The 965,681-nt window shown below is 38.9% G+C and overlaps 36 protein-coding genes across 69 annotated transcripts; 19 read left to right on the top strand and 17 right to left on the bottom strand.

The window, feature by feature from the left end:
- Positions 1-50,101: 50,101 nt before the first annotated feature.
- si:dkey-28n18.9 (sorting nexin-6) lies at positions 50,102-60,825 on the bottom strand. Its single transcript, XM_041783514.1, has 15 exons — positions 60,734-60,825; positions 60,437-60,631; positions 60,082-60,192; positions 59,826-59,933; positions 58,019-58,079; positions 57,759-57,883; positions 55,114-55,197; positions 54,953-55,027; positions 54,814-54,844; positions 54,569-54,656; positions 54,417-54,456; positions 54,241-54,327; positions 51,387-51,476; positions 51,127-51,192; positions 50,102-51,010 (listed from the first exon to the last, which is right to left on the bottom strand). Exons 2-15 carry the CDS (start codon positions 60,440-60,442, stop codon positions 50,870-50,872), a joined length of 1,113 nt encoding a protein of 370 aa, XP_041639448.1. The 5' UTR covers positions 60,443-60,631; positions 60,734-60,825; the 3' UTR covers positions 50,102-50,869.
- A 64-nt stretch (positions 60,826-60,889) lies between these two features.
- On the bottom strand, positions 60,890-64,292 carry LOC121507266 (dnaJ homolog subfamily B member 9-like). Its single transcript, XM_041783515.1, has 2 exons — positions 63,677-64,292; positions 60,890-61,265 (listed from the first exon to the last, which is right to left on the bottom strand). Exons 1-2 carry the CDS (start codon positions 63,915-63,917, stop codon positions 60,973-60,975), a joined length of 534 nt encoding a protein of 177 aa, XP_041639449.1. The 5' UTR covers positions 63,918-64,292; the 3' UTR covers positions 60,890-60,972.
- A 55-nt stretch (positions 64,293-64,347) lies between these two features.
- On the top strand, positions 64,348-71,067 carry zc3h10 (zinc finger CCCH-type containing 10). Its single transcript, XM_041783513.1, has 3 exons — positions 64,348-64,537; positions 65,948-67,243; positions 70,103-71,067. Exons 2-3 carry the CDS (start codon positions 66,089-66,091, stop codon positions 70,613-70,615), a joined length of 1,668 nt encoding a protein of 555 aa, XP_041639447.1. The 5' UTR covers positions 64,348-64,537; positions 65,948-66,088; the 3' UTR covers positions 70,616-71,067.
- Positions 71,068-72,361: 1,294 nt separating this feature from the next.
- esyt1b (extended synaptotagmin-like protein 1b) lies at positions 72,362-96,687 on the top strand. 2 transcript variants are annotated; one of them, XM_041782999.1, is made up of 53 exons: positions 72,362-72,552; positions 72,666-73,036; positions 74,142-74,183; positions 75,136-75,270; positions 75,355-75,428; positions 75,528-75,600; positions 76,074-76,163; positions 76,334-76,389; positions 76,529-76,649; positions 76,752-76,928; positions 77,168-77,250; positions 77,481-77,529; positions 79,191-79,280; positions 79,708-79,803; positions 80,298-80,369; positions 80,450-80,536; positions 80,632-80,781; positions 80,929-81,042; positions 81,131-81,307; positions 82,237-82,322; positions 82,408-82,456; positions 82,572-82,661; positions 82,743-82,838; positions 82,940-83,011; positions 83,257-83,343; positions 83,458-83,604; positions 84,370-84,479; positions 84,573-84,747; positions 84,853-85,023; positions 85,151-85,233; positions 85,827-85,875; positions 85,965-86,054; positions 86,157-86,252; positions 86,559-86,630; positions 87,010-87,096; positions 87,192-87,338; positions 87,423-87,559; positions 87,682-87,799; positions 87,882-87,973; positions 88,070-88,211; positions 91,415-91,591; positions 91,677-91,759; positions 91,893-91,941; positions 92,047-92,136; positions 92,317-92,412; positions 92,508-92,579; positions 92,673-92,759; positions 93,901-94,047; positions 94,135-94,283; positions 94,925-95,056; positions 95,151-95,253; positions 95,521-95,570; positions 95,950-96,687. In XM_041782999.1, exons 2-53 carry the CDS (start codon positions 72,674-72,676, stop codon positions 95,975-95,977), a joined length of 5,508 nt encoding a protein of 1,835 aa, XP_041638933.1. In that variant the 5' UTR covers positions 72,362-72,552; positions 72,666-72,673; the 3' UTR covers positions 95,978-96,687. The 2 variants fall into 2 exon arrangements, with proteins under 2 accessions (XP_041638933.1, XP_041638932.1); XM_041782998.1 differs by having other exon boundaries at positions 72,362-73,036.
- A 1,724-nt stretch (positions 96,688-98,411) lies between these two features.
- On the top strand, positions 98,412-104,735 carry LOC121504521 (E3 ubiquitin-protein ligase DTX3L-like). Of its 2 annotated transcripts, none has more exons than XM_041779383.1 (9): positions 98,412-98,454; positions 98,760-98,810; positions 98,977-99,024; positions 99,309-99,495; positions 102,181-102,347; positions 102,425-102,553; positions 102,644-103,870; positions 103,977-104,194; positions 104,302-104,735. In XM_041779383.1, the coding sequence occupies exons 2-9, from the start codon at positions 98,781-98,783 to the stop codon at positions 104,369-104,371; spliced, it is 2,076 nt and encodes a 691-aa protein (XP_041635317.1). In that variant the 5' UTR covers positions 98,412-98,454; positions 98,760-98,780; the 3' UTR covers positions 104,372-104,735. The 2 variants fall into 2 exon arrangements, with proteins under 2 accessions (XP_041635317.1, XP_041635306.1); XM_041779372.1 differs by having other exon boundaries at positions 102,641-103,870.
- Positions 104,736-107,055: 2,320 nt separating this feature from the next.
- Positions 107,056-123,076, top strand: LOC121504530. Its single transcript, XM_041779396.1, has 9 exons — positions 107,056-107,090; positions 107,895-107,944; positions 108,125-108,151; positions 108,501-108,687; positions 119,034-119,200; positions 119,278-119,370; positions 119,461-120,681; positions 120,788-121,005; positions 121,107-123,076. Exons 2-9 carry the CDS (start codon positions 107,912-107,914, stop codon positions 121,174-121,176), a joined length of 2,016 nt encoding a protein of 671 aa, XP_041635330.1. The 5' UTR covers positions 107,056-107,090; positions 107,895-107,911; the 3' UTR covers positions 121,177-123,076.
- LOC121504520 (low-density lipoprotein receptor-related protein 1-like) lies at positions 121,567-288,860 on the bottom strand. The gene is made up of 89 exons (XM_041779358.1): positions 288,281-288,860; positions 254,568-254,690; positions 222,964-223,101; positions 216,854-216,979; positions 213,680-213,808; positions 213,300-213,563; positions 201,089-201,251; positions 198,843-199,065; positions 195,217-195,406; positions 194,962-195,105; positions 191,374-191,610; positions 190,851-191,031; positions 189,617-189,839; positions 188,791-188,980; positions 188,528-188,653; positions 187,631-187,771; positions 187,032-187,157; positions 186,834-186,950; positions 186,626-186,706; positions 185,553-185,720; positions 183,977-184,159; positions 183,700-183,897; positions 183,319-183,564; positions 178,841-179,038; positions 174,629-174,833; positions 174,342-174,506; positions 172,953-173,197; positions 172,623-172,754; positions 171,539-171,766; positions 169,950-170,124; positions 165,452-165,546; positions 165,204-165,353; positions 163,026-163,166; positions 162,674-162,799; positions 162,404-162,535; positions 162,125-162,259; positions 159,920-160,049; positions 159,700-159,826; positions 159,453-159,604; positions 159,217-159,341; positions 158,754-159,128; positions 154,862-155,051; positions 154,566-154,770; positions 154,227-154,419; positions 151,180-151,305; positions 150,613-150,741; positions 146,274-146,393; positions 146,071-146,184; positions 145,835-145,984; positions 145,506-145,628; positions 145,285-145,401; positions 144,837-144,965; positions 144,590-144,712; positions 144,336-144,476; positions 142,716-142,903; positions 142,430-142,613; positions 142,265-142,350; positions 142,047-142,166; positions 141,680-141,867; positions 140,074-140,279; positions 139,799-139,987; positions 139,570-139,718; positions 139,393-139,486; positions 139,181-139,297; positions 138,960-139,079; positions 138,262-138,384; positions 137,811-137,936; positions 137,608-137,724; positions 135,007-135,113; positions 134,783-134,915; positions 134,566-134,688; positions 134,332-134,454; positions 134,012-134,152; positions 133,785-133,922; positions 133,552-133,671; positions 131,687-131,952; positions 131,379-131,560; positions 131,126-131,232; positions 130,919-131,038; positions 129,287-129,463; positions 129,044-129,184; positions 128,780-128,953; positions 128,224-128,385; positions 127,930-128,113; positions 127,739-127,846; positions 126,244-126,317; positions 126,067-126,160; positions 125,086-125,230; positions 121,567-123,375 (listed from the first exon to the last, which is right to left on the bottom strand). The coding sequence occupies exons 1-89, from the start codon at positions 288,375-288,377 to the stop codon at positions 123,235-123,237; spliced, it is 13,677 nt and encodes a 4,558-aa protein (XP_041635292.1). The 5' UTR covers positions 288,378-288,860; the 3' UTR covers positions 121,567-123,234.
- A 29,249-nt stretch (positions 288,861-318,109) lies between these two features.
- Positions 318,110-371,729, top strand: rbms2a (RNA binding motif, single stranded interacting protein 2a). The gene is made up of 14 exons (XM_041783186.1): positions 318,110-318,234; positions 337,400-337,566; positions 343,983-344,041; positions 344,244-344,335; positions 350,873-351,030; positions 356,148-356,227; positions 356,349-356,458; positions 356,660-356,703; positions 356,900-356,993; positions 357,615-357,665; positions 360,106-360,216; positions 360,320-360,400; positions 362,716-362,803; positions 368,204-371,729. The coding sequence occupies exons 1-13, from the start codon at positions 318,163-318,165 to the stop codon at positions 362,794-362,796; spliced, it is 1,200 nt and encodes a 399-aa protein (XP_041639120.1). The 5' UTR covers positions 318,110-318,162; the 3' UTR covers positions 362,797-362,803; positions 368,204-371,729.
- A 3,535-nt stretch (positions 371,730-375,264) lies between these two features.
- faim2b (Fas apoptotic inhibitory molecule 2b) lies at positions 375,265-378,686 on the bottom strand. Its single transcript, XM_041783783.1, has 12 exons — positions 378,672-378,686; positions 378,053-378,101; positions 377,618-377,685; positions 377,473-377,537; positions 377,335-377,388; positions 376,781-376,831; positions 376,637-376,676; positions 376,190-376,227; positions 376,007-376,094; positions 375,803-375,898; positions 375,513-375,566; positions 375,265-375,414 (listed from the first exon to the last, which is right to left on the bottom strand). The coding sequence occupies exons 1-12, from the start codon at positions 378,684-378,686 to the stop codon at positions 375,265-375,267; spliced, it is 768 nt and encodes a 255-aa protein (XP_041639717.1).
- A 6,522-nt stretch (positions 378,687-385,208) lies between these two features.
- On the bottom strand, positions 385,209-395,578 carry LOC121507131 (nuclear receptor subfamily 1 group D member 1-like). The gene is made up of 8 exons (XM_041783311.1): positions 394,962-395,578; positions 389,656-389,967; positions 389,469-389,557; positions 389,212-389,356; positions 387,170-387,762; positions 386,891-387,076; positions 386,586-386,796; positions 385,209-386,500 (listed from the first exon to the last, which is right to left on the bottom strand). The coding sequence occupies exons 1-8, from the start codon at positions 394,978-394,980 to the stop codon at positions 386,304-386,306; spliced, it is 1,752 nt and encodes a 583-aa protein (XP_041639245.1). The 5' UTR covers positions 394,981-395,578; the 3' UTR covers positions 385,209-386,303.
- An 11,920-nt stretch (positions 395,579-407,498) lies between these two features.
- LOC121506814 (retinoic acid receptor gamma-A-like) lies at positions 407,499-480,632 on the top strand. 3 transcript variants are annotated; one of them, XM_041782717.1, is made up of 10 exons: positions 407,499-407,576; positions 409,647-409,767; positions 448,062-448,449; positions 474,229-474,377; positions 475,393-475,534; positions 475,641-475,804; positions 475,920-476,096; positions 476,269-476,473; positions 476,575-476,733; positions 477,659-480,632. In XM_041782717.1, exons 2-10 carry the CDS (start codon positions 409,735-409,737, stop codon positions 477,976-477,978), a joined length of 1,737 nt encoding a protein of 578 aa, XP_041638651.1. In that variant the 5' UTR covers positions 407,499-407,576; positions 409,647-409,734; the 3' UTR covers positions 477,979-480,632. The 3 variants fall into 3 exon arrangements, with proteins under 3 accessions (XP_041638651.1, XP_041638653.1, XP_041638654.1); XM_041782719.1 differs by lacking the exons at positions 407,499-407,576; positions 409,647-409,767 and adding an exon at positions 427,659-427,775; XM_041782720.1 differs by lacking the exons at positions 407,499-407,576; positions 409,647-409,767; positions 448,062-448,449 and adding an exon at positions 458,308-458,756.
- A 1,422-nt stretch (positions 480,633-482,054) lies between these two features.
- On the bottom strand, positions 482,055-491,131 carry calcoco1b (calcium binding and coiled-coil domain 1b). Of its 2 annotated transcripts, XM_041816726.1 has the most exons (15): positions 491,037-491,131; positions 490,894-490,956; positions 490,305-490,452; positions 488,908-489,010; positions 487,875-488,077; positions 487,541-487,753; positions 487,254-487,402; positions 487,098-487,167; positions 485,302-485,556; positions 485,095-485,220; positions 484,695-484,790; positions 484,368-484,455; positions 484,175-484,281; positions 482,974-483,056; positions 482,055-482,672 (listed from the first exon to the last, which is right to left on the bottom strand). In XM_041816726.1, the coding sequence occupies exons 3-15, from the start codon at positions 490,434-490,436 to the stop codon at positions 482,645-482,647; spliced, it is 1,653 nt and encodes a 550-aa protein (XP_041672660.1). In that variant the 5' UTR covers positions 490,437-490,452; positions 490,894-490,956; positions 491,037-491,131; the 3' UTR covers positions 482,055-482,644. The 2 variants fall into 2 exon arrangements, with proteins under 2 accessions (XP_041672660.1, XP_041672668.1); XM_041816734.1 differs by lacking the exon at positions 485,095-485,220.
- A 719-nt stretch (positions 491,132-491,850) lies between these two features.
- On the bottom strand, positions 491,851-495,923 carry smug1 (single-strand-selective monofunctional uracil-DNA glycosylase 1). Its single transcript, XM_041783149.1, has 2 exons — positions 495,452-495,923; positions 491,851-493,609 (listed from the first exon to the last, which is right to left on the bottom strand). Exons 1-2 carry the CDS (start codon positions 495,782-495,784, stop codon positions 493,079-493,081), a joined length of 864 nt encoding a protein of 287 aa, XP_041639083.1. The 5' UTR covers positions 495,785-495,923; the 3' UTR covers positions 491,851-493,078.
- A 2,263-nt stretch (positions 495,924-498,186) lies between these two features.
- znf740a (zinc finger protein 740a) lies at positions 498,187-524,475 on the bottom strand. 23 transcript variants are annotated; one of them, XM_041783535.1, is made up of 21 exons: positions 524,193-524,475; positions 521,830-521,992; positions 521,457-521,639; positions 520,633-520,779; positions 519,857-519,977; positions 519,531-519,614; positions 516,922-517,005; positions 515,355-515,438; positions 515,016-515,099; positions 513,787-513,870; positions 513,391-513,474; positions 512,734-512,817; positions 509,991-510,074; positions 509,555-509,638; positions 509,101-509,184; positions 508,613-508,696; positions 505,783-505,866; positions 505,325-505,408; positions 503,032-503,115; positions 502,509-502,627; positions 498,187-501,267 (listed from the first exon to the last, which is right to left on the bottom strand). In XM_041783535.1, the coding sequence occupies exons 2-21, from the start codon at positions 521,872-521,874 to the stop codon at positions 501,094-501,096; spliced, it is 1,965 nt and encodes a 654-aa protein (XP_041639469.1). In that variant the 5' UTR covers positions 521,875-521,992; positions 524,193-524,475; the 3' UTR covers positions 498,187-501,093. The 23 variants fall into 23 exon arrangements, with proteins under 23 accessions (XP_041639469.1, XP_041639470.1, XP_041639472.1 ...); XM_041783536.1 differs by having other exon boundaries at positions 524,210-524,475; XM_041783538.1 differs by having other exon boundaries at positions 520,663-520,779; positions 524,193-524,473.
- A 2,864-nt stretch (positions 524,476-527,339) lies between these two features.
- On the top strand, positions 527,340-546,491 carry LOC121507027 (LIM domain and actin-binding protein 1-like). Its single transcript, XM_041783148.1, has 10 exons — positions 527,340-527,423; positions 530,800-530,939; positions 532,053-532,098; positions 537,788-538,204; positions 541,896-541,950; positions 542,254-542,351; positions 542,938-543,016; positions 543,179-543,210; positions 543,318-543,451; positions 544,946-546,491. Exons 2-10 carry the CDS (start codon positions 530,821-530,823, stop codon positions 545,988-545,990), a joined length of 2,025 nt encoding a protein of 674 aa, XP_041639082.1. The 5' UTR covers positions 527,340-527,423; positions 530,800-530,820; the 3' UTR covers positions 545,991-546,491.
- Positions 546,492-548,575: 2,084 nt separating this feature from the next.
- Positions 548,576-571,583, bottom strand: LOC121506858 (SPRY domain-containing protein 3-like). Its single transcript, XM_041782824.1, has 11 exons — positions 571,486-571,583; positions 569,957-570,103; positions 569,738-569,813; positions 562,508-562,632; positions 561,600-561,732; positions 560,297-560,485; positions 554,035-554,184; positions 551,984-552,041; positions 551,616-551,735; positions 551,387-551,508; positions 548,576-551,290 (listed from the first exon to the last, which is right to left on the bottom strand). The coding sequence occupies exons 2-11, from the start codon at positions 570,082-570,084 to the stop codon at positions 551,156-551,158; spliced, it is 1,236 nt and encodes a 411-aa protein (XP_041638758.1). The 5' UTR covers positions 570,085-570,103; positions 571,486-571,583; the 3' UTR covers positions 548,576-551,155.
- A 4,351-nt stretch (positions 571,584-575,934) lies between these two features.
- Positions 575,935-578,243, top strand: LOC121507233 (insulin-like growth factor-binding protein 3). Its single transcript, XM_041783457.1, has 4 exons — positions 575,935-576,363; positions 576,888-576,916; positions 577,270-577,389; positions 577,481-578,243. The coding sequence occupies exons 1-4, from the start codon at positions 576,048-576,050 to the stop codon at positions 577,583-577,585; spliced, it is 570 nt and encodes a 189-aa protein (XP_041639391.1). The 5' UTR covers positions 575,935-576,047; the 3' UTR covers positions 577,586-578,243.
- Positions 578,244-581,223: 2,980 nt separating this feature from the next.
- On the top strand, positions 581,224-593,865 carry LOC121507305 (phosphatidylinositol 5-phosphate 4-kinase type-2 gamma-like). The gene is made up of 10 exons (XM_041783585.1): positions 581,224-581,373; positions 581,467-581,564; positions 585,263-585,359; positions 585,908-586,057; positions 589,615-589,761; positions 590,105-590,143; positions 592,815-592,928; positions 593,010-593,265; positions 593,366-593,469; positions 593,607-593,865. The coding sequence occupies exons 1-10, from the start codon at positions 581,224-581,226 to the stop codon at positions 593,685-593,687; spliced, it is 1,236 nt and encodes a 411-aa protein (XP_041639519.1). The 3' UTR covers positions 593,688-593,865.
- Positions 593,866-602,529: 8,664 nt separating this feature from the next.
- On the bottom strand, positions 602,530-639,438 carry LOC121507039 (arf-GAP with GTPase, ANK repeat and PH domain-containing protein 1-like). Its single transcript, XM_041783172.1, has 20 exons — positions 639,045-639,438; positions 637,297-638,536; positions 626,142-626,197; positions 625,962-626,049; positions 623,972-624,057; positions 623,742-623,883; positions 623,526-623,660; positions 623,322-623,443; positions 622,964-623,125; positions 618,959-619,042; positions 618,580-618,684; positions 618,328-618,496; positions 617,751-617,879; positions 617,533-617,670; positions 617,303-617,362; positions 615,641-615,792; positions 610,407-610,497; positions 607,030-607,252; positions 606,541-606,844; positions 602,530-603,985 (listed from the first exon to the last, which is right to left on the bottom strand). Exons 2-20 carry the CDS (start codon positions 638,441-638,443, stop codon positions 603,713-603,715), a joined length of 3,666 nt encoding a protein of 1,221 aa, XP_041639106.1. The 5' UTR covers positions 638,444-638,536; positions 639,045-639,438; the 3' UTR covers positions 602,530-603,712.
- A 4,348-nt stretch (positions 639,439-643,786) lies between these two features.
- cdk4 (cyclin-dependent kinase 4) lies at positions 643,787-658,353 on the bottom strand. The gene is made up of 8 exons (XM_041783767.1): positions 658,094-658,353; positions 650,152-650,386; positions 649,935-650,070; positions 649,653-649,820; positions 648,929-649,038; positions 646,813-646,863; positions 646,580-646,715; positions 643,787-644,583 (listed from the first exon to the last, which is right to left on the bottom strand). The coding sequence occupies exons 2-8, from the start codon at positions 650,367-650,369 to the stop codon at positions 644,482-644,484; spliced, it is 921 nt and encodes a 306-aa protein (XP_041639701.1). The 5' UTR covers positions 650,370-650,386; positions 658,094-658,353; the 3' UTR covers positions 643,787-644,481.
- Positions 658,354-669,306: 10,953 nt separating this feature from the next.
- On the top strand, positions 669,307-682,630 carry LOC121507414 (E3 ubiquitin-protein ligase MARCHF9-like). Its single transcript, XM_041783726.1, has 4 exons — positions 669,307-669,660; positions 676,020-676,175; positions 678,682-678,874; positions 681,860-682,630. Exons 1-4 carry the CDS (start codon positions 669,307-669,309, stop codon positions 682,168-682,170), a joined length of 1,014 nt encoding a protein of 337 aa, XP_041639660.1. The 3' UTR covers positions 682,171-682,630.
- Positions 682,631-684,671: 2,041 nt separating this feature from the next.
- mettl1 (methyltransferase like 1) lies at positions 684,672-697,681 on the top strand. Its single transcript, XM_041783147.1, has 6 exons — positions 684,672-684,878; positions 685,196-685,326; positions 685,423-685,607; positions 690,258-690,371; positions 695,385-695,486; positions 696,837-697,681. The coding sequence occupies exons 1-6, from the start codon at positions 684,799-684,801 to the stop codon at positions 696,951-696,953; spliced, it is 729 nt and encodes a 242-aa protein (XP_041639081.1). The 5' UTR covers positions 684,672-684,798; the 3' UTR covers positions 696,954-697,681.
- Positions 697,682-722,171: 24,490 nt separating this feature from the next.
- LOC121528681 (25-hydroxyvitamin D-1 alpha hydroxylase, mitochondrial) lies at positions 722,172-730,987 on the top strand. Its single transcript, XM_041816235.1, has 9 exons — positions 722,172-722,476; positions 723,303-723,493; positions 724,008-724,198; positions 727,204-727,404; positions 728,185-728,348; positions 728,454-728,620; positions 728,713-728,794; positions 729,144-729,341; positions 729,809-730,987. Exons 1-9 carry the CDS (start codon positions 722,252-722,254, stop codon positions 729,920-729,922), a joined length of 1,533 nt encoding a protein of 510 aa, XP_041672169.1. The 5' UTR covers positions 722,172-722,251; the 3' UTR covers positions 729,923-730,987.
- Positions 730,988-732,432: 1,445 nt separating this feature from the next.
- On the top strand, positions 732,433-739,449 carry mcrs1 (microspherule protein 1). The gene is made up of 14 exons (XM_041817254.1): positions 732,433-732,624; positions 733,312-733,466; positions 734,325-734,463; positions 734,568-734,732; positions 734,859-734,968; positions 735,059-735,167; positions 735,266-735,404; positions 735,567-735,642; positions 735,743-735,771; positions 735,927-736,019; positions 736,110-736,192; positions 736,292-736,379; positions 738,821-738,948; positions 739,044-739,449. Exons 2-14 carry the CDS (start codon positions 733,312-733,314, stop codon positions 739,128-739,130), a joined length of 1,401 nt encoding a protein of 466 aa, XP_041673188.1. The 5' UTR covers positions 732,433-732,624; the 3' UTR covers positions 739,131-739,449.
- Positions 739,450-743,640: 4,191 nt separating this feature from the next.
- Positions 743,641-753,959, top strand: suox (sulfite oxidase). Its single transcript, XM_041816473.1, has 5 exons — positions 743,641-743,760; positions 747,833-747,913; positions 748,219-748,387; positions 750,843-751,115; positions 751,667-753,959. The coding sequence occupies exons 2-5, from the start codon at positions 747,855-747,857 to the stop codon at positions 752,894-752,896; spliced, it is 1,731 nt and encodes a 576-aa protein (XP_041672407.1). The 5' UTR covers positions 743,641-743,760; positions 747,833-747,854; the 3' UTR covers positions 752,897-753,959.
- Positions 753,960-757,872: 3,913 nt separating this feature from the next.
- mmp19 (matrix metallopeptidase 19) lies at positions 757,873-764,905 on the top strand. Its single transcript, XM_041783035.1, has 9 exons — positions 757,873-758,089; positions 758,182-758,267; positions 758,443-758,573; positions 759,498-759,710; positions 759,795-760,040; positions 761,246-761,377; positions 761,580-761,744; positions 761,835-761,962; positions 764,172-764,905. The coding sequence occupies exons 1-9, from the start codon at positions 758,000-758,002 to the stop codon at positions 764,400-764,402; spliced, it is 1,422 nt and encodes a 473-aa protein (XP_041638969.1). The 5' UTR covers positions 757,873-757,999; the 3' UTR covers positions 764,403-764,905.
- Positions 764,906-765,148: 243 nt separating this feature from the next.
- LOC121506964 (transmembrane protein 198-like) lies at positions 765,149-786,793 on the bottom strand. Of its 3 annotated transcripts, none has more exons than XM_041783036.1 (5): positions 786,282-786,793; positions 771,924-772,164; positions 771,225-771,800; positions 766,299-766,447; positions 765,149-766,204 (listed from the first exon to the last, which is right to left on the bottom strand). In XM_041783036.1, the coding sequence occupies exons 2-5, from the start codon at positions 772,075-772,077 to the stop codon at positions 766,055-766,057; spliced, it is 1,029 nt and encodes a 342-aa protein (XP_041638970.1). In that variant the 5' UTR covers positions 772,078-772,164; positions 786,282-786,793; the 3' UTR covers positions 765,149-766,054. The 3 variants fall into 3 exon arrangements, with proteins under 3 accessions (XP_041638970.1, XP_041638972.1, XP_041638971.1); XM_041783038.1 differs by having other exon boundaries at positions 766,370-766,447; XM_041783037.1 differs by lacking the exon at positions 786,282-786,793 and adding an exon at positions 785,051-785,329.
- Positions 786,794-797,803: 11,010 nt separating this feature from the next.
- timeless (timeless circadian clock) lies at positions 797,804-808,804 on the bottom strand. Of its 2 annotated transcripts, none has more exons than XM_041783367.1 (30): positions 808,671-808,804; positions 808,083-808,213; positions 807,852-808,005; positions 807,599-807,713; positions 807,415-807,477; positions 807,230-807,331; positions 806,958-807,113; positions 806,745-806,878; positions 806,546-806,633; positions 806,247-806,423; positions 805,783-806,000; positions 805,599-805,702; positions 804,627-804,796; positions 804,415-804,540; positions 804,145-804,296; positions 803,966-804,063; positions 803,771-803,891; positions 803,447-803,648; positions 803,208-803,347; positions 802,970-803,049; positions 802,759-802,882; positions 802,559-802,641; positions 802,294-802,448; positions 801,887-802,124; positions 801,582-801,650; positions 801,314-801,432; positions 800,700-800,952; positions 798,478-798,529; positions 798,335-798,387; positions 797,804-798,186 (listed from the first exon to the last, which is right to left on the bottom strand). In XM_041783367.1, exons 2-30 carry the CDS (start codon positions 808,177-808,179, stop codon positions 798,056-798,058), a joined length of 3,774 nt encoding a protein of 1,257 aa, XP_041639301.1. In that variant the 5' UTR covers positions 808,180-808,213; positions 808,671-808,804; the 3' UTR covers positions 797,804-798,055. The 2 variants fall into 2 exon arrangements, with proteins under 2 accessions (XP_041639301.1, XP_041639302.1); XM_041783368.1 differs by having other exon boundaries at positions 808,083-808,193.
- Positions 808,805-813,008: 4,204 nt separating this feature from the next.
- On the bottom strand, positions 813,009-819,673 carry prph (peripherin). The gene is given in 10 exon segments (XM_041783369.1): positions 813,009-813,715; positions 813,863-813,936; positions 814,622-814,674; positions 814,935-815,155; positions 815,247-815,372; positions 815,460-815,624; positions 816,981-817,076; positions 817,494-817,554; positions 819,047-819,622; positions 819,624-819,673. Coding segments are annotated over 10 exon segments (1,494 nt in total). The 3' UTR covers positions 813,009-813,643.
- An 8,272-nt stretch (positions 819,674-827,945) lies between these two features.
- pmela (premelanosome protein a) lies at positions 827,946-838,782 on the bottom strand. Its single transcript, XM_041782653.1, has 12 exons — positions 838,726-838,782; positions 835,259-835,352; positions 835,028-835,174; positions 834,652-834,783; positions 832,813-832,974; positions 832,429-832,713; positions 831,623-832,333; positions 831,408-831,527; positions 831,169-831,271; positions 830,376-830,581; positions 830,201-830,291; positions 827,946-828,207 (listed from the first exon to the last, which is right to left on the bottom strand). Exons 1-12 carry the CDS (start codon positions 838,780-838,782, stop codon positions 828,054-828,056), a joined length of 2,262 nt encoding a protein of 753 aa, XP_041638587.1. The 3' UTR covers positions 827,946-828,053.
- Positions 838,783-841,370: 2,588 nt separating this feature from the next.
- cdk2 (cyclin-dependent kinase 2) lies at positions 841,371-846,496 on the top strand. Its single transcript, XM_041783681.1, has 7 exons — positions 841,371-841,830; positions 843,527-843,604; positions 843,693-843,813; positions 843,919-844,089; positions 844,201-844,302; positions 844,413-844,616; positions 845,517-846,496. The coding sequence occupies exons 1-7, from the start codon at positions 841,715-841,717 to the stop codon at positions 845,619-845,621; spliced, it is 897 nt and encodes a 298-aa protein (XP_041639615.1). The 5' UTR covers positions 841,371-841,714; the 3' UTR covers positions 845,622-846,496.
- A 5,719-nt stretch (positions 846,497-852,215) lies between these two features.
- Positions 852,216-857,481, bottom strand: olfml3b (olfactomedin-like 3b). The gene is made up of 3 exons (XM_041778644.1): positions 857,313-857,481; positions 854,197-854,482; positions 852,216-853,651 (listed from the first exon to the last, which is right to left on the bottom strand). Exons 1-3 carry the CDS (start codon positions 857,409-857,411, stop codon positions 852,867-852,869), a joined length of 1,170 nt encoding a protein of 389 aa, XP_041634578.1. The 5' UTR covers positions 857,412-857,481; the 3' UTR covers positions 852,216-852,866.
- A 7,635-nt stretch (positions 857,482-865,116) lies between these two features.
- Positions 865,117-882,576, top strand: avil (advillin). Its single transcript, XM_041782738.1, has 20 exons — positions 865,117-865,156; positions 865,298-865,405; positions 865,572-865,646; positions 865,782-865,978; positions 866,056-866,164; positions 870,380-870,490; positions 872,162-872,367; positions 872,468-872,546; positions 872,737-872,835; positions 874,565-874,718; positions 874,845-874,945; positions 876,761-876,898; positions 877,003-877,161; positions 877,316-877,495; positions 879,292-879,449; positions 879,550-879,694; positions 879,783-879,971; positions 880,054-880,122; positions 881,102-881,212; positions 882,318-882,576. The coding sequence occupies exons 2-20, from the start codon at positions 865,346-865,348 to the stop codon at positions 882,429-882,431; spliced, it is 2,454 nt and encodes an 817-aa protein (XP_041638672.1). The 5' UTR covers positions 865,117-865,156; positions 865,298-865,345; the 3' UTR covers positions 882,432-882,576.
- Positions 882,577-883,065: 489 nt separating this feature from the next.
- On the bottom strand, positions 883,066-893,337 carry si:ch1073-456m8.1 (leucine-rich repeat flightless-interacting protein 1). 3 transcript variants are annotated; one of them, XM_041782735.1, is made up of 7 exons: positions 893,130-893,337; positions 892,764-892,838; positions 891,359-891,394; positions 890,960-891,121; positions 890,324-890,407; positions 884,991-885,526; positions 883,066-883,918 (listed from the first exon to the last, which is right to left on the bottom strand). In XM_041782735.1, the coding sequence occupies exons 1-6, from the start codon at positions 893,220-893,222 to the stop codon at positions 885,029-885,031; spliced, it is 948 nt and encodes a 315-aa protein (XP_041638669.1). In that variant the 5' UTR covers positions 893,223-893,337; the 3' UTR covers positions 883,066-883,918; positions 884,991-885,028. The 3 variants fall into 3 exon arrangements, with proteins under 3 accessions (XP_041638669.1, XP_041638668.1, XP_041638670.1); XM_041782734.1 differs by having other exon boundaries at positions 883,066-885,526; XM_041782736.1 differs by lacking the exon at positions 893,130-893,337 and adding an exon at positions 893,001-893,110 and having other exon boundaries at positions 883,066-885,526.
- Positions 893,338-900,926: 7,589 nt separating this feature from the next.
- gdf11 (growth differentiation factor 11) lies at positions 900,927-933,545 on the top strand. Of its 2 annotated transcripts, none has more exons than XM_041783663.1 (3): positions 900,927-901,709; positions 916,637-917,010; positions 930,237-933,545. In XM_041783663.1, exons 1-3 carry the CDS (start codon positions 901,295-901,297, stop codon positions 930,612-930,614), a joined length of 1,167 nt encoding a protein of 388 aa, XP_041639597.1. In that variant the 5' UTR covers positions 900,927-901,294; the 3' UTR covers positions 930,615-933,545. The 2 variants fall into 2 exon arrangements, with proteins under 2 accessions (XP_041639597.1, XP_041639596.1); XM_041783662.1 differs by having other exon boundaries at positions 930,234-933,545.
- A 22,850-nt stretch (positions 933,546-956,395) lies between these two features.
- On the top strand, positions 956,396-958,507 carry gpr25 (G protein-coupled receptor 25). The gene has a single exon (XM_041782652.1). It carries the CDS (start codon positions 956,396-956,398, stop codon positions 957,476-957,478), a length of 1,083 nt encoding a protein of 360 aa, XP_041638586.1. The 3' UTR covers positions 957,479-958,507.
- Positions 958,508-965,681: the final 7,174 nt, after the last annotated feature.

The following is a 965,681-nucleotide window of genomic DNA, read 5'->3' as shown; positions in this document are numbered from 1 at the left end:
ACACACACAGGAGTGTTGAAAGAGATAAATCATTCCTCTCAGACCTGTCACTTGTTTGGAGTCTTCCTCCTCCTCCTCCCCTGCTCTCTGTAGGGAGCAGTGAAAATGACAACGTTTCATCACTTGCTGTTTGAGGAGATGCTTTTGGGGCTGTCTGACTGCTTCTTCATCCCTACTTTAGGCTAAAGCTACAGAGAAGGAGTGTGATCATCTCTGTCTGTGTCAGAACAACAAAGTGTGCCAGGCAGATGTCACCTGCAGGTTAGATTGGAATTAAGTACGATGTATTTATATTCTCGACAGGAATTTCATTTCAGTTTTTACATGCAGTAGCCTATATGAAGGCCCAGGCAGCTTCAGCTCCCTCCATCTCTGTTAGGAAATCTCTGATCAGAACATTAGGCTTGTACTAGATGAACTAAGAATTCAGTTCTCGTGTGTTTTTAGGGCAGAAAAGAATCCAGAGAAGCATGTTTGACACATCTATGCCTTATTAATGGAATGCATGAATATTAGATGTAGTTTGATGCATTTAGCCTAAAGCTAAGCCCAGAACACAATCAGGTTCAACAAAAATGGCATCATTTTGGACATGTTGGGTCATAAAACAGGGTGTTTAACCTGTTTCGGCTCTGATCAGCTGTTTCACTTCAAGCCTCACTTTATATGACAACACTTTCAAATTATGATTGTTTTCTTAGAGGGCTAGTAACAATTTCAGCTGACATAAAAGTAATCCAGGTTTAAAATCTTTCTCAACAAAGGTTTAATGTGGCTTGAGAAAGAGCTGTATTTATTAAGAGCTTGGACTTTACATTTTAACTAGGGCTGCTAGCGGGGCTGAAGGGCCCATGCACCCAGGTGCATGTAGGCGTGTGTTGCAATCACGAGTATGTGGCAATAGCTGGCTGCAGCACACCCATGCAGTGTGCTGCAGCAAAGCAGAGAGACCCTGTAGATCCTTTCAGGAGCATCATTAAGTTAAAAAAGATGAGTGCAGTGCACTTTGTGTATGAGGTAGTACTGCCCTTCAACAGTAGGTGGCAGTATGAAAAGGGAAGATGCTGATATGTAGAAATGATCGGGGCAGTAGTATTTATCATCAGTCAAAGAAGATAGGGAACATTATGTAACAGGTGCTACTGGGGTCTTACAGTAGGTGGTGAAATTTGAAGCAATTCAGATGTGTCGCGTAAGCATTAGACCAACTTCCTGTTCCACATGGCAGGATATTGAAATGGTCACCACTGGCAGTAAGGCGTCCTTCAGTAAGAATGGTCAGAGTGGTAGACAACTGTTGAGGCTTTTTTATCAAAATCTGCACTTGATCATTTCAACTAATAGGTATAAAGGAATGACCCAGTTGCATCTCTTCCTTTTGCCAGTGGGGGTGCTACAGCAAAACAATAATAAAAGTAACCTTTTGAATGTGTAGAGGGACATACCTTGATAATACATGTGGAATTTGAAGCAAGTAAAATGTTTCATTTTAAAATGAGACCAACTTCCTGTGTGACATGGCAAAATATTGCATGGAATTACAAGTGTGTTTAGTTGTTTCTATAATTGTATAAGGTGGTTATAAGACACTGTAACCCTATGATACTGGTAAATTGGAAAACACATTACAGGCAAAGTGCAGTATGCTAAATTAAACGCCTATACAATTTGGAAATGAACAGCTGAGATCATCTTGCTAGGGTTGTCATGATTCCAGAATTTTCAATTACAATACTATTCTGAAAAAATATCAAATGATATCAATACCTGTGTCATATAATGGCAACAAAAATATATGCCATACACATCAAGTATTAGATAACGTGTGTTTGTCTTTACCACAAAAAGGGCAGGGACACTCCCAGATATGTTCAGATTTCCCTAAAACACAATTTCATAATCATTAAAACGACAAAGACTATACCATTGCATCCACAATCATGAAAGTATTAAACATTTTAAAGGGATATTCCAGTATTTTTAAGTTGGGTTGTATGAGGTACTTGGCCATAGTAGCATTAGCTTGCAGTGATTTCAATAAGTGTTACCTCTTTATACATGACACGCTTGGGGAAGCTAGGCCATATAGCATAGCAGATAAGTATTCTTCACAGCTTCTGTGTTTGGCACTATTTTTCAATGCGAGCTAAGGCTACTGGATATGTGCTCTTCCACCTCGGTGAATCTGAACAGCTGCATGGGCTCAGGATCTCCCCTAGAGTCTCCACTAAAGTCTCTCTCGCTCTTTTTACTGCTGAGTCTCCATCTTCAGAAGATCTTCTTTGGCTTATAAAGGTATCACCTCCAATCCACTACGGCCCCTTTTCTGTAATGCTTTTTAAATCATTATAAGCATACTTATAATGAGGTTGCATGCCTATAATGCTGTATAACCATAGTTATGACTCCTTTTTTCCTGAGACCTGTGCCTTTTTTCCTGACTCCTGTTTTTCTGACTTCTTTTTTCCTGATGCCTTTTGTCCTGAGACCTGACACCGTTTTTCCTGATGCTTTTTTTCCTGACATCTGATGCTTTTTTTTTATGACACCTGACACCCCACTCTGAGACCTGAGAATGTCCTGAAATGTACACAGTAATCTACAGTAAATGGCTTGTCATCATCACTCAAGTTGAAATCATTCATTGAAACGTTGTTTCAACGTAGTTTTTGTTGTTTCCTCCAATGATGCTGCAGACCCGAACAGTTGTACATTGAGGCAAACACAGAGGCTTTTTAGGTGAAGACTAAAATGCTTAAAAACTTTTTGATATAGTGTACTATCAAGTCAGCATTCAAGCCCATTTTGACCTAAAACCAGATAAATTATGCGGTGAAACTATACCCATCTGCTAAGCTGTACAGCCAAGCTTCCTCAGGCACCTCATACTTAAAGGGGCAACCCTTTCGGAAATCACTTAGGGCTAATGGCCCTACTACCACCAAGTACATAATACAACCCTACAACAAAAATACAGAAATATCCCTTTAACAATGCTGCATCTTAGCTGTACTTTAATGCATTTTAAAGGAGACATATTATGCAAAAATCACTTTTTCAGGCTTTTCTAACACAAATATGTGCCCCTGGCCTGTCCACAATCCCCTCAAATACCAGAAAAATCCATTCCCTCTCCCCCTCTCTTTCTCCACCTTTCAGAAAATGTGTGCTTAAAGAAGCTGGTCTCAGATTTAGGGTAATCACCCGCCCCCAGGTTTGGTCGGCCCTCCCCCACTTAGTGGGAAGTTCTGCCCTCCTCTACTGATCCTCTCAGCTATCAGTTGAGATGCTAGATAGCTCAATGGGTTTTCCTGCTGACTACAGTGTGGGAGGGTTGATGGTTCAAATCCCACTCCAGTTCTAATCTTTGGATAAAAGTGCCTGTAGACCCAGGAGTACTGCATCCATTTCCTGAGAGGGGTGTGGTCAGAGGCAGAGTCAGACAGCTAATTAACATTTAAAGCCACAGACACAGAAATGGCTCGTTCTGAGAAGGGCTGAAATAGAGGGGGTTTTAAACGTTCAAAAATCCTATACTGGAGTGTCTTTTCAGCAACAAACTTCACAGGCATGTTTTGGGGACCTCTGAGACCAATTTAAGCTTGTCTTAAAAGGGTATAATATGTCTCCTTTAATACTTTAATGAAAAAAGTTGAGGCTAAAGGAGGGGGAGAACTTGAAAAGCAAACGTTCTTGACTCCCAAAGCCATACTTCAGTTTAATCCTATGCACTGGTGCAAAGTTTATTGCATCATTCTGAAAGAATTATTCTGAATGTTAAAAAGATAAAGCTCAAGATGCCTGATAGTGAATATGCAGATAGGAGCTATGATTAAAATATCAAACAAAAGGTTTAATTAGTCATATCTAAAACATACAAACTCGGTTTGTTTTGAAAGTGCTTGCTTTATAAATAAAGTTGACTTTGATGTTGACCTTGACCATCAGGTGAAAAGAAGGATTGACACAATCCAGGTCATGCTCTAGATGTCCTTGAACATTACCAGGGACATGGGAAAATAATCTGTTGAAAAATAACAAAGTCCACACCTTTAGGGCACAGGTGGTGGGTGTGTCTAGAAAGCACAGTCTAAAGTACCAATCTGGGTGGGTAGTAGGGTTGCCATGAGCCCCTGGTGGTGCTGTGGAAGTCCAAAGGGCCCGTAAACCACTGGTGGGCTCCAGGCATATTACCGGGGTGAAGAGGCCAAAAAAGATGTTGCTGTGCTTGACCTTTGCTGCCAAGCCACACATCTGTGTATCGACATGGTTGCGCCCCCACACCAGGCCCTGTGATGAATCCTTGGCACCCAACATGCCTAAAGCACATGAATGTACTTCAATTTTAGCAGGTCATAGGAGGAAATAAAATAAAATAAAAAGCCACAATCACGATGACCTTAACTTAGCCCAAAGACTGAAGAAAATGTGAAAATTTTTGGAATGAATGACTGTTTACAAAGGAAATGGCAGCTTCTAATTTGTTTATACCTTATTTCTGTTATCCTTATAATGATCCTATGGGAAAGTTTGGATTTGTGTTGATTTTGGTGGGCAATGTGATGCTTTATTTCTTAGTATTGATGAATAAATATCCCAGTACCCCAGTATCCCAATGTGAATCTTTACTGTGGATCATATAAAAACAGCTGTTTCTGCAGCAGGCTTCTGCTAATTTTATCTGACTCCTACCCAGAGGCAGAGGCTACAAAAATCCTCAATATTAATTCCGGTCTGTGTCGGAATCACCTAGAAATTCCCCATTGAAGCTTTAAGTGCATATGTAAGTGTCCATTTTAACCCTCTCTTATGGCCATCATCTCTGGTCTTTGTGCTAAATGTAACTCACAGGCTGCCTGCTCACGATGTGAAGATAAAGCAGATCTTTTTATTTAACTCAAAGCAGCAATCAAACAAGCAAACAAAGCAACAAACTATCAAGCCATTCCTTTAACAAAGAGGTTCAAGCTTGGAGACCTTTAACCTCTCTCTAAGAGGGAGAATCAATACTGTATCCCTGCTGCGGTGATGACTCATGCTATATTGTGCTATAAAACTACTAATATTATCGCAACCTTCAGCCGAACTGAACTTCTACATCATCCCAAATGCTTCAAGTTCTGTAACTTCCTAAGATTCAGTGAGCAGTAACAGGATGGGTGTTGGAAAGATTTGCACATGAGGGTCTTTGTCTTTTTGTCCATAATCTGAGCAGTGCTTAAAACGTGGTTACTACTTTTAGATGTGGTTTCAGTGAAGACTGAGAAGCCTACATAGCTAATATAGAGTTAAATCTTTGTAAATACAAATGCAAGAGTGAAATTTAATTCCTCTTGCTGGGGGGGTTACTGGAACTTGTTCAAAGACTCTTGTGGTGTCCAAAAACTGCTCCGTGGGCGCCGCTCTCTCGCTTGCTTGTATCACTCTGCCTCCACAGAAAGGCTGAAAGTAGATTCAGCAGTCACACTGTGTGCTAGTTGCAAACCGGCAAATCATAATTTCCCACCATTAACCTGCAGCGCTTGTGGTATGGTTGCTATGGTAACAGCTCCCTCCCAGGAAAGGGGGCTGCAGCATAACCACAGGTTTATTAGATCTCTGATCACACAGCTCCCTCCACATGGCCATCTGGGAGAAGCAGTCACACAGAAGCGTATGCCCCCCGTTTTACCTCACCTAAGTCTTCTCATCATTCTGCCGCATTACACTCTGCTGAGGAGGAGACGGGGTGTCAACTCTCCTGTCAGGGCTCACTTTCAGACGTAGATGTGTTGCATATTAAGCAAGAAGTTTTAAAGAGATGAATGTTGGATGGAAATTTAAAAAGGATGTTTAGAAGTATTAAAAGAAGCACACACTGTCACTGAGCTAGATACACATCATCATTTTCAGGAGAGTTCGCCAACAGGAATATGTTCAGTACTTTCTATTTTAACTTAAGGGGATTGAAAACAATTTAATGAGAAATGGACCTCTTTTAATTAGATTTTCATGATTAAATCTGATTTTAATTGGTATTATGAACAGCTTGATGCTGTCGTGAGCTGTAACCGGAGCAGATTGAACATTTCATACATCTCCTACCTTGTGAAATGATTTCACAATAACACCATTCGTGCTACCATCACCACCTTCTGCAAGATGCAGCAAACGATGCTGACGAACAGCAGGTGTTGTTTCAATCTCTGACACACACAAACAAACACAAGCCTGCATGCAAATGTAAGACTCAAACTGTATGTGTCCATCTCTCTGAAAATAACAGGCTTTTCTGAGGCCAGGTGGACGCTGAAACGCTGTACAATGGACAGTCTAACACAACAATAACACAAATTATAGCCTCAGAAAATCCCCTCTGAGTTGTATCAGCACCTCTGAGTCTCAGGACAAATTGAACATTATGAGCCTCACTGAGGTGGAATTTATGGCACGGCTGTTGTATTTTATTGCAGCAGAGTGTGCAGGTGCTGTTTATATTGCTCCTCATGTAGCTTCATGTGGGAGATCAGTTTAATACCATAGTATATGACCTCATCCTAACAGTTCACATTTTTTAAAATAAAGGTTTTAAGCAATGTACTTGTTAGCTCATATATAGTTTCACCTTTATATCTTTATGCCAACTATGAAGCCAGATGACTATTGACATAAGAATAAAAACAGTTATGCTGTGTACAAAGATGACAGAGCTCACCACAGCGGATGGGCCTTGGACTTTTGTCACTATCAGGTTACTTGGTACTATAGGACAGGAAGTTCCCACTTAGTAAAAGAAATGTTCCGACTTATGACTTCATAGAACTCCTTTGTTATTTAGGAAAGGGAAAAGGTTAGATGAGTTAACCATCCCTTTGATTTTGCTTAATTCATGGCCATACAGTGCCTATAAAATGTATACCACTGCATGTTTAACCCTTTTATTGATTTTATAAATCAATCATGGGTGATATAATTTGGCTTTTCTGACAAAAAACTTACAATAAAACTCTTAAATGTCAAAGTGAACTCAGATTTCTATTTGAGAAATGTCAATTGAATAAAAATATGTAATGTAAAATAAGATATTGCACAAATATTCAGCCTCTTTAAAGTGATTGACCTAATTCAACAGAGATCCATACAATTGGTGCTAGTGGTCTCACAATTAGTGAAATGGGGATCACCTGAGTGCAGTGAATGTGTCTCAAGTGATTGTAGTATTAAGACACCTGTGTCTGGAAGGTCCAGTCACTGGTTCATCAGTTTTCCTGGCTACCATTACACCATGAAGACAAAAGAACACTCCAAGCAACTAGGAGAAAAGGCTTTTGAAAAGTATAAGGGTGCTTTCACATTAGGACCGATTGTCTGGCTTGCTTTCATGCTAGTAATGTTGATCCTTGGCCAGGCCCACTTGTGTATGTACTCAGTCTGATACAGCAGGTGGTGGTATGCATGTAGCTGGTGTACAAACCCACCAAGAAGGAGAAAGAAGAAAAAGCTGCCATGGCAACCATTCAGGTCATGACCTGAGTGAAGATTGTTTATGTTTTAACACGGCAAAGAAGTCTATCCTGCCAATATGGATGTTTTAAAAATCACTTTTTGAGATGCTGGCAACGTTGTTGTATCTACACATCTACGTGCAGCTCAGAGGATTAAAAGGGCTAACACTTTGTTGATACAATGGTTTTTAAAGAGATAGAAGACTTTTATTACCTTTGCATCTCATCTTGCTGACTCCAAATTTTTTTCATCAATAAGGTGAGTCATAAGAGATCATTTGTTGACTTGATTCTGGTGATTTCCACCTTCTATTGAGAAAAATTTGAACGAACTGCCGCACAGGAAAAAGAGGTTAATTTTATATGATGACATCTTGTTGCTAATGAAACTCTCTTTCCCATGGCATGGTTGCTGTTCATCTCATCTGAACCATGCCAGAGTCCACTTGAACCACACCTAAGACCACCTCCCCAGGTGGGCCAGAGCGTGGTTTGTTTGAATTCACTCTGACCAAAACGAGCCGGACTTAGGGCTCAAGTGCACTCAGATCTGGGACCGGGGCCCTAGTGTGAAAACCAAGCCAAAGTCAAGTCTCTATAGTCTTTGTTCAAATTAGTCTCGCTGTCATTCCCTAGATAAGACATCAAACACACCACCCCACTGAGAAACACGATGGTGGCAGCATCACGCTGTGGGGTTGCTTCCCGGCTGCCGGCCCTGGAAGGCTTGTAAAGGAAGAGGGTAAAATGAATGTGACAAAATATAGGAAAACCCCAGAGGACAGCCCTACTCAGTCTGCTAGAGAACTACAGCTTCGGAGAAGATTTATCTTTCAACAAGACAATGATACGAGGCAAACAGTGAAAGCTACACAGAAATTCTTTAAAGATAACAAGGTGAATGTTCTGGGGCGACTGAGTCAAAGCCCAAACCTCAATCCAAGATAATTTGTGGCTGGACTTGAAAAAAGGCTGTTCACACCTGATCCCATGTAACCTGACAGAGCTTTGCCAATGTAACTTTGACATTAAAGTTGTTTTTCTTAAATAAATAAAACAATCATATTGACCCTGATTGATCTATAAAACAAATAAAGGGGTAAAAGTTAAAAAACACTTTTGTTTATAAACACCTGCATCTTAAGGTTTTACCTGAGGTACCTTCTTGAACTCTGTCGGTCATCATTCAAGGCAGCACTTCTCCATTGGTGATGCTCAATTCAATTCAATTCAATTCAAAAAACTTTATTTGTCCCCAGAGGACAATTAAAGGCACATAGAGGAGCAAATAAACAACAGTACAGAAATTCAGTCAATACTTGCACATAAACAATAAGGCTAATATTTAGAGTGCTAAAATACCAAATCCAGGAAAGTAACACTACTACCAAAAAAAAAAAAAAAAAGAAAAACAATAAAAGACGAAATAAAGAAATAAAGGAAGAAATAAAATTACTAACTGCTGAAGTACTAAAATACTAAAAATTCTGAGTACTGGGGACCAGCATCATGGGTGCAAATTGGCATAAGGTAAAGTGCATTACAGATAGCAAGTGCAAGTAAGCATGAGGTAGATATATTACATGAGCAAATGGCATTCAGATGTCGGCTGTCTGTTTACATCTGTTTGTACTGCCAAAGCTCAAGGTGAGTGTGAGTGTGAATGTCTGCTCTGTACTGCTGTTAATAGCCACAGAGGTGATGAGGTCCTGACTCCTGTTACACGTCACTTTGCATTAGTGTCCACATTAGAGCCTGCCACTCTGCAACCAATCAGAGCCACTTAACACCAAAATCAACAAATCCCTTTATAATTGCTCCTGAGCCAAGCAATTTAGAGAGGCTCTTAGGGATTGACTTTCATTTGAGTTTAACAAACACAGGCCCTACTTTATTTGTTTTTGACCTGGTTCAAGATGAAAACAATTTCTTAGACATGTGTGAGTGTGAGACTTGTGAGGTGGATTTTTGTTGTAATTTGCTGTTTGTGAAATAGATCAATGAGGATAATTTTTATTGGGATGTGCTGAATAAAATGAAAAATAAAAGCAACTTGTTCATCAGTTATGATTCATCCATCCTTATGTTGCCCCTCAGAAAAACAAGATTGTTTTTATCCTTTCAGTTCAAAACAAGCACACCGTTAATTTTTAATTGACATGTTGCATCAACAGCATTTACATCACTGATGTTTTGCAGGGGAAGAGAACTGATTGTACTACCTCGACTAATTATATTTTCCTAACTTGACATTTCAGACACAGATGAGATCCCATGCAGGGAGAATTCCATCAACTTTAAGCTCTCTTTATTGTTTTAAAATAATCCAATGCAAATTGAGAAGGCAGAATCAGAAATGTCATAAAGATCTGTGTCTCATCATTCAAAAATAATTCACAGTATGTTGACCTCAGGCCTTAGAATACAGTCATGGACAAAAGTATTGGCACCCCTGGAATTTTTCCAGAAAATACACCATTTCTCCCTGAAATAGCTGCAATTACAAATGTTTTTGGTATACATGTGTTTATCGCCTTTATGTGCATTGGAACAACAAAAAAAAAAAATCCGAAGACAAAAGACAAAATTGACATAGTTTTACACAAAACTCAAAAAAGGGCTGAACAAAATTATTGGCACCCTCAACTTCATATTTGGTTGCACACCCTTGGAAAAAAATAACTAAAACCAATCACTTCCTATAAACATCAACAAGCTTCTTACACCTCTCAACTGGAATTTTGGACCACTCTCCTTTTGCAAACTGCTCTAGATTTCTCAGATTTGAAGGGTGTTTCTTGCAACAGCAGTTTTAAGATCTCTTCATAGGTGTTCTATGGGATTTAGATCCGGACTCATTGCTGGCCACTTCAGAACTCTCCAGCACTTTGTCTCCAACCATTTCTTGGTGCTTTTTGAGGTATGTTTCAGGTCATTGTCCTGACCTCTGACACAAACCCAGCTTTCTGACACTAGGCTCTACATTGCGGCCCAAAATCTTTTGATGGTCTCCAGATTTCATGATTCCTTGCACACAGTCAAGGCACACAGTGCCAGAGGCAGCAAAATAACCCCAAAACATCCTTGAACCTCCACCATGTTTGACTATAGGTACTGTGTTCTTTTCTCTGTAGGCCTTATTCTGCTTTCTGTAAACAGTGGAATGACGTGCTTTTCCAAAAAGCTCTACCTTAGTCTCATCTGTCCACAAAATATTCTCCCAGAAGGATTGAGGCTTACTCAGGTACATGTTTGCAAGCTCCAGTCTGGCTTTTTTATGTCTCTTTGTCAGCAGTGGGGTTCCCCTCGGTCTCCTGCTTCTGGGAGAAATAATGTATTTTCTGGAAAAATCCCAGGGGTTCCAATCCTTTCGTCCATGACTGTAACTCCTGAGACTGATGCAGAGAAAGACATAGGCTCTGAGTAATTAATTAAGTCTGCTTTCAGGTCACAGTAAACACAGCATGACTCTGATATGTGCTGATGAGCTGCACACATTTTCAGAATCTGGTTGGTTACCTTCACTAATGTGTTAAAGGACAAATGTGTTTTATTGTGGTTAACTGTAAGTAATGCATTCGGATGGATAAACCCCAGTGTGCAGTGTCAGCCTGTTTGTCGATCAGTCAGCCCATCAATTTAGGCTTCTAAACAGCAGACGATGTATCCCAATCGCTCTGTTTCTCACCTGACTGCTCCCTTACTCCTACACGAGGCTGACATTTGCAGATGTCGATAAAATGTGTCAACACAGGCCGTCATGTTTACAATCACCTCATGGTAAATGGTACTTACTTTGCTAATTTATATCTTGGATTGCCTTTAAATTTGTCCTAAACTTTTGTCTATGTTTATTTAAACATTTGTTTAAGTATTTGACAAATTATCTTAATTGCATTTAAGGATTATAATTGTGTATATCTGTGCAAAAACCAGTTCTGAACAATATATTTTTGTAATATCATATCACATTTGTATCTTTATAAAGCAACAACTGTGAAGTAATCATAAAATGCTATAATTTTCAACGGTCTTTGAATCAATCGTTCAATGCAAAGAGTTCTTTACTGGTTTAGAGAGGTGTCAATTACCATCTGATCAGCCTATCAGGCAAAAAGGGCGGGACTAGAGAGTAGCAGGCAGGCAAGCTAAATTAAAGATGTGACATAGAGGAGAAGCTGAAAACGGTTAGGGAGAAACTTTTTTTTCAAGGTCATTTAAAGTTTATGTGAACTGAATGTTTTGTTTCATTGATTACTAAGCGGAAAATGAGCGTACTGAATGTTAAAATTAATAAATCAAGACAGTAAAGTCAACACTGTGACCACATTGTAAGCTAATGCTAATTAGCTTAGCCTGCCGCTATTCCATGGAGAAGAGGGCACAGCAGAAATCGTATAACTGCTCTAGGTTTCTGAGTAAGTAAAGAATGTTTTCTAAAATGTGCAAACATGGAAATTTCGGTGATATTAAAACAGAGTTTAAGGGTTAAGGTCGTTTTTAAATAGTGTGCTTGGACCTGACGCTCCTCCATGGCAGTGCTGACACATGCACAGGGACTCACTTCAGCAGAAGATGGCTGCTGCACATGTGCTGGTGAAGGGTTTCTCATCACACCAAGATGACTGTGCGGGAACTGTGTCAATGGAAACGTAAGTATTGACAGTCATGAAGAAATAGGATTCTAATGAGCTCAGAGAAGAGCAACAACATTTGGTACCAGTAGACTGAGTTTATGAAACCTTGGGTTTTAGGATTTAAAGGTTTTGTCTTCTATTCCATGTGTGGCTCATAAATACAGGCTTGCAGTACAACTTAACCATACAGTAGCTGTAGCTGTTGCCTTGTTCTACTCAGTGAAACTCATTCATCTGTTCATTCTCTGACCAGGAACAAACATTTCAAATTAAAGCTTTGTAAGATGGATCCATCTGATAAGAGATGATATCTGGCCAATCCATATGCTCAAGGTGACTTGCTGGGAGCAAGGCTGCAAGGGAGGATATAGGGGAGTGCTTTCTAGGGCCCAGTCAAATTGGGGGCCCTTGGAGGTCAGTAAAGTCATGGTCCATTGTAAAGTCAAGCTGTGACAAACATATTTTATTTTGTACCTGAATGATAACCATTCTTATAAAAAAAAAGATTGTTTTATTCATTTATGCTGTAATATATAGACTCAAAAAATTTTTAAAGCAGAATTAAAATGGGTTGAAACTGGCAAAAATGAGCAGAAAAGGAATTGGTCAAAAGAGGCAAAGATGGGTTGAAGGTGGCAAAAGTGGGTGTAAAAAGTGGTTAAAAAGGATTAAATAGTGGCCAATATAGCTCAACAGTGGCAATTTTTACGGCAAAAAGGAGCAAAAACTGGTTAAATGGCAAAAACAGGCAGAAAACAGTCAGAAGGTTTTAAAAGTGGCAGACATGGGAAGTAAGGGTGGTGAAATTGGATTGAGAAGTGGAAAAAATTGGTCAAGAGGCAAAAGTGGGTTTAAAGTAGGAAAAATGGGTTAAAATTACATAGATGGGTGAAAAGGGTAGTGAAATTAAAGTTGAAAAAATGGGTCAATAATAATAATAATAATAATGGATGGAAAGGGGTTTAAATGTGGCAAAATTGATTTTCAGTGCCAAAGATGGGAAAAAAGTACCATAATTCATTGACGATAAACGGAAAATAGTTGAAAAAATGGTCAGAAAAGTGAGTAAAAGGGGTTAAAAGCAGCACAAATAAATAATTTAAATATCAGAATCCGATTACAGTTTCAAACACCTCTTATCTCAAAAATGTTTGTCAGGGTGTTAGCACAAATGCTACTGATCCAGCACACCATCAATAATCCCAACTTGAGAAGGCTCATTCTCTGGATTTGTCAGGGGTCCAGACAAATCTGAGGGCAGGCCCCGTCTGGGGGCATCTCCTTACTATTGAGTACCTCATACAGCTCAATTCAGATTCTTTTTTGCACATTTTAAGTCTCTTGCCTTGGATTCAGAACAACCTAAGAATCATCTTTTACATCTGTAAATGGAGCATGTTCTGATGGACCCTTTGTTAAACCTTTAGTGGAGAGGGTTCTCCCCACAGTTGCTTCTATGATAGCAATATTCATAAGCTCCTGCATTTTCATTGTAACAAAAAGCTTTTAACTCTGCAACGTGCATTGCAATATCTTGGAGAGGCTACCATGAAATTAAGCTTTTTATGTAGTGGGAATCTCAAGAAGGAGCCTGAATATTGACTGACCTATCATGAGACCTATCTGAGTAAGCACAGTAGTGCTTAAAAATGTGCAACTCCAGGATTCTCGGTCTTAACAGTTACTGTTGTGTGTTTGTATGATCAGTGGGGGAATTTTGCATTTCTGCTCTTTTTTGGGCTCAAACTGAAAAAACAGAAATCTGTGTCTCCCCATCCTCCATCCTTATTCCCCCTTCTTCCCCCTCCCTCCCCTGCTCCAGCTGAACAAAGACAACTGCTCTTTGTTAGCTACATGCTCTGTATGAGCCTTGGAGTCAGAATGTGTCGCTTTAGCTGATGCTGGTGGCAGATAACGTGAACCTGCTGGTGTACTGGGCAGCAGAGATGGGGTGGGAATAATTCTGGAGATAATGTCTGGCCTTGGGTTTCTGTTTCAAGCATCAGCACCTTTTTTTTTCAGCCATCTTCAGCAGACAAAGAGTGAAGCGCTGTCTCTTGTTCAAAGCACTCTACCTTTTTGTTTTGCAGCTCTCAGTGCTTCAACTCAAAAATATCTCATATTTTTTCAAAAGCGCATTTTCAAGAGCGCCGCACTTTTCCTGTCAGGAGGATGAGGTGTTGTCAAAGAAACAGTAGCTTACACCCAAAGCAATTTTCTTCCCCCTTCACCACACAGAAGCACTTAATCTCTGTAACCTGCCTGTGTTTCTCTGCATAAAAAATGCCTAGTGAGCATAAAGCTGTGGGTTAATGTCAGGCAGTGCTGGTGAATAAATATATACTGTTTGATTAATATTTGGGGGAGTGAATTTGCATTTTGAGAAGAAGACGAGACTGATGGAATTTCCATCCTTCCTGCCCCACCCTTTTTTCCTCCACATATGGTGGCGCTAATTTGCTGGGGGCTGGTGACGTGGTTTACCCGTCTGTTCTCTGAGGGTATTTGGGTTAGGGTGTAGAAGGGGGTTGGGTGGCCTCCTTTACTTGTCTAGACTGTTCCCCTTTGAAAATATTCTTTGTCTGCATTTCCTCTTTTTTACACCTTATCTTGAGAGGACTGATTGCCTTTTTCTTCTGGTTTTGGTTGGGGTTTAATGGAGTGTTTGAATTAAAAAAAAAACCTTGAAGGCTGTAAAAGATTTCCATGACATGGTGAAACTGTGTGTGTGTGTAATTAAAATTATATGTGTTCTAGCCGATGTCAGTGGGTTAAAGTGTGCACTGCATGGCTAGAGAGTCCCCCTCTGAGGGTAAATCTTTAGACTGTTAAGGTCACCTGCTGAATGGGATAATTTAGCTCCATTTCCTGGAAGGCTAATACCAGTAGATGGAGAGTTAAAGAGCATGAAGAGAGTGGGTGGCTATTAGCCCCCATAAATCATGCTGATTCTACAGAAAGAGAAGAGATGAGATAGAGACAGTGGAAGTGGGAGTGAAGGATGTCAAGGGTAGAAAAACTACTGCGATGATAGCCGAAAGAGCCCAACAGAATAAGCAACCTTCTCACATATGAAGTAGGCTCTATGGACACACCTGAGAAGATTACAAGCTGCAATATCATAATGTAATAAAGTTACATCAATTAAAGTAGGGACTTCCATGTTACCACATTATAGACACTTTTTTTACACTTTGCAGTAGTGTTCAGAAAAGATAAGGGGAAATTCAAATTTCCCGTAGTGCATGTGTTTATGTGGTAATTATTCTCACATTAGAAGGGTTCTTTACTTTGAGTACATTTGGAACTGTCTTAAATAATGGGCTTCATTGTTAAACCAGAGGAGTTCAAAGGGACACAACAAAGACTGCAAAAGAGTTTTAAAGCCCTTATAAGCCTTATTACATTAAATAATGTGTGTCTTTTTTGGTTAAAAAAAAAGGTCCTGTATCACTGACCTTGACAGTGGTTTGCAAAAGCTGATGTCAGCACCTTTTCACCATACACTGTATAAAAACAAAGCCACTCCCCCTGACTGTGATGCCAGATTATTTGGAGTTCATCATGCAGACTATTAACAAATTATCAGCTCCTCCATGTTAAGTGTCAGACCCCACTGTTATCAGTTCTTAACACTGATGGAAAACATTTAAAATCAAAGTCTATATGAGATTGCCTTATATTCCCAAAGTCTGGGGTTCTACCTTTATTCTTAGAAAAAATTTTGTCTTAGACAAGGTAGCTTGAAAGTTCATTCCACCCGTGGGGTATTGATGTCTTTTAGTTTGCAGCTATGCACTTCCTTCCTGCTAGCAAGGCCAAATCTAAGTACCTACATTCAAACTTATTCCACCTGTCTGACATTTGTTCCCAGGAGACTAATCAATGAGCAGTCTTCTTGATGGATTTCCATATGAAGGCCATGTTCTCACTTCTGTTTTGAATGATCTAGATTTACCAGTGAAGTTTCAATTAAAACATTGTAAATCCTTAGATAACTTCAGTCTTGTTCTCCCTGTAGTGTATTATAGCATCAATTTTTGACTGCTAAGGCTCTTAATCTAATCTAAGTACATGGGTAAAAGGAATTTCGTATTTCTGTTGGAGCTCAGCAAATCAAAGAAAGGTCCCATTTTAAAAACAAAAGAGAAATCTCCCTGTTACCTTTGTCGTACCAAAGTTTAAATGTGTTATCTGCATAACAAATAGCCTAATACTTAGTTTTTCTCCAGAATTACTGGTATAGAGCCCTAGGATTTTTTTTTTTTTTTTTTTTTTTTGCCAAATTCTGTTTTGCCCATTTTAATTTTTTGGAATTCTGCTTTTTACCTTTACACTAATTTACCATCAGAGAGTGTCCTGTTTATGTCAGAGAATAACATTTTACTAATTTAAAAGAAGAAAAACCTTAAATTTATTGAATTTATTGTAGAGGAACAGTTGGCCCTCAAGCCAGAGTTTGGATAACCCTGATATAAACTAATGATAATCAGTGTAACACTCAAAGACTTCTAATATTTGGATCATCCACTTCATATCTCCCTAAATGACCAAAGAAACAACGGTGGTGGACGGCTCCTCTCTCTTCGCTGCAGGACAGAAAGATATAGAAGATCTTTCATACCATCAGCAATAAGACTATATAATCCTACATAAACAGATGAGACTCCAGACAAATGAATTTCCCTTCGGGGATAAATAAAGTTATTGTATTGTATTGTATTGTATACGTTAAATGCAGACATGCATTGGCTTGTTAATCAACCAAATAGAACTACAATATTAATGTGAAGAATGAATAAGCTAATTGATACTCATATGTAACATAGTATAGCCTACGGGTCAAGTTAAGCCTGAAGTCACAACTGTGTATCTGTCATATAAAAAACTCGCTCTCTCTATGACACTCTGCTCTAATGAGGAAAAATAACTGGTAGTAAGGACCAGTTTTTTTGTAGAACGTGCGCTGAGCTGTGTTGAGCTATGTAGTGTGTAGTGCAGCTGCTTTGACATGCTTGAGGTTTCACTTTCACCTATAATTGTCTTGGTTTGGTTTGATTTGATTTGAAATATTATTTTTTCTGGCCACAAACCTGTGTACCTGCAGCCATTATGATAATGTTTTGTTCCTGGCTCTAGTAACTGTGCCGTCAATCACAGACTAGACTACCATTGTGTGTTTTCCAGCCACAGCCTTTGTTGTGACATCCCCCAGTTGACTTCAGCTCCAGTGGAACTGAATCCTTCTGTCAGTGCTGTCATAAGGAGTTTTATTTGTTGTCAGTTATTGTCCCATACCAGCGACTCTGATCCAAATTAATCATAACTTGCAGGGTGAAATAATCTTTGTGCTTTTGCTAACACAAGCACAGATACATCACATATGGTGTAAACTAAGTGACAGTGTTCATGCTCAGGGGTATTTCCAACAGAAAAAACAAGTATTAATCATGACATACCAGGCAGCAACCTATAGTGATGAAAAAGGCCATTTGGGAGGGTAAAACACTGCAGCTCTTCCAGTGGCCACTTGAAGATGACTTAAAAATGGAGTCAGTAGCCATTAAGGTCTACACTTAATATCCACCTTTAGAGCTTAACAGCTATGCTTGTAAAATTATATAAGGTTTAAAGTTATAGCTGGCAGGTGAATCTATCTGCTAGATTTGATATTTAATATGTTTCAGTGGCTGCTTTTGACATGATTTGTTTATGGCATAGCAGCACTTTTAGTAGTTCTGGATACAAAAGTTAGACCTATGACTTGGTAGCTCTTCATTTTACTGAGTACTGTCAGTTCTGGATAAATAAAGAACACAGCAATAGCTTTAATACTGAACCTACTTCAAAATGGCAGTTCACAGACCAGCCCCCTATGTCACACCCTTGTTTTTTGTTTTTTTTTTACTAGACACAACAAACAGAGATGGAACCAGGTGAAACCTAACAGCAGGTCTTAGTCCTGCATCAGTGACAACCCACTGACTTGTCCGTGACCTACCTGACACAGTGGTGTTACCCCCTCTCTCTTTCCATCCCAGGGCTGTGGTTCTTGTCACTCCTCACAACATGGAATTTAAATATTAACTACCTCCTCAGACAAGACCTGACATACTCTCTGGGATGGTACAGATGGTGGTAATGGTGGCAGAGGGCTGGAACAGGTCCAGTGAAAGTATACTGTATATGTATTGGCTGCATCAGAGTCATGTCATAGGAGATTGACATTGTTGTGTGCTGATAAGGATTTTTAACATTGTAACTGGGGAACATAGGCCTACTTATTTAACTGAAAAAATTAACAATTTTTCAGTTTCAAACTGTAGCTGGCCTACATAAAGGCATTTTTTCTAGCAATGTGGAGTTAAGTGAACATATGATGTCTCTAAAGACTTCCTGATCAATCAGTCAGAGGCTGAAGGGGGATCTAAGAAGCATGTTAAAAGCTTCTGTCACACAAAAAATGCATAACAGAAGTTTTTCCTTTTAGATACTACAGCTGCATGTTGAGTTGGCATTAGGTTTACTATATCATTCAATTACTGAGCTGTCTCAACCCCAGACTGTTTGTATCATCTGTTTTTATGACCCAAGGCAGAGGCAAAGCAGTCATGCCAAAGACACTTCTACAACAACAGCATATTTCTATGACTCCACAGTTGCGCTGTCTTCCAATGGCATCCCGCTTCCTTCATGGAAATGAGGAAGTGTGTTCAAGCATGCCTGTTGTTCCCCAGTGGAGAGTGTGCTTCCATTTGGTATTTAAATGGGTCAAACTGTGCTGATTTATTCATGCTCTGAGTCTTTAGTGCCACTCAGCCTGACAGCAGAGCTCCAGGCTCACAGACTCATAACATAACTCTATAGATATACATCTTCTGTATGTAAAATATACATACTATAATAGAGACTTTGAACTGTTATGGGCTGGTTTTTGATTTCATTTAGTGTCTAGTCACAGCCCTGCCTGATTTCAGGGTGCTGTTGCAATAGAAATGTTTGCTACGTAACAGCTTATGGCATTGCACTGTCTTTGAGGTTCAGTAAAAGATACGAAAAAGTAATATAATTAGTTAGTGCTCAAATTATGGCAAACAAGACTCATACTTATGTAAAATGATACGAAGCAACTTCAAACAACCAAAAACAAAAACATTGTCTTAATACAAAAAGGTGCACAATCTGTTGGTTTTAGCTGTACACATGAGAATATTTCCCATCATTGTCTATGATAGCTTATCAGTTATCCTTGCCTTAGTTGTGTTAAAGCTGGACATACACCGTGTGTCCATCAGTTCATTCATGGCGTGGTTTCGAGTGACCCTTCACCTCCCCATCACCGCCAAGTCTACAAATCCATCAACGTTCATATGGACTAAGATGACTTCTTCAGCCATCACCACCACCAGTGTCTGGACTCCACGGGGGGATAGATCTTTCCATCGCTCAGGGCAGACAATCTTTGATCATGCTATGTCCTTGTGGAGTTCAAGCACCAAAGAGACTCTGACAATAATTCAATATCACATCTATGTTAATAAATATTATTCATTTTCTCATATGTAAAATAAAAGGTTACCTTTAAATCAGTTACTGGTCTCTCCTGATTGAACTAGAAAAGCACTCGAGAGTGCAGACCTCCGCCATCTCCCAATAGTACAGAATCCTTTAAAAAAATTCCTGGATCCATACGGTGATCCGGATCACTCCCAAAATCTAATCAGTTCTTCCTTATGCCATTTCTGACATTTCCTGAAAATTTCATCAAAATCTGTCCATAACTTCTTGAGTTATGTTGCTAACAAACAAACTAACAAACCCTGCTGATCACATAACCTCCTTGGCAGAGGTAATAATCGCATATCAAATCGCAATCCCAATATTGGAGAAAAAAATCGTGATCAGATTATTTTCCCAAATCGTTCAGCCCCAGTTTGTAGCTGTTTGAAGTTTGAAAACGAGAGAATAGCCATGACTTCAACGTCCATGTGTGAGACTGTTCAAAGGAAACTCAACCGACATTTTCACAGTCCATCCAAACTTCACTGGTACAGTGTGAGCATTCAGGTCATGCACGGACATCAGACCATACAGCATGAGCACATAAATCATGTTCAGTGGTTGTGCTGACATTCCACCATGACTGTAACTAAGTCAGCTTGAAATACCAAAGTGAATGCATGGCTTTAATGCACAATATACACAACTTGGCCACCAGGGGGCTGACAATCAAAACAATAACACAATATGATGAGTAAATATGGCACTCTATATAAGGCATAATTATCAAATAGAAAACCAACGTTTTGTTGTAATTCAGAAAACAAAACAAATCTAGAATTTCTATGGCTTTTGAAATATTTGAGATTATGTAAGTCTGAAACAAAAAAAAATATACAGCAAAGAAATTATCACTTTTTAATATGAATTGAGGACTCCAGTAGATTTACTGGACTGATGTCAATAAACACATATTTGAAGCTGCTATTCAAAACTTATGAACACAAAATAAAAGAAGTCTCAATGGAGAACTTTTAAGGTGTAGTAAGAGGACTTAACCATCTTTTCAGTCTTCAGATCATAGAAGAACTACAGATTTAATCTCAAATCGTTTTTTTTTTCTTCAAAAAATAAAGGGGGCCCACAGTTTAATAATGTTTTTTAGCTTATAGTATGGTACTCTACAGAGCTTCTTCACTCTCAGGCTCACCTGTAACAACTCTGCTCACCTGTCACACGCCAGCCTCTCCTGCTCTGTCCCCTCCTCCTCCTCATGATGTAGCTGTATAACCAACCGCGTCAGACTGTTTCCTACAGGGACTGCAGAGTCTTGGACAGCATCTTATTTGGCTATTCTTAAAATCTGGCATTTATTTACAGTCCCAGTTGATCGTTTTAGCGCGTAACATTTGTTTCCTCCGAATACTTTCACTTTCAAGCAGGAGCTGAGTGGGGATGGGAGAGGGGGTAAACAGACCTTTAGGAGACGTGATTGGACCAGTCAACAGTCAATATAAAGGTTCAGCGCCACTATGGAGCCGGTACATAACAGAAATAAAAAAAAATGAATAAATCATACAGGCCCAAAAGTGCATCGACCCACCGGGAAATGCCCGGTATGCCAGATAGCAAGTCCATCCCTGCTTGCGGAGTTTGTCTCAGTGTCTCCGTTGTAAACATCCAGCATGGCTAAGGGGGCAGCTTTCTGCATTAGTGGTGTGCTCAGCCAGCGAGTAGTACGGGCTATTTAAGACTCTACAAACTCCTGGTAACTCAGTTCATGTCGACAGTATGAGCAGATAACTTCAGTCTCATCTGGCATGATCTGAGAGCTGAACCTGCCATTCAAAAGTCTCTGTCCTGTATCCATTTCTGCTCGCTTGCACTGCATCACAACAGCGCCGCTTCCTGATCTGGCAAACTACGGGATGGGTCGAGGGTCACACAGAACACGCATGCGTTAATCGTGCGACAAAAAAATTAGTGGCGTTAAAAGTAATTTGAGTTAACGCGACATTAACGCGTTAACTTTGACAGCCCTTATAATATTGTTTTGAAATTGATAACAAGACTAAACCCAGAGGATGAACTATCCTGAACATGAAATTCAAAATTGTTTTTATTCACACTTTCTTCAAGGTAACTGTGTCTCTAGTGCACCTTTGTTTGTATTTCCTCCATCAACAAGCTCTCAGACGATGCTAGCAGATGTGAAACTTGCTCTGACCCCTCTCAATCTCCCTTTGAAATCTGCAGGCCAGCGCTTTCATCAACTTCAGGTCACCTGCATCTGTGAGCACTACAAACCAATAAGAGCATTGTTCACTGCACTCAAACAAGGAGACACACTCCAGAGACAAACATGCACCCTGACAGCCACTGACACGCAAAGTTGCCCTGTGTTTTTTTCCACTCCTAGGAAATAAAATGATGGGGAGAAAGAGAGAGAGGAGCAGAAGGACAGCAAGAGGTCGACCTGTGATTCGCCGGTGAGAGTCTATCAGAGACTTCCAGTATGACAAACAGGAGGAGATTCTTATCAAGGTCACCAAACAGCTGGGTGTGCATCAGTTTCTTACACATCTATTAGCCTATAGAAAGGTCAGTTCTCTCAGACAAATACCATTACACTCTAATTATCCTGTACTGTAACCTTCAGTATATCCATTCATTTTAAATACTATCTGTCTTAAAGGCTTACTTTGACCTCTTTAAGTCAGTGTCTCCTTTAAGTATGCTAATTTCTGTGATTACATTTCTATATTCAGTGCTGTTCATGCCTAATATGCTGGAAACCTCCTTTAAAAATAGATTACAGTCCAAACATGAGTAGATGATGATGTTTTAAAAAAGAAAAAGGAAAGACATACCGTACATGCACATGTTCAAACTTGCAAGCTGTTAACAAAATCCTCATTAGTCTCTCCGATGGTAACATTTTCTGAGTCACAGAAAACATGAGTCATACTCTCATTAAAACCTAACACAGTAGGAGCCCAAGCATAAGTAAAACTAGAGGCTGTAGTATTAAAGCTACAGCGAGGAATATTAAGATAGTTATGAAACAGTCTAAGATTAATATTGATGACCTAAAAAAAAATCAAACCATACCGTGGGCGACAAGATGAACTTAGGAAGCTCGAATGATTAGAAATTTTAATGACTAACGATTTCCTCCTAGATGGTCAAAATCCTTTTTGTTGCATTTTGAAATCCCACTACTTTTTTTGTTTCATTTTTGATTTTTACACTGTTTAGACTAAGCTTAGTTCTGACCAAAGATTCTCAACACAACAAGACCGTTTAGACTGATGGTTGAAGCTATCTGAATCGAGTCGTTGCAGCTTGAATCGGCCCATCTAATTATTTTCCAGCAGTTCAGTTCATTAAACCGTACACAGTTTGTTTTTGGGCATTGCGAGCAGATAGATGGGAGATGGACATTTTGTTGTGAGGCTGTAAATGTCAACGAATATCTATTCAAAGCTAATTATTTGGTTTGATAAAATCCTGCTGTTAAATTTGGAAAGGGCTCCATCTATTTTTTGTCTTACTTTTTAAGCTTTAGGAGTATACTTGATATATCGCTCACCCTAGGTGAAACCTAAGTTTCAAAGCTTATGATTTGTTTTCAGTGAATCAGCTGTAAAGCCACTCCGTTTATGCAATGTTATAACACACGACGTTTGTGTGATTCTGTATGCCTCTGCCCAGTTTGTTGAACACATTAAAGAGCTCTAAAGGTTTTACTTTTGTTAGTGGTGTTATCAGGCTGCAGAGTTACAGATTATAGGCTGTAAATTAGGCTTTACAATGACAGAACGCTGTACATAAACAACGGCATACCTGCCATCGTCATGTCATGCCAACAAGTGGAACGAATGGTTAAATGGTTTTAATATTTAGTAACACAGAAGTACTCTTAAATGTTACTTTTCTCAGTATATAATGCAGTAATCTAATCAGTTAGTTTCAAAATTAGTGCTACCCAGCATCGTCTTTAACGCAGTAGTGTAATGAATTACTGCTGCTAGCTTATTAATCACATAACATATACTGTAAAATAATAATCTCATTACTTGTGTTAGGATTAAATCCTTAAACTATGTGTTAAACAGGAGCACAGAGAAAACAAATCAAACATACCGATACAGCACTCCCTGATCCAGGTGACAGACATCTTAGATGGAGTTCATGAAGGAGGAAGAGGGAAATGTCAAAGAATTTCAAATAAGGACATATTTAGAGGTGTGGAGATACGAACAATACTCTGGATATGTTGCACAGAAGGACAAGAATGTGACGGTAAAGTGCAAACTTTGCCTGGACCAGAAACAACTCTCTGTCTGCTGTGAAATCTATCAAATATGTCCAATCACCTGCAAAGGCAGCGACACAAAGCTAGTATCTTAAGACCCCAGAGCCTGGGTGAGGCGCAAGTTAACTGCATGAGGCCGATGCCCATCTCATTATCTCAGGATAAGAATGATGGTCTTCCCTTGATAAATTATCTTTATCAAGGGATTAATTTTAGCTGGGGTTTTTAGATCTAGAGAAATTAAGTTATTATGTAAGTAAACCAGAAAGATCAGTTGGTTCAGAACTTAAGAGAAGAAAAGAAATTTTATTTTCAGAACTGGAAAACTCAGTAAGATAAAGTGCATGGGTACATGTCCACTTCAGGCTACCATACACATGTATTGGAGGAATTAGCAGTGAAAAAATGGGTACCTTTTCCCAAGGGATTGCCAAAATTGACAGAAAATCCAAATTCCACCCAGGAGCTTTGATAGTAAACTAAGAAAAAAAACCTGATTGTTTAATTCATTAATTTTTAAAGATTTATCCACCTGCAGTTGCAAAAAGGAAACCAGCATGTTCTGAGTCTGTTGTTCTCTAGTCCTGGGAAATCTAAAGTAATTACACTAATACAGCACCCTCTCAGCAGGTTCATTTGTTGAGTCTCAAACAGAGCTGAGCAGATGGTCCCCTGAGCCCAGTGGTTGTCCATATTCATGAGACAGAGTTTGACCCTGCCATCTCCAAGGGGCTGACCTCCAACCCTGACCCTTTAGGGCATCAATAGGATATGGAGGAGGGCAGAGGGAGAGGCACGGCACCAGGCACACAAACAACCCCCACCCACAGTCCCACGGGAGAGCAACCCACCCATCTGACTGACGGCATTTGATACATGTGAACGCCAGAGCGAGGCCAAGCTTAGGCAAGCCTTCACATGAGTTCCCAGGCTCTGAACATCTGTCTCAACTACATGACACACTGAGGGGCGGCTGGGGTTTGGAGTGCAACGACAAAGTCAGGGTGTTACACTAATGATGTCAGAACTCTTCAACCTTGCTCAAGAGCGTGGCAGTGACCTCTGAGCTCCCTGCAGGATATTTTCATGAGCTTACTCAACCTCGAGGACCATCCGAAGGCCTTATCTGTTGTTAAAAAATATGATATGGCACTCTTTCTGCTCTTTGTTTACAAGGCGCTACCTCTCTCCTGCTGTTTTTACACAGGTACTTACCGTCCACTTTTAAGGCCTGTGTCCACTTAGGAATTTTTCTGAGCTGGCAGTGCCCACCACCTCAGTGCAGAGCACGTTTCACACTGCGTTCAGTTGCTAGGTTACTAAAAATGGCTTACAGCTCTTCTGCGTGCCTCAGCACTGACCAGTTGGTCTGTTTTAAATTACTCTTTAAGCCTAGTTTTTTGTTTTGTATTTAAGGGAAAATTTCCCACAAAAGCACAGCAAACAGAACTGAACAATGGTCTCTTCTAAGAGCAAAAAAAAAAAAAAAAAACTTTCAAGAGGAATTGAAGAACACTCTTGCAGGAGTTAATCCTACAAGGATCCCTGGAAACAGTTACTTCCCTCAACTGTGAATCAAAAATTTAAAAAAATGGCGGGCTTCCTGCTAATTTGGAGATATGGGTCCAAGAAGCTTTTTTGTGGTCCTGGCATGCTGAATAGAAAAAAAAATAGAAATCCAAGGTTCAACCTATGTCAGAGGTTACATTTTTAATTGTTCTAGGGGGTGCCAACAAAATCAATATTAATCATCTTCACTAGCCAGTGAGAAATTTTCTGCCAAGTTTCATGGCTGTATACCTGTACTTACTAAACCTCCAATTTACAGCAGTCAAAATGCCATGGTCGCAACATTAGATGAAGCGTTGTGGCTTTCTTAGCCGGCCACACACTAGACAATTTTCAAATCTTAAACAATTTTCAAAAGCATGGGAGACCACAGGCATAGGGACAATTTCAAACGATTTTTTAATCTGTAATCCTCTGAACGCAGACAACTCAGCCAGACTATAAGATCACTGGAGACCACACACCTGCCTGCCTGTTTTAGGTAAGTAGGGTGCAGGGATTCATCACAGGGCCCAATGTGCCACAACCCAGATCTGGACATCTATGCCATACTTCAGCCTTAATTTTGGGCCCAAACATGCCTAAAAGCTCTGCATAGTACTGTATTTCACAGATTAACAATATGATATTTTGTGTAACCTTTCTTTCCATATTTATGTATCCAGATCTGGATCCTTAATATCCATAGCAAATTTGAATGAGATTTAACCATATACTTCTGAGTAATAAACAACTTCCTGATACCTGAAACAAAAACAAAACAAAACAAAAAAAGCAAATTAGTAGGCTTGCATGACTCGTTTTGTACACGAGCCAAACATCTTTTCATCATTAAAGGCTAAAGATTAAAGAACATTAAAGAAAGTGAGACTGCTGAATGCTACCTGTTGAGGTACCATGGTGGCAGCACATCCTGATGCAACGGCCCAGCACCCCATCATTAGCAGCAAAACAAAGCCCTTGAAGACTGAAAGGAGGAGGACGCGGAGGCAGCATGACACCTACAGCCGGGTGGGGAGGAGGCAGAGACGGCATTGTGCGAGGAAGCTGAAGCGGGGCAAAGAGCTGGGCTGCAGGCTAGGCTAAGAATGGCCCCACACAAACCTGCCGTACCAAGCATTTTTCTCGCAAATGCCCACTCCCTCGCTGACAAATTGGACAACATAAGGCTGCGGATTTCTAACCACTGCTTGGACAACTGTGTCTTGATAATAACAGATCTGGCTGCACAAAAACATTCTGGACCTAGAAGTGGAGCTAGTAGGCCGCACCATGCACAAAGCGGTACAAACACCCGACTCTGGTAACACTAGAGGGGGTTGTTGGCTCTCTCCCGCCTTCTCTTAAAGACATCTACCAGAGTTGTAGCCACAAATGGACCTCCAGGATCCTGATCGACCCCTCCTACCTTGGACACTGTCTGTTCAGCATCACCCACACAAACTTGCCGTACCAAGCATCTTTCTCGTGGGTAGCTATTCCCACGCCAGTGAGATGGATGGGCCTGCGGATTTCTAACCACCACTTGGACGACTGTGTTTGCTGCTACAGAGGAGACTGCCAAACAAAATTTGTGTTTTTAACTATGCAATGACAGTAAACTATCTATCTATCTATCTATCTATCTATCTATCCATCCATACATCCATCCATACATCCATCCATACATCCATAAATACATACATACATACATACATACATAGGCTTTTTGTCTAGAGAAGCTGATATGTGTACCAAAGTAGTTTCTGCTCTGTTATAGATGATAAAGTTTATATCGTAATTCCTGGTGTTTCAGACAACACTTAACGCTGAAAACACCAAACTGCATTGGTTTGGTATTTAAAAAAGGAGCTGCAAGCACAAATAAAGGTCAGACGCTCTTACCATGTATTAAAATCCCCCTGGGACATCTTCATTAAATGAAAAACCATGGTTAGGTTTTTTTTATGACAGGAGGTCCACAATAATGTGTTCAGTTATTACCAGTAGTCTTGTAAGATTAAATATTTGCATATGGTGTAATGGCCCTTAAAAACAGACAGTAAAGTAGATAAGTCATTTCTGTTTATAGATCTTTCTGGCTTATTTATCAAATATAATCTTTTGAGTGAATTGTGGCAATATTCACTGTTAGTTTAACAAGAAGGTAATAGAGCAGAAGAAATGGTCTGTAAAATTGGGTTAAATCTTCTTATTACATATCTAAGTGATAAATACATTAAGTTACTGCAATCCTTAAACACCATAGAGAAAAAAAAAACATTATAAAGGGCGCTGTAATGTTAAGTGAGCCAAAACCAACCCCCACAGACATATTGTGCAGTGGAGCTCCTGCTGTGGCGGCAGTGATCTGTTGACATAAATGTATGGGAAATGTACGCAGCTCTTGTTTTTTATTCTGAAGCACAGCCTGAAGGCAGATTCAATGACTGTGTCTGTTTACTGCCAGTCTACTGTTACTCACTCACTAGACATCAATCTGCCATCATCAGAGACTGTGGTAACCTTATTGTAATGTACCCCTTAGACAAAATGTTACAAGCAGCATTACAATCCCAAAATAAACAATAAGCTATTTGGAGATACTGGTAGCTTTAATGTGCTTTTACTGTCTCTCCTCACTCCTGCAAATGCCAAGATCATCTCAGAATGTCCTCTGTGATTCTGGTGAAGCTTTGCCAAACTTCACAAACTTGCTTGTAGTGATGTAATTGTAGCTGACCACTGACTTGACCTTTAACTTTAAATTAGATCAAAACTAGTCCTGATTTTTTTTTAGTAATGAAGTAACACATTTTGACCATCATGACACTTTTTTACGTACACATTGCAGCCACAACAGTGTAATACTGGCGTTCCAGTGAGTGGTTTCTGATTGTGTGGAAGTACCAGGGACACAGCAGGAGCTTCCCAAGCACACGCATGCACTGCCTCCAATGATAGATCAAGGATGGAGCAACTTTGCCCCACCATTCTCCCTCTGTGTTACACACTGGAAAAGAGTTGTATCAGGGTTGTAAATATCCTACTTTTGACTGACATGTAACTGTTACTTGGTGGTTATTGGTAGCAAAGGTTTTGGTGAAGTGTGGTGGTCTAGTGCTGCATTATGAGCATTCAGGGATTGAGGGGCTCTACTGGTGTTTTCAAACAGAGTGAAGCAATTTTCCCATCATGCCATGTCATTCACACAAATATGAATGCCAATCAGATCATGCACCCTGTGTTTATCAGTCCCAAACAATCTGTGTTGCCTGCCATGTGCTATGGTTGCCAACATTGTTCCGTATCAAATGCTGCACTAAATATTTAATTTAGAGCTCTGTGCAACAGCAGCTTGGGTATGATGTGAGAATGTAGTGAATTAGCAAGTAATGTGTGTTTGAGCTGTATAATTATGTTACATCAACAGACATCCATCTTTTAGGTTTCTTTGTCACAGAAAGTAAATGAAAACATGACTTTAAAGTTTCAAATTCTGTTATTTAAAGCCAAAATTATTGTGTTGTTCATGAATTATTTCCTGTTATCTATGTCCTCTTCTTGCTGATTTTACTTTGACCTTTTGATAGTGTGGCCTTCTTGTGCAGCTCTGTAGCAGCATGCTGTATGTCATGCTCACCTACACAGCCTATTGAAAATTCCAGACGGCCTGAAGTGCAGAAGGCTTTCACTGAATAGCTTCTGATTCCCATATCTCACTGCCCATTGCATGCTGTAGCTGCAAGTCTTTATCCGCTTTTATGCAGCATCAGCCATGAGTGATGCGTCTTCCAGCGCTATTTTGTGCTCTTAATGCTTGAAGGGGGCTGTGATTGGATAAGAAATGTCAGTCAGTGGATATGATCAGTTCATAATGGGTAACTGATGGCATCTAATCAGCTGTAGGATCAGTAGTAGTAACATCATTGCTTGGGATATATCTCATGTATCCTGGTGCTGTAGCAGGTGTCGTACTGTTAGAAGGCTACCATGCCAGCCAACATTAGCATTGGCTTGCTAGCTAAGGTGTTAGCAGATTTCAATCAACATAAGGGTATTTCAGGTAAAATAAGTTCACTTTCTTCAAGCAAATGATTTTAACATAAAATACAAGTTACATAAATCTAACAATGAGTCAAAATAAATTAATATATATGTATATATATATATATATATATATATATATATATATATATATCAGTGGAATAATGAGCCATTCTTATTAGCCCAAACAGCCATGGTTGGCATTTGCCCAGATTAAAAATAGCTAGTCTGTCATTGGTCGGCTATTCTTCACCCATTCAATAATCTTACAGTTTTGACTGGTACTTAGTGATATGATTAGCTGATTAGTGTATTATTGAACCCACATGCTGATGTGCTTTATTTCTCAGAGCTGCTGTGATGGCAGAAATATCAGCATGGTGGTTCTTTATTACTGATCTTATCTGGGCCTGTTGGGCCGCTGTAGTTTACAGCATCCCTGTGCCTGTGTGGAGGAGATGAGCCAGAGTGTAGATAACACCACACATCCATCTGACTAATTAGCTCTACAATACAGCCAGAGGTTAAAAAATCTGATTGATAGAGCTTGAGAATGCTGCTTCTCGCTTCAAACTTATTTATTTTTCTCTATCAGCTAGGGCTCACTGAATTTAGAGCCACTTTACCAATTAAAAAATCTGGTCCGTGATCTCATTCAGGACCTTGTGTCTGCAATGTCAGGAGAATTTACACCTTTGGTAGAGAGTCCTCTTCCTCACTGTGGACATTAGCTTCCTGATAAATGTAGATGTTGATTATACAAGCAGAAAAAAGACACAAATGTACCAGCAGTACCTTTGGAAACTGGATTTACAAAGAAGGTTTATGCATATAAGCAGATTACATTCCTCCTGGAGATGATCATCACTCACTTTATTTATTTATTGGCCATGAATGCACACAATGGGGTCTGATTAACTATTTATTTATAATGTAAGACCCTTCTCTGTTATGGTCCTCATGCTTGATAGGTTCTAACAACAACACTGGAGGTTTTAGTCTTTCCCACATAATTGTACCCCCAGGGGAGAGTGTCACATACAACCATGACATACTATCTAATGACAGAGGATAGACAATGCTGTCTAGGCCTGTCACCATGAAATACATGCAACATTTTCCACCATCACACTTGTCATGAGGATTCCTGCTGCTGTCAATAAAATCACTGTCACAGCCAATGCAGGAAGTGACAGCAGGAGGGAATGTGAGACGTAAGAGAGATCGACTATAATGACGTAAATGACAATGTCAGTGATGGATAATGACCTTTTTATGCTGCATCGAAGGAGGACACACAAACTTGTACAAGTAAAGACTTTTTTCTGTTAATAATCTACAAACCTGTCAGTGCTCTTGTCAATAAGGAAAACAACACATTTTCTTGTTCATGTTTGCGTTCTGTCTTCCATTAAAATGCATGTTAACATAATCTGATCTTTACCCCTGCTAAGCTTTCTTTAATGCACAACGTTGTTAATATCCAAATATTTGTCAAGGGGGCAACTGGACTTGATTAAGGTGCTTGAAAGAACCTTCAAGAGCCTCACTCAAGTCCAGTTGCCCCCTTGGTGAAGATTTGGATAAATATGGCCTGGATATACCTACACAGACAACATTGTTGATGCAGTGCTTGAAAGCAAAGCTTTGCTGTGAAAAGCAGATTTTTCAAATACAGAGGAACTCATCAAAAGTGTACAACCTTTACTTCCCTTCAAGAAATTTTCCTTGCCCTGCATTGCACATTGTTCTGAAAATAAGTACTACAACAACATTAACCTGATAAAGGGTTAAAGACTCTTAAAAGATGTGGTATGAATCATTTTAAACATCAATATAGCAGACAAGCCCGCCCACAGATTTGGCTTGGCCCTGACAAACCCAGTGAATGGACCCTCCCCAGGTGTGATTTATTGAGAGTTTTAATGCATGTGTGCTGGGCATGTAGCATTGGTGCTAGCATCCTGGCTAACAGTTACTTCATTTTTGAGCTGAAAGTGTGTAAAACTATTGTTGGGTTCTAATGTTGAAGTTAATTATTTGTTCCACTTTTAAACCACGTTTCCCTGGCCATTTTACCTCTATTGTTTGCCATTTTCTCACCAATTTTGTGCAATTCTGCCAGTTTTTGCCACTTAACACACAATTTTGCCACGTTACCCCTTTTTATTGCTTTTTCCAGCCCCTTTTATTTTCACTTTTAACCTATTTTTGCTTCTTTAAAAAAACATTTCTACCACCTTTTCTGCCCATTTTTGCCATTTTTAACCAATGTTTGTCACTCACTGCCTATTTTTGTCCTTGTTTACCTATTATTGCCAGTAAATTAACACCTTTTCAACACTTTTTATTACCATTTTGCCAATGTTAACCAAATGTCACAACTCTCCAAGCATGTTTTTACCAGTTATACCCATTTATACCACTTTCTATCATTTTTTTGCCTCCATTATCCAATTTTTGCCAAAATCCCAATTAACCACCTTTTCTGTCCATTTCTAACCCATTTTAATTCTGTTTTTAAGAAAAGGAGTTTACATTTTTAAGAAGGCTATATACTACGGCACAAATGAATAAAAAATATTTGTTGCTTTGATAATAGTGGTTATTATTCAGGTAAAGAATGGTTAAAACAGCTTAACTTTATAATGGACTATGATTTTGCTGACCTCCATGCCCCCCACCCCCACCCCCCACCCATGCATTCATATTTAAGGTTGGCATCCATTAAGTTTAATTCCCCTGTGAGCAAATATGTACCTAAGTCCTCTAGTAAAGAGCTCTTGAACTCATTGTGACTCTGGTGAAACGATCCTGTGTAGGTGTGCATGCAATCATTCCAGCTCTGACTAAGACTCTCTCCTCTCTTGCAGGGATCAAGGCCTACACAGTCGATATCCCACAGATGGCAGGGGGGACAATGTGATCCACACAAGCCACTGGTGCCTCTTGACTCATTAGCAGGAATGGGCGGCCTGGGGTAAATGGGGAAAAGCACAAGGTAAAGCTGTGGTAAATGATCCCACAGCTGTAGGAACAGGAGACGCTGCATTAGGTCTGTAATGAAGCACTGAGAGGATACATACAGTGGGAAGCTTTTCATTTCACAGGGACTGAAAGCTGAGGGGACAGATTGCTACATGACAAAGTAATGTCAGGTATCCACAATCCCTGATATGCTACTCTGTGGTAGTTCAATCAGTAGGTCAATAAGAAAATTTAACCTGTGACCTCGATCTATAACTTCCACTAATTCATCTGCCATCTGACTGCCAGGCCTCATTAACTGTGGAGTGGGTTTAATCAGTTTAATGACAATAAAACCATTAAGGAAAATGTATGCGCTTGTTTTGCATGTAATTTATCATCCCAACAATCCAGTACTGGTACTGTTTGTTTTTAAGGGTGAATATATTAACACACTTTGTTTACAGCAATGCCAGATGAAGTTGCCAAAGATGCTCATTAATGTAAGAGGATAAAGAAAAATCTGTGCAATTTCCAACAAAATGATACGAATGCAGCCAACAGATTTCTACAGCAAAACAAATATCTGACTATCAGTTACAGGGATATGAATTATTCCATTTTTACATCCATCAGGTCGCCTATCTAAATTATTTGCACCAAGCAGTAACCTCTGGTGTGAAAACAAGACGAGGTTAAAATCAAGTATACGACTGACCGCAACTATCTGGGATGCCTGTTGAAATGCCTGACTGAATTGTGTGTTTTTGCAGAGTGACTTTTTTCCCTTTGATTGTCAGAACAGCAGAAAATGTAAATAATTGTTGATATAAACTACATTTTTTTAGACAACCAAGCACCAGTTGTGTAACTTTTTTAATATGTTGACTGCTGTAAGTTTGTTTTTACATCAAACATAAAACACAGTGTGAGCAGTCTACTGTATGGGACTGAGAACTGGTTGCAGTTGAGAACTGGCTCCAGTTGGTTCACTTATCAACATCATTATCATTTAGTTTTTAATGATTCCCTTATTTCCATGTGCCTTGAAAAACAATATTCTCACAAAAGGATATCAGCGAAACGAACAAGAACAGAGAAATGAGGTGAACAGTGCGACATGCAACATCTGTCAAACAGTGATATCATGTAAGGCATGCATCTTTTTTGCACAAAACTGTCAATTTTGTAGATTTTAATTTATTCTTATATGTCCAGAGATCTAGGATCCAGATACTAGTTTTATATTTATTTTAAAGTTTCATCTTTTAAAGAAAACGAGCAGTAATATTGTATTCTAATTCAAGGATTAGAGATTGAAGACAAAAAAGAGAATTTTTATATATTTTAGCGTGTTCTCTTCCCAAACACTTGATGTTTAACATTTTTAGCTATCAAAACTGTTTACTATAGCCAGTAATTGAAGTTTGCTAGTCATTGACCCTCGCTGAAGGTTTTTCAGAGGGAGACAGAGAGTCAATTTAGCTGTCTTTGATTCAATTATGACACAAATTACTAAGAAAAAGTAAAGACAAATACAAACACACATACAGACATGCATTTTGAGAACATGTAATCAGCCCCCCCCCCAAGAGGTTTAAGAGTTGTCACAATTTTCATCTCTCCCTGCTTAACATTGGTTGACATCCCCTCACTTTCTATACAATTTTTGGTTTGCACACATTTCTGCCAGTCATGTTCTAATTCTACAGTGACTGATTGTGACCACACATATTCACTTAGAGGGAGGAGAAACTTTCATCAATATTAATTCTTTTCCTCCTCATCTATATTCATATCCTCATTCATATTCATCAGTGCTTACACAGAGTAGATTAGGGGGCTTTGTGTGCATTTCTGCAGATCAGTGTTTGAGATGAAGAGTTGGAGGACTGCCATGGTCTCAATGACACTCGCACAGCTTTGTGTCTGCAGGTTGAGTTTAACTTTGACCTGAAAGGAACCAGGCAGGAAATAAAAAGTTTGAGTTGTACTGTAGTGCCGTTAGGCTCCAGAGATTTCAGTGTGCATTTCCCCTTTAATAAGAAATCGCTGTGAGAAGCTAGGCTATATAGCACCGTACACAGGCATAATTTCTCTGTGTAATTAACGAGTGTAAGGTAAAAATGAGCCAAAAAACAAGTCTGGCTCAACTGTACACTATATGTGGCATTTTTGTAACATTTCATTTTTCCCCCAGAGAGCCGCTGTAATGCCAGCTTAGGCTATGTGCTCCCCCACCATTGGGCCATCTGTGCCCTGGATATGCAGTTTTTTAACTACCACGTTTACTTCATCTTTCAACAGTGAAGGTTCACCTGCCCTGCATTCATGTGACCCTTTAATCGTCCCTTTTCTTGTATCAGACAGTCTTATCGACATTTACTGTATATGTTCACAATGTTCATTTGTCATTCAAGAAGGTCATACATCAAAAACATTGTTACAATCTAATAATATAAAACTACTTTTATGTTTGCTAAAATTTATGAAGTATACCTTTTTGGAGCTAATAAAACACCATTTGTTAAACATTTGCTCTTGTTTTCCTGGTTGCATTATACAATTACTATAAAATTGTAAAACTGTAGAGTAATGTAACGATTTCTTGTGAAATTTGTCCTTCCCAACATTAATTTTCTGTTGTGTGCATTCATTTGCCAGTTGCTAACCATTTCAGAAAATACTGTTCTTTGCTGATTTGGCACACCAGTTTTTCTTTTACTTGTAGGTGTGATGGAAGTGGCACCTAATAACTCAAATCTGACTGTTGTATTCCCAGTGCTCTGTCTGGAAGCTTTCATCTCAGCACAGACAAGACAGCACAAACTCTCCTTCATCATTCATTATCACGCTGCAAAAATCCTCCCAGCTGTCTGACTGATGAATAACACCAAAGCCATGTTGAAAGAAATACCTATACAATCATTAAAGAGCGTCCAATTAATTTCGCCTGTTTCACAAAAGCTCTGTGTTGTTCTTTGGTGATCGTTTGTTCTCTCCTTCTTTCTTCTTCTACTCCCTCTGCCGCTCCACCTGTTCACTCCCCCCACCAATCAGAGCCTAATTGGCTGCTCTACAGTACGAGGAAGGCAGCGAAAGAACAGTCTGTTACTCGCACTCGCACACAAAAACACCAAACTGGCATGTGTAATAGGGGAGCGAGAACACACAAACAGGCTGGTGCAGATTGTTAAAAATGTGTTACTGCACTCATCATTTTTCATTGCTGTTTTCCTCCCATCCTGTGCTCTGTATGAAAATGCCTTTGATTTTTGTTTACCATGTGTCTTACAGGCTAAAACACCTTGATCCTGACATTTCCCACCTCTGCCGGTTTTCTTCAGTGCTTTAGAAAAGGGTTAAAATTGCTGTTAAACTGTTGTGTCCTTTAACACAGTAAGAAAGGTCTGGTGTTCTTTTCTTTGGCTCACCGTGCTCTGTAGCTGCTGTAATCAGCAGAATATTATTTTTCATCTTGTCCAGTAACAAAGCTCTTTGTCTCTCCTACGCTCAGCTGAGGAAGGCAGAATCGCTGCCCAGACAGCAGGTGGAAGAAACAGCACGGTCTCTCCGGACACCAGACGAGTACAGGACAGAGGACTGTGAGTCTTAAATGCACTTCCAGACTGTCCTTTCATGTCCTTTCCTTTCCTTTGCCCCAACTATAAAGAAACACTGCCAATTTGAGTACTATTCCTCACCCACAAAGCACTGCCTCATTTGCATTTTAAAATGCTGCTCCCAACATATAAAATATCATATAGTCTTGCTCTGTAAGATTGAACAAACCTCATAAATCACTTTAAGATCTCAGCAGGCAGACCTCAAGGTTTAAAAGAAGTCAGAAAAATCTTCATGAAAAATATCCCCTTCCTACCTTTTTAAGCTTAAACTCACAGCTGCTGTCAGAGGAGCTTAACAACTTAAAACCTATTTATTCTCCCTGTCGTCAGACTGTGCATATCTCTCTAAATGTGATGGGATTAAACGGTCTCTGAGCAGTTCAGGCTTGTTCAGGCATAAACAGAAGCTAGTTTGCTGTAGTTTGGAGTGAATAGTTTCAGCACTAGTTTAGAGCAGTGGTTCTTAGCTGGTCCTGCCTCATGCAGGACCCACCATCAACACTTTATTGAAAAAATATGACCCGAAACTCTGAACATTTTTCATCCATTCAGGTTGATTAAATGAAAAAAGTTGAAGTATGGACTTCAGATGGATGGATGGTTTTGTTTTTCCAGGCACACATCCATAGCCCACTGGCTCCCTGGCTGACTATTGGGTCTCAACCCACCAGCCCTCCAATGCCACGAGCCAATCACAATCCTCATTGTTCCAAAATGCACTTGGACACCAAGCTAAGACCTCTATTTAGAAGCACTGTAGATTTCATTGAAATTTATGCAGTTCTGATTTATAAAAATAGTCAAACAATGTGCAAGAGTGAAATACAAGCTGATACAGGGTATCCCAAGAAGCTTCCGGAATATGTGCATTTCATTCTGTTCCCTAAACCTCACAGTAACCCAGGAGAGTGTTTGTCTTGGACTCACCTATGTGGCAGACCACAGCCATGTCAACAAGATCAACAAGGATGTCTACTGTTCTCAGGCGCCCCCAATAAAGGGGGGTTAAAAGGGAGAGCTTTCTGGGGCCAAACTAAATTGGGCACCCGTGAAAGTAAGGAAAATCATGGTCCATTTAAAGGTTAAGCTGTGATAAACATACATTCATTTTATCCAGGATAATAACCATTATAACAAAACAAAAATGTTTTTATCAATTTGTGCCTTCTTTAAAATGTAAGCCCCTTTTATTAAAACAAAATTGAAATGGTTTAAAATGGCAAAGAATAGGTGGGAAGTGGAAAAATTGTTGGGAAAAGTGGTCAGAAAGTTGCACAAATAAATAATTTCAAGATCAGAACAAAATAATAGTATGTCACACTTCTCAGCTCCAAAACTAAGTAGCTGTTAGCCAGGATGCTAGCACCAATGCTACTGATCCATCACACATGCATTGAAACTATCAATAAATAATAATAAGGGAGGGCCCATTCCCTGGGTCTGTCAGGGGCTCAGCCAGTTCTGTGGCAGGCCTGGGTAGGCCAACGCAGCAAAGAATCCTGCAAAGCTACAAGAATATAACATCATACATTACGTTAATATTATTATATAGAACATCACCTTGCCAATATGGCCAACTTCAGCTTTATACTGTACTCGACTTAGTATTTATGTTCTTCGACAATTTGAGATCAGTTTTAACTCTAACAAAAGTTTGTGGTTGAAGTCAAACGACAACCTCCAGTCCTAAAAAATGAAGCCAATGCTGAAGTGCAAAAAATTGCAGTACAGCGAATGTCCACTTAAGGCTGGCTGCAGGAACACTGGCAGTCCCGTACAGCACACATGTTAAAAAGCTGCTTTTTACATAGAAAGAAACTGGTTTACAGCCAGATTTTTTTTAAAAACGCAAACATGTCTCATTAGCTAATGTCTTCATGTGCTTTCACTGTAGGGGGTGAATTTTTTTGTACCACAATCATTTTGATTATATTGAGGAAAAACCTCGACAGCTCGACAGGCAGAAGCTACCTTTCTGTCTACCAGAATGCTAGTTAGCTGACAAGTAGTCGAGTTAGTGGGAAGGCCATTAATTGATCCAAAGTTTGGCTGAGACAGCAATTTCAATCTGGCAGCTACCAACAGTCTTCAAAAGCCTGTTTGAGTCTGTCTATTGTAAGCAGACGGCTGACGTCACACAGGCTTTGTCCAATTCTTTTTACAGTCTATGGTTGAAGCCCACCCAACAGAACTCCATTAAAGTTAACTTGGGGAGCTTAGGGGGCTTGGCTCATGGATTGGTCAGTTGTGTCTGAATACTATTATTTTCTACTAGATTCCTGCACATTTTGTCAGACTTTTACAAATGTAAGTACCTTCTTGAAATGATCTGAAATGATCTTGATTTATATCCTAACATTAACTGAGCTTTTCTGTTCTGTTTATTTAACTGTCTAGTTTCTCTCTGGATTTCCCCTTGAGAGTGCGCTTCCATGTTTTTTTCCACACTAAGGCTCTTTATTGTCAAGTATTTCTGGCTTAACTGGGGTAAAATCAGCAGCTGCTGTTAATGTTCCTTTTAAAATCCAATCAGACATTGTGTGGGATATTGGGCAAAACAAACAAACTTAATGCACTGAGTGTGCGCTGAAAATACTGAAGGAAGAAATGGTAAATCACAGAGTCGAAACAAGCAGGAGGCATAGAGAGTGCTGCATCTTTATCTAGTCATCTCCATGATTTTTTTCTAAAGTTCCTCTTGAAATACAAAAAATTAGGCAAAAAAAAAAGAGCATTTACTGTTGGTGTTAAACATAATACTGAACACCCTTCTCAAAGCACACATCACTCTCCCTATTAAGTCAGGAAAACTGAATTATTTTATGTTTTATATTTGTTAAATTCAATACAACACAGTGTTTAATCCAAATTTGGGCAGTGACCTTTTTTTAGTTTATTGAAATTACAGGTTTTTTTAGTCTTCAGTATCTGTGGTCATGGTTAAACTTCATGTTTGTGACAAAATGAGGAGGAAAAGCTGTTAAAGAGGCACTGCTAGCCTCTTAGCTTCCAGCCAGTTCATCTCCATTCATTTGTACTGCCAGTGGCTTCACTGCACACAGTATAGTAGGGATACTGGGCCACAGAAATGATGGATGGACTATTGTTTGCCAGTTCTGATTTCACGCCATGATGGAAAATGTATTGTTAATGCGCAACATGGGCTTAAGTTCAGTCATTTAGCATCTGGATGAAATGTAAATCTTTGCCACTTATAGAGGCTTAAGAAACATACATATTCAGTTTTAATTAAAAGATTAAAAAGCCTTTGAACTGAAGAGCAATAAACTCATTTAATTCTTTTTTTTTTACATTTGTTTCTGTTCCATCAAATCATTAATTTCTATGCTCACACTGTAATAACAATAGAGAATGATTGTATTAAAATCCACTCTCATATTCTTTCATTATGCCACAAACAATACACAACATTCCTCATTTGTCCTTGGAGGAAGAAGAAATTGTTACTGCTTGCTCAGCTTGTTTTGCCGTGTTCCTCCTTTTTTTCCTTCTCTGGGCTCTTGTTTGCGCTGCAGCAGGAAGCATCTGATTAAAAAGACAATCAGCACGACCGCAGGCCTTGTGCTTTCTAATCAAACCATAATGGGAGTTTACCATGCATTATCTCTGACGGGGATTTAATGAGACTTTCGCATGCATTATCTCAAAGTGAAATTTAACATCAGTATCCAGGGGGGCTTTTTTTCCATCCCATCTGTATCTGTTTGCCAAGTCTGAGTCAGAGGAAACAACAGCAGCAGGAAAGGTGAGGCCGGGCTTGTCTTGGGAGCTTGGATACATCCCTGCAACAGATGCTCTACCTCTGTTTGCTGTCGGGGCTGGGATGACTTTCCATCTGGTTGCTTTGCCCTTGTTTGTTTGTTTGGAACATGAAGGTGGCACAGTGAGTAGAGAGGCTGTCCTTCAGCCACCACAAGGCTTTAGTTTGAGCCCCTTTTCCAGCCAGGATCATCCAGCTAAGGTGTCCCTGAACAAAACTGTGAATTTTGTGCAGTTTCAAGAGCAAAGTTTATGGGTCAAAAAGTGAAACCTTTCTCTCGTTAGCCAGAATAGAAAAATAAGGAAAAACTTAAGAAATTCTCTTTGTTCTGCATCACATGCATGTTACTTTTGTTACAGGTACAACCAGACAGATTTATAGCAGACTAATTTCCAAGTCTGTTGAGCAGAAATGTACACTCAGACTAACAGATAAGTCAAAATGAAAGATAAAATTTAGAAAGCTGACAAAGTTGAGCTTACTTAAAGAACTAAAAAAATCTGTGGGAAACAATATCGAATTGATTAATTGTGGCTGATGCTAGCAAGGCTAGCACCACTAAACTTTGGTCCTACCTACTGGTTAATGTCCTCATGCTGGTGCAAAATAGCCCTGGGCATATCTCTATTATGTATGCCACAGCAAGGCTTACAAACAACTTTATCCCCACTTTCTCTATCAAAGAGACACGTAGCTTATTTGAGTCACCATCTGTCCATTGTACTGGTTTGTCGTACTGGCCATTCAGTCTGCTAGTTAGCACATCCAGGGTTGCGAACATGTAACAATCGGCTATTTTTTTGCTGTCTTAAAAAGATACAAAACAAACAAACAAACAAAAAAACGAAGAACCCAAAAGAACTGTTGAAAACTGATAATTTAAAATGATTATTGCCCATATGCTTATGTGCATTTGTTATGTAAGGGTGGACAATAAACCTTGCAAAGCAGATGGATACGTCCGTTTCCTTATTTTTCACTGGTGACTCCATCTTGCAAAGCTCCTGTCTGAACCGTTTAGGGTCCGGTTAGAAAGTTACAGGACCAATCAGCGATGAGGGGCAGTACTTTCAAGTGCAGCGGAGTCGTGACATAGGCAAGCAGCAACAAGAGGCCGACACAATTATGGCGGAAGACATTAGGATGGATGCTGCTAAAGCGCCAGTTTGATCAGAACGTGACGACATTTCTTCATTAAAAGAAGAACAAAGAACAGCAGTGAGTTATTTTCTTTTCAAAAACGACAAAAGTCATGTACTGACATGTCTACAGTCGCCATGGTTTGCGTTATTCCTCGGTAGCAGCGTACGCGCACCTTGGTGGCGGCTACGTCACGTGTTTTGTTGCTCTGATTGGTCCGTAAAGATGTGACAGACAGAACGTTCATCCAACCTCACTCAGTTTATTTCAAATCCTCTGCCCTTTCACAAACGCTTGGTAATCAACGTTTTTCCAGATGGATGTGTGAAACACATCCATCTGTCATGTCAGGTTAATTGACAATAGCAATCCACTAGAAGCTGCTGTCTCAACTCAGCTGCACAACTCCTTCACTGGTCTCTGTCCATCCTTTGCCCAAGTGTTCTGTTTTAGTTGTTTGTCTCTCTGTCTCTCCTTTGAAAGTTCTGGTAAAGTCTTGCTATTTCTTTAACTTAATCGTCCTCTGTGTTTTGTTGGCTACATTGCTCAACACTTCCCCCATACACTTGCAGTTAGTATTGCATGCTTTGGTGCAGGTCAGATGGTATCTTATAACCACTGTGGTTCAGGAGTGGCTCAGCACTAGGAACATGACACTTGTGGCCCTTTTCCTTGACGCGTCTGTGTGGAGTTTCTCGATCCACTGACTCCAGCTTCAGTCTCATCGTAAAGCTCTCTTAAGTTCTTGACTCTTCTTTGTCAGACAGTCCTCTGAAGATTGAGCTCATCCCTGTGGCTTGTGCACCTTTTCTTACCACACTTTTCCCTTCCAGTCTTCTTTCCATGAATATGCTTTGATACAGCCTTCGTCCTTTCAGCAGTGACCTTCTGCAGCTTATTCCATTGTGGAGGATGAAGATTGTTTTCTGGATGTTTGTCAAGTCAGCAGTCTTCCTCATGATAATGGTTGTGTGAACTGAACCAGAGTGAGAGAATAAAGGCTCAGGAAAACTTTGCAAATTGGACTTTAATACAATATTTTAATACTTGGAGATAGTGTTTTTGTGAGCTGTAAGCTAAAATCCTCAAGATTTAAACAAAGAAAGTCTAAAAATGTTTCATTTTGTAGGAGATGAATCTGAGTATATAGAAATTTAACTTTCTGAAGAAAATCACAGGAAAGACTGAACTTTTACATGATGATGTATTTTTTGAGCTGCACTTGTATAATGTTTTAAAGATTCAGAGAATATTCTTAGATTCCCCTTAATGATATACAATTTTCCTGTGATGAGAAAAAAATGGCGATAAATGTACGATGTACTAAAGCATTTCAGTTCTTACATATAGCATTAGCATACAGCGTCATTTGTATTTACAGTAGAGCACATGTCATCTCATGCAGCACACGGTGTACTGTAGGACATACTTGATGGAAGGCCACATGTTGAAGCCATGTGACGATATGACCTCTGCAGTGCACGCTGTGTATGTGTGTGGGTGTGGGTATGTTTACTCTGCCACTCTGGTCAAAGCTGTGATGGAAAGAATTGATGAATAATTGATGGGACTCTAATGGGTGCATTTGTATTGGTGTTTGTGTGAGTGTATGCACTCTGAATTTGTTGAAATTCACTGTATGTTACCTTTGCGTGACCACAGGAGTTTTAATCGTGTTTCATTCCTTTCTGTATTAATGGAAGCATCATAAATGAACGAGTATGATATGAAACGGTGATGATGGACAGTTTTCCCCCCGCTGCGTGTCTCCTGTTAGTGTTTTTCCATGTTGTGCATCAAGAAGTCATCACCTCAGCATGTCAGCCTGTTCACAGGTTCACAGCTGACATTATTCCTGCAAACCTAATTAACAAAATCATACCATCAGCTGCAATCTCTTGAACGCATGACAAGCATCCAGGAGGGGAGTGTGAATGTATTAATATTTATGGCTCCATTCAGTAGTGAACAGAGAAGTGGACTAAATTAGCAAGTCTAATGCTTTCCAGAGCCGTAATCCACTGCAAGGGGAGGAAATTGATACAATATCCACTCTGCAAATCACAGGTTGAGAGCTGCCATCAGGGTTGATTTTAAGCCCAAGAGGCTCTATTTTGTGGTGTTTACCTTGTGCAGCGCTGCACATTCAGAGCAGGATTTTCCTTATGTTGCTGTATAAACTACAGATGGTTCGGGCATCTGCATTATGACATTCATCTCTTTCTCACTCTCTTTCTTTCCTCCTGTCTCATTTTCAGTCCAACAAACTTTTAATGAGTCATAATCTGTGCAGGCAGTGATTAGATTTAATGAGGTGCCAGCAACCTTGAGTTGACTCAACTCCGTCGCAACACTCATTTGTGATCGAGCCTGCAGCCAAGCCTAGAAGTGGACCTCATGACAGAAGTACCATGCAAGCGAATTCAGGATTTAAGCCTTTTTAAGCTGTTTTTTTTTCCTTTAAATCAGGTCCCATGGTAATTGGCAGGGATGTCAAGCTTTGACTGAAGAGTTGGAAAGGGAAGGAGAAACTTTCATATTAGCATTCTGTAGTCAAATTCAGTTCCTTCAACTTCCCGGGAGTGGAAGATCCTCAAAGATATCAAAGATCCCTGTGAAGATGGAGTCGAGCAATGTTGACTTCTGAAGGGGGAAACTAGTCAAGAAAGAAAAAACAGAATATCTGATCTATCACTGCCGTCAACTACTGTGGTTATATTCAGCAAATTAACAAGGTAGCAATCTACTATTATAATACTCTAAAATCCTGGATTAGTAGCTACAATTGAGTAAACTGGCGAACAAGAGAGTACGGCTGAAGATGAACTTTCTGTTTAACTTTGTATTTGTGTTATTACACTGCTACACTAACCCCAGCAACTAACATCACCTGACTCCATGGCTAGAGAGCCTGTAACCTAGTGCCTTACCCTACCTGATGCATTTACGTCTACTTGTTACCTGAATATCCCTCAGTGAATGTAATACTCCCCCTGCCTGTGTGATTTGTGTGTGGGAGGTGTACTGCCTCGATACGCTGCACATGCTGTGACCAACTCACTCCCGGTCGGCCAACACTGGCAGTCTCCTGCAGCCAGCCCGCTCTCGTAGTGATGTACTCCCAAAATCCATGTCATCAACTAAGAAAAAACCCCAACGTTCTGGATCAGTCTTTTGTGTCCAGAGTAGTGAGTTTCAGTGTCCTGCACATTTGGCGCCCCTGACTCTTCAGCCTCCTCCCACACCACCACAGGTGTACCTCATAAAGGCTGACCAGTCAGCTACACTCTAAAACCAAACAAATCTGTTAATGATATGTTTCAAAAGAACAAAGGGGAGAACAAAGTATGATAACATGGTCAATGCTGTCCACGTGGAAGTGTTTGTCAATTTCCAATGATAGAAACCCCCCCAAAAAGAACATGAATATATTAGAACATGAATAGGATGTTTATTGTTCAGTAAGGGGTTCAGGATACTTTAATGCTGGGGCAAAGACAGCTGCAAATATAAATTTACCAATTTCATCCCTTAGAGTCATGTAACAGACTAATTTTATTGGTTTTAGGTAAAAATTCCTGTGATATGGCGCACCGGTAGTCGAGTGGTTAAGGCGCATACCATATACGCAGGCGACCCGGGTTCGAATCCGGCCCGTGGCACTATTTCCTGCATGTCTCTCCCCGCTCTCTCCCCTGTTTCCAACTCTATCCCCTGTCCTATACTATCGCAAAAAGGCCAAAAATAAATCTTTAAAAAAAAAAAATTCCTGTGATATAAAACTAACAGTGAGTCTCAAATTGCACATGTCTGTAATACAGTACACTTAATGCAGTGATAATAATAATATAGTAATACAGAGCACTTCATTACAACAGTTAGCATTGTCTCAAATTAGGCACTGCCATTTTGCACTTAGCTATAGGAAGTGACAACAGTTTAACTGCCTCGATTTTCTTTTATTTATTTTTAAATAGCAAGCTGTAAAAATTCATTTACCTTGTTTTTTTTCTGTTAAATACTATTGCTCAAAGAAAATGAGCTTATATTTCCTAAAAAGCCTCCTTGTTTTTAATCTGTTGCCGTTGCTGATAACACTACAGCTAGCTAGCGGATGCTAACATTAGCTAGCGCGCTTGCTAACGCTACAACACTACTACTGCCTCATCGTCCTCAAGAGACAATGATTTGTCACGTCCGTTCTCAGACCTGGCACAATCCTTTCAGACTGAGGCTTTGAAAAACGAGTCTCTTTTTTTCAGAAGACTATTTTTTAGGTTGAAACATGCATAATTAAACACAAATAACATGTCTAAACATAGCTATACATGTAAATCATTATGCAGATTTATAACACAGGACACCAAAGTATGAGTGGTACGTCCTGAAACAACTCCTCTGTTAACATGTACTAAAAATGCTAACCATTAGTGTTCCTTTCTCATGTTTTTTGGATTTCAGCGGACTGTCATCCCCATCAAACTGGTGAAGTGTAGCTTCGCTGGGTTGTCTGAGTTATAAGGCGATGTCAGGCTGCGTATGCAGATGAATTACTTCCTTCACTTCAGTCTTGACAAAGCGCTCCCTGTCAGGCCAAAGGGTGCTGTGCTGAGTGCTGCCTTTCCACCAGTAATGAGCTACTTTAGCAAATCAGCTCTGAGTGCATGTTTTCAATGGGATACACACATACTCACACTTCTACAGAGTTGAACACACAGAGCACTGCCATGGTCTCCACGACCTCATGCTCTCAGCAATTGAGAAGGGGTCTTATTTGTGTGTGTGAGTGTGTGTGCACTCAGCCGGTGAGCTAGTTAGCTGCCGCAGTCTCAGAATGAAAGCAGTAGAAATGTGGCTCCCATGCTCAGAAATTTATATGCTATAATATCATCAACATATATATGTTATAACATATGACCATGATATATGACCATAAGCAGGAGTGAAAGCCTAATGAGCAACATAAATATCAATGTGAAACCTTTTTTTTAATTAAATGCTTTGTTTATTGAAAATGCAGTTTAATTCTTTTTATCCATCAGCCCACAATATAATAGATGCCTTTTCAGGTAAATAGAAGCTTTCTGATAGGGGAATAAAACCACATAATCATAAAATTCCTCCATAAACTTCTCACATTTAACTTTTACTGTGCCTCATTAAAACCAACGCACCACAAAAATGAATCACAAAACCTTAATGGTGAAATTGTTGGGTTTAATGATCAACAAATGTGAGTACTATACTGAGAGCTAATGTCCTTCGTTACTGGCTCAACAATTCAAGGAATAAAAAAGAAAAGACAATGATGATTCAACATTAACTTGAATTTTCCTCCTACATTGTACAAGGGGATATACAAAGGAAAAATTCTAGGCTGGGAAAAGAGATGTAGCTACTGAGATTCAGTGATTATTTTCTCAAGGGATGAACATTGCAATTTCTCACAACTTGATTTGCATTTTTAGACTGCTAAGAATTAAACAGCCCATTTTTAATGGTCTTGTTCCCATTTTTTAATTCATTCACACATTTAAAATGTAAGGCTTTGGATACAGTGTCTTTTAATCATTTAGTCTATCTTTCATTGCAATATTTGAACAACCTTTAGATGGAAAGCAGTCACATTTGAAACTGAAGAGATATCTATTCATTTACAGTGCCTATAAAATGTATTTATCCCCTTGGATGTTTTACACTTTTTTTCATTCAATAAATCAATTATCGTCAATATAATTTTGCTTATTTGATAAAAACTCTTTTTACAGAAATCTTTTATGTCAAAGTGAAAACATTTCTACAAAACAAAAATATGTAATGTAAAATAAGTGACTGCATAAATATTCACCGCCCTATTAAGTGACTGGCCTGATTCAACAGAAGTCCAGTCAACTGGTGCTAGTGGTCTCACAGTTAGCAAAATGTAGATCACCTGGGTGCAGGGAATGTGTCTCAGGTGGTTGCAGTATAAAGACACCTATGTCTGGAAGGTCCAGTCACTGGTAAATCAGTATTCCAGGCTACCATTATATCATGGAGACAAAAGAATACCCTAATCAACTCAGAGAAAAGGTTATAGAAAATTATAAGTCAGGGAAATGATATAAAACAAATTCCAAGGCACTGAACATCTCCTGGAGTTCAGTTAAATCCATTCAAATTCAGGCACATCTTTAAATCTGCCTAGATCAGGCCGTCCTCACAAACTGCAGGACTGTACAAGAAGGAGACTAGTGAGAGGCCACCAAGACACCCTTGACTACTCTGAAGGAGTTACAAGCTTCAGCGGCTGAGGTCAAGGTCAACTTTATTTATAGAGTGCTTTCAAAACAAACAGAGTTTGTGCCAAAATGCCGTACGGGACAAATTCAACAGAGTATATTTAAAATCACCAAATCAAACATCATGACATTGCAAGTGCATTAAAGACATAGACAAATTAATAGTGACATGCCCCTAAGTATGCACGTACATATGGGCATCACACATGCACACCAATTTACAGGGTACAGTTTTTGAAGCAGTTCACTGAATCAGCTGATCATATATGAGATGGTTGGTTGTTCCACAGTGTTGGAGCAGCTACTGAGTAAGCCCTGTCACCAAAAAGTTTACGATGTGATTGTGGGATGTTTAATAGTTCTTGATCTGATGATCTGAGGGGCCTAGCTCAGAGTGAGGTTATGCAGGGCTTTAAACACAAACAGAATTTTGTAAGGGATTCTATAATGAACTGGTAACCAATGTAGGGATGCTAGTATGGGCGTGATGTGATCTTTTTTTTATATCTACAGAGGAGTCTTACTGCAGCATTTTGGACAAGTTGTAAGCTGTGTATAGATGACTGATTGATGCCAAAATAAAGTGAGGTGGTAGACACTCTTTCTCAGTCAAAGCAAAGAGAACACCACTGCTGAAAAAACTTTAAATAATAATGATAATAATAATAATAAAAACTATTGACTAGAGTTCATCATAATACATGTGGGACACTCCATGGTCAAGATGAAGAAAGTTCTTTGGTCTGATGAGACCAAAATGACGCCTTTTGGCCATCAGACAAGACACTATGTTTGACACCAAACACTGCACATCACTATAAACACACCCTCCCAACTGTGAAGCACGGTGGTGGCAGCATCATGTTGTGGGGATGCTTCTCGGCAGCTTGCCCTGAAAAGCTTGTCAAGGTAGAGGGTAAAATATATGAGGCAAAACATAGGAAAATCCTGGAGGTTAATCTTACTCTGTCTGCTAGAGAACTACAGCTTGGGAGACTACTTATTTTCCAGCAAGACAATGACCTTAAGCATACAGTAAAAGCTACACAGAAATGGTTTTAAGACAACAAGGTGAATGTTCTAGAGTGGCTGAGTCATAGACCAGACCTCAATCCAATAGAGAATTTGTGGCTGGACTTGAAAAGGGCTGTTGACACTAAATTCCCATGCAACCTGACAGAGCTTGAGCAGTTTTGCAAAGAAGGATGGAGTAAAATTGCTGTGTCCAGATGTACAAGTCTCATTGAGACTTATCCACACAGACTCAGTGCTGTGATTGCAGCCAAAGTTTAATCTACTAAAAACTGACTTGAAGGGGGTGAATATTTATGCAGTCACTTATTTAACATCACACATTTTTGTTTAATTGACATTACTTTGTAGAAATCAGTTTTCACTTTGACATTAAATAAGTTTTGTTAAAAAAAAATGACCATGATTGTTTAATAAAATCAATAGAAGGGTAAAACATCCTTGAGTACTTTTTAGAGTACTTTCCACTACATTATGTTAGTCTTACACTGTTAAAGCTTGGTCTCAGCTGGAGGATCAGAGCACAGAACAATGACGCTGCCTACATCAATTACCCCATAAAAGTGCACAGTAAGAGGATCTCTATATACACTTCTCTTGAATCATCAGTAATACACAAGGAAACTTGTATACACAGCCTGCAGCTTTGAAACTTAAACCTTCTTAAGACTACCTCCTGACCAGTACACCACCCAGCCGCACTGCAGCATTTCCCTGTTGAATATAATTATTTTTCATTTTATCATTTATTAGAAAGGACTTTAATGTGTATCATCTATACACCACCCTACATTCCTCTCCTGTTTAACTTTATTCATTTTATATTAAATTATGATGATTTTAAGTTGGACCAAAAACCTACTTATGGTGAGACAGTGATGTTTACCACTACACCATCCCACAGTGTATCTATTTTCCATTTCATTGTGACTGCTTTAAGACCAGTAAAGACCAAAATCAGAGATTGAGGAGACAGCCATCACCCTTTCATCACTCATAAAATGAAAATGAAATACAACCATTTGTTAAAGTTTTGTGATTTTATCTTGGGCTATTGAGCATGTAGGCCTGTTATGATGGAGGAGGATACAGATTTAGATTTGATATCAGGTTACAAAACCATCAGTTGAGGACAATATGCGTCACTCAGTGCCAAATGTAGGCAGACTTTCATCCCAGCCAAGAATATACCAAATATTTGGTTTAGGCGGATAGCAAACATATTGTTGGTGCTCCATGGCATGACTGCCCTTTATCTACTCCCACAGTGTCAAATGAACCAAACCTCCTCTCCACTCGCTCTTCTTATGAGATCAGCCATCTATCTCTCTCTGTGACTCATTTCCTGAAATGGGAACCAATCCTCCTTATTCAGCCAAAAGAGAGATTACAGGCCGGAACAGATGAGATGAAGAGCTCAGCAGTGCTGAGAGATGGGCCTACAGTCCACAGCAGACCGACAAAGGGAGGATGACATTGTGCGAATGTGCAAGAAATCTCAGTTAACTGTGTTGTACTTGTGTGCCTGGCCTCAGGTGTCATGCTATCAAAAGGGAAAAAAAAGAGCAACGGTGAGAGAGTTAATTAACGGATATTCACAAAGCTAGAATAGTTTTAAAAGCTGAACAAAAAGCTAGAGCAGAGTGTCCTTGCTGCTGCGTCCTTGCAGGAGCAGTCAAACAAACTGATTAATGATCCAGGAGTGAGAAACACACACAAAGGCAAGCAGGTACTCTGGGAATCAATTCATCACACTTTATTTTGTGTGACCCTGAATGGTGTAGCTGCAAGAGAGCTGCACAATACAACTCTCAGCACAAATGTATGAGCATAGAATAGCACACATGTACACTCTGACATACTCACAAAGGCCTTAGCAAAGAACAAGTCCACATCAGAGAAATGAAAACCATCATTTCAGCACAGAATTTATTGGTAGTGCAAAGATGGAGAAATTATCAGCCTTTTTTTATTAGGAAGGCTTCAATTCCATGGAAGCCTTGAGTAGACATGCATCCATACATATGATTTACTCCATTCTCTGTGATTGCAATGGAATCTTGACTTATTCAACTCTTTATCAACTCACAGGGTGACAAATATGGTTATCCCATGATAACAGATTAATTTATCTCATTATCTCAAGGTAACAAAACAAATCTTATCATGATAACATGTTGGTCACTGATAGATATGACCACATGTCATGACACCATTGCCCACACTAATGAAGTAAATTAATCCTCTTTCTAGGTTCTTTTTTGGGATTTTTCAACCTGGAAATTACTCATTCCTAGGAAAACAGATTCATTAAAATGTATGCATGTCTGCATAGGGCTTCCATAAAATCCTCTTAAACTTGCATATTCTCTTTTTTATGTTCAGTGTTTGTAATTGATTCCATTAAGACTACTGATTACAGCACAGCATACTGAAGTGCATGCTTGGGTCATATCCAATGCTACACAAACACACTAAGAACACAATATAAAGAATGAGCCATCAAGGTCACTCGGCCATCTCTTTAAAGGCCTGCAGGTGCTGGCTGAACTGATCAGCACCTTCTTTGGCTGTGACCAGCTGTTTCTCACACCACTGAACCAGAGCCTGCTTCAACATCTCCACACGCACGGTTTGGAAGTGTTTAATCTTGAAAAAAAAAATAGATAAAATGCATGTCAGATATACACTTCATGTAGCTTCACAAACAGAATGTCCACTTTAGACTCTACAGAAGGGTAATGGAAATAATCAGGATGCTTTACCTCATTTTTGGCCACTTCACTAATTAGATCAAACTCCTCCATTGACACTCTTTTTGCTTCATTCATCTGGTAAATATGATGAGCATGTCATCATCAGTATACATGTTGTCTGAAGCACTGTAAAATTACATTTGAATCTAATGTCTTAACAGCATTTCTCTCATCCATCCTCTTACATTGAATTTCAGCAGAACAATACTGACACCTGCTGGTGACATAAAATTAAGTACACATTAAAATGCATGGTTTTACACACTCACAGCAGCTTTCTTTGCAGGTTTGGCTTTCTCTGCATTCTTCATTGCATGCTCCATCTCAACCAGTTTACAGGTTCTCCTGAAGAGCATTTCCTGTAAATGAGCATACAGCAAATCAGTATAAAATGGCATTAACCCATGTCATTTTAATAGAAAATTTATGTAACAAGGACAGATAATCTTATTTATTAGAATGCCCTGGCAGCAGCAGATATGACAGTTTCAGACATGAACATCATGGGTCAAAGCATCTGCAGCTTCATGGATCCTCCTCCAAAACTTCAATTTACTTTTTAAGCTCAAAGAGACCAGCTTCTCCAGACTCCAACCCTCCTGCATCACATCTCAACATGCAGAAGCAGCGTACCTGACACTCATTTCAGGATGTGCTTTACAAGAAGTAGGAAGACAGAAGGTGGGTTAAATATGCAAATGATTTTTAAACATTTACCATGAACCTCGATGCTTTATAGTATCTAGTTTTCTAGAGATGGAGGGTGTTGAGAAGATGCATGCATTTATAAAACCTCACCATAGTCCATTAAAAGCACAAAAATAGCAGCATTAGCTTTTAGGCAGCTGAAGTAAAATAAAATGCCAGCTTCCGCCAACTTACACGCAAAATGAAGCTTTTACTAAGCAGATGTATTTATGACCATCTACCGACTCGATCACATCACCCTGAAATGTAATTACATATGGCAGCAGTTCCCAACTGTTTTTTCTTTTCGGCGACCCAACTTGTAGCTAAGACAAGCTGAGACACCCCCCAGGACTACATGTAATATAAGTGATACAATGATGTAGTGTTAACATCCATACTAATTGTTTTTATTGTTTAATATAAGTTAATAGGCCTACTGATGAGTATTCTTTCCAAAAGATCCTTGCCATGAACTATATATATATATACACACATATATACAGTGCTTAACAAATTTATTAGACCACCAGTCTCTATTTGTCTCAGAGACCATCCAGGATCATGAAGTACCTTAATGCGGACTCTTTCATTTTCAGTGAGCTCTTGACATTTTACCATTTTGAACAGGAATGAGGAATTTCAAACTGAATTCACCTTTTTAGACCCAAATTTGAGCCGGCTCACTGGGCTTCTCTGAGAAGTCAGAAATTAATCGAGCATAATATTCAACCACTAAAACTCATTTTTCTCTTCAGGAATGCAAGTAAATAACTATAATTTGACATATTAATCAAGAAATAAATAATGTGCTTTACTATTTTTTCTGTTTTTTTGTAAATCAGTAAATTTGAAAATTCATGGATAACAATAATAATTCTATTTTAGCATTAAAATATTATTTCAGTTGAAGAGCTTCTACATATTGGTGTATTAACATTGCAGAAACATAAAAAATAATTTTGGTAATTACCAATGCTGTTAATTTAGGGCAGCTGTGGCATAAACCTTACTTTGGGTGGTCTAATAAATTTGTCAAGCACTGTATATACATACATACATACATATATATATATATATACATATATATATATATATATATATATATATGTATGTATATATATATATATATAATTTTTTTTTCACAGCTTGATTGTGTGATTATGATTCCTATGGTAGTGTCCAGCCAGCCAGATGCAGCACTCATTATACCAGTGTTCTTCATAATGATTAAATCTCTTATTTTTCTGATCAGTGGTATCAAAAAGTGCAGAAAATAAATGTTTTTCAGTCAAATTTTTAACCTAAAGAGAACATCAGCTCTGATTTGCACAAACATGTTAGCAATAGTGGGCAGAACTGCTAAGGAGTCACCACTTTTCCAGCAGTCACTACTTACTCAGCGAGACACATTTGTATCTAGAAGATTTTGGGGGAAACATGCTCTGAATTTTTTTTTTCTTTAGCATTGTCATGGAAATCTGGGGGGGGGGGGGTGTTTGATTGTTTGGGGGACTTTGTATGGAAATATTCAGGCATTTTCATGGATATTTGAGAATTTCTCAGAATTTGTGTGAATGTGAGAATTTGAGTGAAAACGACTGTATATTATTTTTGGTCAAAACTAATTCCTGTTCAAAGAAAAGGCTGAGCTTTTAAACTGATCAGGTCCAACTAATCCCAGATAAGTGTGAGAAACTAAACAAGAGCGCAGGTCCCAGGAGGTTAATGATATTTTTTTCGCTCCTACATATCGTTTGAAAATAGATATCTATTTCTTAAAAACTCAATATATTTCCCTGATCTTGTCCTCAGCTCATCATTTTGGGTAATTTCTCATAACCCAAAATGATGATTCCCCCTGTTGCCCCGTTTCTATTCTCCTCTGTTGTTTGAGTTGAGATAGGAAAGGAATATTTTCTGAATTTCCTTTTGCAAATGGACTTTAGCTTGTATTGTGCTTTCCTACAGCATAGTTCACACTTACCCATTCACTCCACACGCATACACTGATAGCAGAGGTTGCATACACATTTACATGCCACCAACGAAGCACTGGGAGCAGAGTGGGGTTAAGTGTCTTGCCCAAGGTCATATCGACATGTGACTAGAGGAGATCGAACCCACAACCTTCTAATTGCAAGACGACTGACTCTACCGTCTGAGCCACAGACACACTCAGCAGGACTTGTTAACTTGCTTTAAATGCTGGAGATGGTTGTGCATTAATAATATTAATGTCCATGTTTGAAATCTTTTATGCTCTGATTTGTGCTAACACATATTCGGCTCAAAGGTGTCAAAAGCTCATCTGTGCCAGCTATTCTTTTGAGTTTTCTTTCATCAGAATCCAGAATCAAAGTCCACTCACAAAGAGTGTCCTTTATACTTTCAAGAATGTCTTATGAGAAACAGAGCCTGATCCAGATGACGTACCTTTTCTGACTCCTGGTAAAGTGAATCCAGTTCCAGGCCAAGACCCACAGTGTTCACGTCATTGTCAGCAACACTTGCCATATTATTCTAAACAAAGCAAGAATCAGTGTGCGGACTGACAAAGCTATGATGAATCAGGATGTTCAGTTTTGTTCTATTAAAAAGAATAAACCCACCTTTAAAGACTCAAAGACCTCAGATAATTTCACACAAGCCCTGCAAAATAAAAGATGTTTTTCATATTTGAGTTCATACGCAGTTTTTCAGTTTTCATGAACATTTTACTTCATGTGATGTTTGCATGTGCCTGATGTTATTTTTGTCTCACTTAGAGAAAGCCTGTTTGGCTGGATCCTCGCCTGGTTCCACAAAGACATGCAAGGCAGTAGAGAAGTGCCCACAGGCCACAGCTATTTCTGCAAACAAATAGAACACACACACACACATACAGAGTTTGGATAAACACAATTAGGATTTTTGTGTGGAGAAAACTTTTGTACCACCTGTCCTTCATAAACATCATCTGCAATTCATGTCTGTATTTCTAAACTTTAAAACCAAAAATCTCCTTACTTTGCTCGGTCAGCACCAAATCCAGAAATTTCTGTATTGAAAAACATAACAAACAGTCTTATTTTCATAAAATGCAACTTCTCCTGGCTTTATAATAAAACTAAGAGGAGGCAAACACACAAAGAACTGATTGTCTCACCTCAGCTGCAGTCTTGGTACAGCCCGTCAGAAGGATGTTATGATCACGCTCAGTTTGAAAGTAATCATCCACATCCTGCGGACACACAATATCACTTTAAAAGCCATAACATAGAGGTGTAGAGGCTGTAAAATGGGTTTGTACAAGTCCCTGTTGTGTACCTTATGGCCTTCTTTCCTCCTTTCCTCCACAGCATGGCTCAGCCGGTTGAAAATACTTTTCCTTACTCTGTTTCTGCCCGCAGGCTGCGAACAACACAAATAAATAAGAACAATTGTTAAAGTAAATACTACTCCTGCAAGGTAAACAGGGTGCATGAAAGTTTACCAACATGAGAGGATGCCTACAGGCCAGAGAGTGATGATGCAAGACAACAACATGAAATTCATCAAAATGAACACTGATAGAAATCCTGAGATGGTGTTGCTTTTAACTCTAAACCTTCCTGTGCACATAGATTACATCTATATAGTAAACTGTGATCAAACATTTATACTACAGTTCTGTATGCTTGTGCTTACTTTTTTATGACTATGTGTCATTATAAAACATTCATAATAAAGATTAGAATTTCCCACTAAATTTGTTATAAATTCCTGTTCTTTATTAAAACTGTTCACTTTTTATTCTGAAAAATCTCATTGAGTAACTCATCAATTAAACCTTGTTTGAGGCTAAAGTTTCAAACAGGAATATCCATGGCATCTTAACCAGGCCTACCCACAGAACTGGCTGAGCCCCTGAAAAACCCAGTAATGGGCCATCCCCAGCTGTGTTTTAAAATCAGTGCAGGCGTGTCAGACCAGTAGCATTGGTGCTAGCGTCCTGGGTAACAGTTACCTCAATTTGGAGCTGAAAGTGTGTCAGGCTGTTATTTGGTTCTGGTGTTCAAGTTACTTACTCATACCACTTAAAGCCTTTTTTATATCTCTACACCTTTTCTTCCAAAATGTTTGCCTCTTTTAGCCAACTTTTGCCCCTTTCAACCTATTTTTACATCGGTTTAATCCCTTTTCACAACTTAAGTCTCACATTTTTGCCACTTTCTAACTGCTTTTCACAATCTTTTCACCCATTTTACCCTTTTTTGTTTATATTAATCATGGTTTGCCTTTTTATCCCGTTTTTGCTTTTGTGAACCCACTTTTGTCACTTTTACCCAATTTCTACCATTCTGTAACCACTTTTACCACGTATTTCTGTCTATTTTGCCACTTTAAACACGTTTTTGCCAACTATTTATCTGTTCAATATGTTCTACTTTAATCTCTGGCATCCAAACATTTGTCCACATCATGGCTTATTTATGAAGTCTGACATTACTTTCCAAATGCTTTAGTCAGTGTGCCAAGTCACATCATAAACATTACCATAAAAACGTGCATCTGTTTTAAGAAAAGTGTTTACATTATTAAAAAGGCCATATTTTACTGCAGCATAGATAAATAAAAAATGTGCTTCTTTGACAGGAGTGGTTATTGTTGAGGTTAAAAATAAAGCATGGTTCTTATCATAGATTAACTTTATAATGGACCATGATTTTCCTGACCTCCACAGGCCCCCAGCTTGGCTGGCTTCCAGAAAGCTTTCCACTTTTTCCCTCTTATGGACGGCCTTGATCCCAATACAACACATATTTTTGAAAAATATTTTATTTCGTTGTTTCATGTAGATTTGGCGCTTAAGAAAAAAAAGAGGATCTAGTAAAAAAAAACAACCTTCAAAATCGTCATTAATTTACGAGAGGAAATAATATACCTATGTTTTTTTTTACCTTAAATGTTGTAATTGTACATAAACCAAAACTTAGAATTTATGAGATTATACAAATCAATAAGCTGAAAGTCAAACCATTGTTACCAGTTTAGTTGTTTTAAAGTTGTGATTTTAAACTGCTGTAGATTCAAGATGCTAAAACTTGAAATGTATGATTTTCTAAGGTCAAAGTTTAAGGTCAAAGTTTAAGACTTTTAACTCAGAAAATTCAACTTTTGACTCTGAAATTCTGAGTTTGTTTTCTTGTAGATAACTGACTTTAAAATTTCCAAGGCTTCTATTTTCCAAAAGAAAATCACCTTTTTTTTTTGCTAAAATAAACAGATTCTCTTTATTTTATAATATTCCAGGGGGTCCTAATACACCATCATTGTGTTTCTTATCGTGAATTTAATACATTTATGCACATATAATTTTGACACCTCAGATCACATAACCCACCCTTTAAAAAGACATTCAATATTATTGACCTATGAGATACTCTTATTTTCATCATTTTTTTAAATCCAGTTTTATTAAAGGGTTAACCCTTTTTACTACAGAGCACTTAATAATGTTTTGTCTTGTCCTTTTGATTGTGTGTGAAACAAGGCTAACTCAGTCACTGTCAACCAAATTGCCTATGGTATAAATAAAATGACCTTAACTTATAGTTTTGCCCCTTAGAAACATTTCAGTGACTTAGTTTATAACATTATAACACGTCAGTTTGATAATTCTTAATCTACAGACAACAGTGCTGTTAGATCAGCACCCTAGTCCACATTACAACTGATATCAGACCGGGATACACTCAACAGGCTCCTCCAAATGGGCACGAGTTCAGGTTTGAGAAAACGGTTGTATTATGTTGCTACCTTGTCTCTTTATTCCCTCTGAAACAAAGTTGGTGAAAGTTTAACAATTTATTGCCCATCTATCTCATAAAAACATATCACGTTGCATCCCACTGCTATATAAAAGTACAATCTTTTGACAGTCTTAAAGTGTATAGTGAGAAAAAAACAGGTGAATATTAGTGTTTACTTACGTCTGAGCTGGTCAGAAAAACTTCCACAGCATTATTTTTGCTGAGTGTGCTATGGGCAGCAACTTGCCGCAGGAAAGTCTCTAGTGCTTTACAGTATGGCTGCCACTCTCCTAAACCAAAGATGCCTGCAGGAAAAAATACATTTATGTCTTCACAAACACCTCATCACAAAGTGACTCTATGTAAGAAAAGAGACATCCAAATACACTTTGAGTTCATTTAAGTATTTAATTTGTGTCTGTGATTCTCAGTATACTCACCAAGCTGTTTCATCACCTTGGCAGATGCGTTTACCTGAGCCTTTGGAGGAAGAGGAGGAAACTTAAAGGAAAAAAGAGATAAGACATTTATTGTTTCACATATTGACATTCAAAGTAAGATTGCTTCTTTTTTTTTCTCCAGACACAATTTCCATTCAGTTCATTTTTTTTTGTAAACATGTAAAGCTCCAAGCAAAAGATCCGCAGCCATAACCCAAGACAGCCTGGCTGCAGAAAGTTCATCTCCGAAGGCCACTCTCTCAGGTCGTTAATCTGAGACACCGTATATCTCAGAACAGAAATACACGCTAAAACTTTTAAAATAAAATCTGATTAAACTTCTGTTAATCCTGACCTGCATACCTGATTACAAAACATTTTATAAAGCTAAGTAAATCTGCTCCTTACTGGAAAACTGCCTGTCCTCCATGAAAACATTCTAACACAGCAAGCATAGCTTACATAGCGCTGCATAAGCTATGTAGCTAAGCACACAAAGCAACTATGTGAGCTACTTAGGTATGTTATTGACATAGGAATGATAGCTATGCTGAAGCTCATATTGCTAAAGCTAACCTAACCATAGCTTACGTAGCTACATAGATAATGTTGCTAAAGCTTAGCACACAAAGCAGCAATGTTTGCTAAGTAGGTATGTAAACTACGTAGCTACATTTGCTTTAGCTATGTTTTGCTGAAGCTCAGGTTGCTAAAGCTCACATAGCTACATTGACTTATCTAGTATAACATTAATTATGTAGCTAGTGTAGTTATATTAGCTTTAGTTAAAGCTAACAAAACTACAGCTAGCCACTGTTGTGCAAATACTTTTAAACGGGTCTATACATAATTTATTCCTGGATTAGATCTATGACCTCTTCCTGTTTTATTTACATTTCATTCAATGAAGTGATTTTTAATTTTTGCAATGTGGTTATTTAATAAATGCGACTACCAGACTGTTTATGAATCAAGTGGAATTTTCTTTTTAAATTATCTAAATCTGTAAATACATTGTACTGGTGAATTACAGCACCTCTTTTCTGAGATATACATCATTTAGATGAATGGCTTCCTCATTATGAGATAAAGGAGGATGTTGAGAAGGGAAACAGAAGCATTTTAAAGCTTCTGTCAGGAACTTTTGGTCTGCATTCCTCTTGGTGACCCCTGTAGACAAAGCAGTGCCTCTTACCTGATGTTGTCCTGCCTTATTTATACAGTTACATGTATTTCTCATGTAGAATCTTTGCTGTGGAAATTTTAATAATAAAAGTAAGGTTTTTTTTTTTGGTAATGTAATAATGATACTCCATTTGATGCCTACCTCCTGGCAGTGGTTTCAACTGTTAAATTAACTATATACTAAGAGTCAGTCTTGTTTGTTTGGAACTTATTTGCTTTTTGGTCATAAAGACACATCAGTGAAACATCTGTTTGTTTCATAACCAGGGGGAAGCTCCACACAGGAGCTTTAACATGACAGCCCCTGGAGCTTTAAAAAAGACAGTCAATATTTGGTCAGTGTTTGGAGTTCACACTTAGGCTTAAGATACAAAAAAAATGTGTTTCTGAAACATTTTGTTTCATGTTTGATACCATCTTACCATTGATACCATGTTGCTCTACTGATGCAACAATAGATTAGAATTAGAAAGACTATTAGATGTCGATATGTGAATGTAAACTGAATTAAAGAGTGAAAAATAGACAAATTCTAATTTACCTTTGAAATAAACTTATGGATTATGAATGTGTGCATGTATTTAAAAGAGGGGATTGCATGCCGATAAAATAAAATACTGACTATGACTCCTTGGAGGGCAGGCGCATCCTCCTGAGAGCAAATATGGTGCTGCAGCCACTCAAAGTCATCATAGGTTCGGTCCACATGGTACTCCCCTGTCCCTGACAGCTGCCACACAAAACAGAGACAGCATTCTATTTAAAAAAAAAACTATATTTTTATAACACTCAATTAGATTAACTGACAGCAAACATTCACCTAGATATAGAGTGAATAAAATATGCATCTATGACATATAAACAAATGGCCCACTCACCTTTTGAGAAACAATGAGGAATGTTAGTGTGTCACCATCTTTCAGCACCTCTGTTACCTTAATGCTGTCACTCTGGACACTCAGAGCAGGTGTTGCTTCTTTAGCCTCTTCCTGTCATACAGAATGTGGTCAGAATATCAGCAACAGTTTGAGCACATCTCTAATTAAGCTAACTGCTACATGTTAACAGTTAAAAAAAAAGTTAAACTTATTTTGAGACAAAAAAAGACCTTCAAATTTCTATGTGCCAACTGTGTTTAAAAGACAACATTGTGCATATTGATGTCTGCAGGAGGAAAGAGCTGTCACATGATTGTCAGAGGTTTACAAGCGAAGGATTTTAAGGCATACTCACCATCATCGTGTAACTTGTAAAATAATCTCTCCAGGTTGCCTTTTTATGCTCTCTAAAAGGCTACAATCCCTCTTTATCTTGCTAAAACTCCTGTAAGCTGTGTGGATCTTTTGTCTAAATGTTGGCTTCAGAGAGCTCACGCTCTTACCGCTGAGCAGGCACAGGATATCCTTTGGGTCAAAGTGCACACTGGTCCTGTAAGAAATAAAGTCAAACACAGCCAAATGTAAAGTGCTAGCTCGGGGAAAAAGATGTTTAACTTGTATGTTAGTCAGTAACTGAGGAGCTTGGACACACCCACACAGGAAAACTAGCATAACGGTCCAATCAGTTCCCCCCAGCTGTCAACTTTAGAGCCTGAAAGAATAATGTTTGTCCATACAATAAACAATGGTGCCTAAAGGCCTAATTATCAGACTTTATAAATGCTCAATACAAGATGCAGATACTGAGTTAATTTTTTACAAAGAAGGCTTTATTATCAATAAAAAACAATACATTAATCATCTAGGATACAAGAAAGTGATGCAGTAAATCTAGTAGTCTTCATATTCGTCGCTGTCATGGAACAAAAAGCTGAAGCCTGGCTCCTGGAAACTGTAATGCTCATATGCACCACCCCCTTCCTCCTTGAAACTCCAGTGAAAGACCTCCTCCTCCATAAGAATACTCTCATCAAAGTGGTGGAAGAAGTCTGCAAAACTGAAGTGGAAGCCTGTTTCAGGTTGGTCCTCAGGGTTAAGGGAGGTCTTGTCACGGTTTAGGAAGACTGCATGGCCGACACTGTCATACTGCCTTCTCTGCTCCTTGTCAGAAAGCACCTTGTAGGCTGGAAGAGTGAACCACAGAGTTTGGATGGTTAGATAAAGAAATAAAAATACAGTTTGCCATAAGTTCACAGTAGTCTGTGATGCTGCTGAAACTCTATTGCATAAATGTAGATTATTCTGTTTATAATTGTTTGAAATATTCCAGGGCTGTCAACCGCTAAAATGTATTTTTAAATTGTGACTAATCCTTGAATTTCTGTAGTTATTAGTGAGAAATCTCCCCCTTCAGTGATGTTTTCAAATTCCACTATTTTGCATTTAAACTGATTTTATTCCATTTTGGAGTTTGTACTGTCATAAGCTGAGGGTGACTGACTTCCTGTTTGGATACAGACCTGCTTTTGTTTTCAAAGAGGGTTAGAAGATGGGAAAATCTTGAAGATTTTTAAATGACGAAACCACAGAAAAGGAGCTTGTTATGAATTATAAAGAAAATACAAAATCAGTAAAAAGAAAAATGGATGACAACACAAGGTAAAGATCATTTTTGATTTGAACACTGAGCTGTCAGTGAGTTTTTCAAAGTGAAATTAGACATCAAGACAAAGTGGTGTAATTTGTTTACTTCACTTTGGCTGCAGGGAGACATTACAGTGGCATCAAAAGTGTACTGAAAGGGACAATAAAAAATGTAATTAAAGGCAATTTAAAAGATGAATGCCCTATTTATGGACCTTAATTAATCACGATTAATGCATTAATGCCAAAAGCCCTACTATTCAATTTTGGGCATTGCTGGCAGAAGGGATTAAATGACATCTCACAAAAATCATAGAGACAAAAGGGGGGTGGCTGGGGGCTAACCATTAAAAGAGGAAACCAGGCAGCCCAGCTATAAAAACTTTAAAATAAAATAGAATAAAAAATTACTTAATTTTCAACATTTTTCATACTCGGAGTGCCTGGTTTCCCTTAAATGCTCAACATAATTAAAAATCAATAGAAATATCCATCCATTATCCACGGGACTTATCCCATTTGGAGTAGCAGGGACTGGACTAATCACAAGTCAATCACAGGGCTAACATATTATCTGCGCTTATTTTTGAGGAGGTGGATATGTCATATCCAAAGAGCTTTGGGTTCACAGTTGAGATCTGGTATTCTTCCTCTGGCCATTGTTATCAGTCAATTCAAAACTGTCCCCAGATAACTCAGACTTTGTGAGTTGTGTGATTTTGCAGAAAATGAGTCCCATTTATTTTTTAACTGAGCCAAATTTGATGACATAAGAGAAGTAATGCTTCATGAAATGGCCCTGAAATTCTGCAGTTACCTGATGAGCAAACCTGGAATGCCTATTCATATTTGGTGTGTTTAAACTTTACGATTTTGTCTCAAAAGTCTGGAAAAGACAGAAAGATACTTTAGTCAATAATTAATAAATAATATTTGGTGTGTCTCCATCCTCCTTTTCTATTCTATGATAATGAAAGAACTACTGTTGCACTCTGACCCTGGTTTGTTTAAATTCTTGGAGTCATGTACACCCCTATGGGCCGGGCATGTGATTGTATGTATGGCACAATAAGAAAATAGAAACTTTAAACTATTATTCACACTCACATTTTAGTCACCATTTAACCTGTATATGTATGGTCTGTGATAAGAAGCCAGCACTAAGCAGATCTGATCTTAAATTGTAATGGGAACATTTAATCATGACTGTGGTTGGGTACTATTGGGGTTTTTACTGATACTGGTGCTAAATCAATACTTTTTAATAGGTGACGATGCCTGAACAGTTCCTGAATTGATACTTTTGTGAGAAAAGTTTGAAAGTTTAAGAGTCAGAGGATTAATACAATCTGTCTCAGTATAATAAATAATCAAGACAATAGGATGCCAATAGAATATATGTACAAATAAGGGAAACAGGTGTAACATCTTAGCATGTTTAGTGCCTTTCCTTTGGAGTGGCAGGGATCATGTAGGGATGGTGATGTAACAAAATTAAGCACTGAAATCTGTTTTGTTGGTTTCATAGGTATCAGATGTGTTGGTATCAGTTTTATCAGCTTTACATGGTGCCTGCTTTTTCTATTCTGTGAACTGAGTGGGAATTTTAATTTTTAAGTACACATTGCCTTCTTATAATATTCAAATAGGAAACACATTAAAAAGCCTTGCTTATACAAAATCTAAAAAAAGCTGTCTCTGTAGTGTGAAGTAATTCACTGACTTCTACTCCCTCCTGCAGACAGACATTTGTAACATAAGATGTTAAAAATAACTATAGAAAATGTTTATTTTTACAGTGAAGTGATCATAAAGAAGTTACAATATAAAAAGCATTAACTTACAATAGCTTTAGTAACAGAAAACGTACTCACACCGGCGGGGAAGAGGTCAAGCAATTACCTATTTGTGCATCTTAAACACATAATAATAATGTTTCTGTTATGTTTACCTTCAGCAATCTCCCTGAAAGTCTTCTCTGCATCTGTACTCTTGTTCTTGTCGGGGTGGTATTTTACTGCCAGCCTGCGGAAAGCCTTCCTTATCTGGCTGTCACTCGCTGTGGGCTCAACATTAAGAATATTGTAGTAGTTTCTGCTTGTCTCTGGGGCAGCGGTGGTCAGGATTACAGATAAGGAGAGCTGCAGGACCACGCAGGCTTGCATCCAGTGGGAAACACCTTGCAGTGCCATGCTAGGCGACTTCGTGAGGTTCAGAAGAGGAACTTAAACAGAGCAGTTTCACAACAAAGAAATTAGCTGGAAGTAGAGCTGCCTTGTGGTTTGACAGCTCATCCTCATTGGCACTAAGTCATCAAAACTACACGTCAGCGCTCTGCAGGACTGTAGGCTTGTGTTAACGACAGCAGATGAGAGAAATATGCAAACAAACCCAGGTGATAGCTGGAGAGTCAAGAAATTGTGCCCGTTTCAGCTGAATTACATACAAACTATGATCGTTGTAGTTAAGGTAGACATTCGTCGAATGCTACAATTGAAATGACTTAAATTTCTTACGAATGCTTTAATTTTATTCCGTAAAATGTTGTAACTTTTAATCATATCACCATAACCACGAGAGGGCGGTAAAAACATTGCCAGAAAAGTACAGCGGAAGAGCGTTGTCTTCTTCTTCGCTGGTGACAAAAGATGCATCCTAAAATGTGGTAAACAGCACGGGGGCCTAGAAGGATTGGCAGTAACTGCATGAGCCTATCTCAAAGAAAATGTTTTAAATTTTGGGTGGATCAGGAAAAGGTTATATCCTTCGTTGGACTACAACGATCTGGACGCTTCTCCTGGTTTCAGTGTTGGTGAGATCACAGTTAGCCTCTTAGCCAGATATGGTTTGCTAGCTTGGAAAGGGCTAAAATTATGCTAAGAGCAAGACGGACACGCTACAACATTTAAGGTTTAACGTGATTTATTCAGGTTTACGAGATGGCAGTCATTTTAAAATCGTCACATTGTTACTATTATTGTACCTTAACTCAAAATAGTGGCTGCTGCTTATTATCCAATGACAAAAACCACGTCTACTGCTTAGTATTTACAAAGTGTAGCTTACAGTCCCACAGTATTAACGTACTCTGTTGCATGTAGAGTATTGCATTTAAAATTCATTACATGTTTAAGTCCTGGTACATGAAAATAGGCATTTTAATGTACAGAAAGGTAGCAAACTCGTTTTAAAGATTAACAAATACCACAGTTTAACTGCTAAATCTAATTTTTGGCCTAATCTAAAATGGTAAAAGGGAAATTAGTTTTATTTTTCATTGGCTAAGTGACTCTGAGAGAGTATTAAAAAGTAAAAGTAAGTCTAGGGCTGGAAAATTAATCGAAAATTATATCATATCACAATATGTCCTGCTGTAATTTTCACATGACAAACTTAAATTTTTCTTTAACATGAAATGAGGTATCATATTTTTGGAAATTGATTAATAAGAGTTTACACTCTTGGGTACACTTTCCATGTCAGGTGACACAACCAAGGTAGAACAGCAACATCTCATTTTACTCTAAAATTATTTTTTTTATTGTAATAAATTATGTTTCCACCTCATTTTCTTTACTGTATGGACCAAGACCTGACTCCTTCTTAGCATGTGTGTCAATGACCTACCTGATATGTGTCCTGCAGTCGTCTGCCAATTGTATGCTGTTGATACAGTTAAATACACATCAGCTAGATCAGCAAGGATAGCTGCTGATCTGTTCAATGATTCTTTGCAATCTGTATCACGATGACTTTAGTCTTCTCATTTGAATATTTGAAAAACTGTTTTAGTACGTTTCTTTGTGCGTAAGCATTCTTGATTAAAATCAACAATGAGCTCATTAGCGTGGTTGAAGATTTAAAGCACCTTGGAATTCTTCTACAGTCACATCTGCAACTTGAAAAACAAGTAAATGTTGTTTTCAAAAAATTAAATTCAACTCTGAATAGTTTACCCACTGAGCTGAAAATGCAACATAATTTTAAAGATCTTAACAAAGGTATCAAATCATGGCAAATTATTCTGTAAATGGTTTTACTCAAAGTACATCGTTGTATCATTTGTAGAAAAGTGCAGCTCTTAAGTGAATGTAATGAATTACTTTTTCCACTTTGAAGAAATACTTGCCTTATCCTCTTAAACTGTGTTCTTCATTTAATATTCCTATCAAAATTTTCTGAATCTAAATGCTTGACATTTATTTCTTTTTGGTACTTACAGGTCTTTGAACAGGAGATTGCACTGCTCTAAGGAAAAGGCTACCCCTGACTCCTCTGCCTGTGTATGAGAACATTTGCCAGGTCACGTCATCCTCGCTCATACACATGAGTGCTGTTTTCCCCTCGCGCTGGGCCAAGCGCCATGCCTGACCGGGACAGTTCCTACCTATCAGGTGGTGGTGGGAGTGCTGGTAGTCTGGGTGAAGAAGGAGGACCTGGGTCCGGTTTGGCAGGGAGCTCAGGGGAGGGCAGAGGGGGTTCAGGAGGAAGCGTTGGAGGCAGCGTATCTGGCTCTGGGAGCATGGGGGGAGGTGGGGCGCTCGGCAATGGTAACAGTTGTGGGAATGGTGGAAGTGGGGGGCAAGGGGCTGGACTGGCATTAGACGGTGTCTGCAGGGACTTCATACGCAATGTCTGCAAGAGAGGGAAACGTTGCCGCTTCAGACACCCAGACTTTAATGAGGTACCAGACTTAGGAGTGCAAAAGAATGAGTTTATCTTCTGTCATGACCACCAAAATAAAGAGTGCATGCGCTCCAACTGTCGCTTTGTTCATGGATCTAAAGAAGATGAGGACTATTACAAGAAAACAGGAGAGCTGCCCCTCAGACTCAGAGGGAAGGTAGCAGCACGACTGGGCCTGTCCCCAATGGATCTCCCCCACAGCCGTGGGGAAGTCCCTATCTGCAGAGACTTTCTGAAGGGGGAGTGCCAGAGAGGCAATAAATGTAAATTTCGTCATGTCAAAAAAGACTATGAATATGAGCCCAACAGAGTTGGAGTGGGGGGAGTTGTGGGGCCTGGAGCCAGTGGAATGGTGAATTCTGTGGGAGGGATAGGTGGTGGAGGAGGAGGTGCTTGTGGAGGAATGCAAGGGCTTGTGGGAGGTGGTGGTGGAGGTGGAAGCAATATGATGGGGATGGGTTGCCCCAGCCTTGGCGGGTGCAGAGATCCTGGTATCTCAGGAGTTGGGGGAATGGGTGTAGGAGGGATGAGTGGTTGTCTGTCTATAAGCTCTGCAGGTCAGCGGCGTTACGACAGGAGCTCCTGCTCTGTGTATGACCCCCTGCTGGAGAGTGGACTGTTTGATGCTGGCTCTCTTGAGGCCTCAATGGACCACACTGCTCTGCAGCTGAAGAGGCGGCGGCTGGAGGGGCTGCGCCTGACAGATGGGAGTGGAGGAGGCCACTATGAACTGGGAGTTCAGGCAACCTTACCACCACGGCCCCTGGAGTGCAGGTTCCTGGAGGAGGAAAACTCCCTGCTGAGGAAGAGAGTTGAAGAATTAAAGAAGCAGGTAAGGCTTGAATGAAAAACAGGTTACACTTTGTTTTAGGGTAACGTTCTCACTATTCGTTAGCTGCGTATTAGCAGCATACTAACTGGTTATTCGTAATTATTAAGCGCTTATTAGTACCTTATTCTACAAGACTATAATTTATGCCCAAGATGTTTAGTTAGAGTTTTCCAATAATAACCTCCTTAAAACTGTGTGTTAATAGCACATTGGAAAGTTGCTTCATATCAGTTATTATTTATTAAGAGTAATTAAGGGAGGGGAACTATTCATGTAGTATTACTACCTTATAAGGGCTATACTAGACAAACCAAGTTAAAATCATAACAACTTCCTAATTTGCTGTTAAGATGTGGTAATTAGGAGGTGATGAAGGACAGGATTAAATAGGACTGGCAAGTCTTTTTTACTAGGGCTGTAAACACATCAACTTTTTAAATCAAAATTAATCTCAGAATTTCTGTAGTTAATTGTGATTAATTGCACCCTTTTTATCACGTTTCAAAATTCCACTCTTTTGTATTTTAAACTCTTGTGTCATTTTTTTTTCTACTGTCTTAAACTAGGGGTAATTGACTTCCTGTTTAGATACATGCCTGCTTTTAGTGGGAGACAGAAGATTTAACATGAACTTAACCACAGAAAAGGGAGCTTGTTATGGATTGAAAATATAAGAGAACATTAAAAAGGTTCAGATGACTTTGACTTGTCCACTGAGCTCTGTAATTTTTTTTAAAAGTAAATCTTGACAGCCCTACACAAATAGTGCCTCTCTCTGGTTTAGATATTTCCACACTCATTTTATCATGAGATATAAATGTACTTTTAACAGCTAGAACCAGATGCTGAAGTGTGTAACACAATGATCAAAACTGAACAGTCCAGTAAAGTGGAACAGTCCAAAAAGCGTCATATTCAAAAGAATTGTGTTGCATCTAATATATCTCATTAACAAAGCGGAAAGGTAGTGTAAAGTATCCTAAGCTGAACAGAGGAGATCTATCAAAGAAAACATTTTATCCAACACAAGACAACTGTAATCGAAGGTTTCCACTGCATTATGACGCTGGCATGCCAGGAGAATGGTTACAACTCAGTCTTAAAGTCAGCGATGTAGACAGTTGACAGACATGTCATTGTTTCAGTAATTTATGAAAAATAAAGTTTCCTATAATTGATGGCAGTAGCTTGTCAAATATGAAAATGTGGTGCTTTAACTTTCTTGGATGAATAATGAATAAACTGTTTTGGCTTTTTGACTTTTATAAGGCACATTCAATCTAAAGGCATAGCCTGTTTTGGGAAATTAACATCTTAAATGTATTACCTACTAATGCATCAACTTTACAAAACAATTCAGAGATTATTGGAGAAAGATCGTTAGTATGAGGCTTTAGGCTGAAAATCTGAATTATTTTAGCCTACCAACATCAAGTATATTTGAAGGGAGCTACAATAACATTAACCCTTTACCTACTGAGTCTAAAAATGTCGATTTGGACATATTTTGTTATTATGGCTGTAAAATAGTCAGGAAATGCCCTAAGTCTAAGAGCTTTTGTCCTTTTTCCCAGGAGTAGTTGAACTTGACTTTTCATCATCTGGTTAATGATTATTGCACATTCTATGGAATTGTCAGCAGTTTAAAAGAAGAAAAACACAAAAAACGATTTGTTTTTCATGGCTTTTATGAGAATAAATGTTGTTATTGCTCATGAAGTTTAGATTTGACATTTGAAATGTGAACCTATACATGTTTAGAACAATCACCAGTCATTTTTTGAGTCTAGGACTCTGGGTGTGCGCATGCCCACAATTCTCAGCTTTAAAACACTGTTGGAATTTTTCTGATCGGACAAACTTTGACAGAGTTACAGTAATAATACTCCAGACATATAAAACTCAGCACCGGCGCCGGCTCAGTAGGTGAAGGGTTAAAGAGTGAATGGAAAATGAGCATAAGTTGGTAAACTTGTCCTGAATTGACTCATTTGGACTTCTTAATCCTGTTTTCACATAATTATGTAGTAAACATCTTAATGGCATAAGTAAACTTGAACTTATTTATGTAGATGTTGCATGATTTGTCTCTGTCAACATGATAGCAGCTCTAGTCATCTGTTTTGAAATTCTGCAACTTGGCTAATCTTTGTCTGCTATTTGGTATTTCCAATTAGAAGAGAGAAACATTGTCTTAACTTTAACTCTTAGTGGAAATAGTTCATGGAGACTTTAATAAGGTTTTAACTGTTAAAACAATGGTTAGATTATTAGTTGTAGAAAAAATCTGTTTGGGGTTCTTTAGTAATACCCAAAAAAGTAAAACTATTGTGCAGACAGGAATTTTGGCATCCCAATGACAAAAATAACCAATACCAACAACACTGATCCACAATTTAGAACACATTTAGACAAATGCATTAAAAACTAACATTCAAATGTTGAAAATAAACTGTGATTAAAACAAAGTGATGATAAAGTGCTTTTGAAAACTCTGTAAAATAATGTATATTCCACTAAAGCTCCTCAGTAACTTAATCCTATTCTCTTTATTTTTAAAATTTTTTGAATAGAAGTCATTTTTTAAAAAACTATAAATCACAGACACACTATATATACACACTAGACTAAATTGGTACATGATCATTTCACAGATTTGAAAGTTAAAACTGTGAAATAAGTGTTAACTTGAGCTGTTGATGCATTGTGAAAGGTTGGTTGCTGTCAGAAAACAGATTTCTTAATTTAAATGTACTCTACACTTTATAATTACTTGTTTTGAAGTTTTTTATTTATTGCTGTCCAGAACCCGGTTTAAAAATGTCTTTCTCTCTAATCCATGTCTGGTGTGTTACTCAGGTTTCTAATCTCATTGCCACAAATGAGGTTCTTCTGGAGCAGAACGCCCAGTTCAGGAGCCAGGCCAAGGTGATGACGCTGTCCTCCACCCCTGCTCCCGCTGAGCAGAGTCTGGCGCCCCCTGTGGGTGCTGTAAGTTCCTACAATCATGGCATTGCACAGACCCACACCACCCTGAGCAGCGCAGGACTGCAGCCACGACCCGTCACCCAGCAAGACCTCGTCGCTCCCACCGGTGCTCCAGCAGCTCCCCCAACAAACGCGGCCCCACCGACAGCCCCTCCACCCCACCTCAACCCTGAGATCACCCCCCTCTCTGCTGCTCTTGCACAGACCATCGCTCAAGGCATGGCACCACCAGTTTCTATGGCACCAGTGGCTGTGTCTGTGGCACCTGTGGCAGTGTCGATGACCCAGCCTCTGCCTGGTATCACCATGAGTCACGCCACCACCCCGATGGTGTCATACCCTATCGCAAGTCAGAGTATGAGGATCACCACACTGCCTCACTAACTGATAAAGTGCAAGACTGTAGCACTCAAAGTCAGACTGTAGCATCCTAACAGGGATTTTTAGATGCTTTTCTTTTATGTTGATGAGACTAAAGTCATTTTAAGAAGCAGCAGTGTTTAGGATACAAACCCAGTACCTCTCCAGCAGAGGGCAGAAAAGACTTCTCTGCCCAGCCTCATTCACTCTGTGCTTTCTTGCATCACTACAAGACTGAATAACCCATGTAAAGTAATCTGTTTTCAAACACAGATATGAAAAAGGCAACAGTGCACACATCTGTGAGGTAATCCATTGTGTTTGAACGATTTCTGAAAAACAGCGGTGCTGTCCTTAGAGGATACACAGACTTTTGAAGCAGCTTGTGTCTATTTTTTGTGAATTGCTCTGGTGTAAATTAACTTTGGTACTTTGCACATTCAAAAAAAAAGAAGAATAACAACCTCTCAACAATACTTTATTGTCTGTATCTTTTTGTTTACAACTGCCTTCACATTCACAGCTCACACAGGTAAGATAAACAATCCAGACCTTGGGTGACAGTTTGTTGTGACTGTCATGATGGTAAAATCCCATTGCTGTATTTGATCGGGTGGAGTCACATTAGGTAAACTTGACTATAAGCTCTGCTTCTCCAGCAGCCGTACATCCGTGTGTCTATTTAAACAAGAGAAATATTTGGTGTTTGAGTGGGAGCTGCCTGGGACTCATGGACCTGGCCTTTGAGCTAACAAGGGATTTAGGGATTGAAAAGAATGCCCAGTCTGCTATTTTAAAACAAAATGGGTCTGCAACAGAAAAGGGTGAAGAATTCGACTTTTGGACTGGCTCTATCTCACTATTCAGATAAGATAAACTTCATTGTCTTACAGAGTTAGAAATCAATTAAGAATAAAATCACATGACCTGTTACGGGACATTATTATCTTCAATGTATTATATCTTAAGGTGTCAATTTACAGAATAATTCACAGATTGTGGTTTACTATCAGTGTCTGTGTGTTGGACCCGTAGCATTAGCACTAATGTCCTGGCTGACAGTCACCTCATTTTAGTGATGACTGTGTTTTAAGCTTATTTTTGGTTCTGATGATTCTGGTGATCGGGAGGGGTTGTTTGTTTGTTAGCAACATAACCCAATAACTTATGGACGGATCTGGATGAAATTTTCAGGAAATGTCAGAAATGGTATAAGGAAGAACTGATTAGATTTTGGTAGTGATCCGGATCACCGTCTGGATCCACGAGTTTTCTATAAGATGCTACCATTGGGAGATAGGGCTAATGGCGGAGGTCTGCGGTCTTCGAGTGCTTTTCTAGTTTTGACATGATTTCTTTTCACCTTAAAGTTATTTTAATTTCTTCTGCTCCATTCGATGTTTTGATCAATGCCAATCACATTGTAAACATTGCCATAAAAAGGAAAATCTGTTCGAGGAAAAGACTTTTTTTAAGTCTATATTTTTCTACAGCATAAATTTTTTTTTTTTTTTTTTTTGATACAAGTGGTTTTTATTCAGGTTAAAATAAAATAGGATTATCACAGAATTATAATTTAAACTGAGCCTTGGAAAAATCCTCTGAACAGGTAACTTTGTTGCCTCGTAAGGGCCCATGAAAGCAGCATTTGGATGTACGTAACACCGTAAAAAATCTCCTTCATCGCCAGCCTAATGCCGCAGTAATAACGCTGATTGCTAAAATGTGATGACCGCGGTATCACAGCAGCGAAAGAGTCAAAGATGCGTACAAAGCTTGAGTCTGTGGGCGTGTTTTCATCCAGATAACGGGACTCACTGAGGAGCAGAACTTGACGTCGGCCACTTCTCTGGACCTTTGCTCTCTGAATAAAACTCTGCTCAGATGCATATCGCATAAAATGCGACACGGACAAACGGAGAACTAACATTAGCAACGGTGACGTCGCAGTTCAATAGACGGTGAGTTCACTGACGTTTGACATGGGACGATAGAGTAGCTGTCTGTGCTCTCATAAACTTATTTTTCACCCAAAAAGCAACATATCCCTACGTAATTACCCTGGTTTTTGAAGGTACCACCATGCAGAACGAGAAGTCGGAACCAAGTGAACCGAAGGCTGCCGCGTGTCCGAGCACAAGCGACTCCGAGAAGAAGGCGCTGATCCCCGCGGAGACAGAGGCCCCTCAACCCAAAGGGATAAGTGCTGTTGCGGTTCTCTGGACGTTCGGGAAATGTCTGGGAGCCCTGCTGCCCGTCTACCTGGCTGGCTACTACCGTATCAGTACCAGTCTGTTGGTCTGCGGGATGATGGTGTACACGGGATGGAAACATGCTCGAGAAGCCAAAGAGGCACGACTGAAATCAGCCATTCAGCTGCTGGACAACGAGGAGGAGTACACATCATCTAAAGTGTCCAAAATAAAACGAGATCTCCCTGCATGGGTAAGAAAGACTACAAGTGTCCCCTAAAGTTTAAAAAATCCCATTCTTCCTGAATCTGTTTTGACCTAGAGTAACCCCATGTGGAAAACTGGGGCCCATAAAAGTAAATCAAAAATTATGACGTCCCCACAGGATGTAATAAAGTTTGTTCCTGCTGTTAAAAAAACAAAATGAAAGTTTTCTTTCATTTTTTTTATTAGTTTGTATGACGTCGAGTTATTACTTTGGGATTTTTCATGTTAATACTGAAATTTAAAGCTTTATAAATAGTTTTGGTGCATATTATAATGTAGACATGCACTACTCTTGGAATCAGTCATTTCTTGTAAAAATGCTCTTTTCTAGTGGTCCTGATAGAGGAATACTGTAGGTGTATCTATTGGAACATGTGTTCAGTAGTTTAAGCCTCAGGTCCTTTTCTGCATAACTCCTCCCTCTTAGGCAGTTGCCAGATTTGCTTTGTGTTTGCTTCTGTCATGACTAAACTTGTTTGAAAGCAATATTATTGGATGCATTGCAACAAGTACACCACTTAAACCCTTTAATCTTAGTGCAATGTCTATCAAGTGTGTTTTGCACACTTTGATAGAGATTGCACATGTGCTGCATGAAGTATAATACTTATTTGCATGCCATACATCCTGAGAGTTTACTATGTACCCAAAAGGGAAATGTTGCTAACCACATGGGCCTGTTTGGACTCATGTAGCCACACCCAGAAGAGGTTCCTGTTTGTGATACTTATATGCAGCGAGGGATTTCAGTGATTTGTTGCGTAACTATCCAGCATGCATTCTTCTCTCCACTCTCAAAAGAAGCATCTTTATACTGCCTTCTGCCTTACTAATGCAGGAGTAAACAACATAATGGCTATAATACATTTAAAATGCTATTTGCGTCAGCAGCACTTATTTGCTGTCCTTTCTTAAAAAAATATTTTCCCCTTTAGAGCCTAGTGAAGAAGAGCTCATACAAAAAGCTGCATTACTGATAACATTTACAGACCCGCATCACCAAGTGCTGACTCACTTCCTTATCCTGCAACGTCTATTCCAGGCTCTGTACACAAGCTAATTATGTGTCTTAATTGTGTTGTTTCCTTTAGGTCAACTTTCCAGATGTTGAGAAGGTTGAGTGGCTAAATAAGGTAAAGTGTCAGCTGTTTGCTATTTTGCTCTCATTGCAGTATGTCTCAACACCAAGGCAGCAGGTTTTGTCCCCTCTTAAGCCAACAGAAAAAACCTTCACAGCTGCTCTGCTGATTGACACTTCACTTTAGTATGCTACTTTATTAGCTGGTGCTAGCTGATAGATGGTAGCACTGCTGTGGCTGCTGCCATGTTCCAGACAAGGCCACACCTCCCCTTAGTGTAGCCACTGTGTCTGTACTGCAGAGAGCAGGCCCAATGCCAGGCAGGCCTCTCAACATTTCCATTTCATTGCAGGCTCGCACACAGGAAAGGGGAGGAGCTGCCCAGTCCCCCCCAAACTAAATAAAACTGCAGCCATTGTCTCCTCGCCTTCCTTCTAGTCCTGAGAATCTACTGTACAGCCAATAATTTAGATGTGCAGTAATAGAATTATTCATGCAGTCAAGACCACGAGATTGAATCGCTAGAAAGTGTGACAAAGCAGAGGTTTGAGACTGTCTCATGGAGAGCGGGTCAGCAGATTGCCTTGTTGTTTAGGCTGCAGGCGGCTGATGACTCACGCTCCACTAATGCCAGACTGAAACCAACTCTTGGGATTTTTTTCAGTCTCACAAGCACATGCCTCTGCTTTTGGTTCTTTCCGTATATGGAAAAACATTTTCTTGTTTATATGGAAACTCCAATTTACTGAATGAATATAGAGCAACAGAACGATAATGTAAAGTTCCAGAGTAGCAAACTAACAGCTGAGGAGACTGAGCTAGCTACAGCTGTCTTTGCCAGTCATGGAAGCTGACGCATTTGACAGATAGTATTGTGACTATGTGACCTAAATGACAACATTTACTGTAAGCCGTACTCTCTGGTTGCTGAAATGCACTTTGTGTATAATATTGTGAGTCTTTTAAGAATCAAAGCTTATAAACCTGCATTGTCTGGTTTACCTAGGTGCTGCAGCAGGTGTGGCCCTTTGTGGGCCAGTACCTTGAGAAGCTCCTTGTGGAAACCATTGCTCCATCTATCCGAGCCTCAAGCACCCACCTCCAGACACTCAGCTTCACCAAAGTGGACATGGGAAACAAAGTAATAACATAGTAAAAGCACACACAGTGTAACTGATGTATATTGATTATAATGCACAATAAACATGTTCCCTTTTTGCTCTAGGCCATGAAGGTTGTTGGGATCAAGGCACACACAGAGAACGATAAGGGACAAGTCCTGCTAGATTTGTATATAAGGTGAATCTATGTCAAAATTCCCTTTGAAATTGGGAGTCACAATCAGAGCTTGTATAACATTTAAAAACAACTGAAAATGTACTGTTTTTGCATCCACAGTTATGTAGGAAATGTAGAGATAAATGTTGAAGTGAAGAGATACTTCTGCAAAGCTGGAGTCAAAGGAATACAGGTATGTCTTTTTTAAAGGGATACTTCAACATTTTGGCAAATTCGTCCATTGCTAAAGGTTTGCTTATGCCAAGTCCAGAAATTAAACAAAACCTGAATTTTGGCTTGAGACTGCAGAAAAGACCCCAAAATATTAAATTATAGCAAGCATAAAACTCATGATGCAGAAAAACACCTACGAATTTACATTGCCCCTGTAGGAAAAACAGCATGGTTAAGTACAGGCCAAATTGGAAGAAAAGGGCCTTTTACTTGAATATTGTACACCTTGTGTTTTTATATTATACCTCACTCAATAATGATATTTGTTAAAATAGAGTGGCTGGCAATTTGTTTTTTTGGCTGATAGATATTTGAATCCACCAGCCACAGTGGCAGTGAGGCAACAAGGTTAAATTCCATTACTGACATGAATTCAGCCTAATCCTGTAAAGCTATCTCCATAGTCTTTACAAAAGTTCCTTCTCTCTTCAGCTACATGGGATGATGCGGGTGATCCTGGAGCCTCTGATTGGAGATGTGCCCATAGTGGGTGCAGTCACCATGTTCTTCATCCGTCGACCTGTAAGTCCTTCCACCTCTAACTGGCCTTTTGTTGTTATCCCTCTCCCTTCCATTCTTGTGACTATCATGTGTCTCTGTATGGACCTATTTGCTCTTCATTCTATTGATTTTTCATCAATATAGGCTGTTGTTCTGCACACACAGCATTCCTCTGTCTTATCTCTCTGCAGAAACTTGACATCAATTGGACTGGATTGACTAACTTATTGGACATCCCTGGACTGAAGTGAGTCATTTCAGAATAACCCTTCATAGATGAACAGAATAGCCTTATTATAAAGAAAGCCTCACATGTTTTGTTAACGCGTGGGTTTGAACAGAAGAGTAGATATTGCAGTTAATATATGTCATCTCTTCTGTCTCAGTGTCATGTCTGACAGCATGATTATGGATGCAGTTGCATCCTTCTTGGTTCTGCCAAACCGCCTTGTCGTCCCTCTGGTTCCAGGCCTGCATGTGGCTCAACTACGTGCGCCTTTGCCCAGGGTAAAACCTGAACCTAAACACACATAGTGTTAGACTGTAATGAAAATATGTCTCGGTCAATACTGTTAAACTACATCTTTTAATCTTTTTATTCCTTTTCAGGGGGTGGTGCGCATTCACCTGCTGGAGGCACAGAATCTAGCAGCCAAAGACAACTATGTGAAGGGGGTTATGGCTGGTTTGTCTGACCCCTACGCCATACTGAGGGTCGGCCCTCAGACCTTCACCTCCAAACACATCGACAACACAGACTCACCCAAGTGGCAGGAGATGTATGAGGCAAGACCAGTGAAAAATTTTATGAGCCGTTTAGAACTAGTATGGGCATTTGTCTGCATGTAAAGGTGTTAGAAGACCCAACCACACATCATTTCATATTGTTGTGTATTTGAGGTTTGACACTGTTACAGAGAGTGCTGTGAACACTCATTTCACTCATGGTCACATGACAACATAGCCTGCTTCCATACAAATCGCCCTGTCAGTCTACATGTCCCTATGTGTGTCCGCTACATCAGGTCATTGTCCATGAAGTGCCTGGTCAGGAGTTGGAGGTGGAGGTTTATGACAAAGACCCAGACCAGGATGATTTCCTGGGCAGGTACATATGCAGAGTTCATGTCTCTTGTGTGCATATGTTAAAGCTAGCATCGTCACCTTTCATCAGCCACCTTTTATGACAGAATTTAAAAATAATGTAACCTTTTTTTTCAAGCTTCTAAAGTAAGAGAGTCCACTTTCAATGCTTAATCCTGTTTTTTATTTATTTGTGAACGTTTGGTCTTGAAACGTTTTTATATTTACTTTTCCTTTTCCTTTCTTTCCACATAGGACCAAACTGGATTTGGGCATTGTGAAAAAGTCTGTAGTCGTTGATGATGTAAGTAAAAAAGCAGTTTTTATTATAGTCACAATTTTTATAAACATTTCTCCAGGGGTGGAAAGAGTACAAGAATATGGTACTCAAGTTAATGTATAGTCACTTTTATCAAAATTTACATTACTTAAAATACCTGTAAAATTATATTTAAAAAAAATCTGTATTTTAGATTTGTTGCATGACAGGTGGCTGTGTTATGAACCACTAAGCCAAATTTTAGTAGGGAAAAACATCTCAAGTCTATAAAATAAAAGAGGTAGTAAACACTCAAACTTTAGTATCTGACTGTACTTTGATAAAACACACCAATGCTGTATTTTATGGCTTGAAATCAGCTCAGACATCTGCTTTGTAAAACAGTTTCTGAAAAGGTGTGGCCTATGTGACATAAAAAACCCATAGATGGTAGCTATCTACATCACAAACTTTATACGAAAGGAAGAATGTTACCCTCCATCTCAGTACCAGACTGAATACTAACAGACAAGAGCGATTGAACTGTTGCTGCTTTGAGAGAGACAAAGCCACAGGCAGCTTCTTTTAATCATCCACGACTGAAAACAAGTGAAATATAGGTTAAAAAAATAGGCACAGCAGGTAAGATGTTTGTTCCTGCTGTGCTTGTTTCAAGTAAAAAATAGACACGCACTCCAGCAATTAGCCTGCCCCCTGACCTTATGGCGAACTATGGCAGGAGCACAGCTGCCTGGCTCTGTGCCAGAGCATAGACAGAAGTCTGTTTTCTGTCACAAATCTCTCCGTTATGATACTTTAAATTACCCATAGAGCACTGTGGCTGATGTTTTTGGCAAATTCATCTCACAGTGAACAAAATCGGCTAACAACAGACTGATCAAGTGCTTGTGATTTCATATCTCAAGGTTGCGGGGGGGGGAGTGAGTAATTTCCTATAACACCCTGTGACATCATTGGATGCTTCATATACTGCCTGAATTTACCCTAGCCACAAAAGGGGTGAAAAACTCTCAATGGAAATCCAGTCACACATAGATCTCGTGTTTTCACATGTTTACAGCAGCCTTATTCCAACACGTCTGGTGTGTTTAGACACAAAATTTGGATTTCTAAGTAGAAGTAAAAGTATTGGTCTAGAAATCTACTAAAATAAAAGTAAAAAGTTATTCATTAAATGTTTATGCAAAAAACTGAGTACTGAGTGGTTATTTTTTATACTTGAAGGGGTTGAAAAGTTAAATTTGACTTGGAGATGGAAGCATAATGTATCCTTAAATATCAGTTGCCACTTTATGTAAATAATACAATAGCTTATCACTCAGCAACCATGTTGTGAACTTCTGGTGCAACTGCTTATTTGGAAACATTATCTTGCTATGCGCTTCTGAATGCCATGTTCGACAAATAACTGGCAAGTTAAACATAGTCGACGGAAAGCTTGGGCCTCGTCTGATTGTCATTTAGTTTTGTTTTTTTTACTCAGTGACTGATGTTATTCAAAACATAGTGAAGTAAAATACTTGCCCAAAAGTAGACTTTTTTCTGCTTTTAAAAGCTTCTCAAAAACTATAAGTACACAAAAAATACTCAATTAAAATAAGTTGAGTAAATGTAATTAATTACTTTCCACCCCTGCATTTTCCTATAATTAAACAGTAAATGTATGGCTATTGTTGTCTTTTCAGTGGTTCACTTTGAAAGACACTACATCAGGACGAGTTCATTTCAGACTGGAGTGGTTGACTTTACTGCCAAACACAGATCGACTTGAGCAGGTTCGAATCACTTTCAGATAAATCTCTTACAGATACTGAAGCCCTCAGAACCGGACATTGACATCCGTGTATTTTTCCTTTCCTTTCATAATGAGCCATTTCTGTTTTCTTGAGAACCTAACTCATTTATCTTGTTACCTCGGGATTTTAAAGCTGGTTTTCCCATTATAGCAGAATTATTTATCTCAATATCTTGAGATAATATAGCTTGTTTTGCTGTGATAATGAGGTAATTCTTTGGTTGTCTAGAAGACAACCAGAAATGACCTTGTATTACAGAAGATGCAGTAAATAAAATGCTGATTAGAAGTTTTTATTGGGAATGTATGCATGTTGACCCAGGGCTTCCATGCTTTGGCCACTCAAGAGTGCACCAGGTTCTCAGTTCAATGTTTAATTAAAATAAGCATTTGCATTTCCCCTCTAGATCCTGAAGAGGAATGAGAGCATCAGCACTAAGGCTGGTGACCCACCTTCTTCTGCCATCTTGGTCGTGTATCTAGACAAGGCTGAGGCACTTCCAGTGAGTCATATATCTGTACCCTCTGTGCCCACATTCGTGCTGCGCTCAGAGCGGTTTCCTGCGTGTGGTTAAACTGAGACAGAGCTGTGACTACCACCTGTCTGACATTCCTCAAAGCTGTTGCCTCACCCTCTAACCCTCTGCAAGCTGTTGCAGTCTCCTTCAGATTGACTTTCTTTATCCAACATTTGTTTCTTACTGTGCTTATTCCTGCTGTCACACCATTCATAAAAGTTAACAGCAGTGGCACAATCTTTGAAATGAAACTCAGTCTCCTTTTGTTTTTTTTCAGTGCAGATAGATACTTCCTGATTATGCCATGTGCTGTGGCACTTCCTGTCACTTATTTTTGCTGTTGCTATGGTAGCTTTGTACACACTATTATTCACAAGAGCCATGTGTTTGTAGTGGGGGTTAAGTCTATTTATTCCTCTGCTCTTGGTCATTGTTCACATGCCTGACTGTATATTCATATTTATCTTGGTGTCTTATAGATGAAAAAGGGAAATAAAGAGCCCAATCCAATGGTGCAGCTGTCTGTGCAGGACATCACGAGAGAAAGCAGGGTATATGAAGCAGTAAATATATTCTAACACTGAACAATGAACAAATATTCTAAATGCATACTATTTATTTTCGCATGTAGACCTGCTACACAACAGTTAATCCAGAGTGGGAGGAAGCTTTTACCTTCTTCATTCAGAATCCACACAAACAGGACATTGACATTCAGGTAACAGCTCATGAGATTAAATCTGCTCTAGATTTCATATTTTTGTTTCTGAAAACCAAACTCATTGTGGTCTTACTTCAAATTACCTCAACCAGGTGAAGGATGCCGATCGTGTGCAGACACTGGGCAGTCTGACTATCCCTATGTCCCGTCTGCTCTCCACTTCTCACCTTTCCCTGGACCAGTGGTTTCAGTTGGAAAACTCTGGGTCAGCCAGTCGCATCTACATCAACACAATTCTCAGGGTAAAAGGCACAAAGATCATTTCAATAGAAATGGACTGATGATTAAGTTTTTCTTTTATCCCAATGGACAGTGTTACTCTAACAGCAATTTCTCAATGCCAAATTTCTGGTTATTAATTTTATTCTTTCCTTCTATTTGTAACATAGGTCCTGTGGTTAGATGAGGAACATATTCCATCTGAAGTGTCTTCTAATCTAGAGGCTGGACTGCAAAAGCAGCTGCCCCAGCAGACATCTCCACATCCTAGTTTTGCAACAGAGGTAGCACAAAGTATGCAGTAAAAGTTTGACTTAAGGGTGTGTTTCTCTGCTGCTAACTCTTTGATGTGGGGGGGTTTCTTTTTTCAAGGGACTGCTCAGGATTCACCTGTTGGAAGGGCAGAATCTTGTTCCAAAAGATAACATGATGGGAGGCATGGTGAAAGGCAAAAGTGATCCCTATGTCAAGATCAACATCGGGGGTGAAACATTCACAAGTCACATTATCAAGAGTAACCTGAACCCCACATGGAATGAGATGTACGAGGTATGTTAGATGAGGCTGTTTATTAAAACCCTCAGAATTCCACTGGATCGCTGATGATCCAAAGTGGTATAGCATTCATTGTTTACAGTATCTCAGTAACCATAAGGTGGATCTCTGTGGAGCAAATTGTAATCTGAAGTCTACCATTTTTGCCAATCAACTGATGCCTCCTGGCATTTATATCCCTTCCATAACATTTTAATCCAGACATGCAGGACAATGTTTATTCAGAACTTTGATACTACAAACCTTCATTGCTATGTTCTCAATTATAACACCAGGAGGAACCTACTGTTAGCCTGTTTGCCAATTGCAATGCTCCACTTTCTTCTTCTATGGTTTTCTTGGCAGTAGTGACCAATCAGGGCCAGTCAAAGATCAACAAGAGACAAAATAGTTATCTGCCAGTTTGAAAAGGAAAGGAAAAAAGTCCTGTATGGCCCAAATAATGAACCATTACTTAACATTTGCACTCCTAAAGTGGCATTCATGCGCATTTTACGCACTGGAATACCACATGTGCGCAAAATACAAATTGCTTTCACAGAGATAAATGATAGTGATTGTTTCTTGACAAAGCCTGTAGGAATTGCATGTAGCCAAATTTGTGATATGGGTGTGATTTGTATAGGGATGAATGAGATTAAATTTCCATGTTTGTTCTTTTACTTATTATTTTTTAACTTTCAATACATTCATCTGACATCCTTGCAGCACACATATTCTGATAGTCCAGGTTGTCCTAAGAAAACAGATGCCTATATCCTTATTGAGCTTAAAAAGGGTAGAGATTCTACGGGCATATATGCATAAAAAATAAAGATAGACCAACAATAGCATAAACTATTTTGCCTCCAGATTTTATGATTAAAGTGAAATTAATAGAGGTTGTTTGAGTTGAAACGTGTGCTACCTTGTTCATCCCTCAGGTGATTCTTACCCAGCTGCCTGGCCAGGAGCTTCAGGTGGAGGTGTTTGATAAAGACATGGACATGAAGGATGATTTCATGGGCAGGTACAGTATAAATCAATAATCTCATCATCAAAAAGATGAATAATTTATTGAAGGATACATTATGCATCCATCTACTGACATGCAGGCTGAAGATCAATCTGAAAGACATCATTGATTCTCAGTACACTGATCAGGTGGGATATTCTCCGTAAACACATTACTGCATGTCTGGCTTCAAAAAGTTTTGTCAGATTAAGCACAAATGCCAATTTGATTGAGTCCACATTTATGCTGCATCTGTCTTCTCAGTGGTACACTCTCAGTGATGTGAAGTCAGGCCGCATTCACCTGGTGCTGGAATGGGTACCCACATCCTCAGAGTCAGACAGAGTGGACCAGGTAGGTATTTGTAACATCAGTCATGAATCAATATAACTGTGCTTGTTATCTGCATATCACTCACCTTTTCTGTGTCTCTAGGTTCTTCAGTTTCATTCCAGAAAGTCCTTCCAAAACAAGGCAGTTCCCTCAGCAGGCCTGCTGTTCGTCTTTATTGAGCAAGCAGATGGCTTACCAGTAAGTCTTTCATTATTGATGTCAGGGTTGTTTTGAGGATAGGCGGCAAAAGTTTATAGGACTCATTCTTTTGTTCTAATGATTTATCTATCTTGTTGCAGGTGAAAAAGAGTGGCAAGGAGCCAAAAGTGGGAGCTGAGATTTCTCTTGGAGAAATGTCCCGTAAAACTACTGTAAGACTTTATACTTTTCTACTAAATCTTTAACTATTGGTATTTGGAGTCATGGCACTACAAGTGGATAATTTTGGTAAAAAAAATTCCTGCTTTTATTGTTGTTCTGTCGTCTTTTCCTGGGAGACGGACTACTGTGAGACCTCCAGATGACAGACTTAACTAAACTCTAGCTATCCAGTTAAGAATGAAAAATGATTTTGGATTAATGTATTTCCTTCGAATTAACTAACTCTTCTCTGAAGGTGTGTGATCGTACCACTTCTCCTCGATGGAATGAGGCTTTCTGCTTCATGGTTCAAGACCCCAGGAAAGATATGCTTGTAGTCAAGGTAAACAGCCTTAAATGGATGTAAAAAATGAGCAGGAAAAGTGTCAGCAATACAGAAAATAACATTTGCAAACATCAATATCCCTATACTAAGCCCTGTTCTGTCATTTTGCAGCTCTCACACAGCTGGACTCTGCCCATTGGTTCCCTGGTAGTTCCCATCAGAGAGCTGCTCTCTGAACCAGAGCTGGTCCTGGATCAGTGGTTCCATCTGGATGGAGCCTCACCTGAGAGTCAGGTTCTTCTGAGGGCTGAGCTCAAAGTGAGAAATCTCTCTGTCTGCCTTCATGTTTGTCCTTTACATTCTTTTTTATCCACCACTTTATTAGTGTCACTTTATGTTTTTAACTCATTTTGCAAACTCTCTGTTGTTTTATGTAAATTTTTGTCCGTCCCAAGTCCCATTTACACTTCTATGTCAAAACTATGCCAAAGCATATGCCATAGGTTCACATAGCCCTTAACTTTAAACAGAGGCCTATGCACAAAGAAAATGTGCACCTCCCAAAAAATGCAGACCACAAGCCCCGTGACTGGTCTGCTGTGGAGCACTGGGTGACTGGCAGTCTCTGGGTAATGTTTAAAGGCATATAATGTCCATTCAAGAGGGATATCAATGGCTGCAGACGACAATGCAACTTGTTAAATGTAGTTGCCAGTTTCCCAAAGTATCAGAGGTGCATTTCTCTCTTCCATGTCTCTCAGTGGCTGAAAGAGTGCAAAAAGTTCCCTGCCTCAGCTGATACAGCAGCCATACATTTTTAATCCTCCTCCTGATGTTTTTTATTTCTGCTTTGGTTATGCTCTATTCCTGCATTTTAGTCAACATACAGCACTTTGGTGAACATTAACGTTGTGAAAATGTGCCATATACATAAAGTGGAGTGAATAGATTTAACACAGAACTATAAACCAGGCATTCATCTTTTTGTGTAACTTTAACATCTCTTTGAGACTGAATTGGTATTTCTTTTGCTCTTTAAGACTAAGTATTATACGCCTACTGTTCTACTTTTCTAAACTACAGGTGCTGATTCCTAGCAAATGCCAAGCTGCCACTGATAAGGCCAAGGTTATTCCAGCCTCAGACCCTCCTCCTCCTCCTCCGCAGAAGCAAGAGGCTGAAACAGTGCTGAGGTTGAATAGTTTATTCAATTAACAATTTCCTCTTTTCCCACTCTTTCTTTCTTTCCTATAGTAATTAATTGCTGCTCTATTCTAAATCTTTAGGTCAAGTTCAGTGGATCCTCCTCCTGTTGAGACTTTAGTCCCCTCACATGAGGATGCTGAAGTTAAAGAAACAACAGCTGATGTGCCTGAGGAAAAGGCTGAAGTTGAAGAATCGCCCAGCCCTGCCGTAGCTCTACCTCCTCACACTTCACCAGACCTTAGCTTTGCCACGGAGGTAACAAAAGATTACTGGCAAATACGTGCAGGAGTGCATGTCTTCTGTAAATTTTACAAAGAACTTATAAATGTGAAGCCGTATTTGAATGATTCCTTCCTGAAGGGCCTGCTGAGGATCATCCTGCTAGAGGCTCAGAGTCTGGTTGCCAAAGACACGGTGATGATGGTGAAGGGCAAAAGCGACCCTTATGCAAAAGTCAGTGTTGGAGAGTCAATGTTTAGGAGTAATGTCATCAAGGAGAACCTCAACCCCGTCTGGAATGAGATGTATGAGGTTTGTAAAAATGAAGGGATTTCACAATTTTAGCATATTTTCAAATGAGGATAGTAAAGTCAAATTAGAGCAAAATCAAATCAAATCATTGAGATGTTATTGATAAAAGTGTTCCGTGTCATCTCAGGTGGTGCTGAGGCCTCAGTCAGGACAGGAGGTGCAGGTAGAACTGTTTGACAAAGACATGGACAAAGACGACTTCCTGGGCAGGTAATAGATAACACTGACATGTTTAGTTGTCCTGCTATGAGGGAGTGTCTTTAAAGACATAAACTTTGATATCACCTTTAAAAGCAAGGACCACTCTGTCAACCAAAATCTGATTTAACAATTATTTATTTATTACATACTGGAACGATTCTTTTGAGAAAGTGGTGTGAAATGTTTGCTGACATCAGTTTGTGGAAGCTTACGGGGTCCGCTATAGCTCCCAGGCATGACAAACCCCATTTAGGGCTTTACAGATCGAATGAGAGAGAAATAGAGGAAAGTGGTGGGAGGGAGGGTTGCAGAATATGAGAATAAAAGAGGAGATGGTCAGGCTTGCTTTTTCTTGAAATGCAGGAAGAGGTGTGGTTGAGATGTGGTCCTGATCCTGAAATTTTACTATGTTGCAGCACCTCAAGAAATTGAGTGCATTTGTAGAGAGTTCATTTTATGTTCATCTTTCCTTAGCTTATTATACATTGTTTTATACTTTTATTTAAAATCTCAAACATTATTTTATGGTTGGCTCCTCACATTCAGTGATCATGTTCGGCTGATAAACCTGCGTTTTTTTCTTATAATTATTTTGTTGTCAGGTTGAAAATCAGTGTGGCAGACATCATCCGTTCACAGTACACAGACCAGGTTAGTATTATGTGCTTTACTGTATCTTATAATTAATGCTGCTGTGTAATCATAGTCTGTAATTCACTGACTATACCTCTGTGTTTTAGTGGTACACCCTGAGTGACGTGAAGTCAGGACAAATTCGCATCATACTTGAGTGGGTGCCAACGGTATCCAACAATGCAACCCTTGACCACGTTAGTGGAATTTTTCTGATAATATGTTAATATTCCTTATTGCACCCATGCTGAAGTGAATAACCTAATATATATTTTATGTTTTTTTCTCCCTTGCTGCAGGTGATGAATTTGCAGTTGATGCAGTCTTTCCAGAACAAAGCCATTTCCTCTGCAGCTCTGCTCTTTGTTTATGTGGACAGAGCACACTCTCTGCCTGTAAGTTCCTTGTAGTTTAATTATAGTAAACATCACAATAAATCCTCTGCTTCTAAATTTCAGTGAAAGAACAGTTTGAGAATTGAAAAAAAAACAAACAAACAAAATGGGTTCTGTGCAAGAATAACTTTTTCTGAAATTAAATGCAGCAGTTTGGGTCAGAAATGTGTTACTGATTTTATGTTTGTTTGTTTGTTTGTTTTTCAAAGAAATGGCAGTTATATCTGAGCCCATTGCTGCTTTAATCACAGAGTGACCACAAATCATTCTTGTAATTTTATGTACTATTTGTGTTTTTGTGTGCAGTTTAAGAAAAGTGGAAAAGAGCCCAAGGCTGGTGCTGAGCTTGTTCTGGGAAACACAACCTACAAAACCAAGGTATGAGTTAGATTTTGTCAACAAACAAACGGCTTTTTCTGCCTCAGATGAAACCACTAAATGTTAATTTGTCAGCTTTAACAATTATTAATCTTAGAAAAGTTTGATTGGCAATGTTAAATGCTTGTAAGCGTATAAAATCTAATGCCATTTCATAGCCTCAAGTTACTTCTGTCCATTAAGAACACAGTAAATGTAAATGTCATGCCCCCTACTGGTGTTAGAAGAAAATACACCTGTATCAACAATAATTCAATTTCATCCATCACTATACCCTTAAATCTAACTCAAAGAATAAAGAGAAAAAAGTAAAGAAAAATCAAAGAACAACAATTCCTTCCCTGTAATAAGACAACCTACTTCTTTTTTTCTATCTAAGGTATGTGATCGCTCAAGATCACCTCAGTGGAGTGAGTCGTTTCACTTCTTGGTTCGAGATCCCATGCAGGAGATGCTCATAATGAAGGTCAGTCTCTCTTAATAACTACAAGCTGCATGTGAAGCTTACATAAGTGACATCTCCACCTCTGAATGACATTATATGTGACCTTACCTCTGCAGCTTTCAAGTGCATGGGACCAGCCAATGGGATCTCTTGTAGTCCCTGTGAGAGAGCTGCTCTCTGAACCAGAGCTGGTCCTGGACCAATGGATGCCTCTGGATGGAGCTTTACGAGAAAGTGAGATCCTCTTGAGGGCTGAACTCAAAGTAAGAACTCCCCAACATGCACATTATTATTATTACAAAATGTGGACGTGCGAAATGACCAATTTAAATCAATACTGTTGGCAGGTCCTGAGCTCAAGGATGACTGAAGCTCCACAGCCTTCTGTGACTGGTTTAAAGAAAGAGGAGACATCCATTTCTACTGAAAAGACATCCAAAGCAGCCAGCGAGGATAAAATAAGCTCCAGACAGCCTGCAGATGAGTGAGTGTTGTGTGCCTAGAATGACTTTTCATTTTGAGTCCAGTTGAAGCTAAATTAGAGATAACATTTCCTACAGTTAGTCCCAGTTAGAATTTTTTAGTAACAGGTGTGTGTATTTTCAGATCTGTTCCTGTGTCCAGTCAGTTCAAACAAACTGAAGCAGTTGCAGCAGAGGAGGATGCTCCCCCAGTTAAACCAGCAGCTGTTCACACTGCACCTGAAACATTACCTACTGCCACAGTAAGTCATCACACAGTGTAGTCCGTCATTTGTATGCCTAACCTTGTCCTCCGTAACCCTTTTCACGTCATTTTCCCTTCAGGTGGAGGAACCAGAAAAGATAGAGGAGCCTCCCTCTCAGAGAGACACTGATGTCAAACCCTACTTTGAACCACAGAAAACTCAAACAGAGGGGTCAGCTCCACATCACAACAGATAACACATTTTGCTTGTTTATATTTAGTTTGCCACAAAATTATTATCATTTCGACTTTGCATGTTTGTGTGTAGAACTGGTTTGGGCAACCTTGCTCAGGCTACAGTGACTGGGCTCCCCACTGACACCGTGGGTCCAGCAGAAGTCACAGAAGTTCCCAAAGCTGCTGAAGTTCTTCCACCACACACCAGCCCCAGCGAGAACTTTGCAAAAGAGGTGAGTGCACTTAAACTCTAGAGTGGAGTTTGAATAATAAGCTTCTGACTACCTCATTCTGTTTCAATGGTTCAGTTTATTGCATGGACCTCTACCTCTTTGCCAAACTGAACAATCTGTATTTTTATTATATTTTTCTTAAATCTTAATACAGTAGAATCCAAACATATTAAAACCAAGGAAAGTTCTTCTCGAAGTGTACCTTCATCTCTGAATGTGATTCATGATTAAAGGGAAGAAATCACCCTTCTTTGGTGTTTTGTTGGATCTGGTGCATTTCCTAATGGTGTCCTTCATATGCTAACCACAGTGAAAAATAGAAAAAGAAAAAAAGAATTAATAATGATCTTGTATTATTCATTTTTTGATTGAACCTGAAACATGACATCCAGTTGAATGCCAGATTTGAGCAGAAAACCTTGAAAATAGGGGAAAACAAAGTGGAAAATATTTGGGTTTCAAGAATTGCATTGATAAGAGCAACCCATCCAGGTACTTTACTCAAATAATGCCAGTGCTACCCCTTTCTGGGTAAAACATTCCATCAAAATTAATGGCTATAAATGGAAAAGATTGGGTTCCTAGTAGGCCAGTTAGTTTAACATAAGAATGTTGACTTATTTAAACAGGTTTTGGCATTTTAACATTAAAAGTAAACAAAGATATAAATGTACAGTGGTGTGAAAAAGCATTTGCCCCCTTTCTGATGCCTGAGTTTTTTGCAGATTTATCACTTTTAAATGTTTCGGATCATCAAACCAATTTTTATATTTCACAAAGACAACCCAAGTAAATGGAAAATGCAGTGTTTGAAAGATAATTTAATCTTTTAAGGGAGGAGAAATCCAAACCTCTCTGGCCCTGTGTAAAAAAGTAATTGCCCCCCTTGTTAAATCACGCGTTAACTGTGATTAACCACAGTTTTTGAAAAGCTGAGTTCAATTTCACTGGCCACACCCAGGCCTGATTACTGCCAGATTTTTTTGAATCAAAAAATCATTTAAATAGACACTGTCAGACAAAATGAAGTAGACTACAAGATCTCAAAAAGAAAGGCATCATGCCACGAGCCAAAGAAATTCAAGAACAAATGAAAAAACAAAGTGATTTGAATCTATCAGTCTGGAAAAGGATACAAAGCCATTTCCAAGGCTTTGGGACTCCAGCGAACCACAGTCAGAGCCATTATCCACAAATGGAGAAAACAAGGAACAGTGGTGAACCTGTTCCAAAATCAACCAAAACTACTCTGAGGGTGCAACCACGACTCATCCACGAGGTCACAAAAGAACCTAGAACGACATCCGAAGACCTGCAGGCCTCACTGGCCTCAGTTAAGGTCAGTGTTCATGATTCAACCATAAGAAAGACACTGGGCAAAAAGGGCACCCATGGGAGAGTTCCAAGGCCAAAACCACAGCTGACCAAAAAGAGCACAAAGACTCATCTCACATTCCCAAGAAACATCCTGATGATCCCCAAGACTTTTGGAGAAATATTCTGTGGACTGACGAGACAAAAGTTGAACTTTTTGGAAGGTTTGAGTCCCGTTACATTGGGTGTAAAAATAACACAGCATTTGATAAAAAGAACATCATGCAAACAGTAAAACATCGTGTCGGCAGTGTGATGGTCTGGGGCTGCTTTGCTGCTTCAGGACCTGGACCACTTGCTGTGATTGATGGAACAATGAATTCTGCAGTCTACCAGAAAATCCTGAAGGCCAACGTTCGGCCATCAGTATGTGCCCTCAAGCTCAAGCGCTCTTGGGTTATGCAGCAGGACAACGACCTGAAATACACCTGCAAGTCCACCTCTCAATGGCTCAAGAAAAACTAAATTAAGGTTTTGGAGTGGTCCAGTCAGGGTCCGGACTGAAATCCAACTGAGATGCTGTAGTGTGACCTTAAACGGCAGTTCATGCTGGAAAACCCTCCAATATGGCTGAGTTAAAGCAATTCTGTGAAGAAGAGTGGGTCAAAATTCCTCCACAGTGAAATTTGTGAAATTTAAAAATTGGTTTGATGATCCGAAACATTTAAGTGTGATAAATCTGCAAAAAACTCAGGAATCAGACAGGGGGCAAATGCTTTTTCTCGGCACTGTATTTACCTGCCTGTTCAGACTCTCTCCATCAAACTTGACAAACAACTCCATCTTGTGGCCAGAGAGTTCATAAATCAATATCACATATCTTATGTGTATATTTTAGTCATAACTTTTAATACATTGTGATTACATGAGTGGAAGTGTAAAGAATCTGTAAACAGGCAGACAACCTACAGCTCTCCCCGTCCCAAAGCGATCGTTGGTTCAACCCATGTAGACCCAAGGCCACCTAAAAAGAAGCCCTCTAAAACCTAAGTGCTGTTTGAAAACAACCTCCCAAAACCTGAGGGTTTTCTGAGAAACTGCACAGTTGCACAAGTGTATTTCAGTGAATGTCAGTTCATCAGTCAAGTGTTGTAAACATACTTTGTCTATTTATGTCACATTATATGCAAAATAGACTTTACCAAGCTTTTTTGACAAAAGTATATGCCCCTGGCCTGTCCACAATCCCCCCAAGAATCAGCTTGTGAGACAGCTGTTGCAAGAAGACCTATGGCACTGCTTTGACCAGTAGAAGACCTGAATGCAGCAGCGTGTTGATGCAGAAGGGGAGTATATTGAAAGAGAAAGACACTGAAAAATGTTCAGCATTAGACTTGTTTTTTCATAGCCATATTTCATACAAACACAAACGTTAAATCAGGTCTAGTCAAAGCCACAGAGCTCTTTCTTTGGTAACTTAAAATCAACATTTGAGAATGAAAATTATTGTAAATTATGCTTTTTTTCATTTTTTTATTTTCAGATACAAAATACAAAAACGTAGTGTGTTATCGCGTGCCACTGTTGTTTTCTGATCTACTGCTATTCAGTCTCGTGGCTTGTTTTCACCCAAATGGTCACTGGAGAGCGAGAAGTGATGTTGGACTACTCTTATGAATTAATATTTCCAGTGTTAATTTTTATTTTGAGAAATAATTTTGCATTAACAAAGTGTGAAAGTCTTGTTCATTTTTCCTGGTTATTGTTCAGTAGATACAAACCTTGTGAGTTTTAATGCTCTTAATATATGTAAAGAAGGTTATGTTACAGGTGTGCTGTGTGCTTCGAGATTTGCTGTGTTTTCAGCTCTTACGATCTTCATCCCACAGGGGCTGCTCAGGATTCACCTGCTTGAGGCCCAGAATCTGGTTGCCAAGGACAACTTGATGGGTGGCATGGTAAAGGGCAAGAGTGACCCCTATGTGAAGATCAACATTGGGGGTTCTGCATTCAAGAGTCATGTTATCAAGGAGAATCTCAACCCAACATGGAACGAGATGTTCGAGGTATGATAGATATTCACATTGAGCTTCATAGTTTGGCTGTGTGGGTAGTGTCGTTCATAGATGTGTTCTTTGGTTGTTTTAACAGGTGGTTTTGATGGGAAACAGTGTCCAGGAGATCAAGTTTGAAGCATTTGATAAAGATTTAGACTCTGATGACTTCCTCGGCAGGTGTGTGTTAACAGTGGTTAATAAGTTACTTACAGCTCAAGAAAAAAAACTAGAGTTTCGTGTACACTGAAGTGGGAGCAGGATCGTGAAAGAGATTTTTGGTTAAAAACGTGATGTGTTCTGATTTTCACAGATTCAGTATCAAACTTATTGAGGTGATCCGATCCAAATACACAGATCAGGTTAGTCAATTATTCTTAATCTAGGTCATGAATTGTGATTTTTAAACTCTGTTCTTTGTTGGTTCCTTATGTAAAGGGTGTTGTCCACTCTTCCTTCTGTTGCAGTGGCTCACTCTGAAGGATGTGAAGTCAGGGAGGCTCCATGTGATACTGGAATGGGTTCCTACAGTGGAGAATTCAGACAGACTTGACCAGGTCAATATTTACCTGTTTACGTATTTAAAATCCAACAGCCTGTCTCTATTTATCAAAATACTTTTCAAGCACGGCTATTAACGCCTCTAGCATAATGCTGTAGAGTCCCATTCAAACACTCAGGTCTTAAGTTGATCATTACAGCAGAATTATCAGGCCTGTCTGTTTTCTGTGTCACAGGTACTGCAGCTTCAGACTCTCCAGTCTTATCAGAACAAAGCTGTCCCCACAGCTGCTCTGCTCTTTGTCCACATGGACAGAGCTCATTCACTGCCTGTGAGTCTGCTGCACTTTATTTTCATGCTGTGCAGAAGTGATCAGGAACAGTTGACCTTAGAATAAAATGCATCTGCCTCTTTCTACCTTGATAGTTGAAGAAGAGTGGAAAAGAACCAAAAGCAGGAGCTGAGCTTGTTCTCGGTGAAACAACCTACAAAACTAATGTAAGACTTGAAACAAACAGTGCTGTGCAGGAGTCTGATAAAAGAATCAATGTGGTAATAACTCTAATGTGTCTTTGTATCATTTCCCTCTAGCTGTGTGACCGCAGCACCAGTCCACAGTGGAACGAGTCTTTCTACTTCCTGGTCCATGATCCTAAACATCAGATGCTTGTAGTAAAAGTAAGACATTTATTTTCTCATACAGTGCCTATAAAAAGTATCCACACATTTGAATAGTTTGCTTTTTTATTGATTTTATTAATCAATTATGGACATTAAAATTTGGCCTTTTTGACAAAAAAAAAAAATACAATAAAGAAACGTCTTTGATGTCAAAGTGAAAATCAATTTCTACAAAGTCAATCAGATAAAAATGTATAATGTAAAATACGGCATAAAAATCACCTTTTTTAAAGTGACTGATCTGGCAGAGAGAAACTCATTAAATTTGGGCTTGAGCTTGCCAAAAGGCATGTGAGAGACTCATGTTCAGGTGGAAGAAAGTCGTTAGGTCAAATGAGGCCAGACTGGTGCTTTTTGGCTTTCAGATGAGACACCAAACACTGCAACACATCACAACACAACACACCATTTCCACTGTGAAGCACAACAGTGACAGCATCGTGCTGTGGGGAGGCTTCTCTGCAGTCAGGCCTGGAAGGCTTGTAAAGGTAGAGGGTAAAATGAATGAGGAAAAATATAGGAAAATCCTGGAGGACAATCTTAGTCAGTCTGCAAAAGAACTACGGCTTTGGGGAAGATTTATTTAAAGAAAATGGCCCGAAGCATACAGCTAAAGCTACGCAAAAACAGTTCAAGCCCAGACCTCAATCTGATAGAGAATTTGTTAGCCAGATTTGTAAAGGGATGTTCATACCCAATCCCCATGCAACATGACAGAGGTTGAGGAATTTTGCAAAGAAGAATGGAGTTAATTACAGTGTCCAAATTTGCAAGCCTGGTTGAGACCTATTCACACAGACTCAGTGCTGTGATTTCAGCCAAACGTGCAGCTACTAAATCCTGACTTGAAGGGGGTGAACATTTATGCATTCACTTATTTCACATTACCTATTTTTTATCTAATTGACATTACCTTGTAGAAATCTGTTTTTACTTTGACATTAAAGAGATTTACTTGTATTTTTTTTGTCAAAAAGCCAAATTATATTGACCATGACTGATTTATGAAATCAGTAAAAGGGTACAACATCCAAGGGGGTGAAAAATTTTATAGGTGCATTATTTGTTTAATGATCTGACATTTGTCAGCAGTAACAGTGAAGATGTTTTCCTTCTTCTCTCTTTTTTCTCTCTTCAGCTGTCCAGTGGTTGGGACCAGCCAATGGGATCTCTTGTGATTACTGTCAAGGAGCTGCTTGCGCAGCCACAGCTTGTCCTGGATCAGTGGTTCAGTCTGGATGGAGCCTTACCTCAGAGTCAAATCCTGCTCAGGACTGAGCTTAAGGTTTGAATACAAACAGATCTGTCTTAAGTATTTCTAAAGAAGCTTATCAGAAATGGTTTTAAATTGTTCTATATTTATTTTCTGAAGGTTCTTGAATCCAGAATGGTGGATATGATCGACACAGGGACTCTGCCCTGTGCTGCCTCAGGCTGTGGGTCTGGAAATGGGCAGGTGAAGTTGTCTCTGTCATATGGCATGCAGGAGAGAAAGCTCAGTGTCATCGTCCATGCCTGCAGGTGTGCTGTCTTAAATATTGTGCTTAAACATGTTCACTGACTGCTCTCACAATAGTTTCGTCTTAGGTTCATTTTGTATTTTTTACACTTAATCAAAACTTTGTTTAATATCTGATAAAGCATTATAATTTCTGGGCTTTAGCATAAGCTTGTGAAGCGTGCATTAATGCTGCACCATCTAACATGGCTCATGTGAAGTCCAGAGGGAATATATGAAAGTGACATGCAGTTTTAGGTACTTAATACACACAGGATAGTATAAAAAATGTTCATATGTTCACAAATAGATCAGATTTTATTCACCTTATTTTCTATGACGGATAAAGACTATTACCTTGCAGGTTTGTAGATAAATGTTTTGCAAGTTGTTAAATTGAAAGTGCCAGATAGCCTTGAGGTTCTGTCATATGCCATGTATATAGCCCTTGAAGAGGGTGGTTGGGGTTTAACTTCAAACATCAATGCCATTTCCCTTTTCTCTCATTCCTCTTCACGATTGTATCCAGTGTCTTTCTCTTCCATAATGGCAGAAAAAAGCTTAAATTAATTGAATAAATTTACTTGTGTTATGTTTGATTTTATAAATCTTTGCTTTGAAATATTAAACTGCATTAAATAAATCATGTTTTATCTGTGTATAGAGGTCTGATGTCTCAAGGTAAGGACGGTGTAGACAGTTATGTCTCCCTCATGCTGCTGCCAGACAAAAGCAAGGCCACCAAGAGAAAGACAGGAGTGAAGAAAAGAGACCTCAACCCAGAATATAATGAGAGGTAATTTACTCACTGGCGTGTCGTATTGTATCTGTAATCTTTCTCTTATTTTATTTATATTTTACAACAAATTGCTTTTGTCCATTTCTTTAAGGTTTGAGTACGATCTGCCTGTGGATGAGATGAGATTCAGACGCCTCAGTGTATCAGTGAAGAATAACTCGGCCTCATTCAGGAGCCGGGACGTTATTGGACAGGTCTGAAACTGAGCTTATAACTTCATTTGTAACTCTGATATTGCTTAAAAATTAAAAAACAGAGTGGCAAGAGGCGTAGGAGTCAAACATTAACTCACCAACACAGTCAAATAAGGGGCAAAGCTGTTGGCTTTGCTGGTTAACATTTATGCTATGATTGTTTGTATTTTGCTTCAATAGTTACATTTCTTTCACTCTGAAGTTCACTAACAAAAGCAGAATAAAGTGTTTGAACAGATGTTAACTTTTAAATTCCGTGTTCCTCAGGTGCAGATCGAGTTGTCCCAGATGGATCTGACTTCTGGTGTCACAGAATGGTGAGTAAAGCTGCCTGAATGTTCTCCACATTTAATAGAAATATATCAATATTAACATGTCTGAAATTCTGGAATTACTCATTGTGGGTTGAACTGAGATGCAGCTGCAAACAAAAGAACGCTTCCTCACAGTTGGAGAAACATATCTGGAAAGGTCACATTTTTTAATATAAGTCATATTTGTTGTGTTTTAAAATGACCTGGTAAAACACAGTCACTGAGAGGATGTTTCTCTTCGAGACCAGATTGACAAGCTTCTGTGGATATTTTTGCCGGTGGATCTCCGATCGCCTGATTGTATTTGATGATTACTGTTATTTACATGATTATAAATGATTTAATTACCTTTTTTTACTTCTGCCATCTTTTTTTATTTCAGGTTTACTCTCAAAGATGAAGATGAATAATCATTTAGCTGTTGTCGTCGTAAAATGCCGCCGATGATGTTAGCTCTCTCTTGGTATCGTGCCACTGCTGCAGCTCACACAGATGCCTTCTTCTCTATAGCTCTGCATACACTCCCACTGTGGCCGCCTTACTGTCATCCACCCAAATCTCTGTGTATTAGCACACAGTATGATACAGAACTCTGTATTCAAGTAAATCAATACTCTCACCAAAGATACAGTAGATAAATTGCAGTATGTTGAAGTAGCTTAATGATAATGAAGTGCAAATTTGAAATGACTGAAGGTCACTTTATATGATGATAAAAGAGTTTAAATGTTGGGAACAGGTCATGAAGAATTAAGCCACTTTTTGTTGCTTTTTTTTCTTTTTTGCTGCAATAATGTTTAAAATTTTAGCATATCTTCTTTGAAGTAAAGTTACACTTTTACTGTGTTTATGTATTGATCATGACAGCTAATGCCATTTCAGTATTGTGGATCTGTTTATTTACAGGCTTACGTCAGAATTATTTTACATTTACTGCACTTTGATTTGTTTGTTTTTGTGTGAAAAGGTTAACTTTTATATTTCTTTTATATGCAACATCTGTTACACCATGTCACAATCAAACTGTTTTTTTATTTGTGTATATTTGCAAAAATTATGGATTCAATCTGATATTGTTCTTTGAGAGATGGTGAGAAAAATAAACAGATTTTGCACTGCTTTTATGATTTCTTGAGTCTTTCTATGCAGTACTTCCTGCTTTCTAGCATGTATTACTGTTATATACTGTCATGACCCATAATTAATCAGAAGTGCTGGGTAAATGCATAATATGCTCACTTATTTTTTAGACCCCATAAAGTATGCCCACTTATTTTTTGGCCTCCACAAAGTAGACACACTTTGCATTTCCTTCTCCTAGGGTGACAAATGCATCAAACACCTAGTGTGCTGTACAATAGCGAGGTGCTTTGTAATAGATCAAATTAAACACTGCTAATAATGATAGAACAGTTAACTCATAATACACACGCATGGTCAATTGTCCTGTGGAAATCTGACCTACCTGTGCAAATCGGCCCATTTTAAGGTCACCTAAATACCCCAGATGGTCTTACATGTCAATATTTAGAGCAGTTATCTTTTTCTTGATGGGCTGCTTCAAAAATATGTGGGAGATGAAGTAATAGTAGGGAAGAAAATACATGGTTACAACACTTTTTTTTCCAGCACCTATAAATCCCTGAACATTTGAGCCAGAATTCTCAAAACTTTATCCAAGATATCCCCCTTTGTTCACTACAAATCAAACCAATCCAAGCCACTGCAATTACATCTTAGACCAGGGGTCATCAGCTACATTTGTACTTTTTCTTGACAGACACTTTTGGGGTAGGGCTTTAAGGGAAACAAAAACCAAAATTTAAGCCTAATTAAAATTATTAAGATATTTTAATTTTATTCATTTAAAAGCTGTAATTTTTAGCCTTAAGATCATCTATAATGCAGCCAGCCACATGGGGGCAAGTGGGACATATTAGCCCCATTTTACTGGGGCTGATGTGACACCCATCACAAGGTTTGCTGCTAACATGCTGTGTCTTGATTGGTGAAAAATTTGTGTAGGAGCCATCTTATTAGTGTCCTGGTCCAGCTCTTAAAAAGTCTACTTTTCATCTGATCCTGCATATCTCATTAACACCACCACCTGATATCCTCCTTAGGGAGGTAACCAATTCCCACCATTTGCCTCACTACGCCTTCAAGTGCAACTTATCACGATGGAGCCTGATCTCTAATATTTTTATACAGTTTAATATATTATACAGTACACATTTCTCCCTCATCAAAATTTGCTATAAATAAATTAATTAATAATTAATTAATAAACAAATTGTTAAAGTCGTATTAAGTCCCCCCTGATTGAGATGTGTTTTTGCTATTACCATCACTGTCCTGGAAGTACCACCCACATTCGTAACTACAGTAGAGCCCCCCACCCCGCCAAGATTATCTGTCCAATAAGTTGGATAATCTTGGTTAAAAAAAAAAAAAAAAAAAAACCCTTACATTCATTTTTTTTTGTATAATTTTATATACAGCTGTTCTCAGCCTTGACAACCCCTATGTAGGATTGGGGATGAAGTAATCATGTGTCTCCTAGCTTTGTCCCTGATATGTAGAAGTGGTTGTGTATATTTAAAACTTAAACTACCCAGTGTTAAATTCATAATTGGTCTCCCTTATACTCTCATCTCAAGGTACCACTACCCCACAGATAGTCACTATCTGTTACATGAAGCTGTCAAATAAATGTAGCATACTGGTGGTTAAAGTTTAACATAGAAAGCAGTATCAAGTTCTCCGTAAACAGAAACATTTCTATTTGTAGAGCGAGCTTTCATGTGACGTCACATGTCTCGCGAAGCTTTCACTTTCATTTAACAGGAAGAGTCAGCATTTGAAGAGTGAGGCTCTGAGAAGGAAGGTAAGCTAAATGCGCCTTTAATTCGTTTTAAAAGTCTTCCACATTCTTTAAAAGTCTACGAAGTATCCTTAAAGCATTCCTGTGTTAAAATTATACAATTTAACCAAATAACAGCCTTCAATAGTTTGAGTCTGGCTTTCGTTACCGAAGTCGAGCCATTGCTGCCCTCTTTTTTTCTGTTGAACTATGCGGACGGGTTCATATTTTCATATTTTTATAGAACTAAACCAAACAATGTTTTCTTTTAACTCGCTGCAACAAAGATTGTAGTCAGTTTTGTCACAAATATATTTTGTGTGTTCCAGGAAAAAAAAAAAAAACTCAAAATGTCAGGCGGTGACGCAGAGGAAATGGAAGTGAGTTGAGCATTAAATAGTGAAAAACAAGATGATAAAGTTATATTATCATGTGAAAATGCCATAATTACAGTGGGCCTATTCCCATAAGATGAATTAATTTATTTACAAAATGATCTCATTGAGTTCCTCCTGATGTAATACCGTGTCTTATCTCATTTTACAGTGGACAAATTCTGACCAAACTTCAACATCTAATGACAACTGTGATAAGGTAGGTAGGCTGTTAGGGTGTGTGTCTGTGTGAGGGTATTTTTGTGATTTCCCAGCAGGGCTGTTTGTTTTCTGTATCCTAATGTGTGTGTGAAAGTGAAAGTATGAAGTTACATTCCTAAAGCTGGGCAAGGTTGAAAACGATTATTGTGTAAGATTTTCTAGCTTTGCAAAAATGAAAGTCCTGTACAAAATTGTATTTTAATTAAATTATGTTTTTACACTTCTGTGTTTAGCCATGCATTTTCATTAACTGTAATGTTTGTTGATTCTGTTCTACCACAGGATGAAAGTGAAGCTCAAGTGACTCTCTCCATCAAATGGTCAGGGGGTCCTCAGCCAAAAAAATGTAAAATAATACTAGAGAAGGCTCTCCAGTCATGGTCCAACAAAAACAAATTTAAAGTAGACTGTCGTGTTTCCAAAGTCTATGACGATGGGAGAGCTGCAGTTAAGATCACACCAGCTTCAGGTACAGTGTGACTGAATATCATTATATAAAATGAACACAGCTAACAAGACACAGCTGGACACTGGGCTAAGATGGAGTGAGACTACATGTCCCTTTAGTGACATAAATGATATAATCTTTAAAAAATGCTAATTTCTGTTGTAAAACATTTTAGATTAAGGATAAACCAATGTAACAGCCATTATTAGACAATATTTAGTATTAATATCTTTGCACACTTGAGTCTTTGATTTTCAGATAAGTTTTTCGGACCTATAATCCAAGAAAGAAAACCTCGCACCGCACCAGGCCAAATGGTCAGCTACTGTGGAAAAAAAAAAGTCAAGACAATTCCATAGCTCTTACAGTCCTTTAAAAAAGGAAAACAAAACATTGAGCCTTACATCATGACAACTTTTTTCTTCAGTCTTTCTTACATGGCTGTAGGAATTTGGATTTACAGTACTGACACAAAAACACATTTTTGATATCACAGTAAAAACAGATCTCTACAAAGTAACGTCAATAAAAGCCTGTAATGTAAAATAAGACAGTATTCATTCAATGTACCTTTGGCTGCAATCACAGCACTAAGTCTTTGTGGATAGGTCTCAGTCAGGCTTGCACATCTGGATACTGCAATTTAACTCCTTTTTTTTGTTTGTTTTCTTTTTGGTAAAACTGCTCAAGCTCTGTCAGGCTGCATGGGGGATTGGGCATTAATAGCCCTTTTCAAGTCCAGCCACAGTTTCTGTATTGGATTGTGATCTGGGCTTTGACTCGGCCACACTTGAACATTCACCCCATTGTCTTTAAACTTTCTGTGCAGCTTTCGCTGTATGCTTTAAGTCATTGTCTTGCTGGAAAATAAATCTTCTCCCAAGACGCAGTTCTCCTGTGGACTGAATAAGATTGTCCCTCAGGAGTTTCCTTTTTTTTTTTTTTTGCTGCATTCATGTGACTCTTTACCTTTGCAAGCCTTCAAGGGCCTGCTGCCAAGAAGCATCCCAACAGCATGATGCTGTCACTGCTATGCTTCGTAGTGGGGATGGTGTGTTTGTGGGGATTTTTAGTGTTTGATGTCCACCAAATATAGCATCTAGTCTGATGGTGTCGTGTAGTGGAAGCTTCAATGATGACAAACGGGTATCTTTCATGCTGCAACATTTACCGCTTCGAAGGTAGCATTTAGTACAAAGAAAAAAAAGGGGGTTACACTCGCGGGGTTCTGCTCCGCTGCTTCATAACATTGTCAATCTAACATCAACACATGACGTGTTTCCTCCTGTGACTTCAAAATAAAAGCACTTCCGTTTTAGTGTTAAATGTATGATACTAACCACAGAATAAAGTAAGCTCTTTACTTAAAACAATAAAAAATAAAATAGTTACTTTTAACACCTGTAATACCCTTTTTACTAGGTGAATATGAAACATTGCATCTTGTAACCTTAAACAGGAATTAATTCACAACAGATGGCCAAAAAGCACAATTTTGGTGTCATCAGACCAAAGCACTTCCACTTGACCATGGAGTCTCCCACATGCCTTTTGGCAAACTCAAGGCTAAATTTAATCTGAGTTTTCTTCAACAGTGGCCTTCTCTTTGTCACTCTCCCATAAAGCTATGACGGCGAAAGAACCAGCTGTTGTATTCAGAGTCTCTCCCATCTCTGCTGCTTTAACTGAGCTCTGGGGGATGTTCAGTGCCTTTGTTTTTTTTTTTTTGTATCAGTCCCCTGACTTGTACTTTTCAATAACCTTTTCTCTGAGTTGCTTGAGGTGTTCTTTTGTCTTCATGGTGTAATGGTAGCCAGGAATACTGATTAACCACTGACTGGACCTTCCAGACACAAGTGTCTTTATACTATGATCACTTGAGACACATTCACTGCACTCCGGTGATCCTTAATTCACTAGTTTTGAGACTACTAGCACCAATTGGCTGGACCTCTGTTAAATTAGGTCAGTCACTTTCAAGGGGGTGAATTTTTATGCAGTCACTTATTTTACCTTACATATGTTTATTGTATTTTATTGAGATGTGAGGAAGAAGCTGCATCTGCTGCTCTGACAAGTCAATAAGCCATTTAAATTACTTGCAAAACCTTTTAACATGGAAATTTAATCATTAGAAACCGACCCATTGTGCAAATGTCTTAGATGTAAAAAAAAAAAAAAAAAACAACCTGCACATTCTTTAAAGCCCCTGTGAGAAATTTTAATCAGGTTAATAAATGGACTGAAATTAACACTGAACCCTTAGTTCAGCTTAAAAATGCAGAGGGGGTAACAAAAAGATTTTTTTTTCATATTATTACATTAGAATTAAATGCCCAAAACCCCAGACACCAGGTAGGTATCAGTTGAGGGGGATCTGCAGCACCTCCAATAAACAGCTTCTTCCTTTTTTTTAATTTTACACTACAAATATTGACAGTAAGTAACAAGTCTGACTATTTAAAAACAGCTAAGGGAGATGGTTTATCTGTAAAAAAAAAAAAAACACTTGCATACAGGTCACAGTCAGAAAAGAAATGAGGTACAGATTGTTCACGGCGGGCACCATAACTTGTTCCAAAAGTACCTCAGATGAAACTGTGCTCACTGTTTTTTAATCCATTTTAAAGGAGCATTATATCCATTTTTCATTTCATATTTTTATTTTACTAGCATTTTAAATTAATTCTTATTCTTCTTTTTTAGCCCTGAGTGAACTCCAGCAACTGTGTGGACAAAAACTGACCATCAGAGATGAGAGAGTAGCAGTTGAAATCCTGTATGTTATTCTGTCACCACTGGCATCGGTGCCACAAACACCCGATGATGCTTCTCTGAACTCTTGTCCTCCATCTGAGTCAGAGCCCCAAGATGTGAGTTCTATGTGATAAATAATTAAATACTAACCACATTCACTTCAGTCTCATTTGTTGATGGTGTTTCTTTCTAGGAACGGGAAAAAGTGGGGCAACAAAAAAATGGCATGAATGGCTCTGGGTGTAATATTCCTCCACCGCTGGAGGAACAAAATGCAGACAATGCCTCAAAAGCCCCACCTCCTTCAACTTGGTCAGAAACTGTATGTACTCTGTGGTTAATTATTGTTTATTGACATTATTCTTGATTAATTCACCTCATGAGATGAGTGCATTGTATTTTCATCCAGCAGCAACCTGAGAAACAAAGTAGTTTCAACAGATCAACAGCAGTTTCCACATCAGGTGAAGAGTCGCTCATGAGTATTCTTGCAGTGAGCCCTTTCTGGTACTTGAACCACATCTACAAGGAGGAAATTAAGCATATAGAGACAAAGAATGATGTTAGAATGAGCGCAAACGTACATGTAACATTCATCAAAGAAAAGAAAAATGGAAGCCCAGAAGATGCTGTCTCTGACTTTGAAGCTCTTGTTCAGGATTTCATGAAAAATGAATTTGAAGGCGCAGATATTTCTCTGAAGAACAGAGATCCCAAACAGCTGATTGAAGTGCTGAAAGTTGTCCAGAACAAAGATAGAAAGCTCCTGCTAACCTTGTCCTCTGAAGAAATGATCATAAACGGGCCAAGCAGCAGTGTAGAAGCTGTCGACAAGTTCCTCAACACAATGACAGTTATGAACATGCATGATGAAGAATCAACAGTAACGTCAAGAGATGAGTCCTCAGGGGCTTCTATTGACGCTACGGTGAATATTACAATAAACATTGAAGAGCCTCTTCTTGAATCTGGGCTCATCATTGAGGAGGACTCCTGGAAACGGATTGAAACTTCCTTCTCTAAGAAAAAGTCCAAGATTGAAGACAAGTTTGGTGTGGGCTTCAGTGCATCAAGCAACAGTAAAGACCATGTTAAAGTCAAAGCTCACTACAGAGGCTTAGGAGAAAATGCATCAATGCAGAGTCATGCCCTCAGAGCTCTTCTTCGTTTGTACCAGAAGACTGCCACATCCCTCTTGAACTACAACCAGCCCCATGGTGCCGCAGGTTTCAGTGACTCACCGATGAACCCAAACGAAGAACTTTACACATCAGATGAGGACTCCAGTGAACCTAACAGGAACAGAAAACCAGGTTACAACATACACTACAATGATGCACCCAAAACAGAGGGAGCCACTGCAGGAGACAACAAAGAAGAAAAATGTCCTATATGCTTGGATTCATTCACGAAGAAGCAGCAGCTGAAGTGCAAGCATGAGTTTTGTGAGGAATGCCTGGAACAGGCGAAGGCAAATCAAGGACCCATCTGCCCGGTGTGTAAAAATGTCTTTGGTAAGGTGGAGGGAAACCAGCCTGATGGAGAAATGACATGGCGGTCAACCGGCCCATCACTCCCTGGATTTTCAAACTGCGGCACCATAACTATAACCTACAATATTCCAAGTGGAAGACAGACGGTAAATGTCTTAAATTAATAGTTAATGGGAAGTAGTGGATATCTTGTAACTTTCAAGTTCATTTATACACAGATGTGTGCTTTGCTAATCTTACACTCTCCTGTAGGAAAAGCATCCAAATCCTGGGCAGCCCTATCATGGTATTAACAGAAGGGCATATCTACCAGACAACAAAGAGGGCAAAGAAGTGCTTCAACTGTTGAAGAAAGCTTTTGATCAGAAGCTCATTTTCACTGTTGGGACTTCAAGAACAACTGGGTATGAGAACCAGGTGACCTGGAATGACATTCACCACAAAACCTCAACAACAGGAGGAGCACAAGGGTACAGTATTGAAGTCACTATTCTTTCAATTCTGTCCTGATTTTTTTCATAGTCAAAGGTTTACAAAATGTTACAAATAAATCTTTATATGTTGCTGTTTTCCACAGATTTGGGTACCCTGATCCAGATTACCTGAGGAGAGTCAGAGAGGAACTGAAGGCTAATGGCATTGAGTGAAAATTTTAGTAGTAATTGCTCAAAATTGCTCAAACTTGTTAATTTTCCATCATTGTTGTCACTGATCATGACGTTTTCTTAAAAAGAGGCTGATTTAAGGTGCAGCGAACAGCTTTTACAGCTTACAAGTTTATCTTCATCCATATATTAATCAGATGTTTCCTTGGTAATGTATCTTTTCTTTTTAATAGCTTGATTATATTTTTAGAGGATGTAAAAACACGAGTGATGGTTTAAGTTGTAGTGAAAAATTTAAGCTTGCATTATGCATGTTATTACATTCACATTTTAATAAACTTCCACAAACTCCTGTTTTCTTCAATTCATTGGCACATGTTGTGAGAAATAAACACAAAACACACTGGCTTGTTTTCTGTACAATTTTTTAAAACTTTATTTATAACAATATCTGTTATTTAGTTTGTAAAGTACTCCAGCAAAAATTAAACATTATTCTCTTTCCAGAAGAAAGACTGAGCCTCCATGCATTGTGTACTATAAAAGCTATGTGTCATTTTTCATTAAAAAACAAAACAAGGACTAATCAGAAAAAAGAATTTTGAAAATGCATGTATGATTTTGCAAAAATGTTCTTTAAGTAAAATGATTGTACTTATCTCTCAATTAAAGACAAAACATATACAACAGCATAAAATAACACTTGCTGACAGGTAAGCAAAATAAAAACTTGTTATCGTAGTTACATTAGAGATTGGTGTTACTGTTCACATGCATTAAGATATGGCTGACACATTTCTGACAGAAGCAGCATTTTGGAACACATTAACCAGTGACCAGACTCCAGATACAGGTTTTTTAATTCTACAATCACATGAGACACAAACGTGAAAACTAATAGCTCCAGTTGGCTGTTGACTTTGGTCAATCACATTAAAGGGGGTTAATATTTATGCAGTCACTTATCTTAAGTTTAATATTTTTCTTTAATTGATGACTTTGTAGAAATCTGTTTTACTTTGACGTTAAAGAGTGTTTTTATATATATATATATTTTTTTTTTTGTCAAAAAAAAAAAACCAAAAACATACTATTGACCATGATTGATTTTTAAAATCAATAAAAGGCAAACCATCCAAGGGGGGGTCAGTACTTCTCATATGTACTGTACATGTAAACAGTGTAATTGAGACTTGTGAAACCTGCTTCAGTGCTGGTGTTTGAAAAATGCTGCCCATCGAGATATGCTGCCAATCAGCTTCCTGCATCTGCATCTGTGCATGCATCTTTCTGTGCTTTATATAGCTAATACACAGTGTTTAACAAATTTATTAGATCACCTGTTATATTTGTCTCAAAGACAATCCAACATTCAACCACTAAAACTCATTTTTCTGTTCAGGAAAGCAAATAAATAACTATTATTTGACATATTAATCAAGAAATAATAATGTGCTTTGCAATTTTTTCAGTTCGTCGTAGTGTTAAATTTGAAAATTCATAGATAAAAATGATAATTATATTTTAGCATGAAAAATATTTGGGTTAAAGAGCTTCTACATATTGGTGTATTAACCATTGCAGAAACATAAAAATTGATTTTGGTCATTACCAGTGCTGTTAATTTAGGGCAGCTGTGGCATAAACCTTCCTTTGGTTAGGGTTAGGTTGGTCTAATAAATCTGTTTAGCACTGTGTATATATATTATTATATATTATTATTATTATTATATATGTACATATATTTATAATATACTTGGAGCATTTTTTGATAAGGATTGTTTGCTTATCAAGACACACTTTCCCTTCCCTTACAGTGCAAATGCAGTTCATAAGCATCAAGTCCAGATCCTCATAGGTCTTCTGCTCAGCTCATTCTCTTCTGCATACCGCTGTTACGTCCTCCAAGCCACCTTATCAGAGTCCTGGTCCAGCTTCTCAGAAGTTTACTCATCTGATCCTGCATATCTCATTAACACCACCACCTGATATCCTCCACAGGGGGGTATCCTTTTCCCGCCATTGGCCTCATCTGGCCTTCTAGTACAAGCCATCAAGATGGAGTGTAATTGCTGATAAAATGCACATTTTTCTTTCATCAAAACTTGTTTGAAATAATAATAATGATAATAATTATAATGATAATAATAATAATAATGATGATGATCGTTAAATTCGCATTTTGTCTCTTGATTGAGATGTGTTTTTGCTATTATCATCATTGTACTAGAAGTTCCACCCACATTTATAGCTATTGTAGACCCAAGGATATCAGTCTATTAAGTTAGATGGACTGGTTTTTTAAAAATCCTTACATTATAAGTTTTTATTCTGTATGATTTACATACAGCTGTTCTCAGCCTTGACAACCCCAATGTAGAATTGGGGAGGAAGTGAGTAAACACTGAAGTGATCACCTAGCTTTGACCCTAACATGTAGAAGTGGTTATGTACTAGTGTATTTAAAACTCTTCCAATGTTAAATCCATAATAGCTCTCCCTTATACTCACATCTCCAGGCACCTCTACTCCATAGCTAGTCACTATCTGTTACATGAAGCTGTCAGATAAATGTAGCACACTGGTAGGTAAAGTTTAACATAGGAAGAAGTATGTTCCAGAGGTTTGAGTTCTCCTAAAAGAAAATCATTTCTATTTGTATCAGAGCGAGCTTTAATGTGACGTCACATGTCTCGCGAAGCTTTCAGTTTCATTCAACAGGAAGATTCAGCGTTTCAAGAGCGAGGCTCCGGGAAGAAAGGTAACATAATGCGTGATTAATTCATTTTAAAAAGATTTTCTACATTCTTTAAAAGAGGATGAATCTGTCTTTGACGAACTCCTGTGTTAAAATTGAACAATTTACCAACTGACAGCCTATAATAGTTTGCATTTGACTGTCTTTGCCAAAGTCGAAGTCGGGCTATTGTATATTTATTTTTTGTGTTGAACTTTACTCAAGTAAAACTAAAAAGTAAGTCATTTAAAGTTTACTTGCTTAGAAGGCTATTGAGTACTGAGTAGCTACTTGTGATCCATAAGGGAATTCCAATGAGAAATATAAACAAGAGAATATGGATCTCCAACAGCGTTGTTTATTATAGGGTGGTACTTAATCTAAGGTGAAACGCAACAGGATGACATGTGAGATCATTTTCTTCGTAGGCCTTTATGTCTTTGAATGTCATTTTTTTGGGGGGGGGGGGGGTCAAACTTAAACCATTGTCTTGTTGTTGTCAGAAAGCTTAAACCTCCTCTTTTTGGCTTTTATTGTTTATTTTTTATCAGTAATTTATGCTTTTTAAAATGTAACTAAGTACAATACTTCCCCCAAAATATCCTTAAGCAAAAGTAAAAGTAGTGATTTTGAAAGTACTGACTAAAGTACAAGTACACAAAAAGGCAACTCAATTACAGTAACTTGGGTAAATATAATTAGTGGCTTTTCACCATTGACAGTTTTAGATGATATTTTTATAGTATTAAACCAAACCAATGTTTTCTTTTAACTTGCTGCAACAACATTCTTGTCAGTTTTGTCATAAATATATTATGTGTGTTCCAGGAAACAAAAATATCAAAATGTCATACATTGATGCAGAGGAGACCATGGACGTGAGTTGAGCATTGAAATAGTGAAAAACAAGTGTTAAACCAGATGATAAAGTTATATTATCATGTGAAAAGGCCATGTTTACCGTGGGCCTCTTTCCATAAGATGAATTAATTTGTTTTCAATATGATCTCCTTGGTATTTCTCCTGATGTAATATCCTGTCTTATCTCATTTTTACAGTGGACAAATTCTGACAACTATGATCAGGTAGGTAGGCTGTTAGGGTGTGTGTCTGTGTGAGGGTGTTTTTGTGATTTCCCAACAGGGCTGTTTGTTTTCTGGAGCCTAATGTGTGTGTGAAAGTATGAAGTTACATTCCTAAAGTTGGGCTACATTACATATATTTTGGCATCACCTTGCTCTGTGTTGTGCCTGTCTTCTTTTTTATCTAATTTACTGAAGAAAACTTTTATTGTGTAAGGTTTTATAGCTTTTCAAAACTAAAGTACTCTACTAAATTGTATTTTAATTTAATGATGTTGAGTTTTTTTTCACTTGTGTGTTTAGCCATACATTTTCATTGACTGTACTGTTGACTGATTCTGTTCTACCACAGGATGAAAGTGAAGCTCAAGTGACTCTCTCCATCAAATGGTCAGGGGGTCCTCAGCCAAAAAAATGTGATATAAAACTAGAGAGGGCTCTCCAGGCATGGGCCAACAAAAACAGCTTTGCAGTAGACTATCATGTTTCCAAAGTCTATGACGATGGGAGAGCTGCAGTTAAGATCACACCAGCTCCAGGTACAGTGTGACTGAATATCATTATATAAAATGAACACAGCTAACAAGACACAGCTGGACACTGGGCTAAGATGGAGTGAGACTACATGTCCCTTTAGTGACATCAATGATATAATCTTTAAAAAATGCTAATTTCTGTTGTAAAACATTTTAGATTAAGGATTAACCAATGTAACAGCCATTATTAGACAATATTTAGTAATAATGTCTTTTTACACTGAGTCTTTTATTTGGATATGTTATTCAAATTTGTAATCTGAGAAAAAAAAAACTCACACAGTACTAGGCAAAAGGGTCAGCTACTGTGTTAAAAAGATGACTGCATAGCTCTTTCACTCCTTGAAAAAGAAAAAGAAAACACTGAGCTGTACATCATGACAACTTCTTTCTTCAGTCTCTGTTGAGTGGCTGTAGGACCCTATTATTGATTTAATCCACCTTATTCCTAGCCCCCATGATACTTTACGTGAAATGTGAGCACAACTTCAGGTCCTTTATGTCTAAATGCTACTTTGCAAGTGATTATTAGAGCTATTTGGAGATTAGAGTATGTAAATTTCATCTGTTACACCTCAAATGGGGTAATATTCTTATTTTTGTCCGGCTTTACCAGAGAGAGCAAAGTGAAGAAATTACTGCAAATAGCCTAGACTAGCATATTAGCTCTGTATTAATATAGTGATAGATGATCACATTTTTGTTAAAAGACTTTGGACACCACCTTTAAAAATATTTTGCTATTTAATTATCTTAATTTTGTTTGTGTTTTAGGTTTAATCTCACTCTATTTTAATTTCAGGATTTCTTTTTAGTAGTTTATTTAAATTTGAATGATTTATTCTTATTTTAGTATCCTTTTATTCTGTTTTCATTCCATTTTAATCTATTTACTGTCACTTTGTTTTAAGATTTTAACCTAACCTTCAGTGTTTCCTCATTCTGAATTTTAGGATAACGTTTCCTCGGTATGGAGGAAAGGATTCCATTATTTGTGACATAGTTGTCTAGGGATAGGGTTAGTTGTCTGGACTACAGGGTGGGGAAGAGGGGTGGGGATTTTCTTTTAATTTTCTGTTTGTGTGAAAATGTTATTGTTATTTATTTGGCAAATAACAAACTGAAACAACTAAATAGTCCTTTTTCACACATAATAACCAAAAAACTTCATATTTTGTATGGCCTCCTTTGGCCTTGATAACAGTTTGCATTCTTGCTGCCATTGTTTTTATGTACTTTTCCACAGTCTCTTTTGTTATTGAGTTTCAAATAGTTTCAAATAGTTTCTAGCTGTTCCCACAGACTTGCTTTAGATGACACTTTTGTGCCATCAATCTTTGAATCTACTAAATCCCAAATTTGTTCAATAGGATTCAAATCCAGACTTTGACTTGGCCAGTCCATCAGTTCCAGTACTCCACATTTCTTTTTCTTGGTCAAATAGTCTCTGCACAGCTTTGAAGTATGCTTGGGGTCATTGTCTTGTTGGTATATGAACCCATGACCAATCAGATTCAGTCGAGAAGGAATTCCAAGATGCACTAAGATGTTGTGGTAGACGCTCTTGTTCATGATACCGTCCATTTTCACTCATTTGCCCATGCTGTATCCACAAATGAAACCCCATACCGTAATGGAATCTCCACCGTGTTTCACTGTGGGTGCAATGCATCTGGCATCAAAACCTTCTCCAGCTTTTCTGCGGACATAAACATGACGATGCTGATCGAAGAGTTCAAACTTGGACTTGTCCATCCAGAGTACCTTCTTCCAGTCATCAACAGTCCAGTGTTTGTGCTCCCTGGCAAATCTGAGGCGTTTCTTGATGTTTGCAGGCCTCAATAATGGCTTCTTAGCAGCTATTCTTCCTTTTAAGCCTTGTTCCGTCAGTCATCTGCTTATGGTCATTCTGGAGACTTTCTCAGACTCTGATCTAGAAGCATTCATCTCTGCCTGAAGATCAGCAGTGGTCTTCCTTCTGTCTCTAGTACTTCAGATCTTGAGGTGTCTGACATCTGTTTCAGTTAACTTTGGTTTCCTGTCTCTTCCTTGGCGCATTTTGTAAGTACCAGTCTCGTCAGTTGACTCCAAAGCATACTTGACCACACTGTGAGAACACTTTATGTCTTTCCCTATTTGTCTCAGAGACCATCCAGCATCATGAAGTGCTTTAACGTGGACTCTTTTATTTTCAGTGAGCTCTCCACTTTAACCATTTTGAACAGGAATGAGGAATTTCAAACTGAATTCACCTTTTTATACCCAAGTTTGAGCCGGCTCACAGGGCTTCTCTGAGAAGTTAGAAATTAATCAAGCATAACATTCAACCACTAAAACTCATTTTTCTGTTCAGGAATGCAAGTAAATAACCATAATTTGACACATTAATCAAGAAATAATAATGTGCTTTACTATTTTTTCATTTTTTTTGTAAATCAATAAATTTGAAATTTCATGGATAAAAATAATAATTATATTTTAGCATTAAAAATATCATTTAGGTTAAAGAGCTTCTACATATTGGTGTATTAACCATTGCAGAAACATAAAAAATGATTTTGGTAATTACCAATGCTGTTAATTTAGGGCAGCTGTGGCATAAACCTTACTTTGGGTGGTGGTCTAATAAATTTGTTAAGCACTATGCTTTGGGTTATTGTCCTGCTGGAAAATAATCTTCTCCCAAGCCGTAGTTCTCTTGCAGACTGAATAAGATTGTCCTTCTGGATTTTCCTGTATTTTTCTGCATTCATGTGACTCTTTACCTTTGCAAGCCTTCAAGGGCCTACTGCAGAGTAACTTCCCCACAGCATGATGTTTCCACCACTGTGCTTCACAGTGTGGTAATATGTAGTGTTTGGTGTCCACCAAACATAGCGTCTTGTCTGATGGCTAAAAAGCACCAGTTTGGTCTCATTAGACCAAATGACTTTCTTCCACCTGAACATGGAGTCTCTCACATGCCTTTAGGCAAGCTCAAGCCCAAATTTAATGAGTTTTTCTCTGCCAGATCAGTGAAATTTTGACTAGTGAAGAACCAGGCCAACAGTTGTTGTATTCAGAGTCTCTCCCATCTCAGCTGCTGAAGCTTTTAACTCCTTCCGAGTAGTCATAGGTGTCTTGGTGCCCTTTCTCAAGAGGTTTCCTTCTTACACAGTCACTCAGTTTGTGAGAACAGCCTGATCTAGGCAGATTTACAAATGTCCATTATTTCTGTTTCTTGATTATGGATTTAACTGAACTCTGGGGGATGTTCAGTGCCTTTGGTTTTGTATCCATCCCCTGACCAATACTTTTCAATAACCTTTTCTCTGAGTTGCTTGGAGTGTTTTTCTTTCTTCATGGTATAATGGTAGCCAGGAATACTGACCTTTCAGACACAGGTGTCTTTATACCACCATAACTTGAGACACATTCACTGCACTCAAATGATCCCCATTTCACTAATTGTGAAACTACTAGCACCAATTGGCTGGACCTCTGTTGAATAAGGTCAGTCACTTTAGAGGGGATGGATATTTCATCACTTAAAAATATGCAGTTACTTATTTGACCATACATATTTTTATTTAATTGATATTACTTTGTAGAAATCTGTTTTCACTTTGACACTTAAGAGGGGTTTTTTTTGGTCAAAAAGTCACTTTATATTGATCATAATTTACAATAATCAGAATCATCAGCTTTATTGGCCAGGCATGTGCACACATATGAGGAATTTGACTCCGGTTAAACTTTACTCTCTTAGTACACAGGAAAATATACACTGTGAACATTGAACATTTAACTTATACAAACAAGAGGACTAAAGGTGCAAAGGTTGCTTGATGATAGAGAGACTATGACTATATAAATATATGCAGTTAGAGCAGCTGAGTGATGAACATGAGGTACAGTTTATGAAGCCGTTAAACATGGTTATAGTTATGCCATATTTACAGAAATACTGTGTGCATACATATGGATATGGGGATGACATTCTCCTTACCAGGATGTGTGATAAAATTAGTAATAAGTTATTATAAGTACAATAAATACAGAATTAGGTACAGAGTTATCTGCAGTAAAGTGAGTTGTTCAAGGTTATTGCACAGTTTTGTTTTTGGCCCTCTGTGGCCGTTAAGAGTTCAGCAGAGCAACAGCTTGGGCGAAAAAGCTGCCTCTGTGTTGAGGGGTTTTGGTGTACAGTGCTCTGTAACACCTGCATGAGGGGGGGAGCTTAAACAGTTTGTGAGGGTTTTGCAGAGATGTATCCTGCCAGTTTCCTGACCCTGGACCTGTATAAGTCGTGGATCGATGGCGGGTCTGCCCTCCACTGTCTCCACTGCCACTGTCTGTCCACAGTGGACATAGTATTTTTGAGAGTGATGGGGGGGTGTCTCCTAAAGTCCACTGCCATCTCCACAGGCTTGAGCAGGTTCGGCTCCAGGTGGTTCTGACTGCATCAGAGAACCAGCCGATCTACCTCCTGTCGTCCTGTCTGTATGCTGACTCATCACTGTCCCAGACAAGACTGATGACTGTGATGTCGTCAGCAAACTTCAGGAGTTTCACAGATGGATCCCCTGAGGTGCAGTCGGTGTAGCGGGAGAAGAGCAGTAGGGAGAGAACATACTCCTGGGGGGTGCCAGTGCTAGAGGTCCGGGTGCTGGATGTGAAGTTGCCCAGCTTCACCTGCAGCCTCCTTTCAGGCAGGAAGCTGGCGATCCACTGACAGGTGGAGGCCGGGACAGTGAGCTGAGACAGCTTGTGGTGGGGGAGTTCAGGGACGATGGTGTTGAATGCCAAGCTAAATCCACAAACAGGATCCTTGTGTACATTCCTGGCAAGTCGAGGTGATGCAGGATGTATGTCCCATGTTTACTGCATCTTCCACTGACCTGTTTGCTCGATAGGCAAACTGCAGGGAGTCCAACTGGGGGCCTGTAATGTCCTTCAGGTAGCTCAACACCAGTCTCTTGAAGGATTTTATGACTGCAGACATTAGGGCCATAGGCCTGTAGTGGTTTAATTCCGTGATGGAGGGTTCCTTGGGGACTGGGATGATGGTGGAGTGTTTGAAGCAGAAGGGGACCTCACACAGCTCCAAGGATCTGTTGAAGATCTGGGTGAAGATCAGTGCCAGCTGTTCTGCGCAGACTTTCAGACAGGAGAAGGTCCTGGAGCCATCCTAATTTTTTGGCTCCTTTGTCCTTTGACAGGGTTGACGAGAGGTCTAAAGAGGAGTATAGAAACTCTTTCAACTGATCACAAACTAGAGATTCCAGGATTTTGGATAAAACATGTAAATTTGATATTGGTGTATAATTGGTCAGAACAGCGGGATCACCTCCTTTTAGTAAAGGGAGAACAAAAGCTGATTTCCAAACTGATGGAATTTTTTGTTCTTGATTGAAAAATTAAAAAGAATTGTGGCTCTTCTACAAAATCCACTGCCAACTTCAAAAAGTAAGGCTCTATCAAATCTGGTCCAGAGGGGTTTTGGCGATCTTGTGTTTTTAGAGCTTTATGCACTTCCTGGACAGTGAAAGGTACGAAATTGATAGGGTCTCCAGAAAACACCAAGAGGGTCTGGCTGCAGCCCTCGAGCAAACCTCTACACTGGGACGTTCGGCTGGAGACCTCTACGGTGGGGCGAAACTTCTTCGCTGGGGTGTGACGTACATTGCCCAAGTCTACGCTGGACCATGCAGTAGCAGTGGCTGGACCGTGCAGTAGCAGACGCTGGGTCTATACTGGGTCTATGCTATTAAAACCCGACTGCTTCGGTTTAGGCATTAAAATCCGACTGGTTAGATTTAGGGTCAGCCTATCGGCAAGCGGATAGAGCTGAAATTTCGTCGCGGGTAATATACGTCACGCCCCAGCATAGGGGTCCGCCGGCTCGGGCAATATACGTAACGCCCCAGCGTAGAGGTCCATGGCTTGGGCAATGTACATCATGCCCCACCGTAGAGGTCTCCAGCCGAACGCCCCAGCGTAGAGGTTTGCTCGAGGGCTGCAGCCAGATGCCTCTCGAAAACACTGGAGATTCTGAGCAGGGATTCACTGAGGAAGTTCCCGCAGTGTCAAACAAAGAACCAGAGGATATAAAATGCTCATTGAAACAATTCAAGACTTCAGTTCTATCATAAAATGGGACTGAATCTTTGAGAACAAATGTAGGAAGAACCTGAGGGCTTTTATTCACAGACAGACTTAATCACTTTCCTGAATTTCCATGGATCATTGAGGTTCTCACTGGTGACAGACAAATAATATTCTGATTTGGCCTTTTTGATGAAGGAAGTGCATTTATTTCTAAGCCGTTTGAAAACAGACCAATCAGTGTTAGAGTCACTTTTTCTTGCATTGTACCATGTCATGTTGTGCTCATGTATGATATCTGCCAGTTCTGGTGAAAACCAGGGATTTTCTCATCCCTTCACTCTGTATCTCCTTAAAGGAGCATGTTTATTTACAATTTGCATAAAACTTTCCTTAAAAAATGTCCAAGCTAGCTCTTCATCTGGCAGCAGACCTATGTTCTCCCATTTAACCATAGACAAATCATGATGAAAAGCTTGTTCGTTAAAATGTTAAAGATTCCTCTTACAAACAATGCGTGGTTTACATTTTGGAATCTTAATGTTTCTACAAGCAGCAACAACACAATGATCACTTAAGTCATTACAGAAGACACCCAGAGAAGAGAACTTATGAGGCAAGCTTGTTAAAATCAAATCAATCAAAGTTGATTTATCTGGACTTTAAAGATTAGGCCTAATGGGTAGGTTGACTAACTGGGTGAGATTAATAGAGTCACAAAACCTTTTGAATTCATCAGAAGTTGCATTTAGCCAGTCCCAGTTCAAATCCCCAGCCATAAGTAGTTCAGTGTAATTTAATTTAGACAAGCGATGCTTTAATGAATGTAACGTCTCCTTTGAAGCAGATGGAGGCCTGTAACATCCAACAACAGCCCTAGACAGGGAGTTTTCAATTTCCACATTCAAGGCCAAAAATTCCATTTGTTGACAGATTGCTTGAGACAGAACAATTGAGGCATTAAATCTTGATTTAATGTAAATAGCTACACCTCTGCCTTTTTTTGGCCTGTCAGTACAATAAACATTGTACCCAAGTACATTGATTTCTTCATCTGCACCAGTTAATTTAACCCAAATTCTGACCATGTCCATCTTTGGTAGTAAGCTGCGAGCATTAAGATGAACATATTTTATACCAGACAACAATTTAAAATCAGAGGGAGTCTGGGTACATTTCAGCTTAGGGCCACGGTTTGGTTGCACATTGCCCATCAAAAGTAGAAGTAAGACAATCAACAATCTCTGTTTCACATTTGATTTTGATTCAGTTCTTTGATATATTGAAGCAAGACAGCGCTCTCCATTGAGAGGACAAGTGAGATAATTATACAAAGCAAAAAAAAAAAAAAAATGAAGTTTAGGTAGGTCTCTGGGCAGAGCTGGCAACAATTTTATATCGCGATCCAATTAAATCGGTGGCTGCACTGTATACAGGACAGCTGTAGAGCAAGTGCCTCTGTAACAAACGCTCTTCAAATTGAGGTGATTGTCAGAAGTTCTTCCCCAGTGTTTCCAGGAACAATTGCTTCCCAGATCCAAAAAGGCTAATAATCATATAAAGGTAGTAAAAAATACCATCATCCACAACTTGTACCTTTTATCAGCAGTGAACAGTACAGAACTCTGAGTGGGCAAAAAAAACCCTAGTAGACAGCACAAGCTTGGGCCAGTTGGCTCCAGGAGGGTGTAGTAGTGTCAGGCTAGTTAGCTCAAAGAGGGTGTAGTAGTGTTGGGCCAGTTAGCTCCAGGAGGATGTAGCCCTCAAATTCCAAGAACAGCCACAGTCCACATATGTTTGTGAAATATTCCATTAAAAGAACCGACTGCCATTTTCAAAAGAATAAAAAAAATGCTTAAAAATCCATTAAAAACAGCAGATCACAGACAAATATTTAACAGACAAAGGACATGCTGCCATCTTGGTTTAGGGGTGGGGCATAAGGAATAAATAAATAAAACAGCACTTGAATATACAGGTCACAATTAGAAAAGAAATGAGAAACAGATTGTTCATAGCAGGTGCCGTAACTTGTTCCAAAAGTACCTCTTACTGTTGTAGTGAGAATCTATCCAGAACAACTAAAGTTGAAACCAAAATCTAAGGCTGTTGATTTCACACCCTCTAAAGAGGAAAGATAATGATACAAGGGGGGAGAGATCCTTTCTCCTTCCTAAACCTACACCTTCAGAGATCCTTCAGGAATGTCACTGAAGGGGGGGGACTCGCTTTCCCCCATGGCTGACAACTTATCAAGGAACCACATTCAAAAAACAAGAGTTTCTCAGGCAGTAGGACTCCTAAACTGCCATTTTGATGAAAGACAGCTCCAACGGAGATAAACACCTTAAAATCTGAATCTTTCGATTGGTCGACCAAATGGTAAACCTCCTTAGACTAAATCCTGTCTTCCTGAAACTGTAAGAAACTCTGCACCAGGCCTCATAAATCTAAGGACTCTGTCTTCCTACAGAGCCGTGGCACAAAGCAGGCGCATGTCATAAATTCCTTGTGTTATCTTGACCACATGAAGCTGCAAGGATTGGAAGTATCAAAAAACTGTCTTGATCATTATGTTTCCAACAGGACATGTTCATATTTGGTTGAGTCTGTTTACAAGGAACAGCATGACATGTCATATTAATCTCTGGCATCTTCCCTTACTGAATTATGTTTTTATGATCTAATTTAGTTGTATTTCTCCAAGTTGACGAACAGAGACTGAAAATCGTCCATTGATCAACATTGCCACCTTGTGGTCATGATCCGTCACACCCAAATGCAGAAACATTTTCTAATGTATAATTATGTGTATAAACAATTAACTGTGTTTCTAATGTTTGTGTGATAGTTTATTGATAGTATTCTAGAGTTTTTATAAACATGTTGTGTTATCTCTACATTATCCGATTAACTTGATGATCTGGTGGAGAGTGGATTATTGATCTTTAGGGTTGATCTAGGATACAGACCCCTCCTCCTTTCCTTTTAAAGAGAAGCCATGCTGAACACGAGTTCAGTTCAGTGTGGAGATCGGAGATCGGGTTCGATGTGCAGTTCGTTTGGAGAGCTGCAGAGTGAGTTGGGTTCAGATCAGAAAGCGGTCAGGTCTGGACATTACAAGAAGATGCTCACTGAGGAGAGCTCTGTTGAGTCTCCTTGGGCCTCCTAGGCCCATTCTTGATCCAAGCGTTGTGCCAAGTCTGATAAACAATCAGACTTAGAATTTTTCTTATCCAGTACAAGATTTTTCCTAACCTTTTTATAGCTTCGTGCAAGATTTTTGTAACGCAGAGTTTTTGTTTTCCTTTTTATCACACAATCGACTTCACTGTGAGCCAGCAGTCACGTGGTGTCAATGCGTTTGAGTTTATCTGATTTTTTTATTGGACGATCAAGAGCTGTTTTTTTGGAACAAGAGACAATCCTTCCCAGAGTCCGTGGACAAGAGTCTGTACAGCCGTCCCTACAGTCTGAGCGACCCATCGGCGCCGCAGCGGCCCAGCTTGAACCCATCCGGGTCGGACCAGAGTTGGCACGCGGTAGCTTCGGGCATTCAGAACTTGTCAGGCGCCTTCCTCCGGGCCCCTCCAGACGGGTCCTCTCTTCCTCGCCTTCGTCGAACAGCTGGTATGATCCAATTCATCTCTCTGGTGCTGATGTCTCCAAAAGTTCCAATAAATTAGTTCAGATCTATTTTTCTTCCAAATTCACACTCCAAATTCTACACCGTCGGTTAAATTTTTCCGTTAAGATTATTAAAATAATCCACCCTCACCAACTAAGTTAACATCCTTTCTCTTTACCATATTTAGTCATGTTCTGTTTATTCATTTACATTATCTATTCATATAACCTGCGGTTTATGTCTGTTATTTTCTGATTTTATAATAAATCTTCAAAAGACAGTCGTAGTTTGGGAATTCATTCTATTAAGCAGAGAAATCAATGTTAGAGTCAATGTTATGAGAATTTACTACTTCAGGAATGAGATTGATTTACAGTTAATGTTCTTGTTAATTAATTAAAGGTTTTGATTAATTAATAATTGCAATATTTTATTGGTTATTAAATAACCAATCTGCGTAAGCGGTGGTGCCCTATTCTTTATGAGGTTTACTTGATAATATTAATTTATTATCAACAAATTTTCACTACACTGTGCTCACTCTCTTTTAATCCATTTTAAGGAGCATTTTACCTATTTTTAAGTCATATTTTTATTTTGCAACCATTTGAGATGAATTCTTCTTCTTTTTAAGCCCTGAGTGAACTCCAGCAACTGTGTGGACAAAAACTGACCATCAGAGATGAGAAAGTAGCAGTTGAAATCCTGTATGTTATTCTGTCACCACTGGGATCAGTGCCACAAACACCCGATGATGCTTCTCTGAACTCTTGTCCTCCATCTGAGTCAGAGCCCAAAGATGTGAGTACTGTGTGATGAATAATTGAACACTAATCACATTCACTTCAGTCTCATTTGTTCATGGTGTTTCTTTCTAGGTGCAAGAAAAACTGGGGCAACAAAAAAATGGCATGGCACAAAATGCAAACAAAGCTTCAAAAGCCCCACCTCCTTCAGCTGGGTCAGAAACTGTATGTACTCTGTGGTTAATTAATGGGTCATTATATTATTCTTGATTAATTCATCCCATGAGATCAGTGCATTGTATTTTCATCCAGCAGCAACCTGTGGGACAAAGTAGTTTCAGCAGATCAACAGCAGTTTCCACAACAGGTGACGAGTCGCTCACTAGTATTCTTGCAGTGAGCCCTTTCTGGTACTTGAACCACATCTACAAGGAGGAAATTGATCATATACAGACAAAGAATGATGTTACAATGAGCGCAAATGCACATGTAACATTCACAGCAAACAAGGGAAATGGAAGCCCACAAGATGCTGTCTCTGACTTCAAAGCTCTTGTTCAGAATTTCTTGGAAAATGAATTTGAAGGCGCAGAATTTGAAGGCGCAGATATGTCTCTGAAGAACAGAGATCCCAAACAGCTGAATGAAGTGCTGAAAATTGTCCAGAACAAGGATAGCAAGCTCCTGCTAACCTTGTCCTCTGAAGAAATGATTGTAAACGGGCCAAGCAGCAGTGTAGAAGCTGTCGACAAGTTCCTCAACACAATGACAGTTATGAACATGCCTGATGAAGAATCAACAGTAACGTCAAGAGATGAGTCCTCAGGGGCTTCTATTGACGCTACGGTGAATATTACAATAAACAGTGAAGACCCTCTTCTTGAATCTGGGCTCATCATTGAGGAGGACTCCTGGAAACGGCTAAAAACTAAACCCATTGAAGACAAGTTTGGTGTGGGCTTCAGTGCATCAAGAAACAGTAAAGACCATGTTAAAGTCAAAGCTCACTACAGAGGCTTAAGAGGAAATGCATCAATGGAGAGTCATGCCCTCAGAGCTCTTCGTTTGTACCAGAAGACCACCACATCCCCCTTGAACTACAACCAGCCCCATGGTGCCGCAGGTTTCATTGACTTACCGATAAACCCAAACGAAGATCTTTACACATCAGACAAGGACTCCAGTGAACCTAACAGGAACAGAAAACCAAGTTACAACATACACTACAATGATGCACCCAAAACAGAGGGAGCCACTGCAGGAGACAACGAAGAAGAAAAATGTCCTATATGCTTGGATTCATTCACGAAGAAGCAGCAGCTGAAGTGCAAGCATGAGTTTTGTGAGGAATGCCTGGAACAGGCAAAGGCGACTCAGGGACCCATCTGCCCGGTGTGTAAATATGTCTTTGGTAAGGTGGAGGGAAACCAGCCTGATGGAGAAATGACATGGCGGTCAACCGGCCCATCACTCCCTGGATTTTCAAACTGCGGCACCATAACTATAACCTACAATATTCCAAGTGGAAGACAGACGGTAAATGTCTTAAATTAATAGTTAATGGGAAGTAGTGGATATCTTGTAACTTTCAAGTTCCTTTATACACAGATGTGTGCTTTGCTAATCTTACACTCTCCTGTAGGAAAAGCATCCAAATCCTGGGCAGCCCTATCATGGTATTAACAGAAGGGCATATCTACCAGACAACAAAGAGGGCAAAGAAGTGCTTCAACTGTTGAAGAAAGCTTTTGATCAGAAGCTCATTTTCACTGTTGGGATGTCAAGAACAACTGGGTATGAGAACCAGGTGATCTGGAATGACATTCACCACAAAACCTCAACAACAGGAGGAGCACAAGGGTACAGTATTGAAGTTGTTATTCTTTCAATTCTGTCTTGAGTTTAGTGAAAGGTTTACAAAATGTAACAAATAAATCTTTATATGTTGCCGTTTTCCACAGATTTGGGTACCCTGATCCAGATTACCTGAGGAGAGTCAGAGAGGAACTGAAGGCTAACGGCATTGAGTGAAACTTTGACTAGTAGTTTGATAAAACAAGATCAAGAGGAACAAAATTGCTCAATATTGTTAATTTTCCATCATTGTTGTCACTGATCATGACGTTTTCTTTAAAAAAAGGTTGATTTAAGGTGCAGCGAACAGCTTTTACAGCTTAAAAGTTTATCTTCATCCATATATTAATCAGACATTTCTTTGGTGACATCTCTTCTTTTTAATAGCTTGATTATATTTTTAGAGGATGTAAAAACACATGAATGATGGTTGAAGTTGTAGTGAAAAATTTAAGCTTGCATTATGCATGTTATTACATTCACATTTTAATAAACTTGCACAAACTCCTGTTTTCTTCAATTCATTGGCACATGTTGTGAGAAATAAACACAAAACACACTGGCTTGTTTTCTGTACAATTTTTTAAAACTTTATTTATAACAATATCTGTTATTTAGTTTGTAAAGTACTCCAGCAAAAATTAAACATTATTCTCTTTCCAGAAGAAAGACTGAGCCTCCATGCATTGTGTACTATAAAAGCTATGTGTCATTTTTCATTAAAAAACAAAACAAGGACTAATCAGAAAAAAGAATTTTGAAAATGCATGTATGATTTTGCAAAAATGTTCTTTAAGTAAAATGATTGTACTTATCTCTCAATTAAAGACAAAACATATACAACAGCATAAAATAACACTTGCTGACAGGTAAGCAAAATAAAAACTTGTTATCGTAGTTACATTAGAGATTGGTGTTACTGTTCACATGCATTAAGATATGGCTGACACATTTCTGACAGAAGCAGCATTTTGGGACAGAGGCTGAGCGTAAGGACGTGTCAGAGCGACCAGAATGGTAGCATTAGCAGCAGCAGGGCACAGAGAAAAGAGAACAAGATTAGAAAGACACTAAAGAATGAACATGATGATCTTAAGACTGAGTCATTACAAAAACTGTGGATGTATAGACATTGCTCCTCAAAAGGTAGAAAGATAAATGAAGTCACAAAGCCAGATGTTATCTGGTTTTTAAAAAAGGAAAAGGACAGGAGAAATAAAAGACAACCAAAAGTAACCTTCTGGATCTATATTTACCTTCTGTTTTATCGGATCTGCAGCTTCTACTTCCTTTCAGAGGAAGAGCCTTTTGCAGGTTGGACACTGTCCATCAGAGTTTAGTATCTGCTGTGGACCTCCTCTAATCAGCCACCCTTCTCCACACGTGTATAATCTCTGCCTGGAATGTTTGACCCATAACCAACTTCCTCAATCTCCATCATCTCAAATCACCACTCACTCTCTTTAGCAACGCAAGCTCCAACCTGTCACACAACGTGATAAAAACAAACATACCTGTTCTACATCTCACGGTATAAAGCCAACAGTATACACTTTACCGTAAAGTATGTATCCTGTGCAAGGAAGACAACAACACAATCATTTCATGAACATTGTTCTCTGAGAAAAAAATTGTGGAAATACTGTAGTTGCCATCTGGTATTGACATTGTACATGTGCTATACACAAACGGTGCTATCACAAATCTGTCACACAATCTCGCTAAGAAACCCAGCGAGACAACATATGTACCGATTTTTAGAAAACTTTGAGTTTTACCTTTCCCGCTCAAAGTCAACACAAACAACAAACAGTTGGCACTGGTGAAATGGAACAATGTTTTTTTCTTTTCTATACAATTCATACAAAAATAAAAAATTAAAATTGCTCCAATGATAGCATCTTTTCTTCAGATTTTTTCTTGTTTCCATTTCATTTTGCACAGAGGTAGTGGCTATTTAGGTAAAGGGTAAGGGACAAAGTGTAAATTAAAAATCTCTCATAGAAAATGTTATTCATTTTTGACCAGAGGAATCTCAAAAGAACAAAATATAATACTGCAATCACATACAAAAGTAGTCCTTCATTTTTGTACATTTTATACAGTGTTCACACTTTTTATCAATTTTCTCTCACACTTTTTAAAGATTTTTTTCTTCATTTTTTCTTCTTTTTTGTTTTCAAAGGCAAGAAAAGGGATGTGTTTGGAATATTGTGATTCAGGCCTATGGACAGTCTATGCCAGGGGGTCCACGAGGGGCTCCTCATCTCCACGTGATAACAGCTCCTTCTTCTCGTCTGTGCTGGCCAGAGAGTTGCGACTGTTCTGAGCTCCCATGTACAGAGTGGCATAAACTGGGTTTGTAAAGTTTGTGGGCTGGAAACAGAAAAGAAAAACAAAAATCACATCATTAATATATGCAGACGCTTTGATGAGGGTGTATTTAATTTTTTTTAAGAGGGGTTGTAAGAGGTACAGTGTCTAAGAAAGTATTGATCTCCTTCCATGTTTTACCATTTTATTGATTTTTTTAAACCAGTTATGGTAAATATAGTTTGGCTTTTTTTCCACAAAAAACTCTTCAATTTAAAAATGAAAACAGATTTCTACCAATTTAATAAAAATATGTAGTGTAAAAGAAATGAGTGCATAAATAATCCTAAAAACTTCCATCAATATTTCTTCAAGTCAGCATTCAGTAGGTACACCATTGGTTGCAATCACAGCACCGAAGTCTCAGTCATGCATGTACATTTGAATGCTGCAATTGTCCTCCATTCTTCTTTGCAAACCCCCTAAAGCTCTGTAAGGTTGCATGGGGATCAGGCTTAAATAGAACTTTCCAAGTCCAGCCACAAATTCTCTCTTGGATTCAGGCTTTGACTCAGCCACTCCAGAACATTCACCTTGTTGTCTTTAAGCCATTTCTGTGTAGCTTTCGCCGTATGCGTCGGGTCATTAACCAGTGACTGGACTCTCCAGATACAGGTGAGACACAGTCACTGCCCCCAGTGATCCCAGTTTCACAAATTGTGTGACTACTAGCACCAGTTGGCTGGTGAATTTGGTCAGTCACTTTAAAGGGGGTGAATACTTCTGCTGTCACTTATTTTTCCTTTCATATTTTTCTTTAATTGACATTACTTTGTAGATATCTGTTTTACTTTGACACTGAAGAGTTTTCTTTTGTCAAAAAGCCAAATTAAATTGACTATGAGGGATTTATAAAATCAATAAAAGGGTAAACCATCCAAGGGGGTCGATACTTTTCATAGGCACTGTACATGTCAACACTATGTGTATTTGAGACTTGAGAAACCTGCTTCAGTGCTGGTGTTGAAAAATGCCCATCAAGATATGCTGCCAATCAGCTCTGTGCACATCTGTGCATGTGTCTTTCTGTGCTTGGAGCATTTTTTGATAAGGATTGTTTACCTATCAAGACACACTTTCCCTTCCCTTACAGTGCAAATGCAGTGAGCACTGGTATTACATTTACTGTAGTGTCTCTGAACTGTGTGCTTGGTTTGATAGGGGTTATTCATCGATTGAGTTGCTGGTCCCCTTAAATCTTAAATAATATAACACAAACTTACTTTCTAGACTCTGACATTGCGTTTGTAGTGAGTAATGGTTTGGTATGAAATAAAGGGATAAAGGGAACTGGTGACCTCTGCTGTTGATTTGCATTACTGTCATTGTTCAACAAAGCAGCACATCTTTACAGAGAGCCAAGCTTTACATCACGATACACCACAGCTTTTGATGAAAAAGTGAGGTGAAACTGAGCCTCATCCACCAATATCCTCTTAAGATTTTTCTTAAATTTGTTCTAAAAACATTCAAAGAAAAATCTGTCAGATTCATATGTGGTCTTTAAATGCTGACTGCTGACTTTACATGCTGTTCTTAAATAGATGACTGCCATGTGCTATAAGCTGGAAGCTTGTGCACATTTTCCCTAGTTAGTATTGAAAAATGCCCTTTTGATGGAAAACAATGGCATGAGACTGCAGGATTGTGTGCAAGCATGAAAAAAAAAAAAACTGTCTCTTTAAACAAAGACCTGATTTTTTTTCTACTTACCTTGTCTGGGTCAAGCGTGAAGTCCACATCTAGCAGCTCCCCTGCATCGTCATCAGGTTCGCCCTCGTAGATCTTGTAGGCGGGGTTCCCGATCTCAACATTCATAGCCCCGTTGGTCATCCTTTGGTGCTGGAAGCCTTTAGCCCTGCAAGAAAACATAAACAACAAAGGTCATATGTTTTTGTCTTAGTTAAGGTTGAATGAGCCTAAACAGGGCAGGCAGGGACACAGCCACATTATCACACATGACTCTCACCACCATCCAGGCTGAGGAAAAAAAGCCACAGCACAGCACAGAACACAGAACCAGCATTCAAATAGCGCACAACAAATCCACAAATAGTGGACCTGGATTTCAAGTTGAGAATGCAACGCACTTTTCTTTAAAATCACAATAAATCCAAAGTATAGCTGAAATGCTGGACCTTTCACATTGCATTTTCCAATCTGAGTTTGGAAGAATGCTGTTAACCATCTCTACCACAATACAAACCACAGCACAAAACACCAAATACAATATAATGGACACCACTATGGCAGATCTACACAACTGATTAGTGCATACACAGATCTATTTAATGCTTCTTTTCAATAGATCGGCACTGCAGCCACTCTGAAGAGGGCTGTCAAACAGAAGAGACTCTGATCGTCTGAGAGAATGGTGCAACATTCACCACAGGACCAAAACACTGCACAGCAACCAAGACTTATGGGTACAGCAGAAACAGAGAAAGAGAGAGAGAGAGAGAGCAGAAGAATGCAGAATCAAATGAGGTTATGGAAGAAAGTAGAGTGTAACCCTGGCAACAGTTACCGCAAACGCCTGGAGCCGGTTTTGCCGGGCCGGCTAGACCTGAGGAGCAGAGGAGATGTCATTACAGGAAGGAGAGGAAAAGTGTAGACGAGTGGTAGGAAGGGAAGAAGGAAGAAAAAAAGAGGTCTTTAATGTAGGTTGTTTTTAACAGTGTTGCTGTAACTCACCCTCTGATCCGTCTTCTGTACCAGAACAATGCCCCTGCAGCTAGAAGAATCAGCAGCAACAGCAGCAGGACTGGGATTACGATGGAGGCTGTTCCTGTAAAAACACAAATCCTATTAGAGTTGTCCTAAATTATTTCAATGCAGAAAATTCAATTAATGATGCAAAAGTCAACTTACGTCCACCTGAACCTGGTTCAACACCAGTGCTGGCTACAGACTCACAGCGAAGCCCTTCCCATCCTGGTGAACATCTACACGGACAATCACAGGGAGAGAAAAAGGACATATCAGTACAAAACAATACATTGTTGTAGTAAAGAACCACATTTCTTACTTTTACTGCTACCTTTCCTCATTTTTCTAACCACCTTTTCTCACCATCTGTTAAATTTTTTTGTCACCACCTGACTAGCTGATTCAACTCACCTGATCCATCCCTATTTAAAATTCTCGCTCCCTTTAATTTTTCTAATCTTCAGATGAGATGGCAGTCAGGAAACAGGAATTCATCTTTTTCAGTCATATTGGTTTGTCTTTAGGAACTTTTGGTTGTGTCACCTTTTGAACAAAGTGGCTTGCAAATATACTGTAGTTCAATAAAACTAACTAAAACTTCAAATCATTTTAGTTACCTGGAAAAAATAAAAACCAAGCTCTAAAGAAGAACAAAAACTCACTGAAACTTAATTCTGTGCTTCCAAAACTAACTAAAATAAAGTTAAAGACAACATTTCCTGAGTTTTAGTTGTGACAGCACAGGCTGAGTGACATGTACACCCAAGTCTGGAGAGAGTAAAATCACCCGATTTGATTGAAGAAGACTTCACACAATGGTAGGTTTAGGTCTGGAGTTGTATACAAACATCAAAATTGAGTGAATAATATGAAAAGTGAAGAGCCCTTTGGGTTCTCCCCTCTGACAAGTATCCAATATTGCTGAAAGAACTTAAACTAACACTTAAACTAATAAAAGCTGAACTAAAACCAAGCATTTTTGCAGAATAAAAACTAAACTCAACTAATGAACTAACAGTAAAAACAAATTCAAACTAAACTGAAATTAAGGATTTATTTCAGTCTGTTTCATTACAAGCAAAATCTATCCACAGGAGCTTTAATTAAGCTTGCAGTATTTTTTTTATTCATATTTCTTGTAGAAAACTGATACTCATTTGTACTTTGCTTCTGAATTTAACTATTAGTGTTATCTGTCTGTCAGATAAGAAAAACATAATATGTTTCCCCTTTATTTACATGAAAGTCTTTGACTATGTTCAAAGCATCTGAGATTTCCCCTTATGATGGTCAACCTTCAAAATCAAACCCTCCCACTCCATTATTGCAGACAATTATTTTCAAATGGCAGATTTAAAATTCTCTGCTGTAAAAATCCTTTTCTTAAAGATTTCCACTTAAATAATTTATTTTTGTGTCATTTTCAGTATTTTCTACCCTACATTACGCATATCCATCTGTAGTTTCTTCTGAACAATGGTATTTAGGTGTTTTTTTTTTTTTTTGGTAATTTTGTGTCTTTTGAGTGTGGTTTTCATGTCAGTCAATTACAGATTTCTCGCCACAGACATGCTTTTGTGTTTCCATACTCTGCTGTGTGTTTTCTGTAAAAACAGACTAAATTTGAAATGTTCTGGATAAAAATGTTGCTTCTTACTTGCACTCTGGAAGCCACGTTAGAGGGTTAATGGAGCACTGGCCATTTGCACAGTACTCATTTGTATCACACGTGTAACAGCTGGGCTGGATTCTCCCATTCGAGCAGCTACAGAGAACAGAAAATATTACTACCATGGGAAAACAATGAATAATCTGTATTTGTTGGTGTGTTTTTGTGTGTTCTCTTACCGGCAGGTGAAATCTCCTGTAGATGTAAAACTATTGCTGGGGATACACTCTCCGTCTCGACAGTAGTGACACTTGTCGACCTCACACTTGCTGCCTGTGTACTGAGGCAGACAGCGACACAGTTTGGAGCCATTTTCCCTCTGCAGACACGTCCCTTTGTTCTGGCAGTAATCTTCACAGCTCCCTGCACACACAAACACACAGATAGGTGTGAGGGGAATGCTTACCAGACGCATTGAGGGGAGTTTGATTTTATTTGTGACTGTACTTGATGTTTCTGAGGGGAACACTCACTGTATTGGCATTGGTCACCCTGGAAGTCTGCAGGGCAGCGGCAGGTTGGCTGGTTTCCTGCACTGACTGTGCAGTTGCCTCCATTTTTGCAGTAATCCTTGCAGGTGCGTAGGTTACAGTTATGTCCTGTAAAACCAATAAGGCATCGACAGGTAGGAGAACCTGTGGAGGGAAAGACATGCATGAAGAGGATAATCAGAATCAGCTGTATTATATTCATCCATGGGTAGAAGAATTTGGTTGTTTCAGTTGCTCTTATGCAGAATATATATCCAGTATGCACTGTTAAGGTATTTCAGTGAATATTTCAAATTTGTGTAAATAAAAAGAAGATTATACCCCGGTTAAAATTGTATGCAAGTTTCTGTTCTGTAAACTGATAAGAGGCTCAGTGGGATGATAAGAAAGACAGGATATGCCATACAACTGGGAAAAAAGCATAAAGGTGGCCTGCAAAGATACTTATACTCTGTATAGCACAACAAAACTGTTTAAGCACTGCTGAATATAAATTACATTACTAGCATGAGACAAAACACAAAAACTCTTCTTTTACCGGTTGGGGAGGGTGTGCATGTGCCTCCATTCTTGCAGTAGTCTCTGCACTGATCAATCTCACATCGATCTCCTCCATAGTTTGGCTGGCAGCGACACTTAGACTGCTTGTGTGCGTTCAGGAAACAGCTGCCACCGTTCATACACTGCACCAAGCAGGGGCCACTTGGGGGCGCTGTGGATGGTTGAGCGTTTAAGTTCATGAGGAAGATTTAGCTGCTAGTGTCTGTGTACAGTCTGTGCTTGGAAATGTGTGTTAACTCACAGATAGGAGACAGAGTGGGAGGGGGCAGCTCCACACATGTGCCGTTGTCCAGCGTGCGCCCATTAGGACAGATGCAGACAGGTCCGCTGGGGCTCAACAAACACAGCCACTCACATTTCTTCCTGTCACAAGGATTAGTCACTGGAAAAGACAGGGAGAGGAATTAGAAATAAAGAAAGTATACTTCCATTTTAAGATTTTCCTCTAAGCTGTCTGTGTTTAACTGTAAATGTTTTTACTCACTCTCAGGTTGTTTGTAGCGGTGGTACAGGACTATATCTGTGGCGTGGTTCATTCCAGTGGTCAGGTTCTCAATGGGACCTTTACCAAACTTGTTCACTCTGAAGACATAGTTGTTGGTGTAGGTGACGCCATAGATGAAGTCCTCAAACACATCAATGCTGAATGGGTGATTTAGTTCTGAGTAATAACAGAGGAAACTTTATGGAGGATTCACTGAAAGTAAACATTACACATATATATATATATTTACACATGGATGAACATATGTAGGTGTATGCATTAGTTTGTGTTCTCACTGAAATTCTGATTGTTCTCTTTTTTGTCTTATTGAAAGGTGAGGTCCCTTGCATAAGCCTGATGGCTTCTAGACCTCTCCTGACACATTTTTTTAGATACGTTTTTTTTCTTATTCAATTTTATGTAATCCTATATGTGCGCAAATTCATTAAATAAATAAATAAATAAATAAATAAAATCATATCATTACATAAAAATTTCCATATTATCTGCCATCTACAAATTGCAGCACTATGTCCTCACTATGAACATTTTTACTGAAGACAGCTCTGTTTCTCTGATAAGGGTTCTAGGGACCTGAGTGGTTCAAAGGAGAGCTTTAGAGATTAAGATTTACTTAAAATGTGAGTTTGAAAATATCAGTCTATATTATCTATGACAGTGGTTCCCGACCTTTTTTCCTTTGAGCTCCCCCTAATTGTATCTAAGAAAACAGACACAAAAATGGTGCCTTGAAGCCAAAGTTAACATAAATTTTAATATTTTTTGTGTTGATCCAAACAAAGTAGCCCTAAACAAAAAAATATTTTACCCAAAAAACACTGTATTAAATATTTATAAGTGGTATACCATGATTTCTGTTAATATGTGCAAATCTATCTGACCTTCTGTCCTGATGTAACTTAGTTTACCTCTTACATGTGGAAAAAATGCTTCAACTATAAATCACTTCTAGCTTTCCTGAAATGTTGCCTGATGAAAATCAGTGTTTTTTTTAAGCCAAAGCATTCTGCTAAAGGAATGAATGAAGCACCTGTTGAGGCATATGTTTACTCTCCTTGCTGTGATTGCACATGCCTGCCAGCATGTGCTTGTATAATGTGGTTTTGAAAACATCTGGCGGAAATACTGTAAAATTTGGGGAGGGATTGACGGTATTAACACAAGAATACCACCCAATCCTAGTGTGAATGTGTATAAATGCACATGGATGGAATAGTCAATTCTGATGGCAACTACAAAGAAGTCTTTGCCATCAGAATGGAAGTGCAAGCTGGTGTAAAATTGACTTTTGGTAGTCATCAGACAACCAGAAAAGAAACTTTACTATATAACAAGGAAAGAGGTTTTTGTTTAAAAAAAAGGATACAGCCAACTCAACCAAAAGAATGAAAGAACAAAGTGAAAACAGCCTAAAAACCAAAGCAGCCTCTATGGAAGCTCTTTACAATTGGCTCCACGCTTTGTATTTTTTGTAATGTAAAGAACTTAATACTACTATATTTACCCTTGTTCATGGGATATTTGCACAAAACAATATTTCATAGGGTGTACTTCTTAAAAAGTGTTTGATTACAACACAAATGATGCCAGCGTAAGTGTTTGCTACTCAACTGTTGTTGATGCTGTTCACAGCCACGACTGCATCGCTGCCATTCAGCCTCACACTGCAGATCTGGGAGAGTTTAGCATCAGCCCAGTACAGACGCTCATTAAAGTAGTCCACCGCTAGACCTTTACAAACAGAGAGAAGTATTAGAAAAGGTTTGGAAGATTTAAGAAAAACATTTATATTTAATAATATTATTGCGGTTGTTTTACCAGTTGGCCACTGGATGTTTTCCTCAACCAGCGTCTCTCTCATGGTCCCGTCCATAGCAGCTGTTTCAATCTTTGGATGGTTCCCCCAGTCTGCCCAGTACATTTTCCTAAAGAGGATTATATGAGTTAACACACCATTTACTGCTGCTGTTAATGCCTTTAAACATTTGCTTTCTTTCTGTGTTCTACTAAGTTAGTAAGCTGGCTAAGTTTACATATGTCCCCAGCCCTTAGTCTCCTTAGAACCACTTACCCTCTCTGGGGGTCCACTACAATGGCATAAGGCTCATCGATCATGCCTGAGATCAGAGTTTTTCGATGCCGTCCTCCACCTAGCTGGGCAACCTCGATGACATCTCGACCAGAGTCAGTCCAGTATAAGTTCCCTGCGACCCAGTCCACAGCAATGCCCCGGGGCATCTTCAGATCAGGAATCTACACAGCAGGAGAAGAGAAATACCTCTTTGACATGCCAAATATGGATACAGAAGATTTCTAGGCTTGTTTTAGATAGATTCTGCCAATGCACAAGCAGAAACACATTAAGGGTTCCATACTCACCTCCACGTTAGTAACCCTGGAGTCACTTTGCCGACGGTTACGGTTGCTATTTGGTGAGGAGGAAGATGAAGGTAGATCATAGGATGAAATGCGTCCTGTGTGCCAGTTTGTCCAGTAGATGCGGTTGGTCTTGACATGTAGATCCATAGCATCAATGCGCACATTGGCGTCACCCTGGAAGATCTGCTCATAGCGCCAGTTAGGCATTGAAGGGTCGAGGCTGCGGATCTCGTTGTCATCAGCAATGTAGAGCACTTGTCTGGGAGCTGGAGATGAAGAGCAGGGACAAGAAAACGTTCAGACAGTTGTGCAAAACTCAGGGTACAGAATTAATACAAGAGGTACACTTCTTCTGGGGGGGGATTCATGCTCTCTTTCTGTCCTGGAATCACAACACTGAGTCTGTTTGGATGGGTCACATCTAGACACTGCAGTTCTACTCCATTCTTCTTTGCAAAACTGCTCAAGCTCTGTCAGGTTGATCGAGCAACCTCAAATTTCCCATTGGACTGAGGTCTGGGCTTTGACTCAGCCACTCCAGAACACTCCCCTTTGTGTCTTTAAACAATTTCTCTGTTGCCTCCTCTGTATGCTTGAATCATTGTCTTGCTGGAAAATAAATATTCTCCCAAGGATTTCTGCCACATTCATTTTACTCTCTGCCTTTACAAGCCTTCCAGGGCTGGCTGCAGAGAAGCATCCCCACAGCATGATGCTGCCACTGTGCTTCACAGTGGGAGTGATGTGATGTGCTGAGTTTGGTGTCCGCCAAACATGGTGGACGGTCAAAAATACCATTTTGGTCTCATCAGAACAGAGAACTTTCTTCCACTTGACCATGGAGTCTCCCGCATGCCTTTTAACGAACTCTAGTTGAGATTTAATGAGTTTTCTTCAACACTGGCTTTCTCTTTGCCACTCTCCCATAAAGCTTTGACTGGTGAAGAACCAGGGCGACAGTTGTATGTAGAGTTTCTCCAGTCTCAGCTGCTGAAGCTTGTTACTCCTTCAGAGTAGTCATAGGTGTCTTGGTAGCCTCTCTCACTAGTCTTTGTCTGGCACATTCACTCAGATTTTAGGATGGCCTGATTTAGGCAGATTTACACCAGTGTTATATTCCTTCCATTTCTTGATGATGGATTTTACTGAACTCTGGGGGATGCTCAATGCCTTGGACATCTTTTGGAGGGTTCTTTTGTTTTCATGGTGTAATGGTATCCATAAATCCTGATTAACCAGTGACTGGGCCTTCCAGACACAGGTGTCTTTAAATTACAATCATTTGAGACACACTGACTGCACTCAGGTGATCCCCATTTCACTAACTGTGAGACGACGTGCACCAGCTGGCTTGACCTCTGTTGAATTAGGTCAGTCACGTTAATAGGGTGAATATTTATGCAGTCACTTGTTTTACATGACATGTTTTTGTTAAATTTACATAACTTTGTAGAAATCTGTTTTCATTTTGACATTAAGGAGGGTTTTTAGTTATTTTTCAGTTAAAAAGAAAATTATGTTGGCCATAGTTTATTTAGAAAATCAATAAAAGGGTAAAACATCCAAGGGAGTGAATACTTTTAATAGGCAATGTAGCAAATTATAGCCTGGGTATCACCTGGCCATGCCTTGGATTAGCCACATGATTTTGTTAAGTTAGTATGTAATGAGAAAAAAATACAACTGAAAAAAAAAACAGACTAAAGCTAAGGAAATGAACTAATTTTAAAATGTAGGAAATCTAAAGACAGATGTTTGCAGTAAAACAATAATACTAAAGTGAAATGTTGTAAAATGTTGCACCTTGTAAAAACATAGATAAAGACATGTTTAGAACATGGGTTACTTGTAGTTGAGGTACCCACCATCAGCTTTGCAGGTGTCGTTGATCCTGATGAAGTACTTGTGGCAGCTGCACTTGTGGGAACCCTTGGTGTTGTTGCAGATGTGGGAACAGATACCAAACTGCTTACACTCATTCTTATCTGTAAAACACCACAAGAGCTCATGATTCACATGTCCTCATTTTCAGTCCTCAAAAACAGATTTTAATTAAAAAAAAAAAAAAAAAAAAGAAAGTGAGCAGATAGAACTATACCTTCACATCTGTTGCGCCCATTGGACTGGAAGCCAGGTTTGCAGGAGCAGAATGAGTCTGTGCCGTTCACCACGCAGTGAGCTTCATCTCCGTCTCCACACACTGTCCTGTTGCTACGGCAGTCATTCAGCTCCGTATCTGCAAGCAAACAGATACATTTATGGTCACACTCATCGACATGTGGGTGTAAACTATCGTTAAGGTGACTGTCTTGAGACACAACACACCCTTCTTGTTGCAGTTGATTTCATCAGAACCATAGTCCTCACAGTCGTTGAAGTAGTTGCAGCGAAGCACGGAGCTGATGCAACGACCATTGGCGCACTGGAACTCGTCTTTTTGACATATTGGTTTAGAGGGAGGCAGCTCTGAGGAGTGACAGAGAGGTTAGGACCCTAAATATTATACCCAGAAGTCAGCTTAGTCCATGATAGGAAGTTAGATCCCATTACAGCATTGATACAACACAATCTTTAATTATAAAGATGATTTTAAGGTTAGCTAGAAAGCCTCCATCTGTCCTTGTTCTCAGAGCAAACAAACTCACGGCAGTTGGTTTCATCGCTGTTGTCTCCACAGTTGTTGACACCATCACAGCGCTTTGATAATGGCAGACATACACGATCATTATGACAGCGAAACTGCCTTGTTGGTGGACACTGGAATTTAGCTAAAGAGACAGAAGAAGAGAAACACTCAAAAAGAGAGAAAGCTGGATTCAAACATGGGGAAATACTGTATTTCCTCTAGTTCTTATGAAGCTTTTCAAATAAAATCTTACCACACTCCTCTGGATTCTCATCTGAGTTGTCTCCACAGTCGTCCTCGCCGTCACACCTCCAGCTCAAAGGTTTGCAAAGAGTGTTGTTGCACTGGAATTCATCCAGGGGGCAGTGTCTACCCACTAAAATACAACAGTCAAAGAAGAATATACACGTTTGTATATTAACAGTATAATCTGGTGCTAACTAATCCTCCTCTTCACATGTGTTTCTTACCACCACTGTCACATTTCTCCTCATCACTGCCATCCACACAGTCAGCGTCAGCATCACACCTCCAGCGGATTGGGATGCAGTGGCCATTTTTGCACTGGAACTGATCACTGTCACACTTCACATCACAGCCATTCTGGACAAAAAGAAACACTTATTTTGTTAGTGCCTCAAATCTGTTAAATTTAAAGCAGATTGTTGATCAGGAGAGAAAAGGATGATAATACCTCGTCCGACCCATCAGCACAATCATGGTCCCCATCACACTTCCAGCGTCCGGCAATGCAGCGCCCGTTTGTGCAGGCGAACTCGCTCTCTGAGCACTGACGTGGCACTGAGGACAGAAAAAGGCAGCTTAGAAGAGCGTGATTCAGTACAGATGGAGAGAAGTGGAAGGGAGCAAGAAGAGGTGGAAGGGAAAGAGTAAAGATAGGAGGGAGAAGAGCTCAAAGAATACGCCGTGCTCTGTTTAAATCAGACAATAAATCAAACAACAAGGCAGATAATTCCAATCACAGGATTGACATATGGGGAACAGAGGTTGGGATGGAACAACAGTCTGGATCTTATGGAGCGGAGGAGCTAAAGGAGCCGGAAAGACTATAAAGGAAAGGAACAAAAACAAGCTGGGGACACTGGAAATACTGGGGAAGCTGAGGATGTAGACGGTGGAGCTGAAAGTGTGAAAACACCTACCTCTGGCTCACATCGACAGGCCAGTGTGAAATGCAAAATAGACATGAGATGATGTGAGATGTGCTTATGGGCAGAGAACCAATTAACGCAAAAAGAAATCAAAAGTTTAAACCGACAGACACACAGTGAAATGTGATACATCGCTTACCAATATAAGCCTCTGGAATCTAAACAGTAAATACAGCTCAGGAAATAAACAAGACCACTGCAAAGTATGCAATTTCTTCTATTCAAAGGTTTTTCCTAGTATAAAATTAATATTCTTAGTTTTCATTGTTTACATTTTATCCCAACTTGGAAATAAAATTTAGGCATTTAGGTATTTTATTTGCAAAAAGACAACTGGTAAGAACAAAAAAAAGATGCAGTCTATAGGTAGAGAGATTTAGAGGATATTTTGAGTGTTTTATTTCTTTTTATAAACGAGTGTTAAAAATGATTCCACCAGAAACTAATATCTTAGCTCTTCCAAAGTAAAAAAAAAAACAGATTGTCAAGAAACAGATTTCAAAAATACTCTACCAAAGTATATGAACGTATTTGCTCTCAATGTATCATTTTCCTGTCTATTTTGACCACCAACTGCTCATGGTGCACGGAAAAAAGAGACAAACATCGAATCTCAAAATTTGTGGGACTTGCATATAAGCTGGTTAAGTCAAAGTATGGTGAGGAGCGCTCTGGCCAAGTCATGTCACACTACCAGTGTAGACCAAACAAGGCCGCCTCCTAGTGAGTTTAAGCTCAAATTTACTCAAAATGCAGTTATCTAGTGAGTTTTTGTTCAATATACATATGAGAGATACAAATATCTATCCAATGAGGTGAATTTGTCTGAACATGCAGGGTTCCTTTTAAGAGATGACGGTGAAATATTTTAAGTACAAAGACAAAAAATACTTAGAATAATTGTGTACTGTTCACTTAAAACTAAACAATGTGTTCAATCAACTTAGAGGAACAGAACTGAAATAGCTATTTTGGATTTTGAAGGTAACACAACTCATCTTTTAAACCTTCAACTGTTTGGTCTTACAGTACAGGAAGCCAATCATTAACATCTGTTTTGGGCCTGTCCTAAAGTCAACAGGTTCTGATTTGATATCCACCATTTATTAACGAGTATATTTGGGACAAACTAGACTTTTAACTATAAGCAACTTTTGTTTGAATCTAACTGTCATCTACAAATAAGAAAACTAAGTACTTGTTTGCAGTATTAATGCCTGGAAGGCAAGAACAAAAAAAGGTGCAAGCCAGCAGCTCCAACTATAGAAGACTCTTATTATGTATTTTATAAATATATGTAATAGAATGGATCCCCTTCGTACAGTTTATGGTCAGATATTTAAGTAAATCTGTATTCTGTATTCTAGTTGTAAGACACAGTACAGATAACTGTATAAATACCAGATACAATGATATCTTACATATCAGTTCTTTAAAAATATTTTTTCATTACTTTTCCTTTTATTATTTCCTCTTTTCCTCTCTTTCTCTCTTTTTTCCATCAGATCCCCTTATCATAACATTTCTTCTTCATATCACATTTTTTACCCCAATATCTAAGTATAAATTGTCTCTCTCCTAATTGTTCTTCTTTTCCCCCTCAGTATTGATGTACTGTAGTTATATATTGTAAAAGAACTACTATGTGACACTGACCGCACAAGAACGCCAGAAAAATAAAAAGAGGGCTCATACAGGAGGTCATTTCACCAGTCACTGTGTTAAAGTCTATTATGCATGCTTAAAAAGAAAAACAAAAAAAAACAAAAACAAAAACAAAAAATAAATGAATGAATAGGATCTTGTTTCACAGAATTATTCAAAGTTTGAGAAATACTGCATTTAACTGTTGGCTTAAGTTGTCATTTTCTGCAGATAAAACACCTCCGTGAGAATATTTTATTTGGAGGTTCTTAAGCTGGGAAATATGTATGTTGAATGCATTGAATTAAAAAAAAGTTTGTTTTCATCAAAAACAAACCTATGCACAGTACAACCAGGGATAAATAAACTTTTGCAGTGGTTTCCCAATTTTTCCTGTAGCTTTATGCTTTTATGTTTCGTTTTATGGTTTTCCCCGAAAAAGGCGTTGGTTGTTTGGTGTAAAACCAGTGAGGACCTACCACACTTGTCTTCATCAGAATTATCTCCACAGTCGTTGTCATAGTCGCACTGCCAGCGGCCCGGCACACAGCGATTGTTCTTACAGCGGAACTGGTACGGCTCACACGTCCGCTCATCTGGACATCAAACAGAAATAATTAACATTAGCATGGCTGTGTGCCCATTCTTCTTTCCTTATATTTCACATCAACCCCATACTTACCACACTCCTCTTTGGGTTCATCTGAAGCATCTCCGCAGTCGTCCTCTCCATCACACTTCCAGCGTGCGGGTATGCAGCGGCCGGAGTCCTTACAGCGGAACTCGTCCACCCCACAGGTCATCTGAGCTGTGAAAAAAAGAATAGACAGGATCAAAAATCAAGATTCAAGGTATTTAGAGTCACCCTTAAAAGGGTTTAAACATGTTGCAGGGTAGGTTCTATTTAAAAGGGTCAATACTAAAATCAAAACACAAAAAAAAAATAGAAACAAATTAAGCAGCAAATAAAAAATGTAAGAGGGTTTTGGCTAATAAAGGTAACAGCACAGTGGAAAAGTGTCCAGTAGACAATAAGCAGTTATACATACCCACAAAATACAGGACACATTATTATAAAACATTTAAAGACATGAAATAAGATCTAGGATTTATCCAGCACAGTTGTTTCTTACTGCAGTTGGCAGGCTCATCAGATCCATCCACACAGTCGTTGTCCCTGTCACACACCCACACTCGTGGGATACAGCGCTTGGTGATAGCACACTGGAACTGGTTTGGGGCACATGTCACTTCCGCTGCAGAAGAGACAGACAAGTACTCCTCTTAATACTTAGAATTATAAAGTTAAACAAGTAAAAGTGACTACATTTCTAAAGGCTCTGCTGTCTTTATAATACAATGCTTATTCTGCTAAAGGTGCTAAAATGTTAATTTTGACCTCAGGAAGGCCTGATTGAACAGGTCATGTTATTTTCCTCTGTGCAGCTCAGCAAATGTCATGGCAATTATATTATGCAACATCATTTAGCCTGAGGGTATCCCCAAAGGAAAGGTCAGGAATGGACAGGCAACCTCTAAGGAGTATGAAAGTGTTCAATTTTCTATCTGCTCAGTAGATTTTAGGATTTAGTATGTAAGTAGAAACTTTAGCTAGAGACTGGGGAGAAAAGGCATGCTGAGGGGTCAATATAAACAGCTGGGTTAATCCTGTTTGCACAAAATTAAGTCCAGTTTAAAATTAAACAAAACTAGTTCAAAATGAACAAAATACTGGTACTGTTTTAACAAAAATCAAAATCGTTACACTGCTTCAAAAAAAAACCAAAAAACAAACAGAATCTTAGGGAGCCAGGAGGGCAAAGAGACTCACGGCAGTCTTTCTCATCCTCGCCCTCGCCACAGTTGTCCTGTCCATTGCAGCGGAAGATGCCAGGGATGCAGCGACTTGGGTGGGAACACTTAAACTGACTTGGCAGGCACACATGGATGTCTAGAGAAATGAGGAGACAAAAAGTGATGTTACCAGACAAAACAGGTAGCTACACCTGAGGATAAGATTTCAATGATGTAAGAGTATCTAAGTGTCTGTACCGCAGTTGGCCTCATCAGAGTTGTCCTGGCAGTCGTTGTCTCCATCACAGATGTAGGCAGGGTTAGTGCAGATGCCTGTACCACACTGGAACTGTCCTGGTCTGCACTTGAATTCAGCTAAATTGACATTACAAAGCACATTATTAACCATAATCAGACAATATAATATAAGACCATATTAAGACCACTTAATTCAGGCTGCATTCACTTACGGCAGTCTGCTGGCTCATCTGAGCGGTCCCCACAGTCATCCTCTGTGTCACACTTCCACCAAAATGGAATGCACTTGTCATTTTTGCAGACGAACTGAAAAGAAATGCAATCATAAAATCAATATTTTAATAAAGGCTATGTCTTCAACAAGAGCATGAATCTAATCTCTAACTCACCTGACTTGCAGTGCAGTTGGACAAGCACTGTCTGCCATCTCCTGCTAAATAGAAGTTTGTGGGACAGGCACATTTGTAGCCGCCTCCAGGTGAGAGCAGACACAGGTTACTGCAGCCGCCATTGTCGATTTGACAGGGGTGGCCAGCCACTGAAGAACAAGGAAATGTTCACATGTAGACATCACACTTAAGCATGTGGTAGAAAAAATATGTGCTGATCGGATGTTACCTTCAGGCTGGCGGTATGGGTGGTAAATGTGGACGTCCATGGGTCTGTGTAAGGTGCTGATCAGCACAGTCTTGTTGATTCCCAAAGTTTTGTGAGCTCTGTTGATGGACTTTGTCTCCCAGTCTGTCCAGTAGATGTACTCCTCAAACAGAGTCATAGCAAAAATGTGGGGGATATCCTGGACCAGGACTACAGGAGTACAAGGAAACCATCAAAAATTTGTAAAAACAATAAGAAATGGTATGAAAATATTACACTTGAGTTTTGTGTATTACCTGTGTGTCTGTTGGATCCATCCAGGCTGGCAAAAGCGATGTAGTCCTCTCGAGCGTCGGCCCAGTAGATGCGATCGTTGACAAAGTCCAGAGTCAGACCATTTGGCCAGGTGATTTTATCCTCCACAATGACACTTCTGTTTGTACCATCCATCCCAATCCTCCCAATATGCGGGCTATCACCCCAGTCTGACCAGTACAAGTACCTGTTGGGAACATGCCTTATTAGTTAGACTGTTGGTCTCAGTAACATAAACTTTAACACCTCCTAGCTTCTAAATGTCTTGTGGCTGTTAACTTGAACATTAACTATCAAGCTGACAAAAAAAGAGGCCAAAGTCCCTCAGACTTAAAGTCTTTCTAATAACCAGCAAAGGGCAACTACACAAGTACACTCAAATAACATAATCTGTTTCAAATACATTTCAGATTTCCATCCATTTCAGTCAAGTAATTCTGACTTAAACCAATAAATACCTCTTATGTAATTAAACTGAATAAAATTTAGATAAGTTGACTGCGAATTTAAATAAATATGGATCAGATCATAGAATTTACATAATTTAGTTAAATTGGGTCTATGTAATATAGTAATTCGACTACAGCTTGTACAGGGCTTTGCTAGTTGTTCTTTCACACCGCAGGTCACACCTATCCATTTATATGGTCCATTCACAGCATTATCACCACTCTATGCATGCGTTGTGCTGTGCTGCAACACAACACATGCCACCATTGGTGCAGCATAGTGAGACAGCCATCAGCATGTTTTGCTCTAGCATTATGAGCCGTTGGGTAACTTCGCTGAATATTTCCCACTCATTCTGTTTTAATTAAATACAGTAAACAGGTCAAATGTGTGATATCTACTCTCTTAGTTTGATGGCTGTAATAACAGCAACATACGAGTATTCTCACTGAGCCCAGCGCTGCAGTGTTTCATTTTAAAACTGTTTAAAGGGGTATCTAACTCATGATTCACTTATTGAAGTCCATGATGATTCAAAGAACAAGGCTGTGGCTTTTCAACTTGTCTTTAAGCAGACGCTTTCATCCAAAGCATCATAAATCTGAAAGATAAACAGGTGTTCATGGCATTGTCCCAGGGTCCACACTGGATATTGTTTTGTACTGGATTTCCAGCCAACAGGTCAGAGAAAAGGGGGCAAAGTGACTAACTGCTGCATTCAAGTGCAAATACTCTTCTTCTTTTGTTAAACCTGCCGACAAGGAACAGAAACATGCTGCCACCTACTGGTCAAACCTTTATGAAACCCAATCTCATTTGTTTTATGTGTTTCATTAGAATAAAGACTGAAAATATGTGTAAATGAGAAAAATCCAGTACATTTGCTCTTATAATACTTACAATGGTAAAAAAATAAACATTATTTGGAGTGTCGTGAATATAAGTCCAGTTCCATATATAAAAATGAGGAAAATACTCTTCTGAGCTGTTTCATCACATCTGTACCAAAGGTTATTATGGTTAACTAAAACTAATAAATTAACCAAAACTAAAATGTAAAAATCATTTTGAGTTAACTGAAACAAAAACTAAAAAAACATAGCTTTACAAAATGAAGTTGGGTTGTGTCACTCTTACCCGTAGCGTACATCCACAGCCACCGCACGTGGCTCTCTCAGTCCACTGTTGACGAGAACTGCCCGGTACGCTCCGTTCAGCTTTGAAACCTCAATGGTGTCCCGCCCTTTATCACACCAGTACAGGTTTCCTCCCACCCAGTCCACTGCCAGACCATCAGGGTTGCTGAGTGATGTGCGATGGAGAACCTGACAAAAAGCAGGAATGAATCTGAATCTTTTGCATCTCAATTATAGTTAATTATTTTACCAAGATTGTCCCTACAGCAAACATAGAACTGTTTCATCATTTTAAGTGAAAGTAAAGAGAAGATGAAGATTTAAATGAAGTTCACTATCTACTTTGAATAAGGTTCTTTACTACATACCTGTACATCACTGCCGTTGATGTGCATGCGTCTGATCATACTGCCTTGTGTGGTCACATCCGTCCAATAAATCATCTGCTGGCGGTAGTCAAAGTCCAGAGCCACAGCATTGTTCAAACCCTGTCAAAGCACAGGAGATGGTTCATCTCAGCCAACTAAAAACCTCTGCAGCGTCATTTGCAGGACTTCTTCCCTGACTATTATCTACAGGCTCTTACCTGTTTGAGCAGTGTGTAGTTGGAGCCGTCTAAGTTGAGCTTTCTCAGGTAGTAGCGATTGGCAAAGATAAGGAAGGGTTCCTCCTCTGCAGGGAGAAAGGCATTACATCTGAGTAGCTTTACTTTAACAAATAACTGAAGTCATTAATCTTTTGTTATCCTTACCAGAGGTAGATTTGCAAATGGTGGGGTTTTCAGTGCTAAGCTGGAAACCCTCCACGCACAGACAGTGAAAGCTGCCGTGTGTGTTGATGCAGCGCTGCGTGCAGGGGTAGGTGGTTGTGCACTCGTCTATGTCGACACACGTCTTCCCATCATCCTTCAGACGGAAACCAGGGTGGCATCTGCACTGTGAGGAGGCAAAGCACACACAGAGTCGGTAAAGCAAACAGTGCATACTTATTTAAACTCTATAGATCACTCAAGTCAGAATTTCATGCTGTTCATTTACCTTGAAGCCAATCTTGAGGTCTTCGCAGAGCTGAGAGCAGCCACTTAGTTTGCTGTTCAGACACTCGTTAATAAAGCAGTTCAGCTCGTCTGAGCCATCGCCACAGTCGTCTTGTCGATCACAGAGTAATGTCTCATTGACACAGTTTCCATTATTGCAGGTATAAGCAGTGTCGTTGCATTTCTTTTCTGTTCCATGGAAGAAAGAAATGAGACGAGAAACGAATGAAGTATAAATGTCAACCACTGCAGCTGGCAGAGCTTCAGGATTTTACTTCAGTTGCCAAGAAGTTAATAACAAGTAATAGTGTTTCATCTTTCTGTGTTAATGCGTTCTCTATGTGCTGTATTAAAGTCTGTCCTTTCAGGTGTCTGCATCTTTCTTGCTCGGAGATGTCACATTAAAAATGAGACCTATAAATTACCATGTCTACCTCTCCCAAACAACCTGATTTAAGATACAATACAATACAATACAGCACGATACAAGATCAAGAGAGAAGATTAGATATGAGAATAGAAAGAATGGAAGATGCAATATGATAAAAAGAGAAAAGAAATGAAGATAAGAAACAGTGGGATAAAGAATACAGTACAAACATTATTATACTGTACAATAAGATACCAAACCACAGGATACAATATGATTCAGCTAAAACAATATAAGAAAGGTGAAAGACTGTTTGGAATATTGATAATATAAAAAGTATAAAAAGTATAAAAAGTAAGATATGATGTGATACAATTTGATAGGATACGATATGATGAATAAAGGTTGGTTTATATAAGAGGGTAAGTAAGAACAGTTTACAGTGAGATAAAACAGATTACAAAAGACAAGACAGGAAGTTAAGTAACAACAGGACAAAGTACATTAAGATACAAGGCGATACAAAATGATATGATACAAAATGGAACGCTATGGTACCATACCATACAGTACGGTATAGTACAGTATGGTATGATACTGTGCATCCGAATTAGGCATGATTTTGGTAGATATTAGCTTTTTATTGTATTGTTAGAGAGAAAAAAATCCTCTGATTCTTACAACCAATATATTGGCTGTAAATATCAGTCACATGTTCTCATAATCTTGTGGAGCTTTAGGCAGGGCCAACAGACCTGAGTCAACTGGTCTTTTTCTTTGTTTATTCTAATTCCATAAACTTTAACCCATTTGGACCGAAGCCCTTAAAAAACCTCACCTTCTGAGAAATAGAAACCAATTTATTTCTCAGCTTATGTAGCAGACCAAGACATGGAGCAAACAAAACATATTTAGAGCTTAAACCTTTGGCATTTACTGTAAAAAACTGTATGCTAACACCTTTGAAAATTAGCAATCTGAGTCTAAATCATGTTGTTCTTGACATATTCAGTGTGACACATGCAGTCAAAAAATCAACATAGCTTTTTACTGTTTCACTGATAAAACCCTAAAAAGACCTATGCATGCTTTTCTTATCAAAAGACCTTTGCATAAACAACTTAATAACTGCTTTATCGTGGTTTTAAACAATATTTGCAAATCTAATTTTAGCTGCCTCCGAACAGACAAAGCCTTGCGCCACCCTAAGATCTTGTAAAAAATATTTAAGAAAGGTTGTGTTGATCTTACCAGTGCTGGTGCATCGAGGGTTCTTGGGGGCTTCGTCTGAGTGATCATGGCAGTCAAAGTCTCCGTCACATTCCCATGAACTCTGGATGAGGCAGCGTCCATTAGCACAGCGGAACTCATTGGGTCCACATGTAGGATATTCTGTAGCAGGGAAAAAAAGTGAGGGAAAAAGAAAGTTGTTAAAAGCAGGAACAAGGAGGAGAGAGCTTTTTAAAACGGCCCCATCAGGACTAAGAGATCATGGCTCCACTCACCACACTCCTGGGACTCGTCTGAGCCGTCACTGCAGTCGTTGTCATGGTCACACACAAAATGCTTGGGGATGCACTGTTGGTTCTGGCACATGAACTCATTGCTGCTGCACGTGTTGTTGAACACTGAGACGTGAAAATATTTGTGAGTGAATGCGAGAAAAAATCAAACCCTCTGATGCAACAAGAATTCACATCTTACTTTCCTTTTTTTAACTTGTGTTTCGTATTTAAACCCAATAAAACTCACTGCAGCCAGCTTTGACGCTTTCGTCAGCCCCATCAGGACAGTCTTTGTCGCCGTCACACTTCCAGCGCTGAGGAATACACACGTGTGAGCCTGGACACTGGAATGCCTCTGGACTACAAGTTTTGGTCTCTGTGAAGAAGAGTTACAAGTTCTAAGCATTTTTTGAATCCTGATTGTTTATTGAGATACTTTTAAGCACCAGAAACAAGTAGATGTTCAATTACAAGTGTGTCTCAGCAACAACTGCTAAGTTATCTTTCTAAATGTAGGCTTGACTTTCTGGTTGATAAACCACCTGATTGTGCAGTAAGTTTCAGAAGTTTGACATTGAATAATGTGCAAAAGATAGATGATTTACATTATCTATAAATGAAGAGATTTCCCATAGTTTTTGAATAAAATGCAAATATTTTCATAGCTAAACATATTAAGTTTGATAAAAACGTACTGCACTTGCTGTCCTCATCACTGCTGTCCCCACAGTCGTCAGCTCCGTCACAAACCCAGCGGTTGGGAATGCAGCGGTGGTTTGTACACTCAAACTGAGAGGCTGAGCAGAATTTATCTGAAAGGTCCAGGAAGAATGTATTAAATGCAAAATACAAGCAGTAAATCAAAATAACAGTCCACTGCAGCTCAGCTTGTTTGGATTTTTGAGTGTAAACTTACCACAGTGAGCCTCGTCTGCTCCGTTCTCACAGTCGTTCTCCTTATCACAAGTCCAGCTCATGGGGATACAACGACCACTAGGACAGGCAAAGAAGGGTGTGGGGCACTTTGTTTTCCCGCTCCCTACAGAGTGGAAGAAATTTAAAAAGGAAAACAAAAAGAACTTAAGCCACCATGAAGGAAAACATAAAATTAAAAAAAGATTTTAAAGGAACATTTCTTCCTTTAGAACAACGGATTGAATGGAAACATTCTTATGTTCCACTTGGAATCATCCTATCCGGGTATTTTTAGAAAAAGTCAGATACATTTCAGAGGTGATAAAATACCTGGGCAGTTTCTTTCATCAGAAAAGTCTCCACAGTCGTTAGCTCCATCACATAGCCATGAGGGAGCGTAGCAGAGTGTGGTGAACTCACACTTCTGAAATGTCACTCCCTTCACTCCCAGGTGGAAGTAGCTGGAACAGTCCGTGGCAGCTTAGAAAAAAAGAGAGCAGCATGATTTTAGTCCTCAGCCTTGGAGAGAGTGCTAATGGTGCTTTGTGGGATTGTTTTGAACTTACTGCAGTTCATCTCATCACTGGCATCTTCACAGTCCACTTTCTGGTTACACTTGCTGGAGTTTGAGATACAGCCTCCGTCTCTACACTGGAACTGATCAGCTGAGCACAGTGTGGCTGAAAAACAGAGAGAGGAGTCCACTTAAGAGAAGTGTTTTTCTGACATCAGGTGGAAGAAGCCTGTGTAATAAGAGGAAATGACTCACTGTTACAGAAGACTTCATCAGAGTTGTCTCCACAGTCATCCTGCCCATTGCACCAGGAGCTATGCCTGACACAGCGACTGTTCACACAACGCCTATAACCCTTCTTACACACACGGTTTACTGAGAACCATAGGAGATAATACAGAGTTAGTCCACAAATGTTCATAACATGAAAATTACTGACACGAGATCTAACAGTATCATTAATTTCACAGTATCCTAGTGACAGAAGCACCTCAATACTGTCCAGAGGTGTCAAGTAACTTAAGTAGAAATTTTGGGTATCTATTACTGGAGTAATTATTTTTCAGCCTACTTCTTACTTCTACTCCTTACATTTTCAAGCAATTATCTGTACTTTCTACTCCTTACATTTTAAAAATAGCCTTGTTACTCCTATTTCATTTCAGCTTGTTTTCATTCCGGCTTGTCATCGTTCAAACAAACACAAAAAACCCCAAAAACCTACCCAGATAAATCGCGCCATCCAGATAGAGTGAATTTGATTGTGGTTGGATGAGAAGTATAAACAAAATACCATTCCGACACCCTATTGGTTTGTATGTGATCCATTGCACCTGCGCACATAACACAAATCACGTCACACTCCAGCAAGGAAATAGCAGAAGTATGTAGCCTAGTACGAAGATGTCTGTGGCAGAGACTCAAGAGAACTCAGGCAAAATGTCCCAACCAAGCACCAGCGAGGAGGTTGGTAGTATACATATATGGTCCTTGAACGTATTTGCATTGTACTAAAATGCGTTCATTTCCAATGGGCATAAATGCGGCTGAAACAGGTGCATTTCATTTTTTCAACATTAACATTTTAATACAACAGTCATTATGGCCTTTAGGAAAATATTTTTTGGGGAGGTGGGGTAGTGAACTATAGGCCCCTGTGGCATGGCCTAAGCTTTTGTCCTTAATGGCATTTTTTCCCCTTTACATTACTTTTACTTTTATACTTTAAGTAGTTTTGAAACCAGTACTTTTACACTTTTACTTGAGTAAAAAGCTTGAGTTGATACTTCAACTTCTACAGAAGTCTTTTTAAACCCTAGTATCTTTACTTCTACCTGAGTGATGAATGTGAACACTTTCATACTGTCATGGACATGTGATGGTTTTAGACTAGAGGGCTTCAGGGGATAAAATGTCGTTTTAGTGGAGCAGAGCAAAGGGAAGCGGGAACTAGAGTTGGCCTTTGCATACCCATCATCCTTTGTGCTTCACTCGATCATTTGATAAGCGCAAAAATGGTGGATGCTACAAGTGGCTAGGGCAAACTGAATGAGAAAGTTTATGAGATTGTGGAGACTCTGGTGACTTTTAAATCTGGTGTGTGTGAAAAGAAACATAAGAGACAAAACAAAAAAACAACATGCAGACACCGACAGACTGCAGTGGTTCACTCGATGGGGAATACGAGTAATATAAGGAGCCACTAATCATTCCGAATAGATGTGAGGCCAGGCCAAAAGACTCTAAAGGAAGCATTCACAATCCCCACAACAGTGCGGGCTCAACAGATCACAAGGTGTATCAGTAAATATATCAGCAAAGACCTACAGCTGTTTACCGAGGTGGAAAACAAAAGCTCTAAAACAGGGATGGAGGGCTAAAAAGGATATATTCCAACTACCAGAGGGCAAAATTACTAAAAATTGTGAAATATTACCAATAAAACAATTACAACTAGTTTTAATTCAAAACAGAACAAAGACATAGCTTTCATCATGCATATGTAAATGGTACGTTTAATTTATTCAGCTTGACACAAAATTAAAACCAGTATAAAGTATTTTATTATAGTGCAATGAACATTAAAGTTTATGGTTATTGAAGTATTTTTACTAGCATATCAAGGTTATTATAGACAACTTCTTAAAGACATTTAATGTAAATTATATCTCTAATTTTACTCATAACACTAGTAATCAAATATAATCATAGAAATGTGTCTTTTTCATGTTTTCATGACAGATTGACTAGATTAACTAGAGGGCCACACCGAGTAATATTTGAAGTAAAATTGTAATCTAAAAAGTGCTGTTGTCACTTTTTTCCAAGTCTTTCTTTGTTGTTTTAGGGGACTTTTTTGATACCACCATGAATACCATACTGTGGGATAGTGGTGGGCAGTAGACCAGTATCAAACCCATCACCGGTAAAATTTCTGCTGGTGAATTTTTCACTGTCATCGTCGGTTTAATGTGTGCATTGTTATGTGACTCGTAACTCACTCGATGTACAGTAGTGTGAAAAAGTATTTGCCCCCTTTCTGATTCCTGGGTTTTTTGCAGATTCATCACACTTAAATATTTCGGATCATCAAACCAATTTTTATATTTCAAAGACAACCCAAGGAAAAGGAAAATGCAGTGTTTGAAAGATTATTTAATTTTTTAAGGGGGGAAAAAATCCAAACCTCTCTGGCCCTGTGTGAAAAAGTAATTGCCCCCCTTGTTAAATCATGAGTTAACTGTGATTAACCACAGTTTTCGGAAAGCTGAGTTCAATTTCACTGGCCACACCCAGGCCTGATTACCGTCGAATTTGTTGAATCAAAAAATCATTTAAATAGAAACTGTCAGACAAAATGAAGTAGGCTACAAGATCTCAAAAAGAAATGCATCATGCCACAAGCCAAAGAAACTCAAGAACAAATGAAAAAACAAAGTAATTGGCATCTATCAGTCTGGAAAAGGTTACAAAGCCATTTCCAAGGCTTTGGGACTCCAGTGAACCACGGTCAGAGCCATTATCCACAAATGGAGAAAACAGTGAATAGTGAACTAGAACGTCATCCGAAGACCTGTAGGCCTCACTGGCCTCAGTTAAGGTCAGTGTTCATGACTCAACCATAAGAAAGACACTGGGCAAAAATGGCACCCATGGGAGAGTTCCAAGGCCAAAACCACTGCTGACCAAAAAGAGCACAAAGGCTTGTCTCACATTTTCCAAGAAACATCCTGATGATTCCCCAAGACTTTTGGAGAAATATTCTGCGGACTGAAAAAACAAATGTTGAACTTTTTGGAAGGTTTGAGTCCCATTACATCAGGCGTAAAAATAACACAGCATTTGATAAAAAAGAACATCATGCCAACAGTCAAACATGGTGGTGGCAGTGTAATGGTCAGGACCTGGACCACTTGCTGTGATTGATAGAACAATGAATTCTGCTGTCTACCAGAAAATCCTGAAGGCCAACGTCCGGCCATCAGTATGTGCCCTCAAGCTCAAGCGCTCCTGGGTTATGCAGCAGGACAACGACCCGAAATACACCTGCAAGTCCACCTCACAATGGCTCAAGAAAAACTAAATTAAGGTTTTGGAGTGGCCCAGCCAGGGTCCAGACTTAAATCCAACTGAGATGCTGTGGTGTGACCTTAAACGGCAGTTCATGTTGGAAAACCCTCCAATATGGCTGAGTTAAAGCAATTCTGTGAAGAAGAGTGGGTAAAAACTCCTCCACAGTGATGAGAAACACTCATCAGCCGTTATCGTAAACACTGGATTTCAGTTATTGCTGCCAAGGGTGGCACAACAAGTTATTAGGTTCAGGGGACAATTACTTTTTCGCACAGGGCCAGATAGGTTTGGATTTTTTTCCCCTCTAAAAAATTAGATAATCATTCAAACACTGCATTTTCTATTTACTTTGGTTGTCTTTGTGAAATATAAAAATTGGTTGATGATCCGAAACATTTAAGCGTGATAAATCTGTAAAAAACTCAGGAATCAGAAAGGGGGCAAATACTTTTTCACACCACTTTAAGTCCATGTCGAGTTCAAGAAGCAGGTTGTGGCGTTAAACAAAGTCAGAGATGCAGTTGGAAACACTGCACTTGCTTATCCGATACTGCTGTTGAAGGGAAGTTAAATTATTAACACACTTCTCATCATCCCAGTAAAAGTCGATAGTTGTTATTATCTCTTAAGTGTTTTTAATGTGAACCCCCCTAAAGGAAATATGGTATAGTCAAAAGCACACTGACACATTTCAGCACTACAGAAGTGGAACTTAAAAGTACTGAAGCAGTTACAAAGACACGGCATTTTTCTGTCATTTTAAGCCATGAGTTCATTCCACCATTAAAGGTTTGTTTTAGGAGGAGGAGGGGTCTGTGGCACCTGAATATGCATTTAAATGTGTTATCTATCTTAATTTGGTAATATTGTAATATAATACTGTCACTGTAAAGGGCAAGAAAAATACCATGATATGATACTTAGGACATTTTGCCCAGGCCTACTGTGGACTAGGTATTATCATACTGTGAGATTCTGATACTGTTACATCCCAATTACTGACACTGTTTAAAACACTCACCACAGTAGGAATGTTTCTCATCAGACTTGTCTTTACAGTGGGCCATGCCATCACAAGTCAGAGTGTAGTTAACACAGTCTCCGTTTCCACACTCAAACTCATCGATATTGTTACATGTTGTGTTGAGGGCTGCAAACAAAAACAGAAAAAGTTACTCAGGAAGAGAGGGTGGAGTGCTCATTCTAGTCCATTAATACCTAATTTCAGCTTTTTTCTAGTAAGTTTTGGAATTATCTGCTTAGAAAAGTTCTTTAAACATCACTTGGGAGATCGTCTGATATTAACATTTAGACTGCAATAATAACGGACCTTAACTGATCCACGGACAGAGCAATACTCACTTGATATTTTTATTTGTCTATATATTTTTTATGTGCTGAGTGATACCACTATTGTATTTATGAACCATTTAGGGGAAACAATTTCGTTCCAGAGCTTTACAACGATAATAAAGGCATTCTGATTGTATCCAGTTTCTACAGATTTAACTGTGTACTGTAAAATATTATAGTTAAATGGTGCCATGTGCCTTCTGCAGGAATCCTTTTAGTCCGTGTCGATTATTACCTATGCAGGTATTGTCTTCCAAAAGCTTCCTGTCACCACGGCAACTGCAGTTGACTCTTCCCTCGGAGGTCAGCAAGCACAGGTCCTGACAGCCTCCGTTGTTGACACGGCACAGAGAGAACTCACCTGTGCAGACATGGGGAGAGCAACAAGAGGTAAGCCACACACACACCTGAGAGTTCGCTAAAAAAAAAAAAATTCAGATACACCCTCCTGTCTCAAAGAACTGCCCGTCCTCTCAAGAGTGTATCCACATGAGCAGGCAGACAGATCTGCCTATGTGACTCTGCCTCTGCTGAATGCATAATTCAATGTGACTCAATCTAAATGGGATTTTCAGCTATAACTGCAGACTCTCAGCTTGTATCGTCGCTCTGTGTATTGGAGCAAGGGTGTTCACGAATGAGGCAACTTGAGGGAGAAGTTGGCCAGCGATATGGAAGAGGAAATAAAATACAGGCAGGATAAAAACACTGAGCTAAGAAAAGATGAGATGAAGAAAAACGAAGAAGTTTAGATCTAGTGTTGTTTCTAAATTACTACTGTCATCTCATTACCTGCTTGGCTGGCACAGAAAACCATCAGTTTTTATGCATTTCCTATTTGTGAGCGTTTATGTGAAAGAACAAATTGAACAACAGACTTTAAAAAAACTTTTGCTTTAGTACAATTAACTGTTAATTGAATGTTGTCATCAAGAAAAAGTGTTATATGTAGTTACAAAGGTGAATATTATCTTAGCAATGGCAAGCAATTTTTGATAGTTTATTATAAATGTTTGAAAATAATTGAATGATTACATGTTCAGTTTCATCCTAGTGTCATCAGTTAATCCAACACCAGTTAAACTGTGACACTGGTTGTAGGTTGTATACATAAGACAAAATAATAGTAAAAGGTGGCACACGTTAAAAGTTCTAACTGTGTTTTGTTACTTCTAGGACTTAAAAATGTAAATGTAAATATAAAAAAAATTGTATAAAAATTTGAAACATGATTAAAATGTTTTTGAATTTCTTTAAATTTTTTTAGTTATTGTTAATGGTTTCTCACAGCCCACCTGCAATATCTCTAGGGCCCACCAGTGGGCCTAGGCCAACACTTTGGGAAGCTCTTCAATGGATATTTGAAGTAGTCAATCCAGTTTGTCAGATTTGTCTAGTGTAGCAGACAGGGAAAACAAATACACACTGCTGCACGGCAGAGAAATGAGAAAATGGTTGTGGATCATCAGAGGTTGAGTGCAGGAACCTGTGAATGTGTGAAGATGAATGAAGATCCTTTGAAGAGTTGTTAGAAAAGTCAGGAGAGTTTAGGGCCAAATTAAAGTTTGGCATTTTTCATGAGTGTATGATTAAAGAAAAATAAATTGTTCAAAGACACATAGAGTGGGGGACTGTTCTTTTTGCATTTTTGCTCTGGAAATGTTTGAACTGTGGCCTTCCTGAATCATGGTGCAGCTGTGAGATCTTCACAGTACTTCATGACACTTTCTTCTGTCAAAGACTGCCCTTTGGACTGATTACTGTACCTTCCTCCTGACCCCAAGTTACCCAGCTCTACTTAACCTCAAGTTATACAAATACTCACTTTTTTCACACCTTCGTTCACATCTAAGACACTCACACCCTTCTAGTTAACATATTCATATTTTTTGCTTGGTGGTAAAAATCCAGTGCACTGATTTCATTATAAAATTTTTGATTCAAGGTTTAGGGGAATTTTTGCAAACCAAATTAACTGTTGAGACACATCTGATTAATGACCTGAGTGAACTTTTGAGAGAATATGGTTAGAATTGAAGTGTTATTAATTTTGGCAGGCACACACTGATGAAAAAGTGATTTTCTGATTGTAATGAAAATATTTTTTTCAGAAGGATAAGTATGTTTCTGTTGCCCAGATTTTACAGTGAAAAATGAGCTTTGCTTTACTTATTTTTGTAGAGTTTTTTGTCTTTAATTTAGCTGTCAGCTATATTACTTCTGACTTGAGAGGTTTAAAGTCAGACTCTGTTGTCTGTCCGCAAGCACTATAGTTCAGTTATTCTGCAATCTATTGCTATTTCAATGAGTATTATTTAAACTAATGCAAATAAATGCATTGACCTTTTGACAAAGTCCCTCTCTTTGTGAATGTTTTACAATGAATTTTAGTCTTTATTATTTTAATTTAAAAGCTTAAAATTTGTTTTACATTCGTAAAATGTATTATTAATTTATAAAAGGGACAGAGCACATTAATGGATATAAGCCCCCCAAAAAACAAATGTGAACATGCCTAAGTTAAAAAGACTGCTAATTCACTACCATGGTCCCTTGGCAGGTAACACAAAAAGACAGAGCAACAGTACTTACAGTGTGCAAACACACACTTACAAAATCAATGTAAACTGTAGTGAATAAAGTGCTATTTCAAGTGCAAGAAGTTTTTCCACATTGGGGTGTAGACACAGGTCAAGCCCTACAAAAAAATTAAATTTCAATTAAATTAAATTAAAGAAAATCTAACTTTTGTACAGAAACTTAATTCACTGCTGCTTTATTTACTGTTTTACTGATTTATGCATCAACTATTTCTGTTTTACTTTTCAGTGTTATCTTTTGATGTTACGTTTTCTTTCTCGTTTCTTTCATTCATTCTTTGCAACTCTAAGATCTTCATACTTTTTCCTGCATTTTATTACAACAAATTCATGATAGCTCACTCCTTCAGTTCCTGTTTTCATTGAGTCCTGTGTTTGTGACGTTTTTGTTTTTTTTTTTCAGTTTTTTGCACTGATGATCAGGCATGGGGGGTGTTCTTGTTGTTGGAAATATTTTTTTCTGTTAGTGTAAAGCATTTTGTTTTAAATTAAAAGAGAAAAAATGTTCTATCTGATATAAATCTGGTTGATTGATTGAAGACAACAATCTGCATTAAAACACAGGATAATAAGCCACCTGATATGCACAATATTATGAACTTTGAAAACACTTCCTGTCCCTGCATCACTTCAAAAGCATTGATGACGTATAAACACGTATTCCCACTATCTATAGACTCACAGCTGTTGGTGTCATTGGCCACAGCAATGATGCCCATCGGTTGCTGTGGTATGTCGGCCCGCAGCACCTTCATGTCTCCGCCTGTGTATTTGTCTGCTCGGAGCACGGCCCTCCTCACCCAGTCAGTCCAGAAGATGTAGTCCCCATACACAGCCAGGCCAAATGGGTGCACTGGCTCATTCTTCAACACCACCTGCAGGGGGAGACACAAGCACAGCCATGATATTACACATTCAGGCAATTCCAGCCTTGCAGCAAACTTCAAATGATAATCCAAACAGCCAACTGTTATTTAGCAACATCATGCATCATCCAACCATGTGTATGAACGTCACCCACATAGCGCCTGGTGCCGTCATACTCGCAGCGCTCTATCTTGTCCAAGGTGGCGTCAGAGAAGTAAAGTTTTTCTGCACGGTGGTCAATGGCGAGGCCATTAGGGGTTCTGATGTCATTGCCAATGATGACAAGGACATTGGCACCAGTCAGGGTGGCACGCATGATACTGGGAGACTGCTCGTTCCAGTTGGTCCAGAACATGAGGCTGCAGAGGAGAGGTCAGATCAGTAATAAGCATGTGCAGAAATGTTGTAAATAGAAATAAATCAGCTTTGATTTAATGTGTTTGCGCTAACCTCTGACACTCATCAAGGACAAAAGCTCTGGGGTGGTCATCTCCAGACATGGTGACCACTGTGTGCCGGTCGACAGCGCCCCAGCGACTCTGATCCACTGTGTGGCGGGTGATGGTTGAAGTAGTGTAGCTGGTCCAGTACAGCATGTCCCAGCCCCTGTGGTAGGCCAAGCCCTCCACCGAGCCCACATCTTAAAAAGAACAAGAGAAGAGGCAGGAGAGGAGGATGAATACGGTTAAAGGGGAAAAGGAAGAGGAAAAAGAGAAGAGAAGACATAAAAAAGAAGCACGCCAATCTCAATGCTGTGTTAAAAGGCTGAGTGTGGATATTCTGGCAGCAGCTCAGTGCTGGCAGACTGTTGTGTTTCAGCACAGAGTCAGGGCTGTGGACATGACAGCTTGGTATTAATGACCAAGAACGCCGTGTGATTCGAGGCTTTTATCCAGCAAATAGCTCACTAAAAAGGTCACATTAACAGTTGCCGGCTGTCGTATTATTTTCCATCGCACTACCTCATCAACAGAAGAGAAGTAAAAAGCAATTCTTTCTGCTACTCAGCTCTGAACTGAGCTCCACGCCTGCACGCAGGCCAAACAAGAGTCAGCCAAAAAAAAGGAACATTAAGTTCTGTGGTGGCGGAAAGACGACAGATGCTTGGATGTTGAAAAACAATTCTTAGATCCAAAATTTGGAAAAATCAGTCTAACTGCAGATTTTGTGGTATGGTTGCCTTCTGCAATGAAAAAGGCAAAGGTCTTAAGATTATATGCCTTCTCCAGGCATGGATGTGATCCGTGGTTCACCACCAGGTGGGACACTTAACACTACAGCTCAACATCTCTGGTGCAACGCAGGCTGGCAGACGTGAATCAACATTTGTCTGGCTCATGCTAAGAGGCTGTAAACGAAGAGAAGCATCTGGAGAGCAAAGGCATGCAACACAAATAAAAAAAAAATCCTCTTGCTCCACATACTCATAAAATCAATGTCGTGAAAATCAATGAGAAAAAAATCCATTCACTCTTATTTCCTCTTTCTCTGGAGCTGTTAATGAATCGTAAATCTCCAGCCTGAAGCACTCAGGCTTTCAGATTTTTTATCTTCACTTTGTTGACTGAAGATTATCAGGGTGCCTGTACATTTTTGCCATATTGTTCACAACCAACACATGAGCTGAATTTACGGCTCTTGAGCTCAGCTGCTTTTCCTGACATTGATACTTTTTTTATTGCAGCTATCTGCAGTGGGTGTGATAGCTGTTCAGGGTTTGCTATCAGCGAGGCAGTCAATAATTACCCTGATTTCTGAAGGCAAACACTTCACCTCACTACGTCTCCCTCAGTGTATATCCGTATCTGAGCGCCTTCTGTTTTTATGTGGGCACAAATATGTCTAGATCCTTTCAGAAGGTGATTAGAAACATTGGACCCTGGGAAAAAAAATGTTTGGCTTTAACAGTCCCTCCCACAGAGAGCAGGCAAGCCCATCGTCTGCCTGCTCCATGATAATCAGTCCAGAGTTCACCTGCCGCTCACTCGGTTTTATCTTCTCTCACTGTTGAGCTATCCGCCTCTCTTTTCCTTCCCGGCAACAAACGTGTTTCTCTGGAGGTCTTTTCCTCTCAAGCTGATTGTGGACCTGATTGAGACGTCGTGCGAAGTAAACCTACAACTCTAAGGTGACGTGAGATCACACAATCAACGGCGTTTAGCTCCCCGCGCTCTGGGTCTGTTGAAAGGATTGAAATCAACAGAAGCAAAGAAATCAGGAGGGTCTCGACTTCAGCAGTGGAATCTGTTGTTACTTGGCTGATTGCAAAGACAGGAATAGACTGATTCTGATATAGAACATTTCCAGCAGCACAAATGTGAAAGATGAAGGATGAAGAGTCTGTCACAATGTGAATATATGTTCTGTTTTGATTTAAGTTTTTTTGTCTGTCTTTAGTCCTTTTATTTATTAATTTTAGTATCAATCTAAGAAAAAGTAAAGGAAATCAGTGTGATGGTATGTCAGGGTGAGCTGTTAATGATAACCTTTATGAGTTATTCTTCCCACATGTTTTATCAGCAGTTTTATGACCAGCATATCTGACCCAACCAAAAGCAAACTGTATGAACAGTAGCAGTGTGACCGGGAGATACATCCATAACTAAACACAGGATGCTGCCGAGGAACTCCACAGGTTCAGAGGATCCATTTGGGAACAGCACTGGCTCAGGGCTGAACAATGTGGAGCAGATCCTTGTCCCAATATTAGATGCTGTGATTCTTATCCTGGGAGTCGGAGGACACTCGATGGTGATCGCGATCCTGTGTCGAAGACGGAGGCACAGGATGGGACAGTCCTCTCAGAGCTCCCTCACAGGTACAGGAACAAACGCCCTCCTGCTGGCTCTGAGTGCCGCCGACCTGCTTCTGCTCTCCATGCTTCCCTTTCACACTGCTGCCATTGCAATGCAGCAATGGCCATTTGGGGAGATCATGTGTCGCCTGGTGGGCTTCTTGGGATCAGCCTGCACCTCAGCCAGCGTTTTTACTCTGGCAGCGCTGGCTGTGTCTCGTTATCTGACTGTGGTTCACCCCCCCAGAGCATACAGCCTCCTCTCCCCTCGCCGGATGTCTGTAGCTGCTGCACTCCTCTGGGTACCTGCCTGCTGCCTGGCAGCTCCACAGCTTGTTTTTCGTTATGTGGGAACCCAAAACCAAGCTCCTGATGGTCTTGCCTGCTTTGCTTTTGTTTCCCATCGTGATCAGTTGATTTATGGATTGTTTCACTTCCTGGTGGCCTTTTTGTTTCCGCTGGTCACCATTGCAGCAGCGTATGGCAGAATTTACATGTTTCTGTGGCTGAGTAAGAAAGCTGGCAGGGCCCCTCAGGTAGAGCGCTACCAGAACAAAGTGACACAGACGTCGGCCATGTTGGTTCTGGCTTTTACACTGTGCTGGCTGCCGTCCTATGGCCTTACATTGGCATTATTGGCAGATAAAAGCTCAGGGGCCACTGGCTCCTCACCACGTTATGGCCCCTTCAGTGTTTTTGCGCGCTTCATGGCGACTTCTTCTACAGTAATGAACCCCATCCTCTATGTACTCATGTCCCAAAAGTTCAGACAAGATCTATTGGGTCTCTTTAAGAGGGAAGGGCAAAGGACCAGCGGGGCTGTGGCTATGGCTGCAGCATGATAGTATAACTATGAGCAATGCTTTGATAAAACTGTCCACATAAACGGATTAATGTCTACTGGGAATCACAATAAAACAAGCTGTTTTTCTGGAAAACATTTTGAAAAAATCATGTGCATCCATTACCCTCATAAGAAATGTGAACATATCAAGACAAAGAAAAGTCTCCAAATCTACAACACTCACTGGTTGTCTAGATATTGTAAAAAGAGATCAAACCAGTAGCCCTGGGATATATTGCTCTACAGAGACCACAGGACAAACAATCCTGAATCACGCATTTCTTGTAAAACATTTTAAAGTAAAGGCACTCTGGTAAAACATTAACTGTGCACCTGTGTTTTGTTATGCTGAGACAAGGAGAATGAAGAGCTATCTTTTCTCAAAGCACGTATAAAGAAGGTATTTGATTTTGTTTGTAGTCTAGCTACAACTTTAGAATAAAAGCTTCTGTTTGGATCAGTCGAAGTGTTTTGGGGACTTCCAGCTGTTTTTTTCTTGGTGAAGACTCACTGGGGGGTCTGATGTTTACAACAAAGCCTCTGTTATGCACAAAAAAGAAGAGAAGGGAAAAATGACTAATGACAGGCCCAACCTCGACTAAGGGAGGGGGAATACACTGAAGATAGTGTTGGGGGAGAATCGTTTAAGGATAAGAGGGTTTTTGAAAGAGCGCTACACAGTCATGTCATGTGGGAATACTCACTCTCCACCACAGTCTTTCGATCTGATCCGTCATCACTGATCCGCTGGATGTTGCCGAAGTGAATATCACTGAAGAATATTTGGTTGGCACCTTTTCCTCCCCCTCCTCTGTAATCAAAAGTGAGCGCTATGACGTTTTTCATGTGCTCTGGGTCCTCAAATGGTTTTATGGGCGCGTTCAGGTTGTTCTCATCTGATAGGTGGACGCTCTTTAGTATGGTTCGCTCTGAGTAAAGCAGGTAGCCATCATAGTCCCGGCAGCCACGGCCGTCTTCGGCCAGCATGCCATGGGCACAGGCGCATGTGCGCTGTCCATTACCACGGTAAAGGCAGAGCTGCTGGCACCCACCATTTTTGTCCTTGCACACGTTGGTTCCTGTAGATGACATGAAATTCATTTCCTTATATACACTTTCTAGAGACCATGTAAGTGACTTTTGAATGGCTAACACTCTGGAGCTTACCCTGCTGCCTGGCCCTGTTGAAAACTTTAATATCTTTAAGCTGCACCCCAATGCCAGTCCTCAGAGACACAGAGTCAGTGGCGTTGTCCTTGCTGCCTCGCTTTATGGAGCCATTAGCATGAGTCCTGAGATACAAAAAATGTAAACACACCCTTAATCTTGCAGATGAGATAAATATTTAGAAAACTGTGGAATATCACTCACAAATAATCCAAGATTATTTATTATTGTCTGACCTGTCGCTCCAGTAGATGTAGCTCTCAAACACTGACACTGAGAACATGTCCATGTTATTGTTGGCCAGCACCACTTCCCTGTTCTCTCCGGTTTCCAGGTTAATTCTCTCGATTTTGTCTGTCCTGGCATCGCACCAGTACAGCAGACTCTCCTACATGCACACAGACAGTCGTGGTTCAGATAACGCCCACGGTTTGCATTTTCACAGAGAGATTAAAAAGACAAGAATGGTTGGTTGTACTGCACCTCATAGTCAATGGAGATACCGTTGGGCCAGCTGATACTAGAATTGACCAGGATAGCCCTTTGAGATCCATCCAGGCGAGAGCGTTCGATACGGGGGTACTGGCCCCACTCTGTCCAGAACAGGTAGCTACACACAAACAAACGAAGCACTGATAAAGTAATCAATAATGTGAGAAATTACAGAAGGGGAATAAAGACAGCTACAGTTGTTTCCTCTCACCCTTTCTCAGGGTGAACGGTGATAGCTCGAGGTTTGTCCAGGCCCTGTGAGATTACTACATAGCGGAAGGAGCCGTTGAGTCTTGCAACCTCAATCACATCAAAGCCTTGGTCTGTCCAGTAGATGTTTCCTGTTGTGAGTTGAGGAGAAATATTTATGATCAGGCAGGGTTTTAATCAGCATAAGCAAACCCAAATACTAAACACTTTGGACACTGTGTAAAATTTAAATCACATCAGAATCTTTGAAGTTATTTAAAAACATTGAAAGCCTATATTTAACTGAAAATAGCAGAAAGACAACATATTTGATGGAGAATTGAGAAATTTTATTGTATTTGGAAAATCACTTTGCCATTTTAAATCTGATGCCAGCAACACATTTAAAACAAATTTGGAAAGGGTCATGTGTCTCCCTCTTTTCTTTTTTAGACTTTATAATGCTTCCAACATTCTCCATGTATTCTGTTCTTTTTTACAACCATGTTACTAATTCTCTGCAAGTTTTCTTACTCAACTGTGAGATAATCCCTGAAGTGTTTTTAAAACAATTACGATAGATGCCCAGTATGATCGGCATGGAAGCATTTAGAAGTTATTTTTAGCTGCTGGACTGTTTTCTGTTCACAGACATCCAACACCAGAAGCAGCGCAGCAAACACCACATTAAAAAATGCTTTCCACTGATTGGTCAAAGACAGTGAAAGCATCATATCTGCAGTCATATTTATAAGCATGGTGTCAGTATCAGCAGATATGAAAACAATAAATAGCTGATTTATCGGCTGAAAATATCAGTATAACTCATATATTAGTCTTAAATATGGGAGAAATGCACAGCTGTACCATCTGGTATAAAGGATTGCCTAGGATGCCACATATACATAGGGTACTAATTGATATACTTTGAAATTCAAAATTGAAGCCCTAAAAAATTATTGGTTGGCATCCCATGACTTTTTGACTTCAGTAACTTTTCTATCTATTTTTACATTATTATGAAAATCAAGGTCAAGGAAGTGACCGCATATATGGTCCTTGCCCAATAAAATAAAGAGAAAAAGCAAATAATAGTTATTTTTTGGAACAGAATGAGGCTTCAAAGAAGAATTGATATTCTGATTTTCCATAAAACTTAGGACATGGAAGCAAGCCAGGTCAAACAACAGTCATCTGAGATGGCTTCAGCGTGTCCTCATAGGCTTGCAGACGTCAGAGTTTGTTGGTTTGCCTTTAGATTCGGATCCCTATTGTAGCAAGGCGTGACTGACTTCAGAATACTGTATAAGTAATGGAGGTACCACTGGTTTCATCTCCAACAGGAGACCTTTTATATTTACAAATATTGAATTACTAGTTGAATTTTAGCAGCTATGAGACTCACAGTAAAAAAAACAGCTGATTTATGTCATTTAACTATAATAAATCTGTTACACTATTGTAAAACTGCCTGTATATATATCTATATATACATATAGATATATATATATATACATATCTCTCTCTCTCTCTCTCTCTCTCTATATATATATATATATATATAAAATGAGTTTGACACCCCTGGGTTAGCCTGTACGTTCAGCTAGACTCAGCCTCTCTTTGAACAGAGGCCACTGAGTGTTTTCACAGTTAAAAAAGTGTGTTTGACTATGCTAACATGACTTTGAAAATATGTGGTGTTTGCAGAAATCCCATATTGTGCATCCCTAGCTATTACCCAACTTTTGTTGCCCTTTCTCCAACTTCTTGAAAATTTCAAAGTTTCAACATGTTATTTGTTGTCTCTGTGCTATTTTCAATTAAATATGGTGTTAACGTTTTTTTGCATTTGCAAATCCTCATATTCTGTTTAATATTTACATTTCACACAACATCCAAACTTAAAAGGATATGGGGTTGTAGATATTAACCTTGCCTGACATCCTTTCACCATATAATGTGGCCTTAATTGGCCATAAAAATTAAGTCACAGTATGTCTTTTTATACCATTTTTCCTTTTTTTGTTCTTTCATGTTTATTTTCCTGTTTTCACAATAAGCACAATGGGTCTTCCTCATTGCATCTAACTCATCTTTCTTCCTGCTTTCCTCTGGGTAAAGATTATAAATAAACTCAAACATAGCTGGTCTGTGAGGGTGACTGAAACTGTTTGGACTATGTAGTTTTTATCAGGTATTTTCTAGACATGTCTGAGGGATCTCTCACCTGCTATCCAGTCCACAGCGATACCCTCCACCCTGCCAATGCCATTGGTGACTACATCCTCTCTCCAGGTTTGGTCCCTCTTGGCCCTACTGATCGTGCTCAGGCCCATGTCAACCCAGTAGATAGTGTCATTGTCTGTAAAATGGATAAACATCAAAGAAACATAAATTTCATATGTTCAGACTACAACACATAACAAAATTCAGTGGTAAACTGTTATGTTAATTCATACCTAATCATGCTGGGTTGTTTGTTTTGCATATGAGGAAAACATCTTACCAGCATGGAAATCTATGCCCACAGCGAGAGATGTGCCTGACACTGGTACCAAAGCATCAGATTTGTCTGATGGATCCAAAGGAATACCACGTATGCCTTCATGCACAGAGTACAGCAGGAAAGAGCCAACACCTGCAGAAAACAAATAAAATCACTGCTCAGAGACATTTAAAATGTTTTGTCTGCACCTCACTTTTTAGTTTACACTAATGCCTGATCAAATTTTGGCTATGTTGAGAACAAAGTATTATGTGCCAGACTATGACATACCCTCGCAGGACTGTTGGCCTGTGCGCAGGCTGTATCCTGCAGTGCACATGCAGGCTCTGCTGGTCGGGGAGGTGGGCAGACACAGCTGGGAACAGTCTCCATTGTTATTGCTACAGAGATTGGTGCCTGGGAATAAAAAAAGCAAAAGAAAAAACACACAAAACTAATCAGAGAGGAGTTAAAGGGACATAAATAGATGTGCCTTCACATAGATAAACAGCCCTGGTGAAGCAAGCATAGAGGACCTTCAATCAGAGAACAAGTTCCTGTTTTTCTTTTTGGATTTGTTATGTAACAAAAACAAATGCTGAATAAACTCAGCAAAAAAAAAGTTGTGTGAATGACAGCCAACCTTTCTGAACAGTTTCATCGTAGATTTTCATGTGCATCATGGGGGATGTGCTATTTCTCAGGACTTTCCAGTTGCCACCATCCTTCTTGTCACAGGTTCCAATCTGGTCAGTTCCTTGATCTGCCCACCACAACTTGTCCCCTAAAGAATAGGACACAGACTAGGAGGGTCAAGAATTTCAAAAAACAGAAGAAGACACACACATCAGGATGTTTACTGTCATGTGCAAGGGCGCCCATAAGGGGACATAAAGGGGTGAGCTTTCTGAGGCCCTGCCAAATGGATGTCAGCAAAATCCTGATCCTTTAATTTCTAAAGTTAAGATGTGACCATCACATCCTATTTCCTGTTTTTACTTTTGGAATTTATGCCTTTGTTGATAGCTGGCTAATCCATCTTGCAAAGCTCCCGTCTGAACCGTTTGGGCCCGGTTAGAAAGTGACAGGACCAATCAGCAACGAGGGGCAGTACTTTCAATCGCAGCGGAGTCGTGACGTATGCAAGCAGCAACAAGACTCCGGTGCAGATATGGCAGAAGACATTACCGTGGATGCTGCTTAAGCGTCAGTTTTAACAGAAATTCAAAACGTTTCTTCGTTAAAAGAAGAACAAAGAACAGCATTGAGTTGTTTTCTTTTCAAAAACATCAAAAGTCTTGTACTGACATGTCTACAGTTGCCAAAGTTCGCATTATGCAGTTCTGTATGGAGTTTACTTTTCGGTAGCGGATACATCACGTGTTTTGATGCTCTGATTGGCAAGTAAAGATGTGACAAACAGAGCGTTCATCCAATCACCCTCTGAGTTTTTTTTTCAAAGCCTCTGCCCTTTTCCAAATGCTGTGTATGAGAGGTTTTCCAGATGGATGTGTGAAACAAATCCATCTGGCGAGGATGCCAGGTTGGCCAGGTTAAGAGGACAGTGGATAGAATTGGAAACAGAGATTAGAGAGTTGGGGAGAGACATGCAGGAAAGTGCCACGGGCCTGTTTCGAACCTGGGCTGACAGCATTCTTTGGGCACACCTTGAACCACTAGGCCATCTGCACCCAGGTTAAAACAGAATATGTTTTTAGGAAATGTTAAAAATGTGAATGGGCACACTGAGCGGGACACTTTGGGAAGTGATGCCAGAAAATCAAGAAACAGTCAAGAAACAACAACAACTCTGAGTGAAAATAAATAAATAAATAAAAGATAGTGTGATGGTATAAAAATCTGCAAAAAGTAGCAAAAAGGTGTAAAAGTGGGGAAAAAAACCTGCATCAATGTGTTAAAAATGGCAAAACAGTGGTTAAAATGGGTTTAAAAGTGGCCACAATATGTGGTGGAAATGGGTTAAAAGTTGCCAAAAATAAAACAAAAATAGGTTAAAAGTGGCAACAAGTGGCAAAAAATTGGTTAAAATAGCAAAAAGGGGGTTGAATGGGAAAAATGTGCTACGAAGTTTCAAAATTGAATAAAAGTGTCAACAGTAAGTGTTGAAAATGGGTTAAAAGTTGCAAAAAATGTGACAAAACTTTGTTAAAAGTGGCAATGGTATCAAAGAATTTTACAAGAGTTATAACTTGGTAACCTGACATTGACTAATGTGCAATGTGAGGATAGATATATTGTTAAAATTTCACTGGCAGCAGCCAAAAAAGCAGTCTCAAGAAAATGGTAGAAAGAGGATTCTCCTTCTCTGTGACTCTGGATGAAAATCATAGATAGATCTACGAAATGGAAAGACTCATACATATTCTGAGGATTCAACAAACAGAATTTACGAAGAAATGGAAAAAAATGAACTATGTATGAAACTCTTCGAAGAGACGCCACCACAACTCCATGATAAACACAATGATGTGTATGGTTGTAATTAAGCTTCTATATGTATCCCACTGGCGTGCTTTATTTGTTTCTTTTTTTAGATTTTTTTGCTGTTTTACTGTTTGTGTTTAAAACAAAATAAAATATAAGATTTAAGAAAAAGGCAATAAGTGGCAAAAAATGGTTTAAATTTGCAATAAGTGGTGAAGATTGTTAAAAAGCAGCAAAAAACAGAAAAGATGGGTTGAAAAAGTGTTGAAAAGGGGTCAGGATGACTATAGATTCCTTTTACTGATAAATTGAATGGTGCCACACCACCACTTTTGTCCTAACTCGCTGGTTGAAAATAATACTTATGGGAGCATACCCATGATTGCCAGAGCAGTAGCCTTGGTCAGCTTGCCCTTCGCTCCCTCGAGCACTTCCAGTCCAGAACCATCCAGTTTGCAGCGGTTTATGGTGCTGTTTCCTGAGCTAATCCAGTACAGCTGCTCAGTTTCAAAGTCAATGGAGAGCCCTGGAAAAAAGACAGAGATAAAGTGTATTGACTTGCCCTGCCACTAGGATGTGCTGTCTTTCATGAAGTCACATAAAGAGTCACAGACTATAACTCACCGACAGGGCCTTTCTGATCGTCAAAGAGAACGCTTCTGTTGCTGCCATCAGTGTTGGCCATGTTGATGGTGTCACCATCGGTCCAGTAGAGTTTCCTAAAGGAGGCAGGCAGAGAGAAGTTTACATCAAACCTCATTTAGTGATTGATACTTAATCTTTCTTTTTTTTTTTTTTTTTTTTTAAGGTTTATTTTTGAGCATTTTGTGCTTTTATTTGACAGAGAAGAGGACAGTGGATAGAGTCAGAAACAGGGAAGAGAGCAGGGAGAGACATGCAGTGAAGGGCCTCAGGCTGGATTCGAACCCGGGCCGCCTGCGTACATGGGGCGCGCCTCATCCATTCTGCCACCTGCGCCCTATGATTGATATTTCATCTTTACTTGATAAAAAGATCCCTCCTCAAGAAGTGAGACAAAGTGGCAAATTAATTCAGTGGTTAAATAACACATTCTTTGTATAGAGCACACTCCTTAAAGCTGCAGCTTTAGATTTGACTCCCACCCACAGCCATTTACTTTTTTATTCCTGTTTTTCAGTCTACCGACTGCCCTGTCTTTTAAATAAAAGCAGGTAAGGCCCAGGGAATGATGGTTAAAGAGGCTGTCTGATAACTATTAACAGCACCACAGCACAAACCTCACTGTAGGGCATTCTTAAACAAATGTTTAAACAAAATTAGAATTTGAAGTCTTTGTCTCACTGAAGTAAATCTATCTCAAACCTTTTCTTGAATCTCAAGGTAATCTACGACTAAACACATTCCAGTGATGTCTCCACCTGTGAAATCCCTACTTAACATGCTTACACACTAACATTGCCAGGACAAGATCTGGTTCCTCTATCAATAATTTAAAAAATGGATATGAATTACGTAACACCCCTAGAAGAGCAGTCTTTCTAACCTTTTTGGACATTTCACTTTAACACAGGATATTTCCTTGGCTGTCTGCCTTCAGAGTTGTTTACCTAAAGCCTTAATTTTTATGCTGGTGTCATGGTTGTACGCCCGATTAAACTAAATTTTTTCTCTCTAGAAGCTCTGTTCTGGATCGTATTTAGATTGCCGGGTTACATAAGAAAGCAACAGTAGTAATTCAAGGAACAAAATAATGGAGGATCTCTGTGGCATCTGCTATGTAAATCACACAAAACCATATGTGACTTTAAAAGGCTTTTTTTTAATGTGTTTTTTATTCAAGGCTAAATAAGTTTTGAATATTAAAAGAAGAAATGAAAACAAACTGGGATAACAATAACCCACTGTAACCCTTTGAAACCTGTTCATTGAGGAACTTAAATACAAAGCATGACTTGTCACTAATCATCAACATTCTCCGATTTAGATAAACATGTACACACATATACAGAGAAATAACCATCTTTAGCAGCCTTCAGATTCAAAAATCAAGTATGAACATGCATCTAAATGCAAATACAAAGATTTATTGTCTTTACACTGATGTGTAAGACGACCAAAGTACAGTAAAAATTTACTAAAGTAAAGTAAAAGTACTGGTCTATAAATCTACTCAAGTAAAAGCACTGGTTTATAATTTTACTCAAGTAAAAGTAAAAGTATTGTGCTATAAATTTTCTCAAGTGAAAGTACTGGTCTATAAATTTACTAAAGTAAAAGTAAACGTACTGGTTTATAAATTTGCTCATGTAAAAGTAAAAGTACTGGTCTATGAATGTACTCAAGTAAAAGTACTGGTCTATACATTTTCTCAAGTAACAATAAAAGTATTGGTCTATAAATTTACTTAAGTAAAAGTAAACGTACTTGTCTATAGATTTACTTTAGTAAAAGTAAACGTACTGGTTTATAAATTTGCTCATGTAAAAGTAAAAGTACTGGTCTATGAATGTACTCAAGTAAAAGTACTGGTCTATACATTTTCTCAAGTAACAATAAAAGTATTGGTCTATAAATTTACTTAAGTAAAAGTAAACGTACTTGTCTATAGATTTATTTTAGTAAAAGTAAAAGTACTGGTTTACAAATTTACTCAAGTAAAAGTAAAAGTATTGGTCTATAATTTTTCTCAAGTCAAACTAAATGTACTATTTTACAAATTTCCCTACGTAAAAGTAGAAGTACTAGTCAATGAATTTACTCAAGTAAAAGTACTGGTCTATAAATTTACTCAAGTAAAAGTAAAAGTACTGGTTTATAAATTTGCTCAAGTAAAAGTAGTGGTCTTTAAATTTACTCAAGTAAAAGTAAACATACTGGTTTATAAATTTGCTCAAGTAAAAGTAAAAGTACTGGTCTATAAATTTATTCAAGTAAATGTAAAAAGTATTTAATTCAAAGTTTACTTTAAGTAGTGAGTATCTAAGAAGTTGAACAGTAAACTATGTTCTTTACTCATTGGTGAAAACAACAAGAAAATAGATCCAGTCAGGTTGTTCAGGTAAGCTCATGCATCTATGATAAAGTAAAATACACAGGAAAATAAACAGTGTTAATTTAACTCATAAAGTGTTAAAATGAACACTTTAAATGTGTTTGTATTGTCCACATAACATATAATTAAATTACACTTTGACTCTGCTATATTGTCATTCAAAAAATCTGTAGCAAGGCAGTCTCCTCTGGCAGGAACAAAGCGGAGTCAACCTCATAGCAAGGCAATGAATACTCTTGAAAAATATGCACTATGCGTCCATTAAGAGCACCTAAAGTCACAGGCAAGAGCTCTAAGTCAGTGAATAACTTCACACATGGTGCAAATGTATCTCACAACAAAAATGACAACATCCAACTGAAACATGACCAAAAGAACCTCAACATGGATCACGGTACAACAGATAACACCCAAACACAGCCACATATAAAATATATAGATACATCATATAAAATACATCCAAACATGACAGGGAACTGCACACATACATCCCCCCAGAATTGAAGTTGCAGTTGGGGGATCTTAGATAATTTACTCTTCACAGAGTTAAACTAACACTGAGATTTCAACACTCCATTCTTCCTGTCCAACAGCTGTTTTGGGACGTCATGTGGAATCATTGTCTCATTATGTGCTTTTGTGTATGCAAAAGAGGTGGAAAAAGTAGAAGATTATTGTACTCAAGTAAAAATACAGTTACTCTGGTTTAAAATTAGAAGTAATAATATTGATTTTAAAATGCACTCAAAATAGTACAAGTACCCAGTAAACAACTGCTCATTATAGTCATTTGAGTTAATATAATTTAAGTTTCTTTCCACCCCTGAAGACAACACTACAACAGACTTGCAGAGGCTATCCCTGAATCAAACCTAGGTATCTATAAATAAGAGCAAAAAAAAAAAAACCTATCTGAAAAAAATCACTATCAAAACTGACCAATAAAGCCACAGGCATGATATCTGATGTTCGAATAAGCATTAAACAGCAGCAAACCTTTGCCTTCAACTCTCAAGACTCCTCACACACCTCCAGAAGAGTGTAAAAGATAATGTGATTGTGCTTCACTCTGTTTAGACAGCATGTAGTCTATGTTTAAAACTGATCTATCCTCTGCCCCCCTCACCCACTTCCTTTTACCACATCCACCACACCCTTCGAGTGTTTGTTAACATGCCTTGAAATAAAGGTTCAGGAGCATTTAAACACCCACATTCTCATGTTTTTTCCAAGATTGTCCCTCCCTGACTCTCTCTAACCCCACCCACTCCTGGACATAATCTGGGCAGTGTGTGTGCTAGACAGGAGACAGCCTCAGCATATGGATCCAGCATCTGCTTCTCATTTTCCCCCCACGCCAACAATGCTCAAGTCGGAAACATTCCTCCCCTTAAGTAGGCTAACTCTTTGAAAGAGAGGAAGGAGTACACACAGAGGGAGAGACTTTTCTTAAGGAAATATCCTTTCTTCATCCACCTCAAATAATCCCAGCACACGTATTCCTGCAGGACAGAAGTGAAGTCTATAAAAACAGATGGTATGTCCTTGCTCTTTGAGGACAGGCTGAGGTCCAGGCTCTGTTCGGGGAGTTGTGGGGGATGAAGTTTCCATAAGGAAGATGGGAGGAAAAATGGACATTTGCTAAACAAGACAGGAGGGGATGAGGATTTGGGGGGGGGGGGGGGGGGGTATGTAAGATAAACACAGGCACATAAATAAAGACAGAAAGCGACAGGGACACTGACTGTGAATAATTCATACATAGTCTATCTAAGCGCAGAAGCTTTCTGTGAGAATCAAAGTGGAGCGAGAGAGAGAGAGCAACAGAGAAGAAAGATGACACGAAGGGAGAAAAATTGGAAGCACTTCCTGAGTGAAAAACAGTCAGAGGTCAGAGACCATCAATAGCAAACTACTCAGTCTGTCATGACTGACTGCAAACAAAAGGAGCCAGACACATTACTTATGAGTGTGTGTGAGCACTAATGTGTGTGTCAGGGAGGTTAGAGGTGAAACCAGGAGAGTTTCTGAAAGCTTCATTTGGACTATGCCTGACTGCTTTAGTGTGTACATATAATGATAATGTACCCCAGTATTGGATGTAGCACCAGGCAGTGAGGTTTGTCCAGGCCCTGGATGACGGCGTTTTTAAAGGAGCCGTCAAGTCTGGCAACATTGATCTGTTTCTTGTTGGCATCATAACTTGTCCAGAACAGGTTCCTGGACACCCAGTCCACAGCCAGGCCATGAGCATTGGGGAGATCTGAAAAACAAAGTGAAGACATAAAAAGTACATCAATCTGACTCATGTTTCATATACATATAAATAAATACATAAAATCAAACCTAGAGAGTGAAGACATGAAGAAAACACAATGCTGAGTAACCTTTGGCTAAGCCCCTTAGTTACAATCAGTGTTAATTTTGCAGCTATTTTAACAGAAGTCTTCATCTTTAGATTAAATTGTTCTTTAATATTATTCACATTTTGTCATTTTTAACCTCTGTAGCTTTAGTTGATTTAAACTAAAATGTATTCTTCATTAAATTTACAAAGCCACGGTGGACGAATGTAGAGAGCAGTGACATATGACATCAGTGCAATTAATTTGCATGAAAAAACTGAATGTTTGTGTGATAATTAACCGAAATTTAATGTGTTATTTCTAAAGCACTACTAAATATGTCCAAATGTCCAAAAGCTTTAACATTGTTTTCATTGAGTCGGCTGTGCAGCCATTCCAATTACACACGACTATTACACACAGCCTATGCGTAATACTGTGTAACTCTTTCCACTGTTTTCAAAAAGGCTTGTAAAGATTTGTCCATCTATCAGCAATGTGATCAGGCTACAGTTACAGATAACTGACCATAAACTAGGCTGTAGAATGACGAAAAGTCGACATTCAAGGACAGATGTAGAGTTGTCCACGTGCCATTTAAGTGACTGACAAGTGAAATGAGTGGTACAAGTATTTAGTTTTTGGTAATGCAAAATTGTTCTAATAGATTACTTTTTTCAGTGAGTGATGTAGTCATGTACAAGTTACTTTTTTCAGTACAAAACACAGCTTAAAAAGTAACAATCTAAAAATGAATGTAGCTAAGAAGAAAAATCTTCAAACATTCAAGACAATTTTCATGTGCATTTGAGCGCTTATAAGCCAGGGCAACATTACTGGTAATGATGTTTTTCTACATTTTGCACATTTATTATTCTTAGCAGGCATACTTTATATAGTAACATGATTTACATGTAGTCATCTTTTATTGTAATTATGAATTTTTAAGTCTTTCAACCGTAACTAAATTCAAATTCAAATTCAAATTCAATCATTTTAAAGCCCCTGAATTAATATGTCCTTTTCTGATGACAGCATTCTCTTAACAAAATATATACTGTTATTTTATGTCCACTACTTACATATGTTTTTCCCACTGACTAAAAATATGTACAAGTTTCCAAGTTGCAAGGTTATGTTTGTCAATTTAAGAGCACAGGTACAAACAATCCTGCAGTTTAAGAACAGCACCACAAATATGCCAAAGATTTTTCCAAGGGACTTCTTTAAAATCAGTTTTAAAAGATCCTTATTGACATTGATATTTGTGATTGAGGTTGAGTACGCCTATATGCATATAGAGTGTGCTTCATAGTGTTTCCTGTTCCATACCAGCAGAGACGACTGTTTCAACTCCAGTGCCGTTGATAAAAGCTCTCTTGATGGTCTGTGTGCGAACATCTGACCAGTAGATCCGGTGCTCCAACGCGTCAAAGTCCACCACGGTTACATTGTCAATGTCGGGCACAGTGAATGAGATGATGTAGTTGTAGTAGGGGTTGTCAATGTCCACCCCTCTGATCTCGATCTGGCGTGCATAAAGCAGGAACTTACGGGACTCTGTAGGGAGAGGAACATGTTGACATGCATCCTTCAGTAATTCACCAAAGCCTCAGCCTTCAATGAGAGTAGTCAGAAGGTAAATGCAGCTTTGAGTCAAAAGCCAAATGCCTGAGTGCACTAATGCCAGAGCGTAGGGATAGGTCTTAGCAGAATGGATGGGTGCATGTGCGTATTATTCAGCCCACTTGAACAAACAGTTAATCCAATTGCATCGTTGACTCTAATGATTGTGTCTGGCCGGCTAACTCAATAGCGCAACCATGACAGCGAGAGCGAATTCAATCAGTGCTGATGCATTACAAATGCATTGGTCTCAACAGTCCTATCATCATTTAACCGTGTGCAGCTTAAATGATAGACAGGCAGGACAGGAAAGAGAGAAAAAACAGGAGAGTAATGACAGTGTGGGGATGCACAGCCCGGCCGGACTAGGTGGTGGATGTGGAGAGTTGTGGCTGATGCATGCATCAGACAGAGTGGGGTTCTCCATTTCATTACCCCCAGAGATAATAGAAAGTGGTGCCCTGAATACTAAACTCTCCACTGGATAAACAAGCCGGTTCTCTCTTTTCATGGACAGACACTTCAATGTGCTCCTAAGCTGTCACAGCAGGAGCATGTCAAAGAGGAAAAAGTCTACATTGTTTAATGCTTTCTCCTTCTTATCACCCCCTACTCTCTTACAGGTAATCCCAGAGACACAGAGATGAAAATTTATGGTTCTGTGAGTACAGGTTGCTACATGAACATGACAATTTTGTCAAAGCAAGTTGAGAGAAACCCAATCTGCTGGATCAAAAACACGTCTTCTCAAAAAAATGCATTTATGAACGGAGCGTGTGTTCTTGCTTACCGTAGCATGTGCGTCTGTCAGGGCCAAGCTTCATGAGGTGAGGGCAGGCACATGAGAAAGTCTGATTGTAGTTGATGAGGCAGAGATGTGAGCAGGGCTCCTTGCCATCTTTAGCAGCACAGGGGTTAGGGGCTAGAGAGAAACAAGTATTAAAAATGTCACATACAAAAGTACACCTAAGCATCTCATCAATCAGTTTGTAGTTCTTGAGGTATACAGGGGTTTCCTTCGTTATAAATAGCACAAAATTGAAAGATTTTTTTTTTTTATCTGTTTTGGAACTCTCAGTAAACACAGGACAAGATGTGACAGGATGTCTGTGCTTTTTACCCTGTGGCTGTCTGGATGGATGATACACCTGAAGGTCAAAAGGTTGTGTGTTGGTTCTCTGGACAACGGTGACGTTACTTCCTGTCCACTTGTTAGCTTTAGCCAGTGTGTTGGTCCTCCAGTCTGTCCAGTAAACTTCTCCTCCGTACATCGTGACGGCGAAGGGATGTGACAGATACTCGTGTCCCCTCAGGACTTCAATCAGTCCAGAACCGTCATATTTGGCTGAATAGATGGCATCAGACCTGCATCAGAAAACCCCTGTTAAAGCTTGGGCATGACACATTGGTGTAAAATGCAGTATTCTTTACATGAAATGAGGGATAAAAACAAGTATATCCCATGGAAATAAATCCTGGAGTAATGACTTCGTAAAAGGAGAATGACGTCAAACTCTATCTGGGTGTGTTGTTCTCAGCTCTGTTTTTCCACAGAACAGGGATTCTTTCAGATAGTTTGTGTCAATCAGTGTTAAAAACGTAAATTTTCTGTTCCGAGTAAATCACCCCCTCTCTGACTGTTAACCCACTTGCATGGTAAAGATTTTCTTTAGGCTTTAATGAACAAAGATCCAAGAGAATAAACTTCCAGCTGCATGTCAGGCCAACATCTTTCTGACCTCCTCACTGACCACCATCCCATCAGACCTCTCTGATCATCAGGCATGTGTCTCCTCAATGTACCTTAAATTAAAACTAAATCTGGCGAAGGTGCATTTAGTCACTATGGTGCTGTCTTCTGGAACAAACTGCCTGCTGACCTGAGATCTGCCAAAACACTTAGTTCCTTCAAAAGTGCCCTTAAAACACTGCTTTTTTCTCACAAGCCTTTGGCTGTTAGGTTATCTTTGTGTGCAGAATTGTTCATGGATTTGAATATACTCCATTTAGGAGACCCTAACATTAATATATGCAAGATGCTGTAGGGATTGGTGCAAAATGTGTCCAAGATCATTAATTATTTTGCCAGAAATTTCTGTTTTTCTTGACTCACTGGTGTATCTTTGTAGCTGTTTGTTTTTTCGTGTCTGTTTTAATCTTCTGTAAAGCACGTTAAGTTACATTCATATGAAATATGCTATATAAATAAAACTGAAAAAAAAAAAACGGTCTAAGATAGAGTCTCCAGTGTTATTAAAACTAAATATTAAAAACAAAAACAGAAAAACAAGTCTACAACCTATTTTGATGAGAATAAAAATTGAAAACAGCCAAAAGCCTCAATACTAGCTTCACTGATCGATCAGCTTTTCATCTTATTTAAGACTCAGTGAACACTTTGCATTGAACATCATACTTTATTCTTAAAGTTGCATATTACACCTTTAAGAATAAAGTATGCTTTAGGTTAGTGTGTGACTGTGATCACGTGTGTGCTTTTTCTTCTGACCTGGCATCAATCCAGAGGATGCGGCGCTCTAAATAATCCACAGTGAGTCCATTTGGCCAGCCGCCGTTGCCTGTTTCCTTATGGATAGTCTTCCTGCCTTCTCCACTCATGGATGCTGCTTCAATCCTGGGCAAGCTGGCATCCCAGTCCGTCCAGAAGAGGATCCTGAAAACATTGATGTTCAGTTGTAAAATATTACCATACAATACCGTTTACGTAAAGACAACCCAACGCTTTGAAAGTAATTAGAATTTCACACGTGGTACAGTAAGCATTATGGATGTTACCCATCGCGGGGATCCAAGGCGATGGCTCGAGGATGCTCCACCTCTCCAGCTAGCAGCGTGGTCCTCATGGTGCCGTCCAGCTTGGCCACCTCTATCTGATCCAGGTTGCTTTCCACCCAGTAAATGTTTCCGGCTATCCAGTCCACAGCCAAGCCCTCTGGGGTCGCCAGTCCATACTGGATCACCACATCGAAGCTGGTTAAAGCTACAGAGATGTGGAAAACCAAAATAATGTAAAGAAATGGTAGGCTTTTTGTGTCATCTGTTAACTACCTTTTATGAAAAAATTAAAAAATATATTTTGAACTGTTACAACACATCACTATTACTTTATCCTTTTTTCATCATATTTCTTTCTTTTAGTTTTTTTTTTAACGGTTTCTCTTCTTTTATCTTATGTTGTTTGGCTTTGCTTTTTTTATAACTTTTTGTATAACACAATTAATCACAAACACAATGTGTTTCTTTTCTCTTTAGTCATTATGTACTAGTTTATTGTGAGAAGAAATTTATACCTGCTTTGCCTTTGTGCCTTTTCAAGTGCTTTATCTTCTTTAAAGCTAGGCAAACTTACATTTCCCCTCATAATAGGACAACAGTGGAGCTTCCATTAAAATTTGAAAGTTTCCACCTAATCATCTGAGCCTGAAATGGAGCAGGATGGGGTTAAATGTTTGTATCATCTATCTTCCTTCCTTCCTTCGTAACAGCTGGAAAAAAGTCAGCGCTAACCCAAATTTATCTTATTACTCAATAAAACAAACATTCCTCTAGGGCTGTTAAGTTTTTTAATTAATTCACATAATATTTCAATATGTACGCATGAAGGCTTCGAGAACTGTTATTAGCTGAAGGCAACATCTCAGACTTACTGTGCTGCTCTGCTTTGTATTCAAAATGTGCGTAAATGTGATCAAGCTATTTGAATTCAAAGCAAATGTTGAGTAACAAACTGTAATTCTTTTAATTAAATGACCAGCTGCTATGTTTGGAATAAAACAACATGTCAGTGCAATGAATGGAAACATAAATAAATACAATAGAGACTCAGTAGGGGGGTGTTGAACTACAATTACAGAGTGGGCTTTAAAAAAAACTAAATATGTGGTGTAGAGAGGGGCTAAAGAGACACTTTTCCAGCCACGTCCTCTAACGTTTATTTTCCATTGGTGCCTTAATCAGTGGGAAATGTCTAATTATTCCACATGAGTCATTATCCTGACCGAACAATGAAAACACAGACACAGAGTGTGGAGCCTGTTGGCAAACGTGACACACATATCACAATGGCATCTACATAAAATAACACAAACACACACAGTTGTTCAGCACTGAAGAGCAGACCTTAACTTTCCCATCAGCTCTGCTGCAGTGATGATAATACACCCCATCTACTACATGAAGTCGTACTAGCAGCACCACGACTACTGAAATTCAACCCACTGTAGTATTTCTACCTGTAGAGGAGTGTCACAGACATTTAGGGCACAATGATATTACAAAAAGTGAAACTTTAAAAAGTCCAAATGGTTTACCTCAAAAGAAAATATTAAACCCCAGTGTGCAATATCGTATTTAGAGATTAAAATGTTATGACTCATAAAAGTCTCTCTAATCCTGTAAAGCCCAATACAGTAAATTGCCCCTGACACTTTGAGGGGCTTAATTTTCAGTAGAAAGCCACACTGAATGCCAGTTTAGTGCTTCAAGTGTCTATCTTCACTTAATCTGATGGCTCTGCCTTTTTTAAATGATAATGTAATACAAATGTAGACATAAGCTTTATCTGTGAAGAGCATGTGAATGGATTGAAGACTTCAGATCAAATTACTCCCAGCTAGTGTCTTCTCTTCGCTCTAAAGGTATGGATCCAAAAAGTAGTTCCAAGTAATTCTTGGCTACAAGAAATGCTGCCCCTGCCCATGATACTCTGGGCTGTGGTTGCATACTGCGTACAGACCATGACAAGCACGTTTCAGCCCTTAGCCTTGGTCAGTGTTGTTGACAAAGAATGGAAAACCTCCATTACAGGAAGCATTTCTTTTTCACAATTTTGAAATTCACATTATTTTCCCCTTCTTTCAGCCAGTCTGGGTCCACTCATCATCATATCTGACTCTTACTTAACAAAGCAGTCAGATAGCAACACAAACGTCCCCCATATGTGTCTGCGTGATTAATGTAAAGCACAGTAATGAGGTAAAAGGTGTGTTCTCTCCTCTCTGAGTCTAATCTCTGTTATAGCAGCCACAAGATGTGATCATACTCTGTCAGCCTGTCTGTGGCTTTAATACAAACCACAGCGACTTGTATTGCAACAGCTTAAATAAGTATTTAAAGGTGTTTTAACCCATGACTCACTAGTTTTAAGCCCACGATGATTTAAAGAAGTGGGCTTTGGCATTTGTCGAGATCAGAGAGTGACAGCGTGGCTGACTGTTAACACACAATGTTGAATCAATGATAAATGTCGTACTTCAGACAAATCCTTCACAATAAAGGTCTGTAGTTGTTGTTTTCCTCAAGTGCTTTTATTGTGAATGCCCACATCTGGAACTATAGTGTTTTCAGTGGAAGCTTGCTTTTTGTGTCAATTTTTAAGTTTGAAAACTTCACATCTGTTGCTTCGTGATGCAACAGTCCCAAGATATATCCTGTTAGGCTGAATTATTGCTTTTTTTTACATATTTGACGAGGTTTTTAAATTTGCAGATATTTATTTCTACATTTTCACTCTTTGCAGTGTAACATTTTTGTTTCAAATATTCAGTTTGCTGCAGCAACCCTGTGGTTCTGTTGGCTGTTTACAGTTGTGGGTGCTGTCGTTATGGAGTACTGCAGATTTAAATATTTAATCTGAAAAATGTACATTTATTGCTGCCAGCTGTTTCTATGTGAAGCACAAGTTTATATAAGTTTACTGGGAACAAAATCATTTTTTTATGCATTTTAAAATATTTGAGGTATTTGAATAAGAAATCCTGTTTCAAGTTTACGAGAGCTTGGTGTAACCTTACACATAATACCACCCAAAATAATATGAATATTAATTCTGATTTAAGAAAAAATCTGCATTAATATTGAGTATCACTACATATGTATTGGAATTGGATTGGGACTGGAAAAAAGTGGATCAGCTCATCTCTCATCTCTCATGTAATGTTAATGTTTTTAAAAGCAAACTCAAGACCTACCTTTTTAGTCTGGCTTTTAAGTAAAATCTAGTTTATCATCCTAATTTTGTCTGTCTTTAAGGTTTTATCTCACTATATTTTAATTTTTAGGATTGCTTTTTAGTAGTTTATCCTCTTATCATAACTTTACCAAGTTCTCTTTTGTGTTTTTATTTACACAATTTTATTGAGCTATATTTTATTGCTTTTATAGTATTATTTGAGTATCATCTCATTCTGTTTTTATTTAATTTACCGTCACTTTGTTTTAAGATTTTAACCTAACCTCCAGCGTTTCCTCATTCTGAATTTTAAGATAGCGTTTACTCAGTGCGCACGTTCCTGTGTGTAAGGAATTTGTTATATATGACACATTTGCCAATGTATTGACTATGGAGTGGGGAAGAGGGTGGGGGTACAGGGTGGGATGTTGGTGGGGTGGGGGTTGTGGGTGAGGAGAGGGACGGGACGGGATGGGATGGGATGAACTAATGTATTTTTTGTTCACATTTTTTGTTGTGTGTAAAGCACTTTGTGCTACATTGCATTGTATGAAAAGTGCTATACAAATAAATACTGATCGAGTGATCTCTAATCAACACCCATTTTCATCTCAAGTTTATGAGCCAGTAAGATATATGTGTCACCACTACACAGGAAAAATGTATTTTTACATAATTTCATGTTAAGAGTTTTACTAACGTCAATAGATCAGATGTTCTTCGATGCTCCAAGAACCAGAACTGGAGAAGACAAAGTCTTTGCCATTGCTTAGACCCCCCTCCTTGTGTTGATTCTTAATATTATCTGAGCCTGACATTTCAATGTTTAATGTTTAATTTTGTAGCTACATTTTGTCCTTATTAAACATGCTTTTTTAAAACTTTTTTTTAATTGAATATTCTTTTCTAAGCTTGTAGAGCACTTAGGTCAACTGTGATTGTTTAAATGTGCTAACAAATAAACTTTGACTTGACTTAGGCTTTCAAGTGGATACTAATTCTTTGTCGAATCATTGAAATGTAGTGTTTGTGCTCACCTCCGTTTTCAGACAGCTTCCCGCGATAGATCTTATCCTCCACCACGTCGGTCCAGTAGAGGGCGCTCTGGCTGAGATGGAAGTCCAGGGCGATGGTGTTTCTCAGTCCTGGTACCAGCACACTGAATTCTCCTTTATTGAGATCAATGCGTCGGATCTCGTGGCGGTTTGAGAAAATAATAAAGGGTTTGAAAGGATCTGTGAGAATAAACAGAGAAAGGTAAGTGACTGGAAGCAGTGGACAAAGTGCACAACTTCATCACTCGAGTCAAAGTATAGATACTCTTAGTCAAACATTACTCTGATACAAGTCACAGTCACCTAGTAAAATAATGACAGGTGGAAATACTGGAATACTTGATTCTGAAAAAACGGACATATTAAAGTTACTTTTCTTTTTTTTAAATCTTCAAGCATTGTATTTTAACATTGCATAAGTGCAATCAAAAATACATGCTCTAGATTTGCTTTACATTCAAATGCACATTATACAGATATGTTAACACTACTTAGACACACCAGGGTCTGAAGTGTTTAAAAATGACAGAAGGGAGGACATGTTTTTTCTTTAGAGAACAGAAAAGTTAATATCAAAAAGGCCTTATTAGTGGCAGCAACATAGAGCTGCTGACTTGATAAATATGGCCTCATAGGGGCAGATAAACGACAGACGAGCATGACCTGACAAGCTGCTCCCAACCCGTCTGATGCATTTCTGGCATGTTTAATAATTTGGTTTCAGGACTTCTCACACTCTTACAGTGAGAGCAGAGCCATGAGATGATTCTCCATATTTCAGGATTTTTTTTCTGTGCAAATTTTCAGACGTCTAAAATAACCATAACAACATTAGACTAATGTGCTTTTCCCTCTTATCATGAGATATATGAAGAGCAGGAAATATCTGTGATCTTCAGCAAACAGTAAAGCTGATTCCAAGAGCCGTAATTTCTAAAAGGAACCCTACATGCTAAGATAAGTTCATCTTAAGGGATATTTATTTGTATCTCTTATATGTATATCAAAAAATAAAACTCACTAGATATATTGGCATGTTAAGAATAATTGCAATTATAAACTCAACTGGAGGCGGCCATGTTTCAGTCCGCTGGGTGGTGTCACTTCACCCGGCTTCAGTGGTCCTCTACCGTACTATTACAATTCATTGGTCGCCCATCAAATCTTAATATTATGAACATGGTCCCACTGTTATTACAAATAAAATTCATGAAGACTTTATTCTCAGTGTGAATCAAAAGTGAATATAGTTACAGACGCAAAAAGACAGCAAGTGGAGCTGATGTTATAATGTCTACTGTCGTGCCTGCTGAGAGAAAGAGAGGGAGAGAGAGAAGGGGGTGAGCTTTGGCGAACCTACCTGGATGAGCAGTCCTGGCCGTTGACACCTGTACAGCTTTAAGTACCACTTTTACACCTGGTCCGATTCTCATCATATCCCATGTCTCAGTGATCACCTGAACACTTTCCTTCTTCATATGCAAATAAACACCAAGCCCCATTCACCTTCAATAGCCTTTAAAAACTCAAAATAATGACAAGAGATTGCAAACATGAGCAGACCTTTACTCCTATTTATTTTTTTTGTTTTTATTTATAAAGAGACCAAAACAAGGCGTTAAGCAGGACCAGGCTATCTTGGCTAAATTCTATAATTTAAGATATGAACCAGGTTACATGGAGCCTGAGAAGAAAATAAAAAAATCTCAGTGTTTTGTGAGTCACGCTGTCCAGAGATATTAGCAGAAAGGATTTATTGATTAAGGATTTATCTCACAAGAGACTCACAAGATTAATGCTTGCTATTACTGTAAAATACCAAATAATAGCTGGGGCATTTATTTGTTTCAATCCCTGAGCAGACCAGGTGGTTATTTGGGACCTGGGACCTTATTTGGTATTTTACGGTAATACCTCTGTATGGTATGAATCACACAAGTACGCCTTTATTAATGCTCTGTGATAGGGTGAGTCTCTGCATCAACAAAAAGAAAAAAACAGAGTCAGTTAACAGATTGTCTATGTCATCATTATTTCCTCTATTTAAAGGCTACTGAAGGTGAATTGGGCTCCATGTTTATTTCCATATGAATTAGGGAGGTATTCAGGTGATCACTCAGACATTGGGATATGATGAGGATCAGACTTGTGAATAGCTGTACTCAAAGCTGTTTGGGTGTTGATGACCAGGACTGCTCACTGTGGTAGGCTCACACTCTCTCCCTCAGCAGGCACTAATACAGACACCATAAAATCAGCTCCACTCACCGTCTTTTGCCTCTATAACTACATTCACTTTGATTTACACAGAGAGCAAAGTCTATGGTTTTCTGTTCACTCACAGTGCGATCATGTTCATACTCTAAAGATTTGATGGGTGGCTGATGCATAGAAAGAGTTCCGGCAGAGGACCGCTAAAGCTGACATCACACTACCCATAGTGCAGTGCTGACTAAGGCATTGCTGCCTCCTGGTAAGGTAATCATAATTTTTATTTAAAGCTTTCCTAATTTAAATTCAGAGTGATTTTTTTGTTTAATCTACATATAAGAGATACAACTATTCCGATACAGTGAGTTTGTCTGATAATAAAGAGTTCCTTTAAAGTGTTTTTTCTTTTGTTTTTAGAAACACAACAGAATTAGGGGATAATATTCCCTCTGCACCACACACCTACAGGTGCACCTGCTGCTTTAAGGTGTGAAATTAATCTTTTTTTAGCAAACATGATGTTCAGCAGTTTATCCTGAGAATTGCATGGTTTTATTAAATGGTTAATTTCAGTAAAATAAATGTGTTTGTATCAACCACTGGTCAAAACTCGACTAAATTTGTTTGATTTAATAAAACATTAACAGATGAAGATCTGATATGGAGCAAAAAGGGCTGGCTCTTATTGGTGTGATCTGGATCACTAATAAGCTAGAATTCCATTCACTATAGCTGAGAGGAACATTTCTTATTAATGAGCTGCTAGTGTTTAGATAGTATGTATATGTGTGAGATGTGTATATTTGTATTTTAGCCGTGCTGAGATAACTGAAATAGAAATGAAAGGGACTTTTCAAAGTAAACTTTACAGCCATTTGTCACAGTACTTCTTGATTTCACTTGTATAGTCTGGATCATAGGACTGTGGTGTGAGCTCATAAGACCTGATTATTCATTATTTGGAATAAACGATTTAATCGTGCAGTGAGAGCTGACCTTCCACCATGACGGACATAGAACTGGCTGTTTAAGGTCTATGTAGAAGCAGGGATAAAACGCATCTCCAACAGGTACTAAAATTCATTGTCAGAGAGGGAGGAATCAGAAAGAGAAGGGGGAAATCTCCCCTGTTCCCTTGGCAATTCACACCCAGGAAAAACTGCATGCAGGATTCCAATATGAAAGTTTACTGTCTTTTGGATTTGAATTTTGAAAAAAGAAAAAAGAAACATAAACTGACTTCAAAGCTAAGGTAGTGAGTAGCAAGAGCATCCATAGAAATGTAGGAAGCTACAAGAAAAATACTCCTCCTCAAATGTAGTATTGTCAAAAATGTCTTTAAGTACAGTATTCAGCAGATTTACTTTGTTACTGTCCATGACTGGTGACTGAGTGGTAAAGGGTTAAAATCCTGGGCTTAGTCACCATTGATTATTACTCAAAATACTGCAGAACAGCTCTGCTTCACTGCGTGGAAAGCCCTCACATCCACGCTCCACTGCAGCCCAGTGAGGAAGGCACTGTGTTCAAAGCGGTTCTAATCCGCAGTAATTAAAACACAGTGTAAATAAGACAGGAGTTATCACGAGCTAACAGGCAGCCAGACAGACAGGCAGCAGGATGAATGACAGTGCTGGTCCCTAAGACCTGGCAGTGAAGCACATGATCATTCATTATTGTGTCTTATTGGCTGGTAGCTGCAGGCAGAAAATGATAAACTGTATGTTGATACTAAGATTCAATGTGATGGAGCACTTTCTTTTTTTATTCTCCGCCCTCCAGCTGACTATGACGGAGACAATATCTGCTCATTGCTTTTTATTTTATATTTCTGATTCTTACCTCTCATAAAATAATAATAACAGCCAGAAAACATTTCCCAGGTCTTTCATGTTTCCTTTATGAACCATATTCCTCCATCATTTTCTTGTTTGAAGGGTATTTAAGCGCTTCCTCTGTTCCTGTCTGCACTGCTCTGTCTATTGTACAAAGGAGTATCACATTTTGGCGCAGAGAGCCTACTCCAACCACACGGTTTCCTGCTTGGGCAGTCTCTCCTCTGCTTGATCCCAATCCCACACCACACTTCTTGATTCTGCAGCCTTGAACTCTGACAAAGCCCAGAGCCCAGCCACTTCTCAAGCTTCCTCCATTACTGCAGCACCAGCGTCAATCAAATGTAAAAATTCTACATTGAATTTCCATTTTCATCCATTTTTCTTTCTCATGCGTTTTTCTCCTTTCCTTACCTGTGCTTTTGCAATTCTCCATGTCAGGCTCTAGCTCCCAGCCCTCATAACAGGAACATTTCACACTGAACTTGTCCTGTTCGCAGCGCTGACTGCATTTCAGGTGTTTTGCGCAGAAGCTCTGGATCTGACAGGTCTTGTTGTCAGCACCTAACTCCATGCCCAGTGGACAAGAACAGATCACCCCCTCACCAGGGGCCACTGTGCAGTTATGGCTGCAGTCACCATTGTCCAGTGAGCACAGGTCTGCAAAACAGAAAACATCAGAAACAGGGGATCGATACAAAGATCTATTTGGCTTTGATTTTAGATGCAGACATTTGCTTGCTGTTTTTGGCGTTCCCTGCACTAAAGCCCAGCCTGTGCTCTGTAGTCTCTTACCACAGAGTTTCTCATCGGAGCCATCTGGGCAGTCATCAGTGCCATCGCAAAGTTTCTCTGCAGGCAGGCAGATGGTGGAATCATTGGCACAAACATGGTGGGACAGCTTACACACCAGCGCCTCACAGTTGTCCTCATCAGAGTTATCCTCACAGTCACTGTCGCCGTCGCAAACCCAGGCTTTGCTGATGCAGCGAGCTGCGGACAGACGGCAGTTTAATAATTACTTTAACTGACTCTAAGTAACTTTTATAAACTCAAAGTGTGGTATCCTCACCTGAGTCCCTGCAGCCGAACTTGACGGCTGGATCGCACATGTGCGTCACGCCCTCACAGTTCTTCTCATCACTCAGGTCCATGCAGTCAGTGTCCCCGTCACAGCGCCAGCGCAGAGGGATGCACAGGCCGTCCATTCGACACTGAAATTCATCTGTGTGACAGCCTCCAGGGGGACGGGTGGCTGCAGAGAGAGAGAGCTGCATCAGGCTCGAAAATGACATTGTTCCCAGTCCCTGTCTGAATTAATCACATCATGACACACAGCACTGTGCAACAAAAAGACGCAAAACTAATGAGATGTCTGTTAGAAACCTAGATGGCAACAAGTGTTAGCAACAGGAAGGAGAGTATGCATTCACACAGCATCATTGTTTCAATCCCCAACACAAATATAAATGACTCATCTTCTCTATATAATGCTCTTAACCAAAGAATGACTCATCTAAAATCATAATTAGGTTTATTTAAATCATGTATCTTAATTTAAAAGACAGCAGTTATAAATATCACTCTCTAAAAGAGATGTATTAGGTGTTCGTGTTGTACCCATGAGAGCGGTTTATGTCAGTGTGACTAATAGGGAACAGAGCCCTATTAAATCCACTGACTAAAATGTAAACACAACCATGTTTGTAGTGCCTGGTGCACTTCAGGGAACAAATAACACAACAGAGCAGAGATGTAGCCATCCAGCAAGATAAAAACAGCCACAGCTATACTCTGTAAATAATGCAAATATCAAAATGTAAGTCCTTCCTTTTTTGGTCAAGAGTAGCCTTAAGCATTAAAGTAAATAATGCTTTTGTTATTACATGCAATAGGAAAGGTAATTGTTTACTGCCCCTTTAAACCACACCAGATAATGTTGACATTTATTTCTCAGATCTTACTTCAAGATATACACATTGTGTTCTGAATGAAATTACAAAAGAACGTGAGGATGGCCTGATCTACACAGATTTGCACATATGCCATATTCCTTCCATTTCTTGATGATTGATTTAGCTCTGGTGGATGTAGCTTTGATTTTTTGTATCCATCCCCTGGATTATAGTTCCCAATAACTTTTTTTCTGAGTTGCTTGGAGAGTTCTTTTGTTGGCATGGTGTAATGTTGGCAAGGAATACTGATTAACCAATGACTGAGCCTTCCAGACACAGGTTTCTTGAGACACGTTCACTGCACTCAGGTGATCCTCATTTCGCTATAGTCAGTCTACTAGCACCAATTGGCTGGACCGCTGTTGAATTAGGTCACTTTAATATTCATGCAATCACTTATTCTATATAACATATTTTATCTAATTTTGAAAATAGTAGTTACAGATTTTTGGGCGGCAACAAGAATGGCCCATCAGATTTTAAGGAGGGCCCATGCCACCCCTGAATACCTCTTTGGATATTGTTATTTGGAGAAGAAAAAAAGGTGACTTTTGTTGGAGCCTTATAAAAATCAGAGAAACAGCTGCAAGCTGGATAAAACATTTTCATCTTTCTTATATACTATAATCTGCTTCAGTGAAAAGTTTTCATTTGGTGTAGAAAACCCCACCTGATTCTTAGTTTAACACTCACCCTGATTGGTGCAGTTAGCGTGGGTCTCATCGCTGTAGTCCCCACAGTCATTATCTCCATCACAGGTCCAGTAATCCGGTATACAGCGGCCGCTGTTACATTTAAATTGAGCGCTGGAGCATGAGTGACTACAGCCTGCCTCATCACTGTTGTCCCCACAGTCGTTATCTGAAAAACAAACACAGTGAAACAACACTCACTCTCACATTATGAGGCGCCTGCTGCCTCAAAGGGAACAAAAATATTTAAATATTCAGACAGCATAACACAGAGACAGTGAAAACAATGGAATACAAATGAAACAGAATATGAGAGGGTAAATAATGGCAGAAACTGCATAGATCACACCATGCACCATGAGGGAATGTACCGAGTGCTGATACATTGAGCTTGGCAGCAGAGCATCATAAGCACTTTACACCCATACTGATGTCAAACACAATCTAATGGATTACTTTAGCATTTTTTTAAGTAGTTAATTTTCACTCTGGACAGGAAAATCTGTCCTGTGGTTAAACTTCTTTGCCTCATTCAAGCTTTGATTGCTTACACAACATCTACACTGTGAGTCTCTCCATGAATTTCCTTTAATAAAGCATTTACATTTAATTAAATGTAAATTAGCTTCAATCCCTCTTGCAGCCAGCCTACAGTAAATTAATGGCAGCACTTTTGGCCTCAGCTTGTGTCCATGTTCGATTAGCAGTGAAGCAGTCCTAACTCTTTATGAACCAGCCTATCAGGATGCTCCTACAGCTCGGCTAGCATCAAGGCTTGTTTTGGTGCATGTTGATCTATGCACTAACCGGTCAGGTTTGGACAATTCAACTCATCAGAGCCGTCCCCACAATCCTTTTCTGAAAGACATAACCAATGGAAGAATGCAGAGTGGGCAAACCGAACAACACGGGACAACAAAAACCAACAACACAAAACGACAAGACAAGAAGGATAAAACACGCAACAACAAGGTGACAAAAAAGAAAAGTGTGCTTAACATGCACAGCAAACTGTGATAAAGGCAAGCAGAAACACAAAAAGAGAAGAGGACAGAAGAAAGAGCAGGTACTAACCATTATCACATCGCCAGTTTATGTTGATACAGCGGCCGTTGTTGCAGGTGAATTGGGTGAGGGGGAAACACGTGGGATACGCTGTGGATAAAACAAGAGTTCAGACATGTTATTGCTTATGCCTCTTAAATCTACTCTTAATTTCAAAATAACTGTTTCAACATCTATAAATCATCTAAACCATGACTAAAAGATCAAGTTGACTTACCGCAGGAGGCTGGTTCATCAGAGCGATCCCCGCAGTCATCATCAAGGTCACACGTCCAGGAAATAGGGATGCATCGCCCACTAGCGCACGAGTACTGATTAGGCGGGCAGGTACGAGCTGAAAAGACAAAAACAGAAGATAGAATTAGAAAAGCATAACAAGAAGTGGCACTGTGGGTATGTTTGTGTATTTATTTACCTGAACAGGTGGTGTTTGATTCATCCTCATCATTCCCACAGTCATTGTCCCCATCACACAGCCAGCGCAGGGGGATGCAGCGGTTATTCTTGCACTTAAATCTGTCCGTGGGACAGGTGTGCTGGTCTGAGGAGAAGACAGAATATACTGAAAAACAGAAAAGAAACCTAACAATAGAGGTAAAGTTATACTGGAAAAGAAAAGGCAAGAACGTGGAGGGATGTGATTGCAAATCGTAACAAATTGTAAGCTTGTTTGAATTTTTCTTTCTGGATGGGTTTTTATTTTGTCTGGGACAGGAGCATGTCTGCACTTAAACCACAGACAGCACTTGCACAGCTTTTCCAGATCCACAGACAGTGGTACTTTTCCTCATTGCACAAACACACACTCCTGTCCCACGTGCTCACATATACACAAAATTAGATGGTACAAATGCACACTCACTGGATTTTGCTCTCTAATTTCATTCTGGCATCACCACACAGTTAAATTCAGACGGCCAGAGATCATATGACTCAGTAAAAACAGCAGGAGAAGCTTCTTTTTTATAAATTGTTGGATGAGATGAGGTGTTTGAGTGTGTTTGCGTAACTCACGGCACAGCTCAGGAGCCTCGTCGCTGTTGTCCAGACAGTCATTGTCTCCATCGCACTTCCAGCGTTCCTGGATGCAGCGGTTGTTCTTGCAAGCAAACTCCCCAGGCTGACATTGAGGAGGGGGCACATAGGATGGGTTGGCTGTGGAAGGAGTAAAGGAAAGAAAAGAAAAAGAGAAGGAAAAAGAAAGAGAGAGAGACAGAAAACAGTTTTGAGTAAATAAATACAGCAGGAGTTTGAATACCATACCATACCATAAAAGCCTCTATGACACCAAACCATAATGTAAGGCACCATAAATATGACACCCTGGCATATGATCCAATTCTTCTCCTCTTGAGGGAACTCATCTTAATAGTTCATAGTCCTTTAACAAATAAATCAAAAATAGCAAAATGCACAGAGCAGGCTGATCTGACTGAAACTGTTTCAGAGGTGGTTATCTTATTATCTTATTTCTCAAGTAACAAAACAGAACACAATAATCTTTATGATGAACAAACTAAATATTGATAACCTAAGGTTCGAGTCACTTGTTTATACATATTTACAAATACATTACATATTTAAAATTCTATACATGTAAATGTAAAAGTACATGATTTTTTTAAAGGTACCATAGTTTAGAAGGAAGGAAATGTAACATTGACTACAAGGATTTTAACCAGACTGCATTACATAACACAGCTGCTTTTGTTATTTTGGCAACCCTTATTTATTCACCCTTTTTTGTTGGACACTTCAAAGGAAACACACCGTCACAGTCATACAGCCTGACTCATTCTCTCCAACACAGCAGAAATAAAAGCTTGATGTGGAGAAAATTAAGAGCCATGAGAAAGATCCCCTTAGTCTCACACTCACATGCTAACAGAGAGCATCCACATTTGCACTCACCTTTGCAGCTGGTGTTGTCTGCCGGGTCTAGTATTTGGTCTTCTGCACAGGCGCACTGTCGTCCTCCCGGTATGGCCAGGCACAGACTGCTGCAGCCTCCGTTGTACACACGACATGCATTCGAGCCTGTGGAAATGTGTACAGATGTGTTAAGGGTAACCCAAACACAACTAAACAGTAATAAGGCCTCATTCACTGTATTTATAGTGATTGTTTCTTGATGAACATTAACAGATGGATGGATGGAAAACGATGTCTTGTACCTTGTTGCTGTTGTGGGTCATACATGCGGATTTCAAAGATGGGTGGTCTCTCATTGCGTAGCAGAGTGGCGGTGCCAGTGGTAGTGTCCAGCTTGTAAATGCTGCCGCTACGATACTCGTTCCAGAACAAGAAGTGTTTATAGTGGCAGAGTCCAAAGGCGTGGTTCAGCTCCTGACCCTCGTACACAGTCTGGTGATGTGAGAAATGCAGCATAAATGGTAAAATATGCTTCAGAAACAGACTGCAGTGCTCTGTGCCCAGAAACACAGCTCAAGGTGTGTTCATGCAAACCAAGACAGAAATATTCAATAGAAGATAAAATGTGATGTGTAATTTGTTTTCTTTTTTCACTTAACATTTCAGTTATTAATGTTAAAAAATCTTAATACATTAGACCAAAAAACAGGAATGCTAGACTCAATTAAAGCCATTTGAAGCTTCAGCTATAGCTTTACAAACAGATGATAAATCTACTGTATATGGCTAAAAATGACCCTCTTCAGTATGTGTGTAAAAATGTTAAACTCACCAAATAAAATGATAAACACCAGCCACCTTATTAAACATTTTAAAAGTGTAAAACCCTGCCAAAATAAAACCAGCATGCAAACCAGTTAAAACAACAAATTGCCAAAGGATTGAGTTGTATTAAAAAGGCTTAAGCCTGCAGAGTGATGGACCACACACAGCCCTCCACTGCTTTAAAACACATTCCTTATGAGCTCCCTCAGCACACGTCAGACCCTGTCAAAATAATCCCCTGCCTCTATTCCCGTCCTGTATACTGCAGTAAAATAATCCCAGTGATGGCAAGTAAGTGCTGACCTTGCGCTCTGAGCTGTTGAGGTAGACCATCTCAATGCGGTCATAGTAAGCGTCCACCCAGTAGAGGATTCCCTGTGGGATATCAAGACTCAGACCATTGGGCCACAGCACCGTTTTACTGGTCAAGAAGATGTTTCTGTTTGAGCCATCCATCCAAGCCCGCTCGATTTTGCCCCTTTTACTCTCCTTAGGGTCTTCCTCCCAGTCCGTCCAGTACATCCACCTGAGGGCACACAAAGGGGACATTAATCTTAACTGGCATTTGATGGAAAAATATGTCCAGTCATCCTGCAGAATCTCTAGGCAATAACAGAAGCAGTAGCATTTTATATAGTTACCCTAAAGCACAAACACTCAGAGCATCCACGTAGCTCAACAGTTCTCCTTAGCTGATAACCCACAGGCAAACCAGGTACTTAAATACCTGTCAATCTTCTCCACTGATCTCAGCCTGTGAGCCTCAGCTGTCAGAAATATTCAGCCAAACTAGACACAATCCCCCGAACTGCAAGATGACTGGCATTAGCATTGACATTTCATATTCCCTTCTTCTTTCTTTTCTGCAGATTTCTCCTCCTCCTCACTCTTCTCCCTGAGCCTGACTGATTACAGGCATTAGTGGAGGCGAGTGCCTTTCCCCTGGGAAGTGTGTGGACACACATCACCCTGTCACTAACAATCCAAATAGTGTGTGCGCTTATGAGCGTGTTTTTTTCTCGAGAGAGCCTGTGAGGTCAGATCAATAAGACGTGCCCATACAGAGCAAGATTAAGAGCTATTTGACATGGTTTGAAAGAGGCTGTGGAGGAAATCTATCATTAAATAGGTACAATTCTCCATATGCTTTAGTAAGTGCTGTGTGGTATGTGGAATAAAAAGGGATGTGATAGGAGTCAACAAAAATTACAAAAAAAAAAAAAAAATGTAGGAAATTGTGAAGGATATTGAAAACACCACTTGAAACGGTTAATAATAAAACCAATGAACAGCTCAGACGCAGGAGATAAGTGCAGCTGTCAGGCAAAAAGAGCAGACAGATGACCAGAGGAAATGGCCCTCATTGTAATCCCTCAAAGCAAACAGGCCTCTCGAATTTTACATAATTTTAACAGCTCCCTAAATCTTTACCTGGGCTATGCAGCTCTTACACTCGATCTTTTTAGCTACCTTCATGCATCATCTCAGGATGAAAAAATTTAACTACATCACTCTCCCCCCTCTTTGTCTGCTTTACCCGTTCACAGGATCCACAACGATGGCACGAGGGTGAGTCATTTTCCCCTCAATGAGAGTTTTACGGGTCTGTGAAGCCTTTTCCAGTCGAGCCACGCTGATGGTTTTCTTGGGGCCGTCATCAGTCCAGTATAAATTGTCGGCCATCCAGTCTACGGCTATGCCCTCTACGGTGTGTATTCCTGAGAGAAAGCACTGCTTTTGAGAATCCTTAATGGAGCAAAAATCTCATATAGAATAACTTCTACTGTAGCATACAGTACATTAAGATTTTTTCAGCTATATTGTCATTATGTAATCTTGTGGATATATAAGGGAAAAGATTTAAAAGCTCAGAAAATCATTGCATGGCCTATAATTGATTATCGCCCCAAGTAAACCTGTTTAAAAATCTTGTATGATTAATTATTGCACATGATTACATATTATTAAATTATTGCTCAAACCATAGCCCTTATACAGAATTTTCTTTCCTGATGTTGCACTTTTGTTTCTGCATAGCTGATTATCCATTATCAGCCTACCTTCCTTCACTATGGTATCCCTCTCTGTTCCATCAATCTTCTGTCGGCCGATAATGTAGCTGGTGGCATCAGCAAAGTAAATAAACTCGCTCTCAGCATGAAAGTCCAGAGCTCTGGGGTTCATCAAATTCTCAATGGGGATCATGTATTCATCTGGCACCTTGGCATTCAAATCCATTCCCCTGATGACCCCCGGGCGACCTTTACCATACACCAGGAAGAGTTCGTGTTCGGGCTCTGCAAAAAAAAAGAAGAAACAAGAAATCACTGGAAAAATACTGTAAGTTGGACCTAAATTTATGTGTGCTGGGGGAATTAACACTAACCCCATTTTGTTGACAAAGAATCAAAAACCTTGATGCTGACTCATGACTGACTTTTACAAATAATGCATATTGATTAAACAAGCAAATAACATGCGAGAACAGCAGAAGGCCTAAATGAAAATTAACCGATTTTCAATGGAGGAGCTGGGGGAGAAGGAGGGTTCTTTAGCTAAATCAATTGTGTCATTCTCAAGGACAGTTTATTCTCAGGAGACAAATCAATGTTATGCTATTATTGGTTGATAGAATATTAAAACACTCCTCTGAAAAAGCTGAATCAGCCTGACAGCTTTATGTGGAGGTCAGTGAGGAAGAAGAAAGTCAGACTTGGAAATGCTGTTGCTCTTATTTTTTGTGCCACTTTCTCTCAGCCCACAGCCCAGGGGAAAACCACATCCCTGATGCAACTAGGAATGCCCTTGTCTTCAGGTCAGTCGAGCTGAATCGCTGCAGCTCCTGACTTAATACTTACAGTTAGCTTAGGAGCACGCACACATCAGCTCAGGATGTGCTGAGTCCACACCACAGTGCAGCAGTTCCCAGCCCTCTTTATCAGATGCTCCTCCAAAGTCCTGTCATATGAAATTCCTGACACAAAATGTACTGAAAGGAATTTATTCCTATCTTATTTTACTTTTGAAAAGGAGCAGATATTATTACAGATAGGTTTTAAGTCCTAAAGTCAAACTGTCAATTTTAGTTAGCAACAGTTTTAACAATTCATCTCAAAATTAAGGTAGCTGTTTTCACTACCACTACTTTAACCTCAGCCTTAGTATGTAAACCATTCATACATGAGGCTTACTTTACAAATTCATAACAAGCTTAGCTAGGCATTACTTTCAGCTATATTTTCATTACTTTAACATTTTCTATTTCGAAGTTAAAAACTTGTTTTATGGGTTTGTTTTTAAATCTAATGTAGCCATATAGCCATAACTTTAAGCTGTTATTCTTGCTGGCTTCACCAGTGGCCCTCACTAGGGTCTGGCCATAGTTTTGAAAATGTATGAAAAAAGAGGGCAGTCATGGAATGATTTTGAGATAACTAGGAAGTGTTGAAATATTAATTTATTCATCTAGTGAGTTAGCTATCTCAGCTCTTTAGCTAGTTACTTTAACCCTTTCTGGAGCAAGGAACTATATGTAGTAACTTTGGTTGACCTCCTTCATGGCCTCCCCCCAACTCTCTCTGACACAGAACCAGTAGGATTTTTCTCTCCCATCACTGGAGATCAGTCAGCATCATGGAAAGTGACTCACACTATCTGACCAATCAGCAGTGGCCCAGAACATTTTGAACTTCCTGTTTCCTCCAGAACTTTCAAAATGTAGTTTTACATTCGTCAGTCCCACACAAATGGCCCTAACATCTTAACTTACTATCATGAGTTAAGTAAACGGATGAAACTCACACATTATAAAGGTAGATAGAAGCATAAATCAATTTTAGTGTGACAGGTGGATGAACCATATTTGGACATATATGTTACATATTACATCCATTTAGGGGTGTACAATGATGTCTATACAAAGACACAAGACCATTTCATCTAGAAAGTCATACTACAGGTATTTTCTTGACAAATAACTCATTAAAATGTAGTATAAAAGTACTCTTCAGTCTCATAAGCTGCTGCCACATGTTTATAAACAATTAAAGAGAGATTCATTGGTAAATTCAACTTATATATAGCAAAAATAGGTGTGATGTTTGGTCAGTTTTAGAACCTTTTATCAGTTTTATTATATCGATGTGATTTATATCAATATTAATTTTTACTGAGAGTCTTATCTCTGCTAAAGTTTATTTACAAATATAATTTTCATTTTTCTTTTCAGTTTTCTGATGGATTAATGAGGAATAACAACAAGTATAAATAATGAAGTATATGGGGTTAAGTCCATTTGAAAACAGTGCAACTGTTGTATTCTCTTTAAATGACACAAATATTTCTTATTATTTTGACTGTGATCCTCACTGCTTGAATTTACTTAATAATGGATTATTTTGAGCTCTAATCTGTCCCTATTCAACGCCCCATGTCCTAAGTTTAATCAAGAAGCAGCATGTCCATTCATCTTTGAAGTTTCATTATTTACTATACCTTGGAAATAATTTGTGTATGAAATAAGTATTTTGTATTTTATTACCTTAAAATGGGTGAGCAAATACTCATTTGACTTTAAACGTGTATATTTTTCCATTATTAACGTTTTATGTTGCATACACTCCATGGATTTTTTTAGTTACCATTTTTTGGATGGCAAGGAACCATATATGGTCGCTCTGTTGAGTTTGATTTTCAACATAATAATCTAAAATAAAAAAGTAAGTGACAAAATTAAAAATGCATGGGGATGTCCACCATTAATGGTTTCGATTTTTAGTTTCCAAGTTATTCCTGAGTGCTCTAAAAGGTTTAAGACTTTTAGTCTAAATTAGTCAAACCATTCACTCGTTACCCTTAACTGTTGGCTGCCAGCTAGTGTTTTACTAGCCTACATCAAAACATTTTTATATTTTTTAAGAGGTATGTTTCCTAATTTTAGGTCTGAAACTGAGCTCACTACATACATGTTAACTTTATTTAAATTTTTACTATAACTTTAGCTAGCAGGGTAGCTGTCTATTTTAACAGTTTAGCCACTGGGCAACTGTTTGCAAGTTCAAATTAGCTTTGTATACCTAAACTTTAATCTTATTCTTATTCATCCATTAATTTTAGCGAAGTGTTAAAGTTTACTTGTTGGTTGATAAAGCAAGCACCAGCAAAGCCAAAGAGATACCCCCCCATCCTTTATATACTACTGAAAGCTAAAACACTGGCAAGAGTGTGGAGAAAGAGTGATGCTCAAAGTTAAAATGGCAAAGTTCAGGTATAACCTTAAACATTAGATAGCTAGCTGAGCCTCTATCACTACTAAATGCCATTTAAAAAAATTTAAACAATGGGAAAAAACCAATATTGATAGGTTTCTTTACAGACTCCGTAGGCTTTTACAGACATGTTATTTTATTTGTGCATCCCCTTTAAATAACAGTACTTTTCTTTATTTATAGTTCATTTAAAGCTGGAGCCCCCTTCTCCTAAACCTTCCATATTTTCTTCAGGAAACTGCAGCTACACCTTCAGAGGTACATGCACCAGGATAAATGCTACCACTGATGTGTAAAAGAATATTCTAACAGCTATCTCACAGTAACAACTGGAGTGTCTTTGTAGTCATCATTATTTCATTTCACAGTAGTCCCACTCACTTTTGCAGGACTTGCCATCGCTGCCCAAGCTGAATCCAGAGCGACAGCGGCAGGTTCGAGTCTTGTGGCTGTTTCCCAGCAGACAGATGTCTGAGCAACCTCCAGCCTTCCCAAACTGGTCCACCTCACAGGCATGGCTACGCACTGAACACCAAAGAGGAAGAAAAATTAAGAACCAACAGCACCACTACCATATTATGAAATGCATGAGATTTAAATTAAAAAAAAAAAAAGGTATTTGTTTGCCATGGCTACCTGGCGGCTGGCGTCTCTGGTGGTAGACGTGCAGGGCTCCTCCTTTATCCACCCTGGAGACCACTTGATAGTCTGTGCTGTTGAAGCGGTTGACCCTGATCACACTGGTTTTAGGCTGCATGTTAGCATTGTCCGAGTTGGTGGCATACAAGTAGTTTTCGAACACAGTCAGCCCATAGAGATGCTCAATCTTAAAAAGAGAGGAAAATGATAGGGGAGAGATGGTATGAGCATCTACATACTTCAATGGTTTTAATTCTTCCACTCAGTAAACATATGTTGTTGATATTTGCTGCCAATAGAAAACAGTTCTGCATCCACTGACGTGACTTGCAGCTGATCAAGGCTGTGTAGGTAAAATTCATATTTTTGTTTTAATATAGGCTTACACAGTCTGTCCAAGATGACAGCCTTTGATTTTTTCACTCTGGATGTTTAATTTCTGTGTAAAGCAGTAATACTGTTAAATATGAAAATACTGGGCAATAAAACCTGATATACATGAATGTGGAGCTGCGGTTTTCAGTGGTGATTCCATCCTTTTCCTTACATGGGAAATCTCAATCTATTATCGCAATTACACCATGCCAACTTACCACAAAAATACAAATCATACTCCATGTTTGAAATCATCCTTACTCAGATTTTCCTCATGGTTAGTTATATTTTACAAGAGACTGTTAAATGGTAATGTAGCGTGAATATGCCTTGTTAGCATGAATTCCTTTAAAAAACATGCACACTGGTTTAACTGTTCACCAAAGTCTTTTCGAAGTTTCCTGATACAAATTCTGACTGCAACCTGCCGTTGCTTCTGAAAGCAGTGTTTACTTCTGCCCATGGTGCACCGTGGTGTCAAACAGCAACATATCATCTACCAGCTGAAAGGAATGAGAAGAGTTTCCTCTCTCAATAGAAAGCAAATCACACACAACTAGCCTTTAAACAGACAAAATCAGGAAGAATAGCAGGGCGAGGGCTTTAGGATCTGAACAAACATAGCCAGTGACTCAGAGTCCCATGAGACCATGTCTGCAGCAGTAGCAGAAAACCTGAGGTGTCATTGTGGTCTGTCAGAGTGAGCTGCGAGAAGCTCACTGGACACGCACAAGGGCAAGGACAGCCAGGAAGATAAAAATGTAACCATTGTAGGCTGAAGTGCAAAACTCTGCTGAGGTGACAAACTGTTAGAAAACCTGCTGACCTACCAGACTGTCAAAAAGCACAGTTGTCACCTTTAGTCACAGATCTGACTAAGGGCAAACCAGAAAAAAGCAAGCAATGGGAGGAAAAGATGTGTCACTTTATGATTTCACAAGTACAAAGTTTCTTAAAGTCCAAAAAAACAAAATATTTTTCCAATTATCAAGATTAGGGGTGAGAATAACAGAGTAACAAAGGATTTTCCCACGTTTTGACTTTCCATACACACGCAAACATCATTTCAGGTCACGAAAAAACTGACCTTTTATAACATAAAAAAGTCCTCTCCAGGGAAAGAGTTTTAGAAACTCTACAGCATTCATGTGTAGACAAAAAAACCTGAGATTTTGGCTTTTAATGTCACACTGTGCACCACTGTCTTCCTGTTTGATGTCAATGGTTGGCACATTAACACTTTCATGGCAACGATAGATGGAAAACTTGTGTTGGTGTTGATGTTGCTAACTTGACTTTGAGCCAATTTTGCCACTTTATTTCCATTCTGAACTTCTTTTTGCCACCTTTTTCTTACCTTTTTTTCACAATTTTTAACCCATTTTCATAACTTTTTGGCCACTTGATAGGTTTGCCACTTTTTGTTCAATGACCACTTTTAACCCATTATCGCTACTCGTCGCCCATTTATTTGTCATTTTGCAATTACTTAATTTTCCACCACAGTTGTCTGAGTTTCTTCTACTTCATTTTCTGGAATCCTGACATCTGACAATACTTTCTAAAATATGGTTATCACCTTAACTTTACAATGGATCAGGATTTTTCTGACCTATTTGGTAGGGCCCCAGAAAGGTCTCCCTTTTTCCCCCCTTATTGGCGGCCTTGCATACGGACAAGGACAAGGATACGATACAATATGATACAGTGCGATATGATACGATACATTACCACATGATACATACAATGTAATGCAATGTACTTCAGTAATTGATAGCTTGAAACACAATCTTATCATGCATCACAATATCTGATCAACTGAAGAATAGAAAATGCCCACAGAGAGGTATATTGCAGGATTAATGTATTAATTACTTCAGTAGTTTGAAGTCAATTTCACCAATAATCATGTGTCTTTTGTTGAAATGAAGCTTAGCATTAGTTCATGCAGGATACGGAAGTTACAGGCCCAGCTGACTGCTGGCTGATTTAATCATTCTCTCCTCACCAGTCACAGCTCATTCTCTAAACAAGGCGCTCCATGTAAATATGACTTCCTTCTCAATGATCCCTGTTTCACCAATGCTGATCTCCACAGACTGCTTCACCGTCACCACTCCAGATGTCTCTGTTCTAGCTACAGCTTGCTGCAACTTCATATGGGTTTTATGTTGTAATAAATGTAACTAAATCTCATTGCATTTGACATATATCGTCATATATTTACCTATAGCTATCATATAATATTTAAGCACTGCACTCTGTGGAAAGTCAAAGCATGCTGCTTGGCTAAGCAAAAGTGTTTTTTGAACAGAGCTTTCATTTTGCCATAAATGGTTAAGATGAGTGTGTTGCTAACGGAATTATTTAACCTCCATCCAACATCAACTCGCCACCTTTTCCATCTCATTCTGTTGTCAACTTCTTCTTTTGCCAACGAATTTGAATTCACATTACCTTCTCTCTTGCTAGTAAGGAATCATGTAGTAATGTCATGGTGATTTACATTAGCAGGGACATCTGTTTAGAGCGTCATCATTTTTTGATATTTTAATACTGATGTGTAGCACCAAAGAAGTACTAAATACCACACAAGAGTCCACATATTGCCTTAAGCGTGTTTTGCTCACCCCTAATCAAGACTCTATGCATTCTGATGTGAACTTTGAAAATTGCACATACAGAAGTTTTACCTTGAAAAGAGGGCATGTCGGGTCTTTGTAAAGACATACACTGTTAATAAAACAGCCTACACTATGCACCATTAATAACAACCTTCCTTTAACCTTTACTTGAAGGATGAGCGAGTGCTAATGTCAGATAGCAGGTGCTAACACACATACACAACAAGACAAGTGTTTTTGTTTGTGTCCCTGTCTGTGCCCTCAGGCTCGACAAGTAAATGAAGCCATTAGTTCTCCACAGATCACAGTAAAAGCCATGGCAACACATTTAAAAGCCACTGTGCTTCACCAGTGCAGCAACATCTACACAACAGCATCGGTATTAGAAACAATTAATCAGTCGCTTCAATGAAAAGGCAAATGTCCGCCATCTTTTCTCTGCTCATTTATCACTTTGTAAGAAGACATTACCAGAGCACACAGGAGAAATATCAGGTAGGTAATAGATGTTTAGGGGATGATAAAGCAAACTTTATAGGGTATTAAAAAAACAACACAAGCCAAAGCATAGCAAAAGTGAGAGATTATTTCCTGTTAATGTAAGACAACAGAATCTGTTCTTACCAGCAGGCCCTGGATGATGGTGTGCCGGTTTTTGCCCTCATAGTCCACAACCTCGATGTAGTCCAGATATGCATCTGCCCAGTACACTAGCCTACTGACCAGGTCCAAAGTGATGCCGTGTGGGAAAACGATCTTACTGTCCACTAGTTTAGTTCTGTTCTGACCGTCCATGTCACAGCGCTCCACCTTTGGGATCTGACCGTAGTCTGTGAAGAAAACCTTCCTGTGGGGAACAAAGGATCAGACCTGATCAGGATAGATGAAAGCAACTGAAGTGGAAAATAGCTTCATTTTCTGCTTATTTGGCTTTGTTGTCTTTGATTAATCACACTTATTTCTGTGCACAGAGAATAATAATCAGACTTCTCCGTAAGCAAAACAGGAAAGAGAGAGATTATCTGACGATCTATTGTAAGTTTGTTGTCATTTTTTAAAGAGTAACGCTGAGTTTTGGCTGAATATCTGTGGCTATTTATTAGCACTGGAGTTTATTTCTGAACATTTGTAGTTTTTTAGGAGAGCAGTATTTTGAAGAAAAACATTCCCACCATAGACCAGATTTACCAGATACAGTTTGTGAGAGCATAATCATTATTTTCGTAGGTTTTACACTGCTGCTAAAACAAAAACATAATTACATTCATCAAATATATCGGGATTTCCTGTCTAAACTAAACCCAAACAAAATCTTGTGGAGTCATTCCAAAACCAGGAACCAGCAAATAAAGAGAAGAAGAAACATCATGCTGTTTGTTTTGTGAAAAAAATCCTTCTTTTGTTGAGGGGGCCAGTCAGTGTGGGATTTTTGGAAATATTTGTAGTCATTGATCTTGTAGAATGCCAGCAAAGAATGTTTTGTTTTTGTTATAATGGTGACACTGGTGTTCTTCCTCCTCTAATGACCCTGCAGACCTTAAAAAAACAGCTACAGGGGATCCATCTGACCTTGTTACTGGAAAAACCAACTACAGCTGATATTTGCTGGAACTCCTATAGCTACAAGCTAGTTTGTGCGTGTACACACACATATAGTGCCTATAAAAGGTATTAACCCCCTTGAATGTTTGACCCTTTTCATGATTTTATAACTCAATAATCAATTTAGCTTTGTTAAAAAAAAACTCTTTCATGTGAAAGTGAAAACTGATTTCTACAAAGCAAATATGCAATATAAAATGAGTGACTGCATAAAAATTCACCCCCTTTAAAGCGACTGACCTAAATCAACAGAGGTATAGCTAATTGGTGCTAGTAGTCCCACAGCTAGTGAAATGAGGATCACCTGAGCGCAGTGAATGTATCTCAAGTGACTGCAGTAAAAAGACACTTGTGTCTGGAAGGTCCAGTCACTGGTTAATCAGTATTCCTGGCTACCATTACACCATGAAGACAAAAGAACACTCTGAGCAGCTTAGATAAAAGGTTATTGAAAAGTGTAGCTCAGGGAATGGATACAAGGAAAAGCTACACAGAAATGGTTTAAAGAAAATGAGGTGAATGTTCTGGAGTGGTTGAGTCAAAGCCCAGACCAAGCAGTTTTGCAAAGAAGAATGGAGTAAAACTTTACTGTCTACATCTGCAAGCCTGGTTGAGACCTATCTACTCAGACTCTAATTATACTAATTTGAAGGGGGTGAATGTTTATGTAATCACTTATTTTACATGACATATTTTAATTTAATTAACATTACATTTGTATAAATCCATTTTCACTTTGACACTAAAGATTTTTTTGTTTTAGTTTTTTTGTCAGAAAAGCCTAATTATATTGACTGTGATTAATTTATAAAAGCAATAAAGGGGTAAAACATAGAACAGGGTGAATACTTTTTATAGGCACTGGTCATGTACTTAACTTTTCTCTCTCAAACACATGTACACTAATGCAAGTATGTGCCACAGTTACACAAACATTTGAAAGAATCCAGTTATAAAAGTCCTGTCCTAAACAAAAGAGCTACTACAAAACCATACTTTTTTCTACTCAAAACCTACCGTCAGCATACCACAGAGCAACAGAACATCTGAACTCAATTACTCCAATGTCAAAGCCTCCGTTTAACCTCCCCCTACATTTCAGCTTGTTATTTAAAAGCTGGGTAACAACAGCAAATAACAGAAGGGGACTAAACGTACTGAGTGGGAACTTATTTTAGTGGGTTCAATTTACAAACTAGCGCATGTGTAGTTTCTATCGTGCATTTGACATGTGAGGTAAAACATTAGTCAAAAGTGATTAAACAGACCCCATGGTGGGATCCAGGGCGATGCCTTTAGGGTTGTACAGCTCCTGGTCCAGGAGGGTGACACATGTCTGCCCGTCCTTGTCACACACGAAGATCCTGTCGTCCACGTCATCCACAAAGTAGAAGTTTCCGGTGAGCCAGTCAATGGCCATCTGCTTCACATCTGGAAAGAGAAGGGGAGGAAACAAGATGAGAGGAGAGAAGGGAGTAAGACAGGACAACAGAAACACAAGGATAAGGAAACCAGACCTTAAATTGATTGTTATATGAAAGATAGGCAACTTGAGTGTGTGATGTTAAAGCAGTGGAGTGAGAGGTTTGACTTATATTCGAATGAAGTAAATTTGTCAGCAAAATTGTCCAGCAGTAACTTCAACAGACTCACATCCAGTCTGGATTCTGAGGTTTGGGCTTGGGAAGTTTTCCTGACTGACAAATGAAATGACAGGCAACACTGATTAGCGTATATCTAAGTAACACGTCTGTCATGATCAGACAGACAGAATATAAACCAGGCTGTTTGTTGCCCCAAGGAGTGTAATGTCACTGAGATCAAGCTGTGTGCAGTTTTCACTGCATTTCTTTCCCCTAAACTCAGCTCAAAGGAAACACCAGAGCCCCACACAGAGATATAAATCAAACATCTAAATGCATAACATGGCATCACACAGATTATGGAACATTTACAGTCTGCAGAGTTTCAACAAAGACAAGGCTGTTCAAAAAATAACTAGAATACCCCTCCTCTACCTAAACTGTTTTGGATGTGAAGTAAGACCACATAGGAGGATTTGAAACTAGAGAAAATAGTGAGAAAGAATAACATGAGACATTAATATATGCCTCTCCTTCTCTTCCTTTCCTCAAACACCAGCTTAGCCACATTGAGCCCATGCCAAGGATCAGAAACAGAAAGCTATTGTAAAGCTGACTGAAAGGAGATGTGAGAGAATTAAAGGTCCAGAGTGATCAATTTACTGCAGCTAGTGAGCCGTGGAGAGTAATAAAGTACACCCAAGTTCAACTACATATTGTATTTATTTTAACATCTGAGATTCTTGTACTTCTCCGAAGTTTTTCCATACTGTGCAACTTTTTTCACACCAGTATCAGACAGCTAGAGTGAGATGTTTCTCTAGAAAATAAAACTAAAGGAATACATCAATTAAATCAAATGTCCCACTGTGCCTAGAAGAGTGTCAAACTACACATCAGCATGAGAGAATATAAGAACAACCTTGCCTAATAAAGCTAGCACAATGCTATCAAATAATCTATAACATCATTAAAGTAATATGGGTGTGTGACTGTGTGGGCACAAGGCTACTGTTAATAAAAAGTAATTGATAATAACAGATGGCTTTGCAAAATTGTTAGTTGTTACTAGCTGACACATACAGTCCAGAGCAACATTAGCATTCAGCTTCTTGTCCTGTTCTTAGACCAGTGGTTCAAGAATGATGTGGCAAGTTACACTGGTGTGCCTTCAGGCAGGTCTAAGTGGGCCTTGGGCATTTTTACAATCATACATTATTGCTACAACTACACATAAATGAAATGTGGCCCAGTTCTAATAACACTAGAGCTATATCTGAGCTAAATGCTACATGGGTGGCTGCCTTTGCTATCAGCTTCCAGTGCAACTAAACCCTGCCAGTGTCTACTGCCATCAAATGATGCTGATACGTCAGGTCTGTTTTCAGCCCTGGCTCAATATTTCAGATTGGAGCTTTTTGACATGGATATGCCTGATGATAGACATGGAATCTGGCCGATTCACCTGCTTTGCATCTGCTTTGTAGATAGGACAGTGAATAGTGCTGAAAACAGGGGAGAGTGGGGAAAGGAGCCACAAGTCACATTTATACCAGGGGTGCCTGCTTTGAGGACAGCAGTCTCTGTATATGGGGCACTTCGACATAACCATTTGGCTAATAGCACCACCTAATTGAAGCTTTATGATGCATTGGAAATATCAGATTTTAACAGTAGCTGCTTTAAGTTTTAATGCAATACTGTCTTTTGTAGATGTTGGTAGCTGTAGAGCCACTGAATATTCTTCCAGCACAGACTTTTTAAATATAGAAATCTTGACAAGAGAAGCAAAACTATACGTCTTCATTCCAATGAGCTGAAGAGAGGAAGAGAAGGAGAGGGACGGAGGGTTTTAAAACCACAGGATTTGTATTTTCACAGCTGCCACAAGCCCTGCTTTTCATACACACTGACTCACACACAAACACTTCAGAAATTGGGCTAAAGTCGTGCTGCAGGGGGCCTGGGTCACACAGTGCGAGGTGCTAAGGGTGGAGGTCTAATGTTGTGATATGTTTACTGAGGTGACGAGGTCAGTGTGATGATTTAGGGGAGACTCAAGGATCCGTTTCTGCAGCGGGGAAAGAAAAGCTTGCGTTGGGGAAATGATGAAGCAGATTCCTCGCCATAAGAGCACATTAAAAGTAGTTCCAAGGAATTCCAAAGGAGAGCTCAAGGCTTGGATAAAATGACAGAGTTTTCTGCAGAGCCTGACGAGCAAAGGGTGAGGCACTCCTCAATATCTTTGTTGTGAGTAAAAGTGGAGACAGATAGAGGAAAAATGCACAGAAAAGAAAGAAAAAAGAGAGGGAGGAGTGATCTTATTTCCAATCAGGGAATCTTGGTGATTGTGTAAAAACATTTCTGAGGTTTATGGGAATCCAGGGACCATATTCCTAAAGGTCCCTTTTTCTAACACAGATCCTCCATTTAAACACATACAGCTGCTAAGCAACATGATGATTCACTGATTAAGCAACGGATAAACAAAGAGGGGGAGACAGAAAGAGATTGTGCAATTTTAAAAAGTTTACTGAAGACTGAAAAAGAAAGTCTGTCGCCTGCTTTCTGTTTTCCAAAAATGGCTCCAGCAAGGGTCAAAGACTTTTCTATCTCCTCCCATTCTCCTTCCTCCTCCTCCATGCATCATCCCCCTATCCCTCCCCTTTGTCTGTTCCCCAGAGGTGGAAAAACAGTCTGGATTCATTAACTGCAGCTCTGTCTGTCTGAAACTATGCTATAAAAAACAACACAGCATAATTGAAAAAACAGAACCGGCTGCTTTCTTCATTTTTTTCCCCCAGCTTTCTCTAAACAACTTGTTTTCTTCGTGTTTTCTTGTTCAATCCTCTGCTCCCTGTTGGTCCAAAGGAAAAAAAAAAACAGCAGGCGAATGAATGTCTTTCAAATGTATTCAAAATGCAGCATTGGTGGGCAGACTTTTACTTTAAAGACTGTGAGGGTACAAGTGAGGGGCACCTGTCTTTACAAGGACCTGCTGATGGTGCTTCTCATCAAACACAGGGGATTAACATGTAGTGAGATCAGTGGCTTTATGTTTAAAGCAGCTGATGTGCTCCTGACATTTTTAAACTGCGACTGAAGCTTTAACCTCGACCGCTCAAGCACCCCAACCCCCACTACCCCTCGCCAAACTCCAAAACACTCCCTAAAGCATCTGGTGAAGGCGTCACACCAGAAACACACAAGCGGGGGAGAGTGGCAAAAAAACAACACAAATTTAGTTTGTGGTTTTGTTCAGCTCAAGTAAGAATACAAAGCTAGACAGGAAAAGTGGATAACTCAAGCAGTAAAATTTATTTCATTGCTCAGGGGGAGAGAGGTTTAAAGCTGAATAAAGTGTTGAACTGAGAGAAGATTTGAAAATGTGCTGACTGGCCTGCCTTTTAATGGCACATGACCTCTTAAGCAGATTTTAGGCCAGTGTCTGTGCTAAGCAGCCCGCTGTGGCTCAGTGCAGGAGCAGAGCAGGTACTGGAGCTCTAACAGTACAAGCAGAGAGAGAGGAGGCTTAGTGACAGCTCTGGGATCAGCCCTCCTGTGCATAGTGTGACGCATTGCCATCTACTACTGAATGCAAAGCCTTCACAGTTTCTCTTGTACGTTCCCTATAGGGAGGGCTTCCAGCACCACTATGTTACAATAACTGTTTAATCTGAATCCCCCATAGACTTCCTCATGTGTATTCAAAGACCGAGGGAAACTGACAGTGTCCAACAGGCAAAGTGAGCCAGTTTTAATGGAGCATTTTTTGCAAAATCATAAGGAAAGTACTTATTGGGTTATGTTAATGAGCCTGAATGCCTCAAAGTAATCAAAAACAAGAATACATTTTTACATTAGGGCTGGGATTAACTATTAGTATTCTTTGTCCCCATTTATTTGGTCAAGTAAAACTACGATTAAAAATATTAGTTGTATACCCTTGTTCCATGAGAAAGTATAGTGTAAGACTGGCTGAAAATACATTTTTCATGAAAAATCTCTGGCAAAATATCTTAAACGTAATTTAGTTTTCACAGGACAATTAAAATCCATGACATGTGAAAGCACAAGCTGTAGAATGGATCTGTAGCTCCTCTGGCTTTCAGCTGTAGAAAGTCGAGATGTTCCACTACCATTTTTTCCTTCCTGCTACCCATTCCAATACCATATCATCGGTGATAAACTGATACTGAGCACCAATCTAATACGAATGTAAACTTTCTGGGCTGACTGTGCTGTGGAAAACTGGCACATTATTTTAGCCTAACAGTGAACTCAGAACATGGCTCATCAAATAGAACTGTAATGAACAGCCTCTGTGACACTTGATTTTTTTTTTCTGCAAATAATTGTGAGTTTTACTGCTAAATACTAAATTGACAATAATACAGAGGGCCAAATCACAGACTTTTTTACTCTCTTTCTCTACTCAGGCCGCCTCCATAATGATCTGCATGTTAAATGTGCAGTTTAACATTTGGTCTTGACAGACCAGTCTGTCATTGGTTGACAACCCTTAACAAAGCATTAAATCAAAAAAATAAAAACAGATAAAAAGACGCTCACTATCCAATCTACCAGTATGGTTTTAATCCTCCAAATCCTTGAAGAGTCACTTGATTTCCAGGCTCACGAGAAAAGCTTCTGCATAGGCTCAAAGATATGGACAACACCATTGGACCAGTGCAACGGCTAGCTAGCTACGAGAGGAAAAAAACAGTAAGAGGCTACAATTTATGGTTCAAAAGTGATTCAATTCTTAATAACCTGGGTCGTACACAACAACGCTGGTCTGGAGGGGTTTTTAACATATAGTCTATAGACTATCTATACAGTCTGTGTGTAACCTGACACGCCAGATAGACTGTTTAGATAGACATGAAGATACTTCACATTCATGTAGGAAAACTCTCGTAGAAAGCATATGGGAAGGGCAGGACTGGACAAAAAATTCCTGATGTTCTGCGCATGCCTGACTCTTGAAGCAGCCTGCTGCCGTTGTACATCGTTAATGTCAGAGATTCTCGATGAATACAACTGATGCAAAAGCTGGTCAGGAGACATGCATGAACATCATCTCTGCCAGGACATGCTTTCGGTGTGGCTCTATGCTTTTTGTTTAAAAAAGAAACATGGTTCAGTTCTAATTAAACCGGGTTCTCCTACAGCTACATCTGAGATAACAGCTACTGTGGCAGCAGCAATTAAATCCCCTGCAAACCCCACCCGTAACGACCAAAAACCTGTGCTGAAGCAGGCTGGGAGAAGAGCAAAAAAACATATTTTCTGTCTTGAAAAGCTTTCAGTGTTGCTCTCTGCCCTTGTTTTAATAAAGAAATGCGGTCTGGCTTCGACAAAACTGCAGCTGTGGCTACATTCGAGCTAATCATTCCACTAGCAGCCATTGTACACAACTCACACACCACTGACCCATAACTCCCCATACTAATGCCGAAGCAGGTTGGCCAAAGAGCAAAGACATCTATAACATCATGAAAAACTTGTAGTGTTGTTTCTATTCTTTATTTCATACAGAAACATGATTTGGTTCTAATAAAACTGGCACTATGCTAAAGCTGCATATGACCTAATCACTACATGGGGGCAGTCATTAAAACAGCTTTGAGTACCACCTCGCCCGTCGCCTCGTTCTCCTCAACTAATGCTGATTAGTCCAAACCGCATGCTGTATAAGACACTGTATAATATCATATGTTACTGTGGGTTTAGGCCTGCCCACAGAATTGGCTGGGCTCCTGAAAAACCCGGGCAATGGGCCCTCCCCAGTTGTTATTTATTTGTGATATCAGTGCATGTGTGTTTGATCAGTAGCAATGGTGCAAGCAGCCTGGCTGGCAATTTCCTCATTTTGGTACTCTGCCACTTTTTCCACTTCTAGTTCATATTTTTAACTTTCAACATTTTTTGGCCTTTTTGCCTTTATTTGATAGGACAGTGGATAGAGTCGGAAACAGGGGAGAGAGCAGGGAGAGACATGCAGGAAATGGTGCCACGGGCCGGATTCGAACCCGGGTCGCCTGATTTTTTTTATTGCCAATTTTTCATATTATTACTGATTGATATTATTATTTTTCCATTAAAGTTATCTCTGTTTCTTATGCTTTATTTTCTGGCATCCTGATGTTTATGCATGTCATGACTTAGTCAAAAGGCCTGACATTACTATCATAAGAGTTCAGTTCAGAGTTCCCATCCATAATGTGATCATTACCTAAAAAAGGGCAATTCTGTTTTAAGAAAAGGGGTTTAAATCTATAAAGGCTATACTGTTTTACAGCATATTTAATAAAATTCATTTTTGTTGCTCTGATCAGAGTTATTGTTATTCATGATAAATATGAAATACGGTTATTACAGCTTACCTTTACAATGGATCATGATTTAGCTGACCTCTGTGGGCCCCCCATCTGGCAGGGCCCCAGAAAGGTCTCCACTTTATCCCCCCTTATGGGTGGCCTTGTGTGGTTTGCATATCATGTATCATTTTTTTAACCATATTGTGTCTCATGTATGCTGCTCATGCATTGTATTTTATCATTCTGTAGCATAAGCCACCCTCTTCTGTCAAACGTGCATTGTTTTGCATTACAAATTATGCTTTTTAACAGAGTCTGGCTGTCTATCTTTATGTTAGGCTTACATCACTACTCTTACGACTATCGATGACGTTGAGTGACCTGTATAATTACCAATGGCAAGTAACAGACAGACAAATACAGACTGAGACTGAGTGTATGTTTCATGTAATTTGGCAGAAGAAAGTGACACTTAAAACAAACAGGCGAAGGGAATGTAATGAAAGTGAGAGAGCAAGAGAGAGGGAGGAGAGAAAGAAAGAGTGACAGGGGGTGGGGACACATCTGGACAACTCATCGGTGGCATACTGAGGTCATGAGTCACTCTAACCGCAAGCGCATCATTTCCTGTGTGTTCAACCCCGCCATTGGTTACCTTGGGCTCCCTCCATGTTGACTGTGATGCATAAACTTGCCCCTCCTATTCTGTTACACTTGTACACCCGCTGCCCAGCCAAAAGACCAGTCTGCTGTCACGGCAGTCGCTTTATATTGTAGACTAGGTTGGATGACAAAAACCGGCCTTTTTGTTGTATATTTTTGTGCTGATGCTAAGCAATGTTGTTTGAGGGTTTTCAGAGTAGATCCAGGATGGGGAGCTGTCATCATAAACATAAAGATATGCTTTGTGTCTTTACATGCCTTTACTCTGCTAACATTATCATTTATCTTTCAATTACATTGATCCCACTCAATGTTTTCTAACGGCAAATCTGAGCTTCTCCCTTGAGCACAATTTCTTGCTGTAATATTGTCAATTGAAAAAAGAAGCCTCCCCTATAATTGTTGCTTCATATCATTAAACGCAGCTTCAATCCTTTAATATCAACATGTAGACTCTTTCAGGAGACTGGTGTTTTGTCTATCGATGTGCACATTCAGTCCCTGCATTTGTCTAAGAAAACGACTGCTGCAGTATGTGTGGGAGTTTGCATGTGTGGGGGACAGCCGTGGAGAACCCAGCTAAAGCTGCTGGAATTTCCTGCAGATTCTTCTGCTTCTTAAATAGTCCAGTGTGAGCTGAGGTTCTGGCGAAAGCTGCGCCACTACAGCACCAGTGACAGCTATTGAGATATCCCTTTTCCTGCATGAGCCTGATTGATTAAGGTCTGTTCTGTATAATATGCAAATGCCAAATGAAATGGGCAGAGAGGTAAAGCAGGTTCGATCTTCATATGAATTCTGTAAGGGATACCAGACTGCCTCGTGCATAATTCTCACTGTTGGAAGCTTGTCTGATGTCATCTGATCTGAAACGTACATATTTCCAAATGACAGCTGAACCACATTGGCGTGCGCGTGGAGGACAGAGCTGCCCGACTGTCATCATTGGGTATTTCCATTTCCTATGATGGTTAGAACTGAGAAAGTCATTTCTGTCATGTTAATGAAATCTCAAGCCCGGTGGAAAAGTGAATTTAGCAGAGACATGCCGCTGCACACTAAGAGGACGTGATAGGTCGCAATGCTTGGATGCAAGAAAAAAAAACAACGGGCAAGAAAGAGGAAGGATAAATCGCAGGTATATTACCCCCTGCTGTTTCAGTTCTTCTGCATCAAAGACTTAGAAAATTTGGCTTTAAATAGAAAAACTGCCTTTGATATCAAAGTTAACAAGCAAGAAACATGTAAGAGAGTTCAAATGTTTATCGTGAGTAAAAAACTTGGTGAAAGACAAGTCATTGAACTCTTAAGCTCATTTCTTTACACAGAGGTCAGGCTGCCAGAAAAGAGCAGAAGAAACTGATGCAACTTTCTAGAGAACACACTGAACAACTGAAAAAACAGTTGAGATACCCAACTTATTTTTTCTCTTTTTTCCTCACACATTTTCATTTTTGTTTCCTGCTTTTTTTAAGTCACCCTTGTGTGTGACATTCATGTCTTGCTCCTTTTGTTTTCCACCTTCTACTTTGACTCTGTCCCTGACTATCCACCCCTGTCTCATTTTTCCCCAACTAACTGTGTATTTAATCCCAGGGTGTTTCCACAAGTTGCCAGTTCCTAGTGTTTCCATGTCCCTCATTCATTCCTGTTTAATTACTGCCTTTTTGACCCAGACTTGTGCTTTTCCCTCTGTTTTTGTCTAATGAGTTTTCCTTTTTTATTACTGACCTTTGGACTGATTAATTAAAACTACCTTTTTGAATATTCCAACCTAGACATTCCTAAGTCTGCAATTTAATCCATTGTGTCTGATTCTTTGAGCCACTCAACAATAGCTTGTTAACATACTTTTCAGGTCAAAAAGGTGTAGCCTAAATGTTAGCCAGTAGGCTAGCACCAAAGCTACTGGCTTTTCAGGAGCCCTACCTGCAATTTTCAGGATGACTGTGCCATGCACCGAAGTGCCGCAGGTTTGGTCCGACCAAAGGTGAGCGACCTTGCCCACTGGAGTTGTGTCTAGAGCGCTGCAACGCGGCACACAGCCCTGATCAGCAGGCAGAGATCATGGGAGAACTGCGAGTTCAAGCAGGAATAGTATGTCAACAGTGGATTAGTTTACCTTTTGGGCTTAAATTATCATCCTTTCCGGTATAAGTCCATGATATTATTGCTTCCGCCATTGGGTGAGTACATTAGGAAGTTGAAAGGGTAATGTTTGCTTAAAGGATCTGTGGTTTTATGCAAAATTATTTGGCTAAATATCCTCAAAAGTGAACTTTTCCTCGTCAATGGCACCGTTGTAGCTCTGTGACCCACTGACCTCTCAGTGACCCTTTGCTCTCGCTGCAGGATGAGAAGTTACGTTGATATAGTGATGATTTATGATTGGGAGTCTGTGCATTGTATTGTATTATTAAACAACCGGATATTCTATGCTTTTGACTTCCTCTTCTAAAGCTTTCTGATTGACGGGCAATGATGCGGTTTGGCAGTGGCCGGCACTGAAAATAGACCTACAGTGTGCCACGAACGAAGCAGAGCAAAGTGTCGGTCTAGGCACACGCCGCTGACCGTCTGGAGCGCCGGCTGTGGAATTGCTCTGATAGACTAGAGAGGGCGTGGAAATTGGAGGTCAGATGGGTCTGGTCGCAGACCGCTCATCTCTGACGGCCACTCTCCCGGATCGTAAACAAAGTCTGGCAGTTACATTCATGAAATAATCACATAAATTACAGACGATGCAGCATTTCTTAATAAAATAGAGCAAAAGGGTCAGAGATCTTGTCCATGATTAAATTATGTATAGACCCATTTTAGAAGTAGTTACACAGGCGGTGTCTCACTTAAGCTTGGTTGCCTTTAGCTTAATCTAACATAGCTATGCTAGCTACGTAATTAACGTTACCACATAAACCAATGTAGCTAGCTACGATTTAGCAACGGTTTATTTATCAAACATTGCTAAAGCTAACGCAGCTGCATAGATAACACAAATACTTATCTTAGCTGCAGAGCAAGCTTATCTTTAGTTACACTAGTTATGTAGCTTTGTTAGCTACATAGCTCTGTTATTTATTTAGCTAATGCAGCTAACAGAGCTAGAGCTAAAGTTTTAGTGTGTATTTCCAGACTTTCTTGAGAAGCCCAGCCATGTCTGAGGGCTACTACCAGGTAGCATGAGTAAGCAGCTAACTGCTAGCTTTGATTTGTTATCAAAGTATACAGACAAGGATGCCTCTATTTGTACAAATACTCTCAATGTAGGGCTACATTTTTCGTCTCATTAGCGCTAGTGACATGTTTCATTGAACAGGAAACACCCTTTTGATACTGTACATCTATGAGCCTGGACTGAAAGCAGTTAAAGATTACCTGCAGATGTTGCAAGTGTCCTTCAGAAAATCTCCACAGCTGTATGACTACTATAGATATGACCTTCTGTTTGTGTACAAATCAGCAGCAGAGGAAGACTTGACCGAAAATAAAAAGATATGATGACTAAGTGGTCAAGATTTGCAATGTTGTATAAGTCTCTAAATTAATGTTGGCAGGTAAGTGACAATGAAAACAGTTTCTGACCATCTGGCCACCAACTTCCTAAAAGATAGTACAATGACACATTTCTATTGTTTGTATAAATGAGTTGTCTCTGAGGCTGCTTAGCCTCTGAATCACCAAGAAAACAAGCCGCTCAAAATTCAGGCCAAAACTCAGCAAGAGCTTAAGTCCGAATGGGAATAGCCCTGGATGTGCAGAATCTCCACCCACAGGTTGTCTCCACTCTCAAGCAACACGCAGGTATACACATCTGTATTCAATCACATTCCTTCAGATCTCTACAGTCCACTTTTAGTTTCATTTTTACAGGAAAACTGACTCAAATGTTTTCTGCAAAGAAAGTGAAGTAATGGAAAAGCACAGCTGCTTTTAATGTGCAGCCACAACAATATGTCTGACTCACAAGCATTGCACAAGAGCAGAGAAGCTGAGGACACGTCTGTTCCCACAGGTATTTATGCTCAATCAGTTCTGGCTACATTTTCCTGGAAATTCTTTTTTTAAAACACACATTAGCATTCAAGGAAAGGATCATCCAAGGCCTTGGTCTGAAGTAGGAGTCGATAACACCCCATTCTGACAGACAGGTGAATCAAGATAACCTAAAAGTCAGACTTCTTGGTTGAATATCATTGAGGGAGACATCTGAGTCCAAAAGCATTCACTTGCAGGGGCAACAGGGACAAAATAGACATGAAAACATCTGTTTTGATGTTATTTTTTCCTCTGTTTTTTAACTAAACAAAAAAGCAAATTTGTAGCATGCTTGTTTAATAGTTTCAAGGTCCTTCTCCTGCGGCAGCCAGAGCTAAATAGGCATCGGCAGTTTAACTTACACTGTTTTGCAGTTTTCCTTTGGCATGACAGCTAGTTTTCTTTTTTTTAAATCAGACCTGCAACATTAAAAGAAGCCTGGGACTTTTCTGAAAGTATGCTAATACAGATTTCTTCCTCTTCCTATGTGCATAAACGAAACTGTCTTCTTCTTCAACACATTTAAATGACACAGTGACATGGCAATGCATTACTAGTTTGATTTTACAGACCGACTGGCACAGGTCCATGGTTTTACCTTCCACAGCAAACCCCACAACCAAAACTAGAGAATTAATGAGATGACATATCATTGTCTTATCTTTTTCCACAGCTGCTGATCCATGTGGCCACCAGAAGTAAAGTAACATGAAAACAACATAAAACACATAGACACATGCAAACACTGAAATATGTATGCTTTGCCTACTTATAGTTTTAGAGAACCTTTTTTTCACCATTGTGTAGTGTATATATGTATGGAGTAGAACTTGAAGAACTACTTCCTTTATACCATAATTCAGCATTGTACTCACGGTGTAGACTGAGTGAGATGTTGATGACTCTCTCCTCTGTGAAGCTCTTCAGATTGGGGATCTTGGCACATTTGAGGTGCGTGGAGGAGGGTGTGTCACCCACATGAATCCAGCAGACGGTCTCTTGTGCGTAGACAAAGTCCATGGCAGTGGTTTGTTTGGTGCTGGTGGACAGCAGGCTGTGACCCGTGGTGCCACTCAGGGAGGTGGCTTGGATGTTCTGTGAGTTGGCGATCAATAGGACAGGTAGCCGCTCTACTGGCACTGTAAAGTAACATTGGCCAAACTACAGCTTAACAGGAGAGACCTTGACAGAAAATCTACACAGCCTCAGTTAAAACAGTGTATTCACAGCCCTGCTGCTGTCTGCTAGTACTCACCATTCTTGGCCTTGCAGGAGCGGTTGTCTGGTTGGGACAGGTATCCCTCCACACAGGAGCAGGTGTAGGAGCCTTCAGTGTTGGTACAGGTCTGACTGCAGGTCCCATATACACTGCACTCATCGAAATCTGAACAACAGAAACAACAGATGGTTTTCCTTATGCCATTTCTGACATTTCCTGAAAATTTCATGAAAATCCGTCCATACCTTTTTGAGTTATGTTGCTAACAAACAAACAAACTAACTAATAAACTAACTAACAAACCCTGCTGATCACATAACCTCCTTGGCAGAGGTAACAATGTGATGCTGTTGTACTCAATATAATCACATACCACACCATACTGCAAGAGACAGTGCAATATAAGATTTGATATGATATGGTTTATATATGCCATGCATATCACACAGTACGGTTACATATAACAAAAACAAGACATGATATGAAACAGAATGGTGCAATATGATATGGTGTGATGCTATAGGATACATAATATTACATAATAGGATGCCATAGTATACAACACATGAAACATGACTCATAATAATATTCACATTAACTTGTCTGTCTGTGTCCATTTGCATGCTACACTGTTGCTCAAGGTGTTCTTGATACCTCTCAGAAAACTTCCTGGGTGTACTGGTTTGAAACTGGTGCCATAAAAAACTAAAAAGTATGTACAGATCTTTCATGTAATGCAAAATTTCACTTCAGTTTTCCTCCCTCCCCAACCCCCATTACATCACTTCCCCTATGTAACACATACGCTCACTACCACACTGCCACAGCGACGATGGACAAAAAGGACAGAAACTACCGCTCTGGTTTTCAGAGCTGAAAAACAACTTGTCTATTAAAGAATGCCCACAAGAAAAGATTTTTGGCACACCAGGATGTGATGATACATCCTGGTGATGATGCTGGTCCACGATCCCTCATTAAAGTAAGCTCTCTTTAAAGCACTTTTCCATGCTCAAATTTGCAATAAGCATGGCTTATTTGCTATTATTTGTGGTTTTTGCTGCTGGTGCTGCATAAAAACATGTTTGAATATGTGTCTGTCTCTGTGCAGACAAATGATGTGATTCTTTGTTAAAGCTCCACAATATAGTGCCTAATATGTCAAAAGGCACAGCTATAATACTCCCCTTAAGTTGTAGGTCAATTACCACAAATATGAACCAGGGCATGGAGATGCTGAGCCATTATGCTGTTAGCTGGGGAAAAAAAACACCCTTTCCATGCAAATTGGCCTCATTGCATTAAGCATTTAGTGACAAGGTTGGTGACAGCACAGTGTTAACTGAGAAAAGATTAGTCTGTCTGCAAGAGCTGATGTAAGTGCGTTGCGGTTTTTGATGCACAAACTTTTCAGAGATCAGGAAACAATTCCACCTCTGTATGTTTTTGGCATGAATGGTGATAAATGATTTGTAAGTAAGGTCATAAAATATTGCTGTGATATTGCTATTAATAAGCCATAGCAAGGAAAATCCACTTGACACTCCCAGTTGTTTTTTATTCATGTGTAGCACTGTTACGTATTACAAGGATGTAGTTGTTTTCTCAGAGGAAATTTAATCAGGGTGGTGCTTTAGTGAACTCATTAATAATGCCTTTAATCCAACACACCGTTAGTCTGAATGCTGAACATGGATTGTCAGAATCTGAGCAGGATGCAGGTGGGATTTGACAGACCTGTTGCAGGAGTGGGACTAGATGGAACGAGCTGCAGGAGTGGGTGGGATTGAGAAAAGAGTCCAGTGCAGTGCTCTAATATTCTTTATGTTAATGATGATAAAAAAGATAAATGTAAAAAAAATGGATGATTTTTTAAAATAAAATTTCATCGTTTTAATTCCAATGTTTGGCAACAGTGATTCAGTTTTTGTTTCACACTAGTCAGGACAAAATGCATTACAATATTGACATTCTACGCCCCCCCAACCCCCACCCCCTTACTAGAAATCCAGACACATTTTAGCTTGATTGTTACCAGTAACAGAGATGAAACTGGTATGTTAGAAATTTTTTTGAACATATCAGCATGATTATTATGTTTTTTTCTTGTTTTAAGGCTCCTTAATCAACGTTTTACAAAGGTGTCTGGTAGTGTTGTAGTAATCATGAACGGTCTTGGTCTTGAGACCGGTCTCAGGATCACACTTTGAATGTCTTGGTCTTGTCTCAGACTCGAGAGCATTTTTACTTGGTCTTGTCTCAGTCTTGGGCTGGCCGGACTGAGGATTTTTCCATCATGACCGGTTGAGACTAGCACTGATCTGCTATTCTTCAACTTCATTAATGTGATAATAGGGAGAAACACTTGCTAAAACAACAAATATCTACAAAATATCTAAAACTCAACAGTCCATCTTATTTCTAGTCAGAAATACCTCTGGACACTTACTCTAGGCCTCCTTCACCTGACAAAGCTAGATAATCATCTTAATTTCAGATATTAAAAATAACTCCGGACTTGTCAGTGGCTTTTAAATACATACAAGGATTTATTTTTTACAAGAAGTTAGTTGAACAAATTTGTTAAAATTTGAGATTTTTGCATGTTGTGCTTTGAAAGAGTTGCAGACACCTTGTTTTTATCTGTCAAAGTTATTAAAAAGAAAACTACAATTGAAGACAGAATGCTCTTTAACTGTTCAACCTTGTCATGTTTTTTTTTTAAAAACAGATTTTTATGGTCTTGGTCTTTTCTCAGTCTTGATCCGCAAGAGTCTTGGTCTTGTCTTAGTCCCAGGCAAGTCTTGGTCTCGGATAGTGTGGTCTTGAGTACAACACTATAGTGTCTGGAAATCTTCAGAATTCCCAAGCACCTTGAACTACTCACTGTGTGCTATCCACTTGATTCAGTTTCTCCATAAACTTTGTAAACACTGCTGCAGCTTTGTGCTAAAAATACTTCAGCGTTTCAGAAGTTACTGGACAGATAACCACAAATATTATGACATTGAGATTGTTATTTTAGCATCTCAGTAAAGAACATTTTAAAACATATAAAGGGATACCCCCACACTCCCAGTCGCTTTTTTAACCACTTCACCATGGAGCACAACACAAAGGCATATTATTTTTCCAGATGTTTGATTACATTTTGCAGCACATGTTAACAGCAGGTTTCATGGAGGGTGGCCATTGCTTGGACAAACTCACCTTTGCATGTCTTTCCATCTTCACTGATCTCATAACCGCTCTTACAGTAACAAGCAGGTCCAGCTGGAGTCACCGCACAGCTTTCCTGACAACCCCAAAGCGAGTGCGAGCAGTTTGATGCAAACTCTGGAGGAGGAGAGAGAAAAGGAGGGGAGAAGACAGGAGTAAGTTTCTGTAGACACGCCTGCAGGTAAGAGGACCAAGTGCTGCTTCAGCTAGCATAGCAAACACTTACTGGAGAATATTTACAGCTCAGCATGGTGATGAAGTGCGTAAATATTTGATGTAGGTGGCTAAATTGTTGACCTACACTCTCTGCGGCCTCCTCTTACCAATGAGGCACACACAAATAATAAGCAGTCAGCTCAGAGACCCATCAACTCATCATCAATCAGCGTTAAATGAGATCCACAGTACATGCTGATGAATGTTGTTTCAATTATGTCAGCAGTTTAGAAACTGCCATCCAGTCACATTTGGTCTCTGAAATAAAACAAAATAAAAGCTTTTCAACCAGGCTGTGCCAAAGATGAGAAGAGTTCAGCTCATTTAAAACAACAAGTGGGTCAAAAAGTGAGCAACAGCTCAGTAAAAAAAAAATCAGAAAGAAAAAAAAGAAAATATTTTAACATTTGGAAGATTAAATAAAGGATAGGTTGATTTATTATCCACTTTTAAACAGAAACGTCCTTTTCAGCAGTGATGAGCAGTGTTCCTCTGTTTATCTAAGTACTTCTTTCAGTTACAGCCGCACAGAGCACTGAGAAGATCCCATGTGAATCATTAGTACAATATTAAGCCGTGCTGCACTCTGAACAATTACACCAAATTATACACAAACAGCAGCAGAATACAGAGCTGCTTATGAACAAAAACAAATTTACTTTACTAACTTTTCAACACAGAGTTAAAAACATTTATGTTGATATTCAGCAGCAGACACAGAGAACATCAGGGTAATAATACTATATATTAGCAAGATTTTAGACCTGAATCTAAAACTCCTCCTTAAATCAAATGGAGTTAAATTATTGACTTCTGCAGTGAAAACCAAATGCACATGCAGTAAAGTATGGGTCGTTTTTTTAACATATATTTGTGTTATTTAACCTGTCAGTGGAGAAATGCTTCACAACCACACTTTTATTTTTCCAGCTCACTTTATCATTGCTATCTCTAACATTAGATTTCTCCTAAGAATCAACACATATATAAGCAAAATGATAAAAGAGTGAGGAAAACTGTACTGAATATAAACACTTCTGTGACTCACTCATGGTTTTATGTGCAATTATTTGTATGTTTTATTGTATCATGCAGTCAGTCATATGAGTATGTTGTTTCTAACATAAATAAAGTGCCTGATGGGGATGAGATTAAAGCTCTGTGTGGGACAGTCCAAAGACAAACCATGTTTTTATAGTCCTTGCTTTGTGCATTGGGGTACAGCCATGTTGGAGTAGAAGAGGAGCTTCCCTAAACTGTTGCCACAAAGTTGGAAGCATAGCATTTTCCAAAACTTCTTGGTATTGAAGCATTAAGATTGCCCTTCACTAAAGATAAGAGGCCTTGGCCAAACCCCGAAAAACAGCCCCATCCTCCACCTTACTTCAAAGTTGACACAGTAAAGTCAGGCAGGTAACGTTCTCCTGGCATCCTCCAAACCCAGACTCGCCCATCTGACCGCCAATCAGAGAAGTGTGATTCGTCACTCCACAGAACACGTTTACACTGCCAGACAGTCCAGGTTCAGCGTGCTTTACATGGAAATTCAGAACTCTTAAGCTATGAAATCAGCCAACTTTTGCAAACCTTAGCAGTCCTTGACCCTGTTCTGTAAACTCATGGCTGAGTTGCTGTTGTTCATAAACGCTTCCACGAGCGAATACGTTTTTTGAACCAGGCTTTGAATGTGCATATTTCTGCTTCAAAAACAAAAACTTTCAGAAATGGGTCTATATGTGACTTTAAGGCTTTTGCAGCCAGCCTCAAGTGGACACTTGAGGAACTGTAGTTTTTTGCACTTTCATATTGGTTTTATGTCTCATAGGAGTAAAGAAGCTGGGTAGAAAATTTGCATCAGCTAAGAGTCAACAAACTACAAACATGAGTCTGAAAAGAAACACTTTGATGCTTTCATCATGACTTGGGGACATCAAGTATGGCTTCTACTTAAATCGCTAAAGCAGGTGGAGGATTAGATAACTTTAAATGGAAGACAGAGACAGAGTAGAAATGATCCTGCCTTTCATTCACAATCAATACGCCCGCTCTAACCCTGACATCTCCAAGACTACACATATCAAATAACAAGCCAGCACAAACACAGAATGCTATGATCACACCTTCCAGTCAGCTGACCGTCTCATAATTGAATCTCAGCAGAGTTTTCAGCAGTGCAGTGCACATCCTGTGAGATACAGTGAGTCATAGTCAAACAAACACTGTCGTGTCAACCCAGGCTCAGATCTATCTGTCACAAGTGATTCACTCTGCCCAGAAACACGGGGGGAAGATTCACACCAAAGCAACACCTCCGGAGAGAGAGATAGGGAGACAAGAGCAGCAATCTCACCACACTTTGAAGATGAAGGAAACAAACACCCACAGTTTGATGTTCCACTGTGCTGTACTGTACCTACTGTACTTCTGCAGAACTGAAAATATATTCTCTCAAACCTATTATAAAGTTTACCTGAGCCTGAAAACTTTCAAACTGCTCTCAAATGCTGAACAAGAGAGAAAAAAAATCATACAACTCAGCAGATTTATCATTATTGGTGCAATTTTAGCTTTTGGAACTTAACCTGCTCTTCCTTTAAAAAAACATAAGATGACCAACTCCATATAACCAGTGCCCTGACACCAAAGCACATAAACTCCACTGAATATTACACAAAATACAAAAAAGTCCTGCTGCTCTCCAGAGGCTTGCTGGGATAACCACAGGTCAAATTACAGACATGCCCGGAATTTTCCAAAACAAGTCTGAGCACCCAACGACTGAGATGTGTTTACAAAACCGATATGGGCACAATGTAAACAACCAACAGAGACACAACCCACTATGTACTTTTCAACAGGACTAAATCATGTTACATGTAACAAGCCCTCAAACAATCAGCAGGAAAAACACATAAAATGATTAAGTGTCCCTTTGCTTTAATGACAAATTGGAAAATAGAAATAAACTACAATAGAAGGAATAAAGTTTAAGCACCAAAAATTTCCTGGTAGAGAATCCCTAAAACCCAAAATATGGCATAATCTAATGTAATTATTTAACTTCCTTTCCTTGTAACTTTAAGAAATGTAAATTGCCATCAGAACTTCATTGTACTTTGTAAAATAAGCTTCTTTAGAGATCTTGTAAATACCTAACCTGACACGCCAGATGGATGTGTTTCACACATCCATCTGGGAAAGCTTCAATAGGAAATGTCTGGGAAAAGGCAGAGGCTCTGAAAAAAACTCAGAGTGTGATTGGATGAATGTTCTGTCTGTCACATCTCTACGGGCTAATCAGAGCAACAAAACACGTATCGAGCTGCGCGTGCGCAGCTGCCGAGGAATAACATGAAACATGGCGACTAAAGACATGTAAGTACTCGACTTTTGTCACTTTTGAGTAGAAAACAACTCACTGCTGTTCTTTGTTGTTCTTTTAACAAAGAAATGTTGTCAAGTTCTGATAAACTGGCACTTTAGCAGCATCCATGCTAAGCTCTTCCATCGCTGACTGGTCCTGTCACTTTCTAACCAGGCCCAAATGGTTCAGATAGGAGCTTTGCAAGATGGATTCGCCAGTGAGAAACAAGGAAACGGGTGTATCCATCTGCTTTGCAAGGTTAGTAAATACCATTTTTTAATGTAGAAGTAGGTTATTTGAGGGGCCCAGCTTCATTTCCTCATTTGTCCAGCACTACTTCTCCTGAAAAAGCAAAAGTGAGTAATTTAAAAAAATGCAATATTTCTTATTAGAGTACTTGATTAATTGCCAGAAGAATAATGTATAAAAAGATGCTCTCTATCTCTCTCTCTCTCTCTCACTCCCACCTCCATCCAGCCTGAAAGTACATCAAAATTTGATGTCCTTTCCCGAGCCTCTCCCCATGTTTCTTCCATAAATATTTCATCCTCACTCAAGGTGTAGTGATGAAAAAAATCTGTTATGGAAAAGATAGCTGAACAAGCTGTGCATCTCAAAATTAATTCAATTCAGCAAGCTTTATTGGCATGAAAAAATGTCTGTTTGAATTGCCAAAGCATTGCACAAATAAGGGAATAAATGTTGCATTTTATATAATAACCAAAAAAGCATTAAAACTGGTATATGTATCAAAATCATACTTTAGAATTATGGTTAAAAGGTTGAATGTTGACATAAACAAACAAGTGTGCTGTAAAGTTTGGCAAAGACAGACAGATTTCTTTAGCCAAAGCCAGGGAGGGATAGACAAGGCTGCAGCTTAAATCCAGCCCTCTTCAACATTTATGTACTGCCAAAAGCAAAAGAAGAGTCTGCAGCACCTGGCATTCCCATGTTAGACACTGAAGTCAATGCCTCCCTAATCTAGTGCTCCTCTCTCCAAATAGGGAAGGACAACAACACCTGGATCTTCTGCAAAGTTTTTCCAACACCCAGGCTCTGACAGTTAGGTTAGCCTTCAAAAATCTCAGAGTATGCAAATAGGATGATAAATATTTTGCTTTGCTTTGTTTTTAAACAGATCCTTATTGACTTTGTACATCAATGTGGACCATGTGTCTCTATCTCTTTCTGTTTGAAGCCAAAATACACCTAGAGTGGGTGCAGATTTATTGAGCTGGTATCATGATTTGGATTTAAGACATGCAAAAAAGTCAGCTGACTGGTTGGGACAGTGGTAGTAAGCACCCATTTAGCTAACCAATAAAACATAAATGACGCTTAGATCTTTTAGATCAGATTAGGAGCTTAGTGACTGTTTTCTGCTTGGTACATTTTCTCTTGCCTTTCCCCCTCTACTCTGCAAGATGAATACTGCAATAAACCACAATTATGATCATACCATTACTTCCAACCTTTTTTGCATCAAATACCTGATTGAGATAAAACAACTTCAAAGAAAATGCAAACTGTCTTTGACCATAACCAGCTGATAATGACAGGAGATTTGCATGAAATGAATTTGCAAAACCTTTTAAATTCCAAGTTTGAGCTACTGTATGTCCCATCTGTTAACATGGAGGAGGAAGGGTTTATTGTCTATACTGCAGCTCTGAATATTTTGACTTCACTCTTAAGCCGCTGTTGCCCAATCCATCTGAATAAACAGACTATAGTTATATATTATAAACAGACTACATATATATATATTCTTTCATGTTATACTTTGTTTTAATAGAAGGTCAGATTTGCTGTTTTGGGCAAGAATGGAAACTTTGATTTTCTACAATTGTTCATGTTCCTTAGCTGACCTTTTTTGCAGACATTAAATCATAAAGAGGAAATGAATAACTTCCCTTTGGACTGTCTCTTTTCCTGTAACCTCTCTGGTAGAGATATATACAGAGACCCTTGTGTGCAGTCAGGATCTATTTCTCTCACTGCATTCAGCAGATCAGCACATTCTTAAAAGGGAATGATATCCTTCAACCTCATCATAAATTTCTTCCTACTTTGTGGTTGCAAAATGACCACTTCCCTAATTTAATGCATAAAGAGAATGACTTAATGATAGCTTGCTTCACATATAGCCAGATACAGAATGTCAGATATGACAGACATATCATTTTGTAGAGTCTCAGTGAAGTGTAAAGAATGGCTGTGGTTTAACACGTACAGCATGCTTTAACACTTATAATAACAATTTAATGTTTTTCCATAGAAGTGGTAGACCAATCTGTTATTGTGACTTCCCTGATACCTCACAGTGTGAAGATTTCAGAGGTGACAAATGTATGCAATAAATACAACAGCCAGACACCCTGCCTCTGTTAGTTTCACACAGACAGGCTCCTCTAACACAAGAGCTGTGTCACCAACCTGTGTGTTTTCATCACTCATGTTGCATATCATAAAAAATGCATGTGTCTTTGTGTAGTTGTGTTTTGTGTGACAGTGATACCTCTGCAGTGTGGTCCCTCGTCCCAGCCATCGGTGCAGTCTGGAGCCCCGTTGCACAGTTTGCTCATGTGGATGCAGAGCTCGGTTCCTCCACACTGGTACTCATTGGGGGGGCAGCGGGAGACCGTGCTATGTGGACCTGAGGGAGACAAACACAAACATCAACATTACAGGAAGAAAAGGACAAAACAAACTTGAATTTGCTTTTAAATAAGAGCTTTTATAAACAGATTTTTTTTGCAACCTTTCAAAACAGTGTTGCTGCAGACCATACATTTCTGACAGCCACTCTCAATGACTGTTCATCTGAGATGTCGTACATCTCAGACAGGAAGTACCATAATTTACCTGTACATGTATTTTAGATTGTTTTTCTATTCAACTTTATTCATAAACAAAGTCTGGCAGTTACATTCATGAAATAACCACATTTTAAACATTACAGATTAAGAAACATTTGATAAATAAAACAGAGGTCTTATCTAGGATTAATTATGCATAGATCCATTTAAATGGTAGTTACAAGAGCTGCGGCTTTCTTTAGCTTCGTTAGCCTAAGCTAAAGCTAACATAGCTATACTGGCTACATTTTTTATGTCACTACAGACATCGTAGGTAAGTTAGCTTTGGTAACATGGCTTTAGCAAACACAGCTAAAGCTAACTTAGCTACATAGATAATGTAAATACCCAGCTGACCTAGCTGGTTTGTGAGCTTAACTTTAGCTATGCTAGTTTTAGTTATATTTTCTTTTGCTAAAGCTAACATTGCTACACTTGCAAAGTAATAACTACATAGACCAATGTAGGTAAGTTAGCTACATTAGCTACAAACTATTAACATTTGTATGTTGGCCAGTAAAATGTTTTGTCCAATGTGCAATACAGACACCTGTCATTAAATGGGACTGAAGTCAAAGACTAGATGAAGCTCTTGCTATGGTTCCTGCCCTACTACCTGGATGTAGATTATCTCTGGGAAAATAAGCTGTGTCAGATTAAACTGCCAGATTCAGAGCAAAAATGTGGAAGTAAACATACAAGAAGGACAAAAGGCTTGCAGCTCTAGCACTATTCATAGCCACATTTGGCAAACCAAAATGTTTTTTATTGTTTTCACACATTTTTTCATAAGCAGCTAATTCTATATACATTTTGTGTATCTTATGAGTGTTTTCTTACTATAAGACTAGTCAGTCTGAATTTAAATGTATTTTATTACACAAAGAGAAGTCAGTTAAATTGTCCCATATTAAGGACATAATTAAGAAGATTTATATGTAATCCCTCTGTTGTGTTAGTTTTTTTTTTAAGTTTAAACTACATAGATTTCTATGATACTTCATGTTAGTAGTTGAAGTAGATATAATTAGTCAGGCAGTCAGAGTAAATAATTGATATTCATCGATTTGTGTCAGTGCACCAACTTCATGCCAGCTCTGCAGAGGAAAGTGCCCCATTTACCCTGTCCCAACAGTCTGGACACTCCCCTGAAAACAACATTTAATTATGTCTCCTAAAAATGCAGCAAAATTTTAAAAATCTGTAAAAATGCTTTAAAACGATGTTTATTATTGATAATGTTTGCATTGTTCTCATTTTGCTGCTTGGGTCTTGACAAATCAAACAACATACATCAGTTAAGAGTGTAAAGAAAAGCCAACATACCACTGGTGCAGGAAAAAAATCCTATGTGATGTTGTAGTTGGTCAAATTGGGGCATTTTAATCAATTATCCAAATAAAATTATTTAACTGTCTTTCTTGGTTATCATTAGTAAAATCCTACAGAATTTTCCCTACATCACCGTTTTGCAGTAACAAACTCTGGCCGTAATTTAGAGAGTTTGTGTTTGCCTCTTTTATCTGAATTCACTACACTTGTTCTTTCTGCACGAGTTTGCATTAAGCGCACTCTCAGCAGGCAGAAACATGAGCAGTATGTCATGCAAAAATAAATAAATACCATAGCTCCGGCTGTGCCTTCTCTCTCTCTCTTATGCAGTCAGGTTTGTTTAGGGTTCAGTCTGAGTCAGTACACCATGAAGCTATGATTGCTTGTGATTGATCTCACCCTTAGTTCCTCATCATGTGGCCCTATCTCTTTTTGTTTCTTTCATCCATTTTTTCTTGACTCTAATCTGTTCACTAAAGCAGAAGTGCTTTAATATCAGTCTTTATAAAAAACAGCCCTTTCATTCTGACAGTGGATGACAGACTTTCTGACAGACAGCAGGCTCTCTGTGTGGCTGACAACATATTTGTCAGGCTGCAGCAGAACAGAAATCTTTCTCTACCATCTCCCCCAGTGAGCTCACATGGAGCTATCACACTGTGACGGGGCTCATCTTAAAACCTTTACGCACACAGATACACGACAGAGGCAGCCTGCTGTGTGGGCTATGAATACAATAACAACAGAAAAGATGGAAAATGACTGTGATCCTGTTCACCTTTATTGGAAATCAATAGACCAGCTTGGCCTCAGCAAGTTACATTTTATATTATCACTCAAATGTGAGACGTTTCACTCTGTGGCGATCCACAGTGCTCAAGGTCTTACTGTCATTTATGATGACAGAAAAAAAAATCACACTTTCTATCACTCCTGCACAAGTTCAGGTCTGCAGGTTTATCTATCAGCACACCTCTCATCAAAACATACAACATAAAGGAAAAGAGCTAAAGCAAATGTATAGAATATATTCTCCTGACTGATATGAAGTCACAGGTATAATCATTCTAGGAAACCTTACCATACCATACCATATAACATGGTACAAAAGAAAACAACATGATTTGGTAGGATGCAATACAACAAGATATGATATAGCACAATATGACATTTTTACAATACAATACAAAATATGAGGGCAAAGATAACATTAATGTCACAATAAAGTGATTAAAATAAATAAAATTATGGTTATGTGCAGGATACATGTACTCCTGTTATTAACGTTTATTTCAACCTCCTTAATGCCTTAATCAACATTGTGAGGAATAATGAAGTGGTGACACAGTCATGTGTATTTCAGGGAAATCTGTTTAGAAGACTTAAAGTTACTAAAATATCAATATTTGGCACAAGTAGTCTGACAATTGCACCATGACTCAGGATGACTTATTCATGACTGTTTTATTGCCATATCAATATTTGGTAACACTTTCTACTAAACCTACCTCTAAAATGCATTGTAACACATCATAAATATACTTATTATGCACTATAAGGCCTGTAGAAATGTATAATCATAGTTTTTAGCGCTCATGGTTATTTATGGTATTTTATAACAGTAATTGTAAATTATTATAATGCAAGTGTCTTTTATGAATTATTTAAATACTTAAATTGTGTTACACACCACTTTCCACATTATTAAGCAAATAACATTTTTCTCTTATTTTTCTCTTATTTCGTGCTTCGTGCTTAATAATGTGGATAAGTGCATTTTGGGGTTTTTAATCTTTTTTTTTTTAATAACAGTTATCATTATGAAGTTTGTTCAAAAACATTTGAATTATGCTCTAATGGCTGATGACTTCAAAAATACTCTGACTGTCATTTGCATAAATATTTTGGAAAATAAGAGAAAAATGTCATTTGCTTAATAATGCGGAAAGCGGTGTAGAGAGCAAGTAGTTTTAAGCATTCATAAATTCATAAAATTTTATAAAGATTTTAACTTGTCTTATAATCATTCCATAACATATCATAATCAACCGTAACGATTATAATTCATTTTTCAAACAGTAAATGTAAAAAATCCTACTCTCAAACTTTAGGGGAAACTAACAGTTGAAACTACTGAAATAGACTCTAAAAACTGTTCAATTTTTTAAAAACTTGTCTGTAACTTGAATCAAAAAATGTGTAAAATACATGAATGGGGATTGTTAATGTTTTATTGATATTGATACCCTTATCTATACTCCTCATTGATCTGAGTCCTTATTGATACCACTATCATTACTTTTTTATAGTGTGGTGGAAAGAAAAAATGAGGACAAATATTTACACTAGAAGTGGTCTGAGCTGAGGAGTGCTTGAGTTAAAAAGACTCAGTCTGTCACATCTATTTTATATCCTTCAAATACAAACATTCTTCATATTCATAACTGTATTCATTGAAGTTTCTCATCCAAAACTAAATTTTCCCATTTTTATGTGACATTTGAACAAATCATAACATATAAAATACAGTCGTCTAATTTACTGAGGTTACCTGAATGCGTCATATTTTCTGTCTTTTAGCTCATTAAGTTTGCTAATTAACTTTATTCACTACAGGTTTCTACACTGGATTAATATTGTTAACAAACAGGACTTGCTACAAAGTTTGGGAGCACTTTTCAGCATTTATCTGAGCAGTTGTAGAAGAACACTGTCCTGAAGCAGCTGATGAGGGTGGTCTTTTTTTTCCTCAAGCCAACAGTTGATGGTACCACATTCTGGTTTAATGTGATGCACAATACTGATGTGCTTTCAATTATGTTACCCTTGAAAGAACTGATGTATGTTTTTACACCAGTTATATCTGTAAATGACATTACATCACAGAACCTGTGAGACTCGATAGCAGTATCCATAAGCTAAAACATTTATGATTTTCGGGTATTTGAAAAATGCTGAACTGTGTCCGCTTTGATCCCCATCCCTAGTAAAATGTTTATCATCGAAATGATAGAAATTAGTGTTTTGTCAGTGCACTGACTTTTATCTTTTTTGCTTATTTATAATTAATTACAACCATCTTATAATGGGCTGTAATGGTGGGGTTTCTTGACTTTACAAAGATAATCTAATGGGAATTTACAGTGAATTTTTAAATGACACTATAATGCATTATATTAGGGATTATAATGTGTTACATACAGTGCCGTGAAAAAGTATTTGCCCTCTTTCTGATTCCTGATGTTTTTAAAAATTTATCACACTTAAATGTTTTGGATCATGAAACCAATTTTTATTTTTCACAAAGACAACCCAAGTAAATAGAAAATGCAGTGTCTGAATGATTAGACCTCCATCCGTCCGTCCGTCCTCTGAGGTCTGAAACCTGGGCGTCATCCTGGACTCCACCCTCTCCTTCAAGTCCCACATAAAATCTGTCACCAAATCTGCTTTCTATCATCTCAAGAACATCTCCAGACTCCGACCATCACTTCCAGACCCCGTGACAGAAACCCTCATCCACTCCTTCATAACCTCCCATCAAGACTACTGCAATGGAGTCCTGTCCGGGGTACCGAGCAAAACCCTCCATGCCCTGGTTCCTCAATACCTTTCTGATCTCCTCCATCCATACACACCATCCCGCAACCTTTTGTCTTCAGACACTGGCCTACTTTCCATACCCAAGACCAAACTCCGAACCTCTGGAGACTGAGCGCTCTGTGCTGCAGCTCCCACCCTCTGGAACACTCTTCCTGCAGACATCCGTAGCGCTCCATCTCTGGACATTTTCAAAAAAACGTCTCAAGCACCACAGCCTACAGTCTTCATTAAACCACCCCTTACACTCATCCTTCCCCTCACTTAGTTTGCCCATGTCTTATCTGTTTCTTGTAAAGTGTCCCTGGGTTTCTTGAAAGGTGCTATATACATTCAAGTTATTAATATTATAACGATGACTACTCCAGGAGGTCACATAAGAACCCAGAATGACATCCAAAGACCTGTAGGCCACACTGGCCTCAGTTAAGGTCAGAGTTCATGACTCAACCATAAGAAAGACACGGGGCAAAAATGACATCCATCGTAGAGTTCCAAGGCCAAAACCACTGCTGACAAAAATGAACACAAAGGCTCTTCGCACATTTGCCAAAAAACATCTTGATGATTCCCCAAGACTTTTGGAAAAATATTCTCTGGACTGATGACACAAAACTTGAACTTTTTAGAAGCTGTGCGGTCGTTACATCTGGCGTAAAAATAACACAGCATTTGATAAAAATAACATCATGCAAACAGTCTGGGGCTGCTTTGCGGCTTCAGGACCTGGACCACTTGTTGTGATTGATGGAACAATGAATTCTGCTGTCTAACAGAAAATCCTGAAAGCCAACGTCCGGCCATCAGTTCATGCCCTCAAGATCAAGCGCTCTTGGATTATACAGCAGGGCAACAACCTGAAACACAGCAGCAAGTTTACCTCTGAATGGCTCAAAAAAAACCTACAAAATTAAGGTTTTGGACCCTCCAATATGGCTGAGTTAAAACAATTCTGTAAAGAAGAGTGGGCCAAAATTCCTCCACAGTGATGTGAAAGACTCATCACCAGCTTATCAGTTAGCCCTTATGATTTAGGCTTGTTACAGAGAGGCTGTTCGGGACATAAAAGCTCAAATTTCCCTCCAAAATAACTGAAAAGGCTGGTCTTTTCATCCATTTGTGCGTTTTTACGCAGTGCCAAGGGCTTTGATGCTATATGACACACATAAACGTGACACTCACAGACATATACGGGCACACACTCGCACTGACATGTTGGTTAGACTCAAGGGACGATGTTTCAGAATTTGCAGGATAAACTCAGACCTGAACTTTCTCCTTCTGCTTTAAAGTGCCTCTCTATCCATGGAGGATCAGCGTGTCAGCGCTGTTCATATGTGTGTGTGTGTGTGTGTGTGTGTGCTCCAGCAGTGTGTCTCTGTCGCTCGTGCGAGCTGGTGTGTCTAAATATTGTTTAATTGATACTCCATCTATATTCTTTGTTTGTTGAGGGCAATCTAAACGATAACAACCTCCGCAAAAGTGCACATACTTTAAATGTTATTCAAACTTTTAAACGTTTCTATATTCAGGGTTAATCATAAATTTGCCATAAATCGATAATTAACGGTTATAAAAGACGAGAGAATCTCCAAAACTTTAAATAACTTCACTGAGGCAGTGAGAAACAGAGGCAGAAGGATAAAAGTCTGTAACTGATCACTTAGGAGTCAAAGAGATTTCAACTAAACAGTGATTTTTTTTTCTTCTTATATTATACATCAGTTGTTTAATTTTCTCCAAATGTGAGCTTCATGCACCAAATGTAAGTCATCTATTATTTAAAGAGATATTTTAATTAGTATTAGACACACGTACGAAAACATGTCCTCCATACAGTACAGAGCAGAGGACAGGAGAAGTTGGACACTTAATATTCTCTGGTGAAGATTTGTCAGAGTGAAAATTAGAGGTGTTCTTGTAATCCGCTGTAGTTTTTTCTAATAAACAGCCGATTAACAGTATTTTAATTTTAGCATAAACTTGATATCCATTAAGAAAATAAAAATCTAAGAGTTTTGACTCTCAGATGACTGTCTCTAACAGTCTGACCCATGTCTCAGTAGTGTGCTGTCTCATATGTACAGGGAGAGGTGCTTTATTAAAAGGAGAGCTGATATTGATCATATTGGTGAGGGAAATTAGAGCACGTGTGTCGTATCATACCCTTTGTACCAAATTTGACATATAGCTCAGAGTTTCCAAAAACCAAAGTTGTGGCTAGTGGAAATACTGAGTGGCTAGTAAGTCTGCAGAACCACTAGCCACCATGGCTGGTGAGCAAAAAAAGTTGATGTCAAGCCATGTACCTAATGTATATGTCTTCTCAATAAAATGTGCAGTAAAAGTGTCTTAGCTAACTTATTGGCTTGTCAAATGGGTCAAACGTTAACTAGAAAGGATGTGTTTGCATCTATGTGTGTGTGATATGGATGTGTTGGCGTGCGTGTGTGATAAAAAGTTTGTGTGGATTAGCTTGTAAGCAGTTTGATTCATATTTGTTGTCAAATGAGGACAGATTGACTGGCGCCTTTCTGTTTTTTTTTTTTTTACATTGAGGCAGCAGTGTATATACACTGTCTGATGGTAACGTTTGCTAACATGAATGCTAACGTAGCTTATTAAACTAACCTTAAGTTTAAGATGTGCATAAGATTAACATGACGTTCTATGAAGTAATATTCATTTTCTGATATTAAGACCAGGCGGACAGCAGGACACCAGACACCCAGGCGTCTGGTGATTACATCCAAGGTGTCTATTTTATCATGGCCGACGTTGCTTCATTAATAATTACATAAGTTACATTATTTTCTGATGATCAAATTCATTGTAAGTTTTTTTTTTTCCTGAAAGTTTCTGAAAGCCATGAAATGTAGGCCTTGTTGAGGGTCACTTAATAGCATACACATGCACAATAATAATCAGGATTGTAAATGTTTAGTTTGAATATGTAATATAAACATATCAAGCTATTATTACATTGTTACCTTACATTGTAAAGCAGCCTCAAAAAAAGAGAAGTGAAGAATATTGATTTTTTTAACACTATAAATGTATCCTAAAGTCAGTATTTTCTAGGGACACTTAACTTGCAATATTTTTAAGGCCCTAAGCCCTATAAAATAATAATTAAAATAAAACTCAACTTTTGTACCACTGTCTTTACTGATTTAAATGTGGAAACTGGGGTAGATCATCTGATTTTTGTATGACTTGACTTGTGACTTGCTTGACTTAAAGCAGGGACTCGACTTTAGTTGCTTGATTCTCACCACAGTGACTTGGGACTTGCTTGAGACTTGAAGGTTATGACTTGAGACTTGCTTGTGACTTGCACATGAGTGACTTACTCCCACCTCTGCCTAACATCCTGCTTTTGTATCCTAAGTGCTGGCAAATTTTATTGAACTGCTTTGCTCTTAGCGACTGTCTCTGCAAAAAAAACATCCCAAAGATGAATTCATTTCCATGTCATCAAATCAAATTGAAATTCTGAACTTACTTTCTCAAGAAAAAATACTTTTTCCTTCTTGTCCAGCATGAATGTGCTGTCATTTTTTTTCCTTTTGCCGACTTAGCAGGCAGAACCACAAGGCACACACTCAAAGAACCATTGTGGCACCAAAAGATGGCCACTAGAGAAAACTAGTGGGGATTAGAAACACACCATTATCCAAGCTGGGCCAAGCCAAATGACTACCTTTGCTGCATACGCAGCACACACATCCATCCCATTGCACAACACCAGCACACATGCCAGTGGAGTGGGATGCAGATGGTATTGTAGTATGTTCTAAGAAAGGAGTGAGGCATCCCTGGGGAAGAAAACATGTTTTCTTTTAGATGAAACTGCGTCTGGCAAGAGCTTTTCCCTCTGTGACATGAAATCTATACCACTACACTGTAAAGTGAGGGCTTTTCTCCTTAATGAACTCAAACCTGAGTTTGCATCCACGCAAACAATAATGGCTCAGCACAAATCCTTGAGTCTAAATAGTTAATGTGTTGCTCTCAACTCTGTGCTGAGCATCCAGACTGCTACAGCTCTGTCTAATGCTATGGTCTGTTAGATGGCTAATGACCAACAAGCCAATCAGAGTTAGTGGTTACATTTTGCTCCAATTATTGCAACACAAAAGCACACTGACGGGTGTCTGGATGGCCTTGTGGATCCCAGGGGCTTAGTTCTCAAAGCATGTACCTGGATTCAACTCTAGCCCTCGTCACTTTGCCACATCATTACCCACTAACATATCATTACCCACTCTCTCAGCCCTGCCTATCTACTGTCCTGTCCTTGATGTAAGGCAGAAAAAGCCTTGAAGTCATCCTTAAACAGAACAACAAAAAAACTAAAACTAAAGAAGATATTTTAACATTAACTCTATAGCAAAAGCTATGATAAAATATGATGGAAATCATGCAGTAATAACAGGCATGAAATCCATGTTACTTTGTTTTATGCTAATGTGTTTTATGTTGGGTTTGCAGATTTTACATGAAATATTGCTGGAATATTTCTGTGTTTTCAGAAATACTGCGACCCATTGAAAATGTAACTTTCACCTTCTTGCTGAAAGTGAGACGAGAAAATAAATACTTCTTTCATGTCTGTGCAATAAACTTGAAGCTGAAATCAAGGGGAAAAAGGCAGATTATTAGAGGTATCATATGCCTCATTTTTAATTTCTTGTAGAAGATAAAAAATATATATCTACTCAATACATTGTTAAGTAACAACTAAAAAAAAAAAGAAGTAAAGCTCGCCTTGGTTTGTTGTTCTCAGCTTAGTGTTCACAGATAGCTAACAACTACTCAGGGCACTGTGCATAGTGGCATAGCAGTGCAATTTGTCAATTTAAAGAGAGACAACAGACTCCCTAATAGTGTTGATTTTGACAGCTATTTTTAATTTTAGTCTTAGTCTTTTGATTACATGCTTTATTAGTTGTAGTCACATTTTTGTCATTTCTAACCGTTTCAGCTTTAGTTTAGTTTAAGTCAGTGAAAACTCAAAAACATTTTAGTCTAGTTTTAGTCCTCACATTTTAGTCTTTACTTTTAGTCCAAGCATTTATTCTCTTGCCTAAATCTGGTTCCAAGTCATGGCAGTGTGTTCTCTTCACCCTGCCAAACCTGGGGCCCCAGGTGAAACCTTGGGTGCTAGCACTGCAAGCTTTCAGTTCTATTGGCAGGTTTCACATCCCTGATTCACCCAGTGTTTCAGTTCTATGAAAGAATAAGCTGGAACAGCCTACGCACAACTTTATCCCCATTTTCTATCAAAAAATTGCAGATATGCGCTGTTCACACAAGATGCTAATGTTGCTATCACTTCACACCAATGTTATTTTGACAGCTATTCTTAATTTTAGTCTTAGTCTTTAGATTAAATGTCTTTTAGTTTTAGTTACATTTTTTGTCATTTCTAACCTTTTCAGCTTTAGTCTAGTTTAAGTCGACAAAAAAACTCAAAAAACATTTTAGTTTAGTTTTAGTCCATTATAAGTCCTCACATATTATTCTTAACTTTTAGTCCAAGCATTTATTCTCTTGCCAAAATCTGGTACCAAGTCACAGTGGTGTGTTCTCTTCACCCTGCTGAACCTGGGGTCCCTGCTTTCTACATCTGAGAGGCAGAATAGATACAGATGATGTTTTTTTGGGGAGCAGGTGGCCTAGTGGTTTGAGGCGCTCCCCATGTATGCAGGCAGCCTGGTTTCAAATCCAGCCTGAGGCCCGTTACCGCATGTCTCTCCCCCACTCTTGACCCTGTTTCCAACTCTATCCACCGTCCTCCTCTATCTAATAAAGGCACAAAATGCCCAAAAATAAATTTAAAAAAAAGAATAGATACAGATGCAGTTTTTTGACAGATTTACCCACAGCAGAGTAATATCATGGATTTCAAAGGTCGGACAAAAACAAAATTACATTTTAGTCTAGTTTAAGTCATCTTGACAAAAACTAAACTTACTTTTTGTCAGTTTAAATCATCACTGATCTATCTTTGGCCAGTCTTAGTCTAGTTTCCGTCATGGAAAAAAGGCTTGACGAACATTTTTAGTCGTAGTTTGAGTCGACGAAATTAACACTGGTTCACAGTCAGGTTTAGGAACACTGAGGCAGCATGGCAGTAGCCATTAACCAGAGCTAAAGGGGCAACTAGTGGCAGGCGGCTGCATTACAGTTAATATGGAGCATCTGACTTGGATTGTGGGCCTGAAATGATAAAAATTGCTTTAACTGACTTGTAATTGTGGTGCCACAATAACAAGTTTCAGTTATCTCCGAGCAAAAGGAAACATAAGCTCTAAAATTTTGAATTATTTCTTTATATTCCAAAATTGATCAAACAATACACTAGTTGTTGTTTTTGTCATCCACATCATGAATAATGACAGACAGACTGTCTTCTTGTGGTCTATTTTTAACTAAAAAGTTTCTTAACATGCATTAAAGTTGCATGAACTCCTTCCTTTCTTCTTCCTCTTTTGGCAGCATGAACTTTACTTGAAACCAATCACTTCTCTTCAGAGCTCATCTTTCTGGGCCCCTGTGGAAAGTCAGTCCCTCCTCCTCTTTCTCCACTGCACTCTCTTGGTTTCTTTATCTCCTCCCAACATTTTTTCCTCCAACATCTGTTGACCCATTTACAGTTTAAGTGTACATGAGGAGGAGGGCGATGTGTGGGGAGAAAAAAACAGCCAGAAAACGATTAAGAGAAAGAGAGAGTGAGAGAAGACTGAGTGGAACACCTCATTTAGAGGAAGTGGACAGAGCCCCACAAGGCTCCATTCTTGTGCGAGCTGGCAGTGGTCGGCAGGGCTGCAGTGGAAAAGGCATCGCTAATTTGAATTAAACAGGCTCTTTTATTCAACATTCCTCTGCTGTGAGTGAGCCAGGTTAGCAGGCCCAAACTTTTTCCCTTTGAGAAGTTTCTATTTGCTCTATTTCTTTATGGTCTTCGCAGGCTGGCTGGTACTGCTTCAACTATTCTGTCTGGCATCCTGGGAAAAAGGAAAATAATCATGGCGACTCCATCATCGACCTGCACCCTTGGACGGAGCGAGAGGCTAAAATAATGAGGCTGAGATTTGACTATTCTTTTCCTATTGGGAAATTATTCCAAAGCTTGATATTTCAGCTATGGACGTCACACAGACGTAAGCCAATACCAAAACAGATTTCACTTCTTCCACAGGTCCATATGTCTCAACAAATGTTGCCTCAGGAAGCTTCAACTTTCACAAGCTTTCTACATTGTGATCACATGTTTCGAGGTAAACACCTACAGTATATAAAAGCCACATTTCTGTAAGCAACAAAGCAAGCCTTACACCCAAACAAAGACTCTCTTCACTTCAGCATATGTCAAAAGTTGATCGTGGCATGCTGGATTTCAGACACCTTGCACGAGTCTTTAATCTGCTGCACATAGATCACATGCACCTTTTACAGTCCGAGGGCAGAAGTGAGGTGGGAGGGGGGAGCTGACAAGAGAACTGCGGACCATTGTTTGGATCACACAAATCCGCTGTGGCCCCCTACAAAGCAGGCTGAGCTGTGGTCCTGTAAGCAGCATCACGTGCCAGGCCTGTTCTGAACTGTGGCACGGCCAGCGGCAGGAGGGAGAGCCAAGGAAATGGTGAGGGTCAGGGGCCAGCAACGCAAAGAGGGGAGCTGACATAGCCTTAGTATGGGCTGATAACGTAAAGACACATGCTGATGGGGTTTAATCTGCTTTCACAAGTTAACTTTTTGCATTATTACTCCTCTTGGACAGCATCTCTTGATCGGTTTCTCCCCTCTCCAGCAGTAAAAAGTGTCCAGATCTGGGCCTAGTTTCCCTGAGCTTGTTAGGCTGTGGGGATTTTCCATTCACCATTTCAAGCTTCCCCTTCCATATGCTGGTCAATCCAAAGCTTATTCACCCAACAACAAACACACAAACAAATAACGAGAAGCTGCCAGGGCTGGAGCGAAACATAAAAGAGACTTTATGGGGCTGAGAATGAGGCCAACTGTAACGAGGCTCCACTCTGCCTTCACTTTGTTTCTTACATGTGAAACGATGTGAGAAATACATACAAAGTATTGACACAGCCTACCACCAAGCATTAGATGATTAAAAACAATCCTACTTTTACAGACATCACCCAACAAGATTAGGATGAATAATTTAATATGTTGATCCATAAATATACCTCATGAATAAATAGTGCTGCACCAGTTTACTGCCAGTAGCTCTTAACGACACTAATACAGGGTTTCTCCGACCACTCATGACCACGTCCTCATAAACCAGCTGGCCCTCTCTGTGAAGCTCTAAAGCAACACGATACACTGTTGGACAGAGCACCTGAATCCTGACCAAGCAGCCCCAAGTTACCCCATTGCCCCCTCTTCCACCTCCCTCCCCTCTGTGCTGGCTTGCCAAAGAAACAAAACTTTACACAACTAGGACACAGCATCAAAAAATAAAAACACAGAACAACAGCAGAGTCTCATTAAGGCTATAAGAGGAAAAGGTAGCTAACATGGGAATTTGTATTTTGATGTTACTTAACACATCAGGTAGATCACAGGAAACAGAAGAACATCTGGATAACAATGACTGCACTACTTTATTATTTTACTTCTTACAGAGAAGTACTTTCTAAAACTACATTAATCTGCAACACAATAAAATCACCTGCAGGTGCCTCGCAAATACTGGAATGGGTTTATTTTAAGGGTAGCCCATTAAAATGCCAATTATAGCCACAAAGGAACAAATGCATTTGTGGTCACTTAAACAGACGAGATTACGCCCGTGGTTAATGTTGATCAGTTTTCATTACAATGACAACAACCCAACCCACCCCCATGATTTATTAAGGGAGATGTCATGTGTCATCTTAAAAATTATCTGCTTAAAGGGATACGTCAACATTTTGGCAAATTCAACCATTGCCATAATCCCTGTAGTCTTAGCAATAGGTTTGTTTCCTTTAGTTGTCTAATTGTCAAGTACTTACTAGTCAGTCCCAGTTAAAAGTAGAAAAAGAGGCTCTTAACTGCAGGGCTTGTGCAAAGAAAACAGCTTCATCTTCCTCACAATCAGTGATTTTGGGCTTTATAATCTTAAACATACTAAGTTTCGGATCACAAGAACTTATGACTTTTAAAGTAAAAAATTTAGAGTGTTTTTCTCGTAAATTTACGACTTGAATAGTAAGAAAAGTTACAGCTTTTTATACTTGAAAATATTTTTTTTTCTTGAAAATTAACAGATCCTAACCTTGCAAGTTGATGGACACGCCTGTTTCCTTTGTTTTTCACTGGCAAATCCATCTTTCAAAGCTCCCGTCTGAACTCTTTGGGCCCGGTTAGAAAGTGACAGGACCAATCAGCGTCGAGAGGCAGTACTTTCGGGCGTGGCAGAGTCGTGACGTAAGCAAGCAGCAACAAGAGGCCAGTGCAATCATAGATATGAATAAGTAGATACGACATGCCCCTTTGGCCTGCATGCCTATGGCGAGGCTAAGCTAGTGGGGGCAAAGTGTCAGGGCATTCCATGGCTGTAGATGGCATGAAAACTATAACAACAAGGATGCCTGCACATTGTGCTGCATACGGTTGCAAACTACACTGTACGGTTGAAACAAGGAAAGTGGGAATAACCTTTCATAGGGAAAAATAGTTTTTGGCTCTTTTTTTCATTATTAAATCTTGTTGAGAACTCTATTCTATTCTATCTCCACAGAGTGTGTTTGTTTCTATAAACATATAGAGAGAGAGAGGGAGAGAGAGATAAGGAGGGGGAGAGAGACAGATAAATGAATACAAATGATTATTTGATTACCTTTACAATAAAATCTTTCGATCTAAAAACATATTTTCTATATATGTATATCTTTATCTTTCTATTTTTATACATACAACTACATATCTATGTATATACATTTATAAATATATAATGGCTGAACATAAAAGATTCCCAGACCTCTGGACCTAAAGAGTAAAATAACTAAAATTGTAGGCTACATTATGTTTTTGTTTTTTGTTTTTTTTTTAATCAAATGTTCTGTATTAATAGCACATGTTTTGGCGCTGACAATAAAGTAAACCGCATGAAAACTGGTTGAGAAATGAGCAAGTTATGATTAATTTTCAATGTACATGCATTGCCTTTAATGAGAATGTCACCCCCACCAAGATGGCTGCCATGTAGGCACGTTGCTTAGCGGGCTGCTACAGCGTGCTTACCTATCTAGTCTTCTATATATATCTATGGGTGCAATTATGTCGGAAGACATTAGCGTGGATGCTGCTATAGCGTAAGCTTTATCAGAATTTGATGACATTTCTTCATTTAAAAAAGAACAAAGAACAGCACTGAGTTGTTCTTTTTTCAAAAATGACGTAAGTCGTGTACTGACATGTCTACAGTCGACATGGTTCACGTTCTGCAGCCCTCTATGGAGTTTACTCCTCAGTAGGAGCACACTTTGGTAGCGGCTACGTCACGTGTTTTGTCGCTCTGATTGGCCTGTAAAGATGTGACAGACAGAACGTTCATCCAATGACCCTACAAATTTTTTAAAGGTTCTGCCCTTTCCCAAACGCCATCTATGGAAGGTTTACCAGATAGATGTGTGAAACAAATCCATTTGGCATGTCAGGTTAAACAGATCCGTGTAATTTTTTAAATTGGCTGCAATACCCCCTCATAATAGTGGATAGGTTACACACAGATCTGTTGGTAAGGACGTACTGAGTATGTAGGTCTATGATGTTGGATTCTATCAAGAAAACAATCAAAATTGATGTTTATTTTTTTCTTTCTGTTTGCAGCTGTGAGATTAGTGCAAAGCCAAGGTAAAGTTTGTCTTCATGAGCAAAGAAATGTTTGCATCTTAAAATGCAGGTTGTGTCAGATAATGAAACAATAAATCCATGCTGGCCTGATTAGCTAATCAAAGTATGCAAAGCATGACAACTTATTTAGTTTTAGTTAACTGACATAATCCTACACTATTGTTCATATTTAAGATGTCCATATGGTGCTGTTATGAGGTAAGTGTTTTGTTAGGAGTCCACAAAGCTTCACATATGTCTGGTATTACAATTTCATTACTTTTGTGGACTTTTGTGGTTCAGCTGTAATTTCTGGGGATATTTGTAACTGTAAACTGTAGCAGTAAGTAAGTCCAGTAGGCCCATTAGATGGTTTGCGAATCAGCACTGGATTATAATACCGGACCTTGCTAAGCTCAGCATGCTGGCTTTATAACTGGAAACGGTGGTTTGTGAGGACATTGAGTTGAGTAACAAAGCACTACATCTCTTTGGAAATATCTTAAATTTAAGACAAAAACCTGTTAGACGGATAACCTAAAGACACAAGGACCGTAGTGCTAAAATAAACTAAGCTAAGATACGCTGAGCACTCTGGCTTTAAAACTGGAAAATGTGGTTTACATAGACCTTAAGGTGAACAACAAGCAAATATTGGAAATATTGGATTTGGAAATATCTTTAATTTGAGGGAAAAAAATTGTTTCACAAAGTATAAACTTGGTAGGATAACATTATCAGAAGATAGTGGCTTAAAAAGTTAAATAATGAACATTTCTGCCATTATTTATAGAAAATAAACCAACCATACATGTCATCAGTATATATTACACATCCTCCTTAAATATTGGTTAAATATACAAGTGCATTATAGGTGGTAGCCTCGGGCACTACACACTCATCGAGCACCAGACTGTCTACTGCACAGCTCCTCTCTCAGCACCACTAGACTCAGCCTCTCTTTTCGCAAGAGACATTTGATGTCCTTCACAATAAAAAAGTGTGACTATTAGAGCTGTGCATCTTCACTTGCCCCACGATTAATTCAATTAAGGTTAACAGGCCATGGATTTGATTCAATTTGATACCACAATGTATCACAGTTATCACAATTTATCCAGCGCACCCTTTTCATATGACTACTTTTATCAATGGAAGCAAGCATAAAAACATAAACTCCTAATGTCAAAGATAATTTCTTTACAAGTTTTAACTATTTTTTACATCATTTGACAAAATTATATGTATTTATATTTATAATCAAAATATTCTCTCATTTCAAGTAAAAGGTTTGCATTAAACACTGACAGCTTTTGAAACAGGCATATTGAAACAAGCTTAATATTTGAAAGCTTAATTTAAGGTTTTGTAATCGTTTCCCCCAGAGTGTGGCCTGCACCAATGTTAATTTCATTGACTAAAACTGTAAGTTAAAATGTTCATCGACAGCTGTTTCCATGAGAAACACTAGACTAAGACTAGTCAAATACGTATAAATCTTTGATGACTAAAGCTGGCAAAAAGTAAGTTACATTTTTGTCAGGATGACTAAAACTCGACTAAAATGTAATTTAGCTTTCGGCGGACATTCAGAATCTATGATATTTCTCCACTGTGGGTAAACCTATCAAAACACAGTGCATCTGTAGCTATTGTGCCTCTCAGCTATAGAGAGTAGGGACCCCAGGTTCGGCAGGGTCCAAAGAAGACACTATCATGGCTTGGTAGCAGATTTAGGCAAGAGAAGTTAAGACTAAAATGTGAGGACTTTTTATGGACTACAACCAGATTAAAATGTTCTAAAGTTTATGTCGACTAAAACTAGACTAAAACTTTAAAAGGTAGAAATGACGAAAATATTTCTGAGTTTTCGTGGACTAAAACTATGAAGGGTTGAAATTACCAAAATGTGACTAAAACTAAAAGGCATTTAATCTCAGGACTAAGCCTGAGGCTTAAATAAAAAGTAGCTGTCAGAATTAACACTGGCCTGCATTCTGCAGACTCCTGAGGATTTCCAGGTTAGCACGTCAGCATAGTCGCAAAACAGGAGTTGATTGGTTGAGTAACGCCACATTTCTAATAATAATAATAATTCATCAGACTTATATAACCCTTTTCTAGGAAACTCAAAGACACTTTACAGAACAAAGCAAAAACAAAACCACAACACAAATGGGACAGGGGGCACATTTGATGAGTGCTGCTGCAAAAACAGGAAGAGCTGTGCCATTTGGGATAGACTTCTTTTGAATTGTGTTAAAAGCAGCCCTGTTTGGAAGGGAATCTGGCTATTGTTTAAGTTTTTATGGTAGGTCCATCTGTGGAGGAAAATAATCAAGCAGCGTCTGTCTGCATATCTAATGTGCCTTTGCTCGATGCACTTTCATCTAGATGAAATGACTCCTCATCACAATGAATCATGGAAATAGCTATTTTCAATACCAGTGGCTATATATTTATCAGCATCGATATTGGCTTATGTCACATTATAAATGTCGGCTAAAACCCAGCATCATGCATCCCTAACAGTAAGCTCAGCTAAGCCAAGCTAAGCTAAGCTAAACTAAGCTAAGGTAAGCTAAGCTAATCTAAGCATGGTGGTTTAATTAACTGGAAAATGTGACTTATGAGGCCTTTTGGTGAAAGACAAACCACTTATCCTTTCTGGGAAATTTGATATTTAAGAAATAAAACTGGTTGACAATAAAAACCCAGTTTAAATATGCTTAGCAGCAGAAAAAAATAGGATGTTCCTAATATGCTCACTTTTCTATTTCACATCAAATCTTCTCTGCCACCCCCTTGGTGGATTTGGGGTTTTAATGATCCTTACTCATCTCCTTCCCTCAAGTTATCAGCACCACATTTTCACGTCTTCCTGGGGGGCTTCTGGGGTGGCTGGCAGGGTGACAAGCAAAGCAGGAAGGCTAAATCCAGCTCTAGAAAGCACAACAAACTAAGCGTTCTCCAAACACAGCAGCACTGCTGCTCCTTGGGGCAAAGAAACCACAAAGCAAACAGTTCTATCAGCAGAGTAAATTGCAAGATTCATGCAGGACAACACCAGCAGATAGTCCGAACAAATAAACAGACTGAGCATATATCGGTGTTTGTCATGAAACGAGAAAAGTAAAAAGAATTATGAATCAATAAATGCTATTCATCCAGCACACATGCATTGCCTTAGTGCATAAAGGACAGATAATAAATACCACTTTTCTCACATCACAAACACTTTAGTGCCTTTTTCTCACAACAGAATCTGAAGGAGAAAATAGAGCCATTGCGGACTGAATGAGGCTCTTTCAAAGCCACCCTTTTTCTAAGACTAAACAGACTCATTATTTAATTCATTCACCACTTATTCCCCCACAATAGACTGAGGATTAACTTAAAACTATTAGTATTGTGCAAGTTTTTTTCCTTAAGAGACGACTATACAGCTGCCCCAGAACGACTAAATATCTGAATGGCATTTAGTCTGATTTGGCTTAGAGTTTTCACCCAGAGAGCAAAGATTCACTTTAATCGCCACACATTAAACACCAAGCGCTCTCTCCAGACAATCATCCTCATTTGTTACATAGTTCTTTGTCTTTTGAATTAGCTTCCTAATTATCACTTAGAAAAAAGCAGCCATGGTAATAACAGGAAAGGCCCAAGGGGGTCAGAGAGGAGGATGAGCGTAATCGTTGTTGTGAGTGCCAAGAAACCAGTAAGTGAAACAACCACTGCAGCAGACGAGTTGTGTGTTTAATAATGCAGTCTCTCTAACAGGAAGCAGTTGTTTGTTACAGTTACCCATCAAACACAAGCTAGTTTGCCATACAGAAAGGAAGATTAGCCACAAGCTACAGCCAGGTGTTCAGCATCTGTGCTTCACTTAGTCAGATTATCATACTCTTATTGCTGTTGCCTCTTATTTACCCTCTCTCTGTCTCTCTTTTTGTCCCACTGCTGCTCCCTGTCCCCCCTGTAAGGGTGCCTCCAGTCTGCCCCACCTCCTTCTGGGGAGACAGCCCTGCTGAGATTACATAATGCTCTTTTTAAAATTTAAACCCCTGACACGCTTTTCTTGGCTGAACACTCTTTGTCCTGCTCCAAGGGGCCAGCTCTGCCCTCTCCTCTGCCCCAGCCTGGACTCCTCAGCTAAAAATGTCCTGGCCTGTGGATCACATCCGCCTCACCACACCCTTAAATACACCATAAAAACACACACATAAAGATTATATATGTTGTCTGTCATTCCTCAATACATATTTAGTGTTGCAGCAGCTCAAACTCTGTCTGAAATGACTAATTTTAGGAGACTAATGAATCTTTTACACACAAGTTTGCTACTTTTGAGAGAATGTGCTGGTGAACTTAATGGGAAGATTAAAGGAATAATCTGTATTTAAAATGTAGCAGTACTTTGGATTCAGGGCATGCAGATTAGCTATACAATCATCCATATCATTACCACTGCTAACAGGTGATTAAGTGAGTAGCATTGGTATCTGTTTATAATAGCACTGTTCAGTGAATGAAATATGTTAGACAGCAAGAACATTTGTCCTTGAAGTTAATGTGATAGAAGCACAAAAAATGGGCAAGGAGAGAATATGAACAACTCTAACAAGGGCCAAACTGTCATGGCTAGACATCGAGGTCAGGATATCTCCTAAACTTCAGCCCTTGAGGGATGTCTGCAGTCTGTGGGTTAGCACCAATGGAAAGAGAATCAATGAATGAATACCAAAGAACAACCAACAGGGTCATGGGTAGTGAAAAGAGCTCCTGGAGGGGCGCTGATGGCCTGGTGGTTGGGTCCTGCCCCATGTAAATAAAGACTATTCCTCCAAGTAAGGCGACTCAGCCCAAGTCCAACCTGAATTTCATACTCTATCCAATGCCCTTTCTATATACAGTGCCTATGAAAAGTTATCACTCCCTTGGATGTTTTACCCTTTTATTGAATTTATAAATCATAGTCAATATAATTTGGCTTTTGGACAAAAATGAAAATACAAAACCCTTTTTAATGTCAAAGTGAAAACAGATTTCTACAAAGTCATGTCAGTTAAACAAAAATATGTAATGTAAAACAAGATAATGCGTAAGTATTAACCCCTTTAAAGTGACTGACCTAATTCAACAGAGGACCAGCCAATTGGTGCTAGTAGTCTCACAATTAGTGAAATGAGGATCACCTGAGTGCAGTGAATGTGTCTCAAGTGGTTGTAGTATAAAGATACCTGTTTTTGGAGGGTCCAGTTATGGGCTAATCAGTATTCATTGCTACCATTACACCATGAAAAAACACCCCAAGCAACTCAGGGAAAAGTATAAGTCAGAGGATGGGTACAAAAAAAAATCCAAGGCTTGAACATCCCCTGGAGTTCAGTTAAATCCATCATTAAGAAATGGAAGGGATATGGTGCATATGTAAATCTGCCTAGATCAGGTTGATGTCACAAACTGAGAGACCGTGCAAAAAGGAGACTAGTGAGAGAGGCCACCAAGACACCCTTGACTACTCTGAAGGAGTTACAAGCTTCAGCAGCTGACTTGGGAGACTCTTCATACAACAACTGCTGCCCAGGTTCTTCACCAGTCAAAGCTTTATGGGAGAGTGACAAAGAGAAAGCCACTGTTGAAGATACAGTAGCTCATTAAAACTCAGTTGTACTTTGTGGCCATCAGACAGGACCCTATGTTTGGCGGACACTAAACACTGCACATCACCACAAACACACCATCCCCACTGTGAAGCATAGCGGTGGTGGCATCATGCTGTGGGGATGCTTCCTGGCAGCTGGCCCTGGAAGGCTTGTAAAGGTAGAGGGTAAAATGAACACGGTGAAATATAGGAAAATCCTGGAGGACAATCTTATTCAGTCTGAAGAGAACTACAGCTTGGGAGAAGATTTATTTTCCAACAAGACAATGACCTGAAGTGTACAGAGAAAGCTGTACATATATGTTTTAAAGACAACAAAGTGAATGTTCTGGAGAGGGCTCAATCTAGTAGAGAATTTGTGGCTGGACTTGAAAAGGGCTATTCACGTCCGATCCCTGCAACCTGACAGAGCTTGAGCAGTTTTGCAAAGAAGAATGGAGTAAAATTACAGCGTCCAGATGTGTAAGCCTGATTGAGATCTATCGACACAGACTTACTGCTGTGATTGCAGCCAAAGGTGCATCTACTAAATACTGACTTAAAGGGGGTGAATATTGATGCAGTCACTTATTTAACATTACATATTCATATTTCATTAACATTGCTCTGAAGAAATCTGTTTTCACTTTGTCATTAAAGAGTTTTTTGTTCCCTTCTCTGTCAAAAAAGCCAAATGAGTCACCTAATAATAAACATTAATTCAGCTATATCAGGCAGCTGTTTATGTTCTTTTTAAGAAAACATTCAAAAAAACATATAAACATACTTCTAGGCTTCCTAACCTTGAAGCTTAGCTCCTTACGTAGCATTTAGCAGATACAGAGTGAGATAACACACTCAGGGGTTTACAGAGAACTAAACAGAGCCAAAAATAAATTGGATAGTGAATCATACACAGCTTCAACAGAAACATGGCACTAAGTTGAAGTTATTGTTGCTCAATGTCTACTGGATATGAAAACAGCAAAAAACAAAAACAAAACAAAACAAAAAAAAAACCTAAAACACAGATAAAATGACAATACTATGCTTCTTATTTAACTTTGAAAGTTTTGTGGTCTAATCATGTTACTTTCTCAAGTTTTTAATCAATAGCAAATTCTTTCCACAGTAAAAGGTATATTAACGTGTGACAGTACAACTACCTCCAGTTTTGGCTAGTCTTAAGTTGTTGCTTTGTTTTCATTCATTAAAATATTATATGTAAGCTTGATGTGATACCATTGCATTTTTCTGACTACCTACTGCCAAAACACACAGTGTTTCTATGTTGTTCTGGGTACATTACTTCATGAAGTATGATCTGATCTGGGATCAGAGTCGTGCACACTCATGGGAACAAACCTCCTCCTCTGTTGATGTGTTATGTAATGGTTACACGAATATTTCTGAGTTTGTGTGTGCTGCTAGTGGCTATTGGGAAACACTGGAGAACACAGAGTAAAACTACTTTTATAATGATGTTTGCTGTCTGTGTGAGAGAAATGGAGAAGGCAGGGATCAGATGGTGCAATCACACCTGCGGCAGGTTGCTGCAGGGCCGAGCCGCTGCAGGGTGGCGGGCTCTTTCATGTTGAGCCGACGTTGTTTTCTTTGACATGTTGATGGCCATCTGACCCGGGTGGAGGCTGCCTTTAGGAGACAGTAACGGGATCAAACAGGTCACTTCCTCTTTCATATCTGAATAGTGTAACGTCTGGCTGTGCGTCAACTGTCTGCTGATGAAAAATACAACTCACAATAAAGCCCCCTTTATATCTCATGACAACTGCTGTGAGAAAGGCTTCTGAGTGAGCAGATAAAAGAAAATCAGATTTAATTTCTCACTATTAGAGTCTTTGATTTCTTTTGATAGGAGTCATTGAGTAGCACATTACAGCATGAGAAGTGATGTTTTCCACTTTGAAAGTGGTTGTTACAAAAGTGCTTCATCTCCCTTAAAGCTAATGGCAGCTTAGTTGCGAACTGTCTGTAAAACTGCTCCTAATTACAGGCCAGAGGCAGGGGACGTCATCGCAGCGTTACACACTTCATGGATGCACTCACTGTACATGGGAATATTTTAAGACCCTAATAAAGCCTACAGCTTGAGGAGATAGCACCTCTCCAGGGGCCTCCACCCTACCTTCAGGCCACGGAGCAGACACTTCATCTCCACATCTTCACTGCCCTGGTTTTCTGTTGATTGATTAGAAATACAGATCAAAGTTCTATATAAAGGTCATATGCCCAGACAACCATTTTGTTTTTGTTTTCTCTGTCAGTATCCCTCTATGCCAGTCTGACCCAGCACCCTGGGGTACAAAGAACAGCATTGTGACGGTTACACAGCGGGGCAAAGCAGCTGCACTGGACAGTGGCTGACTTCCCCGGCAATAGCCAAAGCACTGACAAAGGCCACTGTGAAGGCCTGTCCACATGAGTGAATAAATAAACCTCTCTTATGCATCGTGCAATCACAAGCATCTGCAAAAGTGACTTCACAAAGAGCACATTTATCACAACAATAAAAGATAGAATATTACACAGAGAGTGGGTGGAGTACATGCAGTTTTGGAAACATGTTCAATAAACTCCCTGAAAAGGAAAAATAGCATTAAAATCAATATTCAATGCTCAACTTTCAGACAAATTCATTAAATTCTCTGCAGTCCAACAACTCCGCTAACAAACCTACTATATAGCTGTCTCATATGAAGGAATCCCTGGCTCTCATCTTTCAAGTAATGTTACATTTTTATGTTGTTGTTTTAAGCCTGCAATGGTTTACATGTGAAACCTAACATTCTAAAACAGTCTGACAGCAGACCGTAACTGTGAGATTGACCTGTCTCGTTCAGAACAGAAGAGCCATAATTTGTCAATACAACGCATTTCCAGTTTAAAAATTCTCATATTATGCGTAAACCTGTTTTAGAAGTCGATATGTGAACAGTAGCTTGCATTAGCTTCGTTAGCTTTAGCTACATAGTTAACATTACTACATAAGCCAACACAGTATAGCCAAGTAAGCTTTAGCAACATGAGCTTTAGCAAATGTACCTAAAACCAACATAGCTACGAAAGCTTTGTAGCATATTTAGAATAGCTATCCATGACCTGCGTGAGCTTTAGCTTTAGCTACATCAGCTACAAAGCTTCATTATCTACACTGTTTATTTAGCTAACAGAGCTATATAAGCCATTTTTGCTTTGTTAGAATGTTATCAAGGATAACAAGAATTTTTACTGTAAGCAGACTGTTAACTCCGCTTCATCAGTCACTTTGTAATAAGGTTTTGAAGGTCAGGTTTTTTAACTTTTGGTATCCTAACCCCCTAACCCTAACCTAACAGGAAAAGGTCAGAGGTCTAACCCAGGGGAATATTATGTGTCAAGCTGTTTTAGGAGTAGATACCCAAACAGTGGCTTGCTTTAGCTTCATTAGCTTAGCTGCATTGTTAAAGATGCTAAACATGTAGCCAAGTTAGCTTTAGCAACTTGAGCTTAGCAAACTCCTAAAACTACATACAAAACATAACTATATATGATATGTAGCGTATGTAGCTAACATAGCTAACACAGCTAGTTTCGTACCATCATTAGAATAGCTATCCATGAGCTTCAGGAGCTTTAGCTTTAGGTGCGTCAGCTACATAGCACCAAAATCTACATAATTCAAGAGCTAACAGAGCTACATAGGCCTTGTTTGCTTCATTAGGACAAGATTTTTTCCTGTAGCAGACTGTTTATTCTACTTTATCAAATGTTTTCAATTCATATTAAAAGTCAGGTTTTTAAGTTTTGATATCCCAATCAAGTTTAATACATTTTTTTGTTTGTATTTCTTCTGATCTAAGAAATGTGAGGTCAGGCGGCATGGCGGCACAGTGGTTAGCACTGTTGCCTCACAGCAAGAAGGTTGCTGGTTCACTTCCCAACCTGGGCCTTTCTGTGCGGAGTTTGCATGTTCTCCCTGTGCATGTGTGGGTTCTCTCCAGGTACTCCGGCTTCCTCCCACCACCAAAAACATGCTCATTAGGTTAATTGATCACTCTAAAATGGCCATGTGTGAATGTGAGTGTGTCTGGTTGTCTGTCTCTATGTGTTGTCTGTCTCTATATGTCAGCCCTGCAATTGACTGGCAACCAGTTCAGGGTGTACCCCGCCTCTCGCCCAATGACAGCTGGGATAGAGAAAGAATTCCCCTTTATTCCATTCCGGATGGATGGAAATGTGACGTCTGTCTGAGAGCTGCCATCTGCAGCCACTCCCCTCTAAAACTTTCGGGATTCTTCTGACTGTATGTTCACTTCTTTGTAAGAAATAAATATAATTAAGGAAAATATAATGACTGTATTAGCACAACAAGCAAGATTACATCAATATCTGCTTTACAACAGCTACAGGAACTCTCAAGGGACACATCACACCAGAGGCAAAAAGTAAGTCCCTGTAGCACTGGTTTGCACACATTGTATGTAATTATGCGAGAATAGAAAAAATTAATCTGCTACTCTTACAAAACTGATAGTGAAGATATGCTCAAATTGTGTCTTGTGGAAAAAGAAGGCTTCACCTAGCTGAGCCAAAATGAAAGGTCTACACCCCTTCTCGCCCACTACGCTCAGCCAGCGAAAGGCGCCTGGTACTTCCAGCACATCATGCTCCTAAGTCACTAGCTCGACTCTTCTCCTCTGTTGTCCCTAAATGGTGGAATGAATTACCCAACTCCATTCGATCTACAGACTCCCTCTCTACTTTCAAGAGAAGGCTAAAGACCCAGCTCTTCAGAGAACACTTTGCACTTAGCTAGGCAATTCTCTACTGTTGTCCCCAGTAGTAGATTGAGTCTCAGCCAGACTATTCCCCACTGCTGCCCCCAGTGGTTGAATTGAGTTTCCCAACTATAGTTAGCTCGCACTGTCCTGCTCTACTTCTGGGATTTCTTTGCCCAGCTCTTTGGGAATGATCCAGCACTTGGTACTTGGTAAATAGTTGTTGTGAAGTCTAATGAATGGCGATTAGTGATCCCACATTTTCCTTGATTCATTGTTGCTGTCTAATAACAAAAAAAAACAAAAAAAACAAAAAAACAAAAAAAAAACCCTCCACAAACAACGTATACTTTAGGTACTCTGCCTTAAACTCTACATGGCAGCACTTGCGTCCAATTGGACCTGAAGCACTTGATGGCACTTACTGATGTTGTTTCTTCTTGTCTAGATCATTGCTTGTGTTGTTCTTGCTCTCAAATGTACGTCGCTTTGGAGAAAAGCGTCTGCTAAATGACATTGTAACATTGTAACATTGTAAAGCCACCATTATGGCTAACAATATCTACAAGCTTGGGACAGGTAAATAGGGAGATAGCAGGTGGAAATGTGAAGATAAAGTGGTTGTTACTGCAGACTTATGGACAAATCATTCCAGGAGTCATATGTTACAAAAAGCTATTTTTGTCCCACAGTAGTGTTTTTGGTCAGTGGATGAGCAAACCCCTTATAGTTCTGGGTAAAATCAATCGTGGAATACCTGAATTAAACTAAACTGAACTTTATAACTGTTTTATATTGCATTGTTATTATCAAAGTACCTTCCAGTCCATCATAAACATCGCTGCTTACCCAATGTTAATCATGAATCTGACTAAACTATCTGACGGATTGGGCATTTTATGCTTTTATGGACCCATACATGAGGAAAGCTTCTAAAATGGGATGTAGTTAAACTGACAATCTCCTGAAGTAGATGATAGCTAGAAAAGCACTCAGCGAGCGCAGACCTCCGCCATTAGCCCTTCCTCCCAACAGTGAAGAATCCTTTAAAAACATTCCTGGATCCAGACTGTGATCAGGATCACTCCCAAAATCTAATTCGCCGATTACTCCCTCCCCGGTGGGGTGGAGACACGGTGAGCCAAAGCACTGGCTTCGTAACGTGTGGACTGTCATGGTGGAAGCACCCATGGTCTCACTGGATGACTGAAAGTCATGGCAGAGGGTAAATATTCCTCTGTTCCTCCCAGCATTGTGAGTATTCTCGCTACAATTCGCTGTCTTTCTCTCTTTTACGCTCCGACTCGTCTACTCGACCGGGCGTGTCTTTCAAACTCTATAAACTCCAAAACCTTGAATAGAAACACACCAAAAAATGCTGCTGGGACTAAAGTTACTCATGTCCGCCATCTCCAGGTGTAAAGTGGTAACAGCGCAGACCTCCGCCATTAGCCCTATCTCCCAATAGTAAAGAATCCTTTAAGAAATTCCTGGATCCAGACGGTGATCTGGATCAGTCCCAAAATCTAATCAGTTCTTCCTTATGCCATTTCTGACATTTCCTGAAAATTTCATGAAAATCCATTCATGACTTTTTGAGTTATGTCTCTAACAAACTAACAAACCCACTCGATCACATAACCTCCTTGGCGGGGGTAATAATGACTAGCATCTACATCGTCCTTCCATTCCACACCTAGAGATTCCTTTCACTTTAAACTGTGAAACTGCTATCAAGAGGCATGGGTCTTTTAATCAATGTTTTTGAGATGCTGTGGTAAACCTTAGGCAAGTAGTCAGAGAAATGGATGGAGTTACTGTTGTTTCTGTCCCAGATAGGGGCAGTGAAAGAGGTGGAAGGGTGGAAGGAGCAGGTTGTGAAAAACAGCAGGTTTCTCCATTGCCCTGGGCGAGTCTCTAATGACTTCCAGACCTCCTCTCTTACAGTCTCTTTGCGTCTAGACTGCTGCTCCAGCACTCTGCCTAGCCCTCCCAGTCCCTCGCTTACTCTCTCCCAAACCAACCCAACACACTCACACATGCACACTGTGCCCCCCGTCCACCCGAAGCTCTCTGTCGTCTCAGAGAACTACAGCCATTTCAGACTGACAGACCAGCCGAAGAGACACTGCTGCTTTCATTCCCTCCACACGGTTTCTGCCCTTAAGTATCTGACTCTAATGAAGATTTTAAAAAACACAGATGGATTTCTTTTTTAAAGCTTCGTCTACTTGGCTGTGAGTACGGAGGGAAATCACATGAATCAAACAAGATAAATGTTGTAAATCTCTTAATTGGGCATGACAGGACTGTGTAAATGCAGAATGACCTCTGACGCTTGCTGATAAAACACCCCATTGTTTTCTTTGCCCTGACTGTGGTTAGTTAAATAAATCTAATAGGTTTCAGTCTGTTAGCCCACAATGACTTTCAGGATGTGTCTGTGCTACAGTAACATATAAGTATACTCTTAACTTCACTAAGCATGTATTTGTAAAGCCAGAACAGTGTTTCAGATTCTCTTCTGGATAGATTTACAGCTGGAGAGGGCACCTGTTGAATACTCCTCTAGTTGATTAAATCAACAAAATTTTTATGATGCCAAAACAGCTTGTGCTGAAGATGTCACAAGGTGTTTTTTGTTTTTGTTTTTTTTTTTTCTTTTGTTTTTCTTGAAGTGGGGTTTCAAAAAAAAGTTAAATCTAGGTGCTTGGTTGACTCTGCACTCAGATTAGAAGCAGCTTTGTGTAAGTTCAAACATAGCCTAGCATGAAGGAAATTTCTGATTTAGTTCATAAATGTAGTTTATATACTATGTTTAGGATGTTGAACCAGCTGAGATAGTCAATATCAGGACTTCCACAGGAGCCATCTGTTGGCCAAATGGCCAACTAGTCACTTAATTACGGCAGGCTAGTCCTGCTATGTTAATAGATTAATATTAGCAATATTAGCTCGTGTTTGACCTCCATCTCTTTTCTGCCTTTCTCTCTGATTTTTTTCTGCATGCTGTTGTTTTTTCACCTTTGTGTCAATTTGTCTTTTTCAGGTTTATTTCTTTGAGCTTTTTGCCTATATTTGGATAGGCTTGATTGATTGACTGATTGATATCTTCATTTCAATTATGTAAATGACAACTTAAAAACAGTGAAAAAATACAAATAAGTGAACATCAAAAAATGAAAACAAAACAAAACAGTAACTTGCATCTGGAAATTCATAAGCATCTCAGTTTACATAAGCAAAAAGCAGTTGGAAAAGTTGAAAAAAAAAACTCATCTAATCCTACCCCCTAAAATTTTGCTATACTTCATAACTGAAATCATAACACTGTCAAAAATTTAGCAATAATTATCAAACTTAAACTGTGAAAGGACAGATAAAAAGAAGCAGGGGAGAGAGAGTGGGTGAAGACATGCACAAAACAGCGCTGAGACAGGGAATCAATCCTACAGAGCCATAACTTTTTTCAATTTTGTTATGTTGCAGTCTGATGTTTCAGTCGTTTAAATTCAGTGTTACAAGAACTGTTACAAGGCACAGCTCTGGGGAAGGCTACAAAAAAAGTTCTTTTGCACTGAAGGTTCCCAAGAGCACAGTGGCCTCCATAAATGTCAAATAGAAGAAGTCTAGCACAACCAGGACTCATCAAAGAGCTTGCCAAACTGAGCAATTGAGGGACAAGGGCCTTGGTAAGAGAGGTGACAAAGAACCTGATGGTCACTCTGACTAAGCTCCACAGATCCTGTGTGAAGATGGGACAAAGTTCTAGAGGAAAACCAGCACTGCAGCCCTCCACTCATCTGGCAAGAGCTTCTCAGTATAAAACACATGAAAGCCCACTTGAAATGAACACAGTAACACAACTTAAGGAGGGGGGAAGTACCACAGGCTATGCATTTAAGTCAGAAATTACATACAAGGTTGACAGACAGTAATATCACAGAATTAGCCCACTCACTCCAAATGAGAGTCATCTACAGCTCACTAACAGACAAAATTGAGAGGAGTGGGCCAAAAGAGGCATTCATCTGGCAATGATCTTAAAGAATAGAAAAGCCTAAGATGTCCAAATATTCTCATCAGAATATGCAGAGGAATTTGAAAGTTTTCTCTCTCTTTTCAACATCTTGATTGGTTTGACATTACTGGTAAAAAGGGTCACATTTCAAGGTGTAAAACTGGTGATCACTAGCAATACTCCATTCAGTGCTTGTTACAAATGATGTTATTAGCCTCCTAACCCTTATAATTAGTTTCTTTTCTGAACATTCTCTCACTTGACTTGTTGTACCAGCTGACTACATAGAAGGAAAAAGGAGGTGTCACAAACCTTTTTGTCTAAAATTTGATATATTTCAATCACATACAGTGCTTAACAAATTTATTAGACCACCACCCAAAGTAAGGTTTATGCCACAGCTGCCCTAAATTAACAGCACTGGTAAAAATTGGTAAAACCAAAATCATTTTTTATGTCTCTGCAATGGTTAATACACCAATATATAGAAGTTCTTTAACCCAAATGATATTTTTAATGCTAAAATATAATTATTATTTTTATCCATGAATTTTCAAATTTAACAATTTACAAAAAAAACTAAAAAAGTAGTAAAGCACATTATTATTTCTTGATTAATATGTCAAATTATAGTTATTTACTGGCATTCCTGAACAGAAAAATGAGTTTTAGTGGTTGAATGTTATGCTTGATTCATTTCTGACTTCTCAGAGAAGCCCAGTGAGCCGGCTCAAATTTGGGTGAATTCAGTTTGAAATTCCTCATTCCTGTTCAAAATGGTAAAACGTGGAGAGTTTACCAAAAATTAAAGAGTCTGCATTAAAGCACTTTATGATGCTGGATGGTCTCTGAGACAGGTGGTCTAATAAATTCGTTATGCACTGCACATCTGCATGCTTTAATAATGTTTTTTCTCTGTGCTTTAGTTTTCTGCCCTGAATCGTCAGCCACATTTCACTCTGGATCAGCAGGATTTTAACACTCAATGCACACACATTGAACAATATTTTGGACTGTATAATTTTGGGTTTTTCAAAGACTTACAAACATCAGGCTCTTCATCTGAGCCGTCTGGACAGTCCTTCTCTCGATCACAGCGCCAGCCCTTAGAGATGCACGTCACCCCATCTTTACACACAAACTGCTTTGAGCTGCAGGTCTTTGGGGCTGAAAAGACACAAAAAAAAGAAAAGTTGTTTAATTAAAAGATTTCTGGGAAGAAAACAGCTCCTTTTGTTTCGCTGATTTTTATTGCTGAGGTCTCATTAGCAAGCAGGGTCCACTGTGCTCAGAGTCAATAGTGGCCCTCACTGGCCCTAATTAGACCCTGGAAAGTTGTTACTTGGCACAGAGGGGAAGAGAATGGATACACAAAACACACACACATATTCATTCATGCGGGACTTGAAGGGCTTTACATAAACCTTCTGCACTTCAATATCCAGGTCAGCTTTCCCAAGCCAACACCAGTGATGCAACACGTCTGGAGGATATCAAAAGAACATCTTGTTCAGTGAATTGCTCTCCCATCATCCATTTATCCTTCAATCAAAACTTCCAGAGATAAAGAAACAACCCACTTCAGCCACAGCCGAATAAAATGGGACATATTCAAACCCACATTAATTCAACTCCTCTAGGACTGACACATAAACATTTTAACAAACACACACAAGCAACAGCGCTGAGTCACCCTGAGGAATTCAGCTGCAGCTCTTGATGAGAGGAGTTTGATTCAACAGCTTAAAGTAAGCTAGAGTTGATCTTAACTATTTTATCATGTAACTCAAAGAAGTATTAGACCTGGAAAAAAAGGGGAAAAAATCTTGCTACCAGGATGTTCTTGAAAACATTGTATGCTGCACTTAGTAATAGAGATGTAATATTATCTTTAAAATTCAAGAGATTACATACGGTTTTTACTTTAAGAAATGTTAAAAGACACAGTAAGGACAGTAACATGAATCATGTTTCATAACTATGCTCTTTACTTTCATGCCTGGCCTGACACCAGCCTCAAAACGATTCATCAGTCTATTAAAGTCATTCAATACAACCTCCAACATTGCCAAGTCTCACAATGGAAAGATCATTTTTACGTACAAGGTCAGTAGAAGTTAAATGTAAAAAATAACTGGAATTTTTCTGTTAATTTATAAAGTTACCAGAGAAGTTTCCTTATCTGTCACTTTCTTAAAGGGCTTTAAATAATATATTGGGTGCAAACAACTGACAAGCTTTCACCCAAGTTTAAAGACATGACAATTTCTGATGAGTTTTATCAGAATTCAGTCAAAAAAAAATACAATGTATAGAAACATAAAAATCATTCAGCTCATTTTACATATGTTACATGGATTCATTGTTAAATGTAGTGCTTCAGTAACTCTTGAAAATCTGTGGCATGATGTGTCTCTTCTGGCAAGAACAAGCAGAGAGTCAAACACATCACAACGCAATGCATATTGATGAAGAATTAGCACTATGCCTCTTTAAGTCACACGTGGCCAATGTAACTCAGTGGATAACTTCACTCATGGCTTGTCACATCAAATGAACAGCAGAGATCACTGTGAAAGAGCCAACATCCAAGCACAAATAAAAACACACCTCAACGCTCTGCTCAAAAACATGATGGGGAAATCTGCCCAACCTCGCAACATCTGAAATCACAAGGGGTGGGCGCACAGTTTAACTAACACTGATGGATCCACACTAACACTGAAGACCATTTCACTCAGAATGAAGTGAAGATTACACTTTCAGAGTTCAAAGCTACTCTGAAATGTTTAACCCTGAGATATTAACACTCCAGTTTTGTTGATCTGTACAACATCCCTGTTTGGGATGTAATGTCTTGATATGTGGTACTAGTCAACAGACATTGAAAAAGTACAAGAGTATTGTACTCATGTCAAACTACAAGTACTCTGGTTACTTAAGTAGAAGTACTGATTTTAAATTGTACCCAAAAAAGTACAGGTACCCAAAAAATACTCAAATTGATTTGAGTAAATGTAATTAGTTACTTTGCACCCCTGCCTATGTCATAGTTAACAATAAAATCATTACATAGCACTCTCTGCATGCTACTTCACCAGGCCATCCAGGACTTTATAATATTGTTGTTTATAACAGTAGACCAGCACACTGAACAACATTAACTACAGCCATAAGCTAAATGCAAAACAAATCTAATCAAGACTTTGTTTAATGTGCTGAATTCATCGAATATTTCTTCTTCCAAAACTTTCCATTAATTTGAAGAAAAAACATTCGCTATAACAAAGGGTGACATTTAAAGCCAGTCCCCAGCTATAATTGGATTTAAGTGTTGCATACTTCAGTGTCTAAATATTGATGTATTTCTCACCAAGCTGTAATTGAACTGATGATTGTACATCATCTAAACTGATGTGTCTCACTATATTGTATAAAGGGGAACGTATTTTTATCATTTCTGTTTATCATAGTCTGTCACCATCTCACCATCTCAATTTACGCCCTGCCTTTTTTAAATTTTTGCACCTTTTATTGCTTTGCTAAGTGTATCTTCGAGGGTGTCAATCTCCTTTCCAGCAATAGTCTGCCTCTAGTAAGGACATAAATCAATGATTGGAAATGGTAATGTTAGGGTAACTTTTACATTCTTTAGCCATGTAGCATGACAAATAGGAGAGGAGGAAGCATGTGGTAGAAGAGGGGTGGATGATGGGACGAAGCAGGATAAACAGGATGGCTGTATTTACATTTAAACCTAGCCGCCAACTCCAGCTGTGAAGGGAATGGAGCTCAACCTAAATACCATGAATTCAACCTGACATATTGCTGCACACATTGACACACTCCCCACTTATCCTCCTCTGTGTGCTGCTGTGATCGGTGTGAGTGTGTGAGTGGGTTGTTGGATGTGTGGAAAGAGAGGGGCGCCTTTTTTCGTCTCTCAGAAGTCCCCAGGATTTGAATTATTCATAAAATGCACCCAGGCTTGTGTTAAAGAATTTCCTCTCTGCTCCTCATCCCTTCTTCTTTAGTGTTTGGGTGCATGTTTATCTGTTTGTTCATTTGGTGGTGTCAACAGTAGCTAAAGCACACAGATAGCTGTGGTGTGTCTGACTATTGTTTATCGTTTATGTAAGCGCTGACATGCTAAACTTGACGTGTCTGTAGCTCAGCAGAAGAGCACGCCCGACTCAGACTCGACCACAAGATGCAGCTGACAGAAACATTTGAGAGAGCAGGGGAAGTAGGTCAGGAGGTTAGCGAGATGAAGGTGGGGGCAGGCAACGATAAGCAACAACTACCTGGTCAGCCAAGTGTGATGCTTACTGAGGAGGAAAGATAGACAGACCATGTTCAGAAGTAGTTACAGTCACTCTCAGGTCATCCGTATACAACTGATGCTATGGCACACAGCATTTAAAAATAGAACTTTTGAAACCTCCTCACCCCCCCACCAGACACTGGGTCCTGTAATTTGGATGTAATCTATCTGGAGTTACTGACTGCTGGAATTACTGGCACTGTTGCAGCTAGTCTACACCACTGGCGCTTGCAGCCGACTAGCTGAAAGATTTATTCATTTATTTCTCTATTGGCAAAAGGCTGCCATAGTACTCCTTTATTAAAAATGATTTCATAGTCCGAACATAAATGTTTTAGTAATGGCCTGATGCTTAAAACCGCCTCAGGCGTGCACTTCACTTTGGAAAACACTTGTAGCTTCTCTGGTGCTTTCACATGGAAAACAGGCATTAAAGGTCACATATTTTACCCCTTTAAGACAAGTTTATATTAGTCTCAGAGGTCCTCAAAACATGCCTGTGAAGTTTGTTGCTGAAAAAAACACTAGAGTATTAGATTTTTGGATGTCTAAAAACCCCTCTGTTTCAACCCTGCTCAGGACAAGCTGTTTCTGTGTCTGTGGCTTTAAATGTTAATGAGCTGTCTGACTCCACCCCTCTCAGGAAATGGATGCAGCTTAGTGGATGTGGCTCTCCTGGTCCTCCACTCAGCTGCCAGCTAAGAGGAGGATCAGGAGAGGAGGGCGAAACTTTCTTCCAAGCGGGGAGGGTTAACCAAACCAGGGTGCAGTGCTAACTCCCCACATGACATCATGAGGGAAATATCTGATAATGGCTTGTTTCAGCACACATTTTCTGAAAGGCAGAGAAGGGGGGGGTAATGGATTTTTCTGATTCTTGGGGGGATTGTCGACCGGCCAGGGGCACATGCTTTTGCTAGAAAAGCCTGAAAAAGGGAATTTTGCATAATATGTGACCTGTAAGACTTCACATCTGTTCCTGTTCATTTGTTTCTCATGGTGTCATTTAAAACTAGGATATCAAACTACTCTGACTTGCATTTAACTGTTTGATGAGGTGACGGAAATATTTTTTTTGTTTCTTTAAAAGAGTGGTTATTATTTAGGTAGAAGAAATAGTTATCACAGGTTAACTTTATAATAAACTATGTTTTAGAGGTCAGGGTCTTTACTTTTAATTTTTGATATCCTAACCCTTACCCTTCAACTAAACAGAAGTTTAATCCGATCATATTTCTTAAGTTTAAATGGGTGTTTCTGTTCAAAGAAATACAGTGTCCCAGATGAACAGTCCTGAGAGTGATCAGAAATTAATAAGATGCAGCTGTACTGTCTTGAAACTTCAGTCCTTGAAACAGACTTCAAAGCATAAGGAATGATGATGAAAAAGAAAGAGACCTCAGCTGACGTCTGTTGGTCCAGCCTGAAACTCCACAAAATCATTTGTACATACAGCCAATATTTACAGCTGATACAGGGAGAATTTTAGCCAAAATATCAGTTGAAAACATCAGTAGAAATCTGCCAAAACAATAATTCACTTTCTAAGATATCTGCCGATACCGATATCTTACAGATAATATCGTGCATCCATACATATTGTTGTATATGAATGTGTGCTAAGTATGTATCATCAGTATCAGTATTTTCAATTAAATGACAAATGACATACATGTATCTTGCATATCTTTGTATCTCTTTGAGCCATAGCTGAGCCCAACGGGGTCATTCTTAGTAAAGCATTATCTAAAAAACTCTTTGAGGAAGTTTACACAAACTTTGCAGTAATGTCCACTATGGCCTGAGGATGAACTTTTCAGATTTTGGATGTCAAACATCAAAGTCAACAGGGCCTCATAAACCCCTCACTTGTGAACGTGACACCTAAGATCAGAGGCATTTTAAGAGATTTTTGAAGTCAAAGGTCAAAACAAGTGGGCCTCATGTTCATACCTTGCTTATACGATTTCTATTTATCACAGAAAGCTATCGAGCTTCACTTCCTGACCCACCACTGTACTTTCACTGCCCAGCAGTGACCTTAGTCATAGAAACACCAGGCCTGTAGTTATACTTTTGACTGGTTTCTTGTTTTTTTGTGCTTGTCTTGTTAATCTTGAATAACCAAAAGATATGTTTGACTTTGAGATTTGGAGAAAACACAAGATACATGTGTCCAAGTGAGAAGTCCTTAAACCCAGTTAAGTCCTCACTATTTGCCTCCATAAGTCAACTGTGCTAGCTGATAGTACGCACAAAGCCAACTCTTAACCTTTTGATATGCCTATTTCATTTAAAATTTCATGTACCATTAAAGCAGAGTTAATATGGTGTTTTTTTGCTTTCTCCCTACCCTTAAAACTTGATTCCCCTGTACATTCAACAGACCAGTTCAATAAACTTATTTTTTTCATGTTCAAAAATTAAAAAATCAAACACTGAAATTTCTGGCGTTGCAATCTTGGTGATTATTTATTATAGTACACTTTGTATTTGAGCTGTGTTTTTAACATTTATGAGTAGGGTTAGGTACCGCTGAGTATCATTGGGTATCCATGCCTAGACAGTGCATGAATCAAAACCTTTAAGAGAAAAAAGTGATTTAAAGTTGCAGCTGAAAAAAAAGCTATGGCTGTATGATTGATTCATAAATAAGATGTCAACAGAACATATAAATAAAGGAAACAGGTTTAACTACTTCAAACAACATAATTTGTGCCTGTCCTTTGCAGTGGTGGAGATTGCATTGGTATACCATAGGTATCAGGTGTGTTGGTACCGGTACTATGTTGATACCAGATTTCAGTTCTCATCCCTGATTATGAGCTGTGTGAATGTAACAACAATCAGGTCTAAGTCCCTGTAGAATAAACAGAGTTAACCATTAGGGGTCTGAGCCTATTTTGGCTGTTTTTGAGAACTTTTGATTTTGCCTTTATATACCCCACAAAAAGTTTTAACATACCCTTTCTCTATATGATTTGATCATTATTTTTTCACTTAAACCTACTTTATTATCATCTTGGGCCTAAAAATACACAAAAATCATCAAATCCAAATTCAAAAAATATACTATTTATTACAATAAAAAACACAAACATGCTCAATGAACTGTTTTGAAACTTGAAAAAGTAAAAATAGGTTGCAAATATGAACATATAAAGGTAAAATTGAAATATAGTACAGCTATATAAAAATATTTCCCAAAACATGTATATTTATAGTTGTTTTTTTATCTTTGTCAGCTGTAACCCTTCAAAACAAATATTTGCAAAATTATACAAAGAGCTACACCAGTGCTTTGCATTCCCACAGTCCCAAATAGCTGTTCCCAGAGTTCCAAATAGTGCAAATGTAACATAACAGGTAAAATTTAGATGAAACCCAACTATATATAAATATTTCAAACTAATACAATGTGGCACAATTTTTTTTCGATATGTCCCCCAATGTATTAGTTTGAAATATTTATATATAGTTGGGTTTCTTCTAAACTTCACCTGTTATGTTACATCTGCAGTTTCTGTCCACGAGATACAGCCACATCGCAGGATTGGCACTTCCAGGGAGAGAGATTTCTTTTTTTTTGTCCACCTGGTGGCAGCGTTGGCAAATTCTGTGGCCTTTTGTGGCTTTCAGCCTGGCATTTACCATGGCAATGGCAACAGGAATGTGGTTGGTGGGCATGCCTGTTCTGTCCACCCCATACAGCTGGGACACCAGTTCAGTTTGGAAGTCTTTGTGGGACATGGCCTTCACCTGATTTGAGGTGCTGATATCACAATGCAGGATTTAGGCATTAGTGGTGGCCATGTCCAGTAGGTAAAATGGTACTAGAGCAGCTGGTCAGACAGGTCAACCCCACCTAGACCTGGACCTCATCTGACTCCTCCTCCCATGCCCTCTCTGGGTAGGCCTCTGTGTGGAGGGTCCATCTTCCTCATACCTGTATATGTACATGGCAATAATGTATAAAAATTAGAGATTGTTCAGGTTATTGTTCATATGCACATGACGCACTGCAAAGAAAATGTGGGCACTAGAATTCTCATTCTCTGGCTCCTTACAATAATGTGAATACCCAGTCTACAAACCTTAGAAGTAATATTAAAAGATACAAAAGGTAACATATGCAAATCAACATAAAAATCATATAACCCAAAATAATCACAAGGAAAACAGTTTATCCATCTCTTTGAAATGAGTATGAAATCTTACTGATCTATCTTAGATAAAGTTGTAAACAACAACAAAAAAACTTTTAGCTATGCATCTCTGAGTTTCTGTACACATAAACCTACCTAAATATATAACATGCATATGAACATAAAACAGATTTACAACATTTCCAATAGACCAATAAACAAAACAAAGCTATAAATATCCATGATAAATTTGCCTTACCTCTCGTGACCAGCGACAAAGATGCGTCAGTAATCCGCAGCGCCACCCTCCACCCACAATCTGTGTCTTCCTCTCAAAAAACAACTGAAGGGCTTGATTGACATTTAGTTCACACCTCATTTTCTCCTCAAAATACTTTTCTTCTTGTTCTTCTGTCATTTTCTCTTTCAAACACTCTTCCCTCTTCCTTAAACAATTCTGCTCTCCACTCACTCCTGCCACTCACCCCTGCGGTTTACTTCCGGTTCTGCCATTTTGGTGCCATCCCCCCATCCACGTAATCCCCATCACATAAAACAGTATCAGCATATTCGACAGCTTTTGTCCGTTTTGTAAAAACGACAAAAAATGACAAAGATATGGAAAGAAATGCAACACCTGTCCAGTGCACTCCCCCCGCCATTACCTCTGGATAGATATCTTTGTTAACCTTGCAAAGCAGATAGATACACCCATGGCCATTTTTTTTTCACTTGCGAATCCATCTTGCAAAGCTCCCGTCTGAACCCTTTGGGCCCATTTAGAAAGTGACAGGACCTGTTTCCTATTGAAGCTTTCCCAAATGGATGTGTGAAACACATCCATCTGGCGTGTCAGGTTATATCTTTGTACTACCAAATTAAAACGGCGATATCTCCGGTTCTACATGGCCTATCAACGTCAAACAAAAACTGGGAGAAAGTTTCAGATCTGCACTTTCAAATGAAGTTAACAAAAGTGATCTAGGTGCTTTAGTTTTTTAGTTATGGCGCTTTAAAAATGTCACGTGATCTGATCATGCAGTGTGATCATGGACCAGTCTCAGCGACAAGAGTAACCACACAAATGCATTTTAGAAATTTGGCAAAAGAAAACTCAAACTTATGCATTTTTCCATCATCCACTGTTATCTAAGTATTAAGATTCAGTCGGTTAAACAGTAAGAATTTAGACTTCTTAAAAAAGACAAAACTGTTAAGAATACAAGGGCACAGTCCTGCTTGCACTATGGTTGAAAGAGTATTGGAGGAAGAAGGAGGATTTCATCCTTGTAACTGAGAATTTTGAACTTTTTTTCTAAACCTGCGTGCTCTTTGAAGAGTTCTACTAGCTGCAATGGATGCATGCTGGAGCACACTTATCCAAAAACAACATGATTTATTCAGTGAATGTGTTTCTGCAAGAAAAAGTTGAACTTTCCTTTTTATCAATACACAAACTTTTCCACCTTCTCCAAGTACAAAACTTTATTTGCAATACTTTGAGGTTTAATCTAATTTGAATAATACTAGTCAGGGTTTTTATACATAAATTACAGCTGTCAAAAGATTGAACATTTTAACTGCACTTAATGGCAGAATTTCTATCACATTTTAAATTTCCACTATTTTGCATTTTAAACTGGGTTGGTGTCATTTTAGATTTTCGTACAGTCTTAAACAAAGGGTAACTGACCTCCTGTTTGGATAAAGACCTGCTTTTAAAGGCAGGCTGAGGATTTTAACATGAACTCAACCACAGCAACTTATTATGGATCTTAAAGGAAATAAGACTAATTTTATATTGATGTGGATGCAGGGAGATGCTGAAGTGAGTTTACCAAAGTGCAATGAAATGGATAATATAGCATGCAGTCAATTAATAAAATATAATTAGTGCACTAAATGTGGATCTTAATTAATCATGATTAACTCGATTAATCTTGGCAGCCCTAGCATAAATTGAAAATGTGTACAAAACAGGCTGAAAGCCCAGTAATTAAAGGTTTATCCAAGAACAAACTTTTTGAAGTTGAGCCCCAAAACAAATAAGTGATACTGACAGACTTAAAAAGCTTTATCCGTCTTTATTTTGTGTTAGAGAGTAACAACACAAAAAACTTGGGCCTGAGTGCATCTCACTTCCTCATATTTCTTTCAAATTTCCCTACTTTGCATTTTCTTCATGTTTTTGTTGCTCCAAATCAAGTCAAAACTCAAAGAAAAGCAGGGGGAAACTAAGGAAATAGGTAAGCCATCCTCTTCTGTCAGGCATTATCTGAAGCAGTTTCAGGTTTAATGCTGGTGGGACTATCATAATGTAAGACGATATTGTCTATCAAAACCTGATTAAAAATACCCGCATCATACAACTGCCTGCTGTTTACAGGAAAAGATCAGTACAACAATGAATTAAACGTGGGCTCTGCTGCTGGGGAGTGAAAAGTTACATGATGACTGTCCTCCAGACTAACAGACTGCATTCCTCCCTTTAACTGTTTCAGGGTTTTTAACTGCCATAAACACAACATGGGCTCATTTATGCCTTTTGTTTGCTAAGGAAATGATGAAGGGCAGAAGAGGTCGAAGCACAAAATGTTAACAGTTAGATATTAGACAGGATGACATAACAGAAGCCTCTGGATGAACTGCAGCAATGAGAACAAATGGAGAGGGCGGAGTGAACTACAAGTCATATGGGGGCAGGGTTCTCACAGCTGGGTTCAGGCCTGAAGATCTGAGAGTTGACCAAGCTAGGCTGAGATACTGAGATGAGATGGAGGAATGTCACACATGGTATCAATGAGCTGCCTGTGTGTTTACCAAAGCGGTGGCTGCGTGAAAATGCTTTGGGTCGTCGCCATTGGATTACAAATGCACTGCCCTCTGCCCCCGCCACTGTCTGCGAGTCCTCCAGGATGAGCTCCGTCTGGTTTGGAGGAAGAGTCCTATTCTAAGGCAAACAGGCCACAGCCCCATTTCCTCCAACACCCACATAAAGACTATAAATAAGCTGGAGGCCTACCCTCTGAGATTGACCAGGGCACTACAAAGCTCCAGCAGACACCAGCGCCTCATCACACACCACTCAACAGCAGTCAAAGTGAAGGCTGACTTAAAGTGCTGTCAACAGAGGTGCTGAGAGGGAAACTGAGCAGAATGGAAACCAACCTTCAAATCTGTGTGAGGTATCCCACTGAGACGCTGTGTCAACAGGACAGCTACAATTCAAGACCCCAAAAGACAGACAATTAGTCCAAGCTACATGGTTACATTACAGTAATTAACCCAGAGATCTAAACTCAAAGTACAAGTTGATCAAACACCTGAATCTAAGAGATCACTTAAGTAAATAATGATCAGCTGTCAGCAAGACTGTAATGACATTTAGACTGTGACCAACTGTCCCTCTCTACTCAATATGTACAGTATAATGCACAACAAGGCAGGTGTCATTTTGTAGTGCTGTCCGAATTATGAGCTAGCAGTATAATGCCCTATATAACAGTGGTCTTATTGTGTCCCAGACTGCATTGTGGAAAGTAATGTAAAACAGATACACAATAATGTGCAGAATTTTTATGCATGTAGGACTCTAAAGAGCAGCCAATCATGCTTGAAGCATGTTAACACACACGTGTGTCGCTCGACAGGCAAGGTCAAGCATTTCATGGTTCAGGCTTCGTCACCCCTGGTGATCTGCCCATAGTTTTCAGACCCTTAGGACATCCACAGAATGGCCAGGGGCTTGTGGCAACCCACTACCCAGCCTAGGGTACTACAGAACCCTAGGCCATGCTTGTTTGCCACATTCACCACTTACTCCACATTCAAAGTGTGGACATTGTCATTTTTTCAACTGATTATTTCCCCATGTCCCTGGTAATAGGCAAGGACATCCAGAGTATGACCTGGGTTGTGTCAATCCTCCATCCCACCCTATGGGGCCCTCAGGAGGGCTTACTTGTCATTACATGTCTTACTTCAGCCTTTATTTTGGGCTCAAACATGCCTGAAAGTTCTGCACAGTACTGTTATCACTAATCGATCACTGTAGGCCATCATGCATTTCAGTGCAAAGCCTTTGTGAGCAGGAAGTAAATTATTAATGCTCAGCCACATGCACAAGCATGAACACAGAAACATAAAACAATTCATATTTGGTGTCATTTTTGTCAAAATCAAGTCCCTGTTCTAGTTAAGTGAAGGGAATGTTCAATGAGTAAGATTATTTTTCCACTGATAACAAGAGGCAGAAGACCATCATCAAACAAATAAGTTGTGGCACAAAAAATGTGTTTATTATATATCAAAATGCCATCCTTCATCACTAATCTAGACCTGTGTTGTTGCCTCTTTTCATGGCGCAACAGAAATCACAAGATGGAGAAGATGGTTTAACAATTTCTATTTCTCCTTACTTTTGTAATGGTGAATTGCAAGCAGATTTAGGGCAATTACCATTAAAATTTTCAGCTATTTCACCTAAAATGTCTGACATTTGATTGAAATGTACCACAGTTGATACCAGCACATTAGCTAACTAGCTAGCTAGCTAAAGGTTTTGAGTGTACCAGAAGTAGGTCTACACTGCATTTACATATTCTTCTCAATGAGAAGGTACTTTGGGGTAGGTAAAAGGTACTTTTAGAGGTAGGTAGAGGAACAGTCAAACATTTACCTCAGCCTAGCAGTTGTTGATGCTTACTTTAGCAGTAGTTACATGAATGGTTATCTTTGTTAGCTTTGAAACCGAAATTTTTCTGTACCATTAAACCCCTACTATGTAGCTTTGTTGCCAACATATCTTATGTGGCTAATTTTAGCTTTGTTAGCCTGTAAGTTATCTGTTTTAGAGCGCTTTCATTGAGGACTAGCTTTTTTCCTGTAAACACTGTTTAACCGGCTTTATTAAACAATTTGTAATTAGATATTAAAGGTCAGGTTTTTCACTCTAATCTTTGGTAGCCTAACCCTTACCCTAAACAGAATTTGAATCCAGGTAGCCCCAAAAGAAAGGAAAAGTCATTGGAATTGGTCTTTCAGAAAATATTTAACAGTCTATCTGAATGTTGTCCTGATATTTTACTAAAAGCTCAAATCGTCAAACATATGATGAGCCTTGATAAGTGCATTAGATCATATGATCACAAAACACAAAAAAAATTCAAGGTTCTCCACCAAATATTTCTTCAGATAATTCAGTGTAAACCTGAGTAATGGGCAGTGAGATACACACATTGCCCGTACATAATGGTAACAGCTCAGTACTCTTTTGCAGGTTACCCAAGTCTCATTTCCTAATACTGGACTCTACCTATTTCCGTGCAATAGCAGAGATGCTTTTCCCTGAGTCGTCACTCATACAGACATCAGAATAACAAAAGCGAGGAAATACAAAGCAGTCAGAAACATGTATTTAACATGACAGCAGCAGCTTCCCTTTAAACTGAAAAAAACCTTTAGTGACACTGCATCCACACAGATGAGAGGAGGTGATCCTATGCTTCATAATGTTACTGAATCATCCCAGACTGGGGAGAATAATGAAGCTTACAGGCTACACAAAAGCACCAGGTGGGTGTTCTGGCTCAAGTTATTCAAAACTGTAACAGAGACTGTTGCAATGCCTGATGGGAAAAAAACAACTAGTTTAGTCTACAGAAGATAGTGTGTACTCGCAATAATAAAACATTTCAACAGTTTCTCAAGGGTAGAGGATTTTACTGCTGTCCCAAATACTCATGACTTTTAGACACGATAACGCTGCATTATCTTTATAAATATTTAGAAAAGGAGGTTTATACGGGGTCAAGAAAAACAATGTCAAATCATGTGTAAACCGTTTTCTACAATGACTCCAACATAGGGAAAGTGTTGGGTTTAACATGGACTCACAGCTGAATATTTGGACACAGTGTGACAGAAATAATCACCAGAAATGCAGTGGAAAATTAATGATAAACAAGTTAGACAAGACTGCAGCAAAAATCAAAGTTTAGGATTCAGCAGTACTTGAGCTATCTGAAGAAAAAATCTCTCAGACCTAGAAAATACAAGACCAAATGTAGCCAGTAATGAAACAGCAAAAAACCACAATAAATCCAGAGCCGACATTTAGGAAGACATTGTCAGGGGGAAGCAGTCTATTTTGCTGACCTCTGGGTTGACCTGAGGGGGTTCTGCTAAGGGCCAGAAAAGAGGGAAGAGTCTATATTGGGTTGTTTGACTGCAGCCTGCCACCTCTTCATCCTCCTCCACAGACCAGGAAAGAACGCTTAAAGACTTTGTACTGGAAGACAGCAAGGAGAAAGAAGGGCGAAGAAAAAGTTTTCCAATTTGTCATGTTACAAAATAGAGAAGAGGAGGCCCCAGCCGTGCCTCTTCAAGCTCCACTTAAAAGGTATTGAGACATGAACATTTCTGATGACCTTAAGGCTGGCACACACTAAAAGAAAATTTAACCTTGACATCAGAGCTGTATGGTCCGCTTTAAACGAACCCTGGTTCATTTATCCGGATAGTCTGGTTCATTTGGACTGGTGTGAAAGCTCATTCAAACTCCGATGCCAACCAAACGAGTGAACTCTTGTCCGCTTAAAATCGGGGGTCTCAATTCTCTTCCAAATGAACCCTGGTGGGGTTTGTTTTTTGGTGTGAAAGCCAAGTGGGGCAACTTGTGAACCAAAGGCCGGAAGTGGCATAAAGTGTGATGATTTACTGATATATAATGTCATTTAATACTCTCAAAGTCATGTCATGCCATGCTCTTCAGTACTCATTCATTTGTCTCATGTAAAGAACATGCGGGACAGCTAGCTGCCTTGCCAGCTGCTCATAAAAACACCAAAGCAGAAGCAGAAATCCCAAGACAGCATAAATTTAATGTTGTTTCTCTGTTTATGTAGGTTTAAAAAATGGCAGAAGGAGATGAATTTCTGGTTTTGTCTTCTTCTACGTCTTATTTTCTTCATCACTGTTCTTTCTTTGGTATGACGGCGCCACAAACATTTAGCTGCTTGACACTATCTAGACGGTTTGGTTTGTTTGAAGTGCAATGTGAAAGCTAACCAAACCTCATGAAAATGCAACAATGTTGCCAAACCAAACCGAGTCCTCCAGGCTATCAGGTATGACAGCGACCACAGATTCACTCAACAACAACCAGTCTTCACCCTCTAAACTCCAGATCTTTCATGGACAAGGACAGTTTTAGAGTAAACAAGCCAGCTGTTGGCTCCCTGCTACATCCACTGCGGTAGCAATTTCCAACCATCTGCTCTCTTAGTCAGTTAAAATGTGGTGGGTTTTTTTACAGTCACTTGTAGAAATACTGTTGTTGTTGCCCCAAATCAACAAGTTAGCCCCCTGTTTTTGACATCCAACTAGTTTTATGCTTTTTGTTTGCTATTGTTGCCATGGCTGTGTTTGTTGTGCTTCCTCCTTCACTCAGATTGCTTCTGAGCTGTCCATGTAAATATCCTGATTGTGCCTACTCGGCTATCCTCTGTGATTACCCCACAAAACAAAATTTCTAATTGTAATAGAAATACTGAACATGTTTAACAATTAAGATTTAAAGTCAGAGTGGATCCGATTGTCTTGTGAGTTAATTAGCGAAGGTAAGATCACTCTCAAGACACCTGATGGGAAATCTGACCCTCAATCAATCCCACTCTAGTTAAAAGTTAGCAGCATCATGAGAGTTTTTGTCCAAAAAAAAAAAAAAATTAAAATCATGACAAACTGAGAGTTCCTCACAAGAGCTTTAAAGAAACCTTCCAGGCCGGGTTTAAGACACTATGCACGTGTAGTTAGTGGAGCACAGACAGAATGTAGACATAATCATGCCCCAGATTAAATGACAAACCTTTTCTTGTTTGAAAAAAGATCTTTGTTTGATCCATACATTTTGAAAGATAGAAAACATAAAAGTTTGTGGACGTTTCTCTTTGATTGATCCCTGCTCTAAGATCCATTTGTGTTATTTTAAGGCAGTCTTTGTGTTTGTGAGTCTACATAAGTTGGCGTTATGCATGCTCTTAGAGCTGAGGAGAATTAACATCAGGAATGTGCCCATGTCTGGTGCAAGCTGCCAAGTAAAATTGAGCTCTGGATAGCAGGACAGATCAGTCCTGCCTGACTGTTTCTACAGGTCAGATCTGAGCACAAACTGGCCCAGCCTTTGTGGTACAGAGAGGCAGAAGCCACTGAGTGAAACAGAGTAATCAAATGTGAACTTAATTAAGAGCTATTTGGAAGTCTGGCTGAGATTTCACCATGTCTCAACCCGGGGTGGTAATCAACCATGACTGCTATTTGTGCTGGAGTCAGAGTTGGGGCTCAGAGGGAGGAGTCTACGACCTCCTTCACTTCCACATAAGGATTAAATCAAATCTGGCAGGGGAGTGGAGACCAAGAGAAAAAATAACACAAGGTGTGATCCACCTTTATCAAGTTAGTCAGTTTAGACAAATCCCTTTGCCACAGTAACACCAGAGCACTGAGCGTTCGAAGCAGCACAAGGAGAAAAATGACAATTAAGCCTACTTAACATGTTGCAGAGGGAAACATATTAAAGAAGATTATATGAAATTCTTTGGTGCCTTTTCACAAGACCCGTGCAAGTTTTAAGTCTCTGTGTGACGCACAAGCTCCACCACACTTTCTAGAAAGTTCTCTCAGATTCATGTACAAGAGAAGTGGTACCTTTCATCATTTATGAAGATGAAGCCTTGAATCTGGGAGGTGACACAGTACATCTAGTGAAAAAAAATATTGTAAAGACTAACATCTGGGGCTGTGGGCTGCGAGATCTTTGGAGCACTGCATTTCAAAGAAGCAGACTGAGAAGTAAACAACTGGCTGTTTATAGGGGTTCTGTTCTCGACACTCAGCTCTGCAAAGCAAGAAAACAAAAGACAAAGCACTCTGCCAAGAAAGTCCACCTCATAACCACTCCCCTAGAAGACTTTGGTTCTATTTACAGACTGAACAAACCAGACAAAACATATTGAGAATTTAATAGCTTCAACTAAGGCAGATTTCTTTAATATTAAATAAGACTAAGTAAACTGTTTAGCTACTATTCAAGTTACAGCTAAGCCAATATTTATAGGTTTATCATTGCACAAGGGAAATTACACTTTTATGAGGAGTATGTGTAAGAAATGATCTGTTTTGCACCCTTGTGATGGCAGACAGAAAGGGAGTCCCTTCTCTCAGGAAAGAAATCATCCATCCAATCTTTTTTTTTTTTTGGTAAAGATTAAACAAGATCAAATGTGTCCATCTAGGAACTCCAGATATACAGTAAATAGGGAAATTTCAACTCAGTACATTTACATGCAGTTAGAAAAAGTTGTTGACTTCTGAGTTATTGTGGAAGTCTGACTATAATTAGATTCTTCATTAACATATAAACATGCTACTCTGACTGAAACTGTAATTGTCAAAGTTGGACAAACACACCTTGATAATGCAGATGTAGACTGATTTACTCCTGCATGTATACACTTCAATCTGACCCAAACTGGACTACCATTATGCAAGCAGTGTCTGCTCCAGCTTGCCATTTTGTAACCACACTTAACTAAAAGGATGTCCAACAGTGACTTGCTTAGAGGGGGGATAGCACCACCAACAGAAGCAGAGACAAAGACATTACAGTCAGTAACTCAATTCTCTCCTGCTCTTATACACTGGGATAGTCTTTGTTTCTCTCGTTTTACTCTCGTTTTGTTTAGCACACACAGCATACGTATCAACTCAAGCTTCTTTTTCTTCATGGATAGAGATTCCATGGTGCTTTTTTACTAGTTTATTTTGGAAAAATGGGATGGGCTGAGTGTCTCACAGCTTCATAGATGGTGTAGGCACTATGTCAGCATATCAGAGGAGAATGTAAACATGACAAACACTGAGAGCTAGTGCTGCTAATGCTAACAGCACAGCTAAAGAGCCATGCACACCCCTGCTGCTTCTGTGTATCAGAGAAGTTAGAGGCAGGGCACGGGGATGGGGACAATACCAGCGACCGGTCAGCTGTGCTTAAACAGTCCACAGTTGAAAATAAACTTCAGATAAAAGGATGATTTTTTTCATGATAACATCTAAATACATGCACATGGCACACTTCCCGTACCATGACGTTGTTCTCTGTACACCACTCCAGGTGAACTCACCTGTCACTGTCTGAGGGAAATGCAAGATTACATTTTTCACCTCTCCTGGACACTGAAGCAGCACGCAAGCGGTACCGCCTCCATCAAGGAGCTCGATGCTCCGTCGACACCTGTTCGTATTGCCGCTGAACGAGACATCAACAATAAAAAATACTCAATAACGGTCAAAGGCTCAAGGGCTGTAGTTTTGCTCAAAGAACAGCTGACTCACTGGCAAAGACAAAGAGCCCCGATAGACGGTGGCAAAGTCAGCTCACAAACGGAGCAGACTCAGGGTGTCAGTGAGGGGAGGGCTGAATAATCTCTACATTTGGTGCTGACAAGGAAAAACTATTAAATTCACTGGAAGTGACATTACCATTTCATTTAAATGCATATTTCATCAGGATTTCAATTGTGGGTTGGGTTTTGGTTCCTTTCTGTGTTCTGTTGTCGTTTGGGGACAACCTTGAAATTTATTTGGCATGGGAAAAAAATCACGTCTCAATCTTAAAACACTGCAATTGCCAAGAGAGAGAGGTGGTCCATCAATTCCAGACTTAACTTTTTATAACTGGTCATGCCACATGCGCATAGTGTCCGATCGGCTGAGACATTTTCTTGATTCCAAGCAGGAGACCCATAACAACACCTGGCACTGCGCCTCCTTATCTTTAATCAGTCTCATCACAAATAAATCATCTCTTCTTCCAGCTGAGGTACTAAGCAGCCCAATTTTGATGAAAACAATTAAAACCTGGGAGAGGATTGTTAAATTTATTCAGAGGAAGGGGTCCTCGTCTGTTCTACAACCTAACGTTCTCAGCCTAGCTTTTCCTCCTGGTTTGGGTGCAAATATTTTCCAACATTGGTATGATTGTGGTGCTAGGATTGTTGGAGATCTGTTTGAAGCCGATAAGTTACTATCATTTGAACAAGTCAGAAACAAATATAACATACCCTCTAAACATTTTTACGGATATCTGCAAGTCATACATTTCATCGGCAGCCTTGACCTACCTGAAACTTTGCCTAAAGCTTCTGATGTTGATTCATTTTTGTTACAGTTTTGCCTCAGTAAAAAATTCATATCCCATGCCTACAGGAAGCTACATTCCCTCAAGACATTAAACATCAACAGAACTAAAAGTTTATGGGAGAGGGACCTCGGGATTGAATTTTGGGAGGAGGCTTGGTCTGATGCTGTAGAGTCTGTAGGGAAAATCTTTTTATGCAACAGGCTAACACAAAGTCAGTACAGAATCCTTCACAGATGGCAACGTACACCCCAATTCTTTAATACCCTTTACCCCGAGATGTCTCCCCTTTGCATAAAGTGTAAGAAAGAGGTCGGTTCTTACATTCATTGCATCTGGAGCTGAGCTGTCGTATATAATTTTTGGGAAAAGGCATCACAGAAATTAGATCTTATTTTTAGTAAGACAATACAGGTAAATCCTAGTTTGTTTCTTCTAAACATAGCAAGTGAGGAACTCTGTTTGACAAATGTCCAACATAAGCTTTTGCGCAAGCTTACTCTCTTAGCAAGAAGATGTGTTTTATTTCAGTGACTTAAACCTAGACCACCATCAATCCGTGTGGGGAAATTCTTAAAGTTTTGCCAATGATGAAGGGAAATGAGACGTTTTTTGACAAGCTGTGGGTGCCCTTTCTTGATTACCTGCCGGACTGCATAACAGACATACAGAAGGGATGTTGTGATGTAAACTTGGTGCCCCTCATGTGTCTTTCAGAATCCTAAAGTTTCTCTTATGTGTATCTTATTTTAATGTTACTTTATTTTATTGTTTTATTGCCTTTCCTACATTGTGGATTCACTGAACTACATTTAATACCCAATCTCTGTGATGTAGACATGTCCATGTAGGACCTCCTGTACTTATACATCATGCTTGTTATAGGAGTATTTTGATCATCTCTTGTTTTATTTTGTTTGTATTGTCTGACCCCATATGGTTTGTATCTTGCTCATTCCAGTACTTGCTGTCATGTGTTTGTTTTTCTTTGTTTTTCCTCTTAAATGTACAAAAATTCAATAAAACATGAAAAAAAAAAAAGAGAGAAAATCAGAAATACTAGGACTACGAATCCCAAACATTAATAGGCTTACTGGCCACAAAATAATCTATTTCAAATGCTGAGTCTAGTGGGGAAATAGCATTTTATTTTTCTTATTTTTTTTTCTTTGTAGATTAAAAATAATAAAGTATGAATCATGTATTGCAATTCAGCTAAATTACTACTAAGAAATTATTTTTGTTCCATACTGCCCAAATTAGTTCTGGGATTGTGTGACACTTTGACAACAGGAGAGAACCGGCACTTATTTTTTTCCACGTAAAGCATTGCATAACCTTACATTAAAAGAAAAACAAGAATGTGGTATTGATCTTTTGATTTCAAATGTTAAGTTCATTATCCTTTCAAACTACACACAAAAATGTTGCACAAACAAAAAAACATTAAATGTACTGGTAGTGAGTGCAGGATATTAGCTGTATTGTACATTCCCTCTAAAGTAGCAGAAAATGCGCAAAGTCAGGGATATAAATCTGACTGTAGGATATCCTCCTCCTCAAATGTAAAAATCAATCCCCTAACAACAGTGTGCAACATTCAGAAATACATTCATAGATTTATTGGATGTGATACATCCACGTGGCTTTGGCTCAGGCAGAGGGCAGATTTAACTATTGTGTGTCCACTTTGTGCCATGTGAGGAGATTTCTGCAGAGTGAAGGGTAAAAGCCTGCCTGAAGGATTAGCGCTACAATTAGACTTATGTTAAGGTTATGGTTGGGTACTTTGTGTTACGGATTAGAAGTTCGAGAAGAAATCTAAATCACGGTTGCATGAGTCGTGACCTTGATGCTGATGTGACTGAGCTTGTGTCGCTGTAGAATGTTACATAGCTGAGAACTGGGAATGGGCACTTACAGAAAGTTCAGTGTTCAGATTTATAATCATTAACTTTCTGAACAACTTAATGAGACTGCACTAATAATATATTTTTTATGTAATAAAATATGTAATTGCTGGTGTCCCACTACTGGGGCTTTTCCACTGTGACTTTTGGCCGTGCTGAGCCAAACCAAGCCATGCCCATTTGCTTTTCCATCACCAGTTTGGCTGAGCCCAGTCAAATGGGGGACCATATGTAACATAGGGTTATAAGTTGTGCCTGGATATAACCATATAGTCCTCATACTACACATATTTTCCATCTCCTAGATGTTTACCATGATGGTGGCTTGTACTCCAGCTCTGCAAACAGAAGCCTTCTCCTTTCACAAAACCCAATAGGAGCAATATTACAGACAAAAGCACTATTTGTAGCTGGTTCATCTTCTCCACTTTGGTATTATCACAGCAACATGTGCTAACCAGGCTAGCAAAGATGTGACGACTGCCTGTCGTCTGTATCCACTGGTTCTCTTTGAGCTTTAAGCTCATGCATTTGAGCATTGAATTAGTATTTCTTTCTGTCAAAGTACTTTCAGACATCCTTTTACCTTCTCACGGGTGACATGGTTCATGTGAAACAGATAGCCCTTTAAGGTCCTTTCACCTTTTGAGTAATATGTCCCTTGAGAGTTGCTGTATCTGCAGTAAAGCAGTTATTGTTGCTTCTGTAATCCAGTTTGCTGTGAAAATAGAGCCAAGCCATGGCTGGAGGTGTTACTCTGAGTACAGTTTATCATTTTCCTACTTACTATTTCCTAAACTGTATAGTCACGTACATTAGTTGTAGGCACGTCAGGCACTAAGGATCCATTACATGTGCCACAACTCAGGCCTGGAGGGAGTGGGTGGCGGCCAGGGTCACGCTCAATACATGCTGACACACACGTGTGTCGCTCGGCCAAGGTCAAGCTCAACGGCATCTCTTTTGTCCTAGCCTTGTCACCCCTGGTTAAATGCCTGGAGGTTGCTGGCAGTTTTTGGGCCCTTGGGACATCCACGGGACAAAACCAGGGGCTCATGGCTACTACACCAGGACAGTATCCAAGGCTAGTGGTTCTTAACATGGAGGCCAGGACCCCTTTGGGGGGTCGCGTAACATTAAAGCCTTTTTTACACGATGTTTTGCTTCGTTTTACGTTTTTGTTTCCAAAAAGTTCCACATTTACACGGCAATGTTTTGAAAACAATCTCCATCCACACGAGAATGCAAGAAACACAAAAGCGCTGTAGTAAGGTGATATACTGCACAATAAAACTGTCTCTACAACAAGGACAGCACTACACATTCACTGTTTTTCATGTGTTTTTGATAACATGTAACATTTTTATCAGGGCAATTCATCGCTAAATCCTCTTCCTCATCACCATCTTAGCACGGCAGTGCAATTTCACGGCACATATACACAAAAAGGCATTGCAAGACCAGTCTTATTATGACGAAGATATCCGCTAAGACTGATTTTCCAGGGACAATTTTTTCTCCTAAAGCCTTTTGATTTTTCGTGGATTTTCTTAGAAAGTGCAGCGCTTCCTGCTTTTAGCGCAGCAAAAGAATGATAGCCTTTTCAGAACAATATTTCTACTTCCCCTTTTCCAATTCTATCTGCTTCTTGGAAGTTATTAACGTTTTTAACCTTAACATGGAAGCCCCAGTCCTGTCTCCTCCATGTGCTGTGCATTGATGTGCAGCCTTGCAGGAGGAGACAGGGAAGTCTACGGGCTGAAGTTAGTTATTAAAACTTAAAGAAAAAAGATAAAGTCTAAATTATTTCCAGGAAGCAGATATACAGGAAAATAGAAACATCATTCTGAAAAAAAGGCTCCAGCTGTGTCCATGAGCACCTGGAGCTGTAAGAGCTGAATTTGTCTGTGGGAAATAAATTATTCTCAGCGATATCTACATTATAACAAGAATTATCTAGCAAAGCATTTTTTTGTGTTAATATGAGCCGTGAAATCCTATGCCATGCTACGATGACGGTGATGATTGATAAAAAGGTAAAAGTAATAATTTCAAAAATTAATAGCATGACTTTATCAAAAGAAACTGGCATTGATGGCCCTCCAAATGAGAATAATGTGTCCCCTTTTCTAAATCCAGCTGTCTGTGACCTGACAAGCTGAATCACAGTAAACTACGTCAGATGGCTCAGGTCAAGTGGCCACGGCTCAATTCAGAGTTCTGCGACACTCACGCTTGACAGCTGACTGCAGCCGTAATGCACATGTGAGTTTTCCCTGTTTACATGGAGATGGGGGCATTTTGAAAAACTTCCACTCTGGTTTGCAGGCACCAAAACGCCGTTCTCATGTAAATGGACAGCCAAAACGCTACAAAAGTTTTGCGTTTTCACCAGAAAAGTCTTGTAAACAGGGCCTAAGAGGTGCTTGCCAGATGCCTTAAAAGACAGAGGGCCAGATCCACAAAGAATGGATTGCTTCTGCTAATAGCGCCGTTATTTGCGCAGAATTAGCTCACGCAATCTGCCCTGTTTTAGTGCCTTATCCTCAAAAGAATTTGCTCTAATCATATGCAGGTGCGTACACGCCCACACAGTTTGGCAGCTGAGTGCTATTTGCACCTCTGATTGCAATAAGCCGCATGGCATCTAGTAGCGCAAGGATCATGTGGCCTGGCAAACGGTATCTGCAGATGATTTCATTGTCGCTTAGATCAAAAAGTGATACTCTCCTCCGATAAATCCTTTCTTGTGCACACCTGCCATCTCGCCTGCCACAGTGCCTTCGCCTAGCGGTAATCATGCTGCCATGATTACCGCAGTCCTGGCATGACAGCCCTTATATAGGCTATGCTCCACAGTTACCACCAATTGAGAGCAATTTGCAATCATTTTGAGCGAGAGAGAGAGTGAGAGAGGGAGAAAGAGATATTGCGCGGATTTAATACACGGGTCTCACTAGCGGTAAATAGCACCGCTTTACTGCCTGTGGCAATTAGCGCTGGTCTTTGAGGATTAGGTGGTATTTGCAATGAGGCTCATTTGCATAGGAAGGGGGCAATTTTGCGCTGAATTTATGAATATTCCCTAATTTACATGCATGCAAATTGGACCGGCACAGCGAGGAGTGGCAGTGCAGTTTGGGTTCAGTTTGCGTGCATTTCACCCTTTGCGTATGCTTTGAGGATTGCACGCTATTTTTTTCTGTCATTTGCACAGGTTTAGCGGTCACAAAAGCAGTGCAATCCTTTTGAGGATCTGGCCTAGAGTATTTTTAAATTATTTCATATTCTATATTTTACCATTTTTTATAAAAAATATATATATACATTAAATCGCTAACATGTAAAAGAAACATGAACTTTTGGTGAGAATACTACAAAAATCAAAGTAATGGTTAAAAAATTCTTAAAATGTAAGTCGGCACATGACTATTTTTGAATTTGCACAGCCATGTTCAACCACCTTCAGGTAGAGTAGGGTCCTTGGACTCTGGCACCTCATTTTGGGGGTTGCAGGCTGAATACTTTGAGGACCTGGCAGTTTTTGTCAAAGAAAAAAGGCTGTCACAGACATGTTTAGTCATAGTTTTTGGCGACAAAATGAATACTGCCAGGGAGTGCGTAGCTAGAAACCCCCATATTGATAGATGCATTTATGACAACATGCTTTGAAAACAATAACATTAATCTGAAGCAATTAATCCATGGTAGCATGAATCTGAATATGAAGGTGCAAAAAGCTTTCAGCTATAAAGGAGTAGGCTGGGGTGGAGGAGGTTAAGCTTTGCAAGCAGCAGCACGGTGCATCAGCATTAATGCAAGCAGGGATTAGTGAGCAGTACGTCATCTATAAATGGACTGCTGTGTTGAGAGAAAGAGCTGTGATTGGCTGTGGGAGATGGGAGGCAATAATTGGTGTCAGCTGGCTATCAGCCAATCGTGGCTCGGGGTATTACTTATGTGAACTAACGCCAAGCTTCATCAATATAGACAGAATAAACTTGGGCAGAACGATTAAAAAATGTATCTAATTGCAAATACTGTTGCTTATATGGAAATGTTGATATCAATTGCTTTATTGAATGGGGATTATTGTTTTTATGTCACTCATTTTAATTAACATTCATAAAACACAAAAAGGACCATTTTTGGAAACAATCTAAAAAAAAAAAGACACTTAAATGTTTGCATAATGTGCATAAAATCTCTGCTGCTGCAAAAATCAATGTATCAAACTGGTATTTTGACATATTTCAAGTTAAATCAATATTGCAACGTCTGCGGTTTGTAAATTGTAGCATGCCATATTGCGATTTAATCTCATTTACGATTAATTGCCCAGCCCTAGTACCAATCCTCCTTCTCACCCCACATCAATGCCCTAATTCAGCCTCAATTTTTGGCCCAAATATGCATAAAGGTTCTGCACAGTACGGTATATTCAGTCAGGGTAAGCCAGAAAGTTCAGTTCCACATGCAACACGAATAAAATAATGCTTCTATTATGCACAAGCAATGAAATGTTACTTTGGTCAGGACATCCACAACAAGTACTTGACTCATAACTATCCCTACTGAAACAACCACTAATGACAGAGTTTGCCCGTCTGGAGAGGTCTAAACAGAGGTCTTGATTCGTTAAGTGACACTGAGCTGGCACAAGTCTAGTCTGTAACACTTGTGCCTCTAAAAAGAACAGATGTCAATGAAAAATATCCCATTAAAGCATCTTAAACAGTTTGAATGAATGTGTTGAGTGGCCTCATGCTGAAAATAGTCTTTTTATCTGTTGGAGGAACTAACATTAACAACTTCAAAAAATCGGACAATTTCATTTTGTAACTCAATGATGTCTGCAATAGAAAAGTAATCCGATGTTGGAACAGTTCATTGAAAAAAACCATGGGTATGTTCAATCTCCTGCAGCAACAATAAGCAATATAGCCTCCATTGTGCATCACACAAAAGCTACAAATCAGGGTCACAGCTCCAAGCGTGAGTCATCAACACAAACACATTTCTCTGTCTGACACAGAGGAGCAAGTTAAACACATTTTTTTCTGTTTGTGTGCAGGGGTCAGCACAACTTGTCCAACCTGGTCATGACTCAGCCAGGCCTCAGCCTTTAAGGATCAACATCGGTTCCTGGTACTTAATGCTGATTATGCCACCATGGGATTTAAACGTACAGGGGGAGGAACAAAATGCTGTATGGTGTACCAACAACACTGCAGCTGCTACAAATCTATTCTTGTTTAAATTATACAACAGTTTCCTAAAATTATTGGTGATATGAACAGAAATGTTTGCCAACTGTTATAACTGAGTTGGCATTACAGATCAAGAACTGTGTTCAGTTTTCTCTAGTGTGGTGATCAGTGAAACTTTCTTAATGACACACACAGATTAGTCTATCTTTCATACACTCTGTAAATGTGTTTTATTCACAAATTATCAAGAGAATTAGATCTTTGTTCCCTGGTCAATCAAAAACATCTGCCAGAGAGGCTCTTCTCTGACCTTTACCAAAGATTTTCTCTTTCCTCCCTTCACACATTGATAGCTTTATGCCAAAAGTTGCTGGTTAATGAATTATGAATACGCACGTGCGTGTCCACTAAAGACTTTCTGCTCATATTCTCTCAGTTTGTCTCCTGAGACTGTCCTCTATCTCCAGTCCTTAAATAGCTTCATCTAGATAGTGGGTCACAGGGCTGGACTGAATCTCCTTGCCACAGAGCACATAGACAGTAAAAGACGTCATCTTCTAGAATATTTCACCAGGTACTTAGGAACTGTACTGAGCTAGGGTTAAAAAGATTGATGCTCAAAGCTAAGGGAAATGATCAATACCACTCTCATATCTGTGCAAACACTATGAAGCTGGAGCCAGGAGACTTAAGAGTAGCTTAGCATTGAGAATGTAAACAGGGGGACACAGATCTCTGAAACTGTGCCCACGGACATCTCTTAAGCTCACTGATTACCATCTTTTATATCATTTGTCCTCTCTATGGGAAAATTATTTCACAAAATGATGATTTTCAAAGTCTAAGGGATAGGACTACTTCTTCGTGTAGGCCTATGTAGTGAGTTTTAGATACTCAGGTTGCCTTGGAGCTGCAGGTAGATGGATTTTATATATTTTACTGAAGCTGTTTGTAGTCAAGCTAAGCCAACTAGCTAAAAGGCAACACTATGAACACAAGGTGTGTGCAGTATCAATCTTCTTTATAAACTCCAGCTTGTTTCCCGGAAATGTTAAAGTAATACTTGAAGCTTAGAAATAGTATTTTTCTGTCATGAAATAAAAATAACTTATGTGCTAATCTTTTAACTGAACATCAGTATTGTCTGATATCAGCCCTGCTGACAGATATCAGCTAATAATGTGGCATGCACTGACATCAGGAGCCAATAGGGATCTGTTAGGCTGAATCATTTAATGCTAGCAAGTACACCTTACTGCTGAAAACAGTGTCGCCTCATTTGCTTTCATGGTCAAATGTGAGAGTAAATGTTAGAGTGGGAGGTTTTCAATGTTACTGAGAAAGATCAGCGACATGCACTTTGTAAGATATTATCCACAGTGTAAAAACAAATATGAGGGCCCAACGTAAAATAGTTAAGTAACAAGTTTGAGTTCAGGGGGCCGACTCAACACTTTATGTTGCCTTTTAGTTGACATAACATGGTCATAGCAAGAAATGTTGAGTTGGCAAAAATACATTCCAATAGAAACAAAGATTTCAGTTTGCTTAACTAACGAAGTTGTGACAACTATTTAGCCTAAGCTGAATACCCAGAAAATGTTTGATCACTTGGTATGTACCTTACATAATTCAAGAAACTCAATATAATGTGTTGTATCAACTAGTTGCGTTGTCTGAAAGGTCACCTAATACTTCATACAATGGCATTTCAAGAAGAGGAACTTCTTACAAAGCATTAAAAATCAACGGTGATTTGGAAAATCAAACTTACCTGGCATGGAAGTAATCAGTATCACATATTTCTCAAAACTCCTACTACACATCTGGCCAGATGAAGGTTGACAGAGTCTTGAGGAGTCTCATAGAGGCTAGCTGCCCCACTTTAACAGCTTTCTCCCTTGTTTTATCATGTACACACTTTTAATGGAAACACTGGCATGCTATTAACCAAATAAACATTGTGGTGTCAGTCACTGGTTTCAAATGGTTTGGGCCGTCCTAGGACAGGTGCCAGAGATCTCATGTGGGGCACAAGGTTTTGTCTGCTTCAAGGTTGTCCAAATCAGTTAAGCCAGTATTAACTAAAAATCAAGGAAACCCCTTTATATATAGGTCATAAATAGGTCTATTAGTAAGAAAACGTGTAGACCTACAGTATTTTCATAGTTTTAACAGTGAAACAAGAAACAACTGATGTATTCTAAGAAAAGGTGAGCCCCTGCCCAAGGACTCAAATGAGGAAGAAAGTGATACATTGCTGTCCAAACATTTGGGTATGCCTCTCAGATGTGTTTGAGCAGTAACTGCTGCACCAAACTTTGAAATACCTTATCTATCAATAGGAGAAGATAAAACAATGCCCAAATCTTGGACAGCCAAAGACACAAAGCAATGCTGACTGAAACACAGTTATCTAAAATGAGTGTCATCAGCTCTACACGTGCCCTCAAAAGGTTAGCTCAGTTGTGATGGAAAAGCAAATCCCCTTCCTCACTGGGCTGCCGTGCCGAGTCAAACCAAGTAAAAACCAGGCCGACCAACGTAATGAAAAAGCCCCATATAAGAACCAGACTGTTTGGTGGAAATTGACCATACACAAGTGTGAGTGTAATTTGGGGGGTGGCATAATTTGAACAATTTGTCTAGCCATAAACAGCTCAACACTTTGACATTTTGATAGTGCTTTTCTATAGAAGTCACTTCCTGACCCCGTCTGAAGATATTTGCTGTGGCTTGAAGTCATTTGCAAACAACCTACTAATACTGGTATCATGTCTATGTTATATTAGTGTTGATATCAGTAATCTGTCTATACTATAATCGATACTGAACTTGATTTTTACACACAGTGTACCTCTAAGAATATGAAGGACTTCAAGAGTTGTAAAAATTTTAACAAAAAGACTTACTCTGGCCTCCAGGATACAATCATTTCACTTGGATCAAACAATGTTAAGTTTAACACTAAGCCTTGTTTCAGTGGAATAAGTAACTCCAGCAGATCAGCATTTCACTTCAACCATCAGTGTACTAATATGAGTGAACTTTACTTCGCCTCTGAGTTGTTTTTCTCCAGGAAAAAGCTGCTGACCAAAGTACTGGATTTTATATCTGCTCAGTTATGCAGCCGTGCCTGCTTTTCCGTGTGTCATAGCAGCTATTCAAGCAGAAACCAACATTCTTTCAGTAATGCTCTGATTTAAAGCCTCATATTTGTAGCAGTGTTAAATATACTCTCTTATTTACATTAACTGCTTTTCCACTTTTAAATCCTGCTAGTGTTACATGAGGTCAACGGCAACAAGAGACTGACAAATGTACTCTCTTTCCCATATCCCCCTCCAGTGTCAGTAAACAGTAAAGTGGTAACCTTTTGGCCATGTGGATGTCAGTGTGACAGCACTGTCCTGCTAAAAACAGCCAAATGCTACCAGTGTTATGACCTCCACCAAATGTTACAGCAGAGGAGTCCACAGGGGAAAAGTGTCTGGAGAGACGAAGCGCTGGATGGTGGGTTAATTAAGAGGAGAGAGCTTTAGCTTAGTATCCTCAAGTTAGGATGTGTTTAAAGTAAGGAAGGAAGGAACATTTTCAGAAGAAGTGGCCTGGGGATACGAGTATTTGAGAAACACAAGACTGGAGGGTTCATTTCTGTATTTCATGTAAGTTTTGAAGATGTTTTCCACCAATTCAGGGTTGAAATCATCTCTTTTTGCATGACATAACAGCACGTTGATGGATTGGAACAATGTGAATTCTTTCATTAAGGTCTTTTTCTACTGGTCTCCCAATTAGCGGCACCTTCAGAACAGTTTGAGACTGTTCATGGAGGTCCCCTCTGGGAAACAAAGAGCAGTTTAGACCCAATTAAAGTCAGGGTTTGTTGGTGGCCCGGGGACTTTGCTCTAGCTACAGTAGTGAGACAGTGACAGAAAATCTTCAGAGGTTTGGAAAATGGAAAAAGAAGAGTTCCAGGCAAGAATGTAAAACTTTACAAGTAACATATGTGGTTCAAAAGAGCTCCACAAATTAAAGAGGCAATCAAAGGGCTTACAAAAGCAATTGAGGCGTGCTTGGGAGATGGTAGAATGAAGTCTAGCTTCCTATACACCAATGTTCAATGTTCAGCAATGCTGAGATATGTGTGTTATGGTGAAGGTTGCCTATAAAGGGGGAAAAGGGAGAGCTTTGTGGGGTCCAACCAAACTGGCAGGCCCATGGAAGTAAGGAGGATCCTGGTCCATTAAAAATGTAATCTGTGATAACCATATTCTATTTTTAACCTGAAAAATTGCCACTCTTATCAAAGAACCAAAATATATTTATTTATGCTGTGGTAAAATACAGCCTTTTAAAAAATGTAAACAGTTTCCTTTTAAAACAGCTTTACCTTTTTCTGGTAATGTTTACAACGTGACCGGGCACGCTGGCTGAAGCATTTAGAAAGTAATGTCAGACTTCATAGATAAGCCATGATGCCAGGGAATAAAGAAGAAGGAAGTGAAATAACTGTAAGGGGAAAATAAATTATTTCCATAAAAGTGATGATTGTCAAAAATGGGTTAAAAGTGGCAAAAAATGACAGAAAAATGTGGTAAAAGTGGTTACAGAATGGCAAATTTGGGATAAATGTTGAAAAAATTGGTTCAAAGAAACAAAAAATGGGATAAAAAGTGGCAAAAATTGATTAAGGAAGGCAAAAGATGGTCAAAAATGGGTGAAAAGTAGGAAAAATGGGTCAAACTGCGTCAGAATCTGGCATAAAGTGGCCCAGGTTGGTGAAAGTTGAAAAATGGGTTGAAACAGTGGTGGAAAGGGCTGCATTTGGTACGAATAAGTAATTTGAAAACAAGCTCCAAAAGAAACTGTTAGCTATGATGCTAGCACTAATGCTACTGGTCCAACATAGAGGCACTGATAATAAATCACAACAAGGGAGGGCCCACTGACTGGGTTTCTCAAGGGCCCAGCCAAGTCTTTGGGCAGGCCTGGTTATGGTTACAAGCACGCAGTAAAAATCAGCATTATTGAGTAAATCTATTTTATTTTCCTAATTCATTTAAGAGTCAAAGGTTAACACATTTTTGACTTTACTTTAGAGGCTTTTCAAGCATACCAGCATCTACATGGCAGTGGCTTTTCCAGTAAGCAAAGGTTTCACAATCACTGGTACACTGCACAGGGCTGACTCATCTAAGAAAGGCATTAATACTGACAGAGAGGAAAATTTCACTAAAACAAAAACTGTGAGTAGAAGCAGAAACCATCTAAAGGAGGCATTTCTCAGCTGTTGCTGTTAGACTGAGAAGGAGGAGGGTGAAACTGCAGGTGATTGCAGGCTATCCAAGTCTATCTTCAAGGTGGTAATTTATGTGGATTTTGCTCCCTAAGAACCTCACAACACTGGATTGCCAAGTCGATGCGATGACTTCAAAGGCAGAGGGAGAAGCTTTTATAGCCTGACGATGAATCTCACAAAATACAGCTCAGTGGTTTAAATCAGTCATGCGTGTTACAGTCTGGCTGAATTTAATGAAATGTCAAATTTAGAACCCAGATTAGCTTTACAGTAACTATAGAGCTCCTTTTTGGAAACATTTTCTTCCCAGAAAAAGTCGTCTAAAAATACTCCTCAGCCAGACATTCCCGAGATGAATAGGAGGCATTATATATCTCTGCTAAAATAAAGTCAATTCTTTATTCACCTGCAAGAATTCAACAAATCTGTGTGCAATAACTCTGCTGCGATAACGCCCTTTCTCCTTTTCTTACCAAACACAGGAGCGTGTGAGTGGGACTGTGTGGCTTAATAGTTTCCAGAAGTTGTTCCAGTTTGTGAAGGTGTGTATTCACAAGGTCGTAGGGGGGTGCTGTTTTAAACGGTTCCCTGTATCTCCCTGCAGATCACACAACATGAGTGTTGGCATTCAGGGGCTCCTACAGCTCAACGAATAGCCAAACTGATACACAATGATGACGCAGTGCTATAGTAGCCTACTACTGAGCACTTAACATTAGAGCTTAGATGCAACAGAAACTAACCATCCTGGATCATAGACGAATCACTCATGGATGTGTTGTTATATAGTTCTTAGTGTCAGAACTGTGCCAAAGAAGCAAGCATTAAAAACAGAGATGGTTGAATTCATTTTTACCTATAAGATACTGATTATGATGCATTAGCCTGAGTATAAGTCCCTTGAAAATCTACATAATATGTGAAAACATTACTGTAGTTCCTGTATATTACTAGGGATGCACTGATGCACTGGTATCAGCTGATTTCAACCCTGTTGACAAACATCCACAATAATGTGATGAATGTCTATCAGTTGAAATCTGTTGTGTCCAATCAATTTAAAGGTACAGTGTGTAATTTTTAATCACATTTAGCAGAAAAAAACTTGGGAAAGTGAAACCTAATTTCTTTAAGTATGTCTAGCGTTAGGTCATCTGCATATATCAAAGTCCTTGAATTCATTCATCTAAATAAGCTTTTTGTTTGTACATAAGGAGCCCCCCATCCATCGCCATGTTTCTACAGTACCAACAAATGGACCAAATACTGGTGCATTCTTAAGCCCCCCCCAAAAAATGTCTGATGTGCATCACCGTTTTTATTTTCTACGAGCATACCCATACTAGTAGCAGCCGCAGGACATGCTGTGCCTCCGTACCACTGCTCTATTCCCAGTACAGCCAGGCCCAGCAGGCAGTGATTTCCTGAGAGAACAGCTGTTATGTCCATCTCGGCTGCTGTAGTAGCAGCTCTGTTTAAAAGCACAGAAAAATTAATCTAGCGCCATGCTTGTTCAAGGTGTAGAGGAAGTGGGAGGCCTCAGCTGCTGGTGTAATACCACTGCTGATATTGTTTTTTCACTTTTCCTTATGGGCTTTTTTTCTTGATCAGTTGAAAATTTTGAATATTTTCTCCAGATCTTGACTCGTTCTTTTTGTCATCCAAGATAGCAAAGCTGGTATTCTCATGATAATTTTCCAGTTATTTTTGGTTGATATAGAAAACAAGCAAAATGTACTTATTACTATAAGAAACAGAGTGATAGCAAATGTATGCATGCTCATACTGTACTTTGAGAGATGGATATTTGTCCTGTATCTTTATTCGATCATGTTTTGATCTGTACATCTTTAAACATTATACTTAAGTGGTTTAAATCTAATCGAGATTCAAGCTGTAGCTTCTAATCAAAGTAGGCGATGTTGGGTCTTGAGGCTAGACCTCACTGATCTACATGAAACCTGTTGATTTTTGGTTAGGTTAAACAATGTGTTATCAGATCACTGCATTGGCTGCATGCACGCATATCGGCTGTATCGAGGCTGATATCGTGTCAGTACCGAAACCGGAAGAACTCTCAATAATACAGAAACACTTTTATGCCTCATCTTGGTCATGGAAATCGGTTTTAGCAGTGTTATAAGTTAGGATTGCTGTGGCATCACTCAGTAAAAATCCGATCAATATGAAGTGATAATCTAGAGCTCCACTCCAACACTAATAAAGCTGATATTTCCGATGATGTGACACCAAGCAGGGCTTAGCCTCTCTGTCACCGGAGCAATCATAACTAATGTAATGTAAAAATCAAAGCATCGATCCGCATACCGGCGGGGCCTTTGCTACAGATCCATCACCGACTGTCAGTGTGAATGTGAGCTCCAGTGGAGGGCTGGCGGAAATGTGCGATCACTGCTGTGACATTGCAATATTCGCATGTGGCAGTGGGAGAGAGAAACAAAAGAGCGCTTTAATCGTCTCGCCTCGGTTTCATCCCCTCCACGTCGCTTCACTCAAACGAGCAGTCATTCCTTCAGGGTGCACACTACTCCACTCACACGCAGACACAAAACGCAATAAGTCCTGCTTCAAATCAGCACGTACACTCTTCTAGTTGGTCTGAGCATTTTAATAAAGACTCTGCTTATGCGTAAATCAGCTCTGCTTACCATCAATAGCTCTCCCCGGGGCGATTACTTCCAAACTGTGCAACAATCCCAAGAAAAGCAATCCAGTTGCCAACATGTTGGCCGTGGTGCGCAACATTGTAGCCTATCTTAAGGAAAATTAGTCATCAATTGTTTCTTGGTCCTGTCAAGCTGGAGGTTGCAGACAGGCGACGACGTGTAACCAACCGAGCCCAGGCGATGATGCTCCTCTCTGGAAATCCGCTTTCTGGGTGCGCAATGAGGCTGACAAGGATGCTGCTGTGTGCCAACTCGGAGAAAATTTTTCGCAGACTGTCAAGGCAGAAAAAAAGCCGAGGCTTCTCCCAGCCCGGGGTTTCTTTAAGGGCTCCACGGATGCATGGACAGCCCTGCCACAAAGGCTGCTAGCAGGCTGAACCGAGCATCAAGCTAGCCCGGCGTGCAGTCGAGATGAAGGGGAGTTGGCGCCTCTGATCATGCAGTTCTCCGTCTTTTGTTCTCCCAGTGTAGAAAAACCACAGGAGGGAATAAAGAAGTGGATAAAATGTTGCTCTCCTCCCCACCAGCACCACCGCTGCTGCTGGCCGCAGATTGAGCCTGAAGCCTGCTGAGGCTCAGTCAGTCAGTCAGCTCTGAGTGACGTCGCAGCGGCAGCAGCTCGCGGGCCCTCCCCTCTCTCTCTCCCTCTCTCTCTCCAGCACCCAACAGCCAACACCCCCCCCAAAGCACACATCCACCTCCATCAAGTAACACTGTAAACTTACTGCAACAGTGAATCATGTCTCAGCCTTACTGCCTTTTATTATTAGGCTTAAATGTTGCAGTTTTATTGTACTTTTGAACATGCACCCTAACTTTTAATGTCTTATTTTTGATGTTATTTAAAGCTCCTGGGAGTATAGTGGGGTAGGTGTCAGATAAGGAGGTTGACAGCATACTACAGAAACAGCCTTTGATTTATTTTTTACACATATGTGCAGGCATATGGTGTCTAATGAAGTGGATTTCCTCTTAATTTAACCCCCCTCTCTGCTTTTAACCTCCTGAGACCTGAGCTTTTGTTTGGAATGTAATTTAAGTTTCTCCCAATTATTTGGGATAAGTCGGACCCAATAAGTTTAAAAGCACAGTCTTGTCTTTGAACAGAAATCTCCTGAAGGTCCTGTTTCTGCAGAAAACCATTTATGTGTAGCTTTCACTCTATGCTTCGGGTCATTGTCTTGCTGGAAAATAAATCTTCACCCATGCCATTCTCTTGCAGATTGGATTAGATTTTTCTTTCTGGATGTTTCCTATGTTTGGCCGCAATCTTTTAACCCTCTTCCTTCACAAGCCTTTCAGGGCTGGCTGCCAAGAAGCATCCCCACAGCATTATGCTGCCACCAGAGTGCTTCATGGTGTAGGTGGTGTGTTTGTGGTGATGTGCAGTGTCTGGCGTCCGCCAAACGTAGCATCTTATCTGATGGCCAAAAAGCACCATTTTGGTCTCATCAGACCAAAGAACTATCTCCCACATGCCTTTTGGCAAACTCAAGTCAAGATTTAATCTGAGTTTCTTCAAAAGTGGATTTCTTTTTGCCACTCTCCAGCCTCGGAAATGTTTTGTATCTGTCCCCTGACATATACTTTTCAATGTTTTCTCTAGGTAAACTGGAGTGTTCTTTTGCCATCATAGTATAATGGTAGCAAGGAATACTGACTATACTGATTAACCAGTGACTGAACCTTCCAGACACAGGTGCCTTAAAACTACAATCACTTGAAACACATTCACTGCCCTCAGGTGTACCCCATTAAACTAACTGTGAGACTACTAGCAGCTGTTGGCTGGAGTTGAGTCAGGTCAGCCACTTTAAAAGAGGTGAATATTTATGCAATCAATTATTTTACATTCCATAATCTTATTTAATTGAGATGACTTTAGAAAAATCTTCTAAAATTATATTAACCATGACTGGTTTATAAAATCAATAAACGTATAAAGCAGGGGTGTCAGACTCAAGGCCCGGGGGCCAAATCAGGCCCGTGATACTGTTAAACCTGGCCCACAAGATTATATTATAGTTTCATTATAAGTGGCCCAATGGTATGAAGTCTGCAGATTTCCTTCAGTAAAATAGTGTAAACTTAACCTTGATGATTGAGAATATCCTCGGTAAATCATAAAAATATGAAAAGTAAAGAGTGAAAATTATTAGATTTAAAGCCAGGAAGGTGGGAAAAGATATTCATTTGTGTTTTTACTTTTTATTTCGTATTCTGACCATTTCATCTTTAAAGCTTTACTGTTTATATTTTCATATTTTGACCTTTTAAACCCATGATAAGACTCTTTAATCCCATATTTTGACCTTAAAATGAATGATTTTGGCTTTTCTAATCCAATATTTTGACCTTTACACAAATGATTTTGACTTTTTAATCCCATATGTCGACCATTAAATTCATGATTTTGACCTTTAATCCCATATTTTGACCTTCAAATTCATGGTTTTGACTTTTCAATCCTTATTTGACCTTTAAATTCATGGTTTTGACTTTTTAATCCCAAATGTTGACCTTTAAATTCATGATTATGACTTTTAATCCCATAGTTTGACTTTGAAATTCATGGTTTTGACTTTTTATTCCCAAATATTGACCTTAAAATTAATGATTTTGACCTTTTAATCCCATATTTCAACCTTTAAACTCATGATTTTGACCTTTTAATCCCATATTTCAACCTTTAAACTCATGATTTTGGCTTTTTAATCCATATTTTGACCTCTAAATTCATGGTTTTGACTCTTTAATCCCATATTTTGACCTTCAAATGTATGATTTTGACTTTATAATCCCATATTTGACCATCTAACTGTAATTGCATCAATATTTCCAGTATCTTATATAGTCATGTTTCATGTCACTTATTGAATGACTTGTGAATCCCTAATTTTAGAGTCTGATTCTGTATTCATAGGGCTCCCTTTTCAAGGACTGTCATCTCTCACAGATACAGCCTTCATGTGGCCTTCACAGAACCAGAGTCTGACTCAATGTATGCCTCAAATGAGATGACACAACTGAGGATTTGGCATTGCATCATCACAAAACTCTGTCCACAGCCATGGGGGGACTGAAACCAGGGACCGGAATGCAAATTAATTTGAATATAGCTACATAGACTACATAACCTGATCTCTGGATGAGTCTTTTAATTAGCCTTGTTAACCTTAATGATGCATATGATCTTAAAATGAGAACTCCTTATTGGTTTTTACATTCTCTTTATGTGCTTTCTCTAAGTCAGGCACTGCACTCACAGAGGGGGCCAAATACAGAACTGAAACTAGGATTATTTGAATAGCAGCTATAAAGGGTAGAATTAGATACATCAAGATATGGCCAGTTACTGGCCTTAAGGTATGCAGACAATGCAACATTACTTATACCAAGAGGTTATTTATGGACCTATTTTTTATTAAACTCCCATTTAAACTGGCCAGGACAGGAAAGAATGGGAGGAAAAAGAGTTAATATGCTGTTATTGTTGTTGTTTTAATCCACGTGCCATTTTACTCCCTAATGTTCTTTTTAAGTTATTACCCAAAGTTCCTGGGGAAACCAAAACAAACAAAAAACCCTCAGCCTTCTTCCATTTGGAAAAATTGTTAATGACATGACACACTGCTCTGTTGTTATGTAGATGACACTCTACTGTACAAATAAACTGAAAAAGCCAACTTCAGCTGAACCGTTCTCCTCTCCTTTGAGATGAAATCATATTCAGATACAAACAACAAAAAACCAGGGAACAGAGCTTCTGTGGTTTTAAATTTATATTACAAATGACACAGCTTGTTCAAACCTCTCTGAAACAGACATAAATCATGGCTAGAGATCCAACTTTTACCCAGTCTTCTTGACTGCACTAAAAAATCTTTTAAACATTTCCAGAAAAGCTGCTTCCATGAAAACGCTTCATGTAAGTCATCATGAGGTTTGAATAGTCCCTCTGAGATCCCCTCTTTGTATCATCAGAAGTGACATAACCAACCTGTATTACTGGAGAAGCAAAAATCACTTGATTCCTCATCATATTCCCACCCACAAACTCTGTAAATCTGTCTTTAGGAAATACTTCTTGGACGTTGATACCAATACCATGGTGCCTTTTATGGGTCTAAGTTAAGCTTACCGCTTCACTGGAAAATGTGTTGGGGAAAAGGGCTAATCCTACGATATTCATTTATAGCACTCACCATTACCACTAACCACACTTATCTGTGCTTTTATAGATTAGGTTCCATGAAAGTTTAAGCCCAGTCAAAATATAAATGCTCCCATTTGGCTGAAGTCTCTGACTATCCCTCCACTGCCATAACATGCTGATGACTCCATATTGTACATATAAACTGAGAAACCCAACTAAAGCCATGTCAGATTTCTTCCCTTTTGAGGAGTAATGATTATTTCCCACCAAACAGCTCAAAGACTCAGGATCCATAGTTTGTGTAAGACATTACTCACTAACCCACATAACCATCTAGTCCTGGCAGGTTTGGCTCAAGTTGACAAACCACACTAAAAAAAATACCAGAAATCAATGTCAGAGATAATACTCCCACATAAAGAAGATTTTAAAAAAATCTTTTTATTCAAAGCTAGTGCTGTTATGGCTGAAATGAAATTCTGACTCATGGCAAGAGTCTCCAAACCCTGATAAAAGCTAAATTTTTTTTGGAACTGAAAGCAAATAGAAAGATGAAGTTATTCTAAAATGGAAGAAAAATTAAAGATTACATTTCGATTCTCATTTGATGCTTTGATAAGCACAGAATATCAAAAAGATCACATTTAATTTCCTTCAGGAACCAGAATAAAAACAAAGAAATTCGTTGACTGTCAGTTTCGGTAGCATTTTATTCTAGTGGGTCCTAATTACCCAGTAACTTTATAGTAATAAGTGTGATTATCTAGTAATGTCTCAGAAATAAGGTGTTAATTACCAAGTAATAAGTTAGCATTTTAACTAGTAATAGCTCAGTAATATTAAGGAAGTGTTTACCTTGTAATGATGTATCAATTATTAAGCAATTCTTCCTAATATTGTGGCAGTTCTCTGGTAATTAGGTGGTATTTTACCAGGTAATTTCTTAGAAATAAGATGATACTTTTCTGTATAAACTGTTTGATAATTCGCAGATCATTTCTTTATTTTGGCCCTCTAAATTGAAAATGATTCTTACCTGAATCATTTTCAGGTTATTTTTAGGGTTATGGTTAGGTTAGAGGGTTAGGGGAAGGGTAAAATACCACAAGAGAATCGCCACAATATTACAAGGAATTACTTGATAATAAATGCATTATTACAAGGTAAATACTTCCTTAATATTAGCATTTTTCCAAATTATTACTTGTAAAATGCCGACTTACTAAATGGCGCTCACTCTTACTCCTGAGAAGTTATTAGATACTTACACTTACTACTGTAAAATTATTAGGTAATTAGGGACCACTAAAATTAAGTTACAAAACCTGATAATTACAAAGAGTTTTAAAGGAAATTTCTTTATGTTTGCGCTGAAGTTGTTAAAATTAGATTTCGACATATCCCTGGCGTTGGGCAAAACTTTGTGTTTCCAAAATCCTCGCCTTTCAGGGGATGAAACAAGCTGTATTTTTTATGTGATTCAATACACAAAGGCCAAAATGCAACATCTTTTTAACACTTTTATTGCTTTGAAACTGGTTAAACTCCACTGACAGATGTGAAGGGTGACTAAGAGCACTGATTTATTCAAAGAAGTCAGAACAAAATATTGAAAACTGGAGAGATAAGGTATTTGACCCAATGTCAGCAATATGAAAACTAATATGATTACATGCTTGCAAGATCATTTAAGATTTAAGATTTTTTTATAGGAACAGTTGTTTGACAACTTATTCTGTAGAGATACATAAACTTTAAAAAAAATCAGAACTGATGTTTATTTTGTTTGTTCTATCGGGGCTCAGTTTTTCTTTGATAAGTGTATGGAGGCTTCAAGGGAAAAGGTTGGGGACCGCTGAGTTATAGAATAATATCCCGAAGCTGGAGTAGTATACTTTGGAAATGATGCTTATGTACGTTAAAGTAAAATTGAATTAAATTAAAAGAGCAATTTCCTGTCTTATGAGATTTTTTTTTTAAATATAAACATTTACAAAGTAATTAATCTGATTATAATCAGAAGAGGATTACTGAAAGGGTAAGGGTATTCAGATTTGCTTTCATTGCTCTTTACTACCCATGAGAGCAGATGTAGATACAAGCAGGCATTTCTCATTCTCTTGTTTCACAAGGACAAGTTTGAAAGGAACATTTCTGTTTTTTATTTAAATCTTTGATTTTAAGGCACATGAAGAGCAACAGACCTTCAGCCTTCAAACACTGATCTGAACGTGTGCTCTGAACATTTTCTCTGGTTCGCTGTGAGGTCTGTATCAGGAGCAAGATATTCAACACAGAAATCCAAATGTAAGCTAGAAGTCTTTTTAAATATTCAACAGCTTGTAAATTAAGTGGGACATCAATCAAATAGGACTTAATCTGTAAATCAAAAGCTCTGTGAAATCACAGCTGACTCTTGTAATTGTTAGTTTTCACACCCAATTGTAATTTAAACCTGCTATATCAGTGCAAAACAGAGAGGAAACATCTGGCATACCAAATTATTCTGAACCTTATCTAATTAATGCTGAAGCATCCATGCTTCTATGAACTAGCTTTAGCTGTTTTGTCAATTTTAGTCCTGATTGTTTACATCAAGCGTCTCAGTTCTGACCACTAAGACCAGCATGTCTGTGAAATGCTGCACAGCACTGACACCTAGTGGGTCTACATCGCCCTTACTAGCTCTCAAAGAACAAAAGAACCTTTGTTCTTTTTAGCATACTAAAAAGCATAAGTAAAATATCGGTCGCCCCATAAGGACTTGATTATTAAAACAGAGCTCTACTGACAAAGCACAATCTCAACAATCTTTACTTAAAGGACTAATTCCTACTTTATTTATTGAGCTCTTTCTTCCCAGGCAGCTTCGAAGAGAAACAGCTCTTTTGATAAAACAGCCTCATTATCTAAAATGAGGCTGTAGCATTTAAAGTGGAGGACAAGCAGCCTCTTTAAATAAGCTTTGTTGGGTGATACGAAGTCTTTATCTCTGTGTTCATGATTTATTTTCCTTGAGTCCTCTGGTAAGATTGAAGCTGCTTCATTTGTGTCTCTTAGCACTGTAAAGAAAACACTGATTCGGAGATTTACATTGCAGGCAATAATGTCATCAAATTAACTGCTTTTTGGGAGCAGTGGCAGCAGACTTTCAAAATAAACGCATAAAAGGAACACAGAAGTCATATTTAACTTTAAGACATTCTTAATCACATTCAGATGATGACTAAATGACTTCAGGACTTTTTGATACTAAAGTTCAAAGTGGTACAGTCTCCATGACTTTAATAATCTGTGGTTTAACACAAAAACATTTCTTTAATAAGACTGGCGTGAATAAGCCCATTAGAACTGCAAGCAAACAACTCCACACATTATTGATGATATTATTGTTCAATTTAGACTCTACAAGAGTTTGCATGCAAATGTTTGTCATTAAAAACGATCAAACTCTGGGAACCTAGAAGCTCTGGATTTATTGCTCTTGGGTGTTGAAACATGTATCAACATTTGAATTTCACTTGTTTTGATTTTTGATCAAAAACACCATATCTTGATATACAATTTAAGAATGGTAACTACATTATATGGACAAAAGTATTTGGCCACACCTGTTAATTATTGAATTCAGGTGTTTTAATCAGACCTGTTACCACAGGTGAATAAAATCAAGCTCCTAGCCATGCAGTCAACATGTGCAAACATTAGTGACACAAAATCGTTTGATCTGGAGAGCTCAGAGACTTCATGCGTGGCATGGTGATGGATGCCACCTTTGGAATAAGATGGTTAGTCAGTTTTCATCTCTGCTGGATATTCCACAGTCAACTGTAAGTGATTTTATACAAAAGTGGAAGCATTTAGGAACAACAGCAACTCAGCCATGAAGCTGAAGACCACATAGAGTTACAGAGCATCGTCAACGACTGCAGAGGTGCATGCTGCGTGAAAGTCCGGATTCCATAGCTGAAGAGTTCTGAAATTTCACTGGCATTAAAAAACAGTGCAGCAGGAGCTTCATGGAATGAGTTTCCAAGGCAGTTGCATGCAAGCCTCACATAACTAAGTCCAATATAAAATATCAGACGGATAGGTGTAAAGCACTCTGACACGGGACTGCAGTGCAGTGGAAATGTGATCTGTGGGATGACCATGCTTCTCTGTTTAACAGTCAGAATAGGGGAGTCTGGGTTTGGTGGATGCAGAGAGCATCCACCAAACCCAGAGCCTGTTGATGTAATTGGTGACCCAAAATTGTCCATTAAGTGTGAGTGTGAGTGGTTGTTTGTCTCTACATGACAGCCCTGTGAGTAAAATCAGTCCAGGGTGTAACCCATCTCTCATCGCATGACAGCTGGGATTGACTCCATCTCCACAACCTGGATGGATGGATGGATGGATGGATGGATGGATGGATGGATGGACAGAGAGTAAGAAGTTTCAGTGCCTATGTTACCTTCCCACCTGTATGTCTTAGGTAATCTATGCATCCTCCCACTGAAACACCTACTATACACACTACGAAAGGTTACTTACATGGAGACGCCACAACAACAGATCTTAATATTAAATCTCCTGTGGAGAGCTTTTAGTTTTGCAACACTTTCAACAAAGCAATATCTGCTACCTCTTGTACTGATTTTATTCATGCTTTTTAACTGACTGGGAATTTTGCCTTGGACAGATTTAAAAAAAAGAGTGTTTGAGACGGGTATTGCTGCAGCTCAGAGACCTCTCTGACACAGCCCTCTCCCACAGAGACCTCTCGACTCTGTTCCATGGTGGCAGGTCTTTACAATGGCAAGCTAACTGGAAATTATTATTTTCTATGGGTGGGTGGCTGTTATCATTCGTATGATTATTTGTAGAATAACCTTTCAGTTGGTTCGTAGGTAAGCTAAAAATACAAATAAAAGAAATCATTGGTTTGGGTTAACAATAACCAAGAAAAAAAAAATTTTTTTTTTGTTTGTTTACTTTTTAAAATGGAGTCAGAGGTAAGTAAGGAGCTGCAAATAAACATGAATTAAGTTCTGAGTCTTTTTTTAATATCGTTTGTTGTAGGATATTAAGTTAATATATTAATAGTTCTATCCCAGCTTATATAAGAAATAAGTAAATATGCATAAATGTAAATATAACAAAGTGCATTGTCGTAATTTAATAAAGAATAAAACTTAAAAATGTGCATGAAGGGCATTTTTATGTAAAAAAAAAAAAAAATTGAAAATTAGAAGTATTAGAAGTATTAGAAGTATCTTGATTTAATATGAAATATAACCATACAAAATAAGCAGACAATGGGACCAGATATGATCTTTTATGGTGAAAATTAGAAGTATCTCCTCTTAATTTAATTAAAAATATGAAAATAAATAATCAAAGTAAAGAAACAATGCAACAAGATCAGAGGCTCATGAGCTATCCAGATGAGAACTGATGCAATCTTTTATTTTGAAAATTAGAAGCCCAAGGCGTGGCTTCTAGGTTGCTTCCTGGAGGTCTGTATATGAGAGACTGAATCAGAGAGGTCTCCAGGCTGCAGCTATACACTCTTAGAGTGGCTAGGTAAAAAGCCTCTTCTCAGTGCAAACCCATGAAAAGCTTTGATTTGGAGTTTTTTGCCAACTCCAAGCAGGCTTTCATTTGTTTTGCACTGAGGAGAGGCTTCAATCTAGCCACTCTGCCATACCCCCAGATAGGTGGAGGGCTGCAGTGATGTTTGTCCTTCTGGAACTTTGTCCCATCTCCACACAGGATCTCTGGAGCTCAGTCAGAGTGACCATCGAGTTCTTGGTCACCTCTCTTACTGAGGTCCTTCTCCCATTTGCTCAGTTTGCTCAGCCAGACGACCAGCTCTTGGAAGAGTCCTGGTTGTCCAAACTTCTTCTATTTGAGAATTATTGAGGCCACTGTTCTCTTGGGAACCTTCAGTGAAGCAGATGTTTTGTAGCCTTCCGCAGATTTGCGCCTTGCAACAATCCTGTTTCTGAGCAGTGCAGGCAGCTCCTTTGACCTCATGGCTTTGTTTTTACTCTGATATACAGCTGTGAGGCCTTCTAGAGAGAGGTGTGTGCCTTTCCAAATCATGTCCAAACGATCCTATTTACCACTGATGGACCCCAACCAAGGTGTAGAAACATCTCAGAAAAGATCACTAGAAATTGGAGGAACCTAAGCTAAACTTCAAGTGTGGGTCTGAAAACTTATGTCAGTGTGATATCTAAAATTTTGTATTTGTAATTAATTTGCAAACTTTTTAAAATTCTGTTTTCACTATGACATGATAGAGCACTAAATGTAGATTGATGAGAGAAAAATGCTTTTTTTTCACTGTATCATCAGGCAGCTACATAACAAAATTGAAAAAGTGAGGAGGGTCTGAATACTTTCTGAATGCACTTTCAGTATTAAATTAATGAAGGTATGGAGCGCACTCTTGAATAATCAGTAACTCTGCTTTCACAGACCTTCCTTTGGCTCATGGAAAGTGAAATGTGATCTCTTTGTCGGGCTTGCAGTTGTGTTTAATAGAAACTACCAGCAGATGGAAGCGCAACACAAAACAGCAAATGCCCTGATGGACTGCAGACCAAATATCACTTTGATTTTGATCAGATTTTCAAAGTACAGACACAGTTTGTACATTTGAAAAAACAACATTAAATCAGTGTCTCTTTTAAAATATTTTTAAACTACACCAACAATTTGTGTAAGAGAAGCATTCAATGGCAGAACTGTTCGGTGGTGTCATGCTGATATTTGACCCTGCTGTCATTAGAAAGAGACGCACTGATACTATATATACACATGCTTCATTATTCTGGTACTGTGCCCCACATTATTACCTTACCTCATTCATCTCTGCTATTTATTCCTGTATGTGAGGCTCATGTTTATTGATCTGCACCTCTGCAGCATCGTGTTGCACCATCATACACTGTGATGTGGCTCACACTGAAGTCATTCATGACCTTTTCTCCCCTTTGTTTGAGTTATTTTCTGGATTTTCTTTCAGAATAAAAGTCTTAAAGTAGTATTTCAACATTTAAATTATAACCATAGCAGTTGCTAGGAGCTGTAGTCCCCCATAATCAAACAAAACAAGACAAAGAGTATCACAGGAAGAATCAGTGGGTGTGAAAATGTCCTATTATGCAATAGGAAAACAGCTTTCACTTTCTATTTACTAGAAAATAAACTTAAAATGCATCATATTTCAGGGAACTGACAGTGACTGAGTGATTCCGTCTCCTCTGAGATTGATTTCCACACCATCACTCTGAAGTTTGAGGGAAGTACAGATTATTAGTCTCTGGCTAAAAGATCTCTCCTGCTCCACGGGTGAGTTTCTTTCCAGCGTGATTTTATTGTCGTAGTAAGTGAAAACACCATTCATCTGGTTTGTGTCACGACTGGAGCAACTATTTCATGCGTCATTCTTTCATCCACAGCTCAGGCCCATGATACACCTCCGCCCAGCTCGCTGCAGCTGTGATGGGAGCCAGACTGGAGTCTACAGAGAGGAGAGAAACAGGTCACTGCCTCACTCTTAACATATGTGACGTTTCTAATTATCTAAGCCATCAAGAATGGCCTGTTTCTCAATATGTATTTTCATCTGACCGCAGACAAAACAGGCACAAATATCAGCCTGCACATGTCCATAAATCTGTAAACTGCTCCATGATTTGGGCCTACATCATCACTCATCCTCTACTCTCCCTCACTCTCTCTCTGTCTTCGTCGGCGCTCTCGTCCTTCCCTCCCTCGCCTCAGAGCCAGATGGATTACCTCATCAATCAAAGTTCCCAGAATCACATCCTGTGCGAGTGTGTCCCACCAATGCAGAGTCTCCATTCAGGAGGAAAACAGTGCGGGGAACTCAATGCAGCCATTTTGAAACAACAGTCAAGACAGATATTCCTGATCATAACTCTCTTTTTTGTTCTCGATCTGGAGAAACTCCACAGGAAATTGATCATCTTGCCTATGCATGAATTCCTCTTGAATGTTGTTTGGGAAATCAGCATGTCAGAATGTCCTGGGGCGTACTTGGGTGGTTTGACACATTGCAGATGTCAGGCTGATGTAAAGGAGAATCTAAAAGCTTATTCTCTCTTAGAGGATCTGGATGAAGAGACTCTTTGAGATCTTGATCTCTACCTCTACTGGTGCTTTCAAATTTACACAAAGCTTGAAATTCAAATTAATTTTCCAGGTGAGCTGCATGTGTGAATGCAAACAGTCTAGATTTTTTTTTACCGCAATTTAAACTGTCAGCCCCAGGGTAAAAGTTCTGGGTGAAGACATGTTGAGCCGACTTGTGAATGCAGCAGGAAAACATCCACCACCAGTGAGCAGCTGGAGTTGATGGCATTTGTTTCACACAGCTGGTTGGAAAATAGGCGCCATCTTGCTTCATGTGACAAAGCTGCTTCATTCTGATTTCTTCTTACAAGTAGGTTCTTTAACACTCAGTAGTTCATACAGTGAATGGATTCAACTACAAGCAGCGGCGTAGCCAAAGATTTTGGGTCCCCAGAAAGAATATTACACAGGGCCCCCTCTACTGGCTAGCCAAGCAACAAACGTGTAATTTCTATGCATTTTTATGTATTTTACAACCAAAATTTCTCCATTTATAAGAAATAATTTTACTGTGGTTAAATTAAATGTACTTGCATTATTTGCAGCACTAGACTACACCATTTGGACATTTTTAAGGGAAGAGCAGGCCCCCCAGTATTGTATTTTACTCTATTTAATACAAATTACAGTCTGTTGACTGATTCATTTAGCCACTTTTGATTCAGTAATGTCACAAATTACTAAGAAAAAATAAATAAAAACACACTTTTCATTACAGGCTTCTTAAGGGCCCCTCCCGACTGTGGGTCTGGGCTATCTGTACCAAAGTAAACAACCATTGTACTCAACTAAAAAGTAGTTACTCTGGTTAAAATGTACTTAAGTAGAGGTCAGTACTAGTCTATAAATCTACCCAAGTAAAAGTATTTAATTTAAAGTTTACTCAAGGTACTGAGTAGCTGTTTATGAGTTGCACAGTAAAATATGATCTTTCCTTATTGGCAAAAACAACAGAACAGACCTCCGACCAGGTTGTTCAGGTTAAGTCCCACTATAAAAAAGTAAAATACAGAGCAAGATTGACAGTGTTAATAAAACTCATATAGAGTTAAATCAAACATTACAAAAGTGTCTTGATTGGTTCACACTACACTTGAAACTAAACTTTAAAAAGTGTTAAATATTTTACAATATGAAAGAGCTGCATTAACTCGTGGTAAGCTGGGTCTCCTCTTGAAAGAATAAAGCCTATAGACAACATCACAGCAAAAAATACATACTGATGAAGAATAGCATGCATCCTTAGGGAAAACCCAAAGTAAAATTCTAACTTAGTGAATAACTTCACTCATGGTGCAAATGTGTCTCACATCTAAAACAACAATCCAACAGAAATATCAGCAAAAGAACCCTAGCTGGGCTCACTGAACAACAGTCAACATCCAAACAAACTAAACACATATACACCACATCTTAACACTCTGCCCAAGGGCATGATGGGAACTTCGCCCACCCACACCCTAGATTTGAAATCACAGTGGTTGGAATTTATATCAATTAACTCTTTGCAGAGTTAAACTAAAACTGCTATATCAACACTGTCAAAGACACTGAAGACCATTTCACTCAGAATGGAGTAAAATGACACTTTAGGAGTTAAAATAACCCTGAGATACACTGAAAAAAAGTAAAACATTGATTGAACTTTTAAAAAATGAAGTAATCAATCACAGGAAACATTTTGAATTGAATCATTTTTTTTTAAATTAGGTAAATGCAAATTTTTTTAATTCATAGAAACTATGTTTAAAGGTTTAACAAACCTAATTATTTTAGATTGTCCCAAACTAAAAAAAAAAATTTCCCTTAAATAACCAATATAAATATTCCACTCATTTGAACTCAAATATTTAAGTTCATACAACCATTTCATAAAGGTTGTAGAATTTTTTTTTCTAGGTTGTTTCAATTAAGAAATGATGGGGGGGGGGGCTCTAGCCTATCCCATCCCAGCCAATTTAGAGTCACCAATTAACCTAATGAGCATTTTTTTGGAGGTCAGAGTACCCGGAGAGAACCCATGCATGCACCGGGGGAACATGCTAACTCCGCACGGAAAGGCCCTGACCGGGAAGCGAACCAGCGATCTTCTTGCTGTGAGGCAACAGCGCTAGCCCCTCCACCGCGTGCCTCCCACAAGTCTTGAAAGTCAACTCAACACATTTTTCCTGAAAACTCCTGCTACTTTGGCCCGATGGGAGAGCAGAGATGTATTAAAGGGGACATATTTTGCCCTTTAAGACAAGTTTATATTGGTCTTAGAGGTCCCCAAAACATGCCTGTGAACTTTATTGCTGAAAAAACAGTAATATAGGATTCTTGCAGGAAATGGATGTCACTCTCCTGATGCTTCAGACACTTCTATCCAAAGTTTAGGACCTGACTGGGGTTTAAACCATCAATCTCCCAGTCAAAGGTCAGCAGGGTAACCCACTGAGCTATCCAGCATCTCTGCTAGTACCTGAGAGGAGGATCAAAAGACTCTACATATTTTTGTTAGAAAAACCTGAAAAAGTGATTTTTGCATAAGTCCCCTTTAAAATACTGCGGTGAAATTGCAACCATGTAAGAACAAGAACATCTCAGAAAACAAGAAGCTGACAGTCTCTGAACTTGGGCTGACATATCTGTAACCTCTGGAGATAAACCTCAGCAATAAGCGCAACCTCTTAGAGGGAGCCATGAAGGCTAAGGGTAAATTATATTTGGATTAATTCAACTGCACACAAAGCTTATGTTTTTCCTTTCCGTTACCAACTTGGCACCTTCTTCTCAGTCGAAGTCGGTTCGCTGGATGCCCGTGCTTGAGTATAGAGGGAGGGCCACTCAGAAAGTGATAGCTGCTGTTGCATTAAGTGTTTTTTGAATCCACTGGGGACCTACGGGATGTTGTTAAGAATGTGCATGTGCACAGCAGGCTTAATGCAATAAAAATACATTGATCCAATGACAGATTTTAATTTGGTGTCCAGCTGCCAGTTTAAATAAAAAAATATAGGTTCAACCATTAAGATAATTTAGAAGATTTAGATTTAATGAAAAAAATCAATAATTTTAGGCTGTTATAAAACAAAAAATTACATCAATCCAACAACAGCATTGTTGTACTTTTTTCAGTGTATCAACACTCCAGTTTTTGTTGTAAATTAGCTGTCTTGGGATGTGATGTGGCATCACTCTCCCATTATGTGATACTGTGTAGTCAATAAAAGTGGAAAAATTATATGAGTATTGTACTCACGTAAAAATACAGTTACTCTGGATAAAACTTACTTAAGAAAAAGTACTGATTTAAGAATGTACTCAAAAAAAAAGTACAAATACCCAAAAATCTACTCAATCACAGTAATTTGAATAAATGTTATTAGCTACTTTCCACCTTTGAATGTAAGACTCTGCTGCTTCATTTGCAATTTCTGCCTTTTTTTTTGTCACATTCTGTGTCATGTAATCGGAGAGAAGAGAGTCAGAAAGGTTTTGGGCTGCCTGTCCTGAAATTGTATGGAATTTTTCAGGAGTGCATGTGAGAAAAGTACTCACAATTTTCTTTGCTTTTACTGAAGTTTATCTCAAGATTCAATGAAAAGTCGTTCTTTTTAAAATACTGAATGCATTTTAAATAAGCAAATGCTCAACATTTTTAACAGAGTTAGATTCCTTTTTAAATACTGAATACATCTGGGTGCTGGTTTAACTCTGAGGGTAGAGCAGTTACCAGTTTACAGAGACTACAGTCTCTAACGCACTGGTTGCAAGATCAGATGGTCTTGATGCATGTTTGGTGCACGTCTTCTACCAGTCTCACTCTTCATGTTTCCTGTCTCTCTTCAGCTATCAGCTATTCATTCTATCATAATAAAGCCAAAAAACACCATAAAAACTTTAAAAACTATTGAAATCATTGAATTTCATAGTGTGATGACTGAATTAGATGTCTATCTAAGCCATCAAACTACAGAAAATCCCCAAATATGAATATCTAATGACTATTTAAATGTTGCTGAGTTATTTAAAAGCAAAACTTTTTAGCAATTTAACAAAGACAAAATTAGATTTGACTAATCTACAATAGTATAGATAGCAATGAATTAGGGTAATCAAATGATTACAGTTTTTCATTGTGATTAATCTTTCTGTTGACAGTGGCGATCAATCTCGCTTTTTGTTGCATTTTGAAATTCCATTATTTGCACCTAAGACTGGTTTTGTTTCATTTCGGACTTTTCTTCTGTCTTAAGCTAAGGGTAATTGACGTCCTGTTTGGATAAAGACCTGCTTTTATTTTGAAAGAAAATAAGTATGTACAGGTAATTTGAAGATTATGACATGAACTTAACCATGGAAAAAAGAGCTTGTGATGGATCCAGAAAGAAAATAAGGAACGGTAAAAAAGGGAAATAATTGATATTACATAATGCAGATGACTTTTGACTTGTCTACTGAGCTGTCTGCGAACTTTTAAACTAAACTGGGACATTACAATAAGACGGGTTATTTCACATCACTGCGGCTGCAGGGAAACACTGCTGTGGCTTAATCAAAGTGTACTGAAAAGGACAATAAACATGTGATTCACTAGGAGACAGAGAAAATAATGTATTTAATGTTAATATTTAATCTAATTAATGTAAAGTAATACACTTGATCCATTAAACATACTTAAAACACAACTACTACATAATGGAAACCATAAAGAAACACATCCCATACTGTGGTGCAGTAGATGATAATATTTCACATTAATTCATATTGAAGTGCCCCTCTAGTTTTAATAAAAGTGCTATGTGTGTAGTTATAAGGATGGCTTTAAAGTGTCCTCACTGATGGAAACACTTTAAAGTCAGACTGTAACCTCATTATACACACTGCACTTTATTTCACTGCATATTTGATTTAAATTTTTTATCTTCAATAATGTAAAGCGAGGTTACACATGGAGGTATTACAGATCAAAGATTTTGACCCCCCACCCTCCATCTATAGGAATTTGAACATGCAGAGACAAAGCTATACTATGTTTTACAGTCAGTATTTTTTTTTCGTTTCCTCCTCCAAAGGAACAATTATGGAGCAGGCAATGCTGATAACACCTAAGGAATTCAAGGCATGCACAAACAGCCCTTCCCCCATCAGCTCTGACTCTCTCCCCTTACCTCCCTCCCCCCTCCCCCCCGCCCTCATCCCTTCCTCTCCTTTCCTTGCTCCATCACCAGACTTTCCCTCTTTCTGCCTCTTTACACTCAAATCTGTTGCTCAGATTATTTCCAGCTGCAACCAGAAGCAAAACAGTGAGCTCAAGAAATTCTTCAGAACTTATAAGCCAAAAAGAATAAAAAGAGTGTAGAAAAATGTACATGAAATTTTGAGCTTAGCAAGTTTATGCCAAAAGAGGTGGAAGGGCTCTGTTGTCATTTTTTGTTGGGGATGTAGCTGTTGTTACTAATAAATGCAAAATTTTCCTTCGAAATCCAAAACATTTTTACTCATGTGATCTAACCGCTAGAGTAGAGATGCCGGATTTTCTTAATCAATGTTTACCGACATGAAAAAAGATTTACTGTTCAACATCAATGTTTATGTAAACATTTTAATGAATACCTAATTATATATACAGTCATGTGCATAAGTTTTAGGCATGTAAGGGGCTACAGATTCTTCACAGGCCCAATGTGTCACAACTGGGACAGGAGCAGGAGACAGGGCATCCAGAGTCAAGCTTGACACATATTGATTTTATATGTGTTCGGCTTCAAGTTTGATGGCATCTCTTTTGTCAAGGCCTTTTCACCAGATTGTGGCTTACTGAACCCTAAAGGTGCAAAATTTGTCATTTCTGCAACAGGTTATGTTCCCATGCCCCTGGTAATACACAAGAACATCCAGAGCACAACTGGTGTTGTGTCAGTCCACTTTCTTGTCCTTGCATACAACCAGGGGCATGGGAACATAACCTGTTGCAGAAATGACAAATTTTGCACCTTTGGGTTCAGTAAGGGGTGAATGTGGGTAGTAAGCACAGCCTAAGGTAGGCAGGTAGAACGGTTTGCCACAAGCCCTGGTCAGGCTGTGGATGTCCTAAGGGCCCGAAAACTAGCAGGGTCTCTGGGCACATACCAGGGGTATGACATGACATGACATGACCAGGCATGACAAGACATGAACCGACATGACATGTGATGACATGACCTGACATGTCATAGCATGACATGACAAGACCAGACATGACATGACATGACATGACATGACCCGATATGACATGGCATGACATGACATGACATGACCTGACATGACCTGACATGACCTGATATGACATGGCATGACTTGACATGGTATGACCTGACATGACAAGACATGACCCGACATGACATGACCTGATATGACATGGCATGACATGATCTGACATGTTATATCATTCCATATATCATATCATATCATATCATATATCATATCATATCATATCATATCATATCATATCACTGTAATGTATCATATAGAATCTTAGCATCATGTCATGTCCTGATGTTGGTTTCATGTTACTTGTGTCTTGTGACCCGAGTGTAATAATGGATGATACAATCTCGCTGGCTGCAAACATTTCTACCTACAGGTACCAGTAAAGACACCTAAGACCTGAATTTATTATTAATATCTCTAATATATAAATAAGACCATATTTACAGCCCTGTGCAGGACCTTAAAGCATGTTTGAACCAAAAACTGAGGTTGAAGTAAGGTGTAGATGTGGCAAGTAATCTGCATGACATGATGCTGCATGACATGACTGATATGACATGGCATGACATGAAATGATCCAACATGACATGACATGACATGAAATAATTCAATGTGACATGACATGACATGACATGATGTGACATGACATGAAAGGATATGACACAAATTGACCTGAAATGACATGACATATTTCAATATGTCATGATTTGACATGATATAATATGATTTAATACCATACGATACATTAGGAAATGTTGATATGGCATGATACATATGATGCCAGGTGACACAGTAGAACACCCTTTGATTTAAATTTTTCTTAGATTGCAAGTGCTGCACATTTACAGCTGCAACCACAGGAAAAAAGAAGAAAGGAAAGCAATGGCAGTGTAAATACACAATTCACATGTGGTGGAAGATACCAATAATTAAGCACATACAAATGAAAACACAAGTGACATATATCTCACATACCCATATTGCCCAAAATTTGCACAGAAATGATAATAATGATAATTATCTAAATGAGAAAAAGATTAAATACAATAATAGATATCTAATTTAATAAAAGAATGAGAACACCATGACATTATGCACTATACATTATCTATATAGCCTAAAGAATCATTCACTAAAATCTTGATTAGGGTGACAAATGAGTACAAATGAGTCACATTTGATCAAAAAATTGAAGGAAACATATCAAACAAACATGATCAGTAATCACATTTTCTGTAAAAAAACAACAACACTCAAGAGATCTCTTAGAGCATCCTAAAGGAAAAAATGTGGGATATTTTAGTTCATCCTGTATTGTAATGTCTTATTTTTTCCTAATGTCTTTTTTGGTGTTATATGTAAACATATTTTAGATTTCACTGTCTTATTCTTTAATGTCATTCCCCTAACGTTGAGTTTTAACTCTCTAAAGCACTGTGATCTTTGCTGTGAGGGGTGCTTCATACATGTTATTTCCTCACCTAAAGGCAGATCGAAGGGGGTAAAGGTTAAGGCAGTCAAAGGGTTGAATCCCTTCCACTGCTGTGGTCACTGAACTTTGACCAAACAGCAGAAACTACCTTTAGAAAGAAACAGAAAATAAAAACAACAGAAATAACACTGATCTGGCTTCTTTGAATTACCTACCTTGCTTAATGCATACAAACAAACAATACTTGCCCCTCATACAAACCTAACCTACCATGAAACACAAAAATCTGTCCTCGTCTGTGAACATGGGCTTCCCACACATGCTCACGTGTTACATTTTGACATTCACACATGAAACAGAGATTGTCAACATGCTCGGTGTTTGTTTTGTTTGTGTTCTACCATTCCCCTCAAGCCTTCCTCACCAAAACTTCCTTTCTCCCTCAAAAACACATTCCAACCACAATGCCTGAGTGATTGTCTGCTGTCTGACTGTCAGCCTCTGTGTGGTCTGCTCACTGGCAGTGTAAGAAACTTCTCTCACGTGAAGCAGCCATACACATCACTCTCTTTTTCTGAAGCTGTTTCTCACACATAATTTCACTGTTGCTACACTGATGTAAGCAGTGCCAAAATATCCCACCTCAGGCTGATTTCTCCTATGTATGACTTCAGTATGTGGTGTTATATATTTCATAGTAGGGCTGCCAAGATACCAGAGTCTTAAACAATGTCTGTTTTGGAAATCACTGCAACAAAAATATAATTCTTATGCAACCAATATTGCATAATTTCTTGTTTTCAATTCATCAAAAATGGTGGGCAAACTCCTGCACGCAACTTAAATAACACAAAAACAATGGCCACATTTGGGGAGGTAGACTGAAACATGATGCGCTATTCAGATATTGTCACCATCACATTGTTATCCGAACGTTAGCTGAAACATCAGCTGGTTCCTTCCCTTTTTTTGTTTGATGGATTCATTCCTCTGCTGTGCAACTTTCCGTAAACAGGGCTTTAACAAGAAAACTACAATGTATGCTGCATCATCTCCTAGTAAGGTTTGGCTGATATTACGTTTTCCTTTCTCTCTTTTGGGGTGGGATTGGGTGAGGTTTCCTTTTCCTTTGGCTTTATTTTCTGTGATAACTGTTGTCTTTTTATATGTTGATAAAAACTAGTTTACCACCAGGATTCATCAACTCCTCCTTAATGAAAAGTGCAACCCAAATTTCTTACATTCTTCAATCATAACCTCACGTTTTTAACAGAGACTCATCCTTCAAATAAAAGCATGTCATTGACACTCGTTCCCATACTTTTTCCAAGCAGACATCAGTGACCAACTGAATTGAAATTTCGACCTGGTTTTGGGTCTCAACCCACCAGTTAAGAACAACGACTGACCAGACCGTGAGACCACACCTGATGTTTGTAGCGATGATTTGACAGTGGAGATTCCTCTCACACAAGATCTCACAAAACTCATGTGTTCAGATGTGACTTCAGGAGAATATCACACACAGATTATGATTACCATCCTCAGCAGGATGTCCTGGCATGTTATAGTGGCAAAAAAAGAAAAAAACAAAACAAGGGAGAGAATATGGGTAAATGGAAAAATCCAGGGCACTGAACATCTCCCAGATATCAGTTAAATTATTCCTCAAGAAATGGAAGGGATATGGCACACGTGTAAATCTGCCGAGATCAGGCTGTCCTCACAAGCTGAGCGACCATGCAAAAGGGAGACTATAGTAAGAGAGGCCACCAAGATATCTATGACTACTCTGAAGGAGTTACAAGCTTCAGCAGCTGAGATGGGAGACGCTACATACATCTGTTTCCTGGGTTCTTCACCAGTCAAAGCTTTATGGGAGAGTGAAAAAGAGAAAGCCAGAGTTGAAGAAAACTCAGATTACATCTCATCTAGAGTTCGTAAAAAAACATTTGGGGGACTCTTTGGTCTGATGAGACAGAACGTTATATATGGCGGACACCAAACTCTGCACAACACCACAAACACACCATCCTAACTGTCAAGAATGGTGGTGGCAGCATCATGTTGTGGGGATGCTTCTTAGCAGCTATCCCTGGAAGGCTTGTAAAAGCTAAGGGTAAAATGAATGCAGTAAAAGATAGGACAATTTGATTCAGTCTTGAGGAGAGCTATGACTTTGGAGAGGATTTATTTTCCAGAAAGACAATGACCTGAAGAATACAGCAAAAGCTACACAAGTGGTTTAAAGACAGCGAGGTGAATGTTCTAGAGTGGCAGAGTCAAAGCCCAGACCTCAATCCAACAGAGAATTTGTGACTGGGCTTGAAAAGGGCTGTCACACCGGATCCTTGTGCAACCTGACAGAGTTTGAGCAGTTTATGCAAAGAATGGAGTAAAATTGCGGTGTCCCGATGTGCATGCCTGACTGAGACCTACCCATTTCTGTCAGAGGCAGTCCAAGCTAGAACCATGAATATACAACATGTTTGATATTTTGGAGTGGTGGCCTTAAATCAGGCTTAATATGGTCAACCTAAAATGTATAATAGCATAATGTGAGCACTGGTAATTCTGCCATGCACTGTGTTGAATGATGTCATAATAGTCATATGTGTCAAGTGGTCAGTTTAATGCAATTGATTGTTATAGAAGCACTGAGTTGAACTGTGCAGTAACACGTGGTATAGAGTGGTATCAAATTACTGAAGTCTGGTATCCTTGTTTTGAAGATCCTCTGAGGTCTACTATAAATTTCACTTCATTATTTCAGACATTAACCAGCATATGAAAGGTTTCATATGTGATGACTACAATCATGGATAAACATAGATAAAAACTCTACTGTTTGTTTAACTAGATCTCACCATGTTCTCTAAAATCCCCTCTTCATGCCAGGTTTCTGGTGTAAAGCAGCAGCTGAGGGAAATTTAAACGTTTTTTCTTGCAGCATTAAAAAGTGTGTTACTTCTTTTCCTACAGACTTTCTAAAGTTAACTTTTTCAAACTAACGTTTCCTTTTCTTTAGCTTCTGCATGTCCACCCTCCGTTTGCTGTCTCTCCCCCTCTGTTAGCCACGGTGACCTTGAACCCACCACTGACAGTCTCAATGACCGAGCCCCTCACTCACACATGAACTCCCTGAACCCTTCCACGCCATTCACATCCACTTTCATCCTCACACACAGAGACTCCCCTTCCTCCCAAACAACAGCCCACTTTGATGACAGAGGTTCACCCCCACGCCATTGACGCTGCTCTGTGTGTGTTAATGCAGGCGAAGGGTGGAAGGGTGGTATTTCCTCAGCATGTGCTGTTGTCTTTAAATAGGCTGTGCATGGCTGCTAGTTGTGGCTGTTTGTTGTGTTGCATCGACTTTTCTTCAGGTAGTATTTGTTTTTATAGTTTTCACCACAAATTAAAAAGAATGAAGCCTCCTAAATGTCTGGTTTCACCTCCATATCTTGGTTTTAATAAATTAAATGTGGAAAAACAAGGTGATGCAGCATCTTTTCTATCCCCATTAAATACTATTAGGCAATTCAGTGACTTCCACTCCCACACCTACACTTACAGACACAAACCCACACGCACACGGATGGCTTTGCTGCCCTAGAGGTAATAAGGCCAGACCACTTGGGATGGAGGGGGCTGGGTTACCTAGCAACCAGCCTGTTGACGTCCAAACAATGTTCACGTCGTCAAAGTGGCGGGTCGTGCCAGACTGAGGTTCTGCTGAGTGCAACAATGTCACTGGTGTGTTCCTGAACGCAGCCCACAGACAGGCGGTCTGAAACTGACGGAAACAGTGTTATTTTATAGAAATACTGGAACGCCACTTCATATATCGGTTTACTTCTCGAGTCAGGGGAGCACAAGAAAATGCAGATCCAATAAATGATGTTGCTTTTTTATTCATATTTTTATCAAACAGGAAAAAGAAGCTAATAACTGTGTAGAAAGTATTAAAGATGAAACATTTTTATTTTCTAAACAAAATTTAAGACTGATAATTACGAGTAAGTAAACTTTTAGTGACTTACAGTATAAAAACTCATTTCAGCATGTTTTTAGCTACAGGCAGACTTAAGTTTGGAGGAGTGGGTAAGCCATCCAGCTCAGCTCTCATTTAATTAACAGCTGCATACATTCAGAGGGAAGTCTGTTCAGCCCACAGTTTGCACAATTAAGAATCAAAGAGCAGTCTGAAAAAACAGCATTTAGCATTCTTTCTCTTATAGAAGCTGTATTTGGTGCCACCGCAATGTCTGAAGAAGTTTAAACCTTCAGCGGCTGAGATGGGAGAGACTTTGCATACAACTGGTTCTTCACCAGTCAAAGCTTTATGGCAGAGTGGCAAAGAGAATGCCACTGTTGAAGAAAACTCAGACTGTGGTGCTTTTTAGCCATCAGACAAGACGTTTGGCGGACACCAAACACTGCACATCACCACAAATACACCATCCCCACTGTAAAGCACGGTGGTGGCAGCATCATGCTGTGGGGATGCTTCTTGGCAGCCATCCCTGGAAGGCTTGTAAAGGTAGAGGGTTGGGTGAAGATTTATTTTCCAGCACGACAATGACCTGGAACATACAGCAAAATCTACTCAGAAATGGTTTAAAGACAGCAAGGCGAATGGCCTGGAGTGGTTGAATCAAAGCAAAGTTATTGGCATATTTTAGGTTGCTTGAAACAGCAGGCTATCTTAGTATTGAATTGTATTAACCGTTGCTTTGTGCAACCAGTTGTGATAACTTTGTTTGCCTGGGTGCTTTGAGCATCAGGTTTCAGCCTGTATCAGGATACATCTCCCTACAGATCTCTGCAACAGGAGAAAGTGAAAAGGCTTTTAAATATAGCAGAAGTGGATAACAAGCTGGAGTCTCTGAGTAGTCAGGCATGGATTAGATGGAAGAGGTAACTTCAGGACAGCACTCATTCACACTCTGATGGCAAATGTTTAGGTTTAGTACCCTGTGTGTGTGTGTCTGTGTGTGTGTGTGTGTGTGTGACTGCTGTTTAACAGTCTTATTAGTCTGTGACCTTCAGAGGAAGCTGCAGAACGACGTTAGCGCAGGAACCAGATGCGGCAGACCTGCGGCATTATAAAACAGGACCAGTCCACATTGTGTTTACTTTAGACCATTTGGAAAGCATTATGTTTGCAAAGGTTCCCTCTGGCTAAGCCCCTTAGAGTTTTCACTTTGTCTGATTCAGTGTTTTGCTGCATAATTTATCATCATGTTAATGGGAATTAATGTCTTCCACTAAAGCGAAGCAGCAGACAAACCAGTAGTTTAAGACGGACCAAAGCAGCACCCAAACACATGACTGACTTTTCATAATAAGATGAGGTAAACAGAAGTCAAGGATAAAGTTTCATAAGAGTTTTAGGGCTTTTGCACATAGACAAGACTAAAAAGTTCCAACATTGTCAAGGTTAGGTATATATGTTCAGCCAAGGCTGCCAAAAAGAAGGGTAAAAAGAGGAGAGCTTTCTGGGGACCAGCCAAATAGGGGGTCCATGGAGGTCAGCAAAATCATTAGTCCATTGTAAAGTTAAGCAGTGAAACTGTGTATTTGAAATTTATTAGCCTGTAGTAACCACTCCTACCAAAGAAACAAAAAAGTAGTTTGATTTTTTAAAATTTAGCTTAGGTAAAATAAAGTCTTTTTCAAATGCAAACCCCTTTTCCAAACAGAATTACCTTCTTTTTGGTAATCTTAACAATGTGAATGGGGACCCTGACTAAAATAAAGAAATGTCAGATTTCAGATCTTAGCCAAGATGTGCACAAACATCAGGAAACCAGAATATAAAGTAGAAGGAATTGAAAAAATAGAGGAAAAAAATCAAATAATTGAAAAAGAAAAAAAAATGGCAAAAATGGCAGAAATTGATGAAAAATATAGTGGACAGTGGCCACAGAGTGACAAAAAATAAAATAAAGGTGGCAAAATGGGTTATAAGCAGTAAAAATTGGTTTGAATGGGCAAAAAATTAGCAGACAATGGTGAAAAATGGTTAAAAAGTGGCAAAAAAGTTCTAGAGAAAGTAAAAAACAGGTTTGGAAAGACAAAAATGGTCAGAAAATGGTGAAAATTGGTTGAAAAGTGGCAGAGGCAGGTCCGGCATGACAAAAAAAAAAAAGTTTAAACAAGCAAAAATTGATAATAAGTGTGAAGAAATTAAAGGAAGGTGATAGGAAGAAGTTAAAAAGGGGCACAAATAAGTATTTTTGAAAATCAAACCCCCAGTTAGAGCTTGACAAACTTTTCAGCTTAAATATGAAGATGTTACATATCAATATAAAATACATCAGCCAGAACATTAGCACAAATTCTACTGAGCAAACACACAAGAATGAATGTTTCCAATAAATAAATAAGTAATATTTCTGAAACATCCTGTAAGCTCATCATAAGCATGACACTGGCATGCTTATGATCACATTTATATCCCGTAAATGACATATAGTCCCTGTACATGTGAAACCGATTTTTAGTGTTTTCTATTGGCCAGTAAATCTCTGCTCTTTTAATTTGATGATAATATGATGAACTACTGATAAAAAGGTAAAACCGGTCATCATAGCATCAGATTCAATAGTGCATGTGTGAAAATGCCCACAAAAATCCAAAGATAGATCATTTACAATTGTATTAACATAAATACATCATTTAAGACATATCTAATCAAAAAGATTAGTTTCTCAATACATCCAAAAAGGTTTCTCAGTTTTGCTCTTGTAGTAAATACATTACATATCACTGGCTCCGGGTAAAAACCTCACACCTCCAAAATCTCCATTTTTCAGGGAATTAAAAAAAAAGGTTTATTTTGAAAAAATAAAGCTTTAAATGTTTTAAAACCCCACTGACTGATGTAAGGGTGACCAACAGCACAGATTTATGAAAATGAAATTAAGAATAATGAAAAACTGAGGTTTTGGGTTTTGGCCCAATGCCAATGATGTTTAAATGACAAAAACTCAACAAGCTTTATGTTTTCTCCTCACACCTCCTCAATACCCAAAACAATGAGTGCACCTGGAACTGTGCTTCATGTGTTTTTCTTTAACTACACTCAGGAGGTAATGACTTGCACAATAGAAGACCTTGGTGAAAGAAAACAAAATAAACGTGATACTATGAGACATGATGATTGAGCTCTTTCTGGAGCTATGCTGCTCATTTGAACACAATTTAAAGGCTGAGCTGCTCTGGGACACTAATCCTTTATTTCCTATTATAGAGGTGCTTTCTCATTGACACTCATTATCTTGAATGTGAGTATGTGTTCTGACATTTTTTTCTTTTTTTTTTTTTGCAGGGCTGAAGTTTTTGACATCTGCAAGCAGTTTTCATATCTTTATACTTTTTGATCCAGCACACAGATCACTGGTGACGAACTTTGTGGAAAGAGTACTTCAAATTACTCAGTGGTAATACTTTTTTGATAAGAAGTTATTTGAGATTAATATTTTTTAAAACTGAGTTTTTTTCTCTCTCACTCTGTAGAGTCAGTAGAGTCGATCGACTTATCACAGTGTACGTGGGTTAGATGGATTAGCAAATACTGATAGCCAATCCTCTATAGCAACCTCTGCCATCAGTGTGTGAATGAGGAGTGAATAGGTGTGAATGGCTGGCCTGCAGTGTAAAAGCACTTTGAGCAGTCAGATGGGGCTAAGTACTTTACAAGCTCAAGTCCCTTTACCACTCCAGAAAAACAATAAATACATTCAGCCATCACTCCACAGAGATGATGTTAATAAACCCACTTTATGAAAATTATTTGAAAAATAAGTAGGCTTATGACATGAACTATAAGATTCTACAGTTGCGATGAGGACTCGTGTCTTTGCTTATATCAGTGATCCTGAAAGTGGGGCCTGAAGTGATAAGAGAGGGGGCTTAGCAAGGCTTAAAATTAACAATGTAGACCATTTAGTTCTGCTAGCAAGGCATGAAAAACTCTGAGACAACATCCAGGTAAATGTAGGGCTCATAATGAATCTTTAACAGACATCATGACTATGCAAAGCTAAGAAAATATAACAAGTCAAAAATGGATGAGAGCAACACCCCATCCTTCTAACATATGCAAGATATAGGTTTTTATAAAGTAAAATAAAAATAAAAAATAAATACATTTATACTGATGTGTTGATAGCTGAGGTTAGGATTGGAGGGGATTGAAAATATTTTAATTTGACAAAGGGGGGCCCAACAAAGTACATTTGGGAACCACTGACTTATACAACTCTTTCTTTTTTATTCATGTTGGTTTATCTGGGGAAATCTTAATGCAGAGATCCTTAACTAGAGTCTGTTTTAACTTTAAATGGAGGGCACTGTTTGAAGAGCAAATTTCTACTACAGAGGTTAAAGAGTGCTTAACAATCAATACAAACAAACACAGAGAGAAGGTTAGACAAGCAGAGAAAAGGACAGAGGGAGAATCAAAGAGCGTACACACACAGAAGCAGGTTGAAAGGTGTTTCACATCTATAATATTCCCCTATCACTGATAACACATTTTTCCTAGTCACATAAATATCATAATTATTAAAGATACAAAACCAAACATGGAAGCACCACCCTACATTTATGATATTTGATTTTTTTCATCTAAAGAGACTTAGACAACATATATGGAAATTTGGAGGCTTTGATTTTGTTTTGTATCAAATTACCATAAGGTTAGCTCTTCTTTAATATGCAAGAACCCCCAGTAAATTTATGTGTTTGCTTGAAGTTGGACCTATTAAGACAAAACTATTTCTGACAATCAAAAGCTCTATATAATTTTGCTGGTAGTCAACAGCAAATTTACTGAGTTTTTTTTAACATTCAATAAAGGATTTAGTGTTGTTTTATCTGAATTTGTGCTGTCAGATTTTGCGATTAATTTCCATTAAAGTTAAAATTTCCATTAAAGTCTATGCTGCTTGGGGCGCAGACGGCCTAGCGGTTTAGTGGCCAGATTTGAACCCAGGCCACCTGCGTACATGGGGCGGTGTGCTCTTTTGGCTGGAGTGTGGCCCTTTCCCCCCACTCTCTCATCCCTGTTTCTGTTTCTATCCATCCTTCTCTATCAATAAAGGCACAAAAGTCCAAAATATATCTTTAAAAAAGTGTATGCTGATTTATCTTGCTCTGATGCCATCACACAACAGTCCAAAGTAGCTTTGTAACTTCCCTGGATCACATGTAAAAACTCTCTGTGCTCTTGTCTGGTCCACAAATTTGGGAAAAACGTCCAATCCAGAGTTTTGAAATCCAAAGGGGTGGTTCTAAATTTCCTCTTTTTCTTTTGACAGCCTAATATGTGGAGTTTTGAAAAACAGCCTTTACAAATTGGGTATCAACAAATCTACAATAAAGAGATTTACATTAAAAAATGTCTTCAATTTTTCATCAAAGTTTACATTTTTTGTTATGTTTCAGCAGTGCTGTGAAAAGAGCACAACTTAAGACTAAAGGGACCACTTTGACAGAGTAAATTTAGGTCGTGGAGTGTTTTACAGAGCTACAGATCAATAAATGGCCCTCTATTAACTGATAAAACAACTCTTTTGTCTCAGGAGTAACAGTCTAGTCGTTCTCCTAAGTACAGCCCCAGAGATCTGGGGATACAGTGGGCGGCGAATAAAGTCAGGCTAATCCCCTCTTCTCTGTGTGGACCCCCTCGGAGCCTCGTGTTGGGACCCCTGAAGTAGCCCGGGGGCCAGCAGTGGGGGCCCCTGCCTGCCTGTCCTGCCGCAGCAGCAGCAGCACCACTCGCAGTCAGTCAGCGGGACTCCAGGCTCTCACTTCCCCAGCTGCTGACGTCAGCTGGCAGCCTGGGCTGAGCTCGCGGCTCCGGACATAGCGCCGAGAAAAATGCTGCTCTCCGTACCGCCAAGGGCAGGAATCAACCCATACAACGGCTATAACAGCAGAAACAGCAAAAAGGTAAACGCTTTGGGGATTTTCCCGTGTTTTAGGCTTGTTCGCCCTGCAGGACAAGTCGCCCGCGTCTGTCGCCACAAAAACAGGCTTGTGACAGTGAGCTGCAGTGTCCTTGAAAGCGAAACGTACTGAATTTAACTTAAGACTTGGTGGAGTGAAAACACAGCTAACAGGGCAGCCGTGCTCCGTGTGTGTTTGTGTGTGGAGGTGGGAAATGAGCTCGCGCTCGGTCCTGTCATGTTTGCCGCCTGCTGTTTTAGTGTTTGTGTGTATAGTACAGTAGAGGATGTCGATATGGCTCTGTTCACTCATTTGAAAAAGTCAATGGTGGAGAGCAACTTTTATGGGTAACTGTGCCGCGTCGGGATAGCGCGTCCGTGCTGAGGCTGGATGTGTTTGTGGAAGTGGGGGTAGGGTGAGAGAGGCAGCACGAGAGCGAAACATGGTACTAAATGATTTCTGCATCTTTTCTGCCGCGAGCCCCGGACTCTCATATCTGGTGTTAAATCAGGTATTCATTGTCTCTGCTGCCGCGTAAGTTTGCAAAGTTTTTTTTTTTCCTCGTTTCCTATCTGAAAGCGGAATATGCCCCACCCCTCGAAAAATCCCACCAGACCTTCAGGACTACATTCCCAGAATTATGAAACGCGCTCTCGTGGTTGCATTTAATGTTGACTTTGTCACCTTATAAACCAATGTGTCAGGGAGAAATACTCTGTAAAAACACACGGAACATTACTGGACGCAGAGATACAAACTTTAAAAATGCTTCTTTTTTAACAGTTTCATCATTATTCGTTTAACGATGCCACAGCTAGATTGTTACTTCTTAAACAACTTTTTTGCTTTATAAAATGGTTTTTCCTTTCTTTTGTGTATAAATGTAGTCACACAGAGGATTCGTGTGTATTCTCTTCATAGCTACCATAATATCTAAGGTGAAATGGTCAAAGATACAGTATTGATGTTGCATCCACCGTATTCCCAGCAGCCCCCTCTGCTCAGGCTGTGTTCACAGTCTGTGTTGCTGCTTCTGAATGGCATTTTGAAAATGTTCATGTACATATTGTCTTCCTGTGATCTTGGGCACCGCCTGGCTGCTCATCCTCCCAGATCTGATGTCAACACTCGTGCCTGACTGAGGAGAGCAGCATTGTTTGAATTGTTTGCCTGCTGCACACACACACAGGGTTATTTCTCTTTATGCTCATGTTATATTGCAATTTTAGTGAGTCTACATCCAAAATGCTGTTTATTTTTTTCAACAAGACCTCAATTCATTGCTGTATAGAGACTATTTGAGCAATATTTTTCTTCCTAAACTATCAAAGCAAACCATTTTTAGCTCATCAGGGACAGATAAAAATCTTCAAGTGTCACTTTTTTAAAAGGAAGTTTTTATGAGCGATCACATTAAAAGCGCTGAATGTCTGCACTTCTACTTTCATAGGTTTGTTGCAGTCCCTTTCATTTTTAACCAAATGTGTAATAGATGTATTAGTATAGTAGAATTAATGAAACTATCCGGTTAACCATCTGATGAAGCTACTTTGTTTTTTGTACTTTAGGTATAGCTCTATAATAAGAGATGTTTCATTTTCTTTTAAAAATTTCCATTTAAAGCACTTTGATGGAAACAAGCTGCCCTCATTTTAAAAATCAATGTCTTCCCTAACATTAGGCAAGTTTTACAGACATTTGAGATGTTGATGATTTCATCTCAGTAAATGGGGCTTTCTGACAATTTGAAATGTGGGATTTGAATCACAACACTGTTATGTAATAAGAGCATTAAACATTTACAACACTGATCATCTTGTCAGCTTTCAAATTTGGAAATAACTGCTAAAATTGTCATCAGTTTCAATCCTTATTTAAAGGTGCAGTGTGTAATATTTAGCCTAGTAGCATTTAGCAAAACTAGCTTGGTTAAAATAAAACATAATATTTATAAGTAGATTGATCTAATCCAATCCAATTGATTCGATATGTGTATGTGTTATTTGGTTCCTTCTGTGGTGCCATAGAAACATGCAAAATGCAAACATCCAAGATGGCGGTGTCCTTGGAAGGGACCCCTCCATATGAATGAAGGGCTTATTCTGAGTTATTTTAAAAAATAAATTTAAAAAATGTGTTGTCAGATGTTGACACTAATTCAGATCAATCTACTTATATATGTTATGTTTCATTTTAACCAAGCTTGTTTTGCTAAATGCTGCTAGGCTGAATATTACACACTGCGCCTTTAAGTCACTTATCTCTGATTCCAGCTCCTAAATATTTTTCATTATTTATACTCTTCGAAGTTCAAGTGTATCTTTCAGTCCTGGAATTAAAAAATGCTTGAGGGCATCATTTTTGATTTTGTGTAACACTGATCAACATTTTTGACCAGATTTGGTAATTATTATTTATTTTTAAAATTTTATATAGAATCACACATAGTAGATAACAATACAAGATGACTTCCAGCATGATCCCTCATTTAAATTTTTTACATTATTTTCAATCATATTTTAATGATATGAAGCACAGGAAACAATATAAATGGAAACAAAGAAAAACAGAAGAAGAAAAATATGATAAAATTTGAAACATTAGAAAATGGGGTTTTATAATACAGAAAAAAAACTTTTAATGTAGGTGCTTTTAAAATATACATAAAGAAAAGATTTTGTAATTTCATTGACCAAATTTATCATGTCTACTGTTGACATAACAGTGTAACAACTGCGTCCCACCATCACAACAGTGCAGAATATCAATCTAATGCACATAAGCCAAACTCAAGGCCTCGGGGCAAAAACTGGTCAGGCACATCCTTTTATGTGGTCTGAAAGTGCTTCCAAAGAACATCACTTTTCTTATAAGACAATTCTAAGCCACTGATTGAAGTAACTAAATGCCCACAATCCAGTGCGCATACATTGTGGGAGATGTACTTTAGCAGTGACATACTAACCTTTGTTTTCTTCAAATGACAGTATTTTCATCCATAATCTCAGGAAATTAGCTGTTGGAACAAAAACAAATCATAAATCACAGACTGCGCGTACAATCAGAGCGATTTTGTGCCTTGTACTGTTATTCTCAACTGCGGTCAGAAAGTTATAAATGCCATAAGCAGTGCTTCACGAATTCAATAGAACTTTATTGTTAACTCTAAAAACACTATGCTGGTAATCAGGAGTCATAATGTGTAAAAGTTCTAGGAATTATGTACTTAAAACAGATAAATGTAAGTGTCCATATGCAGTGTTTTTGCATTTCCATACATAAATATAATCAGTTGTTTTCACTGCCAGGTTTGACCAAATGTTGCTTGTGATTTGCTCGTATTAACAGCTCCTAAATCTGTCAAAATAACATCATGATGCAGAATTGTGGAAAGCGGATATTCAAGCTTTGTCAGAGCTGTCCTCAAGAGGGGGAAAAAAACAACTTGTAAAATTGTTGGTTGTTGAAAGAAGATCTGATTCTTGCCAGGTAGTAAATAATTCTAAATGTTGAGGGTTTTTTGCAACAAGGCATTAAGCAGATTTGTGGCTCAAGCTGAAATGTTAGATCTATGATGAATTGTCCTTTTACTTTAGCAGCCTATTGGTGCTTGTTTGTCTTTAATACGTACTAAATTCTGCCTGATCTTGCTTTCCATATGTTCATCCTGTATACACCATAGCTCACTGCTATGTAACTGGTCAATACAGATTGAACTATAAATGTAAGCAAACAGAAACCAGGACCCATGCCGTGCAGAAAATCCAGGCCCCCATGTGCAGATTTTACATTATACCCACAAATCAAGTGCCATAGTAGCCTATCTAACTGAACAACTATAAACCTAGAGCAGTACAGAGGGTATAAGGATAAAAACTGTTGAATATGTGTGCTGAAACATGGTGAAGCTCTTTGACTCGACTAATACCTCATAAAGAATGTAGGAGTTAAAAAGAGGAAGTCAAGTTTTCTCCTGTTGTTTTAGTGGTCTCAAGCTCCTCTAAAGTTCACACAGAGGTCAAGTTCTTGTGTTGTGATTTTTACCGTTTCCTCCTCCCACTTCCACCACCTCCTCCTTACTTTATCTCTCGCTCGCATTCTGCCATACCTGAGCAGTGTGAGTACACAAAATACAAGTCTCATCGCTACATAAATACACAGCAGGGTTAGAAAGCGCTCTTTGTGACTGCCAGGTGATCTCCGACTACTGAAAGGTGTTTGGTTTCAGTTGTGCTTAAAGCCAGCTGCTCCTCCCCTGACTCAGCACCTCATTTCCTCCTCAAACTAACAGACTTAATGCTCTCAAATCAAATTTGGTCGGTTTCCGTGTAATGCTTCCTGCATGGAAAAATAACAGTAGGCGGTTTGTCGTGTCTGAAGGTATCACACGTCTTGCTCAGGGCTCACATGGCTTTTTTTATTTTGTACTCGTCAATCAAATTTTTAAAAATGTGATGCCTCAACACGTTGTAAAAATCAAATCAGAAGTTAATTTTAAAGAACATGAAAGGAATAAATAAACGGGTGCCTTAAGTAGTTGTATGATGTAAAGGGCTTCACTAAGAAGCCAAATGAGGTCTCCCACTGTCTTTACCACCCCCTGAAGCTCGCAGACGTCATCAGTATTTCATCATTCTTGCCTCCTGTGAACAAGGAGGCTTTTTGTATATATGGGACTTAAAAACACAGACTTTTAGTGTTGTTTGTGGCAAGCGCCAAAATTGAAAAAAGTTTGTTGAAAATGCATTAACACACAAGTAAACTGACTGCTGTTTGTGAAGAACGTTAATAATATCACATACCTAATGCTTGCAGATTACATTTGTCAAGTTTTGGAGGGGTTGGGCCATTTTGGGGCAACTTAAGATATTTTTACCCCCCAGAAAAATACAGTTAGGGATAGCTACACCATTAAACACCTGATCTCTTGGTTCAGTTCAGGCCCACACTCCCTCAAACACTGTCTAGACTATACTGCAGCTGCCTGCCTCTAGTAGCCACTGTAGCTGTGGTTATTGGCTGCTCTGCTGCCATTTTTATTAAAACTAGATGCAAACAGAAAAGTTGACAGATGGCAGGCATCGATGGCATTTGTGCACTTAAAGCCGTTTCAGACTGGCAGCATGTTTGCTGCTTGAAGCTGCCGTGCAAGTCTCTGGTATGCACCTTCATGACTTTTATACACTATAAATGAATCAGATTTAATCAGATTACATTGATTTATGATGTCTTTTAAAAAAAAGGCAGTATTGCAGACATTCTACCACATCGTTGTGGTGAAGAGGGAGCTGAGCCAGAAGGCAAAGCTGTCAATGTACCGATCAATCTTCATTCCAACCCTTACCTATGGTCATAAGCTCTGGGTAATGACTGAAAGAATAAGATCGCAGGTTCAATTTGTCAAAATGAGATTCCTCAGGAGGGTGGCTTGGCTCAGCCTACGAGATAGGGTGAGGAGCTAGTATATCCTGAGGAAGTTCGAAGTGTCAGGCCTGACAAACCCAGTGAATGGGCCCTCCCCAGTTGTGACTTACTGGATCAGCGGAATCAGTGCTTGTGTCCTGGCTAACAGTTACCTCATCTTGTAACCATTAGCAGTGCTAAGTTATTCAGTTCTGATGTTCAAATTCTTTATAAATGCCATTCTTAAACTCCTTTTATCCCTGTTTCTGCCCATTTCTGCCATGCTTGTTTAGCCTGTTAAACCCACGTTTGTCACTTTTACTCAAATTTTGCCCATTTCTGCCACTTTTAACCAAATGTTGCTACTTTTAACCCCTTTTCTAACCTTGCAAAGCAGATGGTTAGCCCGTTTCCTTGTTTCTCACTGGCGAATCCATCTTCTAAAGGTCCCATCTGAACCGTTTGGGCCTGGTTAGAAAGTGACAGGACCAATCAGCGACAAGGGGCAGTACTTTCAGGTGCAGCAGTCGTGACGTAAACAAGCAGCAGCAAGAGCTGGTGCAGTTTTGGAGGAAGAGCTTAGCGTGGATGCTGCTAAAGCGCCAGTTTTATCAGAACTTGACAACATTTCTTTGTTAAAAGAGGAACAAAGAACAGCAGTGAGTTGTTTTCTTTTCAAAAACGACAAAAGTCGAGTACTTACATGTCTATAATCGCCATGTTTAGCGTCATTCCTCAGTAGCTGCGCACGCGCAGCTCGATAGCGGCTACGTCACGTGTTTTGTTGCTCTTATTGGCCCGTAGATATGTGACAGACAGAATGTTCACCCAATCATACTCCGGGGATTTTTCAAAGCCTCTGCCTTTTCTCAAACGTTTCTTATTAAATCTTTCCCAGATGGATGTGTGAAACAATCCATCTGGTGTGTCAGGTTACCTCTTTTTTACTTAAGCCAACCATTTTGCCACTTTTAACTCATTTTTGCCAGTTTTTAACCACTTTTTACCATTTTCTGTCCCCCAAATTTGCTGCTTTTATCCTATTTTTTTGCCTCTTTAAACCCATTTTTGCCACTTTTAATCTGTTTTTAACCATTTCCACCTTTATGTTATTATTCAAGCATTTTCACCTTGAAGTTATTTCAATTCTGCTCTATTCTCTGCTATCCTGATTTTATTTACACATTATAGCTTAGCTATGAAGTCTGACATTACTTTACAAATTATTTAGTCAGTGCTCTAATCCAAATTGTTAACATTACAAATGAAAAGGTAGGTCTGTTTAAAAAAGGGGGTTACATTTTGAAAATACCATTATGGACTACAGCACAAATAAATAGATAAAATGAGTTTTTGTTGCTTTGATAAGAGTTACTATTATTCAGGTTAAATTAAACACAGCTTAACCTTGCTGACCTCCATGGGACCCCAGTTTGGCTGAGCCCCAGAAAGCGCTTCCCTTTATCCCCCTTACAGCTGGCCTTGCTGTTTAACCTTGTGAAACCTGTTCAGATCAAATTGACATTTTGCATTAAGCATGCTTTTTGTAGCACTCCAATGACCAGAGCTCATTTAGAGCACGCAATCCACTTTGTTTTCAGCACCAACGGTGAGAGCAAACTATTTTAAAACAGTTTGAAACAGGTAATACGTTATAAATAGCAACTCATGACCTAAGAGTTCATAAATTGTTGAGAAATTAAAAAAAATCTTCCTATTTAATCTCTTTAAAGAAACATAATCATAGAAAAATTGACTGAACTAAGTGGCGCAACATTGGGGTACAATTCATATGTGTGTTTTTTTCTGTCTTTAATTTTTTCACTCAGTATTCCTTACTGTGACTTATTTATAAGAACTGATTTATTTCTTCACAGCACTAATGATTATTTTTTATATCTTAAAAGAAACTAATACTTGTATTTTTCCCTCTGATAACTAGCCCATTTTAATATAAATTCAGCTATCTCCTTTTTATCTTCTTTTATGCAAATGACCTGTACAATGTGACCTTAAGAAACTGTGAACTCCTCTGAGCATGAAATTTAAAAAAAATGGTACAAAATTGATATATTCTCTGCCTTCACCAAACTGTTTATTTCAGTCTCACGTTTTCTTACAGAGACACCATCATCACAGCTAACCTTCACTCCTGTTAGACGATGACTTTGAGCTTGTGCCGTTGTTCTGAATTAGATTTTCTTACAGGATATTGCTTTTGCCAGAATTTTGTCAGCCTTTGTTTAATCTGAAAAGCCATCAGTCGTGTCAAATGCCAGATGTCAAGTGGCCTTGAAATGCACCAGCAAGGGGGGGGGGGGTGGGGGGTTGCAGACAGTCCCTGATCGTATCTGCATTACCCTGCAGCAGTTGTGTTTTTTTTTTCTTTTGAAACATTAAAAGGAAAAAGCAAAACTAAACACGGAGTGTGATTGATTACTGTACTTACTGTCTGCGTCAATGTGGTACAAGTCAGTGCAGGCAAGTTTTGTCTTTCATAACGAGGATGAACTTAAATAAAGTCAATATTTTTTTTTTCAAGATTTATTTTTGGGCTTTTTCATGCCTTTATTTGACAGAGGAAGGACAGTGGATAGATTCGGAAACAGGGAAGAGAGTGGGGAGAGACATGCGGTAAAGGGCCACAGGCTGGATTCGAACCCAGGCTGCCTGCGTACATGGTGCACGCCTTAAACCACTCAACCATCTGCGCTATTATAGGGCCCCACTTGTATAATCACATCCTAACTGATGTTTATAATGTAAATGAAGAAATTCTTCTGTCTTCTCAAACACAGAGTGATAGTAACTTAATAAGAAGGTCACATTAAAGTTAAATAGTTAAAAGTAAACCTGTTACCTAAACTTTTCTTAACACTTACAGTCTGTAACAGTCCATGCAGTTTGATGCTGCATTGTGTTTTACTCCTGACCGTAACTTTTCTCTCCTCATCTCTCTCCATCCTCGCTGTCTGTCCGCCTGCCTCATATCGGACCGCTCCGTGTTGGCTCGTTAAGCAACCAAAGAGAACTACAGTATCTACAGGAGGAATTATTAAGCTAACTGTTACTCAAATGTAACATCATTTAGACTGCGGGACTTCATAAAATCTTGAGTCCGTCTGACTCGGTTTTGAATCCTTCTAGGGGTGAGCGTCTGCCTCACGCAGACACACCTCTCTCTCTCTGTGACTCTCAGGTGTGGTGAGGTAAAATTACTCGAAGCACGGATGAGTTTTGTTGAAGGTACAACATTATGTCGCCAGTACAGCCCTGTGTTGAGCTACGTGGTGTTTGCTGGTGTTTCGTTGAGCCGCTTTGACATGCTGTTACTGTTTAAGAGGAGGCGGGGTGAGTGTTTGTGAAGCGAGGAACAAGTTGTGCCCTGCTTTAGTGTTCCCCCGGGAACATATTCCCTGATATACGTTCCTCTTTCCAAAAAAAACACAGCATTCCACGATTTCCGCATTAAATTGTAAATTCCGTTTTATTGGCCAGTTCCGCGATTCCGTTTTCTCAGAAATCATAGGGCCTTAGTATTACGCAACCTGCCCAGCAGCATATCCAACTTTATTTTATGTTACTTATTTTTTACTCCAGATGGTCATTTGTGTAAAAGAGCACATGGGGGGATGTCACTTTAAGAAGATGGAGGATAGCTTGTTTCAACACAATGTCTGTAACTAAGAAATTCCAGATAATTCTATTTATGTATTGATTGTATAATTAGGCAATTAGCTCTGGTTTGTATATCTAGTGGCCAAATCAATTTTAGAATTTAGCTTTAAATCATAGGATTGTAGAAAAATCCATGGAATTTGTTGTCATCAATCGGATCCAAGACACACTTAGAATTAGTCTGAAGTACAATTCCAACCTGATTTCTAAATTTACATTTTAGTTTGAAAGCTGTAGCTACTCTTGGTGTAAAAAGAGGTCAAAAAGAGAGACTCTGAGTTTGTCTGGTGTGACAGAGGAGTTCTGAGAGTAAAATAAAGGCCCTCTAACTGTCTTAATGGAAACAGAATCATTAATGTGTACAGTCACCAATGTTCACGTCAGCACCACAACAACACATGATAGGTTGTTGATGCCTTGACTCCCTAATCCGGTTTTTGATCACTTGCAAATAACAGCGCAGACAGTCAGTCTTAAAAATGTGATTTGAGAAACAAATCTAATTTGCTTGTCGTCTGAAAAGCCATGAGGCTTTCTGTCACTTCCAATCTGACTTACTGATAAACTAATCTCCTACATGAGGACTTACACTCCTCAGGCAGCCATAGATGTGCATGGACTCGTAATTTGCTGTGTGTCTGTTGGTAATGCTGCTGCTGTGCTGCATAAACCATATGGCTGCGCACCGTGAGTCTGCTGGGAGTCTGTTTTGTTTTGGGATTGTGTTTTTCCTCTGCCAGTCAATAAACACGGTCAAAATCAATAATTACAGGTTAAAGCTAAGAGTAAAGCTACGACTACTCCTGCTCTGTTATTCTGCCTCATCAAGCTGCACAACAGGTATAAAAGCAGAGTGGGAAAGGGATGTAGTCGTAATGCCTTAAAGATGGCCGTGCAGATATGCTCACAGCAGAAACGTCTGTGGAGCTGGCACGATGGGACCGTTCTCGTTTGGAGTTTGCTTTTGTAATGCTGTAACCTTTCTTAAAATCACACTCTGTGCTGAATTAAAAGATTAAATGCTGGACAGAATACATACAAAAATATTTGCCACTTTTCCTTAATACATAAACTAAACATCCATGAGACAGTGGAGAAACATCCGATCATCCAATCAATGAGAATGTCAAGGATCTGGGGAGAGTGCGCAATCATGTGGGTACAAACTGCCAGATAGGATAGAGGCGTCCCAGACAGCCTGAGTGATCAGATCTCAGCACATAAGGACAAATAAAGTGCTTTTTCCTTGTTTTTTGAGGACTCTGTATAAAAGACCTTATCATATCTGTCGATATGATATGGTTAGATTTTGATATGTGGGCTTTACACCTAAGAGGGTTACAGTAGACCACATCCTGGCACGTCGGGTCCTCACTAAGTGCTTCTGGGAATTCAATAGAGGATTGCTTTCAGCCTATGTGGACTTTCATAAGGCCTTCGACTCAGTAAGCAGGGATGCCCTATGAAGGATTCCACATTCACTTGTTTAGCTGATGGTGGCCCTTTATTCTGGTACAGTGAGTGCTGTGAGGTGTGGTGGCTCCACCTCTGAATTCTTAACCTGTTGATTCTGGGGTGAGGCAGGGGTGCGTCTTAGCCCCTACGCTCTTCAGTACCTGTATGGACTGGATAATGGGGGCCATGCAGTGGTCCTAGCAGAGACTATAGATGTCCCCATGAGGAGGCTGATGCGTTGGGTATGCAAGTCTCCTGGGCCAAAAAAGATCCAGGCATTTGGGGATGCCTTGGATGCAGCCGTTGAATCTGACATAAACTAGTGATGAGATCAAGAAGTAGACCAATAAAATCTTGCATGACAGTGTAGAACAAAAATACTAAGTGAAATAATTTCTACTGTAATATTTCTGCCCAGTTTGACTCTTGATTAAAAAAACTGGATCAGTACTAAGACTAAAATCATGTCATGGTTTGTCCAAGGTGAGTCAGTCAGATTAAAATTTGTCATTTGTTTCTATTGGAAGTTTTATATTTACAACAAACAGGGCACATGTCCTATATTCTTGTATGTATATATCAGCTCTAGAACAGGAAATACTTGACATACATAAGTACTTTCTATTTACTTGGCTTCTTGTGCATCTAGGTATTAAACCAGCTGTTCCACTGCAGTGAATCTATCCTCGCTGAACCCTCCTGTACCGCCACCTTTGCCCCTCTGGCCCCTCTCCAAGTATATGTTTGTCTATCCCTTTGTTTAATGTGTCAGATGTTTTGGATTGGCCCCCCACTCCAGTGCCAGCCACATGAACCAGCCAAGGTGAACAGGTAGAGAGGGAGAGCAAGTCCTTGGAGAAAGCACAGCTGTCAGAAATCTGATGCCAGGTACTGCAATGCCAGACGCTCGGTGTGCCTCACAGTTTGTTAGATCTCTCGCTGAGCTGTGGGTCGCTGTATGTATCTGATTCCAAGCTCCTGAACCCTGGACACCTGACCTGGCTTGAAGGCTATACACGTGTGCAGATGCATTAGCGCAGTGCATCGAGTTGTGATCCACTATGAGGCAGACGGTCTGGAGATTAAAAAGATGGATATAAAAAGACAAAAGGAAGGGGAGTGCTGCAGACAGAAAGGAAGGAAGGAGGATTCTGGAGCGAGTCTGGGCGTGAGTTTGATGTCCCTGTCACCTGGTTGGAATGCACAGCTTCTCATTCAAATGGCCGTGCGATAAGATCAGGAGCAGACACAGAGGATTTCCTGCCTGCCGCCATACTGCAGCTCTGCTGCTTTTCTATACAAAGTCCTCCCTTACTCTCAGATAATGTAAAGAGAATCATTAACATGTTTAATAGATGGAAAGCTAATTTCCCTGAGCTTTTACTTTCATTTCCTTTATAAGGCTTTGATGATGAGAATTAAAGTGAAAGAAACAGTGGTTCAACTAATTATTCAGTTCCCCTAGGATTTCACAGGCTTTCTTGATATTGTTGTGCCCTAAAATGTCTTATTCTGTGGTGCAAAATGCTGATTTTGATTAAAATCCCCCAAATTTCTGCCATCAGGTGAGGGTGACTCTTTAAAGTAAGCATATCCAAATCATCTAATCAAATCTAGACATTATTTACCACGTTCATGCTTTTCTACTTCTTTTTTGTTGGGATGTTGCCTTAGATGAAGCAAATGTTATAGTTTTTGCATTTGGAAAAATCTATGAATTGTTTCTGAATATGCAGAGATTGGTCATATTTGGATTAGTTGTTATGAATGCAGGCCTGCTACTATCTCCAGGAATGGATTATTGACTCTGTGATCTCTTGTCATCATGGCAAACAGGAAATGATTTGGTCTTAGAACTATAAATACAAAATGTTTGTTGATTCCTCTGAGGTGAGGAGGGAAATGTTTCCTCCCATGACTCATTTTCCTCATCGGTCCTAGAGTGGAGCCGCTGCAAAGTGGCAGCTCAGTGGGGTAATTCTACACGAGCTGGAGGCTGTGTCCTCATTCAGCAGGCCTGGCTATAAATCTGTGCATTAGCATGTAAGTCAGTCAGCTGGTCAGACAGTCATGGCTCTTTCCTGCCTGAGGAGAAGACAAGCGCAGCAGTGGGGAGCAGGCAGGCAGACCCCCCAACAGCCAGGAAATCCGAGGAATTCAGGGGGTCAAACTGGGGTCGACTGGAGAAGCCCCACAGGGAGAGATGAGATAAAAACAGAGGCAGAGACCGAAAAGAGGGCGGAACTTCAGAACAGATGGAATCATGCAAAGAGATACATTAGCTAGCCTCTAGAGTAACAACATGAAGTCATTTATAAGAGCCTTTTCTTCACATCCAGGCATCAAATATTCATTCTGTATCATTGTTTCTTGAGACATTAAAGTCGGTCAGTGCCAACAATATGCAGTATTTGTGTATCAGTAATAGTTTAGATGAAGAAACGAGGTTTTATTTATAGAAATTATCCTTATTTTATATTTAGATGGTCCTAAAAATATCCTGAGATATTTTTGAACCTTTTGTCATGCAGTTGGAGCAGCTCAGCTGAGGAAGATAAATGAGGAATTGACAGTGTTTATATCTGAACAAGTCATCGGCATTGTGTAAGACTCTGCAGGCCCATCAGTCATCAGTGATCTCTGATCTCTTTGGTACATAACAACTACATTTTAAGAGCTAAAGCTGGTAATTTATCAAACTTTCTTATTTAAGATCGTTAATTTTATTTAGTCCTTAGTCCTGAAGTCTCTTAAAAAAACAAAATAAAAACATGCTTTTTCCCTCCGATTTCACTTTAACAAGTGTGCTGAAGTACAGATCTGATGCAGTAGTCAAGTAAAATGACTTCAACTAGAAACCTGACAGGACCTGAGGCACCTTTATACTTCATTTTAGACATGTATGTTTGTAGCAAAATAACTGTCAGTACCCATATAGCCCCATGCAGTGTTGTATAGCTTTAATTTTAAAACCAACTTGTTGGATAATTGTGTTACATACTGAGAAAAGTAACCTGTTACATTACCTTCTGAAAAAAGTGATGCATTAGAGTCTTGGTTCTGAAATGGTGGGTCGGGACCAGAGAGTGGGTTGCAGATGTATGCCTGGAAAAAACCTGACAAAAAAGTCTAAAAGCTTTTATCTTGAAGGATATGTCTTTCTTCTTTGTTTCATCACATGTATTTTTCCATCTTAAGCCTAAACTGCCCAGTTTTTCATCTTAAGCGTTTGATAATGGTTGAAAATGTAAGAAATTTGGGTCATGATTTGTTATTAAGGAAGTAATGATGGGTCCTGATGCTAGACCAGTTAAGAACCACCTTTGTGTGCTTTTGTGTTACAAAAAATCCAAACCCTTTAACAACTTGCTTAACTTGTCAGTGTGCAACCCTTACCCTAGCTTGTAGTGTATTGTCCCTTAAATCTGCCGACTCTACCGTCATCATAAGCCTGACAACATCACAAACAGACATAAAAACCTTTATAGCTCATAGACATGCTCGCAATCAACAGCAATAATCTGAGCAGAGGTATGATGTTATGCAAGAGTTGTACGTAATATGGTATGTCTTATGGAACAGCAGCACAGCCATTTCAATAAGAACAATACAACATGAGCGTTTGAACTTACATTTCACCATCATTAAGGCCAAGGCCACCCATTAGGGGGGCAAAGGGAAAAGCACAGTTTTTTTTTCTTTATATGTCTTAGAAAATGTATTCTTTCTCAATGTAGAACCTGTTCTTAAAACAGAATTTATACAGCCATGCCAGGACATGAATTAAAGTTGTGATCCTGGAAAAAATAGACAAGTAAAAAGAGGTCTTTTTGACCCCAATAATGACCTGTTAGCAACCACTTTTAATTTAGCTAAGTTGATCCGAGCCCAGCTTTTGTAGCAAATTGAAGCCTGGAGTTTAGCACTAATGCCACTGATTTATCCATTGTACGGATAGAGGGGATTGCATTTTTTCCAATTTCCAAAATGCTGGTATTTACAAAGTAATTTTAGCTGATGCTTGCATTCATACTGATATTTCAGTGTTATTTGGATCTAAACGTTTAACCTTGAAAAGCACTTTAAAGTTTAAGAAATGAGGATGATCAAAGAATAAGACTTAGTTGGTCCAGCCTAAAACTCCAGTAACTTATTCATCCATACAGCAAATATAAACATTGCCGCAAATTTTCAGATCTTCCTCTGCTGATAACATTCTGATAGTCTTGTGCATCCCTAATGCATTAATATTAATAAATCAGTTTCAGTTATGGGTAACATTATGATGGTTTAACTAATAATGGATGACTTAATTTGCAAATCTAACTTGTTTCAACAAAAACGTAAACTAAGTGTTCTAACGGATTACTTTGTGATGCTTTACCCCCTAATGCTGCTTCCATAAATCCTCTATATCAGGACAGAAGTTACAAAACGATCTCTGACATTCAGTTCCTGTCTGATCTCTGTGTAGCTGTTCTGTTGTAGTTTTCTGTCCCAGTGCCCAGGCAAGGTAACATCAGACACATCATCCATGATTCCTCACACAGTCTTTTAATTGAAAAGTTACTGTATTTTCCAAAGAAGTCTTCTTTGTTATTTTTTGCTTATCTGGCTTAAACTGTTAGCAAGATTGCTTAACACTGCCCCCTATGATGGCTGGTGGTATTGCAATGTTTGAGTACGGACTGAAAACTAAGCCTGTATGATGTGCATGTGAATCAGATCTGGAGCATAAATAAGCCTTTAATGTTTGAGAAAATGATCCTCAAGAAAGTTTCCCTTCTTCCTGAGGGAAGGATCTGCTGCCCTGGTTTTATATTTATTAGTGAATTTAATTTCTTTCACTTTTAAAGAACTGGTTGGAACAAACTAGTTTAAAATAACACAGGGGTCAAGCATATTTATGTATCTGTTTATTCATATTTTAGCTGAAGTAAAGTAAATACAGGTTTGTTCTGATTACTTGTGATCTCTTCATAGCAGCTGATCTATGGATGCCATAAAGGGAAAGAGTGTTTCAGCATTAGTCTTCAACAGAGGATACTCAGAGAGAGGGATACTTAAAATAGCCTGAAAAATAACCATCACTCAGCAGGCCAGCAAAGACCCTTTTAAGTGTTTGTACTTAAAAATAGATTAGTTATGTTTGGGATGTGTATAATTATATTTCATAAGCAGTTTAAAGCCATACCCTTGCTTTGACGTGAAGGTTACAAAATGTCACTATTTTCCTCATAATGCTTTCAATTTGAGAAGAGCTGACAGATAGAGGAAAGGCTTAATTTAATGACTTTAGTTCTTTTTTCAATGTAATGAAGGTACTTAAATGTGAGTGAGCCTACCTGAACCTTTCTACTGCAGCAGTAAGTCCTTCACTAGATAAAGCTTTCACATACCTGTTAACACTATGGTTGCTTTTCAATGACCACAAACTTGTTATCAATCTGGATTAGTTGATGAGAACAGAGAATAATGTCTTTGTTGCTTTGGTTGACACATGCCATCCCCCACTTTCTCTCACCTTGTTTCTTGTCCCTCTCGAGCTGTCCTGTCTATTTAAAGGAAAAAGACAAAATATCAAAAAAATTGAACTAAACATTTTTTTTTTTTTGTACCACAATCATTTCGATTGTATTTAGGAAAAACTTCACTGCGGACTGATTGGCGCATCTCATTTGATTCACAGATGGCTCGGCAGGCAGAAGCTACGTTTCTGTTAGTCAGACTGCTAGCTAGCTAGCTGACAGGAAGTCGAGCTCAGTGGTTTGATCCAAAGTTCAGTTGAGACAGCAATTTCAATATGGAAGCCCCAGCGGATTGGTCTCCAAAGCAGTTTGAGTCCACCTATTTTAAACAGACGGCTGACGTCACACAGGATTTGTCCAGTTCTTCCTATAGTCTGTGGTCCTGACCCAGACTTTGGGACCGAGTGGTTTAAATCACTAGTTGGCAAATATGTCCTATGCAGTACCTTAGATGCCTTATGAAGATGATAAAGATAGGGCTTTTGCACGCACAGTTTTTTTTGCACGTTAAAAAAGAAAATCAAGCTCGTGTTGTTGTAATCATGAATGCACACTGATGCCAAAACGTTTGTCCATCATTAATTTTCTTGGAACAGGTTCAATTCATGCACATTTTCGAATCGGTCCAAGTCATTCAGATGGTGATTGATCATTCAGATCAGTGCCACCCCACACACACACACACACACACACACTGAATGTGTTTGGCCATGCTTTGCAATGTGCAGATTTGAAATAAAAAAATAATTCACCAGTTTTGGATGTCCAGGAGCTACATTTTATTCCAGTTGTATTCCAGCTGTATTTTTTTCTAATAACGTATCAAAATTCAGTATCCTGGTATTGTGACAGCTCGGGACACTTTATCTTACGATGCTTTTAAATATTGTTACAATCAAGCAATAACTCTTTTTGTGTGTTTGTGTCAACGCTGTGTGTTTATGGGTTCCTAAACACATGTGCTACTCACAAAGCGGTGATTTTAGTGGTGCTGCTGTAATGATTTTCTCCTGCTACAGTCAGAGCTTGATTGGGAATTGGCACTTTGGTAAAGAGTGCTTGAATGAGATTATAGGCCTCTGCTGTCCTGTTCATTCTGTTCTTTCATTCACAAATTAGCCGCCTCCAAAAACCTTTTCATCATGACTTACACTGAGACAAGATAGATTCAGTTGCCTTGCTTAGGCTGTTCTTTTTTTACTGGCATACAATTTTTTGTTGTTATTGAAAGGAAAATAATGTAGAAGATAGACAGCAGACAAAAAGAAACCTGGAGGATATGACAGCTTAATTCCATAGCTTTGTAAGCAATTGTTCATTTGTTAATAATATGGACCATTTCACTATGAAAAAGATGTAGGATTCCAGGCAGTGTTTGTTCAGATTCTTTATTCATGTAAAAATTTCACTTAAATTTGGCAAATGAAGACAAAAAATGCCAATTAAAATGAGAGGTTGCATCAGTGCACTTCACCTTTATGCCTTTTTCCTGGTGGACTGTGTAAATATTCCCGGGATTTTCCTGAAAGGAAAGAACACGCCTTTTATTCTTTGTTTTCATTGAGCAGGTTGTGTCTCCATGTTGCCTAACATGAATAAACACATGCAAACATTCACAGGTTTGCTCAGCAGTAAAGAAAAAGGGGATTAGCTTAGCAGCAATGGGCCTGTTGTTGAATGGCGACCATGCCCCATGGCAGAGTAGAGGTCAGAGGGGCCTTATGGGTGGTGTCTAATTAGCGGGATTGGTTGATGTTCTTGGTGGTCCTGGTGTGACCGATGCTTCCTGCTGGGCTTTTTCTAAGCACCACTGGTCTGATCAGTGACCCTCTTCTCTCCGCTGAAATTAACCCATTGTCCTCTTGTCGCCTCCATCCAATCGCTCTCTTAAATGAGACACTCAGGTCTCACGGCGCTCAGCTCAGGCAGAAACCATATTTGTTCTCATTCCTTTTTATCCACCGTTGAATGAAAACATTCGGTTGTTGGATTAATGAGATTTAAGCCATTTTCTCAAAGCAAACACGCACAACATTTACCAGTTGTGGCGTGCCTGCTCTGAACTCAAGTGCTACTATTTATTGCCTGTTTGGAAAGTAGCCAGTAGATCTATTCCTGGAAAGAGAGCACTTTTATGTGACTCCTCAACAAGCAAAGTGATAATGAAACCATGTTAGCTCAATAAAAAAATATGGCCTTGTACCATTACACAATCTTTTGTGTGATTTCTCAGAGGAGGGCAACTATACCATGGTGAGCTGAGATGATGCACTGACTGTTGCGCAAGAGCCTTTCATGTTCCCAGCCGTGAGTCATGGACTAGTCGCCTGCCGTAGTTTATGATGAGCGTTGACTTGCTTGAAATCCTAGTAAACGGATGAAACAAAACAGTTCAACTTAAAGACATGAGAAGCAGGATCAGGGATGGTTTTAAGAGGTATCAGATCAGCACAGATGGTCACAACATGGGCATATTTCTACATATTGTCATTTCATCCTGGTCTGCTGCTCTTACTCATCTCTGAACCTCCTCTGTCTGCTTTATTTTGATGAATGGACTTCATACACTGAGTGGACTGAACTGAACCATGCTTTTACTACTCAAGACTTTGTAAACCTTAGACAAAGCTTTAGAGGGAGGGAGCTGCTTTGAGTTTATTATTTAATTCTGCATCATCAGACTGATTACATGTTAGTTTTAGATCTTCAGAGCTTTGGTTTGGGAATCCACCGCAGCATTTTTTGTGGCTCCAAAAGTTAAAAAGACGTTGCTCAACACAGAGAAAGCATAAGAGGCCCCTTTTCCTATATGGAGTAGACAGCCAAGAGGCCCCGCATTCCCCTCAGAAAGCAGAATTGGTGAGTGTTGACATGAGGGCCGTGTGATATCATTTTTCGCAGCTCCCACATAATCATCTGCCTCATGCAGGATTACCTTCAGTCACTCTACAACACTCCTTTGAGTTTTTCATACTTTAACAAGATCTAACATCACCGTACTGGTCCAGTGTTTGTTTTAAATTATAAATATAAGGTATTTTGGCAGTGACTTGTGTTGTGTCCTCATTCTGTGAACTAATTCTGATGTTTCTTTCTCATTGCAGCAGGCCTATGTGTCCTCCGGCCACCAGATGGCGCCCCCCAGTCCCAACATCAACAGTAGTAGCAACAGCAGCAGTGGGGGAGGGGAACAGCTAAGTAAAACTAACCTGTATATTCGTGGCCTACATCCCGGGACCACGGACCAAGACCTGGTCAAGCTCTGCCAGCCGTGAGTGATTTTCAAACCCAAGATTTTAGATTCACAATAAGCACTGACAGAATAACTGTCTAGATATTCTTTGGAAACAGCACCATGAGGTGAAACTGGAAAAGATGTCTGGTGTGATATTTCATCCTAAGAATCTGAAATTTAAAAAGAAACACTGTCACTTTTGGGGAATTCAGATTTCTGTTTGGTTAACAAATTTTATCGCTAAGCTAATAGGCAGAAACCACAGAACATCTACATCGAAAGACTGAAAATAAACCTGCCAAAACCTGCAAAAAGCCCTTAAGATAGCATTTTATTTCCTTGTTTCTTTTATGTACACTAATCAAATTTCAAATCAATTATCTTTTTTTTTAAATATATACCCCTGGCGATTTCAGCCAGACTTTAATGTAGATTAGTCATGCAAACAAGAAAACTCCCCGTTGTGGTTTACATCCAACAGCACAAGAGTGGCAGCCTGATGTACTTCAGGTCACATGACTAACATGACTATCATGCATGCACATATCACCATCTTGGTTGTAAATGATACATCATTTATCCCTACAAAATATGGACATAGCAATTCATGATTTTATAGAAAAGCAGTGCTCAGACTTCTTCTTCAAAAACACATCCTCATAGAGACAACAAGATTCATAGAGTCACTGCTTCTTGATACTTCAAATGTTGTGCTCACACCTGATGTGAACGTTTGCCTATTTGTGCTTATCTGAATGTTCAAATATAGGGAGTTTACTAACTTAATTGTTAAAATTTGCACGAACATGTCACTCCACTCCATGTACGTGAGTGCGCCAAAAGATGCAAGTGGGGAGGGGCTTCCTTCTCCTTTATCTGGCTTTTCAGTCTGTTGTCAACAAACATGGCTGAGCTTGACTACATTGAGAGGATTTCTGATTTGTATCTACTGTTACAAAATGACAGACGAATGTTTTCACAACTTACCAAGCAATCCAACCTCCTCACTCTCTTTCCTCCACACAAGCCTTAGGAACAGGCGTGTTGTCATATAGCCGGGGTAGCCACAGACAGACACCATTTTTTCCTCCATTTCCCGGTTGAAACCTCCTCAGTCCCACACTAAGAACAATCATGCTACCACTGTGTGTGATCAGTTCCTTTCTCTATTTTACCAAGGGTTGGGTATCGTTTGTTTTTAACTGATGCTGGTGCTGAATCGATGTGAAATTTAGCAGGAGGATAAAAGCTGTCTGGGTGTTGTAAACGATCTGCAGAAATATGTTTATAAGATGCCAGTCAAACATGGGATAAGAAAAGAAAACGTGTAACTTCCATGACTTTTTCTTGCCTTTCATTTGGGATGAGAAGGTATCAAAATGAAGTATCAATATCTGTGTTTTAATTCAGTCCAGTAGGTACTGGATGTGTATTACTGGTACTATGTCATTATCTGATTTTGACACTATTAGGGATGATCTTAAGATCACTGTCAGAGTCAATAGTAACCCAAACTAGCCGTCCTGTTTTGCATCATTTACCGCAATAACTAGCGATACACTGATTGAAAAATTAAGACTGACATCAATACCGATGTCTCAAATAACAGTTAAGCCATTGCTAATACCAATACTGAGATTTTTCATCACTCATTATGGTAAAACACTGCTACTATGGTATCATTTTCTCTGGAGTTTGACTATGAATACAGATTAGAGTTTGTCCAGGAGTGACCTTTCAGATCCTTTAGCAGCATCATAACCTGCAGAGCCAAGATATTTTATTGGTTTATAATTTTATGGGCCTATATTAGGAGAGTCATCAGTCATGCTGGTTTATGTTGAAGAGTGTTGGTTTCACTTTGTGATGAACCCAAATTCATGGGGACCCTTCTGTGTTCTCATGTTGGATCTGCCTGACTTCCTGCATGGATAAAGCCAGATTAAACTAATGGTCACACATGCAGCTCGCCCTGAAAATTTGGGGAAATCATCAGAATTTTAGGTGTTTTTGTAAAAGCCTTATGTGCTTTACCTTTGTGCTTAAACAGATTCATGTGCATATGTCACTAAATGCATCAAAACTTTCACATTATTTCTTTGTCCTGTTTTGTAACAGCAAAAGTCAAACAGCACTAAGGCTAATATATGAGATATATAACCCTTATTGATGCGTCAGTTGTTGCTTTCGAGAAGCAATGTGAAGATATGTTCATGTCCACGTCAACTGGTTCAAGTAAAGATCCTCATCTGTGTTACTGTCAAAAAGAGTCATGTAGAAACTGACTGAATGTGAGTGGATAACATCTGTGTTCTCTGTAGCTATGCTCTTCATCTGCTGGACACATGCAATTAAACAGTTTAAAAGCGTATTTTGATGTTCAGAAAAAGGAGCTCTTTAGGCAGGAAGGGCAAAGAAGTGGTTTACAAATACAGATTCAGAATAACCACAACTAAAGTTTCATTGATTAAATCTTGACGTTCACAGGAAACAGAAGAAATCGTCAGCAAAGGGATAGTGCCTTAGAGGGAAAAGACCAAATGAGAGTCAGGAGGAGGCTGGGGCCGGGGTGAAGACGAAGAGGAGAAGGGGCCAGAGAAGGGTTCAGTGTGTGGCCTCCTCATGTCCTGATCTAACCTTCCACTTTCTGTGAGGCTGACTTGGCTGTGAATGCACACACCCCTAGACAAACAGCCTCATAGTATGACAACAGTGCAAACACACGTACACTCCGGATGAAACCCTGTGACAAAGCACCCAAACTGGTGCTTTATTACTGAGTTATTACTGGGCTGCAGGTCAGGGCTGTGAACTGTGTCAGAGATGTGATTTTTGAACTTAAGCCATGCTGCATCATCTCTGGGTCAGTCACGCCTCCCTAATCAATCAGTAGCAAAAACTCATAAAATCTGACTTAATTACACCAACAACACAGCCTCGCCCTGATCAATATTTATTTTTCATTCTCCATTTTAACCATTCTGACCCTACCAGAGGAAGCCTCCAAATCCACAGAGCAAATTTATACAGCTAGCATCTGATAATTATGTTAACATTTGAGTTTTGGTGCGCTGCACAGACACACATTGTCAAGGCAGGAACAATCAAAGAAAATCTGACATCTGCGGTTGGTATGTGAAACACACAGGCTCGAAAGGATCAACAGAGAAGTCATTGTGGAGAGGAGATGCAGGGTTTAGGGGTAGGGGTGGGAATGCTCCCCTTGAAAGGGAAACTTAAATGAGTGGGAAAAGAGTTGCACAGCCTGCTGGGAAAGAATGTCAGACAGCCGTATATGGGTCAGGAGTATCTTTTAAGTCCCTGTTTGCTCCTCAGCGTGGTGGGCTGATGTGCTGCAGAGGGCTGAAGGTAAAGCAAGGGTCAAACTACCTTCATAGCACTGAACTCTCCTAAACACTCTGTTTGGAGTATATTGCTTCCATTCTTTCATCATGCTTTAAAAGAAGCTCACTGCAATCAGTATGAACCAATTGCTAGAATTAATTCATATTTGCACAATATCTATGCAAAATATTAGTACTGGTGTGTTAAATTTGGAGTGTTATATAATAACTGAAAAAAAAGAGTTCATGCCTATATTCTGTAAACCTGTAGCGTGTTTTAACTGTTCAACTTCACCTGCTCCTTTCTTTTTTATTAACAGAACAAATTCAGTAATGAGTCTCAAAGAAACTTGGGAATAAACAGGCTTTAAAATCTTCTCCAGGGGTCTGCATGTGCGTGTTGATGTGCTTGTGTGCACAATACAAAGTCTACAAAAACAACATCCTGGGCTTTAAATCAGGGAAGGGAGTGTTCCTAATAAAATAAACAGCTGGAAGGTAAAGGTTTGAACATCGTGCAATCTCTTTCACTTATTTTATGCCTAATATAATGACAGGAGAAACTTTCTTCTAAGCCAATTCTGTTTTCTAGAGAAGTAAGCTGTAAATGCTCTCACCCTGAAATGACTGGGTTACATTAGCTCAATCTTTGTGTATTTCTTGTCTAATGACTGCTTTGCAGCTCTGCGATGACAGTGGGAAACTATAAACACAGCCTATGCAAAGGTCATCCAGCTATTTGGCAACGGATGATGAATCATTAATTCCCTCAGGGAGGAAGTTTGCTTTATGGTGTTTCTATTTTTCTTGTCATAATTCCAAATAAACAGGATCAATGACTCTAATATGTATACATTGGTTAAGTATAATTAATGGAATTCTGAGTTTGTGAATCTTCTGCTGTTTTTTTTCCTATAATGATTCATGAGCTCATTATGTGCATGAATATTTGGGAACACTTTATAATAAGTAAACACCATTAGGCATCAATAGAGCAAAGAAGGAAGTATGTGACTCATCATTTAAAATGCATAAATAAGTCATGTATACATCATTTATAAACAATTATAAATACTTTACTGATTCATTCATAAAACAAAGTAGATAGTTAACTCATAATTTACAAAGCATCCTTATCTAATTTATATGTCTGTCATAAATATGATTATAAATGTTTTATTAATCTATAAGTAAAGTATTAGTAAAAACTGGGGATACATGATATTATCAGCAGATATTAGTTTAAAAAGTTAATAATCTAACTGGCAGATATTAACATTTTTGCCGAACCCGTATATCAGCTGTAATATTAACTGTATGAATCAATAAGTTAGCAGAGTTTAAGGCAGGGCCAGCAGACTTAAATCAGTGTTTTTCTATGTTCATCCTAAACTTAAGCCCTGATTACACAACAGCATTTTCAGGTGTGTAAACAGGGCTTAAGAATGTGTTTTAGGACTTATGTTTTAGGTTTGAACTACATTTATAGGATATATAGGTATCAGCAAAAATTAATTTGTAAATATTGCCATATTGGAAGTTGGAAAATATCCTTCATCATGCAATAAAGCTTTCATAAAAGAGATACAGTAAGGGTAAATGTACATATGTCTTACTAATGCGTTAGTATTTACAGCCACCCAGGTCCAAGCTACCTTTTCTCTGACTGACACAGACAACTCTGTCTTTATGATAAACATATGGCTTTCCTTACAACATTTACTGGAGCCATGTCTGTGGAAATGTATTGTGTTACTGCTGCCGTAATCTCAGTGTAATCTTATAGCATATTTTACATATTACCATGTTTTGTTTGACGTCTTCCATTTGAAATCCGAACCGCTGCCAGGTGACAGATCCAGTGCTGTTTTGCTTTATAACCAAATTCTCTGTCTCTATCACAAACTACCGTCTTTAGCTAACTCGCTTTAACTGTTTTTATAATTTTTTTCCACTCTCTTACGCTTTCGGTAGGGATGACTATCCCTACTGTGCAGCATTATTCTGCGAGAGACACTGAGCTTTTTTTCAAATGTCATATAAGTGAGTAACAATACTTTATAGATGATAAATATTTTCTAATACTTTATTAATCCTGTTTAGTTACTGTAACTGAGGACTGGATGATATTTCGGCAGACTGACATAAAGTCTGATGAAAGCTGTGTACCTGAGTTTATTCTCATCTGAGTCATCTGGGCTAATGTCCACTAGAACTCAGTGGGAGTGTAGGACCCAGCGGCGTCTCTGATCTGAGGGTGGAAAAAACAGAGCGAGGGAGAGGGAGGTGGTGGGAAGGAAAGCAAACCGGAGGGGTGAAGCATCAGGTTACAGTGTACATTCCGCCCAGACGCCATGTCGCCCAAACAGAAGAGCACCAGCCGCCCTCACTGGCTGAATTCACCAGACAATACTGAAGCACATGAGCAGCTCTTGTAATACTGTCATCCATTAGTCCCTGAATATTATGTAACACTTCTTATTTACTGCCTAAAAGGTGATTTATGAGTCATGAATATTTTATGTTTCTAATCGTCCATTAAGTGATTTTCTTTTCCTCATGTTTTTGTTTTGATGGAGAAAATAATTCAGCTTATCTTTCAAACACTTAACTGCTCATTTCATGTGTGATAAAATAGTTCATACATTCAGCCTCTCCCTTTTAAGAGGATAAATCTATTTGCAAGTCAGACATTTCTAGTGACAACATCTAAAAGCTTTGTTTGAACCAAAAATACCCAAGAGCAGAGCTGTATTTAGGAGAGGGGTGTGTGTTTATGTCTTTGTCCGCTTGTGTGTGTTGTAAAGTAAGGCATGGGACAAATTGTTTTACGCCCTCAGGTGCTGTCTCTCTCTGTCTGTTAAAGACAGAGTAGCTATACACCGGCAGACAAAGACTAGGAGGGCGGAGGCTCACAAAGTTTTCTGTGACACTTGATTGACACAATCGATTGCACGAAAGAGTTCATATTCATGTTTACACCTGTAGTCATGCAGCCGGAGGAAGTGTGACAGGATTGGTATGAGAGGAGCAGATTCCTCTGGTTGGCTCACAGTCACCTCATCTGTCACTGATCCTGTTTTTCTCTCTCCCTCTGTGTCCCTAAAGGTATGGCAAGATTGTGTCAACTAAGGCCATCTTGGATAAAACTACCAATAAATGCAAAGGTAAGTTGCTCCCTGTTTAACTTCATGTAGCCCCCTCCCTCCCCAATCTTTATGCTAAGCTGAGCTAACCTTTGAATGGCTGCCACTAAGAAGCAGATATTAGAGTAGCACTGATCTGTTTATTCAGCTTTGCTGGAAAGAACAAGACTTTCAAATCTCAATAACATTACTGCAATTTTTTATGTCTGTTTCTTTTCAACAGGCTATGGCTTTGTGGACTTTGACAGTCCAGCGGCAGCACAGAAAGCTGTTACAGCCCTTAAGTCCAGCGGGGTCCAGGCTCAGATGGCTAAAGTAAGAACAGGACAACTACCACCTTTACACTTACATTCACCAGTCCCCTCAAGGTTAGGTTAACAAGTTCATCTTAAGGCGGTTGCTAATTGCTGATGTAATGTGGGATATTAACACAACCGTTACGTCTCATCTGCACGTTGAGGGAGAATGGTGAGGGTCTGTGCCTGGTTCTGCTCAGTTTAATATGCGTGCAACAGAATTTTTATTTTGAAACGAGAAGTCAAAAATCAAGCTGCTTCCCAATTATCGCTTAAAAATGCCAAAGCACAGAAAGTTAAGTGCCCTCGACTGTTTCAGGCCATTTTCGATTAAGAAGAAAAGAAGAAAAAAGACCAGTTTTTCATTTTCTCTTCTCTCATTTTCTTTTTTTCCTAAAAAAGAAAAAAAAAGGTTTGTTACCTTGTATCGTTTAATGTTTGAAAAAAAGGACACCCAAAAAATGGATTACTGGGGTTCTTACATTTATCTTTTTTACCCTGTGATACGGTTTTTGGTTTTCCTTTTTTTATAATTTTATAATTTTATCAGAAAGTAAAAACGTTGACTTCATGTCTGTCAACATCCTGCAAAGCATCACACTGAAACACTTGTTCCTCTGAGGGCACAGCCCCACTGAATCCATCTACCTACAGAGCATAGTTCTCCTCCATTGAGGAGTGCATTGAATTCCCAAAATGCTTTGCATGTGGCTCCTGCCCGCCGGAAGCTCAATTGGGAATACGTCTGCACTTTTAAAACCGGTTTTCTCTTTTAATATGTGATATTCATCAAAATGAAAGGAAGTTTACTGCAGGGGTTCTCAAAGGGTGTGCCTTGAGGCAAGTTCAGACGTGCCGTGGGAATTTGTACAATCATATGTTATTACTACAACTATTCAACAGCTAAAGATACTTTAACACATGTTAAAGAGGCTATTTTGCAAGGATGTATCTTCGGTGTGCCTTCGGTCTTTACTATATAGTATCTTCACCTTTTGGAGCTCAGTTTTTATTAAAAGAATCCTTCATTTAAAAAACAAAGTAGCCAATGGAGGTGGACGGAGCACAACGCTCCATCAGATCGCCAGATAGACAAATTCAGTAGGGCTGTACCCTCAGAGAGAGAATGGACTGATCAGCATCTTATGAGGAGAACAAAGTGGTAGCAGTGGGTGTGTTTAGTTGTACTGCAAGCCTGTAAACAATGATGACAGGGGAAGAGAGTAACACAGCTATAGATGTACTTTTTTCAGAACTGGACATCATTTCTTAATCAAAATAAGAGCATAGAACCACACTGAAAGCTATTCTGGTTGGTGAAGATGTTTTTGCTCTTATTACAAATGGTTTCAGCAGAAAGTGAACAATGATGATGGTCGCCTGTCAAGTTTGAATTTTGTAGGGGCAGCACGCCTACTGTTTCTTAAGTTTTTTTGCTTTGGCTAGCCCATGATGACAGAATGTTCATCCAATCACCCGCTGTTTCTTTATCTTAAGGTTCTGCCTTTCCCAAACACTGTCAGTAGTTCTTTGTTCCCTGACTGATGGGAAATGAAACCTATATTATGGACATGTGAAACCGTTTATTTGGTGCGCCATATTACTCTTTTCTGGGCTTTGTCTCTGAAATAATGCTCTTTTAAATGGTTTTTCATTACATTGACTAGCTTGGCTCCAGTTTAGTGCAGCGGCTGCTACTTAAACATGTCCATGAGGCATTCCTAAATGATGACAATCCTCATGTTACTGCAGCGCACTTGGGCCTTGCGCCAGTGCAGGACCATTCAGGGGTGTGGCTTGGCATATCCTAGCGCAGCCAAACTAGCGATGGAAAAGTAAATCAGCATGGCTTGGTTTGGATCGGCACAGTCAAAAGTTGAAGTGAAAAAGCCTGAAAGTCCCAAGTGCTAAACTTACCCACCTCAAAACAACGGTCACAGCCCCCCTTACCTCCAAGTCTACACTCCCACTCTGTCATGTAAGAGATGAGCTGCTGCATGGAGCTGTCTGATAGGCAGCAAATGTCCTCTTGGCAAAGGTTCAAGATAAACTCTGGTTTATAGGTAGGTGTGTACTTTGGATATACTTCAGTGTGGGAATCTTTGCCAGTAATGGACAGTTCAGGAATCAGCCTTAATGCAGCCTGTACTTCCTTTACTTTCATGCTCTTTTTCTTTCTAGCCCTTTGTGACACATGGGCTTCGTTCACATTGCAGGAACTTTCGTTACCCCCCACCCCACTCCGCCCTCCTCTCTGTGCTTGTGTATGTTGCTAACCTGCTCCTGTCGTAGCACTTGTTCTGAGCTCTTTGTCCAAGTGTCTGCAGTCAAAGCAACTCTTGTCGGCCCATTAAGCTGATCCCTCCAGCTCTCAAGCTCCCCATTGAGGAAGCCCAGGGGAGGGTGCCACTACACCCACTGTCATTGGGACCGCACAATGGGCTGCGTGGTCCATCGTCTGGGCCCAAGCCTGGGGCTGACACCAGCACTTAATACACTCCACCCTGGTGTCCCTTCACCCCCTCCCCATCCTTGTTGTGCACCCAAACACACCCACTGCAATGTAACACTAGGGTGTCCCTCAACCCTGCCGTGGAAAACTGTAACAGATCCATGCTGCCAGCTGACCTGAACCAGTCCAGTGCAACTAAACCCGGAGTCTAAGTTCACTGTAGCTCCTCCTCAAGAGTGCCACACAATCCTGTGTATCTCAATACCCGACAAGTGCAACTGGATACCAAGACTTGACTCACCCAGACAGCATGTGCTCAGTCAGAGGTGTTGATAGCCACTATAAAAACCTAAATATACACCACCGCTTCAGAGTCACTGGGTTACCTCAGGTCAGAAAAAACAACCTGCAGACTAAAATCAGTTCAACAGCAAACGCTTTAGGGCAGCTTCACCTGCCTGTACCTTCACCATGGCTGCTGAACACTGTTGTTCACAAACACTTCTAGCCACACCTTGTACTTGCTGTCCTCAGAGTATGCTCAGTCCCTGAATGGGCCAACCCGGCCCTTAAGGCTGCAGACCCACAGGAGCAGCGTGCAAAAGGGGCAGGGGAACCATGGCACAGTTAAAAATAGATCCCTGCCTTCTTCCCTGCACCTCCTTGTTCAAACTAAGACATCAGCTCGTACGCACTACTAAGCAGGCAAATCTAGCAAATGCACAGAGACACGCCTCGAGAGACAGTACTCACCTAGGGCCAGGCACAAAAAATGCCCTGTGACGTCTAAGAGGAGCCCTTTCACATGTGCTTGGCTTTAGTCCAAATACACTTTCATATCTGCAGCAGGGAGGATATTTGTTTGAATATGACATTGGATATTGAGTGTGCAAGCAGAGCTAAGGGGATAAAAAGGCCCTTTGTCATTAAGACTTGAACCCTATTAATCTCATTTGCAGCATGCCACTGCGTTATATAATAGTTGTATTGCCGCACCCAGTGTGACGACAATCATGTAAAAAAAAAAAACGAAAAAAAAAAAAAAGAAAAGTTACCTCTATGCCAGGTGGCTGGAAGCTGAGAAAGGAGGCGAGTCATACAGGCAGTAAAATATCAATAATGATAGCTGTCGACACACTTTGGTAACAAACATATCCTCTGTTTCATTTTTTTCTGGATCAACAAACTCATTAAACAACTGTCAAATATGTCTAAGTAGTGTGTTTGGCATGGCTTTACTGGCATCTTGGTACTAGCTGTTCTCTCCTGTTTAAAATGTGGGTTTGACTTGTTCTAGTGTGCTGTCTACTCTTGTGTTTGATGCATAATAAAAACTTTGCAGGCTTCAGAGCTGTCTCAGAGCATGATAGCTGTGCTCACACAAGCATCACCTCTCAGTTCAGATTTTTTGATTGAATCTGAATTTATTGTTTGGCTGTTCACATTCCTTTTAAAACAAGGCCTGTACCCGACTATGAACTTGATGTAGTCCTGAACTGACCCTCTTGCACAAAAAACACAACAACGACATCTCACACAGCATAATGTGAAGAAAGATTTTTATAATAGGCTGAACTGATGATCTGCATCTTCTTGCAGAAGAACGAAGTGCCTTTACAACTACGGTGTCCAGACTTTTCTCTGAGGGCCACATAAAGAAAAATATACGGGTGCTGGAACCCCTGTAATATACCCCACCTTCAATGTAATAAAGTTAATAGAACCAATCCATTGGTTAAGATATAACTGAATCTGCTTAAAAAAAAAAAAAGAAGGAGAAACATCCGACAGTATAGCTTTCCAACAAGGAATATCATTTTCAGTAATTTGGGGATGGCCAATCAGTTTTCAGGGGAGCTCTTGTTGGCCCTACCTGGATCCTCCACTGCTCTTACTTGTAAACATTGTGTTGCTCAACACAGGGCCTGTAGTTGGCAAAGTATGTGATCTAGAAATAAAATGTGCACACTTGTAAGCAAACTCTGACCCATGCACAGCGGTGGATTTAGCAATTTTTGGAACTCAATTCTTACCCACAATTTCCACAAACAAAGGCTGCAATCCACAGTGCACTGGTGGCGTGTCTAGAGCATGCCACCAGTGAAGCGCAGTCCTGATCAGCATTAGACAACAGGGCAGAGATCACAGGAGAATTGTAAGTTCACACAGGAATAGTATGTAGCTAATATGTAGTAATAGCTAATTATTTTTGCCTTTTTGGAGTTGGACTGCCATTCATTTCAGCATAGTTCCATGGTTTTATTGCTTCTGCCATGGGTGAGTGCAGTATAAAGTTAAAAGGTTTACGTCTGCTTTAAAGAATTTTAGGTTTTACCTAAAATTCTGTCGTTTTACCTCAAATGTTAACTTTACCTCATCAATACCGTTGTTGTAGCTCCTTAACCCACTGCTTTCCCAATGACTTCTTGCTCGTGCTGCAAGATGAGAGGATATAATGAGGATTTTTGATCTGGAGTTCGATGAGATTGACCAGATGTTTAGCACGTTTTCCGGCTGTTTGTACGGATCCACTCTACATAGATTGACGTGGTTTGGCAGCAGCGAAAATAGACCTGCATTAGAGTTTCAGCTGACATACATCATCTCAAACTCTCTGTTATGCCACATATAACATATGGTTGATTTAAGAAGAGCAACAAGCATTGCAATATTAAGGTCTTTTGTGCTCTAAGTGATATTATAAGCCTTTATTTGCACATTGACTTGTATTTTTGTCTGTTTTTACTGCATTAATCACTGCAGCTGTGTTTTATTTTGGATTATGTGTCCTCTCTATGAATTCTCTATTATCACAGTTTGCTCTGAGTTTGTAAATATGACAGTCTGCTGATGGCAGACTTGTCCATCATCATACAAGCTTTGGTCTGTTAAGCACAGTCTGTCATGTAAGCCCCCTGTCCCCAGCCATCCTGCCAGCGCAGACCTGTAATGAGTGACATTAAAAATCATATACAATCCAACCTGGTAGTTCAGATGTAAGGATATGATCCGTATCAGATTTGGATCCACATATGAAACTGGCCCAAATTGGTTTTGAAAAGGTCAGATTGACAACAAAAAAGATCTGGTTAGGGCACTTCTAATTGCAGTTTGAATGCCATCTGTTTGTCAGAACAAGAGAACAAAATGTAAAAAGACAGAGATGAAAGATGTTTTGATGAAAGAGAAGAGCTTGTTAATCAGCAGGCACTCATTTATCTTTTTTCCTCCTTTCCTCTTCTCTGTCATCCTCCTCTTTCATTACTTAAATTACTCAAGACTCCCACCACTTCCTATCATGTCAGGTCCCCCCTCTGTACAGAATATCAGCCTTTTAGGCGACTCACTTCTCCCACCCTCCCTCTGCTCTTTGCTCTTCCTTGGCTCTCTTGTTTTCCCTTCCCCTCTTTTTAGCCCAGCCTCTTTTCTCCTGGTTGCCAGGCTCCTGTTGCTCTCTGTACTCTTTAACTTCATGCCTGGCTTCCTGTCTGCTCCGGCACAGTCACACAAGGTTTCACTGTCAAGCTGGAGCTGCAAAATAAGTCTCTGAAATCTCTTTCCACTCTAATTTTCTTGAAGCTATCGAGATCTCGCAATTAGACAACCCTCTTCAGAGATGTGTGACTTAATCTTTGTAGACAAATTAATATTTGCACGTGTCAGTGAAATCATGTGTGCCTGTGGATAAAAAAAAAATATGAGTTGAGGCACTGCAGGGTGATAGATTATACAGGGTTTCAGTTTATTCGTCAGGCTCTAATAGCCTAAAAACATTTTATCTGTAACGTGTTCTATTAAAAATGAAGCCTGACGTGGTGCACGGGTATGATGAAGCATTAATGTACCGGGAATGATGGCAGGTGTTGAAGGAAAGACAGGTCACACTGCAGCCTACACAGGAATTTCTGCAGTGTGAAAAAGATTTTGAGAGTGACAAGAATTTTTTTCATTTGCACATGCAAATGCATTAGCAGGGATTTTTGAAAGTGTTCATCTAAAAGAGACATCTTCTGAAATAAAGTTCTTAACAATGCATTGAGAGTACAAGTCACCACAAAGATCTATACATGTATGAACGTACTTTTATGTCTTCTAACTTTACAGCAACAAGAGCAGGACCCCACCAACCTCTACATCTCTAACCTGCCAGTATCTATGGATGAGCAAGAGCTAGAGAGCATGCTCAAGTCCTTTGGCCAGGTCATCTCCACACGTATCCTGCGAGATGCAAATGGGACCAGCCGTGGTGTGGGATTTGCCAGGTAAGACTGTAACACCTCCACATGATGCATTACCAAGCCTACTACTTATGTGTAAAAAGGAAAAGGCTTTCAGGGGTCCAGCTACAAAGAAGGGGCCACAGAGGTTAGCAAAGACACGCTCCAATCTTACATTCAATAATAGTAATAATAAAGCACTAATAACTTCTTTATTTTAAGCCTAAATAACCAAAATTACTCAGAAGCAACAAAAGTACACATTTTATTAATTGCTGTCTGTTATATAACATAAACTTTCAGATTTTAAAATCATATGAGCTTTTATTTTTGTTTTTACTGGTTATTAGTTTTTTATTTTTGTAATATCAACATGGGCCTATTGAACTTAACTGTTAGGACAGTAATGTCTCTGTGTACAGCCATGCTAGGAGCTGCAACTTGTCTTTTCAAGACCGTCTGGCTGCAGACCATTTGTTTCTGATGGCCACTCTAACAGACCGTTCATCTGAGACACCATATATGTCATACAGGCAAAAACTTTAGAAATAAAATCAGAGGGTTAGGGTAGGGTTAGGGTAAGGGTTAGGGTGACGGTTAGGATGCCAAAAGTTAAAAGTCAAAAATCAGACCTGCAAAACCTGATTACAAGATGATTGATCAAGCCTAGTAAACAGTCTAATACAGGAAAAAGGTCATCCTCCATGTAAACGTTCTAAGCTCACAAAGCAGCTACACAAGCTATGTATCTACATTTTCTGCGTAGTTAAGTTAGCTGTAGCTACATTTACTAAAGCTTACGTTGCTAAAGCTACTCAAGCTATAGATAACAGAGCTATGTAGCTAATATAGCTAAAACTATGTTAACAAAGCAGCTTTGTAAGCTATGTAGGTACATTAACTGAATTTACATTACAGTTTTTTCGCAAAATAAAAGCGATATTACTTAAATTTTGACTAAATACAATTGTGCTTTGAATGTGTTTCCATTGAAGGGAGTTTTGGGCATAAGCCTTACAATTCTCAAAATCTCATCTCACAAGACTCCACTGCAAGGAAGCTGGACGCTAAAAGCCTGTTGCGTTTTGGTAAGATTATGATTACATCTACAGCGGTTGCCTTGACAATTTTAAACAAAAGACGAAGGCAATGGATGATAGTTCAGAGGCAAAGTCCGTATGCATGGCAAAAGCCATGTTTAAGGGTTTAAGTATAATGGTAAGAAAAGTCTCAGTCTCCTCTTCAGTCCACACGTACTGCGTCATGTTGTGTCGGAGTGAATTTGTCATGTGACACCATACGTTACGTCCTGTGACTTGTAAATGTGGAAAAAGTGTTTCCATTGCACTTTTGTGATATATTTCTACGTCGAAACATCTGAAAACACCCTCATGAGAGCATAAAAACTTTTTAGCGATATTTGAGAGGTTTTTTGAAATTCAGGTGTTTACATAACTATTTTTAAAATTGTGCTATTTAGATTTTGCACATTTCTAAAGGCAATGGAAACAGCTACTATCAATCTAGCTACGTAACCTTTAGCTACCTTTGGTAAAACTTACGTTGCTAAAGTTAAATTAGCTATGTTGTGATGTTAATTATGTAATTAGCCTAGCTAAACAGAGTTTATACAGGAATCCTAAAGTTGAATTTACTACCTTTTACTACCTTTTTTTTACTACCTCTACAATATTTTTTACTACCAACACGCAATACTTGTGCTCGTAGCTGAGCTTGTGTTTGCAGTTGCACTGCTCTGTGTTGCACCAAAAAAACGAAATAGGGAGCTGCCCCCCCCCCGGCATGAATCTGCTGCTGGTGAATGATGGATCCTCAGTATGATTTGATCGATGTAACACTATTCCAGGTCACATTTATAGGGCCCTACGAGATCTGTTTTATTTTTTGGCAAATTCCATTTTATTTTTTTTTTCCAAATTCCCTTTTTTCCCTTTAAATGTTTTTAGGCATTACATCTTTTAACCTTTCCACTAATTTTCCCATAAAAAAGTGTCTTGCTTATGTAAATGAATCAGATGTTCACTAATTAAATAGAAATAACCTTAACCCTTGTGCTCTTAAGCAAGTCTGAAGTTGTTAAAGAGATTTATGAAAAAAAAAGTTGAAAAAATATTGATGTATAGTGATTTAATAGCAGTTTATTTTAACATGTACATTTTTGCCTCGAAGGTGTCCAGAGGGTGCCCTAATGTTAAAGCTGGCGCTACATAAAAAATACAAGTGCAATGAAATCAATTTTGTTGCTAATCTTTGATCCATCCAAGACTCTCATCAGCACCAAAGCCCCTTCTTTCAACTATTAATTTTATGGAAAATAATTCACTTTTTGTGTTTTTTTGTAGTGAAAAATGAAATATTTCAAAGTGGCATTTAAAGGGGTAAAATAGGGGAAATTATTGGGTGTTTGGTAGTTTTGAGCAGGTCTAAAATTGTTTCAGAGATTTATGAAAAAAAAAGTTGGAAAAATATTGATGTATAGTGATTAAATAGCAGTTTTTTTGTAGGTATACGTAAAAATTCTTGCCACAAGCTGTAAAATTGACAAAATGATCACAAACTTTAAAAAAAAGTTGAGAAAAATGGCCAAAAATGCCCGAGGAGGGCACAAGCATTAAATTTACTGAAAAAGGGTCACAGTTGGCTCAGGAGCTGTTGTTTAGATAACCCTGATATAAAATAATTATAACCAGTTTAACTGTCAGATATTTTCAACATTTCAAGACACATTCACATGTATAATCACATCCTAACTGTATTTATAATGTAAATGAAGAAATCCTTCTGTTCTCTCAAACACAAAGTGATAGTAACTTAATAAGAAGGTCACATTAAAGTTAAATGGTTGAAAGTAAACCTGTTACCTAAACTTTTCTTTACTCTCTCAGTATGTAACAGTGCATGCAGTTTGGTTATGCATTGTGTTTTACTCCTGACTGTAACGGTTCTCTCCTCATCTCTCTCCATCCTCTCTGTCCCTCCGTCTGCCTCACATCAGACGGCTACGTTAATGCAGACACGTATTGGCCTGTTAAGCAACCAAAGGGAACTACAGTATCTACGGGATGAATTATTAAGATAACTGTTACTCGAATTTAACATCATTTAGACTTCATAAAATTGAGTCCGTCCAACTTGATTTTGAGCCTCCGAGGGTTGAGCGGTGTGCCTCGCCTGAGGTGGACACACCGCTCAGGTGGTGAGGTGAGGTAAAATAACTCGAAGCACAGATGAGTTTTCTTGAAGGTGCAACATTATGTCCCACGGTTCTGCCTCGTATAGGGCTACGTGATGTTTGCCAGTGTTTTGTGAAGCAAAACACTGGCAAACATCACGACATGCTGTTATTGTTTAGGAGGGGGCGGGGTGAGTGTTTGTAAGTGAGGGACAAGTTGTGCCTCGCTTTAAGTGTTCCCCTGGGAACATATTCCTCAGATATACGTTCCTCTTTATAATAAAGAACACAGCATTTCAGTCAAATTCATTCAATTTCTATGATTGCCATGTTAAATTGTAAATTACTTTTTTATTGACCAATTCTGCAATTCTTCTGCAATTCAGTTAACACTGAAATCATAGGGCCCGACACTTGTGTTTTTTTTTTTTGCACACTTTACAAAAAGCTTCCTGGTCATTCCCCATGTCAATCCTTAAATGCTGGGTCATCAAGCCAAAGTTGTGAAAACTTACATTTTCCCATTGTGATGCTATTCCAACACCACACATGCACACAACAGATCGGGCAGCAGAACCTAGCGAGGCTATCAACGCCGACCCAGGTCCTGCCATCCTGCTCACACGGTTATTTTATTTTAGATTTTTTTCAGTGAAACGAACTTAAAACAAAAATTCAGGATCAGCGCAGAAGTCATCATATATTGAAGGGGTGGTGAAAAATTTACTACCAAGTCAAATTTCGTTTACCTTTTACTACCTTTCAATGGCCTTAATTTGAGCTAATTTCATTTACTACCTTTTACTATCCTGCGGCTACCCAGTTAAATTATCTTTAGCAAAGCAAATGAAGCTGAAGCAAACCATTGTTAATATAATTTCTTCTAAAACAAGTCTATACATAATTTAATCCCAGATTTAGACCTCTGATGTTTTTCTGTTTATTTGTGAAATGTTCTTTCATCTGTAATATTTGTATTGTGATTATTTTATAAATGTAAAAGCCAGACTTTGTACAGTTGAATAAAAAAGTGTAAATCTTGAAATATGTTGTGAAATTGCAGCACTTCTTTTCTGAGAAATACTTCATCTCAGATGAACAGTCTGTGAGAGTGGCCGTCGGAGATGTACGATCTGCAGCCAGACCCCTCTTAGCCTTTTTCAGTCCGCTTCAAAGCTGATCAAAGCCAGGTCCAGGAGGCACTGGTAGACTCAAAATGGGGGCAGGGGGCCAATCACCCCTCCTGCTGCCCTGATGTTTGAAAAAGTGCAGCAAAAGTGCACCCTCAGATGCCTTTAGATAAAGGTGATTAAGTGTTGTTGTCTTTGGTGCCCTGTAAGTACACAAAAATTGAAAAGCGCCCTCAATGTCACATGTCCAGTAGTGGAGAAATTGCACTAAATCCCTCCATTAATTTTGAGTGACATCCCCATAGTGTGTCTTTTTGAAGTAAATGGTTAAATATTCAATTATAATAAATAAATATATAAAGAACTCTTTTACAAACTGGTAGTAGGTATAATCCAGTAATTAAAACATTAAATCAGGGACGCGGGTGGCAGAATGGATAAGGCGCGCCCCATGTACGTGGGCGGCCCGGGCTCGAATCTGGCCCGAGGCCCTTCACCGCAGGTCTCTCCCCACTCTTTTCCCTGTTTCCAACTCTATCCACTGTCCTCTCCTCTATCAAATAAATGCCCAAAAATAAACCTTTAAAAAAAAAAAAAAAAAAAAAAAACATTAAATCATAACAGTCCATCACTGGCCAGAAAGCCAGCACTAATGCTAATGATCGGACATGCATGTGTTTAACTTGGATAAAATCTGGGGAGGCAGTATTTACTGGGTATTTCAAGGGCTCAGTCATTTCTCTGGATGGGTCTGTTCATTGCTATATAAGGTTTTATAACAATAATGTATTTGTGCTTTAAATAAAATGTATTAAGGAGTTAATCTGACTTTATTTCAGGATGGAGTCCACTGAGAAGTGTGAGGCTATAATTCAACATTTTAATGGCAAATTCATCAAGACTCCACCAGGAGTGCCTGGTACGTGAACTGTTTCTTTTGATTACTGGAACCTGGTATTGTTTCAGGATGTGTCTGTGCTTTTTGTTCCTAAATGCAATCACTGAATTCTCTCCTCTTCTGTGATCTGTTGCTTTGACAGTGCCCACAGAGCCCTTATTATGTAAGTTTGCAGACGGCGGTCAGAAGAAGAGGCAGAACCAGGGCAAGTACCTGCAGAATGGTAGGCCCTGGGCTAGAGATAGTGATACGGTAAGTCAGCTCTTTATTATGCACAGTTCCAAAAATAAACTTCCTGTGCTTTATTGCGACGATTCTTGTTGTAAAGCAAAACTAGCTCAGAAAGTTTCCTTGTTTGATCATTCTGACTGTGCTTGCTGAGTGTTTCAGCTCAAAGTGCACCGGTGTTTGCATGACCTCACTGGTTGTGAATCCTGTGTATTGTTTTCCCAGGGAGGAATGACGCTGGCGTATGACCCCACAGCCTTACAAAATGGGTGAGTGGTATGCACAGACTGACTGAAAACAGTCCCAACCCTCCAGGAAAATATGCATAGTGTTCTAACTGTGGTGAAGTGCTGCCCTCTGCTGGGCATTGCAGGAACACAAAAATTATGTTAATGCAGTTGTATGCATACTACAGATGGCTGACAAGGTGAGACAATTTAAAAGTTTCTTTCTTTGCTCTGCCAGCTTCTACTCCTCGCCCTACAGTCTGGCACCAAACCGAATGATCGCTCAGACTTCACTCTCACCCTACATGCATTCTCCTGTCTCCTCCTACCAGGTGGGACTTATTTATTTATTAATTTATGACTCAGATATCTGTTTTCAAGCCTTATGGGCATACTTAATTATTTTTGTTGCTTTTTTACCACCATTCTTATTATGTTTGTGTTATTTAAAGATTCTGACAGGAGTTTTAAACTGGTTATGAAACAGTGAAATTCATACTGATGCCTTAATTTGAACATCAAAAGAACAACAAGAGCTTCAGTTCACGGGCTGACTTTTTATTTGCAGTAATTTTAATGCTTGTTTATGCTGCTACAGGGTTAAGATTGGAAACAAGGGATTTAGAGCTTCACCTTTGATAATTTATTTCCATTTTCCATGTAAGTTTCACTGTGTTTATGTACTAAACTATGGAATCTGGAGATTAGAAAAAACACAACACCCATCCACATATACAGGATCAGCAAAGAGATAAAGAGGCACAGCTGCATTGGTAGTTAATATATAATTTATCCTCACAGCTACTTTGAGCTTCACGATACTAAGAGAGGAGATTCAATTCATTTTTACAGAGTCTCGTAACATTTGTTTAGAGCTTGCATAATAAAGGCCAGCAGTGAGAGCAAAACAGGAACTTTTCAAAACAATCTTAAGCTATGTGTTTGCTCTGTAGGTACACAGCCCGTCCTGGATGCACCATCAGTCATACCTCATGCAGCCAGCTGTGAGTATCACTCTGTCACCACCATCTCCTCCCGCTAAAGGGTCCCCACTCACACCCAGCCAGTTCAAGCATCTTTGGCAGATGGAATGCTTGGCGCATGAAGCCAAGTGTGAATATATTCAAGAGGCATTCAAGACAAAGTTGATTAAAAAAAAAAACCTTTGAGAGGGTGAACTTAAGTGTCAGAACATTTTCATTTGGTCTATACCACCATCTATGTGTAAGTTATGTTTTAAGTTATAGTGTAGAGTGCACAAAACTTCTAAGATGTAATTTAAGTTTCATCATTTTTAAATTACACCACAGAAAGGTACACTTCATCTTAAGTAGTTGGGTGTAAAGCCCAACTAGCCAGTGTAGTGGCACATATGAAGTTTACACTTCATCTGAGGGCTGTGCATTGCTAAGAACCTCACAATTCAATTCGATTTCGATTCTTTAGATTGCGATTCAATTTAATGTCGATTCGATATTGATTTAAATGCTTTGATGTCGATTCAGTAAGAAGTAGAAATACACAAATGACCTGTTGAAATTTTTAATAATTATTTACATGCCCATGTGAACATATATAGTAGGTCACCTCAAATTTTTTAGCAATAAAACATCTAAAAATAAAAATTTGCACAATAATAACTTATTAGTGCATAAGGAGTACAAAAGTAAAAAACATGCCAGTTCTGTATACACACTGAAAAAGTAAAGTGCATGTAAACTTTAATAATATTTATATATATATATATATATATATATATATATATATATATATATATATAATATTTCTATTTCTATTTTAGTGATAAACCTCACATAACATGGTTATGGTTGGTTGTTGTTTGGTCGAGTGCAGCCTCCGTCCACACAACTCGAATCACAGTGACCCCCACTGGCCAGGAGGTGAATCGATTCAGAGGATTTGCTGAATCGATATTGAATTGAGGGGGAAAATATTGCGATGCATTGATTAATTTACCCACCCCTACTTCATCTGATCAATCAGTGAAAAGCATTTATGCAGTATTTTTTATAGTGCTGCCTCTGTGAACAGACCAACAGATAAAAATAAAGCCAGCTGAGACAACATGGATTCATCCAGATTTGGAACTGCAACGTCACAGCTCACTGTCAAAAGTAAAGTCTGATTATGAGCATCAGGAATGGCAAACAATCTTGTAGTGCCACATAATCAACAACAATATTTCACTTCCCCCCTGAGATTTATTGATTTTGATTTGATTTTGATTTTCATTTATTTATCTCAAACATATAAACAATAACAAATAAAATAAAGTAAAGAAAATATGTTTCTCAGTGTAGTTGTGTGAACTTGCCAGTCCACCATCATACACATAAATTAAAAAAGAAAAAAATATATATATACATACACACATATACATATATACATATCTACATACATATATACATACAGTGATACTCTGACAGTTTAAAGGTCACATATTATGCAAAATAGAATTTTCAGGCTTTCCTAGCAAAAATGTGTGCCCCTGGCCTATCCACAACCCCCCCGAAAAATCTGAAAAATCCTTTCCCTCCCTCCCTCTCGTTCTCCACCTTTCACAAAATGTGGGCTGAAACAAGCTGGTGTCAGATTTTCCCCTCATGATGTCATGTGGGGAGTTAGCACAGCCCCCTGGTTCAGTTGGCCCTCCCTGCTTGGAAGAAAAATCTGCCCCCCTCTCCTGATTTTCCTCTCAGCTGAGGATCAGGAGAGACACATTCATTAAGCCACATCCATTTCCTGAAAGGACACGGAGTTAGACAGCTCAGCACCATTTAAAGCCATGGACACAGCAACAGCTCGTTCTAAACAGGGCTGAAACAGAGGGCTTTGTTAGACATGCAGAAATCCTATACTGGAGTGTTTTTTCAGCAAAAAACTTAACAGTATGTTTTGGGGACCTCTGAGACCAATATAAACTTGTCTTAAAGGGGTAAAATATGTGACCTTTAACACATTCATACCTCAAGTTCTATTTGAAGGAGAGCCAGTCCATGCTGTCCAGTTCAAAAGTTGTGTGTCATTGATTAATTGCACCATGGAGATGTAAGTTTCATCTTAACTAGTACAGCATAACATCCTACATAATAACCAAAATACTGTTGCAGATATGACATTCTAACTTATTTTAACAAGTCAATAAAAACGTAACTTTAGCTTGTTACAGTGCTGCCACTCTTTAATCCTTAAACTGTGACTAAAATCTAAACAAATTATGAACAGGCATTTTCATTAGGTGATAACTAAGGCCCTGCACCCTAAACCTAAAGCTAGAATAAGAAAAGAGTTACATAAGTGATGAAACTACCCAACTTACAGCTGAAGTTTTCCCATGATATTTTACATGTTTTGCTCATTTTGTGTTTTACACATTGATTCTAACCTTTCTACATATATTTGTGTGCTTCTGTGCACTCACAGGGTACAGTTCTAACCCCAACCATGGAACATGCCATGTCCATCCAGCCCACGTCCATGATGGGACCTCTCACCCAGCAGCTAAGCCACCTTTCCCTGGGCAGCACGGGCACAGTCAGTACAACTCTCACACCTACTCACTAGATGCACGTGGCACACTACAGTTCTTAACAAACTCTACACACTCATTGTGTTTTCCTCTTTGCCTTTCCTACAGTATATTCCGGCCAACACATCTATGCAGGGGACCTTCCTTCCCCAGTACACCCCAGTGCCTCCTTCCAGTGTCCCAGTTGAGGTAATGAAGACATCATCAAGCTCCGCTGCTCAAGTTTTAATATCAGCATGAAGGGGCCGAGTGATTATTGAAAATCTCATAAGGATGTATTTTCTAAAACTTGAGACATTCGTGTGCTTCTAATGGTCTCATTGAGATCAGGAGTGGCAGAGCTGAGGCTTAAAGTAGAGGAAGTGATTAATCAAAGTGACTGATTCACTGAGCTGGATGATGTTCAGGTGCCCTGAAGGTGTATGTGGTATTTTATGACAGGTAGAAGTAGACTTATTTTCCTGTGGTTTTATTAGTGCAAGAAAAAACATTTAATCATATTATATCAATTCATCCTCTAGTTTGGAAAATGAGATAAAAACACAGACGGCCTTGAGCTGTGGCATTTTAATTTCTTATTCTAGATTCTTTATGGAAATGTGGACTCTGTTGGGATGCCTGAATTTTAGTGTTGTAAATTTTTGTTTACAGTCTAATGTCCAGTAAGTATTGGTCTAGTCTAAATGGAAACCTTAAGCCAAAAGACGCAATCAGTGGTAATGACAACTCAGCTAGCACTGCTTTTAAGCAATCCTAGCTGCACTTATGAGATCAAAAATATGAAACTGTCATACACAAGTCATACACCCTGGAATGCAGCATTAATGATCAACCATTGTGAGTTCCATTTCTAATAGAAACAGATCTGCATCATGCTGTTATCTCAGCAAATCTGAGCCGTATTAATGCAACAATAATCAAAATGATAGATTTCACCACTTCGTCTGCTTGTCTGCTTTGAAAGATCTCGGTCTCTCACAAAAATCTCTCCGAGATCTTCCCGAGACGAGATTTCAATGGAGCGAACAGGGAGCGAACTGATGAGGTCATTGCATTAAGATCTCCTGACTGGTTTGTCCATGCTGCAAACCGAAAGCAAACCGACCGCCCCCACAAGGCATTTTAGTCATTTAGCCATTTAGTATCACAGTAACGCTTACCAAACAGATACGTCCTGCTCTATCCCTTCACTGCTGCTGCTGGTTTTCTTCCCCCTCTCTCTCCAAACTATCAGCGTCAGACTCTGGGTCTAACACGTACGGATGCACAGCAAAATTCGCCATATTTTACTCAAAGTTTACAAGTACTAGCATAGCAAATTAGCCACATTGGAGGGGGCAGGCACAAAACATTGAGTCCTGCCTGGGGGGGGGGGTTTAAAGAGACAGCAGCAAAAACGAAGTGTTTCAGACGGAGGTTAAAGTAAGGGTTTTTCAGGACGCCAGTTTTTTGTTTTGAGTTTTTTGAGCTGTAAACCATGTGAAGCTACTACGTGGGTATCAGCGAGATGTGTAAAGCCTTGAAAAAAAGGCATAATACCCCTACTTTAAGCAGCTTATACTTTAAATATGATGATAATTATTTCTATGTTGTAAAATTTACTTTTCTTACTTTTATTCTGCTAGCTTTCGATCACTGAGGTCTGAGGTCTCCTAACAGCTGAGAATGCAGTGTTGACAGATGGACGTCTTTCTCATGGTCATAATGATTTTAAAGAAATTAGTGGTTTTTAATGTGCAGCAAAATCAAGTTGCCACTTGTTGGTCAAATGCAGGAAAAAGTAGTAGTCTGTGATTAGGGAACAAGTTGACTGTTTGGCTGAGAGTCAAATGTAGAGATGTAGGGAGTTTTTAGAGAATGAAAATGAATGAGAATAAGTTTCCTGAGCATGAAAATAGGCCCTTTTGTATAGGCACTGGGCACAATTTAGGAAAAAACAACTAAATATGGGCCTTACAGGGTATAAAATGTCACTCAAAAATAAGCCCTGATATCGTCATGAACTATTGGAGTTTATAATTCACCGCTACATTATTAATGAAAGCTGCTAATTACTTGAATATTTAATATTTAAAGAGATGTATTTTCTTAGGAATTACCACAGAAAACACGGCGAGAGTCTATTTTTCCATGCCATAGTTGAGCACTTAGCAGGAGAGTGTCTGAGCCTGCGGGGAGTCTTGAGTCATTTGTTACAAGTTGGAGCTCATTGATAGTGTTGTGAGTCGATAGGATGAGCAGTGAAGGAGAGAAAGGGTAGTTTTATGAATGAGTAGTAAAACCAGAAACATTGGCTGGATAAGCTCATGAGGGCGGTAGAGAGGGGAGACTGAAGGATGCGACCAACTTCAGCCACTCTTTAGTTAAAAATGTCTGTAAGTACATTTTTCATATGGTAAACAGATGTCATATGGGAGGAGTTTTAAACTGTCATGTTCTAACAGTATGTCATATTTTGTCAGTGATTTTCAGGTAGTCTATGAGTAACCTGTCCTCTTTTTCAGGAGAATGGTGGTCAACAGCAACAGGTTTCCATGGAGACCACAGCTGAACACACAAACTACTCATACCAACACAACAAGTGAAACAAAGGTAGTGCTACATTTCTGGACATTTTCAAAAAACATCTCAAGCACCACCTGTTCACCACAGCCTACAGTCTTCACTAAACTACCCCTTACACTCATCTTATCCCTAACATAGTCTGTCCATGTCTTATGTGTTTTGTAAAGCATTCTTGGGTTTCTTGAAAGGCGCTATAAGAATCAAAGATATTATTATTATTATTATTATTATTATTATTATTATTATTATTATTTTCACCACTGAAGTGTCCTTCAAAGCTCTTAGTGTTATGGACACTTACTGTAATGTTATTTTTGTCAAAATGTTTAGCTTGATATGCTCACAGAGTTAGAGGAGTAAACAAACAGCCCAACTGTGTACATTCTGTTGTCAGTAGGGGAGCTAAGAAGAGATATTTGTATGTAGGTGTTTTCAAAAACTTTCATCTTTGCTTTAAGTTCTTCCTCCTTTAGTATTGTCCTTTTCTGTACTCTGATCCAGTTAATTTTGGTCACTCATACATGCTGCTGTTCTGCTATGTACTAACGTATACAAGCTAAGGTTGTGTCTGTAAACTAGGCTGTCAATGGCTCGCAAGAGTTGAAGCGGGGTTGGATGACACTGCAAGTGCTGATTGACTGACATATCTCTCAGCTATTCATGGTCCTGCTTACAGGAGGCATACTCTACCATGTGGGCAAAATTGCAACTGGTTACTTGTATATATGCATTTTTTTCTAATGCAAGTAAAACCCCTGCCGCTGTGCTTCTCTAGGCACCTGCTTCAGGGGCAGATAGTTTAGGGAGTCCCACTTAGCCATTAAGCCAAACACATCCCATCAAAATCACATGTTATGGGAAACACAAACATGTTTATAACATTAGACTTTTTGAGTTTCTTAAGCCCTTCAAAAGACAACTTCCTCTTTCATGGTATTCAATTCAATGCTATGGCAACAGTGTTAGAGGTAGGCCTCTGAGTTTTTGAAAGCAGTTTGGCGAATGTGTTGGATTTTTCCAAACCAATTTTAAGGGGGATATGGCAAATCCTGAAGGAATGAGAAATCCTTAACCAGAAGAAGTCACTTCCTGTTGGCAGGAACAAGAAAGCCCAGGAGAGAGGGAGGGGAGAGGGCTCATGGGTTTATTGACAGTGGAGGGCAAGTTTCAGTTTTAAAAAAAACATGTTTATAAATATGTTTAGAAAAAATAGGCAACACTTGGACACATATCTATGGGATAGCAGTATGTGTAGGCTACATAAAGGCAACGCCACCTGCAAATACAAGTGATTTTTTTTGCCTTTTTGTAAGGTTTATACAGAAGAATGTACCTTGCATTATTTCTGATTTCCTTCTTGAAGCACCCTGATGTTTTATAACAGAAATGTCAGTAAATTCATGTTAATTACAAAGTTTGTTTATCCAGAGCAAATGCACCACATCAAACATTGACATCATTGGGTAATTCCACATCATCTGAGGTCCCAAGGTAATACTCATCCCGTTTGAATAGAGCTGTTTAATTTTTTCCCCATCCTGTTGAGACATCAACATAACATCAGCATTTTAAAATATCAGCTGAAACATCAAAACCTGTGCCTTAAGAGTTTTCATTTTTGATTGTAACTTCCTGTTGGATATTTATGTAAAAGGGATAGTTATGGTTTTAAAGTTATCATATAAATGTGGACGAGTCAGCCATTAAGCATTTTTTCAATGAAGTCTAAATCTTCTATTGTCAAGTCAGCCATGGCTTCTTTAATGTGTAAGAGTCAGTAAAGATGAGGTGAAAACAGCTCTGAAGTGTCAGTGAAGGGTTAGCTTTCAACACATTAACTGTTATTGCTCAGAAGTTTGAAAAATTCACAATTCAAGATGATGTTTTAATTGCTTGTTGAGGCTTTTATGAGATTATTGGAGATGAGTAGTGGATAGAGTCAGGAACAGGGGCAGGAGAGAAGGGAAAGGCATGCTGTAAAGTGCAGAGGGCCAGTGTCGATCATGATTGGTTGCTTGGAGTATGCTAAAAAAAAAAACACTCCCATGTGAAAGCCAAGCAGGCTCACGTTTTGCACTGAGGAGAGGCTTCAGTCTAGCCAACTGTGCCATGAAGTCCAGATCGGTGGAGGGATGCAGTGATAATTGTCCTTCTTGAACTTTGTCCCATCTCCACACAGAATCTCTGAAGCTCTGTTAGAGGGACCATCAGTCTCTTAGTCACCTCTTTTACCAAGGCCCTACTCCCCTGATTGCTCAGTTTGGCCGGGCGATTAGTTCTTAGAAGAGTCCTAGTTGTGTAGTTGTGCCAAACTTCTTCCATTTGAGACTTATGGAAGCCACTGTGCTCTTGGGAACCTTCACTGCAGCAGAGATGTTTTGGAGCCTTGCACATGGATTAAAGTTCTCCGTCGCCACGATGGATTTCCGTCATTTGGAAAATGGGGGGGGTACACGTTACTTACTGACGTCTCTGTGAATATAATAATAATAACTTTATTTATATAGCACTTTTAAAAACAGTTGTTTACAAAGTGTTTTACATACAGCAAGAGCAAAAACTCAGGGAAAAATGAACATCAGCAATCAGAGCAGAATAGGAGCTCTGTAAAATCGAACACGAAGGGAAGAACATAATGTGGACATATATCAAGGAAAAATAACAAAAATGAAAATGACACAAGTAGAACTTGAATGAGAGTTACAGTAGAAGATTGTAAAATCTAAAATATAATGGCATCAGTGAAAAGCAATGATTCCTATGATAATATTCCAAAGATATGGTAGGATGTGGGAGGAGGAGAGAGTTAAATACATATATTCAAACAAACAACCAAACAAATACATGAAGATAATGACGATAATGATGACTATGACGACATCACATCAGTGGGGATAAAACAAAGATAAGATTCAAGACAGAAATGTAGTAGAGATGAGAACAGATAAGTAAAATTTAAGCAGTAAACATGAGATAAAGAAGAAAGTTAACATCAAAAGAGTATAAAATAATAAAAAGAATAAGAAGAGTACACCATGGGTCTCAATCTCGCGGGCCAATTGCTGCCCACAGGAAGATATTTTTTGGCCCCCCACTTGACATCAAAATGTAGTGTTAGTGTGGCCCGCACCTTTTACGCGCGCACACTACAGCCTCAGTTGCAAAAATCCACCAGTGTCTGCTGCCAGTCAACAACACTGCAGCTTTAGAGCCAACAAAAGGCTCAGTTCATATTATATCCATAATAAGAATAAGCATTAAGAGATAAGAACAATTCAAAACAGGTGCCTTAATCCACAAATGCATTTTTAATTTTATGCCAACAAAAGGTGAAATTATGGTCTTGATCACTTAAGTTTAAACGGGACAGGGTTTATAAATCCTGTGGCGTATTTAACTCCAGGTCTCATCAAACAGTAAAAATTCCACTCAGAAAGACAAAAACAAAGCTTTATAACTGAACATTTAATCCTAATCTGGACACAGGCATGAGAGGTCAGCATGTTTGATCTTGACACAGCGCCAAATTATGTACGGAGATGCTCCAGTTCAGGACGCGTGCAGGGACGTCAGGGGGATTCAGATAGAGTGGACATGCAGAAGAACAACAGTAGGGTTCATACATGTGTTTAAAGTCAAGTTTTCACTCAGCGTGAGAGAGGCTCTCTCTCTCTCCTCTCTCTCTCTCTCTGTCTGTCTGTCTCTCTCTTTCTCTGTCACTCTCTCTCTCTCTCTCCCTCCCTCCTTTCTCTCTCTCTTTTTCCTCTCTGGACTCTGTGTAGGCAGGCACAGGCCAGGTGAAATAGGGCTCAGATCAGGTTTTGTGAATAGGTTGCTGTTTTAAAGCCATAAACAGTCATGTTGAATGATATTCCAGTCTTGTAGATTCATCATCAGTGGATTCTAAAAATGTTAAATCTGTAAAACTTGTCATATGTTACAAGGACAGCATATTTTTGCCTGACCTGTTTAGATTCCTTGTAAATAAATTCTCCTTCTAAGTTAGCTAATTAACCATTTAGTGTGCAAACATGCAGCACTCATTAAATGGTACCTACATCTAATATTGGATCATTTCTCTTTATAAACATTATTGGATTATTGGATTTCTCTTTATAAACATTATTGGATCATTTCTCTTTATAAACATTACAGCAGCCTATATATCAGTTGTTGGTCGTACTGATATTGCTAAAAAAAACTGTGCGGCCCACAGGACGTCTTGTTGGAGCAAATCCGGCCCCTACCCTAAATGAATTTGAGACCCCTGTGCTACAGCCTCCTCCTCCACTGCTGGAGTCAGAGCCCCAAAACCTGTAGCTCATTCAGAAAGACCCCAGAAACGGGTGTCACTTGAGGCATTAGGTTTCACTGCCAAAAAGCAGAAGAAATGAAAAGCAGGATAGCTGTTTACACAACTGCACTTAATTGCTCTTAATTGTTGGTGCTGCTGTGAGTTTTGTTTTCTGTGATATGGCTGTTCAAAGTAAAATAAATAACTTGTACTGAAAAGTTATGGAGATGATTGAATATTTGTATGTATATTTGTATTTGTATATTGTTTGCATTATATCTGAGTTAAGCCTTGCAAAAAGTGTTTTATTGAATAGACTGAAAACATTGAAATTACATAAAAGCAAACTAACAGAAAAGCTGTTCAAAATCGCCCGCTTCCTTTAAAATGCTATTGGTCCTGAGAATCTTAATAGTGTAGGTGAAAGTCTTTTTACAATTTGAATGCTTTATTAGAGAACAGTATACTGTGTACTTGTCATTGGGCTAAGGGCATGTGCACAGTATACTCCTTTTTACATGAAAACCTCTGATAGGCAGAAAAAAAGGCTCTTACACGTGCGGCATGGTAGGTTGATGGTCGGGTAATATGATTTGGTGTCGAAAAAATTTCAGTCAAAAGATTTTTTTTTGCTTTTTTTTTTTTTTTTTTGCTTTAATCCCTGCTTGCAACAATCCTGTCTCTGAGCTCTGCAGGCAGCTCCTTAGACCTCATGGCTTAGTTTTTACTCTGGTATCCATTGTCAGCTGTGATGACTTCAACAGAGACATCTACCCTTCCGAATTATGTCCAAATAATTTGATTTACCACAGGTGGACTTCAATCAAAGTGTAGAAACATCTCTGAAAAGATCAAGAGAATGGGAGGAACCTGGGCTACATTTCAAGGGTTTTTGCAAAGGGTCTGAATATGTCATTGTTATATTTCCATTTTTCTCAACAGATAATGTTTGGGAACCACTGCCCTAGGATCCTTGAAAAAAAAAACAGGCTGTTTATCCATTTAAAGATTTTTACAAACATGATGCCAGTACTTGTTGTATATGAGCAAAAAGACAGAGTCATGACTTATGTGTCCACAAACAATAAAGCAGATTCAGTTTATTAATTCTGAATTGTGTCTGTGTTTTGTAGCTTCCAGCGGGATGGGGCCGAGGAGACGAGATGAATCCAACCAAAGAGGATTCAGCTAAAAGACAACTGTGCTCCATCAGCAAGCACCGGGACTTTAACATGGATAAGAAAAGGAACATGTGTGTGTGTGTGTGTATGTGTGTTTGTGGGTGTGTGTTTGTGTGTATGTCTGTATTTTTATTTTTTTTTTAAGAAAAAGGACAACCCTCACACTATTGGACTATCCTGCTCACATCCTCAAGAGTTTATCAACCAAAGGTTGGAAATCTTCCTCACAGAGGCTAAGATCTATTTTGCTTACTGAAAAAGGAACATAACAAGAAGCTGAAAAAAATTGGAAGAAAGGAGGAAAGACACAGAGCATTATTTTTGTGCACCTAATGTAACAGATTCTTATTTTTAAAAAAGCATTCTGGATGTTTCAGGGTGATTCAAGGAAGAGTTGAAACACAATGTGTCTTTTATTTTTTTGTAAAATATGCAACTTTTGATGTTTTATTTCCTGATGTCTGTTGTTTGATGTTCTATTTGCAGCAGCGGGGACAACAATTTGTACAGATTTCAGAACTTAGACATTTTGTTGGTCTGATGAGCGGAGTCATTAACCGTTTAAAGCTACTTCTTCCTGTAAGTGCTGCAGAGATTTCTACTCATGCACAGAAAATATGAACTTTGTTTATAGTTTAGACAGTTTTTTTTTTTTTTTTTTTTACTTTCAACCATTCTTCCATATGTGAACAAAAGACAATCAATTATTTCTATTTATATTGAATTATAGTTCTATTTTTTAGAGTTTTTAGATCATTCAAACATACCTTTATAGAAAAGAAGTTATTTAATACTGAAGTCGTTAAAGACAAGATGAAATGGACTCTAATGGATTTATACCTAACATCTTATATTGGCTCATGAAATCACATCAAAATGTCCTTAGAAAGAAACCTATTCATGCTTAAAAGTGTTCTGGGTTTTTTTTAAAGTACCTCTTAGTTACGTCCGTGTCCATGAGAAGTGGTTTTAAGCGGTTTTATTGTGGCAAACCTTCAGGTATCATCAAATTCATCCTCTGCTGAAGGAATGAAGACAACCTGCTTCAGATTTGATTTGTTACTGAGAGATTATGTGTACAAAGAGCAATGCAGTTACTAAGTTAAGATGTAGTTTAGTAAAGCAATGAGGGAAATCAAATCGAGGACTAACACCATCCCTAAGAATAATTTGTTTGAAAGGAAAGGGAGCTGTAAGTCTTTTTTTATGCTGCTGTTGTCACCTGAGTTTGATTTTCTGTCTGATTTTTAGTTTTTAGAAAGTTCAATGTTCTGTCTTCTCTTTTGTCTGTCACTTGAAAACTTTTCAAGCTAATTTGCCTTATTTTTGATGAATTTATCTTTGAAGTAGATTGGATTTTAGCTTTTAGAACTAGCTTTTTATAGAGTAGATGGTAGTTTTTTTTTTTTTCTCCACCTGGGGATTGACGCCGTTTTTCTTGTGCACATTGATTTTTCTCTTGTTTTGTTTTCACACAAATTTCTGTTCTAAACCTCATGTCCTCTGTCTTCATGTTGTGTCGGGCCTGTTTGTAGAAAGCCTTTAGAAGTGGAACCAAACAATGACTTTGTTGAAGATTCTAACTGGTGCTGCATCTGTATTGTGTGGCTCAGAGAGGCTTTGTATGAAAAGTCCGAGTAGGTTCTGACAAGTCCATCCAAATATGTTGATCTTTAATTTATACAGACATCATAAACTGTAGATATGTAGATACTAGAAATCGTGGTTTTCCTAAAGGACTGCTCACTAGACCATGGAAGTGCCATTAAAGACGATTCTTATTGCCTTTAGTGAGACAGCTCGTCTGAATGACTTGTGAGTGATCCAAGTTTCTGCAAAAACGATTTGAAGCGAAGCCTTAATGTTTTCTCTTTGGATTAACTGCCTCATGTCTCATAGGATTGACAGTTGGTTGTAAATACTATCAAAATGACAGCAGGCTTGTTTGAATGCGATCAGGTTGGTAATCATGTCAGTCAAGTTAGCTGTAAGGTTGCAAGGTGCTTTTCCTTCCTGCTCCTCAACCATCCATATTTAAAATCCAGTGAAAAAACACCAGAGTGTGATGACGTCTTTCAAAGCTCGCAGTTTGATGATTCTGTTTTTGTCTTCATGTTTTTCTTCACGTTTTGCTGAATTTCTACTCATTTCCACAACCAAAGATGTTGTCACCACCCATCATTTTAAGCTCTCTGTCACTGAATAAAACACTTCTGGTTCTGATGAATGGTAACATGCACTACCTTGTCCAAATTATTAGAACAGTTGAAGTTTTTTTCAAAATAGGGGCACTGCTCTGAGAAGTACAACAAGGAACACCTCAACTTTCCTTATATATACTATAACTGTTCATTTAAGTGCATGTTGACACTCACCATGAACTTTTCCTCGAGGAATACACACCAGTTTCAGACATGAGAGCTAACTCTGTAAATAGTCTTTCTTTTCACTTCTTTTGTTTCTTCTTCTGTGTTTTGTGATCTTTTTTTATGATTTATGACCTGTCCAGAAAACACAGCGATAAGCAAGTTGTTCAGATTCAGTGCACCATGAAGGAAAATGTCATGGATATTGTTTATATGCTTAGAGAAATGATATTCCATGTATTAGCCATCACTTTTAATACAAAAAACGGTTTTTGAAACTATGAAATGACCACTTGTTACAACTTCGTGTCTATTTATTTTTTCTTTTTAACAAAGAGATTATTTTAAAGCAAATTTGAGGCTACAAAAAAAGCATTAAAAAAATTTTTGAATCCTAAAATCTGATAAAAATTTTAGGACTGCTTGGATCAATGGTGTGCATGTAGACAGCACACAAAATCTGAAGAAAAAAAAAAAAAGCTTGCACTTATTTTTTCAGTCCACATCAATTCGATATGCCTTTTTGTCAGTAATATCCATTTAATGGCTTATTTCATAGATTCAAAATGTTTTGCTGCTAAAACAGGATTTCCAAGCCGGTGCTTAGATGATTCCTAGTCTGGATTTTTAAAATGTGCCTGTCTATTTTAATTGGGTGATGACAGAGAATCCATTAGTTGTATGTTTGTGATAAAGGCATCATGATATAGATAATACACAGAATAGTAGGTTCCCTATCATTTTGCTAAGTGGCAGATTAAATGGCTCATGTGAACAATCAAAAATGTTGTCTAAAGACGGCATTTTTGAACATGGAATTTTCATAAAAATAGCCTCACTGTATCAATAATGTTTTTGTGAACCCCAAACATTTTGGAAATCCTCCAGGCTCATCTCACTCCCTGCTTGTGAACAGTTTTCTTATTTATACAACGACTCATTTTGTACAGTTTTGTTAGAGGAAAGAGGTTTTGATATTTGGTTATTTTGCAAAGCCACTTGGCTACTTTTGTCTTCCTGTGCCAGAGATGCTAAACTGTCTGTAACTTGTGTTTTTTTATTGATTGAGATAAGATTTTCTTTCTTTCTTGGTTTTCTCTTTGAATTTGAATATGTCAATTTTTTCTTTTTTTTTTTTTTTTTTAATAAAAGCCTTGTTTCAATGGACAGGTGATCTCTGTTTTATGTCTGATTATTAGAGTTGAGGGGCTTCATCACTGACAACAGGTGAGTCTTGAGGGTTCAGATGCAGTAATGATTGATCAAGTTTCAGCCCAGGTTTTTTGAATGCTATAACACTACTTTTGTGTGGTCTAAAGTGCTGTAAAAACTATTACCACCTTCCTAGTTTCTTTGTCACAATTATATGTTTCAGATTATCAAACAAAATTTTATCTTTGACAATATTTGACCCACCTGGTCCTACATAATGAAGTAAGAGTTAGTTAGAAAAGCAAACTTTAGCTGAAGCCAATCGAGAGAAGAGCAAAAACAACTTTTGTGCCGAGAGAAGCTGTCAGAGAAGCTTTGCTCTTCTCTGATAAAGAAACATAACCAGTTCTCATAAAATTACCAATGACCTGTTTTGTCAGTGTGTTTTGGGTCATTTTCTTGCTGCACGATGAAGGATCTCCCAAACAGTTCGGTTGCATCTTTCTTTAAATTGGCAGACAAAATGTTTCTGTAGACTTCTGAGTTCATGTTGCTGCTGCCATCATGTGTTGCATCATCAATGAAGATTAATGAGCCCATCCCACTGCACGGCGGTGCAGGGGTAAGCACTATTGCCTCACATCAAGAAGGTCCCTGGTTTGCTTCCAGGTCAGGGCCTTTCTGTGCAGAGTTCGCATGTTCTCCCGCATGCAGGCCTGAGTTCTCTCTGAGTACTCCGGCTTCCTCCCACTACCAAAAACATGCTCATTAGGTTAATTGGGGACTAAAATTGGCTGTAGGTGTGAATGTGAGTGTGCCTCGTTGTCTGTCTCTATATGTCAGCCCTGCAATTGACTGGCAACCAGTCCAGGGTGTACCCTACCTCTTGCCCAATGATAGCTGGGATAGGCTCCAGCCCCCCCGTGATTCCAAACGGGATAAGCGGTATAGAAAATGGATGGATGGAGCCCGTCCCAGAAAAAGCCATGCAAGCCCAAGCCATGACATTACCACCACTGTGTTTCACAGATGAGCTTGAATGTTTGGTATCATTTTCTTTTAGTGTATAAAGCCCTACACTTGCACATAAATACAAACACTTAATACACACAATTGTGCATACATAATTTAAATAACCAAACAGAAGAGCTCATTATTTACCACCTTATGCACTGAAGACACTGTACATTTGCATGTGTTCATTTCATGGATTTATTTATACAATAATTACAGAATTCAACACAACTAACTGTCCTCAAAAATTTAGAATCTATGTGATTTCACTCTACAGTTAGAGCATTTCTAGTAACAATAGTAACTTTTCTATGACATCCAAAAGGCCACATTTGAGTCACAATATCAATTGTAACTGATCTCTAATAACTAAAGTATGGTTTTAAAGTATATTTAATATATTGTATGCTGTATATATATGTGTTCTTCATTTGGTTAGCATTTTTTCTTAGCTTTCAGATTCCACACAAACTGTATTTTTAACAGAAACACCCATACTCAAGCTGAACTTTTTATATGAAAATATTTTACACTTATAAAGGAAAACATGAAAGTGTCATCTATGACGACATGTATTAGAAACAAGTATAAAACAAACTGAGAGGTGTCTACAAAGGTAACAGACACTGTTTACAATAACAGCGCAGGTGTCTAGAATATTCTCATTTTTGACCCCATGTTGGATAAAAATATGAATGAACAAAGGAAAACTGATCCAGTCTGTGACACCAAAACTGTTTTTGTTGGGTTATGTACTTCCAGCTCTGGTCAGTGTTTAAACCATAGACTGTATACTAAGATGGGAAGAGAATCAGCATCCTCCTGACAGACTGACTAGAGTGCAGGTCACAAGTCAGATCAATGTATTTTTTGGTCCAACACACTTCAAAACGATGGAATCTGTTATAAAAATCAATAGTATCAGAAAGTATTTGATCTGTAAAAACATTTCAGCTACTTAGTTATATTTTTAACTGTGAGCATCTGTGAGTGAAAAAGAGAGCACTGTCTTCATTGCAAAAACATGTTGGCAACATGTAAGACAGGAGTTTAGGTGCTGTTTTTAAAAAAGACAAACTGGGTCGCCTTGATTTGGATTTTTGGTGTTGAGATACCAAAACAGATATCAATATTAGGGCTGAACAGAATTGGAAAGAAATTAAATTGTGATATCTTTTCTTAACTTGACATGCCAGATAGACTGTTATCCCTGTATGCACTGCATGGGGTGTATTATAAATCCATCTGGGCAATCGGCCATAGTCTGTGTTTGGGAAAAGGCAGAACCTTTGAAACAATGTTTGGAAGGTGATCAAACAAACGATTGGTCTGTCACATTTACTACTGGCCAATCAGAGCAACGAGGTATATGTGCATGCGAGGCCCTGCTAAGTAAAACGCATAATGTGTGCTTGATTGGTATCCACCGTCGTTGGTCACTATTGGTGAAACCAGTTGGTAAATAAAACTCATGCTGAAATATTCAGTGTGGCTCTTTGCTCTTCTTTCAATAAAATAATGTGGTTTAGTACTTATAAACTGCCGCTATAGCTACATCTGTACTAACTGGTGGCAGCTGTTGTTTACTGACTTTCAGTGAAACTAAACCATGCCCATCACCACTGGCTCTTTCTCCTCAAACACTGCTGATTGGGATGTGAATTCTATGACCTGGCACAAGCATTTCAGACTGGGGCTCTACAAGATGGATCTGCCCTATGACAGACGGAATCTGGCCAACCCATCAGCTTTGCAAGGTTATCTTTTCTTTTTATGATGTATTGCAACATTTTGAGATAAAAAAAAAATGTAACCAGAAAAATGCAGTGCCCTTTATGTACAACAAATCCATTATAAATCAAAGTTCTGTATTGGCCTAGAATAATTGGAGCGTCATGCCGTTGTATCTGTGATGGCAGCAGCATCAACTGTAGTCAGAACGTTGTAACATAGAGACACAGTGACTCTGGAAGCACAGTGCTCAAGTCTCTGACTGCTAATGGTGATGTCAGATAGTGTTTTGATCATAATTGATTATAAAACAAGAGAATTTGCAGTTTGGTTTTCTTCAAACAAGACAGAAATGGCAGCATGGCATGTTTCAGGTCATGTGACTCACACATGCCTGTGAATATTGCATGTGTGCACATTGCTGTCAAAGTTGTAAAATGATAAATTGTTCAGCCCTTATAAATATTTTTTATTTCTAATAGAATCAAACCTAAATTTTAAAAATCTGGCAAAGTGACATCTTTTAAACACACGGTGCAGTGTCGGCTAAGCCAGGACACAGTCACAGAACCAGCCACAGGATTATATCAGTAAGATTACACAACCAAAAGCTAAGAACAAACAAGCTGTTCTTACTTCAAAGAAAAGGAGCAATCTCCCTATAATGGTTCAGTAAAATGTATAGCCCTGCTGTCATCTTGTATATGAAGGGAATAAAACCAGGTTGAGTTTCTAGTGTCGCTGAGGGTTTTAATCGCGACCTCCTCCCATGATCTGTAATAGGAAACTGAACAGGTAGATAATGTCCAGGTAGATGCTGAGTGTGGCAAAGATATATTCCTCTGGACTTATAGTGTAACGCTTATTCCCAAGGAGCATCTGAGTATCAAATGCAAGGAACTGTAGCAGAAAGAGAAGCAGACAGAGAAAGATGCTATTAATGATTTAAAACAAACATGTTAACATTGTGTTTTTTTTATACTGTATCTGATTCTTACCAAAGTAAAGAGGATGGCTCCTAACACAGCATAGGTGGCATGTAACCATGGAACCTGTAATACAAAGTAAAAAGCATTACAAAACCCAGGTAATAAGGATCGAAGGAGGCTAATTGAAGAAAGAAAGTACAGAGCACCACAAGATTATCTTCAAGGCTAATCCCTCCTCACACACCCAAATACGGTCAACAGCACCTGAGGCATTAAGCCGTACATGCTGTTTAGCTAACTGCTTAAAACCATTTCTAGAAAGGTGTGTACGCTGAAAGGGCAAGGGGTGGGGGACTTACATATCCAAATGGGACAACAATGGAGATGGTAATGGCACAGAGAAGCATGACCATGCACAGAGAAAACAGGACACCTTGATAGGATGTGACATCAATCTGCAACAACAAAAAAACAAGCAAGAGATGGATTTATTTATGCTTTTTGTGTGTCTGTTTTTGTAATTGAAAAGCAGTTTGAAGTGTGGTTGAAGCTGCTCTCCTCACCTTGCTCTGGAAGCTGAAGATGGTGACAGAAAGACACACAATAGCAGTGATTCCCAAACACAGGACCACTGACTTGGTGTTATAAAAGCTAGAGAAGGAGAAGAAAATGATAATTACAGACTTTTCTTCTTAAAATGCTTGGACAAGCTGAAACTAAAAAAAAGACGCAACATGTTTATATACCTTGACACAAATCCCATCATGAAGGCCATGCTCAAAGTCTGAGGGAAAAGTAAAAACATAGTAAAAAAAAAAGTCAGCCTGTGTATGGATTGTATGGTGAAAGGTACAGTATGTAAACTTAAGAACAGTAGTGCCATCTAACAGTTGTGACCGTGGAAAATTAAAAAAACAGTGCAACTGCTATTTGGGCCCTTCTGTGGTACTGTAGAAACACAGCCGACTTCACTGGGGGGGGGCCCTCCTTATCTATTAATAAAATATTATGTCAAATTAATGAAAATCAATTTTTACAATCAGGTAAGTAAACACCCAAAACATACTTATAAGAGCTATGTTCCATTTTTACTATGTTTCCCTGCTAAGTTCTACAGTAGTTTACACACTGTACCTTTAAAAGCAGAATGTATTTCATTTAATTGTGTTGTTATTATAAAGATGGATACTCACAAAAAGAACTAACAAAATTATATTCCAAGGAAACTGTCTCCTGTTAAGATAACAAAAATCATCAAAATATATTTTTACTTTCATATATCAACATCCATTTTCTACATGCTTTAATTAATACTTTGGCTAATTATACAAGCATACCTCAGGTCTCCACAGCAAGTCAGGGCAATATAGGTGGCAAAGAACATCAAACTGTCAAACAAAGAGGAAAATTATTCAGATTTTTTCAAACAAAGTACCAGAAAAAGGCACAAATACTATGGGAGTTTCGATGTGTTTCCCCTGGGGCTGTCAAGATTAGGCGAGTTAATCACGATTAATTAGGGTCCAAAATTTTGTGCACAAATATTTAAAAATTTTTTCCCCCATTGCTCTTTAATGCCTCATTTCACTTTAAAATCTCACAGACAGCTCACTGGACGAGTCAGAAGTCATCTGCACCTTTACAATGATGTTTTTTTTCATTTTCAATCCATAGCAAGTTCCTTTTTCTGTGGTTAAGTCTGTTTAAATCTTTGATCTACCTCTAAAAGTAGGTTTGAATCCAAACAGGAAGTCAGTTATCTTTAGTTTTAAAAAATCCAAAATGCCAAAGATGTAAAATAATGGAATTTTAAAATGCTATAAAAGGGGTGCGATTAACTACAGAAATACAGTGATTAATCGTGATAACATAATCTTTTGATAACACTTACTAAGATGCCATGTACAAGCCAGGATGAGTCTGAATATAAAACCTCACAGGTGCGCTGTGGAAAAAAAAATAGAAGCATTAAATTCATGTTAAAATAAATATTAGACGAACATACACCTTTATTTCTACTGACACTTACCAAAATGAGAATAAAGCCACGATTCCCACTGTCACAAGCAGCTGGACCATGAGGATGGCGTAGACCTATAAGAAGAGATACACCCTGTCACAGCACTGAAAGTGTTGCTATGATGGGGTTTTGTCTGATGTAAATGTTTCAGTACCTTCCTGATGAAGGTCTGCCTGATGGTCTTGTCGTCCCAGACAAATTGGGCCTCCATCTCTCCATAGCCTGGAGAGGGGGACAGGGAGGTGGTATGAGATTAATCTTAAATAATACGGCAGAATTTTTAAGACAAATGAGGTCAGAGAGCAGAGGGAAATATGAGTCACTTTTTTATCATAAGTTTCAGCAATTTTAACAACTTTAACACTAGAGCTAAAAGGTATAATACTATGACCAACAATAAAGAGTGGAAACTGAAAATGAAAGAAGCAACATTTACCAACAAGTATTATTATTTTATAAAAAAAAGATCAAACAGTTGTTTGCTGTGTACAATAAAGATATCCGTCATAAGAAGACATACTATAAAAGCTATCACAAGTGCAGATTTACAGTTCAAGAATGTCAGTCAACCATAAGAGAGCTTGTTTACCTGCTGTTGCCTCTTGATAAGTGGGAGGCTCATTATCATCAACCACCTGCTGGGATAGAAGTACTGTGTTAATAGGACCATTACAGCATTTTAATGAGATTCATATGGAGCAGAAATTTCTTTCCTTTTATTTAAAAAAAAGGAAAAAAGCAAACACAGCGTGCTCTAACAGCATATAACCAAATACTGGGTCTACTTTCAGCAAACTTCTCTGCAGTAAAAGCTGCCTGTTCACAACTTTCCATCAGAAATTTCTCAACAAGGCTGCTTCCATGTTTCTTTACTTCAAAGGATTAGCATGGATACGATGCGCCTCCATCTTTCCATGGCCACTGATAAAACTACAATGGTACAGCGATACCAATTTTGTAATGAAATGCACTCACTGACAATCATAGTACCTTATTTAATCCCTTCTTATCTTTTGGTTGATGATTTTCCCTAGTCGTAAGGTGATAATTTGTCCTTCTTTAATCCATCTAAATTCATTATGGCTTAGGATTTCAAAAGGTATCTTGAGAATTGTATCAAATGACATACAAATAAATGTTTATATGAATTATTCATTAGAAATCATATTCTGAAGTGTTTCAATAAGGCAAGAAAGCCAAAAACATACCTTTCCCTTTTTCATGATTGTTCCTCTTATGATGCTGAAGAAGACTCTTCTTTAATCACAGGTCAGGTGAAATGATCTGTAGACAGTCCTGTAAATCCAGTGTTTATAAAGGAAACAATCCAGCTCGGTTCTCTTGTTACACAGTGTTTGCGTGGTCGCGAGCAGAAATGTTGTCTGTAGAATAGATGCTGCTCTGAATTTATCTCCCGCCTGCGGATTACACTGAAGCTTTAAAGGCCTCCATGTGGTTAATCTCTTTCTAACCCTGATCCTGTGCCACCCCTGTCATCGGTCTAGCAAGGACATTCTAGCAAAGTCCAGGTAGGCTGAAACACTGAGACTGTACCACTACAATTACAAAACAGGGGTGTAGTTTATGTATTTCTTAACTGGCGTAAACCCAGTTAATCATCCTAGTTCCCAAGAATCAGAATGACTCAAAACAGTTACATATCATAATTACATATACATTAGGTAAGTAGTTTGCTCCATTTCAAGGAAGAAAAATAAGGCTAAGACATATACAATTGATTTAATAACCAGCTTTTTAATTAGAAATTTAATGGAAAAACCTGTGATAAAAAAACAAACCCTGCACATGTAGATCTGATCATTTACAGAATTGACACCAAGGTGCTTACAGAGTTCCTTCTAAGGTTATCCTGATACCTGAGTTTTAATCTTTGATATGATCCAAAGTCAAACATTACTGATACCTGCAAAAAGAAGAAAAAATGACTTCCAGATTACTTGCAAATAAACTCCATGATAGAAATGGTAGTAAAGTGGAAAATCTGAGGTACTCTGATGTAATAACTCATGTCTTTCTATGCCTATTATGTTCTGGTATAGACATGATAGAAGGAGGTAATGGAGTTGAAACGCGTGGACATCCCTGTTCAATAAAGGAGTTTTACTACATCTGAGTGCCTCAGATTTTCGGTTAACTGTCATTTCTACCATGGACTGTATTTGAAAGTAATCTGGCTAGTTATTTTTTTTCTTCTTCTTGCATTATATCCTTTTCCTCTTATCCTGAAAACTGCCTGACCCTGGTTACAATGTTCTAGACATGTTTGACCCCATGTACCCCTCACCCTCTTTTTTACCTATACCTGTTTTGATAACATGGCAAGAAAAAATTTTCCAAGTTCAAAGGCATCAAATGTTAGCTATTGTTATTTTCAATCACCAAAAAAACAGACAAACTTCTCCAAACTGCCTAAGATCCACAAATACATTGGCAAATTTTAGTTATTTTTTTAAGAATCAGAACTTCTTAATAAAATGGATAATTAAATTAAAAGAGATACTGTTTTAAACATGGTTAGAAAACTTTTAAAATGATCAAAGTATCGCAAAATTATAACAACCTTGGTTCTTTTGCATCCAATCTGTCATCATGTTTGCGTTTGTATATTTTTGTATGACACTGGAGATCGGGTTGTATCTATTTGTACATTATAATGGCCACAACAATTGTCTAATGAAGACATGAGATCATTTTTTTTTTTGTAAGAGACTGATTTGGTAACAGGTTCATCAGACTAATGAGATTAAAGTTAAGATCATTACGTAGCACACACATAACCTTAAATAATACGATTTACTGACAGAGCCACCTTTGATCTACTTTTGTAAATATTCATTTAACTGTGCTCTGCAAGATCAGGAGGCCAGCTGGACAGAGTGTAATGTGTTACCTCTAGGATTACTATTACTATTACTGTTTAATAAATTTGCCCCAATATACTAGTAGGTCAGAAAGTATAAAAAGAGGAGGAAATGTCAGTATTACTGAAGAGTTTAAGTTATTGTGAAAGAGAACATTACAAGTGAGTATGGAGCTTCTGATCAGATTTTCACAGATAAAACTGCCTCTTCTTGTAGGATCTTTGCTGAGTTCCAAACTGGCTGAGAGGGATCTGGTGAACACACCCTTACCCAATTTCATTTGGAAATCAAAGTCCCAGAGGCTGAGGGAGAATCTGAGAAGCGCAGAATCCAAGGTGCTTGAAGTCCAGTGTTTTCAGTTTCCACAGTCAGTAATGGTTTGGGGTAACACGCCATCCGCTGCTGTTGGTCCACTGTGCTTTATCAAGTCCAGAGTCAACACTGTCAGCCATCTACCAGGAGATTTTAGAGCCCTTCATGTTTCCATCTGCTGAGAAGCTTTATGAAGATTCTGGTTTCCTTTTCCAGCAGGACTTGGCATCTGCCCACAGTGAAGACAACACTACCAGAAACTGGTTTGCTGACCATGATATTACTGTGTTTGATTGGCCAGCCAACTGGTTTGACCTGAACCCCGTAGGATCACTCTCAGGTGTTGTCAAGAGGAACATGAGAGACACCAGTCAACAATTGAGATGAGCTGAAGGCTGCCATCAGAGCAACCTGGGCTTCATAATACCCCAGCAGTTCCACAGACTGATGGAGCCATACCCTGTCACATAGATGCAGTAATTTGTGAAAAAGGGGGTCAAACCAATTACTGAGTAAATAAAAAAAGAATTATTTTCCAGATGGTCAACATCATTGTATTGTAAATCTTTTTTTGGACTGGTTTTGTGCTATTCTATTATTTTGAGATAGTGGATTATTGATTTATGTGAGCTGTTAGCTCTAATCATCAAGATTTAAACAAAAATGTCTTGAAATATTTCAGTTTGTTTGAGATTGATCATATAAATAGAGAGAGGAGGATAAACTTTTCATGATATTCTTTTTTTTTTTTTTAGTTGCACTTGTAAATTTGACATTTTTGACTAATCCAAAGACCCCTGTCTGGATGGGAACTCTTGTCCTGTCACGTTTGATTGCACACCTGGGGTGTGAGCAGCAACAGCCACTATCTTATGCAACATTTCATGTGGTAATTTTCAAAAAGTAGTGCTCTGAGTGGCAGTGCAAAAAGTTGAAGGAAGTTTGGAAAACGCTGGATAGTTATTGTTCTCCCACCTAACACCACGCTGCCAATAATACTCTTTCCTCAGGAATTACCACTGGCAGTGACATACATGGTAACCCTTCGCCAAATCTCTGCAATAAGTTTATAACGTACCGGAAACGTAACTCCACGAAAACGGCAGCTAAACCAGTCTGTTGGACTCATGGCTGAGACAGCTCCATGGAAAAATCTTCGCATCTACAGCCGTGTTAAGCTAGCTCGCTAGCCAGTAACCGGAGTGTTTCAACAGAAGCAGGACAGCGACTCTCCACAGGTACTACTCTTGTCGGTCAAAACAGACCAATTTGTGGCCAATCCTCCTTCTTCTTCCTCTTAGGTTGTAGACAGTTGGCATCCAACGACTCTCGTTGTTTTAAACTCAGCCAAGTAAATAGCAAACATGCTGTTTGTTTTGTTTTCTCATAACTGATTTCGCGCCAGAGCCCGCACACCATCCTGTCAACATCATGGACTAGGCTAAACAGAGTTATAACAAGTGATGAAATCTGCATAGAAATACACAGACAAGTGAACTGTTCTGATGCCTTTTCATTGTATGATAGTGTTTTCCACAAGCATGTGTAAGGCAGTAGTGAAATGCAATGGGAGCAAAGACCTGCCAAAAAACACCATAATTCATCAGTGGTCATATTAGGACAATAAAGATGGAATAAATGTTTTATATGTGTACTGGTACAAGTTCAACTACAAACTTAATTCTCCCAAGTTTCTCTGTCAGGCTACAATGGCAGCACAGGAAATGGGAAACAATTGACCGGAAGTCCTCTAGGTTTTCACCACGCAGCAAAAACTCACTTTTTTTTCTCTGTATTATTATTTATAACATTTAAATAAGCCATTTATGAATTCAAGTAAGTATTTGGATGTAGTATTACACATTTAGCTTTATTCTTGATAAATAAAATCAATAGTTTAGAAATACCATTGTTGAGGATACACTTTGATGAACAGATTGGTGCTGCTAGCTGTCTGTTGTTGAATCTCCAGCTAATTCAGTCACTTTTAGTTGTTGGTATTTGGCCTTTGAACCTTTTTCAATGCCAATATCAAACAGATTTGGCTTGCAGTTTACTGTACCAATGGTTGGCTCAAGAAGTCTGTGTCAGCTTTTTCTTTGAGTAATACTATATTATTTAGCATGTGTCTGTGTCTGTGCTAGCCTAACTTTTAAGACAAACTTGCCAGGGTTCCCAGGACTACTGATGGGTTGTTTATGAACAAGCTGCTTCAAAGAGCTGACTCTTTTCTCCACACTGCTCTCTCCACACAGGACACACTAAGCATAAAGGATTCATACTTGATGTTTTAACAATAATGTTTTATATTAGGTGTGTCACACAGCCCAGCAAGGTTTAGTGGAGGCAGTATATCTCCAAAAATAATTACATTATATTTTCATTATTCAAAACATTTAATCATAATTGGAGTAAAACATAAGAACAAATATCAGTCATATGCTAAGATATTGCTAAATTTGACAGGTCAAATGAAGCCAAAGTGGTACGAAATGAGGTGCTGACTGACTCAGACCTGACTACTTGCTGAGCTGAGCCAAATGACCCAGATCACTTAAAAAAATACCATAATTCCCATCACTACTCAGAAAATCCTTTCCTATAGATGTTCGTTACTAAGAAGGAAATAGTTACTCAAATAGTGCATATTAGCTATGTAGCTCTATATCTGAAATATTTCTATAGGTTCATGTAGGGCCACAACAAGGGAAAAGATTCTGGCCAGCAAAAAAATTCTGTAATTTTATTATTTAACAAAAACAACAAGAGCAAAATCTGAGTCAGATGCAAGCTTTAATAGATGGAAGTTCTCAAAAGCAAATGACATACATCTTTGTTGCCACCAGGTGGCGTTAGCAGATAAGAATCGAAAGCTGAGATGATTCTTCAAAGAATTTATGCAATCCGCTATAAGTTAGTTAGAATAGTATTGTTCGGATACCTTTATCTTTTGCCGTAGTGTTTAGGGAGGTACAGTAAACATTTGGAGCACTGGAGAAAGACTCAAAAAATAGTCTGTTTGAATTTTGATTGTAGGCTGTAAGGATTTTTTTGTTACGCTACATATATAACACATACTTCTCGTGTTCAATCACACACCTCCAACCATAGTTTTTACAAAGTAGATCTAAAGTAATTATAATGCCTATATGTTTGAATGCCATTTTATTATCTTTATGTTGATTAGCAAGCGCTTTTTTTGATGCCGTCACATATTCATATCAGCCACTTCACATATTTTTCCATTTAGTGACTCAAATTTGAATAATAAACCAAGCTGTCTTTGTTGAAGTTCGCTGAAATGCAGAATTTGATGTGCCACAAACATGCAGACTCATCATTTTGTAATACTGCTGCATACTCTTCAATGCATCTGACTTTTTTAACCACAGGAAGTAACATTCATTTTTAAAGGGAGGAAAAAACTAGTTGCAGAAAAAGGCCTTTCCTCTCTGCCTACTCAAACATACTAGTAATGCCATTGTCAAAATTAGTTCCTGTTGTTACATTTCTGTCCAGCAGGTGGCACTGGAAGACCTGAGCACATTTCATAGAAATGTCTAGAATACTGGTTGACTGTCATTTGAAGTAGACTATCTTTTTTTCTGATGCAGCATTGAGAATAAAGTTGGCAGAGTTGTTAAAAAAAGAATGGAGGGCAGCTTTTAGTTGATGCCAGTTCCCATATCTTGTCTCCTAGGGAGACACATGCTGTTGACTGGTGACAGTTATGCATAGAAGAGTTGCCTGATATGAAGACAAAGTTTGGCATTTATCCAGTTGCTGAAATAAAGTAAATAAAATGATAAATATTTAAGGAGTCAAATATTCTCCTGAATTTTTGAATATATGAATAATTAAAATGGGAAGCTGTCAGCCAATATAGTCTTTGGTTGAATATTTATTTTAGCATGGATCCTTTATTTTCTTCTGTTTATTATAAAGGAAAATTGCAGAAAGCTGGCACGTTAAAGAATAACAGCATACTTATCAAAACATGTTGAGCTTAAATAAAGATTAATGAAGGTCAGGCTTGCTGTTTATGGAATATGTTCCCAAACATTTAACATACTGTGTTTTTTCTCAGATCTTAAAGTAGGTTGAAGTGTAGATTGAAGTGATAACACTAGTGGTGGTGGTGGGGGGGAGTTCTCCTCTGCCATCTGGCATACTGACTATTCATCTCCACTGCATTTCCATTCTGTGTCCCTAGGTAACCTCCAGTCTATGTGTATCCACCGTCATGATGCATATCTCACATCTCTCTGAACAGGGTCTAAAGTCTTCCTCCCAGTCATCTTTATTCTAATGGTTGCCTAGACTATCATCTTTTGTATGATACATATTCAAATCATATTTATTTGTCATCACACACTCGAAAATCAAGTAGGGTTTCTCGTCTGTAATGAAGCCCCCAATAGCTCTCAGCCCCTGGAGCGTGATTGGCTGATTGCCTCTGTTGCTAAGCTACAGCCCCATTATATGCCTTGGCATACTATTTGTAGTGCTGCATTAGGAAGGAAAAAGGAAGAACTGAGCAAAAGGGAAATGATATATAATGTTTTTTTAATAATGGTACTCTATGGTGCCACCATAAAACATTTACAAAATATTCACAAGGTGATGCAGTCAGATGACAGTACATTTATTTCAGTTATATATCTTCAAATAAAAAGTTTATACTCTGAGCACACAATTCAAAGGCTGCTTTCTCTTATCTGTGTAGCAATCTATCAGTGACATTATACAATAATTCAACACTAACTTCATTTACATATCCAATAATCTGCAAACTAACAAGAACAAAGGATAATGTTTATGTACAAGATTTACAACAAAATACTTGCAATACATAACTCCACATATGTGGTCTAAAATGACCAATAATTTCTCCCTGATTACCGCATACAAATACAATGCAGCTTACTTTCATTTCTTAAAAATGTTACACACTTCTCAATCACAGATGATTTTCTTTAAGATTTCCCACTTGGTGACATTTTGTGAAAATAGCTTATTTATTTCAACAGGGCAAACACAAACAGTCCTCCAAACTGCTTATCAGGCGTATCTATTGCTATGTTATATACTGAATTAAGAGGTCCTCTTAATTTATGGAAAGTGCCCTTTACACAATGTAGCATGAATTGAGTTTGTAATAAATGATGGATGATGAATGTACATGTTCCTGTTTCTCTGGGCTGGAGTATGTGCTTCCCTCTAGTTTGCTCTGTGAGCTTGAAGAGGAGGATACAGTCTGGTGAGGAACAGCAGGCTCTTTCATCTTTTTGGTCTTCAGAATGACAAAACTGACAAACTCCAGGAGGGAGAGGTGATTACTTGGTGGTCTCATGTTAAGTTGAAAAACCCATGGAAGAACATAGTCCAGGTTTTTGTTCAGCAGTCCTGGAAACAACTGGAGGAGGAATCAGTTTGAGATCAGGAGACCTCCGCCTCCTGATGTACCTACGTCCTTGGCAGATTTCCTTTCCAAGATCTCTCTCTCACAGCTGGAACTCGGCACAGCTCCTACAACAACTGTCCATCATGCGTAGGCCAGTGTGCTGTATGTGGCAGGCCAGGCTTACATGGGGACTAGAGAGGTTCCCCAAAGCAGATACCTCAATTAGCTTAAGCTCTTAGAGCTCATGGATCGATGCGGAAAGCTAGAAGCTTATCAGAGTGATGGTTATTCAAGGTGCGCAGGTCTGGCAGACGTAGCAGCAGCTTTGGGAAGAGGGTGCTGTCATCTGGGCGGCGACTAGTGATGAGAGAGCGCAGAGCTTTTATGAGATTCTCCTGCAGCTGCTCTACTGCTCCAACCTCCACGATACCAGAGCGATCTGAAGAAAGGAAGGGCAAAGTCAGATATGGCACAAGGATTTGTGTGCTTAAACTTTGTACTTGATCTATGATAATGGGCCTTACCAGCAGAAACAAGCACAACAGCCATGAAAAGAGCCATCTCATCTGGCTCCAGACCCATAGATCCCAGTTTCTCGCTGAATTCAAACATGGCGTCCAACAATGAGCCCATGCCAAGAGCCCTGAGGGATGCCAGTGAGTATGTCTGTCCGTTGAGGAATGTCACTGTCCTCTCCTTGGGATCAAACAGTGAGCAGAACCTCACCATCAGAACCTGTGGACACAATCAGACCAGGTGAGGATCATTTGAAAAGTAGAAGACAGAGAAAATCTTCCATGCTCCTTTCAACAAATTAAACTCACTGTACCTGGAAAGTGCCGGATTTGAGCAGCATGACCTGATCATGCTGGCTGAGATTCTGGAAGCCTGGGATGCTCTTCGCAAACTCCACCACCTCTTTTACCGCCGGCGTAAAGCACTGGGAGAAAGACTCCCACACCTCCTGACTGGAGCGACTGGCTGGAGCCACCGGGCAGGAATTTAGAGGACAAGCCTGCCGAAACAAATAGGAAAGAATGTGTTATGGACTTTGTATTAATGATTGTCAGTGCATATTCAGGTTCTTGATTTGAAACAAAGGTCTCACCAGGACTTTGGCTCCTCCATTTAGCTTCCAAGGACAAGGACTTTGGTTCTGTGAGTCTCTGGCTGTGTAGCTGCTCTGATTGACTGTGTAGGCCTGAGATGACTGACTGCCACTGAAGGGGCACTGATTCTGATTGGAGGAGAAGTTGTACTTGGAGTTGTCAACATTGGTGTTAACGGAGTTTTCATTGTTGTTGTTGTTGTTGTTTGGGGCGACAGGGCAGCTTGTCGAAACATAGTAGTTTGACGTGACGTTTGCCTGCTCTGCTTGGGCCGTGTGCTGAGTCTGAGTTGTCAAATGTGACAGGGAAGCTTCTTGCACCGGACTGTTCTGGAAGGAGGAAGTGCCTACGTTGCTGTTGCCAGCGGCCATCTTGGGGGGTTTCTCGTCAATGTTGATTAAGGTGCTGCGGTAAGACTGTGATATGGAGCCTGCTCCTTCATTCGTCTGGTTCTGGGGACTGCATGGGGCGTCGGGAGGTGGCGACACTTCCATGTCCATGGAAGCCGATTCATTGAGACTGTTCATGTAGCTCTGCATCTCATCCAATAGCCTTTGCTTCTCACGTTTGGGAATACGCCCAAAACGCACAGCTGAGGACAACCAGAAGAGAGCATCCTCTGTTAACAATTACTGGCATAGAGCTTTGATATTACTGCCAGGTTCTTATTGGCAGTGATACAGCAGAAAATGCAGGCTTTTAGAATTAATCTCACATTCAAATAACACAGAGAAACAGCCACCTCTTGTTCTAATATGAATACAGCATCTGACACTCAAGCTGTCCTCTCAATGAGGATTACTAATCCAGAGACCTCTATAAAGTCCTGTACTATTCTCTGTCCATCACAGCTGTTTCACCCCAATACACACACTTAAGCCTTCATCTCATCTGACGGCTTCATCCTCCTCCTCTCCAGCATTTACAATCCTCCCTTCCCCCTTTTCAATACTGCACCTCCACTGACAGTCCTATTTATAGCCCGCTGTATGCAACACCTCCTCCCCCGTCTCTCTTTCTCCCTCGCCCGCTCTCTCTCTCCCTTTCTGTCTTTATGTTGAGAGCTCGCTCTCTCTTTTTCAGTGGAAGTAGGTCACTAGGTCGACAGCGCTGAGCATGATGTCATTAGCAAAGTAACAGAGTGAGGAGTGGAAAGGTCAAAAGGAAAAGAGAGGCAGGTAGGTGATGTGAAGGGAAGGAAAAGATTGAAAAATTAATCTGCCAGCAGGGATCATGTTGTCAAGTCAGAGACATGATGCGAAAAATAAATAGCAGCTTTTGGGATTTATTTTAGTTTTTACTCTTGGCATAGGTAGAACATTCCTTTAATTTTTTACTTTCCCTTTTGTGCAATTAGAAGATTTAAACAAGTTGGAAAGGAAAATAAGCAGGTGATTTTTCCCTCCTGCAATTTTGCTTTTGGGTCAGCTATAAGTGTTTGCTCCATAAAACCCATGATTTATTATCACCTAGTTCAGTCATATCCCAAGAGATCAGAGTCCTGCTGTGAACTAATGCAGCAGAGGCGATTAAGTGCAGCAATAATATTTAATTTCAGCCCAAGCACTGTAGGTTTTTCAGTGATGGAATAACATTATAGTTTGGAAATGTCAGCGTTAAAAAATAGAAAGGGTAGGACTTTACATCTTGGTTGGTACATGGGGTAATCAACAACTTTGTGTCCCAATTTCCTAAAATAAACTGTATTTGTCACAGTGTCTCCATGACTGATGACTGCTGGGACTCCAGAGCTCCAGTCGCCATAAATCAGACAGCAGGGCATGGAGGGAGGAAGACAGGAGGGAACAAAAGGCGAAAGGAGGCAAGCAAATCAGAAACGAGGAAGGAAGATGACAAGAAATGAAATTCTACTTGAGGAAAGAATGAGAACATGTTCGTCAAAATTGACAAATGGTAATAAAGTGGACTACACATCTCTCCTGGCCCTGTTTGTGTGGCTCAGTGAAACTCCCTTCATCTTAACTATGAAAAAAATCATTCATTTGTTGTCGCCATGTGTGTAAGTATCTCTGTCTCTCACCATCTCTGGACATGCCCACGGAGAGACACTTCTTAAAGCGGCAATGCTGGCACCGGTTTCGGTTCATGCGCATGATCAGACACTTCTCATTCTTCACACACATCTTGTAGTGGATATTCTGCTGAATGCTGCGTCTGAAGAAACCCTGAGAAGGCAAAAAAGAAAAGAGTTTGAAGGGTGTCTTTTTTTGTCAATGTGCATTTATTTGAACCTGCTGCATAAAAAGACATGATATAATTCAATCCTTGTTCGCTCACCTTGCAGCCTTCGCAGGCATGCACACCATAATGGAACCCAGATGCGATGTCTCCACACACCTTACACAGAAGCACCATTCCTCCAGTTTCTATGAATGAGGCACACATTAGTCATCAGAAAGACAAACTAACAGAGCCTGCAGGCAAAAATGGAGGGCAACAGGAAGTGAGGCGTAGGACTACTTACTGGTGAACGTGCCAGTAAAACCACAAGGTCTTTTGGCCACTGTGGGGTGGCCGTAGGTCGCAGATGATACGGTGCTTATTTGGGCAGCAGGAGCATTGTTTACTTCAGGAAACTGGAAGACCATTCTCGGGGAAGGAGTTCCTCCCCCTTGCTCCCCTCTCTGCTTCGGGGTCCCGATCTCCTGAAAGGAGACGCCCTCTGGCGATGAAGGCTGTGAGTGGGAGGAGGGCGACTGGGTCTGGTATCCGCTTGAAGGGCTGCCAGGACTCGGGCTGGCACTGCCGGACGAGCCAGCGTACAAGATAACACCACCTTGAGGAACAGAGAGGAGCGAGAAGTTAGCTCAGCCACCTTCTTGTTGGTCGGTCTTCACATGTGAGTGGAAGTGCGAGAGTTAAGCAATGTTCCACTTTAATTCAGAGAGGTTACTTGGCAGACTTTAACATACACCTACAAAACCCTGATCATGTTTGGACAACAGATATTTGATCTGATGAATTATTTAGAAAAAATGTCAGCTAGAGAAACAAAAGCTCTGACCTGGATATCTGTATAAAGGCTTTGTATGCCAGCAGGCTTGTTGCCAGCTGAAGACTGCTAAGTGAATAAAAAACTAAATACACAAAGACCAGCCTGGATAAATACATGTATCTATTGCTTCAACCAACATTCACATCCAGGATGGATAAATGTCATGATCTGATAAGGTTGGCTGTCTGAAATCTGTAATACAAACCTTTTGATTGTGTCACCTTGTTGGAAAAAGTATGTCTTGATATTAATTTCAAACCAAACAATACATCTAATAGCATAAAGCCTTCTCATAAAAAAAAGCAAGTCATTCCAAATAAAAACTCTAGACAGGTTATAAACCATCCTTTGTTTAGGGCTGTCACATCAAGTCGGAAATGCCCTATTACCCCCCTGCACACCAACCCCGCCGCCCCCTTGTTTTGAAGACAGTATTCTTCCCTTTCAAACTGAAAGACTGCCCCTCACGTGCAGGCTGAGCCAGCCAGCTGCCTGCCTCCCTGCTTTCAGCATCCAGTCTTTCCTCCTCTCCCTCCTCCCCTTTCTTCTCTATCCTCCTCCCCTCCTACCTCCACCTCCCCTCCCCTCTCTGGCTGCGGGCCTGCAGACCCATCTATCCGCCAGCCACCTGACCGAGAGCTCACATGGACTCTTGACACAGTTCCCGCCCGGCTCACAAGGCTCTTTGCGCAGTCCCGTGTAGACAACAGCAGCAGTACAATAACAAGCGCTGGGGCTGATCACGTTTGGAATAGAGAGCTGCTTTAATGCTGTGACTACAGACGCAGAGGGAAGAGAGTGGGGCACAGTTACATCCAGTTTCTAGAAACTGTGCAGAGGGTTACAGTCATGTTGTTCAAGGCCTTTATTTTTATTGATTACAATGATTTTCTCCAGGGCTGAATTTACCCACTTTTGATGCAAATAATTCTGCTTATGCAAGCATTCATGGTTTCAAATATTTATTTTATTCTGTTTATTTAGGTCCCTCTTGGTTTGCCCTCATTTTATTTGCTATCAGATGACTGTGTCAGGTATCTAAATACTGGAGCACAACAGCCTGCCAAAACGTTGCACAAATTGCATGCATCACAATCCTAGACTTCAGAGTCTAGGCTTATATCATGATGATCCATGTTGCACATTTAGGGTTTTTATGGCACAGATAAATATATTTTCAAGGAGCAGCTCACCTTGATTCTACAGCTGCAGTAAGTAAATGAACTGTTATCTTTAACAATATCCTTGGACTACTTACTCTGTCATTCTGTGCACATTCCTCTCAAGGACCTTGACTCATCTAAGAAAAAAGCCTCCCTCGGCTCTTGTGCTTTCTCTCCTTGAGAAAACACGTGCTGCTTTTCTGTTTAGCTGTAAGTGCCTCCTTAATTCCACCACTCACACGTGTCAACACTGAATGCAAGGTACTCTGAGCCTGATGGCTTGTGTGTGGTGGCAGCTCCAGTGTCAGACAGTGACTTCACTTCACACACAAATGTAACATGTGCAGGTTTATACTGTGTTTGTGGGAGGCAGTTAAAGCTTCATGGGATGTATGTATCACCTGCAGAGGGGCAGGGTCACCCCCAACTGCCACATGAATGCTACACCCACCCTACATTTTCATATCCTCCGCCCATGTGGCATAAAACATTCCATATTCTTTCTCCTTGTAAGCATTTCCTGGAATCTGGTTTGACCGGGTGCCAGAATGAGCTCTGGGAATATCATCCCTGCACAGGTTACAACATGTGACCTGTGGATACACACAGGGCCATAAGAGCTCCAGCATAAACAAAACACTCCATCGCCCCTCCTTTTTTATGCCATGACTTCCCCTCTCATGTCTGGACATGCATGCATGGCAAGGAAACTATAGACACCATGTTCATATAATGTCTGGGGCGGAGACACCCCCTCTGAACTCAGGCTAGCCTGTACTCTTTCATGTGAACATACACAACTGGGCATGGGCAGTAAGCCTCACTACACGTGAAACAGCTGGCTGCATGTCATGTGTGTACTTCTGAAGTGTTTTCAAGGAGGGCTGTTCTCAGTAGACAACAGGGGGCAAATTATGTGTTTTGTCACATGAACCTCCAATGCTTTTTTTTTTATTGCTAAGCATTAATGATCCATGGCACGTTGCTCCACTTTGGACTTGTGTTTCAAAAGTTTATAACTGTCTTCACGTGGGGTCAGATATATGATAGAAATAAAGGGTAATAGCAGGATGGAAACTATCTGTGAGTGACTGAACTTCAGCTTTTAATATGAATTAGTTGACTATGTTCGTCTGACAACCGCAGGGAATCTGGTGTCAGGATTGACACAAGAGCTCAACATTAAGCGCATTGTTTCTTTTGGCAAGAAAGACACGTGACACACTGATCTACTTAGACAAACTGTTTCCTCCTTAAATAAATGTTACCAGAAATTAAGTTTCTGACATAACAAAAACAAATCAGTCAGAATTATAAAGCCTTAAGCATGGCTTTAGGTCACAAGGTCATCACTGTGAACGCTGGGGGTGGATGGTTATCACCAAGTAGTCCCTCTTCATTAAAATTCATACCTCTTTTGAGGACTGTGAATATTTTATTTTTTAAAAAACGGGCACCATTAATTATTATGAAACCATTAAAAAGCATAAAGAAATGCCTTGAATTATTCCTTAATACCATTTGTCCTCTTAATGTGTTGTATACTATAAATTGGGCAGGCATTTTAGGTCTATATGATAGGTTAGCAATATAGTCAGTTATTTTCAGTTTTGAGCAAAATTTATGCAAGGCAAGTGTTAACATTAGCAATGAGTCCAACAAAACAGTATTTTATATGAATAAAACAGAAATACAAGCCAAAAACAAATCCACAAAAACCCCACACATAAGTTGTTTTTAAAAGTAAAACTACTTGTCTATCATAGGCCTACCGGAAAAATGTTTCAAAAGGCCAATCACTTATTATTTAGTGAATATTACATGTAATGTCTGCAACATATTGGAGCGTTTTGGCAGTTTATGTGTAGTTGTTTCAATGCTAACACCTCTGAAGTAAACAGCAGTAACACAGTAACGTCACGGACTCGTTAGTCGTGTTCCCCCCAAAAACAGGTTAAAAGCTGCCATATGTAGGTCAATAAGCCGCTAACACACCAAACAATAATAGTTCACGGTTTATATTACTCTCGTTGGGAACATTTAAACATTTTAAACCAGTTATAGTAACCAGAACGAGAGAATACACTGCTAACCCTCCCTGACCCACTGACCAAGCTCTCCGCAAATAAAGAGGAATCCCCGTGCGAGCTGTGCGCGAGCAGAACGCACGCGGCAGAGGGGGGCGGGCTGCTTGGGAATCAAGCGCGGCACGTGGATACTGAGGCTGTATACACGTGCAGGGAGCTCGAGGCGGGGTGACTGCGTATTAAAAAAATCAGGCGCATGATTCTGAATATTACCACGACGGTTACTACCCAGGGTGCACTGGGCGAAAAATAGATGAAAAGACGTGACAGACACAACAGTGAATCGCTGTTCAAGGACGTTTAACAGCTGGCCTTCCTGCACCCTAGCTGTAGGGCTGTATTGGAAATAACGTGGGTAAATGAAATGATGAACACCTCATGGACCATTATGTCAATATTGGGATGTATTACACCATATTACATGTCATGACGTATTTAAAGTAGGGTAATGATGTGTTTAAATATGCTTTGTTTCCTGGAGGGCTGCTTTAACGCGAATCAACACAAAATTAAATGTCATATTCGTAAATATATGCAATGAGTCACACTTGACGGCAAATGGGTCGCTTTAAGCTCATCGTGTTCAGTTCGGATTCCGGTAACTGGACGTTTACTCAGGGCACAGTTCCTTCCGGTCACTGCCAGTACAGGGATAAAAAAACTTGGCACGGGGTACTTGTTTTGACCCAGTGGGCGTGACTGCTCCTTGACATACTCACATGTGTTCGAGAAAAAAAACTGCACTCCAGCCAAGATATTACTAACAGGCATGTTAGTGACTCACATAGGCTACTGCGTAAAAGGAAACAGTACAAGTAGCCTACTACTACATTCATAATGAGAGATTAATGGCAATAAAAAAGATAGGTTAGACGGGATGATTGACTGTCCTGCGCGAGAACGTGCCCGGTCAGGGGGCGTTTTGGGTTGCGCGTGAGTTTGTTTACATGCGGAGAATCGGAAGTCCACCACAAAGATTGACGAGAGAGGACTTCCCTCTCGGTGCTCAGCTCACTCACTCAAAACTCCCCCCTGTCTGCAGCACAGGAGCACTTGGCATACAGCCATGTTACACAGCTGAATTACACTTAAAAGCATGCAATTTTGCACCCTAAATTATATATCAGGGCTTAGCGAAGATTTACAGTGGGTCGTTCCAAAGCTGCTCATTATGTTGGAATTACAGCACCTTAAGCCCACTAAGATATGAAATGTCACATGCCAGTGTGCAAAAAGTATCATTTCCTCTGTTTAAATGCATCAGAAGAGTTTAAATGTCATGCACTGAAACAAGGCATAAAACGTAATGTGTCGACTCATTACTATGGCATACAGCCTGCATCTCAGATGAATCAGTTAGCTGATAAATCATTTAAATCAACCAATCAATGCCCTGTCTATTGCCGTTATATGTGATGTAGATATTGTAATAGCATCTCCACTCGTAATGCATCGTAGTTTGTATTTAATATTGCATACATTGAAATAATAATTCAGAAATCTGAACATTTTAAATTTTGCTCACCTCCAGGACTATTCTCCATGATTCCCAGTGGATCGAAGTTGCTCAGTTGTTCTGCTTAATTGAAGGCGCCTAATGCTGGACTGACTGCCTCTGCTTGCTACCGAGGAGTTTCGTTGATATAGGTGAAAGAGTCATGAACTGCCAAGGCATAGAAATATCCAAAAGCTCAGACCAACAGGAGTGTGCGCAGGGCATTGGGGGTCTTGAGGAAACCCAATAAGCGAAGAAGGTGAAGAATAAGGAAAAAATACTTCTGTGAAGAAAACTGGAACAGATCTCGATTTGATCCAAATATCTTCCAAGGTGAATAGATGCACAGGGCAGCTCGGCTCTCCGTCTGCGCACCTTATGATGCCAAGCTAGATGTAAGATATCACTGACCAGAGGTTCTCTATATTACAGAGGTCCCAAAGCATTCAGCTGCTTGCCATGTACAGTCACTATTAAAACATGACCAGAGTGGAAGTAGTTTAAACGTCCCCCCCTCTTATCAATAAGTAACACGCGTCTTAAAATAACCAGCACGTTTTCAGGTGCCTGAGAAATGTGACCAGTTTTTTCTGCTCTCTTTTTGTGTGTCCCGTCAACCGCCTGTTTGTTGATGTGTATCAGGGATGTCTCTCTCTACCCCCTCCTTTCCTCTTTCTGTCACGCTCTCTGAAAACATTTCACCCACCTCCTCTCTCCATGCCCCCACTCTTTTTACTCTTTCGCACTTTTTCATTGGACGAGAGCCCCGCGTGGAGACTGCACATTGGGCTCGTTCGACATTGGAATGCTGGTTAAAGCTCTACAGCATGTGCGCATGGCATGTGAGCTCACGCTGCCCTACTGACACACATTTTATGCTAATGAGCTGCCTGGGCTCGGCGATAAGAGAAAGAGGAAGAGAGGCGGAAGAGCGCAAGAGGTCTCACTCCTGACATTTTTCCGTGTTCATTTCCAGTTTTGTTGGACAAAGATAGACTGAATGCCACAGATAAAGCAGGAAGCTTGTTTATAAAAATACACAGATTGATAATTAGTCATTGACGGTTTTGGTTTAGGACGACATAATCTATTTCCTTTTGAAATGCTGGGATATTGTAATGTAGGTGGTATAATTACATTGAAGACATGAGTCTGAGGTGTTTGTAAGCAACCTCTCTATTATGCCTATCTGTCCATTATCCATAGGCTTCTTTATATTCCATTCAGGGAGTCACCCCAGCTGCCTTTGGGCAAGAGCTGGGCTACAGCCTGGCCATAAGTCAGTCAAAGGGCTGACATTAACAGAAAAAAATATTCACAATAGCACTCCCAACTACAGACAATTTAGAGTCACAAATGAACCTAATAAGCATGTATTTAGTCTGTAAGAGGAAGCTGATGTACCACTCAGCAGTCACAGAGTCACTCTGATTGGTGATGCACGATAAGTATTTTTTTGAACCGATACCGATAATTGATAATTTCTTACTCCTCATGGCCGAGAACTGATAAGAACCAATAATTTTTTTCAATTGTTGATTTAAAAAAAACAAGTTTATAAGATGTGTTTATGCACACCTGGGGGTAAGAGGGGGTTACTATGTAGTGAGCAAAGATATTTATTACTAATTCTAACTTAATATCACTCGTTTACATCAAAAAACAATTCTGATTTTACAGCTGTTATTTTTTTTAAACATTTGTGTACCAAAGTACAGCATACATAAACAACTGACATACGTTTTTCCTCTTTTCCCTTGAAATAGGCTATATTTAAGTACCTTGACAAGTGGTCAAATCTGACATTTTAATAAATTAAACAAGGATTCAGCTGACTTATGTTGAATCAGACATGAAACCAAACGATAACAGGCTATCATACTTAACAAATGCAGATGTTTGGGGTTCTCTTCTTTGTTTTTGCTGCTTTAGTCAGAATTAAAGAGACCTGATGTTTTATATAAAGATTAAAAATATGAACTGACATAAGTCATATAAGAAATAGGCTAAAAATGTTAAGTCCACCGTGGTCTGTGGCTAAACCTCTGTTCCTAATGTCGATCAGACTGAATGAAACCACATCAAACAGAGCAGGCAGAGATACATCTATGGAAGCAGTGGTGGATCAGGAGACTGTCAGAATGATTTTGTCATTATTAGTGTTGCTTTTTGGTTCTGACGAACTTTCCACAGTTTCCAGTGCCTGCTCAATCAGCACTCTGCCTGGTATTAGCCATTGTAAAGGTCCTAATGACCGCAGCTGACACTAGCGGCTACTGCTGCTTCGTTTTAACATCCCTTGGATAATGACTTTTAAGTGACATATAAGATCTGTTGTGTTAAAACTCGAGGACTGTTTTCCACTCTTCCGGAGTCAACAGTCATGGAGTAACTCTGATGACCATTCACCAGTCACAGAGTAACTCTTATGACCACTCAACAGTCGCAGAGTAACTCTGATGACCACTCAACAGTCGCAGAGTAACTCTGATGACCACTCAACAGTCGCAGAGTTACTCTGATGACCACTCAACAGTCGCAGAGTTACTCTGATGACCACTCAACAGTCGCAGAGTTACTCTGATGACCACTCAACAGTCGCAGAGTTACTCTGATGACCACTCAACAGTCGCAGAGTTACTCTGATGACCACTCAACAGTCGCAGAGTTACTCTGATGACCACTCAACAGTCGCAGAGTTACTCTGATGACCACTCACCAGGACCACTCAACACAGAGTTACTCTGATGACCACTCACCAGGACCACTCAACACAGAGTTACTCTGATGACCACTCAACAGTCACAGAATATCAGAAAATAGAACTTTTAATTCAACAAGCACCTTCACTCAATGGGAAATATCCTGCACTGTTTTTCACTGCTTTTCTGTATGTCAAATACTGTTAGACAGTCTCTTATATTTATATTTTCACTAACTAATAAGATAAGATACTCTATTTTATCTAACTTAAATCACTGTGATACAATGCCTCACCTCATGTGCACATTTTGCACTAATCAACTATCTTTAATCCCCCTGACTTCTTCATGTAAATCTGCCCACATCCTTGCATATTTTTACTTCTGGTCATGTCTAGTCAACATTCTAGCACCCTTCCCCCATTTTGCAACCATACTGTCAATGCACACTGACTTGAAAATACAAGAAACAGTACCTAACAAGAACTTTTTCATATATAAATCTCAATTTTTTTTAAATACCTTTTCAGTTTTATTTATTATTATTTTTTTGTACTCAGTATTAAACTTCTGTACATTGGGAACAAAACAAACCATAGTCAAATTCCTTGCTGCGTAAGCATACTTTGCCAGTAGAGCTGATTCTGATTTTGAGAGAATAGGTATGCACATAAGAGAACCCACTCCTCAGGTACCTTCTTCCTGAGAGAACAGCCCTGACCACTGAAACACAATCCAACTTTTACTGTGTCTTATATTTAAAACTTTCCATTTTTCTTTCAGTGAACTTTTGATGAATGAATACTTATAGTTAATGGCAATGCTGTCAGTTGATTAAAAATTATCTTATTAATTACAAGCTTTTTAGTTAATGAATTATTCAGTAATGAATTGCATAGATACTGGTAATATGAGAAGGACCGTATTAAAGGTAGATTTAATTGTAATGAGACATCCTGGAATGATGTGATTCTGAACAGCATTGGAAGTTTTCATAAACAAAGCTGCAAAATTTATATCAAATTTTTGCACATTTATATTAAAAATTGCACAGGTGCATATCTGTAGATACATCCATGCATTATTTATCAATTTCAGATTGTTTTGATCTCTGGGGTGGATAAGTTAATACAAATTATGAGCAAAAGGAATTTTTAGCTTGTGTTCTAATGAAATTTAAACAGCTTCTATGGACAGTTATGTTTGTGATGACATCGGAGTGTGATTGACTGGTATTAATTTCTTGATCCCAGTTTTTTTTGTTTTTTTTTCATTATTCTATCAACTTTTGACAGCATTATGTTTTCAAATAACATCATCACTTTCACAGCGGAAAAATGTTGGAGAGAAATATGAAAAGCTTAAAACTGTTACCAGCTTGCATATGTTCTTTAAATGGTTATTTTTCCTGTAGCAATGCTGTTATACTAAAGGCTGCTGTAATAAATATGTAGTACAGTATATGCAAGTGCGCCCGAAGTGCATGCTGCTATGTAAAATATGTAGTATGATTTTATGCGCAAGTTTCCTTTCCTTGGTGGAGCATGATGAGTCAGATGAGCATCGTAGAAAGAATTGCTTTGGTTCCAATGACCACCTGAATCTGCCACTGATCACACCAGACCAGCAGACAGGTTCTACAGGTGCATCTAAAAAAATGAATATCATGTAAGTCAAGTTTTTTTTTTTCCTTCCTATGATTTACTTCAAAACGTTAAACTTTTATAAATCATAGATTTATCTCATACAAAGTGAAATATTTCTAGACATTTTTTGTTTTCATCTTGATTATTACAGCTTACAGCTCATTAGAAAATCAAAAATCTGATATCTCCAAATATTAGAATATTGTGGAAAAGTCTAATTTGTAAAGATTTCCTGAGCCTTCATTCTCTCACTCTGGTTCAGTTCACACAGCCACAATCATGGAGAAGACTGCTGAGTTAACTGTTGTCCACAAGACAATCACTGACACCCTCCACAAGGTGGGTAAGCCACAGAAGGTCATTGCCGAAAGAACAGGCTGGTTTCAGAGGCTGTATCAAAGCATACTCATGCAAAGTTGACTGGAAGGGAAAAGTGTGGTAAGAAAGGCTGCAACAAGCAACAGGGAAAGGATGAGCTCAACCTTCAGAGGACTATCACACAAAGCATGGTTGAGCACTTACGGGAGCTTCACAAGGAGAGCACTGAGAATGGAGTCAGTAGATGAAGAGCCACCACACACATACGGGTCTAGGAGATGGACTACAAGTGTGATGTTCTTAGTGTCAAGCCACTCAAAAACCACAGACAATGTTACAAGCTTCTGGTCTGGGCTAAGGAGACAAACAATAAGGACCGCTGTGGTCTCAGTGTTCTAAAGTCTTGTTTTCAGATAAAACTAAATTTTGAATTTCATTTGGAATTCAAGGTCACAGAGTCTGGGGGATGATTACAGAATCCAAGCTGCTTGAAGTCCAGTGTTTTCAGTTTCCAGTCAGTGATGGTTTGAGGTGACATGCCATCTGCTGCTGTTGGTCCATTGTGCTTTATCAAGACCAGAGTCAACACTTTCAGCCATCTACCAGGAGATTTTAGAGCATTTCATGCTTCCATCTGCTGGGAAGCTTTATGGAGGTACTGATTTTCTTTTCCAGCAGGATTTGGCACCTGTCCACAGTGAAGCCAAAACTACAAGAAACTGGTTTGCTGACTATGTTATTAGTAGGGGTGCAACGATACACAAAATTCATGGTTCGGTTCGTTTCGATATGTTTTTGTCACAGTTCGATACTTTTTCAATACAAAAATAGAGAAATTTCCATGCCTTTTTTTTACTTGTTTGTTGAAAATTAAATGTATCTGGTGCAGCTATACCTGACACATGTTCTGCAGTGCATACTTAGCACCATATAAAACAAAAACAGCACCATGTAAAAATAAGAACAATATTAAAAAAAAAATGTATCTGATGGAGAAATCACCCATCTTATGTGGTGCATTCTTAGCAGCAGAGTATTAGTACAAACAAACTGCTCCATAAAATTTTTTGTAACATTTGAAACATTCTAACAACACAGTATCAACCAAATACATTACTGTAACATTTGGGGGTCTCTGATGGTGTATTTTCTATTTTTGGCAGAATATAAAACATTTGCACACCCAATCCCTGACATGAAAACAATTTTAGAACCACTGTTCTATGGTGTACAATTCTATAAGAATATTTAAAAAAAACATCAAATGAAAAATTAAATGTATCTGGTGCAGCTATACCTGAAACATGTTCAGCTGTGCAGAAAATATCCACTGAGCTTTCAGCACAGAGCGCCTCGTCAGAAGTTGATAAAATAGATATAAAATTGCGTATTGTTCCATTCAGTGGTCTCGTTCGGTCCACCTCTGTATTGAACGGTTCAATACAGATACATGTATTGTTGCACCCCTAGTTATTAGTGTGTCTGATTAGTCAGCCAACTGGTCCGACCTGAACACCATAGAAAATCTTTGGGGAAATGTCAAGAGGAAGCTGAGAGACAAGGCTGCTATCAGAGCAATCTGGGCTTCATAACACCCCAGTAGTGCCACGGACTGATTGCCTCTATGTCTAGATGCATTAAAAAAGAACTCCAACCAATTACTTAGTGCATCAAGGAGCATACTCAACATTTCTGCAATATAAATTCTTTTTGGACTGGTGTTTGCTGATATTATAATATTCTGAGATAATGGATTATTGATTTTTGTTAGCTTTAAGATGTTATCATCAGAATTAAACAAAAAGTCTTGAATTATTTCACTTTGTATGTGTCTACAATACATTCAAGTTTCACTCCTTGAATTAAATTGCTGAACTTTTTCTGATGTTTTGTTTTTTTAGATGCATCTGTAGGTGTCATCACCTCCACCTGCTGTGTTCATCTGTTAAGCCCCAAATTTCACAGAAGATTTATAAGGTGCCTGGCAGGAAATTCTTGAAAATTCTTGAAATAATTTATTGGGAAAATGGATAGCTTAAAATACAAATAGATAAATGAGTAAAATGTATCTTTATTTAAAACCTACAGACACTAAGAATTGCAGTTCTTAAATACTTCCGATTTTATCAAAAGCCTGTCCACATGCTCTACCTCTGAAAGTTTGTCAAGTGGTGCAACCTTTTGAGTAGCGAGTGGCACTCTTCTCAGTCATAGACGATCTTTGTATGGAGGAGCTGGCACGTGCGAGCAGGGCGGTGCTCACCGTGACTCTCGCCGCCCCTCCTACTCCCCGTCACGTTTCCTTTCTCTTTACAGATTGTGTTTGCTGAAAGCCAAAATATCGCTAGAGATTGGCTGGGACAGAGAGAATGTAGGTCAGGAGCTGCTTGTGCAAACATGAGCGTCGTAAAATAGCCCAAATGTGCCTGAAACCGCAGTGTCCTCACAAAAACCGCTCATAAGACCGCCTGTTGCTCTCAGGCACATAGAGGATTATATTTAGGTCACGTAACTAAATGGTGGGGGCTGGGTGGGATGTTTTTAGTCATGACTTTTTTTCTTATCCTCCATAGGTGAGCTGAATGAGTAATTCGTCACTACAGTCTTCATTTGGAGGGAATTAGGCTAAGAGGTCACGGTGTGTTTGATATAAAACTCATCACCTGCTTTGGATTTCAGTGTCACCTGCTAGCAGCTACAGTTACAGCCGGGGATCTCATGACACTAGATCGCTTTCTTTTCATCGACATATAACATTTCATTTTTATTTTTGCTTTAAGAATAAAATGCATGTCCTCAACAAATCTCCCAACCACCAAAGATGAAAATGATTATTTCTTCAGACCTAATGCTGCCTTTTTGCCCAGAGCAAACGTAAGATTTTCAACATCTGACACTGAACAGACATTTAGTGGTTAAAGTAGGCTATAAGATCCAGTCAAACACATATTGGGATGACACTTTAAAATCAGAAACACAGAAGTTCAAACTGATTCCAGGGAGCAATGTGTGACTAATTTTCATGAACCTTTGGTAAATGAGTAACCCATGTTGCATTTTGTGGAATAGCTAATGATCAGTTTGATTTTTTTATAAGCAAGAAGAGATAAACCTATAGGAGGAAATTTATGTATGATGAATGCCTGATGACGTTTTATGTGGAATTATTTCCTACAGTGGTCAATGATTAGCCACTAGATTACCAACTAGATCATATATAACTGACTATACAAGTTAATGATAAGTAGGCCGTTTACCTTACTAGGGAGCTGTGCAATTGATCACAATTCCATTGTTATCCTGATGTGAACACTTGCAATAAATGCATTGCAAAAGATGGCATTAGAGTGACAAAAATAGATGTGCATTGTAGACTAGCATTGCTTTCTCACTCAGCGTTTTAGCTATCAGGCAGGGGCTTGCTCTAATAGCCATCCCTTTACACCATTCTGATCTGGTCAGATGAGGCTAATGCTGTTAATCCTCAAATCAATTCTTCTCACCACTTTTTCCTGACCATTTTTCCTCTTTGATCCCCTTTTATCCTCTTGTAATGCCTTTTTGCCACCTCACCTCATTGTTAATTTTCAGCAATTTTTGCCTGATTTGTCACAGTTTTTGCCACTTTAAACCCATTTTGACATTTTTGGTGCCTTTTCTTCCTCTTTTACCCATCTTCTCCACTTTTCCCTATCTGCCAGTTTTTAAGCCAATTTTTGTCACTTTTTAACCTTTTTTCACCACTCTCTCCTGCCAATATTTGCTCTTTTTATACTTTAAAACCAATTTTGCCACCCTTTGACCCATTTTCACCATTTTTTTCGACCAAGTTGTGCCCCTATTTGGTCTCTTTCCTACCCATTTTGCCCTTTTTTCCATTTTTACCCCTTTTTGCCACTTTTAACCAGTTTTTGCTATTTTTTGCATTTTGTTTTTGCTACTTTAAACCCATTTATGAAACTTTTTCCTGCCCATTTTTGCTTATTTTTGACACTTATAAACACATTTTTACCACTTTTGGACCCATTAAACAACTTTTTTGGCCCCTTTTCCATTTTTACCTCTGTTTGACACTTTTAATGAGTTTTTGCTCATTTGGACCCATTTTTGTGTTTTTAAAACAATTTTTGCCACTCTCAGCCCATTGTTGCCACCTTGTTACCCCTTTACACCTGTTTTAACCACTTTTCATCTCTATGTCTGCCTTTATCAGATGCTCATATGTCATTTTTGCCACTATATAACTCATTGTCACTGCTTCTTTTCCTGCCTAGTTCTGTGACTTTTTACCCATTTTTGCCACAACTCACAATTATTAAATTTTTTTCCCTTGAAGTTGTCTCTGTTGTTTCTGCTTTATTTTCTGGATTCTTGACTATTGAGCTTTTTTGTGGCTTAGCTATGGAATCTGACGTTTATGGGTGAAGAAAATATCTTTGGTGCACTTTATGGTGCCTGTGCCTTTTGACCTCTTGACACACATCAAGACATGTGTCTTGGTCACATTATACCCAAAAATTAAGCCCACAAAGTAGTAAAAACAAGTAAAAAACCAAATGTAAGCTTCTTTTCAAAGGGGAAAATGAGGAGACAGAAGTAGAGTCAGTGACTGTCAAGAAAAGAAAGCTGCATTTAAAAACCAATACAGGGAGTTCTATGTAGAAATGGGGGTATTGTGACAGGGGGTTGTCATGTGCCCACTCACTGTGGTGAGTTGTATTTCTTCCACACTTTCTTTGTTTTTATGCCGTTTGTTTTTTTAAATTTCAGCTAATTTATTTTTTACACATTGATAGCTGGTCCACGAGAATGTTTTCTTTTGTGAAACTGGTCCGTGGCGCATAAAAAGGATGGGGATCGCGGTTCTTCACTATTATAACCCACCGGACAAACAGCACATCTGTAGTGTTGAGTTTAGCAGCTTGACCTGTTTTGTGATAATTTTCCCCAAAGAGCAGTTCCTATTTCTGAATCAGGTTGGAGGATGTGTCTTAACAGAGTGGAAATTTGAAGTCTTCATCTCCCCACTTTGCAGAGAAAGCATCTTAACTATTTCACTATGACCTACAATGGTTGTTTTCATGTTATGTGTTGGGATTACCTGTTATGTAAGAGTATTAGGTCTAGGCAGGAAAAAGAAAGGAGGAAGATTGTTTTATTAAGCATTTTGAGATGTAACTAAAGAATGTGGAGAGTAGTACAACTTAATTATGTGAATTAGTGCTACGTAAGAAAAAAATGCAGGAAAAATCCTTTCCTATTGCATTTTAAGAAGTCATAATGTTGGAACATGGTAAAAGTTAAAGCTCCTTAGAGGAAATTCAGGTTTGTTTACTTTGGCACCCCTTGTGGACAAATTTTCTCTTTACTCATAATTTCCTGTACATGCAAAGATGATGTATCCTGAAAACACAAACAACACAACACAGACTTCCTGTTGTCTTTAACAAGCCCAATGTCTCATCCATTGTAAATGTTTGCAGTGAAAATGTAAATAAAAGCTGCTTCTTCTGTGTACTCTTAGCATGTGATCCTAATCTAGTCTAGCCTCAGGACCCACCACCACCCCTCAATGGGAGATAATGCCCTAAAAATGTCCACTACTTAAATGTTTTTAATGAAAAAAGCTGCAGTTTGGAGTGGACAATATGGAACGATACACATGACAACAAACCAAAACAAATGTTCGTTTTAATGTATGAGTTTATACAGTTTTATTTTACTCTTTTTCCATAATAACATGGACATTTTTGCTGGTTTCTGTCTTGATCTTGAGCATTTAACTGGCTCTATAAATGTGAAAGCTGGTTAAATTCTGTTCATATTTGGACCCTTATATTTCAGTTTTGCTACACAGAATGGTTTTGATATTTTCAGGAGTGTAGTATATGTATGAGAGGCTCATATGAAGGGCCTATATAACAGGTAAATATAGTAAATAGTTAAAAAACAAGGACAAAACATTTATTAAACCCAGAGTAGTGTTGACTTGTAAGATACATAATGGATTGCTTGCACAAATCAATTATTGACCTTTCCCACAAAAATACAGTTCATATCATACCATGTGACTGAAAGATATAGGTAATAATTTTGAGATATTTGCTGTACTTTTTTGGTTAAACCAAAACTTCTCCCAAATATTTCAGAAAAATACCCCTAAAATACCACAAAACATGTGATATCCATTTTTGGACATTTTTGATCATATCTGACATAAATATAAAAGTGTGGACTTTCAAACTGAAAGACTAACAAAAACACCTCTGGGTGGTTGTTATATCCTCAGGAGATTTTACTTTACACTTTTACTTTAAAACAAGTTTGAACTTTCTGAAGCATGCTTTGGACAGTCACTGTATAAGCGTTTTCATGTTTGGTTTAAAAGAATAAAATGGATTGATTAATTAGCCATGTCACGTCACCCATATGTGATTTTGATCATTATAATGATGATGACTTTTTTTTCAAAGCATGCCTTTGTTTGAATAAATACGTTTCTCTTCAAATTCAACAGGCAAATACTTGACATGTTGTCACTTTTTTATCATGTTAGAAAGTGGACATATATAATTAATTAATTAATTAATTAATTAATTTGTTTATTTTTTGATAAAATGAAGAGTTTCTTGGTAAAGTAATTTTTTTACTGTTCTACATTGGTTGGACCACCTGACATGGAAAGTGTACCCGTTCACCTGTGACTGAAAGGAAATGTTCCATCTTTAAAGATCTACAAACCATTTCACTTGGCCATGAGAGTCAGCTGGGGTTAAATGGATGATAGATTTTGCTACAATCAGTTTGTACCACTTCATTGTAAAACCAAAGCCCCATGATTTTGGTTGCACCATTCTAACATTAAAGAATTTGCACATTCTGAGACAGTGTTTTTTGATGATCTTACTGGCCTTATATTGATCAGTTTTAATAACATTAGTTTATTTCAAAAAGCTGAATTTCTCACAGTTCAAATTTAATTTTGAATAGTATCAATAATCTGTTTATTTACTTGGACGGTTGCACCAAAATATGAAATTGCACATGTTATTGACATATAATGAAAATGTGTTTAAAAAGTGTTGTTATTGGACAAATTGATATATGGCATTAAATGATTCATTTTCTTTCAAATAGAAATAATAGATTCAGACACAAATATATGCATGTCATGCCATTGGCCCAAGCCTATGTATCAGTGCTCTGTAAGAGTTCACTAAGGCCTCATGCCTTTTGAAGTAGAATAAATCTGAAAATAGCCGTATGCCCCCCTACAGGGAGCCCACTTTGAGAGGAGCCAGAGTTCAGGTTTTCTCAGCAAACTTGACCTAGAACCTATGAAACGCAATGCTGTGCTTGTAATACATGATAACCTGGCGCCTCTCAGTGGTTTAAATCGCTAGTGCAATCCACTCAATCCCCTCTCTAGAGGAGCCAGATGTGTGTTTTGTTAAGAAAAGAAAATCAGGTCATCATGGGGAGTTATTTAGGGCATGGAGATGGTGAACTGACTTTCAGATGTTGCAGTGATGCAAATGGAAATGTGTGTATCAAGTTTTCAGAACATAGAAATAGCAACATTTTATTTATTTATTTATTTATTTATTTATTTATTTATTATCTGTTAGAATATATGTCTGCTTGGCATTGGCATTGTTCCTCTGAGGAGGTTTGGAGCCCTGTATTCAGCGAGTCAGGCCCATTTAAACAGGGGAATCCTGCCAGGTTGTTGATATCGTCTTCAAATATGTGTTTCATTTCAAAATAAAAATATCTATGTATTTATTTCATAATTCATGTTCATAGTGATGGTCATCTTATATCACGGTGAAAATATACTGTTTAAGCTATTTAATGGATCATGCCCAATTACCCCCCCAGACACACACCTCTTGGTTTCTTCCAGAAATTTTAAAGTAAACGTTTGTATGCGCATCAGGAGAGTCGTCGGTGAAAGTTTGGTTTTGAGCCATTGAATGGTTTGTACGACATTAATTTCACTTTTAAATGTATAAGGTTTATTATTTATTCATTTAATTTCACAAACTTTTGCTTTAGTTTAAGTTATTTGCCAGCCGCACCCCCTCAGGTGGTTTATCCCTCAGGCTCGTTAGCTGAAACATTTGCCACTTGTGTTAGCATGACACTCGTTAACGACTGAGTGAATTAGCTGATAGTTATTCCTTCAAACACTGAATTGAAATGATATGAACTTCAAAGTTCAGCATACAGATGATAAATTAAGGAAGATTAAGGATATCTTTGGTTAGATACCATTTGAATGTTAGACTGTGTTCAAATCTTTCGAAAATAAGTCACTGGAGGAAAGACTCATTAACTTAACTAATGACTGCCTTGTAACTCCGCACAGTGATGAAACACAGGCAAAAGCCATAGATTAAAAACTTTCACTATTGCCAAATATATTAAATATGACTTGGGAAGCAACTGAGACAATTAGAGCAGCAGCATTACAAAAAGCAAAGTGCACAAGTCTAACAGGAAAAATCACAATTGCAAATATAGAAAAAAAATATAAAGAAAGAGAAGTTTTACAACATATATAGAGTCTGTGTATGCCTATACCAGTTATAAACAGACTATTTTTAATGTAGGTCTGAGATTTTGACAGTAATGGCAATTGAAAATATGAACTCAACCGTACAAATAGATCAACAAGATATTGTGAAACGGACCTATAGTGGGTAAACAAAGTGGTTATAGTTAATTAGGACCAGAAAAAAAATCAAATAAAATAGAAGTATATGAAAGTAAAATTGTAGCAGTGAAAAAAGACAAAGTTACAGCAGTGACTGTTGAGTGGTCATCAGAGTACGACTATAGTATCCTCATACATCAGTATTGGAGTATTTGATAAAGCTTTATCTGTCATTGCATTATACTGCAGGGTGGCTTATATATATAGGGGTATTAACCCAATTACAGCCAGAGATGACTGAAATACAGAAAACACAGATTTCTAATCATTGATCCACATATGTAAAGGTCAATGCTCTTTGAGGTGTCCAATTATCAGAGATTAATGGATGACGTGGAGGATGGTTTGAACTTCCAGAGCCAATCAGGACTGAATATTTACCAAGACCATGGTATGATCGTAAATATTTGCTGTAAATAGCATCATTTTTGCAGTATATAAAATGCCAGGAAAAACCCCTCCAGATTCCCTTAACAGAGTTATTGCAGAACTGTTTATTTTCCACTAGGTGGCAGTGCTTTGACAGGTAACAGGTACTAGTATATAAGAAACTGGGCTTTTTTCCCTTAGGGGATGGTTTAGCAGAACACCTTTAAAATCTCTGCTGTCACAGTACTTTATCATAGGTGTACAAGTATTTGTCTACATCAGCTAAATAAAAAATAATCACACATAGGCACTAATGTTTTAATGTAAGTTTAAGAGACATTTACAGTCACTGCATCCTCAGTAACTATGCAATATGAACACACTCTGCTTAGGATTGTCAAAAGATATTCTTACTTATTAAGTTTCCTTTTTTTGTAGTCTTATTGCTGAGTGTCTCTGCTCCCAGTGACTAATGGGGAAATGTGTACAAATCTGCCTGGGGCTATCATCCATTACTTCCCTCCATGACACAAATACATACTACAGGGTACTGGCTGCTGCATTACATAATGGCACATTAGTTTCTGCAAGAATGATTTGTTTAGCGGAAATGTCATACAGGGAGGGTTTTTACTAACTAACTTCAAGTGATATACAAGGAAGAAAATTTAACCAGTGTTTTTGTCTATGCTTCATATTGATGGGCCGTAGTAAGTTATCCTCTACATGCACCTTGCCCTAATGTAGGATATCCAAGCAAAAACAAGCACACTGTAGATATGTTTTTTTCTCACAGTTCTTCTATGAACTAGAATAAATACAGAGACAGTACAAAGCTCAGGTTTAGATCCAAAGCTAGATCTTTATCCCTCATTGCTGTTTCTTCAACAAACATGGATTACAGTGACATAATGAGGCCAAAATTACTCACGCTCAGTTTTCTCTCACCTTCTCTCCACAGCTGACATGCAGAAACACAGGTACCGGCTTTCAAAGTGGTGGCGGAAGAGGAATTGCTCTGTCTTCTATTGAATGAGACCCTTTCAAGTATGGAGATTTGTTTACCCTATGTGCCTGTAGAGGTGAGTTTAAACACTAAAAAATACAACATTAGTATGATGGAGGTAAGCACAATAACAGAAGAACAATCAGTATGTAATCAATAATACAACTCATTCAAAAATCAAAATTTCTCCACAAAGAACAGTACAGCATTAAAAACAGGCTTCAGCCTGTAGGCAGGGAGACAAGCTACTCATAAATATAGTGAAGCAGATTTTAAAATTCAATAATGATGACTGGTAGTGAGACTGGAGGCGGCTGTGTTGTGTAGGAAAACGTGACACCATGGTGGAGGTTAGCAATGGCAAATTTGCCACCAACATTTATTATTTATGTATATATATATGTAGCACTTTGCAGCAAAGCTCAAGATATGAGCTCTCTTGTATGAGGATTTTCTAGATGCTTTTGTCTCATCAGAGGCAAAGCCAGCTACCCTGGAAAACTGGTGTAATGGTATTGCTTTGGCTTTTTTGGTAACCTGGGAAAAAGTGCTGGCTTTTCACATCCTTGTTTTCCATATCTCCTGCTGCTCTCCAGTAGATATTTAAGCAGTGCTGGGCTCACTGGGCTTCTCTGAGAAGTCAGAAATCAATCAACATTCAACCACTAAAACTCATTTTTGTGTTCAGGAATGCAAGTAAATGACTAGAATTTGGCATATTAATCAAGAAATAATCATGTGCATTACTATTTTTTCCATTTTTTTGTAAATCAGTAAATTTGAAAATTCATGGATAACAATAATAATTCTATTTTAACATTAAAAATATCATTTGGGTTAAAGAGCTTCTACATATTGGTGTATTAACCATTGCACAAACATAAAAATGATTTTGGTAATTGCCAATGCTGTTAATTTAGGGCATCTGTGGCATAAACCTTACTTTGGGTGGTGGTCTAATAAATTTGTTAAGCACTGTGTATTTGTGACATGTCCAAGAGGAATGTGATTGTCTGACAGTTTTTTCTTTGAGTTAATTTGAACTTCAACACACTCTTTGAGTTTTTTAAATCCAAAATGAAGATAAAAATGTCCTCCACTTTGGTTAAGATGATTACGGTAAAGAGCTTAAGGTTTGTTGTCCATGCCGTGTTTCATGGAAGATTTGTTTTCTTTGACTTCATCAAACTAATATAAATTCACAGCATGACATTTCAATGCATAAAAAAGTCAAGTTAGAATAGTTACCTCAAAAGTTGGTTTCTTATATCAAATAATTAGCATTTTCTTCCATTTAACTATCAGTTTTTCTGCTTTGTTTCTGGTGCATAGCCTACACTAAAAAAACATTTCCCAACACTTGATTTGTGCATAAAAAAGTTCAAGTTCATGAAAGTGTTTGACTTCACTGAAGCCTGGAGGCAGGTTTCACGGGTATGTGAGAACAGCTGGTCACAATAAAATGGAAAAAACAAACACATCAACAGTCAGATATTGTCCTGCTGTTCTCATAAAGGCCTGTAGGTCATAAAAAGCAGACTAAATAACACCAGGAAGCTGTTTTTCATAATCTTTTTAATTTTTTGTCTGATAAACAAAACAAAGCCAGTTTTGCTTTGTTATACTTAAAAGAAGTTAGTGTTATTTTTGACAGCCAGACAGATGTTGCATACAAAACTGGGTCTGCTGATAGGCGTTCTGCTGTGAAGAAATCTAAAGGTGCTTTTAGTTTAAGTTTTAGTTTGTTTTTTGCCCAGAGAGAAAAATGGAGAAAGTGGGAGAGAGGTTGGATGGGATTTGCTGTCGGAAAATTTAGTGTGAAATAATTTCACTTTTCATCATTAGAAATAATTCGTCTTCAGGTGTTCATCATTCATGTATTCATTAGACATTCATGCATATGTGGAGCTTTTATTTTAGGACTTCAACATTATGGACTATTAAATAAGTAACGGTATAACTCTAGAATAATTATAAATTGAGAGTTGTAAATCACAGGAGCCATGTTATTTTTTGTAGATGACTTATTATGTGATTCATCACTGTCAGCTGTTGGCAGTTGTCTGTCATTTGCTGATGTAGAATGGTGCTTTTCTGCTGAGAACTTGAGCACTCACTTCTACATCAGCTTCACTTCAGTGTGACAGAAAGAAGTTCAGTCATGGCAAAACAGTATTTTACATTATTTTTTCAAAGTGTTGAATGAGTGGAAAGCCAGAAAACTGGAGCTAAAGCTAGCTGCCAAATATTGTAGGCAGATTTGGAAAAAGTACCAGACTATTTTACTCAAGTAAAAGAAGAGTGACTTTGATTAACATTTACTAAGGTAGAAGTAAGGGCTGGGCGATATAGAAAAATATCATAGCTAAATTTCTTTTATGGCCACATCCAAATGTCGATTTTATCACGATTTTTTCATTCATATCTTAAAGACACATGCCAAAAAAACAACCCCCCCAACACACACAAATAACAATCAAACCAAAATGTAGCCTACACAGACATCTACACAGAAGTGAAAAGCCTTACAAAAATTAACTATACTTAAATTTCAAATCAACAATTATACCATACAGCAGTGATTAAAGTAACAGTGAGTCAATTAATTAGTGAAATGTTCATATGAGGTAAAGCCTTTTACAGCAGTGATTTAAGTAGCAAATATTAGATTAATTAGTGAAATGTTCATATGAGGTAAGGCCTTTTACAGCAGTGATTTAAGTAACAGTGAGTCGATTAATTAGTGAGATGTTCAGAACAGGTAAGGCCTTTACAGCAGTGATTCAAGTAGCAAATAGTAGATTAATTAATGAAATGTTCATATAAGTTAAGGCCTTTTACAGCAGTGATTTAAGTAGCAAATAGTAGATTAGTGAAATGTTCATGTGAGGTAAGGTCCTTACAGCAGTGATTTAAGTTACAGTGAGTAGATTAAATAGTGAAATGTTCATATGAAGTAAGACATTTTACAGCAGTGATTCAAGTAGCAAATAGTAGATTATCGAAATGTTCATATGAGGTAAGGTCCTTACAGCAGTGATTTAAGTTACAGTGAGTAGATTAAATTGTGAAATGTTCATATGAAGTAAGACATTTTACAGCAGTGATTTAAGTAACAGTGAGTCGATTAATTAGTGAAATGTTCATATGAGGTAAGGCCTTTTACAGGAGTGATTTAAGTAACGGTGAGTCGATTAAATAGTGAAATGTTCATATGAGGTAAGGCCTTATAGCAGTGATTAAAGTGGCAAATATTAGATTCATTAGTGAAATGTTCATATGAGGTAAGACATTTTACAGCAGTGATTCAAGTAACAGTGAGTCAATTAATTAGTGAAATGTGTGTATGAGTTGAGGCATTTTACAGCAGTGATTTTAGTTTTAAGAAAAAATTGTAAGTTGTAAGTAATTAACATTTTTCTCCACATAATTAAAATTATTCAAATGCACAAATACTGTGTTCACAAGTCAGGGTTTTTTCTGTTTTTTTCTGTGACAACCTGTTGGTTGATGCATTAGATATTGTAAAGTTTGCAATTTCAAAGTTGACACCAAGAGGTAAAGAGGTGTCAGGGTCTTGTTCTGAATATTTTAATATGCATTTTTATATCAGAGAGTTACTTCAACCCTTTTATACTTCTAAAAAAAGAAAATATAAACACACCCAGGTTTAGGATTATTTCTTAGACAAGTGTTTATGCAGTAAAGTAGTGACTGTATGTTATTTAACATAATCTTGATTTTTATTTATAAAGGGGTCAGGAAAACGACAATTCACAGCAGTGAATTGGGCTTTGAGGAGCAGTGATATAGGCTACATGTCACACTCATACCTGTCATGTAGGCCATAGAAATACAGGGAAATCAATAATTAAACATTTACTAAAACGATTGATGTCTGGACCTCGTGGACATTACTTGCCTCCTTCCACAAAAAGACGCTGATATTATAAAGTTTCACTCGTTATTCTGTTACCCTGACATTTACCTGTCAGGTGGAAAGGCCTGTAAATAACTCAGGAAAATAATAGAATGTGAAATAATGTCGACTATAACAGTTGAAACAAATCTTTCCTCTGCTGGATCTCCTCCCTGTTCGAACCCCATAGAACGGTTTAGGATGCTGTCTTTTCAACCGTCCACAAAAGTTCAGAAAGTTGATTGGTTAGAAAACCAAGACACCTCTTCACGTAAGACAGTTACAAATCTTCTTAAGGACTCAGTCTTAAGTTTCTGTTTCATTTCCAGCCATGAATCGACACTGCATCGGGAAGTAGAAAAGGAGTGGGAGAGGGAGAAAAGAGCTAGAAGTAAAAGAGCCCAATTCTACGATTAAACAGCTTTACCAGATCGCAGATGTATTCTATTTCTTCACAATCTGAGATTGTCCTATCGCGCACCCCTAAGTGGAAGTAAAAGTAGTGGTCTACAAATCTACTCAGGTAAAATTAAAAGGAGTTAATTAAAGTTTATTCAAAGTACTGAGTACTGAGTAGCTACTTTTGATACCTAAGGGGATTTCACAGTGAAATAATTGTTCCTTAATCTGCAATAAGTACAAGATAATATGGATCTCCAATCAGGTTGTTTATTATATTTATTTAACCTAAAGTAAAATATTATGCCCATATTGGGATGACAGGTTGGATCATTCTCTCCTTATGTGCTACTGACTGTCATGTGTTGTGAAGACCAAACAACTGGTCATTTTTCTGTTGTTGGCAGAGAGCTTAGACCTCCTTGTTTTGGCTTTTAGTGTTCGTCTTTTTACTCAGTTCTTGGTGTGTTTTAATGTTTAATCAAGTTTTAATAAACTTCCCCCAAAATATACTTGAGTAAAAGTCAAAGTAGTGAAGTACTTAAGAAATACATGTACACAAGAAAGCTCCTCAATTATAGCTATTTGTGCAAGTGTACTTAGTTACTTTCCACCACTGATTTTACGAGAAAAGTCCTACTTGGTGTTAAGAAAAAACTTACCAACATTTTTTAAGCTCATTAGTTAATTACTTACGATTTGTCTAAACGGGAACGATATGGATACTGTCCAGGGTTTGGCCCATCCTATTTCTAGGCCTTGGTTTCTTAAACACTTGTTATGTATTCTCGTTTAAGTTTATTTATACAGTTAAACACCTTTAAACTGCTGAAAACAAAAAAATTATAATACTAAGACATTAACTGGAGCCATACATTTTCCCTTGGTTAAGTTCATGACATAATATTGGTTCTTTAATTTCTTTCAAAGTAAAAGCAGGTCTTAATCCAAAAAGAAAGCTGTCCTTCATTTATGGTAGGACAAAAATCCAAAATGAAACAAAAACTGTTTAATGAAAAATAGAATTTTCAAAGTCTAGGTTAACGACAGAAGTTCTGAGTTTAAAAAATAAAAATTATAATCCTTTGATAGCCATAGTAAAGACTGTAAGAAGACCTAAACACTTGGCCATCTGCACCCTCAAGGCTGTTAAAATTGTATACCACATGATTTGTTTAGGGAAAGCAATACATTTTTAAATAAAAAATATCTTCATGTCAATAGTTGGATTCAAATCATTGCTTTACTTGGTAAGCTGTGCAAGTAGGAAAATATAGTGAGCATAATATTGCTAATACATTATCCCTTTCATAGTAATATTTTCTCTGAAGACGTGTTTGCTCTTGTGCCTCATATAGAAGCATCAATGTCCCTTTAAGTCTGTTTACTAACAGCTAAAAACTTGCTCACAACATCTTAAGTGTAAAGCGTTGCCTGCGTATAAATTAACTTTAGAGATGCTGTTATTTACATTGTAACACATCTTAAGAAAAGAGTCTGGCTATGGCTAGCTGTTTGCAGACATTTTCTAAGCTACATAGCTGAGAGAGTTAAATACCAAGATGTCCACCCAAACTTCAAACTAGACCACTGAGAGACTTTTACTTTCCATGTCAGCCAGTCTGAGAAAAATCTACTGAAAATAATCAGGTTTTCTGACAGTGTGAGTTGAAGTGGAGTGTCTTTGTTGTCTTTACTGGGGATGTTGCATTTGGCCTAACACTCCACTGAAAGAGTTGTTATGATTGAGGAGTTCAGCTGGGAAAAAGTTATGTCTTGGGTCAAAAAAAAAAGCTGAGGGAGATGATGCACGAGCCACCATGACAGTTTCTCCATCTTGTTTTCCTGCTTCTTCTGTTAACCATGTTGTTTTCTCTCTCGTCCAATCATTGCATCTTCCTGCCGCTGCACCCTCCAATCACCATGTGTCCTGCAGGCAGTAACACTTATACATATCTGCCGTAATTAGACAATCATTCCCACATGTGGATCAAACTCGTTCAACCACTCAACCCCTACCTCACCCTCCCATCCGCCCACTGTCTCCTTTTTCCTCCCTCTGTTTTTCTTATTTCCCCGTCTCACACTCCACTACCCTCCGTGTGCCCCTTTTTTCGCTTTTTCTCTCCCCCTTTCTCTTTCCCCCTCTCCCGCTCTCTTTCTGATTGAATTACCATAAGTGCAGGTCTTGGCCAAAATATGCCAGCTTGTTCTGATTAAAACTGTCCCTGTTATACCAGAGACTTTCCAAATGGCTGTGAGCACTTTGTGTGTGTTTGGGGGTTGGGTTATAGAGGGAGGAGGAGGCGGAGGAGGAGGGGGCAAAAAAGCAGTTTGTGTTGAAAAGAAAAATGCTGCCAGACAACATCATATGGAGAAAGATAAAGAGTGGAAGCTCCAAAAAAGCAAGACGTGGGCCGAGTGGAAGGAGATGGAGAGGCAGCGGTGGAGGGAATGGAGAGGGAATAAGACGATAATGGTAGTTGACAGAGTCGGGTTCACAACAGGTTCATGGTGACATCATGGTTGAATTTTAGGGAACATTTATATAGGAAAAACTATCGCTGTTCATTGGATGCACATGTACACCCCCTGCCTCCTTTTTTCTTTCCTCCCCTCTTTTTTCTTCTTTCTTTCTTTCTCCACTTGGCCACAAACACTTTCATCGCCAAGTACACCAAATATGCAAATTAGCTTTGGTGCTTTAAAATTAATTTTAGCCTGCAGTAAAGTGAACTTGTGGCTCTTTTTGAACACATGGTTCCCCTAGATATTGGCTCTTTTATCCCTCAGGTTGTGTGTTAAACTTTATAACCCCAAAACTGACAACTGCTACCCAGAGTGTCACTCTTTTCTCACTTTTTCTCACTCCTTTCCTTCCCTTACTCTTCTCTTTTTCTCCCTCTTTTTTGCCTGTAAGTCTTGCCAACTCTCAGCACTGGTACAGTATGTTCTTTGTGTGCACGTTTGGCTGTTTTTTTGAGAGACAGAAAAGACATAAAGGAGCCTTGGGGACCCGAAACGTGTTTATGGTGTATGTGTGGGTGTGATTATATTTGTGTCAGCTCTTATTCTTGCTTGAAGAAAATTAACAGCAGGGAGTTGTGGTGTATTAAAGCCTCTTTGTGTCTTGTGTGTATGTTTTTTTTTTTTTTTCTCGTTGCCAGTGTTTATTAGTTTGTGGGCTTTCGCCAGGCTCAACACAAGCGTAACTCTTCCTTTGCTTTTCTGCACATATGCTTGTATGTTTGTGTGCCCAAGCGAGATTGTCATGCATGCCTGTCATCCTCAGCATGCCTCTCGTTGTACCGCAGAGCTTCACATGACATCAATCTGAGAGCAGTGGGATAGTGATCTCATTACCAACAGCCTGTTGCTGATTAAAACCTGCCGTCTGCACCCTCCTTTTCTTTTCTTCTCCCTCTTCTCCTGCTTCCTTGTCCTTTTCTTGCCTCCCCAAACCCCCCCCATGCCTCCTCCACCCCTTAAAAACTCCGCAGTCGCACCATTCTGCGGTTTTCTCCACTCCTCACTGCCAAAAAGGGCCCCATTTTGAGTTCTGCAGAAAGTTATAAGCTCCCCTTTTTTTCCTCCTCACTTTTTCCCTTTTTGTTTCTTTGTTCCTTCTCCTCTCTCCTTTTGGTATATCTTCGTCTGTTTTGTACCAGAGGCCTCCAGTGTCCTACCTGCAGGCCTCACTGAACCCCTTCTCATGTTTCTGATCTTCTTTCTTTGTCAATCTGCTTTGACACTTAGTAACACTAAACAAAAGAACAAAGGGATGAAATTGTATGTGAATTCATCTGAGAGAGTGCATGTATCAACTTGTGGACGCATGTGCTTATTAGTGCCTCATAAATTTACAGTCAGAAATACTCAAGCAACTCTTTCACGCTCAGCCAGGCCTCAAACACTCCACTCCTTCAGTGACACAGAAACACTAACAGCACTAACCTTTAACCCCCTGCCCTCACACCGTCATTAAGAAGTGCTGCAGAAACACCTATGCTTTAACAATTGGACTTGTGATTGGACAATTCAGGCTTCATTTTTGGGGTAAAAAGTGACAAAAATGTGACTGATATGGAAGTCCCGTAAAAGACAAACTATTTTTTGTATGAATTTCCCTGCGGTTAAGACAGTAGAGTAACGATAAAGCAAGTTGGAGGGGAGAGTTGTTCTTCACATCAGTGTAGACCATCAGTGGAGTGCTTAGCCTGAGCTCAAAAAGTTGTTCAAAAGTTTACAAAAAAGGCAGCATCTGAAAACCCAAGTTATGGAGGACAAAACAATAACATTTCTCTAGTTTATTTGGCTCACATTACAAAACAAACGCTTACCCATTTCGGCACAAGGCCTTCATCAATGCATTTGTTGACGATTAAGCACATACATAAAAAAGTCACAAGACTGTTTTTAATCTTCAGTTTTGCAAGGGGATTAACTGTTTTGATTGTAAAAAATAATGATATATGATCACGCAGTTATTTAACAATATATCAATTATTGCTACATCACATGTTTTGTTGCTCTTATTGGCCTGTAGAGATGTGAGAGACAGAACATTCATCTGTTCAACGTTCATCACACTCACAGTTTTTTTTCAAAGCCTCTGCCTTTTCCCAAACATTTGCAGTAAACGACTGACACAGGGTTCATGCAGACTGGCTTGGGTGGCCAAATTTAGCGTGTGGGCAAGGCACTTGATATGCAGCGCCAATTCGGCCTCCCTCTTGGTATCGTTTACTGTGCTTTAACGATGACAACAGCAACTCCATGATTTGCCCTGCCAAGCTCCTATTCAGTGATAGCAGATTTTAGAACCCCAACTTTATTTCATCCAGTATGTTTTGAAGAGGAGACAAGTTTGAAAACCAAAATTTACTCTTGAACGCTCACTTAGATGGGGCGTGTTCGTCAGAAGTCTTGCTGTTCTTTATTGAAATGTTATCAGCATCTCTGAGTGTTTTACTTAATAAAGGACAGCATGTCTACTATTGCAAAGTTTTCAGTCACTCCTGCCATGACTGTTTGGTTTACCTGCTGCTCTCAGGTCAGCTGAAGAGAGTTTATGACGTTGATTAAATGGAGTTAAAGTTAGGCAGCACCCCCTACTGTTCAAACAGAGTATTGCATCAAAAATTATGCTGAATCGATTTAAGTCCTTCTTTAAATCCTTATTTGTATCAATTTTTAGCTGATTCAGGATATATCCTTACATCCCTAACAAAGTGTTAATGTCTAGTAACGTATTGCATCTTATGGTGTTGTACCATATCATATCATGTTGTATCCTATCTAGAGATGCACCGAAAATTCAGCCACCAAAAATTTTTGGCCGAAAATGGCCCAAAAGTGCATTTTCGGTTTTCGGCTGAAAGACTATTATTACCGAAACAACAAGGCGGAAACATGATGTTGTGATGACGCAAGCAAAAAACACGGCCAGCACGCGCTTGGATCAATGGTTTTCAAATAGAGGTACGTGTACGTGAAGGCACTCCAGGGGGTATGCGATATTTTAGAATATATTCTGGCTATATAACAAAAAATAGTGCCTTTCTTTGCATGTCAGGAGTGACACGATTTTGCGAGCATATTACATTCTAAAATCACATTCGTGCTGCGAACGTCTGTGGTGTGTTTTCTTCTGTCCTCTGATAAACAGTGGTATATAAGTGATATATATTGAAGCGGAAGATAAAAGGTCCTCTGTCCTTCACTCCATGAGTAATACGGCACTTTTATGCACAGCCAGGAGGTCAGTACCGTTTTGTTTCACTGTTTCATTCACTGTGCCAGCCAAGTTTGTAAGAGGAGGGACTGACTTTTCATTCATTTTTTATCAAATATGATCAATAATAGTTATAAGGGCGCAGCTGAGGCTCGCGGTGAGAGGAGTTAACTCCCCCACAGCACACAGATTGGCTCACCTGTTTGTGTTCCAGACTGGTCAGAGGAGTAATTTCAGTGAGCTGGTTGATCTGGAGCATTTATAAGTCGTATGTCTGAGGTCAGAGGAGACTGTGTTGGTAAATATTTCACTAAAGTCCCGTTAGTTTAGAAGCAGCTCCAGCTGTGTGAGTAGCGCATTTGCGTTAACATGGACATGCTGCCTGCTGCCTGTCTCCCTCTCTACCAGGCTACATGAGGCAAAAACACAAGCACTGACTACAGACAGATATGAGGAGAGGACAAACATCAGGTGGTGTTGGAGAGGAGGACGTGTTTGTTCCTCTGTCTGCCTTAAAAACCGGCTCCACCACCATGTGCGCTCGTCAGAGCGAAACTTTGTGTCGCGCTGTGAAATGATGCTGCTGGTGTGGAAGCTTGCATCATTTCACTACAGGTTCGTAATGTAAATATTTTGTGTGAATAATTTGCACGAAAAAATTGCGTCTGGAGTGTAAGGACCTTAAGTTTATGAAGTGAAGTTTATATTTTGTAGGCTATTAAATTTAATGACCCTAAAACCCCCTGAGTCTCCCCCATGGCTGGATGGTTTGACCCATACTGGCACATGCCTGTCAATCACTGTTTTCACAATCTCTCCATTCATAAAAAGGTTCATGATTTATTTTTTGTGAAGAAATGCTGATCTATAACTAAGTTCATGATTGCAGTTTGAGAAGAGATCTTTATTAGTATCCCAAATAGGGACACTAAGCTGTCTTTTTTTATAATTTGTTTATTATTTACAGGTTTTTAGTTCTTTCTAGCTCTCTGTTTTTATTTCCAAATTGTTCCAGAGAGACTACTGCAGCTGAGCAGTGTTTTGCACACTTCTGGGTTTAAATGGTTTAATGCTTTTCGTCTCACAGTCTTCACTACATTAATTTGAATTCCCACGTTTAGTGATGAGAAGATGTGCCATAAATTTAGTCATGCATTTTTAACATTTAAAATGTTTGAAAAAATAATCTAATATTTGTAATTTGAAAGTGTTTATCAGTTACAGAGTTTGATAAATCACAAGCTTTGTGCTGTTTAGGGGGTACTTGGCTGGAAAAATACTTCACAGGGGGTACATGACTAAAAAGGCTGAGAACCACTGATTTAATGTATACATGAGTAGTCAAGTTAAACATTTTATTTTGTAATTTATTTTATTTTACATTGTGCTTTGTTGGAATGTCAGTGCTTGATAAATATTTACATAATTTTGTAATTGATTTATTCTTTGAAGCATTCATATTCATTTATGCAATTGCAATTGATTTTAGTAAGGTTAGTGCACTGTCATAGCTGTAAATGCAATGGTACTAATAATTGGCATAATAATTTATTTTGGTGTTTCGTTTTTTGGCCTTGGTTTCCTCGTTTTAGGTTTTGGCCAAGAACTTTCATTTCGGTGCATCCCTAATCCTATCGTATCCTGTAAAAAGAGATTTTGGGAAAAACTTGAATTAAGTTAATTTGACTCCAGTTAACAGACATCAGTAGAGCACAGGCATCATAGGTGCCACAAAAACAATAAAAACATAGGAACCCAGGCAACACAGGAACCCAGTTACACAGGTTGAGACCAAGAGGACCAAATGTAAGACTGAGCAGTTAAAAGAGAGTTAAACTGGGATTACCACTCCTAGTGGTAGAATTACAGAGATTATTGCCTTGCCATATTGTACAAAGAATAAATATAGAAACTAGAAAAAAGGTTAAAAAAGTGAAAATGAAACCTGGAAATTATTTAATACTGATCGTGATTTCTTTTTTCCTCCCCTTTTGTAACTTCTTTCATTAGTTGGCTAAGAAGGCCAAATCTTAGAAACAACATTTCAAAGCTATGCTTATGAATATTTTTTTAAAATAAATTAATATTTCAATAGATAATGTTTCTTTCCAACACAAACTGCTTTTTTGCCTCCACCTCCTCCTCCCTCTATAACCCAAAAACAGTTAAATTTCTGTTATTTCAATGATTGATAATATCAGAAAGTACTGACAGTCTAAAATAACTACAGTTGTATCTTTCTACAATTAACTGCTGTGAGCAAAGAGACAGATGGTCGCAGTGGACCATGCAAATTATCAGGTCAGCAGATATTGACATTTTTAAGTCCTTTGGTCTTAAAAACAGAAAGAGAGCAGAGCTGACAGCTGAGGTGACACTGTCTTAATAGTACAAATATGTTGTTTAAATGATGCCAACAAATTTGTTCAGTTTGGGCAGTGCACAGTGGGAGTTTATTTCCAATTTGTAGTAATGAAAAACAAGAATTTTCCTTATCTTGGGCTCTTCGCACTACTTTTTGTTGCTGTGGTACCTGAACAGGTAATGAATGCACATGCATTACTTAGATTTTTACCAGTAGTTTGAAATTGTTTTATTGTGACAACCCTAACAGTAGACTGTCTCTCCACTCACTCCACTCAGTCAGACAGTAGCAGACGGTTTTATCGCTGACATGAAGAGGCAGGTCGCTCTGCCCCTCAGGGGCTAACCGGCCAGGTTTGATCTCATCATGGATCAGATGTATCTCCATTAAACGCTTCTTTACCAGCAAAACCACTGGGCTGATTTGCTTAGGAAAATCCTGTAGGAGGAGAGGAGTTCTCATGAGCTGATTTAAAGGTGCGGAAATCACTGGGAGAATGGCTCTTTGTACTTCTCAGGCTGGGAAACAGCTCATGGTAGTTTGCATTTTGGAAATGTAATGAGGTCATCTAACATATATACCAGGCTCTGTGTGGTTTTTACAAAAGAAATATATACTGTAGGTTTGGGATGTGCAGTTTTAGACACTCTCAAATATGAAAATATTTAATGGCTGCTACAGTTTACATTGCACCCAACAAGTTTGATTAGTACTGTCGCTTCCATTGTTTTGTTTTTACAAATTATATAAATGCTTGAATTCCCTTTTTCATTTTATTACATTCTTCAGCTTTAGTGTTAATTTTGAATACAAATCAAAGTTTTGACAATATTTATTGCATTTCCTGTTTTGTTTTTCACAGATGCATGTCTGAAAATGTCATGAAAATTTCAGGGAGGGTGTCCCCAAAATCTGAGTTTCTCAGACTCTCTTTCACATATGCCCCTCACAGCAAGGGCTGGGTATTTTCAACAGCCTCATGGTATCCTAATTTACATTAATTTTGGATAATTAACATGTCCTACACAGAATTCACTAAAGCAACTGGTCTTTATTTTAGAGAAAAACAGCAAAGACATAGTTTTAAGGACTATGCATGTAAAAACACCTAATTTCAGATCCCAAGGTAACCTTGCAAAGCAGATGGATACATCCATTTCCTTGTTTTTCACCGGCGAATCCATCTTGCTAAGCTCCCATCTGAACCGTTTGGGCCTGGTTAGAAAGTGACAGGACCAGTCAGCGATGAGGGGCAGTACTTTCAGGCGCAGCAGGGTCGTGACATAAACAAGCAGCAGCAAGAGCTGGTGCGGTTATGGAGGAAGAGCTTAGCGTGGATGCTGCTAAAGCACCAGGTTTATCAGAACTTGACAAAATTTCTTCGTTAAAGAAGAACAAAGAACAGCAGTGAGTTGGGTTTTTTTTTCAAAAACGATAAAAGTCGAGTACTTACATGTCTATAGTCACCATGTTTCGTGTTATTCCTCAGTAGCTGCGCACGTGCAGCTTGATAGCGGCTACGTCACGTGTTTTGTTGCTCTTATTGGCCCGTAGAGATGTGACAGACGGAACTTTCATCCAATCATACACCGAGTTTTTTTCAAGCTTCTGCCTTTTCTCAAACGTTTCCTATTGAAGCTTTCCCAGATGGATGTGTGAAACATCCATCTGGCGTGTCAGGTTAATCCCTAGGGATCAAAGAAGTAAACTAAGATAGTGGATTTATGATCACTTTGCTATTAATAAATGCTAACAAATTAAAAATGTAACTTTCTAAACTTAGAATTACCCTCTCTGTTGCCCTCTGTCTTGCTGTTCTTTTTCATACCACAGTAATCTTCTGGTTTCACTTCATGTTAAGTTTCTTGTATCTGCAAGAATTTCTATTTGCGTTACATCTGCATAAAACTAGGGATCGCGGTTTCTCTAAGTAACCAATGAATAGAGATTAAACATAGTGACTAACTCAATAAACAGTCTTCTTTATCAGCTAAGATGTACCAGCTCAAACCTTTACAAATAAAACAGAAGCCCAGCTGGTTATCTCTGGATCTCCTTTAGCAGTTAAGGGAAGTTTTGACTTTTCAGTGTTATTCAGTGCTGATTGTGACAGCACAAACCTGCTCTGTGTAGCAAGCCCTGCTGTTGTTGCTAATCACTAATTAGCCTAGTGTCTAGGTGTGTAATAGTTCTCATAGGCCATAACATATTTATCATTTATAAAGTGTGCTATCACATTATTGTTGGTAAAAAGCCAATGCCGATTACTACAAAATCCTGACTCGTGTTCAAGGACCTCAGACTTGCTCATGTACAGTAAATACAGGATGCAACATAATGGAGTCAGAACAGAGCATTTATTTACATGCTTGAAGTCAGTGTTCTCTACTTCTACAGGTCCATGCATAGTCTTAAAAATTAGAATATTACTGTCTCCCACCCTCCTTTTAAAAATAGCATGGAGGCGAGGGAGAAGAAGGCAGTGGGTCTCCCTGGTCTTCTTCTCTTGTAGTGGGAGCCAACAGTTTGTCTTTGTGTGTTTTGCTCTTCTTTTATTCTTTGTTGGTTGCTTAATAGAGATTACAAACACAAACATTACTGCCACCTACAGTGCTTAACAAATTTATTAGACCACATGTCTCAGAGACCATCCTGCATCATGAAGTGCTTTAATGCAGACTCTTTCATTTTCAGAGAGCTCTCTATGTTTTACCATTTTGAACACGAATGAGGAATTGAGGAAAACTGAATTCACCTTTTTATACCCAAATTTGAGCTGGCTCACTGGGCTTCTCTCAGTAGTCAGAAATTAATCAAGCATAACATTCAACCACTAAAACTCATTTTTCTGTTCAGGAATGCAAGTAAATAACTATAATTTGACATATTAATCAAGAAATATTAATGTGTTTTACTATTTTTTCAGTTTTTTTGTAAATCAGTAAATTAAAGTAAATTAAATTAGTAAATTAAACACATAAAAGGATTTTGGTTTTACCAATTTTTACCAATGCTGTTAATTTAGGGTAGCTGTGGCATAAACCTTACTTTGGGTGGTGGTCTAATAAATTTGTTAAGCACTGTATATCGGAGGGTAAATGCTTGTCACATTTGTTTGCTTTTTTTAAATGGTTTGGACGTACTAGTGTCTTGTCATGTTTAGATGAAGATTGCTGCAGTATTTTGCGTAGCTTGCACCTTGCATGTCCATCCTCCAACTTTCTGGTGTTTGAAAAAAAACAGAATTAATCCAGTAATTTTGCCTCTTGTCTTTCTGGCAGCCAATTCACTTTCTTATCCATATTACTGGTTGTTTGTTTGGATCAGAAGTGTGAACTGACAAAGCATTCAGTTTTAGGAGTAAAGGCCTGATAACGGCATCAAGTTTTACCTCCCTAACAACAAGAAAGGGTGAGGAAGCCAATACAGAAAGAAAACCGATGAAGTAACAGAGTTGACACTAGTGTACGTTTTTTGGCTGACCTCAGCGGTCAGATGGCTCTGTCTGTGTCTGACTGACTGACTGACTGACTGATTCTTCTTTCAAAGTCATACCATACAGAGTTGGGTTTGCTTAGATTGAGGGCCCACAGCTTTAAATACCTCAGATATAGCTTTAGCATTGTGTCTGTTTTACTAGAACTAGGCCACATTTCTCTATTAAATAAAGAATAAAAACAACCCAAAAAGCTTTTCATTTTGGGAAAGATGTTTTCACTCTTCTGCTGACCTGCTTTGGCATGACTATGTGATAGTTAAGGGGGAAAGAGTTTCTTGTGTGAATGCTTGTATACAATGGCTGCTAGTGGAGCGATTAGCTCTGAATTTGTCACAGCAGCACTTTAGTCAGAAATGCACAGCATTTCTTCATTACAGTAAGCTCTAAGAGCAACACGGAAATCTTGATGTGACAGAAAATGATGTTGCTCTTCTGCCGACCTGCTTCGGCATGAGTATGTGATAGTTATGGAGATAGGGTTAGTTGTTGTGAGTGGTTGTATACAAAGCCTGCTAGAGGACTCATTAGCTGGGACTGAGCTGCAGCAGCGGTACAACTGTACAACATGTCTTAATTTATAAAAGCGCAGAGAGCAACACTGAAAGCTTTCATGACAGAGAAAATGTTCTCACTCTACACCTGTCTGTTTCAGCATGACTTTCTGATCATGAAGCTTGTCTTGTGCAGAGAAGAGGTTTTTGCGCGTTTTTTGTAGTGATGTCTCCCCTCCCTGCACAAAAGAGCACAGAATAAAGGGAGGATCTTTTCTCCTCACCATTCTCAAGGACTGTGGCTGAATCAGTGTCTCTGTGTTGGTGGATTTGTTTCTGTCAACGACTTTTAACCAATCAGATGTGATAAAAAGAAAAGCGGGGGGGGGGATTGCTGTTGGTCAGGGCTTCGTCTCCACCCACAGACACACAGAGGGAGAGACAGAGGACAACATGTAGCTATATAAATTTAAGTAACCACTTACAATAAATTTGGCTAAAAATAATGAAATAATAATGACAAAATCACTCTGCCAGAACACACATTTCAGTCAGACATTTCAACAGGCATCCCAGATAGTTGTATTCAGCCATATACTAGATTTTAACCTAGACTTGTTATACTTTCAGGTGAAATGTATTATGATTTGTTTTTGAAAGAGTGGACTAAACATTACTGGCAATCATAGAGGAGAATGAACCAGCTTCATTACATGCATGATACAAACAACATTGCCCCTGCCTGCCCACTTGTTGTGAGTTTTCTTGTATTTTTCCTGCTATGTTCACACTTCAGCTCACCTTCACTCTGAAGCTAACCATGAAAATGATGGAGTTTTATGCATGTGTAAAAACAGCTAAAGGGAAACCGATGTTAAGAGGGTGCATTTCTTTCCCATCATGGATGTGTAGTCACAATAAAGCCCTGAGTGGCCCTTGATTGGCCTCAGGCTCCCGGACTCCCACATAGGCTGGCCCCAGTCCCAAAGTCAAGGCATTGTAAACACAGAGTGCAAGCCAAGAGCTGATATTGATATCCCCAAAGGTGTGCAGCCCCCCCTGCACCATATCTGTTTGTGTATGTCTGCAAGTTAATGACTGTTTCATTAGTGTGTGTGTTTACATGCAAAAATGCGCCACTCTTTTGTGTGTGTGTGTGTAACGCCTTTCTTTGATTGGTGCTTAGAGGAGGAACAAATCTTGAAATCCAACTATCTAACAAAAGAGTGTTGACTGACAGCACAGTTTAGAAGGAGTGGAGGTAAAGAGAGACAAAGGAAGAGAGAGGAGAGAAGAGGGGAAGGAGTTGGGGGGGGCAGCTAGTTGAAACCTAAGCTTTCTGGACCCTGTTTTTCCCTTCCTTCGGGCATTCTGTGGCTGGTAAAAAATGTGCTGTATATTTGAAGTGTTGGATCATGTGACAAAGGCAGGGTTTGTGAATCAAAGTACACAATGATTTCAGGAGGAGAGAGAGAGAGGGAGAGGAAGAGAGAGGGTGTGTGTTAGAAAGAGAAAGAGAGAGAGACGGGAAAAGAAGAGGGAGGCGGTATGCAACAGGCTGAGCTCAGTCGTCGCTGCGAGAGGGACTTATGACTGACAAACACAACTACTACGCTCCTTTCTCAGCTCCTCACAAACATACAGACTGTGTGCCACTTTTAAAACTCACCCGATCCGGTAAGTCCGCCTTTCAATCCTATTTTAAAGATCTCCTTTTACTCATAACTTTCCCACTCTGTCGTCTGTTTGTAAGAAAAGAAGACAGACTGAGGACATGTCAGAGCATGAGTGAGATTTGTGTTTCTCTTGTCTCTCTCTCTGTATCTCTCCCTCTCTCCCTGTGTGTGTGCGTGTTTCGGGACAGCGTGAGCGGAGATTGAGTTTCCTGAGGACAGCTTTAATTGAGAACAGAGATTTTGAGAGAGGGAGAAAGAACAACAGAAACAGCAAAGGAGGGAAATGAAAGCTGAGCGGCAGTTGCATGTGCTCTGAGGCCGCTCCATGTGAGGACATGAATGCTTATGGACATTTGTGTGTTTCTATGTGTCAGTGTATGTGTCTTCATTTTTTTCACCCTGCTGATGGATGCACATCTGGTTATTCCTGACTTCATAAACTGAGATTGACACAGCTGCCGAGAGATTATGACTTTGAAAGTTGTGTAGAAGAAGAAAAAAGTAAGGGGAGTGCAATATGAGGAGGGAGTGCACCACAAACATGATCTTTATTGTTTCGTGTTGCACAGTATGGCTGGTCTTAGTCCTGACTTCATGGACAGTGCCCATCTTGCTACTCCTGACGGTGTCGACTATGATTCACAGATGGTGAGGAATTCTGACTTTAAAGATTGTATAGAAAAAGAAAACAGAAGGGGAGTGTGTTATGGCACAGTATTGCACTACAAACTGTTCTTTGTTGTGTATATATGGCACTGTTGGTCTGTTTTGAGTGCCTATGTTACAAACCTAGATTCAAAGTTGATTATTATGACTCTAAGATGATGACTCTAATTTGTATAGAAAAAGAAAAAGGAGAGTGTGATATGATACGATAATGCACTACAAACAGGATCATTATTGCTTCATATTTCACAGTATAAGCAGTCTGAGTCCCTATGGACATTGCCTTTCTGGTTATTGTTAACTGTGATTCACAGATGCTGACGATTTTTATTTGTAAGGTTGTGTAGAATTAAAAAAGAAAGGGAAGTGTGTTATTGTACAATAATGCACTACAAACTGTTCTTTATTGTCTAATACTGCACTGTTGATCAGTCTTGAGTCCTGACTTTGGAAACTTTGATTCACAATTGCTGAAATATTTAGACTTTTAAGGCTGTGAAGATGAAGAAAAATGAAGAAGAGTATGTTATGGCAAAATAACTTACAACTAGTGGTCTTTATTGGTTCATATTACACTGTTGGTCAGTCTGAGGGCTGTAGGTGAGCGCTGTGACCATCTCAGGCCATTTAAAAGCAGCAGACAGAGTGGCTGCTTTTGCCTGCAGGTTCTGAGCCAACAGACGGTCTGTCAGACTTGATTGATCACTCCATCAACATCACAAATGGCTGAGTAGGTCTGGTCTACCTGAGTATGTACACACTCATCCCCCCCCCCCCCCCCCCAGGGTTATGTAAACAGGTTTCCATCCACACAATTACATAAGCTGGATGGAAACACTGAAATAGGCTACTCCGGATATCACAAGACAGTCTGCTGTGTGTCCAATCACTACTGCTTTGATTATGTTTCTGTGAGTGTGGACAAACTTACTGACCCCTTCATATTTAAACACAGGCTGTTTTTTTTTTACACTGTGAATCAGCTGAAATAGCATCCTTTGTGTGACATGCGCAATATAAACACAGACGCATTGTGTGATTGATGGTCCTGACATTCATCCGCTAAGTGCTGATTCCCAGCTGATCCGAGGTGTCTGCATCCATCCGCTAACACCACGCTGCTGACCATGCCTCTCTCTATGCCACACACTCTAATGCCTTTCTCACAAATGCTTGACAGATCTATTCCAGATTAATTTTCCTTATTGTCTGCAGGAATCTTCATCAGCATGTCTGTAGGGAAAGGTGGATGAAGGAGGATGATAAACAGCTGGGTGTAAACATTTCACAGTACATTACAAATATGAAGGGCACTCTAAATATAACCCTTTCTTTGTGTTCTTTGTCTTCTTTCATCACTTGCTCATTTTCTCTGCCAGTGGATGTCCAAAGACCATTGACTACTGAGTAAACTCCCTGACTTTGGTCAGATCTTTTCCAGCTTTTTAAATGTAGCAGTTAGGGTTGATACATCTGTTTTTGGTTAAGTTTTCTTCTTTTACATTTAGAGAAGGAAGTTTGGGAAAGAGCGTGTGTGTATGAGTGTGTGTTGGGTTTAGAGTGGGTTGAATACGACTTCTTTAACTGCATTGCATTCTCATCTTTGTTCACTACACTTTTCAAGAATGGCAGCCCCTCAGGCTGAAGAGGCTGTCTGGCTCCTTTCCCTCTTTCTCTGCGTCTCACTGACTTCTTTCTTCTTTATTTCCTCAATATGAAAAAAGAAACTCCATCTTCTTCACTGGAACATGTCAGCTGAGTTTGATTTTGTACAGGGTTGTTGTCATGGTCGCTACATATAAATGGAAACTTGGAACTCCCAAAACAAAGAAGAAAGCATTTGCCACTTGTTTGTGAGAGACAGAGGCACAAATGTTTTGCTGTTCTGCTGAGAACAATATTGTCCACAGGGTTATTTTCAGAGATTTTGGTGCAGGCCGCTGACTGATTGTGGTTCAGCTTGGCATGCCCAATTGGGTACAGAGATTTTAGTGTCACTTGCAACATTCATTGTTTGTCTCTCTTCAAAACTCGAGGCTGAATGTATCTCAGTGTGTCAGAATTGTATCTGTGTGCTTAATCATGGCCATGGGCCGCTCTTCTACAACTCCCTTTAAACACTCTTGTAATCCTCTCTGCAGAAGAACAATAAGGCACAGATTTGGATCTGCGTGAGACAGGTGGTGGGGTTTTTCAGGCCTTCTTAAGAATCACTTTTCACTTTAATACTAAATGAAAAGCTACCCACTAAATGCCTCAATTAGACGTGACCCATGGCCTGGCCGTTAAGCCTGGAGCAACTGGAGCTGACCCCAACTTCGACCTGCAGACCCCGAACAGCCCACAGGGGTGGCCCCACATAATGACAACATTGTGTGTTTTATGGAGCATCACTATCATTCACATCATAAGCATTAGCTCTGCTTACATATAACTCACAGTGCATTACTACAACACAACAGTTTAAATCTTTGCAGAAAGGTAAAGATCCAAGTTAGTTGAATGTCAGGTGATACTTTGATGGAAGGATTGATCCAAGTAGAAACACTCTCAGATATTGCTAAATATCTTGTGCTATGTGACTATTTTGGTCTATCACTTTAACATGTAATTGTGACTCAGGATTGCAGTGTGTAGTTCCCCTAAGCTTTTACTCTAAATGCTTAACAGTCACAGTCACTCTGATGAACAAAAGAGTAACAGAATCACTCTGATGAACTCTCAACTGTCACAGAGTCACTCTGATGAATATCAACAGTCACAGAGTGAAATCATTTAATCTACCTCATATAAATCTGCTCACATCCTTGCATGTTTTATACTTCTGATCATGTCTACTCAGCATTCTTGCACCCTTTGCACTTCTTGCAGCCATACTATCAATTAAGGATGCACGATATTATCGGCAGTATATCGTTATCGGCCGATAATAGATTAAAAAGTTATTTATCGGTATCGGCTGATAATAAAATTTACGCTGATCTGTATGGCAGACAATGTGACATCATAAAGCACACACGATGACGTCGGACGTGCGCCAACAACAAACTCAACATGTCGGCTGTGTGGGATAAGTTTGAGGTGTGCAAACAAGATAGCAAAGTAGCTGTTTACATCGCTTGTAAAGTACATGTGATGCGAGAAGGAGCACGACAACACACCTTTAACACCACCATTTTAATTTTGCATCTAAAAACCTGTCACCCTGATGACTACAAAGACTTTTTTTAAGATAAAGAATGACAAAACTTCGTGCCAGGGAAAACTCGTCAACAGCCTCTACTTAAGTCATTTGACAAAGCTAAAAAATACAGCAGCGACCACCAAAAGGTGAGAAGCTGAACAGGAAAATCATTGAATTTATAGCTCTTGATAATCAGCCTTTCAGTGTGGTGGAATTTATTGGCTTCTGCGGGCTAATGATGCATTTAAAGCCCCGCTACGTTATACCTGGCCGGCGCTTATAGCCTTACCTGAACTGCAAAACTTTGTTTCCAGTCACGTAGAGAAGAAGCTCCTTGTTAAAGCTAAACATTTTAGCTTAGCCACGGATATATGGACATCAAGAGTCCATCCTGTTAGCATATTAAGCCTCACTGCCTCAGTGGATATGAGGATTAACTCTTTAAAAGCCTGTCCTGCCCTCGCAGGTGTGGTCACTCGGCAGCTGTAGTTGCAGCCGCTTTTGATAACATGCTTTGGTTATGGAAAATAGAGAAAAAGAACGCGCTCCGCTTTTCTTAGGTATATGTAGGGGGGGCTTCAAGGAAAAATGGTTGGGAAACACTGTTCTAGATAACTGCACAGTTTAGTTCTGTTTTCCAGAGCTCAAACTGATTGTTTCTTTTTCCCCTGCAAATATACCACCCTAGATATAAGAATTTATAAAAGGCAGGGATCTATATTTAAACCATAGCTCAGTTACAGTCCTTGTTGCATTATTCGTTCATAGACCAACTAATACATCTTCTGATCCTAAAATGTATTTTACTGATGCATTATTCCAGACGTCCAAAGACAGTTTTTCATGTTAAAAGGGTAAAATAGGAAACCTTAAAAAATCACCCAAAGTTGTATCTTTTACATAATTGATTTGTTGTACATAAATAATTCATTTTAATTGTTGAAGTTTTTAATGACATTGTAATATTTAGTCTCTGCCCCTTCAGTCTTTTTCCACATTATTTAATTCTCTCAAAGTTATGCAAAACCTTAAAAGGAATTTTTCCATTGGCCATGTCTATAAACATTTCCTTGTGATCTATGACAAAGTTCCTGATTGAAGATGTAGTAAAGAGTCTGTGTTTGAAAGTGAGGTTAAGGATTAGTTCAACATTTTTGGCAAATAAGTTCATTGCTTTTTGAGAGTCAGATGACAAATTGATGTCACTGTAAAGAAACTAGTAAAGCTTAAAATTCAAACTTCTGATACAGCTATGTTTAAAGATAAAAATATTACACTTTGGCTAAAGCTAATAAAAATCATACCAATATTTTGTGATGTATTTTCTTTGTATATGCAATTATACCCTGATCAGAGGAAAAGAATTACTGTATTTACCAGGGGTCTACTAATTATCAGCCAGGCGGATTTTTTATGCCAGTATTTAGCTGATTATCGGTATTGGTGCTTTATTTTACCAATAATCTATAAAATAAATTAATCAGAAAGTGCCCTACTTTGGTTCTACTGCAAGGTGCGTCTTCCCCTCTGACTTAATTGCCATTCTCCAAGATCTCACCAAATGTCAGGCATGCAACAGTCGCATTGACTAGATGTCACATGAGTAGTTGCTATCAACACTTAGGCCTGGGTACCACTGACGCAATGGCAACTGTATTTTTCTGACATTTCTAATGCTGATAGAGGTAGGACTAAGTTGTTTTTTGTCCTTCATTTTTTGGATTGTGCAATTCTTCTTTTGCCACATTAAGTACATTTTGTAAATCTTACTACTAAAATTGGCAGTGTGTCTGTGTGTGAGTCTGTCTTGTTTCCATTGCTCCAATCGTCATTGATACCTCTCAGAAGATGTCTAGGGTGTACTGGTTTGAGGCTGGTGCCATGAAACATTAGAAATTAGGCACAGGTTTTCATAAAATCCCAAAATGTTGCACTGCGTCATCATTCAGGGACTTCTGCTGCTCCATTTACCTCTGAGGTCTGTGGCAGACCTGGCAGTTGAACATGTTCCATCTGTGAAACTTTTATATTAATGCCCTATCAATATTTTAATTACTTTAAGATATACAGAGGAAAAAAACTGTCATGCCTTGAATGTTTGCCCAGTCTCTCCTTCTGTTTTTACAGATTATATGCACAGTTAAGAAATATTATGGGTTTTAATGCCCAATAGTCCAGCACTAACAATTTAGTCTTGTTTTTCGTATTCTTGATGAAAATTAAACTTACTATTAATCAGGGTTTTAATCACCAAATAACTATTTTAAGCTAGTCATAAATACATAACAGTACCTAATATCGGTTATCAGTCTCATGAGTTATGAATAATCTGTACTGGTGTCGGCCTTGAAAATCCAGTATCAGTCGACTCCTAGTATTAACCAAAATACAGAATAAATGTTTAGACAGTTATTTTAACAGACAGATTAACAACTTCTTCTTTCTCAAACCTAAATCTGGGGATGTCAAGATACCTCCAATTTAATTGATACAAATATGAATAATTTAGATTAATCAGGAGAAAACATCTTCATAGATCTCTGTTAACCAGCAGAAGGTTAGTTTTTTTAAATATTTTTTTGTATACAGTAGTTGAAAATGCGATTTCAAACACAATGTTTTTATAAGATATACAGTGCCTAACAAATTTATTATACCACCCTAACCCTAAACAAAGTAAGGTTTATGCCACAGCTGCCCTAAATTAACAGCATTGGTAATTACCAAAATCATTTTTATGTTTCTGCAATGGTTAATACACCAATATGTAGAAGCTCTATAACTGAAATATTTTTAATGCTAAAATATAGCCTAATTATTATTGTTATCCATGAATTTTCATATTTACTGATTTACAAAAAAATCTGAAAAAATAGTAACGCACATTATTATTTCTTGATTAATATGTCAAATTATAGTTATAGTTCATTCCTGAACAGAAAAATGAGATTTAGTGGTTAAATGTTATGCTTGATTAATTTCTGACTTCTCGGAGAAGCCCAGTGAGCTGGCTCAAATGTGGGTGAATTCAGTTTGAAATCCCTCATTCCTGTTCAAAATGGTAAAACGTGGAGAGCTCACTGAAAATGAAAGAGTCCGGATTAAAGCACTTCATGATGCTGGATGGTCTTTGAGACAAATATGACAGGTGGTCTAATAAATTTGTTAAGCACTGTAGGTGACACTTTTTATAAAAGAAAAAGTATACATTGCTTGAACAGTAACTTCAGCCTGTAACAGTAATTAATCAACAACATTATTTTGTAAGTTTGTCAGAGAATTTAAATAAAATAACCATGTTTCCTCTTAAACTGACTTTGGTCTTATTTCTTTATTAGAATAAGAAAATAGTAGAAAATTGTGAATTGTGCAGCATTGCATTATTCATGTGCATTTTGAATGAGATCACATGTATTCTTACAATACATCCCTTCTTTAAACTGTTTTTTTTTCTTACTTATTGAATGATTTCATGTAAATGAAGGCTGGCAATCATTCTGAAGGATGTTTCTGAGAAATAATTTTTGGAAAATAGATATCAAATGTTGTTTAAAGGCCTAGTATATACATCAGTGTGTACATTATTGACAGGCTAACGACATAATGGCTTGCTTAAACTGAAACTATGTGTTTGCCACAGCCAGAAACATTTTGCGGTCATATGATGGCTGTCAGACACTGAGGGGTTTTCAGCCCAGCAATAATTTTATTCCTCCAAACACATTTTTTCATGTCAGTTTGACATAAAATATAGTACAGTACCGTCATTTGTTGGAAAATCTAATTATGTTGTTTGTGTGTGATGGTGCATGTGTTTTTTGTCAGGGTTTTTTGTGTGTGTGTATTTTCTCCACTGTGTGTTCAGAACAGCTCATCTTTGGCTCCGATCTCTCAGAAAAAGTCAGATTTGATTGTGGGTTTTATGGTTTGCTGCTAATTGTCCCGGCTGAAGGCATGTTTTTCCTTGCATCTGGCAGTTTTTTGGGGAGTTTTTCGCCTTCTTTTCCACTCTTTGAGTTTACTTTATACACAGAAAGTTTGGGTTTGAAACACAGAGATTCTATTTAAGTCATGCTCCATTTTTTCTTCCAGTTATCTCGCTTTTATGCCTCCATAGATACACCCACAAGCTGAACAAAACTAAACTCTCTTCTGCCATGCAAGTAAACACTGACTGTGTAAGACTCTGTTCAACATTACACTGTCAAAAGCTATTTGATATGAAATAAAACTCAAAAAACCTCTTTCACCTACCAAAGACCATATAACAGTTAATGAAACTAAAAAAGAGTGAATGCCAAGCTAGTACTGTACCATTTTTCCATCAATAATCACCTGTTTTTTTTTTCCAGCTGAGTCACATAGCTTTTTGAGTAAACCCACACATCGGATGTTTGGGAGCAGAACAATGATTAAATAGTAGAGAATGTTTGAAACAAGAAAGAATCCTTTTTTTCTTTCTACTTAGTGGCGGGGAGAAAAGGTGCAGAGAGTTAAAAGGATCAGATTTCCATTTTTTCAGTACAAAGGATCAAAGTGTGTTTATCATTAGAACATTTTTACACACTCACTGGGGTCCAAATCAATAGAAAAAAATGATCATAAAACCATGTAATCCATCAGCTCTTCTAACAGTGAGGAGTAATCAACCACATGATTAAACAGAACAAAGGACTTCATTATGTGATGTGGAGCATTTCTACCCTTTGGTTGGACTCCTTTAACTGATGCTGTTTCAGTAAAATGGAAAATGTTGAGCTTTTTTGACATTTCATTTATTCCATGTTCTCTTTACCTGATAGTTTCTGACTAAAAAGCAAAGACTTAGCAGTTTTACCCACCAGATTTTAATAATGATTTGCTATTAGAAACATTCTGCTAACACTTGGAGACCCAAAGGCTGTGGGTTTTATTTATGAAAAACTAATAAAATACAGCAATTAGACGATTGTTTGTTATGTTGGACTTCCTCCGCAGAGGATAACAAAATGTTGATATGGATCCAAATATGATACTATTACTGCAAAATATTAAACAGACTGTTTTGGACTAAGGCAAATACGAAACAGCATTGTTATTGCAGGAAGCATGTTATGTTTTAAACATAAACATAGTTCATGCTGTCACAGAATCAAGTTCCAGATAACCTGCTGGCTACAAAGCAGAAATGTGAAGCCACAGAAATGAACAACAACATCTGGATATCACAAACATGTTTAGCCCAAAGTATGGACATTAAAATGATCTCATTTACATCAATCAGTTTGTCTTGTTGGTTTTGTTTTGTTCATGCAAAGATTGTCAGAGTTTTAAACTTCAAATGATACCAGTAAAAATCAAACGGTATTGACAATACAAATATCCAGACATGTCTTATTGTAAATAATCAAAAATTACAACCAACTACTGCACATTGTCTATGGGTGCACTCACACTAGAGGACTGCTTTCCTTTTAATGGCCAGAAATGGGACAAATGGCTTGTTAGCCAGGCATAAGTATGGATACTTCTCTCTGGTTTCTGAGTCAGCACAGTAGAGAAATACACAGACAACATCACAGTGACCTTGCTAACTTTGGGACTTATTTTGAGTTGATATGGTCAATCACAGCCCTCTTAACACTCCCCATAGTTAAAAATAATTGTCAAGAGAAAGAGTCGTAATGATTATACACCATGTTGAATCTGTGCTTGAGCAAATGTATTGTGCCAGTCCTCACCTTCTCCATGAGTGCCAGGGCCAGGTAGGTCTATAATGCTTGAGCCCAGTACAGAGCACTTACCCAAGTCAGACAACCTGGATGTTGGGGTTTAGACATGCTTGGAACTGACTATTGTCAGTGGACACAAAATTGCACAAATACATTTTCAACATAAGGCACTGAAATGCAGAGCTGGATAACATACCGGACTATTGTACTCAAGTCAAAGTATAGTAATTCTTGTTAAAATTGACTTAAATAACAGTAATGGTCTATGAATCCACTCAAGTAAAAGAAAAATGTATTTATTTTAAAGACCCTTGTAAAGTGAAATCCAAAATGTGTGTCTTAACACACTAAATATGTTGGAATAAGGTTGCTGTAAACATGCGTAAACACTGAGATCTACATGTGACTGAATTCTGGATCTAGACCGTTAGAAAGTTTTTCCCCTCTTTCCTAGCTGGCTTTAATTTGGGTGGGGCCAATATGTGGACTAGTGATTTCACCAGCCCACAGTAGTGAATGACCCCGCCCCCCCCAACACTACAATATAAAATCACAGATCAGTTCATCTCAGTACAGTCTGTTGTTAGCTGATGCCACTGCCTTTATTGAAAGTTAACAGTCAGTTAAATGCTGTTTGATGATGATTTTTGAAGCTTGATTTTATAAACCTAGAGATGTTTTATTTGACTGAAATTTGACCTGGGCTTCATAGCACAGTGGCCTACCATACAACAAACCTAAACACAGATTTATTTTCACTTTACAAGGTCTTTAAAGTTTACTTGAAGCACAGAGTATTGATTAGCTACTGATGAGTTGTACAATGAAATACAATCATTCCTTTTTGATAAGTACAGTAAGAAAAAAGATCTCCAAACAGGTTGTTCAGGTAAAGTCACGCCTCTAATAAAGTTAAATACACAGAAAAAATAACACTGTTAATGAAACATATAGGGAGTTAATTTTAACACTCTAAAAGTGTCTACATTAGTGAAATAAAACTAAACTACACTTTTTAAAGTGTTAAATATTTTACAATATAAAAGAGCTGCAGTAACTATTGAAGACTGGCAAGAACAAAACAGAGTCAACCTCATAGCAAGGCAATGCTAACTGATGAAGAATTTGCTCCATGTGTCCTTTAGGAACATCCTAAGTCACAGACATGAGCTGTGAGCTCAGTTGCTAACTTCACTCATGGTGCAAATGTGTTTTACATATAAAAAACACAATCCATCAGGCACATGGCCAAAAGAACCTCAGCAGTGATCACTGTACAACAGGAAATATCCAAACACAACCAAACACATATAGTACTGTTTTTGCTGTGTACAGCAGCTATTTTGGGATCTGATGTGGAATCGTTCTCGCTCTATGTGCTCCTGTGTAGTCAATAGAAGTGGAAAAAGTGCAAAAAGTATTGGTCTCAAGTGAAAATGCAGTTAATCTGGTTAAAATTACTGAAGTAGAAGTAAACTGCTGATTTCAAAATGAACTTGAAAAAGTACCCAAAAAAGTGTAAATGTAATCAGTTACTTTTTACCTCTGCTGAAATATTTGGCAATGCGTTTGTGCAATTTAGACATTACCAGCTCCTTTGTTCTTTGCTTTGCACCCACTTGTGAGTTTGAGTCCATTATCACTGCTCTCCTTCTCACTTTGAGTTGAAAACGATCCAAAGTTTGTTCAAACACTTTCTATAACTGGTACTACAATACTTTTGCTTTCAGAAGTATTGTAGTGTCAAAAGTTTTGACATCCTCAGCACATACTTCTAACATGTTATCAGCTTTACTTCCAGATTCAGTTTGAAACAGATGACAATGAACATAACACAGAAAGCATTATTGGAGCTATTTTTTCTTCACAACGAGGGTTCCCTCTTGAATATCTGTCTGATGTAGTGTGATGTAGAGCAATAAATCTGATGTCACTGCTGTGTTACCGTTGGTCACTTATTTGTGGAATCCTTAAAGTTACATTATTCATGTGCTTAGTGAAAAGGTGCAAATTACTCTAAAGTTTAATTTTCTACACTCCTTTTCTTAAAATATTGTATGTCCACTAACAGAAGCTGAAGGACTCCAGTGTCATATCATTTCTTTGCACTTAAAGAAGACTAATTATACCTTACACTGAAGATTAACTTAAGTTCTCCAGTTATCTGTTTTCCTGAAAGTGCTTCACCACATTGTCACCACACCAGCAAGACATATTTTATCCACCTTATTCCTTGGGCCGCTACTGTAAATCTAAATATGGGCGAGACTTCTGGCGCTAAGGCCGAAGTACATAAATACATGTATTTTAATACAGCAGCTAACGATAGATGCTAACTACGAACGACAGTTGTTTGATAGGAATTCACCACGAATTTGTAAATATGAATATATTTTTGTAATCACATGTTCACATTGTTTGTTTTGTAAGCTGTAAGTAAGTAAATCAGGTGGATACCACATTATTCCTGGGGAGTCTACTGTAGTGAATGTGGGTGGAACTTCTCATACAATAATACCAAAACGTGATTCTTCCAAGGATTTACTAAAGTGATTCAGCGTGGAGGAATAAGGTTTTCAGCAACCCCACAAACTAGAAATGTTATCTGAAGGTGATGTCCAAACTCAGTTAACAAAACGTGATCCTCTATTACTATACTGATACGAAGCTAATAAAGTTAGCTAAATATGCTTGTCTAGTTTATCTGAGGTAATGTCGTCACTTTGTTCTCTTTAGAAGAGGGTGGAGAAATAATAACATTGTGCCATTTGAGGTGAAGCAGTCAAAAGTTACATATTTTAATGTCCAAATTGCTCCAATAATCACGTTTCAGGGCCCACAACCTGCAAAAATGCTACACCTCCAAGGGTGTCAGTTTTTTGAAGACAGAGTTAATTCTGTTGACTAAAGTATGACAAAAAATGTTTGACTGCCTTTTTTCTAAGAGGAAGATGAGACTAAGAGTATCTAAAAAAGATATTAAAAAATATGATAAAATTAAGTTTAGTTTTCATCAAAGAGGCTAAAATGAGACTCAAATGTTGGTCCTAGACTGTGTTGGATGTTCAAATGTATAATTCCGTGCTTTGTGTAAAATCTGTCAAAACACGGGCAGACATGAAGTGAGAGATCAATTATGGTACGTCAATATTTGCTTCAGTATATTTTTAAGTAATTAAAGTATTGATGATGCATAATGAGTGTTTTTCATTTCATTACATTTTACATTATGGCTAATTAAAATATTAGAAAGTTGTTGTCTTGACTAAAAATAAATTGACTAAAAAGTTGACTAAAAATTCACTTTTTGTAACCTAGCAACAGGGAACGCTGGTGAGAAGTGCTCTGAAAAGAAGGTTATAAAAAAGATGGCTATGGACAAAGGCCCTCAAATGTAAGGAATTTTTATCGACTAAAACTGGACTAAAATGTTTTGGAGCAGCTTAAATGAACTCTATTTGCTGATGATCACATTCTGTTTTACTTACATTTATGTTCCAATGTTCCAACGTTTAATAGAAACAGAGTTGTAACAGAATTCACATCATAAAGTTGTGGTTAACTTTTTTTTGCTGTGAAAGACAGAGAGCCAGGGCATGTGATTTTAATAGTTTAATTTTCTAAAAATGGTTTCTTTGAACAACACTGATGCCCTTTCATGAACTGCAGTTGCCAGCACTCCATGGTTGATAGCTAGCATCTTGGGCAACGGCTCAGGCAGAGACTTCAAAGAGACTGAACATAAATGTTACACACTACTGTGCTAGAAGAGTCATATTTTGTCCAAATACATAAATAAGAACTATGAACAAGATTTCCTGGTAAATTTGCTGCAAAGCTTTCCAACCAGAATATCAATGTTTATGTTTGACCCTATAGTTTACCCAAATGTTGATCGCTTGTATGTTTTTCCAGAGATTTTATAGAAAGAATATCCTGTTGGGGCGCAGATGGCCCCAAGGTACTACCTAAGGTACTAAGGTACTACCCATGTATGCGGGCAGCCTGGGTTCGAATCCAGCCTGAGGCCCTTTGCTGCATTTCTCTCCCCACTCTCTCTCCCGTTTCCAACTCTATTCACTGTCCTCCTGTGTGGAATAAAGGCACAAAAAGCCCAAAAATAAGTATTAAAAAAAGAATACCCTGTTGGACTTTGTGTTGTCTTGGGTATTTGCTAATATTGTTTAATTGACGTGTATGAGAGCGGTAGCGACACAAAGTACTCTGAGTATATAAACATCAAACCCTTTTTCCATCTTTACAGGTACAATTTATGAGCTCTAATGAAATCATAACTATTCGCATGTTGTCAGATGATTGAAACAAACATTTATCTGTTAAAGATGGCTGTTGTGAGTACAGCTCTGTTACCACAGGAGGGGACAGAGCTGAGTCTCAGCAGGATAACACACTATTTGTCCCATTCCTGACAAGCTCTAGGCTGTGACATTTCTATACCAAAATGAAATGAAATGGAAAGCGGTTTTGGTTTTGCTCATGTATTTCATTATGAACAGAGATCCTTAAAAAAACAACCTGCGGTGATTTTTTAAAGTGCTGCTTACATGCAGAGCTGAAATGATGGCAGTGTCACCTTTCACGCATGATTGTTGCCCACAGTTTGCAAGTCCTGCAGGGCTGTTTCAAGCTCATGCAGGGTTTGCCAGTACACCGTTTGTTTTGATTTGTTTTAGATGCCAAAGTATGCAAAAAAGCAGTGATTAAATGCAGCTTTGCACGTTGATGGTTTGGGCTCCTTTAGATACTTGTTTGGACTCAGTTTGGTTTGCATGAAAACTGTATTTTTTAGAATTAATTAGGTTTTTGCTGACTTAGTCTTAGTAATGACCTTATATTTATATGTGTTTTGGTTCATAACTGTAACCTCAAGTTGATATGAGTTGGAAAAACCATAAAGTTGGGTCGCATTTACACCCAGGATAACCAGGACCAGATGACTCCCCTAATAGGGGCTTAAAACATGTTACTGAAAAAAATTGTTTTTGTCATTTCATCTGTTTACAGCTAAACCATGTTTACAACTGTTGCAACAATGCTCCAAACACAATGACGTAGCTCCCAGGAGTGTCGTTCGATGGAAGTTAATTGAAAAATAGCAAAGTTGACAGAATGCAGCAGCTTGTTGGAAGAGACAGATGCGTGGAAAGCCCCGTCGTTTTTGCACCAAAGCTGTTTTTAATCCCCATAGTCTGGGAAAAGTGAGCATCGGTTGTGTGTGTCGTGTGTTTTGCGTGTGTTGTGGTGTGTTTGGTTGTCAGCAGGACCAGAACCGGGTGACCCAGTCTGACCTCACCCTGCCAGGTCCCATAAAAGCAGCATTGAGGCCTGGAGGCCCGGAGACACAGCACTGCTTTTGTTGCCCTACCCAAGGTGTATTCCCCTGGAGGGAGAGTGAGGAGGGAGTGGGGGTGCAGCCAGGGGGAGGGGGGTGTTACTCATTAGAGAGAAAGAAACCATTCCTCAGCCTGGGCGCACATTATTTCATAGTTTATTAGTGGAAATAAAACGTTTCTCTATTTTTTATGTGTTTTCTGCAACCATTTTACCCAGGTTTTTTTCTCTCTCTCTCCTCCCATGCTGCTTTACGACGGTCCGCTCTTTCTCTTATTAATCCAGTTTCCAGTATGGCTCTAATTAATAGGACTCTGTTCACTTCTTACACATGGCCTGCCAGATGCTTGAAACTCCTTCACTGGTGCTCCCCCTCCTTCTCTTTTCCTCTCTTACCCTCCGTCCTTTTTCCATCTTTTTTCAGCTTTCAACACTTTATTTTTTCTCCATCCTGATCCTTTTATACATCTGGCTTTCATACTCCTCATTTCAGTCTTTGCATTGGATTGGTTAAAGAGTCAACGGCTTGAAAGCTGCGTCTGTGGAAGGATCCTCTGTCCTATATTTACTCCTTCATTCTTCAAGGTCAATTGCAGCCTTCAATGGGGCTTCAGCATGTGTGAACGCAGTGTTTTCCACTGATTGCTCGCCCATGAACATGATTAAAGTCACAGAACATCTGTGTATGTTCTCTTCTGCAACCCTACATGTCTGTGCTTGTGTGTGTCTGTGTTCTCATTTTAGAGAGGCATGTGTATGCATATGTTTTGCAAAATGTGACCATTCCACGCCACGTATGTAATCACTTTTGTAATCACTGCAGACTTTGTCCAACATGTGTTTGACAGTCTTTGATCGTCAAACACAAAAGTTCTTTGTGAAAAATAGTTGCAGGGACTCTCCCCGACTAGCCCTCGCAGTGAAGAAAAACCGCAGTGGAGCCAAGCAGCTCCAGAAAAAATGTCAATATCGGAAATATGACTTTAAAAACAACACTCACTGCGCTGACTGTGTAGTATGCGCTGTATGAGCATGTGTGTGGGGGAAGAAATAGCTGCTTTTACAACAAAATGATGTGGGAGATTTTGACTCTAACAATAGCAGCACACAGGCCCAATGACGATTTCAGTTTTTTGAACTTTCACTGTGGATCAGTCACGGTACACTAAGCGATAGAAACGTCACTGAATATAATGTGTAAATAATACAACAACACCATAAAGTACAAATACGAAGTTCACATACCACTCTTCTGATACTGTTTTAAACAAAAAGTGGATTTTAACTAGCATGCAGGTAGGATTTATTGTACTGCCTTGATAGTTTTAACACATGCCTCATAAACTGCAAGTTTAGGGTGTTTTTATAGTAAAATATAGAAGGCTCCGATATCTATGGTACTAAATGTACATCATTAATTCCACCAAGAGTATGAAAACCAACTTTTATCTCCTCAGGAAGTCAAGAGATGTTTTATCTTTTGACTTCCTGATGAGATCTTGATCTTGAAATGTGTAAAATTAGTTTTTAAGGTCCACATGACTGGGCTGGGGAAATTGCCAGATGTTTTAAAAGAGACTTATTCTTGTTTCTTAATGACTTAGTGTGCCTCAGTCCAAAAAGCAACACAAACATTTTATTTGTGTCTAGAAAGTGGTTCTTTCTGCATTTTTTTCTTTTAAGTTTTGACCCAAACTGTAGTGATTTAGCTTGAAATGTGCTGATTTATCCATCCATTTTCTACACTGCTGGTCCCAGTTTGGGTCGCAGGGGCTGGAGCCCTAACGTCATTGGGTGAGAGGCGGGGTACACCTTGGACTAGGCTGCTACTCTGAGTCATACTGTTTTAAAATACTTTTCATGTTGATATTTACTCAGCACTTATTAGATAAATGGTTGTAAAAACTTGTTTGGAACTACTTTGCAGTAAAAAAATATTCCCTTTTGAAAGTCAAAGGATAGCCTTGGCCTAACTCCCACAGGACTCCAAATATAAAGGTTTATTTAGAAAAATGTACCTTTGGGGCGCCGGTAGGTGGGCTGTAACATTGACACTCCCTGTGTACAGAGGTTGTTGTCCTCGAGACCAGTGGCCTAGGTTTAATCAAGCCTGTGGCTCCTTGCCTGCATGTCATTTCTCATTCTCTCTCCTCAGTTTCTGGCTATGTCCAGTGTTCTGTCTCCCACGGTTATCCCTCTATAGCATCAATTTTTCTTAATCAACCCACAGTAAATGTCGAGGAACTGTGGGGACCAGCTTCAGTGATTTTGAAAGTTAAATGGTGTCACATTCTTGCTTGATTTGAACAGTTTAATAGTTGTTGTTAGGGCAAAAATTAACTGGAGACGATGTTATCATCCTGTACTTTTACATTTTAAACCACATCTCAAGCTTTAAATAAACGGAGTTGGAGAAAACACAGTTTAGCTTTACACAAAGCTATCATTGTTAGGTTGGTATTTAAAAAACACAACTTTGCCATCAGCTGTGAGAAACTAGCTGCTTATCTTAAATACTATGTGGTTCTTTAGTGCAGAGATATAATTAAGAGAGTGTGAACTAAGCTCTTAATGACTTTGTCAGTGTAGTGTTGGCAATAAACAATATCTTAGTAAATCCATCTGTTTTTGGTATATTGAGAATTTTGGTGACATTGGGTTGTTGTTTTTCAGCACATTTTAAAAAATGTTCTGTTGGTGTGGTGACAATGTGGTGAAGCATTTTCAGGAAAACAGATGACTGGAGTGGTTAATGTAATCTTCACTGTTGAATATAATTAGTCTTCTTTAAGTGCTGAGAAATGTGTGGTGACTGAAAACCCTCAAAAAAGAGCCCTGCCATGTTCATGTTGATTCAGTGAAATGGTTTAAGTTTGTCTACACATTCTTAACTCTACATTTATCTCTTCTCCTTCCAGCTTATTGTTCACCTTTGTGCATTTGTGCGCTTATGCCATTATACCACTGCACACAACCCCTTCCACCTGCTCCTTTTCTTTTTCCTCTTGATGTTTGTGTTTGCTTGGGGTTTTTTTTTCATGTAAATATTTTCTTTATTCAAATTACTTTAATTCAAACTGGAGTTAAATTATATATTTTTTATATTTACTTAAGTATTATTTTGTTAGTTATCTAAAAACCATACAGATACAGCAGTGAGGACAAAAATGAAAAGTCAAATATATGCAAAAGATACTGAAACTGAAATAGCAAACTAAGTTGTTAATGCATTCTTTGCAGACGACGTCACATAGCAGTGGAGAACACCCACGGGTGGGGGCAAGAAGTGATTTCTTCCATATAGAGAAACGCTACCAAAAGACCATATTTTGAGACGTTTATTATTATGTCAAGCATTCAAAGTGTGAAAATAAGATATTTTTAATTCTTAAACTACTTTTGTGCTCTGAAAGTGGTGAAATATTTAGGCAAAAAACTGTTTAGAAAGTGGAGAAATCAAAAAAGCTTCCATCCAAAACCTGGACAAATGGTGCCACACAACTCAACGCATATGGTTGGTTCATTATAGTTTTATTAAACTGATTTTACCTGTGTATCTTTAGCTGATGACGATCCATTCTTGTACGTTGTGACAGAAAATTCATCTCTTTAAAGAGATCCAGATCATTTAGCTCAGCTCAATAGAGCTGGTTGTTTGGCTTCAGAATGGCTCTTCATTTGGTAACAGTTTGAATATTAATATGTGGATTAAATAATGACAAAGGATGGAGGAAAGGAAACTGGCACTCAAACAAGAGCTAGCTACTATGGCTAGCATTAAAAAGCCTTTTTGTAGAACAGGCCCATTTGTGAATGGCACATCATTACTCGATCTCTCACTCCACAAGGTTTATTGAGCTGATAGCACATCAATGTTTCAACAAAAGTGTATCTGTTAAAAAAATAGTGATTTTTTTGTATCTTAAAGGGGCGCTGCTAGTCTTTTAGCTCAGTGTAAGACTCCAGAGTCTTGTTTCCTTTCATCTGGTGAGAAGAAGCTAGAAGGTCCGTAGGACTGAGTCATTTGTGATATTGATCACCCTCACACCAGGTAAATCAGTTAAACTGTGGTAAAAATCACTTTTTAGTACCTAGTGTATGTAGATATTTTAATAACTGCAGCATAGAGCTCCATTTAGAACTATAAAGTACTAATTTTTATTGTTCCTCATTAATTTCTGGCTGTCCCCCACTTCCCGATCCCCAATGGACGTTCGAGATTATGTAATTGTACAAACCTATTCCTGCTTAGAAATATGTCTGTGGGTCATTAACAGTAACTGGGACACCAGTTATTGATTTTTTTTTTTTTTTTTTTTTTGCCTCGTTTGTTTGTTTTTACAGCTCTCAAAACCAGTGTTACAAAGGGTTTTATATGGCATAAAAACCTCACACTGAATGAAGAAAAATAAAGGGACAAAAACAAGAAGACATACTGAATAAAAGACAAACACTTGAAAAGTTACTGAATAAAAGAGGAGCAGCTTAAATATGATTTAATTAAAGAATAAGATTTAAAAACTTAAAACAGGTGTTAAATAAAAGAAACGACAAATAATGAAACAAGGCGACCTGGACTCCATAATATTTCTAGAAAGCAGAGATCAGGTTATACTTTAGCTGTGTTTTTTCACTTATTTAAAGTCTCTATGTTTTAATATTGACTCTGTTTCTAGCTGTATCTATGTATTAACCTTTGTAGTTTGTAACAACACTCTCATCATGTTTCTCACTCATGCTGAGTGTTTGATCCCTTTGCTGAAGCAGACCAAAAACAACAACTCATTCTTTGGCAGAGCTGTATTTAATCACAAAGGGTTAAGCTCCTCCGAGTCATGAAATCACTGAATGGGTTGAGTGGATCATACAGAAACTAGAGACAAGTTGACTGCCCTCATTTAACATGCAGACACAGTGCCAGGTAAAGCATTGTAATTATATACAGCCCACAGTGGTGTGTGCAGCGTGTTCCCACACAGGAACGTCTGGTTTGCAGTGGGGGGTACAGAGAGAATGAGTGGACTGTGTGTGTGTAGCTGTAAAGGGTTAATTGTGCCCATGTTGTGGCTGGCTGTTCTCTGGCAGGCTGGCAGAGGGAACAGAAAGCTCTCTATAATAGAGTTCTGTTTCAAATCATACAACACCCGCTGAAATCATGGCAACACTTTGCTTTTAACTTTTTAGATGTTTTTCACCACATTATCTCTTTCCGTTCTTTATTTTTCTAGGTTTTTTTTTAAGTCTGCCTTTGAGTTGTCAGGCTTATTTTAGTTACAGAAAGACACTGGCTGATGTTCTGTCATGATTTTAGGTCATTTTGATTTCTAGGCTAAAATAAGTGTCTAACAGTTCTTTCCTTTCTTCTTTTCCACAGAGCCTGGACCTGATCAGGCTTTGGTACCACTCCTCCTCCCTCCTCATCATCATTCTCCTTGCCTCTCTGCAGCCTGACATCAGAGGAGTTAGCAGCTGGGAGGGGCTGGATGGCACTGTCCCTTTTCGGACTCTCTGTAGGCTCCTGAAAAAGACAGAGAAGGAAGAGGAGACCAGAGTCAGAGAGAAGTCCCTTAAAACACCCGCAGCACTTTTCAAGATGGCGACCAACAGGGAGCACCAAGTCCAACACATGACCGGCTTCCCCCGTGCCATGTACCCATTCACCTTTAACTCAATGCGGAGTCACTCCCCCTTTGATCTGCTGGCCAGTAGTCACCTATTTGGCCGGTTTGGGGCAGACCTTCCTAAAGAAATGGCTGCATTGTGTAAGTAATACAAAGTATAAAACATGACTTTTCCATCGAACTTTGGAGATCTTTCATACTCCACTAAATAACACTCTCACATCCTGAAAGACTGTCCATTTTAAAGAGTAACTCAACCCCAAAATTTTGACTGAGGTGTACCCGCCCTGGAATTATTATTTTTTTAAGGTCTCTAGAACACCATGGACAGGCAGGGGAGGGGGCGTGGCATGCCCACTCACTTTTTACAACTGTTACCATTAGCCCCAGCATCATACAGTCACTGCTGCCTGTGTGTATTTGATTATTAGTTATAAGTGATGATACATGGTCCTCTAGAACAATGGTTTTCAAACTTTTTTGCCAAAGGCACACCAAAAAGCAAGCTGACATCTCAAGGCACACCATATTAATGTCCTTGCAAAATAGCCTCTTTAGCATGTGTAGCAAGTAGCAACATGTCCCAGTCCCAACTGCATGCAATGTGAGCCAGCGCCATCTCCAACATCAGTTTGGTTACAGAGTTTCCTTTTGTAGCATCCTGACACTCTGCAAGTGATGCACTGCAGCTCCCTAGGTTTATCCCCAGTCACCCTGTTCCTATTTTTTCTCTGTCGCTCCTATTAAGATGGACAAGTAACAAGGGAAGAGGTTGCACAAAGGATAACAAGACACCAGGAGTGTCCCACCAGAGGATATTCATTTTTTTTTTCCACTTTTCTCACTCCCGAAACTTGTTAGCTTGTTTTACAAAGAGGAGTGTGCTGCATGGATATTCTCCATACCCATTTATAAAGTTTTATGGTCTGACTTGTGCTAACATAGAGATAAAACTATGTGGCTCACAGCTGTTACAGACACCATACCTCCGATTTTCTAAGTAAAAGCATGAGATGTAATCTTTTTACATGTAAATTTACATTTGCATATTTAACAGATAGCAGATTGACAGTGAGCATGCAATGCTATATGATGCAATGCAACATGTAACGCTTACATGCAATAAGGACATTGGCTATAGTCTCTTTAGTTGTTGCATAGTTGTAGTACCTATGTAAAGTTAGACTAATTTTCAAGGCACACCTAGATTTGTCTCAAGGCACACCAGTGTGCCACGGCACACCATTTGAGAACCACTGCTCTAGAGCATTGGTTCCCAACCTGGGGTCCAGAACCCCCTAGGGATGGTGCAAAAGATGTCAGAGGAGGCATTAGGCTTTGTCAAAATTAGATTTGTGTATGTTAAAAAACATTTATTTATTATTTATTTATTTATTTTTATTTATCTTGATTTAAACTCGAAAATCATTGAGGGCAAGCCCTCATTTACAATGACGTTGAGCATAAAAATAATGAAAATGCATATCAAATATATTCACAAGACATAAAGTACATTAGCAAGTTAAAAATACTGTACATCATATCAATCAGAAAAGGTATATTAAAGTCAGGTGACACATGTGCAATCAGAGCACAAGAAATTCAGCAATAATGAATAATATAATGATAAACGCTTATTGATGCTAAAAAACACACATGTAGACCTTTTTTTCTGAAACAATTGCAATCAGTATTGATTTTTGACAGCGATGTATCACGTCTATGCAGGTGGGTCATGGTGGGGGCCTTTTTTCTTAAGGTAGAAGAAGGGAAGGGTGCTTTAAGGAGAAAAGGTTGGGAACCACTTCTCCAGAACTGTCATTCTCAACTGGTCATGTCAGGACCCAGTACCACCTCCTCAGGAGAAATCATGACCCAAATTGAAAAAAGTTCAACCATCCAAATGTATATATGAAGAACTGTTGCAGTTTGAACCCTAAGTAGAACAAAGACAGACCCTAAGACTCTAAGTTCGAGCAGAGACAGAGAGAAACATACAGGAGAAGGCTGCTTGAATTCCAACTTCTTTTTTCAAAATTCTGTAACCAGAGTCAGATTTCTGACTTAAATAACCATATACATTGTGCATATGTTTTCAGATGAAAGAATGGTCTTGGGGTTTATTTACTCTTTTAACATTTCATAGAAACAAAGTAAAAAATAAAAGTTACCTTGTAGGGCATAATGATGAAAATGAAACATTCATTGCCAAACAAGCATAAATGAGACTTGAGAGCAAAGTATTTTTAAAATATTTAATATAATCATGAGTTTTCACTTGTCTGTAGTTCAATCATGAGGTGAAAAATCTTAATTTGACGCCCTTTCACATGACAGGACAGAAGGCCAAATATCTATGTCTCCTATCCTGTTTTTCTGCACAACAGCGGGGACTCTCCACATTTTAGCCTTCAGGGCCAATTAAAGATTTTAATCAGGCTTTAATTCATGCATGCATTGAGTAGAGGAGAAGAAGAAGCGATGTAGTAAACATGGAAGAAGCAGAGAAAAAGAGAATGTTTTTTCCATGTGGTTAACCAGGGCGGATGGCATAAAGGGCAGCCAGGAAAAAAAACAGCAAACATTACATTTCCTCTTGACTAATTTCTTGCTTTCACAAACACTAAAACTAAACAGCCAGGAACATTCATGTCTTCGCGGAAAAGGTACGGTTAAGGGCATATGAATGAGTTTCTCACTGAACTGTGTTGTATGGAGGAGTTTTGAGTCACAGGGGGTGCTGTTGCACTTCACAGTAATCGAGTGAGTAAGACTACAGGAATAAACATGCAGTGACTTACACAGACTGACAACATTTTAATGTAAAGATGAGGTTTTTGCTCTTTTTTCTTTTTACACAATTATCTGAATGTTTATTTGGTTTTATTTAGATTTTTCTCCCTTTTTATGTTCCAAATGTTTTGGAATATCACTCAGACATAACAAGATCCAAACACTTAGATTGACTCCAGGCTTCTTTAACCACTACATTACCCAACATTATGAGCTCCCTGTTTTCATGTTTATCTTTATCATGCAGTTCTTACATTAAGATGTAAATCCCCTGACAGATCCCAAGTCCCACCCTTTTTATGTGTCCCTTTCTTATCCATAGTCTGAAGACTGTGACGTTGTAATCCACCCCTTTATGCAGAAAAATATTTGATGAGTATCTGTAATCCTGTTAGTCTCATTCATGGAGTAGAAGTACCTGCTGAACACTGCTGTCATTCACACTGAGTGTCACAGTGTGCACACACTGATGTGTTCAGTGAGCAGCACTTATCAGTTTATCTTCAGTGTCTTTCAGGAGACTCAGCCCGACATCCAGTCTAGTAGCGCTCAGTGTGTCATTACATCTCTGACATGCTGCCTCTGGGCCTTTAATACAGATAGAGAGATATGTGGGGCCACTGTGTGTCAGTCAGTATAGACATATGACAAAACAGAAAACTGAGAAGCCTTTCAAATAGATTGAAAATGTCTGAGCCACTCACATTTATGTGACAATGCTTGATATATTGTTTGACTGTCCGGTATCACACAAACATTACATTATCAAACTGAAGAAATGTTGTTTTTATGCCTCTGCACAGGTGACAGCTGAGGCAGAATTATATGTATAGCACCTAAAGTTCTGGGTTGTCTGTCTGTCTGATTGTGTCTGTCCAGTTGTCTGTCCAATCTGAACAATGATGAAAAACATTTTTTTCCAGACTTCCAGGCACAAATTTCCACCCTAAATCAAGAATTAACTGACTTTTGGAGGTCAAAGGTCAAGATTGTTTGGCTTCATGCTTACCCTTGCCTGTAAGATTTCTATCAATCACACTGCCACAGAACCCCCCCAGCCCTTCATCTTGATCCCACACTGGACTTTCAATGTCTGGTAATTGTAAACCTCAAGTAGGTATAAATGCCAGATGATAGATAATTAGGTACTTTTAGTTTTCTAAGATTTCAGTTCTTCAGTTTTCTTACAAATAAACACCTGTGATATATGAGAACTGTTTGAGGTGATGAGATTCCTCATCCAAGCATTTTCTTTTTCTAACAAATGTATGTATGTAACTGGTAAAGAAATTAATTTTGAAAGTAAATCGTAAAGGATAAAGAAAAAACTGAGTTGCAAGTGTTTGTTAAGCAGTATCTTGTTTGCACTAAAGTTTTCAAATTGTAAGCTACTTCAGTATTCAAATACTGTGTTTATAAGAGGAGTGTTTCCAGTCAAATCAGCACTATATGGTAATGGCAACACCAACAGTATATGAGGAAGAAAGCAGCTGAAAGTGGCACCCAACCCAGCTGATGTGCTCTGTGGTGTTACATATTCCAGCATGTTATGAGTAGTGAAGTGGCTGCTTGCAATGCATATTAAAATGGGGGAATATTCAATCATGTTGGGTCTCATGCAGCATGTGAAAGTGGCTGCATGCACTTGTGCCAATGCCATCGCTAGTCTTAAGACTTTGAGTTGCCCTGGTGCATCAGCAAAACCAGCTTTTTTAGATGAAAAAAAAAAAACAGTACGGCTCAAACACAGATTTTATGGTAACTGTGCATGGAGATGTACTGAATGCCAGCAGGCAGGCTTAGACTCCTTAGAAAAATAGTAATGTATTCATCATGCTTAGGACATGTTTATCCATCAGTTTGATTTTCTTTAGTTATTCTACTAACTCTGCACACATGCCTTCTGTAAAGTGATAGTTTATTGTGGCGTCAGGCCAACAAGGGTTTTCAGTTCTGATTATTTTCCAGCAGAACCGTTAACTATGCAAATAATGAGGCCATTCTTCAACTGAAGGAGAAGCTACTACAAATGCCTTATATCTCATTAGAGCAAAGTGAACAAAATGATACAAAATTACAGTTGAGGCTTAAGTGGGATTTCCAAATGAATTCAAACCAGGTCCTCATCAGTGCGAGGGGAAGACTGGACTTTGTTCCCTAATGAGATGAAACTCAAAACATCCCTGGACTTGAAATTAGAGGATATGAACATCAAAAGCTCCCTGCTGAGCCTTCAATCATACAACAAGTTCACTGCTTGTTCTAAAGGCACCAGGGAGTAGAGAATTAAAGAGAACACACAAGGAACTTCTTTTGGCTGCAGATTTTTCTGCCTAGAGCTTCCTGGACTCAGTGTAAATACATGATACCATCTCTGGATTTTCTCTGGATTTAGTAAATATTTCTCTCTAAGTGTTTTGGAACAATGCAATTGGCCTTTATTCATGACATTAGGATCAGAATTTCCCGACATCTCAATCCCTTTTAGTTTTGAAAGGATAAGAAATGGATCTGAGTGATCAGGAGGAAAAGATGTGTATTTTTCCACAATGAACACAATGTCCTCTGTGATTTCTGTGCTTGTCACATCTTGTTCTTTGCAATGTTTGGAGAGTGTGTGTGTGATATTAGTAACTTGAACCTAAAGGCGCAGAGTGCTGCTTGTGTGTTGTTCTTTGTGTCTTTCATCGTGGGCACTCTGTTTAAGCACACACAAAAACTCTTCATGCATCCAAACGCACACATTTCCCCTGCCACTCTGTAGGCTGCACATTCCAACACCCATGAATATCACAAACCAGCACTCTCGCGCTTCTTCTCTTCACATTTTTGACTATATTTGTGTGTTCGCTGATGACCATAGAGAGACTTTGTACAAATATCTGCGGCTGAGCTGGAGAAGCTGAAACACACAGACGGAGAGAGAGGCCATTGTTCTGTGTGCATGTCAGACGTGAAGAGCCTGGTTCTGAATTCTTGTAATGTGACTGGCCCCTCTTAGACATTATGCGTGTGAAAGTTACAAAGCTGCAGATTTAAGGGAAGTTAGAGACATAGCTGGGTACTTCTTCACATTGGCCGTGTATTTGTACCCATTAAAGGTGCGGCAGTGTGCTGGAGGCAGGGAGGGTAAATGTCTCAAGGTGTGGAGAGAGCTTAGCAGGCTGATAGTGAGCAATTCTGCTCCCTGCAGTGCACCATTGTGTTGTCTGTGAGAGCTTGTTTGTGTGTGGCTCCTGGCTGTGATGGTGAAATACACGATTTAAAAAAATCCCCTTTGTAAGTCATAAAAGAGAAGGCAGTTATAAACTTCCCAAATGTATAATAGAAGTTAAGGGATGATACAGCAGAGAGGGTGCATTGTATTTTCTTCAAAATAAACAGAGATTGGATAGATTTAGGGGCTTTGTATGAGTCCAAACAAACCAAAACTGAAAAAGTCTAAAGAAAGAGAAAACAGAGATTTTCAACACAAGAGTAGAATGAAACATATGAAGCCACAGGCAGGACTATTTGGGAAGTCCATGTGTGTGTATGTGTCTGTTTAGTGTGTATGGGGGGGGTGTTAGAGCCCCAGTGGGGGTTTCTTCCAGAGTTCATCACTCTTGAACGAGGGAAGGAAAGGGAGGAGGAGGAGGGGGAGGCCGTCTCGTACACAAACTATCTCGACTCAGGGCCAGTGTGGTTGGCCTGCAGCAGAATCACACTTCACTGTGACTGAAAGATCCAGTGAGCTCCAGGAGGGAGCATTACTGAATTCACTTAACTACACTGGAAAAACAAACTGTGTTTCTGCTCGGGCTGAGAACAAATGGAAAGAGAGGAGAATGAGAAAAATAAAACTCTTTAAGACTGACGCAGAGACTGGTGAGCAATTGGAGAGAAAAGAAGCTGATTTTTACTGAAACAGATCAGAGCTCTGCCCTTAAACTTGAGCTGAAAAGCGTCATTATGTCCATCCTAAATTAAGAAAAAAATCAATATTCATCAAAGATCATTGAAAGGATTTTTAGCTGGTTATGAAACTGACTTCGTACTTCCCTCTTTATTTGACCTACAAAAGCAAACCAATCAGAGGGAAAACTGATTATTTATGTGATGGTATAAATTAAGGCTAAAACCAATAACCAGTCAGTGGGGTGGGTGTCAGAAGAAGTGATTATGGTTGCACTGCAGAAAGTACTTTTTTTTACATTTTAGATGTTGAAGATTGTTTGTAAGGGACGCTTTTAACAAAAAGACAAGTTGTAGTACTTTGACATGGCAAAAATCAATGAAAACTTAAAGTTCTAGCTTTGAGTGACTCAATTAGATTGGTGGTAGGAAGTTACTTTATGAAGACCACATATCTTTATATATCAAAATATTTTTATATATGATAAAAAAAATTTATTTGATCCGTATTTAAGATTCCTGTCTTTCTTGGTTATAAATTTTAGGGTTTTTGAGTGTTTCTTCTGTCATCTTATTAATATATTTATGAAGTTTACAAAAAGGCCTATGCTATTAGTTTAATATAGTTGAACAGTGGTTACCAAACTGGAGTCCAGGCACCCCTAGGGGCCAACAAAGATCTCAGGCGGAGTGCAGGAAAAGTGTATGAAGGCCTACATTGGGATTTTGCCAGACTGAGGACTGCTGGTTATATGCTTCTGTGAGGTATACAATATCCATACTGTGAAAGTGATGGGTTAAGCTACATATGGTAATGGGTCGCTGAAACCTCTGATCTTTGTACTCGGTTCACCCTGAAGACCAAGTGTGTTTGTGCCAAATCTGATAAGAATCCCCCAATGCATTTTTGAAACACTGTGCTCACAAGATTTAAGGTCACAGTGACCTTGAACATGCACCTTTAAATCAACAGTTTATACTTGGGTCAGAGTGGACATTTGGGCAAAGTTTGAAGAATATCCATTGAAGTGTTCTTGAGATATTAACAAGCAAAGGATGAAGATGAGGCCCAGTGGTCTTGACCTTGGGCTGATGGTGTTCCTAGGTGAACAATTTCCTGTCTGATTAAATGCAAATTGTAACTGCATTCAGCCAACTAATCTAAAGTTAAGTAAATACATCCTGTAAACCAACTTTACAATGTGACATTGCAAATTCAGTTGACATAATTGGCCAATACAAGCAGGTCTAGCACCGCCAGCTTTTTATCCTCTTTGCAGGTTAATGTTCACTTTCCTTTGCTGAATGTAGTCACTCACCGCTTCAGTTATCTGAAACGTGGTCTTTGTTAGAACGGAAATGCACGCTAAAACTTTCAAAATAAAATCGAGCTAAACTTCTGTTTAGGGTTAAGGTAACAATTAGGGTACCAAAGTTAAAAAGTCAAAAACCTAACATGTAACCTGATTATAAAACGTTTGATAAAGTCAACTAAACAATGCTTAGAGGAAAAAGCTTGTCCTCCATGAAAACATTCTAACATAGCTTACATAGCTCTGTTAACCATGTAAGCTACATAGATAACATAGCTACATAGCTAACATGGCTGAGCTAAGCTCACAAAAGCAGTTACATTATCCATGTAACTACGCTAGCTATAGCTACATTTGCTATAGTTACATTTGCCAAAGCTCATGTTGCTAACCTAGCTACATTGACATATGTAATAACATTGATAACTTAGCTAATATTAGCTTTAGCTAAAGATAATGAAGCTAAAGCAAGCAACCATTCATGTATCTACTTCTCAAATGGGTATATATATATATATATATATATATATATATATATATATATATATATAAAATTGAATCCAGGATTAGACCTATCACCTTTTTCTCTCTTTCATTACCTCCACCAAGGAGGTTATGTGATCGGCAGGGTTTGTTCGTTTGTTAGTTCGTTTGTTAGCAACATAACTCAAAAAGTTATGGAAGGATTTTGATGAAATTTTCAGGAAATGTCAGAAATTGCATAAGGAAGAACTGATTCAATTTTGGGAGTGATCCAGATCACCGTCTAGATCCAGAAATTTTTTAAAGGATTCTGTAATATTGGGAGATAGGGCTAATGGTGGAGGTCTGCGCTCTCCGAGTGCTCTTCTAGTTTATGAAATGTTTTTAGTCTGTAATTTTGGCATTGGTGGTGATTTCATGAATGTAGCTGCCAGACTTGGTTTTATGAACAAGTCTTTACGAGGGCATCTCAAATGAAGGGTCTGTAAGAGTGGCCATCACAGATGTATGGTCTGCAGCCAGACTGTCTTGTCCCTACTCTCTCCCCTCCCCTTTCTCCCATTTCAATAAAGGAATTAGAGTCCAAAAGTAAATCTTTATAAATTCTTTTCATTTAAAAAAAAAAAAACTTATAACATGTACAAGACAGTAGCAGAAAAAGGCAAAGCACTCTTTCCACTGGGGGCGCCAAAATCAACACAGACCAAAAGTTAGAGGCAAATAGGCCTGGGTAAGGAGCTGTAACAACATCTAAATAGGTGCCAGTGCTGCTGGTTAGTGAAATGTCCACAACTTTTAATTTGTCTCCATATAGGCACGCAATAATTTAAAGAATATAATTTTTTTTCTATCAATGAGAAGTAATCAATCGTCGTAAGGTTTTGAAATGCTACTTTAAAAGAAGCTTGTCTTTAAATCATCTGTGTCATTTTAACACTTCACACTGTGGTTTTTAGACACCTGTGGGAATAGCTATGAAGATAAATCAAGTCTTCTTTTAATAGGTTTTTAATTTGAAGTAAATGAGAGGAAGGGAATGTGTTCTTGACCTCAGAAAAGTATTGAAATAGATTCCCCTGAATGGAAACAACAGACAAGTGTAAGTTATCAGTGAGGGCTTGAAAAAAATGCAGAGGACAACCTTGTCCTCTCTCTCAGCAGGCTCTCTGCAGCTTTCTGTTTTTTTTTTTTAAATCACAGACTAGTTCTGTTTGAAGAAGATCTATTCCCTGGTGGTGGTGAGTCAAATGTAGAAGTAATTAAGGAAAGAGGGAGGAGATTAATATGAGAAGTGTTTGTTTTCATTTCCATGATATGAAATATAAAGAGGAGAGTTTAAAACTTTAAGGAACAGAAGAAGGAGGGAGAGAAAGTTTTGTGAGCAACCAATCAGAAAGCAGATGTACACCCCTTCAGGCAACTAAGCCCTGCCCATGTCTTCTTCCTGGACCCCGCCTCTTTTTCTATGTGGTGGGAGAGCATGCAGATAATTGGAGAGTGTGTGGTGAAGTGTGAGAGGCTGCAGAGAGGGGAGCTCAGATCAGTTACAGCAGGCTAAGAAGAGCAGTGATAAGAGACTGAAAGTTGGTGGTAGAGCAGCAAAAAAGGAGAGAAAAAAGGAATTTAGTCCATCCAGAGGACTGAAGACAGGCGGTCAGGGGGCAGAGACCAGGGCAACTGGAGGCAGACAGACAGGGAACACCTGGACTAAGCAGAGCGTCCCGTTACCTTCAGTTTTAGAAAAATTCCTCGTACTTTTTACAGCTCAGCTCTCTGTGCAGCTGAAGGAAAAATTAGCTAGCTGTGTTTTTTAGAGAAGCATGTTTGACTGCATGGAGGCCCTCGGTCTGGTCCCACGGCCTCTCTTTGATGTGTCTGCACAAGGCTCCTGCATGCTTGGCAAAGCCACCCCTTACTTCTCCGGCCTGGACCCCTTCGCCTGGGCTGGGACAGGCAGCATTCAGTGTAAGTACTCCATCCTGTCCATCAGACTGGAAGAGAGCAACTGCATGTGTGTTTTAGTGCGTGTGCTTATCAGAGTCGTGGTTTTGTTATCATAGAGCTCTCTCCACAGGAAGAGTCAGATTCCTTTCGATTCTCTGTACCCATTCTCACCCGACGTTGTGTTTGTTTATGCGCTCAGCTTGCTTTGTGAGAGTGAGTGAGTGAGCTGGGGAGTGCATATTTATACATCACTGTGTTTGTTTTCTTTATGAATGACTTCACCTGATTGACAGCTCTGTTAAACAATTCTGGGGACCTGACCTCGGTGATGTGTCCAGAAAACAACAACGGCCCACGTCCAAACAGAAACAGCTCTGACAGATTGGAGGCAAATGGGCCTTGAAATCACATGGTTACAATTTTGGAAAATACACTCGCACTAAGGAGTGGTTAGTTGGAAAAACACAGATGATGATGTAAAAGGACTGATGTGAAACCTTTCACTTCACTTAGTTTATAATCATGTTGTGATAGGATGTTATAAGGTACAATGAGCAACAACACAATACAATTTGATTCTATACCATATGATTCTAAACTTTACCATACAGTCTGATACAATATGGTAATTAACAATATGATATAATACAGTTAGATACAATTTGATACTTTATGATAAGATACAATTCTGTACTTTACCATACCATACGATAGTATATAGTCTGATACAATATGATACTTTACAATACAATATGGTACGGTTTGATACGATACAATCCGTTACTAATACATTACCATAGGATACAACAGGATACAATCTGATACTATATCGTCATTTACAATCGATATGATACGATACGATATGATATGATATGATATGATACGATTTGATATACTTGTCATATTAGGAAAATTTGTCATTGAGTACAAGACATAACATCCATTGTACAACAAATAAAGTGTATCATATTGTACCATATGGTATCCTGTCCCATCCTGTCCTGCCCTGTCCTGTCGTACCGATGCATAAGTTCCACATTAGTATCAGTGGTAGCAGATATCAACACCAGGCAAAAGAAAAATCTCATTGAACAAAATCAGATTTTTTTTTGTAGTCAAACAGAGAAAATGTTGGCCAACCAAATTGTTATTTTTATCATCAGTATCAGCCCTGATTTTCACAATCAGTGCCCCTGCAGTCTTGTATCATATGGTATCTTATTGTGTCATATTGTGTCCTATCTTCCATACCTTTTATTTAGGACTGTCAAGATTAATAAGGTCAATCACAATTAATCAAGGGCCAAAATTAGTGCACTAATTTTTAAAATTGTTATTAATCACATTATCGCATAATTGCATATTGTCCTCTTCAACACACTTAGGTTAAGGCAGTCACAGTGATGTAAAATAAGTCCACCACTGTGTCTAATTTCAAAACCCTTACAGACAGTTCAGTAGACAAGTCACAAGTCATCTGCACCATTTTAATATTCTCATTTCATTTTCAATCCATAACAAGTTCTTTTTTCTTGGCTAAGTTCATGTTGAGATCTTTGATATTCCTAAAGAAGGCAGGTCTGTGTCCAAACAGGAAGTCATTTACCCTTAGTTTATGACAGTAGAAAAATTCAAAATGACACCAAAACCAGCAAAATAATGGAATTTTAAAAAGCAATTAAAAGGGTGCGATTAATCATGATTAACTACAGAAATTCTCAGATTAATTGGGATTTAAAATATAAATCTTTTGACAGCTTTACTTTTGTTGGTAATCATAACTTACTGTCTTGTGACCAGCCTTAGCCTATTGTATAATACATTATTGTATGTTAACATATTTAAATTTTGTAGTATGGTATTGAATCATACCATATTTGTCACAGTTCAGAGACACTTAGCTTACGTTTTGTTCTCTGCCAGAAACCTTACTGCAATAATGGCAGGCTTATATTTAAATAAAAGGTATAATCAGTGGCCGTTTCATAACTCTGCTTGCTATAGATTCCTTATAGGACTTCTCTAAAGACCTGAGCAGACAAGGCTCAGATTGCATCAGGTATCCACATACTGTGTAAATAAAATCCACTGCCACACAGGAACAGTCACACAGGCAAACACTGCAAAGATAAATGTGAAAAATACCTCCATTGCTGCTGTTGAAATAGTAAGCAGACCTTTTGTTATCATCATGGAGACCACTTTCACACTCTGTGATTACGCTCAGAAAATCAAACATCCACTCTTTCTCTTACAGAGATACTGTCCCTCTGGAGACTATTCATACCTGCTGAGAACAGTTTATTATTTTGAGCATATTCCCAGTGTTTGGGACGCCTCCTCAAAGTGAACACCTTTAGGTCCATTTATCTTCAGTCATTATTTAGATACCAGGCATCAGGCACTGTCAGCTCCTCAGTGCTGCTAATGATGATGGATGAGTAGTCAGGATGACAAACACCACAGCAGGGCCTGTTCCAACTCGTTAAGGAGCCATGCCAGATGCCAGCCTGACAGACAAATGTCCACAAATGTTCATTAATCATCTCTTATTTGTATTCAACTTGGGTTTAGTTTCTATTTTGGGGTGTGAAGATGGCAGGTCCAGCATTATCCAAGAAATTCTACCCTTTTTCTGAGTAGCTGGGTAGTCTTTTCACACTAATGAGTGCTAATCATCTTTGAATCTCATACGTTACTACTTTTTGGAACTCAGTTTTTTAAACTAACCTATATGTTAACCTCTAAGCTCTATGTTTCCATAAGTTTCAAATAATACATTTTTTATTTGATGAAGCAAAAATAAGTTTGACAGAGAAGGAAAAAAATGGTAGCAGCTCTGATCATTGCTGTTACAAAAGCGGCATTCTAAGTAGGCTAATAGGTCACAAGATGTGCATATCTGGCACACTTTGTTCTTCAGTCCTTCATTGCTGCAAATTTTCAAGATATTTTTAAAAGATTGTAAAGTTTGAATATAACTCTTGTTCTAATCAATTCAGTATGACTGATAAAAGGTCAATAACGTGGTTAAAACCCCCTAAATCTTGACCTTTTGCCACAGTACCCCTATTCATCCCCTTTCTTTGAATTTCATTTAGAATTGTTAATGGCATGATCATTTTTGTCTTAATTCAATGAAGTCTACTTTCATCCTGCGCTGATGATTTTCAGCACTCACTGGATTCAAGTTAGCATTTTCAGTTTTCCTGCCTGTGATGATCTGATGGACACTGGCTATAAATTCCTGACAACATTTTGGCCACTGTGTCTTTCTGACACCAGCTTTCTCTCGTGTCTGTGTGCTAAAGGGGGGATCTTTTCCTGTGCTTTTTTATGTGAGGCAGTTCAGCACCTCTCTGCCTCCCTTTGTTTCAACGTCAGGAGGCATTAAAGAGAGCAAGAGGTGGAGGGGGGTATGCCAAAGTCTGTCCACTCTCGCTGTCACTGCCCTTCGTGCAGAGTGTGTGCATGTTAGGGTGACATTTGTTTTTTCTCCTCTTTTGAAGATCCCCTTCCTCCTACACTTGATCTCCTCGCGTAGAGTTCCTCATTGTGTGTGAGTTCTTTGCTCACATTGGCTTAGCTCACATGCCTTGTGTTGGCTAACTGAGAGCTTTTAATGATTCAATTACAATTACAAAGGCTCAATTAAGAGATTAGGTGCTGTGCAGGGGCATGGGTGGTTAAAAGAGTGGAGGGCTGAAGTTGGATTTGGGATTAACCACCCCCTTTACTCTTTGTGTGTTTGTGTTTCAGGCCTGGAGGGGAAATGCTCTCCTCTTCATTCAGTGATAATCTCCATTTACTCTGACTCCCTCTTCTTTTTAAAAGACTCTTCAAAGCTACACCCACCAAACTCCTCCAGCAACGGATCATCACACCAGAGCAGAACAGCTCAATAGTGATGCAGTGAAGATACTGGCCCTGAAAGAAGCTGGTAAAGACAAAGGATATGTGCTGGATTTGAACATATTTAATACGGCTGGGGATAAATACATTTAATCAATTAATCAGGTTTTGGAAAATCTAGATTTACTCAAAAAATTCAATGCAATAAAAGCCAAAAGTATGTAATACATGTAACATCTTTTACTTGCATGCTGCTCATGTAACCAATGTTCTCAAACTCAAGAAAAACATCCTGGCTAGTTTTTAGAACCAATCATATCACTCATTCTGAATCCTTTTTAAATGATCAGAATTTGATGTAGTTTTCCTCTGACACTGAATCTGTGGCAGAGTGACACTCATTCAAATATAAATACAGAAATAATCAATACTCCTCTGATGGTCCTGTTTACCTGCATAGATCATGGAGAGACATCAGCATTACTTTCAGCCTGTTTGTTAAGCAGATAAGAACTTTTAGAGCCTGAGTGTTCATGTAAATAAGCCCCCATGGGGCATTTTTTAAACAAATTTACTGCTCACTCTTAACATGTAAAGGAAAATTCAGTTTACTTTTTATTTTATTTTATTTTTTTAGATTTTAGTGATGAAATGCAAGTAAATCTGTTTTTTTTTCTCATTTGAAGAGATAAAAAAAGATTAAAATTGAAAATTGAGTTTGTTGTAAAAGAACTGGACGTTTAATTTTTGAACCAGCCCTAATATTTAAATATTTCTATTAAATCAGAGATCCTGAGATCTTTATTTTGGCTGTATCTGTAGAAGTAAAGTATGTTCTTTTAAAATCTGTGTCACTGGGTCATGAAATTCTGGCCCAGACACTTGTCATCTTGACGCCTGTGGGTATTCCCTCCCTTACAGTATTGATATCTCAGAATTAGAGACTAATCACTCTGTGAAGCCCGAATAACTCTCAAGAATCCTCCGAAATCAAGTTTAGTTAGTGTATGTTCAAAGAAAAGCAGGGATTTAACAGCTTTTCGTGCTCCAATCACCAGTAATTAAGTGATAATAACACAGTAATGACCAATTAAGGCATTTTAATAAGAAGAACAGTTATAAGCCCAAATCGTTCAGCTTATTAGTGAATTTAAACTCCCTACCACCATGGTTGGTCTTTCTATGTTAATTTTCTACTTGAGCAAATATTTTATTTTGTAGCCATACAGACTAAATTCTACCTTATTTTTAAACTCTTTAAAAGCTTGTCTACAGACTACAGATGAACATCTGACCTAATATAAACAGTGTAGCATTAGCCTGAACAGATCTGTACCTGGAACCACACATCTGGCTTTATCTGTGCTTCTTTCTTTATTGATTATTGCCAATTAGCACTTTAACACCAATATCCTTATTTCCCTACATAAAAAATTCATGCTACTTTACAAAAGACTTATCAGGAGGTTTTGACATTTTTTCTTATCACAGTTTCAGGATGAGAAAGACAATTAGAAACTAATAATTATGATGGCTTTAAAGGGTGTTTAAAGGTGGAACTTTCACTGTTTTGCCCAAGTTGTATACCGTTCTTAAAATATTTGTAAACTATATTTGTGTTTAGGATGGCTTGAAAATATAATAACTGCCCAATAGGAATCAAATACACAGGGGAGCGGGCATATTCATGGTTCTAAGCCATGAATATTTGCCCCTTCTAGCTCCTCCTTGGACAATGAGAGATTTCTGATTGTAACAAGAATCACAAACTTAATTTTTTTCTTAGAAAGTCTTTGAAATACACCTACAGGCTTTTTAAGATGAGTTTTGCATGGTTGAAATATACAGAGCAGGAAAAAAATGATGACATCTCGATAAAAAAGTATAAGTCCTAAGTATAACGGTAGGTCTAACTTGTAAGGTTATCTTAGTATTGGACAAACAGACACTTTGAGTACATTTTAAGATTGAAAGATAATTGTGGGCATTTACAGATATCTGTGCTGTTTTTAAGCCACAGGCTGAGCCAGAAATGACAGAGTTAAAACAATAAAGGAAAGCAGAGTTTCAGGACATAAACAGTGGTCTCTGTGGTCAGAAGGTTTCAAATTACAACAAACCATGCAAGTTTGAACACTAACACCACAGGAAAATCAACAACCTCTTGTTCTTTCTTTGTGTCTGATTTCTTTCTCTATTTGTATTTTACCCCTTTTTCTTCTTTATTTCTTTTTTGTCTCTTTTTCTTTCTACATTTTATTCATTTTATTGATTCATATTTTAAATCTATTTTTTTTTTCTTGGCTTCCATTTTGACTTCTTTCAGTTGTTCTTTATCATTTCCCTTTTTCCTCCAATGTTTTAATTTGAATTTTCCTTCTTTTTTGTTACTCTATCCTTTACTTCTTGCCTTTTTGTCATTCTATTTTCTCTCTTTCTCTCTTTCTCTAACTCCTTTTTGTCTCTTTTTTCCCCCTTTATTTCTGTTTCACTTTCCCTTTTTCATTCTTTCTTTCATTACACATTGGATTATTTATTCTTAATTCTACAAACACTAGAATCAAAAGGTTACTCTAATGATCTGATGATCAAATTAATCGAGTGTCAGTTTTAGTTGTTCATCACCTTTGATTTACAGCTCCTACAGACTCATGAATTTAGTTTTTAGATGTTAATCGCTGCAGGTCATTGAAGGAAGAAGGCCTGTATTTCTCAGTCAAAACTCAATCATTGCACCACTTTTAATGTTCTGCATATTTTTACAATTACAGCTCTCTTTCTTGAGTGAAACATCACGAACGTCTTGTAGGGTTCACTGAGTTCTGTTTAAACTTGTCAGATTGTAGCGTCACAGTTCTCAACCCAGTCTGCACCACAACTCATTTACATTGGCTGAGAGAAAACCTTTGATTTAATCTGAGCTATAAATGATACATCTGATATGTCCACTAAACTGTTCTTAAAATGTAGCTATTTCATGAAAAAATAGTTTGTAAATGTCTTTGTAATGTTGTGTTTAAGCCTTTGGATCATGTTATAATTAAGTGAAAATGAAACTAAATTAGAGACAGAAACATAACAGGCTTATTGTGATAAAATAAGGGATATAATTAAACTTTATAATTGATTATATTAAATGATCAGACCAGGAATACACCACAGCCACTTTGTGAAACCTCACACATAGTTTGACATCTTTAAATTTGAGCTGAATTTTTTTATGCTTTTCACAACTCTGCAAATGTTTATAAGTTTAAAGAAGTGTCCAGGACTGCTGTTTTATAAGTGAGCCTCTCCAAATGTGTGTCCCTTTGTGCAGTTTCATTTGTTTGTGTGTGCGCGCCTCCTTTTTAAGTGTTTGCTGCTGTTTTTATTGAGCCATCTCCTGGACAGTAGCCTGGTTTTCACAGCCTTTCCTTTACAAGGCGCTGCCAATGACAGGAAGGACTCCTCCTCCCTCCTGGGCAGGAAGGCAGGAGGGGACAGAGGGGTGGGGGGACGAGGGTTATTAGTGAGGTTTGAGCTTGGGGGGGGGCTGGTATTGAACTTAGAACAGCTGATGAAAGGGATTGTGAGTCAGATCTCCCCCATCTCCTCCCTGCTGTCGTGGTAATTACTCACTCAGCATATTTGAGCCTGTAGCTGTTCCCCACAGTTTATCCCGCCATGAATTACAATGGTACATTACAATACAGTGACAGTACAGTCATTTTAATCAGGACACATACATATTGTAATTACAGCAGAGCAGCTCATATAACAAGAATTTATTTTAATTAACTTTGTCATTTTAAATCATCATAAACTCATCACTTTTTGAACAGAGTGACATTCACTGCACTGTTTTCCTCGCTCTTCCTCCCTCCTCTGCTTTTGCTGTGACACTGAAGCCCCTCACTCACAGTCCAGCCGACCTGTGGCCCAGTGCAGCAGCCCACACACACACACATTCACATGTTCACGCACATTCCTCAGTGTGCTGCTGAACACTTTGTGGGATGAGGGGTTATATAAAAACTAAATTTGCACTACAAATTCATATTTTGAGGGCCTTGGGTTTAAAATAAATGATTTAGCAGCACTTATGCAGTAGTCCTCCATTTATTTATAAACAACAAACTTTACATGTAAGGAACAAAATGATTCAAAGGTGATTACAGCTCCAGTTTGGTCCTGATAAAAGTCTTTATAATGATACCACAGGCTTTACTGTTGCCCTCCTGTGTCTTCAGTGTGAAGCTCTTTTGAGCCTCAGGCCAAAGTCTAGTTCAATGAGATGTGCGATGTTGGCAGCTTGAGTCAGGCTGCAGGCCCAATAGGCCATATGTCACAGTGTGTCGACCACACAGCCACTGCAAGAGGAGGAAACACACTGTAGATATCTGTTAAAAAAGAGGGTAGTTTCACTGGGTAGAGTTTATCCAACTGCAGCTCTTTGAAATCAGTCTGTTTTCATTTCTATTCTCCTGTAGATAAATGGTAGATCATCCCCTTGAATCACTGCAAATCACTTTTCTTTTGTAGATGCCACACAGACCAAACATGCTGCTGCTCATACATATGACAGTAAAAACAGATTATTTTGACATGCCTCTAATTTCTTATATTTTACTATAATGGAAAGAAAAAAACTAGACTGGAGAATGTGTAGCTCTCCTTCCTATTTATACTTGACAGAAGGGATTTTCCTGATTCCTGAGGTTAATTGCAATAAATCTCACATTTTGATGCATTTTTAATTCCACTGTTTTGCATTTAAAGCTGTTTTTGTTTCATTAGAATTTTTTAAACCAAGGATAATTGACTTACTGTATGGATACAGAAGAAAAAGGGAACTTCAGGCAGATCAGAGACATGACACTTAGAAAAAATAACTTGTTGATAGAAAAGGAAATATGGGAATGGTAAAGAGGTAAATGTTTGATATCACACTGTGCCACTGACTTTTCCATTGAGCTGACTGTGAGGTTTTAAAGGGAAACAAGACATGAAGGCGCATTGATGGACTTAGTTTGTCTAACTGTGGCTGCATGTGATTGATTCATTAATCATGAGCCTTAATCATACCATGATTAATGTGTTAATTCTGACAGCCCTAAAGTAATTTTAAGCTGAAAGGATTCCTCTGAAGCCAGCATTTGGTGGTTGATTTTTTATTGCCAACCATGAATCTTGTAGAGGTACTTTATACCTTTTGCTGAGACTTTCAGAAATGTTTCTAGGGCCCAAAAATGAAAGAGAGGAATCAAATGTTTTGTCCAGAGTCTCTGCAATGAACTTCCCCAACTCTCTCCACACCAAAAGTATGAAAATAATTCACAAAAAGCACTCCACTCTGACTCCAGCAAGAACACTGGGAACCACTTCATTTTGACTTGTGATTCAGGATTATCTTAAGTCCATTTTAATCAAAATTAAAAAGACTAAGTTACGCAAAGAAACATAAACTAGAGATATTAAAATGTTTTGATTGTTTACGTTTTCTACTTTTTTTTTTTTTAGCCCCCAAGTTTCAATCACAACTCTTTTTAGAGCACGTTTATGCAAAGAACATTTAGGCTACAAAGTGCTTCACAAAGGCACTGAAATAAAACAGAAAGGTCATACAAGTTCAGGTTTAAAGAAACAAGATGTTTCATCAGAAGTAAGATTTATTTCATTTTATTTTAAGAGAAATACTCTCAACGATGTTTTTTTTTATTAATTCAAATTATATTATTAGTTTGGCTTCTCTAGAAGGTTTTAAATTATCATTATGCTACTATGTTAAAGTGCCATTAAGCAAACACTCTTGTCAAAGCGACATACGCCAGATCAAACCAGATCTGCTAAATAAATAGCTATTTCTGCTTTTGTACTGCATCAGGAAAAGTAGAAGTCTTATGTATCCAGTATTGAGTATTATCTTGTGTTTTTTTTTTAACTTCCAAAAAGTTGCAGACAAACTCATCACACTGTCTACATTGCACAGTACGTTGGCAGCTTTTCCCCAATGTAACATGCCAACATATGTGTGCAATTTAGACAGTTATCTCTCTGTGTAAGCCTGATTTATATTAAAAGCAGCATCTAAAGTTTAACAGACTTCTTTTGGTGCCATCATTAATTTAAAAAGAAATTAAATCATCCTAAGTTGTATCAAAATATCAAATTTTTTGACAACCTTGGCCCAGGGTAGAGATTTAATCTTTTTTTATTCATTTTTGGCTGTTTTGCTTTTACTTGGGTAAGATAGTGGATAGAGTTAGAAACTGGTGAGAGCGCATGGGCAACAACATGCGGAAAAGGAGCCACAGGCTTGATTTCAGCCCAGGTCGCCCACAAAGCAGCTTTAATTACCATCAGGATACTTTAAATGTATAGGAGTGTACTGTATTGTTAGGCTCTGTGGGTTTAAACAAAACTCTTCTCAGAGCTGAATAATTCCTGAGCTTCAGAGCTGATAAGAACTTCTCTGCTTTCAGGGGAGCTTCTGTTGTCTAAACACAGATGTGTTGATCTGACAACAAACAGAGTGAATGGGAGAGCAGGAAGGTGGAAAAGACACAGAAACACAAGTTTAGTTACATGTATGGGCACAGACTCATGAAGTTCACAAAATAAAAAGCTAAAATATCCTCTTTATGACCTTCCTGCAGTGACGGCCTGTTTTTATAGTAGAGCTTTGCATATTTCCAGCCACCTGATGAGACTGATTCAGCCAAGTCCTCTTGTCTCTTGTGCGTCTCAGAGGTTTTTAAGGTGTGCTGATTGATGTTGTGACACACTGAGGGGTGACTCCTGGGTTAAAACAGAGAGAGGGTTTTTTTTGTTCAGGCCCAGGCTCTGAGGCTGAGCTCAGTTCAGGGTGATGACAGCACTGACAGTTTTTGGCTCCTCTGCTTCTTTCTCCACGCCAGGTAAAGTCCCCCCACCCCACCCCGTCTCACGCTGCCTTCAGCCCTGCGTCTCTCACCCTGTCTCTCCCTGTCATGTCCCCTCCTCACCCGCTCTCAGACAATGTCAGTCACTAACTCTCTGCTGGCGCCAGATGCATCGTCTCCATTTCAATGGGAGCTATTTTTTCCACTTTTACATTGTCAGTGTTTCTATATAAACAGAAAACAGTGATCAGGTTACAGCACCCTTCATTCACCTACACCTACCTGAGTTCTGAAGCCTCCAAACTAAAGTATTTACCTGCTGTGGAACAAACAGCTATTTGTTTTCTCATAAACTAGCTGACATTTCTCCAATATACTCAGAATAGATTTAACATTTGAAAGCTGGAAACTGTCAGAAGAAGAGTTTTAGTCATCAAAGATCTATTTTTAGCTGGTCTTAGTCTTGGCTTGCTCAGAAAACAAGGTTGTCAGCTAACATTTTAAGCTGTACTTTTCACTGATAAAATTAACATTGGTTGGATTACTCTCTCTTTTCTCATCTTAGCATCATCCATTGCCATCCTTTCTAATAGCACTAAGCTAGGCTCACCAGCTGGTGTGTCAACAAGTGCCATTAAGCCTTATGCACTTGTTGCAAGATAACTGCAGCAGCAGAAAAAGTTACATAGTGCTACAAGCAGGTGAGGAGATGCTCTGTGGAAATTGGATAGAAGACAATCTCTCTGTTAACAGTTTTTTTTTTCAGTTTGATTGACTTTAAAGCTACTTTTTTATGGGGAAACATTGTTTATTGTTGCTTTAATCCATACAGATGTCAGAAGATTAAAAAAATGCCCTGCGCACTTTACCCAAGTCGTATCTGATAACCAAGATTAATGTCAAAAGCACAAAAACATTAAATTGTCTGTTTTGGGAAAGAAAGCATAGCAGCAAATCCTCCCAAAGGGGAAACTGGAGGCGAGGGGCTCAGTGCATTCCTTTTGCATTTCCTCATGTGGTAAAATGAATAGAAATGCTACTTTTTTTTTTAATGTAAGTGCTGGTGGGTCTGTTTTCTGAGTTTTCTTCCTTAATTGTGGAGAATCATGTTTTATGAAGGATTTAGATATATAGATAAATATAGGTGGTGTAGAATTTGCTACAAAGTAACAATGAAGTGATCTGGCTCTTTAGTGAAAACAAAATCTTAAACAGCCATCTCTCCTTCTTTTGATGTCACTGCTGCTCTGCTTGCAACCTGAACTTGTGTGCTGTTTTCTGTCTTGTCCTTGTCTTTTCTTTTCTTTTCTTCATCTCTGTAAAAATCATGTAAGGTTTTTTCCAACCGCACATGGTGCTATGCTGTAGTATTAACCATTATTTAAGTTCTTGTTTACTTCAGTTTTTCCAAGATTAGAAACCAGCTTAACTGGGTCAAGCTAACTACAAAATAATGACTGACTGGCAGTCATACTCCTTACTAAGGTAGAACACAGTCTACAGGACATACTGCATACAATAGTGGTATGTAGCTGGGAAATTTCTTTCAATATAGCCATTTAAAGCATGCTACCAAATCCACATTAGTTACCGTTTTTATAGCAAAGACTCACAAGTGATTTGACTGACTGTAATATGACAGCAATGTGGTTTTTTTTAAAGCACAACTTTTACATGTACAGGACAAATTAGAAAAGAGATAAAGGTACATCATTGTCCACATGGGGTGCCAAACTCAACACAAAGAAGATAAGTGAGGCAACATGAAACTGATCATGCAACGTTAAATGATTTTATATTATGTAAATCGGTAATTTAATCTGGAAACCAGTTTAAAAATGTTTCACACTTTTTGATATACTATCAGTAGACACACTTGACAAACTGTTAAATGTTAATACGGATACATTTACTGTGAAAAATACAAGCAGCTGAGCGTACACAGCTTTATTTTGGAGGGTGAGAAAAGTTAACAGTTAAATACAGTGCTTAACAAATTTGTCAGACCACCTGTCATATTTGTCTCAAAGACCATCCAGCATCATGAAGTGCTTTAATGCGGACTCTTTCATTTTCAGTGAGCTCTCCACTTTTTACCATTTTGAACAGGAATGTGGAATTTCAAACTGAATTCACCCAAATTTGAGCCGGCTCACTGGGCTTCTCTGAGGAGTCAGAAATGAATCAAGCATAACGTTCAACCACTACGACTATTTTTTCTGTTCAGAAATGCAAGTAAATAACTATAATTTGACATATTAATCAAGAAATATTAATGTGCTTTACTATTTCTTCCATTTTTTTGTAAATCAGTACATTTGAAAATTCATTGATAACAACAATAGTTCTATTTTAGCATTAAAAATATCATTTGGCTTAAAGAGCTTCTAATATTGGTGTACTAACCATTGCAGAAACATAAAAAATTATTTGGGTTTTATCAGTGCTGTTAATTTAGGGCAGCTGTGGCATAAACCTTACTTTGGTCAGGGTTAGGGTGGTCTAATAAATTTGTTAAGCACTGTATTTCAGTGTGTTATAAATATAAAGAGTGAAAGATAAAGATGTCAGTACTATTCAAGCCTTATCTGGGGCTTCAAAACCACACACTCTTTAAATGTTTTTCTATGTATGTCTTCAGAACATTACTGGCTAGTAGTGAGATGTAATCTCAGTTGTGTTTTAGATTTCAGATTATTCTCACTATGAGCTCCAACCTCTCCAGTGATTAATACGCACACTATGGTTTAAGAACACACACTGATATATCACTAAAGCAAAGCCAGCTGAGCCCTTTAAAGCTTCTGTGAGGTTTTAGCTGCTCATGAAAGTCACTGAAAATAGTAAAGAAGCTACTAAATCAATGAGAGTATTTGATTTGATTTTAATTGATAGAATCATTTCTAGTTTTAATGCCTGAAACTGCTGCTGCAAGGTTGGTGTTGGATAAAGTCAATATCATCCTGTTGCAGTAGTTTTTTCTGACATTTTCCAATCTAGCATTCTGGGTAAGTGATGCATTAGACTGTAAAAATAAAACAGAATTAGTCTTTATGTAAAAAGAAAAAAAAAAGCAAACACATACAGGACACAATAAGAAGACATTAAAGGTATGACTGTCCACTGGGAACGCCAGAATCAACACATGAAAGTCCCTCATAGGAGCTTTAAGGTCAATGTTGAGTGCGTTATCCAGATACAAATAAGGACTTATTTTCTCATTTGTGTTTTCATCAAATAATCCCTTCTATTGTTTGAATGACGGCTGTGAGTTCCACACAGAAACACGTCATAACACCGTCAGATTGGACCAATTTTCTGTCGTATTCGAGCACATTTTAAACTTTTGAGTGAGTCGTTGCTCTTGTAGTTAGTAATGGCCTTCTTCAGTCAAGGTCAAAGTTAAATGGTCAGATTTTATTTCACCTCTTGGACACAGTGAAGTTTGTGTCCTCGCTCGCACCTCCCACTCCTCCTTTTCTTTCTCTTTTCATTCCTCTCTCTCTGTTTTTATTAGATTATTCCTTTGTGCCTCTGCCTCTCTGTTTTTTGAAACCCTACCACTCTTGTTAATGACAAGCTGCGGGTTCAGGTTGGGGTTGCTGCAGTGGGGTAGGATGGGTGTTTGGGGGGGTTGCACATTTGGTTCAGTCCTGTGCTTTCCATTGAAGGTGACAGGAGGGGCTGTGACTTTGGGTTTTTGACCCCTGGATTCTTTATTTTTACTAGGAAGGGATCCAAGGATGAAGCTGTTGATGTGAATAGCTGCCCAAGGTGACTGGATCCCAATAAAGAGGCCGTCAGCCCGGCCGGGGGGCCTCCTTCCCATCCCAGACACAACCTTTATAGGGCCGCTTATGAGCCTGGGCCACTATTAAACCCTGTCCAGCCTGCACTGAGGAATTTAGGGCCAGGAAACAAGGGAGTGGGGGTGGGAGAGGGCCCAGGGAGGTGAAGTTGGGGTGAGTGAAGGTGAAAGTTGAAAGGCATGTTTGAAGGGATCTGGTTGTTCTTTAGTCATCACCTTCACATGTGCACCAGGCATGTTTCTGCTCCTCTATCTGTATTCTTCAATATGACAGAAGGAGCGACACTTTCTTGTTCACTCTTGTCCTTGCGACTCTTCTATGTTGTTTATTTTGGACGTTTTTTTATTAGCAGCAGTTTGCCCGTGGACAGCAAATGGTGTTACATGTACTGTGCCATTTTCTTTAGCGAGACAGTGAGAAGGCACGAAGGGAGACAGCCGAGTCCCATAAACATCCCACCTCTGTTTGTTCACATGGGCTTCAAGGTATATAGGCAGCTCTGATTGGACGGGCCTTTCAAATAAAAATGTGAGCCCGTGCATGTGCATGTGTGCACACAAACACACACTCAGATGCAAAAATTCAAGATGTCAGTCAAAAAGTCAACAGAGGTATTTCTGCTCCCCCCAACCTGGCAGTAAAAAGAGAAGCCAATCAAATCTCAGCTGCCAATCAGCATTTTATCAGCAGGGCCATCTGGCCATCAGCTAATTGTGTCTCTTTTAAGTCCCTGTCAATCAGCAGAGCCCCTTCCTCCTCCCTTTTCTCTTAAAAATGTCTGCCTTTGAGCTTGCCTTCTGGCTCCGTGGGGTGGCCTGCGTGGTGTTGGGGGTTGTTTGTTGACCACTCTCTCTTAATCAGCGGTTGTATTAGCTTTCATCATGGTTTCAAAGACATTAAGCGCTTATGTAAACAAGATGCTCTGATATAATAAGAGACTTTTAAATGTTTATGTTTTCTCTCACACAGCTGTGGAGACACAGAGCACCAGCTCAGAGGAGATGGTGCCCAGTTCTCCCTCCCCTCCTCCCCCTCCTCGGGTCTACAAACCGTGCTTTGTGTGCCAGGACAAGTCATCTGGTTATCACTATGGAGTGAGCTCCTGTGAGGGCTGCAAGGTAAATGAGGCCGGAGACACATGAAGAGTTTACAGGATGAGTTAAAAGTGAACAGCTGATGTCCAGTGAGAGTGAGATGTTCAGCTGGACAGATGTCTGCACTGAGGAGCATTTGCTTTTAGAAAGCTGCCCTCTAGAGTTTTCCTACTAACACTGCAACCTATATACTGAACACTCAGAAAGTACTCAGACCCACTTTACTTTTTTCAGTTTTGTTATGTTGCAGCCTGATGCTTCAGTCAAAATAAAAAACTAATTTTTATTGTCATTTATTTACACTCAGTATCCCGTCATGACAAAGTGAAACCATTTTACAAATAAGAAACTAAAATACCACATTGACATAAGTATTTAGACCCTTTGCATAAACACGTCCTCCCATTTCTCTGAATCTTTGCTGAGACGTTTCTACACCTTGATTTCAGTCCACCTGTGGTAAATCAAATCGATTGAACATGATTTGGAAAGGCACACACCTTTCTAGAGAATGCCTCACAGCTGACAATACATATCAGAGCATAAATTAAGCCCTGAGGCCAAAAGAACTACCTGCAGAGCTCAGAGACAGGATTGTTGCTTGGCACAGCTCTGGGGAAGGCTACACAAAATATCTGTTGCACTGAAAGCTTTCACAAGGAGTTTTTTCCAAACTCCAAACAACTATTTAAAAAAAGCATTCAAATTCAGAAGGAGAACCACAACCAGAACCACAGCCATCCAGGATGCGAGCATAGCTAAACATAACTGTAAAACTAGGACATTGTGTAAACTGTGAATAAAGACAAAATAAGGCAACTTCTAAAACTGAAGTCCCATACTTAAATGGAAATCGCACAAGGCTACTTATAAAATGTTAAAATTTCAAAATTTTGAAAAATCGTTTGCTTATTTCAAATTTAATACCAGCAACCTGACACTGGCCACAATCATTCAAACTTTTTGGATATGGGGTTGTTCTTTGAGCAGTTTTTCTGTTGTGCACCAGCATTCAAAATATGTTTTTAATTTTTTTCAGGGTTTCTTTCGTCGCAGTATCCAGAAGAATATGGTGTACACCTGCCACCGAGAAAAGAACTGTCAGATCAACAAAGTGACACGTAATCGCTGCCAGTACTGCCGGCTGCAGAAATGCTTTGAGGTCGGCATGTCCAAAGAAGGTGAGAAGAAACAATGCAGTAGATTCTTTGTGAAGTAACACCTCATTTTACAAAAAGTTCATGTCTAGATTTTAAACGAGTCATATTTTGCCTGTGTCTCCTGTAGCGGTGCGTAACGACAGGAACAAAAAGAAAAAGGATGTGAAGGAGGAGGTGGTGCTACCAGAGAACTATGAGCTGAGTGGAGAGCTGGAGGAGCTGGTAAATAAAGTCAGCAAAGCTCACCAAGAGACTTTTCCATCGCTGTGCCAACTTGGAAAATATACCACAGTGAGTTAAAAAAAAAAAAACATCATATCCACCTCCAAACACTTCACGCAGTATTAGCCCTGAATTTTCCAGGAAGAACTAATGCAGATCAATTTCTCCCTCTTTTTTCTCCTAGAATTCAAGTGCGGACCACAGAGTACAGCTGGACTTGGGCCTGTGGGATAAGTTCAGTGAGCTGTCCACTAAGTGCATTATAAAGATAGTGGAGTTTGCAAAGCGGCTACCAGGCTTCACCACTCTCACCATTGCTGACCAGATCACCCTCCTCAAATCTGCATGTCTGGACATCCTGGTACCAAGCAAACGCTCTGTTACTCCTCTTTAACCCTTCACCTGTTTCCCCACTCTAACGCTTTCTCATTATTCACGCTGCCTAACCTGTAGAGATGGGATCTTTAACACTCACTATTATCTCCACAGACTCAGCTTCATCACTGTTTCTATTTTTCTTCTGTTGTTTTCAGATGCTGAGGATATGCACTCGCTACACACCTGAACAGGACACCATGACCTTCTCAGACGGCTTGACTCTCAACAGAACACAGATGCATAACGCAGGTTTCGGCCCTCTCACAGACTTGGTGTTTGCCTTTGCTGGCCAGCTGCTGCCTTTGGAGATGGACGACACAGAGACAGGCCTACTCAGTGCCATCTGCCTTATCTGTGGAGGTAAAATGTGCCCCCTTATGTCATTGTTCCTGTTGCATTTTCAGTGTCATTTTTTCCACATTCTGCCATTTCATTTAACTCTGCGTCTGCTGTTGTTTCAGACCGTATGGATCTGGAGGAGCCGCAGAAGGTAGACAAGCTGCAGGAGCCGCTACTAGAGGCTCTGAAGATCTACACCCGCCGCAGACGTCCCAACAAGCCTCACATGTTTCCCCGCATGCTGATGAAAGTCACAGACCTTCGAGGAATCAGCACCAAAGGTTAGCAGAGGCTCTTATAAATCTGGTCCCAACATTGGATTTAGGGCTGGGTCTGTATTTATTTCTTTTCATGCATAGGTAAGCACACAGTGAAAGCTAAGCTAAGCAGGAATCGTTTAAAGACAACAAGGTGAATGCTAAGACCCAGACCTCAACGCAATAGAGAATTTGTGACTGGACTTGACAAGGGCTGTTCAGTTTCTGTTCACACCTGATCCCTGTGCAACCTGTCAGAGCTTGAGCAGTTTTTCAAAGAAGAATGGAGTCAAATTACAATATCCAGAAGTGCAAGCCTGATTAAGACCTACCCACACAGACTCTACTAAAAATACTGGCTAGAAAGGGTGAATATTTCTAAAGCCACTTATTTTACAATTAATATACTTATTATTTAGTTGATATTACTGTGCAGATTTTTTGGTTAAAAAAACGTAATTTTATTGATCATGATTGTTTATAGAATTATTAAAAGAGCAAGACATCCAAGGGGTGAATACTTTGTTTAAGCAATTTATAAAGGCAAAAACCACCATCATGTTGTCAGTCTCAGTTGCCCTGTCTGCCACTTTCACATCTTTTATATGGATACAACAAACCGGTAAAAATATTTTTAGCTTCAGAATCTGAATCCAAATATCACATTGACACGTTTGTCAAAAAAATTCAGCTCCATGAAGGAGCCAGAATTTCAAAGGCAATTAAAAAATGTGCCTTTGAGATCACATGGAAAGTTTCATCTTAGAAAAGACTTGGTAGATGGAGAATAAAAAATCTTTTTTATCAAGAATCTATTAACGGAAATACATCGTCTACATAGATGGCAACATGGCAACACAACTTCAGTGATTCCCAAAAAAATACAAGATGGTGCAAACATTTTGTAAGAGCATAACAATGACGTTAAAATATGTCTGTGTGCCTACAGGTGCAGAAAGAGCCATCACGTTGAAGACTGAGATCCCCGGTCCCATGCCTCCACTCATCAGGGAGATGCTGGAAAATCCAGAGGCATACGAGGACAGCAGCGACTCAGGGGACAGCACCGCGGCAGCTCCCCCCGCCATTCAAGCAATCAAACAAGAGGAGAAGACCGCGTACGAGTCGCCCGCTGAGGAGGAAGAGGAGGAGGAAGAGGACGACTACTGGGACGAGGAGAAGGAGAGGGGGGCGGACAGTGACGGCGAGGCATGGGGGGAGGCAGCAGCCGCAGGGCAGAAGAAAGGTGTGACTGGAAAACCGCAGTGAGACAGACTCCATGATGCTGCTTCTTTGTCACCCAAAAATATCTCCTTTATGAACCCAGCTGTTTTACAACATGTTTTTACATATCCTGTATGTTAGGACTGAATGACAATGTGTTGAATTCAGCATAGGAGGCAAATAAACGGGAGAAAAAAGCACTAAAAGTTAGTGGGTTGAGGAGAGCACCATGAGAAATCACTGTGCCAAAATGAGACTATAAGAGATATTTCAAAGTGTTTCATCCACACAAAGAGGAACAATATGTGATGGATGGACGAAGATGCACTCCTCTGCTTTATATAAGGGCTATGCTTTGTATAAAATTGATGGTAAATATACATTGCTGCAACAGAACTCCATGTGATGCCCATTTGCCACAAATGTCTTTGGCAGAACTCCTTTTATTACTATTCAGAGATATGCTACTTATTTTTTTTAATGTATGTTTTTTTCTAAGCATGTACACATTTCTTTTCTCTCTGTGAGCCTTTTTGTAGGACTGTGTAGCTTTTTGTGTATTTTTCACTAAGTCCTTTTCATCGTTTTACTGGACATATGAGTTTGTTTTTTTAAGTGTGTCTTTAATGTATGCGTTTCTGCTTTATTGGAAAAAAAGAAGCAATAGTTAAAACAGCAATAGCAAAGTGACGCCAGGTCATGAGCAGGACTCAAACTCACAATTGACCAGCATGTGTTGTAAAGGTCAGGAAGTTAACTTTAGTATTAGCTCTGGTGCTTGTGATCCAAATAAGAATGCAAAAGAGATGAAGTGACATATCTCCACCTCTCAACAAAGACTACCAAAAAAATACCAAGACTAAAGAATCTGCAGGGTAGATTTAATGCCACAGTCTCAGGTTGATTGTCAATACAGTATTTTGAAAATTAACAGTGTCTGCTCCAATGGACACCCCTAAACTTTAACAAAAAATGTCTTTACAGCAAGAGTTGTGGATTATTTTACATTTTTGACCATATTGTACATGCCGTTGGTACAGTGACGAGGTACTGGAAAGCCATAGTATTTTCATTTTGAAAGCAAAGAATCATCCAAACTTAAAGCAGTTTACTTCACGTGAAACCTCAGGTGTGTATGTTTGTGTGTGTGTGTAAATATGTGAGCATTTAGCATTAGACAGAGTGATGTAATTTTGGTTTTTAATGTCATTACTGCCATAACACAGTGAGCCTTCATGCAGGAGTGGCTCTCTCTTAAAATGCACATAAAATGGTTTATGTAGCAAAAAACAGTCACATTTTCATTGCACACACAAAGGTGGAGACACTGACGCCGATGTCAGATGACCAAGAATGAGATTGCAACCGTCCAAAATAATCGACAACAAAACAAAAGCTTACATAGGATGGCTGCTCTCCTGGTGTGTATTCATTGAGTCATGCAAACATAGATTTTTGTAAAATAAACACTTTAATTTGTTTATTTGTTGAAATTATGCAGCTTTTTTACATGTCAGATTTATCAATTTTTTAGACAATGAGACTCAGTGAGCTCATCTATCATTGGAAGGGAAAAGATTTTTCCATCAGCAGGTTGTCTAAACAGCAGGGAACAGCAGCATCAACAGGGCTACGTCATATTTATCTTGTCACATTAAGGTGAGCTTCAGTGATGAAGCTGAATTAAGGTGATTCACTCCCTGAATGAAGCAAAAAGGATGAAAATACAAGCTGACCATGAAAAAGTTTGATAAATCTAAAACACCTAAAAATGAGGAAAAATATGGATTTTTGGGTCTCATAGGCTATTTTTAATATTGTTAAATAGTAATATTTGGTATAGCATAGGAACTCATTAACAGAGGGAGAGGACGGTTATCTTCAGAGTTTCTTTTCCACCATCAAACACAACAGACACACACAGGGAGTATTTTGCACAGTCAGCTAACTCTGTTTTCCTGTGATAACAATTCTATTTTAATCACTTTATCTAGATCTTGGGAAATTAGGTCATTATCATGGGACACCCAGGAAAAAGATGAGATAAAATCAAGATCTTGATAAAATCATTAAAATGTCATCATTGTCACTGGAAAATAGTCATCAAATTTGTGGATGATATATGTCCTCTATACGATACTATTTAGTATAAGATATAATTTCTACTTCTTATAACCATAATATTTCATTAAAAAATGTTTTTTTCTGATTTCTTGACTTGAGTTGGTGCAATAGAAAAGCCATGATGGAGGTCTCGGGCCTCAGCTCTGTGTGGAAGCATGTGAGGACAAATAAAAGAGACCAAAGACAGATTACAAAGTCACATTCAGACAAACAAAGCATAATCTGCTAACACAAGTTCATCGATGTGAAATATATTAACTTTGTATTATGGGAGATTTCTTGATCTCGTTACCTTTGAAGCTGGAACCATTGTATCTCTGTTGAATTTTGTTGTTTTTGACTTTTTATATTTACAGTGTTCGTCGTTTTCAAATACCTTCATGTTCAGGGATTCGGACACCTCATAAGTTTTATTTCAGTTGTACCAAAAGTGCTCCAATGCACTCATACACACGTGTTAGAACAAAGTCTGGGCTGATATATTTGTTACATTTTCTTTTGTCGTTCATTGTTTGCTGTTTTGTATACGTTGTTGTCTTTCTTGTATTTTGATAAAGGCGCTTTTTGTCCTCTGATTCTCAGTGTCCAAGTGGTTATTTTATTTGCTGTCACCATAGAAACCGAGTCTTAGGATGAAAAGCTCCTGTGAAGAACTGTTCATTTGAGTTGATTTTGGTGCCCCTAGAGACAAAGCAGCTCATGTGTGGGTGGTGTTTTTTACTGAAAACGATGGGGACCTGCATCCACAGCTGTTTTTTTTGGCAGTGCTCATTTTCAATTTTATACCAGCTCTTAGTATCACCAGCACTAAACTCCCTCAGCATCAGCTGTTTTTTAAATGTATTAATATTTTAAGATAAATATATATACATATATTTTTGGGCCTTTTCATGCCTTTATTTGATAGAGGAAGGACAGTGGATAGATTCAGAAACAGGGAAGAGACATGCGGTAAAGGGCCACAGACCGGATTCGAACCCGAGCCGCCTGCGTACATGGGTAACGCCTTAAACCACTCGACCATCTGCGCTCCTAAGATATATTTTTCAGGCTTTTTATGCCTTTATTTTTTAGAGGAAGACAGTGGATAGAGTTGTAAACAAGGAGGAGAGAGTAGGGGAGAGACATGTGGGAAAGGAGCCACAGGCAGGGCTAGAATTTGGACCACCCACATACATGGGGCATGTCTTAAATCACTAGACTATCTGCGCCCTTTTATTTTTCTCTTGCTGCACTTACAGTACTGTTGTTGGAACAGTCCCATGCTTGTTTATGCTACTTATTCACTGACCAATCAAAATCAAGGAGGGGCGGGGCTTCTAATAGCTGATTTGAGGTGTCGTTTTATTGGATACAATTTTCAGGTCTAAAAGTGTGTTTTAGTCAATTTAGTATTTGGAAATTCTAATTTGCAGTAAATTGAAGTTGGAATTCCAACTTGTCAAGTGGTAGTAAGTGGAACAGGGTCAACTCAGGTGTGATGTCTTTTCCAGCTTCAACTTCCAAGGTAAATGAAATACAACAATAGGCTGCTGTTAATACCAAGACATGATTTCTTTATGTTTTCAGGATTTCTTGGTGATATTTCTTTAAATCAAGGAAAATATTAAAAGTACAGAGCTTTAAGGAGCCAGAAGTCAACTTTAATAATCTAACAAAAAAAAAAAGCACAGGTGAAAATTGTGCTGACACAAAGCTTGTTTTTGCTGCCAGTACAAAAAAATTGGCAGCTTTGAAAAATGATCCTGATTATAAGTGTCTCTCAACTACATAAACTGATTGAGCGCAAAAGTAATGACCAAATGCACTGAAGAACTATAGGGCGTCTCCTACAGATTTCTGCCCAGACTGTATAATTGACTGTATAATAACCAGCTTAAATCGCCTCACAGGACCTTAAACTTCATTATTAAATATTTCTTTATTGTAACCTGCATTAAAAATAGTAAATATTCATCTCTATTCATCATGTTTTCACAAAAACAGCAGCCAACCCATATTTATCATCTACATTTATTCAAGTGTCTCCAGACAGTACACTCAAGTATCATAAATTGACTTCTGTTATGTTCCTTCAGCCTGACAGTGCTCAACAAGCTGCAGCAGAACATTTCACACTCGTCTGTTACACACACCCACACGTTTGACTCAGATACAGGATTCACACTCACATGCAGGGGTTTTGGACATGATACGCAGCCAAAAACAACATTTATTCACATTTAAGCTCTTTGCAGCATAATTTCAGAAGTTTCTTTTAACAGTTCAGGATAAGATTGCATAAACCTTCTAAAGGGTAGAGATAAAATACGAGTCTTAATAGACAGAACCATATCCTTGCAGGCAGGGATTTTTCATCATAGCACAGAAAAAAAAGCATTAACCTGTCTATTAAAATGTACAAAATAGTGCACACTTAAGACTTTACAATTGTGCCAAGTTTTCTTTGAATACAGGCATCATAAGGGTAGAAGTTCTCACATTATTGCCTTTTTAAATGTAATTTTCTACAAAAAGCTGCAAAGCAACATAATACTACGAAATGTTGAAGATGTATTGTAAAGGTTTACTTCCATTCTTTGCTGAATTACCACATGGGGGAGTCAGCCAGCTCACTGCAGAGAAAAGAGAGGAAAATTATTACTGACAAGACTATTTTTGTAGATTTACTGCTTGTTTTATTGCTGCTATTTTTACTCTCATAACAACATCGCACTTTTATGTTTGACCCTGCTGGGCTCAGTGTAACTCTTTCCACAAGAAAAAAAAAGAGCAAAGCAAGCAGAGCGACAGCAATAATAAACCAGGGAGTACAGTGTGAATTAAGTCATGTCATTATATCTGGGGAGTGGTGCTTCATGGAGAGACAAAAACAGGTTTTGTCCTGTGTGACCTGCTGGAAGACTGTGCAGTCACCTCAGGACGGAGCTGAGGACTTCTGGAAGCATCAGCTGTTTCTCTTCAGCAGCTCGGGGGTCAGAGTCCTGCTTCAGCAGGTTCTGATCAAAGAACAGAAGCAGAGACAGATGGAGACTGCAGATGATACTGCTGTTTTATAAAAACATACCTATCTTTACTGTGAGGAATCTAGTAACATGGTTCAATTTTTAAATCTATCTGTAATACAACATGTGGTGCCTTTAAATACTTTATAGCTACCAAATGGAAGTTGTAGTGATTTAAAACATGTGACTGCTGGGTTTTTGTAAACACAGAAAAAGGTCAAATCTAAAGCCCTAATGCGTAGTCTATAAATTTAATCTATACCAGGGGTGAAAATATAAAGATACCTTTGCCACTCTGATATGCCTCGCCTTTATTACAGTTAGTAAAACCTGGATATTCTTTAAAAACAGTGTTCATCACAGCTTTCCATTTTCAGTTCCCAAGGCAAATAGCTTGTCATTGTTCATGTGGCCAATCAAATTTCAAGGAAGCACTAGACACCACAATTTTACTCCATTCTTCGTAGCAAAACTGCTTGTGCTCTGTCAGGTTCCACAGGGATCTGGCGTGAACAGCACTTTTCAAGTTCATCCACAAATTCTCTATTTTGCTGCATTCATTTTGCCCTCTACCTTTACAAGCCTTTCAGGACCGGCTGCTGTGAAGCATCCCCACGGCATGATGTTGCCAACATCATGCTTCACAGTGGGGATGGTGAGTTTGTGTTGATGTGCAGTGTTTCATATCCATGTCTGATGACCAAAAAGCACCATTTTGGTCTCATCAGACCAAAGAACTTTCTTCCACTTGACCATGAAGTCTCCCAAATGCCTCTAGTTGAGCTTCAATCTGAGTTTTAAGAATTATCTAGACATAACAGAACACTTAAGAGTTCATGGATGTGTTTGTTTTCAAAGGTGGAGAAATTTTATCTTCTTATTTAAGATAAACATCTGGAGCTAATTCAGTTTTAAATGAACACTTTCATTTGCACCATTGTGACTTCTGTCCCCCAGTCAGTTCTAATCCTGTGTGTCTGACAACAGAGCTAAAAAAAAAAAACCCTGCAGGTCAAGAGGGGTCATTTAAAGACTGAATAGGGAAACTAGTCCAATATTTGCACTCTGCAGGAGGTGTTTCACCTTGTTTGGTTTTAAACAGGATGACATACCTGAGTGTCAGCGGCTGCTATGTCCTCTCTGCTCTGAATGAGTGTCTCAGCTCCACTGAGAGAAGTGGAGCAAACTTCCTGGTCACTCTCAGAGGAAGACTCCGGAGCTGTGAGAATGAGAAAACTCTTTACTTTAACACTAATTTTCTCTGTAGTAGAATTATGATGCTATAAGTAAGGCATCATTCCTCACAGATACATGCAGGTACTTCTCCATTTGATTTGTTTTCTGGCTCAATCCCCAACCTCTGCTCCAGCTGATGGATGTAGTTTAACAAGTCCTGTGAGTGTGGAAATTCAACCCAAAAGAAAAGTTAATGGAGAGGAGGAGACAAATAAACACATCTGAATGAAGATCATTACTTCTATAGTTATTTTGGCTGAAGATATCAGTACTGGCTTTTTGGAACCATTTTCATGGTGATGATAAAAACACAAGAAAAGGGGCAGCTCTTGCAGAGAAAGAATGACTTACAATAATTTTTTTAAAACTATAGGCTGATGCTGACTGAGATCTTGCCTGTTTGTCCAGCTGCTGCTCCTCTCTCTCTCTCTGGACTTTCCTCAGGCTCGCCTTCACCTCCTGCAGCTCCTGTTTGGCATCACTCAGCAGCACCTGCAGGGGGCAGCACAGTAGCTACACTGACACCATGTAAACTTCCACAAATGTGACCTGGCTTGTCCTCTGTCATGCGGCTGCTTACACCAGAGTGAGAAGAAATGTTTACTCACTGTTCATGGAAGCCTTTCTATTTATGAAGGTGTATAAGTTATTAGAGGGCTACACTGAACTCTGCCATCATTCTCCTATTTCCAAAATGTAATCTGAGCGACTGATGATGCAGATCTGGGGCACGCCAGCAGTTATTTTTGATACCTTACGGTGTTTGTTGTGTTGAAATTAACTTTGGTTTACTCACTCGACTGCAGTCTCTCTCTCTTCCAAGCTCTACTTCCAGCTTCTCCCTCTCTGCCCTCTCCTCCTGCAGCCACCCTGCCTTCCTCTGCACTTCGCTGCTTAGTTCCTGCAATTTTCTGAGATCAGTCTGCATGAAAACAAAGAAACAAAAAATGTTTGACTGATATTTAGCTATTTAGCTGTGCATCTGACTCTGCTGCACCCTCACCTCTGCTGCATGTTTGTAAGCTTCTCTCTCTAAGGCCCAGTTAGCCCGCTCCTCCCTGAGCAGCAGGTTCTCCTCAGACAGCTGCAGGGTGAGCTGGGCCACCTGCAGCCTGGCTTGGTGCAGCTCAGTGTTTGCATGGCCCTGACGGGTGCCCAGCTCCCTCAGCTCCCTGCGTAGGCTCTCGGATACATGCTCTGCAGCCTCAAGACGTTCCTGCAGCCCTCGGACCTCCATCAGAGCTGCCTCATTCTCCACCTTCACATGGGAGTACAATAAAAACATGTTCAGAGTTACCTGAGGTGTTTTAGTAATCAGATTCTTGTAGTTATCTTCCAGAAAGACCAGATTCAACTGACAGCCATTTTTGTCTGTTGTCAGGGTGAGAAGCTCATACGATGTTATAGTGTCACTTTGTTGAGTTTAATCTGTATGTATAATTAACATAGGGAATCTGTAAAAGAGGAATTTTTCAAATCTTCTAGACCAGGGTTTCTTGAAGTTTTGATAGCTGAGGGCCAATTTAGGAACCCAACATTGGACTGAGGGCCAACAATAGAAAAAAATGGAAAAAACAGAAAAAAAAAATCCCATTTGTAATTATTTTAATGACCAGGTTGCACCTCTACAGTTTACATTTATTGGTCTGCATCCAGTAATGTGCAATAAACACATTTTAATTAATAAATGAGGCTGAACCTGGCAAAACTTGAGAAACATTGTAATGTACACAAAATCCCTGAGGTTTTCTGCCCTCTACAGTCAAATCTGGGATATAACAGTCCTGTGTGCAGTCCATTTCAGAATGTAAAAACGTATTTAGAACAGTCAGTCTCAGTGTGTCTTGCTTCCTGTCTTAACAGTTGCAGGCCGCCAGAAATGTTTCTGCGGGCCGACATTGGCTCGCGGGCCGCACTTTGAGAACCCATGTTCTGGACTGATCAAATGCTATAACAACCACCACTATGCACTGAATGCTTAACGTCTGATAGTACTGATGAAACATTTCCAGTAAACATAACATCTCAAAAACATTTAGATAAAATCAATAAAAGGGTAAAACATCAAAAGAGTGAATAGTTTTGGCACTGTAACTGTTTGATAATGTCATACAAAATATTTTCTACAAAAAAGCAATCAATTTCAATTCAATGTTAAAAACATTAATAACCTTTAAGCAACCATTACACAGCAGCTAACATTAGCATTCAACCTGTGACAGGCTGAGGGTACTGAAGCTAACATTTACAACATAGCTGCTTTAGTGTATTTAAATATGTTTTTAAGAAAGGAACACATTTTCTATCAACATTAAGTTTTCATAAAAACATATTAACCTATTAGCTGCCATCACATAGTCGCTAATGTTAGCATTCAATCAGACACGTTAGCTTAAACTTCTGTACGCTGAGCCTTTGGTTTGATACCTAAAAAGGAAAAAAGGTACAAAAGGCATATCAATCTAACTTAACCCTTTCCTTAATAACACAGTTTCATGTCTTTATGAAACTACTTGTGAGAATTAACACTTTTTTAAAAATAATTTTGAAGAACAATGTAATTACAAAGATAGCACAAGCAAGTAGTTTAGCATTAAAATAATTATTCTCTTGGTTATTTTTTTAGACTGTAACTTGTTTTGTTATTAACTTTCTCTTGTATTTTCATTTTGTCATCAATCTTCAAAAAAAAACAACAACATAAGATCAGAAACACAGCAAAGCAGCATCACAGCTGCTTGTAAGCGTCCTGAGATGTGTTATCAGCAAAAAAAATGGCCTTCTTGTGAATATCAGTACCTGCAGAGACTTCCTCTTCTCCTCATCATGTTTCATTTGACTGGACATTTTCTTCATTCTCTCCTTCAGTCTGTTTATCAAAAAAGATAAAAGTTTAGGCCAGAGAAGATGAAGGTATCAATTTTTTTTGAGCGTACACATGTCTCTAACACTTGCCTCTCCAGTTCCATGTGTGCCTCTTTCTCCCTCTCAGTCAGGACCTTCATGTCCTCCTGCAGGTCTCTGACTTGCTGCTGACTGTCGGCTTTCTCAGCCATGAGTTTGCTCAGTTCATAGGTCAGGTTCTCCTGACTGTATTTCACATCCTTTAAATATTAGGAAATCAAGAGAAGTCCTTACAGATTTAAAGTGTAATTGTTTTCAATAGATATCATTTATCAGTGAATTTGTAACTATTTTTTAGGTGAAATGAGGTGCGGTCTTATTGGAGCACCTTTTTGTACCTTGTGCTTTCCCTCGATCTTCTTCAGTGTGTCGCTTTTGTGTCTTAAGTCATCTCTAAGCTCTGTGATCTCCCCCTTCATTGCCTCTCTTTCCAGTTCCCACTCCATCTTTGCTATTTTACTGTTTTCTTTCTCCTTCTCTGCCTCCTTTATGGCCTCATCCAGAGCACGCTGTATATCCGCTTGTTTTTGTAAGCATTCATCCAGCTGACTCTGTGCAGGAAGAATAAACAGTATTTTCTTGATATACATTTTAATGTGAAAAGATGAGGTATTATGTTAGAAATATTTCTTATTATTGTACTAAATATCCAGTTATATATTTTATTCCCACCTGCAGCAGCTGAGCTCGTGGGATGACTAGGAGCAGCTCCTCCTCTCCATCCTCCTGATCTTGCTCCTCTTTCAGAGTCTCTAACTCTTCTAGTGGCTTAGGAGAACAGAAAGTGAAGGGGCGGCTTTGTGCACATACCTCTCCATCCTTATCCACATACACAAACTGATACTCCACAGAACTGGGGCAGGGCAGGTAGAAGGCTTTAAGAGGACACAAAGACATACCAGATTTTTTTCTTTTATATAAACTCTTTTCCTTAATAGTCACAGAAGTCTTTCTGATGTTGCTGCTGGGAAAAAATGATTTTTGATGCCCTCTAGTGGTGTGCTTTACAAATCTCTGCATTAATGAGGCAGTACACTGAGGTATCACTGTGGGATGTGGGCACACATTCATTGGTGCAGTATCTTCTCAATATACAAAGGAAAAAGCATTTCCTCTGACACCATGCTCCGGCTCTGATGCTTAAATTCTTTGATAATATTGATCCACCGTTATTATAAATTATAGACATAGGGAATCTAACTTTATCATGGTTCTCCTGATTGATCAGCAGATGAAAAGACTATATGAATACTGAAGTAACTTTTGGTTGTATTTTATAGTAAAAATTACGACGTACTTTATAATCCATTCATGAACTACAGCAGGATCATAACTATAGACTGTATTTTAAGATCATAGTGCAACCTGGTGGAGTTACAAAAATGAAGCCAAGGTAGAAATTTGGAAAAAACTGCAGTTCCTCAAATGTCCACTTGAGGCTGGCTTCAAAAGCACTGAAGTTGCATCTACACTTCATGTTAAAACGCCTGTTTTTACAGTGGACATAAACATGTTCACAGCCTAGCTCAATAACCGTTTTGATCAGAATAGTTAATGTTTTCGTGGAAACAAACTGTACTGAGGCTGGATGTTTTCATAGCTAATCTGTTTTGGTTTTAAGAAGGATTAAGGTTTGAGAAGGTTATGAATTATTACTGGAAAAGCTAACTGCAATCTTAGGCTTAATCTTAGGCTGAATTCTTACCATGGAAAAGTGCACAGCAGTTGACACTGGAGCCCTCAGTGTAGCCTTCAGGAACATGAGCCCATGTGTAGGTGTAATACTGTTTCACTGAAGACCAGCCCACCTAAAGAAAGAAACACATTTGAAATCAGTGCTGCTTATTTCTACATGTTGATGTTTAAGTTTTCATGTGTAGGAATAAAGGATTTATAAACATATTCCTCTTTTACTTTCGTTGTCTGACAATGAATATACAAAACATCCCCTTTCCTTGAAGTGGGGGTATTATGCCTTTTTATCAAGGCTTTACACATCTCTCTGATACCCACGTAGTAGCTTCACATGGTTTACAGCTCAAAAAACTCCTCATGTTTCTCATACTGGCCTTATTTCAAACTCCATCTGAAATGCTTCGTTTTCGCCGCTGTCTCTTTATCTTGAAAATTTGCATACGTGAAGTGTGGACACCCAACACTGTGACTTTATATTTATGTTTTAAAAATCAGAAAAGTATAATACCCCCTCCTTAAAAGATTTTTGTATATATAAGTAATACTTTGTAAGTTTAAAGTTTCAAAGTACAAATGAATCAGTGTATTGGGGTGCCAGTGGCCCAACGCAGTACTTCCCAAAGTGTGGGCCAACGCTTCCATGTGGGTCCTGGAGGTATTACAGCTGGGCTGCAAGAGGTAATTAGCTAAACAACAATTATAAACATCATTTTTACAGAAGATTTCATGTTTTAAAATTGTCATTGATCAATGATTTTAGAGTCCAGAATACAAGCAGAAGATTTTACTAACATGTCACTTTAATCATTTATTGTGTCTGATGCACAGAGCTGGTGTCACAGTTTAACTGTTGTTGGATAAGTATGTTTGACATGAAGACATGCAAATTAGAAAATACAGGTGACTTTGCAGATTGTTAATCAAAATAAATAATAGTAGCTTATTAAATGGTGTTCTGCAAACACTTCTCCTAGTAACGTACACGCATCTGCATTCAAATTGGAATATTGTCCTTATGAATAAAACTATGGAGCTAAATATGGAGTTTACGGCTACGTCACATTACACGAAGGCTAAAGAAAGCAGCTGTGACCTGTGGCTCCTTTCCTACATGTCATTCCCCTCCTCTCTTACTGTTTTCTAATGTTATCCACTGACCTGTCCGATTTGATTAAAGGCAAAACCTCCCAAATACATCTTTTAATAAGGCTTAATTTTTCTTGAAAAATGGCACAGGTAAGTGCTACTGCTTGAGCTACTGATGAACAAAAGAAGTCAAAAACAAATAGTGCTATCTACTGGTTTAAAATAAATGTTCTTGCTTTATATATTGTATTCAAATTGATTTAAATAGTCCAGATTTGTATATGTTGTGAAATTGTATTGCTGAAAAATAGGTAAATTCACCTGAAAAATGCCAATCCAGTCGCTGCTGCTCCATCGGTGCTCAGAGGTCAGACTGTAATGACACTCCACTCTGGTTTGGGGGAAGTAGAGCTGCCCCACATTTCGAAACATCACTGTGCTCTGTTTATCCATGGTAATGGACTCTGTGCTGTTTAGGATGAAAACATAGGTGGATCCAGTGAAACGTGCTCCAGTTTCAGTCTGGAGGAGGACAGCTGATGAAAGGTGATAGCAGAGACAGTCCAGGAATGCAGCCTAGTCATAATAACAGCAGAAGGCCGCCTATGGACCCGTGATATGTTTATGAACAAGCTGTTATATCTATACAGCACTGAGGGAACAACTTATACCACAAAACCAGAAATACTGAGACAACTTTTTAAGCTAAAATGATTACACTGCTAACTTTGAGAGAGGATGCATCTTCTCTTGAACAATTTTAGCAACAAAACTTACCAACTTTGCCCCATCCTACATCATAAATTAGATCAAATTTGTTTGCAAAGGAAATGAAAGGGACAGAGTCATTATAAATTTAAATGTGTTCAGCTAATAAAAGATAAAAACATTCATCCTTTTCTCATCTTACCTGTGTCAGTAGATCAGTGTTTTTTGTCTCCTACAGTTTATGATCTATCATGAAGTCTTTATTCTAAAAAAAAAAAAAAACAAGTGATATTTGTACTCAGATGTAATTTGTTACTAAATCTTGTGTTGCCAGTGTTTTCTTACCTTTGTTTCTAAGTGATGACCGAGATTCTCTTCCCTGCTGCCTCATACAGGACAGAGCTGTGTCTCCCTCTTGAAGAAAAGCAATGAGCAATCCTGTCAGGTGCACAAGTTTCACAACACCTCCTGAACCATGTGGTTCTCCCTCTTGGCGTAAACTAGGTGGTGCTGGAGGAGACATGGGAGATGCAGTTCACAAGTACACAGTCTGTCAAAAGGCAAAGTGCTGCAGACTTCAACTCCCATTGCAGGCCACTGTTGGAGGAAACAGGATCTGCTGCCGGTGTTTGTTGCTCATGGTAATTCTCAGAGGGGGCAGAGGAGAAGGGAGGAGGTGACCTAGCAAGACGAGACACCAACTTAAATTACAGTTTTAGGGGAAAAAAAACCGTCCTGGAATCAGTGAATGACACAAAAACTAGCTGGTAACCCTTAAAAACCTTAATAAGATGGAAAATCATTCACTACGTTTGTGATTTATTTAAATTCACAACGTGTCTTATTCCTTAAATGTGAATAAAAATGTTAAAAAAAAATCTGTACAGCTTTATGGGTTCAAAGTGTTTTATCTGGACCTAGGCTGTGTCAAATAATCAATAATAATAATCAATTTGCACTACAAATTAACTTCTCTTATTTCTATTCTTTGTGATTGTGTAACCGATGTAGTCCCATAAAACGATCCTTGATGGCACTGTGGTTTCAACGAACAAATAAACCAAAAATCAGGCATGCAATAAGACAGGTTAGTTGCTTATAAAGTTTTTATTTCATAACCATTAATGTCTTATTTTCAGGAAAACTGATCCCAGACAAATACAGAAAAAAACTGTGGATAAAACATAAAAAACACAAGAATGAAAATACAGACAGTTCAAAGATATTCATAAAAAGATACAAAGAATGTAGCTGAAGAGCAGTGCACATGACTAATATATACAGCTTGTTTTTTCCTTTTTAACATCAGAATATTTTAACTTTGTAATGTTGAAGCCAAACACTACACTATTGTGTATTCTATTACCCTGTTCTTGGCCTTTGAGTTTATTCAGTAAATATGTAGAGTGACATGCCAAATTCAATTCAAATGAATACCTTTTTCACGTAAACTAAAATGACTAATATGATCATTCAAAGTAATACATTACTCTTTCATATTCACATCTGAGATACACGTGTCGTTTTTGTGTCATAACAGCTTTAACTGGGAGAACCGGGTGAAAACATTCACTAACTGACATTAAAAAGTTAAATGTAGACAAATGTGCAACAAAACTTTCAGCACTTTAACACAGAGTAGTGGCAGTGTAACATCCTGAGATAAGGTTTTGAGAGTTCAAGTACATATAAATCAAGAGCACCTGATATTTTAAACATAGGGATGTAACAATACACTCAACTTAAGATTTAAAAAATATCAATGCTGAGTCCACCATACAATTTTATTAAATTTTCAAGTCATTGAAATATCTGGTTCAATTTCTATTTTTCATGTTAGTTGTGCTGTTCGTGTTGTTCATCAGTCTGTCAATACTTAAACACTGTTTTTCTCTTGTCAACTATTTTATATAAAGCAATTTCAACCTTAAAATCATCACTTGGCATCTCTTCTCTGGCTACTGATATTAAAAAAAAGAAGCATAATGACAGATAGCACCCTCTGCTGGTTAAAAAAGTACTGTCAAATCAGTCTAAATTGCCCATATTTGTGTCCATTTTTAATTGTTTTGCCAGGCATTGTTACATCCCTATTATAGTGTATATTTTCCTACAAATAGAAATGGAATACAGCTGTTGACAAAGTTAAACTTTCCCAGTAGGAAAAAGCAGACATTACTGAGAGCTGCAGGGAAGATAGGTGTATCATGATGTCTTTAGAGAATTTTCTGCTGTTTGAACCAGCACAGTTACAGCGGTGAGGATGTAAGAGACTTTTTTTTAGCATCAAATTAAACAAAGACAGAGTTTAACTCCTTGCATCTTGCTTCACTGTCAGAAAAAACAGACTCCTTGCTGCTGAAAAAAGTGCTGATAACATCGTTGGCTCACATGTTGTTCAGCAGCGACATGACTCCGAGTTCAGTCAGTTTGGCTTTGGCTTCGTCCTCCCAGCCCTTGTTAGCCTTTGGGTTTCTGGGTGATGGATGCATCATGCCCTCCACTCTGACAGTGACTCCTGCAGCAGTCAGAGCTCGCCGCGCCCTCTGCTCTGCCACCCGCCCAACCCCAATCACCATAGAAACGCCAAGTGCCTTCACAACCTGGCACAGTGCAATGTCACACAAAGCAAGAAGCTTCTCTCGCTCGGCTGCAGGCAGCTCAGGAGGGGTTAAATTCTTCCCGCTGGCACTCATGAAGATGAGCGGGCAGAGATTGTGCACAAAGCAGTGCTGGAAGAACGCGGCTGGATCACCACAGAGTTTCTTGAAAAAGCCCCAAAAACGAGCGCCGCTCACTTCACTCTGAGTGCAGGCGAGTCCTGAGATTCGACGCTTTGGGTGTTCGTCAGGAGGGTGACCGACCTCACCAGTGATCTTCAGCCAATTAACGACAGACTTGACTTCACCAAACGGGACCTGCACCAGGAAACATAGATTATCTTAGCTTGTGTGAACACATGATAGACATAACGGAGCAGTAACCTGTACAGATGTGCAGGTATATTGTTGAATCTGTTTCAGTGCAATTTTCTACAGGAAGATAACACACAGTGTGCAGTTTTAAACAGAAGAGAAAAGTCTGGTGTGCGTAAACATAACGTATAGTCTGCATAAACATGCAATAATTCTGTCCGCTTGTTCTTAGGGTCAGTGAGAGTCTGGGGGGGGCAGTGTACTGCTCATTAGACTGTTCTTGTAGCGGGAGGTTTTGGTCCTGATGGACCTCAGCCTCCTGCCAGAGGGGAGGGAGGGGCTCAATTTATAGTCTGGGGTGAGATGGGTCAACTGCAATACAGGTTTTTGAGAGATGATAGATTGCAGCTGAGCAAATGATACACTGCAGCCTGTTTCTGTCCCTCGCTGTGGCTGCAAAATACCAGGCAGTAATTGATGATGTGAGGATGGATTTGATGATGGTGGTGTAGAAGTGCACCATTTTCTTTGGCAGGTTGAATTTCTTCAGCTGCAACAGGAAGTACATCCTCTGCTGGACTTTTTTAAAGCATTTTTTAATTGGACTGCTGCAGATTATATTCAAAAGCCTCCTTCAGTAACTGATGGCTGACGTCATTCTGGCTTTGTCAAATCTATCCTACAGTCAATGGTAGAAATGCACAAATACCAATACCAGTATCAGGTATCGGTGCTGATTAGGGTTAGGCATCATTTGTCTTTTTTCCCCCGATACCGGTGCCAAATCAATACTTTTTAAATGGTGCCAGTGCCTACACAGTGCCTGAATCTGTTTCATGCCTTGCACTTGGAGTGGCAGGAGGTTGCGTTGGGTTGGCTGGGGTACCAAAATTAAGTACCAAAATCTGTGATGTAATACGTATGGTAGTATCGGATGTGTTGGTACTGGTACAATGCTGGTACCAGATTTCGATACCCATCCCTAGGGCTGATATCAATCCTAAGTACTCGTATTTGTACTCATTAAACATTACAGATACTGTCCTCCGTATCAATTTAAAGCACGACAATAGCCTCTCATTATGTGAGTATGTAGTCAAAATTGGAGCTATGTCTGTGATTTCTTAATATTTTAAGATAGATGAGGATGCAGAGGAGAATGTTAACTATGCATTAATTATTTGTCGAGAGGAGGAATAAAGAACATTTGATGAAAATACAACAAATATGCAAAATAACTGTAGAACATTTATGGTATTATAAAGGCCCAAATATGTCCGCACACAGTACAGCTTGCCTAGTGTGAGCCCTAAGTGCTCCTATCTGTACTTGATAGCAATAAGTACCCAAATGTAAGTACTCATACCTTTACTTGATCTAGAAATATGTGGTATTAGTGCATTCATTGTCTATAGCATAGCTGCACCACCGTCCAAAAAAACAGTGTGGCTCCACTATACCTTTCCAAGTCTGGTGGAGATATGTTGCTTAGCTCTGCCCACCTTTGCTGCCTGGTTGTTTCTTTTTTCATCTGATGCATCTTTGGAAAAAAAAAGACTGCAGTCCTTAAGGTATAAACTACTGTTCTTATTTCACTGATGAATTTCCAATAATGATGAGGTCTAAATGCTGTTAAATGTGGCTTTCTTGGTTCATGGCTGTATGACTGTATTGTTGTTGGTTGCTTGCAAAGTCATCATATAATTGTTTATCATATAATTGTTGTATCCTGATTTGATCCTCACCCCCAGCTATTACTGTTTAATTATCAGAATACACTACGATGACATACCGGTTCAACATGCTATATGAATGGTGATGCTCATGTACAAACACACTGCTCACCCCTGTCTGTGCCATGCCGAAGGGTCCTGGATTCATCCCCAGAAACAGGATCTTTTGTCCAGCCTGACAGTACCTCTCCACATAGCAGCGGTGGGTCTCCCAGGCGTACTCCAGCGGATTATAGATGTACCGGACAGGCTCGCTGAAGGAGAGCTGGCGGAGATGGATGTTCAACTCCAGCTCAGCCTGCAGGAACCTTGAGGAGGGGGTCAGGTGGGGCTCTAGTTCCGCCGGTTTAAAGCCCTGCTGCTCGGAGTCACACAAAGCCTGCTGTCCGTGGTCTTCACCGGTGTGCTCCCCTGATCTACATGCCCCTGTATTGTCACCTAACATGATGTACCGTCAGCGTGTTACGTGACTGTCCGTTTGTCTGGTAAATGTGCATCAACGTTACTTTGTGACGATTTTTAAAAGTTTTTATTAACAAGAAAAACGTTTGGATGTCTTGTTATGAAACAGTTCCCTACCTCTGTTTATGTTCTTCTTCTGTGGAGTGTCCTGGCGGTCTGCATCCGTAATTGTTCCGATACCGCCACCTACTGGATTATTTTTAGAGTTCGAGTATTCACCATAGTCTCCATTCAATATTAATCTACTGAGACCTGAGCTGGGAAACTTATTCATAAAGCCTAAACATTTCAAGAAAAATCTCCCAAAACGTCCATGTAAACTGCTGGAGATTTTCAAGCGAATTATCCTTGTTCCAACCAAAATACCCCAGAATATGAATATATCCCCCAAAATTACATCAAAATGATCCAAGCAAATTCCCTGAAATTTCCATTTAATTTTTGGAAATTTCAGAAGACCCATTCATAACAAACAAATACAATAAATTTCCATGAAAATAATTTAGAATATCAAATGATTTCCCCAAAATTCCAAATCCTGTTAAAATAATGCTTAAAATGTCCATGAAAATACCTAAAAGTTTAAAGACAAATTCCCACCTGAATGGCAAATTGAATTCCCAATTATTTATTATTTTCTCAGACTTCTACGAAAATACCAGGACATATCTTATCAAATTTACCCAAAACCTCAAAACAAACATCCCACATTTCCATTAATTTTTCTTTCTCAAAAATTAGTATTAAAACTTTCCAAAATATACAAACACATACCCATAATTTCCTTTAGAATCTCAGCAAATTCTTCAAAGTATCTAAACAAATTCCCTAAAATTTCCATGAAAATTCCCCTTAATTTCTAGCAAATAACTTAAACATTAGTGGACATTCCAGACAATTTCTATCTAAAAAACTCTAAGAGCAGAAATTGTTAGAAAAATTCAAAAATGTAATGTCCTCACATGTACATGCATGGTCTTAGGAGGTTACGGCAGTGGTTCTGAGATGGTGTGGCAAGGGGCTGTTTGGGTGTGCCGTAGGAATTTGAGCAGTGATAAGTTATTACTTCAACCTAACAATTAAATACGACCATGTATTACAGAGGTTGTTTTGCATAGATAGGAATATGGCATGCCTTGAAACCACATATACAGTACTTAATACTACAGTTAGTTCAATTGACAAGGTGTTGCATTAGTGATGATATAAAAGAATGTCACTGGGACCTTTCACAATATATTTCTGCCTCTGCTTGCAGCTCTGAATTACTTGTAATTTAAGATGAAATGCAGGCCATCCGCTGCTGCATCTTATGTCCAAGTGGCAAACTCTTAATGGTGCAGTACCACTCAAAAAGGACCCACTATGTCCTAGGATGTTTGACTTCCTGATGAAGCCTTGATGTCAAAGTTTGCTTTAGAGGTATACAGTGCCTATAGAAGTATTCACCCCTCAGATGTTATACCCTTTCATTGATTTTATAAATCATCCATGGTCAACTTTATGTGAGAGTGGCAAAGAGAAAGTGTCAAATCCAGACTGGGGTTCACCAGAAAGCATGTGGGAGAATCCATGGTCAAGTGGAAGAGAGCTATTTGGTCTGATGTGACCAAAGTGGTGCCCTTTGGCCATCAGACAAGACGCTCTGTTTGGCAGACATAGGATGATCCTGGAGGACAGTCTTAGTCAGTCTGCAAGAGAACTGCAACTTGGGAGAAGCTGTACTTCCCCAAAAGACAATGACCTGCTGTGCTGTGAAAGCTACACAGAAATGGTTTAAAGACAAACAAAATGGGGGCACATGTGGCTTAGTGGTTTAAGGCGCGCCCCATGTATGGGGTCTGCACGGGGTCAAATCCGGCCTGTGGCACTTCCCCACGTTTCTCCCCAGCACTCTCATCCTTGTTTCTGAAAGGCATAGAAAGCCCAAAAGTAAATCTTACAAAACAAGAAACACAAGGTGTGTGTTCTGGAGTGAGAATTTGTGGTTGGACTTGTTCTGAGAAAGTGCGTCACAGTTTTTTCCTTTGAATTCTGTGACCTCATGAAAGACTACAAACATACAAACTATTTCATTTTCCAGGAAGTTCAGGAAGCAGCTCTGGGCTGCATATCTGTATGGATATTAGTCTTACAAATGGCTGCACTCAGTTAAAACCTTAGGGAGAGGACATGGACGAGGGGAAGTTCTGACCCTTGGGTGAGAAGTTTGACTAAATTACAGCTTTGTTTTAGTCTGAAAGACGAGTGCTGAAGTGCGCCATCTAGTGGACATCTACTGTCAGAGTCAGATCATACCTTGAATACAAAAAATGTAGTCATCCTCATCTAATGATTGACATGAAAACACCCAAATGAAGTCAACAGTGAGCCAGGATACAGACATCCTTTACAAATGTTTTTATTTCAGCATAATAGTAAGAAGCCTCTCCTCTGATTTTTATATACTTGAAACTAATTGGATCACAAGGGTACATATTAGATAGCCCATTTTACAATAATCATTGTAACATTTTTTTAGGAAGTTATTCTTATGCACTCATTTTCCTACACAAAATAATCAATATCAAGATCCTATCTTAACTGAGGACCATAACTCTGCATGCAAGACTAATAAAGAAAACAACTAATGTGTGATAGCTACTGTTATGCTGTTGTTCTTCTAATACCATTATCAATATAATTTACTACAAATACCAGGGACTTCTCCAAAGAAAGAAAACATTTTCTTGTGGTGCTACCGCCTCTAATGTCAAAATTAGCAAACATGGTGGGCTCTCAACTGTACTGATCCAAATTGTTTTGTTCGCCGTCCGTGTCAAGTCGAGGAGAAATAGGCTTTGTCTAAAACCTAAAATCTAGTACAGTCTGAAGGGAAAAAAATATCCATATCTGTCTTTTTTCCTTTCACTCCAGTGTTTACAATTTCCTCAGATTAAAAAAAATGGTCCTTGAAACAATCATCAAAATGTGATGAGAAAATTCTCAAAGTTATCCTTATATCTGTCCGGAAAAATAAAAATTAAACAAAATCTTATAAACAAATGATGCGAGACTCAAGGGTTCTATTGCATTTTAAACAATGAGTTGATAATATTAAAAAACAATAAACAACAAAATGTATTAACAGGTGACGTTATCTATATACTGTATTGCCCTTTAGCCTTTTCAACATGCCCGCAGCATCCCCTCTACAGACCAGGACTTATGTTCCCAGAGTAACATATTTCTCAAACTTAACCCTTTTGCAGCCACTGGGTTTGACTTGATATGAAAATGACCATTAAAACTAATCTCCCATTCTGTACACTTTAACCCAAACACAACTTTGAAAGAAAACTTCAGAATAATACTTCAGGTATAACAGCACATAAATCCGAAACAAGATGATTTTTTTTTTTGCATCAGACACAAAAAAAGTCCATCCTTTAAGTCATTAGTTCCATTTTCAATTGAAGTCTGAACATTTTCTCCTCTGTTGAGGAAAAAAGATTATTTCAGCCATATTTTACCTTCTGTATCACAGAAGAATAGCTGGAGTTTGTTGATATATACATGCATGTTCAGTCTAGACTTCTCTCATCAAATCCACTAGTAACAGTAAGAATCAAGTTTGAGAAAGCTCCTGCAGCCCTGATCCTCTGACTCTGTCAAAAGACCTTCACACAGTACAACCAAAGCTCATCATAGGTAAAAGAAATCGTTTGTTACAATATCATTTAGTACTACAATGATTATTTGTGTATCCGCACTTACTTAAGGCTAAATCCAATGACATGACAGACATCCATTATTACACACCAACCACAGAATATTTGGATAAAAAGGCAATTGTTAGTGTGTAGTAGAGTCAAGCAAGTATTAATTCTGCTCAGGCCACCACCAGCCGAAGCACCACAGTGGGAAACAGTTACGCACGACTGAGGGGCAACTCCCTTTACGACTCTGATACACTGTAATCAGTAACAATAACCCAAAATAGTCATTTTCATTGAAACACAACCTCATGACAGGAGGCCACGTCAGTCTGTGTAGATGAAGCTGTCAACATTCTGTAACCGTGACAGCGTTCAGATAAAAAAAAAAAAAACATGATTATGAAAGGCTGCCTCTTCTTAGTAAATACATCTGATCCACAATAATAAACAGCTGAGAAAGGCAAATGAATAAAATAAAAAACACACTAAGGCCACAAGATTTTGTATACCCCCGCTAACCTCACACAGAATGCGAGTCTGTACAAACACAATGGGACTTCACTGGCCAACCAGCACCGCTTCAGAGCTCTCACTGAACAGCTGATGTGTGCGCCGACACATCAGCACGACTCTCGGTAGGCGTGGGATGACGACCTGCTGAGGCTGCCATCCATTAACATCCCCCGAGTCCTCTGGGTGTCACAGTAGGTGAGACACACAGGTGATCACTCTGCAGCAGGCGGCCCTTTGTCTTTCACTTCCTGGAAGTCCTGGTTTAGTTTGATTTTTTTTTAACAAACACAAAGTCACTCAGGTTCCCCCTGGACTTCACTGAAACAGTACCAAAAAGCATATTTGAAAGAATTTCTAGCTTCCTTTTAAGGCCAATTTTGTGCATTAGAAAGTCACTACTCGTCAAAAATAATAAACATTTTTTATTATTTACAGAATTTGATCCCTGACGGTGTCTCTTGTGTTGAGAGCATCAGAGAGATCTTGTTGAAATCAACTCAAGTCCAAATAATGCTTTAAATAATACGTCTTAACTTCACTTTAAAGCACGATCTGGTCTTTATTAGAAGTCAACGCCATGATTTCTTTTCCTGACATGAAAGGAAATTCAAGTTTTACAACCTTTTTTTCTTTTGACCAAAGGGACAGTCCTTAAGAGTCAGAATAGGCCACAAGGAAACATTAGAAACAAGCTCAAATATGTTTTCTCACCACTTCATCCCATTTTGTTGCCAACGCATCAGGATAAACAATACCCCTGCCCCTCTGAGTACCAAATGGAGATATATTTGAACAACAATAAAAACTTCTTTTTTGTTGCAAAAATCAAATAGTTTAAGTACAAAACAGGACCACTGTTCATCACAGAAAAGTCTCATCTTTTAAAAAAAAACTGAGGGGAGAAAAGGAAAAACAGTAAAAAGTCAACAAAATGAGAACACAAACGTCCCTCTGTCATTAGTAATCCGAGAGCAGAGCTGCCGTGCTAGAGTGTGACATCACTCCGCACAGAGCGGAGAAGAAGAAACCCTGTGGCATGTCCAGACTCTGGCGGTGTTGTGGCTGAAGGGAAGGTGGAATGTCAGACAGCCAGTCGACCCGGAGGGGGGTGCAGAGGACTCCAAGTAGGGGGCGCGGGTGGGGGTTCTTGTGGGTATGGGCGTGGTTCGCAGCATGGCTGGTTCTCTACTTTGGCTACACTGCGACCCTGGCACAACCGCCGATGTCGCAACAGCCGGTCTGTCCGTGAAAAATTCTTCAAAACACAAAGTAGAAATTATTTAATTAATAACTGAACTTGAAGTGTTTTAGTGCTTTTACATCCAAATGCAAAGTAAACATTCAAAGGGGACCTAGTTTGCTTATTTACTCTTATAGGCTATATCATAAATAATACAATACAGATGCTCCACTAAAATAACATTTTTCTTGATGACCCTGCAAAAATATATATATTTTTTGGGTTCTTGACAAAAAATATCAAAATCTTAAATCAATTAGTATGTTAGAAAACAATCCACTGTGAAAAGACGGGACAATTTGGGCAGCATATCTTTTTCTCACTCATCATCTGCAGGCATACAGATAATGCTTGAAACATCAACAAAGTAGCTCGCTGGCCTGACCAGATATATTCAATGAGTGGGAAACACTGTTAAGGATAATCTGTGGGTTGACAATACGGGTCAGACAGTCTGTGATTCCAGAAAAATAACAGTCCCTATTCCTGTGTTAATTTCATCGACTAAAACTACGACAAACTATTTGACAACAGGCTCTTTTCCCATGACAAAAACTAGACTAAGAGCAACAAAATTAGATCCGTGATGGCTAAAACTGACAAAAAGTAAGTTTAGTTTTCATCAAGATGACTTAGACTAGACTAAAATGTAATGTAATTTTCACTGGACATTCTAAATCCATGAGATTTCTCCACTGTGGGTAAATCTGTCAAAAAACAATCCATCTATGGCTATTCTGCCTCTCAGCTATAGAAAGCAGGGACTCCAGGTTTGGCAGAGTGCATAGAACACACTACCATGATTTGGTACCAGATTTAGGCAAGAGAATAAATGCTTGGACTTAAAGTAAAGACTAAAACATAAGGACTTAGACTAGACTAAAATGACTTGAGTTTTAGTCGACTAAAACTAGACTAAAACTAAAAAGGGAAGAAAAGAATAAATGTGACTAATTCCCAGACATTTTCTAGCAAACTCCCAAAAATATATCATCAAATTCCAAAAACTTCCATTCCATGAAATGACAGAAGTTCTTAGTCTCTTAGTCAAAATGACTTTTTTGTCTTCATACATAAACAAGCTATCATTTCAAAGGTTTTCAGCTCTACCCACCCCCGGATTCTTACAGTCCAGATAAACTAGGACTTATTCATAGCAGAGCGGCAGGAAAGCTTTGGCCTTTCTGATATGAAAATAATGAAAATAATAGTGTAAATATTTGGAGTATGACATTATGATCATTTTGATTGGTTACCTGCTGGCAGCGTTCACACTGGTAAGGCTTCTCTCCACTATGGACACGTTTGTGTCTCTCAAGGTGGTAGCGCTGGATAAACCTCATATCACACGTGTCACAAGCAAATGGCTTCTCTCCTAGAAGAGCACACAGATACAGTCAATGCATCAATTTTAGCGTTCAAACAAACACACAGTGAAACATTGTATTTATTGTCTTTAATCAGACTATGTTTCCAACATTTAAAGCAGTTGGAAAAAAAACTTCTTTATCAGTAAATATCAACAGTGTACTTTCATTTTCTGTACATGATAACTACAATGCCTCGTCATCAACTCATTATGTGCAGATCAGAGTGGAATTTCTTTTTCATGGCCCAGATCTACGCAGCATATAGACCCCCAAAATGTGGGGTAAGTATTTTGAGGCTGGTTCAACATCCCATCAAATGACTTGACAAACCAAACTCGAGTTTGTTGTGATCCCAAGCACCAGAGCCTCTCTTAGTGATTAGGGTACGCAGTATTAAAGGAACGCATACCCGTATGAGTGAGGCTGTGTCTCTCCAGGTGGTTACGCTGAATAAACCTCATGTCACACATGGAACAAGCATACGGCTTCACCCCTACACACACAGAGCAATATATTAGCCCTGCCACCCACAGGTACAAGAAAAACAACTTTCAAGCTCAAGCTAAAGCTAACACTGAGATAACAGCTCATCATTTCAGAGTGTGCTCCTTTTCTGAAGGTATGTTGAAATGTTGTCATGCAACCATCATTTTAACTTTAAATATAGTTTAGTGGGATTTAATACAAGTAGGAGATAAATTGTGTCTGGTGTCAAAGCAAAAATAATTACATCTGTAATATTTGCATGTATGAGAACAACTGTGTACATTTTTGGTCTGAATAAACATCACTAAACTCCTCACTTGACAAAAAAAGCATCCTCTCCTTAAACGTTGCCTGTATTTACACCACAAAACCAATTAAAAAAGAGCCTTTCACACATGCACAAACTTCTGAAAACGCCGAAATCTTTGGGAGTGAGCTGCAAGTTTGAAAGCAAACATACAAATTTTTAAATGTGTCTTTATCGGGATTCTTCCTGCCATCCTCCTTGTCAAATATCTGTGTGAAGTCAGAGTGGGCGGATTTGAGAACCCACCAGAAAAACTCATTATGAGTAAGAAAGAAAGCTGCTCCAAACTCTTTATAATAATGTAATGACATCTTAGTACAAGAAACACTGACATAAAATCAAAACTGTCAGACTACATCGCCATCTTGAACCTTGTCCACACACAGGCAGGTTTTTTTGACAACGAGGTTTTCCTTCTCCATTTTTGAACAGACAAGCTTTGTTATCAAAAACATCTTTATCCACATGAAATGCAAAAACGTGCATGCTCCACGTGTTTATATGCTGTAAGGACAGTGTCACATCAAGAGCAGTGGTATTCTATGAGGATTTATTTGCTCACTCACAGACTGAGCCACTATCCTTGATAGGGAAATTTCCTCACCATTCCTCTACAATGACAATTTTTTTCTCTTCCTTTTTAGCTAAGAGGCTAGCTGAGCCTCTTTTTTTTCTTTACAATGGCCACGTCATTTTCACAGACCCTCATCCATAATCGGCAATGTTTTCTGAGTGGTTTGTGACTTTGGAGTGTTGTATGAAACTGTTGCAGCATCTGTAGTCCAATCAGACTTCTCCGTTTATCAGCATAATGAGAAAGCAACACATCCACGAGACGACAGCGATAATATTACACACCGGTGAAATCCAACAGAGGAGACACTGAGGTGCAGAGGGACACTACAAGCTAAAAACTTGTTTTCCAGGAGATTTAAAACCGGTGCTTTTTCTAGTGACCTAAAATTCCCTCAGTGGGGTCAAAATGCAGAGAAAAACCTCAGCTTTCAAAAAATACCTGGATTTGTGTGGACAAGGCCTTTGATATATTTAAATCATTACTCTTGGATTTTGGTGTGTCCGTTGTATAACATGCCTCTTGAGACTGACACTGAAAATCTCCCACTATGAGCACATGCATTAAAGTTAACTAAACATGATTCAAGGAAATTTCCAGCAGTGCATGTGTGAAGAGGGCTTTAAAATGAACCTTTTTTATTTTCAGAACGTTTTACAGCAAATAAATGTTGATTAAAAAAACCTCACACTTTAATAACTGACCTATAGTTAAATGTCATGCAAATGAAAGGAATTAATACAAGATTGTAAAGATATTGGTGAGTTCTGCATCAATCTGTCAAAAAATGATAGGTCCTTAAGACTGGTATTTTACACAGAATTAAGTCAAAGGAGGTTTGCTTCTGTTTGGTTTTGGACTTTTCTTGCCCTCCAGTATTATTTCTGTACAAAGCAAAATCATTTTAAACTAGCTAAAAAAACACAAAACAACACAAAAAAAACTCCCTGTGAAAACTGTTAGCCTGCAGGCTTACCAAAAAAAAAAAAAAACATAATCGGATGTCAAAGATGAAAAAAACATTTTTATAAAGTGTGTGGCGCAGATGTTTTAAATGAACTTTGAACTGTGATATGGAGCTCTACTGAGTCACACAGCCTGCCAATACTACTAGATACAGATAACAAATAACCTCACCTAATTCTATATCACAAGGCAAGAACTTAATAGTAAATCTCTTCTTTTAAGTTTAAAACTCAAAGAATGTGCATGAAATAACTACAAAAGCATGCATTATAATCCTCGTGGTAAACAGTTCAGTATGCCTCATGTTAGCACAGTTTAAATATACAATGATCTGCATATTGTGAGAGGGGCAGGTGCACGGACCCATACCCGTATGAGTGAGGCTGTGTCTCGCCAGGTGGTAACGCTGAACAAACCTCATGTCACACATGGTGCAAGCAAAAGGTTTCACACCTAAACGCAGAGCATCGATACATTATTTCAGGACTATCAAGATCTGCATCACAATCCATCAATCAGTCGTTTACTGGAAATATCTTTTTATAATTGATGGGTTGTTAACCATGTCTCACTTTCTATGTGCTTTAAGAAAATATTTAACAAAAAGTATAAATTAAATTTCAGATCCACCGCTTAACACATCACATGAGCTGATGATGCTGTATTCATTTACATGTTAATGTGTTCCTACTAAAAACAGTAGCCTTTAACAAAACAAATGTGCTTAACTTCTAACTTTCAGAGAATAATAACGCTGACTGCCTCTGGTCCTGGTCTATCTGTACAGTCTGAGCTCAGTGACATGGGTACGGTGGGCGGACGCATACCCATATGAGTGAGGCTGTGTCTCGCCAGGTGGTAGCGCTGAAAAAACCTCTTGTCACACATGGTGCAAGCATAAGGTTTCACACCTAAATGCAAAGTAGCAGTATTTTATTACTTTGCCTTTACTTTTTAAAATAAATTCTTCAACTATTGGTTATTAACCATACATAAGCCAATTCATGCAGAAACAAGAACAAGTATCAGATGTTTCTTTTATGTGAAACTAACTCTAAAGCAAACAAACTACATAACAGGCAGTTTTAAGAATAAAAAATATTAAAATAGTTAGTCATTAATAGACTCTAAAATTACTGTCACAGACAAGGAGTACTGCAATCAATGGGTTAACTTCTGTTTGCATCATGTTAAAAACTTAATCACTGAAAGAATCACTTAAAGCTCCTGTGAGGACTTTTAAATGTAATGAAATAAACCAAAATTCAGAGTTTGTTCTCCATATGACAAACAAACACTGTACAGATCATCAGTGTGTTGATTAATGATTTCAACTGAGTTTTTTTTTCTTTTGAAAATCACTGGTTCCCAACCTGTGGAGCGAGGTTTTGTCTGCTATGAGGTTGTTTACATAGGTTTGCACGTATTAACTTAAAACATGGTATAACCCATATTAAACGTTTAAACAACGATCTTTTAGTAAAAAATATGTGTAGGTTTATTTTCTTAGGGTTTGGTCAATGAAATAATCGAAATCAATGTTGATTTTTGAGGGCAATGTATCACCTTTATCATTGGGGGAGGAAGGCTTAGTTTCATCAAATACAAGTAGGAGGGGGCCAAAGGAAGAAGGGTTGGGGACCACTGTTTTTAATGACAGTTAAAGCTGTCCTTAGGTATGTGTTAGTTGAGGAAATAAAACTTTAAAACAACTTTTATTCTAGGAAAAGATACTGAAAAGCTATTTCCACATATGCACTCGTGAAAATTTTCAAGAAAACTTCAGGAGGAGGCCCCAGAAATCCAAAGACAGTCTGGTCTGTTCTGCGCTGTTCATCTCTGATGGCCACTCTTGGAAACTGTTCATCTGAGAACCTGTACGTCTCAAAAGTGCTGTAATTTGCCGGTACAATCCATTTTCAGTTTTTACTTTAATTCATAAACAAAATCTGTCAGTTACATTTATGAAATAACCACATTACAAACATTACAGATGAAGAAAAATGTCGTAAATAAAATAAAGAAAAAGGTCAGGGATCTAACCTGAGATTAAATTATGTATAAACCCGTTATACAAGAAGTTACATGAATTGTGGCTCACCTTAGCTTCGCTAATTTTACCTCAAGCTAACATGGTTAAACTGGCTACATAATTAACATTACTACATAAGCCAATGAAGCTAAATTAGCTTTAGCAATGTGAGCGTTAGCAAAAGTAGCTAAAGCTAATGTACCTACGTAGATATGTAGCTGCTTTGTGAGCTTGGCTTTAGCTACCTTAGCTAAGTAGCTCTGTTATCTACATAACTTATGCAGCTACTGAAACTATGTGAGCTACACTTGATGTGTAAGAATGTTTCATGGAGGACCAGATTTTTTTTTTTTTTGTAAGCAAACTGTTTACTCGGTTTTATTAAACATATTATAGTCATGTTTACAAGTCAGGATTTTTACTTTTAACTTCTGTTGCATCAACCCTTACCCTAACCCTAAATGGAAGTTTAATACAATTTTATTTTGAAAGTTTTAGCATGTATTTCTGCCCTGAAAGAGACAGCATCTCGGATGAACAGTCTGAGACAGTGGCTGTCAGAGATGAACGCTCTGCAGCCTGACCCCTCTCAGAGATCCTCCCAAGTTTGTTGTTCAAATATAAACCTCACAGCTAGGGATAATGCCCTTTGGATGGAAGAAGGGACAGGTGGTCTGAAGAAGAAGCACATTATGTAAAAAGAATACAGACATGGCAGCCAAAGCAACATTTCACTAAAAATCCCTTAAATGACATCCTGTGCTTCAATAAAATCAAAACAAAGACAAAAGAGCGAAGAAGTACGTATTGGTGAACAGATAACATGTCAAAGCAGTTTCATTATTTGATTTAAAATGTATCTGCTTGAGGTCTTTCATCTTGCACCAGTCGTAGGATATAAAAGTCAACCTTGTCCACTTACATGGGACAAAATTTTTCTAAATATTTCCTGCTGCCCTCATCTATCAACTCTCCCTGTTTTCACAACAAAAATTTGCCAGAGGGCTTCCAGGAAAAATGCTGGTTAAATCTGGGTAAAAAATTTGTCTGTCTGCATTCACACACGTGGCCCACCAGGAAAAGTGTTGATTATTTTCAGTTTTGTGCATATGTGAATAGCTTTAATGAATTGTAGGTTTGGTTGTCAAAAGAACACAGGATAATATTTTTTGTTCAAAAATAAACACATGCTTAAACATGTACAATAGAAATGCAAAGTGGTAAGATGTGAAACGCAAGGCTGCAACACAACACAAACTAAAAGTACCTCACAAGAACTTTAAGTCAGAGTTTTTTAGAACAAGTACAAGCTATTAGTCATTCTCATTAAACCCTGAGTGATTTGATTATTAAAAAAAGGTTTACAACCTAACATAAACTTTTCAAAATCCATTTTAAGAACTGTACTAATGAAAAATTATATTAATCAATAACCATTTTTTTTTTTTGTAAGTGCCTGAATTTTGCAAGTAGAGGGTTACTGAAATGTAACATTATCTACCACTACCAATTAGCCTACACTGAAAAAATCTCTTTTAAGCTGTCTGTGGTGCTTATATAACCAAATAAAGACTATGGAATAATAAAGTTCACAATGTGAGAAGGGTAGGTGCACTGCTGCATACCCGTATGAGTGAGGCTGTGTCTCGCCAGGTGGTAACGCTGAACAAACCTCATGTCACACATGGTGCAAGCAAAAGGTTTCACACCTAAACGCAGAGCATTGAGGTATTATTTTCAGTCCCTACTGGTTTGTGTTCACAATCCATCAATAACCAATAAACACAAATGTTCTGAATTGATGGGTTGTTTACCACTGTTTTGATTATTGTTTTTCAAGAACTTGACTATAATCCTCCACTTGTGTTTGAATTTTTGAAATCAAAGTCAATCAGCTGTGTGAACCAATCATCAAATCCACAATATGAGCTGATGATGCAGCAGTCCTGTTTTCATCACATATAAATATAAGAACATATTATAGGGTAGGTTTTAGAAATCCTTCTTCTGACTGGTTTAGAAGACAAGTAAAATCTACATAAGAGGGCTGGCTCTTTTATAACATCATGTTACTTTGATCTCAGTGACATTGGTACGGTGGGCGGGCGCCTACCCATATGAGTGAGGCTGTGTCTCGCCAGGTGGTAGCGCTGAAAAAACCTCTTGTCACACATGGTGCAAGCATAAGGTTTCACACCTAAATGCAAAGTAGCAGTATTTTATTACTTTGCCTCCATTTCCATTGTGTCATTAAAAAAATATTTAACCTAAGCTATTGGTTATTAACCACACAATGCCAATTCATGCAAAAACAAGACTTTTTAAGATCAAAGTAATACCTCTCTCATTATTGTGGTTACCAGCAAACTTAACAAAATATCTATTATATTCACATCATGTTCAAGATATAAATACTAGTTACAGAAATTGAGGGAATAGTTTTCAATATTCCAAATGTTATTTCCCATAAATAAAGCAGGCATATGTATGGGGTGAACTTAGAAAGCCAACATGTGCACACTGATTTCTAACACTAAATGTCATGGGCACGGTGCACGGACCCATACCAGTATGAGTGAGGCTGTGTCTCGCCAGGTGGTAACGCTGAAAAAACTTCATGTCACACATGGAACAAGCATAAGGCTTCACACCTAAATGCAGAGCAGCAAGACAATTATTTTTCATGTCTCTGCAGCCAAGACAAAACAGATAAATCTGTGCTATAAAAGTTATCTGGGTTTCAATTGATAACTGTGGTTAATAACCAATGTAATACCCTAAATTAAAAAAGGTACAATATAATGATAAGAAGATGTGGTCTTCATATACCAAATTCACAGATGGGATCTTACATCCATTTACACATCACAGTATATGAGATGAGGATGCTATCTATTTGTAGTCAACTTAAATGATAAAACATAGAAGTTTAAGACTTAATCAAGTACACAGATGTTACAGTATCCTAATCATACGATTGGGTTAAGATTGGCAGAGGCATACCCATATGAGTGAGGCTGTGTCTCGCCAGGTGGTAGCGCTGAAAAAACCTCTTGTCACACATGGTGCAAGCGTACGGCTTCACCCCTATACACACAAAGTACCAACTTTAGCACAAAGACACTCAACTGCCAAAAATGATCGATGTTAAACTTTACTAATTGCTTAGTAAAGTTTGGTTGCACTCATCAGCGCTTTATTTCAACTGGAAAATCCAGCATGGTTCCAAAATATCCGCTTTTCCAATTAGAATCAGCATTTCATTCAAACGATCCAGTGACTGCTAGAGATCCAATGTTGAAGATAAAATATAGATATTCCACGATAGTAAAATTCACCTTACTGCCAAACCTACTAAAACCAGTTATTTGAGGCAAACATCCCCAGTAAGCATGTTCCAGCTTGCACAATAGGAAATTTTTCAGCTTATGCCAAATAGATTTGTCTTCATATAATTTCAGCTTGCATAATGTTGATTTCTGGGTTAAATTGGTCATCTGACATCTTGAATTTCTTTCACGCTGATCACAGAGGTCAGACTATTTTAGGCAGTTGGTTTTATGAATATGCAGAGCACAATAAGGTTGTACATTAGTTTGCAGAGCAAATGATTTAGCTTCAAATAAAGTATATGAATACAGAATATATTCTGAAAATCATCATAAAGAAAATAGTTCACGATTCAATTCAAAATAAATCCATAACTCTTCTCTCTTACAGGTTTAAAACTGTTGTTAAAGCAGAATAACAAGTAACAAATGTCCTTACATATATCTGTTTTCCATTATGAAAGCCATTGAGATAAAAAGTATTAATTATAGAGGGTTACATGTTATTTCCTAACCATAACTTTGAATGTGAAATGACACAATTACAACATTGTGTGAAAAGTCAGCCATATTTTCTAAACAGGATAAAAATCTGTCAATTTTGATTATAATCAGTCCTACCGACACTAACTAAAGCCAATGTAGCATTTCTGACTGTGTGTGCATGTGGAGCTCCTGCTGCACCATATCAGGACACTTCATACAAAGCTGTTGCTGAACCAAAACCAAAGTCTGAAGGCATTATGATGGCAATGCTTTCCTATGGAGCTGTCGCTGTGAAAACACCTTAAGATTCAGTGGGTCTCTGCATTTCACCAGGAAACAAGACTATGATGTACTAATTCATTCATTTGAACCATCTTTTGTCGCATCCTGGAAAGTCCTTGAATCCTTCAATAAGAAAAATTAAAGCTGATGTGGTTCCATCGTCTTTTGTTGAACATTTAAAGATTTGATTATCACTGGGCTGTCATACACCTGCAACTGTTAGACAGTATACATCTTCTTTAACTCAGATTTAGCATCACACCATTTAATATGTCTAATCTTTATTGAACCTCCTCACAGCTCTGATGTGATATTAAAACATGACATCTCTAAACTAGAGCTGTCACAAACCACAATTATAAATTTCAATACTATACTAGCTAAAAATCAAACAATATCAATACCCGTTTCGATACCAAAGCAACACTCAAAACTGATTTGTTTTTTATTGTTTACACCCAAGCACTTGACATAACATACAAAGTAATAAGAAAACCATAAGATTTTCCTAATAAAACTGGTATAGGGACTACCTAAAATCAAATATTTCCCCTCAATTATCATCAACAAACCAAACGGGCTGTAGGCAGTGATTCTCTTCCCTGACTGTAATTCCAAAGTTATTCTTATATATTATTTTATAGGGGTCAGTGTTTGTGCGGGGCTGTGAAGCTGTCATTAGTCTACAGGTCAGGATGTAAAGGAAAACTTTTAGAAATCAGGCGACATCACTATCCCTGACAACAATGTTAATGCTTCATCTTTGAGAGGTGCTAAAGGGACTTAATAAACAAATTCGCGAAATAACAAACCCCACAGCAATTATAGAGGCTGTGATGGAGGGCAGAGAGGAAAACACTGGGCAGAAAGAGGCTCGCATCAGTCAAACCAAAATCCTGAATCTTCCTTCATGTCTGTGCAGAGGTTTTTGTGCATTTCTAACTTCTTTAGAAGCACCACTATAAAACAATCTGGAGATGACATCTTCTCTCTCCATATCACAACTCTGTTTTAGCAACAGGACGCCGACACTTGCTCTCTTTTGATGGCCCATCATTGCACGCTGTCTACCTCTCTCCTCTAATGACATTTTTGGGATGAAATCTAAATGTATATTTGGTTTTTTTTTCCTTCAAACTTTGATACTTTTGGTGCTATCAAACATAAAAATGATGGATACTGTATCATTTAAAGCACGTGGTATCGAAAAAGCATCAAAGTATGGAAAACTTTGACAACCTTACTCCTTCATCAGGAAGCTTTACATGCGTATCAAATAAAGAAAAGAGATCTACATGTAAAGTTTTACCTTTTTGCTTGCAGGACAGCCTAATAGTTTAAGTGCTGGTAAAATATTCCTATTTGTGCCACTAAGCTACTGAGCATTTCATGTTACATAATTTAACAGAGAAACTGTGCTGACTCCTGTTTTACCTTGCCAAAGAAGATTTGGAACTAAAACCTGAGTTGTCATTTCAAATACAAAGTATGGGTGCAGGTTACAGAAGCTAAAATTAGCTCTTCTATTAAAAAAGTGACAGAAAGCAGCACAAACTCGAGTTTGAGGCAGCCATATTACCGTAAATGTGAGGCGCATGCACAACTTAAAGCAGTGATAGAGATCAAGGTTTTTAAAAAAGAGGACATACCTGTATGAGTAAGACTGTGTCTTTCCAGTTGGTAACGTTGTATGAACCTCATGTCACACATGGTACAAGCATATGGCTTCACCCCTAAACAGAGCAAAATAATGTTAGATGCATTTCAGCACAAAGGTGAAATTGAGTTTACTTAGCATTAATTCTGATTGTTCATGCATTAGCTCTGACAAAAATCTATTAGGCATAAAGCACCACAGAGTCCAAAAACCAGCAGATGTCGAGTTAAGAAGCATCTCCAAAACAGACAGGTTTAAAAACTATAATTTAGACAACAATGCCAAATACACAAGTATTAACAGAGATTAAAAACTTATCAGGCTTCTTTTATTTGCCTTCAACAATCTTGAAAAAGGTTGTAATTTCTAACTGGATTATAGTACTATCACAGCTTGTGTTTGAACTCTTGTTAGTGTGATATGCTTTTTAATAAATATTTAACATAACACTTCATAATACACATGCAATAGTATATTACAAAATCAATCACAAAAATGGTTACAGACAGAGAGTCACTTTTTCAGTGGACAGTTTTCCAACAAAGCCTACATAAACATTTTAGAGGGGGAGTTGACATTAAGAAAAAAATGTGGAGGATGTGTATATGAAAGGCTTGTAGGGAAAGGGGAACAGTTAATTCAAGCATACCAGTATGAGTGAGGCTGTGTCTTGCCAAATGGTAACGCTGGAAGAACCTCATGTCACACATGGAGCAAGCGTATGGCTTCACCCCTAAACGCATACAGTACCAAACTTTAGAAAAGTGTTCTCATGAACTATTTAGACATTTTATATACAGTAGTAACTGTTGTACTTTATGGTTTCTTGGTCAATGTACAAACAAGACAGAAAATTGGAAACTAAAATCTTAAACAGTTAAATACAATGAGTGCACTAGAAAATAAAGCAGCAACATGGACTGAGTAGCTCAAGTTTTTTATTTTTGTATCAAAGTTCTCTCACAAGTAGGAAATGCCTACACATAAGAGCTAGCATGTATAACCCCTGAAGGTGTTGGGTGAGAGGGGTAAGTAAAACTTATACCCGTATGTGTGAGAGTGTGTCTTGCCAGGTGGTATCTCTGGAAAAATCTCATGTCACACATGGAGCAAGCATATGGCTTCACCCCTGCACACACAGAGAAATATACTTTTAAAAACAACACAAAAAAACTGAACAGGACACACTCACTTTAGTTATGTATCCAGACATGCCAAAGCAGGGGCGCTGATATGACTTCACACTTAAAGCGTTTAAATTTTCTGATGTGTTAACAATAGGGGTGTAACGGTACAGAAAAATTTCGGTTCGGCACGTACCTCGGTTTTGAAGTTGTGGTTAGATACGTTTTCGGTACGGTAATTAAGCGAATAAATAACTTCTTTAAACACTAAAATTTCTTCAGCACTGGATTACTTTTTTAAACAATGGGACCTACTACAAAGTTTGGGAGAACTTTTCACAGCTCATCTTGGCAGATAAAGAAGTTAGAGCCGTTTGAAATCTGAGGATAACTTTTTCTACGATGCAGATGCAGACATGATGGAGTCCCTTGTCCCCCTCCTCTGAGGCTGACAGTTGAAGGTACGTGTTTAGAATTAATTTGATTCACAAAGCCAGAGAACCAGTTTTATAACAAAAACAATCTTAAAAGAAAATTCATAACCGGCGGGTGAGACTTTGTTGTTCTTCCTCATTACAGTGACGTTCTTGTTTGAGTGGTGCTTTTTAAAACGCTTTCATTGATCTGCTGGACGACGTGCTGTCAGCGGCACAGCTGCTGAATAATGTCAGCGCTACTGTTGTTGTCTTTGTCCACTGTCGCATTTTACTGGGAACCAAAGTGTTCCTAAACAGGACACTTTTACCTGGGAATATTCAGGCTGTTGCTGTCGTTTGCTGTGGTTGTGTGGTTGCCAGGACAGAGTGACTGGGAGTTGCGCTCTGGTTTTCTGTCTGTATGTGAGCTTTGATCCACATGTATCCATTCGGTACACATCTGTACCGTACTGAGAGGAACGTACCGAATCAGTACGGTACGGTACAAATACATGTACCTTTACACCCCTAGTTAACAATAAGGGGGCAACAATAAAAATACCTTTAAGAGAAGTAAGTGCAGTTTTTCAATACTGGAAGTTAGAGGTGAAGTCTGAAGACACAAGTTAAGATCTTATTAACTGGCACAGCAGTGAAGCTAAAAAGGGGGAAGGTAATCTTAAGTAAACAGGGTATTTAGGCCCTTGTGGAGTAAAGAAAAGGGGAACTTGTACCCGTGTGAGTGAGGCTGTGTCTTGCCAAGTGGTATCGTTGGAAAAACCTCATGTCACACATGGAGCAAGCGTATGGCTTCACCCCTACACACATGAAAAGTATGCAAATGAAAGCTTGAAACAGATAGATATTAACATAATACAATCAACTTTTCCCTAAGAAAGGCTAGTTTTAAATCCTACCTTCCTAACACATGTCTGGATACATCCTTACTCAGTATGAGAGTATTTCAGTCTTGTAGTCATTTTGGACAGCCTAAATCTCTGTCTACAGGTTAAACAGTTATGATACGTCTTAAAATCCCACTACCTAATGAACTCAGGTAATCAGACGCATACCAGTATGAGTGAGGCTGTGTCTTGCCAGGTGGTAACGTTGGAAGAACCTCATGTCACACATGGAGCAAGCGTACGGCTTCACCCCTACATACACAGAGTATCAACATGTTAGCTAAGAAGTTACTAAAGCATTAAAGGACAGCATGATTCACAAACATTTAATCACTGGGACCTGGCAAACATCGAACATTCCGATCAAGCTTCATGCCAAAAGGGGGATTTGTTTTACTTAAGCCAAAGTATTTTTTATCAAATGGAGCATTCATTTTCAAATGACCAAAAACATTGAGAAACAGGATTAGCAACAGCATATAAGCCAAGCATGTAAAACAAACAGAAACCTCAGCAGCGATAGAAACAAAACATCTAGAATAATGATCGCATAACACAACTCTCTGCCTTGGGCTGTTACGACTCAACATATTTGAATGTTTTAGAGGATGTATGTGTTGCTGCTTACTGCAGGTTGAAATAAGTGCAGATTTAAGAAAGCTGGATTGTTGGCTTTCAAAGTGCATGTTTCTCTTTAGTGTTACAAGTCATATCGTTCTCTAGGACTCTACACTGAAGATCTGCCTCAACTTTAAAAAGCTTCCAGTCTGATCTCTGCCATACGCTAACAGCTGGACATGTTCACAAGCAACAGTACAATAGAAAATCCCGTTACAAAAGCCTGAAAATTACAGCATCGACATGTGAGCCAAACAGCTATAAATAGTGGTATAAAATAGGTGTGGACATCAAAGGACTATTCCCATATTATACCATGGCTGACAGGCTTTATCAGGAACAATGGCATAAAAACGATCTATTAACAACAATACACTAAAACTTTTAACTGTTGGTTATCAAGCCGATTGTGGCCTTCAAGTAAAGCAACAATCAAGCAAATTTTTCAATGCACCTTGGCTAGATAGTCCTACTTGTTAAAAAAATATATATTTTGTCCTTATTACAATGAGTCCATTGCTTCTAATGCATATATAAAAGTACTTCAATCAATGATGGATAATGCAATAAATGCTGTATCTCCTTTGATTCAACAGAGGTTTTTAAAAATGCTTTTGTATGTTTGTGACTCTGTAAGTGTGATAAAAACCCAGTGCCTAGGGAAAAAAGTAATAAAAACGCAAAGAAAATGTTAAGCAGCAATGGTACAACAGGGATAATTCACTCTGAGCAGTCCACAGGAGATATGCCTTCCTTTAAAGTGTTTGCATACACTTAAAAAGAGCCAATCACTGGAAACATGTGGTGCACAACTACAAGTATATTGCTATAGTGTGTTGGCCTAATTTAGTTGATCAAGTGATTTTAGCAGCTGTCTTTGGTTCAAGACTGTGCTATTAAGGTTACAGTGTATTTAAAGGATACCTTAACAGTTTTCTCACATATCAGTGTACCAATGATTTCAGGTATGAACCCCAATAGTTAAACCTGAGCATTACTTAATGCTGTAATTTTATTCATCCTGAACTGATCCTAGAGCAGCTTGGCATAAGGTAATGTTTCTATAGTTTCTAAACAATTCATATAGTTGATCTGGGTACGGCAAAAGGACGCATACCCGTATGAGTGAGTCTGTGTCTCTCCAGGTGGTAACGCTGGAAAAACCTCATGTCACACATGGAACAAGCATACGGCTTCACTCCTACACACACAGAGCATAAGAATATTAGCTATTTGGTCTATCAAATAAAATGTGGACAACAAAAAAAAAAGAAAGAACAGATGCATTGTCGCCACATAAAAGAAACAGCTTGGATACTGGGATACCGAATTGAAAAAGATATGCTTGTTTAAATCATCCCAACTGGACCAGCTGGATTATGTCACCATTGGTTTTCACTGTGAATACTGTGGTGGTGCCAATGACTCTGGGAGGTATTTGGTGGAAGTTCACTTACCCACAGCATTCTTCTTAAACAATAGAAAACAAAGATATTTTTATGAAAAGGTGCAACACAATTTTTTTAATATTAAGTCCTGAATTATCCATTGATTATACTCTAGAATTTATTTAAACCATAGTCCTTTGATGTCCATGCAATAACTACACACAAACATTTTGTTTAACAAAAGGAGACAAATCTTGCATGTCTTTATCGGCCTGTGTTTGGAGGCTTTCACATTCATACACTGGGGTCCACAAAGTTGAGTCCACTTTCAAGTCCACTATCAAAAAGTCTTGTTCACAGAACTGTTTATTTTTATCTTGAGCAATTAATTTTTGTTTATCCCAGTTACTTGAAAAAAAATTAAGTTTAGTTTCTATCTCATCTATCTGCATTTTTTAGGAAAAAACTTAGATAAGTCAAACATATATCAATTGTCTGAAAGAAGAATATGAAATGCTTGTAATACATAGCAGCATTTGTTTTTAATTTTGTCTTTTATTGGAGAATAAATAAGTATGCAAACAATGTCTTTTGGTTTATCTAATGCTGGCATTGCTAGAACCACCACCTTTGGTCGTCCTACACGCTGTAACCAACAGGATTCATGCATGATACGATCTGTCTGTGCCATGATTTCACTCTTTTTAACAGCGCCACGCCCACTGGATCAAATTTTAAAGAAGTCACCACAGATGGATCACCACTTCCAAATATCAGGGGCAAATAAAACAATGTGAAAACAGCATGTCTTTACAAGGTTGGGTTGCTGTTCAGTTGGTGTCTGTTTTAACATTAGGTTGATAAGCTATGGTAAACACTATTAGCAGTCTGTACATGGGGTTTTATTTCAAAATTGCTAATCTGCTCTATTCAGCTTGATGTGTGCTTGGAGCGCCCCAGTTAAAAATAACATGGCACATATGTGGAATGAAGCAGCACTACTTGCTTGCAGCATGCAAGGATCCTGAGGAAATTCTGGTTAGCAGGTCAACATTCAGACACCCGTGTCAGTCAAAGACTGCTTCAGTCAAGTGTTTTTATGCTAGTTCCACATGACATAGTCCAAATCCAACTTAATGTCCATTCTCTATATCAAACCGCTCTGTGCTACAAGATGCCATCTGTCTAGTACACTCTCTCAACAGAAGAGCATTCAGTCAACATGGCATTAGCTGTTAAAGGGAGCTCCAGTTCCAGCTAGTGGCAGGCAGCTGTGTTACAGCTTAGACACAACATTCAACCAGCACTGTGGGCCTGAATTAACAGACATATTATTCATAAGTTTAGCTGACTAGTAACTGCCAGTGGGTCCCAAGGATCCAGTTGGTGTTGCTGAATTGTAGGTGCGTCCTTTTACTCTGATTCACGTCTAAACTTAAGACTGCACAGGAATTCTTGGGTCAAATAACCCAAAGACACTCCATGAAAGAGAAGTAGTGAAATATGTTTCCAGTGAAGTGCTTTTCTGATGGTCAAACTGTGTAGGTATTCAGATTGGGTTCTTCATACTTGTGCCCTTACTCATCTCATGTAATAAAGTATTCCCCATTCATGCAGCCTGCGGTGCTATACTACATGAGCTGTGCAACAAGCAGCAATAGCTTGGTGGGAAACACAGCTGTATTTTTATTAGGAAAAAAAAAACTACACTTTTAGTGAACACACCCTACAAAACACCAGTGTGCCAAGCCAATATCCTTCCAGGACACAACAGCATTTGCATCCGCAGCACAAATTCAAATGGGTAAAGAACATCTTGCTGGACTTGCTCAAATATCTTGTAACAAACAAGTTGAAAATATCAGCCCCATTCAAAGCATGTACCAAACAACATAAAGAAAACTGTTAAAAGATTCAAAGATCAAATATGCAAAAAAAACCTTGACAAGTGAGGTATATAATTCCTCTATAAGCAGCAGGCTCACAACATTACCAGTGTAATCAAAGTAATCAGTAAGGCCAATGTTTGATGTCCAAAGTAGAAAGATCTATAATCAATTTTAAAAGTTTAAACAACAATTTTCAATAGTGGACTCAGGACCATTGGACCACGCTGTATTTAATCCTCTTCTGTCAAATTTTCCTGGTGTTGGGGAATCAATATGAATGAGACAAATACTGTGCTTTGATTTTGGGGTGAACAGATTTGAAGGGTGGCTTTGTTGGAAATTACTGTCCAAAGACAAAATGAACCCTGAGCATCTGTCCATTAATCCAAGTGATGGACTACACATGTAGTCCCATTTATGTAATATGGGTACGGTTAAAAGACGCATACCCGTGTGAATGAGGCTGTGTCTCTCCAGGTGGTAACGCTGAATAAACCTCATGTCACATACGGCACAAGCATACGGCTTCTCCCCTAAACCGAAGAGCACCAGTTTTAGTTCAAGTCCCCACAGATTCCACCAATTAGCTGTGAGGCAAAAGCTATTACCAAACAAGGTTTTTTAGCAGGCCATTGCAAAACCTTACAGTTGCTGCACATTCCTAGATTCAGTCCAACTCAAGCTTTCAGGGCCTCTATCAACACATGGTTCATGTAATCAGGCACAACAAGGTGGCTTAACAGTGAATTAAAATTGTTCCAAGTGTGACCCATACCTGTATGAATGAGGATATGTCTCTTTAGGTGATATCCACTCCTAAATGCTCCATAACAGTGATCACAAATAAAATTTTTCTGCACTTTGGATGATGGGCCATTTTCATCTCCACCTGTGCCCTACAGAGAACAGGGAAAATATTTCAGCATTTGTTTCAATTGTGGCATTAATAGTGAAAACACAAAATCTGTCAAACATACCCACCCACAACTGCTGATGAAATGCTAGATCTTAGGTGAACGGTAGTAAATGTAAGCCATAAGGTGTTGATCACGCACTAAAGACTTTGCATAGTTATTTTTTTATTTCCCCTGCATATTTCCCCTTTTCTAAAACCCTAATTATCTATGAGCGAACCCACGACAATTGAAAGGCTCATCATTTCTTCGTTGACAACATGTAATTAACATCAAAACTGAGAAAAATCGCACAATCTCTTCTGATGGCCTAATGCCCCCATGTTACTGCTCCCCCTGATATGCACACAACTGCAGTTATTGTGCTCCGCTTTACTCCGCTCCCCTCCCCCTCTTTCCTCTCCAGAGATCCTCCACCCCCTCCACATCTTCCCTGAACTCCTCCCCCCATCCCCACACAAACAAAAAGTGCACACATGAAGGCTCCGATTCAGCCACACTTGAGTATAGTGAAGTGTTTTCACAAACACATGTGCCAGCAGCTCGCAACACTTTTTTGTTTTAATTCGAGAAAAAATAGGGGGAATTAACATGCATGGCAGAGACCAATCCCTTTTTAGCGACCACAGCCACTGACCTTCCCTCCCCTTCCCTCTTGTTCTCTCACTTTACAGGGCGTTACTGATTTCCTGTTCTTTTTTTTCTGCTGCATGTCCTCATTGGCCCTCATCTCCTTCTCGTCCAGCAGGCGGGGAGCTTGGAATTCACCTTCCTTCCGGATAAGCTATGGAGATAGAAAATGTCAATTATTTTCTGATTTTAGAAACCCTGCAATTAAAGACCAATTATCTGAGTATGACTTAATGATCAATGGCTGCATTTATACTGCAAGCTTTGATGCTCAATTCTGTTTTCTGTTTGTTTGTTTAGCTCAGGTCTGTTTTTTGTTCACATCACTTTTTAAAGTGTGGTGCTTGTATCAGACTACTGTGTTGACTATAATGGATCCACACATAACTGCCCCAAAACTGACTCGAAGAGAACATGTTCCATGTGATCTAAGCTTTGTTCAGAAAGATTAAAAGGGAAAAAATCAGATTCAGGTAACATTCAGGCCTACAGTGTGAATGCAGCCCCTTTAAGTTGTCATTTATGATGGATGGTTATGCAGTGTTTAATAGTGTGGGTTAGAAAATTTGAGTCAAATGAGCAAAAAGCAACTGTCTTAAGCATTTTCTATTCTTAGTGAGAAAGATGATCTATGCTGATTAGGACAAGTGCTATCTGAAACAGATCTACATTTTAGCATAAGAGAAAATTATAGGTGGGGGTCTGGGGCTATTTTGTGGAGCCTCTTACACTATGGTTTAATGTTATCTATAACCTGTTAATCATGCTCAATTCTTAAAATCTTTTTTACTAAAGAGGGATGATCCATTATGACAAGTTCAAGGTCCTAACCAGGGGTGGACAGCTCATTCCAGATGGGAGGATCATGTGACTCTGGGGTGCACGGTCAGGTCCCTCTCTCTGTGGCGGTCCATGGCCGAGTGGAGTCATCATTTTTTTGGATGGAGCAGCCATGGAGCTGGCCTGCATTAGGGCCATGCTGGAGAGGACAGCTTCGCACCCGAGCAGCCCCGCCTGTCAAGAAAGAGCATAAAGGACAACATTAACTTAATCTGTCAAAGATTTAAAAAAGCGTTTACAATTTAGGAATATCTACAACTCAAATGGCATTTGCCGAGCTAGTCTTCAACGACAACATCCTGAGTGACACAAGACTGCATTAAAGTTATTTGTAACCACTTCGGTGGTCTCAAGAACAACAAACCCATTTCATATGGTCGCGGACTGAGCTGCTGGGCAGATGTGACATTGCTGTGGTGTATGTGAGCGCAGGGACAGGGGTGGGGACAAGGTCATCCAGAGATCCGTCAGTCAGGATGGTCGGGCTGGTGGGAAGCCACACCCACCTCACTCATCTAGCATTAAAACTGAAGAAAAGGAGGATGTGGATGAAACAGACAGACATTAAAATTACCGCAGCATCCCTTGCTGTCTTTATGATTACACATTACATTGACTCAACTTACAATGGTCATTTATTTAAAACAAAATTTACACATCTAAAAACATGACACACAAAAATATGATTGTATAATGGCTCAGTAGTCGATACACCAGTAGACAAGACATCCACAAATATTTGCAAATGAATAACTCCAACATGTGAGGAAAAAACTTCCATAACAGACATGTGGGTTTGCCTTCAACTGGACATCCTGACTACTTCAGCAACAAAATAAATCACATAATAACAGAAGCACCAACTGGCAGAAGATGTTTTGCCAATACACATAAAAAATTTCAAGCTTGGTATAGAAACAGTGGGTCTAGCTTGGAACTGTTAGTTTAAGACATTAAGTTTTACTCGATTGTCAGAATAAAATTAAATATTTTTCTACCTGGACTGTCAAAAGTTTTAGAAACTAAAAAGTAGGTAATAAATGAAATAAGCAATAGCCTAGTTCTTCTGTGAACTAAGTTACCACAAAAAAAAAAGTGTGACTTTTGACTGAGACAACATCAAAAGCAACCACTCATTCAACCACAAACTAAAGGGAAGTTTGGATTTAGAAACCGTTATCTACATAAAATAATTGAGCACAAATAACATTAATAACGTTGGTTATAGGGCTGCTTCTTAAGTAGAAGTTTTTTATTAGTTTGCACATCACTAAACTTTATGCTGACAATCCAACCACAAAGCATATTTGTACATTTTGAGTATTCAATAAATGCATAAAAACTTAAAATGCGTAGTTTCTAAGCTTTGCCATAACTGACATCTAATACTAATACTGTATGAAAGATAAAGAAATGTGACTAAGAGAAACTCTGAAGCAGATGAACTTTTTACACAAAATATGTCCAGTATACAGAACGTATAATTGATAAGACATGCAGAATATTATATCTAAAACTTTTAAGTGTGTATTCATGTGTTGATTATTTTCTCTTTATCTGGGCAAGGATTTTTATTTTCAATGCCAAAAACATTAAAATCATAAGACTTTTTCAGTAAAACTTTGATAGAAACTGCTGAATTCAGTATGTTTCAGTATGGATAAAAAGGAACAACTACAGCCCAAGTAAAGTAGGACAAACCTTGTCTGAGTGGGATGGTTTTATTTTTTGTTCATGAAGGTTAGCACACCTAATATTCCAGGACAAGGCAGTGCGATTATCCTCCCAAAACTAATTATATTAGTTTACAGTTATGCTTATTTGTAATGTGAAATTTTAAGTTTTGTACTTTTGGAAATGGGGTTTTAACATGTAACGGTGTACTTGGAGGAGGCCACGTATTTCATCACAGAAATACTGCCCTATCTTGTATTTTATCGATTAATTCTAACAACGTCTTCCTTTTCTTCACGTTCCCTACTATTAAATACCATCATAGAGGATATGAATACTGACAACAGCCCAGCAAATGCACAGACAGTTAAAAGCTACGTTGCTAGCTAACGCTGCTAGGAAAACAGACAGCTAGCCTAAGGTTAACAATTGCTAATGGTTTTTATAGACTACAATGCTAAGTTACATGCAGTTTGTTACTTTGCATTGGCCTCTGTATTTTGCAATGAGTTAAACATAAAATCCTACACGAAGTACCCGGAACATCTTGAGATTTTCAACACGGACTGAGCTGGCCTTCACACTACCACCCGACCTCTCGTTAGTTTTGCTGATGTTGAACAAGCTGGCTAACGGCAGCTAGCCAGTTGCTCGCTGGCGCCCTCGCCCACTAAAATGTTACAATTTGAGGTCCCCCCCCCCCCCACCTGCTACACAGTTTGATATACGAGCTTTACGAGGGTATCATCTTTGCAAAGTGGATCAATTCATCCTTGTATTTTTTGTTAATGCAATCAAAGATTAACTCGTTGGAGACAAGATTGAACGATAAAGACATTCGTGATGGCCGTCGTTGCGAGTGCCTCCCCCTCCCGATGATTAAGCTAACGTTTGTTAGCAAGTCAGCGATGGCTAACATTGACGCTGAAATATTAAGCTAATACATTATCTGCTATTTCTGAGCATTAGGTTTTATAAAGTAAATAGCAGACTGTTGAATGCATTACCTAAATTAACAGAGAACTGGATAAAAGGGAAAAGATATGTCTCTACCTTAAAGCCTCACTCACCCGACGTTTTCCAGATCGTCTAGTTTACAAACACAGGAAACGCCACAGGATGTAACCCACTCCCCCACACAGCAGCAGCACAGCCTCCTCCAGCCCAGAGAAAAAGCTCATCTTCTTCTTTCTGCTCCCATGAACACAGAGCTAAGAGTGCACACTGAATATGTTTCATAACATATTTTTTAATACTGTAAAAATTATCGAATTAATAACGTAACGTCTAGTTGTGTCGTTTCTAGGTAGTTCGAGCCTCACGATTTGTGTCTGAGACGACGGCTGGAAAAAACAGATGAAAAGGAGTGGACGCTAAAATGGGAGAAAACAGGGACGTGCAGAATCGTAGTGGTTGTATTGGTTAGCTGTCCATCGCCCTCCCTGTTTGGCTGAAGCATCAAACAAATTAGCATTATTATTTTATTACAACAATTCAGCCCTTTTACTCCTTTAACTAATAGGATATTTAATATAAATATAAAGCTCCTCCCAATCTGCCGTTTAATTGCAGATGGCGTCATTAACTGTGTTATTGTTCATTTATTCTGATGAGACTGTTGTTTTTATGCTTGAAAGATGCCTGATGTGAAAAAATAATGACACTTTATTGATTTGTTGGTAGAAATTTACTATAAAATAAGCACACTCCTGTTACACAATTAGGCCTATATTCTCTTCAGAATTAACAAAATGATACATCTGGTAGGCTATGTACACATGCATCTATAGATTTTTGTTTGATCCTTTATGCTCATGATTTGTCTTGACCTAGCAGATCTGTCTTGTAATCTTTTTAAAGTAAAAATTGTTTTCCTGTGGCAACAAGTCAATTTCAGTCATTTTTGCAAGATCTCATGAAAATAACTTGCTATGGTAAAACTGTTAACCAATGGTTTTACCCTAACCCTGTGTCATTACCTCCACTGTCACAAATGAGCATGTATGTTTGGGATCATGAGCAGATCCTTTCTTTTTCATTTTTTAGTCATTCCATCACTTTGGTAAGGGTTCCTCTTTGTCTCATTAGCCCTTAAAAGAATTGTTCCAGAATTTTGAGGCTCATGTCTGTACTTTTTGGAAAAAAATCCAGCCTGGCCTTCCTGTTCTTCTTGCTAATGAGTAGTTTGCATCAGCTGGTGTAGCCTCTGTGCTTTTGTTCATGAAGTATTATGCAAACATTAGATTGCGATACCTTCACTCCTGTCCTCTGGAGGTTGTTGCTGATGTCACTAACAGTTGTATTAGGATCTTTCTTTACAGCTTTCACAATGTTTCTGTCTCTGTTTTCCTTAGTCTACCCGATCGACATCTGTTACTTAGTACACCAGTGGTTTCTTTCTTCTGTGGGACATTCCAAATGGTTGTACTGTCTATGGCCAGTGTTTGTGCAATGACTGGTTGATTTTCCATCTCCTCTCAGCTTCAAAATCACTCGTTTGTCATCTTACATGCTCTCTGGTTTTCATGTTGGTTACACCTCTAACTATGAATGCAGTCTGCACAGGCAAAACTCAAATCTGAAACTGAGCGTAGACATTCAGCGCTATTTGTTGTTTGAATAATCATTGTAATAGGACACACCTGGGCAACAAAACATACTTGTCATTCAAATGTTCCAACACTCTGCTCACATGAAAAATGGGTGGGTTCAAACAAAAGGCGCTATCTTCTAAGGTATGTATCAGATCCAGATGTAAATACCAAGAAATAAAAGCTGAAATGTTGATCTCTTGTCTTCTCATCTTCTGATAAACCAAAATGTTTTCAGTCTACAGAAAAAATAAAGGAATTGTTTTAAAACTTTTGGAGGAGAGTGTACATCTTTTAATTCAAAGGGGAAAATTGACATATCAGATGTATTACATGTATCCCACACTGTGAGACTTGCTCAGAGCAGTACATCAACGCTGAGCCATTGTGTTGTTAGCATATTATTAACACGATCAAACGTGTGCCCTTGTGTTCCACAACCTCAGACCCTCATATCCCCCTGAAATGTCTTCAAAATAAAACCCTGACCCTCGAAATCTGCTTCCCAATAATGGTCCAGTGGTATAAAGGTTCTTGAACTGACTAGACAAGCCTCCTTGAAAACATTGTAACATCAAACAAATTCAAGAAATCTCTACTCACAATGACTTGCCTTACTTCAGAGGCAAATTTAATGCAAACATCTGCTGAGCTGTTTAATGAACAAGTTTAACTTGATACCATCTCACTGAGATATTTTAATTCAGAACATTCTTCCCTGCATGAAGCATAAAAAGCTCTTATTTGTTGTGTAATATTTGTCTTTGATTTTCAGTAAAGCTCTTTGAACTGAATTTGTGTAGGAAATTTGCTATGTTAATAAAGTTCAATATTATTCACATGACTTGTATTTATGCATTGTAATACCATTTAATAATTCATTAATTAAAAGCATCTTTTAAGCTTCTGTGATGAACTTCAGGTTTGTATCAATTTTACTGCCTCCTGTGGATAAAATGGGACCTCTCATCTGTTTTTTTTCCTGGTTTTGCATATGTGCAATTTATGTTCACAAAAAAATCTTTTATTCGTTTAACAGTCAAAATTGCATCAATTGGAGAGCCTTTGCTGAGAATGCTGCAGGAAAGGCTGTGAGAGCAGCTTGTAGTTAACTTTGGTTCACACCACCCATGTAAAGGCAGTTTCAACATTAAAGGTAACAATAGAGAACTTATCAAACTCATTGCTATTGTTCATTATTATTTTTGAAGGCGAAAAGAGGCATCAGTAGTAATTTTCAAAACTCACATTGGATTTAAGGAAGGCTAAATCTCAAACAAACAGTTAAAATCTCTGCCTCTGCCCTGGGGAATCAAAAGCTGCACTGTAACTGTGAGAAACCTGAGCAGCTCAGTGTGCCTCCTCTATTTCTTTCCTTCTTTGTCTTACTTTCTGTTCTCTTGAAAAACAAACGAGGATAGCTTATAGCTCTCGGGAATTTTTTGAGTGGGTGGTATGCTCGCAAGCACGCGCCCACACACACACACACATGATTGTACCAGGTAGGGTAATGCAATACCCAAGGTCATTGGTGTATAACAACCATGTGACCCAGCTCTTCCACTCCCATGACACCTTTGTGTTCACCCCACCCCTGTCGGGTGCACACCGGGCGGTGACGCAGTGGCAGTAGCAAGTGTCGGGTGTCTCTGAAGGTTTCACAAAAAGAGTGAGTCAACGGAAGTTCGCTCAGGTAAGGAAACTCAAAGCGAGGACGTGGAACCATGGATATAATTTTGATAACAGTGTCTGTTAAATCCCTAAAACTGTGCATTTGAACAGTTAAATTACTCCTCGAGAGTGAGATTCGTTCTTTGATCTTTTAATTGCGCACGTGCACAGAGAGTCTTGCTAATAACGAGCCCACTGTCTGTTGGGAAAGTTGAGGCCAAACCAGCCCAGCTTCCATGCCTATAGCCTTTTAAAGTTTATTTTTTTGTCTTTAATCATTCTGTACTGTCTACATCAGAACTTACATGTAACCTAACCCTGTAGCTGTTTAAAATAGATGAATTATGCTGATTAGTCGTCGCCATAGCTTGCGTTTTGATTTAAGTGACAGACGAACTCAACAAGGCGCTTATGGTGTAACACACCTGCCATTACAGCTCTGTAATAACATAACATGCTGGCCTGTGTGCAGGGCGGCCAGTTTTTTAACGTGAGTCATGCCTGTTTGTTTCATCGCCTCACTACTGGTTGAACTTAATTATGTCCTTATGAACAACTTAATATATGCTTTTGTTTGCTCCTAATCATAATTGTTTCTTAGGTCAATCATGTGCTAAATATGAACTCCTCCTTTGACATGAGTCATACTGTATTCCCAAATATGTTGTGGTTACATGTTGTTAAGGAGAACTTGGCTTAAATGAGGGGTTAAAGATCAGTATCCACCTTTCACTGATAAGTGATGGGGATGGAGCAAAATGCTGGAGTTCAGATGATCAGATTTCAGAAGCTCATATTTCAGCAAACCTGGGATGATTTAGAGCCTTGTTGCTACTAAAACAGGGACACCTTTGTTTATGCTTTGTTTGTATTCTGATGCTTTTTTAAACCTCTGATTAATAAAGACTGAGTCAGTATTCCTAAAAGTCATATTCAGTTTAATACAGGCAAGTCTGAAGAGTTAGACTTTCTAGTTATCTTAATCTCTAGCCTTCTAACCAGGTAATAAAAAGTCTGAATGTAGGGCATTAAGGTTGTTTTCAAATACAGGCAAAGCGTGCAATGGCCTCACCCTATTCTTTATTTGAATCAGAAACATTTCCTGTAGTGAATTGATTTTCAGCACACAGCTCTGTTCAGCTATTCTTTTTGTGCAATAATGCGAGGATAACTTGAGTTTGACTGACAGTGTTTGTTTTTATCTCTGGGCAGGTTATTGGTTTTACCAGCTTTTCCTTAGTTGTTGTGGCTTTCTTTAACAGTTGAAGGATATGCAAACAAGGTGGACTGGCGACTCTAAACTCACCTCACCTGTGCTGTCCTTGCAGAAGGACTTGTGATCTTAATGGGGTGTGTCCCTGCATGCCATCCAATGCATATGCTACTGCACACATAGACTTAACTACTCTGATGTCTTGCAAAAAGACCAACAGGAATGATATTCTCAACATGGAGGTCTAATTACATTATTTTATGCTCATACCCACGGAGCTATGCAATAATGACAGTACTAAGGTTGTCAATACTAGGGACTTACTGATATTGAGTTTTCAGGTCAGGCATTACCAATTATTAGTAGTACATGAGACTGAAATCTGATATTTGGAGCAAATGTGACATCCAGCCAATCCAATTGTGTTGTGCATGGGAAATGATTCAGTTTATTCCATGCCAAAATGACTTAAATACTTTTCTATAGCTTACCATATGTTTCATAGCATCTGTGTTTTAATAATCAATGGTGATGAAAAGAACCAAACTTTTATAAATATTTTTTTGTCATATCTTTACAAATAGTGTTTTGATTTCTCATATAGGTTGGCAACGTTTTGGTACCGAAACACTGCAAACATATTCAGACACTGTGCAGGAGTTTTGCATTTTTTTGTCCATTAAAGACAAGAGATTACATACACAGTATTGGATACCCGGAACTTTTGTCATTCTGGTATCAAACAGGTATCAGTATTGTTTGATTTTTACTATAAAAGAGCAGGAAGAACCACACACCAGAAGGCTACAGTTAAATTATATATATATTTATAGCAATGAGTAATGTTAACTTTTGAGCCAGCATACTTTTCTTCAGACTTCTTGACCTTCCCCAGAAATTAGTCTAATTTTAAAATCTGATGGACCCTGAACTGTACCTAGTGAAACGTTTAGGAGCTAATCAACTGACTAATCCGACTCGTCCATCAGGGCTGAAACCTCTAGCAACAGTTAATAGCCCCAAGCCATTCAGATGTAACCCCAGCTATAGTGCCTGACAAGCGGACCACCACGTTCTGCTTGTGTTTTTCCTTTCCCCTGCCCATTAGGTACAACTAGAATGACTGTATAGGCTATGGAAAAATAAAATATAATCGTATCTAGGTAAGACTTTGTAATGTTGTAGGTTGATTTAGATAATGCTGTCTTTATGGTTGCCCTGTACAGGCAGAAGGAAATTTCTTTGATTTTATTTTCTGATGGTCCCAATCATGTTGAAGTTCAGTCCAAAGTCCTCTCACCACTCGTCAACGGTGCTGTTTTCATCTGGATGGTGATGTAATAGGTGCACCTGGGTGAAAAATCCCAGACAGTAGGAGATTATTAACTATATCAGCTTTGGTGACTGCACATACTGTCTGAGTGCTAAAGAGGGATTCATAGCCTGACATTAGATCGAGCTATGGAGACAAAAAATGTATCAGAGGCTTGACTGTCTGTCTGTCTGTGGCACCTTCTTGTTAGGTGTGTATTTGCTGTCATGAAGTTTAAGAGGGACAGACTATGTTTAATGCAGCGTGATTGTCCTCTCTGTGCACGCCTCCTTCCCCTCATAATGATAATGTGCCCATGCTGAGGTCAGTTTCTTATAGTACGTGTTTCCATCTTGGCGATCAAGCGGCACAAGCTGAAGTTCAAGTTTGAACATGTTGACCTGTTTGTGTGAATGCTTCTGTGTGTGCACACATATGTGCAAGCAGTCTTTGGTATGTATCCTCTGTCAGGTAGTGGGGGGAGACAGGAGGTACACTGATGGAGAGGATGGTACAAACTTGCAAAACAATTATCTCAGACAGCAAAGAGTCCCTCTGCAAGCACAAACCTGGGATCTGGAAGGAGAACACTGAAGAGTTTTTACTTGTCAGGTTAGGTTGTATCCATGTTTTTCTATTTAAATCAGCTGTTTTGTCTACGTAAATGCTGTCTGATGTTGCCACGCAACCCTAATACCCTCAAACACACACCTTTTAGATAGAAGAGTGATAAAAATGTACTATCAGGAATGTTTTTGAATGGTTCTAGTATTACTTCAGTTTCCTTTTTCCCATCGAAGGTTTAGTAAAACAAAAAAATAAAGAGGTGATGAGTTACAGAACATGGCTAATGATTGTTGTGTTTAATTCTAGGTATTATCATAGCTGCCAGAGATGGACAGTGGTCCCTTCAGTCGACGCTCTTGGGCGACACAATCCTTGCGTGTTACTGCAAAGGAGCTGTCACTGAGCAGCAGAGGAAAGAACAATGCCATCGCTGAACGCTTTTCCAAGTAAGAAACTCCTGTTTGTTTGGTTTTTTTTTTACCTCTGCCAAGGAGGTTATGTGATTGGCAGGGTTTGTTAGTTTGTTAGCAACATAACTCAAAAAGTTATGGACGGATTTTATTGAAATTTTTAGGGAATGTCAGAAATAGCATAAGGAAGAACTGATTAGATTTTTGGAGTGATCCGGATCACCATCTGGATCCAGGAATTTTTAAAGGATTCTTTACTGTTGGGAGATAAGGCTAATGGCGGAGGTCTGCACTCTCTGAGAGCTTTTCTAGTTTAAGAAGTGTCTGTTGTTTTCACTGTCTACACTTGTAATTTTTTTAACAATAATAAATCAGCCATGGTAAGTAATTTCTGGATAAGCCAAGTGCCATTGAAATGCCAAAGAAAGACATGAAAGACATAAAGACATTGTCAGTACTGTTAGAACTACTAAATGTATGATTTCTAAAACCTTAAACACATATAATCTATGTTTTGGACTATATAGTTTCATTTTTTTTTTGAGTTGGCCTCACTGAAGCAAAATGTTTTGAAAGTGAAGACAAATAAAGCCTCTTGATAATATATGATTCTATATTTCTTAGTATGGCGTGTTTATTTTACGCAGCGACAGGCAATCTTGGAGTCAACAAAAAAGGTTGAGAGATAATAGTATTTTCACATATACACACAACTCCTAAAACTTATCAAATCTTCAGGCTGAGCCGCATGCGTGAGCACAAACAGACCTGATTTTCAACCCGACTTTACCAAGAATTTTTCCCACTAGCCCTTAATAAATTTGCAGCATAAAGCCAGGGTGATCTGATGTGTTAATGCAACAGGAAATCAACTGCAACTGAGCAGGAGGGCAATGTTAATGTTTATATCCTGCGACCGACCCATAATCAAATCAATCTCTGTGCTTCATTATGTTTTCTCTGCCAGAAGTGAAACAATGTGTCTGCTTTTATTCACTGAGAGCTTTTATAAAAAAAAATATAACTAACTTGGATGTAAAAGCTGTAAACCAACACCTTGCAAGGTTCATGAAAGAGTAATAGATTTCTGTAAAGTCTTTATTTTTGTGTTTTGTCAGCAGATGTCAGTGTTGTATCTCTCTCTTTCAGGTACCAAAAAGCTGCTGAGGAAGCCAGTACAGAGAAGAAAAAAGGAGTAAGTATGCCTAGGATACCTTTGAATGTCTTATTTCTGTCACAAGACAATTATAAACAGTTATGTAACTTTAGTGTACAGTTTAAACTGTTATCCACTAACCTAAATCAATGATACGTCTTATCTACGGAGCTCTGATATGCCTTTCTGTACAGACCACATGCTTATTCAGGGCATGCATGCTGCATATCCTGCTTCATTTACTCAGAAGCTGCTGAACTAATTATTGCATGATCAGATGAGGGGTTCACACACAACACATACACCATGCCAGCACACATGTCTTGTCAATGCTGACCTCTCATTGGCCACTTGTTGCGATGGGCAGGCTATCAGACCCATAATCCTACTACAGTGTAATCTCTCTGCAGTGCTCTTTGTAGTTCCCTCCTTTGTCATTCAATAACACTCATAAACAAGGCTGGACTGGGATTATATGAGGAACTGATCAGCTAAAACCATGAGGAAACACAAGGTAATATTAGTGTAGATATCCTGTAGAAATCTCAGGATAGTTTATCAGTTTGTTTGTGTAAATATATGTCAGAGCCAGCTTCTTTAAAGCTTATCAGCTTTAATAGTCTTTGTTTAATGATCTGTCTGGCAATGACTGTAACTTAATTAGCTACTCCTAATGTGTGTTATAAATATATTGTGTGTGAGAGCTAGTTTGCCACATCAGTTAGGTCTTAAAGCATTGAAAGTACCAAATTTAAAAAGTGCACAAAAGTAGAAGTTTAGTGCCAGTTGTTTGCTTCATTCCTAAACTTCCATGTACTGATCTATCAAGCTGAATCACCCAAATTTGTCAATCTTTTGAAGAACTAAACATCCTGTGTATGTGGGCATGAGCACATATTATTATTAATGAGATACTGAAGTCAAATTCAAATTTTTGTGGATAATTTTTTGTGCCCCCATGAGGCTGAGGCGGGTTTAAATTTGTAAAAGACCATCTGTTTGTATTTATGTGTGTGTGACAGAGAGAGAGGGAGGGAGAGAGAGAGAGACAGTAGTTTTTTTCTTATTTAATAATGAAACATTTGTCTTGAATACAGAAATATATTATGTATAGTTCTTAAAATTATTTACCATTTTGCTTTTTAAACTAAGATTTGCTTCCTTTTTGCCTGATGTTAATAAAGTTGCATCCCTCACTTTAGGCTGTTTAAAATTAGTATTTAAATTCAAAAAAGTCAAATGTGACATAATAGTCAACAGTGCTGGTCAAAGCTGTTTTTGTCCTCATCTTCTGTTCTTATTTGATTTTTTTGTGTCAGTGTGTGCATTCTTCACTCAGCCTTACAATCTTCAAACTGCTGTGTTTGTCTTCATGGTTCAAAGGTTGTTCAGTTTTTTTCATACTTGGGTTGCCATTGTAACATGTACCACATGTTTCAATGCTAGTGCTATCAGTCAATAAAAAGTTAATAATCTTATTGACTAAGACATTGTAGTTACTTAATCTCAGTTAGAATATATAGGGGGAGGATTGCATTACAGGTACAGTGCTTAACAAATTTATTAGACCACCTGTCATATTTGTCTCAAAGACCATCCAGCATCATGAAGTGCTTTAATGCAGACTCTTTCATTTTCAGTGAGCTCTCCACGTTTTACCCTTTTGAACAGGAATGAGGGATTTCAAACTGAATTCACCCAAATTTGAGCCGGCTCACTGGGCTTCTCTGAGAAGTCAGAAATGAATCAAGCATAACATTCAACCACTAAAACTATTTTTTTCTGTTCAGGAATGCAAGTAAATAACTATAATTTGACATATTAATCAAGAAATATTAATTTGCTTTACTATTTTTTCAGTTTTTTTGTGAATCAGTAAGTTTGAAAACTCATGGATAACAATAATAATTCTATTTTGGCATTAAAAATATCATTTGGGTTAAAGAGCTTCTACATATTGGTGTATTAACCATTGCAGAAACATAAAAAATGATTTTGGTAATTACCAATGCTGTTAATTTAGGGCAGCTGTGGCGTAAACCTTACTTTGGTTAGGGTTAGGGTGGTCTAATAAATTTGTTAAGCACTGTGTATTTGATAATAACATTAATGAAACAATCTAAAATAATAATGGCCTCTGAACAGCACTGAACATTTTTACAATCCTTTGAAACAGCAACATTTATGTTAAACAGAGAAGATTGCACATGTGCGTATCTTAGTGAGGAGGAGAGATCAAGGGCAGATTGTGCATTAGCTTATCAGTTTCAAACGAATGGAGATGAATAAAATAATAGAAATGAAAAGCAAAGGGAATTTTTGCCAAAGGCTCTTAATAAATTTAGAAGGCTACTATAGACAGTTATTCAATGAATTCACTGTGATTATTTGCAATACCTTTTTCATCTTATTGACAGATTTTTTTTTGGGGGGGGGGGGTCTTTTGCCTTTGTTTGGGTAGGACAGCTAAAAAGTGACAGGAGGATTGGGGAGAGAGACATGCATCAATCAGAACCAGGATTTTCCTCTGCTTATAGGACCTGCTCTACTAACTGGGTTAAACTTGCATCCACCAGTATTGTTATTTTGTGTGTTTTCTCTCACCTTTCCTCATCTACTCTGCTAATCAGGCTAAAGTTAACCATGGGTAGAGCAGGCACCCATTAGCAGAGGCTATAGTCCTCGATGCACTGTTTATGAGATTGTTTCCTAGTCTTGGAGCATGTTTTGTGAATGTGTTCCCCAATTCTCTTTCCCCATATTTCCTGTCTCTCTTCAGCTGACCTACTTAATAAAGGTGAAAAATGCCCAGAAAAATAATCATTAAAAAAAATTACCCTGCATGTAAAGAAATGTGTACTTTATTGCATTAACATTTGTATCTTCTTTGTCAGGGGTTCCCAGACTTTTCAGCCTTTGACCCCCAAAATAACAGCGCAAAGACCCCCATCATCCCTGTAGGTGGTTTAAGTGTACGATTTTAAGCACAAATCGCATTGATTATGGTCAATTTTATTTTTAAATCAAACTCATTTCAAGGATGTTTTTACAAAAATTGATCAAATATGCCACTTTTAAAAAATTGTAATTTTTTTCCTTGTTTTTTGAAAAGCACCCACCCCTCCCCCTTTTAAGTTATGGTGATGCTCTTGACTTCCACTTGGGGGAACCTGGTTCTGTGTGTTAACCTTGCAAAGCAGATGGATATGACAGTTTCCTTGTTTTTCACTCGTGGATCCATCTTGCAAAGCTCCCGTCTGAACCATTTGGGCCCAGTTAGAAAGTGACAGGACCAAACAGCGACGAGGGGCAGTACTTTCAGGTGCAGCGGAGTTGTGACGCAAGCAAGCAACAAGAGGCCGGTGCAATTATGGCGGAAGAGCTTAGCATGAATGCTGCTAAAGCGCCAGTTTTATCAGAACTTGACGACATTTCTTTGTTAAAAGAAGAACAAAGAACAGCAGTGAGTTGTTTTCTGTTCAAAAAACAACAAAGGTCGTGTAGTGACATGTCTACAGTCGCCATAGTTCACATCATTCCTCGGTAGTTGTGCATGCACACCTAGGTCGCGGCTACATCACGTTTTGTTGCTCTGATTGGCCCGTCCATCTGACGTGTCAGGTTATCTATGTGTATGTTGTATGAAGAAACACATTAGTTTTCTGTAATTTGGAGAAAGTTTGAAAATGTAGTTCCCCATGTAGACAGCCATTTCTTGCAATACATTCTGGGTAGGATGTGATTGGTGTGCATTCTTCTTTTTCCCATCTTTTGGGACAATCTCACATTGATTTATACTAAACTAAATGCATATTTCTACATTTTGAAATGTAGAAATATATATTTCTTCATAAAGCTTACAGACAAAATGCACTAATGGTAATTTAATAAAGTCAAAATGTCTTTACATGCAGGTTTCCTTTGAAGAATGGTGCAAGGGGCTGTATTTGCCAATACAGCTGTCAATCATTACATTTATCCCGTTTTTCGAGTCAAATGAACAAATTAAATCAAAGCTGCTCAGAAGAAAAACGCTTTGTGATGCATCAGCATGATAATAACTGTCATGAGAGATCTTCTTCATAGTTTGACCCATCTGTTAACAAGGAGGGGACAGGGTTAATGACCTATGCTGCAACCAGTCAACAGGGGGTGCTCTTGATACTTTGGCTTTATTCCCAGGCAGCAGTTTATCCATCCATCTAAGCATACAGATTACAGTTGAAAACCTTTTCTGTGTATTTTGGCTCAGAATAGTGTTTCAGAATCAGGTTAGAATCAGTTTACATCCCTCTTACAGCTCAGTCCAACTTTACTGTTGATCCGTATGTTCATTACAACTTGTTCTGGATATTTTAATTATGTGTATTTCTTACATTATCCTAAATAGTTAAGTTTAAATATGAGTGATATGAAAGAAACTTTAACTTTAATTTGTTTCTAAAAGTCACAGCAACACAGTGAAGAAAGAGTTAACTTTTTCCTGAATGTATCATTTCCTGCTCTGGTTTCCTGACCCCCTCTCTCCCTCTCATTCACTCTCCTGGTGTTAAAGGGGCTGGACTGGCTCTCATGAACACTTTATGACTAGCCACTAACATCTGGGAGAGCTCTATCTCTGGCTTTCTCTCGGCACATTGAACCTGTAGAGAAGGATTGAGCAAAGGACTTTCACTTTCCCCACTGTCTGTTTGTGCTTCTACTCATCTGGTCACTGCAGCACAGTCACAGCAGAGGTTTCTTTTTGCTTTTTTGCTTTTTGCTCACAAAAGCGGAAACAATCTTGCCACTGTCCAGTTCTCTCCATTCAGCCGGACTTGCCTCACAAAGAGAGTAATTGTGTGCATTTTTGTCCTCTTTGGGGGTTTCTATCCCATTTGTTCTTCCATTTTTCTCCTATATTCTCTTTTTTCTTCTTTACATATTGGTTTTGGTATGCCTGTGAGTTTAGTTACATGTAACTTTATTGGTGCACTTGTATGCTAGCATAATTAATCTTTTGTAGACTTATTCTTAGTTTATGGTTGTGATCATCTCAAAATTAAGTTTTAAATCCATTTGTAGTTTTCTTGAGTTATGACAATCATGTGTTCATCAAGTGTTGGAATGTCTCTGACTGACCTGTCCCAAAGCATCTGACCAAAGCTTGTTTTTTTTAATGATTTTAGTTTGCTTTAATGAGTGTGATTCCCCTGTATGTCAACATCATCTTCCCTAATCTGTTATTCCTCTTTTCACAATAAGGGAAGTTCTGAGAGTGGAACAGCAGCAGCAGTGTGCCTCCTGTTGCTCTGTTCACTGCTCCACATGTTGTGTGGACATGAATGGCTGAATGTTTAACACAGCCCTTCTCAGAGGTCTTTAGAAAAGGTGAAGTTGTCGTGTGGACAGGAATGCAGCTGGATAAAAGAAAAAGCATGCTGAGTCCTGCTATCTCAATCTTGAGCCAGTGGCTTTTCTCTCTGCAGCCGCAGCAAAACATCTACTTCCTGGTCCAGCTTTGAACAGCTGTTCACCTCATCTGTCAGAAGCCAAGTTCAGATCCTGGCATTTCCTCTCTTCCACAGCGCTGATCTGTATGCTTAGCACTGCACAATCTTTGCTGCCAAAAGGAAATACCATAATAATTCTACAGTGACACCAGCAGAAGAACAGGCTGCATACTTTGCTTTTGATTGATGTTTTTACTTCAAGTTTGGCCTAAAACTATTCATTGTCTTCTTCACAGGCTCCTCAGAGTGCGGCTCCCTCCTTGCGATTAGCCAACCTAAGCGCGCTGAGGAACCGCTGGGAGCAGAGGGGGAGCAGCAGTAAGGACAAGTCTTCCTCAGTCCCAACTCCTGTCCAGTCCAGCATCTGCCGCAGGCCTCCTGCTCTGGCCAGACCCCCGTCTATCACAGAGCAACCCATTCCAGTGACGAGCCCCACTGTGCCAACTGATCAGGAAGGCCCCCTTACAGATCCAACACCAAGCAGAGGTGAAGAAGACAGAGGGATGGACAGGGATGAGCTGACATGCAGTGACAGACCAGAAAAGCTTGAAGAGCCTGTTCCAACCAGCCCCCGTGCCTCTTACGAGAAACCTCGGGTGCCACTGAACAACCTGAAGATGAAGTTTGAGAGAGGAAATGACGCCTCAGGAAAGGTACACACATATTGAATATCATTATCTAGGATTAACACTCCATCTGAATCTAGGACATCCTCTTTAATCATTATTGCTGTATGCACAAAGGGTCTCAGTTTGTGTAGACCCTCCTCTCATAGCTTCTTCTTTATCAGCAGCTTTGACAGCTGAGCATTTATTGGCCCTGTTACTCAGGAATTAACTGTAACCACAGTGTCTATCAGTGGGATTTACTGTACTCATGATATATTCAAATGTGGCTAAAACTGGGCTTTATAGCCCAAACTTGCCTCCTTGACAAGAATAATTTTAAGTTTTAAAGGAATCTTACTACTGAGAGCCAAATTCACAAGGTTCATAAGGTTTATTTACTGATAACTCTGCCTTACAGCAGATAAAATTACTGATAACCTAGGCACAACACAATACAAACTGATGTTATCATGTGAATCTAAAACAGTTTTGTTTTAGTTCAGTTCATTTTTTTCCTCAGTTAATGCTTTAGATTGAACATACTGTAATACTAACTGCTTCAAAGATTATCCTTTTCTTGACTCTAGTGAAAGCTGTTGGGTTTTTCATACTTCACATTATTTCTTTTCAAGTTTTTGCTCCATATTTTTCTTCTCTGTATTTTCTGAGTGGTCTTGTTCCACCTGAATTTTGCCTGCCCCCCCTGGTCTCTATCCTCCCCTCTCTCTCCCTCCGTCACTCAGCCAAAACAACAAGTCCTCCACTCTCCACCTTCCTTAGCCGAGGAATGCAGGAACATTCCTGACCTACGGCTGTTTCAGTCTTCAGACAATCACCTCAGAAGAAAAAAACACTCTTTATCTCACTTTCCACATAACTCACAGTTTTTTCTAAATTTTACAGAGTTCTGGCAGTCAGATGTTCTGTTTAGTTCAAGACTTATATTTCAAAGTTTTAGCCTTTTAGAAGGGACTGAATAGTGTGACTAACACATGGTGTCATCACTATTAAAGGAGAAGTGAAAGAGTTTAGACAGGGTGGGGCAAGATGCATTTAAACACCTTATAAGTCAAAACTTTTCAGTGAAGACAGATACAGACAGTTAATACAGGTGCACTGAGGTGGGATTGTAGAGTGAAGAAAATGAGCTGATTTAATTGGCCAGAATGTTTTCCACTCAGGACAACTGCAGAGAGAAACTCTGGTTTAGCCATTATTCAAAGTAAAGTTGAGCCACAGTCATAGCTTGGTTCTGCAGTATACAGGACTATCATCCTTGTCTCAGTGTGTGTGAAGAGTGGGTGAATGGATTTATCTAGGTAGGCATGTCTGACTCTGCTACTTCAGTAAATAAAAATTTACATTAAATTGCAGTAAGGCCTGTTTCAATTTTCAAATTGCAGAGGGAGCAATATTTTATTAAACTAACATATGGGTCAAAATAACTGTATACTTTTTTGCAGCATAGATGTCTGCTCGACACATCATGCACATTCAAGTGGCATTTTTAGAAAAAATTATGAAAATTCCTGCTTTCCTTTATTTTGTTATGTTTTCTTTATCTAAATGAGAATGACATGAAAAGGATCATTCCTGCATAAGACAGCAATTTATATCAAATTTGTAATATGAGTCAAAATAATCCCAATTTGGTGCGCCGGTAGGAGTGGTTAAGGCGCGGTTTTTTTCCCAAACCGTTCAGCCCTACTTGGGTTACTGTGCACCCTCCTACAGATAACCAGTTGCATGTAGATTAATCTGATCAAACCTTACAGCTCTGTACATTTTAGACACTTTCTGTGCTTTTCTTTTGGTATAGTTAAGATGAACGCCACACCTCTTGCTTTAGCCAGTCAGTTAGTTGTATAGCTCTGATTCATAACAAATGTTGTCTCTATACACTTTGCAAAGAGGGCAGGTCTTCACCATACTTTTTTTTTTTTTTAATTTTTGAAACATTTCTACAGATGACTATGAAATTATTAGCCCCCTTAAAAACTGCCCTTTTTCAAAGTTGTTCCCAAGAGCTGTGAAACATATCAAGGAATTTTTAACACAGCTTTTCCAAACGTCTTAGTTTTATGTTGGATACTTATATTATTTTTACTTTGCACACAGAAACAAAATTATTACACAAAAAACAAAAACTACCAGGGTCTGAATTATTAACCCTCTTTAGAATTGACCTTTTTGTTGAGCCAAAGCACAAACCACTGTTGTGCAATGATGTGTTTTTACTTAGTAATGCTCAAAGCCTGTAAAATCAAGTTGAAACTGAGGGTTATCTTCCAGTTTACACAGTATAAAAACTTCAGTAAGGATTTGAGCTGTCACTGGAGAAAGCATCATGGCAAAAACAAAATAAATCAGTTTAGACTTGAGAGAAAGAATTGTTGATGCTCACAAAGCAGGAGAGAAAGATACAAAGTCATCACAGCATTTCCAGTTCCCAGAAGTGGAGTGAGAAGTATCATCAAGAAATTTAAAGAGAACCACACAATCACAAACAAGCCTGGCAAAGGTAGATAGAGAAAGATTTAAAAACTGGAAAGAAAACTAGTGAGAGATCTGTCGGAAGACCCCAGAAACACTGTTATGACACTAGTAAATGATGTAGCCAAGTCAGGAATTTTAGTTTCAAAGAAGATGATCTCTAGAGCCCTGCACAGGAATGGACTATGAGGAAAAACTCCACTTCTGCAGAAGAGACACCTTCAAGCTACGCTGAAGTAAGCTAAGGACAACCTAGGGAAAGATTATCCATACTAGAGCTCTTTGGCCATAGAGATGTTGCACTCATAAAGGTGGAGAAAGAAGTACATTACTTTGTCTTCCAACATGACAATGAACCAAAACATGATCTTCTGGTCAAAGAATAAAACCCTGACCTCTAACATCAGTAAATATAATAACTATGAAAAACTTATAATGACATCCAAAGGCAGAGGACCATATGAATCCTGTTCTGCTTAGCATTTATGCATTTAAACACCATGATGTGTGGACTGTAGAGCATGCACAAAATGTTTGCAAAATGTACACATTTCCTTTAACTAACTTCATAATTCTCCTTTTTAACTGCATGTAAACATACATTATTAGTTAAATGTCACAGAAAAACAGACTCACTTCAGAATAGCTTTGGTTGGGTGGACTTCAGGTCAAAGACATGTTGGTGGCTGTCCATGCAGATACCTGAATTTTTTTCTGTCTTTATTGCAGTGCTCCTGACACAGTCTGTAGTTTGGGGTTTGAAAAGTATGTTCAAACATTCTTATGACAAAAAATGTCAAAGGCTTATGTTTGATCAGGAGAGGTCAGACAGAGGATGGATTTAGGTTTACTGTCCCTGAAGGCTTTATTTTAAAGCTGCAAAGCTGTCGTGAAAATACCAGGAACACTTCAACAACTGATATTGAAGGTTTTTTTCATCTTCTCTTTTTCAGATGTTTTTACAATGAATAATTTCAAAGGTTTATTATGTTTATGTTTTTGGTATAAAAATAGATGCAAATATATAAAAAACTTAAAGCAAACAGTCTGTGTTTTATAAAGATTCATGATGGTGTTTGTTTGACTGAAAGACAGGAAAGCAGTAAAACTTTGTCCAGTTTGAAATGTGTCTGATAAAAAGAATCAGTGTTAGAAAAGAAAACAAGATTGGTGCTGAGACAAGTTTACAGAGGAAGTTTTGTAAGCTGGGCCTCTGATTTGATGTGTTTGAATTATTTTACAGGGTGGCAGGACAACACTTCGCAGTACTTCATCAGAAGACATGGACCAGCAAGGAGGTAAAGACAGAGACTGCACAGTCCTTTGACTTAAGTATGGGTCGTAGCGTATGAGTGGAGACAGTATACACATAATCAATAACCCGTGATCTCATGATTCTTGTCCAGTCTTCACCCTTAAAACAGTTAACTTACTCAGGCCTTTGTGTGACATTTGATGTGTGTTAGCAGTGTTGTTTAAGAAAACAGAGCACTTGGTGGCACAGAAGGACAGTGGAAGAATAAACTCATACTAACGCCGTTTTACTGGAATATTGGTTGGCACACTTCATATAAATTTTCTGTAAAATGTTTGTGCTTTAGGTACGTCTGTGTCCAAACGTGTGGTTGAGTCGACATCCATGAAGGAGAAGATGGCAAAGTACCAGACCTCTGTTTCTAAACAAAGCAGTGCTCGATCTGTGAGTTCATTCAACAGGAGACATGTTCAAAATCAAAAACATAATCCAACCAAGCTATACTGAGACCTTTAAGCATTTTCTAATGAAGTCTTTAATTTTTGTAAAATTCTGCAACTTTAGAAAACAATTTTAGAGTATGAGTGATGTTATAAAAAAGTATTTATATTGTCAAAGTGTTTTAAGTGTGCTCTTTCATGTATTTCAAATATGTGTTTACAGTATCAAAGTAAGTGCATTTTCACTCTGATATCAGCTACTTGTCTTCTACGTTTAAAGAAATGTTGATTTTACAGGATTTTCAAATAATTTCAAGTTGTTTTGCCAGCAAATGAATAAGTTCTAGAGGTCAGTGTAAAGATTGAAATGACTAATTCCTTATTAGAGTTGCTCACAAGTCAAAGTACACAGTAGTTATGGAGGCCACATTGTGTTTTGGCGATTTATGATTACCCCCGTCACCGTACATTGTTTTCTTTCCTTCTTCCCACCCAAACCAGAAATGAGGGAAAAATCCACAGCAGTCCATTATGTAACAACAAGTTTACATGAGTGTTTGTTCTCCTCTGTTTTTCCCTGTTTCCTGCAGGGTGCAGCCACAGAGTTGCCTGCTCAAAAAACATCTGTTGCAGTAAATCAGAAACATGGCCCTGAACCTGAGTGCAATGGTGAGGCTTATTCCATTGGCATGATCCTACATAAGTGTTGTATATAACATCAGAAAGGGAGTAGAATGTTACTTATAATATTGAAAAGTCCAGAATAAATATAAGTACAACTTTCACTACCTGATTACAGCAGAAAATCCTTTTGTGATTTGTCTGTTTTAGGGGAGAGCAGCGAGCAACCCAAAGCATCAAGGGTTAGTAGGTGTTGATACCAAGCAGGACACATGCATGAAATGATAATAACATGCGTAAGGTTTAAAACCCTGCTAACTATTGCTTTATGTTTCTCATCTTTGATTAGAAGTTTTGCCCTCAGGTGAAAGAGACTTGCGTCGCATGTTTAAAGACTGTGTATCCTCTGGAGAGACTTGTGGCTCTGAAGCATGTCTACCACAAGAGCTGCTTTCGTTGTGTGCACTGCAGCATGAAACTTGGGTTTGTCCATTATTATACATTTTAAAGTGTCTATAAACAATATTCAACCCCTTGGTTGTTTAATCCTTTTATTGATTTTGTAAATCAACTATGGTCAAAATAGTTTGACATTTTTGACAACAAAAAAATGTTAGAGTTAAAAACAGATTCTACAAAGTAATGTGAATTAAATAAAAATACTTAAGGTAAAATAAGTGCAGAAATATTCAGCATCTTCAAGTCAGTATTTAGTAGAAGCATCTTTGGCTGCAATCACAGCACTTAGTCTGTGTGGATAGGTCTCAATCAGGCTTGCCCATTTGAACACTGCAATTTTCCTCCACTCTTATTTGCAAAACTGCTCTAGCTCTGTCAGGTTGCATGGTGATCAATGTGAACAGCCCTTTTCAAGTCCATGATTGTCATTGGGGATTTTCCTATATTTTGCCTCATTCATTTTTCTCTCTATAAGCCTTTCAGGGCAAGCTGCTGAGAAGCATCCCCACAGCATGATGCTGCCATCACCATGCTTCACAGTGGGGATGGTGTGTTTGTGGTGATGTGCAGTGTTTGGTGTCTGCCAAACATAGCGTCTTGTCTGATGGCCAAAGAACACCATTTTGGTCTCATCAGACCAAACTTTACTTTTATTCCACTTTACCATTGAGTCTCCTTTATGCCTTGTGTTGCGTTCTCTTCAATAGTGGCTTTCTCAATGCCACTCTCCCATAAAGCTTTGATTGGGAGAAGGTTTTGAAAAACCTAGGAAACAGTTTTTGTATGCAGAGTCCCTCCCATCTCAGTTGCTGAAGCTTGTAACTCCTTCAGAGTAGTCATAGGTGTCTTAGTGGCCTATCTCACTAGTCTCCTTCTTGCCCAGCAACTCAGTTTGAGATAATGGCCTGATATAGGCGGATTTACCCATATGACATATTCCTTCCATTTCTTGATGATGGATTTTACTGAACTCCAGAGGATGTCCAGTGCAGTGGATTTTTTTGTATCCACCCCCCAACTCGTACTTTCCAATAACCTTTTCTCTGAGTTACTTGGAGGTTTTTTTGTCTTCATGTCAGAATGGTGGACAGGAAAACTGATGAACCGGTGACTGGAACTTCCAGACACAGGTATACTACAATCACTTGAGACACAGACACTGCACTCAGGTGATCCCCCTAGTTGTGAGACTACTAGCACCAATTGGTGGACCTTGTAAATTAGGATCGTCACTTAAAGGAGGCGAATATTTATACAGTCATTTGTTTGGCCTTACATATATTTTTTTAACTAACATTACTTTGCAGAAATCTGTTTTCACTTTGACATTAAAAGAGGTTATTTTGTCATTATTTCAGTCAGTCAATTTATATTTACCATGGTTGATTTATAAAACCAATAAACAGGGTAAAATATCCAAGGAGTAAATGTAATTTATATTTCTATAGTAACACTGCTTTTTGAAGAACCACACAACAAAGTTGTAAAGTGATTGGTTTTATTTCCTCTTGTTTGTAGTCTTGGGAACTATGCTTCTCTGCATGGTAACGTCTACTGCAAGCCCCATTTCAACCAGCTGTTTAAAGCTAAAGGAAACTATGACGAGGGCTTTGGCCACCGTCCTCACAAAGAGCTGTGGGAGCCACGAGCTGAAGGAGAGGAGGGTGAGGAAGGGGTGAAGCTGAAAGAGGAAGAAAAACCTGTAGCAGAGATGCGACCAGCTGAGAGTGTCCTAAATCATGACAAATCGCCAACCCCGCCTGAGGAGACATCCCCGCAGGTTAAAGTCACAGATCTGACCGCCGCTCTGGAGACACGAGTACAGACACATGGCAGCCTCAGTGAGAAACCTCAATCTGCTGAGACACGCAGGCTCAGGGTTGCCTGGCCTCCCCTGGCAGGTGAGGGCCAGTCTGGGTCTGCAGCTCTCAGTCCAGTCACAGAGGGGGCTCCGTCTGGCCGGTTAGGGAGAGCCAAGTGGCCTCCGGAGGATGAGGTGCAGTCATCCTTCCAGAGCACAGAGCGGGCCGAGCTGAAGAGCCTGAGGAGGAGCTCATCTCTAAAGGAGCGCTGTCGGCCTTTCACCGTCGCAGCCAAACCCAACCCTGCAGCCAGCCTGGCCCCCAGGGAGCCTCGTCGCCCACTCAAATCCCTGCTAGAGTGGAGAGCGTCATTTGAGGAGAAACAAAAAGCTGAAGAAGCAGCCAAGGAAAATAAGCCGGAACATCTGGAGGAGAAGAAGGAACCAAACAAAAAAGAAGCAAGTGCAAGAGAGAGCGTCTCAGGGGAGGCCATGGAGACTCAGAGGAAGGAAGAACAAATAAAGGAAGTCAAAGCAGCAGAAGACAAGATGGTGGCAGAAGTGAGCTCTTTAAGAAGCATCTCGCCAGGTACCTCACCATCTCCTTCTCCACCTGCACAGCCAAGACAGAACCGCGCCTCCCAGGATGTGGGATTCTGGGAGGAGGACAAAGAGGGAAGTGAAGCCGAGGAGCTGAGTGCAGAGGATATAATCAAGAGGAACCGCTACTACGATGACGAGGAGGATGACTGTGAATCATAGAAACTCTTTAAATGTCATACCAAGCCAACATTTTACACTTCTGAGTTTTCATCTGAGTCTTTAAGTAGATCCAAATAGAGCTTTGCCAGTTTTTTTAGTTTATAAGACCAACATTTATTATGTATGTGCATATAATTTGCATTAACTGCCTTTAATTAAGTTCAGAATCAAAATTTTTAATGATGAACTGATAATGCAGCTTTTATATGACTCCTGATTTTACTGGAACTTTGGCCTTCATAGTTTTTTATTGCCTCTAAAAACCTCTTCTATTGCAGCACCATCTGTGGTGTTTCCATTTGCAGGTAATGTGTTGAAAAAACTTTTTATATGCTTAGTTTTAGTGCTTTATAATAACAGCCATAAGCCCTCTGCATTAGTAACAACAGGCATTATGCCTTTCATTTGTAATTTTCTGACCTCAATTCAAAAACTTTTTTTTTTTTTTTTTGCCACAGTACTGTTTGTAAGATATCTGGGCATTTTATTATTTATATTTTTCACACATCGTCATCATTGAATTAGAACTGATAGCAAAAAAAAAAAAAAAAAAGGATATAAACCCAAATAAATGTCATGTAAATTAGATTTTTATCTGCATTGATGTTGTGAATGTCTCTCAGGTTAAAAGACGCCGTGAGTGTCATTGATCATTTGTACCCTTTTCATTGGACTTAGTACTATGGAAGCCCCGCACATTAAAAATACTGGAGAGCAGACTGTTTTGTTAAATTGTTCTACGTAATCACCCTCTTACAGAAAAAATAGAAATCCCCTTTTACTAGCGTTGTCCTCAGGGGGGCACTGTTGGATGATAAAGTACAACTAGAGCTGTACAGTTACGGGTGAACTACACAAGAAGCTTCTTTGTGGTTATAGCTCTGTGTAGAACTGTAGTCTTCAAATAGTATCAGTCAGGAGTCAGAAGGGCATTTGTTAAAAAATCAACCTGATCTTGGTATAAACCAACCAGAAAAGTAACATTTTTTTTGTGTGACAATTCTTTTAATCCACAAGCACAATGTTATTCATCTCTTTGAGCTGTATAGACTTTTGGGTTTTATTTTCAAATATGATCCATTTTATTTGGCATGTAAATCATTTTGTATTTTAAAATATGCTTTGGAATATGTGTTTGCACTGCAGAATATTTTCCATTAATTTGTACCATTGAACAGTGGGTTTTACTGTATGAGCTGTTAAACCAATTAAAATGTCTTAAATAGGAAACACCCAGTTTGACAAAATGACACTGCCTCTTTTACAATAAATCAAACCTACAGCAAACTGTATTTCAGTAAGGTACACTCTCGTCATACATTTAACCTTTATACTGCAAAATGTATATTCAGTTTTACTTGGCAGAGAAGGCTCTGCTCAAAAAGATGCTCCTGGGTTAGTTATTAAGCATACTTCGACTCTCCGAGGACCACATGTCAAGAAACCGCTATATGGATAAATATATTTATGAAAATGCTTACTGAACACAATAAAACTAGTTTAGAAGCAATGAATCCATAGTAGCATGAATCTGAATACAAGGATGTAACAAGCTTTATGCTATAAAGGAGGAGGCTGGGGTGGAAGAGGTTAAACTTTGCCAGCAGCAGCGTGATGCATCAGCATTGATGCAAGCAGGGATGAGTGAGAAGTACGTCATATTTAAATACAAGGCTGTGTTGAGAGAAAGAGCTGTGATGAGCTGTGTGAGCTGGGAGGCAGTAATTAGGATCAGCTGGCTGTCAGCTGATCAAGGCTGGGAGTATGACTACCATGTCCTACATGAACTAACACTAGGCTACACTGAGCTATTGCACTTCAAAGATGGTGGCACTGAGTGTGTAATCTGTGAAAATGTGTAATTTCTTAAAATTTTCATTAGTAGCAACAAAACAGACTTGGAGAGAAAGACAACACAAACATGATTTAATCCAATAAGTTCATACCATCTTCCCAAACTATTAGATTTTTCTGTTTTCTCACTGACGGACAAGTGTAGTTTTGTGTTACCTTGACATGTTTTGACTGCTAACTTCTTGCTGTCTCCCTCAGAAGTCGTGACGTTGTTGTGTCTTATCAGCTCTTCTTATGCAGGTTTAGTCATCCTGTCTTAACTGACAGGTTGCCAAAACTAAACAGGATAACTTAAAGTCAGCCATATCAGACCACTGCAAATAGAAAAACCACATTATGCCAAGTTAATCTGTCCAGAGAGCGACAGGTACCACAATGAGTCAGGGAAGCCATTGAGATTTGGCAACAGGCCGATAGGACTATGAACAGGGACATACATGTTGCCTCACACCTGGAATGCCTCCTCAAGAAGCTGCCAGACAGCAGGGGCAAGGAGCAAAGCTACATAAGCTCAGCGAAGACATGCCACAGCAATATCACGACTCTTTAAAGGAAGACTACAGGAACTTAGCAGTCGAAACTATACTTGTCTGTCAATAAGAACACACAAACATGATTTAGTTAAATGTATATTAGATCTGCATTTTAAAAGCATTTAATCCCTGTAGACAAAAGTGACAGTTTTTATTTTGGTACAACACAGGAGAGCAAAATCAAGATACACCAAGGAGGTGATTGTAAATGTTTTTATTAAATTTGCATCATTTTTGGCATTTTTATCTGGTTTAAAAATATGAAAAGGCCCAGAGTGAAGATACATCTACAAAGATGGCAGTATGTGGACTTAAAGGTGACGCATCATACCCCTTTCTCACCTGTAGACACAGATGCTGTGATCTTAAAGAAACATCTGCGTCATGCTTTGGTCAAAATATAATATGTTTTGAGCACCAGAGAAGGTTTTTGGCCCTGTATTGGTTTTGGTTGTGTGTCTCTTTAAATGCAAATGAGCTCCTTCTGATCCCGACCCCCTGTGGGTGGAGACACCAGGTAAGAGGAAGGTAACATTATAATGACTGATGTCTCAAGGAGCACAGACTCTAAACAGACTGGAAGATTTCTTGTCATGAAATAGGTAGATCACAGGACTCATTTTCCTTTTTCACATTTTTGGGTCGGTAAATCTCTGAATACCCAAATATATGTGCAAAAAAAAAAGAAAAAAAAGGGGGGGGGGTTAGTGGGGTTTTATGATATGTCCTCTTTAAACTTCAGCAATGATTAAACAAAAAGGTTCATATATAAGAGCAGAATAATGAGTACACTGTCTACAGTACAGGCTGATATGATGATGTGCAAAGGTTTGCCTTGGCACATGTAGTAGCAGCACAACAAATAACACACAAACACCACTGACTTGAATATTTGTTATCAACCAGGGAGGCATTAATGGATGTATTAGACATTTTAAAATAAAGCTCCTAAACATGATGAATTAGGGTTTTGTAAGATCTCAGTGACCTGCACAGTCTGCAGACATGTTACAAAAAAAGATTGTCCACTGTCACAGTGTAACATTTTAAACACCTTAATCTTATTTTTACAAAAGACATTAATCACTGTGGTACAGGTAAAAATTACAGAACATTTAAAAGTTGCAGTTGTTGCCATCAGCTTGTAATTACATTTTTCATGTACAACTCATAATTCATAGCAGAGAAATCAGGGGGATAAGAAGCGGCTCTTTCATCTCTATAATTTAGATGAGAAGTAAGAGTGGTGTGTAGCATTTAGTCCAGAAAAATGAAATCAGCTCTCTTGCATGCAACTACAACTTTTCCATTGACTGAAGATTTGGGAAAAACAGTTTCCTACTTTGACAGTCAAATAAAAAAATGTGTCATTGAGTGATTTGAGTTTGTCACCAACATAAAAACATAAAAAAAAATTAAAGGTTTGTGACAGTTCATGTTGACTATAATACAGTGATATCACAAAGTAATCACTATAGGAAAACAGAGTGTTTAATTTGATTTTCAAACACCTGAGAGCACAAAAATATCTGTATGGCTTCATTTAAATCAGTCAGAAAAAAATTAAATCACTGTAATTATTGACAGATTTACTGAGATTTCAAGTTAATCCCAAGTCATTCTTGTCCTGTTCACCATCTCTATTTTTTTTCCCTTTTTTACACTTGGCATCCTTTTGACCAAAAGTGCTTCAGAATCCACAGAAATTACAAACATTTTTCTATGAAAATCTTTTTTTAAATGCTTTGTTTAATTACTTCACTTAACCCCATCACGTGGCAAACTTCAGGATATATCACCACCAATACTTGTCACACTTGAATACTTGACATCTTCGCCGTAGAGGAAAAGCAATGAAAGATGTCTGATCATAACCTCAGCTCAGTTACTTTCGGTTTAATCTGTTTGTGGTTCTCACTTGTAGATGAAAGCATTTATCCCAAGGAGGATGGAGGGATTTTACACCATGCCTTTTAAAGGGCAGCACATTATGTTGAAATCAGACTAAAATATGAAAACATTTCTTTGATTTTAAAAAACTCTTTTCATTATTTTGAAATGTTCCCACAATTCCTCTTGGTGTTGCATTACTGAATATGAGTAAGAGAACAAGCAGAAATATTCATACAGAACCACAGAAATAAAGCAGCTTCTTAAAAGACTTTGCAGCACACTAAATGCAATGCACTGTTTGTTTTTTTCTTTCAGAGTACTTTGTCAGCATCCTTTTTTCATATTATCCATCTCACCACTGAGTGTCACTAACACACCATTGTTTGACAGAGACACAGCAGAGCTCAAGTTTTGAGTTCTGTAGACCTGCAGGCTACATGCCTGCTGAGATTCTGTATGTCTATACATCTCTGATGGTAAAGTGGTCCACTACGAAGCTCAGGAGATTTATACATTCATTATTCCTTCTCTTTTTGGCATTTATGTTCCATTAACTAATGAATTTGTCACAAAAAAATAGTGTTTTTCTCCCACAAATGCTTTTTCATGTAAAACCATTTCACTTTAAAGCGTTTCTTTGAGGCACATGTGATATAAAAATACATTTTGATCATTCTTGATAAAAATTATCTGCCAAAATCAGATCATTCTTGAAGCACAAGGAAGCACCATGAACCCGCTACACTGGAGTGACTATTCAAGTAATGTCTTACAGCCTGATGATACAGAGGTATTACTTATTGTCTGATCTCCAAAATGCATCAGAGCTCGATTATTAGTCCTTGCTCTTATTTTAAACCTTTGTTTTTATCACCTCCACTCAGCTCAGCCACTGAGAGGGTGCAGGTCCACCCTCACCTTCTCCCCGGTGCTCATCATGCCGATTGTGGGGTAAAAGCCTCCAGCAGGTAAGGCCACGTCTCTGCGTCCCACCACCTTCCCATTTCTAGTGAAGAACACCTGATCACACAAAGAGACACCAAAGAGAGTATGAGATGACTCATACTGAATGTTTAAGTTTTGATTTCACTTTCCTACATTTTGACAGGATCTCACCATGACTTTCCTCCCATCTACATCTTCTCCTTCCTCCTCCTCGTCTTCATTGTTTGCATAAAGGTCGTTCTGAACCTCGCTGGGCTTAGGTGCCACCTCAAGGTCCCAGTCATCTACATCATCTGAAAAGAACAAAAACAAAAAAACACATGAAATAGAAAAAAGAAATGATGATTAATGAGCATACCCAAGGATGTAAAGTGTATTAAATGATATAAAAGATCTCCACCTCCAGCCTCCTGACTGTAGTCACGGGGAAACATGATCCCACAGCCCATGATGTCACCTTCAAAGCAGCGTGGTCCAAACGGGTCCCCGACCCCACTGCCCTGAAACAACTTCCCATCGTCTAAACCCCCCCCCCAAAAAAAAACCAGAAGGGCTCATCAGTGCTGTTTGCTTCATACATAGGAGAGTGATGCAAACAAGACAGAAAATGTGCCTCTAAAACACAACAAACATCTGCTTACATTATGTCTTGCCTTTATGACTGCTGAAAGAGAAACAACTAAACTATATGACCATTTTTTCCAGATGAAAAACTTGAATGGACCACATTTCGACATAATAATAACATTATTATCAGATAATACCCACCTGCATGATAAGCTATGGACCCTCTGCTCCAGCCAGGATGTCTGTTTTTAGGGTAGTCCTGTAAAAAAAGAGAAAGTAAGTACCCTAATTGGCAGCTCAACTTGTCTCAAATATCTTTCCATCCATTTGATTTTAATATCAGTATCAAATTTTGATTTCACTAAATTAGGCAAACTGTCTAAAATTAACAAGATTTGTTCCCTGCTCTGTTTTGTAAGCCAACTTTTTTGGACCCTTTTGCCTTCACTTGATAGGACATCTGAAGAGAGGAAATATAGGGGGGAAAGAGATGGGGTGAAAGACATACACCAAACAGCGCCAAGCTTGAAATTCTTTACAAACTGAGCTAAGTCCACCATGCTCCAGCTTAAACATTCCAGTGGTTGATGTGTCTCACAAAAATCTATATAGAGTGGAAAGGTGGGGAAATTTGGATGTACTCAGTAACACATGCATTTGTCTGTAACGGGGATATCCAAATGAAGATCACATTACTGTACATTATTTAAGGGGTTAAAACCATTTAGCAAAATAAATGTTGGGTGGGGCATCAAAATTAACTAAATGTTGACAAAAACAATGCAATATATGGGTAGGTAAATACAGGGTTTGTGTGTTATTAAAAATGAAGCCCAGTTTCTTATTGTTGAGTATTTGCTTTCTGAAATGCAGCTTCAAACATATAGCTACATATAATGTATACAACTGTCAGTATTGTTACATTTTAAGCCCTTTCAGCCCTCTGACCCAAGCTACTTAGGATCTCTTCAGCTCTTCAGGGTAAATTACTTTCAGGGTTGCATATGTGAAAAGGGCTCTATAGAGATATTTGTAGGAAAAAAAACATCAGTTTTCCCAAAGCAATGTGATGCTGATCCCCTCTAAACTGCAGGAACTGTAAATCCATGAAGGTTTTCTAGTCCAAGAGATACGTTTTCTGCAAAGACTCAGGCATAGAGAACAATAAAAGTTCCCTGACGCAAGAAAAAGAGAAAAGGAATGCACCATAAACAACTGCTCATTTATCCAATATAAACAACCATTGAGCAACCAGAAACTGTTCAGTATGAGTTACCCCGGGACAGAGAGACATCTTTGTTTTGATTTTTGTAGCATCGCATTAGCAGACTGGTGCAGGAGATGACAGGGGAGGAAGAAAACCTCAGGAATGACCAACTGATGGATTTATAACGCTCTGCTAAACCTCAGACATGTTGAGGAAAACAATTCCTGGAAAACAATCAGCAAAAGGACAGAGCTCTGTTCTCCTCACAGTCTGACCTGAGGGCGTAGAGGCCATACACGTAATATGTGACAGCAGAGGAGTAGAGGAGAAGTTTAACGATGCCCTACCTGGCTGTGAGCACCGTCACAGCTGCAAAAACAATCAATTAGTATCCAATAAGGATGTTGGGATGAGCCAATCAGGGCGATGAAAGACGAGTGCATCTCTGATGTGTAAACACTCAACAAGTCCTCTCTCACACCCTGCTTATTTCCAAAATACTGATCATCACTTCATCACTGTCATCATTTCAGATTAAGAGCATTTAATGGAGCCAAATTAATTAGGATATTAAATCTAAATTGTTTAGCCTGAGGAAGTCCTGCATACTTTTAATTCTTTCCTTTCTATTTGCTCTTGTGTAAAGTTACAGGCAGCATGAAAAAGAAAATAACACAAATCAGTCATAAAGAAACACATACTAACAGTTCCACCTTATCAAAGCTAACATTTCATTTGACTGCAGTGTTTTTGTTAACATGGTCATTTTACATGTAGACGGAAAATCCTGCTCACTTTGGAAAAGCAGATGTGGGGGTAAAATGAGACAATATTTATTTTGTTGTTAGCTTTTCCTCGGTCAGTCATCAATCACTCAGGCTGGAAACAGTGAGAACAGGGGCGCGTATAAGGGAGAGCGATGACGAGACATAAGCAGGGTAAAACAGGGGGTTTCTTTGCAGACGAATAACCACAGCGTGTGCATGCTAAGTTACACGTTGTGTCGATGATAATGGCATGATGACTAAAACAAGGAGGCTCTTACCCTGTGTGCCAGCCCCAGGGCGATGTAACATTTCTCTCCTGCATCTGTGATCTCCAGCTCGTAGTAGTGGAAGCGTGTGTTGAGAGGTCGACGGGCCTGAGCCAAGCCCACATCCACGATGCTCTTCCCTTTACCCACGTACTCCAGCAGCTGTAGAAATTACGCACAAACACACAAATTAAAAGTAAAGAAAGTCACTGAATTCATATTTCTGAATATTAGGTCTGTAGCATTTTAGCATTTTAAATGAATGAATGAAACCTTTATTGCCCCATAGGGAATTCGTCTTGCACAGAGAGCATATATTTTGATCTATAATCCCTGTTAAACTAAAACATTTGTTTTGTTTTAAAGGGGTGCGTAGAGGAAGTCAATTTACTGGGAAAAAACAATCAATATTTTTAAGTATTTTTGCCCATCCACATCCGTTATTATTTTAATGATTAAACTAGTGATTTTATGATTTGAAGCACAGTTCTCGACTTTTTGTACTAACAAGGAAAAATAACTGTTGTTTCAGTCTGTGAAGTCTGCAAATAATCATTGTATTTCTCAAATGGTGATGCTTGTTCATGGATAAAACTCAAAACAAGGCCACTTGGGAGAAGTGCAAAAATATCTTCCTCTCCAAGAGAAGCTTTCAGTGTGGCTCTATGGATCTCATAAAAAAACTGCTGCTGTACTGTAGATACATCCGAGCGAATCACTCCACCAGCAGATGTTGCAAACTTCCTGAACAACTGAACCAGGCCTATCACTACCATGTATTCTCCAAAAATGCCACTGATTTGTCCAGTCTGTTCTAAGACCTGGCAGAATTGTTTTGGATTGGAGCTTTGCAAATGGATTTGTCTGATGACAGACACGAAGTATGGCCAATTCACTGGCTTCACGAGGTTAGTTTTTCTGTGATAATAAGAGTATCTGAGGGCTTCCTCAAGATCCCTGGATAATTACCCAAATTAAAATGCTATCATGGCAAAATTGTGTAAAATTTAAAGTATAAAAGTATGTCCTATCAGGGCCACTGTCTTGTTGCACTTACCAAACATTTTTGTCCTGTCTCTTTTATCAGTTAATTGTCATTCTATCTAAGACCTAAAGTGCATCTTTTTTTTTTGTTTAGTAAATTTAAAACACTGATTTTTTTCAGGAATTTGGGTTGTGATTTCTCAAAAGGATGTGGTGGCTCCTGAGGTTAGACCAGCTGAGAACCCTGCTCTTAAAGGCGTCAATTCAATACACTAGCTGTAGTTATTTTGGTGAATTTTTGCTGATTTTGAGGATATGAGGCGATGTAAGATGCATCACTGAGAAGGTAAGCTAATTTTACAGAGCTGTAGTCTCTTAATCTCACTCTTCAGCTGCTATAACAGCTCAGTTTACCTAGTGGTAGATCAGTTGCTTTTATCTTGTCTTTTTGAGCCTTCTCTAGTTATATTTCTGCTACATATTGTTATCCAACATTAAAAATCCAAAATAGCAGTCCCAATCAAAGAGCAAAAATCTGCTTCCTTTCCCTGCTAGCCTTTGTTCCACTGACTTGAGTAAAACACAGCACATTACCTTCACTGTTCTATTTTTTATCTAAAACAGGAAAAGACTGATATATTTGTGATTTTGAATAATCAAATAGATCAATATTAACACCATCTTCTTTGTCAAGCACAGTGAAATAGTTATTGTATGGCTAGGTTGATGTAGTGGTGAGAAAAATAAGAAAAGTCAATGTTTATGTAGTTTGGCACCAAACCACTGGTGCCAAACATCCAAATCTAAATTAAAAAAAAACAAACATAAAAAATAAAAATAAATGAAAAGATTTTCCTGGCAATTTTGACAGACTGCATCACCACTTTATGACTCCTGATGACATGAATATAATATAAATTGAGTTGATGTGATTGGAGCATTGGCCAAAGAAGAAAACAACTACAGATAAATGTTAAAAGCCAAAAGCTGACACCAAATTGCACTAAATAAATACATTAATCCTACACTTTATCATTTCAGGAGCATTATATCTTCTTTAGTTAACCAGGTAGTAGCTTTTTATGATAACTGAGTAATATATCAGGTATTCGAGGACAACTGTATCGCGATATCTTGCACATGATGAAATGCAAAGTAATGTATCATAGAATACCAGACTGAATTGTGTGATAACCCTTGATTGCCCCCTTCACATAAGTGTGTCCCAAAAAAAAAGTTTGTTGAGGTAATCATATTAAATAAGAAGCTCTTGACAGCATGTCTGATATTTAAGCGACATAGCTTTAAATTCTTTTCAGTTCAGTACTGATGGAGGAGTTGAATAAAGTGATACATGTTTTATTCACAGAATATGCTTTAAGGGATGCAACTATGAGTTGAAAAATTAGGTTGCAACGTCATGCAGTTCTTTCTTTCTGGGGATTAATAGGTCAGGTTTTGGGCATTGATTGGATACTAAGGCAAAGCTACAGTGATAGAAACAACACAAGTGTACACGAGGAATCATAGTGACCTCTTTGTTTGATTATCTGTCAACACTGTGGATGAACCCAGGACAATATCACAGCTATCTCAAGATAAATGAAATGAATGTCAGTGTAACCATAAACATTTCTGCAGGTGTCTGACATTTCTACCAGTGTTTTCTACCAGTCCAGTTAATATTAATTCTTCTTTTATCAGGAAAACAGAGGCTTACTGTATATGAGGTAGACATCTGTGTTAGCAATGGAATATATTTTACTAAAATCAGCCCCTGTAACTTTGGCCTTCATTACATGATGTTAATTTACTGGTTCCTCATTCAGAGTTCCTTGAAAACTTGGGTTTTCTTCATTAAAGCCTCCTTTTCTCCCTTCCCCTTGTTTGTACACACAAACAACAGAGGTAAACAGATGCTCATTTAGGTGAGAGTTGATAATGATTCATTCACTTATCTCAAAATTATCCCTTATTGTGAAGATAAATGATTTTTCTGTCCCCTAAATATGTGTTTTTAAAATACCAGAGTAGCAGCTTCTCAAGCTTTGATTCACACGTGATCACATATCAGCAAAAAGCAGCAACGTTAACAATAAATCTGAAAATGATGCATAGTTGTATGAAATGGGCTCAGAGCACAGGATACATGATAGTAAGAGCACTGATATCCAGTAAAAAGGCATCCCTCTGTGTTGTTCCTAAAATCCTTTTGTTTTTATTTATTTACTGGCTTCTCTGCTGTAGTGTAAGATGTGCTAAATGATAAGTTTCAGGAGTATCAGCCTGTGGTTTGCTGGCCCTTCATTCTTAAAGGACAGGGCTGTATTTGTTGAAATAAAGGATAATTGGATGTGCGGGTGGCACACAAGTTATACTCCTGCCTCGAGGCTAGTCAGCTGCGATCTCCACCCACCCCCCATTCAGGTTTTGTGCTTATCAACGCCTGAGTCAGACACAAACACTGAAGCCCTGCCATCACAGGCAGGGTCGGACACCCAAACACAGGGAGAGGAGAGGTCAGGAAGCATTTTAGACTAAATGTTATTCCAAATGGTTATGTCTGCTTAATATGTGATCAGCAGAAGCAAATATTTATTTAGATCTTTTTTCAAACACCAATAAAACCCAGAATACTGACTTCAAGATCTGCATTATGGACTTTTAAAAGCTTGGATTTGAAATAGCTCCACCTATTCTGTATCATATCACTGAAAATACATGACTTCAGATGGATTTTCCTTTTTTATCCACATGAAATCAGGTCAACAATTTCAGTAAACAAATACACTCAGGCCTTGGTCTCATGAGATATTTATATTGTATAGACAGCACCTTGTGGTTCCACAAAAAGGTCTTAAGTCATACATATAGTAGTTCTTCTTTACATCCTTTAAAAAAAAAAAAAAAAAAAAAAAAAAAAAAAAAAACCTTTTCTGGATAATTAGCGGTGTTTTCATTTGAATATTTGTCTTTTCATCCAAGGATACACAGATTAGTTAAAAGTTAATAAAGATTTTGAATAATAAAGACTTATCAGCAACAAGCAGCCTTTCTAATATGTTTAGTGAGTTGAAATGTACAGTTGAAACCAGAAGTTTACATACACTATATAAAAAGGCACATAAACTTTTTTTTCTCACCGTCTAACATTAAATCAGATTAAACTTTTCCTGTTTTTGGTCAATTAGGATTACCAAAATTATTTCTATTTGCTAAATGCCAGAATAATGAGATAGATCATTTTTTAGACATTTTTTTATTATTTTTTTGAGAGTCAGAAGTTTACATACACTAAGATTACTATGCCTTTAAACAATTTGGGAAAGCCCAGATGATGATGTCATGTCTTTGGAAGCCTCTGATAGGTTTATTGACAACATTTGAGTTAATCAGAGGCACACATGTGGATGTATTTTAAGGCACACCTGAAACACACTGCTTCTTTGTGTAACATCATGGGAAAATCAAAAGAAATCAGCCAAGATATCAGGAAGAGAATTGTGGACTTCCACAAGTCTGGTTCATCCTTGGGTGCAATTTCCAGATGCCTGAAGGTGCCACGTTCATCTGTTCAAACAATTATACGCAAGTATAAACACAATGGGAATGTCCAGCCATCATACCGCTCAGGAAGGAGACGGGTTCTGTGTCCAAGAGATGAACATGCTTTGGTCTGAAAAGTGCATCTCAACCCAAGAACAAAAGCAAAGACCTTGTGAAGATGCTGGCTGAAGCTGGTAAGAGTGTGTCATTATCAACAGTCAAACGAGTCCTGTACCGACATGGGCTGAAAGGCCACTCTCCCAGGAAGAAGCCATTACTCCAAAAGAAACATAAAAAAGCCAGATTACAGTTTGCAAATGCACACAGGGACAAAGACCTTCATTTTTGGAGACATGTTCTGTGGTCTGACGAAACTAAAATTGAACTTTTTGGCCATAATGACCATCGTTACATTTGGAGAAAAAAGGGGGAAGCTTGCAAGCCTGACAACACCATCCCAACTGTGAAACATGGGGGTCGCAGCATCATGTTGTGGGGTTGTTTTGCTGCAGGAGGGACTGGTGCACTTCACAAAATAGATGGCATCATTAGGAAAGAACATTATGTAGAAATACTGAAGCAACATCTCAAGACATCAGCCAGGAAGTTAAAGCTTGGGCGCAAATGGGTTTTCCAAATGGACAATGACCCTAAGCATACTGCCAAACTGGTTACAAAGTGGCTTAAGGATAACAAAGTCAATGTTTTGGAGTGACCATCACAAAGCCCTGATCTCAATCCCACTGAAAATTTATGGGCAGAGCTGAAAAGGCATGTGTGAGCAAGGCGGCCTAAAAACTTGGCTCAGTTACACCAGTTCTGCCAGGAGGAATGGGCCAAAATTCCTGCAAACTATTGTGAGAAGCTTGTGGAAGCGTATCCAAAACATTTGCCCCAAGTCATACAGTTTAAAGGCAATGCTACCAAATACTCATGAAATGTATGTAAACTTCTGACTCTCAAGAAAATAATGAAAAAATGTCTAAAAAATGATCTCTCTCATTATTCTGGCATTTAGCAAATAGAAATAATTTTGGTAATCCTAATTGACCAAAAACAGGAAAAGTTTAATCTGATTTAATGTTAGACGGTGAGAAAAAAAAGTTTATGTGCCTTTTTATATAGTGTATGTAAACTTCTGGTTTCAACTGTATATATAAGTTATAAGTAAAATCTTACAGCATGTTAAGGACCAGGTGGCTAATTTAAAATGGCTGTAGATGAGTTTGCTTATGATTAGATCTTGAAATTAACTTTTTAAAAAGCTCTGAGCATAATTCAATTCAATTCAAACCCAATAACAGTAAAGTCTTAATAACCTCATAAGCAGTAATCTCAAGACTCTGTTACACAGTCCTTTAAGTTTCTATTTTGGGCTTTTGCCTATAACAGACAGGAAAGATAAGGAAGGATGGGACATGTGGTGAGAGAGAGATCAGGAAGACACACACCATCACTGTGCTTAAGACTGTAGCCTTTATACATAGGCTTGACTAACTGAGCTAAACTGACCGCTAGTTAAATAAAAGACTACTGTGAATATGAGTTGCCAGTGGCATTCTGAAATGATCTGGTGTTTACAGATTCTCCTCATTTTCTAGCTGATACCAGGCAATCACCACACTTAAAAAGGCTTAACAAGAAAAACTATCAGTTTACTTAAATGTGGCTCAAAGTAAAATAAAAGACAATCTAAAAGTAAATGAAGTTATTTTGTTCATCTTTTCTGTGTGATGGGACTTACCGTGCCGGTCACCTTGACATCATGGAGACGGCTCCAGTCCTCTTCATGACTGTCCACTATCATGAGCCCATCATCTTCATCCATCCCCCATTCAGCGTTCAGGTCCAGCAGAACTTCTTCTCCGAGGGAGTGCATCCCCACAGCTGGGTACAGAGCTTCAGGAGGCCCTGGGGCTTCAACACTGCCAACCTGAGCCCAGAAAGAGCTATTTAGAGTCACTTAGACACCTGTGTTATGTGGATTAATGTTAAACTGACTGGGATACATTTCACATCTGTCCCCATAGACAGTGTTTGAGAAGAGTAATTTCAACAACAAACAAAAAAAAAAACCTCAAAGGATGATAGGACAAAGACTTTAACTGCCACAATAATTACAGGCCAATCAGAGCACCAAAACATAAGTCGTAGATCAGTGGTTTCCAACCTTTTTCTGACTGAGCCCCCCTACTTGTATCTATAAAGAGCTGAGGCCCCTTGAGACCCACGCAAAAAAGTGATATAATGCAGTCAAAAATATGTATCAATTTTAATTGTTTTTGTTCTTTAAAGTAAAACAGTTTAACCTAAAACATAAGTTTTCTTATCACAGTATCTTTGTATGAACTATTCATAGGTGTTTTATCATGATTTTAGATTGTATGAGTAACCTAATCTTAACAACCTCAGAGCAGACAGACCCTTGTCCAGTCCTTATCTGATAGGGAACAAGTGTATCAGCTTGAAGTTTTGCAAGATTGATCTGCCTGATGACAGACATCCTATCTGGCCAATCCACCTGCTTTGCAGGTTAGATAAATATTAGCTCTGTCAGTTAGGCTATATGTAATTAATTAAGTGCAATTAATCACATATGTCGATAATTTGAGAAAGACTGCATTATTGTTATATTTATATATAGTTACAAAAATATCAGAAAGGAAATGTTTCTGAATGGCATTAAAAATTTCTACTAGCTTCTGAAACAGAAGAAGTTGAGACCAAGGACAGATTGTCCACTTAGAAGTCAATCTAGGGGGGGTGTTAATCTGTAGAATATGGGATTTTTTTTTTCATAAATTTATAAAACTTTTGAATACAGAGAAATTTTTCACTTTTTCTAATCAAAGTTACAAAGTTACTTTAGACGACTGTGTGTTCACATCAGAGCGCAAGCAACCAGCAAACATGTTTTAATATTATTCATCCCCGAGATTAAGTAATCAAAATTAATCAAACATTTGACAGCAATACTCAATATACTTTCCAGAGCATTCTGGTTGAATGTTTCTATGTAAAGTAAAGAAAGGGTGAGGAGAACTTACTTCCTTTCCATTTTTGGTAAAAAACACAGTTAAATGTCCATCCTCAGAGTCTAGAGATATCCCACAGCCGATTCTGTCACCTCTGCAGCATTTAGGACCAAACTGCTGTCCTAGAGTGTTTCCATTATACAGCCTGTAGAGAGACAAGTAGGCCAGGTCAAATGTATAAGATAAGGGCTCATCATCAGGTCCTGGATATTGAACATTTTTACTGAGAAAAATCAGAGGACAAGCAAAATATTCTTTTAGTAACCTAATAAGAAGACTAATAACAATCATTTGCTTCTTCCTCTTGAGTATTTTCTCTAAAGAATGTTAAGTCAGAGGACTATACCAAAGTTATTGATTCTCACTGTTTTATTCTTACGTTTGTCTTATACGCACATTTCTATTGACTCAAACTTTTCTGAGATAATGAGGCCTGTGTTTTTGTTCCATGTTATTTCAATCTCTCTCCCATCTTTCCCTTTATTTGCTTTTCACGAATCCACAGTAAGCTAACTTTCTACTAAGAGAAAACCGAAGCTCTACTTTGAGACTGGGCATTTTTAGCACTGTTGCATTGGGTTGATATATTCCAGTATGATCTTTTAAGCAGAAACAGAGAGCAAACATTCACATCATATTTTCTTTTAACAACTGTAAATGGACAGTCCTGTGTACTTCCCCAATGCTCATCAATTTTCTGGTGCTCTAATGATGATCATAAGATATGTAATGTTTTCTCATAACTTTAAAAAAATCGTACAAAGTGAGTTATTTACATAACAAATTCTAAAGTCCAATACAAACACTAATCTCTCAATGACCATTTTGGCTAGGAGGACAAAGAAAAAATGGATATCAATTATGGAATTCCACATCTTTAGTCTACATGATTTGTTCAAAAAAACCTCACTGTCACATACTTTCCATCATCAGCATGAAAGGCCACAGACTGCGGGAGCCAGCCCGGCTGGTGGTCCAGTTTGTAGAACTGTGGCACCAAACCCACAGCAATCATCCCCCTCACTCCTGTATCAGTGATGGTCACCTACAAAAAACCCACAAGAAATTAATACTAAAAACAGAAAGGAAAGTATCACTGCCGTAAAAATCATATTTTTATTTTATTATCCCAAAACACAAAAGGTATATATCCTCATTCAAAGCCATTTTCTTGCAAATTATAGTGCTGTGAAATAGTATTTGCCCCCTCTCTGAATCCTGAAATTTTTGCATATTTATCACACCTAAATATTTTGGATCATCAAACCAATTTTTATATTTCGCAAAGACAACCCAAGTAAATACAAAATGCAGTGTTTGAATGATTAGGCCATTCTTTAAGGGGGAAATAAAAATCCAAACCTATCTGGCCCTGTGTGATAAAGTAATTGCCCTCCTTGTTAAATCATGAGTTAACTGTGAATAACCACAATTTTTGGAAAGCTGAGTTTAATTTCACTGGCCACGCCCAGGCCTGATTACCGCCAGATTTGTTGAATCAAGAAATCACTTAAATAGAAACTGTCAGACAAAGTGAAGTAGGCTACAAGATCTCAAAAAGAAACGCATCATGCCACGATCCAAAGGAATTCAAGAACAAATGAAAAAACAAAGTGATTGTAATCTATCAGTCTGGAAAAGGATACAAAGCCATTTCCAAAGTTTTGGGACTCCAGCAAACCACAGTCAGAGCCATTATCCACAAATGGAGAAAACTAGGAACAGTGGTAAACCTTCCCAGGAGTGGTTGGCCAACCAAACTGACTCCAAGAGTGCAACAACGACTCATCCAGGAGGTCACAAAAGAAAAAGAACAACATCCGAAGACCTGTAGGCCACACTGGCCTCAGTTAAGGTCAGAGTTCATGACTCAACCATAAGAAAGACACTGGGCAAAAATAGCACCCATGGGAGAGTTCCAAGGCCAAAACCACTGCTGACAAAAATGAACACACAAAAAAAGCTCACATTTGCCAAAAAACATCTTGATGATCCCCAAGACTTTTGGAGAAATATTCTGTGGACTGACGAGACAAAACTTGAACTTTTGGAAGCTGCGCGGCCCATTACATCTGGCGTAAAAATAACACAGCATTTGATAAAAAGAACATCATGCCAACAGTAAAACATCGTGGCAGCTGTGTGATGGTCTGGGGCTGCTTTGCTGCTTCAGGACCTGGACCACTTGCTGTGATTGATGGAACAATGAATTCTGCTGTCTACCAGAAAATCCTGAAGGCCAACGTCCGGCCATCAGTATGTGCCCTCAAGCTCAAGCACTTTTGGGTTATGCAGCAGGACAACTACCCAAAATACACCAACAAGTGTACAGCAAATGAAATGCGCAGTTCTTGCTCGAAAAACCCTCCGATATGGCTGAGTTAAAACAATTCTGCGAAGAAGAGTGGGCCAAAATTCCTCCACAATGATACGAAAGACTCATTACCAGTTATGGCAAACGCTTGATTTCAGTTATTGCTGCCCAGGGTGGCACAACCAGTTATTAGGTTCAGGGGGGAAATGACTTTTTCACACAGGGCCAGATAGGTTTGGATTTTTATTTCCCCCTTAAAGAATGGCCTAATCATTCAAACACTGCATTTTGTATTTACTTGGGTTGTCTTTGCGAAATATAAAAATTGGTTTGATGATCCAAAATATTTAGGTGTGATAAATATGCAAAAATTTCAGGATTCAGAGAGGGGGCAAATACTTTTTCATGGCACTGTATGTATTTTTGTAACTGATGACTTTAAATTTTTCAAACATCGTGAAATTCAGAGATATAAGATGAAAACAAAGCTAGTCGATAAACATATCACTGTATCCTCCAAATAAAACAAGAGTTTATTCTGCATCTGTCACAAGAAGAGGCGTCTTTAAACCTTGAATTTCAAAGATGCTGTCATTACTTCCTCAGTAACCACCGGGGATGAACTACTCATTTCAAATCATATGTGGGAGGCTTTCACTTTGTGAGACAGCTAAAGCAGAGGAAACTTTGTCGAGGCAGAAAAGGTGGGGGAGTAAGGCAGCGCTGCAGTGAGGACCAAGGACACAGATGAATTGGCTTTTTCCATCCAGATTTATTAGGTTTGATATAGTCAGAGATACATGATTAACCACAGACATAAATGAACTTCAGTAATAAAAAATTCTGTGTGTTATGTTTATAAGAAACAGGTTTTAATCAAGGCCAACAATCATGTTTCAACAGCCTTTGAGTCTTTATATTTAAACTGAAGAAGAGTCAACAGCCTCGTTAGCTGCAATACTTACTAAATGCTGAATACAACAGCACTAGCTTTTATTGCTAACTGGCCCAAACAGAGAATGGGCTGACACTAGTGGCAATCAATGCTGTTAGTTTGCAACGCTTTTAAGGGATTACTAGAGACAGTAATATTCATTTTATTCAGACTATAAATAGTAAACCATCCAAGAACTGTTCAGTGATTCAAAGTGTCTCACTTCTAGTTCAGATGTTGACAGGTTTTATGTTGGTAAAAGCGATTTAAAGAGATTTGTGCTATAGTGTTCCTGGTTTATCTGCTCCTTCGAGCATGCAGCCATAGATTATCTATCACACGTCTTTACTTTAGGTTTCTATATGTGCTGCTTCTCTTTTTTCTTCATGACACACAAACGGGAAACTAAACAGTGTATCTGTACAGCACTGCTTGTTGTGTCAAAGTGAAAGCCCTTCAGTAAAATGCCTGCCCTCACTATTGTTATGATAACTGAATTCTGACCATATGACATCATTTCTGAGGAGCCTTACATGGATGTACTGCAACCAGAGCCTGCTGCCAAATCCAGGACTAGGGGAAGGGGAAAAACTTTTAAGTTCTTTCCCATGACCTCAACTATGGTCTCCTGAGGGTAATAAGTAATACTTGCCTTTATTTCAGAGTAAAGCATACTGGTGAACCAAAAAACCTACAATAACTCTCTCCCTCTCTTCAAATCTAAACTCAAAACCCACCTGTTCAGGATAGCCTATTCTTTGTAATTTCTTTGTCCCATTTTATACTGTGTTTGCTTTTATCTATTGTTTTTATTGTGCTTGGTTTTATCTGTAAAGTGACCTTGAGTGTTCAGAAAGGTGCTTATAAATAAAATGTATTATTATTATTATAACTATCTCCCATCTTTTACGCAAACGTCTTTCCCACAAAGTGACTCACAATTATGAAGCAGACGAAAGTATAAAGGTTGAGAGGGTTAGTTACTGTTTCACTACATGTCACACCTGGGCAGGATGCGTGTTTAAGGCAGGTTTGAACACGGTTTATTCTGACTAACACTCTCTGTCTTGGGTTGTTTATGAACTACATGGTCTAGATAAGCAGAAGCAGAGAAATAAACAAAGCAGCACATGATTTGTTATGAGCTGTGACAGATTTGGCCCTGTGAAACCAATTTGTCAGGGCTGAGACAGGATTAGCTCCTGATTTAGATCAAGTCTGTACATCTGTTTCCTCATTTATTTCACTGTTTGAAGTAGGGCTGAACGAAACTGGGAGAAACTGACACTGCGATCTCTTTTCTTTCTGCAGTATCTATTGTGATATTAAAAAATACAGAGGATGACGTCCACCTAAAACCTGATTATGTAGGGTTAAATACGGGCAATTAACATTGGAATTTCAGAATTAAAATCTAAATATTTTATACTTCAGTCTACTTTCAACTTTGGCCTGAACAATATAAAATAATATAAAGTATAATAAATATAATACTATAAATTCTGTTTTCCACTTTTGCTATAGCAATTGGCAGCATGTCCCTCCTGAATCCAACACAAATAAAAAAGCATATTTTTTCACTTCTAAATCAGCACCTTTTCATCTCAGGGGAGCTGATAGTCTGAAATTCATCTGATGGTCTCAAAAATAGTATGACAATCCAACTGTAACACTCAGGCCAAAGGAAAATTATTATATGCTAACTGAAAAAACATCACTTTTGTCAATTAAATATTTGTTTCTCGATTGTAATAAACTAAGAATTCTGCCATGTATTTATAGCAAAAACTTATATTGAAATGATATTAAAATAGCACTTTATTGTGCAACCCTAGTATGAAGTTAAGTGCTGACCTTATTTTTAGACTGGCACTTTAACTTGGTCATGATTTAGAAAGTTTGTAAATAGTTGAGTGCCAATTACCTTTCAGTGGAGAAAACACAACATACATGATTTTAAAAACTGTGCCTGCTGGTGCACTGTTGCATGCAGCTAGTGTTCTTTGCAGCCTGAGTCTAACACATGCATGTTTCATACTACAATGAAGAAGATGGATGGCATGGCAACAGAAACTTTAGTATACAAAATCAGTGATAGCGGAACACATTTTCTGTAGAGTGACAAGAGGAAATGCATGTGGTGCACTGCAAAAATCCAAGTCTTCGCCAAATATGCCTCAGTTCTGGTCAGAATGATCTAATTACAGTTATCAAAAGCCAAAGTCACTTGAAAAGTGAAACAATGATGAAAAAGCAAAAAATAAGGCCTTGATGCTTACAGTAAACTCCAAGCGGGCTTTCATGTGTTTTGCTCTAAGGCTTCTGTCTAACAACTCTGCTATAAATTCAGCTCTTGGAAGAGTCCAGGCTATGCCAGACTTCTTCCATTTGAAAATAATTGAGGCCATTGTGCTCTAGGGAACCTTCAGTGCAGCAGATATTTGTAGCCTTCCCCAGATCTGTGCCTGTCAACAATCCTGTCTCTGAGCTTTGCAGGCAGTTCCTCATGACTTGGTTTTTGCTCTGATATGTATTGTCAGCTGTGATGCCTTCTACAGAGAGATGTGTGCCTTTCCAAATCACGACCAATCGAATAAAATTCGCCACAGATGGACTCCAATCAAGGTGTTGGAATATCGGTAAAGATCAAGAGAAACTGGAGCAACCTGAGCTAGATTTCAAGTGTTTCTGCAAAGGGACTGAATTCTTATGTCAATGTGATATTTAGTTTTCATTTTTTCCCAAATTTGCAAAAATGTCTAAAATTCAAATTTCACTTTGCCATTATGGGTTAAAGAGTAAAGATTAATGAGAATAAATATGATTTTCTTTTCTTTAGCATCAGGCCGCAACACCTCAAAATTTAAAAAGTGAAGGGGGTTTGAATACTTTCTGAAGGCACTGTTGATATAAACATCTCTTCAACACACTCAACCAGTAAAATGTGCTTGCTGTACTACTAAACACAATCAATGCATGTAGTATTTTTGCTTTTCATATCTTATAATTAGATATTTTTTACTCATCAGATTAACAAGGCTTATAATAACTGAAAAGAAATATTTTGACAAGAAAGTATAACTGCTAGATTTAAGTTTCTTCAATGTGCTGTAACACTATGAAGTGAGTTTCTTGTAAAGTTTTTACTTATTTGTTCTTTTTTATTTCTAAAATACTGTCACCTCCCATAGGCTTCACAATTGGAGTAATGTAATCCAAAGTTAAACTCTGGTTTGATCAAACAGAACCAGTTTGTGTTTGAATCTAACAGGAATTGTTGCTATTTATTGAGCTAAGATTTATCCTCACTTGTACACAATGCATTTGACCTTACAAGCAATGGTTTGAGCATAAATTAGACATTATATCACCCAGAGGATCAGCTTTAACTACTGTGGGCCTGGTCCACTCACACATCAGAGAAAGCGCTGCCAAGTATTTCTACAAATCTATTTCTAGGATGAAAGATCTCTCTCCTGTTCCCAGGAAGTGTCATGATTAATTTTTATTATGGTTCGACTATGTGGAGGTAATCACACGCATAAAGCTGGCCAAGTCTCCACTCAACAACACAGAAAAATTCTAGAGTCTCAAATTCATAACAAACACTGATACCACTGACACTGCTTCTATTTTTTCTGAAATATATGAGAGCTTAAACTGCTGTCTTATGAATGACAATGTTTTATAGCTCAAATAAGTGTATCTATCTTATTGTTTACCTCCTATAATATTTGATTAAACCATTGAATATAGTGTGCTGAATCAAAATTCATGTGTTAAAACTTCAGCGCAGGAACAGCCCTATACATACATAAGGATACATATAAGTACCCAAAGAAACTTAAGCAGATCTTCATTGGTCCCATTTTTATGCCTTCACTCTTCATTTGAATTAGTTGACTTGTATTAAAACAGCACAATGAATCTGTTTTATCATGACACTTTCTAAACTTTTTAAGTAAAAACGCTGATAAATGTCAGAAATAAAAGCATGTAGAGCAGCGACACTCAACGCGTGGCTCTTGAGCCACATGTGCCTCTTATGTGACAATTTGTGGCTCTTCCCCCTAAAAACCTTAACTTTTTATTCGATCAAATCCAGATCAATGTCAAGTTTTCAGTTATCCAATATTGGTATTAAATTATAATATTTGGTAATAAAATGTATGATGCCACTCATTTTTGAATTTTCTGTAAGTGTCTCATCTCTGAATTTAATCATTTTCTGAATATCTAAGTTTAACCAAATTCAAACTAATCTTTTTAAATAAGTAAGTTATTATTGCATATTTATAAGCTGACATTTTATCAAATAAGTAGAATAAAATTAACAGAGGATTAAGTATTTTTGGTATAATGAACAAAATCATCACTTGACAAAGTTGACAGATATCTGATGGAGCTGACAATGGGAATAAAAACTAATAGCATAAAATTGCTTTTTAATCCAATCACTTATCTTTATTGACTGCAGATAAAGAAAAATAATGAAAATGAAAGCTGAAACCAAGCTCTCTGCTTACTCTTGTTAATACTTATTTATTTAGTATCAATTGGATTTCTCCCTCAGGTTTGGATTGTGGCTCTTGCAAAGGTATTTGTCAACAATTTGGCTCTTTGGTTTTGCAGGTTTGAGCAACACTGATCTAGATCTAGTCATCAATGTTAGTTAACTGTGGAAACAGACTGCTGAAGCCGGCATTAAAGTCGTCTGACAAAGGAAGATAGTTGCATTTATTTTTCATAAACAATGAAGCTACCAGAATCATTTAAGGTTCATTGTTTAATCACCACTCAAAGTATAGAGTTATTGTAAATAAGGCAAATTTGTAACTTTGCACTGATGTGACTCATGATGTACTCACAGTCATGGGGCGAAAGAAAAGGATCAATTCTTACTTCGAAATAGCGATTTCGCTTCGACAAAGGCCTGGCAGCCACAAAACAGCCGACTTCATCTGAATTCCCATGATACCTACAAGTAAAAAAGAAGTGAATGTGACCATCACTTCTGACACACTCAGGAAAATGGCAGATAAAGCAAATGGAGCTCTGATATATGATGCTTTAAATCAGTATAACAAAAAGTCTAACAGTGCCATTACTTATCACTGTTACCTGAGTATGTCTCCATCCCTCAGCATCTTTTTCAGACGTTCCCGATATCTCACTGCCCGCACTTCACGAATTTCTCTGATTCTCCTCCTCCAGTTTAGAAAACGATAGTGAAGGTTTATGTCGTCCATGTCGGAAAATCATTACAAACTGGGATACACAAAAAAGAACAAAAAAAAAATGCTGTTATTCATTTTTATGGTACTGTGATAAACATAGGTCATCTATTTTTGTTACTTTGTGTAACATATTATTGATTGATCAATTTTTTTTTCTTTTTTTGGCCTTTTCAATTTACATCTCAGTCGTTCAGTAAATGATTAGCCATAGCAGCTTGTGCAGAAGACCAAGCAGGATCCGGACCATAAAAGAACAGATCCTCCAAAAACACACAGTAAACATCTTTGACCTCAAAATGATCACCACTGTTGCCTGACAACAAGAAGGTCTTGGCTTTGAAGCTCAGGCCAAACCCTTCCTGTGAAGGAGTCAGTGCGTAGGTTTGTTTTTTTCCATTTAAGTTCAATCCCACATTCCAAAGACAAGCAAAGGCCTGGACAGTGACTGTATACCGCCAGCAGGCATGATTGCGAGTCCCCTGTTCGTGTGAGTCCCGTGATGGTCAGGTGTGTCCCAAAGGTGTCCTCCACCCAAAATGATCTGGGACTGATTCAAGTACAGACTGGATTTTTGGATGAGTGTATGAGATGCCAAAATTTAGTAATGTGTGCCTGATCGCTTTAAATGTAACTTTCAACATTACCAGTAAAAGTGTGACGCGTGTAAAATGACTGAGCAGTGCCAATACAACAAATGTATAGTTAATTGAATAGTTCGCCACATCTGCAAGGTTAAAATACAGGAGCAAAAGAATCAGTTTATTTTCACAATATTTTCAGTCACAACTTATTGATCGTTTAAATTCAGCACTACGACAATACTGTATATAAATATGATTTAATGGTTATGTAATCACAACTGGGGTCAACGTGGAAGTACCTTTTCTAATACCTACGCCAGGTGCGCGTAATCTATTCGTAACTAAACAGAAGAGTTATTTTTTTTACATCTTAGGCCTCTGTTTCCAGTTTAATAGGCATACGTTGGGGTAGAGTAGTTTCATACAAATCCATTTTACTGTTGTCTGTTCCTCTTAAACCAAAACAATACGAGGAAGTTATGGGCCTTTTTAATTTATGATTAAAAATATATTTCACCTCAGTAACAACTGCACTAAACAGTAGAGGATGTCACCATATGTTTCCATGACTTGGAAAAATATGCCAAAATGCTGTTTATCATCTACATTCTTTCTTTGTTCCGCGTTACTTTCTCGGACTTCCTATTTACGAGCCTTCCGTAAACGCAGCATTAAATTTACCAAACTACAGGCAGACTCGGTTGGCTGGCTAGCTGCTTTCAGCGATACAACATTACCGCGCTGTGTAGTTGAAACTGTGGTGTAAACAATATTAAACCTTAGGTAATACACACACTACTAAACGTCTGGATGTCTTATGTTAGTTTCTTACTGTTTTTATACGTGTAAAGCGTCGTCCTTCAGGTTTTCCTCAAAATTTAAGGAGATGAAGTCTGTCACTTTATGTCCAACCTGCGCTACCGGAAGTCCTGCCCCCATGACCAATCAGCTCACAGGATATAAACAGCGTCTGCTTCTTAACCTGTGCAGTGCCGTGTGGGTGCAAAAGAGTCGGTGGTCGATATTGTGTTTATGTTTCACCAGCTGTTTTTACATAAGGTGTGCACAAATATTCATATAAAAGTAAAAAACGATTTTATTAGTTTTAGTTTTAGTTTTTAAGAGGAAAGAAAGGAAGAGAAAGAAAGAAAAAATGACCGTTGTCCCTTTTATTTTTTTACACAATGGGCCCGTAACTGTGGAAAAGCGTTTCTATCTTAAGAAGGAAAATGTTTTCACTCATAGCAAGGTCCAGTGGTTCTCAATTTGCGGGTTGGGACCCAAAAGTGGGTTGCAGAGCTGTTTCCAGTGGGTCTCGAAGGTGGGCCTGGAAGGAAATGTTGAAACATCCAGGAAGAAGTCTATTTTATTTTATTTATTCAACCAGGTTAGTCACATTGAGATCAAAGTTCTCTTTTTCCATGGATACCTGACTAGAAGAATGGCGGTGTTATGGAGTTTCAAAAGTAACACTTCTTTAGACTCACAAAGTTCACAATAAACAATAAGTACAGTGAATGTAAGTCGCTTTGGACAAAAGTGTCTGCTAAATGACATTGTAACATAATAAAACATCAGCTTAAACAGTGACATACAGAAAGGGAGGCTTTCCAAAAAAAAAAAAAAAACCCAGAGGAATTTCAAATGAGTTCAAGTGATACACTCTAATAAAAAACCTTAATGAGTTACATTTCAAAGTTATTAAGTGAAATTAATGCAAAAATGTAACTTATGTGTACAAAAAATCCTAAAATGTAAACTTGTATATAATGCTTTGTGCAACACTAAACACTTTAACCACATTCAGGGATGGTAGGGGTCCTCGATCTCTGGCACTGATATTTAGGGGTCAGGCTGAAAAGTTTGAGAACCCCTCTAGTAAATGGTAAAATTATTAATCAAGCATTCAAAAATAAATGAAACATGGAGAATAAATATCAGAGACACAGGATGCCCAGTGCTTCTTTTTTTTCTGAGGAGGTAAATCTGTGAGAAGCTTAAAGATAAGAGGAAAGTGGATTATTTGGTACCTCACATAAAGTCTTCCTGAGGATGATGCAATATGCCACTTTTATTTGCAACATGAATGTCTTTCCTCAATTCTCCCACATACATTTTTACGTTTCCGCCTCTTCTTAAGTTGGCATGTTTTCTACAGTTTTCTTCAGCTTAAGTGATATCAAGACAACAAATACTGTCTGTAAATCTGCTGAAGCTGAATATTTCATGCATTGCCTTCATTACTAAATAGTAACTGTATCTGAGACAAAGTGGACACAGGGTGAATATGAATATATCATGTTTGAGGACAGGCTGTCAGATTTTGAGATCCTGTCTTCTAATTTAATCTGTTTGTGACTCACAGATGGTAGAATTTGCAGGGTGGGACTCTTTGCTCATGGCTATTAATGTCTTAGTCATCCAACCTTGAGTGGCACTCCTTCAGACTCTCCGTGTCGGCTGTTTCCTCTCAATCGTTAGCCCTGCAGTCACAGACTCTGAAAACACGCTCAGTGAACAAAGTGTTTGTTTAGTGGTTGCTATTTAAAGAAAAGTCATAGCAATGACCAAAACAAGGACAACGAGCTAAAGCTGATTTAATACTTTAAGTCCTGTTACTGTAAATGTGAATGACTTTGACAGAACTTGGAATATTTTTAAAGGTTAAAAAGGCAAGTATGGTTATTTGTAAAATTGATTGTTAAAACCTTTCAGATGCTTTTATTTAAATTACACCTGGAATATGACCTTGACAGCTTACTGCATTCAACAGCAGCTGGACATGACTATATATATTTAGTAATTTCTATGAGGTTTTATCATATCATTAAGCAATTTAAAGTGATTTAGAGGGTTAAAATGAAACATTTATAAAATTAACGTTGTAAAACATGAAAATAAGATATTTAAATATTAAGTACTTTGAAATATGAGTGGGGAAAAAATTAAGAAATATAATGTTGAGTAAAAGTTAAAAAAAATGAAATGCAAATATTGTCTTATGTGGCATATAATAATAACTTTTCTGCTCTGCAGTGTTACAGTGCTCTGAAGCTTCTGACTTTAGGGTCTCCCCTTCCTGATGGACAGATTTACCTTTATTGTTTGGAAATCCAACCCAGAATTTCCTCCTGAGGACTTCAGATACAGCCCTGAGCTGCCCCGGAAACCCTCCTGCAGGGGTGCTGTGGTGACAAAATCCACCTGCAGTCTTTACACCTCGTATCTCCACTGACTGCAATCTATATCAGTCAGATCCACCATTATTAATGTTGTATTCAGGTAAAAAGATAGCTGCAACTTTCAAGAATGTAAACCATATGGACAAAAGTATTTGGCCACAGTTGTTGATTACTGAATTCAAGTGTTTCAATCTGACCCATTGCCACAGGTATATAAAATCGAGCACCTACCCATACAGTCTCCATTTGCAAACATTTGTTGTTCTGAAGAGCTCAGTGACTTTAAATGTGGGACAGTGATGGATGCCACCTTTAGAATAATACGATTTGTGATATTTCTTTCTTCTTCTAAAGTCAACTGTAAGTGATATTATCAGAAAGTGGGAGTGTTTTGGAACAACAGCAACTCAGCCACAAAGTGGAAGACCACATAAAATCACAGAGCGGGGTCAACGATGGTACATGATGTGTAAAAGTAGCCAACATTCTGCTGATTCCATAGCTGAAGAGTTCTGAACTTCCACTGGTATAAATTGAAGCACAACTGAAGTGTGCATTGGGGGCTTCATGGCTTGAGTTTCCATGGCTGAGCAGCTGTATGCAAGCCTCATGTCACCATGTCCAATGCCAAGCTTTGGATGGAGAGGGTAAAGCCCTCTGACACTGGACTGTGGAGTGATGAGTGACTCATGCTTCTCTGTTGTTTGGCAGTCAGGTGTGTCAGGGTTTGGTGGATGCCAGGAGAACATTACCTGTGTGACTGCATAGTTCCAACAGTGACGTTTGGTGGAGGAGGGATAATGGTAGGGGGCTGTTTATCAGGGTTTGGTCTTGGCCTCTTATCTCCAGTCGAGGGGTATCTTAATGCTTCAGCATACCAAGAAGAAGAACTTGACTGGCCCGCACAGAGCCCTGACCTCATCCCCCATCGAGCATCTTTGGGATGAACTTGCTATTGTGAGCCAGGCCTTCTCATCCAGCATCTGTGCCTGACCTCATAAATGTTCTACAGAATGAACAGGCACAAATACCCACACAACACTCTGCAAAATGGGGGCCAACTCTATGTGAAAGTACATGCATTTGAATACAATATCATGACAGTCCCTGTAAGTGCAATGGTCAGGCAGCCAGATTTAGTCAATAACGCATATAGAGAGTGAAATGTGCAATAGTAATATTGATGCTGTTGTAAAATTTCCAAAATTTTGCCATGGAATATTTAGAGTTAGACCCACTACTTAAAATTGTCTTTCATTTCCATTTGACTTTGCCCTTTCTTAAAGCTCCAGTGATGAACTTTTTTTTTCTGTGATGATTTTGGCGCCCTCTTTGGACAAAAGGATTATAAATCAAATCTTGCTTTCTTTTAACAGCAAAGAGATCATGTGCTGTCTAGAAAAGGCCAGTTTCTGCAGCATAATGGGATTTATCAGTTGCAGTAACAGTAAATTCAACTAACCAACAGAAATAATATAAAAAAAGGTTAAAATAACTATATAGAAATAATCATGTTATCATGACATAGTTAGTTAAAAAATTTTCACTGAAGCTCCGAGTAGATTTTTTACGTTTCACTCCGGCTGATTATAAGACACAAAGCTTCTGAAATTCCATTTTAGAAATCTTCTTGTCAAAATTGACCTTCCTTCTTCCATGAACTGCAGTCATTTTGAAACATAGCATAGAGAATTTTGTACATACTCTGCCATGATTGGTCGGTTTCATGACAGTGTCACCTCTTTAAATAAATGACCCTCTGAGTGAGGAAAAGGCCGAGCAATGGAGCAGCAATCATTTCCGTCAGCCTGTGTGCAGAAAACATTACTAACCTGCAACAAAGATGACAGACAACAGATGGTATGAGCATGCGTGAGAGTTAGTGTGTGTGTATGCGTGTGTGTGTGTGTGTGTGTGGTGCGGAGCGGGGGGAGGGGGGGTAACGGGGTGTGCTCGGCTGTGTGGAAATGTGCGGGAAAACAAACACTCTTCATCATGTACCCTCCCATACCTTTCCCCACTTGTTTGGGCTCTTTAAAAGCTGCTGCCAGTGGTGTCTGTCAGCCAAATTATCACTCTGTCTTGGCTTGAGAGAACCACATCCACCTTTCATTACCTTAACACACTGCAGTAGGTGGATCCAAGAGTAAAAGTCTTCATTGAAGATAAAAAAGCAGGTGTTGGAGACTTGACTGCTATCTGTTAGAGTGAAATGCTTCTGTACTTAAACATCCTGGTGCTGATCCTGCTGCAGCCGTCTCTGTCAAACTCAAGACCACAGACCACACCGTCGTGGGGATCCTCCACCTGTAGTTCAAAGCCCACACCGAGCCATGTGTCTGTGGATACAAACGCCACAGCTCTGGCTGCCGGAGAACCATGTGGGGTCTACACTCGCAGCTGTGCCAACGGCCTGCGCTGTGCTCCTCCAGAGGATGAGCCAAGGCCGCTCCGAGCCCTGCTAGAGGGTAGGGGGGTGTGCAACAATGCCAGCAGCATAGGCCCAACCGAGAGGATCCAGACAGCAGGTAAGAACCAGACTGCGTAACCTGCCTGTGAGTACATGCAACAGAGTCAGCCAGCTTTGATTTATGCAGTTCAACTGCTTTATTGGCCAGGGTTGCTTCCTTAGATTGCACGTTTTATCATCACTTTAGTCATTCTTCCTGTTATGTAATCCTAAGTTAGTCCAAATCTAAACAGAAAAACACAACTGTGCTTAGACTCACAGGTTGCTCTCCAAGTCAGACAAAGTGTTACAGAAAAACATCAGTATAAGAAGATGATAATGAAAAATCACATCAGGGTGCGTGTGTGTGTGTGAGTGTGTTTTTGTTGCTTCTTTGGCCACTGATTACTTTCTCTAAGATGTTATTTAAAATGTTTTTTTTGTGCTTTTGGTAGTGCCATTTTACTCTAATGTATAATAGCAGCCTCTGAAAAGTTCACAGCAATTAGGGCTGACCTAAAAATAATATAAATGTTTTGTTTTGCTTAACTGGCAATGTAAAATGTATTTAATTCTAAACATTTTGTCTGTATTTATTCCTAGACCCAGCACCTTCTGAGGAGCCCAATGAGGTGGGAACTGTTTTTAATAATGAGAAAGAGATAGGATGTAATGATAAAGTCAGCTTGTGATAAAAATACAACTTCATCACATTTTTAATTTAACAAATGAGATTGAGTGTATTTATGGATAATTATGAATCTTGTCTCAATTATCATGAAACAAAACCCCATTTTTTGCCTGTCCTCTTTAGCTGACATCAGCACCCCCTGCTGGTTAGAAAAGACAGCTGCAATATATTTTTGTCATCGATTTAATTTGCCCTTTTTCCACATTTAATGCAAGGTTTTGTTGCACCCATGGATTGGCAAATGAATAACAAAAACACAGGCTTAATGTATGTTTGCCCTGTCTCTTCTTTAAGGCTCCATGTCGTAAACTCCTAACTACACTTATCAAAGGTCTTAACGCCCATTTGTTTGACTCTCAAGACCACATCTACATGCCCAACTGTGACAAGCGAGGCTACTTCAGGAAGAAGCAGGCGAGTTTGCAGACATTGCAGCCTACAGCAATTATTGGATATCCATGTGTTTGTAACTCCAGCTGTCAATGTGTGTGTTCTGTGTGTGCAGTGCTGGTCGTCTCGAGGTAAGCAGCGTGGAAAGTGCTGGTGCGTGAATCAGAACGGCATGCCTGTCTCCCCAGTCTCCAAACATAAGGGCAACCCGAGCTGTTAGAAAGCAGGAAGCCTGGACCAAAGCGGAAGAAGCTTTGTGGTCGGTGTGAGTTAAAGATGAAGGAACAACACACCAGGAACTCAGCAGGGTCTCACATTTCAATCCCCAGCAGCCAAAGGAAGCTCTCAACCAATAGGACGCTGCACCAAAACCAGGTGTAACTTTGTCTCATTGCGCCCTCTACTGAGCAAATCAGGACTGTGTTAATTAGACATTAATTTCACATCCACTTATGTGAGGCATTAAGTTTGATTAACCAGCCATGTGTCGCATCATTACAAAGACTACACATATTCAAGTTATACATCTTTAAGTTTCAGAATTTCAACTCATGAGTAAGAGATACGTTTCATCCAAAAGTTTGGATCCATGCATTGTGCTAGGATTACTATTCTCAGTATTTTTCAAACCACTGTATTTTAAAAAATATTTCTGCTGTACATAATCTCCTATAATCCTATTTATGCTGCTTTTATAATGTATTACTGTATATTTATGCTAATATTGATGGTAATTTTACTTTGTAATTTATGACAGATTGCTGATAAGAACAGGTATTTTAATGAATTTTTATTGTGGAGTCTCCATGGGGTATTTTAATTTTCAATGACTGTCTTTGTTGGGGTCATTCAGAAAATCTGCGTCTAGAGCAATAAAAATGCAGTGTTAAAGGCAGATTAAGACCAACACTGATTGATGCTTTATTTGATAATTGTATTTAAACCTTTTTTAATTAAATAAAAGATATTTCTATCAAAACGAGTATAAATTTCTTCTTAAAGCCAAGGTCATGAATTGATAATAAGCTCAAAAGCCAACGTACAAGGTTCCCATTGGTTAGGTTTTTATTGTTTTCTCAAAGCAAATTGTATTTTTATTTTGAAATTGGCTTCAACAAAACAAAGTTTGACTGTCTTCTAAATTATATGTGCCAGATGTACCACAGTACAGCTGACAACAGCATTAATCAAATTTTAGCCACATACTAGTGTCTTTATGCAAGGCTTATTTTACAAAACATTATACCATCCTATCATAGCTAGTCTACTTTAACAGTATGAAGGTAGCTTGTAACTGTCTCGCTATCAACATGAATGGTAGATAATAGCTAAACATGGCGTTTAATATGAATGGTTTCATGTTGGGATAATCACTTTTTATTGTGTTTTCATTGCTAGTAAATAGATTAGCAAGTTATAAAACAAACACAGCAGTACCCCATCATACCATTAGGTCCCCACTGGGGTTGTCATCTTTTTTATAGACCTACAAAATAAGAGATAAAACTTTTTTTTTTTAATCAGTGCCACAGCATTTTTTTTCTAAGTAAAAATGTCTATTTGGTTTGTGTGTAGCATCATATCAAAAGAAGCCAGGACTGATGTTTTAGTGACTTTTCATTTTCTTTTCTTACATGTAAGAAACAAGCTAATCCAACATAGGAACTGTACAGAATTAAACAACATAAGACAGAACAAAAACATTAGCTCAACTTCCAAATTAAATTAGAGAAATTGTGCTTTAACATGTTTCAATACACACATAAAAAGTTGACCACCTGTGTGATTACAATAAACATACCATGTTCCTATTTTGACAGTAGCTCAACTCTGTCTTTGTTCGGCTTGTTTATCATCCGTCCATGTCTACCATGACTTCTGGTTTGTGAAATGTATACAGTTCTTTAAGAATTACCAGTACTAGCAAATAAAGGTGCAAAATAAATGTTAAATTTACTTTGGAGTCCTTTTACTTTGTAGATTTAACATGCGGTATGCAGAGTGCCTATAAAAGTATTTACTCAATTGGATGTTCTTCCATTTTATTGATTTTTAAAAAATAAATCATGGTCAATTTAAGTTGGCTTTTTTTGTACAAAAAAACAAACAAACAAAAAGAACCTCTTCACCATCAAAGGGGAAACATATTTCTACAAAGTAATGCCAATTAAATACAAATATGTTAAGTAAACTGCATAAATATTTATCCACCTTCAAGTCAGTAGATGCACCTTTGGCTGCAATCGCAGCACTGAGTCAGTGTGGATAGATCTCAAACAGGCTTGCACATCTGGACACTGCAATTTTACTCCATTCTTCATTGTGAAACTGCTCAAGCTCTGTCAGGTTGCACGGGATAGGGTGTGAACAGCTCTTTTCAAGTCCAGCACAAATTCTTTATTAAATCTCAACTGGAGTTCACCGAAAGGCATGTGGGAGACTCCATGGTCAAGCGAGATAAAGTTCTTTGGTCTGTCGAGACCAAAATATTGCTTTTTGTGATCAAACAAGATGCTATGTTACAGATTGGTAGAAAAGTTTGTTTTTTTTTTCCAGCAAGACAATATCCTGCAGCATACAGCAAAAGCTATTCAGAAATGGTTTAAAGACAACCAGATGAATGTTATGGAGTGGCCGAGTCAAAGCCCAGGCTTCAATCTAAGGGTCCACTCACACTAGGCCATTCATACTGTGCTAAAGTCCATTTGACCCCCCCCCCCCCCCTTGGCCTATACTCACACTACTCAACGCATCCAGAGCTGAGCGCGGATACGTTAAACACCGACATTTTTTAGGCTGTACAATAGCTACAGATTTTTGTGATATATGATCTGACATTGGAGTTATTTCACCTAACCTGGGATGAGTCGGCTACATTAACTATACAGAGTTAATCTGAGTTTTCTTATCTATCCATATGCCATATTCCTTTTATTTTTTGATGATGATTTAACTGAACTGTAGGGGATGTTCCTGGAAATTTTTATACTTCTCAATAACCTTTTCTGTGAGTTTCTTGGAGTGTTCTTTTGTCTTCATGGTGAAATGGTAGCCAGGAATCCTGATTAACCAGTGACTGGACCTTGTAGACACAGGTTTCTTTATACTAGGATCACTTGAGACACATTGACTGCACTCAGGTGATCCACATTTCACAAATCGTGAGACTACAAGCACTAACTGGCTGGACATCTGTTGAATTAGGTCAATCACTTTGAAGGGGGTGAATATTTATGCAGTCTCTTACATTTTACCTTACATATTTTTGTTTTGACATTACCTCGTAAATCTGTTCTCACTTGACATTCTATTTTTTTGTCTTTTTTTAAAATCAAAGCCAAATTATATTGACGATAGTTGATTTAAAAAAACAATTAAAGGGTAAAACATCGAAGGCATAAATACTTTTTAGGCACTGTATACCAGTCTTTTGTCTTTTACAGAAAAATGATTATATAAGTTATAATATCATAGGTGTTAGTGTTACCCTACATGACTTTGTAACAATTGACTCATAAAACACTGTAATTTAATAGTACTTAAGCCTTATATTTCAAGCATGGGAGGAGTATAGTTTCCAGATCATTGCTGCCTTTTGCCTCATCATATGACTGTAATGCTAATTCTGACCCGAGGTCGTCGATGTTGCCTTCAGGGCTCTGCTGCACCTGTTGGATTTCAGTGTTGTTGCGCTGAATCGACGTAAACCTCCAAAGTCCGAGTGTGAAGCAGGAGGAGGTGCTGCCACTGCAGAGCATTTCACTCGTCCGACCTTAGTACACTTTACAAACACCGGAGGAAGGACGCCACGGATGATAACCATCACCCTGAGTCACGGACACGCGTGAAAAAAAAGCCATGTCTTCACCCAGTGCCACCTCCAACCCTCTGAGCATCCTGGCGCGTAAAAGAAAAACCAAGAAGAAGCACTTTGTTCAGCAGAAAGTGGAGGTTTTTCGAGCCAGTGACCCCGTTTTGAGCGTACTGATGTGGGGAGTCAATCATTCGGTGGGTATGTGTGCCGATTTACGAGTCCAACGCATTTATATTGGTCTGTCTGTGAATATTTTCATTAACTATTAATCCATTGATCATGCGCAGATTAACGACCTGAACCAGGTGCCCGTACCTGTCATGCTGCTGCCAGACGACTTCAAAGCCAGCACCAAGATCAAAGTGAACAACCACCTCTTCAACAAGTACTGTGCTTCCCTCTGCTAACGTGCTGAGACCTTCATCCTGCCGCCTCCTGTCATTAAAACACATTGTTTGTGGCTTCTATGATTTATCCGCCTGCCTTTCCTTATCAGAAATTGCAGCCCCCTTTAAGAATCAAGGGCCTTTTTCTACTCAAACAATACCCTCTATAAAATACTAACACAGCGTTTACTTCACGCTAACAGTAAGATTAGCCAGAGATCAAATGAATAATAAATGGTGTTCAGGGCCATGTAAAATAATGATAGAGTTTGAAATGTTTTCTTTTTCCCAAGCCAGTTGTTTCAGTGTGATTCAGATCAACTAAAGAGAAATAGCTTAGTTAATGAATAAGAGAAGGCTTGTGATCGAGGTGAAAGATTTAATAATAATTTCTGTAAGACTCTGTTTGCCTTGAGGTTCATTTTCTATAGAGATGGAGTCTAGAAAACTTGAGTGGCTCTCAATAATCCTTTAATCCATTCAGGAATCCAGGTCGTAGGGACTTACAAACAGAGGTGGGCAGAACAATAAAATATGTTTTCTCACGCTGAAGTGCTGTTACCTTGAGAAGTTTTCACTCAACTGTTTTTTATTTCACTTGATGAGAAAACTTTTTAGTTAGGAAGTGTGCCATAATCAGTGACACTGGTACCAGTTCAGATGCTTAGAAAGTGGCAGATTTCACATTTTATTGCCATTAACATACAAATGAATTTAATGTTAGTGTTATAGAGTGGAGTTACATTTATACAACAGTTAGTTAAGACCATGTGTTCAGAAGAGGCTTTTATGAGAGTGATTATGTAGCAGAACAGCATTACTGGGACTTTTCACAATAAGGAGCCTATCACTCCGCCTCAGCTAGGAGTTTGGAGGACTTTAATTTACAGGAGACAGCGTTTTACTTCTTCAATCCCAGAATCACACAGCAGACTCTACTTTCACTGGTTTCATGATAAACTTAATTTTTTAACCAGTGCTGTTAACAGATTAAAACTTATCAAATTAATTACAGGCTTTGTAATTGATTAATCATAATTACTCACACATCTTCTAGTAGTATACGATTGCTTTGATGGTGGATTTAATTAAATGAATAAAACAATCTGAAACACTGTGCTTCTGAATGGCACTGAAACTTTCAAATAGCAACAGTCAGATTGAAAAGAAAAGATTGCTGCTACAGTGCCTATAAAATGTATTCATCCTTTGGAAGTTTTACCCTTTTATCAATTTATAAATCAGTCATGGTCAATTTAATTTACCTTTTTTGGACAAAAAAACTAAAGTCAAAATAAAAACAGATTTCGACAAAGTTATGCCCATAAAATATAAATATGTAATGTAAAATAACTAACTACACAAATATCTACCTCCTTCAAGTCAATATTTCGTAGATGCATCTTTTGCTGCAATTGCAGCACTGAGTCTGTGTGGATAGGTCTCAATCAGGCTTGCACATCTGGACACTGCAATTTTACTCCATTCTTCTTTGCAAGACTACCCAAGCTCTGTCATGTTTCATTGGGATTGTACATGAACAGCCCTTTCAAGTTTAGCCACAAATTCTCTATTGGACTGAAGTCTGGGTTTTGACTCAGTCACTCCAGAACATTCACCTTGTTGTCTTCAAACATTTCTGTATAGCTTTTGCGGTATGCTTCGGATCATTGTCTTTCTGGAAAATAAATCTTCCCCCAGGCCATAGTTCTCTTGCAGACTCAATAAGATTAAGCTCCAGGATTTTCCCATATTTGCTTTTATTTTTCCCTCTGCGCTTACAAGCCTTCAAGGGTTGGTTGCTGAGAAGCATCCCTACAACATGATGCTGCCACCACTGTGCTTCACAGTGGAGAAAGCATGATTGTGGTGATGTGCAGTGTTTGGTGTCTGCCAACAATAGCGTCTTGTCTGATGGCCACAAAGCACCATTTTGGTCTCATCAGACCAAAGAACTTTCTCCCACTTGACCAAGGAGTCTCCCACATGCCTTTTGGTGAACTCCAGTTGAGATTTGATTGTATTCTTCAACAGTGCCTTTCTCTTTGCCACTCTCCCATAAAGCTTTGACTGGTGAAGAACCTGAGCAACAGTTGTATGCAGAATCTCTCCCATCTCAGCTGCTGAAGCTTGTAACTCCTTCAGAGTAGTCAAAGGTGTATGGTGGCCTCTCTAACTAGTCTCTTTCTTGCACGGTCACACGGTTTGTGAGAACGGCTTGATTTAGGCATGTTCCTTTCATTGATGGATTTAAATCAACTCCAGAGGATGTTCAGTACATTGGATTTTTTTTGTGTATCCATCTCCTGGCTTCTACTTTTCAATTACCGTTTCTCTGAGTTGCATGGAGTGTTCTTTTGTCTTCATGGTGTAATGGTAGCCAAGAATACGGATAAACCAGTGACTGGAGCTTCCAGATACAGGTGTCTTCATACTACAGTCACCTGAGACACATTAACTGCATTCAGCTCATCCTCATTTCACTAATTGTGAGACTACTATCACCAATTGGCTGGACATCTGTTGAATTAGGACAGTCACTTTGAAATGGGTGAATATTTATGTAGGGATGCACAATATTGGATTTTTGCCGATATCTGATATGCCGATATTTACAGATTCAAACCAATACCAATCAATACTGATATTTAAATATATTTTACATAACTAAAAATCCAGTTCTTTGAGCACAATTTAAGGTTTGAGGATTAAAAATGAACAAACTTTTTTTTCTTAAAACACACTTTAAAGTTTAAAAAATGAGGATAAATAAAGAAAAAGATCTCAACTTACATAGGTCTGTTGGTGCAGCCTAAAACTCCCCTAATTTATTAGCATATATGGACAAATTTTACAGTCGATGCTGACATTAACGGCCAAAATATCAGATGCAAATATCAGCAGAAGTTTTAAAATCTGCCGATACCAATATCAGGCTGATAACATCACGCATCCTTATATTTATGCACTTATTTTACATTACCTATTTTTGTTCACTTAACATTATTATGTAGAAATCTGTTTTCACTTTGGCATTGAAGAGTTATTGTTTTGTCAAAAAAATAAACAAATGATATTGACCACCTTAAAACATCAAAGGGGGAATCATTTTTATAGGCTCTGTATCAAGATGCACATGTAGTAATTTTTCTGTTCAATATAAATGTCGCTGGACAGACTCAGGGCAGATTTCCAACTCATTAACTAATCTCAGATTGTGTTGATCTTAAGGATGGATGTAATTTTGAAAATTAAGAGCAAAAAGAGTTTATGGCTGGTGTTTTCATCAAATTTACAAAGCTCCTCTGTACTCCTGATTAATTAATCCAGATTAATTGATTTTTTTTTGACATATCAGTAAATGTTCTTATACAAAGAAGCTGTTCTTTGGTAACCATGGACATAAACGAAGTGGCAGGATTGCAGTAAAATGTTGATGCCATAGCTCTTACATAAACCTAAGCATTGTTGAAAACATGTACTGTACATAGATACAGAAATATCTTTGTTAAGTCAATATTGATCCAGTGCCACATGACAGAGAGCTTTGAATCATGTTGGCCTTTGATAATATGTTGTATCAATGTTACCTGTTCATATTGTACATTGAAATTCTCTTAATTAGACAGTTAAAGTTCTGATTAAGTGCTGAGTCAATCATATTACATTAATTTAACGTTAAGTGTTTGTTCCTCAGAGAGAACCTTCCAGGTCAGTTCAAATTCAAAGACTACTGTCCTCAGGTCTTCAGAAACCTGCGAGAACGCTTCGGGATCGAGGACCAAGATTACCAGGTATAATTTTATAAAATCTTCATTTATTTTTGCAATGAAAAGACACACTTTCTGCAAGGTTAGGAAGGAAAAATATGATTATAAACTGCATCAATACACTGACGTTGCAAGTACAACATCCAAGGTTTTCCTTTGTGTTTTCTACTTTCTAAAAACCAGACACTTGCATGAGTTGATCTGCTCTCCTCCAAATTTGCATCTTTTTGTGTGATGTTTGCATGCGCCAGGTGGGACACAATGTCATCATCCGCTCTGCTCTGTGCACATTTGCTTAGCACACATTTACTCAATGAGAGGAAGAGGTTAGGTTTGTTTATACTGGTACAAGTTTTGCACACCAACAAAAGACATGCAAGAAAAAGCCTTAAACACTGAGAGGATCAGGACAGACATTTATAATAGTAACTCAAATGTATACAGCAGATTCACGCTTTGGATAATTAGTTGTATCCCAGCAAAAAGGCTTTCTACATTATACCAGTGTAATCTCTGTAGTAGGATATCACATTTCCTTTACTGAGAGATGTTGTCTTTTTCTCCACCAACAGGCGTCTCTGGCTCGCAGTCCTCTGTTTAAAGACGAGGACGGGCAGTGTGAGGGACTGCTGCTCATATCATATGACCGCACTTTGGTAGTAAAAGAAATCTCCAGTGAGGAAGTGGAGGAAATGCACAACATCCTCTCTGAGTATCACCAGGTATGACTAACACAGGGCTACTGTTACTGTAGGAGGTTTAAATCATCTTCCTCTTTGTTAAAATGTTGTCTAACTGTTGGTGATAAACTCTATTCATCTAAAACATGAGCACAGATTCAAAGAGTAATATTTTTTTCATGCATTGTGCAGTTTTCCTTTTGTGGAATGGAGGGAAATTTTGCTCCTTTAGTCATAACCCTGGTTGCCATGGCGAAGGCTTTCCAACATCAAAGACAAGTATTTGAATTTCAAACAGACAGTTTTTCCAATACAAGTAATGATCATGACCAGAGCTCTTGTGTTAACGTTAAATTTTGAGTATATGAACATAATCTTCAACAAAAATGCACACACAGTCTTCACTGTTTATGTTTCAACACAGACTGATAAAAAGCAGACTGATGGAAAGAAGACGATGCACTCTCTAAAGACTGAGCAGGAAATGACACATGACTACACATGCTAGAAAATAAAAGAAATACAGTACTGGAGTTCTGCAACTGTCCTTAAATTGTACCAACAACTTTTACAATGTTTCGTCAGAATGGATCTTTTCTTATAGCATACATTTAAACTTGCCATAATGAAAACAGTTAGGCACAGTTGTGCCTAACAGTATAATGACTGCTTGATATCATTTAAGTGTACCATTAACCTATAACAGTGAATCAGCAGTTACAATAAAGTAATGTTAAGCTAAATGGAATTCAGCCATATCCACTGACTTCATATCTACATGTTTTCTCCCACTGTATAATATTAAAATGTCTGATGTATGGCCAAAGGTCTATGGCCAATTTAAAATATAAGTATAGTAAAAAAAAAAGAAAAAAAAACCTTTCAAAAGTCATAATTTAACTGAAGGCATAACTACATGAAAGAAAACAATAATGGCAAAGTGAAAACAGATTTCTATAAAGAAATGTCAATCAAATAGAAATATGTAATGCAAAATAAGTGACTGAGTAAATATTTACCTCCTTAAGTCAGTAGTTTGCAGATGAACCTGGCTGCAATTACAGCCCCGAGTCTGTGTGGATAGGTTTCAATCCAGCTTGGACATGTGGACACTTCAGTTTTACTCCATTCTTCTTTGCAAAATTGCTCAAACTCTGTTCATGGGGATTTGGCATGAAAAGCCCTTTTCAAGTCCTGCCACAAATTCTCTCTTGGCTTGAGGTCTGAGCTTTGACATGGCAACTTCAGAACATTCACCTTGTTTTCTTTAAACTGGTTTTGTGTAGCTTTTGCTGTATGCTTCAGATCACTAGCTGTGTTTCCATTACCCTTAGAAATGTGCATAATCTAAATAGCACAATAAAAACTGGTAATGGATTATTGAAACCCTCCCAAATATCGCTATGAAGTTTTTAGCTCTCATGAGGAGGTTTTTCAAAAGTTTTGATTTAGAAGTATATCGCAATGGTGTAATGGAAACACTTCTTCCGCATTTACACAGTCACAGGACGTGATGTATGGTGTCACATGACCAGTCACTCCGAGACAAAATGGTGCAGTACATATGGACAGAAGTGGAGACGAGACTTTTCTTAACATCATATTTACACCCTTATACATGGCTTTTGCCATACATACAGATTTTGCCTCTGAACTATCATCCATTGCCTTTGCAGATTCACGCGAGATGAGATTTTTTGAGAATTGAGAGGCACATGCAGAAAACTCCCTTCAGTGGAAATACATTCAAAGCACAATTGTACTAAGTCAAAATGTAAGAAATATTGCTTTAATTTTGCAAAAAACTGTAATGGAAACCCAGCTATTGTCTTGCTGAAAAATAAATCTTCCCCCAAGCCACAGTTCTCTTGCAGACTGAATAAGATTAACCTTCTGTAATTTTACTATTTTGCCCCATTCATTTTACCCTCTACCTTTACAAGCTTTCCAGGGCCGGCTGCTCAGAAGCATCCCTAGAGCATGATGCTGCCTCTACCATGCTCCACAGTGGGGATGGTATGCCTGATGGCCAAAACGCACCATTTTTGTCTCATTAGACCAAAGACCTTTCTCCCACTTGACCATGGAGTCTCCCTCATGCCTTTTGGTGAACATGAGATTTAATAAGAGTCTTCTTCAACTGTGGCTTTCTCTTTGCCACTCTCCCATAAAGCTTTGACTGGTGAAGAACCAGTTGTTGTTTGCAGAGTCTCTCCTATCTCAGCTGCTGAATAAATATATGTACAGTATATGTATATGTATACTGTATGTACATGTACATTATATTGCCAAAAGTATTCGCTCACCTGCCTTGACTCGCATATGAACTTAAGTGACATCCCGTTCTTAACCCATAGGGTTTAATATGATGTGGGTCCACCCTTTGCAGCTGTAACTGCTTAAGCTCTTCTGGGAAGGCTTTCCACAAGGTTTAGGAGTGTGTTTATGGGAATTTTTGACAATTCTTCCAGAAACGCATTAAGGTCACACACTGATGTTGGACGAGAAGGCCTGGCTCTCAGTCTCCGCTCTAATTCATCCCAAAGGTGTTCTATGGGGTTGAGGTCAGGACTCTGTACAGGCCAGTCAAGTTCATCCACACCAAACTCTCTCCTCCATATCTTTATGGACCTTGCTTTGTGCACTGGTGCACAGTCATGTTGGAACAGGAAGGGGCCATCCCTAAACTGTTCCCACATAGTTTGGAACATGGAATTGTCCAAAATATCTTGGTATGCTGAAGCATTCAGAGTTCCTTTCACTGGAACTAAGGGGCCAAGCCCAGCTTCTGAAAAACAACCCCACACCATAATCCCTCTCCACCAAACTTTACACTTGGCACAGGGCAGTCAGACAAGTACCGTTCTCCTGGCAACCACCAAACCCAGACTCGTCCATCAGATTGCCAGATGGAGAAGCGTGATTGGTCACTCCAGAGAACGTGTCTCCACTGCTCTAGAGTTCAGTGGTGGCGTGCTTTACACCACTGCATCCAACGCTTTGCATTGCACTTGGTCATGTATGGCTTGGATGCAGCTGCTCGGCCATGGAAACCCATTCCATGAAGCTCTCTAAGCACTGTTCTTAAGCTAATCTGAAAGCCACATGAAGTTTGAAGGCCTGTAGCAAATGACTGCAGAAAGTTGACGACCTCTGCGCACTATGCTCCTCAGCATCTGCTGACCCCCCTCCGTCATTTTCAGTGGCCTGCCACTTCATGGCTGAGTTGCTGTCACTCCCAATTGCTTCCACTTTGTTATAATACCAGTGACAGTTGACTGTGGAATATTTAGGAGCGAGAAAATTTCACGACTGGACTTGTTGCACAGGTGGCATCCTGTCACAGTACCACGTTGGAATTCACTGAGCTCCTGAGAGCGACCCATTCTTTCACAAATATTTGTAGAAACAGTCTGCATGCCTAGGTGCTTGATTTTATACACCTGTGGCCATGGAAGTGATTGGAACACCTGATTTCAATTATTTGGATGGGTGAGTGAATACTTTTGGCAATATAGTATATATATGTATATGTATATGCCAAGTATTTTCTTTGTTTTCCCATCAGTCATTGTCTTCTTGCTGTCACCCTCTTCCAGCATATTGTCACCTGCCATGGCAACACGCTGCTCCCTCAGTTCTTGGCCATGTACAGAGTCACTGTGGAGAGCGAGGACACCTACCTGTTAGTAATGAGGAACATGTTCAGCCACAGACTGCATGTTCACAGGAAGTATGACCTCAAGGTAAAATGTGCTGGTGGTGTGAGGTCACTGTAGATTAGCTTTCATTCATTCTTCTATCTTGTTAGGACTCAAGAGCAAAATGCTGTTGACAAGAATGAGAAAAAATAGCCCAGCTGCATAGATTTCTATACAATAAGTTTGTTTTATGTTGCCTGTTTGAAAACAATGATATTTTTAAAATTACTGATATACTGTAGGTATTCTTATCGATAATTATAATGATAGTGATAATTCTGGATAACACAGTTGTCAGTTTAACAGTTACATTTGTGTGAAGCAATGTGTTGAAAAGATTTCTGCAGCATTTTAGATCTCCAGCTTTCATTGTTTTTTCTTTCCTCAGGGCTCTCGGATGTCTCGTGAAGCCAGTTTCAAAGAGAAGGTAAGATCAATGTGGTATGGTCGGCTCCAATTTATCTCTTTGTTCTTCCTGAAGAGATGCTGTCACATTTGTTTTACCAGAAATGTCTGATAGAGTTGAAAAGATGGTTGGCTATGGATTCCAACACGTTTATTTATTTACCACTTACAATTAGCCTGCTGTATTTGTCATACTGGAATTCACAAACCTTAACAACATGGCAACTGAAATTTATTATACCAACGACCGTAAAATAAAGCCTAGAGGTGCATTCTATACTCTATATAAAAAGATGGACAAAATAACTCTACTCTGACAGTGCTCTTCTAAATACTCCCACTCTTGAGTTTGGATCACATTTAGGTGTGCTGCAGCCAGCAGGCAGAGGAAGGAGGAAAACTAGAGAGCCAGGAAGAGAGAGGACAAACCAGGCTATACGTAACATAGGTCATAAACCCCACCTCCTCCATGTTAACAGATGGGACATGGGTGAAACAAATTGCCTTTTCGCAAACCTGGATGATATTTAGTTATTATCATACAGCTGTATTTATTAATATTTAGGCCTGGCTACAGAGTTAGATGGCCCCTTGAAAAAACCCAGTGAATGAGCCTTCCACAGTTGGGATTTATTGATGATATCAATGCCTCTGCATTGGGTCTGTCAAATTTGGTGAAGGTGTCCTGGCTAATACTTATTTCATGTTTAAGTTGAAAAGTGTTTTAAGCTTTTATTGGGTTCTGATGTTCAAATAACTTATTCATGCCACTTTTTAACCCCCTTTCATCAATGTTTCTGTATTACACATTTTTCCCACTTTTAACCTATTTATGCATCTTTTAGCTAGGGGTGGGTAAAAATATGGATTAATCAATGCATTGCAATACCCCCCCCCCCCCAATTCAATATCAATTCAGCTAATCCTCTGAATCGATTCACCTCCTGGCCATTGGGGGTCGCTGTGCGTGTGATTCACATTGTATGGATGGAGGCCACACTCAACCAAACAACAACATACCATAACCATGTTATGTGAGGTTTATCACAATTTCCAAGAGGAAAGAAATATTATTTTAGTTTACACGCACTTTACTTTTTCAGTGTTTGTACAGAACTGTCATGTTTTTTACTTTTGTACTCCATATGCAAAAATAAGTTATTGTTGTGCAAATTTTTATTTTCAGATGTTTTATTGCAAAGACAAATGTGAGGTGACTAGCCATATATGTTCACATGGGCCTGAAAATAATTATTAAAAAATTGTCAATAGGTTATTTGTGTATTTCTACTTCTTACTGAATTGACATCAAAGCATTTAAATCAATATCGAATCGAATTGATATTGAATCAAATTGCAACCTAAGGAATTGAAATTGAATCGAATTGTGAGGTTCTTAAGAATATCCAGCCCTACTTTAAGCCATTTCTTGCCACTTTTTATCCACTTTTTAAACATTTTTCTGCCCACTTTTGCCCATCTTTTACATTTCCTTAACAACTTTTGCAGCTTTCATCCAATTGTTGCCTGTTTTTACTCATTTTTGCCCCTTTTGACCTATCTTTGCCACTCTGTAACCACCTTCCCCCAGCAGTTTTTGCCCATTTTGCCAAATTTTATCTTTTTTCTTTTGTGATTATTCCATTTTTTTTCTTTTAAGTTATTTAAGTTCCTTCTACTATATCCTCTTACACCTTGACTAGCTATGAAGTCTGACACTACTTTACATATGGTTTAGTCAGTGTGCCCATCCACACTGGCAACATTAGCAAAAAAAAAAAAAAATCTGTTTTCATATATAAAGTTTGTTTATCACAGTTTACAATGGACCATGATTTTGCTGTCCTCCATTGGCCCCCATTTGGCTGGGCCCGAGACAGTTCTCCCCTTTATCCACCTCTTATGGGCGGCCTTGTTCATATTTACATATATTGAAGTATTGGTCCATTCCAATAGTGTGCAATAACTGTGTAGTACCGTACAAAGCCGTCTGTCAGCCCAACCTTAACTGACTTGAAACCAACTACTCAAAATTGAAATTAACATTTGAAACTGTGTTAATCTGCTACTTCTGAATAGGCAAGCTGGTTTTCAACTGCATGTGCTTTGGCTTGTACTGGGTCATGAACAATGCAAAGATGGATCCTGCGTCAGCTGGGGAAAGAAGGAAATATTTGTTGGGCGCATTTGAAGGATTCCTGGAAATAGGACAGCTTTCTATGCACCTTCAAATACAGCCTTCAATGGATAAATCCCCTGAACTGAGACACAACTGTAATATTAATGCTCTCTGTGGAGCTGAATGTAGCGTATAACTATGTGTGGTTTGCTAGACAACTAACAAGCTACAATTAGATGATCATCCAATTACGTTTCCCGTTGTTTATGTAATTGCTGTTATAGAAAAGATGTAATGTACATTTTAAGAACAGCTCTAAATTATACATCTCAGCATTGAACTTGAATAACATCTGATTGCAGCTCCAGTTGAAACATACAGTCTAGATAGGTGAAGACATGTAGAAACCTTTGATCCCCAAATCTGTGCGGATTTAGAAAACAGCATTCAGGGAACTTTTATTCTACTTTGTATCACTGGAAACAGAACGGCTTGTTGTTTAAATGCTTATAAATAGTCTATATTCTATTGTACTATGTCATTCACTGTCTCAAATTTTGCTCTGTGTTTTCAGGTGAAGGAGCTGCCCACCTACAAAGACGTAGACTTCAAGAATAACATGCAGAAAGTTTATGTGAGTGATGAGGAGAAAGAGAAGCTCATGGACAAGCTCAGTCGAGATATTGATGTAAGAAAACCACTAGATGAAGCCTTTATTTATTTATGTATTTATTTTTTAAAATGTAATTCTGGTGTCTTTTTGTTGCAGTTTCTGGTGCGTATGAGGATCATGGACTACAGCCTCTTGCTTGGCATCCATGATGTTGAGCGGGCTGAGAGGGAGGAGGAAGAGGAAGAGATGGAATCAACGGATGAAGAAGAGGAGGATGATGAAAATGGCCTTGTCCCAGCTTCAGGCTCCATCTCTCCCGAGGGTATCAGTGGCTACATGAACTCCTTTAAACCCATGGGTCCTGGGGAGTTCGACCCTTACATAGATGTTTACGCTATACAGAGTGCTGTTGGTGAGTCCTTAAGCTGTAAAACCCCCAGACGTCATGTCAGGCAGGAAACCATCATATGCCCAGATCAATATCACTCACATGGTGCTGTGAATCCCTCCAGGTGCCCCCCACAGGGAAGTGTATTTTATGGGCCTGATTGACGTGCTGACACAGTACGACACCAAGAAGAAAGCTGCTCACGCTGCCAAAGCTGTCAAACACGGGGTGAGAGAGCAGGGCTCCATAAAGGGAGCGGTTAGCATATGCTGTCTTCAGATCTCTATTGTTCAAAGTGTGATGAGATGCTTTCATTTTCTCTCCTGTTATCTCTGATCCACTGTGTGTGTGTGTGTGTGTTGCAGGGAGGAGCAGAAATCTCAACAGTTCATCCTGAGCAGTATGCCAAACGTTTCCGAGAGTTCATCACCAATATCTTTGCCTAGTTAAAGGACTATGCTCAGATATTTATTTAAACATTCATTATAAAATTCTGTTATCATCTTAAATTGATATCAACAAGCACTGAAAATTTACTGTTAATTTCTGAGTGATCTAAATAAGCAATTCCACTCCCTATTAACCTGCTGAATTATGGACTATACATTTATTTTGAATGAAGATAAGGAGTTTGCAGATTAAAGAAAAAAATCTTCTCTTTTTTTGTGGATTTCTGTTTTTACTTGAGGTTAAAGGAACAATACGTCGAATTTTCACAATGAAATGTCTAAATAGCAACACTAGGCTAAAACAGTTTATGGCTGACCGCAAGCGTCTAGGATGCCTGTTGTAATGTCAGACAGGGGAGAGGAGTAGCTCTGCCTACTCCCCTGAACAAGGTATCCACAGGACTATAGACAGAGCATTAACCTGACACGCCAGATAGACTGTTTCATATATTCATTGCATTTATCTGTTTGACATTAATCTGGGAAAGCTCCCATAGAGAGCAGATGGGGAAGGCATGACTTTTAAAAAATTCTCTGAATGTGACTGGAGGAACGTTCTGTCCTTCACATTCATGACAGGCCAAGACAAGCTTTCGGTGTGGCTCTCTGCTCTTGTTTTAGAAATAAATGTGGTCCAGTTCTGATTAAACTGCTGTTTACCTACAGCAACATCCCAGCTAACAGCTACCGCGACAACGGCTATTGGATTCACTGGCAAACCCCACTCAGAACGATCACAAACCTGTGCTGAAGCAGGCTATTGTCTGTCACAAAAAGCTTTAAGTGTTCCTCTCTGCTCTTGTTTTAATAAAGACACATTGTCCTGTTCTGAGAAAACTGCCACTGTGGCTAAGTCTGAGGTAATCACTCCACTAGCAGCCATAGTTCACAACCACTCACAGAATGAACCCTTCCCCCCTTAACTATCACATACTCATGTCGAAGCAGGTTGGCAGAAGAGTGTAAAATATCTTTCACATCATGAAGAGCTTTAAGGGTTGTTTTTATTCTTTATGTCATAAAGAACCGTGGTCTAGTTCTAGCAAAACTGATGCTATGCTAAAGCTACATTCAGGTAATCAACGCAGTAGAGGCAGCCTCTGTCTCCTCAAGACTATTTTGGCTTTACTGCTCGTCCGTGTCATGTGAATTTGGAGACCAATCAGATGTGTCAATCCTGCTGTACCATGTGACTTTGGGGACCAATCATAAATGAGTAACAAATTTCAAATTTCTCACATTTGAATTAATTTTATAGGCTGTGATGGGAACCTGGCTCACTCAATGTGGTCCCCAAGTAAATTTCAAAATTGTAAGAAAATATACAATTTGTCTTTTTATATGCCTGAAATGTGAATAGGGCAATCGTGGTGTGGGCCACCCAGCAACTGCACAAACTTTTTCTGGATCCGTCCTCACCTACCTGTTTTTGATAATGAATCCAAGAAAGGACACAGAGCTCCCATGGACCTCACATTTTTCTGCTTTGACATACAACTTGTTTTTCAGAGGCCTCTGCAGCACTCGTCGGACATGTTGAATCCATGGTCCTAGAAAAAAACAGAATGTCATCCAGGTATACGAAGACTGATCAATTGAGGGAGTCACGGAGGACATCATTCACAAGGGCTTGAAAAACTGCTGGTGCATTTGTTAATCCAAATGGCACAACCAGGTACTCAAAGGCCGTTTTCCATTCGTCTCCCTCCTTGATTCTGACCAGATGGTAGGCATTCCTGAGATCCAGCTTTGTGAAGATGGTTGCTCCATGGAGAGGTTCAAGAGCAGAGTTGATCAGAGGAAGGGGGTATTTGTTTTTGACTATGATGTTGTTCAGGCCACAGTAGTTGATGAAGGGGCGAAGTGTTCCATCCTTTTTGGAGACGAAGAAGAAACCTGCAGCAACAGGAGAAGAGGATGGTCGGATGATGCCTCCTGCTAAGGAATCTTTAATGTATTTTTCCATGTTTTCTCTCTCTGGACGGGACAGGTTGAATAGGCGACTGGAGGGAAGGGGAGCTCCAGGGAGCAGCTCAACAGTGCAATCATAGGGCTGATGAGAAGGCAGGGAAAGGGCATGTTGCTTGCTGAAAACTTGACCGAGATCATTGCAGGTGGAGGGAATGTTGGATAAGTCTGGAGGTTCTGGATTATCTGGGAGCACAGTGACCTCTGTAGGGGAGTGGGCGGACTGCAGACAGGATGAGTTACAGAATGGACTCCAGCTCACGATTTTCCCCGATGACCAGTCAATATGAAGATTGTGAAGTTGTAACCATGGCCAAACATGTACCACTGGTGCATGGGGAGAGGAGATGACATGGAACTACATGTCCTCATGGTGGTTTCTGGAAATAATCATGTGCAAGAGTGAGGTACGGTGGGTAACTCGGGCAAGGAGATTACCATTAAGGCCACTGGCCTCTAGGGGTAGAGGAAGGAGTTCTGTAGTTACCCCTATCTACTGGACCAGCTCAGTGTCCAGGAAATTCTCATCTGCTCCAGAATCTATCAGGGCCAGTTGTGGAAGGGACTGTTGCTGCCAATGTAATGTCAAATCAAACTGAATTCTGGATTGGAGGGTGGAAGATGATGTTGCTCGACTCACCAAAACCCCTCCTGTTACTGGTGAGCCTCCTCTTTTGGCCGAAGGTGACAGGTGGCGAGGAAATGACCAGCTTGGCCACAGTAGATGTACACTCCTGCTTTCACTCTTCGGAGGCATTCAGCTGGAGTAAGGTGTGCACGGCCAAACTGCATGGGTTCATCTCGAGGGGTGTCTGGGGATGATGCCAATGGAGCTGGATGAGGAGCATGAGAATCTAGCTCAGTGCAGGCCTTCACAGGGAGCGATGGGGAGGAGTGTGACGGAGACCAAGGCGTGAGGCGGGTTATTCTTTATGACGCCCTCTAAAGCGATGATCTAGCATTATAGTTAGTGATATTAGATTATCTAGACTGTCAGGCTCATCCCTAGCTGCTAGCTAATCTCTGACAGAGTCATGTAGCCCATTAAGAAAAACTCCCTTGAGTAACTCACTATTACACCCCGAAACTGCTGCAATTGTCCTGAACTCTACTAAGCACTCTGTTACACTGCAGGTGCCTTGGCGAAGGTTCTAAAGTTGCTTGGCTGCATCCCTGCCTCTAGCCTTTTTCATCTCAGTAACAAAGCCATCATAAGAAGAGCTAATTGATGACTGACTCTCCCAAACAGCTGATGCCCAGGCTAGTGCATTCCCCCGAAGAAGCCCCATTATATAAGCTATCTTAGAATGATCTGTGACATAAGTTAACGGCTGCTGCTGAAAAACTATAGGGAACACTGAATAAGGAAGGCTCTACACGTTCCAAGGTCTCCGCTGTAGCACTCAGGGGCTGGAACATGTGGCTCTGTAGGAAGGTGAGTAGGCTGAGTTGGGAGAGGAGCAGATACAGGAAGGCTTGATTGAGCTGCTGGTGGTGGAGGAGCCATTTCAGTGACGACTCGATCTCCAATCCGGGCCACATCCATGGAGAGTGTCTTGAAAGTTTCCACAATCTCATGGAGAGTCTGGTCGTGCTGGCCCACAAGGATGGCCTGGTTTGCTACCACTTAATGGAGGCTATCAGCATCTGCTGGGTCCATGTTGGCCAGATCATTCTGTTGTGGGTAGTGAGGTTGGACCAAGCGGCAACCTCCGGTCCTGAAAAATGAAGCCAATATGGAAGTGCAAAAAATTGCAATACCATGAGTGTCCACTTGAGGCTGGCTGCAGGAACACCGGAAGTCCCGTCTGGACACCTGTGAAACAGCCGTCTTTTACACTATAAATAAACTGGTTTACAGCCTGGTTCAAAAAAACCAAATGTGTCTCATTAGCTAATGTCTTCATGTGCTGTCACTGTACAGGGGTGAATTTTTTTGTACCACAATGGATTCGATTATATTTAGGAAAAACCTCACTGTGGACTGATTGTAGCATCTCATTTGATTGACAGATAGCTTGACAGGCAGAAGCTACGTTTCTGTCTACCTGAATACTAGCTAGCTAGCTGACAGGAGGTCGCGCTTAGTGGGCGGGCCGTTAAGTTGATCCAAAGTTAGGTTGAGACCGAGATTTCAATATGGAAGCCGCTGCGGATTGGCTTCAAGGGCTGTTTGAGTCCGCCTATTGTAAGCAGACAGGGTTTGTCCAATTCTTTCTACAGTCTATGGGTTGGACCCAGGTGCAGAACACAGACGCAGAGTAGTTTGAGTTGAAGTTGATTTATTGTTAAGTAGCAGATGATTGCTGAGAGCTTGGCTGTAGTGGTGGGAGAGTCAGTGGTCTAAACAGGGCAGGTAAGGCGAGACAGGAACCCTGGAGCAAAAGATGGCAGAATTAGGTTCAGGTAAAAATAAGCACAGCAAAACTTCCAAGGTGATTGTTACAAAAATTTGTAAAGGGCCTTTAGTTATGTACCACAGAGGCTGAACAATGATCTGGCGATGAGTGGATGGTGAACCAGGGTTGATATACTTTGAGGCTTGATGAGATGATTTGGAGCAGCTGAGGCAGTCTGAGCAGGTGAAGGAAATGGATAATCAGGAAAGCAGTGAGTGTAGCTGATGAGGTCCAGGGCAGGGCTGGAGCCATGACAGGTTAACACTTTGAAATGAAATGTCTTAATAAGGGACTTACAAGTACAATATTCTGACTTCCTTGGCAGAAAGATTTGTATTAGGCTTTAGTGTTTGCTTTTTGTTTTTTAAATCTAGATTTTTATTTTGTCAGGCTTAACTGGTTTATAATAAGAGCAAAAGATACATTCATGTAAGCAGATGACTACACTTGCAAAGATTTGAGTTTTTCCTGTCTTCTTTCTGTTGATTTTGTAAGATCACCTTGCTCCCCAGTGATGTGTGTATGATCACCCTGTCTCTGTAAGACCTATTACATTGTTTCTTTTTTTTCTTTTCAAATTAAACACAAATATGTGATAGAGCAGCTCTAAAACAAACAGAACAGAATATGAACCAGTAGAAACTGCCTTCATTCAAACAGCTGCATGCTGGTGTTTTAGAATAAAACTGAAATATAAAAAAACAAGATTATACATATTTAAGTTAAACCTCTGAATTTTTTTTTTCAATGAATATGTTATCAAATTTAACAATGTAATAGTGCTCTAATAAATCTGTTTTCTCAACAAGTTAATACATTTTCACAAGGGAAAATTAAGTAGTATAGAAAGTCACATTTTCCTTCATCTAAAATATGCAGGTAAAGTAGTCTACTGCTTGTTTGTGTCTAAAAGGCATGAACTGGGAACCTTTCCTTGCATACAGCCATAAATGCTGAAAAGCAGCACTCCTCGTCTCTCTGTTTTTTTTCATTGCTTTTTGTGTTACGCTGAGCGTTGCAGTGCTTTGTATGCTTCAGAGGATGCTACACAAGCTTGCATCATCTAAAAGGCACCAAAGCTCCCTAAATATTAAACAGCAAGTTCCTAAAAGAGCTTTCATGTTTGTTTCAGTGTGTTTTTATGGATCCGGCCTCATGTTGTCTATTACCTGTTTCACCTCTAAACAGGATGAATTATTGAAAAACATTATACGCCTCTAAGAGAAATTAAGTGTTGGTGGGAACCCTATACACCTTATGCTTGTTGGTAAAGTCCTACTTTGTCCTTATTTAGTCCCCATCATGTGTCCCAGCCATCCTGACACACTTTTTTGACTCTCCATGATTATCATGAGGATTTCACTTTAAATAGCCAAGCAGGCAAATGGGCAGAGAGGAGGACATAAAAATGTGAGTATATTTAGTAAAAAATCATAGTGAGAAAAAACTGTTGCAATGCATAGATGTCATTTTGAACTACTAACATCAAAGCTTAATGGTGCAAAATGAGAATTTTACTTTGACCTAAAAAGAAGTAGGTCAAAGCCAGGAGGAGCCTTTAACGTGAACTAGTTTGATCCAGAAGGTCTCACAGTGGTACACTTGATGAGTGTTAAGTGATGCCACCGACTGCTGGATCCATCTTGCTACATGAAAATGTGAAATATTGTGCATGCTGAGGTCTCCTTAAATCCCACTAATGTGTTCTGTCAATGAAATAATAAAAAAGTACCAACAAACTCTTCTGCTTAAAGAAAATAACAACTCTGGCACAGCTCGGGCAGTATAGCCTCGGTGTATTGATAATGAATGCTCTATGAATCATCGCATGAGTAAAAAAATACAAATGGAGAGATGCTTACATCACATACATGTACACTCAGCAGAGTCTTTAGATCAACACAAAAATACATACAGTACTGCAGGAAGGTTGTTTGTTCTGCCTTTTTAAAACAGGAAATCAGGTAACATTCCTCTTAATTCTTCAGTCTTTTAAAGGCCCAGATTTAAAGTTCAGAACCTCCACATTTTAATCTCTTGAACCATACTATTTCATTAGTCACAGATTAAAGGAATAAAATATGTTAAATAAAAAGAATTAAGACAGTCCATCAAACAGAGTATATCTCTTAAATATGTTGGTATCTGAAATAAAGAACTCTATGGAAGCCCTAAGCCAACAAACATAACTACATTTTTTTACTCTTCTTTTGACTGTGATAGAAATAGATTTTCCAGTTAGATCCCAGTTTATTTATGCTGACATTGAGATTAACTCCCAAGTTAAAAATGAAGCCAGTGTGGGATTAAATATCATTGAAATACACAAAGGTATGAGATGTTTTATAACATCTCCAGTAAAGACATGTTGCATTGTGTGTAGGTGTGTATGACTGTACAGGTGCATCTGAAAAAAAGATAAAAACATAATGAAAAAGTTCTTTTCTTTTTAGTGATTTACCTTAAAAAGTTCAATTCTTACAATGTCTTGATTAATCTCATAAAAGTAAAATATTCCAAGACTTTTTTTTGCTTTAATCTTGATGATTACGACTTATAGCCCATGAAAATCAAAAATCTATTATCTCAAAATATTAAATTTTTTTAAAGGTGGTCAGATTTGCAAAGGTTTCCTGAGCCTTCATTCTCTCATTCTGGTTCTGTACACACAACTGCAATCATGGGGAAGACTGCTGACTTGACAGTTGTCCAGAAGACAATCACTGACACCCTTTGTTAGGAGGGTAAGCCACAGGAGGTCATTGCTGTAAGAGCAGGCTGTCCTCAGAGGCTGTATCACAGAATATTCATGGAAAGTTGACGGGAAGAAAATTGAGGTAAGAAAATATCCACAGGCAACAGGGATGAGCTCAGCCTTCAGAGGATTGTCAAACAAAGCAGATTCAAGAACTTCGGGGACATTCATAAAGAGCTGACTGAGGCTTGAGTCAATAGCTACTTTCACACTGCCTCTCTTTTCCGTGTCTGTTATGCCTTCATTCCGCAACACCGTTCTGTATGAAAGCAACCGTTCTGCAATGGGGAGTCTGAAAGTATGTCACGGCAATCCGCATGGCGAGTGTGCGCTGCTGTCTCCATAAACGGGAGATTTAAAAACCAGCACGGTTTAATCGAGCGGCATTTCATCAGAGAAAACAAAAGGGGATAAAACAAAGAATAATGTGGACTAACAGGAGAGACTGTGAGGTTAGAGAGCTGATCACACTCTGTACAGGAGAGGAGAGAGCAGACATCTCTGCTCACAGCAGTGTCTGAAAAGTTCCATGATGTGTTCAAGGGAGCTCGGTACCCTTAAGTTTCTGACCTCCGCTGTAAATACGTGCGCTGTGACACTGCTTAAAGTCGGACCTCCAACTCAGAAACAGAGTGAAAAAAGTCTATGGGATCTAATCGATTAAAATGAATGTTCATGTTATTTTCCCCATATTTCATTTAGAAAATACAAAGTTTTGAACCGAGAAATCCAGAGTTTCGGGTTTCATTGAAAGCAGTAGCTCGCGCAGCGGCTGCTATCTGATTACAGGACACCAGGGTGTGTGTGCAAGCTCGGACGTGCACGGCTCTGTTACACCTTTGTGTGAATTGCTCGTTGCGGAACAGAGACAGCCATTCCTTTTCACCTTTATTGCGGAATCTCTGTGTAAAAATGGCTAATGGCTTAGGAACCACCACAGACAAATAGGTCCAAGTGATGGGCTACAAGTCTCGTGTTCCCAGTGTCAAGCCACTCCTGAACCATAGATAACATTATAAGCTTCTCACCTGGGTGAGAAAAAGAACTGGACCGTTCTCAGTGGTTCTGTTTCAGATGAAAGTAAAACAGTCAGTGATGGTTTGGGGTGCCATGTCATCTGCTGCTGTTGGTCTACTGTGCTTTATCAAGCTCAGAATCAACGCTGTCAAATGTCTGTCTGGAGATTTTAGAGCCCTTCATGTTTCCATCTGTTGACAAGTTTTATGAAGATTCTGATTTCCTTTTCCAGCAGGACTTGGCACCTGTCCAAAGTGAAGCCAAAACCACCAGAAACTGATTTGCTGACCATGGTATTACTGTGTTTGATTAGCCAGCCAACCGGTCTGACCTGAACCTTGTAAAGAATCTCTAAGGAAATGTCAAGAGAAAGATGAGCCATCAGACTCAACAATACAGATGAGCTGAAGGCTGCTATCAAACAGCCTGAGCTTCATAAAATCCCAGCAGTGCCACGGACTGATCGCCTCCATGCCACATCACTCTGATGCAGTAGCAGCACCAACCAAGTACTTGGTGCCTAAACAAGCATCATTTTTCAAAAGGTCAATATTTGTGTTATGCCCTTTATTGGACATATATTCTAATATTTTGAGGTATTGGATTTTTGATTTTTTGTGACCAGTTAGCCATAATCATCAACATTGAAACAAAAATATCTTGAAATATTTCACTTTGTATGAGAAGAATCTAGAGTATATGAAGTTTCACTTCTTGAATGAAATCAAAGGAAAAATGAACTTTTTATGATATTCAGCTTTTTAAGATGCACCTGTATATGTGTTGGACCCTGGGAAGAAAAGCCAATGTTAGTGAATTCAACTCTTTCTCAAGGGTAAACCAGCATTTTTCTGATTACAAAACAATATTTATGACAACGTTTTGAGGAAACAACCCTAATTTACTTGTCATCACTGCATGAAAGAGTAAAATAAAATGTCTGGATGTGTGATACCTTAGGGCTTCCGTTGAACTCACAGCATCGTTTTTTGTATACATTCAATCAAAATCAAGGCATCTCACTTGTTTTGTTGCACATCTACGTAGTACTACACTCGCCTTGACCATGAGCTGCTGCTGGATTCATAATGCACGCGTCATGTACAGTGTTCATGTCACACACAGAAAAACAAACAGAAACATAGAAGTCTCACTCTGCAATGCTTAAAGAGTTAAACTTGTGGTTATTAAAGGAAACCAAGAGGCTGCACAGTAAATCTCTGATCAGCTTATGAGTAACTCTGAGTTTTATACACAGAAACAACTGTACAAATCATACAATAACAATCTTTAAAATGAAGCACTTTTTAAATTTTTAGAATTATACTATTTTATCAATGCATTTCTATACAGTTATTTTGATTATCTTCAAAACAGCCCCTTTTTTCAGTCACTAGAGTTTTTTTCAACACACACAACATCATTGAAGCACTGAACGACCAGCTGTGTTGGATATAACACAGTGTATGCACTCTGAATTTTAAATCAACATTCACCGTCAGTAGATTAAAGAAGTGTGGACGTGTTTGACGTTTTGAAGCAGACACAGACGGAGTTGAAAGTAGTTGTAAACTTATTGCAGTTCTTTTCTAGACCTGACCTCGAGATGTTCAGCTATGCTGTTTGAGGCCGAAGGCAAATTCCCGTTCTCAATTAAGAGGAGACTGAAGAAAAATATTGACTGCATGATGAAATATAAATCATACCAGCTGGTATACAGTGCAATACATTCATTTAAATTCTGAATGCAGAGGCATCTGGATGTAATGTTTTTTTCTCTTCGCCTCCGTAGAAATGCTTTCAGGAAAACTTCTCTTTTTTTTGGTTCAATCATTTCAGCAGAGACACACACACATACACACATTTATAACACCCCATCCTCATTATGACACCGCTCTTCTAGTGGTGCTGTAGCTCAGGCTGGTGCCCCCGCTCTTGTGCGAGATCCTTAGTGTAGTGGCAACTGTCAGGCTGGGCGTCATGGCAACAGGGAAGCTGGATGTGGCAGCGGCTGTGAAGCTGACCGCCGAGGGGGAGAGTTCATTAGGACATCCGTGCTGCAGCAAGATATCCACACACTCCTGGCTGCCGGCGTTGCGAGCCTGAACCAGCGCCGTCTGCCCCTGTGTGTCCCGGTATCGAACGTCACAGCCATACTGAGGGGAAACAAAGATGGATCAGATTTCTCTGCAAAACCACATAATTATGGAGTCTGTTGAGATTCTGCAAGAAACTGCACTAGAAAATTCTCTGTCAGTGCAAGCTGGATCCTTTCCTATCCACTTTAGCTTGACCTCGATGAGAAACACCACAGGGTCATGACAGGTGTAGGAGGATAGGAAAAGAGAACAACATTGTTAAGGAAATCTGGCTTTAGCTACACTGAGCGGCTGTTACAGATGTGACGTTGGTTTACTGTGTAAAACTACAATTTACAAATGGCCTCTGCGTTGTTGAAGGCAGAAACATGAAAACCTCAGTGATGAATATGAGCTTATCAAGGTTTTACAGGTTATAAACATGTCCGCAGGATAAGGCAGCTTTCAGCCTCTGTTACATTCTGGATGTCTGGCAAACCTGGGGGGTTTTATATCTCTGATTTGAACTTACTTGATATCAACTAGCCTGTAATTTTAAGAATGAATCTAAATTCCCTGTTTTTTCTATATTTATGTAATAATTCCTTTTTGAGCACCCATGCACTTTAAAAACTTCTCAAAACATTCAACAAATAGAACAAATCGTTCAAAATGATCGACTACTCAGTATGAGAATGACAGAAGAAATGGTCTTCATTGATAAAGAGACAGTTGGCAGTTCGCGTGAAATTTTGAACATGACAAAAGTGTGTGCCAAAGTTAGCCCAAAACGTCTGACTCCTGATTTAAAGGTGCATTGTGTAGAATTTGGAATTTAAGCAACATCTAGCGTTCAGATTTTAGAATGAGCTGATCTGTTACCAAAACATCACATCAGTAAGCGACGAGAGCCTGTGAAGACCAAAAAGGATCGTGAGCCAGACATCATTTACAGCAGTGATGAGGTGAGGGTTTATTCATTGATTTTTGTAACCATTGTTTTTTTAGGTTATAGGTCAGTCTTCTTCTCCACCAGATAGCTTTCAGGACCAGCGGGCAGGTTCATATTTAAAAATCGTGTTTTGCTCTTTCTGTCCCCAAAACATTGCCATAGACAACATGCTGGTTTGTTATGTCAGCCTCCGTGAGGGCGACCCTTGGTAATGTAAATTTAAAAAGCTTTTTTCTAATTTTGTAAAATGAAAATGAAAGTTTAAAGGGGATGATTGTGCACTTCTTTTAACATACTTCACATAAATATATAAACATTATATCCCATTTACACAGTTTCTGTTCGGCGAAATGCAGCCAAATTCTACAAACTGTACCTTTAAAGTAAAAATAACAGCACATTCATGGAGACATTTGGGAACAAACAGAAAGAAAAACAATTTTTTTAGGAGTGATTGCATTTGATGAAACTTGGATCTTCCAACACTGTCCTTAGACAAAACGGCAGTGAAAAAAAGTGAAAACACTTTTCGCCACCAAGGATATAGAAAACACAACAAAGCAAGCCCAAATTCAAGGTCATGTTGATTGTTTTTTTGTTTTTGTTTTTTTACATTAAGGGAATCATTTTGGAGGAGTGTGTTCCAGAGGGGTCAATGGTGAATCAACATGATAACAAAACAGCTTCTAGAAAAACTGCAAGAAAAAGTCTGAAGAAAGAGACCACAACTGCAGAAAAATTGTTTCATTGTTCATCAAGGCTATGCACCAACTAAACACAGCGCTTGATCATCCTCCCTATGACCTCATCTAGAATCATGTGACTTCTTCTTCCTTTTTCCTAAGATCAAGTCAGTGCTCAAAGGAACACATTTTGAGTCTTTGTCAGAAGATGAGAAAAGAGGTTCTTAGACAACCGTGTGAAGAAGAACTACTGCACTGATTTGATCAGTGGAAGACCTGAATGCAGAGGCGTGTTGATGCACAAGGGGGGTATAATGAAGGAGAAAGACAGTGACAATGTTTATGTTAAATAAATTGTATTACAGCATTAGACATGTTTTTTAATAGCCATACGTCGTATTCAGCCTGGTAGCATTTAGCAAAAGAAACTTGGTAAAAATGATTCTCAGTTAAGAGCTTTTCAAACTAAAAGGGACTTCTCAAGCAGCTTCAGTTTATAATCTGGATACCCAGAATGTAAAGCTGTCTGACAATTTTACTTCTGTCTTTCCTGTTGTTGAGTCTTAAAATCGGGTTAGATGGAGTTATTCAATAATTTATATATTTTCCTGAAAAATTTAATCAGCAGTGGAATTAAATACCACATTCTCCTTACAAGACTCTGAAATTCTTTTAACAAGGTGTGACTCAGTGGGTTTTAGTGTCTTTCACACGGAAAGATCAACCTTGACTGCTCTGCTGAGTCATCACTTTTAAACACTTTCTGTTATCTGCTGAGGGAATCACTTAGAAGTTCTTCAAGGGCAACATTTAATATTAGAGTAGAGCTTTGTATTTTTTAACATGATTCTGGATGTGTAAAGATTAATTTCACATCTTGCCTAAGCTGCACTGTCACTTTAACATCATCTTTACTCCCAACATGAATTTCTTTGCTTGAGGCTGGCCTTCAAAACAAAAGTTTTAATGATTTCTGTACCAGAGAGAAAGAAACACACCCAAAGTAGCAGCTGTGTCATCACCACGTCCCCCTGCTGGCAGGCAGCGTGCAGGGCAGAGGCAGGCAGTCGCAGCGCAATGAGTGACCTGGCGGACATGGCCAGGCTGAGGGGCGCGTTCATGTCCTCTTTAGTGCAGTGGGCCAAAAGGAGCAGCAGCTTGGGGAGGTTGTGCTCCATCACTGCCAAGAGAAGACGACCAGAGAGCGTGATGTCTGGACCCTCGCCAGGAGTGGGAGGAGGCAGCGGGGCCACAAAGAGTTTCTGCTCGTACTTGGCCCTGATCCAGGACTCCCGCTCCTCACTGAGCGAGCAGAAAAAGTAGAGATGTGATGAAAATTCAGTGAAACACATTTCAAGTTGGTAGTCTTTCTTCTGCACCAAAATCAATAAGTTGTTACTACTGAACTTTCAAACAAGCATTTCAAAATCTGCAGCTGCACCTTCAAACTGTAAAACTCAAAAATATGTACCAAGTGAAATTTTTACCGTGTAGCATCAGGTGCAGGTTTACGGCGGCCCAACGTGCGTGCCTCCCATATACTGTTCACCATATGGTTGCCGATGGCACTGAGAACCAGAGTGAGTTCTCGTGGCAGATCATCGAGGTCCAGTGAGCGAACACGTGACAGGTGAGTCCCCAAGTTTCTGTGGATCCCTGAGCACTCGATGCAGATGAGAGCACCCAGGTTCAGACTGGCCCAAGTAGGATCTGAGAGACAAATACAATAAATCGGACCGGGGCTTCTCTCAGAACTGAAAGATGAGCATATGGCTGATAGATTTAAACAATTATGTATCATTGGGGAACCATTTGATTTTCTAGCTTGGCATATCAAAGCAGATCTGTTGAATCTGTGGCCAATATGTGAGTCATTGTCTTCTGTTGAAACAATGGACGTTTAAAAGGCTCCAGCATCAGAAGATCTATTTTTGTTTTGTTTTGAGATCGAAGGCAATGATTTTACTGACTCCAAAGGTTAATTGTATTTATCTCTGCAGCCCAATGCTTGATCTGTTTGAAAGTCTCTAAATGGTTCATTTGGCTTGAAATTAACACAGTTACAAAGGCCTGGCAGCAAAGGTGTATTCAGAGGTGGCTAGGGGTGGCAGTGGCCACCCAAGAAACCTGATAAGCCGCTACAGTGGCCACCCCCAAATTAAAACTATGATGTCAGAGGTCATGTACCTCAGTAACTTACTCAGGCTGTGTTTTAAGCTGCTTGCAATTCTTTTTGCTTGGCACATTTTCTTTTGTTTGTACTTGAAATTTTGAACTCTGACATGTTTTGAAGTTGTTAAAAAGTAAGCTAAGAGGTCTTACAGGATATGAATTTAGTTTTTCCTATTACTTTTAAAAGTAAACAATATAAAAACAGGGAGAAAACATTTGTGGGGTGTCTTGGAGTTAGTAATTTATTCAGATATGTTATATAAAATCAAACAGGGTAAATATTGTTCTATTTTGTACATAAGTGCAAAAACAGTGGCTATAAAACGTATTTGCCCCCTTGGATGTTTGACCCTTTTATTGATTTTATAAGTTCATCATGGTCTATATAATTTGGCTTTTTGGACAGAAATTGTAAAAAAAAAAAAAACAACCAAAACTTTAATCTCAAAGCGAACACAGATATTTAAAAAGTAAAGTCAAAATGGCAATTAAATAAAAACATGCACAGCAAAATAAGTGATTGCATAAATATTCACCTACATCAAGTCAGTATTTAGTTGATGCACCTTTGGGTGCAATCACAGCACTGACTCTGTGTGGATAGGTCTCAATCAGGCTTGCACATCTGGACACTGTAATTTTACTCCATTTTCCTTTGCAAAACCACTCAAGCTCTGTCAGACTGCATGCGGATCAGACATAAACAGTCCTTTTCAAGTCCAGCCACAAATTCTCTATTGGATTGAGGTCTGAGCTTTGACTCAGTCACTCCAGAACATTCACATTGTTGTCTTTGAACCATTTCTTTGAAGGTTTCACTGTGTGCTTTGGGTCATTGTCTTGCTGGAAAATAAATCTCCTTCCAAGCCACAGTTCTCTTACAGACTGAATGAGATTGTCCTCCAGGATTTTACTACATTTTGCTGCATTCATTTTACCCTCTACCTTTACAAGCCTTCCAGGACCAGCTGCCAAGAGGCATCCCCACAGCATGATGCTGCCACCACTGTGTTTCACAGTGGATATAGTGTGTTTGTGGTGATGTGCAGTGTTTGTGACCACCAAACATAGCACCTGATGAAACCAGCTCAACCCTACAGAAGTTACAATAACCCCAATCAAAAATGTCTTGCTACACCACTCAATAGCAGATATTTTTGCATATAGAAAAAAATATATTATTAAAGGTAACATGATTCAGATTCAAAATATCTAGTTGTTTTAATAACATAACGTTTCACTTTTACTTGGTCTTATTTCATTATGTGTCTCAATTGTCATGTACAGTTTTGCCTTAGCCAAGTAGTGGTTGTGTATTATTTATTTGTGTATTATTATTTTATATTTTATCTATACTATTTTACCTTTATAAGCATCTTGTTTCAAGTCTGCAAGGTTCCCAAACTAGCCCTTTAATGATGAACAATTACACAGTAAATACAGCAAAGAGAACAAAAAAACCCTAGGATCCTTATTTCTGCAGCAAGTTAGACATGTAAAATCAGGAGTTGCAAAAAAAGCATTAGTTGTTGTCTAAATTTGTTATATCAATGTTATGACAACTTAGTGTGAACTAAAAACAGCTTAATTTCAATAATCTATTACGTTTACTGTCATTGAAAAAGGCTTTGTCTTGATTAGACCATTTGGTGGGTGTATTTATAGAAATGACAGTCCTGTTTAGTGCTTTGTATAAAATGTTTTTTATACTGCTAGGCTATAACTGTAAACCATGAAGATTTAGATTAAAAAAAAGCTGCATTTCAAAGAGAACTGCTCTTACAGCCCTTAACATAGATTTTATATCACATCATACACAACAGGGGTCATCAACAACATTTATAGGGCCAGCTTTTTTCCCAATCAGTCACTTTGGGGGGCCGAACTGTCAAATATACCAAATGAATTTAAAAAATGGTCCAGTTAACACATTTTTTGTTTAAATATCTGTGTTTTCTTTTAAATGCAATGTAATTTTTAGGCTCTAACATTGAGATCAGTCCCTATATCGCAGCCAGCCACAAGGGGGTGATTGACATATTTCAGTTGAATATGCTGTCACGTTGTCTATCACTGGGTTTATTGCTAATATGTTGTGTAGTGGCCAATGAAAAACCCAAGCAGGAAAATTGCACACCCAAAATGCCTGTTTCCACAGAAAACTGCAGTTTTTATCAAGAAAGAATGGACTGATAAATACGTGTTTAATCTGCATTACACTTGCTAATAATGGCTGGCATGTGGATTTCTGAAAAAGAGGAAACAAAGTCATTCCAGATAAAAACATTTTAGTCTCAGTTGTTTTGGAGTTGCTTTAACAGCTGTAGGGAGTATAAAAAAAAAAAGATACCCAAAACCTGACATTTAAATTTGATAATGTTCTGGGGGCCGGATGGGAAGATGTGGGGGGTCGATGTGGCCCCCGGGCTCCCAGCTGATTATCACTGATATACAACATTAACCTTTTTGCCCTACCTTAACAAATACATAAACCAAGCATAACCTTATTTTGGTCTGAAACCAGAGTGATTATCGTTTCAACATCACAGACTTAGTCGTGGAAAAGAGAGCAAGTAGCATATGACAGCGTGCGTTGGAGCAGTGATGACACATGGACATAATTTAAGTGAGACGAGATGAGTAATCGACCAAGAGTATGTACTGAGCGGAAAAAGAGATCCGTGTCACTCACTTGGAGCATCACAGTCCACACAGAAGTTGTTCCCCTTTGCGTTGCGGATCGCCTGCAGAACCACTGCCTCGCTCTGGCTGTTTTTGCGTGCCTGTTGAGAACACACAGTGCTTGGTTAAAGTATGCTTAACATCAGCATCATCACAGAGACTCTGGAGGGGACATCTGATTTCTCTGTCACTTTGAACCTTGGAGAAATTCTTGGAGGTCCCAATAAGGAGAAGGACTTTCGAAGATTTTCATGGATTTAAGTGAAAAAAAAAAATCACAAAATGCTGGCTTCAGGAGAAGTCCTCCACCATGAAACTCTTTGAATATCCTGATCTCTATTCATGGTGTGAAAACATGCCTTTTATGCTAAAGCTTTAAAAGGGGAAAGGGGATAAATACTGGGAAAAATAAGACTGCTACAATCATATACTTTGCTTTATCTGATCTGTAGGTATGGATGTATCTATGTATGTATGCCTGCGTCTATTTTACTTGTTATATTAGTAATCATTTTTCGGGGTATACCATAATGTCCAAGCCCTCATTTGCTCCATGTTCCTAAAACCAAAAAATAAAGTTTAAATCATAAAAAACATCAGCATACTTACACACTGAGATATAATTGCAGCCAGCTGCTCTCATTAGTACCAGCTATTATTATAATTCAAGTGAACAGGCTGTAGTAGATGGCTGTAATTATTATTATTATGACCATTTAAAGCTTTAAAATGGTTGCTTTGGCCTTTGAGGACACTAACTTCTCATAACACTATCAAACAATGCATCATGGGATTAATGCAATCATTCAGAATCATTATAGAAATTGAACATATCCATTTTGGACATGATTGTGTTCATTTCCATTCAAAGAAATCAGCACAGTCATCAGTCTGGAGATGTTACAGGTTTTAGTAATGGTCAGTGTTATAAGCTGCACTCGTCTCTTTCTAAAGCAGCAGCAGGATCTGTTTCTAAGAAGATGAGAAGAGAGCCAAGGTTAACTTCTCCTCAGAGAGGACTGTTCATACACACTAAACCCATGGTGCAAATACACAAGTATGATTATACAGCCCTCCAAATGTACTTCCAAGGGAAGTTAATACTCCATTTAAATTTAAATTTCTTTTTTATGTGCAGTAGTAACTCTGTTAGATAAATTACGCCTGACAGTTACTACCTTTTGCATGTACTTTCTTCATAAAGTAAGATAGCCTTATTTTAAGACTATTTTGGAATGTTTTGCCTTTATTGAAAGAGAGCAGGGGGAAAACATGCAGCAAACAGCGCAGAGACCAGGAATCAATCCAGCAACATGTGAGCCTTGAACTAGATTGTCTTTTAACCTTTAAATGACTTTTCATCTTATAATCCTTGATTATATTTACATGTGTTCAGTAATGCATCTTCTACAGTCCCATTTCTGAGAGGGACCTAGGTGCAGCCGAGGACCTCCACTTCGTAGTGGTTGGATGAGTGCCGCCATATCTCGTCTTCTAAAACCGGAAGTCACTTAAATTGAACGTCTTCTTCATTGTTTTCTTCGTATATGAATGTTCTTTATGTATACATATATATATGTATATAGTGTATTGATTTGTATATAAACGGGTGAATCATGTAAATAATGTCTGTATGTATATAGGAAACGTTTTCTTTGCGCGTCGCTGCCATACTAAAAGAGGCAGGTCCATTACATAAGGAAATACAAGTAGATGAAAAATATGCTAGTTTTCGGACTAAAAAGCACAGCGATTACATTACAGTAATTTTAATGAATCGATTTGTGACCCATATTCAAGTACCACTGAACACAGACATATTATGTGACGGGAGATTGTCTGACTGGCCGGATGTCGATGTCACCGCCATGTTGCCAGAGGCAGGTCCTTTATCATATTCAATATAAGTAGACAAGGAATGTGCAAGTTTTTGGAATAAAAAGCTCAAACAAATCATTTATACTCAATTATCCATATCAATATATGGGTAAGTATGTGTATATTACACATTAATTATATGAATATATATATATATATATATATATAAATCTGTATTGTATTAATCATATAGATATGCATTATATTCTACATATATTTTATATCATAATTTGTATATGTATTTAAAATTTAAAAATCTATACATGTATGAAATTATATCGTGTATAAAATTATCTTATTTTAAATCATGGAGAACATCTTCTCATTTAACTGAGAAAATTCAAGAAAGCGGATTCTGCTTTTTTATTTCACTCTCAGTTTTTATTTTAATATGGCTCACTGATTATAAATGATTAAAATCAATTTAATCCTGTGGTTTGAGCTTTTTATTCCAAAAACTTGCACATTCCTTGTCTACTTGTATTCCATTACCTAGCGAACCTTCCTCTCGCAACATGGCGGTGACACTGACGTCCGGCCAGCCAGCCAATATCCCGTTGCATATAACGTCTCTGCTCAGTGATATGTGAATGTGGATCATAGATCAATTGATTTAAACTAATGCCGTGTTATTGCTGTGCTTGTTAATCCAAAAACTTGCGTATTCTTCATCTACTTGTATTTCCTTGTGTGGCTGAACTGTCTCTATTATTATGGCGGCGCACAAAAAGAAAACAAGAAGACGCTCAGTTCAAGTGACTTCCGGTATTAGAAGATCAGATATGGCAGCAATAGTCTGACTTCAGTTGTGAAGTTGAGGTCCTTGTCTGCATCCAGGTACTCTTATCTTGCCATTTCCTAAAAACAATTGGGACACTGTGCAAAATGTACATAAAAACAGAAAGTGATGAACTGCCAAACACTAATAAACTGAGACAACCCATCACGTGTCAAAACTGTGAAATGTACTTGTTTTTGGAAGGATATATACTCATTTTGATAGCAATACAAGCCATAAAAGTTGAGATGGTGGCAATTAGAGACTGGAAAAATTGTGAAATCTTACAGGAAAACACCTGCTGGAACATCTCACAGCTTGTTAGGTAGACTGGTAAGGCGGGCCACGCACCAATCCATTTTCACATCTTACACAATTTTCACTGTTTGCATGAACCATGACTCAGGGCACACCTAATTGATCTTAGAAGGGGCAAATCTGACTTTTTAACTGGTGAGTAACATAACTACTAACACAAAGAGCATCCCAGAAAGGTGGAGTCTATCCGAAGTAAAGATAGGGAGGGGTTTCACCACTCTGTGAATAACTGGGCTGTTGTTGAAAGTGTGTTTTTAGAGGAAGTGATTACAGATGGCAAACGTGACTGTGTCCCAACTACTTTTATTTGAAATATCTTGTTGGCATCAAATTTAAAAATGTGCCTTTAACCCCCCAAATTAGATAACTTTTCTGTTTCAACATTTAACCTGTTTTGTGGAGTTTTCAATTAAATATGGGGTCTCAGTATTTTGCAAATTATCATATTCTGTTTTTATTATAGCTGACAGATGACATCCCTTCTCAACCTGTTAACACAGACCCCTATGATCTAAATGAAACCTCTATGCCACAGTTGGTCAAAATATAATATGGATCAAGCACCAGAGAGGGTTTTTGACCCTGTATAAACCAGCTCTAAGGAACCTTTTATAGTGATCAGTTTTGGTGTGTCTGTCTTTAAATGCAAATGAGGTCCTTGTAGCGCCACATTGTGTAATAACGCCGCATTATATAATAACCCTAACCATAGGACTTAATGTGGGCTCCAAGGTATGCCCTACCCAACTACCTTGCCCTAACTCTAACTGCTTAGTGACTTATGCCTAAACTTAACCCCCCTTCAGGGCTCTAGACTAAACACCTAACCTTAACCCTAGGACTTAAGGTGGGCTCCAGGGTATACCCTCCTACCTTGCCCTAACCCTAACTGCTAAGTGGCTGAATGAGTGACAAAATGTGTCGTTATTACATAATGAATTGAAAATTTTTTACATTATTACATAATGTTGTGTTATTACATAATGTGGTGCTACAGTCCTTCTGACTCCGCCTGACACAAGTACCACTGTGTGGTCCCATGGCTGTGGGTGGAGACTGCAGGTGAGGGGCATGTATAACTGCACAAATGATGTTGTCACAATAGCAACCGACAAGTTTCGTATTTCAGACACAGGCAGACTATGATCAAAGCACTGGGTTGTCTTATGGCACATTGTGTGAGTCATTAGATACTCTGGATACCCCAAAAATACATGCAAAATTTCCCCTTTAAGACACATGCAATGCCCCTGCTTTTAGAAACACGGGTTACATAATTTAAGTTGTTTACAAAACAGAAAGATTGAAAACTGTGTTTGGTATTTAGATGAAATCTCTGATGAAGTTCAGCTCATCCTGCAGACAAACACTCTCTACATAACCGTGTAAAGTACAAGTAATTTCACTGCATTTCTATTTACTCAGCTCTGATCCTGTGCCAGCAAAACATCTAAGAACTCTTCTGTTGACTTACATTCAGAGCTGGTGTGAGCAGGTGTAACAAAAACATAATTTCATGTCAGCATGGAAACCCTTATTTTGCTTTAGCCACTGATCTGCACAATCTCATGTCCATCTCTGTCCTCCAAACATACAAATTTTAAGATTCATCAGACAGGCAAAGGCATGCCGTTTACTGTAAGCACACAAAAAGGCAGCGTTTTCTTGATTGGTGGTTGAAATAAGGCTGTTTGAGTGAGACAACACCTCATTATAATATTTTGTCATTTGTCACTTCAATTATCACTTTATAAGGCTATAACACAATTGCCTCACACATGTGAGGAGAATATGCTCAGAAGATACAGACACAGCATTTCATTACAACAAACAAATATGCTAAACATGATTCATCTGCATCTTTACAGTGCTGGAGGGAATGTGAAGAAATCACTTACACTGGCCACAAATTTTAATATGTGAAGCGTTCAAATCATTTTGGGGTACTCTTTATTGTATTTACAAAAGAGGGATATCTCTGCTGTGACTCATCAATGTAAACGCTTACGGGGCTTCACTGTAATAAAGATACCCTCATTCGTTGTTTTTTTCCTTTGCTTTCCTTGCACTGGAATACTAATGTATTCCCTTTATAGAGCATTCACATTATGGCAGCAACAGCAGCTTAAGCATGATAAATTGGGGCATTACAAACCCAGTGCAAGCATAATTGATAAAAGTAATTAATCACAAATAAAGAAAAAATGAATGATCATTGTAAATAGCATTATATATGATATAGAATACTGTGTTCTTTTTTTCAGGCTTGCCTTGTTTTTGCTACTCTCACATAGCTGCAGGCTGGCCAGGATCTGGCTCTCGATGGCCTGGACCCAGGAGTCCCTCTCCTCCACACTCTGAGCTTCAAAGTGCCACGTCTGGCCAGTGCTCGACACGATGAGGAAATCAAAGTTATCCTCATCTGACACAGAAAAAGACAGGAATATATTTCATCAGATTACAGTCTGCTCACTTGAAATGCTGAAGCGCTCACAGAAATAGAGGAATTCAAGCAAAACTCTGCGACATGAGTGTATTAGTTTGCATGCATCAGTGCAGTTAAAGTCCAAAGCCAGTGTAAAGCAAAAGCCAATCTTACCTTATATTATCAAACATAAGTTTGACCTTCATTCTTTAATTGACAAACATGTAAATAATAATAAAGTGTATTTTATTCAGGTACACTCTGGTAACACACAGGTACACTCGGGTAAGGCTCTGCTCTAAAGATGCTCCGGGGTTGTTAAGCAGCCCGCTTTGACTTTCCAGGGAGCGCATGGCTAGAAACCTCTATATGGATAGATACATTTCTGACAATGCATAGTAACTACAATAAATTATTCCAAAAGCAACTAATCCATGGCAGCATAAATCTGAATATGAGGGTTAAACAAGCTTTATGCTATAAAGGAGAAGGCTGGGGTGGAGGAGGTTAAGCTCTGCCAGTAGCAGCAGCAGCATCGTGGTGAATCAGTATTAATGCAAGCAGGGATTGGTGAGAAGTACGTCACATTAAAATGGACCACTGTGTTGAGAGAAAGAACTGTGATTGGCTGTGAGAGCTGGGGGGACACTAATTAGGATCAGCTGGCCTCAGCTGATCATGGCTGGACCTATGACTTCAATGTCCTGCATGAACTAACACCAAACTTAATTTATAATATATAGAAAAGTATAATAATCAAAATAGTAATCTTGGCATTTCTAGCTCAAAATAATAGTGTCCTTCGGTAAAACACAAGAAAAGAGGATCAGATAAAGCTTGACGTTTGCACTGTGTTATTTTTCGACCCTTTGGTACTGTTTGGTACCGACCCTCAGACTTATCAGGATTTTTAAAGCACTGCTTTTAAAACTCCAATAAGAAACATCACTACTACCACTTCTACTACTACTACTACCAGTACTACCACTTCTACTACTACTACTATCACTACTACCACTTCTACTACTACTACTACTACTACTACTTCTACTATTACTACTACTCATAACAAAAAAAATACAAATCCTTACCACTTATGCTCTTTAGGTCTTTATCTCAATTCCAAATAACATAGGTAACATTTGTAATTAATTTTTAACAATTAACAGACCATATTTAACAATGAAATTGTTGCTGTTTGTTTTTGTAGAAAAGTGATTTATCCAACAAACTATCCAACATTTGTATCACTTGGTGGCATACATATAGGAAATACTGAAACGAAACAATGCTTAACTGACATAAACTACTGTGTGGGGTAGCACATAAACTCAGTGATCTTTTTCTTTACAAATTCTTCCAGAAAATAACCTTATGCCATTGAGTTTCAGGCTTAAATATTAAACCTTGTTTCATTTTTCTCTCAGTAAAAAAATATCAGATAAGCCATTATGACCTTAACATCCCAAAAGAGTTCATAGAAAGCAGTTTAAAAGGTCAACATTACCTGTCTTGCTCACGTTTCTTAAGCTGCCAAAGCTTTTAAGTTTCCACATTTTGCGCTTGGCTGCACAAGAAAACAGAAAAAAACAGAAGAAAAGTGTTAAATGTGAAAACAATTATTCAGTTTTATATTAAACTACTGGCACAGTTTGGATATTAACTGTTGAATAAGAGTCGGTTTAATTATTGCTAAAATGCATCCATATATAAACATATAGCGCATTAAGCTTTTACCATCTGCCTGTCCAAGTGTTGCATCTCCTTTCATGTTCATGCTCTTCTTTCTGCGGTGCTTCTTCCTGTCTGTCACCGGGGACGAGGAGCCAAAGTCTTTGGTGGAGGATGAGCTGGAGACACCCTCAACTGCCGAGTCTGACCACAGAAAGGGACAATTTAATAAACCATGTGTGTTTGAATATAATTATCAGCACAGCTAAGGGCTGCTTCCTCACCGACACTTTGAGCATGGTTAGACAGGGTGGAGGGGCATCGCTGCACTCCTCTGTTACTCCTCAGGAACAGTGCACCACCCAGGCCCTCCATCTCCTCCACCTGCAGGAGGCTGCTGGCGCTCACAGGGACTAAAGAGATGATAGCGAGTACAAAGTTATTAATAGACACACATATGTAAAACAGAGCTATTGATATTTCTATAAAGAAGAGAATCAGCATGAGCACCAGAGGACATTAAAGATGCAGAGCCCGACAAAAGAAGTCCTGCGGTCTTTCACACGCTCTTGTAAAACTTGTAAAATCCCTCAGGATGCTCTTTTGTTCTTTTCAGAGATTTTGCTAATCTTGCTATTTTTTTGTCCTCTCTGGTACAGATCCTTGACCCCTCTTTGAAGTTTTTTTAAATCTTAACATGCAAGAATCAGTGCTGCATTAACGCTGGATTCTACTTTTTAGCATTTTGCTTCTTTTCTGAAAGTAAGAAAATACTACTAACACTGTTTTTTCTATCTCTTTTAGTTTTGTTTTTCTACACATGCTCATATTTGGGGGAAGACTTTTATATCAATGATAAACCTGGGCTGACACCCTCAGGTCCTGGCACGTCTTTAACACGCCCATTGAGCCCAACAGGGAGTCCACAAGTGGGTGCGGCAGGTACAGCACGCGGCGGTCTCTTTCCTGGCACCTTCACTGTCACTCGCAGCAGGTCCATCTCTTTCCCTGGGGTGTTCAACATGTAGTCCTGATGAGCAAAACATTAGTTATTACAATCAGTCTCTCTAGCAGCATCATCATCCAGAGCTTTGTGCTAATACACTGACTCACATTGACACTGGAGTGATAGGACAGTATGCCGTCGTTGGTCAGTGTCACATACTTCTTCTTCCACTCTTTGTTCAGTGAGTTCCCACTGCGCTTCAGCAAGATACCCTGATGGAGATGACAAAACTGAGGAGTGAGAATTTATTGCAAACATCTCGTGTGTTCATCTTGCACATTTCAGCAGCATGACTGCTGGCTGCCAAAAAACACCCACTCTCCTTTTCATCAGGCCAATATGGGAGATCTAAACACTTCATCTCTCCACACAATGAAACTGCCTCCGCAGATTTCATTTCAACCAACTGCTCATGTGATATCCTCTGCACTGGGTCGTAACATGCATCATTATTGTTTCTACATCAACTGCAGACCTGCATCTTACCTGTTTGATGGGAATGCAGCGTCCACTGCCAAGATCACCCTTAAAGTCTGCACTCCTTCTGTTTGAGTCACTACCTCTGCGACCCTGTGCAGAGGAGACCAGACAGAATGAGTGCATTAGAGGACAAAAAATGGGGAAATCTGCAGAAAGATATAATTTAGGTGCAATATAGCTAACAAACTAAAAAACATTTGCAATAAAACTAGGGGGTTATTTACTGTAATAGCTGGTTTTGAATATGAGCAATATTTATAAAAAATGGTTTCTTATCAGTGTCATTCAGCCTCACATTTAGCATTCCAGCTTTTAATAAAGTTAAGTATATATAAGCTATAAATTTATTTATTTCTCTGCATAAGCAATGCTCCTGTTGCCATCAAAAAGTTAAATCTGCAGCATAGATGGGGACTCGAGACCGCGACTTGGACTCGAGTCGCACTCATCAGTGACTTGAGACTTGACTTGGACTTGTGTGCAAAAGACTTGAGACTCGACTCAGACCCATGATTTGGGACTCCTGCAATCTTCGGTTTTTCCATCATGATCTCTTGTCCCCCTGTCACTCTTTTCCCCTTTCCACCCCTTCCATTTGACGATTCGTGCGTCATTTACGCAGCACCAATGGCCACTCTCCTCTCTTCCTCATCTTCTTTCATGCTGCATAACAATGACACACAAACGCGACGCTCACCGACACATCTACTCTGAAATGCACAATAACATGTTGACTTCAGTCTGTCGAGGGCAAAAGTTACAGACAACCTAAACTCTTTTCTCCTGCATTAAAGCTCCCCTCTGACCACGGAGGATCAGCGTCTGCGCCGTTTGTTTGTGCGCTCCAGCTGTGTGTCTCTCTGTGCCGCCTGCATGAGCCATGGGAATGCACAATGTTTAAATGCTATTTGTTTAATATTCCCTTAATATCATATGTTTATGGGGAACAAATTGGTGTCCCAGTCCAGCTTCTTAGCAGTCTACTCCTTATCTCATCAGCACTCCCACTTTCTAGACCCCATAAGGTGGGATCCTATTCCTGCTGTCAGCCTCACTACCCCTTCAAGTACATGAAGTCATCACAGTGGAGTCTAATCGTCAAATACAATGTACATTTCTCTTTTATCAAAATTTGTAAAATCAATCATTGTTTAACTTGTATTATGTCTTTTGATTGAAGTGGGTATATCTTAATTTATGTCCCCCATTTTATTGGACCCATCCAGCTGAGGAAATGCAGTCTGTGTTAGACTGCTACTGTATATTTATTGCACCTACAAATTGGCTTTTTGTGTTTGCACATCGAGTACCAACTTCTTATGCTTGACTTCAAGTAGTAGGATAATGAAATCATGATGAGGAAAGAAAGATGACCGAGAGTAGTGCCAGCAGTTCTGTTCATGCCACAACAAAGGCAATAACAAGCACTAGCCAAATGAAAGTTGTTGCAATCCCAAGAAAAAACTGCAACATACTACACACTGATGAGCATCAGAGGGAATCAAAAAGTGGGTTTACTTTATGGAGAATAAAAACTAAGTGGGTATACTCTGTGTACTCGCATATACCCTGCACTACACTGCTGCTTATAATGGTCTATTTGCCCCTCTAAATAAATATTTCATAAAAATGCAGCTAACAAGATATTATGAATCAGGCAGTTAAAATTAAGTGATGAAACTGCTTGGCGCTGTGTGATAAAAGCCAATCAGCATTTACATTCCTGGAGTAGCTGAATTGCATCAGAAATTACTGAACCAACCTCCATGCAAAAACAAGTGATTTGAAGGTTTCTACTTACAAGGAGAGAGCTGACTAAATGCAACTTTTACTTTGAATAAATATACATCATCAGAAAACCTTATCCCTCTTCACTGTGAGTAAATCACATTTAAAGGTCTCCTTTTTTCAGACTTATGCTGCAGAAATGAGCATGAGTAAAGCTGCTGTACGTTAAATCAGTTATGGGCAATATAATTTGTCTTTTTGACAAAAAAAAAAAAAAAAGAAAAAAAAACTTTGTCAAAGTGAATATATATTTCTACAAAGTAATATCAATGAAACAAAAATATGTAATGTAACATAATTGACTGCATAAATATTCACCTTCTTTGGGTAAGTATTTAAGAGTCACCTTTGCCACAGCACTAAGTCTGTGTGGATAGGTCTCAATCAGGCTTGCACATCTGGATACTGCAACTTTACTCTATTCTTTTTTGCATAAACTGCTCAAGCTCTGTCAGATTGCACAGCAATCAGGTGTGAACAGAAACTGAACAGCCCTTTTCAAGTCCAGCCACAAATTCTCTACTTGGTTGTGGTCTGGGCTTTGACTCGGTCACCCCAGAACATTCACCTTGTTATCTTTAAACCATTTCTGTGCAGCTTTTGCTGTTTGCTTCAGGTCATCGTCTTGCTGGAAAATAAATCTTCTCCCAAGCCATAGTTCTCTTGCAGACTGAATAAGATTGTCCTCCAGGATTTTTCTATATTTGGCAAAATTCATTTTACCCTCTACTTTTACAGCCTTCCAGTGCCAACTGCTGAGAAACATCCCCACAGCATGATGCTGCCACCATCATGCTTCACAGCAGGGATGGTGTGTTTGTGGTGATGTGCAGTGTCTGCCATTAGTGTCTTGTCTGATGGCCACAAAACATCATTTTGGTGTCATCAGACTAAAGAACTTTCTTCTACTTGACCATGGAGTCTTCTACATGCCTTTTGGTGAACTCTAGTCCAGATTTAATATGAGTTTTCTTCAACAGTGGCTTAAACTTCGCCACTCCCCCATAGAGCTTTGACTGGCGATGAACCCAGGCAACAGTTGTTGCATGCAGTCTCTCCCATTTCACCTGCTGAAGCTTGCAACTCCTTCAGAGTAATCATAGGTGTTTTTGGACGGTCTCACTAGTCTCCTTGCACGGTCACTCAGTTTGTGAGAATGGCCTAAAGAAAGGTTCAGTACCTTGGAATACTTTTCATTAACCATTTCAAGTTTCTTGGAGTGTTGTTGTCTTCATTGTGTAATGGTAGCCAGGAATACTGATTTACCAGTGACTTGCCCCTTCAGACACAGGTGTTACTGTCTACATTTAAGACACACTCACTGCACTCAGGTGATCCCCGTTTCATTAACTGTAAGACTACTAGCACCAGTTAGCTGGACCTCTGTTGAAATAGCTCAGTCACTTTAAAGAGGGTAAAAATGATTGTGTTTTTGTTTAACTGACATGACTGACTGTCTAAAAGCCCTATTATACTGACCATGATTAATTTATAAAATCAATAAAAGGGCAAAGCATCCAGGAGGTTGAATACTTTTCATAGGCACTGGTCATTCTGCAGTTTAACTGAGACTCAAAGAGTGAAAAGACCTACTCCTTTCTGTCAGTTTCTCTGTTCATATCATAATTGGAGTGGATTTAGGGTTTATAGGATTATAATATGGAAAAGAAAAGGCAGCGTTTATGTTGCACATAAATGGAAGGAAATCTTGTCTGGAAGTTGTTTCATGCTAGCCTCTGGTTTTACTGGAACTACAGAAAAATGTACAGTATAATCTTTTCCTGAGGCATATAGTATGTAACAGACTATGATAGACAATGATTGCCAACATTTTTTGTTTGGAGATTGATGTTCTGTAATCTCTAAATAAAACATAAAATACTGGGTATTCTGACACAGCCTGCGTTTTTGTTTTTCCTTATTTTACCCTCACCTTGATTGAAGTGTGTAATTTCTGTCAAAATAAAGCCAAACCCAAACCACAGTCTGAAGGAGATGAATACGTTGTTTGGAAAGAGTCAAATTTTATACTTGGACTGAAGTGCAACCCTGGGCTCTTCTTCCAGATAAAGTTTGTCATTAAGAGCCAATAATCCTTAAAAGTAGGCCTACACCGAGGTTTAATGAGTTTTTAGAGAAATGGAAAAAGATATAAAGCTAAAAGGATAAAAAATAAAAGGGTTCTAAAGCAGATTAAAAATCAATAATTTGACCAGTATGCACCGCAAATCTTGGGGCACGTCTCCGTGTGGCACTGCGGACTGTCCCAGGCGTGGCCCCTTCCTGTTTTTCCCCTCTGGCTGCCTTTCCGATCTCTTTATGGCTGATCACAGGAGTGGAGGGAAGCGATGAGGAGTAATCACTGCTCTGACCGCCGTTACTGGCCTGAAGAGAGGAAGGAGATGGAGCAGGAGAGGGAGGAGGCGATGAAGCGATAATTGAGCAGAAAAGGGAGATAATTGAGTTTATTACACGAGTGTGCTCGAAAAACAGCGTGACAGCAACTCAGAAATAAATGATATGCTCAAGGCATGTAAATGGTGCATTATGGGGCCATTTTTGGACTGTGTGAAAGCGTTACCTGTCCTGGAAACACACCCGACACTGGGGTGGAGCCTCCAGAATGACTAGGAGAGTTTGGGAGAGATTTACAAGCAGCCAGAAGAGCAGCTTGTTTCTTGGCTGCCATGATCTTCTGAGCAGCTGTGGAACAAAGAAACTTGACATAAGCAGCCACATATCACCGTTATATCTGTATCTTCAACAGCAGAGCTCTAACTCATACCATCAGTGAAGACTCTGTTCACATTCAGGCCGTATGTGGCACAGGTTTCATAATAAGTGCAGCGCCTCACGTCTGAGCACAGCTGCCGAGCCCTGGCATCATCGATTACTCTGGGGTTGGTGCTGCTGATCTTATCTACAAAAATACACAAATGCAACACAAGTCTTCCTCTGTTATCATTTCAATCAAAGTATGTGTTGTATGTGAGATTCTTACCCTGAGTGCCGACTACTATGAAAGCTATCTCTGATACAGGCCGGTGCATGGCGAGCTGGTGATAGATCTTGTAAACTTCCTGAAAGCTAGACTCATTTTCCAAACTGAAGACCAAAATCACTGCATCCACCCAAGATGCAAACTGTATAGGAGCAAAAAGATGGAGAGTAACACTTCAAATACACATAAGCAAAGCTAATTTTAGTAAGTTAAATCAGTTTCCAACCAACCTGAGCATCTGGGAGTTCTGTTTCTTCTCTGATAATCATCAGGTGGCTCTGTCCATCTACCAGTACATCCTTGATGTACTGTCGCCCTGTATGTACACAGTAGGAGGACACAAATGTGGTCACTTATTACATTAATAGTATTCCTTGGATCTAAAACCCTTGTGGTCAATAAACAAGTCAAATTACATGATTTAATCACACCAGGGTAGAAGACAGAGAAATGTCTGCCCTGACCTTTTTCAATCCATAAAAATGTCAATATGTTAGAAATTCACCATTTTCCTTTGACATCACACCCAGGGTGGGAGACTCGAAAGCTCATAACAAAATCTGTCAACTTTTTATAATAAATAATTCCATGGAAAAAAACAATAGTTAGCAAATCCAGAGCAATATAGGCCATATTTCAGCATAAAACGACTCATTTCATATCCTATTAGAAAGCCTTCGAGTGGCATTCATAGAGGGTTACAAGCGTCCATTGTTCCACACTCACAACTTGAACGTTGGCAGAGGTTTTTAAATATTACACATCAAATATTAAATACGTACACCATAAGAAATGAGCAATAAAGCTCTACAGTGCCTGCCCACTTTTTTGGTGCTCCAGCTTCCTCAAGTACAATTCACCATTCAAATCTTACATAGACATTTCACAAAATCCTCATTACAGCATTTTTAGTGCATGAATCAAGCTAACCAGCTACCTGAAAAGTCATGGCAATTAAACATTTGACTCGGCGTTAAAACTGTGTTCCAAAACAGAGAAAAAGTCAGGGGTACAAGATTGTATTTATTTGTTTGTGATGATGAAAGAACTACACATCCCACAATCCATTTGGAGTCATTTTATTCATTGTTAGGTAGTTATTCAAGCTTTACTATACATGTCCTGTTTTCTACACTTATCTTTATTGTAGTGTTTATATTTCAAATGATAATTTTGATATATATTTTAGCTTGTTTATAAATTGCTTCATACTATGGCGGCATGTATCATTGTTATCAACAGTTAAAAATCTTTCGTTAGTGGACACAGTTGACATTTCCATGGTTACTGGGAACCCCGCAATCAGAGATGTCACTGTGACACTAAAGGATTGTGGGTATTGTGGTGTTTTTGTTTGACATCTTGATTAAACCCAGGGTTTTTCCTGGCTCATATTGAGGCAGCAGTGGTACCATTCTGATCATGTGTACCCCGACTTTTCTAGGGGCGTCCGGGGGCATGCTCTCCTAGGAGAAAATTTTTTACATTTTAAAGGTAATTACATTAATTTAGTAAACTTTGAGCATGAAATTAAGAGGCTAAATGTACTGAAAATGTTTTTCTTTTCATAAGTTTGTGCTTTCATTTTGAACGGTTTCCTTGTCTGACCTGATAAAGGTTTTAATGATACAAGTGTTGTGCCTACAAAGCTGTGTACTACATGGAAATTTGATTTCCTTGAGGAGAATTATCACAGCCATGAATGTATTAATAAAGAGCAACAGATATGATTTTTGATTTTTATTTTCCCAATATTAGATTCATGTAACTTTTATTTTATGATAAGATTACTCAGTTAAAGAAAATGAACATAATTTACCTGAAATTCCTTTTTCTTGATTGAACTCTACTAGATGTAGCAAGCTAGCAGATGCTAATGTAGGCTAGCATGCCAGCTTGCTAACAGAACAACATCCGCTAAGACACCAAACAGTCACAACTAGTATTAGCGTTCACCCAAATATTTAGAGCACAGTACTGCTGGCTAACATCATACCCATCCCTTTATCTAATACCATCAAATTGTAAGGAGGTTGTTGCTAACATTAGCTGTTGTCTTACATTAGCTCAGTGATCATCCAAAGCAGATTTGTAGATTCCCCAACATATTAAAACATTTTAGCTCTCCACACTCAGCTTACTTTAAAGGAAAATGGCCGCGCTACGAGAAGGCGTATGGTAGTTGTGTGAAGAAATAAAATTAAAAGTTGAGAAACAAACCCTCAGCGTTCTCCAGCTGCAGGTAACTCCCTGTTAAGTGTCTATGGACCAGAGCGGACTTCCCACTGCACAGACCTCCCAAAACACCCTGCAGAGCACACAGAAACAAACATACTCAATAAAAATATCTATTGAACAATATACAGGGGTTTGTAACACATGATCTGTCCCAGTACTCACCAGGTGAAGCTCTTGTATTGTTTGGCTCAGAGTCCACTCTTGGCTTGTGCAAACAGCTGCAGGGAAGAAAATGGACGGCAAAAGATTTATTCCTGAAGGACCAAGCTTATTCTGTAAAGACTAAAAGCATTGGCAAAGTAACTTTTCAAACAAACTGACAGCTTCCAAAAATGCACTATAAATCAATACAATTTACATGAACCTTCTTAGCTAACTGCTAGCTTGACAGTGGAGCTAACCAAAGTGGTGGTGGTGATGGTGGTGTTGGGGGGGGGGTTCAACTTTATCAGCCCAAAAAACAAAAAATTTAATAAAACAGGAATTAGTGTATGGCTATAGTGTATGAATATAGGTATTTTAATAAAATTAGAACTATTCTGGTTATGTAAAAAACCTTAACATGCTAACAGTGCTCCCTTTTTTAACTACATCAAACTCAAATGAGATACAAAGATTATGAACCTTCTTAGTTCACATTAGCTAGACAGCTAGAAGTAAGTGGTTAGCCCCTCAAAATTGAAAAAAACACCAACTTTATGAACCCAAAAACGATTTTGAATAACATGATTGATCCAAACTAGTCCTAAAACAGGAATTAGTGCATATCTTAAGTGCACGAGTATAGTATTTCGTCAAAAAAGATCATATCTGGTTAAGTGAAAAAGCCAAGCATGCCAAGAGTGCTTACTTCTGAGCTACACTATGCCCAAATGATTCACAATTATCATGAACCTTCTAAGCTTACATTAGCTAGACAGCTAGTTGTACAACCAAAGTGGTTAACCCCACCCAACTGACAAAAAGACACTAATGGAAGTTACAAAGGTAACTATGGTTCTGTGAATTCCTGGGTGACTGCCAGTGGCAGTAAACAAAGTGGATATGTCTCCTCGCACTCTGTGTAGGTAGAGATCCGATGTAAACAAAGTCACAAGACAGAACTGCTGCACAGATCTCTGAAAGCAACACCCCCCTCATTGCTGCCCAAGATGTAGCCACCCCCCTGGTGGAATGGCAGATAACATCTGAAGGAGCAGGCCTACCCGGAGCCTCATATGCCTGCTTAATGGCCTCAACAACCCAGTGGGAGAGCCTATGCTTAGACAACACATGCCCCTTATTCTGCCCACTGTAGCAGACAAGCAGCTGCTCTGAGCACCTGAAGCTTTGTGTAGCCTCAATGTATAGATGCAGTGCCCGCATGGGACACAGCAAATTGGCCTTTTCCTCCAGCTCCGCCCTAAACGGAGGAGGACAGTAAGCCTCTAGTTCTATGGCCTGATTAATATGACTAGGGGACAAAACCTTTGGCAGAAAAATTAAGTTGGGCCACAGTGTCAAGCCAGAGTAGTCTGTCTTCCACAAAAGGCATGTGGGACTAATGGAGAAATCGTGGAGTTCACTTACACATTTGGCTGTCGTAATTGCCAAAGAGAAAAGCAGTCTTAAATGTAGGGCTGACAGTTTCAATTCGATTGGTCGATTGTTTGGTTGAAAAGCTTTTTTTAGACCAAGATCAATCTGGTCGGTGATCCCCCACGCCCCCCTCCCCAAAGACGCTGGTCAGGGGGAAGACGCGTAGTGTGCAGCTGGCTGATAGAGAGATGTGCTGCAGCAGGGGACGAGGAGCAATGCAACTCTAGGAATTACAGGTAGAGAAGCACACAAAAGTAGAAGAGTGTGATATTTTCTGATACTTTACAGCACTTTACAGCCTCAAAAAGATACTGCAAGTAGCAAAGAACATCTTGCACAGAACAAGATACTGGGTCCAACCCTCTGTCCATGCACCATGAAGAAAATGCAGACAAACAATTCCTGTATACTATCCTCATAGAAGGAGCCCTTGCATTATGCAGTGTTTCCTGAATCAAGGGTTCAAGGTCAGTTAAAAGTGACCGCTCCCTCTCAGTGGCCACACCCATAGCTGAAGGAGGCCCGGAGACAGATGCCACACCCTTCCATCCAACTGGGACAGGAGGTCTGTCCTCACTGGGTGCTGCCAGGGATCTTCCTCCAACAGACTGAGGAGTGTTGAAAACCATATCCTCGACAGCCACCAGGAGGATCCTGTGGCCAGACAACCTCACCCTGTGAAGCACTAGCATTATCAAGGGGATCGGGGGAAATGCAGACAGACGTCCTCTCAGCCAAGCATTGGCGAGGGCGTCCATCCGCAGTGGAGCACTGGTGTCTGCCAAAGAGAACCATGGGGGCAATGTGTTGTGCTCTCTGAAGCAAACAGGTCCACCTGTGCCTCCCCATACCGACCCCAGATCAACTGCACCACCTGAGGGTGCAACCTCCACCCGCCGGGGGGTAGCCTTTTGCTTGAGAGGTAAACTGCCACCCCATTTGATCTGCCTGGAACATGAATTGCCCTTAGGGAGGCCAGCCAAGAATAAGCCCACTTTAACAACCTCTGGGCTTCTCTCAGAAACCTCAGTGACCTGGTTCCCCCCTGATGGTTCACATGAAACACAGCTGAGGTGCTGTCTGTTGGGATAAGCACATGCTTGCCCCTGAGAAAGGGGGAGAAGTGCCTGAGCGCCAAGTGGACAGTGCAGAGTTCCACTGTATTGATGTGCTGCCCCCTCCGCTGAGGGCCCCAGACCCCCTGAACTGTCCTCTTCCACCATATTGCCCCCCAATTATGGGGCGAGGCATCTGTTGTCACTACCTCCCGCCTTGACGGAACCAAGCCAAGAGAAACCCTGTGAAGAAGAAAAGTGCTCTTCCACCACCAGTGAAGATGAGTTAGACACCTGTGAGTGACCTTGACCTTGACCCACCTGTGCAGTCGAGGGTCCAAGTTAGGCTGTTGTACCACCTCCGCAGGTGATGCAGATGCAGCAGCCCCAGAGGTGTGATCGCCAAAGCAGCTGTCAGCATCCCCAACAGCCTGAGCCACATCTGGGCAGTCAGACGTGCCAAAAGGCTGAAGGACCTCAGTAGGCTCTGGATCTTGCCCACACACTCCACTGTCTGGCGTGCCATCATAGACACTGAGTCCAGGGACAAGCCCGTGAAGGAGGTCTGTTGGGTCGGGGTCAGTGAGCTCTTCTCCCTGTTCACTGTCATACCCAGGGCCTGGACATGAGCGAGAACCTTTGATGTTGCCTACTCTGCCTCCCGACGTGAGGGAGCCCAGATGAGCCAGTCGTTGAGGTAGGGGAAAATTTTTTATTCCGGTCAGGCTAAGTGATGTTAAGGCTGCCTTTGTGCATCTTGTGAAGATGAAAGGGGCCAACGACAGGCCAAATGGAAGGTCGACAAATTGATATGCTTGGCCCTGAAAGGCGAAGAAACTTTCTGTGGTCTGGCTGAATGGGAACGTGAAAGTAGGCATCCTTCAAGTGTATGGAGGTGAACCATTCTCTTGGAGTAATGACCTGAAGGACATCAACCGAGCAAAGCATTCAGAACGATAGAACCTTCAGGTATCTGTTCAGCCGCCTTAGGTCTAGAATAGGCTGAAGACAGCCGTCTTACTTGGGTACCAGAAAATACGTGGAGTAGATCCCATCATTCTGTGTATGTGGATAGACTGGGGTAATAGCCTTTTTGTCAGGGAGGGTGGCTATCTCCTGTGACAAACATTGTGCCTTCAGGGGATCTGTGACCAAAGACACCCTGACCCCTGAGGGTGGAGGGGGCCAGCGGCGGAACTGCAACTTGTAACCCTAGGAGATTGTTTTTAAAACCCATACCCATGCCATTAAGTTTTGACAGGTTGAGGGTCCCGGGCACCCTGCTTCTTGAAGCGCTGACCTGGAGGGCCCATGGCTCCTCTACCATGACTGCCCCAGCCTTCTGATGCCTGGCTGGACTGCATCTGTGCTCAAACAACTGTTCCGGCACAACTGGGAGCTTCCGCAGCACCTGTCTACAGTCATCTGACATCGGCGGCAGCCAAACCTGACGTCGCGTGACAACCAGAGTGGTTCACATCAGATGACCAAGCTCCCTGGTCATCAGAATGCTTGGAGTAATGCATCACTGACATCCCCAAGCTCTCTGCCATCATGCTCTGGTTGCAGCATCTGGTACTGGGCGAGAAGGAGCACTGAAAGTTAGTTCCCCATACGAGCCATCCAGGCCGCTTAGGCTTTTGTAAGAAGGCTGTCTGTGACCCTGCACTGTGGCCTTGGACAGCAAACCTTATCTTTTAGTGCCTCATCTGGAGAAAGAACCAGAGAGGCGATGCATTGGTTCACAGGGGGCATATAGTCCAAGCCATGCTCCCCTGCATTGCACATGGAGACCAGGGTCGGAGAGTTTCTGCCATGGTGGGCAGCTGCCCTTGGATTAGCCCAGCTGAAAGAATGGGTTACTAACCAGGCTCTGAGCCGCCAGTGTATCATCCAGCCCAATCCTGGCCAGGGCTGCATGTAGTGTTGCTCGCAATGAGCAGACTCCCTTCCCTGGCTCAGCGCTAAGAGAGCTCCTTTGGGAAGTCTCTGAGCCATCCTTGGCCTCTACACCTCCTGGAACCGATCCAGGAAGGGGTCCTCCCTGGGCTTAACATGGTCTCCTGTCCGCCCTGAAACTCAAGAGTTTGACGCCCTTGTTGACATCGCCACCTGCCGCAGCCTTTCCTCTCTCACTGCCAGAGGCAAAATGCTGCAGTTGATACAGGGGTCTGAGAGGGCGTCCCTCAGGTGACCCACACCCAGACACTTGGGGCACAAATCATGGCCATCCTCAACATGCAGTTGAGCTTCACAAGAAGTACAGGCCATCCTACAAACTATAGGGTGACGCTAGGAAATCTGAGCGGGAGCTGTGACTATCTGCCACTGAACACGATCAGAACCTCTAGCACTTACATCGTATAATACCACTCAGTCAGAAAAAATATAGTTAGGAAGGCTAACGTAGCCTGCTGCTAACCTGTCCAGCTAAAGAAAGTGTATACAGCCAGGTAATCTGAGCAGGAAATGTGACTGTTAACCACAAAATGCGACCAGAACTTCCAGCACACACCTTAAATTACCACTCTGTCGGACACGGACAGCGCAGGATAATGTAACCTGCCGCTAACCGGTCCACTGAAGCGTGTATGCAGCCAGGTAATCCAAGCATGAGCTCTGACTATGAGCCACCGAACGTGATCAAAACCTCCAGCCACTTAACAATATTATCTAGCAAACAACGCTAGACGAGAGACGTACTAACCGCACTCCGTCTAGCACCGGAGGAATTAGCTACCACAACTGTTCACAACAGTACGTCTAGCTAGGGAGCTAAAACCTCCAGACAGGAAAGGCAGGATAGCTTGACAGCCCCCGCCTTGGAGGGCAATAATTTGCACTCCGACCACATGTCACAGGCAGACTGTCAAACACCAAACAACACAAAGCTGCTAACCTTTTTGGACCTGCAGAATTAAGAACCATAATATAGACCTTATGGAGCGATTAACCAGTGATTGACAAGCAGCTAACAGCGAGAAGATCAAAGAGGCCAGAAGTAGGCTAACACGTGCAATTTATAGCAGAGGTGGTCAGGTACCATACATGTCACTCACGTGACTTTGTTTACATTAGGTCTGGACCTGCATGGAGTGCGAGGAGACACATTCACTTTGTTTACTGCCACTGGTAGTCAGGAAGGAATGAAACAGAACAATACCAAAACTACTCTTTTTTTAATATGATGGATCCAAACTAACTCCTAACACAGGAATGAGTGCATGTCTCAAATGCATGAAGATCGGTTATTCTTTTAAACAAAAAAGATCATATCTGGTTACAGGAAAAAGCTTAACATGCTAACAGTGCTCCCTTTTTGATCTACACTACACTCAAATGACACAAAAGCCTCTAAAAACTGCTGAAGAAAAACTTAATGAAGCACTAAATGTCAACATTTGTCCAGTTTTCAAAAATACCCTCTGTTGGTGGAGGGGGTAGGACCCTCTGAGGGTTGTTAAACTATAAGGGGGGTGATCAAAAGTCCAAAGAAAATTTTAAGACAATTTCAAGTGGCATATTTTACCCACTGTTGCAAAAAATGATGACCTGACTTTACAATGAAATCATTGCCTTAAGATGAGATTTATGGTTTACCTAAAGTAGGCCCATGTGTAAATCCTTAAGTTTGCTCACAACAGCAGTAATGTTGGGATCTACTGGTCTTTAAAGAATCACTTAGACAGCACTGTGTGTAATTAAATGTGATATGTCTACTCTGTGCTGCAGTGTATACACAGAAATCATTTGTATTCTGGTACTGACCTTACAATAAATCACACGGGCAATATGAAATAATATTATGGTTTTTAGGCTTTTATGTTTGTTGTTGTTAGCAGCATAATACTCTTTAACCACTTCCAGGATCGGCAGGTGTCCCAAGTTACTAGCACTGTTATTTTTAGGATTGTGAGCTGGACAGCTGGAAACCTCTGCCTTATACCCTAAAATGTTAGGGGTGTTCCTGCAAAATTGTCACTTGAGACTGTGAGCCTGCTATTGATATCTAGCTGCCTGACCGTCTTACTGCCTTGGGAGCAGAGTGAGACTGCAGAAATGAAGCCCCAGAAATTCATTGAAGTGTACAATTATGCAAGTCTACACAGTTTTGTAAGTATGCCAGATATCTTCAGTTTAGCATAATGCTGTTAGACACACCACATTTAGGCCTGTTATTGGACTAGCCTCCTAGCAAGTAATTCATTTATTTATTTATAGTATAAATGTATACAAACGATTGAGGCAGCTGTGGTGGTAGAATTCATCTTGTTTCCATGACAGTTTTTCTAATTTCATGGATTTTATGGTCAGTATCTCTTAGAATATGTCACTTGCTGCTCTGCTCTAAACATCGGGTTTAAAGACTTCTGAAAGGAAATTTCACATTGGACACAGGTCAAATAAACTAAAATTAAAATAACATGTCAATACTTTTTTTAAAAATTCATTGTGCAGTTTATATATAGCGAACAGAAAACTACTGACTGTCAGAGAGTACTGAAGATAAATGCTGTCAAATGACTCAGCATCATATGTAGGTTGAGGCAGACGGCAGTATCTCCAGGGATTAGGCAGACTCATTCCTCAGAGCATACTTTATGGTCTTTGAATTGCATCATCTTACTAAATCAGAACATAAAATCAAGACAAATGCTTCCAGAAAAGAAAGAGAAGTGTACTTTGTCAAATCTAAACCACTCTCTATCCTACATAATGCCTCATATTCATTTTAAATTGCTAAAATGATCTATTACCTAACAGTATATTTAAAAAAATATCAATAATAGATTTGTGTTTGTCTTTGTTTTCCGGCTTTGGTGATAAAGACTCACACTTGGCAGTGACAATATGATAGCTGAGTGTTAATATTAAAAAGCTACACTATGTTCCAAGTGTCAGAGTGATAAATAGTTGCAAGATTAAGACCAAATATATCTGCTTCACTGCTGCACTGTGATCCCCCAGCTGTGCATGTTTGTTTGTTGTGTAGCTGTCGGTGTAGAAAGTCACACTTTATCAGATTTGGCACTGATACACCTAAATAATGAATGTGGTAGGCAGAGGAAGTATTTATGCTGCTGCAGCACTGCAACAACGGTTAAAACTGATTCTTAATCTGAGTTTTATTCTTTAATTTTTGGTCTAATTTTATTCTAAGGATATGAAAATATTTAAGCTGCACAATTTACGGTCAATCAGTGTGCATTTGCTTTCATATTCAGCTTGTAGATTCAGATTGTAATTTATGACCAAATATCCCTGCAGTTCGCATGCTTTTTTGTGAAAGAAGTTTAAATAAAACATATAGAACAAAATAATCCTTAAAACATCAGATCTCCTCTATAAAAGATATATTTTAAATTCAAAGGCTTATAAAATGACTCCCTTAGAAAATCTGCACTTAACATTCAGCTTTGAGTGCCTTAGCTTTAACCTCAGTAGGATTGCAGCTGAGGGGCCTCTGTGAATGGAGATTCAATAAAACAGACACACACAATGATGAAGGACACCACACGCACATCTGCAGATATGAGGCTGAGCAGAGAAAGACAAATGACTGCCAGTGAGGACACATGCACACAGAAACACTCTGGATAATGCTGTGAACGAGATGTAAATCTGTGTAGGAATCATGACACACAATCTAAGACTGCTGGATCACGTTGCGCCCGGGCGGAGTCACAGTCGTTGGCTGGCTCTATGGGGACACAGATTCTAACTTTAAGATATCCCCCTCAACCCCATGTTTTGGCGATCCCCACGCCCCTACACTCCCCTCCATCGACAGCGTCACACCACAGACCAAATAGCATCTCTCATGGCTTGCTGTTGCCATGGCAACTCCATTTTCCAGAAGCCTCCAGCCGGGGTCTCTATACAATAAACCGTCTCTCATGGATACAGCGACGAGTGTGAGAGGCACTGAGACACAATGTCCACCTGTACACACATGATGCTGGAAAACATCCCTCATACTTTCACAGTACAGATAAATATTTTCTGTTTAAACTTCAATCTAACGTCAATATTACTGATGCCATAATATTGACTATGTTGCTTGCAAGCACTTAAACACAATAATGCTTTGAGGAATGAATGGGCTCCATTTGAAGGCTGATTAACTCCACGCACAGAGCAGGAAGTGACAGGTTCCCGCTCTCCTCACCATGAACACAGCTCTGTGTATCCCCAACCTTAATTATTCATGTCCCACTTACTCCTGACAAATTATTCAGAGAGTACTCCCATACCACAGCCTCTGTCAAAGACCAGTTTTATTAGATATCAATAAAGATTAAAGATTGAGTAGTTTCTTTTATATCATAGGGAGAAGACTGCATATTTCATAAAGCGTTTTCATGTTTTTTTGATAACTGAACCCTTTTTTGTTTGTTTTCAGTGTCAGTGTTTGGGGAAACATTGAGTACATTAGTTAAATTACTCTGACATCATCATAAAAATTTAAACTTTGGCAGTGACAGTATTTTAATCCTTTTATCTTGTATTGTGTACAGTGAAGGCAAAAAAGAACAAGTTGTTCTTTTATTTTAAAGTTTGCCTGCAAAATCAGAAAGGTTGAGTCTTTGTCTTTAGTAAAAGTTATGATGTATTATTGGTCCTGAAACCTTTTCACTTAAATCTCAAGATAATCCAGTCACTTTAAGAAAAACCTACTGAAAGACTGTGAGATCTTGAGAAAAGCTCAAGCTTTTGTCGAAGACAATACGATACGGTACAAAGCGATGCAACGCAATACCCCACCAAAGAAAAAAAATAATAATACAGTAAATCAGGATAGGATAGGGCAGGATAGGACAGGATAGGACAGGGTTGAGAAGGACAGGATAGGATAGGATAGGATAGGATAGGATATGAAATGTTATAATATGATGCCATGCAATAGAACAGGTGGACAGGATTGGATAGGGCAGTATAGGGTAGGACAAAAAGTAAAGCAAATCATGGGACTAGACAACATAAGTTGGGAAAGGAAAGGTAAAGATGTAATGTTATGTGATGCATTGCTGTACAATATGATATGATATGATATGAAATGATACATTAAACTCTAGGATAATGACAAGGCTCAAACTTGAACATGAGTTACAATTTGACATTGAAAGGAGAAAGGAGAAATTTTTTTTCAAACACTGTAATAACTGAGAACTTTCCTATAACCCACAGACAACTGCAAATCATTATTACTGAAAATGCTGAGACTATGTTTTTACATTGACAATGACTAAACTATTAATTAATAGTAATAGTTCACCATTGATATGTAAACAGACTACTCAACACTGACTGTTATATATCGATGTCAATGCATGAAATTACATTTATTTCTTTTTTTCCCCAGAAGCAGTCCTTTTGTTTTTGTCTTAATGTAGTATTGTCTTTTATGTTCTATTGGTGTTATGTCAGTTTTGATGATGTAAGGTGTCAGTGGCTGTTGTTCTGTACCTTAATGTCATGTTAATTGTAAGTTGAACTGTTACATTGTAAGGTTCTTGCAGACACCAGAAAGAATAGCTGTGGCAAAGAGGCAGCTAATGGGGATCCTGATAAACTAAACGTATGGATTACTATCACTTAATGTCAATTTATTTTTAATATTAAACGTCTGTGGTTTGTCAGGATTATGTGTCTGAGTGAGTAATCAAAAATCAGTTAATCGATGCAGTGAAAAATGACTGATCACAGGAGAAAATTCAAGTTGTTGTGAACATATTTGCTGATCTAACATTCTGTACAGTGCATAGATGTGTTAAAATTATAGGAACATGTTGTAAGACTGATATGCCAAATATTTATTATACCTGTTCATCATTGTTAGAAGCTGTGTGTCTGCAACAACTGGTTTCAGATAAAGTCAAAGCTCAGGCTGGTAATGAGACAGCAGAGCTAGGGAAGTAGCCTTGACCTGATCTCAGACCAGCTTTAGTCACACTAGCTGGTAAATCAATCAATCAGCTGTAGTTTATACCAGCCTTACATCACTGATTAAAAGCTTGACATTAAAAGTGCACATCTTTACATGTGTAGTTCCTATCAAAGTAGGGGAATGGGATGGAGGAGGAGCCTTATTTCATTGGTTACATTAACTTAAACAGCTTATTCTCACTGAAAATAATCACTGAAGATAATTACTTTAGGTTTAGCTCTTGCCAAATTTAGATCCACTTTGCAGTAAAATCATAATAAACTAACCCTCACACACTGTAAATGTGTAGCCTGCAGCATACACCCCTGAATAAATAAATGCTTAAGTAATATTCATTCATATGAAGTGCTATAGGGCCATACTTGGAGCTCAAGTGGAAGCAAATTTTTGGTTTGGGTCCACACAACTCCAGAGGGCAGTGTTAATGACAGTAAATAAGGGATCCTGTATAATCACATTAAAACAAAATGTTTTAGTGGCTTAATGTTTGCCCAAAGTGAACACTAATGGGCCAACCAAAACAGCAGAAGGGACAATGTTGTTTTTCTTATCAGCAAATTCTAAAAGGAGAGTTGTTTTCTCTCTCTTCCTCAGAGTTCTGAGTGTAGATTTCTTGTTTCATGGAACCAACTTCCTCTATTTTGACCGTTCTGCTTTTAATTTTGTCTGTGAAAGTACGTTGCAGTAATGGTGAATATATAAAGCTCATGTCACAGAGTTAATGAGGAGGCCTTACCTTCCTCCTCACTTGAGCCTCTCTCCATGGCTGGATAGAGGGGTGGTGCAGCATTGGCACTAGACCCTGCAGCTGCACTTTTGGTAAAAATGCCACTGATGAACTTCAGCATCTTCCTGTCTCGAGGTGGAGCTCTTTGTATGGTCCCTCCCTGTGCCTCCTTCCCCCTCCTCAGGTCGTCAGAGGGGGAGTGTAGGTCGCTGTTATCCAGAGTACGACTTGTACCTTTCCTCTGAGGCCTGGATGTGTCAGTAGCAGAAGGTGCAGGGAAGGACACAGAAACTGTCTTGTACCTCTCTGCCTGAGGGCTGTCCCTGGTCATGATGCCGGAAAACCCTCCACTCATCGGTGCTCCAGGGCGGATGAGTGTCCCCCTGCCGTCACTGTCAGCCCAGGATGCTCTGTAAGGCCCAAGAGTCGTACCTGCCATCAAGGGGGACTGCTCCCCTCTTCGATCCAGAGTTTTAGCAGAGTGATACAGACTGGTGTTGGGTTCTCTGAGGTCCCTCCAGCCTGCTGAACTACCTGCTACTCCGGTGTGTGACCTCATGAGGACATCAGGTCGTTGGCTGACCTGCTGCTGGACAGAAAAAGGGAGGCTGCAGCGTGAGCGGCTGCTCAGGTCTGCTCCGTTTTCCCCCTTCAGGTACAGCATAGGGGGCTCTCTGTAGAGCTCTGTTTTGGGGCGCATAGCATCCGAACGGGGCCCCTCCCTTCGCACGGTTGCCTCAGAGGTAGTTCCTCCGTACACTTTGACCATCTGCCTAACAGGTGGCTGCACAAAAAAAGTGTCTTTGCTTTTTCCCACTGAAACAAGGTCCTTTTGGTGTCCATGAGCGTCCCTCCTCTCAGGCTTCCCTCTGCTCTCAACAGGGCTGTCATACTTAACCTGCACCTGTTCCACTTCCTCCTCTACCTGTCTGGTGTCTTTTTCCTCCTCTTGTCTACATACTGGCTCTTCTTCTTTCTCAAGGGCTTCTTCCTCCTCCTCTTTCTCCTCCTCCTCCTCCTTCTCAGGGCTCCCTTCCCCCTCTGGAAGAGCCTCCTTCTGCTCCTTGTCTACATCGTCTGGCACAGCCTCAACCTTCACCAGAGTGAGGGAGATGAGGTAGGTGGTGCGTTTCTGCGGGTTGCTTTCCTTGCTCATCGGGACGGGCTGACTTCAGCACTGTGGCAGCCACTTTCTGACTCTAGCCAGACCTGCACGCCTCAGTCATGGCAACACGGAGCGACATGAAGACTGGAGAGGAGGAGAGAGAAAAGATCAAACACAGACGTCTGATCAGACCTTTTTAAGCTGATTGGGTCTCATATCAGGCCTTGAAGCAGCTCCTTCTCAGAATAAAAACATGAAGATTCAGTGGTGTAAGGAGGCAATGCATTGGGTTACAGATTTTAAGAATATATTCAAAAAGGCTGACCTGGTGATGGAACAAGTCTAGACTGTTTTTTATGCTTCCACCTAATCCTTCTCAATGCACACCGCTACTACTGCTCTTTACCACTGATTCATTCATAATCCTCCCCTCTGTCTGCTCTGCTTTCTCATTAAAACTGTTTTAATCTAACATGCAGACACAAGGCTACATATAAGCAGACATTTCTTTTTCCTGTGGTGATGCCAGGCTGGAATTATGCAACAGTCAATGCATTAGCTTGATCTATTTTTTGACAAGGACTACAAAGAATATTGGCAGATTAATCCCACCTTACTCCACTGTGTACCTTTGCTTTAGCTTGTATCGTACCTTCATTTTTCCTGAAGGATATCCATTGCACAGTGCCTTGTATATTTGATGTGGTGAAGATTATCTCGCCACCAGATTACCATTCATATCCAACAAGGCTGAGGGGGAAGAAAGAGCTCCAGCTGATGAGTCCAAGAGGGGAAAAAAACAGGTGAATGAAAGCAGGGTGCACAGAAAAAAAAAACAGCAAAATGGAAATCATTCACTTGTCACGAAGCATCTAGCAGCTGGAGTCTCCATTCGACAATGTCATGCATAAAATTATGTATGCATGGTGTGAGGGTCACTGGGAGATGCAGGAAAAAACATCTGTTGTTATGTCTCCAGAATTTCGGGGGTAAAAAGAGACGATGAAGTAGCCAGATTTCAATGCCTCCTCTGGGGATCAGCTCCTCTCGTCCACCGCATCCTCTCCTCCGAGCGCCTCATCCAATTAGCAAGTCAATAAAATGTGTCTGTGAGGCAGAGGAAGCCCACCAGCTCACTATAGCCCCTCCTCCTCCCTCTCTTCTTTTTTTTTTTACCTTCTCCTCTCGATGCCACAGAGCCTTGCAGCCCCCCGCTAGCCCCGCCGCCGTTTGCCTGTCTCACAAGCAGCTCCACACCACCAGACCGAGGATGAGATGCTCACAGTGAGGTGGTGCTGATGCTGGAGATGCTGGTGATGCTTGCAAGCGCTCATCAGATTTTTATCGGTGCCGACACAACAAAAGAGGCAGGAGGGAGAGAGCCTCTCCTGCCAGTGCATCTGCTCTGTCTCTAGCTCTCCTTTTTTTTTTTTTTTTTTTTTTTTAAAGCGATTTATAAGCAGCTCCAGCTTCCTCCTCCTGCCAGAGTGTCTGTCCCCTCTGAGGGAGAGCGAGCTGTGAGGAGGAATCTGGAGAAACTGAAAGAGAATAGATGGGTGCAAGAGAGGATACAAATGTTAAAAATGGGCACATGCTTAAAAAGCATGTAATCAAATGACATGGAGAGAAAACTGACTCCTTTGAGAGGGGAGGAAAACATTTTCTTGCAGCTCAAACATGCACATAATATCTCTCTTCATTAGGAAACCACTTCTCTTCGCATCACCCCCTCATTAACCTGTCTGAAATGATCCAAAAATCAAGTTGATTGGCGTTTTTAGTCGCTCTTTTAGCTGAATATGAGTTTTTCAGATCCTTTACATATGAAATGAATAATTTGAAGCAATCAAACCACGTCAAACAAGATTAGACTAAACCTCAGAGGGTAGAGACGCTATGCAAAAACAGAAGATGTGAATATCAGCTTTGGAAAATGGATAAAGATTATGTGCGCACATGAATATTTTACATAGCAAAGTCTTTAGATTGAAGACAAGACTGCAGCTCTATTTAGGTCAGAAACATGAAAAGAGTACGAGTCTAAATTTGTAGTAAAAAGCTCATCAGAGGAGAGATACTGTTTGTACCAATCTATTTGATTCTGATAAACACTCGATCCCAGTAAGTGGAATTCAGTTTATTTTAAACATCACCAAAATACTGTCTGATTTGTATGGAAGCCCTAAGTGGACATACATCTCACCCTATTTTTCTCTTATTATCTCTGAATAACATCACTGCTTTCCATCATGATAAGTTAAGTTTACAAGATCCACCTTGTTCAATCCGCCTAATTGTACTCATTATCTCATTAAACAAAGAACAATGACAAAAAAATGGATCCATGTCTTTCTAGACTTCTGTAAATTGCATACAGAACGATCAAAGCTTCACTGGTTTAACAATTTCACTGCTTTCAAGACTTCATCTACTAATACAGTTTTATACAAATAAGGAACAGTTTCTTAGCCCCCCTATGAAAATCATATTTTTCTCAAGTATTTCATAAGTGCTGTTAAACTGAGTAAGACATTTTTAACACAGCTTTTCCAAACATCCAAGATTTATTTTGGATGCTTGTATGATTTTACTTTGCACTCAGAGACAAAATTATTTCATAAAAAACTACCAGGGTCCAAATTATTAGCTCCTGATGCTAATGGGCAGTTGTCTCGTTTTTGCTGGATAACAGCCTGCAGTTGTTTGTTGTAGTTTTCAGCAAGTCTCTGACACATCTACTAGGAAATCCCAACCCATTCTTCTTTGGTGAATCTCTCAAGCTCCTCCAGATTTGATGGCCTTCTGGTATGGACCTTGGTCTTCTGTTCACCCCACAGATTTTCAATGGGATTTAAGTCAGGGCCTTGAGCAGTCCAGTCAATAACGCTCACTTTGGTCTTCTGGAGGTAGTTCTTCACCAGTAGCCACATATGTTTTGGGCCGTTGTTGTGCTGGAAGACAAACCGACGACCCAGATCCAGTTTTGCTGCAGACTACTTCAGATTTTCTCTCAAAGTTTTCACATCTTTCATTCTCTCTGTTTTCTTCCACCTTTTCAAGATTCCCAGTTCAAGACACACTGAAGGATCTCCATAGCACATTTCTCCCACTGCTGTGTTTCACTGTGGGGACGGTGTTTGGGTGATACGCCCTCCCTTCTTTCTCCAAACATCACCAACGTCTCTATGGCCAAAGAGCTCTAGTTTAGTTTCATCTGACCAAAAGACATGCTTCCAGTATTCATAATCTTCTCCAGTCTGTCCTAAGCATACTTCAGTCCGTTTCTTCTACAGAAGTAGAGTCTTGGTTGCCTTGGTAACCTCTCAGTCCATTCCTGTGCTGGGCTCTAGTGATGGTCTTCTTTGAGACTACAATTCCTGACTTGGCTAAGTCATTCACTAGTGTCTCTGTAGTTGTTCTGGGATCTTTAGACACATCTCTCACAAATTTCTTTCCAGAGCCTTGAAATTTGTCTCTTCCTACCTCTGCCATGCTTGTTCTGTATTGTGTGGCTGTTTTTTAATTTCTTGATAAAACATCTCACTCCAATTCTTGACACTTAGAAATCAGGGAGATATATAAAGTTATCGCAGTTTCCAAACATCAACAATTATTTTTCTAAAGTCTAAACAGATTTCTTTTGTTTTAAGCCATGACGCTTTTTGAAGTGAAAGCTCAATCCCTTACTCAAGTTTTTATACTGTGTATAAATTCAAAGATAACTCAGTTTTAACTTGATTTTACAAGCTTTCAGCATTACCAAGTTAAAACACATCATTGCATAACAGTGGTTTATGCTTGGCTCAACAGTAAGGCCAGCTCTGATTTTTTTGTTAAATAATTTTGTTTTTTTTGTGCAAATTAAAATAATGTAAGAATCTGAAAAACAGGATGTTTGGAAAAGCTGTGTTAAAATTTGTTTTTGTTTAAAAGCACTTTTTACAAACTTCTGAAAAACTGAAATGTTCCTAAGAGGCTAATAATTTTGTCCTGATCTGTAAGAGTAAATTGAGTTTTCTGATTTTACATTTAGCTAGAGAACAAACAAAACACATTACCCCAAATGTTGAAGTTCTTCTTAAAGCTGTCATGAGAAACCTTTTGTTTGTCTTGATTTTGGCGCCCCCCGGTGAAGAAAATGATAGATTCAACTCTTTGCTAAGTGAACATCTGTAACCAATGCACTCAGATTAAAATCATATTGTGACTCTGGAAAATGTAAACAAAACTGTTTCTCTGAAGACTGTACACCTTTAACTGTTTATGTATGTATTAACCGTTTGTACAAGGAGCCTCAGTAAAAGGAGCAGTACCAAAATAATTGATACAAATATAAGTCTTGCTTTCAAAATTGTACTTATGCAAAATATCATAAAAAAAGACAAGTAAAATTGCATTTCAGGATAATCTATTATTGTCTTATCAAAACACTGGACTGTGACTACTGATGTATTAGTGTTAATTCATGGGTTTATCACTCAAATGTTGCAGATGGTAGTGACTGAGCTCATTTAGACTGAGTAAGACTGATTCAGATTGAGACTGTGGGGAGTGAAAACAAAGCCAGAGGAGAAAACTCACCTTGTAGGAGAGCCAAATTGGTGCAGGTTTTAATTAATGAATACTATCAGCTCTCTGTAAATTAATGCAAGGATAATTGGTCTAATGTCTAAATGGGCCCCAATAATCAGTCAGGCCAATAATTGGTCGACCTCTACTCCTTTGGAGATTTCAACTGATTTAACCTGTAAGTTATTTTTAATCTTGTATTTTACTGTATACTAATGTTTGCTTATCAGTGGGTGGAAAATATTTATTTTAATTCAACAAGAAATTATTTCAAAATACTTTTTTTGTGCTATTTAATACACAGAACTTTCATTTTCAAAAGGAAACATGTTTATTTACCGGAGAGGATCACCATGCAGCTAATCAGCCTGAAATGTGAAAGCAGCTCAAGTTTTCAATCTTTTGGTTTCTATAACCAAAATCAAAAGCTTGAGCTGATATTGAAAATAACCTTTGAAAGGCTTTACTTCGCCCATAATTTTTTTAATTCTGTTTTTTGTTATGTTTAGATTTGGTTTTGATAATGTTCTTCGCACGTCTAGAAAAAAATCAGTCCACTTCAGTTCTAATTAACAATAATTCAGGATATGATTAAAAATGAATTAAAATAAGGGCCAGTGAAATAAAAATATGAATTGCAAAACTTGTTTTTAAGCAGGTTCACTATTAAAAAGCCAACTAACCCCTGTGCAACCTCAAAGATTATTCAAGTTTAAACATAGAAATATATAGTTACCGTCAACCTAGCATTGTGAGCATTGACTTGTAAGATGAGTGCTATGTGGACGACCGTTATAATAACACACCGAGAAGTCTGAATGTGATTAAAACTGTGTTTTATTCACTTGTTGCAGTACTGGTTGATTTTAGATTTATATTATGAAGTCCAACCCTTTAACTTTTAAGGACAATACCAGTATTTTTGACAAGCATGTTTTTATTGTGCATTTTTTCTTTACTACTCCCTCTAGTTCTCATGATTCTGGTACATCTAGATTCCTTTCACAGGCTCACAGTGTTAAATATTAACACAAATACAGTAGGATCACTAACAACTGGCTCTTCTAACCCTTAGGTGTCATCTGTCACTATTTGTTCAGCCTATTACAAGAAAAGATGACATCTCTGCTTCCTTCTGTCTAAACTCTGTACAAAAATAACAAGACCAACATTTCAGAGGAGATGACAGGCGTTTCTGTGCATCAGTCCCAGTTGACGACACCCAAACAGAAATCTAACATCAAAAACACTGGTACTGTCCTCTAAGACATGACATGTTAACACCATTTATTGTGACATTTACATGTTGGGAAGCATGCCAGTGATCCTTCAGTTCCCTCCTCTTCTGTTTATATTCCATCTCCCAGACTGTAATCCTTTTTGGATGCAGGGGTGACAAAAATATCCCAAAGCACAACCCACATGTTTAAAGGCACTGAATGAAACTTAAATCCTCTATGGTTAGGCCAGGTCTAAGTTTAGACACTGTTACCTCTTGCTGCAAGTTTCACTGCATCTTTTCAGCTTTTTGTCTGAGTCAATGTCTCCTCGTCTTGGAAATATGGATGATCAAGGGCGTTTAGGGCAGATATTCTTTTGAAGGGGTCAAACTTCAGCATATCCTGAAAAAGACAGAAAGGCAAGATATTAGAGCAGAGCCATTGTCAGGTCTTTAACATCAGGTTAACTTTAAAGAGTATTTTTTGCTTTCTTTTAGAGAGTCACATAAAGATTAAAGAGGGTTGATCCTGATGTCTGTACAGCAAACCAGGGACAGCAGCAGGTAACCTTAGATTAGCATAAAGGAAAATGCTAGAGTAGCCAACAGAGAGCTAGCAGTGCTATGCTATAAGATAATAAAATCAATCTACCATCATCTCAATGCATATGGAAAACAAGATTTAAAGAAAGAAAACTAAAAAAAGAAAACAAAGACAGTTATTTCTATTAGCAAAATGACAATGAATGCAGGTAACAACTAAAAATAAGCTTTCAAAATAAAACACAAAGCCTGTAACACCTGCAGTCATGGTTAATGTGTCAGCTTAGATTTAAGGTACAGAATGATACTGTGATGCATCTGTTTTTGGAAATTGTTACTTTTACTTCTTTTTTATTGACAGGACAGGTAGACAATAAAACATAAAAAACATGGACGTGGTATGAGTGACATCAACCTCTGTTTTCTGAAGAGCTATTTTGAAGCTCAGTGATGGTGGTTGTTGCCACGGAAACACTATCTACAGTTATTTTCAGTCTATTTAGTCAGAGGATAAGGGGTGGAAATGAAACCGGCATTAAGCCTCATGGGTGCTAAAATGTGTCCACCTGGCAGTTAAACCAGCCATGCCAATATAATGAAAATTAATTTAAAACTCTTCACCTAAATGTCATCAAACCAAGTAGCATACCAAACCAGGAAAAAAATCAGCTCCTGTGCAGTTTTTAAAGGTTTTCGAGAACAGATAGGTATTAAGAGCAACATTGTTATTTAAATCAGCCTGTAAATGTTTAATTCTTCTCCAAAAATGCGGACTGGATTCCTTGGCCACGTAGCAACATAGCCTGTGTAGAAGTAGGAAGCCTGCTCTTTTTGTCTTTTATTTGGGAAAAACCACATAACAGGCTAGTGACAAGATGGACACAAGGAACAGTGAAAGACAGAGAAAAAAGATGTCAAAACATTAAAGATATCTAGTGTATCTTGTTGAGTTAAAATGGTGTTTTCACTACAGGCATTTCAAAAAAATTTGCTCTTTTAATTTCTTTTCTAGCAGATTATTATTTGAATAGGTCTAGAAGAAAGTCAAGATATACAGCACACAGAAGTCACCTTAATTAGCAAGTGGTTGTGACTGATTTATCCCAGTGGAATCACTGTGTGCATTTTTGTCCAAATATAAGTACTTAACTAAAAGTACTGGTCTATATGACGTTAAAAAAACATGGTTATACTGACTGGTTATCTAAGACCGTGTTTTTAAAAAAAAAAAAAAAACAACTTCCCTCGCCCCCCTATCATTTATCATATAAAAAATATATTTTTTCATGTTTTTTCATATTTTTTCAGGGCATCTAAAGGGTAAAAATCCTGAATATTTTTTGTATTTTTTGGGGTTTTTTTTTCTGGACTGAAGTTGATTAAAATATGTAACAGAAAAAAAATTCATAAAACATTCACAAAAAATATTTTTTATACGCGCATTTGAAGGTAAATGTTTTTGTCTCCAGTAGCCCTAAGGTTGGAAAAGGAAAGTGATAGCAGAGAGTTGAGTCATATATAAGGATTTACTGATTCCCGCCTAATTATTTCAATTAATTTAATCATGCCTAGTTCATTTCACTTTAAGATGTCCTGAAGAAAGTAAGAGAGGTCTTCTTCCTAATCCTAGGACAGAGATGATACTCCTTTTAAAGAAACACTCTGCAATCAGCCCCAGTATTTCGTCTACTTTAAACTGCTATATCAATATTAGTAATGAGGTTTCTCACACAGCATTTGTGAAACTTTGACCATCAGCAGATTATGTGTGCTAAATTCCTCTAACCTCAGCAGATACTTTAGCTGCCTTCAGCTCTGTCAACATCAAAATGACCCAGAATACAGCAAAGTCTGACCTGCAATAGTTGTGCCCCCTCCTCATTTATCTCTGGTACAAAGTCAGTGATTGGTCGAGGTGAGAGAGGGGGGAAGTTTTTCCTGGACAGTGTGACATCAGTGGGCCACTCCTCCTCCAGGGCTAGGCCAATTACTCTGAAATGACACAAAATTCAAAGAAATAGTTTAAATGAGTCATCTGCAGACAGCACTTCCTACTCAAGGAAATATATAGAAACTCTTCATTACTCACTCAAAAATTTTCCCAAGTTGGTCGACTTCTGATTCCCCGCAGAACAAAGGTCTACGAGACACAAAGATTGAACCAGTGTTAATATATAGACCCCAAGATGTTTTTAAGTTCACAACAAGGATCCTGGTGTTAAACAGGAACAGCATAAAAGTCCCACTCAAAGAAAAAATATCTACCGAGTACAAGTTTAAAACTGTTCATTACAATTTTCAATACTATGAGCAAAAACGTAGTAGCACTGTTCATCTCGACCTACTAACATAGAAATACAACACTACTAGTACACAAACTGTCCCTGGGGAAGTTATTTTGAACTTTTTCAGCTGACTATTGTCTTCATGCAGTGCAACATTTTTACCACTAGATGATGCTGCTGTGCGCCACTCAGCAACTTTATTGATACAGCACCTTTCATGCAAACATGCACACAGAAATGCTTCACAAAGGAAGGAATAGATCAATAATGCAGGAAAAAACAAAGGATATGTAAAACAATGAAAAATGCTGACAAAGACTTTAAAAGTACTCAAAATTAAACTGCACTGCAGGGATATCAAACTTGAGGTCTGGGGGCCAAATCTGGCCTGCAGTACAGTTTTACACGGCCCGCAAGATCCTAAGATGTTTTAATTATAACTTGCCCACCATTATGAGGTCTGCAGAATTCCCAGTATGAAAATGTAAACTTAACCATGATAATTTAAAATATCCTTGATAAATCCTGAAAATTTGAAAAATGAAGAGTAAAAATCATTAGATAAAAAGTCAGGAATCAAGAAATTAAAAAGTTAAAATAAGTTAGAAATTAATTGATTTATATTTGATATTTTCAATTTTGCATCCCAAAATTATGGCTTAAACTTATTGCTTTGAGGTTTTAATTCATATTTTGACCTTTTCAACTCCTAACTTTGACTTTAAATCTCATATTTTGACATTTAACACTCACAAATTACAATTTTATCTCATATCTTAACCATTTAAACCCAGGATTTTGAACTTTATCCCATTGTTTTGACCCTTTAAACTCAGGATTTTGACTATTCTCTCATATTTTGACCTTTTAAGGCATCGATTTCTAATTTTATCTCAAATCACAACCATTAAAACTCATGAATTTGCCTTTGTATCTCATAAATATGCCCTTTAAAATTTGAATTTTGACTTTTTGAACTAAAGGTTTATTTTTTTTATCTCAGATTTTGAGCCTTTTAACATTTCCTTTTGAATTTTTTAAAATCTCAACATCATTTATCATCAGTGCTAACATTTTTTCCCCATGATTCATTACTGGTAGAAATATGGTTGACAGTTTATTGTTAAATGTCGACCCTGTTTGGCTCTCAGGTAAGACTTAAATTCAGAATCCAACCCCTGCTGTGACTGAGTTGACATCCCTGCTGTACTGGTTCTTAGCTGATCTGGTATCATGATTGTTGCAAGCAGGACCACTTATGGACATGCTAAATTTGTCAGCAATGTTTGGATGCACATATGCAAACTACTTCAATAAAATAAACATTTACTGTTTATTGTAACATTAGGGGAACCCCCAAAATTTTACAGAAAGAGCCTACCTTGGTAAAATTAAAAGCTATTGCCTCAGTGGGTTTTCACCATACCAGATTTTCTCATTATTACAGCAAGAAAAAAAAAATGCACCAAAAATTCTGAAAATACACCTGCACACAGTCTAAAAAATATGTGTTTTAAGCTGTGACCTTAAAAAACACACCAAGTTGGTACATCTAATGTGAGGAGGAAGTTGGTTCCATAGACGGTGTCCCACAACTGAAAAGGTATGGTCACCTTGTTTCTTTTGAGTCCAAGGGACGACCAGGAGAGACTAATCAGAGGACTGGAGTGATTGAGGTGGAGTGTAGGGGATTACAAGGTTGGATAAATAAGAAGGAGCTAGTTGTCTAACAGGTAGTCTATGTGGGATGTTAAACAAAGCATGGATCACTTTCTCAGTGTTCTCAAAACATAAACAGCTTTACTTTGGCCAGGTTCATAGCTGGAACAAACAGCCTCTCACCACAGAGTTTTGACTTTGGATATTAATATAAGTAAAAAGGGCCTGTCATGTTAGCCTGGCATGATTCTGCTGACTCACTTGCGCCTGAACATCTCTGCAAAGATGCAGCCGGTGCTCCACATGTCCACAGGTGTGGCATAACTGGATTGAAGCAGGACCTCAGGAGGTCGGTACCACAGTGTTACCACCTGACAGAGGAAAGACAAAAACTTTTAGGCAAAATTAATGGTGGCAAATCAATATTAGACATGTAATTTTAACATGTTAACCAAAAAAGATTTCAATCTTTTCAATTGAATACAACCATAAGTGGTAATTATCAAATGTAAACATGCTGATAAATATGAGCTAGTTGGCATAATGAATGAGCAAGTAGCGAGTAGCTTAAGTGCTAACTCTCAGAAAACCTATGCTTATGCTATCATGGACTTTAAGTGTTGTTAAAATCTTAAATAATATTTCAGCGAAGCCAAAATTAAAATTTGACACTTCACTTATGACAAAAAAGGAAAAAACAAAATAAAGCCTTGTGTTAGTTCACGCAGGACAAGGTAGTCATATGCCCAGCTGTGATCAGCTGACAGCCAATTGATCCTAATTACCCCCTCCCAGATCCCACAGCCAATCACAGCTCCTTCTCTCAACACAGCGGGGTATCTAAATCTGAAGTACTTCTCTTTAGTAAATTCAATACTTAAAGCAATTTATAGGAAATCAAATTATTTTTCTAAAAGAACGTCTCAAATTGAATCCAGCAGCTGACTGAGCACTGATGTGCTGTTTTTACTATTTGAGTTCTTACCACTGGAGTGAGGGCCATATGGCAGCTGTAGATCCTGGCCAGTCCAAAGTCAGCCAGCTTCACCTGGCCCTGGCTGGTCACCAGAATATTCTCTGGTTTCAAATCTCGATGCATCACACGGTTTGAGTGCAGGAATGCAAGACCGCACAACAACTGCCTCATCAGGTCCTGAAAAAGCACACAGAGACATGTTTCAAGTGAAACTAAATATTTTCAAAGTCAAAGATAAAGAAAATGCCTGAAGTTTGGTTTCTTTTAGATATTGTTTCAGTTAGTTCTTACCTTAATGTGTCCAGGTGACAGTCCTGCAGGTGGAGCTTTCTCGAGGTACGTCTTTAGGTCTTGGTCCACATGTTCAAACACTAGAGTAACTTTAGTTTCCTGCTCTGACCTTTGGGTGGCACATACATCCATTAACCTGTAGTGTTAAAAAAAAGGATTTCTTAGGAGGTTGTCACTGTGAAACATTTCAGACATGTTAAAAACAAAACTCTATTACCTGACCACATTGGGGTGGTCAAACTGCTCCAGTCTTCTCAGCAGAGCCACCTCTCTGACCGTGGAGAGCGGGAGGCCGTTTTGGTCTGTCTGGACACGAACACTTTTTAAAGCCACAAACTCTCCACTCTCCGTGTCTCTAGCCTTATAAACTGTCCCATATGCGCCTCCACCAATCTCTGCCACTGGCTCATACTGGAGACTGGTGGCGTTAGCCATAGCCTCGATCAAACAGACTGAGGGACAAAACAGAATCAACAGTCATTCAGTGTTTCATACTAGAATAATGAAATGATAAACAGTTACTACATATCAATATAGAGTTTATACTGTTTTAGTTTAGAATTCATGAAGATTTTTTTTTAATTTACAACAACACACTTTAACTTTTTAAACATTTTTGATCTTTCATGGAAAAATGCTGGGGAAAAAGCATTCTGTAACATCACTCAATTGTGTAGTCCAGCACAGCTCCATACAAAACAAGAAGTTCCTGTGAGGAACTTTATGTTTACATTGATTTTGGCACCCTCCTGTGGACAAAGCAGATACCTCTTACATATTTTGGTGTGAGATGCCAATTCTGCCAACATTTTCTCTCATGTTTGACCATAAAAACAGATCTTTTTGTTGTCAGAATTAGGATGTCACCTATTGTTTTTTTTGCCAACAGGTGACATCTTCTGCCAAATAAAAAATATCTCTTCTATGATTCAGCAGGTGAGTATACTAGATGGCAGCACTGGACACAAAAGATAAATGCTGGCAACTGGCATCATTTCATGCTACATTATTTGCTGATAGCCAGTGTTTGTCAACAGGGCCAACATCTCCTGAACAACTTGTGATCTTTAATAATGATTTAATCACTAGTTCTTAACACTGTCTTCTCTGCTGAGGTTCTCTAAAAATGTGTTTGATTTAATTTGCAGGACAACTTCATTTTGTGTTACTCTGTGCTTTTTGTTTGACCTCAACTTGTTAGCAACCAGTTGTCATTCAATGAGGTGAGGTTTGGTGGCAGGAGGAGGAGGAGGAGGAGGAAGAGGAGGAGAAGAGAGAGAGGAGTGCTAAAGTGTGGAGCAGAGCTTCATTTTCTGATCACTTACAGCAGTGTAGAGTTGATTTATGGATCAGTAAATTCTGACCCTTATCTAGAAAATGTCATGTAAGTCCTCAGGAGCAGTATTACGCCTCAGTATAACAAGACAAGCTGTTTCAACACTAATCTCAGAAAAGGGGGAAAAAGCTGTTTTTTTTCTGTAAATCCATTTGGGAAACATTGTTTTGTGTATACCAGTGTGTAGTATTTAGAGTGATGCTGTTTACAGAGTCAAATATCAGCATCCTATATGGATCAACAACCTGGGACATGGGCTTAACAGCTGACTGGGCCTTAGCACTGAAAGTGCAACATTTGCAAAAAATGCTGTCACAGCTATTAGGAGTGGATGATACATATAAAGAATGACCTAGGAGGAATATCTTATACACTGCATGTCTGAGTAGGGTCCATAAATTAATAACAAATTGGCATATTTCAATATAATATAAAATATTTCAGCAGGGATGGGCAACCTTGGTTACAAAGCAGACCATGTTAATTTGATTTGCACTGGGAGCCAAGGACAACTGCAGGGAACAGATTTACCAGCTATTAAAGCACTCAAAATATTAGAAAATTATGGAAAAGTCCAATTTGCAAGGATATCCTGAGCCTTCACCCTCTCACTCTGGTTCAGTACACAACCACTACCATGGGGAAGACTGCTGACGTGACAAATGTCCACAAGATAATCCCCGACACCCTCCATGAGGAGGGTAAGTCTCAGAACATCACTGCTGAAAGAGCAGGCAGTTCTCAGATGCTGTATCAAAGCTAGTAATGGAAAGTTGACTGGAAAAGAAAACTATGGTAAGAAAAGGAACACAAGCAACAGGGGTGAGCTCAGCCTTCAGAGGATGTCAAACAAAGCGGATTCAAGAACTTAGGGAGCTTCACAAGGAGTGGACTGAGGCTGGAGTCAGTGGATCAAGAACCACTGCACACAGACAAGTCTAGGAAATGGACTATAAGTGTCGTGTTCCTAGTGTCAGGCCACCCTGAACAACAGATAATGTCAAAAATTTCTTACCTCGGCTGAGGAGAAAAAGAACTGGACTGTTGTTCAGTGGTCCAAAGTGCTGTTTTCAGATGACAGTAAATTATGAATTTCATTTGGAAATCAAAGTCTCAGAGTCTGGAGGAAGATCTGAGAAGCACAGAATACAAGGCGCTTGAAGTCCAGTGTTTTCAGTTTCCAGTCAGTTATGGTTTGGGGTGATATGCCATCTGCAGCTGTTGTGCTTTACCAAGTCCAGAGTCAACATTGTCAGCCATCTACCAGGAGATTTTAGAGCACTTCATGCTTCCTTCTGCTGAGAAACTGTATAGAAATACTGATTTTCTTTTTCAGCAGGACTTGGCACCTGCCCACAGTATAGTCAAAACCAACAGAAACTGGTTTGCTGACTATGGTATTACTGTGTTTGACTGGCCAGCCAACTGGTTCAACCTGAACCCCATAGAGGAACTCTCGGGTGTTGTCAAGAGGAAGATGAGAGACACCAGCCTCTACAATTGAGATGAGCTAAAGGCTGCCATCAGAACAACCTGGGCTTCATAATACCCCAGCAGTGCTACAGACTGACTGGCTCCATGCCCCATTGCATAAATGTAGTCATTTGTGAAGAAGGAGCCCTGACCAAGTACTGAGTGCATAAATGAGCAGAATTTTCCAGAAAGTCATCATTTCTGTATTAGAAGTCCTTTCTTTGGACCAATGTTTCGTGATATTGTAATATTTTGAGATTGTGGATTTATTTTGTTTTTATGAGCTGTAATCATCAAGATTAAAACAAAGAAAGTAATGAAATATTTCACTTTGTAAGAGATGAATACAGATATTATGCAAGTTTCACTTTTTGAATTAAACCACAGCAAAAAAAGACTTTTTCTCATGATATTCTATTTCTTTAAAGATGCACCCGTACACTATTTTAGTGTGATGACCAGCTAGTTGCTTCCTTTGTCAGCTAATGAGAGCGATTCTGGCTGCCTTCATGATCCAGCTGGCAAAGACTCAAATGAAAGGTGAGGGTCGAAACCTAGGGACAAAGCAATGAACAGAATAAGGGAAATGAAAAAAGCTGTGCTAATTTGTACTGATCTGTAATCACAAACATACACTCTGTTATAAAAAAACACTTAAAACTGTGTTCATTTACAATTTTGATGAGTACAGCTCAATATACAGTCCCATTGATGTGATGAAAAAGTAACTCCTCTTTATATTTTAAGCATCAGGAGTCAACTATACTTGGAGCAAATTGAAGAAGATTTTATGGTTGCTTGTGCTGACCTCTCTTTGAAAGGAGCCTCTTAACAGCTCTCCGGGTACTTTGGATGAAAAGTGTTTCAATGTAGGACACATTTTTATTCAAAGAGGAATTTATCAAAGCTCTTCTATGTTTGCCCAAATGTTTTATAACAGAAGCAGGAGGACAAAGTACCTGACCTCCTGAGAGGAGTCAGATGACTCACTGATTTAGACGCCAGTTTAAAGCAAATACACTTAGAACAGGACTTTTGTCAGCCGCTCCAGAAGCAGCTAAAATCCGTCCATCCTGAATGACAGTCATGACCAGAAAGATGATCAAGTCTTCACCATCAATCTTACTGCTACCCTCCCCTCTACCAGTCATAACCTTATTCTCCTCACTCAGCATTAAAACCTGTCATTATCATAGCCGTCATTTATGCTTCCTCTTACTCCTGAAGCCTTCAGGGCTTTTCAGTGAAGATCAGAACATGCTATTCATGACATCAGCATTTCTCTGAGGACAAACAAGAGCAGCATCGTCTTCTCGACCCTCATATCCCTCATAGGTGAGAGGTGATCTGATCATAAATCATCCAGCATCTTTTCAGAGCTTTTCTGTTACATGAACTTGTTGTTTGTGTTTAGAGCAAGTCTAAATGACAGAGACACTGATGTGCTGTGGCAAAAGAAAGCAAAACTTGTAAAACAACTTTTTTGATGACAATACCAAGAAAACAAGGGTTTGATTCAATTAATCAGAACACTAATTCTGCTTACTTTTATCCCTTATTCACTGAAACCTAGATATTTTCATAATCTAAATCCTTTAATCTAATGTGATGATTCTCAAAAGTTTTTATGCGTTTTCTGACTCTGCTTATAATCAGATTTAATTCAGTTCTTTCAGCCACAGCAGAGCAGCTGAACTCTTAGTCTCTGTTCATTCAAGGATTGATGCTGAAATGTTTGTAAGAAGTTTTGATTTAATGAATCTTTTGAGTCTCTTTCATGCACTGAAAGCTTTTCCTGCTTACATCTTCTCTAATGTGAAAATTGATGCATCTAGCATGTTGGTAAATTGAATATTCTGAATGATTAAAGCTAATAATCATGCAAATGAGCCTTCATGGATAATCTTTCAAGTTGCTATTTTCAGTGATTATACAATAAGATATATAATTTATACAGCATATTCAATGATGTGTACTCTATGATTCTTGGCTAAAATAGTGTGCCAGCTACCAAGACACAAAGCCAGGGTTTGAAGTTTTGCATGCAGACAAAACCACATTTGTAGAAGTGGTCAATAGAAACTTTGATAATAAGAGGAAGAGTGTTTCATCATTATGGTGAAAACACCACATTTCTTCCTATTGTGCAAAGAAACAGTTGAGTCAGATTGTCTGCACACGAGAACCAGGTGCATTCCTCTAAATAAGCAAGAAAAACAGCTTACTGAAAACTATTTACTGTTCAAAACTCAGCTGAGAGATAAACTTAATTATCTTACCTGTAAAACTAAAAGACGGACTTCAATCAACTTCACATCAACATATCATCCTCAGTCACTTAAAGTGCTACTCATGACTGTTGGATATATATTTTTTTACTCCTTTAAGATGTCTTAAAAATAAGATGATGAAGTTTAACATGTTGCGAGTTAGTAAGTTAGTGTGCCTTTCCAAATCATGCACAATTAATTTATTTTACCACAGGTGGACTCATGTCAAGGTGTGGAAACATCTCAGCAAAGATTTAAAAAAGGGAACATGAGAAATTTCAAGTGTTTTTCTGGATACTAGTATGAAGGAAAGTTTTAAGGAAAAGAAAAAGGGAAACATAGGGATTCTGTAGATTTAAATACAAAAACTGATGAAACAAAATGATCTCTGTTTTTTTCAAATAATCATTTATTACAAATAAAAACTATTAACAATCATTTTTTGCACTAGGGGGCATTTTTCTAAAATTTTTCTAAGAATACATCAACATCTTCTGTACTTTTGATATGATGTTAAAACATCTTCTTCTATGAGAAACCCCCAACAACTATGATTAAAAGTAGACTATGAGTGCACAGAATACCCGCAAGTTAAATGCCACATATTTCAGGAGTTTATCATCCATCGCTTACTCAATGTGAGTGTGCAACTTTCCGCTCATACCGACAGTTTGTCTGCAGTCTGTGGGAGGCAGAAAAACCACAAAAATTCTGCAGAATTACAGACAAACCTTAAAGAGAGGGACCCAGTTAGGAAGGAGAATTACTATTCACAAAGCCTCTTAAGTACAAAGACTCACTCCTACTGGTGAAATCAGGGAAATATTCTTAGAATTAGGATGTTTTCTAAGAATTTCCTGCCAAAGTAAGGACTAGGTCCGGGTGAAGATAACAGCTGTTCACAGAGCACCTGAGCTCTTAAGACAGCTCCTGAAGGTAAATCTGTTAGGAGGAGTGAGGAGGACTTTAAGTGGCTTAGGAGTTTCTCAAGCTGAGGAGGAAATGGAGAAATGTTCTTCAAATACTGGAAGAGAATAGTGTATGCTTATTGAATGATCATTGGTTAATAAGGCCAGAACTAACAAAAGACCCTGCACACATTTTGTAACCTCTACTATAGAATTAATTAATTTCCTAACAAAGTGGTTTACTGATATATACTGTTTAAAAGTGTTGTGATTGCAATCAAACATAACCATAAAAAAGGTAAGTAGAACTTCAGTGGTCTATTTTGGAAAAAAATGGCATTGGAATGTTTGCAAAATTTGTAGAGCATAAACATCTCTGCAGCAAAAACAAACAAACAAACAAAAAATGGTATTTTGACACATTTCAGGTTAAAGAAAGATTGCAACTTCTGCGATGGGAAATTACAGTACGACATATTGTGATTTAATCTAAATTAACCTCCAGAGACACAGTTTTTGTTTGGAATGCAGCTGGGACCTGATAAATTTAAAGCTCAGTCTCGTCTTTGTACAGGAAATATTTTCACCAAAAATTATGTCTGCATATGATGATGGACCACAAGAACCTGTAATGGCCAAGTATGAACTACAATTTCCTTCAAAGATCTGCAGTTTTTGGAAAGTTTCTCCTAAAACTATTAGAGATTTCCAAGACATAAAAACAATTTCACTAAAATTTACAAGAAGTTACCCATAATGTTTGTGCAAATTCTTAAACATTTGTTTGAAATTCCATAAAAAGACCCTAAAATGTACTCAGTCTCCAGATGTTGATGTCAAACTTATAAAAAAAAGCGAAAAGATTTATCCAAAAAGTTCCAGAGAAATTTTACACATTTTAAATCACATTTCAGAGAAAATTTCTAAACAAATTTCCCCCAAAATACAAATAGCCAAAGTTGCCCCAAATTTTGTGAAAATTTCATAAATTCTCCAAATAAATTCCTCCAAACAAATTCCCTTAAATACCAATGAAAATTAAGGAAACCGTAAAAGGTAATTGCAACCTCAAATTTCCAATAAAATTCCCTAAAACAAACAAATAAATTCCTCAAATTCCCATAGAAGTATCTCAATTTTTCAAACTAAATCCCCCATAGAAACTTCAAATCAAACTCCAAAATATAGAAAAAATATCCTCCAAAATTTTCAGGAAAATTCCTGAAAGTTTTGAAACAAATTTCCCCAACATTACAAGCCAATACTGAAGCTATTCTAAACAATTATCTCAGAAAGTCTAAGAGCAGAATTTAATGCCATGTTGTAGGAAAGCCAAAATGTAAGGTCTTACATGTAGGGTCTTAGGATGATAAATGAACTGCCAATAGCTTCAGTTTAAGTTCCAGTATTTTTACATTTATTTTTCTAGAATTATTATTATTATTATTATTTTATTATTATTAATAAAATTCAGTGAATTGTGACCTGTAGTACATACAGAACGATAATGATGACCAAAAACAAAGATCAATGTTCTTAATTTGCTCATGATGGATGATCAGGTCTGATAGTGGTCTTTATCATTTGGACTTGTTAGCCCCTAATAGAAATCTTCCTTTAGTGACAGGTCTGCTCACCTAAGTAAAGCAGGAGGGAGGCTGTTTTTTTTAACTTAACACCTGGAGGTTTCCCTGCTGTCTCACACCTCTCAGGTCCCTGACCCGACCCACCTGTGGATAATCTATCAGTACTGATTCACACACAGGCTGAAGTTCACATTTCCCCCACATGCCACCCATTTCTTGATCAGATCAGATGGAGCCGGACATTGTGCAGGCTGGTGGGCGGAGGCAGAGACAAACAGGCCAGGACAGACGGAAAGGAAAGCCCTCTCTTTGTAACACGTGGTGCTCCTCCATAACCCTTCTTTGTTAATTAAAACGAATTAGAAACGGAAAAACATAATGCACAACTTTCTTGTTCATAGAGTACCTACAAATACGAAGTAAAGCAGAGGAAAACAGTGAAAAAGTAAACCCAGTATCGCACAAAACGAATCACCGCCAGCTAACTTTATATTCCCACATCTGCTGCCACATTACATAAAGCTGCCACAGTGTTTGACAGTAGTGAAACCCAGCCTGTTTCAGGTAACAGTCTCAGTTTTCTTACCTCGTGTGTTTCCTCTGAGCAGCAGGTGAAGATTTCTGTAGCTTTATGAGGAGGACATGCTCATGAATCTGCCACGTCTTAACTCCCTCAGACCCGGGTCAGGAGGGGCAGCTTAGCTTCAGTCTGACCTTTTTTTTCACACAGCAGGAGTGATTTTGATGTTATGAGGCCAAATTTTAACCCGGGTTGATTTCGGCCTTCTCTGTTTTTCCTCCAGTCTGCCTGATCTAGTTTTGGGTTTGTCGCTTCCTGTTGCTTCTAGCAACTCCAGGAGGCGGGGCTTAAATCTGTACAGCATAATCAAGTATAAAGACCTAAAATAATCAGCTCAGTGACCGCTGAATGGTTTGATCCAGAATTCACGACATTAATCTCATTTGTTGCTATAGACATTGAACACATAGAGAAAACCCTTTGTATGTAGATTTTTTTAAGCACAGAAATTAGGCCTGATAATGTAGTCTATCAGAAATTAGACGTAAGTCAAAGCTACATGAAGAGTTTTTAGCTGGAAATGAAACAGGGATACTGATTATAATAATTACTCTGAATGAGATAAAAAAGCAAATTAGTCCATTAGATAGAACAACTTACGTTTTATACACTCTTAGTTTTTTGTCACTTAAAAAATGTGGAAGATATTTCTTATTCTCTTTTACACATGTGAGACAACATTACGGTAGCCTGGAAGTGCAATACAAAATTACAAATGCTAAAACACTTTTACAAAGCTTGAAACAAATTAACATTATCCAAAAAATTTTCACTTTTCATACAACAAAGTCAAATTAAGCAACACTTTTCAAAAAACAGAAGGAACACATTTACAGTAAACAAAATACATTTACAAAAACTCAAATACAAAATCACAGAGTCTGAAACACTTTAACAAAACTTGAAACAAACTTACAAAGACCAATACAAATTTACAGAGTCTAAAACATTTACAAACTCAGAACAAAATTAAAAAAAAAGTTTAAAACAAAACCACTGAATGTGAAACACTTCCAAAATTTTAAACAAATTCATAAGTCTAGTAAAAATGTGTACAAAAGTGTTTCTGTCTTTTTTATTTAGTTTTGAACTCTTTCAATTTATTTTGAGCCTTGTAAAGTGTTTTAGAATTTGTTGTATCTGTTTGAATTATACGTTGTTTTAAGTGTTGAAGTGTTTCAGACTTCGTCAGACTTTTGAAATCAGATTTAAGTCCACCAATAATTTTGAGAGACAATGAGTCAGCTGCACTCATTATAAACAATAAACTCATTAATAGCATTTTTAAATCATTCTATGACACTTTGTACAAATCTGAACAACATAATTTAAATGATCCAGGTTCCCTTTTGGAGAAAATTAATTTAAAACAACTTTCGCAGGATAATTAGGAATTTCTAAGTTCAGAGATTACTGGATCTGAAATATTAAAAATGATTAAAATTTTTCTCTAAAAAAACGCACCAGGTAAGGATGGGATTCCTACTGAGTTTTATTTTACATTCTGGAGTAAACTGGCTCCAATATTCATTTAAATGACCAGACACATGTCAGACAACCAGGTACTGCCCAAATCTGTGTATCAAGCAACAATCTCAGTTATACTGAAACCAGGAAAATCAGGTGAATCACCATCTGATTACAGACCGATTAGCTTAACCAGTTGTGACAACAAGATATTAACTAAACTCATGAGTAATATACTTTCCAAGATTTTACCAGATTTGATACATAAAAACCAAACAGGTTTCATTAAAAACAGATGTTTACAGGCAAATACAACAACTTGTTTTGGTATTATTCAGCGTGCAGTTGATGCTGAAAAATTGTTTGACCACCTCGAGTGGCCTTTTCTTTTTAAAGTTTTTGAAAAATTTTATCTTCCAGGTGAATTTACAAATTTTGTAAGACTAATGTATGAATTCCCCAAAGCTAGAATTTTCACAAATAATGTTCTTGGAGGAATTTACTTTAGAGAGGGGTACAAGACAAGGTTGCCCTCTCTCCCCATTTCTTTTTGCCTCAGCAATCGAACCTCTGGCAAAGAGAATTAGACAAGATCATCAAATTACAGATGTCACTATTGGAAAGAACAATAAAAATTGAATTTATTTGCTGATGATCTTTTGATGTACCTAATAATTTTGACAAATCCATTCACCCTTTGCTTACAATGATAACAGAATATTCAGTGGTTTCAGACTATAAGATTAATTTAGGAAGAACAGAAATAATGGCAAAAACACAGTGCATACCTTACAACAGACATTTAAATGGACGACTAAAATTAAGTATTTGGGATGTGCCATTAATAATTGTAAGCAACAGATATACAAAGACAACTATATTCCACTACTTAATAACATGAAATCTGATATAAATAAATGTTCGAACCTTCCTTTAAACCTCACTGGAAGAATCAATCTATTTAAAATGATGTGGCTTCCCAAATTTCTGATTCTTTTTTCTACAGTTCCTGTAGCCCCACCAAAAATGTTCTTTAAAAAAGCATATTCCATTATTTCAGAATTTGTCTGGAAAAAACCCTCCAAAAATAAAAAGGAAAGTTTTACATAAAAGGTGTGGGAGGATTTACTCTTCCAGATTTAGAATTATTATTATTATTATTATTATTATTATTATTATTATTATTATTACTGTGCTAATCAAGCATTAAAAACATACTGAAGAAGAACAATGGATTCAGGTTGAAAATGTTCCCGTCTGTCCTCAAAATCTGTTTTCTCGTGTGTTTTCTAAAACTGAAAAAGAAAAAGAAAAAACCTCTGTTAGTTTTATGGTTAGAAATTCATCAGCAACGTGGAGGATCTTTTAAGGGAATCTATAACACTGCCAAAGCATACTTCATTCTGGAATAATCCTCGGATAACTTCAGAATAAAGTGTGAAATTGGTCTACATGGAGGGAGAGAGGAAAAGAAACGGTCGAGGATTTAATGAATGGTTACAAACCTATTTCCTGGACTGACTTTAAAGCAGGTATGGCCTTTCTGATGGGGAATTCTTCAGGTACATGCAGCTGAGGAGTTTATTTCAAAGTTATGACCTCAAATCTTTTGGACAGCACAGTAAGCTAGAGGAAGTTATATTAATTCTGAAACATGTAACAAACTGACAGGTAAAGTTTATAAAATCTTGCAGAAATCTTCTTTGGTCAACACTTTGTTGCAATCTAGAATTTATTTATGGAACCAGGATTAAGGAGGGGAGGATATAAATTCCAAGTGGGAACAATGTTGGAATATAACAAATGATATTACAGTCAATGAAAATTTACATTTGATTCAATATTAAATAATGTACAAAATATATTGTACCAGAGAGAAAATGCATAAGTATGATGGAAAGGTTTCAATGAACTGCTTAAAGTGTGGAACAACAGACTCTGGTTCATGCGTTCTGGGAATGTTGTACAATTCTAAATATATGGTTGGAAATAGAGAACTGGCTATCAGACTCTTGGGACGAAGCTTAATTTCCATCCATCGCTTTATATTTTGCAAGATTTTTCAAACAATAGTGTGCGATTTCCACAAAAAATGGATCATTCTCTTTTCCTCATTGATATTACAGAGACTTATCTTAAAATGCTGGAAATCTACATATCCTCCTTCCCTTAATCACTGGAAAAACCAGTTGTCTTATTATTTGAATATGGAAAAGCTTATAGCCATTGAAAAAAACAAAGTGACTCAATTTGAAAACATATGGGGAAAAGTAATACAAGCACAGAGCTCTTAAAGTTATACATTTAACAAATAATTAATCTGTGTGTTACTGGTATAGCATTCTGGTACTCCCTGTTGTTTGTGCATGAATTACATGTGCTGATGATGAAGTATTTAATGTTTTTTTTTCAGTTGGTTAAATAAATAGCAATGCCTGAAATAAGGAACATCCCATGAATTATTCAGAGACATGTGTATACTTAATTTGCTGGATAATAGAGATTAAAGTTATGATAAAGGACATGAAAGTAAGGAGGTTGAGCTTGTTTGTTTTCCATGTGGGTCTGTTGTACTTCTATGTTGTATATTCATTTATCTATTTATGGTTGTGTAATTGTTCTGTTTGGTTCTGTTTTTTTTTTCTCTTCTTGTTTGGGTTGTCTTTATGATAATTTTGTATCTTTATTTGCCATCTGTGTTATTTTTGTTGCCTGAAAAATTGAAATAAAATAATATAAAAAAAGAAATCAGATTTAAGTGTAGGCTCTAATTTTGTATCAGGCTTTGTAAATTGGTTTCAAGTTTTGTTAAAGTGTTTCAGACTTTATGATTTTGTACAAAACTCTTTGTAAAACTATTTTAAATTGTGGCAAAGTGTTTCAGACTTTATAATTTGTTTTGAGCTTTTCAGATTTGTGTTTAGCTCCGTAAAAGTGTTTCAGACTTTGTTAAATTGTCGTTGACTTTTGTTTAATTTGTTTTGTAATTTTTTTGTGTGTGCGTGTGTGTGTGTGTGTGTTGTTTTTAATGCAAAGTCCTTTTATGAAATGTAAAAAATGATTTCATCAATATTAATTCCTTTCAAGCTTTGTAGAAGTATTTTAGACTTTTTAATCTTGAATTGTGCTGCCAGGCCACCACACAAGATCACAAAGAGTCAAGTCATTCCTCTTTGTCCAATGTCATGTCAAAAATGGAAAAGTTCTAAAGTTTCCCAAATGGGCTTTGATTACAATTTATTACAAAAACAAAGAAAAAACAACAAATTTTAAGTGAGTACAGATGAAGAACTTATAAGTGCCCCCTAACAAAAAATAATCTTTTTCAAAAGTATTTCCCCAGTGCTTTTAAACAGAGCAAGAAATTTTTAACACAGTGTCTTCAAACATTCCCGTTTTCTTTTGGATGCTTGCATTATTTTACTTTGCACACAGAAACAAGATTATTGATTATGTCACACACACAAAAAAACCCCTAAAACTACAGGGGTCTTAATTAAAACCCCTTTAGAACTGACCGTTATGTCGAGCCATAGCATGAACCACTGTTGTGCAATGATGTGTTTTTATTTTGTAATGCTCAAAGCCTGTAAAATCAAGTTAAAACTGAGGGTTATCTCCAGATTTACACTCAGTATGAAAACTTCAGTAAAGGTTTGAGCTGTCAGTGAGAACACGTCAAAGCAGAAACAAAAGAAATCAGTTTAGACTTAAGAAAAAGAATTGTTGATGTTCACAAAGCAGGAGAAGGATCTACAAAGTTATCACAGCGTTTCCAAGTGTCAAGAACTGGAGTGAGAGGTATCAGGAAATTCAAAGAGAGCCACACTTTACAGAACAAACCTGGGAGAGGTAGGAAGAGAAAGATTTCAAAGACTCTGGAAAGAAAACTAGTGAGAGATGTGTCCAAAGACCCCAGAATAACTGCCAAGACACTAATGAACGACTTAGCCAAGCCAGGAATTGTTGTCTCAAAGAAGACCATCACTATAGCCCTGCACAGGAATGGACTGAGAAGGTACATGAAAAACTCCACTTCTGCAGAAGGCACACCTTCAAGCCAGACTAAAGTATGCTAAGGGCAACCTGGAGAAAGATTCTGAATACTGGAAGAGTGTCCTTTGGTCAGATGAAACTAAACTACACCACATTAAAAATTATTGTGCAAATGATATTTTTCTCTGATTTTCCTAAATAGTTGATGCAAATGACAGTCAGTATAATTTTCAAGTCACCAACCATTTGAGATTAATTCAAATTTTACTGAGCAAACCTCCCAATTATAACATTTAAAAAAAATCTAAATGCACTGTTCCAAATTATTATGCACAGCAGAATTTCAAAACATTTTATATGTTGTAAAAACTTAAAATAGTCTCTTTTTTTTAATTTGCAGCATTAGGACGTCATACTCACTGAAATCAAAAGCTATTTAAACCAAAAACATCTCAACAGGCCAAGTTCCATGTTAACATAGGGGCCCTTCTTTGACATCACCTTTACAATTCTCCATTGAACTTGTGGGTTTTTGGAGAGTTTCTGCTTGAATTTCTTTGCAAGATGCCAGAATATCCTCCCAGAACTGCAGTTTTGATGTGAACTGCCTCCTACCCTCATAGATCTTTAGCTTGAGGATGCTCAAAAGGTTCTCAATAGGGTTGAGGTCAGGGGAGGATGGGGCCACACCATAAGTTTCTCTCCTTTTATGCCCATAGCAGCCAATGACACAGAGGGATTCTTTGCAGCATGAGAAGGTTCATTGTCATGTATAAAGATAAATTTGCTACGGGAGGCATGGTTGGTCAGAAAGTGGTCGGTCAGAAACTCTATATACTTTGTCAAGGATATTTTCATACCTTCAGGGGCCCTAAAGGGGCCTACTGGCTCTCCTCCCATGATCCCAGCTCAAAACATAATCCTCGCTGACGTCGCAGTCTTGTTGGAACACGGTGGCCATCCACCAACCATCCACTACTCCTCCATCTGGACCATTCAGGGTTGCACAGCACTCATCAGTGAACAAGACTGTTTGAAAATGAGTCTTCATGTATTTCTCGGCCCACTGCAACCATTTCTGCTTGTGAGCATTGGTTAGGCGTGTCTGAATAATAGGTTTATACACAGCTGCAAGCCTCTGGAGAGTCCTACACCTTGAGATTGGTCGGACTCCAGAGGCACCAGCAGCTTCAAATACCTGTTTGCTGCTTTGTAATGACATTTTAGAAGCTGCTCTCTTAATCTGATGAATTTTTCTAGCAGAAATCTTCCTCATTATGCCTTTATCTGCATGAACCCATCTGTGCTCTGAATCAGCCACAAATTTCTTCACAGTACGATGAACACGATTAAGTTTTTGTGAAATATCTAATATTTTCATACCTTGTCCAAGGAATTGCACTATTTCACGCTTTTTAGCAGCAGATTGATCCTTTTTCTTTCCCATATTGCTGAAACCTGTGGCCTGCTTAATAATGTGGAACATCCTTCTTAAGTAGTTTTCTTTTAATTGGGCTCACCTGGCAAACTAATGATCACAGGTGTCCGAGATTGATTTCAGTGATCCAGAGAGCTCTGAGACACAATACCATCCATGAGTTTTGTTGAAAAATGGCCCTATGGCCCTGGAGATGTTGCTTATGTTTGGAGAAAGAAGGGAGAGGGGTATAACTCAAAGAACGCCGTCTCCATAGTAGAACACGGTGTTGAGAGTATTATACTGTAGGGATGCTTCAGTGCATCTGGAACTGGAAACCTTGTCAAGGTGGAAGGGACCATGAAGAAAGAGGGATATGTGGAGATCTCGAAAGAAAGCCCGAAGCAGTAAGCAACAAAACTTGGTCTGGTTCATCGCTTTGTCTTCTAACACGACAACGACCCAAAACATACATCACTCCTGACGAAGAACTACCTTCAGAAGGCTAAAGTGAACGTTAGAGAGTGGCCTGTACAAAGCTCTATTGAAAATCTGTGAGGTTAACTGGAGACGAAGGTCCGTGCCAGAAGGCCATCAAATCTGGAGGAGCTCGAGAAATTTGCCGAAGAGGAATGGGCTGAGATTCCTCAGAAGATGTATCAGAGACTTGTTGAAAACTTCAACAAATGACTGCAGTTTTTGTTTTTTGTGGAATATTTTCATTTCTGTGTTCAAAGTAAAATAATTTCTGCATCCAAAATAAAACTATGATGGTTGAAAAATCTGTTTTAAAGATTATTTTCTTTGTATAACAGCACTTGGAAAAAATGTTTAAATCAATGAAATTTCCATAGGGGGGCTGATAATTTTGTCCTTGCGTGTATTCACCCCTTAATTCAGTATTTAGTACATGCAACTTTGGCTGCAATCACAGCACTGAGTCTGTGTGACTCCTTTGCAAAACTGCTCAAGCTATGTCAGATTGCATGTGGATCAGGTGTTAACAGCCCTTTTCAAGTCCAGCCAGAAACTCTCTGGATTCAGGTCTTGACTTGGCCACTCCAGAACATTCATTCTTGTTGTCTTTAAACCATTTCTTTGAAGCTTATTGCCCACTTCCATTTTAGAATCTACCCTCACTAGCCTTCCAGGGCTGTCTGCTGAGAAATATCCCTACGACATGATTCTGCCACCAACGTGCTTCTCGGTGGGGATGGTGTGTTTGTGGTGATGCAGTGTTTGGTGCCTGCCAAACAGCATTTTGTCTGATGGCCAAAAAGCACCATTTTGGTCTCATCAAACCAAAAAAATCACGCCTTGTGTTATCAAACATTAACCTTTATATTTTCCTCTTATTTCCTTTTCAATCCATAACAAGTTCTTTTTTCTGTGGTTGATTTCATATTACAGTCTCGGATTTACCTACAGTTGCAATCAAAATTATTCAACCCCATTTTCAAATCAGGTTTATTGTAAAAAAAAAAAAAAATACAGACTGTCAGCTGTTTGAAAGGAACAAATGAAACAAAAGCAATTGAAATAGCTAAACACAACAAATGCTTCAAGTGGTTTCTCCAAATTCAACTGAAAATGCAAAATCATAGAAATAAGCCACAAAGGTTTTTGGGGTCTGTTCTGTGGAGCGATAAAACAAAATTGGAACTTTGGGCACGATGGATCAGTGGTATGGCTGGAGGAGGAAGAATGAGCATACGCTAAAAAGAACACTATGCCCACAGTTAAGCATGGAGGTGGCTCAGCGATGCTCTGGGGCTGCTTTGTATCCTCTGGCACTGGAAACCTGCAGCGTGTGAAAGGCAAGATGGATTCATAAAAGTATCTTGAAATCTACAAAGAAACATTGTGCCATCTGTGAGGGAACTGAAGCTTGGGCGACATTGGACCTTCCAGCAGGATCATGACCCCCAAGCATACCTCCAATTCCACCAAGACTTGTCTGCCGAAGAAGTCCTGGAAGATTCTACAACGGCCATCACAGTTGCCTGGCTTGAACCCCATAGAAAATCTCGGGTAGGATTTGAAGAAGGTGGTTGCAGCATGCTGACCCAAGAATATTACTGAACTGGAGGTTTGCACATGAGGAATGGGCTAAGATTCCTCAGGAATGCAGCCAGAAGCTGGTGTCTGGGTATGCATCTCATTTGGAGCAGGTCATAGAAGCAAAAGGGTGCTCTGCTAAGTACTAAAGATGCTTGTCATGAAGGGTTGAATAATTTTGAGACTGGAGATGTCAATATAAGTTGCATTTTCAGGTGAAATTTTGGGAAGCCACTTGAAGCATTCATTGTGTTGAGCTATTTCAATTACTTATGTTTGATTTGTTCCCTGCAAAAAGCAGAAAGTCTGTAAATTTTCACAATAAACCTCATTTCCAATGGGGGTTGAATAATTTTGGTTGCAACTGTATAAAAACAGGCCTATATCCAAACAGGAAGTCAGTTACCTTTAGTTTAAGATTTCTGAATAAAACAGAAAAAATGACACAAAAGCAGTTTAAAATGCAAAATAGTGGAATTTTAAAATGTGATTTAAAAGGTGCGAATAATCAAGATTAATCACAACTAGCTACTAAAATTCAGTAATTCATTGTGATTAAGAAAAAATAGAACACTTTTGTTATTCAACCTTTACGCGAAAATGGAAGTTTAACCCAAATTTAATTCCAAAGTTTTTCCATGTATTTTTGTTCTTAGACACTGTATAGGCATCTCAGATGAACCGTTTGTAAGAATGGCCGTCAGAGATGAAAGGTGTGCACCCAGATTGTGTTGAAACTATTTACAGTGGAGTAAAAGCAGTTCCCAACCCTCAAAAATAGCCCATCGCCCCGGTCTCCCCTCCAGGGCCGTCCTTTTCGTTAGCCGATTTAAAAACATCAAGCAAATAATTTTCTCTACAAACCAATAAGTGTTTTTTTTAGTTGTGTGACACATGAAATGCACACGGACAAACACAATCGCTTTTTCTATTTTTCCTTCCTCCATCATCACATGCATTTATCAGCACGTGGCCTCAACCACGTCACTTGATTATCAGCACCCTGGACAGCAGCCTCTGTCGGCGCGCTGCTTCAGACTCGGGATGATGGGGTTTCATTTCTGCTGCTCCAGAGTGACGCCTCGTCGTAATACTGCAGCCTTCAACAATGAAGATAGAGAAGTCAGTGTTGTAACCCCCGAGCCTGAACATCAACAACTGAAGACCAAGTTTTAGGTTCCTGGGGACCCTGAATGCATCGCGACAGCTCTACCGTGTGAAGTATAGTCCCACTGACTTAGGGGGGCCTTGGTGAAGATGTGATGATGACGACGAAGACGATGATGAAGTAAGGCTGGATTTAACAACTCATAAGGACAGGACATTTGATTTATTTTTTTCAGGAAACCGTGTCTGTCACCCTTCCTCTTCCTGATTTATGGCGCAAAGATGGTCGGGAAAAGAAAACTGAAGCTTCGCTAGTTGTCGTGAAATAGCCTGTCTATATTTTAGTACTTGATTTACTGTTACTTTTCCAAGCCTTTTTTGGCGCAGCTTGCTGAATTCTAACTTTTCGACTTTATTTCGGACCTCCTTAAGGCGGGAAGGTGTAGGACGAAATCCGTTTGATCTACCTGGAAAAAGCGAAGAAGAAACTGACGAACCAATGGATGCCACCGCGAGACAACAAAGGAGTCTCGTTTTTTACCTTGCATAATTCTACCTTTTTTCAGGTAAATAAGAAATACGACTACAAAACGTATTTTGACTTAATGATTTGAAGGATTCAGTATCCCCCCACCCTCCTCAGATCCTGTCGCTGGTGTCTCACCCGATGAAGAAAAGACAGCAACATTTTGCCTCGCGGGCAGCTCGTGTGGCCTTGAAACACCCATTTGAAGCTCGTGGCAGCTATTAACAAGCAACCGGAGTGAAAATGTAGACATGGAGAGTTTCTGCTGGACCCCTGAGACTTTCATGTTGGTACTTCACACTTTGTGGTTTACAGCCTCCATTGAATCACGAAAGAAAACGCCTCTATGTATGAAAAATAATCCCTCCCCATTGGCTGGACGGAGGTGCACATGCTATAACAACAGGATATGCAAAGAGCTATGGGCTGATCGAATAGCCTATCATAATGCTTGCATGCTTTTTTGACCGAGACCTGCTTTTAAACAAATAAATTTACTAGTTTTAAATGGTCCAGGTGTCATAACAATAGTAGTAGTCATAAACATCATCATCATCAACACTATAATGATTTATGATGGACCTGGGACAACCAAGCTGAAGACAGTCTCTTGGAGCAGGGCTGCCTGTGAAGTAAAGCTGATGAAGAATGTTTAAGTATCGGCTCCGGATGTTTTTCAATGAACTCAAAGTGCTGGTACTGATGCGATCCGGATCCAGCAGGAGGACTGACGCAGGCACAGACCCCGACACACAGACCAGTATGAGAGGTTTCTCTGTGGGGGTCTGTGGTTGTTCACCTCTGAACTGCTCTCACCTGGATGATGAGGAGGAGTACTACGGCTCCGACCCCAGGACACGAAGCCTGGCTTTTGAGGAAGGAGCCAAACCTCAGGGATCAGCAGGAGGAAGTGGTGGCCTGGAAGCAGCTTCTCTTCCAAGTCTGTCAGAGAGCGGTATGCGATCCCCGCAGTGCCGGATCTGCTTCCAGGGGCCAGAGAAGGTATGGTTAAAGCTCCTATGAGGAACTTTTAGTTGTGTTCATTTTGGCGCCCCCTGTGGACAAAGTGATGTCTTTTTTCTCTTTGCTGCTCTTTCTTGTGAACTGTTTTTAGACCCCAAAAAAGAGACTGAAAAATCATAGCCTGCCTTCTTTAAACACTGGCAGACATATTGCTCATTTTAATTATTTGATGTACATTTACCTCCATGTGGCAGCAAATACAAGCATTAAAAATGACACTATAGATGAAATCATTTACCACTGATGGCCTTGTTTGTTTTTGTAGGACATAAAAAGGCATCAGTATTATTTTTAAGCCTTTTCCTTATCAAGTAAAATCTCCTCACAGGTGCTTAAATACTTCAGAGATTACCATTCAATCAATTGCTTTAGCAAGGGATGCAGCTTCTCAACAGCACCCTGGTCTCCATAAGGAACCTAAAGGCACCTCAGCAGCTCATGTCCTCACTGGGTCATGAAATCTTAAACTATGTGGTGCTCAGCTGAGGGAAGTCAGGTCAAACAGGTCAACCTCAGGTCATGTATGCTATTCCACTGCTGTTAGACATTTTTACTAATACCTTCTATCACTGTATTGCCTTTTTAAATAGGTTTATCTTTAAAAATAACTCAAATGTATTTCAGAATTTTAGTTTTCTGATTTAGAATTTAGAGAGTGACAGATGTGACTCTTATTTATTAAGTCATACCTCTGATCCCTGGAAAGTTTGCTGTGTAATTTCACAAACACTACAGTGCATTCAGAACCCGCTCTCATCTTTTTTTGCACAAGGCTGTCACTCTTTTTGTAATCAGGTTATTTGCATATAAAGAGCCTTATTTTCCAGAATTAACTGTGTAGTACTTAGCTTTTGTATGTCCATGATTCTTAACAGTGGCAGCACAGAGATGCATGCAAAATAATTCATAAAAAACAATTATTTAAAATCTAAATTCAAAGCAACCATTTATGAAACTGTGTCTACAGTTTGCGCAGCCAGCTCAAACTCTGCGCAAAGTTTGAAGCTGTAGTCGCTGCACCAAAACGGCAGCTGTAGTCCTCTTTGACAGACCCTCAAACAACTCCATCCTTGCCTTTCAGCATGCTGTAAGCACAGATAATGATGCATATTCAGTAACCCACAGCATCAAAGTCAGTGATAGAGCCCACAGGCTACCAGTTAAATGCTTTTTTAAATAGATATAATAGCCTCTGTAATGGGCCGTGTGTGTAAAATAGAGGTCTGTGCATCAGTCTGTGCAAGTGTGCTGGGACACAAGGGTCATCCTCATTATTCCAGTTTGTCAAAATGATGAACAGCCTTCCAAACTTTCTGTCAGCCCTTGGCTGTTACCCATTTTAATCACTGCAGCCCTATCAGTGCATATGCATCAGTGCAGCCTTATTCAGAGCCAGATTCTCCTTGAATATAGGGAACTCTCAAAAGACAAACGAGGCTAAGACATCCTAAGTGTTAGTTCCAGTTTTGGGTCATACTACCAATAAAGCAGGAACATACGTGTTTGTTCATACCTGTTCCTGTTCTGGCAATGTCCTGTGCTTGTCAGTGTTAGTAAGGCAAGGCAAGTTTATTTGTGTAGTACATTTCAGCAACAAGGCAAGACATTAAAATACAATGACAAAGGGAAAAAAGAAACACAATAGAATCATTTTAAAAGAAAAAAAGTGAAAGTGAAGACAGCAAATAAACCCCAAAAAGATACAATGCAGAGTTGTAGTTAGAATAGAAAAAGTGATCAATTATAGTCAAAGGCAGCAGTGAACAGGTGTGTCTTTAACCTTGATTTATTAGAGCTCAGACTCTCAGCAGACCTGATGTTTTCTGGGAGTTTCTCCCTGTTTAGTTCTGACTCTGGGGACACAGAGCAGACCTGCACCAGATGACCTGAGCAGTCTGGATGGTTCATACTGTACTACAAGGTCTGATGTATTTTGGGCCTAACCCATTCAGCGCTTTATAGGCTAACAGGAATTTTCTAAAGTCTATTCTCTAAGAGACAGGGAGCCAGTGTAAAGAACCCAAGGCAGGAGTGATGTCAAGCAGCAGCTGTCTGACTGACTTTCTAGGCAGACCAGTAAAGATACTAAAACAGTATAGTCAACTCGACTGAAGATAAATGCATGGACAGGTTTTTCAAAGTCCTGCTGCAACATTAGTCCTTTAATCATAGAAGGTGATAATAAGTATGTAACATGTCATGCAGGCCCCATTTCTTAAATGTGTATGTCAGCAACAGCATTAAAATATTAAAAAAAGCTTTTTTTTAGAGTTGTTGGGCCTGATGCTAGCGTGTATACCATAATCAGTGCATTATGTGATAAAAGGGAATAATTTTAATAATAACCAGTGAAGACATTGTTATTGTCTATAAAGTTATTTTCAAGAATCCCTGCTTCAGTGTAGGTTTCAGACAAAGTAAGTTACAACACGCTGTAAAACAAAAAAAAATCATAGAAAATTAAATTTCTGGACAGGAGCTTTAAGTAATACTCTTTTAGTCATTTCAACAAAATTAGATGTACACATTTCATGATGGAGATACAAGTCATTGTACATCAATACTAAACAGTAATATGTTTCTATAAGTGGATGTAGCCTGCACAGATAAAAGCAAAAATCATGTTTGATTTAAAAAAAAGGAAAAAGAGTGAATGTATCAACAGGAGTCTTAAAATAGCGGTGAGCAGATGGAGGGCATTGGTTAAGAATAGGCGGGGGAAAAACAGGAGTAGCTTTTTATTTATGTGTGAACAAGAGAAGTCTCTCTGGCAGTAATAGATTCAGTATCTGATGTGAGAAAATAGGTCATTTTTTTAAGGACAAAAAAAATGTGTTAGAGATAGATTTCTCACCATAAAAGACACCCGTACTCATTGTTATTCCTGGAGATTTGAGTGAGGAAGTGAATGAGCTGAATAACCTGCACACTGTTCAGCAGTCCCTGTTACTCTGTTACCTTTATGTAGGTCAAACAAAGTACAGCTCAGGTGTCTCACATAAAGGTGATCAGACAAGTTCAAAGTAAAGTTTAAGTGTTTTTTTTTTTTTTAATGTAATGCTATTCTTTTTAAGCATAGGAGGTCTGAACACACCAAACTCATGGACAAATCAACCTGAAAGAGGCAGACTTCACTGGGCGTCAGTGAAGTTTTATTCTACCCCCTTCAGATATCAAACTAATTAAAGACCAGCACATCACCTGGAGTCAGACGGGAAATAAAGTGAGAAGTGTAAGGGTGTTGTCAGTCCAAGGGGCCTCAGGGAGTCTCACACCGACAACAAAAACCTTAGCCAGATGTCCTGTGATTTCTTTTGAGGTTGCAGGAAAGTGACAGAGAGAAGCAGGATTGTACCTAGATAAAGGTTTTCAATGGTAGACTGCTAACTTTGTCAAAACAAGTACACTCTCTTTTAGTCCTCTTTTGTTTCACGTGTTAAATGTCCACAGCTCAAAGTTTAACACATGTTCTTTAGGTGGACATGCACAACTGATAGAAGGTAATACAAAATAATTGAATGTTCCTCCAGATAGTAAGATGCACTTGATTTTATTCTTTAATTAGCCATAAAGGTGGCACTCATTAAGTAAGTTCCAACACAAAAAAGCAAAACATGAATGGGATACAGCAACAGAACAGCAGCCTACAGTACGAGTTCTTTATGTAGCAGTCTTAATATAACATCCAGCGCTTCCATGGCAACAATAAACAAATTATGTCCGTCACTTGGGCTCTGCCGGTGGAGACCACTGTTACAACTATGGAAAGATAGAGTTTCTCTGGCTTTCAAAACTGTTGGACATATTTGGGGTAATGCAAGTACTCAACTAAAAAGTAGATATAAGAGTTATTTTTTAATAAATGTTGTCTTTACAATTCTACATATTGTACCTTTTACTCTAACTATTTCTGCAAATACTGATCATTACTCCTGAGGTCTTATACATTCATTAGGCAATCAGAGAAGTCATGCCGAAGAGATAAAAGTTATGGTGTCATCTTTAAAAACCTTCTCCCTGCATGCCATAAAGGAACTGTAGCTGTAGCAAAAATACACTGGGGCAGAGATGTGTACATAACTCTGTCCGGTCATCAATACAGGCAAAGAATGACGCATACTTATGAATGACAGTGAAGCAGAGAAGCCAAGCAGAGTAGTCAAGTGATTACTTTTGGTGCTAATTTAAACACGTACTGATGTATGATATCAAATATATCATATCAATCAGAACACTGCCCTACATTCTTGCAAGGTTAGGACAAAATTGACGGTTTGTTTCTATGAATTCAAAGAAGCATAAAAATGGCAGAAAGCTGGCACTGAAAATGAATGCAAAGTGTAGTAGAGATGTGGGAGCTTTGATCTCACCTCCTGAGCTTCCAGACAGAAAAAAAAACACTCAGAGAGGAACAATGGTGACAGCAGACAACTTCTAGCTTCATACCACCTCAGCTAAAACAAAGCAAGACCAGATATGGACTGAATGAAGAAGTAAAAGACACAGGATCTGTAAAAAAAAACAACACAGATTTGTGAATAACTAAGAAAAGTATAAAGCTGTAGGGGATCAACAACAAACCCTAAAAGCACAGGAACAGAGGATTCATGGTAAAACTATACAGCTCCTTTATACTGTAGCTAATAAATCCATACAGTGTCACACATTAAATGTTATTTAATCCATAGAACTAGAGAAATAAAGAGACGGGACTATACATCAGCTGTCAGTTCTTCTAAAAAAGAGGCAATGTAATGCAACTAAACCCTAAACTTGCTTGTTAACAACACAATAAAAATATACAAATGATAACTGGTAATTATGAACTCTTTTTTTTTCTATCTTTGTCTCACTACAACAATCTGGATTTCATTTTAGAAATGAACCAGATTTGGGATGCAGATGGCCTTGGGTTAGGTTGTGCCCCATGTATGTTGGTTAATTCCAGCCAGTGGCTCCTTTCCTGCATATCAGTCCCCACAGACTGAAGTAGTTAATTTTGGCACAACCACGTAGCCTTCTTTAGGGAACTTGATGAAGGCTACAAGCTAAAACACGGTCTAATGAAGTTATTCTCCAAACCAGGGGTTACCAAAAAGCCTGCAACTCCCAAAATAAAGGTGCCAGAGACCAGGGACCCCACTGCACCTGAGGGTGGTTAAGGCATAGTTGAACACAGCTGTGCACATTTAAGAATGGTCATGTGCAGACTTGCATCTTTAGGATTTTTAAACATTGTGTAGATTTCAGCTTAAAGCTCACCAAATGACCATGTTTTTATTTGATATTCAACTCATTATTAATTATATGTCTCTCATACCTGTCTCCAACTTTACCCCCTCTCCCAGGGGTGTCCAAACTTTCTTCCAATTAGGGCCGCATTCATAAAAATATAAAGCTAACTAACATTTAACTTTATATTTAATTAAATTGTACCAATAGTTTAGGATGTGCTTGGTAATTGAATATGCTTCAAGAAAAACAGTAGCCACCACATCAGTGGCTGACACAAGAAATTACCAGCCAAAGAATTTGGGACAGCTGATCAGGTTTTAGGGGGGCCCAGGTTGGCTGTCCACCTCTGGTCAACATGAAAATGATGCTCCATGCAGAAGGGAGGGGAGACACTCGCATCTCATCTACACATTCAGACTCAAAACAAGAGAAAACTGCACAAAGCTGCCAGACTTTATAGGAGTGTTGGTGCTTGAAAATGACAAGCATGATATGCTTTGTGAATCGAACCTTGAGATGGAGCAGATGGAGAAGCACAGGAATGCTGTTATTGGCTGCCATAATCCTTTTGTTTTCATTTATCAGAGCATTAAAAAAATCAAGGTATAATTATTTCAGTTGTCAGTATGATTTACAGTTACCCTGTCATCTAAATTTAGATGTGAAAACAAGATAAATTCTTCTTGTCAAAGTAGAAACTAAAAGTACAGTTCAGATGAGCACACATTTCATGGACTACTGTGGGCCATGTTTTCTTTTAGTGCTAGAATTTACTGCATGAAAAATGGAGGCCTTCTTTGGCCCTCCGGACACCCCTGCCCTATCCTATTGCTCTCGCTATCAATATAGACATTAAATGCCCAAATTAAATAATTTTAAAAATGCACCAAATTCGATCAAAATTTGCCTTTTTCTTGTAGTAATTCCCTCTCAAATGTATTTGGACTTTACTTCAATGATGACATCATTTCAAACCTCTTCATTCCAGCTGCATGTGTTCAGTATAGTTTTATACCAGTTTTAATGTGTTTGGCCTTATATCAGTCTGTTATCTTTTTTCTTGAATATCTGCATCTAATGCAGCTGCATTTTGTGTCCTCTAGGGGGAGCTGTTGAGCCCTTGTCGGTGTGATGGCTCGGTGCGCTGCACCCACCAGTCCTGCCTTATCCGCTGGATCAGTGAGAGAGGCTCCTGGAGCTGTGAGCTCTGCTTCTTCAAATACCAGGTCCTGGCCATCAGCACCAAAAACCCCCTGCAGGTACACTCTGTCCATCTTTCTGTCTCCATTTTAAAAATCTACAGAGGAAACAACACTCACTGAGTTGGAAAGATTCAATGAACTGTTAGCATTAAGTCTAGATTCACAGCAACGCACACTGGCAGAAAAGTACAAGAGCCCCAGTAGAGATTATTGATCATGAGGTGAATTTGATGTGGGCAAAGTTTTCATACCAGGCAGCACAGTGAGGCAGATCACATCAAACGGTTCCTTTCTGTGCAGAGTCTGTTCTTCTGGCGCATGCTCTGTTTTTTGGGGGGGGTACTCTGGCTTCCTCCCGCAGGCCAAAGAGTCCCACAGTCCTAAGACATGCTTGCCGAGTTAATTGGTGATGCTTAATTGCCAGTAGGTGTGAGTGTGAGCATATCTGCTTGTTTTTCTCTGTATGTCAGCCCCATGATTAGCTGGCAATAAATCCAGGGGGTACTCTGCACCGTCTCTTGCCCAATGACCACTGGAATCATCTCCAGCACCCCCTGTGACTCCATGGTAGATAATGAATAGATGGATGGCATTTATTAGATTAGCTTCTCATCTTAGCTCCATATTGCTGTTGGCAAATAAAGATTCAGTAGCCAGTCTCATAGTTGTTTATCTAGTTTTATATGGACAAATGGAGAACAAGAAAGTGATAAGGACTTCTCAGAAGATTCCAAGAATAGATTTTATAGTCACTGCATGCTCCAGAAAACTGGCACATGATTTAACCAAAGTGTTAGGCACATGGACTGTAGATAAACAGACAGTGTGAGCACGTGAATCCAGCCTTTGAAACAGGAGCGCAGACATGATCAGACAAAATCCTCCTTCTCTTGGTTGCTCTTTTGTGCGTGACAAACTCTAAACGAATATTATGAATGGAAAATTATGGATAATTGATTTGAAAGAGTATAACTGAATGATTCGGTAACAATAGGTTTTATTAGCCATGATACATTTTTAGCTGTGGTGGCTCAGTGAGACGAAGGCCAGAGATATACTTGCGATATCACTGTATGTTTGGGTAGGCATCCAACCATCCAGAATATGGTGATAGTTCTGAGCTCAAAACTAAGATAATAAACATCAACATTCAATAGTGACAACAGATCATCTCAGACTGTTGACCAGCGGCCAAATCAGTATCATCTGCACTATATTTCTCCAATAGTTCCCTCCATTCACAGAAAAAATGCTCCCAGTGGACTGAGTGTCAACCGATTGCTTTCAGCCAAATGCATTCGTAGATGTCATCATTACAGCTGATAAGGAAAAGACAAGTTGCAAATGACCCATTCTTCATCTTTTTTTAATTTGGCCAATTTTGAAGGTTTATGCATCAATATCAGAAACATACTTTATCAGTCCCAGCTGGTTTGATCAACATGTTTGTCTCTGTGCAATGACAGTAACACAGCAGACAGATGTGGAGAGTTCTGGTTCATCAGTTTTGTCTTTATATTGTTCTGCTGTTGCTGTCTTTGCTGCTGTGTTGACTGCTTTGACTCCGCATTGCCCTTACCACACATGTGATACAGCATCTTCCATACGTGTTACATTAATTTTTGAGGCCGTACACCGTTGTCGCCTCACCCTGACTTGAAGACTGATTTTCAGTTGGAATTTAGAATTAAGCATTTAGCAGTGCTGCAGGTTTTTTTAATGTTAAACAGTCTTTTCCCTGAACTGCTTGAAATGTGAGACTGGAGAGATTTTAAGAGACAAGACAAGAGAAGTTCATTAATGAGAATATCATTAGTTCAGTTTCTTCATCATGACAAAACTCTGTATGTTGGAGAAAAGGTGAACCATTACCATTTATTTTGGGACTGCACTGTAATCAAAGACTACTGAAAGAGAATACATAGAGCTCTAAAAGACATCTTTAAATGTGAAGTTACTCTTAATTGTAAGACCATTTATCTCTTATACATACCACGAAACTGTTGGAGAAAAGACAAATATCTACTGAATATTCAGCTGGTGGCTGCCAAAAGACAGAGGTGGCTATTACAGGAAAGCTCGACTATAAACACATGGATGGAAATTACAAAGGACATTCACAAGATCACTCCCTGTCTGTTCAGGTTTTTTCTTTTCTGCTTCTAGTTAGTTTTTTATGTCTACATTAATACCTTTGTGAAACTTGTAGCAGACATGTATGTTTCATATCTAAGTGAGTGAGGCACAGTTTATCACAATGTTTTCCAAATGTCAATAAAAAGACAATTTAAAAAAAGATAGTTTGGTTTCAAACCATTATAATGACAATACTGATGTTTTCTTATTAAATGATAACCATACCACACCAATACTGCCATACCATATCATACCATTATATTCTAAAGTGCAGAAAATATGGAGCTCAAGGTTAAAGCATGGCTATTAGGAGATTAATCTTTGAGTAATAATTAATATAGATTAATATTGTATAGAGTATGTTTTATGTTTTCATTCTTCAGGTTAATGTTTCATAGCTTTTTGTATGTCTCACTCTCTTTTCCAGTGGCAGTCCATTTCTCTGACTGTGATTGAGAAGGTTCAGATTGCAGCCATCATCCTCGGCTCTTTGTTCCTCATCGCCAGTATCTCCTGGTTAGTGTGGTCATCGCTCAGCCCGTCAGCCAAGTGGCAGCGGCAGGACCTTCTCTTCCAGATCTGCTATGGCATGTATGGCTTCATGGACATAGTTTGTATAGGTGAGACTCACACACTGAGGCTGCCATCTTGGGACTTAAATGAGAGTTTAAACATAAATTAATCTCAGCACCATTTAAAATAATTTGGTGATTCTAAGTCATTTATATCTAAAAAGTATATAAGTCTGCATTGAGTAGAGCAGTCTACAGTCTAGTATAAAATTAAATAAAATATTTTCTTTGATAAACTAATGATTGGTGAATATAAATGTAGCATTTCTGTTAAATGGAAACCTTTTCTTGTCATTTGCACCAAATTTCTAAGTTTCTGGGAAACATCTCAGGAAATAATGCAAACATTTAACAGTCTGAAATAAAGTGTTACTAATTTGGCTTCCAAGTAAAATGTCCTTGTATTGGGGCTTAAAGGTTTACAATGTGAAAATTTTGCTGTGAAATGTCTTTCTTATTAAAAAAATACTCCTGTCCTGATTATTATTTTTTAAAGTACTGTACAGTGACTGCCACAAAAGGGCTGCTGTGACAATATTTGTCGTAACTGTGGAAACACTAGATGCTACATCAAAGACTGCTACACAAAGAAACGTGAACTGCTACTGGAAGCTGCTGTTCATTTGCTGTATTTCATTCATGTGCCCCTCCTGGGAAACACTACAAGCTACTTTTAAAGCATTTTAGGATCACTCGCAATGCGAACCACATTGCTTTTAACAGATTGTCTTCCTTATTGTTTGAAATTAACCCATAAAACCAAAAAGGTGGATTACAGCTCAGTAAATAGACCTTTTAGAATGCAGTTTTCTATTGTGCAGAGTCTTGAATTCAAAACGACAAGTATGGTGTTTGCAGCTGAGCAGCCCGCCTCTACCCATCGTATTTTCATGTAGTTTTGATTGAGATTCCTCTGGCAGCAGAATTATCATACTGTGCATTTGAAAAATCAGAGAACAATCAAAGTACTAACAACTGGTTCTTATGCAGAGCTAATTTTTTATGGTAATGCAGGAACAATCAGGAGATCAGCTAAGACAGGGGTGTCAAACTCAAGGCCCGGGGACCAAAGCTTGCCCGAGGCCCTCAAGGTTGCATAATATTTCTGTTATGACTGGCTCATCAGTATGAGGTCTGCAGATTTCATGAAGTATTAAAATATAAATTTATCCTTGGTTATTTAACATAGCCTTGTTAAGTCATACAATCTGAAAAAGTAAGGTGTAAAAATAATAAGATACAAATTTAGGAATATGGGAAAATAAATTAATTTGTGTATTGATTTCACATTTTCAATTTTGCATCCCACAATAAGGACTAAAACTTAGGATTCTGACTTTTTATTTCATACTTTGAGCATTTCAACCCATAGTTTTGACTTCTTATTTTGAACTTTTAGATTCATAATTTTGCATTTTAAGTCATATTTTGACCTTTTTAACTAATTGTTTTGTATTTCATTTCAAGTTTTCAACTAACTTACTAACTCCTAACTCTGACTTAATAATCCCATAGTTTGACCCTTTAGATACTCCATTTAAAAACTGGAATCACATTTTGACTTTTGATTTAATGTTTTGACCTTTTTGGACAAATAAATGTACTTTTCTCAGATTTTGAGCCTTTAAACTTATCGTTTTAATTTTCTTTTTAAATTTCAAAATCATTTATCATCAGTGCTAAAGTTGTTTTTTTTCATATTCTATTACTGGTAAAATGAGGTGGAAAGTTTATGGTTAAAAAGTTGATCCTGTTAGGCCCTCAGGTTAGACCTGAATTCAGAATCCCGTCCCTGCTGTGATTGAGTTTGACACCCCTGAGCTAAGAAGACAGACTGCTGCATACTGGTAAACTAGGATCCCAAACCACAGAAGACTGACTCAGTAGCAAATGGTAAAGAGTTTATTATCCAAAAAACAACAAAAGGGCATGCAGTGGAGACAGAGAGCACGTTGGCTAATGGTAGCTCAAAGACAAAAACTTGACTGAAAAACATTGGCAAGAAATCACCAGCAGCGAAGCACAGGAAGACTTAAAACAAAGACAAACACTGATAAAAGTCCATAGGTTTCAAGAAGCAACACTAGCAAGAAGTGTAGCAGGCCAGAATTATCTGGCAGAGAAGTGGAGTGAAGAACAGGCTTTAATATCTGAGGAGATGAACTGATTGAAGACAAGTGTGCCTCGTCTGCTGCAGTCTTCCACGCCCCCTGCCACACACATCATGGAGTATATCCGAAAAGTCCAAAAAATTACCTCATACGTTCTTTCCAATCCACTTTCCCTAACCTCAGTGAAAAACACAGGGGTTAAGGAAAGGTGGGAGTAAGAGGATAGGAAAGGAGAACTGCAGTGATTAGGGAATCTGACTGCACTTTCCCCAGGCAGATGTTACAGATGTGATGTAGGTTAACATTGAAAAATATGAGCTCATCAGGGTTTTTGTAGCCTAAAATCTTTTCAGGACGAGGCACTGTGTCTATGAACATCTAGAACGGTTAAAAGGTTGAATTTCTCTTCATTTAATGTTGAGCTTCTGTTTCATTGAGTCAGTTTATGAGGTGCTACAGAAAAAAGTTAATTCAGACATTCATTGCAATCCATGGAGGTGTTTCGGTGAAGTTTTAGTCTGAATTTAAGTGACTGACTAACAGAAGGACCAACGGACTAAAGTGTTACAAATAGAACCATGCAGAATGGCATTAGAGCAACTAAATACATGTAGTCTCATGTATTCTGTGTATCTCTACATTAAATGTCCGTTTTGCACAAGTGTCTTTGTTTTTGTTTCGCCTTTATTTGTAGAGGATTTTTAATCAACACGTGTTCTCTAAAAACTTGAGTCCCAAACACAAACAAACCAGTCTTGTCAAGGTAATCTTTTTATTTTTCTGTACATATCGTTCTTATCAACTCTGTACCTCTCGTACCTTTCACTACTTTGTGATTTGTATTAAAACAAACAAGTGTTTGTCTATATGTAACCCTGTTTCCTGCCCCTGATCTCCCCCACCCTTTGTCCTTTATACCCAGGCCTTATAATCCATGAAGGATCATCTGTTTACCGGATCTTTAAGCGCTGGCAGGCAGTGAACCAGAAGTGGAAAGTGCTGAATTATGAGAAATCGAAGGACTTAGGTGACCCTGTCAGCTCCAGCGGCAAAGGCACTGCTCGTGTTGAGAGAAGCAGCGTCACGGACAATGAACAGAGGACGAGCCGTCATGTCAGGACTATTCTGCATCACCACTGTGGCTACACGATTCTGCACATCCTCAGCCAGTTAAGAGCCAACAACCTGCACAGTGCAAACCAAGAGGTGGTCATGAGGGTGACCACAGTATGAGGCCGGCTCACTCAGACTCAAGTGCTCCACTGAAAAAGAGATCAAAGTGTTGATTGGGATTTATTATAAATAATCCTAATCTGTCATATTAACACTGCCGATAAAGTTTTAGTCTCAAATGTTTTATGCATAATTGCCCTTAACTTTAAGTGGATGATTTAAAATTGGATTTGGCTGAAGGCAAACTTTTCTAAAATTTCTGAGTTTTTAAAGACAGACTGAGAGTTCATGATGACAAAGTTGATTAAAAAGAAAAAAAAACTTTGACTTGGATTTTTTATGTGACTGTTTCTACCACAGAATTTTTTTAAACCAAGCAGGTTTTTATTGTTTGCCTTACAAACATAAGAAAAGTTTAATTTGAATTTGGAAATGATTGTGTGACAACAATGTGATCTGTTTTTATTCAGCCACAATCTGTCTGTTTTTAACTTAATGTTAAAATTATTGAGATATGACACAGTTGTTTCAAGTACACCCTTAGAGTTCATGTTTTATAATAAATAATTTGTTTATCAAAGGGACTTTGTGCTTTTTTTATGGGTTTTTCTTTCTTTTATGAAGATGAAATGTAACATCTTTGATACATGCAGTGAAGAGTTATTTGTTTTGGTTCTTAAAATGTCAAAAATTAGCCAATTAAATGCATTTTGTCAAAAAATACATATCAAAGAAACATCCCCCTGATCAAACCTCTGACCCCAATAGTTTTAGCCTCTCTCATATGTTTTGAGCATGTGAGTCTGACCTGTTTCAAAGTGTTTGGCCACACTTGTTACTGAATTCAAGTATTTCAATCAGACCCATTTTCATAGGTGTATGAAATCAAGCCCCCAGCCACACAGTCTCCATTTGAAAACATTTGTGATACAAAATGGGTCGCTCTGAAGAGCTCAGTGTCTCAAGGCATGGTACTATGATAAGATGGCACCTTTGTGATATGACGGTCGATGATATCATCCTGGCTGGATATTCCACAGACAACTGTAAGTGGTATTATTACAAAGTGGAAGTGTTTAGGAACAACACCAACTCAGCCATGAAGCAGAAGACCACATAAAATCACAGAGTGCGGTCAACAACTGCTAAGGCGCATGGTGCGTAAAGTCACCAACTCTTCTGATTCCATAGCTGAAGAGTTCTGAACTCCCACTGGCAGTCAGCACAAAAACGGTGCGGGATTGGTTTCCATGGTGTAGCAGCTGTATTTAAGCTTCACAGCAACAAGTCCAATGCCAAGCATCAGATGGAGTGTTGTGAAGAACACCGACACTGGAATGTGGAGCAGTTGAAACTTACTTTGTGGAGTGATAAATCACACTTCTCCGTTTGGCAGATGGGTGAAGCTGGGTCTGGTGGATGCCAGGAGAACATTAGCTGTCTGACTGCATTGTGCCAGCTGTGATGTTTGGTGGAAGAGGAATAATGGTATCGGGCTGTTTTTCAGGGTTTGTGCAAGGCCCCTTATCTTCAGTGAAAGGTAATTTTGATGCTTCAGCATACCAAGACATTTTGGACAATGCTATTCCTCCAACTTTGTGGCAACAGTTTGGGTAAGGCCCGTTTCTACTGTAACATGACTGTACCCCAGTGCACAAATAAAAGACTATAAAGACATGGTTTTATGAGTTTGGTGTGGAAGAACTTGACTGGACCCAACCTCAATCCAGTCAAGTTCCTTTGGGATGAACTGGATTGGAGATTGCAAGCCAGGCCTTGGTGTCAAACATATTTGCCCATCTGATCCCCCCCCCCAAAAAACACTCCAAAATCTTGTGGAAAGTCTTTCAAGAAGAGTGGAATAAATTTTTTTTCATCCTTTGTAAAACTGTTTGGTAAAATGTACATTTGTCTAGTCATTTGTACAAGCGCTCTGAAACTTAGAAATTTGTCTCAGTTCATGTGAAAGTGTTTTGTGTTTTGTAATTTTTTTTAAAAATGTAAATGTATTTGGTCATTTGTTCTGCTAATGTAAATTCGTTTTATGAAATAAAAAAATATAATTTGTTTCCAACTTTATAAAAAAATTAAAATAAGTAAATAAATAACAGGTTTGTTTCATGCTTCTAGGCCACCATACTGACCCTCTTTTAAAAAGGGGGTGGAAAACTAATATTAAAGGGTCATTTTTTTTACCTGTAACAAATATTCACCTAGTTTTATCTTTTCCGTTCTTCTTTTTTTTTTTTTTTTTTTTTTGGACTAGTAGAATTCACTACAAAATGTTTCAAGTGCAAAGGTATCCATATGCTGAGAAACTATTCAAATATTCCAAGCACTCTAATTTTAAAAAGCCTCTGCTGCTGCTTTGCTCTTAGTAATTTTATAAAAAGGACACACTTGAAATCAGGTACACTAAACTGTGTCAGTCCAATCAAAATGTAGTGTAGACAGGTGGACCTTTCTGTTGTCTTTAAATGACGGCTAATTTTCAACAAACCTGGCAACCACAGCAGCAACTCGGAGCACACGCTCTGTGATGACGTAAAACTTCCGCGACTCACTGCTGGTAGTAATCAAAGTGGAAACATGCGTGCTTGACTCCCTGGTGCTTAGAAATAGATTTTAGTGTTATTTATAACGTTTCAGACCAAGTATTTCCTGGAGGACCGTGTGTCTTATTTCAGAATGGCTTCGTCAATGCCGCAGAAGCGTTACTACAGACAGAGAGCTCACTCTAACCCGATGGCATACCACTCGTTTGATTAGTGAGTGATATCCATGTGTCTCTTTCTAACACTGCACAATGCTAATGAAGTGTTTCTCCAGCTTGTCTCTCCCAGATGTACATGTATACCATCAGAAATTCACCATGATATAGATAAGCGTCCCATTACCCGGTAGCTTTGCTTAACCTGTTTCTTTTGTAGTTATGTTTAAATATAATTGTCCTTGGTCGTTTAGAGGATTCAGGATGACATGTAAAAAAAGTCAAACAAAAGGTGTCACTGTTGATAATCCTAACAGCTCACTGTCAGCTCCTCTTGACATTTAAATATACTTAAAGTGGTCTCTTCCTCCTCAGTCCTGTGTGTCCTGAAGAGATGGACTGGTCTGAGTTGTACCCACACTTCTTTACTGAAAAGCCCTTTGAAAGAGAAGAGTCCCCCAGGGTTGAGTTTGCAGATATCGGCTGTGGATACGGGGGGCTTTTAGGTACTGATCATAGGGTTTTCCAGATGAATAACTGTGTTATGTTTATCTCTTGCTCCTTTATCTACATCTCTGAGCTTGTCTTCTTCATCTCTCCAGTGGAGTTATCTCCACTCTTCCCAGACAAGCTCATGCTGGGCCTGGAGATCCGAGTGAAAGTGTCTGATTATGTTCAGGATCGAATTCAGTCACTGCGTGCTTCTGAGCCAGGAAAGTACCAGAACATCGCCTGCCTTCGCAGCAATGCCATGAAATACCTCCCCAACTTCTTCTCCAAAGGACAAGTAGGTTTGGATCTATTTGTTTCTGCGACATAGACACTCCCTACTTTCAGATAGGACATTTGATGTTACAGTTAAACAGATGAATTAAGGCTGGCCCCTTACACACGGGCTGCCTGGGTCCAAGTCCAGTTTTTCAGTGCGTCATTCCCCGCTCTCTCATACCTATTTCTGGCTGTATCCACAGTCCAATCTCTCTAAAAAACAACCCCCCCCCCCCCAAAAAAAAAAAAAAAACTGAAATTGAAAAAACAAACAAAAAACAGCTGAATTAAAAAGTAGACCTACAGTTCACTGGGGATTGATAGCTTAACTGAGCTACCTGTTAAACTGCTGATATAAATGTAAATCTTCAGTCCTGAAAGCACTACCAACACAAGATGTGTGTCAGTATATTAGCAGATACCAGCTCAAAAAGTCAGCTAGCATATGAAAATCGAACTTTATCTTTATAGCACCTTCAAAAAATTCAGTGCAGTTGAAAGTGCTTTACAGAAGAGTTCAAGACTGATTGGCAAAAAAAGTAACATGGTAAAAGGATTTAGAGACTAATGCTCACCAAAATGGATTTCATAAAATAATTAAAAAGAGACAATTAAAATAAAAAGAGAAGGGGATAAAAGGCAAAGCAACATAGGAAATAATCAATACAATAAGAAATGTTAAAATTAGTAAAAAAAATAATGCAACAATAATAAAATGTTAAAAACCCCAAATAATTACAAGCCTATAATACTGGGTATAAAAAGAGTAGATGATCATAACTATAGATAAATAAAAATAGGCCTGCCTGCAAAGCTTCTGCTTGATTAGGTGAGTCATTTTTAATAATGGGTCCATTCTACAGACTAGAGTTGGTGTTCTTTACCAGATACTGGTATTGGCTAAAATCCATTTGGAAATACTGTCACATCTGGTATAGACAAAAATCCAAAATTGTTCATCCCTGCTACAACCTGAAAAGGTTTTGCCACCACTGTATTTCTTTGATAGAAGGTAACTCCAAGGAATAGAGTACTCTAGACAGAAATGGTACCTCTGCATGATGCACTTAAATCATGGTTTAGTCCTTTAATTATTATTTTCTGAATTTAAATGCGTTGAGGATAACCTAAATAAATCCTTAGGATACTGTTACACATGTATGTATTACACACTTGAACTCTTTATATTATAGCCTCGATGTAGGGGTGGGTGATATGGAAAAAAAAATCATTTCACGATTTTTTTATGGCAAGACGACAATCTCGATTTTATCACAAATTTCGAACACAAATTTGCAAGTTAGTGATCAGAAAAAACAACCTTTTCTCTGATTTTTCTCTTTTTCTTCTGCACCATTCTGTTGGCCAATGCATTATATGTGTGTGTGGATGTGTGTGTTTGGGTGTGTGTGGGTGTGTGTGTGTGTGTGTGTGTATATACATACATGTAGAGGTCTTAATCCACTATATATTTAAGTTCCAAACATTTATCTTCCTGCATTCTGATCTGTTCTGTCTTCTGAAACCAATTTCTAAATTTTCTGCCCCACTTTAGAATTATTATGTGTGTCTTTGTCTGTTTTTTAAAATCTACTTTACTGTTTATTAAGCACAATTTGACACTTTGATTTGCATTTTAAAGTATATGGTGTTTAAAAAGAATTCCTGTAGCTGAAGCTTTAAACAAGTAGCCTGTTCATACAGTATGAAATTTAACATCACATTTACTTCAGCCTTGTTTACAGACTGCCAAATAAAGCAAATATAAATATAACACACACACAATATAAAAACGTTGATAAGCTTTGTGCAGATTGTGCCAATAAATAATTTTTTTGCACACTGATGATTCAACAAAATTAATACGAAGCTTATATAAGAGTTAGAAATCGCCAGAACTAAATCTTAAGTTTCACTTTCACTTCCAGTGTAAGGCTCCGCTGCATCGGGGAGCAGGGGGGGGCAAAGAGCGAGAAGTAGTAGAGCCAATCCTACGATAAAACAGATGAAGCAGATCGCTAATACATTCTATTTCTTCATGATATGAGATCTTATCGCGCACCTCTACCTCGATGTACTCAAAGTAAATGAATAAACATTTGAAATACACACAAAATACATGTACCCTAATGAGAGGATAAGTGCTCAATGAAGAGACCCCAATCCAAATCCCTAATCCCCTTAGTTGCCAGCACAACCCTAGCAAGCTCCCACCAAAACACCCCTAATACATTCTTTATCTTACCCATCTTACCGCATGACCATCGCAGCCCAAACAGCATTTCTTCTTTGAACAGACTCAGTCTCCATGCATGTAAGCTCCAAGTAGTGGCAATGCTGGTACTGCCTACCCCGGCCAAATTGCCCCCACAAATTCAATGCAACTTGACCTGGTGCCGACATTACACTTAAAAAGAATGGGAACAAAGAACAACAGAGAAGATAGAAAGACTGAGAGAAGTATGCAGAGAGCGTGTAGAAGGAGGGCAGGGAAGCAGAGCAGGTGCCCTCACCATGCTTTCTCTTCTCCTACTCCTTCATTTTCGTAAGAGAAAACAAAATGAATAGAGATGAATAGTTTTCTCCTACCTTTATTTTGCCCCCAGCTAGCATTATTCCTCCTCATTAAAATCCACTGACTGGTTTGAACTATGTCATTTAACATCTCCTCGACTGTCTTTCAAAAACCCTGTACCTGGACTCCCAGCTCTCTTTATAATGAGGCTGCTGATCTTTCTGTAAACCCTCTACATCCTACTTATACTGAACAAACTATATTATATATATATACTACAATGTACTTAAACTGTTCAGCTTCTGCCCTTGAGGGTGTACTCTCAAGTATCAGTTTCCCTGCACCATGCTAAAGCATGATTGCCTCCCCCTCCGTAGTTACCCGATGGCCTGCACTCACAATATCTCTAACACTTAAGGATTTATCTTTGCAAGAAAGCACATGATACACATCGACTATATGTCAGCGACACGTTGCGTTGTGCTCATGTGTATGCAATCGTATCATGCAAAAGCCCAACTCTCCATCCATGCCAGGGCCAATGAGGTCAACCTTGCTTGAGTATGATACACAGCACTCACAATAAGACAATCAGACTAGTCCCTGTATGATATTATAATAGTGCTCTCATATAAAACAATCATCAACAGCTGTTGTTCTACAATCTTCTGTGGTATTTAGTAATAAGAACACCCTGCCAGTTATCCTTTTTTGATGCACAGAGCCTTCATGCTCCCTTTTTATGTGTGCAGAAATAATACACGTGATATAAATTGGGTTAAAAGTGCAGCTTGTTTCAGAAAAAAGGTCTGTGGTCTCATAACAGCTCTTCTGATGCAGCCTGTAACAACCGTCAGTGAAAGCTGACAGTCTCTGTTGGCACAGCCAAGGCTATAAGAATAACAGGCAAAACGTTTCTGACCAAAAAGTAATTACTTTCCTCATGTTTAACATATGGACTGAATTAATTTATATGGATTGCTCAATAAATCCAGGATTTCCCAACAATGGGGTCATTGACTGACACGCAAGGCATCGCATCAGCTGAGTGTAGAGCAGTGCATTTATCCGTTCCTATTAGCTGCGGTAATCTATGACTTGTTAAAACTCGCATTAGATTACACAGTGGGTTTAGTGTACCAGGGTAAATTTAGGTACCCTGGATAAAAAAATCCTTCACCTTAAATGCCCTGTGTGAGTAAAAACAGAGAAATTAACAGTGGTAGCACTCACTAACATATGGACCTATGGAATATAAATGTCACACGTTTACTGTAGAAACACATACAATGATTGGATTTTGAAAATTGAATATGCTGTTTCAGATTATTTCATGTAAAGCCTGAGTTCAGGCCTTTTGCCAGACAGAGATTGAAAATGTTGGACCCAAAACAGACACTTTTGAAACAGACATTTGGCTTATTTTCCAGTATGGGGCTTTAAGTTCAGCTTTTGACTTCTATTAATTTACCAGGGATGAACATGGTCTGGTTTTTCTTTTCTGTTATGTTAATGATTGGAACAAAACTGTCTTCACCATGATCATCAAAGTAAAAAAAATAAAAAGCGACCACCCAGACAAAAGCCCCAATCCTTCTCACATGCATGATGTGTTTCAAGTGTTGAAGCAGCATATTCTGAAGGCCCTAAATACCTTTTCTTTTTTTCTTCCTCTTTGTATGTTTTGTAACCTTAAATAATTCAAAGTGTGAAGGTTTTCCCATCTTCCATCATCGTTGACATGGCCCCTGAGGCTGCGGTAATCCCCAGTGATTAAACCCACATCTTTCTGTCTCTACCTGACATTATTTATTTTAACTAATAAAAAGTTACTGGGATGGTTTTTAATGTATCAGCCAGACTGATATCAATTGAGCCTTCACTCGAGTTCCTGTCAAAGACAGAGACATGGTGATCTTTGAGGAAAAAAAAATCAAGGAGGGAAATTCCAGTTTTGCAATCGACGTTGCTTTAAAAACCTACCACAAAATATAATTGGAGCAACTTTTAAGTGATGAAAATTATACATTTTAGCACTGAAGATTAAAAGTAGCTAAAATGTTCTTAGTTTGATCTCATGTGTGGGCAGTTACACCCAGAGTTTAAAGGAACGTGTTTTCATACTCTCTGATAACTGTCCTGTTTTTGTTTTAGCTCAGTAAGATGTTCTTCCTCTTCCCTGACCCTCACTTTAAGAAGACCAAACACAAATGGAGGATCATCAGCTCCACACTGCTGGCCGAGTACGCTTACACACTCAGAGTTGGGGTATGTGTATCAATAACACTTGTTATGTGTGTTCTGAAATTTAATTTACAAATAATATACAGTGCTTAACAAATTTATTAGACCACCTGTAATATTTGTCTCAAAGACCATCCAGCATCATGAAGTGCTTTAATGCGGACTCTTTCATTTTCAGTGAGCTCTCAACGTTTTACCATTTTGAACAGGAATGAGGAATTTCAAACTGAATTCACCCAAATTTGAGCCGGCTCACTGGGCTTCTCTGAGAAGTCAGAAATTAATCAAGTATAACATTCAACCACTAAAACTCATTTTTTTTCTGTCCAGGAATGCAAGTAAATAACTATAATTTGACATATTAATCAAGAAATAATAATGTGCTTTACTGTTTTTTCATTTTTTTGTAAATCAGTAAATTTGAAAATTCATGTATAACAATAATAATTATATTTTAGCATTAAAAATATCATTTGGGTTAAAGAGCTTCTACATATTGGTGTATTAACCATTGCAGAAACATAAAACATGATTTTGGTAATTACCAATGCTGTTAATTTAGGGCAGCTGACGCATAAACCTTACTTTGGTTAGGGTTAGGGTGGTCTAATAAATTTGTTAAGCACTGTATCTTCTCAGTCAACATTCACATATTCACAGTGAAGGTAGTGAATATAGTCTAGTAACTATAGTACTATACTATACTATACTATAACTATAGTAACATAAAATATTGGATTTAGACTGTTTTTTTTCCTCAGAAAATGGCCGTTTTCATTTGAGAAATCTAGAATTAAGAACAACATTGTGCCTGAAGGCAAATTAAACACTCCATATTTAGATCTTGAATTAGGAACAAATCTCCCCAGTAAAATTTTAAAAATTAAGTCTGTGTTCAGGATTTCTGCAATGAAGAATAACTAGTTATTCAAATGAAAAAGCACAAACAATACTACATCTAAAACACTTATCTCTGTATGCAGTTTTTTCCACAATCTTTGCCTTCATGAATTGTCAAATAAATTAAGGATATACAGATATGAATTTAAAAATTTGATTTGACTTGACTCTGAAATACTCAGTTCAAGCAAGATACAGAGATAAACAGTGTTTCCCTCTTAAGGCAGGGGTGTTCAAATGTTTTCCATTGAGGATATCAAACAGAAATAAATAAATACAAGGACTTTAATTTACTTAACTTTACTGTATTACTTTTAGTAAAACCAGTCTGATAAATGTAAAAAAATTACTTGTAATTGAATATACTTAAAGGAAAAAAAATCAGCTTTTACCACAGCTTTTCATTAATGACTGACTGTCATTGTTAATTAAAGATACATGGTGTTGTTGGTATATATCAGTATAGTCAGATAATTGCTTGTAAAGTCAATCATCGGTATGTGCAGATATGAAATTTTTTGCAAATATTTACAACCAATATTTTGGCTATAAAAATCTGCCCATAACAGCTGTAAATATTGACCATATGTACAAATAAGTTAGTGGAGTTTTAGGCTGGATCAACAGACCTGTGTCATTTGAAGTCTTTTCCTATTTTTTTTTAATCATTCCTTACACTTTAAAGTATGTTTTAATGACTGAAATGTGTGTTTTGTTCATCCTCAAACTTTAAATTGTGTATTTTAAGGACTGAAGTTTTAGGTGTGAACTACATTTAAATACTGGTATTGATATTGGAATTTGCTTAAATTACTTTTAAAAATCTACAACTCTGTTCTTGAGAAATTCCAGTCTGGCTTTAGGTCTCATCATAGTATTGAGTCTGCATTGTTTAAGGATTGCAATGATATTGTTCTGTCTGTTGATACCAAATTTGCCATTGTTTTAATGCTGTTGGACCTCACAGCTACCTTTGACACGGTGAACCATGCAGTCCTCCCGTCGGTCCTGAACCACTATGTTGGCATCCATGGCAATGCACTCAAGTGGTTCACATCTTAATTGTGAATAGAAGCTTTTCTGTAATGCTTGGTGACCTGTCCTCAGCCAGTGCTTCTCTCTCCTGTGGGGTCCCACATAGGTCTATTCTTGGCCGCATTCTTTTTTCTCTATATTCGTTGCCACTTGGGTCAATTATAGATCATTTCAACCGAGCGGTTTGATTCAGTTCAGTACAGCACGACACACTTTTTTGGGGAAAAAAACGACCTGTACCACACCACTTTTTTGGCACCCTTCCGTAGGGTACCAATCTTACCTATCCATCCCAAAACGGTGGGGCTACACGCACACAATAGGGATTTGCATTGATGTCACATTAATTGCGCAATAAAACCGCAAAACATCGCTGTCTACTCTTCGAAGAGTGGGAGAAAATGGGAGAAAAACAGACTAATGTCTGCTTAAATTAAGGATATTTGGACACGTCAGAGATTCATACTGTTTCCTGGACTGTGAATATTGATACGTGCCCACAAATGGAGAAAATAAGGTTGCTCTGTGGTTGTTGAACGTGTTTTTAAAACTTCAGGCTGCAGCCGATTTTAAAATGAGAGCAATGGACACAGGATTTCTTACTTTATCTGGTTTGATTTTAACACCAGTTAAACCTTAGTGTATTTTTAACTGACCGCTACGGTCAGTCCTACATATGGGTCTGTATGTGTCTGACTGTCTGATGATACTTTCAGAGCTGTACATACAGAGTTGCACTATGGGCAGGGTTTACTTGTTCTCAAAGCCATCAGTAATGGCTGCCTCAGTATGGTGTTAACCCTGGATGCACCTTTAGCATCAAGTCACTTTTAATAAGACTGGACCAGGTTTCTGTATGAAGTAAAGAATACAAACAATTGTTCTCGCTCTTCTGCCAACCTGCTTTGGCATGAGTATGTGATAGTTATGGGGGAAGGGCTAGTTGTTGTGACTGGTTGTATAGCTGTTAGTTGAGTTATTAGATCAGACTTAGCCACAGGGCCAGTTTTGTCAGAATTGGACAAGGTCTCTTTGTTAAAACAAGGGCAGAGAGCAACACTGAAAGCTTTCCATAATGAAAAAGATGTTTTTTTTAGCTCTTCTCCTGGTCTGCTTCAGCACAGGTTTACGATAGTTATGGGTGGGGTTAGCTGCTGTATCCAAGGGCTGCTGTCACGGTATTTTGGATGTAGCTGCAGGAATACGGCAGTTTAATCGGAACTGGACCACATTTAACTTGTCTTGGCAGAGATGTTTTTGCACATCTCCCAACGGCCTTGGGATCAATTTTATTTACCAGCCAATTAAAAATGCAGCACAGGCCACTGTAGTCTGGTCATCCCTGATTCAGGGTGTCTGTTAAATTATAAAATGTTATTTTCAGTACTTGTTCACAGATTGCAGCTCCACAACAGCTTGTGATGAAGCTTTGTTGTCATTATTTCTTTGCACATTCACATTGTTTGCAATGCTGTATTATTATATTGGTGTCCCAGAGTGGGATTTCACTTATGTTAGTGTTGCTAAGGCTAAGTGGAGGGCAAGAGGTATGGTTTGTAAAAACACACAGCAGGAGCTTCATACAACACACACTCAGGCATGCAAATACACACAATGTTGTTCTGCCTCGCCTGCCTCTGTGTAACACATAACCACAGGACGCCTCCAATGGTGGATCAGAGGAGGAACGACTTTGTCCCACCGCTTTGCCTTTGTGCATTACACATTGTACATGAGGTTTAACAGGGATGTTTATGTTCCTCTTTATGCTGGAAGTCTGTAAGTGAGAATGGGAAAAATAATCCATACTTTTTTTGTCAGAAAAAGGAAAAACAAATGTTTCTAAATAGTCTAGCAAAGACAAGACTCATCTCCACAGTCCTATAACACTGCACCAGTGGTTGAAAGTTTTGTTACATCCTGTATAACTCTTGACTGTTAAGAAAAGAGAAAACTCTGTACTTTTTGTTTTTAGACTGATCACAAAGGCACTGGACATTATAAAGCATAAGGTGCAATTTGCAGGTGCTCCTATCAAATATTGTCCAAGAGGGAACTTGTTTTGTTCGAACATAAATAGTTAGCTCCTCCTAGAAGACATTTTGTTAAAATAATAATCACACTTTTCAAAAATTCAAGAAAGGACTTTATTTCACTATCCTAGTCTTTGTCAATTTTTAGCACCATTTCAGTCAAAATCCCAAAACTTTACAGAGTGGTAATAAAAATGACCTCTACTTCCACCTCTGTCATTAAAGTTGCTGATTGAAGTGAACAGAAATCTCCATCTCACTGAAATAAAGTTAAGCAAACAGTGTTTCCCGCAAATGGTTGACTTTGCACACACCCAGCTGCTGCCTGTCAGAGCAACAGAGGGACACTGGAACAGGGCGTGAGCGCCGATGGAGGTTTTTGGGAACAATGAAAGGCTTGTCTCTAAATTTGGCTTTATCGTTTTTCCTCTGGTGTGTGTGCATTGATGCGTGTGCATGTGTGTGTCTGAGCTCTACAAGGGCCTTAAGCGTTGGCACAGAGCCATGGCTGTGCTAGTGGGTGGAGAGGCTGTCAAGAAAACGCCCATTTACGGAGGCACTTTCATACAAAAATTAATCACACTCCATTGTTTATTAGTTAATATCTTTTAAATCAGACTACAGCTGAGCAGACATCAGGAAACCTGTCTTTAACTGTCAAATAAAAAAAAAACCTCATACATGCCGTTATGCAGCAGTGTGGAAATCTGTGCCATGACTGAGTTTTCTAAGAAATCCTTTTTCTCGTGATGTTATCTGCAAAGTAAACGACAGTGACAGAGGTGATTACCCTCTGTGTTGTCTGTGGGTTATTTTTATCTTGACCATTGCTCTTCAAAGATAATAAAATAAACTCCTGTACTCTAAGTCTTAAAAGTTCAAAAGCTAAACTGTAACATAAAAATGATTAATATTTTATTGTTTCTATTTTAAGCATTTTTTGATAAATGCAGCAGCTTTACTTTTTGGTCAATACATTGATCAGGGTTATGCCAACACTGAAGCGTTGGTAACTTCTTATTTTCCCAGAACTGTGTTATTAACCTCTCTGTTTGTCTGGTCATGTCAGGGTTTGGTGTATACCATCACAGATGTGGAGGAAGTATACCTGTGGATGGTGAAGCATTTCTCTGAACATCCTCTGTTTGCACGTGTCTCTGATGAAGAACTGGTGCGTTCACATGCAGCTTTCACTGCCTGCATTAGCAGGACATGATTATATGTTTTATAACATGCATACTAGATTACCTAAGCGTCAGAGTTACAGTTTGAAATTCTTCTTGATTAACCTTTGATTTTACTTTCACTGAAAAGTAAATAGTGCAAGTTTGGTTGGGTGGTTGTTAACCTTGTAGGCACAATAGATTATTTCTCTAAATACTAGTTCTTCTTATGCTGTTTTTTAAAGAATATAAAGTATACAAACTGTCTAGTGTTAGCGTTTTAAAGAAAAAGAAATCAATGAAAAAAAAACAGACCAGAGAGCTTGTTTAAACTAATAGTGTTGGTAAAAAAGACAGAATTCATTGGTGAAGGGTGTGAACAAATCCAGCAAAACTTTCAAAAAAACCAAGGCACTTGTCCTTTCAAAAAAGTTAAAGCCCTTTATTAAATTGACATGTTCTTAAAGCAGAGCATGATTAAAACCATTGTCTTCATTGTTTCTGCATCTAGCCATCTTCAGGAAATCACTTTTTTAAATGGCTTTATTCTCTTGAAGACTATAAACAAGAGGATAGTTCAAGGCTGGGATGTTTTTGTAATCTGTTACAAAAAAGGGTCTAAAAATAACTGACATATTTCGACTGAGTTTAATTGGGTGAATTTTCCTTGACCAGAATCAGAGACTTTACTGGTTTCTTGGCAAAAGGTCTGGCCTGGCTGAACTACCAAGTGCTAGCTTTATTTTACTCTGCAGATATTAATGTTTAAAGTCTTTCTTATAACCCTAAAAGAATTTCCCAATAAGGCTATTGATGAGGGAATATTAGCCTTAATAGGGGGCCAACAACAAAATTGGAAGAAGTCAGCATTAAAGCTCCTGTGATAAACTTTTGGTAGTGTTGTTTTTGGTGCCCCCTGTAGACAAAACAGTTTGTCTTACAGTATCTCTTTGCTGATTTTGTCCCATATAATTGTCTCACCCTGCTTTCATTAAACAGTCAGTTCTATCACTCACTGGTCACATTTTCTTTAAACAAAAGATGCTGCTTCTGCATTATGTATTTATTTTGTCCGAAACCTACCCCATAACACCTTTTTCAGATATTTAAATGAGGTTAACATGGTAAATCTTAATGTTGAATTTACTTTTTTAAGAGTCACCAGCATTATTTCCAGTCTGTTACACAATCAGAGACCAACACCTCACAGGAGCTTTAAACCGATAAAAATAATACAATGATAACTACTGTATTAGTGTTTTTGTGTATTTCTTTAGGTTAAACTATCATTTTAAATTAATGGTCATTTAATGCCTCTGCACTCCCTACTTTTTAATAGTTTGATCTTATTTTGGCAGGATGGTGATGTCATCATAAGTCGTCTGGGTACTTGCACTGAGGAAGGAAAGAAAGTGCAAAGAAATGGAGGGAAGAATTTCCTGGCAGTTTTTCGGCGGACCGAGGATTTGGTTTAAGACCTAACTGTTTGGACTTTTGTTAACTGAGATCAAGGTCTAATGTGGCCGTCTATGAAGAGGATAATGCCCTGTGGAGCCAAAGGCTGTATCTTTGTACGACAGATTAAGAGGTTTTCTCATACAAATCGACTAACATTTACAACATTACCTTACAGAGGATTTATTTGTTTTTTGTTTTTTAATAATTAATGTATTTTATTCCTCTGCATTCAGAAGATGGCACGGAGGAAGAAAACGGAATGCATCTCAAGTCAGACCACATTTGAGAAACTTTTTCTTTTGTTTAAGTTTTGATGTGCTCCATTTATTACACAGAGTGCTGATGTAGATAACCTGTAAAGAAGAAAATTATTTTGGTAAAAGAAAAAGGCAGTGATGTTTTTCATTCTGTAGTTATTTTGGCCTGGAGTAGGTTGGGTCAGCAGTAAATCAAACAGACTGACTTCAGTCCATGTCCTGGATCTTCGGCATTGCTATGCTATCCCTTCTGACCCAACTTCAAAATACAAGGATTTAGAGTTGAGTAGTAATTTAAAAGCTTATTAAAATGACTCAAACTTATGCCTGATGATATAATTTAGTGTTGGATTCATGGTGGTAATTCAGGATATTGGCAGCTGAATCTAAAATGGATTAGACTGAGAAGTTTGCCAACAATCTCGATCTACCCCTGGCTTGTTTGCTGCGGGTCATTTTCTGGTTTAGAGAATAAACCATTAGGCCTTTTTAGTTCTCTCACTGATCTCTTGTGTAATTGAAACTTTAATTTCTTGTTGAATTCCAACAATTAATTGGTGCTGCTTTTACAGAGTATTATAAAATGATTTATTATTTCAGCCACTAGCCATGTCTGCTAAAAGCAGTGAAACTGTGGTTTTCTGTGCTTGATTTATGATTTCTCTGTATGTCACAGGTTGGTATTTTTTTCGATTATGAGTGTGGAGACGGGACAGTGCAGGTTTGAAGCCCTCATGCTGCTGCAGGGGGTGGTGATTAAAAACAGGACAGCACATGCCTTAGTGATAGAAACCCAGACACTGGAAAACTTGAGATGATAGCAGAAAGCAAATGAAAAATCCATAAAGTAGAAGTCACTGAAAATACTGGAAAATACTGTACTACTACATCATAGTGTAAGTTATTGGCACTCTGCCATTCCTCAGCCACATTTGGTTGTTAATTTTTCAGGAGGCTGACAGTGTGTTTAATTTCCCCATCTTTCAGTATTCTTAAATGTACAGTACAAAATGTAGTTATTCAACCTGTGCTTGGGGGCCTTAGTCTGTCTGAGAACATATAATGAACATGTAAAATACATGCTCAATCATGCTGCAGTATTTGCACAGTCCCCAAACATTTCTGGACCATTCAAAGGCACCAGGCTATGATGAAATAGTCATAGACTTTAATCATGAGGCAACCTCTTGCTGTGGTCATCTGCACCCTCTAAAAGCAAACTTGCAGATTCCCAGGATAAATGATTTATTCTTAGATAAATAGATTTTCCTGTTCGGGCAGGCCAAACTTCTGTCCATAGGCCATTAAGGGAGATATAAGTCACGTAGTCTACATTTAAATCAGAATGAGTCGTTCCTGGTACAAATCTCTCAGGAAAACAGAAGTGTTTAACTTATAGAAAGAAAGCAACTTTTTATAATAAAAACAATTAACCCCCCCCCATCATTATCATTTAATTAACAAATTTGTAGTATTTATATTCTTTATGTAGTGACAAAAATCTCTAACCTGACATGTCAGATAGACCGTTTCATCCAGTATATACATTGCATAGGATATATTAAACATCCATCTGGGCAACCACCCATCGTCTGTGTTTGGAAAGGGCAGAACCTGAAAAAAAATCTCAGAGGATGACTGGACAGCCAATCTGTCTCATTCATTATGGTCCAATCAGAGTGAAAAGTCATAATGATCTAGTGGGCATGCCCAGCCCCAGAAAAGTAAACTACATAACATGAGCTCAACAGGAAGCGGCTTTCCTTATCCATTAGTGGAGCCATTTGGTGATTCAAAGCATTTCTTGGTGGAAAAGATGGTTTTTCTCTTTCCCCCAACCAGCTTCAGTAAGAGTGTAAGTGTGGTTCTTTGCTCTTCCTTTTATATGGAAATGGTATCCAGTTTTGATAAAACTACTGCTATAGCTACATCTGAGCAAGTGACCTCACTGGCAGCCACTGATTGCAGGCTTGCAGTCAAAAGAAACCCCACTTGTAGCTACCGCCTCATTCCCAGAATGACGCTGACTGGTTTGTCAATTCCCAGGCAGGGCACAAATGTTTCTGATTGGAGCTTTGCAAGATGGATCTACCTGATGACAGACATGGTAATGTGGCCAACCTGAGTATCGAATATATATATGAATACATCTATATTAATTTTTGTTAGCTGTCATCTTTAATCATGAGTATAAAAAAGTCAAATGTTTCATCTTGTTTGAGATGAGAAGTTCAACCTTTTGAAGTAAATCACAGGGAAAAAATATTAATTTGACATGATATTCTAATTTTTTAGATGTACCTCTATACCTCAAAGCTCCTGTGAGAAACTTAAGCTTTGTGCTGCATTAAGCATCCCTTGTGAACAAAATGGTGTCATCTCTTTACTGGTCTTCTTCTTTACATACGTAGTCAATCACTTTATCTGCCACCTACCCTTGTGCAACGTTTAGGGGCATTCAGAATAAATATATAGAGATATACATTTAGATTGCTAATGTGCTATTTTACTTTTATAGGCAATAAAGAGACATGAGTATTAATTTCACCCTGTTTCATAACCTGGTCAAAGCTCCTCACCGGAGATTACAACAGCGTTCTTTGTTGAGGAAGACCACAGAGATATGGGATAAAACTTAAAAACACAAAAGTAGTTGAACCTTGAGCTGAAAATTGACTGCACTGTTTAGAATTAGCTCTAATTTAGATCTCTGACTCACTTCCTATGGTCTACATATCATTTGGAAACTACAGGGAGTATTCACCAACTGTTTTATGGTGTGAAAACGTTCGACAGTCTAGAGCACCAAATCTGTGATGTTGATGAGGAGCCGCTTTTCTGTTATCATTTATTATAACCATGTGGCGACAGAGCCGTTCCAGTCAGCCCAAGTACATCATTTAACATTTTAGTACAATCAGGTCATTGAACAAGAGATTTACTTAAATGAGCTGCAGGGATATCAAAGAAAGAGAAAGTCAAGTATTAGCTTTTGGCAACACCAGCAAAGCAATGAGGATGTAGCTTCATACTTCAAGAATTTTATGTGTCTGGTGTCAGAATTTTATTGAAGTGAAAGGTGAAGCAGTCTGTGAACGTTTGAATAGAAGCAGGTGTCCAATGGTATGATACACTGGGACTTTACTAAACTTCAGTCATTGTTTTAACTGTAAATGGACTGTACTTGATGATCACTCATTTAGCCACACACACACTGACAAACACTTGGTGCGGCAGCTGCTATTTGAAGTTGCAACAAATCAAGACCATGACCATCAGCCTACTCAGAAATGTAAATAAAGTGTTAATAACTTAGCTTTAAGCTACCCAAGTTTCTGCCAGAACATAGACTTAAAGAGATACAGTTTAGACAGTGAGAAATATTTCTTCTGCTGCTTAGAATTACAAGAGAATATCCGTACATCCTTTTAGTACAGTAGAAAGACACAGCCAGCAGCCTGCTAAGTAACATACAGTGTAAATACTGAAAGATGGAAAACGGCTTGCTAGCAAAATAATAATGCATGCTATCAGTCGCATGTGTTGAAGGAAGTCTTTCACAGAAAATAGGAACTCCCTGACTTCAGAAAGTCACTCCTAGAAATGAAAAATATCTTTAATCCCAATACACACAGCCTGCTGCGGGGATGTGTTATAGTAGGCCAACAAAAAGCTGATAAGAATTTGAGTTTTTGGATCATTGCTAAAAATAAGCTCTGTGGGGGCGCTAAGGTAAGGGCTAACGGGTAGAAATGGTCTCTTTCATTTCCTTGTTTTCTTTCATTAGTTGTGTGAGCCAAACTTTGAGAGTTTAGATCAACTTTTCAAGTACTTTGTTGGATTTAATGAGTGACATTATTTTCTCTTGGCCGAACTCTAAACTTTCTTGTAGCCCTTGAAATTTTTCATGGAGAACTTCAACCAAACCGATAAACCGATGGTGCATAATCATTTGAAACACAAATTATTTACATCCTGCCATTTAAAGATTATTATTTACTTGGGAGCCCTGGTAAGTCCCTTCTTGACCTCTGACAGTCCCTGGACTCCACTTTAAGAACCGCTCAAGTAAACTTTAAAAATGAACTGTGAGATAAAGCACAGTCTTGAGCCTAATGATAATATAAAAAAGACCTTTAAATCCAAAAGAGAGGCATGAGTAACGAAGTTCATTTTTCATGGCTATTTACTTTTGCTCCTAACAGTTACAAAGCGTCTTTAGTCCTTACATGACAAGTCATATTCCATACATAAAGTTCAGCTCTGTGCTGTACCTGCACCAGGTGTGTGTGGAGCACATATGATGCTTCTCCCTTGCTGCATTTTTTGTAATCTTCTGGTACAGTCTACGTCATAAAACAACTGTTTTTTCATTTCTTAAAGGGCAGAACATTAAGTTGCCATAACCTTTTTATGTTTCTGAGCAGGACATCATTTGGACTCTCAAGTGAAGTGAAGAGGCACTATTCCATATGGCTCTGTTCCTTTACAGCTTCTTCAGCACCTTGCAATGCCCATCCCAGGGCAGTACGGATGGCTATGGGTCCACCATTAGTTCCTTGACAGACTGGCTCGGTGGCAGTGATAAGGTGCACATGATCCGATCCAATTAACACCAGAGGACGTGCATTGAAAAATGGCTGCAGAGGGACTCCTCGTAAGTGTGTATGGTTTCTCTGAAGTCTCTGCACTGGATAGGTCTTCCCTACAAGATCAGGACCAGAGGCAGTAAATGCTCCTTGCACTTTGTAACACTTCCGAGTGTTACCTTTGGGGGAGATTTCAAAGTTGACCTTATGACCTTGGAGGTGTGTAAGGTCTGTGCACACCGTGCACAGGGCAAGAGTTCAAGTGAAGCTGCTGGATGGCTTCTGGTAAAATCATCGTCTGTTGGGCTCCATCATCTAAGACAACGAAGGTCTCCATTGACTTTGCATCACTGTGTAGCAGCACTGGGACGACTTTCAGGAAAACTTCACCTGAGGAAATGCTGGGTGTCAGGGTTTCTTGAGGTTGCATGCCTCCACTGCATGGGAACGAGCACACTTCCAACAGCGTCTACCTTCTGTTATCCATTTATCCAGATCTGCCATTGACTGTTCTTTGATAGGCTGAAACCAATGATGTAATGTTCTTTGCTGTTGCAAAAGAGGCAATGGATTTTGTTCAACTTCTTATTACTGGCTGACCTGAGCTTACTGGATGAGTTGGGGGGTGTAGGCTCTGCTACACAGCTACATTTTGACCTCTACTCTTGAACAGGCTCTTTTCCTTCCCGTTGCCTGGAGTCCTCTCATGTTGGTAGTGCTGCACCAATCTGCTGGACAGACGCTGCTGCTGAGCTTTACCTTGGAGCCAGCCATTGAGATCTTGCAGGTTGTAAGGGTGGAGACTGGTGCTGTTGAGCTTACCCTGCAGTTGTAGATACTTAGCCATCCCCGTGATACTTAGGAAACTTGCTGAGCAAACAGTCGACGTGTGAGCAGCAGTTGAGGTCCATTCCCTAAGGCCCTTCTAAGGACAGCAACATGCTCACCAGAAGGAGGACCTGCAAGGCCAAGCTCTGAAAAGTGTGTGTATCTCCAGGCTTCACATCAGCTGCAGTCAGAATGGCTGCTATTTCATTTTGAGCAAGCTGGTGTGACTGCCTGTACTGAAGCTGTAAAGCTTACATGGTGGCTGTGTATGGATATGGGTGGTGGCGGCAGGACTGACCAATCATCTGTTCCTCAGGTAGTTTGAGGTGTTCAAGTAGCACATGATATTTGTACTTCTCAGTCAGTTCCTGGTGTGGTTCTAGCAGGTTATCTAAGGCTAGCTTTAGGTGAGCAAACTCCCTTTCACTGTCAGAGGTGAAATCTGGGATCTTGGGTTTTGGCACACCATATAGCAGTTGGTGTTACAAGCTAGTGCTGAAAGGGGGCACAGTTTGGCTTGATAATAGCTGTGGCTGAACACCTGGAGACATGTCAACCGCTGTAGGAGCACATAATGGATACTGAGGTGGTATTATTGGTTGCCCAGTTGTAGGAGTATGCTGTGTCATGCTATAGCTTGAGGGAGCCTGAGGAATCACATGTGAGTGAGAATGAGGCAGTGTAGTTGGATGGCTGTATGATGCAGCTGCAGGCTTACCGACTGAGATTGTGGGAGTTATTAGAGGATGGGCTGGAGGCTGGAGGCTGAAGGCTTTGTCCAGAGCATGATACTGCCCCCACTACGTTGGCCATATGTCCAGCTTTTTACCAGACAGTCCGGAATTTAAATGCCTTGTTCGGCGTCCAGTGCAGCCTCAAGCCGGACGCTTATTTGTCCTCCTTTTGAAGTCACACCTGAAGCAAAACGGATGAGCTGCTGTGTGTGAGGGAAGGGGAGGGGTGCAGGGGTGAGTGTAAGGGGTGTAAGGGGGGCAAGATCAGCAGGTTTACATTTGTTTTATTTTGAGGAGAAGACCCCAATAAAACAGATAGCTAATAATGTGGGATTAATGTTATGATGAAAATAATTAACCCATAGTGACCACTGGTTTTTAGACGGATGGAAATTAAAAATATCCTTATTATTGCAACAAGGTATATGATCATTAAAATCAATAATTTTTACTAAGAACTGTTTCTTTTATATGCTACTAACAGGGACTAAATTGCAAAGACTTTGTATTTATTATTTCTGTAGAAATATATCCTTTAGTTCTTTTAGTTGTTTAAGATACTTTTGAGTATTAAGTGAGTATGTTGGGGCAATAGTAGCGGCAGTGTTGGGGGGCATCATATCAGAGTCTGCTTAGGGCATTACTCTGGCAAGGGTGTGGCCGGAGTGATGCCCTGGATTAAATTGTCCTTCAATGAATAGAATATCTCAGAATTACTGTAACATGATACCATTGGTATCATAGACAACATTGTATTGTAGCGGGGAATACACTATAGAGCCTTATTTGTTGCAATTACTCTGGCTTCACTAAGTGCTGCAAAGTGTCCTCCTTTTTGGTGCTGTGGAAATGGCCATCTCCAGAGATCTTGAAAGTCCTTTGTCCACTGTGCGTAATATAATCAAGAAGTTTATAACCCATGGAACTGTGGCTGATCTCCCTGGGCGTGGATGGAAGAGAAAAATTGACACAAGAATGCAACGCAGGATAGTTGGAATGGTGGATAAACATCCTCAGTCAACTTCCACACAAATTCAGGCTGTCCTGCAGACTCAGGGTGCAGCTCGGACCATATGCTGTGTTTTGAATGAGATGAAGCGCTATGGCAGGAGACCGAGGAGAACCCCACTGCTGACAAAGAGACATCAAAAAGCCAGACTGGAGTTTGCAAAAATGTACCTGAGTAAGCCTCAATCCTTTTGGGAGAACATTTTGAGGACAGATGAGACTAAGGTAGAGCTTTTTGGAAAAGCACATCATTCTACTGTTTACAGAAAACAGAATGAGGCCTACAAAGAAAAGAGCACCGTACCTACAGTCAAACATGGTGGAGGTTCAAAGATGTTTTGGGTTAATTTGCTGTCTCTGGCACTGGGTGCCTTAACTGTGTGTAAGGAATCATGAAATCTGAGACTATCAAAAGATTTTGGGCCGCAATGTAGGGCCGTGTCAGAAAGCTGGGTCTGCGTCAGAGGTCACGGGTGTTGCAGCAGGACAATGACCCCAAACATACCTCAAAAAGCACCAAGAAATGGTTGGAGACAAAGTGCTGGAGAGTTCTGAAGTTGTCAGCAATGAGTCCAGATCTAAATCCCATTGCACACCTTTGAGAAATCTCAAAATTGCTGTGGTAAGAAGGCCCCCTTCAAATCTGAGAGACCTGGAGCAGTTTGCAAAAGGAGAGTGGTCCAAAATTCTAGTTGAGAGGTGTAAGAAGCTTGTTGATGGTTATAGGAAGTGATTGGTTTCAGTTATTTTTTTCCAAAGGGTGTGCAACCAAATATTAAGTTGAGGGTGCCAATAATCTTGTCCGGCCCATTTTTTGAGTTTTGTGTAAAATTATATCAATTTTGTCTTTTTTTATTCGGATTTTTTTGTGTTGTTCCAATGCACATAAAGGAAATAAACATGTGTATACCAAAAACATTTGTAATTGCAACAATTTCTGGGAGAAATGGTGTATTTTCTGGAAAAAATCCAGGGGTGCCAATATTTTCTGTCCATGACTGTACCTTTTGGAATAGTGGTCACAAAGTTAAACTTGGTCTCATCAGACTGAAACACATTTCTCCACAGGCTTTTGGGAAAAGTTTTTGCAAAATTAAGCCAGGCTTGGATGTTTTTCTTCACAAAAAGACCTCCATCTTGCCATCCTACCTCATAGCCAGATTATAAGGTCAGATCAGTTATGTGAGCATATTCTGGTTTTGCACTTCACCTCACTCTGGCCTCTTGATGGATGGCCATTATCCAGGCCTGCGCCAAGCCTATGCCCCATCTCTCCAGGTATCCTTTCAGCTGCCCCCTCAGCGTGCATGTAGTCACCACCGGCATCTGGACCAACCCACCAGGTCCTGGGCACTCAGTATGCTGTGAGCTGGATCAGGCTTGGGAAAGCGTCCCAGGTGCCCGTACAAGTGCAGCTGCTATTCCTATATACAGCAGCTGACACTTCCCATTCCCACTCTCCTGAACGTGTCAGTAGTAGACTTATGGTTTTGCCAATGATATCCAAAAAAGTCCCACCAGTGCCTCTGGCTGTCAGTCAATATCCAGGCTTTACAAGGGTAAGACCGGGAGGACCAAGGACCAAAAGACTCTGACTTTATCCGTATGATCAGATACTGGGAAGATACTTGCTCAGTGAACCCATTGCCCCATACAGACTATGAGAATACAAGAAAAAGAGAAGACCATACTTATACTGCAGCATGGTAGGGGCAGCTTCCTGCATTGGAGCTGTTTTTCTTCACCTAGAAGAAAAATAAAGAGGCTCAGAACCTTTCCAAATACCAGTCAGTTTTGGCACAAAACCTTCAGGTATCTGCAAAAAAAGTTATAGATGAAGAGTTCATGATCTATCTTATTAGAAAAGAGGAACATGTTCTGTAATTATATATTTTGGCCTCATTTATCGTGTGAACATATAAAATTTTTGATCTTGTTACAAGACTCCTTTTTACCTCAAGCTGTCTCCTCTTTTTTCAAGTCTTTTTGCAAAGCTAAGCTAAACAAGTTACAAGCATATTTACTGTACTTGTACAAGAGGGGATCAACTTACAAGAAGGTAAATAAGATGATATGACAAAACATTGGACTATTATCTCAAAAGGCCCTCATCTTCCAGTTTTCCCTCTCTCAAACTTTTTCAAAGTCTTTAATGCTTTTCCAGCCAACACCCTCCAACACAAGTTGACAAAGGGATCACTGGATGTGTATAATCATTGTTTCCAAAAGAGGACTCATCATTTATCACAGGGTAGGTCTCATATTTGATCTTCTTTCTACATTCAAAACCAGATGACACAACAAAAAACACATATTGCAGAGTCACGGGAACTTCCCTTCTCCCTTATTTCTTTCAGATGCCCAGGATGAGGGATGTATCTCTACTGCTTGGTTAACATCTCCAGCTGTGTCTGCCGACAAACCCCATCCTCTGCCTAAACTCAAGCCAGCTGGTGATCTTCCAGAGAATATCCTGGCTGGTTTCATCCCACAGCATTAACAATTATGGTGAAAATCTACACAGCCACATCAGTACAAATCTGCCATCCTGCAGGCTACCATTAAAATCCTCTACCACTTGGGACTTTGGGTCTGGACTAATGAGAAACCTTCTTTGACCTAAGTTTTAATCTTTTTTAACTCAACAAAGCAAAATTGTTCTCTCAGCCCCCAGCCTGTCCATATGTTCACTCTATACCACATGGTTATGGCAGTTGCTAATGCAGCTGAAATGGGGTTGGCGTCCCTTGCCTCTGGTGCCTCAGGCATTGGGTGTGCACCCTCATGCCCTTAAACTGCATTGCATGTAAACACATACAAATGTAAGATCCTTGTAGGGGGAGTACTCCTGATGCTGCAGCGGTTAGACAAGTTGTGCATTGGGACAAAGCCTCTAGGACCCTTGTTACCAGATTAGGAGGAAACCCCTGAACAGCAAACATTGATAGGTAGATTGAGCATTGCCAGTGGTGCTGAGGTGTCATTAATCCAATCCCAACTGTTTCGGCGTCTCTGGTGGGACTACTGTGGGTGAGTGCCCCTTTAACTGGTCCAGCCATGCCAATGGACACCACATCAAGGGGGTGGCGCTGGCAGTTGCAAGCCAGCTGGCCCCCTTGATATCAGAGGTATGGCCTGTCAATGTGTGTTTACTGCATGCCAGACTGACTCATTTGTTGCACTCATTTTCATTCATGGCAGTGGACGTTCTGAGAGGGATGAGTGAACTTTCTGCATGGGAAGCATTCTAGACCCAGCTTGACCCAGTGGTAGGTTCAGTCCAGAGAGACGATGCCTTGGTCGTTCTTGCTGACTTCAGTGCTTCCACTGGTACAGACAGAGCAGGCTATAAGGCATGCATTGGCCCACATGGCTCTGGACAACAAAAGGAAAGCTCCTTAATGCTCTTTGGCTTTGTTAGCCGTCAAAGCTTGAGGATTGCTTTATCGTGGTTCCAGAGACCTGATTCGCTGCACAAGACTTGGTACAGCCTCACGAAGAAGGAGAGTGACCTTGTTGTAGTTAGCAGACGCTGGAGGCTGCTAAGGGGCTACAGTACATTGTTTTTGGAGTGGGTAGTTCTTCAGTAGTAATCATCGGCTTCTGGTTGCAACCTTGAAGTTAAAGCTGAGGTGCCCCAGGGAGGATGACCCTGGTCAAACCATATTGGATGTCGATCACCTGCCTTCTATTCTGGTACAGAGAGTGCTGTTAAGTGTGGTGGCTTCTTCCCAGTTGGGGTGTGACTTAGCTCTGACCCTCTTCAGTAGCTGTATGAACTGAGCATACTGGGTTTCCTGGGCAAGGGGGTGTGGCACTCACTGTAATTAAGCATGCAGACCAAAGTTGGATTCTTTTGGTCCTTGGTCCTCCAGGTGTTACTAAACTCTTTTGAGGCCTGGACACTGACTGATGGCCAGAGGGGGGTTGGGGGTTGAAAGACATGACTGATTTAAAAAAATGGCTGTATAGTGTCTATTTTGATGCCAAAAATATGCCTATCCCAGGTGGAGGGCCCCAGTGGTGTAGTGCGCCACTTATATTTTTTTTTGTCACCATAGAGTACACCCACTTCTAAAGAGTTTATAAATTAAGAGTATACCTACTTCTGCACACCACTACACAGCTGATGGGCCGCTAGGGTGACAGCTCTAAGGCCCCGTCCACACAGAGACGAATTCAGGAGTATACGCAAAAAATTTTTTTTTGTATCTGCATTTCATCCACATGGAAATGGCTTCTGGGGGGCCGTAAAGGCTACTTTTTGAAACCCGGTCCCAGGACGAACAAATCTGTAAACGCCTACTGTTTCGTCTCAGTGTGGACAACCAACTGCATCTCTCTTGAAATGATTAAATCATACATTGCGTAGCCCACTTGCACCGCATGTGCTGTCGAACCAAAACAACAACGGCGAATTACAGTACTGTGTTTGTGCTGCAGAAGCTACTGAGCTTATTGTGGCTTTAACAGCAAAATCTGATGCTCCTTTACCTCCACTGAGAACAGCATACACCAGATGTTTCTAAATCCAGGAGAACAACCAGAAGTGCAACTAGTTTTCTGTAACTTCTTCTCTTTTGATGCATTTCCATGGTGGTGTTACAGCACCACTCACAGGCTTGGCATATATACAACAGCATTTTCAGTCGTTTTCAGTGGTTCCGTGCTTATGCAGACATTTCCTGAAATTATCCCGTATTTACGGAAAACTTTTTCAAAACTAAACAGAAATCTATTGTTTTCGTCTATGTGTGGACAAGGCCTATGGGTAGCTGAACCAGACAGAGCCATATGGGGAGAAGCCTGGTGACCATGTAAACAGCCCCCCTGTCCATCTTTGCTCCACCTTTCTTTCACCTTTGGTGAAGAGCTTTGAGCAATGACAAGAAGAATGAGATCCCAGAAACAAGCAGTCAAAATAAGATTCCTCAGGGGGGTGGCTGGGCTCAGTCTTAGAGATAGGGTGAGGAGCTCAGATATCCTGAGGAAGCTCAGAGTAGAGCTGTTGCTCCTTTGCATCCAAATGAGTCAGTTGAGATGGTTTGGGCATCTATCAGGATGTCTCCTGTCCGCCTCCCTGTGGAGATCTTCCAGACACATCCAACTGAGAGGAGACCTCAGCGCAGACCCAGAACTTACTGGAAGGACTATACATCTAACCTTGCCTGGGCCTCAGACTCCCCTAGGGGAAGCTGGAAATGTCACAGGGGAGAGGGATGTCTGGGTTGACTTATATAGCCTGCTGCCACTGGTACCCAACTGTGGATAAGCAGATTAAAGTTGATGAATGGATAGATGGCAGCTTCTGGTGCTGATGAGAAAATAGCAAAGTGTGTGCACTAGGAGGTTTCCAGAGATCAGTACAAAATATGGCATGTGTACCAGAGTTTCTGCAATTCTTTAGCAAAGAATGAACTTAACAGTCTTTGGCCATCTCTAGCAGCCAGAGGGACAAGGTCTTTTATTTTAAAATAGGCATCAGGGCATATTTCATTAAGAAAATAAAATGTAAAATGAAAACATTATCAACCGGTTCAACTCATAAAAAGTCCTGAAAACACAAAACTCTTCAATCTGAAAGCAAAATTCTAATAGCAAGATAAGAACCCAGATCATTTTAGTTATCTCAAAATGACTGTGAGTGGGGTCATACCAAACACTGTAAACAATCATTTCTGTCATATCCCTATATGTACAGTAAACGATACATAGGAAATATGATCCTTCTAATTTTTTAGTAAGTGTTACTGCTGATAGACTTCGGTGATTATGTTAAGTGTTGAACAGCTGCAGCTCTCTAACTGCTTCCACCTGCTTCCCCTGACATCATGACTGCTCATTATTCAAACCTGCTTACATCTGATGACCATGCTGTGACATCGTGCCAAGTGTGCCTGGGATGTCTGGACTGCTGCAGACTGCTGGCCACAAGGTCTCAATCTGTACTTTGTCCTCATAATGAAAGCGTCTATAAGTATTTTTCTCATGCTTTTGATTTTCTCCAAGGATCTTATTTACCCATTCACTCATAAATATTAGATGTACTTGCTGCAACCAGTATGATGTGTTACATTTCTATAGAGTTGAGGATTTCTATTGTCATTGTTTTAAATTCCAAAGAAAAATCAGGGTGACTTCTCCCAGCTATTTTATGGAGACTCTGAATGGACATACAACAAAAAAAAAATGTATTTACTCAGTTGTCTGTCACCACAAGTAACCTGTGATGTCTGCTATATTGTGTCCCCAGAGTTGCAAAAGCACAAAACTAAAATAGAAATGGGTTTAATCTACCTCATTTATGTGAGAAATGGCAGTAGTGCATGTCATGTTTGGTCTATTACACTGGCCAGCTCTGTTTTGTTCTGTGAATCACAAGACATTTTTGCAATTGCATGAAAGAACTAACTTTGTTATCATGAAGTTATAAAATACTAAATCTGTTATACTGGGAAAAACAACTTTGTTATTACAAGATAAGATAAAGAAGACAAGATTGGGATGAAGCAACTGCAAATATACTCATTATCATGGAAACACAGCATGGATGCATATCTGCTCAAGATCTCCATAAGATATATTACAGTCAGAACTATTGAACCTTGTATAGAGCACATTTAAGAAGAGATTTTCTTGCCAGCATAAAAGATAAGACTGCATACTAAAAAGGAAAGCCAGAAGACAAAAGATCTAAGGCAATAAAGATGATTATGTGGCAGTTTAAGGTAAACCACATCTCCATATAGGATCACATCTGCAGAATGTAAACAGACTGTAATTAAACAATGACTCCTTTATAATTTATCATTAAACTGTGTTTAATCAGTCGCTGTATCCATCAGGCCTGCACCTGTTACACACAGCCCAGAGACAGACAGTTGCTCTTTGAATGCTGTCATAGTGGTGGACAGACAACATAAACAGCTACAAAGAAAATCGCTCATTTGGTGTCCAGATGTGCTCTTAATCTATCAGGTGCCATTTAACACACCTGAAACACTTTTTATATTCTTAACATTATAGTGTTTTGCACAGTCTTACTCAATTACTGTGTGTAAGGTAATAAAAATCATTATTCAGTAATTTAATTGCTCTATTTTATTCTTCATTACCACATCCTCATATCCTGTGTGCTCACAGGCAGCTGTTGGGCATTTGGCAAATGTTTGTAATGCTGCACACACCTTTTATCTTTAGTTTATTGCCTAACAAATACTTTTTTGTGTCTGAACATGTCAAAAGCATCATAATCAGTGCCGGAGTATTATGCTCAATTATGAGCACTGTGAATTGCAGCCTAAAGCATCAAACAAATTATGAGTGCACCGAGCCAGTCTCATCATCATAGAGAGCAGTGAAACTGCAGAATAGTCACAACACTTTGGTGAGCACCTAATGCAGTGATTCACGAGGGTTGACTGTGACCAAGGGACAAACATAAATGAAGCTATACAGAAGTGAAAATAACTGTAGTTCCTTGAGTGAACACTTAAGGTTAGCAGCAGAAACACCGTCATAACTCCTCAACTATGGCTTTAAAAAGGATGGGTTATACATAATTAGGATTATTAGGGGCATGGCTGGTATGACTACAATCTAGCATGGTCTGAGGCAGCTCCATCACTTTGTCTGTTTTTACAGACCAAAAGTTAGTTTTGTAAGTTTGTGTGGTTAGAGCTGGTATTGTTTTGGCATTCTGTAACCTATGACTAGGAAATAAAAAGAAGTTGTTGTTAGCTTTAAGTTAAAAATAAAAATTAAGCCTAAAGTGGTGGAAAAGTTTAAATTAGGGGTGTAACGGTACGGAATAATTTTGGTTTGGTACGTACCTCGGTTTTGAAGTCATTGTTCAGTAGGTTTTCGGTACTGTAATTAAAGCAAATAAATAACAGAATTAAAAAAATATATATATATTAAAATAAATAGGCTGAATAAATTACATTTAAATTATTAATGATGCTGCAACCTCTTTCCAAAAGGTCTTCAATGAATAAAAATCTTAATTATTAAATACATTTTAAAATTTCTAGGTTATTTGAATTGATATATTGACATATTCATACCCATTCTTTAAACACTAAAATTTCCCAGCCAATTTGAACACATCATCATACAGCCATGTTAGCTTGTTAAGTATGCTAATTAGCATCTATCCTGCTGATTTCACCACGGACTTCAGCACTGGCTTACTTTTTTAACCAGTGGGACCTACTACAAGGTTTCGGAGAACTTTTCACAGCCCATCTTGGCGGATAAAGAGTTTAGAGCCGTGTGAAAGCTGAGGATAACTTCACCTATGATGCAGCTGCAGACATGATGGAGTCCCCCTCCCCCTCCTACTCTGCTGACAGTTGAAGGTACGCATTTAGAATTAATTTGATTCACAAAACCAGAGCACCACTGTTATCCTGAAAAGATCTTAAATCATGGGAAGTTCATAACCGGCTGGTGAGGCTTTTTGTTATTCCTCCTTGTTACAGTGACATTTTTGTTTGAGTGGTGCCGTTTCAGATGCTTTGACTGATCCGCTGGATGACGTGCTGCCAGTGACACACCTGCTGAATAATGTAAGCGCTACTGTTGTTGTCTTTGTCCACTGTTATATTTTACTGGGAAACAAAGTGTTCCTAAACAGGACACTTTTATCTGTGAATATTCAGGCTGTTGTTTGCTGTGGTTGTCAGGACAGAGTGGCACTAAGTTGCACTCTGGTTTTCTGTCTGTGTATGAGCTTTGATCCACATGTATCAAACCGAGAGGCCCGTACCAAATCAGTATGGTACGACTACATGTACCTTTACATCCCTAGTTTGAATAGTTGTTTTTAAAAGAATAATCACTTTTGGCTCGGTAAATTAATTATAAAAAACTGTAGAAGTAAGCTATTGAACAGAGTTGACAAGCTTGAGGTCAATAATATCAATCAATTTATTGATTTATTTGTATAGCGCCAATTCGTAACCAAAGTTAAATCAAGACACTCTGCAAAGAGGGCAGCTGTAGGCAATACTCTCTGATACAGCCTGTATTGTAATAAAGACCAGCACAAGCAGTAAGTACCCCTCTGCCAAGCGGTGCAAAGGTAAAATGTGTAGAGATTATTACATCAGAAAACAAAAATGAGAAAGTTAGAAACTGTTAAATAATAATCGTGGTAATAGAAGAAGAGAGAAAAGCAGGAGGATGAGAGGGACAAGAGAAACAACAAAATAAAAATAAAAGATGCATCCATGGCAGTCGTGGCCGTGTAATTATCTCCTATTGTGTAGAATATGGCCATAACATCAATAATGATAGCAGTAATATGTGAGGAAATAGTAATCACAGCTATGATTGATAGACAACAGAACAATGCAATATTAGCAAAATACTAAAAAGAATAAGTAGAATGGCATGAACACTACAAACTGTACAAATTTGCTAAAAGAAATCACTTTTGTTGGCCAAAAGCTACAAGTGAGAGAAGAATAGGTGAAAATTATGATAAACAATGGTAGCCTTAAGTCATGAATAGAACTTGATTACAATTATAAATATTGTTTGCAAAAAGGTTACAATTTGGCAAGTGTACAGTAGAAATGTTTAATTAGTTGTAATAGTAAAGATTATTGTCTGCCCAGAGTCACAAATGAAAAGTAGAAATAGGCCAAAATTAAAAGTATCTTGTTTTAAAATTACAAACGAACACTTAGCATGCAGTATGTTAAATAAAGGCCATCACTAGCTAAAAGCTGCTCAATGAACAATGGCAATAGAGAAAAGAAAAAAATTACTGCTAAAGCTACAAAATGGTTGAAGGAAAGATCATTGATAGCTTAAAAACAACTGAACAGTCGCAATAGGTTGATGTAAAGAGGGCTGATCGCTAACAGATATAAATTAATAGTAAATTAAAGAAAATATCAGTGATAGCTAAAAGCTACAAAGAAGTAGTAGAAATGGGTAAAAGTAAATGTTTTTTTAGCTGAAAGCTCCAAATAGTCTAAAGTAAGAGCACTGTTAGCGAAAGCTTCAGTATAAGGTTTAAGTTAGTGTGACTCTTGATTTAGCTGACTGTTAAACCGTTTTCAGGCCCTATGTCCCGTGGTCTGACAAAAAATCCATGAAACGCTACTATGTCCCGTTTATAAACATCCCCTGTCTGTTTTAGCCAATGGAAATATTAATGCATCGCTATGCTTAGTTTGTATTTGTCTTTATTTATGTCAATGACTTTAGTTGTCTAGGCGCACGTCAGAGCCATAGACTGTAGAAAGAAGTGGACAAGCCCCGTGTGACGTCAGTCGTCTGCTTACAATAGGCAGACTCAAATGGGTTTTGAAGCCCATTTGTGGATGCTTCCATATTGAAATTGCGCTCTCTACCGAACTTTAGATCAACCCAACGGCCCGCCCACCAAGCGCGACTTCCTGTCAGCCTGCTAGCTAGCATTCCGGTTGACAGAAACGGAGCCTCTGCCTGCCAAACTATCAGTCAATCAAATGAGACGCACCAATCACCGTGAAGTTAGGTTTATCCTAAATATAATCCAAACGATCGTGGTACAAAAAAAATCCACCCCCCCTACAGTGGGAGCACAATAAGACACTAGCTAATGAGACACGTTTGGTGTTTTTTTAACCAGGTTGTAAACCAATTTATTTTGTGTGTCAAAACCGGCTGTTTAACATGTGTGCAGATGGAACTTCCGGTTTTCCTGCAGCCAGCCTCAAGTGGGCACTCGCAGTATAGCAATTTTTTGCACTTCCGCATTGGCTTCATTTTTCAGGACTGGAGGTTGCCACTTGGTCAGAGCTCGCTCCTGATTCGTGGCTGGCTATGTGTGTCAACAATCTTGGTGAGCTGACGGAGTTGACAGGACCTGCTGCAAAACGTCAGGTAGGCTAGCTGTACTGCGTGACCGCAGTCATGCTACTGGGAAGTCTTTAGGGCTCCAGGAGAGGAAAAAAAAATCTTCAGAAGTACCAGGTAGTGAATAAGATGCTTTTTACACACACTTACAGTGCTCATTTTGAATATGTAATGACATACAATGTTACAACACACGAAAGACCGCCACAAGCTGGAAATAGCACTGTTAAGACATATTTCAGTGAGGCAAATACCATCTCGATGCCCTACAACTAAAGAGGGCATCTCTGCAAATAAACTCAGGTTACACATACATTAGGTAAAGATTACATTAATTTCTTCAAAGTGTTTTTGTTTTAAAAGATTAAGAACACACCTTTTTGTGTTTTTGTGTTTCAGTTCAACTTATAATTGCCACAATATAGTTCGGCTGACTTTGTTTTTGTTAAATGATAATAATAGTAATGATAATCATTTTGAGAAGCTGACAGGCCTGAAGAATAGAAGAGAATGTTTGACAGTATAGGTTGGAGAACTCTCTGTATTAAATTGCAATGCACCAACATGATCCTGTTGTGTTTACTATAATTTAATTTTCTGAATAAAGCAAGAAGACCTTGATTCAGACAAGATGGCCATCATACATCCAATCCATACCGGAAGTCTCAACCGGAAGTCCGTACGTCTAAGGTAAGGCTTAGGTATTAAAACCCGAGTGGTTAGGTTCAGGGTAAGGCAATGGGGGAGGTGATATATTTGAGATCCAGCACCAAGGGTTAGGGTTAGGGTTAGGCGCGAAAAGACTGACAAACACTGGCAGCTGAGTCCAACATGAAGAAGAAACTTCTGCCTGGGACTTCCGGCATGGATTGGATGTATAGGGACGCCCATGTCGGCCATCTTGACTGCAGCTGGGTCCCTCTCAAATAAAGGTTTGGTTCATTTTGGGAGACATGATTTTTCATCTGCTAAGGCATTTTCCATGTTGTTAAAAGGTACACTGATGGAAAAAAAAAAGTTTTTCTATGAGTTATAAATGTAGTTTTGTGATAAAATTAAAGTGTTGCTATTTGGAGGATTGAAGATATGGTCACCCTAGATTCAGTAAAGAACATTGGTATCTAAAATCTACAAAAGAACAGTACAAATAGGTTCAGGTAATAAACATTGCTTGCTAAAAATTAAAAACAGTAGTTGAAATTGTTGGGAAAAAGTTTTAGCCAAGCAGTTAAGATATAGCCAGCTAAAGTTAACTCATAAGATTAAAGGGATATGTGATGAATGTGAAGATTTATTTTGAGACCAAAATAAGGACAGTAAATAAGGGCAGCGGGGATATACATCAAACAAAAAGGTTTAGAAACCACTGACTTTATGCATACATGGTTGAACATGTAACAAACATAGTCATTCAAACATAATAGAAAGCCGTAATTACACCATCCTCATCGGCGTGCTGAGTGAGGTAAAACAGAAACTCACTCATTCATCTGCACCTCTTACCACAAACTTCTGTGCATCTGTGTGTGCGTGTGTGTCTAGCGTATATAAAGGCACTCTGATACCACCCAGACAGGCAGACTGCAGCCATGAACTTTAACACACTAGTCTGGGAATATAGCTGCCTCCTTTCTGGGCACCGAGCCAACACAATAAGGGGAAAATACCTCTCAGGCTATCCCGCTACACTGTATAGCATGATCTACAACTGGGCCACATCAGTTCACACCGCACCACAGCACAAAGAAGTCATTCTTTCATAGGATTTCTTATTATTTTTTTTTCATAATCAATATTAATCCCTCGTTACTCAGGCACGGCCAGATTAATTAAAAAAGGTCTGGTTTATGGGGAGAGTTCAGTTGGTGTCAGCTTCTTGTGTGGTCTTTCAATTGTGAGCCTGCTGGAAAAGAAGTTAAAGATGAGCATCTGAGCCACTGTGCCAGTGAAAAAGTTTTAATATTTGCATATTTCTGAGGGGGACAAAGATGGATCTAATTTGAAAACATTACAGATATTTTAAGTTTTATCCAATCCAGAAAAGGCTGGTGTCAACAAATTCCCATCAGCACTTACAAAAAAAACCAGTTGATTTATTTTTGTTTATTTATTTATTTATTTTACAGTGAACTGTGTCACCCTCATTGTGACACAGGGGAACCTGTCTGAAAGTTGTTTGTGTGCATGTAAATCTCAGAGGTCATTGTTTATCTCTCACCCTTGAAGATAACTCTTCTTTTTCCTTTCAGGAAGTCGCGTGTACTCGTCTCGTGTATCGATGTTTTGTGACCAGCCAAAATTTGATCTTTGCTCCGTGCTGCTCTTTCAGCCTCATAACTCAGCACATCAAATCATCAGGCTTTCTTTTCCGGCACACAAGTCCGATTCACATGTTGAGGTCAAGTCCTGTATGTAGGGAGTTCAAATGTAGTGATTTCTTCAAAACCCTTCCAGTATAACCTCATTCACCCTCTGGGGTTAGTAGGGATATGCTGGACACTGTCATTGGTGAGTGTGATCTGGTAATTATTTCTGTCAGCTTTAGTGTCCATGATCTTCATTGTGCAACCTGATTTATGTCATAGTTTCCATCAAAGTTTCCACCAAATGCAAGATGGTCCCTTTTTTAAAACTTTCAGTTAAATCTGTTACATTTGATCTTGTCCAGTAAACACAAACAGTATCAGGTCATTCTAACTAAATCCTCTTGCACCAGGCCTGATAAAAACTGCTTGCTTTGCTTGACCTTTGTTGAATGACGACATGAGAGTGACCCAGAAAATAAGACAATGCCCCCAAAAACAAGGGGTCCAAATTTTCTGCACCAGATCCCATCTCATCCACTAGCTGTTCAAATCAAAATGTCATGAATCACAAGAGAACTGATCCTGCAGTGACCCAGCAGCAGGCTGATCATAAAAAATCTCCGTTTTATGCAGCAAATCTCAACATTTTGAAGCTCCTGTTGGGAACTTTAGTTTTGTGTTGACTTTGTGGACAGAGCAGTACCTCTCATCTCTCTGCTGATCTTAATCTGCACATGAATAAATCCTATTTTATGACCAGAAATCTCATCCTGATTCCGTTCACAGTCAAAAACACCTCTCGTTGTGAATCTTCTGTAGCTAATGTTAACCACTATGTTTGACACCTACCCTGAGGCAGTTGTTACAAGCACTAACAATTACTATGTAGACATTATCTGTCTTGTTGCTGATGGTCTCATTTCCAAATCTGCATCAGTATTAATGTCAGTCTATTTCATAACTAATTAAAACTTGAAATCTTAAGAAATATACCATTACTCCTACTGAAATAATATATAGATGAAATATTCCAAGAAAACAGAAACACACTAATGTGTCATTTTTTTCAATAATCTGTCAGGCTGCTAGTCTCGTTCTCAGGTGCAGGCCCATATTTCCCCCTCAGGCTGCACATTTTTAGCTGTGCTCCTAAACTAGAACCTGAATGTGAAACTTTTATTTATTGTTTGTAGTCAGAACTTTAAATTTATATTTGGTATTTATCCAATATTGTATATATTTCAGGTGATTTCCCTCAAAGAACAAGCAAAAATCTACAAAACAATGGAAAGGTTCTACCAACAGTTATTGTTCTCAACATTAAACATTGAGCCAAAGAGCCAAAATGTTACTTTCAGTAACACAAATGATTGACTTTTATTATCATGTAGTGTTTTCTTTAATAGAATTGATTTTTTATTTACTTTAAAATGAGGAATAAAAACATACCCTTTATATTATGGTGCATGACCATCCCATGTCCAAATGTCCAATCATATTTTCAGTCTTCATGGGTGCATTGATTGGTCTTTAACGCACATCCACATTCTGTGTTTCCCACAGAAAGATGCTGTACTTGGACAGTAGAGATGACCATACTTAACCTTGCAAAGCACATGAGAGTTTGATTGTTACAGGTGGAGTTAAGTTGTACTCTAAGCTTGTGCATACAATGGCTACCACCACGGTAGCTTAGATGTAGCCTAGCTGTAGCAAAATGGCAGTTTGCTAAGCTCCTCTTGGAAGAGAAGACGTTTTAACACCTACACCAATAGCCTTCAGCATAAATTATAGCCACCAACATCCATCCATCCAAACACTATGGTAGCACTAGCCTGTATATCTCAGATTAGCACTGGAACTGTCTGCTACCTCTTTCTGTCTTGTTGCCTGTCATGAATGTGACAGAAGGAACATTCTTTCAGTCACCTGAGAATTTTTTCTCCTGCTTCTCCCAAATGCTTTGTAAGGGAGGTTTCCTAAATGAATGTGAAATATATCCATGCAATATAGATATGAAACAGTCTATCTGGGTTGTCAGGTTAAAGGCATACTTGAACATTTTGGCAAGTTCGCCCATTGCCATAATTCCTATAGTGTTAGTAATAGGTTCGTTTACGTTAGTTGTCGGTGCAAGCTGTTTTTAGATCCGGGGGGACTGATATACCAGCTGCACAGCTAACACTATGTAAGCAGACGGTGTTTTTTGCTTTCCCTCATCAAATACACAATCCAACAACTCCAAAACACTCTCGTGGACAAGTTGTGACCTGCACATTCACCACGCTATGAAATAATAATGTGTAATAATGTAACATTACGACACATGAAGCAAATACTCCGAACCAATTCTTGAGTGAACCACTGGGCGGAGTGACACAGTGCAGCAGCCATGTCTGGAGTGTAGTTCCGGCTTTGCAATTAAATTCAAAACATCCCCATCTCGTAATGTTCCATGATTATTTCATAGCGCGGTGAATGTACAGGTCACAACTTGTCCACAAGAGCGTTTTGGAGTTGTTGGATTGTGTATTTGATGAGTTTGATGAGGGAAAGCAAAAAATACCGTCTGCTTCCATAGCGTTAGCTGTTCAGCTGGTATATCGGTCCCCCCAGCTCTAGAAACAGCTTGCAACGACAACTAAAGGAAAGGAACCTATTACTAACACTATAGGAATTATGGCAATGGGCAAATTTGCCAAAATGTTGAAGTATCCCTTTAAGCCATACTGCCCTGCTTTTTTCTTCATTTGTTCCTCGGACTATATTCGTCAACAGCATGTTGTATAAATACACTCAAGTAACATTACTCACCTTTTGAAATTCTACTCAATATTCCATAGTATTCCATAAAGAAATGCATATTTTGCATATGAAGCTTAATTTTTAACATGAGATATTGCACCCCAATCATTGCATTTACGAGAGGGATGTATGACAGGATGTCTCTCTCACATGCCCAAACTGTGACTACATGCACACCATGTGCATAACCTCTAACACTGCATGGCAGCATCTGTATCCAATAGCAGATGATGCATTTTGTGGCACTTACTGATATTGTTTCCTCCTTTCTAGATCTTGTCTTATGTTGTACTTTATCTCAGATGTATGTCACTTTGGACAAAAGCTAAATGACACTGTAGAGTTGTATAAATTAATTTTTATAGAAAAGACAAAATGGTTTACAAATATACTTCGTTGACTAAAATGTCCCTGGGTGACAAGCCCAGGTATTTTCATTGTGAACACTGACAAATATCCAAAATGAAATTCTTTTTTGGTGACTTTCCTGTTTATTGCAAAATGGACAAATGTTACCTCAGTGATGGTATGATACGATGGTATAATGCTTGTTGCTTGATTTGTTAAGTGTACCATAAGAGCCATGTGCCCACTGACTCTCTGTTAATCTGTGACATTAAAAAAACTCCTAACGCTACAACTCGGCAATTTAATCCACATAACTTGTCATAATCTAGTACCCTCTTTAATCGATAAACATGTAAATAGAAGAGAAATATATTGTTACACATTGCCTCCCAGATATATAAGTAGTTTCAACAGTCAGACATCTGATTGTAACACTGTGGACAATGCCATGAGCAGAGGTACATAAACTCTTAAATTAAAGAATGCTCCAAAAGCAACTGAAATGAGTTTTCTCAATTCAAGTTAACACACTGACTGAGACCCAAGTTAACTTCAAGCATCTTGTCAAATTGAATAAGATAAACTTAAATCAACAGTGCCTTACTAATTAAAGAAAATTTTAAGCAGGTTTAACAGTTTTATATGTTTTTAATGTAGTTTGTGACCGAAAACCTCTGAGACATGCTCTGTCTTTACTTTCAGAATCAGGAATGAATTGCATAACAATGATTTGACCATGTTTTGGTAGCAGGGTACTCCAGTGTCACTTACTCCCTCAGGCAGAGTGAGTTGATATTTTTAGTAAGAGCATCTAACATAGAGAGAAATGTCAAAGCAGATTCTGAGTTGGAATGGGATTGTTACTTCACAGTCCACAAAATCAGTGCTACGGACAAATTCCACTTCAAATGAAATCAGGTCAGGCTTTCTCCCTCATGGGAAACCTACTAGGTCAGCAAAAGAACTAGTAGATAAACAAAACACCCACAAGTCTGGCAAATATAATGTACCTCTGCCTTTGTTAATAGAAGCCCCCTCAAACTATTTCATTCATAATAATGCTGCTTATGATGCTTTGGCAAAAGGGTGATTTGTGGCCCCTTCTGGTTGTTTATTCACTTTTATGCTCTGGGTTTTAAATGGCCTACATTCATAAGATCTATAATAACATTGGCCTTGGGGGTAAGTAATTTTTAAACACACAAGACACCATTTCCACAAGTTCGTGATCGCCTGAAACTGTCTGCAGCACTATCAGAGAGCAAAGTGCTGCAAAGAGAGCACAGATAAGCCTGAAAGCGAAGGAGAGAAGTCATGTATTATTTATTCAGGACCTCCACGTGTGCCGCTCTAGCTGGGATGGTCTAAACTCAGCCCTCTGATTGGACACACCTTACTATAAATGCACGCCCTTCACAGTCCCCATCTAAGATAGGCGGGGCTTGCGCTGCATTAACACCCGTGATTGGCCCATGATACGAAAATTTACAGCTTTATCTCCGCGGGTTCGAGGAGCAGGACGTGTGCGTTATAAATACAGCCTCCAGTCCGAGGTAACAAAATGAGACGCGACCGGCCACCGCTCCATGCTCGTTACTGTGAGAAAGATGCTGCAGCAAGCTCTCAGAGTGTCCGGCCGGAGTGCCTTCCCCCTGGTCAAGTGGATGGAGAGGTGGGCTGAGGGCGCAGTGCCGGAGGGGGGCACCGCCAAGGCGTTGAGGACGCTGGACGACATGCCCGGACCGTCGGTCGCCAGCTTCGCCTGGGACTTGTTCGCTAAACGGGGACTGTCACGGCTACACGAGCTGCAGGTACAGAGATTAACATCAACGGGGATAAAGTTAAAGACAGAAAATATACTAGTATCACCCGGCATAGCATATGTAATATGAATTTATCAGGCATGGGCTGCTAAATGATAAAAAATGCTGATGATCGAGACCGAGCTACCCTGGAAGAAAGATATGGGGGAGTATTAAAAACCGGCATTAGCCTAATACAATGAGAACTTTACTAAGATTGTATTCCTTAAGAGTTAAAATAAATCCCCACAGTAATTTGTGGCTTTCTTTTTCTAATGTCTCTGCTGATCTGTTCGCGAGCAGATACTGTTTACCGATGTAATACAGTCAACTCTATAATAATAGTTTCACGAGACTATTTTATCACAATTCAATTTTCCAAATGGAACTGATATTGAAGACGAATCTAACACAATGGTTCTTTCATTTAACTTAATCTTTTTAAAATCTGTGTCAAGAAATATGCGAAAATATTCATAAATATAGTATAATATATTTGAACCCTTGCATTTCCATTGTTTTAACTGCATCAAGAGCTGCAGCTCTACCCTTTTCCTTGAGTCTGATTCTTATTTAAGTTCCTGCCCATTAAAATAGGATTGTCCTTCACTGTTTACTAAACTACTTTAAAGTTTATCCATTAAATTGATTTTTTTGTTCTATGTTGGAGAAAATTAAAACTGTAAGTTATCACTTGAGAAAATGACTATACTGAGTTATAACAACCTGTAGCCCCCCTCATATCTTCAAACTAAGGCAGAGTGCATCCAAACAGATGCCAGTCCTCTGAGCAGTTATTTCCCTTGTGGTCAGTCAAGTTTCTTTTACACCCTAGGTGGAAGGTGCACAGCGGTATGGACCCATGTGGAAAGCAAGCTTTGGCCCCATTCTGACCGTTCATGTAGCCGACCCTGCCCTCATCGAGCAGGTCCTGAGGCAGGAGGGCCAGCACCCAATGCGTTCTGACCTCTCCTCCTGGAAGGACTACAGGAAGCTCAGAGGACACCACTGTGGACTCCTGACAGCGTGAGTGCCTCTGCTATCACAGCTTTTTTAATTTGGTGACCAGGCCAGAGTGTACTCCACCTCTCACCCATTAGCAACTGGGATTGTCTCCAGCCCCCTGCAACCCTGAACAGATTAAGCAGTATAGATAATGGATGGATGGATGTTTGTTTTGTACTTGTCCTCTCCCTCTTAACATTCACCTTTAATGATGCAATGTGATTACCAAGAACTGAAAACAAAGTCACAAGTTGGTAATCCAAATACAAATGACATAATCATTGATTCAGTTAATGAGGGAATTTACATTTAGAAAAGGGAAACAAGTAGGAAAAGAAATATAGTAAAACTAAAGTCTTTGATTTCACAAAGTGTAATACTGAGAAGTGTTAAAAGACTTTAAATTATTTACCTTCCAAAATATCACATCTGGTGTCAAGTTGTTTGCTGACTCTGAATGGAGTAAAGTGGGAAACGTTGTAGCTGAAATCACTCTCACACGTATGTTTCCCTTTTTCTCTTCTGCGTGCTGTAGTGAGGGGCAGGAGTGGCAGGCGGTGAGAAGTCTCTTGGGGAAGCACATGCTGCGGCCGAAGGCGGTCGAAGCGTATGATCAGACCCTGAACAGCGTGGTCAGTGACCTCATTGGCAAACTGAGGCTTCGCAGGACTTCTCAAGGCCTCGTCACTGACATCGCCAGCGAGTTCTACCGCTTTGGCCTGGAGGGTAGGATTTCATGAGCAGTCAGAGGAGCAGCCATGTCATGCATCATTACATACATGTATCACACCATGTAAACACTTGTAATTAGAGCCAGCCACATGAAGGAAGTAACGCGATGTGATAACAGTGACATTTTAAACAAAACATGCCTGTCAGAGCCTGACATGCCCAAATATATATCCATCATATGTAAAAATAACCCTTATCTCACCTTTCCATTGTTAGCACAAGCATATACAAACTTCACTCATAATGTTTCTGGATGAAGATATTTCTTGCTAGTAAAGCTAATAACAAATAGATAATGAACAACTATAACAACTGTAGTTAAAACTTGGCCAGAAATGATGATCAAATCTAGAAAATTGATAGATGTTAACAATGTTTGATAGAAAAGAAAAAGCTAACAGTATTAACAGTTTGGCCATTCATGAATAGATAAAAATGTGTGGTTATAGCTATCATATAAGGAGATTACATTGTTATATTTGCATCATGGATTAATAAATTAAAAGGTTTACCAAAAGTTCTGATAAAACACTTGAAACAGTTAACTAAAAGTGAAGCCTAAGTTGGTATTGTTTACTAGCATTATAAAATCAATAGTTAGCTAAAAGATGTATGTGTTGTAATAGTTAGCCGTATTCAGGTAACACAGCTGGTATTCAGCCAGAAGTAGTTGCTAAGTTGAAATTGTTAGCGAGCACTAAATTAACTAATTAGCTTAAAGATTTACATGTTGTTATAATTAGCTCAATTCAAGTAAAACAAGTGGTATTCAGCCAAAAGTAGTGGCTAAATTGAAATTGTAAGCTAGCATTAGAGATTAAATGATAAGATTTATATGTTATAATAGTTAGCTAAATTTGTGTAGAACAACTGAAATTCAGCCAAATGTAGTGGCTAAGCTGAACATTTTAGCTTGCGTTAGACATTTAATAGTTTGCTTAAAGATTTTTATGTTGTACTAGTTAGCTTAAGGTGAGTAAAACAACTGATACTCAGCCATGGGTATTAGCTAAGTTGAAGTTATTAGCTAACATTGGAGAATATATAGTTAAGAGTTAGCACAAATGGTAAATGGACTTGAGCTTTTATAGTGCTTTTGTAGTTGTCTGACTACTTGTGTGTTTTTACACACCTGCCTTTTTACTCCACATTCATACACTGACGACTAGGGGTGTAAAGGTACGTGTATTTGTACCGCACTGATTCAGTACGGGCCTCTCGGTTCGGTACAGACATGTACCGAACGGATACATGTGGATCAAAGCCATACACAGATGGAAAACCAGAGTGCAACTCACTGTCACACTGTCCTGGCAACCACACAACCACAACAACAGCAACAGCCTGAATATTCACACATAAAAGTGTCCTGTTTAGGAACACTTTGTTTCCCAGTAAAATGCAACAGCGGACAAAGACAACAACAGTAGCCCTGACATTATTCAGCAGGTGTGTCACTGGCAGCGTCATCCCATGATTTAAGATCTTTTTATGATAACAATGGTGCTCTGGTTTTGTGAATCAAATTAATTCTAAACGTGTAACTTCAACTGTCAGCAGAGTAGGAGGGGGAGAGGGGACTCCATCACGTCTGCAGCTGCGTCATAGGTGAAGTTATCCTCAGCTTTCACACAGCTCCAACCTCTTTATCCGCCAAGATGGTCTGTGAGTTCTTCCAAATCTAGTAGTAGGTCCCATTGGTTAAAAAAGTAATCCAGTGCTGAAGTCCGTATTGAAATCGATAGACACTAATTAGCATACTTAACAAGCTAACATACGGTTGTATGATGATGTGGTCCAGTTGGCTGGGAAATTTTAGTGTTTAAAGAATGGGTATAAATATGTCAATATATCAATTCAAATAACCTAGTAATTTAAAAATGTATTTATTTATTAATATTTTTATTTATTTAAGACCTTTTGGAAGGTGGTTGCAGCATTATTAATCATTTAAATATTATTTTTTCAGCCTATTTATTTTAATACATGTAAAAAAAAAAGAAAAAAAAATCTGTTATTTATTCGCTTTAATAACCTACCTGAAAACATACCGAACCATGACTTCAAAACCGAGGTTCATACTGAACTGAAATTTTTCTGTACTGTTACACTCCCACTGACAACAGAGGTTGCTATGGAGGATTGACCATCTGTATTCCCTAATCCACTTCATACACATCCATAGCAATGGAGCAGTGGGAGCACACTGGAGTTAAATCTCTTACCCAAGGAGCTGATGAAAGTTGGCTTAAACTGTTAAACAACATCTAGTTAAGATATGAATAACTTAAGTTACAATTAAGATTCCGACAATCTATTTTAGCAGGGAAATATCGTGTAAAATGTACCTTACTTTCCTTAATGATTGAGTTTAATCTTCCCTAGTGTTGCAAGAATCAATAAAACCTTAGTTTGCTTTGTATCATAGCATCTGTCTTGTGGTTACTACAAAACTGTTTCAAATCATCATCAAAAGCAAAATACTAATGTAACAACATTTCCACAGTTACTCTTGCAGGAAGAGAGAGAAAGCTTCATTCATTCTTTTTCCTCTTTTATATTTCCCCAGACTAAACACAGTTTCAATCCAGTGACTGTGTGGTCACATACATGGTTTTAAACAGTAACTCTACCACTGTTAAAAGGATTGTATTGTTGAGTTGAGGCTGGCTGGCCTATGATTGCAGACTGTGACATATGTATTGCCATTATATGCAGTCAGCCAAACATATCATTAAAAAAAAGACTGTATCATGCAAATAGAGGCCAGGTTATGTAATGTGTAGTATGTGCATGCAATATTGTTTATGTATTTATATCAAATGCATGAGGTCACATTGTAAAACAGTTGAATGTATTTTTGTTTTCTTTTGTTTCTAGTTATCTAATATCTTCTGGTTAAAAAGTATTTTAATGTATATTGAAACCGTCCTTATGTGTTTTTGGATCAACCATTTCCCATGAGTTCCTCACCTACTCATTTCTTTTCATTCTGACAGGTATTTCCTCAGTATTGTTTGAATCCAGAATCGGCTGCCTGGATGAGGTCGTCCCAGAAGAGACAGAGCGTTTCATCCAGTCAATCAACACCATGTTTGTGATGACACTTCTCACCATGGCTATGCCCAGCTGGCTGCACCAGCTGTTTCCTAAACCCTGGAACATCTTCTGTCAGTGCTGGGACTACATGTTTGACTTTGGTAGGTCACAATTCATGAAACTTCTGAGCCTAGAGCTGACAATAGCAGAAAGACAGTGCCTTCTTGGTGCATTGTTTTACTTTTGTTAATCAATGTATTTAACAAAAACATGTTTTGAACAGGAAAAAACAGGGATACTAAAGAAGGATATCATAAATCTATGAACGGAAATTGAAAGATGTGGCTTTGGCTGATTTTATGATGAAGCATCATTCTGGACTCAAGCTGGATATTGGATAGTGTACACAAGCTAGCGCTTAATTTTAGTTTGGAACCATAACATACATAGAAATTGAACATACTGCATGCCATCCATACTTCATGTAATTATTTCTAATCAGCTCCTCCTCAATTTTCATGGGCTTCCTCTGGTTTCCACTTATCACTGGTTTAACACCCCCCCCCACTCTGTGGGTACATTCAGACTTATCCTGATCTGAGATGTCAGTATCGAACATGTTTAAAATAATCATGCTGGTACAGACTGGAATAGGAAGCAGGAGATTAAAGTCTTTAACCCTCACGCACTACAACATCAATAAGTCATGATGATTAAACTGAGGTTAAAATCAGCCTAAAAGTCAAGTTTTTGACCCCCAAATAAAGTCTTGAGGATCACAATCATGTAAGAAGGTCTGGTTTCCTATCATCAGGACAGGAGGCATGATTTGAAGCATAATAAGAAGGATCATTTGATGTCAAACCAGTGAAAAGTCAAAGCTCAGGATTGTGTATAAGCATCAATGTTCTATACCCTAACTATAATCTGTGTCCCTCCAGCGAAAGGTCACATCAACCAGCGTCTGACAGCTGAAGCAGAGAAGGTCGCCCGTGGGGAGAAGGTGGAAGGCCGTTATCTCACCTACTTCTTATCTCAAACTGGGCTGCCTATGAAGACTGTCTACAGCAACGTTACAGAGCTGCTTCTCGCAGGGGTTGACACGGTACGGATTTGATTGCTCTACCCCCTTCTTTGTTGGAATCAGATGTCAGTCCTACAGATTGATGAACATTTATGTGTATATTTACGTTTTCATTTGCCCTTTCAGATATCCAGTACAATGTCCTGGTCATTGTACGAGCTGTCACGTCACCCCAAGCTGCAGGCCTCGCTGCGGGACGAGGTGCTGAGCAGGCTGGGAGATAAAAAATTACCAGTAGCGGCTGATGTGGCTCGCATGCCGCTCCTGAAGGCCACAGTAAAAGAAGTGCTCAGGTACTGAACTTAATACAGTGTATGATGACTTCTTTAAATCTTTCAATTGCAGGTTATAATTTTCTCGCTTTGTTCAACTTTTTGTTTTTCAGGTTGTACCCTGTCATTCCTGCCAATGCAAGAGTCATCACAGAGAGAGACATCGAGGTTGGAGGATACCAAATACCTAAAAATGTAAGCATTTTAATGGAATTAGGACAGTTTGAGATGGCTCATGATTAAGCAATATCATATGAGGGGGCTCAAATCAGCATTGCTGTCATTCAGTCAGAGATAATCACAGCAATGTAACAGCACCCATAAGATGCCTTTTGTCTTGTAAGAGTACTCTGTTGGACCAAACTGGTTGAAACTGGTTGACTGTAACTAGCTGTCCTAGAGGGTCAAGTTAGATAAAGGGAGCGTATTACTTTGCTAATAGTTAATAGGGTTAGGCTTGTAGATAATAAGGTTGTGATAAGGGTTTATTTACCTCTTTGAAATGCATCACACACTTTGTATGATAGTTTAAATCTCTGTGCAGACTCTGATCACCCTGTGCCACTACGCCACATCACGGGACCCTGCAGTGTTTCCAAATCCAGATGAATTCCAGCCTCATCGATGGTTGAGCAAGGACCAATCCCATCACCCGTATGCCTCTGTGCCGTTTGGTGTGGGAAAACGCAGCTGCATAGGTCGAAGAATTGCTGAGCTGGAGCTCTACCTCGCTCTTGCCAGGGTGAGTTAGCTGGACTCGATTTGTTTCTTTTAATCCCTTTACACATATATAGATCTGTTAATGGCCAGGGTGAGTGACTGCTTTTTAAAAATATCGAGAACAAAATCTGTTTGTATTCCCTGCTGAGTCAGCAGATTTGGTGGACAAAAGAACTATAAACACAATGTAAACTTATTATCTGAATTATGTAACACATTGTTTTGATTTTTTACCATCAAATCCAGTTTGTCAGCATTTCCCACAAATCCTCTTTCTTAACTTCTTCCTGGGATAATGACAGAAACTAAAAAAGGGGGGATTTATTTAAGCAGTTGTGCAAATCCTGTTCCAAAGGAATTAATTTGATTATTTAATCCAGGGATTTCGGTAAAGAGTCACTTACTCAGCACTTAGCACCAGATGAACACTTTATTTTGTCCCATTTCCCTGCAGTGTTAACATGTTTTCTTTGTTTCTGGTCACATCAGATCCTCTTAGAGTTCGATGTGAAGCCGGACCCTGAAGGGATTTCCGTGAAGCCCATGACACGAACGCTTTTAGTTCCTGAAAATGTCATCAGCCTCCAGTTTATTGAACGATGACCCATTCTCCCAGGACGATGTGTTACGAGAACGTGAGCCTCTCTGCAGCAGAGAGCACCAGCAGGCAGAGTCATCACAGGAACATTGAAGCTTTTTTTGCTGGCAGTGGATCATGTTAAAGAGCAGAACTTCAACCTTTCACACTGTGGAGGGCCAAAAACTTCTGTACCTGTTAACCACCATGCTAAGGCTGATAAATGGAGGAATAATGAGCAACGAGAGAAGCCATGACAACTTAGTTCAGAGGTTATCTACTTGGAGCGGTGAAACTCCAAATTAATCCTGTTTTTATTTTAATGAAATTACCATCAGGTACTAACTTGCACTAGAAGTCTGGAGCAAACCAGTAAAATCCCACATCGACAGACAATCTCAGACTCTAATTTTACTCTTGAAATGTTGAATTTCACGATATTTGTAAGCATGTTTGAAGCTCATGTTTTCTGAATCTGGTAACCCCCCTCATTTGATGTAAATCAGATTAGGAACTGTGATCTTCTGCACTCTAAACTCAGCTGTATCAGCAATTTCCTGTGTGTCCTTAACATGTGAATATTTCATTTCGAGACCATTTCTGTATATGTTCTCTCGGTGTGCTAAGACGCACATGACATTTATTTCAGAGTAAATAAGTCACAGTATTAGGAGAGTCTTAGACGGAAACACGGGCACACAGTTTGTAATATCTCCAGCTCATACTGAGCCACTGTCAGAGATTTTTGTACTGTTGAATTTATTAATCAATGAGCATTATTTGAGGTGCTTATGGTGAAAATGTTTACTGATGTGTTTCTTTAAAAAAAAGGCAGCTGTTGAAATTATTCCTGTGTGTGAAGGCATATAGTATTCCAATCTGTCTGAATTGTCTAAAAAAATTTAAGCTTATGCAACAATTCAAATGTGCAGCACAATGCAAGTGTATCATTTTTACACATCTTAACCTGCTACAGTGGTGTATTATGGAGTTACAAATGTAAAACGCTTTAGTATCTGAGTTTTGTATTTATTATAATTTAACACATTTTAAAACAGTTACTGTAAATGTCATTAAAATGTTTCAAGTGATACCTTTTCTTGCATTTTTGTCAATTGTCTTTAGCATGTTCAGGGACAATCCAGTTTACATCACTAATGTCTAGTTTCTTATGTATTACTATGATGCCCACTATTTCCCAATTTTCCATTAACTCAAAGATGTATTTTATTAATTAATTGTAGGGGACAGTGCAAATTAATGAACATGGACATGTAAATGTGCCAGATTGTAGCCATAGGCTTATTTCTATCTGTAGTGCCTGGCAGGTTGATGGTATACATATAAAAATGTACATCAAGCATGTACATAATGACATAAAAATATACGTAGAATTACTCAACACATGGAGGCCAAACAAAATCAACAGTCCACTATTACACAGATACCCAAATATAACAATACAGAGGGTGGCTATATGACTTCACTGCCCAGGAATGAAGTGACCATTGCAGTAAATTGTATAAGATGTTAATGTATGTAAGGCATGTGGTAAAGTGCTGATATGTTGCACATGATTATAAATGTGCTTAAGGAAATTGCACATTTGCCCCTGGCCTGTTTTTTTTAAGTGCTTATATGATTGTACATAGCCCTAATGCACAGAATTTGCATATACAGACATGTTTATGCACGTACAATTGCACAGAGACAGCATAAATACGTATCTATGTATGTAACGTCACACAGAAGATGCATACATGGTTGTATGTAAGTATGTACACACAGAGATAATGAAATGGTTAAACATGGTAACAATTCTGGTTGGCCCCCAGCCACACTTTCAGATGACCCTTGAAACTTGCAAAGCTGGATCATTCCCTGACTGAGAGTGGTAAACTGCTCCACAGTGTGCTCCTCTTGAATGATACAACATTTTTCCCAAAGGTGTAATGTCTAAGGGGTATCTCGCAGCCACCTCGAACAGTGGCTCTTGTCAGTCTGATTGAGGAGTCACTGATTGTTTTCTGTTTGATGTAATCATTTAGTGGAGGCAGTGCTAGCCCATATAGCACTTTAATATATCAGGCAATTTTAAAGTTGTTCAAAATGTAAAAGCTCAAAAGATTGTACTTTTCGAGGTTATTGCAATGGTAAAAAAACATGTACAGGAACTTTAATGAAATTTTTGGGACATTCTTATTGAAATGTTTATGCTTGATAAAGCTTCACTGAGGCACTGGGACATATTTGAAGACGTTTGGGTGTACTTTTTATGTTATACTTAGTTTGAAATGTGTTGAATAATTTTCCCAGATTTTTTGGTTAGTTTTGGGATTTTGGTAATGAATACTCTCAGTAAATTCAGAACTTCTAACAGAAGATTTCAACAGATTTTTTTCAAAAAAAAACAAAAAAAACAAAAAAAAAAAAGAAGAAAAAAAAGGTTTCGGGGTTGTTAAGACAGCAAGGTAATTTCTTAACACTAGGATCTTTATCCTGCACTCCAGTCCACATGGTGGCGATAGAGCGCGGTTAAGCTTTTCTGACCGCGTTACAACCTAGCAAGGAGGAGAAAACCTGCTAGCATAGCTGCTAATGCTAATAGACGTACATCAAACCCATATAGCTATATAGCCATGTAGCCAGCCAACGAAGCGAAATAAAAGACAAAAAGCTACGAAGTAAAGGTTCGCAAACCGAAACGAAATAAAGAAAGCGACAAAAGGTGAGTTAAAGGACGGCGTAGCATGTTGTATTAGCTCGCTAATAAACTAACGGTTGCCCGTTGTAGCAGGTAGGCTAATGCTATGTAGCCAGCCCAAACTAGCGTTATTTTGATCATATTATGTTATTTGACTTATCAGACAGTAGTGAAATGTTGTATTGGTTTACTGTGCTACCTGTTATTGCTGTTGAGTTTACATTTAATATCATATTCAGACGTCAGCATAGAAAATCAGTTGGCTAACATGAGATGTAAACAAAGGCATCTCTCTTGGTTGATTGGCAGGTCCACTCCCTAAACCAAAGTCATTTTAGGGAGGTCTAACATTGAGTTGACTTAAAATACTTTTCATGAACTACAAAGATATATTTATATCTTTACCGCAAATGTCGTGTTTTTAATAGTTTTCCAACGTAAATGTGTAATGTGTTCATTTAATGTTTATCAAAAATTGATGTCACTCATTGGTGAGATGTTATCTGTGTAACCACCATATTATTACTGTGTATGTCAAATTAACTTGGACCCAAATAAGACAACTGATCAAACATAAGAGCTGTGAATTTTACGACCGTTTTACACCTTTGAAAATAAATTTCATCTTGTAGCCTTTTTTAAACTGAGAAAGGTCGAAGTCTATTTCCGAAACTCCTTTTGTAATATGTGGTTCTTTCTGTGACTGCACAGATGCAGGCTGGTGACCCTGTTGTTGGAACACCGATGGCAGTAGCAGGTGGTCAGAGTCGGTCGGAGGATGAAGAGTCACTTGGAATAAAAGATGTAAAGAGGACAGCAACCCAAGCGTTTGGCAGTGTGGTTCCCAAGCGCAGGAGTTCCTCAAGGTTTGACTATAATCCTGTACTGCAGTAAAGACACTGCAGGACGAAATCTCAAGCCCTCTATGAATTTTTTATTTTAAAAAAAGTATTTCCCAAGTGCTATTCAAGGGAGCAAGGTGTTTAACACAGCTTTTCCAGACATTCTGCTTTTATTTTGGATGTTTATTTTTACTTTGCACAAAGGAACAATATTCTGTCACAAAACCCCCAAAATACCAGGGTGGAAATTATTAGCCCCCTTGAGAACTGACTTTTTGTTGAGCTATAGCACAGACCACTGTTGCGCAGTGATGTGCTTTGACTTAATAATGCTCAAAGCTTGTAAAATCAAGTTAAAATGGAGGGTTGTCTTCCAATTTACACACAGTATAAAAACTTAAGTAAGGGTTTAAGCTGTCTGTTGAGAAAGCATCATGGCAAAAAGATGATCAGTTTAGGCTTAAAAAAAAAGGATTCTGATAACTCACAAAACAGGAGAAGGGTATACAAAGTTATCACAACATTTTCAAGTCTCAAGAACTGAAGTGAGAAGTATCATCATAAAATTTGAAGAGAGCCACATGGTTCAGAACAAGCCTGGCAGAGGTAGGAAGAGAAAATTTTCAAAGACTCTGGAAAAAACAAAACAAAAGAGATTTGTCTAAAGACCCCAGAACAATTCACAAGACACTAGTGAATGACTCTGAAATTCTTTGCCTGTTAAACAGCACGGGGAAATACTTTTAAAAAATGACATTTCATAGAGGGATGATTATTTCATCCTCATCTATAGATGTGTGGTTGTTAGTATTGCAACAAAATCAGCTTTTTTTGAATATCCCTGAATGTTTAATATGTATTTTTTCTTTAAAAAACCAATAGGTCAATAAAGAGAAAGAAGTTTGACGATGAGTTGGTTGAAAGCAGTCTTGTGAAGTCATCCAGCCGAGTCAAAGGCCCTCCTGTCATAGAGCCTGTCCGCTGTTCAGGAAGTGAACCATCATCCAGTGAGAAAAAAAAGGTAAACATAGTCAGAAAATAAAATGGTCCTCAGAAGATGTCATGGATCAAATACTAAGCTTACATGTGTCTGGACTTTTTTGTACTTTCATGCAATTCAATCAGGTGACAAAGTCAGGGACAGCTCTCACACCACCTCTGGCAATGGTAATCAACCCTGCGCCCATCACTAAAAGAGTGAAGAAAAGTAAGCAGCCTCTGCATATTACCAAAGACCTGGGACGATGGAAACCTACTGATGACCTGCTACTGATAAATGCAGTGTTGCAGGTGAGTAGTAGTAAATGGCTGAAATCAGTGCCCAGATGGATGAAACATTCAGGAGTTAATAAGAATGGTATTTTGTATTGCACTGTTTGAGATTTTATGATTTAATGAATTTCTGTTTGTCTCTAGACCACAGACCTAACCTCTGTTCACCTTGGGGTCAAATTTAGCTGTCGTTTCACATTGCGAGAAATCAAAGAGAGGTGGTACGCTCTCCTCTACGATCCTGTTATCTCAAAGTAAGAACTCACTTAACAATAAGTTTACCTTCTTTACTATGTTTTTACATTGTCTATACAACTTTTAACAAAGTAATCTCCTCTGTACAGGTTGGCATGGCAGGCTATGCGCCAGCTACACCCAGAGGCCATTGCTGCAATTCAAAGCAAAGCTCTTTTTAGTCAAGCTGAGGAAGCCCTGCTGGCTAAGATTGGTTCTGTAAGGAAAAGTTTTACATAAGAAACAATTTCCAGTTGTAACAAAAGTTGTCTCTTAAAATAAGCGATGGTTTTTGTCCCATGTTTGTTTTTAAACAGACCAGTCAGCCCAAACTGGATGTGTTTCAGGAGCTTCTGAGCAAACACCCTGGTGTCTTTCACCCATCACGCACTCCCAAGAGTCTACTGGTGCACTGGCAGCTTTTAAAGCAGTACTACCTACTGGATGACCAGAGTGGTGAGTTGATTTGTCTTAACATGTTTTTTCACAGAAGACTTCAGTGCATTTGGTAAAATATTTTATTTTACTGAAGCCAATGAAAATTTTCTTTTGGAGGTTTTATTCAACACAATAGCAGTTCTGCCTGTAATCTTTAACTCCTATTTGATTGTCTTGCAGTCCAGCCACTTCCTAAAGGTGACCAGGTCCTCAACTTCTCTGATGCTGAGCAGATGGTTGATGATGTTAAGCTGAAGTAAGGCAGCCTCTTATTTTAGAGCAGTACTTTTCATCTTCTCATGTAGCGTCTTACATTGTGTCTGTGAAGTTTTAAAGCTATGTTTCTTTTCACACAGGGAGAGCAGAGATGAAGTGTTGGAACATGGTAAGAAATTGGAATAAAAGTACACCTGTTAATTATTACATGTAAAAAAAAAGAAACCCAATCCGTTACTAATTTCCCAAATTTTGAAATGGATTCGTTTTATCTGCGTAAAATAAATGCTTGATAAATGTCCCTTCTCTGCATTTACTTTCCAGAGTTGATGATTTCTGATCGTCACCAGAAAAAAGAGATCCGACAGTTAGAGCAGGAGTTGCCTCGTTGGCAGGTCCTGGTCGACAGTATCACAGGTACATCATCTTTCACTCACCTCATCTGATGGCTGTAACTGAAACCACTCCCTCTAAAGTTGGATTATTTTGTGTGCATGGTGTTAACAGGGATGAGCATGCCTGACTTTGACAACCAGACACTGGCAGCGTTACGTGGAAGAATGGTACGCTACCTCATGAGGTCGAGAGAGGTAAGAAAAAGAGCATCTAAGTGGAAGAATAAAGTTTAAAAAAAGAAGGATCAAGAGATGCTAAGTATGTTTTTTTTTATTTTTTTCATTTTTACACAGATCACATTGGGCAGAGCCACCAAGGACAAACCTATAGATGTTGATCTCTCACTGGAGGGACCAGCCTGGAAAATATCAAGAAAACAAGGTAAATAAACTCATGAATGCAGCACTTAAAACAATGTTGTTAAATAGTTCACTTTTAGTCAGTGACTGGAGGCTTAGACAGTACACCAATTTTACTGATCAATCTTTTCTTTTGATATTATTGCTGGAATTTCTACATTTAAAGGACTTGATTTACAACAGTACAACCTGAAAACATTTGGCCTTCCCACCAGAGTGACATCACAGGAACATTTGTTTGTCTGTGAGATTTTGAGAAATAATAATCAAGGTTTTGAAAAATAAAAATTGAGATCTTATCTTGAACTTTACTGGAATTATACCAAAAGCTATAGCTACTGACAGAAACTTTAATTTAGTGTTAGCTTAGGTGAGCCCTTTGAATATATTCCTTATTTTTTATTTACACACTGCTCATGTTTAACCAGTGCTCTCAAACTTAAAGATAAATATTCTGCTGATTTTAATAAACAATCATACCACTCAATCTTAATCTTTTTTTTGTAGAAATCATAACTAAATTTGTTAGCCTCCCATTACATTTTTGTTTGATACTGATTAAGTGAAAGAGATGAAAAATATCTAAATACAAAAACAGAAATAAACAATTTTCTTTTAGTGCTCTTGTTAGATTTGGAAGGGAAATTCCATTTAGTTTCATAAAATTTTATTGATTAAAAAAAAACAAAGTTGTTTTAAGTCTTTGTTTTTGGAGGGAGAAATCGATTAGCATTAAAATATGATTTGGTGTGGAAAAGTCAGAGATTTTGTGTTTAGGCTATATAGCTGTAGCTGTAAGAAGCAGCAGTTCTGAGAGGAAAGAGATGAAGAGCCGCTCTGAATCTCAGCTTCAGAGTGCTTTTCACCAGCATTTATTGTCGATAGGTTATGAAAGTTTACTTGTGTTTTCTTCAGTTGTATCCATAATATTTTGAAATAGCTCCATTGAATTAATATTTTCCTTCTTACTTTGCATTGGCCAGTGAGAGAGAAGTGACACTGACAAGTGCGGCGCTGTTTTGCACTGTTAGTGCAGCCACAACAAAACAGCTTTGGCCGGGTGTCTTTGCGCTTAGGACCCTGAGTGCTAAAAATGCTGAACTGCATTGGTTTTGTCTTGAAACGAATTCTGCCAGAACAAAAGAAAACAGTGTGGCTGTGGACACAGGCCCTAGTACAACCCAGACAAATCCTCAAAATTTTATTTATTTTCTATTTATTTTGACTGTACAATATAGTGAGTCTTAATATTGAGGTAACTGAGACAAATGATGAATTTGTCATATTTTGTAGACTGTCCATCATTTCTATTTGTACAGCGATATTTGACTTTTGCATTATATATCCTATGTAGAGGTAACTGTTTCAGAAACACACACACACACACAATGTCTCCCACAGGAACCGTTGTACTAACTTTTACTTATATAAGAAAACTAGTATATATTTTCTTCTGCTGTAGTTGTTGACCAATGTAGTTACTCTTCAGGAACTGGGTTAATTCTTCACAGCATTCTTGTCTGGGAGAAGTATAGATTTATTGTGCTTTTTTCCCTCTTTAAAGATAACAGATAAGCTGCTGCTTTGACCTTAGGCAGTCAAGAAAAATGTATTGAGGTTACATAAATTTGAAGGGTCATACGTTATTGATTGCACAGAGCTTTCTCTCTGAAGTTTCTTCTCATAATGATCCAGAAGTTTATGTCAGAAGGTCAGAAATGGTACTTAATGACCAGTGTCTTGCCTTAGTTCTTTAAAAGGTATTTTGTAGTGTTGAAATCTGTTGGAGTTGTCAGTCATTATTAACCTGGCACGCCAGATGGATTTGTTTCACACATCCATCTCATAAACCACTCATAGACAGCGTCTGGAAAAGGGCATAGTCTTTGAAAAAAAACTTGGAGGGTGATTGGATGAACATTCTGTCTGTCACATCTTTACGGGCCAATCAGATCAACAAAACACGTGGCGTAGCTGTTATCAAGGCGAGCCACTACCGAGGGGTAAACTCCATAGAGAGCTGCATAACGCGAACCATGGCGACTGTAGACATGTCAGTGCACAACTTTTGTCATTTTTGAAAACAACTGAACGCTGTTCTTTGTTCTTTTAACAAAGAAATGTCATCAAGTTCTGATAAACTTACGCTTTAGCAGCATCCACACTAATGTCTTCCGCCATAATTGCACCGGCCTCTTGTTGATGCTAGCTTACGTCATGACTCCACCATGCCAGAAAGTACTGCCCCTTGTCGTTGATTGATCCTGTCACTTTCTAACCAAGCCCAAACAGTTCAGATGGGAGCTTTGCAAGATGGATTTGCCAGTAAGAAACAAAGAATCCATCTGCTTTGCAAGGTTAAGTCATTATTAGTTCTGTTGAAAGTAACTAAACTATCAAAGAACAGTCAGCTGTCTGAATGCACATTTTTAAAATTCATGTTGATTGTATGAATGTCTACAGGAATTATTAAGCTGAAGAATAATGGGGACTTCTTCATCGCCAATGAGGGCAGACGACCCATCTACATAGATGGCAGACCTGTCCTGTCAGGCAACAAGTGGAAACTCAACAACAATTCAGTGGTGGAGGTGAGTGTATAGAAGATGGATACTGAACAGTCTTTAAATATATCTTGGTATTGCCTTGTGAGAGTGCTAACATCACACTATATCTATGTTTTCAGATTGCAGGTCTTCGCTTTGTGTTTCTGATTAACCTGGAGCTCATCTCGCTCATAAAAGCTGAGGCAGCAAAGATGACACAGCAGTGAGAGAGAAGAAAACGTGAAGAAAACAGGACATGTTGGATTTTCTCAGTGCTTCTGTGTCTAACAGTGGATGTTGGTTTCTCTAAAGGAATGGTAGTGTTTCCACCAGTCAGACCAACAGCAGCCATTTTTAGCTGAAATGTGAATCTTCAATGGACTACAGACTAACCTGGAGCGACATCATACAAGTTTTACTTGTCTGGACATTTTCCACAGTGTAATGCAGAAACTGTTATGGTGGAGCCTTTTTCCCAATTTTGTGTAATATTGTATTTAAAATCTGTAGGAAATCTTTTTTCACAATATTAAACTTGTATACACAGTGCTGTCAAGTTTTTTAGCATTAAGTTTAGTGTTTGAAACAAAGGTTGACTACTAATTTTTACACCAATCTGTGTGCAAGAAATAAATTCTTCATCTGTGAGGGAGACTCATTTACAAAGCTGTAAGCAGTGAAGGCAAAGGCGGGTAAATAATTATCTTTCTTTTAGAAATGTTGGTTAACATCTCCAAAACATTTTTCCAGTCTCTTTAACTACATCAAATCAAAGAAAAGTACTGATTAAGTACATTTCAAAGCAAGCTGAGTGGATTAGTACAGTACAAACCAAATACAAAAATGCCGTAAAAATGAATAAAAGATCAAAATGTATAAAAATGATTAATCACAGGGCAGTATCTAGGATAAGAATAGGAATACTACTATTGAATTAACATTTTTCAATTAAAAAAAGATCCTGCACTTGATAGGTCAAGAGTTTGTTTTCAGTCATGGTAACTGAAACTAAGTAGGGTCTGTTAATTTTGCAACTGGAAGTTGTGGGTTCGATCCCCAGCTCCTACTGTCACATGTCAATGTGCAACAAACTTTACCTCAATTTTCTCCAACTACTTTTCCAGTATAATGTGTATGGTACATGTAAATGGAATAACAACCTTCACTATCAGTGTGTGAATGGGTAAGTTTGACCTACAATGCTTTGAGTAGTGGAAGAACTAGAAAAATGTTACATATGCTCAAGTTCATTGACCATTTCCAGTATTTTATTAGCTGCTATCAGAAATTATGATACCAAGGGATGCACAAGATTCTATTTTTGCAAATATCTGGTATGCAGATATCTCCATACACATTTAGCCGATACAGATTTATCCATCTCTATCACTCTTAACCCCCTCGCTGTGCATCCCTAATTATGACCCTCTCTGTGTCAAACACTAGAAGACCTGGAGAGAAAAAATTAATAAAAAACATTATTTGTATCACAACCAGCTATAATAGACAGCTAATTTACATGTTTGAGGACTCACGCAAGTCATCCATTGTTTTTTTTATTATAAATTACATGTCATGCAATGAAAATAATTTATGGAAAGTTTAAATAATGTAACTGGATAGACGTGAGTGTCTGTTTCGTCCATCAGATGGTGCTAGAGAGACTCGGAAAGGGTCAGGGTTCTCATTTACAACAGCATTACAATATCTAGAGGAGTGTTTTCACTTTGTTGTATGTATCTTGAGGAATATTCTGTCATTCTGGTCAGGTAGAAACACTGATGAATAATCTGCTGAAGTTGAAAATTACACAAACTATATATTGATATCACATTTCTTAAGCATATGTGCTAAACATTACTGTATAAAGTTGATTATTACCTCAGCCGAGGAGGTTATATGATCGGCAGGGTTTGTTAGTTTGTTTGTTAGTTTGTTAGCAACATAACTCAAAAAGTTATGGATGGATTTTGATGAAGCTTTCAGGGAAATATCAGAAATGGCTTAAGAAAGAACGGATTAGATTTTGGGAGTGATCCGATTCACCATCTGGATCCAGGAATTTTTTACAAATAACATAAGATAAGATACTCCTTTATTAGTCCCACAAGGGGTAATTCCAATTTACAGCAGCAAAAGTATCTTAGATAAAGCAGGCCATTGGTGACAGAAACACAATAGAAATAGAAAACAAAAGTAATATTGCAAGAGCACTAATAAATAAAACAAAAGTATGGAATATACAAACATTGACTTACAAATTATAAATAGTATTTACAAACAGTTATGTACAGGTTAGGTATATTATAGATTGGATGTGGTGGAGACACCTATACACACACACACACACACATATATATATATTCAAACATGTATACAGATTATACATATAAATATTAGTTATTGCACAGATTATTTTGAGCAGTTTCTGTTGTGGAGCCTAACAGCTGCAGGAAAGACCTGCAATACCTCACACACTTGGGGTGGATCATCCTGTCACTAATGGAGCTCCTTAGTGCAGTGAGTGTGTGTTGGAGGGGATGGGAGTTGTTGTCCATCATGGAGCACAGCTTGGCTGTCATCCTCCTCTCCCCCACCTCCTCCACAGGTTCTAGAGGGCATCTGAGGACAGAGCTGGCCTTCTTAATAAGTTTGTCCAGCCTCTTCCTGTCAGCTGCTGTGATGCTGCTCCCCCAGCAGACCACGCTGTAGAAGATGGCAGAGGCCACAACAGAGACATAGAAGGTCTTCAGGAGTGCCCCCTGCACCCCAAAAGACCTCAGCCTCCTGAGCAGATAGAGTCTGCTCTGACCTGTTTTTTGGAAAGTGCTGTGGTGTTATCAGTCCGGTCCAATTTATGGTTCAGATGAACACCCAGGTACTTAAAGGATTCTTTACTATTGGGAGATAGGGCTAATGGTGGAAGTCTGCGCTCTCCGAGTGCTTTTCTAGTTTATATTGTGAACACTATTCTTCATGACATTTACAGCCCCAACACATGAACAGATTGCACATATCTGCATACCTTTTTTCTAAAACAAATATGTACTTACAGTGTGTGTGCATAAAGTCTGACTGCCTCTGGCTTGCTGCTTTTCTTTGTGTGGAAATGTCACCTAGATCTTTGGTTCACCTGTGGGAGTATGGGATTGTTTTGTCTGCTAATGTTTCAACGATCAACGTGATGTCTGTGAGGGTGTTAGAGGGCAGCAGGGAAGAAACCAACTCAAACTAAAAACATACTCACTGCATGTATTTTGGATAGATACTGTAATTCTAATTTGAATGAGAAAGGAACCCTTGCATGTTGGACATACTGTTATAAAAACACAGACAGTACAGTCCAGTGAATGTGTGGTTGTCAAAGGGTCTGTTTTGACTCACACTGGCAAAGTTTAGATAAGGAAAACCCATAACTGTCTGCCACATTAGCACACTTCTGTTATGTAAAGTGGGAATACTACACTCCTGCTGTAATATTCTACACCTGAAGTGTGGTAGAAATATAAGTCATAGCACCAACATGATGAGCCCATAGTGAGCTTAGAGGGAGGATTGTTTGTTTTGTCCATAGTTTTACAGAATCTTTTTATGTCTCCAGGAAAAGCTGCGTAGTTTTCCTGCTCTCTGATACGTCGGTGTTACTGACAGATACACGCCCTGGGGAACCTGAGGAGCTTTAGTGTGAAATTTCTTTAAGATGTGTAAAACTGAGAGTGCTCCTCTTTTCTCTCCAGTTTAAGATGCAAGACACTTTTACATGTGCTGACAAAAATGTACAAGTTGTTGAACACTTTCAACTTCTAGAACAGATGAACAAACAACGGTATCTGACTAAAACGGAATGTACCAAATGCCAGAAGTGACCCAAGTTTCAAGTTTGTAAAAGAGTGTCAGACTTTTTCGGTTTTTATCTGACTTGGTAAATTCGTTTCAAGTTTTGTAAGTGTTTCAGAATATGTAGTTTGGTTTCAATTTGTTTTGTAAAATGTAAATTTGTGTGGGGGAGCGGATGGCCTGGTGGTTGGGGGCGCTCCCCGTGTGCGGGCAGCCCGGGTTCGGGTCCGGCCTGGGGCCCTTTGCCGCATGTCTCTCCCCCACTCTTGACCCTGTTCCCAGCTCTATCCATTGTCCTCCTCTGTCTGATGGAGGCATAGGAGTGCCCAAAAATGGATCTTTAAAAAAGAAAAAAAAAATGTAACTTTGTGTCATCATTTGTAAAAGTGTTTTGCATTTCTTAATTTGTTGTAATTATTTTCAAAAGTGTTTTGCTCTTCTTAATTTGTTGTGTTATTTGTAAAAGTGTTTTGCCAATGTAATTTTTTTCAACCTTTGTAAAAGTGTTTCAGACTGCGTAATTTTGTTTTGCACTTCCAGGCCACTGTAGATTAATGGATATGTAAATTCCCACCCCCTTGTTGGCCCTCAAGTTGTTTTGAATGGGTTATGAGGCTTTATAAAATCTGAAAAGTTGCTAAATTCACTTGTTTAAATCGTTACGGCAACGGCTAGCTACACAGCTCAGTGGGAGCGTTACCAAGACAACTGTGATGCGTTTACGAGATTTTCCGTAACCAATGTTTATTGTCCATAAATGCTCTGAATGGTTTGTTCACCACAGCAGAGCTCATTAAAACATCTCCAAGTGCCATGGCCACCCTTTTTATGGGCAGGTAATATACCTGAATTGCTTCATCTTAACTCGCCCGATCTTTCCCGTAAGGCTCCTCATCAGGAGGCAGAGGTAAATGAGCACTAGTTGTCTTGAACGTAACTCGGTCGGTGCTTGTCGTTGTGCAACGTAACCATTTCACAAAATCATTGTGGGAGTTAAAGCAGGGGACCGACTCAACATAAGTGAGTAATTTAGCTTTATTTAAGAGGAACTAGAGTTTAACAATGAAGTCGCCTTTGTTTTAGGACATGTATGCATGTTTGTGGGAAGTCTGACAGGATGACTCTCAGTGGCAGCCTAGCTAACTTGACTGTTAGCATGCTGAGTTAGCCGCATGGATGATGATGCTGATTTAGATCGTGATGAAAACTCTGCACGAGCCATTTAGATACATGTTTATTTTTCACTCAACTGTGAATACTCTCCAGCCAAAAGTTTCACTTTTTAAGTCGTTTAAATAAGCATGTTTACCAAGGAGCAGCCTTGACTTTAGCTAACATAAAATATTTAAATATATTCTTATTTATGTAATATATAAACACATTTACCCAGTGGGAGTGAAATACAATTCAACGTTTAATCCATCTGTTATCAACGCTTGTAAAAATTCCAGTGTAACTTTGTAAACACCCATACAAGTCTGTCTGCCACTTTCGTTGTTAGTGGGGGAATTTTTCATACATTTAATTAATTTCTTTTTGCAGGACCTAAAAGAGATAATCGTTTAACCCTCTGACCCCTTGGATATAAAGTAGCTTTCTAAAGCATCTGACAGGCGTGCTGCCTCTGTGAATGCTGGATAAAGATAACCCAGAATAAAACTAATTACCTCAGCTGAGGGTGATAACAAAGCTGTAAATGATTGATAAAAGCCACTACACACACTGTCTGCTGTTAATTTCGGCAGCTGTTTTTAATTTTAGTCTTAGTTTCGGTCTTTAAATGAAGTGCATTTTAGTTTTAGTCACATTTTTGTCATTTCTTTGCTTTTTAGTTTTAGTCTAGATTTAGTCAGCGAAAACTCAAAACATTTTAGTCTAGTTTAAGCCCATAAAAAGTCCTCACAGTTACTTTTAGTCCAAGCCTTTATTCTCTTGCCTAAATCTGGAACCAAGTCATGGTAGTGTCTTGTATACACCCTGCCAAACCTGGGGTCCCTGCTGTCGACAGTTTAGAGGCAGAATAGCTACAGGTGCATTGTTTTTTGACAGATTTACCCACAGTGGAGAAATATCACAGATTGTGAATGTCCAACAAAAACTACATTACATTTTGGTCTAGTTTTAGTCATCTTAATGAAAACTAAACTTAATTTTTGTCAGTTTTAGTCATCACAGATCTATTTTTGTTCATCTTAGTCTAGTTTTTGTCATGGAAAAAAAGGCTGTCAACGAACATTTTTAATCATAGTTTTAGTTGATGAAATTAACACTGTTAAGCATGATGACAATGGTTTACATCATACTCTCTTAGTTAACATTTTGATGTTATCTTCTCTTTAAGAGACAGTTTTGGTCCGTTTGCCAGCTGCAGTTGTTTTTAAAGGTTAAAGATATCTATGTGTTCCTTGACTCAGAGAGGGCCATAACTGAATCATAACTTAATTCAGTTAAGTTATTGTTATTGGAAGTAACATTCAGTTAGTGTCTCAATTTTCTGCTTGATAATGTGTATGTTGACAGTAACATCAGTGAGGTGAGAGAGGAAGCTGGGCAGTTCACTCCCCCTCAGCTGGTTGGCTCCTTTTCAAGGTTGAAGTGACTGCTGGTTGGTCAGTTCAGTAGGAGTTGAAGCTTTTTGAGGTTCACTTTTTCATGTTAAAAGAAACACATGTTGGATCTAAGAGAGGAGGCACTTTAGGTGATCCATGCTGAAGATGACAGAGACTGACTGCACCTATTTTTTAAATAAAGCATTTTTGCTCGATGTCTGTACACAGGTTTTACAAAGCAGTACAAAAGGGCGGTTAAAGGGTTGCCATGCTTATCTGAGCCTGCACTGTTTGCATATGTGTCTACTTCATATTTGATCATTTTAAATCCAGCGTTTAGATGCTCAATGTTATGAGCATATGACCTTCTGAAGGTATAAAGCTGATGATGAAATATAATGAAATGAATACTGTTGCCTCTGACTTATAAACAAACAAGACCATTTTTATATGCCTGTCATCCTGCCGTAGGGTAAATGTCAGACCAGACAAACAGAGATTAAAGATTTTGACTTTTCAAATGGATATATAAGGGCTATATTAAAAAGTCTGTTGCTGAAATTGGCTAGAAAATGAATTTAAATAACTTTATGTATTGAAAGCTAATGCAACATACTGCTAAAATATAAAACTGTGATGAATGAAACAACCTAAAATACATCATATGATGAATTCACACTCATCATGCTACATTTGACCTGTAAGATTGGGCCACAAATAGCTGTGAGGGACCCTCAGATGAAATGGTGTCAGTGGGTTGTGTTCTCTGAGGTTCATTTGTATGCAGGCTGAGAGCAGCACTTCTGCTGTTTGGAGCTATTAAGGATTTAGAAAACACAGGCTACAAACAGCAGAAAGATGAAGGAACTGAAGACTGTGCCAAATGTAGCCATTTTTCATAAATGTGAGGAGTATTACACATATCTCATATCGTATATGTCTGATGCTGAGTAGAAGCAGATAAATAAAGCAATTTCATTGGCAGTCTGTGGTTATAGAGCTGCTTTTACAGACCTGTCTCTTTCATCTCCACACTCAGAGATTTAGTTATGACTTTGTTTTTATTACCACTTACAGTAATACTCTGTTGTTGCGCAACAGTAGAAATGACAGTCTTTGTTTTTTTTTAAATTGATAGAGATTAGGGCTGAATGTTTTGCAAAAATAATCTTATTGTGATTTTTTCCCCCAGTATTGCGATTGCAATTTTTATAGCTATTCAGTCATTCTTAGATTAATCTTATGTATTTCTCGACAAATTTAAGCAATAAATAGTTCCATAGATAAGACCATGTGTATTGAAAACAAAGAAATTATTTCAGAAGCAATTAATCCATAGTAGCATGAATCTGAATATGGGGGTGCAGCTATAAAGGAGGCGGCTGAGGTGAAGGGGGTGAAGCGGGCAACCAGCTGATCATAGCTGGGCTATGATTTCTGTGACTGAGCTAGCTATTTTTGCTCAAATTGCAAATGTGATGTTTAAGGGCATTTTTATTTTTATGTCACTCTTTTTGATTAAGAGAAACATTCATAAAACACGAAAAAGAAGATTTTGATAAACCATTATAAAAAAAATTGACACTTGAATGTTTGAGTAATGTGCATAAAATCTCTGCTGCAAAAAAAAATGGTTTATTGAACTGGTTTTTTGACACATTTCATGTTAAAGAAATATTGCATCTTCTGTGTTTTCAGATTGCAGAAGGCCATATTGCAATTTAATCTAATTTGCAATAAATTGCCCAGCCCTAATAGAGATTTTAAAATCATACCACTTCCTTTTTAATCTGCTCAACCATCATTTCAAATGAAAAACATGAAATGTATGAAATCATCCTCTAGTTTTTGCACGCAGCACACTTGGACTCTATGTGCACGCTCAGCAGAATTGTTCTTAAGCGTCATTTAAAACTATTTGAATGATCAACACCACTTATAAAAGAATCCAATTTTAGAGCTCCAGGCACAAACTTCTAGTTTGTTTCAGTTTTAGTGTCACGTCTTGGCTGTTTGCTGATTTTGATAAGGGCTGTTTTATGATAAGAATTCTCATCATGCCTTTTAACAGTCAAACATATCTGTAAATCTTTGCTGTGAAAAATGTAAACAGTCTGTTTTGGCAGCCTTTTTTAACCTCCTAGTCCTCTATCCTGCAGCAGCATAGAGACACAAAAGTTTACTGCTATTATCTGCCTTTTCCATTCATTCCTTCTCCTTTTTGATTGTACTCTTAAGTTTATTAAAAATATTAGTGTGCGTATGGTTCTTTTAAGTTTCATATAGTATTGTAACAGATGGGTAAACTGCTGGTTTTTATTAAGTTAAACTTTAACTATTTGTATTTATCAATCCAAGGTATACACAGTACAGCCTGCTCTCCAAAATAAAACAATAAATAAAGTGCTCTGAGCTCAGAGTGTTTTTCCTTGAGGTTTCAGCTGTTGTATAAAGGAAAGTTCTGTAACTTGTTCATAGAAATCCAAAGTATCTTTGCTAGATGTTCTGTAAAATTTTACTGATATATTTTTTCCTCATCTCAGTTTCCTCTAGATCATCAGTGCCATGCTGCTTCTCAGACGCTGTCACAGCCTGACTCGATTTGTCTCTTTCAATACTCACAGGTAATAAATACCCTGTAACAGAGCAACCTTTTGTCACAGGTATTTTAACTGGCCTTTATTTGGCCCGATATTGACAGTCTAGTTAAAGTTTTATCCAACCCCCCCAGTCTGAGATGTTAACTGGAGGACGATAAAACAGAAAACTTAAGCTGTTTCCTGTTCATTTTAGTAAACAACCTAATCTGACAAGTGCTGTTCTTCCCTGTAAATTTGTTTATGATATCAGACTTTGCAATAATTCATCAAATGTGTACTTATTCTTAAAAGTCTCCAAAATGTTGACATATTTATTTTTTATTCCACAGGTATCAAGTAGCACCTGCTGTGGCATGGTGTGCGGCTCGTCTCTTGAGCAGCAGCAGTGAAGAGCAGAGATGGTACAGACATGCACATGGGCCCAGGTGGAGACATGCTGTGGCAGGACTGCTGGCTGGGACAGGTGCTGTTCTGGCTTATGGCCTCCACCATCACCAGGTGAGGAACACGTAAAATCTGCAGAGAAAGAAATAATTGATTTGCTTTTGTTGTGCTAAGTCTGCAGTTTAACATATAATTATTGGTTATAAATTGATTAAAAAAACCAGTATGGAGACATGATTTTAATCATAAAAGTTCTAATGAGCAAATAAATGTTTTACATTTTAAAGACTGACATGAAAAGATGAATCCTCAGTTTTATTTAGATAAAATGTTGATGCAATCAGGTTACAATGCAGTTTTTCAACCCTGTGTTGGCTAAGAGCTCTAAGTGTAAAGATGCATCTCATGTTTGATTCCTGGAAATGTAACTATTGTATTATTTAAACTGTTGGATAACTTAAACTTCAGAAAAACATGTTTTGCAGTGTTTGCTCTTAGTTACATCCATTTATGGTCTTTTTGCTTTTTACAGTGAGGTCAGTGTTACACTGTGAGCTCTATTTTCAGATTTTATTTGCACAATTTATGTGAATCAGGCTGCGCACACATGCTGAGCTGAATGTGGAATCTCTTCAGGGAACAGAAATAAGGAAGTTTAAACAGGAAACTTCAAATTACAACTTGAGACATCTGCTCTCTGAACTGATAAAACCATAAATTCAGTGTCTGTTTTTCATCCAAAACACTGGCTGCATCCTATATACCAATGCAACTATTAAACAATTAAACCATCAATTGTAGTGATAAAACATGGCATGCAATCTGATGCAACTCAATATTCATCCCCATTCTCCATGTATTGTTAGCAGCAAGGCTTTTTTTATTTTTTAAAGTTTTTTTTGGCCTTTTTGCCTTTATTAGATAGGACAGTGGATAGAGTCGGAATCAGGGAGGAGAGCGGGGAGAGACATACAGGAAACAGTGCCACGGGCCGGATTCGAATCCAGGTCACCTGCGTATATGGCGCACGCCTTGGCCACTCGATTACCGGTGCATCCCATTAGTTTTGGACTTTTTCCCTGTGTTTGATAGGACATCTGAAGAGAGAGAGGGGAGAGAGAGCGAGGAAAGACTAAACGGCACCAGGGAATCTATCCTGCAATCACTGCTTTGAGGACTCTTTTATGGGTGCTTGCTCTACTAACTGAACCAAACTGGCATCCAAAAATGGGTTATTTTGTTAAATAAATAAAGTTTTTGAAGTGCTTTTTTGACTAAAAATTCTTCTCCGTCAAAGACAAGTAACAAGCAGAGTTGTGGGCTCTGAGTTTTAAGGAGGGATGCATGATATTGGATTTTACTGATATCCCATACGTTGATATATTCAAATTAATTTTGGCTGATACCGATATCAGTCTTGACATTTAGATATAGTCCCAGACCGAAATCCAGTCCTTAAAAAGATGAGGAACAAAGAAAAATAATTCCGCTTACAAAGGTTTGTTGATGCAGCCTAAAACTCTTTTATTTGTTTGTATAGCCAAACATACAGCTGATATAAGCAGATTTTTATAGCCAAAATATCTTATAATAATTTTCATATCTGCTGATAGGTTAATTCACTTTTTAGGCCAATATCTGTTGATAAAGTTATACCAATATTGTGCATCCCTAGGCGACTCTATGGCAACACTGAGTACTTATTATAACTAGAAGATGTGAAAACTCCATACAGCAAAAATGAATGGTACTGAAATGGTAAACGTCAGAAAATTCCCAATATGGCATTTCCTGAACATATAGGAAATCATCTCGCAGGAAGACAGTCATTTTTCACAGACTCAGAAAAAAATCTGACTTTACCTTGTTTACAAGAGAGACTTCTATTCTGTATTTTAAGGTGGTATTGTGTTAGCAGCTTCATCAATTGTTCGTATTGTCATTTGTAAGTTTTGTGTTATATTGGAAAGTCTTACGTAGATTCAAATTTTAACCGAAAATCTAAATGCAACCCATATCTTAAAAATCTGTTTTAGGACAGCATCTTTTTTCTCTACTCAGGCAATGAAAAGCATAGGAGGTGGTGTTTACTGATTCATCGAGCTGTCACATGTAAACAGGAAAACTTTAACTAGATCCAGCAGCAGCTCAGCTCTCTTCCACAGAAGTGTAAATAATTAACCCAGTGATGCTGTAGAAAGTCTGTTTCAGCTCACTGCTGATGTTTTTATGGATTTTGTAAAACAGTGTAGTAACAGTAGATTAGAAGCAGTCATAAAGGTAGTTTATGTTTAAAAGAGTTTGCTGGAGTTAGAAGCTCCTCCCTTCTCTCCTAACAACAGAAAAATTAAACAATGTTAAAAAATCCTTTACAGATTATGAACATGTTGCTGTTTGATAAAATAAAGCCATCAGGGTTAAATCTAGATGAGTCATTTCTTTTTAAATTATAATTAATTTCTATTCTCTGTATGACCATTATGATAAATAATTGTATAATGTGATGTTACTCAGTGTTCTTCTCTGTTTAATGTCAATTTTACTGGATCATTTCTTCTCTCTGCTGCAGGCTGAGCAGTCAGACTCCGTCAGCGTGCAGACCGTAGAGCAGACCTCGGCTCTCCCAGTCTTCACCCAGGAAGAGGTCCACAGTCACCGCACTGTGGAAGATGGCGTGTGGGTCACATACAAAGGTGGTGTCTACGACATCACAGAGTTTGTGGCCATGCACCCAGGTGGGGAGAAAATCTTGCTGGCAGCAGGAGGAGCTCTTGAACCCTTTTGGGCACTTTATGCTGTACACAACTCAGAACATGTGCTTGAAATCCTCTCAGAGTATAAGGTGGGTAAAATCTTGCTTGTATGAATAATTTACCCTTAGACATTAAAATCCAAAATGACACAAAAACAAAATTTCCACAATCAGTGGAATTTTAATCTCAGATATAAGAATGCATTTAATTGCAAATAGCCACATATTTTTCTGTTTCTTGAGGGATTGTGGACAGGCCAGGGGCACATACTTTTGTTAGAAAAGCCTGAAAAAGTGTATTTTGCATATTTTTAAATCAGACTTATTATAAGGATTAATTTTTACAATAAGGTATAAAAAAAATACCAATCTAAATAATGTCAATTTCTTTTTTCTTTTTTTTTTTTTTTTTTTTTGAATGTCTCCTGTGACCCCCCCCCCCCCCCCCAACCACTTTGGGATCCACTGATTTAGTAGATGAATACTACATAATGGCACTTTTGTGAGCGGGCTGGGCAAAACCAAATTAGTTATTTTTCTGTAACTTCCCCTTTAAAAGCATTTTTGCCACCATGATGGACAAAAAAAGAAAAATATTCCATGTGTTGTGAAAAAGCTGTAGTGTCTGTGTTTGTTTTCAGGTTGGTGAGCTGAGTGCGGAGGACCAGAAGAAGCAGCAGACTGTTAAATCATCTGATCCTTACTCCTCTGATCCTGAGCGTCACCCTGCAATGAGGATCAACAGCCTGAAGCCCTTCAACGCAGAGCCGCCTCCTGAAATCCTCTCTGACAGCTACATCACCCCCTCTGCTATCTTCTTCAAGAGAAACCACCTGCCTGTCCCTCAGGTGGACCCTGAGTCTTATCAGCTGCAGGTGGAGGTGGAGGGGCAATCTGAAGGAGGGCTGTCATTATCTTTGAAAGATTTAAAGACCAAGTTCCAGAAACACACAATCACAGCTACGCTGCAGTGTGCTGGAAACCGCCGCTCTGAAATGAACAAGGTGAAGCAGGTCAAAGGACTGAACTGGGGCATCGCTGCCATCAGTAATGCTACGTGGAGTGGTGCGAGGCTCAGGGACGTTCTGATGGCTGCTGGTTATCGTTCCAACATGTCTCAGAAGATGCGTCATGTTCAGTTTGAAGGACTGGATAAAGACGTGACTGGGACAACCTACGGTGCTTCCATTCCTCTAAACAAAGCCCTTAGTGAGGAAGGTGATGTGCTCCTTGCTTATGAAATGAACGGTGAGGATCTCCCTGCTGACCATGGCTACCCTGTGCGTGTCATAGTCCCGGGCACGGTCGGCGCTCGTAATGTTAAATGGTTGGGAAAGATCATCGTGAGTGCAGAAGAGAGCAGTAGCCACTGGCAGCAGAACGACTACAAGGGCTTCTCCCCTGGGACCGACTGGGATACAGTGGACTTCAAGAGTGCCCCAGCCATCCAAGAGCTTCCCATCCAGTCAGCCATCACCACACCAGCGGATGGCACCGTGGTGGATCGCAGCTCTGAGGAGGTGACGGTGAAAGGCTATGCCTGGAGCGGCGGGGGCAGAGAGGTGGTGCGTGTGGACGTCTCTGTAGATGGAGGGAAGACATGGCAGGTGGCCCAGCTGAGGAACAGCGAGAAGGGACAAGAACCTCAACCTTCACCACCACCAGGAAGAGCGTGGGCGTGGAAGCTGTGGGAGGTGACGGCTCCTCTTCCTCCAGAGGCTCAGGAGATTGAGATTGTTTGCAAAGCAGTAGACAACAGTTACAACATGCAGCCAGACACGGTACCTCCCATCTGGAACCTGCGGGGCGTGCTGAGTAATGCCTGGCATCGAGTGAAGGTGAAGATCAGAGAGGACGAGAGCGAAGAATAGACTTTGTCATCATCATTCAGAATCCAAAGGTTACTGACAAAGAGTGGTCAGAGTTGTCATTGGAAAAAAAACATTTTCAGAGAGAGACTTTTGAAGTAACACTACAGATCTATCAGGTTATTTTGGAATATTTATAAGAACTTGCTGCCTGAGAGATTTGATGCATTTCAGTGCTAACTAAGCTAAAGACTAACAAAGACCAAACCAAAACATGACCAGTTTTATCAAATGAGGATCCACTGACACTTGAGTCTTAAGGGAACGGGTTTTAAATCATTCTGAGTCACTGTGATTTGCTCAAATGGAGATTTTATTTTTGTGCGCACAATGAATGAAATGTGTCAAATAACTTGTGTTTTATTAACATGCATCCTAATTTAAAACCTTGTTATAATATGAAGAAATCTCACTCAGATATGGATGAGTATTAGACTTATTGAAGTGTCATATCTAAGCATGAATACGACTACAAATTCATGAAGTGTTTGAGGTACTTTAGAGTTAAAGCAATGTTTACAAAGACTTGAAATGACTTATGTTTTAAAACTTTGGAAGTATTTTTCTAATCTACACTTATTGTTTTTTGCTGCTAAATCAGATCCGTAGGTGAGGAGACAATGAAGTAACTCTTTTCAGTCAGTGGTCAGATCGTCAATGCTTGCTTTTATTTGAATGAAAATCAGAGCTGTGAACCATTTCTTTGACAATTAGCCTTCTCAATCTGATTCAAGGTGATAGGAAGCACAACCATATGCTACTTAGATCTAGCTTTAGTGCTTCTCTTCAGCACTGTTTTGACATGATGTGAGTTTTGTCTACTTTTAAACAAGAATAGTATGAAGAAGTTCACTTTAATATTTCTGATTTTAGGATGTCTTTGAATTTTGCAGCTTCTTTTTGTTGTTCCCATGTCTCTTAAAAAAGCAGTCGTATTTATGTTAAATCTCTTGAGTCATACCCACACCCTAATCCAAAAGCTGCCAAATCACATCATGCCAAGCAGCACACTTATGTGTTGTTTGAAATGTATCTTATTTTTTCAAGATGTCTAATAAAGATATAATTTTCCATCTGAATATCTGAGGCTCTGGCTTGAACATTTTCTAAATACATAGTTTTCTGAATACATACATAAGTTCTTCAACTTTTCCAAATTCTCACGGTTTGCAATCTGGAAACAATAAAAAAGTGCGACAATGACAGGCCGACTGTGAAAGAATTAGGTGCATGATGATTGCTTAACAAGGTTGTGGCAGAATCTGATTAGCTTAGTACTTAAGAGAGTGAACACCCTATGTAAATGCTGACAGTGACAACTGATGGCATATCAGAAACATTAAGGGATACCTCATTTTTTCAGGGGGACTCAAAATCAAGGAGTAGGGCCAAAAGTCAGATATTGGACTGAGCATGTGAGGAAGAGTCAGTTAAAATTTAGTGACATAAAAGATGATATTACTACACACATGCAGTCTATGCCCTCACAGTTTCATGCATTTTGTTGTTTTCAGTGAGACAGAAAGACTGCAGAATATAGTATCAACCGCACAACAAACTCAGCCAAAAACATATCATTAGCAGTTACATGGGTCCTCTGCTTGAGCTTGTGTTTGGCCTCAGTCCATTTAAGCTGTCTGCAGGTTTCCATTCATCTTGTCATGACTCCTAAATGTGGAAACAGAGCAAACAGGATATGAAGTGACTCAGACACATCCTGTGAACAAAGATGTTACAGCTGGCAGGAAGATGAGCAGCGGGAAAGATGGGAGGACAAGTTGGTAATAAGATGAGTTGTTATTTCACGTAAAGACAAATGATTGCAAACACTGCAGATTACAAAAAATAGTCAGATAAAACAGGAAGTATTTTAGTGCATGATGCTTTGGATTCATCTGTTCATTTGTAAATCCAGGCTGCTGACCTACTTGGGAAGATGTTTGGTAATCATGTTTGGTAAAAGATTTTTATTCTGATCCTTCTTTGAGTCACAAATGACTAAATCTGCAGTGAGAAAAACTGCATCAAACAGATAAAACATGTTTTACAAGGCTCTATAGAAAACCCAGACTGTTTGGAGAAATGATGCTTTCTGACGTTTTATACTGCTCTGAGTAAGTGTGCTCAACTACTCATCGAGCTGCAAGGAAATGACAGGAAACAAAAGAAAGTAACACCTCTTCTGTAGAACATTAAACTGGGTTTATTGATCCTGAAAATGTGGGTCAAACATGCTTTGTGATCATCCAGCCTGTGCTTGGATTAAAGAGTCACTGTTATGTTTCTGTGTGATGCTTCAGATTTGAACATCCTCAACTAAATTTAGATCTTACTTAACTTCATAGTAGCTTCCTCTTTCTGTTCATTTATTTTATAATTGGTAACAATGGTTGTGTCACATATTATAGTTACAGTTTATAGGAAGCAGAAAAAGCTGACTCTGGCTTTTGTTCCATCCCTTGTCAGCAAGTGCAGAGAAGTGTGTCACATTGGTGCTAAATGCTAACCAGTGCAGTGGTTTAATTTCTGCTTCATTGTGATACAGTGAGGATAGTGCAGAATGAACTGAAAAAAACAGAGCAATGGTTTTCAGCCTCTGGACCCACCACCACCTTTTTAATGAGTAGTCAGGACCTGAATTTCAGACATTTTTAACCACTCTTTTTTCTATTTTCCACTCTTTTTTTCATTATATTTATTGAAAAATATTAAATTTGGGACCTTAGATGAAACAAAACATGTAGCTGACAAAAGAGACAGAGGCAGGCATGCGTACATTTAATTTCTCTCCATTCCCTGCAGGAAAGCACATTTGGTTGTATTTTAGAGACACACAGTCATGAGGAAACAGTTTTGATATCCCAAGATAGCGACATAGAGAAACAAAGATCCAGAGAAAACAATCAAAATCCTCATGAAAACACAGAGTCAAATAAAACATATATATGTATGTACATTCGTGACCCACTGAAAACAGCTCATTGACCCACTTTTGGGTTCTGACCCACCAGTTTAGAAACACTGTGTTAGAGAACTCCAAATAACCAATGTCAGAATTTTCTATATTGATATTTGTTAGCTTAATTGTGATTTAATTCAATCCTAAGGCCTGTTAGCACTGTAGCTCCATCAGATGCCAATGTAAAGTGAAGATAGACTAGAGCGCTGTTTCTCTACTGGTGGATCAGGACCCAAAAGTGGGTCATCAATGGAAAAATAATATTGGCAAGGTGCTGGCTCGGTGGGTAGAGCAGGAGCTTATACACAGAGGCTATAGTCTTCATCACACTGGTCCTGGGATTGGTCCCCAGTCTCTGTGCAAGTCTGTTGCATGTCTTCGCCACTCTCCCTCCCCATATTTCCTGTCTCTTTTCAGCTGTTCTATCAAAACAAGGGTCTGTAATAATCAGCAGAGCTATGACTGTAAGCGAATTTTTCAACAATCTCCAGAAAAAGACAAAAGTTTGAATGTTATCACAGGAAAGGAAGAAAAATAAAATCTATGCACGCATGTCCTCCAAGGGCTTCTGTGTTTATGAAAATATTTGCTGTTTTCCTGTCTCATTGTTCAGTTCAGTTACCTTTTCCTGGTGATGTTGACAGCATGAATGGGCACGTTGACTAAAACATTTGAAAAGTAATGTCAGACTTCAAAGCTAAGTCATGATGTTCACAAATGTTGGGATACCAGGGAATAATGTAGAAGGAACAGTCATAACCTTAAGGGAAAAAATCTTAAATTATTGCAAAATAAAGGGGGAAAGTGCCAGGAATAAGTGATGGAAAATGGTTAAAGAGTGACAAAATGTGTGAAAAGTAGCAAAAATTGGTTAAAAGATTTAAAAAAAAATGGGATAAGTAGCAAATATGGGTTAAGAAAATTGGCAGAAATAAGTGGTGAAAAGTGGTTAAAGAGTGGGGGGAAATGGGTGAAAAACAGGTTAAAAAGGACAAAAAATGGATAAAGCTGCAAATGTGGGTTAAGTAAGATAAAAAAAAGGGGCAGAAAGGGCAGTGAAAATGGTGAAAAGTGAGGGGCAGAAGCGTGCACAACAAGTTCACAAACAAGCAGCCTCCTCATGTAGTGTCATCTTCAACACAAGGAAAATATCATTGGCTTACTTATTATCTATTTCCATTCATCATTCGTTTCTGCAGTCCTATGCTGAACTTGGGAAATCTAGCCACCTTGTTAGAATCTAAGACATGCTTCGTGCTGCTAGCCTTAAACTGCTGCAGGTTCAGACTGTATCACACATTTGTGACATTTAAACCCAAAACACTGATTTAAAAGAGAATCTAAGGTCAGATTTGGTTGGCTGCATGCAGTTAAGACCTGATAATAAGAGTCACTAAGTCACCTTTGAATCTGCAGAGTCTCTCCCAGTCTTGGGTGCACCGCGTTGCATTGCCATGTTCCTACAACAGCCCAGAATGGACAAACAAGACGCTGTAAATCTGTACAGCCCTTTCATTTTTTCAGCACATTTACACACATAAGTGTCTGAAAACCTTTAGATTATATTTTTTAACACTAAATGAGATGTTGTGGATGCCATATAATTGCATTCCAAGCCTATGTGTAATCCACCCTTTGTAAGCTGCATGCATGGATGTGCCTGATAATGGATTAAGTTGTGTTTGAGAAATATTTGTCTCAGGTGAGACCAGTGGTTTAGGTCCATAATTGATGCATGTTGTGGGACAGACAGGAATTTTTTTTTCTTTTTTAAAAAAAAGCTTGAAACCCTGAGGTAGTCTAATGTGGAGACTGTTTGGCTCAGGGTGAGTGCGTCTGCACAGAAGCTTAACCTGATGTAGCTGCCTGGAGTGCAGACCACTGCTGTTCCTCAGAGCAGCTGTACTCCCTCTAACAGCAGACGTGTTGTTGGCTTGTGGTCAGCTGGCTTCTCTTGTCATCCTCATACTTCAGAGGTGGATCATCGTAGCCACAGGACTGACTCATGCACCCCGGGCTGACATTAAAGCTGCTGCAGCGCTCACAGAACAAACAGAGTCTGTTGTGGGACTCCTCAGAGCGCTCCTCAGACCTGAGCATCTGCTCCAGATATCTGTAACAAAAAAACTCTTTTTGACAACTTAGATATGGAGACAAGGGAACTGCTGCTGCTGCTGTTGAACCTCTGTGGAGCCTTTTGTGCAGTGGTGCAGTGGACAGAACTAAATGAAGCAAAGGTAAGATGAAGGTTTGCGTCGTAAGATACTTTTTGACTGAATAAGGCTTTTTCAGTTTCTAATAAGGGATTTTCTCATCTCTTCATTCACAGGCCTATTTGAGGAAGTTTGGCTACCTGACAGATTATGCCGATTCAGAGAACCCTGAAAACTTGGAGCAGGTCATTGAAGCTCTCAGGTGAGAGAGAATTATTTGATTTCAAGGGGGAAACTATAAACAAACAGGTACACATAAAGCATGTTGGTGTTTGAATGCTGTTAGAGCTCCCGCTCACAGAGGAGAGTTCGAGAAGCCCGCCTTGTGTTTTAAAATCAGGCTGCAGATGTTAATGTTTTTGTGTTTGTGTCTGCAGGGTTTTTCAGAGGGTGAACGATCTGCCACCTACAGGAGAAATAGATGAAGCTACTCTAAGTGTGATGAGAGAGCCCCGCTGTGGCATGGAGGACAACTTCAACAAGAAACACCACAAATTCAGAGTGAACGGTGAGTCAGGAACACAGACTACACTTTCTATTTTATCTCTCCTGCTTTCCAAACAGCACAGGCCAACAAAACATGACTCATGATGTCCTACTTGTGAACATCAAACCAACACTTCTCAGCTGGTCTAGCCTCAGGACCGAAAACCACATCTGAAATGAGTTTTCATCAACAACATTTCTTTTAAGCAACTTAAATTTATTTGACTAAAAATGTAACAGTTTGTACCTTAGATGAAGCAAAACATATGACTGGACAAAGGAAAAAATAAACAGAGCACATCAGCACAGATGCCCTGGGACATGCAAACACTCCATTTCATTTCCCGTCATGATTGACTGTTGTTTCAGGCTCTCATTCACAACCCTCCAAAAATAGCCCTGTGAACCAACTTCAGTGATTTCTTAACTGGTAGGTCAGGACCCAAAGTGGGTCGCAAATGTGTTCCTGGAAAACATATGAGGCAAAAAAGTCTATGATGTTCTTTTGTTTTGAAGGAAATGTCCCAGTCTCTTTGTTTCTCTACATTTTTTCCATCTCTGACCCAAACAGCACCATTTTTCATGACAAACAGTTTGAAACGATTGAAAAATGAGAGAACTTTGGGGTCATATTTGCTGTTAAGGATATGGTGGTGGATCCTGATGCTAGACCAGTTGAGAAACACTGGTTTAGTGCATGCACCCTTTGGAGAGCAGTTTTTGTTGAACAGAATCCTTAATTTAAAGCAGCTGAGGAGGGTGGAGCTGAGCAGAGCCTCTTTGGAGTTAACTTTGGACATCATGCAGATGACTGACAGCCCTTTTGCCCCCATTACTAATATGTTGGTGTTTTTAAAGTTTTGTTTTTGATTTTGAAAATGTTTTGTTCAAGAAGTCTTGATGGGACAAATGTAAAACTTTGTGACTCTGTCCTCTTCTCTTCCAGGCCGTTGGAGAAAGACAAGTCTGACGTATCGCATCTACAACTACACTCCTGATATGAAGAAGGCAGACGTGGACTCTGCCATCCGTGCTGCCTTCAAGTACTGGAGCGATGTGACCCCTCTGACCTTCAGAGAAGTCAGCTATGGACGAGCGGACATTAAGATCTCCTTTCATAAGAGGGACGGCTACTGCAATGTCCCATTTGATGGCCCTGGTTAGTTTTTTAAAATTTCAGTGTATTTTTCCATCCTTAAACACAAACAATGTAACTTTGAGTGTGTATTTGTTGTGTGGACAGGACGTGTTCTGGCCCACGCTGAGTTACCTGAGTCTGGTATCGTCCACTTTGATGAAGATGAGTTCTGGACAGAGGGGACACATTATGGCTCTAATCTGCGTATAATAGCCGCCCATGAAATCGGACACGCCCTTGGCCTTGGTCACTCTGAGTACAGGAGAGCGCTGATGGCTCCAATCTACACCGGGTACCAACCAAACTTTAGGCTGCATTTTGATGATGTCAAAGGCATCCAGGCATTATATGGTGAGTGACAGAGAACACCCACAGGACAGGATGAGAGCTGTGGGGATCCTTTTAAAGAGGGGCTATCATAATGTTGGATATTCAGGCTAAATAGATCTACATGGCATTACAAAGTCATTTTACTCCTTATAGGGTTATCTTCGTAGACTGTATATTAAGATGGACAGAGCAACAGGTGCCTCAGAGTGAAGCCCCAAATTACATCTCCAGCGCATTATGTCATAGCCTGTTGCCGGGGTATTTTGGCTTTACTTTTGTACAATTTAAGGGAGACAAAGGCACATTGCCTCTGTTAATATGTTATAATATATAATATAAGTTTTTAATCCTGCTCAAGCTTCAGGGTCTTCACAGAGAGAAAATATAAAATTTGACATTTGAAAAATCTATCCACATTGATGTTTTTAACTGATGTATGTTGATATCAAAAGATATTAAGAAATAGTAGAGGGGTGTATATGGGTATTTCCTATCTATCCATTGTTCAACTGAATAAGGCATAAAAACCCCAAAATAAGAATAGTTTTGAAAGGTAAGACATTTAGAATATATTTTTCAACACTGATATGTTTAGTCTGATACACTAAACATTAAAGTTTCTGGTTGAAACTTAAATTTCTATTCTATCAGCAAATAGACTGAGAGCAGATTTTTATAATTTATATGATGAAATCAGAATCACTAAGAGCTATAAATGTTGTCTGATGTGAGGTGAGATTAAAATGTTTGTAGGGTATCATAATCTAATGAGCAACACAACCTGTCTGAAAAAAGGACTTTCCTATGCCATTTTTCAAGACTCAAGATCTTCATTTGTTTCAAACAAGGCAGTGATAGACAGTGACTGCTCTTCAAGACCATGCAATAAAACCTCAAACATCACTCTGAAAGACATAGAAATGTAGTCAAATATGAAAATAAAAAGGATAAATCTATTCATTTGTTATTAAAAGGGAAAAATATAACAGTTTATTGTGTAAAAGTCCACCAGGAATAGCTGATTCTCATGTTAAAACAACAAGAGCTCCTGGACCAACAACTGATATGACTTTCCATTTAATGTTTATCACCATGTCACATCCCGGATTTATAGGTTATCTGGAAAAGATACATTTATTAGTTCTAATTAGACTGTTTAAAGTGAAGCTGTCTGGCACTTAAACATAAAAAACGGTATATTCATATGTTAATTTTTGGTTTAACAGGCGAACGTCTGAGCAGCCCTTTAGCAGGGCCTACATGGACAACATCAGATGATCTGACTCCCACAGTGAGCAGCCGTGAGCCTGAGGGCAAACCTGACCCCTGCACTGCTGACCTGGACGCCATCATGTTAGGTGAGTAAACCTGTCTGAAAGTAATGTTAGCTGTAAATCTTTCAGCAAAGACTGTATCTTTGCTAGCAGTTAATCTGCTAATCCTGTCTATTATTAGCCATAGCCAATGCTTTCATTTACCCTATCATCAAAAACAACAATAACATCTGCTTCCGTGTCAGTATTACCTAGTAACTTTAACATTAACTGTTTGTTAAATCAGGTCCATGGGGGAAAACCTTTGCATTCAGTGGTGATTACGTGTGGACCATCTCTGATCTGGGACACAACCCACCCATAAAGATCACCAAGCTGTGGACCACCCTCCCTGGAAACCTGAACGCTGCTGTGCACTCTCCAAGAACCAATAAGACTTATTTTTTCAAAGGTACTATTGTTGCCCTCTTTAATTTCTCCTGTGTTTACTCTCTGTGCTCCAGCTGTTGGTCCAGGCTGAAACGTTTGTTTCTGGTTACAGGCAGTAAAGTGTGGAGATACACCAGGTTCAGTCTGGACTGGGGATACCCCAGAGAGGTCAAACGGATCGCTCACAGTATCGATGCTGCTCTTTACCTGGAGAAGAACAAGAAGCTGATCTTTATTAAGGTACCATGACAAGCAGTACACAGAGCTGTGCTGATATGATCCTTTTTAAAGAAACGTACAATACTTAGGTATCTACTTTTTGTTTGCTCTTCATGAGCTCACCTGGACATTACAGTCGAATGTTTAGACAACAACAAGAGCATACATGTCTGTAAGGGAAGTGTTTGAATTTTATCATGGATCCCACAAATAAAAACAACATTGGGATTTTTCGAAATAGAAAAATCCAGTCAACACACAAAAAGCAAAGCAGTTAGGGAGCAGATGCCTACAAGTGTCCAAATGTCTCAGAGAACTATGGATGATTATATTCCTGTTTGAGGACAAACTAGAAAAGCACTTGGAGAGCGCAGACCTCCACCATTAGCCCTATCTCCCAATAGTAGAGAATCTTTTAAAAAATTCCTGGATCCAGATGGTGATCCGGATCACTCTCAAAATCTAATCAGTTCTTCCTTATGCCATTTCTGACATTTCCTAAAAATTTCACCAAAATCCATCCATAACTTTTTGAGTGATGTTGCTAAGAAACAAACTAACTAACAAACTAAAAAACCCTGCCAATCACATAACCTCCTTGGTGGAGGTAATAACTACATAACTGAATGGAGTGTGACTGTAGATTTACTGTACATTTATTACAAAGACTGGATGCATGGCAACAGTCTTGGCAGTGTCACAACTTGATTTTTACTTCAGCTTTTATGTTAATAAGTTAGAGCTTTCAGACAGCCTGTGTGAGTGCCATGCATAGCACTGACAATTTAGAGAATGGCCTTAAAATTACACATCTTTAAGCCAAAATAGTAAGGAAATTGTAGCCTCTTTTGGCAGATATGCATGTCCACATTGGTAGAATATGTTTGCAGGGTGTATCTTGATGACCCTAAGGACGACCACAAGCCAAAATATGGCAGCTTAGCAAAGCTGTTCTCTAAATTTAAGTTGTCAGTGGGGTTTTCTGTTTGAACATCAGTAGAATACGTCACAGGGAAGATAAACACAGAATGATTACACCTCTGGTTGGTACTTTTTAAAGTAAAAGCCTGACTGCATTTTTTTGTTTGTACAGAATTATTTTATTCTGAAAATTTCCCAGCTCTGTTAGGCTTTACAATGATTCGAGTTACTTGCAGGGAGATTAACTGAAGTAAAACTGATGAAGAAAGACAGCAGGAAGATGCAGTCAACACACGGCAAACACTCATCTGTTATGAAAACTGTTGCATTGAACAATCATGTAAACTTTTTCATACTTTCATCCCAGATCTCATCCTTAGATCTACATTCAGTTTGTCTGCCTGAGCCTGTAGTGTTCAACTAAACTAAGCTGCGCATGATCTCATCAAAGAATTTGAACTTGCTCCAGGGTTAACAGGGTCATGTATTTACTTTTCTCTGGTTTTCCATCATAAAAAGTCATTTCTGGGCAAAAAAGGTTTTCAGTGATAATTTGTACATTTCAGTCATAGTTTTCGTTTTAAGATATAATTTGGGTTTTTTTATGCTTTTATAGCAGGACAGTGGATAGGATTAAAAGCAGGGTTGAGAGACATGCACAGGCCAGAATTAAACATGGGGCGCCTACATACATGAGACCTGATTTAACTGACAGGCCATGGGCACCCCATTTCAGTTGTATCCTTGATATCTCCAGAAATACGTGGATGTTTGGCAACTATAGGCTCCCATAAAATATACTGTAGATAATCTAGAAATGAAGAAATCAAATAGACATTTTTCTAGTTATCTTTGATAACTCATATATTTTTGTAAAATTAGAGATATAATTGGATTTCAGTGTCATTAAAAATAAAACGTCATTATGTCCATCATTAAATACATTTGTAGAATAAAACTAGACATGCAAGTAAAGAAAAACTAAAATAACCATAAAATTTTATGTTGATTGCATGACATAAACACTTTCTGCATGACATAAACACTTTCTCAAATTGATTGAATTAAGCATTAATATTTGCATTTTTATGATGAAAGCTTTGTTTTTGTACCTCTTGTTAAATTAAAAGTATTTCTAATTGTTATGAGAGTATTTCACAGACTGTAACAATGTGGCTAAGAATAAAAGTTTTGCGGCCCTCTCAGTGACCAAAGATGTCATCCCTGATCTACATCAAATTCATTTAAAGTGATCTAATGAAACCTTTTATTCTCAGACCATCTCTCTCTTTGCTGTCTCCTCGTGCAGGGTTCAGATCACTGGCAGTGGGATGAGCTGAAGTACAATGACTTGACCCATTACCCCAAACCACTCTCCATGCTCTTCTCTGGGGTCCCATCCAGCCCGGACGCAGCCTTCACCTGGACCAATGGGAAGGTCTTCTTCTTCAAGGGAGATGAATACTGGCGCATGAATGAGATGCTAAGAGCCGACAAAGGATACCCACTAAGCAAGAGGGAGCGCTGGATGCAATGCTAGAGTGTCTGCCACCAGGGGGCAGCAGAAGCCCAAAAGGTGAACAGCCAGCAGGGGGCGCTGGTTCCTCTCCAGGGGCATTGACAACTGTGCAACCTCAACAGCTGTGATTCATAGCAGAACTGAGTTTATTTCACTGGATCTGATTTCAAACAAGTGACTCCCTGCCTTCCAAGACAGGATAACTTTCTACAGTTCTGAGCATTATTGAGTGTGTCTTTGTGACTGCATGAGTGTTATGTAAGCTTTTGTATGATCTCAGACAGAAATCAAGGGACACCTTCTGTTTTTCTCTCAAACATGTGTTGGCTTATGTGTCTTGATACTTTCTGTAAGATGTAATCTTATTGTAGGGGTGTACACTTTCATTACCATCTTTATTACTGAAAAATTACATTTCTCTTGACACCCCAATTATCTTATGAATCACACTGGTCTGTGAGAAACATGTAGCAACTACGCGTTTAAAGTCAAACATTTTTCACAATAAAACACGTCAGCCTTAGAACTGCCTTCTTGATTGCAATTCCAGCCAAAGTTGTCATTATCAAAGGCCAGCTTGTCCTCTACTGTATTGTCTATTTAAAAAAACACTTCAACAACACCATGGTAACGCAAACCACTTGCAGAGTAGGAAATCCCTCCCCTGACCTCTTTTCTTGTCCATGAAAATCTGATGAGTAATGCTGCCAGTGTTGCACAGAGCCCACAGAGACAGTCCTTTCACTTAACCAATGTCTACAAGGTGGTTTTATATCAAACACATTTATTCATCTTTGACATCTCTATAAACAGGTATGTACACATCCAGGTAACAAAGTACATTGTCCCTGAAAAATCCAAACAACAAAAGGGATAATTATTTAAAAATCTACAAATTGACAACAGACATGCTTTGTTTGTTGCCCTTTTTCCAAAACTACCATATTCATTGTATAAATTAAATTAGAAAACCTCAACAGGCCAGTTGTTACCTGTGACGTTCTAACAAACAAACACACAAAAAGTCACAGGATAAGGAGTGCTGCTGGAAAAGATCCCGCTAAAAGCTCTGACAAGAGCTTTCCATACAAACTGTATCTTAATTGCATCATTTAATTTTTACTTCACTTTCATACTTCTATTTCCACCTACATGCTCTATTTTACTGTCACAACACACTCCATCTAAAAAAAACACAATTTAGTAAATTTAACAATAAAATTTGAGGAATTCTACGACCACAGTTAAACAATACAAAATGTCATAACACAACACTTCATGGCAATGGCTAATTTTTAAGTACAGTACATGTAATGTCAAATTTATTTCTTTGTTATAGTCACAACTAAAAATGACACACACTTGGTCTTCAGGCTCGTACTTGCTTTTTATGTATTAGATACATAAGGAAAAGAAATTAAGGACCCTACAATGTAGGAATGTTTTTAAGTACATCTCTGAGGAACAGGGGCGTTGCAGTGGTTATAGTCCTCACCAAACTGGAACTCCACACATTTTACTTTCAAATAGGCAGCTTTCTCTCTCATTGAACACTAAGGCAGAATAAAAGCCTTCAGTGAGAGTCACAGTTTATTTGTTCTTCTCTTCTTCATGAAGACACAGCTGGAGAACCAGCGAAGCACCAAGCAGTCCCTTCTCATCCTTTGTAAGACTCACACCCTGATGACCGGGGTGGTAGCTGTGAGGGGTGCTGTGGATCCAGTCTCAAAGTCCAGGTCGATCATGGTGTGGTTGGCAGTTCCCAGGCTGCTAAGGGAAGTGCCGGTGCCCATCTGTCTGTCCCGCAGACTTTGCAGGTAGCTCTGAGAACGACAAAAGGAGAGGGCTCAGTCAGTTAGGAAGTGTAGAATATAGGGCATCATTTTCACAGCAAACGTCATGTTGGGTGACACTGACCGGTGCCAGTAGATCACCAGCGTAACGTTTCACTGGGGTGGGTTTACGGCGGTATGTGCCTTCCTGCCCACCTGCCTGCTGTCGCTTCTTGGCGTCTTTCTCCCGAATCCTCATCAGCTGGACTCTCTTCTGTCTCCGACTGATCACAACTAAAAGACGGGGAAAGTAAAAGTCAACATTATAAATAATAAAGTAATAAACATCACAGGGATTCAAAAGGACTATGAGACACAGTGGAAGGAGAAATTAAAGCTTTGAGAGTGGAATTAAAAGTGATCCCTCTTTGTGACCTTCAAAAACAAACAAGACCACTAGCATAATTTTAGACTATTTCTGTGGAGTAACTTTTAATGTCTGAAACTGCTGCAGTGGGGGTGTCAGATGTGGTACTGATATACAAAAATGCCCATTCAAAAAAAAAAAAAAATCCAATTCTCAGTTCTGACTGAGTGATAAACTTTGAGAGTTAAAAGAAATCAGGGTGGGTTCTTGTCAAAAACCCTTTCTATTGGCAATGTCCTGACCAGGTCTTTTTGCAGCCATTATTGATCATCTATGGTTAGAATTGGCTGATAACGATCATATTTAATGTTTTAAATACAGAAGCTGGTTTAATGGATTGTCAGTCTATTGAAATGTCATATGGGTGGCAGAATAACCTAAGAAAGGAGCACCAAAGTAATAGTCAACGACATGTTTTCACTTGCTTTGTTTTATCCTACCGTAAGGACAACTGAATTATGCAAAGTGATGATTCATTGGCTACAATCTTCCTGTTCTTTCCACAGCTTTTTGAATGTTCTCACCTCAGTCTACATTACAGCTACTTCTCTCTTTTGTCCTCTCTGCTAAAACTGCACAAGTTTAAAATCTAAAAGATTTAATGGATGAAACTCCATATCAGAAGAGGATGAATGCAGTCAGATGACATCACTACCCTTCCTATTTGTAGTTTTACCCTTAAAACCGTTCAATTTTAAACCCAAGTGCAGTTTAAGCAAAGAGGACAATAAGGAATAAGTAACTAATGAAGACTGAGGTGAGTGCATTCAAAACGCTGCAAAAATAAGAACAATGCACCCTGAAGACTTCACTAACCAGAATGCATTGCACAAAAATGACAGCCTACAGGTGAATCTATTTTGAATTTTCTCTGAAATGTAGAAACGCTGTGTTTCTTTGAGCAGCAGGATACATATAGAAGATACTAATGATGATTTTTGATTTATGTTTTGTGTCAAAATAATAGATAGAATTCCAAAAACCAGTGAAATACCAGGTAGAAAGATAGAAAACCAATCGAAAGCATTTTTTATTGATGTAGGTTCCACCTTGCCTAGAGACTTGATAAGATATCACAATGTGCTGAGTTTGGGGTGTGATGTTCTTCCCAGAGCTGATAATGTAGCTACTAATGGCTATTTGGGTATTTACCCAGTTAAAATAATAAATAATAAAGTTCATTTTTTCCTGTGATTTACTTCAAAAGGTTAAACTTTGATCAGTACTAGATACATATCATACAAAGTGAAATATTCAATGACTTCTGTGTTTAAATCTTGATGATTATGGCTTACAATGCACAAAAATCTAATTCCACTGTCTGAAAAAATCAAAATATTGTGGAAAAGTCCAATTTGCAAAAGTTTCCTTAACCTTTATAGTGGTTCAGTACACACAACCACAAATATGCTGACTTGACAAACATCAAGAGGACAATCATTGACATCCTCCACAATGAGGGTAAGCCACATAGGTCATCACTTAAAGGGCAGGCTGTTTTCAGAGACTGTATCAAAGCATATTCATGGAAAGTTGACTGGAAGGGAAAAGTGTGGTGAGCAAAGGTGCAACAGCAGTCCAGCAGGACTTGGCATCTGCCCACAGTGAAGCCAAAACTACTAGTCTCTGATTTGCTGACCATGGAATTGCTGTGCTTGATTGGCCAGCCAACTGGCCTGACCTGAACCCCATAGAGAATCTCTGAGACACCAGACTCAACAATACCGACGAGCTGAAGGCTGCCATCAAAGCAACCTGGGCTTCATAACAACCCAGCAGTGCCACGGACTGATTGGTTCCATGCCACATCACATAGATGCAGTAATTAGTGCAAAAGGAGCTGCAACCAATTACTGAGTGCATAAATGAGCATTATTTTCCAGAGGGTCAGCATTTCTTTATTTTGACCCTGTTTTGGACTATTTTTTATATTATATTATTTTCAGATCTAGTTTTTTATGTTTTATGTCATTTAAACAAAAAAAAAGCCTTGAAATATTTGACTTTGTATCAGATGAATCTAGAATTCATAAAAGTTTCACCTTTTGAAGTAAATCCCAGGATAATATTCTGACATTTTGAGGTGCACCTGTATATTTCATGTACTGGACTTCTGTGGTTTCGAAAAGTTACTTTCACAATTTTCTTTTAACTCATCATTAATGCTTTGAGCTTAAGGGGGAGGGACCTCATGGTGGTTTATGCCCTGGGCCTCCAAATGACTAAAACAGCCCACACTCTCCCACACACATCGTCTTGTTCTGCCTGGCCTCATTTTGTAGCTTTGTTTATTTTTCTTTCTGCTCTTTCAACAATATCCATCAATAGAATATTAAAGATCAAATAACATACACGCATTTAAACATGATGCACTTAATATTACATTATAAAACACGTAATATGAGAGTGTGGAGGCTCATTGATGATAACACTTATCACAAAAATCACAAAATATGAGTAAGGGAGAGGATTGGCAGAAGTGACTGAAAGAATTATTTAAAAAGGGCATAAGAACCTTCAGTTTAAACAGGAGACATCACACCTCAATGAATTAACTTACTGAAGGGATGTTCTCTCTTCCTAGTGCATGTGCCTTGATCGTGTGTGCATCCGACAGTAATGATATAGCAAAAAAATATTAAGGTTTAAATGTAAATTTATCAATTAAAGGCTTAACCTTGCAAAGCAGATGGATACGCCCGTTCCCTTGTTTTTCACAGGCGAATTCATCTTGCAAAGCTCCCGTCTGAACCATTTAGGCCTGGTTAGAAAGTGACAGGACCAATCAGCGACGAGGGGCAGCACTTTCAGGCGCAGCAGGGTCGTGACGTAAACAAGCAGCAGCCAGAGCTGGTGCAGTTATGGAGGAAGAGATTAGCGTGGATGCTGCTAAAGCGCCAGTTTTATCAGAATTTGACGACATTTCTTTGTTTAAAGAAGAACAAAGAACAGCAGTGAGTTGTTTTCTTTTCAAAAACGACAAAAGTTATGTCTATAGTCGCCATGTTTCACGTTAGTCCTCAGTAGCTGCGCACGCGCGGCTCAATAGCGGCTAGGTCATGTGTTGTGTTGCTTTTATTTTATTTTATAGAGATGTGACAGACTCACACTCAGAGTTCTTTTCAAAGCCTCTGCCTTTTCTCCAACGTTTCCTGTTGCAGCTTTCCCAGATGGATGTGTGAAACAAATCCATTTGGCATGTCAGGTTATTAAAGCCTGTCATACATGTGCAAAAATGTATTGACATGGCATGCAGCAATTCTCTTATGATGACAGTGTTTCCCTTCTTTTAAAGTTTTTCAGGAGGAGGATTATTTCTTCCAGGTAATAATAACAATAAATTTTATTTAAAACGCACTTTTCATTTCGAGAAATCTCAAAGTGCTACAGTAAAAAGGTAAGCAGTAAAAGAGACACAACTGGTTACTAAGATCAACATGTAGCTCAAGAGCTGCAGTTTAAGTATCACTGTGCTAACAGTTAATGCTAGTTAGCTGACAGGCTTTTCTCTGCTGGTTTTAACAAAGATTTCAACACAGATTTCAGCCTTCAATTCATATATGCAACTAACAAGCAGCAGTTTAACTTGATTCAAAATGTTTATGTGGAATAATAATAATTGACTGGTGATCTAATTAGCCTATATTTGTAGTTTTCACAATTTATTTGCCCCAGGCACACGTAAGATCAAGCCAAAATCTAAAAGCACACCATATTCATATCCAGGCAGATTAGCCTCTTTAACACATGTAATAGTATCTTTAGGCATTGTATAGTTGTAGTATTGACATATGGTTGTAGAAAATTCCCATGGTAATCATAAATTTGCCTTGCCGCACCATTTGAAAACCACTGGCCTTTATTATTATACTTCACATCACACACACTGCTTCTCTCACCTGCAATGGACTATTACCAAGGGGACCAGATTGCCAGGTGTAATCATATTTAAGAAAAGTTTATATTTGTTTTGTTGTTTTTCTTATATATTGGCTGATAGTGACCGACCAATCGTTCCCCTCTCGAGGGGGAATCAAAAGCATCACAAACCAAAAGGAGCTTTATTTAAAAAATTTCCAAATTATAATGTTAACATATAAACAAATGTGTCTTTCCTGATCAAACCCCTAAGAATAAACTCATAACCTCAAGGCAACACAAGTGAAAGACAATACAAGTAAAAACACAGTGGAAAACATTCCTCACGCTAATCAAAAACTATAAATAAATATATTCATTAAACTTTTAGGACTTAAAACTTTAAAAATAACTGCAACAAATATGTTTTAATGACTTTCAGATCTAGCTTATGTCAACTTGGTGGGAAAACCTAAACCTATATTTCCTTTGTAGACTTGGTGTAAAAAAAGCAGAACTGATTTCTGCTTCAGCTTAAAATTAATTACTTTGATTCTTAAATACTATTTGCTTGTAGACATAAAAGTCCTGTCAAGATTTTGTGGAAAAAAACAGCTGAGGGTTCATGTGACCAATCATGTGGGTAGTGAATAGTTTATTTTAAACATTAAACTTACAGTGAACTTTCCTGCAAAGAGGGATTCACTAGTCTTTAATGAGAGTGTTTTGGACTCCTCAGATTTCTAACAAAACACACATCAGAGTGTCATGATATATCCTCCTTACCCTCAGTGTGTGAGAAGCTGTCATCTGTCAGTTTCCATTGGACCAGCACGCCTATGAGGCTGAGGGCAGGCCAGATGCCCAGAATGACCCAGCTGTACCAGCAGAGAGGGGGTCCGGGTGTGAGTCTAAGACAGTCATACACATGTGTGGCCAAAGCCAGCATCTCCACAAAATAATCAGCGCACACTGTCATGATGGCGGCACCAAACACGGCTGTGGAGAGCATGGTGAAGAGCTTCTGCCACTGCAGTGTCAGCACTGCAAACAGCATGCCTGTTCCCAGCAGAGCACCCAGTGGGACCCAGACTGTGGTAGGAGTGTAGAACTGGTGAGTGACCAGCAAGGCGGCAAGAGCCAGGAGGAGACCTAGCAGTAGACCAGTCATGAAGAGGCCGACGCTTCGTACCAGCATGGTGACCAGGCCACAGAGCAGGCCTATACCGAGTCCGATACCTGCGCTGGCCTCCACACTCAGCTGAGTGTCCAGCACATGCTCCTTGTGACAGAGCAGGAAGATGATGACAGAGCCAAACATCAGACCAGATAGGAACATGACGGCCTTGAAACAGCGGTAACCTTGAGAATGAGAGACGGGAGAGATCATAAATGTGCGATTTTAACAAAACACAGATGTTGACTAGAAATCAGTGAGGTGTTGTGTCATCCAAAAAAAGTTATTTCTCAGCTGTCTGTTCTCACCAAAGAAGCAGTAGATGATGCCAAAGAGGCAACACATGGAGCAGATGACAGCAGGGATGACATCATACTTCCTCTCTATCTCCAAACTGCAGAGGTCGACCTCTGACAAACCTGCCCCGGCCCCTTCAGAGCTCAGCCCTGTAGGATCTGCCATTCTGGGTGAATGTGGGAGGCTGAAGTTCAGGAAAAAGGTAGAACTTCTTGCGGCTCTATCTTAAGTCCATCTGAGCAGGTTTGGCAGCTGCAACAGAAAAAAAAGAGAAGAGAGGCTTAAAAAAATCAAATATATCAGTCCTGATCAACAGTGAAATCCTCAGGGGTGAATGTTAAGTGTGAAATCTTCAGGCCAACTGTGACTTCTAGTCTGCTGTGTGTGCAGCTGTCACAAGCTCAACATACAGAGCAATGCAGCTAAGAGCAATCCTGTGTGTAAGGGTTTAAAGATGAGCAGCTCATTCACTCATTACAGTCCATGTAAGTACATAGACTAAGGTAACAGAAAAATATCAGTATCTCTAGGTCTGTAACAATGATTTCATGTTAAACTAGAAGTTTCTTCTTTTCTGTTTTCATTGAAGAACAATTTATAACATACAGTCATATGCCGAATTCATAACTTTGTTTAGATGACTGCTAGACAAAGTAGTTATCCTTTTAAAAATAATGTAACTAAAAAACTTTCCTCTACTTTTGTTTCATTAATACAGCTTAAATAGTTTATTTAGACAAGGAAGTAGAACAGTGTTTCCAGTTCATTAGGAAAAACATAAACCCTTAATTCATGCAAAAAAAGGAGGATAATATGTCAAATCATAAATCACTGCTATAAGAATGAAAATCTTTTGTCCTTACAATATTCACATTTCACCTCCATTCAGACTAATAAAACAGAGGGCTGCAGCAGGCTGAAGGAACCTGGGTGGACGTCTCTGTTTTGAGGCTGCTGGCAGGCCTCTTATATGATCTCACCACAGCTGAGCTCCGATTACAGCAAACTCACGTTTTCTACTTGAGAGAAACAGTTGAGAACAGTCGGTCCTGCCTATGTCTCTGTGTTCTTTTCCAGATCTTTCTCTTTTCACCCCTTGCCTCTCCTTCTTCACCTGGAACTTTCCTGAAATCCTTTTTTCTCTCTTACATAGAAACAAGCCTCATCTGTTTGGTCTTTTACTCAGACACAGGGCTCTGTAATTTTCTGTGTCCTGCCTATGAATGACTTTACATGGAAAAAATGAGACAACTGGAAAGTTTTCTTCTCTTCTTTAGTCACTCGCAGTCCTCCATTACCTATCTTTTACTCACTGTCTCTTTTCTTCTTAACATCAGTGAAAGCTGCTGTGTCTCATTTTATTGTTAAAAAAGTATTTAGTAAGAAAAAAGTCTATACCCACATCCAAACCTAGGTGGGCAGGTGCTGAGCCGAAAAGGAAACTAACAGAGAACAGAAAGACGTCTTGCACACTGCAGGGCTCCAAAAATAAGTTGGTGCAATAAATAATTATATTTTGGGAGACCTGCAGTGTGCGAGACGTCTTTCTGTTCTCTAAAAAAGTATTTAGGGAAAGACTTTTCAATGTGTACATTCCACTTTGATCATTGGCATACAATGAATACTGAAATGGACATAATATGTGCTTTATACACCATGAATTTATGTGGTTTGGTAGTCTTGTTGAAATATAATACATCACAAATAAACTATTGCTTAATTTTTCAACACTGAAGCAAATTTAGTTTACAAAAGTACTATCTGGATCCAGCTAAAATAAGGGCTGGGAAAAGTCCCTTTACATAACATAACCTTACTTTTTCATTTAAAACATACAAATAGGAGATTGGATTTTATGAAAGCATAATGAATGCAAATCGTAACTAAATCAAACCTTCTGGAGAGACAACTGTAAACAATCAGGTTTAACGTCTTAATAAGAGCACCTGCAAACTTCAGATGAAGTGGGTATCTAACCACATAGGACTGGCTCAGTAGCTGGAATTGTTGCCTTTTAGTTTGCACAGTTTGAAGATGACTGGCTGTCAGAGGGATTTATTTGTGTTGTTCTCTGTTTCTCAATATATGCAATAATTACCTTTACAGTTCTACACAAATGTCTAAGCCTTTTTACACAAAGATCCAGCAATAGGCTAAGCACCATTATAACTGATTTGCTTTCTCCACTGAACCACACAACGCCCACATGTTGCTGCCCCAGTTTGTGATTTTGCATGACAAAAACAAAAGCTCTGCTCACAAACACAAGGATTTGGCAGTCTACATCATACACAGAAAAAGACCTACATCTAGCAACAAGAAAGCACAACAAAACTTCACAAGATAACATAAATGTTCAACTCTTCAGCTCAGCTGCTAGGTTAATGGTTGAACTACATCAACCACCACTTGTGCCTGCCATACAGAACAAGGAGCTTGGGTAAAGGCATTACATTCCCACCTTTGCCAGGCTGTTTAAAAGAGGTCAATGCGGTTGCCTTTTATGTTTTAGAATGGCTTCTCTTGGCCAATAATCCAGGTCTCGGGGTGCGTGTGACCCAGAAAAGGAGGTTAGAAAATGGACTGACACACACAGGAACCTCATTGTTTTGGTCTTTTGTCTCACTCTTTGATCTTTTTACTGTGACTGCCTCTCCAAGTCGGTTTGCGGTTACCAAGGTTATAATAGTTTTGGATTTTTCATTAGTTTCTATTTTCCTTTTGTTTTCACTTTCTGTGATCGATTTCAGTTTAGTTTATATTAGTTTTGACTGCTGGTTTGTTGGTTTAGTTTAGTTTTTATTTTGCAAATTTGCTTCGTTTTAGTTTAGTTTTTATCAGTTCCAAGTCTCCAAGTTACACTATCACTATGACTATGAACTACTTAATACTCAAACACAATTTATACTGAACTGAACTCTACCCCAATGTCCATTTACACTCCCAGATCTCTGTTGATCTGCCTCACGTTTCCCCTCTGAGGGTCTCAATGGTGTCCTATGTCTAGCAAGCCTGGAAGTCCTTGCTGCTGTGGGAGAATAGAGCCATTATGGGGCCAAACAAAGACTCTGAGGCCCATGCTGTGACCTCTAGTGGAAACTCAGAGGAAACCATGCGGACAGAAAAGGAGACCACATAGAGATAGCTGAGAGCACCAAGGAAACTGGTAGATCCCCGAGTGTTTGCTTTTAGATGGGTGCCAAGTATTTGCCTTCAGGGGCTGGTGAGTAATGGAGGGAGGGGGTCCTAACTGGACACAGAGTGATCTATCTTAATGGCTGGACTCTCTGGAGGCACCCAGAGATCCAAACTCTTCGTTACCGAATTTCGAAGCTAAAGTCGCCTGGCAACCAATTCAGTCAAAATGACAACAGGACTAAGAGACTGCAGCTATGCTAGCACTATCACTACTAGCACTATTAGCTTGATGCTAATATGCTGATGCTTTGCAAGATACTGTATATTTCACCATCTCACCTTCTGTTTGACCTCTTACCTCACAAAATAAAACTGAGGATGCTGGGAATGTCATCAGATTTTCAGGATTAATGATCGGAATTACGTTGTCAAAGTTTTCATTACTTTTAAAATGTATGATACACATCTGAATGAACCACTCTCTTATGCCTTTAATGAATTATAGTATAGCAAATAGAGAGGGTTTAAAAACTACATTCATGTCAAAACATAAGAAACATTCATAGGAGATTAAGCCATCAAAAACTGCAGGTAAATGTTCATTGTGAATTTAAACAAATCAGTAACATTTTGGTACTGAAACTGTTTAAACTGTACGAATATGTTGCCGATTTGAGCACACATGCCAACGCATTTGTACAATTTAGACGTTGTGCAGGGAGCATTTTTGTTGTTGCAATTTTTGATAACTATTTAAAGTTTAAGATTAGCCCAAACCTGATCGTAGTGTTTATACTTTAAAGATGCCCCATTGCTTTTCTTCTTACTGACACCGATCCCTATACCTAGACTTAAGGCCTCCACCAAGAACCCCTTTTTAACATGTGCAACTGAAAATAGAAATGCATCGATTGCAATTTCATTGGCCAATCCCAATTTTTTGTCAAGGTACTGGACTGCTGCAATGATTAGGCCGACATCACTAGTGATAAGTCGACAGTAAAAATAGTAAAATACTTAAGCACTGTACTTGGGTCTATTTTTTGAGTATCTGTACTTACACAATTATAATTTTTTGGGAGCATTACTTTGACTCCTCTACATTTTTATGAATCATCTTTTTCCCTGTTAATTTTGCTCAGAAGTCTGCTGATATAGTTTCTTTTCTTTTCAAATATCTGATCTGAAAGATGATAAACTGTGTTTGTGTGTGGTTTGTGTGTTGTAAGTGTTGTTGCCTTATCTGTTTAGAGTGATATTTTGCTGGTGATGATGTGTGCATTGTTGCTCTTTCAATTAAGTACGAAAATAAAACGGGTAGTTACAATGATGGCTACGGCAGAGAAGGATGATTCTCCCCGTGGGCACTCATGGCCAAGAAAAATTCACTCAATGTCTTAAGGCCATGTTTGAGTTTTTTTTAAATGAAGAATTATTTGTATCATTATTTATGTCAGGGATGCACAATATCATCAGCATGATATCAGTATCAGCAGATATTAGTTTGTAAAGTTGAATATTGGTATCAGCAGATATTAACATTTCTGCCTATATTTACAGCTAACATACTGTATATCCACCCAATTTTTGTCTCTGACTCAACACTGGTTTCCTTTTCTTATCCGATGTTCAACTGGCATCCTGTAAAGATATTTCTGCACATCATTTACCATACTCAGACAGTTTTTACTCTCCTGTCGACCTTCAACACATTTTCCCCCTCAAAAGTATTAATTTGTTACAATGTCATTTAGCAGGCGCTTTTATCTAAAGTGACGCACATACAGGTAGAAAGATATTCCAGGAGTTGAGGACCTTGCCCAACAGGCCCAGACTGGATATTTTGGAGATTCTGTACTGACTGGGACTTGAACAATCCATCTCTCAGACCAAAGTCAGTGGTGTAACCCACTGAGCTATCCAGCCCCAGTTATCGATATCAGAAAAAAACCCAAACAATACCAAATCCTAATCAAATATCAGCAAAAATACAACATTGTGCTTCCCTATTTTTTGTAGGGATGCACAGATGGTTTAACATCACTTAATAACAGTATCAACCAGTATTGGCCTTTTTGACAAACACCAGCCATCAGCAATTAATGTGGGCCTGAACCAATGTCAGTAGCAGATGTCACCTGTTGTGTCAGATCAATTTGATGCTGCCATGGTGTACATTCAACTTCTGTTTTAGAGAAGAGATTTAATATTGGACAGAATATGTGGTCTGTCGGAAAAACTCTGATTTTATGGCCAAGCATGAGAGAAAATGATGTCATCATGGGAAAGTTATACCAGAAGAAGTAATGAAAATAACAACCACGTCAGTATTAGCTAATTTTAAACATCAGTATCAATATACCATCTACCCTGATTTTACAATGGATGCGTCGCTGCTTGATCTCTTGCATTGTGAAAATACAATGTTTAAAAAAAACTGATGCAAGAACTCCAGTTCTTTAATTCAAGTTAGAATTTGACTGAAATTTGAGTAAAATTTGACCAGGAATATTTATACTACTGAAGTTGTGTACTTTGTCCACAACTACTGCACAGGCATTGGTTTGATTAAAGTAAGCCATTTACTGGTAACTGTACCAGTATGACTATTACATTTCTATAAAATGTTACAGATAGTAATGTATTTATTTCATAACTAAGAGGCCAGCTTCATGATGATGCTAGGGTAATGGTGTGAGAATCCCAGTACGATAATTTAACAAAGGACTTTTTATTCTATATCAAACCAAAAAATCTATTAATAACTGATGACAAGTTCTGGACTGACAAGCCAACTTGAATTAAACAACTTGCATTTTAGCATAGACCAGCTGAATCAAAAGGTGTCAAGCACCCTTGATTGTACTGGTACAAAGAGAAAAGGGACACATAATGGCTTCTAGAGGTATCACTTACATTACTAAAGGAGCAACAGTTTGAAACTGTGGGTAAACACACAATAAGGATCAGCTACAGATGACCTATTGGAATATCATGTTGCCCTCGAAACAAAAACTTGTCCAAGAGTTTACACCCCCTGAACAAACACAGCAGGGGGTTGAGCAGTGCAGATTTGAGTGCTCAGCTGCTGAGAAACAGGCCGGGCCGACTCCAAGTTCCCCACATAGCCAATTTGGGTGTGTTTGAAGAAGGGGTAGGCGTGTGTGATCAGAGCCAAGGATTCTGCGTCCTCCTCTGACTTGATGACCGGGGACAGCTGAGAGGCTGAAAACCTGCGGTGGTTGGATGGTCTGAAAACTTCACTTAGAAGACTCTTCTGAGAATCTGAGATGTACTGAGGACTGCTCTTCGCAGTTGCAGCTACAAATCATGCTAACCATCTTTAATCCAACACCCAGAATGGTCGTAAGGCTTACCAAGTCCTGATAAGAACTATCACCATGGTGATAAAGCTAACTTAAACAGTGGGGGTTACTTTAAAGGTCGCTACAGTGTGTTTAGGATACAACTTGATACACATGGATAAATGCATGCTCATTATTACAAAAACATCTGCTTTCACTCAGGATCACATTGAGCAGGACATCATATAGGTTGCTGCTAAGCATCCTGCTCCTCTGTAACAGGAAGGGGAAGCTTAGGGCCAGATGGGGAAATGGAACATCAAGTTTCAGCAGGAACTGACCCTTGTGTTTGTGGCATGGAGCAGAGACATGAACACAAAGATCATCATTTGAACAACACTTCACTTAAAAAAATTCTATTCTTTTCTTTTTCAATTTCAACTGGGTTTGGAAACCACAAGGCAGCTAGCTCAAACTCTACACTGCTTTAAAAAAAAGTCACCAGAGACAAGGCGCACTGAACAGTCTGGCCAAGGAAACTGAAGGCACAAGAGTCTTGCAATGTGAGGAAAATCTGCTTGTAATCTGTCTGGCTTGCAGGTTAATCCACACATAAAACTTTCCATTGTGTCAACAAGTGCCACTGCATGATTAAAAATGTTTAGTTTTAATTGTGTGAGGCTGTGTTGTTTACATGATTTGATGTCTTGATTTCATATCATTTCAGCCTGGGCTAAAACTCAATAAATCTGCTCTTGTAACACATCCACTTCCTGTAACATGTATTGACAAACCAGTACCTGCCAGTGAATCATGTCTCTTACATTCACCTGTCACACACCTGCCACATTCCAGTCACTATAACTAAACAGAGGCTGCACTGTCTTGACTCTATTCTGCTCTTTTATCCAGATTTATCTCTCTTCACTCACACTATCATGCAGATGAAAAACCAAACCCTTAGATGAAAATGATTCTGGTTATACAAAGCTGACTTAAAGTGACACATGGGATTCATTTGCATGCACAATACTCACATGGACATGTGTGGCTAGTGCGTCTGGCAGCTTTTTCTTGCACGTGGCTGCTTTCATGACTCGTATAAACAAATTTCAACACATCCCATTACTTCACTAAAGTGCCTTTACAGGGTCACGTGTGATTAGACACATCAACAGGGCTTATTTTTTCCCCTGTGCTGATCAGGGAGGTAACAAACCATCCCTTACTTATATTTATGAAGAAGTCTAATCTACTTTGAAGGCTATTTTTCTTTGGTATCACAGGGTCTTTTGCTAGCAACCACCTGCTTCAATCACAGCTACCTGCATCAGAAAATAAATCACAGCATTGGTCTTCAACAAACAATATGTTTCAGAGGTCTTCCTTGAACTGAAGAATGTGGGAAAAAATATCAAGTGCAATCAAGTCTTCCAGACTCCCATATTGGAGACAATGGAGCCCCCAAAACTGAATTTTTGTGGAGAACTATTTGCCTGTAGCTGACTAGATACATCAAACCAACTTTATTTTGCACTGAGACCGTCTGGTATTTCCTTAATAGGGGCCACTTTCACTACATTATAAAATTCACATCATTTTTGGAATATTTCACCAACCTCAATAGCTTTTTAGGAAGAGGAGGCAGTACTCAAATAACAGTACTTCACAGAGTTCAAACACAAATCTAAGAATTTTGTACTTGTCAAGCTCATACCAAAGAAAATTATCCAATTTTTCCACCATATGGTGTTGACACTTTTTGGACTTCCCTGCTAACAGCACACAGTCATTTTCATTGTAAAGTAAGTTCCCTTTAACTTGCATTTCCCATCTTCTTAAAGTGCAACTAAACCCTCACCCCATTTTTTTAGCTGAGAAATTATGTATATTACCATTTACTACTGTTGGTGAATAACTAATGTCCAGTTCTTAACATCTGACCACAAAGACTTGAATTTTACATTTTGTGTAACAAATGTGGGGCTGCACAGTGGCACAGGGGTTAGTGCCTTCTTGCTTCACAGCAAGAGGGTTCCCAGGGCCTTCTGTGTGGATTCTGCATGGTCTCCCCCGTGCATGTATGGGTTCTCTCTAGGTACTCCGGCATCCTCCCACAGACCAAAAACATGCTTGTTAGGTATACTGGTAACACTAAATTAGCCGTTGGTGTGAGTGTGCCTGGTTGTTTGTCTCTACATGTCTGCCCTGTGATTGACTGGCTACCAGTCCAGGGTGTACCCCGCCTCTCAACCAATGACAGTGGGGACAGGCTCCATCCAGCTCCTGCAACCCCAAATTGGGATAAGCAGTGTTGATAATGGATGGGCATAAGAAATATGCATAGCGACTGCCTTCTACAGACTGAAACCAGTCTAACATAGCTGAATTTTTCTGCGGGCTGCACTTTAGTACCAGGTCACAAAGTAAGGGCCTGTGTCCATAGCTGGCTTTTGTTTTTAGCACTGGCAGCACTTATTTTTTTATTGAAAAAAATATAGTCCAGTTTTCTGAGTGCTCAGTGCATTTGGCAAAAAAAGCTCTCTCAGTTGTAAACCATTCAACTTTTGGAACAGGGCTACGCTCGTCAATGTCACATCTTGCTTGTGCTGATCAAAGTTGAGAAGGGTGGGACTTCTGGCAATAGCAGAAGAGAAACTGATCTGACTTTTTTTTATCAAGGGTAGTTTTCAGGTCTGCAGCTGCCTGTGTCAAGACAGGATTCTTTTACATTGTCTCCATGTCTTTAGTGTGATATTCCCTAGAAATACAGTAATATGAAAAACAGAGACATTTTAAAAACAATGTTACAGATTCTACTGAGGGGAGCGGGATTCATGTTTTTGTAAGGTAGCAACAAAGAATGCTGGCAAGAAGTGCTCAGATGAGGTTGTCTGTTCTGCCATCACTAAAAAAGTTGGCTATGGGGCACAGATGGCCCAGTGGTTTAAGGCACACCCCCATGTACTGTGCCTGTGGCACTTTCCTACATGTCTCTCCCCTTCTCTCCCATCCCTGCTTCTGACACTGTCCACTTTCCTTCTCTATCCATAAAGGCTTAAAGAAGCCCAAAACAAATCTTAAAAAAAAAGTCTGCTAAGTACAAAGGACCTTAACATTTATGTTCAACATGGAGCTTGTACTAGGCCGTTTCATTTAAATGCATTCTAAAGACGAAAATATTCCAAATGAGTTCGAAAGGCATTTTTTGAAATTTCAGGCTACATGTACTTTAGCCAAAACTCTGGGTTTTAGTCATGGGATCTCTCTTCCTTTGTGAATTTATGCCTAATACATCGCCTTAAATGTCATGAATTCTCATATTAATAAGAATATTCACAAAAAGAATGGTACAAAATTCATAGAATGCTAACCAGACAATGAAGATTAGATAGCCTAAAGTTTTCAGATATATATCAATGAAACGTGCCATCTAAAATATAAGATCACAATATAAGAAGACACTTTAAAACCTATAATTTCAAAATCCTAATTTAAATCTTTTTAGACATTTAAAGGATCTGCAAGAACCCTGGCTTTAGTGGAAATCTCTCTCTGAAAGCCATTAAACCTATACAAAAAGCTCCATTTAAAGATCATTTAAATATATGCAATGCCTAAACCTATAATTTCTTAATCAAATTCATTGCCCTTTCATTGCAGATGCCATTCCCTGTCTGATGTCTTATAAGTCATATCCTACACTTTGGTCCTCATAATCCTTAAATCTCATTCCTGCCTGATTTAAGCATAAACAATAGAGGCCTTTTAGTTTAAGACTGAAAAGAGCGACTTATGGTTAGGCATGAAAAGATCAGAGACACAATGTGAGACCTTTTGAAGAGAGTCACATGTTGATGGCACATGGGTGCATAATGTGCATCAGTATACACATGATCATTAGTATGGTTAAAATCCATACTAAGAGCTAATGTCCATCCCTAATGTTAAAAGTGTTCTACATTAAGTTAAAGCTGTGATCCAGCAGAAAAAGGAGTTCACAGAATGTGCAGCAAGCAAGGAGGGGCAGTCCCACAATGCTCTATTAGGGGTTTGTGGTGGAGAGCAGGCTTTAGTAGGCTGAGTGGTGGAGTCTGATGTGCATATGTCAGTATGAGAATGACATTATGGTAGAGTGTGAGATAATATCTGCTGCTGAAAACTATAGAGTGATGCGGGCAACCTAAAAGTAACCATGCATTGTGCATAAGTGTCCTTGAGCAAGATGCCAACTCCCAGCCAGTCCCAGAGCAGTCCTGACCTCTGAGGGAAACCAACAGTGTATAATGGCATATATTAACTCAGGCTCTTATCAAACTGTGGAACTAGTAATGGAGCTGCTTAGGCAGACTGCCAAAGTAAAATTAAATAGTCCAGTGATTAAACTGGGATTATTCTTAGATAGGACTGCTTTAATGGCAAAAGGGGAGTCAGAACATGGTGGCGGTTCAGACCTCCATGTAGTGCCTATATATGTCTGCTGCTCTGTCATTTAGCACAGCCGTTTAACCCTCTTTGTCAAATTCCAGTCGACAATAATTGTACCTCCTACAGCGATCTCACGATCCTAAAATATCACGCTCAGGCTCTGTTTTCTAAGCAAACTCAAAGCCGCTCTTATGTCTCAACTATAACCAGTGTTTAAGTCCTATAAGTAGCCAATGGATGGATGTTTGAAAATGACTGGTATCAGTTTTTATGTGGTTTACATATGACAATGGGGCTTCTCTTTCCCAATCTCAGGCAGACACTCAGCCAAGTCAGTTCTATTTATTCGAACGGAAAGCAATGGCACCAATGTTTGGTTTCTTTATAAAAAATATTTCATTAATTACCCTTAAAAAACTTGAAACATCACATCGGGTTGCATCTTATTGGTCCTTTGAGTGTTTCCTCCCTTTTATGAGAGGCTTCTTTTAGGTGACTTCTAAGACTAAAATTCACTAATTTCATCCTCAGAACCTCAAGTAGGTAGCACAAAATCCATAAAATGTACATACAAATAGGTAGAATACCTTGTGCAAAAGTGGTTGTATTCATCCACTGTAAGTGCTTCCAAGAAAAGTAGTCACAAGTACAGCACACAGTAGTCTCCTTAATAAATGAACCCTAGCTCTGAGTCTTTTAGAGATTACAACAGCAGATATCCTCTTTAACACTGCTCTTATTCATTATGACAAGCCAAGAGCCACTCCACAGTGTAGAGATTTGTTCCATGTGCTGTGTATATGAACAGATGCAGCAGGCCTGAGCATGTGGCTTGACACGGCTGAAGTACTTATTCAAACAATTCTGGAGACATCAGAGGTAAACTCAGCTCAGTGACCGCAACACGACAGGGTCAGTATGAAACTGCAATTGAGACAGCTTTAACTCTTATTTTCCTTATGTGTTCCAACAAATAGTGGCAACTGACAACAGAGGAGAAACCAAGTAAACATGACTCTCTTGTGTCTTTGTGTATACTCCTATACACTTTATGCAGTACAGCTGAATAAATAAGAAGAAAGTTTAGCTGGCATAATAGCTGAAAAGTAAATTAATAAATTCCTAAATTTCTGCTCTTGGACAGCTTTAGTGAAAAAAGGATTTATCAATTAAAGTAAACAATAAAGTAAAACTTACATACTTTATTTTGACTTACACTTTAACTGCATATAATTGTTATTCTCATTGTCTAAAGTACCACCTTTGTCACCTCTTTGTTGCTTCCCTCAATCACTGCTCAACTTTCAAAGCTTTTTCATCCATCACCTCAAGTGTATAGGACCAGGATGCCAGAATCTTTTAGCGAAGCATAATCATGATGGTGCTAGAATAAATACTTTAAAGAGGAAAAAAGTATGGTAAAGGTGAATAAAAACCATCTTGAACACAAGAGGCTCAAACATAATGCAATTTGTGCCATTGGTTTAGAGTTATAGAAGGTCACGTCAGGGTGGCAGGGTACCAAAATGAAGCACAGAAATAGAAATCTGTAATTTAATTGCACATGGTATGTATTGCAACACCCCAGATCATATGAGGTCTTCGGTAGAAGCTCCCCAGCGTCTCATCAGGTCTTAAAGGTGTGCATATACACATGAATAATATATGATGTTGCATCAGGTCTAAATGGGTTAACTTGCAACATTAACAAATGCAAACATCTTAGTAAGCAACTTAAAGAAGAAGGCTAATCCAAAATTAAATCAAATTAAAGTGTTTTTCTTCTTAAAGTGAGAATGCCTATTTTTCTTTATGGGCACTGTTGTTGCTGAGATAGATTTATACAAACAAAGAGGTGGTCCTTTCTATTTTTGTAAAAAAAAAAAAAATATATATATATATATCTATGCTACACTAAAAGTTCAATAAACAGCCTAGATATTTTGAATCAAAATGCATGTTTTTACTGTGGATGTCTACATGCCGTGCACTTTAAGGTGCAGCTTTCCTTACATCACTGTACAGTGTATCGTTTAATGACAGAACAGCTTTCTTTTCCATTTTTTGCTCAATCTCTTCCCCCAACACTTTCCTAAAAACTGCATAAAAGTGGTTTCATATGTTCAATACCTGTTTGTTAACTTGAATGTGTTTCATTGTTGAATCTAAGTCACCATGGTGTATGTAATGATACACGATGCACAGGAGACCCCTGCTTTCATGCTAATTAAAAGGTACAAGCAGCAAAACAGCATGTGCAAACTAACTTTCATCACCCTCTGCTCTTCATGCTTTCTTCCCAGCCTTCCTTTTCCCCAGAAAAGCTGGGAAGGGCTTCCTCTATGCCTTTTCAAAGAGGTAAACCCATCTGGTGCAGGCTGACAGAGTATAGGTCAAGTATATGAGGGGTACATTGAAGGGGTGTAACTACAGAGTTCACTCTCCAGTAAAGATAGGACCTGAAGGTTGTCATCACACTGCCCAGAGAACCAAAAGGCACTCCCAAACTGGATCACCCAGGAGAACCACAGGGCCAGGGCTGTTAGCGCGCTATGAGGGCCGAGAAAAATGGCTTTAAACAAGATTTGAACGAGTACAGTCTCTGTTATTGAAATCATAAATAGTACATATATACGTATATAACTAAAAGCAAGAGATTGAGAGAGCACCGTCTAAATTGCACCCATACATTGGAAACAGTAAGTATTTAAATAAATTTGGGAAGTGTACAGTTATTGTGCTGCAACTGTTGTAACGAAAAACAACACAAAAAATCCAGTATATGGTGCCTAGGATACCTATTTCTATTGCCATGGTATTTATCACCATCCATAAAATTACCTTGCCTCAACAGCTTGTAATTGCTTGTCTTTTACTACATTCATATCTTGATTTAAAACTGAGGTGATAGCCCTCCAACAGAGGAAATAAAATTGTATAAACTGTTGGACTGAATAATCAGACTGTTTGTGAAATGAGATTTCAATTCATCAAATCACAAGTATACTTTTTGTTTTTATGAACTGAAGGCTACTTGCCATCTTTTACATAAACAACTTCTGCCAGACAAGCTCAAAGCCTGAGTTGTGCACAAGATTTAGGAAAATGTTTGGTTCAATGCACACAAAGTGAAGCAATCGTTATTCAGCCTTTGTCCTCAAAGTTAAATTATGTGCCTCAAGTGTAATATGCTTTAAAGGGGAAGAAGCAATAAGGCAGGCTTGGTTGCTACGTGTTCTTAGACACATTTCCAGCTGTGAATACTGGCAATGATCAATCAGAATCTGCGGTTGAATTGTAAATGTAATCAATCACAGTTCAATCATGCCTACAGCCATTGTTTAAAGCAATATACGTGAGGTCACACAATTCAAATGATCCCTTACAGGAGATAACAACCAAACCCTTGGGTTGAAAGTGAAAAGTAGTCTACTTGTGTAAATATTCATATCACAAAACAGCTTTGTAAATTTATCAAAATATTTTTTAAAAACTTACCGATGAGCCTGCGGCAGTTGTAACGTTCACTTCTTGACAATTGGCGCTGTCAAACAGGAAAAACACCCCACCATTCACAAACACAAAAGCGGTGCAAGGGTACCAAGGGAAAACCGGTTCTCTCCCAACTTCTCCCTTTTCAAACTCTCAAACTGTAATCGACTACAACTTCAAAAACGGCATAGCTCTGCTGTTAACCATGCCCCATGCAAACGTTTTAAAAGGCGAAGCTAGTTCTGACTGGCCACAGATGTGAGGAGGGTTAGCTAGTTCCCATTCTCCGCGGTGCCTCACTCAACTTTAGTTCACCGTGGAAGTTCTCGTCTGTGAATCCACATTGAAAAAAAACACTCCACCTCCCTGGAAAATCTTAATACTCCTCCTCACACGCCTCTCTTCTCCCTCTGCTAGAGTAAGTCGCACGCTAAAAAACAAAGGAGGAAAAGTTTTCCCTCTATCCCTCCGAGGCGATTCCCTCTCTGCCTCATCCAGCCGCGTCGTCAGTTGGACCGTTGGAAGAGCCCGGGGGGAGGGAGGAGAGTTAGGGGAGGGGTGAGGGGGCACAGCAATGTATGAGGCTGCAGAATTAATGAGCGAGATGGCTACACTTAAACCTCGGTGTCAAAAACAATTCAGAATAAGGAGTGTTTATTAAGTTTGTGAAAATAAAAACGGTAATTTACATCACATGGGCCCATTCCTACTTAGACTTATAATGTGTTCGCCCCTCCTCAGCGATTTTGAGGGCTCAAAATTAACTACTAGTGTGGGTAAACAAACTTTAGATAACTACAATTACCCAATTATTCTGTGATAAAAAGAAAACTCAGAGAAACAGAAGCAGGCAGGAATCAAAAAGCCTTTGTCTGAAGCCTGAATAAGTGGTGTCACAGCATGTGAAAGGTCCGTTTTCACAATGTGATCCGGTTTGGTTCAGCACAGTTTGCCATGTTTTGCACATTAGGTCTGTGTTTTCTCAGTTGATGTCCGTCCAGCCTCGCTCATTGTGACAGGAAATTAATTTCTTCACAGAGATCCAGATTGTTTGGCTCAGTAGAGCTAGTTGTTTGGCTACCAAATAGCCCTTCATTTGGTACTAGTTTGGCCTTTTAAATGTGGATTAAGTAACGACAAAGGATGGAGGAAAGGAAACTGGCACTCAAAAGTTTCAAAGGCCATTTTGTAGCACAGGCTCGTTTGTGAACACACATCATTTCTTGGTCGTTTATCTCACAAGGTATATTCGGTGATAGTATCACCGTTTCAATTAAAATTTTTGGGACAAAAGAGGGAATTTTTTTTTTAATATGTTAAAGGGGCTTAGCTTACCTCTTAGCTCAGTATAAGACCCCTCAAGACGTTTGTCCTCCTCTTCTGGCTAGAAAATACTAGACACTAGGAGGCTTGCAGCGCTGAGTAGTTTGTGATATTGATTGCCTCCACGCCATGTAAACTAGTTAAACTGTGGAAAAATTCACTTTTTTGTAAAGTGTAGAATTTTTTGATGATAATTTTTGGGCACAGGTTCATTTGGAGCTTTAAAGTCTTAACTTTCCTCTGTTACCATTTATTCCTGATGGCTGTCCCTCACTTCATGACCCCCAACGGACATTTGGGCAACATCAGAATAATGAGACTGCAAAGAACCTATTGATGCCGAGAAGACGAGTGAATAACTGCATTCTGCCAAAAGAGCCTATAGGTTGTTTGCAATCATGTGATCCTAAATGTCTGCTGGGAGGCAGGAAGTGAGGTACAGCCATTAGAATGAATGGCAATGGATTAAGTTGTCAGCCATCAAGATAGTTTTTCATCTGTGTTGTGCTTAGGTGTATCAAGTGGTAATATTCTAAAAGGCATGATCGTTATCCATGGCCAAGGTTTCCCAAACATTTTTTTTGTCCAAGATCCCCAAAATAGCAGTGCAAGGGGCTGGGGACCCCCACTATCCTAATGTTAAAGCTTATGATGTGACAGTGCCTACAAAATGTATTCACCCCCTTGGATTTTTGACCCTTTTGTTGATTTTGTAAATCATTCATTGTTGATATGAATTGGCTTTTCTAACAAAAACAAATATTTTTCTTTAATGTCAAAGTGAAAGCAGATTGCTACAAAGTAATGTCAATTAAACAAAAATATTGTAGCATGTTGGGGGATAAGTGGGGGGAGTTTCCCATCATGCATTTGGGCAGAGTGGTTTGCACCATGAGTGTAGTTGTCAGTTGTGTTATTGACTTAACTAACTAGCTCTCCAACCATCTGAGCGACCCCTCCAGCTACCGCCCCATCAGCCTCCTCAGCCACATTGGAAAACTCTTCGAAAGAATCATCACATCACGCCTCACCCATCATATCAACACACTCGGACTTTTAGCAATACACCAAGCCGGTTTCAGGAAAGGAAGAACTACTACAGACAACATACTCAGACTCTCAGAAGACATCTGCCGGAACTTCAACAAAAAACAACTCACCATAGCAATATTCTTTGACATTGAAAAAGCATTTGACAAAGTATGGCATAACGGACTCATCTACAGACTTCTAGACAATAACCTCAGACTCCCCCCACCCACACAATCCATCATCTCAAGCTTCCTCAACAACCGCCAGATAAAAGTCAAAGTCTCCACCTCCATCTCCACCCCCTTCACCCCCCAAGCAGGCGTTCCCCAAGGTTCAGTACTCAGCCCCCTCCTCTTCCTCATCTACATTTCCGACATCTATTACCCCCCACCCACCATCGCCAAAGTCTCACAGTTTGCCGACGATTTCTGCTACTGGTCCACATCCAAATCCCCACAGCTCGCTGCCTCAAAACTCCAACAATGCATCACTGAAATAGAAGACTGGTCAAACCTCTTGAGAATCACCCTCAACCCTGTCAAAACCCAATGTGTCATCTTCACCAAAAACCAACACCGACAGTTCAACAACATCCACCTCACCCTTCACAACCAGCCCATAACCATCAGCAAAGAAGCAACATTTCTCGGTATCACCTTCCAAAGCAATATGACCTGGACCAAACACATCAATAACCTGGAACACAAAGCCAACAACAGACTCAACCACCTCAAAGCCCTCTGCGGAAAGCATGGCGCCTCACCCTCCACAATAACCAAAGTTTACCTTGCATACATCCGGCCCCTGTTTGAATACTCTGCCCCTGCCTGGATCACCGTATCAGACCACCAACTCAACCGCCTGCAAACCATCCAGAACAAAGCACTGAAACTGGCCCACAGACTCCCACCATTCATCAGCACCCACTACGTCCACTCCATATCTGGCATCAAAACTATCAAACAACGACACCAAGCAATAGCCATCAAGTATATCTCATCTGCCTCACAAAACCCTGCCCTCAGGAAAACCATCAAAGAAGCTCACCAATCAGTCAACACCCCTCTGTCACTCATCCTTCAGTTTAAAGACCCCCAGCCTCCCAACCCTCCATAACCCTGATCACTGCTGCCTGAGACAACACACAACATGAACTTACACTAAACAACACTACACAACACCATACAATACCACACCACACATTACACAGCATGCACACACTCTGATCATTCACATTCACATTTACTCAAAAAAAAAAAAAATCAATAGAAAACAAACAAACAAACAAAAAACAAGCACCCCTCAACACCCCAGCCCTCTCTCTCTCCCTCTCTCCTCTTTTTTTTTTTTTTTTTTTTTCCCTTGGTACCCACATGTATCTCATCCTCTCAAGTCCTCTGCCTCCCTCTTCTTCAGCCAGAATCTCAACCCTACCATGGACAGAAAAGGGCACAGGCCCTGAACTGTCCCTCCAGGCTCAAGACTACCTTTGACCTTTGAACCATCAGAGCGACTTAACTGGCAAGCTATTGGGAGAGCGCTACAACATCGCTTTGGATGCCAGGCCTATGCTGATAATGCCCGGGACAAGCTGGTCAGCCACCAGAGGAAAGACGGAGAGAGTCTGGGCTCCTACACTGCAGATCTTAGCCTTTATGCACAATAGGGCTACCCTACATTTGATGCGGCTGCACAGGAAGAGCTAGCTCTCCAAGCCTTTGTGAGGGGGCTCCAGCCAGAACGCCTTCAAGAACACATTCGTCTTTATGCACCAAAGACCCTGGCTGAGGCCCTGAGTGAAGCCAAGAGGGTTGAACATGTGCTGGGTACAAGGAGGCAATCAATCAGCACGAGACACAGAGCCCGTCAAGCAGACTACGAGGGGAGTGATGTGGAAGAAATAACCTGCCAAGCCACCAGTGCACCTCCACAATGACCACCTCGGGGAACCAGGAGGTCCACCAGGCCCTCTCTGGAGAGATGTTACAGGTGTGGGGAGCCTGGCCATATTGCATGCCACTGCCCAGCACCAGCCTCAAGAAGTCCAGCTCCTCAGTCAGTGTTAAACTAGAACAGGGTGGCATAATGGGAGAACTGCCAGCCATGACAACCTCTCCTTCTCCCGGCAAGTCATATCTACGACTGGGCCGCCTGGGCGGGACTCATGGACTGTATGTCGATTGCAACATCAATGGTACTCAATGCAAAGCCCTAGTGGACACTGGGTCCACCATCTCCCTAATCCACCCAAGGACTTTGCCTGGAACAGATGGTTCAAAACCACGGGGTTGGAGGCCCACCAAGCTCTGCATTACCACAGTCACCGGTGAATGCAACAGAATGCTAGAGATCCCTTCAAGTGACTGTTGCTAACCAAATCACCGTCCACAAGTTCTGGCTGGCCAACATACAAGACCTCTGCATCATTGGGCTTGACTTGCTGGTTAGGTGGAAAGCTGTGGTGGATGTTCCTGGGGCCACTCTCTATCTGGGTTCTGAAGCCCATAGCACTTCACAGTGCTGGGAATGTCGGGCTGAGATCCACCTTGTTACCAGCCCGAGGGACTTCTGCTCCATCCTCAACCATTAATGATCCTCTAGAATCATTAACTGCGGTCAGAGCCAGTGGCACCAGTGCAGAACCATTACCAGCTGAGGGCTGTCAAGCTTCATCACCAACAGCAGAAGACAGAGGGCCCACCAGACCTTCATCCTCACCAAGAGAATCCACTCATCCACCATCAATCAAAGAGCCCAACACCTCAGAGCCATCATCAGTAGGCTCCCCTGCATAGCTGTCAGTCTTCAAGGAAGCCTCTCCACCTATGCACCCACCTCAGCCTGCATCCATTGAAACCAAGCAAGCTATTGATGACCTTTATCACAGAAGCTGTGAGGGCCTGGAAGCTGAACAGAGGCTCCAGCTTTGAGAGCTACTGGACCTGTTTTCTGACATCTTTGCTGCCAAGGATGAAGACTGTACACACACCAGCTTGGTGCAGCACAACATTGAGACTGGTGATGCACATCCCATTCGCCTTCGCCCTCATTGTCTACCACTCTCCAAGCGGGATGGGGCAGAGGAGAAGATCAAAGAGATGGTGGATGCAGGCATCATCGAGCCCTCTACTAGCCCCTGGGCAGCTCCAGTGGTCCTGGTCAAGAAAAAGGACGGCACCTGGTGCGTTGACTACCGGCTTCTCAATGAAGTCACACTCAAAGACTCCTACCCACTGCCTCAAGTTGATGACGCCTTAGACTACATTGCTGGGTCCTGCTGGTTCAGCTGGTTCACCCAGCGGTCACATGCCCCCTTACAGCAGTACCAGGTGGGGGCTCCCATGGAACGAGTGGCTGTCGACATCCTGGGTCCTTTTCCCACCACTGATCAAGGTAACCGCTACATAATTGTGGCCATGGACTATTTCACCAAGTGACCTGAGGCCTATGCAGTCCCTGATCAGAGTGCTGTCACCACCACCGAACATATGGTGAATGAGATATTCTGCCATTTCGGTGTGCCGGAGGAGCTACATAGCAACCAGGGACGCAACTGTGAGGCCCAGGTGTTTGCTGAGGTTTGCAGATGGCTGGGCATCAAGAAGACCAGGACTACGCCACTACACCCTCAAAGTGATGGGTTGGTTGAACGGTTCAACTGCACCTTGGCAGCCCAGCTTGCAATCCTGACTAGCTGCAACCAGTGAGACTGGGACCTGCACCTGCCCCTGGTATTGTGGATGTACCGAAGAGCAGTACAAGAGTCCACCAAGTGCACCCCTGCAGCCCTCATGTTTGGTCACAAGCTACGCACCCCTGTGGATCTGGTGTTTGGACCCCCTCCTGAGCCAGAGATAACGAGTAAGCCAGGCTTGGACTACCTTTATCACCTGCAAGAACAACTCAGAGGGGTACATGAACTGACCAGGCAGGCCCTTGCAGATGCTGGGGTCAGACAGAAACGGGCCTATGACTCTCGCTTCACTGGAGAAGATTTCACCCCTGGGGCTCAGGTGTGGGTCTATAGCCCTGTGAGAAAGAAGGGCCTTTTACCCAAGCTGATGAGCCATTGGATTGGGCCTTGTACTGTCCTTGAAAGACTTTCTGATGTTGTGTACAGGGTGAGGCTAGTCAAGAAAAACAGGGTTGTAGTGCCCCATCGGGACCAGCTTGCACCATACCAACCTTTGGCTTCCCCTGATGGTGAGTCTGAGGGAGAGGACCAGCAGCGGGTCCACACCACACCACCAGAAACCATCAGGGGCCCACCTGAGCGGGCCCAGCGATGATGGAAACTTCCCCAACACCTCAAAGACTTTGTTGTGGACACATGGGTTGCTGGGGACAGCTAACCAGCTAGGTGGGAGCTGTGTGTAGCGTGTTGGGGGATAAGTGGGGGGAGTTTCCCATCATGCATTTGGGCAGAGTGGTTTGCACCATGAGTGTAGTTGTTAGTTGTGTTATTGACTTCCCACCACTGGAAGGTTATGTGTTGTTCACTGTTAACTGTGCTTTTTCTCATTAAAGAGCATTGCTTGAGTTAACCTCTGTACCTCATCTCTGCATTAAAACCCTGAAGTGTGCCACAATATGTAAGGCAAAACAAGTGACTGCATAAATAGTCACCCCCTTTTATGTGACTGACCTATGTTAACAGAGGTCCAGCCAGCTGGTGCTAGTAGTCTCACAATTTGTTAATACATTTTGCAGGCCTTTGAATTTTTAATCTGATTTAAGTGTTTTTTAGTCTTGTGTGCAGAAACTTAACCTTGGTTATAATGCTGATAAAACCAAACTCAAGTTCAAATACAAGTAAGTTACCAGGAAATATCCCATCAGTTTTTATACATAAGGCTGACCTGCTGAGCTAGTCTCAAAATTATAAATATCTTTGTTGTCTTAGTGATCTGAGCAATACTTTGATTTTTAGAAGGAATTTTATAGGTGGCCTTAGGTCTACATGGATTAAATAAAGGCTAAATTAACATAAAATGAAACAATGGACACCATGAAGGTGGCAGGAAAGGCATGTAATGTGCCACTCTAGAAATCTAGTGACAGTGCATCAGGAGTTTTTTTTTTTTTTTTTTGTGTAAATTGCATGTTATGTACCTTGTAACCTTTTGTTGTTTGCACTCACACCAAAAATGTTTGTAAGCAGCCTGTTGTTAGGAGAGAATGGGTTACGATTTGCAAAATATATATTGTGCATTATTTTGAACTATTCCCTTCACCTGTAGATTCATTCATGATTTCATCAATGAGTAGTCAGAGTTGACTTTAAAAATTCTCAAGTCATGCAACCCCTAATCCACACAGACTCAGTGCTATAATTACAGCCGTAGGTACATCTACTAAGTACTCACTTTAAGAGGGTAAATATTTATGCAGTCACTTGTTTTACATTACATATTTTTATGTACTGACATTACTTTGTAGAAATCTGTTTTTACCTTGAAATTAAAGAGGGTTTTTGTAATTTTATGTCAGAAATGCCAAATCATATTGGCCATATAAAATCAATAAAAAGGTAAAACATCCAGGGAGGTGAAAACTTTTTAAAGGCACTGTGGGCACAGCTGCACACAATCAGAAGGCTTTTTTCAATGCCAGCATAAGAACAACACAAAAGAACAGCCTTAAAAACATATTTTAGGCAGATATTTATTGTAAGGAAGTCTGGGAGAAAACTTATTCAATACAAAATAATGCATAGATATCATTGGACACCAACTAGACTTCAAAAATGGGAGTTGCTGTTAAAAACAGATGCTGGATGTGTAAAAAAGAACTGGGTACATATTTTCACATGATCTGGGTGTATACCATGGTGCACCCATTATATGGATAAAGGTTTGGAGATTCTAGGAGGTTGGTTTTACACTGCCCATACATCCAAAGCTCTGTCTCCTTAGGGACAGGAAAACGGTGCCTAATGTATCTAACAATAAGTTTAGCATCCTTAAAATTGGGTTTAACACAACTGCAAGACTCATACTACAAAACTGGACAAACCAAGATGCCCCACATCAAAGGAATGGGCTGATGAAGTGGTTAAGATTCATCATATGAACACATGTTGGGAAGACTGAATGCTATAGGGGGCAACTGGGATATGGGGTCTTTTTTGGCATCATGTTGAACTGAAGTTACAATAGATGACAAAAAAATCATACATGTTCGAGGCTTTATTTTCTGTTTGCGAATAGCTGTTACTTTTTGAATGTCCAGTGCAATACATGTATCAGAATGCTGCACTGTTTTAAGTTCATAATCATCTGACAACTCCTTGCACTTTTACACTGCAGGTCACACCTACCCATTCACTCAACATTCACACAGTGATGTTGGTTGCAGGTTGCCATGGAGAATGGCCATCAGTATCCGCTTTCAACATTCAGCATTCAAATGCATCAAAATAAACTGACATGCCACCAATACAGCAGCGGGAGTAAACTGTAAGTCTCAGACAAGGACACATTGATATGTGACTACAGGAACTAATGATCGAACCCACGGCCTTCTGTTTGCAACTGACAATGCCTACTGAGCCACAGTTGCCCCAAAGCATTCTTACTCATTTACTAAAAAGTTAAATGTACATTTAACAGATCGGTTTATACAAATCTGTTCATTACATTGGGATGTTTCAATGTTTCAGTGTTGCTTTCGAAAACTGGAAAATAATTTTTTTATTGCATGTGACTATCTTTTTCTTTTGGCTTTTGCAGAAATATACACAGGACTTGAATTGTTTAACACAGTGGTTCTCAGCTGGCCTAGAGTCAGGGCCCACCAACACTTTGTTTATGACAAATGGTGAACCAATATTCATAAATTTTCAATCACAACTAAATGATTTTCATAAAAAAATGGGGCAGTTTGGACTTGAGACGGAACAAAAGATTCAACACAAAGAGATAAAGACATGTCCTTCAACTAAAAGCACAACATAAACCTTTTGACACATTTTTTTTCCCCAGGCACACATCCATGACCCACTGAAAATGGCTCTATGACTCACTTTTGGGTCCCGACCCACCAGTGGAGAACCAGCGGTTTAGCATATCCCCATAAGCATTACAATAATCATAATCTACGAATCTGTTGGCCTTATCAATGGCTTATAACTGATCCATCAAGAAAATAGATTTAACATTGGTAGATGTTTTCAGAAATAGTTGTGAAATGTTGCCTTTAACAAACTGATGTTGTATGAAAAGTTTATAAAATGGTCTACTCTGTACCATGCCTTAAAATAGCTTGACACAGGGACCAGTATTTTAATCTAAAAGCAGATGTGAATTTTTTTATTTCAGATTTTTTCCCCATCTTTTTTGCATTGATACAGTCTCTGGAGAGGGAATTTGATGTGTTCAGAGAGTAACATCAGATGACACAGGGCCCTGTGGTTTGTGTTGATACATTCAAAGGGAATGAGCTGCAGCTGTGTGTGCTAAGACTCCAGGAACACTTCGGTCTCACCACAGGGTCTCCCTGCGAAGGTCTTGGTTTTATATGTAGCAGGGAAATACTCTTTTTTTTTTTTTTTATTTAAAGCCACAGCAGTGATAGCTCAACAGTAACATCAACAAGTACCTCCAGGTGTTCAGTCTGCTTAAAGAGATTGATTTCAGATGATCAGTTTTGTTATGACTTTTGAATCCATGCTTTGGGGCTGTATGACACTAATTACTTCACAGTTGGGAGAACAAAGATGAGTTTTGTTGAGAAATATAAAACTTAAGTCTTGAATTCCATTAATAAACAAATAAAGAAATGAAGCCAATAGTAGAGGCTGTGTTGAACTAAAGAGAAACTGTCTTTTTCCCTTTTTCTTCTTTACTTGGATCTTCTCTCTTTTAAATATTGTCTTCTATATGTGAACTGTAAAGCGCTTTGAATCAACTGTGTAGAGTGTAAATGTTTTTTTATATAAAGTTGATTTGATCGTGCTGTGAACTAAAAGCAAAACGCTTAATTCTAAAGCTGTTCTGGGGAAAAGCAACTGCATCCCAAACAAATCTAGATCTTTCAACCTGAGAATTTGCCAAAGCATAAGAAGTGTCCTAAGGCGACCTAGAGCAGGAGAAACACTGAACCGGCCTCATCTAATTCACACTGGATTGAACTATAAATGTGTGGATAATCAATGGGCTTAGTTATGTTAATGGCTGAGTTTGTGTTTTATCTTGGTAGGCTTGAAACCCCATTTACCCTTTAAAATACAACTCTCAAAGGTTCTTCCTTTAGCTTTTCTATTGTAAAACCAGGTTCTAATTTTCATCAACAAACACCTGGTTTTCATCTACTGAAAGTTCACATAATTTAATCACGATATAAGGCATTCGTTCCCAACTATTATGCAATGCAGCCTTGAGGCGTCAGCTTTCAATCTCTGGTTGCAAAACAATGAGTCATCAGTGTGTATGTCACAGACAGACCATCCACGCCTGTTTTAAGTTCATAAATGGAGACATATGATGCTTTTTTGGTGCAGAGGAAGTCACACACCTTTCACCTTTTAGATTAAAACACTACACTAACCCACCATTGTGCCCACATGCTTTACTCACAGCAGTATCTGTGGACTTTTGGGTCTGCTGCTGGCTCCATGGGATGGGGGGGGCAGAGCAGATGCTGTGGCAGGAAGTTACTAACATGGTCCAGATGTAAAGACAAGAGACCACCCCCAACACAGCTGCACAACATGCTTGAGTACTGGCAGACTGCAGCAACAAACAGGAGAACTTGTGGAGAAATGCTCAATTAGAAGACAATTGAGTTGATTCTTATACAAGTTGAAAAGAAATGTAAAACCTAACATCTTCTTCTGCCCTAGTTTCTCTGAGCCTGATCTAATTAATTATAAAAGTGAAATTATTTATGCTGTGTTCACAAAGTGCTTTTTAGGTCTTTTTATAGAGTACACTAGTTTAAAGGTAAATCCACATACTCCCAATATTGTTTCCCCCTTTCTCAAAGGCAACAGTTCAACATTCATGTGCCCCCTAGTGTTTGAAATTATGCACTGCAACAAAGCCACTCCCCAGTCACCATCAAGCCCCTGTTACAATGACAGTGCTTTTTTTTATTAACAAACAACCAAAAACTCTATTCTAACAAAAAGAAGACTACAAAATAATCAGAAAGCAAAGAAAACAGTGTTTATACAATATGCTTTATTAAAATCCAAAAGTCTCATCATCAACCGACAGCATTCATAACAAAGACAACTATATCGAAGGTTAATGTCCATTATTATATCCATGCTGGGAATATTTGAAGAACTGTGAACAAAACATTTAAACAAATATGAATCCATGGTGGCAGGTCTTGTTTGGTCTTCCATTAACAGAATCTCCTCTAGAGAGCTGCATCCACCTTTGATACCATCCCTGTCTGCAGTCCATTAAAGAAATTCACTAATCCTCATCTTCCTCTTCATCGATTAAGACCATCTTGCGTCTACGTTTCACTGGAGCAGAGATATCCTCCCTATCTGATTCAGCATCACTGTTGTTTTCTGTTTCCATTGCATGAGTGGAGTCATCCTCTGTAAGAGAACAACATGTGAGCCAAAGCCAGACTGCTGGTTCTTAACTTCAAAATAAAGTAGAACACTCAACCATATAGTTTTAAGAGATTTCTGGCCCTGATTCCACCTGACTGTGTTCAAACAAATACATCAAAAAGAAAATTACCACTGTTGTCATCTAAAATCCGACTCCTTTTAGTAGAGGTCTTCTCCTTAGATCTGATGGGATACAGTGAGGGTAATTAGACTTACAAATAGACATTATTCTGCTGGGATTTGGATTAACAAAAACACAAGTCAATCCCTTACCTCTCAGGTGTATTTTCTGTCTCTTCCACAGGCATGGATTCTGAATCAGGAGCTAAAAACAAGTTATGTAATAAAAACAAAGTCCTCTTAATCCTCAGTCTGTTTAACAGTGTTAATAGTCAGATGTCAACTGTAAATGTGTTTCTGCCAGTCCTGTTCTGGCCTCCTATCTGCCTCAGAGAAAAGTTTTTTAAACTGACATAAAGAAATATCATCACAAAAAGTTGTTTTTTTCTTAGAATTTAGACTTGAGACCCTGTGTTACTGTCTATTCTGCCATTTTGAAAGCATTGTAGCTGGGTTCCAGTGTGGCCTGGATTCATCTAGGTTATTCTGGGTTTTTATTTTTATTTTTATTTTTGGTTTTTAGTTTTATTTTTATTCTTGGTCTTTAATTTCATTCTGGAATTTTATATATCAAGGTTTTATAATGTGTTTCTAACTTTACATGTTTTCAGGCTATAATGGGTCTACTAGGATGATTATGATGTTGGAGTTACATTACTGGCTTTATTTTCATGGGTTCTCCTGTTGATGCGGTTTTGTCTTGTTATGTTCTTTGCTTTTGTCATGATGTTTTGTCTTAATTGTGTTTCTGCTTATTGTCAAAGAACTTTGCAAACCTCTTTTTTAAAGGTTCTATACAAATAAAGTTATTATTACCTCCGCCAAGGAGGTTATGTGATTGGGTGGGTTTGTTTGTTTGTTAGTTTGTTAGCAACATAACTCAAAAACTTGTGGATGGATTTTGATGAAATTTTCACAAAATGTTAGAAATGGAATAAGGAAGAACTTATGCCATAGATTTTGGGAGTGATCCGGATCAGCGTTTGGATCCAGGAATTTTTTAAAGGATTCTGTACTATTGGGCGCTAGTGCTAATGGCGAAGGTCTGCGCTGTTACCACTTTACACCAGGAGATGGTAGACATGAGCAATTTCAATCCCAGCAGCATTTTTGGGTGTGTTTCTATTCAAAGTTTTGGAGATTATAGAGTTTGAAAGATGCACGCCTGGTCGAGGAGACAAGTTGGAGCGTAACAGAGAGACAGAGAATTGTAGTGAGAATACTCACAATGCTGGGAGGAATAGAGGAATATTCACCCTCTGCCATGACTTCCAGTTGTCCGTTGAGACCATGGGTGCATCTGTTGGCACTCGTAGCGAAGCCAATGCTTTGTCTCACCATGTTTCCACCCCACTGGGGAGGGAGTAATCGGCAAATGCTGTGGTGGAAGGCACATGGGGATGGATCCAGGAATTTTTTGAAGGGTTCTTCACTACTGGAAGATGGGGCTAATGGCGGAAGTCTGCACTCTTCGAGTGCTTTTTAGTTATTATTATTGTTATTTTGAGATGACCATCAAAAAAATTTTAGGGTTGCACAATATTACTGCAGTAATACCAATATCAGCAAATCTACTGATATATATATAGAGAACACACTGGACATACACAATAGTGTATGAATGTGGAGTTTTAAGCAGGATCAACAGGCTTACCTCGGCTCAAGTTTTCTCCTTTTCCATTTTCACTTCTTAAACTTTATAGTGTTTTAAGTCTGAACTAGTACTAGTTTATTTTTTACCTTTGTTATGACTGTTTTTATTGTGGCACTTTCTCAGGCTTTGGCTCATGGAACTCCCAGCAAAACCTATTTTTTAATTAGAAATCTTAATTTGACATAATAAGATCCATAGAAAAGCAGCACATTTTCATTTAGTGCTACACAGAGCTCAATGGCTGTCAGCCAGTTGTTACAGTGCTGTCTGTAGCACTCAACAATATTAATGTTATGTTTTTAATAATGTTTGGTTATCCACACTTTTATTTTCATAATTGAATGTCCAGATTTGGAAACCACCAAATATTGACTACCATATGGACCTCCACAATAATAGTCAATTCTGCAGGAGAAACTTGGCTTTCTTTACGGTCAACATTGTTGTTTGAGTTTGGAAATATCAGCATATCAGATATCTGGAAAAATCCAATATCATCCATCCCTAAAATAAAAACACAGCTTTTCCAGAACCAACCAAACAGATTTGATGAGAAAATTGCTGTTGCATGGAGTTCTGTTATATTCTTTGGACACATGAATTCTTTGAAGTTATTTGTGGCCTGTTTAATGTGCAACTTGTAACCTAACACGTACCAGTGCAACAAAGCTGTAATTAACTGCTGTCACCTGAGACAAGAAAAAGGATCTCCCACACTAACCTGTCTGCTCTGAGGGATGTTGTTTCCTCTTGCGTGTGAGGAGCAGAGCTCTCAGAGCCTGAGCTCTGCGTTCACCTGAGACCTCCTCCTCCTCCTCCAAATCCTGCCCCTCCTCTGGAGTGTCCCTGGTTGGAGTCTGAGAACCGTTTTTCTCCTCACCTACTTTTGGTGCTTCTTCTCTTGGACTGAGAGCTGCAGCTGCACTGCGAAGCTGTGACGCATTAATCTTTTCTGGGATCCTCCAAAATGATTCCTGTTTACAATGCAAGAAAAAACAGTTAATACATAAGCTATTCATTAAATGTTATTTACAATTAGCTGTTCAATCTTTTATTAAGAACAGAATTTTGCATTGAAAATGGCATTTAAAACATCCTCTTAGATTTAAAAAAGACAAGAATGCAAATATAATCCATTTAAGCATTGCTGGGATCCATTGTAAAGTCATAGGGATGTTAAAAATCAATCTTTGAGTCGAAGTGGATCTTGGTTGAAATACATTGCCTTAATTTAGCTGTTTTAGACATCTGTCTGAATGGGTCAATTCTTGTTAAATGCCTGATGCACTAAGTATCACAGCTACTGTCTCCAGCCAGTCTGAGAAAACTGCACACCTGTTCATTTGCAGGTGCTCGTATTCCCAGTTTGCGCAGCAGCCTCCTGAAGCTCTTATTGTCCATGGCTTCTTCGTTTACCTCAGTCAGAGGAACAAGCGGCACAGCCAGAGACACACCTGGAGAATGGGTGATTACATTTGCATTAACAGAACAAACTACATCAATAAAAAGTTGATTAAAAAAACTTCTATGTGAGCTTTGACCATTTCCAACAAAGTCAAAATCATGCATTCAAAATATTTAAATACTTGTTTTTGATACACACCATCTTCTTCACGGTCATCTGCTGTTCTATTAAGACAATTCTGTAGCCACAACATGGGTCCAGACAAGCCTGTCATAAAAAGAAAGAGTGAAACCTACATGAAGGTGTCAGGGGAGGTTTCATTTCATTCAACATATATTCCTAAACATTGACCTGTTACAACTGTGTCTTTACCAGGACTATTTCTTTGATGTCATTCAACAAAAATTGGCTTGATATGATTAATTACTTCCATTAGAAAAAGTTAAACATTTTATATTACACATACTAAACGAAGAACAGAGCAGAAGTATGTAAGGCCTCACCTTCCTGCTGTAGAGCCCACACCATGGCACCAATATCAACACTTTTCTCAACAGGGGAGTGAGAGCTTTGGCTCCACCTTTTTCCATTTTTTGATTTTTCCCTCTCTTCTCCCACCTCCTCCTCCTCCTCCTCTTCTTCACTCTCGTCAGACTCATCCTCTGGACCGTCTTCATCATCTCTGTCCATATGATCATCTGGGAAACCTTGTGTCAGACTTTCTAGGAACTCTTCTTCAGTCTGAAGCAGAAAAGGTAAAGGCTTTTGACTCTGGAAATAACACTTCAAAAAGATTCTGAAATACAGTACTTTTTCATTACATACATAAATTTTATTTAATCATTTTCCCAATTCTCAGGGTGATCCAGGGTAAATGTAAAAGATGAAAGTGCATCTACTTTAACCCTACCATTCCGTTTCCAGAGCTCTTTCTCTGATTGCCTCTGCTCCTCTTCTTGTAAAGTTCTCGTCTCTCCGACACCAAACCCAAGCTGAGCAGCTTGTCCACCACACGAGCACGGGACCGCTTAGCCGTCAGCTTCTTCAGGATGTTACCCAGCACATCTGTTCAAATACAATTTTATCAACAAAAAGACAACACAAAAACAATAAATCTTTCCTGAACAACCAGTACAGGAGCCGAGGACGGAGATACGGTATGTTTTGTCTTGTACCGTCAGAGTCTCTGAATTCCTCAAAGAGCATCTGCAGCTCCTGCTCTTGCTCCTCTGTCCAAAGAACGATCCGGGTACCTTTCCTGTCAGGGAAGGAAAAATAAAAAACACTCAGCTGCAAGTTAATGTAAAGAGAAATTCTACATTATCTTCCACTCTATTTATATAAATACACAGCTAATACTGTCATGAGAACATACTTTGGTTTCTTCAGTTCTTTGGCATTATCCACCATACCCATGTGCACCAGTTGTGTCACTACCTGGCGCCGAGTACGGTTGCTGTTGCTGAGTAATGGCAGGAGGGTCTCCACAATATCTGGCACTAAATACAACAATCAACAGTCAATTAAAAATGTACAACTGAGCTCATTATGGTAACTAACACACCAAACAGAAGAAAGAAGCAGACCCTCAGAATCACGATGCTCCTCATAGAGCTTGCGCAACTCCTCTTCCTCCTCTTCAGTCCATGCAGGTGTCTTTCCCTCTCTAACACATTAAGGAAAATACGATGCAATATTTCAAAATGCAGAACTCAAGAGTTTATTTTTGTAAAAGAAATCGCAGATCAACTTTAGGACAGGAGATTCTTTGGCCCCTTCTTGATAAAAAACATAGTGAAAAGCACAGACGCAAAAAATACTAACCCATCTTTGCTGTAGCCCTCAGTCATCTCTCTTACTGCCCCCACATTTTTCCAAAAGAGAAGTTCAACATATGCCTTGTTGTTTGTTGCTGCCACTAAAAAGAATCTTTTTAGCACAAACTTGGCAAAGGTCACCAGCTCCTAGAAGAAAAATTAGACAGAATAGGGTTAGACTCTTGCATTTTACCTCTTTATTGGGTTTAGCACCACAAGGGTTTGTTTCTCATATCATCAATGTACCGTGTAAGCAGCTGCAGCTGGGTCACTCAGGATTTTGTTAAAAAGGTTGAAGACAGACAGCTGGAAAAGCAAGGCGTCCATTTTCAGGTCCACAGCCAAGCGGTGCAGCAGTCGAGTGATGCAGTGGTTTGTGTGAGGTGTGTTTTTTGAATATGACTTCAATAGGAGGAGGTATGGGCGCATGATGCTGGGATTGGCAAACCTGTAAAAGGTAGAAGTAGACCTAACTGATCATGAAAGTCATAAACTACAATAATCCACTCAGTGGAAAATGTGTTTTATTTTCTTAGAAGACAACAACAAAAACCCTGAGTGTTTTCCTACCTCTTGATAAAGTCCAGAAAGTTAAACTCTTTCTCAGAAACCTGAACAGTCTCCAACTCTTCCTCCTCTAACTCTGCTGGATCATCCTCCTCCTCTGCCACAGGCTCAGGAGGAGAGGACCCTGAAATAAAAAAAGTTAAAAGGCTGCACAGATTATGTAACAAAAAGAATTAAAAAAAAAATCTAAAACCCTACTTGGCAGGTTGGCATGCAGGATTTGTTTCAGCAGCTCTAGTTCCTCTTCAGGTTCCACATCAGCTGAGCCAAACACGTCCCCCTCTGGCCACACCTCTCTGAGTGAAACAAAAAATGGTGGTAAATACTCAGTTACAGAACAATTGTGATTATTCTGAGGTGTGTCCAGACTTGCTGACCTGGCAGCTCGCAGCACTCCAAGGGCTTCTGGTCCCAGTCGAGCCAGCAAGGCATCCTGGACACGCACCATGGCTTCAGTCCGCTGCTCTTCCAGTGGAACTTCAGATGTGGCATCAAATGGCACAATGCTCTCAGTTAAAGACTCTGACAGCTGGACAAAGAAAGAAATAGTAAATTTATAGAGCTTTATTTTGCAACTTTGAAGCCAAACTCTCTGCACAAAATCTGTCAATGAAAATCAAACACTTGAAGTTCATTTTCACACTCACCTGAAAGCTGGTGGCCTTCAACTCTTCCTCCACAACCTTCCACGTCTCCTCAAGGGCATCTGGACTAGTCTCTGTAGTTGAAGGCTTTTTTCTACCTTTAGACTTTTTTCGCTTCACTCTTTTTCTCTGCAACATTAAGAGAGGAATTAATATTGTGAGAAGGTTCTACTGGCCAAAAAAAGATGCACCAGACATTAACCTCAGGAGCTTACCTGAACCATCAGGTTTCTGCGACCCTTGCAGAAGCGCTCCAGCATGCGCAGGAAGAGATGAGTTGACTCGATTAGATCTTTGAGGTAGGACTGAGGCTGTTTGGTTTCATCATACTTCCTCAGTAGGGTCAGGAAAATCTCCCTGTATTCCATCAGGTAAAATATGTTACCTAAAAGGGGAAGAAAAACAGATGAGGGCACCTTGCATTACAGTTGCACTGTTTTTTTTTTAAGTGTAGACTGAAAACCCCATTGAACTGCAAGTCCTAAGGCCTGGTTTATGCTTCTGCATCGAGTGTAAGCCATAGCTACACAGCAGTGGCCTAAATCATTATGAGCCCTTCATGCTTGTGCACTGGTATGCCCATGTCACACTCCTATACTCCACTGAAATGCTACCAGGCAGTGCTATTTTTATGCCTGTTCCCAATCCTAACGCCGGCCGTTCAGGGGACCATGGCAAATGAAACTGAACGTTATGTTGGAGTTGATAAATATTAAGCAGCAGCTGACTGTACTGCAGTTGTTGCAAGGAAACATAAAGTAGGCATTAGAAGAGCTTGAAGGTGCAGTTGAGAACTTTTTTGCACTTCTTCAGCCATGACAGACATGGATGAGGAAGTGCACAGCTGATATTTTCAGATGCTGGAGAGTAGATATGACTAGTTGTATTACTGACTGCAGACATTTATTTCACACTAGAGAAAACTTAATATGTCTGTAGTCAGACTCAGAGACCGGCAGTCACTCAGTGCTTACCAGCGGACCAGTCATAGGCTTGCAGTTTGATTTCTGAGAAGGTGCACATCAACTAAGCATTAAGTCGGGGTAACGAATAGGCTACAGCATGGCTTCCACTTACACGCTGAAACATGTGCAGACGTGCTCAAATAATGTCTTCATCTGAAAGGTTATCATTAAAAAGTATGGTCAGAATAAGACTTCCATTTTAACAAAACCTTAGCATCTTACTTTTTATAACATTAGAGCTCTGACGGATACTTTCATCCACGGAGCGGTCCATCTCGTTGACAGTCAACAACAGTTCCTGGTACGCCTTTAGTGCCAGGTGCATCCTTGAAAGAACATACAGCATCATCAGTCTGAGACCAAAAAAAATCTTCTTTGTAAAACTGCCTCCTAACAATCTTCTTACCTGCGGGACCAGGATGTTGCCTCTTTACGATCCGTGAGGATCATCTCATAGTAGTTAGTGATGTTGCGCTCAATAAAATGAAAAGCCCGGATGGAGACAGTCTCAGAAACCAAGTCAGCACGGAAACCATTGCCACGGTTGAACGCCATGAAAAAGCTGAGTGCCCAGAGGTAGTATGTCTCATCATGTTCCTGAGTTTGCTCACGAATTAGATTTTCCTGTTGAGGAGGAAAAACAAAAAGTTTTGAGTGTAATTTAAAAAGTCAGAAACTCTTTTAGAAGATTTAATGTGATTTCAATTACAAAAAAATAACATTTTTCAGAGCATCCACAGCATTAGATAGTCTACGTGATATGGTGGTTTCTGGCACCTTGGTGTGTATTTGTAAATATCAACTCTATTGTGGGATTGTGTCAGTAAGCCTTTGTTGAAAACATTTGTCATTAATGTCACAGTAGCTAACCTTCACGAGGTACATGAGCCGATTGTAACAATTCTCCAAGAAGTCCACACAAAACTCTCGCAGGAAGAGGCGAACATTTAAGGCTGAACGACGTTTGTCTTTACACTCCTGAGCCTGACGATTCCTCTTGGGAACGCGTCTCACTGCTTTGCCCAAGTCATGAGTGTAATTTTTGAACTAAAAATAAAAGGAAAAGAGGGGCCAGAGACACAATTTAAAATTATTTTTCCCAAGCACCAAAATACATCAGGAAACTTTGCTTGGTCTTGCAGATAAGATGTGAGGAAATCACTACTCACATTATTAAGATTTCTGTGGTAAATCACATCGTTGTTCCCAATTGACTTAAGCCCTTGAACAACAAAAGAGCCTCCAAAGCGAGAATGTCTAAGAAAAAAAAAAATCAAAGTTGCAGGGACAACACAAACTTATTTTTTCTGGATTAGATTTAACAAAGATGGAAAAATGACAAGCATGACTACATCATTTTAAAATTACCTTGTTCCCCTTTGTAAGGTGCGAGATCGTTTCTCTGCATGCTCCTTCTGCCTCAGTGCCTCCAGCTCCTGAGAGTCTCTCTGCTTCTCTTCTGCTGAACGAGCCTGACCGGCGCTCACTAAAGCTTCTGGCGTCTACATGGCACCAATAAAAGATCAGACTCAAAACAGCTGCAGATCTACATGAAAACTTCAAGAGGATCTTCAAACCAACCTGGTCTCTGAACATGAGGGAGATGATCTCCAACACATGCATACTCCACTGCTGCTCACTTTGAGCTGATGCAAGAAACTTGACAAGGTCATCGAAACCACTCATGTGGATGGCCCACAGCAGCCGATCATGAACGCTGGCATCATCGTCCACTTTCTTCAGGAGAAAGACACAGATTTGTGATAAAGTGAAGCAAATTGAAGTGATTAAGAAAAATAAATTCAGTAATTCCAATTTGTATGATCCTGCCAATACCCATTTTTCAGTCTTACCTTCTCTTCATTGGGGTCAGCTGGTACATGAAGCACATTCCTGACCAGCAGCAGGATCCTTTCTATCAGAAGATTATCCTCCTCCTGCCTCTGCTCCCAGTCCTGAAAGAGACATGTAAATATCCACTTAACTTATGCCAGATACATTGATTTAAATCTTTCATTTTAACCAGTGAAACACTGACCAGTTGTAGGAAGTTGTATAATATTTCACTTAAAATGCCAAACACTCTCTCACTAGCAAATGCCTAAAAATAAAGAAAAGACACACAGATTATACATTTCACTCATAGTTTTACAAAAAGTCATTAATAGAAATGGTTGACTTATTGCCCAAATTATAGTGCAATTATACTGAGAACACAATACCTCTTTATAGGCCTGTAAATGAGAGGTCACTTGCAAAAAGTGATGTCTAAAGACAGGGTCATCGGGGACTTTGCCAAAGCAAAGCATGGCAGGCTGGGTGAGATTGACCATGAGCCTGGGAAATAAAAACAGAAGTATTAAAAGCCCTATTCCCTAACTTCTACAGCTTTTTTTAACATTCATAATCACAGTGACTAGTTGTATCAGCCACTGTAAAAAATATTCAAGTATAGAAATTAAACAGATCTTATACCTAATGCAGGCATCAAATAAGGCCTTCTCTTGTCCATGTTGAATAATGATGGGCAGAAGGTCATTTTGTAATATCTGGCCTGCACCCAGCTGCTGGCGGACATCACGGGTGTCATCCTCATGTCGTAGATATCTGATCAAATCTTTGACACTCTCTGCAGCACAGATAGGGAAAAGTTAGAGCACAACAGTCACAAATGCTTTGTTCTTAATCCATATTAAAATCACTCACCTAAGCAATCAGCTTCCTTGTGATAGGTGTCTCCTTCCAAATAACCAAGGGCACTGCACGTTGCCAAAAGCTCACAATTCATTCTGAGTAAGTCCATGCACCATAGGGCAGCTTACAGGAAAACAATCAGTCTGAGCAGAATCATATCAACAGGTCTTCAAGGCGAATATCATATTATTATGAACAGGTAAAACATACACATTAGCTAATGAGTGACACCCTGCAGTTAACATGTTATGTACTTAGCAGTAAAATGTAACTTTTGACACTCAGCTCTGGTTAGCAGGTTCACTTACAAACAGACTGACTTTAAATTGAAAAGGCTTCTGACAGTGTGCTTAAAATAGCTGTTTATCCACAACCTTTCATTTTGCATACGTTTTCCCCTGTCCACTATTACTGCGACGTGCAATATATAATGTTACGCCACCGTATGAAAGTAGCTATTCTTCAAAGAAAGGACCATCTCCTCATATTATGCTAATGTTATGTAGCTGGTAGTAGTTAGCTTCATGTTAAAGCAGACATTGTACACTGACAGTTTTGTTTCGGCGTCAACGACGAAAAAGAAAACATTTGCCGACTTACCAAAAGGCCAAATGCGTCTATTCTGCGGGTTATCGTGTTCGTGAACCAGTTATGTATAAAGTTGGGATATTTTCTATTAATTTATTGTTGTTAACAGACACTAACTTCACTAACAGATACACTAGTGTACAAGACTCGCGCCAAGACAGCGGAGCGCAGACGTAAAGCGGATGTAGAATGACGCCATACTTACACATCTACTCTGCCCCGAGTTTTGCATTTCAGGTATATTATCTTCACGTACACCAACTCGAGCCATCCAGAATAACCGAATCAGTGAAATATATTTTTTTGGTATAATGTTGACTGAGAAAACATAGGGCTACTACCAAGAATAGGTGACTAATTCTCCGTAAATTTTAGTGGGGGGCCTGCCGTTGGATCTTGAGTGTTGCCTGATAGGACATACTTGGGGAATTATAAAGTACTTGCCAGTCTTCTCTCTTCATATAAAAATTTGTCAACTTGTCAGTTACCGAACTTTCGTCGACCTTATACGGTATTCGTCGAAGGTACCGAGTTTTACCTTTGAGTAATTGTAAAAAAAGAAAAAAAAAATAGATAAGTGAAGACTTCTTTAAATGCTGTCATCATATGGTTCAGTCATTTACAGTGACACTTGTTAACCTGCTCGAAGTGCCAAATTTCAGGGTTCTTGACGACCGATTTTGAAAGGACCTCAGGCCCGAGGCCAAGACAGGAGAGGCTGTATTAAGGTAGGCCATGTGTTTCATTTCCTACAAAACAAAACGGGCTGATTAAGCTTTGCGTTTATTGACAAAATCTGTATACAGACAAAAATACTAGTATGGTCATCATAATGGGACATTTAACAGAAAATTCTTTTTTAAGGTCCTTGCCTTTACAGTAATGTTTCATTTTATTTTATTTTTATATTTAAGCATAAAACAATATGTTATTGGAACAATTACACATTGTCATTTAGGTGTTATTCCTTTATATACTAGTATACAGTGGCAATGAAAAGTATGTGAACTCTTTGAGATGGTCCAGTTTTCTGCGTTAATTGGTCATCAAACGTGATCTGATCTGCTTCTACGACACAGCTAGGCAAACACAATGTGTTTAACCTAATATTCCACAAATAACTATAATATTAAGTGTCTTTATTGAACACAGCCATTAAACTTTCACGGTACTGGAAAAAAGTAAGTGAACCCTAGAGTTAATCATTGGTTGAAACTCTTTTGGCAGTAATAACATTGACCACATGTTTCAGGTAGCTGCTGATTAGACCTGCACATTGTCAGGAGGAGTTTTGTCCATTCTTCCTCACAGAACTGCTTCAGCTCCCCATATTCCTAGGTTGTCTGGTGTGGATGGCTCTTCTGAGGTCTTTCCTCTATTGAATTCAGGTCTGGACTCTGACTGGGCCACTCCAAAAGATGGATTTTCTTTTTTGAAGCAATGCTGTAGTAGATTAATTTCAATGTTTAGGGTCATTGTCCTGCTGCTTTACCCAACTTCTTCTGAGCTTTATCTGGTGAAGAGCAACCCTGACATTATCCTGTAGGATACCTTGAAACTTGGGAATTCATTTTCCCCTTGATGATGGCGAGCAGCCCTGGTCCTGAAGCTGGTCCTGTTAACAATATTGTGTCTGCCATTGATAAAAGGAAATTCTGTGCTGCTCTGTTCGTTGACCTCACCAAAGCATTTGACACTGTTGATCATACTGTTCTTCTGCAGAGGTTAAGTGATGTTGACTTTGGTGACATGTCTTTAAAATGGTTTCATGACTACCTGTCAAACAGGCAACAGTGTGTGAGTATGAGAAATGTTCACTCTCCATATTTACCTGTATCAATGGGGATCCCTCAAGGTTCAGTCTTGGGCCCTGTACTCCTCCCAATCTATATCAATGACATTACATCTGTTTTTTCACACTGTAATAGCCACCTTTACGCTGATGACACAGTTCTTTACTGCTTCGCTAACACAGCACAACTGGCCACTGACATACTGCAACAAGAGCTTCACAAACTGCAAAATGCACTCTTCAATCTGAAATTAATTTTTAACCCAGATAAAACTAAATACATGCTTTTCACTCGATCCAGAGATCCTGCTGACAGTACTTTACACATTACGACTCTGGAAGGTCACGATATAGAAAGAGTCACTCAGTATAAATATCTCAGTATCTGTCTGGATCAACAATTCACATTCAACTCTCACATCAATTCACTTGTTACAAAATTAGGACTGAAATTAGGATATTTATATAGACACAGAACTAATTTCCCTATTTTCTGTATAAAACAAGTTATTGAAGCCACTTTTTGTCAGTTTTAGAATATGGAGATGTGATCTACAGGCATGCTACAGCTCGCTTAAACCACAAGACTCAGTGTATCATTCCACCCTAAGATTCATTACTGGTGACAGTTACTCAACTCACCATTGCGTCCTGTATGACAAAGTGAGCTGGCCCTCATTATCAGTTAGACGAGACAAGCATTGGTTACTTTTTATTTATAAAAAGTAAATAACGGACATCTGCTGTTATACCTCGCCTTTTTATTGAACCATTATCAAACTTTTTCAAGTGAGTGGATAATGCTTGAAGTTCCAAGAGTAAACACTAAAACACTAAAATTGCTATGTACATGTTTGTAACTGTGCTCCACTTACTCTCAAGTATCTATGTCTATTTGCATTTATGTTTCTTTCTCTTTGCTTATTTATTGTCTTGCATTTATTATTTTAATGTACTTTTGATATCATTGCAAATGAGAGCATGCTCTCAATGGCATCTCAAGATTAAATAAAGGTTGAATGAATGAAAAAAAAACAATTCTTGATCGAAGGTCTTAGGAGATCTTTTCTTTTTGCAAGTTGTGGTTACCATCAGCAGATGCTTCTTGTGAAGAGTTACCTCAAATAGTTTGAGTGCTTCTAGAAGTCACAATAGCTTTACAACTGGCTCGAATCTCTTTAATTGATTGGACTTTAGGTGTGCTAACTCCTGACTCACGTTAGCTCTTTTAGAGTCATTAACCTAAGGTTTCATTTACTTTTTCCAGCAGCACTCTGCCCGTTTCATGTTCAACAAAGACATTGACTCTTATAGTTAGTTGTGTGGTATTACTTTAAGCACATTGTGTTTGTCCATACTTGTGACTTAGATGCAGATCAGGTCACATTCAATGACCAATATAAGCAGAAAACTACATTATGTAAAAGGATTCACATTTTCCTGTCACTTTATCGGCTCAGTAGTTTCAGAGCACTTTAAGTGCCTGTCCTAATGGTCATGTATAGAAGGAGAAGGCAGTGTTTTGAGGTGAAAACATTTTTTTGCCGTTTAAAGTATAATGCATGTATAACTATCAAATATGTAATTGAAATGTTTAATAAATGTTATAAACTACACTACCTATAAACTAAAATAGGGCTGTTAGAGACACTAAACTTGCCCTTGCATCTTCACACATGTTGGGATATCATTATGGTTATCCATTTTTGCCACATAAAAGAGATAAAACATAGAAGCTTGGCAATTCTTAATGAAAAAGTTCAAGTCAAAATTATGAGATAGAAGTCATGAGACCAAAAAAGTCAAATTTTTAGTAAAAAAATCGAAATTAGGGGTGCATGTGACGTAGTGGTTTAAGGCACGCCCCATGTACATGGTCAGCCTGGGTTCGAATCCTGCCTATGGCACTTTCTCGCATGTCTCTCCCCAGCTCTCTCAACCCTGATTCCAGTTCTATCCAATGTCCTCTGCTGTCAATAAAGGCATAAAAAGCCCCAAAATTAATTCTTATTAAAAAATTTGAAATTATAAGATGCATTTTCTCATGATTTTGACTTTGAATCTCAAATTATGACTTATATCTCACAATTTTGATTTAGGATTTTTTATTTATTTATTTATTTATTTTGAATTGCCTACCATTTCTATCTTTAATTTTTTTGGTAGGGGAAATGGGCTTCTGTACAAATGAGGAAACACAATACAAAAAGATGGTATTTGGCTCTTCAAACACATGCCAAAAAAATTAAAATCATTAAGCTTTCATTTATGCAAACTCATGAAGTTAGTTTGGTAAGTAATAAGGTAAAATATGTGTAAATGTTAGAAAAAGAAATACAGTTCTTTGACATTGTTACTGAACAAGTGGACTTTTTGCAGATTAAATGTGGTACTTGCCTTGGTAAAGATTTCAGCCTTGGTTTAAAAGGAGTCTGACAAATGTTAATAGCTTATTTCCCCGCCATTATTTCATACATAACTCATGCAGAGTTTTTATGGACAAACAACACAGATCTGCTCCAATTTAGTTTATTTGCACTAACATTTTCATTCATCAACTGGCCAGCTACACAGCATCGCAAAGCACATTCAGCAAGTCTTTTCGTTTGGCTTTTCATTTCAATCAAGTCTTTTTTTCTTTTTATACATATTATTAATGACTTTGGTAGTTTGTTGGTTTGCACAATGAGAGGATAGCAAAGCTTCAAAACAAAAACAAATGCAGATGTCCTAATTTGCTCCCTGTCTGTGTTCTAATATGTGTTGACCAATGGGCAGTGTCTGAAGTTTTGTTAGTAAGTCGTATCTATGATGCAAACTACTTAAATTTTACATTTGTTTTGTCCTATAAGAGCCTGTAATGTGATGCTCTACAAACATGTGGGCTTCTAAGAAATCCACGGGATTGCACTGTAAATCAAGGCCTCAAGTGGTATGGTGATAAAGTGGTGTAGCTCAGCCCCTACAGATGAGACAGGTGTTTAGCAAAAGTTGGTCGGCTTAAATAGCACCAGAGTGACACTCTCTAAAGGGATTTATTCAACGTTGCACCTAGATTTCTTGTTAGACAATAAAACACTAGCTAGTGGGATTGAGAAGTTCATCATTTGATTCAAGCCTTTTTTTTTCTTCTTTTGTGTGTTTTTCTTTTGTCTAATGGCTCTGGCCTTCACATTTTCTAATTAGCATTCATCTACTCGTCCTGGTCGTCCTTGTCGGTTCGGCTGGAGTCTCTGTCCTTCTCCCGCCTGGATTCCTTCACCACCTGACAAAAAGATGACAAAATATTTAAAATTAGCTTCTTTTTTTTTTTAGAACATACAGCTCCAACATCAACAACAACAAGGTATAATCTAGCCCAGCTTTTTGCAGACTTTTTGTATTTTAAATTTTTTTGTGTTTATCATAATACCTCTCCATCTCTAGTCTCAACAGTCTTAATCAGCACGGTCTTCTTGCCATGGGTGTCTGGAGTTGGTTCATAGTCTGTAAAAATTCACATCAGAGCTCTGCTTAGCACTTTACATTCACATGAAAAATGAGGGTTAAAACATTGATTTCCAATGTTGACTCAGAACAAAATATTATAGAGCAGTGAAAGATATACGGTGTAAGGAATGCACTTAGTCGCTTAAATCTATTTAGTTACATTTTGGATGAATTGTGTTTTTTTTACTTCAAATCCCAGAAAAAATACAAGTTCTTGGAAAGTACATGAAAGAGTAAAAGCAGCCAATGTTGAATCAATTTTGGTGGCTCTTGTTGCAAAATGGTTAGTCTCTCCTCTTTGCTAAACCTGCCTTTAATATAGTTTGTCATATTATTTATGAATGCCCTCATTCACTTTGCTGGGAAAAAAAGCAAAGCTTCTTGAGGTCTGTATGTTCCTCAGAAGTGCTGACGGGCTTGATTATTATCTTTACTTAAATAGCTTCAGTATTAAACTGAGCCTGACTCATAATTGGTTAAAAATTTGGGAAGGTTTAAGAGTTAAAGCTAAGTAAATGTCTCAAAATATATTGCTGCTGAACACTTAGAATGGAAATTAGACACAGAGAATCACTTCAATAAGAACTGGTGGCTTATCAGAGGTTATAGCAATTACTTTGACAGGGAATCCTAAGAATGCACCTGTTTCATTTTGATTTTGAACAAAGAGAACTTGACCTACCTCGGTCACCAAAGTGATTGCTCATGCCAATATTCATGATGGGAACAGTAATCCTAAACAGAGAATATAAAATTTGGATATTATAAACCAGTCTGTAATAAAAAGTTAATATAGGCTTGTAGATGAGTAATTATAAGGGTTGAAATGGAAATATAATAGAGCTAAAAGACTTAAGCATTTTTTTTTTAACAAAACAGCAACATCGGGAGATTTATCTTTTCCTCATAATATATATTTTGCATCTTATTAAGAGAGATAAATAAAGCAGGCTTGGTATTGATAGATTTGGTTAAAGCTGAGGTATGTTCCTCACCTGCTCTCCTCTCCTTCCAGCAGTTTACGGTAGGTAGCGATCTCAATGTCCAGAGCCATTTTGACGTTGAGGAGGTCCTGGTACTCACGGAGGTGGCGGGCCATTTCCTCCTTCAGGTGACGGATCTCATCCTCCAGCCTGGCTACGTTGTCCTGGTAGTTAGATATCTCATTGCCAAACTGGTCCTCCATCTCACGCATCTGCCTCAGCAGAGCTTCGTTCTGAAAGACACACGGTGCATACAAAGGCGTAATGTAAACTTATGATAGTGTGTGTTGATAAAGACATCAGACAGGTGGTCTTCAGCCTCACCGTGTTCTTAAGAGCATCAATATCACAGTTGAGGGACTGAATCTGCCTTCTGGATTCATTGGCGTCCTGCTTGGCCTGCCTCAGAGCGTCAGTGTTTCGCTTTGCAGACTCGGTCAAATCAGCAAACTGCAGAAACAACAAAAAACGAAGCATGCAAGAATTAGTACGTTTTAACATCTGCGTTTGCGTCTGTCTGTGTGTACAACTGCCAACCTTAGACTTGTACCACTCTTCAGATTCCTGCATGTTCTTCAAGGCGATGGTCTCATACTGGGCCCTGATGTCCCTCAGAGCACCAGTGAGGTCAGGCCTGGCACTGCTGTCCACCTCCATCTTCAGCTGATGGGTTTGGACACTCACTTGGACGTCCTGGATTTCCTGATAACACACATGGATAAATGGTCAGACAATGATGGTAGAAACATTTTTCTTTTATTGTGCGAATCATTTCTCAATGCTTAAACGAACACATGGTATAAGATTAAGTTTCTGGACCTGTTTTCTTTTCTCTACGGAGTTTGATGTTCATTCAGTTTCTTTGACTACACCCTTATACTCATTTCTTCTTCTTTAACTGATCTGCTTTCCATACAGATACATTTTGTCAAGCCTTAATGGAAGCTCCCAGAGTAGATCATCACCTTACATGGGCAAACTTTAAATACAGCCTAAGTGTCCGAAAATATTTTAAATTATAATTTGTCTTTGCTGCATTAAAGGAATTGCTAGGGTTTATATGAGCACGCAAATTTGAACATGACAATACAATAAATAAATGATGGACTACACCCCTGTAACTCCCCCTTTTAAGTTTTTCATCTATCTTTTTAAACCTTTGAAAAAGCCATCCAGATTCTCAAGGACATGGCTCTCTACTAAGTGTAATCAGAACTGACTTAAGGATAAGGATAAACTTTATTGTCCTGGGGTGGAAATTTGCCATTGACAAACGTGCAACTTAGCTTTTCACACTCAATATATCTAAAAAACAAACAAAAAAACAGACAGTACACAAAAACAGACAACTTGCCAGTCTCTATTTATAATGGCATACATCCGTCTTCCTCTTTTGTAGCGTGAAGTGACCATGCAATGTGGAGTTACCATAAGGGTCCAAACCATGCTCAAGCATGGCACATGCATGAGAGATGAGTCCTTTCAGGACTCATTTTGAAAAATGGCAGTGAAGGTTTGACATTAGTTCTATGCAGTCTCATGTTTTCTCACAATTTAGGCAACTTGAATGCTGATTCAGTTGGACAAAACCTACAGTGACTCTGGGAAAATCTGCATCTATCTTATTTCATTTTATGTATGTCTTATCATGTATGACATGGTGATGTATGCTCAAGAGGTAATCATGCTGGGTATAGGGAGAAATGTGTGTTGTCCTGCAGGGGACAGGGGAACATTTGTGCTTTCATAGGAAAACTGGGCCAAGTGCAAACTAAAATGCTTTTGGGTCCTAGGCTACCTGCATGTTTGGCTCTACTGTAAAGCTGAGACATTTGATATTAGCATTGGATTGATTTGCTTTGGAGCCAGCCTTGACTGACAATCTAAGGAATTGCACAGTTTTGTACTTCACTATTTGCTTCTTCTCTCACCCCTGGAGGCTGCAACTTGACTTTGCAACTCCTCTGATTAAATACAGCGGTAAGAGAAGAATACAATGTGTGTACAATATGTTGTACAAGCACAGTGGAAAGGTATGTGGGAGGAAGCATAACCTACTTCATCATGGAGCTTCTTGAGGAATTCAATCTCATCCATGAGTGACTCAATTTTCCTCTCCAGTTCCAGACGGGACAGTGTGGCATCATCCACGTCCTAGGTTTTAGATTATACAAAATAAAATTGTATTACTACATATGAAATATAGCATTCAATGCTAAAAAAAAAACTAATCATCTTTATCTCTCTTGTAAAAATTAGTATCACTGGGAAAAAAACAAAAACTGAAAATGCTAGAAAGTTTATGATAGTATGCCATAGAATATTCACATTGTTTAGCATTCATATTATCCAAGGACTAAAACTGTTTTAAAATTGCACTCTTCATGCAGAGTTGCATTTTTGTTTAAGGCTTTTAACATAGACTTTCTTTATAGAACTGATAAAATACAGGCTATATTTCATGGAAAGATTATTCAAGCATTGAAGCACACTTGAGTCGGAAAGAGACTTGTATGAATCATTTGAATAGACAAGTGCTGTGGTTTCTGCAATCCATCGAGATGTTTTCACCTTGCGGAAGGCGGCCAGGTTATTTTCAGCATCCATCCTCTTCTGGGTTTCGTCCTCCAGCCTTTAAGACATAAAAAGTTATATTAAAAAATTTGTAGATTCCCTTCAGACCTCTCTGGCTTTTACAAAGTGGGGGGAGCAGGAGGAAATCAATTTATTTAAGAATATCCCCCCTTGTCCGGGTAGCAGCAGGGCATCAGCTGGCAAAAAGCTTTCAGGATCAATTTGCTAATTCACTGCCCTGGTTAAAAAAAAAAAAAAAAAAAAAAAAAAAGGTTTAGGGGTCCACCCAGTGGGATCAACAGCAGCCCCTTTAAGCTAATGGGCTTTCTGGACAGTTCAATAAGATCATCTGTGCACACACAACAAGGTTATAGAGACATGTCTTTAAAAGGTTTTAATTGGTTTATATAGATTATCAGGACTAAGAATGTGGGCAGGTGGAAAGGACTGTTTTCAAGGCAGCTAAAAGAATCTGAGGAAAGTATAAAATGAGAGTGTCAGTTCATGGTCATGACTCATCACAAATAAAGCAAATAGTGAAACTAAAGTATTCTCATTCTCTTCAGACACTTCCTGACTGATGGAGCGCCTGTGTGGTCGATGTCTGGACGTTTGGTTCCATCTGTCCTGTCAGACACAAGTCATGTCCGTACTGAACGTTAAGTGGATTAGTGGGGAAAGAATCATAGTGGGCCCTGCTTCCTCATCTTTAATTCATGCTGCGTACAGGGGTCCTTTTGTCCTAATGGGGTCTCTGGCATCCTCCCATCAGCACAGAGGGACACTGCAAACACACCTAATGGAGTCATTGAGTCACATTGATTTTTTCTGATGCTATTCTCACCATGCCTGATACCCAGCCTCTCCTCTGGGTTCCTCTCCTCCCTCCTCCTCAGCTGGCCCCACCCTTTTAGTAGTCCACCTCCTCTCTTCACAGAGTGTACATGTTTCTAGAGCTAAAGTTGATTTAAGAGAATCACTGATTACCAAACAACTTATCAAGTTATTTGCATCAAGTGTCATGCTTCTCTGTGGGTCACTTCACTTTCCTCCTTTAACTTAAATCTCACCACTATACAAGACATAAAATCGACATATACAGTCAAACAAAGGTACACTCATGTGCAACATGCAGTGCAGTGTCCTGCATCATGCGGCTGCTTTGTGGTGTCCATGCTGCTGACGTGCCACGCCCTACACGACCATCATCTTTGAACTCAAGTGGCAAACACCCAAGGGACACTCTGTGCTTCTCTGTGTTTAAAGTGGATAATGTACAGTCTATCAGCCACATAGGACTACACAGAATGTGACTTAATGTCCCTCAACAGACATAAGATGAAACCAAACTGTTGACTTTGATGGGACTAGAGGATGTAACTTTTTTTCTAGAGCAACATGCTTTGATTTTTTTTTTTCCTTTAGTTAATTTTGGTTAAGAAACTTTCTCAGTTACTGTTCTGTTGGGCAATTGCAACCTTTAAACAATGTCTTTAAATTTCATATCTATATATAAAACTTTCTTACTTTCTCTTTGTTTTGGTTCCCACCTTTGTTTGAGCAGGTTGACGTCCTCAGCCAGGTTGTCCCTCTCTAGCAAGTACTGGTCCCTCTCCTTCCCGACGTCGTCCATATGGCGCCTCATCTCCCTCAGCTCCTCCTGGAAGAGCTCAGAGGCACGGTTAGGCTGCCCATGCTGCTGCTGGCCCTTGAACTGGTTGAGCTCCTGTTGCAGCGACCCATTCTGCTGCTCCAGGTAGCGCACCTTCTCGATGAAGCTGGCGAAGCGGTCGTTGAGCTCCTGCAACTCGGCCTTCTCGTTACTACGGGTGGTGAGGAACTCCTGGTTAATGGCCTCGGCCAGGGTGAAGTCCACCTTGTCGTAGGTGAGGCGAGGGGGCTGTGCGCTGGGGCGGGAGCGCGATTGGTGGTAGGTGGTGGAGCGGGATGCTACCACAGGGGACATCGAACGCATGTAGCGCCCAGAGGAAACAGGCATACGGGAGGAAACAGAAGAATAGGAAGATATGGAGATGGGGTGGGGGTGAGGGCTCCCGAAGGTGCGCCTGTAGGAGGTGGAGGTATGCATAGAAGAGCTCATGGTTGGTCTTGTTCTGTTCTCGCAAAGAAAAGATGAAGAGCTGGAGGCTGGAGATGCTCGTGAGGCAACAGGACATCAGACAGGAGAGTGTGGGGGGCTTTTATGCCCTAAGTCAGCTGTCCCACCGCCCTTACGCCTCTCCTCCTCACCCCACCCACATGCACCCTTCCTCTCTCCATCACTCATCAGCATTCAGGCTTTGGCCACTCCCTACCCAGCCTTTCTGTTGCTCTGTCTTCCTCTCTGTCTCGACAGCTCCACCCTTTTAACCAGAGCACTTGGCATGAGGCCAGACAAGCTTCCACATTACTAAAGATGTCTCCTCATGCCTACTCCTCCTCACCACAGAGATTCATGCACCCGGTGACACTTTGCACCAGCTAGCAGTCACTAAGTCAGCTTCTAATGTCATTTCTCCATGTGATTTCAGTATGTATCATTTCTCTCTTAACTTTACTATCAAACATGTTTGTCGAGGATTATGTTACTTCTAAAAGGAAACTGTGAAATTTTAGCCTAAATTAAATAAGCATGCACACATTGATCTGATTATTTTCTCCATCTGCTTTCCTCTCTCCTTTCTGTCTCTTTGTCTCTCTCTCTCCTTTTACAGTAATGGAAGAATTTATTGATATTCTGGGCGTCTGGGACAGAACCATGACTCCGCAGTTATTCTATCCTTTGAAAAGCATTAGATCCTGTAATCCCTGTTAGAGTGTGAGTGGTCAGACAACTCTGTTGGGTATTGCCGAGAAACAATGATTTTTTTATATATATATATATAAAGATATATGGAGTCTAAATGAGGAGCTGAAAAGGAGTGTGGATAAAGAAGAGTGTCTATAAGTAAAGAAGTATTAAGTTAGCTGTTGCAGCATCACTGAGTACAGTTACCAAATCATTAATACTGATTCTTCTCCATTTGTCAGTAAAAATGCAGTTTAAAGCTCCTTTAGTGAGGACTCCTCTCTTCATGCAAAATTTCTTAAATTCTTTGCACATAACACTGACATAAATCAAAAATCAAACATACCATTTTTTAATGTTTCCTTGATACTATTAAAAAATCTTCCTTGTAATTCCTTATGATGTTCAGTTGGTGGGTTCAAATCTCAGACTTCTGTTATTCTGAATATTTATATAAGATTCATAAATCTTGAGTGCATATGTGCACAAATTGTATTTATGCTGAGAAGAATAATCAAATGCAGTGTACTACTTGTGCACTTAAAACCATGGAAGAATAGAGTGTGGAACGATGGACACTTAAAAATGACAGCAGGGACCTGTGCTACTGTGAATATCCTGTGTTGTACAGATGTAGGCTATTCATGTCATAGTAGTATAAACTGCTGTCAGATGGCTTTCATCAGCAATGTTTGTTGGGTCTATGATTTGATACTGATAGCATGACAGTGAAGATCAGTATCTACTAGCTAGCTAACATGCTACTGGAAACAGCCGCACATTTCAGTCAGGCAATAAAACGTGTTTGGTTTATGCATGTTGTGTTATTGTCTTTACTGTAGGACATTTATTATTATTGGTTAGAGTCTTGACAAGATGTAAATATTTGTACAAATAAGGCAGCTAGTCAGCTAGTCACAGTAGATATAGGAGGCAGTGCAAAACTCAAACAGGCTATACTTTCTGTTGGGAGGTAGAAAGCAGTGTTGAGGAGTCAGATGTGTCCTTGATTGTCATTTACTATGACACACTAGATGAATGGCACTAGACACAGGATGAAATAGCAGATTTTCTGGGCCAACGGATCCTTAGCTCCTACAGCTGTTGGGTGGGGCTGTAATTGTGCTAACATCATGTAGCCTGTGCTGGCCTTTAGTGAAATGTTGGCCTTTTACTGCCCATTGAGCAACGGGTTGACTTGTGGGGGCCAATATTAAGGAAATAATTAAGTTTAGGGATTTTTTTTCTTAGTGCTTATTCTTTCAGTAGGGCACTAGTATCTTGTGTTTACTTTAAAGTTCCTTTTTGTTTTTGTTTAATTTCCTCCCTCTTCACTCCTAGTTTCTGTGACCCCCAGGGGCCCAGGCCTCCACTTTGAAAAACATTGTCCTGTAAAATAAACAGTCATGCATTATAGAGTTTATTATCTATCTAAATATATACATGAAATACATCAATCCCATTTGTTTCTACAGTTACAGTTCACTATTAAGCTTTACTGTAAAGTTATGATAAGCAGTTATAAACTTAAATTACAGCTAAATCAACTGCAGAGAGGAAGATTAACTCACAAAGACTTGGCAAGCATGCACTAATATGCTCATCGGCTTGTCTGATAGCCTCCAGTGTTGCATATCAATGTAACACAAATATTGGTTATGTTCTGTGAGGTAACATCATGTCTTTCTGCAGAGAAGGGAAGAGAGAGTGTGTGTTCCTCTTTGTGTGTGACTGTAGTCATTTTAATTGTGGTGTGCAGAGAAGCTGCAAATCTCATATAAAGTTGACGTAATTCTGAGCATGCTCTGTGGCACCTGGGTGTGGCACTTTCTCCCCTTCATTTCATCTGTGTTGCCTTGTACCTTTTATCCTTTACATACTCTACAGTGGGACACATCACACACAAAAGATACAACATACTGTGCCAAGTTTTTTCTTCCTCTCTAAAATACACTGACTTTATGTCTCCCAGAAATCATCAGGTGTGATTTTTATCAGCACTGAGAACTGTCTCTGGTTGTATTTGACTTTGGGTTTCCTCTTCCTAATGCAGCTGGTGTTTGTAGAGCTAGTTTTTTTTTTTTTTAATTCACAATCACACTTGATTTTCCTCCTTGCACGTCTGCATTGCTTTCACTGCAGAGGCCTAGCTTTCTGTGTAATAAATGGCCCATGTTGGTCTAAGCTCTGTAATCTAATCAACCTGCTTTATGGTCAGTTACTCTCTCCCTCCCCCTCTGTTTCACCCTCTGTCTCACTCTCCCAGCACATCTCACCATCTATTCTCTCACCAGATCTGTCACCAATCTGCCCTGATGCTACTTTCTTTCAGTGCACAGATTACATCTGCATTTCCACACCATAATTAGACTCATATATGTTAATTAGTCACACACTCACTCCCACATGCAGAAGAATACAATTCAATGATTTTGAAACGAACCATGTCAGTAACACTAACCATCAGCCAGATGTTACCATCAGTGATTGACCCCTCTGCCTCTTGGAGGATTCCCAGAGGAGCATAAATTCAATAAGGCGTCTTTGACAGTATCGGGCTAGAATATCTATCCCTGTTTCCACATATTGGACTCCCAGTGTGTGTGTCAGATTTCAAATTTAAACGGACATCTAAATAACCCTTTCTTCAGGGCTAATAGGGGGCAGACTTACTGTGTTGTGTTTTTTTGCAAGGATGGGATTCACTCCAATTCTGCATTTAAAATTATTGTAGTGGATGGGGTATCTGATGAGACATATATCATCCAAATCAGCAGTCAACTGGGGGGCAATAGCCCAGAACACTAGAAATCTAACAACATCTAAAGCTGTCGTTTTATGTCATTCACAGCAGTTGTGCATAAATCTTTCAAGTCTTAGTGTGTAGAACAGTTCTGCAGACCACCATGAATTATGTTGTGTACGATGCTTTTACTGGTGGCTTCTGCACAGAAATTGGTGGCACAGTATGTGATTTCAACTGCAGTTTGGATTATACTTTTTGTACCTAAGGGGGGAATTTTCCTCGTTTCGCAATAGTGTAAAAGACACAAAAGGTCTTTGCAACTTGATAAAATATAAAAACACGTGTAACACAAAAGACATAGCTGGCAGAGCCAAGTCAAGTAGAGCCTTTTAACACTAGATGAAAGCTCAAGGGAGTTCTGCAGGAAGGCAGCCAAGCTATCGACCAGGTTGGCATGAGAGTTCAGGAGGGCCACCAAGGGAGCCAACCTAATGGGTATGCAAAATCAGGAGGGCAGTAGGGAGGCCAACCAGGGGGGCAGGCCAGATCAGAGGACAGCCTGGAGGTTGACCAGACGGGCACAGGACAGATCCGACAGGAGATCCATCAGGAGTTGAGGTTGGCTGGACCACCAATAGGGAATCAAGAGCTGGGGTCAGCAGTGCTGCCAACCGGGAACCAGGAGCTGGGGTAGGCCTGGCTGCTCACTGGGAACCAGGAGATGGGGTTGGACAGACCCACTAAAATGAGCTGAGGTTGTCTGGGCTGGCGACTGGGAATCAGGAGAGGGTGCTGACAGGGCTACCAACAGGGATCCAGGCAATGAAAAAATCAGGAGCTAGGAGTGGCAAGATTGCTTAAGAGGAACCCGGAGAACCAGGATTACTCCGCCCGTCCAAGGGACAGGAACTGGGTAATCTGGACAGATGCAAGATGCGGCTCTGCATGGACGGATGGGAGATGCTGCTCCACAGGGACAGGTGGCATGTGCCACCTCGCTGGGGTTGGCAGATGCCTCTCCACCAGGACTGGTGAGGGCGGCTGAGGCTCTGTGACACTGGAAGGCTGAGGCTGTGTGGCACTGGAACGCCTGGGGTGTTGGAAGGTTGAGGCTACAGAGCACTGGTAGCTTGAAGCCTGGGAGACTGGCTGCTGTGGCTTGGGCTGGGAGGGTTTCTGATAAAATTGTTGCCCGAGCTACAGTACTGTGCAGAAGTTTTAGGCATGTAGAGTGCTAACGGTTCTTCACAGGTCCTGATGTTCCACAACTCCGGGCTGAAGAGAGGAGGGAGGGCGGCCAGAGTCAGTGTCGACACATTTGACATGTACATGTGTCGCTCAGCAGCCAAGGTCGAGCTTAACAGCATTTCTTTTGTCCGGGCCTTTGCACCCCTGGTAATACGCCCAGCAACCACCAACAGTTTTCAGGTGCTTAGAACATACACACACCAACCAGGGGGTTGTGGCAACCCTCCTACCCGCCATAACAGTACCCTATGCTATGTTTAAGCGCCATATCTATCCATGACTCCGTCCAAAAGCTGTGGTTTGTGTTTTGTTTTCATCAGATTATTTTCCCATGCTCTTAATAATGTACAAAGACATCCAGAGCATGACCTGGGTTTTGTCAATCCTCCTTCACGCCCGATGAGGCCCTCAGGTGGGCGTACTCGCCATTACACGCCTTCCTCCAGCCTCAAATTTTGGCTCAAACATGCCTAAAACTTCAGCACAGCACTGTATATGCACTCTAATCTTTTCAATTGAAGCCTGCTGTCACTTCAATGAATCCACAGCCATATCTCTTGCCTTTTTTGTTTCAAGTGATGCCAATTGATCTAGTCATTCTCTGACCAGGAAAAAACGTATCAACTCAAAACTTTAAATGATGCATCCACTTAATGACTGACATGGAATCTGGCCAGTCAATCAGCTTTGCAAGGTTAATGGGTAGCTAGGGTTGAATTCCAACCATCTGAACTTTATCACTCTCTCATCCCTATCCCCCACCCTATCCACTATCTTTAATATAGTAAAGATATAAAAGCTCAGAAATATAACCTTTAAAAATTAAATGAAGACTTGCTTTAAAGGAAAGATTACAATCTCACCATCACACTAAGGGCACGATGTCTCCTTCAAAAGATACTGAACACAAAAGAGATGAAAAGTAGATTAGAGGAGCACTCTCTGAGGTGTGATCTGTTTAAATGTAGGTATGCAAAAGTCACAATCACTGGAAATATCATCTATAATTCAAATTCTAGAAAGGTGTGTGGGGATTTTGTTCACCACTGATCAACCACTTTGGCACTTCATTTGCAGGAAGCATGGATGGTTACAAAATTGTCAACATTTTAAAGGAATGACACGCAGCATATTTAGCATACAGTGCACATTGATTGTGGTCTGAAGCCAGTATTATTGCTGTGTCATTACTGTGGTAATTCTGCAGTGAATGGAACTAATAAAGGAAGCAGCATCCTGTTTGATATCAGTTGCTAGGGAGTGGAGAGCAATAGAGAGTCGATGAAATTAATCATAGCTGCAGACCTGATCCAGTGGTGTTCATCAGACTCACTGTCCAGGAAAGACTTGTAGAAGTCTTGATAATTCAGTCATGCTGGTTTGCTTTGATTTGGACAGTTGGTGAAATGCTGCAACCTGTTAAGCCGACTGTCCTGTAGGACCTGTTAGGGCTTTCAGGTTTGAGATAGAGATAGTTTGTGAAAAATGATGGAATGTTAGATAGAATGTTTTCCTGCAGAGCAGCAGGGTTTGGACTTGACTGCAGTGCATGTCTGCAGAGCAGAGGGACAGAGGAGCAACACTTGGTACATGTGACTGAGAGACATGTTAATGGACAATCATGATTTACTGCAGAGTTCAGTAATTACTGTAATGGAACACTGCAGTGTTACACAAGTCTTTTATAGAGTAATTCATTTAGATATTTATACATGTACATATGTGAATAAAGAGATACATGATGGCGCAAGGCATGAGTAAAACTAATACAACTTTCATTCTCACACCCTACAAAAGGTTTGATAAAAAGTTGCATGAATAGATTTAATATTTTACTGCCAAAAGATGTAGATCACTCAATTGTTCAACAAAAATATACGTAAAAAAAATCAATCTTGATAAAACTATTCTTACTTAAAGTATCACTTTTATTTTAAAAAAAATGCCAACATGGAATCTTATCTTTGCTGTACTTTCCATCCTTCCACATCAACATTTCTGCTGTGTTGGCTAGGACATGGCTTCTTCCATTAAACATTTTTGCTGCAGTGACGTCAGCCTTTTTCTGCACTGCAGTGAGTCATATGATGTACATGCTAGTGTCTGCAGCTCCATCCACTCAGTGCATTAAATTGTCCTACAACATCTTGATAGATCATTTTAATTGAACAGAGAGCAGAACGTGATGGCCATGATTTTTAGCACACTCAGCATGTCCCTTTAAGTACACTTTTTTTAAATGGCAACTTTGCTCAATGGCTGCAGAGCTTGTGTTAAATGTTTATGATGCTGTCTGCATTAATACGGCTGTAGTTTGCTGCAGTCCAAACAAAGTCATCTTTTTGTTTAACTACACCTGGTTCTACTTTATACTGCATATAGCACATATTTGTGTGCTGTTTGTTGCTGTTTTGTAGAACCTTTCTCTTCATTATAACTAATGTAAGAAGTTACTGAGTGAAAATATCATGTTAATAGCTTGATCTGATGGCTGTGATTGTTACAAGCTGGGGTCCTGGGAGTTGTCGTCCTCACTACTTACTAAAAAAATAACCTGATGTCTCTCAGGCAGAAATCATGTTCACATAAGAGGTGATAAATTAAAGTTCATTTACAAAGTTTGTTCATATTCATTTAATTTTGATGCAATAGCTACAGTACATTTAGCTTACTTTAAAAGCTGGCTGACTTCTACTTCTGGTGTACCATCTGCTATTTTGATTCTGGATTATTTGTGTTTAAAGGTTTGACTGTATAAAGAATGGACAGTGGTACACCTTGCCTCAAGTGAAGCCAAATATTTAGAGTTCCCTCTATCATAGAAGGAAGAACTGGCATTATATTTCCACTGAGCCACACATTGGTGGCAAAACATTCAGAGACTTTGCTGCCTGCATTATAGGGAACTCATAGAAGAGGAGTAAAACTGGCAGATACTGTATCTTACTACAATAAATGGCGTTGTGTCTGTATGTCTGTGTGGATCTGCACGCAAAACCATCACTCCAATTGTCTTTGAAACCACCAGAAGACCTCTTGGGTGTACTGGTTTGAAACTGGAAACGACGATAAAACTTATAGAGTGCCATAACTGATAGCTCTGTCGGTAAAGCAGCTCCTCTGGCACTGTTTGTACCAGATTAGCAGGAGTAATGATGATAGGAATCATTGCAAATGCTTACTTGAGATTAAAACACCATACACCTGAGTGCATGAGTGCTTGTTTCTGCCGGAATGTTTTGTTGATGTGAATGACCAGCTTGAATTGTTCCCACTTTGTATTATTTAGGACACAAAATATATTGAAGCAAAAAAAAAAAAAAGAAAATACCATGGTTTCTATAGAGTTTGGTTTTATTAATCTGAGGGTAGCAAACATAACAACGCTCTGTGAATATAATACTGCGGGTGATTAAAATACACAGTAAAGATACTTAGTGTGTCAACACTGATTCTCCAAAGGGTTAATATAAGTTAGACACCAGTAAGAAAATAACCTGTGGCATCTATAAACTATCAGTGCCAGTTTTTAAAAATACTGTTGGTAAATAAATATCACGTTCCTCTGCAAACGTTTCAATATTTTTATTACAAACCTGACTCCTTTCTATAACAACATTCAGAATGTTTTGTTCAACAAACCTGTGCACAAAACCTGGTGCAGTTAAATGAGTCTGGGTTTATACATTGACATTACACTGACAGTATAAAGTGTTAAAGCTGATATTTAAGATGTGGGTGCTGTGGTTGTTGAATGCAAAGCTGATGATAATATTTAAACAACTCTCCCATGAAGCAGTGGACGGCTCTCTCCCGCTGACTGTCGGCTCAACAAGTTCCACAACAACATGGGCACTGATGTTACCCCTGAGCTGCCGCCATTGTTGTATGGACTGTCTTCTCTTAGGGGCTGGTACTGCTTGAAGCGCCTGTTTGGAAACATGAAAGTTAAACTGGATATGTAATTTTAACCTCCAATGAAATATATTATCTATTAATTCATTAAGCATCATTTAAGCCAGAATGTCTGCCATGTGATGTGGTCGTAAGTTGGTTAAAGCTCCTTGAAGTAGCTGACAATTTGTGATATTTGTGGTGCCCCCCTGTGGACAAACATGTAACTATTATCTCTTTACTGATTTTCTTTTGTTCTGTAACATTGCTTTTTGACAGAAAATATACTCCTGCTTTCCTCAAGTCAAATCTTTGCTGTATAAAATGTAAGAAAGAGGCAGATTCTTCAGCATACTCATCTATGTACCTCCTGGCAACTGTTACAGGCATTGAATAGTACAAGGTAGAACCAATCAGGCCTCTCCCTGGTGGTCTTGTTCACATTTGTAGCTCATATTGAGGCATCAGTTTTAATTCCAACCAGTTTCATAACCAACTAAAAACTCCTAAAAAGAGCTTTAATATTGTAAACCAAAGCCCCTTGTTGGATAATACAGTAAATTACACTTAGGTCTGTGACGTTACATTCCCTCCCATCACTGTGTCTTGAATGCCTTATGTGACAAATATTTTAGCTTTGACTTTCAGTGGTTGACCTTTTCACTCGCTGATTTTACATTGAAGAGTAGAGGTTAGACTTTGGGGAACATTTAAACTCACAAATGTTTCCCATGAAATAAAATGCTATCACTGGTCACATCCGTGTGCTTGGTTTATGATCAGATACTCAGTAACAAAGCCTCTTCCAGTGGTGCAGCACTGCTGCGACTCAAACTCCTGTCTTATTGTAACAAACAAAGATTTGTGTTTTTTGTCAACTGCTGGTGAAATAATGGATGACATGTAAACAACTATACTAAAAAGGTGAACATGATAAATCATACCTTCTGAACAGCAGCACGTTTCCACTCTAGTTGTAAGCACTTAAGCATGCATTGTTGTCACAGCATTATCATACAGACTCCGATTTGTAGGTTGTCTATTTGGGCAACCCTCAGGGGTCAATCCTTGAACCTTTACTTTTTTAGTAATGTCTAAATGATTCATACATGCTGTGGTTAATTCTGTTTATCGAATCATTTTAAGATTCAAACTCACAGATTACTTTATTAGGTACACCTGTTCACCTGTTTGTTAACATAAATATCTAATCAGACAAACACATGGCAGAAACCAGTGCATTTAGGCATGTAGTCATGGTTGAGATAGTCTGCAGTTCCAGTCAAACATCAGAGTGGGGAAGACAGGGGATTTAAGTGACTTTTTATGTGTTGTTTTTGTTGGGGCTGGACAGGCTGGTCTGAGTGTTTCACAAGCTGCTGTTCTGCTCAACTTTCATGCACAACTATCTCTAGGGATTGTAGAGAAAGGTCTGATAAAGTGAACAAATCCAGTGAGCAGTGGGCTAAAATGCCTTGTTGGTGGCAGAGGTCAGAGGAGATTGGGTAGAGTGGTTCAAGCTGACAGAAAGGCAACAATAAATTTGCCCTTTGGGATAAATAAAGTTGTCTAAATCTAAATAAAAAACAATAACTCAAAAGATAACCAGTTGTCACAACCGAAGTATACAGAAGCGCAACACACAATGTGCAACACAGTGAGCCAGAAGGTCATACTGTGTGCTACTCGTGTCAGGGGCTCGCCAAATTGGACAACAGAAGAGAGGAAAATATTACCTGGTCTGATGAATTTTGATTTCTGCTTTCACATTTGAATGGTAATGTCAGAATTTGGCGTGACCAACCTTTCATGAGCAGTTGAAAAGGTGTACCTGATAGAGTGGTTGGGGACTGTAGGCCAGTTGTACTTGTACTTTACTTGTGCCCATCAGCGGGTAAAAATAAAACCTGGTAAACACTTATATGTATTTTAAAAAGCTTTGCTATAGAGTTTTCTTTCCTAGTGGTCTTGTATCTACAGTTAATTTCAGCTCTTGTTAACTAAAGTTAATTTAACTCAGAAACGCACCTGTACATCAAACCCACACAACAGACCACACAGGCGAGAACCATCACACCCAGGACTGTGACTGCAGTCCCAGCAGGAGAACCAGTCGAGGCTGAAATACAAGCACATTGTACATGAGAGACAAAGTGATACATTATGAACTTTTAGGCCATGAGTAAACTTTTTTATCACCCACCTAGTGACACACTGACTCTGGCACTTGCTTCTGCGAAACTGACGTCATTAGTCAGAGAGACATTGATGCAAAACACTCCAGTGTCATTGAAGAAAGAGCGAAGGATCATTTGACAGTCTGGAGAGGGTCTGGCTTCATTACAGATGGTTTCCATCGGCGTTACACAGTCAGCATCTGAGATGACTGTGCACACCTCTCTTGGCAGGCTAAAGGAAAGCGGATAAAGAGTCAGAGAACAGTTGTGTTTGCTTTAAATGATATCAGTGATATCAGTGGAAAGCTGAAAGCAGAAGATGAACCTCCTGAACCTGACTGAGTGCTCTGTGTGGTTGAAGCCACTTTATTTCCATTTAGAGGCCGTTACTATAGAGGTATTAATCTGATCTTGCTCTAAGATCATAGTGATAAATTTCCTACTTATGTGGTTGTTACAAGCTAGCTATTATTCAGTTTAGCAAAATTTGTCCATATTGTGACAGCAGAAGTGGCAACTTCATATTTTGGACCAGAGAAGAAAGAACATCTACAGCATAGTTGATTGAATACTGAATAAGTTATTGAACCAGGTTTCCACCAAAAAAGAATAATTTTAGACCAGTTTTATTTGTCCACGGTTTATTCATTAGTGAGGCCTTTATGGTGCATTCTTTTAGAAAATTTTCCCAACAGCAATGTAAGTAAACTTGAATTTTTAAATGCTTGATTGATTCTAAACTGAGATTAAAAAATGTTTAACACAACAGCTGTAATAACTCTCTTCTACCTTGTGTATTTACCTCACGTCATTACTCACCTTCCCTGGCAGATAACAGTGACATCCACAGCGTTCTGATCCAACTCAGTTGCCAGCGACAACACCCCAGACATCTGTACAATCTCTACACTTTCAATAGCCTCTGCAGGAGGAAATAAATTCAAAAGAGAAATTAAAAGACTATTGAATCACACCGCTTTAATTAAAGACAGTCATTATACATTCATAATATATCATGTCATTATTGCCAGACTATTACCAGAAATTTATACACTTACGGATAACATCTAAGGAGGTGGCAAGAGATCCATAACGGTAGACATTACAGTCATCTAGTGTTTCTGAAACGTCTCTCTTAGCCACAACAAGGGCAACCTGTGATGGATCAACTTCTGCAGCTGTTGGAAGCAAAGAGACATTTTTCATGGAACCTATGTTACAAGAACTTGTATTTTAAGTATTGTCAAATGATTGAAGATGATCTAATACCTACCCGCAGGAGCTGCAGTTGCTGCCACTGCATTTTCAGTTGCTGCTGCAGCCTCTTCAACAGCGATAGCCTCAGGGGCAACCGTGACTACAATATCAGCCACAGGGGCCTCTGTTTGAGCCTGGACAACCTCTGCAGCAGCATCAACATCAGCTACAACATTGTTGACCTCAGCATTAGCCACTGGAGCAGGAGTAGCAGCAGCATCTGCAACATCTGTATCAACTGCTGCAACAGGAGCAACTGTGACAATAGCAGCAACCTCAACTGCAGCTTCTTCTTCTGCAACTGCAACAGTGTCTGCAACCACAGGTACATTTTCTCCAAGTGCATCTGTAACCACAGCAGCTTCAACTGCAGCCGCAGCTGTAGCAGCTGCATCTGCATCGGCTGCATCGGCTACCTCTCCTGCTGCTGCAGCTGTAACAGCAGCAACATCTGCTCCTGCAGCAGGGGCAACAGTGTTGGCAGGTTCAACAGCTGCATTGACTGCAGGAGCTACTGAGGCAACAACAACTACTACTGCTGCTCCTGCATCTTCTGTGCCTTGGTCTGCTGCAGGTGGCTGCAAGGACACAGCGAGAGGAGGCGCGTCAGACGCAGGTACATCTTGAGCTTCTGCATCTCCTCCATCGGCTGGAGCAGTTGGGAGAGGCGAAACCGTGGGGGCAACCACGACTTCTGCTGCAGCAGCAGAGGCATCAATAGGAGCGACTGCAAGAAAGGATTAAAAACAACTGAGCAAAGCTTGTTCTCTTATTTATATTTGGCTTACATTTAAAAATAGGGATAATTAGTTGATTTCTCACCAACAGTAGGACCTCCACAGGTTTGGGGGATGGTCGCCATCAGGACCACCTGAGGTGTGAATGTCCCAACGTCAAGGTATGTGTGTGTGACAGTCATCTCTCTGGAGATCAGGGTACCGCTGCTGTCACCAAAGTCCCAGCTGAAGCTAATGTCAGCGCTGTCCAGATACTGGCTGGGATCATGGATCTTAACATCGAAAGAGATGGCTCGCTTCTGGATGAAGCGCCGGTCCTCCTTGTTGACATCATTGAGTTGGGAGAGCGACAAGGTGAAGGGAACTTGGTCTGATGAAGGGATAAAACATAGCCATGTTAAGATTAGGGTTGTTGAATAAATGAGAATTATATAGAAGACATTTCCTCAAGTTTGTTGAGTTAGGTCACCTGTGATTGTGAAAACTGTGGAGGCGTAGCCAAGAGGAATAAACTTGTCTTTATTGCGGCAGTGATAGATGACGACCTCCATGTTGTAGGAGCCCAGGGGAGTATCCCGTGTGTTAAGACTGAGAGTGGAGGACGGCCCATCTGCAACCTGCCAGTACCGCCCTGGAATAGAAAGGATCAAGACTAGGTTATATTGAAGTTCCACTTAACTCACAAGGTGGCACTTTCTTTCTCAGTTATCACTTTATGTTCTTGTAATGCTGTTATAGCTGGATAAATTTTTGAAAACAATCTTAGTTTTTTCTTCTATTAGGTATCAGATACTGCTAATTATCTTAACTGTGCTATTGGCTATAGAACTCTCCATGTATGTCATTACTGAGTAATCTTTAAGTGAGCTAAGCTGATTTTCTTTGTAAACACCAAGTTCAGAGTTCAAACTGAGATTTCAACAAGCAAATGACACGTGAGGAGCGTGAGTAATTCTGATACAGCCAATCAAAGCACGTATTACAACTGCATACTCTTTCATTGCCTCATTCAGGTTATGATTCAAATGTCCCACAGGCCAATATGGGTCTAGTTAGTAATATTTATCATAACACAGATACACCAGAGGAGTTCTAGACAGCCAACATGCTTCTTAGGTAGCTTTACATCCTGTTGACCAAACCTGGTAGGCCTGATATTATAAAATTAAGTAAGCTGAGAAAATTGAGGATACTGGACTATAAAATCTACAGACAATAAGTGACTAAGTGAGATCTGTTACGTAAGTCAACAGCACATCATCTGCTCTTTCAGTGATCATCACATGTAAAGGTGATGATCCTTTCTCATGTCAGACATAAAGATCCTTTTCAGCACAGAGAAGTTGTTCAATAAAATGGAATTAATGGCTAAGATTGTTGGATATTTTCTTTTTTCTCAGGTTTTCACTCACTAGAAGTGACATCAACTGAAGCAAGAGACTGGAAATCTGCATTTATCATTCCTACGAAGGAGGAGATCCAAGTGTCCTGAACAATCCCAGACTGATCTCTTAACGGCTAGTGTTGTCTAAAGTGCCTGAAACTTTGACTGGTAATTAGCTTGGATAACAAACAAAGTTGTTTGTCTCTTTTTACAGATTTCTCCATGGTCTTTGATACCGTGGATCACAGTATGCTGTGTGATGGTTTGCTAACTATCTTACTGGCTGAACCCAGGCTGTTCAATTAGAGGGAACAATATCAGAGGAATCACAAATTCACAAGGGAATGCCACAAGGTTGGCTACTCTGTTATTCACTATGAATATTTCCGATTCTTCTTTTCATCTTTATGCTGACGATACAGTCATTCACTGCTGTGCACCCACACCTGCTCAAGCTTTTGTGTAATTTCAGCATGTGTTTGACATAAGATCAGCTTTGTCTCCAGCAACTTGTTCTAAATGCAGTCATGCAGTCATTATGGTGATGTATTGTACATGAATGCCTCTGCTCAGAGGTTTCAAACAGTGTGTATCACGGAGCACTGAGGTTAATTACCAATATCGGATTTCTTACTCACCATTACACTTTATATTCTAAAGTCAACTGGGCTACTTAAAGAACACGCCCTCTCAGAAATTCTGGGCAAATTTCTGGACTACATTTTCCCTCTTTGATTTTTGAAACTGTGTTGCTGACATTCTTAGTCTGGTCTCCCTTGAAATAGAGATCTCTGATCTCAGTAGAACTAACCTCGTCAAATAAAGGCTAAATAAAACAAAGCAGTTTCCACATAGAATAATTTACACTAAGGGACAAGCTTCGATCTAAAACAGACTGATGATAGTTGTATGAAACATATTTACCCCATGCTTTCCACACATAAACAAAGCGGTTCTTCTTGTCTTTGCCCTTGTGAAATGTTGCACCATTTGGGAAAACTCCGGTCCAGTTATTGTGATCAGGATACACAAGCTGGCCTTTGTGATAGTGATTCCCTGAATACAACAAAAGTCAAAGAATCAACAATAGGCATTAAAACTTTACCTTATACCGTCTATTAATAGAAGAATTTGTCCTTTTAATTACATCTATACCTTAGAACTTAATCATCTTTATTTGATTTGATGTGGCAATTCAAAAAAGAAAATAAAGTTCAGTTTTTAATTTTTAAAAAATACAATTAACTTGTTGCTCCTCTTCTGAGCTGTGTTATAAGAATGACTAGAGGAGTTATCTCACCATCAATAGTGCAGTTTTGTGCCCAGACCACCTCACCATTAGCAAGCGTGGTCTGGTTCTGGGGGAAGTTTATATTTATAGTGAAGGTTGCTCTGGCTCCAGTCAGAGTGGGTGAATCATTTTTCACATCAAAAGTTACTTCACCACCTGGAATGAAAAAAAAAATTCAGATAGCCTTGCAGAGAAAATACTACATTATTTCTGTTTACAGAAAAAGATGATGAGCCTCACCGGTCCAAGCACTCCTGAACCTCTGGTCTCCATCTTTCCACACTGGGTAAGTCCGTGTATTCCATGGACGGTAACGTGTGAACTGATATTTAGGCTCTGGAAGACATGGACACACATTTAGAGAATTAACAATTCAAGTTGATATGTATAATCAACAACAAACATTTGCAAAATTTGAACAACTTTTGAAAAAGAATCATTTAAGCCATATAATATCAATTTTAATGCTATATCTAATAGAGTATTTAAAAGTATTAAGACCAGCTTTAGAGTGGTTTATTACTTCATTTATACCTGAGTTAAAAGCACAGAAATGTTATTTTATGTGGGTCTACTCAGCCTTAGGCCACATGGTAATGAAGCAGGAGTTGAAAACTTAAAAAGTGCTTCAGTAAAAGAGAGCAGGTCAGTATTTTGGCGCCATTGAGGGCGTCGTCGAGGGGTGAGGAGTGTCGGGGTTCTTGGCGGTGGGAGTCACACGATCTGAACCCCCCCTCCAATCCCTTTCATGTGACTATCAGCTGAGCTGCAGCATCAGTAATCCCAGTGAGAGGAATGAAGGATCCCAGGCACTGACTCAAAGGGAGATTTTTTTATCAGCTAGTGATGCATGTGTGTACAAAATTTGGGAATTAACTAAATAACTCCACAATAACATGACAGAAGATTTTAAAAACTTGAAAAAATATGGAAAAGATCAGTAATAAGAGTATTTTCTGGATTATAGCTCTTGTATCAGATATTAAATGAGGGATTAGTCCTGATGCAAACTGACAAAAACAAAGATCATGCTACAGTGTTATAGAAAATGTTTGAACTGTCCCTTTTCTTTAACGGGATGCAGTGTGTGTTGGTGTGAAATTAGCATAAATCACACATAATCCTCTTGATTTTCAGCCTGAGACCCAAACAAGGAGAGGCCAACTGAAAGAATCAGTGTGAAATTGGAGTTAAAACAGAAAAGTGTTGATTTAAATCAGTCAGAGACAATAAAATCAACCTCTTGCCCTGTAGCTGAACTGTGCGAAAAAGTGGGTTATGTTCCATTTTCCTCTAACTTGAGACGTAAAGGTTGTTTCACTGTATTATCTTCTAAGAAGGGAAATCAGAGGGACAACTGTCTATAGATGTGATAACTAAAAACCTATTTTAAATTTTGTTTTCTAAAGTTGTACGACTTTCAGAAAGCTGAAATCTGCTATAAAAGCTCACAAGTATCTAAGTATTCTTACATATATAGATGATTGTTTTAGAGAAAGTTTTTCACAGAGTAAAATAAGCGGTAAAAGACTCACTATATCCAGATCCTGATGCAGCTGTAAAAGCTGAAACCAGCAGTGCCAGTACCAGCGTCCTCATCCTGTCTCTGTGAGTGTCCTCTCTCTGAGCCCTGATCCTCACCCTGCTGTCCTGAACCCCAACACAACTCCCAGAGAGACTTCACAAAAGTCTCCTCTCTCACTATAAGAGGGGCCCAAATATGAATTACCATTAAGTTTCTCTCTTGCCTCTGACATCACTGGGAGTCTGCGAGGTGGCACCACCCCTTCTTATGAACTTAGATTGAACAGGTTTGTTAACTAAGGGAGTGTTCTGGAGAAATTGCAGCTTTTCTCTCATTATTCCACTTTGTCTGAATCTAATTTCTAGCCAGAGCTAATTGTTATTTCTATTTCATCTGTTTTCACAAGTCTTTTTGTAATTCTTATGCTACATGTCAAGAATTAAATATCTTTAAAACACTTTGGATCTTGTGTACAAACTTCAAAGGCACCAAAACTCCAGTTGTAAAGAGCATTTTTAATAATTCAGATGAACTCACTTGAGGGAACAGACATCCCTCACACTGGACAATATTTTCTAAGTGCATTGTTGTAAAATCAATGGACGCTTTCTGCACAGTGTAAATGAAAATGTTGTACTTGATGCCCGCTTAAGGACGGAGAGAGCAGTGAGAACTGTGAGCAAAGCTCGAGTCATGCTCGCCTTTGACGTATGACCTTAGAGCTATGAGAGTATGGGCGTCACAAGATGAGTGTGTGGCCAGCAAATCAATAGCATCCCTTTATTTCCTCAGCCCATTCTTGAGTTTCCTGCTGTCCACCTCAGGGGGCTGCAGCACCAAGCATCTGCAGACACACCCGTGCTCCTTTAATGACACATATATCCTCCTTTATGATCAGAGAGAGGAGTGCGTTCACAGGAACGAGCTGACTGAAGCTGCTGTCAATGAAAAACTAGAATAACTTTTTCTCCGAAATCCATACTGGATTAATTAGTTTGAAAAATTCCCACGACTCTTTCTCTTTGTTTGTGTTCACAGTGAAAAGAGTTGCATCTGGGCTAATGAAGCATTTCACATATGGCATCTGCATGGCAAAAGCCATCAATAAATCCTGTAACAAGATATCAGTGACATGTCATAATGAATTATTTATGCCATTCTGATTGCCTGGATCAATTTCCTACAATTCTGAAAGAAAATAGAAATCCATAGTGCACCGCATGTCACCCCTTGATTTCTTGGACCTACATTCTTGTCTTGGCTGATATGACAATCATGAAATAACCACATTGCAAATATAACAGATTAAGCAACATTTCATAGATAAAACAGGGAAAAAACTTGGAGGTCTTATCCTCGATTAAATTATAGATAGACCTGTTTAAGAGTGAACAGTGGCCTGCTTTAGCTTTGTTATCTTAAGCCAAAGCTAACATAGCTACACTAGCAATGTAATTAACGTTACTATATTTTTGTGAAATTTTGTGACATTTTTATTGAAGGGGTAGCCCCTTGAGATGAATCATCTCATTTTCAGTGGGGTCCCAATACAAATGCAAATATAGCTAAGTTAGCTTTAGCATTGTTAGCTTTTGTAAACACAGATAAAACTATTGTAGCTAAACAGATAGCATATCTATGTAGTTTACATGGCTGTTTTGTGAGTTTAGCTTTAGCTATGTTAGCCATTATCTATAGCTAATTTAGCTTTAGCAATATGAGCTTTAGCAAATTTAGCTAAAGCTAATGAAGTAACGTAGATAGGATACTTACATAAATGACGGAGAGGCTCTATCAGCTTAGCTTTAGCTATGTTAGCTACATAGCTCCCTTTTCTACATAGCTTACGTAACAAACGGAGCTAAATTAGCTATGTTTGCAGCGCTAGAAGGTTTTCATGGCGGTGGAGCATTTTTCTGTGAACAGAGGGTTTGCTTGGCTCTATTAAATGTTTTGTAATCCAGTTTTGCTGGTCAGGTTTTTAACTGTTTACTTTTGGTATCCTAACCATACTCTTAACCTTTACCCTTACCCTAAATGGAAGTTTAATCCAATGCTATTTCTAATGTTTTAGCATGTATTTTCAGGCCATCCGAAACTAACAGTCTGCAGCCAGACTGTCTTAGGGGAGGAGAAGTCTTTTGCCCAACTACTCATACAAAATGAGTGTTCTTAATTGGACACGAGGCATTCCATGAGAGCTTATAGAGAGAACAACATCACTGGTACGTTTCACCATGCCTATCATTCCACCTAAACCAGGTGTTCCATGCAGCAGGGATATTCAATAAAACATCTTGACCACAACTGTGAAATTGCTGTGCTGTAGAAAATGCAGATATAAATTTACGTAAAGTCAAATTAAAGGTTTTGATGTCAAATGCATGGTTAAAAAACAAGTTTCTCACTTGTTCTCAATTCAATTCTCTAAATGCTGCCTACAATGAACCAAACAGTTTAAGGAAAAGTGAAAATATTAATGAAATAAACCAAATGGATGAAATGCTGGAAGAGTTAAAGTAAAGAAAAAACAGCATCCAATCCAATATATTGTATTTCACATCACATAAAATACACAGAAAAGAAATCAACTGTGAAAATCTTGTTATAAAGTTATAAAAGATTAGGAAAAAATAGGAGTGAAGAGTTTATTAACTATTTTTAATCATACTTTCCTTATTTTGTTTTTAACCCTATTTTTTCTTGCTAGATTTTAATTCATGAGAAAGAGTGAAAAAATGAAAAGAGCAATAAAAAGGTATTCAGAGGAAAGGCAGTCTTTCTGGGCTCTAAGAAAGCAAGTTTTTTTTTTCTGTCTCATGCCTGTGAGACTGTTTAGGCTGCACTACATGTGACCCCTCATGTGCTGCAGCAGAGTTCAGGAGGAAACAAATCCTTCCCAGAGAACACCTGACCCCAACATACCACAAATAGTCAACCATTAGCTTCTTTTCTCTTTAGTACACACTAAGTTGTAATTTTTTAACATTGTTCCTGAGGTTCAAGGAATTTATGAAAAAAAAAAATGAGTGCGTAGTATTTCAGATCAGGAAACTCTTTTTAAAGAAGAGGATGTGATAGGGGAATAAACTGGGATGTGAAAGCTGAATGCTGAAAATGCTGACCCATGAAAGAGTTTATGTGTAATGTGAATAATGTAAGTAGTATATTCAAGATGTAGGAGGATTTAAGGTGTGTGAAAGATGAGGATGAACTGAAAAGTCTAAAAAGTGAAGAAGCAGTTGGAAATATTTGTAAATAAATTGTGAGAAATTATTTAAAATGGGAAAAGTGGTGAAATAGGCAGCAGGAACAAAGCTTTATTAAATAACATCTCTGCTGCTGAAAAGAGTATGGTGGGGTATTTCGGTGGAAAAGGAATCAAAAAACAACACACTTCTTTACTTCTAATAAGGCGAAGGAGGTAATACATCTAAGTTTTGATTTACCATAAAATTATTGATTTTTTTCTTTAAAATATTTGAATCCACCTTCTAACTAGAACAAAAGTAACAAGATGTGTCAAAGCATTTACCTGTATAATTTGAAATAAGTTGCTAATGTCAGGTAGCACAACTGCAATGAATGAAGCCTTATATGCCATTTACCCATTCATAGATTATTCCAAATCTGCAGATATAGCTCAGGTTACAGTCGCATGTGTCATGTTTCCACATTTTCAAAAGATACAACAACATATATAAACAAACTGGTAATGTACACATTTTTCAGTCATTGTGTGGTGTAGTCATTAATGATAAAAGGAGATCGCCGCTCTTTGAAATATTTATATTTCAAATAATATTTATATCTATAAATATGTATTAATATAATTTTACAGAGAAACCTGGGGTGAAATTCAAGTTAATAACTGGTAACAGCTGACTGGTTTCTATACTTAGTGTAACAAAGCCATTGTGGGTGTAACTGTATCTAAAGAACTGCCACTGATTTATTTTTCTGAAGCAAATGCATTATGATTGAAGCAAACACTGATACATTACACAACTAAACTTACTCCCACTAGAGGGGGCAACTCTGTTTTTCTCTGTTTCTGTCCTGTTCAGTATTGTGAAATCTCTGACCCTTCAGGACACATTTCATGTTTCCTACTAAACCACTTGGTTTCTATGTAAGATTAAGGCTATAAAAATACATTTTACATCCTAACTTTAAAGGGCCTATTCAGCATGGCACAAACTAAGAGTCTAATTTTTGAAGGACGAAATGATGTGTAAAGCTGAGGGCTATTTTTGTTTTATTATGTACGCAAAAAGTGTTTTATTTTCCAGTTTTTAAATAGATAGTATTCTTTAAAAAGTCAAATTTTACTGATGCATATTTATTCATGTAAACCTCAATTGCTGACTCTTTCTGAACCACTTTTCTTTGTTTTGTTTTGTTTAATATATTTAAAAAATATTCTTTATTAAGCATTTCATCATCGAAAACATAGAATTAACATTTTTTTCCCAGGAAAAAACAAATCAACAGAAAGTAAAGTTTTGCTTCTAGCTTCGACCTCATTACGTACTACGTCATCTCACCATATGACCTTTTCCGGTATGTTTGTTATAGTCTTCTTTTTCATCCCGAAATACGCTATTTTTTTTCTTGCAATTGCGACCTCTGCCTTTCAAATAAACATTTTAAACGCAACTCGTGGTATCATATTACACTATAAACCCTTTCTTTGCTATCAGTCTTTCACATAACCACTCCATAGCAAGACAGTGTAAATGAGTGGATCCAAAGAGTCTGAAACACCAACTAGCTACATTAGCCGGAGTGTCCTGAGCAGAAAATCAAACGCCCCCGGAGTAACGCGGGAAATGCCGCTCTGTTGGTTGAGTGTTTTCCATAGTGGAGTAGCCGCCACGCTAATCCTCATATTTTCAGACAGTATCTTTATCAGGCCAAGTATATGACCGAATCTCGCATTCTTTAGGTGTGTGGTTCTTACCCGGGACCGTTTACCTTGATTGGACTACCGCCGCCAGGCTGTGCTGAGTACGGGCCGCCTGAACTAGTCCGGTGGAGCCGTTAATTACATGTCAGGTCTCGCTCTGCTCGTTTGTGTCTGTAGCCGACGAGCAGCCGTTAGCTCACCACAAAGACGAGAGTCCTGCTAACAAGCTAAACAATAGAAAAACTTCTCTCTTTATTTTAACATGGATGCGTTTCAGAAGGTTGAAAAGATAGGAGAAGGGACGTACGGAGTGGTTTATAAAGCCAAGAACAAAGTCACCGGAGAAACTGTTGCTCTCAAGAAAATCAGGCTAGACACGTAAGTCAACAATGAGTGTTGTTTTCATCTGAGCTCTCTGAGAGAGGCCAAGCTGACTAGTTTATCCTCATGTAGCTCATTGCCTCTTTACTTTGATTTAACTGTGCTCGAGGTGTTTTGCCACAATAATGGGCCCATTAGGAAGTGACAGCAATTATAATTGCATACAGCCAAAAGCCTATTTTTATCACTCCTGCAAAAGCAACACCTATATGATTAGCAATGAGACATGAAACTAATTTGCTCACTTATAGTGTAAACGCCTGAAAATTAATGGCATTTTTTTTAAATATCAAATTTTTTAAATTGCAGTCAGGAAACTAGAATATATTATTCTAATAGTATTAGAATACACCTGTAATCTGACGGCTGACGGGCTGGTGTACGGTTTTGTCTTAATTCTCACCTTTCTCTTAGTTTCGTCTTCCTTTTCGACTTGTGCATTGTTTTAGGTTTTCTGCTAACTCCTAAATTTAAACAATAATTTTTTGTGTGTGTGTTCAATCAGATTAATATATATATTCAGGGCTTAACAAATTTGTTAGACCACCTTCACCCTAATCAAAGTAAGGTTAGCTGCCCTAAATTAACAGCATTGGTAAAACCAAAATCATTTTTTATGTTTCTGCAATGGTTAATACACCAATATGTAGAAGCTCTTTAATCGAAATTGTATTTTTAATGCGAAAATATAATTATTATTGTTATCCATGAATTTTCAAATTTACTGATTTACCAAAAAAACTGAAAAAAAAAATAAAGCACATTAATATTTCTTGATTAATATGTCAAATTATAGTTATTTACTTGTATTCCTGAACAGAAGAATGAGTTTTAGTGGTTGAATATTATGCTTGATTCATTTCTGACTTCTCTGAGAAGCCCAGTGAGCCGGCTCAAATTTGGGTGAATTCAGTTTGAAATTCCTCATTCCTGTTCAAAATGGTAAAACGTGAAGAGCTCACTGAAAATGAAAGAGTCTACATTAAAGCACTTAATGATGCTGGATGGTCTCTGAGATAAATATTACAGGTGGTATATATATATATATATATATATATATATATATATATATAAAACATATGAAATATAGCACTGTTTTGACCTCAGGTAGCACAGAACATAATGAAACAAGGAGACTGAAGAAAATACCACAAATTTTCTGGTAAAAGTATCATTAAGGGTTCCTCAAATTCCCCTAATGTGTCCAGTTAAATTCCTGAAAATATGCTACTGTAAAATATGTATTAAAATATTTGTGAAAAATCCAGATAATTAATGTTGATAAGTCACTTACTTGTCTGATTTTTATTTTAATTTACAGAAAAAAAGTCTCTGAAAATATTACCAAAACTTTGATATAACCTGACCTCTGTGTCAGATGAAGGAAAAAAAAATCACTGTTTGGCTCATCTGTTCTGGACTGATATGGTCGTTCTCCTTGCAATGATTTATTGATGGTACTTAAAGCAGTGCCATCTTAAGAGAGGCCAACAGACTGCAGTAATTTTGTCTCTTAAATTAATTCTGTTTGAATCCTACTTTCTTGTGAAGATAAGCTGAAGAAACTAAAGCTATGAACCCAGATAGTTACTGACTCAACCATCCTAAGAAAAATTTTTAATAGATAACATACTTTCCATCCTAGAATTAGTAATTTAAGCAGAATAATAATTTGGTTTTCTTTGTATTTCAGGGAAACAGAGGGAGTACCAAGCACTGCAATCAGAGAGATTTCACTTCTAAAAGAACTCAGTCACCCAAACATTGTCAAGTAAGTTGTGGCTTTTAGCTTATTTCTGCTTGGAAGAAGTCTTACTTGTTTCAGCTCGTTTTCAAACCAACCTGCCTGTCTGTTTCAGGCTGCGAGATGTCATCCACACAGAGAACAAGCTGTACCTTGTGTTTGAGTTCCTTCATCAGGATCTGAAAAAGTTCATGGACTCATCCTCAGTCACTGGTATCCCACTGCCTCTGGTTAAGGTAAACCTTCACATTGTTTACACAGCTACATTTTATAAATCTTTGCAAGAAACCAAATAAAAATGGACACAGTACTGACTGAGCTGTCTGTTTCTGTGTTTGTAGAGTTATCTCTTTCAGCTGCTGCAGGGTCTCGCTTTCTGCCACTCTCACAGAGTCCTTCACCGAGACCTGAAGCCCCAAAACCTCCTCATCAATGCACAGGGAGAGATCAAGCTTGCTGACTTTGGCTTGGCAAGAGCCTTTGGTGTTCCGGTTCGCCCATATACACATGAGGTATCATGTACAACTACCCAGTTAATCCTGCTCAAAAGGCATCCTGTGATTTATTCCTGAATTTTTTTTTTTTTTTTGCAAAAACGAAAATGTTTATGTGACATTTTTTAGGTGGTAACACTTTGGTACAGAGCGCCAGAAATTCTCCTTGGCTGTAAATATTACTCCACAGCAGTTGACATCTGGAGTCTGGGATGTATCTTTGCTGAAATGGTAATGTGCTTTAATGATAAACTCCCCTGTGAATGAATGAATCCTCCTATTGATGCACAACAAGTCAGATGTAAATATTTTAAACCAGGATAAATGTCCACAATTAACAGATCACCAGGCGAGCTTTATTCCCAGGCGACTCGGAGATTGACCAGTTGTTCAGAATCTTCCGCACCCTTGGCACACCTGATGAAACCGTGTGGCCTGGAGTCACATCAATGCCTGACTACAAACCGTCCTTTCCAAAGTGGGCTCAGCAGGATCTGTCTAAAGTGGTGCCTCTTCTTGATGAGGATGGAAGAGAACTGCTAGGAGTAAGAATAAACCTCTTTTATACTCTCCTTTCCCTTTTATAGTCTCAGCCTTAAAATGAATCATTTTCAACATTTTGCCATCAATAACTGCACATAAAAGATTTTTTTTCTTTATTGTAATATACTTCTTGTGACATAATTGTGAACTTAAGAGACTTAATAGCCTGCATTTTAGTGACTCTAAAAGATTCGCATAAATAAAGGTAGCTTAAAGTCTCTGTAAAGTGATAAGAAATATATATTTCAAATTTGTTGTATGACCGGACACTGTTTAATAAACCACCAGGCCAAAATTCAGCTTCAAAACCATGAAAATGGAGCAGTGATCTGAATGGGTCATGGACAACAATTTTAAAGAGTCCAGGGCATCTTTCTGATCTTTTATCATTTCCAGTTTGGTATGTTTTCTGTCAGGAGAGCTGCTGCTCCTATTGTCTGCGCAATATTGATCTTGAGAGATGGATTTTTCCTTGACGAGAAATCTTGTGCATTTTGATCTAGTCACACCCCTACTGAACACCATGTAGCCCAGTTTCTTCGAGTATTTCCCATTTTAGTTTTTTCCGCATTTACAAAACACAACACTTTTCTGTCAGTCCTCCAAGAAAATACTTCCAAGTCAACAAAACAAAGAGGAGTCAAGGCACATATAAACGCATCTAATCACTTACTAACCCTCATGAAGACGATTTACACCAATTTGAATCCTGGGCATATTTCTCACTATGGTGAGTGGTATGCACTGTCCAAAAAGAGGACAGATACATCTTACATTCAAATTTGTCTTCTGGCCCATTTGTAAATTTATAAGAAAGAAAAAAATCTCTTCAATTTTAAAAAATGACTAATACGGGGAGTAATCTTGAATGTATCTTTCCATTTTCTGTCTTTATTCTGCAGGAAATGCTCAAATATGATCCAAACAAAAGGTTGTCAGCCAAAAATGCTCTTGTACATCGATTCTTCCGAGACGTCACCATGCCGGTTCCTCACCTACGACTTTGAGTCAGCGTAAATCTTCAGACCGATCAAATGCCAACAGAGTCAAAGCAATAAGGACCTCCTTGTGTCCACACTGAAATGGACAGAAAATTTGGACACTACAGGAAAAGTTGTATCCTGTGATGGATGATTGTTTATACCTAAAACCAGCATTTTAGACCCTTTATTACCGAAGAGTTCTGCTGTTTTTCCATCATAGTTAAATACATTAAACTGTAATTTACTTTATCACTATTTTGCATATTTATATGCTGCTGCAATTTTAATGTGTTTTAATTGGGATGGTCTGCTGACTGAATATAAGTCAGAAAGACACTTGTAGATTTCAGCAAATAGATCTCTCATAGGATATAATAGCTTAAGGAAGTCCAAGTTTTAATATTAAATTAGTTGGCATCAAATATGATCGATTAAGTTTGAGGGATAGTGCAAATAAGAAATACCTGGTCTTTGGGACCATGCAGCATCTGCAGGTGAAGGTTGGATGTGACTGCTGCCACACTTTCATCTGTTATCAAAATGTTCTGTGGTTTAATAGCAGAGGACTAACATGTCCTTTTAGCTCCATCTTTCCCACAGTTCATTCCCTAATATGGGTCCAGCAGATCTTGGAAGTAATTTTAAAACAGCACCTTTGTTTAACACACAAAAATTTTCATAAGGCGTTCAGGTTTTCTGTCAGGATTTCTCACCAAACTGAAGTTCTCAGCTGTGTACAGTATATCAATTGTGTTCAGATGTTTCAGTTGTAATTCAGATTTTAAAGAATTTAATGTGCTTTTGCATCTTTCTTACTCTAGATTTTATCCATCCCTGGTGAAATGTTTTTACAAATATTGTTTATTTACAGTTTGAAAAAATAAAACTTGTTTAATTAACTGTTAGTCTGTTTTTGTTTGTTAATTTGGATCCTGTTTAGCGTCAGCGTTCACTGGAAGCTGTTCTTCTTGGGCTCTGTTCATGTGAGGATCATTTTTGCACATCATCCGGTTCAGTTGAAGGTTGCAGCAGGTCTGTCTTGGTGTGAGTGCAAGTAAAAATGTGTTCTTGAGGTCTGGAGTGGAGTAAAACAGTTATGCCAAATAGCTTGAGAAGTACCAATGGCAACTGCTGGGTCGATATTGTGAAATCCAATTACTGTTCACTCCATTCAGCTTTGGCAGGGTGGATACTCAGGCTCTTTTCTGCTGCTAACATCCCTACATAAGTTAATGTGTGAAATGATTTCTGTCACAGATTCAATGAAAACACTTTTATGTTACAAAAAGATAATGTTAAAAAAAGTAAAACAAAACACAATTTAAATACTAAGATTTAATTGAGAATCACATCACAGGTGCATCTCAAAAAATTAGAATATCATGAACAAGTTCATTTTTTTGTCACTCTTCTGAAAGTGAACCCATATATTGTATAGACTTGTTACACATAGAGTGAAATATTTCAAGCCTTTATTTCTTGAAATGTTGATGATTCTCCAGACACTGGGACTCTTCTAGGTCCCAGAGTCTGGAGGAGGAGTGGAGAGGCACAGAATCCACGTTGCTTGAAGTCCAGTGTGAAGTTTCTGCAGTGCTTTGGGCTGCCATGGCATCTGCTGGTGTTTGTCCACTGTGTTTTCTGAAGTCCACAGTCAACGCAGCCATCTACCAGGACATTTTAGAGCACTTCATGATTCCTTCTGCTGACAAGTGTTATGGAGATGCTGATTTCATTTTCCAGCAGGACTTGGCACCTGCCCACACTGCCAAAGGTACCAAAAGCTGGTTCAATGACCATGGTCTTACTGTGCTTGACTGGCCAGCAAACTGGCCTGACCTGAACCCCGTAGAGGAAGATGTGAGTCACCAGGCCCAACAACGCAGATGACCTGAAGGCCGCTACCAAAGCAACCTGGGCTTCCAAGCCACAGGCTGATCGCCTCCACACCACGCCGGATTGATGCAGTAATTCATGCAAAAGGAGGCCCAACCAAGCACTGAAGGCATAAAAATCAACATTTTTTCAGAAGCCTGACATTTCTGTGTAAAACATCCTTCTTTAATTGATCTTATGTAATATTCTAATTTTTTGAGACACTGAATTTTGGGTTTTCTTATCTGTAAGCCATAATCATCAACATTTCAAGAAATAAAGACCTGAAATATTTCACTCTATGTGTAACAAGTGTATATAATATATGGGTTTCACTTTCAGAAAAGAGTGACAAAAAATGAACTTCTTCATGATATTCTAATTTTTTGAGATGCACCTGTAGATCTGAAAGCTGAATGAATGTTTTGACTCAAACCTGATAACTGCAGCATACATCTTTCTTCTCAATCAATCAGTCTTAAATTGAAAAAAATGTATAATATTCAAATCTCCTTGGAAGTTTAATAATCTGTTGGAGGACAGGATCTCCGACGTTCTTTAAGATAAATGGTCAACAATTGAATAAAAGCTGCTCCGGACATCTATGTGAAACAACAAACCAACACATTCTGTTAAATTAGTTTTATTGTTTATGTCATAGGTGGATGCATCTTTAGGGAATAATCCTAAACAATATTGGAATCTAAATGAAATGTGAAGAATGAAGAACAATATCAAAACGTAACTGCATAGTTATTTTGTACGCTACCACCAGTGGGCACCAAAGTCAACTAAAGTCAAGATTGGCTGATGTCTCTGATGTGTTTGTAATGAAAGGCTACTTGAGTTATGGTGCGTTTTTTTCTTTCTTTGCACTGAGCAAATGCAGATACGAGAACTAGTAAGTGGGATAATGAGAATAAAACTAAACAGTGAGGACACGGTCATGTTGGGGTATTGATAGTACAATGTTTTATGCGCTATCAGGAGTAACTTCAGTCGCTTTATATCAAAGGCTTATTAAATGATATAATAAAGTGGGGATTTTCTGATTTACTGACCTTAGCAAAAAAAAAAAAGTGAATGTAGCAATATGGTTTATATGTATGTGCTTATTAGGGAAAAGCACCTATGAAGCATATGAAGAGAACTACAGCAGGATTAGCAAGCTAGCTGTTTCTGGTACATAACCTAACAGAAAATTGTATTAAAATGAAAATGTAAAAGGAAACTTTGAAGGATGAGGAAAGGCAATATAAACTTAAAACAAAAAGTAAGGTAATTTGTGTTCGGTACATTATTTCTTTGTTGTAACAATGCTTCTTGGTAATAAATCTTATACTGTTGGAAAGCCTGTTTATTTCCCTTTTAAATGATGCCACATTTGTAAGGATCATGCATTTGTGGGATGAGCAGAAGAGCTGAGTATGTGGGTTGCACCCATGAAAAATGTGCCAAATCTTCTCTCTGCCAATGCTGATTCTGTCATTGACTCTTGTTTGGTGTTTGGTGGATTGGATTATTGAAGTTTGAAAAATTAAGACATATTGACAATTTAAAAATTTATTCATTTAACAAACAGGAGCCTCAGTAGCGTGTGGAAGAACCATACACAGCCACAACAGCCTGGCTCCTCCTCCTCATGCTGGTCACCAGCCTGGTCACACCCTGCTGTGGGATGGCATCCCATCCTTCAACCAGCATTTGTTGGTTGTGTTGGTCACTCTGGCACCAACAGCACACCCAAGCTGATCCCACAAGTGTTCAATGGGGTTAAGGTCAGGACTGCTGGCAGGCCATTCCATCCTCTCCACTCCCAAATTCTGGAGGTAGTCTCTGATAAACCCCGCTCTGTGGGGGCGAGTGTTGTCATCTTGGAGGATAGAGTTCTTGCTGACAGGGTGAAAAAACAGTATTCTTGGGGTGTTGTCTTCTTGGGACACCCACTTCGTGGCCTGTCTCTGACATTCCCCGCTATATGGAACTTGGCCTTCAGTTTGGAGATGGTACTAGGGGTTCCGCAACTTGGTTTTGTGGAACACCAGCTTGAAGTTGCCCAACCGATGGACCCTATCCAGATCAGCCAAATGTGGTGTGCTGATTCTTGAAGCAGACATCTACTGACCATTGTTGCAGGGCCCATGCTCACAGGTGCTGCCAATCAGGCACCTGATTGGCAGCACCTGGGGGAACCAGAAGCTCAAAACAAGAGTCAGTAGCAACAGCAAAATAAGCTGTTTGGCATTGGCAGAGAAGATTTGGCACATTTTTCATGGGTGCAACCCACATAGTCAGCTCTGCTGCTCATCCCACAAATGCATGATCCTTACAAATGTGGCATCATTTAAAAGGGAAATAAACAGACTTTCCAATGGTATAAGATTTATTACCAAGAAGCACTGTTACAACAAAGAAATAATGTGCCAAACACAAATTACCTTACTTTTTGTTTTAAGTTTAATGTATTTTACTGATCTCAGCATTTGTTAAATACTGAGTAATTCATCAACACTAAAGCCTGTTTAAGACTTGATTATTATTCTAGAAATTTAAAGCAGTAGTGAACACTTTTACATTTTTTTCAGCTGTACACTGGAGTGTCTGACTGAATTATGCTAAAACATATCTATGATGGTGTTATTTCTGACATTTGCACCAAACTGATGAAAATCTGCATTTTACAACTTTTAATTGGCTCAAATGGACATCTGCCTTGAAAAATCTTTTCTGAAAAGGTGGGGCTTATGTGACGTAGAATCCTACCATCAGTAGGTTTCTACGTCACAAACTCTATAAAAAAGGTAGAATGTTACCGCCTCTAACTGACTTTACCGTTCAAAGATCACTCCCATCCTCCCCTGCACCTGCACTGTCTCGGCTCTAAGAGCCCCGGCTTCAGTAACCCCAGTGCTGGAGTTAACGACCCAAACAGGTAGTGCTCAAAACCTCCACCTCCAAAGATTGCTCTGGCACAGCAGTGCTGCGGGAATCTGTGTCACTTTCTGGCAAGGGGACATCACTGTTTTTCCCATCTCATCTGGAAAACCGTGTCCTTTTCCCCTTCCTCCTCTCAGTACCAAACTGCTCACTTTCTGTGCATTTTTTGAAATCCTGAAGTGGGCAGAGTTAGCTCTGAGCCAGGGGTTCACTAGAGATTTCCAAAGATTGCTTTTGTAGAATATTTCTAAGGCTAATCACAAATGCACTGTAAGAGATAGTGTTATGCAGGAAGTGTCGTAATTCACAGGACTCCTCCTTGTCAGGAAGTGCTGGAGGATCCTCCTCCCCTCAGTGTTAAAGGCAGTCACTTCTCTATGCTCGGAAGCTTTTCTTCTCTGGGAGTTCACTTTTTCCTATCTCTGCGCAGAACGAGGGTGAAGACACACAGATGGGTGATATTTGTGACATTTGTAATTTTATATGTAATCTTTAATAAACTTTGGGTCGATGACCATTAAAGCTGAACTAATCCTCTCTTTGTCCTTCTGCCAATAAAAGAACAGTGCAAAAGTCTGACCCTTTCATGCACCGAAAAAGTTCTACAAAAATGTATCTAATAGAAAATGAAAATGTCAAAATGATATGAGGTGAGTAATATTTTTAACTATTAGGAATTTGAAGTTAAAATTAGCATCATGTGATTAATGATGATGCGTCATTCTATGTTTGGCTTAATTCAGAAAGATTAAGTATGTACCACAAAAAATAGTAAAACTTCAGCTTTCAAAGCTCACTGTGAAATGCCTCCCCTTGTATGCATGTTTGAACAGAATAATCTATTTACTGTAACTCAAATTCTGAAAGAAAGCTCACTGTGGTAAAATACCCAAACTCATATTCACAGTTTCACTAATTATTTGCTGTAACTCAAACACAATAAGGAAGCTCACTGTGGTAAAATACCCAAACTCATATTCACAATTTCACTAATTATTTGCTGTAACTCAAACACAATAAGGAAGCTCACTGTGGTAAAATGCCTAAACTCATACTTACATTTTCACTATTTTTTTCCGCAACTTAAATACTATAAGAAAGCTCAATGTAGTTAAATCCCTAAACTCAAATGCACATTTTCACCAGTTATTTACTGTTACTCAATTACAACAAGGAAGTTCACTGTGGTAAAATGCCTAAACTCTTACATTTTCACGAACTGTTTTACTGTAACTCAAACACTGTAAGGAAGCTCACTGTGGTTAAATTGTCTCATATGTCCCCTGAACATTTGCACTCATTATTCTATAAACTGTACCCAAATTCTGTAAGAAAGCTCTCTGTGGTAAAATACATCAACTTATACGCCCATTTGCACTAATTATTAACTGTAACTCAAATACTGTAAGAAAGCTCACTGTGGTAAAATGCCTTGTCTCATATGTCCATTTGCACTAATTATGTACTGTTACTTAGTGTTCAAGTTCTGTTAGAAGGCTAACTGTGGTAAATTGTCTCACCTCATATGGTTAATTGCACTAATTAATGTAAACTATCTCAAACTACCTTCTCTCCATGATGTAAATCTGTCCACATATTTGCATATGTTATACTATTGATCATTTATACTTAGCATTTTTGCACCCTTTGCACATCTTGCAACTATACTATCAATGCACACGGACTTGTGCATATATTAGAAAAAAATACTTAACAGGAGCTTGTACATTTTTTTTATCTTAATTTTTTTTTTTAATTTTCAGTTTTATTTTTGTGTTTGAGAGCAAAGCTAACCAGAGTCAAATTCCATGTTGCAGACTAATCCAAGAAAGCTAGTTCTGAAACAAACAGAAACAAATGAAGTCACAGGTAAGTACAGTAATTTAATGTTCTAGCATTTGCAGAAAGATTGAGAAATTAGAGAACAGTGCAGTCATTCTAGAAATAGCAGTTGTTGCTAGCAATACTGTTGAAATGTACATCTACTCTAGATTAACTCACTGGTACTTCAACTCATTACTTATTGCATGTGATGCGGATTGACAAAAAATGTGTTCCTAACTGGCAACCATTTATTTATGTACATCCATTTCTGTACTGTACTGTTCTGTTCTGTGAAATGGGTCACATTTTATGTAAGGTCTGCAATACTTAATTTTTTAAATGTGTCATTTGAATCTTTAATTTAGTCTGCTGCTACACAATTATGACCAGGATTTAACATTTTACCACATACTATCACGAAACTGTCAAAAACTGTAGATATCAAACTTAATTTGACTTATATTCCTTACAGAAACCATTGGCTTAGAAACAAGCAGTAAAACAAATCTTCATTCCTATATTCATTTAGAGGGTTGATATGTAGTTTAATAGCTCATACTTGGTACTTGGTGCTTCAAGAGCATTTGTTTTCTCTTTAAATATTTTGGGACAATGTACAAACATATTTTTCACTCAGATTTCTAGCTTCTTTTTCATGATAAGTTTGTACAGGATCTGGTAGCCGTCGTCCCAGGCGTACAGCAGCTGCTCCTGTGGGTTGTACTTCAGACTGGAGTGGGCTCCGTAACGCTTTGGAAAGTAAACCAGCGGTGCTTCTTCGTTGGCCACCATGTCATTGACATCAAACACACACTGAACACGAGAGCGGCCTGGCTGCTTGGTGTTGTACACCACATACAGAGTGCCACAGATGACGAAAGCTGCCTCCGCATTCTCTCTTGGACAGTTTGTGTCCCACATCTGTTCAATGTCAAGTGAGTTTGCGTCCATTTTCGCCAGAGAGATGTGCCCCTCATTCTGTCGTGTGGAGTAGATGGCCCACAGGCCCTCTTCGTCTACAGCCAGGTCCATCACTGTCTCAGAGGACAGACCATAAACTGGGACATGGTCCTGCACCGGGAACACTGCACTGTCTGTCACAGAGCCATTCCTCATGTTATATTTAACCACCATCATCTCTGCCACCTGATTTATGTAATAAGCATGATTGTTGAAGACGACGTGTCCTGTTCCCCTCCAGGCAGACGGCAGCTTCAGGTTCCTGGACAGAGACAAACCTTGCGATCGAGTGAACTCCTGCACAGATGAAAACTCATGGATGGTGTCATCATCTGTACCATTAAAAATGAAGACCTTCCCAGAGCCTCTGCTGGTGTCTTTGGTCCACGTGCCCTTTGGCCCTCCTGCTCGCTTCAAGATCTTCATGGCTTTAATGCTGGAGATCATGTCACTGCAGTCTGGAAGTAAGAACATAACAGGTTTGAGTAACTGCAGCGGAAGTGAGTTAACATTTTAGCACTTCTGGGTCCCTCATCTGAGACTCTGTGGGATTTTTGACTGAGTTCAGTTAAATGCCTTTACCACATAAAATACATCTGAAAAGTGTTCCGCCTTTGAATTGTATATCTTTTCACACTAATAAAGGCAGTTGCTAGAGAACAGCTAACTAGGACTATTTTCTTGTTCGGTTTTACAGTGTTCATAACTATTAACCATGTTTTATATGTTTGCATCATTTTAATAAACCATGGGTTTTTTATATGGAAGGAAGAAATGGTGATTATTTTTTTCCTATCAAAACTACACACACTTCCATATCTGCTCTCTTTGTAATGTTTGGACAAACACAAGCAGTTTCCTTGTTTTCAGTCTTACTGACTTATGGTTTCAACTTCCAGACAAAGTGCTTAGTGCTTTAAATAACACTCAGCAAGAAAGCAGTCATCTTAATTTAAAGTTTTTATTAAGATGAACAAGTCATCTAACTGATTCTTCCTCTCACCTGACAGTTTTGAATACTTGGCCCTCTGCTTTTCTTTCACCAGTGTCACCTGCTGCTCAATCAACTTGTCATCCATGTCCACACATGGCTGAGCTCCATTCTGGGTCTCCAGGTAGTCCAACTCCCGCTCCACTCGGTCCACCCTTGTCCCCACACTGTCCAGATTCATCCTAAGTGTCTCTTTTTCTTTGTCCAGGCTCTCTAGCTGGGAAACCATTTGTTGTTTCAGCTCCCGCAGCTCTGAGGCATACCGGGTTGTCTGTTCATGCCAGAGAGAGATCCGGTCCTGGTTTCAAACAAACAAGGTGATGATTATTAAAGTCTGGGTTTTACAGGCGTGATTTAAAGTGTGTGATAATATCGGTGGGTGATTGTTTTATAGGAACTGTAACTGTATTTCTCAGAAGCTCTAACAAGGCTGTAATTTGATGTTATTTAAAGGCTGAGAGAGCAGACCAGGACAGAAGAGGATAATAAGAGGCATAGTCATCCTTCAAATAACCAGGTTCAGCCCACACGTGGCAAGTATACACCCTGATCAAATGTCTCTTAAAAAACAATAAATCTGTGGTGGACGGACCTCAGAGTTCACTCTGGAGGAGATCTATGAAGGGCAGCAAAGTCTGAAACTATAGTGCCGTGAAAGAGTATTTGCCCCCTCTCTGATTCCTGATTATGTTGGATATTTATCATACTTCAATGTTTCAGATCATCAAACCAATTTTTGTATCTCACAAAGACAACCAAAGTAAATACAAAAGGCAGTGTCTAAATAATTATTTAATTCTTTGGGGGAGGGGGGGGGATCCAAACCTATCTGGCCCTATGTGAAAAAGTAATTGCCCCCCTTGTTAAATCATGAGTTAACTGTGATTAACCACAGTTCTTGGAAAGCTGAGTTCAATTTCACTGGCCACACCCAGGCCTGATTACCGCCAGATTTGTTGAATCAAGAAATCACTTAAATAGAAACTGTCAGACAAAGTGAAATAGGCTGCAAGATCTCAAAAAGAAACGCATCATGCCATGATCCAAAGAAACTCAAGAGCAGATGAGAAACAAAGGGATTGAAATCTATCAGTCTGGAAAGGTTACAAAGCCATTTACAAGGCTTTGGGACTCAAGCGAACCACAGTCAGAGCCATTATCCACAAATGGAGAAAACTGGGAACAGTGGTGAACCTGTGAACCAGGAGTGGTCAGCCAGCTAAAATGACTCCAAGAGTGCAACAACAACTCATCCAGGAGGTCACAAAAGAACCCAGAACGACAAAAATGACATCATGGAAGAGTTCCAAGGCCAAAACCACTGCTGACAAAAATGAACACAAAGGCTCGTCTCACATTTGCCAAGAAACATCTTGATGATCCCCAAGACTTTTGGAGAAATATTCTGTGGACTGACGTGATAAAAGTTGAACTTTTCGGAAGCTGAGCGGCCCGTTACATCTGGCATAAAAATAACACAGCATTTAATTTAAAGAACATCATGCCAACAGGCAAACATGGTGGTGTCAGTGTGATGGTCTGGGGCTGCTTTGCTGCTTCAGGACCTGGACCACTTGCTGTGATTGATGGAACAATGAATTCTGCTGTCTACCAGAAAATCCTAAAGGCAAACGTCAGTTCATGCCCTCAAGCCCAAGTGCTCTTGGGTTATGCAGCAGGACAACAACCCAAAACATACCAGCAACTCCACCTCTGAATGGCACAAAAAAAAAAAAGACAAAATTAAGGTTTTGGAGTGGCCAAGTCAAAGTCTGGACTTCAATCCACTTGAGATGCTGTGGTGTGACCTTAAAAGGGCAGTTCATGCTGGATTACCCTCCAATATGGCTGAGCTAAAAAAATTCTGCGAAGAAGAGTGGGCCAAAGTTCTTCCACAGTGATGAGAAAGACTCATCACCAGTTATCAGAAATGCTTGATTTCAGTTATTGCTGCCAAGGGTGGCACAACCAGTTATTAGGTTCAAGGGGGCAATTACTTTTTCACACAGGGCCAGATAGGTTGGGACCCCCCCCCCCCCCCCCCCCTTAAAGAATTAAATAATCATTCAAACACTGCTTTTTATATTTACTTGGGTTGTCTTTGTGAAATATAAGAATTGGTTTGATGATCTTATTAAAGCTTGCATCAAACATTACAAAGATGCTCTGTGAATCTTGTCATGCAATCAAAAGTGGTGCTGCTACTGTCTCTGAGATGAGGAAGTTGTAGCAGCTTATTTTTAAAAAATTTTTTCTGTGTGGCACAAAACCTGCTTTTACCCTGGCTTAATTCAAGATACTATTTATTGATTGATTTGATTTTTTTCTACCCAATCAGCCAGTGCTTAAGAGTACTTTTGACATTTAGAAGTTTTTCGTGTTTTGGTTCAATTTTCAATTAACTTTTTTCCCTGTTGCTTCATGTTGCATCTGTTTTGTAACTGTTCATCTTAATGGATGCCATCACTTCACTGCCTGCAAAACAAACCTACCTGCGGGTACAATTAAAGTAACATGAACCTGATGAATTTCTGTTCTGCAGGGGGCGGGGGACTTAAACTAGCAGTTTAAAAAGCTGTATTTTGCATGCTTTGTTGATGAAGCAACGAGTGTTATGATAAATGAAACTTCTGGATGACAATAAGGCTGGATTAGGTTAGGTAACACTGGCTTTCATTGAGTGAGTGATCAACAATTCAAGACATGATAGACAAACTTGAAAAAACAAAGTCTAGAAGCCAGCAGAATAAATATAATTCCTATGATCAATGTGAACAAAAGAAATAATTAAAATAAATGTATAAGCTGTCAGTTAAAAAAGGAAATAAACACAAGAAAAAAATCAAACCATTGTAGATGTTTCTATTATGTAACTTCTACAAAGTGCTTTTTGCTCAGTTTCTTTTGGTCTCATTTTCCCCCAGCATTTAACTTGCATTTTTTTTTCATCACTCTCTTCTCTTACACAAGAAGCTCATTATTTAATTTCCAGAAAGTTGTATTTTCCAGCATTTTCCTCAGGATTTGCCCACATCTGCATTCCATTGCCTTTGCCCGGTCCCTGGAAGTTTCCTTTCTCAGGGATTCTGGAGCGCAGGGCTCAGCAGGGAGGGGAAGGGAAGTCTTACCTCAATAGCGAGCAGCCTCCGCTCCAAATAGTCAATCAGAGCCTGGTGCTGAGCGCTGGCAAAGCAGGCCAAAGTTACCAAGACAACAAGTCCTCTCATTTTGTGTCGGCTCAGTCTCTTCAGCTCCTGCTCAGTCTTTGACTTCAGTGAGAGTGGAGGAGGCAGCAGAGTCCCAGAGGTGGGCTGGAATGTTTTACTAAGCTGTTGGCCGGGGAGGAGCCAAAAACATCTGCTGCATGAGGCATGAGGTCTGGAAGATAAAACAGGACAGGTTTTAATAATACTTCACTTCTAATTTCATTGGTAAGCTGAAAAAAAACATGAAACTGTTTTTTGGGTCTACATTTATGAATTGCTTTAAAGGTGTTAGGTGTGTTTATTTTTTTCAAACAGGATATTAATGTGGGGATGAATGTTACGTAGAAGGAGGAGGGGTGTTATAAGAGGTAGTCAGGAGGAGAGGTGCTGCTTCTTCATCAGAAGACCATGAGCTGCAGATGTAAATCACTTTTAAGTTGACTCTAGTACAACTCATCAAATGGTACCATTTATGTTAAAATGCTGTTCAAGGTCCCTCTGAAAAATATTTTATGGCTATTCAAATTTACTGAACCAGGAAAACCTCACTGAGACCAGGAATCTCTTTTGCAAAAGTGTCCTGTTACACACAAAAACCCCAAAAATAAACTGATGAGTAAATAAAAAAGGTGTATTTGAGTGAAGTTCCTTTAATTTAACCACCCACAAAGTGATACTATAGAACAAATATGAACTATTCTAAATGGTAATTTTCTAAAATGTTGCCCTAAGCTTTAATTCCATACATGATCTTTATAGTATACATCTAATGAGCCTCATATTGCACAACATGAGAAACTCCTGCAGACTGATCAAGCAGTACTGAAGCCCTTTGTGGGTATTTATTTTATTTTACTCAATTTTCTGTGATTGACACTAATTTCTAGTTGTTTTTTGAACTTGATATTTGATGTTATCTAGAGACAACAACACAGATTTATCTGATGATAATGGGTTAATTTCTGTAGATCTCAACATAAAAGCTGAAATTTACTCATAATGGGGAAAACATGTAATATAAAAGTGAATAAAGATTGTGTAGAAAAATGTGCAGGAGCCTTTCTGCTTTGGCTTCCATAGTTTTGCCATGTCTATTCATTCTTTTGGATTAGATTAAATCAGGATTTCCAACCAATGCCTCATGAGCTACTTAAAAGTCACTAATTATGCAAAATACACTTTCCAGGCTTTTCTAACAACATATGCCCCTGGGCTGTCCACAATCCCCCTGAGAATTAGAACCCCCCCCCCTTCAGAAACTGTGTGCTGAAACAAGCCATTCTCAGATTTCGCCTAATGATGTCATGTGGGGAGTTAGCCTCACCCCCATGCTCTGTAGGCCTTCCCTTCTTGGAGGAAAATTCTGCCTTCCTCCTGATCCTCAGCTGCCAGCTGAGAGGAGGTTCAGGACAGCCACATCCATCTCCAGAGAGGGGTGGAGTCAGGGGCGGAGTCAGCTCAGTAACATTTAAAGCTAGAGACACAGAAACAGCTTGCTCTAAGCAGGGCTGGCAGGCAATACTGGAGTGCTTTTTCAGAAACGGACTTCACAGGCATGTTTTGGGTACCTCTGAGACTAATATTAACTCGTTTGAAAGGGGTAAAATATAATAATAATAATAATAACATGCAGACAAAGTGATGGGACAACAACAATAGAGTCAAACATTAAAAGCCATTTTAAAAATATGTGACCTTTAACTCTTGTTCAGGTTTTCAGTAGCTCACCCAAACATTTTCAGGTTGTTTCCGAAAACTTACCACAATAGATAAACCTGAAAGCCTCCTCTCGAAGCAAATAAATAAATAAATAAATAAAAATTTAATAATTGGTGATACCAAGTACCGAAGAACCATGTGATGTACAAGCTGGTATCTGCCATGAAAAACTAAAATTATACTGATTTAAAAAATTATCACAGAAGTCCCATCAGAAATTTTCTGAAAGGAGTTCTTCTGTCAATGTTAATATTTTCTCTGACTATGTAGTCTGTCAACAGAGTCTGCAGTGTGTCAGGAGCAGCTGTGATAATGGCCTTCTGTCTGAAGCATTACCAAAGCAGTCGTTAGTTTGGCTGGTGCTGAATTCAGTCAGGAAGAAGGGAATATTGTTCAAACACTCCACACCCCATATTTTTAAACAGCATTTCTTACTAGCACTGAAACTCACTGTGGGCTAAACAGGCTGTGATGAAAAGTTTTATGCTTCTCCATTCCTGCGAAGTTCACAGCTCTGTGAATCATTATGTTTTGGCTATTTTTAACCACAGGATACAAATCCTGGTAGAGGAACATTGGCTTAGGAGAGACATGATGGAGTTTTGGACAACAGTCTGTCGTTCCTGTTCTCCATTATATGTTATTGTGTGAATAGCACCCTGTGGTGAATCAGTTTTGCAAATCAAAACAGAATTATTCTCACTCCATACAAACTATAATAGTACTACTTTGCATTTTTATATTACTCAGCACTACTGCAGTATGTCAGCCCACACATGGTGGATTTAGGTGATAACCACAGACTGGATGGTGACTTTTATCTCCTTATATTGCTAACAGATCCAATCTAAGCAGGAAGCATATGAGAGGACTTCTGCTGTGTACTGCTCGCTTTATGACTTTTATAAATTTGAAGCGATTGAGCATCTGTTGTTCTTAGGACGTGAAATTTCTATTAGAAGATAAAGAGATATAATTAGTGATAATTAGCTCCTCCAAATCTGAACAATAATAACAAAGTAACCTAGCTTAGGTCCTTAAGTAGGTTGCTATAGACCTGCTATAGCTATAAAGCAAGATGGAAAGAGACTGAGCAGATAATTGATAGAGTAATATGTGCCAATACAATGATAAGTGATCCATGTGATCCATTTAAAGCAGTTATCCATGACTCATTAGTTCACTACAGACTTGGAGTAAAGTACTCAAGCAGTTTAACGAGATGAACACAGTTGAAATTTTTAATAGTGTGAAAGAATTTACACCAGAAAAAACCTGAAGACTGGGCCTCTTCAGGACTTTTTAAAGATGTTTTTTTTTCAGTTTTCTTGCCTTTGATTTAAGATAAGATAAGATATTCCTTTATTAGTCCTGCAAGGGGACTAAGGACAGGATAGCTGAAGGCAGACAGGAAATACAGTGATCAATCCCGTGACTAGCACACTGAGGTCTACAGCCTCTGTATATGGGCCCTACTCTACCCTCTTAGCTAAACTGGCACCAGAGGTTCCAAGACCTTGATGATGGTTTTGGCCCTCAAAATAAAGACCTTACAATTTAGAGATTATCAAAAGAAAACATGACTGCGGAAGTCACGGATGCCACACAGCAAACAAAGATAAACTCTAAAATTCTCTTTTTAAAAACAGTTGCAAAAAATAATTGAAAATAAAAGTTCTCTCAAAGTTATACTTGTGTATATACTCACTTACTGTAACAAAGACAGTAGAATAATTATTAATCAGCATGGAAAATAGTGGACAAAATGACAACTCCATAAGAGGTATGGAAAAGTTTTTTGGTACTTCTTTGAGTAAATTGTGTTAAGATATTGTCTGGTGTATGGTGATCCCTGCTGGGGTTCTTTAGCTCATGTTCCTGGTGTATTGTTGTTGTTTTTGATGTGAGACACATTTGCACCATGGGTAAAGTTATCCGCTGAGTTGGAGTTTGACTTTAAAGGATGCGTGGTTTTCTTAAACAGTATGCATTTCCTTGTGATGAGGTTGACTCTCTGATTTGTTCTTGCCAGAGGAGACTAACCTTACCACAGATTTTAAAGGGCCAGATTTATTTTACACACAGAATTGAGGAGGGATGAGATAACATTCGAACCCTTCTAGACCACTAGAAAAGAACCATGAAATTAGGAGGTGGTCCGTCATGTGATTTGATTGTGATGCACTTCAGGTGTGAATCATTAAGGGCGAGTTTGACGGCTTTGCAAGTGTTGCTCCATGTAGTGTGGACAAGTGTTAAAATCATTTAAGTTTGAATTTTGCAGTGTATTTTACTTTATTATAGAAGTGTAACTTACCTGAACAACCTGGTTGGAGAACTGTTCTCTAGTTTTTATAGCAAATAAGGAAAGATCAGACTTTTATGTACAACTCCTCCATAGTCACTCAGTAATTTTTACTTTTACTTGAGTAGATTTAAGTACTTTACATCTTCTTAAGTAAATTTTAACCAGAGACTGTAATTTATTGAGTATAATAGTCGTGTACTTTTTCCATCTCTGGAATTTACTTGGAAAAATGGAATATGATATTCCATTTGATATAACGATATTTCTGTCCTCCTGATTTAAAAATCCTTTTTAAATCAGACAAACTGTTGATGTCTTGTTGTCATACTATCTTGGTTGCAAGTTCATAATATATAGAGACTGTGAACTTTAAGTTGTCATACGTGGTAGAGCTACATGAACTTGAATGGAGAAAGAAGGATAAATATCTGAGGCATGTAAAAGTTCTTTACATCTCTGAATAAATGCTACACAGAGCTCACTCCTTTACAACCCTTTCACTGTAAACGGTGTCACACATGAGGAGTTTATGATTTCCCTTTGTCCCACCACACGTTGTCACTGAACAGGGCTTGTTTGTTTGATCATATGATTATTTGAATAATAGTCCTCCCTGTCATTTTAATAAAGAGAAACTAAAAAGCAAAGCCCTGGATCAGAAAAGGCACAAGTGCAAGAGACAAGTCAGCAAGTCAGGACTGAACAAACACCACTCTCAGAGAGAAGGTGTTCATGTGTTTTGTGTATGAAAACGTTTCTGAGAAGTGACGGTGGGTTACATAACAAGCAGAGGCTACAGCTAAACAGATGTAGAAGACAAACTGGCTGTCCAGAGAGGGATTAATTCATTTTTTATGTGCAGAGAAAAGTGAAAAGATATTCCTAATTTTAAGGAACAAGAAGCTCAGAGTTGCATCACTCTGAAGAGTTTGTAGAGCAGGTAGAAAGTAATAAAGCAGGACCATATATAGGCATTGGCTTTTTCTTTGTGCATGCTTTTCTTCCTTGTAAAGATTAGATGCCTACTTTATCCATTATGCAAATTACCCACCAGCAGCTCAATCACAGACTTGGATGTTTTGCTAGAGGCTAAAGTAGTACTTCTGTCTTGCTCTATCTTACCTTTTTTATTTTAGTTATCGGACTGGTACTGTTAAGATCCTATAAGAACAATGACACTATTGCTAGGTCTTATACTACTATTAATATTGTCTGATCAAATACTATTTAAAAGTTTATTGAAGGTCAGTAGTGGACTCAGGATGTTTGAGGGGCAGGGGCAAAAATAATAAGGGCACCAGCATACAAAAGTTGTAATGCGTTTAAAGTGAAATATAGGCCAGGCCAGGTCAGATGTGGGAGTATGCCGATTCTGCACTTTGCCGTGTCAACCTTGGTCCTTTACTGCTCCGACCTCCTAATGGCCATCCTCTAGGCCTGCAACAGGCCCATGCCCCATCTCTCCAGATATCCTCCAGCTGCCCCCTCACAACAGACATGGTCACCCCCTGTGACTGGGCTAGCCCATCAGGTCCTGGGCACCCTCTATACGATGAGCTGGAGCAGGCCTGGGAAAGCAGCTGACCCTTCCCATCCTCACATGTCTGCATTAGAGACACACTCTTGACAATGATACCCAAAAATGCAGAGAAGTTGTCACAAACAAGTCCAGCTGGTGCTTTGGGCCATCAGTCAACATCCAGGCATCACAAGAGTATACTAAGACTGGGAGCGCCAAAGACAAAAAAACTTGATTTTCATCCACATGTTGAAACACCAGAGATGTCAAACTGTCTTGCTCAGTAAACCCATCACCCCATGTGTGACTACAAGTCTGCTGTTGAACTCAGCATCACGGTCAGTGGATTGATTGATTACACTGCCAAGGTAGATGAACTGCTCCACAACTTCCCCACTCTCATAATTCCCAGATACAGATTCAGTGGTAGCATCCAAGGCATCCCCAAATGTCTGGATCTTTGTTTTGGCTCAGGAGACACCCATTCCCGACACTCAACCTCCTCACTCAGCAAGTTAGGGGCTAAGACGCACCCCTGCCTCACCCCAGATTCAACTGGGGAGCCACCCACTTCACAGCACTCTCTGTACCAGAATATAGGGCAGACATCAGCTAGACAAGCGAACGTGGGATCCTCAGAAGCTCCACAGTCCTCCAGGGGGCATACTCACAGGGTCAAACACCTGCTGGAAGTCTACATAGGCTGCAAGCAACACTTCTGAAATCCTGAAAACACTCACCAAGGGCCTGAAGTGCCAGGATATTGTCAGCCATAGACATCTTAGGTATAAATAGTTGGACACCCTGGTTAAAATAAAAGTTTTTTTTTTGTCAAAGGCACTTTGTCAAATTTTCTCCAATTACATGGCATTAGAGACGACACTTGGTGAAATTTTGTGTCTTTAGAGGCTTTATCATGTTGATGTACCACAGGGGCATCCAAGAGGAAAATTTTGCTGTGTTTTTTTCAAACATTAGGGCACCAGTGGGCATTTGCTCCCACCAGCCACCAGTGTTGACAGTTCATTTATGTTGATCTGTGTTTGAATTTGATGCTTCTCTTTTAAGTGTGCCTCTAGTCTCACACATAGGCACAGTGAAGAAAGGTTTTTGATTTTGGCCCCCTTTTTAGCTGAAATCACTGCCTGTGGATATGAACATATCAAGCTCTCTGGATATTTATAAAAGGAAACTTGGACTGGATCTTTTAATCTGGCTTTTGATTTAGAGTGATTTTACAGCCTTATTTAGTATAGCATTTTTTGTTTTTTTTGTTCATAAGTATATTTTTTATGAATTTGATTTACTTAATTGATCATTAATATTTTAATGTGTGTACCGTATTGATTGTATTTTATTATTTGATCTCTTTTAATCTACTGTTAACATCTATTTTCATATTGCCAATGTCCTAGCAGCTTAGTAGCATCCATGAACAGAGGTCGCAGTCCATGCTAGAGTCTGACATGTGGCCGCTTTCCCACACATCATTCCCCACACTCTCTCTCTTCCTACTCCTACACTATTTACTCTTATGCTCCAAATGAAGTTAAAAAACACATTTTAAAAAAGTCAGATAAACCATTACAGTCTTCTAAATTTCAAAGTTTTTATTGGGGGCTTTTTATGGCTTTATGTATAGAAAGGGCAGTGCACAGAGTCAGAAACAGGGATACAAGAGTAGGGAATGACATGGAGGAAAAGAGCCACACACAAAAAGCGCACCTTAATTACTAGGGCATCTGAACCCCTAAATAAATGAATTGATTCTCTTCTTTCTTGTTTATTCTTTGACTATTCTATCTTTTCTGATCGTTTTCATGATCTATGAATGAAAAATCTAGCTGAGTATTTAGTTATTTATTTTCAGTCAGTGTACCCACAGTGGTATTATGGCCTTATATGGTGTGAAGTTGTACAAGGTGCAGTGGGCAGTGCAAGGAATAGAAACCATGATAATGCTCAGTGATAATGTGTATGCTTGTGCATGCATTCATTTGAATATGTGTCAGTCCCTCATTTTTTCCTGCACATTTGCCTACAGGAGTCTGTGTCTCTCTCAGTGATTGGGCGGCATGCAGTAAAAGGTCCTGAAACATGCAAACACAGGCAAATCTTCCAGGGGCTTGGAGGGGAAGAGGAGGGTTGAGGGCCTTTTGTTATCAGATGGAAAATCAGCTGATAGAGACAGAGAGAAAAATCTGCAAACAGGAAAAGCAGGTAGGTTTTTTATAAATATCATGAATGGTTTGCTCACTGTATTTCAATTTTCCATCATCTTGAATCTTAAAATGTTCAGTTTGTCAAGAAAAGGAGACAATCTCTAATGCTGATTTTTATAACTTCATCTTTGAGCAAAAGAAAACGGAGCTACAATAGGGCCACTGAAGGCAAGAGTATCTGAGCAGCATGGAGCACACATTTAGAGCAGTGACGCAAAGCCCTGGGATCATTATCTGGAGGATTGAGGTAAATTGATTTTACAACTGTTGACACTGCAGAGGAGTGATTTTTTTTTTCCAAATCAGCTGTTTGGTTTGATGTTGGAAAGGAAAAATGTCTGCTTCTCCAGGAGAAAATGACTGTAACAGCTGTGATGGTGAAAAAAACACACTTTGTTTTCCCTGCGCAACAGAAAATGGAGCTGGTCCAAATCCCAGAGAAATCCTATGGAAACTTTTATGATGGTGACTGCTACCTGATTCTGTCTGTAAGTCTGTACTATCTAAACTCAATATTAGTAGTCATTGCTCTCAGTAGATAGTGTGCTATATATAGTTAAGCAAAGACAGTTTTTTATAATCTACAAATTAATCCTACACATACTGCTTCTCCAATTCTCCAGACTCAGAAGGTTAGCTCTTCTCTGAGTTACGACATCCACTACTGGGTCGGCTGTGAGTCCTCTCAGGATGAACAGGGAGCAGCAGCTGTTTACACTGTCCAGCTGGACGAGTTTTTAGGCTCCAGCCCAGTCCAGCACCGCGAGGTTCAAAACCACGAGTCCGATACCTTCAGGGGCTACTTCAAACAGGGGTTAATGTAAGTGAGAACAACTCCATACAAGGCAGTCATTTGTAACAGCCATGAAAGTTAAAATCATCATCCTGTTTGTGCAGCTATAAGAAAGGTGGAGTGGTCACAGGCATGAGGCATGTTGAAACCAACACGTATGATGTGAAGAGGCTGCTTCATGTGAAAGGGAAGAAAAGAGTGACTGCCAAAGAGGTGAGTCAAAGTTTATATTAAAGACAAAGTTCCCAAAGGGGCAAGGACACCCAAAAGGGGAGAGCTTTCTGGGGTCCAGCCATATGGGGGCCCATTAAGATCAGCAAAATCATGGTTCATTGTAAAGTAAATCTGTGATAACCATATTTTATTTTTAACCTGAATAATAAACTCTCTTATCAAAGCAACAAAAAGGAACTATATTTTTATACTGTAGAACAATCTAACCTATTTCAAGATTTAAACCCATTTTCTTAAAACAGAATCACCTTTTTACTGGTAATGTTAACTATGTAGATGGCACCGAACTAAACTATTATGAAAGTAATGTCAGACTTCAGAGCTCAGCCATGAGTTGTACAAACATCAGGATACCAGAGAATAGAATGCAAGGAACTAAAATAAATTTAAGGGAAGGAATAATTAAACAATTGCACAAAATGTGAAAAAGGGTAAATACAGGAAAAAATGGGTTCAAATTAAAAAACTGATTTGCAGGACAAAAAAGGGGAAGAGAAGTTACAGAGTGGCAAAATAGGTAAAACGTGGCAAAGTAAGTTTAAGGAAACAAAAATGGGCCAAGAAAAGCAAAAATGGGTCAAAATGGGCAAAAAATAGTGGAAAGCAGTTAAACTGTAGCAATAATAGGTTAAGAAAGGCAAACAGGAACAAAAACGGGTGAAAAATGGTGAAAAGCGGTCAAAGTGACAAAATAGGACATAAGTGTCAAAAATGAGCAAAGTGGCAGAAACCGGTGAAATGTGGCAACCATTGGTTACAGGAGCAAAATTGGGAAAAAAGTGGCAAAAAAGGGTTAATGGTACAAAAAAGTGGCAAAAGTTGGTGGCTAAAAAAGAAGTGAAAAGAAGAATAAAGTAGCAGAAAAAGTTTGAAAGTGTAAAGATGGGTCAGATGTGGGAAAAAAGGTAGGAAAAATTGGTGGAAACAGTGATAATAATAAGTCATAGTACATCAGAATCCAATAATATAATCACATTATTTAAAATAATATCATGTCATATCATTTCATTTTATTTCATATCAAATCATATCATATCATATCATATCATATCATATCATATTACATCATATCATATCATATCACAGTAGTTCCCAAGCTTTTTTTTGTCGGGACCCCTTTGACAGATGAAAATGTTTTTGGGCCGCCCCTTACCCTTTGTCATTTCATGTCATGTCTTATCATTTCATATCATGTTATGTCATATCATTTCATATCTTATCATATCTTACCATATCACATCATATCATGTCATGTCATATCATGCCATAACATATATCATATATTCAGTCTTGTCATGTCATGACATGCCATATCATGACATATCATATCATATCATATCATCCCAGGTTATATCATATCATGTCACATCATGTCGTGTCATATCATGTCATGTCAAATCATGTCATTTCATGTTATATCACATCATGTCATTTCATATCATATCAAATCATGTAATCTCATGCAATGCCATGTCATGCCATGCAATGTCATATCACATCATGTCATATCATGTCATATCATATCATATCATATCATATCATATTATAAGTGATGTCATGTCATGCCAGGTTATATCATATCATGTCACGTCATGTCATATCATGTCATATTATGTTATATCATATCATATCATGTCATATCATATATCATATCATATCATATCATATCAAATCATATCATATTATATATCAAATCACGTAATGTCATGCCATGTCATAGCATATCATGTCATAACATATCATAACTTATCATATCACGTCATGTAGTGCCATATCATGTCATATCATATCACATCATATTATATGTGATGTCATGTCATGCCAGGTTATATCATATCACGTCATGTCATATCATGTTATATCATATATATCATATCATATCACATCATATCATATCATATCATGTGATGTCATGTTATATCATATCATATGTTATGTCATGCCATGCCATGCCATGCCATGTTATATTATGTTATGATATGTAATGTTATGTTATGTTATATCATATCATTTATTAGTAATGTCTTTTTATATCATATGATGCCATGCTATATCATGCAATGTCACATCATATCATGCCATTCCATGCCATATTATGTCATATTATAACATATCATATCATATCATATCATATGTCATGTCATGTCATGTCATGCCATGCCATGCCATTTCATGTCATGTCATGTCATGTCAGTCATGTCATGCCATGCCATGCCATGCCATGCCATACCATGTCATGTCATATCATATGTTATGTCATGCCATATCATGCCATGTCATGTCATGTCATGTCATGTTATGTCATGTCATGTCATGTATTAGTGATGTCATGCCATGGAATATCATATCATATATCATATCATATCATATCATATCATATCATATCATATCATATCATATCATACCATATGGTTCTCAAATAAGGGTTTGATCCCTGGGGGTACAGGAAGACACTCCATAGGGTAAGTGAGATTTTAAAATATATGTAGGCTATTTAAGAAAAATAGCGCCTTTTGCAATAATATTATGTACATTCTAAAAACACATTTGTGCTGTGAATGTCCGAAGTGTGTTTATCCTGTCCTCTGTTAACACTATATATATATAGGAGTGGAAGATAAAAGGAGGTTTCTCCGTCTCTGTCCTCCACTCCATGCATAGCACAGCACTTTTACGCACGGCCTGGAGATCAGTGCCGTTTAGTCTCACTCCTTCATACCTTCATACACTGCGCCAGCCAAGTTTGTAAGAGGAGGGGCCGACTTTTCATTCATTGTGTGTCAGATATTATCAATAATATTAATGGGCGCTGCTAAGGTTTGCTGTTACTGTTAACTCCCCTTCAGCGCACCAGCTGGCTCACCTGTTTGTGTCACAGACTGGTCAGAGGAGTAATTTCAGTGAGCTGATTTATCCGGAGCATTTATAAGTCCTGTGTTTGTGGTCAGAGGAAACGTGTGTTGTTAAATATTCCATTGGACTAAAGTCCTGTTGGTTTGAAAACAGCTCAAGCTGTGTGCGTAGCACATTTACGCTCACATGGACATGTTGGGCTGCTTGTGGCCTTTCTCCCTCCGTACCAGGCTACTTGAGGTAAAAAAACAAACAAAAAAAAAAAAAACAAGCACTTGCAACAGACAGATATGAGGAGATGAAAGACATCAGAGAACATGTGGAGGACATTTTTGTTCCTCTGTCTGCTTTAAAACTTGGCACCAGGGAGTGTTTTGATGTGTGCTGGTTGGAGCAAAACTTTGAAAAAATATCTGCTGCAATTTCACACAGCGAAATTATGTTGTAGGAAGCTTGCGTTGACTTGCTACAGGTTTAAAAATGAATACTTTGTGCAAATAATTTCGTGAAAAAATTGCAACTGGAGTGTAAGGACCTTAAGTTTATAAACTGAAGTTTATATTATGTGGGCCAATCAATTTAATTACCCTAAAACCCTTAACCTCCCCCATGGCAGGATGGTTTGACCCACATTGGCACATGCCCGTCACTGTTTTCACAATCACTCCATTCATAAATGGGTTTGTGGTTTATTTTTTGTGAAGAAATGTTTATAACTAAGTTCCTGATTTCAGTTTGAGAAGAGGTCTTTATTATGATTCCAAAAAGGGGCACATAAGCTGTCTTTTATGATTAGTTAATTTTTTAGTTCTTTCTAGTTCTGTTTTTAATTCCAAACATTTCCAGAGAGACCACTGCAGCCGAGCAGTGCTTTGCACACGTATGAGTTTAAATGGTTTGATGCCTGTCCACTCACTGTTTTTACTACATGGGTTTGAATATCCACATTTAGTGTTGAAAAGATGTGCCATGAATTTAGTCATGCATTTTTAACATATAAAATGTTTGGGGAAAAAAATTGAATATTTGTAATTTGAAAGTGTTTGTCAGTTATAAAGTTTGATAAATCAGATGGCTGTCACAGCACTGTTTAATGTCTTTCTTTTCAGCCAGAAAAGCTTTGCACTGTTTAGGGGGTACTTGGCTGAAAAATATTTCACATGGGGTACATCACTGAAAAAACGCTGAGAACCACTGTCATATATCATGTCGTGTCATGTCATATCATGTATCATATCATGTCCTATCACATCATATATCATGTTATGTAATGTCATGTCATATCATATCATTTTACACATCATACACATGTCAGAGTGCTTTATGTTTTATATTTTCAAGGTGGAGATGAGCTGGAAGAGCTTCACCCTGGGTGATGTGTTTTTATTGGACATTGGTAAGATCATCATTCAGTGGAACGGACCCAAGAGCAACAGACAGGAAAAGCTCAAAGTAAGACTTTTGTGACTTGTTCTTAGGTACGTATATAAAGTTAATGATTGTCCAGAAACAAGGAAGAGCATAGGCTTCTGAGTAGCACTTCTCATCATTATTCCATGTTGTATAGATTTGTGGTAAGTTAAGAAAATATTGCCTTCCAGCTTGTAGCTGCAGCAGATGAAAGCCAGGAAGAGGGATGTTTTCATTCTTTTCAAATGTCTGCCTTATGTATCAAATTATTTTAGTTACTGACCACTCTTATTTTCCATGTCTGTTCTTGGTGTGTTAGTTTAATGCTTGCAGCTTCTTGTATAGGCTGCTACTTTTAAACACCCCCCTGATAGATGATCAGGCTTGGCTGAAGTTTTCAGGGTTTATTTTAAAGACTAGAGCTTATGTCTTTAGAGTTTTGCTACCTGATTGCTCTCTAACTGTTTTCATTCAGCTCTAAAGTTTACAATCTACTGATAGCAGCAGTGGACTGGGAAGAAATTTTAGCCCCAGCATGTTTTGGTGCAAACCAGCCCTTTACCCCAGTCGAACATGAAATGACCCCACTGTTCTTGAGTCCTTTAATTAATCTACTAATATATTAACATAAATATTTACTCTTTCACTGATTCTCTGGAATATGTAAGCTATTATTTTAGGGAGCCTTCCAAAGCACTTTAGCACTTTTGCAGTATTATTTTAGAATAGATGTCGTCTAGAGCACTTTATCATGACTTGGCTTTAATCTTCAGTGTTTGTTTTGGCATTTTAATGTCATCTCTTGATGTATTTTGTGGATTGTGTCTTGTATTCCAAACCATTTTTGTCTCTTGGACGCTGAACTCCTGTCTGCACAACAAATTTACCCTTTTGGGTACTAATAAAGAACCTTGAACCTCTTGTTGTTAGGCGTGAACATGAGGGACACAACATCCTTATTAAAGTAAAAGTACATTTTCCAAAAAAACAGTATGGTGGCCCACCAGGAAAATGCCCCATATGCCAGATGTCAGAGATGCTAATGTCCTTCCAAATAAAAACACATTTTCATCAAAAACTTAAAAACAAAAAAGCAACACAAGCTAATGATCGGAAAGGGCAAAAAAGGGGGCAAAAGGGCAAAAATGTTAAGATAACATTTTTGGAGGGATGCCAAAACTACATGACAGTACACTTTCCTCTTCAAATGCTCAACTTTTGCTGCGTGACAGTCTACCCTGTAGCAAAGCTAGCAAAGAATTGTCAAATATGGCAAAGGTCTCCAGTTTTCTCCTGGCCCACATCTGTAGTCCTCCTATGGCCCACATTTTGAAGTGAATTACAATGTGACTCAGGGCCAGTCTGGGTGCCTAAACTCAGCCCACAGCTGCATTTCTCTTCTGGTCCTAGTTTGGCCTTCATTGCTGCATTGACTCAGGGTGAGTCTGCCTGCCTTTACCCAGCCACAGGTTCACTTTAGACAGGCCAGGACCCATTAAATTAACAGTGCACTCACCTTACATGGGCTGAATATCAGGCATGTCATGGACCAACCATAGGACAAATCAGGGCCAGGGGAATACATTCATATGCAGATAAACTAGTGTTGTGCAACCTTTGTTGTTTAACTTACAGTTTGCACTAAAAGGCCTGTAATTTCTTGGGTTGGGTTCAGATTTGGTCATTTTTCTGTGCTGTACCTCTGACTCTCAGGGCATGTTATTGGCCAAAGACATCCGAGACAGGGAGAGAGGAGGCCGGGCAGAGATCGGAGTGATTGAGGGTGAAGCTGAGTGTGACTCTCGTGAGATCATGGAAATCCTGAACAATACCCTCGGTGAAAGAACCTCTGAGCTGAAAGATGGACCTCCTGATGAAACCGCTGACCAGGAACAGAAGTCAAAACTCACACTCTACCAGTGAGCTCTCAGCCCTGACAGTGTTTCATGGACTGGTTGCAGGTCCTCTGTTGTTCGGCTAAAGGGTTTTATCTCTTCTCCGTTTTTGCCTTTGTTTCAGTGTTTCAGATGCTGATGGCCAGATGAAGGTCACAGAAGTTGCTACAAAGCCACTGATCCAAGATCTCCTCAACCATGATGTGAGACCAATTAAAGGACACGTGCACCAAATATTATGTGCAAAACAATGCAATTTTACATTTTGCACACTTAAAGGCTTCCAACATAGTTGTTCTGGACCCTAGGAGCTCAAAAAGATGATGGAAATTAAAATAACTGATCATGTGAGTTTATTTGGACATGTGTACACAACTGTGTTATCGATTTTAGGACTGCTACTTCTTGGATCAGGGAGGGATGAAGATCTTTGTGTGGAAGGGGAAGAGAGCAAACAAAGCTGAAAGACAAACAGCTATGAGCAGAGCTTTGGTGAGTGATTCTACATCAGGTTTTACACACATTTTCTTAATTTGTGTTTGCTCCAACAAACTGTTTTTACACTCAACTGACATTCAGCACCTATAAAAAAGTATTAACCCCCTTAGATGATTTACTTTTTATTTATTTATAAATCAATCATGTTCAATATAATTTGGCTTTTTGACAAAAAAATACAAAAAACCTCTTTAATGTCAAAGTGAAAACGTGTTTCTACAAAGTAATGCCAATTAAACAAAAATTTGTGTTGTAAAATAGGTTGTTGCATAAATACACAAGTGACTGACCAAATCCAACAGAGGTCCAGCAGCTGCTGCTAATAGTCTCACAATGAGTGAAACGAGGATTACCTGAGTGCAGTGAATGTGTTATAGTGTAAAGACACCTGTGTTTGGAAGGTAACTAGTTAATCAGTATTCCTGGCAACCATTACACCATGAAGACAACGAAACACTCCAAGCAACTCAGAGTAAATGTTACTAAAAAGTATCCATCAGGGGATGGATACAGAAATGTTTCCAAGGCATTGAACATGCCCCAGGGTTCAGTTAAATTCATCATCAAGAAATGGAAGGAATGTGACACACGTGTAAATCAGCCTAGATCAGGCCGTCCTCACAAACTGAATGACTAAGAAGGAGACTAGTGAGAGAGGCCACCAAGACACCCATGAGGGAGTTAAAAGCTCTCCACAGCTGAGATGTGAGAGACTCTGAGGAAACAATTGTTGCCTGGGTTCTTCACCAGTAAAAGCAATATGGGAGAGTAGCAAAAAGTAAGCCACTGTCGAAGAAAACTCTTACAAAATCTTGACCAGAGCACCAAAAGGCATGTGGGAGACTCCATGGTGAAGTGGGAGAAAGTTTTTTTGGTCTGATAAGACCAAAATGGTGCTTTTCGCCATTAGACAAGATCATGGCTGTGCAGCCTGATGGTGGCAGCATTATACTGTGGGGATGCTTCTTGAAGCTGGCTGAGGGTAAAGGGTATAAATAATGCAGTAAAATATAGGAAAATCCTGTAAGACAATCTTATTCAGTCTGTAAAAGAACTATGACTTAGGAGAAGATTAATTTTCCAGCAAGACAATAACCCGAAGCATACAGCGAAAGTTATACAGAAATGGTTCGAAGACATCAAGGTGAATGTTCTGGAGTGAGTCAAAGCCCAGACCTCAGTCAAATAGAGAATTAGTGGCTGAACTTGAAAAGCGCTATTCACACCAGCAACCTGCAACCTGACAGATCTTGAGCAGTTTTTCGAAGAAGAATGGAGTAAAATTGCAGTTTCCAGATGAGCAGCCTGAAGGAGACCTATCCACACAGACTCAGTGCTGTGATTGCAGCCGAAGGTGCATCTATTAGATGTTGACTTGACTGCACTAAATATTTATGCAGTCACTTATATTACATTCCATAATTTTATTTCATTGACTTTATGTTGTAGAAAACTGTTTTCACTTTGTCATCAAAGAAGGTTTTTTTTTATCAGAATAGCCTAAAGATATTGATCATTATTTAGCTATAAAATCAACAAAAGGGTAAAACATCAAGGGGGCTGAATACTTTTTATAGGCACTGTAACTAGCTAAACAAATACAGTAGAAACAAAAAGTGCTGCAAGAAAGGCTTTCAAGTAAGATTGTTGTATTGCAAAGCATTTTGTCTAGGTGAAGCAAATATATGTAAAACTGAGTTTATTTTCTGACTGGGTGATACAGGAGTTCATCAAAGCCAAAAACTATCCATCCACAACAAATGTGGAGACAGTAAATGACGGGGCAGAGTCAGCTCTGTTCAAACAGCTCTTCAGCAGGTGGACTGTGAAGGACCAGACTCAAGGTCTGGGCAGAATGCATACCAGGGGAAAAGTGGGTATGTGGATTTTTTTAGTTAAACATCAATAGACATAAGCTAAATGTGCCTGTAACATCCTTCTCTTCTAAAATTGATAATATTGTTATTACACTGGCATATTTTAATTCCATTTTCCTGTTTTAGCTCATATCACACAGGAGAAATTTGATGCCTCTCTGATGCACGTGATGCCAGAGGTCGCTGCACAGGAGCGGATGGTTGACAATGGTACAGGTCAAGTAGAGGTAAGTATGACAAATTAAGCTGAATTACTGTGAGGATTAGTCTGTCATCTACAGTGTCAATAGGTCCCAAAGAACAAGGTGAAAACGGTCAGCTCGAGTTTTTTTTTTATCAGTGCTAAGGCATTGTGTTATAAGACACACATTTCATCATGCTTATGTGTTAAACCTGAGAATGCTACACTTAATGTATGATTACATTGAGTTCTATTGTTAATTGCATCATGATCATGTAAATATGCCTACATGAACGGTACTGGTCAGAACTCTAAGGCATGTTTGGGCCAAAATTCAGGCTGAAGTTAGGCATAGATGTGGCGAGGGCCGCCTAAGGACACCATCAGGTGGGAAGGAGGATTGACACAACCCCAGCTGTGCCCTGGATGTCCCTGGATATTACCAGGAGCATGGGGAAATAACCTCTTGAACAAAAACAACAAAGTCCACACCTTCAAAGTAGAGTAAGGGATGGATGGGCGGAGTAAACGTGGCCTAGGGTACCATCCAGGTGGGTAGTAGGGTTGCCACAACCCTGGTTGTACTTTTGATGCACGATATTATCTACCAGATATCGATATCGGCAGATATTAGCTAAAAAAGACAAATGTCGGTATTGATAGATATCAAAATTTCTGCTGATATTAACATCCGATATTTTTGCTGTTATTATCAGCATATGTCCATTGTCAAATTTGGCCAGATATTCTAATGAATTAGTGGAGTTTTAGGCTGGACCAACAGACCTTTGTAAGGCGAGATCTTTGTCTTTATTCATCCTCATTTTTTTAACTTTAAAGGGATACTTCAATATTTTGGCAAATTCGCCCATTGCTTAGTAATAGGTTCGTTTCCTTTAGTTGTCGGTGCAAGCTGTTTCTAGATCTGGGGGGACCGAAATACCAGCTGCGCAGCTAACGCTATGGAAGCAGACGGAATTTTTTGCTTTCCCTCATCAAACTCATCAAATACACAATCCAACAACTCCAAAACGCTCTTGTAGACAAGTCGTGATCTGTACATTCATTACGCTATGAAATAATCATGGAACATTACGAGACGGAGATTTTTTAAAGTTAAATGCAAAGCCGGAACTACACTCCAGACATGGCTGCTGCACTGTGTCACTCCACCCAGTGGTTTAATCAAGAAATAGTAATTGCTTCATGTGTCGAAATCTTACATAGTTATACGTTATTATTTCATAGCGTGGTGAATGTACAGGTCACAACTTGTCCACGAGAGCGTTTTGGAGTTGTTGGATTGTGTATTTGATGAGTTTGATGAGGGAAAGCAAAAAATTCCGTCTGCTTCCATAGCTTTAGCTGCACAGCTGGTATATCAGCCCCCCCAGATCTGGACACAGCTTGCACTGACAACTAACGGAAACGAACCTATTACTAAGACTATAGGAATTATGGCAATGGGCGAATTTGCCAAAATGTTGAAGTATCCCTTTTAAGTGTGTTGTAAGAAAAAAAGTTTGTTTCTTTTTTCATCCTCAAACCCTAACTTGTGTTCAAAGGAAAGAATTTTGAGTTATGTGAAACATATTTGAATATTGAAATCGACATCGGTATCTGCTGAAATGAATCTGTAAATATTGGCATATCTGACATTGGCAAAAATCCAATATCGTGCATCCCTACTTTTAATGTTCCAAGGGCCAAAAGTAAGTGGTGCAACCTATGTAAATGAAAATGTTGCAGATTCTCTGACCATGATCCATGTTTTTTTTTCTTTACCTTTTAGCTCAGTGCAGTTACTCAGCAGCTTATTGCCTTTTGTAATTCTGTTAATTCATCTTTATGATGTTCCCAGGTGTGGAGGATTGAGAATGTGGAGCTTGAGCCTGTGGACCCTGAACAGTATGGATACTTTTATGGAGGAGACTGCTACCTTATCCTCTATACTTACCTTGTCAACAACAGGAAGTGTTACTTGCTCTACATGTGGCAGGTGAAGCTCTACGTTAACACCACATGTCTTATAAAGTTAATTACAAAAAAGCTTGCTGCTGTCAAATTCAGTGATATTTACCTGCATAATATTTATTTGTTCAGGGCCGTCACGCAACTCAGGATGAACTGGCTGCCTCTGCGTTTCAGGCCGTGAATGTGGATCAAAAGTACGGTGGTGAACCGGTTCAAGTGAGAGTTACAATGGGCAAAGAACCGAGGCACTTTATGGCGATTTTTAAGGGGAAAATGGTCATCTTTGAGGTACACCTGTTGACTTGTGAATTCAATCAAAACACATGGCTCATCAAATATCTCACAGTCTTATCAAGCATTATTCTCTGCTCCACTATTTTCTCGGCCCTTTTCTGGTTCTTATACAGTTTTTTTTATTATCTAATATCTCTTTCTCTGTTAGGGTGGCACATCTAGAAAAGGTAACACTGACCCAGAGCCTCCTATAAGGCTGTTTCAGGTTCATGGTTCTGACCCGTCCAACACAAAAGCCATTGAGGTTCCCGCCCTGGCATCCTCCCTGAACTCAAATGATGTGTTTCTCCTGAGGAGCCAATCAGGGATTTATCTGTGGTGTGGGAAGGTAAGGGGTATGGTGTTTAAAAATCAAAAACTGGCTCAAAAAACAGCAGGGTCTTTGATGCATTTTGTGTTACACATACAGTAAACTTAATGCAACAGCGGGTGATTGTGGCTGACTCCAGTATACTTTCAGTGTGGAAAATTACAATCCTACTGTGCATAAAGAGCCATAATTAAACTGCTGTCATGTTGGTTTAGGACAATGGTTTTAAAGTGGGGATCCTGGTTGCAAAACTTGGAAAGAAATGTGGGATAAATTGAAGAATAATTCAAATATCTATGCCAATCTTTTATATGAGGGTAGGGGTCAGCAAAAGAGGCTAATGCTATTTGAGGATACTTGGCAATGCAAAGTTTGGGAACCCCTGGTGTCATGACATCTGAACCTGATGTTCATGTTGTCAAAAAGGAGCAAATCTCTGGCACGGCATCTGTCAGAAATTCTCTTCCCAGATTCTTTGATCAGTTTGAAGTGGCAGTATGTATTTCAGCTATGACACAGTGGTCATCGGCCAAAGTCTGTTGATTTTCCTTTATTTGCAGTCTGTGCCATCGCTGTGACACTATGCCCATAGACATGGTATCACCGAACGGACCGAGCTGCCTCTCTCGTGGTGGCATTGCTAATAGAGATGGAGGGACTCATAAGAAACAAAATAAGAAACACATTTTAGCCTCTAAACAAACAAAGAGTGAACACTGAGCTGGGAAAAATAAAACTTCACTCTTCAGTGAATTGAGGGAATTCTGGTAAAGCAGAAGATTTAAAGTCGTTTTTATATCCATGGTTGTAAACAAGATTATTCTGTCCTGTCAAGAAAACAAAACTATAACAGTAAACATAGGTAACTTCCTTTCAGCCAATCTGTCCTGTGGGGTCCCTCAAGGCTCCACCCTAGGGCCCATTCTCTTCACCATTTACATGCTACCAAAAGGAAAGTCTATACAAAGCATATCTCATTACACTTTTATGCAGACAACCCTCTGATGTGCCCCAGTTGAAAATATAAACTCTCTTAGAGTCTGTGGAAGACAGTAGAACAACTTGTGAGCTTTACACAAGCTTCTGTTGAGTCCTCAAAGTCCTGTCTAAGATCATTTTTAGATGTTTTATTACACACCTAACCAGGGGCAGAGCCAGATGTGGTAAACATCTGGGGCTAAGCTTTCTCAAAGGACAGTACAGGGGGAGAGGGCGCTTTCCTAGAAGTTTGTTTATCTGACAGTTGTATGCACTATTTTTACCCCATTTTAAAGTGTCAATGGATCTATGCATTATTTGAAAATGCAGCTCAACCTATAAAAGTCCTTCAGTGCTTACATCATTTTTTCTAAACCTAATCGTGCTATCATTTTGCTGTCTCTATTATTCTGAGATCATGATACACCATGTTGAAGTTCTGTCATGTTCACATTTGCCTTCTTAAAATGTCTTTTATTTTTTAAGAGTTCAGTGTAAAAGGTAATAAGTGGAACAATGCATTTTAAACAAAGAACATAAAAAGCATCATGAGTTACAGATATTGATTAATTCACAAATATTCTAAAAATTGTGTTAAAAGTCCTTTGTATCTTGCAGTAAATGCAAGCTCTTGGTGGAAAAACACAGATTTTAAAAATTAAATTTGGCTTTAAGAATTACATTTCTATGTTGTGATCTGTAAGGCCCGATTATCCATAGATTATTTATTTTTGCAATAATCTATCGTAACATTCATAAGCAACATACTTTTAACCAATCTGAAAGATCCCTGAAAGATTCTTGGGCCCAATGATGTAACTGTCTTTTGTGAGCAGGGGTCCAGTGGGGACGAGAGAGCAATGGCAAAGGAGGTGAGCACTGTGATTAGTCAGGGCTCACAGAGAGGCGCTGAGGAGCTGGTGGCAGAGGGTCAGGAGCCTGTTGAATTCTGGGAGTTACTTGGAGGGAAAGCTCCCTATGCGTGTGACAAGAGGTAATAATGACACACATATCATATTATTAATGTTTCAAAAAAAAAAAAACTCCATGACTGTCACAGGTAAGGTAAAACCCATGTATGTTGTTTACTGCAGACTACAGCAGCTGGTCTTAGACCATCAGCCACGCCTGTTTGAATGCTCCAATAAGACTGGCTGTTTCAAAGTGGCTGAAGTGACTCAATTCACACAGGACGACCTCAGTGAGGATGACATCATGCTGCTGGATACCTGGGACCAGGTAAGGGGCTGTTAATAAATAATTATAATTAGACACTTTCATATACTTATTTTTTCTTGTCATTGGCTTCTCTTACTTTTGTTCTCAGGTGTTTCTGTGGATAGGTAAAGATGCCAATGAGGTTGAACGCAAAGAATCAGTGATCACGAGTCAGGAGTATCTGCGCACGCATCCGGGAAACAGAGACCCAGAGACTCCCATCATCCTTATCAAACAGGGATTTGAGCCACCCACTTTCACAGGGTGGTTCACAGCCTGGGATCCCTCCAAGTGGAGTGTGAGTAGTTTGAGTCTGAAACAGAGTATTGACATGTATTTGATGAAATGCAGGCAAACAATTCTTTATTTCTTTCTTTAAGGGAGGGAAGAGCTATGAGGAGTTAAAGAAGGAACTGGGAGACATAGCATCACCTGTTCAAGTTTCAACTGTATGTACATTTAATATTGATTTATTTATCAAGTGTGCAGGACAACAGTCTGACACAGTGATTATCTATTGAATCCTTAAGAGGGCATTCATTTATTAGGTTTATTTTACTCTGTTACATAACAGTACAATTTAAAGCAAAAATATGTTTTGGCCTGTACAAGAAGAAAACCTGTGCTAAAAGTTAGCTGCACAGCAATGTTAAAAGAGAAGAAATATGAACATCTAACAACTTTGTTACTGTTTTTTTAGGATATACAGGTCTGTGTGTATTGATAGTATGGTTGCAAGATTTATAAAGGGTGCAAGACTGCTGACTAGACATGATCAGAAACTATGTAAGGCTGTGGGCAACTTTACATGAGATAAGACATTTAACAGTTAATTAGTGCAACGTGCTTATGAGGTGAGGGAGCCTTCTGTCAGTATCTGAGTTAGTGAAAATATTCATTACTTCAACATTTGACTACAGTAATTAATATCACAATAGGTTAATTGGTGCAAATATGCATATGAGGTGAGGCATTTCACCACGATCATTTAAGTTACAGGTGGTAGAATAATTTGTGCAAATGTGCATATGAGATGACTGAGGTGTATTCCTGAAACTAGAGAAGTCAGCAGGCATAGTGAGGTGTAGTCCTGGGGCCAGAGCTGGCTTGACTGGCCAAGTATGCTTGAGCAACAAGGATTTTGACTCTGGTTAGCTTTCCTCTAAATGTACAGGAATTAAACATGAAATACAGAAATACATCAACTTGCAAAGTGTTAACATTAAGATGTAGATATGTAGATTTGTTGGTATTATTTCTAGTATGTTTTATTCACTCTATTTCCTTGAGATGACAAGTTTATTTTTAGTGGTTTTCCCACAAATCAGACCAAACATTTCAATGTATCTCTAAGAGCCAGGAAAAAGAAAAATCAGTATGTGAAGGGATATCGTATATTAGAATGGTAAACTAATGTTGCTTTTCTAGGAGCAGAGCAGTGCTCAAAGTGAGAAAAACTATCAGTCATTTCCACCTGACACTCTGATCAACAAACAGGCCAATGAGCTGCCTGACGGTGTTGAGCCCACCCAGAAGGAGGTAGGTGTATGTGTGTGGATTTCATGTGTCTTGTTGTGTGGAAGTTTTAGTAGTTATGCATTTTTTTTTTTGTATTGAACAGTGCATACCTGCCAACATTTAGGTTTCAAAATACAGGTGGAGTAAAGCAGGGGTGTTTCTTGGGCTTGGAGACATCAGGGGCTGAGCCAAAGCCTCTGTAGGGGGGTACGGGGGATCCTCCCTGGAAATATTTTAATAGCCTTCAGACCTTAGGGACAAAAAGTTTTGGACTGATAAGTGACAAAAAAGTCATCATCCAAAAACTGCAATAAATCTATTTTAAATTAGGGCTGAACGATTTGGGAAAATAACCGAATTGTGATCATTTTCCCAATATTGTGATTGCAATTCAAAATGCAATTACTTTAAGTCTCTCTTCTGGTACATTTTTCAACAAACACAAGAAATAACTCCTCCTTTAACATAGCCAGCTCAATAGTAGATAGGCTAAAATAGGGATGAAAGATTCTGGAAATATATGTAATTGCAACTATTTTGACTAATATTGCAAATTTGATATCAGTGATCGTATTGAAAAGAAGGATGATTTTTATGCTGTCCTCATTTTGATTAAGATAACACAAAAAAAAAAACAGAATGAGAAATGTGTCTTAGGCACTTCATCCATGCTGCAGCCATAGGCAACAATCAATAACACACAGGTAACACATGAAAAACCACTTTAACAAGTATCAATACCCCCCCCCCATTTTGCAATTTAGCGGACATATCATGCTCATCGCTAACTTTTTTCCAATGGAAATATACATACTGTATATTTGTTAGCCCAACTTAAGTACTGTTGAAGTTGATCCCCAGGAAAATGTTGGCTCAACTTTAGTCTTTATGGTCACTTGGCCCTACATAATTTAAGAAACTCGTTATGTGTTGTATTAACTAGTTCAGTTATCAAAGTGCAGCCTAAAAGCCATTATTTGTTCACTTAACATAAAGAAACTTGGATTTTCTGCTGTGCACAACACTCCCTCTTTTTTAAATTTTCCAACTGATGAACAATTTAAGAGTGTGAGTGCTTATCTTTCTTTAATAAGCTGCTTTAATAGTCATTATTTTCTTGTTTCAGAAATATCTTTGTGACTCTGACTTCTGCTCCGTGTTTGGGATCACAAAAGACGAATTTGTGAGTTTACCACGCTGGAAACAGCTCAACATGAAGAAAGAGAAAGGGATGTTTTAATCACAATGTTTTCTCTACTTTAATCAGGCTTCTAATTATTTGTTAAAATGCAAATTACTGGCCTATCACTTTAGCTCTGTCTGTAAATGGTTTTATTCAGAGATTTGTTTAGTGTTGCACAAGTCTCAAATACTTTGTTTTTCCTGTGTTGATCTTCCCTTCTTGAACTGTTTTGTTTTATCAACAACACAGTGATTAAAAATCTGATGACTGTTCTGCAGTGAGCCTGGGGCATTCTTTAAAAAAGGAATAATACAAATGATAAATTTAAATGCCTGTGAGAGAAAAACAAACAATCATTGTAAATAAACCGAGCCGAGTTAAAGTGCATGTTTATGATAAAGTTGGCACAAAAAAATGTGACTGAACTCTGACAAACAGCTAAAATGATAGAAAGCTAAAAAGTAAATTGGCGTACTCCGCCATCTGCTGGTCAAATAATGTCAGTGTTTTCCAGTATGCTTGATTTGTTTTATTCTGGTACACTTGATTTTAAACGGTACTTTACTCTTCACTCATACTTACCTGAAAACTACAGTCGGATTTCCTTAAACACAAGTTACTGAGAACCCTTGTAAGAAATCCTTAAAATATTTTTTTCCAAAGAAAAGAAAAGAAAACAAAAGACAGAGAGTTCATTATTCACTCTTTACTTTGATATGTCTGCAATGTCATTTAAATTACAAGTATAAACCTGTGTCGTCTACAGTCACACGTGAACGTTTCATACAAAGCTTAAGACATGTCAAAAATAAGTAGACCCCTTAAAGGCATCAAACTACAGTAAGAACTTTATTTTTGCATTGTTGTGTGAACGTGAAATGTAAAGAAAATAAAAACAAAGTAAAAATCCAATGCTGTGCTAAAATTCAAATAAAAATCAATGAAAATGCGAAATAAGGAAAGTTTAAAAGTGATGTGTAACATTTGATGTGACAGAAAAATGAAATGAACAGTGAATGAAAAAAAAGACTTGATGAATGATTGTGGGTGTTCACGTATGAACGCCCTGTAGCGTTGGTGTAAATGACCTGAAATTTCAAACCCTGGCTGCAAAGCACTCAGCACTACAGTATCAGGACTTCAGTAGCAGTCACCTAGTGTAACAAATGTTACATAAAAAGATAAATGAGTCAATGCAAACGTTCATATTCTGCCTAAAACCCACAAAATAACATGCAACTAAATGCAGCAACTGAACAACTTCTATCTTCAATATTCCATTTTGTTTTCAGTGATTAAAACTGATTTCCCTTAGAGGTGTCAAATTTATATAGCCAGTATGATATGTTCCCTTATAATTTCAAATCTATAATAAAGCTGCTAAAACTTAGGAAATGACACTGTCTCCAAACAAAGATCTGCGTGCAAAAACACGAAAAAAAAAATGACAGATTGATTCATCTTCAGATTGGAAATGTTTTACATTCTTCGGTGCTCATGCAATCTGTTCAAATGAGGTGAAAGGGTCTGATTCTTCTTTCAAGCTTAAAAAAGGAAATGTAACATTGTAAAAAATAATCATAAAACATTGCCATTAAATACAAAGTGAGTACAGCATTTAGAGACTTGTTTCAGAAAGTTTCTCTGCGAATGTGCAAACATACAGTAAAAACTGTGCAGGCAGAGCAGATACAGCCTGCAGCAGGAAAGCTGCTCAGCCATCGCCGACATGTTTGGTTGTAAAGGGAATGTTGTTTCTGATGTAATCTGACAAATTTATGTCACGATACAAGAACTTCAAAAAGTGCAAATGCAGCCAAATTAATTTCCCAAATTCAAAACAAAAACAGGAAAAAGGGCCATTTACTTAAGAGCTACAAAATAAAAATCAGGCATCAAATACATGGCATGTTCCCATAACCCAAAATCTATCTTACAGGTTTCCTCTGCCTCTCTTAACTCCAAACTTCATCTTATGTTGTCTATATGTGAGCTGTACTTTTTTGCACTTACCGTGTTTTGAACACAGATAAATCCTGATTTGTGTCTAGTTAAGAGTTACCTTGTTAGAGGGCTACTAAAAAGGTAAACAATCAAATTAAAAAAATGAGTGATTTCTACATTTATCCATACTTAAAAAAGAAAGAAAATATGATAGGTACTAAAGAGAAAAGAGGAACTATTGGCAATTAATTTTAAGTAGTCTTGAGTTGACAGCTAGTAAACCGCCTGGATCCTGAGTTCCTTAGTTTTGAACTTAAAAATTAAAATTGTAAAAATGACAGCTAGATCTAATTGTACTCCTTTTCATCATAAGTCAAGCTGCCAACAGTGTTTACTAATAATCATTTAGTAATAAAAGGTCATTAAACAATGCCTGAAGTCCAGGACTTGACATACATATAAAACCAAGAAAAAGCTAAGTTTGGCATTGTAATTTAAGGATGACTAAATGATTAATCGATTGTCATAATGGGAAAAGTGTTGTTTTAGTACTCCTCAGAGCTACAGTTAACAGCTAAGACTGTTTCTTTTGGCCCGCTCTAAGAATCTGGTCCATGTAAACTGTGAATCAAAGCGCTTTAAAGGAAAACAAAATGATGTGAAATTATTTACCTCTGACATTTCTCCTTGTAGCTGATCAAACTGATAAGTTAAGACACCGAGCAGTGTTCAGAGTTTTTGGGGTCGTCAGGCTGGCAGTCGACTGTCAAATCCTTCTCGGTATTCTCGGAATCATGAGGAAGCTCCAAATTGTCACCTGGAAACATCCGGTCCTGCTCCGGAGTCTCGGCCGAAGCGTCCTCATAGGCACTTGTGCTGTCAGAGTCGTTTCTGTCCGGAGAAGGATCTCGTCTGTCTTCCACCCCGTTTTCGTAAGGCCTCCTCAGGACTCCATCTTCAGAGATCAGCTGGTCTAGAGCCAAAGAGGGCATGTGAGCAAGGGGCTTACTGATCATCTTCTTCAGCTTTGTCGGGGTGCTTCCTTCTTCCTCTGTCACTCCACTTTTGCTGTCACCGCTGCAGGATTCTTTCAGAGAGGAGGCCTCCGTCACGCCTTTGTCCTCATATTCCATTTGGCGTCCTCGTCTTGTCGGCTCATCGTCACTTCCGTGTGTGTTCGGTGGAGCAGGCAATTCGTTTTTTCCTTCCTGCAAAAAAACGATTTTGTAGTTTAGAGGATATTACCGTTCACTATTAGATCAAATAAAGCAGCTGTATTTCATATTTTTAATCAAAAATCTTTCTTTAAAAATAAAGACACATTACTCTGTGGAACTTAATCTTTTAAATTACACTTTAGTGATTTAATGGAACTTGCTTGGTTTTAGTTCCCCTGAAAAAAAATCTTTCAAAGATTGTTTCAATTTCTGAAAATGCTGAAACTTTTGATATTTTAAGTTTAAGAAATAAAGAATTTTAGGCTTTCCTTTCCTCAGCCTGATAGAATTTATACTAACAGAACAAGGACAGACTATCTTTGATGGTCTGAACGTTTTTTTTTTTTTTTTTTCTAAAGGCCCATTTTCATCTCAGCAGTTTGAACTTTTGTTTTTACTGGATACCTGAGCTAAACCCTGGCTTTGTAAAACCTAAAAGAGTAGCAGATACAGTTTTAGTACATTGACCAAATAAATAACTTTAAACACGTTTCATAGTTTTCATTATTTGTACCCTCTCTTAAATATTTTTCAGTCCTTTGGATCTTTATCGCATAGCTTTTACAACATTTAACACTCAGTATTAATTTTATATATTGCATTCAGAAAGTATTCAGACCCCTTTCATTTTTTTCTTGTTTTCTTATGTTGAAGCCTGATGATACAGCCAAAAAATAAAATTAAAAAAGTAAAATTATATTTACATCAGTATTCAGACCCTATGCAAAAATACATTAAATTTAGCTCAGTTGCCTCTGATTTTTCTGGATCTTTGCTGAGATGTTTCTACACCTTTACCTGAGTCCACCTGTGGTAAATTAAACTGATTGGACATGATTTGGAAAGGCAGACACCAATCTGTACAAGTCCTCACAGCTGAGAATGCATATCAGAACAAAAACCAAGCCATCAGGTAACAAAAAAATTCTGTTTGCACTGACAGTTCCTAAAAGCAGAGCGGCCTCCATAATTCTCAATTGGAAGAAGTTTGGCATGACCAGGACTCCTCCAAGAGCTGGCTGTCTGGCCAAACTGAGCAATCAAGGGAGAAGGTCCTTAATAAGAGAGACAACAAAGCACCTGATAGTCACTCTGGCTGAGCTCCAAAAATCCTGTGTGGAGATGGGACAAAGTTCCAGAAGGGGAACCATCACTGCAGCCCTCTACTGATCTAGGCTTATGGCAGAGTGGCTAGATGGAAGACTCTCCTCAGTGCAAAATGCATGAAAGTCCACTTGGAGTTTACAAAAAAGTCTAATAAAAAGCCAGGTGGGCTTTTATGTATTTTGAGAAGAAGATAATCAATTTGATTTACCGCAGGTGGACTCCAATCAAGGTGTAGAAACATCTTTGCAAAGACACAAGAAGTTGGAGGAACCTGAACTAGACTTTTTTTTTCTTTTTGCGTATGATCTTAATACTTTCATCAATGCGACATTTTAGTTTTTTTTTTCTATTTTTCATAAATTTGCAAAACATTTCTAATATCTGTTTTCACTTTGTTATGATGGGCTACTGAGTGAAGATTAATGAGAATAAAAATGAATTGTTTTATGTACAGTCAGATTGCAACATATCAAAATTTAAAAAAAGGAAGGGGGTCTGAATACTTTCTGAATGCTCTTTAGTTCCACCAGGCTCAGGGGCTTGGACAGTGAGAATTCCATTTAAGGAAGTAAAAAGGATGTTAATGCATTGTTTACATTTGGCCTTGAGCTCAAAGATTCTACAAACACACAGACTTAAGCACATTTCATGCACATGGACTGTATGTGAATACGATATATATGTAAGTATTTGGTCTCTGTGCATTTCTTCACTTATGCATGGTAGGTAAACAAACACAAACAAGTCAATTAAATAAAACAGAGACTAAATAGATTATCTCACAAGTTCTCTTTCCCAAAGTCACAGGTCCTTTTTCAGACAAACTACAAAACTCTTCACTGTGGTCTACTGCCATCAAATATCCTAGAGTGAAATTCAGAACTAACCCAGCATGTTAACATAAGTCTTGTGAACACAGCCTGTTATGAACACACCTTCTGAGTCAGGAGCTTCCAAGTACTTTTAACCCACGCAATAGGAACATGTAGCAACAAGAATTTTAGTTATAATAAGCTCAAACTAGAAAAGCACTTGGAGAGCGCAGACCTCTGCCATTAGCCATATCTCCCAATAGTGAAAAACCCTTCAAAAAATTCCTGGATCTGTCCTCATGTGCCCCCCCACCACGGCAATTGCCAGTTACTCCCTCCCTGGTGGGGTGGAAACAAGGTGAGGCAAAGCATTAGCTTCGCTATGGGTGCCAACAGATGCACCCATGGTCTCACCGGATGACTGAAAGTCATGGCAGAGGGTGAATATTCCTCTATTCCTCCCAGCATTGTGAGTATTCTCGCTACAATTTGCTCTGTCTCTCTGTCACGCTCCGACTCGTCTCCTCGACCAGGCGTGCATCTTTCAAACTCTATAAACTCCAAAACTTAGAATAGAAACACACCCAAAAACTGCTAGTGGGATTGAAGTTACTCATGTCCGCCATCTCCTGGTGTAAAGTGGTAACAGCGCAGACCTCCCCTTTTAGCCATATCTCCCAAGAGTACAGAATCCTTTAAAAAATTCCTGGATCCAGACGGTGATCTGGATCAGTCCCAAAATCTAATCAGTTCTTCCTTATGCCATTTGAGACATTTTCTGAACATTTCATCAAAATCTGTCCACAACTTTTTGAGTTATGTCACTAACAAACTAACAAACGAACAAACCCACCTGATTACATAACCTCCTTGGCAGAGGTAATAACAACCAACTGCAACTGAAAAACTTATATTCCCCTAAACATTGCACTTGCACACACAGTCTCTATTAAAGTCTCATTGTTTGGCTAACAACACTCTCTGATATGTAAATCACATTTGTTTGATATAAAATGTACACTTCCTGGCCAAAAATAAAGTCGCCACCAAAAAAAGGTCACACACTCTAATATTTCGTTGGACCGCCTTTAGCTTTGATTACAGCACTTGCTGTGGCATTGTTTCGATAAGCTTCTGCAATGTCACAAGATTTATTTCCATCCAGTGTTGCATTAATTTTTCACCAAGATCTTGTATTAATGATGGGAGAGTCTGACCACTGCGCAAAGCCTTCTCCAGCACATCCCAAAGATTCTCAATGGGATTAAGGTCTGGACTCTGTGGTGGCCAATCCATGTGTGAAAATGATGTCTCATGCTCCCTGAACCACTCTTTCACAATTTGAGCCCGATGAATCCTGGCATTGTCATCTTGGAATATGCCCGTGCCATTAGGGAAGAAAAAATCCATTGATGGAATATCCTGGTCATTCAGTATATTCAGGTAGTCAGCTGACCTCATTCTTTGGGCACATAATGTTGCTGAACCTAGACCTGACCAACTGCAGCAACCCCAGATCATAGCACTGCCCCCACAGGCTTGTACAACAGGCACTAGGCATGATGGGTGCATCACTTCACCTGCCTCTCTTCTTACCCTGATGCACCCATCACTCTGGAACAGGGTAAATCTGGACTCATCAGACTACATGACCTTCTTCCATTCCTCCAGAGTCCAATCTTTATGCTCCCTAGCAAGCTGAAGCCTTTTTTTCTGGTTAGCCTTACTGATTAGTGGTTTCTACACAGCTGTTCAGTCCCAATCCCTTGAGTTCCCTCGCATTGTGCGTGTGGAAATGCTCTTATTTTCACTATTAAACATACCCCTGAGTTCTACTGTTGTTTTTCTTCGATTTGATTTGGCCAAATGTTTAAGTGATCACCGATCACAATCATTCAGGATTGCTTTCCGACCACATTGCTTCCTGGAAGACGATGGTTCCCCACTATCCTTCCAGTTTTTAATAATGCATTGGACAGTTCTTAACCCAATTTTAGTAGTTTCTGCAATCTCCTTAAATGTTTCTCTGCTTGATGCATGCCAATGATTTGACCCTTCTTAAACAGACTAACATCTTTTCCACGACACAGGATGTGTCTTTCGACATGGTTGTTTAAGAAATGAGAAGTTACTCATTGCATCATCTGTGGTTAAATAACTTGTTGCCAGCTGAAAGATAATCGCCCATGCAGTAATTATCCAATAGGAGGCTCGTACCTATTTGCTTAGTTAAATCCAGGTGGTGACTTTTTTTTTGGCCAGGCAGTGTATTTAGAGATCAAATGTTTTTCTGTGGTATTTCACCACAACGTAACATTACTGATATCGTTAGTGGACACAGACCCTTATCCTAGAGGCTGATAAGCCTTAATCATACAGCTGATTTAGATGTCTATAACTGTATTTCCAATGTCTTTAGAGAAAATCCTCTCTTCTCACCTGCATTGCTAAGTTTAGTGCATTTTCACCTTGGGACTCACCGAAGTCTACATTCAGCTTCCACTACTGTCAAACACATATCAATATGAAATAATGGATGGAAAATGGTATATTTTGATTTTTTTTGTACAGAACTCAATATGTACTGATTTGCTTTAACTCTTCCTGTCTTTGTGCACATACTGACAGACTGTATGTAACACAAAAGTGCATGAAATACCTTCCAGTGATTTAGTTACTTATTAGCATAGTTCAGCAGATAATGATGGGAACTAGCTCAGAAAAACTCAACTAAACATGCATCATCTCTATTTTCTACATTCTTAACTGTTATGTAACAGTTTCAGTAAGACTGTACCTCTTTATACATTCAAAAAACCCTGTGCCTCTCTAACGTTACGTAATGCTCTCTTTCAAAATGTCACATTACCTCCTTTAATCTCTCCACCTCTTGCATTAGAGAGCACACCATGCTCTCCAGTTTTCTCTTGGCCTCCCGCTCTCGCTCCAACTCCTACAGATGCAGAGAGAGATGGCATTATGACAGGACCAGCAGCTTCTTTGTGTCATTCTTTGTTACAGCAAGAAACTGAAAACAAACTCCTCATGAGAGATTATGGCCACTAATGGACATCATCATGAAGCTGAAGTGTTGTTCTAAGGAAGCCTTTTCATAACAGTACTGTAACAACGCTCTGCAATCCTAACGCATTAAGATATTCGTATTGAAGTCATGACGGCATATTTGTCAGTGTCTGATAGCTCATTCTGCGTTACAGCACCAAAGGAGTTTGAGAGAGCACAACACAACAGGAGCTCCACATACACACAGTAAGACATGCACACATACAGAGCTCTGTGCTCTCCCACTGGCTCTGCTGATCCCATTCTCTCCTCTTTAACACTTCTGTTACTATGTCTGAAGCCGGCAAAAAAGGAAGATCACTTCTTACGTCCACTACGCCTCTACAACACTCATAGTGAGACCGAAGTATCATTTGGGCACAATATAATACTCACTAAACACTGAGAATCAGCCATTTGTTTTGTTGAGCTCTGATCGTACCATGTTCGCTTCTCCAGCTTCCCTCTGTGCCTCAGCTAGCAGCTCCTCAACACCCTCAAGTGTGTCCTGCAGGACGTCCACCTGGAACAAAAGAGCCTCTCGCTCTACCTCCAGCCCACGCAGCTCCTGCACCACCTCGTCATAGCTGGCCTGCAGCTCCAGCTACAACACAAGCACAGTTGGAAATCAGCGTAGGCAACTTTAGAGGTACCAGCACAGGCCAGTCAGTGGGAGGGGAAATGTTTGGCTCTCAGAGGTATCAGTGGGAGGACTCATCTGGAAGCATGACAATCCCCTCCATATGCAAAGGAATGAGTATCACTGCAGTTATCCGTTTATACATACAGAATCATGTACAGGACAGAAATTGTCTTTGTCTGAACAGGAGGAAACACTCACCATTTCAGGGAGGCCCATGAGGAGGTCCTGGTCTGTCTGTTTGAAAAAGAGAAAGTTTACATCAGATAAACAAGGACAACAATATATTAGAGGGTTAAGGGTCCTTTGGAGCCATTATTTTCAGTTACTAAAAGTAACTATGACATATTAAGAAACAAATTAATTTGCAAAAAATGCCAGAGGTAGTCCAAAAATTAAATCATAGGGAGCTTTACAAGGAGCCACATGCTGCAGAGTTGTAAAACTGGATTATTCAAGAGCCATGACAGGTACATTACATTACAGTAGAACAGGTTGTACTCAAGTTTTGAAAGGAAAATAAGGTGTAGTATTAGTATGACTCTCTCACTGTTACTTTAAGCTATATTTATATATATACACATTTTTTTCAAATCATACTTACTCATTTAATCACATTAACTCTACCCTGCTGAGAACTTTTGAGACATGTGTTGATAGAAACTTAACTCTGAGCACCAACACAGCCAGCAGACCCTTTGTATCTTACTTCACCTGAAAGTAGTTCATTTACCAGAGTCACTGAATGTGATGAGAACAGATTTTGGTGCACCATAATCACAGTTATCAGAAGACGTGACTTCATGTAAACATGGTGGAGACAGACAACTTGTCAGATAACAGCTCCCAAAACACAAGATGGGGTCAAGTACAAAAAAATATTTGTAAGAGCAACACATGTTACATTCCTTGCAAGGTTGCAGAGTTTGGTGAAGCTCAATAGGATTTTACTCAATCATGAAATTGTCTCCATGTTTTATTTATTCGATGAAATAAAAAAAAAACATTACATGGCAGAGAGATACGTGAAACTGGGTCCATCTTAAACAATCTATACTGTGTGGTCTAAAGTGCATTTAGGGTGTGTTCAGCTCCTCTTTTGTAAATACCACATAATCTGGGTGCAAAGTGAGGCACAAAGTGCAAGGGCTATGTATAAGTTGTTCATTTAATCATTTTGACGATAGAAAGGTTTAAACCAATGGAGCATTTCAATGTATAAAGCACATTTATGTTTTTTCATTCAAACAAGGCTGGGCTTGTTTTATAGGTCACAAAACATTGAATCCTAACCACTGTATTATCAGGTTCTGGAAACAGACATTTATTTTTAGTGAGGAATGAAAAGCCAGAACATTGGGAATCACTCGTTTTAACAGTGCACGTACATCTTTCTTATTTACATTGTTAATTAGCTGTCAATTTACTGCAGACAGTGGGAAAACATATGGCCAAAAGTAGCATCAATTACAGCACATAAAACTAAAGACTTAGCACACGGCTTAATACTTGGATTCGATGTAGTATATGCGTGTTTGATTAGCCACAGCTGATTATCATGTACAGGTGTTTGCTCTGGGCTCGTTCTCGTGTCGTGTCCTCCTACCTGGCTGTCAGTCCTCCTCTTCAGGGTGCCTGCTCGGCTGTCACTCCGTGTCAGACGCCTGGCTGAGCTCTCGGACTAATTAAGGAGACAAAACATCACAGGTAGTGAATAGCATCACGCACAGGAAGCTAACAAGCTAATAATAATGGGGAAGTAAACAGCAGCCATCGACGGCCTGAGAAAAAACGAGTACCTCTGTCTGTTGACTCGTCGAAAGCTGTTAACAAAATAGCTTACCTCCACACCGAAACCCTATATAAAGTTGATTGTAAAACTAATCCAACACTGCTTTATACGACAGCAAAAGGCACAGTGCTAGCTTAAGCTCTAAACAAAAACAAATGACGCCGTGATTTCTGCGCCCACCTCTTTAATGAAGCTGCGGAGAGACTCGTCCTCGCTTATTGCCCGAGATAACGTCCGCTTTTTAGGCGAACCGTCCAGAGTGACTGAATGCATCTCTTAATATTTTATATTGACTTTCTTTTATATAACAGCCACCTCCGCGCTCCCTGGTGAAGTGTTTGGGTGTTAATTTCCTACGCAGAGGCAGCGGTGAGTAAACTGCCGACGCCCAGGCCGTGATCTACGGAAAGCCAAGGGGACCAAACTGGTTTTAAGTACGCTTTCACCCCGCCCACTCTCACAGAGAAGTCAAAGATCAGCCACGGGAGGGACAAATCATTTCTAACAGTGTTGGGAACTCTATATGATTTGACCAGCTGTTTAAGGGTTTAGATTTTCATAATGGTACATTTTAGACGAAAGCACGGAAAGTCGTCGAGGGCAAGGCAGGTGTTTTCAGGTGAGCTTAATGGAGAGTCTTTCAATGATATAAGGTTTCATTTACTCTAGATTTACTGTACTTTTGGGGACAGTTGCACTTTGCTGCACTAACTAATTTCTTTTACTCAATAGGCTATTTACACTAAGCTACACCTGTAGTTTTAACTCACAGGTTTTTCAACCTATCAGACTGCCAACACCAAGTTGGATGCACATTTAAAACAAATATAATTTGTAATTTTTCATCCTCGTATAAAAATTGAATTTAAAAAATGAACATGTATTTTTAATAGTAATGTCCAGGTTTCCTAAACAACTGTGTTACTGTCTGTGGTTTTCAGCTGAAGAAATTCAAGACATTATTTGACGTTATTTGAACTTTTGGCAGCCTGTTTCTTCTGTTTCAAGTCAGTGCCAAGATAAGCTAACTTTTCCTCTATCTACGGTATTATATCTAAAAAACAGATATGAGAATAGGATTGTCAAGATACTGGCATTCTGAACTTTCATTATTCCATTTAAATCTAATTCAAAACACCAATGTCAGAAAACATGGGACATTGTGTAAAATGTGAATAAAACAAAATACAGAGATTTGCAAATCATTTTAACCAACCTGAATACAGCACAAAGACAAGATATTTCATGTTCCAGCTGTGGAACTTTTTGTTGTTGTTTAATTTATGTGCATTCTGAATGTTATGTCTGCAACACTTAAAAAAAAAAAGTTCAGACAGGAACATGTTTAACAATGTGTTACATTAGTTTTTCTCCCCACAACACTCTTTGAACATCTGTAGACTTAAGACACTCATTATTGAAAGTGAAATTCCTTCCCATTCTTACTTGTGTACATCTCAGTCGATTAACAGTGTGGGGTTTCTGTTGACGTATTTTGGACTTCATAATGCATCATACCTCTTCAATGGGTGACAGGTCGTGGCTGCATGCAGGCCAATCTGGTATCCATGCTCTTTTATTGTGAAGCCATGCTGTTGTAACTTGTTCTAAATGTGGCTCTGTGCTGTCTTACTGACATAAAAGGGGACGTTACTGAAATAGAAATAATGTTGATGAAACATATGTTGCTCCAAAAACGAGGTTGACTGATATTGTTTTCATGAGGGCAGATGTCAACTATAAGTAGTGCATGGGGCCTGTATCTAATATTTGGAATCGATATGCATTTGTTATGAAAAACAAAATTTACTTATGCGACAAAAGTTAAACTGTATGTCAAAAAATTAAGAAAAATAACTATTTAGGCACTGGCTCTGCTCATAAACATGAGAAACAGCACAGAGAAATACCGTAGCAACAGGCACAGAAAGAGATTTCATACACTCCCTATGACAGTGCGACCCAGGCTGGTAGTTGTGTGATATCAGGCCAGTCAGATAGTGCTGAGGGCAGAACATCAGGTGAGGAGTAGAGGGGAAGACACACCTTGCAGAGAGAACAAATCAGCAAACTTTTGAATTAACTATTTTATCAATTATCTTTAAAATAAAATGCTGATTCTAATGGTATTCTAAATGCCAAACATCGGCATTAATAATGCGGTGGTAATGTGTGGTGTCGAGTATTTTAGACAATACACCGATATAATACATAATGGTATTATAAGTCTACTTGCTTGGTTAAAAAGGTAAATGCACAGAATAATGATTGTTCTGGAGTGTGTATTCCTCAATTCAAAACATACAAATATTAAGTAGCATAAAAAATACAAAACTTTGATTTTTTACAGTACAGCTTTCAAAATAATGTAGTATTTGGAGTAGGTCCAGACCAAAGCATACTTTTCCACTTTAGGTCAGTCCATCTCAGATTAGCTTAAACCCAATGAAGTCAGCAGCGTGTCTCATTGATGTCCATAATTTTTTTTTTCTTTGCATGGTAGAGTCTTATCTTACATTTGTAGATGACATACTGTCACATATTGTGCTAACTTACAATGGTTTTCCAAATTGTTTTCCAAGCCCCCATGGTAATATCTATCACAGAAATATGTCCATTTGTCCGTGTTCAGAGATTTCTCCAGACTCCCTGAATCTTTCCATGATATTATGGACTATGAATGGTGAAATCCCTTAATTCCTTGCAACTGCATGTTGAAGAATGTTGTTCAAGGAATGCTGGCCTGCAAATTCATTCAAAACATTAAGAACGTTGTGCCATCATTGACTGTGAGCCTTTTAGGAGTGGACCTTTAAAACTCAACCATGATACTATCACCTGTTACCAACTGTGGAATGTTTCCGGTGTTGTTTTAACATTTCACAACTTTCCCATTCTTGTCTTGTTCCGTCCCAGCTTTATCGGAACATATTCAATCATTCACTCTTTCATTCATTCAATCAATCTACCAATAAACCAACCAATCAATGCATTTATTCACAAAACCAACAAAAATACAACACAATCCATCATATCAATGCATAAAAACTCATTTGTTAAATGGGACTCCCCAGAAGCTAAGCTTGTAGATAGGGGCCCAGACATGATTATACAATTAACAAATAACATACATAATAATACATAGTATAAACAATTATAAATATAATTATACCAGCATTCGAAATATTAACTCAAGACCCTAAAATTTACTCTAAGGATCCTGAATGTTACACTGCTACAGTATATGTAGACAACAGAACTTAGAAAATAGCAATTTGAATTAACTGGAGTTTATTTTTCATATTGAAAGCTATTAAAAGTGATCTGAGATCCTTGGAGTTTTAAGGTTGAACTTGTTTTAGTAACAGCTGTTATCTGTTGTTATTTGAGGCTTGTTCCGTATTTGTGGACCTTTGCAGGTATAGGCTTGTACATTTCAGCTTACGTTTCTAATCTATTAGGAGATGCTCGTACTTTATACTCGTACATTATACAAGCTCATACATTATACAAGAATTTTAAAAGTGTCACATTCAGTAAGCTGCAGAAGTTTGAGGTTATAAAAAAGAGAGAGTATTTTGTTTCAACCATGATATGGCTCATACAACTTTCTTTTGTAGGATTTGTAATTTATCAACATAATTAGGACATGCATTACACCATACAACATTACAATGTGTGGCTAAAATAGAGAACTTTACAGAGTTAGAAGAGATTCAAGTGGAAGAAAATATCTTAGCTTGAAAAAAAAAGGCCAACATACAGTATTTAGAGATCATTTCTTTGTCTGTTCATCAATGTGTCTCTTAAAATTCAGGTCCTCATCAATATGAACCCCCAGAAACATTGTAAGTGTAAACCTCTCAATAGCTCTACTGTTTATCTCACTGTTTACATGTTAAATGTTGTTTATATTGTTTATAATATTTTGAAGATGATCTGAATTTCTACAACAAAATAAATCTGTATCATCAGCAAATATTACTTTGTGTAAGATATTAGATGAATTTACAAAATCATTTACATAAGGAATAAAAAGTAGTGACCCATATATTGATCCTTGTGACACCCCATATTTGATCTTTACTTTGACATTTCATACCCTTTACATATTATTCTCTTCCATTGTCATATCTGTTAAGTATCTGTTTATCTATTCATCATGTTTCATGTCTTGTATTCCTGTTTTATTTTGAAAATCACCCACCCCTGTCTCTGTTGCAGGTTTGTGTCCTGTTTGTGTTGTCGTCCCCATCATGTGTGCACCTGCTCCTGATTGTGCCTTCCCACACCTGTGTCCAATTACTCCCCATCACCTCTTGTATGTTACCTCTTGTCTCACTCTGTCTTGTCGCCAGTTCGTTGCACTTCACAGTCACACTCCAGCACTCGTTTTTTAGTTGCATTATCAAGTGTAATCTGACCCTGTTTGTTTATTGATCTTGCCTTTTGCCTCACGTTTTGGATACCTCTGCCTTGTCTGTCTGCCTGCCTGTGTACCAAACCCGACCTGTGATTAAACAGCGTTTTTTAGAACTGTCCTCTTCAGTCTTGCATTTGGGTCCTCTCTCTGGTACTGTTCATGACATCCATAAATGCAACTCCTAAACCAGTTTAATGTTGTGCCCCTGACACCACACATTACACATTACAGGCATTAAATTTAGAATCTACCTATCATATTAATACCTGTTATGATACCACAGCATCTGTTTTAAAATGTGGTATTTAAAAGTAACAAAAGTGAAAAATTTGACCACCATACATGAGAATGATACCAGTTACTTGGAGCTATTTTGTGTAAGCTAAAGTACTGGTCAGTACATGTTTCCTTTCTATCTGCATAAAAACTAGCAAATACAATTCACAGGAGGAGATTACCAATCACTCATGCTGTGTGTCTAGTTTAAGTTCAGCAGTTATGAAAACTGATGCAATAGTTGCTGCTTGAGAAGACACTGTTTGCAGTTAATTTCAGAAATGAAACCAGAGCTAAAACTGACCTTAGTCAGCAAACTTAGCAAGAAAACAAAAAGAAAGGAAGTGTGAGAAAACAGCAACAACAGTACAGTATTGTTAACTTCGGTGAAGCTCCAGCTGATGATATGAACAGATAACAGGAAGTAGAATTCATATGATATTAACTACTGTATCATCATCCGTTTTATTAAATTGTATTTGAACAATAGATTTGATGTCATTTATTACCTAAAGACATCTATAGATGTGAATAAAATTATTATCCCTGTAAGAAAATTGCATTTTTAAAGTATTTAGCGCAGTAAAACAGAGCAAGGAATTTTTAACGCAGCTTTTCCAGACATCCAAGTTTTATTTTGGATGCTTACATGATTTTACTTTGCACACGGAAACACTACCGTTTATACCCTACCCTTTATAGTTTTAGTCTAGGTTTAGACAAAGTCCTCACATTTGGGTCTTTACTTTTAGTCCAAGCATTTATTCTCTTGCCTAAATTTAGTACAGAATCATGGTAGTGTGTTTTGTGAACCTTGCCAAACCTGGGGTCCCTGCTTTTTACAGCTGACAGGCAGGATAGCTATGATACATTGTACTTTGGCGGATCTACCCCCAGTGGAGAAATATCATGGATTTTGAACGACTGACAAAAACGAAATTACATTTTAGTCTAGTCTTAGTCATACTGAAGAAAACTAAACTTACTTTCAGTCAGTTTGAGTCATCAAAGATCTGTTTTTGGTTAGTCTTAGTCTAGTATTTCCCATGGATAAAGGGTTGTTGATGAACATTTTTAGTCATAGTATTAGTTGATGAAATTAACACTGCTTTGGTCTTCAGGAGGTAGTTCTTCACCAGGAGCCACGCATGTTTTGGGTTGTTGTCATGTTGGAAGACAGATCCAGTTTTTCTACCGACTACTTCAGATCTTTTCTCAAAATCTTCTATATCCTTCATCATAATTCCTTTCACCTTTACGAGGCACACTTAATCACCCCCACAGCATAATACTCCCGCTGCTGTGTTTCACTGTAAGGACTTCTTTCTCCAAACATAAGCAACATCTCTATGGCCAAAGAGCTCTAGTTTGGTCTCATCTGACCAAAGGACACACTAACAGTATGCATAATTGTTCTCGGATGTCCTTAGCAGACTTCAGTCTGGCTTGAAGGGCTCTTCTGCAGAAGTACTTTTTCTTGGTCTGTAACCTCACAGTCCATTCCTGCAGGGCTCTAGTGATTGACTTATATGAGACTACAATTCCAGACTTGGCTAACTCATTCACTAGTGTCTTGGCAGTTGTTCTGGGGTCTTTTGACACATCTCTCACTAGTTTTCTCTCCAGAATATTTGAGATCTTTCTCTTCCTTCCTCTGCCAGGCTTGTTCTGGACTGTGTGGCTCTCTTTGAATTCCTTGATGAAACTTCTCACTTCTTGACACTTGGAAGTGCTGTGATAACTTTGTATATCGTTCTCCTGTTTTGTGGGCATCAACAATTCTTTTCTCAAGTCTAAACTGATTTCTTTTGTTTTTGCAATGTTTTCTCAGTGACAGCCCAAACCCTTACTCAAGTTTTTATACTGTGTGTAAATAAGAAGAACAGTGAGCATTACAGAGTAAAAGCAACCATTGCACAATAGTGGTTTGGGCTATGGCTCAACAGAAGGTCGTTTCTAAAGAGAACTAACAATTTTGACCTTGGTAGTTTTTTTTGTGAAATAATTTTGTTTCTGTGTGTAAAATAAGTAAAACAATGTAAGCATCCAAAATAAAACTAGGATGTTTGGGAATGCTGTGTTAAAAATTCCTTGCTCTGTTTAACAGTGCTTGGGAAATACTTTTAAAAAAAAATCACTGGGAGGTTAATCATTTTGTCCTCATTTGTAGGTTGTCCTATTTACAGTGAAACAGTACAAAAAGGAGTGAAAGACATGAAATCTAAGTGAGATTTTCAGCAGCTGCAGCTGTGTTTTTCTCCAGCAGAGTACACTGGTGAGTCAGTGACGACTGACTGAGAGAAGAAAAGTAATTTCTCTATCAAGTACAATGTGTTCATGTAGAAATCTGTTACATAAACATCATAGTCATAATGAACATGTACATGGTCATGAAACAGTGTCTGTTCATGGTTTGGAGCTGGACTATATTTTGATCAGCTCATAGATTGACCTGCTGTGCTCTAAATGATAAAATGTGACACACAGAAGACTGAAAATTCAAAAGTCTTTGTTTATCCATGAAGACAATAGTTAAAAAAAATAGTTAAAAAGGCATCTGAGTCTTTCTATGTTGACTACTCTTAGTTCAATAATTGCCAACCTGTCCTGTATGTATTTATAATGAGCACAAATTCAGTATACATGAAACAGTATGCAGACGAGCTTTCACTGTATTATTCTTTAATCTATGGCTATAACCAATAACAGACATTTTAAATAAACACTATATGATGTGGCTTCTTTAAAACCACGTGTGCAATTTAAAGCCCTTGATCTGTAAAGGTCACTTTACTACCTCACTCTACTTTGGCGCTCAGTTTGCGTCAGACACGCTCTTGCAACTTCAAAGATCTGCATAAAACCAGCTCTAAGAGCGACCTTATTGTTAAAAGTGTCACACATAAAGATTAAATATGTGTTTGATTAATTAAATTATGCGAGGAGCTCGGTAGGAACCTATAAAGCCTTTTTTTATTTAAAGCATAATAAAGCATCTATAAAACATGAGCAGAGAGCTGTGATGTACGTCCTCATCATAATAACCTAATTAGGCTGTATCTGTGATGTGAGACATTGTTCATGCACTGTAAAAACATTTATACTCTCATAACAGCGCGCGCACCCTCCCTCCGCTCTGTCCCTCTTGACTTGGTGACAGACCTAAAAGCCTTTTGTTGCAATCTTAGCCAATGGAGACGGATTACGACACCGGGCAGCTGAGATATATAAAGAGCCCCTTTTTGACCGCACTTGCACATTTTTCAGTGACACTTCTGAACACTCACACACCTCCATGGACTAAATTGTACAGAAGAACCCCCAAAACAACCATTATACTACATGTGAGCGGACTATGCACGCATAACACAGATCATTTAACTTTGAGTCAAAAACAGCCTGCACCGAGACACACTGGGACCTACTTTTTCTTTTTTTTTGAAAATTTATTGCAAAATCTGCTGCTGCAAAAAAGCAACTTCGGGGTGATCGTATTGGATTAGATGCATGTCACTGATTGCCTGCCTTCTGTAGGATAAATTAAGGAGAGACGCACATCCGAGAGAGGGATTTAACGGTCTAAAGCGAGTAAAGAGAAACTAAAGAAAGAAGAAAAAGTTGCCTCGTCTGTTTTCCACGCGTCGTCATGCCGAGGTACAACTTCTTACTGTGCTTGATGGTGCTCGTTTCCCTGGGACAGTCGGGGAGCGATGAGCCCAATCTGCTGCTTCCCTCTCCCAGCGAGACGCCCACGGATGCCGGGCTGTCCCTGCTGGACGAGGACGCCGGTTCCCACGAGTGCTCCGCCTGTGTGTGGAGGGAGCAGAGCAAAGTGCTGAGACTGGAGACCATAAAGTCCCAGATCCTGAGCAAGCTGCGTCTGAAGCAGGCGCCCAACATCAGCCGGGAGGTGGTCAATCAGCTGCTCCCCAAGGCGCCTCCGCTCCAGCAGCTGCTGGACCACCACGACTTCCAGGGAGACGCGTCGTCCCAGGATGAGTTCATGGAGGAGGATGAGTACCACGCCACCACGGAGTCCGTGATCACCATGGCCTCTGAGCGTGAGTAATAGTTTTTACAACCCTACAATATTGTCTCCAAATGCGTCATGCGCGTAACTGCAGGAGCAGAGAGGTTCAAGTGACAGGCTTTTTACTGCGTGCATGGTCAGTGACCTAACCTACTTTTCACATTCAGATTGGGGGTCCACTGTGTGTCTGAAGCGAACTGATAAAATTAGACAGATGACTGTGGTCAGCTGCGCCTGTCAAAACAGGCCAGGGATTACGCGTGAAGCTGATAAATCAATAACCAGCATCTTAAAAAGGCTCGTCGCTCTGAGAGAGACAGCTTCAATATGGCCTGATGAACTTTTGTTTTCATCATAATGATGCTGCTGCTGATGATGATGATGATGATGAGGGGGGCTGCCGCTGAGCTGCTCAGTCCACCTGCTGTCAAACTTTTCCTCTTCCAGATGACTGTGTGTGTTTGACACAGAGTGAATGGATTTGAATGTCAAGTGCATCATTAATGATCATGCAGCTGCATCACGTTGTCTTTAATACATAAAGGCCCTGCATTGTGCAGTTATGATCTCGCTTATTGCCCCCACCCCAAACAATTTGCTCCCTCTTATGGTTTCTCATAAATCCGAAGATAAACCACAGGCAGGCCCCCTCGGAGACATTTTATAAAATTACTGTTGAACCCCGGCAGCTGTGCTCTATCGCTCTTTTATAGGAGCCTCTACCGGTTTCCCTGCTGTTCATCGCAGTGAGAAAAAGTGTGTCCAAAAAGCTGCTATTGTTCCCCTCATGCAGCGGCCCCCCTCGGCCGCACTTGCCTTTTAAATGCGAAGTTTATGGGCGCAGCTCGTTTTTTTTCCACCACGAGTTACACAAAGACCCAGAATCACTTAGGGTCGAGGGGAGTGTGTGACCTTTTCCTCGCGAATCGCGGGGTTCAACAACATTTACACACGTAATATATTCTGCACAAGGCGGATAAAACACACTCCAAATAATCAGTTTTTCCACCCCACGAGGGAACAAAGATAAGCCTGTGCTCGAGACATCTGACATCATGAATTCTTTATTATAACATCTATCTATCTATCTATCTATCTATCTATCTATCTAGATCATGACAGATCATGTCTGTCATGTCGCTGAATCTTTTTTTATCTCAGTTATTTATTTTGATCCAAACTTTTAACCCTTTGATTTTTTTTATTTGCACTGTAAAAGTCTTTGATGTAAAAAAAACCCTTAAGAATAGCTTCATCAAAGAGTAGTTGTTTTTTTCCTCTGGGAGCATTGAGGTCAGTTTATTCTGAAGCATGGCTGACGTCTTATGTTTTCTAGTTGAAGTAGGGAGGTGTGGTCCTAAAACATTTGCTTCATGTGGCAGTTATTTTTAGAAACACTTCCACTAAATATGTCAAATATATCAGTCTAAGTTTTTCTAACTCTTTGTTTTTGCTCTCCCTCTTCTCTCATCATTGTTACATACAAGCAGTAAAAGTAAAGGATATGGCAGGTATCTTTTTGATGTGCAGATTAATCCTGTATGAGACCACCTGCAGAAAACATACAGATAACTCATTCCTTGTTTACAGGAAATCAACAATACTTCTGAATAAATATTCAGACTTTTTGATTCTCTCACAGCCAAACATGTAAACATGTTATCTTTATGCAATGTGATTAGATACCTCCTAAAGCTACTAAGGGTTGTCATGCCTTATGATGGCTGATGGTGTGTTTGCACCAGGCTCAGAAGAGCTAATGACTGACATTACCACTGTATCTGTCATGTTCCAGCACTTCCTCCTCGTTTCGTTTTTCTCATCTGTCTACGTCAGCTGCAGTTTTTTATCATCTGCTCCTTCCCTCCCTCCACCCCCACCTTCCTCCCTGTTAGCCCCCTCTCCTCTCCTTCGTCTTTTTCTTCAGTACTCATGGAAGAGTTGAGAGAATGAGTGCATCTCTTTTTGCCTGTGGCGCCTTGGTGATCCCACAGGATTAAAAGTGCCTTTTTCTGTCTCTGTGATAGAAGGAGGACTTCAAACACTATTCCCTGCGCACCTCGAACCCGATCACCCTTTTCACGCTGGTGCACACTGCCTTTGATGGGCCATGTGGGTTCACACAGTACATACTGAACTGGACCTGTGCCAGAGTTGCTTCTTAGTATTCACTCAAGGTACGTGGGTGCCGCAGTGGGGGTTGAGAGGGTCCATGCTTCCTGGTCTCTAATTACTATGAAATTTCATGGAAAAGTACAGCTATTTATATCAGAGTGCGGCACTAAAGCATCTCCCACAGTGCTGTGTGTTGTGTAGGTAACCACTCCGCTCGCTGTTCAGGCGTTAAAATATGACTCAGTTTGGAGCTGTTATCAGGGTAAATTTGTTGTGTAGTTTTCTAAATGAGATTTTATCAACAAATCTAGTTGCACTAGTGCATACCTGTCCATGCATCTTTTGATTTATATTTTTGGGTGTGGTAGTTCATGTGCAAAGTGTGCATTATGGACCTGAGATTGTTTTGATTGGAGGTGGGGTCATGCTTTGACCCTGCAAGTCTCCCATTTTTCACCTGTCTAAGACTGAAGAGAAGACCCTCCTCTGCCACAGACTGTCTACTTCCTCCTGCCTCTGCATGTCTCTGTGTTTATTTTACATGGATTAATGACCAATCAGTTTAATTCTGTAGTGCAACAATATCCAATACTGAAAACATCAGCTTCAGCTTGAAAATCAGGACCAAGACCCAAGGAGAAGTTGCATCTTCCAACTGTGTAGTAACTTGCAATTGTATCATTGATTGTTACACTAAGCTTAGGTTGTATGCCAAAAGATTTTTGTATTTTTGATTGTCTTGTCCTTTGAGAATACCTGAGCTGTGACCTTTTAAATCTAGAGACTTTCCACTAAGAGAGAATCCAGCAGAGAGCCTCCCATGAAGCCTTTCTTCAAATTTTAACATTTATTCACAAAGCTGTGTGTTCAAAACAAAGCTAAACCTGTGAGGAAAACACCTGGTCAGGAGAGGACACTAAAATTCAGACTTAACCTGATTTAAGCTGAAATCCCACTCTATTTTCAAAACTTTTACCCAAGTAAACTTCTTTACACTGTCTTTCAGTTATGCATGCATGAGCTGACATTAGGATGTTCGATGTGGCTGTTATTATGTAATCATGAGGCTAACACTAGTCCTAGTACATAAAAATACAAACATGTATACAGATCTAGAAAAAATTTCCACACGTGCACACTTGTAGACACTTGAGGATGCTAACACCCACACAGTCACACCCACACAGTCACACACACTCCAGAAAAAAGTTCTCCTATTGACAAAAAGGGTCACAGAGTTCACAGCTATGTGATATATTGGAAGGGGAGACTATTAACCTCATCGGGTCTCTTTCTTTGACAGCAAAGATGGACCGGTAGTAACTTGAACACTTATCCCCCACAATACACTCACACACACACGCTCACACACACTCATCCAACAACCACTCCCACAAAAAAACAAGTCTTTTATAGTGTTGACCCTATAAAAGGGTCATTTCCTGAAGGTGCAGGAACCATAAAAATTAAGAGGGAGAGCGCTAAAAGGACAGAGCAGCAGAAGCCGGACTGTCTTCAGCTCAGTGGCCAGTGTTTGCTGGAAGTTGATGACTATGTGAGGTTTTTATAGATTTATTTATTCCATGGAGGTCTCAGTTTGACGATGACACCTGTTCTCCCTATGTAGCTGCCTGCATCAGTGGAGGGAAAGATAAACTTTGGTGTTGATTTGTTTGGACGCTGGGGGGCACGACTGGTTTGTTTAAAAAGGAGTAAAAACGTAAGAAAGAAAGGTCTGTAGGACTGTAGAAAATGCACAACATACTGTCAACTTTATGGCTAATAAAATTTCAAAGGGACCGAAGTCTATTAATACTGGGACAAAATTTCCCCAGGACCTCAGGAATCTCACTCCTTCCCCTATTCCCACGCTCCTGTGCACCAGTCCCCGCAGCAGCCCTGTCCTTTTCTTATTTGGGAATATGTTGCTTTGGAATTTAATGCATGCTTTAACAAAAACGCAATACTGAAAATACAAGACTGCATCAATGTCGATAAAGAGGTTTAGCTGTGCAGGATTTTTTTGTCTTCTATTTGTCATGCCAGTTCTCCTTGTTTCTTCTTTTCAAAGAGTGTGATGGAGTTAGGTGCACCGTAGCTCAGGCTGCAGGCATGAAGGGGGGTGGAGGGGACGAAGGGAGTGAGCCCACAGGGAGCAACAAGCAGCTCTGTCCTATCCTAAAGGGACAGAAATCATGGAAGGGTTTTATAGGTACAATTAAAAAGACCTGAAACAGATGTTACGTTTCACTAATAATGGAAATAATTACTTCACACCAGTAATTAAGCCCTGTGTAGGGACATGAGTGAGGAGGAGGAGGGGAGGAGGAGGAGTGAGAAGATAAAATGGAGATCATTGAAGGGATTATTGTTGATGGATGCGTTCAGGCTCTGTGTGGCCGCGCGTGTGTGAAGAGCTGCTGAGAATCAGTTTATGGAAGTGTCCATTAAATCTAAGAGGCATTTAGCCAAAGGAAATGCTGCATGGGCATAATGCCGGATCCCAAGAGGGAGCCACTGTGTTGGAGAGAAGCACAATTAACAGTGGATTACCTCATGATTATCAGCATTAAAATTTAATTAGCCTCCTCTCTGCTTCAGCGGAGAGCATCTTCTCACTGTATGCCCACATGCCCACATCAGCCCAGGAAGTGAATTATGGAAGTGATGAAAATGCACAGTCAAAGTGATTTCTTTAGGGAAAAGTTAGATTCATATAATGTAAAACTCAGGTGGATAAAGAGAAGCTCATAAAGAGAACTATAGATATTTTATGTAGCTTAGAAGCTCTTGAGAAAACTGTTGAACAGAAAAGCTTCCTGGAGGGAGAGCTGGCAAAATGTGGTCACACTAACGTTGTCTTCAGAGAAAACTCTTGGCCAAGATCCTGACAGATTTGGGTGGCTTCAGGGTTTTTTTTTTCTTCTGGAGCTGAGCGTGATCAAAGAGGAAGACTTCAAGCAAGAAATATGGCACATTTTATGAGCATTGAAGGTTATGAAACTAATCTCTAGTCAGTGTCTTTGTGAAGTGTTTGCAGTTATTTTAGATTAAGCTAGAATAGAGCAAATATGATGCTGATTTTTCAGTCTTGAACCTCACAAGTATTACAGGGCTTTAGTATAAAGCCTGTATTTATTTATATGCTTCAAGCATCTTTGAGCAAAAGAAGGCAGGATCTTTTTGGCCTTTTCCTAATTTGTGAAATAAAACATAACATCTGTGCATATATTTTAGTTAACCATGGGACTTTATGACAGGTTAAGTGCAAATACCTCACGTTGACACTTCTCTTTTTCTGTTGCTCCTGTAAGCTTCCTCTTTCTAATTTCAAGTAAAATGGCTGCTGCTAATGCATTACCTACAGCAGGGACGATCAACTGGCGGCCAGAGCGCCACATCAGGCCCCCCACACGTCCCATCGGGCCCCTAGAATATTGTTAAATTCAGAAATATGCAGAAGAAATATAAGTTGATGTATATCAGATATCTTTTTTTAACTCCCTACAAAAACAACTGAGATTTAAGAAAAAAGTTCTGTTTTGGTTTATTAATTTAACAAAAACCCACCTGTCACCCATTATTAGCAAATTTGTTGCACGAATAACACATACATCTCTCTTCATTATTGATTAAATCCCATTTTCTTTTTACTGTCATTTTCCTATCTGACAATCAAGACTAAAGACTTTTTTGCACAGACACAGCATATTAGCATAAACCTCAGATGGAAAACATAACTGCCCCAGAGATATTCAGCTAAAATATCCCAATCGCCCCCTTGTGGCTGGATAAAGTATAGGGACTGATATCACGTGTAGAGGCTAAAACTGGCATACATTTGAAAGAAAACAATATTTTAAAAATATTTTAATTGGAACAAAATGTCTCTTTATTTTAGATTATTCAAAGGTACAGCCCCAAAAGCGCCCATCAAGGGGAAAAAAAGGTCCCTTGTACAAATACAGTTGATGACCCCTGACCTTTAGGTTAACACAAAGTATGTACAGGTCTGATTGTTAGGAGTCAGTATTGAACCAACAGCTTACCTGAGTATCACCAGCAGTACCTGTATATGAACAGATACAAGTTCATAAAGTACTTTTAAATACATTTATTCATTTAACCCGCTTTCCGACTTTTTGTTCATTTTCATTTATATCGTGGGAATTATCACTATTGTTAGTATCAGAATTATCAGATTGCCACCAGAGAGGCAGTTAGAAAACACATTTAAGAAACTTAGCCTGCTGCCATCTCTTTGATCCCTTATGTTAGTTTTTAAGACATGGTAGGTAATTGTACAAGAAGATCTGCTCTACAGAGGTTGTGTCTGGCCAACGGTGCCAGACAGTAGTAAAATGGATGTCAAATTAACAACAATTGAGCAAGCAGATGCAGTAAATTTAGGAACTGAGAGGAGGAAGACATTGGATTTTTCTGCCTAGCTGAAAAAAGTAAATGTCACTTTGATAACCAGGATAAATAACACAGAAAGATAACTTCCTCAGAGTCCACCAGCCCTAAAAGTGAAAGTCAAAACACGAGTTACCCCTCAGGCACCAGGGACAAAATTAGCTGGCTTATGATTTGGAAGCAAGTAAAGGTGGATGCTGCAAAAGTTTAAAGAAATAACACATTTATGTTTTGCAAACTTTGTTGCCGGTATAGACACTTCACTATCTAAGTTGCACTATGTGACTGAGTATGTGTGTGCAGAGAGCAGCTGTTGAGCAATGAGTTTACAGCGAGGTCACTGTGTTAGCACATGGATTTGAATGACTTCAGGCACACATTGACTGTGCTGTGAACTAAGTTTATCGTAGTCTGTACGAGTTTGGAACTGGTTCTTAGTCTGTTTTCATTTGAACCTTCTATGTGATGATCTCTGTTTCCTATCAATGTTTCTTCATAGAATATAACATTAATATTATATCACAGTTCTAAAATATTGTTGTAAATCCTATGAATGGAAAAAACACTTTAAAACAATTTTTTTGTTGTTGTTGGTGTTTTTTGGGTTTTTTTTTTTTTTGTTATTACTGTGGAAAAATGTTTTTGTCTGCCCCCTAATGAGAAACATGACCTTGGTCAAACTAACTTTCTAAGTTGTGATGTGCAGGTTATTTGTGGTATATGGTAGTTAGGAGTAGATACAGACTTAACATTTTTAGAAACTTCCTGTAGAAGAAACAGTACTTTGTCTTACTCATGGTGATGTAAGCATCACATGCACTACACCGAAAGTTATGCAAGTGTCTCTCACGGATTTGCCTTATGCAGATATCTCTCATGAAGTTTACATGTTGGGTCAGATGTATTGATAGCGTCGACAACTAAGACTTAAGAACTAAAATGTTAATCGAATCATATAATCAGTACCAGGCTTACCAGAGTTTACGACAAAGCCTTGGAGTTTGACAGATTTCTGTCAAAACCAGCAGCAACATTTAAATTGACAAATGTTAACAGAGGTATGTCAGCCAACAAATGAAAGATTTCATGACTTTTTTTAGTTTTGATCATCAGAGTAGTAATAGATGAAATTAAAAGCGTATGACTCAATCAGCTCTCAATTGTTCACTTTGGTCCTACTTTTTTCCATCCTTCACCCCTCGGCCACATCTTTGAGTCGGGCTTCGGCATTTCCTGAAGAGAGGATCACTGCTCAAATGAAAACTGTCGGCTCTTAAGTAAACAAAAACATAATCTTTTATTGGTGTCTAAGACTTAGAAATATAACTAGTTTTCCAATAACTGAATTTTTTAATATTCCTTATGCTTTGTCAGTGGAAATGATGCATATCAAGTCTTCTTCAGCTTATTTATTCCCACATCACTGTCCTCTGACTACTGCTCACTTCCAAAACCTAAATATACTGTCAGTCTTTTCACTTTGATTTACATAGAAAAATGTATTTTCTCACTTTTACAAGTATGACAGGGAAAGGGCCATAATGATTCATTACTTACGCATTATTGATACAAAAGAAGAGGTTTACTGTTTTTATTTACTAAAAACATAAGCAATACAGATGGATTTAAAAGATTTTTCACTCCACAAAACATGTGAAACTTTGGATTTGACTTTTGAAAACACAGCATCGCATTGTCCCCTTATGTTAACGGCTTGCATGCATGTGTGGATGCACACAAACATAAGCGTTGAGACCCCAGCATGCTTCCTGCTGTCCAGCTGTCCACCTTATTGCAGTTCACTGCACGCTCTTTTCATCCTCTGTGCTGCTGGAGAAGTTCCGCAGATATTCCCCTCGTAACACAAACATATATAACCCCGACGCTGAAAGCAATGAGCTGTGAGCATGTTTACTGGAGACTGTCACTTCTGAGCTTGTAGATTTTGGGTTTTTATGTGCGGTTGCATGTTTCCATGTGTTCAGCGAGCTAGAACAGGGAGCATTAGGTGGTGTCTTTTGTTGCTCCTGGGGGGCTACTGTGCTCAGTCCTAATAGGAGTCTTGTGCCTGCCGTTGTCCCAGGGGAGGGCTTCTGAATGAGGGGGTCTAACTTCACACACACACCCCCTCCTCCTCCATCCTAGCTCGAGCCAGGCCTCCCCCACCACCCTTCTCCTGTCCCTTGGGACTGGCCGAGAGACAAAGAGGGAGCAGGGCTGGGGTGGGATGGGATGTTTGAGGGGGTGCACTGTGGCCCCTGTCTTATTAGAAGGGTCGTGAACGTGTCACGATGATTAATATGCCGAGGTGCGTGGGGATACCCTAGAGTCACATTTATTCAACATGAAGGATCCCAAACACACACTCACCACAAAATGGCACATTTGCATTTCCCATTAAGAAAAGAAAATATAGATATATATGCAAATGCTGTCCTATCAGGGTTTATACCATTATGCATTATCCATTTGGACATTAACAATAAGTGACCATTTCTCTACTCATCACATTTAAGCAGCAGATTTTTCCTCTGATAGGAAAATGTAACAGCATGTTGACATGACTGCCTCTCAGGAGTTAGGATGATGATGTAAATGGTTATTCTTAAGTCAGAGATGTGTTGTAAGCCTGTTGTTTTAAGCGTTATTGTGTTTTATCCAGTAATCCTCATTTAAGTTGTATATTTGCAGAAGTTTTAGTGATTTTTGCTCTTCATTACTGAAGTTGATGGCATGTAAAGAAGCAGTGCAGGAACCAGCAAAGGAGTAGCAACCCTTTTCTGTAAATTTTATTTCTATACACTTTCAATTTGTACCACATTGCTTACATTAAGCACCCTCACAGGTAACACATGTTAACTATTTATTGTATAAGCACACCTTTACCCCCCCCCTCCATCTGTTTTGAACAGTTTAAGAGGCTCATTCTTCTGCATTCAGTTATTAGAGGCATTTAACTTTTACACAGACTGCGGTCATATTAAAATGGACAGATGGCAGAGTGAATAAACCCTTATATTCTATAGTTCTCCTCTCACCTACACGTATAGGAGGCTCTGGGCAAACCGTGGGACACAGGTACCCAGGGAGTCCACCAGATGTTTGATAGGCTCACCTGCAGGCCTGCTGCGTGCTGGCAGTAAAATTCATGTGCTGCATATGCTGCAATTATACCACAGGGAAATAAGCTGCTGTAATAATGAAGTAGGCTGGAAACAGGAGGAGGGAAAGCAAACAAGCCTGTTTCCATTGGAAAAACACAGCCACACTCTGTACTGTGCAGGGTTTAAGTGATAAAACAAAACTATAGAACTACTATAAAATAACTCATTTTTATCTTTATCATGAGTTTGACCAAGCAGAGAAGTGTTGTCACTCCAGTAGGTGGTGCTGAAGCAAAATCAGAATTCACACCACAGGACTGAAACACTGATCTGGCCTATAGCTGAGCAAATGTTCAGGAAATTAAACCATAAAAACAATCCTGCAATAAAACCTGTAAGCTGACTTCATTCACAAAGTTAGGCGGATTAAATGTCCCGTTAGTTTTCTGAGCTTTACAAGCTAGCTCTGCCTGTTTTGCACAAGTAGAGCATTTTGCCAAGACGTGGGCTGTAATTGAGCTGAAGGCATTCAATCTCCTCGCTTTGCACTTGTGCTTGTGCACTTACAGGATCTATAAAGGCACAAATTGATTTCACCTATCAATGCAGTCATTGTTTAACATGACTCAGCTCATGTGTTGTGCATGTGTGTTTAATAACCATGGTCCAGTACCGACTCTGCTTCTCAGATTACTCCTACAAAAAAAGGTAAAGAAAAGCCCCTGTTTGAAAGCTGAACCGTTTTCAGCTTTACTGCTTGGTGGTTTGTTCCTCTTTTGGTTTTCTCCCACAAAACTCAACATAAAAGATAAACAGTTTGCAAAGGAAGAGCTGATGTGTGTCCATCTGCAGCGATTAACATAACAAAAAGTAGTTATCACGAGTAAACCCCAAGCAAACTGCAGAATCATTCATTCCCAGTTTTGTTCTGATGAGCAAACACAACACCACCCACGTTAATTGCTGTGACCCCAGCAACCCACCAAAAGGAACATTGACATATTGTTTGTCCAGCGTGAGACACTGTATAATTTACACTCGCTAATGACTGGGCCTGGAAATACAGGCTGAAGGACTGCGTCTGTCCCTGGCTTGGCCCTTATTCAATGTACGCCCTGGACTCTTCTAATGGATCGTCCATCTGTACCTCAGTGAATTCATATCCCTCTATGCATGACCATAATTCAATTACAACACTTGTTTGGTGTAAAAACAAAAAGGAAGAAAAACAGCCTGGTGCAGTGTGTTCTCCTGGTCAATGGAGTTTTGATAAACAAAACACGATTGGCTGGTGAATCTCCTCCCTAATCAAAACCAAAACAAACTAGGGTGCTGTTGTGTTGCTGAGATTTGAAATGATTCTCTGCTTTTAAAATAAGGCGTGTTGTGAAGAAAGACATATTACCATCGCCATAGGGTCGACCTTGACCTTCAAACTCAATCTGGCTTTTAGGGCAGCCCCTCCCCAGCACCCCTAAGATGTAAAGAGGCTGACGGTTTTGACCCCTGATCCCATTTCTTAACTAGGCTGAGGTGCAAAATAACCTTTTGACCCAGGAAGCATTTTCAGGTTGCCTGAGCAACCCCAGATTTAGCAGTGATTGACAGGTTCATCCATACACTTTTTTATCTGCTTTTTCAGAAAAACAACAATCCTCCTCTTCAAGATAAATGGCAGGAAAAAACGGTTTATTTGCCAAAATTATGCCAAATATGCTGAAAGAAAATGGGCAGATTAGATATTCTATTGTACTCAGTGTGCACATTATTATGCCAGAGAGATGCAGAATAAATTTCCCTTAATAAATGAACGCTTTACATGGAAATGAATGTATGAATGCAATGGATGGATGTCATTATATCAGATGGAGGTCTATGTAAATGAAGCATGTGCAGATTTGACATGTGGTGCAAATCACAGAGAGAAGAGCCCAGGATCATGGCAGGAATTAATCTGCCTATTTTAGGAGACATCTCATGTTCATTTGACATAACTTTAATCCACACTCCAAATACATTCCCAAAACCAGAGGAGCCTCAATAAACTTGAGTTTTTTTTTATTTTTCTTGTTGTAATGCAGGGGTAGACCATTTCATTACAACTGACCCAGGGGAATCTAAGGTTACCATCTGGCCACTGGTCACCATTACCGATTCTTGTTTTATATGCAAATGTATCTGTTTGTCCAATCTTGATGAAATCAGAAATGTAACCCAAATGAAAGGACTGTTTACATATGATAACCAACAGCCTTCATGCAGATGCGGCTACAACTAGCAGACAATCAGCAACAACAAAATAAACCCACAAAATAATAATAATCAGAGTCAGTGTGAGCACTGTTGAGTAAAATATGGTGTTGCATTGTTATCCTATGTCAGGGTTGTACTTTTTTCTTAATCGGTCATCATGATTCATTGCCGTTCATACTCTTCATGAACATATAGCTTGTGATTATATTTAGAAAAAAGCACCACTTAGCAAAAATCTGTGTACAGTTGTCTTTGTGATTATTTGTTAGTAATGTGCAATCATGTCTTTAACATACAGGCCCTGAGTCGAACTCTTACAGCCTGTCCTAACTAGGGGTCAACCTATATTGGTGAATACTGATACGGACTATTAGTAGTTGATGAGACTGCTGCTATTTGGAGTCCATATGCAGTTAAAGACAAACTGAGCCCTTAGTTTCAGTAGCTTAAATGTTAGTTTTACAGTATGTACTGGGATGTTAATGGCTCATTCAAAAACTAGCAGCTACAGCAGCAAACAAGGGCTTTGAATCTTTGGCGCAGGCTGTGTCTCCAGTGAAAATAGAGAACCATCCCTATCAAAACAAAAAATGGCATTAGAGCAGCACAGAAGTGGTAGGAAAACAGGAAGTGGCGCAACACGCAATTTGTGCCAGGCTTCAGTGTTGATTGGCCAATATTTGTGCGACACCTAGCCTCTCAGATAGGGTTCAGGACAGGCTATTGGGTGAGACTGTGGACAGTGAAGCAGAGCCAAAGAAAAAGCCACACATTTCAGCCAGTGAAATAAAACACAGTCAGCACAATATCGAGTAATATCCAAATGTCAGGCCCAAAAACTGCCCAGGTCATTAATCGGTCAACCCCAAGTCCTAATAGCACTTGAGCATCGGATATCGCCTTGCACTGTGCTGCATCAGATGCTGGCTGTCCACACAGCATCCATTAAATATTCACTTCTCTGCCCTGTCTATTTCAGTTTCCCCTTTGTAATTGGTGTGACAGCGCTTTTTGTTGAAGGTGGAGAAACAGATGTGCAGTGCTTTGTACTGACAAGCTTTTGTCTGTGTTGAGACAAATTAAGTTTTGTTTTTGTGTTTACACAAGTCAGAGCACAACACTGCAGTGATAGATGTAGTTATTATAAATGCACTACCAGCTATACTTAGTAAAGCAAGCTATGAAGCTCTGTGGAGTTAGAAAAAAGAAAAAAATCAAGAAAAATCTCCTGTTGGACTCTTCCAGTGCCTTTTCAAAATACCCTCTTTGTTTGTTGTCCAAATTAAAAGTAAAAGAACAGTGTATTAGGTCTGCTGCATCCTGTTGTGATCTATCCCTTATGGGCCAATAGGATACTGTATTAAGAAACAGTGGAGTAGGGCAGATTTGGTTACAGATGCTCACTCATGTTGTATGATGTCAGGAGAGTCAACCATTTTTTAATCATTGTTACAAGTGCCATATTTCTCCAATGTTATTAAAATAATTCTGATTGGGAATGTCATCTTCACTATTTACTATGGCACATTAAGTGATCTGATCAAATATGACATATTTTTACAATAAAGTACACTAAATATTTTTGGCATGTTTGGATCACAAATTGAGGCTGAAGTAAGGCATAGATGTGGCTAGAAAGCTGCCTGAGGCCACCATCAGGCAGGAAGGAGGATTGGCACAACCCCAGCTGTGCTCTCAGTGTCTTTGCATATTAGCAGAGATATGGGAAAATAATCAGTTGAAAAAAACATCAAAGCACACTTTTAGGGAAGAATAAGTGGTGGATGTGGTGAGCAAGAATGGCCCAGGTTAACGTTCGGGAGCCCCGGTCATGCTGAGGGCCCCAAAAATGCCTGCGGTGTGCGGGTGTATTGCCAGGTGTGAAAAGGCCCTGGCGAAAGAGATTCCACCGAGCGTCACCTTGGGTGTCGAGTGACAAACCTTGAGTCAACGTGTCTATCTTGAATCTGCTGCCCCCTCTCCAGCCCTGAGTTTTGGCACAACAGGCCCCATGATAAATCATTTCAGCCAAAACTTAGGCGTATGACTGTACATCAAGCAATTGAAAAAAAAAAAAAAAAAAAAACTTTTGGCATGCTCATAGCTGTAGAAAGTGTTACTTCCTGTTAACATAGATGAAAAATGTGCTAACTTTTGAGAAACTGATCTCTACTCTAACAAATAAAGTGGACAGTAGCGGCAGCCAGTGATATGAGCTGGTATTTATGAAGTCATGAACATCTGTAAAATGTGTGGCAACTAAGTTTTCTCTGGATTAGGATGTCTGTTTTTCATTAATTTTTAAAATCTTTTGTTTGATACTGTTCAGAAAGCCGAAGCAATCACTAAACTTGGGGGGGGCTCAGAAGGACCTTGAGATGTGCAGCTAAAGAGAGGGGCAGACAAGAATAATTTTACCCCAACCTTTTGACAGAATGTGTACAATAATATCAATCCTAACAATGATCAGCATAAGCCTACCCTCTCGATCTGAGCAAAATTTCTTTGAAAATCGGCGGTCAGATCAGGATCATCTCATCAGGCTTTTATTTTGGTTGTGTCTATCCATGTAAATACAGCATCTTTGTCACACACATTTACATTACACACACTCAGGTTGTGATATCAGATGACTGAAGGCTGGTAAATACTTTTTCTGTGACTGTCTTCACTGCTGTTTTTTGTTTAATAGAAAATATATAACAGTATTTATTGGTTTAAGACATCAGAGAAAAAGCGTTGCACTTTGTGTGAGTCTATGAAGTTGAGCCAGCATCTGAACTGATGGTGTTTACTGAAAGAGAGCAAAGAGATGTTGCTGATTGTGGCCCTCATTTGGGAATAAATCTTTAAAAGTCCTCCCTTTCCTTTGTAGGGAAAATCCCTCCAAGTTATATAACCTCTCCTTTTTGTCTGTGCCATTCATATTTCTGAAGCCTTCTGTCTGGTTGTTTGTGGTTTTAGAGATAGAGAAGTAACTTTTAACTTTTCAAGTTTTTTCCTTAATCTTTGTATACAGTGTCTTTTGAATGCAGTGCATAAATAAATGTTATGTCCTCTTTTTCCACAGCGGAGCCCCTGGTGCAGGTGAACGGTAAGCCGAGCTGCTGCTTCTTCAAGTTCAGCCCTAAACTGATGTTCACCAAGGTGCTAAAGGCCCAGCTATGGGTGTACCTGCGGCCACTGCAGCAGACCTCCACCGTCTACCTGCAGATCCTGCGGCTTAAGCCCGTCACAGAGCAGGGAAGTCGCCACATCCGTATACGCTCCCTGAAGATCGAGCTGAACTCCCGGGTCGGCCACTGGCAGAGTATTGACTTTAAGCATGTGTTGCAGAACTGGTTCAAACAGCCTCACACCAACTGGGGAATCGACATCAACGCCTTCGACGAGAGCGGCAATGACCTGGCTGTTACCTCACTGCGACCCGGGGAGGAGGGGCTGGTAAGGACCCTCAGACCTGTCCCTGGGGTAGAGTGGGTGTCAGGAGTGGGGTGTGGAGGGGGGGAACTTTCAATAAATCTTAAATTTATGCAAATTCCAATTTATATTTAAATCAAATTGGGGTAGCCAAAATTATGCTAATAAAAAACAGAAGATAAATGTGGATTTCTAATAAGAACTAAACTAAAACTAATGAAAACTATTAGTCAAACAAAAGCGCTGTAAGGTTTGATTCACATTGTTTTTTCTCCTGTTAATTCAAGAAGGCGAAAGCAAAAAAGTTTTATTAAATTATTTCCACTGATGTGCAAGCAGACACAAGCTCAGATTTCAATGCATGTGACCAAAATTAGCTACATAATGCTGCGATGATAAATGTGCTTGTCCTGCATGATTTTTATTTATTTTAGAGCTGATTTTTACATCCATTTTAAGGCCGCCTTTCTTCACTAGCAGCTACCATTCATTTCTTTAAAGTAGTTGACTTTGAAGAGTCTCTGAACCAGCTTCTGTCAAGTTCAGCATGTCAATCAACAAAGTTTGTTGTTTTCTGATGTTTGTGCTTCTGTACTGCAGCACACACAAGACCATTACCAAAACAGAATCTGAAATAGTTTTCACAGCAGTGATTGCTCATAGCACAGGATTTAATCTTGTTAATGGAAGACAAACACTGCACAGATGGAAAGTAAACACATTTAGAACAGAACTTTAAAAAAGTCTAATGTGAAATATGTTTTAAAGCTTTACTTGTACTGGATTACTATTACCTGGGCACTTCTGGTGACTTTGGAATCAACATGATGTCAGTGTCTGCTGTGGCACATTTATATTGGTGCAGCAAAGTCTGCATCTCACTCAAATATACAGATATTTCGGTTTTTAGTCGTAAAAAGGAAAACAAAAAACAGAAATAAATCACAAAAAACACAAATAATCATGAGGTCTTGAATTAGTGTAACCTAAAGGGCAACAGAACTGCACACCAACATCTAGGTTCATGTGACAGTTATTAAAGCACAAATAAACTTTAATTGGCCAAATAAATGTTCAATTTTTCCGACCATTTCCCTCCAAGATCTTTTTGAATTGTATAGAATAGTTATAGTTAATAGTTATCTGTTCCAAAAGATGCAACTGTTTTACAATGCTAACAAAGAGACCAGCCGTTGGATAACTTTTCTGTAATCAGCTCCTTGTAATGGCTGTTTTTTGCTAGCCGCCAGCAAGATTTTTAGGAGGGGTATCATTCCTGTTTAGACCATCCAAGAAAGAGATTGTAAATGTTGTACTGAAAGTGAAACACAAAACCTTTGAAAAAATGGCTGCCACCTCCTTCCAGAAAGGCTGAATGAGGGGAAAAGTCAAATTTACAGATATCTTTGATTGAAATTATCATGGTGCTGCATGACAGTCACAATAAATAGTCTTTTAAACTCCTCTTTTTAAATTTAGCATTATAAAGGTAATGTAGGGCACCTTGTGTGACGGTGCATTAACCCCTTAACGCCTGTTGTTGCATATTTGATACATACTTTTATGATACCTCTAGCTAATTAATATGCTCAATAAATTACTCAAAAAAACTTCTGAATACAATCTGTTAGATGATAAAAATGCCCTCAAGTGGATTATCAGTCACCAAAAACACCCAATGAATAAAATGAGATACTAAAAATATAATTAAATTTTATGGAAATTTGGATTTTTAAAAATTTCAGTAGAAAGTTCAATGAACATTTCAGTTCCAAAAAATTTGAACTTTCTGGCTATTATTTGTGTTTTCAGGCTTTAAGGGGTTAATGCCTAAACAAACACCTTTGAACAGTATTTCTAATAGAAAACACCTGGGCAGCTGCAAGTACGTTTGATGAGCACTTCATATTCTTCTTCTTTAATCGGTTTCGTATCACCATCTGTAATTATTAAATGGGTAAACAATCTCCCCTCTGCCCCATGTTGAAGTCCGACTTATGTTTTGCAGGTGATCAGAGGGGGTCAGAGAAAGAGAGGTGTGGTACTAGATCCCTCTAGTTAATGTACTGAGAGGTGGGACATATGTTCAATATGAACTATTTTCAGCCATTTTTTTTTTCATTTTCATTTTTGGGCTTTGAGTGCCTTTAATGATAAAGGAGGACAGTGGACAGAATTGGAAACAGGGATGAGAGAGTTGGGGAGAGACATGCAGGAAAAGGCCACAGGCTTCAAACCTGGGCCACCCGCGTACATGGGGTGTGCCTTAAATCTCTGCGCCCCACTTTCCAGCCACTTTTAACGGTCATTTTGATCACTGTGATACACATCAGAAACAATCATCGCTAAGGCTAGGAGGTTTATCAAAATTTAGATTTTTATGGTCTTCTTCAATTTGCAGAAGTTCCGATATTTCTTTAACCTGGGATGTGCTTCAGAATACGAGTTTAATATTTTTTTGCGGCATAGGTATTCTGCTCTACACATTATGCAAACATTTAAAACATTTAAGTGTAATTTTTTTGTACAACAGTTTACAAAAACTTCCACTTCCTTGTTTTTCTATGTTTCCTTAATCAAAATGAAATGATCGTTCCCTTCATAACAACAATTAATATCTAATTTGTGATATGAGTTAAGACAACAGGCACCCTAGTTTAATTCATCTAATACTGTATTGGTTATAATACAGAGTTATTTATTGTTTGTGTTTGTCGAAAAATACATAAGATAAGAATCCTAAAAAGTCACAGATTAAATTGAAATCCCAATACTGGAAAAAGAAAAGACAATACAATTTTTTCCAAGAGCATTCAGGCCTAATCCTCAGCTATTTAACACCAGGATAAAACAAACATTCATGTCTGCTGTGTGTAAATCGACATTTTCAAACAGGTGATTGAAACCTACTGGAATGAAAAAACATTAAGCTTTTGAAAGATGGAATTCCATCCTTCATTTTGTTTAGAAAAGTCAAATATTTAGTTTGCTTTGCTTTAAAAAAAGATACTTAAAGGCTTTTTAGGAACAGAGAGAGCATGATTCCATGTCATAAAATGTAGCTTAGTCATGTCCATATTGCCAACTGACTTAAACAACAAAAGGACAACCAAAATCTTAAATAGTTTAGTTTACATCCATCAAAGATGTGTGTGTATTTTCAGCACTACATAATTTCTTGTCAGAACTCTATGACTGCGTGCACAATTCAGGTTAAAGTAACCTGAGTTTAGTTTTCCCTCACATGTGACTCAGGACAGATTTTTAATGACATATTGCTTTTCATATTAGACCTTCACATATTCTCCTGAATTAGAATCAGACATTAGCTTAAACAGTAGGTTTCAAATGCATGTAAACTGACATTACGCTTGAGCAACACTCAATAAATACAGTTCATTCTGATGGGGCAGGCAGACGCTGGAGCCATTCACACTCAAAGAAAGCAAAGATGGAAGACAACAATGATGGAGGTAGTCAGTGGAGGGACAGTTAGGTTTCAGACCACATAAGTATCTGGAGTGTCACTTTTGTACATGCAAAACTTTAGGGTGTGATGAAAACGTCTCTGGTCACTCACTGATTGTGGAGAGGGAATCATCTCAGTGTAGTGTCAGGTGTGTGTGTAACTGATCGGCTCTGATCAGGCCTGGGTTAATGGAGCATATGCTGCCTTCAAATAGAATCACAGAGTTGTGATCGCTAAGCTTTCAGAAAACTCTGACCTGCAATGTTCTGAATACCTTAAAAGGGTGAAATTCTTATGATCTCTGGCACCGTTACTCTCATTAGTCCCAGCACGCTATGGTGACTCATTGCTTATAGTGAGCTGTCTATAATTTATTATGAACTAATAATAAAAAAAAAAAATTCTGATTCTACCTTGTTGACAGTGACAGCATTGCTGTCACATCACTAATATGTGCAGCTATAACAGCCAGGATAAACAAACCTAGGATTTCACTGATCACTAATACTGTACTGAAAATATTTTCACAAAACTGCAGCTTAAAACAGTAAAAATGTAGAAGTTTGTTTGTGGAGTTCTGCCAGTTTATAACAAAATGACTTTTTGGTGCCACAGCCCTGCAGTGTGGGTACAGACGATAGTCCCATGTCTGTTATCATCGTGTTACTCTGTTGTAAATCCTTTTTTGTGTAAATCATTTTGTGTGTTCCTGTTTTCAAAATTCATACTGGTTGTTCTTCTTGCGTCCATCTTGAAAATATACAAATTGTTGGGTTAGAGACCATCTTTAGGTCTGCATAAACATTTTCCTGTGATTTTTATACTGTTTCTAGTTGCACTAAAGTGTAGTTTTTGGGTGCTGGGCGTTTCTGACCCAGCCTACTTTGTTCCCCCTTAAAAACAGGCCTGGCTGTCATTGTATCTCAGCTGCAGTGTTTCTCCAGTTATCCCAGTAAATTCAGTTTTTAGCGTGCTGCTCAGCAGCAGTGGTTTAGTCTCTCCTTATCTCAGAGCTACGTAGTTTAAAAAGGGAGCTTGTTTGTTTTTGCCCCTGACAGCTTTGTTCTCTTTTCCCCTGGCCCATTTGATCACCTGCGATTTAGTAGTATCCCTCAGGGATAAGTATTGGAAAACCAGGGTCTGCGATTGTGACCCAATTTCTCACTTCCTTACACAAGGGGTTGTTTTAAACCTTTGCTTGAAGCATTTTGTGCTGGTGTTTGAGGTCTATGTTGTTGTGGGATTTTTGCATATGGGGGTCAATTTAGGGCTGTGAGTAGTTCACATGTGAGTCTGATAGAGATCACATTTTAAAAGCAATGTGAACAGCCACCTAACAAATCAGATAATGAGCACTTAAGTTTGTAGTGTGAATCTAGCCTATATGAATATGTTTATTATGAACAGCCTACATTTAGTTCTGTCCTGGGAAATGCATACACTTTTCTATGAACATCCACCAAGATCCCCATTAAGTCCCACCTCTGAGACAAATAAATGATACTAGTTTGTAAAAGCTGAATGGATCCTAAAACAATAATCCTCTGCTGCAGAACAGCTCTGTGAATGAGGGTAAAGTGATAATCTGGTCAGAAGTCCCAGAGTTACTGCAACCTTTCTCTGACATGCAGCTATGTTGAATTATGTAAGCCAGTCCTCTGTGTTAAGCAACACCAAATATTTACCAAGTGGTAATTTAGGTCAGATCCTCACAACACATATCAGAGGTCAGCTCGGGTTTCTTGGCCAATAAATTGCTGCCCTCTGAGCACACAGCAGTGCTCAATATTATTCTTGAAGAAAAAAAAGGAAAAGATCAAAAACAAAGGCAAATGTATCAAAATAAAACAAAAACACAACAAGCAAAGCGAGAGAATCCCTGCTTCTTCCTGATCTTCTGACTCTTTTTTTCTACAACAAAGCCCTAAGGCAGAGTTGACACGGTCTTACCACAACAGCCTATCAGCTTATTTCCTCTTTTGAATGCACCACACAAAAAAAAACTGCTCCAACCCAGCTGGAATCACTGTGGGGAGAGGAAGGCCTTGTAAAACAAACATGATGGAGTAAAATATTTGATCCGCTTGCTTTGCCCAAAAGGTCAAGGTTATGGCAGGCTGCAGATGACCTCCAGGGTCAGAGATCAAACTGAACATACAGAGTCAGCAATGACACTAGTAGAGAAACTCTCAAAACCTTACTCAAAGCTCACATTTCATTTTTACAGTGAAATTATCCATAATTAAGTTTAGCACTAAAATCTTTTTCACCTCTTTCGCCTTCCAACTGAAAGACAGGTCAACTTTGATAGAAACACTTTAGATTCTCTACAGAGGAGAAAACCTTAAATGGTTCATGAAAAAGTCAACATTGTGTATTTGCGTTTAAAAAAAGAGCGGAAATGTTTCTGAAGGACCTAAAACTTTTGTTTAAGTTACTTATCTTTTCAATATATGTGGAAATTACAGAACGTTTTTAAAGATTGCTTTAAATTACATCTGAATCTGTCTGGCAGTGACAGAGTTGCTTGAAGTTCATTCTAATGGAAAACTTTACTTTAAAGATAAGACAGCAAAAGAGAGACAGGAAATATGGGGAAAGAGAATCAGAGAAGGCACGCACCAAACAGCACCAGGATTTGGATTCAATCCTGTGATCAGTTGGTTGAGGACTGTAGCCTCTGTATATGAGCACCTGCTCGATCAGCTGAGCTAAACTGGTGCCAAAAAAGAGAAATACAACAAAATGTAAAAAAAGACCAAAATCTCTCGTCTGATGTATTACAAGAAAACATGCATGACGTTTTATGTTTTGTTTCCACCTGTGTTTTCAGTCAGTGTAACTACCACATACAGCTCAACTGATGCACCATCTCTACATGGTATTGTCAAACTATTTACTGTTCCCTTATTTCCTTTTTTGATCCATAACAAGCTGCTTTCCCATGGTTAAGTCATGGCATACACTCTGATCTTCACAAATTCCTTATTTTCTTAAAAAAATTTAAAAAAAAGTCTGTATCCAAATAGGAAGTCAGTGACCATTAGTTTAGACGGCTTAGGCGGTATAAAAATCCAAAATGGAAAAAAAAAAGACCCAGATAGGAAGATTAATCACAATTAACAACCAAATCTGTTAGATTAATCAAGATAAAAAATGTTAATCATTTGACAGTCCTAAAAATAACTGATTGAATTTAAAATCATCACTCACCCTCTGCTATCACAGTGAACCATTATTTAGCTGTTCAGTGCTGAAGCTGTGACTCCATCATTGTCCATGGCTGTTTTATGTTGTTAGCATTTTAAGTGTTGTGCACTTTAGTAAACCAATGAACCTTTTACAGGTAATATGTGAAAATGAGATGCTACTGTGTGATGCATCAAAGTTTGTAGCCTTTAGCACTGCACTGTGACGTCACAGCTCCAGGTATATTTGGTAAAGTTCAACACCCATTAACTCTGCTGAGAAATGTTTTCATACATTCTTGGAGAGACTAGGCATAGTGCTTTTAGTATATAATTACATGCTAACAAACTGTACTGTGGTCCTGAGTTTTGTTGCTAAAAATCACTGGAAGTTTCTACCATAATTTCAATACAGCCAAAAAAGTCAACTACTACATTTTGTTTGTTTTTTTCGTCTGCCTTCTTAATGTGTTGGAAGTAACAGTTAAACCACCATCCCCTCAAAACATAAACTGTGCATAAACAGCTTGCAGTTGCAGAAGCTGTTGACGTAACAAGCCTGAAATCCCTCCACACTGCTTAGCCTGTCGTTAGCTTCATCCATTCAAAGCACAAGCCTACTGGAAAACAGAGTACAGTGATGTAGCACATGTATGTGCTGGCTGTGAACACAGGATAGCATTGATAGCATCTGCCCAATGGATTGCCCTATTGTCACAATACCTGATGTAGCAATATAAATCTGGTTGCTGAGCTGCCTAGCTTGGCTTACTGATTAAGATGTATGCTGTTGGTGTTAAAAACAACACCAATACAATTATCGATTTGAGGCTCAAGGAGACTGAGACCTTGTGCTTTTGCAGTATTTTAGAAAAGTGATTGAAGCTGTGAGCTCCCAGATTCAGAACAGACCACGAACTTTGCAGACGACGTGCAGATTGTTTAATCGAGTTTATCCATACTGGAACGGAAGTGTAAATTGCAACCATTGTAATAAATTAGCCTTAAAGGTGCTGATAGGGTAATTTCTATGTCCAAACCTCAGGCAGAACCATGCTGTTTCCACCTACTTGCAGTCTCTATGCTAAGTTAGGTTGATTACACCCTAGTTCATAATCTATACTTTATACACATGAGAGACAACAGCAATAGATTCTAACTCTAAGTAGAAAAGTCAATCTTTTCAACAATGTTGCTGTCCTTCTAACGTTAATTGAAAGAAAAATTTTATATATGATCCTATGAATTTTGGAAAGTGGAAAAAGGTTGCAGTTTTGTTGGTGTTAGGCACTGAAACAACTTGTTTTACTTTAGTCTTCCAAAATATGTTCTCTTATAGTTAAAAAAAAAAATCACAATTTGAGTTTAAAAGATTGCTTTAAATGTTGACACAAGGGACATGATTTTAGGTAGTGGCTGTGTGGTATGAAACCTACCAAATCGACTGTTTTACATGTCCATTGTATGGGATATATTACACATGCATTTGAGCAAGAGGCTGTAGTCTGTGTTTGGGAAGGGGAGAACCTTTAAAAAAAAAAATTGTAGGATGACTGGACCAATGTCTTGTCTGTCTTACAAAATATGAACCAATCAAACCAACGAAGCATGTGACATTGTGGGTATGCACAGCTAGTAAGAGAGTAAACATTATAGTAGCTGTTGTTGCAAATTACTAGTAGAGCCCGGGGTCAAAACAAACTCATGCCAATGCTGGACTGGAGAAAAGGAAAAAAAAAATATGTTTAATGCTTAGAAAAGCTATGTCAAAAAAGTTTTCAGTGCAGTTCTTTGCTCTTGTTTAAGAAACAAATGCTGTCCAGCTCTGATACACCTGCCTCTGTGGCTACATCAGGGCTAATCACTCTATCAGCGGCCATCGTTTACCAGCTTACTGTACAATTAAACCCCACCTGTAACTATCAAAAAAACAACTTCTTTTCCAGGAAGAAGAGCTTACTTTGTGGTTTTTTGCTCTTTTTTTAAAATAAAGATATATGATCCACTTCTGATAAAAGCTGCTGCCATACTATTGCTATATCTGAGCTAACTGCTACACTGGTTGATTGTTTTCAACCAAAGGTCTTTACACACTGAGTCCGTTATTTTCGGATGCGTTTTTTTCTGATCCGAAATCCAAAAAAACGTCACGCACTCTGACCTTGCACAGTGGATCCGATGCTTTTTTATTTGCCTTTACTGCGAAAATTCGGAGAATGTGGCAAATAGTTTCATACTGCGAGCCTGCATCACTGTCACTCCTTTAAAATCCCGCTGGATCCATCCTGACAGAGAGCTTCATTCAGCACCCATTCATGTGTAATAGCGCTGAGCCATGTTGGAGAAATAGAGAGAGCAACTTTATAATTTGGTCTCTGTTATGAGGTGTGAGTAGGTTACAACGTATGCCTCTATCTGTTACATTTCCATAGCTGATATCCACATAATAAACCGGAAAACTACGGTGTTTGCAGCAAGAGTTCAGGAGTGGGAGAGATCATCATGAATCATGAACCACCCTTATATCTGTTATATTTCAATGGTTTATATCCACAGAATAAATGAGCAAACTTTGGTGTTTAAAGTGAGGTTAGTGCGAGAGAGAGAGAGAGAGAGACGAGGGGTCTGGCAGGGGTGAGCAAGCGAGGTGAAGCAGCGGGCACTGTTTTGAATCATCACTCACCCATTTAAATGACTTGGGCTGATGCGAAATTTCGCATAAATTGAACCTGTTCCGATTAAAAATGTGACGGACGAAAATTTCGGCGTCAGTCTACAAACGTCATTACAACAACATGAGCCTTAAGCCTCGCCCATAGCTGCTGCCTCCTTTCTCTAAAATGACACTGATTGATCTGGTCCATTCTCAGACCGGGGAAATTCATTTCAGATTGGAGCTTTGCAAATGGTTCTGCCTGATGATGGACCTGGAATCTGGCCAGTCCATCAGTTTTGCAAGGTTGTGTTGTTTAAGTACAGCTAAAAAAATCTGATGAACAATGTTTCTACAATGTTCACATCCAGCCCAGTCTTGTAAAAGTCATGTCGTCCTGTAAACACACAGTAGTGCAGGGATAACCAGACAGAAAGTCCTGAAAAATGTCTGTAGCTCCTCAGGATATACAGTCATGGACGAAAGTATCAGCACCCCTGGAATTTTTCCAGAAAATACACCATTTCTCCCAGAAATTGTTGAAATTACAAATGTGTTTGGTATACAAGTGTTTTTTGTGTTTTTTTTTTCATTTATGTACATTGGAACAACACAAAAAAGCAGAAGAAAAAAGCCAAAATTGACATAATTTTACATAAAACTCAAAAAATGGGCCGAACAAAATTATTGGCACCCTTTTAAAACTGTGAGTACATCATTTTATTTCAGGCATGTAATGCTCATTTAAACTCACTTGTGGCAGTAACAGGTGCTGGCAATATAGAAATCTCACCTGAAGCCAGTTAGAATGTATAAAAGTTGACTCAACCTTTGTGTCATGTGCCTGTGTGTGTCACACATGGAGAAGAGAAAGAAGAGCTGAGAATTGTCTGAGGACTTAAAAAGCAAACTTGTGGAAAAATATGAACAATCTCAAGGTTATGAGACCATCTCCAGAGATCTTGAAATTCCTTTGTCCACTGTGCGTAATATAATCAAGAAGTTTATAACCCATGGAACTGTGGCTAATCTCCCTGGATGTGAACGAAAGAGAAAAAAATGACAAAATAATACAACGCAGGATAGTTGGAATGGTGGATAAACATCCCCAGTGAAATTCCACACAAATTCAGGCTGTCCTGCAGACTCAGGGTGCAAAAGTGTCAGCTCGGACCATATGTTGTAATCTGAATGAGATGGAGTGCTATGACAGGAGACCGAGGAGAACCCCACTGCTGATTAAAAAAAGCCAGACTGGAGTTTGCAAAAATGTACCTGAGTAAGCCTCAATCCTTCTGGGAGAACATTTTGTGGACAGATGAGACTAAGGTAGAGCTTTTTGGAAAAGCACGCCATTCTACTGTTTACAGAAAATGGAATGAGGCCTACAAAGAAAAGAACACAGTACCTACAGTCAAACATGGTGGAGGTTCAAAGATGTTGGGGTTTTTTTGCTGCCTCTGGCACTGGGTGCCTTGACTGTGTGCAAGGAATCATGAAATCTGGAGACTATCCAGGGTCCGACATTAAGGTTTTTGCCTACTTGCCCTTCAGGGCAAGTGCTTCCCAAATCTACTTGCCCCATCTAAATTCCTACTTGCCCTGTCTAGGAGGTACTTTTTCTGGCTTTCAAGTGCATGCATTTTGCTCACAACATACTTAGAACTAAAATCCATTGCCTGTCGACTGTGGAAAGCAATACACAACACTTCTTTCTAAAGAAAACTGTATTTATTAGCTATGTGTTAGCCCACTGAAAATTATATTTAACTTTGTACAGATCAGTGCAATGTGAAAGCTGCACCAGGTTGTTTTCCAAAGAAATTCAAACTCAGGAATTTCATATTTACATTACTAATAAGGTAATAATACAAACTCAGAAATATTTTTTTCGGAACTGATGAAACCAGCTATTCTCAGAGGAAAATTAGGGCAGCAAAACACTGACACTAGAGAAGTGGAGGGGTCTGCTACATATGCACCAAGAATAAAATGGTGCTTTTCTTTGTTTCTATTTTGTTTATTTATCATGAAACTGAAGAAATTTTGCTGACACGTGAAAATCAACCAATTAAGATTTTTCTTGTTTGATTAAAAATGTCTTCCCCAAAACTACATAGTGCCCCTTTAAAGTGCTATTTCACAGTTCCACCCTGTAACTGTAACAGTTAGACCAGTGGTACTCAACCTTATTTTACCAATAAGCCACATTGTCTAAAAAATACTTCAGTGAGAGCCACAATACAAACTGGGAATGTAAGGTAGATAACACATCAGTTAATCTGTAGTTGAAATGAAATAAAACAGTGGATTGGTGTTTAATTATGAGGTTAAATGGGATACAAATGTCTGTGTAGAGTCAGAAGAACCAATATGTCACTGATAAAGAGCATATGTATATTTCATTTATCACTGACATCAGGCTAAAACCTTGTATCTTAATTTTCCATGATTTTAATTTGTTTTTATAAATCATTTTTATATCATTTTTATAAATTATAAACTTTTCATTCCCTGAAAAGTGGTCATTTTGGAGATACCAATCTCTGGTCCAACACCAGCGTTATGAAAGTTCCACCTGGCCTAAAGATTTTTTAAAGATATTAGGATGTGCTGAGTTTAAGCTCTGAGATGCTTTTCAAAGAAAATAATGAATGACAGTTGGCTATTTGGGAATTTATATCTCACATTGGGACATTTACTGGAGTTCTGTGGCTTTATTAACATAAAAGAGATGCTTTCTAATTTTTTTCCAGTCATTAATAATCCTTTAATAAAAGGGGGAGGGGTCTCATACTGGTCTTCGCCCTGGGCCTCCAAATGACTAAAACAAGCCGTGCCTTACACCTGTTCAGCTTGGAGTAAAAATGTATGTCCCTGAGATCATCTCACATCCATTCCGTAGGCCTAGATTTAGTCAGGTAAGGTTACCTGTAAAGTAAAATATTTAATGTGGATTACATAGGCTAGGTCTTACGAAAATATACATAATTCTTGCAACAAAACAGCCATTGTGGGCTTAAATAAAACAAAGATACAACTGAAAAACATTTTATAAATAAGACAGATAATAACACTGTATCTATAAAATATTTCTGTTGTGTTATTTTCAGTCTCATTTCTTTTGACTGATGGTTAATTGAATATTTTAAAATGTAGGTAGTGACAAACTTATACAGTTATTATGACATTTATTTTATTTTCATTAAATTGTTTATTTTACTGGCAATTTCAACGAGTCACATAACTTTTCATATATAATGGCAAGTGTATGAAAACTATTAATTCTTTAGTTTTAGTGTATGCTGTTTTGAGAGTCTACACACATAGATGAATCTAAATAAGATTAAAGAATTCACGGCAAGTATCAGTATTGGATCAGTATCGGCGATACCAGCCTGAATTTTACTTGGTATCGGATCTGAAAGGAAATCAGTGGTATTGCACATCACTACTGTTAATGTCGGACCCTGCTATCTAAAGATTGTTCCAATGTACATAAAGGAAATAAACATGTGTATACCAAAAACATTTGTAATTGCAACAATTTCTGGGATAAATTGTGTATTTTTTGGAAAAATTCCAGGGGTGCCAATACTTTTGTCCATGACTGTATCATTGTAATGTCTTTTAGACAGTAGCTGATGCCTTCCAAGATTTGGGTGTACCTTGTATAAGTACACTTTTAACAGAGTTGTGTTACAGGATCTATCATCTACTTCAGCTTCAAGACATTGTGATTGGTCATACATGTTTGACATGTTGGACCATGGAGCAAACAGTGAGCTGTAATATCCTGTAGATGAGTACCTTGTGATAGAAAAGGCAATACTTTTGTGTCTAATCATTTTCCTGTATTGATGTGTCATCCCCGTTGTTGTTCTTTTATAACCACCTCTCTCTCTCTGTGTCCCGCCCCTTCTCCCCCTGATTCCAGCAGCCGTTCCTGGAAGTAAAGGTTCTTGAGACGACCAAACGTTCACGGAGAAACCTTGGCCTGGACTGTGATGAGCACTCAACAGAGTCCCGCTGCTGTCGCTATCCTTTGACTGTGGATTTTGAGGCTTTTGGCTGGGACTGGATCATTGCGCCCAAACGCTACAAAGCCAACTACTGCTCAGGCCAATGCGAGTACATGTTCATGCAGAAATACCCGCACACCCACCTGGTGCAGCATGCAAACCCTCGAGGCTCTGCAGGGCCCTGCTGTACCCCAACCAAGATGTCCCCCATTAACATGCTGTACTTCAATGACAAGCAGCAGATCATTCACGGCAAAATCCCAGGGATGGTGGTGGATAGATGTGGCTGCTCTTAGGCTCAAGGGGAGACGCACACTTGTGTACAGCCACCATTGCATCAAACCACCGAAAACCCTTAAGGAGCCCACCAGAACCCACTCCTCTGCACCAGATTTCACTTTTGCTCAGCCACAAAATCATCCCACTGAGTTTCCATTTTTCCAGTAATTTAAGTGATTCTGACTGTAAAAAATATAAATGAAACATGAATCAAAAACAGACTGAGTGATGGAAAACCAGTACTTTGAATGATAAAAAAAGAGGATGTGCTTGTGGAGCAGCTTCAGAAACAGTAAATGAGACAAAACTATGTTAATGAGTGCATTTTAGTTTTGTGGATTTTAAAGAGATTTTTATTGCATCTTTGTGAAATGTCCAGGTCTGTGGATTAAGTGGACAGGAGACATAAGCATTTACAATATTTTCAAAACAGTTTCAGTCTGAAGGTGAGTTTGGAAATACTGAATTTCCCGGAGACACTGACTTACGGGTGAGATTTGATCCACTAACATGTTTGCAAAGGGGGCATTTTAATAAATATTTTTGCATCCATCACTTTAAAAAAAAAAAGGAACAAAATCCATGCTCACGTGCGGAGGGTTATGGTTAGATATAGCCTAAAAGTAATTCCAAAATCTTGTTTACAGATGTTTAGAGATGTGCTTTAGAGATGTAAAGAGATGAAAAAAACCAAACCTATACCCTCTATTAATGTATAACACCCCAGTGTGACATTCTCGAGTATCCACGAAACCTTCAGTTACTTTGATCTTTTTTATGTGCAGTCTTGTAAAACTCAAAAAGGAAAAGGGAGAAAAGAGGTTATACTATCTTAACGCTTTCTCTAAACGTACACAGATACATCAAGTATATCTGTTTCTGCCATTCTGTGACAAGAGATAATACAGGTTTAGGTGTCATTTGCACACTACAGTCTAAAACGGTACTGTAATGGAGATGCACTCTGGAGTCATTCAGCACTGCCTGTGAGAGGAGGAGGAGGAGCAGACGTGTCAAGAGCCCGACAAATTTCTTTTCTTCTCTTTATCAAAGGAAAGTTGACTTTACCACTTTCAGCTTTTATTGTTACAGAGTACGAAATGCACTGTTTCATAACTTGAGAAGGCCTTTGGCACAGAAAGAAGAACACGAAAATAAAACAATGTAATACAGTAAGGGTTGTTGGTATGCTCAAGGTTTCCCTCCTATGTCACTGAGCTGAAAACATGAAGACAGTGCTATCACTTCACAATCATTCAAACAGCATTCGTTCATATATGTTAGTAAAAATACAGTTATATAGGGAAAAAGCAGCTTCTTTATTCATTTCAAGCAAGTTCACAGACTTTTCAAAAAGTACTTTGAGTCAAAAAAAAAAATAACAGCAAAATGTTTAGCTACAGTACTTGACTCAGAAATGAAGGCCTTTATAGATTACAGCAAACATCCTAAAAATCAAGAGAATGTAACTCAGCCACTGATTTTAGAGAAGCTATTTAATGACATTTCTGAAACAACCCAATCCACCTCCACCTCAACTATATCAACGGTATAATGGAGAAAGTATTGTTAGTGCTTGAATATGGAGTAGATTATGTGCTTGAAGTCTGTCTTTGTCTCCTGGATGTCAAAGCAAAGATATCCTTTTGTTATAAACGAAAGCACTATGCTGTTGGATAAAGGAAGAGCCTTCTGACATTATATATAAAAGATATATGTATATATTAAAAAGGGGTACAAAAACCTTTTTGGGGCACTCTACCTTACCAACAATAAATTTTGCACTATGGGATGTTCATGGCGTGAGGAGGTTAAGTGTTGTTTGTGTTTTACCAAGCACAAGAGAGCTTGTACAGTGTAGGAAAAAAACTATTCAAGCTTCTGGTGATAAACCCAAAACTAGAAAGGTTATCACCTCTCTTTTGATATCATCACGCTTTCCTGACTTTTGTCTGAAGCGGGGGCCTGTCCATACACTCACTCACTGCTGTCCAATCTGGAACCTGGACTTGCTGTACCAGCGGCCTGAAAGGCCTCCTTGCCCACTCTGGGTGATTAGTCATGTGTAATCTAAGTGTCTGGATCAATAAACAGAGAATGCTTTAACTGGAAATGGCCCACCCACCAACTTTAATCTGTTACCATTTTAGAGAGACTGCGTCCTTTTGACCTAAACAATGTGTCAACTGTCTTTCATGGACATGTTTTTGCCTTGTGTTTGTATTTTGAGTGACAGCACCCATGTAAGAATGGGAGGAGTATCCAGGGATTGTTAGCCAAAGTAGAGGATGACATGCCATGTGTTGTAACTTTTGTGATTGCAGGAAAATGCTAGAACATTTCAAAGCGAGGAAAAAGCTGATTTAGGGGCAGTGGTTGGAAATAATTCAACTGGTAAATTGTTTATTTATTAATATTAATTTCAATGCATTTCAAAGTCTGTCTACCTCACTTCTAAAAACTTTGCTTTTTGAAATTTGTCATCCATTAATTTGTAAAAACAATTAACCCATAAAATCCTTATCCCCACCAAAACCACCCCCCAAAATGTGTAGATGAAAACCACAGGGTCCCCTTGCTCTCAGGTTCAGATTGAGTTATTGACAGAGTGATTGATGGTAGCACCTCTGGTCATGTGTGGTCAAAAAATATTTAGCTCTGCCCACATTTATGGCTTGTCAAGAAGTTGCATTTTAAATTTTAAGTGTTTGTATACTGGTATGTGTGAGACTGTTTCATATAAATATATGAGAGTAAGAAATCTCTATGTAAATACCTACCCAAATGTTGACCTTTATGATGTTTTGGACAGGTTCACCGCTTCTAATGTTTTGCTCACTTTCCCCCTTCATTCCTCTGTTCTTTGTGTAGTTTAATAAAATCACCTCAACTTTGTAGTTTAATGGTTGTGCATATGATAACTGTTCAATTGTTATTTTTGTCTTTTGTTGTTTATTTACTGTCATTTTTCTTTTGTACAATAAATCATTTATTTAGCTTATGGATCTCTTGTTTATTTCTTACCAAGTATAGTTCATCTGTTGATCTGCACAGACTAAGCTGAACTATCCTGTTGTGATCCATACATTCATGCGTTAAGTCCCCCTTACACAGAGATTTTTTCCTTCAGTTAGCACTAAAATGCCAAAATAACCAGCTGTCAACTTTCTGACCAGCAATAACCAGCACACACATTAAGAATTAGCAAATCTATTTGGTGACAAGTTTCACAAAACCAAACCTCAACACAACTTAAAAAAGTGACAAATACAGAAATCCAGATGTTGTAGATTTGACATGAATAAAAAATCTGGCTAAAAGACACAAAATGTTTTCCCTTTTTTTATCCATCTGTTGAGAATGTATGAAGGGAAAGTTAGTACATGAGGTTGTATAATAACCTCTTAGGAGTATTAGGCACAAGATGGTCAGATTAGGCCCTCTTTTGAGAGCCGAGGGGAGTACAGATACAGAAGCCTTACACTGTAGCAGACTGGTATGCTTGCTTCATGCGGTTTCGTTCATTTCAGGGGGAAAAGGAGCCATGAAAATTAAAGGTAAATGTAAATTGAAAGAAAATTTCAAAGCGTTTTACTTTTCTTCTAGCAATTCCCTTTATAAGGATACTTTTTTGGCATGCCAGATAGGCGCTCTTCCACCTGCGCTGATCAGCTGTGGATACAAGAGGAGTAACAGAGCCAGTTCTTGCAGTATACAGCACATTTCATACACAGGTAACACAATACCTGTGCTGCAACAAGAACATGCAACAGCCTTGAGTTATGAAAAATAATCAATTTGAAATACTTCATTAGAAAATGCAAAAACACAAACTCAACTTCATGTTAGCCCACTAGCTACAACCTTATCTAGCAACTTACAACAGCCAGAGAGTTAACATAGAACTACATACACAGTCTGACCATCATGGTGTATTTGGAGTTGTCATGGAGGAAAAAAAAGCATCCACCAGCTCTGAAGATCCATGATATGTTTCACTGTTGAACACAGTTACATTTCATCTGAGACACTGACCACAATTACATTTTTACATCTCGGTCTTCTAAAACTTTCTGAGGCACAGGCCCATCCTTTCCTGCTACCACATAGGAGTCTGAGGACATCCTGGTGTCAGTTTCAATATCATCTGCATTGATATCTACATCAAAATCCCTCTACACCATTGATTTTCCAGTGTAGTTATCAGGAGTAGAACAAATCAGATCACATAATGTGTTATGTGGCGTTCTAAAGTGGGCTGCCAAGCAGGAAACTGATTTTTCTTTCTAAATGGAGTGCTTTCACCCTGTCAATATTTTCACTCAACTTTCCTTAAAATTGGAAAAATTATGTGGACCAAATGTATCCATTTGCAGCAATCTGTAACAGCTTCTATGCCTGTACTCCTGCTTGTTTTTCAATAGCGGGGCTGAGCTGATTGACATATCTTGTGGTAAATATACTCATTATTGACAAGTACCTCATACAAGCCCAGTACAAAAATAATGAACTTTCCCTTTAGTTTCCATGTGGACATTTTCCTTATAAATTGGTCTCCAGTAATGGACTTGTTAAGCCAGCCTCAAGCGGCCATTTGAGGAACTAAAATTTCTGGCTTTGCACTTTGGCTTCATTTTAGCCACAGGGGTTTCTATATTTCTCAGAAGTTTGAATAGCTAATTCTGAATGAAATAGCGTTTCAGCAGTTAAGCTATTGTGTTGATCAACACGCAGCCTTCTTGGAACCTGCCCAGTCCGAACCAGAGAGATGTTTCATTATTGGACTTCTGTACTTGCCATGGATTGGTGATAATAAACATCATAGTCCAGTTCAGGGTGATTGTAAAGTCTACTCAGAACAAGAAGATTGATGATTGACTTTGTTTTCGTATATGTGAGGCCACATGTAATATGTGGTCTCACATGGGAATCTCTGGCGACAAGAGGAGCAGAGCTGTCAACTGATCACCACCTGGTGGTGAGTTGGATCAGATGGTAGGGAAGACCGTCAGACTGACGTAGTAAAAATAAATGTGTAGTCTGGGTCAACTAGAACATCCAGCAGAGGCCCCTGTCTGCAAGGTCTTCAACTCCCACCAATTTCCTGTGCATCCTGGGGGAGATTAGGGACATGGAATCTGAGTGTTCAAAGCCTTTTGGTCGGTTAGCCTAGAGGTCTCTGGACTCAGCTGCCAAGTGAGATGGCAGACTACGAGGGTTACAGCTTTGGCAATGCAAGGAATTCGGGGAGACTATGGAGAAGGCCCCGGACAAACTGTCAGATGGTTCATGAGGGGAAAGAAGGACTTTGCCTTGGATGTTCTCAGCAAGGGTGCAGTATGTCCTCCACAAGGGCTGTTCCTTGTCACTGATTCTGTTTATGATTTTCAAGGCACAGTCAGCAGGAGGAGAGTGTTTGATTTGTGGACCTTAAGATCTCAACTGTGCTTTTTGCAGATGATGGGGTCTTGTTGGTTTCTAAGGGCTGAGACTTCGGGGTTGGGGTCAGCACCTCCAAGTCCAAAGCCATGGTTCTATTGTCCATGATGGGGAGTAAGCCTTTGTCTGACGTGAAAAAGTTGTTTTCTAAGGATGTTGTTCACAGTTGAGGGTAAAATTAATTGTGAGATTTACAGGCGACTTGATGGTGCACTGGCAGTGATGTGTTAAGGTAAAGCTGGAACTGAGCATATAGGCAAAGCTTTTAATTAATGATCTATGTCCTGTCCCTCACCTATGGTTATGAGATCTGTCTAGCATGTGAATGAAGAAGATTGCTGAAATGAATTAGTTCAGATTGCAGTAAACCCTGATCTAGACCAAAAGTTTGCTGGAGATATGCCCTAGCTAGCAAACTGGCTGGCAGGATGGTCAGATGGCTGGATGGATTGCCAGACAGATGGATGGATGGAAGGATGGATACTGTAACAGACCAACTCTACAACCATTACCAGCATTGAAGAAATGATCAAAAGGGCCAAACACACAGCAAGCACATTTTTAAAAAAGACCACGGAGAAGGACAATTCTTTTTGTCAGTGACGTGTGCAGTCCAAAGTTTAATTCCTGAGGGAAAAAGCTGAAATCTTGTTTAAAGCTGGTTAAAGATTTTTGGCAACAACTTATGATGTAAATTATTCTTTGAAAATAAGTCTTTTACAAAGATCTTAAGGTATTCAGACCAAACTCAAAAGTTTTCACTGGACCGACTTGACCGTCGTGTCTTAAATAAAAATATGATCACAGTTAGTCCCTACTGATGTAAATACAAACCTCCACAATGTCTCCATATATTCCAGCTCATATTAAAATACATGCACACACCAACATATACACACATCTTTTAAGCTGCTAATAGCATCCTTATTCTTGGAAAACATTAAGAGCAGTGAAGGTGGTAATAAGCAGATTCATGGTGGAGCTAATTGGTGACAGAGAGCGTTCAGAGGACAAAGGTTTAGTGTTGAAGTTCGGGTTGCCATTATTTGGATGTCATATAAGATCCAGCCTGACCCAATTAATATGCCACCTGATAGGAGGGCCTCTCATCAACCTAATTTAGGGAATCAATAGAGAACAAATGAGAGTGAACACGAAGCTCTTTACGGACACAAACAGACAAAGACCACCCAGTACAAGCTCGAGGAGACTGATGCCAGCAATGACATAAACCTTTTGACTAATCCTCACTTGACATAAACAAACATTCACACAGTCCCCTGGCCCTAAAGTGCATCAATGTGCCGTACCTCTTGTCAGTCATACCCGCCCTACATAGACAAGGAAGGACATTGATGGATGTTTTTATTGTTTTGGCACATAAGGAGTGGTTGTACAAGTTTGACGTAAAGTGTTAGAGACTGAATGCTGCACTCAAAACCTTAAAACTACAAACATAATGAACTCTAACCTAGCTTCATTAAATTAAGGCTAAACTACTCCACAGAGACTCTAGTGGAAGAGAAAAGGGTACAGTACAATGGGAATATTGAACATGTTAAAAAGCCCTCCAGAAGGGCCAGTGGGGGCTGGGGGGGTTGGGAGGAGCTTTATGGCAATTATGGCCATAAAGTTAAGAAAGAAGGTGAAAAGGGGGCAGCTCTCAATAGCTTCAATTGCTGGACACAGTCTTCAGTAACACCTTTTTGTCTGGCTCACTGACTGGCCGGTGTTTAGAGAGGGGGAACTGCTCAGGAAAGATCACACGCGCTTATTAGGATGAAAGAATCTCACATGACAATAAAATAAACTGTGGAGACACAAGATTTGAGAGTACACAAAACCAGACAAAGCTTTTGATAGGAAACAAACTGTAAAAAATATATGTAGGGTTGTGTGGTTTATTATTTCAATCACCTGTTTTAGTTCCTATACTTAGCAAACTCCATGTTGGAGAAAATAATTATAAATTTTACACGTTAAATGTTATATACTGCTGCACAGTAGAGAAGTTAAAAAAGTCAATGAGCTCAAAATAAGTGATATGAACACCAATGAATCTGTCATTTTCAGTGAAAGTTAAACCCTTCCTTATACATCTGAGAACTTGAAAACTTTTTCTCATATTTTGTAGTCTGTTTCAGATTTATTTTCTTGCATTTTTGATTCAGTCTTATTTTAAAAAATTTGTCTCACATAAAGCATTTCTTTATCCCTTTTGTAATAGCACTAGCATCTGAAGCCCAATATGCAGGATTTACTTAGTTATAATGGGCACAATATAGCTAATGCAGTAATCAGCATTAGTGAGTTCAGGTTAAGTAGCAGAAAATAGAAATTGTTTATAAAAATGTGCAACACTATTAAAGAGATTTTAGTTCTAGGATAAAGATAACCTCCCTGTTTCAATTTGCGTTCTTATAAATTTGATCATGTGAAACCTATAGTCATTAAATCAGCTCAGGTCCACTTTGCTGCAGTCAGAATGATAGCTGTCACTATCACACCACCTGGTTTAAAACTGAGGATTCTCTGCTCTGACATAGAGAGGTGAGGTGCAGGCCGGTGGGCCAGGCTGACACTCCTGCATGCCCTGCAGAGGCATGCTGCCGAATGTTCCCACACATCTGAGAGGACAGACCAGAGGTCAGCATCACCAACCCTACCCTGGAGGATTTCCTCACTAACAGAAGGCCCAAAAAGGAAGAGAGTGAGGGGTTAAATATAAACATACATCCTTTAATGGTTTAGCACTTCCTATATGCTGCAGGGTGTTTGCATTCTGATAAATCCAAAGGGATAAAAAGTAGATTTTTTTTTGCACAAAATGACTACATTTATAAGAGAAATGACTACTTCCATGGTACTGTTTTCAGGTAGGTACTTACCATAGCTCAAATATTTTCAACAGTTTTCAAATCCAGAGAATTCACAATTTTTATAGTTCTAATTGTCCATGTCTTGTCATCGTGGGCACCATGATGGACATGCTTATTTTTTTTCTGTAGAAATGCTAGATGTTATGTGAAAGACTGCTAGATAAGGAAGACTGAACTACTACAGAAAGCTGCTGTTCTGTTGCTGTATTTCATTCATGTTCTATGCTGCTTGTGATGGACCATGGTCAATATCTACTGTCAGCTGTGCGTTCTCTCATCCAATGTCTAACTCCATGCTTCATCTCTGACCCTCCATAGCACTGTGGCCCCACTACACGTGAGTGATCCCAGAATACTTTGCAAGTAGCCAGCTGCACATCTGAGGAAGGCCACTTTTAACTTCTTTTCTCCCTCATGATGAAAATTCATCCATGAAACATAAAATGTTTGTTTACTGTTTAGTAGGGGATTAAAGGAACGTGTACTCGTACCGTATCTATTCGGCACGGGCCTTTCTGTACGTTACAGACGTGTACTGAACGGATACATGTGGATCAAAGCTCACATACAGACAGAAAACCAGAGCACAACTCCCTGTCACTCTGTCCTGGCAACAACAAGACCACAGCAAACAGTGAGACAGCAACAGCCTGAATATTCCCAGATAAAAGTGTCCTGTTTAGGAACACTTTGTTGCCCAGTAAAATACAACAGTGGACAAAGACAACAATAGTAGCACTGACATTATTCAGCAGGTGTGTCGCTGACAGCACGTCGTCCAGTGGATCAATCAATCAAAGCATCTGAAAAGGCACCACTCAAACAAGAATGTCACTGTAACAAGGAGGAACAAAAAGCCTCACCAGCCGGTTATGAATTTCCCATGTTTCAAGATCTTTTTACGATAACAATGGTGCTCTGGTTTTGTGAATCAAATTAGTTAGTACCTTCAACTGTCAGCCTCTGAGGAGGGGGAGAGGAGACTCCATCATGTCTGCAGCTGTGTCATAGGTAAAGTTATCCTCAGATTTCACATGGCTCTAACCTCTTTATCTGCCAAGATGGGCTGTGAGTTCTCCCACCGTAGGTCCCATTGGGTGAAAAAGTAATCCAGTGCTGAAGTCTGTGTTGAAATCAGCATGATAGACATTAATTAGCATACTTAACAAGCTAACTTATGGTTGTATGATGATGTGTTCAAGTCGGCTGGAAAATTTTAGTGTTTAATGAATGGGTATAAATATGTCAATATATCAATTAAAATAACCTAGTAATTCAAAATTGTATTTATTTATTTAGATTTTTATTCATTGAAAATGTTTTGGAAGGTGGTTGCAGGATTATAAATAATTTAAATGTAATTTATTTAAACTATTTTAATACAATTTAATTTTTAAAAAATCTGTTATTTGCTGTAATTACCGTACCAAAAACGTACCGAACCGTGACTTCAAAAGCGAGGTATGCACCGAACTGAAATATTTCCCTACCGTTACACCCCTACTGTTAAGCAAATATACCTTACAGAGAGTAGTTTCTATTGAACAGAGTCCTAAGGGGGGCTAAAAAGCTCATCTCTACACTTTTGTTATCATTCTGATCAAGATCACCTGGTGGTGGGAATTCACATCCTGTGCATTTAAAAATAACGAAGCGTCAAAGTTATGATGGATGGATAAGTAGATAAATTCCAGGAAAAGTATATGTATGATATACTGGGGCAATGAAAATCTTCATACGACTTTAGGTCTTGGATGTGTTTATCATGTAACAAACAGAGCTGCATAAAGAAACTGCACTAAGATTTATATAGAAACATGGCCACTGGTCATTCTCCACTTTCAGGGGCCTAACACATGCTACAAAGTCTTAGCTAGAGAAAATCTTTATCTAGGTGAGGAGTCTATATTTCTCTCCAATAAATGTACATAAAATATACTGGTATATTCCTTTATACCAGTATACCTTAGCATCCACCTTGGGATACGATAGACAGTTTACTTTAGTTCTTTGGTGACTGTGATTGTGATAAGAGTAGTTATCAAGGACATATAAAACATTATCCAATGTCTGATATAAAAAAGAAACAGCTATTAGAAATATCAACTTACACAGTGGGAATAATCTAATAATTCCACTGGCATTTTATGAAATGATTTCTTGCCATTTTTGGTTAGTTTGTGTTTCTTTGCCCAAAAAAGAGAGCAATTCATATCAAAGGATAATCTATGGTTCTTTTGGTTTCTATATAAAAACTACAGCAAATGTAAAAAGTTTTTCAGACAATAAATCGTCAAGTTATTTATCTGTACTCAAACCTTTGAATGCAAAGAATAAAGCACATCAAGCAACAAAAAGTAATAATACTGAGAAACATTTCATATCCATAACCAAAATTAAAAAAAACAATTGAGTAAATATAGTGTAATGAATGCTGTCTTTGATTTGAACAGGTACAATGTCCAAATGAACAGCTTTTCTTGTGCTGATACACAATCTGCACATTCCTACTCTTATTTTGAATGCTTCTCACAGCAGCGTGTGATTACTTGAAAGTCAGTCGGACATCTCTCTTTTGGCAACAACAGGAACCACTCCAGAGCAAAAAACAAAACCTTTTGTCCCATGCTGTCATCCTGTAGTCTCGGCTGTGAATAATTCTCTGTCTTTCTAGTATTGAAAACATTTTTAATCTGTCGCTTAACTATAATGTCATAATAAACACGGAACTATCTCATGCAGAACTACTTATACAAATGATGCTTTAAGGTAAATTATGGGGGGAGTGGGGGGGCGCAGTTGAATGCAAAAAAAGACAACAACAATAATTATCAGAATGCCTTTTTTCAATATCATGAGGCATTGAGGAGCTTCTTATTGTTTTTTTTAAGTTGTTTCAGATAAGATAAAATGAAAAATGGGAAGGTTAAATGAGGACACAGCTGCACTCTCTCTCTAATGTGGTAGGGCTGAAACATTCCAGGTCACTGATCAAACCTCCAAAAACACAACCCTTGATCAAGTCGGTCTTAACCCTTCTTCAACAAACATCCCTATTCAAAGTGCATGAAAATAACAAAACAAACAAGAATAAAAACAATTTTCTGTTTGTTTAAATATTACTTCATCCTCCTTCATTGGACAGAAGGATTCTGTGACGAACAACAAATTTAATATGCTATAAATATTTCTAATGAAAACGCAATTTTAACTTCCCATTGCTGCAGCATTAAAAGGCTGTTATCTTTAACTGGGGTCAATTTGCTTAAAATTTTGACAAATGTGGGTTATTTTCACCTGAAGGTCTATGTTATTATTCCATGTACATGAAAAGCAACTCAAAAGTGACAAATCTTGCTATATAACAAGTTTTACATTTGTCTCTAAGTGTCATAGATGGGCACCACTTATAAAGTTGGGAGGAAATTGAAACAAAAAGTAGTGAGGGATTAAAAAGTGATTCCCCCTCATTCACTTATGATGCTAATATTTTGTTGCATAAGAACTGCTGAGGATTAATAAAGTGGCAGCAAAAACAGCAAGTACAAGTTGCCAAAATACAGAGAAACTCGGGGCAGAGATGCAGTGGGTTACAGTGCTGGCCAATAAAAAGGGGGCTGTGGACTTCTTTGAGGCCTGTGCAGTCAGTGAAAGGCACTGTGGGGTCTCCATAGTTCACATGGCAAACTCTCAAACACCCACGGGGGGTTGCCCTCCCTCCCTCCCCTGTCATGCCTTAACTGAGGCTAGTGTTGACACAGTGCTGGCCAATCTAATTTTGATTGTCAGGAGCAAGGAATGGTGATCCTCCCCCCGCCCCCCTGAGATCATCAAGTTCATTTCTCCGGCTGCATAGGGATTTTTTTCCTCTCAGTCCCCCCCCCCACCCCCCCAAACCCACCCCCCACCCCTTCTCCCCACCACTAGAACAATATTCAGCCGTTCCTGGGCCTCTCCGAGCGAGCTCACTGGAGTTAATCTCTCAGGCCTCTCTCTCCCTTGCACTCTCTCGCTCTCTTTCTATTCAAAAAGCCATTCGAGAACAGCTTGAATTAGTGACAGTTATTATTCAGACTAATGAGTAAAATCTCAAAGGCAACAAAAGTGGACTGTGACAACAGCTACAACAGCATTCATAAATCATTCATTCTGGGCAAGTGGGATTTATTAATAAGTGGCTGACAAAAATAATTTCTGCGATTTATGATACATTGTAATTATAAAAAATAACAGTGTTGACAAAAACAGCAACTCCCAATTTAGAGTGAAATGTGCCAAAATATCAAAAGGTCTTCACTGTATCCCCAAAAATGTAGGATCAGAAAAATATAAACGGTACTTTGCATCATTGATTGTATGTGCATGCGCAGTTGCATCTGTTTGCTTCTTCCCTTTACATCTACAAGCCAGAAGGAGGTCAGGTTCATTAAACAAATTATTAATACTTAAATGCTTCTTTATTTAAGCCTTAATTGTATGCATAAATAACTGAACCCAAAAAACATCCCTGCCCCAAACCACCATCACCTGCTCTTGAAAAAAATCACTGTGTGCTTATTAAATGATAACTGACTATATCTGTGAATTAAGAGTCATTCATTATTCATGCATGTCCTAATACGCTCATTTGGTCAAATGTGCTCCATCATTTTAAATTTCAGCATGCATGATGACTTTGTGCAAAGAGGGGCTTATTTATTGGTCTTTTGTGAGACATGGGGGGTTCACAGAGACAAACTATGACATTTGGTGGACACTTCTGTGAGACAGTATTATTAAATTCAAGCAGTTGCTCACATAAAGACAGGCATTAATTTATCAGCCAATAAGACGCAGTGACAGTCCAGCAGCAGTGTGTGGCTTTGTTGTGTAATTAAAATTGAGAATTGAAAATTAGGATTCAGCAAGTCAGAGCATCAGTCACCTGAATATTAATAATGGAAACTATCAATCATATCCCTCTTTAACTCTTTTCAATTTCATCTTTATTTTCAAGCTGAAGTTCAGATAATGTCTATGTAAGCTGTCAATAAAATGCCTATTAAATTTTTAGTATAGCAACGCCAATTTGTCTTTTACCACAACTGTTACGTGCATACGCAGAAAAAAGTTTCACTAAGTCACAGAGATGACACTGTATTTCTCAGGAACAAGTTAAAGTTTGTCTGAAGGACATGCAGTATCATACCTTGCCCAGATGGGGGCACTACAACAAAAGGTCAAAGTTTAAATGAGTCTTAAAACACTGTGCAGTTTCCAATCCTGCCATCTCTCTGTCAACAGTTTAAAATGGTTCAACTACAAAAAAAAGAAAACAAATAGGCTTCATGTGTGGCCACAGCAACAAAACCTCAGAAAAAGTTAGGCAAGCCCTTCTTAAGTTACATGTTTATGTTTGTATACTTGTTATTGTTATTAATATTATTGCTAATTTATATGCAGGGATCCCTATCTAAACTTAAAGGAGTAGCTTTTGACATTTACCTAAAATTCATTGTTCAAGGAAAATCTATTACCCTTTTACTTTTACTCATTCCTTTGGGACTTCTGTTAAAACTTTGTTACCCAATTGTATACCAAAAGTATTGCTACAAATAACCATAAATGAGTTTTCAAATAAACCCCTAATAAAGTTGTTTAATATACCATATTTTACATTTTATATTGCAAAATAAATCTGGGTTATGTAAAATAAACCAATAAAATGCCCACCAAACTCTCATTTGTGATGTGGCATTATAAATAAACACTTTTTGTCCAAGATTTATCAGACAGAGACCCCAGAAATAAACGTGACATCCCTTGTTCCTAAGAGCAGTGTTAAACTTAGGCACAACTGCAGCTTGTCAGAAGTCATCTTGACATTACAGAAAACAATTTCAAATCAAAAGTTCAAAGGTGAAAGGTCTGAATTATTCTGTTAGGGGTGTAGGGTTCACTGATGGGGACTGACCAAAGCAGAAACCCCACCTTTAACAGGAAATAAGAAAACTAGATTGAGGAACAAGTTGATGTTACTTTAAAACAGTTACAAACGGCTGTTTGTAGTTAAAGAAATGCAGTTTTTAACAAACTGATAGACAGGATGACAATTAAAGAGGGGGTAGGGTGGTATGTATTTGGCGTAGGTGTGTGATTTGCAAGCTGTCAGATGACGGCCCGACCGATGAAGAGTAGTAGGCCCCCATTCTCTGTCCGGTGCTTGGCGCTCCCCACTCCCCACCCCCCTCACTCAAACGCCTCTCCATACCCCATGGGAGCAGGTCTGTTGCGCTGTGGCCACACTAAATCAACATCGTCCTAATGAGGTGTCACACTTGACCCCCAGCAGCCTCAGCCCCTCACATGGGTGTCAGAGCCACAATGAGCGGCCCTCCATCTCCAGCGCCTGCCTGACACATTTTGATTCATGAGAGAGCCTGGGTCCTGTCAGGTCAAAATTACCCCTATCAAAATGCCACCATCAACACATTCATCAAGTCTAACTCCAAATCCACCCTCTTCAAAATAATTACCCAAAAATCAACTCAAATTCCCACTAGTTCTCTAAGTATGCTCGCCTTCTGTAAATCAAAGAAACATGCACATTTGCAGACAATCATGCCACTGAACACCTACACACAATTTCATGTTCTCATTGATTGTCTCTTATTGCAGCTGGAGGTGATACCCCCTGTCTGTCAGTGGTCGGGCTCCAGCCTTCTGCTCCTAATGGCTCTCTGAGTGATGAACTCAGTGTCCCCCAGGTGTGGGGGAGCCTGTCCTCTGACCTACTGACCCAAAACAATCCTAATGTGAACAGGTCCCCACAGCTAATAACAAACCTGGGAATGAAATCTGAGTGACCAGTTCAATCTGCCTGTCACTCCTGAGATCCTACTGACAGTGTAAAACTTGTATTATTGTATTGTAATATACAAAGTCAAAAATATAATATATAAAATATATATCATATAATATAATAAAAATATACAAGACATTACACAGATAAAATATAAGGATGACTGACTTCAGAGAGGATCTGCCTGCTCCCTTTCCTCTGGAGATCGACTCCTTCATTGTGGACGCAGCTGAGGCTTTCTCCTTCAGGGACGAGATCATCTCCCACTAATCAACTCAGCCCAGCAGCAACAGCAGCAGAGGCCCTGTTTGATTCAGAATAGGAGGATCAATGTCATCAAACCATCCTTTCCTACTTCGGTGGATCAATAATCAAAAGAACAGTCACATCTTGGGATACAGTTTGATACAACCTTGTTCTCAGCTTTTCAAGGACAAGCTTTAGAAATCTGATGGCCCCTCGCTGAGAAGATCATTTACTGTCAGCTGACACTCAACTCTCCCCACCGAGGCAGCCATCTGCTCCCAAAACTTTCCCCTGGGAGTCAAGGGCAGTCCAGTAAGACCAGTTCCCCCATCAACTTACTGGTCTAGTCTTCAGCCCCTTACAAATGTCCATGATTGCATCATCATTATCATCCAAGATGAGAAACTGTCACTATTTATCACCTAAACTATCAGCTATCTATAAGCAGTACTGGCATGAGAAGCTCATTAAATGTGTCTGATTTTGTGGCAATATAAGGCAGAGGTTTAGTAAGCATGAGCTTAAAGATCCATACATTCACGCTGGTTCATCTTTACAACGTAAACCAATAAGAAAATGCCTGTTGACCCCATATACATGCCAGGAATAGATATTAAAACACAGTAACAGTAGTCTTCCAACTAACAATGAAGCTAATCATGAAGGGATTACAAACCAAAGTTCACAGAAATTATTAAATACTGTAAATGTTTTGACCAACCACCCATAATGTTGATGCAGCAAGCAAAGGCCTCTTGTGCCTCAGTCCAAATTTAAGAGGCACACTAAAATGTTTAAGAGCACATGAGAAATAAATCAAGCATACTTTACTTATAGTAAAAGTTTCAAATTGATAGAAAAACTTTTTTTTGTTTTTGTTTTTGATGTGTATGTTTGATAGTTCCTGTTGTTTGCTAAACAAAAGCATGCTTAAAAAAAGTTTCAAAAAACTAAGTCTATTCATTTGATTAGACTAAGTGGCTGTAGAGACTGTAGTGAGTATCCCTGGTGTCTACAAGGTGAAAAATCTATGTTAAAGAGAAGTACACACTTTAACATCAAGTGTGGGGGGGTGCTACTATGTACTCAGCAATCTTTAACAGAATATTCCTATCTTCAAAATATTATATTATCATTCTATCACGTTATTGTTGGCTATTTCATTCTTGTTTTTATGCTGGACATGTTTTTAATAAGTTTTCAGTTAATTAGCTGTCAAATAGCACCAATCAACTGTGATGTAATTCAGCCATTACTGAAAACAACTGTAGAAATGAACTCTTACAGAACCTAATTAATGTAGCTTACTTTTTGCTTTTATAGTATTCATGTTCATCCTTTGGTCAGCTTTCTTCTACACCACATTCTTCAAAATTTCAGTCTTCGTTTCCATATCTGACATCAGCGTCCTCTACTTTTTTAGCAACTAGCATACTTATTTCTGGAATTAGCCTTAGGTGGTCTTTAACACCCATGGATATCTACACTTGTAGGTATTTATGGGTGCAAACAGCCATAAGTGTAGTTTTATCCATTACAGGTGATACATTTTAACACAGCTGACACACAAACTTACACTTTCCTCTGAGTAGTTCAAGTTTAAAGAGGCTCCTAGCTTTAAAAAAATCTTAAAAGGTATTTCGCCAAGCCAGACATCAGTTAACCTGTGCCAACCAATCAAAATGCAGAATAAGCATCCAGGTGTAACCATTACGTGTAACTACATCAGTAAGCATATTAAAAATAAATATAAAAGCCAAATTCATGAGTTAATATAAGATTAATGGAACAAGCTCATCACTTTATCCCACCCTAATTATTTCTGCTACCAGCATAGGATACTTCAGCAATAATGACTGTCCCTCAAATCAATGTTTCTCAACAACAAATTTAAAGAAATATATAGTAAAAATAATAATAATCATAATGATTTTTATTTGGTGAAAAATGCTGTTTGGACACTGGATGGTACAAAGACAGACTGGCAAAACAAGGAAGCAAAAAGCGTATCATCACAGAAGCCCTGAGAGGAAATGCATGCATACATTTTATTTTACTCCATTGATAGTACTAAGTTTAAAGGACAGCATGATGACTCCCATGATAACATAGATTTTGGTTGCTTTCTAAAGATCTCAGCTTTATTATCCAAAGACAACAAGATAAAGAAGTAAAAATCTTCAGAAAGAATACAAAAATTACCCATTATAATGTAAAACAGAGTTAATTTAATAAATGGATGCAAAAGCAAAGCATTAGAAAGGTGTAGATAGCTTCAAAGAGGTCACAAAAAATCATACTAGTATGTTGAATGATTAACAGAAGCATGGCATTAAAATAAAAAGGTTATTTTCTTTAAGGGCTGGTTTTACCCCTAACACTGTGCTATGAGCATGATAAAAAAACAGCCTGATGTCCAGTATCTTTGTGCTGATCTCTCATTATATTTTGTCACATGTCTATATGAGGAACAAAATATAAAAATGGGTTACAGTCCTGACTTTTTTGAAGGCAAGTATACAGTTACAACCCCCTGACCACTTTAAATGACACTGAATGAAGGGCCGAGGCTGTGCAATCCTTTGTGTTCAAGGAACTTTTGATTTAGTTAAACAGCTAACCTTTCACACCCAAACAATGGACTCCTTTTCTGAAAGTTAACACTCGACAAGTGAGGAGCAAATTGTACGTGTGTGTGTGGAGAGCGTGCGTGTGTGCACGTGACCTATGTCTAACAATCAGCCTGACGCATACCACCCTTTCTCCCCTGAAAAACGGAGTAAAAAGGGAAAGAGAAATCATCCACTGTTGAAGTACTTTACGAGATCCTCCTCTCAACAGAAAAAGGACCGAGTATCCATGGGAATCTTAGCACGTTAGGGAGGCCTTTCTCCCTTCCTCTCATCCGCTCTCCCCCGCTGCACCCATGGACCAATGCAATTGTTTATTTTCTCCCATTGAGGCTGCTCCATTCAGTGGCTCTCACATTTACTCTGCTCAATTGGAGTGAGACAGCACTTATTCGAGGAGAGGAATGTAGCGTTCCACTGACGGAGCAGCAAGAATGCAGAAGAAATAATTAGAAGTTTTTAAAGGAAAAGGTACAGCTGAGCATGAGGGAAAACAACGTCAAAGCAAACAATGCCTACTGACAGGATTTTCTGCTGCGATGAGTTTATCCACACATCACCTTGACACTACAAAGTAAAGGAGTGTTTAAGCTAGAAAGTGGCACAGGGATCCTAGAAGGAGGTCATTCATTTGCCTGAGCTTTCTTAACTAAAACTCCCTGTGGGACAATGAAGTATTATCCGGTTACTTACATGTAAGATGTGGCCTGTCCTCCAACCTCACTACTCAAGACCTAACTGCAAGTGACCAGTTTCACACAGCCACCCTTTTCTGACGCCACTATCTAAAAAACAGGTAGAAAAAAACAAATGCTATTAAGTACCTTTGTGTTCCAGTTTGAAAAGTGTATATAATGTAAGAAATCTGACAAACCATTACCAATTCTGATCTAGCAACAAAGAGTGACTACTACATAGAGCTATGTTTCAAAAATAAATAGGGCTGTCAGCAATATCTTAACTATGATTAATCAAGGTCCATAGTGTGTCTTGTAGACTTAAGTGTGGCATTTGATACAGTTGCTCATGCCATTTAAATAGAACGCCTCGAGACCTGGGTTGGTGTCAAGGGCACTGCACTTAGTTGGTTTTATCCTATCTAGTAGACAGGTCACCATAGATAAGCACTCATCTTCCACCTCTCCTATTACCTGTGGTGTACCACAAGGTTTTATTTTAGGTCCACTTTTATTTTCTATTTATATGCTTCCTTTAGGTTTTATCATTCAACGTCATAATCTCTCTCGCCATTTTTTTGCTGATGACACACAGATATACCTCCCACTTAGACCTGGTGATCCGACTAGCCTTGCTGTTCAAACTGTCTCAAAAACATTAAACATTGGATGGCACAAAGTTTTTGTCTTTCACAGTTAAGCGACTTAAAATCTTAAGTCTTTTATTCAACTTCCCAATTTCTCACATCAACCAGATTCAAAGCTCCCTTGACCCACTGTCCTCTAATTCTATTACCACAGGGTGATTTATTATGCAAACCTCACCTTTGAAAAAACACACTGCAACAGTTTTCCAGTCCTGCTTCATTCAAATCAGATCCACATTTACAATCAAACCCAAACCCAACAAAAATTCCATATATTGTCCCAACTGGATCATTGTATCTCCATTCTCTCTGGCATCACCAATAAAATCCCTGTCCTATCTTCAACTGGTCCAGATCACAGCTAGCTAATAGGTTTTAACAGACTGTATCACATCACCTTTATCCTCGCTTCCCTCCACTCGCCTGGCACTTTTTTTTTTTAAGATTTATTTTGGGCCTTTTCATAACTTTATTAGATAGAGGAGGACAGTGGATAGACTTGGGAACAGGGCAGAGAGACATGCAGTAAAGGGCCACAGGCCAGATTTGAACACTGGCCGCCCGCGTACATGGTGCACGCTTTAAACCACTCAACCATCTGCGCAGCCCTCACCTGTCACTTTAGAATTAATTTTAAGATTTTACTGATCACTTTTAAAACTCTCATGGGTTTTTACTCTAGATTATATTTCTGAGTTGCTGAAACCATATGAGCCATCACTCAGCCTTAGATCCTCAGGTTGGGGCTTCCTGGTGGTTCCAAAGTCGAGACTAAAATCTAAAGGAGAGTGGGCTTTTGCTGTTTGAGCCCCTAAGAACGACCTACACGGGGATGAGGCTTGTAGATTCAGTATCATCTTTGAAATCACTCCCTGACACTCACTTTTACAGACTTGCTTTCATGTGATGTCCCTTTTTAACTATTTACTTATATCACACTATTTGTTTTTCTTCTCTTACTCTACTCATCCATGCCTTTTCCATTTGTTGCTGTTCAAATACTACTGCTTGTTCTGTCTCTATAATCTTTTCTTAATCCTCTTATCTTGATTATATCTCTAATGGTGTGATTTCATTGTTATATGTGTTTTTATGTAATCATATTATATCATATTGTCTTTTTCTAGATATTCTGCGTTTACTGTTTAACTGCCTTTCAAGTGTTTTGTGTAATTCCTATTCCTTTAAATTATGTTCATTTCTGTTGACTTCTATGCTACAGTTTACTATGACTTTTTGTTTGACTTTCAAGACTTCCTCTTGTTTGATCGGTTTGATCATGAATGTATTTTATTAAACCCTGATTTCATACCTCAGTTATGTCTGTTAAAGCACTTTGTAAATGTCTCCTTTTAAAGATGATATATCAAGTTAATATATAAAGTTATTAGTATCATTAATATTAATATAAATTTTTAAGTAGAAGTTCCTATTTCTGTGGCTAAGTTCACAACATAATCTTTGATATACCCAAAGTTCTTTGTTTTCTTTTTTAAAATAAAAGCAGGCCTATATCCTAACAGACAAGCAATTACCTTTTTTAAAGGGAGACAAAAAATCCAAAATTTAACTAAAACAATTCTAAATGCAAAAAAGGGGAATTTTTTAAAAGCAACAAAATATGGTCAGGTCGCGCCCCATGTACATGGCCACCCTGGGTTCAAGTCTGGCTTGTGGCTCCTTTCCCACATGTCCCCCTACACTCCTTCATTACTGTCCTATCGCTACAATAAAATCACAGTAAAGTCCCAAATAAATCTTTGGATGAATAAGGCAACAAAAAGGGAGATTAATTACGATTACAATTTGTAATTGTTTGACAGCCCTAAAAATAAACCAACCATTTTATTATTATTAGCTACCAACAAAAAACAGCTAATGTTTGCATTAAACCAATTCATAGCATAAATTCAAATTAGCAGGAAATGAACGCCTTTCCCATTGTATTCTATAATGTTAGTAAACCGTGACATCAGCATCCAGCCATTTTATGGCTAAAGAATACATTAACTACAAATGGGTTTAATGCTAATGCTAGTGCTTATCTTGTGGTAGCCGGGTCATTAAATAGGTTACTTTAGGTGGAAACATGGCCTTAACATCCCACCAGATGTTCACTCCTAATAGCCTTTTTAGCTGAAGATGGATCAGGGAGCAGTGAAATGATAACTATTTGTTAGATTCCCATCGTTTATACAGCTTCCAACTTACAATAGAACCAGGTGGACATTATCGCAGCAATCAAGCTTTCCAACCTGAGTGTGAAGCCAGAGGAAAATCATGTAAATATATTAAAAGCTGCTCACTGGACCAAAGAAAAAAAAAAGTCTCCTGAAGATTCTGTCGTCATGTAACAAAGTCTGTAGTTGCCAAATCCCCCTCTGTCCTGTCAGTCTACTATCTTTCACCGGAGAGAATCGTCATTGATAAACAGGGAATATGCTGAGGTCAAAGATGAAACAACATACGGCTGAGAAAATTAGTCAAAACAAACCCTCAGAAAGCGGCGCCTAGTTTGTGGTAAACATTAGCTGATGATGCATATAATTGCAGCGTCAGCCAGTTTCAGGTTGTTTGGTGGTTTTCTTTGTGACCATTTTTACATACATCACAGACAGCTGATGAAGAAGTTCAGCCAATCTGAAATCAGGAGCAGATGTAATCTAACAATTTCAGTTTCATCTTCACCCCTCCCATTTAGCCTAGAGCATTATTAGCTACGCTATAAAGAAGTTAGTATCAGTTAGGTCAGCTTTTTCATTGCATATAAGTTGTAAGATAGTTTGTAAAATGACTTAATGCAGAATTTTCACTAATATAGGTCTTACAAGCATTTCAGAAACATGCTTAGAGCTGGCAAGGTTGAGTCGACTACCCAAGTAGTGCAGTCAAAAACATGCAAAACTAAAGACACAAAAGCAACAGAAAACACAACCAAACAAAACCCAGTACAAGCAAATTTCAGACCCTTCTTAATAGTTCACAAAGTTATCAGACTGCATTGGTGCATGCAGCATCCCATTATTTTACTGCAACATTATTAGAAATCACATATTGACGCTTTGGAAGGATTTATAATCTGTCCAACATGTCTCATTCTCTATGCTTGGACTATCAAATCAGGCAGAAAAAAACTCACCTCTGAAAAAAATTATAAAACAGAAATTTATAGCAGAAACTTGGGAAAAGCGACAGGCAGACAACAGGGTGGGGAGGAATGAAAATGTTCAGTTAAAATGCCAACACTCAAGAGGCCTGTTTTTTTGGTTTTGTTGTTTACGGGACTGACATGCAGTCTGACAGTGTCGCAGGATGTGGGACAACAGTGGTGAGCCGCTCGGTGTTTAAAACTGAATGTTTTGAAGAGCTATCAGAACAACAGCCATGCAGGCAATGAGATACACAAAACAAACACAAAAAAGCATAGATAGATAACCAACCCCTGACTCACTGAACACAGTAGAAAGAATTACGTTACGGAACTATTTTACGCCAATAGCCCTCAATTAAGGCTGCACAATAAATCACACATCATATTACCTCCACAGTTTGAGCTTTCACAATAAACCCATCTCAAAAATATTAGTTGATTGCACTAAATATGAAAAATACTTTATGCAAACAAGTGTTGCTTTTTAACTCAGCATGTGAACATTTTATCTGCTTTCATGTTATTTCTAGTTCAGCTTAGAGTTAGCTACCACAGCTACATTTAGAGTAACTGCTGCAAATTAAATGGTAGAATAAATGATACCAATAACTATAGTTAAAGCTAAAACAGATTCTTTAGTATTAGTTTATTTTTACACATAATGCCATCGGCACAGTATTGTAAAACAGCACATTTTTCACCATGCAATGTGGGCCAAAGATAAAAATACATGTAGACATAAAATCCAGATCAACTAAACTAAGACTGTATGGTTAAAATTTTAATTGCCCATATTCAAGAGTCTCCAGCTCACTGCATTTACTTGGAATAATGTTCCAATTTTCTTTTTTTTTTTTTTTTTTGTAATTTTAAAACATATTGCAGAATGAAAAGATATCACAATGTCACTTTTATCTGATATTGTTCAATCCTATCCTCCTTTCCGCATAGTTCCTCTGATACATGCTGGCTCCTGTAAAAAATCAGTGACTATGTCTAAATGTTAACCAGCCAAGTCATTCAACTCTAAGGATATGATTTATCTAGATCAGTTCTGAAACGAGAATTAAACTGAGAGAAAAAGTGGATGACAAAGAATTTAGACGTGGTCTCTTCAAATCCTGACTTTGTCTGTTATGATCTACCATGATGAAAACTACCTATAAGCTAACTCTAGTACAACACTGAAAACTTTTTTCAACATGATATATATTCCCCTACAAATATAAATACTTGAATAAGACTCTCTGCTAAATTTGGACTTTCTAATCTCTATTTTCAGCATCCTTGTTATTCAGCATTTCATTAATGAAGTCAAAAACCATATAAACTTAAAGAATTAATAATTGTGAACAGAAATCTCTCTCTCCGTTCAAAGTCTTACAAACACAGCTGTATATGAAAGTACAGGATGTGGATAAAGAATAATCAGATGCTGAGAAGTCCAATATTCCTAAGGAGCTACTAGAAAGCAGTAAAACTTGTTTCGGATGAAAACTTGAGCACATTGAAAAATAAGTGCTGATTTATGGTTGTGAAGCACAAAAATCTGTCTACATGCCTCTCTGTGCTTCTTACTGACATGTTTTGCATTTTTGAGAGTAGATTTAGGTCAGTAGATGACAAGGAGAAAAGGTCTGCAAACCAAGGAGCTCCCATGTCAGGCGTTTATTAGCAATCAAGTGACGTTTTGAGATAGAATTCTCTTCTTCAGGCTTGAGAAGACGTCAAGTCTGAAGAAGAGCAGAGATTTAAATCAGCCACATTTTCTCCACTGCCTCAGTCTGAATCCATGCATCAGGTCACCACATGTAAAACAAATATGCCCCCTACAGGTCAGACTGATACAATACAATACTATGTGCTCTATACATCAATTTAATGAAGGAATAGCTCTCCTTTTTTAATTTTAATTTTAAGTTCAAAGTTTAGATCAATTGACCCTACAGAGTTGACCTAACACTGACGGATCAACACTGTCAAATAATTCCAACACTGAAGACCATTTCACCCAGAATGGAGTTAAAATTACACTTTGAGGGTTGAAATCAACTCTGAAATGTTTATTTATTATCATTTTTGGAGGACAAGGACAGTGGACAGAATCAGAAACAGGTATGAGAGAGCTGGGAGGGATGTGAAGGAAAGTGCCACAGGCCAGATTTAAACCCGAGCTGACCTCATACATGGGGCACGCCTCAAACAACTAGGCCACCTGCACCACCTGCGCCCTAACTCTGAAATGTTTAACCCCAAGATATCAACACTCCAGTCTTTGCTGTGTACAACAGCAGTGTCAGGATGCGATGTAGAATCATTCTCTTGCTGTGTGCTACTGTGTCGTCAACAGAAGTGGAAAAATGCAAGAAAAAGTACTTTGGTTAGAACTTACTAAAGTAGAAGTGAAAGTGCTGATTCTAAAATATACTCAGTAAAGTACAAGTACCGAAAACAACTCAACTGCAGTAATTTCAGTAAATGTAATAAGTTCTGTCAACAACTTCAATTCACAGCACTTCACTATAGTAGAAGCACAACTTTCAGCTTCTACTTCATCAAAATTTCAAAAATTAAACCAAACCTCTCTAACAACCTTTCTCTTGACTATATCCATTTAATAAAGTTAAAAATAAACATTCAGACCAGGTTAATAAAACACAACATTTTCAGCAAATCAATTCTGAAAAAATATCATATGTTAGGATAAGAATATAATAAAGCCTTTGTGATATTCTCATGCTATCGTAGGCTAGAAACAAAAATTAAATTCTGCATTTTAAAACTGGGACATTAAGGTGAATTTGTATTACACTAAAAATTAAATAGTTCTGTTCTCTAAATTTGCCATTCTAGGTGATATATTTTCTTTTTGTTTACTTCATTAAATGCCATGCCATTCAGATTATGTATGAATTTCGTGATACCTGGGTACCAACGTTATTTGTAAATGCTTTCAAGAAGTTTATCATGTTTTTTGTCTCCCCTATACAGCATGCTATGCCCATGATGTTGACCCGATGTTGTACCCTGCATTTACCAATCAATCTCCAAACTGAGACATCAGATCAAAAATAAGGAAGAGACTCTCTGTCTGACTTGAATCAGACATGAAAAAGACATTCAGAGGAAGTTATCTCAGACAGTAAAAGAAACACGACAGCATTTCAGAGGGAGAAACAGAGCACATAAAAAAACGCCTATTTTTCTGTGTGGCTTTCACTGTGACTACAAGTTGTTAACCACCCTGCCAAACCACCAACGGCTCAGCATAGCCTGTGATCTCTCAGCATGGACGCCTACACTGATTATCAGTACGACTACCACAATTACACTGAGAATATTTTAGACAATGGATCATTTCCCTTCTCTGTCATCTTCGACTGTCCTGGCTCACACCTCCAAGGCTCCAGCACCTTCCTGCCTGTTCTCTATTACCTCATTTTTTTCACAGGCTTTTTAGGAAACCTGTTTGTGATCTCAGTCGTAGGGAGGAAAGGCAGGAAAGGTGGACGCCTTGTGGACACGTTTGTCATCAACCTGGCCCTGGCCGACCTGGTCTTTGTCCTCACGCTGCCCCTGTGGGCCGTCTCTGCCAGTCAGAATGGTTACTGGGACTTTGGGGCGATTGGGAACCTGTTGTGCAAGCTAAGCAGCTACATCATTGCTGTAAACCGCTTCTCTAACATCTTCTTCCTCACCTGTATGAGCTTTGACCGTTACCTGGCTGTGGTGAAACTGATGGACTCCAGGTACCTGAGGAGCAGCAGGTGCATTCAGGCCACTTGTGCTGCAGTGTGGGTGAGCTCACTGCTACTTGGCATCCCGTCGTGGGTGTACAGAAGTGTGCAGCAGCCCAGTGATGGCCCATCCTGTGTGGAAGACAGCAGCTCATACGTTTTCCTTGGCATAAGTCTGTTGATGGCGCTACTCACCTTTGTATTTCCAGTCTTGATCATCATCATCTGCTACGGCACCATCATCGTGCATCTCAACAAGCACTGCGCTGCTGCTGCCAATCCTCGAGCTGAAGCCCGCCGCAGGCACTCCCTCAAGATGGTCCTGTCCATCATCATAGCCTTTGTGGTGTCCTGGCTCCCTTTTAACATCTTCAAAGTCATCATCATCATCTCACAGCTCTCCAACGCTGAGCTCAGTTGTGATGCTCAGGCGTGGCAGAGAAACGGGCTCCTCGTCTCATGCTGCCTGGCCTTCTTTAGCAGCTGCGTCAATCCAGCCATCTACTTTTTTCTGGACAATCACTTCAGACGACAGGCCGAGATCCTGTTCAACACCTGCAGAGGGAAGCCAAAGTTACTGCAGAGCTACAACTCCTCAGCTTCATTCACCAACGCTGGAACTACAGAGAGTTAAGGAACAACTGGAGGGAGAACTCAGATTCAGATGTCTGACTGATGCTTAGCTCCTGTTTTAAACTCTGAAGCTGGTAAAGTTATTGTTCTATTATTCTCTAAGAGCTGTGTAGGGATGGGTGATATGGACCAAAAACCATATATCAATATTTTTTTAGCTGAATGGCATTTCATGATATATATCTATTCTTTTCTGTGAATAAATAACAAATGGTTCAGACCATTAAAGGGATATAAACTTTGATAGGATTATAATAAATCAGATCACATTAAAATCTGTTGATTGTTTTTATGCGACTTATAATATATAAAGGATGTAATGATTTATTATTACATGACCATAAGACATATTTTTAACCAAGAGAGAGAGAGCATTGTCTAAAATGCAGAAATATGTCTGCACAATGGAGAAGTGGGTAGACCTGGCAATTTGGTGATTGAAAACAACCAATTACCCAATACTTGGTGTCTCTGTCTTCTACTTTAGCTGCTGTGGTATCATACAGGTATCATTATCATTAGATAACTACTAATCAAAAATTTAAAACAGAAGATAATAAATAAAAATAACTCCTGGTTTGGACTAATCATTTTAAATAGACTATCTATGGTAAAAGTTAATAGCTCATACAGTAATCATTTTTACCGGGCATTAGGGCATTAGGCATATACTGTCACATTTATATATCTTAAAAACTTGATTGATGTGCCCAGTCCTGCATCTTTGCAGAGTTTCCTGCTCATCTTGATAATGACAGAAATTCTAAATATTTCTCTCAGTGTTTAAATATGAAGCTATATCAGATCTGTGTAAAGACAATGCTTCTAAATAAAGGACTGTAAATACTTCAGTTTCTTTAATTATTTGTTTTTGTTTATTTGTCTTGACTTGGGTTGTCTTTATTAGCATATTAAGGGGAATTTAGGTGATGAGTATGCTGTTTATACCACATCAGTATATTGTTCAATGCACTTATATCAAACACCAGTAAGAATGTTTTATTTCTATAATTCACAGCTGTCCAGAAAAATGAAGTCACAAATTATGGCTGTGAAAGTTGCAAATATTTAATGAAACTGTAGTTGTAAATATGTAATATAACTGTTACCTTGCATTAAAGTTCAAGTTTCTAATTATTTGATTATCGAAAAATGTAGTGAAATGAGTTATATTGCTGTAATGTTTGTATTTTTGTTTGATGTATTTTGAAAATAAAAGCTGTAATTGAAGTCATTTTAATCATGATTATGAAGATTTAAATTGTTGCAGAAATTTTCATGGCTGAAAGTTAAAATTTTCTATATTGTTAGGGTTTTTGTGCAATTTCAAATAGCACAGTTCTGGGCGTGCAAAATTAAATGAAGCTACAGCAGAGTATTGATCTCTACTAAGTGAGTGGTTTCTTGTAGCACATATGACCTTTAAAGCATTATCAAAATTCTAAATATTAATGCAGGGAAAAAAATGTGTGATTCTTTTACATAACCTCTGTTTGTAACCGTTATACATTATTGTTATCTATTTATTGAACTAATTTTACATTAAATTTTAAACTTACTCAACTCTAGTGTATGTACGGATTTATTGTATTCCTGTTTTTAATTACCCTTTTTAGTTTTCTTAGCTTAATAGAAATCCTCCAGTTGTTTCAATGGCCTTGCATTCATTTGTGTTCTAGTTCCTTTAATGATTTGTTGTCTTGACGTTTTAATTTGACTATGTAATGACTCGATGTCACTGTAAATGAGGGTTGCCCCTCAATGATTTCTCAAGTATAAATAAAGGTTGAATGAATGAATAAAAATAGTATTAGATTTGGCTTTCTGAAGTTAACTTGGTTAGAATAACAGAGTAATAGTGATTCGGTAGCTCTGTGTTATCTTGAATTATCAGATAATGTCAGCTCATATCAATGACAGGATAAAATGAGGCTCTTTCTGCATCGTGCCATTTTAATTGTTGCTTTTTTGACACCATAACATTGAAAGTAACCATGATTTTAAAAATGCTGCTTACTGCTTTTACTGTCTGAAACTGTTATTTGTCAGAAGCTATTTATTACCTTCTCAGCATCACAGTGCACCAAATCAATGCAGACTCGTCCAAAAATATGCAACAGAGGTGAGAAGCAAGAGTTAGCAAGTGTTTTCAGGCTTTAACATGTGAACTCTGAGATAAAACAAGAACACACGAAGCCCACACAAAGCAAGATAACAAGTCAAACAAGGACAACCAAAATCATTGATGCATTTCTGGAACTACCCCACAGAAAAGATGAGAAGAAGAGCTATTACACAGAAAAGAGAACAACTTGCACCAAGAAAACTCAGAAACACCACTCGGCTTAGACAAAGACGCAGATTGAGTGACTTTTATCTGACCCAGTCTTTTCCCAAACCAGAGTTACTGTCACATTTACAGAAAACATCGGGTATTTGAAAGTTCAAATGTTCATGTATGCCCACTTGTTTTTCAGTTCTGTATGTGTATAGTGAGGTGGTTTCATGGCAGAAAAAGCGGGTCAGGTGCCAGGCTGTCAGTGCATGGGGTCAGAAGTTTCCACACAGTCATTTCAAAGACACAAAGCTTGCATTTTCTCACTACACTGAACAGAGGGGTTTGAACCGTTTTGTTTTTTGTCTCGGATATTGAATAAACTAAAGTGTTTATGATCAGCTTTTTTTAACGCCTGGAAGCATCTTTTTTTAAAGGATGTGCATTAGAACAGGAAATGTCTTTGTGAAACAGACAAATTCTTCTTTTAAAATGTCTTGTTTATTTTGTTCTCTACCCACAGTGGTAACCTAGCAGGCATAATTTTTTATGTCCATTTTATCAATATTAGGCTCAATGGGTCCTGCTGCTGGAGCTGGGTGACACTCCCTTTATTTTCATTGTTATGGCTATGAGAAGTGTCTATGAGAAACATACGTTGGATTCATGACACGCTCTGAAACCGCTGAATTGTTCACACCTTTGTTCTTAAGTCAATGAATATATCTCATGCTCATATAAGGGTATGAGACTTGCAGGGCAGTGTGCAAACACAGAAGGCACACAGGGGCAAGAGGAGATTAAACAAGATATCAGTAACTTTCAAAGTAAAATAAACTGTAAAACAACCACAATACTTTGAAATATTTTTGATAGTTCTAAAGTGGATGCAGTGCTGCACCAAATTACACCAGAAGAGGAAGATTAATTTTATTTCAAGCATCAGCAGTGGATATTATATTTATGCTACAAACACATTATTTGAAATAAATCACTGGTACAGGTGTTGCTTTCATTAGAAATTAAATGCATCAGGTTGTAATAAGAAAAGGATGCATTCCAGATGGGTGACAGTTGATTCAGGTATGTTTTTTTTCCCATCTGGGAAACCTTCGATATACAGCGTTTGGGAAAGGGCAGAGCCTAGAAAAAAAACTCAGAGGGTGATTGGATGAACAATCTGTCTGTCACATCTTTATGAGCCAATCAGAGCAACCAAACATGTAAGTAGAGTTGTTTCTAGAGTTTTAGATTATCAGGTATTTTAAGAAAAAAAGCAGTCTTTTCTATAGCCACAAAAAAAAAAAAAAAAAACTACTCACAGCAGGGGAAGTGAGATGCCTGCTGCTGGTGGCTTTGAGGTTCAGTGCACTGTTCATAGACACTGAGTCCTGGTCAAGCAGACTAGACGAGTCAAGGCTCAGAGCAGCAAACCTGCATCAACAACAACAGACAAAAGATACTTATTTAACTGAGCATGTAGGTGACATGTCAAAGAAATGGTAATTATGTTAAAATATGTTTATAGGTGTAACAATTTCAAGATATAAACCTAGCAAAAAAAAGGTTAGGACATTTGTGTTTCGTAGATTATTTCTGTGTTGTAGCAATGCTTCTTTGCAATATATGTTACTCCAGTTATTACCCTTTTAAATGGTACCACATTTGCAAGGAACATGCATTTGTGGGATGAGCAGAGCTGAGTATGTGGGTTGCGCCCATGAAAAATTTGCCAAATCTTCTTTGCCAGTGACAACTAGCTTATTCTCCTGTTGTTATTGACAATCAGGTGCCTGATTGGCATCTGTTATGTTCAGCGATGTGTCCAGGGGTCCTTTGGGATAGTCTTTTATGCTTAGGAAGGTTTCTAACTGAGTGAAACAGCCCAGAAGTATTTTAGCATTGGCGATGATAAAGGCTGTTTGAATTTTCTAAATAATAAGGAAAGGAGCTTCATGACTTCCTCTATTATCTCCTTTAGCCCAACACTGGGCTGAAACACTGGACCATCCTTTAAAGGAGAGAAGAGAGGATGACCCACAATTCTTTGTGTCAACTTCATTTAAAGTGATGCACCTATTGACCGTTCATCAATCCAAGTGATGTCAAATAGTTGTATCGTTATTCTTCCTATAGTGTCATCATTAAAGCCATTTGAATTTTAATCAATATGGCTCTTGTGAAAAAAACAAAACAAAACAAAAAACCCATCTCTCTTTTCAAATAATGACAGCAGTGGTGTGCGGGGGGCAGGGGGGGGGGTCGCATCCCCTCGTGGACCAATTGTTGAAAAACGTGCGCTAAAGTGCCCTCTTGGGAGCCAAAACGCGCGCTGAAGTGCCCTCTTGGGAGGCAAAATGCTTGTAGAAGTGCCCTCTGGGAGTCAAAACGCATGCTAAAGTGCCCTCTTGGGATCTAAAATGTGTGCTAAAGTGCCCTCCTGGTTGGTAAAACACACTAAACTGCCCTCTTGGGTGAAACAAACACATTAAACTCTAGAAGACCATTAGGACCAAGTAATACTATTAAATATTACTGTTGCAATGACTTTTATGTTGGGCCCTTTTTTGACCTATATTGAGCCAGAACTATATCTCACAGAACCAGTTTGGATTATCTGGTGCTAATATGGTGTTAAAATGCACTAGAATACAGGACATGGCATCTGACCCCTAGGGATTTATTTATTTATTTATGTGTGTTCTTCACAGTCCAACGTTGAATCTACACAATTCTTGTGGATGTTGATCCTAACTACAAACTAACTTTAGTAGTCTGTCTAGTTAGCCTGTTTTAAGGCTATATAATGTGCCATTTGTATAACATATAAACATGTCTAAAGTGCCCTCGTAAACATGCTAAACTTAGTGCCCTCTTCAGGGGTGAGAATGGGCTATATATGTGCCCCTTTTTTTTTTTCTTTTCGCCCCTGCCCTTGAAAAAGTCTGTGCACGTCACTGGTTGACAGTGTAGGTGTTTTTGGAGGCAATGCATGAACAACCTATTGTTTTTCATCTAACATTTTATTCAATGAAAGCGTTGCTGATCTTAAGTCAATGTGGGGTCATATATAAATACTCTTCTTAATATTTTTGCTCTGTTTTAAATGATAATCTGCTGTTAGTCATAAAAGTTCTTTAGAAAATAATTTAACTTGGCCTTGGTTTTGCCTGTCTGGTACACTGAAAATGAAAGGTGAGACCTTGGCACCGACTCTTATCAGATGTTTCCACTGGGTGAGTTATCAGTCAGTTTCTGTTGAATGGGAAACTTAGCCCCTGATTGCAGTTGCAGCTTTTGCTTTCTGTGTCATCTCATTATAAAAACAGCCACATGTCTCAGTTCATGACCCTAACCTTAACTGAGTAAACCATGCACAGTTACCTCTTACTATACTAGTAAAATGATAGATCTTACAATGACAATTAAACAACTATTAAGGCTAGTACTGCTCTACATTTTGCTGCCAGTCAGGTGCCTGATTGGCAGCACCTTGGGGTACCAGAAGCTCAAAACAAGAGTCAATAGCAACAGCAAAATAAGCTGTTTGGCATTGGCAGAGAAGATTTGGCACATTTTTCCTGGGTGCAACCCACATACTCAGCTCTGCTGCTCATCCCACAAATGCATGTTCCTTACAAATGTGGCACCATTTATAAGGGAAATAAACAGGCTTTCCAATGGTATAAGATTTATTGCCAAGAAGCATTGTAAAAACAAAGAAATGATCTACCAAACACAAACTTCCTTACTTTTTGTGCTAAGTTCATAATGAGTGTTGCAATAATAAACTTAACATCTGTCTGTCCCAAAAATATTAAAGTTGATAATAGTTTATAAGAAAAAATCCAGATTCTCAGTTTGTTATGGTCACATCCAAAATTTCTGTAAGAATGATAAGACCCTTAATTTTACAAACACAGTAAAGGGATTCTGAGTTATGATTTCAGCTAAAGGTAGCAAACATTGGTGCAAAAAAATGTATCCAATTGTATGACAGATTGTGTTTTGCTTAAATTTGTGAAATTAATAAAGATACCTTGATAAAAAAAAAGGTAGCAAACGTCAGCCAAAGGTAGCATAGTTGAGACAAATACTGTTTCTGTTCAAATTAAACAACTGAGCAACTTTAGCCAGAGTTTAAGTACCCCAATGTGATGAAGATATCAAGTTCTCACTGTTTCAAACCACAAGGAGAAACATTCCCATGGAGATAATGCCAGTGCTGCGACTCTCAGAGCAGGTGATAGACTGTGGTTTCCCCTGTTTCCCTAAAATCAGCTCGGGTCTACGTGGGCTGCATTTGAAATGCTCAAAGACAACGCATTTGTTATTTTCGTCTGTTCTGTGGGCAAACTTGACATCTACCATCTACTTTCTGAGGGGGCCAAAGTCCATCATATTTTGGGTAACAAAGAACTATGCAGTTTTAACTGGTTTATAATAATAATAGTAATAATGATGATGATGATGATAATAAAAAAAAAGGTTTTCACCAATTATTCATGATGAAAATGTCTTTAAACTCACTACCACAAGATCTGTTCAATGTGTTTCACCTTTTAAAAAAAGAAATGTACTTCAATAGATAATCAAAAACAATGTATAACTTTCCATTATTTCAACATTCTTTCCCATTATACATAAACCACTGACTCTGCTTTAAGTTATGCCAGAAAGTTGGACTAAACCATATGGAAAGTAAATAAAATTCAAAACAAATTCAGGTTAAACAGCTTGTTAACAGAATTAACCCACAGTCATTACAGTATAAAGTCAAAACTCTAATGACTAACGAAGAACATAAATCAGTTTTTATTCGCTTTCTAGCTTAAAGGGGACATTTTATAGCCTCTCTCTACCTTTAACACAGTCCCCTGTGGTCTACAACGGTGGTTCTCAACTAGACTAGTGTCAGGTACCACTACTGCCTCTATAAAGATGAATCGCGACCATTTCTTAAAATGTTCAATCCTAACTAAATATTTTAGTAAAAAAATGCAACAGCCTGGACTTGAGATGGAACAAGAGATCTTAAATAAACAAAGAGATGGAAGCATGTCCTTTACAATAAAAGCAGTGCATAGAATTTCTGCCACATATTTTTCCCAGCACACATACCTGACCAACTGAAAATGCTCCATGACCCACTTATGGGTCCCGACCCAACAGATGTCGACAAGGGGTCTAGATAAAATGCGTGTGCCATGCTTTGGTCAAAATATAAAACGGATCAAGAACCAGAGGAGGTTTTTTAACCCTGTATTAACCAGCCTTTGAACAGCTTCTCTCAGAATAGTCTGTTTTGGCTAGTGTCTCCTTCAATGAGGACCCATGAATCACTAACTAGCTTTAAAGATAACTGCAATGAAATATCCCTAAGGTTAGTAATACTTTTCAAATTTCAATTATCATTAAAACTGTCTGCTATATGATTTACAGTAAACTAGTGATGCACCCATGCATCGGTGGAAGATCGGCATCAGCCGCGTTAGGCATTGGCATTTGTGGTTATTAAAATCACTCGTCTGAATTAGTATCGGAGAAACGTTTTGCTTTTAGTAAGGACATTTAGCAGTTGGGTCTGTTATATAATTTGAGACGAGGCCAACAGTGAATTATTTGTTTAGGGTTCATTTAGTGAGCTGCGTTTATGTTGCTAAACTAACTGAATTAGAGTGTCTTTGTTTAAAAGAAGAAGAAGAAGAAGAAAAAAGTTAACTCGTTGATTTATTAAATCCTCACTGTGTTGTGGGAGTTCACGTGGTTTCCAGGATTAAACTTCTTTGTAGCGCACTACTGCCGCTCAGTGGCTGAAACATAGGAATGTACACATAATATGGGTCAGTTTCAGTAAATGTTCTCATATATTGTTGTTAAAGTAACATTTAGTAGAATTTTGTCCGGAATGATGAATAAAATTGAGTGG

This window comes from Cheilinus undulatus, linkage group 3, assembly GCF_018320785.1.
Source record: "Cheilinus undulatus linkage group 3, ASM1832078v1, whole genome shotgun sequence".
NCBI lineage: Eukaryota > Metazoa > Chordata > Actinopteri > Labriformes > Labridae > Cheilinus > Cheilinus undulatus.
Note: the sequence above shows the minus strand (reverse complement) of the source record. Positions and strands in the feature narration are given on the sequence as shown.

Excerpts from the sequence above, each read along its gene's own strand:
- si:dkey-28n18.9 (XM_041783514.1), bottom strand. Across the intron at positions 54,457-54,568 it reads GCCAAACAGGCTTTCTCTAA|GGCTTGTGTGAAATTATCTG; the intron begins GTGAGACAAAAA and ends TTTATTTTGCAG. Across the intron at positions 51,011-51,126 it reads GTGAAGTGGCCAAAAATGAG|ATTAAACACTTCCAAACCGT; the intron begins GTAAAGCATCCT and ends TTTTTTTTCAAG.
- LOC121507266 (XM_041783515.1), bottom strand. The coding sequence starts at position 63,917 with ATGGCACTGCAAGGTGTTTCCCACTGGATGCAAGCCTGCGTGGTCCTG. Across the intron at positions 61,266-63,676 it reads TTTCAGGGAGATTGCTGAAG|CCTACAAGGTGCTTTCTGAC; the intron begins GTAAACATAACA and ends TCACTCTTCCAG.
- zc3h10 (XM_041783513.1), top strand. The coding sequence starts at position 66,089 with ATGCCTGACCGGGACAGTTCCTACCTATCAGGTGGTGGTGGGAGTGCT. Across the intron at positions 67,244-70,102 it reads TTGAAGAATTAAAGAAGCAG|GTTTCTAATCTCATTGCCAC; the intron begins GTAAGGCTTGAA and ends TGTGTTACTCAG.
- esyt1b (XM_041782999.1), top strand. The coding sequence starts at position 72,674 with ATGCAGAACGAGAAGTCGGAACCAAGTGAACCGAAGGCTGCCGCGTGT. Across the intron at positions 81,308-82,236 it reads CATGGAATGAGATGTACGAG|GTGATTCTTACCCAGCTGCC; the intron begins GTATGTTAGATG and ends TTCATCCCTCAG. Across the intron at positions 83,012-83,256 it reads AAATGTCCCGTAAAACTACT|GTGTGTGATCGTACCACTTC; the intron begins GTAAGACTTTAT and ends TCTTCTCTGAAG.
- LOC121504521 (XM_041779372.1), top strand. The coding sequence starts at position 98,781 with ATGTCAGGCGGTGACGCAGAGGAAATGGAA. Across the intron at positions 98,811-98,976 it reads GTGACGCAGAGGAAATGGAA|TGGACAAATTCTGACCAAAC; the intron begins GTGAGTTGAGCA and ends CTCATTTTACAG. Across the intron at positions 103,871-103,976 it reads TTCCAAGTGGAAGACAGACG|GAAAAGCATCCAAATCCTGG; the intron begins GTAAATGTCTTA and ends ACTCTCCTGTAG.
- LOC121504530 (XM_041779396.1), top strand. The coding sequence starts at position 107,912 with ATGTCATACATTGATGCAGAGGAGACCATGGAC. Across the intron at positions 119,201-119,277 it reads CTGAGTCAGAGCCCAAAGAT|GTGCAAGAAAAACTGGGGCA; the intron begins GTGAGTACTGTG and ends GTTTCTTTCTAG. Across the intron at positions 120,682-120,787 it reads TTCCAAGTGGAAGACAGACG|GAAAAGCATCCAAATCCTGG; the intron begins GTAAATGTCTTA and ends ACTCTCCTGTAG.
- LOC121504520 (XM_041779358.1), bottom strand. The coding sequence starts at position 288,377 with ATGTTGCGCACCACGGCCAACATGTTGGCAACTGGATTGCTTTTCTTG. Across the intron at positions 179,039-183,318 it reads GGAGAATTGCAAAAGCACAG|ATCCTTTCAAACCCTTTATT; the intron begins GTAAGGAAAGGA and ends TTATTCTCACAG. Across the intron at positions 134,916-135,006 it reads GTGCTGATGGGTCGGACGAG|AATGGCTGTGATGTGAAGTG; the intron begins GTATTATCATCC and ends CTTTTTGTCCAG.
- rbms2a (XM_041783186.1), top strand. The coding sequence starts at position 318,163 with ATGCTGCTCTCCGTACCGCCAAGGGCAGGAATCAACCCATACAACGGC. Across the intron at positions 356,459-356,659 it reads GGGCTAGAGATAGTGATACG|GGAGGAATGACGCTGGCGTA; the intron begins GTAAGTCAGCTC and ends TTGTTTTCCCAG. Across the intron at positions 360,217-360,319 it reads CCCTGGGCAGCACGGGCACA|TATATTCCGGCCAACACATC; the intron begins GTCAGTACAACT and ends CCTTTCCTACAG.
- faim2b (XM_041783783.1), bottom strand. Across the intron at positions 377,538-377,617 it reads GGCAGACCTTCATCAGGAAG|GTCTACGCCATCCTCATGGT; the intron begins GTACTGAAACAT and ends CTCTTCTTATAG. Across the intron at positions 376,677-376,780 it reads ACTTGCTGTGGAGACCTGAG|GAGACAGTTTCCTTGGAATA; the intron begins GTATGCTTGTAT and ends TTATCTTAACAG.
- LOC121507131 (XM_041783311.1), bottom strand. Across the intron at positions 389,558-389,655 it reads TTTTACTGGCACGTTCACCA|AAACTGGAGGAATGGTGCTT; the intron begins GTAAGTAGTCCT and ends CCTCATTCATAG. Across the intron at positions 386,797-386,890 it reads TCAAATCCGGCACTTTCCAG|GTTCTGATGGTGAGGTTCTG; the intron begins GTACAGTGAGTT and ends TTGTGTCCACAG.
- LOC121506814 (XM_041782717.1), top strand. The coding sequence starts at position 409,735 with ATGGAGATTTGTTTACCCTATGTGCCTGTAGAG. Across the intron at positions 474,378-475,392 it reads GCTCCTGTGAGGGCTGCAAG|GGTTTCTTTCGTCGCAGTAT; the intron begins GTAAATGAGGCC and ends AATTTTTTTCAG. Across the intron at positions 476,474-476,574 it reads CATCTGCCTTATCTGTGGAG|ACCGTATGGATCTGGAGGAG; the intron begins GTAAAATGTGCC and ends CTGTTGTTTCAG.
- calcoco1b (XM_041816726.1), bottom strand. The coding sequence starts at position 490,436 with ATGGATAAACAGAGCACAGTGATGTTTCGAAATGTGGGGCAGCTCTAC. Across the intron at positions 489,011-490,304 it reads ACTGGATTGGCATTTTTCAG|GTGGGCTGGTCTTCAGTGAA; the intron begins GTGAATTTACCT and ends TTCTTTCTTTAG. Across the intron at positions 487,403-487,540 it reads AGATCGAGGGAAAGCACAAG|GATGTGAAATACAGTCAGGA; the intron begins GTACAAAAAGGT and ends TAATATTTAAAG.
- smug1 (XM_041783149.1), bottom strand. The coding sequence starts at position 495,784 with ATGTTAGGTGACAATACAGGGGCATGTAGATCAGGGGAGCACACCGGT. Across the intron at positions 493,610-495,451 it reads TCGGCATGGCACAGACAGGG|GTCCCGTTTGGTGAAGTCAA; the intron begins GTGAGCAGTGTG and ends TTCCTGGTGCAG.
- znf740a (XM_041783535.1), bottom strand. The coding sequence starts at position 521,874 with ATGTCACATCTGCCCAGCAGCTCAGTCCGCGACCATATGAAATGG. Across the intron at positions 510,075-512,733 it reads ACACAGTCTTACTCATACAG|GGGTGAAGCCGTACGCTTGC; the intron begins GTATGTCCTCTT and ends TTGTGTGTATAG. Across the intron at positions 505,867-508,612 it reads ACACAGCCTCACTCATACGG|GTGTGAAACCTTATGCTTGC; the intron begins GTATGCAGCAGT and ends CTTTGCATTTAG.
- LOC121507027 (XM_041783148.1), top strand. The coding sequence starts at position 530,821 with ATGGACAGTGGTCCCTTCAGTCGACGCTCTTGGGCGACACAATCCTTG. Across the intron at positions 543,017-543,178 it reads CCCTGAACCTGAGTGCAATG|GGGAGAGCAGCGAGCAACCC; the intron begins GTGAGGCTTATT and ends TGTCTGTTTTAG. Across the intron at positions 543,452-544,945 it reads CACTGCAGCATGAAACTTGG|TCTTGGGAACTATGCTTCTC; the intron begins GTTTGTCCATTA and ends TCTTGTTTGTAG.
- LOC121506858 (XM_041782824.1), bottom strand. The coding sequence starts at position 570,084 with ATGGACGACATAAACCTTCACTATCGTTTTCTAAACTGGAGGAGGAGA. Across the intron at positions 569,814-569,956 it reads AGGGATGGAGACATACTCAG|GTATCATGGGAATTCAGATG; the intron begins GTAACAGTGATA and ends TTTTACTTGTAG. Across the intron at positions 551,509-551,615 it reads CTACAGTCAGGAGGCTGGAG|ATGATGTAGATGACTGGGAC; the intron begins GTGGAGATCTTT and ends TGTTCTTTTCAG.
- LOC121507233 (XM_041783457.1), top strand. The coding sequence starts at position 576,048 with ATGCTTCTGTACTTAAACATCCTGGTGCTGATCCTGCTGCAGCCGTCT. Across the intron at positions 576,364-576,887 it reads CGAGAGGATCCAGACAGCAG|ACCCAGCACCTTCTGAGGAG; the intron begins GTAAGAACCAGA and ends ATTTATTCCTAG. Across the intron at positions 576,917-577,269 it reads CTTCTGAGGAGCCCAATGAG|GCTCCATGTCGTAAACTCCT; the intron begins GTGGGAACTGTT and ends CTCTTCTTTAAG.
- LOC121507305 (XM_041783585.1), top strand. The coding sequence starts at position 581,224 with ATGTCTTCACCCAGTGCCACCTCCAACCCTCTGAGCATCCTGGCGCGT. Across the intron at positions 589,762-590,104 it reads ACAGGAAGTATGACCTCAAG|GGCTCTCGGATGTCTCGTGA; the intron begins GTAAAATGTGCT and ends TTCTTTCCTCAG. Across the intron at positions 593,470-593,606 it reads CCAAAGCTGTCAAACACGGG|GGAGGAGCAGAAATCTCAAC; the intron begins GTGAGAGAGCAG and ends TGTGTGTTGCAG.
- LOC121507039 (XM_041783172.1), bottom strand. The coding sequence starts at position 638,443 with ATGAGCAAGGAAAGCAACCCGCAGAAACGCACCACCTACCTCATCTCC. Across the intron at positions 607,253-610,406 it reads TGTGGACTGTGATGCTCCAA|ATCCTACTTGGGCCAGTCTG; the intron begins GTGAGTGACACG and ends TTTGTCTCTCAG. Across the intron at positions 606,845-607,029 it reads CCTGCACCTGATGCTACACG|TGAGGAGCGGGAGTCCTGGA; the intron begins GTAAAAATTTCA and ends CTGCTCGCTCAG.
- cdk4 (XM_041783767.1), bottom strand. The coding sequence starts at position 650,369 with ATGGCTAACGCCACCAGTCTCCAGTATGAGCCAGTGGCAGAGATTGGT. Across the intron at positions 650,071-650,151 it reads GACCACCCCAATGTGGTCAG|GTTAATGGATGTATGTGCCA; the intron begins GTAATAGAGTTT and ends TTAACACTACAG. Across the intron at positions 649,821-649,934 it reads TGTCACCTGGACACATTAAG|GACCTGATGAGGCAGTTGTT; the intron begins GTAAGAACTAAC and ends GTGCTTTTTCAG.
- LOC121507414 (XM_041783726.1), top strand. The coding sequence starts at position 669,307 with ATGTTTAAGTATCGGCTCCGGATGTTTTTCAATGAACTCAAAGTGCTG. Across the intron at positions 676,176-678,681 it reads GCACCAAAAACCCCCTGCAG|TGGCAGTCCATTTCTCTGAC; the intron begins GTACACTCTGTC and ends TCTCTTTTCCAG. Across the intron at positions 678,875-681,859 it reads CATGGACATAGTTTGTATAG|GCCTTATAATCCATGAAGGA; the intron begins GTGAGACTCACA and ends CTTTATACCCAG.
- mettl1 (XM_041783147.1), top strand. The coding sequence starts at position 684,799 with ATGGCTTCGTCAATGCCGCAGAAGCGTTACTACAGACAGAGAGCTCAC. Across the intron at positions 685,327-685,422 it reads TGGATACGGGGGGCTTTTAG|TGGAGTTATCTCCACTCTTC; the intron begins GTACTGATCATA and ends TCATCTCTCCAG. Across the intron at positions 690,372-695,384 it reads CTTACACACTCAGAGTTGGG|GGTTTGGTGTATACCATCAC; the intron begins GTATGTGTATCA and ends TGGTCATGTCAG.
- LOC121528681 (XM_041816235.1), top strand. The coding sequence starts at position 722,252 with ATGCTCGTTACTGTGAGAAAGATGCTGCAGCAAGCTCTCAGAGTGTCC. Across the intron at positions 723,494-724,007 it reads CACTGTGGACTCCTGACAGC|TGAGGGGCAGGAGTGGCAGG; the intron begins GTGAGTGCCTCT and ends TGCGTGCTGTAG. Across the intron at positions 728,621-728,712 it reads ACAGTAAAAGAAGTGCTCAG|GTTGTACCCTGTCATTCCTG; the intron begins GTACTGAACTTA and ends TTTGTTTTTCAG.
- mcrs1 (XM_041817254.1), top strand. The coding sequence starts at position 733,312 with ATGCAGGCTGGTGACCCTGTTGTTGGAACACCGATGGCAGTAGCAGGT. Across the intron at positions 736,020-736,109 it reads CCTGGTCGACAGTATCACAG|GGATGAGCATGCCTGACTTT; the intron begins GTACATCATCTT and ends TGGTGTTAACAG. Across the intron at positions 736,380-738,820 it reads GAAAATATCAAGAAAACAAG|GAATTATTAAGCTGAAGAAT; the intron begins GTAAATAAACTC and ends GAATGTCTACAG.
- suox (XM_041816473.1), top strand. The coding sequence starts at position 747,855 with ATGCTGCTTCTCAGACGCTGTCACAGCCTGACTCGATTTGTCTCTTTC. Across the intron at positions 747,914-748,218 it reads GTCTCTTTCAATACTCACAG|GTATCAAGTAGCACCTGCTG; the intron begins GTAATAAATACC and ends TTTATTCCACAG. Across the intron at positions 751,116-751,666 it reads AAATCCTCTCAGAGTATAAG|GTTGGTGAGCTGAGTGCGGA; the intron begins GTGGGTAAAATC and ends GTTTGTTTTCAG.
- mmp19 (XM_041783035.1), top strand. The coding sequence starts at position 758,000 with ATGGAGACAAGGGAACTGCTGCTGCTGCTGTTGAACCTCTGTGGAGCC. Across the intron at positions 758,090-758,181 it reads CAGAACTAAATGAAGCAAAG|GCCTATTTGAGGAAGTTTGG; the intron begins GTAAGATGAAGG and ends CTTCATTCACAG. Across the intron at positions 759,711-759,794 it reads TGTCCCATTTGATGGCCCTG|GACGTGTTCTGGCCCACGCT; the intron begins GTTAGTTTTTTA and ends TTGTGTGGACAG.
- LOC121506964 (XM_041783036.1), bottom strand. The coding sequence starts at position 772,077 with ATGGCAGATCCTACAGGGCTGAGCTCTGAAGGGGCCGGGGCAGGTTTG. Across the intron at positions 771,801-771,923 it reads CATCATCTACTGCTTCTTTG|GTTACCGCTGTTTCAAGGCC; the intron begins GTGAGAACAGAC and ends CTCATTCTCAAG. Across the intron at positions 766,448-771,224 it reads CAGCTTCTCACACACTGAGG|TTGTGATCAGTCGGAGACAG; the intron begins GTAAGGAGGATA and ends CCCGTCTTTTAG.
- timeless (XM_041783367.1), bottom strand. The coding sequence starts at position 808,179 with ATGGACTTACTCAGAATGAATTGTGAGCTTTTGGCAACGTGCAGTGCC. Across the intron at positions 806,001-806,246 it reads GGCTCATGTACCTCGTGAAG|GAAAATCTAATTCGTGAGCA; the intron begins GTTAGCTACTGT and ends CCTCCTCAACAG. Across the intron at positions 802,642-802,758 it reads AAAGAACTGAAGAAACCAAA|GAAAGGTACCCGGATCGTTC; the intron begins GTATGTTCTCAT and ends CTTCCCTGACAG.
- pmela (XM_041782653.1), bottom strand. The coding sequence starts at position 838,782 with ATGGTGAAACGTACCAGTGATGTTGTTCTCTCTATAAGCTCTCATGGA. Across the intron at positions 832,714-832,812 it reads CACAGTTTTCACAATCACAG|ACCAAGTTCCCTTCACCTTG; the intron begins GTGACCTAACTC and ends TCCCTTCATCAG. Across the intron at positions 828,208-830,200 it reads TGTGTGGGTTTGATGTACAG|GCGCTTCAAGCAGTACCAGC; the intron begins GTGCGTTTCTGA and ends GTTTCCAAACAG.
- cdk2 (XM_041783681.1), top strand. The coding sequence starts at position 841,715 with ATGGATGCGTTTCAGAAGGTTGAAAAGATAGGAGAAGGGACGTACGGA. Across the intron at positions 843,605-843,692 it reads AGTCACCCAAACATTGTCAA|GCTGCGAGATGTCATCCACA; the intron begins GTAAGTTGTGGC and ends TGTCTGTTTCAG. Across the intron at positions 844,090-844,200 it reads TTCGCCCATATACACATGAG|GTGGTAACACTTTGGTACAG; the intron begins GTATCATGTACA and ends GACATTTTTTAG.
- olfml3b (XM_041778644.1), bottom strand. The coding sequence starts at position 857,411 with ATGAGAGGACTTGTTGTCTTGGTAACTTTGGCCTGCTTTGCCAGCGCT. Across the intron at positions 854,483-857,312 it reads GGAGGCTGCTCGCTATTGAG|GACCGGATCTCTCTCTGGCA; the intron begins GTAAGACTTCCC and ends GTTTGAAACCAG. Across the intron at positions 853,652-854,196 it reads CAAGTATTCAAAACTGTCAG|ACTGCAGTGACATGATCTCC; the intron begins GTGAGAGGAAGA and ends TCTTACTTCCAG.
- avil (XM_041782738.1), top strand. The coding sequence starts at position 865,346 with ATGGAGCACACATTTAGAGCAGTGACGCAAAGCCCTGGGATCATTATC. Across the intron at positions 879,972-880,053 it reads GGGATCCCTCCAAGTGGAGT|GGAGGGAAGAGCTATGAGGA; the intron begins GTGAGTAGTTTG and ends TCTTTCTTTAAG. Across the intron at positions 881,213-882,317 it reads TTGAGCCCACCCAGAAGGAG|AAATATCTTTGTGACTCTGA; the intron begins GTAGGTGTATGT and ends TTCTTGTTTCAG.
- si:ch1073-456m8.1 (XM_041782734.1), bottom strand. The coding sequence starts at position 893,222 with ATGCATTCAGTCACTCTGGACGGTTCGCCTAAAAAGCGGACGTTATCT. Across the intron at positions 892,839-893,129 it reads TCCGCAGCTTCATTAAAGAG|TCCGAGAGCTCAGCCAGGCG; the intron begins GTGGGCGCAGAA and ends CTCCTTAATTAG. Across the intron at positions 890,408-890,959 it reads AAGCTGGAGAAGCGAACATG|GAGTTGGAGCGAGAGCGGGA; the intron begins GTACGATCAGAG and ends CTGCATCTGTAG.
- gdf11 (XM_041783662.1), top strand. The coding sequence starts at position 901,295 with ATGCCGAGGTACAACTTCTTACTGTGCTTGATGGTGCTCGTTTCCCTG. Across the intron at positions 901,710-916,636 it reads GATCACCATGGCCTCTGAGC|CGGAGCCCCTGGTGCAGGTG; the intron begins GTGAGTAATAGT and ends CTTTTTCCACAG. Across the intron at positions 917,011-930,233 it reads GACCCGGGGAGGAGGGGCTG|CAGCCGTTCCTGGAAGTAAA; the intron begins GTAAGGACCCTC and ends CCCTGATTCCAG.
- gpr25 (XM_041782652.1), top strand. The coding sequence starts at position 956,396 with ATGGACGCCTACACTGATTATCAGTACGACTACCACAATTACACTGAG.